This window comes from Leptopilina heterotoma, unplaced genomic scaffold (assembly GCF_015476425.1).
Source record: "Leptopilina heterotoma isolate Lh14 unplaced genomic scaffold, ASM1547642v1 Lhet_180, whole genome shotgun sequence".
NCBI lineage: Eukaryota > Metazoa > Arthropoda > Insecta > Hymenoptera > Figitidae > Leptopilina > Leptopilina heterotoma.
Window position 1 is genome coordinate 536694 of NW_025110897.1, and position 1027285 is coordinate 1563978.

Genomic DNA, 1027285 nt, shown 5'->3' on the forward strand with positions numbered 1-1027285 from the left:
ATTAATCTTTTATATAAAAAATATGATATTGGACTATCTTTTATTCTGATTCTTTATCAAATTCTTCTATATTTGAATTTCTTAAGTTCTATTAAGGCATAATTTCTCAAAATAAAATTCTTGTAGTATTTATTATTTAAAAAATACTTTTACTCAATTTTGCAAATAAGCCAAATTCAATGTTCATCACAACAAAAAATATATTTTTTTCTGTTAACTGGCAACAGGGTGGTCACAAGTTTCACTTTATCAATTATTTAAAATAAATAAATAACTTTTTATAATTGTAACAGTACATGTTTTTTTCTAAAGTTATTCAAGTATGAAATTTTAAAAAAATTATAATAAAGAAATTTTAGAACAATTTTAAATATTAATAGGACCATGATTTTTCCGAAAATCTAATAAATCAAAATGTAAATTTTTATTTACTTTCTTCGAGGATAATTGAATCATAAAAAATTATAAATACAATAATTTTAAGAAATGATTTTCTTAAAATATTTTAATTTAATTTTTCGAAAATAAATGCATTTTTAAAAGAATTTTTGTATACCTAATTTAAAAAAATAATGAATTTTTTTATTACTTTGTGAAATTAATACATTTAAAAGTAATTTTTGAAAGATTTGTTTACGTAGTTATTTTTCGCACTATAAAAATCGAAACAAGTTGCATTTTATTCTAAAAAATATGATATCTTATTGCAATATTTAGAATAAAAGTTGAAAAAGTCTTAATTTTTTATTATGGGTAATTAAAATTTTATAAAGAAGATGTTAATATCAATTTCAATCAAATTATTTACTCCCTGTCAGCAATTTTATCTTCCATGAAGATCATACTAGGGTAGTACAACCACTGTGTTGTCGTTGGCTGTTGAGCAGAATCAGATGGAGTATACTTTTTCAATTCTTATCTATATTTCATAATTCCTTTTAAAGGTCCTTTCATTGGTTGATTACTTAAGTCTCTGTGAAAAGAACATTAACAAAAACTATACTAATGCCGTGGATGTCCTAGTTGCCGTCCACATCCCAGTTTCTGTTTATTTTTTAAGATTTCTTTTATAATAATTTAAAATAATTTTTGAAAACAGTTTAATATTATTGTTTATTGATTGATTATCTGTCGATAATTTTACATTCGGATTATATTATTTGATGATAATTTTATTTTACAAGACCTTTTCCGAAAAAAGAAAAAAAAAAAAAAAAACCTTTTTTCCGAAATTTCGGAAAAGGTCTTGTAAAATAAAATTATCATCAAATTATTGTTTATTATTATTAGTTCATCTAAACAGATATAAGTAAATAATTTTTTTATAATTGTTATTTTAATATAAAAGTAGACAGAAACTAGAACATTAACGGTATAATACATTTATTTTTAACGAGTAAATATTACACGTGGAACGTGATGTTTATTTTACTATTATGTAAATTACAAAATTGTTTATTTCCAAATATGAATTTTTGGATAATTTCAGATTCAAACTTTAAAAAAATTAAATCATTAACTAATTTAGTAATTCATTATTGTTGCTTATTAATTTCAAAAATTTTAATAAAATTCTTCGCAAGAATTCAATTATCTATTTTCATAAATATTATAACATTCTTCGTAAAAATTAAATTATTTTTATAAATTTTTATAAATTCTTCAAAAAAATTTAAATATTTTCTTAAATAGTAAAATCTTCGCAAAAATTCAATTATTTTCAAAAAAATTTCACGAAAAAATTCATTTTTTTTCTTAATTCGCTATAAAATATTTCAAAACATTTTAATTATTTTCTAAAATTTTAACAAATCCTTGGAAACAATTTAATAATATTTATAAATAGTAAAATTCTTTACAAAAATTCAATGATATTAAAATCAATTTCACGAAAGAATTCAATTTTTTATCCTTCATTTGTTATACATACATACCTGTAGCTCTGCTACCTGTAATTTTGTTGAATTCAATGGTTATTCTACTCCACGATTCATTTCTCTTTTGATTATCTCTATAAGTGTCTAACTATGCATCATAAATATATGCGTGTGGTTGAACCAAACGTATAAGTATAACGTTTACGTCGTCATAAGTTGCCATTATCGATTATCTATAAAATATAATATAAATATAAAATAAATAATATAATATAATAATATAACATAAAATCTATTTTTAATTTTGTAGAATAAAAGAAATTTCAGTAAAAATTTTAATATTAATTTAAATTGAAACATTTTGTGCAGAAACAACACAAGTCTATAATTCGAAATTGTTTAGGAATTAATAAAAACTGTTTTTATTTTGTAAATAATAAAATTTTTCTTAATTCTGCTTTTTGCATTATATTTTACTAACCTATAAGCTAAAAAATCCAATGTGAGTAATTTTAATTTTTTAAAACATTTTATAAATAATAAAATTGTTTTAAGAATAAATTTAACCAATTTTCAATATTTTCTAATTTTAAAATAATTCAGTTACCACTATTACTTTTTTCTTCCCTTGAGTGTTTTTTATTTACTAGCGCAGTCGACGGCCGCAAGCGGCCGTCTCCTTTGCCGTTCTCTGCCATTTCTCAATTCAGTTTCCTGCCTAATTTTTAATTAATTGCAAATTTTCTTTTTTCTTTGTGAATTTGATATACAATTAAACTTACACAAACATATAAGCGTAAGGCATATGGAACTGGCGAACGCTAAGCATTAAATAGGGAATTATCTTTAACTGTTCTACGCCATTTCTAAATTTAGTTTGCTACCTAATTTTGAATTAATTCTAATAACTTTAATTTCATTACATTTAAATATAAGATTTAAACTCCTGCCCTATTATAATTATATTCTTTGTTACTATTATTAATAATTATTAATTATTTTCAATAATATTGATTTCAATTTATTTATTCAAATTTCTTTTTTAATAAACATAAATTGATAAATATATACCATTTGTCTAGTTTTAATTATCTGATGCTGAATTAGAATGTATGTTCATTGTTATTAATAATATTAAAAAAAGTTTTTTGTTTATTTAATTTTCTTAATTACTTTTAATTAAAAAATGAATAAAAATAAATATTTATTTTTTATCAATTTCAAAAAAGGCTATCAACATTTTAAAAGTTAGCGCCACCAATTGGACAACCGCAGCTCCATCTGCAACATGCACTTTGCTTATGAGTATGCCTTTCTCCAATGCTTTTTTCCTAATCGCGCTGCGAGTTCTCTTCGATATTTTCGATATTTGATCTTGCCCATGCCTTCATGCTTTTTTTTGGTAGGATAATATAAACTGTTTAATATAAATTACTAAAACACGTCAAGAATATAATAAGTAAATATAAGACTTATGGACTTGTGCTATTTCTGCACGAAATGATATTTTAATTATTTTTTAAAGGTTTAGAGTTTATGTTACGTACAAGGTACTTAACAGGTACTATTTTATTATTATTTTTCTTTTTAATAAAGCTACAAAAGATAGGACAGAATTTATAAAACATAAACTCCTATATATTTTATAATAGTGTTTATAAATTATATGCATAAATTTATAAACATTATTAATACTCAAAATTTTATATAATAAAAGAAACCTCTATTTGAAAATAATTAAAGGTAATGCATTTCACACATATGCATTAAGACGACCTAGGTGTATACGTGCACACCCACTGATTCCGCTGGCTACAAGATTTAACACGACCACACCCTTGAGTTCTTCGCGTTCCGGGCACACATACAAGCATGATACACATGCCTCTGCTCATTGCCTTGTCTCTCCTATTGTCTTTCCTTGTCTCTCCTTCCTTTTTCCCCTTTGGGCCTACAAACTTAGGGACTAGAATATCATAACAAATGCACATGCATTTGGAGGCTGACTCAACGCTTTATGAAGCGTATATATTTTATTCGTTTTATGCACTATTCCAAATTTACAGAAAATAATTTGATAATAGCTAAACATTTTATTGTAACTTATTGTTAACAATAAAATGCCGGAGGACTGTAAGTTGCATGTATATGTGTATATGTATAATTATGAATGCAAAATACATATACTAGTAACTTATAAAATGTAGGACCTATTATTATTATTATTATATTTTATAACGTTAACTATACAACTTATATTAAACACTTATAACTATAAATAAATTATAATTATAAATAAAAATTCTTTCTTTACAATATAATTATAATTTATATATTTAGTTATAAAAATTGTTTCTAATAAGTATCAAATTAACAACGCCGTTTCCGTTCTCACGAAAACTGCATGCAATCAGAAACGTCAGCATAATGTAAAGTCCAATGGGCCTGAAGAATTTCCCTACTTCTAATTCTAAAAATCCTTAGTTGACAAATTTACCCCACTTTGACATCAGGACAAGGAGTAGAGGCTTGTCGCAAAATTTCTATCGCCGCTGTACAATTTTCCTCTTCAATCGATCAACACCTCACGGTACCCTGGAACCAATCTCAACCTTTAACATTCTCCCTTTCAAATATTCCTGTTGCAACTAATTCGGGGAACCTCACTGAATATTTTCTGACAAGAAAAATCAAAATCCGTCGGGCGCTTTTTTTTAATTTCAATTTTTGTGTTTTTAGCGCCCAATTTAAAAAAAGACTGGTTTTTATGATCATTTAAAGAAAAATTCAACTTCAACTGGTCAAATTTTGTTCAAGAAATTATACAAAACCATAATTCTGGTAGAAAATTTTCCGTATAATCGGAATTGAAAAGTTGAGAAAATCTAGAGTCTGTTTACAACGTTCCTACTGATTTTAAATTTTCTGATTTAAATTTTCTTTTAGTTATTAAATATATAAATAGTGAAAATTCTGTTATTCGATTTTTATTACAACTTTTAATAATAAACAGTTTCACAATTTCCAAAATTAGTAGAGTGCCGAGTAGTAGAGTAGTAGTGCCGACAGAAGTGGGCCACACTTTGGTTTTGATGCTTTAGAATATTCAGAAATTAACATTTTTGAACCCTTTTTACGTTTATTTGAACAAAAAGGACTTACCTAACTTTAGGCAAACTCACATTTTAAAATTCTTAATTTTAACATATTGTATAACATCGTTATGCAAAAAAAGAGAAATTTGCGATATCATGATTTTGTAGACAGAAGTGGGCCTCCTAAGTTTTCCATCTAAAATAAGAAAAAGGATGAAGCACTATGATTGTTTATGTAAAATGATTAATTTTTTCAATAAATAGTATTGTACAATTAAGCACAAGAAGGGCGTTCAGAAATTTTATTAATTTTTATTTGACTCATAGCATAAAGTAATTTGTGGTAGTCAATGAGTTCATAGCCAGTTGGTTTAGCCTTTCTTGGTGACATGATTGCTAAAAATTCAAAATAATTCATAGAACCACTTCATTAGTTTAAACAAAATCACTAAATGTCAAATCGGAACTTTAATGCAGTGGCCCACTTCTGTCAACAAGATTAATTTGAGGAGAAACAACATGACCATAATACCACGCGACAATATGAAAGAGTCTCTTTAAATTTTTTAAGGTTAGGTCTGAAACTATAATAAAGGCTACTTGCCCGATTGAATTCGATAAATATCTTATGTAACCAACGATAACTTTTACAATGAGAAAAAAGAAAAAGTAGATAATTTTTAACACTAATTGCTGGAGAACACAATTGTACGTCGCACTCTTTAATAACCAACTGAAAGTTGACCTTCTGTTGATAACAAAAGAAAAAATTTTCGGTTGACAGATATGTCACTTGTAAAACCAAAAACGGCGGGTGGCCAACTTCTGTCAATGCTACTCTATTTAAATTATAGTTTTAATAATATCATCATTTAAAAATATCAAGATTAAACGATTACATGTGATTACTGTTGTAGTAACACACAGATATTAGGAGTTGCTCTGCATAATTTTCTTTTCTCTCATTTAATAACTGAAAGAAAATTTAAATCAGAAAATTTAAAATCAGTAGAAACCTCGGTAGAAACGTTGTAAACAGACCCTAGATTTTCTTAACTTTTAAATTCAAAATTTTAATTACTGACAAAAAGATGTTCATTTTATAATATTTTGTTTTGCAAATTTGAAAACGTAACTGTTACTTATTGGTAAATTTTGATAAATTTTGAAATTGCACTTATTTTATAAAATTTGACAGACAATTTGAAAAAAACGACGGTGAGATTTTTTTTATAATATTTACAGTTTTCCGGATTTTCTGGGATACCGCCGCTTTAATTTCGAAAGCCAACGTCAGATTCCGATTATACGGAAAATTTTCTACCGGAATTATGGTTTTGTACAATTTCTGGAACAAAATTTGACCAGTTGAAGTTGAATTTTTTTTAAATGATCATTAAAACCAGTTTTTTTAAATTTGGCGCTAAAACACAAAAATTCAAATTAAAAAAATCGTCCGACGGATTTTGATTTTTCTTGTCAGAAAATATTCAGTGAGGTACCACGAACAAGTTGCAACAGGAATCTTTGAAAGGGAGAATGTTGAGGGTTGAGATTGGTTCCAGGGGACCGTGACCTGTCCCGGCTCCGGCCTGGCAGATCTGTTGATCGCAAGAAAGTAGGAAATGCCGAGACTAAGCCCGTCTGCGCGTCGGACCCCCGTATAGAACTCAGCGAAAAAACTAGTATAATACGAAAGGCGGACGAAAAAATTTAATAGAATCTTCTAACCGACGAAGTCCAGTGAGAGCTGTTTTGAGTGAGATTCCAATTAATTAAATATTTAACGATTGTGAACCTTGTTTCTTAACCGGCCAGTCCGTACGTGTAGTACCTGCGCCGTATAAGAGAAATTATGCCCTGTCGGTAGGATTAAGGATTTTAGCGGTAAGTATCGTTTCAATGATTTAATGCTACTTTCAACTTTAATTCTCTTTCAAACATGTGCAAGTTTGTAAATTTCTTAAAAACTTGTTAAAATAAAATTTTAATGTAAATGCCAAATCTGATTTTATTTATTTTAAAACTCCTGAAATAAATAAAGTAAATTGAAATAATTATTTATCAGAGTTAAAACAAAGCTATCCCGGTAACTTTTAAAAGTGGAATAACGATCCCGCATAATTAAACAAGGTCTTTTAGACCTTGGCAGCTTGGTGCCTCCCCAAATTTGAAATAAAAGGGCCATCTCAAAAGCCCAATTAAATAATTTATTTCTGGTTTGTAACAAGCTGATGGTGGCAGCGATGGGATTTTCCTACGCGTTACCGCCCTGCTTCGTTACCTGGTAACATTTGTTACCAGTGGCACCATTTTGTATTTTTCAAAATTTAACATTTAGTTAATACAGTTTCTCTATTTTCTTTCTCTTCTTACCTTTAAATATTTCTTTTTACCATCTTATTTTCAAAATTTACTGATTGTAGTAATACAACTCAGTATTTTACTAAGCAATTTGACACAAGAAAATTTAATTAAAATACATAAGAACCTCTGTCTCACAGAAGCTAAGAATTTGGCTCTCCAACTTCGGTTGTTGATGACGACTTATTCTATGTTTCGATTTTGGCTCTCCGACTGAAAGGTTGTTGATGACGTCTTAATCAATTAAGACACTGGTTTTTAGTATTTTAACTACTCGCTTATTCTTCTATCTCTCATCAGAAAATAAGAATTCCTTGTTTTAAATAAATTGGAAGTTTGGCTCTCCGACTCGTCGTTGATGATGACTTATTTCTAATTTATCTTGGCTCTCCGACCGAAAGGTCCCTATATTAAAGAACCAGTTGAAACTAGTAGAAATTGAACATGGATCTACTGGTGTCAACTTGCTTTCCAAATTGAAAAACTTTTCCGTGTAGCAATTCTACTGGTTTTAACTTGGAAATCATATTTATGTAACTGAAACGGATATCCAAGATAAAATTGAAAAGGTTCTATCCTGGATTGTCCTCTTCAATTTTTGTTTCGACTTGTTTTAACATGGATTTCCAATCTTATCATTTCTACTTGTATTTCCAAGTTCGCACGTACTACAAGTGTCAGCTTGCATTTCCAAATACAAAAATTAAGTTCAAGTATCTACTTGGTTCAATTTGGATTCTCGAATACTACATTTCACTTGTCCTGTCAAATTAAAAATCAACGAGCTTGAGTTTTAGTTTACTGTTATTTTGCAAATTTGTTATTTTTGCAAACTTGCATTCTTCGCAATTGACAGTTTTACAAATTGTTAGATACTTTTGCTAATTGTTATTTTTTGCGAAACTGTTTTGTTGTGTATCATTATTTCTGCTAATTTTATTTTTGCGAATTTGCATTTCTCGAATTGATACTTTTATGAATTTGTTACTGTTGCTATTTGTAATTTTGTAACTTTATGGAAATCTGCAGTTCACAACAGAACAATAAAACACTTTTAACCGTTTTCTTGAAATTTGAAATTTTTGTTATTTTTTTGCATTAACAAAATATTACAAAATTAAAAAAAATTAATAACTCAAAAGCCGTTTACAATAAATTAATGAAACTTACACTGTTACGTTCCGAGCAAGAGCGAGGCTTTTAAATAAAATTAAATAATTTATTTAAAATAGATTTTAAAACCAGTTAGCTGATTAATCAGGTTGGTAAAGCCTGATCTTTATTTTTATTGTAGGATCGTGATCACCTGTCAAAACTATGGGCTTTGCGTTAATAACAAGATAAATATTCCTTTTATTTAATTTATTGTTTATAGTAAGAAGAAAGTTACAATTGTTACAAATTGTTACTTACGTTTAATTACAGATTCGTTGACAAAATTATCGCAGGGTTGTTATAATTGGTTTTCTTGTTTTGAACTCGTTTCAATTGAATGAAACTGAAAGTTTGTTTTATTACACTTGTGTAATATTCACAACTTTATAACAGTTTTTGTGCTAAAATAACAGTTTCACGTTTTCTAAGTGTTAAATTATTTATCTTGCACCTTTTTAGGGGAAAGAAACTTGTTTCTAAGTGACAAATAATTATAACTTGCACCTTTATGGAAAGAATTAGTGAAATTTATACTATTAATTATTAATCACAAATACGACAGTTAAAATAGCAAAATTATCAACTCTAAGTGTTAAATTATTTGTCTTGCACCTTTTTAGGGGAAAGAAACTTGTTTCTAAGTGATAAATAATCTAACTTGCACCTTTTTACGGGAAAGAATACAATAATTCGCGTTTTAACCGAAGGGTCGCTCTACAATGATACTGTCCGCACTAAACTACACCGGAACTTTTGACAATCGTTCTGCTTTTTACAGCAGCTTATATAGTTTCTAATCTAATGCATTTTGGGGATGTTAAGTGGTGGAAACATTTTGTTTTGGGTGTTTTCACCACGCGCCGTTTTAGACACGTATACCATGCACCGTTTTAGTCACGTACGCCATGCACGATTTCAGGCACGTACGATATGTAATATGATCTTTTTATTCTATTATATCTTCATTTTATTGATTATTTAATTTTATAATTGCTAATAGATCCATCATTCGTCCAATTCAAACATCGATATGCATATTTAGTTCATTAATCGAATCAACAATCGATAATCGATTAATCGATTGTCGATAATCGATTTATCTCTGATTCGATCAATTTGAATGTATTTATATTTACAATTTGGTGATAATGTTACACATCGACAACTGAACGAACCAATAAACCAATTACCAATTAATTTTATTAATATTAAGTATATGCATTATGAATGCGTTTATTCTTTTTATATTTTCTTTTTATCATGCGTCATCTCTTTCATTCATGGCCTTACACTTGTCGTAAAAACATAGTTCGTAGATTCATCTTACTCTTTCATTCATGGCCTTACACTTGTCGTAAAAACATAGTTCGTAGATTCATCTTACTCTTTCATTCATATGAGTAGTAACAAGTGTTAATGACTCACATGAATGAAATATTAAAATATTTAATTATGCTTTTCTATTTTTATGCTTTTCTAATTTGAAATATAAAATGACAATGTAATATTTTTAAATTATGTTTTTAGGCATGGCTAATGTTACATTTATAATATTATTTAATTGATTATTTAAAGAAATTATTAAATTTATGAAAAATATATAAGTTTTGAAATATGTCGGGATATAACAGTCCTCCCTCCTTAAATTGTTCATCGTCCTCGATGGACATGTACTTTTAGTACATAAATTTTTCATAAATTTTACAATTTTGCTTTTTAATTATAAAAGATGTAATGTTGCTGACGAAGAACATTTTGAGTTAAGTGTAATAGATAAGTGTTTAAATTATACATCATGTGCAGTACGTGTTCAAAATTGAGAATGGCGAAGAAGAAGGTAAGTTGTTTTCAAAACATGGTTTCTCGGGTATCCCTCGGTCCAACTGAGTTGTTCAAAATCGTGAGAATCTTCATGCTCATCAAATTTTTGACTGATGATATCAGGATCTGTCGTCCCCACTTATACTGTTGAAGTCCTTTGTAATTAGTTCTTCATTAGCTATGAGTGATAACAGTTCAGTTAGTGACGCTTCCACGGTTGATTTGGTTGATTTTTATGTTCAAACAATGAGACCAGTTCCTCTATTGTTAAATCGAGATGTTTCTCATGGTAATAGTGTTTTTTGATTAGTTTTGTTTTGTTTTAATTTGTGTGTGTTTTCATTGTTTCCTTTTTTTTTTTATTCTTTATTTATAATATGAGTGATTCTATTGAAGAGATTGACAATGATGTGTCAGATTATGTGGACTTATTTGATCTCAATGTTCTTGAACCATTGAGAAATACTGATAACATTCAAGCAACTGTGATGCCACAAGTGGAAAATGTGACAGTTAGGGAAATTGATCCTGTTCCTTCTACTTCAAGATCAGAAGGACATTGGCACGCATCGAATATTCCAATAGATGTTCCGATAATTCCACAGTTGGATCATTTATTGACTGCTAACGTATCCAGACAAAGACTTATAGGACTACGCATGGTGGAATTGGAAGAACGTATGGGCATTTTTCAATTTGCTATATGGAAAATGCCTGTCGAGGGAGCAGCAGAAACAGTGCGTCGTTTGATTAGTGATATCACAGGCATTGAATATTCTTTAAATGAATTTATAATTGTGAGTGCCTTAGACGCGAATCGACAAGGTGTTTTAGTGCGTGTCTCGACTGCTAGTTTAAAACAATTAATTTTTAACTGTAAAATGTTGCTGATATTCCGGGGATACAATATTGACTATTTGTGAATATCAACTTTTCTTTCTTAATATGTGTATATGTGAGTGTGCTTGATACGATGTTAGTTTTTATTATATTTCACCCCTGTTTGTTTACTTTATTATTTGCAGATTTTCTCAATAGTGCCTTTTCTCGTCGGCCCTTCAAAATAGAACTATTGGCTCAAATAATTTTTGGCGTTACTGAATTACACAGGATATCCCGGGAAATAAAAGAGTTAAGATGTTCCCGAGGATTTATTCCAAATTATCGGATGATAAGATGTCCTGACTCGCAGCTGAAAGTTGTTTTTCGCAAGGTGTCAGCCTCTTGGTCGGTGGTGAAAGGGGATTCGAGGAAATCGAGAAAATTGAAAACTTTTAAGTCGAAATTGGAAAAAAGATTGATGCGTTTGGTCACAGCCCTTATTGTATCATCACAAAATAGGACGAATCTCATAAGGTAATTTATGAATCTATATTTATTTCTTCTCTCTCATTTGTGAATTATTTGAAATTTTATAGATCGTGTTTTCTCCTTTTATTTCAGTTTGCGGGGTAAGAACGGACGTTTCTGTCGTTGTGGAAAATTCGTCTTGATAGATCGGAGACATTCGATATGTGCTTGTGGTGGTGACGTCGCAATCCTAACGAGGGTTGAATCCGATGAAGAAGAGATAGACGTAGTGAATTAATTATTACGAATTATTTTATATATATAATTTTATACACAAACCTATACATATTCACAAACATGCACACATATATATATACTTTCTAACAATAATTCATTTTATAATAAATTTATTTAACGTGACATCATCGGTGTTTTACTTTGTTTCCTTGTGTCTTTTGATCCCTTTTTATTGATTTTGAATTCTAAATTTCATTAATTATTTAATAATCATTTAAAACTTATTTAATTACTCAAATTAATATTATCTATTATTAATATCAATATTTATTTATCAATTATAAATGTTTTCTCTTTTATTTCAGAATTTACTTTAAACTATTAATTATGTACTATAAAATATTTCTTGTTATGTTTACTAGTTATTGCGTTGATAAATTGTATAATTGACTTTTTATTATTTTCATTAAATATATACCTATATGTATATATATATATATTTCATATACTTCAATTTAAATTTTTATTAGTTCTATGATCGATTAAATCGATTATTTTCGCTCAGTTTCAAGAAGAAAGTATCCGAGGAGCATGAATATGCAGGGAGTATGTTCATGTGTTCGAGCGGAGATCGAGAGACTTCAACGCTTAGTTAAATGGTGAAGTCGGCCTTGAATTTCTATGCGGCCAGAGTCCCATTATTCCTTACCCTTTTGAATTTATTTCATCGTAATTTACCGTAATTTAAATAATAATAAAATTTTTAGTTTCATTATACATTGCCGCTAATAAAACATCAATTCAATCATTTTTATTTTATTTAATTGCCTAGTTGAACGTAATAATTGGTAGTAAAAGATATGTTGAAATTTTAAACTAATTATCTGTTTTGTTATTTTATTTTCTCATAATTTCTTTCATTTAATTAATTATTGTCTTTATTAAATTGATAATTAATAACAATAATCAATAATATTATAAATTTTATGAACGAAAAACCTTCATTTGTTAATAAGACTTAAAATCATTGATATTTTTAATTATTTATTGATTTACTTGTGAATAATTGATACGACACCTAGTGGTGCTTAGTTTTGTATTGATATTTTAATAATAATCGATTATGGTTCGATAATATTGAGACCATCTGTCGAGAATCGTATCAAGAATTCACGTATACTAAGAGTGTAAGCGACATCGGGTTGTGCATGAGCTGGAGACTTTAATGCCGCTCGATCTTGCTTACCGTATAAGAGAGGCGTGGGACTGTCTATACAATCATTGGGAAGGAGGCGTGGGCCTGACCACACACTGTGTCGCGAGAGATCCTCCTACACTTTCATGCTTCTCTGATATCTTCAGCTCAACGTTGGGACTTTTAACGCCATTTATTATTAACAATAACTGTTAATAATAGCAAAGGCTAATGTATTAATCTATTGTCTACCCTTTTACACATAATTATTGTATATTTAAAATTTTTAATTACTAATTTCATCAAAATATGACTTTTAAAGCAACAATAATTATTAATTGTTATATTGTTTATTAATAATTTATTAGTATGTTGTTAATAAAATCTATTAGATTGGTTATTATATATTATCAATAATTATAATATATGATTTATTTAAATTTTAATTTTTATTCCTTTTAATAATTTTCCTTATATTATTTTTTTTTTTTTTTTTTTTTTTTTTATTTTCATCTAATTTCTATAATTAATATTGATTGTTATTATTTATGTAATTTTAATTATTATTAATTTTATTGGTTAATTATGCAACTTTGATTAAATATTTATCTGATTCATTGTTATTTAATCAAGTTGGTCTTTATGTTAATTGTTAGTTGTTAATATTTTAGTTAACCAATTTATTATTTATTAACTTGTTTATTGTTAATTAAACTATCTTAATTATTAGCGTTTATTAATTACTTAATTAATTAATTTAAAAATTTTTTTTTTTTGTTAATATAGTATTATTCTAATTAATCATTAATTATTATAGTTTATGTTTTATTAAATTGAATGATATAATATTTATTGATATAGATATAATTTATATTTTTTTTTTTTGTAATTAATAATTAGTGATTATTTATTGATTAATAAGGATTAGTTGTTAATATTTTAGTGATTGTAGGTTAGTTAAGAATTATTAAAGAATATTTATTAATTATAGGCAATAATGTTAATTTCCTTGCATTTTTATTCGATTTCCATCATGAATTACGAAATTTTTAATTTGAATTTAAATTATTTGCCGCTTTTTCATGATGGCTGCCGAATCAAGCATGCGCTATATATACATAGCTTTAGATCTATTCATGCGATCGATGTTGTAGGCTTGAGGTTTTCGGCGCGCTGATTTGAATCGCGCTGCTTCTTGTAGTTTTATAGTAGCCTGGTTGTTTTAACTCTTATAGTGGCTTTATTTTTCCAAATTTTTCGGGATTTTTGGGCCTGGTCCTCCTTCCTTAGAGTGTACATTGTCCTCAATGTATGTGGGCTGCAATTGGGCCAATAATCCATATTTGTTGTTTATACGTTGGATCGATTATTCGATCTTTGTCTTCTCATTGTTACGACTTTATAAAGTACGTATAGGTTTTTAACTACTATCAATGCTATCAATAATAATAATATTTTGAAAGCTATTGACATATAATTAACAGCTTCCGATATATGTCCCAAAAATGGAATTTCCATCTGAAACATCAAATATATTTTAGTTTTTATTCTTATTTTAGGTTTTTATTAAAATGAGGAGGAAAGAAGAAGGCGACCGCCAAATCCCCTTCCTTCTTTTTCTTTCGTCCTTCTTTTAATTTTTTTTTTTTTTGTTTTATTGATTATTATATTTATACATATAGTTGATTGTAATATTGGGCGATTGATTACATGGTATTATTATAATTGATTATTATATTTCTTAATTTTAATGAAAATTTGAAGTAGTGTTTTTATTTGATCCAAGTGTTTTTTCTACTTCATGATTTTTAATAATTAATTAAAATATTGATTATAATAGGTGATAATGTAATATAGTTATTTAATATTATTATTTCTTAATTATATTTTTCATAAGTAATAAGGGTTATATTAATTGATTATTTAATAATATCAATATGTAATTCTTGGTGTAATATATTAATTATTGTAATTATTTATTAAGCATGGTATTGATTATATAATTATCATTTTAGTAATATTGCTTGTTATATAGAGTGATTAATATAAGTATAATATTTATGATTATATAGGTTTTGTAATAATGTGATTTTTATAATTATTTACATCTTGATAAACATTTTGTTCATTAATTAATAATCACATTATTTTTAATAATATTGTGTTAAATTTATCTTCAATATAGGGGTAAAATTTGAATTTTCGTGTCTCATTAACAGTCGGTATATTAGATAATTGGTGGTTATATTATCATATTGTTTTCTTTATTTTGACGGTTGGTAATTTGATTCATTAATTAGTTGTTTAGTGTTTGAATTCAGTTATTTTATATTGTTGTTAGTTAGTTGTATTTGTTTTTGAATTATTATTTTATTATTATATTGTTTTTATTTATCGGTTGTTGATTTGATTTGGATGCTGTGTTTTTCATGATCTCATCTAAGGGCTTTTATTTCTTCAGAATTTGCAAGGATCATCAGTTTTTGAAAATGACTCATTTGAAAACAAAACATTGAGATGGACGGAGGTGAGTGACATTTTGTTTTAATTAATTATATTTTTAATTTTAATATTTACTCATTTTATTAGTAATTAATAAAAATTTTTTTTTTTTTTTGTGTGCTTTTAGAAAATAATAATAATGTTAACGAGGAAGGGCGTCGATGGAGGCACGCTGGGCCCAATGAAGGAGGTGATAATTTTATTTATATATTTTTTTTTTTGTTTGTTTTAATTAATTTATTATTTTCTATCATATTTAATATGTTTTATTAATAGTATTTTGTTTTTATGTTTCAGATTATGGTTACCAGAATATTTTGGTGACCCGTTTTATGGGAGGGGGAAGGGTTTTTATACCCCCTCCTTACATTAATTTAAAAATTATTGTCGCTGGGGACGGGACGAGATACGTCTTGTTCCCTGGTCAGGCCCGTTTTGGGCCTAGTTGTTAGATTTAATTTTTTTTGTATGTTTAATTTAGGTTTTTAATAATAAATAAAATTTTTTAAATTTAATTGTTTGTGTCTGTGTTTTATTTATTAGTTCTTCTTTTTTTTTTTTTTGATTGGCCCGTATTTATGAGCTCCGCAAGTTGAGCACATAAATATGGGCATAATACTCATGGCTCGTATTTATGGGCTTTGTGTACATAGAGAAGCCCATAATTACGGGTTTCATTATTATTTTTACTTGCACTTGTGCATGAATTTAAATGTGGATGGGGAATTTTAGATTTTTGTGGAATCTAGGGAATTTTATTTTAAGTAGTTTGTGAAGTCACTAGCTTTAAATTCACCATGATATATTTATTGATATTTATCATCTAGTGTTTTATCTAGAGACTTTTATTTTCAGTAGTTTTGATGAGTGTACCTTTATGTTTGATATTTTTATTTGGGATTACATTGTTAGTTATTGTTTATTTATCAATTAACTATATAATTATTTAAAATTTAGTGTTTAATATTATTATTTCATGTGATTTACAGTTTTTGTTGTAATAATGCGTATATTTCGTAAAAGGTACATTATACGTAAATTTAGAAAAGGATAGAAGTATTCCTTTTTTTTTTTCGTTATTATTTGCAATATTTTACAAAATTTTGAATTTTATACTTTGATTTAATAAGTTATTACTTATTTGATCCTATTTGAGTATATTTTTCAAATTTTTATTTAGAGAATTTGTTTATTTATGAGGATTTAACTTTTTAGAAAAGGATAGATATATTCCGTTTTTTGTTATTTCTTCTGGAAAAACATATATTTTACTATTTTTATGATTTGAACTTTTAAATTAATAATTCTATTAGTTAATTCTTGTATTATATTATGAAATTTAAGGTCGGTTTACAATAAAATTGACGTATGACGTGAATGTGATTCTATGTGTTTAAACTATTGGATAATGAGATAATTGAGATTTTTATTGTTATTTATAATACTCTGACCTTAATTTATTAATTTCATATTATAATTTATGGTCAATTTACAATAATTAATCGTAATAATTTAAAGATTATTTGTTAAAATGAGATTTTGTCGTTTTAATTTTTGATTTGTCAATTTCCTAGTATATCGATTATGGTTAACAATATTCTTGTTTAATTAATCAATTTGTTTGTTTATTCATGTTAATTGAATATAATCGGTTATGTACATTTATTATTAAATTCCTTAATATTTTAGGAATTTCTCAACAGAATTGATTCGTTTGATAATTAATCGAAAGTTAATGCCATTTGTGACAATTGAATTACGTATCATCAACATGCTAAAATAACATCTTCATCGTGAAAATTAGCTTCAACTTTCATGTTAATGGTGTAAAATAGAAAGATTTGTTCATTCAAACTTGATTAAAATTACAATTTGCAAATTACAATCATGCACATATATATACATATATACATACATACACATGTATACTCATATACTTGCTTGTTTCTGCAATATTGCTTTATTGTAATTATTGCAAGTAATTAATTATTTATGTAGTAATTGATATTTTATTTTGATGAGTTTAAAAGAATTAATTTGTTTTACAGACTGTTAAAGAGAACTTTGTATTTTGGGTGCTTAGTCCCATGAACAAGTGGGACCAGGTAGCTCCCAAAATTCATCTGAATCATTGTCCTTATCATTGAATGGGTTTTGTTTATTGAGGATTTTCTTATTCCTAATTACGCTATAACAGTGTTCTTTTGTGTGCCCTCTTTTATAGCAATATTCACAGCAGTTTTCCCATTTATACAATTTTAATTTTATTAGTGAAGGTTCTTCGTGTGTCATAACATGAATTTTGTGTTTTAATGATCTTGGCTTTTCTTCTTCGCTAAAATAATACGTTTTGTTTAATTCTTTTAATATTATTTTTGCTGCTGAATGTTCGGATTCTCGAATAGTTCTACAACTATCTCCAGTTGCAATGAATGCATTGCTATTTTTATTATCTGTGACGATGCATTTTACTCTCCAAAGTCTACCTAATTCAGGACCAGTGGTCTTGTCCACGGTATAAGTTGGTTTATCCAAATTATATTCTGCAGTCAGTTCTTCCAATATTCCCTTTGGGTAATTAATATTGTCAATGTTTCCTTTGGGGAACACATAATTTCTTACTAATTCTCCTTGGATTGGTGGAGTGAAAATGATTGATTCTGACATCTAAAAATTAAAATCATGTTATTATTTTATTCATATGCTAATTTTAACTTATCTACATGTTTTTGGAACCTATTTCCATTGTCATTTATTAAGATTACATTGTTTTTATCAAGGATATCCACAATTGTGTATGGGCCATGGTAATGGGGGTCAAATTTTCTTTTCATACCTTCTATTAAGACATAGGTTTTGTCACCTATTTTTCCTAAGAAAGGTTTGATCGATTTATCGTATCTTTCTTTGGATTTTGTTTTGGAGTCTATTAAATTTTTGGCTGCTAATATTCTTATTTCGGTTAGTCTGTTTATAAGCTCTGTTAAATAGGAACCATAGGTTTCTAATTTTTCTTCTTGGGGAAAAGAGCTAGGAGTACGAGCAGTTTTACCAAAAACTAGCTCATAAGGAGTGAAATTAGTTGCTTCATGTACTGAAGTATTATAAGCAAACATTGCGAAAGGTAATAATCTGTCCCAGTCGTCGCAGTCTGTAGCGTATTGTTTTATATAATCGGCTAATACTGCATGACTACGTTCTAATGCTCCATTAGTTTGGGGTCTGTAACCGGAGGTTGTTACTTGTTTGACTTTAAATATTTTTGATAATTTTGACATTAATTTACCAATAAATGAAGTGCCTTTATCAGTTAAAATTACTTTAGGGGCTCCATAAACTGAGAATAGTTCTTTGGCAACTGCATGGGCAATTGTAGTTGCTGAAATGTCGGGTATTGGTACTGCTATGCAATATTTAGATAAGTGATCTTGCATGGTCAAAATGTGACAATTTCCGTCTGGGGTTGTAGGGAGTTTTCCTACAGTATCTAAAGAAACTTTATCAAAAACGTCTAAGGGTGTGTCTGTTATAATCATTGGTTCTCTGGTTTTTGCCCTAATCAATTTTTGAGTTTGACATGTGGGGCACCTTCTTACAAATTCTGTTACCTGTTCTTTAATTCTAGGCCAGTAAAATTTTTCGCGAATTCTTCTGTAAGTTTTTACTATTCCTTTGTGTCCTGCTATTTTGCTTTTATGAAATTCACTGATGATATCTTCTCTATTTTCTTCTTTTGGAACAGATACTTGTCCATGACAAATAGTTACATTAATATCGCTGTTATAGAAGATTGATTCAATCATTTGCATTAATTCTCCTTTCATTAATTCGTCAGTGAAGTCTCCGTGTCGAGAAATTCTGATTTCTTTTGCTTTTTCTTTATACAGGAGAATTTTTAAGTTCTGTATTCCTGAAATGATGTCTTCCTTTAATAATGGATCGTAATAGTTGTTTTTTACTATTACAGAATATACATTGTGTCTTCCTCTTGGGGTTACTAGAATTTGTCCTTTAATGGGCTTTTTGCCTTTAATTTCTTCTGGGTCTATTACTGCAATATCTATAAGTAATCTACTTATTGGGGTGGTAAATTCACAATCAGCGGATAGAAAATGCACGTAATTGTTCCGATGATAAGTTAGATTTTCTCTATGACTTGTAATATTTGAAGGTTTTTCTGGTATTCTTGAATAACATGAAGGCAAATTTGGAGGAATACTTTCTAGGAGTGTTGTTGTTATTGAATTTGACTTAGTTTTATTTTCTTCAATTTCATTTTCTGTGGTATCGCTTTCTTCTTCTTCATCCGTTTCTTTTTCTTCGCCTGTTTCGTCATTCGATTCTATATCTGTTTCATCTTTTTCGTCAGTTTCGTCGTCTGATTCTACATCTATTTCATGTAATGAAGTGTGATAAGGTGTTGACATAGCCTTTGGAGTTTTGAAAACTACAGGTGTGTTGAGTTCTGATGAAGTGGATCTGAAAGTTACATTTTTGTTCTTGTTTATATCCGTGTGAGCTTTCTTTGGTGTTAAATGTATTGTTTCTTCTGGATTTACAACTTTTTTAGTAAATGTTTCATTGTTTGAGTTGTTTATTTGTTTGTCTTCCCACATAGATTCGCCTTTGGCATAATCCCATTGGAAATCTAATTTTTGTGAAAATTCCGTGTGGTCTCCTGGAATTAATTCATTAGCCGCTTTATGAATACTTTCATCGTCGTTTCCGTCAGAAAGAGTGAGCCAATTTCTAGGGGATTGTGGTGAGTCTATTAGCCAATCTTCATGTTGTTTTACATATTCATTAAAACGAGATATGGAATTTCCTAGATCTTTAGCTATTTCTTTTCTGCTTAAGTTCATTGCGTTAGCTTCTTCTTCGTCAGAGCTTTCTTCACTCTCGCTAACTGGTGGTTCTATTGTTATTACAGTGGTTTCTGGGATTGGGAAGTTTACAACTTTGGGTTGTATTTGTGGGGGTGCACTTTTAGGACCTGGTATATTTTTTATAGCCGCTGGTGGAAGTTTCAAACTGGGAAGTAAGCTTCTACTTGCCTTTTGAATGGGAGGAATTGGTATCTCTCTCTCTTCGTCAGTGCTACTGTCAATTGATTCTTCGTCTATTGTTTTTACTCTAGGTTGTAATGCTCGTCTTTGTGCTACTCTTGATCCAATAGTGCTTTGATTAAAATTGGATTTTGAAGTGGATGGTTGTAAAGCTTGTCTTTGTGTCAATTTTGAATCAGTAGTATTCTGATCTAGAGTAGATTTCAAAGTAGATTGTTGTGCAGCTCGTCTTTGTGCTAGTCTTGAACCAATAGTACTTTGTTCTAAAGTAGATTTTAAAGTAGATGGTTTTAATATTGATTTTGGAGGTTGTATTTTTGACTTTTGAGGATTAGACAGAGCGGTTGTTGATGGTTTAGTTGGTTTCTTTGGAATTTTATCAACACGTTTATTGATTAAAATTTTTACTTGTTTTTGATCAACGTTGATTTGGGAATTTTCATTTATTTCGTCTTCTATAACATTTCTGGATAGGGCATCGGCATTGGTGTTTAATTTTCCCGATTTATGCTGAAATTCATACTCGTAGTCTCTCAGTTTTAATCTCCATCTTATAAGTCGTTGTCCTGGATCTTTTATAGTGGCAATCCACCTTAATGGTTCATGATCGCTAACTAAAGTGAATTTCTTTCCATAAATATAAGGTCTAAAGTGATGAACTGCATATAGTACTGCTAGACATTCCTTCTCAGTTGTGGAGTAGTTTAATTCTGGCGCATTTAATACTCTGGAAAGATAAGCAATAGGCAAGTCAAATCCATCTTTTTCTTGACTTAATACTGCACCTATAGCAAAATCAGATGCATCAGTTGTTAATGTGAAAGGTTTTTCATAGTCTGGATACTGTAAAATTGGGTTAGTGCATAGAGCTTCTCTTAGCTCTTTGAAACTAGCTTCCTGTTCTTGTTTCCATTCGAATTTTACATCCTTTTTTAGTAGATTAGACAATGGTTTGGCCTTTGCTGAAAAATCCTTGATAAATCTTCGATAATATCCTGCCAATCCTAAGAATTGTTTTATATTTCTTGGTGTTTTAGGAGTCGGAAAATTTTTAACCGCTTCTACAGTTTTTGGATTAGGTTTTACTCCTTCACTGCTTATTATATGTCCCAAGTATGCTACTTCTTTGAAAAGAAATTCGCATTTTTCTGGTTGTAATGAAAGGTTGGCACCTTTTAATCTTTGTAGTAATCTTCTTACCTTCTTGCCATGTTCTTCTAGATCATTTGCGTACACTACGATGTCGTCTAAATACACGAATAATTCAACACCTTGAAGTCCAGTTAAAACTTGATCCATTAATCTTTGGAACGTTGATGGTGAATTTTTTAATCCCATGGGCATTCTTATGTATTCATAATGTCCATGTGTAGTAGAAAATGCTGTTTTTGACCTATCGTTAGGGTCTAACTCAATTTGATGGAATCCACTGGCTAAATCAAATACCGAGAAATATTGAGCGCCTCCGATGGTGTCAAGTATAGCAGTAATATTTGGCAATGGATAGCAATCACCAATTGTCTTCTCGTTTAGTGCTCGAAAATCAATTACTATTCGCCACTTTTTCTTACCACTTCCGTCAATCTTTTTTGGAATTATTAATAATGGTGAGTTATATGGTGAACAAGAGGAATCTATAGCTCCTTCGGATTTCATTCTATCGATGACTTTATCGATTTCTTCTTTTTGAGTAGGTGAAAATCTATATTGTTTAACGTGGATTGGTATTTCGTCTTTTGTAATGATTTTATGTTGAACCATATTAGTTGGGGTGAGTTGTTCTCCTGGGAGATGAAAACTGTCTGGAAATTCTTTAATAATTTGTGTTACATGTTCTTTTTCGTCTTTGTTTAAGTGATCTAATCTTAGATATTCTAATATGGCTGAAACTCTATCTATTGGTGGTGTGTATTCTTCTTCTGTCGAGTAACCATCTGAATCTTCACCAGGTAATTTGTAAAATTCAAAAGGAATTAACTCTTGAGGTGGTATTTCGATTTCTGCGTCTTCAGATGTCATATTTATAGCGTAAATATGACAAACTCCATCATGGTTCGTTACTACTCCTTCACCTACTAGTAATCCTTCTGCTGTTTTTATTAAAGGCAAATATCCTTCCTTTAATTCTGTATCTAGAACATCAATTGGTATTACTTGTCTTGTTCTAGCTTTAATAGTTATATTTCTTCTTTTGTTAGCCTTATTTTCGGTTAATGCATCTCTAGCTTCAGTTGATTCTTTATCTGCGAAAAATATTGGTTTTATAGGATTTGAATGTGTGACTATTGTATTATGCCAAAAAGAAATTTCAACTTTTTCTTCACGAAGGTATTCTCTACCTAGTATGCCGTCAGATTCTATAGGAAAATCTGTGGAAACTACTTGGAAAGTTATTGGTTTTGTATTTATTTCAATTTGGACTGTTCCTAGTGTTAAAATTTTTATAGGAACGATTCCAGCTATATGTATGGCTTCTTCTTGAATTATGTTTAATTCTGGCAATAATATATTCTCCTTAATTATGTTTACATCGGCTCCTGTGTCTATTAATAAGATTGCTGATGATGTTTGAAAGCTTGGAGAATTTATAATTATTAATGGAGATTCTCTTGATTTTCTGGCGTGGAAGATGTGTTTTGTAACGATAGGATTCTCGCATTGGCTGGACGCTCTTTGGGATCTGCACTCGTCGTCGCGTCTGTTCGTCGAGTCGTGTTTGAGTTTAAATTACTCTTTTCAAATGAATATGGGGATTGAGAACGAGGTGGTGTTCTACTTCCATCTTGATTTTTATTTAAATATCCTTCTTGTGGAGGAGGATATGGGTAAAAGGGATATGATGTATAAGGCATATAAGCGTTAGGAAGATGAAAATTAGGTTGATTAGGATATGGTTGTGGATAATGATTGTTTTGCATATATGGAGGATATGGATTTCTCAATATTCCCGTAGGAGTAGGTGATTGAGAACGATATCTCGTTTGATCGTAAGGATATGAGAATTGTACTCTATTACTTGGACTTCTTTCTCGATATCTATAATCTTGTGGTTGATGTCGTGAATAATGATAAGCATTATAATCAGGCTTATAACTTTCGTGACGTTGTTCGCATTGTAGGGCAATTTCAAAGGCGTCTTTAAGTTTTTCAGGATTTCGTGCCTCTATTACAGTGGACATTGAGTCTGGAAGTCCTTTAATGAAAGATTCCATGGCACAACAATTTAGGGGTTCCATTTGAATTTTAGCATTAGGGGCTCCATATGAATTTGCGAGGGTTGCATTTGCTCCTGCTAATAATTGAGACAATCTGTCATAAAATTCGCTAACATTTTCATTACGGTTCATACGAATTGTGGATATTTCTTGCAAATACCATGCATATGATTTATGAGTGGAATATCTTTGTTTTAAGTGTTCTATTAATTCATTAATGGTTCCGAAAAACTTACCTTGAGTACTACTTCTAGCAGCACCTTTTAACTTAGCAAGAATAGATTTCAAATACTGATCTTCGCAATTCTTTGGAATAGATGATGCAGCATTCAAAATATCTTCAATGAAATCTTTGACTGGCATGTTATGCCCGTCGTAAAAAGGAATATTCATTATACCTTGTTGTAAAGCAAAGCATTCTGCCATAGAATTAACCATAGTGTCATGAAGGGTTCTATTCATAGAGGTTGCAAAGGTTGCACCATTGGTGTGAGTAATATTATCATCATCATCACTTCTGTCTGTATAATTCTTTTGATGTTTATTTTTACGAGTCATTTTGTTATTAATTAGAATAATTCGTTAATAATATCAAATGAAAAAGGTAGTCCTAAAACTCCAATAATGTCTGATTTGTCGTCACAAATTATTGTTTGAAATTCTATTACAGTATAATTAATACAGATCTTTGCTTCTCCGTGTGTTCGTATAGTACCGTCTCTTAAAAAGTATTTTAGTACACGATTTATTCCTAGGAAAGGATTAATTTCGTCTTCTTTGATTAAATTTATTGGTAAAGAAGGATCTAATATAAATCGACCTTCGTTACCGATGAAGAAAGATGAATTTAATAATAATTGAGGATATAATTCGTTATTTTTTATTAAGAAGTGAAAATATGAATTCATAAAGAAGTTCAAGATGGCGGATTACTGGAGGAATCGCGACCAGCTTAAGATACGTGTGAGAGTTGCCTTTAAGTGGACGTCTGACTTGTCTCGTGGCGTACTACTTGTAGCTTCCGCGCGCGAAGTCCATGAGTAGTTTATGTCAATGAAACGATGATTAATTATATTAACCGCGCGAATTTAATTATGACCTCTTATATTAATATATTCTCCTAATCTTTTTCTCGCGCGAGGAATTGTTTAAATCAATATATTTTGTAAATTATTGATTTTAAAATTTTGAAAGATATGCCAAATTTTTAGGCACCAAATTAGGGAAAATATTGTAATAACAAAAATTGTTGTTATTAATGAAAATATTGCATATATTAATATCGATAGCAGTTTAAAATGTAAACTCACTAGGATTGGTATTTAGGAAAGACAATCCCAATATACCTGTCAATTCGTTTTGTCTGCTATTAATATAAGTTCGAAATTTGATTGGTTTTTGAGCTATTATTATTTCTGTTGTTCCAGAAGTAACAAATGAGCCTGAATTTAAAGTAATCAATTCTGTTCTATCGATTATTATACCTGATGCTAATTTTCTTTCGTTTATTAAATTAATGTTTAAAGCAGGATTCACTAAGAAAAGACCTCTCTTCTCTTTTAAACTTGGTGAAGATATATGAATATTTGGAAAAATATCGGTATTGAATTCGATATTATTGACGTAACAATTCATGGAAATTTTCGGAAAGACGAATTTCGTAAAATTCCGCAAATGCGTCTAATAAATCGTTGTCGAATTGATGTTTCACGTCTTCGCGCTCTTCTATCGTAATCTATAGCAATTCGACTGAAATGATTAGTTTCAAATAACTGATCTAAAAATGGTGCGCCTAAAATGCCAATAATTTCGGAATTATTCTCGTAATCGATAACTTCAAATTTTAAGGAAAAATCATGAAATTCTATTATAGCACTACCTCTAGTATGAAATGAATTATGTCGACCTGTATATCGAATATTTCTATTGATATTGACAAATGAAGATAATTTGGTTTCTTTTATTAAGTTTAATCGATTAGTATTATCTATTAGAAAAATTCCTTTGTGTGCTACTAAATCGCCTGAGATTAATTCGATGTGTGGATAGTTAAATTGATTAAAATTAAAATAATTATTCATTTACAATAAATATCAAAATTTTTGTTTGTTTAAAATTTATTAGATTTATTGATTTTTATGAATTAATATTAATTTTTCCTTTTTTGGACTGGTATACCAAATTACTGCAATTAATATTACATATACTAAGAGCATGCAACAATAAACGAAACACATTAGTTTTAGTAAGGTTTTATTTTATTAATTATTAGAATTTTAAGTACATTTACTTGTTTTTCAAAATTTGTTCGGTTTTATTTAATAAATTTTCAAAGAAATTGGAAAATTCTTTTTGTGTTTCTATTTCTTTTATTGCTATTGAATTTAGATTTTCTGAGAATTTTTCTGATTCTAATGATGTTTGAATATTGAATCTTCGTTGTGCTTTTACTCCTCCTCGATTCTTAATTTTCTTTGTTGTTGGAGTTTTATCACACATCATTTATTCAACTGAAAATAAAAGACATTTTTGTATTTTAATGTCTTTAAAAATGATTCAAATATTTCAAAAACAATTGACAATTTGTAGAGTCTTAGAATATTAGAAAAATTATGAAAGGAACAGATAAAATGACAGGTTCGCCGGACGGCGCAATATGTCGTTTGATCAATTAAAATTCGCCGGACGGCGTAATAATAATATCACAATTTTATCTTAATTAAAATGAAGGAAAATCCTTAATTGAACGGCTCCGCCGGACGGCGCAAACTGTTCTTAATTCAAGCCGAGATTCGCCGAACGGCGCAAAGGCAGCTCAAATTACAGGATTTTATAATGAAATTAAGGAAATTGTTTATGAAATTTATAAACAATTAGGAATTGGTTTGGTTTGAATGAGGGTTTAAGTATAATTATTGAATTTAGAAGGAATTTAGGCTCTCAAAATTCAAAATTGTTTTCAAAATTATTCAAAAATTTTAAAATTGTTTTAAAATAATTAATTTGTTTATAACAAAAGTGACAATCCCACCGCTGCCACCAAATCAGCTGTTACGTTCCGAGCAAGAGCGAGGCTTTTAAATGAAATTAAATAATTTATTTAAAATAGATTTTAAAACCAGTTAGCTGATTAATCAGGTTGGTAAAGCCTGATCTTTATTTTTATTGTAGGATCGTGATCACCTGTCAAAACTATGGGCTTTGCGTTAATAACAAGATAAATATTCCTTTTATTTAATTTATTGTTTATAGTAAGAAGAAAGTTACAATTGTTACAAATTGTTACTTACGTTTAATTACAGATTCGTTGACAAAATTATCGCAGGGTTGTTATAATTGGTTTTCTTGTTTTGAACTCGTTTCAATTGAATGAAACTGAAAGTTTGTTTTATTACACTTGTGTAATATTCACAACTTTATAACAGTTTTTGTGCTAAAATAACAGTTTCACGTTTTCTAAGTGTTAAATTATTTATCTTGCACCTTTTTAGGGGAAAGAAACTTGTTTCTAAATGACAAATAATTATAACTTGCACCTTTATGGAAAGAATTAGTGAAATTTATACTATTAATTATTAATCACAAATACGACAGTTAAAATAGCAAAATTATCAACTCTAAGTGTTAAATTATTTGTCTTGCACCTTTTTAGGGGAAAGAAACTTGTTTCTAAGTGATAAATAATCTAACTTGCACCTTTTTACGGGAAAGAATACAATAAATCGCGTTTTAACCGAAGGGTCGCTCTACAATGATACTGTCCGCACTGAACTACACCGGAACTTTTGACAATCGTTCTGCTTTTTACAGCAGCTTATATAGTTTCTAATCTAATGCATTTTGGGGATGTTAAGTGGTGGAAACATTTTGTTTTGGGTGTTTTCACCACGCGCCGTTTTAGACACGTATACCATGCACCGTTTTAGTCACGTACGCCATGCACGATTTCAGGCACGTACGATATGTAATATGATCTTTTTATTCTATTATATCTTCATTTTATTGATTATTTAATTTTATAATTGCTAATAGATCCATTATTCGTCCAATTCAAACATCGATATGCATATTTAGTTCATTAATCGAATCAACAATCGATAATCGATTAATCGATTGTCGATAATCGATTTATCTCTGATTCGATCAATTTGAATGTATTTATATTTACAATTTGGTGATAATGTTACACATCGACAACTGAACGAACCAATAAACCAATTACCAATTAATTTTATTAATATTAAGTATATGCATTATGAATGCGTTTATTCTTTTTATATTTTCTTTTTATCATGCGTCATCTCTTTCATTCATGGCCTTACACTTGTCGTAAAAACATAGTTCGTAGATTCATCTTACTCTTTCATTCATATGAGTAGTAACAAGTGTTAATGACTCACATGAATGAAATATTAAAATATTTAATTATGCTTTTCTATTTTTATGCTTTTCTAATTTGAAATATAAAATGACAATGTAATATTTTTAAATTATGTTTTTAGGCATGGCTAATGTTACATTTATAATATTATTTAATTGATTATTTAAAGAAATTATTAAATTTATGAAAAATATATAAGTTTTGAAATATGTCGGGATATAACATTTTTATTCTACTAGAAGAAAAACGGACCAATATACTTCGATGTCTCCTACTCCGACCATCCTCCGAAGCATTAGAACTATTTGATGACATCCTATTAACCGCAGTAATATCAGCAGCATTTAACTGAACTTTTAATATAGAAGCTATTTTACAGATGAGTTGATTCAGATTTTCCCCATCAGTTTCAGGTAAACCAGCAACAATCATCAAGTCTTCACACTGCCTTATTTCTGCCCTTATCAATCGTTGGTCAATTTTGCTTTGTTCATCCTTAATAGTCCTTATATGATCACCAAGAACAATATTCTCATCACCAATTTGAGAAACTCTCAAGTCCAAATCCTGAGTATGCCGAGATATGTCATTTAGCTTTTCTGAATTTTCATTTATTATTTTTTGAAGGTTAGGAAGACACTCAACCTTCACTTTAATTTCCGACAATTCAGCATTTAACACATTTTGCTCTGACCTTAGAGATTTAACTTTATTCGTACACTGCACAATAGCCAGCATGAGCTGATCAAACTGAGTAGATGAGACCTCCATTCCTAAATCGGTATCACTATTACCACCAGCAGACATATCAGACATCTCGGAGTCAAACTGACTAACTTGTATAGATAAGTCTCTTAAATCAATTTTAATAGCCGGTTCTTTACACGTTACAAGTTCATTTTTTCCATTATAAACCTTATGAGTATAGCAAGTTGCATTAGTATGAAAGTATTTATCGCACTTTCTGCAATACGCAGCATACTTAACAATAACTTTCTTACAAAATCTACACTCTGCTGGCATTTCAATTTAGAAAAACGAAACTATGTCAGTTAAAAGAAAAAGTCAAAATTATCTGAACAATATCACTCCTAAAAAGTATGCAACCATAGGTACATCTCAGACATTAAGTAAGCCCTTGAAAAAAGGCAACCAAAATGACATATAAGAATCCTGCGCTGGACCAGTAACCTTTGGATATTTTGCTAGAATTTCTGCGAAGAGCATCTAACAATCAATAGTGGAAATACTGCAATAATTTACGCGACGAACCTCAAAATTGACACAAACATCCGTAATCGCATCTATCAACTTTCGTTGAGCAAGATCCACAATCAGGCCGTGATTAGCTAAAAGGTCAGCACCGATTATCGGGTATGGAACATCAGCCTAACAAAAATTCCAATTCATCTCTCGTCTCAAACCAAGGTCTAAAGAAATACGTTTATCCCCAAAAGTAGAGATTTTTGTATTATTGGCAGCGAAAAGAAGAATATTAGATGGTTTACGCTTAGAATTTGGTTGAAAGGGAAGGAGGGAGATATCCGAACCGGTGTCGACAAGAAAGAGAAGTCCGGAATTCCGATCATGAACGTGGAGACGCCTAGAAGGAATGCCAAACCCGATAGTCTCCGAACGGAAAGGCATATTCAGTTTTCCGATTGTCCAACATTATTGTTATTATTTTTCGGATTGGTATTTTCGGACTTGTATTAATTCTGCCATAATTAAAATTTACAATTTAATATAATTTCACTGTTCACTATTTTGTAGTTTGAATAAAATTTTTAATTGCACTTGAAGTTGCACTTTGAAATTAGAAAAATAAAAAAACGACTATTGGAAAAATAATACTTTGGTAAAAATGGCCTTTGGAAAAATAATACTTTTGAAAAATGTCATTTGGGAAAATAATAATTTGGGTCCTTCGGAATTGGAACTTCTGTTTTGGAACTTTTGACTCCATACCATTTTTCGCCTTAGCAGAATAAGAACACGGTTGATTACACTTATTTGCCTTTTCCCCAAACTTATGATGGTACCAACAGTTAGGTTTATCGCTACGAGAAGATGAAGGACCCCGACTGCCCTGACGATTACCGCGAGATCCTGATCGCGAACGATCATCTCTGCCCCGAGAAGGTTTGGTACTCAATGCATTAACCCGAGCGACAAGATCGTTGATTTGAGTTTCAATACTTGTCAGTGTACAGCTATTTGATGTAGACAAAGGAGTAATTCTTGTATTAACAGCAGAACAAGAACTAGAAATATTAGACGCTTCAAAAACTTTATTAGCAAGATTTGCCAATTCTTGTAAACTTGCTCCCATCGTCACTGAAGTTGAGTCTCCAATGTGAGAGAAGGTGCGCATCGATGTTCATAGCTATAGGTATACTAAAGTATGCTGTGGTATATCTATAGCTATGAACATCGATGCGCACCTTCTCTCACATTGGAGACTCAACTTTACCTACCAGCAGCCGACCTGCCTGCTCGCATCGCTCTCGACGCTTAGACGGGAAAAATGTTAATTAACCCATTAACGCCCACCAGGACACAAAATGTACCATGATTTCACGACTCTTATTTTGTATGAAATATTTAGTTAAAAATTTTAGGAAATACCATTTCCGACGTAAAATTTATCGCTCTTTCTGAATATGAAGCTAAAATTTGTTTATAATTATCTCAAAAAAATTTATAACATTTTTATTGCAAAAAAACACACTTTTTTATGAAAATTTTTTTTTTCAATTATTATTTTGACATGAAAAACAAAAGAATATGGCCTCCAAAGCACAAAATATCGCGTCCTCGAACTCTCAGCTATAAAATTCCATAATTACTTTTTATTAAATTCAAGATGGCGGATTCGCTTGAAAATAGTTTCTCGGGGGTTTTTGGGGTCGCTGATTACGAATCTGATGTTACTTTTTTAAAATTCAAAATGGCGGTTCCAATATGGAGGATATATTTTTAAAAAGTGATTGGATTTGCTTGAAAATAGTTACTCGAGGGTTTTTGGGATCGCTGATTACGAATCTGATATCACTTTTTCAAAACTCAAAATGGCGGATCAAATATGGCGGACATATTTTTTAAAAAGTGATTGTATTTGCTTGAAAATGGTCATTCCGGGGTTTTTGAGGATGCTGATTACGAATCTAACATCGGAACAATAATATGTTTATCGTTGCTCTTACCACCAGGAGGTCGAAGTGCAAAAAGCCAGTTTTTTAAAAATTTTATTTACAAATTTTTTTTTGTATTTTGCCTCGAAAAATATAGCCACTATCATGCAAAGTGCAACAAAAGGATACAAAAATTGTGTATTCAATGTGGCATATATATGTGCGTCACTTGTTTTTAATCAAACCATATGTTGTGTTAGTCTCTTTTTTATCTTTGTATAAAAAATGTCATAATTATATAAGTGTCATAATTATCGTTGGTTCAGATTTAGAAAGCAGAATTAAAATTTTATATTTATTTTAAAAAATATTAAAATATCCAGAAAAAAATTTTTAAATAAAAAAAAACAAAAAAAATTTTTAAAATAAAATAAAAGAAGTAGCTTTTTTGCACGTCGACCTCCTTGTGATAAGAGCTGGGCAACGTTATTAAAATTTTGTTGACGGCTAACGGACGTGGAGGATAAACATCATATTGTTCTAAAGTCAGATTCGTAATTAACATACTCAAAAACCGCCGAATGACCATTTTGAAGCAAATACAATTACTTTTTAAAAAATTGTCTGCCATATTGGATCCATTATTTTTAGTTTTGAAAAAGTGACATCAGATTCGTAATCGGCATTCCCAAAAACCCCCGAGTAATTATTTTCAAGCGAATCTAATTACTTTTTAAAAAATTGTCCGCCATATTGGATCCGCTATTTTGAATTTTAAAGAAGTGACATCAGATTCGTAATCAGCGACCCCAAAAACTCCCGAGTAACCATTTTCAATCAAATCTAATCACTTTTTAAAAAATTGTCCGCCATATTAGATCCGACATTTTGAATTTTGAAAAAGTAACATCAGATTCGTAATCAGCGACCCCAAAAACTCCCGAGTAACCATTTTCAATCAAATCTAATAACTTTTGAAAAACATTACCCGAAAATTTTTTTCGGCCTTTTGCATTTTGGAAAAATGGCCATTTTCGTATCCGCCATCTTGAATTTAATGAAAAGTAATTATGGATTTTTATAGCTGAGAATTCAAGGACGCGATATTTTGTGCTTTGGAGACCATATTCTTTAGTTTTCCATGTCAAAATAATAATTGAAAATTTTTTTTTCATAAAAAAGTGTGCTTTTTTGCAATAAAATTGTTATAAATTTTTTTGAGATAATTATAAACAAATTTTAGCTTCATGTTCAGAAAGAGCGATAAATTTACGTCGGAAATGGTACTTCCTAAAATTTTTAACTAATTATTTCATACAAAATAAGAGTCATGAAATCTTGGTACGTTTTGCGTCCTGGTGGGCGTTAATGGGTTAATACATTTTGCAAAATGAAAAAAATATTTATAGCACTAAAATGTAGCATTTACATAATTTTTGCAGATAGTGTACAATTAATTAAAATTGCTTTAATAAATGGTAATAAATCATTAATTAGAGAATAATTTAATCCCAACAAAAACATCTTTGGTGTTTTAATATAATGGGTTTTGACCCAATAAGGAAAAGAAAATTTTTCCTAATAAGGGAAACTTTTTTTAAAAAAAATTTTATTATTAAAGTAATTTGGTGTTAAAGTTTTAGATCATTTTATTTTCATGTTATTATTACTTTGAAACAAATTAAGAAACCGCTGACAAATTATATATTTTTTTTATAACTTTGGTGCGCTCATTTCATGAATACTTTGCTTCCTCATAGAGATAATAGTAATAGGAAAATATATGAATAACTTTTAATAAATATGGTAAAAGTGATTGAATCTTGGGCCAGTCAATGTATTTTTAAATACTCTACAATATAGTTATAATAGTTTAATAGTTAAACAAAAATTTTCAAACAAAAAGTTGAGAAAATGTCATTTTCCACAATTTTTGGTTTTTAAAATACCAATAATGTCGAAATTTATTATCGAATTAGGTTCAAAAATAGGTCAATCGAATCGTTTTATAATGCTCTACCAACTGGTAACGACAATTTTAAGATTACTTCTACATTTTTTAACAAAATTTTCAAAAAAATATTTTTTTCTAAAATTTATGATTTTTAAAAGTTTAATATCTCCGGTTAATATGAACGAAAAATTTTCGATTAGGACTTAAAAGATGCGTTTAAAAAAACTCTACAAAATTATGGAAAAAAATTTATAGGTGTCCTAACAGTTTTTTAAAGTTATGGGCAAAAAACGTTTTTTTGGAAAATTAAAAATCAAAAAAAAAAAATTAGTTAAACTTTATTAATCTTTCACAAAGTACTCTCACTTTATGTCCGCAACTCCTGAGGTCAAATAACAAAGATATATCAAAAAATCGAACTCGAAAAATTTCGGTATTACAATACTTCCTCTATGAGGAAGTAATAATTAAGTAATTTTTTTTAAATTAAAGCTTCAAGTCTATACTTTAATGATAAAATAAAGTTATTGTTAAAAAATTAAATTTTAAAATTGTTATTAACAATTCTTTAAAACAATTGCAAATTCAAGAATGTTCTCAATATTTTAGGAAAATTAAATTACCCTGTATTGATGTGAAAAACTCCAAGTATAAATTTTATAAAAATTTCGCCTGTATTTTGGCAGAAAAATCTACACAATTTCTATAATATAGAAGGTTACTGATTTTTCTTCTTTTAAATTAATCCTTGGAGTCTGTACATAGTTTTTCAAGTCATTTGATCAATATTTTATTTAGACATTTTTAAAAAATGATAATTTTCAATGTGTTACAAAATTTTTAATGACTTCTAAAATGCTGAATGCTTTTGAATGATTTTAGGCTTATTTTAAAGGTGATTTTCTCCAGCATGAGAATTTTTTATAGGCATTAACGTGTAATTTTTTATAGAAAATGCAATTCGTCAAACTTAGATTAAAAAAATTTATACAATCTTATTAACAGAAAAATAATTTTCAAAATATAAACATATGTTTTTATTAAATTCAGATTTAATTTAAGGTTACATTAAGGTTTTATTTTGTGTGTTAAAGGACCAGGAGTAGGCGCGCAACGCGCGCCCTTTTGGTTCTAGTTTACCATAAAAAAAGATAAACTTATTAATACTATTGTAAAGGAACAATTATTTGGCGAAGTGATTGCTTATGTGTATGTCATTGAATATCAAAAACGTGGATTGTCGCATATGCATTTATTAGTGACTTTGAAACAAAATTATAAAATAACAACACCCGAGATTGTAGACAAATATATTTCGGCAGAAATTCTAAGTCAATCAGAAAATGTTATACTTCATGACATCGTTATGAAAAATATGATTCATGGCCCATGTGGAAATTGGTGTAAAGATAATAATAGTAAATGTTTGAAAGGTTTCCCAAAACAATTCTGTTCTGAGACAATAATGGATGAAAACGGATACCCAACGTATCGCTGCCTTAATACAGGACAATACGATCGCCTAAATGGAGGAACTACAGATAATCAATACGTTGTTCCATACAATCCTACATTACTTCAGTTATTTAATTGTCATATTAATGTAGGAGTAGTTTCAAGTATTAAATCCGTAAAATATTTGTATAAATATATTTTTAAGGGACATGATGCTGCTGCTGTAGTAATTACCGATAGTAGTAATAATACAAGTTCTTTAGAATATGATGAAATAAAAAACTTTATTGAAACTCGATATGTTAGTCCTGTTGAAGCATGTGATAGAATATTTGGTAGACCATTACAGAGTAAAAGTCATTCTATTCTCCGATTACCTGTTCATTTAATTAATCGGCATACTGTAACCATTAGTGAAGAAGCAAATGATGATGCTATAAATGAAGCTTTACAGAAACGGACTATGTTATTAGAATATTTTGATTTAAATAGGCGTGATCCACAAGCTAGACAATATACATATGCAGAAATTCCATGTTATTATGTTTTTAAGAAAGAACGTGGTGAAAATGCATTAAAATGGGTGAAGCGTAAAGGGTCATTTAATGTCATTGGACGGATGTATTCAATTTCGCCCAGTCAATCAGAACTGTTTCATCTTAGATTACTTTTAATAGTAGTTAAAGGCGCTACAAGTTATGATCATCTGCGAACTGTCAACAATATTGTACATGACATTTTTCGTAGTGCATGTTTAGCATTAGGCCTTATTGAAGATGATGGAGAATGGGAACGTGCTTTGACAGAAGAAGAAGTATGGATGATGCCACAACAATTAAGACGTTTATTTGTGCGTATTTTAATTTATTGCCATCCAGTTCATCCAAACGAACTTTGGGAAAAGTTTAAAGAGGCTATGTCTGAAGATTATCAGAAAAATTATCCATCTAATGAAGCTCATAAAAGAGCATATAATGATATAATTAACTTTCTGTTGCATGAAGGATCAAATATTCGCAATTTTCCTGAAATGATACAGTTAAATGAAATAAGTATTGAAACAGAAAATCAAGCGAACAACGAAATGTCATTGCAACAACATAAAGAGATTGGTGAAATGCAATATGTGAAACTGAATTCCAAACAGAAGGATACTGTTGATGAAGTATTAAATGTAGTTATTCAAGATAAAAGAATACCATCTTCTTCATGTTATTACATTGATGGACCAGGTGGATCCGAAAAAACTTTTGTTTATACAACTTTATACCATTTGTTAAGAAGTAAAGGAAAATGTGTTTGTACTATGGCATTTACAGGCATTGCCGCAATATTACTTCCCCGTGGTAAAACTGTACATAAAACATTTGGGATGCCTGTTCCATTGTTCTATGATTCTACATCAAATATTAAAAGTCAATCTAAGGAAGCTACATTTTTGAAAGAGGTTGATGTCTTTATTTGGCATGAAGCTCCAATGGCGCCAAGATATGCTATGGAATTAATTGATAGGACATTACGCGATTTTATGAATGTTGATATGCCATTTGGTGGAAAAACTATGCTTTTGGGTGGTGATTTTAGACAATTATTGCCTGTTAAAGTTAATGCTACTAGAAGCAAATTAGTTAATTTATCTATTAAATCTAGCACATTATGGAGTCATTTTAAGGTGATATCATTAACAGAAAATATGAGAAATTTACCTGGTGAAAAAGAATTTTCAGAATATTTATTATCAGTTGGAAATGGTACTTTAAATGATAATGATAATAATATACTAGCACCAGAGCAATGTGTAGAAAATGGTGATATCATTCATAAAATATTTGGAGAATTAATTATCAATAATAAATACGATGATTTAGCAAAAGTAGCAATATTGTCTGCTCGAAATGTTGATGTTGATGAAATTAACAACAAGGTACTCGAACTGTTTGATAATAAAAGTGAGTGAATTTATACAAGTGTTGATAGTACCGAAAATTGTGATAATGGAAGTATAAATGATGCTATTTTACCAGAGTATTTGAATACTTTAAATCCATCAAATTTCCCGCCTTATGAATTACGATTAAGAGCCAATTGTATTGTCATGCTACTTCGAAATCTTAGTATTAATGAAGGTTTATGTAATAGAACGCGAATGCAGGTATTAGAACTATCAAACAATCTGCTACGTTGTCGTATTTTAACAGGTGATAAGGTTGGAGATATTGTATTTATAAATCGTATTACGCTGTATTGTGAGGATATTTATCCTTTTACTTTCAAACGACGGCAATTTCCTATAAAATTAGCATTCGCAAAAACAATAAAAGCCAAGGACAAACTTTTGACAAGATTGGTGTACACCTTCGTAAAAATGTATTTAATCATGGGCAAGTATATGTTGCATTTTCACGAGTTAAATCTTGGGAATCATTAATTATATATTTAGGAAATCAAAGACCTAATTTACTAATCAAGAATTATGTTTACACTGAATTATTGAAATAAAAGTAAATATTTTTTCTATAAAAATGTCTGAGTCGTTATATATTTTTTTTCTTAAAAAAGAAGTGTGTCTCAGTATGGCTGTCTTTACGCGTAAGACTTTCTTCGACGCTTCTTATTGGTAAATTACGTCATTTTTTTGTAATAAGATTCACACGTAAGATTTCTTTACACGTTTCTTTCTTATCAATTGGTCAAAGACGTTTTAATTTCCTAATTTCAAATAATAGTTCAAACTTCAGATAATTAAGACACTTATTTGTACGTATTTTAATGTACTGCCAACCAGTTCATCCAAATGAACTTTGAAAAAAGTTTAAAGATAATATTTCTCAAGATTATAAACGAAATTTTGCATCCCATGAATCTTATAGAAAAGCATATATCTTATATTATATTAAAATGTTTCCTTCGTCCACAAAATTTTTCGTTCAACGTTTTCAGCAATATGTATACACTAAATATATATATAATAATTCAGTGTAAACATAATTCTTGATTAGTAAATTAGGTCTTTGATTTCCTAAATATATAATTAATGATTCCCAAGATTTAACTCGTGAAAATGCAACATATACTTGCCCATGATTAAATACATTTTTACGAAGGTGTACACCAATCTTGTCAAAAGTTTGTCCTTGGCTTTTATTTATTGTTTTTGCGAATGCTAATTTTATAGGAAATTGCCGTCGTTTGAAAGTAAAAGGATAAATATCCTCACAATACAGCGTAATACGATTTATAAATACAATATCTCCAACCTTATCACCTGTTAAAATACGACAACGTAGCAGATTGTTTGATAGTTCTAATACCTGCATTCGCGTTCTATTACATAAACCTTCATTAATACTAAGATTTTGAAGTAGCATGACAATACAATTGGCTCTTAATCGTAATTCATAAGGCGGGAAATTTGATGGATTTAAAGTATTCAAATACTCTGGTAAAATAGCATCATTTATACTTCCATTATCACAATTTTCGGTACTATCAACACTTGTATAAGTTCACTCACTTTTATTATCAAACAGTTCGAGTACCTTGTTGTTAATTTCATCAACATCAACATTTCGAGCAGACAATATTGCTACTTTTGCTAAATCATCGTATATATATACTAATTTTTACTTAAAAATCCATTTTAAGACGATTTTAAGGGTTTTTTTAAAAATTTTTTGAAAACAAAAATTTTTTTTACAATCTCTTACAAGCTTGAAAAATTGATAATGAAAGGGGTATAATATTTATACCCCTTCCAACAGTACGTTAATTACTAACACATATGAATTCCTAAGAAAATTCTGAATTTTTGACGACGTTGAAGTCCACAACGTTTATCAACGAACAAAAATTTTGTTTAAATAGAAGATTTAACTAATATAACAGATATCAAAAGAAAAGTCACAAACACAACAGAAAGCAAATATCAAAACTCAAAATCATAAAAAAATTACATTTTTTTACAAACTTAAAAACTTAAACTTGACAACAACATATATAAAAATTACAGTTATGAATTGACCAACGATTTTATTTTTGGAAATGACTCCTAGTGAGTCTCCTAATCATCCTGGACAATTTCAAAAAAATCGCCACCCGGAAACTATCAATTTTTTGCCCTAATAAATCGAAAAATTAGGTAAAAATAGAGAAAAAAATGGCAAAATTAGATTTATCAATTGACCAAGGATTTTATTTTTGGTAATGGCTCCTAGTGAGTCTCCTAACATTCCTACATACAGTGAGTTCTCGCGAGTCGTTCAAACTCGCCAGTCGTTCAACAGCTGATCAGTGTCCGATTCACGAGTCGTTCAATTTCTAGCATGCGCGCGCCGGTGCTCAGTGCTGTGTAATTTAAACGGACTAAAGCCATTGAATATTGTGTCTTTCGGGGCGATAAATATGTTTCACACATCCCTGAAATCGCCTTGGAGGCGTGGCTTATGCGTTGAACGACTCGTGAGTTTTATGATCTTGAAAATTTTCGAGAATTGAACGGCTCGCGAGAACTCACTGTAATTTCAAAAAAATCGCTGCCCGGAAACTCTGAATTTTTTTACCTAAAAAATCGAAAATGGTTTCTTTTTTGCTATGAAATCACCACGAATTCTAACACAAAACTTTCAAATTTTTCTATTTTCGACAGTAATATTTCTTTTTAAATAACTTCATTCTTTCAAAAACTTTAAAAATTTATTAGCACAAACAATTACATTTGTTATAAACAAATTATTTACTTTTTAAACAAAAGAAAAAAAGCAAAAAGAAAAATTATTTTTCTTATGTTAACGAGTTTAAAGTCATGTAAAGCTCTACTTGATTATTGATAACTAGATTATTGTTCATGTAATTGTATTATACATTATTATTTGTCTGGTGGTCATGCTGGACTAATTTAAATTGATTTCAATCATCTGCAACGAAAAAATAAAAAAATTAACATGATTTTTTCTAAAAATATTGTAAATTATTAACTTTGAATAACAAAAAAAATATAAACAATTTAAAATTCAAAAATTGGTTTAGAGGAATCTCTTAGAAATTTTATTCCCTTCAATTTAAGACCAAATCCATAAAAATCCGATAAAATTTGTAGGTCCCAGACAATTTTAAACAGTAAATTGTAAAAAATGCCAATGTGCGCGGGTCGAGTTTAACGCCATATAAAGCTCTACAAAGCTGCAGTTTTTAATTAATAACATTTTTTTAATTAAGGCTTATTTTTTTCGAAACGGTTTTACACTCTGAGACATTTAAGGAATAGAATAAAATTTTAATTTTTTTGTTAGGACGTGAAGAACATATTTGTTTATTAACATTTTATAATCAAATTATAAAAAATAAAAAAATTTTAAAACAAAAAATATATTCAAATAGTACAATCCAAGACAAAAAACCCATATTTTAATTTTAAAATCCGTCAACTGGAACTCGAGAAAAAAATTTGTGAATTAAGCAGTACTAAAAAATTCAATTGTTAATAACTTTTACAAAAAATTATTTTTTGCCTTAATATTTTCAGGGATTCTTCTTAACGATATTAAGAGTCAAAAAAAACTATTTTGATTCAAAAAAAAATTTTTTAGTTTTAGGTGATCCGTTTGAGAAATTCTGACCCATTGAGAAATAAAAATTATGCATAAAATGGATATATATTTCTTATTTCTTAATCATAATTCTTAACAATTAACAAGTTTTAAATATTTTTTATAAATCAAAAGCATACAAATTTGTATAATTTAGATCAGTCAAACGAAGTTTCTTATAAAAAGCGTATATAAAAAAACAAAATTTATTTGTTAATCATAACTTTTAAAAAAATTTTTAATTTTCCATTTTCAAATATTATTTTATTATAAATCATGAAACATACCTGCATATTTTCTATTTGTCAAACAATATTTTTTAAAGAAAAAAACAAAACCATACGCAAAAGTCAAACTTCAGATGTGGACAAACAGAATGAATGAATTATTGATTATTATATTTAATAATAAGTAATATTATATTTAATTGTAAATTATAATTATTTGTATTTGGTACAAATAATTATAAATACAACCGAGCGAGCGTCAGCGAGTGAGGTTTATGTCGCTAGATGAAATAAATTATTTTCTTCGAAATGACGGAGTACTTACATTTTTTGTATAATATTTACAGAAACCACACTTATATTTCTTTTTTATAGCAAAAGTAGGAACGATTTTAAGAAACAAAAGTAAATTTTTAATTTAATATCCTCTGTTTATGGCTTTCTTTGACAGTAGAGATGTTTTTTTGCTAGCTAAGTGAAAAATAGTTAAAAATTGTTTATTTAGTAACGTTTTTCTTTCATCACTATTTTTTAAAATATAAATTTACTATGGAAGATTTTAAATGTTACAAAATTTAATTAACAAATAGATTACTTTGATTATAAAAAGGTTTTCTATAACTTCATCGTACAAAACTTTTTATAAAATGTGCCATTCTTGAAATATACGCTTTTCTTTAAGCAAAAAAAAGTCTTGTTTTTTTTATCAAAACCATAAACTTTAGAAATGATACATTTAGAAACAGATAAAAACAGAACTAGAATTGTAAAGGTATAAAAAATTGTTTTACGCACAACATAGGCTATTATTTTATTAAATTGAATAATATTTAAAAATTCCTATTATCAGAAACTGTCACTCAAATTGATACCTTAACAAACAAAAGACTGTAATTTAAAGAATAAAAATGCAAGAGAAAAAACGCGCGATCGTTCTCGTAAATAAAAATTAGGCATGAAAATAGATAACATACCAGATAACAGATTGCATAGATGAGCCACCCCGATCCGATTCCGTCAGAAAGTTATCAGCTTAGTGGTTTGCATTTCTATGTGTGAAAAAGTAACGCGAGATGGCGCTGTTCGCACCACGCGTCATGGCGATTGAGGGATAAAGTCATTGTTATTTTGTTTATTTTAAAAATCACAGAAAACAATTAACAAATCAGTGTTTTTTGAAAGAAAGTGTCAAAAATATAATGTAAAAATCGCAAAATAATTATAATGGCAAGATACAACCGTCACGCTTGCATAGCACCGAATTGTAAGTCGGGCTATAAATCGAACAAGAACGAAAAAAATTACATTTTTTTCAGTTCCTTGTGACGAAGATGTTATAGAAAAGTGGCAAAGGGCTATCTTAAGAAAAAATTGTGTCATAAGAGCAGGTCAAGTTGTGTGCGAAAAACATTTTCACCCAAGTGACCTAGTGTGGAAGTGAGAAGGCAAGGGTCCTGATGGAAAGGTTATGTCGTTTGTAAGTATTCCAAACATTCTTTTTTTTGCTATTTTCCTTTCTGATTTATTTTTTATTGTAAATTAATTTTGCAATGAAAACTAAAACAATATATTTTATTTTTACTATTAAAATGAAAATTATTTTGTGTGATATTTTAAAATAGTTTTGACTTTTGACATTGAAAAGAAAATTAAATCGTTTGATTTTTTTAAAAATTAAATTAAGTGAATCAAAATTTTAATATTGTTAAAGGTCAATTACAAAGTTCCTCGGTTAAGAAAGGGTGTTGTTCCGTCGATTTTTCCTAACTGTCCAAATTACCTTACAAAAATTAAAAAAGAAAGGAAAATGATTCTATTATTGAAAGAATTGAAGATGAAAATATTTCTAAAAAGGAAAATTTGAATCCTAATGCTGCTGATGGACATGAAGTGATAAAGATAGATGTTTCAGACGCCGAAAACCAAAATATATTTGTTAATGTACCCGAGCCATCCAGCTCTTCTACGCAAAATGTCGAATTATCCGACACTGAAAGACTTGAATTATTCAATTCCATAATATCGACGAAAGACTCAATTAAATTGCCTACTGCTTGGCTTCGATATGACATTGAAAACGCAGGCTGTCGTGCAATTGAATTTTCTCAATGTACAGGGAAATCGGAGAATGATAAGGTGAGAACTGTGCATCACAAAAAAGTGATATTGTATAAAGATATGACAATGCATGTATTAGTAATGATTCCCTCGGTACATTACGTCATAATAATTGCTCTCTTATTTTGGACCCTAACGCAAAGCAACAAACAAAACTGTGTCAGTCGTGCAAGAAAGGGCAAATAACGTTATCAAAGAAAATGGTTCGGTTGCGAAAAAAACAAAATATGCAACGCATAGTATTAAAATTGAGTCCTGAACGGAAAGAAAAATTAAAGCTTTTAACTAGGAAATTGAATAGCACATGCAAACAAAAAAATCGACTGAACGAAAGGCGAGATTATTACAAACATCAACTCCAAAGAAGCAAAGAAAAATTGAAAGAACTTCAAAAAACATCTTTAGAGTCACAATTAAATAATTACCAGATTCAAAAAAATGAACAAATAGTAATTGCAGAAATATTAAAAGCTGCGAAGTCCAAAAATGCCAAAGGCAATTGCTATTCAGAGGAATGGATCCTTTTAAGCCTAATATTTCACATGCGCTCACCAGCAGCGTACAGAATGTTGAGGGATTCTAACGTTTTACCTCTTCCATGCATCAGCAAAATTCGACGGTAATTCTTTTATCTTATAATTGTAATGATTAACTAAATTAATAAAATTTTATTATATTTTATAAATTCGAAAAATTTTTTAATACAGGTACCTGTCTCTTATCGAAACTCCATGTGGCTTTAGTGAGGATCTATTAAAATTTCTCGCTGAAAAGTTGAATGAAAAGCCAGAAATTTTTCGAAATGGAATTCTAATGTTCAACGAAATGAGTACACGTCAGAATGTTCGAGTAGACCCGAAAACAATGGAGTATAAAGGATTAAACAATATTGGTAATTCAGAAGGTTGCACATCTGACATCAACCAAATTGCAGATCATGCGTTGGTGTTTGTTTTCCAATCCATTAACGACGATTTCACACAGCCAATAGCTGTATTTACGTCTCAGGGACCAGTAATTGTTATAGAGATAACAAAATTAGTCATCCAATGTATAATATTGTTAGAAAAGTTTGGTGCACGAATACATGGAGTTGTATGTGACGGTTCGAAACCAAACAAGAAGTTTTGGCAAGAAGTAGGTTGCAGCGGAAAATTAAATGAGACAAAAAACTCATTCACGCATCCAGTCGTTGAAAATCGTCAAATTTATCTCTTTTCCGATACACCACACTTAATAAAGTGTATTCGTAATCGATTATTTAATCAAGGAGAATTGCTGGTATTTATATTTAAAACAATAATTATAATAAATATTTAATATTTTTGACTGTATATTTTACTTTTTATTGCAGGTTGATCCAAATCAAGGGGTGATAAAGTGGGAGTACTTTGTTAAATTATTCGACATTGATCGTCTAAATAATCATGGACGTTTGTGTCCGAAATTAACAAGTAATAATATTCATCTCCACAATTTATTAAAGATGAGAATATCTTATGCTGTCCAGGTAAAATTCTAGATAGCGGCCACTTTTCGGTGGGTCAAACCGGCCATAGGATATTTGCATTGTTTCAGAGTTTCAAAAAAATTATTATTAATTAGAATGTTTTTTCTATTAAAATATTTACTTTCAATGAAAATTAATTATCTTCCAATGAGAATTGGACCCTTTAATATTGTTTCTCTGATAATTTCAAACATTTTTTTTGTTATTTAAAAAAATTATTTATTTAATTAAAATTCAATCCTCTATTATTATTTACATTATTACAAGCCTTGTTCGCATGATTCTTTATGTTTGTTGTTATTGTAGATTATAAAAATGCAATATTACAGATAAAAATCCCAACTGACCGGTTTACCCCAGGGGGTGGGGCAAACCAGCCCGTTTGCAAATTTTTTTAAAGTTAACACAACAACTAAACAATAAAAGATAAAGTATAGGTGCCTCTGGGAAAAAGTTGCGCAATTAAATGATCTTTCAAACAAGCCATCGAAAAATGAAATCGGTTGATTCGTTTAGTCACAAGAGTAAAAAAACCGTAGGTATGGCCGGTTTGCCCCACTCTCCCCTATTATTATTATTAATAATAGACTTATTTTTTTTTTATTATATTATTTATTATTAATCATAATTTTTTTTTTGAAACATTTTATTGTTACATTTTTCTTTTTTTTGTTAATTTTTTTTGAGAAGTTTATTAATTGCAATTATATTTTTTCTTGTTACAATTTTCTAATTTGTTAAAAATTTCCTAATTTGTTTAAAAATTATTTTTTTTTTGAAATTTATATTTTTTTTATTGCTCAGTGTAGTTTTAATGAAAAATTTATTAATGAATTTTTTTTGAAAATTTATGGTTTTAACATTTTTTTTTGTTGTTTAAAGACTAAATTTGGTGAAAAATTTGTTATTTGAAATATATTTTGTTGTGAATTGTTTCATTTATGAAAATTTTAATGAAATATTTTGTGCAATTATTAATAGTATTGTTTGGTATAGTAAATTAGAGTATTCATTTATATCGTATTCGAATTTTAATTGTGATTATTTGATCATGTATTTTAGTTTGCTGTTTTCGATAAAATCGAAAAATTCGCTAATTAAATTTAGTGTTTATATTTTCTACCTATGTGTCACCCAATATGAGTCACCCACAATATTTCAATTATCTCCGTCTTTCAAAATTTCGTTCTTGACAGTTACCTTGAAGTTCAGAACGAAAGAAAATTAATATTCCCCTTTATATTAAAAACCTCAATATAATAATTTTGTAAGAGGAAATTAATTATTGAAAATTTATTTCTTTTGAAAATTTTAATTTGTTAAAATTTAATTTTTTTTTATCGATAAAAGATTTTTTTTTGGTAGAAATTAATTTTGTTAAAATTTTATAATTTTTTTTTGGGAAGTTGTTTATTAAAAATTGATTTTTTTTCTGTTTGTGTAAAAATATTTGTTAAATTTTTTTGTTAACGAAAATTTTTTTTTTTGAGTGAAATTATTTTGTTAACAATTTATATATTTTTTTTTATAATTTTTTTTTGTTATAATTATTTTTTTTTGAATTATGGTATTTAATTAATCGATTTATGCTTTTAATTTTTTATTTTTTTGGTATATTGAAGGTTGCAGTAAAATTATATGGACGTTGTCCATGTATCTTCCCTGTCACCCACACACACCTGATAGAAGTGGAAGAGCTTGAAGCAGAATTTATTTTTTTTTGTTAAATAATATTGTACTTTATTTAAATTTTTTTTTTATATTATTGTACTACAAATAAATTAATTTTTTTTGGGTTACAACATTTCAAGATTTAAAAAGGATATTTTTTTTTGGTGCCTTTTGTATTCCCTTACTACTTTTATTTATTTAATTTTTTTTATTACTAAGATGAAATTAAAATTTTACTTTAATTTTAAATCAATTTTTTTTTGTACCTGTCCCTGTACAGCTGTCGAATTAACAATGACAACTAGTGTAAACCCATTTTTTTTTTGTGTTACCCTACCCGAGAAAATTTACAACTTCTGCAAATAAATTTACAATATATCCTTGTATAATAGGATTGTGTCTTTTTATGTATAATATATAATTTTTTTGTGTGAATCGGTAGTATAAACAAATCATCTATACCAGCTGTTAATGCTATTGTACAAATAGACCTTCCCTCATGGTGTCAGAATGACACTACCTTGTTACCTCACCCTATATATTTTTTTTATTTTTTTATTTTACCCAGTTATTTTTAGGTATCCCGTAATTGAAAAGTATTTTATTTTGTACCTCGTTACCCTCATTTTTTTTTACTGAAATTTAATAATATTTAAAAAGATTATCTTCTTACCCCAGTATTTTCTCTGAATTAATAATTATCTATTGTTGATTATTTGTTATAATAATTTTTTTTGGGTAAAATTTTGGATCGCAACATTTCATGACCTTAAAAAGTGATTGTCACTTAATACACCCTCTACAAAAATTTTTTTTGCTCCTTCTCCATAACAGGTTTTAACAAACAACTGTCTTCGTAGAATATTTTTTTGATTATAATACTTTGGGTTTCTAAACCCTTCCCTTTCTTCACAGGCAACTATAACTATGGCCCCTAACCCTTTTGTTACCCTTCGGTATTTAAAATAAGATATCAAATCCTGCAGCCATTGCTCTTTTGCCAGTGGTCTTTTAGGGTGAAATCGAGTAATATAACCAAGTTACCCCGTTACTCCCCATTCACCCAGTTACCTTTTTATAAACTATGTGCAATGGGTCGGATCGACTGGTACCCTGTTACCCCATTAAAATTTCATTGACCTTTCTTTTCCTTACAGGAAAGACAGCAATTCTGCCAACTTCTCAGACGATGTCTGATGGATAAATTGACTTGGAAATCATTTACCCAAGTAACAAGTTACCCTGTTACCCCATCAGAATTTCATTGACCTTTCTATATATCATTTTCTTTTAATATAGGTTCCACATCAGTTTGACCCCTCTCTTTATGAATTTTTTTTATTTTTTTTTAGAAATATCAGACGATATGTCGCGTAACGAGAGATCTTGGATAGACAATTTGAATCCGCGAGATCTAGAAATCGAATTAGCAAATAGAGGTTTGCCAGTCCAAGGAACGGTCGACGAAAGGCGTAGGCGTCTCCGCCATTTCGAACGAACGAACCGCCATCTGGAAGAGGACACTGGAATAACACCTCCTACTGAAGTTACCCAGTTACCTCAAAACCCCTTAGGACTTAACGAAACTAGTACAGTAGCTAATTTAAACATGTCACACGACCCAAACACTAGTGCATCCACAGTGTCAGCCTTTAGTCCTCCGACTCAAGAAAACCCTCATCCTCGTAACCACCAAGCAGATGGCGCAGCCGCCGTCGTTACCACTGAACCCCTAACCTCCGTAGCAAATATCAACCATGCTAACGATGTTACACGAGCCTCAAACACCGGAACGGTACCTCGAGTGTCTCAAAATAATGTGGTCCATAGCACCCAACAAGAGACACGGGCCACCATTAACAATGCTACAAGAGTCCGCGCGGAAACAACAACCCAAAATACAAACCGTTCGTATCAAGATGAATGGGAGTTACCTCCACCGCAATATGATACTCTTAGTTCGTCTCAACGTGCCCCAGAACCAAGACACCGTTACCAAATGACCCCCAGCAGCGCTCACGAGTTCTTGCAACCTCAGCAGAATAGAGGTCACCAAGCCTCTAACCCTCACTATCGCGATCCTCAATATCGCGATCCTCAATATCGCGATCCTCAATATCGTGACCCACATTATCGTGACCCTTATTATCGTCCCTCGGCTCCTGAATACTACGATTATGATCCTGCTGTTGAACGATCAACCCGTCCAACAGATGAGTTCGAAAGAGAATTCGGTAGAATGTCAATTCGAAATAACCGAAGTAGAACACCCACTCCATTCATGGAAGATGTTCGAGACCCAGATCAAAGATACGGCCCAACATCTAATCAGGAAAATAGGAATTACAGACCAGCTGTTAATTCCTTGAACCAACCTCCGGTTACTCCCCGAAATCATGATCACTCTGTAAACAGACCATCATTTCGAGAAGATCTTGAAATTAGAGATCCAAACATACCTATTGAACAAGATCGTCCGCGAGTTCATTTTAATCCGAACACCTCATCTGTTCAAGGAAGGCCCTTGAATAGAAATTACGAACCTTATTCCCAGTTACCCCCTATTCCGGACCCCTATAACCGAAGAAATAACTCCAACGGTGCAGCTCAAGCATATCACATTATGCGAAAATGGGACCTTAGGTTTTCAGGTCAACGACAAGATGACCCAGATGTATTTCTGCGTAGAATTTCAGCAGGTAGATCTATGATTTACGTAAGAGATGAAGATCTTTTAAATCTTCTACCCTTCTTCCTATCTGGTATATCTGCCAGATGGTACGAAGTAAATCGCTATCGTTGGCTCAGTTTCGATGAATTCGCAAGAGATTTCAGAAGTCGCTTCAGTGATCCTGATTTTCAATTTGAGTTGATGCAAGATATTCATCGCAGAACTCAAGGAGAACAAGAGTCCGTAGCTGACTACTTAACCTGCATGCTCTCAATGTTCGATAGATTGTCCCCTCGACTCACAGAATACGAGGAAATAAACTTTGCTCATCGAAATCTGTTACCCCGATTGCATCTTACTCTCCCAAGATCTATTATTAGAAACTTTGCCCATTTTGAACAAGTGGCTGTTGCCGCAGAGAAATCCTTTAGGGTTGCTAAATCCTATCAACCCCCACCTAGACCCGAAAGTTCTTTGCTTCCTGACTTGGCTTACAGAGGTTCAATGAGACCGTCACCCCGAAAGAGAGAACAAATTCATTTACTAGAAGATTATGTCTCTGAAGACGAATGCAATGTATCAGAAATCGAAGATTTGCTCATGTTAAATCAAAGCCCCAATAAAAACTCTAAATCTTCCTCAAATCCTTCTAGAAATAGTTCACACAGACAAAATTCTCCCCAGTCGGCTAAACCCCGTGATCGATCAAAGTTCGAATCCCCTAAGTCACCAGAAACGGCAACAAAAACTAGTCCCGACAAGTCCTTTAAACCCACTTGTTGGAATTGTGAACAGGAAGGACACATGCGCAACGAATGTAAGGAACCTCTAGTGATTCGTTGCTATGGTTGTAAAAAGGCAGGTGTTATCAAGCCCAAATGCCCTAAGTGCTCGGGAAAAGGTGCACAGGATTGTTAAAAGAGGCCCAGACAATCCTGGAGTCATCCTCAAGGCCTCCAGATTCTACCCTTTGCTCATCGTTACCTTCAGATTCAATCTCTTGTTCCCCGTTACCTTCAGTTTCTAGTAAAAAGAAACCACTTCCAAAATTGGTTGAAATAGAAATCCTAAATTTAGACACCGACATATCTGAAATTAATGGAATTTATAGCCCTAAGGACTTAGATATATTCATCTTTCGCGAATCCGGTAAATTCTTTGTCAAAGAATGTGAAGTAGAAAAGATTAAAGGTAGTAAAGATTATGTATTGAAAAATAAATCGGCTGAAAGTTCACTCGATTCACAGGATTTTTCCAAACCAGAAGCAGTAAAAACTACCATCGATAGAGAAAATCCTAACATTTGCTATAAAATCTCGAGTTTAAGTTACCCTTCAGTAGCACCCTCTGATCCTGAACCACTACTCTATGTCACCGTTTCTATTAATAATCATAGAATAAAAGCCCTAGTAGATTGTGGAGCATCAAGGAATTTCATTGGCCCTACTGGAATGCAAAGTATTGAAAATCTTAAACTTCCTGTCAGCGAAAAGAATGGAACTGTACAAGTAGCTAACGGTCAGTTACTAACTGTTTCAAAAGAAGTTATTTTACCCTTAGAATTGTGTGGACTAGAAAAACCTTTACGAGTACGAATCCTAGATTCCCTAACAGAACCTTTAGTTCTAGAACTAGACTTTCTCAAACATTTTCGAATTCAAGTAGATTTTGTACAACGTTCCTGGTTCTACAAAAATAAACCCAGGAAAGCTTACAATTTTGAAAGAAAATTGAACGATTCAGCTGAAGACTGTTTTGGTTTAATCGAATTAACGTCCCCGCAAATGAAAAGGTTAGAAACCTTTCTAAAGTTACACTTACCCGATATTCCTGACGAACCTGGCCTAACAACTCTTACAGTACATTCTATTAATACCGAGGATAATGCCCCTATAAAACAACGTTGTTACATGGTATCTCCTAAAGTCATGGAAGCTATTATCGCCGAAGTGAAAAAGATGTTAAGAGATGGAATAATAGAGCCCTCTTCTAGCGATTGGTCCAATCCGATAGTGATGATTAGGAAACCCAATGGCGAGTATAGATTTTGCCTCGACTTTCGAAAGCTTAATGCCATTACGAAAAAGGACAGTTACCCTATACCCCAAATGGATGCTATATTATCCAAATTGAGAAAAGCTCGTTACATCTCCAAAATTGATTTAGATAAAGGATTCTGGCAGGTGCCACTTTCCGAAGAGAGCAAGGAAAAGACTGCCTTTGCTATACCTGGTCTGGGATTATTTCAATTTACCCGTATGCCCTTCGGATTAACTAACGCCCCCGCTACCTTTCAAAGAATGATGGACAAAGTTATAAAACCCGAAATGGATCCTTATTGTTTTGTCTATCTTGATGACATCATTATCGTTACCGAAACCTTCGAAGAACATCTTAAATGGTTAAAGATCGTCTTGGACAAACTTAAAGAGAACAAGTTAAAAATAAACCCTAACAAATGTGAGTTTGTAGTTCCACAAGTTCAATATCTAGGCTTTCTAGTAGATGAAAGAGGACTATCAGCAGACCCCGAAAAAGTTACCCCAATTCTGACTTACCCTGTTCCCACTAACGTCAAAGAATTGCGAAGATTTCTCGGCATGTCTGGCTGGTATCGTAGATTCATTCCTCAATTCGCAACACTAGCTTCACCCCTAAATAAACTACTTCGCAAAAAGCAAAATTGGCTTTGGGAAGAAGAACAACAAACAGCATTTGATAAAATCCGAATTTCTTTAACCAGCGCTCCAGTTCTAACTCGCCCTGATTTTGAAGTCCCTTTTGAGTTGCAAACAGACGCAAGCGAAGTAGGCCTTGGCGCTGTGTTGACCCAGAAAATAGACGGAATAGAACATGTTATCGCTTTTGCTAGTAGAACTCTCTCAGATGCCGAGCGAAAATACACTACCACCGAAAAAGAATGCCTTGCCGTTGTGTGGTCTATTCAAAAATTTAGAGCTTACCTAGAAGGTTATGAATTTACGGTAATTACAGACCACAGCAGCCTCAGATGGTTACACAATTTGCGAAATCCTACAGGTCGTCTTGCTCGATGGGCCTTAACTCTGTTGGAATATAATTACAATATAATACATAGAAAGGGAGCCTTGCACCATGTCCCAGATGCCCTTTCTCGAATTCCCACACCAGTTACCAATGACCCTAATTCAAGCCCTGTAGACGCTCTCTATAAAGTTATCGAAACAGATTCCTCTTGGTACACGCGACGTTACCTTTTAGTTACCGAATTCCCCGGACGCTTTCCAAATTGGAAGATCAAAGATAATAAACTCTATTATTATCGCCCTGACCCGGTAATCTCATCCATCACTACCGATACTAACGCTTGGAAATTAGTCCCTACTGAAAGTGAAAGAGCCGCTATATTGAATGAAGCCCACAATGAACCCCAAGCAGGACATTTAGGAACCCAGAAAACTTATATGAGAATTGCTAATAACTATTATTGGCCAGGTTGTTACAAAAATGTAGCCGAATATGTCCGCCGCTGCGAGCTTTGCCAAACTTGCAAAGTTAATCAGTCCGCACCAGCAGGATTAATGGGACAAAGAGTAGTAGAACAGCCCTGGACAGTAGTAGCCGCAGATATTATGGGACCATTTCCCCCTAGCAGGTCAAATTTCAAATATATACTCGTAATTCAAGATGTTTTCACTAAGTGGATCGAAGTAAAAGCCCTGAGAAATGCTACTGGAAAATTAATAGCCGAAGCCTTTCGTGAATTAGTGATTAATCGTTGGGGAACCCCTAAAGTGCTGCTAACCGACAATGGAACCGAATTCATTAATAACATTATTCGTTCTCTAGCTGAAGAATTCGGAATTTATCACACTACCACTCCTCCCTATCACCCTCAATCTAACCCAGTCGAGCGAGTAAACCGTGTCTTGAAAACAATGATAATTTCGTTTTTAGATAAAGACCACAGAAATTGGGATAAATATTTAAGCGAATTTAGATTTGCATATAATACAGCCCACCATGACACATTAAAAACGTCACCAGCATTCCTTAACTTTGGTAGATACCCTAAACCGACAAATGAATTGCGAAGTAAATCAGAAAATCCTACAACAATTGATCCACAAGATCCCTCTTCCTGGCGAGAAAGAATGCAAAAGCTACAGATCATGAATGATTGGATAATTGAAAACCTAGATAAAGCATTCCTGAAACAATCCCAATATTACAACAAACGTCACCGTCCCGTAAAATATGTTGTAGGAGACTTAGTTCTTACTCGCTGTCGTATTTTGTCTTCCAAGTTTAAAAATGTCTCGTCTAAACTAAACCCAAAGTTTGTTGGACCTTATAAAGTTTCCAAAATTTTGTCACCCAGTGTTGTAGAATTGTGTGATTTGTCTTTCGTCAAACTAGGAAAATTTCACGTACAAGATATTAAACCCTATTTAAGTGTTGAATAAGCTTGAAAATTCGACAATCCCATAAGCTACCTGAAAATAAAAAGTTACCTGAAAATAAAAAGTTACCCGAAAATAAAAGTTAATTGTCTAAAATTAATATTACCTACCTGTAATTAAAATAATTCTCCTTAGCCACCTGAAAATAAAAATTACTTACCTGAAAATAAAAGTTAGTTGAAAATAAAATATGTTGCTGAAAATAAATTACATTAAAATACTTACCCTTGAATTCCTGTTACCTTAATTACCTGAAATTAATTGTCTTCATATCGTCTTCCGGAGTTTTGTGAAGTCCTGTCTTCCAGTGCTGTAAAATGTCGTCTTCTCCTATGTGAAATGTCCAAGTCCAAGGTCAAAATAATAGAACCTAACATAAATACTTTTCGATAATCCTATTTTAGCAAACAAACAAACAATGGAGGAAACTTCAGAACTGTACCCGGGAGATTGGGAGTTCATCGACGCCGACGACATCAGGGATGATGTGGGAAACCTGAACCAACTGGAACCGGAAGAGGAAGCGGAGCTCCTAAGAAGTCCCGAATACTCTTCGACGGAAAACCCCCCAGAACTCCCCAGCGACCAACCCATTATTCTAGAAGCCTCCACATTGTCTCCCAGAGAGCTGTCCCTAATGGAGGAGGTGTCGAAGCTAAGCAACGTTGTGGCGACTCAACAGCAATATATCCTCCAATACCACAATGAGACAAATAGGCTCACTCAAATAATTCTCTACGAACAGGAGAAAGGGAGAAAGTTAAACGATATCATTGTGAAAATGGGAACCGAACAGGCAGAACTAATCAACAAGTTCCAAGATGCGGGTAAGATCTTGAAAGATCGGAAAGAGGAGAACCGCGAGCTCCTCTTGAAGATCGAAGAACTACAGGAACAGTTGAAAGGTTACCACGAGCCCATACCCGAGGATGAACCCTGGACCCTAGAGGACGAGTTGAGAACTATTGAGCAGCCCAGCTGGCGCTTTTTGAAGCCATATAGAAAAGTTCTCTCCAACATGGAAACCCTTTTCCCCAAGCTGATGCCCGCTCTGTCCCAGGCCTTTCAGGCCGAACGCCGAAACTTCCTGCACTCCAACCGAACCGAAACTACATCAAAGGTGTTGGATTGGACGCCCTCTGCTTCCAATGTCAGAACCGAAGCCGACGGAAAAAAGATGGAAATCCAGGACGCGATACCTGAAACCACCAACCAAGAGTTGAACACTTCCCGACCTTCATCACCACTGCTGGAAATAAATATATCTCATCGAGAAATGGAGGAAATCTCTGAAAATGAGGATCTCGTGAGTAACAACCTCACCACTCTGGTAACTCCTGTAACACCTGATGTTATCACCCCCCTTAATCAATGCTCAATCCCCGTTACCTCCACCCCAAACTCGGCTTCTACATTTTCACAACTGCCTCCTCGAGATCACCATCCTATTTTGAGGAAAAATTTTTATGGTTCTAATCGCTCCCGAAGAACACCGGAAATCTCATCACGTCCTAAACGCCCCAATACTCCAACTTACCGACCTCGTACACCCTCCTATTATGCACCCCGACAGAAATCCCCTAAACTCGAAAGCAACACACACAACACACACAACCACACTCGATCTCGATCTCCAACATGTAGAACACCAGGCTGTCCTATCGATCACACGAAACCACAAAAATACACGATAAAACCGAACCCCGAATCTGTTACCATTACCGAGTATTATAATATCCCTATCGTCACCAACCCGTTATCGAATCCCGCAGACCCGTCACCAAAACCAATCCCATCACTACTAGACATCGTGGTGAAACCACCTAAGAAGGTTGAACCCGACCTAATAAAATGGCTCCGCCGTAGCAGCAAAAAAGGTTGCTGGACGTGTGGTGACCAGGGTCACAGATGCGAAGATTGCCCCAACCCTACGATCAGCATCAAGGATGTTTGCCGAACCTGCGGAGACATCCTCACAGACAACAAGTGCCTAAACTGCGCACTGACTTCGCGCTTATAAATAAGAAATAAAAGTTTTTTTTTTTTTTTATGAATTACGTTGTCCTCCATTTTATTATTTGTTACCCAACTTACCTTCCCTGAACTATTTTTTTTGTCTTACAGCGCCCTCTTGGCTTCATCTAAGGATGGGGGTGTTGTGACGTTGCACAATTTTTATAAAAATAATAATTGAATTTTTAATAATAAACATTCAAAAGTTTGAATTAGAAAAAATAATAACAAATATCACTTAATAAATAATAACAATAACAAAGCTAAATTTAAATATATGTTTTGTTTAAATCTCATAAAAGCTAAATTAATATTATTAAACAATATTATCGTTTTGCCTTCGAAATTCTTGCTTCTCATATTCTCTGAATATTTCAAATTTCGTATGAAATCATCAAAAACGTCGTTCGTCGGTCAACCTGCAAGCAGAGTTCCCCTCTCGTCGTTAAGAATTTCCCCTTTCTTCATACGAATGAAGGAGAAAACCCCCTTTCTCGAAGAAATGATTCCTCGAGAGTTGCCGCTTTCGCTATGCTTTTCCCCGTTTTCGCTTTCCCCTACCTACCGGAAACTACTAAGTCACCCAAGTTACCTTGTAATAATTTTGAAATTGTTACCTTTTTCTTGTACCTAACCCGAGAATTGTTCTAAATAATATTAATACCCTAAAATTTATTAACTTTATTATTATTCCGGAATTTTTATTATTATAGAGGTGTATTATTTATGAAACAAATAAGGGAGAATTTTCTCGTCAAATTTTCTCGTAGTGAAAACCTCTTGTCAATCAGGCCCGAATTAATCGTTGCTAAAGGCCCACTCTGAATTTCGTATTTTTTTGTATTTTTGGTTATTTGGATTATTTGGTTGTTTTATTTGGTTTTGGATCAGAGTGAGACCACAAATTAGGAACTAATTCCCTGAAGCAAGTTGATGGCGAGAAAGACACGGGTCAAGATACTGAAATTAGGAAGCTGAAAACTGTTCTTAAAGTGGAAATAGGCCTTGTCACTTTTCCAGCAACTACGCTCCTTTTTCCAGCGTAGCAATACAAGATTCGTAAGGGCTATTAGTGGGAAAAAGCGGAGAAGGACCAGCAGGGTACGAGCCGGCACTCATCGTTATCATCGTTCTCTTTTCGATCCTGCCTTCGCTCTCAACGGACGCATTTTTCGGAGTTTCGAATATTCACTTTTAAATTAAATCTTTTTTTTTTGTGCCTTCTTCTTCGGTGCTTTTGCGGCCTTCTACTGTTCACCTTGCGGATTATTCGTTTGTGCTTTTTAAGCTTGTAAGTTATTTTTTTATTATGAAAAACTTTGTTAATTAAAAGATTCGTTAGAATCATGTAATAATTATATTTTTGGTTCAGCCGGCCTCATGGCTGAATAAGAGACCTTTTTTTTTACTTAATAATTGGTTAATAGATATTTAGTAGAATTATTTTATTCAAAGTTTGATTAATTGGAATTTCGATTTTATATAATAATATTAAATTATTATAATGTCTCTTGTTCAGCCACGTGTTGCCTTTTGTTACCCTTTTTCCCCTTTTATTTTCAAGATTTTATACTAAATTCTTCCCTGTTACCCAAGTTACCAACCCCACAATAATTTATTATTATTAAATTATTAAAAATGACCCTTCTAGCTTTCCCCAGTTACCATACTTATCACCCTTTTAGGTGCCCTTCTCTTTGTTAATAATGGCTGAACATTTTATTTAATTTATAATTTTGTTGTGAAAATCTGTGTATAATTTTGTAATTTTTGTGTGCCCTTTATGTATTTATTTGTAATATTTTATGTTTGTGAAATTGGAACTTTAATGAGATGTGACTCATATATTATATAAAATTCGATTTGTTACCCTCGTTTGTACAATTTTAACGTTTTATTTAAAATATATTTCATAATTTTATTTTAAATTGCTGAGTATAATTTCTTCGAACCACGACGCTTCCTTTGACCTTTTGGTCCTAGCTAACCGGCAAAATCCTTAATATTTTATTCGTTTCTCAACTCAAACCCCCTTTTGCTCTTGTTTTGGAATTTGGTCAATTTTATTTTATTTATTTGAAGAGACGATTAGTAGAGAATAATGGTCTTATTTCTCTCTAATTTAGGTATTTGTTTTTGGTTTGTAACTTGACTGAAATTCATTTTAAAATTTGCTTGTTTTAAGAGACGATTACTAGAGAATCAATGGTCTTGTTTCTCTGTAATTTAGGTACTTGTTTTGTTAATAATTTTAGTATTAGCAATTTTGAGGATTCAATGGTCTTGTTTCCTTAAAATCTTATTCGTTTTGTTAATTCTCTAATTTTCTTTTTATAAGAAAATGTCCCTAGAAAGGACTGGCGCTCAACAAATTAGTTGAGTTGAGAAATTTATAAAGTATTCCCCTCTCTCTCCTTCCTTCCAATTGTATTGGGTATAAAGACTTTGGCTAAGTTTTAATATTTATTTTTGTTATTGTTAATAATTTATTTTATTTATAAATTGGATTTTATTTACTGTTTGCTCTCTTTTCTTTGAAAACATTAATTTTGTTGTTGTTATTATTATGATTGTTTATAACAAATTGTAATAATAAATTGTTTATAAGTTTTATAAATATTATTGATTGTTGGAAAAACCCATTACAATATAAATCATAATAATTATTATTAGAATGTACGAATTAATATAAATGTAACATAGTTTAAAGTACAAATTAATTGAAATAAAAAATAATAGCTAACTAATTATTTTTAAAAATTGATTCGTCGATATGCTTTTGTGGATATACGTCTACGAGCATTCAATTGTAAAATTTATTTATAATTCTGCAAAAAATAAATAAATAACAAAAATTATTATACAATAAATACCTCATCGAAATAAATAATCTATTCATGAATAAATAAAATGTTATACTAATTTATATTAATTAAGCTTTATTCAGTAATTGCACTGTTTTGTTCTCAAGGCCATCTTTATACAACAAAACTGAATTAAAAAATCAAGGGAAGCTTTTAAACTTTATAAATTACTTTAAAATACTGTATCACACGTTATAAATCTTTATTTAATTTTTCTTAGTAATTACTTTGCTAATTATAATTTTTTATAAAAATTTATCAGCCCTTCTTCTTCAAAATTGCTTTTCATCATCTGCAGTTATTCGGTTACCTCTACAAATTTAAGATAAGTAATAAAATATTCTTTATTTTGTGTTATTTCTAGAGATTTTTTGGAACAGTCAGAATGGCTGGAGGAACTAACGACCATCCGTGTACGCCTACCTTCCTACAACTTTTTAAAATTCTCTCTGCAGTTAGCATTTTAAAGCCTCCGAAAACGGGAAATTGTTCAGTATTTGATGGCAATTCTCCACAACCGCTTTTAAGTATTTCTCGATTAAAAGAATTGTTTAAAACAGAAAAAGTTACTGCAATACAAGAAATTAAAGAAAAATTAGAGTTGGTTGTCGAATACGATGACTCAGATTTTAATGACTTCGTAGACGCTGTAGAAAACGATTACGCGTTACCGGAAGTTTCTCAGTGCTTAATTTTTTATACAACTGGACGCGTTGCAGCCTTTATAAAAAAACGACACAATGCGAAACATGCTTAAAAGCATTTCTCTCTGATCATAGTATTCAAGAAGATGCACTAAGTTTCTCGAACAATAATCTCCCTGTAGGTTTCGAGCAGTTCACGAAAACCAACAAATATTTGGTTCATCCCAATGTGCGTTTATTTAAAATAATAACAACAGTAGACAGTCTTTTTAATAAATTCAAAGGGTGCAGTGCTCCTCTAGAATTCATATTAAATGATTTGATTTCTTCTGGTGAAAAATTTACTTTTAGTTGCACAAAACATAAAGACCAAGCAGTTGATATTATAGCTTATATTGTGCAATTTTATTTGCAAATAAGAATGCGGGAATTCGAGTAACAAAAAGTGCAATCTCTTAAAAGAGAAAATGTGCTTAAAAAATTATAAACTGTTATATATTATATGATTGTATATGGTTACAGTTACATAATTATTAAAATTTTATATAAATAAAAGAAATAATTGTGTTTTATCAGCTTTTGTTATATTATTATTTATCTTATTTACTTTTTTGCACAAATAACACATATACATATTTTAAGCGTTTTTAAATATTACTTTGCATTTATATAATATTTTGTATATTAAAAAAATTATATTTTATATTATTAAGCGTGTTTTAAGTGAATTTTAATAAAATCTATTATATAAATATTTATTTAATTAGTTTTTATGATATTTATCAATTGCTGTAATGCATTTTTAGCGCGTGGTGCGAACAGCGCCATCTCGCGTTACTTTTTCGCACATAGAAACGCAAACCATTAAGCTGACATATTTTCTCCTTCAAAAGCATTGGAGTCGGATAGGGGTGGATGAGCCCATGCAAACGTAAGAGCGTAAGTGAAATAAAAGTGGCGTATCCATGTGCATAAAACGTGGTTGCATGGAGAAAGATCCATAAGTTGTGTAAAAAAATTATAAACACAAACTTTTAAAAAATATATATGCAGTTAATTTTCCTTTTAATATGTTAATACGAATAAACATCGGATGTAATTATAAAATTCCGATAAACGTGGATAATTAATGATGCCGGTAAAGCGTGTTGCAGACGATGTTATAAAATAAAAATATAACTCGCGTCTGGGAGTCACTAGTGTGGAAAATTTGGATGGTAAGTACCAAAATTGGTCAGATTCCCAAAGACTAAATAATCACGTTATAAATTCCTCGATGATCACAGTTAGTCCTCCTCATAAGTAAAAAGAGGGGTTATTTCGTGAAAATATAGAAATTACATTTTTGTTTTATTTCTATGTGATGAATTAAAGCATATAGATTATTTACGTTTGGAAAAATTATCAATTAGAATGAAAATTGTTTTTCTAATTTTTAAAAAATTATGAGTTATGTTAATTAATAATTTTCATTAAAATTAAGTATTTCAATAAAATAATGAAGTAAATTTAACCTGGTAACTTGTCACATCATTTTAAAAATATGTCATAAGAATTTGAAAATATAAATATTCTTTTTCTTTCATTTTTATTCGCTCTACTTCTGAAGAAGAGTTATCAGTTTGTTACATCGCAGGACTCGATCAAAGCACAGTTTCTCACAAACGTCATCAGGGTAAAAAATTTTAATGGATAAACCGCTATATAAATTAAGTAATGTTTATTACAATTTGAAAATTAAAGAATTATGTGAAACTAATAAGTCATGAGTCCAATCGAAAAACTTTAAAAACGAGTTTTCTGTCTTTATGTATAAAATGTTGATTTCATTACAAAAAACTATATTTAATAAGCAGTATTAATATACTAGTCGAATTTAAAAGAAGACTGATAATTAACTGTGATTTATAAACTTTTGAAACTGTTCTTTACTAAACTTACAATCAATAATTAATTTTCCTTTGTAAACAGAGTTATTTGTTTACAAAGGATTGCATTTGTTTACCAACTCACAAAACCCATCAAACACGATTGTAAAATTTAATAATTGTTGATAAAACTCTTCATCCATAATCAGGTTTGCTATTGCGACTTTAACATTGTGAACGCCTTCTGAAATAATGGTCTGCAGATGAAGTAAATTTTTCATATAATAACGATAAGAATCTCGATATGACAACCACCTTGTTTCACCTGGTATAATTATTCTGTTTCCTCCATGTTCGACAAGTTTTCGCTCCAATCTTGAACTTTTAAATTCTTTTAAAAATAACATCACCTTGTTATAAAATTCGATGTCAAGAAGATCTTTGGCTAACAAATTTGGAAATGTGTTGGCTAAAAATCTTCTTGACATCGAATAACTATTGCATGTTGAAAAACATTATTGAATTTTTTCCCATCCATGTCATAGTAGAAACATAGTCGGACACAACGACAAATATTTTTACACCATATTTTTCGTTGACATCTTTACAAACCTCTTCTAATCTTTTACCAATTCAATCGCTGTTTTCGATTTGTCAGTGAAATCCCAAGAAGTCAGAAAGTATAGTTTTTCATCAGCAAAATTCTAACCATATACTTTCATTTTTATTTTTGCAGACGTCTAAAAGTAAAACATTTAATTCATTTTTTAGCTGGTTAAGATTTTGATCCACGGCTAGTTTAAACTGAATATTATGAAAAGGGACCATTGGCGAAATTGAAGCAGAGAACATTTCTCTAATTTTTGTTGAAAAGCATATACGAGAGGTTTGTGATCCGTATAAATTGTAAAAGTCTTACCTTCTACTGGATGTTTAAATCTTTTAACACCTGTACAAATTGCGAGTAATTCCCGATCATACGCGCTGTATTTTTGTTCAGCGGTTGATAAAGTTTTTCTATAAAACGCAAGTGGTTGCCATGCTTTATCAGCAAATTGCTGCAAAACTACTCTGATTGCGTAATCGGATGCGACAACTTTTTTCGATTCGTCGAAACCAACTTATACAATATTATTCCAGGGTACAGGAGTTTTTCCCGATTTGAACTCGTTTTTGCTTCAGTTATTTTCAGTTAGAATCAGCCCTAACCCCCACTTATTTTAGCTCATGCGTAGTACGCAACCAATGGAAAGATACTTACATTTTCATTGGTTGAGTTCAAACAAAACCAACCAATCATGTCAATTTATCGAATTACGTCACCAACATAAGTTATGCCTACCAAAATACAAATATTTTATTTATTTATACACTCGTCTTTTGCCGTAATACTAGCGTTACAAGTGTCCCCGTGGAATTTTTCTTACATACTACTTATTAACTAAATTTTGCGCCTACAGAACGACTTGAAAATTAGGAGTACTCGCATTTGCCTGGACGACCCGTCTAATGGGTTTTTCTCGACAGTGAGAGGGAAACTGTAGAAAACCTCTCTGAGTACAACCGGTTTATTGACAGTGGAATTCTAATGGTGTGTACCGGACAATAATTGACAATGCGTGGGCCATGTTCAAATAAGTGGGGTTTCAGTGTATTTCTGAAACAACGGAAACACATTTTGTTGGATTAATAACAACGCCGTAATCATTATTTTCAAACAAAATATTTAAATGTTCATAATGTTGCTCTTTATTTTCCGAAGCTATTAAAAAATCATCGATAAATGCATAAACAAAATATAAACCTCGTGTAATTTCCGTCGACAAATCTTTGACATGTTTGTGCCGCATTACTAAACCGATCATTGTATTTAAAGATTCGAATAATCCAAAAGTTTTAGAAAAAGAAAATTGAGAAAAAAATCATAAATTTCTTTGAACAATTTAATCCTAAAAAACCTAAATAAATAAATGGTTACAACATCTTATCCGCCACATTAATTTATTTTATACACCAGATTGTGACATTCTTGATCATAAAAAATTAAATGGAAAAGTTCAATTGCGGCAAAAAGTCCGAGACGATTTACGTAAGAGATTTCGTACTGAATATCTGAGTCAATTAATTTTGAAAAACGGTAAAACGGAAAAACAAATAGTAAACGTCGGAGATATAGTTTTGGTGGGAGACGATTTTCATAAACGAATAAACTGGCCTCTCGCACGAATAATAAACAAAATTCCCGGTAAAGATGGTAAGGAAAGAGTTTTTATTTTGAAAACTAAAGATGGTATAATAAAGAGACCTGCCCAAAGAATTTACCCGCTAGAAATAGCACAAGGTGATTTTAGTTCAGATTTGAGAGATATGGTACAGAATGAGAGGGCCGCGAATGTTGTAAAATCGAAAAGAAGTGATCAGAATGAGAGAGCCGCGGATATTGTATAGATGTTATATAGAATAAATAACAGACATAGTGTGTTGATAATTTGGACATTAATTAAAAATTTAAACGATTTCTCTTTTTAAGGAGGAGGATCTTAGATTTGAGAAGACATGTATTTTGACGAAAACACACATTTTGATAATATAGGAATATTTTGATGAGTCAGTCGAGAATAGAAAGTCGAACGATAAGCACGTTTCTCAGTGTCCTAATTTTGTATATACTAATTAATAAATAAATAAATAAAGTGGAGTGACTTTTCTTATAAAATAGACTGTTTTAATATATTTTATTTAAACAAATATCCAGAGTAAACACAAACAATATTCCGTAATTTCTCCATATAGTTTGGGTGATTTGAATTAATGTTGTATTTATTTTCAAATTTTTTTAGCATATAGTTAAAGATGGTATATTTATTAACCCGAGCGTTGAATGAAGCTCAGGAGGAGATATCATCTATTACCATCAATGTATTTGATTTAGTATTACTACCCTTTATTATTGACAAATTTATGCAACTCTTAAAATCTTAAGTCGCTATGTCGCTATCGCTATATAGGCTACTACCCAGAACAAGCAATGGAAACTGTCCATTCCCAGTGGGCAAAAAACCATTATTGTTTTAAAAAGAGGATAGAAGTTTATAAAATCTTTACAAATTAGATAAAAAACGTAGAATAAAATTTTCCTTTTGAAGGTAAAACTAAACATGGAAATAAATATTGATCACAGTATGCAACTCTTATAAGAATTCGATCATAAGGGAATACATATTTTTTAAATTTTTACTGTTTCAATTTAATCTGCTTTATCATTGGCATCGCCATCAAAAACTTCATTTTTATCGGAATCACTATGTTCCTCATCACTGCCAGCTACATCATCACCATCAGCTTCGTTATCACTATTACTTTCGAGATTATGTAATAAGTTTTGAAGTTCTGACAGTTGTTTTTTCAAATCATTCGTTGAATTTAATTTATTTCCTTTTTTTGTTTTATTTCTGAATCTCTGATTAGTACTTTTTAATACATTTATCATATTTAACTAAGAAACTTCTTTATTTTGTGGACCAGCAAATAGTGGACAACGACGAGCAGCTTCTGTAAAATGTAGAAAATTATTTTACATTTTTTTATGTCATTTAAGAATTATGTAAATACTAATTTTATAATATAAACCTAATAAAGATAAAATACATATAAGGGTAAAAATTAAAAAATCGTTGAAATCTTGTCCTGGATAAATAATAATTTGGTTGTTAAAAATTCATGATTTTAAATACAAAGATCTTAAAGAGTATAATTTTTTCTACAATACCATGATATTTAATTTAATTTTTTATTGATACAACAGGTACAACATCGTAAAAATATGTCCAAAATGTCATCGTGTCCCGTGTCCCTATATACATTTTACGATATAAAAAAATTTTCAATTCAATTTTTTGTTATATAAATTAAAATTTCTTTTCGTATACGTATTCTTCAATGTATAAAGTGTAATATACGAAATAAGTGAGTATTTTTACAACACTGAATGCAAAATTTAAAGAATTTTTAACGTGTCCCCAGATTTGAAATTTTTTAATGTCATCGTGTCCTCACACACATATTTACCAGTTTTCAAATTGGGATCGCAATTAAAAGTTGTAAAACTATGAAATAAATGAAGTACGATATAAATTTGATAATACGTGAGCATAAAGAAATGTCAAAATCAATTTAAAAATCAGTAAAATGATATTTTGATAATAATAAGAAAAGAGTACATCTTCTTTTTGTCATCCAACAAGTTTTTTTTTAAGGCGAACATTTTTAAATTGCAATTAATGCATAAAAATCTTTCTAGTATATATATATATATTATTTGTGTAAATGTGCAATTAAAACTAAATTCAAGTTTTCAAATAATAACAAAAATAAAAATTCATGTTCATTATTTTTTGTCATCGTGTCCTGTCCGACATATCTTTTTTTAAGAGTGAAGGGAGAAAGAACATTTCTAAAATCTATTTCAATAGATATAAAAAAATATTCTCATAGATATTCATATTAAAACGTTTCACACTCTTAATAATATGTTATTATTATTTAATATGTAAATTCAGTAATTAAATAATTAAACTAACTAAAAATAAAAAATTAATTATTACTATAAATTTTTTTTAATAATTTCATCATATTGAAATAGGTTAAATATGCACTGAAAAAAAATTCGACAGAATGTGCTTTTTACTTAGGCAATTTTTGCCTAAGAACAAAAGCAATACACGCAAAGCAATTGTTTCTTTTAAAAAAGGCAATTTTTGCCTTTTTTAAGGCCAAAATTTTAATTAAGGCAATTTTTACCTTTTTTAAGGCAAAAATTGTTTTTTTCTAAAGAAGCAATTGCTTTACGTGTGTTGCTTTTGTTGTTAGATAAAAATTGCCTGAGTAAAAAGCACATTCTGCCGAATTTTTTTTTCAGTGTGTGATTACTAAAAAAAAGATTATTAATCAAATAAGTGTTCCTTGATCTTGCGTTTTATGATTTTTGACATATTTTAGAACATAACTACCAAAACAGACAATTTTTTAAACATTTCAATGATTTTATTTTCTTTTAAAAATAAAATTACATATTGTCGATTTTTTTATTTTTACCCATAAATACTCACGATAGAACACATTAAATAGTTTGGTATTTCCAATCCCAAGTGTGTCTTGAGTTTCGTTCCACGTAAATTTAGAAACGAGGTCATCAGTCATGATATCCTTCAATCCACAACTTAAAAAATCTTTTAATTTAGAGCCTCCCAACATCATCAAATGATTTTGCTACAAATATAAGTAAATAAATTCATATCATAAAATTTGGTTTAAAAAAAATTGTTAAGAAAACAAGTTAATTAACAAAAATTTATAATCTCATGATTAGAAGGAGATGGAAGTGGTTTCCATATGTGTTCCATTTTTACATCATTAACGAACAGTGGTTCTATAATCAAATGTTGAACTTTTAATGAACAAATGCCATTTGGTTGAATACAAATGTTTAAGATTTGAGCAACACTTTTTTCCATCTGTATTACCGAATCATTGTGTGTTTCATTTCGACTATAATGAACTGTTGTCAAGATCATTCCTTTGTACGAGCAACGTTCATAAGTTTCATAGTTTTGCGGGAAATCATTTAATTCACAGAGTCCAAAAAGTTTCACATTGCCTACACACTTAGCTCTTGCTGTATAACGCTTTTCTTTAATGAATGATTTGCAGACTTCTCTAACAATGTCTGGAAGATGATCTCTCGGTCTAAAATTGTACAATAATCTTTGAAGAGATTTTTTAACCATTTGCTGGTCTGCACCTTTGGATCCATTCGCTAAGCTTTTTAAAAAAAAAATATTATTTCATAAGGGAACGCTGAAGTTGCCCAACAAGGACCAGTTTCAATTACATTTTCAACGGCGTGTAACAATAAATGGATGCTGAAGGTCATTGCTGTGTGTACATCGCATTAACAAACAATGGATAATACTCTACTAACTCTTTGGGAAATTTTTCTGATACCACTGTGAGTAATAATGGAACGCTATAATAAAATAACCAAGCCTTCCAATTTGTTGCTTTCCAACAACCTAATTTGGATAATTTTTCCGGTTTTCTGTGCAACTCTCGTGGAGGCTGAATTAAAGTCAATAAATGGTCAAGAGAGCGACGTTGAGCATCAGACAACTTTGTTTTCATCAAATTCCACATTTGTTCTGCGACCCCTAAAACTTCCATTATGCATGAAGTCTAAGCTGAAACTTCGCACCATGTCCACGTTGGGAAGATTACAAAAAAAAGATCGACCTTTTACACCATTTTCTGGTTTACGATTCCGTTCTCATAAATCGACATCTTTCATGTGTGAAGCATGTGTCCGTCGCTGGCATTCGCTTCCGATGAATGGAAATTTTATAATTCCGGAATAAAATCCCAATTGGTAGCAGTAACTGCAGCTGCAGTACCCATTATATTTTAATCTATACTGCAGTAGAGCTCTGGCAACAGAGTCTGCCATTATGCAGAGAATTGTAAAGGTTAATCAAATTTTACAATTTTTCGCAAATTCTAACAATAAACCTTCTGTGTGTAGCATCTTCTTTGAATTTTTCGATAAATAAGTTCTTTAAATGGGGTGGAGGTTTAGTGCTAATCATCATCATACCTATAAGCAATACAATCTGATTTCTGGCGGTAAATCATTTATAATAACCGACAGAGGCCAGAAACTGGTGCTCCGTCAGTGTATTGTATGTTATGGTTTCGGGAAATTTGATTTTTGTTTCTTTATATAATTTGCTGTCTTGTATGTCCTTAATATCACTGGTCTCTTTACACTGACTATTAACATAAGCTGTACCCACTAAATGATATCTTGTTTCTTTATTTTTTAACAGCAATTGAAGCTGAAACTCAAAATCTATGGTCAAAAAATATTTGTTACTATTAAGGGTAATTTTATTTTTACTTTGGCATTTTCTGCAAACTTTGTTTTGTCTCTTAATATCTTACTTTACGAATGAGTGAACAACTTCTTCTTTGCACATTTCGCAGTAATAATGGAAAATAATTTTATCCGATGGTGCATCCATGACTTTATTTATTGTGTAATTTGAAATTTGTAAATTTTTGAAGAAAGGACCAGCTAAAGTTTTTATTATATCAATTAATTTAATTCTAGCTTCTTCAATTACTCCAAACTGAATAAAATATCCCATCAGCATTTCCATTACATGATTTACTTGTAAGCCAGATTGAGGAAACATTATCGTGTTATTAAATTCTAAAAAATGAGATTGTTTACAGCTTGCGTTTCTGTAACCATTAAACTTGTCACTTGTGTCTTCATTGAAATCACTTTCATAGAAGTCAGAGCTACTATAGTATTCTTCAGGATTATCCACAATATTCCTGGCCAAGATTTTATATTCTTCGTTTTCCATATTCATTTTCTTATATTCAAAATCATCTTTACATTGAGAAACTGCTGCTACATTGACACGATCATTCATTGGTGCCAGTTGTAAACAATTTTGTAAAACAACATTTTGATCTTCATTTATTTAAAACAGGAAAAATGTGTTGTTGGCTTGCATCCAATTTTTTGTATTTTGCAATATGTCCTTGAGCAGCTTCTACAGTAACGTGAAAATTATTAATTAAAATCAGAGTACTTTCATTAATATATAATTATAATATTAAGAGATGAAGAATATAATTGGTAAAAAAATATTAGAATTTTATAAGCTTAAATATTTTGAAATATTTTTAATTGATTTAATTTTAATATTTTAATTTTGTTATGGATAAGAGTGTACTTGATTAATAACTATTTATTATACAAGCAAGGAAAATGCTAAAACCAAGTAATTGGAAAACACTCGATTGCAGCAATTCCCTTACAAATGGCTTTGTATTTAAATTTAGAAAACCCGAAAGCTTACACTGGTCAGTGTATTCGGCGTACCGCGGCTACTATTTTTTCTAATCAGGGAGGAACGATGTTAGATTTAAAAGAATTGGAAGGTTGCCAATCAGACAAAGTTGCTCAAGGTTATGTTCAGGGTTCGATTCATAACAAAGACAAAATTAGTAATGTTGTAGCTTCTGCCTTAAATTCGAACGAAAATTCTTACACCCATATTATTTTAATATTAAATATTAATAAATTTTAACGCATGTTAAATAAATAAATAACTTTTCATAGAAATACTTCGTTATGTCTCAATAATTGCCTTTAATACCCTTTTCCCTTTTTGATTTTACATTAAAACTAATAAATTCAATATTTAGATAAACAAATTCTATATTTTTGAAAAATTGTAATTTGGAAATATAATTAAATATTAAATATATAATTTTCATAAATTTATATAAATGGAAATCTATTATAAAATTCCGATTATATTTGAAATTCAGAAGATTTTTAATTTTATTATTTTGAATAAATATACGATCTTGTTTCGGGGGGCTTCGCCCCCCAATGCTATCCATCTCTGTAGCGCTTCAAAACCTAGCTTCTTACAAAACTTAGCCCCCCCGACCCTCCACCCGCGGCACTACTTCCGTATATTTCACCTTCATTACTTTTTAAATCAGTACTTATTTCACTCCCCACCTTTCTCCATGCTAGTATTTACCTCTTTTTTCGAAATCCTCTCCGCTTTTGCATAAAATAAAAACGTATAACTTACCCTGGGACTCCATATTTACACTTTAAAAAACTGTCATAATAACCTTTAAAAACTATTGCAAAATTTCAGCGTTCATTTTTTTAATTGTTATAAAGCGATATTCATAGAAGTTATAAAGTTTTTTTGTATAGAATAAAATCAGAGATTATTTAAGGTTAGATTTTTTCGAACACTACAAATAAGTATAGAGATTTATTTAAACGCGGCGAGTTGTCATTAATGTCTGGACAGAAGTGGTTCCTGTCCAGGCATCGTTAACATCTGTCTTTTTCATTAATGTCTAAGACATTACTCAGTCCATTCTGGACAGGAATAATTCCTTTGTAGAAAGCAAAGAGTACTGTCTGAATGAAAAAAATATTTAGACAGGGACCAGTCCTGTCCGGACAGTACCCAGTTAAGTTTATTATTTTTCTCAATGTATAATGAAGTGTGCAATGATTTTTCTACATACCATTATTATTGTATTAAAATTTTCTTTAATTATGAACTGTTTCAGACTAACAACGTTGTGACACAGGAATTGGAAGAATTCTGTTGTAATTCCGAATTCTTTGACGAGATGGATTCAAATCAAGATATATAGGCTAAAGAGAAAACACATTTTTAAAAATTGCATTCATTTATTAATGATAAGGAATTTGGTGAGGTAGTAACAACAGCTGTTGACAAAACTAAAGGGGAGTTGTTGATGATGATATTGAAATTTTGCATAATTTTCTCTCTTTCACAGACTGCAGTTGTCTGTTTATTTCAACTTATAAATTCAATATTTGCCTTTCCAATTTTGCCGGCAACTTGATATATTATCGACAAATTATTTAATCCTGATAACAATGCAACTTTTCATGGCATGTGTCCAGATTATGGCATTTATATAGGGTCATTCGAACGTAATCAGAAGTATATAGAATGTACCTTATGTAATGAAACTGTAGACGTAAAAAATTCATCTTACGATCATTTTTTCGTTAATTTTGATGTATCCTTACTAGAGATGTGCAAAAAGCTCGAAAAGTCGAGCCGAGCCGAGCCGAAATTTTTTCGGGCCGAGCCGAGCCGAGCCCGAGCCGGCTCGATGTATCGAGTACTCGGGTAAATTCGAGTACTCGATTAAATTCGAGCACTCGAGTGAATTCGAGTACTCGAATTTTTCGAGTACTCGAATGGATTCGAGCTTTTGACTTACTAAAAAAACTATTAATAAGTAAAAAATTTCGAATTTTTTTGAATTACTGAATCAATATTTCTATTTGCTAAATATAATAAATGCGAAAATTCTATGAATTTTCTGTAGAACTCGAATTTACTCAGAGCTCGAAAAAATTCGAGTACTCGAATTCCCTCGAGTGCTCGAAAAATTCGAGTACTCGAATTAACTCGAGTACTCGAAACTATTCGAGCTTTTTACACAGCTCGGCTCGGCTCGAACTCGGCTCGAGCTCGAACTGATTAGGCTCGGCTCGGCCCGAATAATGAAAAGCTCGAAAAAGCTCGCTCGAGCCTCGAGCCTCGAGCTTTTTGCACAACTCTAATCCTTACAAATTTCTGAATTAATTTCATCAAATAGTGATTATGATAACTATGTAATTAATGAAAGAGCTAGTAATCCGCAATTTTTTAAAGATATTTATCATGGTCGTTTATTTCGAGCTTTTCTAGCAGGTTTAGAAGCAGGTGATAGGCGTCAGTATTGCACTGTAACCTTTAATACAGACAATGCACCTCTTTATGAGAGCTCCACGTATTCAATATGGCCGATATATTTGCAAATTAACGAGATACCAATTCAAATCAGAACAAGAGAAATAATAGTAACGGGTCTATGGTTTGGTAAATCGAAACCTGACATGAATGTATTTCTCGACCCATTTGTTAAAAATATAAATAGACTTTCTAAGGAAGGAATCCAGTGCAATATAAAGAATGAGAAGCTTCTTATGAAAGTATACCCAATTATTTGTTGCGTCGATTTGGTTGCCAGAGCTCCAATGCAGGGAACAAATCAATTCAACGGTGAATATGGTTGCAATTGGTGTCTCAACCCGGGAAAATGTGTTCCAAATGAAAAAAACTGAATTGTGGTGCTTATAAATATCCTCTACTAAATGCAACAGCAAAATTGCGAAACCATACCGATTCCATTAATCACATGCAATTGTTTTGGTACAAAATCAAATACATCGAAATTTGTTTCGGTAAATGATATCAACAATATTAACCAAATATTGCTCAAAATAAAAGTTCCGTTTCAAATTGGACGCCTTACACGTTCACTTAAAGATAAAGCACAATGGAAAGCTAGAGAGTGGGAAAATTGGATACTCTATTATAGTTTACCAATAATTTCTCACTTTCTATCCAAAAAGTTCGTCATGCACTGGCTTCTACTAGTAGAAGCTTTATTTATACTTCTGCAATCGAAAATAACCTTAATTGAGCTTGATCACGCTGACATATCTCCCTAAATTTTTCAGAAGTGTTAATTAAACAATCAATTTATCCAACGTGTTCTTTTCAAACAAAACATTACTATGATCAATTGGGAAACACAAAAGTGCCAAAAAGTATTAGATTATCCGAAGCGAGATATTTTAAAGTTTCTTCTAAAGTTAGTATTTTTTGGATAAATGCGTTAAATTTAACGGATAAAGCAGTTTATTTTCCAAAAATGGTTGAAGATGGTTGCTTCTTTATATCGTGTGATAAAGTAAATAAACGATCTGACAATACCTATGTCTCACTCCGCAATAAAAAATATGCTCATATTATTAAATTCATAGTAGATGAAAGTTTCAATAAGCAGTATGCATTAGTGAATCGAATCGAAACAAGAAATGCATTTTCAAATAATCATGAGAGACTTCAAAAGGTAATTAAAGTAGATGAAACGAGAGTAGCCGTGTTTGTAGCCGATATCGAGACCATAAGCGTTTCCATTGACTTTGAAAATAAGCAATTCCTCTGTTCTGTGCGCAATATGCTTTGATATTAGAGTAAGGTAAATGCACCAGTTATCGTCGATTTACCGGTTATCAGCAAATGTCGTTATTTTAAAGTTTAATCAAGATTGTGTTTGAATCTTTTGTATTCATGAATTTACTTATATTTATAAAATATCTTCTTCTTTAGATAAACTCATTTCCTTACTAATTTTTCAATGTTTAGCTATATTTTTAATCATTTCTTTAGATTTTCCCTTAAGGTGCCAATAACTGGTGCATTTAACTTAAAGGTTTTCAAAATACAATACAAAAATTATGTTTACCTGTTTAACTCTTAAACCGCACCCTGGGTGTGCGACACCCATATTCTAGCTTTTTACTCTAATATTTCGGTTAAATTCGTAAAAATTGACCATGTGTTGATATTGGACGGTACATTTTGTACTTAAATTTATGTTTTGTGAGTGACATTAGTCTGCCAAGTGTCTTTGTGTATTTGATAACTTTATGAAGTTGTCGGCGAAAAATTTCTGCTTGTCTGACACCCAGTTTTTGGTTTAAGGTAATTTCAGTAGTTTAAAAAAACTCTTTTTTAATTATTAAAATTAAATAAATCATTATGAAACCTATTTTCCTTCAAAATAGATGTACTAAGCTATATAAGATAATTTTTCCAAAAGATAATATCCTATTCCAGCTTGGAGAACTCACTTAAAAGTCCCCGGGTGTCGCGCACCCAGTGTGCGGTTTAAGGATGGATTCGGCAGTGTGCGGTTTAAGGGTTAAATCATTTAAACATTTAAGTTTTTTTGTCTTAAATCAAAGATGAAAGAGAAGATTCTTTGTTTGTAGAAACGTTTAATTTTAGTGAACAAAAATCTTGTTTATTTATAAAAATATAGTAAGCCTGGTTTACAGTCAAATTTAAAATTTATAGAATGAGCATGTGCCGTGAAATATGCTTTTGTAGAATTAAACGTTAATAAATAATTATTTTAATTACTCGACAATGCATGTTTTCTTTTTTAATTGCGGCTCCGGATCTAAAAAGGACACTTTTACCATTTAAAATCAATGCTGAAAGTGCCTTTTTAAGATCCGGAGCCTCAATTATAAAGAATTATTACTCGTAAAGTTAGTAATATTTTTTTAATTCGAAATTTTATTATAAACTTGGTTTTTACTAATTTTCTAGAAATAAGTAATTTTTTGTTTATTAAAATTATATATTTTTAAATAAATAAGTTGTATTAACAACTTTGATTTAAAACGAAAATAATGGTAAATTAATTAATGATTGAAATTTAATGTTGCGGTACTTTAACCTAACTATGGATGTGTAAATGATAATTGTACGTAAATATGTTTTTTACAATTTAAGGACATTATCACCTTAGGTGTTTTTGACAAATAATTGAATTATTTTCCAAATTACTTTAGTGTATCTTAATCAAATTTTTAAATGTTGTTTCTGTTATTACTGAAGATATTCTAACCGGTTTCTTCGATAAACTCTTCTTTTTCTTGGTTAAAAAGTTGTGAAGTCACAATTTACGAAATATCCCCTTAGGTACTAGAGAAATCCTCTACGAGGGACACCTCGCGCTTTAGAATCTTGTGTCAAAACAAATTTAGAAGTTAGGAAAATAACTTCGACTTTTTATATTTAATATAGAAGACCATAAAAATTATAGTGGTTTAATTTTAATTAAAATTTTAAACATCAATATCTCATTAAAATTTTTTTTTATTAAAAACAATCATTTAAGATTTATGCTGTTGCTTATGAGAAATATACATATATAGACAAAGGAGTATGTTTAAAAAAAACAAATAAGTAAATACCTTGTCATATCAATTTGACATTTCTAATAAGGACAAGAGAGTTTTTCTATTTAAAAAGTTTTATTCAAAACATTGTTTACGTTTTTATTCTGTGGAGCTTAAATAGTAATTGACAAGTAAGTTTTAATTTTTCTTTACTTCTATACGTTAATGAGCACAAAATTATTGTATCTTCTTTTTTAATTCTGTTGTTAAAATTTGTCTACTTAACTTTTTCATATTTAAATTTATTTTTGTGAAATGTAAATTAGTTAATATTTCTTCAATGGAAAATCAACTTTTGCGATAGGGACCAGTGGGCAAAAAACCATCATTGTTTTAAAAACGTTTTTAGAACGTTTCATGTCTGCTAAATAATGTTCAAAAAACGTTCCATTGCTTTTAAAACGTTTTAGAACCATATAACGTTTTTGTGGCGTTATTTAGCAGACATGAAACGTTCTAAAAACGTTTTTCGAACGTTTTTAAAACAATGATAGTTTTTTGCCCACTGGGGGGAGACTGGGGCGAAAAGTTAAATTGTGAAAACAGTTAAAATTCATTATCTTTCGAACGGAAATAGTTAAAGCATTGCAATTTTAATTATAGAAGGGTGTTATCACCCTAAATAAATGTCCGGAGTTATGTGACATTCTTCTATTTTTTGTGGTGTCCATATTTAAATTTTTTTTCACTCTACTTTTGAAAATTTTTTCGTAAAAGAAAATATTAACTTTAAAGTATATTTTTTGCATTTATTCTCACAGCGATTTTTTTACTTCATTATTTGGGTCCCCTGAAGAGATACCTAAAGGTATTTGCTAAATATCTTTAGTCAGATTTTTTATATTTGTTGTTAAAGCCAAAAACGCACCCTGGGGCGAAAAGTTAAATGTATTCTTACATGTATTGTTACATGTATTTTATGCTAAAATATCAGAAACTTTTTTATTGAAAGTTGTAGGGGAAAAGTTGTCCTACAATATTGATATATAAATATTTGCATCTAAGCGGATTATATAATCTAAAAAAAATCACTTATGCAAAATTTAACTTTTCACCCCAGTCTCCCCTATTAATTTATTTTTTTAAATGCTCAGTTTCTTAAATAAAAAATTATATTTCTTAGGATGGAGGTTAGTGAGGTTATTGAATTAAAAAACGCGGTCGTCCAGCTAGAATAAGTAAAATTAGCGTTAACATTAGCGGAGAAAAAAAATTAAGATTGAAAATGCGAGTAGAATGACTACGTATAGAAGAGCACAAGATATTTTAGATCTTGCAGAAAATAACATTGCTGTTGTCGAAATCCTCATCAACATTATGATGATCCGAAAAACGATAATTTAAAATCCTCTCAATCTTTGTTTGTCACTAGCATGACAATTATAAAATAACATTCTCTTGGGCATAATGATAGTTATTGGATTAATCCTACTCCACAAAGTTGTGACGTGACAATTTTCAATTGTTGTACGTCACACCAATTTTTTTTATTATTAGTATCCCGTCAACAACTTCCTCTCGTCAAGATCTCTGCTCCACGACTCGTTTTCGAAACCTATGTAGCGATTATAAATTTTGTTTATTTATTGAAATTATTTTTTTTATTTTATGCAACACTATTATGCAACACTATTATTTGGCTATGACGTCACCTGCATTACTATTTGACGCCCGCATACCTTTGGCTGTTCCACTATCTCGATTCTGACGGAAGATGGACATTTTACCGCAATTTTATGTTTTGTTTATCATCAAGAACAAACGCACTTAAGGTGACGAGGATGCTGTCCTTCTTCATCTCAATATATTGATGAAAAATTGGTTTGGTTATCAATTTTTTTTGTTTATTTTTCTTTTTTTTGTTAATTGTGACGTTTGTCATAAGATATTTAATCCTTTCGTCAAAATTTAAATTATTTTGTTTTATCAAAAATTACTCACGAGACGTTATATGTCTCCCTACATTCGTCGGTGTGACGCAACTCCAACAACTACCGACCTATGATGACGACCCGAGACGAACCATTCCCGGACGACAATAGCAACAGCGACCTGAATCTATTCCAAATTATCCAGGAAAGTGAGAGAGAAATTAGAATTCACATTGGACTCCTGACTACTATGAGGCATTATTCCTGAACTGCCCCAAAAATAAAAAAAAGTTCTTGGATTTCCTTTATACTTTGGAAATATGTTACCCTAGTAGGTACAAGTTACTACACCAATTTACAGGTCCAACCCCCCACCCCAATCAAAAGGGTGGGGGGTTGAAATTTCAGCTTTAACTCGAACATGCATTCTTTAAACATTTGTAGTTTCTACTTAAATTATTCAATTAAAAAAAGGAAGTAGTGTTTTAGAAAGGTTTTTTTGTGTACTTTTAAAATATTTCATTTATATAATAAAAAAAAAAATTTTTTTGCAAAAATTTTTTAAAATAAATAGTTTTTTGCAATTTTGTGCAAGTTCGGTAGTTTTTATTTTCTTTTTAATAATCTCAAATGAAAGCTTAGGAATTCCCCTAAAAGAAGATATAAGTCTGAAAATGGGCCGAAACAATTTGCCAAAGATATAGTGTAATAAGTAAAATTTGTCCATCCGCTCGCGCACTCCAGCGCGATGAACAGTGGGATTTTTTTTCAACTTACTATTGAAAATTGTCTAGAAACTACAAATTTTATCGGATGTTGATGTTCTTGATTTAAAATTACTAAGAGATCCATCAAAGTCGATTTTTGAATTTTTAATTGTTTATTTTTTTCTTGTTACTCAAAAATTTGACAAATTACAATATTTTTAGAAAAAATCATGTTAGTTTTTTTATTTTTCCATTACACATGATCGAAATCAATTTAAATTAGTCTAGTATGACCACCCGACAATTAATAAAGCATAATACAATTTATTTAAATTGTTGCAAACAATGTTAATTAACAAATAGATTACTTCGGACCTTCTTCATAAAAAAATTGGTTTTTTTGCAGACAAGTTTAAATTTATGTCTAATTTAGTAAAAAACTATTTTACAGTTAAAAATTATCATTAATATTAACAATTATATAAACAATAATCAACTTCCTTTTGTATTTGTAAACATTTTCGTCATTTTTCAAACTTTAAATATTTATATCATATGTACATTCTTTCAAAAACTTAAAAAATTTATTTGCTTAAACAATTACATTTGTTATAAACAAATTTTTCATTTTTAAACAAATAATTAGCTTTTTTCATCAAACAAAATTTTTTCCTTTTTTATATTTACTATCATAAAAAAGAACTCCTTAATGAAATGGGAATACTATAAATTATTCATTTAATTCTAACGAACATTATAAGTTAAGAAATATTTATATTTTTAATGAAGTAAACCATTATTCAGTTAAAACAGTTTACATTTAAATGCATATAAATAAATATATTTTTTCTGTGAAAAAAGAACGAAGTTAAATATTTGTTAACTTATAATGTTTATTAAAATTAAATGAATAATTTATAGTATTCCCATTTCATTAAGGAGTTCTTTTTTATGATAGTAAATATAAAAAAGGAAAAAATTTTGTTTGATGAAAAAAGCTAATTATTTGTTTAAAAATGAAAAATTTGTTTATAACAAATGTAATTGTTTAAGCAAATAAATTTTTTAAGTTTTTGAAAGAATGTACATATGATATAAATATTTAAAGTTTGAAAAATGACGAAAATGTTTACAAATACAAAAGGAAGTTGATTATTGTTTAAATAATTGTTAATATTATTGATAATTTTTAACTGTAAAATAGTTTTTTACTAAATTAGACATAAATTTAAACTTGTCTGCAAAAAAACCAATTTTTTTGATGAAGAAGGTCCGAAGTAATCTATTTGTTAATTAACATTGTTTGCAACAATTTAAATAAATTGTATTATGCTTTATTAATTGTCCGGTGGTCATACTAGACTAATTGAAATTGATTTCGATCATGTGTAATGGAAAAATAAAAAAACTAACATGATTTTTTCTAAAAATGTTGTAATTTGTCAAATTTTTGAGTAACAAGAAAAAAATAAACAATTAAAAATTCAAAAATCGACTTTGATGGATCTCTTAGTAATTTTAAATCAAGAACATCAACATCCGATAAAATTTGTAGTTTCTAGACAATTTTCAATAGTAAGTTGAAAAAAAATCCCACTGTTCATCGCGCTGGAGTGCGCGAGCGGACGGACAAATTTTACTTATTACACTATATCTTTGGCAAATTGTTTCGGCCCATTTTCAGACTTATATCTTCTTTTAGGGGAATTTCCAAGCTTTCATTTGAGATTATTAAAAAGAAAATAAAAACTACCGAACTTGCACAAAATTGCAAAAAACTATTTATTTTAAAAAATTTTTGCAAAAAAATTTTTTTTTTTATTATATAAATAAAATATTTTAAAAGTACACAAAAAAACCTTTCTAAAACACTACTTACTTTTTTTAATTGAATAATTTAAGTAGAAACTACAAATGTTTAAAGAATGCATGTTCGAGTTGAAGCTGAAATTTCAACCCCCCACCCTTTTGATTGGGGTGGGGGGTTGGACCTGTAAATTGGTGTAGTAACTTGTACCTACTAGGGTAACATATTTCCAAAGTATAAAGGAAATCCAAGAACTTTTTTTTATTTTTGGGGCAGTTCAGGAATAATGCCTCCTATATGGTTTTGTAATCAACTATCGCAACGAAATAGAGAAGCGCAACGAGAGTTATAATTTTGTTATCGCGATTAAAATATTTTTTTTGTATTTATTTTCTTTAATTACTTGTTTCCAGAGCACTAGCTCGGTACCGGAGTAGCATTTTGTTTAAATTAATTTGAGAGTAGTCTTTTTTTATGTCTGACGTAAGAATAATTAAAGTTCCCGTAGTCGTTTTCCGATTTTAGAAACAAGAATTAAAATTTTATTAGAAATATTTATTAATAGTCCTTCTTATTAATGTCTATATTGTATTCTCGCTAAATTTCACGATTTATAATAGAATTCCGATATCTCGCGTTAAAAATTGTACGAATTATTTCTTTACTTTTTATCATTGAAGTTTGAATTTGAATTGTTTTGCCGCCATAATGCCAATACATTCCGCTAGGAGACAGGCGAGCGCAATAGGTTAAGTGTATGTTCACCGACGCTACCGGCAACTCGCGAGAAAACGTGTTCACTTCGATTCGCACCTTCGATAGAAAAACTATGTAACGACGCGAAGGAAAATTCTTTTTCTTGTTGGCTTGAGGAAGTTGCCGAGGATTTGTTCCTAGGGTGTTTCTCGAATATTGTCTACGCTAGAGAGAGAGAGAGATGCGCGAGTTAAAAAGGAGAATTAAATTGGTGAGTGATTTGTGTCAATTTTCATAGAGAAAGATGGGAAGAATTCTTGATCTTGGTATTTTTCTTTATGTAAATTCTTTTTTTTAACGTAATTTGAAATGTCGATCAGAAACCAAGCTCAGGATGCGATCTCAATTGATTTTCATAGAGCCACCATTCTCGATCGCGATAGAATTTTCATATATATTGAAGTTCTCTTTTTTTTGTTCTTTGTGGTTATTTTGCAAATTTAGATTTGTTGAATGATTTTACTCTTTTTTAACCACTTCAGCGGCATGGCGTTCTAATTGGCGTCGCGTGAGTAGGTGACAGAAGCGGCAAAAAATGCGAAAATGGCGTTCCAATTTAAACTTGATTTCTAAACTCTGTAAACAAATTAAGTTTACCAAACCAAATATTTTTTATTATTTGAGATTATGAATCTTAAATTGATTTTCAAAAATTCAAATAGGCGGATCCAATATTGTGAACTATTTTGGGTGAATATTGGAACGCCATTCGTAAAAAGTGTTAAAAATTGGCTACATTAAAACCTTTATAAAACCATTTAACACCTCCAAAAAATAATTTTTTTTGGTCTATTCATCTTCATTTATCTTAAATAATAAGAATATTCAATTTTGGCAAGTTTAACTTGACTACAGACTTTTGAAATCGAGTTCAAGTAGGAACGCCATTTTCGCATTTTGTGCCGCTTCTGCCACTTACTCATGGAACGCCAATTGGAACGCCATGCCGCCGAAGTGGTTAATAAAGAAAAGTAAATTTTGATAGCATGGCCCAGAATTCGTAGAATATGGTGAACTCTAATGAATAATTGTTGTGTAACTATGATTTGATTTATATTATTCAATTGTTTCAAAATTTTGTTTTGAATTCTTGAGTGAGTGTCGAAAATTCCTTTTTTTTTTGGTTATCGAGATTCGCTGGTTTTGTGTTGGTATTATCGCTAGGTTAGAGTTTATTGAATCAATTGCGTTAAATAATGATTTGAAGGCAAAATATAATTTTGATGTCGCGGAGCAGAGAAAATTTTAATAATGATAATGTGAAGCGATCTGTAATATTAATTTTCGTTATTTCGACTGTATAATTCATTATATTAAATTCATCTACACATTTTCTTTTAAAACTATCGAATAAAGTCCAATTATTGTTTTAATTATGATTTCGGTGAATTTCTTTTGTGTTATTTCGACATTGCTTAAACCAGTTCAAAATTTTAACATTCACCCACTCCCAATCGAGATTAATTTTTGAATTATGCTAATGATATGGAATTATAAAATTTTTTTTTCTGTTGGTGCTGACGTTGACTTATCTGTAAGTCTGGCGCCCAACTGCAAATTTTTTTTATTTGTGCTAGTATTTTTGAGTCAATTCGCGTTTGTCTATTTGATCCCTTTTATTAATTTTTTTGTTAGCAAAAGTGGCCGCAAATGAATAACTTTCCGTGGCATAAAATTTGGCGGTTAAGATGAGTAAAGTTCTTCACATTTTGTGTGTAATTTAATTCTTGCGATTTTTATTCATAAAAAAAAATAAAAATATTTTTTTTAAGTGAGGAATTTTGCCATTGTCACAAAGTGTAAGATTTTGTCGTCCGCTTAGAATCGCGTTAAAAAAAGAAGATAATATGTCAACAACTCGAGAATTTAATCGGTTAAATGAAGAGATAAGAAATTTGTAGACTCATACTTTTACAATGTCCAATAACAAAATAGCAACAGTAAAGTATAAAGTTTGGCAGACATTGTTTGATGGCAAGTATGTTAATAGCATTGTCGAAAACAAAGCATCAAGTAGGTGTCCAATGTGCTTGAGAAGTAATCACCAATTTGGAAATTTAAAAGATGATTTAGAGCCTATACAATCATTTCTCAAATACGGCTTGGGTTTGCTTCATTGTAAAATAAATTCTTTCCAACATTTTCTACAGCTATCTTACAGAATGACTCTCGAAACATGGGACGTAAGAAAACTTTTGAAAGGTATTTTTTCCTGCAGTTTTAGAAACAATTATATACATATGTTGCTTTATTATACTGAAAATGAATTTTCATTGTCAAAATTAAACGCAATTATTTAGACTTTTATTTCATTACAAGCATATATTTACTTGTATTCAACTGATTTTTACTTGGCTCACGTTACTAATAGGCTTGTTTTTAGAATATAATATCAAATGAGTAAGAAATTTTGTTTAAAATAATTGTATATTTTCTAAGTGAAGAAGCATACAATTAGATTAAACACAATTGTATTAGATAGCTTGTTATGAAAAATATCGTTCGTAACTAGTGCGAGCAGTTGTCAATTTTTGAATGAGCACTTTTTTTGGAACAAACTGTAGGCGAAGCTTCGCTTTAAGTTTTCTTACGTCCCATGTTTCGAAGCTTCGCTTCGCCTACAGTTTGTTCCAAAAAAAGTGCTCATTCAAAAATTGACAACTGCTCGCACTCGTTACGAAATATACTATATTTCACATGCGCGTCAAAATTCACGAGAAAATTGAATTGAGTAAGAATTTTTGAAACGTGCCACCTAAAATTCAAAAAATTTATTTTTGGCCAAAATGTTGTTTTTTCTATAGTGCTTTACATAAAAAAACACTATGTCAAAGGATTTGCCAAAAAAAAAAATTTTTGTTATTGTTATAAACAATATTAAAGTTTTCAGACACTTTTTTTTAAAAAATTAATTAAAAAGAAACTTGTTAACCGATTTTAATGATTCAAGAGGCATTCTTTTTTATTTGAGTCAAAGTTTTGAATAAAATTTTTTTCGTAAAAAAATATTGAAATTTAATAAATAAACAAATTATTTATTTATAACAAATTAGCAAAAAACCATGTTCTCAATCGAATTTCAAAATGAAAAAAATAGTACTTATTCTCTGATTACCACTGAGTAATATTCCGTTGAGAAAAAAAATGGCACGGCTTGGACAACTGACTTATTTAAACATTGTTTATCCCGAGCAGAACGGGATTTGCATGTGACGTCACGCGCAGCGGTCCTTTGACGCGGGAATCTAAGAGAATATCAGAGGAATATCAAAAATAATATTAAAATAATGTTTAAGTATTTCTTATGGACGAAAAAAACTATAACAATTTAATTAATTGTTTAAACAATTAATTTTTGTTATTTTTTCATAAACAGTAGTTAGGGCTAGAAATTTCTAGTCTTCTCTCAATTTCTCAATTTTTCAATGAGTAAAACATCTACTAATGGTAAAAAATAAATTAATTAAAAAAAAATAATTTAAAGTTTTTTCTCAATTATGCAATTTTTCAGGCGTAAACATATATTAATAATTAAAACTAAAAATTACTTATTTATTAAATTGTTGAAACAATTAATTGTTGTTATTTTTTTCATAACTGCAATTAGAGTTAGAAATAATTTCTAACAATTTTTTAAAATTTTCTAAAATTTTTTTTTTAGAGTTAGAAATAATTTCTAACTCTAATTGCAGTTATGAAAAAAATAACAACAATTAATTGTTTCAACAATTTAATAAATAAGTAATTTTTAGTTTTAATTATTAATATATGTTTACGCCTGAAAAATTGCATAATTGAGAAAAAACTTTAAATTATTTTTTTTTAATTAATTTATTTTTTACCATTAGTAGATGTTTTACTCATTGAAAAATTGAGAAATTGAGAGAAGACTAGAAATTTCTAGTCCTAACTACTGTTTATGAAAAAATAACAAAAATTAATTGTTTAAACAATTAATTTAATTGTTATAGTTTTTTTCGTCCATAAGAAATACTTAAACATTATTTTAATATTATTTTTGATATTCCTCTGATATTCTCTTAGATTCCCGCGTCAAAGGACCGCTGCGCGTGACGTCACATGCAAATCCCGTTCTGCTCGGGATAAACAATGTTTAAATAAGTCAGTTGTCCAAGCCGTGCCATTTTTTTTCTCAACGGAATATTACTCAGTGGTAATCAGAGAATAAGTACTATTTTTTTCATTTTGAAATTCGATTGAGAACATGGTTTTTTGCTAATTTGTTATAAATAAATAATTTGTTTATTTATTAAATTTCAATATTTTTTTACGAAAAAAATTTTATTCAAAACTTTGACTCAAATAAAAAAGAATGCCTCTTGAATCATTAAAATCGGTTAACAAGTTTCTTTTTAATTAATTTTTTTAAAAAAAGTGTCTGAAAACTTTAATATTGTTTATAACAATAACAAAAATTTTTTTTTTTGGCAAATCCTTTGACATAGTGTTTTTTTATGTAAAGCACTATAGAAAAAACAACATTTTGGCCAAAAATAAATTTTTTGAATTTTAGGTGGCACGTTTCAAAAATTCTTACTCAATTCTAGATGTTTTTGAGAACAGTTTACACAACAGATTCCAAAATTTCACTGTTTTACCTAGAAGACAGGTTAAAAACAAACAAAATTAAAAAACTTCCAGCAGAAATTAAACAATTTATTGTAAAAGGGTAAATGAAAAACATACAGTATCTCTCTCTTAATTATATACAATCAAAAATACATACTGTATAAGATCAAGATTAATTTACCAAATGTCTAATTTATGATTTTATATTACTAGAAATTAATGTATAAAGAATACAGTTTCAATTTGTCAGATGTTAAAAATTGCTTTCATACATTAAATATTATTTTTCAGAAAAATTGACCAGAACAAGATGTTAATTGACAAGGAGATAGAAAGTTCTGAAAGTGATACAATGATTTATGACAGTTACTAAACTTACTAAAAGTAGTGCCAAAGATTTTAATTTATTTCTGAATATTTATTTTATTTTTTGTTTCTAATCTCCCTTCTTTAAATATTATAAATAATGTTATTTAAATAATCTTACTACATTTTTCGATAAAAACTTACTTTAAAAAATGTTAACGTTAAAAAAATCTGCCCGCGCAAGCGCGGACACATTCTCATCCGCGCTTCGCGCTCTGTGTGTTGTTGCGCGCAAATGGCTCGCTTCGCTTGCGGCGGTCTGCAATTGTTGTGCATTATTTGTGTTCTTGTTCTTGTTTCCTATTATATATTTCATAAAATATTTTTTTTTCTTAAAGTTACTACGACTTTAAGGATTACATTCTCATCACATGTTTTTGTTTGCTGATGATTGCGAGATTAAGTGAATTTAAATGTATATTTTTGGTCTTGAAGATTAAAATTGTGAAGTTACTTTTAATTCTACTAACTCTCTTAGCAGAAACATGATTTACAGAAGCAGCTAAAATATTCTTAAAGTATTACTATCAAGTTTTTTGTGTAGTGTAGACCGGAGCGTAATGGCTAGCGTTTCACTCTTTGTTGATTTACTTGGACATTTTTGTTTTAATTAAGTGTTTATCTCTTAGAAAAGTTACTCTGGTATCTCAGCTTTCTTTTAGAAAAACGAACGTCCCTATATTACTCTTACTTTTTTTCTACAATGAACAGACACTTCGTCGGTATCGTACACGTAGAAAATAAGAATGACAAAAATTTTTCGTATTTTTTTCCTGAAAGCTAATGAAATTATGAAAAGACGGACACCTGATCGAAGAATTTTTGTTGACTATTCTGTCAGATACAGAAAAAATACTGGATTTTGCATGCTTTTTGTAATATTTTAATTTCTCGAAAACTAATTAACTTTTTTAGCGTTCTTGGTCTTGTCTTAATCTCTATTCAATGTAGAATCTAAATTAATTAATGGTATTGTGATATAAATTTTTCCAAAAAAATTTGAAACTGTGAAAGTCGGATAAAAAAATTTTGAAAAACAGATTGACACTTTTTCAACAAAAAAAATTTTTTTAATTAAATAATTAAGTAATTAAAAAGCTTTTTAGAATTTTAGTATATCTATTAAATGAACATATTTTACATTGACCTTTTTGACCATTTAATATTCATGATAATTTTTTGAATTTTTTTAATCCGACTCTCACAGTTTCAAATTTTTTTGGAAAAATTTATATCACAATACCATTAATTAATTTAGATTCTACATTGAATAGAGATTAAAACAAGACCAAGAATGCTAAAAATAGTTAATTAGTTTTTGAGAAATTAAAAAGTTACGAAAAGCATGCAAAATCCAGTATTTTTTCTGTATCTGACAGAATAGTCAACGAATATTCTTCGATCAGGTGTCCGTCTTTTCATAATTTCATTAGCTTTCAGGAAAAAAATACGAAAAATTTTTGTCATTCTTATTTTCTACGTTTTAAGCATTTTTCCACTCATGAAAAAAGGGGCGTCCTAATACTCACAGACGGTAATGTAGGTTGCTCTTTATGCATAGCGTGTTGCATTAGCCAACACGCCCTAGGGGTACTTAGGAAATATTTTGTAATTTTTATCAATACAGTAAGTGTGAACCAAAAATCTCAAATTGACCCTCAAAAAAAGGTTCAAGCTTAAAACGCGATTTTAGTTTCTTTTTTAAAGTTATTTTATAAAAAATTATAACGAAAAAATGAAAATTTTGAAAAGTTACTTTCATATGTGAAATACAGTTTTTCTACTATATTTCTTACAATAGTGATTGAATAATAAATAATCAAACTTTGTAGAAACTTGCAGTACATCAAGTTGTTTTTTGAGCAAAATCATTTCGATTTACGATTTTTAAATAAATTACAATTATTCATTACGCCCCTTAGCCATTATGTCCCATTCCCCCTATATGTTTACGTGATTTGTAAATATGATATCAAATGTATGATTAAAAACATATAAATCCGGATACAGTTGATGTGATAGTTTAATTCTTATAAGAAAAACTTTAAATTTACTGAAGATTTAAAAATGAACAATTAGATAAATATTCTGCATGATTTTTTTAAAAGAACGTCCAAGCGCCTAAACTTTTGAAAGGGCCTTCCGGCAGGACGCGCCTCTGCACATTACGGCGTCTTGTCGGCAGTACGGCAACCGTCCTTCAGAAAGGACAAAATTAATTTTTGTAAAAAAATATTTAAATTCTATAGAATAGGGGAGACTGGGGCGAAAAGTTAAACTGCCAAAACCGTTAAAATTCATTATCTTTCGAACGAAAATAGTTAGAGCATTGCAATTTTAATTATAGAAGGGTGTTATCACCCTAAATAAATGTCCGGAGTTATGTGACATTCCGTTTATTTTTGTGGTGTCGATATTGAAATTTTTTTTTCAACCTACTTTTAAAAATTTTTTCGAAAAAGAAAATATCAACTTTTAAGTATATTTTTTGAATTTACTCTCATCGCGATTTTTTTAAATCCTTATTTGGGTCCCCTGAAGAGATACCTGAAGGTATTTGCTAAATATCTTTAGTCAGATTTTTTATATTTGTTGTTAAAGACAAAAACGCACCCTGGGGCAAAAAGTTAAATAATGGGTGGGGCGAAAAGTTAAATGTATTTTTACATGTTGTTAATAGTACATTGTACAACTAGTGGCGAAAGTGTGATTTTTCGAGAGTGAAGTTTGCGGCTCGAGCGTAGCGAGAGCAACAATCACTCAAGAAAAATCATTCTTTCACCACGAGTTGTGCACTACGTTTTCTTCAACTCCTTGCGAGGAAAGGTTTCTTCATGAGTTTCGTATAATTTGAATTTAAAATGTTCTTATGTTTAATATAATAAAAGACGAATGTTTTGAGTGGGGAAGAAGTTAGATACAAAATAAATCTCGGTCAAAGAACAAGAAAAAAGAATAAATTCATGATTTACTTTACGTGTTTGGTGAAAAAATCGAACTGCGATGAAAGTCAAAATCAAATCAATTTACGTAATCAACCCCCGTCAAAAAATTTATGTTGTTGACTTTTCTAGAAACTTTGCCAAAACGTTACTATTATCAGTGGAAGCGTAAATATAAATTGTTCTTGAATTTGATATAATATTTTTTTGAGTTACAGAGATTCAAAAATTTGAATTTTTTGAAAATATCTTTTCTTCTATTTAATATATTCATACGTAAAATTAACCAAATTAAAAGTATGAATTGTGATTTCACTAATTTACAAAATTAAAAAAAAATTCTGATCCGCGGCAATTCACTATCATTTCTTATGTACAATTTACTCCCGAATCCGAATATGAAGTCAGATATTAAGAAAGAAGAAGGGTCACTCCACTGACTTTCGTCTGGGGGTTGTTGCGGCTATATTTTGAAAAAATCTGGTTTCAAAATATGTAAAACTAGAAGACTTCCTGATTCCATTAACCACAATATTATTCCGAAAATTTTATTTTTTAAATTTTATTATTAATCAAAAGTTGGCCTCTCAGAGTGTTATTTTGTAACCTTAAATTTTGCACTTTTTAAAAATCGTTTGTATTCAATAATTATTTTATGTCATATAACAGAACTTACCAAAAGCATAAATCATTTGATGGTGAATCAGAAATCGAAGCAATTACTATGAAAATATATTATTTTTAATTAATAAAGCGAAATCGAAAATTTTTTTCACAAAAAAATTTTCCGATTTTCTGAAGACTATAATTTTTTTCTCAATGATCCTAAAATTTTAATCTTCTCCGTGTAGCTTAAAAGTAATATAATTTACTCAATACTAAAATTTGACGTATGTGTTTTGCTTCGTTTTTGAAAAATTAATTTTTTAAATTATTCACTTAAAAAGGTTAATTTTAGGACTTGAAGTTAACCGACCAATTTCACATCACTCTATTTACACGTTGAAAAATTCGATGAGAATTGTATAAAATTAACCTTTTTAAGAAAATAAATTTAAAAATAAATTTTTCAAAAACGAAGCAAAACACATACGTCAAATTTTAGTATTGAGTAAATTATATTACTTTTAAGCTACAAGGAGAAGATTTAAATTTTAGGAGCATTCAGAAAAAATTTATAATCTTCAGAAAATCGGAAAATTTTTGTGTGAAAAAAATTTTCGATTTCGCTTTATTAATTAAAAATAATATATTTTCATAGTAATTGCTTCGATTCCTGATTCACCATCAAATGATTTATGCTTTTGGTAAGTTCTGTTATATGACATAAAATAATTATTGAATAAAAACGATTTTAAAAAAGTGCAAAATGTAAGGTTACAAAATAACACTCTGAGATGCCAACTTTTGATTAATAATAAAATTTAAAAAATAAAATTTTCGGAATAATATTGTGGTTAATGGAATCAGGAAGTCTTCTAGTTTTACATATTTTGAAACCAGATTTTTTCAAAATATAGCCGCAACAACCCCCAGACGAAAGTCAGTGGAGTGACCCAGAACAGTTTTCGAGATATAGCTAAATTTCAATTTTTTGAGTTTCGACAAAAAGTGGATTTACTAACTTACCATTACTTCCTAATATTGTCGATCGATTTCAATTTTCTTTTTAGCCAATTGAAGGTAATTAAATTTCCAAAATTTTTCAAAATTTTAGAAAAATCAATTCTTCTCTATTGCTCACGTCGATTTACAGATAGAAAAGAATCCAAATTTTCTATTTTTCTTAATGTGCAAAGTTTTATGGTATTAAAATTTCTTGGAAAAATATGGAGTTCTATTCTTTTGAATTGACTGGATTGACTTTTAACGATTCTAGGTAGTCAATTCAAAAGAATAGAATGTTCGACGAGTGAATATAAAATGTTTATTCTTCTCAATAGACTGCTTCGAATTTCAGAAGCGCATTAAAAGGAATACAACTTTTGACAAACAATTTGGAAAAGCCTAATCTTTCCAATTGTCTGTAGGAGCTCCTCTAGTTATTGTCTTAACCCATTAAGGACCAGACGGACGAAAAATTTCAATTGACTTTGAGGACCTCGTTTTTAATTAAAATGCGTATATAAAAATTGACACATAGCATTTTTAATGTTAAATTTTCTCCTCTTTCAGATTCTGATGTTAAAATTTATTTATACCAAATTGTTAAAAAGTTATAAACAATTTTAAGAAAAACACGATTTTCGAGAAAAAAAATTTCATTTCAGACGTTTTTTCACCAGAAAAAAGTAGGTGGATACTCTCAAAAGCTCAAAATATCGCGTCCATGGACCCTTAGCTACAAAACCCTGAAGCGACCAATTTTTTTTTAAAATGGCGGACGCTAATATGACGGCTAAAACTAAAAAAATGACTCACATATAAAACATAGTGCTCCAACTTTTTCAAGTCACTAAAAACGCCTAAAACTTGTTAGTCGGGGGTTCTTGGGGTCGCTGATTACGAATATGATATCAGTTTTCAAAAATGAAAAATGTCGGATTCAATATGGCGGATCAGTTTAAAAAAAACATTTGGATTCACCTGAAAATCTCTACTCGGAAGTTCTTAGGGTTGCTGATAACGAATATGATGTCAGTTTTCAAAAATTCAAAATGATGGATCCAATATGGCGGATAAGTTTTGTAAAAATTAATTGGATTGACCTGAAACTCTACTCGGGGGTTTTTTGTAGAAATTGAACATGTATAGCTATTGGAAGGTACATTTTGTACTTAACATTATTTTCCAAGAGTGACGTTTTACTCCCAAGTGTCTTTGTGTATTTGATAACTTTATGAAGTTGACGGCGAAAAATTTCTATGTGGCTGATGTCCAGTTATCGGTTTAAAGTAATTTCAGTAGTTTAGGAAATTTTCTTTTGTAGTTATTAAGATTAAATGAATCATTATGAAACCTTTTTTTCTTCAAAATAGATGTACTGAGCTACATAAGATAATTTTTATAAAAGATAATATCCTATTCCAGCTTGTAGAGCACACAGTAAAGCTCCCGGGTGACGCACACCCAGTGTGAGGTTTAAGGATGGATTCCTACACTGAGAGAAAAAACAAGGCTTTTCCCCGTGACTTCAATTCATGTCTTTTTCAGGTAGCAGTTGCACCCGATTTCCTGATGAATTTCTTGCGTTTAGCGGTTTGGCTTTGCCTTAGCCCATATTGGCCTAAGCTCGTTGCAAGAATCTCACCGGGAAAAACCGTGAGCGTCCTGCATTTGTACTGTGATAATTTTCACGCGTTAAATGTATATTTTTTCAGGGGGAAAAACCTTGTTTTTTCTCTTTGTGTATGTGTGCGCTTTAAGTGTTAAAATGTCGAATTTGATCAAAACTCGTCACTCGGGTGTTTCTGGGATCACTGATTATAAATTCGGTGTAAGTTCTTCAAAATTTAAAATGACAGTTCCAATATGGCAGAATTTTTAAAAAATTATCCTGATTGACCTAAAACTGTATACTTCTGGGTTTTCAAGGTCACTGATTACAAATCTTATGTCAGTTTTTTAAAATTCTAGTTCAGAGTTTTTGAGGTCGCTGATTTGGAAACTGACATTATATTCGTAATCAGCGGTCCCAAAAACCACTGAGTAGAGTTTCAGGTCAATCCAATTAATTTTTACAAAACTTATCCGCCATATTGGGTCCGCCATTTTGAATTTTTGAAAACTGACATCATATTCGTAATCAGCGACCCCAAGAACCCCCGAGTAGAGATTTTCAGGCGTTTTCAGTGACTTGAAAAAGTTGGAGCACTATGTTTCATATGTGAGTCATTTTTTTAGTTTTCGCCGCCATATTAGCGTCCGCCATTTTGAAAAAAATTTGGTCGCTTCAGGGTTTTGTAGCTGAGTGTCCATGGACGCGATATTTTGAGCTTTTGAGAGTATCCACCTACTTTTTTCAGGTGAAAATACGTCTGAAATGAAATTTTTTTCTCGAAAAATCGTGTTTTTTTGGAAAAAATTGTTTATAACTTTTTAACAATTTGGTATAAACAAATTTTAACAGCAGAATCTGAAAGAGATGTAAATTTTACATTAAAAATGGTATGTGTCAATTGTTATATATGCATTTTATTAAAAAACGAGGTCCTCAAAGTCAATTGAAATTTTTCGTCCGTCTGGCAGTGACAGTTATGTTTCGCGTCGTGTGAATTTCATTGTAATTTCAGTGCTAAACCGTTAAAATTAAATATTAAAACTAGTGAAAATATGGTTAAGAAACGCAAAGTGCTTACGGTAAGATATAAAATGCTCTTACTGAAAGGAATTTTCATGTGTTCAATGTTTAACGTCAAGTTTTGAAACCTAACCTCACTTTCTAGTGGAATCTTGAGTGGTAGTGAGTCAATTCAGTGGAATAGAAATTTCGACTGATTTGGTGTAGATTCTGATTCTTTTGAATGCGCGTTTCATATTTTTGTGAAGTCAATTCAGAATAATAGATTTTTTTGAAATTTTGGTGGTTCCCGTGGAATTGAGCTCCGAGGTAAATTCACCTATTAAGAAGAATACAACTTTTGAATTATTTTCAATTCAACGCTTCTTACCGGGATACGGTCAAGCAAAATGAATCTTATGCCTTTGCTTCATTATCTGACAAAATTGAACGGAATTTGACATCTTTCATCAGTTTTTTAATTTGTGGTCCCACAAAAAGGCTAGAGACAGGAGGTGAAACTTCGGTAGTGGGGATGAGTCAAGAGCCTTTCTTTAACCAGGCGTTTTTCGTTTCGAAAAGTCGCCGGCGCGGTGCTTCTGCACATCACTCACAAATTCAAATTCTTGTATACCGTGTGTTTCACATGTGTATGATATGATTTTAATTTGAGGTTAACTTTAAAGTGCAATCGAGACACAATGTGTGTCATAACGGATATATATATATATATATATAGAAATAATGTGAGTGATTATTAAATAAAGTGTTATTCAAATAGTTAAAAATTCCGAAAACGTGCTGTGTGAAAAGTTGTAACAAGAAGAAAGATAAACACAACACTATGACTATTACTTTTTGTTAACTTTTAATACACTTCATGCTACAGTTTACACATTTTTTTGGTTTTAAAACTTTTTTTTAATTACTAAGAGATGTTTAAAAATATAAATTTTTATATTTCATATTGTATTTGTATATAGAATATATTTTCCCGTGTTTACGTGTTTAGATGCGCAGAAGTCCGTGTGGTCTATTGCGGCGAAAACTTTTTTGAAAGTAAACGCCTGACCATACATCAGCTGAGTGACTCAGTATTGCCATACCCCCACTACCGAAGTTTTAACTTCTGTCTCTAGTCTTCTTGGGTCCCACAAATGCGCCTTCTTTCATTTATTTTGCTTGACCGCATCTGGCTTTTTTGAAAATTTCAAAAAATCCAGATTATGAAAACATTATCGATGACTTGCTTACAAAATATAAGAAAATCAGTATAATTTACTAATCTTTTTTAAAAGATACACTACCGTCTAAAAGTATCAGGACGATTACATTCGACTCTATGAAAAAACATGCCATCACTTTTTCAATCATATCTCGGAAATAAAAGGAGGTACAAAAAAAACTTAAATACGGTTAGAAAGCTAATTAAATTCTGCGTAAAATAATCCATCTTTGAAGTCATTTCGTTAATTATTTTTTAAGTTGTAGAGTAAGAAAGAAATAAAAAAATTTATCAAATTTTCTCATTTTTGTCTCTTGACTTCAACTTTTTCAAAAATCTAGAAAAATTTAGATAAAATTTTTCTAAAAACACAGAAATCTTTGTTAGCATTTCAGCTTTAAAATAAGCCTTCGAAAATTAAAAAAGGTTAATCCGTCTTCGATATATCATTAAAAATGTGAAGCCGTGTTTCGACCGATTGGTGCATTGAAATTAAACGGTGACGACTCGATTCTGGCTTCGCGCGGCAGCGAATGAGAGAGAAAACAGGGACGAATTTTTGCTAGAGAATAATAAATAATTATGTTTCACGAGTAATATAAAGAAACTCAAAAGTTCATCGTTCCCCCGCATCAATTCGTCCTTGCTTTCTCTCTCATTCGCTGCCGCACGAAGCCACAATCGAGTCGTCACTGTTGAATTTCAATGCACCAATCGGTCGAAACACGGCTTTACATTTTCAATTATACATCAAAGACGGATTAACCTTTTTTAATTTTCGAAGGCTTATTTTAAAGCTGAAATTCTAACGAAGATTTCTGTGTTTTTAGAAAAATTTTATCTAAATTTTTCTAGATTTTTGAAAAAGTTGAAGTCAAGAGACAAAAATGAGAAAATATGATATTTTTTTTATTTCTTTCCCACTCTACAACTTAAAAAATAATTAACGAAATGACTTCAAAGACGGCTTATTTTACGCAGAATTTAATCAGCTTTCTAACCGTATTTAATTTTTTTTGTACCTCCTTTTATTTCCGAGATGTGATTGAAAAAGTGATGGCATGTTTTTTCATAGAGTTGAATGTAATCGTCCTGATACTTTTGGACGGTAGTGTATCTGTGTGTGCCTTTTTTTATTCGCGCAAATAATTTAATTACCAATAATTTGCTTCACAGAAAATTGAAATCGATCTACTACATTCGGAAATATTGGTAAATTAGTGAAACCACTTTTTCTCAAAAACTCAAAAAATTAAAATTTAGCTATACCTCGAAAACTGTTCTACTTTCTTAATATCTGACATCATATTCAGAATCGGGAGCAAATTTTACATAAGACATGACAGTAAAATGCCGCGGATTAAAATCTTTGTAAACTAGTGTTATTAAAGGGGTTTTCACGAGCTACATGATAGTGATGAAGAAAAATTGTTTTCTTTCAATTTGACTTTGGAATTTAAGGTCAAATTTTTAATTTCAATATATCTCAAAATCGTTTGTTTAAAAAATTTTTTCCAACCTATCCCAATGTAAAGCTTACCTTTTTCCTATGCGGCAAGTAAAAACCAGAATGGGATCTTGAAAATGTTTAAGAAAATTATAATGGTTTATTATTTTATAAGGATAAGTTCACAATCACTATTACTTTAATCTTCTTAAATTATTTTATGGTATTAATCACTCATTATAATTTCCGTTTCACGTTTTTAGTAATCTCGAGGAAAATTGAGGTTAGACACCATCTGCTAGCAGATTATGTCTAACCTCAATTTGATTAATACCATTAAATAATTTAAGAAGATTAAACTAATGGTGATTGTGAACTTATCCTTATAAAATAATAAACTATTATTATTTTCTTAAAAATTTTTAAGATCCCAATCTGGTTTTCACATGCCGCATAAGAAAAAAGGTATGCTTTACATATTGTGAGCAAGTCATCGATAATGTTTTCATAATCTGGATTTTTTGAAATTTTCAAAAAAGCCAGATTTTTATTTTTTTTATTTTTTTTTATTTTTTAATTTTGTCAGATGATGAGGCAAAGGCATAAGATTCATTTTGCTTGACCGTATTTGCCTTTTTTGGAAATTTCAAAATCCAGATTACGAAAACAATATCGATGGGCTTGCTTACATTTTTGTTGGTTTTTGATTCGAGAAACAGATAATATTCATAGAAACAGTACAAATCGAATTTAAACCATTTTTAACATTAAAATTTTTTTAAAACTTTAAAACCATACGATATGTCGTTAATTTTGTTGTTGTAAATACTTTTTTATGGGAAATTTAATTACCTTCAATTTTGTTAAAAGAAAATTGATATCGATCGACAATATTAGGAAGTAATGGTAAGTTAGTAAATCCACTTTTTGTCGAAACTCAAAAAATTGAAATTTAGCTATATCTCGAAAACTGTTCTTCTTTCTTAATATCTGACTTCATATTCGGATTCGGGAGTAAATTGTACATAAGAAATGATAGTGAAATGCCGCGGATCGGAAATTTTTTTTAATTTTGTAAATTAGTGAAATTACAATTCACACTTTTAATTTGGTTAATTTTATGTATGAATATATGAAATCGAAGAAAAGGTATTTTCAAAAAAGTCTAAATTTTGAATCTGTGTAACTTAAAGAAATATTATATCAAATTTAATAACAATTTATATTTACACTTCCACTAATAATACTCAGGAAACAAAAACCTATTCACTTGTTTTGAATCGGTCAAAAGCTCTCGTGAATCCGCATTCTTAAAAGACGAAGGCAGATTAATTCTGATTATTTGCACTACTTATTGAATAGGACGTCAATAATTTGAGTCGGGATAACAAACTTTTTATTATCCGATTCACAATGTGACATGAATCGGAGGTGGCGTCGAATGAGAATAGTATATGATAAAAATGTTTACGTATAAATAAATAATATACTATTTTTCAAAATAAATTAAGGAATGATAATTATTTTCAAAATAAATGTTTTATTAATTATTTTCAAAATAAATGTTTTATTAATTATTTTCAAAATAAATGTTTTATTAATTATTTACAAGAAGAAAAATGAAAAGTATTATGAACTCAAAAACTTTTTCGCACTATAATATACAAACACTTCAAGTGCTAAAAATGTTCATCAAACATCGTAGATTTCAATTTCAATAATAAAAATTGTTCAATATCTTTAAATATTTTACTAAGCTGACTTAATATTCACGAATCTAAGCACTCGATAACATAATTGTCCACTATTGCACATTATTTATTATATTATTAACCGTATTTCAAAAAACGCCACAAACCGAAGGCACATGGAACGCATTTGATATAATATACAGAGAGACGCACCACGTTAGGTTAGGTATGGATTTTAGAAGTTCTTCTCTCACTTCTAATTCGCGTTTTTCCATTTCAAAATAAATTAAAAGGCACTACGTTATTAAAAGAACATAACCTTTATAGTACCTATTTAATAATATTTAACACGATTCAGTCTGTATCGAAACTTTCTTATTAAACTTTATATTTTCATAGTGCCTTTTCAAAAATGATTTTACACATTTGCTTTATTATCTTGTTAACTGAAAGATGCTTATTGGGAATATTTAAGGTTAGCTTGTAGCTTCTCCGTCGTAGATTATTCAGGTGTATAAAATTTACGAATTAGTCAATGGGAAAACACAGATTCAAAAATGTGTGAAAAATATTTCTATTCAAATTTCCCGAAACCGATTAAAAGCAAGTCGCTTAAATCCGCATTTTTAAAATGTCTCATTCACTAGAAGAGCTGATTAATAGGTTTTTTTCTTGGGAAGTAACGTTTTGGCAAAGTTTCTAGAAAAGTCAACAACATAAATTTTTTGACGGGGGTTGATTAGGTAAATTGATTTGATTTTGACTTGACTTTGACTTTCATCGCAGTTAGATTTTTTCACCAACACGTATTTTTCAGTGTCAGTTCATACTGTTGATAAAGAAAAAATCAATTTACAATTTTATTTACACTTTTTCACATTATTTGTCAAACCAAGAGTCAACCAAAAATTTCTAAACAAAAGTTCTTTATAAAGTTTTGACGTTTCAACACAAACTGTCAATTTACGTAATCGACTCCCTGGGCAGTTGAGAAATTTTGCTCCATATGTATTTTGAGATTAGAAAACATCCTGACGTGATGGAGCGAAACGGACTTTAGATTCGTTTACAGCAACTCTACAAACATTTAATACTTGTATGGTACTCTTTTAGATTCAAATTATCGGTGCACACTGTTACGTTTTTTTCCTCCTTCATTTTCGTCTCTTTTAGCGACCAGGCGACCAGCAGTAATCTGCCATTTTATTTACATTCCACGTTCCTTGATACCGACGTTCCATTTCCTTGATGTCCTGATGGAATTGTTCTGCTTGTACTTCACTGTATTCTCCAAGATTTTCTGGAAAGTAATCCACGAGAGAATCCAAGAAGTGTAACCTTAAATTTATCAGGCAACTTATTTTTTCAAATTTAGTAACCATGTCTGCAACTATTCCCTTGTAATTCGTATTTTTAGGATCTGTTAAAAAAATGTCTATAACGATCTTGCAACTGTGACAAGCATCTTTTTCTTTTTTATTAATTTTGTTGTCAAAACATCATCTCGCATTATCTTTATAATTTGGGGTTTATATAATACTCCCTTCTTTATTTTATCATGTAAAAGGTTAGGAAATATTTTTCCTTATATTTCTTTACTGAATTTTATTTTTCCTGACTGCAATGTCATCTTTAAATTCCAAAATAGCAAACGTAGGTAAAACAAAATCGTTCTCTTCAACCATCGTACTCTCTTTTAAAACATTGAATATATAGACATGTTTTTTTATTCTAGACAACAATTAATTATTTTTGCACTATTAAGGGAATGTCAAAGTCGATGCGATTTTCCCATTGAAGCTCAATGCAAAAATCCAATCGACTTTGACATCCCCTTAAGAATTTTTCTATGCTTTTTAACATATTTTTTATGGCTAAAAAAGTTTCTTAACCCTCCATCTGATACCTGAATCCAGCCAGACCCCTATGCTTTTGACCTTTATTTCAATATATTTATATGCTAACTACCCAGTGGGCAAAAAACCATCATTGTTTTAAAAACGTTCCAAAAACGTTTTTAGAACGTTTCATGTCTGCTAAATAACGTCCCAAAAACGTTATATGGTTCTAAAATGTTTTAAAAGCAATGTAACGTTTTTGGAACATTATTTTTTAGACATGAAACGTTCTAAAAACGTTTTTGGAACGTTTTTAAAACAATGATGGTTTTTTGCCCACTGGGTAGAAACTTGTGCTCTTAGGTTGTTTCTTAAACTTTATACGCATAGTATACATATGTATATATGACGGGTTCCACGTCAAGTGACCCAGGTCAAAAATTTACATGGAATATTTGAAAAATTTGTAATTTCTTTAAAACAAAACGAAAATACGTTTTCTATTTTGGGTTTTTCTGCTGTTTTTCAACACTTTCTAATGGTGTAAACAAATGTAGAGAAAAAAAATTTTTTGACCTTGAAAAATTAAATTAAAAAATAAAATTTCATTTTTTTATCAAATGGACAGTTTTTATTTTTTAAAAAAAAATTTTATCATAAAGGTGAGATTTTTTCCTAAAAAAAATGTATTGGTCAAAACGTGGGACAAGAACTTTTAACTGGTCAAAATAAACATTTACTTCTGCAGTGCACCGACCCACAGTGGAATTTTTTTACAATTTACTATTAAAAAATGTCTACAGCTTACAATTTTTAACCGATTTGGGTGTTCTTTGTCTTAAATTAAAGGAGAATAAATTCTTAAGACATCCTTCGAGGACAATTTTAGGGATTTTAATTATTTATAATTTTTTTTTAATCAAAGTTAAAAAATTAATACACTTTTTTAAAAAAGGACGTTTATTTTCTTATTCCGTTGCTGCACATGATCTAAATTAATTCAAATTCTTCCAATATGACATCCAGATAATTACTAAAGCATAAAATAATTTATTTCAATTGTTATAAACAATATACAGCCCAACAACGCGCAGGGGCGGTGGATTGCAGAAGTAAATGTTTATTTTGACTAGTTAAAAGTTGTTGTCCCACGTTTTGACCTATACATTTTTTTAGGAAAAAACCTCACCTTTATGATAAATTTTTTTTTAAAAAATAAAAACTGTCCATTTGATAAAAAAATGAAATTTTATTTTTTAATTTAATTTATCAAGGTCAAAAAATTTTTTTTCTTTACATTTGTTTACACCATTAGAAAGTGTTGAAAAACAGCAGAAAAATCCAAAATAGAAAACGTATTTTCGTTTTGTTTTAAAGAAACTACAAATTTTTCAAATATTCCATGTAAGACCAAAAATTTAAACTTTGACCCCCTCCAGTTTTTATATTTGTTTAAATAAATTAATAATATTTGATATTTTTTATTGTATCTAACAGGACTACTGTTTGTGCAAACTTTTTACCTGATCCCAAACATTTCAAATTTGGACCTGGGTCCAAATATATATATATATATTTTTCATTATTTATTATACATATTGTACGCATATATTCAACATTTATCATAAATAGATATATTTTTCGAGAGCAAATGTTTAGACGTATCTTAAGAATGCATGCTTCCCCGCCGATGGTTGTCCACTACCGAACATCATCGATGTCTTTGACGTGCTGGGAGAAGCGGATCCACTGCCGAACATCATTGATTTCTTTGATGGGCTGGGAGAAGTGGGTCCGCTGCCAGACATGATTGATTTCTTTGATGAGTTGGGAGTAGTGGGTTCGCTGCCAGACACGACTGGCATCATGGATATGTTCGGTAGACCTTGTCGTGGTGGCGGGGCTTTTCACTAAAGGGCAACTAAACAGCAAGAAAAAATGGATTCAGAAAATTCAGAGAAGGTACCCCATGTGAGCAGGCCGGAAACGGGAAATCTCACCATCGGTCCCTGGACTAATGCTCAAGTGCGCGCGGATTGTGGGGGCGCACAATTTCTTGCAGTACCACGTGTGATCGTGAAAAGTTTAGAACCACAGAACATCGTGAAAAAAGAAAGAAGGAGAAAAGGAAGCGCGTCGAGCCTTCTGAGTGTGTCAAGTTGCAGTAGCGGAAAGACCGTACGCAGCGCTATCCACTCGGAAGTGGACGACGAGGCAATAGAAGAGAGTCGCGAGATATGCTTGCGGCTCAGAAAGGAGGAGGCGACTTGTCTCGACAAATTGGAGTTGGAGGTCGCAAAGATGATGGAGTCTTGCGACATTCAGAGGGGCGTTAAGAAGACGGTAAAAGATGGACTTAAAGTCATCAAAGTCCTGCTGAAAGAAGCAAAAGCAAAGCATGTCGCGTCCGATGAGTCGGACGTCGATTTGGCATGCGTTCTGAGCGGTGCCGAGTGTAACCGCAAGGACCGTAAGGAAGAGAGAGAGCGTTCATATAGGCGTAATCTCAAAAGCATCATAAGAGATGCTCAGAAACGGAAGAGAGAGGGTGACAGTCCAGAAGAGACTCGAACCAAAACCGATAAGAGGAAGAAAGAGGAAGCTCCTCCAATGGAAACGGAAGTACCAGATCCAAAGATTCCTCAATTGGAAAGAATTGGGTCAAAAAGATCCACAGTTCTAATCCCAGTCGGTCAAGGATTGACGTATGCTGACGTTCTAGGTAAGCTTCGCAAAGAGGTTAACCCGGAGGACAGCCATACGAGAATAGTAGCAGCAAAAGCTACAAACAAGGGGGACCTTCTGATTAAGTTCAGAGGAGACTCCGACAAGGACGCTTTCACCGCCGAGGTCACCAAAGCGGTTGGAAGCATGGGTAAGGTGCAGTCATTGGATCGAAGAGTTACACTCGAAATCCGTGATTTGGATTGCCTTACCCAAGAAGCTGAGGTGCAAAAAGTGTTGTCTGAAGCAATGGGTAAGCCAGGAAACAGGAGAGTGACGGTCTTAGGACCCAACCGCCGAGGGATGAAGCTCTCGGTTGTAGTCACCAATCTGGAAGAGGCGAACAGGCTGGAGAAATTGGGACACGTAAAAATTGGTTTTATTTGTTGCCCAATCAAAAGAAGAGTAATGGTCGTCCGTTGTCATCGATGCCTGGGATACGGCCATATTGGAGCCAAATGCCAGAAGGAGGACAGATCGGCTGCGTGCTTTAAGTGCGGTGAGGCCGGTCACAGGTTCTCCAACTGCAAAAAGAACGCAAGCTGCTTTTTGTGCACTGAAAAGTTTGGCAATAAGGTGTCAACCACCCATATTGCAGGCAGCGGAGGATGCGGAGTCTTCAGGTCGGCCCTTGAGGAGGCGAAGAAGACTCTTGCAAGGACTAAAAGTAAATGAGAAGTGTTAAAAGGAGCGAATATTTTTTAATTATTTATTTTATTTACTTTAATTATTTTTTGTAGTTTTTATACTGTCCTTTTTACATTTTTATTCTTCTGACTTTTGTACATTTGTTTATTTATTCTTCTATTTCATTTGTTTGTGTTTTTATTTAACTCGTCTTTTACAATTTGATTTTCTGACCTCTACCTATATTTATGTTTTTTATAATTGTGTTTAATAGATTAATTTTTGTTTTTATGTCCGTTTACAATTTTATCTTTTAACCTTTTAATCTTTTTAATACTTTTTAACATTTGTTCCTTTATTCTTTGACATTGGAATGGTTTTTAATTTTAACTATTGACGCAGAGGAACCGCAGAGAGAGAACAAAGTCGCATGAGCGACAGAGTCGGAGCGCCACCCTCGAAGGCTAAAGTCTTGCGACAGTTCCGAGGGTGGATAAAGGGCTCCAAAAGAAGGGTTACGGGTTTTAGTGGGTCGGGGCTGGCAGTAGGTCGCCAGTTTATTAAATTTTATTATTTTACTTATTTTATCTTTCCTTTTCTTTTTTTATTATACCAACCCCACATAACCTTAGAATGCGGAGTCCAAGGTACCTGTTTGCAGATTTCCCAAAAGTACCTAAGCGAAAAAAAAAGAATGCATGCTTAATTCTGTTTATGTGAATAATTTTCGTTTGTTTTGGTGTAATTTGAATTTCTACATTAAAGTTTTCTAATACGCGCGTGATTTTAAAAGGGTCTGCATAGTGGTCGTTAAATTTATGTAAGCGGTGTTTGATTTCTATTTATGATGATTTGTATTTTGGGTTGCTGTTTCACAGGATGGTATCGTGAGTTGGAGGAAAACGCGCGAATATTGTATGACGTAAATCTTTTGAGCCTATCAGTGTCATGCATTTAGGTGTGAAATTTAGAAATAAGGGATTAAACCCGAGGAAAGCGTTGACGGTCTATTTTTCTTTTCTTAAAAATCGAGTCATTTTTATCGATAATGTGTCCTTATCTTTTTCTTTTATATTTTTACATAATTGTGTGTGATTTTTCTCTTTTGAAAGTGTGGCGAATTTTACGTGGGCGGATTTTGAAGCGTTTTCTTTTGCTCAGGACTTATTTGAATGTGTGTATGTAGATTAGATTAGATTAGATTTTTTTATTTTGTTCCAGGAAACCATGAGAACAACCATAAAAATACAATAAATTCAAAAATATACATAATATAAAATATACAAATTCATGATACAATTTAATTAAGAGTTGTTTAACAATAATTAAATTGAAATACTTATATAAATATTATATTATACTTTAGTATAATCAAAATAATAAACAAATAATTAAAAAATATATCTATAAAAGAAACTCTACATCTTCAGACGCTCAGTGTAGTACAAAATACCAATACTTTCTGCATTCGTTATTGAACTAGGAAGAGAGTTCCAAAATGTTACAGTAGTGACAATAACAGAATTCCTATATTGTTCAGTTCTACAAAAAGGTACCCTGAACAAATCAGGGCTTCTTACTTCTCCCAAAGTAATTTCACTTCTAAAAGTAAACTTGTTATACAGATAAAGAGGCCTTCTTGTATTAATAATGACATTATATATGTGCAACCTGTAGAAAATAATAAAAAACGATCAATATTCCGAAAATAATTTCATGCAAAATAACCGCGTTAATAATGTGAACGAAAATTTTACGTATAGTAGAGATAGGAATCCGACAGAGGGAATCACGTGTGACTCATCACATGATAAATATATATGTCGTAGGCAGATAGCATAATCCGGCAGTTAGCAAACTGCCTAGGCAGTTGGCCAAGCGCGGGCAGTTTGCAAAGTGACTGTTTTAAAATGAATTAGATTAGTCATTTGGCAAACTGCCTAGGCAGTTTGCTTACTGCCCAAGACGTTTCAGGCAGTTAGAAAATTTTCATTATAAGTGTCAATTTCTGATTCTAATTTCACTTTTTATACAAGTAGAAAATAAACAAATGTAACATTTCTATAAGTTTTGTTTGAATTTCCTGAAAATAATATTGTTGTTCTTTCCAATAATATAAATAAGGCATTAATTAATTGAAAAGAAGGTAAGTACAAACATTAAATATTATTTTAGTTTGTAACAGTCCTTTGTAGACTTTAGCAGTCTTTGAAAATTTATTCAATTTAATATTAATTTAATTAATTTAATAATGGAAGTGAATGCAGTTCATGAAATAGATTTTGAAGAGAAATTAAAATTACTTTTTAAAAGCCAACACGGTAGTAGATCGATGTGGGATAAGGAGAAAGTTGATAGTGTAAAAAAAATATTGCAACAAAATGTGACGAATTGTGAAAACTTAACAGCTTTGTACCAGTATTCAAAAAGATATGAACTTTTACAAGTCGGAGGTGTATGCAACATCATTTTAAAATGGAAAAATGATTCTGATCTTTTTGTACATGTTTTTCCTATAGAGGCATATTATTCTAAATTGTTAGAAGCTCACATTCAGACTGGTCACGGAGGTCGTGATAAGATGCTGTATTTTTGAAAAATAAGTGCAACATCCCAAGATCTGCTTGCGAACTTTTTCTAACTTGTTGTCAAACGTGTGACAGGAAAAAATCAGTGCAAAGAAAAAACATTGTAGTAAAGCCAATCGTGTCCTGATGGCGAGTTTAAATGGCTCTTAAACTATCAGGATCACGCAACTAAATTTTTACATTTACGACCTTTAACAACAAAACATGCTGCAAATGTTGCTGACGAACTTAGTAAAATATTTTTTACTTTTGGTGCTCCGACTATTTTACAAAGCGATAACGGAAGGGAGTTTGTTGCTGCAATTATTGAACAATTAATATCAATTTGTCCACACTGTAAAATAGTGCATGGACGTCCACGACATCCTCAGTCTCAAGGAAGCGTTGAGCGAGCGAACGCTGATGTTGAGAACATGCTGAAAGCGTGGATGGTCGATAATAAATCGAATAATTGGTCTCGTGGGTGTTATGAAGTGCAGGTGAGTGAAATCATAGTTTACCTAAAAATTAAAATTGATTAATTGTAAATAAATATTTAAAAAATAAAAATGATTGATTGTAAATAAATACCTGAATAATAAGAATTATCAATAAATTATGTTTTCCTTTCCTCTAGTGGCAGAAGAACTCTTCAAAGCACAGAGTACTTAATAGGTCGCCGTATGAAGCTGTATTTGGAACACGCAAATTTGATTTAAATAATACTGGCTTGCCAGAAAATATTTTAGAAAATTTAAGGACTGAAGAAGAAATCTTCTTTCACAAATGGGGCAAACCCAAGAGAAAGAAGATAGGTATTTTTTAAATAAGCTGCAAATTATTACTTATGAGTCAGAATTCCTGAAAGGAGCCACCAAATATCTGAAAATATTGTCAGTTATACTTCATTTCAAGATAAATAAAATGCAACTTGAAAAATTTAATTCAATCAATAAGTTTTTGAAACATTCATTTTTCAATTAAAGTTTCAAATTTTGAATAGTGAATAACGTTAACAAAAAATTTTTTTTTGGGAAATCCTTTGGTAGTATCATTTTTTATATAAAATACTATTAAAATAACCACATTAGTACGAAAAAAAATTAAAAGGTTTTGGGTGGCTCCTTTCAGGAATCTTGAATTTTAGAATTATGTAAAATGATAGGTAATCCAATTTTTTTGGTTTTAGTCAATTTAATATAAATCATCCCTTTCCTCAAACTTCTTCAGAAACTTCTGTTTTAATGGAAATTGAGCAAGTTCAACAGGAATTATGCACATTCTGCGAAAAGCTTCTGGAACTGAATTGTGTTATTCGTTTCGAAAAATGCAATGTTAAAATGCATGACAAATGTGGAGAGTTAGACTTGAACACAGAAGCTAACATAATTTGTCCATTATGTGCTAGAGGGAATTCCTTGATCAATATACAGAACGATTGTTATGAAAGGCAAAAAAGGAGAGCGGAAAAGATGGTTACGTTTTCGGCGGAAAATTTCCAACCACTAATTATTGGAGATAGTGTTTCTCTTTCAGTTCCTAATGTAGACCGTGGACCTTTCGATTTTAACAACATTTTAGGAATAGTGACTGTCATCCAAAACGGAGTCTATAAAATAGGGACACAAGAGGGAATCATAAATGGATGGTTTCCTCGATGCGATATTCAAAAGACTGGGTCTCAAATAATTAGTTTAAGTAATGTTAATAATGACAACCACATTTCCTTGAGAGAAGCTGCTTCTATGCAGTCAATAAGTGGTGGTCAGGGCATAAAAAAATGTAATTGTAAAGCTGCAAAAAATCAGTGCAAAAGTAATCGTTGTTCTTGTTTTAAATAAAATATATTGTGTGGTTCTAGGTGTCATAAGTCAGGGAATTGCTGCAACAAGTAAATTGAATTTTTCAATTACATTGTTCAAAATTATAAAGAATAAAAGAATGAAAATTTTCTAACTGCCTGAAACGTCTTGGGCAGTAAGCAAACTGCCTAGGCAGTTGGCCAAATGACTAATCTACTTCATTTTAAAACAGTCACTTTGCAAACTGCCCGCGCTTGGCCAACTGCCTAGGCAGTTTGCCAACTGCCGGATTATGCTATCTGCCTACGACATATACAAACACAGACTAGTGGAAGAGTAGAAAAATTAATCAGTAATAATAATCCCGGAGAAAAGAAAGATTTTATTCGCGATAATGAGATTTATGAAATTCCTTCGAATGATTTATTTTCTAATAATATAATTAATGAAAAAGATATTGATTTAAATGATTTAGAGAACGATAACTTTATTAATCAATTGGATATGACGTACTCGAAAAGTGAAAAAATAATGACGAATTCGGAAGATTTTATAAAAAACGTCTATGAGATTGCTAACTCATTAACGAATTTAATGCTAGAAGGAGTAACTGGGGTGTCTGGATACCCCAAGCAAAGTTCAAAGTATTTCCATGGCTTAAGAGGTTATATACAGTCAGGCGGTCGGAAAAATGCAGTTTTTCAAGATTTTTTTTTGGAAGGAATATTAACTTATTAAAGCGAAAGTTTTCCTATAATGTTTTACATCTTTTAAAGTTTAAAAAAATATATTTCATTTGTAAAAATATTATTTTTTTTTGCCTCTGTAGATTATCTCCCAAAGATCTACGAAAAAAAAGTGCCCCGCGGTGAACAAGATAACAATTGATAGAATCATCTGAGATCAAAAAGTGAAATAGATTCTGTTAGTGCATGAGAAAATGTAGTCCTTGATCGTTGGAATTAAAAAAATATCAATTTTTGACAAAATGGCAGCCGAAGAAAAAAAAAGTTCATTTTTATGAAGAAAAAAATCGTCTTCAAATGTTGATTAAAATTATAATTTTATTTAAAAAACCAACGATCAAGGACAGCAAAAAGTAGTTGTTGAGCTTGTGTGAAAATTAGAGCTAAATCGGTTCAGCGGTTTTTGAGAAATCGTGTTCACCGACTTGAAAAACATAGTTTTGAGAAAAGCGAGTTTAAAGACGCTGCACCTGCTCTACACCCCATAGCGCGCCTTTCTAGTTTTGTCTGCAACTTCGAAAATATTTCTCGAATCTTAATAAAAATTTTTTTCACAACAGGCAAATATATATACCTTTAGAAAATGCAAAAAAAATCGATTTTTGGAAAATCGTGACTGTATATAACCCCTTGAAGACGCTGCACCTACTCTATACCCCGCGGCGCGCGTTTCTAGTTTTGTCTGCAACTTCGAAAATATTTCTCGAATCTTAATAAAATTTTTTTTTTACAACAGGCAAATATATATATATATATATATATATATATAGATAATCACTCTGGTTAAAATAGTATCATTCGAGAAAAATATTGGTTCTTAATATTTATTTCAATTAAATCTGTTAAATTTTTTTGCGTAATTTAGTCAAATTTTAATATAGAAATACATTTTTTAATAATTTCGAAACTCTAAACTCAACATTTTTTCGAAATACAATTAAAATATTTTTTAATATTACTTTTGAACTTAACAAATAAAATAGTCAACAATTTATTGTTCCGATTTTCATTTTTTAGGCTATTACTTTTTCCTTCAATTTTATTTTAAATATTAAAAGTTTGATAAGATTAAGTACTTTTTATGTGTAACAAACAATTTTCCATGGAATGTGGTAAGCACATATAGGGCTCTCAGATTTTTTTTTAAGTATAAGAGTATCATCCAAGTACTATCTAGAATATTTTATAAGCATGTTCGAAGAATTTCTGCAAAAAAGTTATTTCTGAAAAATTTTTTGGCAATTTTTCTACATGAGTACTCTTACTTTCAACATTTTCATCAATTATTAATTGCATATTGTCTAAATCGTGTACATCGATCCTAGAAAGGTAAATTGCTAGGTACTCAGATCGGGGTTCTGCATACAAGTATTGCGCAATACAATCCGACAATGCCATGGCATTGTCGGATAAACTCAGATTTTGTTAATACATTGAAATTAAACTCATTCCAGATTCTGCGAATTCTTGATAATGATCGTTTGTTCATAATGGGAGTTATTTGCACAGAAAAAAAAGTGTTAAATTTGTTGCGTGTAGTTTTCAGGCGGAGTTATTTTAACACGACTCTGGGGTTACTTTAACACGACTCTGGTGTTACTTTAACACGACTTGTAGTATTGTTCTAATATAGTAATAAAAGTTTTTGGAGCAGTAATTTTTTAATAAATTGTTGTAAATATTTCAAAAATACTTCATAGTTATTATATTCCTGAGTAATTAATGATTGTTATTAATACAGTATTTAATTAGCAGCTGATAGGTAACTTACGTTCAAAAACTTAAAGCATGCAAAGTTAATTGATTGATACTGATAATCAGGAGTGGCTGACGTGCAGAAAGCAGAAGAAATCTTGATAGGTTAGGGAATGAGCATGAGAGCGATATTAAATTAATTCATAACAAGCTGTAAAAGTATTTCTACAATAGCTATTATAAAAAAGGCCAACGCACAACTGCTTCGCGAACGTTAAACGCGGTATTACCTTAAACGCAATTTTGACATTTGTCCGTAAATTTGTTTTCTACGCACAGAAGTATAAATACGTCCTAAAGGCTAACGCATAATGAATATGGAACGCGAACAGGGCATTGAAATAGAAAATAACAATGACAGCTTGACATAACCTCAAACTGAAAAAGGGAAATTTTCTTAAAGACTTTAAGTATATATATTTAATATTTTTATATATATATATATATATATATATATATATATTGTTTGAAAAAATTAAATAGTAACTATAATTTAAAATTGTAAACCAAAGATATAAGGACTTAATTGAATAAATCTTATCTGCTGACAACGTTTGTCTCAAGGAAATTTTCTTAATGAAAATTAAACAATTTAATCTTCAAAAATGTTTGCCACGAACAAAATATTAAAAAAAATTGCATCCTTTAGTATAAAATTATTCACGTCATGAGTAACTTGACATAAAAAGTTTTTTTTAAAGCATTATTTAGACAATTTTAGAGCAAATAAGGCAAATAAGTCACCATTTATATTTTTCATAAAAACATTTCTTTATTAATATCCTGTTCACATTTTTCTATTTTTACAAATAAAAGTTTTGGAAAACTGTATTTTTTTATTTACTGATTTTGAATTTCGCACTTTTATTTATTGAATTCTTTTCCTTTTCTTTCTTTTTCAGTGTACAGTGAAACTTATTTTTCTAGCATTTTTTTTGACTGTTCAACTTCACCCAGAACAATTTAAATCTTTAAATCGATATATTCAAATTTACAATTCTGTTGTTTCTTAAAATTTTTTTTGCATTTCAAAATTCCAGACGACCAAGCTGATAAATCCACTTTCACAACGTAACTTCCATTTCTACTCAGTGTGTCTAATTCTTGAATTTCGTTTATTAAAAATAATTTCCCATCAGCTGCCAGGTATATTAATTCTCGAATAGAATGTCGATAAATTGAATAATTAATTTGTTAATCCTAAATGCGAAATTTGCACCATATCCTTAGGTGCAATTAGTAATTGAAGGAAGAGTTTTTCATTTCCTGTTGATATGCTCATTACATTTGTATTCGATCGAACGCCAACTTCCGTAGAGGCCTCCACTAGAAAACAATAAATCATTTTTGGAAAAATATTGTGCAATCTATTTCGGAAAGTGTTTAAGCTGGAATATTAATTGAATCACAAAGACGAATTTCGGCCTTATTCATTTTTTAAACCAACATTTGATGATGAAACGCAAAATAACTCCGTTTGATAATTGCGGCGAGTCCCACCTGAAGAAACACAATTTGTATTGACGATTCAAAAAAAAAATTCCAAATTTAATATCTGCATTGAGAATTTGATTTTACCTGATATAATACTTTACTTTCTATATTTACCGGTCAATATTCTATTTGTCATTATTCAGAAAAGTCTGAAAAGGTAAAATTTCTCACTGTTGACAAATAAATTACAAAAACATCCGTCAATGTCTAATTCGTAGAGATGTCCTTCCAATTATACTTAATCAATTATTTGATTATGAGAATTTGTATTGTCAATTTTAAAAACGGAGCGAATTATTTGACTGAAAGGACAAGAGCAGTCCTCGATTTGATTAAAGAAACGTTTCACATTTTATCGAATATATCAGAGTTCATCATTATTCCACAATTTTGTTGGCTGTTCAACTCCACCCAGAACAATTTTAATTTTTAAAGCGGTATATCCCATTTTACAATTCTGTTGTTTCTTAAAATTTTTTTTGCATTTCAAAATTCCAGACGACCAAGCTGATAAGTCTACTTTCACAACGTAACTTCCATTTCTATTCAGTGTGTCCAATTTTTGCATTTCGTTTATCAAAAGTATTTTTCATCAGCGGCCAGGTATTTTAATTCTTTAATAGAATGTCGATTAAATGAATAATTTATTTGTTGATTTTAAATACGAAATTTGCTCCAGAACAACATACTAATGTACACTCTCGTAATTGAGGAATAATGTGCGACGAAAGAACTGCAGAAGTGTTAAGTTTCCATAAATCCAGATGAAAAATAGAGAAATTTTCAATGATAATGTATTAATAATATGATGTTAATTGTTGTGTTATATAATTAAATTTTTGTTTTTTACCTGATTTAATGAATATCTCCTAAAGCTTTTTTAACAATTATAAATTGTCTTTCATTACACTGATGAGTATGGAAAACGTCGTGGGAAATGACGTCATTAAATGTATAAGCCTGAATTTCATCAAGAATTTCGATCTCGTAAGCCATTATAGATAAGTTGTGTTCTATTGTTATCACTTTTTTACAAAGCAATACGACCACCTCATTTTCCAAGCAAATGAAATCTATTGCCCTGAATTCAGGTAAGTTCCTCTCATCATAGCCAACTGCAATGAGACATTTCTTAGCCTCATACTTTATACCATTGAATTTAATCCATGTTGTCGAATAAACATGTGTGTTGTTGCGAAAAAATGTTCTAAATGGCTCACTGTCAACATCAATTAATTTTTTTGGTCCAGTTTGTTCAGCATATTCCAGGACCTCTTGCACAACTGATGCCTGGAAAAGTTGGTGTTTCTTTCCCAATGTTATGGGTAGGTTTTTGTAGGTCCTTTTGAACTGAGCTTCTCTTTTGAATTGCTGATGTTTGGCCTCTTCTCGAATTGTCACGAAATGACTAACGGGTCCCAATTTTGTGATAAGCATTGGTCGATGCAACAAAAAATGTTGTTTAGGAGTTAACGGAATTTTATAAATATCTTTGAATGTTTGCAGATATTCCCCAATTGTAAATTTTAAATAACTTATCATGGGAACAATAATTTTATCTCCGAAAGAAATGCATAATATTTGTAACAGCATCAGGAAATTTTGATGCGGTGGATATGCTTCTGGTACATGGTCAGCAAGAATAAGAGGTAACATTGTTACAAGCTGCCACATTTGCGAAGCATTTTGTCGAAATTCTTCGTCTTTGTTTATTATCAATTTTTTCTTTATTATTGATGGCTTGGATGACTTTTCTGAATATTCAAAGTCAAATTCTTGAATTTTTTCATTTAAAATGTCCAGAGTTATAAACTCATCTTCAAAACAGATTTTATTTGGATAACATCTTGTTGTTACAATACATATACCAAGCAAATCGTCATGCATGAGATCAGGTGCCGTTATAGTAGCATGAGAACCAGTTAATTCATTTAATTGACATCTCCTGTTAATTCCATACTCTCTACTTAATCGTATTTTTTCTGCTTCATCTTGTGCATCTTCTATTTCCTGAGTTTGCCTGTCATGGTTTTCCGGAGTTCTTAAAAGAGTTTGATCCTCTTCCGTCATTGTTCTAATTTGATCCCTATCAGCCATGCAATATCTGCAAGGACGGTAAGTGGCAAAATGAGATTCTTTATGCCCCCAAAGTTGTCAAACACCAATATTATCGCCTGAAGGAAGAGACAAAGTGCAGCTAAGTTCTTCACCATTGGGAAGTACAAACCCTTTTTCCATTTCCTTGAAATCCTTAACGAAATATTGCAATATTTTGTCCATCCCATATTTCTTTACGTCTTTGTAACGAACTATTCCACATAAATTTATGAACTTTAATTGTGAACTATATATTCGCGACATATCTTCGAGAATCCAATAAAGAAAGCCTAATTTATTTTTTGTGCCACCTTTTGATCCCAGAGTGTCGCACATATCGGCTTCGTCATAGTATAATCTTATCAAAAGAGAATTTGGTTTTTGTGCTCTGAATGGATGACTTTTAAAATGACTTCCATCCATGTAGGAAGCTAATACGCGATCATCACGTTGTTGTGGAATATTTATTAACTTCTGAAAGTCACCTTTTTTAAGCCAATTGAGTAAAACGCTACTTATTGGAGTATACACCAACTCGTCTACTTGACAACTGTGACATTAAATTTATTATGATTGATTTCAATTGATTAATTAATAATATTTAAAAACACAACAAAATTAATTATTAAAAATTAATAATTTTATAACTAATTCATTATTAAAATTCAATTAATGTTACATGTAACTATAATAAATTTACATTTCAAAGTTGGCAACAGTTGCCTTCAAGTCATAAGGCCTAAGCACAACTGTTTTGCAAACGCAAAGAATGAGTTAGAAAAGGACAGAGAATAGATTTGACCAATCAAAACAAGTGGTAAAAAATCCAGTCATCTGATTGGTCAAAACTGTTCCACTATTCTACTAATCTACCACCATGGAACTGCACTCTAAATGTTGACATGAAAATTGGAATTGAAGAATCGCCGTCAGCCGTAAGCACATAACCCAACCCAACCCTGAAAGAAGAAGAAATTTCTAAACAGAGGAAGAAGAAGCAAGTGAATAAACTCGTTTGTTTGAAACACTGAATTGTCTCTATTATTAATGTAAGTATTCTTTTTTCTACTATTTTATGATTATTAAAATTTATAAGTAAACCAATTACAATGAAAATTAGGAATTTAAATCTTTACATAAAAAGAAATATTTCCACCAAATATTACGTCAAAATATTCAGTAGCTTTTGAAAGTACACTCTCACCTCACTGCCTGCCTGCGCAGGCAGGCGCAATGAGAGTGAGAGAGAAAAAACATTTAATTTGAATTTTCTGACTCTCTTACTCTTATCCCACATAGCACAATAATTTTCTGCAAATTTGTGGCAAGTTTTCAAAGCCAAATTTGAAAACTTGCTTGGAAAATTTGCAGCAAACTTGCGGTAAATACCAAAATGTCCGTTTGGTGGCAAGTTTGCAGAGCAAATTTGCAGAAAACTTGCGTGGCAAACTTGCAGATAATTTTGTAGTAATCTTGAGGAAAATTTGCAGCAAACTTTCAAAAAACCTAAAAATTTCAAAAAAAATCTTTTTGTATTCAAAATGTAAGTATTTTGATAAACGTTGTCTTCCCTAACAGGGAAGGTGACATAAATGTAGTGCGCAGCTCTAGATGTCATAGAAAACTACTGCGCATCCATTTAACATTTACTTTGCCATGCAAATTTTCTGCAAATTTGCTCTGCAAACTTGCCACCAAACAGACATTTTGGTATTTACCGCAAGTTTGCTGCAAATTTGACAGGCAAGTTTTCGAATTTGGCTTTGAAAACTTACCGCAAATTTTCAGAAAATGATTGTGCTATGTGGGATGCGTTACCGTGACAACCTGCAGGCAGGCAGTAGGAGCTGTGCTAGCGCCTTCAGATGTCAAAATTTTTAAAAAAATTTGAAATCGATATATCTTTTTTCCATTTTAACCAAATCATTTAATTCTTTTTGGAAAAAATTCAGCATACAAAAAAGAAAAAATTGTTTTTATTATTGTGACGTAGTAACTCCGTCAAATACATTTTCTTGTTATTTTGAATTTATAATTTTTACGTGTAACTTCGACTTCGAGTTTATGGGAGATGAAAACTCCCCTTTACGATTCGCTCGCGCGAATTAAAATGTAGCAGACGACAGAAAGAAGAGAGTTGAATTTTGGTTGTCGTAGTAGTGACAAGTGAGGAGATTTGTTAAGAGATTTATATTGAATTTATGTAAAGAGAAAGAAAATAAGTGAGGTTGAATAAATAAGAGTTGAAAAGTTTGTGTGACATATTAAAAATTTTAATAGTCCTATAAAGACGAAAGGATTGATAAATCAACAATAAGACAAGTAAGTAGAGTTTTACTAAAAAGGTCGTGTCTCTGAAATTAGATTTTCCCTTTTCTAATTTTCCCAACGGAATCTCCTTTGAGATTGTTAATTTTGACTAGTGAGAAGTATTGACAAATTATTATTATTAATTACTGATTCTCTGTATTATTGTTTTTGTTAGTTTTTCGACAAATAAAACTAACTGGCGTCTGACATGCCATGTTCGGTGTTAAATTTGATTTTTGACGACTAAGGGAATTAATAAAATACTTGGGATTTTGTATATTTTCTAAATTTATTATTAAAAGAACCGTCATAAAATTTGGCGCCCAACGTGGGGCCCATTTGTTGGGAAATTTACGAGACACGACCAGAAATTATTCTATGAAACTTGACTTGTGAATTTTTGACTTGAAATTATTTTTGTGACATGTATTTTTGATTGGACTTGGGAGAGGAGAAGAATTTATATGTATTTCTATATGTGACTTGGGAGAGGAGGAGATTTACATGTAAATTGTTCTTTTTGTTGTATTTGACTTGGGAGAGGAGGAGATAATTGTGTAAAATAAAACATTTTTACACTTGAGAATTTTTGTTGACGGCATGGCGAAAGACGCCATAACCTCAATTTAGACATTTTTTTTTTGAAGTTGAATATTTCATGTAATTCCTGGACGATTTCAATAATTTTAATTTTGTTAGTATCAGTGAATTTTTCTTTATTTTTCGCGAGCAATAAACAATTTTTGTCATTATTATTTAAATAATTAACCAACACGTGCTTGGTGTTGAATAAATTATAATAGTCACGTGACATATAGCGCATGCGCGTAGTGATAATTTTTCGCATCATTTTTCAAATTCATTCTCGTTCATAGAAATTGGCAGTCATTGGAAAATTTAGACTAGAGAAATTATTGCGCATGACAGAAATTAGTCACGTAGACTCGAAAACATCACTCATACAGAAATTGACAAGAGAAATTTGACTTGGGAAAGGAGATGAAAATTTCTGTCGCGAGACTGTGAAAATTTTAAAAGGGACCAGGGCCGTATTAAATGGGAGACGTGCCCCCTTTTTGTTAGTAATTAACAAATTTTCAAAATTTTTATCCTTTTTTTGAGTTTGATGAAGAATAAAATTAATTAAATAAATTATTGAATAATATCAGGACTGTATATAGTGTGTGTTAGGCCCTAAAAATTAATTTTTATATTTAATGTTTGAAAATTTTTTTTTCAAAATTTTTCTAAATTAAATTGAAATTAATTTATTTTGATTTGTGATAAAGCCTGTAAATTTAAAATTGCCCTAATTTAAAATCGACTAGGGTAATAAAACATTTTTTTTGACATTTGAAATTGTTTAAATTATTTTTTTTTACAATTGAAATGGCTCACGCTATAGAGAAGATGATAGATTATAAAGAAAGAATGGCAATACTTTTAGATAGTCCCGAGATAAGAGATATCTGGACATCTATTATTGCCATGCCAGTAGGACAAATAGTGACAATGTTACTTGCAAAACAATTGTCGATTGCAGGAACATTAGAAGTGTTGAGAGAAAGATTGTTCCGAATTGAATTAAGAACAATTTTTACAGATGAATTAGACATTCCTTTTTGCCAAGAATATGACTGTGGGAATTCAAGTAAAATTTTCCTTCTTGAAGCGTATACACCACCCAAGAAGGAAGAAATTCCCAATGTTTGCCAGACAAGGGGTACAGGAGTGACAAGTGATAGTGGTGAGGAAATTGACAGCCCTAAAATTATGAATTTAGGTAATTTGGGTGAAATTGACAAAAATCAAGAAACGTTAGCAAGGAGGGGGGAGAATAGTTTAATGTACAATAGACAAAGTCCCTTAAGTATGAGTCATACACCAGTAATGACTACAGCTAGTATCCCTACTACCTCGATTTTGACAACGACTTCCCATACACTTTCTTCACCAATTACTACAACGGTCATGACTACACCCCAGCCAATTATTTCGGCTACAATGGCACCAAATGTCATTAGTTTACAACAATCGGTTTCAAGACTCAGTATTAGTCCCGAAATTAGACAATTTATTAAATTAAAAAAACAAATGACTAATACTCTTATACCTATCGATGAGAATAATGTCTACATGGGATTAGGAAATAATTTTGAATGGCCACCAAATGATATGAACCCTCAATTAAAAAGAGAAAAAGTCCAACATTATTATCAAAATCAGAATTTTGAAAATAATGACAAGATAGATGTTTCTCAACCCATTCAAAATAAAACAAGAGAAAGCAAATGTGATAGAAATATTCCTCAACCAGTACAGACAAATAAAAAAATTCTGTCCAAGGGGGGAATATCAAACAACGACAGTGATAGCGAAAATGACTCTGACAAACCCGACAAATTTTTGACTAGGGAGAAAAAGATTTCTCAAAACAAAGATAAGTACAAACGACGAACTAATAAAAAATATAAAGAAAAGAATGTACGAAGGACATTATTTACGGATTCATCAAGTGACTCTGACTCGGACATTTCTAGTGCATCGTCGTTAAAATCAGACAAAAGTATAGCAATTAATAGGTCAAAAACAATTAAAACGTTAATTAATTGGGATATTAAATTTTCGGGAGATGACAATGCTGACCCTGAAGATTTCCTCAACAGACTAGAAGATTGCAAAGATTGTATGGTAATTGACGACGATGACTTAGTGCATTCAATTCCCAGTATTTTAAAAGGACAAGCAAGTCGTTGGTATAGGACTATCAGACGAGAAATCGACACATGGAAGATGTTCAAGAGAGCTTTTCGACGTGAATTTTTAACAACAGTTGACGACGACGAGGTAATTGATGAACTCAGGGCTAGAACACAAGCAAAAGGAGAAAAGATTTCTTCATATTTGACAAGTTTAAGACTAATAATGGGACATTTAAAGAGACCATTATCAGTCAAGCAACAAGTTAAAATTGCTTACAAAGGCCTTACGCCTACTTACCGCAGACAAGTTGACTCATCGAGTTTAGAATCACTGACTAAACTAGAAAAAAATTTACGACAATTTGAAAAAGTTAAAGACTTGGACGACAGATATGTTCCCCCACCATCGAAAGACAAAATGCGTTTTCCAGCCGCTGCATTCCATGGTACCAAGAAGGACGATAAGACACATGGGACCAATAAAAATGAAAAGAAAGTAGCAGCAATAGAAGACGAGGGAGTTGTCGAGACAAGTGAAGGAGAGAAGAAAAGTAAGAAGAAGAACGAAAAGAAGAAAAAGGACAAGAAGACAAAAGGGAAGAAGAAAGTTGAGAAAACTGACGAAAAAGTCGACGCTCTCAACCAAATGACCTCCACCACCAATGTGACACCAACACCAACTCCAAATCCAGCCATGTTGTACGCAGCGATGATGGCAGGAAAATGGAAGAAGAAGCAGCAAAATAACAACTTCGTTAATACTGCTGCAGGTCAAACTGGTCCAACAAATAATGCAAGTGCACCAACCCCTTTTTATGGTGCATGTTTTTCTTGTCAGTCAGTGGGACATAGGGTGTCAGAATGTCCTTTAAAAATATGTTATGTGTGCCAACAGCCAGGGCATATCGCGACACATTGCCCTAACAGAGTAAAGCAGACAGAAATTTGTCTAGTTTGTAAAACTCCTGGGGTAAATTTCTTGACTTGCCCAAATTGTATTAATGTGAGAAACGCTTTGGGAAACGGCCCATGGGGGGCGCAGTCGCTGCCTGTACCCCCCACCAACCCCCCTCAGACCCAATAATTACTATTTCTTTTGACAAAGAAAAAGTTACAGTAATTGGGAAAAATAGGGATAAATTAGACAAAATTAAAGGTTTAAATTCATTCCCTATTAATGAAGGTGCAACATGCAGTTGGGACACGGGTGACGAGATAGTAGACGACAAGAGTGGAGAGGTACCACTCATTTGGAAAGAGGATAAAATAGGAACTGAAGAATTAAATGAGAAAAACTCATTCAAACTATTGACATGGGATGAAGGAGAGAGTAAGAATGAGAAAAACTCATTTAATTTTTCATTTAGGGATATGGAGACTAAGAGTGGGGATAGTAATCGACTTTATAAGCGGAGTTTAATTGAGGGGATGAATGATACTGATAAAGGATCAGTATCAATGTTCCAAGGGAGGGGAGAGGTTGTGAAGGGCACAACTGACCCATACCTTGATATTGACCAGGATGTAGACGGAAGCCGACTGGAAAATCGATATTTCTTTCGAATGCACATCGGCAACAATTCTTATGAGGCACTATTTGACCCTGGAGCGATGATATCTGTGATCAGCGACAGAGTGGCAGAGCCATATAGGAACCGACTACAGCCATGCAATACCTCAATAAGGAGTGCGATTGGTGGCAAGACAGAGACAGCAGGGTTGTTAAAACTGAATATAACAGTTGACGGACATTCAAAACAGTTTGACGTTAAAGTTCTTAGTTCAGTTACACAAGACATCATTCTGGGCATCGACTTTTGTAAAGCTTGGAATATGGAAGTTCAACTTGGACCTGGTCTCTGGAGAGTATTTGATGGTGATTGGCATGTATTCTGTGTCAAAGATGTTATCGAGGGCGAGGAAGAAATTTATGCTGAATGTGCTGGTATCTCTGCGTTGACGGACCAACAAAAAGATATTATTCAAGACCTGGTGAGAAAATTGGTACTACCACCATCGGAAGAACTACCAATGACCAACTTGACTGAACATCACATCAGGGTAACTGACGAAACCCCTGTCCAACACAGACAAAGACGTATGTCGCCGATAATGATTACTTGGTCACAGAAAAATACAGCAGAATTGTATAAGAAAAAAGTAATCGAGCCATCATGCAGCAATTGGAGGACAGCTCCAGTTTTGACGCCTAGAGGGAATGGTGACTTTCGACAATGTTTGGACTTCAGAGACGTTAATAAGGTCACAATAAAGGACATGTACCCATTGCCGACCATTGACTCTATTTTGGACAAATTGAGAAAAGCCAGATATATCTCAAAAATTGACTTGACGCTAGACGCTAAACACCGAAATGGCGTTCCTAATAAAACATTATTTTTAAAGAGTGTACACTACTTTTAACTTATACAAAGCAATATTTCTATAGTTTAGACATCATGGAACAAGATTATCACAATAAAAATTTCAGTTTTTGGGATTTTCAATGTTTTTTCAAACAATGAAATAGTCAATTTTTACCACTTTTCACCAAATGGCGTTCCACTTTTTTTCAATTTTTACACAGTAAAACTCATATTTTTTATTTAAAAAATAAATTTACATACAAAGCATTATAATATAATAATGTAATAAGTAAAAAATAAATATAAATAATTAATAAATAAAATTTAATAATTATTAATAATAACAAAAGTGGAACGCCATTTGTTAAAAAGTGTTAAAAATCGACTATTTCAACGTTCAAAGAAACATTGAAAATCTCAAAAACTGAAATTTTCATTGTGATAATCTTGTTCCCTGATGTCTAAACTATAGAAATATTGCTTTGTAGTAGTAAAAAGTAGTGTACACTCTTTAAAAATAAAGTTTTATTAGGAACGCCATTTCGGTGTTTTTGCCAGTCTGGGCCTCGGCGCGTGGAACGCCATTTGGAACGCCCCGCCAGTGAAGTGGTTAAACCAAGTTCCAGATGCATTATCAAGAATGACTGAAGATGACGAAATGATTGACGCTTTTGAGACGATTGAGGATCAATGGTACATCAGACGACGGGAAATGATCAGAAAATTTCCAAACAGATTTCCTGGTTGGAGAATTGAAAATGACCTTTTATACCGTCATCGTAGTGATCCTTTACTCCTCCCTATTATTGGTGATGAAGACGGATGGAAACTGGTTGTGCCAGATGAACATAGACTAAGGGTGTTAGACGATGCTCATTCTATTCCATCTGTGGGACACTTAGGAGTGGAGAAGACTTATGACAGGGTTGCAAGGGAATACTATTGGCCAGGAATCTGGAATGACGTACACAAGTTTGTCACTCATTGTGTAAAATGTCAATTACATAAAGTATCTCAAGCTGGACCTGTAGGAATGATGGGACAGAGAATAGTAGAGAAACCATGGGCAGTAGTTGCAGCTGACACGATGGAATTTCCACCAAGTAAAAGTAAATGCAAATATCTTGTTGTTTTTCAAGACCTGTTTTCGAGATGGATCGAACTAAAGCCATTAAGATCTGCAGATGGGAAATCAGTGACTAAGGCCTTCGAAGAATTAATCCTCTTCAGATGGGAAACTCCAGACTTCCTCTTGACTGACAATGGGAAGGAATATGATAACAAAACTCTCAAAGAAACACTTGAGGAATATGGGGTAAAGCATATTACTACACCACCTTACCACCCTCAAGCTAATCCGGTAGAAAGAAGCAATCGGATTTTGAAGACAATGATATCAACATTCATTGGAAATGATCATCGTGACTGGGATTTGCATATCCATGAATTTCGACATGCAGTCAACACTGCAACCCAAACTGCTACGAAAACATCCCCAGCATTCTTAAACTTTGGTCGACATCCTCGACCAGTGAAAAGTTTAAAACGAGAAGTTGAGAGTAGAGACAAAGTACATAGAATTTCACCTGAAGTATGGATTGACAGGGTTAAAAGACTTGACGCATTACGTGACTTAGTAACAAAATTTATTGACAAGGAGAAAAATAGACAAACTGAGTATTATAATAAAAATCGACATGAAGTGGACTTTAAAATTGGTGATTTAGTACTTAGAAAATCTCATAAATTATCGAGTGGGGCCCAAAAATTTGCAACAAAATTAGCTCCGAAATTTGAAGGCCCATTTGAAATTATTAAGCAATTATCTCCTTCAGTTTTTATATTACGTACTCAAGATAGTCGCAGAAATCCTAAAATCCATGTTACAGACCTAAAGAAATACTCACCTAATTAAATTAATTGCAATTTTTATTAATTATTTAATTATTTTTAGGCTCTGACTATTTTTGACTTGGGTGGAGTTGTGACGTAATCCTGGCAGAGAAGGTTAGATCTATAGACAAAGGGAAGAGGAGGAGACAAGTAAATTTTCAATTTCGGCCATATTCCAATCAAGCAATGATGTCACGACGAGGTTTAATGAGAAGAAGTTCTTCATCTAAACATCGACCTACTGAGGAATTTAAAATGCCGGAGGGTTATTCATCGTCACCATCTTTGTTAGACTTCCCAGTACATGACTCGGGGAATGGAAGGTCATTAGGCACTATACCTCATCGGCCTCACGACAACCCAGGAAAATTGAAGGAAGTGGAAATCAGTGGACTAGAAATTGTTGACCCAATCCAATTACCGAAAGCGACTATGGAGGACACCGTTTTAAAACGACAAGAGGGTGAAAGTTGGGAAGAATTTGGAAGTCGACTTGCAGTTGATGAACTTGACAGATTCGTCAAATTTCAAGACCCTAAATCTTCGGTTGCAGTGGAAAAATTGAAAGAGAAACAATCCGAGAAAATTAAGTTACGGAATCCAGTACTTAGAAAGGAAGACATAGTACATCCAACTGACGATGACGAAATTGAACACCCTAGACCAATTACACCACCTGGTCCTCCAAATAGACCTGGGATGGACATGTTGACGACACGAGTGAGAGGAGTTGGAGAAAAGACTTTTCCTCAAGGACAATACGAGGCTCTACCAAGGAAAACGACCGGGACCCTGTTTAACGACTTGGAATCAATTCCGACTGACCCTACTATTGATCCACCTCCTCGAGTATGCAACAACTGTTGGAGAAAGGGGCATAACCGTTCCAAATGTCCAAAACCTGTCACAGAAGCACATTGCGAAAACTGTGGAAGGAAATACCAAACAGTAGCCACATGTCCCCGCTGTGCTAAAGGATATCGGAAGTTCCTGTTAGCACAAGCCCAGGGAAATTCGAATAAGGAGAAACTCTCACCGAAAGGAGACAAGGAAGAAGAAGAAGTGGAAAGACGTCCAACAACGTTTCGACGACAAGGAAACCCTCTATTACCTACCATGTGGAAAGCAGAAATAAATTCCAGTGTGGATAAGGATGGTCATGATTCCCATGGAAAGGCGTGGAACATTCCGAAGACACCTTCGCCACCAATGACTAGACGCCCGATTTTATTTACTTCTGGAAAGAAATCAAAGGAGGAGGAAGCTGCTGAGGATCGGAAAAGATCAGACGATCTTGAATTGACCAGGGAAGATGACAAAATTTCTAAATCATCTTGTAGTGACAATGATGACCTGCCACCTCCATATGAGTCGACTAGGGAACAAGCGATACCTTTAGTAAAAGCGATCCAAGAAGTGACTATAGCAATGAGAGGTTTGCCCAGCGAAACGATTAACTTAGCGATTCAACAGTTAATCAAGGAACGACAAATGGAACTGGAGGAAAGAGTACACAAGAAATAAGTGAGATGTTTTGTTAAAGACAATAAGTTTAATCAAGACCTTGATATTTTTTTTTAAATTAAAATTAAGTTTTTTTTTTTATTTGAACATTTTGAGAATTATTGAGATATTATTTTATTTTGTATTTTTACGTCGGATAAATGACGAGTGAATTATAGTAGTATTATATTTTTTTTTTGTGTGTGTAAGACTTAAACCAAAGAGTTAGTTCAAGTCTTAGTGGGGAGTTTTGTGACGTAGTAACTCCGTCAAATACATTTTCTTGTTATTTTGAATTTATAATTTTTACGTGTAACTTCGACTTCGAGTTTATGGGAGATGAAAACTCCCCTTTACGATTCGCTCGCGCGAATTAAAATGTAGCAGACGACAGAAAGAAGAGAGTTGAATTTTGGTTGTCGTAGTAGTGACAAGTGAGGAGATTTGTTAAGAGATTTATATTGAATTTATGTAAAGAGAAAGAAAATAAGTGAGGTTGAATAAATAAGAGTTGAAAAGTTTGTGTGACATATTAAAAATTTTAATAGTCCTATAAAGACGAAAGGATTGATAAATCAACAATAAGACAAGTAAGTAGAGTTTTACTAAAAAGGTCGTGTCTCTGAAATTAGATTTTCCCTTTTCTAATTTTCCCAACGGAATCTCCTTTGAGATTGTTAATTTTGACTAGTGAGAAGTATTGACAAATTATTATTATTAATTACTGATTCTCTGTATTATTGTTTTTGTTAGTTTTTCGACAAATAAAACTAACTGGCGTCTGACATGCCATGTTCGGTGTTAAATTTGATTTTTGACGACTAAGGGAATTAATAAAATACTTGGGATTTTGTATATTTTCTAAATTTATTATTAAAAGAACCGTCATATTATGTTTATACAAAATTTTTATAAACAAAAAGTTATTAAAAAATAATTGAATAACTTTTGAACGACCAAACGATATTGAATAAGGCAAACACTAAACAAATCTTCGGTGTGGTTTTTTTAAGATTCCAAAAAAAATCGTGCATCGTGATCATTCAATTTCGTTTGGTCGTTCAAAAGTTATTCAATTATTCAAATAAAGAATTATGTGGAAAGTATAATTCCGAAGAGCTTTCCTCACAATTTAGACAACGTTATAAAAAGTGGAGTAGTATTGCTAAGTACCCAAAAAGCCAGCATAATTAGAGAAACTACAAAAGCAATAATTCACAAGAAGTTGAGCACCGATAAAGACATAGTCGAGGATGTGGCTAAGTTGTTGTGTCAGAAGATTCCTGCATTGAAGGGAAAGTTTGGATTGAAACATGTAGGCATAAACATAAAAACTATAAATATATGAATACAATTATTAATATTACGGAATAACGCAGTAATTCATGTTTCTAGGAAGAAGTACTCACGAAAATGAACGAATGCATTAAAAACCATGCTCGGTATGCAAGAAAAAAAGATGCAGAAGACATTAGCATACAAATCTTGTGTACTGAGATGGAGAAGGAAGTGAATAGTGTTGGAGCAAAATCAATTAATGTAAAAAAATTAAAACAATTGTTGGAGAAGACACGAAATAAAAGAGGCCTCGAAAGAAATAAGAAATCAACGTCTTACATATTTACTACGTATCCAGCTCTGCGAATACAAGAATTGGTAAAGTATTTTCGAACATGACAAACTAAATTTATTAGATTCACTTCTTTTAAACAAAAAAAATAATAACAGGGTTGACACAAAAATTTAATTTTACTTCTCTCTGATTCTAGAAAATATTTTGATTCATTCTAAAAATTATTATGTACTCAAAAAAATGTTCAATCAATCAGTAGTTTCATTTAAAATAAATATTTAATCATTATTATTTTCCCAAAAGAATTTTTAAAAATTGCAAATCCAAACCTGTAATTTAATAACTCATAAGAATGTTGTTACATACTCCAAATTCTTCAAAATTATTTTCATCATTTCAATTAAATTCTTATTTTTAAAAGTTAGTTACTAAACTTCTTTTTCAAATCAATTATTCTTAATAATTTCCGACAAAGTTATTTGAGAATTTTAAAATCTATTTATTTACAATTCAATTTTATAGAATTTTGATTATTCGAAAATGCTTCAATTAAATACATATGAAAAAATAAAAACTTGAAATAATTTCAAAAATGACTAATTAAACTTTCAAAAAAATTAGTTGAACAGAATTTTTAATTAAAAGTATGCAAAATTCATATTTTTAAAGAATTTAATTTAAACCTTTTCAAATTTTAAGTATTTCTAAAAATTGCAATTAATTGTAATTTCTCAAAAATTCAACTAGTATCTAAAACTTTAACTGAAATTAAATTTTAAATACATTTTTAATAGAAAATTCTTCGAAAATTCCATTGTTTAAATTCGAAAATAAAAAATGTATATGTAATAATTGAATGTTTCTTTAAATTGATTTCCTATAAATAATATTATTAAGAAATTTTCAAATAATTAAATTCTTTCGACGAATTTTAATAGAATTTTTTAAGAATAATTGAATTCTTTTGGCGAATTCAATTAAAATTATATTAAATAATTGAAATTCTATAATGAGTTTCATTTATGAAAATAATTATATTATTGCGAAAAATTTTATAAAAGAATGTTAAACATTGATTTCTTTATAGCTGTTCAGAATTTGAATTGAATTAAGTTATGTTCTATTAAAAAAAGTTTTATTCATGTTTCTTAGTGCGAAGATTAATAATTAAAATTTTTATTAGTTAATTTAAAAAAAGATACACACTAAAATTTTTTAATAAAATTGAATTTTCCCAAAATTTATTTAAAAATTCTAAAAAATAAGATTTTTAAAATTTTTTAATTCTATTGTTTCAAGATAACTGAATTTTTGTAAACAAATAATTGAAAAATTTTGAAATAATTAAAATTTCTTTACATTCTATTAAAAATATTCAAATTCTTTTAAAGAATTTTATTTAAATTTTTCGACAATAATCAAGGGAACTTATTGCAGAATTTCAATTATTTTTAATACAATTTTAATCGAATTCCTCGAAAAATGTAATTATTCTTAAAATTTTTATTAATATTCGTCGAAAAAATTCAATTATTTTTAAAAGTAATAAAATTAGAGCTGTGCAAAATTCGAACCGAACCGAGTTTTGTTCGGTATTGGGGCGCCGAATGTGATTCTCCAATAGCTTGGAAATGTATTTCTTTTCTTTAATTTAAAAAATTGCATATTCAGCATAAAAATAATCTGTCACAAATAAGTGCAAGTGTTCCTAACCTTAAAATAGTATATTTCTGAACTTCACTTATTTAGTAAAACAAGTATGTTATAATTACAGAGTTTATTATAAGGTAATTGTAAATTTAGCCGGCAAATAGTGTTAGTTTAACCCACTGTAGTGTTAAAATCACATCGTCTGGGTTAAAAGTGTTGCGTGTTGTTTTAACACCACTTTTGGTGTTAGAATAACACTTTTTTTACATTCTCATCACATGAGAAAGTATTAGTTTTGGTCGAAAAATGACTTTCGCTAATTTCATGAAATCTTGACGTTTTGGGGTCCCCTGAGTCCGAAAATCATGGTCTAAAAAAAGTGTCTGTCTGTATGTCTGTCTTCGTGTCTGTCTGTAGACACAATGGTGTCGCCACGATAACTTTTGAAAAACTTATTGTATCAACTTGCAACTTTGCAAGTACAAAGTTACTGTTAAAATACAGATCGAGTTCGTTAGCCAGCCAGTTTCGTCGAAAACTACACAAACTACAGTACTTTCAAAATTTTGAAAACTCAATTTTTTCAAATTTCATTATTTATAACTTTTTATTACTTTAGATTAGAAAAATACGAACAACTTTTCTCTACAACATTTTTTCATCAAAAATTAATTTTTTTTTTTAAGTTTTTGGGTCAGGCTATCTTAACTGGGTTAAAATTTTTTATTGATTTTCTAATATGTTATAACTAAAATATATTCATAAAAGTTTTAACATTTTAGAAAATCATTGAAATTTTTTTTACTCAGCTGGAAAAAAAGGCCGCCATTTTCATACAAGTCGAACAAGTGAATGACTTTTACTCCCTGTCGTCTGTTATCTTAAATCGCCACTTTTGTGCCTTTGGAATAAAAAATATCTTACTTTACACGGGACTTAAAGGCTGCCTTCACGTATCTTGTTGCTTAATGTACTATTTGCTAATTTTATGAAATCTTTGCGTTTTGAGGTGCTCTGAATCCAAAAAACATTGTATGGCGATTACGTCTGTCTGTAGGTCTGTCTGTCTGTCCGACAATAATACTTTAGAAAAAATTAATTTTTTTAAAAACTTTTTTAGAATTTTTAACTTTTTGTCTCATCTTAGTGGAGGTGATTTATTTTTGCTTGTTAAAGCGATGGGTAAATTTTGGAGGATTGTTTTTATTTTCTTAGTTCAAACTTTTTTTTGAAATGCTGTGCTATTTATTATTATTTTGTTCTAATTTGGGTATCCTACCTTTGCTTTGCTTACAATTTCTAAGCAAAGAATACACGTTAATACCTGAAGTAATTCTTATACTGTTGAAAATGATCTTTACACTGAAAGAAACTTTGTTACAATATATGATAAAGCTGAAAGGAAATTTTAGTATTTTATTTTTCAAACGTAGGACATTCAGGGTTGATATCAAAGATTGATATAATTTTACGAATTGCTTTTACGGTAAATATATTCAAGAAATTGAAATTATTATTTCTTACTTTGAATTCAGAATTTTTGAATATTGATAAAAGTATACGAAAAACCAGTAGTCAGTAAATAGACGCGCCCATTCGTTATTTACTAAATTTATACGAAAATTCAGAACGATTTTTTCGTAATTTGCTAAAACTATTATATATAATATTATATTATATATATTTGCGCCCATTCGTTATTTACAAAATTTATACGAAAATTCAGAACGATTTTTTCGTAATTTTCCAAAACTATTAACAAAAAAAAGAATTACATTACATATGGTCGTGACAGCAGACGACAGAACTATACCAACAAACTCTTCGCCAAAGTTTACTCTCTTTTTTACTTAATGATAGACAACAATGGGTTTTATTTTCAACACACACATACACACAGTATCATACATAACACATTGAGAATTCACATTGGCTAACGTAATACTAACGACGAAACGCATACATAAACGCAGTGTATAAGACTTCGCATACAAATACATAATTCACGATACTGTGGAAATGTGTGAGCTCTCTTATATACTAAACAGCCAGATTATTCTGCGCTTGTGAGATAGGTGAAATTATATTTAAAAATGTTTAAAACCAAAAATAAAAATTATAATTTATTAATTAAAAATGAAGCAGTGTTTTATTTTTTGAAGAACAATTTTTATTTAACTAATTCATAGTATAATTATTAAATTTCATCATACAAATGTACTCCAGGACCGTATTTACAGGGAGACAAGAAGGGTTTCGTCTGATATACATTCTTGAAAATTACATTTTATAACTGTTATTTGTAAATTAAAATACTAGTTTAAAGTTTAAACAAATTTATAATTATTTATATTTCATATTGAAGCAGTGACAATTTTTTTAATATTAAAAGCAAATTTTTATTTTCAAAAACTAATGAAAATGATTAAAACTAAAAAACTATATTACAAGATTAAGATTTCTTTTATTTTTTAAAAAATATCAATAATTTAGTTTTTCTTAATTTTATTACATTAATTTTTTATTAATATGAATGAAATTATTTAAACAAATTAATTACAGATCGATCCAAAATTTGTTTCTTTTTAATTTTAAAAAAATTTCATTATCGTAGACTATAAATAAAATTATTGTATGTTTATATTGCAGCAGTTAAAATTTGTCTGAAATAAGACAAAGCATTTTTTTATTTTTTCTATTCATTCTGTTTATTTTATAAATAAAATAAAATTCTCTCTTATTTTAAATTTAATAATAAGTTAATTAAAAAGAAGGTAATTTATTTATTAAATTATATAATACTAATTAAATTTAAATTTTAGATAAAAAATTTTTAATTTAAGATAAATGAAAATTAATACAATAAAATTAAATAAAAACGAAATTCATTACAAAATATAAATCTAGTTATATTTTCATCAAACTTACATTTTTGACTTATACATAATATTTCTTTATCTTACATTTTATATACATTCTCAAATATTTAAGAAAACGGAAACATTTTGTTTTACATTTCGGTTGTACACTTCCATTTACATTTTTTTAATACTAAGAATGAAAGTAAAGTTTCAATATGTTTACGTAGTAATACTGTAAGTTATCACAAATTATAAAATGTATATATTATTATATTAATTACAATCACAAACTTTTATAATTATTAAAATTTTCTTTTCGTATTTTATTAATTTTAGAAACCTTTATATCTTTTAAATCATCTTAAGTTTTAAAACTTTCTAGTTTTACAATTTTTTATAACATATATTTTCTGCGGCTTTGAATGTTCATTAAGATATCGCCTTATATTTAGGTTTTAGAAGCACACATTTGCCTAAATTTTTAACATAACTAAAATAAAATCAGTCTGTTAGTTTGTTTACGTAGATATACTGTATAGTTCATCACGAATTACAAAAAGTTTATATTCTATTTTTTATGAACTTTTAAAATTAAAACCAACTTTTATTAATATAAAAATGACCGTCTCGCATTTTATTAACGTAAGAAACCTCAACATTCTTTAAATTATCCAATTTTAAAACTTCCCACTGGTACAATTCTTTATCATATATTTTATACGCTCTTAAATGTTCATTAAAATAACAATCGGGTATAGATTTCACTACGAGGAAAAACTCTTTTTCGTTTTTTAGTATTATCAAATGAACGCTACAAAATTCTTCACCTAACTCGGAAAAGGAAATTATAATACTATCTTTTTTAATTGTCATTCCATTATACTCGACCCAATTAGTTGTAGAAATATTCGATTCATTAATAACATTTAGTATTAATTTAGAATAATTTGAAATATCTGGTAATTGTTCTATTGACATCAAACGAGTACTACCAGAAACATATACTGGATAGACATGTTTTCGTAAAAAACGATAATTTAAATTCAATTGGTGTCTCAAAGCTATCGTTCTGCACACGTTAATTCGACAAATAGAGGATTTTGCAGTCGTTTTGCCTTCTCTGTGTTTTCCCTCGAATCTCATACACGTAATATTCCACAGAGGACCAATCTGTTTCATCACCGTCGGATAATGTATTAAGAAATGGTGTTTAGGTTTTAAACAGAGAGGAAATTGATCAACCAACAGTTTCAAATATTCGGAAATTTTGCATTCTAGTATTATTGGAGTATCTCTTGTGACTTTTTTACTAAAAATTATTTCAGAAATTTCTTTCAAGGACAGTAACAATTGCCAATGCTGATCATTTTCATCTACATAGCATCCGATCATAAGATTAAAATTTTTAATCAAATTTTGCATTTCTGCTGCAGACAAAATAATACATTTATTTTTTAAATGAGATTCTAAAATTTCTGGTGGTTTATTTACACTTTTTTTTGGACCATAATAAAAGCTACGTATTAAATTGTTTAATAACTCAAGAGAAAAATATTGACGTTTATAAATAAAATGGTTTAAAATTAATGCTAAATCATATCGGCAAATTCCCTCTAAGAAGTCGTGCATAACGTCAACTGCTGGATTTTGGGTAACATGAAACCCTGGTATTCGATTAAATATGCAGAATTCTTTAATACCAGAAGACTTAATTTGATTTTTATCTCCAAAAGATGAAATATAATTTTGAATGTCTCTGAATATGCAATCTTTCTCACTGAAAACTTTATTAATATCCTTGTAGTTTGTTAAACAGAATCTACAAAATTTTGTTCCTACAAAGCTTTCAATAAATCCGAATATAGAATGGAGCCCAAGATTGTCGCCAACTATTAAAGCTAATTCGAAAAATACTTTTATTTCTCCCTCAGACAATTTCAAACAAATTCCCTCCTCCTGCAAAAATTTTATCTCTTCAATTACTTTTTCAAAAATAATGTGATTTTTAAAAGTTGAACGGTCTAATGTATTAAATAAGATAAACATAAAGATATTTTCTAATTTTGATTGGTAATTTGGTGGTAGACATGGCAAACTAATATATACAGCCCCACATTTTGACACACCTTTATGACTCCCCAGCGGATTGTTCGGCTCATAATCATCAAAAAATAATATGAAGGGTAGAACAATTTTTTGCAAACCGTGTCGAGCAATTTTCGCTTGCCAGTGAGGTGTTTGAATAATATTATAAATAATTTGTGTATTTAACTTCAAGGAAGAAACATATTCCATAGTACTTGAAAACACACCGGGTATTTCAAAAAAATGCTTCAGTACTCGTCGCAGAGGAATAAATTGAGCATCAACTGACACCGACTCGCGAGTAGTACCTGTTGGTTTTGATTTGAACTCAACTCTTTCTCCGATTTTATAACTCTGGGGAAAAATAAAAGTACTTTTATTCTTGAAATGTGCGAATCTTTGACTTTCTGTTTGTATATTTTTAAAAGTTTTTTCAAAATTTTCTATAATATCTTTAATACTCGACAAATAACTTTGGTCTACACCTTGAGTTTCTAATTTACTACAAATTTGATTTCTTAAAGAATTTAATGATGATTGAAACAATTCCGATGTAGCATTAATAACAGTATTAATTCTGATTCTAGTTAAATCGTGAAAGCTGTAAAGTTGTGCCACATACTTGGTAGCTTTATCATCAACAACTGATTTTGTAGATTCTGTTATTTCTTGTGTAAGATTAACAGTGGAATTTTCATTTTCCCACATTAAGTCGTCTTCTGAAAAAGAAGAATCGGAATCACTTGTATCTGAACTGTAGTGATCTGTAAGGGAATCAAATGCAGCAGTTAAACATTCTGCTTCAACTTCTGAAGAGAGTGCTGCAAAATGTGATATTAATAAATCAGATTGGTCCTCTGAAGAGAAGGCATTTTCTACAGTTTTAGAACTGTGTTTTGCACGTCTATGTTTTAAAAAGGAGTCCAAAGAAACAAATTTTTTCTCGCAATTTAGTCCTGTACAACGAAATGTTTTTAATCCTGTATGCGTTAAACGCACATGTTTTATAAATTTTGTATTGTCTTTAAAAAGATCTTTACAAATATCACAGCTAATCATTTTGATTTTAATAAAAGTCTCGATTTTAAAATTGAAAGCTAAATTAAGAATAAAACAAATTTTTAAAGACTTTGAAAATTAAATCACGGTTGCTAAAAAAGAATAGTGCGAATGCAATGTAACTTTCAAAAATAATGCTTAATTAATTTTTAACAGAACTCAAAATCCCAGCTTTTTCAAGTTCAGTTTTTGACAGACCCACTAATTCCTTAACACATTTTATTACAGTTTCGGGAAGGACTATATCGAAACCAGCTAGTTGTAAAAATTGCCACAATCGTGACGACTGTTTTGGATATGCGCAGTCAAGTGAAAAAAAAATTTTAAATGTTAAGTCAAAAGCCTCGATGCAACTTGATACCTTATACAGCTGATTATCCAAAGCGGTGTAATATTCTTCTATTGCATCATAATCTTGACCAACAGCACACACAAATGGTTGCAGAGTTTCCTTATTTTGTGTGGCATAAATCCTTCTTTTATTGACTTCCGCTTCCAGTTCGCTGTTTTGCTAAAAAATATTACATGTTAATTTTATATTATAAATAATTTTTAAATAATATATTCCGTTTAAAGTAGTTAAATTAAACTTGAAATAAATTGAAAAGATATCGTTTTTTAAATAACATTTTAAGTCAACTCGTACAACTTAGCTTGATATTACACCTTGTTAATATTTTAATTGAAAAGTTTTATCGGAAGCATACCTTAACAAGAGTAATGAATGATAGACGAATTTCTTCAGGTGTGAATTTGGTAACGTTATTAACTTCACTTTTTTTTCTCTTACCAAAATTTCCTGAACTTATTAGGTTCTGAAGCAGGTAAAATACTACAGCATCCTTTTTTTCTGCAAATTTCTGTTATTTAGTAAATTTGAATAGCTTTTCTTAAAAAATTTATAAGTTATAAGATTTTTCTAACAGTGTTTTGGTCACATTCATTCAATAAATAAAACAATTCATTATATTTTAAACAATAAAATTAAAAATTATTCGCATTCTGTACTATAAAACTAAAAAGTAACGTTTCATTAAGCATCTGTAGAGTTCACAAAATAAAAATGTAGCAAATTGAAACACTTTTTTATCTTTCTCACCTTCTGCTAATTTCTCCAATCCTTTTATAAGGAGTCTATCCTTTAAAGTAAGTTTCGAACGATTGCTCGCAGATTTCGCCTCCAATTGATTCAATTGTGAAATGATGACACTTCTTAAAACTGGCCATCTGATTTTTAACAAATCTTTCTTTTCTGGAAAATGATATTCAAAGTCCAGCTCGAACTGTGATAAAATAAAATTCAAAAATTGTATTAATTAATAACATAATTGACCGACTATACAACACAACATTTTGATAAATTAAATACATACCATCTGCTTTGCATCGTCTGTTTTTAAAATGGGATACTTATTCAAATAATCCGAAATTGGAATTTTTTCAGCACTGAGTTGAATATTTCGAAAATTGAATGTTATCTTCCAATCTGCAACTAAACTAGCTGAGTTTATGGCATTAGTTAGATTGTTTACCGCAATTTCTACGGCGAGTTTATCTGCAAAAGTAAAACGTTATAAATTTATTGCACAATTTTTTGTGCATAATTTAAATAAAATAACATTTAGTCAAGTATTGATTAAAATGAATATTTATTTTTTGATTAAAGTAATGTTTTACCGTTTGAAGATTGTACTACTTCAGGTTTCTTTTCCAAAGAATAACTCGGAAGTTTTAGAGCTTTGTTCCTTCTTAAAATCTCAATAGTGTAATTATAATTAGACCATAGAGTACCGGTAGTTTGAACTACGCAACCATTTTCATTTTTGTACGGGCTATAATAAGTGCAAGCAGATTCTCCCGGAAAAATTTTTTCTATCAGTTTTGATAAAATAAGAAAAATCGGTCGAGAAATACTAAAAAAAATATTGTGATGTAAAGCAATTTTTTTAATATACTACTTTTAGGGTGTCCAACGAACAAGGAAGTCAGGGGATTTAAACAAAACTAAGGGACCTATTTTTAAAATGTACTTTAATGTACTATAATTATTATAATAACAAGATACGGTCAAAATAAGATAAAATTTATATCAAGAATAAATAAAATGTCTCTAATTATCATGAAAATACTTTAATATTAAAACACCTTTCTTTTAGTTTGCAATATTTTTTATAAAACAGAAAAGAGGTCAGAGAAAATTAAGAAAATTTTTATTAACCATATTTTAAAATATGTATAATTTACTTATTTTGTGTACAATAAATTTAGTTTTTCAATATTTTCAACTTACTTAAATTTCTCGATTGGTCCACTTTCGTTAAAATCTTTCAAGGCTTCGTCTCAAAATCTGCCAATGATGCAGCGAGTTAGTAAAGCGCGACTAGATTTATCCAACGACTTATGTTGACGATAATGTGCAAACACTAATTTCGCTGTGGGATCTTGCTCCAAAAAAGTTAAAATTTTCTAAAATGCATAAAAAAAATCACATAAATAAAACTTATTTAGGAAAATTGTAAAATATATTTGTAGAAAAGTTGAAACTTACAGTTTCAAAATCATTTAACTCTAAACTCTGTGAATTGCTTTCGAAATTGCTGTCTTTCGAAGAAGAATTACGAGAAGGTGTCTCATTCGAAGGTCCTCCAGGATGTATCAAAATTTCTTCTGACTTGTTATCAAATGAACTTTCTTGAGAAACTGACAAAATTTGAGTAGCCAAATTGTCCGGCAGTACATTTACGTCTATAATTTCTATTTCTGACGGGTCTATATTAGCAAAAAAGTCTTTCTGAAAAATTAAAAAAACTTAATTAAAAATGTAACTTATCAAGAAACGAAAATAAAATTTAAGTTTAGAAAACTATCAATAATTTCTTAAAGTAACAGTAAAAAAATATTACAGTTTTTAAAAATAAAAATTGCACAAATTTCTTTATTGTAAAAAAAATATTAGAAGACAAATATATATTTTTATAAAACGAAAACTGAGAAAATAACAATCTAAGCTAAAAAACGAAAGAAATTATAGAAAATAAAGAGAATTGTAAAAAGTAGAAATAAAATATGATGAGTAACGTTAAATACCACAAAGACAATGAAAAATATTTAATTGAAGAGGAAATAAAAAATAGTATATGAAAAAAGTCATAATCTAAGCAAATTTACCTCGTTCCACACTCCAGTACCAGATTCTGGGGCATGCATTTTCTCATTGAGTAATGACTTATTCATGTTTTTATCTAAATAAAATTCAAATTAAAAAAAGAAAAACAAATTTTTAACCATGAACAGCTAGACAATTACAACTTTCAAATATAAACATCACGTAAAATACATTTTTGAGAATAAAAGATTTTTGAAATAAAGGAAACTAAAATTCAACGTGCTTTATATTTCGCCAGAGAAGAAATTTATTATCATTTCCAGTAACAGACTTATTTTGAAAACTTAACCTTTATTATGTTCTCAAAACAAGTCTGTTTTGATAAATTAAAATTGTATACAAAGGCAGAAACGGCAAAAACTAACGGAATTCGTCTCACAGCACAAAATTTGAACACACTTTTAAATATATTCTAAATATTCTATTTTAAGAAATAATATAATGCACAATTAAGAAAAAAAATTTAAACCGCATATTAACATTTAAATTGCAAATTATATCTATGGTGAAAATTGTATTTCATCATGTTTCTTTTCATGTTTGTACAATATAATATTTTTTAAACTGCATTTGTATATGGAGTATATTATTGTAATGCATGTAATACTTACAAATTGTTGATATAATCATACAATCAAACTTTTTTCCACATAACCTCTTATTTTCAGTAAACAGCCAAACACGTGCACTAAATTCACACCTTCTGATAAACTGTGAAACTGTAATCGTACAGACGCGTCGTGTCGGATTTATTAGGTACTGCTCGTTCAGAGTCGGTTAATTCCGGCAACACTCATTCGTTCAACTTCGTCAAGTATCGACGATTCTCGTCAATTTTTTCAGTTTTCTTTTCATTTTCTTGCATTTTCATATCAACTTTATCAAAATTTGAAACGATTATAGAATGAAACAGAATTCTAACTACGGAGTTTGAAATATTTGGTTATAATACTTCTTAAACAGCGTATCAGAATTTGACATTTCGAGTTTTATTACAAACATTTTGAATTTTGTGAAAATTATACTAAATTCTCTTTTCATATATAGTATACTTCCTTATTTTACTTCTAAGCATTCCTAAAAGTAGTAACGAAAATCATTACTATGCCAAAAAGTCCTACACTTGTAACTAAATATACTAAAAAATGACCCCAAAATATCGAATATTGTAACAAAGTTTCTTTCAGTGTAGAATAAGAAATGAAGCTTTAGAAAACGTTTACTATTTTATAAGTTATTCAAATATTTGTATAGCATTAAAAATGGCGATTTTTTCAAAATCTCTAAGTGAATTTCTTGTTTAAGCTCAAAATAACATATAATAACAATATTTGTTAATATATTTAATAAATTATGTAAGAGGCGCGTCCGGCCGGAAGGTCCTACCGAAAGTTTAGGCGCTTGGACGTTCTTTTAAAAAAATCATGAAGAAAATTTATCTAATTGTTCATTTTTAAATCTTTAGTAAATTTAAAGTTTTTCTTATAACAATTAAACTATCACATTCACTGTATCCGGATTTACATGTTTTTAATCATACAATTGATATATATTTATAAATCACGTATATAGGGAGAACGGGACATAATGGCTAAGGGGCGTAATGAATAATTGTAATTTATTTAAAAATCGTAAATCGAAATGATTTCGCTCCAAAGACAACTTGATATACTGCAAGTTTCTACAAAGTGTGATTATTTATTATTCAATTACTATTGTAAGAAATATAGTAGAAAAACTGTATTTCACATATGAAAGTAACTTTTCAAAATTTTCATTTTTTCGTTATAATTTTTTTAAAATAACTTTAAAAAAGAAACTAAAATCGCGTTTTAAGCTTGAAACATTTTTAAGGGTCAATTTGAGATTTTTGATTCACACTTACTGTATTGATAAAAATTACAAAATATTTCCTAAGTACCACTAAGGCGTGTTGGCTAATGCAACACGCTATGCATAAAGAGCAACCTACGATACCGACGAAGTGTACGTTCATTGTAGAAAAAAAAGTAAGAGTAATATAGGGACTTTCGTTTTTTTAAAAGAAAGCTGAGATACCGGAGTAACTTTTCTAGGAGATAAACACTTAATTAAAACAAAAATGTATGAGTAAATCAACAAACAGTGAAAAGTTAGCCATTACGCTCCGGTCTACACTACACAAAAACCTTGATACTAATACTTTAAGAATATTGTATCTGCTTCTGCAAATCATGTTTGTGCTACACGGAGAAAAAGGAATAGTTGACACATCCAGATACATGGATATCACAGCCATATTATATTGAAAAATACGGGATATCCATAGTTAAGGTTGCTGCATCCATATTCTATGGCTGGCTGTATATTGTTGGAGCAGCAAAAGATCTATGGTTGGGTGATCCATAGTAATGGGAATGGGAAACAAAAAATTGGAATCACTCAATTAATTAAATTCAATGTCACTTGAGATATTTTATACACATTTTTGTTAATTAATACACACCACTTATTGAATAACCGCCTATTAACGAAATAAATTATTAACCGATGGGGGAGACACAAACCCTAGACCTAACGCATACTAAACACTAACGCTATTCACTACACTATACACGCAACTACAATATTTGAGCATATAATATTCCTTATATACTCTACACATATTTTATGAAAATGAATTTACATAAACACTAATAGACAATAACGATAATAAATAATAAACAATTGTAACACTATTTATACACAATAAACTCACAACGCGATTATATAGACATGACAGGAAACCAACGCGACGGACAAATTGAGACGACCATTTTTAAATGGATGCCATGATAATGAATTGAGCGCAACATGTATCGAAATTTTGAACTAACTATGGATCTCCCAACCAAAGTTTATATGGATGAGACAGCCATATGTGAAAATCCATAGCATGAATTGTAAGCCCAACCATGCCTATGGATGTCACATCCATATTTGATTCAACAGTATAATATGGCTCCCTCATCCATTGAATATGGAATGTGCTTCCATTCTGAAAGTTGTCTCTTCCATTGAATTGGATAACAACAATATTCTGCTCAACAATATTTTTATGGATATCTCTTCCAGACCTTTTCTTTCCGTGTAAGAGAGTTAGTATAATTAAAAATAAATTCACAATTTAAATCATCAAGACCAAAAATATACATATAAATCCACTTTATCTTGCAATCATCAGCAAACAAAAACATGTGATGAGAATGTAATCCTTAAAGTCGTAGTAACTTTAAGAAAAAAATATGTTTTATGAAACATATAATAGGAAACAAGAACAAGAACACAAATAATGCACAACAATCGCAGACCACCGCGAGCGAAGCGAGCCATTTGCGCGCGAAGCGCGCAACAACACACGGAGCGCGAAGCGCGACGTGTGAAATAATCGCCGGAGCGCGAAGCGCGACGATCAATATTTGCGCGCCCCGAGGCGCGCTGAAACTTGCGAGCAAAGCGAGCCCCCGCGCGAAGCGCGGATGAGAATGTGTCCGCGCTTACGCGGACAGATTTTTTCTGTGATGAATGCCACTTCTTCTTCTACTAATAAGTTTAGTATAATCTCGAAAAACTCGAATCTGAAGTGCTAAAATTCCTTCTGCAATTTCAAATCTCCTCTCCTATAATATTAACATATTCGTCGTCGTTTTGTCGTCCGTCGTTCGTGTACTTCCGTACTTCATCGTTCGGTCGTTCGACTTTTATCATTTATTCATAATATACGATACTACATATACTCATTGTACATACATATACGCATGCGCAGTAGTGTTCTATCAGTATCAAGCATGCGCAGTAGGGTTCTGTCAATGTCAGGCATGCGCAGTAGTGTTCTGTCAATGTCAGGCATGTGCAGTAGTGTTCTACCAATGTCAGGCATGCGCTGTAGTGTTTTAAAATAAATTTAAATTTGTCTATCAAAATAAAAAATTATGAATTCAAAATAAGGGACGTAATTTTTTTAATTCATCCCGATTTTTATCAAATTTTGTACTCTATTCTATATCCTTTGCATTAGCTGATAAAACGAATCATGACCCCAGAATGTGCCGCGTGGAGGCTGCAAAGGTTTTACATTACACTTTCTGTTCTTTGTTTTTTTTGTTTATAATATCTGTTTAAAATTTAAAAATTTTGTCGGATATATTGGATCCACCATTTTGAATTTTTCTTGACGTCATATTTATATTCAGCAACCCCAAAAACCCTTGTATACTAAGTTTCATAAAAATTCATCTACCAGATTTTGCTGAACATTTTGGGCCAATCATATGATTATTTTTCCAAACAGCGAAGGGGTTTATAAGATTGTTTCAAATATTTTAAATTCTTTTGGTCTAAGTTTGCCAACCTCCATTTTCTAAGAAAAAAGTTTCGTATATTCGCATAATTCAAGTTATTTGAATCAAATAAATATATAGATAAAAAAAATTATTTGAATGAGATAATTTTTTTAGTGTGCTAATACTTTTACGTATGCAAATGGAAGAACATTAATTTATTTATTATAAATTTGGTATAAGGACTACATAAATAATTATTTGACGCAATTAAAGAGATATTGGTCTAAATTCAAATAATTAATTATAAAAAATAATTGCATATTTGATATAAATAAGGGAAATTCCACGTCAACATGGACAGAGCTCTAAACAAAAATTGCTTCGATGGATTTAAACGTTCTAGGGCTTAAAATATTTCTTCATTCATGTAGAAGATGGGATTTAAGATACCGATAAGCGTTTTTTGCAAATTTTTATTTCCGATGCCAATAGAGCTGTCAAAAGTCAAAAGGTCCAAAAATCTCAAAATACTTTTATGAATTAAAAGCAAAAAAAAGGGTAAATTATTTTGTAACTCATTCTTTAACAGTTTTTAGGGTCCCCGAATATAAATCTAAAGTTTTTTTAAAATTCAAAATGGCGGATCTAATATGGCGAACAAAATTCAAATTTGAACAGATTTGATTAAAACTTGTTACTCGGGGGTTTTTAGGGTCGCTGATTACGAATCTGAAATCACTTTTTAAAAATTCAAAATGGCGGAAAAAATTTTCAAATTTGATCCGATTCCCTTAAAACGTGTTACTCGGAAGCTTATGGGGCCACAGATTACAAATATGAAATTACTTTTTAGAAATAAAAATGGCGGATCCAATAAGTTGGAAATTTTTTTTAATTTGATCAGATATAATTAAAACGTGTTACTCGGGGGTTTTTTAAGGTATCTGATTACAAATCTGAAATTACAATTTAAAAATTGAAAATAGTGGATCTCATATGACTGAAAAAAATGTCCAATTTTGATACATTTCGCTTAAAGTTTGTAATAATAACAAATTGTTTACATTATAGAACAGTATGAAGCTGGAATTTCTTAAAAGTGACTTCAAATTCGTAATCAGATACGCTAAAAACCCCCGAATAACAGTTTTTAATTAAATATGATCAAATTTAAAAATTTGTCCACCATATTGGATTCATCATTTTTAATTTCTACAAAGTAACTTTATATTCATAATCTGCGACCCCAAAAGCCCCCGAGTAACACGTATGAAGGGAATAGGATATCCTATTCCCTATAAAAAATTTTCAAATTTAATATCAAATTTGAAAATTTTTTTCGCCATATTGGATCCGCCATTTTGAATTTTTAAAAAGTGACTTTACACTACCGGTCAAAATTGAGAGACCACCCATTTTCAGGCGAATGAAAATCGTTTTAAAACATAAAATTTATTGAAACTAAAATTTTGTTCTACTCATTTTTTAAAGATGATAAAATTTTGAACAGAAAAAGATATTTCAGAAGTCGTTTGGCCAATAATTCATTTAGATATTTTTAAAAAATCGACATTTTCAATGTTTTACAAAAATTTGAATAACTTCTAAAATAATGAACGCTTTTTAATGATCTTAAGCTTATTTTAAAGGTCATTTGCTACACTATAAGAATTACTTATAGGCATTAACGTGTAATTTTTTTCTTAAAAAATGCAGGCGGTCAAACTTGAACCAAAAAAATATAAAAAATTTGAAACATTCTTATTTACAGAAAAATAATTTTTAAATTTAAAACGTATTTTTTTATTAAATTTTTTTGAAAAATCTACACCACATAATGTTTTATATATTTTCTAAAATAGTTTTTACTACAGAAAAATTGTTCCAAATGTTTTGAATTTTTTTGGTCCAAGTTTGACGGCCTGCATTTTCTAAGAAAAAAATTACACGTTAATGCCTATAAGTAATTCTTATAGTGTAGCAAATGACCTTTAAAATAAGCTTATGATCATTAAAAAGCGTTCATTATTTTAAAAGTTATTCAAATTCTTGTAAGACATTGAAAATGACGATTTTTTTAAAAATATCTAAATAAAATATTGGCCAAATGACTTCTAAAAAATCTTGTTCTTTTCAAAATTTTATCATCTTTCAAAAAATAAAAAGCAAAATATTTTAGTTTCCATACATTTTATGTTTTTCAATGTTTTTCAATCACCTGAAAATGGATGGTCTCTCAATTTTGACCGGTAGTGTAGATTCGTAATCAGCGACCCTAAATACCACCGAGTAACAAGTTTTAATCGAATCTGATAAAATTTGAATTTTGTCCGCCATATTGGATCCGACATTTTAGATTTTTTAAAAAAACTTTAGATTTATATTCGGGGACCTTAAAAAACTGTTAAAGAATGATTTACAGAATAATTTACCTCGTTTTTTGCTTTTAATTCATAAAAGTATTTTGAAATTTTTGGACCAGTTGACTTTTGACAGCTCTATTGGCATCGGCAATAAAAATTTGCAAAAAACGCCCATCGCCATCTTAAAGTACATGAATGCAGAAATCTTTTAAGCCCTAGAACGTTTAAATCTATCCCTAGGTGCAATTTTTTGGTCGGCCCATAGTTTGGCCAACTTTTACAAAGTCGGTCCAACTTCTCGTGCCAGAGGTTGGGCCAACCATACAGATGATAACGGTTCGCCGTCTAGTGGCGACGATGGTTGGCCCGACAACTCATAATGAAGTTGGCACCGAAGACTTATACACTGACCACTACGCTACGCTCACATGGGAGTGCATATCGCAAAATGTATATTAAAGCTGCAACAGTCGGGCCAACCGTGGCCCAGAGTTTGGCCGACCCAGAAAGTATAAGTCAATTAAACTGCATTTGTCAAAGTTTTGCCAACCGTGGCCCAGAGTACGGCCGTCCAAAATAATGTAAGTAAATTAAACTGCAATTCGCAGAATTCTGACAACAGTCGGGCCAACCGTGGCCCAGAGTTTGGCCGACCCAGAAAGAACAAGTCAATTAAACTGCGTTTCTTAAAGTTTTGCCAACCGTTGGGCCAACCGTGGCCCCGAGTTCGGCCGACCGAAACTGAAAGTCTTTTAAACTACGTTTGGATGAGTTGTGCCAACCTTTGTCGCCAAAGTTGGCCCGACGGTTGGTTAAACTCTGCACGTAATGGTTGGCTTGCAAAGTCGGGCCAACTGTGGGCACTAGTAGGGGGAAGTCCCCTAGTACCGGACACCTAAGGTTTTCATGAAATAAAATTAAAACTACTTCAAAAAATATGACTTCATTTATGAAATAATTAACTCTACAATATATAACACTAAAATCAATTAACAAAAATAGAATATTTTGATAAACTTTTTTTTTAAGTTCAATTTAGTTTTGGTATCGAAATACTACAATTTTGAAATTGTCCCCTAGTACCGGACAGTCTAAAACTTTTAATTTTACGCACAAGATATTATTGAAAAATGATACAGCGATCAAAGACTGTATTCTTGCTGTATTAAATGAAGTGTTATTGCCAAAGATATTGTAAAATAAAATCACCAACTTTAGAAAAAAATTTTTTTCCTTTTTTTTTATTTTTTATTTAAATTTTACAGTGCATTCTACCAAAAACACATTCACATTAAGTGTATGATTGGTTCAACGAATATTCCTGTCTAATATATTCAAATAAAACAAAAGTGACTTAACTATTCACTTATTGGCTGAGTTTACCTACAAAAACCAATTTTTTAACTGTCCGGTACTAGGGGAATTCCTTGTGTCCGGTACTAGGGGACAAGCAATCCTCAAAATTATGTTTTTTTATACTAACACCGTTAAGAAATTAAAAAAACTTTTCCAGTCTTGGAATTATAGTTAAACCATCTCTTTAATGCAAGTTGAAATAAACACGTAAGCACAAAACTACACTGAGAAAACTGGAGAGTCAAATTCAGAGGTTTAGAAAGTGTATGTTTCCTTTGCTTATGAAGAGAGTTAAATAGTCCTTCTAAAATAAATTTTTCGCGTTATTGATAAACCGAGCACTCTGATTCTTTATTATTACGTTCTTCCCCGACTTTTTTGACAATTTTTTAATCCGATGATTTGTCATTTGTTGAAGAACTAGAAGTGTCCGGCGCTAGGTGCCGTCCGGCGTTAGGGGACTTCCCCCTACTTGCCAAAGTTGGGCAAACTCTGGCAGCCAAAACTTCGCTTGCCAAAGTTAGGCCAACCTTGGGCCAACCTTCAAACTCTGGCGGCCAACCTAAATTCGCACCTAGGAACTGTGACAAACAGTTTTACAAAAAAAAATTTTTTTTTGCAAGATATTAAGATTTGAAAAATCGGAAACTAAAAATAAATAAATAAATGTCAATTTCTTATAATATTAAAAAAAAGTTAAGAAAAATTAAATTTTCAATAATTTGTTTAAACAATAATTTTTTATTGTTAAAAAAATATGCTAAGGACATCATGGAGTTTCCTAAAAAAATTATTTTTTTAAAATTTAAACCTTCTTTAATAAGTGGTTAAATTTTTAAAGAAGTGCTTTTTGATGTTTTTGAGAAAAAAATTTTTGAAGTTTGCGCTACGAGTTTTTGTGCGTTGCGCTAACTAAGTAGCGCCTATATTAGTATATTTTAAAAGATGATATGACCTTTACTGCTCGCCTCTAATACATTTATCAATTATATACGTATATATTATTATTATAAACAGTTTAACTATATATTTTTAACTTTTTTATAAACATTATTTTCCTTTTTTATTGTAAAAAATCTTTTCCTCCACACTTTATCCAGGCTTATATTTCTAATTTTTTATTTTTATGGTCTTCAGTGGAACAAAAGTCAAACGTTATTGTGTCAAATTTATTTTCTACTAACTGAAAAAATGCTTTAAGGAAAAGATTTTTTATATTAAGGGGGTCACCCCGTGTGACAGACGTTTTTTAAGAGTTTTTTGGGGATTTTCTTTTTAAGAACCATGGAAACTAAGGACTTCAAAATTTTTACCATATATTCAGTTACATCTTAACAACAAATTAAAATTTTTGCAAGTGAAAATATTTTAACGATTTTGAATTATAAAACTGGAAAGTAATGATGATCATAAAAACGCCGTCTAGCGGCGACCACGATACTGACTAATTAACTGAACTAAAATCAAAAAATCAAAAGGCATTTTAATCTGTGAGGATGTAGCTATAGCCAAAACCAGAATTATTTAAAAATATTAAAAATTGAATTTTTTACGTGACTTTGAAATTTTTTTTTCAAAAAAACGTAATTTTTTTGGTCTTTTTTCTTGCATAAAATCGAAACAACTTGACCTTTTTCAATTATCCTGGTTCGGGCGATACATGTGCTGAACACGCCCTATAAATTTGTGCGATATTGGTCAAGCCGTTTTTGAGATATCGTGGTCGTCAGTTTGGAAAACACAGTTTTGAGAAAAACGCCTATCAAAGCTTAAGTAATACATTGTTCGCTTGGCAACTCCTTGTCTTCTCAGTGCTGTAACTTTCTTAGGATGTCAAATGTCAAAAATCCTCTTTACCCATATATTCTACACATTTTGTAGATGTGATTTATGGAAAAAAATTTTTTTCGATTATTTGAACCCATCACACGGGGTGACCCCCTTAACCCATTGATGCCTATAGGCAAAGGAATGCAGATATAATAAAAGTACAGTGGAACCTCGATTATTCAAACCTCTGTTATCCGAACCCTCTATTATTCGAACCGAAAATCATTTTATCCGAACTTCTATTATCCGAACTTTTTTTTGACCTCCCGAATCTTTCAAAGGAAAATAACGATATTTATGCCAAAAAAATCTTTAAAAATTCTGAATTCTATGTATTATTAATATATTATTATGAATTAATATATACTTACGTATAAATACTTATGTATATTTAAAAAATGAATTAAATGCAATATATATAATTCAACTGTCGATTTTTTTACTTTAATTATATAAATAAAATTAAAATCTCTATTATCCGAACTTTCGATTATCCGAACCCGGCCTTGTCTAGATTAGTTCGGATAATCGAGGTTCCACTGTAACTATTGAAATCCTGGCATGGGATCTAATAATAATTTTTGTCGTTGAATGTTAAAAAAATATTTTTTTAACAATTTTTTTTATAAACAAAAAAAGAAAAATCGATTTTTATAAGAAACTTATATCGCTTAATCAGGAGAGTTTTTAACGTTAAAAATTTTTCAATCAAAATTTTTACCTCAAAAACTATTTATGTAAGTGGAAATAAATAGGTAAAATATCTTCCGAGCGAGCGAGGAGTATGAAGCTAGTACATCAATTATCATCTAGAATAATAGGCAGTTCCATACGAAAAGCAAATCGTGGATCACCGACTTTTCTTAAAGTTTGTAATTTTGTAGTACTTGGGGCACTAAATAACTGTGCCAAACAGTTTTGCAAACAATTTTTTTTTGCAAGATATGTAGATTTGAAAAATTGGAAACTGAAAAAAATGACTTTTTTGAGAATTTTTATTTCGAAAACTATTGATTTTACAAGTAAAAGTCATTTATTCAAAATTGTAGAGAAAATGTCAATTTTTTATAATATTAAAAAAAAAGTTAAGGAAAATTAAATTTTCAATAATTTGTTTAAACAATAATTTTTTATTGTTAAGAAAAAAACAAAGGACATCATGGAACTTTCTAGAAAAATTATTTTCTCGAAATTTGAACCTTCCTTAATAAGTGGTTAAATTTTTAAAGAAGTGAATTTTGACGTTTTTGAGAAAAGAATTTTTGAAGTTTGCGCTATGAGTTTTTGTGCGTTGCGCTAACAAAGCAGCGCCTATGTCAGTTTATTTTAAAAGATGATATGACCTTTACTGCTCGCCCCTAATACATTTATTAATTATATACGTATATATTATTATTATAAACCGTTTAACGATATATTTTTAACTTTTTTATAAACATTATTTTCCTTTTTTAACCCATTAATGCCCATGGGCACAGGAACGCAGATATAAAAAGTAACTATTGGGACCCTGGCATAGGGTCTAATGATAATTTTTGACATTAAAAATTAAAAAAAAAATTTTTTTAAACAATTTGTTATAAACAAATGAAGAAAAATTGATTTTCATAAAAAACTGATAGCGCCATTCGATTTGACGCAAAAAACTACTACGAGAACGTATATTACATAATTTAAAAAAAAGACATACACTGTAAAAAAAGGGAGTTAAATTTTAACTCCCCAGGGGATTCTATAAAAGTCGCACCCATTGGGGAGTTAATGCCAGGAGAGTTAAATAAAGAGAGTTAAAACTTCACACCCAAATGCTAACTCCCCAAGGAAAAAATAACTCGCGCGGGTGTTGAATGAAGGGAGTTAGTAATTAACTCTCTTTTGGAGTTGATTTTTAACTCGAAAAATTTCACTCCCAACTCCCGAGTCCGTTAACTCTCTAAATTTTTTACAGTGTATGAGGCAGAAGGATCGTTTTTGAAGTTAAACATTATTTTAAACAAAATTAGTTTAATTAGGAGAGTTTTTGACATTAAAAATTTGTTAAACAAAATTTTTACCTGAAAAACGATCCTTCTACCTCATATAGTATAAATGCAGGTTAATTGTTTATAACATTTTTACAAAAATATGTCTTTTTTTAAAAATTATGTAATATACGTTCTCATAGTAGTTTTTTGCGTCGAATCGAATGGCGCTATCAGTTTTTTATGAAAATCAATTTTTCTTCATTTGTTTATAACAAATTGTTTAAAAATTTTTTTTTTTAATTTTTAATGTCAAAAATTATCATTAGACCCTATGCCAGGATCCAATGGCGGATCCAATATGGCGGACAATTTTTTTAAAAACTCATTAAATTTGCTTGAAACTTGTTATTCGGGGGTTTTTGGGGTTGCTGATTACGAGTGTAATGTCCAATTTTTAAAATTGAACATGGCCGCTACAATATGACAGACGAATTTTCAGTTGAAATGCGATAATCACGTTCTGTAGCCATTAAAATACTTAAAATATTTTTAATGTTTTCCAACTTTTACCACGTGAAGGTAAACGTGAACTGGAAAGTCTTTTTTATTTTTAAATTTTATATTTTTTTTACTTTTTTCTTTTTTCATTTTTTATGTATTTTTCTTCTTTTTATTTGTTATTATAATTTTTGAATTTAAAAGTCAAAAAATGAAAATGTTTATGTTTTATTTTAATCATTACTTATTTCAAGGCCAAGGTCAAATTGAAAAAAACAATTTTTTTATCTCCAGCTTGCAGCTCTTGTAAAACTTTTCAAAAATCATTATTCACAGTTTTAATTCGATTAATTTTACCTATTAGTATATTAAATCGAAAAAAAGATATTTTAAAAAAAGACATAATTTATTTTAAAAATATTAAAAAAAAAGATTTTCCAGTTCACGTTTACCTCCACGTGGTGAAAGTTGGAAGGCATTCAAAATATTTTAAGTATTTTAGTGGCTAAAGAACTTGATTATTGAATTTCAACTGAAAATTCGTATGTCATATTGGAGCGGCCATGCTTAATTTTGAAAATTGGACATTATATTCGTAATCAGCGACACCAAAAAACCCTCGAGTAACAAGTTTCAAGCGAATCTAATGATTTTTTAGAAAAATTGTCCGCCATATTGGATCCGCCATTTCTAATTTTGAAAATTGGACCCCAGATTGGTGATCAGTGACCCCTAAAACCCCCGAGTAACAAATTTTAAGCTAATCTAATCAGTTTTTGAAAATTTGTCGGCCATATTGGATACGCCGTTTTGAATGTTGAAAATTGGATTTTAGATTCATAATCAGCGACCTCAAAAACCCCCGAATAACAAGTTTCAAGCAAATTTAATGAGTTAAAAAAAAATTGCCCGCCATATTGGATAATTGAATAAGCTTGAAAAGGATTCAAATTAAAGTATTTGAAACTTTGAATTTTCTATATTTTTAACTGTCAATTTTAAAGAATTAATTTTTTTGAAAAAGTTTAATTAAGTATTAATTTAAAAAAGAAGTTATTAATGTTTTCAAATAATTTTACAATTAAAAAAATTCGTAAATAAATGTAACAGAAACCTTTTGTTGAGTAAAATTTTTCCTTTATTATCTAAAAATTAAGAAATTTTCAATTTCACTTTCAATTAATATTTGCAATTGACAAATAAAATTTATAAACATTTTTTTCCTTTATTTTTTTAAAATCTTTGAATTTTTCTTAAAGCAATTGTAATTAAGAAATAGAAATGATGCAAATTATTTCCTTAAGAAAATTTATTGAATAAATGAATGTCTTTTAAAATTTAATTCTCATAATTCAATTTTAAGAAACATTTAGTTATTCAATAAATTATTTATTTTTGCATTTAAATAATTAAATTCTCGTAGAATTTTCTAGTAAAAATTGATTTCAAAATGGATTCTAGTCAAATTTTTAGATAATAATTAAATATTAAAAATATGCCATGAATTTTGATATTAAAATTTTTTTAAATTCAATTGCCAATGATGTGATGAAGATTGGCCCATTAACGGCACATTAATGGCACTTTAATGGCAAAAATTTTGTATCTTTGATGGCAAAATATAATTGCCAGAATTAGGGCGTAGCTTGGCCTAATAACGGCACATTCATGGCAAAGTTGATCAATCTTTAATGGCGAAATTCAATTGCCAGTGATGTGACGAAGATCGGTCCATTAATGGCTCATTAGTGGCACTTTAATGGCAAACATTTTGTATCTATGATGGCAAATTATAATTGCCAATATTGGGACGTAGCTCGGCCCAAGAATGGCACAGTATCGGCCAGTGTAGTGTAGCTTATAAGAACCCTTTTGCTTCCTCGATTTCAAGTCAGAGTAGCAGAGTGGTCAGAGTGTTAGGCTGTGGTGCGTCAGGTTCAGGTATCGATCCCCGCGAGAGGTAAGAATTTTTCAAATATTTGTAAGTTTGCGTTTAATTTAGGGAAATAAGCCGTATAAATGTTATAAATTAATTAGTTAATTAAATAAAAAAAATTTATTTTTATTTTTTTCTAATTTTGTCAACACTGGGGGAGTAATGGCTGCCAATAATGGGCCACTAATGTCTGCTGAGATCTGGCTGCCAATAATGGGCCACTAATGTCTGCCGAGATCTGGCGGCCAATATTGGGCCATTAATGTCTGCCGAGATCTGGCTGCCGACGTCCAACCGCTGTTAACACCACAAGAGTCGGCGCAAAGTCGGGCCAATATTGTCTGCCAAGTCTCGATGCCAGCTTTGCCAATACTGGGCCGCGTTGGTTTTCGCACTTGGGTTACTAGAATTCAATTTTTGATAAGGAAACTTAGGGAAATTTTTACATGGGATGGATTAATGCGCAAAACTTCAAGGATTAATTTAAAAAAAATAAAAATAAATGTTTTTCTCTAATTTTGTTGAGTTTTTTAGATGCATCTTTTGAGCCCTTATCGAATTTTGTTGACAAATGTAGAAGTAACTTTAAAATTATCGTTATCAACTTGAAGAGCATTAAAATAAGCTTCGATTGACCTATTTTTGAACCTGATTCGATCATAAATTTCGAAATTATTGGTATTTTAAAAACCAAAAATTGTGAAAAATGACATTCTCTTAACTTTTTTGTTTGAAAACTTTTCTTGAACTATTAAACTAATACAACTATCTTGTAAGGTATTTAAAAATATATTGGTTGACCCAAGATTCAATCACTTTTACCGTATTTATAAAAAGTTATTTATATATTTCTATTATTATTATTATCTCTATGAAGAAGAAAAGTATTCATGAAATGAAAACCAAAATTATAACAAAAATATAGGGAAGACTGGGGCTAAAGGTTAAATTTTGCATAAATGATTTTTTAGACAATATAATCCGCTTAGATGCAAATATTTATATATCAATATTGTAGGGCAACTTGTCCTCTACAACTTTTAATAAAAAAGTTTCTGACATTTTAGCGTAAAATACAGGTTTTGTCTTTTTTTGAAAATTTTGTTTTTTTAACATTTTACCCCATGCTGAGACTAAATGTTAAATGGCAGGGGCTAAATGTTAAATTCTATTTTTAGCCTACTAAAACTATTTTCTGATAGGTGTTAAGTAGTAGATAAGTTAAAGTATACGTAAACAATTAATTTAGTTAATAAATTATTATTAATTAAAATTTCAAAAAAAGTTTTTTTGTTTATTTCACGTGAACGGTTTTGTTTTTTGACAGGGTATTTGCCTAATGTTAAATAAATAATTTCTAAACAAATAAACCCAAAAAAATGTTAAAAACATTTTTAACAACATGTAAAGACACATTTAACATTTCGCCCCACCCATTATTTAAGATTTAGCCCCAGGGTGCGTTTTTGGCTTTAACAACAAATATAAAAAATCTGACTAAAGATATTTAGCAAATACCTTCAGGTATCTCTTCAGGAGACCCAAATAAATACCTAAAAAATAGCGTTGAGAATAAATTAAAAAAATATATATACTTAAAAGTTGATATTTTCTTTTACGAAAAAATTTCTAAAAGTAGGGTGAAAACAAACTTTAAATATATGTGACGCGCTCCCAAGAAAGGTACCTAAGAAGCAAACGAATTATAGGTTGGATTCGAGTTAGATTTATCTTGATTAAAAGTTAATTTGTAATTATTTGAATTTGAAACCAATATTCATTGAATATTTTGAATATAGTGAAGACTTGAAGACCAACAATTTTTAATTAATAATTGATTCTGTTTCTGTATTTTTACTTACAAAATTTAAAACATAACCTCAAATTTTTTGCTTCTTAGGTACCTTTCTTGGGAGCGCGTCACATATCGACAGCACAAAAATGAACAGAATGTCACATAACTCCGGACATTTATTTAGAGTGATAACACCCTTCTATAATTAAAATTTCAATGCTCTAACTATTTTCGTTCAAAAGATAATGAACTTTAACTGTTATTTAGCTCCAGTCTCCCCTACAACTTGTTTTTATTTTATATAATGAATAGGGAAAGATTTGGCAAAATTAGTATGTTGTCCTTACAGCTAATTGTCACTTCCTATAATGTACGGCGCCATATATTACTACTTAAACGAATTTACATATTCTAATTGAATTAATTATGATTCCTTATTATTTCAAGGAAAAAATACTATTGAGTAATATTGTATAATAATATTGCATACAAAATTTTAATATATTTAAATGAGAATTATATGAATTTTAAATATTGGCCTATAAGTTTACTTAATTCGTACTAAAATTTCGTATACATGAATGTTTAAATAAAATGTAAAAAAAATCACTCAAACACTTTGTAAAGAGGTGGGGAGTTTGGAAAGTTATTCGAACAAGTGAGATACTAATAAAAATATGTCTTCAATCTACAGTCAGTCAATCGATGAACACAGTCAAACACGAACTTCTAACCGGTAGGTCCCTTTCACTTTTTAAAAACTTGAATATTCAAAATTATAAATTTTTATGTTATAAAAGTAATTTTTTAATACATTATTTTATAGTCGTTTCTTATCTTCAATGTTTGTTACTTATCATGAAATGTGGTAATGGTAAAGTTGTTTTCTTATTAATAAATTTCTTTAATGAAGTATTTAATATTTAACAAACTATAATTTAATTCTAATCTCATTAAACTATTATAAATTGATACTTTTAATAATTTAAATTTATTTTTTTATATGAAAAATGCTTCATTTATTGTAAAAATATTATATTTAAATAGCACGAAATTTAAAACATTTTATTTTTTATCCTTGAAATTAATGCACAGATTAAAATTAACATTAATGAACCGCTTTACTTTTGTTAAAGAAATAAATCCAAAAGAAAGAAGAATATTTTAAAATAAAAAATTTTTAATAATAAAGTTACGTTTTCCCGGTGAGACCTATAAAGTACATTTATTGTTTATAAACTTACATTATTTGGAAAAACTATAACCTATAAATAGAATTTTATTAAAGACATAAAAAGTATACAATAATGTACACTATCTTTATTATCCCATTTGCAAATAATTATTGCATGGACCTTGTTAGAGTAGTGCATGGTAAACTGTGACAATTTACAAAGAAATATGGGGACGAGGTTCGAGTCGTATTGATAAGTTCCACCTCACAATGACCTTGAATTGCAACTCTGAGACAAAATTGCTTTGCAATATATATATATATATTAACACGATGCGATGATTCATTTTTTAAGAGTCAATTTTTACAGAGATAATTTTTTTTAGTCTTTTGCTTTTATTATCAAAAGTTTTTGACTTACAAAACAATTTATAGGAGAAAAAAATGCTTTTTAAAATTTTTTTTATTAGATAGATTTAAAAAAATTAAAATTTTAAGATTTAATTTTTTTGCAGGATAACACTGCCCTGTAGCGTTGTCATAAAATTGCATGTTAAGTCAATTTTTTGTTTGTTAAACTAACAATGGTTGGCCAGACAACTTATCCCAAAGTCGGCCCAAATTTAAATAATAATTAATACTGAACAAAAATTAATTAAAAATTATTTAATTATTTGAACAATTAATACATTATTATTATTATTATTTGGGACGTTTAAATAAACCTCTATCTATTAAACGCAATAGTCTACATAATTTTTTTGAAAATGTGTAACGCTCGCTGGGATCAAAACCTTAACCTACCGCACCGGAGTATACGTTATTACGCATGCTACACTTAAATGGAGAAATATAAAAGAAAAACAATATTTGTCCTAATGTCGTCGTTGCTATTAACCTTCTATAACAATCAAAACTGTAAAAAAAGGAATTTTTCTATTATTTCTTATTGCATTGTGGTCAATTTATCCGTATGTGCACATTATTTAATTTGGATAAAAGTTAAAACGTTGAAATAAACCTCCTCCACTATGAGGAAAAGTTTTAATAAAAATAATCACAAAGATAAAACCATTAGTGATCAAATTTGGCAGCGGTTTTCCAATTGTCATAACATTCGTTCTACATAATTATTTGGCGATAATTTTCATATAGGACTATTATCATCTGACATACTGATTACGATGTCCTACAAAAAAATTTATTTTGGATATTAAAAATTACAAGAACTACAATTTATTACAAAATTTAATTTTTTCGTTTTTCTGAAAAACTTGTCGTTTAGCATTTTTTTTACAATAAAATATTTGTGTCAAATTTTCTCAAAACACATTAGCGGGCATATAATATTTGAACCTTATTCATCAAAGTTTAACTATGTTTTTTTCATGTTTTAAAATTTTTCGAAAAAAGTTTTTTGCAAATATTTTTAAAAAATGTTCCGAGAACGATAATGAAATATTCGGTAATGTTCGTCAAAGTTATTAACATTAAAAATATCAAACTTTAAAAAAAGCTACTTCTTTGGGTTTTTTAGTTATAAATTCAGATTTAATTGTATTTTTTTCTTTAAATTTGTAGTGTTTTTGACTTCTTATTGAACATTTTTTTTATATAATAGCCAACGTTATTTATATTTCAAAAATTAGAAATTAAAAAAAATAAATTTTTGTGTTTTTCAAAGTATTAAATTTGCGATAATATCTAACGATAATGTAATTTATAAAATTCTTAAAATAATAATTTTATGTGGAAGCAAAGTGTTCATAAAATGAAGACAAAAAATTGAATTTTAACTTTGCAACGGTTTTATTTATTTAATTTTGGAAAAAAAATTAATATTGCTCAAGAAAATTTTAAAACAAATATGTGTACGTTAAGGGATTTTACCACTTTGACCCGACCAAAACATACGCTTTTTTAACAATTTTTATTAAAAAATATAAATTTTATTAAAAAAATTAAAATACAGTTAGGGTGTTATACTACTCTTGAAATGCAAAAAAATTTTTTTTTAAATGTCGGTATGACAGATGATTTAGCGGAGTGCTTTAAAAATATATTTTCGAACGGTAGACACTGTAACTCGGTTGAATTTGAATATTTTAAGAATTATAATCACTCACGCTTTAAATTCATTTAATTTCAATCTGTAGATGTGCTCCTAGAAAAAGGCTATGTTTAGAGTTGTTCACGGTCAAATTTAAGTTGATAGTTATTGTAATCTTTTCTTTATTTCTAAAGGCACATTATTTTCCAATTTCAAGATTTATTCGTTTGTTCAAGACGAATAAGTGCTGTTGTAAAAAATTTTAGTTGAATTATCGCCGCAAAAGATATTGTATAAAGTTTATAGAAATTTTAATATTAAAAAATAATGAATAACGCTATTTTTAATTACTACAATTTCTTTATAATTAGGAGCACATATTTTTTAGCATTCAATACATTCTATAAAAAGTAAAGTATAATTCACCATCGTTCAGAATTGTTTCGTTGTATGCTAATAGAATAGGAAATAGGAATAGAAACTTGAGTAACACTGAAAATTTCATTTTTTTAAAAGAATTAACTCTATTTTATTATTTACATAGGGCAAGTAGGCTAAAATTTATTTAACTTTCTTAGTTCAATAGATTCTTAGAGGCTTTCTAAAGTAGTAAAATTAACAATCAATTTATATTTTTTTTGTTTCAGACAAAACACAATGAAAAAAGTTTTTTCAATTGTCTTCATACCATTACTAATTGCAGCATCATGTGGACAAGTAAGAAAATATTTTATATCAAATTTGTAATTTAGAAGGAACCGTATGGTTTTGCAATGTTTTACATAAAACATAACTGCGGACATCGTATGAGAGTTAAAATGAACTATTTTAGAAATTATGATTGACAGATCTACATTTGTTAATTTACTATTTTAAAAATTACAGGAATTAAAAGCTGTGGTAAAATTAGTACCCAACAATGTTGCTAAATTGAATGTTACTGGAATTCTACTTATTTCGCAAAGTGTGAAAAATGGTCCTGTCACAATTACTGGCACAATATATGGCATCCCCCCTGGTCTTCATGGTTTTCATGTTCATGAAAAAGGAGATATGACCAAAGGTTGCATTTCTACTGGTAAACACTTTAATCCTGAACGGGTAAGTTAATTGAAAAAATATAATTTTATATATATTTTTAGTCTTGTAAACATAAAACTGCCTCTTACTGATATGGTGCAAAAATACTTTTGAAACATTTAACTTCGAATCATAGGAGAACAAAAATAGTTTGAATTATTTATTTATATTTATTATAATAGTTCTTTTAATGTAGTTTAACTATTTTAAAGACTTACAAAATTATTTCACTTTTAATATACAAAAGAAATAGTTTTTTTACAGATTTTAAACACTTAATTTTATATTGTTTTGAGGTTCAAAAATAGTAAGGTTATTTCCAATTTGTATTGTAATTAAAGGAATCTCAAATATTTTTATTTTATTTTTATTTATTATTATTTATTTATCTTAATTTTTGTATTTAAGAAAGTTATTTTATTTTAATTTACTTTTTTTAACAACTGAAAATTATATTAATGTTTACAAATAATAGTTTATTTATTTTATCTTTTGCAAAAAACTTTAAAATTTTAATGGAATATCAAAAAAGTAGTACTTTCATTTACCTGTGCATTTTAGAACATAAAGTTCCAGCTTTTAATTTTGTCGTATTTGAATAAGCCAGTTGTAAAATTTAAAAGCATTTTGAATAATTTCCGTTTTTAATAATCCCGAGGAAAATTGAGGTTAGGCATCGTCTGCTGTCAACAGCACGTAGAAGCATGCGCAGTGATATCTCTTTATATTTGCTAGTTATCAAATATTTATATTAGGTTGGTAACAGTGCTTCGGTAGCATGGAAGGTGGGAGGAACTATGTGAGAATCTTCTACCTCCCCTCTTTTCTCGCACTAGTGCGTCTTAAATGACACTTTAGTCGAGTTTTTGACGTAAGGTGTTATAGAAATAATTATATACATTTATTAAATTATGATAGTTATTAATGTTACAATCGCATTAGATATAGATAAATGATTCTTGGTCTTAATCAATAAGTCAGACAGAATTGAGTTGACAACTTTTATTAAATAGATAAACATATTTTTACTGTTTCATCACAATGTGATGCACTTCGTTGAAATCGGAATAGTAAACTGATTATCAATTTTAGCTTGCACTGAAAGATCATACGTGAATCCAGGTGATAAATAATAAATCGTGAAAGGTACATCCGACTCAGAAGTTTCATAATAGTTAATAGGGGACTGAAATTTATTATCTTTTACAGATACATAATATATTACGGTACGATTATCATTCATGGGTTTTCTCCAAAGAATTGTACAACTTGTAGACGTGACATTTAACAGATTGAGTGGCTGCAATTGTCCCTTAGAAACTGCTGTGGATTAAAATGTTTGATAAATACAACAAAGTCGAAAACATTTAAGTTTCATGTTTAACACAACAATTGTTGATTTAAATACTTTAAGAAAATGAATTTCAAAATTTTCTTACTTTTTGAAGATAAAGTTTCACATGTTGTTGATAATGAAAATTTTTTTCCGTCAATAAAATAATACACTGTAATGTTATAGCTGACTTCAGAATTCAGATTTTTGACAGCATAAAATAATTTTGTTTTGAAATCTTTAAAATAGTTTATAGTGCCTTGCCAATCTTGTGTACTTGCTGCTATAAAATATAATATCGAACTCTGATCATTCGCTGGTTTTGTCCATGTAACTGTGCATGATGAATTCGTAACGCTTATCAATTTAAGTAGATCTACGAAATGAACACACAACAATATGAATTGAAATGCTTCATAAACATGACAGTGAATAAAATTAATCATTTTCGGAATTAAAAATGGAATCGTAAAATATACAAAGACCAAAAATACTTATAAAATGAATGTAAAATGAATCTCAATATTATATCATACCCAATTGAGACTTAGTGATGCACTTCGTTGAAACTGCAGTTGTATTCCAATTGTTAATTTCAGGTTGCACTGATATTTCATACATATCTCCAGATACAAGGTCTTTAAAAGTAAAAATTGATTCCGAAAAAGGAATTTTTCCCGTAATATAAACAGTATACATTGAATTGCTATTTAGATTTATGTAATATCTCACGGATTGATTATCATCAATAGAAGTTTTCACATAAATTTTACATGATGTATTCGTGACATTTAGCAAATCGACTGAAGATTCTGTATTTAAGGAATTAAAAATACAATGAAGACTATAAAAACCTAAGAATTATTTACAGAAAAAGAGTTATAAAAATTACCATCATACCTATGTTAGATCTAGTGATGCAATCCGTAGAGTTTTTAGTAAGGATTTGGTTGTAAATTTTAGATATCACGGTGATTTTATATTTAGAGCCAGGTTCAAGATTCGAAATTGAAAAAGGTATTTCCTTAAGAGAAGTTGTATAAAATAAACTAGTCAGATTCTCTCCACCTTTACTTGGATATATATCATAATTTACAGATTTGTCACCAAAAATAGGTTTATTCCAAAAAATGTTGCATGTTGTATACGTGACGCTTAACACTTGGACTATACTCATGAGAACAGTGTGAAAAATAGTTATTTTCAAAAGTAAATATAAGAAAGTATAACATAAGATATACTTTTGAAATATAATTTGTTCGAATTTAAAATATGAAACTATGGAGGTGGATTTTAATTTTAATTACTATTTCAAAGTCAAGTATTTTTACTTAGTGTTTTCATAAGTATCTTTATAATTTTTACAATATTAAAAAATAAAAATATGAGATCTGTTTAAATGGACGTCTTGTAACACTGTCAAAACAGTGTTTCAATGTAAGATGTTTTTGTCCCCACTTTTGAAACATTTGAGGTGTTTTACCTCAATAATTTTGAGGTAAAACATCTCAAATGTTTCAAAAGTGGGGACAAAACGTCATACATTGAGACACTTGTTTTTACAGTGAAGTTGTAGTAAATCATGAATACAATTTGATTATAATTATATAAACATTTATCGTAAAAATTATAAAGCCTGTGAAAGAAAATATGTTACCAATTTGAGGCAGAGGGCAAAATATTGTTTTATATGTTTCATTCCCTTCTTTTACAATTATGTGTAATGGTTTATTTCCTGCTACAATTACAAGTGCGGAGAGTAAGCTGAAAACACGATTTGTTTTATGATTAATATTAAAAATAAATTTCACTTCGAGGTACTTGTTTCTTAAATTAGGGAATGGAAATAACTTACTGCAATGTTTTCCACACCATCTTAATCGTTTTCTAGACAAAATGAAATGAAATTCTTCTTCTAGTACCTATATCAAACGCTGTAAGGAATTAGAATGAAAATTTCTTAAAATAATGTCTAAGAATTTAATTTGTAATATTGAATTTTAGATACCGTTAACCAATAAGAATCCACTTCGTATAACTTCGTATTATTAACGTTAAAGTCACATGAAGGACATCACAGTATAATTTAATTAGAATTTAATCAACAATCGTGCATATTATGATGGTATTTATTACTCTACCAAAAAGTTCTGTAAAAATAATTTAAATTATCTATAAGCTATAAATTTTATAACTGAAAGATATAAAATTTACGGAAACTTACTTTTCACAAACAACTATATTTTTAGCAATAAATCAATAAAACTGCATTTGACAAAGTTTTGCCAACCGAGGCCCAGAGTTCGGCCGACCAAAATAGTGTAATCCAATTAAACTGCGTTTCACAGAGTTTTGACAACCGTCGGGCCAACCGTGGCCCAGAGTTCGCCCAACTAAGAAAGTTTAAGTCATTTAAACTGCATTTGACAAAGTTTTGCCAACCGTCGGGCAAACCAAGGCCCAGAGTTTGTCCGACCAAGAAAAATTGTCGATCAAGAAAAAAAGTCAATTAAACTGCGTTTCATAGAGTTTTTCCAATTGTCGGGCCAACCGTGGCCCAGAGTTCAGCCGACCAAAAAAATGGAAACTCTGGCAACCAAAACTTCCCTTGCCAAAGTTAGGCCAACCTTGGACTAACCTTCAAACTCTGGCGGCCAACCCAAATTCGCACCTGGGAATGTGATTCGAATTTATTTCGAATCAATGTGTTTATCAAATAATTATATTGTTAATATCATAAGACGTCGTTTATTTTTTAGTTTGATATATAAATATTAGAGCTGTGCAAAATAATTCGAACCGAACTGTTCGAATTTTTTCGCCTAGTTCGAATGTCGAAAATTCGACATTCGAGTTAGCTTAGTTCGAATGTCAAACCGACATTCGAACTAGCCAAGTTCGGATGTCGTATATTCGACATTTGACATTTCGGCGCCCCAAAATCGAACAAAACTCGGTTCGGTTCGAATTTTGCACAGCTCTAATAAATATTTATATCCCAGTGGGTACACTTCTTCAAAAGACGTCCTAAGGATTTATTTTTGATGATGTCTTTTAGATTTTAAGAAAAGACATCTTTAAGGTGGTGTCAAAATCGATGCTGATGAATATAAAAGTTCTTAGAATTTTTCTGAATAAAATTCATTTTATTAAGAAGTCAGATCGTAAACTTTGTAGAGGTTCATATCTGTCTCAAATGTCTGAGGTGCTAAAGTAGAAATGCTTCAAGCCCCAAATATTCAAGTTCGATCCTAGCTTCGTAAAAATTTTACATTATTTCTGCATATTTTAGAAAAATAAAGTTAAACTTAAAATAAATTTAATACAATATTAATATGTTTCAACTTGGAAAATATTGTAAAAGAAATGTCTATTTAAGATCTGAAGGGATGTGAAAAGGACGTCCAAAAGACGTCCCTTTTATGTCTTTTAGACCCCCGAAAGACGCCTTTAAGATGTTTAATAATATTAATAAAACAATATATTTAGTAAATTCTTCCACAATTAAGGCTTCGTCCATATATTACGTAACGCTTTTGGGGGGAGGGGGGTCAAGTTATTTGTTATGATAAGCCAAAAAATGGCGCTAATGTATATAACAGTGTGTTACATGGGGGAAGGGGGGGGGGTCAAAATTTTCCAAAATAAGCGTTACGTAATATTTGGAATATAAATAAATAAAAATAATTTTCGAAAAAATTAATTTATTAAATAATAATAATAACGTTTTTTTCAAAAACAGGTGAATCATGGAGCTCCAAACGATAGAGTTCGGCATGTAGGAGATCTTGGTAATTTAAATGCGAGCGAAGATTGGACGGCTAAAGTAGATATTACTGACACCATGATATCTTTGAGTGGACCAAACAGTATCATCGGTAGAGCATTTGTTGTTCATGAAAAGACAGATGATCTAGGAAAAGGAAACTCAACATTATCTTTAGAAACAGGCGATGCTGGAGACCGCATAGCATGTGGAATCGTAGGAATTCAGTAGGTTACCATTTTTTTAATAATGTAACTTTATTCTTATTCAATATTTTTGACGTTCTACAGAAAAAGGTACCTTACATTATAAAATTCAATTTTGTATTTTTAATAATATTCGAAAATTTTCGAGCTGGAATCTAATTAAGGCCAGGACACGCTTAATTAGTGACTTCTTTGAGAAAAGGCATATTCCTAAACGCGACCGTACCTTTTTCCTTGGAGCTTCACATGTATTGTAAGTCGTAACTGATGAATTGCAAATTGTAAATATTCTATTTGAAAATAATTTTTTCTACACAAAAACAATTTTGGGTAATGTGATGTATGCGAAGTAGACTAACATTTGCCAATTGAGGTACAGTTTTGATTTCGGTAAATTATATTCTTCATTGTGGCGCGCTGATAGCACATAATGTGGCACTAGTCCCACTATTCGATATCTTTTGAACAATTGTAATATGTCACGTCACCCAAGACATTTTTTATGTGTATTTAAAAAGTTTTTATATTCTAATGTATGCACAATGTAAAATCCAATAGTATATTTTCAAAATTTTACAACACTACATAAAATAAATCCATGTTAATAAAATGTGGCTCTGTTTATTTAAAAACTTATTTAAATATCATTTGAAACCCCTAGATCAGACTTTTAATAATTGTTTGCATATCACTATTTTCTAATAAATTAATAAATCCAAATCTGTTATAGGCTTCCACATTATTTATTTATTTATTTATTAAAGCAGACTATATTTTCACATAACAATATTTAAAAACTTAACAATCTTTATTATACCTTGTATTAATATCTTCTACTATTCGAAAAATTCATTTTTGTCAAAAATTTTATATAAGTAACTGTATTTCCTTTGAGGTTTTAAGAAGAATTGCATGGAAAAAGGTTAGTTTGTCGGCTGTGATCTCCAAGAGGTTTACTTTACTTTATTTAATTGGTTAGAAAATTCAAGTTTAGTTTGGTTATTTTTAAAGAGTATTTTTTTATTTAAAAACGTATAAAGCGAAAAAAATTTAATTCTCACTGTAATTACGAAACGAAATAAAAGATGCATATTTTATTTTATTGATATTTAGATAATTGAAATGTTAATTTAAAAACTTTTTTATAGATTAATTAAAAAGACTAGATAAATTATTAAAATAATTTTAGATCAATTAACATGTGCACAGATCGTTCATAATATGATTTTATGCTATACTGGCTTTTATAAGTACTATACTTTATTAACTCTACCTCTGCGCACGATAAAATGTGAGGTTCTCCGTTACAATTGTATTAGACAAAGGTTTGTGTTTCCATTTCGCAAACAGAGGTAATTAGGGTGGTTCTTATTTTGAAAAAATTTTAATTTCTTAGGTCGCCGGCCGGAATTTGAATTAAAATGCAAAAAAATAAGCTACCCACAAGAACAGACCATTTGATAAATATTAACCCGTGCCAAAGATGGGTTAAAGTTTAGATGAGGTTTAACATGACTTGGGTCCTACCCAGGTGAAATTTTTTGGTCGGCCCATAGTTGGGCCAACTTTAACAAGGTCGGTCTAACTTCTCGTGCCAGAGGTTGGGCCAACCATACAGATGATAGCGGCGGCCGTCTAATGGCGACGATGGTTGGCCCGACAACTCATAAGGAAGTTGGCCTAACTTAAAATGCATATGTTGTGCCAACTATACACTTCAATGGTTGGTCCAAAGACTGACGTCAAAATTGGCACAACTTTAGATGCGTAAGTTGGGCCAACCACAATTTTCAAAGTTTGGCCAACTTCAAAAGCCAAAGGTAAAAAATTATTTAAAAAATAAAGTATTTAAACAATTAACACGTTATTATTAGCGGAAACATCAGACATAACCCTTTACCTATTATTATTAAACACAATCTCATACATACATTTTCGAAAATATCTAACGCTCGCTGGAATCGAACCCCTAACCTAACGCACCGAAGACTTATACACTGACCACTACGCTACGCTCACATGGGAGTGCATATCGCAAAATGTATATTAAAGCTGCAACAGTCGGGCCAACCGTGGCCCAGAGTTCGGCCGACCAAGAAAGTTTAAGTCATTTAAACTGCATTCGACAAAGTTTTGTCAACCGTTGGGCCAACCGTGGCCCAGAGTTCGGCCAACCAATAAAAATCAAGTCAATTAAACTGCGTTTCACAAAGTTTTGCCCACCGTCGGGCCAACCGTGGTCCAGAGTTTGGCCGACCAAGAATGTTTAAGTCATTTAAATTGCATTTGACAAAGTTTTGCCAACCGTTGGGCCAACCGTGGCCCAGAGTTCGGACAACCAAAAAAAATCAAGTCAATTAAACTGCGTTTCACAAAGTTTTGGCCACCGTCGGGCCATCCGTGGCCCAAAGTTCGGCAAACTAAGAAAGTTTAAGTCATTTAAACTGCATTTGACAAAGTTTTGCCAACCGTGGCCCAGAGTTTGTCCAACCAAGAAAAATCAAGTCAATTAAACTGCGTTTCACAAAGTTTTGCCCACCGTCGGGCCAACCGTGGCCTAAAGTTCGGCCAACCAAGAAAGTTTAAGTCATTTAAACTACATTTGACAAAGTTGTGCCAACCGTCGGGCCAACCGTGGCCCAGAGTTCGGCCGACTAAAATAATGTAAGTCATTTAAACTACATTTGAGAGAGTTTTGCCAACCGTTTGGCCAACCGTGGCCCAGAGTTCGGCCAACTAATAAAAATCAAGTCAATTAAACTGCGTTTCATAAAGTTTTGCCCACCGTCGGGCCAACCGTGGCCCAAAGTTCGGCCGACCAAGAAAGTTTAAGTCATTTAAACTGCATTTGACAAAGTTTTGCCAACCGTGGCCCAGAGTTCGGCCGACCAAAATAATGTAAGTCAATTAAACTGTGTTTCACATAGTTTTGCCAACCGTCGGGCCAACCGTGGCCCAGAGTTCGGCCGACCAAGAAATTTTAAGTCATTTAAACTGCATTTGACAAAGTTTTGCCAACCGTTGGGCCAACCGTGGCCCAGAGTTCGGCCAACCAATAAAAATTAAGTCAATTAAACTGCGTTTCACAGAGTTTTGCCAACCGTCGGGCCAACCGTGGCCCAGAGTTCGGCCAACCAATAAAAATCAAGTCAATTAAACTGCGTTTCACAGAGTTTTGCCAACCGTTGGGCCAACCGTTGGGCCAACCGTGGCCCAGAGTTCGGCCGACCAAGAAAGTTTAAGTCATTTAAACTGCATTTGACATATTTTTGCCAACCGTCGGGCCAACCGTGGCCCAGAGTTCGGCAGACCAAAATAATGTAAGTCAATTAAACTGCGTTTCACAAAGTTTTGTCAACCGTCGGGCCAACCGTGGCCCAGAGTTTGGCCGACCAAGAAAGTTTAAGTCAATGAAACTGCGTTTCTAGAATTTTGCCAACCGTTGGGCCAATTGTGGCCCAGATTTCGGCCAACCAAGAAAGTTAGTCATTTAAACTGCATTTGACTTAGTTTTGCCAACCGTCGGGCCAACCGAAACTGAAAGTCTTTTAAACTACGTTTGGATGAGTTGTGCCAACCTTTGTCGCCAAAGTTGGCCCGACGGTTGGTTAAACTCTGCATTTAATGGTTGGCTTGCAAAGTCGGACCAACTGTGGGCACTAGTACTTGCCAAAGTTGGTCAAACTCTGGCAACCAAAACTTCGCTTGCCAAAGTTAGGCCAACCTTGGGCCAACCTTCAAACTCTGGCGGCCAACTTTAATTCTCACCTGGGTATGTATTCCCACAGTTTTTCATACGCTGAACACGAATATGATGTCAAAAATATCTTTTGACAGCTACCGGTTGTCAAAAAGCTGTCAAAATTCTGTCAAATTTTGAAATGAGAATTTTGACGACTTTTACAATAACTTCTACGAATAAAACGGTTTCTTGTGAAAATTTAAGTTTATATCTAGCAATTTAATACACTTTGACGGTTGATAGCTGTCAACTGCCAAAATATATTAAAAACCTATGAGTAACCGCTTCGGAAACGAAACTAAATAGAAACTTACTTTCGTTTCAGTGTTTGAGTTGACACGAAACTAAATTAACAAAGTGACTTTAGTTTCAAATCGACACGAAACTAAATTAACAAACTGAGTTTAGTTTCGTGTCGACCCAAAACTAAATTAACAAATTAGATTTAGTTTCGTGTCGACTCAAAACAAAAGATTGAAAAACATAATTATTTAGTGTCAATCACAGAAAAATTGTTTCCTCTGACTTACGTAACTACAGTAACTTACGTAACCAGAGTAAATTACGTAACTACAGTAACTTATGTAACTAGAGTAATTTACGTACATAACTACAGTAAGTTACACAATTAATCAAATTTACGTAACTTACGTAAATTCGATCATTTACGTAAGTTTACTTAATTGCGTGCGTTTGATTATTTGCGTATGATACGTAACTTAAGTAAGTTCATTTAATTGCGTAAGTTATTCTATTTGCGTAACTTACGTTAGTTTAATTAATTGCGAAAGTTATTTTATTTACGTAACTTACGTAAGTTACTGCAGTTACGTTATTTACTCTGGTTACGTAACTTCCTTTAATTATGTAAGTTACTATAGTTACGTAATTTACTCTGGTTACATAACTTACATTAATTACTTACGTTGCTCTAGTCACGTAAGTCAGGGGAAACAATTTTTCTGTGATTGACACTAAATTAATAATTATGTTTTTGAATCTTTTGTTTTGAGTCGACACGAAACTAAATCTAATTTGTTTATTTAGTTTCGGGTCGACACGAAACTAAACTCAGTTTGTTAATTTAGTTTCGTGTCAACTTGAAACTAAAGTCACTTTGTTAATTTAGTTTCGTGTCAACTCAAACACTAAAACGAAACTAAACTTTCGAGACGGTCCCTGATACCTTTATATATGAACTAAATTTACCCTCAGAACCGTTTTTTGTGATAATTTATTTAAAACTCTTTGAAAACTGATATTTATAAAAGTTGACAACTCATTTGACAGCTTTTAACTGTCATAGAGTATTAAATTGCTATATATAAACTGTAATTTTTACAAGAAACCTTTTTTAACGTAGAAGTTAATATGAAATTCGTGAAAATTTTCATTTCTCAAAATTTGACAGAATTTTGACAACCGGTAGCTGTCAAAAGTTATTTTTGTAATCATATTCGTGTTCAGAGAGCGAAAAACTATGGAAATAGATAGACCCAAGTCAAATTTTCAAGATATGAAAAAGTTATAATACAAAGTTTGCAGATGTGCACCAAACCCATGTTAAACCCCATTTAAATTTTAACCCTTCGTCGGCACGGGTTTATCAAATGGGCTGTTTTTGTAGTTAGCTCATTTTTTTCCCATTTTAATTCAAATTACGGCCGGCGGCCTAAGAAATTCCAATTTTTCCAAAATTTTGCGCGCTAGCTACGAGAACAGCAGCCTTGCACAGACCAACGGAAGACCACGATGTCCTCAACCCATACTGTACAATATGTTCTTGTAACTTAACTTGGTACTTTTCCATCTCGACTTTCGACTCTGGTTGGATATTGATGTCTTTTCGCTAAAAGGAACGTTTTGTCAATTATCTATTGTGATATGAACTAACATTACCTTGATTATGGAACCTTATCACAATTTGGTCAACAATCAGGCATGATTAAATTATCATTATTATGGATTTTGGTGATGTTTCGTCAGCAATGAGGAGTGACTGATTCATCAACAATCCGGTTTTTCTGATGTCATGTTGATAATGGAGTGTAATAATACATTTTATTATAAGGATTCTGTCAACAATGGGGAGCGATAAATCCAACAAATCTCGTTAATTCATGGTTGCTGTACGACAATGAGGTGTGGATAGTCTGGAAATGACTATGTTTTATTATGATTTTTGTTTAAGTTTATGCTTTTGATGGTAGAAATAGATTCAGTCTTCGTATCGAGTCATCTACTACCGTATCTTGAATCTCCGTAGGCGTAGTCATAAATTATACGATTATTTATCGAGATTTTGACATAACACCTACGAACCATTGTTAAAGGACCATTTGTATTAATTTAGTTTAACTCAAGGCCGTAATGAGAAAAGGACATCGAAGGAATTAACACTACCGTAAGAAGGACGAATTTGGAAATTGTGTACCGTAAAATCGCACATTATTGTTCAAGACTTTTGTTATCAGCCACTTCGCCTTTTTTGCTTTCGTTTATTTTGTAAATTTAATTTTTTTTCATTCTTTGCCTTGAAGTCCTTTTTAAATCAAGCCCACCCAGTGGGCAAAAAACCATCATTGTTTTAAAAACGTTCCAAAAACGTTTTTAGAACGTTTCATGTCTGCCAAATAAAGTCCCAAAAACGTTAGGGGCCGTCCATAATCCACGTAGCCCCATTTTTTGGGAATTTTGACCCCCCCTCCCCCCATGTAGTACGCTATTACATGTATTAGCGCCATTTTTTCCTCTTGTCGTAGTCAATTGCTTGACCCCCCCCCCTCCCCCTCAAGAGGCTACGTGGTTTATGGATGGCCCCTTATATGATTCTAAAACGTTTTAAAATCAATGGAACGTTTTTGGAACATTATTTGGCAGACATGAAACGTTCTAAAAACGTTTTTGGAACGCTTTTAAAACAATGATGGTTTTTTTGCCCACTGGGCAATCAGTAACGTAAAGTAAAAATGTAATTCCAAAAATTATTATAGTCTGTCTTTTATAGAAATTAATTTTGAATCTTGTAACGTGGTCTTCTTTACGCGATTAAGTAATTGTCTCTTCGTAAAAGTATGAATTTCTAATTACGTATTACCAGCGTCGATTTGTATTCAACAAACGTAAGTTTGGCTAATAAACCTTTTTCATTTTTATTAAAATTGTTTTGCAATCATTCTCTTACCTTTCCCATTTTTCCCCTCGAATTATAATTGGAATTCCAGGTAACCAAATTATAATGTTTGAAATGAATTTTTTATGAAAACTTGTTGAGGACAAGTTGCTTTACAATATTGATCTATACATATTTGCATTGAAGAGGATTTATTGTCTAAAAAAATCATTTATGCAAAATTTAACATTTAGCCCCAGTCTCTCCTACATAATTATAATTCTCTATAATTTTAAAATTTCTAACAAATATTTAAAGTTTCATTTTAATCAGAGGCATATCGAAGGGAGGGGGTCAATAGGGTCTTAACCCTCCTAGGGCGAAAAATTTACTTTAAAAAAAGGTCATCTAATTATGGTTGGCGAACGCCGACGCACCTATGGATGACCCCCTCTGGAGTAAATTCTGGATCTGACACTGATTTTAATATGATTCTGTTTCAATTTTTATTTTTTAAATTTACGTTTTAAACTTAGATTGTTAATATATAATAATGTTTGAACTCCTAAATCATAATTATACTGTTTGATCTACTACACCCCAGGTAGTGCACTCACTCCAAAAAAATGATGTAGGAAGGAAAATATGGGTGATATTCAATCATTTTTTTAAAATTAAAGATGAAATAGGTATAAAAGTATGTTAACTGGAAAGTCAGTTTTTATGTAATGTAAAAATGACATAATTATACAACAAAAAGTGAAAAACTACGCTCAGGTCTCTCATACATAAATATATACATGGAAAAATGGTATACCGAAACGATTCACTTTTTCAAATGTTAATAATTGTAGACAAGTTTCTATAAACAAAAATCATTTTAGTTAGCGATATGTTTAAAAATGAATCATTGGAGAATAAAATATTTCTTTTACTATGTATCCTAATGAAAAGTCACTTTTCTGGTTTTAATATTACATCAATCATCATTTGCATAAATGATAAACTGATATAAGAGAATGTACAGCTTTTTGTTCAGTATTTTCTTAATGTTTAAAACTATATAATTTTTTTAATTGCAATATTTCTAACAAATCTTAATAAATTTACTTTAAATATATAAAGGATGAATAGAGGATCTTGACTGTTTAAAACAAAACTTAGGACTTTTAAATTGTAGAAAACATTTGCATGGAATAATTTCAAAACATTTAAAAATTTATTTTTAAATTGTTTGATAGTAAGCAAACTCACTCAACATTAATTTATGAATAATTATGTAAATTCGACAAATATTTACATTTCTGAAAAATTCTTTTTTCCAGGAAGCACTTTTACCATTAGTAACTTTATTTTATTTTTCAATTTACTGGTAAGGTGACATTTTTTGTGAAATTTTTGATACTTTTGTGTTATTCTTGTTTCTAATAGCTCTGTGGAAATATAAATCTAACTTGCACACATGTTGTCTAAGGATTTTAGGTTTTTATTTAATGAAGTTTGTTTTGTATTTGATATTGATTTTTAGAAAAATTTGTTTAAAAAATAAGATTGTCTGAATATCCACTTGGGATTTGTTTAATGCAAAATATAAAAAGAGTGAAAAATGTTTGTCAAAAGTATTAACTAATTTTAATATTGTGAGAATAGAATTTTTAGGATTCTCTAAAGGAAAAAATGATCCTATTTAAAATTAGTACAAAGTATTATTAAAATGTTACAAATATCGAATCTTATCGAATATTTTCAACACGTACTTTTATTTTTGTGTTTCAGATCGCCTGTTGAAGGTTTTAATTCTGGTGGATTAATTAATTCTTCATTAACGCTGCATGTAATATTATTAATAGTCTTATATTTTCAAGTTTCAATTTAAAAAATACGCAAACAACATTTTTTTGACATTATAGTTAACGAAAAATTTCTATTTATTACTCTTAACGATCTTGCATAAAAGCACAAATAAAAAGAATGACGAAATGTCAAAAAAAAAATGAAAATTACAAATGTCTATGGTTTTTCGTGTTATAAAATTTCTTTGTCTAAATTTTTTCACAATGTTGTGTTTACTTAAAAATAGATTTTTTAATCGTTTTAATTTTGACTTCACAGTTTACACATGTTTAATTTATTTTACTTACTCAATATCTTAGTGGTTTATTCAGTGTAAGTTGTTGGAAAATGTTGTTTGTTTATTTGTTTATATTTAATTATTTATTTATTTTGTGTTGCTCTTATTTATTGAATTATTATTAGTAATAGATTATCTCTTTTCTCATATTACTAACTCCAAAAGCTAAATTCCAATGTTTGGATAAATTTTAATAATTCTTTCGATATGTAATGTAAAACTTTTTATTTATTGAACCACCTGAAGAGAAAATCGTATTGATTTCAAAACGTAGGAGAATTTTTTTATATTAAAAACAACTTGTCCAAATGTATTCGTTTGTTTTATTACCTACCATTATAATATACTTTGTATTTGTCAATTTTAAAAAATTCAAAATGGCGGATTTATTTTTTAAAATTCCTCAAATTCAATTGAAAATTGTTACTCGTGGGTTTCTGGGGTCGCTGATTACGAATATGAAGTTAGATATTAAAAATTCAAAATGTCGGATCCAATATGGCAAATGAATTTTTTTAAATTGATCGAATTCCCTTAAAACTTGTTACTTGGGGGTCTTTGGGGTTGCTGATTGATTTATTCTCATTTTAAATTAAATTCATCTGACAATAATTTAAAGCGAAGAAAGTGGATAGCATTTAAAGTGATTATTATTTTGACGTAACAAAATGTTTAAAAAAATATCACTTTTTCCCATTTTTGTGGTTGTTGTTATGAGTTCAGATGTGTTTTCTTTTCTTATTTGTAATTATAATTGATGATTGACAATTGGAAAACTTTTTCTAAAAAATTGTTTTTTATAAGTTTATATTTTTAGTAGATGCAATATGGGCTTTAAAGTGTCAAATTTATTACTACTTTTTGAATTTATAAACGACCGTGGTCAGCAATTAATAATCTTACAAAATAAGATAAAATCATTTTTTTATTTTTTAGAAGTTGTCAGTTTAATTTAATTTTCCTTTATCTTTAGTTCCTAATAATAAGTCCAGTTCCTTCAAATTCATGATTACTTCGCAGATGGTCCCTAAAACATAAATTTTTAAATTATTCTTATTACATAAGGTGATAGGATAGAGTATGTTAAAGGTATGGAACAATACTAATAGTGAGTGCAAAAAGTAAGTTAAAAGTTGTTGGAAGGGATTAACTTAAAACGTTTCAAACTTAATAGTTTGAGTTTAAACTATTTTTTAAGAGATATAAAGTTTAAAGGCATTAATACATTTAAATACATATATAATTGCAACTTGAAAATACTTGAAGTTAAAAAATATCTAAAGTTAGAAACATTTACAAAATTGAAAATATTTACCTGAAAAAAATTCTGTTCTTCATGAAAAGCTTCAGCTAAGTTTGGGTTTATTTCTATTAAAGGTTGTTCATCATATCTAATGTACACAGGAATATAGCCCGGAATGTTTGGTAAATTTTGAAGAGGTAATCCATCTGTTAAACAAATGATAACAAATATTAACTATCAGATAATTAAGTTACATGCAAAATTATTTTTTCAATAAATTAAAAAGTATTAAGAAAATGTAAATTATTTTAGAAATTATATTTTTGATTTATGACCTATTTTTTAAAAATTTTAAGATTTTATTTTCTTTAAAAAAATATTTTCCAATTCATTTTAGAAAATAAACAATTTTTTATACTTCGACTTTTACACATTTATACGTAAGTTTATATTTTTAACACTTTGACTTGGAGGATTGATAATTAACTTTACATCTTATGATTATTTATATTTAAATATGTGCATTTTCACAATTTGCGTCACTAGTGTACGTTTAATTGAAATTTGCTAAATAACAGTTCAAATTTTTTTTAGAAAACTATCTTGTTTACAAAATCACTTGGTATTAAATGTAGTTATAAAACTTGAAAATTTAGAAAACGTCAATATTTTACCGATTGAAGATGAGTACAGCTAGTGCAAATTTTAAAAATAAATATCTTTAAGGAAGTAAAATGTTTAAGCACCAAACACAAAAATTTCTAATTAAAAACTAATTCCACAATAGTTTATAAGGTTATTAAATTATCGTTTTAAAATCATATATTTTTCAAGTTTAGTACAAAGTCAAGAACAAAAAATTTCTATTGTAACATCTTACTTACGAGCAAGGCCGATGGCGAGAATAATGAAACAGATAGATATTATTCTTATAAGCATCATCTCGTTTCTTTGATTCATACTGAGTATTTTAACATTCTCTTTTTCTTTTATGTGTATTCCCTACTCTCTTTGAGAAATACCCGCTACATCCTTGAAATCGAAATTTTATTGTAAACATATTGACAATTTAAATAAATAACAATGCAAATTATTAGATAATAAAATAATTAATTTTACTTTCTCGTGAGGAAGCACTTTGTTTGTAACTATTTTCGATTTTCATATAAATGTATATTATTGTGTACTTCTTATAATTTTTATTTTGCTTATTAAATCACTTAATTTCTCAATTCCTACAGGATTTCGTGTGGTGTCTTGCAACAGAATTCGTTTGTAAGTTAGTAATTCGTATGATTTTCAAAAATTCATCGAATTCACCTGAAAATCGTTAAATCGTTACTCAGGGGTTTTCAGGGTCGCTGATTATGAATTCAATGTCAGTTTTTAAAAGTTCGAAATGTCGGATCTAATATAACGAATAAATTTTTTAAAAAATGTCATAAAACTCAAAATTGTTTCAAAATTCTTACTCGCGTGTTTTTATGATTGCTGCTTACAAAAAACTTTTTGAGTGATAATAAACACAAAATTTTACCCCCGCAGTCAGCTGGTAAATATACTACCTATGCGGTCGAATTTTACACTTCTTTATTTTTTTTGGTTTTTTAAATTTAATCTGTTTCGTTTTTTAAAATAAAATTTTTGTTAGTTTAATATTTTTTATGGATCAAAGTTTAACAATGATAAATAAAGCAATTTTTGTTTTAACATTTTTAAGGGGTCAATGTCATTGCAGGATTTATATTTTTTAAATGAAAATCTTTAAAACATGGTACGGCACATACAGTTTTATTCCAAATCGAAATCTCTTATTTCTGTTGAACTGCTTGAATTTTTAGACTACCTTTCCAGAGAAATAAAGATTCATCAATAGAAATATTTTCTCCGGGTCTATAAACTGCCTGAAAATTTGTAATTAAGTGATATAAAACTGTCCGAATTTTATGCAGAACGTCATTGCTAAGTATTGCTGTAAAAAGACTTGAAACATGCAGGATAACAAGTTTAGATGGATATTTTTGTATTTGCATTCTTGTTTTTTCTATCAATTACAATTTATTATACAAATTTTTATTCAGTTCCCACCACTCAATTTTTGGCACGTTAAAAAAAATATTTTAAAAATGTTGTATTCCCTATAGGTCTAATATATTCTATAGATTTCCTTCTATAGATTTTTTTAATTTGAATGAAAATTGCAATAATAAATGAGTCATTCCATTATACATTCGACTAAATAAGTGGTCGTGAAATAATTTTAAAAAATTATAATATTTTGTTTGCAAGAATGATTTTAAAGGTATTAGAATCACTAAACAAAAATATTTTTAATATTTATTGTAAAAAAAGCATATAAAATGTATGAGGTTTTAAAAATTGTCACTTTTTCATCTATTAGAAATTATATTAAAGAAAAATGTTAAAAAATTATTGGAATTTATTAAGACTAGCTACACTCGCTAACACTCGTTTGGTTGTAATTAAACTTATTTGTTTTTATTTATTTGTGCTAAGTAAATATTTACTAGACATAAATATTATTATTTATAGTACCAATACTTATAATATTGTAACAAGAAGTTAAACGAGTTAAACATATACTCTAAATTATTGTTAAAGTAGGTTTAGGGAATGTATCTAGGTTATGGATATTTTAAATAAAGAAAACAAAATGTATTTACAAATTTTTTATTAAAAATAACCAATACTCTCAAAAATATTTTTCTTTGTTTTTAAAATGGTTGATCGTCTTTCATAGGTTCTGCAATTTTGCAGTCTCCCAATGCAAGAGAGTCAGTGCTACCGATGCGATCACCAGAAATCTTTTGTCATAATAAGGACTTAGTGCAATTTTCATTTGTTTTAAAATTTAAACCATGTGAAGATTGGACCAAATTAAAAAGTTGATTATCAACATGGACGCTATACATTTTGCTCCGCAAGCAAAAAAATTCTGTTCCTTTTTTTCAGAGCACTTATGTTACGTGAAACGTAGTGTCTTTTTGTTCGCTTGCGGATGGTTGTACACGTTATTAACAGGGTAATTAGATTATCAAATGCAGTGGCGGATCCAGAATTTATCCAGGGGGGGGGGTCATTTATAGATTCGGCGAGCAACGACCATAATTAGCTGACCTTTTTTTATGTAAATTTTTCGCCCCAGGGGGGTCATGACCCCTCCCTGGATCCACCACTGATCAAATGTTTGGATAAATTAAGGTGTCGGTGTCAGTGTAGAGTAGTTTACATTTTTGCACGTCTTACTTATTCAAAATATAATCATAATTGAAGTCGTTAAATAATGTTTTTGAAACATCTAACCACAAATGTATTTCTTTGCTTAGATAAATATAAACAACCAGGTATTGATAATTATTTTCTATAAACATCATCGTAGTTAAGAGAGATGGAGAGGTATTTCATTTTCTTTAACTATGTAATAATTTTGAATTCGAAAAATATTGACGTAGATAACATTTTTCTGATATGAAAGACGAAGAGGTGAATCAATAATCTTTTTCCCTCTATTAACAAGACCATATAAGTTAACAGAAATGTCGTTCAGAGTTTCAAATTTAGAACTGTCTTTGAGAGAAACAGAAAATACAAATCCACTAAAACTGATTATGTTTTCATAGGTTGTATTTTGACGCCTCTCGTGCATAGAATGGTTATTAAAATGACAGTAAGATAATTCTTGTTCAAAATCGGGTGCAAAACAATGCTTACTGAAGATATCAGATAAAATGATTATTTTTCGCATGTTAGTGCGACCTTTAAATTAAATTATTTTTTGATTAATTATCTCATTCAAAATTATTTTTCTAATTCTTTCACGTATGAACTGGAGGCGTTGAGTCACTTATTTGCGCCTTTTAAACAATCACATAATTTCTCTCTTTTTAAAGCAAAGTATCTTAAAACCGAGTAAGAAGTGAATTCTATTCATAAACCCACACACGGTGCTTTTTAAACCGATTTAACTGAAAGGTTCTGGCACCTGAAATTTTCTTCTTGATTTCGATTCTAGATCACAAGTACATCATTTTCCAACAAAAACGAAAATCTTCTGTGGAGCCGTTTTTAAGAAAAGTTGATTTAAAAATTCAAAATAACGAAAATTCAGATACACATTTCAGAAAGAATATTATCAGAAAAAACTTGTATACATTAAAGAGCAATTTTTATATGATTACCAATGTCCTATACCTATAAAATTATAATAGTTTACGTCAGAGACGAAGAAAACTAACCTTTTGCATGTGCTTTCAGTTTTTCTTTATTAAAAACTAGTTAAAATGAAACAACTTGCTTTAAGAATTTTATTTTCGCACAGTTTTTAATAATAATGAAATGTAACATTTTATAATCTAGGAAAATGTTACAATACAGTTATATATTATGTAACATATTATGTAATTTATAATTATGTAAACATGTATAAATATAACATAATATAAAATATAACACAACCCCAAAAAAAGTATCCTGCGCAAAAAATCATAGTACGATAACCCTATGTATTTTGGTAGGCTGAACACGAATCTGAAGTCTGATTAGCTCCTTCATGTCAAGATTTTTTTCTAACACCAAAAAACATGTTAGATTTTATGTAATAATTTTGGTAACATACAAATTTTTTAAAATTGATTAGATTCGTTTCAAACTTGTTTGTCGGCGTTTTTTAAGGTCGCTGATTACGCATCTGGTGTCAGATTTTAAAAATGCAAAATGTCGGATCCAATATGGCAGACAAATTTTTTAATTTTTTTGGATTATCACTTTACTTGGAATCTAGGGGTTTTCGGGGTCGCTGATTTCAAATTTGTAGTCAGAATTTCAAAATCTAATATGGCGGTCATTTTTTCGAAAATTGTTTTATTACGATTTAAAATGGGTAAAATGTACAGTTTTTATCTACAGTAGTTTAAAGTTACGGTACATCCGAAAAAACTCAAAAAATGTTGCTCAGGAGTTTTTTAAGTCCCTGATTACGAATCAGAATTTTAGAATTCAAAATGCAGGATCCAATATGACAAGCAAGTTCTTAAAAAATCTATCGAATTTACACGAAACCTGTTGCTCAGGGGTTTTAGTGATTTCATATAATGATTCTGAAGTCAGGATTTCAGAATTCCAAATTGCGAATCCAATATTGCAAACAAGTTTTTAAAAAATCTTTCGAATTCACACGAAGCCTGTTACTGTGTGTTTTTTTGGGGTTCTTAATGACTTGTTTGCAATATTGGATTCGCAATTTGGAATTTGAAACCCCCAATTATCACGTTTCGTGTGAATTCGGGAAATTTTTCAAGAACTTGTTCGTCATATTGAATTTACCATTTTGAATTCTTAAATGCTGATTTCTGATTTGTAATCAGCGACTCCGAAAACCCCTAGATACCAAGAAAAGTAAAAATCCAAAAAATTTTAAAAACTTGTCAGCCATATTGGATCTAGCATTTTTCATTTTTAAAATCTGAATTAGTAACCATAAAAAATTACTTTTTTAATATCTACAAGTTTTTTCTGATGATATTCTTTCTCAAATATATATTTCTTGAAGAAAAGCTGACTTTTCGTTGTTTTGAATTTTTAAATCAACTTTTCTTAAAAACGGCTCCACAGAAGATTTTCGTTTTTGTTGGAAAATGATGTACTTGTGATCTAGAATCGAAATCATGAAGAAAATTCCAGGTGCCAGAACCTTTCAGTTAAATCGGTTTAAAAAGCACCGTGCACAGTAACTTAGTTGCATGACTTTAATTATGCAGATTAAATTAAGATCTTTTCTCTCTGGGAAAAATCCCATGTCCATCCCAAAAACTTTTTTAAATATATTTAGAATTAAGATTTGGAAAACTACCGACGATTTTAAGATCATGGAGGTTGTAATAATGTTCTAGAACATTATTTGGCGAATATGAAACGTTTTAAAATCGTTTTAACAACGTTTTTGAAACAAACATGTTTTTTACCTAGAGGGTTGATACCTTTCTTCAGAGCGCATTGAATATATATGTTATTAAAGTTATAAAAATATATGTATTTATTCACGCTATTTTACATTCGTAAGAGTTAAATTTAAAATAAACCACAACTTAAAATACTGAGTTTTTCGAGTTGCGGTAAATTCTTTTATATATCCTATAATATATATTGCAGGATATGAAGTTATAAAAAATATATATATTTATTTACGTCGTTTTACATTCAAAGAAGTTTATGTTTGAAAAAAACCTTAAATTTTAATACTGAGTTTCTCCGAGTTGCAGTAAATTCTTTAAATATTCAACAATGCTCTGGCTGATCTTCTAACAGAAGTTGCAAATCGACAAGAAAGACTGATTCCAATAAGCTGAAAAATATAGTGTATATTAATGACACAATATCTGTAACAGTGTAACTTATTTTTATTGGAAGTTTCTTTCCAACAAAAGATATATCCTAGTGATATTTCTACAGCATCCAAACAATATTGTTACGGCCGAACTCCGTAACTTATAAATCGTTAAAACATATTTTAAAATACTTAAATCAAAACTCTACACATTACTTAAATTAAATACACATAGATTGAATTTTCTGTACATCATAAATGAAATTGCATGTATTAAATAAACATCAACATTTACACAAATAACTCTTTGTAAACTCACAAAAGGAACATTCTTTTATCTTGTTTCTTTGGAACAAATTGTCAAAAACAAATATCCAAATTAATAAAACAATATTTTATAATAATACACAATTCAGGGGTAGAAATCTTAAACAAATTGCAAAATTTCTTGATTTATCCTTTTTCTATTTTAAAGAGATTATTAACCTTGCTTTTGAGGAAATAATTAAGAAATATTAAAATATGTGAATTGCCTAATATGAGGAGTGGTGCACCCAAGTCACTGAACTCGGATCGCGCAGATCTGTTAAAGTTAACATCCCTGAGCAAGGGATTTTCTTGAAAAAAGTAAAGGAATAAAAGTTTAGATAGAAAGTAAATAATTAAAGTAATCGTGCAAATTAAATAAAGAAATAAAGTTGAGTTAAAGAAATATATCGAATACGTAAATTGAGTCAAGAAGCTAAAAAATTGTCTTAAAAGAATCTAAAAAAAGAAATCAAGTAAAGTAATAAAGTGAATAAAATAAAATACAGAAAAATAATCAAAGAGAAAATAAGCATTCTGTTAAAAAGTCAAAGTCAGAGAAAAGAATAAATTCATCATTTTAAAAAAATATCTAAATCTTTGAAACAACTTTATTCAGTTAGTTTTCGCGTCCTTAAATTGTGTAAATTTATAGTTCTCGTCTAAAAAGTTCCTAGTGAAAATATCGATCTAGTGATCCTAGATCTGGTATTTCCCGAATTTTCGCGACAAGTTTACACACGAAGATATTTCGAAGGCCAAGGAGACAAACATTGGATTAAAGTAACTCGTGAACAGAATTATCCAGTTGTGAGTATCGTATTTCTATGACACGCCACACGCATACCACTCTTTTTATACACACTACACTCTCATTCATTCAAAAAGACAGAAATTAGATATTTCATGTATTAGGGATTTCTGGGATATAATATACTTAACATTTATCTACAAAACCAATTGTTTTTGTTCAATTTAAAATACCTCATAAAACTTCCTCTCTTTCCAATCCAAAGAATAAGGTTCTCTATCTATTGGTTGAATAATAACCAAGTAGGGAGAGAATCCACTACCTATACGATTTTCGTCCGAACGACACGTTCGTTAAATGAGATTAAGGTTCTATTGCAACCTTAAGGGAATAAGCCTCTATCGGAAACTCGAGGAAAGCTTCCAGTAGAATGCTTATTTTCTCAATATTTTGGAATAAAGGAAAATAATTCCTTAATCCATAAAAATAAACAAAATTTAAAGAAATACTGAAAAAAATCTTTAAATTTCCAAAAATTTATCTTTTACTGGAAGCTATAGGGAAGCATCTCTTAAGTTTCTGGTGGAAACTTTCCTAGGAATCTTTTCACATGGGTTATAGCTCAGATATTGATACCGACACTAGGTTCTCCTAGTTGACAGCGTTGATTAGTTTTAAGAAGAGGAACTTTACTCAAAATTTTCTAACGAAATTTTACTCTCGTATATTAATTATAACGTGTACTTTACCTCGACTATGGCGACACCGATTCCAATCCAAATAAGAACTGTTGACTCAATTTGAATTCGCGTTTCCAAGGCATTGTAGCATCCTATGTCATTAATTTTAGAAATGATCCGATTGTTGCAAACTTCATTTGACTTAAGATCTGTACAACAAGACGCTGGCAACGTTTCTGTTGCACGAAATTCCTTTATTACATACCAGTCTCTAAAGTCAAACTTTCCACAACACTGCAACTATTAGGAATTTTACATAAAAATGTAATCATTAGTTTTTCATTTACGTATTAAATATAAAATCATAAGATAATAAAAGTATTTTTTAACTTGAAAGTGCTATAAAATTATGTCACGTTTTCGAAAAAGGGGTTCAAACCCCTACATATAGTTTTTTGAAATTCTTCAACAATTGTACAGCTAAATACAGACATGATACAAACTTAGCTGATATCAGAGATTAAAGAATAAATCACATGCCTTTCAACTGAGCCTAATGAACTTTTTGTTCTGTTTACATTTTTTTCTTGCACCTTTAGACGAAAGCACACCTCCTACTCTAAGGGCATATGCGATCAGTTTGTCATAGAGTTCATTTAAAATTCTTTAGTTTCTGATATCAGAGAAGCTTGTACCAAGTCAATACGGTTGAGCTGAATGATTTTTTCAAAAATGTCTAAAAACACTATTTTATAGGTTTCAACCACTTTTGTGGAAAACGTGACGTGATGGGAAGTTTTTGACCCCGGATTCCTATTTTGCTTTAAAATGTGTTCGAAAACACTATTTATGATTCTATTCACAGAAAAAATTTTGAAATTTGCAGGGCTGTTATTTATAAAATTGTTTATGTTAGGAAACTAAATTGAAATCAAAATACGCAAATGCGATACTTTATGAATATTCAAAATAGTAGGGATAAGAGGAGAGAGTGACGAATCTAAAAGAAAGATCAGTGAAAGAACAGATATAAGAATTACGGGCTCGTGCGAGCGGTTGGGTCTTGTAAAAGCGAATTAATAATCGAAAATACTATTTTACGTTATTATCTAAATGAAAGATATAATTATTGTGAGATATATAGACGTGCTATCACTGGTGTAAAATTACTGTTTGCTATAAACTCTTCTATTGAATATTTGTCGCGCCACATGTTTTCAAAACCATTTATACTATAGGGTCAGTTGGGGTAAATAGAAACAGATTTGCTAAGTTTCACCAATAACATAAGTTTTTTCTTTTAAATCGGAATACTTTCGGTTTTTTTTGTATATTGAGTTATTATTTCACTTCCGTGGAACAATTTTATGGCGAAGAAAAAAATATAGGTATCATTAAATCGCAATAATCAACTGTTTCTATTTACCCCTAAATTTTTCAACTTTGCAAAAATTTAGGGGTACATAGAAATAGTTCATTTCTTAAAAAATTTTAGAAAAAATCAATTTTAAGTATGGAAATGTTAAAAGACAAAAAGAATTACATAAAAAATTGTGTTATTTATAAAATAATTCAAACTAATAAATAATAATGCATTACTTAAGTTTAAAAATAAACCATGACAAAAATTGAAACACATTACACAAATAAAGGTTTGTTCTCTCTTTTTCTCTTCTATTCTCTTTCATTTTCATATATAATGCTGAAAATAGTGTTGTAGTATGATAGAAATAATTTTCTCATTTATATTATAAGAAATATTATTGAAATTTTTGCTGTTTCTATTTACCCCAAATTTTCAGTTTTTAAGGGTAAATAGAAATAGTCTCCTATTTTTTAATAAAGTTTGCAAAATGAAAAAATTAAAGTTGATTTTTGTTGTAGTATTAATAAGAGATAATTATAAATTTTAGTATGAATTGTTAGTTTATTTTTTTCCAAATGCGAGTCAAAAAAGTGAAAGTGTGTCTTCTTTGATTTTCAATCTTTTATGCAATTGAAAATATTTTTGTATATACTGCTGCTAATTGACAAACGGAAAATGGGAAAATACTTAGAACTTGTTGGGGGTGATATAAGCTTCAAGATGTAAGGCCGTATTTATTTTTAAAATTTTTTATTTAACTGAAATAACTACTGTTTCGATTTACCCCTTGTTTCTATTTACCCCATCTGACCCTATATCTCTTTGAATCATTATTTTAATTTCACTTTATATTTAATAAACTACGTTACTTTAACTCGGTTTATTTTATTTATTTCTACCACCAAAGTTATTGTGTGTGTTCTAACATTTATATTATGTTTTAAATTGATTAACCAATGAATGTATATGAAAAATACAGTTACCTTCTGCTGAATAATATCCCATGCTTTTTTGTCATTACTGTTGTAAGCGTTAATTGATTCGGTGAATCTTTCTTTCATTATGTCGTAAAAGTTACTGCTGTATGACCAAGCAATAACTCCTACTGACAACTCTAGTATGAATATCATTGACAATCCGATACAAAACTAAAAAAATTACATAAAATAGAATTTATAATATAGTAATTTGTAAATAAATAACCTAAGATACTTTAAAATCAAATTTCTGCCAAGTTTCGCTGCTAATAGTTTTATCCCGGTTCTTTAAATAAAAGTACTAAGTTATATTGTTTCAGGAATTTAAATTTTACCTTAACAACAACAGATATTTTAGGATATTTTATGGATGTCCAAGGCATATGCAGCAAATAGGATCCCTAAGATGTCGGTACAATATGCATGGACATACATGGGCTTTCCTAAGCGTTTTCTAATTTTCCCGGTTTAATGGTTTTCCTAAAGACATTCATAAGACATCCTGAATATCCGGTTAATGTCAAGGCATTATTATTCGTAACTTACCACCATTAGCATGCTGAAATTTTCTCTGACAGCACCAAAGCAACCACAAAAAGCAGCAATAAAGACCACTATTCCAGCAATAACCAGTAGAATTGGAGGAACAATAACTCTCTGTTCCATGAAATATCCATAATTTACAACGTCGTTAGTAATATAGCCTCCAACTACTAAAACTAATATTCCTGCAACCTGTCATTAACATAAAGTATGAAATACAATTAAATTTATTTTTATATAGGTTTAGTAATATTTTTCAATAAATATTATTGTACACACTACACTTACTTTCAAAAATCCTAAACACTAAATCCTTTTGAAACTTCGTATAAAATTTCCAAAAGAATGCAAGAAACTTCAAAGTGACATTCTGTCATTTTTCTAAACCATTGTATTACATGTTCTATCGACCCACGTTTATGAGGATACCAATATAAAAAATAGAGGCAATAAAATATGAAAATTAATGAATTTTTACCAACATATTTAAAGTCTATTATTTCTGACGATTCTATTGACATTAAATTTGTCTTCTTAAATATAAAATGAAAAAGACTTTATTTTAAATTATGCTATTATGCTACTTGTTCGAAGATATAACATATGTAGTACCGTAACTTGTCGAATGTCGCCACTTGTTCAGATATTTCTTTTTGGAGAAAGAGAAAGAGCAAGTCCCTCTATGTTCCGCCTCGCCTTTGGCAGGCTTATGCTAACTTCATTCGTTTCAAGGGCATCGGATACGCACATATCAAGAAGGACAATATCGACTTAGAAGTTTTGCAAGCATCAAATGCCTCATAAAAAAATCAGCTTACAGACCGTGAGTAGATGGCTAAAACAGGTAATGAAAGAAGCAGGAGTTGACAAAGAATTTTCGGGATATAGTACAAGGCATGCAGCAACTTCCAAAGCAGAATCTAAAGGCTTAGACATAAATATAATAAAGAGTGCTGCAGGCTGGTCTGAAAGATTTATTTATTTTATTTTTTTAGAAATTAACAGGCCGAAAAAAAGCCTTTAAATACAAATGAATACAATGAAAAGAAGAAAAAAATGTGTTCGTAGACACTAGTTTTGTAATTTTAGTGCTCGTAATTTAGTAATAAATTTTGTGCTTGAAGCTTCAAAGAAATCAATAGATGATACAGAATTAGCCTCAGGAGAGACTCTACTAACATAAGAATTATAACCATAATTTGTCCTATGAATGCGTTCATAAAAAAGAGGAGTATTGCGAGTGCGCTTTATCGGAACATAAAAACAAAATTTTGACAGCAACGCAGGACATTTTATTGAGCCATTTATTAATCTATATAAAAAAGCAAATCTTTATACAATAATACAGATTCAATTTTCGGTAGGTTCAATTTTATACGCAACTCATGATAATCATAATTAAACTGGTCATGAAATATTCCCAGCCTTCTAGCAGCAAAACCTAAAAATCTATTTTGGACTCTCTCCAATCTTGTCACTAAATAGTCATAATAAGGATACCAGATAATAGAGGTGTTCAGAAGTCCCTGTCTTACTAGAGAAAGGAAGAGAGTTCTGAGCACACGAGCACAAGTAAAATCATATGTATTTCTTATGATAAAACCAAGCATTCCAACTGACTGGCAAACAGTATTCGAAATATGTTCATTTAATGAAAATTTAACACACAAAGTGAGTCCAAGGTCCTTGATAGTATCGGTTCTTTGCAATTCAATGTCATTAACAGTATATTGATGTCTCAAAATAATAAGGCGATTAGAAAAAGAAATTACAAAGCATTTATCAATGTTTAAGGGTAAACGATTTATAATTCACCAATTACAAACGTTATCAAGGTCAGACTGAAAAATGGCAAAGTCATTGTGATTTTTTATAATATTAAAAAATTTCAAATCGTCAGCATACAATGAAAAAAAGCAAAAATTAAATGAGATTTTTATATCATTTATGAAAAGAATAAATAATGACGGACCCAAAAAGTGTTTAACAAATTCTATAAAAGACCAGTAAAAACTGGAAATTTCGCGTCAGCAGTTTTGGCTCGTAAAAATAATACATTTCTTTTTAAAAATTTTCTCCAGTATTAAATATATTTGATTGAATCTAGTTTATAAAATAAATAAATATAAAATATATTTATATATGTGTTTAATAATAAATAAAAATAAGTCGATGTTTCTCTAAAACAAATATTTTTATTACAACTCTAAACATCTACATATGTTACATATGTAATATGTTTCAAGAAATATCGTAATTTCTTTTTTCTTGAAAAAAGTACAAAATTTTAGTTCTCTAATTATACACGGAAAAGTTTTTGGGTGAGCTGCCGTTCCACGATTAAAAAAATACTTCTCACAATTTAGGTGCTCCGATTTCTCTCGAGAGCTGTGCTGACCGCACCGGGCGAGTAGCACCCTCAGCATGGTGTGCTGCTCTACCAAACTTGGGATGCCTCTCTACTTTAGTTAAAGGCGCGGCAACCACTACTGATACAACTACTAACCTAAAAACTTTTCCGTGTAAGTACTAAACCTAAGAAATACAAACAAATTCAGGATTGAATAAAATCCTAGATATTAATAATAATGCGCAATCTTATAAATTAAAAAAAATTGTATATATATATATATATATATATTGTTTTGCTTGAGATGGCCATCTCCTTAAAATTAATTCTTTACAAAATTTTGCATTTAGTACTAATAATACTGTTTTACTTTAAGTTAAAAAAGATTTCTTTCTTTTCATTAGAATAAGTTCTAAGAGGTTTTTGTACTTGAAATTGACTTGAATTGTTACTAATTACTATCGGCGAATGAATTGCAGGACGAGAAATGTTACTAAAATTATTCAAATTTTTGAATATGGACATTCAAGAGATTTTTTTATAGTTCCAGCCTTCAGAAAAACATAAGAACACGAATAAAGATCTTTATGAAGTAAATTTTTCTTTTATGTCTGTGCTCAACCGGAGCATGCCGGATCGCACACATATGCTCGCGGAACTTCTCTAAAAATATTTTCGGACAGGTTCGAATTCCTCAGGCAAAATGAAATCACCTAGGATTCTAAAGGTCGTACGATATATAAGTACTCAGCTGGAGAAGAACCCGAGTCAAGAACATTCATTCTGAGTCCAAGAAGAACCGTTGATAAAATGTGAATCCACTGCTTATCAAAATGACATCTGATCGCTGCCTTCAATATTCGATGAAAATACTCGATGATTCCATTGGCGGCAGGATGGTAAGCAGTGGTTCGAATTCGATGACAACCGGACAATTTTAATAACGAGGAGAATATATTCGACTCTAATTGACTTCCCTGATCAGTTGTTAAAGTTTCAGGGGCACCATATTGTGAAATCCACCCATTAACGAAGGCACGATACACCTTTATTGCCTCCACATTCTTGAGAGGAATGGCCTCGGGCCACCTAAAAAATCGATCAATGAGAGTCAAACAGTACTTGTAGCCGTCACAAATCGGTAATGGACCAATTATGTCCATATGAACGTGTCGAAAACGTCCGTCAGGAGCCAAAAAATTTGAGGGTTGTAAAATGGTGTGTCGTGATACTTTGGATTTTTGACATTCCAAACAACATCTACACCATTTCTTAATGTTCGAGTTCATCCCAGGCCAGATGTAACTTTTGCGAATAATACGATCGGTAACCTTACCACTAGGATGTGCAGAATTGTGAAATGTCTCGAAAACGCGTTTACGCGTTTTCGATCAGTACCCCGAAGCATGCGACAAAGGTTAAAAGAAGTCGATCTTGTTTTTAAAAGAGACTGTAATTCAACATCATCCTTTTTGAGCGATAGAAAGTTCAATGAAATTAACATCACTTGCCAAACGAATATCGTCCACGCGACAAAGACTGTCAGCGACGACATTCTCGTTATCAGGTAAGTATTTAAAAGTTGTCGTGAACTGGGAAATAAATGAAAGCTGTCAAACCTGACCCGGGAGAAGCTTTATCTGATTTCTGGTTAGAGGTAGTAGATCAGAGGTTTATGGTCCGTTGCAATGTCAAAATCTCTAAATTCCAAGAAGTGTTCATAATATTTCACAGCTCCATAAACAGCCGTCAACTCTCTGTCGTACGTACTGTACTTTTTATGTGCGGAATTAAAGCTTCGAGAGAAAAATGCCAAGGGCCTCCAAGAACCCTCTTGAAATTGTTCTAAGGCAGCGCCCATGCCATAATCTGAGGCATCGGAAATAACACGAGTAGGGGCCTGACAATCAGGGTGAGTTAGGAGAGTGGCATCAACAACGCTCAAACGGCACTTTTCAAAAGCTTCGATAGTCGGGGGAGTCCAATCGATTTCACGGCGATCGTTTTTGCGAGAATTTTTAAGAAATGAATTTAATGGTCTCTGATTTTCAGCAGCATGGGGAAGGCTGCGCCTATAAAAATTCAAATAACCCAAGAATCGTTACAACTCCATAACTATTTTTGGTCTAGAATATTCGTTAATAGCTTTAACTTTCTCGAGAGTAGGCTTGATTCTATTTCGATCAATGGTGTGTCTAAGAAATTCAATCTCATAAAGGCCAAATTCACATTTACTGATATTTAATCGGAGGTAAGTATTAGAAAGGCGTTGGAAAACCTCTCTCAAATGCCTCTGGTGTTCCTCCAAATCGGAAGATGCTATCAAGATATCATCAATGTACGCGAAACAAAAGTTGAGATCTCCAAGGAATTGATTTAAATAGCGTTGAAACGTCTGACTCGCGTTTCTAATGCCAAAGGTCATCACTGTAAACTCAAAAAGTCCAACGGGTGTTATTACAGAAGTATTTAGGATGTCTTCTTTTGCGATTGGAATTTGGTTATAATTATGCCATAAAAAGATTTGTAAGGGTTACGAGATCTAATTGATAGCGCGTCAAATCTTGATGTTAATTCCTCAAGCTTACTCAAAATGTCAGAATTGGTTGAAATTGCAGAGACATTCACCTCGGAAGATTTGTATGAAACTATTCGATCCGCCATAGTGGCCAAACGACCAAGATCGTTTGTGGAAACAAAAACGAAACCTCGATCAGCCATTTCGAGAAAAAATTATTCGAGAAAAAAATTATTCGACAAAAAAAATCAAGTTTCAACAATTTGAAGTTAAATTTTAAAAAAAATTAAAAAAGATTTAACAAATCTGTTTAGAATTTCAATTATTTTTTATTTGTATTAAAAATTTACATTAAAAACGAAATAATTCTATTTGCTCCTGAATTAAGATTATCACAAGTACACACTTGTATCGTGTTCCCTTTCAAGATTCAGGACCTGCGCAATGATAAAAATAAAAGGATAGAGATTTCCGCTTTACTGCTTTGAGAGAACATGTGCTCGAGTTACAAATTATAAAATCCGTGAATAAATATTCAATCAATTTACCTCGGTAAACTAAATCTTCCTTGTTAATAATTACAATAAATTCTTTGTTAAAGTGTAAATATATTTTAGTGAAAATTAAGTTAAAATAAACGAAGTTATATATGAGGCATTATTCCTGAACTGCCCCAAAAATAAAAAAAAGTTCTTGGATTTCCTTTATACTTTGGAAATATGTTACCCTAGTAGGTACAGGTTACTACACCAATTTACAGGTCCAACCCCCCACCCCAATCAAAAGGGTGGGGGGTTGAAATTTCAGCCTAAACTCGAACATGCATTCTTTAAACATTTGTAGTTTCTACTTAAATTATTCAATTAAAAAAAGTAAGTAGTGTTTTAGAAATGTTTTTTTGTGTACTTTTAAAATATTTTATTTATATAATAAAAAAAAATTTTTTTTGCAAAATTTTTTTAAAATAAATAGTTTTTTGCAATTTTGTGCAAGTTCGGTAGTTTTTATTTTCTTTTTAATAATCTCAAATGAAAGCTTGGGAATTCCCCTAAAAGAAGATATAAGTCTGAAAATGGGCCGAAACAATTTGCCAAAGATATAGTGTAATAAGTAAAATTTGTCCGTCCGCTCGCGCACTCCAGCGCGATGAACAGTGGGATTTTTTTTCAACTTACTATTGAAAATTGTCTAGAAACTACAAATTTTATCGGATGTTGATGTTCTTGATTTAAAATTACTAAGAGATCCATCAAAGTCGATTTTTGAATTTTTAATTGTTTATTTTTTTCTTGTTACTCAAAAATTTGACAAATTACAATATTTTTAGAAAAAATCATGTTAGTTTTTTTATTTTTCCATTACACATGATCGAAATCAATTTAAATTAGTCTAGTATGACCACCGGACAATTAATAAAACATAATACAATTTATTTAAATTGTTGCAAACAATGTTAATTAACAAATAGATTACTTCGGACCTTCTTCATAAAAAAAATTGGTTTTTTTGCAGACAAGTTTAAATTTATGTCTAATTTAGTAAAAAACTATTTTACAGTTAAAAATTATCATTAATATTAACAATTATATAAACAATAATTAACTTCCTTTGGTATTTGTAAACATTTTCGTCATTTTTTAAACTTTAAATATTTATATCATATGTACATTCTTTCAAAAACTTAAAAAATTTATTTGCTTAAACAATTACATTTGTTATAAACAAATTTTTCATTTTTAAACAAATAATTATCTTTTTTCATCAAACAAAATTTTTTCCTTTTTTATATTTACTATCATAAAAAAGAACTCCTTAATGAAATGGGAATACTATAAATTATTCATTTAATTTTAATAAACATTATAAGTTAAGAAATATTTATATTTTTAATGAAGTAAACCATTATTCAGTTAAAACAGTTTACATTTAAATGCATATAAATAAATATATTTTTTCTGTGAAAAAAGAACAAAGTTAAATATTTGTTAACTTATAATGTTTATTAAAATTAAATGAATAATTTATAGTATTCCCATTTCATTAAGGAGTTCTTTTTTATGATAGTAAATATAAAAAAGGAAAAAATTTTGTTTGATGAAAAAAGATAATTATTTGTTTAAAAATGAAAAATTTGTTTATAACAAATGTAATTGTTTAAGCAAATAAATTTTTTAAGTTTTTGAAAGAATGTACATATGATATAAATATTTAAAGTTTAAAAAATGACGAAAATGTTTACAAATACCAAAGGAAGTTAATTATTGTTTATATAATTGTTAATATTAATGATAATTTTTAACTGTAAAATAGTTTTTTACTAAATTAGACATAAATTTAAACTTGTCTGCAAAAAAACCAATTTTTTTTATGAAGAAGGTCCGAAGTAATCTATTTATTAATTAACATTGTTTGCAACAATTTAAATAAATTGTATTATGTTTTATTAATTGTCCGGTGGTCATACTAGACTAATTTAAATTGATTTCGATCATGTGTAATGGAAAAATAAAAAAACTAACATGATTTTTTCTAAAAATATTGTAATTTGTCAAATTTTTGAGTAACAAGAAAAAAATAAACAATTAAAAATTCAAAAATCGACTTTGATGGATCTCTTAGTAATTTTAAATCAAGAACATCAACATCCGATAAAATTTGTAGTTTCTAGACAATTTTCAATAGTAAGTTGAAAAAAAATCCCACTGTTCATCGCGCTGGAGTGCGCGAGCGGACGGACAAATTTTACTTATTACACTATATCTTTGGCAAATTGTTTCGGCCCATTTTCAGACTTATATCTTCTTTTAGGGGAATTCCCAAGCTTTCATTTGAGATTATTAAAAAGAAAATAAAAACTACCGAACTTGCACAAAATTGCAAAAAACTATTTATTTTAAAAAATTTTTGCAAAAAAAATTTTTTTTTATTATATAAATAAAATATTTTAAAAGTTCACAAAAAAACATTTCTAAAACACTACTTACTTTTTTTAATTGAATAATTTAAGTAGAAACTACAAATGTTTAAAGAATGCATGTTCGAGTTTAGGCTGAAATTTCAACCCCCCACCCTTTTGATTGAAGTGGGGGGTTGGACCTGTAAATTGGTGTAGTAACTTGTACCTACTAGGGTAACATATTTCCAAAGTATAAAGGAAATCCAAGAACTTTTTTTTATTTTTGGGGCAGTTCAGGAATAATGCCTCATATATTGTGAAAATTGACTTGTTTTCATTTCCCATGTGCTCAACACTTTCAAATATTAAAACTTACCGAAATTTACAATTGACAAAATATACCTTTTAACAAAAAATCAATACATAAAATTGGTCCTTCGAGCCGGATTATTTTCGACTTTTTCCGATTTTCACGTTATGCTTTATACAACACGTGGTGATAACAAATGCTTAATATACCTGGTGATCCTCAAGAATGCTACTAAAGGCGAAATGCACAGCAAGTATAATAATTGATGTAAAGTTCTCTGTATGCTGAATTAATGTAAGTACTTCTCTTAAATTACTTTGAGCAGTGAACTTCAACAATTAAGTAAATCAGCTAATCACGTTTTCGCTAAATCTAAGTAACTGTTAAAATTGCTTCTAAATTTTTAAAAATTATTTTGCTATTAGCTTAACGATTTTCGAAACTTACAATCTCTTGAGCAATAATTCTTACACCCTACCTTGTAAGTGCATCAAACTGCATTTGGGGAATAGTAGAGTACTCACATGTAGCTTTCAAGGTTTAACTACTCCTTTAAAATCATATTGCTCAGTATTGTAGTTATATTTCTTTAAAAACAAAAATTGTAATATATCTTTATAGATATTGATTTATATAACTAATAAAATTCGCTAAGCTTTAATTATCGCCTTATTACTAACGCGTAGACGCTTTAATCAATAAGAGTACTTACTACTTGTCTTTTTTAAGCTCTTCACTGGTGTACAATATTCGAAATGGCGGAAATGAAGGAGCAGGAGGCACTTGCTCAATTTATTACGAAACTATACCCGAAGATTATGAGTTCAGTGCGTGGGAAAGAGAATCCAGTAAATTACCTGCAAGCTCGCTTACAAAATCTGGAAGATTACTGGAAGGATTTTTATAATAATCATTGGAAATTGGTAGCAAAGCCATGTTATGCAGATACAGATTATTTCACAAAATCTCAATTTGATGTTGTCGAGGAGGAGTATATAGTAACTAAAGCTTTCATCAACCGTGAAATCATCAAGCTCACCACACCTAAAAAGTCAACATCAGAAGAAGCTCCTATTCAAGGTAAAATTGTTAATGAAACCAATTTTAAACATTTACCTGCATTATCCCTGCCTAAATTCTCTGGTAATCAACTAGAGTGGGAAACATTTCGTGACTTATTCACAGCCATGGTAGACAAATCCCTACTCTCTGACTAATTATCTCGAAGCTTGGACGATGCTTGTCAAGCGTTATGATAATAAACGAATTCTATTATCAGCACATATGCGCAAACTAATCTCTTGCCCGTCAGCGTCCAAAAGGTCTGTTGACGAAATCTTACGACTGCTAGACACAACTAATGAATCTATTCGAGCTTTCTCAAATATGAACCGACCAGTTGACCTCTGGGACGACTGGTTTGTACATATCCTCGCAAACAAATTAGACCCAGTTACCAGAGAAGAATGGGAATCTTCTCTCAAGGACTCTGATGAGTTTCCAATGTACGATGACCTTTCTTCCTTTCTCGAAAACACTGTCCGAGCCTTAGAAGCCTCTTACCCAACTGAGAACCCTCTTAAGACTCAAAATACAGCAAAATCTAAATCTCAAAGCAATTCTTCTAATTCAAAACCCAAGAAATCACAAATTTCAGTCGGTCACTCACTGACTGAATCAAAGCCTAAATCAAACTCTTGTTCTCTTTGTCAAGCCTCTCACTTTTTATCCTACTGCCCACAATTTAAAAAACTAAAGGTTGCTCAACGCTGTGAACAGGTCCAAAGCTTAGGACTTTGTCACAACTGTCTGCGAGGTAACCACAAAATTGATGACTGTTCATCAACCAAGAGATGTTTTGTGTGCTCTGAAAAACATCATACCTTTCTTCATGATGAAGGAGGACACACAAAATCTGATACTTCAAAACCATCCTCTTCACATTCTTCTGAACAAGCAGTTTGTAACGCATCTTACCTTTCTAACCATCTTTCTCATCCAATCGATAGTCAGTCAAGGGGTATCTTCGCAACTGCTTATATTAAACTAACCTCACTCAAGGATAAATCAATCGTTGTAAAAGCCTTTCTTGATTCTGGTTCTGAACGAACACTCGTAACTGAACGAGTTGTTCAATTTCTTAAATTACCTAAGCAGAAATGTGACGTCTCTCTGAAGGGTATTGGTAACTCCCCATTGGGTAACTCAAATTACAAGGTTGATCTTTTGCTGAATTCACCGAAAGATCCTGATTTCCAGCTGCCAATCAATGCTCTAGTTTTAAAATCACTCATTCAACTTTTACCAAAAGGAAGGCCTAAGCATAGCAACTGGTCACATCTTGCTGATTTAGATCTTGCCGATCCCAACTACTACAATCAGGAACCTGTCGACTGCGTGATAGGTATCGATCTTCTTGGTCACACTTTACTCCCTGGATTAAAACAAGGTCCCTTAAATAGCCCTACCGGCCTTCTAACAGCTTTTGGTTGGATAATCTTTGGTCGATCTCTCACTCAATCTTCTGATTCACAAAATTGTTCCACACTACAAGTGGAAAAAAAAGATTCGTTAAATAAATTGCTTCGTGACTTTTGGGAACTTGAAGAACTCCCCAAGCAAACTTTTCTAACAAAAGATGAATTGGATTGCGAAAATACTTTCAAGAACACTCATTACCGAAATGAATTGGGCCAATATACTGTTCGCTTGCCAGTGTCTATTTCACCTGATCAGTTAGGGGAATCAAGAGAACAAGTGGTTTCCATGTTTCTTCGAAGTGAAAAACAATATTCAAAAAATCCGATCGCTAAAACTAAATATAATGATTTCATGCGTCAATACATCGAAGACACACACATGAGACCTGTTAATGAAAATGACTCTAAAGCCCCATTCATCAATTACATTCCGCATCACGTAATAACGAAAGCCAACGATCCTTCTTTAAAAATCAGAGTAGTCTTTAACGGCTCCTTTTTTACCTTATCAGGATTATCCTTAAATGACATTCTTCACCCCAGGCAGAAATTGCAAATCGATATTTGGTTGATTATTACCCGGTGGCGTTTTTGGAAATACGTATTCACATGTGATATAGTAAAAATGTTCCGACAGATTAAAATCGAATTCCCAGACTGTAATTTGCAACGAATTGTTTGGAGACCTGACCCGAATCAACCTCTAGAAGACTACTGTTTAACCACTGTAACTTATGGGACCAAGCCCGCCCCTTTTTTGGCGATTAGAGTCCTGAAACAGTTAGCTTCAGACGAAAGGGAGAACTTTCCACTAGGTGCAGAAGTATTGATCAACAACACATATGTTGATGATACTTTTGCTGGCGGAGATTCATTGGAAGAAGCAACCCAAGTCCGAGATGAGTTCATTTCTATTTTGGGTTCGGCAGGTATTTCTCTCAGTAAATGGGCTGCTAATGTTGACGAATTAGTCCCTAATGATCCCACTGACAGTGATAGCAAAGACAAATGTTTCAATCTTGAAACATCAGTTTCCACTTTAGGCCTGCATTGGAATCCCGCATCTGACGAGTTTCACTATAAGGTGTCTTTCACTGCTTCTTCTCAACCAACTAAAAGAACAGTTGCTTCTGAGATTGCCAAGCTATTTGATCCGCTCGGCTGGTTAGCTCCATTTATTCTAAAATCAAAATTATTGCTGCAAAATTGTTGGTTAGCCAGCTTAGATTGGGATGAGGTACTGCCAATAAATCTTTCTTCTGAATGGGTCGAGTTTCAACAACAGTTACAACAATTGAACCTTGTTAAAATTCCCCGCTGGATTCAAACTGAAAGCGATAATTCAACTTGGGAACTGCATGGCTTTTCAGACGCCTCTGAAAGAGCCTACTCAGCAGCTCTTTATATTGTCCATCGATCACCTGTAAATGGATCACATTCCAATCTAATCATTGCAAAAACCAAACTAGCACCTGTCAAGGCCATATCTCTTCCGAAATTAGAGCTATGTGGCGCGACACTTCTTGCGAAATTAACATCAGTCGTCACTGAAAAGTTAAAATTCACCAACCCTACGTATTACTGGTCTGATTCCCAAATTGTATTATCATGGCTTCAAGGTCATCCCTCGAGGTGGAAGCCATTTGTAGCTAACAGAGTTAGTGAAATCCACTCTTTGGCGAAAGAAATTCCATGGAGACATGTCCCTTCTAAGGACAATCCTGCGGATTGTGCCACCAGAGGATTTACCGTAGACGAGCTTCACAATTCCACCTTGTGGTGGCATGGTCCTCCTTGGTTACTGAAATCACCCGAAAACTGGCCAGCTTCCACTCAAATCCCTAACCCTAACATTGATTTAGAATCCCGATCAAAACATCTAGAAAAGGTCAACGAAGTTCAAGTCAACGTTACATTGAGCCAAGGGATTCCAGAACTCCTCTCTTATGTCTCGTCATTCACACAGTTAATAAGAGTAACAGCTTACTGTCTTCGTTTTATCAAAGCTCTTCGAGAACCAAACTTTGAAATTGAACCCTATTTAACTGCTGACGAGCTAAGGCGAAGTCAGTTAACCTGGTTGAAAGTCGTACAAAATGATCACTTCTCTGAAACAATTGAGTTGTTGAAAAACAAAAAACCTCTACCTCGAAACAATCCTCTGATCAAGCTGGCCCCCTTTTTGGATGATGATGATATCCTCAGAGTAGGAGGACGACTTCAAAGTTCCTTGCTCTCGTATGATGAAACCCACCCAGTTATTTTACCAAAAAATAACAAAATGTCCGAATTGATCGTTACAAAAGCTCATCATGATACCCTTCATGGAGGTCAGCAACTTACCGTGAGTAGGGTCCTCAAAAACTTTTGGATCATCAGCTCCAAATCCTTGATTAATAAAATCATTCGAAGCTGCGTTAAATGTTTTCGGTTTCGAGCAAATTTTCAAACTCAGCTTATGGGACAACTACCAGCTGAACGGATTACCATCTCAAAACCCTTCACCTTTACTGGACTGGATTATGCTGGACCATTTAATGTCCTGCCTTCGAAGGGAAGAGGTATTCGATCAACAAAAGGATATATATGTTTATTTGTATGTCTTTGTTCTAGAGCAATACACTTGGAACTAGTTTCCAACTATGAAACGAGTGGTTTTCTCGCAGCATTCAAGCGATTCAAGTCCCGTCGAGGCCAATGTAGCAAGATATTCAGTGACAACGCTCGAAATTTCGTTGGTGCAGCCAGAGAATTGCGACAACTTTTCATTGGGGCTTCCAAGACGTTCATCCCGGTTGCTGAATTGCTTGCAAACGAAGGAACCACCTGGACTTTCATCCCTCCACACTCACCTCACTTCGGTGGGATCTGGGAAGCCGGAGTAAAGTCGGTAAAACATCACCTTCGACGAGTTGTTGGAGAGACACGCATGACCTATGAAGAACTGACCACAGTGTTATGTCAAATAGAGGCATGCCTGAATTCCAGACCTCTTTATCCAAATTCCTCAGATGCAACCTCCCTCTCTGCCATCACACCTGGACATCTCCTAACTGGTGGACCTCTTGTTGCCGTTCCTGAACCTCCCTTATTCAATGAAAATCCTACTAATCGATGGACACTGATTACAAAGATGAGGGACGACTTTTGGAATCGCTGGTCTCACGAGTACCTACACCATCTCCAACAACGCTTCAAATGGTTGGTAGAAACTAATGCAGTAAAGGTTGGTGATGTTGTACTACTCAAGGAGGACAACCTTCCCCCCACAAAATGGGTTCTCGCTAAGATTCAACAACTGCATCCAGGAGCAGATGGCCTTGCGAGAGTTGTTACCATTAAAACAAACACCACTACATTGAAGCGATCTTTTTCTAAACTTGCTGTCCTCCCAATTCGTGAGACTAATAACGAAAACTAAATAAGAAAATGTTTCATAACAATGATCGAGTTTCTTTTTTTCAAATAAGTTTATCTACGACATGTTACTGCGTTTTCCTTTAACTCAAACGCACCCGGGCAGAATGTTTAGAATTTCAATTATTTTTTATTTGTATTAAAAATTTACATTAAAAACGAAATAATTCTATTTGCTCCTGAATTAAGATTATCACAAGTACACACTTGTATCGTGTTCCCTTTCAAGATTCAGGACCTGCGCAATGATAAAAATAAAAGGATAGAGATTTCCGCTTTACTGCTTTGAGAGAACATGTGCTTGAGTTACAAATTATAAAATCCGTGAATAAATATTCAATCAATTTACCTCGGTAAACTAAATCTTCCTTGTTAATAATTACAATAAATTCTTTGTTAAAGTGTAAATATATTTTAGTGAAAATTAAGTTAAAATAAACGAAGTTATATATATTGTGAAAATTGACTTGTTTTCATTTCCCATGTGCTCAACACTTTCAAATATTAAAACTTACCGAAATTTACAATTGACAAAATATACCTTTTAACAAAAAATCAATACAAAATCTCTTGAAAGTCCACCCTCAAGAATGTTTTTACGAAAAAATAAAAAGGTCTTCTTGGTTCCTCCCGAAATCCAAAAAAAATTAAGGAAATATACTATCTAACATTACATCAATCAAAAAAGCAAAACGATAAAATTAATCGCACTAAAAAAATAATGATTACAACACAAATAATATTTTCAACAAAATACGGAGTATGTAGAATTATTCTCACGATGACAAAATTTCAAAGTGTTTAATTATCGAAAAGAAAACATGTTGATAATCGTTTAAAAAAAACAACAATAAAAGATATTGTATCCTTCGAAACGGTTAAAAGGTCAAAAATATAATCAATTTTTGAATTTATGTTAGATAAAAGAAATTAATTTCAAAATTTCTCAAGTTCAATATTTCAAAATTAATATTAATAATATTTTAAATTAATTTCAAAATTTCTCAAGTTAAACGTTTTAAAATATTATCTAAAAAGAAACACGTCCAAAACGCTGCGAAGCTTCCTCCGAAGGCAAAGTTGCTCATGATAAGGAAGGTGAACTCTAAACTGTTCTCTTGTTGAACAGAGTCGCATCAAGGTGAATTCTCGAAATATTCTCCAATGTGCGATGTTGTAACCTTGGCATCACTGGCTGGTGTAAAGGGACAAACTTCAGGATATGCTCAGAAACGGTTCATAAAGGGAGAGAATAATCAGGGAGACGGAAAACTGTTAAATTGCAACCAGGTAGAAAAAATGAAACATACCTGTTGCATGGGCTCAGAGTAGAGTATGTCCATGCGCCGTTTTCCAAAGCATAAAAAATAATTGCAGGTTCGCCAACCTCGCTCCAAAACAGAAATCATGAGTCCATGTGATAGAAAATGTTCCTTCAAAGACTCGAGGAAAAAGATTCCCAGCACAGCATTACATCACAAAATTGATAAAAAAACAGTAGATATTGAAGAGGTAGTTAAAAATATCCAAAAATTCGTCTAAAAAAAAATTTTGAAAAAGTTGTTATCATCGACAAAATTAAAAATCCAATTTCCTTCTAGTTTGGTAAAAACTTGGATTAAGAAGAGCGGTTTTTTCCGGTAAATAAGATGGCGATAGCGTCTCTCGCTACGTGTTTGATAAGAAAAATTTTAGAAACACACAATTTCCCGAATCAAGCCATAAGCACAACTGGGTCGGGTGCGGGAGACGACTGCGGGATATGGGCTTCCTAACCTCAAAATGTATGTAAATGTTAATTATCCCGTAACCATCTTCCGAACTCGACTCAGTTGTGCTTAGGCCTTCACGTCGGGGTCACCAATGTGGGAATTTAAAGGTGTAAGGATTAAATAATTATTCCCACTTGTGTGTTCAATAAAACTGACTCCATTCCCACATAGCACAATAGTATGAGGTAAGATTATGTTGAGTACTAATCGTAAGGCTCATAAGGTTACACGATATTGCTGTGGTAGACCTGAGGTGAACTAAAAACTTCCGCCATGGAGGTAAGGTTACATGTTAGGGTGTGGTGACTATATATGATAAGGCCATGGTAACCTTACACATTAAGGTTGAGGTAACGTTACATGTTAAGGTTGAGGTAAGGTTACATGTTAAGGTTGAGGTAACGTTACATGTTAAGGTTGAGGTAAGGTTACATGTCAAGGCTGAGGTAAGGTAATTATTAAGTTGTAAGGTTGAGGTAAGGTTGTGATAAGTTTACCAGTTATAGAAAATATTGAAAAAATAATTAATAAATAAATATTCAATTAAAATGTTAAGTTTGTTGCTCTTCTCTATTTTGGAAACCTGACATGAAGCAGAAAATTTTGAAAACAAATTTGGGGGGACTGGGATTCGAACCCGGGATCGGCGCGCATAAACCTAACATTCTAACTAACTGAGCTAAGTAGAGAACTGGCAGAAGGAAAATTAATGTTGCCTTTAAGGAGTTAATCATCTTCTTGGTTCACCTTAAAGGCAACATTAATTTTCCTTCTGCCAGTTCTCTACTTAGCTCAGTTAGTTAGAATGATAGGTTTATGCGCGTCGATCTCGGGTTCGAATCCCAGTCCCCCCAAATTTGTTTTCAAAATTTTCTGCTTCATGTCAGGTTTCCAAAATAGAGAAGAGCAACAAACTTAACATTTTAATTGAATATTTATTTATTAATTATTTTTTCAATATTTTCTATAACTGGTAAACTTATCACAACCTTACCTCAACCTTACAACTTAATAATTACCTTACCTCAGCCTTGACATGTAACCTTACCTCAACCTTAACATGTAACGTTACCTCAACCTTAACATGTAACCTTACCTCAACCTTAACATGTAACGTTACCTCAACCTTAACGTGTAAGGTTACCATGGCCTTATCATATATAGTCACCACACCCTAACATGTAACCTTACCTCCATGGCGGAAGTTTTTAGTTCACCTTAGGTCTACCACAGCAATATCGTGTAACCTTATGTGCCTTACGATTAGTATTCAACATAACCTTACCTCATACTATTGTGCTATGTGGGTTGATATAACTTAATTACCCCTTTATTGTACTTAGATAGAAAATATAATTATAGCCAAAAGGCTGGACGAGATATAAGTCGTCTTAAGGGGTTACGTACAGTTAGAACTTCAAAAAATGCTGTTTTTTTAGGAATTTTTTGTGGCCACACATTAAAATAATTAATAACAAATCTTTTTCCATATAAAATATATATATTTTAAGAAAATATTCTGCAATTATAGTAGGTAAATATTAAGGAACGTGTGAATGATACAACAATTGCATGAACTCCTTAAATAAAAATGGTTTCGTGGTGATCACGCTATCTCTTGACTAAATTTGAGAAATTTTGATTTTTCTCAAAATGGCGGATGTGGAATGTCAAAAATTATATTTTGACCAAAATTTTACTCATATATTCGGCTGTAAAAAAGTCATTGTAAAAAAAATCCTTTGTCCAAGTACCGGACAATTATATAACAAATAAGTGGTAAAAATTTCAAACCGATCGGTAAAGCCTTTCTCAAGTTAAGGCCAACGCAGAATAGATCTGTAACCGGAACCGCAATCGTAACCGTAAGCGTAAGAATGAGTTAGAGAAGGATAAACAATATATCTATCCTTCTTTAACTCATTCTTACGATTACGCTTACGATTGCGGTTCCGGTTACAGATCTATTCTGCGTTGGCCTTTACAGTGATCACTGACTCCCAAAACATGTTATATTTTTAGAAAATGCAATTAAAAAACAAATTTTTGAAAATTCTAACTATTTTGAGACACAGAGTATATTTCCCACAGAGGGTCTTGCTCTCTCTCTTTTTCTTTCTTTTCTTCTTAAATGACTTTTGGCATAGCCAAACAAGTGGCGACATCCAACAACAAGTTGCGGTACTACATATCTTATATCTTCGAACAAGTTTATTTCATATAATTAAGATCGAACTTCACTAGGAGTTCGTTTAATCTTTAATGGTATTTGTGTCGTGCCTTGTTGAATACGAATTCTACGACTTTTAAAAAATTCGTCTGCCATATTGGATCCGACATTTTTAATTTTGCAAAAATTGACTTCAGATTCGTAATCAGCGACCTCAAAAACCCCTGAGTAACAACTTTCAAGTACGATTTTTGAAAAATAGGTCCGCCATTTTGTATTTTGCAAAACTAACTTCAGATTCTTAATCAGCGACCCAAATAACCCCTTAATAGTAAGTTTCGCAAAGATTGGCAAAAATTTATACTTTTCGGACATATTGAATCCGCCATTTTTACAAATTTCGCAAATGTCAATAAGAGTAAATAAAGTACGAATAAAGAGGTATGTTTTGTGCCAAAAATAAACTATTTCTACTATGAAATTAATATTTTTTAGCAAAAAGTAGAATTTTTGTATGCTCCTTGACTGCTTTAACGACGCGTCCAAGTCTACCATCCATAAAAAGGCCACGATGCAAATAAAAGTAGAGGTTCCAAGCTTTAATTTAAGCCCTATTTTGATTTTTTTGTTAAAATTAAAAATGGACAGATAGGGGGTAAAATTTGACAAAGAAGGCCCTATTTATTTAGTATTTATCGTTTATAAAATTAGTGTGGCGTTAATTTATCGATAGGTGGAAATTGGGTCTGAATTTTCGTTGGATCTAAGAGACGGAGAATCGGAAGGACGCTAATTATAAAAAACCAGTGCGAGTGAATCACAATACCATTGAAAAAATCTTTGATTTTGGGATTACCCATAAGGAGGAAACAAAAATACCTTAGATAAATCTAGCTGTCCAAAATCAAGCCATTCTCCAAATCCATGATTTAACGACACCAACAACGCTTCCCTTTTCTAAGCGATGAGTATTTATATGTATTTCATTGACTAAAACGTCTTATTTTCGAATTTCATTTACTATTTACAATTTTTCTTCTGTTTTATAAATTTTCTATGTTATTTATGATTATCATTTATATTTATTTTATTTTATATTACTAACGGTGTGCAAATGTATGTATATGTGTGACGAGATATAATTTGTTTTTTGTTCAACCATATTAATTTGACTCGAGTCATTCTATGATTTTTTTAAATAAAAAGTTTCATTTTATTGATTATTTGTGTTTGTTTTATTATAATTTGTCAATTTAAATTCTTATTGATTTTCTTTTATCGCTTGAAATTTGCATTCGTTAATAAATTGTTTAATTTTGAATTATTTATTTAAATCTTGTTTTATTACATTGTTTTAAAAAATAATTGTTTTTATTTACTAACTTCTTACATATAAAGCACACATAATCGCTTTAGTTATTATCACTATTTTATCGTAATAAGCCCACAAAAATAAGTGAGTATACAAAGTTTCAAAAGGAAGGGTGGTTTGGTCTTTTAGAAAGTTTATCCATGCTCCATGGATTTAAAAATTTTACAAATGTTGAATATTTAAAATTTTATTTCTTTAAATTAATATTTTGAATATTTATAATTAAAGAATATTTTAAATTCCTTGCTTATATCTTTTTTTTGTTTACTATATTCCTTTAAAATGTAATTTTTTCAGAATACCATAATTTTCATTGCAATGACTATAAATTTTTTTTCCTTGATAATCAATAAAGTATGTTTATTTTAGTATATACAAAAATCAATACCCTCTTTCGAACTGTAAAACAATTTTCAGTTAAATTATTTAAAAATGTTAAATCCAATGTGCTTTATTAAGTAAATTAGCAAAATGTGCGGTAGCTATTAGCGCTTACAAGTTTTATTTATTTATTTATTTATAAAATTTTCATTTTTCTATTAATTAAAATATTTTTTAATTGCTGAAAAGATAATTTATATTTGATTCTTCACACAGTGGTCACTTTTGCTTTTCCACTCTTCCCTATTTAGGAACTATAAAAATTATATTTAAATCTGCTTCAAAATTTTGCACAATTAATCATCACCATGTTTTTTAGAAATATTATATTCGAAAAAAATATTTTCTTTTAAATGAAAGTTATGATTTAATGGGAAATTGACCAAAAGTGTACTTTTATCGATTCTCCACACAGGAATTATGAAATATTTCTTTCGCCGAAATAAGTCATTGTTCGCTGAAGTTTGACGATTATCATGCAACCAAACAGGTTGCCTAAACACAGGCGCAATGATACTCGTAAACTCCGCAATATAATTGAAGATATAATTAAAGACTTTATTTTAAATTATGTTACAATTAAATGAGTTTTTCTCAAAAACACATTTTTGAAATCGTGGAAATTTTTTTTTTAATTTACCAAACCAATTTCAAAAATCATTCGAATCTTTTTAAAAAAATTAAACTAGAATCCTTTGAAATTTAACATTTCTGTCCCTGTTACTTTCTACAGGTTCAAATTACACAAAAAAAACCGATTTAAATAATCAAAGTGTAAATACAAAGGAGATGAAATATTCTTCCGTTTAGAATTTAAAAATATTTAAAAAGCCTATTTTTATAATTTTTTTTAATGATCTACGCTTTTAAAAAATTGGAAAAAATATGAAAATACAATTAATAAAACTATAAGGAATCAAAATCCGTTTAGAAAATTTATGAGCAACAATTATTTTAAATGTTATGATTAAAATTAAAAAGTTTCAAAAAAATTAATTTCCCAAATTACTTTTAAAAAATTAACTTTTTTCTCTGTCATTTGACAGACACATTTCTAAAAATAAATAGAAATATTTTTTCAACATTTCAATTTAAAAAAATACTTTCCATTTTTTGATTAGCAAGATAATGGGATCAGTCAAAGTACATTTAAGGAAATGTATACTTTCCATATTAATTACTATTTAAATAAAATTCTTAAATTTGTATTTAAAGATAAGCATTAGATAGTCAATTTCCTATAAAATACAAGTTTTATGATACACATTTTATAGATGTAACATAATATTTAAAATTTTATTTGAATATTGCATAAATATTTACTATTATTTCAGGTACGAAATTTAATGATAAAAAATTAATAGAACAATTACTCCCTCAAAGTGGCGTAAAATGGTCAATCCTTTAAAAGTTTTTAAAGATTGACCATTACTGACAACAAATATTAAAATAAATAAATGTTTAGTTTAGAAAATTCCAATCAATATTTATTGTGCAATGTTAAAGGTTTAAAAATCTATACAATTTTACCTCTTTTTATATTTCTCAATTTAATAAAATATTGATTTGAATTTAAACATTTATTATTCATTGTCGAGGAGCTTAATTATGAATCTTCTAATTATAATTATTGACTTTCATCCTCAAATACATTTCTAAATCAATTCGTCTATAATTTTTCAAAAAGAAATGTTCAGGAGGTATATTATTTCTTCAGTCTCTGAAAGTCAATCCTTCTTTCAAAAGAAGTAATTTTCATTAACAAATAATTTTTGTTAGAATTATTTTAAAAAAATCTAAATAGTACAGGAAATACTTTAAGGGTTCATACCACTTTACATGCTTGAGAATTTAGCTTTTTTGTACAATTTTTTATAGATCCCTGTAGATTTTATAGATCTAGATCTGTTTTGGTTCAACAAAGACACTCTTTAACTTCATAGAAAACATTTTTTAATTTAAAAAAAATTTATTTATTTATTTAAAATTTAACAATTAATACTGTTAGCCTTGCTAGAAATACCGATGCCAGCTGTGTATGTGTTTTTTCAGATTAGAAAATTTAGAAATGCAAAACCAAAAATATTTAAGTTCAGTAGAATTGTAGTTATCGTTCGAACTAGAATTATTAATTTTCATGAAAAAATAACAAAATGGGAGCAGATTAAATAAAGTTTTTCGAAAAATGGTGTTTTTTGGATAGTTTTTGGGTTTAAAAAAAAAAAATAAAAATTAATATTTTTAAATAATTATAGTTTTGGTGGTACCCACACATTTGACGAAGAGGTGGTAAAAATTTAATAAGAATAGATTCAGTAGTTTTTGAGAAAAACATTACACAACATGGAAAAACATGATTTCGAGAAAAACGCATTTAAAGCTTTTGTTGTACACTTACATAGTTCGTGCATGCGCTCAAATAGCATCGAAAAAATACATTTAGAGTTCTGGGATTTTTATAAAATTTTTATACAACATTTTTGAGGTATTTTACTTTCGAAATCCGTAATAAAAAAAATTAGATTTTTTAAAGTTGACAATGTGGTTCGAACCTTTAAAAATACCCAAGTTTTAATATTACTTATTAATAGAATATTTTTGTTAGAGACAATTCTACTAACTGGGCTTAAAAGTTAAAGAATGATTAAAACCAGTGTAGTCACTCACAACAAATGGTTGGTTATGGATTTAATTATTGACTAATGTTTAATCGGTGTTCTGGTAAAACCGTAATTTAGTGATATTCCATAGAGATTAAATTTAAAATTAACATTAATGAAAATGAGTAAAAATTAAATTAAATTATAACTCACCAGGAAAACAAGATTGAATATGAGAAGATAGAGTTTGCTACTTCGTATGCCACACTGTTCGGCCATTCGGATATTTTGATAAGTTTAATAAGAGCAATGTGTTGTAGGTGGTGGTATTGACAGGAATGTGCGCGATGTACGTTCCTTCACGTTGGTTTCGATCGGAAGTTTAACATATTCTGTAATTCTATTGGACACTTTTTCAGGACATGTATGGAAAAGTCATGGAAAATCTCACTGGCTATTGATTCCAATATCAATTACATTCTTTTACTATGTTATACCTTTTGTAACCAAGGATACATAAAATAACGATATTTTCCGGGGAAAGCAACTTCAACAGTATTAATACTTTTAACATTTTTCAAAGTATTTTTAAATTTGCAGTGTAATAAGTTTGCATTGCAAAGTTCACCCTATTGGAAACAATAGATTTGGAATTGTAAATACATGTGAACACATGTAGATGTACAAGGAAATATTATTACACGTGTATTATATATCTAGAACATTTAATTTTTTGGGTATTAAAATAATTAATTTTTTTTCAAGGCACATTCATGCAACAAATTTTATTATCTTCAGTTTTGATCAAATAAAAGAAACAAATTTGGGTAACTCATTTTTACATATTCTTATACGATTAGTTTTTGGTAAAATCAGTTTGGAAATGTAAATTTTTGGAAAAAATAAAACTGGAAAAAGAAAACTTTGAAACTAGTGGATTGGTTACCCCATTCAAAAAAAGATATAAAAAAATTTATTTTTAGAGTTTGGTTAATGAACTAAACTCTAAAAATAAATTTTTTATACGGGTGATTTTCACGCAACTGTGCAATTTCAAGATCAGTTTTAAAAGAAAAAAAAATGTGTTTTTTTAATGTTAAACATCATTTTTCGTCATCATTAGGGCATAATATAGTTGTAATTTGAACGGTTTTACTACAGCTATAATTATAAAAAAAATTATAACAAATTTTCGAAAATTGGCTGCCACGGAGCTGATCACCCTATGCATTGAATCATACTGCTCAACTGGGGCTATTTTATGTACGCGAAGTATTTAATAAATTTAAGTATTAAAAAGAATTTCTTTGTCAAAAAACGATAAATAAGTTAATTAAAATTCTTAAAACGATTAAAACTTCAACCGGTGAGCAACATAAAGGCAAAAAATTAACTTTAACTAATATTTATAAGTTTTTCAAATTAGTTTTAAAACTATTTTTCTCGTTTCTCTTAAAATAACTGGAAAAGTGTATTAGATATTAAATTGTTATTCATTTAACCTTAAAATATTAATTTCAAGTTTTTGAAAAATATCGCATATTCAAAACGTTTAAAAAAGCTCCTATTGAAATGACGATTCAAAGTTATTTACATGTTGTTATAAAAGGTCCTGAAAAATCAAAGCACGAAAATCATGCAGCACATTATGAGGAAGTGAATGCAGAAAAATTAGTGTCATCATTAAAAAGAAGGGCTGCCGAACACCCGGAAGCTCCTCCTGCTCAACTGTTACGAACGGCGTTGCACACAGTTTCGTCTGGTATTTTGTCACAAGTTCCAAATCGAGAAAATCTTACTAAGCAATTGCGGCGTGAACGTTTGAAAAATATGCCGTCAAATCCAACCAACATTGAAAATTTGCCAGAACAGTTTCAGCACACATTATGCGGTGAGAAATTTTTTCTCTTTGATTCTCGCGAAGATGATTCCATTGGTCGAATTATTTGCTACAAAAGAAAATCTCAAACAGCTCATGAGAAGCAATCATTGGCACGTTGATGGTACTTTCAAAGTAGTACCATTATTATTTTTGCAGCTTTTCACAATTCTGGCATCTTTCACACAGGTAACAAATGGTGTGGAGCAAAATCCCAGTGGGCAAAAAACCACCATTGTTTTAAAAACGTTCCAAAAACGTTTCTAGAACGTTTCATGTCTGCAAAATAATGTTCCAAAAACGTTCCATTGCTTTTAAAACGTTTTAGAACCATATAACGTTTTTGGGACGTTATTTAGACATGAAAGACATGAAGACATGAAACGTTCTAAAAACGCTTTTGGAACGTTTTTAAAACAATGATGGTTTTTTGCCCACTGGGATATTGCTCTTCCTCTAGTATATTGCCTTTTAGAAAATAAGAATGAAGCTTCATACTCAAAAATCTTTGAGGTTATCAATAGTGAATGTGAATGGCTCGAAATTTAGACTTCTTCACCTCAATTTATTATGACGGACTTCGAGGTCGCAATTATCAACGCAGTGCAATCTTCTCTTGGCAGCATAATTCGTGCATGCTTTTTCCATTTGTGTCAAAGTTTTTTTCGTCATATACAAGCAGAAGGACTTCAGCAAGCCTATAACAACTCTAACGATCGTAGCATCAAAATCGCCGCCCAATCCATGTTGTCGGGAAGCCTGGGTACCATCGGTCGACCATCCTCCAATCACGTTTCACATAAGCATAAAATATCCTGTTGACGCAATTGAGATTTTAAATCTTCGATGTTAGCGTAGCCATGCATGTTCCAAAAAATAATTATGAATTTGGTCCCGTAGGACGTAGAGATTTTACCGGGACAGGAGGAATGGGGTCCGTCCTTTTTTTTCGTTTCGATTTATTTGACGTAAGATGTTAAAGATTAACTAATGTTAATCATATTATTATGTTTACCGCATGAAAATGTGAATAACCCTTCGTTCAAATTTCAAAAAAGAATTTACTTCACATCTAAGCAAAAATAGGGGATGTAACGGGCAGAATTATACTTCGAGAATATTCATGACAAAACTGCTTCTTTATAAATTATGTATACTATAAATTCTTAGTGATGCATGTTTACTTCTACAGCTCGAGTATATTTTATATATCAGATATCTCTCATTTCACCATTAATGGTAAATTATTGTTGTCAATAATCAAACAAGAGTTAACCATTGACTTCAAAAATCTTAGATAATTAATTTGCCAATGGCTTTTTGTGGACATTATTTGAATCTTCATTTCTTTTGTTTTTGTGACGTTTAAATGATGAAAACTATTATTTAGGTTGATATTCCATGCCTACTGATAATTTTTAATGTCTGCAGTCGAGAGGCACTGTCGTAAATCTTTCTTTTTTAAAGATTATAACTACCGCTATATCTCAAGTAAATTTACAGTAGATAGTCCCACCTATCCTTCTGACTACCCAACTCTCCCTCACATTTAAAGTAGAATAAAAAATTTAAGGTAATCTCATATCATTTGTTATCTAGTTGATGCTACAGAATTTATTAAAATGTTACTGTGAGCCACAAATATTTCATATTTTTTTACTTATTTAAGGGGTTAGACCACCTTGAAACTTTTTAAAAATTGAATTCCTATTTGCTTATAATTACAAAGTATATAAAGTCTTAGGAATAATTTACTACAATCCCGATGCCAACATTCAAATAATTACGATAGTTATGACTATTTAATGAGGAAAGTTTTATATTATATATTACACAGGCACACAAAAAAAAAAAGTTGTCTGTTCATTGAACAAGACCTACATGTCTTATAGTATTTTGGCCCCCTGAATACGAATATGAAGTCAGAATTGCTCCATCACCCTCTGTTTTTTTTAAATCGAGATAACTACCCTTAAATCAAAAATTCAAGAACTAAATTAAAAAAAATAAAATAACCGCGGTTTCCTTCGGAGTAGAAAAATATATTTATGCGTTTTCTTCTTTCAACAACTCAGAAATAATGTTATTTCATTTTTTTAAAATTTAGTTCTTGAATTTTAGATTTAAGGGTAGTTTCTCCGATTTAAAAAAACAGGGGGTGATGGAGCAATTTTGACATTATTTCTAAGTTGTTGAAAGAAGAATACGCATAAATATATTCTTCTACTCAGAAGAAAACCGCGGTTATTTCATTTTTTTAAATTTAGTTCTTGAATTTTAGACTTAAGGGTAGTTTTTTCGATTTAAAAAAAAACAGAGGGTGATGGAGCAATTTTGACTTCATATTCGTATTCAGGGGGCCAAAATACTATAAGACATGTAGGTCTGGTTCAATGAACAGACAACTTTTTTTCTTTTGTGTGCCTGTGTTATATATATATTTTATTCATATTAAAAAAAATTTGTTTCTTTGCTTCAAATAAAAATTTAACAGGGTTGCCACGCTTTTGCTCATTTCAAATTCGCTGACTTTTCCAGGTTTTTCAGGTTAAAAAACGGAATTTTTCCAGGTTTTTAAAACTACATTTATATTTTACAAAATTTTTCATTCAAACCTTTTTGAAATTAAACATCTTATAAAAAATTGTTATAAAACATTAAAATATCGATCACTCCAATGCAATCGATATCTTCATGTTTTATAATAATTAAAAATGTTGGACTGATAAAATCATCATTTTATACCTATTATTATTATAAGAATATTGTTACTGTAACTTATTCAAAATTACTTTCATTATTTTAATTCAATTATTGTTTTCCACAATTTTTAACTAAAATTCTTCTTTATAAAGTGTAAATTAATTATTATTAATAATTTCTGAAAAATTTCTTTCAACATTTTCAAATCCTTTTGTTTACAATTCAATTTTACGAAATTTCATCGATTATTCAGGTATTCGGAAATTTTTCAATGAAATATATATTGGAAAATAAAAACTTCAAATAACTTTAAAAAAATTCAATTCAACTTTTACAAAAAAATTAAATCTACACAATTTTAAGTTAAAAGTATGAAAAATTCAAACATTCAAAGATTATAATTTGATACCTGCTTTTAAAAACTCAATTATTATCTAAAGTTTTAACTGAAATTCATATTTGAATCAATTATTATTAGAAAATTCTACGACAATTCAATTATTTAAATACAAAAAAAATAATTTATTGAAGAATTCAATGTTTTTTAAAATTGAACTCTCATTTAAAGAATTTTATCAACAAATTTTTAAATAGGTAATTAAAATTCTTTTCACGAATTTCAATAAAATTTTTAAGAATAATTTCATTTTTCGAGAAATTAGATTAAAAATGTATTACAAAAAATTGAATTTCTGTAAAAAAATTTCATTGAATTGAGAAAAGTTTTTGAAAATAATTGAAATTTTGTCAAGAATTTTTTAAAAATTTTTTTGAAATAATTGAAATATTGCCAAGAATTTTATTAAAATTTTTGAAAATAATTGAATTTTAGAGAAAAATTTTAATATTTATAAAAATAATTGAAATTTTGACTATAACTTTTTTTAAACTTTTGACTATAATTGAATTTCTGCTAAGAATTTTATTACTTTTGAGAATAATTGAATTCTTCAGACGAATTTTTTAATAATATTTCTTTTTAAATACCTAATTATTTTTAATGCAAAAATAAATAATTTATTGAATAATTGAATGTTTCTCAAAATTCAATTCTCATAAAGAATTTTCTTAACAAATTTTTAAATAATTGCATTATTTTGACAAGATTTAATAAAATTTTAAAAATAATTACATTTTTCGAGGAATTTGATTAAAATTGTATCAAAAATAATTGAAATTCTGCAATGAATTTTATTATCTACGAAAATAATAATTGAATCCTTGTAAAAAATCGTATTACATATTTATAAAAATGATTGAATCTCTGTAAACATAAATTGAGTATTTTTGAAAATAATAGATTTATTGCGAAGAAATTTATAAAAAATGTTTAAAATAATTGATTTCTTTTGGAAAATTTTATTAAAATAGTAGATATTGAAAATCATTGACTGGAGGAGAATTTTTGAAAAAGAAATTGAATTTGTTAAAAAGAATTTCATTAACATTTTTGAAAATAATTGAATTTTGGAGAAAAATTTTAATATTTATAAAGATAATTGAAATTTTGACGATAAATTTTTTAAACTTTTGATCATAATTGAATTTTTGCGAAGAATGTTATTACTTTTAAAAATAATTGAATTTCTTTGCTGAATTTTAATAAAATTTTTAAGAATATTTTTCAAGAAATTCCATTAAAATTGTATTAAAAATAATTGAAATTTTGCGATGAGTTTTATTATTTATGAAAATAGTTGTAAATGTATCAATTTTTTTATTATTTATGAAAATAATTGAATTATTATTGCGAAGGAAAATTGTAAAGGCAACTCTTTTAAAATAGAATTAAGAAAATTGAATTAAAGAAAAATTATAATTCAAGAATAAGCACAATAACTTTAGAAAACAATAATTTTCCAGGATTCCAATGAAAATTTCCTGACTTTTCCAGGTTTTTTCAAGGTTTATAAAAATTCCCTGACATTTCCAGGTTTTTCAGGTTTCCAGGTTGCGTGGCAACCCTGAATTACGAGCTGAATCATGTCCACCATGTCAAGCAAAAAGTGCCTCATGGGAAACCCTATATCTTTAATATTAAATTTTTTTAAAAATATAATACATATATTTATAAAGCTGAATACATGTAATTTAATTAAATTAAAACTTGAAAGTCCCAACTCTAATAGTTTTTTCAAAAATTATTTCTTCCCGAATGCTTTATTTTCATGTAGTCAAGGTGGTCTAACCCCTTAAAAATGTAATTATAAAATAGTAATGTGGAGAAGGAAAAAAGAAAGTTATATAAAAAATTAACGCATGACAGAATGAAACACTTTTTATTATTAACGAAGATACACGATATAAATTTTTTTATAAAAGTATAAAAAATAAATAGTGACCGATTATCACTCTGAGAGAAGATTATTGCATAATGATAATTGACATTCTGCGTAATCATAGACCTAATTTGCTATATCATTCATGCACATACACTTTGAGCGACTTGTTGAGATCAGATATGTTTTAAATTAAAGAAAATTTACCTCAAGTAGCTCGAAACGTTTTATTGATTTATTTACTTTTACACTTAGAACTATCTAATATGCTCAAAGATACTATCCAACGATTCGAGCTATGGAAACCCTAATTAAAACATTTTTTACAGTAAATAAAGAGGAGCATATTTATTATTTATTTGCTTTTTAATATTTCATAAAATCTACAATTATTTCATATGTTTTAACAAAAACTATGTACTTTAATGTTCTTTAACTTTAATTTTTCCATTTTATTAAGAATTAATCATTAACTTTCTATTTTCAAACTTATTTTTAATGTATTTTATTTAATCGACGCCAATTGCAAACTATTTCTTCACTCTTTATTTGTCTAAAATTATAGATTAACACATAAACTATCCGTAAATGATGTTAATAGTATCAGAAAAATGTGGGGGAGAATTCTATTTTAGAAAATTTCCGATTGACCTTTTTTCTAACAGTTTATAAGAAGTTTATAAGAATGAAAGATTTTCCTTGAAATATTTAATAATTGTAAAAAGTACTTTAATAAAAAAAAAGTAAAAAAAAAGTTACGTTTTTAAATATTCTATAAACTGGTTATGATAGTTCAAAGCTTACAAAGTATAACAAAAATTGCAAAAAAGTTGTATACTTAAAAATTTTCAATTCCTAAAAAATCAATAAATTCATAGTATTTGATAATCAATATTAAAAAGTCAAGGCTTTATTACACAAAAGTTTTTAATCAAACCTTTTAAAATCAAGAAAAAATATTCATAGGTGCCGTAACATTTTTTAAAGGTTAGGGTTAATTTTTTTCAGGCAAAAAAATAATGTTTTTTCACAAAATTAAAAATAGAAGAAAATGCATTTAGACTTTATGAAACGGGCTTAAAAAATTGCAGCTTAAATTTTTTGGCTCTTAGATATTAAGACTAATGTAATATAAGTACACACACATTCATACATACGGACATTTTCTAAAAACACTTTTTTAACACCTGAGGTCATATTACATCGAAATACCTATTTAAAAAAAATTATAATCCAAAATTTTCACTAACTCAATGCTTCTTTTTTGTTTCATCAACAAGGTGCATGTATTAACAAAATTAAAAATATTAAATAGAATTCGTAAATATGCAGAAATAGCAATTTTAAATTGTTTTTTTCTTTTCCCATTCTTTTATATATTTTCTAAACTTTATGAAGTGGATGAAATTAAATGCTAAAAAAATGATGCATTAAAAAGAGATTTAAAATTAAAATAAAATAATCGGATCCTATGCTTTTTTTCATTTTTTTCATGTTTTTCATTTTTTTTTATCTTTTCTAACACTTTTTTAAAAAATTGATATTTTAAATATAGTTTTTGAAACATTACATTAAGAAGTATTATTTTAATTTTTTATTCACTGCAAACAAGTCATAGTGCACTCTCAAAACTAATACAATTTACAGGGCTCGAACCAGTGAAAGTATTTAAAAATACGGACTTTACAGAAAAAAAATTAAAAATTACGGAATTTTACAAAATTTCTTCATGTTTTATAATAATTAAAGATGATCCAGTGATAAAATAATTATTTTATATTATAAGAATATTGTTACTTTAACTTCTTTAAAATTATTTTTATCATTTCAATTGAATTATTATTTTCAAGAATTTTTAACTAAAATTCTTCTTTAAATAAATTATTTTCAATAATTAATTTTCGAAACAGTTCTTTGAAAATTTTCAATTCCATTTATTTACAATACCTATTTAAATTTAAGAACTTTCAATTATTTGTAAATTTTTCAATTAAATATATTTATTAGAAAAAAAACTTCTGCAAATAATATAAAAAAATTTAATTGAACTTTTTCAAAAAAATTAATTTCATAATTCAATTATTTCTAAAAATTCACGCTTATTATGCTTTTAATATTCAATTCTTATTTAAAATTTTAACTAAAATTCATTTTTAAATCAATTTTTCTTAGGAAATTCTACGAAAATTCCATTATTTAAATACAAAAATAAATCATTTAATGAATAGTTAAATGTTTCTTAAAATTGAATTGTCATAAAGAATTTTATCAATAAATTTTTAAATAATTGAATTCTTTTGACGAATTTTAATAAAATTTCTAAGAATTTATGAAAATAATTGAATTTTTAAAAAGAATTTTTATTATTAACGACAATAATTGAATCCCTATAAAAAATTGATTATTTTTAAAAATAATTTTAATATGAAAGAAAATAATTGAATCAGTGTAAAAATTTTATTATTCATAAAAACAATTGAATTATTGTGAAAAAATTTACAAAAGAATTGTAAATAATTGAACTCCTGTATTTTGATTGATTTATGAAAATAATTAAATGTTTGCGTGGAATTTTATTACAACTTTTTAAAATAATTGAATTTTTTAAAAAAATTCTTTAAAATAATTGAAATTTTGCCAAGAATTTTTGAAAATAATTGAATTTTGTAGAATTTTATTATTTCTAAAGATAATTGAAATTTTTAACGAGAATTGTTTTGAATTACTGAACATAATTGAATTTCTGGGAAGAATTTTATTACTTTTAAAAATGATTGAATTTCTGCAATAATTTGTAATTTCTCCAAAATTAAATTTTTTTAAAGTGTTTTTAACTAAAATTTTCCAATAAATCGATTATTTTTAATAATTTTTTAAAAAGTTTTTTGAGATTTTTCAAATTTATTTGTTTTTAACTGATTTTTAAATCAATTTTTATTACAAAATTCTACTAGAATTAAATTATTTAAATGCAAAACAAAATAATTTATTAAGTAATTCAATGTTTCTTAAATTTGAATTTTTGCGAAGAAATTTATAAAAAATTTGTAAATAATTGAATTTTAGTAAAACTTTTATTATTTTATGAAAATAATTAAATGTTTGAGTAGAATTTTTAAAAAAAATTTTTAAATAATAGAATTCTTTTGAAAATTTTATTAAAATAGTAGATATTGAAAAGCATTGAATTGAGGAAATTTTTTGAAAATAATTGAATTTTGAAGAAGAATTTTATTATGTCTAAAGATAATTGAAATTTTTTCGAGAATTTGTTTAATAGTTTTTGAACGTAATTGAATTTTTGCGAAGAATTTTATTGCTTTTGAAAATAATTGAATTTCTGCAATCATTTTGAATTTTACTATAATTCTTCAAATTATATCGTACAGTTTACGAACTTTTCGTCACTTGTTCGATCAAATTACGTACTTTACGGACCTAGTTCGAGCCCAAAACTTATTTGAAAAAAAATATTCTATATTTTAATACTTATAAAGCAGTTTTTATAAAATCGTCTAATTAACATCGAATTCATTAAAAGTTGGTGTCATATTATAATTGAATAGCACATAATTCTTTTCTATTCTTTACATTTTGTGCGGCAGAGGAGGCAAAAACTTGAAAGCCTTAATTTGGCACAATGTCACAAATTGAAGACATCTTTAACAGTTTTTTTATGGCAGTCGCGTATACAACTCGCATAATGGAGTGCAATTGATGACCTTGAAACACTGATAATTGGTGTCAACCGAAATGTCATCTACGTCATGCTTAAATTAAATATTAATTTTGTTAATTCTATTCTCCCTTATCCTTGTTAACAATTTTTATCGGCTTCAATGATTAAACTAATTAAGACACTGGCATAAACTTTTGCAACATTAATTAAAAATGTTCTACATTAATAAACATGGTTATGCACTTTTTTCGAATTACTTTACAAATTGAATAACCAAGTAGATTATGTTATGACATTTTTAATTCAATTAATTGATTCTTTTCCAGTTCATTTAGATCTGCTAAAATTTGAAATATTGTGTAGCGGTGTTAATTTTTAAGAGCACAGTCGATGTTCAAATTTTCAAGTAGTTCTTCAGTATAATAATTTATTAACAACCAACTTCAATGTGGTAGGAATTATATTGAGAAAAATTTATTCCTTTCATTTAATTGCATTTCATTTATGTATTTCATCCTAACATATTTATAGTCAAAAGCATTATTTTAAATATAATATTTAATTCCGAAGATGATTTTGTGTCCTTAACGCCAGAAATGTGTTTTAAAACTAAGTTTGAACTTAAAATAAAACATTTCGAATCGTGATTTACAAATAATTAATGGAACACTTTTCAAAATTCTGTAATTTAAAAACTTATCATTAAATTTACATACAAAAATTTTTTAACATTCTTTGAACGTTGTATTATAAGTTTTTGTACTTTAAAAATTTCATTATAAACATTTTATTAAAAAAAAGCTAAAGTTCAGAATTTTTCAGAAAAAGGAAAAAAATTATATTTTATAAAAAATTGGAAAGTGTTTGCTAGAACCTAAAACAATTTTTTTCAAGCAACAAAATCTCTAATTGTTAAAATCTTTGGAAGAAATTTAAGTTTAAACTAAACAAAAAGCTTCGAGGGTAAATATTTAACACAAAAGATTTATTTCTAATTATATTTTTTTTTTGAATTTGTATGAAAATTTGTATGAATATTTATATAATAAAAAATTATAATTTATCTGAAATATTATTATATTGAATTATAACTGATGATAATCTAAAAACCTAAGAACTGACAAATAACTGAATGTCTGAATAATAATTATTATGAATTGGAATAGTAGGTAAAAAAATTTTTATACGAATACATTCGGACAAGTGTTTTTTTAATATAAAAATTACATAAGAATTTCTATTAGATATAAATCTAAAGATAAAAAAATAATTTTATTTAAAAAAAAATTATTATGAATTTCTATTATAATTATAAATCTAAAGATAAAAACAAAATAATTTTTTCCACATATATTCCATTTCCTTTTAAAACTATCCTTTATAATCTCAAGGGTCTCTGTGATTTTTTCAAGTAATACTAAGTAAAAATGGGGATTTTATTTTTTAAAAAGGGGAATCATAATTTAAAATAGGTGAATTTTGAAATAAAGAAAAAATTATTATTGTATTTTAGCGCATAAAATTTATTTTAAAGATTTTTTTACTTTTTCTCTTAACTACAGCTTTTTTAAATTAAATTATTATTTTTTTTGTTAAACTTTTTCTGTTAATTATTCATATTTTTTTCTTATTTTTCCGTAGTTTGTAACTTTTTAAAAATTTTTTTTAATCAAAATTTTTATTCCAACGCTACTTTTGTTTTAAATTCTATACATTTCCTTCAAAAATAATAAAATTTCATATCAAAAATTGCTATTTCCAGAATAACTTTTACTATTTTCAAAGACAATTATTTTTATAAAAATTAAAAAAATTTACTTTATAGCTAAAATTTACTCAAAAATAATGTTTAATAGCCAATTGTAATGTTTGAGGAAAATTTAAATAAATTTTATTAAGAAATCAACATTTAAAATAGTAAATTTTCCTATGAAAAATCTTTATTTCCAAAGTAAATTAATATATGTAATATATAATGTAATAGAAGTAAATTTCATTAATATAATTAGTAAAATATACTTTTAATTGAGTAAAAGTGTCCATTATTTCCCTAGGGTAATAATGAGTACTTTATTGACCTGTGAGCAGCGGTCAATACATAATAAAGTCTGAGTTGCAAAAAAGTTATCTTATATTTTTTACCATTTTTGGCAAAATTTACAAGTTTAAAGACACTGAGAAATAATTTAAAGAGAAAATAAAAAAAAAATTTTCAAAGTTTGCGAAAAATAAAAATATTTTCTTCAAGCATAACTAAAAAATTACTAACTTACAAAAAATGATAATTTTTACACGTTTTTTCTTGAAAATAAAGGAAAATGTTGAGAAAATTTATGATTTCAGGTGTTTTAGGGAATTTTAATCATTTAAGGGGATAAAAAAGAGGAAAAGGGTATGAATTTTCTTTTATAGTTATTCGAGAAAACAATGTTTTCCTTTTTAATATCTTATCAACTTTTTATATTACCCTTTACTCACTTTCAAATCAACGGTCTAATTTTCCATTTCTATGATCGGACTGGACTGTAAAATCCGTTGCACAAAATTCTCGACTAAAATGGCTTAAATAATTAAAAGAGAATAAAATTTTAACCATTTTAAAGAAGGTGTTAATAATACTGAGACTAATCAATGTAACAAATATGGATCCAATATTTTGAATTTTTAAAATCTGATTTTAAATTCGTAATCAGCGACCCCAAAAACCCCTGTGTAATAAGTTTTAAGTAAATCCGTTAGATGAATAATATTTTCGTCAGCCATTTTGAATTTTTTAAATCTGACTTCAAATTCGTAATCAGCGACCCCAAAAACCCCTTAGTACCAAGTTTTAAGCTAATCCGTTAGATTTATAATATTTTCGTCCGACATATTGGATCCGCCATTTTGAATTTTTAAAATCTGACTCCAAGTTCGTAATTAGCGACATTAAAGATTTTAAAATTGGCACTTTTGTCTTGGAATTTTTCTCTCCTGACTATAAAATTAATTATCATAAACAAAATGGTAATTAAATAATCAGAAAAACTTTATCTGAAAATCTTAATATTTTATGAAAATGTACATTTTTTAGATACTCTATAGACGCAGGTAAAATATGTATAAGATCTCATTGCCGCGATGTAATCAGTCATTAAAACGCTGCTCCATTACGTCTTACTGTCGTGCATTTGGGATTTCATATAATAGTGGTTTAATTTTTTAGTGCTCTGTAAAGTACGACAAATCGAAACAATTTCAGTGTTTACATAGTGAATTCTTTTCAATCTATTTTAATTAAAAAGTAAGCGGAATTGTCACAATTTTAAATATTTTTCATTCATTTTGATTTGTTTTTTTTTTGCTAAATATATTTGAAAAAACAAATTAAAACTGGTGAAGAAGAATATTTTTTAAATAATGAAATCAAAAGTCGATAATGATTACTTTTATCAGTCACTGCCTCAAGGTTACGAGAGAGGTAATATTATTTTTATTTTATGCTATATACTTTCAAACAATTTTATTTAACAGTCAATAATTATTATTCTTTATGCACTGACAAAAATTTAAGTAATCCATTAATTCACCATACTCAAATAAATAAATAAGTTACTTCACTGCATATACTTTTTTAATAGTTAAGTAATGAATTACTTAAATTAAAAACTTTGTTTCCAATGTGACTAGCGACATTTAGATGACATTTCCTTTATGCTATTTTACAGTTTAAAAATATGTTCTTTACATTTTTTTTCGCCCATAGAATAAACGCGAAATCAGTCTTTGGTACTCGTAATATTCGCTACGAGACGTAAAAATGAAATCTTCGTCTTGATTAAGTTTTCGGTATCTTATAATTAAATCAATAGCGCTCGCTTTTAGCGTAACGGAGATTTTCGACTCTTATTGATGTTTCCAACGATATGCTTTGGAATCGTTTAATATTTTTTTCTACTCATTGACACTATCGGAATGATATTTCCGCGAAGGAAACTTTTTGTGAAGCGACTAATATCACTTTTTTTCATGAAAATTTTCCACAGTAATATTTTACATTTCGGTGAGGTGTACAGTTCACTTTATCACGTATTATTTTTCATAGTGAAAAATTCGGGGAAAATAATTTGCGTGACTTTCGCTTCAACGCATTTGGAACATCATCTCTTGATATTTCTTAGGCTTGGTGATTGGTCCTATTTTTTGTTCTTCTTCTTTTTCATAGAGAAAAAGGCGGTACAATATCAGAGATTGTAAAGAGATTCGACACTTTCGATGCCTCGTGAGAATGGATGGGGTCATCCTCTTTCAGAGGATGATCGTAAATGATCCTACGCCGGCACCTGATTTACAGTGTTGTGGATAGGTACGGATATCACGTAAATGTCGAGCTTCTCTCCTGAAGCCTTATCAGAGAGGTCGGAATAATTAATCGAATCATAAGGCGGAGGTGCAAAAAGATGATAAGGTGGCGGAGGAGTTTCGGCAACTCCTTGTGCTCCACTAATGACCTCCCCACGCTGAATATAAGGTACGCTCATAGGCCTGGCGTTTCTTCGACAACACCACTCAGAGCAGCTGACTATTAAAAAAAAAGCCACCAAACCTCCAAATGATCCAATGTACCATACTATCGACCATGGATCCAGGGGACTTTGTGTCTCTCCATAAACTGCAAAAAGAAAATTTCTTTAGATACTTGTACCGCAAAATATATGAAAAACATTACATGACATTTAACATTTTTTTAAACTTGAATCATGAAAACATTTATATTCCTCTAGCTTTTTTCCTCCTACCTGACAAAATAACAGCATCATATCAAAAAGCGTTTGATATTTTCATAGCTGAATGTTCTAAAATTAAATTACAATTTTCACCATCTATTGTGTTTGTAGATTTCGAGAAAGCTATTCATAATGCCATTCGCTTATGTTCTTAAACAATTATTATAAAAGGCTGCCGTTTTCATTTAACCCAACATTTTTTGAAGGAAATACAAGAATTAAATTTAGTGAGAGAATATTCCAGAGAAAATTCAGAGATTAGAAATTTTTTAAAATTACTTTATGGTTTGCCATTTTTGGATCCTCAAAATGTAGAGGATTTTTTTTTGTTAATTTAATGGCAATTATTCCTGATGACGAAAGAGTAGTAAAATTTTGTGACTATGTTTTATTGACGTATATTTTGATTCTAATTCTGATTTTTCTCCAGAAATTTGGGCTGAACTTTCAAACAGTATAATTAGAACAACATACTAAATAGAAAAAAAAGCATCTTTACACAGAGAAAAATTTATTCTTAATGATTATAATAGTCTATATTACTCCATATAACAGCTATATAGTAATAACTTCTACTCAATTTTTAAGACATTACATAGTTTTCGTAATCATTATAAAAAGTGATCACATATCCAAACATAAAAATGTATTTTTAAAATTTTAGAAGACGTCCAAAAAAAGACAACCTAAGGACAACTTTTGAGCAAGTATACCCATTAGATTGAATAGTTTAAAATGTGATCTATTAGCGTGGAATGACCACAACACGCCTTTATTGCACAAAATATTGTATTATGTGTGTTTACAAATGTGAATGTCAGTCTGTGAGTCATATAGGTGCCCACACAGCACACATAATATTTTCTGAATAATTGAGATATATTTCAGCGAAAGATTGAAATATTTCATTCTCGACCAAAAATAAAAATCAAATTAAATAAATTTCGTAATATTTAGAGGGAAAGGCTTGCAGGTTGTCCCGGTTTGCAGGTTTTTCCACTTGTGTTATTTTTTATTCTAGAAGTGCCATAAATAAAAACACGATTGATATTGTTGTCAAATATCAATATATTGTCAATATCAGTCGTGTTTTTAATTATGGCACTTCTAGAATAAAAAAACGCAAGTGGGACAACCTGCAAGCCAATTTATACAAATATTTTATGTGATGCACGACAAAACTATGTCCTTTCACAAAAGAAATGATATGAATTATAGCACATTATTTTCATTATAATAATAATTATCTCAGACTCCTGATATACTTGAATACTATTTTAATGAAAAGACACGATTATCACTTTTTAAGTATAAATTCTGAAAATAAACAATGATACTCACAATCGTAGATAACTTGCGTACATTTCTTTGTGCAAAAGTAATCAAAATTTTTATTTTATCAAGAGAAAAAAAATTGCAACGAACTCAGTTACGTTAGCAGTCATAAAAAATAAGTATACACAAATATGCATTTAAATTATGAATAGTAAATTTATTGAGTTAATAATCTCATTTTCAAGCTCTTTAAACAATTAACTGCTGATATTTAAAAAAAACTGCTATCAAAGCGATAAGATGAAAGCCTAAAGAAGTTATAGATACAACCATTTTTACCAATAAATAGTAACAATTTTTTTAAAAATGTTATCTAATCCAATTAATTCGTTAAATTTTTTTAACACTAACCATCGAGATAGCGAAAGGTTAAAAAAACATTAATATACAAATAATTTAAGTGCGGAAAATTTATAAGTACATAATAAACTTTAAAAAAAGCATTTTTATTGAGATCAAAGTTGTCGAGGGTAAAAGCAAATGTGAGCAAATGTCATGAAGAGACCTGTATGAGGTTAAGAAATGCCCAGAAGTCACAACTAATTCACGAAGGAAGAGTATGACTCTAAGATGAAGATAATGATTTCAGCACGTGCAACGACCCTCCGGGGATCTCAGTCACTTCCATTTCTAATGATCATGTTCTTGGTCAAGAAATTGTCAATTTTAGTTAAGAGTCGCTCTGGGATAGGAAATCTTAATAATCTATATTATAGGGTTGAAGAGAAAAAATCGACATACCAACTCTACCGTCCTTGCCTCTTTTTCTAGGTACTTCATCCTTTTCATCTGGCTCGGTTTCGAATTCGATGACGTAAACTGTCTGCTCTTCCTTCGTTCGGTTATTTGTCACAGGCAACTCATCTTCACTAGCAATTTGTTGTTTGGATACTTGATCACTATCCAATTCCTCATCTATCATACTGTCAAAATTCGTCATTCCGTGAGTAAATCCTGTAACAAGTTTTAATATCTTACTTCTTGTGGCTTTTATGCATAACTTTATAATCAAAAATTATACTGTAGTACAAAAGATAATAATTATTAATAGAAAAAAGAATTGTAGGTCAATTCCTTTTCAATTCCAATAGACTGTGTATAGTCAGGTGAGAGAATCATTTTTCCATGGAAATATATTGCTTTTTAAACAATTTGAGATGACCCGTACTTTTTTGTTTTACAGAATTAATTATTTAACAAAGTTATGAGGATTTAAAAATTTTAAACTACAAAGTGCGATTCCTAGAAACTGACGTAAAAATATTTTTAAATTATATTATATCTTTTTTCCTTTCACATACAATAAAATTATTCTTCTTGCCCTTAATCATGGCTTATATGCTCGTTTAAAATCTATAAGTTAATTTTTAAAAAATATTGAAATTTAACAAAATGGCTGCGATTTTTCTAGAAAAATTTAAAATCTAATGTTCTCATCAGCGTGAAAAAAGAATATGTTATTCCTTGTATGAAAAAATGTAAGATATTAAATATATGGCGATTGGGTCAAGCCAATTAACATTTTTAAAAATCTAAAAAGTAAAAATATTTTTTTCGGTACCCCTTCCATTGCACAAAATTTACCACCAAATTTTTTTAAATGCATTTTTGCTTCCCTTTTAACATACTTTTTCCTGAACTTGAATGGTTTAGTCAGTTCGGAGAAAATTTAATTTTTTTAAAAAAGTGCCATAAGTTTCACATTCAAAAGCTGGTAAAAGAACTGAAAGAAAAGGAGTCTGGAATATAATATTAAGAGCAAAAATATTAAATATTACAGTTTAAAAATACTTTTACGTCATTTTCTTGCAATTGCACTTTGTAGTTTAAAATTTCGAAATGCGCATAACTTTGTTAAAGAAGTGTTTCCTGCAAAACAAACAAATACGAGTCGTCTAAAATTATTTAAAAATCAATATTCCCTGACTTAGCTACTACTATACATACCATGTTTGTATTTAAATGGAATCGACCTGTAATTCTTTTGTCCTTTAATATTTTTAATTTAAAATTATTTTTTACTTCTAATTATTATTGTATTTATGATATTTTTATTTCAAATCTTTTAATTTTAATTTATACTTGGGTTAATTTTTACATTCTTATATGTCTATTTTGATAGACTTTTTGATAAGGAAATCACTTAGATTCCGAAAATTTTTAATTTAAAAGCTACTTGTCCGAATGTTTTCATTTTACTACTTCCCTATAATTTGAATATTATCTACTCAGACGTTAAATATTGATTTAATAAAAAATATTATTTTAATATTGTCGATTGAAACTTAGCATGAATTTTTTTTAAATTTCAATAATGTTTGTGTAATTTTTAATAAAATGTAATGATTAATTACTAATTATAATAATTTACAATTACAGAATTGTGTTATATAATTATTGTTTTGAGCAATTCATCCTATTACAAGTAATATTCAACACTTCCGCATAAAATGTGAATAAAATCCGGATTTAAGCAAGGTGATTATCAAAGCATACAATCTTTAGTTAATGCTTTATCAAATGAAATTGATGACAGATCATTTTATCTGATTGTGCAACAAATAACACAATTGACTTTTATGTATCAGAGTTGTCATTCTCAAGAAGCACGTAATAAGATTCTGGAATTCTATATTTAATTTTCCTGAAAGCAATTCTCAAAATTTCGCCACTGTCATTTCTGATACTGATAAAATTGAAGATATTAATAAATTGTTTGTTGAGGACATTATAATTAATGACAAAAATTTGACTTTATATGAGTGGAGAATGAATATAATATTATAAGAAATAAAATATAAAATTTCTTTAGATAGTGGAAATAAAAAAATTTATATGTAAATTTATATCGGAAAATCGAATTAAATTTTAGTTTGGAAATACTTTGGGGAATCCCCGTTGGGGCCAAGTTGGGTTGATTCAAATTTTACCAAAGTACATTAAAAGCAGGCTTCGCACTCATCTACAAAAACCTACTATTTACTACTTTTTTACGTTATGCTACTATTTGGTTACTTTTTTTAGATTTCAGCCACAAAAAAATATCCCAAATTCAATTATTTACAATATCTAGTATTTACATAAAATTTCGCAAAAGATTTCAATTATTTAAAAAAAAATTATAAAATTTCATCCAGAATTCAATTATTTTCATAAATAATAAAATTTCCAAAGGAATTCAATTAATTTAGAATAGAATTTTTTAAAAAATTTCGAAAAAATCAATTATTTAACAAAAATTTTATACAATTCTTCACAAGAATTCAGTTACTTTCGCTAATAAGATTTTTCATGGAAATTCAATTTTTTAAAAAAATTTTTGATAAAATTTTAAACAAGATTCTTTTACTCAGGAATTCAATTATTTTTGAAAATTTTAATAAAATTCTTTGCAACTATTCAATTGTTTTCATAAATAATAAAACTCATCGCAGAATTTCAATTATTTTTAATACAATTTTACAGGAATTGCTCAAAAAATGTAATTATTCTTAAAACTTTAATTTCAATTTCATAAAAAAATCAATTATTTAAAAAAATGTTCTTTAAAATTCTTTTGAAGAATCCAATTATTTACAAAGATATTAAAATTTTTCACAGAAATTCTATTATTTTCAAATATTTTAATAAAATTATTTGAAAGAAATCAATTATTTTAAATCGTACAATTTTAATTAAAATTTTTTGAAATAATTCAATTTTTCTTTAAAATGTTAATAAACTTCTTCCCAAGAATTCAATTATTATTTATAGAAATAATTGTTCGAAAAAATCCAATTATGTCGATAAATAACAAAATTATTCCCGAAAATTCGATTATTTTGAGGCATTTAAATGAAATTCTTTACAAAATTCAATTATATTTTCATAATTATAACAATATTCATCACAAGAATTCAATTATTTTAAAAAATAACAAAATTTTTCACAGAAATTAAATTTGTTTAAGAAAATTTTTCAGAATAATTCAATTATTTTCATGAACAATAAAATTCTTCTAAGAAGTTAAATTATTTTTCAAAATTTTAATAAAATTCTTTGCAACTGTTCAATTATTTTCATAAATAATAAAATTCTTCGCAGGATTTCAATTATTTTTAATACAATTTTACAGGAATTGCTAAAAAAATGGAATTATTCTTAAAACTTTAATTTCAATTCCTCGAAAAAATCAATTATTTAAAAAAATGTTTTTTTTATTCTTTGGAAGAATTCAATTATTTACAAAAATTGTAGAATTCTTCACAGGAATTCTATTATTTTCAAATGTTTAAATTATATATTCATTTCATTTATATTTATATTATTATTTATTTATTTATATAAATAATATTTATATTTAATTATATTATTTATATTATATTATTTATTTAATTTATATTATTTATTTATTTATTATTTTTTTTTAATTTTAATAAAATTCTTCCCAAGAATTCAATTATTCACAGAAATAATTCTTTGAAAAAATTCAGTTATGTCGATAAATAACAAAATTATTCCAGAAAATCCAATTATTTTTAAAAGTAATAAATTTTTTCTTGGAAATTCAATTATTTAAAAAAATTCTAATCAAATAGTTGGCGAGAATTCAATTATTTTTATAAATAATAAAATGCTTTTTAGAAATTCAATTATTTTCAAAAAAATTTAATGAAATGCCACATAGACATTCAATTATTGTAAAAATTTTTAATAGAATTTTTTGTAAAATTTAATTATTTTTAAAAATTTTCTAAAAATTTCCAAACAGAATTTAACTATTAAAAAAAAATATTGTAATAATCTTCGTAAGAATTCAATTCTTTTCATGAATAATAAAAATTTCTCAGGAATTCAATTATATAAATAGAAATTGGCATGAAATTAGTCGAAAGAAATCAATAATATTTAAAATTTTTTATAAAATTCTTCGCAAGAATTAAGTTACTATTTAAATTCTTTCATGAATAATAAAATTCGTTCCAGGAATTTAATTTATTAGCAGGATAAGAAAGAAGTAAATATTTTTGATGAAAATTAGGAAAAAGTCAGGAAAATAAAATATATAAGAGAATGGAAATTTTGTTAGTTTTGTGTAATGTCGAAAACGAGTTTTTTTAGTCGTCAAGTTTAATTTTTCGGTAGCTACTTTTTTACTACTTTTTTTTGTTTGAAAGCTACTTTTTGCTATTTTTTAAAAATTAATTATCGAGTGCGAAAACTGTTGAAGAAAAAAAAATTTTTTTTTTGAGCATTTAGTTTACTCTAAATATGATAATAATGACGTATTTATAACTGTTTGTCTTTTTGCTTTGTGCACTTTGTCCACAAGATTATTCTTATGTATGGTGTTTGGTAGGAGCTGACGTCAATTTGAGACGATAATCTCCATGAAGTTCCCTATTTAGTATTAACGTTACTCAGCATACGTTTCTTTATCGCTCCTTATCCTTGTGACCTTAGCTGATCACTTTGTGACAAGTTATCCCAATTTTACGTGAATACGCGATAGTTTTTTATACGGAACGAACTGCGATTCCAAATCGGGTTCGTGTGGCCGCATTTGTCGCAATAGAATAGAAGGTCAAACATAATATGAAATTTACTTTACACTCAGTTTACGTTGGGAATTGGTATTGGTGCTTTTTAATGTATCTATAAAGAAAAATGCCTCACACAAAAAAAAATCTGCCATTGAAACAAGAATGAGGACCTCTCTTTTATCTTAAATTTATATAGCTTATTTCCATATATACAAGTTATATTGATTCAGCGGGTTTACAAGTATCGACACTAACCGACGATTGTCAAGTCACGTTTCTTGAAGAAGTCAGAGACTCTTCTAACTAGCACTGGGGCTTAAAAGAAATAGGATAAGGGCATCGCAGAATGTAGAGCAGAACAATTTCTCTCAACTATTCACTTTCATTTTGTTACAATTCAATCATGCTTTTATTATGAGAAACCTACACTACCAACTGTTTTTTAAAACCTAAATTTAATTTTCAAATTATTATACCTAACATTTATATATTTGAGAATGTTGTAATCCTTTTTTATAGATTAATATAAAACTATTACAACATTTTAATTTTTTTAAAAATAAAAAATTTATAATTTATAATTAATAATTATTTAATTTATAAAAAAATGATACATGTTATAATATTTTTTAAATATTATTATTGCCCACGTCAAAAAATTCCATGGGATTTCCGTAGAGTTTCCATGGAAATTTTCCAAGTTTTTTATTTTAAAAATATTTTAACATTTCTAAGGTTGTCATAGGTCAGGGAAATCAGGGAAAAGTTCAATCAATTAAGTTCAAAAATTTGTTAAAATGCAACGTCAAAATTTCAATTATCCTTAAAAATAATAAAATTCTTCTCCAAAATTCAATTATTTTCAAAACTTTTACAGGGTTGCCACAAATATTTAATTTTATTTTTCCCTGACTTTTCCCTGATTTCCAGACAATATTTTGACTTTATCCCTCACCATAAAGAACATTCTGATTCACTCTAAAAATTATTAGAAAAAACATTATAAAAAAACATTCTATTACATTTACTTCCGAATTTCTTAAGTTGTAAAATTATTCGCAAACATCAATAACTAAATTTTTAAATAATAGTATTTCATTATTATTTTTCCATAGGAATTAAAATTCTTCAAAACATTCAAATTCAAACATTTTTAAAATTAAACAACTTATAAGAATATTATTATTATTAATTATTTACAAAAATTATAATAAAATTCTAAGCAAGAATTCAATTATTTTCATAAATAATAAAAATTCTTCACATGGTTTCAATTATTTTTCATACAATTTTAAATAAATTTCTCGAAAAATAAAATTATCTTCAATCATTTTTTGCAAGAATTAAATTACGTACATTTCACAAATAATGAAACTCTTCGCTGAAATTTAAAAATTTTCAAAATTTACATTTTTAATACAAGTTTTCAAAAAAACATAATTATTTAAATAAAATGTAATAAAATTCGTTGCATAAATTCAATTATTTTTACAAGTAATAAAATTTTCCACATGAATTCAATTATTTTTAAAAAATTGATAAAATTCGTTGTAAGAATTACATTATTTTCATAAATTATAAAATTTTTCGAGGAATTAAATTAAAATTGTATTAAAAATAATTGAAATTCTATGATGAATTTTATTATTCATGAAAATAATTGAATTTTTGTAGAAAATGGTATTATTTATGAAAATAATTGAATTATTGCGAAGTTTGCTTAGAATTTTATCAAAATTTTTTTTTAAATAATTGAATTCTTTTGAAAATTTTTTTTTAAAACTGTAGAAATTGAAAATCATTGAATTGAGAAAATTTTTTTGAAAATAATTGAAATTTTGCAAAGAATTTTATTAAAATTTTTGAAAATAATTGAAATTTGGAGAAGCATTTTATTATTTTTAAAGATAATTGAATTTTGACGAGAATTTTTTTTAATTTTGGAACATAATTGAATTTCTGCGAAGAATTTTATTATTTTTGAAAATAATTGAATTTCTGCAATCATTTGTAACTTCTCTAAAATTCAATTTTTTCCAGTTACTTAAATAAAAATCCCTGACTTCCCGGACCAATTTTACTTTCCCTGACTTTTCCCTGAATTCCCTGATTTCCCTGACCTGTGGCAACCCTGTTTTAATAAAATTCTTGGACAAAATTACAATTATTTTCAAAAATTTTCCCCAATTTAATCATTTTGAATATCTACTGTTTTATAATAAAATTTTTCAAAAGACTTCAAATATTTAAAAAAAAGTGTTGATAAAATTTAAAGCAAACATTAAATTATTTTCATGAATAATAAAATTCATCATTGAATTTCAATTATTTTTAATACAATTTTAATCGAATTCGTAGAAAAATGTAAATATTCTTGACAATTTTATTAAAATTCGTCGAAAAAATTCAATTATTAAAAAAATTTGTTGATAAAATTCTTTATGAGGATTTATAAATTATAAATAAATTTATGTAAATAATTGAATTCTTGGGAAGAATTTTATTAAAATCTATAAAAGAATAATTGATTTATTTATAAAAAATGTAATATAATTATATTTAAAATAATTCATTTCATTCGAACAATTTTATTAAAATATTTGAAAATAGTTTAATTTCTGTGAAAAATTCTATTATTGTTGTAAATAATTGAATTCTTCCGAAGAATTAAAAAAAACACATTTTTAAATAATTGAAGTCCTGTGAAGAATTTTATTATTTATGAAAATAGGTGAATTCTTGCAACGAATTTTTGAAAATTAATTACGTTTTTGAGGTATTTATTTAAAATTGTATTAAAAATAATTGAAATCCTATGAAAAATTTTATTATTTATGAAAATAATTGTATTCTTAGAACGAATTTTATTATCATTTTTTTAAATAATTGAATTCATGTGACAAATTTTATTACTTGTAAAAATAATTGAATTCTTGGGAAGGATTTTAAAAATTTTTGTAAATAATTTAATTTTTTTTTGAAAAATTTTATGGAAATTAAAATTATTACAAAACATGAAGATAACAATAACTTCGAGTCTTCGACTCGGAGTGATTGATATTTTCATGTTTTATAATAATATTCTTATAAGTTGTTGAATTTCATAAAGGTTTGAATTTCAAATTTTTTGAAAATCTTAATTCCTATGAAATAATAATAATGATTAAATATTTATTTAAAAAATAATTTATTGGTGTTTTGGAATAATTTTACAATTAAAAAACTTTATAATTAAATGTAATAGAACAGTTTTTTGAGTATCTAATCATTTTTAGAGTGAATCAGAATTATTCTTTAGGATCAGGGGAAAATTCGAAATTTTGTGCGGAAATCAGGAAATAATTATTAATTTTGCAATAACTAATTAGCCAATTTTTTTCTATCAGAAATCAGTGTTTTGACTTTCAAGTGTTACATAAAATTAAAAAACCGCTGCCAAGTTGTATATTTTTTTATAATTTTGGTGCTCATTTCATGAACACTTTACTTCCACATAGAGATAATAATAGTAATAGGAAAATATATGAATAACTTTTTATAAATATGGTAAAAGTGATTGAATTTTGGGTCAATCAATGTATTTTTAAATATCCTACAAGATAGTTACAATAATTTAATAGTTAAACAAAAATTTTCAAACAAAAAAGTTGAGAAAATGTCATTTTTCACAATTTTTAGTTTTTAAAATACCAATAATTTCGAAATTTATTATCGAATTAGGTTCAAAAATAGGTCAATCGAAGCGATTTTTAATGCTCTACAAGTTGATAACGATAATTTTAAAGTTACTTCTACGTTTTTCAACAAAAGTTTCAAAAAAGTCTTATTTTCCAAAATTTTTTATTTTTAAAAGTTTAATAACTCCGGTTAATATGGACGAAAAATGTTCAATTAGGGCTCAAAAGATGCGTCTAAAAAAACTCTACAAAATTATGGAAAAACATTTATAGGTGTCCTAACATTTTTTTAAAGTTATGGGCAAAAAACGTTTTTTTGTAAAATTAAAAATAAAAAAGAAATTTAGTTAAACTTTATTAATATATCATCAGAAAGTACTCTCACTTTATGTCCGCAGGTGAGATCTACAATTTAAAAAAAATTCAACCCAAAAGCTCTTCATGATTTTGAGATATTTATGAAAATGTGATGTTTACACACACACACACACACACACACACATACGGAATGACATTTTTTAAAAATGTCATTTTTGAACTCCTGAGGTCAAATAACATAAAGATGTGTCAAAAAATCGAACTCGAAAAATTTTGGTATTACAATACTTCCTCTATGAGGAAGTAAAATCAAACAAAAATCCCGTTGTTACATCGAGAAACATCTTTAACATTTTATTTCTTAGTATTGATCAGCATAGCATTTTATTTCTTTCATTCAGATGATTCTGTCGTAGGTTACGATGAACACAACAATTTTTTTATTTACTAAATGATTCTCAGATAAATTTTAAATTGTCTTTTAGACCTTTTCAATTAAATATATATGCACATACCGACGTAAATTATACAAATGCTACTTTTTTAATGCTATAAAATATTGTATATTTTTTTTTAATAAATTAATTAACATTTTATATTTCTCAAACCCTAAAATCTATTAAAGATTTTCAAAAAATCGATTTTAAACAAGAGAGAGAAAAACTTAATTAATTTTGAATAATTTTACACGCTTTCACTTATTTCTAAGATGATATAGAAAATAAAAAAAGTAAATTCTGTAACTTACTATTAATCAATAACCATTAATGAAAACGATAAAACTATATTGTATTTAGAGATAATTTTTCTCGATTTTTTAAAATTAAGTTGATTTTGATAAACAGTTATTTATTTGAATCTCGGGAATTACAGTTTCGATAAAGATAATTTAATCCTGTTGTCTACAAATTTTTGATAAGGCCAAAATTTTTTTAATTATTTATTCAATCATTCTAAATTATATACCAATAATTTATTTCTTATTTATTCTATTTTTATGAAACATGAAAAATAAAACAATCCTTTTTTTTAATGATTTTGACGTACTAGACGTATAAAAAACGTAATAACATTTTCTTAGGAGAAAATGATTACTTTTATTTATTTAATTAATTTGACTACACAAATTTTAGACCTAAATGTTAGAGAATAAAAAATTAATTAATAATTAGATTTTTTGTTGATTCAAAAGAATAAATAATAAATTAATAAATCTATGTTAGGATTATGATAAAGCTATACAGACATTTATGGGTAACAATATTGAACAATCGAAGAAATTACAATTTTGTTTGGATGATGCCAAGTTTTTTCGTGGAATGGTTCCAGAAGAAATAAAGAACAAGGAAAAGTTTACCTTACATTGCCGAATAAAATAGTTTTCCTATGACAGTAAATCCCGAGTTATTATCATTACAGCGAATAAGATTCTTCCTGTAATGTCTATAAGATAGTATCGTCGTCTGCATGAGATACACTATTAATACTCGAATCCAGAAAATATATATATTTATGGCTATTTATAAAATATTTTGCTTCAATAATAATCCACTGGCCTCCTTTAATTAAAATCTTAACTGCTTTCGCATAAAGCTATATTTAATTATTTATTCGAGGATAATATACATATTTTTAATTCTTTTGTAATTAATAAAATTTATTTCAGGCTTTGATGTAAAAAACATTAAATATGTACTTATACAGGGTTGCCTCAAAATATTAATTTTTATTTTCCCTGATTTCAAGACTTTTTCCCTGATCCTAAAGAAAATATTCTGATTCACTCTAAAAATTATTACATATACTCAAAAATATTTTTTATTGCATTTATTTATAGGTATAAATTTCTTTAATTGAAAAATTATTCGAAAACATCAATAACTATTAATAAATAATATTAAACAAAAAGAAATATTATAGGGTCAATTGGGGGTAAATGTAAACAAGGGGTAAATGTAAACAGTAGATGTTTCAGCTAAATTTACAAATTAAAAAATAAGTACGACGTCAATATTTTTACCTCAGCTCACGTACAAGATGTTCTGAGTATCGCCAATATTTTATTTTGACAATTGGCAATGCCATAATGTAAGTTATCTTTTAATGCAAAAAAGATTGAAAATCAAAATTTTACTGTTTCAGTATTTTGTCTCGCATTTGCATAAAAATAAATTTAAAAATCAAACAAAAATATGTAATTCTTCCTTATTAATGCCCTAACAAAAATTGACTTTGATTTTTAATTTTCGTTAATTTAGTTAATAAATAATTAAGTGTTTACATTTACCCCGAGAATTCGAAAACTCGGGGTAAATGTAAACAGAACCTGAACTACATTTTAAAAGAAAATAATTGAATAAATTTGCTTCTATTTCACAATTTCATTAATTTGGCAATGTAAAATTACATAGAAAAGGAAATTAGGTCCTCTTTGAAAAAAAAAATTTTTTTTTGAAAATTTGATCAATTTTTAAAAATATCTTTAGGTTCATCCGCCATTTTGAAAATTTAAAATTTGACTTCAAATTCGTAGTCAGCGACCTCAAAAACCCCCTTGTAGCCAGATTCAAGCAAAGTTGATCAATTTTTAAAAATATTATTTTTAGGTTCATCCGCCATATTGGATCCACCATTTTGAAATTTAAAAATTCGATTTTAGATTACTAGTTACTAGATTTACTAGTTTTGTAATGGTTTATTGTTTATTTTATATGATACATTATCAGTCAACTGTTTGATTTACTATACATCTACGAAGAATTTTTATCAGTTTTTCCATCCCTTAAAATAGTAGTATACTTGAAATAACTTGTTTCTTAAACCTCGCTTAACTACAGTGGTGTTTACATTTACCCCGAATTTTAGGAAAATTTCAAAATCTCGGGGTAAATGTAAACAGTCAGTTTTAGACGATTCAAGTGCATCAATATTTTTTTAAACCTCATAAAATTTTTTTAGGAAACTCTAGTAACAAGTTCATGCAAAAGAAATTCGTCCGTTTTACCTTTTAACCAAAAAAACTAATGTTTTTGGTGAAAAGTATAGATATTCCGTTTACATTTACCCCAATTGACCCTATATTCATTAATATAAAATTACTCTATATGGTTCAACAAAACTAAATTCAAAACATGAGTTTTTTTTCGAGTCCTTGACTCGAACTGATCGATTTCTTCATGTTTTATAATAATTTAGATTATCAAAATTATTCAAAAAAAAATTTAATTATTTTAAAAAATCCTAATAAAATTCTTTGCAAGAATTCAATTATTTTTACAAGTAGTAAAATTTCTCAAAAGAATTCAATTATTTAAAAAAAATGTAATACGATTTGTTGCAAGAATTCAATTACTTTAATAAATAATAAATCGATTATTCGAAACTTCATTTTTAAACTAATTTTTATTAAAAAATTCTACGAAAATTCAATTATTTAAATTCAAAAATAAATAATTTATTAAATAATTGAATTTTTGTTAAAATTGAATTCTCATAAGGAATTTTATTCACAATTTTTTAAATAATTGAATTCTTTTGACGAATTTTAATAAAATTTTTAAGAATATGTCACATTTTTCAAGGAATTCGATTAAAATTGTATCAAAAATAATTAAAATCCTGCATTGAGTTTTATTTATTAAAATTAATTAAATTACTGAGAACAGTTTTATTATTTATAGAAATAATTGAATTTTTGCAAAGAAAATAAAAAATTTGTAAATAATAATTGAAATCCTGGAAAATTTTTATTATTTATAAAAAAAATTTGTTTGCGTAGAATTTTATTAAAATTTTTTTAAATAATTAAATTTCAGCAAGATTTTTGCTATTTATAAAGATAATTGAAATCGTGACAAGAATTTTTTTTTAGTTTTGAAAATACATTGAATTTCTGAAAAGAATTTTCTAACTCTTGAAAATAATTTTATTCGCGTAATATTGTTATTTATGAAAATAATTGAATTTTGCAAAAAATTTTATTAAAATTCTTAAAAACAATTGAATTTCTAGGAAGAATTTTGATATTTATCTAAATAATTGATTTCTTTCTGAGAATTATGCGTTAAGATTTTGAGAATAATATTAAATACAATATTAAGAAAATTCGTCTAATATCAACAGAATTGAAATTAAAATTGTATTAAAAATAATTGAAATTCTGCGATGAGTTTTATTATTTATAAAAATAATTGAATCCATGTAAAAAATTTTAATTATGAAAATAATTGAATTATTGAGAAGAAATTTATAAAAAAAATTGTACATATAATTGAATTATTATAAAATTTTTATTATTTATGAAAATAATTGAATGTTTGCAGAGAATTTTATTAAGATTTTTTTTTAAATAATTGAATTCTTTTGGAAAATTTTATTAAAATAGTAGATATTTAAAATCATTGAATAGATAAAAAGGTTTGACAATAATTAAAATTTTCCCAAGGATTTTATTAAAATTTTTGAAAATAATTGAATTTCGAAGAAGAATTTTGTTATTTATAAAGATAATTGAAATTTTGAAGAGAATTTTTTTTAAACTTTTGACCATAATTGAATTTCTCTGAAGTATTTTATTACTTTTGAAAATAATTGAATTCCTCCAATTATTATTTGTAACTTCTCCAAAATTTAATTTGTTTAAAGAGTTTTTAACTAAAATTCTTCTATAAATCCATTATTTAAAAATTTAACTAATTGCAAAAGAATTTTAATTATTAAAATTTTTCAAAATTCTCTGTTCATTAAAATTTTGAATTAAATTCATTCAAATTTGAAATTTTATAAAATTTCAAATTGAAACCTTTTGAATTATATTATCAAACATTTTAACAAAATAAAAATTGATTAAAAAATAAATATTTTTAAATTAATTTATATTAGAAAATTCCACGAGAATTCAGTTATTTAAATACAAAAATAAATAATTTATTGAGTAATTGTAATGAATTTTACCAAAAAATTTTTAAGAATAATTACATTTCTCGAGGAATTTGATTAAAATTGTATTAAAAATAATTGAAATTCTTCGATGAGTTTTATTATTTATGAAAATAATTGAGCTCCTAAAAAGCATTTAATTGAATCCCTGTAAAAATTTTATTATTTATGAAAATAATTAAATTACTGAGAAGAAATTTTTAACAAATTTGTAAATAATAATTAAATTCCTTGGAATTTTTTATTATTTTATGAAAATAATTAAATGCTTGCCTAGAATTTTATGAAATTTTTTTTTAAATATTTGAGTTCTTTCGGAAAATATTAAAATATTAGATATTAAAAATCATTGAATCAAGAAAAATTTTTGAAAATAATTGAATTTCGGAAAATTTTATTATTTATAAAAATACTAAAAATTTTGACGAGAATTTTTAATAATTTTTTAACATAATTGAATTTCTGTGAAGAATTTTATTACTTTTGAAAATAATTGAACTTTTGCAATTATATTTGTAACTTCTTCAAAATTAATTTTTTTAGTGTTTGTTTTTAATTAAAATTCTTCTATAAATTCATCATTTTTAATAATTAATTAAATGTAACTAACTTCAGAGGAATTTGAATTATTAAATTTTTTAAAAAAACTAAGTTCTTTAAAATTTCTAATTAAATTAATTAAAAAATATGGAAATTATTTAAACATAAAATGTCAATTACTTATTTATTATGCGAAACTTAATTGGAAAGTTGAAACTTATAAATATAAGAAAATTATATTGTATTATGCTTGCTTGAGAAGGTATTATATTGCACACAACTTTGAATAAGAATTATCTGACACGGAAATTTCGATAGGAATCATATTGCACGGGTATGTTTTGCTTTTGTTATTTCAATGAGCTTTATATGAACAGAAGGCTTTACAGATTTTGAAGATTTCATTATCTATGAACAATATGTCGAAAAAGAATTAATGATGATCAATAAAATATAATATTGTATAAAATAATTTTTCAATACATTTTAATATTTAATGCAACCTTTAATGAAAACATCTAATAGAAATAGCATAGAAAATTATCAGTTCCGAATAGGGTATAAAAATTTAATTAATAAATTTAGTTTAAATTACATTAAATGTAAGAAGTAACTTATGAATTCAGACAGAAAATTGTGAATTCTATTTTAATTCAATTTCAACTAGTTTTAGTATCTGACGATAATAACATTAAAACAAAAGAGTTGTATCTCATGTTAATGCAGAACACATTTTTTATGTAAATTGAGAGAACCGATACTTTTATTTCGTTAAAAACAATATTTGAAGTAATTATAATTTCTTATATGTATATTCTTAACAAATTCCATTTATATCATAATTTTATTATTATAAATAATAATTTAGTTATTCGAATGCACATTTTTGCATTAGTAGTAAAATAAGAGTGAATTAAATATTTTTCTTTTAATCACTTTTTTTATAAAACTTTATCAGATTTCAGAAAGTAAGAAGAAAATGATTTGTATTTATTTTACTTTTCACATATTGAAAAGTAGTTTTCTAATGATAAGAAAGGGATATTCCGATGATAGTGAATATATGTACATAATTAATTAATAGAATTGAGTACATTGGGAACAAATGGACTTTGTATTGAATTAATTTGTACATTACAACATTTATTGAATTCATGGTCACCTGTCTAATGTTAGGTAACCGAACTTGTGTATTGCGCAAATGAATGATCGCCCTTCACAAAATATGTGTTTCATTCAAATTATAGTTTGAGAGAAAAAAAATTGATTTTTCATATTCTTTATGGTTTCGTTAAAAGCTATAAAATATTATTTTCTTTAAGTTTTTAAAACAAATTATAAATATACACCTAAAATACATCATTTTAATTTAATTTCACTTATAAGATTATATACTTGAATAGGTCTATGAAAAGAGCAAAAAATAATTAATATTAATAAGTAATGAAACAAACATTTAACATTTGTATGAATGTTTAAATTTTCTAAAATATATTTATAAATAAATTTCTAACTTTTTATTATCCTTCAAACTCACTTTTATTGAATCCCTCCAATTTGAAACAAGAAACAAATATTTTAACTAAATTCATTTTTAACAGGGCTCGAACCAGTGAAAGTATTCAGGGCTCGGATCGTTTTTAAGACTCGAAAAAAGTCGCTTTAGTCGCATAAATTCACAACAAAAGTCACGAAAAGTCGCATAAAATTTCCGAAAAAGTCGAAAAAAAGTCGCATGAAATCTTAGAAAAAATCAAAAAAACGACAAAAAGAAAACACAAAATTGTCAAAATTGTAAAAAAAATCACATTTCTCGACAACAGATACATTAATATCCATCAATCCGGAATAAAATTTTAAAAAATTTAATAAAATTCGTAGCAAAATTTTAATTATGTATTATAAACATTTTTTTAAAAATTCTCTTTAAAATGTCAATTATTTTTCTAAATAATAAAATTCTTCTACGATATTCAATTATTTAAAAAAATTTTAAATAAAATTCTTCTCTAAAATTCAATTATATTCAAAAGTAATAAAATTCTTCGCAGAAATTCAATTATATTCAAAATTTTATAAATAATAAAATTCATCATTTAAAAATTTAATTATTTTCAAAAGTTCTGATAAAATTCTTTGCAAAATTCAATTATCTTAAAAATTAAGAAAATTCTTTACAGAAATTCAATTATTTTCAAAAATTTTTATTAAAATTCTCCTCAAAATTTCAATTATGTTTATAAATATCAAAATTCTTCTGCAAAATTCAATTTCTTTTAAACATTAAAAAAAAAATCTGTTCAAAATTTTAATTATCTTTGTGAATAATAAAATTCTTCTCTGAAATTCAATTATTTGTAAAGAATTTCAATAAAATTCATCCTAGAAATTCAATTATTTCCAAAAGTAATAAAATTCTTGGCAGAAATTAAATTATTTTCAAAATTTCAATTATTTTTATAAATATCAAAATTCAATTACTTTTAAACATTTTTAAAACAATCTGTTCAAAATTTCAATTATCTTTGAGAGTATAGTAAAATTCTTCTCTGAAATTCAATTATTTGCAAAAATTTTAAATAAAATTCTTATCAAAAGTTAAATTATCTTTATAAATAATAAAATTCATTCTAGAAATTCAATTATGTTCAAAAGTAATAAAATTCTTGATAGAAATGAAATTATTTTTCAATTTTTTTTTTAAATTCTTCTCAAAATTTCAATTATCTTTGTAAATATAAAAATTCTTCTGCAAAATTCAATTACTTACTAATGTTTTATAAATTTGTTCCCAATAATTCATATATTTTCATAAAAAATAATTAAAAATTTTTTTTTATAAAGTCTTATAATATAAAATAATGATTTTATCACTCGGTCATCTTTAATTGTAATAAAACATGAAGACATCGATTGCTCCGAGTCGAAGACTCGTCGGAAAAAACGAGTCGTGTCGTCGTGTTTGTTTTTTATAACAATTTTTTATAAGTTGTTTAATTTCAAAAAGGTTTGAATTTGAATCTTTTGAAGAATTTTATTTCCTATGGAAAAATAATAATTAAATATTTATTAAAAAAAGAAATTATTGATGTTTTCGAAAAATTTGAAAGAAATTTGTAAATAAATGTAACAGAACATTTTTTTGACTCAAACTTTTTCCTTTAAATTAAAAATTTTTTTTTAAATTTTTGGCGCATTTTACTAAAAAAAAATCTGGAAAAAGTCTATTAGTCGCATTTTTTCACAAAAAAGTCGAAAAAAGTCGAAAAAGAAGCACAATCCGAGCCCTGATATTTAAAAATACGGACTTTATGGGCCAAAAATAAAAAATTACGGACCATTTACGGAAGACCAATTATTGATAAAAATATAACCATGCAGTCAAATAAGAGAACATTTTACTTTAAACTATATAAATTAAATTTTTTTATAAAACATGAAGATGGCAAATTGATAAAATTATTATTTTATACAATGTAACACTTATTATCTCTATAAATAACGTTCTGTTTCTTACGGGGTTGATTTCGACACAATAATCTTTATAGATTGATATATTGTTGAAATGGAGACAATGTTATTTTTGTATATCTACTAAAATAAAATTTCATTTTTTTAAATTTTAAATAAAGAATTTATTTATAACACTTAAATTTTAAAATAAACAAAAGTTTTGTTTTAGAAAATGTCAAAATAAAACCGACCCGATTTTTATGAGCACAATAAATTATAAATGAAAGTTTCTAATAAATTGAGAATGTTTCGAAGATCTCTTAATTATCTTACTAAAAATAACATTAATTTTTTGCGTTACTTTTATAGTTTTTGAATAAAATTTTTATAATCAGAAAATGAAAAGAAATTTATGGAAAATAATTTTAAAATCTATCTTTTCAAAACAATTTTAATATCCTTTTCCCCAAAAAGGGAATAAATCAGAAAAAAGCAATATTTAATTTATTTGATGGATTAATGGATAAAAGTGACAGAAATATCCCACCGTATATCTTTTATAATTAATTTCAGTCTCGACAGATTTTACTATTCTCTGTTTCGGTTGAATATTGAAAAATTAATCTAAGTGGATTTGTCATGTTTCCTCTCTCGCTTTATATGAATTTTCAAGGGTCTTTCGAAAATAGAAAATTTGCTTTTATGTTTTTATCTTTCTAAATCGAACACAGAACGCCTCCTCCGTCATTGCGCCCAGAGAGCTGTTTTAAATTGTCGACTATATTGGATCGATTTTATACGGCTGTCACAATAATTTTACTTTACATTGATGCTCATTCGTTCAAGCTCGTTACGTTTATATTCCAGTTCACATATCTTGAAAAGCCCGTTTAGATTTTGCTATACTCATCGTTTCGGGAAGAGATTCTTGCTTCAATCTATACATAGAGAGCAAAAACATTTTTATTGAAAAAATTTACAAGAACGAACATGAAAACCAGGTTTAAAAGCAAGATAAACTTATTATCTGCTGAAGGGGTACTGTTTTTCTCATAATTTTAATTATGCATTATTTTGGAGAAGTTACAAATGATTGCAGATATTCAATTATTTTCAAAAGTAATAAAATTCTTCGCAGAAATTCAATAATGTTCGAAAATTAAAAAAAATTCTCATAAAAATTCAATTATCTTTAAAAATAATAAAATTCTTCTCCAAATTTCAATTATTTTCAAAAATTTTAATCAAATTCTTTGCACAATTTCAATTATTTTCAAAAATTTTAATAAAATTCTTTGCAAAATTTCAATTGTTTTCAAAAAATTTTTCTCAATTCAATGATTTTCAATATCTACAGTTTTAATAAAAATTTTTCAAAAGAATTCAATTATTTAAAAAAAAAAATCTTGATAAAATTCTAAGCAAACTTCGCAATAATTCAATTATTTTCATAAATAATAAAATTTTTTACAAAAATTCAATTATTTTCATAAATAATAAAATTCATCATAGAATTTCAATTATTTTGAATACAATTTTAATTGAATTCCTCGAAAAATTTAATTATTCTTCAAAATTTTATTAAAATTTCTCGAAAAAAATTAAATTTATTGATAAAATTCTTTATGATAATTTAGTTTCGAAAAACATTCATTTATTCAATAAATTATTTATTTTTGTATTTAAATAATTGAATTCTTGTAGAATTTTCCAATAAAAATTGATTTTAAAATGAATATTAGTTAAAATTTTAGATAATAATTGAATATTAAAAGCATTACAGCATGAATTTTTAAAAATACATAATTGAATTCTTTCGAAGAATTTTAACAAAATTTTTGAAAATAGTGACATTTTTCGAAGAATTTACTTAAAATTGTATTAAAAATAATTGAAATCCTGTGAAGAATTTTATTAATTTATGAAAGTAATTGAATTCTTGCAATGAATTTTTTCAAATTTTTTTTTAAATAATTGAAAAAATGTAAAGAATCTTATTATTTATGAAAATAATTGAATTCCTGCATCGAATTTTATTACATTTTTTTCAAATAATTTAATTCTTTTGAGAACTTTTATTAAAAAAGTAGATTGTGAAAATATTTGAATTTCAACGAAGAATTTCATTATATTCGTGAAATGTAATTAAATTTTCTTACAAAAAAATTAAGAGAATAATTCCATTCTTCTAGGAATTTACTTTAAATTGTATTATAAATAATTGAAATCCTCAGAAAAATTTTATAATTTATGAAAATAATGGAATTCTTACAACGAATTTTATCAATTTTTTTTTAAATAATTGAATTCATGTGGAAATTTTTATTACTTGTAAAAATAATTGAATTTATGCAACGAATTTTATTACATTCTATTCAAATAATTATATTCTTTTGAAAACTTGTATTAAAAATGTAAATTTTGAATATTTTTGAATTTCAGCGAAGAATTCCATTATTTGTAAAATGTACCTAATTTAATTTTTGCAAAAAATTTTTGAAGATAATTTTATTTTTCGAGAAATTTATTTAAAATTGTATTAAAAATAATTGAAACCATGTGAAGAATTTTATTATTTATGAAAATAATTGAATTCTTGAAACGAATTTTATTATAATTTTTCTAAATAATTTAATTTTTTTTTGAAAAATTTTATGGAAATTAAAATTTTTATAAGTTGTTGAATTTTAAACATGTTTGAATTTGAATGTTTTAAATAATTTTAATTCCTATGAAAAAATAATAATTAAATACTTATTTAAAAATTTAGTTATTGATGTTTGCGAATAATTTTACAATTTAAGAAATTCGTAAGTAAATGTAATAGAATGTTTTTAATAATTTTTAGAGTGAATCAGAATATTCTTTATGGTCAGGGAAAATTGAATTTTAAAACACAATCAATTATTTAATGAATTATTTATTTGCATTTTATTTGTATTTGAATAATTGAATTCTAGTAGAATTTTCTAATAAAAACTGATTCAAAAATGAATTTCAGTTAAAATTTTAGATAATAATTGAATATTAAAAGCAATATGGCGTGAATTTTTAGAAATAGTTAAATTTTGAAATTAATTTTTTTGAAAAAGTTGAACTGAATTTTTTTTATATTATTTGAAGTTTTAATTTTCTAATATATTTTTAATTGAAGAATTTATTAATTGAAATTTCGTAATTTGAAAATTGTAAACAAATGGATTTGAAAATTGTCGAAGAACTTTTTCGAAAATTAATTGATTTAAAAAAGAATTGTAGTTAAAAATTCTCGAAAATAATAATTGAATTGAAATTATGAAAATAAATTTGAAGTTAAGTACAATGTTCTTATAATATATAAACAAATTTTTTTCAAATTTTTCTAATCTTTTATCCTTATTTTTAAGATCAGTTATGCTATATTGATAAAAGAAACATAAAATACACTTTTGTAAGAGGGAAAGTAGATTTACTAGAACTTTAGCTAGTTTACTCCTGCATTGCACACTGCACCGAGTCCTTGGCTGAAAGCCACCGATAAAATTCAAGTTTACGGGGCCTCGAGTCAACCTCAGGGACTTTGAGCTATTTCTTTTTCACTTTGAATAGTAAAAATATCTTCATTTCTTATTGATGATCTCACTATTGTTTTCGTTTTAAAAATATAAAAACGAAGTGATTATAAAATTTATTACATATTTATGGAGCAAAATAATCATTTAAAATCGGCCGTTGTCAAAGAACAAACTTTAAATAATATTTCATACGATTCTTGTAATCAACAGTGAATTCTGAGTTAAATTTGATCTAAAATCATTAATTTTGTTTAGTTTACAAAGAATTTACTCTAAATATCTATGCTATTTTGTTAAATATAAAAAAAAGATCAGTCATCTCTAAAACTTGATGTAACTATAAAATTAACCCTTTCAGTCACGCAATTAGGATAATAGACAAAACATTATAAACGTTATTGTAAATAGAGTTTCTGGGGTCGCTGAATACGAATCCGGGGTCAGATTTGCAAAAAAAAATTTAATTCAAAATGGCGGATCCAATATGGCGGACAAAATTTTAAACATTAAACGGATTTACTTAAAACTATTGTTACTCGGCGGTTATTGAGGTTAAGAATATGATAACTTAGACAAATTTTAACAAATGTTATTCAATAAGTCGTTATTTGAAGCAGAATCGATAACAGTCACAAATTAATAAAAGAAACTAAAAAAATTAAATTTTTAAAAATTTTTGGTCTTTATTGTCGTTATTTAATAAGATACGACAAAAATACTTGTAGGGTTGGACAGATCTGTTTTTCAGATTTAAAACAAGAAAAATTGAAATCGGTCGAAAAATAAGAAAGTTATCAAGTTTTTTGTGGAATAACTCCTAAAAAAGGGTTTTTTAGCTCTAAAATAAAATTTTTATGGTGTTTAGACAATATTTAATATATACCATTCTTTACAGTTTTTCAAGTCCTACAACCTCCACTAGGTCTGATAAGAAGTTTTTAAAGTCATATTTTTTTTGTTATTATTTTTGTTGCTATCATTTTACAACTCACAAAAATATTAATTATTTTTCGTTTAAATAATTTTTTTTAATAATTAATTTTCTATCCTTGAATCAATAATGTCACGAAAGCTCGATATTCTAAACATAAAAAAAATTAAGTTATATTTATTTTGCTTTTTATAACTACTTTTAAATTTTATGTAAAATAACTTCGAATTAACGATCTGAAGATTAAGAAAAGCGAAGTTTTTAAATATTACCAATTTACCTAACTTATTTTATTAGATTCATCAATTTATGATTATTCTTCCGACGTACCCTTGAATTTTGATTATTTTGATATACCAATTAATTTCATTTTATTATTTATAGACGAAAAGTGATTTTAAAATTTCATTTTTTGAAAAAAATTACATTCTTTCTTCACTTACAACTTTTTTGTCGGACCTCTGAAAAGTTTAAGGTTTTGCAAATATTTTTCTAACATAATTTATCTTCTATTGAAATTTGACGAAGGTGTGTTCCTTCGTTTACGAAATAATAATTTTTAAAATTTTTATCCAAGAAGATTAATTACAGTACTTGAAATTAACAACGAGCATTGTGATTATTAGTAGTGCCAATGTCAACTTCAAGTTTTATAATCAACCTTTTTGAATACAAATTTTTATAATTATTATTTCGAAAACCAAGAAAAACACCTTCGTCAAATTTTAATAGAAGATAGATTATGTTCTTAAAACAATATTTGCAGAACCCCAAAAAAGTTGTAAGTGACAAAAATGTGTCAAAAATGTGTCAAAAATGTGACTGACCCAATTTTATTTATTCAACAAATCACCATCAAGAAATTTAAGAAAACGTCTTCATCCTTTTTTGTCATTCTTTTTATGATGTTTTGAGGAAAGAACGTACAGAATAGTTATTTTAATACCAATCAAATTTTGATCGGTATTTTTGTTTCATTTTAAAAATTAATTAATTATTTTTTGTGTGCTGAAAATCAAGAGAATTTATTCATCTTTCAGACAATTTTTAAAAAAATTTAAACTAATTTTCTATCTTTGTAATGAAAACTGAATGAAAAACTAATATAAATTCATTAGTTGAAATCAAATTCACATGAATTTAGTTTTACAGGAAATGAATGTTTTGTGTTGTGGCTTCGTCGGTTTGTTGTTGGAAATTGGACGAAAAAGCGAAAATAGCAGTGAAATCTACGTTGTCAGAGAATTGTTACGCTCGTCAAGGCTATAGAGAAGATTTGGATGAAAATTTAATGATTCAAGTTATGTTAATAACAATTAATTAATGTTAAGTTATGTTAATAATTAGTACTGTTAAAAAGTGAATTTATAGGAATTAAGTATTGCAGAATAAAATTAAGACCTTATTCATTTATACCTCAACTTTGACCTCTTTAAATTTTAATTATAAAAGAAGGATACATTTTTTTGCATCATTTTCAACCCAAAAGCATATTGGATAATTTTTAATGTACAAATTTTAAAACTTCTGACATTTTTCAAAAGCCTTATACATATAATTTTTTCGAAACTGTATTTACAGAAATTTACGCGCTGACTGCAAAAAACAAAGTTAAATTTGTGGATTAACTTACTTTCTTGAAAACAATTATAATATAGAGATACAAATTTTTTTTATTTTTTTGAGCACAGTATTCAACAGGTGTTTGTTTTTTAGAGTAGAAAACAGTTGAGAGTAATTAACTGAGGGGTTATAATTATAATAATAATAATAATATTATTAAATAATATATTATTATTTTATTAATTATGTTATTACTTGTCAAAAGGTATCACGTTCACCATCAGATCAGCCGCAGTTCGCCTTGCTTAGAGGACAGTCACTGTTTAATTAACTTTTAATAGATGTGTCTTAGAATTAGTATTTTTTATTCATTACAAATTTTTATCGTTTAAACCATTCGGAAGTATGGCTAGGGATAAGTAGACATTGTAAAAAAATCGGGCATTCAAATTGGAATAATTATTTATCTATTTAATAATGTACGTAACATCTTTTGGAACTGATTCATAGTATCAAGCATTAATATTTCCAACAAAAACCAAGTAAAAAGTTATTTAAATTATCAAAAAATATGTGAGGGACATGAAAGTTAAAGGTTCCAGAGATATGCTTATGCCCATATTTATATTTTTCAGGTGTGATAATAGTTACTTTATTTTGCTGTAGAGCTATGGGATAGGGAGCACTTTGTAAAAATCGATTTCCATAACTGTATTTGCTTGGACCTTGTTACTCTTGTGGGTTTTTGAGGTTGTTAAAGACGAATCGAAAGTTTCAAAATTCGGTTACGGAAATTGATTTTTTTCAAGTGCTCCCTACTTAAAATTAGTTATTTTCATTATTTGAGATGGTGGCTTTCCATATGAGGCTGATGGAATAAAATTTTTTTTTTATTATATTCCTCATGGAATCATTGTTAAACTGACAATTTTCAAACTCGATTTTTTCATTCTTCTTTATGTTTTTTAACCTCAGGACTCCAAAAATCATTTTTAAAAAAAATTTGAAAAGTTACTTTTTGAATATAATATAATATCAGCTCTTAATATATTAATTTCAGTGTTCTCATTTTATAATAATTTATAATAATTTGAATAACATTATTACATTATTATTAACATTATTACTACTACTATTTTTGCAGAAATTAATATTATTAATATTATTATTATACGTTATTCATCAGAATTAAACGCTTCATATATTTTGGAAACGAACATATTGATTTAAATTCAAATGTAGAATTAATTTCTAATTCGCTTTGAAAAATTGATAGATACAGAATGATATTTTAAAAATTATCAATTAATAATAAATATAAATAATAATTATCAATAATATTTTAAATATTGATAAAAAATTTTAATATATAACGCTTTTCGTTAATATATTAAAATTTAAAAAGAAAATGTTAATATCCACCTTTGAATTTTATTTAACTCATAAATTATTAATAATAAAGATAAATAATTTACAAAAAAATGGCTAAGTAATACATTCATAATTTAATATAATGCAATGTTGATTTTTCAATTTGAACAAATTTAATTTAATTATAATCGTATGATTAAATAAAATTAAAACACGCTTCGGCGCTTAGTTTTAAAAAAATTACTCCAACATTTCGAAATTTGAATGATTTCCTCTTTAGTGGAGTTTATCAAAAAATTATTTAATAAATTAATTTTAAACTGTTTATAAAATGAGAATACTGAAATTAATATATTAAGGGGACATTCGAGATCAAAATGTTAAAAAAAATAGATGTTTTTTTTTTTTTTTTTTTTTTTTTTTTGGGTTCTTGTCCGCTTGTATAAATAAAATTAAAACGAACCTTTTTTTGAGTATTATTATTGCGAAAATAGAAATACACATTATACATTAAAAAATAATAATTAATTGAAAGCAATAAATGTATTCCAATAGTCAGTAGCCCGCTCAAGGACATTAATTTAATTACAAGAAACGTACCATAATATCATACTTTACCTGCTTTTAAATTCTTTATATATTTCATTTGTTAGATCAGTCATTGTTTACTCGCATCAGTTATGTGGTTACCTTATCAGAAGGTTCATATTTTAAGACTTGAAAGAATTTAAAATTTATGAATTTTTGGTCAATTTTTTGTTAAAAATTCATAAAAATGATTATGTTAGCCCCAAACTATTGCTCACAGGTTTTAATCTAAAGGGCTCGTTTTTAATCACAAAAAAGCTTTTGGCCTGAGAATTATCTAAATATTAATAAGTGAAAAATCATCCTCAAATTTTAATAATCTACAATACCTAAAAATGAATATTCACTTATTCAAATTTCGATAGAACGTTTCTAAGACATTTTTTACAACGCGTTTCATGTCCGCTAAATAATTTATTAAAAACGTTTCATGTTCTAAAGTCATTTTTGGAACATTATAGATTCTTAAGACATTATATGCTGGACAAAAAACCTTCTAAAAACGTCTTAGAAACGTTCTTAGAATAAAATTACCTTTTTGTGTTCATTGAGATATTATTAATTATAATAAACATCTTTTAATGGTATTAGAATCTCTTAAGCATTCGTGAACATGTATTTAGGAAATTGTGCAATTGTATATATAATGTAAAAATATAAATATAACCTTTACAGCTATCGTAATAGAATAATTAATTATAATTATAACTAGCAACAAATCGCGCGGCTAACTTCTTGCTACCTTTTTTAAATAAAATTAGCAATTTTAAAAATATTAATAAAATTTTAAAATTTTCTAATTTAAATTTTTGTTGAAAATACTAAAAAAATTCAATTTTGTAGAATTTAAAAATAATTGCAAAAATTCTTAAAAATAAAATAAAATTCTTCTTATTAAATTCAACTATGTTTAAATCTTGAAAAAAATTCTAGTAAAAATCCCAATTATCTTTATAAATAACAAAATTCTTCTCCAAAGTTCAATTATTTTCAGAAATTTTTCTAATTTTAATGATTTTCAATATCTACGATTTTAATAAAATATTTTCCAAAACGAATTCAATTATTTAAAAAAAATTTTAATTTGAAATTTTAGAAAATGACAATTTTGAATGAATGTATTAAATAATAAACATTTCAGAGGAATTCTATTATTTACAAATTTTTTATAAATTTCTTCGCAATAATTCAATTATTTTCATGAAGAATAACATTTTTTTAACCAGGAATTCAATTATTTTCATAAATAATAAAATTCTATAGGTATGTAGGTTTTCAATTATTTTCAATACAATTATTAAAAAATTCGATTGTATTCAATAAATTAAAGAAATTTTTCAAAAAAGTCAATTATTTTCCTAAAATTTTAAATAAAATTCAAGAATTAAATGCTTAATTTCAATTATTATGAAAGAAGATTGTTATAAAAACTTGAAAGAAATTATTTATACAGAATTCAATTACTTTGAAAACTTGTAATTAAAATGATTAAAAAAAGTCCATTATTTTAAAGAAACTCAAAGAAATTCTTCAAAAGAATTTAATGAAGATTATGTAAAATTTTAATAAAATTCTTCCTAAATTCAATTATTTTCATAAACAATAAAATTCTTCAAAGAAATTCAATTAGTATCAAATTTGTTGACAAAATTCTTTGCAAGAATTCAATCATTTGCAAATGTTTTATAAATTTTTTCGCAATAATTCAATTATTTAACAAAACAATTAATAAAAGTTCTTCATAAGAATTCAATTATTTTTGAAAATTTTAATAAAATTCGTTACAAAAATTCAATTATTTTAAAAAAGTTTGATAAAATTCTTCGAATCAATTCAATTATTTAAAAAAATTTTGAAAAAATTCTCGGCAAAAATTTCAATTATTTTCAAAAATTTTCCTCAATTTATTTTCATAAAAAATAATTTAAAATTCTAGAAAATAATAATTTAATTAAAATGATGAAAATAATTTTCATGAAGTTACAGTAACAATATTCTTATAATCTAAAATAATGATTTTATCTCTCGATCATCTTTAATTTATTAGAAAACATGAAGAAATGGATCACTCCAAATCTTCGACTCGGAGCAATCGATATCTTCATATTTTATAACAAATACTTTTATAAGTTGTTTAATTTAAAAAAGGTTTAAATTTTGAATTTTTGAATGTCTTAATTCCTGTGGAAAATCCTGTTCCAAAGATAAGATTAAAATATAAATTGTGCAAATATTTTTCTTCTTTTTCTAAAACAAAATAATAATTTTCTTAAAAAAATTGTGATTGAAAAAGAAAATAATGGCAAATAAATAAATTTTCTATTTCTTAATCACAGTTGTTTAATAATTTTCTAATTTTTTTAGAAGTAAAGAACAAAAATAATTTCAATTTGACAAAACATAATATTTAGCAAAATTTTAGTCTTTTAATGAAAAGAACCCAGTAAACGAAAACTAATTGAAATGAATTAAAAAGAATTCACAAAGAGCTTTCGTGAATCCCGCTTTGTGACAAATACGAATTGGAGCCATGATGCAATTTTCCTGAATTCGTGAAACTGTATTGAACTTCCGAACCTTCTATCCGTACCAATTCACTGGACAAGTTTTGAGCCTTTAATTTTTTTCAATTCGTTAGCACGAATTCAATGCATTCCTTGGCCATTTCTTTCGAATGCGAATTCGTTTGGACAAATTGGTACATATTGAATTAAATTCAATTGAATATACAAAGAGCTTAAGTGAATCCCGCTTTGTGACAAATTCGAATTGGAGCCTACCAAAAATGTTAATTCGTTTCAATTCATTTGAATTAGTTTTTTTTTACTGGGAAGTAAAAAAAATTCTGATGATTTCTATTTTCTATCTAAAGTTAACAAAAAACAAAAGTATAAACGAAAGACAACTTCAGAGTGTGAGGGACAGTAAAAGTGAATGAAAGAATGAAAGAACATTCAAATTAATATACCGTCAACCGGGGCTATTTTGTGCACCAAATAGCTTTTTTTTATTCAAAGATTTATTTAAATTCAGAATTAAGAGAATAAAGAAAATCAACTTTTGATATATGTTGTGGACATCCTTCTGAAGCTTTCCTATAAATTTGGCAAAGAAAAAAATTTGTTTGGCTTAGTTATAGTCATTGAAAGTCGTGCACACAATAACTCCCGGGATGGGGCTATTTTGTGCATCGAACTTTGTTTTCCTATAATGTTGCGTAAACATTTTTTTAATCGTTTCTGCTTCATGAAATCTTTTGTGTATATATTTGAGAGTAAGTTAAAAAAAGAATGACCTAGTAAAATTTTTTTGTAGATATATTATACAAAAAATGTAAAATAAAGCACTAAAATTTTGCTAAAATCTGAATTTACTAAAAATTAACAATCTTTCTTTAAATTGTATATTACGCAGATAGTAAATAACATTTTTTTCTTTTTTAATATATATTTTATAATAATATACTAATATAATTATAAAATGATCGTTTAAACACTTATAAATAACTTTAAAACATCATTTCAATAGGAGCTTTTTTAATAGTTTTGAATGATATTTTTAAAAAACTTAAAATAAATATTTTTAAGGTTAAATAGATAACAATTTAAGATCTAATATGCTTTTCAAGTTATTTTAAGAGAAACGAGAAAATAGTTTTAAAACTAATTTGAAAAACTTATAAATATTAATTAATGTTCATTTTTTGAGGTTACGTTGTGCACCGGTTGAGCTTTTAATCGTTTTAATGATTTTAATTAACGTATTTACAGTTTTTTGACAGAAAAGTAAGACAAAAATGTATTAAAATGATAAACAGAATCTTCTTTACTTACTAAATAAAACATTTATGAAAAATATTTGATTTTTTTAAGTGCACAAAATAGCCCCATGGAATTCTGGTTTTTCAGTTTTTTCCACTTTTCTCTTAAGATAACGAATAAAAAATTAGCGCATTACGTATGTATCATCACAACACAATTGACAACAAATATCTAACTCAGTTTATGAAACACATTAAAACTCTAGAAGATCTGGTATAATTTTTCCGAACTTTCAAAATTTTTTAAACAAATTTTCCGTTTTTAGGAATTTTTTTCTCTTAATTGACAAAGAATTAAATAATAACATTTAGTGCTCTCTATTGTCATGTAATCAAACTTTCATTTTACAAAATTGCAGATTAAAATAATTCATTTTAATAATTTGAAAAATAATAGCCCCAGTTGACGGTAGTTAATTCTGGTTTCGTATATATATAGGTCTTCTTTGTTTCAGATAAAAATTTTATAATGTTTTAATTTTCTTTTAGTTCCTTCTATGACCTTTTTAACACTTCTCTATCTTTATTTTTACTAGCTTTCTGAATTTCTTTTAGTAAATGAAATATTTTTTATAAATTAAGTAAAAAATTTCTCTTTACAAAGGAAAAAATATTCAATTTTATTTCGAACGTGAAAAGAGGCTATTTTTAATGTGCAGCAGAAACTAGACCAATATATAGCTTAAGACTTGCTTAGAGTAAAAGTTTCACTTGCTCAATACAAAAGACTAACCGTGAGCTGCTTCACGATATTGAAGTTAGCCGCAAGTCCTAATATCGGCTTAAATCAAGCCACCGCAGAAATATACAATTATATATATATATATATATATATATATATATATAAAATGACATCTAGCCAAGTTGTAATTTATTATAATGCTGCACTTATAGAAAAATTGTTATTCAAAGTTTAAGAATGAAAAAGGTAAAGATCGCGAATTTCAATCTTCTTACTAACTTAAGATTATGTTCTAAACATTTCACAAATAACTCTTCTTTTACAGTTTTTTATATAATTTCCTACAAACTTCAAAATTTGTAATCAGTTCTTTTATAAACTATGCTCCTTATACTACACATACTTTGTTAAATTAAAATTTTTATTAGACTTTTTAGTAGTTTTGCGCACCCTAAAGAAACTAATCTTCATTTTACGTTAATTAAAAATATTTAACATATCTTAATATTAATCAAATTTTTTTAAAATTAGGTCAATGAACTTGAACTATAATTGACATAAGGCTCATTCATTTTTGTTGCAGTTAAAATGTACAAAAGTATAAGAATTTTATCCAAAATTTTCTTACGATATTTTTAAAACAGAACAACTTATATCCACTGATTTTGACATAGAAGAAAACATTCAGATTAATAGTTTGACATTTGCGTAAGAAGCAAACAATGACAATCACTGAAATTTCCCTTCCGTGTGACAGACCGTATCGTGTCGCAACCAACACGTTTTGACACAATTTCGATTCGTGTCGCACTTTAAAATCAACACTGCTGGAAAACCAAAAGTGAAATTATTTTCTTTTTAAATATAACTATTACAGAAAAAAAATTTCTTTTTTAAAAAATTATTCTTGACTACTTACAAACCCTAATACTACCTTAAACGAAATATTTATTAGTCATTATAATGACAAAAGTAATTGAATATTATTCATATTAATTCATTTTTATAAATTTCTTTTAAAAAAATATTGCCAAAATGGAAAAAAAATGATTACACAGTAGTTATATAAATTTAGCATTTAAGATAAGTTTATTTGACAAATTATAAAATGTGTACACACTTGTTAATGAGACTTGATTACAAGTATATAACACATTTTATCGTCATTCCGTGGGCAAACATAATTTTAGCTAAGTAAAACAAGAAGCCTGAAATTTATAACATCTTGAGACGATCTAGCGAAGTACCTTGAAGTATAATAATTGCCTTTAACATATGTACTTTATATAAATTTATATTTATGAAGAATTTCATTTTAAGTGATACAGGTCAAAGAGAAATATTTTTCGAAACTTTGAGGACATTGTAGTTAATTAACATTAATTAACACTATATGTTAATTAATCAATTTTATGCATTATATCGCATATGTAAGAATTTTTTGACACCAAGATATGTGTAACATTGATTTACAAAATTGAGTCTTTTCCTCTAAAAAATAAAATTTACTTTTAAAAACAACTAAATGTGCAATATCGTCTAGAGTTATTGCTCTATGCAAATTCATAGAGAGTTTTTCAAATTTTGGGCACGATACAAAATCAATATGATTGATGACTCCATATCCGATAAGAATGAAGAAAGCAGTGTTGAGTTTTCCTCACGACACATTTAAGTTGAGTAGATAAGGAATTCATTACGATATTATGTATATTATAAAAAAAACAAAAAAATGTAAAATACAAAATACAAAAAAGTTTAAAAAAATTTTTATATATAAAAAAATAAAATGGGACCATCATATCATAGACGGGTTCCACGTCAATTGACCCAGGACCAAATTTTAAATGTTTGGGATAATGCAACACGCTATGCATAAAGAGCAACCTACGATACCGACGAAGTTACGTTCATTGTAGAAAAAAGTAAGAGTAATATAGGGACGTTCGTTTTTTTAAAAGAAAGCTGAGATACCAGAGTAACTTTTCCAGGAGATAAACACTTAATTAAAACAAAAATGTCCGAGTAAATCCACAAAGAGTGAAAAGTTAGCCATTACGCTCCGGTCTACATTACTCAAAAACCTTGATACTAATACTTTAAGAATATTTTATCTGCTTCTGCAAATCATGTTTCTGCTAAGAGAGTTAGTATAATAAAAAATAACTTCAAAATTTAAATCATCAAGACCAAAAATATACATTTAAATCCACTTTATCTCGCAATCATCAACAAACAAAAACATGTGATGAGAATGTAATCCTTAAAGTCGTAGTAACTTTAAGAAAAAAAATATTTTATTAAACATATAATAGGAAACAAGAACAAAACACAAATAATTCACAACAATTGCAGACCACCGCAAGCGAAGCGAGCCATTTGCGCGCGAAGCGCGACGTGTCAAATATTTGCCGAAGCGCGACGATCAATATTCGCGCGCCCCGAGGCGCGCTGAAACTTGCGAGCCCACGCGCGAAGCGCGGATGAGATTGTGTCCGCGCTTGCGCGGACAGATTTTTTTTTGTTAACTTTAGATAGAAAATAGAAATCATCAGAATTTTTTTTACTTCTTTTCATTAAAAGACTAAAATTTTGCTAAATATTATGTTTTGTCAAATTAAAATTATTATTATTATTATTTAAAATCATTAAAATTAGAAAAATTTCTAAAAATAATTGAACTTTGGAGAAGAATTTTGTTATTTATAAAGATAATTGGGATTTTTACTAGAATTTTTTTCAAAAATTTGAACATAGTTGAATTTCATAAGAAGAATTTTATTTTATTTTTAAGAATTTTCGCAATTATTTTTAAATTCTACAAAATTAAATTTTTTATAGTATTTTCAACAAAAATTTAAATTAGAAAATTTTCAAATTTTATTATTTTTAAAATTGCTAATTTTATTTAAAAAATGCAATAAGAAGTTAGCCGCGCGATTTGTTGCTAGTATAAATAAATTTAGTAGTCAGGCTTCGTACTCGATAATTAATTTTAAAAAAAATATAAAATAGCAAAAAGTAACATTAAGACCATTAAGACTGAAAAACGTAGTTAAGAATTAGCTTTTGGGAAATTAAACTTGATGACTCAGGCTTTTATAATTTCTAAATTAAATTACATTGAAAAATAGAATAATTCTTTTCAAATGAATTTTTAAATGCCTATTTATTTTTCCACAGAAATTAAAATTTTGTAGATGACTTCATATCTAAAGCCTTTTTGAAATAAAACAATTCCTAAAATATTCTTCTCAAATTCTATCATTTTTTGTTAAAATTAAAAAAAATTATTCAAAAAAAAATCAAAAAAAAAAAAAAAAAAAAAAAAAAAAAATCAAAAATCTTTAATCATTTCATTTCAAAATAAAAATTTAAATACTATTACCTACATTTTTACAACCATTAAAGTTTTCAAAGATTTAAATTAAAATATTTTTTGAAATTTGATTATTTCCAAAAATTCCCACTATAACGCATCTAATGATAAAATATTATCTAAAATTTTGACAGGAATTCAATTTTATATCAATTCTTATTAAAAAGTTCTGCGAGAATTCAATTATTTAAATACAAAAATAAATAATTTTTTGAATCATTGAATATTTTATAAAATTTAATTTTTATACATATAATTTTATCAAATTTTTTTTAAGTAATTGAATTGTTATGAAGAAATTTATTAAAATTTTTGAAAACAATAAAATTCTTTTTAAAAAAATAATTAAAAATATATTGAAATAAATTATTAAATTTTAATATACAAATTATATGAAAATTTTTTTTATATTAATTCAATATAATATTAATTTATAATAATTGCATTTTATTCTAGGAATTCATTTAAAATTGTATTAAAAATAATTAAAATCCTGCTATGAGTTTTATTATTTATGAAAATAATTAAATTCTTGCGAACAATAAAATTTTATAAAAATCTTTTTAAATTAATTGATTTTTTTCAAAAAAATTGTGGTTTAAAATTTAAATAATTGAATTCCTGTGAAAATTATATTATTTATGAAAATAATTAAATGTTTGCAAAGATTTTTACAAAAAATTTTTTTTTTTAAATTTCTTTTGGGAAACTTTGTATTGAAATTGAATTTCGAAAAAATTTTGAAAATAATTGCAACGTACGAAAAAAATTATATTAAAATTTCTTGAATTGTTTCTAAGAATTTTACTAAAATTTTTGAGAATAATTTGTTTGTTCCAAATATTAACGTATTTAGAGTATTGCAAATTCTCTAACATATAAAAAGTAGCTTTTAGTGTTACAAATCTAAAGAAGTATCCAAATAGTAACAAATCGTAAAAAAGTAATAAATAGTAGGTTCTAAAGTCTCTTCAGTTTTGGAAGCTTGAAACACATACGAATCCAACACATTTTAATCCAAGCTTAATTTTTGTCGCCTTTTTCAATTTACCAAAGACCGTTTGAAGAAAATTTGAAGATAATTTTTATTAAATACATTATTTCAAGAAATTATTTTTTATCGGAGTGCCAATTTCTGTTAGTAAGAATAATTGAATGTTATTCATTTTATAATTACTATATGTTGTTTATAAAATCATGTTTTCAATCCTTTTCATAACAAGTTCTATTGGAACCTTAGTCAACAAAGAAAAAACATCTAGAGACATCATAACATAATCCTTATGTATTTTTAAATTTAAAATTGATTCTTTAGAAGTAAATAAAACATTAATAAAAACATTTTTTGAAGAATATGAAAAATTTTTAATTTTTTTAATTCAAGGTTTCTTATCAAAAAGAAAATACTTTTGCTATCTGTAAAAATCAAGGAAAGAAGTATATTTACACTTTACGCAATTTACGAATATTTAGACAAAAGTTTATATATTTGCAATAGACTAAAACAATAAAGCTTTTTTAAAATTAAAATATAAACTTGTTTCTCAAGATATTTTTTTGGATGGACAAATTAATTGAGGATAAAAGTTACATCAATGTAACGGAACTTTGGTTTTCCTCTTTAAAAATAGACTACTTTATCTTTAATTTATCATTAATGATTCTTATTGCTTTGCACTCAATCAGAAAAAGAATTAAAAGTACTATACTCATGTTGAATTTGAGTAAATAATTTATATAAATAATTCATGACAAATGCGCCATTTCTCAAAAAGATATAGCAAAAAGCTTTATCTTAATCAATAATAATTTCTCTAGTAAAAACAAGTGGATACATAATTGTAGCTATCGAAAAAATATTATAGCTTATCAGAAATTGTCATGTTTCTTTGAATCATTACAGGTGAGTATGAAAACTACAGATTATATTGCAATTTCCGAATAGTCAAGCTAGATGTCTTTTGTAATAAAACAAATATTTGTTTTCAATCATAAATTACGTGATGAATTTTCAAAACAAAGAATATTTTATTTTTTCTTAGACTGTAATTAAGAAATCTGTAAGTTGTCGTCTGTTTATGTTATTTATGATAAAAAAAAGACATTTAAAAATGCAGGGGACATGAATGTGATAATAAGTTCAAAGTTAAAGATAAACTTTCTATATATCAGACAGAGGAAGCAGTAAATTATTTTTCTTCGAAGATACCTTCCTGTTACTTTGTTTATCTAGTTGATTCCATCGTGGTGTATTGTTTCTCTCAGTTTTTCCGTTCAAATTATTGAAAGAAAATATAAAAAGATCCAACGCATACAGTCAAGGTCTTCAGTAAATGAAAGGCTGCGCTGGTGCGTATAATGAAGCAGAGAGAAGAGAAGGACATATTTTCATGTGGAAATGAGATGAGTGATGACACATCTATATAAGACAACAACACAACAGGCGCCTATTTCTGTGGAAGCCTTACTGTTAAAGTAAATGTTAAATGTTTTCAAGGATATGGTGTCTGCGAGCCACACACAAACGAACAATTTTTTTACGATAATATTGATGAAAATTAACAAGAATTTCAAATTATCGCGTTTACTTCTTTCAATGCCACTAAAAAATCAAAAACGTTCAAATGAAAAATCCATTCTAAATAACATCGAAAAGATACTGCGACAAGTTTTTTTTTATTTCCCATTAAGAAAAACTTTTTTTTTATATTTTAACGTCCAACTCCTTCTGCAACCTTCGTATTTTATATTTTTTTTTTTGTTAAATTTTAATGTTTATTTTCGCAATAAAAGAGGATCTATAAAATTTTAATTATTTGATTGAAAAAATGCTCGTTAAGAAAGATTTATAAATCATTCTTAAAACAAATTTTCAATGTAGATATTGATTACCGTCTGAATATTTCACGAAGTATTTTTTAATTTTTTCTAAACGGAACTAATATTTAAGCATATCCTATAGAAGAAATATTTGGACATGGAAAGAAATTTTATTTCAAATACGGCTTAATTTAAAACAAAGAAGACTTCAAATCGGTTAAAAATTGTAGACTGCAGACATTTTTGATCTGTAAATTTTATAAAAATCCCACTGGTGCATGGTAGTGTTACTTGTAAGAACATTTCTTGAACAACGATATTTTTGCCCACTGGGAGGCCAATCCAAAAACTTCTAATTTTTAACTGGAACGTCTGAATGATACGTTGAAGTGATTATAAAACTTTGACAGGAATACTTATAAGAAAGTTTATTGTTTAATGTAGAGTAATGTGAAAGGCAATAACTGGAGAAACAATCTGGCAAAAGTATTTTCATATAGAAGGTAAATTTTTGCTTCATCGATTTCGTTCGCTTAATTGTCCGCTGGTATCTGCTAACAACCCTGCTTGGCTGTTCCGTTCGCATGTTGGCGTGCCGCCAAACGCCCTTTATGTAGGTCGTGTTAGGTGGATATTGTGTGCGGTAAGGCCTGATTTAAGAAGCCGCGAAACTCCCTCGAGAGTTGAGAGTAACGTGACCGTGCGCTCCGCCAACAAATGCACTAACGCATTGCGCTACATACACTAATATGAAGGAAAGACTCGACATTGATAACATTTTTTCAATTTAATCGCTCTGCTCTACTCTTCCTTCCAATAACCCACATTAATCCTTCTCCCAGTCTACGATTTTTATCTTTCTTATACTATAGGCTGATTCTATTTCAATTCATGTACGGCGAATAGGTTAAAAATTCTAAATCAAGTTAAAGGTAATTTTTCTTGTTCTTTAGGACAAATAAAGAGACACGTATTTTTTTATTTAGCGAAAACATTTTTTTAGCCGAGTTATGAGTGTTTGAAAATTTTAAGACATATCGTGATTTTAGAGCTAAACAGCTGACAAATTATTTTCAAATCTTTCTAGTTTTTGCAAAAATAAATATTTTTCAATTTTTTTTCTTGATTTTAGTAGTGTTTTTGATACTTTTTATTTGCAAACTTAAAAATTTCAAAAATTAACAAAATGGCGACCGTTAAATTTTTTTGGTCGCCATTTTGAATTATAAAATTTTAACCAAATATTCTAACTCAGCGACCCCAAAAACCTCCAAATGAATATTTTTATTCAATTATTTTTAGTATTTTTAGTTTTCGATTTTTTGAAAAATGGCCGCCATTTTGTTAATTTTCAAAATTTTCAAGTTTGCAAATAAAAAGTAGGTACCAAAAACACTACTAATCATCGAAAAACATAAACATGCAAAATATATATATGCCGATACATTACTCAAAATAATGAGATTTGTTATTTTCTGAAAAAAATTATTGCGACTTCCAAACAGTTTTAGCGGACATGAAACCTTTTAAAATTAATTCCTTTTTTCATATGGTAATCACACAAAAATTTTAAGAAAAATAAAAAATGATGTTTTTGAGAAAATTGACTTTTTTGATTTTTCAGAAAATGGCCGCCATTTTGTTAATTTTCAAAATTTTTCAAATTTTCAAGTGTGCAAAGAAAAAGTATCAAAAACACTACTAAAATCAAGAAAAAAAATTGAAAAATATTTATTTTTGCAAAAACTAGAAAGATTTGAAAATAATTTGTCAGCTGTTTAGCTATAAAATCACGATATGTCTTAAAATTTTCAAACACTCATGACTCAGCTAAAATTTTTTTTTCGCTAAATAAAAAATACGTGTCTCTTTATTTGTCCTAAGGAACAAGAAAAATTACCTTTAACTTGATTGAGAATTTTTAACCTATTCGCCCTGCCTGAATTGAGATAGAATCAGCCTATTAATAAATGTTCCTTAAAAGTATGATATTCTATTGAGTTAATTTTTTATTGCTCTCCATTGTCAATAAATAAAATAAAAATCGATCTGTTGGAGGAAATATGTTTAGGATTTTAGTTTGTTTCAGATGCACCTTTTAGGTGTATCCTAAGCAACCTTTGTGGTGGCTAGGCTTAATTAGAATCCTGTTTTGTTCTCCTGGGAAACAGGAGTAAGGAGCAGTTTTGAAGCAGATCATTCGAATTTCAAGGTTTTACTTTCAAATCTCATGTACATAAATAGAAATAGAGATAATAATTTAATGAATATTGCAATTTCCATTCAGAAGCACACAACAATAGAGTTTTTAGGGGCAGTTATGATTGAAAAAGAAGAACTCATCTATGAAGGAGTAACCTTCGTAGATATTGCCAACTCATTAGGAAAATTGATTTCTATCGACGGATATATATAAAAACTCCAATAGAAAAAATTATTTCCAACAATTCTACTTATGGAAGTGGCGCCATGACTGATACTTATTACCGACTTCCAATTCACGTAACAACGTATGACACTAAAGAACCTATTCCAGCAGAAGTATCAGTTAAAATTCAAGGACGACTAAAAATCAACCATTTTAAAACAATCATTTTTCAAGTTCCAAAAAAAGAAAACATCAAAATCCTTAATCCACATGGATTATCATTGAATGCAATACGTTTAGGATTTCACAAAATCATATACCAAAAGTCGACAATACAAACCAATCTGAATCTTCTTCTCTTAAAAAAATAAACAAATTAGAAGAAGGAAAGAAGGGAAGAAAAAGTGATGAAGAAATAAATTTCGGTATATTTTTAAGATAATTAATTTTTATTAAAAATTTAATTATCAAAAATCAGACTTTTGTCTGTATATTGCTCAAAGTTAATTATTTCTTACGTAATTTATTGATTGTAACAACCAGGGTTATCACAAATATTTAATTTTGTTTTTCCCTAACTTTTCCCTAATTTCCAGACAAAATTTTCACTTTTTTTTATTAATCTAAAGAATAATCTAATTCACTCTAAAAATTATTTATTAGATACCCAAAAAATTACATTTATTTACAAATTTCTTTAATTGTAAAATTATTCAAAAAAATCAATAACTTCTTTTTTAAATGAATATTTAATCATTATTTTTCCATAGGAGTTAAAATTCTTCAAAACATTCAAATTCAAACCTTTTTGAAATTCAACAATTTATAAGAATATTATTACAAAACATGAAGAAGGCAATCACTCTGAGTCTTCGACTCGGAGTAATCGCCTTCTTCTTGTTTTGTAATAATTTAAATCACCATGCAATTTTTTAAAAAAAAGTTAAATATTTACAAAAATTCTAATAAAATCCTTCGCAAGAATTCAATTATTTTTACAAAAAAAATTCAATTATTTAAAAAATATGTAATAAAATTCGTTGCAATAATTCAATTATTTTCATAAATAATAAATCGATTATTCGGTAATTTATTATTAAATCAATTTTTATTAGAAAATTCTAGAAGAATTCAATTATTTAAATTAAAAAATAAATAATTTATTGAATAATTGAATGTTTGTTAAAATTGAATTCTTTTGACAAATTTTAATAAAATTTTTAAGAATAATTACATTTTTCGAGGAATTCGATTAAAATATTGTATCAAAAATAATTATAATTCTGCAATGAGTTTTATTATTTATGAATATAATTGAATTATTGCGAAGAATTTTATAAAAAAGGTTTTAAACAATTGGTTTTTTTCCGAAAAAATTTATGCAAATTCTATGCATTTTTAATAATTCAATTCCTGTGGAATTTTCATTATTTTGAAAAGTAATTAAATATTTGTGTAGAACTTTGTCAAAATTGTTTTAAATAATAGTTGAATTCTCATGAGAAATTTTATTAAAATAATAGATATATACAAATTATTGAATTTAGATCAATTTTTGAAAATAATTTAAATTTTGCAATGAATTTTATTAAAAATTTTTTAAATAATTGAATTCTTGTGATTAATATTGTTATTTATGAAAATAATTGACTTCCTCCGAATGATTTTATTATTTATAAAAATAATTAAATCCCTGAAAAGAATGTTGAAATTTATGAAAACATTTGAATTAATGCGAAGAATTTAATGTCAAATTTTAAAACATTTTGATTTTTTCAAAAAAATTTATGCAAATTCTATTTAAAATAATTCAATTTCTGTGAAATTTTTATATTTGTTTACAAAATAATTGAATGTTCATGTCAAAAATTGTCAAAATTTTTGTTTAAAAATAATAAAATTCTTGTTAATAATCTATACTATTATTTAAAAAAATAATTGAATTTTGTCGAAGAATTTTGCTATTCAATTATAAAGATAATTAAAATATTGACGACAATTTTTTTTTTTTTTTTGATTCTTTGAAAATAATAATTGAAATTCTGCGAAAAATTTTATTACTTTTGAAAATAATTGAATTTTTCCAACGAATTTTATTAAAGTTTATAAAAATAACTGAATTTCTGTGAAGAATTTTATTATTTATATAAATAATTGAATTCTTGCAACGAATTTTAATTGTAAGTTTATAAAAATAATTGAATTTCGGTGAAGAATTTTATTATTTATAAACATAATTGAATACTTGAAAAGAACTTTGTTAAATTTAAAAAAAAATTGAATTCTTGCGACAAATTTCATAAAAATCTTCTTAAATAATTGATATTATTAGAAAAATTTCATGAAATTTTGTATTTTGAATAATTGAATTCCTGTGAAAATTTTATTACTTATGAAAATAATTGAATTATTTTGAAGAAATTTATTTAAAAAATTTGTAAATAATTGAATTCCTATGAAATTTTAGCAAGAATTTTATTAAAATTTTTAAAAATAATTGAATTTTGATGTTAAGAATTTTATTATTTATATAGATAATTGAAATTTTGGAGAATTTTAAAAAAATTTTTGAAAATAATTGAAATTTAGCGAAGAATTTTTATAATTTTTGAAAATAATTAAATTTCTGTAATCATTTGTAACTTTTCCAAAATTCATTCTTTTTTAGTATGTTTAACTAAAATTCTTCTATCAATCTGATATTTATGAAAATGTAAAAATTATTCATTAAATAATAATTATAAGTCATAATTTTATGATAGTTCTTGAAAAATAAAGTTATTTAAAAAGATTTTCAACATTTTAGTAGCATTTTACGAAACTGATGTTATCTACCTTTATTCAATGACAATTTTTTCTTTTGCTAATTATTTATTTTAATGTTAGAAGCCTTTTAAAAAATTTCAAAAGATCCAAGTCGGGGAAATCAGCAATTTTGATTTTTTTACAAGGATTGATTTTTTTTTATTATTTCCTCACCTCATAAGCAATTTTTTTCTTTAACTAATTATTTATTTTAATGTAAGAAGCCATTTAAAAAAATTGTAAAAGGATCTATGGCAAGGAAATCAGTGATTTTTAATGTTTTTTGTCGTGAATTTTTCAAATATTCCGAATTTTCAACTAAATTATTATTTTCTCGCTTCAGAAGCAATTTTTTTTTTGCGAATTGTTTATTTCTTAATACTCCGACATGGATAATCTTGCAATTTTTTTAAAGGGCTTCTTATATTAAAAAAAACAATTATCAAAAGAAAAAATTTTCATTGAATTCTAAGTGTATCGCTATATTACTATATAGAAGGAATTTAATTTATTTTAGTAAATCAATTCATACTAAAGAGATTTTCGTCCAAACCTGAATTTAGAAACCATGCATCAAATTTAGAACCATGCGAAAAAATAAAGAAGAATTACACCTTACTTTATCATTCTTTTCCAATAATTTATTGTTTACATTTATTTATAGCCACGAAATTTATTTATAGTCTCCCTCGGACTTACCCTATATATGTATTTAATTAGAACTTTGAAATAATCGATTAATGTCTTGAACAACAATTTTTCTAAAAGTGATTATAGGTATGTGGAATAGAAGTTTCATAAATTGAATACAATATCTCGAATGTAGAACAGTTTTATAAGTTCAAACTCCACAATGAATAAAGTAATCAAAACTTTGTTGTACAACAACACCAATAATACGAGAATTGGAAAACTAGAAGCACATTATAAAAAATGAAACGATATTATTTGATTACTGAATATTTATTTGAAAAGTATGTATAGCATTCTCTTCATCAAGATATTTATTACAGTTTGCTACTAAGCATATAAAATTTACTTTTTAATTTAAAAAAAAATTTTTTTTCCCTTTTTTTTAAACATTTCCTTTATGAACTTTTTTATACATCACATTGGCGGAGTTGTCGTTTTTTGTCGATTCACTTTTCACTCTACTATAATTGAATTGAAAAAGTCTACCAATTTTTGAAACTGACTATAATTATTATTATTTATAATTTAATTTTAATTACTAACAGACACGAAATAGTTACAAATTTCTAGTATTTTTTCCCTAAAAAATAAGAATATTTACTAAAAGTACTGATACTATTTTCTTCGTATATGTCCATATATTATTGAAGAAATCAATAAGTTATCGAACATCCCCTCACTTCCCCAACAATAATAATAAATGACATAAAACTATTTTTGCTTACGTCATTTGCTTCCCTTCTGTGAATCGAATTCTAATTTCCAAGAATATATTTTATATTAGGACATAAAATATGTATATCAATTTGCAGTGATTAAATTTTTTTTATTTCCTTTTAAAATTTTATGAGATTATCTTGAAAATTAGTTACAAAATTTTTGCAATATTTTCAAACATTTAATGCTTTATTTGGACTTTAGTGTTACTTCTATGTCATTGAAGAAAATAAACCTATCAGGTCTGATTATTTCTTAAGTGGAAAGTAAGTTTAACTTAGTGATACTAGGTCAAATTAACCCACACCTTTATGCTTTGTAATTTAAGATAAGAGCCAAAATAGCACATTTTCAGAGTAAAACTTTTAGGGATTTTGTAAAAGTTATATAACAAATTTGTAAACATTAAGGGTTTTTGAAAATGTCATTTTTAAAACATATAAAAATATATTTTCTAAACCATTTGAATTAAATGGTTAATTTTAATATAAATTATTAGACATTTAAGACAATTAAAAACTTTTACAATTATTTGGAGATTTTTACAACAAAGCTAATTAATTTAATTAATTCATAAAATTAAAATTATTTAAAACTAAAATAAATCATTATTAACAATAATTTTTTTCCTTTTTGAACAAACCCTTTTACAATTTATCCTTTTTGCAATTTCACTTGTTTTATATGTACTATATTATAAAGCTGATTGTGAGTCTAAAGCAGATGTATGCTATAAATTATGTTCACAGCATTTTGAGCAAACAATATTCAACTACGTACAATTAAAATTAACACGAACTTAAACTCGAACTTAAACAACTGCTTAAATGAAGATGATGAACCCGCATAGTTAGAATTACAAAATAAAAAAATATTTTTTATGTAAAAAATTTTTTTTCCGTCTCATTCAATTTTTCTTAGTTTTATTTCCTTACCGTCAATCACTCAACTATTTATTAAAATTTAGAATTAAAAGAAATTTATAAGAAAATTTTTAATTTTTGTGTCTTTTTGTTTAGCTTATAAACTATAAAATTACCACGAATTCTAAAAAAAAATTTCAATTTTTTCTATTTCTGACAATAATTGAGGGGCTGGATGCTATAATGAGTTACGCGCCATTCACTTAACATGGCGCGTAACACCTTATAGCATACAGCACCTCAATTTATTTTAAATAACTTCATTTTATTGAAGAACTGCCATAAAGTTATTACTTATAAATCATTTACTGAAAGTATTTTTTTTGAAAAACTTTAATTTCAATTCTATTGAAAGTAGTTTCAATTTTAAAAATTTTAACCCAATAATTATTTGAAAGAATTCAACTATCTTAATAAATATTGAAATTCAATTATTTTTCAAAATTTTTTTTAAAATTCTAAACATTTTAATTATCTTTATAAATAACAAAATTCTTCGCCAAAATTCAATTATATTCAGGAATTTTTATAAAATTTATTGTAAAATTCAATTATTTTTATAAATAACAATATTCATCACAAGAATTCAATTATGTATTTTCAAAATTAATAAAATTCTTGGCAGAACTTCAATTATTTTCATAAGATCCAAAAAAAAATTGTCAATATTTTAATTAGTTATAAATAGCAAAATTCTTCGACAAAATTCAATTATTATCAGAAATTTTAATAAAATTCATTGCAAAATTCTATTATTTTCATAAATAACACTAGTTTACAAAATTTTTTTTCATTTTGGGTACCTTTTTATACTTTTTTTTTGTAGATCTAAATTTAACAACTTTCTCCAATTCTCCAGAAAAGTCGCATGAAATTTTAGAAAAACAACAAAAAAGAAACACGAAATTGTAAAAATGGTAAAAAAATCACATTTCTCGACAACACATACTTTAATTTCAAACAATCCGGAATACAATTTTAATAAAATTCTTAGCAAAATTTTAATTAGGTATTTTTAACATTTTTTTAAAAATTCTCTTCAAAAATGTCAATTACTTTTAAATAAATAATAAAATTCTTCACCAAAATGCAATTATTTTAAAAAATTTTAATAAAATTTTTGCCAAAATTTCAATTATCTTTATAAATAATAAAATTCATCCTAGAAATTCAATTATTTTCAAAACTAATAAAATTCTTCGCAGAAATTCAATTATTTTCAAATTTTTTAAAAAAATTATCGTCCAAATATCAATTATCTGTATAAATGTCAATATTCTTCTGCAAAACTCAATTTACTTTAAACATTTTTTTAAAAACTGTTTAAAATTACAATTATCTTTATAAATAATAATAAAATTCTTCTTTGAAATTCAATTATTTTCATGAATTTTAATAAAATTCTTGTCGAAATTTCAATTATCTTTATAAATAATAAAATTCTTCTTTGAAATTCAATTATTTGCATGAATTTTAATAAAATTCTTGTCGAAATTTCAATTATCTTTATAAATAATAAAATTCATCCTGAAAATTTAATTATTTTAAAAAGTTCTGATAAAATTCTCTGCAAAATTTAATTATCTTCAAATGTAAGAAAATTCTTCTTAGTAATTCAATTATTTACTAATCTTTTATAAATTTCTTCGCAATAATTCAATTATTTTCATAAAAAATAATTTAAAAAAATTTTTTTTATAAAGTCTTATAATATAAAATAATGATTTTATCACTCGGTCATCTTTAATTATTATAAAACATGTTTAATAACAATTTTTTATAAGTTGTTTAATTTCAAAAAGGTTTGAATTTGCATGTTTTAAAATTCTTAATTCCTATAAAAAAATAATTAAAATTAAATATTTATTTAAAATAGAAATTATTGATGTTTTCGAAAAATTTGAAAAATTAATTAATTTGTAAATTATTTCGTTATGAAAATTGAGAATTTCCTAAAAAAATATTAAGAAACGGGAATATGTTATGTTTTTTTCCCCAAAGAGAAGAATGATTTTGTGAACAATATTGTCTCCAAAAAATATTTCTGCTATTTAAAATTTAAGTCGAAAAGTAATTGAAAGATGTGAAAAAAGTCAATTAGTCGCATTTTACTTAAAAAAAAACATCTTGAAAAAGTCGATTAGTCGCATTTTTTCACAAAAAAGTCGAAAAAGTCGCACAATCCGAGCCCTGGCAATATGATATTTTTATTTGATGTAAAATTACATTTAAAACAAGGCCAAGAACTTTAAAGAATCTTTATTATTTTTGAAGTAATTCTGATTTTAATAAATTATTGGAAACTCTACTTTTTTTAGCATAAAATTCTTTTGTTGAAGCTTTTTTTGAAAACATAAAAAAAAATTAGTTAATATGTTTTAGAAAATATACGATTCATTGCTTTACCAAAAAGGGTGTCCACTTAAAAATTACATTTATTTAATGAGATCAAATTATGAGCTATAGTCTTATACGAGTAAAATTGTATCTAAATATATTTGTTTTACATATTGCATATAAACGGGTCAAAAAAAGTTATGTATACTATTACTTAATGACAACGGTTAAGTTTTTTTAAAATGAGTTTTTAAATGTGAGATATTATATGTTATGACCAGAATAATAATATTTAACGATTTATGCATACATAAAAAAGTTATAACACACAGTTAAAAATATTAACATTAAATCATTAATTTGCAAAACAATGAATGAAAGAGTCTTGAAACGCATTATTCGAAATGAATATAATTAAATAATTTATGTGGAAATCTTCAGTGATGGATACTCATTGAATTTTAATGTCTGGTTTAATTAAAATCTAAAATAATGTATGCTCTCAGACAGCTGGTGAAAGATTAATTGCATTATTAATTTTCAATTTAATAATACTTTTAATTTAAAGCATAATTCATTTGTGTTGTATTGTTAACTTTTCTTATTTTTTTGATGAAAGTTCTTGTTTTTTTAAATATCATAGAATTCTCACTAGAGCTACATTTCATTTTTCCCTTCAGACTCTATTTATTATTATATGTACATAAATTGTCCGAAATGGACCAAATTTACTAAAACAAATACCAACTCTTGGCATATATCTCTTGAAAATAAGTTTTATGAGAAAATTGGCCCTTACAAAGCGTGCATATATAGAGTGTGAAAGAAAAAGGTCACGAGGCAAAAGAGCCAGAGAATCATCAGAAAAGAAGGAAGGGGAGCAACACCAAGTTCTTTCCCAAGGACTGTTTCCTTTCATACCTAACTTGCAACTAAATATAAAATATGTTCATGATTTTTCTTTTCGAAAACTTTTGCATATCAGGTTAAAAGTGAAACTCTTATAAAGGAAAATCTACAATCAAACTGAAGTATATAAAAACCCAAGAAATTATTAGAAAAAAAGTTTTAATTTAACAGGAAAAAAAATGTTTGCTATTGTATGGATAGATAATTCTTAGTTATTGTCTGTTAATAATTACCTTTCAGAGAAAAAAAATTAGCTACGAAATATAATTATTGGTTGTATTATAGCTATAACAATAATTACTATCCATTTAATAGCAAATCCAGTTAGCTAAGGTATCATAACGTTAAAGCGATTAAAATTTTAACCGGCGCACAATAACCTCAAAAAATTAACTTTAATTAATATCTAAGTTTTTCAAGTTAATTTTAAAACTATTTCTCTTAAAATAAAATCACAAATTTTTATTCTATGAAAAAGTAATTATTAATTTTTGGAAAATAAAATATTTCAGGTATCGTAAAAATTGTAATATTTGATTGAAATTAAAGTTAAATTAAATGTAGATGATTAAAATTTTGCTAAATATTATAATTTTCGATTATTCAGAATATGAACCAATTAAATATTGGTTGAACTTATTTTTTGAAGCAATTGAATTTTCAAATTTATGAAGAATAAAATAATTGAAAATTAACATTAATAAAGGTTTCTTTGAATTAAATATAAAACCAATATTACAATTTGGATACATTTTTGATAGATCTAATTTGAAACTGATTTCGTTTACATTTAATTAACTAATTAAAATAGGAAATAATTAAAATTTCGATAAAATATATAGATTAATGAAATTCGAATTTGATTAAAAATCAATTGAAATCAAATAAAATGTAAATGTCAAGGGTTTAGATAAATATAATTGAGAGTCGATTAAAATTTGAATCGATAAACTTCGATAAATAATTACCTGAATATATTGAAATTCACATTAAAGTTTTAGTTTATTAATTTATTAGAATATTCTGCGATATCTGAAATAAGCTTTCAAAATTAGCAAAATATTATGGCAGGACATCACAAAACGTGCATTTTAACTCAACTTTTCATGATTTCTAAAATAAATTATATTCACCCAAAAATTAAATAATTCTTTTCAAATGAATTTTTAAATGACAATTTATTTTTCCACATGAATTAAAGATTAGATGATTTTAATCTAAAGCATTTTTCAAATATATAACAATTTCTAAAAGTTACAACTGTAATTCTTTCAAAATCCAGTCTCTTTTATTGAAATTTTTAAATAAAATTATTAGAAACTTTAATTATTTTATTTCAAAAGAAAAATTAAAATATTATTACATTTTTACAACAAATAAAATTTTCAAAGATTTCAGTTTAAGAATATTTTGAAATTTGATTATTTCAAAAAATCCAGTTATCTTATTGAAAGTATCAAATTTATACTAAAGTGGATCAAATTGATGCCAGAAATTAGGATCAATTTTAGATTTGGTCCACATTTTTTGTATCAATTCGTTGCAATTTGATTCTTTTAAGTTAACAGTGTCCCAACTATAACGCATCTAATATTCAATTATTATCTAAAATTTTAACTGAAATTCAATTTTAAATCAGTTCTTATTAAAAAGTTTTAAGAGAATTTAAATATTTAAATAGAAAAGTGAATTATTAATTGAATAATTGAATATTTCTTAAAATTTAATTTTTATAAAAAACTTTATCAAAAATTTTTAAAATAATTGAATTGTTACGAAGAATTTTATTAAAATTTTTGAAAATAATTAAATTCTTTCAAAGAAATTGTTTAAAAAATGTACTGAAAATAATTATTAACTTCTAATAAACAAATTCTATCAAAAAATTTTTAAAATAATTGAATTCTTTTGAAGGAATATTATTAAAATTTCAAAGAATAAGTGTATTTTTTTGAAGAATTCAGTTAAAACTTAAAACTGTATTAAAACTAATGAAATCCTGCAATGTGTTTTATTATTTATGAAAATAATTGAATTCTTGCAAATAATTTGATTATTATTTTTTATTATTATTATTATTATTATTATTATTATTATTATTATTATTATTATTATTATTATTATTATTATTATTATTATTTTATTTTATTATTTTATTATTTTATTATTTTATTATTTTATTTATTTTTTTTTAATATTTTTTTTATTTAATAATTATTTTTTTAAATCTTTTTAAGTAATAATTGATTTTTTCGAAAAATATTATGCAAATTGTGTTTTAAATAATTGAATTCCTCTGAAAATTTTATTATTTTTGAAACTAATAAATGAAAATAATCAAAAAAATAAATAAATTTGCAAAAATGTAAATTCAATATTGTTTTGAAGAAAGTTTAAGTTCGTACGAGGAATTTAATTAAAATTTATTTATTTATTTATTTATTTACCATTATAAACGGGACATGCTATAAATTGTGCTGAAATTAATTAAATTCTTCTAAACAATTTATAAAAATTTTTAAAACTAAGTGAATTAATACTTATTACATTATACAATACTTAGTATTATTTGTAAAGGACTTTTTATACCCGTTTATACATTTAAATAAATAAATTCTATCAACCAATTTTGTTAAACTTTTTAAAAATTTTAAATAATTAATTTTCAACATTTTAAACATTGAATTTTATGAAAATTGTGTTTTCAATAGCTTTCTGTGTGACAAATCTATAGAAGTGTCCAAATAGTGGCAAATTGTAAAAAAATAGTAAATAGTAGGTTTCAGTAGATGAATACTATGAAGCTAACTTTCTAACGTCACCTTCTGCTACATATGTTTTTTTCTACAATTCATCACAAACAGCTGACTTCAGCTCCCTTTCTTCAGGACTATGACGCATAGTTTGTGAATGACCCCTAAATTCAATAAAGGAATAAGTCAGGAATCGAAAACTCGACAAAGAAAGTAAAGCTTTAACCACTGTCTGTATAGCTAAAATCTTTAAACTCAAAGGTAATAAAAATACATATAAAGTAAAGAAGAAAGTAGAAGAAAAAAATAAAACTTCTTCTTAGTCCTTAATTTAATACTTATTCTAGTACTTTTTTCGATACAATAAATTACAATAAAAAAATTCACTTGAATAAGGTTAAATTTCCTTTTGAGATACATTGTAAAACCTATTTCAAAGTATAAAATTACATTATTGATGTTATTCAACTCTTGTCATTATTTATAATGCGACAACTAAGAAGAAAAGTCTAAACTGATATTTTTTTGAGAAGTCTTTTTAAGTTTTCTTAAAAAGTACCCCAAATTTAAAAAAAATATTTTTAAAGACTTTTCTAAGCTTTATAATTTGGTATAAAAGAAAAAATTGTAAATCTTTGAAGGAAAATAAAATTTGAAGATAATTCGCGAGTGTTTTTAAAGTTGAAATTTAAAATTAAATTTAAAAGGTACAAGGCTGTTTGTTTATAGCAGTAAACCAAGTTCTTGCCACATAGAAGCTGGCTTACGGAAAAAACTAGAATACCATAAATAAAAATGTTGTCAAGTTGAGTTTATTCATAATCCTGAGGTTGAATTTCGCAGAAGAAGAAAATTATAGAAAATGTTCCGTACCTGTTATGGAACCAGTGAGTACGGCTTGAGATGTCTTCAGCATCAATGAGATAATCAAAAAAAGGGACCAGGGCAAACAAATCATTTTTCCCCTTTATTTTTTTTGTATATCACGTGGTATAAAAAAAATGAAAGGATTTTATAATTCACGTTTAAAACACTTGTTGAATGGTAACACTCAATAATTTTTTAACTACACATTTTTGCGAGCATTTTGCACTTTTCTTCAAAACTTTTTTTTAACGATTTAACGATCATCGATGAAAGATACTATTGAAAAGAAATGAAATCTCTCTGAAGATATTGAGTCTCCGGTGGTTGAGAGCAAACTGTAGGTAACTGCAGGTGTCTGTATGGCTTTGTCAAGGAATGAGAAAGCCACGAGATACCAGCTGACGCGGTACTGCTTCGCTGACTCTTGCGTCCCGTCAACTTGTTGGCCAACGGTGAACTACTCGCGTTTCTGCTTCAGCATATCGTAATATACATAAAGTCACCAGATAAGCCGGGGAGGACCCCACTGCACACCACGTGGGGCGAGGGTGACGCGCTGTTCATTCAACAGTAAAAATCCTTATCCCATCAACTGACCGCACATGGTTGCGTTGAAAATGCATTTATAATTGATAAAACAATTTTCTATTTTAATATACGTATTTTTAAACCATTAAGTTTTTATATAGAATACACCTTTTTATTAGTAGAATTAATTCAAAGTATCTCTATTAAACAGTTAAAATCATAAACGAAATTAATGCACATAAAGTGAATGTCTGACAGGCTTTGCACTAGGGTGGTCGAAACAAAATAAAATCGCAATTTTAACCCATTAAGTCCCATGAAGAAACCAGTCATTGTATTAAAAAACTAACAATTGGATTCATAGGCAAATGAAAAAAAAGATATACCTGTTTTTTTGTTTTTAATTTCCAATTGTTTAACCCTTGTGTTCATACCCGGGTACCCACGACTACACATTTTTTCATTTTACTCACGTAAATATTAAAATTTCATCTCAGCGCTTCAGATCTACAATATTTATGGTAAATAAAAGCAATTTCTTAAAAAAATTTTTTTTGTTTGTTATAAATAAATAAAAAATTAGTTTAAACTATATATAGGTATGCAATGTCAGCACTCTGGGTGGCTGAGACAAATTGTTTAAAAATTCATTAAATTTACTTGAAATTTGTTACTCAGAGGTTTTCGGGGTCGCTGATGACGAATATGATGTCAGATTTTGAAAATTCAAAATGGCGGATCCAATATGGCAGACGACATTTTTAAAATTTCATTAGATTTACTTGAAATTTGTTACTCGGGGGTTTTTGGGGTCGCTGATGACGAATATGATGTCAGATTTTGAAAATTCAAAATGGCGGATCTAATATGACGCATGACTTTTTTAAAAATTGATCGGATTCGCTTGAAAATCGTTACTCGGGGGTTTTCGGGGTCGCTGATTACGAATCCGTTGTTAGTTTTTGAAAATTCAAAATGGCGGATCCAATTTGGCGTTTGCAAATATTGAATCCGACATTTCGAATTTTTAAAAACTGACGCCATATTCGTTTTCAGCGACCATAAAAACATCCGAGTAACAAATTTCAAGTGAATCTAATGAAATTTTAAAAATGTCGTCCGACATATTGGATCTGCCATTTTGAATTTTAAAAATCTGACTTCAGATTCGTAATCAGTGACTCCAAAAACTCCCAAGTCGTATTTTCTTTTTAAAATTGTTATAAACAAATTTTACCACATAAATAAGGGTGTTTCATCCCAAACATAAACAAATGGATTTTAAGTGAAACTAACAATTGGATTCATATAGGCCAATTGAAGAAAAAGATATATACACCGAAAAAAATGCCTAGGACCCGTATACCAGGAATTGACTAGGTTTCCTAGTTACGAGAGGAACCCACTATAGAATCCTAGTCAAAGTAATAAAATTCAAGCATAGTTAAAGTGACCAGGAAAATTAGTCGATGTAATCAGGAAAAAATAGTCAAATTGACTAGGAGAATAATATTAGATTTACACTGTGTATCATAATTATTTGAAATTCTTAATCAAATTTTTATTATCCAATAAAAGAGAAAAAGTAAATATAATTAAAAAAATAATTAATTATTTTATTAACATATTCATATTTTACTTTGCATTTATATACCTTGGAATTAATTTAAACTTATGAAATAAATATTTGACGCAGGGGGGACGCGAACACCTGAACCTAACGAATACGCACTTTGAAACCCGGAACGATAACCACTACACTAAACACGACTTGGTATTTTAATTTTTTAATAGACACTAGATTTTCTAGTCAAAATACAATACTTAATCAGATGATGTTTTATACATTTCGAGTACACAATTTTATACACTTGTCAAAAACTATTTATTTTTAATTATTTATGACATTCAAATGAAAATAAATTTAAATACACAAATTATTGCAAAGGTAAATTTTCAAACACACTGCGCGATTAAAATAGTAAAAATGTTGTCACCACGTGCGTAAAAATTTCGACGATTTATATTAAAACCTAACCAAAAAAGTCTGAAAGAATTGACTAATATAATTAAATAGTTTACTTTCTAAAACATGGACTATCTATATTTCCAGAGGTTCCGAGAAACCAGCAATTTTGATCTATGTAAGAACTCCATTTTATGTATAAAAAATAGACGCGAGTAATGATAAAAAATCGTTTTACGAAATCACGATAAATGACGCGAAAGATATAGAGGTAAACACTGTCAGAACAGAAGCAGACGCGTGTGCATTATGGAAATAGGCAAAATTACTAAAATCCTAGTCAATTTGACTAGGATTTGCAGGATTGTTTTTGCCAGGCTTGAATAAAAAATGGAGTTTTTTGAATATTGCTCTCTCCCAGTACATATACACCCAAAATGACCTATAGAAGAATTAAAGAGTATAAAATTTTGAAGAAAACAAAGAAAAATAAAGTGCTTCCGATTTTTTAAGCCAAAATCATATTTTTGATTTTCGACCAAATTTTAAATTAGTTTTTTTCAATATTGCTTAATTTTTTATGAAATTGGTATTGATATCGGTTGATGTTTTTATATTTTAAATTACATTCATTACATTTATTTTATTAACACGTTTAGAGTCATGAATTTGATGTCTATTACAAATTTTCTAAAATCAACTTTCTGTATTGTTATTTTAAGGTTTTAAGTTTGGAAATTTAAAAATTTAATTGGGCTTTTATTTCCTTAAAATATAACATAAAACCATATGATAAGAGCATTTTTACAATTAACATCCTGCAAAATGTAACAATTTAAAAAAAAATTATTTAAAAAAGAATTCCAAAAAAGGGCCATTTTAAAGAAATCTTAGCTCCGATCCTATTAGAGATAGAATGATAGTTCAACGACGGATTTACTCAGGATTTTGTCTACATCAATTTATTTTCAGTAATTTATATTGCGTTAGATAAACAAAACACTTTCTATTTTTCAAAAGCTAAAATAAAAACTTTTTTCGCGATAGGTTTTGATAAAATCTGACTTTAGAAGGTCATAAATCCGGAAGATTTAATGATAAAGTACTCTATTTTTTTTCTTCAAAATTTTATACTCTTTAATTCTTCTATAGCAATATTCAAAAAACTCCATTTTTACCCGTTTTTCACAGTTTTTAATTAAATTTTCTGGTATAAAGTTACTTCAAGATACTCAGTACCTAGGACCTATTTTCTGATATCATTTTTAATGACTCAAATAGATGTGGCGATTATTTGCACTTATTTTAAGGAAAATATGTTGATTAACCTCTTTCAAAAATGTTAAAAATCAGTTTTTTTAAAAACGGCCCAACCGATTTTTTTCATTTTATGCTTAAAATTATCAGGGGCATCCCAGAAACAAAAGCAAGAAAGAACCGATCTGGGCAAGAACTTCTAGGTTGAAGTTAAGGTATTAGTCGCGCAGTTGGCTCTGGTCAAAAGTTTACCGGGCCGCTTACTAGAGTGGGGCAGTGAGAGTGAGAGAGATAGTTTAACTCCCCACTCTATTCGTTCGTATGAAAATTCATATAATTTAGTTATTTTTTTAACTTTCTGTCCATATATTTATAGTTTAGCGCGGTCAAAAAATGTCATGTTTTTTTATTTATTTGTTTCATCTAATTGAATACTTTGGTAGTTTTATTTCAAAATCTGACGATTAGTTATCATATAAATAATTATTAAACAAAATCAATACATGCATTGGGTGCTCCCTCCATGCAAAATGTATGAACTTTGAATTCATTTTTTGAAGCTTTGAAACGGTCAAAATTAATGAAATTGGTCTCATTCTGTAGATAAATACTTCAGGAATAAGTATGCAAAATTTGAAAAAAATCTGACGAAAACCATTTTACGCGACTAATACCTTAATTAAGACCCGCCGTGAATTTTTTCTCAATTTTGCAACTTTCCAAGCCAAATGTAACTAGTTACTATACAGACGCGCAATTTTTGAAATTACTACTGCGATTGCTTCAATTTTAATTTTAAGAATAAAAATTTGTTTAAATAATTGGTATGATTGTAATTCTTAGCTTGTTGTTAGTAACTGGTTACATGCGGCCTGAAAAGTTGCAAAATTGGGAAAAAATCACAACTTTGTAATTCAATTTGATAAAAAGTTGAAATTAAACAATAGTTAATTTGTTTAAACAATTGTTACAATCGGTTACAATTGGCTTAAAAAATTGCGAAAATGAGAAAAAATCGCAACTCTGTAGCTCAATTAAATAATAAGTTGTGCATAAACAATAATTTATATTTTTTTTATTTATTTGGAATATAACGGGACATGCCCTTTCGTACATTACGTTCTCCTAATTCTAAGAGTTACATTTGTAACATATAAAAACAGATACAATATGAAGGATGGCGCTTCAAAAGTTTAAGTTCGGTATAGATGTAAACACCGTTGTAGTTAATCTTGTTGTGTAATAATGAAAATGAAGTAATATAATTAGATATTTTTGTTTCTCCACTGAGTCCATTAGAAAATTAGTTATTGTAGTGAATCTTACAGTTTAATAGAAGAACATGGAATAATGTTTGAAAATCGATTAAAAGAATATCAACAAAAATTAATATTTCGTAGCTTGAGTGCAGAAAGGTGCCAATTCAAACTAGTCGTGAAAAACGTACCGTTTCAAAAAACACGTGAGAAACCTACCACTTCAGCTGCGATTTGGAAAACATGCCAACTCAGAATTGACGTTCATTTTTTTCATTTTAGGTACAAAAAAGAGTTGTCCATCAAATAATAAATAATCAACAAATGAATTCAATAAATTAGTAAAAATATTCCTTTTTCAAAGAAAAATAACAATTATGCAAAATGCAACTAAAAAAATAATTTTTGTACAACTTTATAATCTTTGCTTCAAATTTTTCTGTACTGCCAAATTTCTGTACTGAATTGGCACCTTTATGCACCCAACCGACGATTTGTATTATTTATTCAAAATCTATAGGAAAAAACTTTAATGAAAATTGTCAAACATATTTTTTAACGACTTTTTGGTAATTTTGAAATTTTTTGGGTTTTTTGGGAACTATAAAAAATAGTTAATATTAAAAAATGTTTAAATAGACAATTTTGCACTGTTCTTTAAAGTCTTCTGAAGAGAAAAAAAGTCAAAAAAATACTTTGGTTCAAAAAGAAAATCTTTTAGTTTCAGGTGATCCGTTTGGAAAATTCTGACCCAACTATTTTTTTAATTTTTCAGTAAATTTTTGAATGGTGGCCACCTTGGGGACACATTTTTTTAAGCAAAATTTTATCTCTTTTTCCAATAAGTCGCCTAAGTTTTATATTCCTTAGTAAAATAAAAATTTTTTTTTGTTAAAATGTTAGCTAAGGAGATACAGTTTCAGGGCATATAGTATTAATTATGTTATATATGGGGCATTCCACGCCTAATCGGAAATTATTTTGCTTTTGCATCTCAAATTTTTTTAAAACATTTTTTCTTTTAGCACTCTTTGAAATGAGCTACCTTGATTTTTTCAAATTTTTTCATAAAGCGGTGCAGGTGATACAGATTTTTGAAAAATGACGTTTTTTACGCAAATTTTTTTTAAATGCTTAAAACTCGGTCCTTAACTTAATTACCTTAAGTCCAGTTGACTCTTAAAAAAACAATTAAACAATCAAACAAACTAGATTCTTTAATATTATTAAAGACTAAAAATTTAGAAATATAATATACTTTAATAAACACAACCCTTGGTAGTACAAAATAATTGACATTGTCTACTTATAATATTAATAATACTAAATGAGATCAATATAAAATGTGGTCTTAAACAAAATAATACTTTATAGTAATGAGAACTAACTCAAAATAAGACTAAACCAAAAAAAATAATCAAAACTAAATTTGACATCTTTGGGCTTAAATCTAACCACTCATTTCAATATAATGTAGATATTATAACGTTAATCTAAACAAAATTTTCACTTGTACACTACCGTCCAAAAGTATTAGGACGATTACATTCGACTCTATGAAAAAACATGCCATCACTTTTTCAATTATATCCCGGAAATAAAAGGAGGTACAAAAAACTTAAATACGGTTAGAAAGCTGATTAAATTCTGCGTAAAATAATACGTCTTTGAAGTCATTTCGTTAACTATTTTTTGAGTTGTAGAGTGAGAAAGAAATAAAAAAAAATATAAAATTTTCTCATTTTTGTCTCTTGACATCAACTTTTTCAAAAATCTAGAAAAATTTAGATAAAATTTTTCTAAAAACACAGAAATTTTCGTAAGAATTTCAGCTTTAAAATAAGCCTTCGAAAATTAAAGAAGGTTAATCCGTCTTTAATATATCATTAAAAATGTGAAGCCGTGTTTCGACCGATTGGTGCATTGAAATTTAACTGTGACGACTCGATTCTGGCTTAGCGCGACAGCGAATGAGAGAAAACAGGGACGAATTTTTGCTGGAGAATAATAAATAATGATGTTTCACGAGTAATATAAAGAAACTCAAAAGTTCATCGTTCCCCCGCACGAATTCGTTCCTGCTTTTTCTCTCATTCGCAGCCGCGCGAAGCAGTTGAATTTCAATGCACCAATCGGTCGAAACACGGCTTCACATTTTTAATGATATATTAAAAACTGATTAACCTTTTATAATTTTTGAAGGCTTATTTTAAAGCTGAAATTCTAACGAGGATTTCTGTGTTTTTAGAAAAATTTTATCTAAATTTTTCTAGATGTTTGAAAAAGTTGAAGTCAAGAGACAAAAATGAGAAAATTTGATAATTTTTTATGGTTTCGTGGCCAAGGGCCACGTCTTATGTCTTAAGATAACATAACAACCGTTGCCATGGCCACTGTCACTATGGTAATAAAAAAAAAATTTCAATCTTAAGTACAAAAAAAATTTCTAAATAAATTATTATTTATTTATTTTTTCGTCATTTAAGGCCACAAAACCCTATGATGTAGGCGCATTGCGCCTGCTTCTCTGACTGATTGTTTTATTTCTTTCTCACTCTACAACTTAAGAAATAATTAACGAAATGACTTCAAAGACGGATTATTTTACGCAGAATTTAATCAGCTTTCTAACCGAATTTAAGTTTTTTGTACCTCCTTTTATTTCCGGGATATAATTGAAAAAGTGATGGCATGTTTTTTCATAGAGTCGAATGTAATCGTCCTGATAGTTTTGGACGGTAGTGTATGTCATTAATAAACTATGTAAGGGTTAACAAATCAAATAACTATGTTTAATTCGTATTTTGTCGGTATAATTCGCAATTGCGACATTCGTCGGTTGTGACATCTGGTTCTCCGCAATTTCGACAAAATTCTTTCAATGGATAAGGACATTCTTCATAACCGTGACGTCGGTGACCACAATTCCAACAGCCGTGAAGACTTTGCCTACGAAGCCAAATAATAGTTTCCGGGTATATTTCGCGTGGAACTTCAACCGTAATTCGCAATAGGGATGGGATAGGCGAGTAGTTCGGTCGATAATATTCATTATTCAAGTGAGAACGATTTGAATCGGTACTATCGCGTCTCTTAGGTGAAGGTCTTTGTGTATAGGTCTTGGGAGGTAGTTTATGTGATTCGGAAGGACAGCGAGTTGATTTTGAACAAGAAGGTTTAGCTGGGGGTAGCATTGATTTTTTATTTCTAACAAAATTTTCTTTCAATATGGGTGCATTGTCAGAGTGGTATCGTTTGGGTGAGTGACAAGTTCGTCGAAGATCAGTTGATCTGGAATTCGGAAAGGTGTCTGAGATATTGGTTCTAGAAGCGTTTGTCGGATTTGGGTAAACTTTTGGAATAGTACCCGTATATAAATTAGATTTAGTTGGAACAATAGGATGTGAATTACCGGAATTGGATAAATCAGAATCAACAAAGGGAAAATTGAGAGTAGAACCACTAGTAAAAGGGCTTGGTTGTAACTGGATGTCGAAACATGGGGAAGTCTGAGTGGAGGAAGTCGAAACAATAAGTCTGCGATCAGTCTGTGAGGAAGCATCGTTTAACTGAGGGGGCATAGGACGCTTAACTAAATTAAATTTTAATTTAAATTTATTCAATAACGCATCATCCGACATCGCGTCAGTTACTGATCATTTCCGCGTTTATAGCTTCAGCAACAGCGATTTCCAAACCCGGACAATATTTAGTCCACTTTTCGAGTATCTTTGCGAAATATTTGAGGTATTTCCATCCTGGGTGACGTTTGGCTTACGTATCTTCTCGGGAGTCAGATCCTCATCATCTAAATCCAGGGGCTCGGTGAACGATTGAAGCTGATTTTCTAGCATACTAGTTTTCTCTAGCAGATTTTGGTTTTCTTAGTATAAAATGGTATTGAGTGCGTGAGCTCTATGGGATTTCTCAGTCAATATTGCATCTATTTCCGTAATGTCATCTAGTTTCTCCTTCAGGGACTAAACGTGATCCAAGAATTGCTGTTACAACTTCTCTTTTGAATTATCCGGCGACATCTTTGGTAACCCAATTTATTGGATATTTTCCAATTCTTTCTTGAGATAAGTCGGACAACTCGTATACAGTGGGAGATAAGATTTTGGTTATTTTGTAGGGGCTAATATAAAAGGGATTAAGTTTGGCAGCTATATTTTTCAATTTAGAGGATAGAGATCTATTTTTCATCCGGACAAGATCATTCAATTGGAATTTTGATTAACGGCGACGTAAATTATAATAATGTGATTTTTTTGAATGGCTTAATCTAAATTCCTAACCACCCAATCTTTCAAAATTTGAAGTTTACTTATTCGCTCCTTTTATTCTATAGGATCTGTAGCGTTTATTTCAGGGTCACCTTCTATAACTTTGCGCAGGGAATTAATCAGTTTTGGGTCTCTTCCCAAATTGAGATATGCTGGTGAGGTTTTTAAGGAAAAGTGGTGGGCGGTATTGTAAGCAAACTGAAACTCGAACAATGAATCTCAGTTACGGTGATCATCGTTTATGTAAGACACAATCATAGTTTTTAAGATTCTATTCACTCGCTCCACAGGATTCGCTTGAGGATGATATGGGGGTGTTGTCGAGTGATGTATACCATATTCGAGAGTTAACGACCTGATATTATTATTGACAAACTCGGTCCCATTGTCGGTAACCGAAACTTGTGGCGTTCCCCATCGATTCAAAATTAGATTTTGAAATGATTTTTGAACTAAATTACCATTGGCCGATCTTAAAGGGTCAATTTCTATCTATTTTGGGAACGCATCTTGGAACACTAATATATATTGTAAAGCCGATTTACTTTTGGGGAAAGGACTCATTATATCAGCACAAACAACAACCCAAGGCTTTTCAACAATTCGGTGACCAAAGCATTCAGGGGGAAGTCGTTGATCGACTTTACATCTAAGACAAATATCACATCTTTTGATATACTCGATTATATCTCGATAGCATCCAGGCCAAAAATAATCTCGGGAAAGATTCTTAAAAGTCTTTTCTATTCCCAGGTGACCTGATTGGGGATCGTTGTGAGTTTCACATAATATTTGGTTACGTTCTTCGTCACTTGGAACTAATTTCCATTTATGTAAATCGTCAATTACGGGAAATAAAACTGTATCAGGACGGTAGTGATAAAGTTTCTTGTCTAATATTCGCGAAGTGGGATACCTAACGGGGAATTCTAAAACTGCTAGGAATCATCTTACGTACCAAGAAGTTGGGGAAAGGGGTGATTCGGCAAGAAAGAGATTCTCGTCTGAAGGGAATGATTCATCTGGTAATTCTGCGGAAGGTATTCTTGATAGGGCATCAGGGACACGGTGGTTAGCACCCTTTCTGTAAAGTATTTCGAAACGATAACCTAAAAGAGATAAAGACGCGAGCGTCCGACGGTTACGCTTCAAAGACACGATTGTCTTCTCGGCATATTTCGTATTTTTAGTCAAATAAATACTTTTTTAATTAATTATTTATTGATTCATTTAATTAATTCACTTAGATAAAGTGCTGTGCAACTTCGAGAGAGAATTACTTGGCCGACTTGCTTTCTAACCTGCCTAATCAGCAGAGTTTCGTTCTTCGACCGATTACCATGGCTTCATCCAAAGAAAGAACGTTTGCTGTCGAGGATTTCTGCGAGTTCAGAGTGCAACGCATCGTCCCAACCTTAACCGACCTCGAAAGTACGAACCTGGACCGGAGCCTGCGCCGATTGTTAAAACCGACGCAGCCGATGTCTATCGTACTCTTTTTAACATCTTTTCAAAAGAGATAGAAACACTTGATAAATTATCAACTGTCATTGTCGAACTGAATCCCGACAAGGATAAGGTACGTGAATTAGAAGAAATTATCGATTCGTATGATTTCGATTATAATTCACTTTATAAAGATTGCGAAAAACTACATAACAAACTAAAGGTTATCCGCAAGGTGTTCCACTAAGCCATATAAGGAAGTCTTCAAGGCCCTAGTCGAGATCTGCAACCCTCGTCTTCGCTCAAAGGCTCCTGAGGGCTGTCTAATTGTAGCACAGTCGGTCATGCTTATCGTCAGTGCCCTATACCCTACAGCGGGAAATTTTGCCAGAAATGCGCCAGCTAAAATTTTTCCACAAGCGACTGTCCGTGGCCACACAGTGCCACAAACAACTACACAGTCACCGAAGACAAGCGCTGTAAGATATGCTGGAGGTCACGCAACTTGCCGGATATCTGCTGCTATGAATGCAGGAAGCGATTACGAAATGCCACTGTCGAAAAATGACTCAACTCCCATATCGCGACTAAGAAGGCGAATATTCTTTCCCAAAAATCAAGTAGTAAAGATAAACAAAATAGCCTTATCACTGTACTCTCGTCAATGAAGCTCGAGTCGACGGCTTCCACGTCAAACAAGAAGACCAATCCAAGCATTCGCGCTTGGTGAGGGTCCCTGGCAACCAACTCTACTGTCAACTAACCTAACCTAAGATTCTGTGTATACAGTGTACTATAGTCACGACTCAGTGCAATTATTCTTTGAGATAGTGAATAAAAATAATCATAACGACGATGAAATGCTACCTGCCGAATTATGTGAATCTGCAGAAGAGGCACTGCAGAATTTATTGCCTCAAAAATCAAAAGGCCACTACGAGGAAACTTATTCGAAATTTGTAACTTAGCGAGAAACTTTCGGAACTAATTCATCAAGTGAAACTATATTGATGGCTTATTTCAACCATTTAAGTCTTCAGGTGTTTGTAAATAAAAAAGTGTTTTCGATCTAAGTTTTTTTTATTACAGTCTGTGTTGCATAAACAGTCGTATGCACCTCGGATCGTATTCATCTTCATGAAACTCGCGTGATCACAGAACTCGTCGGGCTCGTTCATAAAGATGAACTGACGATCCTTGGTGCATAATGTACTATTACGCCTTACTGCCTGTGATGATATTCGCGCACTTGCGCCATTTTTTGTGTTTTGTTCCTTGCGCCATTGCGCCAAGAAAAGGGGGTTAAATGCGAATAAGTTATGTAAATAATCTTATTTTCGTTATTAATTATTGTAGGTTATCTAATATTTTCTTTTCGTCATAGAATCGTTATTTTGATCAGAGTGAATCATATGGATAAAGAGATTACTCCTTTCTTTAAATTTAGTGTAATTGAGCAATAGCGAGATGACATTTATAGATTATTTCTTTTCATTATTACATTTTTCTTAAAAGTGGATATCCACAATTTACTTTCTTTTAAATTAAACCCACGTTGGGCGCCAATTTGTGACGGGAATTTGTTTAAATAATGTTTTCTTTTAATCGAAATCAACAGATTGGCCAAAGACTTTTATTCTCGTCCAACTAAGGAATCGAGAGTTCTATAAGTAGATTTCACTAAGGGCGCCAGTCTTTTAGGGACAATAAATACCATAAAAAATTTAAAAATAAATAAAAAATTAGAACTCAATGATTTACCGGGAGGACTAGTACACCATATAGTAAAAAAGGAGAAGATTAAGATTTTTTAATAAATAGAGTAAATTTATTCAATTTTAAAACGTATGATTTATTCTTACAAAAATACGGGAATTAACAATCTATAAAGGGAATGGTGACCAAATACAAATCATTAAGCGAATTAAGGGTAAATACATAAAAAAGGGGAAAAAAGGTAACCTCAAAATAATTAATTCTAACTCTCTCTCGGCTCAAACAATCAGAAATTACAAATAACTCAACTGAACTTCATTTTTACCAATAAATTCATCAAACGGTAACCAGCAATAGAGTAAGGGAATATTTAGATAAAAAGGGAAATCTTACCGAATTGTCTGTCTTTGCAATAAATAAAGGAAAAGATAAATTAATCAACCCCACTCAATCACTAGGTAACCTTGAAATTAAATGGAAATAATTATTGGAGAATGATCCCCAGGCAACAAAAGAAAACTACACAGAGACAAGAGTCCTACCTTTAATACTGCACAAAACAATTGTCGTTGAATTTAATAATTTTCACACACTAATCACTACTTAGTCTAGTGCACGTCCGCACCATGCGAGTCGTCAGAAGAAAGTGTCGATCTTGCGATAGATGCTTGGTCATCAGCTTCCTTTCTCCCACTTTAATTTCGTATGCACCGTCAGTGACGTAGTAAGTGATGGTAACCTGAGGTCCCAAGGAAATAGTGAAAATAGAATCATTTTAACAGAAGTAACTTCGTAATTTTTCCCTTTTGGCAGCAATACAGCAAAAATCCAAATATTTTCAGGCGAGTTTTCAGAACAATGATATATCCAGAGAGAATCGGTAAAAAGTTGAAAATTGACTCCATCTCAGGGCCGTAGTTAGATAAACAGGATCCCTGGCACTTATCAAATTTGTAAAAGGCTGCTTAGGCGGCAAATTCAAAAATCTTTAGGCTCCTTTGGTTTTCCTCCACAGCCACCAACACAGAAGAACATCCTTTCATAAAAGTAGTGACAAATTTCCGAGCGGCAGGAACTCCAACGTAGTTAATTAGTGGTGAAATACAAACAAAATTTACGAAATTAATAAAGAAAAGAAAAATTAATATTTTATTAATCGATTGTTGAACTTTCGGCGAACCGCGTGGTGATTAAATTGATAATAATAAAATTAATTTTTAATCTAAATTGTACAACGTTACACTTTTCTTACCAAATATAAATTTAATAGATTTTAACCAGAAATAAATCTAAAAAATGCATTTGTAGGTTTATTTCTTGTTAAAAACTATTAAATTTAAATTTGCTGAGAAAAGAAAAACCGGGAAAAAATTGAACGAAGCCGTAAATTTTCTTAAACAAAATTTGACACCGTAGGTGTTTACGAGATGCTCGCCCTAGGGCGCCCCGAGGCGACCAAAGGTTCTCAAAGTCACTTTTATTATCGTTTGTTTTCATATAAATAAAGAATAATAAAAGTGACTTTGAGAACCTTTGGTCGCCTTGGGGCAAGAATCTTGTAAACACGCATTGTTTAACATTTGTCTTTACATTGTTCAAAACACCTCTAAAAGTTAAATCTAGAATTAAAATAACAAAACTTTTTTATATCTTAGATTTTACCCAGTAGCAGTTTTTGAAAGAATGTACATATGATATAAACATTTAACTTTAAAAAATGACGAAAATTTTTACAAGGCGGATTCCACCTAAAAAATTTTTGCTTTTAATAACTACAGACAACTTGAATCTTGTTTGTATTAGACAAAAGCCTTTAGTTTTTATTTATGGATTAAAATTAAATATTTTATTTTTTCAGAAGAAACGTCTTCATTTTTTTATCATGAAACTAAATGTTATATTTTTTAAAAATTAAATATTTTCATATTTTTTTGCAAATGAGTTAATAAGAAAAACTTTATTTTTTATTGGTACCCAGTAGGCAAAAAACCATCATTGTTTTAAAAACGTTTTTAGAACGTTTCATGTCTGCTAAATAACGTCCCAAAAACGTTATATGGTTCTAAAACGTTTTAAAAGCAATGTAACGTTTTTGGAACATTATTTTGCAGACATGAAACGTTCTAAAAACGTTTTTGGAACGTTTTTGAAACAATTATGGTTTTTTGCCCACTGGGTAGGAGTTTGAATATTTTTTTTCAAATCTCCATAAAGATTATCATTTCCAAGTTAGAAAGTAAAGCCCATTGGCGAATAATAATAAGATTTAAACTCCTATTTATAAATCCAATTCTTTCATTCGTTGCTCCACTAAAAATAAGACTCAAACTCCTTCTGTTCATAAAATGCAATGTTTTCATTCGGTTCTTTATTAAAAAAGTGGTAAGAATATTTGTTTTTAAAAAATTTAGCATGTAGTCTCAACCCCTAAAGAGAAAACAAAAACTTTTAGCTAACAAAAATAGGGTTTAAACACGTTTTTACTTCCTCTTTTTCCTAGTGAAAAGTCCTGTCAACACGACAAGGTCTACTGAACATATCCATAATGTCAGTCATATTTGGCAGTGGGCAAGCACTGTCGAACATATCAATAACATCTACTATGTTTAGTTGTGGACCTCTCATTTTTTGCAAACAAAATTTTGTTTTTGTAAGACACTGCATTTCACACTATTTTATTACCGAAAAGTTTTTATTTTCTCCTTAGGGGTTGGGACTAAATGTTCAAATTTTTTAAAAACAAATATTATCATCATTTTTAAAAAAATTTTAATGAAGAACAAATTCACATTGGACGTTTTTATAATGAAAAGTTTTGTTTTCACGCGTAGTTTTTAATAAGAAATATTTTTAAAAATTTTTTAAATAATTTACGATAAGATTTTAAATTTTTTAAAATAAAATTTAATTTTTAACAATGTATGTATCGATCAATTTTTTCCAAATTTTTTTCTAAGAAACTAGCACATTTATTAAAAAAATTTTAATTCTTATATACGCAGTGGTGGCCAAATGACTAACTTGCCATTTGACAAAATAACACAAATTTTTCACAGCAAATGTGTTTTTAGGCTGAGTCTCTCCAAACTTAACCATCTTTCTGTGTAAAATTGTGATTTGGTCAAATGACAAGTTAGGCCTACCGTTTTCACTGTGTATATAAAAATTAAAATTTTTTAAATAAATACATCCCATCGTTTGCCCACGATCGGACAAGGCTTAAAAATTGTTAATTTAGTGCTAGTTTCTTAGAAAAAAATTTGAAAAAAATTGATGGATACATACATTGTTAAAAATTAAATTTTATTTTAAAAAATTTAAAATCTTATCGTAAATTATTTAAAATTTTTTTAAAAATATTTCTTATTAAAAACTACGCGTGAAAACGAAACTTTTCATTATAAAAACGTCCAATGTGATCAATTTGTTACCGTGTTATAAGCATTTAAAAACAAAATTTACGTAAAAAGCGTCATTTTTCAAAAATCTGTATCTCCTGAACCGCTTTATGAAAAAATTTGAAAAAAATCAAGATAGCTCATTTCAAAGAGTAAGAAAGAAAAAAAATGTTTAAAAAAAATTTGAGATGCAAAAGCAAAATAATTTCCGATTTGGCTTGAAATGCCCCATATATTCTCCCAAATTTTTTTAACTGGAGCAACGAATGAAAGAATTGAATTTATAAATAGGAGTTTAAATCTTATTATTTTTCGCCAATGGGCTTTACTTTCTATCTTGGAAATGAGAATTTTTATGGAGATTTGAAAAAAATAATATTCAAACTTCTACCTATAAAAAATATTTTCTTATTAACTCCTTTGCAAAAAAATGTGAGAATATTTAATTTTTAAAAAATATAACATTTCGTTTCATGATAAAAAAAATTAAGACATTTTGTCATAAAAATAAGATTCAAACTCCTCGTTTTTACTAAAATTAGTTTTCTTATTTGTTTCTGCATTGAAAAAAATTGTGAGAATATTTGTTTGTAAAAAATGTAACATTTAGTTTCAACCCCTAAAAAAGTATAAAAACTTTTGGCTAATGAAAATAAGATTTAAACTTCCCCTTTTTATTAAATCAATTATTTACTTTTTAAACAAATAAATAGCTTACTTCTGCAAACAAAATTTTTTCTATAATGTCTTTTTTATATTTACTTTTATAAAAATAAACTACTCCATGAAATGGGAATAAATCAAATTATTTATTTTATTTTTGGAACCATTGTAAATTAACAAATATTTAACTTCGTTATTTTTTCACAGACAAAAGTTATTTATTTATATACATTTAAATTTTTCATATTTACTCTCATAATCATCAATTAATGTTTTTCTGTTATGAGCGTCAATTTTTTAAAATCCCAATTAAGTTGTTTCGATTAAGTGTAAAATTTAATAAAAATTTTTTTGACTATATCTTTTTGTGAAATTTTTTAATCTTCACATACCATCATAATGTGTGAGGCAAAAAGTTTTTAATCTAATTGGTTTTGATGTCCTCACAATGTACGCAATGACTTCTTGATTTTGTTACAAGATTTCTATGAATATATAAAAGACATAACTTAATTAGTTAATAAGATTTTTATCATTTTTTCTTCCAGCGACTATTTCAGGGTTAGTGATGCAGTCACTTCATGAAACATTTATAGTTACCAATGATTTTGATAATTCCATTTCTTTTGACTGCTTTTTAAAAACAAGTTCACATGGCTTTTTATTACATTTGCATTTTTAACTTCTTTTTTTATTATGCCCCGTCTCTTTACAATCGATGCAAACAAATTTTGATTTTTGACTAGTCCTTATTTAGAAGGGAGTAGATAACCTGTGTCGAACAATATTCCATCCTCGTATATTATCGACCAATTTTTTTTTAAATTTCAACCTTTCGTTATTGCCAGTGTACATGTAAATGTAAATGTGTTAGTTATAAGGGCTAACTTATGCCATACTTGACACTCTTACGGTCTGAAACAAGTCTCTGAGAACGAGACTAACGAGCATCTCATATTTTTACGCCTTATTCTCTGGCTTTAACACAAACTCAATAAGAGTTTCCTCTTAATGAGTCTTATAATGTTTTCAAAAGCCCTTCTAGAAAAATGTCTGATAATATGTACTCTCACAAGGAATGAAGAAATAAGTTTCATTGAAGGTAATTTTAAGCATGACGATCAAGTGAATAAACACAATAATCATATAAAGTTCGTAGACTAGAAAGAACTTCTGTATAATACATATCTTTGAGTAAACGAGGTGCATGAACATGTCACAAATGTAATTTGTGATAATATTCAGGAGATCGAATTCTATTGAACAGAAAATTTTTTAATTACATTTAAAGTAACTTGAATTTGTACTTAACAAAATCTTTAATATATTTTTTAAAAGCTGAGAAGGTAATTAAACTTTTAACTCATATTTCAAGAAAAGTAATAAAAAAATTTATAGAATTTTTGTTATTTCATTTAAAGATATAATAAGGTATAATATCTGAAAGAATACATTTTTTTTATAAGACCGCAACCATTTTAGTCGAAATATAATAAACTGATAATTCGATTACCTAAATATTCTAACAAATTATATTTGTGACTTCTTAATGGATTTTAAAATATCCATTTTACTTTCAACGGTTTTTGTATGACATTTTAAAATCGGTTACACATTGTTTTTTCTCATTCTTTATAGAAAAATATTAAATACGTATTTTTTTATTTTCCATAGTTTTGCCAAAATTTTCGAGTTATGAATTTTCAAAATTTTTGATTTTTAAAAGTAGAACTATTTTCAATAGCTTATAATTTTAAAATTATTGAGTTTAGAAAAAAGTTGTCACGGATAGAACATTTTGGTTGTTCTTCAACTTTTAAGTAATGTAAAAAAATAGTTTTTTAAAATTCATAATAAAAAAAAATATTTTTTATAATCAAATTAATTTTTTTAATTTGGGCGTAATTATTAAGAAAGTATCAAAAACACAAAAAAAATTAAAGAAATATAATTTTTTTTCTTAACATGAAATTCTTTTTCTAAAATAATTTTTTGTTTGAAAATATTTTTTAATTTATTTATACCTGATAACATATAGAAAAATTTCCAATAAATCCTGAGATGTTTGAAACTATCTACATCTTACAATTTCTAACAAATTTAAGTGTTAAATAAAAAAATTTTAGGAAATAGACCATTTCGAACAGTTAATTGTGAAAAAATCACACTGTCAAATGAAGCATAGCTAAAGATCAACTTGCTAGAGAATTTTGAAAAAATTTTAAACTTCTTAAACACAATCGGACCATCTCTGGACTATTTGGAAAATGTTCTATATGTTATCCGGTATAAATAAGTAAAAATTAATCATTCCCAAATTAAAAAAAAAATAATTTGTTTATAAAATAATTATTTTTTTATTAAAAAGTTTAAAAAATTGTTTTTCACATTACTTGAAAATTGAAGATAATCTAAAGTTTTCTTTCATTGGCAACGTTTTTCTAAAGTCAATACTTTCAAACTTATAAGCTACTGAAAAGAAGTCTACTTTTAAAATCCAAAATTTCGAAAATTCGTAACTCGAAAATTTTGGCAAATATGGGAAAATAAAGAAATATACGATCGAAATTATATAAATTATAATTTTATATCTTTTAACATTGACAGGTAATATTCCCACAGGTTGCATATAATCAATGATAAGTCATTGTTGACTCAGAATTGCCAGGGAATTATGTCAATATTGGCATACAATATTGAGCTCAAATGATGTGCCATTTGGGTTTGAAATTATAAAAGAAAATTTATTTAAAAAGTACAACAACATGAAATCTAAATAACATTTTATCGTCATCAAATGGCGATTTTTTTGTTAATTTATTTTTTAATATTAATAGTAAACATTATTTTCAATTAATTCTTTTTTGGTTGTAAATTATAATTTTAATAATAATTGTTTACTCAAAAAAATAAAACAATATCAATTTATCAATACAATTATTTAACAAATTTAACAATATCAATTACGTATGTACAATTTTGTATATTAGTACTTAGGTACGAAAGGGTTTTCTTTATAAACCCGTGTATAAATAAATAAATAAATATCTAATATACAATTTGCTGAGTATACTCTATAGCAGATAATAATTAGAGAAATAAATTTCTAATTTGTCTACTTTGTAGCTAGTTTAATAATAAAGTTTATATTTAAATAGGACATTAAAAAAATATATATTATATGAAAAAATAATTTTTTAAACAAAAAGTAATAAAGATAATTATCAAAATTTGATTATATAAAAAAATATATATATATATATTTGTAATATATATATGTGTATAGATAACATTTTCTTTTTGTCGACGATTACCAGTCGACTTATGATTCAGCATGTATAACAACAAGTTCATTTGAATCAACATTCTCTTGTAAAGTGTATTTGAAGTAAATTTTATTTCGGAAAGTTACTTAATTAGGATTTGATTGAATACATTTGATTTAAAGTTGAAATTTAAAAATAGCGTTAGGTATTTATCTGTACACGAAAATTACATTATGAAGTAATTTTGTAGATGGAATTGCTCTGAGACTACCAAGTTCTGTTAATGAATTTAGACATGCTAATCCCATCTTTTGGATCAATTTTCGAAACTAGTTCACATTAGACGAAGGTATTTCGTAACGAAATTTGACACGGGCGACTTACAATTAGTTCCATGTTTGTTTATAACTTATTGCACTTAAATTTAATAAATTTTAAATTGAAATATTCTGAAGAAGGTGAAAAAAATATTTTGCAATGTATATAAAATTATTTGTAAACATTTATAAAAACTTAAAAATGTGTTCTCAAATATGACCTAATTTAAGTAGAGGAAATGGAGGCGAAGCGACGCACTTCTCATCATTTTAAATGATGAAAATTAATTGAATGCTCCACGTACAAATATAACATAAATATAATAATATATTAAATAATATAGTGCATATAATAATATAAGTACAAATAAATGTAAATATAAATTCTATTAAGTGCAAAAAGTACAAAAGACGTTTTATCTCACTTGTGTTTTAAAAGTGACAACTTTTTCACTTGTCATGTTTGTAAGACAAAAATCAATTAAATTTGACAACATTTTAAAATTATAATTAGATGTAGTTGTAGTTTCGACTTGTGGCTGAATATATTTACTAGAGGTGTAAGGTTATACCCACATAGCACAATAGTATGAGGTAAGGTTATGTTGAGTACTAATCGTAAGGCACATAAGGTTACACAATATTGCTGCGGTAGACCTGAGGTGAACTAAAAACTTCCGCCATGGAGGTAAGGTTACATGTTAGGGTGTGGTGAGTATATATGATAAGGCCATGGTAACCTTACACGTTAAGGTTAAGGTAACCTTACACGTTAAGGTTGATGTAACCTTACACGTTAAGGTTGAGGTAACGTTACATGTTAAGGTTGAGGTAAGGTTACATGTCAAGGTTGAGGTAAGGTAATTATTAAGTTGTAAGGTTGAGGTAAGGTTAAGGTAAGGTTGTGATAAATTTACCAGTTATGGAAAATATTGAAAAAATAATTAATAAATAAATATTCAATTAAAAAGTTAGTTTGTTGCTCCTCTCTATTTTGGAAACCTGACATGAAGCAGAAAATTTTGAAAACAAATTTGGGGGGACTGGGATTTGAACCCGGGATCGACGCGCATAAACCTATCATTCTAACTAACTGAGCTAAGTAGAGAACTGGTAGAAGGAAAATTAATATTGCCTTTAAGGAGTTAATCATCTTCTTGGTTCACCTTAAAGGCATCATTAATTTTCCTTCTGCCAGTTCTCTACTTAGCTCAGTTAGTTAGAATGATAGGTTTATGCGCGTCGATCCCGGGTTCGAATCCCATTCCCCCCAAATTTGTTTTCAAAATTTTCTGCTTCATGTCAGGTTTCCAAAATAGAGAAGAGCAACAAACTAACTTTTTAATTGAATATTTATTTATTAATTATTTTTTCAATATTTTCCATAACTGGTAAATTTATCACAACCTTACCTTAACCTTACCTCAACCTTACAACTTAATAATTACCTTACCTCAACCTTGACATGTAACCTTACCTCAACCTTAACATGTAACGTTACCTCAACCTTAACGTGTAAGGTTACCTTAACCTTAACGTGTAAGGTTACCATGGCCTTATCATATATACTCACCACACCCTAACATGTAACCTTACCTCCATGGCGGAAGTTTTTAGTTCACCTCAGGTCTACCGCAGCAATATTGTGTAACCTTATGTGCCTTACGATTAGTACTCAACATAACCTTACCTCATACTATGGTGCTATGTGGGTAGTTTCTTGTCAAGTCAATTATTTGTAAACATTTATTGTCACAAAAGCTTTTTGATCAGATCGACGCTGATCATCTTTAGTGTTACTATAAAAATTAAATATTCATAAATTAATTGTTATCAAATAAAACATTCCATAAAGAAGCAAATTATTTTACATACTACAAACAACCCTATATCAATGTAGTTCGTCCAACTATTCTACATATTTAAAAACCCTTTCGTACCAATGTCAATAGCACGAGCGCCGTTTATAGTAACACTGAAGATAATCAGCGTCGATCTGACCGAAAAGCTCTTGTGACAATAAATGTTTATAGATTTTTTAATTTTTTCCTTTTAACTTAATTTTTAAAAATCGATAAGTTTTTCGCCACCTATATGCGAACGTGGTGTTTTTTTTATTAATTATTATTTACATTTTTTTTTAATTCCGTAAATGAATTTTTGTGGTAGATTCTATCAATAAACAACTTAGTTTCATTCTATTTCTGTTGAATGTCATTTGTTTATTTTTTGTTAATCAATATTATTTATTTTGACAAAATTGCCACCATAACTTGCAAATTGTCTTATTTCTAATTCATAATTCTAGATAAAGTATTTTCTTGAAGGCTGTAGCAATCTTTTTGAATTAAAAAAATAAAAACCGCTGCCAAGTTGTAAATTTTTTTTATAATTTTGGTGCTCATTACATGAACACTTTGCTTCCTCATAGAGATAAAAATAATAGAAATATAGGAATAACTTTTTATTAATATGGTAAAAGTGATTTAAGGTTGGGTCAATCAATGTATTTTTAAATACCCTACAAGATGGTTACAATAATTTGATAGTTAAACAAAAATTTTCAAACAAAAAAGTCTTATTTTTAAAAGTTTAATATCTCTGGTTAATATGGACGAAAAATGTTTAATTAGGGCTCAAAAGATGCGTCTAAAAACTCTACAAAATTATGGAAAAACATTTATAGGTGTCCTGACATTTTTTTAAAGTTATGGGCAAAAATAGTTTTTTTGCAAAATTAAAAATCCAAAGAAACTTAATTAAACTTTATTAATCTATCACAAAGTATTCTTACTTTATGTCCGCAGGTGAGATCTACAATTTAAAAAAATTCAATCCAAAAGCTCTTCATGATTTCGAGATATTTATGCAAATGTGGTGTTTACACACACACATACGGAATGAAATTTTTTAAAAATGTAATTTTTGAACTCCTGAGGTCAAATAACATAAAGATATGTCAAAAAATCGAACTTGAAAAATTTTGGTATTACAATACTTCCTCTATGAGGAAGTAATAATCATAAATTGTACAATGTGCAAATAATTTTGACACTTCACTACAAAAAATAAAGAAATGACATTCAACGGAAATCGAATGAAACTAAGCTATTTATTGATAGATTAAAAAATATTGTAAACGATATAATTAAATAAAAAAACACTACATTCGCATATGTGAAGAAAAAGATGTCATTCCTGAAATACCTTTCTGCCAAATCACTGCGTACGGTTTTCGATGATCATTTAAAGCGTCAAGAGGAACAACGCTTTCGTTAAAGCTTTTAATCGTTTTGTAAACATACAAGTCTTAACCCTTGCGTCACAGCGTTACACATGTGCCATGACTTTTTTAAAACTGAACAGTAGTATAATTTATTAGTTAATCATGCGCAGTACTACAATTTTGTTGTTAAACATGCGCAGTAGTATAGTATGATATTAATATGTGCGCAGTAGTATAATTTATTAGTTGATCGTGCGCAGTACTACAATTTTGTTGTTAAACATGCGCAGTAGTATAGTATGATATTTATATGTGCGCAGTAGTATAATTTACTAGTAAATCATGCGCAGTACTTCAATTTTGTGGTTAAACATGCGCAGTAGTATAGTATGATATTAATATGTGCGCAGTAGTATAATTTATTAGTTAATCATGCGCAGTACTTCAATTTTGTAGTTAAACATGCGCAGTAGTATAGTATGATATTAATATGTGCGCAGTAGTATAATTTACTAGTAAATCATGCGCAGTACTTCAATTTTGAAGTTAAACATGCGCAGTAGTAGGGAAGACCGGGGCGTAATGGCTCAGGGGCGTAATGAATCACTTGAATTTATTCAAAAGTGATAAGTCAGAGTAATTTTGGTCTCCGATCAAAATAATGTACTTGATTAACTGTAAGTTTGTACCAAGTTTCATTGTTATTCATTCTTTATTGTAGAAACTATGATAGAAAACGTATTTTGACACTTGGAAGTAAATTTTTAAAGTCTTTGTTTTTTTGTTATATTTTTTTCAAAAATAGTTGTAAAAAATTTGTGTATATCAGGTTTTGAGCTTAGGACATTTGTTTTTAAGGAACAATTAACAATTTTTGTCTAATACTTTCTATAATGATGAAAAATAACAAAATATTCAACAAACACCTCCGGGGCGTGATAAATCACTTTGGCCGGGGCGTATTGGCTCGCTTATTCCAATAAGAAAAACCTAATATTATTGAAATTTTAAAAAAATATTCCTGTCAAGTTTAATTTCTTGTAATTTATACATAAATAAGTACAAATGATAACCTTTTATTAAAAACAAACTGGAGAATAGATTTTTTAAAAGTTTCCGTATTTGACTAAAAATACTCACTTGGGGGTTTTTGGGGTTGCTGATTTTGAATATTTAGTTAAAATTTAAAAATTCAAAATGGCGGCTTCAAAAATTTAAAACTTTCCTGATTTGACTAAAAATGCTCACTTGGGGGGTTTTTGGGGTCGCTGATTTCGAATATCTGGTTGAAATTTTAAAATTCAAAATGGCGGCATCAAAATGGCGATCGAAAAAATTTTAAAGTTTTCGGACTTGGCTAGAAATGAGCATTTCGGGGTTTTTGGAGACACTGAATTAGAATATTGGGTTAAAATTTTATAATTCGAAATGGCGACTTCAAGATGTCAACTAAAAATTTAAAAGTTTACGAATGTGGTTATAAATAGTTATTTGAGTCTTTTGGGGTTTATATTTTTATATATGTATAATATATTTTACATATATTATATTTTTATATTTATATATATTTACACAAACTATTTAAAACACCGCTCTTAGTCGAATCCGGAGTCACGAACTATTTAATTTAATTACTATTATTAAATTTTTTAATATAGATCGACTTTGAGTATTTCACAATGTTTTCAAACATTGGACATATTAATTCCTCTGCTTTAAGTTTTAAGAACTAATTTGAGAACTTTAAATTTTTTTGGTCGACATTTTGGACCCGACATTTTGAATTTTGGATTAAATATTTGGATTTAGAAACCACAAAAACCCCCGAATGAGCATTTTCAGCCAAATTCGTAAACTTAAAAAAATTTTTAGTCGACATTTTGAAGCCGCCATTTTGAATTTAAAAATTTTAACCAAATATTCGAATTCAGCGACCCCAAAAACCCCCAAGTAAACATTTTTAGTCAAATCCGTAAACTTTTAAATTTTTTTGGTCGCCATTTTAGAGCCGCCATTTTGAATTTTAAATTTTTGACTAAATATTAGGATTTAGAGACCTCGAAAACCCCCGAATGAGCATTTTCAGCCAAATTCGTAAACTTAAAAAAAATTTTGGTCGCCATTTTGAAGCCGACATTTTGAATTTAAAATTTTCAATAACGGATTTGGATTCAGCGACCCCGAAAACCCCCAAGTAGGCATTTTTAGCAAGATTCGTTAAATATTATATAACTTTATTTTCGATGTCGCTATAGCGGTCATACACACTGGGGGCACAAATTATTTTGGCCTCTATAGACGTCAAACACTGTGAAGGGGTTCATAATATTTAATTTTTGAGTATCAAATAATTTGTATTAATTAGAGGCTGTTCAATAAATAAATCAGAAAAATTATTTTTCGGAAATTTGGAACCCCCCCAGTAGTATAGATATAGGGGTACTGCTCCAGGTTCTGATCTCGGCTAAGTACCCTCGGTCGATAATGCAGATTCCTACATTATCAGCGGCTGGTAGGGTGTGCTCTACCTTACCGACCGAGTTAGTTCCGGCTGTCACCGCTAGATGGCGCCACTTGCGAATTTCAAACCCCTTTGGCGGGAAATTTAAAAATTTATTTTCAAACTTTTAAATGGCTTAAAAAGGGTTCTCTGTTTTACCGACCGATTTTTTAGTTCCGGCTGCCGCCGTTAGATGGCGCCACCATCGAATTTAAACCTGCTTGGCGGGAAATTTAAAAATTTATTTTCAAACTTTCAAGTGGCTTAGAAAGGGTGCTCTGTTTTACCGACAGGGTTCAAGGATAAACCAATAGATGGCGCCACTAAATTTTAATTACTTATTAATACATTTCTGTTTGTTTAAAAATTTTTAATTTTAAATATTTGTTTATTATATATATAAAAAATTATTGTTAAAAAAATATTAATTGTAAATATTTGTTTATTATTAATATTTATTTAAAAACTATTTATTTTATTAAGGTTAGTTTAGTTAATTTATTTATTTATTATATTAATTTACTGTAAATAAACTAACTTCATGTTTGTTAATATTATTAACAATATTTGATTAATTATAAATAATTTATTAATAAAGGTAAGTAAAATTATTACTTAAAATTATAATAAGCGTTTCAAATGTAAATTGAATTTCGCGCTATCTAAAATACGTTCACGACTTTTTATCGAATCCAGATGCTGACAGTTCTAGAAGAATGAAACACTCTCATTGGTTGATTCTATTGTGGAAAAAATTATTAAACTTTGACAGTGAAAATTGTATATAAAAAGGTTTTTGTTTTAAATTATAATTATAAGTTTCATATAAAATTATTATAATTAATAATATAAACATTAATTAAATTTTTAGGTACTTAAATATGCTTCATAAATATATGTTTTGTACTTTCCTCTTTTTTCTACTTCTTTAATATATGGCGCGAATTTTAAACTTTTATATTAATCTGCGGGTTAATTTTATTTAATTATATATTTATATGTGTACAAAAGTATTTTTTATTATGTAAAAGTATTTTAAAATAATTTCTATATGTATTAATTTAAAAAGACTTGAGTATTGAAGCCTTTAAATAAAATATATGAAAATTGTTGAAAATGTGGGGAATCATTCTACAGTGTCACTCCTGAGCCGCCATATTTACACCTAACACAACCTATACCACAAACGCCGTATCCATCGAAACGCGTTCAACAATTGTAATTTATGGTAATAAGAAATTAATATACATTATAAATATATTGCTTTTCAATATATCTTATTAATAAAACCATTCATTACAAATTAACTGTATCATTTTTTTACAGAATGCAAATAAGAATATAATCGCATATTGTGCTTGCTGGGATAATAATTGTCAATTTAGACAATCACAAATGGAATATAGACGGCAGGTAATCTGAAAAATATTTAATTTTCATTGTTTATTTTCTCTTGTCAAAATTGTGCTTTTACCAGTGTGTGTTTATTTTTTTTTATTTAGATGAACTTGATCGAAAGACTTAATAATATAAGAGAGATAGAGTACAATCCAGCTGAGCCGGAGTTATTTATTAGAAGAAGAAATCGCTGGGACTAAGGACCAGAAGCCATTCCCCAGCAAGCAATACAGGAAAATATTCCTATCACTTATGAGGAAAATAATAATATTACAAATCAGGCTCCATGGATTCGCACAAGAACTCGTCCACGAATCATATCATCAGCACGTATAGAACCAGTAGAGCAACAACTACAACCGGAACCAGCTCAACCAGTGCCTGCACCACGAGAAGTTCAACTTGTTCCGGTTGTAGTTGAACCAATACCAGCACCGCGTGTTCTCCCAGTGCCTGCACCAGTAGAGCAACAACTACAACTGGAACAAGCTCAACCAATGCCTGCACCAGTAGAGCAACAACTACAACTGGAACAAGCTCAACCAATGCCTGCACCAGTAGAGCAACAACTACAACCGGAACAAGCTCAACCAATACCAGCACCGCGTGCCCCCCCAGTGCCTGCATTAAGGCAAGGATTAAGACGATTACCACGACAAGGTAGATTAATAGGACCGCGACAAGTTGTTGAACCTGTGAATATACTAGAACAAGCTCAACCAATACCAGCACCGCGTGCCCCCCCCCCCCAGTGCCTGCACCACGACGTGCTATTGAAATACCCGCACGTCATCTCAGAGGAACAACCCGCCAACGATTATGTAAGGCTATGAGGGTCTTTGCAACAGCGTCCTCTAAGAAAAGACGCTAGTTTACTCTTTTTTATTTCGCTGCATTCTAACTTTGCTTCTTTTCCTTATTTTATATTTTTATATTTTTTAATTTCTAACGTTTGATATAAAGTTTCCACTATTTCAGTTTAATCTTTTTTACTGCATGCAAACTTTGCTATTTTTTTTATTTTTATATTTTTTAATTTCTAACGTTTGATATAAAGTTTCCACTATTTCAGTTTACTCTTTTTTACTGCATGCAAACTTTGCTATTTTCTTTATTTTATGTTCTTTTAAAATAATATCAAATTTTTGATATAAAGTGTACATTATTTCAGTGTACTCCATTTTTTTATTTACTGCATACTAACTTTGATATTTTCTTTATTTTATATTCTTTTAAAAGAATCTCTAACATTTGATATTAATTTAACATTATTTTAGTTTTAATTATTATTTCAATTATTTTCATATGAATGTGTTTTTTATGTTTATTTAATTCTTCATTTTCTTCTGTTTTCTACACGTTTAGTTTTTTAGCTTCTTTTCCAAAATTTACATATGAAAAAAATGTGTTTTTTAGTTAATGTCTTGTATATATGTAAATTTGTAAGTTGCTTTTAAATAATACATTTAATTATTTTTTTCTAATTTACTGTGTTAAATTTTATTTTGCATGCTTTATAGTTTACTTTTCATGCATCCTTTATAGTTTACTTTTCATGCACCTTTATAATAGTTGTTACAGTACACTTTATAATAATCAGTTTAACATTGATACAACTACATATCTACACTTAAACTTTTTAGCGACGGACATTTAAAATCATCTAAATTAAACACATGTAATGATATGATTTTTATATGCTACGGAATTCGCTCGCCGGATGGAGTCCGGGTACCTTATTATTTTATTTAAGAACAATTTTAGGCGTAAAGCGCCATCTTTATATCAAAACAATAATTTACTAGTAGGGAGATTATTAGGACCAAATTTGGAAAAGGTGTAGTCATTAACTAGGCCAAATTTAAACCTTCGTAAGTAAGTATATTGTAACAAAATAATATTTAATAACAAAAGTAAATAATATATATAAAATAATACTAATAAAGTTAATACTTGAAAATTAATGAGAATTAAGAATTGAATAAAATTAAATGTAAAAATATATATAACTAAAATGTTCGTAGAGAGCAGTTAGAATTTAATTAACAATAATAAAATAAAGAATATAAAATTAATAACAAAATAGAGAATTTAAGTACATAAAATAGCCCTAGAGTCTCGCTCAGTTGTCGTTGACCAAGTTGCCATTTTCTCCTGAGAGTCTGTAAAATAAATAAAGAAAACCCGGTGTTAATAATTAACCCTTATTTGCCTTCCGTGGCATTTAACAAATTATTCGCGAAACCGTTCTAGAATTAGTTTCCGTATTTTACGTAACCGACGATTCCCTGAGCGCACTAGAAAATTAACCATTATGCTTCTAGGGGTTAATTCAAAATTTCGGCAAGCTACCGAAATTCTTGCCAGAACAATAAAATACGTGAATTTAAATTTGATCTATTAAGTTGACTCTAGGAACACAATTTCTACTCCTGAGAGCACCCGGGATAAGAATTTGTGTCCGTCGTCACCACGGGTGGACAGAAGAGCGCCTCTGGACACCGGGGGTGGTAAGCAAAGCATTTAAAACTAGAAAATGTCTAGCAACCTTCCACGAGAGCACCCCTGGTTAGTCGCCAAACACCTGGTAAAAGAAAGTTCGTTCGACCTAAGAGCACCTGGGTAGAACGAACATTTCTCTTGTCGGCATACTACTCACAGAAGTGCACCTCTCCTGAGTATAATGCCCATGAGTTCGTACCTGTTAGGCAAGAAGAGCACCTCGAGCCATGACGGTAGACGAACTGACGATCTACGATCGTGCAGCGAGGTACCTTGGTCTCGTGAGCTAGAGAGACGAACGAGTATGGAAGGGGAGAGAAAGACACGACTCTGCGTGCGCCGACGTTTCTCGCTCTCTCCAATGGCTAGCGCGACGACTATGGCAATTGCTTATGCATTGCAATATACCTTCGTTACATCCCCCCTTCTTTCAAAGCGAATTTTAATGAGCGTACGAAAAGAAATAAAAATAAAAAAATGTGCAACTTACGGAACCAATCTCGCATGCTTAATTAGACCAGTTTCCTTTACTATCCGGAGAACCCATTTAGCACCCGGAACAGGAATGCGAAACCGATCCGTACCTAAGGGTACTTGCACCCATGGACCACCAGGGAGACGCGCAACCCTAAATGGACGACCTTGCATCGACGTAGGCAGCGGAATTGGAAAATCCTCTGATGAACCCTCGAAGTTGGTGATATTATTGTTGAGGTCGGTCTCAAACTGCTGTTCAACGTTGATAACCTCGATGGCGTTAAGCACATTTAAATCCAAATTCGGCAAATCCTCCGTGATGTCGATAACTTCTTGCAAACTTGCAAAAAGATCGTCATAAGTTTGCGGGCAACCTTCCGACAACGTATCAAGACTAGGCTTCTTTAAAACGACCGGCGTGGTAAGTATTTCTTCCTTAATAATTAATGGTAAGGAACTTCTTTTTTTTTTAACTACCTCACTCGATTTTAAAATACAATTAACTAATTTTTTGTTTTCCTTTTTAGGACTAGCAGCAATGATGGCAATCTTCGGTTTCTTCACAGGTTTCTTCGGCTTCAACTTCACCATTTGTTTAGCAATTTTATTTTTCGCGATAAGTTTAATTTTTGAAATTGGATCCTTGTTGGTTGTGAGAATAATATCCGGTAACGTAGGTGACGGAATACGTTTCAATTGGACAATTGGAAACGCAGAATCCCTTAAAATGTTTTTAATTTTCTCCGTCTCTTTTCCACGCATTCTCTCTTCTTCTTTCTCTGCTATTTTAATCAAAATTTCCTCAAAATCTTCCTTATTAGATGAACTCGATTCACAAACTACTTTTCCCGATAACTCGACCCGGGGTGGTTTAACAAGAGGTGCTTTTAATTTCAATAAATTATTTTTTCTAGTGACCCCTTGCTCAAAACTAAGTTCGAGTTCCGATTTTACAATTTCTGAAACTTCCGGCAAATCATTATGGAAATTAGATTGAAAAACGAAATCTAATTCTTCATCAACATAATTTAAATTATCGAGATCAAAAGCATTGATTTTAATCTGCTTCCGTATTTCCATTTGAAAAAGTTTTTCCGTAGTACGAGACATCGCAACAGGTTTCTCGGAACTGAATGAATATTTCGACAAAAAATGCTGAGATTTAAGTGGAATCCTTATCTTATCTCCGGGGAGAACGGGGACGACGGGGAAGACAACGAAACGAGAGGCAGTGTTATTCTGTAGACTTTTCGTCTACAAATTTCTTAATATCTTTTATGTGCACGTGTTTGAAAATTTTTCCCTCTAGATTTTTAAGATCAAAAATTACAGGAGAAATTTTCTTTTTAATAAAAAATGGACCACTAAATTTTTCCAATAATTTTGCGCTTTTTTTCTGCATTTTATTGGAAAGATGAAAATTTCTTTTTAATACTTTTTCACCGATAATTGGACACCATTCTCTTTTCCTCAGATTATAATGTTTTTGTTGAGAATGAAAATTACGAGCAAGATTTAAACGAACTAATTCAAGAGCATTTTGAATTTTTTTAATACGAATATTGGTATTCGTATTATCTAGGGAGTTTAAACGCGAGTCTTGGAAACCTGGTGGTAGAAATTCACGGCCGGTGGTAAGGTAGGCTGGCGTATAACCTGTAGCTGAGTGGCGCGCGGTGTTGTAGGCGAACTGCAACTCCGGTAGATGGCGATCCCAGTCCGATTTCTTCTCGTCCATGAATTGTCGGATCATCGTCTTTATCACCTTGTTGACTCGTTCCACTGGATTACATTGAGGAGAATAAGGTGGTGTCAGACGGTGTGTAATACCAAAATCTTCCAAGAAATTTTTAAACTCGTTGCTAATGAATTGTCTGCCATTATCTGATACAATTATTCTTGGACATCCAAAACGAAAAAATATCTCTTTTAATGTAGAAATTAACAAAACAGTAGTCGCTTTCCTCAGAGGTTTGAATTCTGCCCACTTCGTAAATCTATCCTGGATAACACATAATATTGTGTTACCGGAAGTTGTCCTCGGAAGTGGTCCGACGAAATCCACGGATAACATTTCCCACGGATTTTCAACATTTGTAGAATGCAATTTATTATGAGCAGCTTGCTGAGAACTTTTATTCTTTTGACAATTTTCGCAGTTTCTTACATATTCAGTACCATCTCTAAGCATACCAGGCCAAAAGAAAAATTCTCCCAGACGAGCGAGAGTTTTTGCGACTCCCAGATGACCTGCAGTTGGTTCGTCGTGGACTTTTTTAAGGATGTCATCACGTTCTTCTTTCGGGATACATAATTTCCATTGTTCGTTATAAGGAGTTTCTTTGTAATCCAAGGAGTGAAGTACATGATGAAATAATCTTCCTTCTTCAATCCTGAAGTCCGGGTTTCGGTCTGGATGTTCTTGGGTTAATTTAAATTGGCGTTGATACCAGGGGCAAGATGGTAATTTATTTAATACTGAGACTTGAAGCGGCACACGAGATAAATAGTCAGGCAATCTATTTTCGATGCCTTTTTTATACCGAACTTCAAAATCCCATTGTGACAGCTCCATAATCCAGCGAGCCAAACGTCCAGAAGGAGTTTCAATGTTGTTCAGCCATTTTAGAGCCTGGTGGTCGGTGATCACGATGAAATGATAACCCTCAAGATAATGACGCATTTTCCACACACCCCATTTGACGGCTAAACATTCTAGTTCCGTTGCTGAATAATTTTTCTCCGCTGGGTTAAGAGTTCTACTGGCATATGCAATAACTACTTCTTCTTCTCCTTCATTTTGAGTTAAAACTGCTCCAAGTCCTAACAAACTTGCATCCGTTTGTAGAAAAAATGTTTTAGTCCAATCTGGACATGCTAACACCGGTGCTTCTGTAAATTTCCGTTTAATTTCGTCGAAAGCTGCCTGTTGATTCTCATCCCAATGCCAAACAGTGTCCTTTTTCAAAAGATGAATCAGCGGTGCAGTTAATTGAGAAATATTTTTAACAAAACGACGATACCACGAAATCATTCCAATAAATGACCTTAATTCTTTGATGTTTGTAGGGGGTTTAATTTCCAAAATGGCGTCCACCTTTTCTGGATCTGGATGAAGACCTTTTTCGTCGACTAAATGTCCTAGGTAAGTTAATTGTTTTCTCGCGAAAAAACATTTATCCCAATTTGGAATTAATTTGGCTTCACGTAATCTTTGAAACACTTGTTCTAGGAGATAAAGATGTTCTTCAAATGTTTCCGAGGTCACAACGATGTCATCGAGGTAAGAAAATACTCTAGGTGCGAGTTCTGCTGGGATAACTAGATCGATTAATCGTTGGAAAGTTGCTGGTGCTGCGTGAAGACCAAATGGCATAACAAGAAATTCGAAAAGACCCAAACCAGGTACTGTAAAAGCTGTAAGTGGAATGCTTTCTTCGGTGAGTTGAACTTGCCAGTATCCATTTTTTAAATCCAATGTTGACAGGTATTTTGCTCCTTTAAGTTGATCGAGTATACTGGTAATACGGGGAATTGGATATGCATCCTTCTTAGTAATTTTGTTGAGCCTTCTGAAGTCAATACAAAATCTTAATTTTCCATTTTTTCGCTTAATCATTACAACTGGAGAACTCCAGGGGCTCCTAGATTTCCTGATTACCTTCTGTTTCAACATTTCTAGAGTTTCTTGGCGCATCATTTCCTGAGTCACTGGATTCCTAGGCTGGTAGCGTTGTTTAATGGGCGTATGATCTTCTAAACGAATTTCATGTTTGAGTAACGGTGTACATCCTTGAATTTCCGAGAATAGGGCTTTTTCCTTTTCCAATAATAGATCAAGAGATTTTTCTTGATCTAAATCCATTGATTTTAATCCAGGAGATCCTACTTCACATACTTCTATACGAAAAGCATTTTTAACTAGTTGGATGTCTTGGTTATTAACTAATAAAGAAAAATTTAGTTTTTTAAGCAAGTCTATACCGATTAACATAGACTGCATTAGACCAGGTAAAACGAGAAATTTATGTTTAACCATGGTTCTTCCGACCAGAATCTTCATTTGAAAACTAGTGTTCACTTTATATTGTGAACCGTTGGCTAAAGCAATCTTGATGTCCTCTAAACACGATACTCCACCCAGCTTAGCTAGACGATTTGCTGTCTCGGGGTTAATAAATGATGAGACGGCACCTGTGTCGACTAGAGCGAAGAAAGAGACATCCTCACAATTGCATTTCACGAAAATTCTGGAGTCGGGGATTAGTAAGGCCGAGCTTACTCCTTTTGCTCGACCTTTTTGTCGTTTCCCGACGGATGACACTTACAGTCACGCGTAAAAATATCTTCTTTCCCACAATAGGAACAGAACTTCTTTGGTCTATTGCGACACACATTACGCCGATGACCCGGTTTACCGCATCTCTAACAGTGAGTTTTCGGATCAAAAGGTACACTCACTTCTGCTAGTTGATTAGTAGGAGTCTTCTCCTGCTTATCTTCCGTCTTCATCGTACTAACTATCTCTGCCACCTCTTCTACACGTTGAATCAAAGAACTAACACTATCAACTTCCGATCTTCTTATATGCAATCTATATATTGGCTGCATGTTCCAATATAAAGTATCTAGTTGCCGATCATTGCTATATCCTCCATGTCTTCGCATCAAAGTTCCAAGAGAATTCGCATAACTCCTAATTGAGTCATTTTTACCCTGAATTTTATTAGAAATTTGAGACTCCAGATTTCTAAGCTCACCTGGAGATAAATAGAACCTCCTTAACGATGCTGTTAATTGAGCTAACGAGTGGGTACTGGAAATCTCGTTTCTGTACCATAGGAGAGCATCTCCACGTAAAAGTTCCGGGAAACCACGAAGAAGTTGTTGGTCCGAGAACCCATATGCAGCTTGGAGTTCTTCTACTCTCTCCAAAAATGCGTAAGGATCATGACCATCAAAATTACAACTCCATTTCCTCATCGAATCTAACACATAAGTGTCACTAACTCCCGAAGAAGGTGATGATGCACCCAAGGGTACAAAATCCACTGGATGATTTGAAGTTGAAGGAACCGCAAACTGTTGTTGTTGTTGAAGTTGTTGTTGATGCTGCTGTTGTTGTTGTTGATGTTGTTGTTGTTGATGTTGTTGTTGTTGTTGATGTCCAGAAGTTTGTGGATCCTCTAGAGCCAATAGATCTCTAGACCTATCGTCTTCTTCCTTATAGTCCTCTGGATCCGGTGGTTTATCGAATATTTCAGGATTAGCTCTAACAAAAGCTACCATACGCTGCCTCAGTTGAGCCACAGTTCCCTCAGAATCTATCTGGTATGCTTCTAGCTCCACCATCAGATCCGCTTTGCTCATATCGTAAATCCATTTCACTCCCATTGTAAAAGCTTGGTCGTTAAAAGTACTTCCAGGTAACAAGGTCTAGTGTATTCTGAGCTTCGGAGCAGCTGATGTGGTTATATATACCAGAAGAGCCCTCTATCGGACCACGAAGACACCACTGAGGGGAGTGGGAAGGAGTCGAGCAGAGGGGACAATCAAAAGGAGAAAGGAAAATAAAATCCGAAGAGAAGGAGAACTTGAACTAAAGTAAGGTTAAACTAATTTACGAAGGAGAATTTTCTTCTAGGAGAACAAGGAAAAGAAAATTTATATGGGAAAATAAGAGGTAAGGAAATTTAAATACTTAGGAAAAGAAAAATTTTTTTATATTTTCTAACCTCAGTTTTTATTGCAGCAATCTCTAGTGAAGATTCCACGTCGACCACATTTCGAGCAAAATTTAATTGGCATGTTTCTACACGATGTCCTCCGATGTCCATCCTGTCCACAGCGCCAACATGCAGTACGATTATTGTACTGTCCCAGATCTACCCTAGGCACACTATTTAGAGCCCTATTTGGTCCTTTCGTCTCTTCATATGACAGCTGCGTCCAAAAGAAACTCTCCTTCCAATCCAAAGCTGTATCGAAATCCAAATTCTTTAACCGAACTTCAAACTTTCTCATTTCACTCTCCAGCAACATTTCCGGAAAAACTCGACGTAATTGTACATTAGAGATTCGATGTCTTCTCACTATCTTAGCCACTTCCTGTAGAGCCTCCCATAGTTCAGATGGAGAAAACCGACGATTAATACTCTGGAAAATTCTGAAGATCTCGTAGTCCTGAAGATGATTCCCCATGTTGAAATCCCACGAAGCAACAACGAGCAACGAAGAAAAAACAACGAAAGCAACGAAAGCAGCAAAAGAAAATTACGAATTTTATTCTGTATAACCGTATGGTAAGCGCAATAAAATCGTTATGACCGATCCGACTGTGTAACGCCCTATTTAAACCTGAATTCTTCCCCCACTCTTGCGTATTTATCTACCTTTAAAAAAACGCCATAAAAAAAAAATTTTCCGATACGCAAGACGCGATAAAAAACAAAAAAAAAATGAGGTTACAACCCTTAAAAACAGAAAGAATCCATTTTTCTTCAATTTTTCTTCGTTTTCACACCACAAAAGAAACCACTAAAAAAAAATGTAAGCGAGACCCTAGTGCTGGCAAAAAGAAATACTAACTTTAGTCCCTGTTCGGGCGCCATGTAATGATATGATTTTTATATGCTACGGAATTCGCTCGCCGGATGGAGTCCGGGTACCTTATTATTTTATTTAAGAACAATTTTAGGCGTAAAGCGCCATCTTTATATCAAAACAATAATTTACTAGTAGGGAGATTATTAGGACCAAATTTGGAAAAGGTGTAGTCATTAACTAGGCCAAATTTAAACCTTCGTAAGTAAGTATATTGTAACAAAATAATATTTAATAACAAAAGTAAATAATATATATAAAATAATACTAATAAAGTTAATACTTGAAAATTAATGAGAATTAAGAATTGAATAAAATTAAATGTAAAAATATATATAACTAAAATGTTCGTAGAGAGCAGTTAGAATTTAATTAACAATAATAAAATAAAGAATATAAAATTAATAACAAAATAGAGAATTTAAGTACATAAAATAGCCCTAGAGTCTCGCTCAGTTGTCGTTGACCAAGTTGCCATTTTCTCCTGAGAGTCTGTAAAATAAATAAAGAAAACCCGGTGTTAATAATTAACCCTTATTTGCCTTCCGTGGCATTTAACAAATTATTCGCGAAACCGTTCTAGAATTAGTTTCCGTATTTTACGTAACCGACGATTCCCTGAGCGCACTAGAAAATTAACCATTATGCTTCTAGGGGTTAATTCAAAATTTCGGCAAGCTACCGAAATTCTTGCCAGAACAATAAAATACGTGAATTTAAATTTGATCTATTAAGTTGACTCTAGGAACACAATTTCTACTCCTGAGAGCACCCGGGATAAGAATTTGTGTCCGTCGTCACCACGGGTGGACAGAAGAGCGCCTCTGGACACCGGGGGTGGTAAGCAAAGCATTTAAAACTAGAAAATGTCTAGCAACCTTCCACGAGAGCACCCCTGGTTAGTCGCCAAACACCTGGTAAAAGAAAGTTCGTTCGACCTAAGAGCACCTGGGTAGAACGAACATTTCTCTTGTCGGCATACTACTCACAGAAGTGCACCTCTCCTGAGTATAATGCCCATGAGTTCGTACCTGTTAGGCAAGAAGAGCACCTCGAGCCATGACGGTAGACGAACTGACGATCTACGATCGTGCAGCGAGGTACCTTGGTCTCTCGTGAGCTAGAGAGACGAACGAGTATGGAAGGGGAGAGAGAGACACGACTCTGCGTGCGCCGACGTTTCTCGCTCTCTCCAATGGCTAGCGCGACGACTATGGCAATTGCTTATGCATTGCAATATACCTTCGTTACACACATTTAATGTATATTTTTCTAACCATTTTTGTTTTTCTAATCCTTTTACATAAACAGTAGGTGTACCTATTAATACTTCTTTTATTATAGGTTGTAATTCTTCATAAGATACGTCACCAGCAGCCCAATCGATACCATGATAATTATTTGTAAGCCATCGATTCTCACATTTGTATCTTGCAGGCAATCGACTCCAGGCATATGGCGGCTCGAAGAGGTAGACCAATGGATGAGCATCTTGTTGAAGTTGTAGAATCGCCAACTCTTTGATGACAAACTCGTTGTATGGTCTCTTGAAGCACTGAATATCTACGACGTACGCCATGGTATCTGAAATAGAATCAAGCCTTAGAGAGACGCTCTCTTTATAGCCTTTCCCCCACCACTCCAAATACCCCCACTACCGATGTCTTCTATGATTGGTCATTATTTCCACCAATCACGTTACTTTTTTAACAACGCCGCTGATTGGTGTATACTGTATAATGCGGTCGTGAATTATAAGGCAATATGCAGCTATATTGGCTGGAAAATTTTCATTTGCTTCAAATTCCAATCGCACATCTACAGATGCTTGTTTTAGAAATTCGTTTTGTTTTGAGCAATCAATAACAGCCAATGGTGCATAATCTTTAAAGTTATTTCTAGTTAATAAAGGTTCAGATACTTTTCCATAGTAGGATGGTTGAAAATTACAATACATATCATATAGTATGGAAAATTTGTTTTGAGTAAAATTTAAATTTCCATAAGGATAGTACTGTGAGTTTAAGAAAAGTTTAACATTGAGAAGATTACAGCGATCAATTTCAACACCATTCAATTCATAACGAATCTCATTCAACTGGTAGGAAATACCATTGCTAATTAACTTTGTATTAGTTACAAGCGTATTGTTTGGCTTAACAATTCTGCCAGTGACGTGTAGAGTACTTTTAGAGGGAAGAATGTACAAGTCTTGATGTTGAACTGCAATTCGAATCTCGTCACGGTTATTAAATGCTGATGACACGTATGGTTGATGTGCATGAATCTCATAGTGAGCCACAGAATTATCAAATTTAACTGGACTTAGAATGTTTAAAATTTCTTCCATTTTTGTTACAACAACAAATAAAAAGTATGTGAAAAATCAATTTTTTCCCTTGTTTTCTTGATAAACTCTTAGGCCGAGCTGCTTTAGAAATAGTATGTTCTGAGATGTTAGTCTCTTGAGAACTGATTGAGGAATGAATGACTTCTGACATGGCAGCTCTTTTATATAGCTTCCACCAGTTTTTCTATGAAATACAATTCCCATTACGTTGATTTAACGTGTAATCGAATTGTTATAGTTTCACCTCTAAAATTTATTAAATCTCCGTCTTGATCAACGATTCTTACTTGAATATTATGTATTGTCTTCACGGCGATTGGAAGGTAAATGACGTGAGATGGAACTTCCACAATCTTATATCCAGCTGGAACAATTGGAAAAAATTCGTGAATTGTGTGTACCTTTTTATTATTTATGTATGCACCAGTAGTAATGTTACATTCAATTCTGATAGCATTTACCTTAAGGATGGCTACTGGTACATCTGACGTATGAGCCTTATTAGCTGTCAATATTAGTGGAGTAAATCCTAATAACACAGCCCCACAAAAAAAGAAAAGTACCCTGCGCGAAAGTCCACAGTACCATACCCCTATGTATTTTGATGCGCTGAACACGAATCCAAAGTCAGATTTGCTCCATCACGTCAGGATTTTTTTCTAACCTCAAAAAACATGTCAGATTTAATGTAATTTATGTAAAATACAAAATTTTTAAAAAAATTGATTAGATTTTTCTCAAACTTGTTTTTCGGGGGTTTTTAAGATCGCTGATTACGAATCTGCAGTCAGTTTTTAAAAATTCAAAATGGCGGATCCAATATGGCGGACAAATTAAAAAATTTTGTTGGATTTTCACATTACTTGGTATATGTATAGGGGTTTTCGGGGTCGCTGATTACAAATTTGCAGTCAGATTTTAAAAATTCAATATGGCGGTCATTTTTTCGAAAATTGATTTCTTTTGCTTTAAAATGGGTACTCACTGGTTTTTCGGATCGCTGATCACAAATTTCAAATCAGACTTTAAAAATTTCTAACAACTGGTCCAATATGACTTGATATGCAAGCATTTTGGGAGTCGGTTAATTTAAAAGTTTCGAAAAGTTTGTTGGTAAACATTTATGCAGCAGGAAATGCAGATTTTTGGTAACCTGAATGCCTAAATTAAAATGTATTTATCGAGACGACATTTAGAAACATTTCTAGAGAATTAGGCATAGTTTCTGGGTGAAGTTCAATTCAACAATTGCAGAATACTTTTCTCTTGAACGCAGGCCTGCTAGGACATAATACTGTATTGTATTTCCGTTGTGCTTTGGCACAATATAGACCTTTTCATTTAAGACCGGAAGTTGAAGCTACGCCATGACAGACGGCGCGATTTCAAAATTTTCGAGCAACTTTGTGTCAGAATGTATATTGTGCTAACAATTCAAATAAAAAACTCGATGAAAATGATATTCCAGAAGCAAAATTAATGTTTAAACAGGTAGAGAAAAATACTGTAGCTGTCAATAAAAAATATGGTTATAAAGCCGAAGTCAGTGTTTAAAGGGTAAAAAAGTCTATATTGTATATATGTAAATAAGGTTATGTTATGTTCTGAACATAACCTTACCCAAAGGTCTCATTTTCGATATACTTGACAAGTTTTGCAATTACTTCGAATATTTTTATTCCTAATATTTTATTTTCTAAATGTTAAACGGTTTTGGGAAAGAAATAAAGTAATAATTTTCAGTCAAATAAGACTTGCAACGAGCATCACTTTTGCAATTCCCAAAACAATATTTTTTTTGTGCATCAATTTTTTTCCTTTGTGGATTATTTTTCTCAGGGATACTGCTCATTTTTAATACACGATAATTTTTTTTCTACATTCATTAGTAATATTTTTTAATTACTTTTCACTATTAGCACTGTGCATTTTGTACAAAAAGTGCTCGAAACTTTGTCGGAAGTTATATATATACTCCGCGCTTGCGCAGTACAGATTCCTTAAATGAAAAGGTCTATTAATCCTGCTGCTTCGATAGATGTAGTAGGCGATGACAACTGCCCCGAAATAGGATGTGTAGAATGATTTGCTTCCTGTCTATCGAAGTAACGAAGCCAGCGAAGGCGCGCTGCCTTGGAGGGGGACGTTAGGGTGTGAGGATGATACCGTAGTGTGTCCGACGACAAGTTGATAATGTCCTCGTCAAAGTCGGAAAGCTCTCATACTTAGGCCTAGGGAGGTATGAGGGTTATCACCCCTAGGACGGTGGACTCGCCTGCGATCAGACCAGGATCCCTAGCGTGCGGGCATTTTCCTAAATATCATGGCTTTCAAAAATCAAAACAATAAAAAATCTTCAAACGCTTCAACAGTTCTTTTTGGAGTGTCAACCTCACAACATACATGTGACAGCAATGCAGATGTATTTTGTTACGTATGCGGACAATTTTATATCCCGAAAAATCGCAAATTAATTAATGAAAACATTAAACAAATTTACAAAGATTGTTTTGATTTTGAGATAGTCAATCAGAATGAAAAATGGGTTCCAAATACAATCTGCAGTTCCTGCTATACAATATTAACTCGTTGGAATGATACGAAAGAGGATAAACACCTGAAGTTTAAAAAACCAACATTGTGGAAAAAACCATTGAATCGAGAAGATTGCTACTTTTGCATGACCAATGTAAAAGGCTATAGCCTTAAAAAAAAAAAAATAAAATAAAAGAATATAATTTACGCATGTGTAGTATCTGTGAAAAACCCGAAATTTTAAGTCATTTAACTCTTTCTTCTGCAAATATGGAAATCGACAGTTCACCATTAGAGTATGTACTTTCCGATATAAGTGATGCGATTAGTAATATTGTAGAAGACAATGATGATATTTATATTCCAGATGGTTATCAGGAAGAAAAGTTTAAAGAAGGCTTTACGCAAGAAGAGCTTAGCAACCTCATCAGAGATTTAAAATTACCCAAAAATGGAGCAGAATATCAGCTAGATAGAAAAATGCAAAAATAGAATATGCAGCTAGATATCTAGCTTCAGTTTTAAAAAAGAAAAATTTGTTATCTAAAGGCACCACAGCTTACTTTTATCGTGACAGAGAAAAGGAATTTCGGAAATATTTTACAAAAGACGATGAGCTTTCATTAGTATATTGTTCTGACATTGAAGGACTAATAAATGAATTGAAACCAAACATATATGAAGATCAACATAAGACTAGACGTTATTCATTGACTCTTCTGAAAGAAGTCTAAAGGCAGTGCTAATTCATAACACTAATGTTTTTGCTTCAATTCCCGTAGCCCATTCCACTGAACTTAAAGAAGATTATGAAACTGTCAAATTAGTTCCAAGTACCTAGAACAAAAATTTCCAGAGTTATCTGATGCTAAATTAAAGGAAGGAATTTTTGTTGGGCCAGAATTCGCAAACTAGTAAAAGATGAAAAATTTATCACAGTAATGAGTAAAAAAGAGAAAGCTGCATTTGGCTTAGTTTTAAGGGAGTTATTGAAAACTTTCTTGGCAACCATAAGAGCGAGAATTGGGAACTAATAGTGAATGTTATGATCAAAAACTTTCAAAAATTGGGATGCTTGATGAGTTTGAAGCTCCATTTCCTACATTCACATCTGAGTTACTTTCCAAAATATTTAGAAGACTACAGCGAGGAACAGGGAGAACGGTTTCATCAAGATATTAATGAAATGGAGAGCAGATATCAAGGCAGATGGGACGTAAATATGATGGCTGACTATTGTTGGATGCTAAAAAGGGATATTGTTCCAGGAAGAGTAAACTTAAAAAGAAAACTACTGCACAGGTCTTTCGAAGCCAAACGAGTCCGTTACCATAAACAGACATAAATAAAAATTACATTATTTTCAAACGGACATATTGATTTTTCAAAATCTAATTGAAGATTTGTTATCAGTGATCCAAAAAACCACTGAGTACCCATTTTAAAGCAAAATAAATCAATTTTTAAAAAAATGACCGCCATATTGGATCCGCCATATTGAATTTTTAACATCTGACTGCAAATCTGTAATCAGCGACCCCGAAAACCCCTATGTACCAAGTAAAGTTAAAATCCACCAAATTTTTAAATTTTTGGCCGCCATATTGGATCCGCCATTTTGAATTTTTAAAAACTGACTGCAGATTCGTAATCAGCGATCTTAAAAACCCCCAAGAAACAAGTTTGAGACAAATCTAATCAATTTTTAAAAAATTTTGTATTTTACATAAATTACATAAAATCTGACATGTTTTTTGAGGTTAGAAAAAAATCCTGACGTGATAAAGCAAATCTGACTTTGGATTCGTGTTCAGCGCATCAAAATACATAGGGGTATGGTACTGTGGGCTTTCGCGCAGGGTACTTTTCTTTTTTTGTGGGGCTGTGTAATTGAGTTTTATTCACTGGTTCAGACCCTCTATCATCAACAAATTATAATTTTAATTGTTATTTTCTTTTAGTTTCTGGGAGAACATTTCAAACTAATCAATTTCTATAAATTTGTAGAATTAAAAGATCAGTGCAGAAATTATTTTTCAAGAAATGTGAATTTTCAAAATTGAAATGTTTTGCCGGAAAATGAAAAAGAAATTATTTATTTATTTAATTACAATTTTAATTGCTCTTTTCTTTTAGTTTCTAAGAAAACATTTCAAACTAATCAATTTCTATAAATTTGTAGAATTAACAGATCAGTGCAGAAATTATTTTTCAAGAAATGTGTATTTTCAAAATTGAAATGTTTTGCTGGAAAGTGAAAAAAATTATTTATTTTATTTTCCAAAAAAAATTGTATGTCATAACTGGATCTCCTAGTTAGTATCAAGTTAGGACCAGCCTAGGATATATAAAATGTTATTGCCAAATTAGGTCCAAACTAGGGCCAATAATCATTTTAGGCATAGCATGGTTATTTCTTCACGGGTACTGAGAGACATTGAAATATAATAATTAATTACTATCCAATAAATTACTTGAATGAGCTAATTATTTTTTATTTGATAGTAATTCATTAAAAAAAGTTTTCCCTAGAGAATAGAAATAAAATATTTTTTGATATTCTGTAAAATTAATTTTTTTTTAAAGTTTAACAAATTTTTTAAAGAATTATAAATTATAAAATAATGAATTTGAACAATGGAATGGACTTTTGTTACATATAATAATTGATTTAAAGAAGTTTAGTTAAAAATTTTTGCAAATATGTAGTAATTAAATTATAATGGTGAAAATAATTTTAAAGAAGTTACAGTAATAATATTTTTATATAATTTCAAAATTTTGAATTTGAAATGTTTTAAAATTTTAATTCCTATTGAAATAGGCTATTACATTTTTTTAGTATTTTATCGTTTTTTGAAAGAATCGAAATATTTTTTTGTGGTAAAAGAAACGTCAAAATTCTATTGAGAATTTAGGAAAAAGTCATGTAAAGACAAAATTGAATTTTATTATTATTAATAATAATACATAATATATTAATAATAAAATACTTTTTCTTAAATTAATTAATTCTTTTATTCAATTAATTATTAAAAAGGAATATTTTGCAAATAAATTTTTTTATTTAAGCAAATAATTATTAATAAATTTTATTTTAGGCAAGAATTGCAGTGAAAGCACTCCGCAATGAGTCAACACTGCAAGCATTGAAAAAAAAATATAATGTGAACAAGCCAACATTAGACGTCATCACGAGGTGGAGCTCTACGTGCAGCATGTTGGCATCATTGCTCGCAGCAAAGGAATTTTGCAAAGATTTTGAAGCAGAGAAACCACCTCTTTGTCTTTCCAACGAGCAATGGTGTCACATTGAAGACTGCCTTAGAGCTCTCACCCCATGCAAGACGGCAACAATTCGTCTACAAACCCATGATTTGGTGCCCGGAGATGTCTACGGAGCATGGACAGAGTGTAAGCTTCGCACTGCTCAAGTAAATACGCCGTTTGCCAAAAAGCTTGTAAGCTCATTAGAAAGGAGAGGAGAGATCCTCATGAACAACGAGGCACTTCTTGCCTCGATGTTCTTGGATCTGAGGTATCTACCTCTCCTCTCCAATGAAAACTGCATTGTAGCTAAAGCTACATTGCTCCAAGTCTGGCAAGCAATAAAAAGAAACAACGACCAGAAATCTTCAAGCAATTCAACAGAAAGTGAAGACAGTCTAGTAAGAATATATACGATCAAAATTTTAATCAGTTAAAATTTCAGTAATTTGAATTCAGTGACTCAGTTTTCTTTAATTCTTCAGAAGAATTTGACAGAAAATCAGTAAAAACCTCTGATTGTCAGTGAAATTCCATTGATTCTGACTTAGAATGTACTTATATTTCTTAAAAACATTTATTAAAATTCGACCAATTTACCTTCCCCAGGGACAATAGTTGGTTAGTAACTAACTTACTAAGGAGCTAGCTATCTAACTTACTAAGTTGCTTACAAACTAATGTACTAATTAACATTTTAACTAACTTACAAAATTAATAACTAATTAGCTAACTAACTCACTAACTTACTTAACTTAATAACTTACTAACTCAACTTAATAACTTACTAACTAACTTAACTTAATAACTTATCTTACAAACTACCTGACTAACTTACTTACTAACAAACTTACTTTCTAACATACTAACTTAACTTAATAACTTACTAACTTATCTTACTAACTACTTTACTAACTTACTAACGAACTAACTTTCTATTCTTATAGGTAATGAATGTCGAAGAAGATGAAGATCTCCTTTCGTTAGAGATACGAAAAAGAGATAAGGAACGGCAAAGGAGAAATGAAAATGGCAGTTCACAAATTGAAAATCTCTTAGATGAGTTTTCAAAAACGCCCAAAATTCCATTAAAGGAAAACATTTTAAAATTCTGTCAGAAGAAAAAAGATTCATCTCCAGAATTGTACGCTCTATCCAACATCGTCCACGCTGCTCCCATGACTCAGGTTAGTGTCGAAAGATTATTTTCCGGTATGAAATTTATTCTTTCGGACCTTCGCACTAACCTGAGTCATGATATGATAGATGATATTCTGATTGTCCGCACAAACGAACTTTTTAAACAAAACGAGGTAAACGAGGTAGCAGAGGAGAAACCTCCAAAAATAAGAAGAAGAAATGAATCGCAAGACACTCGCGATAATTTTAGTAGCGGTAGCAGCAGCACCATATTAATAGAAGACATTTAAAAAAAGAATATTATCATTTAATTCGCAAAATTATATTTTATAATTTTTGTGCTAGCAGGTATTTAATGTCAACTTTTTTTTCTCAAGTGATAGAAAAATAATTTTTTATTTAAGAAAGTTATGATTTAAAAAAAACATTAAAGAAGGTACACAGGTCTCCTCAGAGATGGGCAGGTTATTCTAAAATGTAACGCTACAAACTTGGTGGGGAGTTGTTCCAAATGACTTCCAGATTCCAAATTTTTAAACCGATAAATCGTACCTGATCCTCTTTTCGAATTATCTCTTTTACAGATAGTCAGAAACTTGAAAATGTATTATCTTAATGTGGAAGCTTTGATTCAGAAGATTGCTGATTTTTCGTTATTAAAAATGTTTTAGATAAAGATTTTATAGATAATTATGATTATTTATTTTATTATTTTATTTTTATTTTATTTATTTTATTAGATAATTATGTTCATGATTTTGAAAAAAATGGGGGTAGAGGAGAGTGGGGCAAGACGGGATACTTAAGGTTTAAAGCGCAAAAAAAACGAAAATTATCGAATATATATTTTATTATTTTATTTAATAACCATCTTTGGGAATCAGTCTTTAGTACACTGAAAGAAACTTTGTTACAATATTCGATATTTTGGGGTCATTTTTTAGTATATTTAGTTACAAGTGTAGGACTTTTTGGCATAGTAATGATTTTCGTTACTACTTTTAGGAATGCTTAGAAGTAAAATAAGGAAGTATACTATATATGAAAAGAGAATTTAGTATAATTTTCACAAAATTCAAAATGTTTGTAATAAAACTCGAAATGTCAAATTCTGATACGCTGTTTAAGAAGTATTATAACCAAATATTTCAAACTCCGTAGTTAGAATTCTGTTTCATTCTATAATCGTTTCAAATTTTGATAAAGTTGATATGAAAATGCAAGAAAATGAAAAGAAAACTGAAAAAATTGACGAGAATCGTCGATACTTGACGAAGTTGAACGAATGAGTGTTGCCGGAATTAACCGACTCTGAACGAGCAGTACCTAATAAATCCGACACGACGCGTCTGTACGATTACAGTTTCACAGTTTATCAGAAGGTGTGAATTTAGTGCACGTGTTTGGCTGTTTACTGAAAATAAGAGGTTATGTGGAAAAAAGTTTGATTGTATGATTATATCAACAATTTGTAAGTATTACATGCATTACAATAATATACTCCATATACAAATGCAGTTTAAAAAATATTATATTGTACAAACATGAAAAGAAACATGATGAAATACAATTTTCACCATAGATATAATTTGCAATTTAAATGTTAATATGCGGTTTAAATTTTTTTTCTTAATTGTGCATTATATTATTTCTTAAAATAGAATATTTAGAATATATTTAAAAGTGTGTTCAAATTTTGTGCTGTGAGACGAATTCCGTTAGTTTTTGCCGTTTTTGCCTTTGTATACAATTTTAATTTATCAAAACAGACTTGTTTTGAGAACATAATAAAGGTTAAGTTTTCAAAATAAGTCTGTTACTGGAAATGATAATAAATTTCTTCTCTGGCGAAATATAAAGCACGTTGAATTTTAGTTTCCTTTATTTCAAAAATCTTTTATTCTCAAAAATGTATTTTACGTGATGTTTATATTTGAAAGTTGTAATTGTCTAGCTGTTCATGGTTAAAAATTTGTTTTTCTTTTTTTAATTTGAATTTTATTTAGATAAAAACATGAATAAGTCATTACTCAATGAGAAAATGCATGCCCCAGAATCTGGTACTGGAGTGTGGAACGAGGTAAATTTGCTTAGATTATGACTTTTTTCATATACTATTTTTTATTTCCTCTTCAATTAAATATTTTTCATTGTCTTTGTGGTATTTAACGTTACTCATCATATTTTATTTCTACTTTTTACAATTCTCTTTATTTTCTATAATTTCTTTCGTTTTTTAGCTTAGATTGTTATTTTCTCAGTTTTCGTTTTATAAAAATATATATTTGTCTTCTAATATTTTTTTTACAATAAAGAAATTTGTGCAATTTTTATTTTTAAAAACTGTAATATTTTTTTACTGTTACTTTAAGAAATTATTGATAGTTTTCTAAACTTAAATTTTATTTTCGTTTCTTGATAAGTTAAATTTTTAATTAAGTTTTTTTAATTTTTCAGAAAGACTTTTTTGCTAATATAGACCCGTCAGAAATAGAAATTATAGACGTAAATGTACTGCCGGACAATTTGGCTACTCAAATTTTGTCAGTTTCTCAAGAAAGTTCATTTGATAACAAGTCAGAAGAAATTTTGATACATCCTGGAGGACCTTCGAATGAGACACCTTCTCGTAATTCTTCTTCGAAAGACACCAATTTCGAAAGCAATTCACAGAGTTTAGAGTTAAATGATTTTGAAACTGTAAGTTTCAACTTTTCTACAAATATATTTTACAATTTTCCTAAATAAGTTTTATTTATGTGATTTTTTTTATGCATTTTAGAAAATTTTAACTTTTTTGGAGCAAGATCCCACAGCGAAATTAGTGTTTGCACATTATCGTCAACATAAGTCGTTGGATAAATCTAGTCGCGCTTTACTAACTCGCTGCATCATTGGCAGATTTCGAGACGAAGCCTTGAAAGATTTTAACGAAAGTGGACCAATCGAGAAATTTAAGTAAGTTGAAAATATTGAAAAACTAAATTTATTGTACACAAAATAAGTAAATTATACATATTTTAAAATATGGCTAATAAAAATTTTCTTAATTTTCTCTGACCTCTTTTCTGTTTTATAAAAAATATTGCAAACTAAAAGAAAGGTGTTTTAATATTAAAGTATTTTCATGATAATTAGAGACATTTTATTTATTCTTGATATAAATTTTATCTTATTTTGACCGTATCTTGTTATTATAATAATTATAGTACATTAAAGTACATTTTAAAAATAGGTCCCTTAGTTTTGTTTAAATCCCCTGACTTCCTTGTTCGTTGGACACCCTAAAAGTAGTATATTAAAAAAATTGCTTTACATCACAATATTTTTTTTAGTATTTCTCGACCGATTTTTCTTATTTTATCAAAACTGATAGAAAAAATTTTTCCGGGAGAATCTGCTTGCACTTATTATAGCCCGTACAAAAATGAAAATGGTTGCGTAGTTCAAACTACCGGTACTCTATGGTCTAATTATAATTACACTATTGAGATTTTAAGAAGGAACAAAGCTCTAAAACTTCCGAGTTATTCTTTGGAAAAGAAACCTGAAGTAGTACAATCTTCAAACGGTAAAACATTACTTTAATCAAAAAATAAATATTCATTTTAATCAATACTTGACTAAATGTTATTTTATTTAAATTATGCACAAAAAATTGTGCAATAAATTTATAACGTTTTACTTTTGCAGATAAACTCGCCGTAGAAATTGCGGTAAACAATCTAACCAATGCCATAAACTCAGCTAGTTTAGTTGCAGATTGGAAGATAACATTCAATTTTCGAAATATTCAACTCAGTGCTGAAAAAATTCCAATTTCGGATTATTTGAATAAGTATCCCATTTTAAAAACAGACGATGCAAAGCAGATGGTATGTATTTAATTTATCAAAATGTTGTGTTGTATAGTCGGTCAATTATGTTATTAATTAATACAATTTTTGAATTTTATTTTATCACAGTTCGAGCTGGACTTTGAATATCATTTTCCAGAAAAGAAAGATTTGTTAAAAATCAGATGGCCAGTTTTAAGAAGTGTCATCATTTCACAATTGAATCAATTGGAGGCGAAATCTGCGAGCAATCGTTCGAAACTTACTTTAAAGGATAGACTCCTTATAAAAGGATTGGAGAAATTAGCAGAAGGTGAGAAAGATAAAAAAGTGTTTCAATTTGCTACATTTTCATTTTGTGAACTCTACAGATGCTTAATGAAACGTTACTTTTTAGTTTTATAGTGCAGAATGCGAATAATTTTTAATTTTATTGTTTAAAATATAATGAATTGTTTTATTTATTGAATGAATGTGACCAAAACACTGTTAGAAAAATCTTATAACTTATAAATTTTTTAAGAAAAGCTATTCAAATTTACTAAATAACAGAAATTTGCAGAAAAAAAGGATGCTGTAGTATTTTACCTGCTTCAGAACCTAATAAGTTCAGGAAATTTTGGTAAGAGAAAAAAAAGTGAAGTTAATAACGTTACCAAATTCACACCTGAAGAAATTCGTCTATCATTCATTACTCTTGTTAAGGTATGCTTCCGATAAAACTTTTCAATTAAAATATTAACAAGGTGTAATATCAAGCTAAGTTGTACGAGTTGACTAAAAATGTTATTTAAAAAACGATATCTTTTCAATTTATTTCAAGTTTAATTTAACTACTTTAAACGGAATATATTATTTAAAAATTATTTATAATATAAAATTAACATGTAATATTTTTTAGCAAAACAGCGAACTGGAAGCGGAAGTCAATAAAAGAAGGATTTATGCCACACAAAATAAGGAAACTCTGCAACCATTTGTGTGTGCTGTTGGTCAAGATTATGATGCAATAGAAGAATATTACACCGCTTTGGATAATCAGCTGTATAAGGTATCAAGTTGCATCGAAGCTTTTGACTTAACATTTAAAATTTTTTTTTCACTTGACTGCGCATATCCAAAACAGTCGTCATGATTGTGGCAATTTTTACAACTAGCTGGTTTCGATATAGTCCTTCCCGAAACTGTAATAAAATGTGTTAAGGAATTAGTGGGTCTGTCAAAAACTGAACTTGAAAAAGCTGGGATTTTGAGTTCTGTTAAAAATTAATTAAGCATTATTTTTGAAAGTTACATTGCATTCGCGCTATTCTTTTTTAGCAACCGTGATTTAATTTTCAAAGTCTTTAAAAATTTGTTTTATTCTTAATTTAGCTTTCAATTTTAAAATCGAGACTTTTATTAAAATCAAAATGATTAGCTGTGATATTTGTAAAGATCTTTTTAAAGACAATACAAAATTTATGAAACATGTGCGTTTAACGCATACAGGATTAAAAACATTTCGTTGTACAGGACTAAATTGCGAGAAAAAATTTGTTTCTTTGGACTCCTTTTTAAAACATAGACGTGCAAAACACAGTTCTAAAACTGTAGAAAATGCCTTCTCTTCAGAGGACCAATCTGATTTATTAATATCACATTTTGCAGCACTCTCTTCAGAAGTTGAAGCAGAATGTTTAACTGCTGCATTTGATTCCCTTACAGATCACTACAGTTCAGATACAAGTGATTCCGATTCTTCTTTTTCAGAAGACGACTTAATGTGGGAAAATGAAAATTCCACTGTTAATCTTACACAAGAAATAACAGAATCTACAAAATCAGTTGTTGATGATAAAGCTACCAAGTATGTGGCACAACTTTACAGCTTTCACGATTTAACTAGAATCAGAATTAATACTGTTATTAATGCTACATCGGAATTGTTTCAATCTTCATTAAATTCTTTAAGAAATCAAATTTGTAGTAAATTAGAAACTCAAGGTGTAGACCAAAGTTATTTGTCGAGTATTAAAGATATTATAGAAAATTTTGAAAAACCTTTTAAAAATATACAAACAGAAAGTCAAAGATTCGCACATTTCAAGAATAAAAGTACTTTTATTTTTCCCCAGAGTTATAAAATCGGAGAAAGGGTTGAGTTCAAATCAAAACCAACAGGTACTACTCGCGAGTCGGTGTCAGTTGATGCTCAATTTATTCCTCTGCGACGAGTACTGAAGCATTTTTTTGAAATACCCGGTGTGTTTTCAAGTACTATGGAATATGTTTCTTCCTTGAAGTTAAATACACAAATTATTTATAATATTATTCAAACACCTCACTGGCAAGCGAAAATTGCTCGACACGGTTTGCAAAAAATTGTTCTACCCTTCATATTATTTTTTGATGATTATGAGCCGAACAATCCGCTGGGGAGTCATAAAGGTGTGACAAAATGTGGGGCTGTATATATTAGTTTGCCATGTCTACCACCAAATTACCAATCAAAATTAGAAAATATCTTTATGTTTATCTTATTTAATACATTAGACCGTTCAACTTTTAAAAATCACATTATTTTTGAAAAAGTAATTGAAGAGATAAAATTTTTGCAGGAGGAGGGAATTTGTTTGAAATTGTCTGAGGGAGAAATAAAAGTATTTTTCGAATTAGCTTTAATAGTTGGCGACAATCTTGGGCTCCATTCTATATTCTTCTGGTATTAAAGAATTCTGCATATTTAATCGAATACCAGGGTTTCATGTTACCCAAAATCCAGCAGTTGACGTTATGCACGACTTCTTAGAGGGAATTTGCCGATATGATTTAGCTTTAATTTTAAACCATTTTATTTATAAACGTCAATATTTTTCTCTTGAGTTATTAAACAATTTAATACGTAGCTTTTATTATGGTCCAAAAAAAAGTGTAAATAAACCACCAGAAATTTTAGAATCTCATTTAAAAAATAAATGTATTATTTTGTCTGCAGCAGAAATGCAAAATTTGATTAAAAATTTTAATCTTATGATCGGATGCTATGTAGATGAAAATGATCAGCATTGGCAATTGTTACTGTCCTTGAAAGAAATTTCTGAAATAATTTTTAGTAAAAAAGTCACAAGAGATACTCCAATAATACTAGAATGCAAAATTTCCGAATATTTGAAACTGTTGGTTGATCAATTTCCTCTCTGTTTAAAACCTAAACACCATTTCTTAATACATTATCCGACGGTGATGAAACAGATTGGTCCTCTGTGGAATATTACGTGTATGAGATTCGAGGGAAAACACAGAGAAGGCAAAACGACTGCAAAATCCTCTATTTGTCGAATTAACGTGTGCAGAACGATAGCTTTGAGACACCAATTGAATTTAAATTATCGTTTTTTACGAAAACATGTCTATCCAGTATATGTTTCTGGTAGTACTCGTTTGATGTCAATAGAACAATTACCAGATATTTCAAATTATTCTAAATTAATACTAAATGTTATTAATGAATCGAATATTTCTACAACTAATTGGGTCGAGTATAATGGAATGACAATTAAAAAAGATAGTATTATAATTTCCTTTTCCGAGTTAGGTGAAGAATTTTGTAGCGTTCATTTGATAATACTAAAAAACGAAAAAGAGTTTTTCCTCGTAGTGAAATCTATACCCGATTGTTATTTTAATGAACATTTAAGAGCGTATAAAATATATGATAAAGAATTGTACCAGTGGGAAGTTTTAAAATTGGATAATTTAAAGAATGTTGAGGTTTCTTACGTTAATAAAATGCGAGACGGTCATTTTTATATAACTAAAAGTTGGTTTTAATTTTAAAAGTTCATAAAAAATAGAATATAAACTTTTTGTAATTCGTGATGAACTATACAGTATATCTACGTAAACAAACTAACAGACTGATTTTATTTTAGTTATGTTAAAAATTTAGGCAAATGTGTGCTTCTAAAACCTAAATATAAGGCGATATCTTAATGAACATTCAAAGCCGCAGAAAATATATGTTATAAAAAATTGTAAAACTAGAAAGTTTTAAAACTTAAGATGATTTAAAAGATATAAAGGTTTCTAAAATTAATAAAATACGAAAAGAAAATTTTAATAATTATAAAAGTTTGTGATTGTAATTAATATAATAATATATACATTTTATAATTTGTGATAACTTACAGTATTACTACGTAAACATATTGAAACTTTACTTTCATTCTTAGTATTAAAAAAATGTAAATGGAAGTGTACAACCGAAATGTAAAACAAAATGTTTCCGTTTTCTTAAATATTTGAGAATGTATATGTCGTAGGCAAATAGAAGAATCCGTCATTTAGCTAAATGCCTAGGCGTTTAGCCTAGCGGCGCCGAATAGACGAATGGACTTGAGAAATGATTAAATTCGTCTATTTGCCTAAAAAGCTTAGGCGTTTAGCGAAATGACTAGGCAATTGTCTATTTGCCTAAAACTGTTCAGGCAATTAGAAGAAAATATCTATTACCAACAAATCGTAGCTAGCGAAATTCTCCATTTATTTTTTATGTAATAAATCATCCTGTCCCTTCCACCGTGTCCAGTTTGAGTGTGAGCCTCCTCTAATTTTTCAAAATAATTCTCAATTGACAAAACATAAATTAACGGATCGTTTTCGTTTTTTCTTTTTAAAATTACATGGTTCTCACCACCAAGTCTTACGAGTTCATATAATTTAAAACAATGATAATATGCACCACTTTTCGTCGATTTCACTCCTTCGAATTCTGACAATACTTGAATAACTTCGAGTAACCGTTTTTTATTCCATATTGTTCTGTTACATTTTTGCTCGGAGTACAATATTTTTAATTTTTCTTCAAAATCACTTCGATTTACACTCATTTTATATAAGAAAAAAATCTAGATTTCAATTAAATTTCGCGTTTGCACGTTAATTTTAATTTATATTTCGAGTGTACGAGCAGTATGAAGATACTAAATTAAATTATGTTTTCTAACGAATATTCAAGTTACTAAAGTAATTTTGTTTTGATCTTTTGTTTATGGATTATGACGAAATTTATTTACACTTTTAACTTTTATATTTATAAAATATTTTTTATTTTTATTTTTTCAAGTATTCAATTTATTTTTCCATTTTCTTCATTACGATTTGTTGGTAATAGATATTTTCTTCTAATTGCCTGAACAGTTTTAGGCAAATAGACAATTGCCTAGTCATTTCACTAAACGCCTAAGCTTTTTAGGCAAATAGACGAATTTAATCATTTCTCAAGTCCATTCGTCTATTCGGCGCCGCTAGACTAAACGCCTAGGCATTTAGCTAAATGACGGATTCTTCTATTTGCCTACGACATATATAAAATGTAAGATAAAGAAATATTATGTATAAGTCAAAAATGTAAGTTTGATGAAAATATAACTAGATTTATATTTTGTAATGAATTTCGTTTTTATTTAATTTTATTGTATTAATTTTCATTTATCTTAAATTAAAAATTTTTTATCTAAAATTTAAATTTAATTAGTATTATATAATTTAATAAATAAATTACCTTCTTTTTAATTAACTTATTATTAAATTTAAAATAAGAGAGAATTTTATTTTATTTATAAAATAAACAGAATGAATAGAAAAAATAAAAAAATGCTTTGTCTTATTTCAGACAAATTTTAACTGCTGCAATATAAACATACAATAATTTTATTTATAGTCTACGATAATGAAATTTTTTTAAAATTAAAAAGAAACAAATTTGGATCGATCTGTAATTAATTTGTTTAAATAATTTCATTCATATTAATAAAAAATTAATGTAATAAAATTAAGAAAAACTAAATTATTGATATTTTTTAAAAAATAAAAGAAATCTTAATCTTGTAATATAGTTTTTTAGTTTTAATCATTTTCATTAGTTTTTGAAAATAAAAATTTGCTTTTAATATTAAAAAAATTGTCACTGCTTCAATATGAAATATAAATAATTATAAATTTGTTTAAACTTTAAACTAGTATTTTAATTTACAAATAACAGTTATAAAATGTAATTTTCAAGAATGTATATCAGACGAAACCCTTCTTGTCTCCCTGTAAATACGGTCCTGGAGTACATTTGTATGATGAAATTTAATAATTATACTATGAATTAGTTAAATAAAAATTGTTCTTCAAAAAATAAAACACTGCTTCATTTTTAATTAATAAATTATAATTTTTATTTTTGGTTTTAAACATTTTTAAATAAAATTTCACCTATCTCACAAGCGCAGAATAATCTGGCTGTTTAGTATATAAGAGAGCTCACACATTTCCACAGTATCGTGAATTATGTATTTGTATGCGAAGTCTTATACACTGCGTTTATGTATGCGTTTCGTCGTTAGTATTACGTTAGCCAATGTGAATTCTCAATGTGTTATGTATGATACTGTGTGTATGTGTGTGTTGAAAATAAAACCCATTGTTGTCTATCATTAAGTAAAAAAGAGAGTAAACTTTGGCGAAGAGTTTGTTGGTATAGTTCTGTCGTCTGCTGTCACGACCATATGTAATGTAATTCTTTTTTTTGTTAATAGTTTTGGAAAATTACGAAAAAATCGTTCTGAATTTTCGTATAAATTTTGTAAATAACGAATAGGCGCAAATATATATAATATAATATTATATATAATAGTTTTAGCAAATTACGAAAAAATCGTTCTGAATTTTCGTATAAATTTTTTTTTTATTTAGTATATGTACGAAAAGAATTTTTTGTCAAGAGTTAAAAATAATAATTAAAAATTTTTTGTTAAAAAAATTTTCGTTTTTATTATTAAAAATATTGTATTTTGAAAAAATATAAAATCATTTTTGGATTCAGCGTAAAAAAATACATCAAATTAAAAAAAGAATAATTAAAATCGGTAAATAATTAACGAAGTTATGACCATTTTTGCAAATTTGAAAGGCTGAATTGAGTTGTGGCGGCGAGAATCACGCTCCTTCGAGTACCCCCACTCCGACGTTTAGAGGTTGAAAAAAAGGATACATTTACTTTTACTTGATATAAATTAAAAATAAATGCACAAAACCTTATGTCCAATTTTTTTTCATAAAATACATACATTGAACTATAAGTGGTATGAATTGCAATTAAAAATATTGATAATTAACTAGTCAGGAATTTTTTGAAAAAAATAAACTAACTCCCCCCTCCTTGAAGCTAGGTCGGATTTTTTTTTGGAAAAGTTTTGTGAAAACGAATGAAATTAAATTCCCTTTACACCAAATCGATAAAGTGAAAATTGAATGAGTTATTCCATTTGTTTATGTCAAAAAAACATACCCTTTTTGAACGTCTATTATTATGCACTTAGATAAGAAAAATCAATTTCACATTTAAATGGAATCAAAGTTTGACTCCTAAAATGTACTCTCGAAGAAAAAAAAACCGAAATTCGCAGGTCCAAAAGTGGGGAAATTCTGTTGAAAAATTTCATGTTTTTAGTTAACAAATGGAATAAAACATAAACTATTTGTCCGATCGAGTTGACTTTTTTTAATTTATTCAGCTTCGCAAGGAGAATATTCCTGGTGAGTTGTAAACAAATTCAATAATTATTAACAAAGTTATTAAACAATTAAAAAAGTGCTATTTTTAATGGTTTAAATTCATTTGCAACTAAACTAATTAACCTTTTTCAACGTATAAACAATCATTTGAAAGGTATTTTTAGGCTCTACAACTTTCAATAACAACTTTTTCCTCTAAAATTTAACCAGAAGCAAGGGTCATCGAAAAACTATGTTTCTCGAACTTTGACGATTGTTTACACTATTTTTTGCAACCGGAAATCGAGAGCAAACCATGGGGCTCTTATATGGGGCCCCCAAACTACAAGAAACTATTGAGACTTTTCAAGTTGCACTTTTGTGCACTTTTTGCACTCACCGACTGGCCTAATAATACTTTGCTGTTCCGTTCTTGACAAAATTATATGTATTTATCATTTAAAACTTCGCAGTTATGGTAATGAAGATTTGAGAAAAAAGGGTTGAAAGTGAGAGGCTGAAAAAAACAGGAAACAAAGCGTTGAAAAATTCAATTACTGACTTTTTTTATAGTTAGAGAATAGTTTGGTGTGCGATGCCTTATAGCATGGTGCGCCAAAATTACTATTTACTGAGAAAAAAAATCATCGTTTCACATTCCGAATAATTATGATAAAAAGATTTCTGGGGAGAGACGTTTACTTCTCTTTCTGTTCTGTTACTTTTCTTTGCTTAGTTTTCAAAAATAATAAGTGACACACATTTTTGTCATTCGTTAAAAAAGAAAATATCTCATTACCCACAGGTCTCCTCAGAGGTGGGCAGGTTATTCCAAAATGTAACTACAAAGAAAACTACAAGAAACTATTGAGACTTTTCAAGTTGCACTTTTGTGCACTTTTTGCACTCACCGACTGGCCTATATGTATATAGTCAGAAATAATGCCAAAACTAATACTTAAATAAAAATATATTTTGTTAATAATATGTTCGTTATTACCCGTGTAGAAAAATTTCGGGGCAGTCTGGAGTCCAGTGATTGCCCCAACTAGACGCATCTGGACGGTCTAATCTGGACGGTCTAACTGTATGCTATATGGGATTTTTCTGAACGGTCTAATTTAGACTGTCTAACTGTATGCTATATGGGACTTCATTGGCATCACTAGAATTCAAAATTTTTAAAGTACAAATCAAAGTACAATCAAGACTTTAGTGCCCGATTTGTCGGTCTTCTTTGAATTTATTCATGGATTGTCACTTAAAAATTCAATGGAATAATTTAGTCAATCTAAAGAATCGTTTAAAAATAAATATTGTAGGTTTATATGAATTATTATAAATAAAATTTTCAATGAATTTAATTAAAAATTCTAAAGAACTTACGTAGATTTTTGAAAAATGCCTAATAATTAAAATTCTCCTGTAATTAGATAAATTTTTTAACATATTGTATTTGATTAATTATTAAAAATAATTTATCTGTAGAAGAATTTTAGTTAAAACACTATAAACAATTGAGTGTTAGAGAAGTTACAGATTATTGTAGAAATTTAATTATTTTCAAAAGTAACAAAATTCTACACAGAAATTCAATTATGTTCAACAATTTGTTTAAATTCTCATCAAAATTTCAATTATCTTTATAAATAATAAAATCGTTCTCTGAAATTCAGTTATTTTCTAAATTTTTAACAAGATTCTTGGCAAAATAAAATGTAAGCAAAAATTTAATTACTTTCATAAATAAAAAACCTTTCACAAAAATTCAATAAGGATTTACAAATTTTTTATAAGTTTCTTCTCAATAATTCAATTATTTTTATAAATAATAAAATTCTCAGAATTTTTTTATTATTCAAAATTTCTTAGTTAATCTCAGAATTTCTTAATTATTTTTAATACAATTTTAATCGTATTCTTCGAAAAGTGTATAATTATACACTGCAAGCCCGATCAGCGGTCAGCTCCAGGGGTGCTCGACCGCTGATCGGGCGTAAACAAATAGGACCGTACGAACTGTTTTATGATGGGGTACCATTACTTGACTACTGAATTTTTTTTAAGGGGCCAGAGCGTCTTTAATGTATACGCTACTGCCACAACTTTTCGACTCCCTCTTTGCCTCTCGCCCGCCCCATCTACAAACGACGTAAACAAGCTACCACTGATCGGGTGACCACTGATCAGGCTTGCAGTGTACTTAAGAATTCTATTAAAATTCGTCATAAGAATTCAATTATTTAAAAAATTTTCGATAAAACTGAAAGTAATACTTTAAAAATTGTTTAATGATTATAATTGTAGTAAGAACTATTTATTTAAATATTCATATATAATAATTAAAATAATTCGGGATTATTATGTGTAATAATTTTAGCCATAGTTTTCACTTCGTCCTTATAAGCAACAATGCATCGAGTCGGGTCGTCAAGAGTGGAGGGCGTAAGTTCGATCCCACATGCGAGCGGATATTTTTCATTGTAAGTGTTATATAAAATTATAAAATTACTATATTTAATCTGTATAAGTGTTATAAATTAAAATTGTAAACATGTTTGTAAATAATGTTAAAGGCCTGTTAAAGAATGAATTTAACAAATATACCAATTAACGCAAATTGTTTTTTTATTAAAATTAATTTTCAATATTACTCTTTTAAATAATATTTACTGCTAGTGCAGTATATTATTTATTTGAAAATAATATAATTATTATAATAATAAGTTATTGTCATTAAATACATATACACATATATATGAATAACAATAATATTTATTATTATTAATAATTTATATTTTCACATTACATTGAATAAACGTGAGGACCGAGTAAATTTGGGTAAATTATTTAAAATTAAAAAACTGAAATATTGAAATCGAACCTAAAATTTTAAATATTAGCACTGCTCATTAGCCCTGATTAGCTCGTCCAGTCTGGACCAACGCGTGGTTCGATCGTCACTGGTCTGATTAGCCCATGGTCAGACAGTCTTTTCAGCGCCCAGTTAGAGAATAGACTGTCTTTCTGGCACCACACTAGAACCCAACAATTTTTCGACACGGGTACTAATACTTAAATAAAAATATATTTTGTTATTAATATGTTCGTTATTCATTCCACAAAAGTTTACAATTTCCTTTTTTTATACCAATTTTATAATTTTTTTTATAGGACTTAAGATTTTCAAAAACTTTTAATTAAAACGTTTAAAAATTCAACAATTTATAATATTTGAAAATTACCGAATAATTTAATTTTATAAGAATAAATTATTACTGTAATTTCTTCAAAATTACTTTCATAATTTCAATTCAATTATTACATTTTCTAGAATTTTGAACTGAAATCTTCTCTAAATCAATTATTTATAATATTTTTTGAAAAAGTTCTTTGAGAATTTGTAAATCCATTTTTTTACAATTTAATTTTACGAAATTTTGATTCTTTGGAAATTTTTCTTTTTTTAAATTTAAAACTAATTGAATTTATAAAAAGTATTTTTTTATCTATGAAAATAATAAATTGCTTGCGTTAAATTTTATTGTAATTTTTTTTTAAATAATTGAAGTCTTTCTGAAAACTTAATTGAAATAGTAGCCGGGAGAGTGGGGCAAAATGGGGTAGGCGGGTCAAATGGGGTACCTCTGTTTCTCCATGATGGGTACTTTTAATTTTTTTATCCGCGATATATATATATCATTCATATTGATAAGAAAATGTTATTAATTATGAGGACACTATGAAATTTTTTTTTTTTTTAAAGTTAACAACTTTACATTTTTTAGCAAAAAAAATATCGATTTTTTTCGAAATTAAAGTGCTTATAAAACTTTTTGGGATAATTTATTTAATTTGGCAAGTGTGGAATCTTTTTCAGCACTTATTCTAGAGTAATTTCCAATAGGATAAATTGTTAAATTGTTTACAACAATTTGTAAACATTACATTTTGTTGTAATATGCAGTGTGGGGCAAAATGGGGTTCCTATGTGTTGGGTCATACTGAGTGATATTCAATATTCATTGAACTACTTAAAAACATTATATTATATAAAAGCTTCTCGTAGAAGAATCGATATTTTTGTTTCGAGGTATTTATATTATCGATGTTTCACTATCGATATATCGATATTTTTCTAATAAATATTACTTGTTTTTTTCATAATACTAAAGAATCTTACTTTTTGTTTGTATTTATATTTTCTTACAACAAGAATTTAATAAATTTAAAAAAAAATATTCCGCATGTATTGTATGGTAATTTGATACCACCTCATTTTGCCCCACTCTCCCCTAGATGCTAAAAAATATTAAATTAAGGAAAATTTGTCAGAATAATTAAATTTTTTCCAAGGATATTATTAAAATTTTTGAAAATAATTAACTTTCTCTAATCATTTGTAATTTCCCTAAAATTCTATTTTTTTCTATTTTAAACTAAAATTCTTCTATAAATCTATTATTTTTTTAAAAGTAATTAAAAATCTCCTCTCCTATATATTTTCTTATAATATTAAGATATTTGTCGTTGTTTTGTTGTCAGTCGTTCGTGTAATTCCGTAGGGGAGACCGGGGCGTAATGGCTCAGGGTCGTAATAAATCACTTGAATTTATTCAAAAGTGATATGTAAGTCAGAGTAATTTCGGTCTCCGATCAAAATAATGTACTTGGTTTACTGTAAGTTTGTACCAAGTTTCATTGTTATTCATTAATTATTGTAGAAACTATGATAGAAAACGTGATTGTGACTTTGTGACATTTGAAAGTAAATTTTTAAAGTCTTTGTTTTTTTGTTATATCTTTTTCAAAAATAGTTGTAAAAAATGGGTGTATATCAGGTTTTGAGCTTAGAAGATTTGTTTTTAAGGAACAATTAACAATTTTTGTCTAATACTTACGGTATTGATAAAAAATAACAAAATATTCAACAAACACCGCCGGGGTGTTTTAATAAGATAATCCTGTCAAGTTTAATTTCTTGTCATTTATACATAAATAAATACAAATGATAACCTTTTATTAAAAACAAGCTGGAGAATAGATTTTTTAAATAAATGTAATTTGCACTTCGCTACAACTTTTTAAAATTAAATAATTTCACGAAAATTGTTTAAAGATTAAGTTAAATATGTTCTATTTTCAATATTTTTTATTACAAATTGACAGTAGAAAGAAAAATTTCTCCAAAAAAATTGTTCTAGAAAAAATGTATGAGTGATATTGGGACGTATTTTTTTTAATTGAAAGCTGAGATGTTGGACTAAGTTTTCCACATGATAAAATTTTAAAAAGTTAAAATTTTAAAAAAACTCCCCAGGGGATTCTATAAAAGTCGCACCCATTGAGGAGTTAATGCCAGGGGAGTTAAATAAAGAGAGTTAAAACTTCACACCCAAATGCTAACTCCCCATGGAAAAAATAACTCGCGCGGGTGTTGAATGAAGGGAGTTAGAAATTAACTCTCTTTTGGAGTTGATTTTTAACTCGAAAAATTTAACTCCCAACTCCCGAGTCCGTTAACTCCCTAAATTTTTTACAGTGTAGCATTCTTTTCTGAATGAAATCAGCATGTGCATTGTGCAAAATTCTCTCACGGTATTCTAAGAGCACCACAAGTTTCCATAGCTCCCTCTGGTTCACAACAATATCAAGTAAGGGGTCTTCTCTTTGACGATATAAACGACCATCTAAAGCCTGCTAACAAGAAAACTTTAAAGGAAATTTCCCAACCAACGCCCTACGTTTTAAATACCAAGGGCCGGTAATCGTTTCAAATGCAGCCACTTCCTCCTCAGTTTCAAACATTCTCGATAACGCGTCTGGAACATGATGGTGTATTCCATGGCGATGCACTATATCGAAATTCCATTGCTGCAATTGAAGGGCCCATCTTGCTAATCTACCAGAAGGTTCCTTTAAATTTCTAAACCATCTGAGCGCGCTATGGTCCGTAATAACAGTGAATTTATAACCCTCGACATAAGGACGGAATTTTTTAATAGACCAAAGAAGGGCCAAACATTCATTCTCCGTATTTGTATAATTTTTTCCGCGGCGGCCAGGGCTTTACTAATAAATACAATGGGATGTTCACCATCTTCGGACTCTTGAGTCAAAACGGCTCCAATGGCAAAATCACTCGCGTCACATTGGATGGTAAAGAGCTTGGCAAAATCAGGTCGGGCTAAAACGGGCGCTGAACTCAGTTTAAGCTTTAATTCACGGAAACCTTACTCTTGTTCTGTTCCCCACTCCCAACTTCGATTCTTCTGAAGGAGTCTCAACAATGGGACCTTTAATTCACTGTCCCTAGGGATGAAACGCGAGTACCACCCAACCATGCCTAAAAATCTTCGAAGTTGTTTAATATTCTGGGGCGCTGGATAATTTAAAACAGGGGCAACTTTCTCCGGGTCGGGACGTAAACCTTCTCAATCCAAAACATTACCAAGGTAAGTCACTCTAGAGCAACCAAATTCGCATTTCGAGGAATTAACTACCAATCCTGCGAGAGGAAGCCTTATTAAAACGGTTCTCAACCATTTTATGTGTTCATCATAATCTTCTGTGACTATGATTATATCGTCCAAGTAACCGAAAACAACCGGGTCAAATTCTGGTCCGTTTGAACTGAAACAATCCTAGACCGGGTACCGAAAATGCTGTATATTGTTTTCTTTCCTCGGCCATCGGCACCTGATGGTATGCCATTTTTAAATCGATTTTAGAGATATACCGGGCCTTTTGGAGCTTATCCAAAATTCCGTCTATACTAAGGATCGGATAAGCATCTTTAATAGTCACTCCATTTAAATCCCTAAAATCGAAACATAACCTCAAAGAACCATCTCCCTTTTTAACTATTACTGGGGCTGTGCTCCACTCACTAAAAGCTCGTTTAATAATAATACCCTGCTCCATTAATTTTTTAACCTCCATTATTAACCAATGTAACATCATTGGTGACATTCTGCGCGGTCTGTGTTTAATAAGGGTAGAATCTGTGAGGGTAATAGTGTTCGGTAAAAGAGGTCACACCATGTTCCTGGCCTGCGGGCAATACTAACTCGTTAACGAGTTGTTGGACTTCTTGGCGCTGATCGTTACTTAATTCGCAAATTACTGCACATTCGGCAAAAATTTTTCCTTCCTGACTAGTTACTACTCTACTTGAAAACTCATGCCACTCCCGGCCATTTACTCTCCATAACCCCTTACCCAACTGCAAGTCCATGTCCATCTCTCTGCAAAAATCCACCCCTAAAATTAGATCCTGTGTCAAAGAATCTACTGCTCTGAATTCGAAAGACTGCAACGCCATCTACCGTTAACCACAATCTTAGTTTACCGAAGGTTTTGGTGGTTCCGCCTAATGCACTAGAAATAGTCGAGTCGACTTCCTCTAAGCGCTCTCTAAACTCATTTGCAAGGCGCGGTCCTACGGCAGAAATCGTCGCACCGGAGTCAAACAGGGCTAATTATGGTCGGTCTGCGATAAACACTTTCAAAAAGAATCTATTTTCATTACTACTGCCATCAATAATTTCCTCGTCTAGACTGGGCGATAACGCACTTGTTGCATTTTCCCCCTCCCTAAAAACAACTCACTACTTGTTTAAACAATTTATTAATGGTAATTTCTAATTTCTTTCTCGGTACACTTACAAGAATGCAGTTCTTTCTTAATTTTACAATTTGTTTACATAATTATGATAACAAAAGAAAGACACATATAAAAATCAAATTATTAATTTAACAAATTTGAAAAAAACTTCGTTTTTATGTGCGTTGTATAAAGGAGTTAATAAATAACTGCAAAAACTCACAGAGGAGGAGTTCAAGAAATTAAATTTTGTAATTTTTTTGAAAAACATGGATTGCCTAAGTAATTATTTTATTTTACTAAATAGGAAACAAATTCCTCTTTTTAAAACTATTTACGTTCCAAATTGTTAAATTTTTCTTTAAAAATTAATAAAATTCAGCCTAATCATAATTAAAAAAATTTTTTTAGAAAACATAAGAATAGTTATTTAAAAGAAAGAATATTTGAAGACTCTCAATTATTGTCCTTTATTTTCTAAGATATCCATAATAGCATTAAATTTAGATAATTTCAATTCGTCTGGCAAATTACGAAATGTATTAATTATAATTCTTTCAAATCCTGTCATTTTATTGCAGGCACTTTCTTTTTGTGCATCTAAAATATCAGTTAGTAATTTTTGTACATTCTGACCACAAAGAAGAATGTCCGTCAATGATTGAAAATCATTTTTCATTGTTACAAAAAACAATATCAGAGAATGTCTTGCATTTTATTTGGAAAAAAATTTAAATGAATATTTAGGCTGACTCGAGCACTAAATATTATTACGAAACATTGCTAAACGTAAGAAACACTCTTCAACAGCACTATCTACTCTCGGTGAATTTACGCCTGAAGGGAGGGTTGGACGGTCCCCCCCTTGCGCGTTTCCCAACAACTCCCGTATATAACTGCAATTATTGCAGTTGGAGAAAATCGAACCCGGATTTCCGCAAACCTGGCAGGAGACAATTACCTTTGGTTTATTAGGGCACTGGGAAGCATAATGGCCGACAGTTCTACAACTAAAACACAACACGGAAGGGCACTGCACTTCTTTGTGGCCAACCACGCCACACTTATTACAATTCCCTAAAAATGGCTCTACATTATTATTACTAACAGTATTGCGAGATCCCGCTCCTTGTTGTCGATTATTATTTAGGGAATTTGTCCTAACCATAACAACCTGAGGGGGGGGATTATTACTTAGTGACTGGGCAAGATTGGTAATCGGGATGGGCAATTGGGCTAGTCGGTCTGGAATAGAAAAAGGCTGATTTACCAACTTTCCCGCCACAACACCAGGCTGCCCTGCTGGAGCCGATATTACATTCACTTCAACTTTGAGTTCAGATTTTTTATTTTTGGACTTTTTACTTCTCTGTTTCTTCCTATTCGCATTTACATCTACGCCTACATTTTCCCCCTCACTATCCGACAACAAATTTTTTAACAGCGCGACCAATTTAGAACTTTTAACATTCAATTTAGGCGCTGCCATATAGAACAACATCTACTCTTTAGAGGGGGGAGAGACATAACGCTTGTCAATTTCCTTAATCCTTTCATATTCACGTAAATGTTTCTCCAAATCCAAAACAGTATTCACCGAATATGATGACACATAACACCTATACTCAGGGGTTAAACCACGATACGCTATTCTTAACATTTCAAAATCGGTCATCGGATTTCTAAAATGCTGGGTAATAGAACGCAAATTAAGGAGATATTCAGAAATTTTCTCTTCTTTTGCTTGCGTTCGGGACTTTAACTCGTCGTAAACGTCTTCGTCATCCACGGTTTCCAAAAATTCTCTCCTGAAATATTTTTTGAAATGTCCCCATGTTTTAATTTCACGCTTAACAACACGGTACCAATTGCTGGCTACTCCCTTCAATACGCTAGGCAAAGCGTGCAATAACTCACTATCACTAATCTCAATCCCCTCCTTACAATCCGTGAGAAGTGACAAAAATTCTTCCGGGTCCTCCTTGCCGGTGGCTGAGAAACGAATATCCCAATCTTTAAACAACTTAACCAACTCACGGTGGGTTTGAATAAAGTTCAACCCAAAGATGCTTGCGTATCAAAATTTCTTTATGATTTCTTTTCTAGGATAGCCCCTGATAATTTTGAGCCCAAAAAGAAAAAATCGCTTGGGCCGTTTTTGAAAAAACTCATTTTTTGATTTTTCGAAAATATCAATTAACTTTTTCTCTAAAAAAGTAAATAATAGTATGGTTTAATTATTATAGGTTTTTAATCAATTCAATTAACATAAGTAAATAGTCCCTAGGTGCTAAATATATGCATCAACTAAAACCCTAAAAAAATCTAAAAACATGAAAACCCAAAAAAAATTAAAGTTTTAGTTTTTGTGAAATAACTTTCTTCCAGTAAATCTAAAAATACTAAGTACTACTTATGGGTAAATTAAAGTGGACATAATTTTGAGAACATCCAAAGAAAGTAAATGTTTATAGCTTAATTAGAACCAAAGTTATAACCATCTGAAAATTATTACTCTTTTTCTTTTTATTTCTATAACATTAGATTTTTAATATATTTGGTATTACGATGTTATATTAATTAATAATTCGCACTTAAAATTAAAAAAAAGAATATCGATATTATTTTGAAATGAGAATCTTATTACAAGCGTCATATGTGTCATTTGTGATTTTCATAAAAATGTAAAAAAAGTTAATTATGTCGAAAACACACCAAAACTTAATGTAAATAAGCAACAAATTTGCTTGTGCTTTGGTAAAACAAAGAGAATGTTTCTGGTGATTAGACAAGGGAAACTGGAAATTATGGTAAAACAATTTTCATTATGCATTTTTGCGTGAGTTTTCGACATTATTAATTTTTTTACATTATTATGAAAATCACAAATGACATATATGACGCTTGTAATAAGATTCTCATTTCAAAATAATATTGATTTTTCTTTCTTAAATTTTCAATGCCAGTGATTAATTAATACAACATCGTTATAATAAAAATATTAAAAATGTAACGTTATAGAAATAAAAAGAAAATAATTTATTGTTGATAGATTTTTTATACTTTAATGGTCATAACTTCGACAGTTTTAAAGATAAATCATTGAATTTTTGCAATTTATAGATATTTTCGTAACCTTTAATTTTTGTGAGGATTTTTAACGGGTTAAAATTCAATGGAAGGGAGTAATTTTTAAGGGAAATTACTCATGAGAAAAAAATTTTTCTTCGAATTTTTTTGTTGCTTTTTTAAAATCCTAAATATCTCTAGAATAAAGGTTTAACATTTTAAGACAAAATTTAGCTCCCATCAAAAGTTATAGTACATCACACTACCGTCACACTGGCTCCACGCGCATGGCCAAAAAACATACCAATCTTTAAATCATGATATTCCTGTAAAAACTAATGTCAGAAACTTAACAAATCTACCGTTTGAGAGCTTATAATATTCTATGTTACATGATATACAATTCAAAATTTTAAGAAATTACACAAATATTTTAACAATCGACAAATTTTAAAAAGAAAATTGAGAAATTAAAGTTGAATATTTAATTTACTTAATTTGGTATGGTTTTTGACAATAAAAAGACTCGCGACGAACATGAAAAAGCTTTTTAGAAAGCTTATAACTTACTTTATTGACCTAAGATAGCAAATTAAAATTTGGTAAGATCTTATAAAAACCATTTAACAATAAATCTGAAAAAATCGTATTTAAACTTTAACTTTGTTTTTCTCAAAACGCTGTTTTTTTAAATCGGTTGCAGGGATTCTGAGTAAACGGATGGATGTTTCTGTCTAATTCTTTTTGCATATTGTTAAAAAATATGTTTTTATCCCACATGCACAAAAATGGCGCTTTTAGATAGCTGACGACAGGAAGTAAAGTCACTCATTTGTTCGACCATTTGAAAATCGCGTCCATTTTCTCCCATGTGCAAACATTACCGCTGATCCTATGCGTTATTTTTGCCCAAGGGAGAAAACGGCCGCCATTTTCTTATAAGTCGAACAAGTGACTGACTTTTATTCCCTGTCGTCTGCTATCTAAAATCGCCACTTTTGTGCATTAGGAATAAAAAATATCGTAATTAACATGGGAATAAAGGCACTCGTTCCGGTCTCGGGGCGCCCTCGACCTCCACTCGTGTCACAAAAATCACCGTAAACAAATGGCTGCCTTTTTACCCTTGTTGCTTAATATAATATTTTTAGTGGGTATACCTAAAAAATTTGAAAACAAAAATTTTTTAATACTTTTTTTTAATGAAAAATGTTGAGAAAAAAAGTCATTTTTTAATTTTCTTGTTGAAAGTAGTATGTACCATTTTTTTATTTTGATTTTTTAATCCTTTAAGGACCAAATGTACAAAAATTTTATCCGAACTTTGGGAGCAATTTTTATTATGAAAACGGATTGCTAAAAATTTTTCAATAGACATTTCTTAAAGCTCAGAAACCGCTCTTTCGAATGCTGCAATAACAAATATTGAAAATTTATAAATAAACAAATTACATACAGTTATTTAAAAAAAACACAATTTTTTAAAGATTTTTTTTTGAAAATCAAATTTTTTTTATTATTTATGGCGAAGGAATACGTCTTAAAGGTAAAAATATCGCGTCAAAAATGTCTAACCTAAAATGTTGTAAAATAAAAATTAAAAAAAAAACAAAATGGCGGATCAAAAATGGCGTTCAAAGTTGACTTTTTAATAAATAATATACAGCAAGTGCACATTTTTTTAAAAACCTCACAGATTCGCTTGAAACTGGTTACTCGGGGGTTTTTGGGGTCGCTGATTACGAATATGATAATAGTTTTCATAAATTCAAAATGGCGAATCCAATATGGCGGACATTTTTCAAAACCTCACAGATTCGCTTGAAACTGGTTACTCGGGGGTTTTTGGGGTCGCTGATTACAAATATGATAATAGTTTTTAAAAGTTCAAAATGGCGAATCCAATATGGCGGACACTTTTTTCAAAATTTCATCGGATTCGCTTGAAACTGGTTACTCGGGGGTTTTTAAGGTCGCTGATTACGAATATGATAATAGTTTTCAAAAATTCAAAATGGCGAATCTAATATGGCGGACACTTTTCAAAACTTCATCGGATTCGCTTGAAAATAATTATTCAGGGGTTTTTGGGATCTCTAATTACGAATATGATAGTAGTTTTCAAAAAATAAAAATTTCGGAGCATATACATTAATTTTTGTAATGTTTTACAGTAGTAACTTCAGAATTCCGTTAACTTTATTTTGTTGTAAAATATTTCAATTTTTATTAATTAATTATTTAATAATTCGAAAAAAGCGTCATTTTTTCGTTTTAGATATTGAAAGTACACATCTTAAGCTTTTTTTGGTACAAGAAAAAGAAAAAAAGGGTCCTTCTTGAAAGAAAAATCAAAAAAAAATTTATACAAAAAAAATATAGGTATATATTACTTGGTGGTTAATTAGTCATACATATTACTAACTACTGTGAAAATATTAGCCCGATCCAACAACTTGCAATTTTGACTTTGGTACACTCGATAAAATTTGCCCCTTAAACATAATTATTCTTTAATTATGAGGCTTCAAAGACAGACAAAACTCGATAATAACAAAGAACAGTTACTATTAGTAATATTATTATTAAGTTTAATATTACTATTATATTTTACACAAATTATTTGAAACCAAAAAGGGTTTAAATTTTTATAATTTCTAACCTGCATAATGTACATGCTCCGAGATTTTATTTTTTAAAATCTACTATCATATTCATAATCAGAGACCCCAAGAACCCCTCCTAATCAGTTTCAAGTGAATCCGATGAACTTTTAGAAAAAGTATCCGACATTTTGAATTAGCCATTTTGAATTTTTGAAAACTACTATCATATTCGTAATTAGAGACCCCAAGAACCCCCGAGTAACCAGTTTTAAGCGAATCCGATGAAATTTTGAAAAAAGTGACCGCCATATTGGATTCGCCATTTTGAATTTTTAAAAACTATTATCATATTTGTAATCAGCGACCCCAAAAACCCCCGAGTAACCAGTTTCAAGCAAATCTGTGAGGTTTTTAAAAAAATGTGCACTTGCTGTATATTATTTATTAAAAAGTCAACTTTGAACGCCATTTTTGATCCGCCATTTTGTTTTTTTTAATTTTTATTTTACAACATTTTAGGTTAGACATTTTTGACGCGATATTTTTACCTTTAAGACGTATTCCTTCGCTATAAATAATAAAAAAAATTTGATTTTCAAAAAAAAATCTTTAAAAAATTGTGTTTTTTTTAAATAACTGTATGTAATTTGTTTATTTATAAATATTCAATATTTGTTATTGCAGCATTCGAAAGAGCGGTTCCTGAGCTTTAAGAAATGTCTATTGAAAAATTTTTAGCAATCCGTTTTCATAATAAAAATTGCTCCCAAAGTTCGGATAAAATTTTTGTATATTTGGTCCTTAAAGGGTTAAGGTAATTTTAGGTATAACCACTAGATTAGTAGCTCAACTGCAAAAGTTCTTTTGGGTTGTTATTTTAGACCACTGGGGACGGCCCTAACCCTGCAACCACGGAACGCTTCAAAATAAAAGCATCGATTTTGACGCCCTCTGCAGCCTAAGATAATACAAAAAATATAATTTTTGTATTGTTTTTAATACTTTAAATAAAACTTTAATATGCAAAAGGGCTTTTTAACTTTTATAATAAAATAAACGAGAAAAAAAGTGTTGAATTTTGACATATTTTGCACACTTCTTATGAAGGAATTCCCTTAAAACCAACTTTCAAACGGTTTTTTAGATTTTTTACAGCATTTTAGTTGATGCATATTTTCAGCACCTAGGCTAGGGACCGTTTACTAATGTTAATTTAAGAGATTTAAATCTATAATTAAACCATATTATTATTTACTTTCTTAGAGAAAAAGTTAATTGATATTTTCAAAAAATCAAAAAATGAGTTTTTTCAAAAACGGCCCAAGCGATTTTTTTTGGACTCAAAATTATCAGGGGCCATCCTAGAAAAGAAATCAGAAAGAAATTTTGATACGCAAGCATCTTTGGGTTGAACTACATTCAAACCCACCGTGAACTTAAAACCCAAATCTCTAACCGGGGCCTGAGTAGAAACACTTGGGAAAGGATCCAACTCCTCATCCGAGGTGGGATTTCAATCCTGAGAACGAAAATCCATTTGTGATTTTACACTAATGCCTGACCCACACTCTAACGAAGGACGAATAGATGCCCTAGACTGCTCCGTGTTTGACAGCTGTTGTGCATAACTGCTCTCAAAATTAAATTGGGTCGGTTCGAACTGGCTTTGTTGGTCAATATAATTCTTGGTCAAAAATGAGGGCTTAGAGCGATTCTCATTTTCCTTAACTTGGGGATGAAACATCACCTGGCGCTGACTTGGGGCACTCGGTCTCGACAAAGGTACAGGCTCGAGTCCAACAAAAACTTTAGGTAACGTACCTGTATGAATAGGTACCTGATTCTCATAAATCGGCAACCCAACACCAACATTGGCCTGGTCTGGGCCAGGACTCATCATTGGGATTTGATTTGGGACACTACTCCCCCTTCAATCGAAGTTTTGGGGCTGCCTAATGCCTCCTGAGGGCGCGAAGGTCATCCTGGCTGCAACCGGGTTCAAACCCCACGAGCTAGCCACGCTATAGGGTAACGAAATACCAGAAAAGGGCATGGTCCAGGTCACGCTAGTAGTGCAAAAACTTGAAGTTCCCCCCGCGACGGTTGTCATAGGGAAAGAATTGGTCGTAGAACTAGTCACGGTCATAGTAGAAATCACAGGTGCATTATTTTGCCCTGTGTTGGTTATACTTGTTGGAACTGAATTATTTTTAGTGACCGGTATTTCTATTACCGTGCAATCCAAACCGGTGAACGAAACATTAACTGTGACACCACTGTTTAAATGTACCACTTCACGACTGCCTGGACTAAAACAACTTGCGTTATCATCCAAGGCTTCGACTAAAAAAATTTGTTTGGACTCGCCGGCATCGAAAGCTCCGATCCAAGGTACCGACAGCATTTCACCGAACAAAATACGACTACGTAAACGCAACAATCTTTCTCTAATTACCTGTATTGAACCCTTAGTACTCGCCCCTTGACTTTCTAATTCCAATATTAACTCTTCTATTGGAAGGGCCAGAATTTGTTCCCACAGGGTTTTAACCGATTCATGAACTAAAAGTTCATGCATATTTCTACGATATGACTCCATTGCTGGAAATGGTAACGCTTGCATTTATCCAACAATATAGTAACACATTAAAACCACAATCAAACGCAACACTAACAACAACCAGAAAAAAAACTTCAGACCGTTAAATTAACCTTCCTTCTGGAGAAAACTAAAAATTGAATTATCGTTATAAATACCACTAAATTCGTGATTACGAAAATATAAAATCAAAATTAATCCGTTTATAAAATAATATTTGACATTGCATTTGAACGACAAAACTAGGGTCAATAATAATACGGAACGTTTGTATTTACTTCAATGACAGAAAAATACGCACGCCGTAACTGCCGGCTCGCCCCACCAACACGAGTTACCGCCAAGAAAATTGCGCGGGCTCTACACCGCGTCCCCGCGCCACACAAAAAAACCGATAACCGTCAATTTTCATACACTCATCACTACCATGGAAATTAAATTTCACATAGGCTTTTTGCCTATGTGAAATTTAATTTAAAGATTTAAAGATTTAAAGATTTTTTTTTATTTTTTTTAAAGATTATAACAATTTGGTTAAAATTATAGACACACTATAAACACCGATTAAACTGAAATGGTCTTGGTCTAGGGCTTAACTCGAACTTTGGGGCTGGTCTTGGTCAATAAAAGACCAGAATAAGGACAACACAAAAAAACGGACTTTAAACACTTAATTCGTTCAATTCGAAATCTCAGCGTGGCCCCACGTTGGGCGCCAATTTGTAAGGGTAATTTTTAAAGGTTTAAAAATTATAATTTAAAATATTGATTGCATGAAAAACCCAAACTTGTAACAAAACCGAATCACAGAAATCCCAAATTAATAAATCTCAAAGGGGGGGAGAAACTGAGACAAAAATCCTGATGCTGGATCTCCAATTGCGAATTGTAAATTGGCCAAACTCACAAACCTTGTCCTCTTGTCTCTCTCGAAATTCAAACTCCAACGGTAGACCAAACCACGAAACCAACAAACTCCGACAAAAAATAAATCCAGGGTCATAATTTCTCAAACGGATCATCTAAAGCTAAAAAATTTTCTTTTTGAACCAAAATAGTTTTTTTTGACTCTTAATATTGTTAAGAAGTACTGCTTAATTAACAAATTTTCTTCTCGAGTTCAACTTAACGGATTTTAAAATTAAAATATGGGTTTTTTCGTCTTAAATTGCACTATTTGAATATATTTTTTGTTTTTAAATTTTTTTTTATAATTTTTTATATAATTTGTTTATAAAATGTTAATAAACAAATATGTTCTTCACGTCCTAACAAAAAAATTAAAATTGTATTCTATTCCTTAAATGTCTCCGAGTGTAAAACCGTTTCGAAAAAAATGAGCCTCAATTAAAAAAAAAGTTATTAATTAAAAACTGCAGCTGTGTAGAGCTTTATATGACGATAAACTCGCCCCGCGCACATTGGCATTTTTTACAATTTACTGTTTAAAATTGTGTGGAACCTACGAATTTTTTCGGATTTTCATGGACTTGGTCTTCAATTAAAGGGAATCAAAATTCTAAAAGATCCCTCTAAACTAATTTTTGAATTTTAAATTGTTTTTATTTTTTTTTGTTATTCAAAGTTAACAATTTACAATATTTTTAGAAAAAATCATGTTTATTTTTTTATTTTTTCATTGCAGATAATTGGAATCAATTGAAATTAGTCCAACATGACCACCAGACAAATAATAATGTATAATACAATTTATTTAAATTGTTGCAAACAATGTTAATTAACAAATAGACATTTTTTTGTAAAAAAAATTTTTTTTTGCAGACAAATTTATGTTTATTTAAGTAATCTATGTCGATTTCGATATAAAATTGTTTTAAATTTAATAATTACCATTGTTAACCACCAGATAAATAATGTATAATACAATTTATTTAAACTGTTGCAAATAATGTTAATTAACAAATAGATAACTAAGGTTCTGTTTTATAAAGAAAAATTTTTTTTGCAGACAAATTTATGTTTTTTTTAGTAATCTATGTCGATTTTAGTAAAAAATGATTTTAAATTTAAACATTATTATTGTTATTGACAATTATTATGAACAATAATCAAGTTTCTTTGACATTTGTAAACATTTTAGGCATTTTTTAAACATAAAATGTTAATATATGGGCAATTCTCTGGAACCTTTAACTTTTGATTTGAAAAAAAAATTTACTAGCACATTAATAAAAATTTGTATATAAATTAAAATTAGCATTTAGAATTTATTTTTGCAGTTAAAAATGTAATATTTCGAAGGTCTCATATATTTTTATTCTTTTTTAATAAGACGATTTTTTAAAGGTTAAAATCTATTGTTTTCGATTGTTTTAGATTTAAATATTTTGGTTGTCTTTACTTTTTTATAATATTTATTATTTATTTTTTAATATTCTCTATTAGAGTTATATTAAATTTAAATTAAATTGGTCAAATTTAAATATTTTAATAAAAATTAGTGAACTTAATTATTATTTATTTATTTAAGAAATTTCGCCTCTAGGATCCATATATATTATTAATAATAGAAGATGTCAGATGGTATCAGAAAGAAATAATGATGACGTTTTTCCTTTCTAGCATCTTTATTATTTTAGTAGCCAACGTTTCGGCCTCTAATCGAGAGCCATCATCAGGGCTTTTTTGATGTTATAAAGAATATTTAAGAAATTTTTAAAAAAACGTAGAAAACAATAATAATAAAAGAAAGAGTGAGAGAGAAGAAAGATGATGTGTGTTGATTATTTGCAGGCTTCTTTGATGATCTCAATGGATTCGGAATTATATTAGATGAAGATGTTGTTTATCCAATTTGTAGATAAATTTTCGATCCTTTTTTTCTCGGAAAATAATGAATTTAAGAAATTTCGCCTCTAGGATCCATATATATTATTAATAATAGAAGATGTCAGATGGTATCAGAAAGAAATAATGATGACGTTTTTCCTTTCTAGCATCTTTATTATTTTAGTAGCCAACGTTTCGGCCTCTAATCGAGAGCCATCATCAGGGCTTTTTTGATGTTATAAAGAATATTTAAGAAATTTTTAAAAAAACGTAGAAAACAATAATAATAAAAGAAAGAGTGAGAGAGAAGAAAGATGATGTGTGTTGATTATTTGCAGGCTTCTTTGATGATCTCAATGGATTCGGAATTATATTAGATGAAGATGTTGTTTATCCAATTTGTAGATAAATTTTCGATCCTTTTTTTCTCGGAAAATAATGAATTTAAGAAATTTCGCCTCTAGGATCCATATATATTATTAATAATAGAAGATGTCAGATGGTATCAGAAAGAAATAATGATGACGTTTTTCCTTTCTAGCATCTTTATTATTTTAGTAGCCAACGTTTCGGCCTCTAATCGAGAGCCATCATCAGGGCTTTTTTGATGTTATAAAGAATATTTAAGAAATTTTTAAAAAAACGTAGAAAACAATAATAATAAAAGAAAGAGTGAGAGAGAAGAAAGATGATGTGTGTTGATTATTTGCAGGCTTCTTTGATGATCTCAATGGATTCGGAATTATATTAGATGAAGATGTTGTTTATCCAATTTGTAGATAAATTTTCGATCCTTTTTTTCTCGGAAAATAATGAATTTAAGAAATTTCGCCTCTAGGATCCATATATATTATTAATAATAGAAGATGTCAGATGGTATCAGAAAGAAATAATGATGACGTTTTTCCTTTCTAGCATCTTTATTATTTTAGTAGCCAACGTTTCGGCCTCTAATCGAGAGCCATCATCAGGGCTTTTTTGATGTTATAAAGAATATTTAAGAAATTTTTAAAAAAACGTAGAAAACAATAATAATAAAAGAAAGAGTGAGAGAGAAGAAAGATGATGTGTGTTGATTATTTGCAGGCTTCTTTGATGATCTCAATGGATTCGGAATTATATTAGATGAAGATGTTGTTTATCCAATTTGTAGATAAATTTTCGATCCTTTTTTTCTCGGAAAATAATGAATTTAAGAAATTTCGCCTCTAGGATCCATATATATTATTAATAATAGAAGATGTCAGATGGTATCAGAAAGAAATAATGATGACGTTTTTCCTTTCTAGCATCTTTATTATTTTAGTAGCCAACGTTTCGGCCTCTAATCGAGAGCCATCATCAGGGCTTTTTTGATGTTATAAAGAATATTTAAGAAATTTTTAAAAAAACGTAGAAAACAATAATAATAAAAGAAAGAGTGAGAGAGAAGAAAGATGATGTGTGTTGATTATTTGCAGGCTTCTTTGATGATCTCAATGGATTCGGAATTATATTAGATGAAGATGTTGTTTATCCAATTTGTAGATAAATTTTCGATCCTTTTTTTCTCGGAAAATAATGAATTTAAGAAATTTCGCCTCTAGGATCCATATATATTATTAATAATAGAAGATGTCAGATGGTATCAGAAAGAAATAATGATGACGTTTTTCCTTTCTAGCATCTTTATTATTTTAGTAGCCAACGTTTCGGCCTCTAATCGAGAGCCATCATCAGGGCTTTTTTGATGTTATAAAGAATATTTAAGAAATTTTTAAAAAAACGTAGAAAACAATAATAATAAAAGAAAGAGTGAGAGAGAAGAAAGATGATGTGTGTTGATTATTTGCAGGCTTCTTTGATGATCTCAATGCAATAACAATATTTCTAAATGTCTTAATACTCAACAACAAACAAAATCAATTAACACTATTTACCATTCACTCATACATTTAAATAATGCCAATATCAAATCAAAACAAAGAAAAATAAAAATATAAAAAAAAAAAATATAAAAAAAAAAATAAAAGACAATAATTAATGATTCTGGTGAACTTTCTCTTATATATAAAAAAAAAAAAAAAAAAAAAAAAAAAAAAAAAAAAATTTTTGTCAAATCAAGGCGAGAAGCACGTGCGTGTGCATAACATCGCATTTCCGTATGTATGTAAGTGTCAGGCGCAGGGATGCGCTCGAACGACGGAACACTACTCACTCCAAATGCATCTCCTTGATTCGCTCGATCACCTCTTGCCTGCACGTCTGCCACCTCCTACCTCCCAAGACTACGGCCTTTTGACGTTTAATGATGGGGCCTCCGTCCGTGAGTCATGAGTCGTCATCAGTGTACGGCTACGAGGGCTCTCACTCATCCGCGGATCTGCATTTTCCACTCGTTGTGTTCTGCCGTTCGAGTGCATCTTTGTACGGCATAAGGAACGCATCCGTTGAAATTCATAACACTTTTCATTCACAATTATTTGTTTGTTGTGTATATACGTATATGTATGTATGAGTTGTATGTATCTTTACTTTGAATGAATGAAATGACATCATACCTATTATCCTCAATTCTCAATTTAAAATCAATCAACTTTTCATTTAATCACAGTCATTGATGGGACTCCTAACCAAAAGTGTCTATGTCTCTATCAAAATCAAATATTTTATAAATAAAAAATATTAAAATAAAATAAAAAATAAATGAATAAAAATGAAAAAAGATTATTAAAAAGTCTATATTAAAAGAGTGTGTGTATGTGCCAAACAAAATTTCTTTCCAAATGGATTTATCGCTCTTGATTCATATTATTACTATCAGCTATTGCTATTGCTGCGGGAAGAGAAGAATGAGAAAGGGCAATTACCAAATATTGCTGCTTTCTACTGCTTCCTTCTTCTTATTATTACAAAGAATAATTTAAGGTAAAGTTTATCTCACTTTTGAAAAACCATATAAATGATTTTCTCTTCTGCGAAAGTTAAAACAATTTATAATCTACGAAAGTCAAAAAGCTTTTAGTATTTTAATTTTTGCATTTTAATTATTTATTATTTATTTATTTATTTATTTACAACGTTTCAAATGTGTATTACTATTAATTTATTTATTGAAAGGAATAACAACGCTTTATATATCAATTATTACTATTATTTGTAGATTTCTTAAATATTCTTTATAACATCAAAAAAGCCCTGATGATGGCTCTCGATTAGAGGCCGAAACGTTGGCTACTAAAATAATAAAGATGCTAGAAAGGAAAAACGTCATCATTATTTCTTTCTGATACCATCTGACATCTTCTATTATTAATAATATATATGGATCCTAGAGGCGAAATTTCTTAAATTCATTATTTTCCGAGAAAAAAAGGATCGAAAATTTATCTACAAATTGGATAAACAACATCTTCATCTAATATAATTCCGAATCCATTGAGATCATCAAAGAAGCCTGCAAATAATCAACACACATCATCTTTCTTCTCTCTCACTCTTTCTTTTATTATTATTGTTTTCTACGTTTTTTTAAAAATTTCTTAAATATTCTTTATAACATCAAAAAAGCCCTGATGATGGCTCTCGATTAGAGGCCGAAACGTTGGCTACTAAAATAATAAAGATGCTAGAAAGGAAAAACGTCATCATTATTTCTTTCTGATACCATCTGACATCTTCTATTATTAATAATATATATGGATCCTAGAGGCGAAATTTCTTAAATTCATTATTTTCCGAGAAAAAAAGGATCGAAAATTTATCTACAAATTTATTTATTTAATTAAATTTATCTTAATTGTAATATTTTTTCTAGATAACCTTAATAATTTCCTTCTCTGATGCAAGTTTTTCAAATTGTATTCTGCTTCTTTTTCCCTTTTTTTCCTTCTTTTTTCCTCATTTGTTCTGCTTTTTATTCTAAATTTCTTTCATTGACCTCATTATTTTTAACTTTACGAATTACATATTTCTATTTTGAACTTTAAAAACAGAACGGTCAATAGTGAAGTTATCAATTTATCACACTGACAACCTTGAAATCCTAATTTATTGAGACAAAAAATTAGTTTTTTACGGTCCTGACAATTTCGGTCCTGACATTTTCACGTGTACCTCCTTGTATCTCGATAATTATTGAAAATTTTAAGGCGTGCTTTTACACATAAGTAAAAAATAGAATTGTGCGAATGTGCGTACAGGTTTGATAAATTTTTATAGTTTTGTTTAATTGTGCCGAATCATTTACGGTCCTGACATAACCAGGTTCTCTGTCGAATTCAAGAACAATATTCTTCAATAATTTCAATATAAATTATTGCACATAAAAATTTCAACTGGCCACAGTTTTAGTAAGTTTTAAGCTTTCATTCTATGTATTGTTGAATTCATTTTATTAAAGCACTCTTGAAATATCTGCAAGTACGTTTGCAGTTACGGTCCTGACACGAAAATAAGGGAAATTTTTCGAAATTAAATATCTTTACTTTCCAAATGCGTATAATCTTCTAATTACTTTTAAAATAATCCTTAGATATTCATTTACATTTATGTATTCGTCATTTTATTCTATGTCGATGTGCCAACTTATAAAATTAGTTTATGTTTCTGAAAGTACTTAAAGGGACTCTCGTGATTTGCTTACTTTTCCACATTAAAAAATATATATTAATTACTAAACATAATTTAATAATTTTTAAACTAACATATTTTAATATTATTAAACATTCTTTACATGGAACAATAATTCTTTTTATAAAACATTTGATATATCTTGAGTAATTGCATAATAAATATAAGACACCTAAAGGTTAAAGGTTCCAGAGAATTGCCCATATGTACATTCTTTCAAAAACTTTAAAAATTTATTAGCATAAACAATTGAGGGTCCCTATCAAAGAACCGGTTATAAGTTTTTTAAGCTCGAAATCATTGCCCTGTAAATAAAAAATTAAACTGTTTTTAATCCCAATTCTTTGAGAAACATTTGGGTAATCTTTATACCAGGTGAGACCACTCAGCGGCGCCACTTTCAAAAATTTAAAAATCAACACTGCCTTATTTTTTTGCTCTTTTTTTGCTATTTTTAGCCGTTGAGAATGATTTTTTTGCTGCAAGGGTTTCCGAGATAAAAGAACCGCGCTGGCTTGGGGTCAACTCAGCGCGGTTTACACCAAAACATGATTTTTTCAAAAATTTAACTGTACCATATTTTTTTGCTCTTTATTTGCTTTCAAATGCAAAAAAAAAACAATTTTCCAAAAGCAATCCTTCAACAAAAATCAGACATTAAAAAAATTTTTTTTTTAAATTAAATTTTTCACAAAAATAAGTGCAATATATTATATATTTATAATAATAATTAGGAATTACAGTGACTGACACCCTGTGAAGATTAAATTCTTTTTTATTGAGGGGCTGGATGCTATAATGTGTTACGCGCCATGTTAATTGAATAACGCGTAACACAATATAGCATCCAGCCCCTCAATTACTTTACACTGACAGTAGCTGTTTACCTCCTAAATAAACACTTTTTAAGCTCTTCAGATTTTGAATTTAAAACTCAGTCATTACTTCAATGTAAAGTTTACTTTATTTTGCTCTTTAGACTTAGATTTTAAAAGTCAAAAATTGTCACCCTGTAAAATTTGGATTTTCTTGCTCTTCAGATTTTACTTTAAAAACTCAAATACGTCTCCCTGTAAAGTTTAAATTTTTTTGCTCTTCAGATTTTGATTTGAAACGTCAATTACTGTCTCCCTGTAAAGTTTGGATTTTTATGCTCTTCAGATTTTGATTTTAAAATCTCCCTGTAAAGTTTAGATTTTTTTGCTCTTCAAATTTTGATTTCAAAAGTCAATTACTGTCTCCCTGTAAAGTTTGGATTTTTTTTGCTCTTCAAATTTTGATTTTATAAGTCAATTACTGTCTCCCTGTAAAGTTTGGATTTTTTTGCTCTTCAGATTTTGATTTTAACAGTCAATTACTGTCTCCCTGTAAAGTTTGGATTTTTTTGCTTTTTAGATTTTTATTTTAAAAGTCAATAACTGTCTCGCTTTAAAGTTTGCATTTTTTGCTCTTCAGATTTTGATTTTAAAAGTCAGTTACTGTCTCCCTGTAAAGTTTGGATTTTTTTGCTCTTCAGATTTTGATTTTAAAAGTCAATTACTGTCTCCCTGTAAAGTTTGGATTTTTATGCTTTTCAGATTTTGATTTTAAAAGTCAATTACTGTCTCCCTGCAAAGTTTGAATTTTTTTGCTCTTCAAATTTTGATTTAAAAAGTCAATTACTGTCTCCCTGAAAAGTTCAGATTTTTTTGCTCCTTTGATTTTTATTTTAAAAGTCAATTACTGTCTTTCTGTAAAGTTTAGATTTTTTTGCTCTTCAGATTTTGATTTTAAAAGTCAATTACTGTCTCTCTGTAAAGTTTGGATTTTTTTGCTCTTTAGATTTTGATTTTAACAGTCAATTTCTGTCTCCCTGTAAAGTTTGGATTTTTTTCCTCTTTAGATTTTCGTTTTAAAAGTCAATTACTATCTCCCTGTAAAGTTTGGAGTTTTTTGCTCTTCAGATTTTACTTTTAAAATTTAAAATCTGTCTCCGTGTGAAGTTTGGATTTTTTTGCTCTTAAAATTTTTGTTTAAAAATTAAATTATTGACTCTTTGTACAGTATACAATTTTTGGCTTATCGAATTGTTGTTATTAATACAGCAGTAACAAATAGCGCTCTTACGCGCGCGGCTGTCGTCTCCCAAATTTTTTAAATAAAATTATCAGTTATAAAAATAATAGAACGTAGAAATTTGGGCTTGAAATTTTTTTATGAAAACAAAATATAAATTGGAATATTTAATTTGAATATTATTATAATTATAACATTTATATATTCTAACATAGAGTATACTGAAAAAATTATATTTTTAGAATTCATAAGAAAATTCTGAATTTTGGCCTTTTTTGGGTCACTGATAAACTAGAAAATTACCATGAATTTAATACAAAACCCTTAATTTTTTTAATTCCTGCAAAAAATTTCTTTTGAAATAACTTAAATCTTGAACAACTGTCATAAAATAAATAAATGATTTAATAAATAATTTTACTTACATTTTTTTAAAAATAATTCAATTTTAAAAGAATTGCGTTTACAATTTTCATAAATAAATGAACTTTAAACTGTTTCTTTTTGAAATTATATAAAAATTTTTGTTGAATGAATTTAATTAGAAATATTAATTAACTTAGATTTTTGAAAAATTTTAATTTAAAATATTCCAAAATTAGTTAAAGTTTTTAGTGTTGCATTTATTTGATTATAAATTCGAATATTCTTACACAAAGTAATATTATTAATATTTTTTTAAATATATATTTTTTTAGAAATATTATTAATATTTTTGTAAAGTCATTAATTTTTTAATTTCTAATTAATATTCTTACATAATTCGATTAGTTCTTTAAATGGTTCTAAAATTCTTTTAAAAAATTAAATTACTATCAGTCTTTTTTTTGCCTTAAAGCCGTTTCAAGGCTTGCATATGATTTTGTTCAAAATTTGAAATTGCTTATAAAATTTAATTTTTTTTATTTTAAATATTATTTTTAAATAAAGAGTTCAAGAGCTTTGCTATCTTGTGTCAATTGTCTTTTTAAAAAATTTTTAATTTTCGCGCCATTTATTCACTTCTTGAAGTAGATGATTTGTAGGTGGCGCTGGTATATCAAATATATATGTGTGTGTATGTGCATAGATAGGCATACACGGAAAACACGAAAAGTACGTTCTGTCTTCTTTGCTTGTGTTGTTCTGTAGATACAACCTGTTTGATCCTGTTTTATTTTCGACAAGTGCAATAAGTAAATAAGTGTCGAAAATGTGTCGTATTCGTGGAAGACCACCAAAATAGTATTTTCTCTCTATAAAAAATGCCTTTGATAAGTATAAAGATGATATTTTAAATGATCAAGGAAAGGTTTGTTCGAAAACTTGTGATATATGGAAAACTATTAAAAATGAAATTAAAGTTCCTGCAGGTATATTACATTCGTATGCACAGTGTAATGTAAATAATTTATTAACAAATTTGAGAAATGAAAATGGATTGGAAAATTCTGATAATGAAGTAAGTATTTACCAAATTATTTGTAATAATTATTTTGAATTAACTAACAAGTTATACTAGGAAAACAATTACAAAATAAGCGTAAAATTGAATCATTCCATCACTAATTAAAAGTAGCTTGCTTAAGCTTCGTACTTTCTAAATTTGCGACTTTTTCTACTTTTCTTTCAAGCATTGTAAGAAAATACCACATTTTTAATAAAAAAAAGCCACTTATTTCGATTTTTCTAGTGTGAAAAACAATTTTTTTCAATTTTTTTCCGACTATTTTCAAAGAATGAGACTATTTGCGATTTATGTTTAAAAATTGGTACTCTTTCGACTTTTTCAAATATTGCAACAAAATACCACATTTTTAGTATAAAATGCAACTTATTTCAATTTTTATTCTGCAAAAAATAACTTTAGACCAAACTTTCAAAAATTATTTTTTTTATTATTATTGAATTATTAGGAATATATTAAAAAATCTTAGATGAAAAAAAAAATCTTTGATGAAACTGGCCTTAGATTAGCACAGTTTCTTTATTAATTTTCTAAACAGTTCAATATAACTATTTATCAGAACTTTAAAAATGTTAAATTGAAGAAAATGACTTCGAAAATAATATGGAAATACAACTAAATTTTACACTTTTTGTAAATTAAATTCAATTTACAAAAACTATGAAATCTTGTGAGCACAATACTCCTAACTTAATTTAGATTTAGATTCACAATGCAACTACAAGAATAAATGAATCACAGACTCAATTAAAAATAAGATTTTCTCTTATACAATTCAATAAAAATGGTAAATGTCTTAAATATAATTTAATAATAATTTAATAAACCAGCAAATAAATTTTTAAATTTTAGGACCTTGCATCTTCATAGAACCAACAACATCAACAAAGGTAACGCTAGGATTAATACCAACATCAATAAAACTAACATTCATGCCCAAAGAATATCGCTTGGCAGGAATCATCAACTTTTACGAACCAAAAATTCAAACAAGAAGATCAGATGGAACCAATAAAATTGGTCATTACACAGGACTTTCTTATAGGAGAAATGATACATGGTACGAATATGATGACCTGACAGCCGAAGAAAAAACAAAATCACTAATTAAAAGAAACGTTAGCCACGACAAAATTGTTAACCCATCGCTAATTATGTATACAATATAATGTACATACATTTTAAAAGCAAATATTTTAAACAAATGTAAAATATTTTTTTTATAAAAAAGAATTCACAACTATTGACTGCTATAATTATTGACATTTCAAAGTATAATACAATAAGCAAATAACATTAAACTATCTACGGCGACAAACAAATTTTATAAAGTATAGGGTTAGTTACTGCCGCATTTCAGCCAAGATATCTTTTGCATATAAAAAAATATTTATCACAAAGCAATTAAATTAAAAATTTACTAAACTAATTGTTTGTATACTTAAGAAATTTTTACAACAATTTATAAAATTATAGCATTTGATTAAATTAAAATAATTAAAAAGAATATCAAAAGCGTCTAATCCTGCGCGCCGTGTCAATTGCTGAGAATCACTTTCTGCGGACAAAATAACATGTATTTAGATGTCATTTTGCCCGCAGCAACTAAAGCACATGCATTTCATATTGTTTCAGATTCTGCGGTAAGCAGAATTTAAAGTTAAAAACTTAAAATAAAACTGAAAGCTAGACTACGTCTTGTTAAACAATATTGTAACTAGCAAAAAAATCTAAACTTTACAGGGGGACCGAATATAAATTGTTAAACAATATTTTAAAGAGCAAAAAAATCTAAAATTTACAGAGGGACCAAATATGTCTTGTTAAACAATATTTTTAGAAGCAAAATAATCTAAACTTTACAGGGGGACCAAATATGTCTTGTTAAACAATATTTTGACTAGCAAAAAATTCTAAACATTACAGGGGGACCAAATATGTCTTGTTAAACAATATTTTGACTAGCAAAAAAATCTAAATTTTACAGTGCGGCCAAATATGTCTTGTGAAACATTATTTTGAAGAGCAAAAAAATCTAAACTTTACAGGGGGACCAAATATGTCTTGTTAAACAATATTTTTAGTAGCAAAAAAATCTAAACTTTACAGGGAGGCCAAATATGGCTTGTTAAACAATATTCTGACTAGCAAAATATTCTAAACATTACAGGGGGACCAAATATGTCTTGTTAAACAATATTTTGACTAGCAAAAAATCTAAACTTTACAGGGGGACCAAATATGTCTTGTTAAACAATATTTTGACTAGCAAAAAAATCTAAACTTTACAGGGGGACCAAATATGTCTTGTTAAACAATATTTTTAGTAGCAAAAAAATCTAAATTTTACAGGGGGACCAAATATGTCTTGTTAAACAATATTTTGACTAGCAAAAAAATCTAAACTTTACAGGGGGACCAAATATGTCTTGTTAAACAATATTTTTAGTAGCAAAAAAATCTAAATTTTACAGGGGGACCAAATATGTCTTGTTAAACAATATTTTGACTAGCAAAAAAATCTAAACTTTACAGGGGGACCAAATATGTCTTGTTAAACAATATTTTTAGTAGCAAAAAAATCTAAATTTTACAGGGGGACCAAATATGTCTTGTTAAACAATAATTTGACTAGCAAAAAATTCTAAACATTACAGGGGGACCAAATATGTCTTGTTAAACAATATTTTGAAAAGCAAAAAAATCTAAACTTAACTGAAAGATAGAATACGTCTTGTTAAACAATATTGTGACTAGTCTTCAAATCGGGCTGATTTGATTTGATTTTTGCACAAACTTTAATACTATGGGAGAGAACTTTACCCATAAAATATTAAGATATTTTATTAAAAATTGTAGAAATTGTTGAAAGCTTCGGATTTTGCTTGACGTAAAGCAGAAACTTTGAACTAAAATAAAATTAGTTTAAAATTATACGTCACACTTGATTTAGAATTTTTAACCTATTCGCCCAGCATGAATTGAATAAGAATCAGATATATTTACTTTACTATTAGTTGTAATATATATATTACAACTAATATAACGACTGATATTAACGAAATTCTATAAAAGCAGTGATATTCTAATCACATGAAGTGTTATGAATAAGTAAAATACATCTTTGGCTTGGTGGAAAACTGTACCATTTCAAGAATTCGTTATAAACTATACCATTTCAAAAGTTTATTATAAAACATACTATTTCGATGAAGATCTAGAAAAGCGTTGCATTAAAGAATTTCTAATGATTAACAAGCAATTAATTTAAATTATTAGAAATTTTGAATTAATACATTAAAAAGATGAACAAGAGAATATTTAAAATACCGCTGTTTAAAAATGGATAACCTTATTTTATGTCTAGCAGCAGTGTTGACAAACTTGGAAAAAAGCAAAAAACTTTTTTCTCGAAATGGTATGTTTTAAAAACATTTACCGAAATGGTACAGTTTTCCACCAAGCCGACGACATATGGTGATACAGTATTTTTTAAAGTAATTAAACAAAGATTTGAAGTCTAGAACTTTTTTTAAGTAATGAATTTTTAATAGTGCAATGTGAAACACCTACTTTCCATGTTCCAAACAATATATTTTACTAAAAAATTCCTAATTGACAGTCACTGCACAACACTATGGTAAAAATTATAATAATAAGGGCAAAATTGATAAATTGCACCGGGTTACAAAATCATCTGTAGCTTGTACGCATTTCAATGTCCCAAAATGGCTTTTGAGGGGTAAAAAGCTTATAAAATAAGGAATATTTTTGGATATTTTTGAAAAAATTTGAAGGGGGGGGGGAATTGAAAAAAAATTATTTAAATTTTTTTTATAAAACTGCATTTTTTTAAATAATTAGTAATTTCATTCAAAAGTTTGGAAAATTCTCTACTAAAAACACTTATACAACTTTAAAATCTATTGATATGGGTAAAAGATATTGACATTTGAAAATTATACTGAAAAAAATTGAGCTCCTGATAATATGGCAACCACGCATTACACAGACCTAAAAACCTACTATACATACTTGTTTTTATGTATACTTTAACATACTTCATTTCCAAAAAGAAATTTTTTTAGGGTGGCTTTTATGTTAGAGAATGCCTCATATACGATCCGCTATTTTGAATTTTGGAAATCTGACAGAGAATTCGTATCCAGTTATACCGAAAATCTGCAGAACCATTTGAAATTTAGATGTTTGTAGTTAAATCGAAAAACTGAGTTTATTCAAAATTTCATATACCGATTTTTTCTTTTTTGTCTTAAAATTATTGTATGGCTTTACTGAAACGATACAAAAAAATTAGATGGACAAGAACTTTTGGATTTTTATTCGAAGCTTACCTTGTTGCTGCAGCTAGTCTTTTTTTACAAAAACTTCAATATCTCCGGAACTAGATGAGTCTTTATCAATTTTGTTTTATTAAATCAAAGGTGAATTCATAAGAATCCAAATATGTTAATAACATTTTTTTCAGAGAGAAGTAAATAATAAAAAAATTGTTTAAAAATTTAAAAAAAAATTATTTTTAAAAACTTACTTTTTTATTAACATTATTTTTATTTTAAAGTACACATTTTTACCTGAAAAATGTGTAAACTTCATAAAAATCCATAAACAATAGTCCGAGATATTCAAAACTTTATGAAATTAATATTAAAATTCAAAATGTCAATAAAATTTCTGTTTCCATAATATTATTAAGTTTTTGGGTTCATTAATTATTTATAGATCAACTTAAGTATTTTCGTATTTGTTTCTTGAGGTAAAAAGGACACTTTTTATGCCCGGCACTCAATGATATCACCAGATTAAAAAAATATCTTAACAAATCGCGGCCAGGCTAGTAAGCAACCTTCACTTGCTTTTTCTGGCTAAGAGGTCGCTTCATGTGACCTAAAATCAGTCTGAGGCTGGTCAGGTATGGTGAGATTTTCTTCCCCTTACCTTGAGTCCTGGCTCTTAGTTCGTTTATGACGTCATCATCGTCGACCGTCACCAAATACTCGTTTTTGAAGGCCCTCTGAAATGATCTTCAAGATTTTATCTCCTGGCGCAACGACCTGAACCAACTGCTGGCGGTCTTTTGGAGAATAATTGACAGTGTTTGCAAAATTTCTCAGTCAGAAAATTCTGAGCAAGCTTTACAGTCCTCCAATCGCTCCAAAAATTTCTCGGCATTTTCGTCGTCTCCAAACAATTTTAAGTTCCAGTCCGTTAGTGTTTTAATCACCTTCTTGGACCTTCGGCTGGACTTAATCATTCTGTTTATTCCCCCCCCCACTACTCATGTTCTGGTTCAGATCGCTCTCAGATTCAGACTCACTCGTAGAGTCATCTAAGATTGATCTTCGGCTCTCCACGTTCTTCCTTGACCAGCGCTCTGTATTGCTTCTTTTTCGACTTTTTGTACTTATTCGGTCTTCGCTTTTACCCCCACTACTACACCTACAACTTACATGGCTCTCCTCGCTGTCGTCATACTCAATCTTTCTCTCAATCTTTTCCCCTTTTCCAAAAAATCAAAAACTAAAAATACTAAAAATAATTGAATAAAAATATTCATTTGGAGGTTTTTGGGGTCGCTGAGTTAGAATATTTGGTAAAAATTTTATAATTCAAAATGGCGACCAAAAAAATTTAACGGTCGCCATTTTGTTAATTTTAAAAATTTTTAAGTTTGCAAATAAAAAGTACCTAAAACTCTACTAATCATCGAAAAACATAAACATGCAATAAATATATATATATGCCGATACATTTATACTCGTATCAACTCTCTAAAACTGAATCAGTGAAATTTCACTGATTCAGATTTAGAGAGAAAATAATGAGATTTGTTATTTTCTGAAAAAAATTATTGCGACTTCCAAACAGTTTTAGCGGACATGAAACATTTTAAAATTAGTTCCTTTTTTATCTAGTAATCACACAAAAATTTTAAGAAAAATAAAAAATGATGTTTTTGAGAAAATTGACTTTTTTGATTTTTCGAATTTGTCCTAGAGAACAAGAAAAATTACCTTTAACTTGATTTAGAATTTTTAACCTATTCGCCCTACATGAATTGAAATAGAATCAGCCATATATTTATTTACTGTGTAAAAATCAACGGATATTAACGAAATTCTATAAAAGCAGTGATATTCTAATCACATGAAGTGTTATGAATAAGAAAAATACATATTAGAGTGGTTCTTATTTTGGAAAAGTTGGAATTTCCTAGGTCGCCGGCCGTAATTAGAATTAAAATGTGAAAAAAATGAGCTACCTACAAGAACAGCCCATTTGATATAGGTATTTAATATATTTTGGTAGTTGACAGCTATCACCGTCAAAGTGTATTAAATTGCTAGATATAAACTGAAATTTTCACAAGAAACCGTTTTATTCGTAGAAGTTATTGTAAAAGTCGTAAAAACTCTCATTTTCAAAAGTTGACAGAATTTTGACAGCTTTTTGACAACCGGTAGCTGTCAAAAGATATTTTTGACATCATATTCGTGTTCAGCGTATGAAAAACTGTGGGAATACATAGACCTAAGTCAAATTTTTAAGAAATAAAAAAGTTATAATACAAAGTTTGAAGAAGTGCACCAAACCCATGTTAAACCCCATTTAAACTTTAACCCTTCGTCGGCACGGGTTACAATTTATCAAATGGGCTGTTCTTGTGGGTAGCTTATTTTTTTGCATTTTAATTCAAATTCCGCCCAGCGACCTAAGAAATTCCAATTTTTAAAAAATAAGAACCACCCTAATACATATGGTAATTCAGTATTTTTTAAAGTAATTAAACACAGATTTGAAGTCTAGAATTTTTTTTAAATAATGAATTTTTAATAGTGCAATGTAAAACACCTACTTCCCATGTTCCAAACAATATATTCTACTAAAAAATTCCTAACTGACAGTCACTGCACAACACTATGGTAAAAATTATAATAATAAGGACAAAATTGATGAGTTGCACCGGGTTACAAAATCATCTGTAGCTTGTACGCATTTTAATGTCCCAAAATGGCTTTTGAGGGGTAAAAAGATTATAAAATAAGGAACATTTTTGGGTATTTTTGAAAAAATTGGAGGGGGGGGGAAAGAGAGGAGAAAAATGAGGGAGAAAATTGCCATTTGAAAATTATACTGAAAAAAATTGAGCCCCTGATAACATGGCAACTACGCATTACACAGACCTAAAAACCTACTATACATACTTATTTTTATGTATACTTTAACATACTTCATTTCCAAAAAGAAATTTTTTAGGGTGGCTTTTATGTTAGAGAATGCCTCATATGGCAGACGATTTGGTAAATCTGACATCGTATTCGCATTCAGTTGTACCGAAAATACGCAGAAGTATTTGAAATTTATATCCTGGTTTGTAGTAATATTCTTCTTCATTATCGAAATTTTCTCTGTTTTTACTCAGTTTTCATAGAATTTGCCAAACTCAGTAAATGGAATGAACGATTGCTCAGAGGAAAATAAAAATATTTTTAATTTAACTGGCCAATCCACTCAAGAGGAGCAATAGGACTCTGAAAACTATGATTTCCACCTTTATTGGTGCTGATCATAGAAATTGGGATCTTCATGTTCACAAGTTCCGCCATGCTGTGAACACAGCAACACAAGCGGCAACTAAGGCTGAAGTCCCATGGCAGCGTTTTTCGTTGCGTTTTGTAACTACACGGAGAGAAAAAAAAGTAAACGGCTCTACCTGTCGGTAGAGCGGTTGCGTTAAATGCGAAACAGCCGTTCAACTTGAGGTTAAGCACGCTGCTTACTCTTGAGGGGAGAACGGTTCTCCTTTTTGGGGAAAGCGGGTTCACTTTTTGGAAAGTAAGCGGCTCTATTTGTGTGAAGAAGAGAACCGATACTCCTCAAAAAGAATAACCGTTCGACGTTTGCGGCGCTACTGCTGCGCTTTATAAAGGGAAAACAGCGCTCTCTTGCCAAATCAAACGGCTCTCTTTTTTTTCTCTCCGTGTAGGCAATGAGTGTGAGAGAGATGGAGATATATGTTTGCTATATTTGCACTCATGGCCTAGTTACAAAACGCAACGCAAAACGCTGCCATGGGACTCCAGCCTAAGACTTCTCCTGCATTCTTGAACTACGGAAGACATTCTAAGCCAGTGAAGAGTCTGCAAAGAGAGGTCGAGTGTAAAAGAAAAGTAGTTAGAATAGAGCCAGAAGAGTGGGTAGATAGAGTTAAGAGAGTAGACGCGTTAAGAAACCTAGTAGTAAGACACATTGACAAAGAACGGGCGAGACAAACAAAGTACTATGACAAAGGTAGGAGAGATGTGACTTATAAAGTAGGCGATTTAGTGTTGCGAGAAGGTTACAAATTTTCTAGTGGGGCATAAAAGTTCGCGACAAAATTAGCGCCGAAATACGAGGGTCCATACAAGATTGCCGAGGTCTTACCGCCAAACGTTTTCATATTACATGACAAACAAAGCCGACGAGTACATAAAGTCCACATAACTGACCTAAAACCATACTTACTTGTCTCGAATTTGTAAATTACCATGTTCCTTTAGTAAATTAATCCAATTGTTTTAGATCGAACGAAGAGCCGGAAGCGGAAAGGGTGTGTCGAGAGAAAAAGAGAGTAGAGTCATGTCGTACACGCCACCGGGGAGCCGTCGAGCACGAGAGAGAAGTGGACGACGACCAGAGGAATTCGGAAATAAGAGAACCAGGATGGAGAGGCGTGGAAGGTCACAGTTCAGGCACCATCCTTTCCCGGAGTTTGATACCGGGGACGCCAGGATGGAGGGCCCATCGTATCTTTCATTCCAAATCGTCGAGAGGGTGGAACAAGAACCCTTGGGAGTTCGCCGATTCAACCATGGAGGAGAGCCAGAAGGGTCATCGGAAGTGGTAAGGAGAGCCAGCTCTGTGGAAGAAGAAAGTGCCGTGAGTCCGACAACAGAACCGATCGTGTCACCGAATGCTTGGACAGATTCAATCGGATTAAGAATATGCCAAAGTAAGCTGGAAACTATACGATCCGATGGTGCTGAAGTGGTGATGCCTTATCGATGGCCGGCCTATCGCAGGAAGAACGAGAGTCAGGAGGAATATGAAAGTCGGCTCGCTGAATATGAGTTGGAGACCTTCCTAAATCTCCAAGAGTCACTGACAACGATAGCTTTGGAAAAGGTCAGAGCTAAACAGCGAAGAGCAATGAAAGATAGGAAGAAACCAGTGCTCCGGAAAGAGGACATGGAGAGTAGAGAGCCAACACCAAGGGCCCAATTGTCGTTTCGCAGGCATCCCATGGTGCTATGATGATGTTGTAGAGAGCAACGAGACGAGCATCGGGATCAATGAAACAGAAGACGTGGTCATCGAGCCCATTAGTGAAGCATCGCTGAAGGAGGAGGAGGGCAAAGGAACCATGGACGAAGAAACGTCAGAGTCATTGGGAGGAGAAGAAGTAAGAGAGGGGTCGGGAAGTGTTGCCGAACGAAGAAAATATTTTTAATAAAATTAGAATTTTCTTGGTTAATGTTAAAAAAAAGTTTATTATTTACAATAAAAAATTGTTTTAACAATTCAAAATTTTATGAAATTAATACTGAATGTTTATATGATAATTACCCATTAAATTTCGGATAAAAAATTCAAAGAAATAAGGGTGGATGGGTCAAGGATACTTAGGTAAGACCTTTTCGGATCTAGCGGACAAACTTGAATATGTATCTGCAAACGAAAAGTATTTTTGGAAAGCCTGGTTATTTGGCTATAATTTTATTATACATTATTTTACTGTAGACTCAAATTCCTACGATATACGAATGAAAAAGTAAACAACATTTTTTAACTATCCTTGCCCCAGCACCGGGGCAAGGATAGTTAAAAAAATCCGAATGCTAAAAATGTTATAGAAAATCAGTAAATTTTCGTTTTCTTTATTTTATTGAATTTAGACTATTCAATATTGATGTCTCAAGTATTAAAAATATGTATTGAACATTTTCTGAATTTCAATTATTGTATCAAAATTCATCTGAACTAGAATCAGAGGTTTAACCAATTTTCTTCAGACGACCACCAATTTCTTGGTCAATAAGCTTCGTTTTCCGTATATAATTACTATCCATTATGTATATCAACCTAAAAAGAACAATTAAACACTTTTTCAAAATTTTCAATGTCATTAACAGGATTTTACAAAATTAATTTTTTGTATCATATGATATAGGTACCTTTAGTTCCGAACTTTGCTAGTAGTTTTTAGTAATTTTTTCTAATAAAACAGCCTTTTCCTGCAGCAGCAGCATTGTTGATTGCCCCTGTTGGACAGCAGCCTGAATGGCTTAGAAGTATTCAGGAAATGTTGAGTTTACGAGACAACATCTGTATTTACCTGTACTATACTGAAAAAATTAACCTGCATAACTACTAAGCCAAATACACATACACTTTGACCAGAACTAAATTTAATTTTCATTTACATTCTCACTTTCACTTGCACCAAAGTAAAACAAAAAGTTTTAAATGAAAACATTTATACTCTCACTTTCACTTTTACCAAATTAAATTTTTTTCGTTTCCACTTTTGGCGAAACTAAAAATTTTTACTTACACTAATACATTTTCGTCAGAACAAAAATTTAATTTTTACTTACTCTCACTTCACTTTTACTAAAACTAAAGTTACTTTACATATACAATGTGACATTCACTTTTACCAAAACTTAATTAATTTCACTCACAATCTCACTTTCATTCACACTAAAACTAAAATTAATAAATTAAATATCTCACTTTCAGACAAAACATTTTCATTTTCAATTGTACCCAACAAATTTTCACTTTTAATTTCATTAAAAAATTGTTTACTTTCACGAAAAATTTTTCACCTTTGCTTAGATAATTTTCACCACCACATAAAAAATTCTCACTTTCATTAAAAAAAAGAATTTTTTTCACTTCTAAAAGATTCTTAATTTCAATTTCATCAACAAATTTTCACTTTCAATTTCACCCAATATATTTTTAATTTTACAAAATATATTTTCACTTTCAATCAAGAACTTTTTACTTTGAATTTCACCGAAAATATTTTCACTTTCACTCAAATTCACTTTGAATTTGACGCAAAATTTTTTTACTTTCACTCAAATTATTTTAACATTTATTTTCTCTGAAAAAATTCCAATTTACAATTTCACCCAAAATCTTTTGATTGAAAGTGAAAGGTTTTTTCGGTGAAACTGAAAGTGAGAATTTTTTGAATAAAGGTGAAAATTCTTTAAGGGAAAGTGAAAATATTTAAATATAATTTAAAGTGAAAATTTTTATTTTTAGAGTTAAAATTTTGTGGTGAAATTGAAAGCGAAAAATTTTTTAGGTGAAAGCAAAAGTTAGGGATAAGTGAAAATTCTAGTGAGAGTGTAAATGAAAATAAAATTCAGTTTTGGTGAAAGTGTAAGTGAAAATTAAATTTAGTTTTGGAAAAAGTAAAAGTGTAAGTGAAAGTACATCAATTTTTTTATGAGTTGCACGTCTAGTTACCGCAACCCAATTTTATAGATGTGCATCACCTATAAATATATAAAATTTATATAAATTCCAATTATTTCGATCACATTTTTGGAACTATCCATTTTTTTAGAAAAAATGTCAAGATAAAAGTTATGATCAATTGAATAATAGCGCGCGGGGTTAACATAGAAATATTTCAACCCCTGTATCTTGACAACCAGTCATACTCAACTTGCAGCATTTACATATATCAAAGGGGTTCACCAACACTACAATCTGACGGAGTTGCAAAATATTTTAAGGAATAAATTAAGCTTTTCCGCTAGACAAATTTTTACCCAAAATTACAAGAACTATAATAAACCTTTCATATTTTTATAATAATAGATAAAAAAAATCCATAGATCTTAGTAATATATAGAAACCAATTATAAGATTTCTATTTTTATTCATTAGAATGTTCAAAGCTTTGACATTCTTGAAGACCATCATTTCTATAAAATTTTTTTTTTAATTATTAAAATTTAATTTAATTATTTATTTTTATCAGTTTTCGGACCTTCGAAAGCGGATTTAAAAATTTGAAATTATACACAGATGAGTCAGATGTTATAATATCGATATAAAGTCTAAGAAAAAGAGGAAATTTAAAAAAATCAATAAGTTTGGATTTTTTTACATTTCCCGACCACTTTTCAGAAAGAATTTTGTTCACTAATCTTGCGAATTCCTAACGAATTTATTAATAATTTCTTATGTAAATTAATCTCGAATTTCTAGCGAAATTTAACAAAAAATTATTTAAAAATTCACTAGGAATTGGCATGATACTCCACTTGAATTTAATACGAATTATAAATTAAGCAAATAAAGAATAAATTAAAATTCTCACAAGGGTAGAAAAGAAAATTTTGACTTCCATAGGCACTCAAATACATATATACCCTAATCATAGTGAACTGTATAAAAATACTTACTGAAAATTAGTAAAAATCTGAAGGAAATTTATTACTTATTTATTATTAAAAAATCGACCTTTAATAAAAAACTAATCGAAAGGATTTAAAATGTTTTTATTGATTTTTTAAGAATCATCCTTAACTGTAAAGAAAACCACCCCTAGAGGTTGAAGTTTATCATTTATAAAAATTTCCACAACACGATGACACGTAGGAATTACAAACGATTTATTAATAGTAAGTACATCATGTTATTTTTATGAAACATTCCAGGAATCTTTTTTTTGAAAACCGGTGTGATTCCTCTCTGGTGACATCTTTCAGAAATAAATCTTACTGTCTGAATAAGAAATAAAATGATGGTAATGAAGTTCGAATTAGTTGAAGAGAAAGATAATATTTAAGGGAAACAATAAAACCCAAAACAAAGATTAACAATAAAAAGTTTTACAGTAAGATTTCTTTTATATTTTTAAGAGTAATACCTAAAAAAATTGTAGGGTGAGTTATAAAAATAGACTTGTTAGAATTGATAATAGTTCATAAACAAGAAAAAAGTATGAATAAAATTTTTAATCAAGTAGATTAATTTAATCCCAGTCCCCCTTAGGTTACGATGCTTTTTGTGTATTTGTGTTTATGGTCATCCATATATATGTGTAGGAAAGAAGTATTTATAGAGTTGCATTTTTGTAGAGAAGTTTCTTTTTTGCGAGGATTCGCAGTCGAGAGTACCGCCTCAATGCGACCCGTCCTGAAAAATTCTTGGACTATAAGAAAAGGACTTAGAGGGGGGGGGAGGATTGGTAAACGTATCTCCTTCAGACTTGAAAAGGAATTTACATTTAGAGTATATTCAACGATTATTGCTTCACGAATATCTCCCCTATTATGAAACATGACACTTGTAAAAAGTTAATTAGAACGAGGTGCTACGCGGGTGGAAATTTGTCATGGCAGACTTGATATGTACTAGTAACAACACTGCTCTTCTCTAGTAGTTTAAAAATATAACAAACAATAAAATTTTTGGTTCGTCCTCATGTGAATTAAATAAGATTTTATTGTCCCTTATGAAAAAAAATTACTGGATTCATTGATGGATTAATTACTGGTTCCAATCGTAGATATAGGTAGAGGGGATGAATCAAAGTTTTCAAAATCGACTTGAAATTTTGTGAACTTTTTTAGTCCATAAAAATGAAGCCTGAGTTCGTTCGACAGCCCATTTTGTTAAGAAAACAACAAAAATACATAACATAATCATAAATTGTGGTATAAATTAGTCAAATGATATAAATTAGCCTAATGTAATATAAATAGGATGCTTTTTGTAAATTATTATTTTCTATCAGTATAATAATAAAATTATTAAGGGGCGCATGATTATTCCCCAAATGTCATTTTTCCGAAATGTCATTTTACCGAACTGCACTTTTGCGAATAGTCAATTTTGCGAAAAGCCAATTTTGCGAAATGTTGCTTTTGCGAATTGTCATTTTTTCGAAAAGCTATTTTTGCGAATTATCATTTTTGCGAATCGCAATTTTTACGAATTGTCAATTTTCCGAAAAGTTATTTTTGCGAATCGACATTTTTACGAATTGTCAATTTTCCGAAAAGTCATTTTTGCAAATTGTCATGTTTACGAAAAGACATTTTTGTGAAATGTCATTTTTGCGAAAAGAGATTTTTCTGAAATGTCATTTTTACGATTAGTCATTTTTGCGAATTGTCATTTTTGAGAAATGTCATTTTTGCGAATTGTCACTTTTGCGATTTGTCAATTTTTCGAAAACTCATTTTTGCGAATTGTCATTTTTACGAAAAGACATTTTTGTAAAATGTCATTTATGCGAAAAGCCATTTTTGCGAATAGTCATTTTTACGAATTGCCATTTTTGCGAATTGTCAATTTTCCGAAAAGTCATTTTTGCGAATAGCCATTTTTACGAATTGTCAAATTTCCGAAAAGTAATTTTTGCGAATTGTCATTTTTGCGAAAAATACAATAGAAACTTGTAGGTATCTATAAATTCACTATTGTATTTTTCTTAAAAATGACAATTCGCAAAAATGACTTTTCGGAAAATTGACAATTCGTAAAAATGGCGATTCGCAAAAATGCCGTTTCAAAAAATTGACAATTCGTAAAAATATCGATTCGCAAAAATGACAATTCGCAAATATAGCTTTTCGCAAAAATAACAATTCGTAAAAATGGCGATTCGCAAAAGTGACATTTCTTAAAACTGACAATTCGCAAAAATGGCAATTCGTAAAAATGACAATTCGCAAAAATGAGTTTTCGAAAAATTGACAAATCGTAAAAATGGCGATTCGCAAAAATGACAATTCGCAAAAATGAGTTTTCGAAAAATTGACAAATCGTAAAAATGTCGATTCGCAAAAAGGACAATTCGCAAAAATGAGTTTTCGAAAAATTGACAAATCGTAAAAATGGCGATTCGCAAAAATGACTTTTCGGAAAATTGACAATTCGTAAAAATTGCGATTCGCAAAAATGACAATTCGCAAAAATAGATTTTCGTAAAAATGACAATTCGCAAAAGTGACATTTCGCAAAATTGGCTTTTCGCAAAAATGACTATTCGCAAAAGTGCAGTTCGGTAAAATGACATTTCGGAAAAATGACATTTGGGGAATAATCATTCGTCCCAATTATTAAACAAGGAAAAACAATATACTATACATTTGTAAACGTAATAGATCATCTGAAGTAACCTATTAATGTACACTTAATGTTAAATAATATGAAAATCGATGCTAACAAATGAGAAAAAATTTATATAATTCTTGAACAACTATCATAAAATTATAACTTAGAAATTATTTAATAAAAAGTTTACTGAAATATTTCAATTCTAAAACAGTTACGTTTGAAAATTTAGAAAATAAAAATTTTCAATTAATTTAATTAGAAATTTTAAAAAACTTAGATTTTTGCAAAATGTTAATAATTCAAATTCTTCTTAAAATTAGTTAAATTTGTCAGTATTAATTAATTTTAGTATAGAAAATTTTAGTTAAAAACATTTTTAAAAAATTGAATTTTGGAGAAGTTACAAATGATTGCAGAAATTCAATTATTTTCAAACGTAATAAAATTCTTCTTACAAAAGTTCAATTATGTTTAAAATTTAAGAAAAAAATTCTTGTCAAAATTACAATTATCTTTTTAAATAAGAAACTTCTTCTCCAAAATTCAATTATTTTCAGAAATTTTCCTCATTTCAATGATATTCAATATCTACTATTTGAATAAATTTCCCAAAATAATTCAATTATTAAAAAAAAATTTAATATAATTGTACTTAAATATTTAATTATTTTCATAGATAATAAAAATTGCATATGAATTCAATTATATAAAAATTTGTTGATAAAAGTCTTTATAAGAATTAAATATTATAAAAAATTCAATTATTCAGTAAATTATTTACTTTTGTATTTAAATAATTAAATAATTTTAGGATTTTTTCAATATTATTTCATGGGAATGTTTCTAAATACAGTTTATGTAATTGAAGAATTTTCGAATAACCAAAATTTCGTAAAATTGAATTTTAAACAAATATATTTGCAAATTTTGAAAGAACTTTTTCAAAAACTATTAAAAATAGTTGATTTAGAAAAGAAAGTTAGTTAAAAATTTTAGAAAACAATAATTGAATTGAAATGATGAAAATAATTTTGAAGAAGTTATAGTAACAATATTCTTAATATAAAATAATGACAGTACTTTTACAAGCTGTTTAATTTCAAAAAGGTTTGAATTTGAAATTTTTGAAAATCTTTATTCCTGTGTAAAGTAATAATAATTAAATATTTATTTAAAAAAGAAATTATTGGTGATTTCGAATAATTTTAAAATTGAAGAAATTCGTAAATAATTATGTAGCAAAACATTTTTTTGAGTAACATTTTTTCCTTTATTTTCTAAAAATTTAATAATTTTCAATTTCATTTTCAATTAAAATTTGCAATTTGACAAATAGAATTTATAAAAATTTTTTCCTTTGTTTTTAAAAAACTGAATTTTATTAGAGCAATTGTAATTAAGAAATAGAAATGATGCAAATTATTTCCTTATGAAAATTGAGAATTTTCTACAAAAATATTAAGAAACTGGACTATGTAAAGTTTTTTTCCCCGTGAGAAAAATATGAGTTTGTGAACAATATTGTTATTAAATAAAAATTATGCATTTATTTGAATGTTTAATTCAAGTGACCTGATGGTAGTAGATAAGTAATTGGTTATTTGAATAAAATAAATTTGCTTGTGTATGATAAAGTGTTGGAAAGAAAGGATTGATAAAGTATACAAAGGATAAGTTCTGTTCATTATTGTGTAATAACAAATTTAGATTAAATTGCATGTAATAAAAATGAAGTAAAGAAATTAAAAAATTTTTAATCATTTTTCTGTTTCTAACAATATATATATTTTTCAAATTTTTTAACGCTGATTTACATTTTATTCCTTATGTACCAAACTGTCACAAATATTCTTTCGATATCATCATATCATTTAATTTTTTAATCAAATTTTCTCCTCCACTTATATAACAAAAGAAAGCAACTTCTTTTGAGTTCTTTAGCAAATGGAATTGCACGACGTTAATTTGTTTCGACTATTTAACAAATTTTTATAACAAAATAATATTATATAATTTGAAAAATTAAGAGGTCAAATTTTATAAATAGTTATAAAAGACAATTATTATTTTACAGGTATAACCACTTATAAAATATTGCCTTTTAATTATAACACGAATTAGTATTTACCATTCTAATTAACAAATCTAAATCTTTTGGGAAAAATAGTAACTCTTTTATACAACGTCGCAAAAATAAGTTCAAACAAAATGATTATTAAAGAAACTGTGAATCCAATACCTAAAACATAAGATACAATGAGAAAAATTTTCTTCTTTCCAATCAATTCCGGCGAAAATTTCTTGGAATATACAGCATTAGATGTATAATATTCTTTAAACAAGCCAAATTCAGTGGCTTTTTGAATTATTTCACTAAAGCTATCGGTAAAAGGTAAATTTTGACTTGACGACCAAAAAGATGTGTAATAGTCAACAGCCTCTGTTATAATTTTAACATTTAATTCTTTTCCTTTGAACGCTGAAAATTCATTAACTTGATATTCTGCATTTGCATACAAACAAGTAACATTTCGATACGCAATTAATTGTTCCAAACAATAATTATCATTTAAAGCCAGAGTTGGTGGCAATCTCTCAGCTCTCTCTGTTAGCTTTCTGATATAGGGTATAGTACTATTTTGCAGATGGAAAAAAATTTGATGTGGTATTAACGGTATCAAAGTCGAATTAGCTAATTCTTCCAGAGTTGAAATTTCAGGTTCCGACTCTAGACTAATGTCCAAAATAACGGAATAAAAATATCCTGTATAAACAATGCAAGTAATTAACAAAGAACCAAAAACTATTCTCTCTAACCAACTATTAGGTTCTTGATTTGCTGGTAAACCCATTATAATTTGACTGATGTTTAAAGTTTGCCAAGTGGCTCTTTTAAATTTCATGAAGAATGCTAATAATAAAATAATAACAATAATGCAAATTGTTCCCAATATCATTTGAAACAGTTCTGATGAAACAGCTAATTCCCTCGTAATGATTTCCGAAATTGGAATTATAGCTCTAATTCCATCAATTTTTTGAAATCGTAAACCACTCGAAACGTAAACATCAACATGCTCTCCAATAAAACCTTGCTCATAAAAACTAATATCAGGAAATACAGTATCATATAATTTAATACCTTTATTTTTAAAGTTCATTGCTTTTTCGAGAATATTTATAATTTTCTTTTCCTTCATAAGTTTTCGATCCGCGTAATCATGAATACATTCGAAATCAAACATCATTTCGTATTTATTTAAATCGCGTAATTTATTTGGAAACCATTGTACTTTTGATGTTATTTCCACAGCAGTGTAGTTCTTCGTAAAAGGATTTATATGACTCAGAAAAGGTGTGATTGATAATTTTTGATCATATGTCATGATTGTAATGTCCAAATAACGCTTTTGCCAGAAAGAATGCAAAGTACTGTTAAGATACACATGAGTTGAATTAAAAGAATTAATAATCAAACATCTTGGTAGCGATAAACTTGTCGCAAAATTTAACACATCCAGATTGTCTTGAATTAATTTTATAGAATTCCTATTTTTTGATTGAAAAACAAACAATGTTGTTCTCCTGTAATTTGTGTAGCTTTTATAGATGTTAGTATTTATTCTGCAAAGTAGAAAAAATAATTACTATTTTCTTAAAAGAATCAACAATTTTTTTAATGCATCATTTTTTAGATTCTTCAGGAACATTTAAATTTAACTAATCAATTTTCTTTGTATAACGGACATTTGTTTTTACTAATTTAGTTTCGAAGAAATTGTGAAATTTGTTATATCGAAACAAAATTGTAAATTTATGCAAAGTTCTTCTTTATAGTTTAGAACAAAAAATATTTGTTAAAAAACACTGTATTTAGTATTCAAATGTACATTACCTCTTGAACCAAAGTTTAGTTTCATTGTAGCTGATGGTCAGTGATGGAAAATGTTTACCAACTGCTTTTATTAGAGAATTCATCATTGGATCTGCATTGTCAAGTTGATCGTGATCATGATCGACAATGAACGAAACCTGATGTAATTTAGATTCTTCTCTCAGATACTTTATCAGACCATCGAAATAAATTGTTTTTGAGTGATCTCTACTGATTTCACCAGAATAATTGATAGTAGAAGATATTCCTCTAATTTCCACCAACAAAATGTAACATAATATGTAACTAAACAATTTCATTGTGTATCACTAGTTTGTTCCACGAACGTCAAAAATGATCTGTGGAAATATTGATGCTATAACAATAGTATATGTTTATGCTATTACTTGATTGCTTATACAACTCCAATATTTTGGGGAACGTAATTTATTTATTATAATAAGGGAAGTGCCTATATCGTTTTCAGATATTTGATATAATACTCCTATCCGTTATTTGATAGACTTAATTCGATGTTAGCCAAATGAAAGTTTATTTGATAAAAATCAATAAGAGGTTTAGTGTGAAAGTAATCATTTTAACTTCTACAATAACAAATCAATCAGTAAATGAAGAAAAATATACATTAGATTCTCAATGTAATAGCTAGCTCTAAAGTGGTCTAGTAAAGTATAGGTTTTATGTATATTAAAATCGATTATAAATAAATAGAAAACAATTCGTGCCCAAATTTTACAAACTGCTATTATCAACAACATTCGAAATACATTTAAACTTGAAAATTCCATGTACTGTCATCGGAACTTTTCAACATGCTCGTGGGAACAATTGGCATAATTATCATCATTCAACTTGTAGCATTTATTAAGAATTTTAAAAACCGTGGATGGCAAGTGCTGAACATAAGTCAAATCAAAATAGGAATGCCTGCTAATGAAGAACCAAAAAATCTACTCGAAAGGTTGATCTTCGGTTCGCTATTTGTTGTTTTGGAATTGGCTGAATTGGACAATTATTTATTACCACTAATGTCTGACTATCGTGTATAATTTCAATTATTATTTGGAACATTTTTCAATAATGTAATATCCGATTTGAGTAATTAAATAGAGAAGGTACCAAATATAGGAATTTGATTGTTTGGATTATTTAGTTGAACATCAGAACGTATCATCTTGTTTGCTTGCAAATGCTAAATATTTTGTGAACATGTACAAAGCTAAAAAAGGTGAATTAAACGTTAAAGTACTCCGAAAAACAGTAATGCCATACTTTACAGGGTGTAATTGGTTATTCTCTTTCTGCTATCGATTTTCTACTCGAACTATTAAAAGCAAAGTTTGATAACAAAATACATCGATTTTATACCTGGTGTTATTGCCATAGACAAATTGAATCAGTTAAATAGTATAAATTTTTTATTTTCTGTTTTATTTAGAGTATATTCTTGATAGGAAGATAATTATTTTAGAATATAATTTCAAAAAGTATTAATGGTAGAAAATTATATTGCCTGTTTAAGTTAATTTGTTTTTCAATCATAAGAAACTTTTTGCTCCCTCTGGAGTACCTTAGAATTCTAGGCATGGTTCACTTTCATTTTTTTTTAATTTAATGATATTAAATTTTTCTTTTTGTTATTGTTTGATGGAGTCTTAAAAATGTATATAATTTTATATATTTATATAAGTCTAATTTGTAACCTGCGCATATGACACAAATAAATCAATAAAAAGAAATTCTTCCGAAGAAAATAATATTTGTTTTATACTTAAAAAACTATTTACTCTTCAATAAGTATTTAAATAGGTGTTTTTTAAGAAATTTTATTTTATCATCGTAGTAACAAAATAATCAACAAAGAATGAAAATATGTATTAGATTCTTGATTTAAACAGCATAAAGAATTTTTTATGCAAAATTTATCTATTGTTTAGAAACACTCTGAGGATAGTATTCAATTTCAACTTGTACCGAATTGTCAGTTTTTGTAAAGTTTTTTAATTAAATTGACCGTTTAACCAAAGCAATTAATAATATTTTATTATTTTTCTAAATTAATACTACGATCAAAGAAAAACACTTTTGGATTGCATCCACAAAGATACAGCACTTAACATCTAAGCTGATTAAAACATGATCATCAGGAATAAAAAATTGTTTAATCTTATTTATAAAATCATAACTATTACGTTTATAAAATTTTGGTTTGTTAATAGAATCAATAGTAATATAAACAGTTGCTTGGATTTAAAATGTGTTTTTAAACCAAAAATAAAAACCAAAATATAAAAATATGTGTTTTTGTCATTCAATCATAAAAATAAGGGTGTTTAATTTTGGAAGAAACTACACAATATTGACTTTACTCTTTAAAAGTACTGACACTTAAAGAAATAATTATTTATATTAGAGGTTCTTATTTAAAAATATTAGTCTCATCGCTATAGCAACACATTTAACAACATAAAAAGAAAATACATACTAGATTCTTAATTTTAATAGCAAAAGTGTTCGATGCAAGTATGTTTAAAGAGCAACAGAAAAACATGATTACCATAAATTTTCGTCTGCTTTAAAACTGTTCGACTTTCATTATTTGAAAAAAGTGTTTGTGAAGAATGAAGTTAATGACAGTGTGCATAGTTATTTCCTATTTTTGGAAGGAAATCTTAGGAGTGACTTCAGAAATTAATTACTATGACGGATTAATAAAGTATCTAAAAGAAGAATCAAAATTATATCAAGTAGTTTTTATTCTTAACAATGAAAACAAGAATAAAAATTCAGTGATGAATTCTCTCATTACAGAAGTCAGCAATCATTTTCCATCAGTTAGTCACGACAACATAACGATGTTTAAAAGAAGTTACCCACAATCACCATTTCTGCAACCATTTAGAAAAACAACGTTGTTTATTCTGGAAAAGGAGATTAAAAAATATGATGAAAAGGAATTCAATGATTTTGGAAATTATATAGAGAGTTTATCATACGTTTCATTTCCACCAAGAATTTTGGTAGTGAGTTCTTTTCCAACAACTAGTGATGATCTGAATAAAACATTGCGATATGTTTGGGATGATTTCGATTACTTGGATATGACTCTAATGACATTTGATAACAATTGTTCATCATTACTTGAAGCATGTTCTGGTAATTTACCTATTTTGAGTCAGTTTAATCCGTTTGTTGATAAAGTTTCTGAACAAACTGTGTCACCTAAAAGTCAATGGTTTCCAAACAAATTACTCAATCTTGATGATTATAAACTGTACTTTTCATTCAATCAAAGAGCAAATCCACTTCCCGAACATTGGAATGTAGCATTGAAATTAGGACACTATTTATCGCAAGCGATGAATTTCAATTTTAATCTGGAGAATGGTTTTTCTGGGCATGAGGGAATAATGTCACTCTACATGGAGTATCAGGTTTTCAAAAAAGTCAGAAATGAACGAATTCTAAAACTTGGCAGAATTAAAGCTGTACTTTTAAATACATTGCAAAATGAGAAAACCATTGTTTTTTCACCGGAATTATTTCAAATGCTTTTAGGAACAGTTACCACAATAATTATAATTCGACTAGTTGCAATTTTTTTGAAATTTAAAAAAAATGTGTGGCAAACGTTGAATATCTTGCAAATAATCATGGGAATGCCTACTCCTCAAACACCAAACAATTTTATAGAAAGAATAGTGTTTGGCACACTTTTAGTTTCATGTGTCGCTTATTCGGGATATTTTTACTCGGTTATTTTGGACATAAATTGGAAATCAGAATCAAAAGTTTCAACACTAGAGGAATTAGCCAATCATTCATTGCCACCAATGACACCAAACCATATTAAAACTATTTTGGATAATTCATCAGACGATACTTGGAGAAATAAATTAGTTGATAGAGTTGTTCCTGTTCCTAATTTAGGAAGAGAAATTGCTTGTTTAGACTATTTAGTAAAACATCAAAATATATCTTCTTGTCTTATTCCTGATGCTGAATATTTTGTGAATATGTATAAAGCTAGGAATAGTACATTAAATGTAAAAATACTCTCGAATACTGTTATGCATTGTTTGGGAACGTGGAAGCAAATATCAAACAAACCTTACATTGATCGTTTTAATGAAATAATTCTTAGAGCATCGGAGAATGGATTCTTGAAGCATTATTATGAATCTGCTGCAGAACATCAGGAACGAATGTTACCTGATACCGTCGAAAAGGAAACAATTTTACTCGTGCTTTTTTATGTATCAGTTGTTGGATATTCTCTTTCTATTGTCGTTTTTATATTTGAAGTATTATCAGTAAGACTTGAAAACAAGTTGTATGGATTCTACACTGGAATTAGAATGTTTATTTAAAAAAAAATTGCAACGGGAACAAAATGTAAAGTAACTTTTACTATAATTTGATAGTACAATCTAAACTGTCCTCTTTTTACGCATTTTTGGTCACTGTTACTACCTCCAGAGTAATTTTTACTAATTGCTATTAAAATTCATGAATTCGGAAATAGTAAAATACGATAAAAATAAAAAATGACGGGAAATACCAAAAAATTCCAAACAGTTGATTTTTTAGTAAAGATTACTATATTTGATTTGATTAGAGTGAGTTGCGTTTACTTTGGGTTACATCTTAGTGATAATGTATCGTTTAATGATCACCTTTCTAAAGTAGCATGTAAAGCACTAAGATCTTTAGGATTGGTTTGAAGATGTCCTTGAGTTTTTTATAATACGGACCTCTTTTAGCATTAAAATTAAGATCACATGAACAGAGTATACATCATAAATTGAAAGCACAATTGAATACATGTAGATTCTTTTATTCAGACTAATCGTTATGTATAAGATTTTAATGTTTATGTTAATTGCCCTACATTAATATCAATGATAAATTTCTTCCCAGTGGGCAAAATACCATCGTTGTCTTAAAAGCGTTTCAAAAACGTTTTTTAGAACGTTTCATGTTTGCAAAATAATGTTCCAAAAACGTTCCATTGCTTTTAAAACGTTTTAGAACCATATAAAGTTTTTGGGACATTATTTTGCAGACATGAAACGTTTTTGGAACGTTTTTAAAACAATGATGGTATTTTGCCCACTGGGTCTTTATTCTAACTAAAATTGGAAAAATCAGAAAGCGAACCGAATTGTGGTAATCATTCTTTGTAGGGACACTAATGATTGATTTCTTGATACTTGATTTGAACTTACTACATTGATACAAATTTAATAAGTTTTACTAGTCTCTTTCTTCAATACTTGTTAGACATAATCTTCCCAGTGGGCACAAAGACGAAAAACGTTCTTTAAACGTCTGTAGAACGTTTAATGTCTGCCAATTTATGTTTTAAGAACGTCCGACTGTTCCAAAAATGTTTCGAAACATTCGGATGTTCTTTGAACGTAAATTGTCAGACATTAAACGTTCTACAGACGTTTAAAGAACGTTTTTTGTCTTTGTGCCCACTGGGTTGTAATACATACACTAGCTTTTATTAGCCTGTAAATAAAAACTGTAATAAACGTTACAGTATGCAACTTTTAGTTCTCAAGAATATTTTTTGTACGAAATGGTAATTTTCGTTTCTATTAAAATAAATAAATTATTTTATTCGTTTTTTGCGTACAATTTATACTGTAAGCATATTATATTTAGAAATTCAGTAGAAAATTGTTTAATAGTCAAGTATAAATTCCAGTTAATAAAGTCAAATTACATATACATACACTTGTCCTCGAATAACTTCCTACCTTTAAATAAAAAATCAATATTATGAAACTGTGTGCTCTACTCTATAACAGTAGCCATAATATAATACATATTAAAACGCTACCATATTACATAAATTTTCAATACTTTTAAATTATAATTTCAATTTCACTTCGAGTAGTTTGTACAAAAGGGCATTTTTTATTTGTAGCCTGCTTATATATAAATGAAAAATGAATAAATTATTTTATGATTATTTATTACTACCATACCTTCTGTCATGATAAAAGTAAATACAAATTTTACATCATTAAGCTTTAATTACAGTAAACTGAGTTATATATAAAAGTTATAATAAAAAATTCTAGACTGATTCTATTTCAATTCATGTAGGGCGAATAGGTTAAAAATTCTAAATCAAGTTAAAGGTAATTTTTCTTGTTCTTTAGGACAAATAAAGAGACACCTATTTTTTTATTTAGCAAAAAAATTTTTTTAGCTGAGTTATGAGTGTTTGAAAATTTTAGGACATATCGTGATTTTAGAGCTAAACAGCTGACAAACTATTTTCAAATCTTTCTAGTTTTTGCAAAAATAAATATTTTTTAATTTTTTTCTTGATTTTAGTAGTGTTTTTGATACTTTTTCATTGCAAACTTGAAAAATTTTGAAAATTAACCAAATAGCGGCCATTTTCCGAAAAATCAAAAAAGTCAATTTTCTCAAAAACATCATTTTTTATTTATCTTAAAATTTTTGTTTGATTACTAGATGAAAAAAGGAACTAATTTTAAAAGGTTTCATGTCCGCTAAAACTGTTTGGAAGTCGCAATAATTTTTTTCAGAAAATAACAAATCTCATTATTTTCTCTCTAAATAATCTGAATCAGTAAAATTCCACTGAAAAGCAGTGAAATTTGACTGAGAATCAGTGACTCTATTCTCGCGATTTGAATAAGTGGAATTTTACTGAAAATCAGTTAAAAATAACTGAAATTTCAGTTAGTTTTAGTTATTTTTAACTGATTCGCCTATTAATAAACTACTGAAAATTTCTGTCACACATATTAAAAATTTCAGTTATTCTTTAATTAGCCAATCAGTAAAAAATGACAGAAATTTCAATCATTTTTAACTGATCTTTAGTGAAATTTCACTGATTCAAATCGCGAGAATAGACAATAGAGTCAGTGATTCTCAGTCAAATTTCACTGATTCAGTTTTAGAGAGTTGATACGAGTATAAATGTATCGGCATATATACATTTATTGCATGTTTATGTTTTTCGATGATTAGTAGTGTTTTTGGTACTTTTTATTTGCAAACTTAAAAATTTCAAAAATTAACAAAATGGCGACCGTTAAATTTTTTTGGTCGCCAATTTGATTTATAAAATTTTAACCAAATATTATAACTCAGCGACCCCAAAAACCTCCAAAGGAATATTTTTATTCAATTATTTTTAGTATCTTTAGTTTTCGATTTTTTGAAAAATGGCCGCTATTTTGTTAATTTTCAAATTTTTCAAATTTTAAAGTTTGCAAAGAAAAAGTATTAAAAACACTACTAAAGTGAAGAAAAAAAATTGAAAAATATTTATTTTTGCAAAAACTAGAAAGATTTGAAAATAATTTGTCAGCTGTTTAGCTATAAAATCACGATATGTCTTAAAATTTTCAAACACTCATAACTCAGCTAAAATTTTTTTTTTCGCTAAATAAAAAAATACATGTCTCTTTAATTGTCCTAAAGAACAAGAAAAATTACCTTTAACTTGATTTAGAATTTTAAACCTATTCGTCCAGCATGAATTGAGATAGAATCAGCCTCTAGTTGATCATTTATGGGAGAGTGAAAATGGCCATTGTTCAATCAGGGTAAGTATAAACTTTTGATACTAACGTCAACATGATTAACTATTTGTGTAGTACATTTATCAATAATAATAGATTTTAATTATTCTTAAAATATATGGAAACATTACTTTTTTAATTGTAGTTTTAACCAAGAAAATCAAATATATAAAATTATACTAATTCTTTTTAAAAATTAAACAATAATATATTTTTTAATTATTTATCGAGGGATAAACAACACAAATATATAAGGTATACCCCTACACTTTAATGTACTTTAAAATATTAAATAGAAATTAATTAAATTCAAAGTGAAATTAAATTAATTTTCATATTCCTGACATTTCCAGGTTTTCCAAGGGTAAAAAATTCCATAACTATTTCAGATTTCTTAAGACTTGAAAGCAGTCTTGAAAATTGAAATCAATCAATTTTCTATCATGTGTAAACCGTTTAGTGTATTAAATTTATTCTTTTATATTAAAATTTCTTATAGATCGAAACCAGTCGCATAATAGTCTAATTCCTGCGAAGAGCATTTATTCTAACTGTTATTATATTTGCCATGCGTCTATTCTAAAAGTATCTCATAGTGGATCATAAACTTCCCGGCTTTGAACGTTGAAATCAGAATTTGTCGAGAAGAATGCAAAGTTAAGTTATTACTCAGTAGAAATGGGGTGTTTTTCAAAAAGAGAGGTGTGCCGAAGAAATGCATTAATTTTTGCATCTTACGGCTGCCCTAAACCCGTTTTCATAATATATAATTGCAGAGGAGATTGGACTGAAATAATTATATCTGATTATATAGCAATTGAAGGCGGTACAAGGTCGACTGTGTATATAGGAACAGTCCGCAAAGTGTAATAATAGTTCAGGATCATCACCAACGTTTGGTAGACTTTCAGTCAAGGTTGAACGTGAATTAGGGTCTAGCATACCAGGAACGAACGTGGTCGCGCGAGAAAGGACATGCATACCAAGCGCAGAGGTCCTGGAGAATGGGCAGCTCAGTGTCTATAGGATGGGGAAGATGGCTTGGAACAGGAATAGCAAGAAGGAATGACGTAAGCATATATCCTGTCTTTCCACGGATGCACGTACTGTAGAATTTACAGTCATTTGTTTTTGTAAAGGCAATGCAGGCATGATCTCAAGTGCTTTGACTTGACTTGGTATCATGGATTTACACCGCTTCTAATGTTTCAATACAGCGCATTGCTTCTTTTGATAAATATAAACAATTAAAAGTACATTTTATTTAGTAAATAGTGTTATTATTCTTATATATAGTAATATGCTGATTATAATTCAATAGGAGTTGTCTACATTTTTTTTCAAAAATTCAACATATATTTGACATAAAAAATTTGTTTTAACCCTTTGCGTCACATTGGGTAACCAAATAAATAACAAAAAAATTTCCCTTTTACATAAAAAAAATCATTTTCTAGTAATACTTTCCAACGGTTCAGATGTCAATTTTTTTCTTTACTTATTGTATCCTAAACTATATTTAAAATTTCATTTTTGTACATGATTCAGTGTAAATGTGAATTTAAGAAAAATGCTGTAACATAAAAGTTGATGAACTGAAAATTCTGTCTAATAAGTTTTAGAGCTTCTTCACGAACCCCTTAACACTATATAATTGAATTTTTTATGTCTAACAAATAGGAAATAGAGAAATTCACAATATAACTTACTGAATTGATAATATTTTTTTAATTTCGTCACAATTATTCAATATCTTAATTTTACATCTTCCCATTTTAAAGGAGTCGGAAGTGCACAGTACGTGCACTACATCCAAAGTCGAATGATAGGATACGAAGATGCTTATTAGTTCAGTCATCATTAGTGCGAAAATGAAATTAACTAACGGTTGAGTCTAGTACAAATAGATTTAATGATGGTGCAAAGTACATTACTTACATCATGATTATCTTTATGAAAATAAAGAAAAAGTCTAACCTTCCCCTTTTAAAATTCTTAGACTTGTCATTTTCACATAGTAGAAACTTATACTGTGCGATTTATTTTTATGCCTAGCACGAAAATTTTAACTATGCTTTCTCCATCACTTTAGGATTTATTCCTTGTCTCAAAAAAATGTACGATATTTATACTAATAATTTTTTTAAAAATTGATTAATTTGCATAAAACTAGGAAATTGGGTTTGTGGGAAAACTGGGGTGGTTTGGAATCCCAACAAATATTTGTAAAAGGTTTCTGTTTTGCTGAAAACAACTTTTATATAAAAAAGATATTTATGCATACATAATCTATTGTTTGACAATTATTAAAAGTCAAAATGAATCAATTATTCCGACAACAAGAGATTATATATTCTCTATGTTATATACGTCCAGAAGAAAGTTTTAGATGATTTATAAATATCATTTGCTTTGACTTATTTCTTCGATTGGAAATTAATTTTTCTTTCATTCAAAGAAATTTCATTTTATTTAAAAACAATTTATTTGTTTAACAGAAAGTTTCCTTTTTAAATTATTTCTGTGACACTGGGCGTTTGCGGCAAATGCTCCGATTATACTCCAGATAACTTCAGTGGTGCTCACTTGAACTTTTCAACACGGTTTCTGTTATTATTTAAATGTTATGTTGTAACTGGTTACATCCGTAAGCTCTTATCTTTTAATGGTACAAATATTGTTTATTGTGACAATTAATGAAATATCCCTTAAGTTCTAGAAAAATTCTTTTAAAACCCAACTTAAAGATTGGAAATTTTATTTTATTTCCCCAGAAAAATGTTTCCAGATAAACCAGACTGTAATCTGCATTCGAAATCAGAGTACACTCTGGTTTATCTGGTAACATTCTTCTGGGCGTTTAAAAAAAATTACCAAACCGTAGGTTTACAATGGCAGCGGACTAATTTGCTTAGGTTATCTACATATTCATTTTAAAAGCGACAACATATTTCACTTAATTCTTTAATTTATTTCTCTTCTTATTAAAAGTTTTAAGTATAATTTTCAATTTTTTTTGCACTGAATTAAATTATTCTTCGTTGGTATAGTGATTTACGTTTTTGAAGCTCATTCAGAATAGCTGATGAAAAGAATTTCTCTAAAAGAAATCGGTTGCAAGAGGTGTTACGAGCAGTTAATGATTCAGGGGTCATGATCAGCCTGTGCCACCCAGCATATCGTAATACAAGAAATTCCATGCGTTTAAAATGATAGAATTGATTCGCGTGGGTGAATGTGTGGGCCTCTATTACGTAGGAAGATGTGCGATTGGCCTTCGAAGTCCTTCAGTGGAAATTCAAAGCATAGAATAGCACAGGGTCAATGCGATGTACACGAACGTGGGTTTCCGGTGGGAGGAATGGAAATCAAGCTCCTCAAATTGCCATATTCTATCTATTGTTTAAATGACTATAGACTCTTATTCATTTATCTACGCAAAACGCAACAATAAGTTATTATCCTGCAAAATTTCAAATTTTCTAGTAAAAAAGAATGTTTAAAATAACTGGTAGATAATACTGTTACATAAAAGAAAAGACTAGGTAGTAATTAGTAAATATAACCTAGTGGGCACACTTGTTCAAAAGACGTCCGAAGACTGTTTTTTGCGGACGTTTTTTGGACTTTCACAAAAGACGTCTTAAGTACGTCCAAAGAACGACGATTTTAATGAGCTCTAGCATTTCAAAAAATTTAGAAGTGGTACATGCTTAGAAATTATTGCGCTAATTAATTCGTAACATAAAGGGTATTAATGCTGAAGCTCAAATTTACCTCTTAATATTTTTCAACAGTGTTATGAACAATTGTTATAATTAAAGTACCCCTCACAATAATTAAAAGTGAAAACGTTTTTTTAGGAAAACTATTTAAATCGATAAAATTAAAAACAAATTTATGAAATAAATAACTGTATTCTTCGCAATTACTATGTATAAAAATATTCTCATTTTTTATCAATGAAAAATTCAAACAAAATATTAAAAATTATTTTTGATTCAAGTAATATTGGTTGTTAATTTATAAGTGTATAAATAATAATCACTTGTTTAGACAAAAATATTAGGTATAGAAGAAAATAAGAAAACTTGAAATATTTTCACATTGCATGTCTGAAAGAGATGAAAGCTAGTCATTACGGAGGCAACTATTTGCAGGGGTACTAAATTTTTACATCTGTCTTCTTCCTAGCAGCATAAGTGTTACCAGGGATGATAGTAGCCTCTTTCAGTTCTTAGTACAGTGTTCAGTCAACTTGATGTTTTTTACGTTTCACACACGTAATATTTTTCATAGAAGTTCATCTTCAGTGCACGTGGCTATTTCGCAGAACATGTAACATATTACGTAAATATGCAGATACTAGAATAATTCTAGATAAATCTACTCAAATGTTAAAAATACAGTTACTTTAAAAAAGAAACATGTTATTTTTCAATTTTTCAAATTGTAACGAAATACATTTATTTAAGCATATTTTTATAAAATATTCCCATTGGGTAATCGAACCCGATGCACCTGAATCAATCACCCAACAATCGTTGCCACTAATGTTGTCACTTCCCATTAGAGCCAACTTCCCCGATGAACATATTCTTATTTTCGTCTGATTTTTCATCCTTTTTAAGACAATTTCTGCTCATGTGTCCTTTTGCACCACACGCACACTTATAACATTCGTTAACGTTTAACTTTGTTAAAGGGTTATGTTTAAAAATGAAAAGCTGTGATTCTGTTAAAATACATATATATATAGAAGTTTATTGAATACTTGGAACAAGAAAATGAGCACACGTTCTCAAAATCTCGAACGAATGGCCAAAACCAACTAACTGTTGCACAAGCCCTTTGCCTATGACAGACATCGGTGAACCGATCATCATTTACCTTAGTAATAATAATAATTTTATAGACAAAGATGGATTGTTACGAGTAGGAGGACGATTTAAAAATTTAACTTTATCTTATAACGAGCAAAATTCGAACCAAATTACGATTTTTGATAATTAAATCTGAACGTGAAACAAATTATCGCAGTGGTTCTTAAGCACTATTGAAGGCAGTCAGATCTAAATATCGACCAATCAATGGTGTGAACACTGTCATAAGTATTATTAAAAAATGTATAATTTACTTTCGTGCATAACTACCGGTGTTGATTATTGAGGTCCATTTTTTATTAAAGCAAAAAAGCACAGAAAAAGAGGTAAGGTCAAGGCCTATATTTCGATATTCGTATGTTTTTCTACCAAGGCTTGTCTCATAGAATTGGTTTTCTTTTGAGGAATTGAGTACATTTACTACCGAAATCAAATCAATCCTTAATTCACGACCAATCTCACCTTTATCATCTGATCCTGAAAATTTAACATTATAATCTGAAACATATAATATAATCTTATTAAACATTAAAGAATAATTTGATTTTTTGGAAATTCAACCAAAAAAGGGTCCCTTTCAGGAGAATCACCCTTATATAGATTTACTATAGTAATTTTTGCAAAAATGACAATTCGCAACAGTGACATTTCGTAAAAATGACAATTCGAAAAAATGACAGTTCGCATAAATGACAATTCGTAAAAATGTCGATTCACAAAAGTGACATTTCGCAAAAGTGACAGTTCGAATAAGGGGCCGTCCATAAATTACGTAACATGTTTAGGGGGGAGGGGGGGTTCGAGAAAATGTTATCATATGTTACATGGGAGGGGGGGTCAATCATCATTGTTACGTAATATTTATAAGGATTTAAGGAACTTAATCTCTTTATAATGGATAAATTTTTAAAAAGCTGTCCCTTGCCGACACTTCAATATAAGTAAAACTCGAACCATTTCGCGAATCGATTCTTAGGAATAATATAAAATTATTGTTAAAAAATCAATGTTATATTTTTGGTTGTTCAGTATGATTAATAAAATTATTCCTCTAAATGTTTTTTATATTTAACTTAATTTTGTATTGTACGATATAACTACTAAAACTAACAGTAATAAACAAATTTGTTTCGAAAAACGTTAGTAAAAAAAATATTTTAAAAAATTACGTAACAATGATAGGGCGGGGGGTGTAAAACGATTTTGTTACAACTTGTTACATAGGGGAGGGGGGGGGTTCAAAATTTCACTAAAAACGTGTTACGTAATTTATGGACGGCCCCTAAATGCAATTCGTTAAAATGACAGTTCGGTAAAATGACATTTGGGGAATAATCATGCGCCTCTGTTCAACGCCTGAAGCAGTGTTTTTGGAGAAGGTGGTACAAGTAGTACTTACACCAACTGAATATTCGTTGCAAATAGCAACAATACAGAAATTTGTACCAAACATGACCTCAAAGTCTTTTACCAATAAACAGTTATGCGGTTTCAAAGAAAAATATGCTAAAAAATGTAAAAGTAGTATATCTCCTACGTTTACGAATATTTTTCCAAAAACTTTTTTTTTTATTTGCATTCAAGAGAAGAATAAAGCACCAATTGGGTTGAAAAAATTTTTATAAGGAGTTCTGTTAGTAATAGTTAATATTTAAATAAAGAAATTAATAACGTTGATGATTAAAGGAAATTAAAGCAATGCAAAGATGAAATAAATGAATAGTTCATGAAAATTAATAAAAAAAATATAGCTACAATAATTAAAAGGAGGAAGGGAGAGAATTTAATCGTATAAAGATAAAATCTAATAATGAGACTATCCAAACAAAAACTGTAAATCGGATATATATTTTAAAGAAATCTGTTCAAAAAAATCTAATTTAATGCAGAATTAAATATTCTTTAACACCCTTAGGGGCCATCCACATATTACGTCACACTATTTTTGGCCATTTTTGACCCCCCCTCCCCCATGTCACACTCTATTACATGCATTAGCGCCATTTTCTCTGCAGGCTGTCACAAACTGTTTGACCCCCACCCCCTCCCCCTTAAAGTGTTACGTAATATGTGGATGGCCCCTTATCAGAAAAAAGATCTTAACTGAAATTGGGGCCGACATTAAATAATTTAAAGTTGAAGAATTGCTTAAAAATTTACAATTTTTTATTTTTTTTTTAAATTTTTCTGTCTTCATTTTTAATTATAACAGAAAACACACGTTTAAGAGTTCAAAAGTTCTTTTCTTCAGCTTTAAGATAAAAAAAATTAGACCAATAAATGACAAAGCTACAAGCTGTTTTATGTAAATGAAATTTTGGAGGTGTGCGAGTGAGTCTTCGACTCGGAGCGATCGATATCTTCATGTTTTATAATAATTAAAAATGTTGGACTGATAAAATCATCATTTTATACCTATTATTATTATAAGAATATTGTTACTGTAACTTATTCAAAATTACTTTCATTATTTTAATTCAATTATTGTTTTCTACAATTTTTAACTAAAATTCTTCTTTATAAAGTGTAAATTAATTATTATTAATAATTTCTGAAAAATTTCTTTCAACATTTTCCAATACTTTTGTTTACAATTCAATTTTACGAAATTTCATCGATTATTCAGGTATTCGGAAATTCTTCACTTAAATATATATATTAGAAAATAAAAACTTTAAATAACTTCAAAAAGATTCAATTCAACTTTTACAAAAAAAATTAAATTGAAATTTTGTCAAGAATTTTATTTAAATTTTTGAAAATAATTGAATTTTAGAGAAAAATTTTAATATTTATAAAAATAATTGAAATTTTGACTATAACTTTTTTTAAACTTTTGACCATAATTGAATTTCTGCTAAGAATTTTATTACTTTTGAAAATAATTGAATTCTTGAGACGAATTTTTTAATAATATTTCTTTTTAAATACCTAATTATTTTTGATACAAAAATAAATAATTTATTGAATCATTGAATGTTTCTCAAAATTGAATTCTCATAAAGAATTTTATTAACAAATTTTTAAATAATTGCATTATTTTGACGAATTTTAATAAAATTTTAAATATAATTACATTTTTCGAAGCATTCGATTATAATTGTGGTGGATTCCACGTCAGTTCAACACACTTATTTTCATGACTTGTTGGGATTTGGCTGTACTTTTGTAAATTTATTACTTTTATAGTGATAAACAACTCCACCAAATATTTTTTCAAAATTTTGAAAATTACCAAAAATATGGCATTTTTAAAATTTTTGTCTTTTTTTTGAAAGTGCTATAACTTTGGTTCTAATTAACCGATTTTGGATTTTAAACTTTGGTTTTAAGAATATTTTAAGTTAAAATTAAAATAAAAAAAAAAATTCAAAAAATTTTTTTTTTGAAATTTTGAAAAATTAAAAATACGTTTTTGAAAAAACATCATCTTCGATTTTTTTCAAAATTTTACTAAATGTTAGAGCAAATGTGCTTTACATGTCCTGTAAGTTTCATCTTGGGATCTCAAAGGGATTCGGAGTAAAAAAATAAAACGTAACCACAAATTACGAACATATGGGGCAAAATTCCTCACCTGCCCAGGTAAAAAAATGAATTTTCTCTAAACTTTGCTAAAATGTTACTATTATTAGTAGAAGTGTAAATATTAATTTTTTTTTAATTTGATAAAATATTTTTTGATTTAATATACCTATTGATAAGTAAAATTAATCAAATTTCTACTAATAATATAGTAACATTTTAGCAAAGTTTAGAGAAAATTCGAATTTTGCCCCATATGTTCGTAATTTGTGGTTACGTTTTATTTTTTTACTCCGAATCCCTTTGAGATCCCAAGATGAAACTTACAGGACATGTAAAGCACATTTGCCCTAACATTTAGTAAAATTTTGAAAAAAATCGAAGATGATGTTTTTTCAAAAACGTATTTTTAATTTTTCAAAATTTCAAAAAAAAAAAATTTTTGAATTTTTTTTTTTTTACTTAATTTCAACTTAAAATATTCTTAAAACCAAAGAAATCCTTTTTTTAAAATCCAAAATCGGTTAATTAGAACCAAAGTTATAGCACTTAAAAAAAAAGACAAAAATTTTGAAAATGCCATATTTTTGGTAATTTTCAAAATTTTGAAAAAATATTTGGTGGAGTTGTTTATCACTATAAAAGTAATGAATTTACAAAATTACAGCCAAATCCCAACAAGTCATGAAAATAAGTGTGTTGAACTGACGTGGAATCCACCTTGTATAAAAAATAATTAAAATTCTGCAATGAGATTTATTATCTATGAAAATAATAATTGAATCCCTGTAAAAAATTGTATTACTTATTTATAAAAATAATTGAATCTCTGTAAACATAAATTGAATATTTTTGAAAATAATAGATTTATTGCGAAGAAATTTATGAAAAATGTTTAAAATAATTCATTTCTTTTGGAAAATTTTATTAAAATAGTAGATATTGAAAATCATTGACTGGAGGAGAAGTTTTGGAAAAAAATTGAATTTGTTAAAAAGAATTTCATTAAAAGTTTTGAAAATAATTGAATTTTGGAGAAAAATTTTAATATTTATAAAGATAATTGAAATTTTGACGATAAATTTTTTTAAACTTTTGACCATAATTGAATTTCTGCGAAGAATTTTATTAATTTTGAAAATAATTGAATTTCTTTGATGAATTTGAATAAAATTTTTAAGAATAATTATACATTTTTCGAGAAATTCCATTAAAATTGTATTAAAAATAATTGAAATTTTGCGATGAGTTTTATTATTTATGAAAATAATTGTAAATCTATAAATTTTTTGATTATTTATGAAAATAATTGAATTATTGCGAAAAAAAATTGTGAAGGCAACTCTTTTAAAATTGAATTAAGAAAAATTATATTTCAAGAATAAGCACAATAACTTTAGAAAACAATAATTTTCCAGGATTCAAATGAAAATTCCCTGACTTTTCCAGGTTTTTTCAAGGTTTGTAAAAATTCCCTGACATTTCCAGGTTTCCAGGTTGCGTGGCAACCCTGTAATATCATTTTTATACTTTTTCAAAACGAACAAGTTAAGATAGGTCCTATTTAAAGTAATTTTACTTTTTCATTTTTTGTAACATAAAATATATTATTTTACCAATAAAGTCTCAACTTCATTATATTGAATCTTGAATATATTTTCACAGAATGTCTTAACTAACTGTATGTAATTATTTTTTTGCCTATAACTCGTTGCTTTCCTCTTTTTAAAAATATGTAGTTTTTTCTAGTCATAAATTTGTCTATCCATATGAAAATTGAAATTTAGAATTTCTTGCTGAAAGACCGTGAATCAGAAAATTTATACATGACTTTCAGTCTCGTTCAACGACATATTATCCGTTTTGAACATTTTTTTTAAACCCCATATAGAACTAATTCCCTATTGTTTTCTTGCAGAACATATTTCACCTTGGAGAATTTTACACTATGTTTTAGGTAGAAAAAAAAAGATTCTATGGTAGCGTAACATTAACAGTAGCGTAAAGTTAAGCCATACATCTTGTGGAAAAAATGGGTGGCCTACTATTTCCAACAATATATATTCGCCGGCAAAAAAATGGCTAAAAATTACGTATTCCTGAAGACATAAACTTTACACCTCTTATGGCGCGTTCCTATAACTCCATATAGAGATTTTCCTTCATGGCGAGCCGAGTGGCGAACCGAGTGGCTAACCGAGTGGCGAACTATACAGGCATTGAGCTCGCTGGCTCGAATCCTAGCTTAGAGCTGAATAGAGTGCTAGCCCCAGAGTCTCTCTTGCTGCAGAGTCTTGTAGCTGATGAAGAGTGGGAGGAGAAAGGCAAAGGCGTTATCCAGCAGTGCGTGAGAGAGACAGGAGATTACCGAGAAGGAAACGGTGAGAGTAAAATCTCATGGTGTGTGTTGAACGTGAGACAGAGAGAAAGATAGAAGCTATGCGCTCAGCCAATCCGGAGGCGCACTCTCGATGACGTTGTCCGGTCCCACGTACAAGTCCCACGAAAAGTCATCTTCTGGTACCAGTTCGTTCGCGGTCTCTCGGCTGGACGAGAAGGTCCCTTATCATTAAGTAGTGTTATCAAACGCGAGTCAACATTTGATCCTGGATTAAGGTGGAAGAAGGCTGTGCTATCAGCCATGGGGACGGGTAAGTGTAACCATTGTGCGCCTATGCAACGGAAACGAAAGTCAGCTCACGATCCGTAAACAACAACAACAATGATGTGTTCTCAAGACACATGGTCTTCGCGGATTTTAACGAGGTGTCAGACCAGAGAGGCGAGCGAAAAAAAAAAAGATTTTCTTCAAGTGAGACCGCATTTTAATGTCTTCGCCCTGAATGCCGCAGGTCAAGGAACTAGTTGTTCACTTTTTGCCAAGCTTTTTTAGCTTGACCTTCTCTGCAACCAGTTCCAGAAGTCCCGGGTTCTAGGATATTTTTAGATCTACCCTTCACTGTTTGTTCTCCAATATTGCAACTCTTCTAAAAGCAAGAATATATTGTATCACCTTCTCCTGAGGACAATACTTTCATTTTCCAAAAAGTTATTCCATTTTCAGTGCAAAATTCAAGTGTCGATTAAAAATGGTGTTCAAGATTATCATCATCAATAGTCCCTCACAGCACCGGGATATTCAGGATATCCCAGAGACGTCCTGGGGATATCGATTTGTTTTCGGAAGTTTGGATATCCCTGGATTATCCTCTGGATATCCATGGACGTCCCTAGGATATCCCAGAGATATCCAAACTTCCGAAAACAAATCGATATCCCCAGGACGTCTCTGGGATATCCTGAATATCCCGGTGCTGTGAGGGGTGATTTTCGCAATTCTAGATTCAAACGAAGAATTGGATAGGCCAACAGGAAAAGTATATTTAGTTCATTTATATGCTTTCATATTTTTGAATAGTTGATAATCGTAGTTTAATTAGACTGGTTTTGAATACAGTTTAGCAGTATAAACTAGTTGTAAAATATAGAATTTAATGGTGAAAATTTAGAGAGTGTTCGCAGATAATTTAATTAGTTCAGCCAATTAAAATAATTCTTTAATTAAGAAAGCTTACTATTCTTAATGATTTTTTTCCTTTCTGTGGATTTTTTAAAATTTCATTTGTTAATTAGAAAACGGAAACTAAACGAAAACATTTGGAAAAATTAATTTTTAAAATTGTTTTTTTTTCAATAAATGATTTCCTCTTTAGATAGTCTATGAAAATTTTTTTTTTATTTTCAAACCATGGGAAGAAGTAAAACTTTTCTTTTACATTTTTAAACTATGGGCAAAGTATGGCGAACCATGGGAAGAAGCAGAACTATTTTTTCAATTATTTTTAAACTATGGGCAAACTATGTCCAACCATTGGAAGAAAAAAAATATTTTTTTCATATTTTAAAACTATGGGAGAAGTATGATAAAGCATGGGGAGGAGAAAAACGGTTTTTTCTCTTCCCATGGTTCGCTATAGTATGCCCTTAGTTAAAACTAATTGAAAAAAATAGTTTTGCTTCTTCTCATGGTTCGCCATACTTTGAATGATTTCCTCTTTAGATAATCTAAAAAAAATATAAAAAATTTTAAAAAGTTAATAGTCTAACATTCATTAATCATTATAAATAATATAAAAACGAAAATAAAACGTAAGTATACTTTTACCAAAAGACTAAATCAAATTGATTAAAACCTTCGTCAAAAAATTAAAAAGTTATAAACATTCACCCATCAAACGTTACACAAAACATAGTTTGGAGTCAGAACTAAAATAAAAATAAGAGTTAAAAATTTTTAAATGAATCGATTAAAAAATGAGTGAAATCAATTATTAAAATAAAAAATTTAAATGTAAAGAAATTTGTTAAAACTTAGAAATTACAAAAATAATTCCGGTCGTGGAATTTAAAAAAAACATTTTAAAGTTTTTTAAAAAAAATTTTTTTTTAAAGTTTGTAAACAAATTTCTACAATTGCTACAAAAATTCGAGTTTTTGGTGTCCAAAAATATTTTTGAAATACTTAAAAACCTTGAATCTTCGATAAAAATTTTTTCCATTGAATTTATGATTTCTGTAGATAATTAAATTTATGTTAAACAATTAAATTTAAGAATAACTTACTTGAAGTTATTATTTAAAATTTGAAAAGATGAGTTACAATTTTCGGAAATCATTTAATTTCAGAAAGTTTTAAACGAAAATTTTATTAATAATTTTATCAAATTTACTAAAATTTTATAAAAAATTGAATTTTTAAAAAATTTTATTTAAAATTCTGAAGAATTTCGTTTTTAAAATATTTCAATTCTATTTTTTCATGATAATTGAATTTTTAAAAACTAGTATCTAAATGACATTTTTTGAAATAATTAGAATTTTTTAAAAACAGGGTGGCCACGTGTCAGTAAAACAAAATTTTTGTAAGTAAAGTCAGGGAAATGTCAGGAAATAAAATTTTTGTCAGGGAAATTTAGAAATTCGAGTTTTTTCGACTTATTTTCAAAAAATTTTGTAAAATTTAATTGAAAATAATTAATCTTTAAACATAAATTTAAAAAAATGAAAATTAATGAACATTAACTTCTAATTTTTCAAAAATTTAGTATTTTCAGAACTTTTAATTACATATTTCCGAAAATTCAAATACATACAAAAATTAATAACATTTTAGTATTATTTTTAACATTTTAGAGAAACAAATCGTGTCAAAATATTTCATTAAAATTCATCAAAAAATTAATTAGTTTCTTTAAACAATACAAAAATTCTTTTAATTGTTTTCGAAAAATTACATTAAAATATCTTTAAAAACTACTTAATTGTTAGAATTTTTTTATCATAATTTTTTTAAGATTTAATAATCTTCGAATAAAGCAAAGAAAAATTTATTTTTTTGGACTTATTAACATATTAACTTATTAACTTATAAAAATAAATCATGGTTATATTTACAATTAAAATTCTTCAAAAATTTGATTTTTTTATTTTTTAAAAATATTATACCTTTAATAAACTGAAGAAAAAACATGGACAGTTATAATTATTACAAAAAATTGAATTTTCGTATTTAAATAATTTAATTCTCCAAGAACTTTCGGAAAATTATTTAAAATAATTAATTTAGAGATGAAGTTCAGTTGAAAATTGTAAAAAATAATTGAATTCAAAAAGGGTTATAATTGCAATTTTTAGAAATTATTAAAATTCATAAATTTTACTCATTTTCCGTAAACATATATTTCCCTCTAAAAAAAATTGATAAACTGAAACTTGTGACCACCTTAAAATATCTGTTAAAAATAATTAAATTTTTTAAAGAATTTTTTCATTGAAATTTTTGAAAATAGTCTAGAAAAATTCGCCAGAATAACAAATTTTGTTTTTAAAATATTGTTAGATGCACCTATTAAGTTTTTGTATGAAATCAGGTTAAAATTCCCTGTCTCTATTAGTGAACGAATTATATTTTAAATACTCAGTAAAAATTAAAAATTTTTCATATATAAAACTAGAGAAAAAAATTTATATCTTATTATTATCTTATTAAAAATATTGATATCTTAATTTTTAGTTCAATTAATTAAATTCAACGGAAACAATAAGAAACTATTATTAAAATTTCACTGTTTCAAAAGAACAATAAACAGAAAGGAAAATTCTTTTAATAGCCTATAATGAATTTTTATGAACAATAGTGTAGTAAATACCGTAACTTAAAATAAAAACGAAATAATGAAGTAAATTAAAAATCATAATGAATATCACGATTACTATAGGAATAGATAAATGCTTATATTAGAGAATGACGCAGAAATAACCTTTTCCATATTTCATGCTATTCAAAAATTCGTTGAAACTAAAAGTGAATTCTACAAAAGCTATTCATCTATCTATTCATTGATCAGTGAATGTAGTAGTCGTACAATATTAGGTAAAATTTGTTGGTGCCACCGAGAGTGGTATTTGTCTAGGAAAACAATTCGGATACCTCAACATTTATCTCCACTGATCTCTTACCGGGATGCTGAATAGGAAATGACGATATAAATTCTCAGGTTAATGACCCACCTGACTTTCCTCTGATCCCTTACCTACCATCCCCTACAACTTTAAACGTCTATCACCATCATAAAACTAAAATCAGAATTTTCAATCTTTAAAATTTTCCAAAATTCACTTTTAGAAATTTGATACTCTAATCTTTTGTATATTCAAAATAAATTTTATTCAAAATAAATAAAAATAAATAAAAATAAATAAAAATAAATTATTAAAAAAAATTTAAAAGCCAAACAAACAAAAACATCTTATTTCTATAAATAAAAATAGTCTGTACCAAATGTTTTGAAAACTATGACTTTTGAGAATTTTTCTCCTTCACTTTTTTACTCTACACTAATTTATTAGACACTTCTAATCTTGAAATAAATCTAAAAGAATTATTAGAACAGAAGAATATATAATTAACACTCACTAGATGAGAGATAAATTAATTTTCTTTAATTTAGAAGAATATGTTTACATCGTAAATTATAGTATCAAATAGAATCATTAAAATAAAGCTTGTAAAACACGATGTTAATACAAGATTGATGTAATTTGAACAATATCATTAAGAAGAACTTAATGCAATATTTATTAATATACATAGAGTAATAAATAAACAATTACCACCTGAAAGAATAATTAATAAAATTTTCATTAAAGCTTTCGTCAAGATTATTATCGAATGAATCATATGATTCAAGAATAATCTTGCACCACATCATTGGTACGGATTTTTCTGGTTTTTCCAGTTTCTTTTTTGCAAATAATTCAGGTTCACCTTCCATTTTAAAAAGAGAATCTCTCTTGAAAGCGAAATGTTCGCGAATTGCAACATTGTGTACTTCAAATTGAAGAAAATTGCCAATTAAAATTGAGTTAGATTTCAAGTGGTGCGCAAACGAATGTGTTACTTATTCTAAAAACAACTGAATTATCAATGAGTTCAGATATTTTTAAATCATAATTTCTTTTCATAAAACTTTCTATGGATGTAAATAATGATGATGGATTAAAAAAAATTTTAGCAGGCTTCGTACTAATCTAATACTAAAACCTAATATATTTACTATATTTGGTAATTTGTTACTATTTGGATACTTTTTTTAGATTTGTGACTCTAAAAGCTACTTTTTTCTATTTTTGAAAATTTTCACTACTTTAATAGTCGCTAATATGGAATAAAGAAATTTTTCTCAAAAATTGAAATAAAATTCTTAGAAAGAATTGATAAAATTTCAAAACAAAATTCTTTCAAGCCATTCAATTATTTTCAGAACTTTTTTGAAAATCAGTTATTTTGAATGTCTACTATTCATTGTCAACTATTTTAATAAAAAATTTTGCAAAAAGAAATCTATTAAAAAGATTTTTATAAAATTCTTTGCAAACTTTCAATTATTTTTATGAATGATAACATTTTCGAGCAGAAATTCGATTATTAAAAAAACATTCTAATAAAATTTTTCGAAAAAAATTAATTATTTAAAAAGATTTTACTAATTCTTCGCAATAATTAAATTATTTTTATAAATTATTAAAAAATTCTTCTCAAGAATTCAATTATATTTATAAATAATAAAATCCTTCTCAGGAATTTAATTATTTTTAAAAAGTTTAATAAAATTCGGTGCAAAAATACAATTATTTTCATAACAATAAAACTCATCGTAGAATTTCAATTGTTTTTCATAAAATTTTAAATAAATATGTGCCTCGAAAAATGCAATTAAATTAAAAAATTTTATTAAAATTCCTTCAAACGATTCAATTATTATATTATCAAAACTTTTTAGAAAATCAGTTATATTCAATATCTACTATTTTTAAAAAGTTTCTCAAAAGAATTCAATTATAACATTTTTTTAAAATTCTTTGCAAACATTTAATTCCTTTTGTAAATAATAAAATTATCACGAGAATTTAATTATTTAAAAAACCATTTTCATAAAATCTTTAGAAAAAAATTAATTATTTAAAAAAATTTTCATAAAATTCTTAGCAACAAATCAATTATTTTTATAAAAATATAAAATTCTTCTCAGTAATTCAATTATTTTTATTAATAAAAAAATCCTTCTTAAGAATTCAATTATTTTTAAAAAGTTTAATAAAATTCGGTGCAAAAATTCAATTATTTTCTTGACTAATAAAACTCATCTCAGAATTTCAATTGTTTTTAAAACAATTTTAAATAAAATTTTTCAAAATATGTAATTAATTTTAAAAATTTTATTAAAATTTCTTGAAACTATTCATTTATTTTCAAAACATTTTGAAAAATCTGTTATTTTCAATATCTACTATTTTAATAAAAAATTTCTCAAAAAGAATTGAATTAAATAAATTTTCATAAAATTCTTTATGAACATTCAATTATTTTTATAAATAATATAATTCCCACAGGAATTCATTTACTTAAAAAAAAACATTTTCATACAATTTTTCGAAAAAACTAAATTATTTAAAAAGATTTTTATAAAATTTTTCTCAAGAATTCAATTATTTTTATAAAAATATTAAATTCTTCTGAGGAATTCAATTATTATAAATAATAAAATCCTTTTCAGCAATTCAATTATTTTTAAAAAATTTAATTAAATTCGATGCAAAAATGCAATTATTTTCATAACAATAAAACTCATCGCTGAACTTCAATTGTTTTAAGTTTTAATATACAATTTTAATTCATAGTAAAATTTCAATTATTTTCAAAAATTCTTCTTAATTTATAATGATTTTTAATATTCTACTATTTTAATAAAATTTTCCAAAAGAATTCATTTATTAAATAAAAATTTTGATAAAATTGTACACAAACATTCAATTATTTTCCAAAAAAATAAAAATTTCACAGGAATTCAATTATTTAAAATAGAATTTGAATTAATTTTTTCGAAAAAATCAAACATTTTAAACTTTGTCATTAAATACTTCGCAAGTATTCAATTATTTTTGTAAATTATAAAATCTTTCTCAGCAATTCAATTATTTATAAAAAATTTAATGAAATTCGTTAAATTCCTCGAAAAATGCAATTAATTTAAAAAATTTTTGGTAAAAATTCTTCAAAAGTATTCAATTATTTATTCATTTATTTAACAAGTATACGGGACAAGAAAATTTAGGAAAATTTTCATATAATTTGTACTTCATTAAAAATTTTAGATAATAATTAAATAATAGAAACATTACAGCGTGAATTTTTATAAATAATTAAATTTCAAAAGAATTTTAATTTTTAAATCTTTGAAGATTTTAATTGTTGTAAAACTGCAATAATATCAAAATTTTTATTTTTAAATAAACTGATTAAAGTTTTGAACAATTTTATTTAAAAATTTCAACAAAAAATGATTGAATTTTGAAAGAATTAAGAATTATAGTTGTAATTTTTTGAAATAGTTAAATTTCAAAAAGGCTTTACATTGAAATCATTTGTAATAATTTAATTAATGTGGAAAAATAAATATAAGTATATTTAAATATGAAAAAATTATTCTACTTTTGAATTTTATTTAAGTTAGAAATTATGAAAAATTGTGTCCTCAAGTTTAATTTTTCGATAGCTACTTTTTTCAGTTTTAAAGCTATACTTTTTTACCACTTTTTTAAAATTAATTATAGTGCACGAAATCTGTTTTAGTTTTAATAAAAAAAATTTAGTCTGTTTTACAAAATTTAAATCTCATGTTTTACCATTTTTGTACATTTTATTTTCTCATTATAATTTAAAATTTTATTTATTTTTATAAAAAAATCGAAATTTGTTCAGATATGAGTCACAGGGCATAGAAACGTGTTTTTGTTTGCAAAACGTGTCTAAAACGTTATTAGAACCCACATTAATGTTTTAAGGTCTTCTCATGTAGCGTGAACGTTTTTAGAATACAGACAACGTCTTTAGAATATTGTCATGCTTTGGAGATGTGTGATTTTTGAAAGAATTTTCAATTTTTAAGTAGGTATATATGTATATTTTCTCTGAAACTTTGAGAAGGATTGTATATTGTATACCACGCAAAAGTTGATATGTATTTCTCAAGATGGGCGTTTTTCACGTTTGCGATCAAACTATAGTTGTTTGTTGGGTAAATGTTGACTCTTCTCTGAACAAAGTACTTTCTTCTCCTTATTCCTGGAAACTTGTTCTTAGGATTCTCGATTGCTCGCCAAGTGTAGGATGTTACGTGGCAAGAGCACGATAAAATTCCAGGATGTTTTTTACGACCTTCGTAATTGCCTGCATCCGAACGAGCCCTTGGAACTCACAGAAATTGTTAATCTCGAAGAGAAATGAATAACAGTTTGACCCTTTCTGGAAGGTCATTCGCATCAAAGATTCACGACACCTTCGAAACCTTTCTCCGTTTAGGAGTACAAAATTCATAAATTCATCACAAAACTGAAACACACTACTAAATCATTTTTCTCAATTTTAAAATTTGCTTTTTAATATCAAACATTTTTATTGCGAAAGAAATATTAAATTTAAAAGCCTTTTTTTTTAACGTACAAGAAAAGACTTCGCACTCGATAATTAATTTTAAGAAAGTAGCAAAAAGTAGCTTTCAAACTAAAAAAAGTAGTAAAAAAGTAGCTTTGGAAAAATTAAACTTGACGACCAAAAAAACTCGTTTTCGACATTTCACAAAACTAACAAAATTTCCATTCCATATTTTTTATTTTCCCGACTTTTTCCTAATTTTCATCAAAAATACTTACTTCTTTCTTATCTTGATAATAATTTGAATTCCTGCAACGAATTTCATTATTCGTAAAAGAATTTAAATACATTTATAAAAATAATTTAAAAAAAAAAAGTTTTTAATTTTATGCAAATTCTAATTTAAATAATATAGAATTTCTGAAAAATTTTTATTATTCCTGAAAAGAATTGAATTCTAACGAAGATTTTAATAAAAATTGTGTTATAAATAATTGAATTCTGATTGGAAATTTTATGAAAACAGTAGATATTGAAAATCATTGAATTGCGAAAAGTTTTTAAAAATAATTAAATTTTTACAAAGAATTTTATTAAAATTTTTGAAAATAATTGAATGTCTGTGTTAGAATTTTATAATTTTTTTTTGAAATAATTGAATTCCTAAAAAGCCATTTATTATTAATGAAAATAATTGAATTCTTTCGAACGATTTTATTAGAATTTCATAAAATAATTAAATTTCCAAGAAGAAATTTATTATTTTTAAAAAATAGTTGTATTCTTTTGATGAATATTGTTATTTATGAAAATAATTGAATTTTGCAAACAATTTTATGAAAATGCCTCAAAATAATTGAATTTTATGGAATAATTTTCTTATTTATCGATATAATTGAATTCTTTCAAAGAATTATTTATGTATTTAAATAAATAAATGTAAATAATTGAATTTATAGGAAGAATTTTATTAAAATCTAAAAGAATAATTGAATTATTTCAAGAAAATTTCATTAAAATTGTATTCAAAATAATTGATTTCTTTCGAACAATTTTATTAAAAATACTAGGAAATAATTGAATTCCTGTCAAAAATTATAATATTTTTGTAAATAATAGAATTCTCCAAAAAAATTAAAAAAAAAATTTTTTGAATAATTGATTTTTTCGAGGAATTAAAATTAAATTTTTAAGATTAATTAATTTTTTTATCAATTCCTGTAGAATTTAATTTAAATTTTCAAAAATAATTGAATTTCTAAAAAGAATTTTATTATTTATGAAAATAATTGAATTATTGTGAAGAATTGTATAAAAATTTTGTTAAATAATTGATTTTTTCGAAATTTTTTTGAAAATGCTATTCTAAATTAATTGAATTCCTCTGGAAATTTTATTTTTATGAAAATAATTAAATTTTGGATGAATTTTATCGATTTTTTAATAAATAATTGAATTCTTTTGCGAAATTTTATGAAAATACTAGATATTGAAAATAATTGAATTTGTAATATTTTTCGAAAATAATTATATCTTTTTAAAGAATTTGATTATAATTTTTGAGAATAGTTGTTTGATTCTAGTATTAGCGAATTAGTAGTGTGAATTCTCGAAAAAAACAGAAATAGTAGCTTTTAGTGGCTGAAAACTAAAAAAGTAGGTACCCAAATTGTAGCATAACGTAAAAAAAGTAGTAAATAGTAGGTTTTAGTATAGAACATGCGTGCGAAGCCTGCAAGAAGCAACTAGAATTATTTTTTCGTTTATAAATTATCATTAAGATATGTGTTTGTAAAAAAAAGTTGGTCTATAACTTTTATACTTAAGTTTAGCGAGACTAAAACCTGATTCTTAAGGGCGTGTTAGTGTTATGACGTCACTAAGACATTCCCAGACGTTTAAGTTTCAAACGAGTCAGTTAGAAATTAAATTAGTAATATTTATTTATATTTAAAAAGTTATATTTTTATTTGAATTTAAAATTATTTGTTGTAATAAATTAATTAGCATAGACATTTAGTTTACGCCGATGGTTAAATATTTGTAAATGCACTGAATATTTTAAGAGTAAATTTTATTTGGCTGAACTAATTACATCGTTTGTTGATTTAAATACAGAACAATATTATCTTTTATCCTTAAAAGTTTATTCGATTTATCCGAGGATTTATCTTTTTAACATTTTTGAATTTATAGTAGAAATTACAGAAAATTACGATTTAGAGGAAGATTCTATCTCAATTTGGTGGGTTGAGGGAGAAATCGTTCTAGAAAATTGCGTTGGAGTAACGTTCCTAATTTGAATATGACTCGCATTGGCAATATTTGGTAAGATGCAGACACTTCCGGCCGGTTTATCGGCGTGTGCAGTCACCTTAACGGCTTTAGAAAGTGAGGCCCATATTTATTGAAGAAGTGTGCCTGAAATTAGAATTGGGCCCAAAGGGACGCCCACTTGTTTGTCTTTTACTTTTCTTCAGTCCTCTTTTTTATAAAACATTGCCCAATGTTTTTTGATAAGCATAATTCTTCAACTATTTTTTTTATTCTAATGCTCCAAACTGTTTTAGTTCAGTTGATTCAATTATTCAATTATTTTCGAAAAAAAAATCGAAATTCAATTATTTTCAATATTTTGTATTTTTCATAACATTTCGCAAAAGAATTCAATTATTTAAAAAAAAATTATAAAATTTCATCCAAAATTCAATTATTTTCATAAATAATGGAATTTCCACAGAAATTCAATTAATTTAGAACAGCATTTTCAAAAAAATTTCGAAAAAATCAATTATTTAACAAAATTTTTATACAATTCTTCACAATAATTCAATTATTTTCACTAATAATAATATTTTTCACGGAAATTCAATTTTTGATAAAATTCTAAGCAAGAATTCAATTATTTTCATAAATAATAAAACTCATCGAAGAATTACAATTATTTTTAATACTATTTTAAAATAATTAATCGAAAAGTTAAATTATTTTCACAAATAAAGTTTTCCGCAAGAATTCAATTATTTAAAACAAAATTTTCATAATATTTATTATACTTCCAAAAAATTAATTATTTAAAACAATGTTTATAAATTTCTTCGGAATAATTCAATTATTTTCAAAAATAACTATATTTCTCACTGACATTCAATTTTTTTAAAACATTTTAATAAAATTCTTTGCAATAATTCAATTATTTTTATAAATAATAAAATTCTTCTCAAGAATTCAATTATTTACATAAATAATTGTTTGAAAGAATTGAAGTATATCGATAAATAACAAAATTATTCCTGAAAATTAAATTATTTTAAGGCATTTTTAAAAAATTCTTTGCAACATTCAATTATTTTCATAAATAACAATATTCATCAAAAGAATTAAATTATTTTAAAAAAATTCTAATAAAATCGTTGGCAAGAATTCAATTATTTTTGTAAGTTACAAAACTTTTCACAGAAATTCAATTCTATTTAAACATTTTAATAAAATTCTTCGCAATAATTCGATTATTTTTATAAATAATAAAATTCTTTTTAACTATTCAATTATTTCAATAAATATTCAAATTCATCGCTGGATTTCAATTATTTTTCATACAATTTTACAGGAATTGCTCAAAAATTGCAATTATTCTTAAAAATTTAATTTCAATTCCACGGAAAAATCAATTATTTAAAAATAATTTTGTTTAAAATTCTTTGGAAGAATTCAATTATTTTCAAATATTTTAATAAAATTGTTCGATAGAAATGTATTATTTAAATAAAATTTTAATTAAATTTTTTTTAAATAATTCAATTATTCTTTTAGATTTTAATAAAATTCTTCTCAAGAATTCAATTATTCACATAAATAATTCTTCGAAAGAATTGAATTATTTTCAAAATTAACTAAATTTTTCACGAAAATTCAATTGTTTTGAGGCATTTTAATAAAATTATTTGCAAAATTTAATTATTTTCATAAATAACAATATTTATCACAACAATTCAATTATTTTTAAAAGTAATAAATTTCTTCTTGGAAATGCAATTATTTTAAATAATTCTAATAAAATCGTTCGCAACAATTTAATTATTTGCATGAATAATAAAATTCTTTTTAGGAATTCAATTATTTTCAAAAAAATTTAATTATTTTTAAAAACTTTTCGTAATTTAATGGTTTTAAATGTCTATTATTTTCATAAAATTTTCAAAGAATATTCTATTATAAAAAAATTTTTTGTAAAAATCTTCGTAAGAATTGTATTTTGTCATATGAATAACAAAAATTTTTTAGAAATTCAATTATTTAAATTAGTATTTGCATAAAATTAGTCGAAAGAAGTGAATTATTTAAAATTTTTTATTAAATTCTTCATAGGAATTCAATTATTCTTATAAATATTTAAATTCTTTCATGAATAATAAAATTTGTTGCATGAATTGAATTTATTAGCATGATAAGAAAGAAGTAAATATTTTTGATGAAAATTAGGAAAAAGTGAGGAAAATAAAAAATATGGAATATAACTTTTTTCAGTTTTGTGAAGTGTCTAAAACGAATTTTTTTGGTCGTCAAGTTTAATTTTTTGATAGCTACTTTTTGCTAATTTTCTAAAATTAATTATCGATTGCGTGGTCTGCAACTGATGTATAAAATTATAAGAAAATAGTTTTGCTTCTTCCCATGGTTTCCCATAGTTTGCCTACAATTCGAAATTTTTTACAGTAAACTTTAAAAATATAAAAATTTTTTTTTCTCCCCATGCTTTGCCCATAGTTTAAAAATTGAAAAAATTGAAGCTTCCTACGTGGTTTATTGACTCCTTATTATAGATAAAAAATTATTCCTTAGGAAGTACGTGAATTATTAGGTATATTTTAATATTTCTTAGTGAATACTTGAAGAAAATGTTACATCATTTTCCACAGTTGGTAGTATTATTCATCAAAGTAGGTAAAAAAACCGCCTATTTATTCAGGATTCCATCATTCTGAATTCCTCCCGCGTTTGAGGTGACAGTTCTTCAGAACCACTTTACAAAACTGTCGCCTCATCTTTCTGTGAGATGAATTGCAAAATGCCTCTTGAAATTTTCTTTTCATAAAAAAAGAAAAAGGACAACTTGTTGAAGACAATATTTCGCTTCTTGATATCGAAAACCACAAGACTCACTTTTAACTAGGTTAGTCGACCATTTAAATAATAAAATGTCTTGAGAAGCGATCGATTTTCCGATCAGTGAGCTGTCTTTACCGGTAAAAATTTTGCAACTTGATATTCATATTCTTATTTTATATTCACATATTCATTTTATTAAATATAATATCTTTGTATTGGAAATATATTCAATTTCATATATGATAGTATATACAACCGTCTTTTCGAATTTTAACAAATTTTATTTCAAAATTTTTAAATATGAGAAATATTAGAAATGTTTTAGCTAAAAGACAAACATTTGGAATGGAACCGTTTTTTTTTTAGAGAAAAACGTCTAATGTGAATTTAGTGAAGTGACTCAATTTCGTGTGTGTCAATAAAAAAAAAATGAATCAACTTTTTAAAAATTTTTCACGATTTTTCATCAATTTTCATCAATTCAAAAATAAGAGAAAAATTAGTGCATCGTTAGTGAAGGTAGGCCAAGTGAGTGAGTAATTCCTACAAAGTTATCAAGGATATTCGACCAAGACATTTGAGATACGTTTCAAGTGTTTTACATGGACCGCAGAGCAACATCATTTGTACGAGGTAATAAATAATGGATACAATTATGGAAAAGAGGACTTTTAAATTGGATGAAAATTGACATGAAAAAAAGCAGAAATGCGTAGTTTTTGCATTTTTAAGGAAACTGTTTTTTATTTATTTTTCATTTATTTTTTTAATCCTGTTACCCATTAGTTTAACAAACATTGTTATGCCCTTTTCATCACATCCTTATTTCTTGCCAATACGAATTTTTCAATAAAAAAAGCACCTAATGTTCCACAATTGCAGAGCAGAAAATTATAAATTTTATAAATAAAACATATATTAAATATAAATATGTAAAAAATACTGACCTTTAAAGAATTATTCAAACATTTAAAAATTCTTTTACTTTATTTTGCTAACAAGTATCTTTAATCACCAATTAAATTTGAAAATATTGTATATATAAAATAACTATATAATTTAAATTGAAGAGTACATTATACAAGGAACACAGGTAGTCGCCTTTTCACCTTTTTTAAATTTTGTCACGTATTTTACATACATATTACAGGGTTGCCACGCAACCTGGAAACCTGGAAAACCTGGAAATGTCAGGGAATTTTTATAAACCTTGAAAAAACCTGGAAAAGTCAGGGAATTTTAATTGGAGTCCTGGAAAATTATTGTTTTCTAAAGTTATTGTGCTTATTCTTGAAATCTAATTTTTCCTTAATTCAATTTTCTTAATTCAATTTTAAAAGAGTTGCCTTTACAATTTTTCTTCGCAATAATTCAATTATTTTCATAAATAATAAAAAATTGATAGATTTACAATTATTTTCATAAATAATAAAACTCATCGCAAAATTTCAATTATTTTTAATACAATTTTAATGGAATTTCTCGAAAAAAAGAAAATTATTCTTAAAAATTTTATTCAAATTCATCAAAGAAATTCAATTATTTTCAAAAGTAATAAAATTCTTCGCAGAAATTCAATTATGGTCAAAAGTTTAAAAAAATTTATCGTCAAAATTTCAATTATCTTTATAAATATTAAAATTTTTCTCCAAAATTCAATTATTTTCAAAAATTTTAATGAAATTCCTTTTAACAAATTTAATTTTTTTTCAAAAATTCTCCTCCAGTCAATGATTTTCAATATCTACTATTTTAATAAAATTTTCCAAAAGAAATGAATTATTTTAAACATTTTTTATAAATTTCTTCGCAATAAATCTATTATTTTCAAAAATATTCAATTTATGTTTACAGAGATTCAATTATTTTTATAAATAAGTAATACAATTTTTTACAGGGATTCAATTATTATTTTTATAGATAATAAAACTCATTGCAGAATTTCAATTATTTTTTATACAATTCTAATCCAATTCTTTGAAAAATGTAATTATATTTAAAATTTTATTAAACTTCGTCAAAATAATGCAATTATTTAAAAATTTGTTAATAAAATTCTTTATGAGAATTCAATTTTGAGAAACATTCAATTATTCAATAAATTATTTATTTTTGCATTAAAAATAATTAGGTATTTAAAAAGAAATATTATTAAAAAATTCGTCTCAAGAATTCAATTATTTTCAAAAGTAATAAAATTCTTAGCAAAAATTCAATTATGGTCGAAAGTTTAAAAAAAGTTATAGTCAAAATTTCAATTATTTTTATAAATATTAAAATTTTTCTCTAAAATTCAATTATTTTCAAAAATTTAAATAAAATTCTTGGCAATATTTCAATTATTTAAAAAAAATTTAATAAAATTCTTGACAAAATTTCAATTATTTTCAAAAACTTTTCTTAATTCAATGAAATTTTTTTTCAGAGATTCAATTATTTTTAATACATTTTTAATCTAATTTCTCGAAAAATGAAATTATTCTTAAAAATTTTATTAAAATTCGTGAAAAGAATTTTAATTACCTATTTAAAAATTTGTTGATAAAATTCTTTAAATGAGAGTTGAATTTTAAAAAACATTGAATTCTTCAATAAATTATTTTTTTTTTGTATTTAAATAATTGAATTGTCGTAGAATTTTCTAATAATAATTGATTCAAATATGAAATTCAGTTAAAACTTTAGATAATAATTGAGTTTTGAAAAGGTATCAAATTATAATCTTTGAATGTTTGAATTTTTCATACTTTTAACTTAAAATTGTGTAGATTTAATTTTTTTGTAAAAGTTAAATTGAATTTTTTTGAAGTTATTTCAAGCTTTTATTTTCTAATACATATTTGATTGAAGAATTTCCGAGTACTTGAATAATCGATAAAATTTCGTAAAATTGAATTGTAAACAAAAGGATTTGAAAATGTTGAAAGAAATTTTTCAGAAATTATTAATAATAATTAATTTACACTTTATAAAGAAGAATTTTAGTTAAAAATTGTGGAAAACAATAATTGAATTAAAATAATGAAAGTAATTTTGAATAAGTTACAGTAACAATATTCTTATAATAATAATAGGTATAAAATGATGATTTTATCAGTCCAACATTTTTAATTATTATAAAACATGAAGATAACGATTGCTTTGGAGTGATCGATATTTTCATATTTTATAACAATTTTTTTATAATATGTTTAATTTCAAAAAAGGTTTGAATTAAAAATTTTGTAAAATATAAATGTAGTTTTAAAAACCTGGAAAAGTCAGGGAATTTGAAATGAGCAAAAGCGTGGCAACCCTGTAATATTAGTTTTTTTTTACCTATTTTTACTTATTTTCACCTATTTTGTAAATGTTTTATATATTTTTAATCAAAAGTTTAGTTTCAAAAATCTTCTAACTAATTTTTTTTAATTTAAAAAAAATTTTTTTTTATGCTAAACAATAAAAATATTTAGAATTTTCTTTTAGATAAGATCTCTAATGAGGCTTAAAATTAATATCTAAGTAAAGGATAAAATGAGTCTTTATTCTTTTCAATAAAGAGTAATCTTTAGGATTGCAGGAGCATTTAACGCTCTGATCTCCTCGGGTGACTTTTATTCGCAAGATAGGAAAAATATACTTATACAGCTCGTTGTGAAGAGAAACTTGATTTTATGTACGAAATAAGGGCTGCTCGTAAATAGAAAGAAATGCGCCTTGGGCAAAACACGTAGGTAGAAAATTTATTCGCAAAGAAGACAACTTTACTTTAGGGTAATATTATTCCAAAAAGAATAACTTTACATATGCATATGTATGGCAGATTGGCAATTTATTCGATGAAAAGACAACTTCAAGGATATTAAATTTCAAAAACACGTAAAATAAATATTAAACATGAGCGCATACGCATATGTGGACAAAGTATAATTATTATTCAGATTCATTGTAAAATTCTATTAAAATTGTATTAAAATCAGAGAGAATTTAGAGAAAATATTTTTTCTAACATAACTAAGTATTGCTAATGAGCGATTTTCATGGTTAATAAGAATGGCGACAACAAAAATCAATATCAACTGAAGTAAACATAAAAGCTTTTAATTTTTTTATGGGCAAAATATGGTAAAGCATATGCAAAAAAAACATTTTTTTCTTCCCATAGTTCGGCATATTATATTACTTTGCCCATAGTTTGAAAAAATAATTTTATTTAAATTTCACAGTTGGAACAATGAAAAATTAAATAATAAAAATAGTTTAAAATATTTATTAATTATTATTAGTCCAAATAGCATTATACGTACCTGTAATAATAATTATGGGTACTTTAGAGTAAAAGTCCCAATGTCACTTTCGTGATTTGGCCCCATTACGATACTCGCCAATCTACTTTCGCCGACATGCACTCAACTATCAGTTCACCAAAAGATTAACGTTATATGTACCATACAAAGATCATTCTCTTTAGAAGATATTTTCTACTAAAAATATAATTCGAAGTTAATTAAAATTTTGCTGTCCTTTTAATAAAAGACTCAACGTTCTGCACAATTATTGCACATTGGGAAAAAAAATTAAAAATTCAAATTTAATGAAATGTGCATTCAGATGTGGAGAGAAAAATGTCCTTCGTAAATGTAGATGGATGAAATTTTATTAAAAGAAGATTAACTTATTTTTCTCTATTAGCTTATTTTGTTTTCAATATGGATTTCTCTTTGCAGCAAGTGAAATTAATAAGTAAATGTAAACAAACGTGTTTAGAGAGCAATGTAGAGTTACAGTATACAATATAATTGGTTGCTGCAGAAATAACATAAGTTTATTATTGTACAAATACTCTTTTGCATTCTCATTTATTGAAAACGACATGAAACGTTTTAAGAACGTTCCTTGAACGTGAATGTATTTTTGCCCACTGGAAATGTGCACTCCTTACTTTTTTATAAAGTTCACAGCTAAAAAAATTCGCCCGGATTTTCCAGGCGGAAAGATAAAAAAAAATAGTTATCAAAATCAAATTTCAATACCCCGAAGGGTTATCTGTTATTCTTACTATTTCACCCATTTTTAAAGACGATATTTAACAAATTCGACGTTTATTTATAGAATTTTTGAAAAAATCCATATGGAAATCAAGCGGATTGTTCAAAATAGTCACGTAAGGATTTCCGATTGAAAAATCAGGGCTAAAACCCGGGCGGATATTTTCAAATGGGTTAAATTAAAATTTGAACCCCATGGAGATCAAAGCCTGGATGCATCACTTCATCTAAGACGCTTTAATGGCTACGGCTGCGACTGACTAACTTGAGTATTTATATACGACCTTTCTGTATGAAGTGCAATTACCTCATTGGTCTAGAACTAATATATAATGACTGTTTCATAATAAAGTCATAACATTTGTTCTAGAACATTTTTATCTTTCCATTTTGAAACAGTTATATCATATTTAAGCATCCCTTCAATATTGTTCCAGACTTTACTGCACAATTACAGAACTAATCTATAACCGATGTTCTAGAAAATAAAAAGCACTTCTAAATTCATATTCGACACAAGTTTTATGCAAATTAGAGCAATTTTGTAAAAAAAACGTTTGCTATTTTTAATTTTGAAAACTTTGAAAATCTGACTTTAGATTCGTAATTAATTTTGAAATATTTATGTAAAATTATTCTTTAAATAATTTATAAGTAATAATTTTGTGATAGTTCTTCAAGAATTAAGTTATTTAATAAGAAATTATAGTCGTAAATAGAAAAAATTGAAGGTTTTGTATTACAATTCGTGTCAAAAAAAAAAATAAGACAAAAATTCATAATTTTCTAATGAATTCTAAAAATTCAATTTTTTCAGTACTTTTAATGAAAATTCCTGACTTTTCCCTGAATTCTTTGACCTGTGATAACTCTGCAAGTACCCCACAACAAAGTAATTCAATAATTTGTACATTCTTTTTGGTAAAAAAAATTCTCATTTTACATAGAAGAAACAAAATCTGAAACCGTTTACATCTTGAAACCAAAATGATTAAAAAATATCTTATTTTTATGCCTAAAACTAGATTAAATCAAATGTTTGATTTAAAATCATACTCTCAAGGCTAAAATGCTGCAATAAAAAATGGTTCATCTATTGTAATCGGTTTTAGTCAAAAGTGGTCTGAAAGTAAGATAAGTTTTTCACAGTGCATACGAATCATAATAAATCAAGATTCTTTCAATCAAAAGTTCACTGACTTTAAATAACCCTGATTTCGATTTTGCTTCTTTTCCATTTTTAACAGGTTTACTTTTAGAAAGTAATCAACTATGCAGTTTTAAACGATGTAAAATGCTAATCAGAGTTGTTTTTGCAGCTGTTAAAATTCACTGATAAGTGAAAAGAAGTCGAAAACTAAAGTGAAAGAACTTGGTTGCAAACGATTTTAAAGTTAACAAATGTATCTACCTTGTTTGTGTAGAAATCGAGTGAATCGAGTGAATCGAGTGAATTAAAAATTGAAATTTGTTTATTTACTTATTTTCTTTTCAATTCATGTTTTATGAATGCAAGGAATTTAAATACGAAGACACTATACTTAAAACATTTGAGGGTACTCGAATTAGCTTTAGAGACTGCAACATGGAGAGGAATATCCGGAATAAATTCTATCTTACACTAGAATCTTTAAAGCCTTCATTTATATCAAATAATCTGACATTTTTTTTCCTAGGGGACAGGATATTCAAGTCCCTTGAAAGCATAAAATGTGTGTGTTTGTGTGTGAGTTGAGCGGCTGCATCTTATCTCGGAGTATACTCAGCTCACTATTACCTGCACGCCATTTATATATAACATTGGTATTTTATTCTTCTTCTTCCATCCTCAAAGAAGTTCCATACTCGGTATAACCACACTGACCTCAATGCATCTCTTCTTTGCTCTGGATTCTAAAGAATGTTGCACAAATAATTACAATAATTTTTCGTCGAGTACAGCACTATTCTCAAATACCGTCACACCCACGACAAAATACACACAATACGATTCTTTCAATATCTTATATAATTATTTTTCCTCACACACCAGGCTCTGTGATTATTAAATTCCTTTCAGGTATATGTCCATATTAGGAGACAACTTAAAATACATTTAATTAAAGAAAAATTTTTATTCATTTGAAAACATTTTTTAATTATATTTACAAGACTTCAAATTGATTTTAACGTATAACGTGTTTTAATAATAAATCAGGGTTGCCACAAAAATTAAATTTTTTTCTTCCCCGACATTTCCTCTACAATTTTTAAATACAATTCTTCTTTAAATCAATTACTATAGCAACAAATCGCGCGGCTAACTTCTTACTGCCTTTTTTAAATAAAATTACCAATTTTAAAAATAATAAAATTTGAAAATTTAAATTTTTGTTGAAAATACTAAAAAAATTCTATTTTGTAAAATTTAAAAATAATTGCAAAAATTCTTTTAAAAAAATAAAATTCTTCTTATTAAATTCAACTATGTTCAAATCTTGAATAAAATTTTCGTGAAAATCCTAATTATCTTTATAAATAACAAAATTCTTCTCCAAAGTTCAATTATTTTCAGAAATTTTTCTAATTTTAATGATTTTCAATATCTACGATTTTAATAAAATATTTTCCAAAACGAATTCAATTATTTAAAAAAAAATTTAATTTGAAATTTTAGAAAATGACAATTTTGAATGAATGAATTAAATAATAAAAATTTCAGAGGAATTCTATTATTTACAAATTTTTTATAAATTTTTTCGCAATAATTCAATTATTTAACAAAAAAATTAATAAAAGTTCTTCATAAGAATTCAATTATTTTTGAAAATTTTAATAAAATTCGTTGCAAAAATTCAATTATTTTAAAAAAGTTTGATAAAATTCTTCGAATCACTTCAATTATTTAAAAAAATTTTGAAAAAATATATCTAAAGAAAAAAGAATTCAAAAGAATTCAATTATAAAAAATTTTATTGAAACTCTGCGCAAACATTTAATTATATTCATAAAATAATTAAAATTTTTTTAGATTTTTTGAAAATAATTTAATTTTGTCGAAGAAATTGATGAATTTTGAAAATAATTGAATTCTTATGATGAATATTGTTAACTTAGTGATTAATTCGCTCTTTTATACACCTCTTTTCCTAAGTTGGTAAACGTTACCAAACTTAGGAATATTTATCTCACTTTTCATTTTACTTTTACTTTTAGACAAAAACTTGGTATTTAGACTTTATTTCCAGTAAATATGCCCTCACGCATAAAAACTGTAAAATCTCCTAATTGCAAGCATAAAACGACAAATTGCTCTCTTATTGAAAATATATTTCTAAATTATATTATATATAATTATACTTTCCTTTTTTATCAACTCCCAAATTATTGTTATTATCTATTTTATTAATTTTTAATACGAAACAATTTTTTCGTTTCTTTTATAGTTAATGCGTAAAATTTTAAAAATTGTTTTCTTTCTGATGAAAAATTCGTTTAATTATTATAACCTTTGTGAATGAAGAAAACTGGTTTTCTTAAATTTTTTTAAATTCTTTTACAATGTGTATAAGAAAACACTCATTGCTCTAAAAATGAAAAAATCTTAAATGCTTTGTAAATGCACTTGTCCTATAAAATAGACGCTTAATTAGTAATGTTCTCAATTAGAGTTGCACAACTCACACGTTTCTTATATACAAATAAAAATGTTCATCTCGAGATTCCACTTTCTAGTAATTATATTCAATTGTATTGTTAGTTAACATGACAAATATTCAATCGATGTACTTTTTTCGGTGAAAATAATAAATACTACCTGAGGATAAAGCACATTACCGCAAAAATATACAAATATATGACATTCATTGTCGAGTCTGTAGGAACCGATTCGAATGTTAAATTATTTATTACTTAAAATTTAAAAAAAAGGCTTACAACTATTTTACAATTATTTACGGTAAGTTCATCAAAGTGTTATCTTTACAATTTTTTTAAGGACAATTACTCCCAACTAGTTCAAGGTGTGCACTGATTATGGAATTCCAGTGTGATTTGGATCAAACGATTTAAGGGAATATGATACATTATGATGTCACCTATTGAGATATTTAAAATATATTTTTCTATTCAAGTGCAGAAATAGTTTAAACACATTTAAAGGAAAAATACATTACTTTATACATCTGACAAAAAACTACACTCAGGGAAAAAATTCATTTCACTTAACTAAACTGATGAATTAACCCATTTTATTTGTTATAAAAAATATGAAAAAGTCACTTGTTTGCCTCATAAACTATGAAATTAGCACCAATTCTAAAAAAGAAATTCAACTTTTTCTATTTCTGACAATAATTTCTTTTTAAATAAATTATTTCTTGAAGAACCATCATAAAATTTTATAACTTGTAAATTATTTAATAATTAATTTTACTTCAATATTTCAAAATGAATTCAATTTTAAAAAAGTTGCGTTTAAAATTTACATAAATAGATGAACTTCAAAAGATTTTAATTTGAAATTTTTAAAAATTGCAATTTTCAATGATTTTAATTACAAATTTTAACAACCTTAGATTTTTGAAAAATTATAATTCAAATTGGTTAAATTTTTTTAAATTTAATCAATTATTCAAAATAATATATTTATAGAAGAATTTTTGTTAAAAACAGTAAAAAAAAATTGAATTTGGAAGAAGTTACAAATGATTGTAAAAATTCAATTATTTTCAAAGATTTTAATAAAATTCTACTCAAATATTTAATTATTTTCAAAAATAATAAAATATTCACAGAAATTCTATTATTTACACGTTTTTTTTTATAAATTTCTTCGCAATAATTCAATTCTTTTTGAGAATTGAATTATTTTTATAAGTAATATAAAAGTCATCGCAAAATTTCAATTAATTTTAATACTATTGTAATCGAATTGAATATATTACTTCCTCATAGAGGAAGTATTGTAATACCAAAATTTTTCGAGTTTGATTTTTTGACATATCTTTATGTTATTTGACCTCAGGAGTTCAAAAATGACATTTTTAAAAAATGTCATTCCGTATGTGTGTGTGTGTGTGTGTGTAAACATCACATTTTCATAAATATCTCGAAATTATGAAGAGCTTTTGGGTTGAATTTTTTTTTAAATTGTATATCTCACCTGCGGACATAAAATGAGAGTGCTTTCTAATATATTAATAAAGTTTAACTAAATTTTTTTTTTATTTTTAATTTTGCAAAAAAACGTTTTTCGCCCATAACTTGAAAAAAAATGTTAGGACACCTATTAATGTTTTTCCATAATTTTGTAGAGTTTTTTAGACGCATCTTTTGAGCCCTAATTGAACATTTTTCGTCCATATTAACCGGAGATATTAAACTTTTAAAAATTCAAAATTTTGGAAAATAAAACTTTTTTGAAAATTTTGTTGAAAAATGTAGAAGTAATCTTAAAATTATCGTTACCGACTTGTAGAGCTTCAAAAAACGCTTCGATTGACCTATTTTTGAACCTAATTCGATAATAAATTTCGAAATTATTGGTATTTTAAAAACCAAAAATTGTGGAAAATGACATTTTCTCAACTTTTTTGTTTGAAAACTTTTGTTTAACTATTAAACTATTATAACTATATTGTAGAGTATTTAAAAATACATTGATTAACCCAAAATTCAATCACTTTTACCATATTTATAAAAAGTTATTCATATATTTTCCTATTATTATTATTATTATTATTATTATTATTATTATTATTATTATCTCTATGTGGAAGTAAAGTGTTCATGAAATGAGCACCAAAATTATAAAAAAAATATACAACTTGGCAGTGGTTTTTATTTTTGTAGATATGAATAAATGAATTCTCGTAAAATTTTCTAATAAAAATTGATTTAAATATGAGTTTTAGTTAAAAACACTAAAATAATTGAATTTTAATGAAAAGTTACAAATTAAAGCTAAAGAATTCAATTATTTTCGAAAATTTTAATAAAATTCTTGTCAAGAATTCAATTACCTTTGAAGCGATGCAGTTGCTCCTGGCAAATGTGACCGGTCCAACTTCCAAGTATTCTTTTAAATTATTATAATTTCCGTGTCCTCTAATATTCGGACAGTGGTGGGGGTTTAGTGTTGAATTGAGAAGTCGATGAAGAGTGTGATCAATTGATTAATTAATTGACTTTTGCAATTCGTCGACACCGGTTCAACAACGGCTACGCTCTCACGTGCCGGCCGAGGACACGGAAGGTAGTTTTTCTTTTAAATTGAAACTTGTTTAAATTTTAGTGTATTATTTTTTGGTTTATAAAATATTGTTTTTTTTTTTGTGTTTAAAATAAAGTGTGGCCGTTTTTGACCATCAAATAATAAGGGAATAATAAGATGACGATTATGAATTCTATAAGTGGAATGTTGTGAAGACTTGGAAGTTGGGACTGATCGGAAAGCCTACTTGCTCCTCCACAGGATGATTACTATTAACATTTTCTACTGTGTGGGTAACTCGTAAGTGCTCGATTTTATTTAAAGTGCTCCTGATAATTTCAGGTGCACAAATCTATAAATGTCATCATATAAAAGGAAACAAAATATTATTCAAATGTATGTTCGATGGTTGAATAAGAGAGAGTGAATCTAGTCGTGCGGCGAATTGCGGATTCTTGATTTTAATTGTTTTTTTTTGTTTCTAATTTATTATTTGTTGTTTTTATTATTGTATTTTTTCGTGAATGATTTCTTTATACATTTTAATTTGGATGTGCGTATGTTTTTGATTGATTTATATTTATTCTTATGTATCTTGTATAAATTCCTGACGTCAGGCCTTTTTTATTTTGATTTTGACTGAAATATAATTTTTATTTCTTTCTGTAAATTGTTTGTATGTTTATTTATATCGTGTCTTTTGTATTTTCAATGTCATTTGATTATTTTATTCGTTTATTTGCAATATTTTATTTTATCATTTTGTATATTTTTGTAAATTTTATTGTCGCGGTTTTTATTTATTTCCTCAAATAGTAAAAAATCGTTACACCTTCATAAATAATTAAATTCTTCTTAAAAATTCAATTATTTTAATATAATTCCACAAAATTGTTTATAAGAATTCAATTATTTTTAATACAATTTTAATTAAATTCCTTTAAAGATTTTATTGATTTTTTCAAACATTTTTAATACAATATTATTTGCAGAAATTCAATTATTTTCATAAAAAACAATATTGTTCAGAGAAAGTCGATTTATTAAAAAAAATTTTAATAAAATTCCTGGCAAGAATTTATAAATATTCATCAATAATTAAATTCTTTGCAAAAAGTCAATTATACTTTAAAATGTTATTAAAAATTAAAATTCTGTGAAAGAATTGAATTATTTCTATTTTTAATATAATTTCAATCGAATTCCTCGAGAAATGTAATTATTCTTAAAATTTTTATTAAAATTCGTCGAAAGAAGTCAATTACTTAAATATTTGTTGATAAAATTCTTTATGAGAAATCAATTTTCAAAAACATTAAATAAAAAAATTATTTCTTTTTGTACTTATTTAAATAATTAAATTCTCGTAGAATTTTCTAATAAAAATTGATTCAAAAATAAATTTCAGTTAGAATTTTAGATATAATAATTGAATATTAAAAGCATTTCTACAACGTGAATTTTTAGAAATAATTGAATTTTTAAAAAGTTTCAAATTAAAATCTTTGAGAATTTGAATTTTTTATACGTTTAACTAAACACTTCTGTAAAATTAATTTTTTTTAAAAAGTTTAATTGAATTTTTTTGAAATTATTTAATGTTTTTATTTTCTAATATACAATTGAAGAATTTTTGAATAATCAATGAAATTTCGTAAAATTGAATTGTAAACAAATGGATTAGAAAATTGTCAAAGGATTTTTTTAAAATTATAAAAAATAATTGATTTAGAGAAAAATTATACACGGAGAAAATTTATTCCTGAAATTTTACTGAATTTAGTTCGGTAAAACTGGGATGAAGTGTCAAAACAGTAATTTTTCAAGAACTAGACTGTAAAAGAAATTGCATTGAAAAATAATGTAAAAATCATAAAGCTCACGATACATGTATTAGCGCTTCAGTTACAGTTCGGTAAAACGTAAGCCAAGTGCTCGCTACATTCATATTTATTGAATAGTTCGGTAAAACGTAAGATAAAGTCTTCGGTAAAACTGACGAGTTGCAATTTATTGAATAGTTCGGTAAAACGTAAGATAAAGTCTTCGGTAAAACTGACGAGTTGCAATTTACTGAAAGTTCGGTAAAACTTGAAGAACAAAAATAAAAAATAATGTTACTTCAGTAGATCTATATTAATACTGCCGTAACTCTCAATTTACCTACTTTAATCACTACCTAAACCCCCTACAATTGTTTACGAACAAATACTAATTGATACACCTGCCTACAGTACATTCTAAACGCATACACTAATACACACATCGCACGCTTTACATTAATGCTTCAGAAAGTTTCAACTGTCCTTATATATTAATCTCAATTTTATTTCACCGCTTGTGAGAAAGATTCAAATTAATAATCTATCGTTGTACAAAATTAAAAATTATTTATATTAATGAATCATTTCTAACTATATTCAAGGTCAATTTATGAAATATTTTTAAATTATGTTTTTATTATTATAAAGAAAAATGTTTAAATTTGTATTTAATGGAATAAAACAATAATTTATGAAAATCCTTATTATTTTCAAATTTTTGTGTTTAAAATTAAAAATATACATATTAAAAGTGCAAGTTGGAAATTATTAAATTAATTAATAGAAAATTAATCTTTCTGAAATATTAAATAATAATTGTGAGGTATTAAAAAGCGAAAAGGAAATAAGCAAGTAAGCAAATAAGGAATAAAGTAAGCAAGAAGGAAATAAGCAAGTAAGAAAGTAAGCAAATCAGAAAGTAAGTAATCAAGAAGGAAATGAGCAAGTAAGCAAAGTAAGCAAGGCGGAAATAAGCAAGTAAGCAAAGTAAGCAAGAAGGAAATAAGAAAGTAAGCAAGCATATAAGGAAGTAAGTAAGCAAAAAGGAAGCAAGCAAGTAAGCAAGAAGGAAATAAGCAAGTAAGAAAGTAAGCAAATAAGAAAGTAAGTAATCAAGAAGGAAATAAGCAAGTAAGAAAAGTAAGCAAGGAGGAAATAAGCAAGTAAGCAAAGTAAGCAAGTAAGCAAAGTAAGTAAGAAGGAAATAAGAAAGTAAGCAAGTAAGCATATAAGAAAGTAAGTAAGCAGAAAGGAAACAAGCAAGTAAGCAAGAAGGAAATTAGGAAGTAAGCAAGAAAGAAATAAGCAAGTAAGCAAAGTAAGCAAGAAAGAAATAAGCAAGTAAGCAAAGTAAGCAAGAAAGAAATAAGCAAGTAAGCAAAGTAAGCAAGAAAGAAATAAGCAAGTAAGCAAAGTAAGCAAGAATGAAATAAGAAAGTAAGCAAGTAAGCATATAAGGAAGTAAGTAAGCAGAAAGAAAACAAGCAAGTTAGCAAGAAGGAAATTAGGAAGTAAGCAAATAAGTAGGTAAGCAAGTAAGCAAGAAAGAAATAAGCAAGTAAGCAAAGTAAGCAAGAAGGAAAGTAAGCTAGTAAGCAAGCAAGTTATTTCCTTTTTGCTTACTTGCTTACCTACTTATTTACTTACTTACATACTTACTTATATGTTTAATTGCTTACTTATTTATTTCCTTTTTGCTTACTTACTTATGTTTATTTGCTTACTTACTTACTATTATTCATATTTAATTAAAATGAATAAATTATATGTTAAAAAAATAAGTATGTTATTGCCATTTTATATTTTCTTTTTACTTGATTTAAAAGCATTTATTACATATTTGGCAATTAATAAGTGTTTAAAATAATTAATTAATTGAATTTTAATTTAAATAATAATAAAATGATTATTAATTAAGTCTAAATAAGTTGGAAAAATCAACTATTAGTGTGAAAGTCTTTCATTTGACTGCGGGACACTTGAAATAAAGTATTTTAATCCAGAAAACTAAAACTTTAGGCAAGTCAAGGAAGTTTTACCGAACTATTCCTGAAAACTAACACTTTAGGCAAGTCAAGAAAGTTTTACCGAACTATTCCTGAAACGTTAGTGCCCATCAAGGAGGTATTTATTTAATTTACATTAAACGTTCAGTTTCAATTTTTTTTCAACTTTTACAGTACTAGTTCTTAAGGAATAAAGATATCACATTAGATTTTAAATATTGTTACCGAAAAAATAATATAAAAATTATTAAAAATTACGATTATGCTACTATATCCCAACTTTATTGAAAAATTCGGTAAAATATAGGGAACAAATTTTCTCCGTGTAGTTAAAAATTGTAAAAAATAAGAATTGAATTGAAATGATGAAAAGAATTTTGAGGAAGTAACAGTAACAATATTCTTATAATATAAACGTGTTTTATATAATAATAATATTCTTCTAAGTTGTTGAATTTTAAAAAAGTTTGAATTTGAATATTTTGAAGAATATTAATTCCTATGGAAAAATAATAATGATTAAATATTCATCATTTGAAAAAAATTATTGATGTTTTCGAACAATTTTACAATTAAAGAAATTAGCAAATAAAAATATTAGAACATTTTTCTGATTCTCTTATAATTTTTGTAGTGAATCAGAATATCCTTTATGTTGAGGGAAAAAGTGAAAATTTTGTCTGGAAATCAGGGAAAAACAAATAAAAAAAATAAAAAAATAAAAAGGTTTTCTTTAATTTTATTTCTATCGACTTATGTTCTTTAACTTTTTACCGTCTAGGGAAGTTTGTAATCTGATTATGTAATAAATGGAGTATTTACAATCTTTATTTCTTAATTGTACTTTGTATTGATATATACTGTATAGATAAGAGTTACAAGAGTTGCATGCAAAGGGTATCGAACACTAGACCCTAAAGAGCCTCAATACAATCATTATCTGCCTTAACTTTATTGTTACTCCAATTAAATATGCATTCAATTGCTGTTAAATACGTTTTTTAAAATAACAATAAGTTGAATCATTAGAGCAGGAAACAACTGAAAAATTATTTTTTTCCAATATCTAACAAATACTTATTCATATTTCCAATTCAATGGTGACTACATAATTTTTATTTTCTATAAAGATGACAATATTATTTATTTATTTATTTTTCAATGTATAAATTTAAATCTTCGTGTGAAACAAGTTTCAGAATTGAATCACCAAATAATTATAGAATCTATTATATCACGTTTTATAATTAATATTCAATAATAAATGTTTCCTAGATGTGTATACACTTATATTTAAAGAAAGCTTTCAAGTATGACACTATTTTCAAGGATCGAATTGAAAACAGTTAAACAGTTTCCTTTCCAGTGTCTTACTGTATGTGCGGTTTCATGCAATTTCTTCCTAATAGATTTGTACTTGCGTTGTAAAAATTCAAGTTTTTATTTGAAAAAGTGATTTTAATCTTCTAAAGTATTTTTCTTTACGTATAAAAATCGACATGAAAGAAAAAAATTAGAGTAGTTTTTTCTATGGTGTTATGAAAGTTATGTTGCAATTTTTTATGGTCTTCTTTTTGAATCGATATAAATTTACGGAAACTTACAACCAGATGACTTTTACGAGCAATGGTTTAAGCTGAGGAATTTATTTTGGTAGTGTAGGCGTAAGTTTCTTCTTCCCGGTTAAAATTTGAAGGTGAATAATTTATGTCCTACTCATCTGGTGGAAGAAAAAGAAAAATGGGAACTCTTAGTTTTCAACCCGCTATAACCACACTTATTTAAATATGAAATATATACAAATGTGTTATAAAGACAGATCCACTTTAGGTTTTGTATTCCATTTAAGGTTGTAGGTTTGAAGTTTGGGTTAGTCATAAAATTTCAAGTTATACAATAAAAATCTGTAGGAAAATTGTACAAATATTTATAATTCTTAGTTTTCGAACGTATTGGAATTACATTCAGAAAGTTATTGTCACCACATTTTTAATATATTAAGAGTAAAGGAATCATATAGATTCATATCATATGATATATTAGAGTAAAGGGATAATAAGAATAATAAATAATTTTCTATAAGATTCCATTAGAATTGTATCAAATAGAAATAAATATTAAGTAAATTTAAAAAATATTTATTAGATAAACATCTTTATTTTTTTAGGATGAAAAGCAAAAAAAAAAAAATACCAGTTAGAAAAGCTTTGTACTGGCCTCTATTATATGAGGAGTTCTTCGGCACAAATCCTCATATGATTCCATTATAGAATATAACATTTAAACTTAAACTTGAACTATATTCTCTATATGTTTCTAAAAGAATTCTGTTATGATAAAACTAAGAGAAAGTTATACAATTATTTAAAAAAAATCGTTTTTTAGACTCCTAGGTATTGGTCAATATAAAAAAATTTAATAATGATTTAATCTCTTTTCCACATGCTGCTATTTATTTTTTTTCAAAATAATGCTAATTGTTAATAAAAATTATGCAAGCGTACAGAAACTTTCCTTTGAAACTATTTATAGTAATGCTTCGGATCTACTGTAAGGCGCAAAAAATTTCTTAAATCTATTCACATTATAAAAAAAAGTCGTTCATATTATTCACAGTTATCACAAAAATTCGATTTTCAATATTTTCAAAGGATTCCAAAAATCAGAATTTTTATACCATTTCAGACTTCGCACTCGATAATTTCGACTAATTTTATGCAAATTCTAATTTAAATAATTGAATTCCTGAGAAATTTTTCTTATCCATGAAAAGAATTGAATTCTTACGAAGAATTTTACAAATATTTTTTTAAATAATTTAATTTTGTTTGAAAATTTTATAAAAATAGTAGATATATTAAAAATCATTGAATTACGAAAAAGTTTTGAAAAGTAATTAAATCTTATTTATTAAATTTATTAAATTTGTTTAAAAATAATTGATTTTTCGGGAATAATTTTGTTATTTATCGACATAATTAAATTCTTTCGAAGAATCATTTATGTAAATAATTCAATTTCTGTGAAAAATTCTAATATTTTTGTAAATAATTGAATTCTTCCAAAGAATCTTATAGAAACACATTTTTTTAAATAATTGATTTTTTCGAAGAATTGGAATTAAATTTTTAAGAATAATTACATTTTTTGAGCAATTCCGGTAAAATTGTATTAAAAATAATTGAATTCCTTTCGATGAATTTTATTATTTATGAAAATAATTGAATTATTGCGAAAAATTTTATTAAAATGTTTTAAAGAAATTTAATGTCTGTAAAAATTTTGTTATTTTTGAAAATAATTGAATTCTTTAAAAGAATTTTATAAACATTGTTTTAAATAATTAATTTTTTTCGATATATAATAAATATTATGTAAATTTTATTTTAAATAATTTAATTCTTGTGGAAAACTTTATTTGTGAAAATAATTGAATTTCTTCTGTGAATTTTATTATTTATGAAAATAATTGAATTCTTGCTGAGTAATTTATCAAAAATTTTTTTTTTTAAATTGAATTTCTATGAAAAATACTATTATTAGTCAAAGTAATTAAATCATTATGAAGAATATTGTATAAAATTTTGTTAAATAATTGATTTTTTAAATTTGTTTTAATGAATAATAATTTTACTTTTTAGGAATTTAAAAAAATTATGAAATAATTATAATAATGGAATTTGAAATAAAAGCTGTTTTCAGGTGTTAAAATAAAAAAAGGTATGAAAATATAAAATAGCAGAAGGTTATTTGATAAATGATAATAAAAGATAAAAAGTAATAAAAACATATTTTTGAAAAATGCAAAGTCAATATATGTCTTATAACCCTTTAATCTGCGTTGGTATATTAGTTTAGGCTATTGAATTATGCGTATAGGGTTTTTCGAATCCCAAAACACAGCGTTTACAAAATAAGATAAAATTCTTTGGACGTATAATGCATCCATTAAGAATGTTAATCCAAAAAATACAGACTTAAAAAAATATTTAATTAACATTTAAAAAATATAATTATTAATAGAATTTTCTCAAAAATCAAATCATTTTCGAAAAATTCTACAGAAGCGATATTTAATAAAATTTCGATCATATGTAAATTTTTTATAAATAAATACAATTTTTGATTATAAATTTTTCTTAAAACTTAAAATTTTCGTTCTTCTATAGAAAATACTGTTAATAACTCGGTTAATAATAATATTTGAATTATTTCAAAGTTAAATTAATTACTTTTTTATAAGTTTTCGCATTCTCTCGGATGAACCACCTGAAGAAAAAATATTTATCTATGAATAGCCAAGAAATTCTTTGAATAAATCGAGGTATCGACCTGATTTTCATTATCCAAGAGCTTCTGATTATCTTGAATGTAAAAAATAATCGTCATTTATTCGCGTGGGTATTCAACTGCCTGCTGATTGACTGTCAACTATTAACTACTACTTTAACTGCCTTCTCGCATTATAATTTGTAACATTTACGAAGTAAAATTAACCGTATCTATTCCTTATACCGAGAGTGACCTCAGATAGAATCCTTTCACTTTTATCTTATTTACTGGTACATTTTATTTATTGCATTTAATACAAAAAGATATATATACTCAAATTATTGGAGTACTATACCACTACTACTATCAAATTAAATTCATTTTTGTATAAATCAGCTATGAAATAAAATATAATATTTGAACTAAATAGTAGGTCAATAACAATCTCTATAAATCTAAATTAGTCATTTTTGACTAATGCAATATTTTACTTTTTAAATAATTATTATTTTTTGTCATGAACAACTGTTTGTTGCATTAAAAAAATCATATTATTGAATAAATATTTTTAAATTCTTTAAATTTTAGTAGAAATTTTAACACCAGTATTGCACATGAATAAAACACTTTATTGAATATCCGTAAAATAAATTAGTTTTCAAATAAGTAATATTTACACCACATAATTGCAGATACATCTGACATGAGCACTTAAAATTAAATGCATTAAAATTTATGTTTAATTTCACATATAAGAAAATAATATTACTTTTTTTATAACTCTTTGTAAATAAAAATAACCTTTTCAACTCACATACACAGAAACTTTACTTACAGAGTTAGCAATAGAACTTAATATTACAAAATTCTTAATTAAAGATACACTCTCTTTTTTTTTGCAAAATACATTTCTTTGCCTAACTTTGTCTTAAAAGAATAAATATAATCATGAAATGATTATTGCTCATTAGAAATTCTTCAAGTTTTAATATACAAAAGCTTAATAAAAAATAACGTATTATTATGGTTTATATATAAGAAACAAAATTTTATATCGCATGTAGTATAATCGTTCTATACAACACGTTTAATTTTCTCCTGCTTCTTCAATTAAGAAATTATTTAATCATTACCACCTTTGGAACAAGTGCAACAAACCAGTATATTGAAACTTTATTAAAATGAGAAACTTTTCAGAATGTACAACTTCTTCTTATATATTAAACATTTATTAATTGTAAGAAAAAATATTTAATCTCAATATGGCTCCAGCTATTTTTTTAAATGTAGATTTAATAAATTCCCAAATAGAATATATAGTGACGCATAGGCTTGGCATAAAGTATTTTTCAGTAAAATTAATTTGCTATTTTCGACACAGATAAATAGATACTCTGCTGATCAAAAGTAAAAATACTTGTATTTTATAGTTGAACATAGATATACATTATTAATATTAACATTTTTAAATAATATGTAAATTACTGAAATTTGAATTACACGGAGAGAAAAATTCTTCTAATCATAAAATGACTGTATTTTTAATACCACTCCTTCATTGGATAGAACAATTTTCATAATCGTCAGATGAATCGTTTAAATATGAAAATAACATCAGTTTACTTCTTACAAGAAAAAATTACTTTCAGGGTTAAAAGAAATACTCTTTCTCAGGGCTATTTTATATGTTATGTTATTCGTTTAATTTTTATGTTTATATACAACCAAAAAAATAGTAGTGAATTTTCTTATTATTTGAAATAATAATGCAATAGGTCCTGAACTGAATTCAGGCTTCGCACTCATCTACTAAAACCTACTAATTACTACTTTTTTACGTTGTACTACTATTTGGGTACTTTTTTAGTTTTCAGCCACTAAAAGCTACTATTTCTGTTTTTTCGAGAATTTACACTACTAATTCGCTAATACTAGAATCAAACAACTATTCTCAAAAATTATAATCAAATTCTTTAAAACGATTTAATAATTTTAAAAAAATATTCGAAAATCAATTATTATTTTCAATATCTAGTATTTTCATAAAATTTCGAAAAAGAATTCAATTATTTAAAACAAAAAATGATAAAATTCATCAAAAATTCAATTATTTTCATAAATATAATAAAATTTCCACAGGTATTCAATTAATTTAGAATAGCATTTTGAAAAAAATTTCGAAAAAATCAATTATTTGACAAAATTTTTATACAATTCTTCACAATAATTCAATTACTTTCACTAATAATAACAATATTTTCCATGGAAATTCAATGTTTTAAAAAAATTTTTGACAAAATTCTAAACAAGAATTCAATTATTTTCATAAATATGAAAATTCATCAAAAAACTTCAATTATTTTTAATACTACTTTAAATTAATTAATCGAAAAATTCAATTATTTTCACAAATAAAGTTTTCCACAAGAATTCAATAATTATTTAAAATAAAATTTTCATAATATTTATTAAATTTAAAAAAAATTAATTATTCAAAACAATGTTTATAAATTTCTTATGAAGAATTCAATTATTTTTAATAATAAAAAAATTTTTACAGAAATTAAATTCTTCTTAAACATTTCAATAAAATTTTTCGCAATAATTCAATTATTTTCATAAATAATAAAATTCTTCTCAGGAATTCAATAATTATTTTTGAAAATTTTAATAAAATTCTTAGCAACTATTCAATTAATTTCAATAATAAGTAATAAAATTCATCGTAGGATTTTAATTATTTTTAAAACAATTTTACAGGAATTGGTCAAAAAAGTAATTATTCTTAAATATTTGTTTTCATTTCCTTGAAAAAATTAATTATTTAAAAAAAGGTTTTTTTGAAATTTTTTGAAAGAATTCGATTATTTACAAAAATATTAGAATTTTTCACAGAAATTCCATTATTTTTAAATATTTTAATAAAATTGTTCGAAGGAAATCAATTATTTTGAATACAAGTTTACTTAAATTTTTTTTTAAATAATTCAATTATTCTTTTAGAATTTAATAAAATTCTTCCCAAGAATAATTCAATTATTTACATAAATAATTCTTCGAAAGAATTCAATTATGTGGATAAATAACCAAAAATTCAATTATTTTAAAGTATTTTAATAAAATTCTTTGCAAAATTCAATTATTTTCATAAATAACGCAACATTCATTACAAGAATTCAATTATTTTTGAAAGTAATAAATTTCTTCTTGGAGATTCAATTATTTTTAAAAATTCTAATAAAATCGTTCGCAAGAATTCAATTATTTTTATAAATAATAAGATGCTTTTTAAGAATTCAATTATTTTCAAAAATATTTCATAAAATTGTTCGAAAGGAATCAATTATTTTAAATACAATTTTAATTACATTTTTTTTGAAGTAATTCAATTATTCTTTAAGATTTTAATAAAATTCTTTTCATGAATTCAATTATTTACATAAATAATTCTTCGGAAGAATTCAATTATTAAAGATAAATAACAAAATTATTCTGGAAAATTCAATTATTTTGAGGCATTTTAATAAAACTCTTTGCAAAATTCAATTATTATCAAAAATAACAATATTCATCAAAAGAATTCTATTATTTTTAAAAGTAGGTAATAAATTTTTTCTTGGAAATTCAATTATTTAAAAAAATTCTAATAAAATCGTTCGCGAGAATTTATATACATATTTTCATAAATAATAAAATGCTTTTTAGAAATTCAATTATTTTCAAAAAAATTTAATAAAATACTAAATAGACATTGAATTATTGTCAAAAATTTTAATAGAAAAATTTAATTATTTTTAAAAACTTTTCGTAATTTAATGCGAATTCAATTTTCAATTTCTACTATTTTTATAAAATTTTTAAACAAAATTAAATTATTTAAAAAATTATTTGTAAAAATCTTCGTAAGAATTCAATTCTTTTCATGAATAATAAAAATTTCTCAGTAATTCAATTATTAAAATTAGAATTTGCATAAAAATTAATCGAATGAAAATTAAAAAATTTGTATTAAATTCTTGGTAAGAATTAAATTATTTTTATAAAAACCGCTGCCAAGTTGTACATTTTTATAATTTTTGTGTTCATTTCATGAACACTTTTCTTCCTCATAGAAATAATAATAATTGAAATATAAGAATTAATTTTTATAAAAAAGTTAAAAATCATTAAATCTTGGTCCAAAAAAAGTTTTTATATATTCTATAAGATAGTTATAATAGTTTAATAATTACACATAAGTTAATAAACAAGAATGTTGAAAAAATGATATTTTCCACAATTTTTGATTTTTCAAATACCAATAATTTCATAATTTCTGCCCGAATCAGGTTCAAAAATAAGTCAATAGAAGTCTTTTTAAATGCTCTACAAGTTGGTATTGATACTTTTAAAGTTACTTTTATATTTTTCAACAAAATTTTAAAAAAAGTGTTATTTTCGAAAAATTTAGATTTTTAAAACTTTAATATCTCTGGCTTATATAGACGAAAACTGTTCAATGAAGGCTCAAAAGATGCGTCTGAAAAAACTCTACAAAACTAAAGAAAAACATTTATAGGTGTCCTAACATTTTTTTTAAGTTATGGCCAAAAAACGTTTTTTTACAAAATAAAAAATGCAAAAAAAATATAGTTAAACTTTATGAATCGGGCTGAAAATACTCTCATTTTATGTCCCCTAGGGAGACCTACAATTTGAAAAAAATTAAGGCCTTTAGCTCTTTCTCATTCTGAGATATTGAGGCAAATGTAATGTTAGTACACACACACACACACACATCGGGAAATTTTTTTAAAATCCGTTTTTTGGACATCGGAGGTCAAAATACGTCGAAATTTTTTTTTATTTTATAACATTTATACGGGCAGTACCCATTCGTACATAAAGTACTATTTAAAAGATTATTAATAGATTATTAATAGTACTATTTAAAAGATTAGCTATAATGAAAATAAATTTATAAATATGTCAAAAAATTACAATCGAAAATTTTGCTAATACAATCCTTCCTCTATGAGGAAGCAATATTAAAATTCTTACATGTATAATAAAATTCGTTTTTTAAAATTAATTATCGAAGTCTGAATTTAAAAAGTTGTATTCACTACCAAAACTAATTGTCAATTCTGTTGCATGTCAATTGTGTTATATGTTTCTGTTAACTGCGGCTTTTTGGTTGTTTGTCAGTTGGGGAATATCCATGCGTCCCAAACAGGTTTAGAGCAATACTAAAAAAGTTATAAACTTAACCACTTTCCACTATAATAATGACTTAATTTTTGCAACGCATCGTTTATCTTTATATCAAACGTTTCACTCAAAAGAGAATTCGTATAATTTTTTGGATATAAAGTATTATGGAAAAAATATAATTTGATTATGCAGTTAAAGATTTAATTTTAGTCTCTGTTTGGTCAGTATATATATATATAGAGAGAGAGAAAAGGACAGAATTTATTCTATTTTTTCCTACAAACATTTTCCACTAGGAATGACACATTAAAGATAAATTTGTGAGGAATTTTCTAAGATTGGATTCAGATGTAGGCGTTGAGTTGCACATCGCATCGTATCTGAGCGGATGATTATCAGGTTGATCGGTTGGACCGGTATCTGCGGCAGTAACGCGAAAGTGGTGAGGTGCGGTCGTCCATTGCCGATTATAGGCATCCTCCATTTCTGAAGAAGTAAAGAGCAAAACAATCTCTCTCCTTCTCACTCATATATACTCATTCACTATCTTATACACTCTTTCTGTAGATCTTCCTCTTTTTCGCTCTCGATCAAGTTTTCTCTTTCCTTTTACCTTCTCCCACATTTTTCTCTTCTTTTCACTTGATGTCCACTTTTAGTTTTTACCTCTTGAGTCGTTTATTTTTGTCTGAACGACTCGAGAGAGGTTCGTTCCATTGATTCTGACCTTTGGGTCAGACCTCTGCTCTCTTGCGCGTCAATAATTTCTGATTATCTATCCCTTTAATCCCTTGAGGAAAATTTCTGTCGCTAGTTGGTCTTATTTTGCTCTTTCGACCCCTGCGGACATCAAGTTGTTGGCGCCATTGCACTTCTCCCTCTTTCTTCAGTTCCCCTACCACTTTTTTTCTACCTTCTTCTTCCTCTTCGACTCGACCTTCTCCTTCCCCACGTACATTTCTTCTTCTTCTTCTTCTTCTTCTTCTTCTTCATCTTCCGCAGCGACCACCAGTTTCTTTTTCCTCTCCTCTTCTTCGTCCTTCCCGTCAAGAAACGCATCGCATCCTCTACTTTTCTACTTCTTCTTCTTCTTCTTCTTTTGCTGCTGCTGCTGCTTCTACGAGTCAAGGACCGTTCTCAAGGAGGTCGCTAGCATCGATTTCAGGCTCGCACGTAAACTCTTTGTTGCTACAGCATGGCAAGAGCTGATAAATCGTGAGCCTAGATAGCTAAAAGAATGTACAACGAGGATTCTAGCTTCGCAGTAGATTAGATGCTTTATCATGTGGAGACAGAGGAAGGAGGAAGCGGATTTTTTATTTTTTTTTTTCATAAATTTACCAACTCTTTGAGTTTAGCATCGAAGATTAAAGATGCATGAGGAATTTTAAGACTGACTGAGTAGGATTATTATTAACCTTCAGGGAAGTGATAATCGGTTTCCTTTTTTCAACGATCGCAGATCTTGATAAGTTTCCTCTTTTTTCTAACCAAAGGAAATGTCTCGCCTTTAAAAAGTAGTTATACCATCCTCCAGGGGAAAAATTACATTTAATTAATACTTTCAGTTGTGAAAATCATTGGTCTTAAGACTAAATGCAAAAGAGACTAGTTTACAAAATGGTGATGTCTAAAAGACCAAAGTTGTTAAATAGTGAACTTAATTCCTCTTTTCAAGGTATCGCAAGGTATCACAAGGTATCACAAGATTAGTTATTATGATTAATTCCGGTGATTAGTTTCAAGGAAAAGTCATTTAACTATAAAACAAAAAAAATTAAACCTTCTCCTATGTTATTCAGAGTTATTGCCTCTTTCCCTGAACCTAAAGAATATTCTGATTCACTCTAAAAATTATTAAACACTCTAATACTTTTATTCTAATACTTTTTTTTTGTTCTAATACTTTTATTTAAAATAAATATTTAATCAGTATTATTATTCCATGGGAATTAAGATTCTTCAAAATATTCAAATTCAAACATTTTTCCATAATTAATTCAATTCAACAACTTAGAAGTTGTTGAATGAATTTCTTCATGTTTTATCATTATTAAAAATGACTGCGAGTCATAAAATCATTATTTTATATTATAAGAATATTGTTATTGTAACTTCTTCAAAATTATTTTCATCATTTCAATTCAATAATTATTTTCTAGAATTTCTAACTAAAATTCTTCAAAAATCAATTATTATTTTTTATAATTTTTCAAAAATTTCCTTGAGAATTTTCAAATCCATTTGTTTGCAATTCAATTTTTTTCGAAATTTCATCGATTTTTCGGAAATTCTTCAATTGTATATTAGAAAATAAAAAATTCAATTAAAACTTAAAAAAAAAATTAATTCTACAGAAATGTTTAAGTTAAAAGTATGAAAACTTCAAATTTTCAAAGAATTTAATTTGAAATTTCAAAATTCAATTATTTCTAAAAATGCACGCTATAATGCTTTTAATATTAAATTATTATCTAAAATTTTAACTGAAATTCATTTTTAAGTCAATTTTTATTAGAAAATTCTACGAGAAGTAAATTATTTAAATACAAATAGAAATAATTTGTTTATTGAACGTTTCTTAAAATTAAAGTTATATTTTTTGAGGAATTCGATTGAACTTGTATTACACATAAAAATAATTCAATTCTTTAAAAAAATTTTAATAAAATGTTTAAGAATAATTGAATTTTTACGAATTCTTTAAGAATAAATCAACTTTCCACTTAAAATATATTGTTTTTCATAATAATAATTGTATTGAAAATGTTCAAATAATTAAATAAATTCCTTTAGGGAATTTATTTTAAATTGTATTGAAAATAATTCAAATTTTAAATAAACAATTTTGTATAATATTATATTAAAATAATTGAATTTTTACGAAGAATTTAATTATTTAGGAATATAATTGAATTCTTGACTATAGAATTTTATTAAAATTTTCATAAAAATTTTTAAATAATTGATTTCTTTCGACTAGTTTTATATAAATTCTAATTTAAATAATTGAACTCCTGAGAAATTTATATTATTCATAAAAAGAATTCAATTTTTACAAAAATTAAAAAAAAATTTTTTTAAATAATTGAATTCTGTTTGTAAATTTTATGAAAATAGTAGATTTTGGAAATTATTAAATTGCAAAAAGTTTTTAAAAATAATTAAATTTTTCAAAGAATTCTATTAAAATTTTAGAAAATAATTGAATGTCTGTGTTATTTTATTAAAATTTTTGAAAATAATTGAATTCTTGCGAACGATTTTATTAGAATTTTTAAAAATAATAAATTGAATTTCCTAGAAGAAATTTATTACTTTTAAAAATAATTAAATTCTTGTAATGAATATCGTTATTTCTGAAAATAATTGAATTTTGCAAAGAACTTTATTATAATGTCTGAAAATAATTGAATGTTTGGGAATAATTTTTTTATTAATCAACATAAATAAATTCTTTCGAAGAATTATTTATGTAAATAAAATTGAATTCTTTGAAAGAATTTGATTAAAATCGAAATGAATAATTGAGTTATTTCAAGATAATTTATATAAAATTGTATTTAAAACAATTGATTTTATTTGTTAAAATTTTCGAAAATAATTGATTTTTTTAGATAAATTTTAATAAAATTATTAAAAAGGACATGTTTTGAAGAATTTATATATGTACTTATACTAAAAATAATTGAAATTCTGCGATGAGTTTTATTTATGAAAATAATTATATTCCTAAAAAGAATGTTATTGTTTATGAAAATAATTGAATCCCTGTAAAACATTTTATTATATTTTATTAAAATAATAAATTCCTGTGAAATTTTTATTATTTATAAAAATAATTAAATGTTTGCCAAGAATTTAATTAAAATTTTTTTTAATAATTGAATTTATAAGATAATAATAAGATATTTGAAATTTTGACAAGAATTTAAAAAAATTTTTGAACATCATTAAATTGTTGCATAGAATTTTTTTTTTTTTTTTAAATAATTAAATTTCTGCTATCATTTGTAACTTTTCTCCAAAATTCAATTATTTTAGTGTTTTTAACTAAAACTCATATTTCAATCAATTTTTATTAGAAAATTTTAGGAGAATTCAATTATTTAAATAAAAAAATAAATAATTTATTAAACTTGATTAAAATTGTATTAAAAATAATTGATATTTTACGATGAGTTTTATTATTTTTGAAAATAATTATATATTTGAATAGAAGTTTATTAAAATTTTTGAAAATATTTGAATTTTTTCAATTATTTGTAACTTTCCACTTAAATTTAAATTATTTCAGTGTTTTTAACAAAAATTCTTCTATAAATCTATTATTTTGAAGAATTAATTAAATATATATTACAATTTTTTAAATTGAACTAATTTCAGAAGAATTTGAATTTAAATTTTTCAAAAAAGTCTAAGTTAGAATTAGAATTTCTTTATTTTGTTCCAGGAAAACCATGAGAACAATAATCAGAATACAATTTCAAAATATACATAATACATATCAAGAATATCAAGAATAATACAAATTCATAAAGCAATTTGAATTTAAAGTTCAATAACAAAAATAATGCTTAAAATACAACAATATAATGATAAGACACAAGTACATTCATTTTAAAAATCATACATTAAACATACAAGTGATAAGAGACTCTACTACTCTGAATAAAAACAAAAATTTAATTTAAAAACAATTGAAGTATACATAATTTTAGTCACAAAAAAAAAAAAATTATACAATATCACTGAGCTTATAAATATCTAAAAAGTTTAGACTTAAAAATAGCAAAAAATAGCAATAGCAATTTCATAAAACTTTAAATGAAAATCTTTCGAAGTTGATCTATTTATGAAAATTGTAAACCTTGTTATTTCTATGTATAATATATCAACTTTCAGGTGCTAACTAAGTAGATCCATATTTATGCGAAATTATTTATTGTAATAAATAAATCCCAGATTTATTGATTTGCGCAAACAGAAAGTGAAGATTAGTTTTTTACATCTGTAAATATATTTTCAGTTCGTTAAACATGGCAATAAAAATTTTTCTCTCGCAACATTTGCAATTATCACTTTTCTTAACAGTCTATGAACTCTGATTGTATAACATTTGAAAAACGTTTAATCTTCTTTATGCAAATAGTATCTTCATTGAAAAAAGTTTTTCAGCATAAATAATGCGAATTAATTATATGCTTGTTTACAAATCTAAAGAGAAAATTTTGATTAACCTCTGAGAAAATATAAAAATCAAAATAGCTTTTCTCGAAGAACTTTTCATTTTACAAAATAAATAAATAAATAAATATTCATTTTGCAACACTATATAAAGAGGTGTATTTTACACACGCATTTCTTTGAGTTTTAATTTTTAAAAGGATATAAAAAAGGGAGAGTAATTACAAAATCAGATAATTAAATTTACTTTTAATAATCCAGTGGGTGTAATTGATCAAAAAAAGACGTCCTTATAAGATTTGGAATTTATTTGAGATAAACGGAAAAGAGAGTTATTAAGTTTAATTCTTTCAAATGACAAATTGCTTTTTAATGTTTGTAAAAAATATTGCTTTAATAAAAACTTATTTCAAATCAAATAATTATCTTGGTGCATTTATTAAGAAACTTATAAAAAAAGGATTATTCAAATTAATAGTAAAAAGTTATTGGACAAAATACACGAAAAATTAATTCCATTATATTCCAAAAATTAAATATATATTTCGAAAATATACAAGATGTGGCTAAAGTATGGAACCCCTTAAATATTTCTTAAAATCTCTATTTTGGAGCAAAATGTTTTGAGACAAAAGTTGTTAGGCTTAAAAAATTTATTAATTTTATTAGCTTTTCTTTCAAAACATTTTGCTTAAAAATACAGATTTTTAGAAATATTTAAGGGGTTCCAATCTTTAGCCACACCCTGTATAGTATTTGATAAGGTGAAATTTTCACATTAAATTAAATCAAACCACATATCATAGTTTTTTTCATTTAATTGAGTTTTAATCTATATTAATCGACATTTAATTGAAGAAATTTCCATTTAACAGCAGTAGAATTTCCATTTCTTGTATAATGTTAGGATAGTTTTTGATTTCTGTTTATATTAGAGAAGTGACCTACTTACAATGATTTACCAGAAAATGATTTCCATAACAGCAACGGATATTCCATATTGATATCCTATGCCAGACTTCGCACTCGATAATTTTAAATAATTGAATTCCTGAGAAATTTTTATTATTTATGAATAAAATTGAATTTTTACGAACATTTTTACTGTAAATTTTTTAAATAATTAAATTCTGTTGGGAAATTTTATGAAAATTGTAGATATTTAAAATCATTAAATTGCGAAAAGTTTTTGAAAAAAATTAAATTTTACAAAGAATTCTATTAAAATTTTTGACAAAAATTGAATGTCTGTGTGATATTTTATTAAATTTTTTAAAAAATAATTGAATTCTTAAAAAGCATTTTATTATTTATGAAAATAATTGAATTCTTGAGAACGATTTTATTAAAAATTTTTTAAATAATTCAATTTTCAAGAAGAAATTTCTTACTTTTAAAAATAATTGAATTCTTGTAATTAATATTGTTATTTATGAAAGTAATTGATTTTTGCAAAGAATTTTATTAAAATTCCTCAAAGTAATTGAATTTTTAGAAATAATTTTGTTATTTATCGACATAATTGAATTCTTTCTTTCTTTCTTTTTTTTAAGAATAATTATATTTTTGGAGTAATTCCCTGTAAAATTGTATTAAAATAATTGAAATCCTGCGATGAATTTTATTAGGTTTAAAATTAAATTTTTAAGAATAATTATTCTTATAAAATGTAATTACATTTTTTGAGCAATTCCCCTAAAAATGGAATTAAAAATAATTGAAACACTGCAATAAATTTTATTATTTATGAAAATAATTGAATTTCTAAGTAGAATTTTATTATTTATGAAAATAATTGAATTATTACGAAAAAATTTATTAAAAATGTTTAAAAAGAATTGAATTACTGTGAAAAAATTTGTTATTTTTGAAAATAATTGAATTCTTCATAAGAATTTTACAAACATTGTTTTAAATAATTAATTTTTTCGAAATATAATAAATATTTTCATATAACTATAAAACATATGAAGATATCGATAACTCCGAGTCTTCGACTTGGAGTGATCGATTTCTTCCTGTTTTATAATAATAATTAAATATCGCCGAGTGATAAAATCATTCTCAATTCAATTGTTATAATTTCAAGAATTTTCAACTACAATTCTTCGAAAAATCGATTATTTTTAATAATTTTCGAAAAAGTTCTTTGACAATTTTCAAATCAATTTGTTTACAATATTCAATTTTACGAAATTTCAATTATTCGTCAATTCTTCAATTAAATATGTATTAGAAAATAAATACTTCAAATAATATAAAAATAATCCGCAATTAAACTTTCTCAAAAAAAATTAATTACACAGAATTGTTAGTTAAAAATATGAAAAATTCAAATTTTCAAAGATTTTAATCTGAAACCTTTTCAAAATTCAATTATTTCTAAAAATTCACGTTATAATGCTTTTAATATTTAATTATTATCTAAAATTTTAACTGAAATCCATTTTTAAATCAATTTTTATTAGAAAATTCTACTAGAATTCAATTATTTTTATTATTATTATTTATTTTTAATTATTATTTTATTATTTTTATTATTTATTATTTATTATTTATTATTATGCAAAAAAACAATTTATTGAATAATTCCATGTTTCTTAAAATTAAATTCTCATAAAGAATTGAATCAATAAATTTTTAAATAATTGAATTCTTTTGAGGAATTTTAATAAAATTTTTAAGAATAATTACATTTTTCGAGGATTTCGATTAAAATATTGTATTGAAAAGAATTGAAATTCTGCATTGGGTTTTGTTATATTTATGAAAATAATTGAATTCCTAATAAGAGTTTTATTATTTACCAAAATAATTGAATCCCTGTAAAAATTTTATTATAATTGGATTTTTGCGAAGAATTTTATTATTTATGACAATAATTGAATTCTTGCATAGAATTTTATCAGAAATGTATAGAAATGTTGTTAAATAATTGATTTTCTCGAAATTTTTTTTGAAAATGCTATTCTTAATTAATTAAATTAATGTGGAAATTTTATTATGCACGAAAAGAATTGAATTTTTCCATTAATTGATTTAAAATAGTATTAAAAATCATTGAAATTCTTCGATGAGTTTTATTATTTATGATAATAATTGAATTTTGGATGAATTTTACCAATTTTTTTTTAAATAATTGAATTCTTTTGCTAAATTTTATGAAAATACTAGATATTGAAAATAATTGAAATCCGAATATTTTTTTGAAAATAATTGAATCGTTTTAAAGAATTTGATTATAATTTTCGAGAATAGATGTTTGATTTCTAGTATTAGCGAATTTAAAGTAGTGGAAATTCTCCAAAAAAGAACAAAAATAGTATCTTTTAGCGGCTGAAATCTAAAAAAGTACCCAAATAGTAGGATAACGCAAAAAAATAGTAAATAGTAGGTTTTAGTAGATGAGTGCGAAGCCTGATTTGTTAAAAATTAATTTGCAAAATGTATTAATTTTTTTTTTTTTTTTTTTTTTTTTTTTTTTTTTAATGCTTTTTTAAACATCCACAGATGCTTATTAGCTGTATATTAATATTAAGTTAGAAAAAATTTCGATAAAAGAGTATTCAATTTACCATATAGGCAATGCTAATTCTCTTGCACATGGAAATGGAGAGTATATCGAAAGTAAGACGTGAAAATGATCGTCATTCAATAAAGAACCGGATTTTCTCCTTATTTAGCAGTATGTCGTATTTGTTTCGGTTTCTTGGTCCACGAGTCTTTCAGATATATGTGTCAGTGACCAGAACTTTCAAAATGCAAGACTGCGAATATCTGAAACTCACTAAAAATATATACATATATATTCACATACAACGCGAGTGTGGGGCCAAGTACTGAACATATTTTCCGGTCGTCGGCCCCCTTTTTACAAGTTTGGTAAGACCGGGTCCATCATTACATGTCTGACTTTTTCCATTATAAAGGAAGCGATTATTATCATTCATTGCAAAATATTTTAAGACACTATATTCATTTTTAAATTTCACTTTTTCTTCTCTTAATTTATCATAAAAATGAAAAAATGTGCAAAATAATTGCTAATTAGAAAATACCTACGATATAGGTAAAACTTATTTATTTAAATATTTATATAATTTAATAATAGTTCGCGTAGGTATATAAAATTCTTGATATTGTACAATTCCAAGTATATGCGTGCGTTAAAAAGAAAAGCAAATCTATAGATTGAAATTTGAGAGAAGTTATTGCTTTCTAATTATATAACACATACATTTCCGATATACATTTTTATTTAATCAAATATATTTCATCACGGCTGCTTTTAAGAAAATATTGCGGAAATATTATTTCAATTTACATATAAGCTTATACATTTTAACAATTCTCTCATGTCAAAAGATTTAATATTTGGATGATTCTTTTAATATTCGGTTCTTAATATTTAAAAAAAAAAAAATTAGTTAAGATATTTTAAATGCTATACATGTTCAGGATATGACGGCGCTTGGGAATTATTGTTAAACGCCACAAGTTTGTTGCACTCTATTTTGTAAATTTAACTCAAGAGATGCTTAACACGTTCCGCGTCGCGGGACAAAAAGACTTTTAATCACTGTCGCTCATAACGGCACTCTATGTAGACTTGTATAAGAACTAGACAAAAATCATATGAATAAAACTCAACAGTGCGTGTTTATAAAACCATAGTAATTCACAAAAATCAAAATTATTTTTAAGAAATGAAAAATGAATTGTAAAAAAAATTGTAAAAAAAAATTGTAAAAATCATTGTTTTCAATACACCAAAAAAATATTATTCTCTGTTATCAATAAATATTTAAATTTTTCTCATGCAGGACTTAAATCTACTTTAAGGCTTAAAAGTCGTTTTAGTTGATTCAAGGTGCAGAAATTTTTTAAACTATTTTATATTTTTTTATTTCTTACATTATTACGTAGAAAATAACAAATTCAATTATTTTTATAAATAATAAAATTTTTACAAGAATTCAATTATTTTCAAAAATTTGAATAAAATTCTTTACAAAACATCAATTATTTTTTACAATTCCAGTAAAATTCTTCTAAAAAATTCCATTATTTCCATAAATAACAAAAATTCTTTGCATAAATTCAATTATTTTGCCAATTTTTCTGAAATTCAATTAGTTTCAATATTTAGGTACTATATTTTCATACAATTTACCAAAAGAATCCAATTATTTAAATAAAATTGTTAAAAAATTCTTTACAAATACTCAATTATTTTTAAAAATTTCAACGCAATTCTTGTCAAAAAGTCAATTTTATTATTTTCATAAATAAACAATTTTTTCGTATAAATTCAATTATATTCAAAAATTTTAATGCAATTCATCGCAAGAATCTAATTATTTTTTATGAATAATAAAATTCTTCGCAGAAATTCAATTGTTTTAAAAAATTTAATAAACTTATTCGTAAGAATTCAATTATTTTTTAAAATTTCAATAAAATTCTTCTAAAAAAATCCCATTATCTCCATAAATAACCAAATTTTTCGAATAAATTCAATTACTTTCAAAAATTCTAATACATTCTTTGCAAGAATTTAATTATTTTTATAAATAATAAAATTCTACACGTAATAATTCATTGATTTTCAAAAATGTTATAAAGTTCTTTGCAAGAATTCAATTATTTTTATAAATAATAAAATTTTTGTCAGTAATTCAATTGTTTTAAAAAATTTCATAAACTTCTTCGCAAGAATTCAATTATTTTTTAAAAATTTTAATAAAATTCTTCTAAAAAATCTCATTATTTCCAAAAATAACCAAATTTTTCCTATAAATTCAATTGTTTTTAAAAATTTAATAAAATTCTTTTCAACTATTCAATTATTTTTAAAACTTTCAATAAAATTCTTCTAAAAAATTCCATTATCTCCACAAATCAAATAACCAAATTTTTCGTATAAATTCAATTATTTTCAAACATTTTAATACAATTCTAAGAATTTAATTATTTTTATAAATAATAAAATTCTTCGTAGGAATTCATTTATTTTAAAAAATTTAATAAAGTTCTAAGCAAGAATTCAATTATTTTTATAAATAAAAAATTCCTTCGCAGAAATTCAATTCTTTTTAAACAGTTTAATAAATTTTTTTTGCAATAATTGAATTATTTTCATAAATAATAAAATTTTCTCAGAAATTCAATTGTTTACAAAATTTTTAATAAAATTCTTTGAGAAAATTTAATTCTTTTAATGCTTGATAAGTTCTTCGCAAGGATTCAACAATTAAAAAAAATGTAACAAAGTTCTTTTGAAGAATTCAATTATTTATATAAATAATAAAATTCTTCTTAAGAATCCAATTATTTGATTAATTTAATTACTTTTATTTATTTTTACTACACTTTTAAATAATTTCTTCAAGGAATGTAATTATTAGTGAAAATTTTATTAAAAATTCTTCTAAAGAATTCAATTATTGAAAAAAATTTTGATAAGCTCTTTTTGAGTATTCAATTTTTTAAAATATTCAATTATTCAATAAATTGTATTTATTTTTGTATTTAAATATTCAAATTGTCGTAAAATTTTCTAATAAAAATTTATTTAAAAATGAATTTCAATTAAAATTGTAGATAATAATTTAATATTAATAGCATTACAGCATGAACTTTTAGAAACTCAATAATTGAATTCTGAAAAGATTTCAAATTAAAACGTTTGAAAATATGAATTTTTCATACTTTCAGCAAACAATTCTGTAGAATTAATTTTTTTTTAAAAGTTTTTTTTTTTTTTAATTATTCGTAGTTTTTATTTTCTAAAATATATTTAATTGAAGAATTTCCAAATAATCGAAATTTTACGCAAAATTCAATTGTAGGTATACAAATGGATTTAGAAATTCTCAAAAAGTTTTTTTTTACTTTTTGAAAAATTCTAAAAATAATTTATTTAGAGAAGAATTTTAGTTAAAAATTGCAGAAAATAATTATTGAATTGAAATGATGGGAATAATTTTTAAATAGTTACAGTAACAATATTCTTCTAATATAAAATAATGATTTTATTACTTGGTCATCTTTAAGGGGCACACCTAGTGTGAGTGACTGAAAAAAACGGTGATTTTTAGGAATTTTTTTCAGGGAAATTATTGCATCTAATTTTTTTTAAAGTTTTGTACATGTATATTTGTATAAATAGTGAACATTTTGTAATTTTTTTAAAGAAAAATATCTTTTTTTAAAAAAGTTATTCGCTATCTCCTGAGTATCCGAAAAAAAAGTTCTCCCACTGCTGCAGTGATTGCGGCCTTCTCAGTGACCTAAATCAAAAAAACCAAAAAGATTATTAAACTAGAAGATATTTGCCATACTATGACCCTCGGACGAAAAAAAATATTGAATTGCAACAAAATGGCGGAGTTTTGAAAAAAGCTTATAAATTTCGCCTAAAAAATCCGATAGTTTTTGGCATCCCAAAATTTTATTTTTTATCCAAAAAAAAACTGGAGCCTCATAGTATGGCAAATATCTTCTAGTTTAATAATCTTTTTGATTTTTTGATTTCAGTCACTCAGAAGGCCGCAATAACTGCAGCAGTGGAGAAACTGGTTTTTTTTTATATAGCGAATAACTCTTTAAAAAAAAGATATTTTTCTTTGCAAAAATTACAAAATGTTCACTATTTATACAAATATACATGTACAAAACTTAAAAAAAAATTAGATGCAATAATTTCCCTGAAAAAAATTTCTAAAAATCGACGTTTTTTTCAGTCACTCACACTAGGTGTGCCCCTTAATATTATAAAACATGAAGATATCGATTGCTCCGAGTCGAGGACTCGGAGTCATCGATTTCTTCATGTTTTATCTAACAATTTTTTATGTTGTTTAATTTAGAAAAAGGTTTCAATTTAAATGTTTTGAAAATCTTATAATTCCTATGGAAAAGTAAAGAAAGTTAAATATTTATTTAAAAAATAAGTTATAGATGTTTTCGAATAATTTTACAATAAAGAAATTCGTAACAGATTATTTGTCAGATGTATAATTTTTAAATGTTTTAGGATCGCTTCCAGAAAAAATACATTTTTAGGCTCCCAGGGTTATATGTATAACATTTCATTTAATATTAAAAATATAAATAAGATATAATTAAATTTTTTTAATTACACATTTAAAAGTGAGTTTAATTAAATAAAGTGAATTTACTTGTGGTTAAACCAACAAATGTATGTAACCACAAATATAATGAGAAGAAAATTGTATATCTTAGTTTGAAAAACATAAAACTAAACAATTATTCACTTAAAAATATTAGAAATTAAAATTATATCTGAATGGTTAAACTGTTGTATATAGTTAATTGACTGTACCTAAGGCAGAGTAATATAGACACTTTCATTTCGGTTACTATTATTATATACACAATAAGAAGTAGTGCCCGAGAAAATCATGTCTGAGACCTTGAGAATATTCGACATGGTAATTACTTTCCAGCTGTAATCTCCACAAAAAAAGGAATTTTTTATTACGCTTGTCAGAAAATTGTGAATAAAATCAAAGTAACAACAAAATTTTTTTTTAATAAATTAAAAAGTGATGCTTTTTTTACGAAACTGAATAAAACCTTACAGCACCCAAATTTTCAGCAACACTATGACAACGTTTCCCCAACGTTTTTGATATTGAAAAAATGTTTTTAATATTGATGCAAATTTCGGTATTGTGTGGGAATTAGTTTTATACTCAAATAAAGTTAAACTTACTAGATTTAGTAGATTAAAAAAATTAGCAGATTTAGGAGTTTTAATATATTACAGGAGTACTTTGAATTTTTTTTTCTCTTCCAATCACATTTTTTACGAAGTGATTTTGCTAAGAAATTATTTTACTCTTACAAATTAAAATTTTTTTTTAATACTATAGAAAATCGGCTTATATAAAAAATAAATATAATATATAAAATATAAATTCGGCTTCTATATAAAAATGATCCCTACAATTGGAGAATAAAAATTCAAAGAGTTATTTTTTGTACATGTAAATAAAAAATTTTTTTTTTTTAAATTTAAAAAAAAATGAAACAAAATTACATGTAAACGTATTCAAGTTGTATATCTGTTTCTTTATAGATATAATAGTTTTACTTAGTTCAATTAGCCATTCACTGTGGTGCGTTCACCCTATGTTCAAGCTATATATTTCCTTTCTGAATTTTTGTGACTCACGTCTAGCAAGTACCGCTCAACTTTTATTCGGATTACATATGCGCAGCAAGTAGAGTCTTAAAGTTAAAATATTAAAATGGGAGGAGAATGTCGAGGAAAGACAAAAAAAATTATAATCACAGCTGTTAAACGTTAACTTGGCAGACTTTGTATAACATAAACTTGTCAGTAATAAAGGAACTTGTGAATAAGAACCTTTTTCAGTAAGAACAAGTCACAAATATAGAGAAAATAAGCGACTGGGATATTCTTCTATTCCTTAACGACAAATAAAATTTCTCTAAATGAACATTTGAAATTTTCGGTATTGGAACAAGTACCGTTTCTATAAAATACATAGGTAGACTAGAAATATTAAGAGGTGCTTAATTTATGTAATTACAGTTAAAAACGTTGAAATCAATAATTATTTAGAGACTCACTTGGAAAGGTTTCTATAAAAGTGGAGAATTTTATTTATATTTTTTAAATAAATATTTAATAATTATTATTTTTCCATAGAAATTAACATTCTTCAAAAAATTTAAATTGAAACCTTTTTTAAATTAAACAACTTATAAAAAATTGTTAGATAAAACATGAAGAAATCGATGACTTCCGAGTCCTCGACTCGGAGCAATCGATATCTTCATGTTTTATAATATTAAAGATGACCAAGTAATAAAATCATTATTTTATATTAGAAGAATATTGTTACTGTAACTACTTCAAAATTATTCCCATCATTTCAATTCAATAATTATCACAGCCCCACAAAAAAAGAAAAGTACACTGCGCGAAAGTCCACAGTACCATACCCCTATGTATTTTGATGCGCTGAACACGAATCCGAAGTCAGATTTGCTCCATCACGTCAGGATTTTTTTCTAACCTCAAAAAACATATCAGATTTTATGTAATTTATATAAAATACAAAATTTTTTCAAAATTGATTAGATTTGTCTCAAACTTGTTTCTCGGGGGTTTTTAAGATCGCTGATTACGAATCCGAGGTTAGTTTTTAAAAATTCAAAATGGCGGATCCAATATGGCGGACATAAAAAATAAAAAGTCGTTCAATTGGACTGAAACTCGATACTCGGGGGTTTCTGGGGTCGCTGATTACAAATCATTTTGAAAAATGTCATTTTGAAAAAATTCAAAATATATGAGTCAATATCGCGGATATTCTTACTCGTTCTTTGCGTTTCTAAGATTTTTAAAAGAAAATTTTTGAATGCCATTGAAGGTTGAGTATCTCTGCCTTTCAGAAGAGAGAAAATGTTTTCTGGAATTTAATATTAATAGTTGACTAAGAGGTCCTTCTTAGTTTTAATATGTGCCATCGAAAAGAGACTACAAAAAAAACAAAGAAGCAAAAAAATTAAAAAACGAAAAAAAATAAAAACAAAAATATAGAACTAAAATCTCGTCACGTCCTCGTTGCCAGTTCCGGGTAACGCTAAGAACGATTAACAATATCAGCAATATTGGCTCCGACATTTCGAAATTTTTAAAAATGACCTTTTTTAAAATTATTCACAATCAGCGACCCCAAGAACCTCCGAGTACCGAGTTTCAGTTCAATTGAACGACTTTTTATTTTTATGTCTGCCATATTGGATCCGCCATTTTGAATTTTTTAAAACTAACCTCGGATTCGTAATCAGCGACCCCAGAAACCCCTGAGTATTGAGTTTCAGTCCAATTGAACAACTTTTTATTTTTTATGTCCGCCATATTGGATCCGCCATTTTGAATTTTTTCAAAATGACCTCAGATTCGTAATCAGCGACCCGAAAACCCCCCAGTACCGAGTTTCGTCAAATTTAAATAAATGAATAAATGTATGCATGCAAGGGTTAATATATAGTCCTGTTTACTGTGATAGCGCCATATTCATCATGCTTGTAAATGGAGTAAATACTTTCAAAAAAATTTGGAAAAATTGGAAGTTTCACCTCTTATCATGTACTAAAAGAACCCAAAGTTAGAGAATTGTAAATAAATTTGTATAAGCTAGAAAAAGCTTCTTGTGATTTCCACGAAAAATTACATTTTTTTTCCATTTAAAATTTCAGTCGACTAGAGGCACGTGTTAATATTGTTCGATTTGCTTCAAACCTTCAGGAAAATTTTTTTTTTATACCTTGATTAATTTTTTGGGGTGAGACCGAAGATTTGAAAACATCGCCCAAATAAGAACCACCCTAATATATTGATAAACCATGATATAATTTATGGACCTAATTATAATCTAAGATTCTTCTACGCATTGTGGGGACAATAATATTGTTTACGACCAAAGAAATTTAATTTTTCTTGTTTTTTAGAGAGCAGCTACAAGAGATAAATAATTAAAAATTTCTAAATGAGTGTGTGCGCTAGTTCCTTTATTTAATGTTGTAATAAGAGGTTCTGTTGATTTTTTAATTTAATTTTTTTATTAGCGTAATAATTTGAAACTTGTAAAAATCTACAGTGGTCCTAAGTTGGCCACCTATTGTTTTTGTTTGTTTTTATTTATGTTTTATTTCTTTTTTGTGTTTTTTATCACGAGAAAGCCCGTAAAAGTGTAACGTAGGAATTAAACAAAGACAAAAAACAAAAAAAAATGGTTTAAAAAACATTAGAAAAGACATAGTACAAAAACGCCTGTCTCCACAGCCATCCACCACTGCAAATAAATGAAATAAAATAATGCTTCATTTTCTAAACAAAAATAGTTAAATAATGCGTTTTTATTCTCCTAAATGTATCAAATTTGTTAAATTTCTGCGTAATTGAAAAGAATATGCATTTCTTCTTTATACACAAGCGAAAAAAAGTGGTGGCCAACTTAGGACCGCTATTTCTGAAATGTCCAAAATGCAGCTTTTCACTATTTATTATATTAAGACTACAAAAGCCATTCTATAACGTTCTAAATACTACAAAATTATAGCAAAACGATCTCTGAACACTAATATATACTTGCCGAAGTGATTAAATTTCATTTTGTTACTATTTTCGACCAATTTGCTTAGGCGGCCAACTTAGGACCACTCTCCCCTACTGATTAAAGTTTTTTAGATAAATGTGAATTTGTAAGTAATTTCGATGGTGATGATACAATGTAGAAACATGTCCCAATGATTTATTTCACACGGAGAGAGAATATATATTAAATTTTGTATTTTGTATTTTAGGGAAAAAGTGCAACAAAGCGAAATTTTGATATAAAAAAATTTTAAAAAACTTATTAAAAATTTATTACAATTATATCAAATATTCAGAATATTAATTAAATTCTAAAATAACTTTACCAAACACATCAGTTTTTTTCCAGTTTAGTATTTTTTATATCGAAATTTCGGTTTGTCGCACTTTTCCCCTAAAAATACGAAATAAAAAATTAAATATATATTCTCTTTCCGTGTAAATTTTGTAAAAGAATCTGTTAAACAACCTCTACATAAAAACAATATTATGCTTTTTAAAGCCTCTATAAATATTTTAAAGAAATCGATGTGAGAATGCGATTATGCTCCTAACAGAAGATCCCGTACTGCCCTACAATGTTAAGGAATGAAATATACAAAAGTGTTAACACTTGTTGAATTAATTATTATAAAATACTTGGAAGTTGTAGAAAATCCAAACAGCGCCGTCACTTCTAAATATATACATTTTCTCACAATTCCCAAGTATTCTATAACAATTAATTCAATAAATATTGACTGTTTCACACATTATTGTTGACCTTCTCAGTGTATTTTCGCTTCCTTAATAAAATTTGATCTCAGTCCATCTAGTATCTTTCAAGAAAAGTGATTAATAACCCTACTGGAAATTACAGCATCTAAACTTTCAGCAACATTGACAATATTGTTGATATTGCAAGTTTCACAATATTGAGGCAATGTTGTCAATGTTGCTGCAAGTTTAGATGCTGTGGGGGCATGAACTTATAAGTAATTAATTGTAATTGTAACAATTCACATTTGTTAATCAATTCTTCTAATATTAATCTTAATATTAATTAATTTTGAATCTTTTGTAATTTAATGTTCATGCTTCAACTTAATCTTATCTGTAATACACAAAAATACAACAACAGTTCCCCAACGGACGACTGCCGGTTCTCTCTATACCAATACCGCTATTCTGCCATCGGTACTTAGATCGGTATAACTGGGATATTCTTGAACATGACATAAATCACCTGACGTATCACTCAGTCATAAGTGATACGTAGCTTCAAATGAAACTGCAGAAATTCTCTATTCTTATAAGTTTCTATATATATATTTCGATGATGATGTTTCACGAAGCGTGAAAAGCGCGTAGTGCGTGGGAAATTATAATAGAAGTTGCAAACTTATGCAATGAATTTATTGTTAAAGATATGTGTTTTCTTTGTTTATACTCGATTTGTATTTCTATTACACATTAGAAGGGCGCACACTGACCAATACCTGAAAATTCAAGATTTCACTTATTGAAAGTTTGTATTAAAATATATTTATATTGCGTTTGCGAGCATTAATTAGACCTGCAATAAATTGCATTTCAAGTAATTAAATCATGATTATTGGTGTAAGAAAATAACTAGATAGAGATATTTATAATACTGAAATATAAAATATACTCAAGTGTAACAAATATTAATTTTTCTACGTTTTGTTAAGTTGCGATTTTAGTAATATTAGACATCTTACGTATCATTTTATAAAAATTAAATATAGAAAAACTAGCAACAGGCTGAGAAAGCTTTCAAAGAGATGATAAGAACTTTGCGCTAAAACAAAAAGAATTTTTAAGTAGGTTACTAATCTGCTCTCAGCAAAGGCTTGACCTTAGGTAAAAAAATATCTGGCTCTAACAAACACTGGAAATTTACATAAAGTGTGAGGTGATACTTCATCATTTACTTTACACATACTATGTGCTTCAGTGACAGTTAGGTGACTACATTCCGCTTTGATTTAATATGAACCTGAAATTCGGAAATCAATCTTCAAATATTGCATGTGAATTGTTACAGCTTCAGAAAGCTTTCGTTTCAAAAATAATTAGAAATTAATTAATCTCTATTGAAGAAAAAAATTTTTTGGAAAATTATAGTAGAGGGCTAGATTATTGAGGAAAAGAAAGCAATGTCTTAAGTTTACGTCAGTGAATAAATAGCTCTATCCTTGTACGAACAACTCATACGTTATCTATTAAATCACTTCTATTAAAGCACAATTCTTTAATTAAATGTAAGAAAACATAAGTAATAGTAAGCTGTTTTTTATTTAAATCAAAACACATCTTTTTATAAACTAATAAGATTTCAAATTTTTCCAGTTGTGTTTTAATTTATTATACTCTCAATATTTACAAATTCTGACCTTCAGTCAGAACTGGAAAAAATTAAATTTTTAGAATTCATAAGAAAATTATGAATTCTGGTGCCTTTCTTGTTTGCCTTATAAACTATGGAATTATGACGAATTCTAATAAAAAAAACCTTCCATTTTTTCTATTTTTGACAATAATTTTTTTTTAAACAAATTATTTCTTCACTGAAAAAAATGTTCTGGTTGGAATTACCAGAAAACCTGTTTTTAACTGGAATTTCGTGTTAAATATGCCCTAACTAGATTTTTTCTGGTTAGGTTAACCAGAATTCTGGTTGTTTTAACTAGAATATCGTGTTAAATATATCCTAACCAGAACTTTTTTTTCAGTGTTGGAGAAAAATCATAAAATTATTACTTGTAGATTATTTAATAAATAATTTTACTTCAATATTTTACGAAATTTCAATTTTCAATAAATTTAATTAGAAATTTTAAAGAACTTCGATTTATGAAAAATTTTAATTCGCAATAATTCAATTATTTTCATAAATAATAAAATTCTTTTTTAGGAATTCAATTATTTCTATACATCATAAAACTCATCGCAAAATTTCAATTATTTTTTATCCAATTTTTATCGAGTTCAATAAATTATTTATTTTTGTAGTTAAATAATTGAATTCTCGTAAAGTGTTCTAATAAAAATTGATTTAAATATGAATTTTAGTTAAAAACACTAAAATAATTAAATTTGGGGGAAAAATTACAAATGATAGCAGAAATTCAATTATTAAAAAAAACAATTCTTGGCAAAAATTCAATTATGATCAAAACTTTTTTAAAAATTATAGTCAAAATTTCAAATATCTTATTAATTTCTTTTAAATTAATTCAATTATTTTCAAAAAGTTTAATAAAATTCTTGGAAAAATTTCAATTATTTTCAAAAGTTTCCCACAGTTCAATGATTTTCAATATCTGCTATTTTAATAGAATTTTTCAAATGAATTGAATTATTTTTAAAAATAATCAAATTCTTTTTAGGAATTATTTTCAATTATTTTTAATATAATTACAAATATATAAATTTCTCAAAAAATACATTTCTTAATAATTTAATTATAATTCTTCTAAAAAATTGAATTAATTTCGAAAATTTTAATAAAATTCTGGCCAAGAATTCAATTATCTTCATAAACAATTAAAATCTTTGTAAAAATTCAATTATTTCAATATATAATTGTACAAAATTGTTTATAAGAATTTAATTATTTTTAATTTAATTTAAATTAATTTCCTTAAAAGAATTTATTTATTTTCAACATTTTTAATACAATTATTCGCAAAAATTCAATTATTTTCATAAAAATCAATATTATTTGTAGAAAAGTCGATTTATTTTAAAAAGTTTTAATAAAATTACAGGCAAGAATTTATAAATATTCCTAAATAATTAAAATGATTAAACGAACTTACCTGTAAGTGAAGTTCAATCTTAATTGTATTCGCGACTCTTCCGAGAGATCAAACTGTAGTACCTCCATCGCACTGCCGATGTCGCCACAACAACTTTCAGAGATTAGAAATTCTTTCTCCCTGAACTCACAGCCCACGTTTTTCATTATTTAAAGTGTGTTGTAACCGTTAAAAATTGGGAATGTATGGGATTTATTTGGGTGGGTGATCTCTCGGAAGAGTCGCGAATACAATTAAGATTGAACTTCACTTACAGGTAAGTTCGTTTAATCATTTTAATTGTAATTCGCGCCTCTTCCTTCAAGATCAAACTGTAGATATTTAGAGAACGGTTACGATGTTTTCGCAAAAATTTCTTTATTGATTAGGTGAACAATTGAAAAGAACATATTGATTAAGAATTCAATTTAACGTATTGATTAAACAATTTAAGTGAGCTAGCTTAACTAGTGATCAACTAGTGATCAACGATCAATTTTCATAATTTAGTTTATGAAGATGTTTTTTTTTTTTTTTTTGATAACACAGCGTGTGCAAATTCTTGTGTTTCATCGATAACTTCGCGATTATAAAAGTTCGCGAATGTTTGAGATGTTTTAGTCCAACCAGCTGTTTTTAAAATTGTGTCAATAGATACTCCAGCTCGTCTTGCCGCTGATGTGGACGCATGACGCGTACTGTAAGCAGTAAACTCTTGAATATCTATACCACTTTCTTCTTGGACGGACTTTACCCATCTGCTTAAAGTCTGTGTCGTCACAGCTTTATGGGGTTTTTGAAACGATATAAACAATTTTACTTCTTCTTTTCTCAAAGGTTTAGTTCTTTTTAAATAGTTTTTTAACGTAACTGATGGACAAATCAATTTATTTTCAACAAAGTAAGGCAACTTTAAGACGGGTTGGACTCTATTAATTCCTGATGTTTTAATAGAATCGGGAATTTTGATCTCAAAACCATAATTAATTTTTTCTTGAATATTTTCAACGTTAATTAGGCTTATAGTTTGTAAACGATGTCCAGTTACTAACATTAGTAACATTGCTAATTTTTTCGTTAATTTTTCTAACGATAATGATTTATTATTTCCCCAGCTACTTAAAACATCTAGGACGATTTGAGGGTCCCACGTGGTTTCGTATCTGGGTCGAGGAGGTCTAAGTTTAGAGGCACCTTTAAAAAAGCGTTTCAAAATAGGATTTTCTCCTAATTCAGGACCTACTAAAAGGCCTATAGCAGATCGATAAGCATTTAGGGTACCATACTGTGATCCGTTCTGATATTCCTCTGTTAAGAACCTCAGAACGTATTCTGAAGATGCGTTAAATACGTCAATTTGTCCTCTTTTGCAAAAGTTCCACCACTTTTTTAGGCCGCTGTCATATTGTTTTTGAGAAGCTGCGCTGAGCGATGACACCATTATTTCTAGTGACTCCTCCGGGACATTTTTTCTCCTATAGGTTTCCCTAATAAGATTCCAGCAACCAGGGTAAGTTGACTCCACAGTCTGTGAGGTGTTCTGTTAGAAGAAGTTAACAAATTAATGTCTGGTTCAAAAATTATCATGTCAGAAATTAACATTGATTTGTAGATTGGGAACCATGGCTGGGCGGGCCAATAAGGCACAACCATTATACCTTTGGCTTCATCAAATTGGATTTTTTCTAGCGTTCGAAGGATAATTGAAAATGGTGGAAAGGCATAAAAGAAATAATTTTTCCATTTGTTAGTGAAGGCATCAATAGAAAAGGAGCCTGGATCTCGTTTCCAGCTTACATATTTTTCACATTTTGTGTTAGATCGCGATGCAAAAAGATCAATTGTAGGAGTTCCAAAGCTCTTAATAATTTGTTTAAAAGCAGAATTGGACAAGGAGAATTCGGTTTCAGGCTCTAATTTTCTCGATTCTAAATCTGCTTCCCAATTTTCTTTTGTATTAATGTACGATGCCATTATCCACAAGTTTCGTTTTTCACAAAAATCCCAGATTTTCTTGGCAACGCTATTAAGGTTACAAAATTGTACTCCTCCCTTTTTATTAATATAAGCGATAGCTGTGGTATTGTCCACTCTTAAAAGAATATCGCAATTTTTTGTTTGTTTTGCAAAAAGTTGTAGTCCTATAAAAGCTGCCCACAGTTCTAACTCATTTATGTGTTTATAATATTCCTCTTTTTTCCAAAAACCATTTTCTTTTTTATTGTTGCAACAAACTCCCCACCCTGTTGTAGAAGCATCAGAAAATATTTCGAGTACTGGATTAAAGCATTTAATTGAATTTTTAGCTAATGGCATATTAAGGACCCACCAGTTTAGATCGTCATTAGAAATATTTCTAAGAGACATTATGGCTGCATAGTTATCATGATTTTTTAACAAGGCTAAATATTTCTCTCTTTCAAAATTTCTTAAATGAACTCTTCCGTACTTTAAGGCTAAGCAACACGAGTTTAAGGTTCCTACGAAACTTGCAAATTCCTGAATTTTCATGTTTTCTTTATTTTTTACTTTTGAAACAAACGATACTACTTTCTGTTTTTTTTCATCTGGTAATTCGATTGACATATTTGTAGAGTCATAAATAAAACCCAAAAATTTACAACGTTGAGAAACGTTAAAATTACTTTTTTCGTGGTTAATAATAAATCCGAGGAACTCGAATAACTCACAGGTTTTCTTTACGTTTCGTTCGGCTTCCTTCTTAGAATCTGCAATAAGTAAACCGTCATCTAAGTAAAAAACAGATTTAAACCCCCTTTCTCTTAGATTAGAAATAACGGGTTTTAATAATTTTGTGAACACAAATGGAGCAATGTTTAAGCCGAACGGTAAACATGTGAATTCATAGAGAGAATTTAGAAACTCGAATCTTAGATATTTTTGATCTTTCTTGTCTATTGGTACCAAGTAAAATGCATCCTTGAGATCTATATTAGCCATAAAGGAGTCTGGTCGGAGTATCCGACGCACAATTTTATGATCTTCAAGTTTGAAATGATCTGTTACTATGAATTTATTCAATTCTTTCAGATTTAAAATCAATCTGTAAGAATTATCTGGCTTTTGTGTTAAGAAAATAAGAGAAATAAACTGATTTTTACAAGGTTTTACTTTTTTTATAGCACCTTTTTGTTGAAGCTTAAGAAGAAGATCTTTTATTATTGCTTGATCCTGAAGGGACCACTGGGGTTGTCTAGGAGGATTGGCTTGCGATACTGCAAAACTAAAAGGAATTTTATATCCTTGGATCCAATTTAGTAAGGTTTTATTTGAAGTTATTTGTTTCCATTGTTTTAAAAAATGCCTTAAGCGGCCAGCTAAACTCACCTCTGTTAATTCTTCTTGTGGTAGGTGCTCGATCCTGTCCTCGGGGATTTGTAGTTGGACGATGTTTTCTGCTTCTGATGGTGGTAAGAATTGTTCGATGTTCTCTTCTGCCCGCCTGACGTTGGTTGAAACTGGGGTTTCGTCATTGGACGTCGAGGCGGGGCTTTCACGTTTTTTGAACTTGAGTGATTAGAACTCTGTGGTTTTAGTGCATTTGTGACTGTAGCCATTGTCTTTGCTGCTCTTACTTTTTCCTCTACGTTACAACCGAAGAGCCACTCATCTGGTATTGTAGTCGTAAGAGTATCACGCATCGATGAATTAACATTCTTTAAAATAAGACTACGTCTAATATAAGTCTCATCACGTTGAATGTCAGTAAACATGCGAGTCACACCAGTTAGGTAATTCAATAACGAAGACTTCTCGTCGCTGGTTGGAAGTTTTAATACTGTGGAACAAGCTTGCAGTAGACCTCCGAGCGCTGTAGTCATCTTACTTTGTTTGTCGAAAATTCGAATATCCCTTTTAGTAATTGTTTCTTGAATTGAGCCTTTCACACTCAAATTAAGTTTTGGAGGGTCAAGAAATAGGCAGTTTTTTGGCAATTGTAGCTTCTTCTGAAGATTATTTAACTCCTCTTTAGGTAGACCTTTCTTTATTATTTCTTGAATTCCGAGCCTGTCAAGAAATTCTATATGGATTGAAGGAGCAAGATGTCTATCTTGTAGAACTTTTTCACCAATTGCTTCAAGTTCATCCGCTTTTAATGGTGTCTCGATATTTTCGGCTTTTTCAGAACTTGTTTCGATTAACTCTTTTTCTACGACCGAATCACTATTTAATTCATCTGAATTTTTTGGGATATGAGTATCTGGCCTTGTAGACCGGACTTCTGCAGATAACGAATCATCGTTTGAAAATTCATTGTGTTTGTCGTATTGCTTATCTACTTCCGGAGGAGAAGTTGATCTAGATGTGGAGTTTTGATAATACCTATTTCTTTTTGTACGAGAATGTGATCTCTCTCGACTGCGACTACGACGTCGTTTATGACTACGCTTGACAGACCTCTCTCTGCTTCTGCTGCGATTGGAAACTGATTCTGACAATCGTCGTCTGCGTTCTAGAATTTAAAATTTAATTTATTTAATTTTTATTTACATGCAGGTATTTATATGTTTCCTTATTTTTTATTTTCATAACCTCCAAACTTAGGTTGGACCCAAGGTGAGGTGGTTAAGATTTCACCATTTGGTTGCAACCAAGGTAAATCAAGAGTTTTCGACATTTCAGTTGGACTAAATGTGAAACAAAATTAAATTTGTCAGTTGGTTGAACCAAGAGCAAATTTCATACCACGTGGGTATTTTAATTTTAATACACGTACCTTTTGATACACGTCTATTGTACAACATGTTTTCCATTTTGTCCTGAAGTCGAAAAAATGTTCTTCTAAACTCCTCGTCTTCTTCATCCTCGGAATAACTGCTGTATTTTCCCATTTTTTTTTTTTTTTTTTTGCGAAAATGTTCGGGCTAGATGTGACGCCTACGGCACAACAACGAAGAATGAAAAACGTGGGCTGTGAGTTCAGGGAGAAAGAATTTCTAATCTCTGAAAGTTGTTGTGGCGACATCGGCAGTGCGATGGAGGTACTACAGTTTGATCTTGAAGGAAGAGGCGCGAATTACAATTAAATTCTTTGCAAAAAGTCAATTATTCTTAAATTTTTATTAAAATTCTTTGAAAAAATTGAATTATGTTTATTTTTAATACAAGTTCAATCAAATTCCTCGAATAATGTAATTATTCTTAAAAATTTTATTAAAATTCGTCGAAAGAATTATAGGGTTGGTAAAATTCTTAATGAGAATTCAATCTTTAAGAAACATCCAACTAATAAATTATTTCTTTTTGTATTTAAATAATTTACCTCTCGTAGAATTTTCTAATAAAAAAAATTGATTTAAAAATAAATTTCAGTTTAAATTTTAGATAATAATAATTGAATATTAAAAGCATTATAGCGTGAATTTTTAGAAATAATTGAATTTTGAAAAGGTTTCAAGAAACTTGTTGTATAATTTAAAAAAATAATTGATTTAAAGAAGAATTTTAGTTAAAAATTGTAGAAAATAAGAATTGAATTGAAATGATGAAAATAATTTTGAAGAAGTTACAGTAACAATATTCTTATAATATAAACTAATGATTTTATCACTTCGACTTGTTTTATATATAATGATATTCTCCAAAGTTGTTGAATTTCAAAAAGATTTGAATTTTAATGTTTTGAAGAATGTTAATTCCTATGGAAAAAGTAATAATGATTAAATATTTATTTAAAAAAGAAGTTATTAATAGTTTGGAATAATTTTACAATTAAAGAAATTCGCAAATAAAAGTATTGGAACATTTTTCTTAGTGTCTAATAATTTTTAGAGTGAATCAGATTATTCTTTAGGTTCAGGGAAAAAGTCAAAATATTTTGTCTGGAAATCAGGGAAAAGGAATATTAAATTTTTGTGGCAACCGGATATTCAGGATTTTCGACGGAATTCCGTAATTTTCGGTAGGACTATTAAGTCCTACCGAAAATTACGAGGACATCATCCTAATATCCAGATATGACTAAAGCGCCTGTAGGATATAAAATATCCATTACTGTTATGGTAAATATTATTTCAATAAATAATATTTGAATGAACCCAATAAGAATAATCACCTTCGTTTCGAAACAGAAGGACGTCCTTATTATCAACGATGACACTGTTCTTTCCCAACAGACTCTCCATTTTTTATTAATTATCATTTAAAGTAATAATCTCTCAATTGGTATGAATGTTAACTAGCCGATTGGCGTGAACTTGTTAAAATATTTATTAAAATGAAAAGGTTTAGAGTTTATCTAGCACTTAATCATTATTCATAGCGAGGTACAATTAATTCGACCGCAAATTACACTGATGGCTAAAATGGGACATGTAATGACTTTGTCCGACAGTCTTCGCTTGATGCAAAGCCTTGTCTCGTAATGCAGAAATCGTTATTATTATACTGCAAATGTACATGAAATATTATGTATTAAAACAAGTGCCTGGAATGCAGATGCTATTACGATCCCTCATTGCATCCGTTGCATCGTCTACTTCATAATTCATTTTATAGTACGGAAACAATAAAACTCTATACATATATTTAGACGTTAATTATGCAATCATACTTATAAATAAACATTCAACATTTAATAAAATCCTATTCATTCGATTTTCTTGGTGCAAAATTTAATCAGAAGATATGTCTATGAGGGGAGTTGTATGGCTATTCTTGGATATTAAATTTCCCGGATACTCTGAATATCCGGATGCTGTTAGGGTACCTAGCTTGATGCACGAAATTAATGTGTTGAGAAGATAGAAGCTCTATTTTTTACAATGTCCCTAAGGACAAGGGAAAATTCGAATTATTTTTCTGCTTACATTTACTTTTGCTTTAAATAAATTCTTGTTGGTTTAGAATTGTTGAAATATTTGGAAAACAATGGTAAATGTTTAGAAATTAATTGCAGAATACTTTTAAATGAGTTTAACCATAAGTAGAATCGTTTTAAAGAGCAAGAAGATTAGGGAATACCTACTGTGACATTTCCCACAGCATCTAAACTTGGAGCAACATTAACAACATTGCTGCATATTTATATGTTTTGGGGATTATAAGAGATCTCACTGCAATATTTTTTGGAATAATCAAAATTACATGAATATAAATAAAATAATAGGTATTTTTATTAATAACAGGTATTTTTTATGAGGACATCAGTAACATCGTATGCTCGGTAGATACAATCTACTTTTTTGCCATGCGTTCTATAATTTCTGGATTCGCTAGAATGTTGTTATTTTTTTCTCTGACATTCTATATACTCATCGTTCTCACTAATGCAGCTCTGGAAAGGAGTTACCAATACTTGAGCAATTAAATATCAAGCGCTATATAAATAATTAAGAATTAATTTAGAACCAATATTGGGTACATACTAAACTTTTATTTGTTTTATTTTAATATCTAAAAACCACTTTGATTCAAAACCCTCTTGTATAGTGATGATTTGACAGTAAAGTGATAATTCATAATTACCCCTAAATTACCATAAATAATTCGTTAATTTAATAATCACAATTTTCTTGAAAATATCAAATTGTTACTAAAGTGGATCAAATTGATGCCAAAAATGTGGATCAATTTTTTATTTAAACCACATTTTTGGTATCAGTTCGTTGCAATTTGATACTTTTAAGTTAACAGTGATACACAAAAATATTTGTTGGGTGAGGTCGTTTACAATATCGTTTTATTTACACTTTATATGGTCATGTAAACTCAGAATTGAAAAAATAGAAGTAGATGAAATAGATGATGTAGATAATGATGGTATCATTAGTATTAAAAAATTTATTAATCAATTCTTCCAATCTTACATATGTAGAGGTATAGAAAGTATATTCTGTTTAAATTTAATACCTACCTGTTTTAAACCTACTTTCAGACTCGTTTAGCTTTTATGCAGTAAAGTAGATCATATTATCATCGGTCTAGGAAAGTGTTGAGTTCATCTATTATAATAAAAGATTTAAAAAGTATAAAGACAATTACAACGTCTTGAAGACGTGAGGCACATTTAACGAAGACATCAACGAGCGGTCACTCAAGTCCTAAAGACATATTTGGGCATATCTCTAGAACCTTTAACTTTTCAATAAGAAAAAATATTTTATTCTTATTTTGAGCACAGTATTGAAATCTACATCTACGTAAACTTTAAGGACCAAGCTTTCAAATTCTGCAAATGGAAATATAAAAATAATTTAATTCTTCCAAAGAATTTTATAAAAATTTTTAAATAATTGATTTCTTTCGACTAATTTTATGCAAATTCTATATAATTTAAATAATTGAATTCCTGAGAAATTTTTCTTATCCATGAAAAGAATTGAATTCTTACAAAGATTTTTACAAATAATTAATTAACTATATTAATTTGAATGTTCTTTCATTCTTTCATTCACTTTTTCTGTCCCTCACACTCTGAAGTTGTCTTTTGTTTATACTTTTGTTTTTTGTTAACTTTAGATAGAAAACAACTTCCCAGTGGGCAAAAAACCATCATTGTTTTAAAAACGTTCCAAAAACGTTCCATTGCTTTTAAAACGTGTTAGAACCATATAACGTTTTTCGGACGTTATTTAGCAGACATGAAACGTTCTACACTGAAAAAAAAGTTCATTGAATCAAGTAAATGCATTTTCTTGACCTGATTTATTTGAAACAAACCCATATTTTCTTATTGGAAGAAATTTATTTTCTTGTGTCAAGTAATTTTGAGCATTGATCAAAGTTATTGAAATAAGAAAATATGGGTTTGACATAAGTAAATATCTTACTGTTTCAAACGAACTGTTTTACATGCGCCAAGTCTCGAAAAAGTCAAATAATTTTTTTATTTCCTTTAAAGCAACTATTTATTTCATCCAACACCCATAGTCTTGAGCCAAGAAAATGGGAAGATTAATACAAGTTAATAATTGTTTCAACTCAATTAAAAATTATTTTGTTTCAAAGAAATATTAATTAATCTAAGCATTTCTTTTACTTGAAGCATTTCTATATTCTCATGTTTCAAAATCATTAATTTCTTGCGAGAATATTATATTTTCTGGAATGAAATATTTTATTTATTCAATTCAATTAAGTGTAAGATCTTGAATTAAATCATTCTTTTGTTTCCTTTAAAAAAGTTTTTACTTAATTCAACGCTCATATAATCCTGATTCAAGAAAATACGAAGGTTAATATAAGTAAATATTTGTTTCAAGTTGATTAAAAATTATATTCAATTAATCCCATATTTATTTGAAGAAAGAAATTCATTTTCTTGTGTCAAGTAATTATTAGCATTGAACAGAATTCTTGAATTAAGAACTTAGTATTTGGCGGAACTAAATATGTAATTATTTCAACCAAATATTTTACTTTTCCGAAGTACCAAAAAGTATTGAATCTAGAATATCATGTTCTTAAGCGAAATAATAAAGTATTGTGTGGAGAATTCATGTTTCTTGAATCGAATCATTTTATTTATTTGCTTTGAAACTTTTTTTTACTTAACACAATGCCAGTGTTCTTGATCCAAGAAAATATTTTTCTTCAAATGTATATGCAACTTAAATATCAGTTTTTGAAAACTGTCCATTGAGGCTAGGATGGCATAGTGGTAGCGTGACGGCTTCTGGTGCGTGCAACCCGAGTTCAATTCCTCCGACCGTGGAAAATTTTCTTTCAAGGTATATTTGTTGTATTTGTGTTAAGTAATAAATAAATGTAAATATATATGTAAAATAACAATTATTTAATTATTTAAATAAAAAATATAAATGTTAATTAATTAAATAATAAAAATGTTTGACCTAAGTATTAGAAAAGAGGGGATGGGGGTAAGGGGGGGGGGGTAATTTAAGTAAATAATTTACTTGTATTGAGAAAGTATTTTTTTGATTGAAATCTATAAATTTTCTCAAATCAAGAAAATATTTTCTTGGACAGAGAACATACTTTCTTGATTTGATACATTAATGATTTTGAATTAATATATTCTGCATTTCTTACATGCTACTTAATTTCTTGATCGAATTCCATATTTTCTTGGATCAAGAATATCTGCGTTCTCTCACAAAATAAATGTTTTCTTCATTTAAATCTTGAATTACTTGAACGAACGTTACAAAAAATTGAATGAATCAAATAAAATAATTCAATTAACTATATATATTCTTAGAACAAGAAAATATTTTATTCATTTAATACATTTCATACTTCGTATAAGAAGACTAACTTCTTGGTCGAATTCCATATTTTCTTGGATCAAGAATATATGTTCTTCTCCCAAATATCCTATGTCAAGAAAATCGTTTTCTTGAATCAATACTTTAATAGTCTTGGCCGTATTCAATCCCACGATTTGCTTCAACCAAGAAAAATTTTCTTGGTTCAATACTTTTTTTTTCAGTGTAAAAACGCTTTTGGAACGTTTTTAAAACAATGATGGTTTTTTGCCCACTGGGTTATAAAAGTATTGTTTATAAAACTTGAAGATATCAATTGCTCCGAGTCGAAGACTCGGAGTGATCGATTTCTTAATGTTTTCTAATAAATTAAAGATGACCAAGAGATAAAATCATTATTTTACATTATAAGAATATTGTTACTGTAACTTCATCAAAATTATTTTCATCATTTTAATTCAATTATTATTTTCTAGAATTTTAAATTATTTTTTATGAAAATAATAATTGAATTCCTTAACAAAATTTTATATTATTTATGAAAATAATTGAATTCCTTATGAAATTTTAATTATTTTATGAATATAATTAAATGTTTGCGCAGAATTTCAATAAAATTTTTGAAAATAATTGAAATTTTTGCCGAGAATTTTTTCAAAATTTTTTAAAATAATTGAATTGATTCGAAGAATTTTATCAAACTTTTTTAAAATAATTGAATTTTTGCAACGAATTTTATTAAAATTTTCAAAAATAATTAAATTCTTATGAAGAACTTTTATTAATTTTAATAAATAGTGAAAATTAACGATTACTCCGAGTCAAGGAAAATAAAAATAAAAGAAATTCAATTCTTTGAAGTGATCGTTAATTTTCACTATTTATTAAAATACAACTGAGTGATAGAATCATCTCTACTTTTATTAATTTTTTTGTTAAATAATTGAATTATTGCGAAAAAATTTATAAAACATTTGCAAATGATTGAATTCTTGCAAAGAATTTTATCGAAAAATTTGATAATAATTGAATTTCTTCAAAGAATTTTATTGTTAATGAAAATAATTGAATTTAGGAAGAATTTTATTAAAATTTTACATAATCCTAATTAAATTCGTTTGAAGATTGTATTGAAAATAATTGAATACCTGAGAAGAATTTTATTATTTATGAAAAATACTTTAATTCTTGCGATGAATTTTAATAATATATTTCTTTTTAAATAATTGAATTCTTCTGTGAATTTTTATTGAAATAGTAGATATTAAAAATAATTTAATTTTGATATTATTGAAATTAATTTAATTCTACGAAGAATTTAATTCAAATTATTTTGAAAAAAATTGAATTGTTAAAAATTATTTCATTAAAATCTTTGAAAATTAATTTTAATAAAAATTTTATGAATAATGACATTTTTCGAGAAATTTCATTAACATTGTACCAAAAATAATTGAAATTCTGCGATGATTTTTATTATTTATGAAAATAATTGAAAACCTACATACCTATAGAATTTTATTATTTATGAAAATAATTGAATTCCTGGTTAAAAAAATGTTATTCTTCATAAAAATAATTGAATTATTGCGAAGAAATTTATTAAAATGTTTAAAAAGTATTGAATTTCTGTGAAAAATTTTGTTATTTTTAAAAATAATTGAATTCTTCATAAGAATTTTATAAACATTGTTTTAAATAATTAATTTTTGCGAAATATAATAAAAATTATGAGAATTTTATTTTAAATAATTGAATTCTTGTGGAAAACTTTATTTGTGAAAATAATTGAATTTTTCGATTAATTAATTTAAAATAGTATTAAAAATAATTGAAATTCTTCGATAAGTTTTATTATTTCTGAAAATAATTGAATTCTTATTGCTTAGAATTTTATCAAAAACTTTTTTTATAAAAATTTAATTTCCATGAAAAATGTTATTATTAGTGAAAGTAATTGAATTATTGTAAAGAATTGTATAAAAATTTTGTTAAATAATTGGTTTTTTCGAAATTTTTTTGAAAATGCAATTCTAAATTAATTGAATTCCCGAGGAAATTTGATTATTTATGAAAATAATTAAATTTTGGATGAATTTTGTCAATTTTTTTTTTAAAAAATTGAATTGTTTTGCGAAATTTGATGAAAATACTAGATATTGAAAATAATTAAATTTCGAATATTTTTCGAAAATAATTTTATCAAAAAAAAACTAATAGTAGCTTTTAATAGCTGAAATCTAAAAAAAGTACCCAAATAGTAGCTTAAAAAAAAGTAGTAAATAGTAGGTTTTTGTACCTACATGACCATGAGTGCGAAGTCTGTATTTTCATCTGAAGTATGGACTGGGATATGAATACTTTTATTTGATTTTCCATTTTCGTAGAGTTTCACTTGTTTTTCGGTCGTTTTCGAAATTGGAATAATTATTTATCTATTTAATAAATTAATGTAAAACCTTTTGAAACTGATTTATCGTATCAAAAAGCATTAATATTTCCAACGAAAACCAAGTAAAAAGTTATTGAAATTATCAAAGTATATTATGCGAGGGACATGAAATTTAAAGGTTCCAGAGATATGCCCATTTGAGATTAAACCTAAGTCATCGAGTCTAATGGAGAGTTTGTGAATATCATTATAAAATAAAACTAACTCAGTAAAAATGGATCGACTTCTTTTTCAGTGCTTGTTTTATTTGATAAGATGGCACTGCAACTGTTTTTTTTATTTTTTTTAACGTGGAGATACTTGTCTCACTTTATGTAAGCGCAGACAAAGGTTTTGATTAAATAGTACTTGCTTTGCACTACTGCTCTCCACTGTTTAACGGATATTGAGCAAACACATTTTGTAATTGTTCATCTATCAGAACAAATTACTATAATAGACTCCAGTGAGCATGGAAACATATATACATATAGTTCGTCTAAAAGAGGTCTTTTGAACTGTAATGTTTGTTCTGATACCATAAAAAATTCTTTCTTTAGAAGATGACTGATATGATCCACACCTTCATCCCTTTGTGCTTTTAACAAAATTAATAAAAAATATCTTTTATGAATCAGGCATTCGAATTCACATGTTCATTAAGATTATTTGATAATTGTTGAAATCGCAAATCTTAAAAGTTCAAAATGAAAATTCATTATTGGAACTATATTTACGGAAAATTATCAGTTTTGCTTGACAAAATTAAAAAAAATTCTTATATATAAAGTATTAGAAAACTTTATTAGGTAAAAAATGTGTTTTTTTAAATAAGACCATTACAGTACCTTATTGAATCTAACAAAAATGTTTTGTGACTCAGCATCAGAAGAACGAATAATAATGAAAAAGTTGGTTTTGGTTCGTGGAATAGGCCAGAGTTTCTCGCCAAGGCCAAATTTTGCATTAATTTGTCTGCAGACTAGATAAGCTCTAAATTAACATTTTTCGTTTACAGAATTACGCAAACTTTTTTTTAAAACAATGACTGCATTTCAGTTTATTCACAATGTGATTATTTTTGCGTAACTCATTCGCAGTGTAAATAAAACATCCATTTATCTGTCGCACAATCTATTATATTTAAAAATACATTGTGCATTCTTCAAATAGATTTTTAACACTTCCTTAGAACAATATCTTTCAAGTTATCTGCAATGCAATTAATGGAATTACTCGTTTAAAATACTTTAAATTTTTAGTTTTTTTCTTCTTGGGAGAAAAAAATCTAGGAATCTGAAAACGTGATATCGATGATATATTTTTACTGTTTATTATTAATATATTTTTAATATTGGGAAAGTATGGACACACTGAGATAGAGATTTTGAATGTCAAAGATGAGAGAAATTATGGGTTATAAAATGAAGATGTGGGTGTAGAAAAAAAATGTAGTAAGTGAGAGAAGCAATGTATACATTTCGTATAGGTGTTGATAAAGTTTCCACGGCCGACTTTTAACAGTTAACTTTCACTCGGTAACAAATTCTGCGTTCACCGTTCTCTTATAATTTTTGCGTGGGTGCTCAAGTTTAGGCGGCCCATAAAAAAAATAAAAGTTAAGTCACCGTTTATTTTATTTCGTTGATTCATGCCGGATGTCGCCATTGATGAAGAACATAGAACCGATGCATGCACATATTTGTGTGCAACACCTCCTGAACATGTATGGCATACTAATTAATTAACGACATCAGAAATGTTGGCAACGCTTCATTGATGAATTAAAGTGAAGGTTGAATTAAAATTTTTGTTAAGTCAAAGCTATTGATAACTATATACTCAAAGGAACGTACATTCATTTCTTTTATTTTTAAATGTTTAAAGTAGAAGGAATTATTATTGACTTTATGAAAGTTTTTCTTCTATAAAACTAAATTATATTTCTAATTTCAAATATATGACAGGGTTGCCACGAAAATTTAATTTTCCTTCTCCCTGATTTCCAGACAAAATATTTTGACTTTTTCCCTGAACCTAAAGAATAATCTGATTCACTCTAAAAATTATTACACACTAAAAAAATGTTCTAATACTTTTATTTGCGAATTTCTTTAATTTTAAAATTATTCCAAAACATCAATAACTTATTTTTTAAATAAATATTTAATCATTATTATTTTTCTACAGGAGTTATTAACATTCTTCAAAACATTTAAATTTAAATCTTTTTGAAATTCAACAACTTTGGAGAATATCATTATATATAAAACAAGTCGAAGTGATAAAATCATTATAGTTTATATTATGAGAAATATTGTTATTGTAACTTCTTCAACATTATTTTCATCATTTCAATTCAATTCTTATTTTCTGCAATTATTAACGAAAATTCTTCTTTAAATCAATTATTATTTTTTTTAATTATACAAAAAGTTTTTTGAGAATTTTAAAATTGTTTACAATTCAATTTTACGAAAATTCATCGGTTATTCGAAAATTCTTTAATAAAATATAGATTAGAAAATAAAAATTTCAAATAATTTCAAGGAAATTCAATTAAACTTTTTTAAAAAAATTAATTCTACAGAAATGTTTAGTTAAAAGTAAGAAAAATTCAAATTTTCAAAGAATTTAATTTGAAACCTTTTCAAAATTAAATTATTTCTAAAAATTCACGCTATAATGCTTTTAATATTCAATTATTATTATCTAAAATTTAAACTGAAATTCATTTCTAAATCAATTTTTTTTTATTAGAAAATTCTACGAGAGGTAAATTATTTAAATACAAAAAGAAATAATTTTTAAGTTGGATGTTTCTTAAAGATTGAATTCTCATTAAGAATTTTACCAACATATAATTCTTTCGACGTTTTTTAATAAAAATTTTAAGAATATTTACATTTTTCGAGGAATTCGATTGAACTTGTATTAAAAATAAACATAATTCATTTCTTTTAAAAAATTTTAATAAAAATTTAAGAATAATTGACTTTTTGCAAAGAATTTAATTATTTAGGAATATTTATAAATTCTTCAAATAATTTCAAAACAAATTCAATTAAACTTTTTCAAAAAAATTAATTCTACAAAAATGTTTAGTTAAAAGTATGAAAAATTCAAATTTTCAAAGATTTCAATATGTAACCTTTTCAAAATTCAATTATTTCTAAAAAAAATCGAGCTACAATGCTTTTAATATTCAATTATTATCTAAAATTTAAACTAAACTTCATTTTTAAATCAATTTTTATTAGAAAATTTTACGAGAAGTCAATTATTTAAATACAAAAATAAATATTTTATTGAATAATTTAATGTTTCTTAAATTGAATATTCATAAATAGCTTATCAACAAATATTTAAATAATTGACATTTTTCAACAAATTTTTATAAAATTTTTATAAATGATTACATTTTTCGAAGAATTTGATTGAAATTGTATTAACAATAAAAATAATTCAATTCTTTCGAATGAATTTGAATAAAATTGCTAAGAATCCTAATTGACTTTTTACGAATAATTTATTTATTTATGAATATTTATAAATTTTTGCCAGAAATTTAATTAAAATTTTTTAAAAATAAATCGATTTTTAGCAAATAATATTGTTTTTTATGGAAATATGTAATTGAATTTTTACGAATGTTGACAATAAATAAATTCTTTTAAGGAATTTAATTAAAATTGTTTTGAAAATAATTGAATTCTAATAAAAAATTTGGTACAATTATATTTAAAAAATTTGTTTTTTACGAAGAATTTAATTATTTATGAAGATAATTGAATTCTTTAGAATAATTTTAATAAATTTATTAAGAAATGCATTTTTTGAGGAATTTATATTTGTAATTGTATTAAAAGTAATTGAAATTCTGCGATGAGTTTTATTTATGAAAATAATTGAATTCCTAAAAAGAATTTTATTATTTATAAAAATAATTTTATTAGGTATTTATAAAACATTTTATTATTTATAAAAATAATTGAGTCCCTGTAAAAAATTCTATTATTCATGAAAATAATTCAATTATATTATGCGAAGAAATTTATAAAAAATTGGTATTAAACTTAAATTATTAAAAAAATAATTGAATTCCTGTGAAACTTTTATTGTTTATGAAAATAATTAAATGTTTGCGTGGAATGTTATTAAATTTATTTTAAAATAATTATTGAATTCTTTTGGAAAATTTTATGAAAATAGGTATTAGACATTGAAAATCATTGAATTGAAGGAAACTTTTCAAAATAATTGAAGTTTTGTCAAGAATTTTTTATTAAAATTTTTGAAAATAATTGAATTTCGAAGAAGAATTTTGTTATTTATAAAAATAAGTTTTGAACATAATTGAACATTTGAGAAGATTTTATTATTTTTGAAAATAATAATTGTATTTCTCCTTTCATTTGTAACTTTTCTCAAAAATTCAATTATTTTAGTATTTTTAACAAAAAAATCATATTTAAATCAATTTTTATTAGAAAGTTTTAGTTTTTTTAGGAGAAAAAAAATTTAAAAAAAAAAAAAAAAATTAAAAAAATTTTAAAAAATTATTTAAATGCAAAAATAAATAATTTACTGAATTTGTTTAAAATTGTATTCAAAATAATTGAAATTTTGCGATGAATTTTATTATTTATACAAATAATTGAATTCCTAAAAATTATTTCTGAAGATAATTGAATTCTTGAATAGAATTTTATTATAATTTTTGAAAATAATTGAATTTTTGTAATCATTTCTAACTTTTCCAAAATTTAATTTTTTTTCGTATTTTTAATAACATTTTTTCTATAAATAAATAAATTGATAATTAAATTAATTGAAAATTGAAAATTCATAAAATTGCAAATTAAAATCTTTTGAAGTTCATTTTTGTTAGTTTTTCGAGAATTAATTTATTTAAAAAGAAATTATTGTTAGAAATAAAAAATAGTCGCTTTGAAAGTAACCAAAACAATGTAGGAATAAAATTATCTTTTACTTATAAACTCTTACTAATGACCTTGTTATTTAAAAACTCGAAGGTTATTCAGGATCATTATGTTTTGTCTGTTTCCTCTTTAAATATCAACTCATCAAATTACAATGCTCACTAAAAATCGAGCTAAAAATAATATTTTTAATCTAATTCTTTGCAAAACTAAAAATTACTCAAAAATTAAATTTATTCATACTTTTCCTTTCCTTAAAAATGGTACTAAAAATAGACAAAAAGATTTAATTTAATTCACATTTTTTTTAAGCAAAACACAGACATTAATTTTAGAATAAAGATAAGAGAACTGGTTTTTTTAAAAGTCATATGGTAGAAATACAATTTTTCACCAATTCTCCTTAGAATACAGTTTATTTTGTTTTTCTAGAAAAATAAACCTAGATGTCAGAAATTTATGGATAAAAATTCCGAATATTAATTATTATACACAGAGTTAAGAGGATGAGTTTCTTCAAGTAATTTCCCAGGAAGTAGATCAATGAAAATACAAGTACATTGTTGTTCACTCTCCCCTATATATGAAAATATATTCATAATATATATGTATATATACAAAAGTGTATCACAAGAAAAAAAATTCTTGGAATATTTTTCAAAAATTGTTGCGTTTGATGTTTGAAGTGTTAGAATAAAAAATATTGCCCTCTATTCGTATGTATGATGTGTGTGACGAAAATTAAGCGTTAAAACCTTTTCAAAGGAAGCACCTGCAGAAGTTAATCGAACTGTATCGAAACGAATTCTACTATTAACTGATGACTTCTAGAGAAACAAAATAAAATCTTATAAATTTAAAAAATTTAAAAATTTAGAAATTAAAAAATTTTTTTTTTTTTAACTAATTAACTTTATTATTCATTTTTATTAAAAATAAACGTAAAATAAATAAAATACGTAAATCTATTTTACGTAAATAAACGTAAAATAGAAGAGAAGTTAAAAAAATTATATGAAATAAGTATTTTTTTAAAATGTTGTACTTTTATATCTATATACTTTTTTCGGTAGCGATGTAAAAAGTATTAAATTAATATTAGTTGTTGACAAAGTAAAAGTATGTAAATGATTTATTGAAAATTGAATGGAATATATAAAAAAAAGAGTATTGCAGAAAATTGAGCTTTGAGTAAATATTTGAAATTGGCGAAAAAAAATGATGACACAGAAGAAGTAAATTTGCATTATTTTTGAACAAGTTTTCTGTAGAATATTTGGAACCGGAATTACCTAGATAAATAATACATCTAATAATAGCTGTGTTGTATACATATATATCGAAAAGAGAGAGACATGGCATGACGTTGCATAATAACTATACGCAGAGAGAGGATATTGGCCTCAGTGTCTGCACGTTTCAGGATCATTATGAAAGGAAGGTAGTACACTGGCTTTTCGTCCAAGCCATTAATTTCCTAGAGCGTAAGAAAGAACTATAATACTACCGCAGACAGAAAACATCTATGACGAGAATTCATTTTAAATATCCACAAATATTCATTTTATTTGTATATATAAACTATAGGATTTTCCAAATTTAAAAAAATATTAATTAATTTTTTTAGTTTCTCTGCAACAAAAATACGGATTTTACGGATCAAAAAATGAAAAATTACGGACAATTTGCAATTTTTTGGTCTGTAAAAAATAAAATTTATAAATTTACAAAATTATAAACAGTCCGAGTCAAATAAGAGATGAACATTTTACTTAAAATTATAAAGTATAAATTTTTTCATAACTATAAAACATGAAGTCTTCGACTCGGAGTCATCGATTTCTTCATGTTTTATAATAATTTAAGATGAACCAGTGATAAAATCAGTATTTTATATTATAAAAATATTGTTACTGTAACTTCTTCAAAATTATTTTCATTATTTCAATTCAATTATTATTTTCTAGAAATTTTAATTAAATTTTTCTTTAAATTAATTATTTTTAATAATTTTCGAAAAAATTCCTTGACAATTTTCAAATCCATTTGTTTATAATATTCAATTTTAGAAAATTTTAATTATTCGGAAATTCTCCAATGAAATATATGTATTAGAAAATAAAAACTTCAAGTTAATATTAAAAAAAATTCAATTAAACTTTTTCAAAAAAATTAATTTCAAAATTCAATTGTTTCTAAAAATTCACTCTATATTCATTTCAATTATGTTCAATTATGATCTAAAATGTTGACTGAAATTCATTTTTAAATCAATTTTTATTAGAAATTTCTATTAGAATTCAATTATTTAAGTATACAAAAATAAAAAATTTATTGAATAATTGAATGTTTCTTATAATTCAATTCTCATAAAGAATTTTATCAACAATTTCTTATGTAATTGAATTCTTTTGACGAAATTTAATAATATTTTTTAAAGTAATTACATTTTTCTAAAAATTCGAATAAAATATGTAGGTATTAAAAATAATTGAAATTCTGCGATGAATTTTATTATTTGTGAACATAATTGAATCTCAAAGAAGAATTTTATTATTTTTCAACATAATTTATTGAATTTCTGCAGTAATTTGTAATTTCTCCAAAATTAAATTTCTTTCTACTGTTTTTAAATGGAATTTTTTTTATAAATCCATCACTTTCAATAATTTTTGAAAAAGTTCTTTGAGAATTTTTGAATTTATTTTCGTTTACAATTTACTTTTATAAAATAAAATAAAATAAAATTTTTTCAAAGAATTTTAATGAAATTGTTCTAAATAATTGAAGATCTGCAAAGAATTTTATTATTTATGAAAATAATTGATTTTTCAAGAAGAATTTTATTGAAATTTTTGAAAATAATTGAATTATTGTAGAGCTGTGCAAAATAATTCGAACCGAACTGTTGGAATTTTTTCGCCTAGTTCGAATCTCGAAAATTCGACATTCGAGTTAGTTTAGTTCGAATGTCGAAAAACCGACATTCGACATTTCGGCGCTCAAAACCGAACAAAACTCGGTTCGGTTCGAATTTTGCACAGCTCTAAATTATTGCGAAGAAAATGAAAAATTTGTAAATAATTGAATTTCCGTGAAATTTTTATTATTTTTGAAAATAATTAACTGTTTGCCAAGAATTTTATTAAAATGTTTTTAAATAACTGAATTTTTTTGGAAAATTTTATTAAAATAATAAATATTGAAAATCATTGAATTGAGGAAAATTTTTGAAAATAATTGAAATTTTGACAAGAATGTAATGTTATTAAAATTTTTGAAAATAATTGAATTTCGAAGAAGAATTTTATTATTTATAAAAATAATTGAAACTATGAACAGAATTTTTTAAAAAGTTTTTAACATATAATTGAATGTTGGTCAAGAATTTTATTTTTTTTAAATAATTGAATTTCTGCTATTATTTATAACTTTTCTTCAAAATTCAATTATTTTAACGTTTTGATTTAAAACTCATATTTAAATCAATTTTTGTTAGAAAATTTTATGAGAATTCATTTTTTTTTATTTTTTATTTATTTTTTTTATTTATTTATTTTTTTTATTTATTATTTATTAAATATATTTTTTCAATGAAATTAACAAGTATTATTTTGTAATAATATGTTTAAAGTTTTCAAGATTACATCCGCATGTATAATTCAGATTGTTTTAAGCCCCATTCTGTGAAGATAGAATTATGACTGGCATTGACAAATAATTCGGTGAGATAAATGATGCTATATCTTGTCTCTAGCATAGTAATGTCAAAGACATTTTTTGCTTTGGCATAAATCTCAAATCTAACAATAAGCATATTTTACATACAATTAATCGAGATCAACCACAGCAGGATACACTGACTCAGTCTGGTACTACCCACTCGTCTAGCGTTCTACAATTTGTACCTTTTCTACGATGAAAAATTGCCACAATATCTCACGGTTCCTCTCATAGCATTTCCAATCTATAGTAGAAGATCAGTTACTTAATTTTTTATGTAACTTTTTTTTCCCTAAAAAGCAAAAAAATTTTCTAAAAGCAAATTACCCTCAAGTTTTTATGTAGTTCATACAAAAGACAAGAAAAGTTGTGCAGGCTACCTGATATGCAACAAGTTAAGTAGGGGAAGGCGCCCAAATCAACCAACATACCAAGGCGCCAAAAGGGCTAGACGTGGATCTGTAGATTCGAAAGTTTTCTCTGCCCACACAACACAAGAAATTTCCTTAGCATTTTTTTTAAGTTTCAAACAAAATAAATTTTCAATTCGAAAAGCCCAGGAATAATTTTATTTTTACTGTTTTGAAAGAAACAACTTTGGAAAATTATTCAAAAAAATTACTTGGTTGTGAATAACGAATACCTACCTCTACGTTCACCAATAAATGACAAATTTGTCAATAGATTTATAAAATTCGAAATAAATTCATCTGACTGTTAAACACTTACATATAATAATCACACGACCGAACAATGACTTTACTTTAGTTCTTGAGGAAAAAATGCAGAAGGCAAATAATGTATCATTATAGAATGGCTTCTGCAATTGGTTGGTCAGAAGTCCAGCTCAACAAAGATTAAAAGATAGCCACCGCCTATTGAGATCACTAATGAGCATCGGTATGAATATTTAACTGCGAACAATGTACTTGTATGTTGCCTACACATGCATAAGTTCTTTTTATTTAAATCTAAACTTGCTTCTTAAATAATGCAATCCTGTGAATTAAATTAGATGAACTTATTAATTTTCCTTCTTGTAATTTGAATGTAAAGAAGAAAAATGTTTCATTAAATATTCGAGTCATATAAGTCAATGCTAGTATAAATAAGTAAGTCATTTCTATGCTTACGAACAGAAACCAATAGTTACTTTTGTTTCAATCATTATACGCGGGCACAGCTCTGGAACCTCTAACCTTCATGTCCCTCGTATATATAATATTTTGATAATTTCAATATCTTTTTACCTGGTTTTTTTGGAAATATTAATGCATATATTTTTACATGTGCCATTTAATTTTTAGAATTCATTGGAAAATTCTCAATTTGGTGTCTTTTGTTTACCACATAAATTATGAAATTATCACGAATTCTAATACACAACCTTCAATTTTTTCTACTTCTGAGAATAAACCATTTTTGTTAAGGGTATGTGGAATCAGCCAACTTCAATTAATACATGTATTAATATTCCCACCAGTTTTCTAAAAAAATATTTAATAAATCTTGACAAAATATAAAAAAAATAATATTTTATTTATTGAGGCATGGATCTCTAATCCAATTAATACAAAAATTTGCTTTTAAATATTATTTTTCATTTAATAAAAAGTTTGATATTTTCTGAGAAAAAAAGACAATGAAATACAAATTAATATTTAAAAAAATGAATAAATTTATATTTTTCTATTCAAACTTTCATTTTTTTGACAATTTTCGAGAAAAAAAGACAATCGAATACAAATTGCCATTGAAAAAAATGAATGTTAACATAGAAAAATATAAATTTATTCATCTTTTTCAATATTAATTTGTATTTGATTGTCTTTTTTTCTCAAAAAAAATCAAACTTTTTATTAAATGAAAAATAATATTTAAAAGCAAATTTTTGTATTAATTGGACTAGAGATCCATGCCTCAATAAATAAAATATTATTTTTCTTATATTTTGTCAAGATATATTAAATATTTTTTTAGAAAACTGGTGGGAATATTAATACATGTATTAATTGAAGTTGGCTGATTCCACATACCCTTAAAAACACAAAAAAAAAATTCTCGTCAAAATGTCAATTATCTTTATAAATAATAAAACTCTTCTCCGAAATTCAATTATTTTCAAAAATTTTAATAAAATTCTTGGCAAAATTTCAATTATTTTCAAAAATTTTCCTCAATTCAATTATTTTCAATATCTACTATTTTAAAATAATTTTCCAAAAGAATTCAATTAAAAAACATTTTCAGAAAATTCTACGCAAACATTTTTTTTTTACTATTTTCATAAATAATAAAAATTTCACGGAAATTCAATTATTTACAAATTTTTTATTTTCTACGCAATAATTCAATTACTTTTAAAAATATTAAAATTTTTACAGGAATTTAATTATTTTCAAAAATTTCAATAAAATTCTTTGCAAAACTTGAATTATTTTTAAAAATTTCAGTAAAATTCTTCTAAAAAATTCCATTATTTCCATATAAATAACAAAAATTCGTCGTATAAATTCAATTATTTTGCCAAATTTTCCGAAATTCAATTACTTTTAATATTTACTATTTTCATGCAATTTACCAAAAGAATTCAATTATTTAAAAAAAAATTGTTATAAAATTCTTTACAAATATTCAATTATTTTTAAAAATTTCAATGAAATTCTTGTCAGAAATTCAACTTTATTATTTTCAAAAATAACTAATTTTTTCGTATAAATTTAATTATTTTCAAAAATTTTAATGCAATTCTTAACAAGAATTTAATTAGTTTATTAAATAATAAAATCCTTCGCAATAATTTAATTGTCTTCAAAAATTTAATAAACTTCTTTGCAAGAATTCAATTATTTTTTAAACTTTCAATAAAAATCTTCTAAAAAATTTCATGAATTCTATTTCAATGTAGGGCGAATTAGATTAAAAATTCTAAATCAAGTTAAAGGTAATTTTTCTTGTTCTTTAGGACAAATAAAAAGACACGTATTTTTTTATTTAAAGAAAAAAATTTTTTTAGCTCAGTTATGACTGTTTGAAAATTTTAGGACATATCGTGATTTTAGAGCTAAACAGCTGACAAATTATTTTCAAATATTTCTAGTTTTTGCAAAAATAAATATTTTTCAATTTTTTTCTTGATTTTAGTAGTGTTTTTGATACTTTTTCTTTGCAAACTTGAAAATTTTTGAAAATTAACCAAATAGCGGCCATTTTCCGAAAAATCAAAAAAGTCCATTTTCTCAAAAACATCATTTTTTATTTTTCTTAAATTTTTTGTGTGATTACTAGATGAAAAAAGGAACTAATTTTAAAAGGTTTCATGTGCGCTAAAACTGTTTGGAAGTCGCAATAATTTTTTTCAGAAAATAACAAATCTCATTATTTTCTCTCTAAATCTGAATCAGTGAAATTCCACTGAAAAGCAGTGAAATTTGACTGAGAATCGGTGACTCTATTCTCGCGATTTGAATCAGTGGAATTTCACTGAAAATCAGTTAAAAATAACTGAAATATCAGTTATTTTTAACTAATTCGCCAATTAATAAACTACTGAAAATTTCTGTCACACATATTGAAAATTTCAGTTATTCTTTAATTGGCCAATCAGTGAAAAATGACAGAAATTTCAATCATTTTTAACTGATCTTCAGTGAAATTTCACTGATTCAAATCGCAAAAATAGACAATAGAGTCAGTGATTCTCAGTCAAATTTCACTGATTCAGTTTTAGAGAGTTGATACGAGTATAAATGTATCGGCATATATATATTTATTGCATGTTTATGTTTTTCGATGATTAGTAGTGTTTTTGGTACTTTTTATTTTCAAACTTAAAAATTTTTAAAATTAACAAAATGGCGACCGTTAAATTTTTTGGTCGCCATTTTGAATTATAAAATTTTAACCAAATATTCTAACTCAGCGACCCCAAAAACCTCCAAATGAATATTTTTATTCAATTATTTTTAGTATTTTTATTTTTCGATTTTTTTAAAAATGGCCGCCATTTTGTTAATTTTCAAAATTTTCAAGTTTGAAAATAAAAAGTAGGTACCAAAAACACTACTAATTATCGAAAAACATAAACATGCAAAATATATATATGCCGATACATTACTCTAAATAATGAGATTTGTTATTTTCTGAAAAAAATTATTGCGACTTCCAAACAGTTTTAGCGGACATGAAACCTTTTAAAATTAGTTCCTTTTTTCATCTAGTAATCACACAAAAATTTTAAGAAAAATAAAAAATGATGTTTTTGAGAAAATTGACTTTTTTGATTTTTCGGAAAATGGCCGCCATTTTGTTAATTTTCAAAATTTTTCAAATTTTCAAGTTTGCAAAGAAAAAGTATCAAAAACACTACTAAAATCAAGAAAAAAAATTGAAAAATATTAATTTTTGCAAAAATTAGAAAGATTTGAAAATAATTTGTCAGCTGTTTAGCTTTAAAATCACAATATGTCCTAAAATTTTCAAACACTTATAACTCAGCTAAAAATTATTTTTACGCTAAATAAAAAAATACGTGTCTCTTTATTTGTCCTAAAGAACAAGAAAAATTACCTTCAACTTGATTTAGAATTTTTAACCTATTCGCCCTGCATGAATTGAGATAGAATCAGCCACGTCTACATAAAATTTTGAAAAATTAAGTGACGTTCTTGTGACGTCTTAAAGATTTATCTGTGCTCACTGGGTTTTTTGAAACATTAGTAACTTCAGCTTTAAAAACTTTATTTATTCCCTTCAGAAAATATACTAAAAATCCTTAAATTTCGGACTCGTGTCTAAGAGGCCGAAATTCAAACGAAAAAGAGGAACTGACTTGAGCCAAAACAGGCCCTAGTCAGATTTTCTATTTCATTTGAATCGGGGCCAGATCATTGAATGTATTCAATCGTTCTCACTTTCTCGTCATCCCAATGAGAGTTAGCTCGTCCTGCAAGCTTCCATAAAAGAACATATATCGTGGGCGACACGAATAAAAAAGAAATCTCTAAGAAACCGACTTCTTCGGTCACATTCAGACTTTTTGATATTTTCAAGTCTGTGTAATGTATTATATCCGCTAAGCAATTATATCGCTGATTTTCTCATATAGTCATCAATTACGTGAGTCAATATTATGCAACATTATAAAACAGAATAGCCAACATCTTTGCCATACATTACATACATTTAATTTGTAATTTGTAATAAAATTACAACAAACTAACTTTCGTTGTTTCTAAATTTTTTTTTAAATTTATTGTGCGGGTGGTAAAATCACTACTCAAAAGAGGAATAATTTGAAACAATTATTTGATTAATTTTTATTATTCGCTATAAAATAGTTAAGTAAACTTTTATATTGCACTTAACGATCACAGAATATATTTATTGTCTCCTTCATAGACAGACTGATTGATGATGCAATCATTTGTAATGAATCGCATAGAAAAATTATATTATTTAGACTGAAAGTTGAAAAATACATGAAAATTGCTTCCGTGTATATTACAGGAACAAAAAATTGATATAAAGAAGTAAAAAGAAAAATTGTACAAAGTCTTGACTAATCCACGTGGTTGTAACGGTATACATCCTGTGAACTATTTTCTTCCTTCGTGCAAATAGCGTTAGTGCTTTGGTAACAATTCTTTTCAAGAAGCTGTTATGGGAAAGAATTTTATACTTTGCATCCACCTAACTGTTTATAAAAACTAAACAACTCTGATTTAAAAATCACTTACACGTTTCTGTTCATTCAGAACTCGAAAATTGTATTATTAAAAAAAATATTGAGAAACAATTCAACTCTTCGTCAGGGAAATTTTTTTGATGGATTATTTTACAACTATAACACTGTTACATAACTGTTACAGAAAAACAATGAAAAGAATAAGTAATATTTTGTTGACCCCAGATTTTTCGTTAGGACTGATGTGAAAAATACGCATATGTAAAAGAAATGCGAGTTTTACGTAAGAGTTCGATAAAATGAGGATTCGTATTTTTGCAATTCACAATGTATTATATTATGTGGGCGTCTTCCGATCTTAAGAATATAAAAAAATATAAGCATTATTAATGAAATATATCATTTCACATGTGCATATTCGTTCACTGACTAATATTGTGACACTATTATGCTAACGACCAGATCATAAACTCTGTAACTGTGTCACGCTACACCACTAAATAAAGACTTGGAATACATATAGTTTTCAAACAATTTTATTATTTCTCCTCTATGCAAGAGCATAGCAATAAACTCAACTTGAACTTCCAATTTTACATGTACTTTTCACTGTCGAACTGTAACTATACTAAAATTATTATTGGAAAACTTTTAGAAAATAATTTAGCAAATATAATTTGCATTTTTGCTTTGAACTACCACTTTTAAAACAATTTCACGAATACGTAAATTAATTCAAATTACACTATAAAATTATAAATTGTTTATCTATAAAAAACTACTTTTTTATTATCAGTTTCTTTGGCCTTGAACAGTTCAAGTTTGTTTTAAAAAAGGGAAAAATAAACTGTAAATGTAAAGGAATATTATTAAAATGAAAAAATAGGAACAAAGACTGGGTTTGAAACGTGGAATTAAAAAACGGTGATGAGTCAGATTCGACTTGAGAATTAAGCGGATTTCATTGTTAGTATGTGGGAGGAGTGGGAATTCGTATTACAATACTGACAAAATAATGTATCGTCAGTTTTAGTAATCTAGCAGTCGAATTTTTAAAAGTGAAACACGTGTGCCTTTCACTTATAAGGAAGTCTACAACCATTATATCTGCTCTCTATCTTATAATTGAAATGTTTAACTTTACCAATTTGAAAAATTAAATCATAAATTTAGTTTCACAGTTTTTTCTCCCTTGTTATGATATTTTAAGAAAATACTACAATGAACGTCTCAACAATACGGATTATGCAATTAAATCTAATAGTTCCATGAGAACATGTAAATAACATGTCTCGTCGTTAGAAATCGCGGAATATTATGTTATGTCAGCTGATTGAGGTAATTAATTTTTAAGGCCGATAATTAAGTACCACTCGTATAAATGTAAATAAATTATTGAATCGAAGAAGTTCTTTATTCTTGAGTAAATATTTATAGTTGGAAATTCGGTGAAATTCTAACGAAAATTATTAATGCAGGTTTCGCACTCATCTGCTAAAACCTACTATTTACTACTTTTTTACGATATGCTACTATTTGGGTACTCTTTTAGATTTCAGCCACTGTAAGCTACTATTTTTGTTCTTTTTTAGAGAATTTCCACTACTTTAAATTCGCCAATACTAAACATAAAAAAACTATTCTCAAAAATTATAATCAAATTCTTTAAAAGGTTTCAATTATTTTCAAAAAATATTCGAAATTTAATTATTTTCAATATATATAGTATTTTCATAAAGTTTTCACAAAAGAATTCGATTATTTGAAAAAAAAATTTATAAAATTCACCCAAAATTCAATTATTTTCATAAATAATAAAATTTTCACAGGAATTCAATTTATTTAGAATAGCATTTTCAAAAAAATGTCGAAAAAATCAATTATTTAACTAAATTTTTATACAATGAAATAATTCAATTACTTTCACTAATTATAATAACATTTTTCATGGAGATTCAATTTTTAAAAAAAATTTTTGATAAAATTCTAAGCAAGAATTCAATTATTTTCATAAATAATCAAACTTATCGAAGAATTTCAATTATTTTAAATACTATTTTAAATTAATTAATCGAAAAATTTAATTATTTTTACAAATAAAGTTTTCCACAAGAATTCAATTATTTAAAATAAAATTTCTTTAATATTTGGGTGATTCTCCGCGTAGCGCAGAACTTGATTTTTTCCATGTTGCGAAGGAAAAATAATAAATAATTTTCATATATTTTTATAATTCCGACGTAAGAAGGCAATTTATATGTTTATAAATAAAAACCAATAGATACATCTATGTTTAATATTATAATTTTTCTTAAATAAGTGATTTTAAGGCTAAAAACGTCCAATTTTGACTTGTCCCCGCAGGAAGTTTAAAGAAAAATGTTAATATTTTTAGTAATATGCAATAATAAACACAATTATTTTTGACATTTTAGTATCATATGCTTTAGTAGATTTAAATAAAAAAAAAAGATTTTTAAAGAAAACAATTATTGTATATTTTTTTGCAGTTTCTGTTTGACTACAGTTTTGGGTGCTATTCTTTGTTTTATTAATAAACAGTGAATTATTTAAATAAAAAATCAAATGTTTACTTAAATTGCTTTACTAATAGAAAAAAATTAATTTCCTTAAGTTAATCCATAAAAAAATCAATTTTCTAATGAATTTATTTCTTTTTTTACTCATTTCAAGTTTGAAATTTGAAAAGGGAATCACAAAGTAGTCTCCACCGGCATCCACCGACCCTAAAATATTTTAGCATAAATTAAATAATTATTTATAAAAAATGTTAAATGAAGCGTAATTATATTGCTTTGGTCAATACGAATGAGATCCAGTTGAAACCGATTGATAATTAATGATAATTTTCTCAAAAAATAAAAAAATACTGAGGTCGGTTGAAAATTTTCTACCGGCCTAAGAGTCTCCACCGGCCTAAAATTTCCACCGACCTCAGACTTTTCACCGGCATTGGATTATCAAGAAACTACTTCAAGTTTATTGTTATGGAACATAAAGAAAAATAACAAAACTTGTTATAAACTATATCATAGTCAATTTACCGTAAATTACCAAATAAATTCCCATAAATTATCGCGAAAATTTCCACAAATTACCATAAATTACCGACGTTCAATTTTTTAGTTCCAATTTATGTTTTACATATTTTTATAAACTATCGTCAAAATGTTTATAACTTATCGCATAAATTTCCATAAATTACCGCGAAAGTTTCCATAAATTACCATAAATTACCGACGTCAAATTTTTTAGTTCTAATTTGTGATTTACATATTTTTATAAACTACTGTCAAAATGTTTACAAATTACCCCATAAATTTCCATAAATTACCGCGAAAATTTCCATAAATGACGGAAATCCAAATTTTTAATGATAATTTATGTTTTACATATTTTTATGAATTATCGCGAAAATTTCTATAAATTTCCATAAATTACCGCGAAAATTTCCAAAAATTTCTAAACTAAAAATTTTTAATTGTAACTTATGTGGAACATATTTTTATGATTCATTGCGAAAATTTCTATAAATTACCGCATAAATTTCCATTAATTATTTTGAAAATTTCCATAAATTACCGAAATAATAATTTTTAATTGAGATTCACGATACAATATTTTTATAAATTACTGCAATAATTTTTATAAATAAGTCTATTATTTTCATAAATTACCAGAAGAAAACACCTTTTTACGCCAAAAACTGTCCAAACAGTGAATTTGTTAATTATTATACTTGTTTATAACAAATGTAATTAATTTTTCAGGAAAAATTCTGCTAGAAAATCTTTCTGGATAAATGCTTTTTTGATTCCGAACAATTTATATCAAGATTTAAATATTTTACGAAATTGAAAAATCTCTCTTTCAAATTGTTTAAAAAAATTAAAAAATTATAAACAATTTTTCCGGCCCGCCATGGATTTTTCTTTATGGACCCTATATCTTTAAAAAATATATTAGTAATTATCATAACAATAAAAAAAAATTTTTTTACTTTCATAAACCAAATTCTGCGCTACGCGGAGAATCACCCATTTACTATATCTCAAAAAAATTTAATTATTCAAAACAATGTTTATAAAATTCTTATGAAGAATTTAATTACTTTCAAACATAACAAAATTTTTCACAGAAACTTAATTCTTTTTAAACATTTTAATAAAACTTTTCGCAAAATTTCAATTATTCTGATAAATAATAAAATCGCAGGATTTCAATTTTTTTTAATACAATTTTACAGGAATTGCTCGAGAAACGTTATTATTCTTAAAAATTTAATTTCAATTCCTCGAAAAAATCAATTAATTAGAAAAAATGTTTTTTCAAATTCCTTAGAAGAATTCAATTATTTACAAAAATATTAGAATTTTTCACAGGAATTCAAATATTTTCAAATATTTTAATAAAATTGTTTGAAAGAAATCAATTATTTAAATTACAAATTTTAATATAAATTTTTTGAAATAATTTAATTATTCTTAAAGATTTTAATTAAATTCTTCCCAAGAATTCAATATTATTTACATAAATAATTCTTCGAAAGAATTCAGTTATTAAAGATAAATAACAAAATTACTCCCAAAAATTCAATTATTTTGAGGCATTGAAATACAATTCTTTGCAAAATTCAATTATTTTCATAAATAACAATATTCATCACAAGAATTCAATTATTTTTAAAAGTAATAAATTTCTTCTGGGAAATTCAATTATAAAAAAAAATTCTCATAAAGTCGTTCGCAAGAATTAAATTATTGGAAAAAATTTTTTATTGAATTCTTTGTCAAATTTAATTATTTTTAAAAACTTTTTGCAATTCAATGATTTTCAATAGCTATACAATTTTCATAAAATTTCCAAACAGATTGCAATTATTAAAAAAATTTCTTGTAAAAATCTTCTTAAGAATTAAATTCTTTTCATGAATAATAAAATTCTTTTTATGAATTAACATAATTTAACAATTTTAATCAAATTTCTTGAAAAATGAAATTATTCTTAAAAATTTGATTAAAATTTGTCAAAAGAATTCAATTATTTAAAAATTTGTTGATGAAATTCTCAATGTGGATTCAATTTTGCGAAACATTAAATTATACAATAAATTATTTACTTTAGTATTTAAATAATTGGATTCTCGTAGAATTTTCTAATAAAAATTGATTTAAAAATGAATTTCATAGTTAAAATTTTAGATAATAAATTGAAAATTATGAATTTTTAGAAATAATTGAATTTTGAAAAGGTTTCAAATTGAAATCTTTGAAAATCTGAATTTTTCATACTGTTCATTAACAATTCAGTAGATTTATTTTTTTTGAAAAAGTTGAATTGAATTTTTTTCCAAAATTATTTGAAGTTTTTGTTTTCTAATATAAATATTTAATTGAAGTGTTTCCAAATAATTGAAATTTCGTAAAATTGTGTTGTAAAGAAATGGTTTTGGAAATTCTCAAAGAATTTTTTCAAAAATTATTATAGAAATGATTGATTTAAAGAATTTTAGTTAATAATTCAATAAAATAATAATTAAATTGAAATGATGAAAATAATATTTTTTTAAAAATTCCTTTGAAGAATTTAATTATTTACAAAAATATTAGAATTTTTCATAGAAATTCAATTAAATTCAAATATTTTTAAAAAATTGTTCGAAAGAAATCAGTTATTTTAAATACCATTTAAATTAAATTTTTTTGAAATTATTACAGTTCAATAAGATTCTTTGCATGAATTTCATTATTTACATAAATAATTCTTCGAAAGAATTCAATTATTCAAGATAAATAACAAAATTATTCCCAAAAATTCAATTATTTTGAGGCATTTTAATCAAATTCTTTGCAAAATTCAATTATTTTCATAAATAACAATATTCATGACAAGAATAAATTCAATTATTTTTAAAGTAACAAATTTCTTCTGGTAAATTTAATTATTTAAAAAAATTCTTATAAAATATCGTTCGCAAGAATTCAATTATTGGCAAAATTTTTTTTAATGAATTCTTTGGAAAATTTAAATATTTTTAAAAAATATTGGCAATTCAATGATTTTCAATATCCAATATTTTCAAAAAATTTCCAAACAGAAAAAAAAGGAAAAAAATTTTTTTTTAAATTTTTAAAAAAATTATTTAAAAGTTTTTATGAAATTCTTTACAATAATTCAATTACTTTCAGTAATAATAACATTTTTCATGAAAATTCAATTCTTTTTAAACATTTTAATAAAATTCTTCTCAGAGATTCATTATTTTTGAAAATTTTTATAAAATTCGTCGCAGGATTTCAATTAATTTAATACAATTTTTACAGGAATTATACTTAAAAAATGTAATTATTCTTAAAAATTCAATTTCAATTCCTCGAAAAAATCAATTATTTAAAAAAAGGTTTTTTTAAATGCCTTGAGAGAATTCAATTACATTACAAAAATATTAGAATTTTTCACAGGAATTTAATTATTTTCAAATATTTTAATAAAATGTCACAAAGACATTCAATTATTATTCTCAATAATTTTATAATAGAATTCTTTGGAAAATTTAATTAATTTAAAAAATTTTTCGCAATTCAATGATTTTCAATATCTACCACTTTCATAAAATTTCCGAACAGAATTCAAATATTTGAAAAAGTTTTTCTAAAAATCTTCGTAAAAATTCAATTCTTTTCGTGAAAAATAAACATTTTTAAGGAATTCAATTATTTAAATTAGAATTTGCATAAAATTAGTCGAAAGAAATGAATTATTTAAAAATTTTAATAAAATTCTTCGTAAGAATTAAATTATTTTATTTTTGTGAATATTGAAATTCTTTGATGAATAACAAAATTCGTTGGAGAAATTCAATTTATTAGCCGGATGAGAAAGAAGTAAATATTTTTTATGAAGATTAGGAAAAAGTCAGGAAAATAAAATATATGAAATTTTTGTCAGTTTTTTGAAGTGTCTAAAACGAGTTTTCTTGGTCATCAAGTTTAATTTTTCGATAGCTACTTTTTTTAGTTTTAAATCTACTTTTTTAAAATTAGAGTACGAAGTTTGTTATTGTAATTTCAAAGAAGACTTCAGGGAGGTTCTTTCCGGGAAATCTTTTCAAGTGGGTTGTGCTCATTCTTAAGTAATTTTATCCCTTTTCTTAATTAATATTTTTGACTAGGGTAGTTGCACCAGTGAAAGAATTGACACCAGTAAAAGAACAAATTGATTATTTATCACGATATTTCATAAATTATAGCTTTCAGCACTATAAAAAATATATTTTTAGTTCCTTATTTTTTTAAAATATAGTTTATGATAAAAAAAATAGATTCAATATGCAAGTTATTTCTGAAAATAATTTTTTTATATTTTGGTGGGTTATGAACATGATAAATGAACAAAGCATAAACAGAAAAAAGGTTACAAGTTTCAGGTGCAATTAAATAATATTTCTGGCTGTGTAATCAGAAAAATATGAATAATAGTAAGTTGCAAAATTGTTTCAGAATATTTTTAACGTTTTTTATATAATTTTTGTTATTTTGCTTCCTCATAAAGGAAGCCTTATAGTGATGTCGATTTCCGAATTTTTTAGAATCAATTATTTTTACAAATTTTCAAGTGTAGTATATATAATTCGTCGAGAGGAACAAATGTCCGGATGTATGTGTGTATGTATGTGTGTGTGTGTGTGTGTGTGTATGTCACCGATTCTTGTGGACAAATTTTCTCTTACACGTCTTGACGGATTTTGATAAAATTTTGTAGGTGTATTACGGTCACGAATACCAAAAATCAGACAAAAGGATTTTCAAAAATATCTAAAAAAAAAATTTTTTTCAACAATTTTTTAATTTTTGAAAAAATTAATTTTTGGATTTTTTTTTTCTATATTAAAATTTTTATTAATTCTTGTCAAAATTGCATTCCTGACATAAAAACGAATCGATTCATGTATATAAAGTATATATTTTATCAAAATTTATAGAATTAATAAATATTTTAAATTTTCACAAAAAATTGAAATTTTGTATTTTTTGACAATTTATCTTAACACTTTAAAATAATTATTCTAAAATAAAAAATTAAACAATTCGTATATATTATATTGAGGAAGCTTAATGATCATAAAATGAACAACTTGTTTAGACACTGTATTAATATAAATTTGATATGTTCTTTCACTGGAAAATACAACTGTTCTTTTACTGGTCAAAATTCTATCACTGGTAAAATGGACATTTTTCAATATTTGATATTTTTATGTTATATTTATAAAATTTGTATCATAAGCCTCAAATTCTTCAGAAATTTTGCTATTCATTGCATATGTTTAAAATGAAATTCATGAATGTCAGATAAAAATAAAAAATATTGAAAGTATACATTTCCTTAAATGTTCTTTCATTGGTGCCACTACCCTAATCATGGATTAAATAAAATCGGAAAAGATTAGCTAGAGGATCGATTTGGTAATTTAATTTCTACTTTAACTTTCATTCTCACTTCGAAAGCAACATGTGGTTCACCCACAAATGGAATATGACTTTCAATTTGTACGTGAGAACTGAACACCCCTATAATGGAAGGTGCAAAGATTTGAATTCATTTCCTTCTGATGAACTCAATTGAACTGGGGTTTCAAAGTAGGGCAATCTCTTGCATGTGCTAATAAAGGGCTGCTATATATGTACATGTTGCCGTGTGTCATTAGACGAATGCACTTTAAAATAATCTGTTTAGGGTACATACTTGTATTATGTAAGACCGCGGAGCCAAAAGTGCGCGATGAGAGCAAGAATAGGTTCCATGATGCGGTGAAAGGAATCAACGTCCGGTGTAAACTCATCTCAACTTACCACATTTGACCTTGAATTATCACGCTTCTTCCAAGCGAGTCGGAAGGCTTAGCGATTATAGCTTTTGCATCATGATCTTGAAAGATTGCAACAACAACTGGTATAAGAAGGCAGGTATATGGGATAAACTATATCTATGCACTGTAATCAGTTTATCAAATCCAATTAGAGCTGCTCGAGAGGAGCAGATTATATGTACAAGGGTTTCGGATTGAATCATTGCAACATATTTGCAAATGATGATGATAATTCCTGGATACTTTCAGAGCTATCGACCAAAAGAAAATATTTCATTTGATACCTACTTAATGAATCCATTATCCCATCTTTGTAAATACAATATAGTACGCGCTGTGACTCGTCGTCATTCTCTACTTGACCTTTTCTTACTTCCTATGGTTGAAGAGACAATTCTACTACCTAGAACTGATGTAGATTATTTTACTCATCCTAATAGAGCTAATTCATTCCCTAAAGTAAATTTTCTCTCTAATCTGAAATCGTGATAAATGTATCATTTGTGCAAATATTGAAAGTTTGAAATTTTTCAAACTTTCTTGCAATGTTCAGTCAACTTTCACGTCAAGCACTGAAACACAGTTGAAATTTAAAGAATTACTTCAACTTTAATGAGCCTCGTAACTAGAGATTTCGAACATTGCAGTCAAGGTCATTTCAATTTTTAGAAAAGTTTCGATGCTGTGTGGGATACTTGACAAAAGTATATTTCGTTTCAATTACGTTTAAATCTATCATACACGAAATTAATTGTCCAATTGGACAATTGCGTTTGTCTTTGTTATTTCTATTAATGGAAATAACAAACAGACAAACAAAAATCTGCATTTTTCTCTGATGAGGATACCATAGTAACATCGTACGCTCGTTAAATATAATCCACTTTTCTGCCATGTGTCCTGTAATTTGCGGATATGCTAGAATGTTGTTATTTTTTTCTCTCACATTCTATACACAACGTTCTCACTAATGCCACTTCGTAAAGTATAGTTACCCATGCTCGAGCAATTAAATGACAAAGCACGACATTCAAACTGAGCCATTTTTTCTTAAAAATATTAAAATTATGGACAACAAATGTCATTGTAATTAAATTATTCTGTTGGCTTTAAAGTTTTCCCTTATAATATTTTCTATTAAACAAATAAGACTTTTGGTGATGAAAACCTAGAAAGCATTGATTTTTATGAATAAATAAATCCTAATTTCTTGATTAGACAAAACCAGTAGTCTAAAATGAATTGTCATTTTTTCGATACATATAAATTTATACACTTTAGTCTTTTCGACAGAAAAAAATTCTCTGATTCACTCTAAAAATGATTAGATATACTTAAAAAAATGTTTTATTTAAAATAAATATTTAATCATTATTATTTTATCATAGGAATAAGGATTATTAAAAATTTCAAATTCAAACCTTTGGGGCTGTCCATAAATTATGTAAGACATTTTTTTTTGGAAAATTTGACCCCCCCCCCTCCCCCCTTGTAAGATATTTTACATACATTAGCAACATTTTTTCTATTGCGTTTGTAAGAACTTGCTGACCCCCCCCCTCCCCCTAAATGTCTTACGTAAATGGACGGCTTTTTGTAGTTCAACAACTTTTGATAATAATTTAAAAGATGGTCGAGTGATAAAATCATTATTTTATATTATAAGAATATTGTTACTGTAACTTTTTCAATATTATTTTCAGCATTTCAATTTAATTATTATTTTATAGAATTATTAACTAAAATTCTTTAAATCAATCATTTTTATAATAATTTTTGAAAAAATTCTTTGAGAATTTCCAAATCCATTTATTTACAACACAAATTTACGAAATTTCAATTATTTGGAAACTCTTCAATTAAATATTTATATTAGAAAACAAAAACTTCAAATGATTTTGGAAAAACATTCAATTCAACTTTTTCAAAAAAATTAAATCTACTGAATTGTTAATGAACAGTATGAAAAATTCAGATTTTCAAAGATTTCAATTTGAAACCTTTTCAAAATTCAATTATTTCTAAAAATTCATAATATTCAATTTATTATCTAAAATTTTAACTGGAATTCGTTTTTAAATCAATTTTTATTAGAAAATTCTACGAGAATCCAATTATTTGAATACTAAAGTAAATAATTTATTGAATAATTTAATGTTTCTCAAAATTGAATCCACATTGAGAATTTCATCAACAAATTTTTAAATAATTGAATTCTTTTGACAAATTTCAATAAAATTTTTAAGAATAATTTCATTTTTCAAGAAATTTGATTAAAATTGTGTTAAAAATATAAATGAAATTCTGCGATGAGTTTTATTATTTATTAAAATAATTAAATTCATAAAAAGAATTTTATTATTCATGAAAAGAATTTAATTCTTAAGAAGATTTTTACAAGAAATTTTTTAAATAATTGCAATGTGTTTGGAAATTTTATGAAAATAGTATAGATATTGAAAATCATTGAATTGCAAAAAGTTTTTAAAAATAATTAAATTTGACAAAGAATTCAATAAAAAATTTTTTTCATTAATTTAATTCTTGCGAACGATTTTATAAGAATTTTTTTAAATAATTGAATTTCCCAGAAGAAATTTATTACTTTTAAAAATAATTAAATTCTTGTGATGAATATTGTTATTTATGAAAATAATTGAATTTTGCAAAGAATTTTTTTTTAAAATGCCTCAAAATAATTGAATTTTTGGGAAGAATTTTGTTATTTATCTTTAATAACTGAATTCTTTCGAAGAATTATTTATGTAAATAATATTGAATTCTTGGGAAGAATTTAATTAAAATCTTTAAGAATAATTGAATTATTTCAAAAAATTTATATTAAAATTTGTAATTTAAATAATTGATTTCTTTCAAACAATTTTATTAAAATATTTGAAAATAATTTAATTCTTGTGAAAAGTTCTAATATTTTTGTAAATAATTGAATTCTTCCAAAGAATTTGAAAGAACATTTTTTTTAAATAATTGATTTTTTCGAGGAATTGAAATTAAATTTTTAAGAATAATAACGTTTTTCGAGCAATTCCTGTAAAATTGTATTAAAAATAATTAAAATCCTGCGATAAATTTTAGTATTTATGAGAATAATTGAAATTTTGCAAAGAGTTTTATTAAAATTTTCAAAAATAATTCAATGTCTGAGAAGAATTTTATTATTTAAAAAAATAATTGAATAATTGCTTAGAATTGTGTATTGTATAAAAATTTTGTTAAATAATTGATTTTTTCGAAATTTTTTTATAAATTCTATTGAATTCCTGTGGAAATTTTATTATTTATGAAAGTAATTGAATTTTATCAATTTGCTTTTTAAATAATTGAATTCTTTTGTGAAATTTTGTGAAAATACTATAGATATTGAAAATAATTGAATTTCGAATATTTTTTAAAAATAATTGAATCGTTTTTAAGAATTTGAGTATAATTTATTTTTGAGAATAGTTTTTTGATTTCTAGTATTTGCGAATTTAAAGTTTCAGGAAAGCTTTTCTAAATCTTTCAATGGAAAATTAACTTTTTTAAATATTAAGGATTTTTAGTGAAAACTCCCTTGAGGCGGAAGTTTTAATCATCCTGGTAAATTTCAGGAACTTTTCTCCAGAGTCTCACCAATATTTAAATAATTTTTTTTTGGAAACTGACAAATTATACAATTGAGTAGAAGATTGAATAGTAGAATTTAAAAAGATTTATGTAACTCAAGATTATTATCAAAACGTAAAAATTCGTAAATTCTTCTGTTGTGATAAGTGATAGGAATGTAGAAAGAAAGAAAGAAGAAGAAGAAAAAGAAGAAGAAGTTGAGTCTGGAAATAGATGAAAATTGGTGAAAAAACATTCGACCTTCAGGTGTCGTATCGCAGCTGTGAGTTTGTACTTGTTGCCGGTTTGTTTGCTGGTGGCGGAGGAGGAGGGTGTGGAAGAGAGGGGCTGGAGGGCCACAGGTGCATCGCACTCGCACGCCCTCCTTTATTACACATTCTCTCTGCTCTTTCCTCCTTCTTCCTTGGGCTTCGTCCGTCCTCCACCTTTAGAGAGACTAGCTTTAGCCTAACTCTTATATGCTCTAGCTGACTTGCTACTCATTCCCCCAACACTTCTTCAGCAATACAATCCGATGTTACAAATTCTTTGACAATTCCCAACAAATTTCATTTTCTCCACAAAATAATGTCAAACAAAAACAATGTCAATTTTCATCCAAAAGTATAAATAAACATTTTTGTATCCAAGTTTAAAATATGCTTTTCACTTCTTCAAGTATAGCCGGAAGTTGATCCAGTGAAGTGTTTTTTTAAGTTCCTTTTTAATGGTCAAGGAGTAGCTGTTTTGATGCAACGAGTTTGTGCTAAGTTTAATGTGATTCCTCGCGAGTGTTTTCAAGAGTGAAAAAAAATTTCATTTCAGTGCAATCGGCTAATTTAAAAACGGAAATTAACAGTGAATAGTGTATATAATGCAAAAGGCTATTAAAATCCCCAGGAATTAGTTAAATAAGGAAAAGATAATAAACGAGTGATTTGAATGCTTCGAGAAGACGGTTGTATATATGTAGTGTACTAAAACGATATTAATGGAGGCAAAAAGATTTCGCCAATAAATAAGACTTAGTATTTTGTTTTTTATTTTTGAAAAAAGAATAGTCATTGGTAATGCAAAGAAGCGAATGGCACTCGCTAATGGTGCAATTTTTCTTTCTTTACAGCAAAGATGAAAAATCTTTGGCCGTTGGTGGTGTGGATACTTTTTTCTTCGTGTCCGGTGAGTATAAAAATTTTTCTACTATATTTCTACAAAATCATAAGAATTTTTATAGCGTGTAACGGTTCCAATTTGAAATTCCAAGTTCGTTACAGAGTGAGGCGTATCTTAAGTACGTCCCTCTGGAAATTGACCACTTCCGTAACCACGAGCGAATCTGCTGTTTGATTTCATGCTTCGAAACGCATAAGAAATAACTTTCTTTGGGATATGTATATATATTATATTCTCTGACCTTTTCTCGGAAAATTTCTTCAATTCTTATTCCCTCTTATTACAGATTAAATTATATTGTCAAATCACAGAAATTATGTAAAACAGGAATTATGGCAAAACGGTATATCAGTGATTTTTCTCTCTCAAGTAGTCGAACCTCCATTGGGTGAGACTAGGAAAACTTCTTATTTCTTCAGTATCAACTATTGTTTATATTTCTTCAGTTGATACTGAAGAAATAACAAGTTTCTTATTAAACTTATTATCTCTTATTTAAAAACTTCTTATTTCTTTAGTGTCAACTGAAGAAATATAAACAATAGTTTATACTGAAGAAATAAGAGATAATAAGATTAATAAGAAAAACTTCTTATTTCTTCAGTATAAACTATTGTTCGTATTTCTTCAGTTGATATTGAAGAAAAAATAAGTTTTTAAATAACAGATAATAAGTTTAATAAGAAACTTCTTATTTCTTCAGTATCAACTGAAGAAATATAAATAATAGTTTATACTGAAGAAATAAGAAGTTTCTTCTATACGAAAGCTTTCAAATTATTTTTAAATATTTATTTAATTATAAATTTTTTATTGAAATTAAAGATAAATTTAAATATTATAGCTGGTAGAATTAATTCGTGGTGCTGGCTATAATAGCGCGGGAACGCGTTTTTGTGGCAGTATATAATCTAACACTGACAGCTAGCGCCACGAATTTTTTCTACCAGGATAGATAGTTTGATTTATAAAATAATTAATTGCATCTCCTGTAATTATAAACAAATCAATCAAGCCTCTTGTAACTGGAAGTGTGAAACAACATTTGAATGGTAAATTGCAGAGAACTTCCACTGCGTCGTGGAGGGTGCGCATTTAACGTGACAGCGCGGATTTTAAACCCGAATAGCACAAAAAATATCATTAAAGTTTAATTCAAAAATTATTAAAAAAATAAGTATCATGTTAAATAGGTATATAACTATCATTACGAAAATTTTTTAATTTCTGTACAATAACAGATAATAATAATAAAATATAATAAAATAATTTTGAGATATTATTTGTTATTAAAAGTGTTTCTTTATTTCGCTATGAACTATAGATTTGCATAAATGTTTTACTTTTACAAAAAACTTTTAAAATATTTTATTTTGGGTACGTGATTCACTTTAGTCTTGAAACATTTAAATTCCGTTGACACATGCCTTTTCTAAATCCTAAAAAAAATAATTCTGTACCACCTAATGAATTTATTGATTTTAACATAAATAAAAATCGCGTATTGGACCCAATTTTTTTAAACTGGCAAAAAAGCTGCCAAACTTTTTAAAACAATATCTCATGACGTATTTTACATTAATTTTATCAATTAAAATTGTTTTTTTAGAAAAACATGTCATTAAAAACCAAAAAGCATATCATTTGGACTCTTGAAAGCTGCTAATATAATTCTGTCAAATATTCGAAAATAATAGGTTTAAAGAGATTTGGCATTTCTTTATTTCAATATAAGATTTTTTTCAAATTACTGAATTCAAATCAAATAGAAAGATGTTTTTCTGTTCATTGAAAGCTGTCAATAATTTTGGCAATCTTTTAAACACATATGTGAGTTTTTAAGGGATTCTACAATAATTTACTCATAAACAAGTGATTTTGACAAAACTAATTTTAAACCAAATTGCATCATGTCAACTTGTTATTTGAAAGTTACAAAACGAGAATATTTAATTTCAAATATGATTTAATCTATTCCACATATGTTTATACTTAAATTACAATTATTTAATAAAAACTAATAATTTAAAATTATTAAAATGTATTTTGTGTTTTAGTGTCTATATACAGACAACTGTCAACAGACAGAAAAACATCTTTTTATTTGATTTGAATTAAGAAATTTGAAAAATCTCTTACATATTTAAGTAAGGAAGTGCAAAATGTCATTAACATTTTCGAACACTTGATAGATTTTAACAGTCAAAATGACATGCTCTTTCGTTTTTGGACATGTTTTTCTAAAAATATTGAAATTGATAAAATTAATGAAAGATAACTCATGAAATATTGTTTTAAAAATCTTGACAGATGGTTGCTGTCAAAATTTATTTTTGATATCAGATTCATGTTCAGCACATCCAAAATTATAAATGTACATAATATAAAAGTAAATGATTATTAATAAAAGAAATTTATGATACAAAGTTTAAAAAAGTGCACTAATTCTATTTTAAATCAAATTTAAAACGTTAACCCTTGGGAGGAAGGAGTTAATATTTATCAAATGAACTGCCCTAGAACATATCTTGTTTTTTAATTTTTGAATAATAAATTAAACTATTAAATGCTAAATGCAATTTCCATTTCTTTAATTTTTGTATGTTTTACCTGCAGAAAATTGAAAGAGCTAAGCAACATTTTTTTATGTTTTGTACACATTACGCATATTCTTCTTTAAATAAATGAAACATACAGTTTAAAAAAAATTGACCCACTACGCGGTTTTGATTTATGTTAAAATCAATTCAGTAGGTGGTACAGAATTATTTTTTTGAAGATTTAGAAAGGGCATGAGTCAACGGCATTCAAAATGTTACAAGACCACCGTGGGTTTGGCCCACATCAAAAGACTCAGAAATTTACCTATACACTCAGAGAAAATGTTTATTTCTCTAAAATAAATTTTACTGTAAACCCACTAAATAATAAGAGCCTATTAACAAAATAATTTTATTTCATTAAAATAAATTTTCTTGTATGAAACAAAATATATTTGTTAACCTGTTTGGTTCATTCAAATAAAAATATCCAGTTAAAAATCTGTTTGAATAAAAAAAAAGTTTTGGTTGGCTTTCTTTGGTTTTTTCAAAATTCCAAAATTTGGTTCAAAATTGGGTTGTTAGAAGTAAATTTTTTTCTGTGTGTTTATCATTCTATCGATTCCAAAAAACTACGTATTTTCCTAAGAAATTTGTAGGATAACAATATATATTTGATCTTTGAAATGAAAATGCTGTTATGTTATTATCGTGCAGTAATTATCTTATATAAATAATGTTGTTTGACACTTTAAAGAGAAGTAACTTTTCTATCCAGTTCTAAAGTTAATATACTGGTTCTTCTTTCAACAAAATTATTCCTTGAATAAAGTGGCAACGAACGTTTTAATTTGAAGAGTTATTTGCGTTTTTATTAATTTTATTTTGATACATACCCGAGAAGCAATTAGTATCAAGAAGTTGTTTATCAATATGCAGATAAGCTTGAAAGTTTCCCATACTCTTTAGTTTGCATAGCAATCTTAAAATTATATCAACTGAAAACCATTTCTTTTTTGTCTTAAAGTTAATTTTAAATTACTCTTTTCAAAAGTAGTCATTCAAATATGAATGAATTAATAATTTAGATAGTTGTACATTCAGTAGTTATTTCATTAAAATTAGAATTTTAAAAAATACTTATTTCAGTGTAAACTTTCGTCTTACGAAATTTAACAAATGAAATTTCTATTCAAAGTGTACGAATTTTTATATCTTGACTAAGAACTTCTTCTAGAAACTAAAATAATAATTGAACTAAAATTAACGATTTTACAGACCGATTCATACAGAGGATTCGGCACTGGATTGAAGAGAGAAGTGTTTTTTCTAAATCTGGAAGATGGTTACTTTGGCTGTCAAGTTAATGAGTCGACAGATATTTTACAACTTTTGGAACTGTCGAAACTCTGTGATAATCATGAAGATTGTTTTGGGGGCACAGATGAGCAGCGAGCAAGACTCAAATGCACAGGTAAGAGAAAAGATGATTATTATTATTATGTCCATATATTAGTGCTCATTTATGCTCGCATAAATATACACATATAGTCTTGTGGATAGATTAGAATCCGAGAATTAGATTTACTGATTTAAACCGCAGACGGAACAGACGTCATTACGCTCTTATTAAATCAAGCAATTGTAGAGACTCTTCCATATGAGAAACATCAATTTTCTTCATCATCATTTTATTCAAACTCTTAACTAAATTAATCTTCTCTTTGCTTATATTTTTTAACTGCTCTTGAGTTTATAATTATTCGAAACTTCTAGTATCGAAATTTCCATTTTAATTTCGATTTCTTTCAAAGAAGATGAAAGTTCTATTAAGATGTTTTCTGATTAAATAACTATTACTTATGTTGTAAATTTTATTATTGTGCTGAAATTGTAACATTAGAATTTATTTTCATTATTTTTCTAAATAAAATTTATTTTAATATGAGGAATATAAGAACATTGAATATATTATAAAATTAAAAAAAATTACTATGTCCGGTACAAGTATAACTCGGATGTACGCTCTAATGCCAGTCAAGATAGCTGTGAGTGCCTCTAGGTCGCTCACTGCTATCCGAGCGTCACCACTGCAAAAATGAATTGTAAATGTTATAAACGAAGTTAAATATTTATAAAACAATCTTATTTTTATTTGGTCGAGGAATCCCCTCCTTCCTACATATTATTCAAGTAGTGAACATTTTGATAATCGATAATACTTCTAACTTTATTTCATGTAAACATTTTTACTCCTCTGAGAGGTAATTCTACAAATTCAGGCCTCGGATCGATTTTAACGAACAAAAAAAGTTCCTTTAGTCGATTAAAAATAGAAAAAAAGTCGATTATTTAATTTAGTGTTGGCACAAATATTTTATTTTCTATTTCCCTGATTCTTCACTAATTTATAATTTTTTAACTAAACTTCATTTCTAAATCAATTATCTATATTACTTTTTAATATTTTTCCGAAAGTTCTTCAAGAATTCAATTATTTAAATACAAAAATTCAATTTTTATAATAATTGAAACCGTTCATTTTTCTTTTTAAAGATATTAAGGTAGAATATATTCAAAAAATTTTAATAAATAAATTTATAAAATTATTAACTTTTTAAAAATATTTCTGAATAATTTTTGAAAGACGCAATAGTTTTACAATTACATAACAATTAAAAATTTCTTTTTAAAAATTCAAATTTTGTAAAATCTTTTTAAAAAATAATTTAAATTTAGTAAAATCTTTGAAAAATGATTAAAATTTGCAATGAATTTTAATTAAATTCCTTAAAATAATTAAATTTGGCAAAAGTTTTAATAAAATTTCTGAAAATAATTGAATTTTGCAAAGAAATTTATTAAAATTATAGATGAATTAGAATTTTAATAAAACTCAAGAAAAAAATTAATTTTGCAAAGAATTTTATTAAAATTCATGAAAATAATTGAATTTTCAATAAATTTAAAAAAAAAATTCTGAAAATTGAATTTAGACAAAAATTTTTATTAAAATTCCTGAAACCAATTGAATTTTGCAATAAATTTTTTAAAAATTCCTGAAAATTGGATTTAAACAAAAATTTTATATTAAAATTCATGAAAATAATTGAATTGTGCAACGAATTTTAATAAAATTCCTGAAAATAATTGAATTTTGCAAAGAGTTTTATTAAAATTATAGATGAATTAGAATTTTAATAAAATACCAGAAAAAAATTGAATTTTGCAAAGAGTTTTATTAAAGTTCATGAAAATAATTGAATTTTTCAATAAATTTTTTAAAAGTTCCTGAAAATTGAATTTAGACAAAAATTTTTATTAAAATTTCTGAAAATAATTGAATTTTGCAAAAAATTTTTTAAAAATTCCTAAAAAATGGAATTTAAACATAAATTTTATTAAAATTCATATGATAATAATTGAATTTTGCAACAAATTTAAATAAAATTCCCTAAAATAATTAAATTTTGCAAAAAAATTTATTAAGCAAATAAATAATTGAGTTTTTAAGACATATTAAATATAAAATCAAATTTTTGATGAATTTTAATTATAAATAATTTCTCAAAAATTCTAAAATAGTAAATTTTAAAAAATTTTAAATTACTTTGTCAGAGAATTACTTTTTTCAAAACTATTTCAATATTTTCATTTTTTATCGAATTAACACTTGAATTATTCATTAAAAATTTAAAATTTGTAAAAATTCAATTATTTCCAAAATTTTCAATGAAAATTCTGTAATAGTTAATTTTTAAAAATTATAATAAACTACTTGAAAAAAAAGGATTTATTTTCAATTAATTTTACTAAATTTCAATTATTCAAAATCTTTTTAATTGTATATTTAATATTTCAAAAATTTAATTAGAAAAAATTTTCAAAAATAATTTTCGAAATATTTATCTACAGCTATTTTTTATACTGCACGTAAAAATTGAAAAAAGTTGCAGCATTTTATACTAAAAATATGGTATTTTGTCGCAAAATTTGGAAGAAAAGTCGAAAAAGTCGCAATTTTTTAATATAAGTCGATAAAAGTCATAATATCCGAGGCATGCAAATTGTATGTAAATGTCTTTCAATTCATTTTCATTGGTGTATAATTGTATCATGTCTGGTAAATTTGCTCCTTCAAGTTCCGAGCCGTTGCCTTTATTAATTTCCGATCTCAATTTATGAAATGTATCTATTATCACTACACCTTTCGGATGTCCTTTATTTCATATAAATCTATGTATATTAGTCTTTCGAATCCAATCACGATAAAAATCTTATACACTTCGATCATTAATTTTCTTTTTGTTCTTTGCCGTTCTTCTCCGCGAATTTATTAGCATTTTTTAAATTTTGTTTCTTTACAAGAGTCAATTATTTAATTATCACTTCGAATAATGAGAAGAGTGATATATCTGTTCAGGTTGTTAATTTCAAATTTGAAATGTTGATTGTGATTTCTATTATTGGGTGTATATGCCTACAAAAAAACAATTTACTTTCTACTCTTTTAAAAATTACTTCTGAGGCGACCCTACTAAAAATTCTTGAATATAATCATATGCAGAAGCTCTTGTACAGGAACTTGTACATGATCATGTACAAGAATTTTTAGTAAGGAAGGTAATTAATAATTGAGTTGAAATACCGGGATTTTTGAAAAATTTGTTACAAAACAATGATAACTTTTGTTTCTCCACCTTTTTTATTGTCGGCTTTAGAGTGTATAATTCAGTTCAAAATACACAAATTTTATTAATGAGAATGCATTCTCAAATTTTTTGAGAAAATGTTTTTTTTCGTCAAATAATCGTTGGTAACTACAGTTTCATGAAAATTCAGTGGTTTAACTTAAAAATAAAAAAAAATTGTTTGTTTACTTACAGATGATTGTACAAAGGAGGATGGTACACTGTGTCAAAACGGAGTTTGCCTCGATTCAGTTTGTCACTGCAATGATGGTTTTGGAGGCTGCAATTGCCAAGTTCCAGGTTTGTATGCTTATCATTGTAATCTAGTAATAAAACAGTCAATTATATTTTTATTATTAGTAATAAAGCATCCAATTAGTCGAGTCCCTTAAAAATTAAAGCCGCGCGTTGAAGAGGGATCTAACCTTGATAATAATGTTAATTTCGAGAAAAATGAAAAAAAGTGAAATTAAATTATTTTGGATAAAAAAGTTGTTTGAAATGTTTCCCAAAGAGGAGAAATACTGTTCTATAAAGTGTATCTCTAGTATTTTCCTTATTTTTTCATAAAAAATTTATAAATTATTTTTTCCAGTGGAAAAGGGATCTAAATAACAAATTCACTTATAGATCCTTTTTACACGATGCAAACATTTTTTATTCATTAATTATTGGATTATTAAAATATTCAATGTCGAATGGTTTTTTATTATTTTTATAATTATTAACAAGTATAAAAATTCCTTTCTGGAAGCATTTTATGAAATATAGTTTTTTTTAAGAATATTTAATTTTCAATTTATCACTTTGGAACACTGCGTATTTTCTGTTAGTTTTCACTACTGAAATATCTGCAAATTCTTTGAATTCTTATAAAATTCATTCTAAATACATTTTATTTATTAATTTTACAAAACGAATTATTTAAACATTAAATTATTTTCATTTTGAAATTTGTGAATCATTGCGTTTACTAACAACTTATAGTTTGTAATAATTGAATAAAAAATTTAGAAGATTTTTATATTTTTTACGAAGTGACTATTTGGCCCGTCGGCGGGCCATATAAGCTACTTTTTTTATTTGGCCCGCCTGCTTTTTTTTAATATTTCAAAGCGGGCCAAATAATAAAAGTAACTTATTTGGCCCGCCAGGTAAGAAAATAAAAGCGGGCCAAATAGAGAGTGGTATATTATTTGGCCCGTCACAAATAAAAATTGCTTTTTTTTTTATCTGATCTTCAGTTAATAATAAAATTAACTATAAAAGAAATAATAGTAAGTGCATTAACATATTTTTTGCTTTTTATATTGTGAATTAATTTTTTTTTTTTTTGCTTTAAGAATGCAAATAATATTTTAATTTGTGTTATTAACCTTAAAACACTTATGCGTAAAAAAAGTGGTAAGCATCCCAAAAATTGTCTTTATTAGCGGGAATTTTAAATCAAAATTTTTCTCCTTGTTAGATCAAAATTATTTGTTCAATTTATATTCTTTTTTGAAATCGTATTAATTTGCAAAAATTGTAATATACATTTCATAAAGTCAAGATGAATGAAAACCTTTCCAATCGCCTTCTTTTATATTCTTGAAATAATCATTAATTTATGATAAGTAATTCAAATAAAAATAAATTTTGAAACTTAAGAGTTAGTTAGTGCTCAAAATAAGTAATAATAAAATATTTTTTCTTATAGTGTTAATTGATTGTCCATCAAAATTTACACATTTTAATAATATTCTTCTGGAAATTTTTAAAATATATTTTAAATTATATATGACTAATAAATATTAAGTATTTTCAATGTGCTTTATTATAATATTATGTAGAGAATTTTATATTTTATAATGTAGAAATTTTAATGCATCAAAAGTTTTACACCCAGAAAAAGCTTCTTTGTTTCAAAAAAAGTTTCTTTGAATCAACGAAATTTGTGCATTGTTATAGGGTCAAAAAAGTTTCGTTGATTTAAAGAAATTATTTCTTTAACTGTTTTTTGTTAACGCAGAGAAATAACAAAAAACTTTTTTCGTATATTTATTATAATTAGTATAACAATTCTTTTCAAATAACAGTTTTCACGAAACCATAACATTGAATATTATATTTATTATGTTATAATATCATTTATTGTTTTACAATAATATTTGTATTTACTATATATATTTTTTTAAATAAAATATTTATTTTTTTTAATTAACTTTTTAAAGCAAACTACTTTTAGAAGAAATTTTGATCCAAAGAAAAATTTCTTTAAGACAAATAAATGGCCAAGAACATTTAAAGGAATTATCTCTTTGATTTATTTATGTCTTTGACTTAAAAAAAGATTTGTTAAATCCAAAGAAATATTTCTTTGAGTTAACAAAAAACAGTTAAAGAAATAATTTCATTAAATCAAAGAAACTTTTTTTGTGACCCTATAACATTGCACAAATTTCATTGATTCAAAGAACCTTTTTTCTGGGTGCAAACTACTACTTATTACAATTTTTGCAAATTAATACGATTTCAAAAAAGAATATAAATTGAACAAATAATTTTGATCTAACAAGGAGAAAAATTTTGATTTAAAATTCCCGCTAATAAAGACAATTTTTGGGATGCTTACCACTTTTTTTACGCATAAGTGTTTTAAGGTTAATAACACAAATTAAAATATTATTTGCATTCTTAAAGCAAAAAAAAAAAAAATTAATTCACAATATAAAAAGCAAAAAATATGTTAATGCACTTACTATTATTTCTTTTATAGTTAATTTTATTATTAACTGAAGATCAGATAAAAAAAAAGCAATTTTTATTTGTGACGGGCCAAATAATATACCACTCTCTATTTGGCCCGCTTTTATTTTCTTACCTGGCGGGCCAAATAAGTTACTTTTATTATTTGGCCCGCTTTGAAATATTAAAAAAAAGCAGGCGGGCCAAATAAAAAAAGTAGCTTATATGGCCCGCCGACGGGCCAAATAGTCACTTCGTATTTTTTACAACAAAATTATATATGAAAGTAATATTATATTTGAATTAAATACAAAATTAAATTGGTAACAAATTAAAAACAAATTAATTAATCTGAATTTAATTTTTGCATTAGATAAACTATTTAATGTTTACAATAAAGTAAATAACACTATTTTTTAGATAGATCCATTTTCCACAATGTTGTCACTATGGAGTTAAATATCATTTTCTCTTTTTTTGACTTTTCGCTTCAAGATTCTTATGATTTTATAGAATTTTAATAATATTAATTTAATAATAATGAAAGGAAAATTTTCCTTTCATTATTTTTCCACTCAGAAGGTTTTCTTTTTCAAGACATTTTATCTAATTTCACTAAAAAAAATCGATTATTTATTACCTATCTTAAAAAGTTGAAAATCGAAAATAGATATATTCTTCTTCCACGATAAAAAATTTTTAATTATAATATTATAATATTATAATTATACAATTTTTAATACGAAATTTAAAAAGGATATGTAATAGAGTCTATTTTTCTATACAGTTAAAATTTGTTAAAAATTGAGTTAGATCCCTTTTCGACGCGCGGCTTCAATTGCATTAACCCTTTTGCCGATGAAAATTAAGACTTTCACTGTTTGGGCTAAAACAGTTTTAGTTTTTTTTCACTGTTTGCAAAAAATGTTACATTATTAAAGTTATTAATTACAATTATAAAATAGTTAATCAAAATTTCTATAATTGTATCTTGCCATTTTAACCTAAAAAACAAGCACACAAAAAGAAAAACACATTTTTGTCGTTTTCGCTGACTTCTGTGAGTGATTAATAATGCCCCAACCCCACATTTTTCAAAAAACACTTGTAAAATTTTTTGACGATGGAATATCAAAAATCTATTATGATTTTCGTACTCAACACTAAATTTTACTTTAGAAAACACGGAAAACACTTACCTGAGAATTTTTATGTCAGATTATCGTTGTTTACAATGGCACACTAAATGAGTCAAAACAAGTATAGGCGAGTATAGTCCAACGCACAATAAATTGGTTCGCGAACAAGATGCAGGAGATAGAAAAGGTCACAAATATATCTCTGTTCTTTTCTAACTCATACTTTGCGTTCGCGAACGACATTCGCGAAGCAGTTGATGTGCCTTATGTCAAAAACTCAAAATGACATTTGATTTTGCAGGAAATAAATTGAAAACCTCTCCAATCGTAATTGCGGCTTCTCAAATTGAAAGAATCACAATATTACATAATCGACAATTTATAAAAGTAACAATATTAAATAATTAAATTAATTTCACGAGTTATAAGAAAATACGTCTCTGTCGTTAATGATTTCACAGAAAGAATTGAGCGAAATAATAAAAATATATAAATTATTTATTATTGTCCCTGGAGATTTTTTGCTAATAGAAAAAAGAAAAATCGTATTTCAAAATAATCTATTCGACTTTTACTCATTGTCCGCGGAACGTTCCCAAGGGGAAATCTCCTAGAGAGATCCCACGGATTTTGGTGCCTACTGTGTAAGGTTATGTTTCGTAAATATAGTAATAAAAATACGTGATTATTAAATACATGCAAATATATTTTTTTTTGATAAATATTATTGCATCCTGTCGGTAGGGCAGAGAAAAACTTATTTCCCTCAGAACATGCGCTTAAACATGAGCGTTCTATCATTAGAGTTGAAAACAGCCTGTGGCTAACCGCTCATCGGTCAAGACCTTTATATTAAGTTCCGTTCAGAGGCTTAACTTTACTGTTAACTGTTGACTTTTTCATATATATGCATTTTCATATTTTTACAGATGAGAACGAGTGTAAGTTTCGACCCTGTGATATTTTTGCCCACTGTACAAATACACTAGGCAGCTATCAGTGTACCTGCTTCCCTGGTTATCAGGGCGATGGATTCCACTGCGAAGGTAATGTTTACTTCTATACAATAATTATGTATACTGTACCCGTGAGGGAATATTTTATTACGTTTCGTAATATCGAACCCGTTTTTTATTTTTATTATAATTATAAATTCCACTTGATCTAATACTCACTTACCGCCTGAGCCCTTGTAGAGTGAACCAAAAAAGAACTGTAAACGGTACCGTTTTGGGTCCGAATTGCTCACGTGCCAGTAACTGACCTTAGTCATTTAAATAACCCCAACAGTTCCTAATAAATTATCGTTAACCGAAGCTGTAGAAAACCATGGTACCTGTAGCGTTATTGTGTAAAAGTGTACCCCCAATTTAAATCCTATGAATTCTTTTCCTTCGAATAGAATCTCTCAGGTCTATTATTGTTGTGACATTATGAAATCAATTTTCTAAAGCTGAAGACTTTCGTAAATACTTATAATTTATAAAACGTAAATTTAAATATACTGTGAAATTTTCAATTCTATGAATATCTATAATTTTTTAAAACAAATTTAATTTAAGAAACTGGTATCTAAAAAATTGTGATCTTAAGTAAGACCTCCCACAGTACATAAATATATGGCCCTCGGATATTATGATTTTTTTCGACTATTTTCAAACAATACGACTTTAATCGACTTATATTAATAAATCGAGACTTTTTCGATTTTTGTTTCAATTTTGCGACAAAATACCACATTTTTAGTAAAACTGCAACTGATTTCGATTTTTATTAGTACACGGAAAGAAAAAGTCCGTCAATCATTAATAGACTAGTATATTACTTTGAGACGGGACACAAAATCATTCAATGGATAACATACTTTGAGTCACAATCAGTGACGAGTTGCTTGCTAAAATTTAGAAAACTGTCAGCAATATATAAAACTCGTTCACTAAAATTTAGAAAACTGTCTATTAAATTTTCTATGACTATCAAAAGCATTCAAAAAATTCAACTTCTTTTAGAATTATCCCTAATTTTAGACACTATTTGGTTCAGAATGAACACATTTTTTTCGTTGCACAGTTCCGATATTTTATTTACACTCTTAGACGCTTTAGACCAACACATTTTCCAACACATTTTCGCACTTATAATAACTACACGTAGAAACGCACACTTATAACACTTTAAGTTTAGAAGCGAACTGTTCTTATATACCAAATAACAAAATTTTTCACAACTTGTGAGAAATGATTTTGCACTAATAACTACTTTTTAATTAGCGAGAAATATAAAAGAAAATATATTTTCATCGAGGTCAATTTCTAGACGCAATTCAACTGCAAATTGTTAGTTAAGTTAAATATTCACATTACACATAATAGTATATAGGGATATGTATAGCAGACAGCAAAAACACATGGACTATAGAGAAACCGGAAGAAATGCGCATCGGTACACTGCGCAACAATGCGCTAGTGAAGAGCGCCGATTTAGAATACGAGTCAACTAACGTTTCACAAACTTTCACTAATGATTCGTAAACATTCAAACAGCCATTGATAACAATTCAGCATTAAATCTAAAACAATTGGTCACATACTGGCATTCTAATCAATCCATGACTCGTTTTCAATCGTTAAGTAAAGTTAAGTAACCATCAACGGAAAAAGTGTCCCGTCTCAAAGTAATATACTAATCCATTAATGGTTGACGGACTTTTTCTTTCCGTGTATGAAAAGTATAATAGTCAAACCTTTGAAAAGTTATTTTTTAATAATTTTTCTAATTAAATTTTCTAAGTTTTTCAATAATTTTTCTATATTTAAATATTTTCAATTTTAAAATTATTGTACATATTGAAAATAACTAAATTTCTAAAGCAAAACTTTATTTCAATTTTTTTTTTTTTTGAAAATAATTGAATGCGCTATCGAGAAATTTGATTAAAAATATATTTAAAATAATTAAATTCTCGCAAAGAATTTTAATATAATTCTTTAAAACAATTGAATTGAATTCTTTCGAGAAATTTCAATCGTATTGTATTGTATAGTATTAAAAATAATTTAATTCCCCCGAAGAATTTTATTACATTTTTTAGAAATAATTCAATTCTTTCGAAAATTTTTATTAAAATTGTTTAAAAAATAATTGAATTCTCGTGAAGAATTTTATTTAAATTTTTGAAAATAATTTCATTGTTTTAAAGAATTTCTTCAAATTTTTTTAAATTAATGAATTTTTTTTTCATAATTTTAATTGAAAAGTTTGTAAGTAATTGAATTTTATGAAGAATTTATTTTAAAAATTTTAAATAATTGTGTTTCTTGATAGTTGTAAAATTAAACATTAGATTATTGAATTTTATTAAAATATTGCAAATAATTAAATTCTTTTGAAGAATTTCTTTAAGTTTTTTGAAAATATTTTTTTTATAATTTACTTTGAAAATTGTGAAAATAATTGAATTTTTTCCAGAATTGTATTACAATTTTCAAAAATAATTGAATTCTTTGTAAAAATTTGATGAAAGTTTTGAAAGTTATATTGAATTTTATAAAGAATGTGTTTCACATTTTTAAATTAATTGTGTTTGTTAATAATTGTACTAAAAATTATTGAATGTATGTGAAAATTTTTTCTTCGCATGAATTTAATTACTTTTAATAAAATTTTTTATTAACTTTCATTATATTATTATTTTTTATGAATATAATTTAATTCATGCCAAGCACTTTATTAGTTATTAAAGTAATTGAATTCATTGTGAAAAATTTTTGTAAAAAATTGAATTGTTTAAAGAATTTTATTTAAATTGTAGAAAATAATAAATAGTAATAATTGTTTGTGTATAGTTAATAATTTAATTTTTGAATCTAAAATTAATCAAAAATTAAAGTTGATGTTTGATAATAAAAAATTTTGTAATTTGCTTAATTTAAAAATCAACTTTTGAAGAATTTCAATTATTTGCAAAATTTTAAAAATAATTTAATTTTTAAAAATTTTAATAAAATAATAATTTATAGAATAATTTTTAGAATAATTTTTAAGATTTTGGAGAAAATAGTCATATTTAAAATTTTTATTTAAAATTCTACACAAAATTAATTATAGTTTTTTTTTGTAAATTACACAAAACTTCTTTTTATAAATTCAATAAATTGAATTCTTTTCGAAAATATTTACATTAGAATATTTATGAAAAACTAATTCTTAGAATACTGTTTTATATAGCATAATTTTTTATGAACCATTTACCTTCGAACAAAGTAAATTAAAATTTTTTAAAATTTACTTTTTTAGAATTATTAAAATTTCGGAAAAATCATTTGTAATTAAAATTCTTTAAATATTTGATTATTTTTTTATATTTTTTAAAAACTCAATTATTTTTAAAATGTTTGTATCAAATTTCTATTATTTTTCAAAGATTTTACTAAATTTCAATTATTTTTCTAAGATTTTATCAATTTAAATTATTTTTCAAAAATTTTATCAAATTTAAATTATTTTTCAAAAATTTTATCAAATTTAAATTATTTTTCAAAAATCTTACCAAATTTCAATAATTATTGTTCTCAGATTAACCAGATTTCTATTATTTTTTAAAGATTTTAACAAATTTCAATTATTTTTAAAAGATTTTACCAAATTTCAATTATTTTTTAAAAGATTTTACCAAATTTCAAATTTTTTTGACATTTTTTGTCCAAAAAAAATAGTTGCTTGTAAAACTATTCTTTCAAAAATTATTTTAAAATATTTTTAAAAAATTAATATTAAAAATTATTTTATTAAAATTTTTGAAAATAAAAAGAAAAATGGACAGATTGAATTATTATAAAAAATTGTATTTTTGTTTTTAAATAATTGAATTCTCGAAGAACTTTGGTAAAATTATTAAAAATTAATATAGATAATTGATTGAGAGATGAAGTTTAGTTAAAAATTATAGAAAATAATTGTATTTTGGAAGGGTCATAGTTATAATATTTAGAAATTTTTCAATTTCAAAAGTTAAAATTTAAAAAATTTTATTTCTTGTGAAAAAAGAAATAAGACGTAGGTATTTCAATATTTATTTAGCAAAATTATTCAAGTTTTGATTAATTGAATTTAGAAATCAGTGAAGTATCAGGGAAATACAAATAAAATTTTTGCGAGAACACTGAATTAAATAAACAATTTTTTTAACTTTTTTCTATTTTTATCGACTAAGGCCACATTTTTTGCTGGTTAAAGTCGATCCGAGTCCTGTAAGTGATACAGATTTCTATTTTATTTTTACCTAGATAGGTAGTTTAAAATTTATATTTTTTTGAACAGTAAATTTGTAATTCCAGATATAAACGAATGCGAAAATCCACATTTCGCTGCACGGTGCGTCGAAAATGCTGAGTGCTGTAATTTACCTTCGAATTTCCTATGTAAATGCAAAGCGGGATTCACTGGCGATGGCGAGATCCACTGCGAAGATGTGGACGAATGTGCATTGCAAGATGCGTGTGGAGAAAATAGTCATTGTCAGAATACCCTTGGAAATTATACGTGCTCGTGTCAGCCGGGATACTCGGGAGACCCTTACAAACTTGTAAGTATAACATGCACGCAGAAAAAGAATTTATACCTTAACAATTGAACTGTTAATGCAGAACTAACAAATTTATTTTCTTGTCCTAATGATTCCAGATTTGTTACAACAAATCTGAATAAGTTTTGAACAAATAAATTTGTTCAACAACTGAAAAACACTTTTTTTTATTATTTGAAATGAATTCAGTCAAGAAAGGAAATTCCCAAGTGGGTAAAAAATACATTAACGTTCGAACGTGAATATATTTTTTGCCCACTCGGTCTTTTTTAAAACTTTTTCACCTTTTCCTAGAAGACTCCATTCAAATTCATTCTTATGATTATTATTTTTCCGTAGGAATTAAAATTCTTCAAAGAAAAGTAAATTCAAACCTTTTTGAAATTCAACAACTTATAAGAATATTAATACAAAACATGAAGAAGGCGATCACTCAGAGTCTTCGACTCGAAGTGATCGCCTTCTTCATGTTTTGTAATAATTTAAATTACCATAAAATTTTTCAAAAAAATGTTAATTATTTACGAAAATCCTAATAAAATCCCTCGCAAGAATTCAATTATTTTTAAAAGTAGTAAAATTTCTAAAAAAAAATTCAATTATTTAAAAAAATTGTAATAAAATTCGTTTTGCAAGAATTCAATTATTTTCATAAATAATAATAAATCGATTATTCGTTAATTCATTTAATCATTTTTAAATCAATTTTTATTAGAAAATTCTAAAAAAATGAAATTATTTAAATTCAAAAATAAATAATTTATTGAATAATTGAATGTTTGTTAAAATTGAATTTTGATAAAGAATTTTATCAACAAATTTTTAAATAACTGAATTCCATGGAAAAATTTTAATGAATTTTTTAAGAATAATTACATTTTTCGAGGAATTCGATTAAAATTGTATCAAAAATAACTAAAATCCTGCGATGAGTTTTATTATTATTTATGAAAATAATTAAAATTTTCCCAAGAATTTTATTAAAATTTTTCTAAAATAATTGAATTTCAGAGAAGAATTTTATTATTTATAAAGATACTTGAAATTTTGACAAAAAATTTTTCTTAATTTTTGAACATAATTGAATTTCTTCGAAGAATTTAATTACTTTTGAAAATAATTTAATTCTTCCAACAAATTTTATTAAAATGTTTAAAAATAATTGAATTTCTGTGAAGAATTTTATTATTTCTAAAAATAATTGAATTCTTGAAAAGAACTTTGTTAAATTTCTTTTAAATAATTGGATTCTTGCTACGAATTTTATAAAAAATTTTATAAATAATTGAATTTTGAAGAAGAATTTTATTTATTTATAAAAATAATTTAATTCTTCCAACAAATTTTATTCAATTTTATAAAAATAACTGAATTTCTGCGAAAAATTTTATTACTTTTGAAAATTATTGAATTATTTCGAAGAAATTTTTTTATAAAATTTTTGTAAATAATTGAATTTCTGTTAAATTTTGCCAAGAATTTTATTAAAATTTTGAAAAATAATTGAATTTCGAAGAAGAATTTTATTATTTATAAAGGTAATTTAAATTTTGAGGGGATTTTTGTTATTTATAAGGATAATTAAAATTTTGACGAGAATTTTTTTTTAATTTTTGAACATAATTGAAATTTTGCGAAGAACTTTTATAACTTTTGAAAATAATTGAATTTCTGGAATCATTTCTAACTTTTCCAAAATTCAATTTTTTTAGTGCTTTTAACTAAAATTCTTCTATTGCAATTTAGTATTTATGAAAATTGTAAAAATTATTCATTTAATAATTTATAAGTCATAATTTTATGATTGTTCTTGAAAAATTAAGTTATTTAAAAAGAAATTATTGTCAGAAATAGAAAAAATTGAAGGTTTTGTATTAAAATTCGTGGTAATTTTATTGTTTACGAGGAAAACAAAAAAATATCAAAATTCAGAGTTTTCCCATGAATTTTAAAAATTCAGTTTTTTACAGTACTTTTACTAAAAATCCCTGACTTTTCCCTGATTTCCCTGACCAATTTTACTTTCCTTGACTTTTTTCTGAATTCCCTGACCTCCCTGACCTGTGGCAACCCTGATCATTAAAAATTAAAAACAGAAAATGATTTAGATTGTGTCGAAAAAAAATTACCTGAAAACTTGTTTGAAATTGACATGAATTGAGAACCGAGGTTCATTTCTGACGTCATTTTTATCACATGTACTTGAATATGACTGCAAGTCGCTCACTGTTTTTATTTGTTGTTTATCTTCTTCAATCTACTTAAGTCACTCTCTGGGATAGTGTTTTCATAACTTCAACTTCAGTGAGAGATGGTTTATTTAAAACTGTTTGTAATTTAATTTCTTTTTGATTTCACTATACAAAAAAAAATTTCTGTGCATCAGTTGAGTAATTTTTTTTTTTTGATAATAATTTGTGTAAATGTATAATTTGTTGTAATATCATTAAAATTGCATAGACAGAGTTGCCACAGGTCAAAATTTTGTCTGTAAATCAGGGAAAAGTGAGGGAAATACAAAATTAAATTTCTGTGGCAACCCTGATAGAATTTCCGGACTATGATATAAATTACAGAATTCTACTGTGCATTGAATCATTTGCTGACTCTAGTTCACGCCTTGCAGTATGTATATTTAAATTGAATGGAAGAGTGGTCGATTTTCTTGACTCTATGCGCTTTTATAGTTGTATAATAGAATTGGGAAAAAAGAAAGGTAGAATAATGTCCCTTTGTGTTTGCACAGTGTACCGATATAAACGAATGTAACTACGAAGGTGCTTGCGGACATGGTGCGTTGTGCGTGAATTTACCTGGTGCACATAGATGTGAATGCCCCGAGGGATACGATGGAAATCCAGAGGATGGATGCAGGGATGTGGACGAGTGTCTCAGAAGTCCCTGCGGACGTTCGGCCTTGTGCACGAATATGGATGGCACTTTTCGCTGTGCTTGCCCCGCAGGAACGGAGGGAGACCCAATGTCAGCCTGCCATGGTAAGTCATATTCTTTTCAAATGATATAATCTTGATTTATACTTAACGCTGTACATAGTTTACTTCACGCTACACCTATAAAGCGGAGGAAGTCATTAATCTCGTTAATCCACACTAAAAGAGAACTTGGAATAAAAGATGAATAATAACAGCGCATTACATTACCACTCCATCCTCAAGATGAATCCTTATATGCGATCATCTATGTTCTATGAATAAATGAAAGCAAAAATTTACCTTCAAACTTGTAGAAACATTTAGTCAGTGATATTTTTCTTTCTTTTTGTTTTTAACGATCGTTTAATTGAACATCGTAGTTTTAAATTAATAGTTTTTCTTTCTGAATTATTAGACTTCCTTTACAGAAACTTTGAAATAAAATTAGTATCTTATTTTTCGTAGAGATTAGACACTTGTTTCTATTACAAAAAAATCATGAATAAAGTCTGTAAAGGTTGGTACAATTTTAGACTGAATTAATAGGCGGAAACTTATTGTTCAAATTTTTTTTTGCAAAAATGATAAATAACTTATTAAAATAATACCTTATAACATCTGTACAAAGCATTATATAATTGAATATATTATAAAGAATAGTAATATTCGTTTTTATATTTAGCTTTTCTTAACAAAATAAAATTAGCGGAACATAGTCAAGGTTGGCCCACCATTTATAATATCAATTTGATGCAGATACTTTTTAAATAAATATATACAAGTAAACATTAGCACATACATTTTGTCAAAGATATTAGAAAAATAATATTAAATCCTATAAATTCTCATTATTATTTCATTAAATTAGTTTAAACTGTTACGCTGGAAATGTCAGGGAATTTTTAAAAACCTTGAAAAAACCTGGAAAAGTCAGGGAATTTTAAATGGAATCCTGGAAAATTATTGTTTTCTAAAGTTATTGTGCTTATTCTTGAAATCTAATTTTTCTTAATTCAATTTTAAAAGAGTTGCCTTTACAATTTTTCTTCGCAATAATTCAATTATTTTCATAAATAATCAAAAAATTTATAGATTTACAATTATTTTCATAAATAATAAAACTCATCGCAAGATTTCAATTATTTTTAATACAATTTTAATGGAATTTCTCGAAAAATGTATAATTATTCTTAAAAATTTTATTCAAATTCATCAAAGAAATTCAATTATTTTCAAAAGTAATAAAATTCTTCGCAGAAATTCAATTATGGTCAAAAGTTTAAAAAAATTTATCGTCAAAATTTCAATTATCTTTACAAATATTAAAATTTTTCTCCAAAATTCAATTATTTTCAAAAATTTTAATGAAATTCTTTTTAACAAATTCAATTTTTTTTCAAAAATTCTCCTCCAGACAATGATTTTCAATATCTACTATTTTAATAAAATTTTCCAAAAGAAATGAATTATTTTAAACATTTTTTATAAATTTCTTCGCAATAAATCTATTATTTTCAAAATTATTCAATTTATGTTTACAAAGATTCAATTATTTTTATAAATATGTAATACAATTTTTTACAGGGATTCAATTATTATTTTCGTAGATAATAAATCTCATTGCAGAATTTCAATTATTTTTGATACAATTTTAATCAAATTCCTCGAAAAATGTGATTATTCATAAAATTTTATTAAAATTCGTCAAAATAATGCAATTATTTAAAAATTTGTTAATAAAATTCTTTATGAGAATTCAATTTTGAGAAACATTCAATTATTCAATAAATTATTTATTTTTGCATTAAAAATAATTAGGTATATTTAAAAAGAAATATTATTAAAAATTCGTCTCAAGAATTCAATTATTTTCAAAAGTAATAAAATTCTTAGCAGAAATTCAATTATGGTCAAAAGTTTAAAAAAAGTTATAATCAAAATTTCAATTATCTTTATAAATATTAAAATTTTTCTCCAAAATTCAATTATTTTCAAAAATTTTAATAAAATTCTTGGCAATATTTCAATTATTTAAAAAAATTTTAATAAAATTCTTGACAAAATTTCAATTATTTTCAAAAACTTTTTTCAATTCAATGAAATTTTTTTACAGAGATTAAATTATTTTTAATACATTTTTAATCTAATTTCTCGAAAAATGAAATTATTCTTAAAATTTTTATTGAAATTCGTCAGAAGAATTTTCATTACCTATTTAAAAATTTGTTGATAAAATTCTTTAAATGAGGGTTGAATTTTAAAAAACATTCAATTATTCAATAAATAATTTTTTTTTATTTAAATAATTGAATTCTCGTAGAATTTTCTAATAATAATTGATTGAAATATGAATTTCAGTTGAAACTTTAGATAATAATTGAGTTTTGAAAAGCAGGTCTCAAATTATAATCTTTGAATGTTTAAATTTTTCATACTTTTAACTTAAAATTGTGTAGATTTAATTTTTTTTGTAAAAGTTGAATTGAATTTTTTAAAAGTTTTTATTTTCTAATATATATTTGATTGAAGAATTCCCGAATACCTGAATAATCGATGAAATTTCGTAAAATTGAATTGTATACAAAAGGATTTGAAAATGTTGAAAGAAATTTTTCAGAAATTATTAATAATAATTAATTTACACTTTATAAAGAAGAATTTTAGTTAAAAATTGTGGAAAACAATAATTGAATTAAAATAATGAAAGTAATTTTGAATAAGTTACAGTAACAATATTCTTGTAATAGGTATAAAATGATGATTTTATCAGTCCAACATTTTTAATTATTATAAAACATGAAGATATCGATGCTTGGAGTGGTCGATATTTTCATGTTTTATAACAATTTTTTATAAGATGTTTAATTTCAAAAAGGTTTGAATTAAAAATTTTGTAAAATGTAAATGTAGTTTTTAAAAACCTGGAAAAATTCTGTTTTTTAACCTGGAAAACCTGGAAAAGTCAGGGAATTTGAAATGAGCAAAAGCGTGGCAACCCTGGCGTTACTTTTTTGTAACAGTAACTTATTACTTTTTTGTTTTTTGTATTTGTAACCCTTTACAAGTTGTAAACAATAAAGGATAAATTTTTCATAACGCTAAAAATGTTATTTTATTTTCTAACGGTAATGCCCTTTGAATTTCAAGCATGGGCCGACCTTGACTATAAGAGCCAACCTTGACTACATATATATTTTTTTTTAATATTTGCAACTTTTTTATTTTAAAACTAATCAATTTACTCTGTTGAGCAAAAGTGTTCCTATTACACAGGACTTTCCAACAATTGACCAAATTAATTTTTTTAAAAAAAGTTATAAACAAAAGTCAAAAGATGGGCCCACCTTGACTATGTTCCCGTAATATAATTAAAATTGCTTTGGAGTGAGATTTGGAAGTGGTGCACAAAGATACACAATCAATGAAATAAATCATCACAATAACACAAATTAATTTTTTGGTTCTCTTTGTTATATTTTAATTTTCTTCTTTTATTCGCCGGCTAAAAATGAAAATTCAATTATACGCGAAAAAAATATTTTTTTTTTTTATAAACCTTCGAATTTTTGATCAAATATATTGAAAACAGTTTAATGTTAATTTAAACAATTTTTCACTCTGTCCCCAAAATTTAAAACATTTAGCAAAACTACTCTGCAAATCACACGAATCTTAACTTTGTAAATAAATATATTCAAGAGTACAAAACGTTTTAAAAAATTTTAACTCAAGTTCACAACGTCAAATCTGACGATTTTCTATGTAAGAATATTGGAAATCTGACGATTTTGACGTTCTCAATTTTAGTACAATTTAAAAAATTTTTTTAATTAATTTTTGCATTGTTACTTTTAGTTATTTGAAAACCTTTCAATAATTTTTTAAATCTAATTAAGAAAAATATAAAATTGTAAAATAAATGTAGTATTGGGTCAAACCACGCCAACTAGAAATAAAATTTTTAAAGCTTTTTTTTTAAATAAACATTTATGAAAATCTATAGTTCACAACGAAATAAAGAAACACTTTTAACCATTTTTCAAAATTAAAAATTTTTATAACTTTTTTTACAATAACACATTTTTGCATCACTTTAAAAAAAATTAATAACTTAAAATTGTTTTATTAAAAATTAATGGGGATTTTTTTGGTAGTTAATTAATATAAACTCTTTAATAATAATAATTGCAAAAAAAAAGTTCATCTTTTTTTAAAAAAACACTCGTTATTAAATTGCTAAAAAATTATTAATTTTTTTTCAAATGATGCAAAAATTAGTTATTATAAAAAAAAGTTATAAAAATTTTAAGTTAAATTCTGGGTTGGAATTTTCATAAATAAAAAATAAATTAAAATTTTATTTTATAAATTTTGGATTCTATATCACAAACGTATTTACAATAAATAAATAAAAAATCCAAATCACAACATTTCAATTTTAATATTACATTTCTCGTATGTAAATTAAAGATTATTCAAAAAGATTAAATCACATAAGTATTTATAAGAAAATACAGCTGAGGTCTTCGATCCATTGAAGATAATTAATAATGTTGAATGTTTTCCATTTCAAAATTTTGATACTTTAGAGAATTCTTTTTTTTAAAACTATTTTTGTTAAACAAAAGTACAATTTGTTTGTTATCGTATAACTTACGTTTAATAATGACTTATATATAACACTTATATTAAAAAAATGAAAAATATGAAAAATAAAAATATGACAACAAATAAATAAAAATTACAAGTCACAAAAATTATGATTAAAGTTAAAAGAATTTTTTTTTATTTATTAGTAACTTGACAAATTGATAAAAACCAGCCTTTTCTCAGAGAGATACTTGTTATGATAAAAATAAACAATATAAACAATCAATATCGTTATACAATGCTAATGACTTTATTGAACCTAGTAATTAATTATACAAATAAGAAGTCAATGATATTGAATCTTGAATTTAATCTCGTTCATAACGGGAATTACATTTTGTTTAAGAAAATGTCAGTTTTTCAATTTAAATAATGAAAATTTTTTTTAAACTTAACTTATACTAATTAAACTTTTAAACTTAATTAAATTGATTAAAATATTATATGATTTTATCACTCGGTTGTTTTAAATATTTAAAAACAAAATGTATAATTATAAATTGATTAAATTTATACATTAGTCGGTATTTTACTGTTTTTTGAGTTCAATGAATCCAAATGTAATGTTAAAAAACAATTTTTTTTCTGAAAAAGACAATTTCAAAAAAATTGTGATTTGAGGTTTTTTGCTTTATTTTATTTTCTCATAGAGAATTATAAATTATCCTCCTATTTCAAAATTTTTTTTAAATTCTCTAAACAAATTCGTTTCTATAATTACAATTAGAAATCTTATATATTATATGAGTTTCTGATGAAATGTCATATTTTAAATAAAAATTGGTGTAGAAATATATTATTGAAAAAAAATATTTGATTTAAATATCCAATTACTTGTTTATTATCAAATAAATATTTACTTGAATCAAATAATTTTTATTTAAATCAATTAAATGGCATTTGCTTCAAATACCGAAATTATTGGTTCAAATACAATTTAATTAACTTAAATAAAAATTATTTTATTCAAATACATAAATATTTAATACATAAAATTATTAATTAAATTAACTCAATTAATTTATTTAATAAAAATTTAATAGTAAACAAGTAATCAGTTATTGGAAGCAATAAATGAAAAATTTACTTAAATATCCTAAAATAGACAGAAGGATATTGTAGGAAATGCCCACAAAATTTTTTTTTATTACTAAAAATTAATTTAAAAAAAATTTTTTACGACAAAAATTTAATTTAATTTTTAAATTTTAATTTAAAAATGGTCGAAAAATTAACATTGGAGATCTAACAGTCACATGCTGTTAAGGAATTATCATGAACCCTACAATCTAAATTTCCAATACAAAAATTGTTTTTCACACATAAATTTGATCAGAATCTGATATATAACATTTTTCTAAATAAAAGAAAATTTATTTAGAGAATTTTTGAAAATGTTTTAAATTAAAGGAGTTAAAAATTTTCTCTATAAGGAAGCAAAAAATAATTTAGAAACGTATTGAAGTTTAATTTAATTTTCTGAGAAAGCAAATAAATAAAGTATGCGTGTACATATTTATAAGATATTTTGGTGATAAATAGATAATAATGTAGTAATAATAAAAATAATTGTACAACTAACAACGGCAACGCTATTAGATATAAACGAGTGCTCGGGAAATCCTTGTGGCTTGGACGCGGAATGTGTGAACAGCGAAGGAAGCTTTGAGTGCAGATGTCGGTTGGGATATCAAATGGATGCCATCCACGGCTGTGTCGATGTGAACGAATGCGCCCAGAATAATCCCTGCGCTACTAACGCCAAGTGCATCAACGTCCCAGGAACGTTTAAGTGTTTATGCCCGAGAGGCTTTGTCGGCCAGGGACTCACCCTTTGCGAAAGTCAGTTTTCTTTCGATAAGCTCATACAGTTTCAATTCTTGAACGCAAGCCACGAGAATTCTTCCCACTTTTTCACCAAAATTTTATACCCTCCGGGTCTTTTCATCAAGTTTTCCTCTTTCTTTAATGTGATACGAAAATTTTTCAAGATTGTTGATGCCAATAATTGAACTGCTTACAAGGAAACTATATAAAAAATGAAAGTGTATACAAGCTAATTTTTAAATAAATTTAAAAAAAAATTAAAAAATTTTTTTTTTTTTAATGTTTTAAATTAAAATTATAAGCTACATACAATTAAGCTGCATTTTCAATTTTAATTTAAAAAAAAATGTATTTAAAAATTAGCTTGTATTACACTTTTATTTTGTGCAGTTTAGTTTATGCAATTTCCCTGTAGGCAACAACAACCGCTCCAAAAATCTAATAATAAAAGATTTTTTTTTAATTATAATTGAAAAATACTGAAAAAAAAATTTTTTTTTAATTTTAATAAAAAAAAAAATTATTAGGTAATTAAAAATAATTATCTTTAATTAATAATTTTTTGGAGTCTTCTAAAGTGGGTTAGTTTTTAAAATCTATATTGAAGACAACGTTAGATATTTTTAATAACATATCAAATAGTTGCGGGATCTTACGAAAGTCGTTAGTAAAAATGAAGAATTCTTATTTAAAAAGTTCTTTTTCTTTGGATTGCAGCTGTGCAATTCGTTTAACTGTTTTAACGATTAAATAATTATCGTATTTAACCAATTATCCAGGCCCATTTAAAATTATGTGTTTCTTCCTTCCTTGGATTGAATTTTAATTTCTCCAAATAATTATTAAGGTCCTTATTAAGAAAGGGAAATACAGTATGTTTTATTTTATTTCTTTTTTGGAACTTCTATTCTATTTAGTTTATTTCTTTTGGGAATTGTAAAAATAATTGAGTTTTTTCTTTCAAATATCTTCGAGGAAATAAATACCAACTTCTTATAAAATTTTTTAAATAATTAATTTCTTTCGACTAATTTTTTTGCAAATTCTAATTTAAATAATTGAATTCCTGAGAAATTTTTATTATTCATGAAAAAAAATTGAATTCTTACGAAGATTTTTACAAAATTTTCTTTAAATAATTGAATCTTTGTTTGGAAATTTTATGAAAATAGTAGATGTTGAAAATGATTCAATTGCGAAAAGTTTTTAAAAATAATTAAATTTTACAAAGAATTATATTAAACTTTTTGAGAATAATTGAATGTCTGTGTGATATTTTATTAAATTTTTTTTGAAAATAATTGAATTTCTAAAAAGCATTTTATTATTTATGAATATAATTGAATTCTTGCGAACGATTTTATTAGAATTTTTTAAAATAATTGAATCTCCAAGAAGAAATTTATTACTTTTAAAAATAATTAAATTCTTGTGATGAATATATTGTTATTTATGAAAATAATTGAATTTTGCAAAGAATTTTATCAAAATTCCTCAAAATAATTGAATTTTCGGAAATAATTTTGTAATTTATCGACATAATTGAATTTTTTCGAAGAATAATTTATGTAAATAATTGAATTCCTCGGAAGAATTTTATTAAAATCTAAAAAAATAATTGAATTATTTAAAAAAAATTTAATTAAAATTGAATTTGAAATATTTGATTTCTTTCAACCATTTTATTAAAATATTTAAAAATAATGAATTTCTGTGAAAAATTCTAATATTTTTGTAAATAATTGAATTCTTCCAAATAATTTTCAAAAAACATTTTTTAAATAATTGATTTTTTCGAGGAATTGAAATTAAATTTTTAAGAATAATTACATTTTTTTGAGCAATTCCTGTAAAATTGACTTGTATTAAAAGTACATAATTGAATAATTGCTTAGAATTTTATTAAAATTTCCAAAAATAATTGAATTCCTGAGAAGAAATTTATTAAAATGTTTAAAAAGAATTGAATTTCTGTGAAAAATTTGGTTATTTTTGAAAATAATTAAATTTTTCGATTAATTAATTAAAAATGTTATTAAAAGTAATTGAAATTCTTCGATTCGTTTTATTCTTTATGAAAATAATTGAATTTTTGCTTAGAATTTTATCAAAAAATTTTTTAAGAAATTAAATTCTATGAAAAATATTATTATTAATGAAAGTAATTGAATTATTGTAAAGAATTGTATAAAAATTTTGTTAAATAATTGATTTTTCAAAATTTTTTTAGAAAAATTCTATTCTGAATTAATTGAATTCCTGGTGAAAATTTAAATATTTATGAAAATAATTGAATTTGGGATGAATTTTATCAATTCAATTTTTTATTAAATAATTGAATTTTTTTGGAGAAATTTTATGAAAATACTAGATATTGAAAATAATTTGAATCGTTTTAAAGAATTCGATTATAATTTTTGAGAATAGTTTTTTGATTCTAGTATTAGCGAATTTAGAGTAGTGGAAATTTTCAAAAAAAATTAAAATAGAGGCTTTTAGTAGCTGAAATCTAAAAAAATACCCAAATAGTAGCATAACGTAAAAAAGTAGTAAATATTAGGTTTTAGTAGATGAGTGCGAAGCCTGCTATAAATATATTTTTTGTATCAGTAATATTTATTTATTTATTTATTATATTAATTATTAATATAATATTTATTAAATATTTATATTAAATAATAAATATTTATATTTATATTAAATATTAAATATTTATATTAAATATTTATTAAATTTACATTAAATTAATATTCATGGGGTATTAATTTGCGGGAAAATTTCTTTATTCACAAACTATATTAATTAAATAAATTTAAAGTTTAATTCCTTTGACATAAATTTTTTTTTTTTTAAATCCGCTTCGGAAAAGTTCTTAAGAATTTATAAAGTCTCAAAATTAAAAGAAAAATTGAATTCGGATGAAAATTACGACCTGTGAAGTATTTGGAATATATGTCCGCAATATATGTAAATAAAAGTGCTTGCTTTCAAGAAATAATACTATTCCTTTTTTAATGACATCTAATAATTAACTGTCCGCTGATTGAATAAAACTATTAACAGATATTAACGAATGCGAGAAAAGTCCTTGTGGAGAAAATGCAGAATGCACAGATACCATAGGCAGCTTTGTATGTAGCTGCAAAGCAGAATACACCGGTGATCCGTTCAAGGGATGCAGTGGTTAGAATTTTTTTTACATTCTCTTTTTTTCTTTTTCTTTCTTCTCTCACTAATTTAATCTATCCGGTTATTCACTATTGACTTTCATAAGAAAAATTGCTTTATTTTTACTAACTTTCTTTTTTTGCATTTCCTTCGAATCAATGCAGATATCGATGAGTGTACAGCTTTGGACAATCCATGCGGAACGAATGCTATTTGTAAGAACACAATTCCAGGATATACTTGTCTTTGTCCACCTGGATTCAGTGCCAATCCCAGCCCGAAAGTTGCTTGTGATCAGGTAAAATAGTTTTTTATTAATTTCAGTTTCAGTATCTGCACAGATTATAATTTCTAATTTTATGTTATCAATATTTCAAGATAAATGGGTGAAATATCATCGCTCGACTATAAAAACTTGGTGCATATTATACTTTATGCAATTTTATATAAATTTATGTAATTTACTGTAAAAATATTGCCTTTCAACAATTTTCATAATCATAAACTGTACAAATTTAAAAAAAAAAAAAAAAATGTTTGACTATTATTGCCCTAGGGCAATAATGGGCCCTTTACTGATGGTTGTGTTATAAGTGGGAACTTAGCCTGATTTGCATAAAAATAATTGTCGTCGAGTAGATGAAAGTAAATTTTTTTTATTTATAATACTTAGCGATTTTTTTACATCTATTGTTGATTTTTTTGTTATTCTATTTATTGTCGATAGAAAATAGGGTTTTTTTAAAAAAATAATTATAATTATTAATTGTTTACTAATTTTGCGTATAAAATTAAGACGGACGTTGCAACACTCTGCAAATCTAATTTCGACTGCGTCAATAACGCTGAATGCATCGAAGGTCAGTGTTTCTGCAAAGAGGGCTTCAAGGCCATCGGAGCTGAATGCGAAGATATTGACGAGTGTTTCAAAAATCCGTGTGGACCAAATTCTGTCTGCACCAATACGAAAGGACACTTCCATTGTGATTGTGAAACTGGATTCATCGGAACTCCACCACATTCTCCGTGCAAAGGTGAGTGCATCTAATATGTTGTTTTTTACTTGTTTGAAAATTAAATTGCAACTTATTATAACTAAAGTAAAATAAAAATTTTATTTTTAAATTTTTTTTTTTTAATTTTTATTCTTATTCAATTAAGAAACAATATGAATTTTTTCTAAATATTTTAGTTTCTTTAAAATTGATTAATTAACAATTTATTAAAAATGAAAAACCCTCTTTTTGTCATTTATCATTTAAATCGTAAGTTCCAAACAGATAATTAAATTTAAACAATTGATGGAACGAAAAATACCTGCCAAGTAAAAAATAAAAAATTAAATAGCAATACTTACCTTTTTATGAAAAAAGAATGAATTATTTTGAGTAAATCCGTTGCATTTTATTTTATAAACTTTATATGGAAGATTGCAGTAAAAACTTTTGTTTAAAACTCGTAGAGTAGAATTTTATCTTGTGTTTGCAAGAATCGAGAATAAACGAATAAAAGAACGAATACCAGGATTATTATATACAACATTCTCAGAATTTCTCGCGAGTTGGACATAATTTTTTTATAAATTTTTGCTGGATAAAGATATCGACAATTTGGAATATTTCTACATTATTCTAAAGGAAGTTTTCAAAAGCGGACATTTTAATATGTTATAATGTCCCAATAGAATTAAAATTTTTCTATTTATGACAATAATTTCTTTCAAAATAATTTAATTCTTATTTAATTCTTCCTAATTTAATTTAATAATTTAATTATTACTTGTAAATTATTTAATTAATAATTTTACTTCAATATTTAAAAATTAATTTAATTTTAAAGAAATTGCGTTTACAATCTTCAAAAATAATAAAAACTTCACAGAAATTCTATTAAAATTTACAAATTTTTTATAAATTTCTTCACAATAATTCCATTGTATTCATAAATAATAAAATTCGTCGCAAGATTTCAATTATTTTTCATATAATTTTAATCGAGTTCAATAAATAATTTATTTTAGTATTTAAATAATTGAATTCTCGTAAAATTTTGTAATAAAAATTGATTTAAATGTGAGGTTTGGTTAAAAACACTAAAGTAATTGAATTTTGGAGAAAAGTTACAAATGATAGCAGAAAATCAATTATTTAAAAAAAAAAAATTCTTCGCAAAAATTCAATTTTGTTTAAAATTTTTTTTAAAATTCTCATCAAAATTTTAATTATCTTTAGAAATAAGATAATTCTTTTCCAAAATCAAATTATTTTTAAAAATTTCAATAAAATTCTTGACAATATTTCAAATATTTTCGAAAAATTTCCTCAATTCAATGATTTTCAATATCTACTATTTTGATAAAATTTTCCATAACAATTCAATTATTTAAAAAAAAATTAATAAATATTTCACAGGTATTCAATTATTTTTTGAATAATTGAAATTTAATACAAATTTTTGTAAAAATTTCTTCGCATAATAATTCAATTATTTTTATGAATAATACAATTTTTTACAGGGACTCAATTATTTTTATAAATAATAAAATGTTTTACATGCGTTCAATTATTTTTAAAAATAATAAAATTCTTTAATTAGGAATTTAATTATTTTCATAAATTAAACTCATCGCAGAATTTCAATTATTTTAAATACAATTGCAAATAAAAATTCCTTAAAAAATGCATTTCTTAATAATTTTACTAGAATTCTTCTAAAGAATTCGATTATCTTCATAAATAATTAAATACTTTAAAGGAATTGATTATTTTAATAATTAATTATTATATATTAAATTGTTTATAAGAATTCAATTATTTTTAATACAATTTATATTAAATTCCTTAAATAAATTTATTTATTTTTAATAGTTTTAATACAATTATTCGCGGAAATTTAATTATTTCCATAAAAAACAACATTGTTTGTAGAAAGTCGATTTATTTTTAAAAATTTTAATAAAATGCTTTGTAAAACTTTATAAACATTCATAAATAATTTATTAAATTCTTCGCAAAAAGTCAATTATTCTTTAAAATTTTATTAAAATTATTTGAAAGAATTGAATTATTTTTATTTTTAATACAATTTCAATCGAATTCATTGAAAAATTAATATTTATTTAAATAAAGAAGCTATTGATGTTTTATTATAATTTTACAATTAAAGAAAGTCGCAAATAAAAGTATTAGAACATTTTTCTGAATGTCTAATAATTTTTAGACTGAATCAAAATATTCTTTAGGTTTTGGGAAAAAGTGAAAATTTTGTCTGGAAATCAGGGAAGAACAAAATTTAATTTTTGTGGCAACACTGATTTTTTTTAAACCTGGAAAAATTTTGTTTTTTAACCTGGAAAACTCATAAAAATTACGGAATTTCGAATGATCTAAAGTGTGGCATTTCTGTATCAAAAAATAATTGCTATTAATAAATCATTTAAATTTTTGGAGATACGACTAAAAGAAACTATTCTTAACTGTTTGTGACTAAACCTCATTTGTGTTTACAGTTACGAAACCCTTATTTATTTTATTCTTATATGTTGATAATTATTAGCTCCATGTGACGAAGTAACCTGTGGCGAACACGCCTTCTGCAAACCTGATGGACAAGAAGCCTATTGTATTTGTGAAGATGGCTGGACATTTAATCCCAACGATATTGCAGCTGGATGTGTTGGTATGATATATCCCCTCTCGTACTTTCTTTTTTTAATGCTTCCAATTTGTCGCATTTTTCATTATTAATTGCATGCTATTTATCTTACTCCATCAGACATCAACGAATGTGATGAAATTAATGGACCGTCTGGACGATGCGGTAAAAATGCAATTTGTTCAAATTCTCCTGGCGGATTCAGTTGTCAGTGCAAACAAGGATTCTCTGGAAATGCCTTTAAACAATGTTTGGGTAATTTGGAAAACTAAAAATTACTTATAGAATAAAAATTTTACCAATAATTAATATTTCATATTTAATACATTTATAACTGTGAATTTTAATTCTGTATTTAATTTTCACGTAGATATTGATGAATGTGGTCGACCTGACGCCTGTGGCCATGGAGCAACTTGCTCGAACAAAGAAGGCTCTTACAGTTGTTCCTGTCCTCCGGAAACTATTCCAGATCCCGATCCTCACATCAAGTGCGTTGGGGTTGTCACCTGCGATGTGGATAATGACTGTCCGGGAAATGCTATTTGCGATCCTCAAAAGCGATGCTTGTGTCCAGAACCGAACGTTGGAAACGACTGCCGACGTAAGTTAAACAATTTATTATCTATTTCTGGACATTTATAATTTTATTCTAAATATAAATTCCTGTGAGTAATCCCAACAAGAACATCTTTGATGCAAAACGTTTCGCCAAGTAAAAACTTTAAAAAAAAATTATAATTAAAAAAAAAATTTTTTTTAATTTTGCAAATGTCCAAACAATTAGTGAAATAAAAGTTTACCAAGTAAAATTTATAACTAAAGTTTTAATATTAAACTAGCAACAATCGCTAACTTCTTGCTGCCTTTTTTAAATAAAATTGAGGGGCTGGATGCTATAAAGTGTTACGCGCCATGTTAAGTGAATGGCGCGTAACACATTATAGCATCCAGCCCCTCAATTAGTAATTTTAAAAATAATCTAATTTAAATTTTTGTTAAAAACACTAAAAAAATCAATTTTGGATAAATTACAAATATAATTGCAGAAATTCAATTATTTTCAACAAAAAAAAATAAAATTCTTCTTATAAAATTCAACTATGTTCAAAATTTGAAAAAAAATTCGTAAAAATCCCAATTATCTTTATAAATAACAAAATTCTTCTCCAAAGTTCAATTATTTTCATAAATGTCAAAAAAAAAATTCTTGTCCTAATTTCATTATTTGAAAAAAATTTTCTAATTTTAATGATTTTCAATATCTACTATTTTCATGAAATTTCCCAAAAGAATTCAATTAAAAAAAAAAAAAATTTAATAAAATTGTGTGCAAACTTTTAATTATTTTCATAAATAATAAAAATTCCACAGGAATTCAATTATTTACAAATTTTCTATAAATTTCTTTGCAATATAATAATTTAATAATTTTCAAAAAATAATAAAATTTTTTAAGGAATTCAATTATTTTCATACAAAAATAATTTAAAATTCTATAGAAAATACTAATTTAATTAAAATGATGAAAATAATTTTGATAAAGTTACAATAACAATATTTTTATAATATAAAATAATGATTTTATCTGTCGGTCATCGCTTTAATTATTAGAATTTAATTATTTTCTAAAATGTTAATAAATCCTTCGAAACAATTCAATTATTTTTATAAATAGTAAAATTCAATTATTGTTTTCAACAAAAATTTGATAAAATTTCTGTAAAGAATTCAATTATTTTCTAAAACTTTTATAAATTCTTCAAAACAATTCAATTGTTTCTTTAAATAGTAAAATTCTTTGCAAAATTTCAATTATTTTCAATAAAATTTCACGAAAGAATTTAATTATTTTCTAAAATTATTATAAATCCTTCAAAACAATAAAATTATTTTTATAAATAGTAACATTCTTTGCAAAACTTTAATTATTTTGAAAAACATTTTGTAACTGTACTATTTTCAAAAAAACTTTAAAAAATTCTGCAAAAGAATTTAATTCTTCACAAAAACTCTAATAAAATTGTTTAAAAAAGTTTAATTTTATATCAATAAAATTTTAATAAAATTTTAATAGTGAAGATTAATTACAATTATTAAAAAAATCGATTAATATTCAATAAATTAAAGAAATTTTTTGAAAGAATTTAATTATTTTCTATATTTCAATAAAATTCCTTGTATGAATGAATTAAATTATTTTAGAAAATTGAAAATTGCAATAAAATTCTCAGAAGAATTGAATTATTTTTTAATAATTTGAAAAACATTCTTTTGAAGAGTTTCTTTCAATTTTTTCAAGTTTGTTAAAATAATCGTGTTTCTTAATAAATGAAAATAAAGATTTACTTATTGAATTTTATTCATATTTTTAAAAAATAAATAAATTCTTCTGAGAATTTTATTACAATTTTCAATTTTCAAAAATAATTTAATTCATTAAAAAAATTTTATTGAAATATAGAAAATAATTAAATTCTTTCAAAAAATTTCTTTAATTTATTGAATAAAATCAATTTTGTTAATAATTGGAATTAATTTTAACTATTAAACTTTTATTAAAATTACTGATAGAGAAAGTTAAACTTTTTTAAACAATTTTATTAGAGTTTTTGTAAATAATTAAATTCTTTTGAAGAATTTTTTAAAGTTTTTTTGAAAATAGTAGTTACAGAATTTTTTCAAAATAATTAAAGCTTTGCAAAGAATTTTACTATTTATAAAAATAATTTTAGTTTTTTGAAGGATTTATTATAATTTTAGAAAATAATTAAATTCTTTCTTGAAATTTTATTGAAAATAATTGAATTTTTGCAAAGAATTTTACTATTTAAAGAAACAATTGAATTGTTTTCAAGGATTTTTAAAAATTTTCAGAAAGTAATTGAATTCTTTACAGTAATTTTATCAAATTTTTGTTGAATACAATAATTGAATTTTCGCAAATTTTACTATTTATAAAAATAATTGAAGGATTTATTAAAATTTTAGAAAATAATTAAATTCTTTTGGAAATTTTTAAAATGAATATTAAGAAAAAATGTGAACTCTTTCTTGAAATTTTATTGAAAATAATTGAATTCTATTGGAAATTTTTAAAGCCTAATTAAGAAAAAATTTGAATTTTTTCGTGAAATTTTATTGAAAATAATGAATCTTTGCAAAGATTTCACTATTATATAAAGAAATAATTGAATTCTCTGGAGAAAATTTATTAAAATTTTGTTGAAAATAATTGAATGTTTGCAAAAAATTTTATTATTTATAAAAATAATTGAATTTTTCCGAAGAATTTTATTATTTATGAAAATAATTGAATTCTTGGGAAGAAATTATAATTTTTGAAGATATAAACAATAATAATTATGTACTTAATAAATGAATTTTTAAAATTATGATTATGAAATTATTCAAAAAAATTGTATTTGTAAATAAAAATTTTTGTCATTTTCTTAATAATAATAATAATAATAATAATAATAAATTGAATACCAAGTTCCACGCGCGTAACATTTGCTAGTATTGAATAAACTTAACAGAATTCTTTCTTTTATCATTCTGTATCCAACAAAAAAAATTGAGCAAAATCGTTTAAGATTTACTAGAGTTATTCAATTTTATCTATAAACAGTCGATATTTTGAGAATCGCGGCTTTTAATGGGCGACGATTCTCTCACTGAAAAAACGATAATCTAACTTTAAGAAGCGCCTACCTAAATAGGAGCCAAGAATATTCCCTTCTTAAATTAAGTGCCCCACTTAATTTAAGTCGGGCCACTTAATTTAAAAATGGAATATTCTTGGCTCCTATTTAAGTAGGCGCTTCTTAAAATTAGATTATCGATTTTATTTGTGCTACCGCGAATCTTGATTCCCGAGTAATTAATTTCGATTATTAACATTGAATTTCAGATCCATGTGAAGATCTTTCCTGCGGTCCAAATGCCCACTGCATGTTACTGAATGACGTGGCGAACTGCCTGTGCAGTAACGGTTACACGGGCAAACCAGGAGTCAAGGGAGGCTGCAGAGATATTGATGAATGTTCAACTAATCCATGTCCACCAGGCGCTGTCTGCTACAACGAACCCGGAAGTTTCTCTTGTCAATGTCCGAGTGGAATGACTGGCGACCCTTACAGTGGTGGTTGTGAGAAATCACTGTTACCACACGTATGCGGACCCAACAGTCCATGTCCACTTGGAGAACAATGTATCAAGGACGAATTTGCCGGAAGCAGCGTTTGCATCTGCCAAAGAGGATACACTCGTGACGCTGAGACTCACAAATGCAGAGATATTAATGAATGCCTCGAACTGAGGGACAAGCCCGCTTGCGGAGTGAATGCCATTTGTAAAAATCTCCCCGGCAGTTACGAGTGTCAATGTCCAACTGGATTCAATGGAAATCCTTTCTCTCTTTGCGAAGGTAATTTCTTTTTTCCATTACTTTCATTTTAACAGATCTGTTCATTGTCAAGTTACTTAATAGTAAAGTTAGTTACACTGAAAAAACGATAATCTAACTTTAAGACGAACCTACTTAAATAGGATCCAAGAATATTCCCTTCTTAAATTAAGTGCCCCACTTAAATTAACAGGGTCGCCACGCAACCTGGAAACCTGGAAAACCTGGAAATGTCAGGGAATTTTCATTGGAATCCTGGAAAATTATTGTTTTCTAAAGTTATCTAAAGTTATCTTAATTCAATTTTAAAAGAGTTGCCTTTACAATTTTCCTTCGCAATAATTCAATTATTTTCATAAATAATCAAAAAAATTTATAGATTTACAATTATTTTCATAAATAATAAAACTCATCGCAAAATTTCAATTATTTTTAATACAATTTTAATGGAATTTCTCGAAAAATGTATAATTATTCTTAAAAATTTTATTCAAATTCATCAAAGAAATTCAATTATTTTCAAAAGTAATAAAATTCTTCGCAGAAATTCAGTTATGGTCAAAAGTTTCAAAAAATTTATCGTCAAAATTTCAATTATCTTTATAAATATTAAAATTTTTCTCCAAAATTCAATTATTTTCAAAAATTTTAATGAAATTCTTTTTAACAAATTCAATTTTTTTTCAAAAATTCTCCTCCAGTCAATGATTTTCAATATCTACTATTTTAATAAAATTTTCCAAAAGAAATAAATTATTGTAAACATTTTTTATAAATTTCTTAGCAATAAATCTATTATTTTTAAAAATATTCCATTTTTGTTTACAGGGATTCAATTATTATTTTCATAGATAATAAATGTCATTGCAGAATTTCAATTATTTTGGATACAATTTTAATCAAATTCCTCGAAAAATGTGATTATTCTTAAAATTTTATTAAAATTCGTCGAAAGAATTCAATTATTTAAAAATTTGTTAATAAAATTCTTTATGAGAATTCAATTTTGAGAAACATTCAATTATTCAATACATTATTTATTTTTGTATCAAAAATAATTAGGTATTTAAAAAGAAATATTATTAAAAAATTCGTCTCAAGAATTCAATTATTTTCAAAAATAATAAAATTCTTAGCAGAAATTCAATTATGGTCAAAAGTTTAAAAAAATTTATAGTCAAAATTTCAATTATTTTTATAATATTAAAATTTTTTTCTAAAATTCAATTATTTTCAAAAATTTTAATAAAATTCTTGGCAATATTTCAATTATTTAAAAAAACTTTTTCCAATTCAATGAAATTTTTTTACAGAGATTCAATTATTTTTAATACATTTTTAATCTAATTTCTCGAAAAATTTTTATTGAAATTCGTCAGAAGAATTTTCATTACCTATTTAAAAATTTGTTGATAAAATTCTTTAAATGAGGGTTGAATTTTAAAAAACATTCAATTATTCAATAAATAATTTTTTTTTATTTAAATAATTGAATTGTCGTAGAATTTTCTAATAATAATTGATTGAAATATGAATTTCAGTTAAAACTTTAGATAATAATTGAGTTTTGAAAAGCAGGTTTCAAATTATAATCTTTGAATGTTTGAATTTTTCATACTTTTAACTTAAAGTTGTGTAGATTTAATTTTTTTTGTAAAAGTTGAATTGAATTTTTTAAAAGTTTTTATTTTCTAATATATATTTGATTGAAGAATTTCCGAGTACTTGAATAATCGATGAAATTTCGTAAAATTGAATTGTAAACAAAAGGATTTGAAAATGTTGAAAGAAATTTTTTAGAAATTATTAATAATAATTAATTTACACTTTATAAAGAAGAATTTGAGTTAAAAATTGTGGAAAACAATAATTGAATTAAAATAATGAAAGTAATTTTGAATAAGTTACAGTAACAATATTCTTATAATATAAAACATGAAGATATCGATTGCATTGGAGTGATCGATATTTTTATGTTTTATAACAATTTTTTATAAGATGTTTAATTTCAAAAAGGTTTGAATGAAAAATTTTGTAAAATATAAATGTAGTTTTAAAAACCTGGAAAAGTCAGGGAATTTGAAATGAGCAAAAGCGTGACAACCCTGATTAACTGATTAAGTGGGGCACTTAATTTAAGTAATAGTCAAGTTAGTTAACAGTTAGTTAACAAGTGGCTTAAATTATTCCTAGAATGCAACAGTATCGAGTGCCAGTGTCAACCTCCTTACAAGATCGTAAATGGAAAGTGCATGCTGGCTGGTTGCTCAAAGGGCGAAACTTGTCCGGCCGGTGCCGAGTGTATCACGATAGCGGGTGGCGTCAGTTACTGCGCCTGTCCCAAAGGCTTCAGCACTAAACCCGATGGATCTTGCGAAGGTAATAAAAAGCGAGATAGAATTATTTATCAACTAACTGAAGAAACACACTTGACCAATAAAACTTGTTCTTGCAGACATAAACGAGTGTATCGAAGGACACCAAGTGTGTGGATATGGTGCCGAGTGCATCAATTTACCAGGTTCTCATCGATGTGTCTGTCCCCGTGGGTACGGTGGTGATCCGTACAACGGTCTCTGTTCTCCAGCTCAAAAACGATGCACCAATGATAATGAATGTAAAGCCAATGAGAAATGCATACAACCCGGAGAATGCGTTTGTCCTCCGCCATTTTACACAGATCCTATTGACGGCAACCTCTGCAAAAGTATGTTTTTATTTATTATTTACTCACTGTTCATATCCTTCGGTTTTAAATTATATGTGACCGCGTCTGAGAAAAGGACCTAACGACCAAAAAGAACTATTTTTAGATTTAGACGGTTTCTTACACTTTAAGGACCTTAAAATGTAATGCAATTAGTCTAGAGTTAAAAACTTTTTTTTGCAATTGTTTAAACAAATTAAAAAAAAAAATTTCACTTCAAACAAATTTTTTAATTAAAATATACTTTTTTTATAAATCTTCTTTACTAATTCTGATAAAAGAAATGTTTCTGATCGTTTCGAAAAATCCGATTATATCTCGAAAGCGTATGACTTACTATCTAACCAATGCACAATATACAGAAGTTTCTACCCAAAATATTTTAACTAAATTACCTACAATGCGAAACCTACAAAATTCTTCGTAAGTTAAATGACAATAATTTTCAATATCTAGTATTTTCATAAAATTTCGCAAAATAATTAAAAAAAAATCCGCTGCCAAGTTGTATATTATTTTGTATAATTTTGGTGCTTATTTCATGAAAGAAGTAAATATTTTTCATGAAAATTAGGAAAAAGTCAGAAAAATAAGATAGGTACAGAATGGAATTCTTGTCAGTTTTGTGAAGTGTCTAAAATGATTTTTTTGGTCGTCAAGTTTAATTTTTCGACAGCTACTTTGTTACAACTTTTTTTTAGATTGAAAGCTACTTTTGAAAATTAATTATCGAGTCCAAAGTCTGAATCTTATAATTTGGTTTCTACTTACCGGCAACTTTCGAAAGTTTGTATTCCTTTTAATAATATTTATTTTCAATTATCGAATATTCTCAAAAAATACAATTTTTTAACTATTCTAATGGTTCAAAAGAGTTTGGTTTCGGTTATAAAATTGGAAAAAGTATTGACAAAAAAAAATGTGATAGAACCAGTATTGTTTAAAAGTTTAATTGACATAATTGCCCAGCTAATTATAAAGGTGAATCTAAACGCACTTTAGAAAAAATAATTAAGGAACTAAGTAAAAACAAAAATCCTGATTCAGTTGTGAACAAACATGAAGCAGACTATAATCATTCTTTTAATTTTGATGATCAGAAAATTTTAGATTACGAATTTTTGTATAAAAAAAGATTGATTTCAGAAGTGACTCATATTAAAAGAATCGATTTTACTATTAACAAGAAGGACTATTAACAAAGTTCAGTTCCTCAGTCCTAATATTTATTTCTCTACTAAGCGTTTTTAGAATATAAAAAGTTCTTAAGATGTTATGTAGTGGATATAAAACGTTCTAAAAACGTTTCTAGAACAAAGAAGTTTTCGTGCCCAGAGGGCTTCTTTTAATTAAATTTATTAAATTATAAAAATTTAATAATTTTTTATTGAACTGTGCCTTATTTTCAGATCCTTGTGACCGATTTCCATGCGGACTTAACGCGAAATGTACACCAACTGATCCACCAAGATGTATGTGCGAAGCAGGCTACGAGGGAGATCCACAGCACGGCTGTGTCGATGTCAACGAGTGTATTAACAATCCTTGCGGACGCGGAGCCTACTGCTTCAATATCAAGGGGGGACATGTTTGCGAATGTCCAAAAGGAATGTCCGGCGATCCTTATGGAGCCGGATGCTCCGGAGCACCAACAGCCAAACAAGAATGCTCATCAAACGATCATTGCGAGAACTACTTGGCCTGCGTTCAAGGCAGCTGTGTCAACCCCTGCGATAATGTTCCTTGCGGACCAAACGCTTACTGCGAACCCGACAAGCATGCTCCTTGGTGTCGATGCGTTATCGGATTCACCGAAGGCAAAAACAACGAATGTGTTTCTCGTAAGTCTTACCCTTTTCTGAAAATTTCTCCAATTCCTGATTATTTAAGAATGACCTTTCTTCTTATATAACTACTTTCGATCGAGTCATTTATACTTATACAATAACTAGCAAAAATTCTAAACTTTCTTCATACTTTTTTTAAATAAAATTAGCAATTTTAAAAAATCGTCCGCCATATTGGATCCGCCATTTTGAATTTTGAAAATTTTGAAAATCTGACTTTAGATTCGTAATCAGCGACACCAAAAACTAGGAAAAACGTTACACTTCTGTTTTTTTAACCGGACAGTTTTGCCTGGGAGTAAAAGGAATAACAACAATAATAATCATATATTCTGAGACAGGGGATTCAAACAAAAGACAGACATTTTTATTAAAAGTACTGGAAAAAATTAAATTTTTGGAATTTATAAGAAAATTCTCAATTTTTGTATCTTTTTTTAACTATGAAATCACCACGAATTCTAATACAAAATATTCAAATTTTTTTATTTCTGACATTAATATTTCTTTTTAAGTAACTTCATTCTTGAAAAACAATCATACAATTATTACTTATAAATTATTTAATGAATAATTTTAATTAAATATTTCAATATTAATTGACTTTGCAATTTTCATAAATAAATGAACTTAAAAAGGTTTAAATTTGAAATTTTATAAAATTTCAATTCTTAATGAATTGAATTAGAAATTTTTAAAAACTTAGATTTTTGCAAAATGTTAATAATTCAATATCTTCTTCAAATTAGTTAAATTTGTCAATATAATAATATTTTCTTAATTATTAAAAACAATGGATTTATAGAAAAATTTTATTTAAAAACATTTTAAAGAATTGAATTTTTGAGAAGTTACAAATGATTGCAGAAATTCAATTATTTACAAAAATTAAAAAAAAAATTCGTCAAAATTTTAATTATCTTCATAAAAAATAAAATTCATACTGGAAATTTAATTATTTTCAAAAAATTTTCCCCAATTCAATGATTTTCAATATCTACTATTTTAATAAAATTTTTCAAAAAAATTTAATTATTTAAAAAAAAATGTTGATAAAATTCTAAGCAAACATTAAATTATTTTCATGAATAATAAAACACATCATAAATTTTCAATTATTTTTAATACAATTTTAATTGAATTCATCGAAAAATTTAATTATTCTTCTCTCTAAATTTGAATCAGTTAAGAATAACTGATTTAAAAGCAGAAAGTCAGTCACTAATTGAAATAGTAATATTTCTACTGACAATTAGTTAAAAATAACTGAAGTTTCAGTAAATTTTTTTTGACTGATTCAATTAGTCAAGTTTAACTATTTTTTCAGTTATTTTTTTACTGAAAATTAGTTATTTTTTCACTGAAAATCAGTTATTTTTAACTGATTCAGAAACAAAAAGTCAGTCACTGATTCAAATTACAAGAGTTGAAAATTTTATTATAATTCCTCGAAAAAATCCAATTTTCTTGCTAAAATTCTTTATAATAATTCAATTTCGAGAAACATTCATTTATTCAATAAATTATTTTATTTTTCTATTTAAATAATTGAATTCTCGTAGAATTTTCCAATAAAAATTGATTTACAAATGAATATCAGTTAAAATTTTAAATAATAATTGAATATTAAAAGTATTATAGCATGAATTTTCAAAAGTAATTGATAATTGAATTCTTTTGAAAAATTTTAATAACATTTTTAAAAATAATTACATTTTTCGAAGAATTTACTTAAAATTTTAGGTATTAAAAATAATTGAAATCCTGTGAAGGATTTCATTAATTTATGAATGTAATTGAATTTTTGCAATTAAATTTTTCAATTTTTTTTAAATAATTGAAATAATGTAAAGAATCTTATTATTTATGAAAATAATTGAATTCTTGCAACGAAGTTTATTACATTTTTTTAAAAATAATTGAATTCTTTTGAGAACTTTTATTAATATAGTAGATTTTGAAAATATTTGAATTTCAACGAAGAATTTCATTATATTCGTGAAATGTAATTAAATACTTACAAAAAAATTAAGAGAATAATTCCATTTTTCTAGGAATTTACTTTAAATTGTATTATAAATAATCAAAATTCTCAGAAAATTTTTATAATTTATGAAAATAATGGAATTCTTACAACGATTTTTATAAATTTTTTTTTTAAATAATTGAATTCATGTTAAAATTTTATTACTTGTAAAAATAATTGAATTTATGCAACGAATGTTATTACAATTTATTTAAATAATTAAATTCTTTTGAGAACTTTTATTAAAATAGTAAATTTTGAAAATTCTTGAAGATAATTTCATTTTTCGAGAAATTTATTTAAAATTGTATTAAAAATAATTGAAACCCTGTGAAGAATTTTATTATTTATGAAAATAATTGAATTCTTACAACGAATTTTATTATAATTTTTGTAAATAATTTAATTTTTTTTTTAAATTTTATGGAAATTTAAATTTTTATAAAACATGAAGATATCAATTACTCCGAGTCGAAGACTCGGAGTATGATTGGTATATCTTTATGTTTTATAATAATATTCTTATAAGTTGTGGAATTTTAAAAATGTTTGAATTTGAATGTTTTAAAAGAATTTTAATTCCTATGTAAAAATAATAATTAAATACTTATTTAAAAAAGTTACTGATGTTTGCGAATAATTTTACAATTTAAGAAATTAGTAAGTTAATGTAATAGAATGTTTTTTGAGTATCTAATAATTTTTAGAGTGAATCAGAATATTCTTTAGGGTCAGGGAAAAAGTCAAAATCAGTCAGAAAAAAGTCAGGGAAAAACAAAATTAATTTTTTGTGGCAACCCTGATTATCCTGTTACAATATAAGATTGACCTTTCTTATAACTATTTTCGATCGAGTGATAAATTCATACTTATACGCTAATGATAATTATTTTTGCAGAATGTGATGGATATGTTTGTGGTACTGGAGCGCAGTGCATTGTCAGTTACGATGGACCAACTTGTAAGTGTATTGAAGGATTCATGGGCAATCCTTTCCCAGGAGGTCAGTGTGTTCCAGATGTTTGTTCTCCGGAAATTCCTTGCGCAGAGCCAAGCGTGTGTATAGGCGGACGTTGCAAGCGCCGATGTGAAGGCGTTGTCTGCGGAATTGGAGCAAGCTGTGACCCCGTAAGCAACAAGTGTGTCTGTAATCCGTATTTCGTGGGAAATCCAGATCTTCTCTGCATGCCGCCTGCTCAACCACCCCAATGCAGTCCACCCTGCGGATCCAACGCCCACTGTGAATATAGTCTCCTCGATTCTAAATGTGTCTGTAATCCTGGCACCAACGGAAATCCCTATCACGGATGTGGAATACAACACAAGTCCGACTGCTCCCAAGACTCTTGCGGAAAGGACGCCCACTGCATTGCCGGAATCAACGCTGTTGAATGCCTCTGCCCACCGGGTTTCGCTGGCAATCCTTACATTCGCTGCTTTGACATTGACGAATGCAACGGGAACGCGTGTGGAAATAACGCAGTTTGTATTAATACGATCGGTAGTTACGACTGTCGGTGCAAGGAAGACTTCTTCGGAAATCCGTTCGTCGATTGTCAGAAGTTACAAATTGGTCCGTGCATAGATCCCGCGACTTGTAGATGTAATTCCGAAACGCCCTGTCCGGTGGATTTCTCTTGCGTCGGTGGAAAGTGTGTTGATAGGTGCAGTGACGTTCACTGCGGTCCGAGGTCAGCCTGTCAAGACGGAATCTGCGTCTGTCCGCCGGGATACAGTGGAAACGCCAACGATCTCTCGAAAGGTTGCCATCCCCAAGGGCACTGTTCGAACGATCTCGACTGTGAGACACAGGAAATCTGCTTCTCCATCGGCAAGGGAGTCAGAAAGTGTGTGGACGCGTGCAGCAAACTTCAGTGTGGACCGAACGCCCTCTGCGTTACACAAAATCACGCGTCCTCCTGTCTCTGCATTGATGGTCACTTCGGGAATCCAAGCGATATGCGTGAGGGTTGTCAACCGAAAAAATCGATCGATCCGGCTTCTTGTGATTCTAACGAGGACTGTAGACACGGAACCTTCTGTATTCTCGGAGACTCGGGGATTCATGAGTGTACTAATCCTTGTGGTAAAGTTGCTTGTGGTACGAATCAGAGGTGCGAAGTGGACGCTACCGGTCATGCTAGTTGTAAGTGCTACGACTCTTACGAATGGAATCCGGTTCTGTCCTCTTGTGAGAAGCCTTCGGTTCCTGATTGTATTCACGACCACGACTGTCATCCGAAAGCAACCTGTCGGCCTGACGCCTTAGGCGTTCTCAAATGCGTATCGCTTTGTGAAACCTTCACCTGCACCGTCAACTCCCAGTGTGTTGCCGACAACCACCAGGCTCATTGTGAATGCCTCCCGGGCTTTACCGGCAATCCGAACGATCGCTACGGCTGTCAAAGTACTCGCAAGGATCAATGCACTACTGACACCGATTGCGCTGAAGAACATACCTGTAAATCATCTCTTGAAGGAGTTTTGTCCTGTCAACCGGTTTGTAACTTCGTTTCATGTGGTCCTAACGCACTCTGCGTCGTTAATAATCACGTAGCTAATTGCGAATGTCCTCCGGGTCTTTATGCCGGCGACCCCAATGATCCCAGCAACGGTTGCAAAGCAGTCCCCTGTGTCTATAATATCGACTGCCCTCCGACTCAACTCTGTAACAGACTCGAACACAAGTGCTATGACGCGTGCGACAAAAGCGCTTGTGGAGTAAACGCGGTTTGCATCGCCGATGATCATAAGGCCATCTGCCAATGTCCCCCGGGTTTTAAAGCCAATCCCCTTCCAGATATCGAATGCACAGCCGTTGAGAGTTGTTCCCCCAATCCGTGCCATTCCTCAGCAATTTGCATTGCCGGTGCTTCGAGTAGTCCCGTGTGCCAATGTCCACCTAATCACGTCGGGGATCCTTATAATTCGGGTTGTCAAGAAGAAGGTCAGTGTAAGAGTAATAAAGATTGTCCGGTTCATTCAATTTGTCAGAATCATCTTTGCATTAATCCTTGCGAGAACACTTGCGGTTCGAACACACTCTGTGAGATCGTTAACGGAGAACCGATTTGCCGATGCATTCACAAATTTGTACCGTCGACTAAGGGGATTCAAGAGGGTTGTGTTCGGGATTCTAATTATTGCTCAATCGATGCTGAGTGTGAAGATGGCATCTGCCTTGAAGGGCAATGCAGAGCTGTGTGTCGGTCGTCTGACGACTGTGCCAACGGGGAAAAATGTATTAATAATAAATGCGCTATTTCTTGCGCTTCCCACAGTCAATGTCAAAACAACTTGGCATGCGTTAACAGCGTCTGTATGTTGGGCTGTCGCAGTAGCAGGAATTGTCAGTCGGATCAATCTTGCATCAATCACAAATGTCAAGGTATGTTACCAACTTATTATAAGTACTAGATTATAAATCATTCATGATGTCAGGGTTGACCCTCATCCTCAAACTAGAAACGTGGAAAACCTGGAGATGTCAGGAAATTTTATAAACCTTGAAAAAACCTAAAAAAGTCAGGGAATTTTATAAACCTAGAAAAAATCTAGAAAAGACAGGGAATTTTATAAACCATGAAAAAACCTGGAAAAATCAAGAACTTTTATAAAACTTGAAAAACCTAGAAAAGTTAAGGGAATTTTGATCGAAATCCAGGAAAATTTTTGTTTTCTAAAATTATTGTGTTTATTCTTGAATTCTAACTATCGAAAGTGAAAATTTCTTAAACTATGAAATTACCACGAATTCTAATACAAAACCTTCAATTTTTTCTATAGAAGAATTTTACTCAAAAAAACCCCGAAAAAATTGATTTTTGGAGAAGTTGCAAATAATTGCAAAAATTCAATTATTTTCAAAAGTAATGAAATTCTCCTCATAAAATTCAAATATGTTTAAAATTTTAAAAAAAAATCCTGGTCAAAATTTCAATTATCTTTATAAATAATAAAATTCTTCTCTGTAATTCAATTACTTTCAAGAACTTTAATAAAATTCTTGGCAAAATTTCTATTATTTTCAAAAATTTTCCATGAATTCAATCATTTTCAATTTCTACAATTTTATAAAAACTTTCCAAAAGAATTCAATTATTTAAAAATTTTTTAATAAAGTTCTAAGTAAACATTTAATTATTTTTCATAAATAATAAAAATTTCACAAGAATTCAATTATTTACAAATTTTTTATAAATTTCTTCGCAATAATTCTATTTATATTCATAAATGATAAAATTTTTTACAGAGATTTAATTATTTTCATTAATTACAGAAATTCTTTTTAGGAATTCAATTATTTTTATAAATAATAAAACTCATTGCCAAAATTCAATTATTTTTTATACAATTTTAATTGAGTTGAATAAATTATTTATTTTTGGATTTAAATAATTGAATTCTAGTAAAATTTTTTTAATAAAAATTGATTTAAATATGAGTTTTAGTTCAAAACAGTAAAATATTTGAATTTTGGAGAAAAGTTGCAAATGATTGCAGAAATTCAATTATTTTCAGAAAATTTAATAAAATTCTACTCAAATAATTAATTATTTTCAAAAATAATAAAAACTTCACTGAAATTGCATTATTTACAAATTTTTTTTATAAATTTCTTCGCAATAATCCAATTATTTTTTTAAATAATAAAATTCTTTTCAGGAATTCAATTATTTTCAAAAAAATAAAAATAAAATAAAATTCTTCGCAAAAATTCAATTATGTTAAAAAATGTAAGAAAATTCTCGTCAAAATTTTAATTATCTTTATAAATAATAAAATTATTTACTGAAATTCAATTATTTTCCAAAAATTTCACAGGAATTCAATTATTTTTTTAATAATTTATTTTTTTATTTTTTTATAATTTAAATTTAATACAAATTTTTTATAAAATTCTTCTAAAGAATTCAATTATTTTCGATAATTTTAATAAAATTCTTGTCAAGAATTCAATTATCTTCATAAATAATTGAATTCTTAGTAAAAATTCAATTATTGTAATATAATCATACAAAATTGTTTACAAGAATTCAATTATTTTTAATAAAATGTAAATTATGTTCCTTAAAAGAATTTATTTATTTTCAACATTTTTAGTACAATATTATTTGCAGAAATTCAATTATTTATATAAAAATAATATTGTTTGTAGAAAGTCGATTTATTTTTTAAAATTTTAAGAAAATTCTTGTCAAGAATTTATATGTATTCATAAATAATTATATTCTTCGCAAAAAGTCAATTATTCTTAAAAAATTTATTAAAATTCTTTAAAAGAATTGAATTATTTTTAATACAATTTTAATGGAATTCCTCGAAAAATGAAATTATTCTTAAAAGTTTTATTAAAATTTGTCGAAAGAAGTCAATTATTTAAATATTTGTTGATAAATTTCTTTATAAAAATTCAATTCTAAGAAACATTCAATTATTTGATAAAATATTTATTTTTGTATCTAAATAATTGAATTTTCGTAAAATTTTCTAATAAAAATTGATTTAAAAATTAATTACAGTTAAAATTTTAGATAATAATTGAATATTAAAAGTATTATAGTGTGAATTTTTCGAAATAATTGAATTTTGAAAAGATTTCACATTAAAATGTTTGAAAATTTGAATTTTTCATACTTTTAACTAATAATTCCGTAGAATTAATTTTTTGAAAAAGTTTAATTGAATTTTGAACCAATGGAATTGAAAATTCTTAAGTAACTTTTTTAAAAATTATTCAAAATAATTGATTTATAAAAGAACTTTAGTTAAAAATATGCAGAAGATAAGAATTGAATTTAAATTATGAAAATAATTTTGAAGAAGTTACAGTAACAATATTCTTTTATTTATATAAACTAATGATTTTATCACTCAGTTATGTTTTATATATAATATTATTCTCCAAAGTTGTTGAATTTCAAAAAGATTTAAATTTGAATGTTTTGAAGAATGTTAATAACTCCTGTAGAAAAATAATAATGATTAAATATTTATTGAAAAAAGAAGTTATTGATGTTTTCGAATAATTTTACAACTAATGAAATTCGCAAATAAAAGTATTGGAACAATTTTCTAAGTGTCTAATAATTTTTAAAGTGAATCACAATATTCTTTAGGTTTAGGAAAAAATTCAAAATTTTGTCTGAAAATCAGGGAAAAAGAAAATTAAATTTTTGTGGTAACCCTGATTGAGTAATAAATACTAAATATAATACAGAATACAGTATTTTGTGAAAGTTCCGTGTATTTGTAAAAATGTGTTAGAGTTATTTAATGTGGTAAAAAATAAATGTAGTTTTAGAAACCTTGAAAAATTCCGTTTTTTAACCTGAAAAATTCAAGTAATTTTGAATGATCAAAAGTGTGGCAATATTAATCCCCTTTGTTTCAGATCCCTGCAAACGAGAAAATGTATGCGGTCCCAACGCCGTCTGTAGTTGTCAAGATCATCGAACAGTTTGTGCCTGTCCAGAAGGATTCCAAGGCAACCCCACACCCCAACAGGGATGTGTCCGATTTCCAAGTCCATGCGATCCATCAGGCAACTGCCCGAATCAACACGTGTGCATTTCCGGATCGTGTCAATGCCAGTGCAAAGATCAGAGTAATTGTGCCCAGGGAGAACGCTGCAAGAACGGATTGTGCGTGAAGATGTGCTACGGCGACAGCAACTGTCTGCCTGGTGAATTATGCATTGAAGGAAATTGCGAAATTGGCTGCACCTCCGATGCCGGTTGCAGTCCAGATCAGATTTGCATTAATCACAGGTGCAGATGCAGTCAAGGCTTCATTGCCAGTCCAGACAAATGTCTCGATATTGACGAATGCGACGATCACCCCTGTCATCCCACTGCTGAGTGCATTAACCTTCAAGGATCTTATAAATGCTCGTGTCCCACTGGAACAGCAGGAGACCCGGTTGTTCTGGGCTGTCTTCTGCCCCATCGCTGCAACTCAAATAGTAATTGTCCAGATTCTTTGGCGTGTGTGCAACACAACTGCACTGACCCATGCTCGCGAGTTGATTGCGGACCGAACACGGTTTGCTCTGTTTTCGATCACGCAGCTGCTTGTCAGTGTCAGGCCGGATACATTGGCGACGCGTCTGGATGCTTCAAGGTCGAATGCCTTTCGAACAACGACTGTCCAGTGGATAAATTCTGCAATCAAGATGTCAACAAGTGCACGAGCCCCTGCAATCAAATCAATTGTGGATATGGTAATTGCATAGCAATCAAGCATGAGGGTAATTGCAAGTGCTACCCTGGATTTACTCTCGTTGGTGACACCTGTGTCGATATTGATGAGTGTCTGCAGAATCCATGTCACTCGACAGCAATGTAAGTAAATTTTTGCAAATTACTTGTGAAAGTTAGTTTGATTAAGTTAAGTTACTTCCTTGTATTATGTGAAGAAAGGATTATTTATAGCGCTATCTTCATTGATAACAAACCCAGGTAACGAAATTGCAAGAATTGCAAGTACTTCTGTGTATGTACTTAAAAATCCTCACGCATTCTCTTATATCACTATTTAGATGTGACCGCATTTGAGGGAATTGCACTTACATAGCGCACGTAGCATTCATATGAAGCATATACTTAAAGTTGTACCGATTACATGCGTGATTGTCTCTGGCCTGCGATATTGCAAGCACGAGTGTCATTCACATCGGATAAATATCATGTGACATGACGCTTAACTGTTATTCGGGAGTAATTTTAAGTTAATCAAACTTCCAACAAATAACAATCTGAAAATGAAAACCTAATTAATTTCGTTCGACAGTGTCTACTAGCCGGAAAATTTGAAATAACTGAGAAAATAGACGAGAATTAAAATAAAACCGAAAAAGAGACTGTAAAGTAAGAAAGTATTTTTTTATTTGTCGAAAAAAAATTTTTTTCGCTGAGTTTTATGAGTATTCAAAAATTTTAAGGCATATCATGATTTTAGAGCTAAACAGCTGACAAAATATTTTCTAATCTTGCTAGTTTTTACAAAAATAAATATTTTTCAATTTTTTTCTTGACTTTAGTAGTGTTTTTGATACTTTTTCTTTGCAAACTTAAAAATTTGAAAAATTTTGAAAATTAACAAAATGGAGGCCATTTTCCGAAAAATCAAAAAAGTCAATTTTCTCAAAAACATCATTTTTTATTTTTCTGAAAATTTTTTTGTTATGACTAGATGAAAAAAGAAACTTTTTCCAAAAAAGAACCGCACATAATTCATTAAGAAAAGTTAAGTAACTAAAATGTAAGTTAATTTTTGAACTTTTAATTGGCTGATTCTATCTCAATTAATGCAGAGCGAATAGGTTAAAAATTCTAAATCAAGTTAAAGGTAATTTTTCTTGTTCTTTAGGACAAATAAAGAGACACGTATTTTTTTATTTAGCGAAAAAAAAATTTTTAGCTCAGTTATGAGTGTTTGAAAATTTTAAGACATATCGCGATTTTATAGCTAAACAGCTGACAAATTATTTTCAAATCTTTCTAGTTTTTGCAAAAATGAATATTTTTTAATTTTTTTCTTGATTATAGTAGTGTTTTTGATACTTTTTCTTTGCAAACTTGAAAATATAAAAAATTTTGAAAATTAACAAAATGGAGGCCATTTTCCGAAAAATCAAAAAAGTCAATTTTCTCAAAAACATCATTTTTTATTTTTCTTAAAATTTTTGTGTGATTACTAGATGAAAAAAGGAACTAATTTTAAAAGGTTTCATGTCCGCCAAAACTGTTTGGAAGTCGCAATAATTTTTTTCAGAAAATAACAAATCTCATTATTTTCTCTCTAAATCTGAATCAGTGAAATTCCACTGAAAAGCAGTGAAATTTGACTGAGAATCAGTGACTCTATTCTCGCGATTTGAATCAGTGAAATTTCACTGAAGATCAGTTAAAAATTATTGAAATTTCTGTCATTTTTCACTGATTGACCAATTAAATAATAACTACTAAAATCAAGAAAAAAAATTGAAAAATATTTATTTTTGCAAAAACTAGAAAGATTTGAAAATAATTTGTCAGCTGTTTAGCTCTAAAATCACGATATCAGTTATCCGTCATGTTGGATCCGCCATTTTGAATCTTTGAAATTCAATACAATATTCGTAATCAGCTACTTCAAATGCAAAGATTCGTTAAGAACGATGGCTTTAAAAGTTTTGTAAAATATATATCCTTCCTGGCGTGAAAGGATAGGAACGTTGAATCACTCTTGGAAAAAATATTAGACTCGTAAGCAGTTGTACTTTTTTGTACACATTTTTTTAAAAAAATGCTGATTACGAATTCAAGTTCAGTTTATAAAAATTCAAAATGGCGAACAATTTTTTTTAAATTCATTGAATTAACCTGAAAGTTAATACTTGGGGTTTTTTGGGACACTGATTACTAATTTGATGTTACTTTTTCAAAATTTAAAAAGTTGGGTTCAATATATGGAGGGCGACTTTTTAAAAAACTAATGCAATTCGCTTGTAATTTTTTTCAGAAGTGTTTTGTGTTACTGATTACAAATCTGATGTTGGTTTTTAAAAATTTATATTATATCCGCACCATTTTGCATTTTTAAAAAGTTACATCAGATCCATAAGCAGCGACCTTATAAACCACCGGATCAAGAGTTTCATGCGAATCCAAAATGTTTTTAAAGTTCGTAAATTAACAATTTTTTTATATATTTCTTAGCCCTTTCGTGACTCTGGGACATATATGTCCCAGTTAAAAAGTTGTTTGTAATTTTTATAAAAGTCAACCAATTAATTTGCGGTAAATTTCTTTCTATTCCAAATTGATGCTGCTACAATTAAAAAAATAATAAATTACAAAAAGTAGTTATATTTATTTTAAACAATAGAATGAACATTGACTGTTTTTAAAAAAACCGTTATGTAACAAACTATTTCATTAACATTTAGTGAATAATTTTTAAGAACACTTCGTTTCATGATTCACATTCGCCACGCTAAATTTGCTTTCGCCACTCTGTTCAGAGAAGTTGAGAAAAGTTGTACTTTCGCCACACTTTCTTAATAATGAAAAGTACTCCTTTCAGAGCAGGCGTAGGAGAATATTACTTATACTCAATTTCTGATTTCAGTTGTCAAAATATAGAGGGTTCGTTCACTTGCACCTGCTCCCACGGCTTAGTGGGTGATCCTTTCAAAACTGGATGTAAACAACCGGGCGATTGCTTCACCCATGGCGATTGTCCAAACTCTGCAGCTTGTATAGACAATACTTGTCGTGACCCATGCAACACTCCGTCCGTGTGCGGCAGGAGCGCCCAATGCCTCGTTAAAGATCATGTGCCGCATTGTAAATGTCCTGGCCAAACAAGAGGAGACCCACTGGTATGAAGCATTCAACTCAATAATAAAATCTTCCTAACATTATCTCTCTAGCATTTAAATTCAAATATCATTATCTAACTTTATTGTTTCAATAAATAATTATTTTAGGTGGAGTGCATTCATCTGGAATGCAACTATCATAGTGACTGCGGTCCATCGAGTTCCTGCTTCGATCACAAGTGTGTTGATCCTTGCTCAGTGCCAAATGTCTGTGGTTCGGGAGCAGAATGTTCCCCCTTGAACCACAGCGCAGTTTGCACTTGTCAACCGGGTCACACTGGAGATCCAAACCTCGGCTGTACACCTGTTCAGTACTGCAAAGTTGATCATCAATGTCCAACGGGTTCATCCTGTAATGGAGGAATCTGCACATCATTGTGTGCTAGCACCAGGGACTGCATTGGAGACCAGTTGTGCATCAATGGTCTTTGTCAACCAACCTGCAGACACAATGCCACCTGTCCCGATTATCAGTATTGCCTAAACAGCATCTGCGTACAAGAATTGAAATGCATTTCCAACGATGATTGCGACTCTTCGGAGAAGTGTGTCAAGAACAACATTGGACAAGTGAGTACTCTAGAATAATTTAATTAATTCATAATTAATTTTGGCCTTTAAGTACGAATTCTAGTTTTACAACTAACAAAAATATTTCCATCTTAAGGCTGAATGTCAAAGAGTCTGCAACCTTGCATTCTGTGGACGTAATGCAATCTGTGACGCCGTTAACCACAAGGCCAGATGTACTTGTCAAGAAGGATTCTTTGGCGATCCAAATGATGATAAAATCGGCTGTCAACCAATCGAATGCGACACAAAAGAACAGTGTTCCGAGGAAAAGATTTGCGAGGATCATGTTTGTAGAATCGCTTGCTTAGCTCATAACCCGTGTGGAGTAAACGCTCTTTGCTCAACAGAACGACACCTTCAGGTAACAAATTTGAAATTATTTCTATTTTTAAATTAATTTTAATCATTCGCTAGATAATTACAGACATCACAGATTTTTTTTCCTTTTCTTTTTCCCATTTTGTTCCCTTTTTCACAATTTTTGATGATTTGTCACCTTTTCTCCTTTTTTTGGTGATTTGTCCCCTTTTTCACCTTTTTCTAATCAAAAGTAAACAAGTTTTTCTTTCTTTTTTAAAATCTTTTTCAAACTGTACCTAATCATAGAATTTACATTCAATGAGAATTCAAAGAGTTTTATGTTTTATTTAGATCATTAACAGCACAACATAATAATTATAAATATGTTTTTTGTGTTAATGATTTAAATAATATAACGTAAAGAATTTAATAAATTATAAGGTCGTTCATTCAATTGAATGCAGACCTAGAGAAAAATAATTAATTAACATTCAAATAATTAAAATATTACTATTTTTGTTTTTTTCTCGAAAAACAAAAATTGACAATCAAAATACTTATTTATTTTTATACAATTTAAATATGATTTAAATTTTTTTGTAATATCACCTCTCGCCTCTATAAATTTCTTTTAAACTACTGACTTTTTTTTTAAACAAATAAGTACATTTTAAACATTATTTTTTGAAGAAAATAGAGAAAGTAGAATTAATCAGGGAAAAGTCAGGAATCTTTACTGAAAAAAATTAAATATTTAGAATTCATAAGAAAATTCTGAATTTTTGTGTCTTTTTTGTTTGCCGTATAAACTATTAAATTACCGCAAATTCTAATAAAAAAAACTTCAATTTTTTCTATTTTCAACAATAATTCTTATATATTATTGAAATTTGAAATTTCAAAAACTTTCAATTTTTAATGAATTTAATTAGTAATTTTAATGAACTTAGACTTTTTAAAAATTTTAATAATTCGAATTCTTCTGAAATTAGATAAATTTTTTAATCTTTATTTAATTAATTATTAAAAATAATGAAATTATAAAAGCATTTTAGTTAAAAACACTAAAAAAATTTAATTTTGGAGAATTCAATTATTTCAATTCAATTCAATTATTTAAATTAAATTATTTCAAAAGTAATAAAATTCTTCGCAAAAGTTCAATTATGTTAAAAAAATTTTGATATTTCAGTCAAAATTTTAATTATCTTTCTACATAATAAAATTCTTCTCCGAAATTCAATTATTTTCAAATATTGTAATAAAAATCTTGGCAAAATTTTCATTATTTTCAAAAAGTTCCCTCATTTCCATACATAATTTTTAATATCTACTATTTTAATAATATTTTCCAAAAAGAATTCAATTATTTAAAAAAAATGTAAATAAAAATTTAATTATTTTCGTAAATAATACAAATTTTACAGGAATTCAATTATCATTTCAATTATTTGAATTCTATTATTTTTATAAACAATGAAATTCTTTTCAGGAATTCAATTATTTTCATAAATAATAAAAATTCATCGTAGAATTTAAATTATTTTTAATAAAATTTCAATCGAATTCCTCGAAGAAAGTAATTTATTATTCATAAAATTTATTAAAATTCGTCAAAAGAATTTAATTATTTAAAAATTTGTTGATGACATTCTATTCTATATGAAAATTCAATTTTAAAAAACATCCAATTATTGAATAAATAAATTATTTATTTTTGTATTCAAATAATTGAATTCTCGTAGACTTTGTTAATAAAAGTTGATTTAAAAATTAATTACAGATACAATTTTAAATTATGTTCAAAATTATTTAAAAAAGTTGGTCAAAATTTCAATTATCTTCATAAATAATAAAATTCTTCTCTAAAATTCAATAATTTTTAATTTCTACTATAATAGTTTATTTGTTTCGAATCATCGATTCATACAAAGAAGTTGGATTGAGCTATAAACAATATTCAAAATACATTATATAAAGAAACCTAATATTATTATACACTTTTAAACATATTTATGACGAAGAGAACCATTGAATTGATTTCTTCTGGTTGGGGAAAATTCAAAAAATCAAACCACGTATCCCTTACAACTGAGTGTTCTTCGGTCGTACAAATAAATTTCTTTCTAAAGTCGCTCAGCACACTACATTCAATTAGAACATGATACAATTCCTTTCCTGACAACTCGTCGTATCCGCAGCAATACTTCCTATCAAATCTGTAAACTTCGTTTTTATGTATAATTCTCATATTGTGGTTATTTAGTAAACGCATTTGTGCAATAATTTTCATAAATGTTAAAGGAACTTTACATTTCAAGTAATTTTGTACTCCATCACATAAAGTCAAATGAGGAAGGATTTGCAGAGACCTCGAGTTTGTCAGGGAATTAACGTCTTCCGCACGAAGAAATGCCTCAAACGCCTCTATTAATCTAATTTTATTTGTTTGTATATATTGTAAGTCCCATAAAATAGTTTCACCGATAAAATCAAAAATTTTTTCTACCTGTTTACACCAGTTATATTTCGAAGGCACATTCTGTGATTTAGCTAAACAAACGAGTCTTAAGAGGCATATTTTCGGAAATCTATTATTGCTCATATTTAAGATTCTCTCAATCAAATTCAGGGTAAACTTCAAAACTCTACTTGCAAGTTTAATTGCACCGACTTCTAGTCGTACCGCATAGTTAGGAGTATTTTTTGGAGCTAAGAGTAGTTTTTTAAAAAAACCCGTTTGTGTTTTTTCAATCTCCTCTAGAAATCTTAATCCCCAAACCTGAATTGCGTAAAAAAGAGTACTCACAACTAGACTATTAAACAATTTAGGAATCGGACGCCAAGTATTTAAATCCATTCTATTTATAAGAGACAGTGTTGAATCGGTAGCCAATCTAGAAGACGTAGTTGCATTTTTTAGCGCTTCTTCGAATAACCCGTTTTGAGATTGAGAGACTCCCAAATATGTGTAGTTTTTTACAATTTCAATCAGAACATCACCATAAAAAAATTTTAATTTTTTATCGTGCGCGTGTCCACCTTTTTTGAAAATGATAATTTTAGTTTTTTGTTCATTTACTTTTAATTTGTTCTCTGTACAATATTTTCGGAGAGCTTTTAAAATATTTTTCAATCCAGTCTGCGAATCAGAAAATAAAACGATATCGTCGGCGTACGCAAGTAAAATAATCTCGTGTCTAGGGCCAATAGAGACCCCTTCGATACCTTCAGACTTTAAAAAAGTTTCTAAATCCGAAATAAAAAAAGTGAATAATAAAGGGCTACTAACCTCACCTTGTAGCACTCCCTTTGTCACCACAATTGCTTTCGTTTTTTCCCCATTATTTAAAACAGAGACCGTCGCTTTCGAGTAAAAATCTTTTAGGACACTAATTAATTTGTGACCAACCCCCAGTTTATACAATTTCAACCAAAGGAGAGGGTGAGAGACCGAAGGAAAGGCATCACTAAAATCAACGAACAAGGCATACAACTTTCCTCCCTTCACACTAAGATGATTTTGAATTAAGGCATTTAAAACAAATATGTTATCTACACAGTTTCTACTCTTCCTAAATCCCGATTGGAATTCAGGAAGTAATTTATTTTTTTCAGCCCAAATTGTTAATCTAGTAGTTATTATATTTGTAAGTATCTTAGTAATGCAGTTGACTAATGCTATGGGGCAATAGTTGCATGGCTTGTCCCTCTCACCTTTTTTATAGACCATTCTTAAAATTGTTTCTGACCAAGTCTTCGGAACTTTTCCCTTTTGTAAAATTAGGTCAAAAAGGAATACTATAAAATTAATCCAATCACCGGGCAAGTTTTTTAAAAATTCGAATGAGATCTCATCTGAACCAGGACTTTTATTATATTTACAGTTTTTGAGGGCAGAGATAACTTCTTCTCTAGAAATTGGAATTTCCAGTTCAGGGTTATTTTTCTCAACTGATATTTCGAGTAACATTTTTTCTTCTTTGGAAGAGGGTTCTATTATTTGATAAAAATTGCTAAAAAAATCATGCCAAGAATTTGAATCTATATTATTTTTTATAACATTGTAACGATTTCTAAACCCATTTATTACATTCCAAAATGCATTTGAATCACTACACTGGGATAATAGATTAAGAGTTGAATTTTTATAATCATCTTTTTTTTGTTTTAAAACATCGCGATACATTTTTTTCTTATCATCATACTCCATAATACTCTTACTATTTTCAAATTTCTCAACTTTACATTTTTTCAATAATTTTTTTAAAATTTTCTTTAGAGTCACGCATTCTGAGTCGAACCAAGGTTTTGATAAACCAGTTTTATTATTTATCTTGGTGATCATTCCGATAGACTTAGCATTAGTTCTAATTGAACAAGTTAAAAATTCCGCGAGATCGTCGACATCGGGGGGAGAAGTCGGCACGTTACATGGGAGAACACTCATTATCTCAACATATTTCTCCGAAAGATCGTTTTTCCATTTTAACTTATTCAGAATCTGTGGTAATTTTTCATTTTTATTTAAAATAATTGAGAGTGGAAAATGATCAGAGCTTGTAACCATATGACATACTTTGAAGTTTTTTATTATAGAGGTTGCAGAATGATTAACCCAGACTAGATCATTTGTTGATTTTTTATTGTTTAAAAAATATGTATAATGACCTGTAAAATCTCCGGATGTCCTACCATTCAAAACTAAAAGTCCACTTTCCTCCATGAAACGTACCAACTCCCTCCCTCTTTTGTTTACAGTTTTGTCCATATTGTTTCTGACAGAAAAGATATTGGAATTTTCCGCAAGAATATTATCTTGCAATTGATTTTGATTCCCTATTCTAACGTTAAAATCTCCGCCCACAAACAAAGGGAGTCCCGGAAATCTATTATTAATTATTGAAATTGTCTCATCAAGATCGGAGCAAAAAAGATTTACATTTGCATCTGGCTTTAAATAAACGACACCAAGAATGAAATTAAGAGAATTGGAATCAATTTCGACAAATATACTTTGAGTAGTTATTTTTATTATTTTGTACCTGTATTTGCTAATATTTAGTGCAATCAGCAAACCTCCGCTTGCTCTTCCTCTCTCAGCTGTTTTAACTGCTAGACTGTTTATTACTTCAAAATGATGAGGTGGGCAGGTTGATAGGGGTGAGGTCCTCCATGTTTCGGTAACACAAGCTATGTCTATGGTGTTGAGAAGTGGTGCTAGATCCTGCCAGTTAATCCATCCTTTAGAATTCCAAAAAAATATTTTTGGATTCTCTTCGTCTGGTGTAAGTTATAATTTGTTGTCTTGCTTTGGTTTCCCTCCTTGAGCCGTTGCAGAATTCTGAGATTGTGGTATAAGGAATGAATTGAGAGTTCCAGCGGGATTTTTGAGTTTTATAGTTTTTTGCTTTTTTATTTTTCTAGTTTTGGATCCCTTTGGCCTTCCCCGTGATCTCTTAGTACCACTGGCAGTAGAAGCCAGCGAGGTAGATGATTCTTCGCTTTCAGAGTCGGAGTTAGATTCCTGCTCCTGAGTTGGATTTTCAAGAGCTGATAATAATTTTTTAACTTCCTCTACATGTATTATTTCGTCCTCCAAAATTATATTCGAGCCTCTGATGGTTGCATTCTCTCCATTTTTTGATAAAATTTCTCTATATTGTAGTAGAGTATCATAATTTTTTCGGCGTTTTTCTCTCTCTTCCTTGGTTAAATCATTGGCAATACTAAGATTCATATCTAGAATTGCTTTTCTGTTTTGAAATATCAAGGTTTTCGAGTTAGAATTGTTGAATGTAATTAAAATTGGTCGAGAACCTTCCTGCTTTCCAAGCCTTTTGACATCGGTGATACTGTCTTCGGGTATATCAGTGTTTACTTTGCGAATAATATCCTTGACTGTGTTGAAAAGATTGTTATTCTCTTTTGTAGTGTCAGGGACGTTATATAGTATTAGATTCTTACTTCTTTCTTTGTGTGTAATAAAGTCTATTTTCTTCTCACACTGAATTAATCTGTTCGTTAAAATTTTGTTCTCCTCACGCAGTCTGTCATACTTCCGATTGCAAATTCTCAAATCCGATTTTAGAGTTTTGTTATCTCGTTTTATCTCTTGAAGATTTGTGTCCATATTATCAAGCTTATTGTTGGTTTGTTTCAGCTGTTCTTGGATCGAGAGTAACATCTGCTTAGTGAAACTTTCCTCCTCTTGTTCCATACTCACACTTTCTGAATTGAAGAATTTCCGAATAATTCAAATTCCACGTAGAACTGAATTGTATAAAATTGTATTGAATTGTATACAAATAGATTTGAAAATTCTCAAAGAACTTTTTCAAAGTTATTAAAAATAATTGCTTTAAAGAAGAATTACAGTCAAAATTTCTGGAAAATAATAATTGAATTGAAATGATGAAAATAATTTTGAAAAAGTTAGAGTTAAATATTTTTAATTTTTATAGTATAAAATAATGATCTTGTCACTCGGTCATCTTTAATTTTTATGATTGTCATAAAACATGAAGATACTGATAACTTCGAGTCTCCGACTCGGAGTGATCAATTTCTTCATGTTTTATGATAATTCTTCTAAGTTGTTGAATTTTAAAAAGGTTTGAATTTGAAATTTTTTGAAATCTTAATTCTTATGGAAACATAATAATGATTAAATTTTGATTTGAAATGGAGTTATTGATGTTTTCGAATAATTTTACAATTAAAGAAATTCGTGAATAAATGTTGTTTTCTATCAAAGAATCCAAAACTGTATGAAATTTGAGTAGTAATATCTAAATTGTTAATATAACTTTTAACACATTTTAATTTGTTGTTTGGTATATTTTTTGTTTTTTTGTCCCCTTTTTTAGGAAAAAATTTCCCTTTTTGTCCTGCCTGCACGGAAAATGTGTTATTTCGTGCACATGAAAGGGGCGCAAAGTAAGTGATTCCCGCCCAGAGGTAAGGTGAGCGGGCGCAAAATACATTCGCGCCCGCTGACGTCATAGGAGCGGGCGCAAAGTACATTCCCGCCCGCTGACGTCATAAGAGCGGGCGCAAAATACATTCCCGCCCGCTGCCGTTATATAGATGCGGGCGCAAAATATTTCTTTGCTCATTTGTGCATCCAGTGACCTTAACTTTTAGAAAATGACATCACAAGTCATTTTTAGCCATATGGAACAAACAAACAATTCATCCAAATGTGTGTGCACTTAATAACACACTTTCCATGCAGCAGGACAAAAAATGTTGTTCGCAGCACGGGCGCAAAAGGTGATAGTGTCTCAGGCGAGATTATGGGACAACCTCGGCGACCCTACGCATCCTCGGCTTCGCCTCGGTGCTTCAGGTCCCCTCGGTTTCCCTAATCTCGCCTTCGCCAAAATCACCTATTTTGCGCCCTTAATACGAAAATAACTATTTTCACCTTTTTTGAGGATAAAGTGTGATGCTTGTAATTAAATTTCGAACCGTACACAATTTTTGCAGTTTACAATATTGTTTGCTTATGTTAGAAAAGTGGTTTGAGTTAAAATATCAATTTATTCAAGATATGTACATGTCAACCCGGCTACACTGGTGATCCATCTCTTGGATGCGAGTTGATTAACTTTTGTGCCGATATACCATGTGCACCTGGCGCAGTTTGCGAAAACTCGAAGGGATCCTACAAGTGTTATTGTCAACATGGAACGGTTGGTGATCCTTACAACAGTGGCTGTCAACAACCAGTGGAATGTCTGCACGATGAAGACTGTCCAGATACTGCTAATTGCCTCAGTTTCAACAATGTTCCCAAGTGTAACGGTATGTTCTGACTATTATCAAATTTTCCTAAAATAAAATCTACATTTTCCCTCTGCTAAATGTATAAAATTTATTGAATCTTCACCAGATGTCTGTGCTCGCATCAAGTGTGGTCCAAATTCAGATTGTGCTGCTTTCCATCATATTGGCTCTTGTAAATGTCAACCTGGTTATGAAGGTGATGCTAACGAATTAAGTATCGGATGTCGTCCAACGCCTGTTGTATGTTCTTCTTCTGCGGAATGCGGTTTGAATACCTATTGTTACGAAAGCATTTGTCGACGTAAGTTTCTCCTCTTAAGGGCCGGTTTCACCAACACCGATAATTAACTTTCAATCGAAGTTGGTGAAACTGGCCCTTACTGTCTTAATCTTTTTGAAATTTAAATTCTTACCGACTCATACTTTCAGCATCATGCCAATCTGACAATGAGTGCACCTTGTCTGATGTCTGCTTAAGCGGTCAGTGCTTGGACCCATGTCAAATACGAGCAGCTTGTGGAATTAATGCCGAATGTACAGTTCGAAATCATTTGAAGCACTGCAGTTGCCCGCCAGGATTCACCGGAAATTCCGAAGTGGAATGCGTGAGACGTTAGTATTTTCTCTAAATATTCAATGAAAGAAAGAATTCAAAAAATATATCCAAGTTATTTTATATTTTGCATGCCTCGGATATTATGATTTTTTCGACTTTTTTGAACTTATATTAAAAAATTGCGACTTTTTCGACTTTACTTACAAATTTTGCGGCAAAATACCACAATTTTAGTATAAAATGCTGCAACTTTTTTCGATTTTTACGCGCAGTATAAAAAATAGCTGTAGATAAATCTTTCGAAAATTATTTTTGAATAATTTTTCTAATTAAATTTTGGAAATATACAATTAAAAAGATTTTGAATAATTGAAATTTAGTAAAATTTAATTGTTAAATACTGTTTTTTGATTGTGGCCTTAGGTCCAAAAATAAAAAAAAATTTAATTGAAAACAAATCCGTTTTTTCAAGTATTTTATTATAATTTTTGAAAATTAACTATCATAGAATTTTTATTGAAAATTTTAGAAATAATTGAATTTTCAAAAATTTTAATGAATAATCTTCAAGTGTAAATTTAATAAAAAATGAAAATTAATGAAAATTAGGTTCTAAAAATAATATTAAAATAGTTTTGAAAAAAGTAATTCTCTGAATTATTTCGTTCAAATTTTTTAAAATTTAATTATTTTCAATATATTCGATATTCAATATTTTAAATATTTCCGAAAATTCAAATACATACACAAAATAATAACGTTAATATTGTTTAAAATTATTTTTTAAATTCTGGATAAAATAATTATATTCAAACTTTTTAATTAAAATTCTTCAAAGAATATTCGTTTTTTTAAATCATACAAAAATTCTTCAATTATTTTCGAAAAATTACATTACAATATTTTATACAAAACTAATTCTTAGAATTGTTTTATCATAATTTTTTAAGATTCAATTACCTTCGGACAAAGTAATTTTTAATTTTTGAAAAATTTACTATTTTAGAATTTTTGAGAAATTATTTATCATTAAAATTCATCAAAAGTTTAATTTTTTTAAAAATATTTTTTAAAAACTTAATTATTTATTTGTTTAATAAATTTTTTTCAAAATTTAATTATTTTAAGGAATTTTATTAAAATTCGTTGCAAAATTCAATTATTTTCATTGTATTAATAAAATTGTTGTCTAAATTCCATTTTTTAGGAATTTTTAAAAAATTATTTTCAAGAATTTTAAAAAAATTTTTGTTTAAATTCGATTTTCAGGAATTTTTAAGAAATTTATTGAAAAATTCAATTTTATTTTCAGGAATTTTTAAAAAACTTATTGCAAAATTCAATTATTTTCAGGAATTTTTATAAAATTTTTGTCTAAATTCAGTTTTCAAGATTTTTAAAAAAATTATTGAAAAATTCAAATATTTTCAGGAATTTTAATAAAATTTAAAAAATTTTTTAAATTTAAATTCAATTATTTTCAGGAATTTTTTAAAAATTTATTGAAAAATTCAATTATTTTCAGGATTTTTTTAAAAATTTATTGCCAAATTCAATTATTTCCATGAATTTTAATAAAATGTTTGTCTAAATTCCATTTTTTAGGAACTTTTAAAAAATTTATTGCAAAATTCAATCATTTTTAGGAACTTTAATAAAATTTTTGTCTAAATTTAATTTTCAGGACTTTTTTAAAAATTTATTGAAAACTTCAATTATTATCATGAATTTTTAATAAAACTCTTTACAAAATTTAATTATTTTTAGAAATTTAAAAAAAAATTTTGCCAAATTTAATTATTTTAAGGAATTTTATTAAAATTCATTGCTAATTTAAATTATTTAATTTCAAAGATTTTACTAAATTTAAATTATTTTTTAAAAAGATTTTACCAAATTTCAATTTTTAAAAAAAAAGCTTTTTTAATTGTTATGTAATTGTAAAACTATTGCGTCTTTCAAAAATTATTTAGAAATATTTTTAAAAAGTTAATTTTACGAATTTATTTATTAAAATTTTTGAATATATTCTACCTTAATATTTTTAAAAGGAAAAATAAACGGTTTCAATAATTATAAAAATTGAATTTTTGTAAGGTAATTTTTTTAATTTTTAGAAATGATTAAATTTCAGAGTTTGAAATTAAAAAAAATTTTTTTTTCTGGTGAAAAAAGAAATAAGAAGTATTTAAATATTTTATTTAGCAAAATTATACATGTTTTGATTAATTGAATTTAGAAATCAGTAAAGAATCAGGGAAATGAAAAATAAAATTTTTGTTACAACAGTAAAATAAATAAAGGACTTTTTCGACTTTTTTTCTATTTTTAATCGACTAAAGCGACTTTTTTTGTTCGTTAAAGTCGATCCGAGGCCTGATTTTGTGATACATTTCAATTAAAAAAATTTCAGTGCCAGTGTCTTGCACGACAACAAATGATTGCAATGAGGGAAACACTTGCCGAGACAATGTGTGTCTACCTGTTTGCCAAGTGGATAATGAATGTGCCTTCAACGAGAAATGCGTAAGGGGAAATTGCCTTCTGACATGCAGACTGGACAATGATTGCTTTTTGGGTCACATTTGCTTGAACAATATGTGCACTTTTGGCTGTCAAGCTGATGAAGATTGCAACGCAAATGAAGCGTGCCTTGTAAACAAGTGCGCAAATCCTTGCGAGGTTACACCTTGTGGTCCAAATTCGAAGTGTACGGTTATTAATCAACGAGCCTCGTGTTCCTGTTCCGCAGGTTTTATTCCAAATCCAACCGCGAAAGTAGCGTGTCTCCGTGCACCGGGTCCGTCGTGTCAGTCAAATAGAGATTGCTCGGCTGGAACCAGTTGCATTTCTGGAATATGCACCCCAGTCTGTTCATCGAATGCAAATTGTTTGAGCAATGAACGTTGCGATTCAAGTGGAGTCTGCAGAGGGCTGTGCAGAAGAGACGAGGACTGTCAGAGTGGTGAGATCTGCGAAGGATTGGTCTGCTTCAATGGATGTAGGGCTGATATTGAGTGCCAGGAAAATCTCGCTTGCATTAACAACCAGTGTATAGGTATTTGACGACTCTTATATCCTGAATACTCTTAAATATCAAACTAATACTGATTAATCGTTAAGAAATTAATTCAGGGTTGCCACGCAACCTGGAAACCTGGAAAAGTCAACCCTCTGGGCACGGAAACGCCTTTGTTCTAAAAACGTTCCTAAAACCTTTTTTTTAAATTTTTTTTTCCTCCACATAACGTTTTAAAAACGTTTCATGTTCTAAAATCGTTTTTAGAACATTGGACGTTCTTAAGCCTTTATGTAACGAACATGAAACGTTCTAAAAACGTTTTAGGAACGTTTCTAGAACAAAGACGTTCCCCTGCCCAGAGGGAAGAAATTTCGAATGATCAAAAGTGTGGCAACCCTGTTAATTTTATTTTCTTAACTATATCTCAATTTAAATCCCAAAAGAAAGTTAAATTCGAGTAAAACTTTAGCAACATTCGATCCGAATTAAAGATCCCATTCTTTGAATTCCAGACCCATGCAGTTTGCCAAATGCCTGTGGTATTAATGCGGATTGTTCAGTTGTTAATCATTGGAAACGATGTAGATGTCCGGAATCATTGATAGGAGATCCACTTATTAGCTGCAGACAATCTTTCCTACCCTGTTCAGATCTGTCAGACTGTTCGCCTGGTCAAACTTGTTACGTCAAGTCTTGTTATTCAACTTGTAGAAGGTAAGATGATAATTTCCCTGAAAACTTTGCCAAATATTCAAAAAATTGTTAAATTAAATTAATTCCAGCGATGTGAATTGTTTAAATGACGAACGATGCGACGGAGGAATGTGCAAGACAATATGTAACACTGACGATCAATGTTCGTCCAACCAAATTTGCGAGAATCGTTTATGTGACATTGGATGCCGCAGTGATAACGCTTGTCCTTCCGATGAATCCTGTATTGAAAATAGATGTAGAAGTGAGTATTAATCTATTTCTAGTATCTACTGTAAAAATTTTAGGAGTCGTTGACTGTATAGAAGATTTTTTTGGGAAAGTAAATTGACAGCGTACTTAATGATAATCTCGATGATAACAGGCTTAGCACTCATCTACTAAAATCTACTATTTACTACTTCTTTTACGTTATGCTACTATTTGGGTATTTTTTTAGATTTCAGCCACTAAAAGCTACTATTTTTGTTCTTTTTTGGAGAATTTCCACTACGTTAAATTCACTAATACTTGAAATAAAAAAACTATTCTCAAAAACTATAATCAAATTCTTTAAAACGATTCAATTATTATTTTCAAAAAAATTTTCGAAATTCAATTATTTTCAATATCTAGTATTTTCATGAAATTTCGCAAAAAAATTAAATTATTTTTAAAAAAAATTGATAAAATTCATCCAAAATTCAATTATTTTTATAAATAATAAAATTTATACAGGAATTCAATAAAATCAATTATTTAACAAAATTTTTATATAATTCTTCACAATAATTCAATTACTTTCGCTAATAATAACATTTTTCATTGAAATTCAATTTTTTAAAAAAATTTTTGATAAAATTTTAAGCAAGAATTCAATTATTTTCATGAGTAATAAAACTCATGAATTTCAATTATATTTAATACTAAAAAATTTTAATTTCATTAATCGAAAAATTCAATTATTTTCACAATTAATGATTCCCACAAGAATTCAATTACATATTTAAAATAAAATTTCCATAATATTTATTATATTTCGAAAAAATTAATTATTTAAAACAATGTTTATAAAATTCTTATGAAGAATTCAATTATTTTCAAAATTTTCACAGAAATTCAATTCTTTTTAAACATTTTAATAAAATTTTTAGCAATAATTTAATTATTTTTATTAATACCTAATAAAACTCCTTTCAACTATTCAACTTTTTTTAAACATTTTAATACAAATTTCCGCAATAATTCGATTATTTTAAAAAATAATAAAATTCTTCTCAGGAATTCAATTATTTTTGAAAATTTTAATGAAACTCTTAGCAATTATTCAATTATTTTCAAAAATTGAATTGAAATATGATCAATTATTTTCAGAAATAACAATATTTATCACAAGAATTTAATTATTTTTAAAAGTAATAATTTTCTTCTTGGAAATTCAATTATTTTAAAAAATTCTAATAAAATTGTTCGCAAGAATTCGATTCTTTTCATAAATAATAAAATTCTTTTCAGGGTTTCAATTATTTTTGAAAATTTTAATAAAGTTTTTAGCAACTTTTCAATTATTTTCCTAAATAGTATAATTCTCCATAGGATTTCAATGATTTTTAATACAATTTTACAGGAATTGCTCAAGAAATGTAAATATTATTAAAAATTTAATTTTAATTCCTCGAAAAAATCAATTATTTAAAAGAATGTTTATAAAATTCTTATGAAGAAATCAATTTATTATTTTCAAAAATGTAAGAAGTTTTCACAGGAATTCAATTATTTTCAAATATTTTAATAAAATTGTTCGATAGAAATGTATTATTTAAAATAAAATTTTTATAAAATTTTTTTCAAATAATTCAATATTATTCTTTTAGATTTTAATAAAATTCTTCTCCAGAATTAAATTATTTTCAAAAATAACAAAATTATTCCTGAAAAGTCAATCATTTTGAGGCTTTTTAATAAAATTCTTTGCAAAATTCAATTATTTTTATAAATAACAATATTCATAACAAGAATTCAATTGTTTGTAAATTAAGTAATAAATTTCTTCTTAAAAATTCAATTATTTTTAAAAATTCTAATAAAATTGTTTGCAATAATTCAATTATTTTCAACAAAATTTAATAAAATGCCACACAGACATTCAATTATTTTTAAAAACTTTTCGCAATTCAATGATTTTCAATATCTATTTTCTTAAAATCTACAAACAGAATTCAATTATTTAGAAAAATTTTTGTATAAATCTTGGTAAGAATTGAATTCTTTTCATGAATAACAAAATTTTGTCAGGAATTCAATAATTTAAGTTAGAATTTGCATAAAATTAGTCGAAAGAAAATTAAAAAATTTTTATAAAATTCTTCGCAAGAAGTACATTATTTTTCTAAATATTTAAATTCTTTTATGAATAATAAAATTCGTTGCAGGAATTCAATTTATTAGCAGGATAAGAAAGAAGTCTTGTGAAGTGTCTAAAACGAGAATTTTGGTCGTCAAGTTTAATTTTTCGATAGCCACTTTTTCACTACTTTTTTTTGAGTGAACTGAAACTCTGCTAGATTATGAACATAATAATTAATTGTTAACTGTACAGATCCTTGCGAAGGAGGCAAATCCTGTGGAAAGTGTGCTGGATGCCGTGTGGTAAACCATGTTGCCCAATGCAGTTGTCCTTCGAATTATTACGGCGATGCACGCATCAGTTGTATAAAGTCGATGATTCCATGCGATGGTTCCTGTGAGTGCGACGAAACAGGATATTGCGTTAAAAGCTGTCGATCACAAAATCAATGTTCCTGTGGAGAGGTTTGTCATGAAGGAAAATGCCGAGTAAACTGTGATCACAACAGCGAATGTTCGAAGGTAAGACAATTGTCAACTTAACTCTTATGCATAAATTTACTAAAAATATATTTAAGGCTCCGGATCTTAAAAGGGCACTTTTACCATTTAAAATCAATGGCTCATTTGATTTTCATATCAGCAATCACTTATTCATTGCTTAGAATCTGTTTTCATTTTTTTATACTTTTGCACATTTTTTTTCGGGAGATAAATACATTGAGAATATTTCAGGGCTACATGTGTGAGAGTGGATTATGTCTCTTTGGTTGTCGATCTCACTCGGATTGTCCAGACTTGTTGTCTTGCATGAATGGCCAATGTACGGATCCATGTTCCTCGGGATCAGCACCTTGTGGTCTGAATGCACTCTGCAGAGTTTCTAATCATCGAGCAGTGTGCTTATGCCCAGAGGGCTACCAAGGCGAGCCAAGTCGGGAGTGTTACCAGTTGGAATGCCATAGTCACGATGATTGTGAACCAACGAAACATTGCAGTGAATTTGGAGTTTGCACAGATCCCTGCATGCAAAATGGTGTTTGCGGTATTAATGCTCAGTGTCGTGTGGCGAACAGACAAGCTCAATGTTCATGTCCACCGGGTCATATAGGAAATCCAAAACTTTTATGCAAACAAGGTATGGAAGCAAATGAATTGTAAATTTTTTGTATTGTAAATTTTTTGTATGGTAAATTTTGAATGCTAAATCTAAACTAAACTGAATTTTTCCCAATGGTTGATGCAGGCAACGAGGAATGTCTTCGAAATCCTTGCGGATCAAACGCAGATTGCCGAGAGACTTCTTCCGGTTACGAGTGCACTTGTAAATCCAGCTGTTACGGTGATCCCTATTTAGGTTGCCAGTGTGATGGTAATCATTTTTTCAAGTTTCTTCGCCAGAATTATGGATCCTACAATCAATATTGGAGGGCTAAGTGATTTTTAAACTAAGACTGATATTATTTTGTTCCAATAGGTACACGCCGCGATTGTCGAACTGTGGGTTGCGGTAAGAATGCAGAATGCATCAGGGACAGATCAGAGTTCGTTTGCAGATGCATTCCGGGTACAACGGGTTCTCCGGATATTGAATGTGCCACAGGTAAGTCACAACCTACTTGCTATTTATGGTTTAATGAACGTATTAGTTAACTTTGTGTACAGCATTTGTGACTAGAGAACAGTACTGACGATAAAACATAAAGGAACATGGTCAGTAGAATGTGTCGTTTGGTAGGAACCAAATAATAGTATTGATATAACCGAAATAATATAACAATAATATAATAATAATTAGTATAATAATAATAATAATAAATAATATGATAGTAATTAAAATAATCACAATAGCTAGAGATGTAATAATCTAGCAGTCGTTAACACCGAGAGACAGATGTGATTGGAGCATTGCCAGCTGACACTACTTTATAGTCATTTGTAGTGTTGGAAACCAAAGATAGTAACTTACTGTGATAAAAAGTACGACAAACGAGTTGTACGAGTTGTACTTTACTGAAATGAAGTGATCTTCCTTAAATGATTTTTTTATTCACTGACGGTTTGACTTCGAGTTTTAGCGATGTGTACCCTTTTTTAATTATCTTCTGCAAAAACGGAAAAATAATACTACGTTCTCTGTAAATATTTTAAATTTCTAAATTTTATCATTAGATTTGTACATCAGTCTTAAATTTTGATATTTGATTTCGAAATGGAAAAATTAATGAAAAGTGACACTAAACGTCTTCTATATAACAATTGATAATTTCAGACTTCGCATTCATCTACTAAAACTTACTATTTACTACTTTTTTGCGTTATCCTACTATTTGGGTACTTTTTTAGATTTCAGCCACTAAAAGATACTATTTTTGTTCTTTTTTGGAGAATTTCCACTACCCTTTAAATTCGCCATAACTGGAAATCAAAAAACTATTCTCAAAAATTATAATCAAATTCTTTAAAACGATTCAATTATTTTCAAAAAAAAATATTCGAAATTCAATTATTTTCAACATCCAATATTTTCATAAAATTTCGCAAAAGAATTCAATTATTTCAAAAAAAAAATTTATAAAATTCATCCAAAATTCAATTATTTTCATAAATAATGAAATTTCCAGAAGAATTACATTAATTTAGAATAGCATTTTCAAGAAAATTTCGAAAAAATCAATTATTTAACAAAATTTTTATACAATTCTTCACAATAATTGAATTACTTTCACTAATAATAATATTTTTCACGGAAATTTGATTTTTTAAAAAAAATTTTGATAAAATTCTAAGCAAAAATTCAATTACTTTCATTAATAGTAAAACTCATCGAAAAATTGCAATTATTTTTAATACTATTTTACATTAATTAATCGAAAAATTCAATTATTTTCATAAATAAAATTTTGCACAAGAATTCAATTATTTGAAATAAAATTTTCATAATATTTATTATTATATTTCGAAAAAATTAATTTTTTTAAACAATGTTTATAAAATTCTTATATGAAGAATTTAATTATTATTTTCAAAAATAACAAAATTTTTCACAGAAATTCAATTCTTTTTAAACATTTTAATAAAATTATTCGCAATAATTCAATTATTTATTTTCATAAATTCTAATAAAATTCTTCTCAGGAATTTCATTATTTTTGGGAATTTTAATAAAATTCATAGCAACCATTCAATTATTTTCATAAATACTTAATAAAATTCTTCTCAAGATTTCAATTATTAGAATACAATTTTACAGGAATTGCTCGAAGAATGTAAAATAAATGTTTTTTTTAAATTCTTTGGAAAAATTCAATTTGAACGCGAACAAGCAAAATAAAAAGCAAAATAAAAATAAAATTTTACGAAGGAATGAATTATTTTAAATACACTTCGAATTAAATTTTTTTAAAATAATTTATTTTTTTAAATTTTAATAAAATTTTTTCTAAGAATTTAATTATTTACACAAATAATTTTTCGAAAGAATTTAATTATGTCGATAAATAACAAAATTATTTCCAAAAATTCAATTATTTTGAGGCATTTTAATAAAATTCTTTGCAAAATTTAATTATTTTCATAAATAATAATATTCATTACAAGAATTCAATTATTTTTAAAAGTAATTTTCTTCTTGGAAATTCAATTATTTTAAAAAATTCAAATAAAATTGTTCGCATGAATTCAATTATATTCATAAATAATAAAATGCGTTTTAGGAATTTAATTATTTTCAAAAAAATGTAATTTTTCGATAGCTACTTTTTTACTACTCTTTTTAGTTTGGAAGCTACTTTTTGCTACTTTTTAAAATTAATTATCGAGTGCGAAGTCTGTCATTTGTTCTAAATTATTTATTCCCTTTAAAATGCCTTCGTGCCACGAATATACAAAATAAAATTTTTAAAATACCTTCCGTTCCAGATTGTATGTTCTTCAAGTCGCTAATTACGAAATAGGCATCAAATTTTACATTAGCTTGAAATTTGTAATTTGGGTGTTTCTTGGGGTTGGTGATGATGAATTTAATGTTACCTTTTCAAACTTCAAAATGGCGGATTCAATATGGCGACATTTAAAAATTTGGTCGCTATATTAGATCCGCCATTTTGAATTTTTAAAAACGAAAATGAAATTCGAATTTAGAGGACTTCAAAAACCCTCGAGCAATGAATGTTGATCGAATCGCATCAATCTTAAAACTAAGCGCCATATTGGATCCAATATTTTGAATTCTTAAAATCTGACTTCAAATTCGAATTTTTTTTTCGAGGTGGCCATTTATGACTGCTGACACAAAGATTAGACGGGAAACAAAATTCATAAAATATTTAAGATTTTTAGTAATTTAACATTTTTTTAATACTTGGGATAAAATTTTCTTACTTTACTTATTTTCCAGTATTTAGAATTTCTAAAATCTGACATTAAATCTAGATTTAGTAACTCCAACAACCCGCAAATTTTTAAATTTAGTGAAACCGACATTTTGAATTTTCAAAAAGTAACATCAAATTAAAGTCATAATTAGCGACGCCAGAAATTACTAAGTAACCAATTTCAAACTAATACGTTTAATTTGTTTGATTTGTTATCCGCCACATTGGATCCGCCATTTTGATTTAAGATTTCTATTCGGAAACTACAAAAACCTTAGAACAGCTATTGATATTCATATATAAAACTCAATGAGTGGGTTAAATTCCAAAGAAAATTATATGATCCTGACTGTATATCGCTATTACTCGATGTCGAAATTCTAATTGTTTGATTCCTTTACTTTGACTGAATGCCAAAAATGAAAAATGCAAATACTCCTAATCTAAGTTTGTTGACACACATCGATTCTATGATTATAAAAGGTTTAAACATTTGTCGATATATAAAAAGTCGAATATGTTTTTAATGAAAAATAAATTAACAGTATTAGTCACAATGTTTTGTAAAGAATTTGAATTAGGCTCTTAAAACTAAAGAGAAATGATAAAAGAGAATGAATGTGAGATTAGAAGTGAAGAATATTGTAAATGTACATACTGGATAGGTAATAAATAATTGTACATAAATTGAAGATGAAACACACCGACACAAGTTCTTAGTCTCACGCAAGAAGACTAGTCTTCTAGAAGACCAGTCTCAGTCTCACACATGATTGCATATGTAGAATGTTTATTTCAGTATCCAATCTGTCTTTTGGAAATAATTGTTGATTTGAAATCAACAGTCGATGGTACGTAGAGTGCCACTTGCATAATAACAGGAGGTACACGATGCTACACTGTTTTTTATATTGTCTCACATAGTTTAGGTTTAATATACAGATTGGGAACTGCGAAAGGGACATTCTCATATACCCATGCTTGATATCTGCTGAGTTTGCAGGTGATTTTCTTCTTTCTAAAGTCTTTTGGGGGCTTAAGTGTAAATATTGCTGCTTTGTTGTTGTTGTGTTATACATAGTTTTATATTCCGTATATATATATATATATCGAAAGTGTGGTAAAAAGATCTCTTTGCCGTGCTACTCTTATTTTTTGTCATTTTTATTACAATTATATAAAGCATGTGGTTCATGTTATTTGTGAGAAAGTTTCTTTTCACAGTTCTTATAAAATGCTTTTTTTCTTTGTTTTCCTCCTCCACCAATTCCACCACGCCGTTACCATCCATATGAAATCGTTTTCCTTTAGAGCAAGAGTGCACCAGTGATTCAGAATGTCCCAACGACAAAGCCTGCATAAATCTACAATGTCTGGATCCTTGTACATTGCGGGGAGCTTGCGGCATCAACGCACTGTGCCGAGTGGTGGTGCACAAGCCACGCTGCTCCTGCCCTCAGTGCTACATCGGAATGCCCCGAGCAGTCTGTCGACCGGATCCGAAATGCGACCTCACGAATCCGTCTCGACCCTCACCGTCAAACATCGACTGCTCCTCCGATAGCGAGTGTCCAGAGAGTCTGTCCTGTCACGCTCAGACCAGAGAATGTCGAGACCCGTGCTCGAGCTCAAAGCCAAGGTGCGAGGTCAACAAGAAATGCCAAGTGCGAAATCACAAGCCAGTCTGTGTCTGTAAATACGGATTCGTTGTTAACGAAATGGGGGAGCTGACCTGCGCCCCGGACACTGTGGCTTGCTCGAAAGATTCCGATTGCCCGTCGAACGTCGCATGCCTCAATGGAAAATGCCAGAATCCATGCAACATGAGAAAGAAACCGCCGTGTCCGAATGACAAGGCTTGCGAAGTCCTCGACCATCGTCCCGTTTGTATCTGTATTAAAAATTGTAATCCTTCCCTATCCATTTGCCTGCGAGACAGTGGCTGCTCACCAGACTTGGCGTGTCGCAAATATCGCTGCGTGGATCCATGCGCCAACTCCACGTGCCCGGCTGACGCCCCATGTTACGTCGAGGAGCACAAACCCATCTGCAAGTTCTGTCCCCCCGGCTTTGTGCCCGACACTAAGTACGGATGCATGAAAGGTAAACACCATTTCTCACCTGCTATCGAGTATCTCCTCTTCATATCAAATTTTTACGCGACACACTAAACGCATACATCACACATTTACATCCACAGGGTGTCGTAGGATTAGTCAAACATTTCGCAATTAGAAATTAACGCCACTCTTCAATTCAAGAGAATTCAAGAGAATTGAAAAATTCCATTTAGTCAAAGGAATTTTGCAATTAGAAAATTGGAAATGTCTTTTTCATTTGATTTAATCCGAAACACCCTGTTATTACTTTATTATATGCATCTTCAATCTTTATAGCGCTTCCTTAGCCGCCACCATCGCCGCCAAAAGCCTTTTTTTACGATTTACCTAATGCTCTTCTTTCAAACCTTCAGATCAAACAATCGACATCATTTATCAGTTACATAACCCATTTGCGCTTGATTATTTCTGCTACTCGACTTATCTTTAGAATTTACTTTTACTGTTAGAGAAGATATCGCTGATAATTTTTCAAAGTTTTCAAATTTTTTTATGACATTTAAAATAATTATAACCCTTTTGGAACGAAAACGTTTTTGTTCTGGAAACGTTTTTAGAACGTTTCATGTCCGTTACATGACGGCTTAAGAACGTTCAATGTTCTAAAAACGATTTTGGAACATGAAACGTTTTTAAGACGTTATGTGGAGGACATGAAACGTTCTAAAAACGTTTGAGGAACGTTTCTAGAACAAAGACGTTTCCGTACCCACAGGGAATGGTTCAGTTTTGAGGGTATATTCCGCGTGGAAATGGAAGAATTGGTAAAAGATGGCGAAATATGGTATTTGACTAAATGTGGCAAAGTATTTATTGCTAATGACCGAATCCCATGGTTAATAAGAATGGCAACAAAAAAAATTGATTTTTCATTAAATAAACTGAAATAACCACAAACCTTTCAATTTTTTTTAATCATAGGCAAAGTATGGCAATACATGAGGAGAAGAAAATAGGGTTTTTTTGACAGTTACCAAACTTTTGTGTTGTGTTCATTTGTGTTGAAAAAAGTCCATGGGCCTTTTTTCATATTTTTAAATTTTTTAAAATTAAATTTTTTTTTTTTTAATTTTGAACTCTGGGTAAAATATGGTAGATTATGGGAAGAAGTATAACTATTGTTAGTAGGTTTTTATACTATAAGTATTGTAAACCATGGACAGAAAAAACTATTTTTTAAATATTTTCAAGTCATCGGCAAAGTATGGCGAACCTTGGAAAGAAAAAAAAAGCGTTTTTTATATTTTCAAACTGTGGGCAAAGTATGTCAAACCATATTTTCTTCCCAAGGTTTGTCATACTTTGCCCACAGTTTGAAAATGTACAAAAAATAGTTATTCTTTCCATGGTTTGCCGTACTTAACAAAAAAAAAAAAAAAAAAAAAAAAAAAAAAAATTGACAATGAGCTTTAAAAATATGAAAAAAACCTCATTTTTTCTCCTCGTGTATTGCCATACTTTGCTCATGGTTTAAAAATAAAAAAGGGTTTGTGTTGATTTCAGTTGATTTAATGAAAAATCAATGTCTGTTGTCGTCATTCTTAAACCATGGGATTTGGTCAATAGCAATACTTTGACACATTCTGTCAAACTTGATGCCACTTTACGCCATCTTTTACTTATAGTTTCCCACATTTTCGCCATTTTTTACCCATACTTTCATTTTTACGCGGGATCCCATTGAAATTTGAAGGAAGTTTCAAATGTCCGCACTAAGGGACCTTTCACTGGAACATCAAGGGAAGCTTCCACAGAAAAATTTAAGGATATTTTCATCGAAGCTTAAAGGAAGCTTCCACTAGAATTTCAAGAGTTGTTTTCATGGAAAACATAAGTAGAATATAAAGCATAAATCACATTAATTCCGTAATTATAAGAAAATGAAACTTCCACTGTAATGTTTAGGGAAGTTTTGCCTAAAGTTTCCTAAACTGAAAGTTTTAAGATGGACTTTCTTAAGGTGGACATTTTAAACTACCTAAAAGTTTCGAAAATAACACAGGTTTACAAGGTTTCGGACCCTAGCAGCGAAAACCTGTTTTTAATGTAAATTTGAACGCTGAACTCGAATCAACAGTGCGTATTTTAACTACACGTCAAGTTTTTTGAGATAATTTTAATTATTTGCTATTTTAAACAATTGTTACTGAAAATCGAAATTTATGACTTAGAAAAAAATCGTAACTTACTTGAAAGTTTTCAGGGTCGCTGACTACGAATTTGAAGTCATATTTTGAAAATCCAAAATGGCGGATCCAAAATGGCGGACGAAAATATTAAAAATCTAACAGATTTGCTTGAAACTTATTACTCGGGGGTTCTTGGGGTTACTGATTATAAATTTGAAGTTTTTTAAAAATTAAGAATGTCGGATTTAATCAAACTTGTTTTTAAAAAGTTTTTTAAAAAAAGGCTATATTGGATGGACCATTTTAAATTTATAGAAATATGACTTCGTATTTGTCATCATCAACCCAAAAAACCACAGTAACAAGTTTCTAGTAAATCAAATTAATTTTTTATTTTTTCGTCCACCATATTAGATCCACCATTTAAAATTTTTTAAATCTAACTTTGTATTCGTAATCATCGACTCTGAAAAACCCCGAGTAACATGTTTCAAGCAAATGCTATTGATTTTTAATCTTTTTCCGCCATATTGCATCCGCCATTTTGAAATTTGAAGTGTTGGAGAAAATTAAACGACAGATTCGAATTCAGCGAAAAAATACGTTAAAAACGTTCTTACTTCTCCGGGTCGAAAAATTGACTGAAATTTGTTTTCCTGTGTAATTTCCTCGCCAAATGTAATAAGAATATTTGAAAATATAGTTTAAAATGTTTTAATTTACTTATTAGTTAAGATTGTCAGAAATTTTTAGAAATAAATTTTTTTAAATGTAATTACACCTATATTTGACATCTTTTAATAAAGATGTGTTTTGGTGTTTTAATTATTTACTATCTTTAATATCCAAAAAGAATCAGCAATATCTTTGGATGAAAAAATGTCAACTAAATAGGATTCCATGAGATAAAACTGCATATTCGCATGGAATGAAGCAAAATAAATCTAAAATATGTTTTCCCCTTCGAATTTTCAAGTAGAAAAAAAATGTAACTCTTATATTTCTCATCAAATCTGAAAATAAGTTAACCATTTCAAGCAAAAAGTAAAAATTATTTTTAATAATATTAAATAAATTCTATAGTATATTCAAAATTCTCTTAAGTAAAATGATTGTATGTTCATCGAATTTGTAAGGAACGAGTATTTTTACCTTTAAAAAAAATCTTATCTGGGCTTTATTTGAGTATAAAATGAATCGCAAATACAATCTGCAGCGTACCATTTAACAATCTAAGTAAAATAAGAAAAATTGAGAATGCTCCTTGAATCCTGAAATTCCTACTATTCACAAACCAATATTCCTTTTTGACTATTAGAAAACTTTTTTCCGATACATCTGTCTCTGTATAATTCTAATGAGTATATTTCTTGTTTTATAACTTCTCTATTGCCTAAGCATGTTATCTTTTCTTTGTAGTTAAAAGTAAACTAGTTTAAAGTTTGCAAATTAGTGGTGAAACTTTTCTAAAAGTATTTTAATCATTTTCTTTGACAGTATAGTCGTACCTCGTAACTGCAAGATTTCTACTATATATAAAAAATATGAAATTACATAGTACCATTACAATTATTAAAAATAATAGAATATTTGTTAAAAAAAATAGCAAAATTTAATTTTCTCATAATTTGCTTAAAACTTCTTACCCAGGGTGTTTCGGGGTCGCTGATTACAAATCTAAAGTCAGATTTTCAAAAATTTCAAAATTCAAGTCAGTCGGCATTTTTTTTTTAAATTGTTCATATTCTCCTGAAGCTTCTTATTTGGAGTTTTTCGGCGTTGCTATTTTGAATTTTGAAAATCTGACTTCAGATTCGTAATCAGCGTCCCTGAAAACCCTTGAGTGACAAATTTTATCCAAATTTGAGCAATTTTGAAAAAAATGTCCGCCATATTGGATCCGCCATTTTGAATTTTGAAAATTTTAAAAAGCTGACTTTAGATTCGTAATCAGTGACCCTAAAAACCCTAGGAGTAACGAGTTTCAATAAAATTCACTGTCTGGGTATTCCCGGGGACACGAAAGAGTTAAAAAATTGTATTTTGACAGAAATTGTATTTTTTTTTCTTAAAACCGCTTTTTTTCTTGAAATAAAAGGTTTTAAGAAAGGAAATTTAAAACAAAAAGAACTTGTAAATTCAAATTTTATTTCGAAGGTGTAGTATAGAATGTTGCTTGCTAGATTACTAATTCTCTTAATCTGTTGTTATATTAAAATCTCATGTTTACTAATTTGCATGTTCTTATCGGTGATTATTTTAAATGTAATATAAATCGTATTAAGAACTGTTAGCTTCTAGATAAAATTTATAATTGTAATTTACTGAAATTTTTTCCTTTTCAGCCAGCTGAGAGTGTTAATCAAATTAACCATTTACTGAAAAATTTGTTATTAATTTTATTTAAAAGTTAGCACGTTTCTTTAATTTTATTGCCTGCTTATTATTATATTTGTTCTGACAATTATTACCTATCCGACTGCAAATATCTTTTGACTTCTATTTTTTCTTAATTTTGAAAGCTTCTTTAAGTAGAAAAACTATTCTATTAGGTAATAAATTATTATTTACTATTAAAAAATAATTTATATCGAGGCGATAAAAAATTAGTTCTTTCAAACTTTTAGATTATTATTTATCTATTTCATGGAAAGTATTTCTCTTATACCATCAGCTTTGCTGCTTTGCTTTTTCTTTCAGACTATTATATATTTTCAAAAGCACATAAAACTTGAATAAATGTTAATCGACATTAAGTTAATAACAAAAAAAAATTATAGGATTTATTTAATGAAAAAGATTCTATTAAATGACAATATTTTCATTCATAATATAATTTTTTTAACGTATCGCTTATCGTTAATATACTGTTTTCTGCTTAATTACGTAGCATATAGATAAATTTGATAGGTATGAAATTGTAATGAAGATGATTGATTTTGTCAGATGTAAAATGTTCGTCAAATACCGATTGTCCATCAAAATCGGCTTGTGTTAATCATCAATGCTTGAATCCGTGTACTTATCGGAATCCTTGTGAAGACGCTAAAGAGTGTACTGTTGAAGACCACAGAGCATTCTGTATTGCAGGTAAATTTCTATTATCCATAAACTTTATTATCCATAAAATTGCCCTGAATATTTTTCTTTGATAGCCTCAAGGCTCCCTCAAAGTTATCTTAATATTATCCCAAGGGTACTTTAAGATTAGCTTAAAGTTACCTTAATTGAAAAACCCTAGTCTCAAAACGTTTGAATAATGCTCATTTTGAGTTATAACAAAAATGATTTTGGCGCATGTATCATGTACAAGCCAAGATAATTTACCTAGATTCGGCAAAGGTCCTGGTGGTATGTAGACTAACTACAAAATCCCATTAGTAAAAAAGGACTAGTACGTCCACCCTTTTCCTACTAATGGAATTATTTGGTTAGTCCACATGCCACCAGGGCCTTTGCCGGACTTAGGAAAATTATCTTAGGTACAAGTTCACGTACAGAAACTTATGCATGTTCAACCACTTGTATTAGTTTAACAATATTTAAATTCACGTTCATGTAAATCAACACGCAATCAACACGTTCATTAATTCCTAATTTTAATAAATAGTGAAAACTTTAGAGGCTATTGCCACAAATGCTCGAAACGTCATTCCGTATTCCACTTTCCGAAATCCACATTACCAATTCACATTCAGGATTCCAAATTACACATTCCAGATTCCACATTTATAATTCCACTTTTCAAAAAAACGGACTACATATACTGGATTGCATATTCTAAATTCCGGTTTGTTCATTCAGAATTGAATTCCATATTCTGGATTCCATATTTCGAATTCCACAATTTCGATTTCACATTCCAAAAACAACTTTCCGAATTGTACATTTAGGACTACAGATTCAGGGTTGCCCAATCAGAATTCTGTATTCCACATTCCATATTGCTTATTCAGAATTTCACATTCCAAAAACAACTTTCCGAATTGCACATTTCGGACTACACATTTAGAGTTGCCCAATCAGAATTCCGGATTCCATATTTCGAATTCCACATTCCAAAAACTACTTTCTGAATTACACATTTCAGACTACACATTCCGCGTTTCATATTCTGTAACGGGGAATTAAAATCGCGATGCATCGACCTCCAGATTCCTTGGACTCAGTAGACAAACTTTAACTGCTTCTTTGAAATCTCGTAACGACGGCGTCTTCAAATCTTCAACGAATTTTGAGAAGCAATAACGTCAACCACAATAGGAAATTTACTCAAATAATCACTCACAAATTAATAACAAAAAAGTAGTAATAATTTATTAAAAACAATAAAGCAAGTTAAGTAATTAAAATTGAAACGTACAAATATTAAAATATTGCAACAATTCTACTTTCAAATCTTTCACATTTTCGTACACACGAAAATACAAATTAAAACCAATTACAACTCAACTCTCTCAAACTCAACCAACTCGATTGATATCTAGGCGACGAGTGTTCCTCCGATCCGCGACTTTTCTGGAAACCAGTTGTGAATTTGGGAAAACTCCTTCCTTATCACACCTCATGATTTTTCCTATGAATCCTTCCTTGTCGAATTTTCAACGATACCTATTAGAAAGAAGGGAAAGGGTCGCTAAAAGCCATGTGACATCTCCCTCTTATCAAACAGACGAGAAATCATTCAGGGAAGGGGCACTAGGTGAGATAGACACAAGACGCTGACCAACGGACTATACCAAAATTGGGAAAAATGCGACGGAACGATAGAAAAGACGGAGACAAAGTCACTAACTATAGCACTGGACTCAGAACGAAAATTCGCCTATATAAGTAACGATTTACTTCGTTACAATACCAAATTCTGGATTGCCCATTCAGAATTCCGTATTCCATATTTCAAATTCCACAGTCGGATTTAACATTTCAAAAACAACATTCCGAATTGCACATTTCGGATGACAGATTCCATATTTCGGATACGACATTTTCGAATTCCACATTCCAAAAACAACTTTCCGAATTGCAAATTTCGGACTATACATTCCGGATTGCCCTTTCAGAATTCCGTATTTCATATTCCGAATTTGGAATACGAAATGTGGAAAACAAAATAAGTTACGTAATCGACTCCCTGTCTACAATTTTTATTCTGACGTCACCTAGACTGATAACTTTGATTTTCATCCTACCTCACACGTTAACAAAATTAGGTTTTCGAGCATTATGTGGTCTAAAGATATTTATGACTCTAGGATGTCCCGTCCCAGAGATATAATTTTTTATTAACGGCGCTTTGGATATTCCTATAGGATGATCCATGGTTATTCATTGACGTCTCTCAGTGGGGCAAAAATCTGCCACCACGTCAATTTTAAATGAAAGTAAATTAAACTTGGTACACTTACTTATCAAATACTGCAGAATTAGAATCTATTGCCTGCAACGAGAATAAGGGGGAGAAAATATTTAATTTGAATTTTCTGACTCTCTTACTGTTTACGTTACCTTGACAACTTGACAGGCAACCGAGCTGTGTCAAAAAACCTCAAAAATGGTTTTCGTTTATTTGGGAACAGTTATATAGATTCAAAGTACAGTTTATGCACTTTTAGAAAAATTTAACAGTCTTTAGTCACTGACTCTCAACTTGACACTTTAAATTTTAAAACAAGTGCAGCAATAGATTTAAATTCTGTAGTATTTTATAAGTAAATGTACCAAGTTTCATTTATTTACATTTAAAATTGTCGTAGTGACAAATTTTTATTCAAAAATTTAGGTTTTTGCTCCACTATGCTTCTTTGGGATTTCCAAAATATCGCTATATTACGAGAAAGTTCCCTAACAGCAATGGATATCACAGAACATCTTACTTTTCTTGCAATATTCAATCAACTTTTGTGCCCAACATTAAAAAAATTCGGACATTTAAAGATTTATTTCAACTTTTAGAAAATTATCGGTGCTGTGTGGGAACTCAGAGGTTTTGGAAAACGCTGAATGAAAATCCATAGTCAAAATTCAAAAATTCAAAATGAAGACCAGCAAAATTATATTTACAACTAATTCGTTAATGTATTAGCAGTCATTTTTAATTTTTTAATTTTGACTATGGATTTAGATTCAGCAACCCCAAAAACCCCCGAGTAAGAATTTCAAAATAATTTCGTCCATAAGATATCCTGAAATGTACGTTGCTGTTAGGGTCTTCTTTGTAAAAAATCTGGTACATATTTTTTCCAAACCTGCAACTTTGTGTATAGGGAATCAAGACCTTGTACGAGTATTTCTCACAATTTTTAAAAAAATACCCTTGATTTAAAAATGATATTATTAACTTTCAGGATTAAAGAACGTTTGTCCTCTCTGCGAACCAGGTGAAGAATGCGATCCAGTGACAAATCAATGCGTCAAAGGTTTGTATTTTGCATGCAAGACAATTTCTTTTTAAACTATACGTAAAAGAAAATTGGCTCATTGTAAATATGTAAGTACTGTAAATAAAGACAAATTATAAATAAAGTATTTAGCATCGAATGTCAAGTTGATGCACTAAAAACTTTTTAGAAATTCTTTTGCACCAGAAGGACTTTTGTAATTCTGAAAAATCAGAATCTCAAATAAATTTCTTGTAATAATTTAGAAGAGTGGGGTGAGCAATCGATAATTTAGTTAAAGGGTTTAAATTTAAGGGAAGTTTTTTTATGATTTGGTTAACAGTTATTTTTTAGCTGGGAAAATTATTATTTTCTCAGTGTAAATACAATGTTTTGATTGAGAACTTCTTAAGCTACTATTCAGAATTTTCTTTGAAAGTACTTACACTCCGATGCAATGACTATTTTTACTATTTCTGATATTCATGCACAACATCTCTGGGTTATATGGGCTTTTCTCACTCTTTCTTTAGTGGGTTGCACTAGCAACAGGGATTGTCCTCTGACAGAAACCTGCGTCGGCCGAATTTGCCAGGAGCCATGTCAAATTAGAAATCCATGCGCTGCTCATGCCGTTTGTGTTAATTCCAACCATGGAACGGATTGTGTTTGTGAACAAGGATATCAAGGAAATGGATATGCCGCTTGTGCCTTAGGTGAGAATTTCTTCATATGCTAGTTTTCGGATGAAAGATTTTTCCCGGGTCTGATGAAAATTTAATTTCGTCACTTTGTACTTTTGTTTCACTAAAGGAGACTCTTTTTCCCTTTCAGTTGAAGTCGATAGAAATGTTTGTCAGTACAACGAAGATTGTCCGCCTCATACATACTGTGATCGTCTTAATAGACGTTGCATTAATCCATGTTCTGATGATATTTGTGGAGACAATGCTGAATGTTACACCGAAGAACATGAACCAAAATGCAGATGTCCACCTGGATTTGAAGGAAATCCACAAATTGGGTGCAATGGTGCGTCAAATGATCCTTGCCTTCCAAACCCATGTGGAATGAATGCAGCCTGCGAGAATGATAACGGAAATCCCATTTGCTTCTGTCCAAAGGGCCTAACTGGAAATCCGTTTGAACAATGCAGTGAGTAGAATTTTCGTAATAAATTAATTTGATTAATCCCTATTGATTTTGCGGACAAGAAGTTGAAAACTCTACTTTTAGGAGTATAGTAAATCTAAAAGATGAAAACATTAGTTTTTTTAATAAATCATCGATCTTGTCAACAATTGCATGGTTTTTATTTCAGTTCCCGAAGGTGATCACTGTCATAACAATCCTTGCGGTGGTAACTCTGGTTGTCGGTTGATAAAAGGACAAGCGAACTGCTTCTGCTTGCCAGGTTTCCAAGGAGAACCACCAAATACACCATGCGAACCTTATAACAATCCTTGTGGTTCATCTCCTTGTGGTCCAAATACACAATGTTCGGCATTACCAAATGGAATCTTTAAGTGCATTTGCTTGCCCGGATTCATTGAGAGTCCAAACACAATCCGAGGCTGTGTCCAGCAAGTTAATCCTTGCGAGCCAAATACTTGTGGACATAATGCTCTTTGTGATTCGAGAAGAGTTCCTGCCTGCTATTGTCCTGAAGGTACATCTGGAAATCCCTACAAGAGCTGCACAGGTACGTTCAAATCTCTTGTTTTTCAGTTCATGTGGATTTGAATATAATTCGCTTATCCAAATGTTATCCAAATGAAGATTTAAATAAGTAATTATTCTGGTCAGGGACGAATTCGTCAACTAGATAACCCCAACCCTTGAATTTTAGATATTCGATCAATAATTCACGCGTTAACGTCACATAATTATTTTCCCGCCACACCTAAGATAATTCACCTAGGTCCGGGAAAGGGTCTTGGTGGCACACTACAAATTACATCAAGTAATTTTTTTCCCTTACATTTTCATAGAAATAATTGTCAGACCCTTGTGCCAACCGGGTCCTTGCGGAGCCAATGCCGACTGCTACATTACAGCAAATCAAGAACACTGCTACTGTCGTTATGGATTCTATGGCGATCCTTACCTCGATTGTCATCCACCAGCTGTCAGTGCCTGTCAACCTAGTCCCTGTGGACCAAACGCAATCTGCACCGTGTCAATTAAAAACGAAGCCACCTGCAAATGTGTACCTGGAACAACTGGCGATCCCTTGAGTCATACAGGTTGCGATAGACCGGAATGCACCCAGGACGTAGACTGTGATGAAACCCAAGCTTGCATTGGTTATAGATGTCAAAATCCCTGTATGGGAGGCTGTGGAATACACGCCGAGTGTCATGTCGAAGTACATCATCCAGTATGCCGCTGTAGGGAAGGTTTCATTGGGAACCCACTGATTAGATGTTCGCCTCATGTTGTCACAACTCAAAATCCCTGCGAGCCCAATCCTTGTGGACTCAATACTGCCTGTCAAGTACTGAATAACCGAGCGGTATGCTCCTGTTTAACAGACTTCCTCGGAGATCCTCAAACAGGTTGTCAACCAGAATGTACCATCAATTCGGATTGTTCAAACGATAAAGCCTGTATTAATATGAAGTGTGTCAATCCCTGTACACTCGGAACTATTTGCGGTTCAAATGCTGAATGTTCTTGCTCTTACCACACTCCCAGTTGTTCTTGCAGACCCCACTTTGTTGGCAATGCTTTTATTCACTGTTATCCGGAAAGTAAGTTAATTATCAAACACTATTCTACATCTTTTACTTAATTTAATTAATTATCATTAATTATCATTTGTAGACTATCATAAGTAGAACATCACTTATGTATTATGAATTTTAGCTCCAATCACAACCGACAATCAACGTAACGTGACACTGCCTTGTAAACCATCGCCTTGTGGAGAGTATAACGTCTGCGATCCTTACATCAATCAAGTTGCAATGTGTGGCGGTTGTGCCGCACCGGAAAATCAAGACAGCATCTTCTGCAAGCCGGAGTGTCTCAGCGATAGTGATTGTGCATTGGATAAAGCTTGTATAGGTTGGAGATGCGCTGATCCTTGTTTAGGTTCCTGCGGTATTAATGCAAACTGCGAAGCCATCTATCACTCTCCAGTCTGTAGTTGTCCTACAGGCCTCTTCGGAAATCCGTATCAAAGTTGCGCTCCAGCATCAATAGGTAACTCATTTTTGATACAAAAAAACCCCTTCAACTAATTCCATAAATACGCAAACAATGTTCGTTCTTTCAATGTTCGTCTTCAGAAACATTTCAATATATTTAAAATCTTGCAGAACTTCCAGATTCCTGCAGTTTAACGCAATGCGGAGCGAATGCCTATTGCGAAGATAAACACGGCGTCACCATCTGCAAATGTTTACCGAATTTCTCAGGAAATCCTTTAATAGCCTGCCATCTTGAATGCGTTCAGAATTCCGATTGTGATCTAACGCAAGCCTGCTCTAATCATAAATGTGTGAATCCTTGCGACAGAGCTTGTGGAAACGGAGCCTCATGCGATGTGGTCAATCATAATCCCGTTTGTTATTGCTCAAACGGAATGACAGGAGATCCATTTGTTTATTGTTCAGAACCAAAAGAAGTGATTCCATTTTCGCCATGCAATCCATCGCCATGCGGACCGAATAGTAGATGTATAGTTTCGCCCCAAGGTTATTCCACATGCTCCTGCATTCCTGGATTCAGAGGGTCTCCTCCACTCTGCTCACCCGAGTGTATCGTATCTTCAGATTGTTTACACATTCAAGCCTGCATAAACAACAAGTGCATCAATCCGTGCACAGGAAGATGTGGACATGGTGCTCTTTGTTCCGTGATTCATCATAATCCAGTCTGCAGTTGTCCTGGTGGTTACGAAGGCGATCCTTCCATACAATGTGTTAAGCAACCTGGTAAGTTTTTACACTTTTTACTAATACAGAAGTTTTATGAAGTATGTACTTGAAAGAATCTTTAATGCACAGAGTACTTGCCGCCATCATCTTGCAATCCATCGCCATGTGGTTCGAATTCTGTGTGTCAAATAAAAATGGGTCGACCTGTTTGCTCCTGTCAGAGTAACTTTGTGGGAACGCCTCCGAATTGCAGACCAGAGTGTCTCATTAACCAACAGTGTCCTATTGATCAAGTTTGTGTTTCAAATAAATGTGTTCATCCATGTCCGAGCAGTTGTGGCGATAATTCAGAGTGTACTGTTATCAATCACACACCTCAGTGTTATTGCAAGGAAGGCTTCGAGGGAGATGCTTTTATAGGTTGCACGCACTTACCAGTGAGACCTCCAGCGCCATTAGATCTATGCGACCCGTCACCTTGCGGCAACAACGCTCTCTGCACTGTTCATGATGGATCTGCTAGGTGCACATGTATTCCACCCTATGTAGGAAACGCTTATGTGGACTGCAAACCTGAATGTCTTCTAAGTTCGGAGTGTTCCAGTGACTTGGCTTGTTTGAACCAACATTGCAGGAATCCCTGCCTTGGAGTTTGCGGAGCTAATGCCCAATGCGAGGTTATCAATCATGTTCCAATTTGCTCCTGTCTTCAAGGATACACTGGTGATCCATTCGAAGTTTGCCAAGTCGACGGTATGGAATTATTTTTTGACTGAATTCTTTTTGACAATTTTTCCTTTTCACTAACAATTTTGGATAAGTAGACACACGACTTTGATTTACTTTTGTCTTTACAGTCGGGCCAAAGGAAAACCCTTGCTCATCATCCCTTTGTGGACCCTACAGTGTCTGTCGAGTGATGAATGACCGAGCGGTTTGTTCCTGCAGTCCAGGTTTCTATGGCGTTCCTCCAATGTGTCGACCTGAATGCGCAGTGAATTCTGAGTGCCCTCAACATTTGGCTTGCATTGATCAGAAATGCAGAAATCCTTGTGAAAACGCTTGCGGCCTACGAGCCCAATGTCACGTCAACAATCACAATCCACTCTGCAGTTGTCCGGCAGGTTTCACTGGCTATCCACTTGTAGAATGTACCGAAGGAGATTCGAAGGGTGTCGGTCCCACTCCATGTTTGCCCTCACCTTGTGGACCCAACGCTGAATGTCGTGTCAATGAAGATAGACCTGTTTGCTCGTGTATTGCCGGTATGTTTGGAGCCCCTCCAAACTGCAGGCCCGAGTGCATCATCAATCAGGACTGTCCCAATCATCTTGCCTGCATACAATCCAAATGCTCAGATCCATGTGTGGGCTCATGTGGTTACAACGCCAGGTGCAGTGCTCAAAATCATCGACCGGTTTGTGAATGCTATGAAGGCTACGAGGGAAATGCCCGTTTCGGATGCAATCGCGCAGGTATGTATTTCTGCTTAAATGTGTAAATGTTCACATTCTAAAATATAATAAATAAACTTTTCAGTGACTACTCCAACGGAACCGTCAAGCACACCATGCAGTCCTTCGCCTTGTGGATTGAACGCCATCTGTAATGAACGTAATGGCGCAGCATCTTGTATCTGTTTACCAGACTATATAGGAGATCCGTACAAAGGATGCAAACCGGAATGTGTACAAAATAACGACTGTCCTCACACACTCGCCTGCATTGTAAATAAATGTAAAGATCCATGTACAGGAGTTTGTGGTTTGAACGCCCAATGTCAAGTCTTCAATCATCAACCAACTTGCACTTGTTTGTCTGGCTTTACAGGAAACCCTCAAGTTTCGTGTCACGTACCATCGCCAGGTAGGTTCTTTGTTTCAACATCTTAACAATTAACTTATCTTAACAATTTACATTTTATACATTTTATACATTTCATAAATTGTTTTAAACTTTAGATCTTCCGACATATACCGACCCTTGTCAACCATCTCCTTGTGGAGATTACAGCAAGTGTCAAGTAATAGACGGTCATCCAGTTTGCTCCTGTCAGCAAAATTATATTGGAACTCCGCCAAATTGTAGACCTGAATGTCTAGTAAGCACAGACTGTGCAAACAATAAAGCTTGCATTTCACAACTCTGCCGCGATCCATGTTTCGAAACTTGTGGTCTTAACACCGACTGTCATGTCATTAACCACAGTCCTGTGTGTTCTTGTAAATCTGGATACACCGGAGATCCATTCTATGGATGTACGAGGGAAGGTAGGAGTAAAATTATAATATTGATTCTTAATAATTAATTATGTATAATAATCTTCGTATTCTTTTATTTTTTATATCTGTACGACATTATTCGAGAAAATTAATAACATCTTTTTTTAATAAATATTTAAATATTATTATTTTTCCACAAAAAAATAAGATTTTAAAAAATTTAATAAAAAAAAAAAAAATTTCAAATTCATATCTTTTTAAAATTTAACAACTTATAAAAATAATAAAACATGATGATATGATAAAATCATTATTTTATATTATAAAAAAATTGTTACTGTAACTTCTTCAAAATTATTTTCTTTTTCAATTATCATTTTCTAAAATTTTTAACTAAAATTCTTCTTTAAATCAATTCATTATTAATAATTTTTGAAAAAATTTTTTGAGAATAAAAATTGAATAATATTCTACCGAAGAATTCAATTATTTTTATAAATAGTAATTTTTTTTTTTTTGAATTCAATTATTTTCAACAAAATTTTAATAAAATTTCACGAAATAATGCAATTTTTCTAAAATTTTAATAAATCCTTTAAAACAGTTTGATGGTTTTTTTAAATAGTAAAACCTTTGCAAAAGTTCAATTCTTTTTAATAAGATTTCAAGAAAGAATTCAATTTTTTTCTTTTACTTCGTTACATAATTTTTCAAAGGAATTCAATTATTTTGTAAAATTATAATAAATCCTTTGAATCAATTTGATTATCTTTTTAAATAATAAAATCCTTGCAAAAATTCAATTATTTTTAATAAAATTTCACGAATCAATTAAATTATTTTTTAATAAAATTTTTCAAAAGGATCCAATTATTTTTTACAATTTTAATAAATCCTTGAAAACAATTCAATTATTTTTTAGTTTTTAATAAAATTTTTCAAAAGAATCCAATTATTTTCTAATATTTTAATAAATCCTTGAAAACAATTCAATAATTTTTGAAAGTAGTAAAATTTATCACAAAAATTAAATTATTTTTTATAAATAATAAATAATATTATTAAATAATAATATTCTTCTCAGGAATTCAATTATTTTCAATATAATTTAAATGAAATTCTTCAAAGAAATTTAATTTATTCTATAATTAATAAAATGATTTCAAGAAATTAATTTTATTTTAAAAATTCTAATAAAATTTATTCTTTATAACTTCAAATCCTTTAAAAAAATATCAATAATTAAACTTTAAAAAAAAATTAATTTTACAGAATTGCTTGTTAAAAGTATAAAAAATTAAAATTTTCAAAGAATTTAATACGAAACCTTTTCGAAATTCAATTAATTTTAAAAATCCACGCTATAATGCTTTTAATATTCAATTATTTTCTAAAATTTTAACTAAAATTCGTTTTTAAATAAATTTTTATTCAGAAATTCTATGAGATTTTCATTATTTAAATACATAAATAAAAAATTTATTGAATAATTGAATGTTTCTTAAAATTGAAGTCTCATGAAGAATTTTACCAACAAATTTTTAAGTAATTGAATCCTTTGACGAATTTCAATATAATTTTTAAGAATCATTACATTTTTCGAAGAAATTCGATTAAAATTGTATTAAAAATAATTGAAATTCTGCGATGAGTTTTATTATTTATGAAAATAATTCAATTTATAAAAATTATTTTATTATTTATGAAAATAATTGAATGATTGGGAATGAAATTTAAATAAAAAATTTGTAAAATATTGAATTACAGTCAAATTTTTATTGTTTTGAAAAATAATTGAATTTTTGAGAAGAATTTTATTCAAATTTTTTTTTAAAAATTAAATTTTTTTGGAAAATTTTATTAAAATATTAAACATTAAAAATCATTGAGTTGAAAAAATATTTTGAAAATAATTGAAATTTTGACTAAAATTTTATAAAAAATTTTGAAAATAATTGAATTTTAGAGAAAAATAATTGTAGGTATAAAATTGTAATTTTGAAAATAATTGCAATTCTGACAAGATTTAAAAAAAAATTTTGAACATAGTTTTTAACTAAAATTCTTCTATGAATTCCTCTTTTTTATTAATTTATTGAATAGATATTAAAAAATTTAACTAAATTCAGAAGAATTTGAATGTTGAAAATTTTTCAATAATCTAAGTTCTTGAAAGGTTTTAATTAAATTTATTCAAAATTGAAATTTTATAAAATTTCAAATTAAAACCTTTTGAAGTCATTTTACAATAAAAATCCTGTTGGAGGGGTAATAATGGTCGGTCATTTTACAATAAAAATCTTGTTGGAGGGGGAATAATGGTCATTTTACAATAAAAATCCTGTTTGAGGGGGAATATTTTTTTTATAGTTCGTCAAGAATTAAGTATTTAACGTAAAAATTATTGTCAGAATTAGAAAAAATTGAAGAGTTTGTATTAGAATTCGTGATAATTTCATAGTTTATGAGACAAACAAGAAAGATACGAAAATTTAGAATTTCCTTATGAATTCTAAAAATTTAATTTTTTCCGTATTTTCAATTAAATTAAAAAGTATAGTATAGTATTATTACTTTTAATATTTAATTAAAAATCCCTTACTTTTTTCTGAATTCCCTGTGTCAGAATATATGATTATTATAGTGATAATAAACTATAGTCCAATTTATATTTTATTTTTATGAAAAAAAAATGTAAATAAAAAATGTTGACATTCTATTATTTTTAAAATTGTTATTTTTATTTTAAAAAGTGATGAAGAAGTTAGCTAGTAATGCAAACTATCGAAAGTTTATAACTAATTTTAACATTTTATGTCTAGAATCACCGACAACGACTCCAATAATTCACAACGATAATCCATGCATTCCATCTCCCTGTGGTTCATACTCTCAATGTCGAAATATCGATGGATTCCCTGCTTGCTCTTGTATGCCGAATTACATAGGAAAACCACCAAATTGCCGACCTGAATGTATTATAAATGAAGAATGTTCCGGAAATCTCGCTTGTCAAAATGAGCAATGCATTGATCCTTGTCCGGGATCTTGTGGCATCAACACCTTCTGCAATGTCATAAAACACAATCCTCTTTGTAATTGTAATTCCGGATTCACTGGGAATCCTTTCACTGAATGCACTCCTATTATAGAAGGTAAGCGAAATATAACATCAATAGAATTACTAATAGTTGAAAATAGAAATGAACCGCTGGCGACCAAGAGGGTTTCGCAAGGTTTTCGTTGGTCCCTCGAGTAGCGGGGCCAACGAAAGTCACGCGTTATCCGTTTTGGCCGCTGGCGGTTCAATTACTATAGTAAAATTAATAGGCAACGCTAAAATACGTTTGTAATTTTAGTTCCAAGTACAACGGAACAACCAAGAACACCTTGCAGTCCATCGCCTTGCGGCGCGAACGCAGTTTGTAATGAACGAAACGGAGCCGGATCGTGTACCTGCATGCCTGAATATTTCGGCGATCCTTACACAGGTTGCAGGCCGGAATGTGTCACCAATTCGAATTGCGATCGTAGCAAGGCTTGCGTGAACAACAAGTGTATCGATCCTTGTCTCAATGCTTGCGGAGAGAGTGCTTTTTGCCGTGTTACGAAACACGCGCCATCCTGCTCTTGTCTTCCAGGCTATACTGGAAATGCATTGAGTGGCTGCGTATTGATAGAAATAGAGGTTCCGAAAACACCAGCGGATCCATGTGAGGCTTTGCCTTGCGGACCATTCAGCAACTGTCGAACACTCAACGGTCATGCGGTCTGTTCATGTCAATCCGGATACATTGGTGCACCACCTGGATGTCGACCTGAATGCACAGGCAGTTCTGAGTGCTCTCAAAACAAAGCTTGCATTAATAACAAATGTGCCGATCCCTGTCCAGGATCTTGTGGCCAAAATACAAAGTGCTTAGTCGTCGGTCACAATCCAATTTGTAGTTGTGCGAACGGATATACAGGCAATCCCTTCATCAAGTGCGAGAAGGAAGCTGTCACTCCCAGTCCTCCATCACCGAGAGAAAGTCCTTGTACATCTAATATTTGTGGACCAAACTCTCAGTGTCGGGAAATTAACGGACAAGCCGCGTGTTCGTGTTTGAAGAACTTTATCGGCAGACCACCAAATTGCCGACCTGAGTGTTCGGATAATTCGGAATGTGCCCCGTCGTCTGCCTGCATAAATCAAAAATGCAAAAACCCCTGTCCAGGTGCTTGTGGAGAGATGGCCAGATGTTCGGTTCTTAACCACTTACCGGTTTGTTCCTGTCCAGAGGGTTACGAAGGCGAAGCGACCATTCGATGCTCAATTCCTTTACCTCCTTGTGAGTTAATTCTTATATTCTTAATACAGGGCTCGGATTGTGCGACTGTTTCGACTTTTTTCGACTTTTCTAAGGAAATGTCACTTTTTTCGAATTCTTTGTGAAAAAATTCGACTAATCGACTTTTTCGAAATGTTTTTTTTTGTAAAATGCGACTATTTGGCTTTTTTCACATCTTTCAATTACTCTACTTAAATGTTAAATAGCAGAAATTTTTTTTCTTAAACAATATTGTTCACAAAATCATTCTTCTCTTTATTATTTTATTATTTATTATTATTTATTATTTATTTTATTATTTATTTATTATTTATTTTATTATTTTTCTCTTTATTATTCTCTTTATTATTTATAAAAATAATTGACATTTTTAAAGAGAATGTTTAAAAAAATGTTAAAAATACCTAATTAAAATTTTGCTTTGAATTTTATTAAATTTTATTAAATTGTATTCCGGATTGTTTGAAATTAAAGTATGTGTTGTCAAGAAATGTGATTTTTTTACCATTTTTACAATTTCGTGTTTCTTTTTTACGACTTTTTCGGAGATTTTATGCGACTTTTCGTGACTTTTGTTGTGAATTTTTGCGACTAAGGCGCCTTTTTTTGAGTCTTAAAGACGATCCGAGCCCTGTTAATACTATCATTTTAATATTTTTTAATTCAATTACATTTTTTGAGCGATAAGAGTTAAATCCTTCCATAGTTTAATTGATATTAATAGAATAAATCAATTACATTTTTTATATTTCCATTTTCAGCAACGGAACGTCCGAACCCTTGTGTACCGAATCCTTGCGGACCAAACGCCCTTTGCCGGGAAAGAAGTAGAGCTGGAGCATGTGTATGTCCTCCAGATTTTATTGGCGATCCTTACGATCAGCAAAGAGGTTGTCATCGTGAATGTGAAATAAGTAACGACTGTCCGACAAACTTGGCATGTGTTGGTTTCAAGTGCATTGATCCTTGTCCTGGCGCCTGTGGAACTTTATCTTTATGCAACGTTCGAGATCACGCTCCCTTATGTTCCTGTCCACCTGGTTACATTGGAGATCCAACTTATGCCTGCGAGCAAGAGAGAAGTAAGTTTTCTTTACATTTTGTCACTGTCTGGTTGGTAAGTTCTGTTGCTTTCTATAAATCCGAGAATATTCCTTAACTAATATCTCCATTACCGTTACAGCTGTAATTCCAAGCAATCCATGCTCACCATCACCATGCGGTCCGAACAGTAAATGTCGAGAAATCAATGAACAACCTGTTTGCACGTGTCTACCAAACTACATCGGTTCACCGCCAAAATGCAAACCTGAATGTCTCGCCAGTGGAGAATGTCCAGTTCATCTCGCCTGTGTAAACAAAAAATGCGCCGATCCATGTCCCAACACTTGTGGCTTAAGAGCAAACTGCGATACGAAAAATCATATTCCAATTTGCACTTGTCCTGGGGGATTGACGGGAGATCCATTTAAATTCTGCTTCCCGGTTGAAGAAGTTCTAACAACGGAGAAACCACCTTCATGCACTCCATCGCCATGTGGTCCAAATTCTCAGTGTCAAGTTATTTCTGGAATCCCTGCATGTTCATGTCTGCCAAATTACATTGGCATACCTCCAAAGTGTCGACCTGAATGCGTTATAAGTTCGGAATGTCCTAGTCAATTGGCTTGCATCAATGAAAAGTGCAAAGATCCTTGTGCTGGTTCTTGCGGCATCAATGCTCAGTGCCATGTTTTAAATCATATTCCCGTTTGTAATTGCATGGAAGACTACACTGGAGATCCGTTCAAATCCTGTTCACCAATTCCAGCGAGTAAGTAGTTCAATTTTATTTGCAAACAATAATTGCTACACACTTTGAAAAAAAATTAGTCAATAAATAATGAACTTTTGAATTATAATAGCTTTATATTGTTTCTATTTCTGAGGATTCTTTTTATTAATGGTTTTTCAGTAAAGTGTAACAATTGTAAAAAGAAAAGTCTTGAAGAAGATTAATTACTAAACAACGTGAATATTTGTTTCTTTCTTTCAGCTACACCAGTAGTTAAAGACTTTAATCCCTGCAATCCTTCACCTTGCGGTGCGAATGCCATTTGCCGAAATGGAGAATGTACATGTGAACCGGAATATTCAGGAAATCCTTACGAGAGTTGCCGTCCAGAGTGCACAATCAGCACGGAATGTCCTCGCGACAAAGCATGTTTGAAATTCAAGTGCAAGGATCCGTGCCCTGGAGTCTGTGGACAATTTGCTCGCTGCGATGTCATCAACCATATTCCTGTTTGTCTGTGTCCTAACGATTATATTGGAGATCCTTTCGTAAGCTGTCGTCCAAAGCCCAAAGGTTGGTTTCTATTTTTTCGATTGTTCTAAATTGTCTGAAATTGGTAGTAAACTTTTATTCAATTAAGCTAAAAGTACCAAAACATGTTTACCAAATATATGCATTAATATTGTTTCAGAACCAATCAGAACGGATCCATGCTCACCATCGCCATGCGGTCCGAACAGTGACTGTCGCAATATTGCCAACAACCCAGTTTGCTCTTGCCTTCAAGGCTATTTAGGAACGCCACCATCTTGCCGACCTGAATGTATAGTAAGTCCGGAATGTCCACCCACGAGAGCCTGTGTAAACAAAAAGTGTACAGATCCCTGTTTGGGAGCTTGTGGAATCAACGCCCGATGTGAAGTGATAAACCATTCGCCAATTTGCGGTTGTCTTCCTGGACAATCTGGAGATCCCTTCAGAAGTTGTCAGAAAATTGAAGGTACTATTTCTTTAATCAGACCTCGAACTAAGTCCGAAAATCCCGTAAAGGTCCGTAAAATTACCTGAAATCCGTAAAAGTCAGTTTTTCTGAAAAAAGGTCCGTAAAGTCCGTAATTTGATAAAAAAAAAAGATCGTAAAATAATTGGCATCTAATAGATGTCACTATTTGCTGATAAAATCGAAATCTTTCTTCGTAATTAAAATTCTCAATCAGCGAAAAATTCTAACATTAACTAGATCGTAAATTGTACGATATAATTTGGAAAATTTTAGAGAAATTATAAATTATTGCAGAAATTCAATTATTTTCAAAAGTAATCAAATTCTTCGCAGAAATTCAATTATGTTCCAAAATTTTTTCAAATTCGCTTTAAAGTTTCAATTATCTTTAGAAATAATTAAATTCTTCTCCGAAATTCAATCATTTTCAACAAAATTTTAATAAAATTCTTGCCAAAATTTCAATTCTTTGAAAAAATTTTCTTCAATTCAATTATTTTCAATATCTTATATTTCAATAAAATTATCAAAAAAAAAAATTCAATTATTTAAAAAAAATTTTATAAAATTCTACCCAAATCTTTAATTATTTTCATAAAATAATAAAAATTTCACAGGAATTCAATAATTTACAAATTTTTTATAAATTCCTTCGCAGTCATTCAATTATTCTCATAAATAATAAAATTCATTGCAGAATTTCAATTATTTTTAATACAATTTTAATCAAATTTCTTGAAAAATGTAATTATTCTTAAAAATTTTATTAAAATTCGTCAAAAAAATTCAATTATTTAAAAATTTAATTAAAAGAAAGGAATTTATCATTTGGTATTAATTATATTTTTCGGAGATTGTTAACTTCTTCCATACTTAAAAATTTATTGATAAAATTCTTTATAAGAATTCACTTTTAAGAAACATGCAATTATTCAATAAATTGTTTCATTTTTGTATTTAAATAATTGAATTCTCGTTAATTGTATTTTCTAATAAGAAATTCATTAAAAAATGATGTTGAGTTAAAATTTTAGATAATAATAATTGATTATTAAAAGCATTACAATGTGAATTTTTTTTAGAAATAATTTAATTTTGAAATTAAGTTTTTTAATAAAGTTTAATTAAATTTTTTTTATGTTAGTTTAAATTAAAAAATGTTATATTTTCAAAAATTCAGTTAAAATCCTTCAAAACAATTCAATTATTTTCAAGAGTTTTCATAAGAATTCAATTGTTTTCAACAATTTTGATAAAAAATTCTTCGAAACAATTCAATTATTTTTATGAATTGTAAAATTCTTGTCAAGAATCCAATTATTTTCATAAATAATAAAATGTTTCGGAGAAATTCAATTATTTTCAATAAAATTTTAATAACATTTCTAGAAAAAAATTCAATTATATATTTTAAAATATTCAGTAAAAATTACTTTTAAAAAACTTCTTTATTTCCAATACAATTTTTAATTTTAATTTTCTTGAAAGAGTTCAGTTATTTAAAAAACAATTTAAATAATTGAATCTCGGCGAAAATTTTTTTTTATTTCTACAAATAATTAAATTTTTGCAAAATTTAAAAAAATAAGTGAATTTTTGTTAAGAATTTTATTAAAATTATATTTAAAATAATTAAATTCCTGTGAAAAATTTACTATTTATTGACATTTTTGAATATTCTTTCGATGAATTTAAAAAAAAATGTTGAAAAATAATTTAATTTTCCCTGGAATTCAATTAAAATTGTATTTAAAATAATTGAATTCCAGCGAAAATTTCAGTATATTTTTAAAAATAATTTGATTCTTGAATTGTATTTTATTAAAAGCTTTTTTAAATAATTGAACTCCTGTGAAAAATTCAATTATTAAAATTAAAATTCAATTATTTTTTTAAAATAATTGACTTTTCTCAGAGAATTTTTACAAGATTTAAAAAAAAAATTGAAATTTTCGAAGAAATTAATTAAAATTGTATTAAAAGTAAGTGATAAATCCTGATACCTAAGAATTCTATTATTTTTATAAAAATAATTGAATTTTTTAAGAAGATTTTTATTATTTATAAATTGACTAAATAATTTTATTACAATTATTAAAAATAATTGAATTTTATGAAGAATTCAATTATTTTCAAATTTTTTTATAAATATTTTACTAGAATTCAATGATTTTCAGTAGATTAATTTTAAAATGTTAAACACTTAAATAGAAAAATTATTTAAAAAGTTAGGAAACAAAAACGCAAATAGCAATTAACTTGAAACTGCGAACAGATTATCGAAATACGATTATTAATATAGAAGAAGATAATGGATTTAAAGAAGAATTTTAGTTAAAAATTCTTGAAAATAATAATTGAATTAATAATGATTTTATCACTCCATCATGTTTTATAGTTATGAAAAATTTAATTTATAGTTTTAAGTAAAATTTTTTTTTTTTTGAGTCGGACTGGTTATATTTTTCTCAATTGGTCTGTAAATGGTCCGTAATTTTTCATTTTTAGTTCGTAAATTCCATATTTTTAAATACTTTAACTGGCTCGAGTTCTGCTTTAATTCAAAACTTGTTGTACTACATATAAGAATACAAGAAATAAGAGTAAGGTTTGATTGATTGTCTAATTATTTTTCCAGAAATACCAGCGATAAAATCAGATCCCTGCAACCCATCACCGTGTGGGCCAAATTCACACTGTCGAAATGTCAACAATAATCCAGATTGTTCTTGTCTTCCATCGTACATTGGAACTCCACCAAACTGCAGACCGGAGTGTGTCATAAACCCCGATTGTCCATCAACAAGATCTTGCATTAATTCAAAGTGTCTGGACCCTTGTCCCGGATCCTGTGGAGAGAATGCCGAATGCAGAGTTATCAACAATGCTGTCAGCTGCTCATGCTCTCCTGGCTTCACCGGAAATCCGTTCGTTCAGTGCATACGACAAACGATAGACCTCAATCCTTGCGAACCATCGCCATGTGGAACCAATGCCGTGTGTCAAAGACGCGACAATGTCGGTGCTTGTATTTGCATTGAAGACTATCACGGCAATCCATACGAAGGTTGTCAACCAGAGTGCATCCTCAGTGCTGATTGTCCAACAAATAAAGCTTGCATTCGCAACAAGTGTGCAGATCCTTGTCTTGGAATTTGCGGAACTGATGCTCTTTGCTCGGTTGTTAATCACATTCCAACGTGCACTTGCTTACCGGGCTTCAGTGGAGATCCATTCATCACATGTTCGCGGCAAACAGAATGTATGACTCAAACATATTCTTTAGATGGAAAAATACTTCTATTAGTAATGTTTTCTTTGAGTAATTTCGTAACTAATTGATACACTAATTATTTTAGATCCTCCGGATGTGACGCCTTGTGCTCCTTCTCCTTGCGGACCGAACAGTGTTTGTCGAGCGATTAACGGACAAGCGGTGTGTTCCTGCGAAGACACTTACATCGGTCCTCCACCGAACTGCCGTCCAGAATGTGTCGTCAATTCAGAATGTCCTCAGAATCGAGCTTGCTACAAATACAAGTGCGCAGATCCTTGTCCCGGAACTTGTGGTCTTGGAGCCCATTGCCGAGTTATCAATCATAATCCACTTTGCAGTTGTCCTCCGGATATGACGGGAGATCCGTTCATAAGATGTTATCTTGAAAACCGTAAGTTTTCGAAATTATTCCTTTTTGGGTTCTGTGGTCAAAGGGGCCGTTACGTTACGCAGTCTTTTACTGAAATTGAATGCTTTCAGGTGAAATACCTCCTTTGACAAATCTCACCTTAAATCCATGTGTGCCAAGTCCTTGTGGACTGTATTCGGAGTGTCGTCAAATTGGACAGCAAGCTGTTTGTTCTTGTCAACGTGATTACATAGGATCGCCTCCGAATTGTCGTCCGGAATGTTCTGTCAATACGGATTGCCCTTCAAATCAAGCCTGCATTTCTGAAAAATGCAGAGATCCTTGTAACGGATCTTGTGGACAGAATACTGACTGTCGTGTACAAAATCACATTCCCACGTGCCTTTGCCAAACCGACTACACTGGAGATCCCTTCAATCTCTGTACGCCCATCATAAATGGTAAGTCCTTTACACTAATATGGTGATAACAATCTTGATAACAATCATCAAATTGTTACCGAAAATTTTATTAAACATATAATACTATATATATATGTTTAATATTATTTACAATATGTTTCAAGTAAGTAGTGAGTAGGGAATGTAAAATCTTTTGTTTATTTTTGCAGAACCACCACCACCTCTAAATCCATGTAGTCCATCGCCTTGTGGAGCAAATGCTGATTGTAATAACGGAATTTGCACCTGTTTGCCTAATTACTTTGGCGATCCATACACGAACTGCAGACCAGAGTGCACACTTAATTCCGATTGTCCTCGAACAAAATCGTGTATTAATCAGAGATGTGTGGACCCATGCGTAAACACTTGTGGATCTGGTGCTGAATGCGATGTTGTCAATCACATTCCCACGTGCAGTTGTTCTTCAGGAACAACGGGAAATCCATTCACTGGTTGTAGGAAAATTGCTCCACCAGGTAAACATTTTTCTTTACAATCGAAATTTTTATTAAATAGTTACATTGGCATGGACTGGAGGATTCAAATAAAAATGTTTAATCTATTTTCAGACTTTGCACTCGATAATTAATTTTGAAAAAGTAGCAAAAAGTAACTTTCTTGTAATGAATATTGTTATTTAAAAACATAATTGAAATTTTTTTGAAGAATTATTTATGTAAATAATTGAATTCCTGGGAAGAATTTTATTAAAATCTTAAAGAATAATTGAATTATTTCAAAAAATTTTATATGAAAACATTGTTTTAAATAACTGATTTTTTCAAGGAATTAAAATTAAATTTTTAAGGATAATTACATTTTCTGAGCAATTCCTGAAAAATTTTATTATAAATAATTAAAAATCCTGTAATGAATTTTATTATTCTATGAAAATAATTGAATAGTAGCTAAGAATTTCATTAAAATTTTCAAAAATAATTGAATTTCTGTGACGAATTTTATTAGTTTTGATAATAATTGAATTTTTGCGAACGCTTTTATTAGAATTTTTTAAAATAATTGAATTTCAAGGAAAAAATTTATTACTTTTAAAAATAATTGAATTCTTGTGATGAATATTGTTACTTATGAAAAAAATTGAATTTTGCAAATAATTTTATTAAACTATTATTTATGTACCTAAATAATTGAATTCTTGGGAAGAATTCTATTAAAATCTAAAAGAATAATTAAATTATTTCAAAAAATTTAATTAAAACTGTATTTTAAATAATTGATTTCATTCGAACAATTTTATTAAAATATATTTGAAAATAATTGAATTCATGAGAAAAATTTAAATTTTTTTGTAAATAATTAAATTCTACCAAAGAATTTTAAAAAAATATTGTTTTCAAATAATTGATTTTTTTGAGGAATTGAAATCAAATTTTTAAGAGAAATTAATTTTTTGAGCAATTATTGAAAAATTGTGTTAAAAATAATTGAAATCCTCCCATGAATTTTATTATTTCTCAAAATAATTGAATAGTTGCTAAGAATTTCAATAAAAATTTCAAAAATAATTGCATTTAAATATTTAGTAAATTCTTCCACAATTATTTAATAATCGAAAAATTAATTTATTAAATAATTGCATTTCTTAGAAGATTTTTATTATTTTTGAAAATAATTGAATTATTTCGATTAATTGATTTAAAACGGTATTAAAAATAATTGAAATTCTTTGATGAGTTTTATAATTTATGATAATTGAATTCTTGCTTAGAATTATATCAAAATTTTTTTTAAAAAATTGAATTTTCATGAAAAATGTTATTATTAGTGAAAGTATAAATTATTGTGAACAATTGTATAAAAATTTTATTAAATAATTTTTTTTTGAAATTTTTATAAAAATGCTATTCTAAATTAATTGAATTCGATTATGTACGAAAATAATTGAATTTTGGATGAATTTTATCAATTTTTTTAAAATTAATTGAATTCTTTTGCGAAATTTGATGAAAATACTAGATATTGAAAATAATTGAATTTCGAGTATTTTTTGAAAATAATTTAATCGTTTTAAAGAATATGATTATAATTTTTGAGATCATACAATGCAACTAATTTTCAAAACTATTATAAATTATTAATTGTCCATATTTCGAATTGCTTTTTCTAGAATTTATGAATCCATGTACGCCATCACCTTGTGGTCCGAACAGCAATTGCATTGTAGTTAGCGAACATCCGGTTTGTTCTTGCCTAGCCAACTTTATCGGTAGTCCACCAAATTGCAGACCCGAGTGTGTTTCCAGCGCTGTTTGTCCACTAACGCAAGCTTGCCTAGCGAACAAATGTCAAGATCCTTGCCCTGGCACTTGTGGTCAAAATTCAAAATGCATGACTGTTCAACACAATCCGATTTGTTCGTGTACTAATGGCTTCACTGGCGATCCATTCATCAGATGTTATCCGGATGAGAGTAAGTAAACTTTTTTGTATTATATTCCTTCTCCTTTTTTTTATTTTTTTAATTGATTTATAGTATAAAAAAATTTAGTGATTTCATCCAGTAATTAAAATTGTATTATTTTCAAAAAGAAAAGAACTCTTCAAATTTAAACATGTCCTGATTTATATTCTTAAAAAAATTTTGATGATTTTGGAAAAACAATTGATTTCGGTACCGATGTTGGTGCGGAAACGTTGTGCCAGTCACGTTTCTAAAATAAATCTGTTTTGATTATTGAGCACAATGAATTATATTAATTATCCAGTGTAATTCTGATTTCTAATTTTCTTTTTGAAAATAATACAATTTATAATGTATTTTTGTCTTTTTGAAATATTTATTTCTACGAAGAAAATTGCTTCTGTTTAGAAATTTCTGTGCCAAGTGAACCATGCAAACCATCGCCTTGCGGACCGAATGCCGAGTGCCATGTTCGTGGAGAAAGACCAGCATGTTCCTGTTTGCCGAATTACATCGGACTTCCACCAAACTGCCGACCCGAGTGCACAATTAATCCAGAGTGTCCATCGAATCTTGCCTGCATTCAGTTAAAGTGTAGTGATCCGTGTGTGGGACGTTGCGGCTCCAACTCTCAATGTTACGTCGTCAATCACAATGCAGTCTGCACGTGCAATGAAGGTTTCAGCGGCGATCCTTATAACAGCTGCCAACCTTCCATCAAGGGTAAGTGCTTGTTATTTCTAGAAATTTTGCATGATTTTAATTCTTTTCATTGCATGCCATTCAGGTAAGTTCTGTTCTGACTTGAGAACTTTAATCAAAATGAATTGTTAATCACATTTTTCTACTACGAATTGATTACTATGTCATTCTTTAAAGAAAACTTGAAAATATACTCCGAGATTCATTCGAAGTTTGATCCGGCATCAGATTTTCAAAATTTAAAATGGCGGATACAAGATGGCTGACGACAAAATTAAAAATTGATCGGATTGACTTGAAACAAAATTAATTGAATAGATGAACTTCAAAAGGTTTTAATATAAAATTTTGTAAAATTTAAATTTTTCAATGAATTAATTAAATAATAAAAATTTCACAGCAATTGTATTATTTACAATTTTTTTTTAAATTTCTTCTCAATAATTCAATTATTTTTATAAATAATGAAATCTTTACAGAGAATCAATTAAATGTATTTTCATAAATAATAAAATTCATTAATTAGGAATTCAATTATTTTCATAAATAATAAAATTCTTTGTATAGGTTTTCAATTATTTTCATAAATAATAAAACTCATCGCAGAATTTCAATTATTTTTAATACAATTTTAATGGGATTTCTCGAAAAATGTAATTGTTCTTAAAAATTTGATTCAAATTCATCAAAAAAATGCAATTATTGTAAAAAGCCTTTCTATAAATTAATTATTAGAATTTAAGTATTATTGTCAATACATTTTTAATTAAATTATTTTTAAAAAATTAATTTCAATAATTTATCAAAATTCAATTATTTTCAATATCTACAATTGGAATAAAATTTTACAAATGAATTCAATTATTTTAAAAGAAATCTTATTAAAATTCGTCTCAAAAATTCAATTATTTTCAAAAAAAATAAAATTCTTCGTAGAAATTCAATTGATTGCAAAAAAATTTTTTAAAATTCTTATCAAAATTTCAATTATCTTTATAAATAATAAAATTAATCCTGGAAATTTAATTATTTTCAAAAGTTCTGATAAAAATCTCTGCGAAATTCAATTATCTTTAAAAGTAAGAAAATTCTTCGCAGAAATTCAATAATTTTCAAAATTTTTTTTAAAATTCTCGTCAAAATTTTAACTATTTTTATAAATATCAATATTCTTCTGCAAAATCCAATTACTTTTAAAATTTTTTTTTAAAATCTGTTTATAATTTCAATTATCTTTATAAATATTAAATTATTTCTCCAAAATTCAATTATTTTCAAAAATTTTAATAAAATTCTTGGCAAAATTTCAATTATTTTCAAAAACTTTTCTTAATTCAATTAAATTTTTTTATAGACATTCCATTATTTTTAGCAGACGTACAATTTTAATCTAATTTCTCGAAAAATGAAATTATTTTCTAAAATTTTATTAAAATTCGACAAAAGAATTTTAATTAGTACCTTTTTAAAAATTTGTTGATAAAATTCTTTATTAGAGCTCAATTTTAAAAAATATTCAATTCTTCAACAAATTATTTATTTTTGTATTTAAATAATTGAATTCTTCTAGAATTTTCTAAAAAAATTGATTTAATTGTGTTTGCTTTACTATTCTTTTATTTTGAAAATTTTGAAAGCAATCGAATTTTATGATCGAAGAATTTATAAAAATTTTAGGCAAAAATTGAATTTTTTTGAAGAATTTTATAGAAATATTTGAAAATAATTAAATTCTTTCGAGATATTCAATTAAAGTTGATTCGAAAATAATTGAATTTCTGCAAAGAATTTTATTAAAATTAAGCATATATTCAAAACAATTGTATTCATCAGAAGAATTTTATTATTTTTTGAAAATAATTGAATTTTTTTCAATTTTTGTGATTATATTTAAAAATTTTCATTGAAAGTAATTTAATTATCGTACAGAATTTTTTTAAAAATATTTTGAGAATAATTGAATTATTTTTTGAGAATTTTATATTTTAAATTCTTGTTATGAAATTGAATTTTATGGAAATGTTTGAAAATAATTAGATTCTTTCGTTTAATTTTATTTAAATTGAATTAAAAATAATTTAATTCCTGCAAAGAATTTTAGTATTTAAATTTAAAATAGTTGAATTGGTTCGAAGAATTTATTAAAATTTTAGGAAATAATTGAATTTTATGGAAATATTTGAGAATATTTGAATTCTGACAAGGAATTTAATTAAAATTGTTTTGAAAATAATTGAAATCCTGCAAAGAATTTCACTAAGTATTTTTATTTATAAAAATGATAGAATTCTTGCGAATAATTTTACGATTTATAAAAATAATTGAATTGTTTCGAAGAATGTTATTATTTATATAAAAATAATTGAATTCTTCCGAAGAATGTTATTATTTATATAAAAATAATTGAATTCTTCCAAAGAATTATATTAAAATGTTTGAAAATATAAACTCAATAATAATTAATTTTGTACTTAAGAAGTAAATTTAAAAAATTTTGATTTTGAAATTATTTTAAAATTTATATTTGAAAATAAAGAATTTTGTAATTTGCATAACAGTAGGAATAAACTGAAGATCGAGTATCATTTGTTATTTAGAAAATAATTCTCCAAGTAAAGAAATTTCAAGCCAATCCAATTACTTTTTATTTTTTTTTCTCCGCCATATTGGATCCGCCATATTGGATTTTTTAAATTTGTCATCGGTTTCGTAGTCAGTTGCCCCGAAAATACTGGTGGCAGTACTTTTTTTGCCTCTGTAGAGGTCACTTACGGATTAGAAGCAATTATTATATTGAAAAATGGAGCGAATTAAAAAAAGATTTTAGATTTCTATCACTTTTCGTGAAAATTCAAGAGATATACTAAATGACAGGTGATCAATTCGGAAAGGAAAATTTTACAGTGAAAACAACATCAAGAGTCAACGCAACAATTTATGTCCTTGCTTTTGTTTATTTTAAAACTGCGAATTGATTAGTATGTAAGAAGAGATGACTTTATTTCTGCATAAGATATTTTCTGCTTGTGACCAAAATGCGAAGAATGAAGGTCAACTTGTAATTTCCTATGATTGAAATACTGTCCCCTTTCTAGCAGAAATCTACCCTCCTGAGATGTTGACCCCCTGTTCACCATCCCCCTGTGGTCCCAATACCGTTTGCAAAGATCAAAATGGAGTAGGTTCCTGTTCGTGTGTACCTGATTATATTGGAGACCCGTACGAAGGATGTCGCCCCGAATGTACAGTCGATTCAAACTGTATGTCAAACCTCGCCTGTATGCGATCAAAATGCCAAAATCCCTGTCCCGGAACGTGCGGTCAAGATGCCCAATGCCAGGTTGTTAATCACTTGCCCAGGTGTTCATGTATCCCTGGATTTACAGGAGACCCATACCGTAATTGCATTGCCCCGCCACCAACTCGTAAGTCATCAAAAGATTAATAAAGCTCGCGCACTATTAATATATTGACTGAGCCAACCACGCATAACAAACATTTCCCACCAGCATTATGAAATAAGTAGAACTTGAGCACATTAACAAATTACTACTATACCCGCTCCTGCTTTGAATATGGAAGTCTGGTGCAAAATTCCTATTTTGAAAAACAATAACATCGTCACATTTGCATACAGCTTCGATTCCTCCTGATGGAGGATTAATTATTAAATTTACTATAACAAACCAATTGACAAAATCATCGTTCACATTAATTTTTATTAACTCCTTAGAAAGATATCATGTAACTAAAGGAGTGCAAAAATTTCGAAAAGTTGAATCAAACTCAAAACTTTTTTTATGTATAGAATAATTGTTATTATCGATTTTTGGAAGATAGGTGAATAGAACACGTTTACTTATATAACGACGATGTTTTGGAGGTACGGTTCGTTACCATCATCAGGACGCTTTATTAAAACCTAAATCAATTCAAAAACATACGGAAATGTGACTTTTTTCGACTTTTTTGTAAAAAAATGCGACTAATCGACTTTTTCGAGATGTTTTTCTTAGTAAAATGCGACTAATTGACTTTTTTCACATCTTTCAATTACTTTTCGACTAAAATTTTAAATAGCAGAAATTTTTTTTGTAAACAATATTGTTCACAAAATCATTCTTCTTTTTGCAAAGCTTTGGAGAAAAAAACATAACATATTCCTGTTTCTTAATATTTTTGAAGGAAATTCTCAATTTTCATAAGGAAATAATTTACATTTATTTACAAATTTCTTTCAAATTTTTCGAAAACATCAATAACTTCTATTTTAAATAAATATTTAATTATTATTTTTCCATAGGAATTAAAATTTTTCAAAAGATTCAAATTCAAGCCTATTTGAAATTAAACAACTTATAAAAAATTGTTATAAAACATGAAGAAATCGATCACTCCGAGTCTTCGACTCGGAGCAATCGATGTCTTCATGTTTTATTACAATTAAAGATGACCGAGTGATAAAATCATTATTTTATTCAATAAGATTTAATAAAAAAAAATTTTTTTTGATTTAATTTAATTTAATTTTAATTTTTATTTTTAATTCATTTCTTATGAAAATAATTGAAATATTGCAAAGAAATTTATAAAAAATTAGTAAGTAATTGAATTCCTGTGAAATTTTCATTATTTTATAAAAATAATTAAATGCTTGCGTACAATCTTATTGAAATTTTTGCAAATAATTGAATTTCAGAGAAGAATTTTATTATTTATAAAGGTAATTAAAATTTTAAACAGTTTTTTAAAAAAAATTTTAAAGTAAATTGAATAATTAAATTTCCAGGATGAACTTTATTATTTATAAAGATAATTGAAATTTTGACACGAATTTTATTGAAATTTTTGCAAACAATTGAATTTCAGAGAAGAATTTCATTAATTATAAAGATAATTGAAATTTTGAACAGATTTTAAAAACAAATTTTAAAAGTAATTGAATTTTGCAGAAGAATATTAATATTTTTATAAAAATAATTGAAATTTTGAGGAGAATTAAAAAAATTTTTTGAAAATAATTGAATTTCTGCGAAGAATTTTCTTGCTTTTAAAGATAATTGAATTTTGCAAAGAATTTTATCAGAACTTTTGAAAATAATTAAATTTTCAGGAGGAATTTTATTATTTATAAAGATAATTGAAATTTTGATAAGAATTTTATTAAAATTTTCGCAAATAATTGAATTTTAGAGAAGAATTTTATTATTTATAAAGATTTTGACGAGAATTTAAAAATAATTTTTGAAAATAATTGAATTTCAAAGAAGAATTTTATTATTTATAAAGATAATTGAAATTATAAACAGATTTTTAAAAGAAATTTCAAAGTAATTGAATTTTGCAGAAGAATATTGATATTTTTAAAGATAATTGAAATTTTGACGAGAATTTAAAAAAATTTTGTTTAAGATAATTGAATTTTGCAGTAAATTTTATCAAATGTTTTGAAAATAATTAAATTTCCTGGATGAATTTTATTATTTATAATGATAATTGAAATTTTGAACCGTTTTTTAAAAAAATTTTATTAATAAGTAATTGAATTTTGCAGAAGAATATTGATTTTTTTAAAGATAATTGAAATTTTGACGAGAATTTAAAAAGAATTTTTAAAAATAATTGAATTTCTGCGAAGAATTTTCTTACATTTGAAAATAATTTCGAATTTTTGCAAAGAATTTTATCAGAACTTTTTAAAATAATTAAATTTCCAGGATGAATTTTATTATTTATGAAAATAATTAAAATTTTGACGAGAAATTTAAAGCAATTTTTGAAAATATTTGAAGTTCTGAAAAGAATTTTATTACTTTTGAAAATAATTGAATTTCTAGGATGACTTTTATATTATTTATAAAGATAATTGAAATTTTGAAAAGAATTTTATTAAAATTTTTTCGAATAACTGAATTTTGGTGAAGAATTTTATTATTTATAAAAATAATTGACATTTTTGAAGAGAATTTTTTAAAAAATGTTAAAAATACCTAATTAAAATTTTGCTAAGAATTTCATTAAAATTGTATTCCGGATTGTTTGAAATTAAAGTATGTGTTGTCGAGAAATGTGATTTTTTCACAATTTTGACAATTTCGTGTTTCTTTTTTGTCGTTTTTCTAAAATTTCATGCGACTTTTTCACGACTTTTTTGGAGATTTTTTGCGACTTTTCGTGACTTTTGTTGTGAATTTTCGCGACTAAAGTGACTTTTTTTGAGTCTTAAAGACGATCCGAGCCCTGTGTTATGAAAATTGTCACCGCTGTACTCAGTTTGACTATAATAACTTACAATAGTCATGATTTTCAATTTTACTTTTTTACAATTTTACTTCGATTTTATTTATTTAATTTTTTATTCCTTTGACGACATGTTAGTATAACCACTTTTAATCAGGTAGATATTGTTTAAAATTTATTTTTATAATTTTATTATTAAGAAATTTTCTATTAATTACAGTTTACTGCTTATGTTTTTGAATTGTAAAGATTTTAATAAAGTGTCCTGATGATAGTGACAAACCGTACCTCCAAAAGCGTTGTCGTTATATAAGGAAAGGTGTTTTATTCACCTATCTTTCAAAAATCGATATTAACAATTATTATTCTAACTAACGTGACGAATTGACGATTCCCGATGACAAGGACCTTACGCGTAAAAAATTATAAGTTATATTTATAAATGATTTTACTAAATAAAAGATTCCTTTTTAAGTACCTAAAGTGAAAAACAATATTTATTAATTATTTCAGTATAAAAAATAGTTAATAAAAATTGTTTTTCCCTTTAGAAATTTAAAACTCAATCTTAGATGAAGTAAAAACTTTCCTAAACACAACATATAATTCTTTGTCGCGTAAGATCCGTTTCATCAAAAGGAGTCATATAATATGCATTTAAGAATTTAGAAATATTGAGCTTTTTAAGAAACTCTTTTCGATTCCAACTTGACTTTTAAACTTGAACTGATCTATCATTAATCATGTGAAAGTTAAAACACTAGAAGTTAGAAATAAACTTCTCAAATTTCGAGTTTTTTGTACAACTCCAGAATTAACCCTTTAATTTTGCATACAATTTTAACAATTGTGTGTTCATCATTATTTCATTTTTATTCATCGAGCAAAATAATTATTTCGCCAATTATTCAACTCTTAATTTAATAATAAATTAGCATTTTTATTTTCAATAATAGTTAAATAGAAAATATTTTAAGTTTTATTTTAAAAATTTTAAGTTAAATCATTTTCAATATATATTTTTATGACTTAAGATATAATTAAATGTTCTAGTCAGATTACAGTAAATTAAACGTATTTGTTAAAGTATCAAAGTTATAAAATTCTAGTCTAGTTCAGCTTTATTTTATACATAATATCTTCATTTAATTATATTTATTTATTTAATAACAGAATTTTTAATTAAAATTTTTTTGGTAATTACTATATTTATTTGATTATTTTAGTCGTATTTGTCTAAGTACCAAAAATTATATAGATTTCAAGTTCAGTTAGGTTAGCTTTATTTTACTTAACATTTACATTTAAATACAATTATTTATTTTTGACGAAACTAAAATTTTTATTAGTACCTGAACCAATCATATCTATATTCTCGTCAAAATCAATTAAATTCTATCATCTATTTATTACAGAATTTCTCACATAAATAATAATTATTTTTCAAATATATTTGTTTTGAAATAGTCGTTATATAGTTGAAATATTTATTTGTTAGAATTCAGTACATTTTTTCGTATATAATATGCATCAGTTTCATTTAATTTAATTTTATTAACACAAATTTTAATACGTTAATACATGCTTAAAAATCAAATTAGGAAATTAGTCAAATTTTTGTTCGCATTAATTAATGGCTTTTGATAAGTAGCATCAACATTTATGCTTTTGGTTTAACTTGAATACTAATGTTTATTTGTTACTTTTACATTTTTACATGTTTTAAAGTTTACTTGAAATTGTTTTACATTTTTTTTTAATGATATGACAATTTATCGTTGTTAATTAATCGAATTAATTTCATTTGTCATATTTTATCATCATAAAATATTTTACATTCTGACACAATGTTTATTCAAGCTTTTAATGTTGCAATCACGTAATAATTTTAAGGGCCAGTTCCACAATTGTTTTGACCAGAGTTCAAGTCGTTGAACTCGATCTAATTACATTACTAAACCAAGTTCATCGACTTAAACTTCGGTTAAAAAAAGTTGTGGAACCGTCCCTTAAAGTGTTATTTTAACTGGCGTTAAAATCACATTTAACGACCTTCAGCCAAAGGAATGCAGACCTTCAAAAATTTAATTAATAGCATTAAAGAAATTCAAATTTTATTATTAATAGTATTTTTTAGAAAAATTTTCTAAAAATATCATTTTTTAATAAGTGAATTTTAAACCAACAAAATTTATTTTTTGGTTTTAATTTTTGTTCTTGAAAATTGATATTTGTGTTCTTCTAGAAAATACTACTACTCAGTGAACACGAAAAAACTGTTCCATAACTGTTGCAGATTTGTTCCATATCTTTGTCATCCTAAAGTTGTAGCATCCTCTGTTTGGATGCTACAACTTTAGGATGACAAAAATATGGAACAAATCTGTAACCATTATGGAACAGTTTTTTGGTGTTCACTGGGTAGGTACTAATAATATTTTAATTATTTAAATGTTAATTATTTTGCAGAAGTTAGCATTCTCTTGGATGAACCATAAAACGCAGATTTTAAAAAAATACTTAATTAATTTACTTCATAAAAGCAACTAGCATTTAATACATTAATTGCAGCTATTGAAAACGATGATCCTTGTGAACCTACACCATGCGGACCAAATAGTCAATGCCGAGTTGTTAATAAACAGGCAGTATGCAGCTGCCTTCCTACCTATTTAGGAAGCCCACCTGGATGTCGTCCCGAATGTGTTATCAGCTCTGAATGCGCCACAAACAGAGCTTGTATTAATCAAAAATGTGCAGACCCATGTATTGGTCTTTGCGGTTTAAACACAGTTTGCCGAGTTGTAAACCATAGTCCTATTTGTGCCTGTAATCCAGATAACACAGGAGACCCCTTCACCAGATGTTTCCCTATACCAAGTAAGATTATTCTTTTAAATTGCGAGCCTACCAAATATTCACTTCATAATGTTGTACAATATCAACGTTGTCAGTCTAAAGCGAAAAAAGTACTTCTTACCTAGCACACTAAATGATTAAGCAAAAATAGTACCACGAGAAATAAAAAATCACTTTGCTATCACTATGCCATCATTCATCATCATCATTGACCATGTCATCATGCTTGAGAAATTCCGGTAGCAAAAAAGTGCTTACTGTGAATTTCATTTATTAAGTTATGTTTTAGTAATAAGTTGTAAATTTTACAGAGCCCGTGATAGACCCAACACAAACATTAAACCCATGCCTACCTTCTCCATGTGGATTAAACGCCGCATGTCAAAATAATGGAGGTATTCCTTCCTGTTCTTGTTTGCCCGACTACATTGGAAGCCCACCTAACTGCAGATCAGAGTGCACCATAAACTCTGATTGCCCAAGTGACAGAGCTTGTATTTTGCAAAAATGCAGAGACCCGTGTTTAGGTTCCTGTGGCGTTGGTGCCATTTGTAATATTAATAACCACATCCCGGCCTGTACATGTCCTGAAGGTAACACTGGAAATCCATTTAGCGACTGCCAACCTCTACCAACAGAGCCACGTAAGATTTGTCACAAAATATTGCACATTAATTTAGCCCTTAATTGACACCAATTATTTTAAGCCCCCAAGTTACAATGACAAATATTTTACCGATAAAATCTTTACCATTGATGCCCTAGTAAAAAAAGTCTATTGAATGTCTGCAAACCTTTTACGGATCTTCAATGGATTTTCGCCTCTCTAGCAAGTCCGCAGAAAATAACAGTTTTATATATTTTTTGAACCACCAGACTTTCTGCAGACAAGAATCCGCTGAAGGTCCACGAAAAGTTTGCAGACACTCTGTGAACTTTTTTACTTTGGGTATTCACAAAATTAATTTTAACAAAAACTATAAAGATTACACAATTGAACCCCTTGATGCAAGAACCAGATTTAATTTCAATGGTCTATGTCTGGTTATTGCATCAAGGGGTTGAATTATATAGATGAATATTGATCACAATGATAAATGACGAATGAATATTTCCAGTAGTCAATGAAATCACAACAGATCGTTGTAACCCATCCCCTTGCGGACCAAATTCCCAATGTGATAACGGAATTTGTACATGTTTACCCGACTATCAAGGAGACCCATACAGCATGTGCCGCCCAGAATGTATTCTAAATACAGATTGTGCTTCAAATCAAGCATGTATTCGAAACAAGTGTACCAATCCATGTCCTGGAATGTGCGCCCAAAATGCCCAATGTACGGTTTATAATCATATAGCAATATGCAACTGCCCAACGGGAATGACAGGAAATGCATTTGTCATGTGTTCAATATTGAGAGGTGTGTAACTAAAAAAGATATTTTGATAACTTTTTATTTTTCACTTATTAATGGAAATTAAATTATTTTTTCTCCATAATAAGGGATCACCCATAAACTACGTAGTACTTCAAAGTGGGGTCGAGCCATTTTCTAACCAGGAAAAAAACCGGAGCTTATAGGGGGTAAAAGTTTCCAAACATTGAGGCTACGTAGTTTATGGACGTTTCCTAAGTAATAAATGAAAATTCCATGATGGAAGATGGGATTGAAAATAGTTAAGATAACTCTGACTAATATGAAATTTTTTAGAACCTATTTCAACAAATCCATGTAATCCAACACCGTGTGGACCAAACAGTCAATGTAAAGTCGTAAATGAGCAACCAGTTTGCTCGTGCGTGCCAACTTTCCAAGGAATTCCACCTACATGTAGACCTGAATGTACCATTAGTTCTGATTGTACCCGCGATCTCGCTTGCAGCAATCAAAGATGTATAAATCCTTGTTCCGGATCTTGCGGAATTAGAACTCAGTGTCAAGTGATCTCCCACAATCCAATTTGTAGTTGCCTACCAGGAAACACCGGCGATCCGTTTGTCCAATGTTACCCTATGCGTAAGACTTTTGTTTTAGATTACGAAAATCTTCTTTTAACCTTAACATAATATCGGGTGCAACAAAATTCCTCAAAATCAATTTTCCAACATTAATAGAAAGCTATATTTGACTGAATTGACGCTTTTAAGTATTTTTATGGTTACACTTGATTGACTTGATAGACGCAAACTTAATTTCCATTTGACCGAATTTTTCAATTATAAAATATACATTTTGTTATTTTACATGAGTAAATTTACGCTTAATGACAGTGAACTGAATTTCAATTCAGACTAAAAGCAACATAATCAAGTTATTGAAATTAAGTTCGGTTAAACCAAACTTAATTTCAATAACTTGATTATGTTGCTTTTAGTCGAATGGGAATTCAGATTTAAATAATGTCCACACGCTTCTTTCTCTTTTCTTTACTTATTCTACATATTATTCTATAGCTGATAATCCACCTGAAGATAATGGAGATCCATGTTCTCCATCACCTTGCGGTCAAAACTCACAATGCAGAGTTGCAAATAATGCGCCATCGTGCTCCTGCCTACCAGAATTTTTAGGCACACCTCCAAATTGCAGACCTGAGTGTATTAGTAATAGTGAATGTCCCAATCAGCAAGCTTGCGTTAACAGAAAATGCATTAACCCTTGTACTCAGTCTTGCGGTGCAAATACAGAGTGTCGTGTTGTGAGTCATACACCAATGTGCATCTGCAGTCCTGGATTTACTGGTGATCCATTTACACAGTGTATTCTTGAACAACGTAAGACAATTTTTTATCAATAGAGTTTCTTTTTCAAATTCGATAATTTGGGTTGTTCTCTTGTCCCTACAAATAGTTTATTTGTTTGGATATTGGAGATCAACTTGAAGCTAATTGAAGTTCTTTAAATTCTTAGGATAAGAGTCAGTTTTAATTATTATTCAAAAAAGTAGCAATGACCTAATAAGAAACATCAAATTAGTTGATGCTAATACTTTTTACAAAATTAGCTCCCTCATCCCGAGTAAAAATGGAAGTATGAGTAAAAGATAGCAAACTATAGGCAACTATGAGTAAAGGATGACGAAATATGTAATCAAGTTTGACAAAATGTGGCAAAGTATTGCTAATGACCGAATCCCATGGTTGAAGAATGACAACTCGCTCTCTTCGTGCCGCGACAAAGTGAACCTCTTATACCTCGCTGCACAATTCCAACTCCTCAGTTCGTGGTCTGACATGCTCGAAGTGCTTCTCGGGAAGGAAGACTACGAACTCACTTCTTATCCTCATTTTACTTCAACATTGAGACTTCTTTATAGGTGCTACTATGTAAAGACCTCTGAGACCTCTGTTTAGATGCTACTATGAGTGGTCATGGAGGCAGGTAATCCAGCATCCTATCTCTGCACCCAAAGTGCATAAAGGTGATACTTTTACATCTGAGGCTAAGAGACGGAGATGAATTCCTATCTCAGGGTGCTACCTGGTTAAGAAATCGCCGTCGAGTTTCTAATTCACAAATCTTTCGCGTCGGGCAAGAATATCGGCAGCGTTCTAATATTAGAATTTTGATTCTCCCTTAACGAAGATCAGATTCAACTCCTCAGAGTGCACTTTTTGGTCGCGTCAGTCACGATAGATTATGAAACAAATTATAGACTAGTCTCGTAAATTATAAACCCTACAGAATGCAATAGATTCAGGCGGAAAGGAAAACGTATGTAATCTGATTATCGAATGTTTCCTTACTCGCGCTCTCAGTCGTTTTTATTGTTAATAATTATTTCATTAGTAAATGTTAATTTACTCGCGTTTCGAAATTATATTGTTAATATTATTTCTCGATTATATTCTCGATCATTATTATTGTACTATCGTCGTACGTTATTTATTATTATTATTTTCTACAATATTATTGTTGATTCTAATTTCTAATTCACGCCATTAATTACGGACAATTAATTATTTAATTAACCACGGGATTCGTCCATTAGAAATACTTTACAACATTTTGTCAAACGTGGTGCCATATTCCGCCATCCTTTATCCATTATTTCATTTTCACGCGGGATAATACAGAATATCTCAATGCGGAAAAAATGTTCACCTAAAACAGCAATGGACTTCATGAAAGTATCGACAACTAAACTTTTGCTACTCCAGTGAAATATTCTGCTATTCTAGGTGATCTGGTATTCTAGTAATTCTGGTCTTATGAAATACCGAAGTCACGTAGATCAGGTGATAATTAGAAAGGAACTTTTTCCAAAGATTTATAGAAATTCGATTAGACCAAAAACCAATACGTAATTTTTAAACAACACCCTCGCACCATCTGGATATTCAGGATATTATACGAACGTCTTAGGTATAACCATCGGTAGGTGGAATTTATGGTAATAGACGTCCTACCGACACCTTAGGAATATCCTAATTTCCGGATACGCCTACGACGTCCAAAGATTATCCTTAAATATCCGATGCTGTTGGGTCTGTGAAATAAGACTAGTGAAATTAAAAAAAATATATTTTAACAGCTGTCGTCGTTGACAATCGAACGCCATGTACACCATCCCCATGCGGATCAAATTCCCAGTGTAGAGAACAAAATGGTGCTGGAGCATGTATATGTTTACCGGAGTATATAGGAAATCCCTATGAAGGATGTCGACCTGAATGTACAATTAATTCTGATTGTCCACAAAATTTAGCTTGTGTAAGATCTAAATGTCAGGATCCTTGTCCCGGCACATGTGGACCAAATGCTGAATGCCAAGTAATAAGTCACAATCCCTCGTGCAATTGCATTTCTGGTTTTACTGGAGATCCGTTCCGAATTTGCAGTCCATATAAACAACCTGGTAATTATTCATTAAGAAAACTGAATACAAGATTTCTTATCAAATTTTAGAATATAATTGAAAGGTATTTATTCTCTAATTGATTTTAAAATTTATAAATCTTCTAAAATTTTATCATTCGTAACTCCATAAATGTAATATTATGAATCTTCATCTTTTAGTCGTGGCAGACAAAGTAGATCCATGTTCTCGTTCCCCTTGTGGTCCGTACAGTCAATGTCGGAATGTAAACGAACAAAGTGTTTGTTCATGTCTGCCTGGTTTTTCTGGCAGCCCACCTGGATGTCGACCTGAGTGTGTTGTAAGCTCTGAATGTTCACTAGACAAAGCATGTGTAAACCAAAAATGTATAAACCCGTGTCCAGCCTCCTGTGGTCAATCAGCGAACTGTAGAGTTATTAACCACAGTCCCTTGTGCACTTGTAGAAACGGATATACTGGAGATCCTCTCACAATATGCTTTATTTTGCCAAGTAAGATGGCTTCTTTTTCACTTACAAAAATATGATAAACTTTCTATTAAATTTCTTCAAATTTCTTTTTGGATTTAATCGATTTGTCACATATTTCAATTAAGTTAGTTAAAATTCAGTTAAAAATATTGATTTACGAATTTGAAAACTAATTTTTCCATTAAATTGCCTTTCAGAACCGATAGTAGATTCGATTGATCAAAATCCATGTGTACCTACACCATGTGGACCATTTTCAGAATGTCGAAATGTTAATGATTTACCTGCTTGTACATGTTTGCCCTCATATATCGGATCACCGCCTAATTGTAGACCTGAGTGTTCTATCAATTCAGACTGCCCAAGTAATCAAGCTTGTATAAATCAGAAATGCACAGATCCATGTCCAGGTTTGTGTGGAGTATCAGCACAATGTACAGTTCTTAACCACATACCATCTTGTGTTTGCATTGAAGGATTTACTGGTGATCCTTTCGTGAATTGTCTTCCAAAACCTCCACCTTGTAAGATTATCCTTTTTAAAGAATTTTTTTTTATTTTTTTATTTAGAATTGTCAGAGTTATAATATTTATAATACCGTTTTAGCAATTGAACAACCGATATCAGATCCTTGTAATCCATCTCCTTGTGCAACAAACGCTGTATGCAACAACGGTATTTGTAGCTGTCAAACAGATTATACAGGAGATCCTTACACAAGTTGTCGACCAGAATGTGTCCTAAATACCGACTGTACACAGAATAGAGCATGTCTTCGGAATAAGTGTATTGATCCCTGTCTTGGAACATGTGGTCAAGATGCGCTTTGTAACGTTTTCAATCATGTTCCAATGTGCACTTGTCCACCTGGCATGGCAGGGAACGCTTTTCTAATGTGTTCTCCTCAAAGAGGTATGTTTATGACAACAAAAGTTTTGTTCAAATTGAGAAGAAATTAAAGTAATAATAACTATTGTAGATCCAGTACAAGCTGACCCTTGTAATCCATCACCTTGCGGACCAAATAGTCGATGTAGACAAATAAATAGCCAAGCGGTTTGTACTTGTGTTGCTGGTTTCATAGGAAGTCCGCCTTCCTGCAGACCAGAATGTGCCGTTAGTTCAGATTGTCCCAAAGACCGAGCTTGCAGCAACCAAAGATGCGTTAATCCATGCGAAGGATCTTGTGGCCTCCGAGCACAATGTCAAGTTGTCAATCATAATCCAATTTGTAGTTGTCCCGACGGACTTTCTGGTTCTCCGTTTTCTGTTTGTGAAGTGATCCGTAAGATATTAAGATTCATTTAATATATGAAAATAAAATTGAATATCTTGTTAATTATGTCTCCTCCCTTTTAGCTGTTAGACCAATTGTGAATCCATGCCAACCATCTCCTTGTGGAGCGAACTCCCAATGTAATGTTATCAATGATGCCCCATCCTGTGCCTGTATGTCAGGATTTTTAGGTTCGCCACCAAATTGCAGACCTGAATGTGTCAGTAATAGTGAGTGTCCTAGTCAAATGGCCTGTATTAATGAAAAATGTAGAGATCCTTGTCCGGAATCTTGCGGTACGAATGCGGAATGTAGAGTTGTAAGTCACTCTATCATGTGTTTGTGCTCTACGTCATTTACAGGAGATCCGTTTACACAATGCACTCCCGAGCAACGTAAGTTAACCATTTGCTTTTCGCTTCACTCAGGAAAATGAATTTTTACACAGAATTTTATATTTGTAATTTGAATCCTACTTCTAGAAATGATTGTTGAAAATGTATCCCCTTGCACACCATCTCCTTGTGGTGCTAATGCCATTTGTAAAGAGCAAGGAAATGTCGGATCTTGTTCCTGTCTACAAAACTATTTAGGGAATCCTTATGAAGGATGTCGACCAGAATGTACTATAAGTTCCGATTGTCCTTCAAATTTGGCTTGCATACGATCAAAATGTCAAAATCCGTGTCCTGGAACCTGTTCTCAAAATGCTGACTGTTACGTTGCCAATCATCTACCTCAGTGTGTTTGTCTCACCGGATTTTCTGGCGATCCATATCGTTTATGTTCTCCTGTTCAAAATTCTGGTAATCAGATATATAAAGTATTATCAAGTCATAGTAATTATCTAAACTCATTAGTTCAGTTAACTACTTAATAATTTTGAAACAACTAATTCTATTGATAAAATTTTTGTCCTTTAATAGTAATAGCAGAAGATCAAACAGATCCTTGTACTCCAACACCTTGTGGCTCTAACAGTTTATGTCGAAATAACAACGGACAAGCAGTTTGTAGTTGCCAACCACAATATTCCGGTAGTCCACCTTTTTGCCGTCCTGAGTGTACAATTAGTTCAGAATGTCCCATGAATACGGCATGTATAAATCAAAAATGTCAAGATCCATGCTCCAATACTTGTGGAAGAAGTGCCGTTTGTACAGTAAGAAACCACAGTCCAATTTGTAGTTGTCAAAATGAATTCACTGGGGATCCATTTATTAGATGTTTCCCTGTTCAAAGTAAGTTTAATAAAAAAATGTAAGTAATGTAAGATACATTCTTTTACATTGTAAATTTTTGTATAAATTGTGTAATAGAACCAGCCACACCATCTACTGCGCAAAATCCTTGCTTATCATCCCCCTGTGGACCATTTTCGGAATGCGTAGCAATAGGAGAGATAGCATCATGCGCTTGTCAGCAATCTTACATTGGAAGTCCTCCAAATTGTAGACCTGAGTGTTCTATAAACTCAGATTGTATAAGTAATCAAGCCTGCATACGAGAAAAATGTATAGATCCTTGTCCTGGTTCCTGTGGAATTTTAGCTCAATGTTCAGTAAATAATCATGTGCCCATTTGTACTTGCCCAGAAGGATACACGGGTGATCCATTTACCAACTGTGTATTGCAACCTGTCACACGTAAGATGTCAATAAATAATCCTTTTGTCACCTTAATTAACTTTATTAACTACAAAAATTATTAAACCATTATAGCTGTACAAGAAAATCCGGTGGATCCGTGTAGTCAATCACCTTGCGGATCTAATGCTATTTGCGATAACGGTTCTTGTGTTTGTCAAGAACATTATTTCGGAGATCCATTTTCTGGTTGTCGACCAGAATGTGTCCTAAATACCGACTGTCCGCAAAATAGAGCATGTCTTCGGAACCGATGCATTGATCCCTGTCCTGGCACCTGCAGCCAAAATGCCTTATGTAACGTTTATAACCATATTCCCATGTGTACTTGTCCCACAGGCATGTCAGGAAATGCTTTCATCTCCTGTTCACCAATTAGAGGTAAGCCCTTTTTGTTACCTGCGGTTCAATTTACAAATTACAGTAATAGATGATAGAATTTTTTACAAGAAAAAATTTTTGTGTAATAGTATAGAATGATAATATTTTAACAGATCCCGTAGTTAACGTACAACCCTGTAACCCTTCACCATGTGGTCCTAATAGTCAATGTCGAGAAATAAATGGCCATAGTGTCTGCTCCTGCCTTTCTGGATTTATCGGAACTCCGCCAACTTGTAGAGCAGAATGCATTGTCAGTACCGACTGTCCTCCAATAGAAGCTTGCATTAATCAGAAATGCAGCAATCCATGCGATCGAACATGTGGCATTTCTGCATTATGTCAAGTGGTCAGTCATAATCCTATTTGTAGTTGTCCTGAAAGAATGACTGGCAATCCATTCATCAGATGCATACCAATGCGTAAGGAATTTTCACAATATTTTCCTAACAATAATATTATGTTTTTAATTTATTCCTTTGAAATCACCTATTCTAAATTCAAGCACAAAATTAACTCCACTTTTGCATTTTTCCTTTTATTTTGTAACAAAAAGCCATGCTCGTGTTTCAAAAATAAATAAATACTTTAAGCATAAATAATATTTTAGCAATTGAGCAACCGATTCAAGACCCATGCCAACCATCACCATGTGGTCCAAACTCACAATGTCAAGTAATTAATAACCAACCCGTGTGTTCCTGTATGCCGGAATTCTCTGGCTCTCCACCATATTGTAAACCAGAATGCATTAGTAATGATGAGTGTTCAAACAAACTTGCCTGCATCAATCAATCATGTAAAGATCCTTGTGTTAATTCTTGTGGCGAGAATGCAGTTTGTAACGTTGTCACCCACATTCCAATTTGTAGCTGCGTTGCCGGCTTTACAGGAGATCCATTCACTCAGTGTAACACTCAACAACGTAAGCTTTTTATCCAAATTATTGTTATTCCATAATTTCGATTGCAATCTCAAGACAATAAGGATATTTTTAATTCTTTATAGAAATACCAATTAATTTACCACAACCGTGTATGCCATCACCATGTGGTGCTAATGCCATTTGCAGAGAGAGAAATGGTGCTGGTTCTTGTTCTTGTTTACCGGATTATATTGGAGATCCATATCAAGGTTGTCGTCCAGAATGTGTATTAAGTACAGATTGTATTCCAAGTAGAGCTTGCGTTAGATCCAAATGTCAAGACCCTTGTCCTGGTACTTGTGGACAAAATTCTGTTTGCCAGGTTATAAACCATTCTCCAATGTGCACTTGTCTTCCTGGATTCACAGGAAACCCGTTCCGTTATTGCATTGAAGAACGAGAGCCAGGTATATAGATATTTCAAATAAGAAAAAAAATATCATTTTTGGTGTAATAAATAAATAAATTTTTTTGACATTAGTAGTAGCAGTTAATCCCTGTCAGCCTTCACCATGTGGACCAAATAGTGTTTGTCGAGAAAATATGGAAAGTGCTGTGTGTTCGTGTCTGGCCAATTTCATTGGAACACCGCCTGGATGTAGACCAGAGTGTGTTGCAAATTCAGAATGTCCTCTTTCGCAAGCTTGTGTCAATCAAAAATGCGTCAACCCTTGCCCTGCCTCATGTGGCACGAATGCCGATTGTAGAGTTATAAACCACAATCCAATTTGTGTGTGCAAATCAGGTTTTTCTGGAGATCCTTTCACGTTCTGTTTCGCAATTCAACGTTAGTATATAACTTTAATTCTAAATTATATTGTTAATATCATACTTTAATTTAGCAACCTGATTTAACGAAAATGACTCTAGGCCCAATGGATACACAAAGTATAACTCCGCTCAATGTCTGCCTCCCATCGCCTTGCGGACCAAATTCTCTTTGCCGAGATAATGGAGGTAATCCATCATGTTCTTGTGCAATGAACTACATTGGAGTGCCACCAAACTGTAGACCTGAATGTACTGTCAACTCGGATTGTCCAATGAACCTTGCCTGCATACGAGAAAAATGCAGAGACCCATGTCCTGGAGCATGTGGCGTCGATGCAAGATGCAGTGTAGTTAATCACGCTGCTAATTGTGTATGTCCTGAAGGATTTAACGGCGATGCCTTCACTGTGTGCCTCATGAATTCTGCAATCAGTAAGATAATTAAAAACTTATTCAATAGCAAACAAATGCTGGGAAGAAATAAGCAAAATTGTTTTCTGTAACAAGTACTATTAATTAAGTTTTGTTACGAAGGAAAACCATCCTTTGCTTACAAACTCTATTCCCGTAAAGAGAAGTTTGAAATTGAAGATTTTTATTCCTTTATAGCTACTGATACCCCTGTCATTGACGCATGCAATCCTTCACCATGTGGACCAAATACTATCTGTCGTGATGGAATTTGTTCTTGTTTATTCGAACTCAGAGGCGATCCTTACAGCGGATGTCGCCCTGAATGTATTGCTAATGATGAATGTCCACTTAACCAAGCTTGTATTCGAATGAAATGTACTGATCCTTGTATTGGAACTTGTGGACAAAATGCTCAATGTTCGACAATAAATCATTTACCAATATGTTCGTGTCCTTCCGGCACGGAGGGAAATGCTTTCGTTCTTTGTTCCTTGCGTCCAGGTATTTAAAATTTTTTGTTCTCCCCGTCAATCTGACTAAATAAATTAGGAACTTATTTTTATATAATTTTATATGAAATTAATAAATATTTTCTTTTCATTAGCTACTTCTGTAACAACACCATGTTCCCCTAACCCTTGTGGACCAAATAGTCATTGTCAAGCTGTTAATGGTATCTCTGTATGTAAATGTATTGAAAGTTACACAGGAAGTCCACCATTATGTCGTCCTGAATGTGTCGTATCTTCTGACTGTCCTTCCGCTGCTGCATGCGTAAACCAAAGATGTACAAATCCTTGTTTAGGTTCCTGTGGCTTAAATGCCGAATGTACAGTAGTAAATCACAATCCAATATGTAGTTGTCGTCAAGGTTTAACTGGAGATCCCTTCAGATCTTGCATAACAGCCACAAGTAAGCGAAATTAAGTTACTTAAGAAAGAGAAAATGTAAAATAATAAGCAATCAATTTAATCACCAAATGACACGAGGTGTAAGTTATTGTTAATATTTTCAGCCGATGTGACTGTTAGACCTACTGATCCTTGTAATCCATCGCCATGTGGTTTACAATCTCAATGCCAAGTTAGGAACGGTTTACCATCTTGCGCTAATTTACCAGTTACAGCAGATTCACTAGAATGCATTAGTAACAATGAGTGTAGCTCTAGAGAGGCTTGTATTAACCGGAGATGTTCAGATCCATGTCCAGGTTCCTGTGGCCTCAATACGGAATGTCGCGTTTTTAGTAATACTCCAATGTGCTTATGTAACGCAGGCTTTACTGGAGATCCTTTCATTCGATGTACCCCTATTCAGAGTGAGTTTATACCTTACATTTGTACATTAATTGAACTTCCCAATTCAATAACTCATAATTATTCCAATAACAAGAATCATCTGCGTATGGTTACACTTTCTTATAACAGTTAGCAGAGGCACTATTACTCGATTGATAACTTATTGAATTGGGAGGCTCAATTCTTGTTATTTTTTGTTACTGAACTTAACATTTCCTTTACTCTAAACAGACACGGAATCTAAACCATGTACACCAACACCATGCGGTGCAAATGCCATTTGTAGAGAATCAGGACAAGCTGGATCCTGTTCTTGTTTACCAGATTATATTGGAAATCCTTATGAAGGATGCAGACCTGAATGTGTAATAAATTCGGATTGTTCGGCAAATCTAGCGTGCACGAGATCCAAATGTCAAGACCCTTGTCCAGGAACGTGTGGTCAGAATGCCCTCTGTCAAGTCATAAACCATTCTCCAGTTTGCACTTGCATTCAGGGCTTTGTAGGAGATGCTTTCCGAATTTGCACCCCAATGCCTATTAGTAAGCCTGTTTTCTTGATTCTTTCCTTTGGATTTATTTACCAATGTATATATTTCTTAAATTATAATCATTTTCCTATAGCTGCAGAAAATCCAACAAACCCTTGCAGTCCTACTCCATGTGGACAAAATAGTGAATGTAGAATTAATAATAATCAAGCTGTCTGTTCTTGTCTACCTACATATATTGGTAGTCCGCCTCTTTGTCGTCCGGAGTGTATTGTTAGTGCTGATTGTTCAACATCGTTAGCCTGTGTTAATCAAAAATGCTCCAATCCATGTACCCAATCTTGTGGGTTGAACACTGACTGTCGTGTTATTAATCATAGCCCTGTCTGCTTCTGTAAGAACGGATTTACTGGAGATCCATTTTCGAGATGTTTCTTTAATAACGGTATGGAGTTATTTAAGATTATATTGTTTTACTATTATAGTTCAATAATACAATTATATAATTTCTATGTTATTAGATCATAAAGATAGTTTTAAAATAATTGAAAAATATTCTAGAATCCACACAAGCGGTATTGTCAGATAGAGATCCTTGTGTTCCATCTCCTTGTGGTGCTAATGCTTTATGTCAAAGAGTAGGAGCCACACCAGCGTGTTCATGTGCAGCGAACTATTTCGGAAGTCCTCCCAATTGCCGCCCAGAGTGCACAATAAATACCGACTGTCCTAGCAATAGAGCGTGCATGCAAGAACGTTGCAACGATCCTTGTCTGGGTTCTTGTGGGTTTGAAGCAGAATGCTTGGTTTTAAATCACATTCCAAATTGTAGGTGTCGTGATGGTTTTACCGGTGATCCATTTATGCAATGCAATCTAATACCTCCACAGCGTAAGTTTTTTGAACAAACAATTTAATTGTTGTTATAATAACTGTTTAAGTAAGTTTTTTTATCCTAATGATATGCATCTACTCATAGAACCTGTAATTGAGGAAAATCCCTGTCTACCATCTCCTTGTGGAGCTAATGCAAATTGTAACGATGGTGTTTGTACCTGTTTCTCAAATTACATTGGAAATCCATACACTGGATGTAGACCGGAGTGTATCATTAATACAGATTGTCCTCGAGACAGAGCTTGTTTGCGTAATCAGTGTCAAGATCCTTGTCCAGGAACTTGCGCGTCTAATGCAGTATGTAACGTTATAAATCATATACCAATGTGTAGTTGTCCGACCGGATTCGAAGGAAATGCTTTCGTGATGTGTACATCTGTTCAAGGTAGATACATTTTTATTGTCTGATTACCTTTTTTACTGACCTATCTTACACAAACAATTGTTTACGTAGTACCTGCTGTATCCCCATGTGCCGTATCACCTTGTGGACCGAATAGTGTTTGTCGAGAAAACAATGGTCAAGCAGTATGCTCTTGCATCTCAGGATACTTAGGAAGTCCACCAACTTGCCGACCTGAATGTACTCTGAATTCTGATTGTCTTTTAACTCAAGCTTGTGTTAATCAAAAGTGTCAGAATCCATGCACAGGAGCATGTGGCTTAAGAGCAGACTGTAGAGTTATAAATCACAATCCAGTGTGTCAATGTCCATCAGCATTTATTGGAGATCCATTCATTCAGTGTATACCCAAACGTGAGAAAAAATCTTTTACAAGTAATCAGTTTCTCGATTTACCAGTAAATAAATCAACTTTTTTTTAAACAGCTCCAGAGCCAGTAATAATTAATCCATGCCAACCATCACCTTGTGGACCAAATGCACAATGCCAAGTTGTTAATGGTATCTCCTCATGTTCTTGTTTACCAAACTTTATAAATTCTCCACCAAACTGTCGACCTGAATGCATCAGCAATAGTGAATGCCCGACAAATCAAGCGTGCATTAACCAGAAGTGTACAGACCCTTGTCTTAACTCTTGTGGAACTAATGCGCAATGTAGAACTGTGAGCCATATTCCAATGTGTTTCTGCAGTGAAGGATTTTCAGGAGATCCATTTACACAGTGTACTCTTCAAACAATTCTTCGTAAGAGAATTTTTACTATTATATAGTTTCCCTATTTAAATAATTTTGCTCTGAAAGAATATTGAAATTAAATTTAAAACACTTGTAGCAATAGAAATTAAACTAACTCCTTGTACACCATCACCTTGTGGTTCCAATGCCATGTGTACTGAAGAGAATGGCGCGGGAGCTTGCTCTTGCCTTCCAAGTTATTTCGGAAACCCATATGAAGGATGTAGGCCAGAGTGTGTACAAAATTCGGACTGTTCCTTAAATCGTTCCTGCGTCAACTCTAGATGCGTCGATCCATGTCCAGGAACTTGTGGCTTAAATGCCGAATGCTTTGTAACCAATCATCTTGCAACATGCTCCTGTATTGCTCCTTTTACTGGAAATCCGTACAGTAATTGCATTTTGAAAGAAGATGGTAGGTCATTACGTCTTTTTTTAAAAGAACACTAGAAAACCTTTAAATTTTGTTTATAATTTGAATTATTTTTTCAAAAGTTCAACCAGATAACTCAGATCCCTGTGCTAGTTCTTTCTGTGGACCGAATAGTCAATGCCGAGTGAATAACCAGGTGGCAGTTTGCTCATGTCTTCCCGATTTTCGTGGAACTCCACCCGGTTGTAGGCCGGAATGTGTCAGTAGTTCGGAGTGTCCCACAGACAGATCATGTACAAACCAAAAATGCGTTAATCCATGCCCGGCTTCTTGTGGACAGAATACACTCTGCAGAATAATAAACCATGCACCACTATGCAATTGTGCTCCAGGATTTACTGGAGATCCTTTTACAATATGTTTTGCTGTTCCCAGTAAGTTTACACTTATTCTCTATTTAAATTTGAATAAAATTCATTTAAATAACTCTAGCATTTACTTAAAATTTATTGAAAACTTTATTTTAGATGCCCCCGCCATAATAGACGATAATTCTGACCCTTGTACTCCGAATTCTTGCGGATCTTTTTCGGAATGTCGAAACATAAGAGGAATAGCATCTTGTACTTGTATGCAAAATTATATAGGTTCTCCGCCAAATTGCCGTCCTGAATGTACAATAAACTCTGAATGTCCCAGTAATCAAGCTTGTATTCGGGAAAGATGTAGAGATCCTTGTCCGGGATCGTGTGGACTTTCAGCGCAGTGTAATGTCGTTAATCACATTCCAATTTGTTCTTGTCTAGAAGGATATACTGGTGATGCTTTCCAACAGTGTGTCTTATTAACTGTAGAACTGCGTAAGATTTCTTTAATTTAAAATTTAAAGTAACGAGTAGTAATTGTGGAATTTTATTCTTATAGTAAAACTTTATTTTGCAGCATCAATTTCTGAAACAAACCCTTGTATTCCTTCGCCTTGTGGAACAAATACACGCTGTGACAATGGACAATGCTCTTGCTTACCTGAATATCAGGGTAATCCCTACATAGGTTGTCGTCCGGAATGTGTCATGAATACTGATTGTCAAATGAATTTAGCTTGTATCAGAAATAAGTGCACCGACCCTTGTGTCGGAACTTGTGGCCAAAGAGCTGTTTGCAATGTTTTTAATCACATTCCTATGTGTACGTGTTCCCCAGGAATGACAGGCAATCCATTCGTGTTGTGTTCAACTCTTCGGGGTATGTTCCAAAACAACGGATTCTTTATATTTATCAGTGTATTTATAAAGTATAACTACGTGTAACTAGTCAAATTTTATAACTTTTTTTTTCCTTTTTGATGTTGAATTTATTTGTGTTATCAATGCTGTAAACAGTTCCAGTCAGAGACGATCCTTGTAATCCATCTCCCTGCGGTTCCAACAGTCAATGTAGAGAAAACAACAATCAAGCCGTTTGTTCATGTCTCTCTGGATTTATTGGAGCACCACCCACCTGTAGACCAGAATGTTCCGTTAGCTCAGATTGCCCTCAGAACGAAGCATGTAACAATCAAAGATGTATTGACCCTTGCCCTGGCTCTTGTGGTATTCAAGCCGAATGCAAAGTCATTAATCACAATCCAGTCTGCAGTTGTCCCGAAAGAATGACAGGCAACCCATTCATTCAGTGTTTTACTAATCGTAAGCATATTATCAATGGATTTAAACGTAAATAATTTAAAAGACATCATTTTATCTTATTCACGTTTCGAATAGTTTTTATAATTGGAATAAATAATGGTTTTTATTTTAAAGCGCCTACTCCTCCACCTGTTGTGAATCTTTGTGATCCTTCACCCTGTGGACCGAATTCACAATGTCAAGTAATCAATGAATCTCCCTCATGTTCATGCCTTCCGGAATTTATCAGTTCACCACCAAATTGTAGACCGGAGTGCATTAGCAACAGTGATTGTGCAAATCAGCTTGTTTGTGTAAACAGCAAGTGTCAAAATCCTTGTCCGGGATCTTGTGGTTTGAATGCCAGATGTCACGTTGTCAGTCACACGCCAATGTGTGTTTGTCCAACGGGATATACCGGAGATGCATTTACTGCATGTGTCCTGATGCAATGTGAGAGAATTATTAGTAATTATTATTATAAATATTATAATGAAAGTTGTAATTAGATATTAATTATTTGCCAACACTTAAGATATTTTACCTAGATCCGCAAGGGTCCTGGTGGCATGTTGACTAACTAGAAAATCTCATTAGTAAGAAAAGGATGAAGATACGCGTCTATTCTTTTCTTACTATTAGGATTTTCTGGTTAGTCCACATGACACCAGGCCCCTTGCCGAATCTAGGTAAATTATTTTAGCTAACACTTAGAATATTCATAGTAAAATTATTTATCACTCCGTGGTAATAAATAATAGAGATGATAATAAATAATGAGAATAGTATTTTTTTGTTCCTCCTGACTTGGAGTGTTTGATATTATCATCTCTATTAAAATAATTATTATATTTGATATTTAATCTAGATTCATTTTACTTAATACATAATACTAATAACTTTTTTTAGTCGAAAGACCAGTGGAATCAGTAAATCCTTGTATGCCATCCCCCTGCGGTACCAATGCGGAATGCAAAGTTCAGCAAAATGCTGGATCCTGCAGTTGTTTAGCAAATTATATTGGAAACCCCTATGAAGGATGCAGACCCGAATGTGTCTTGAATTCCGATTGTCCATCAAACCTCGCGTGCATTGGTTCTAGGTGTACAGATCCTTGTCCTGGAACTTGTGGGCAGAATGCGCGATGTTATGTCCTTAATCATTCACCCACTTGCCTTTGTATTGAACAATTTACTGGAAATCCACTTATCCGTTGTCAACAAATTTTACCACTACGTAAGATTTTACTTGAAATACATAATTCCAAGATAATTCACCTAGATCCGGCAAGGGTCCTGGTGGCTCGTGGACTAACAAAAAAATTCTATTAGTTAGAAAAGGTCGAAGATATGTATATCTTTTTCTTACTAATGGGATTTTCTAGTTAGTCAACATGCCACCAGGACCCTTGCCGGATCTTGGTAAATTATCTTAGATAATATTTAAATTAATTCCAAAAAAATAAAGTTATCTAAAAACTACCTCTGTAGGTAGTATTAATTACCTACGTATTATATTTTTGTATTAATTTTATATTTGCTTATAATATAAGTGTATCCACTTCTCACAAAAATTTGCACCAATAATGACAACATTTCCTCAATGTTTCTAATATTAAGAAAGTGTTGTCAATATTGACTCACATTTCGATAATGGGAGGATATACTGTGTATTTTATTTATAATTATATTCTTTATTTAAAATATTGTTTTAAAAAACGAAATCAGAATCTACGATTATTTCGTTAAAACATATATTTTTAAATGATTGTTAACAGAAACGGAATCGGAGATGAGTTTATCTTGTCAAACCTGTGGACCTTACAGTCAATGTCGGGTCATAAATTCCCAATCGGTCTGCTCTTGTCTGCCTACATTCATGGGAAGTCCACCAAATTGTAAACCTGAATGTAGCGTGAGTGCAGATTGTGCAGCAAATCGAGGCTGCGTTAATCAAAAATGTGTTGATGTTTGTGCAAACACTTGTGGTCAAAATACCATATGCAGAGTATTAAATCATAGTCCATTTTGTTCCTGTAGATCAGGATTCACAGGCGAACCATTCTCAAGTTGTTTCCCCTTACCAAGTAAGAAGTACTTTTTTCCCAACAAGACTGACAGCGAATAAAGATTTATTGCAAAAAAGGTTAAACTGAAAAGCATTTTAAAAAATCATTTATTGCGTTTTCTGATTCAAAATGCGAATCACTATTTATTAACCTTTTATGCAGCTATGATATTTACTTTATCCCTGAACAACAAATAGTTGTTCAGAGCAAAAACAATTTTTTTTATTACAGCTAAATTTACCTATTATTAATATCTATTTTATATTTTATCATTTTTCATTGTTAACCCCAAAAATATTTCAGTTGTGCAATCACCTCCGGATGAACCAAGAGACCCATGTTATCCATCTCCATGCGGACCATTTTCACAATGTCAAAATATTAACGGAATACCTTCCTGTTCTTGCCTACCCTCTTACATGGGAAGTCCACCCACTTGCCGTCCAGAATGTACAATTAATTCAGATTGTCCCAGCACAAGAGCATGTATTAACGAACGTTGTCAAGACCCGTGTCTAGGATCATGTGGATTGAATGCAATTTGCAACGTTTTCAATCACATTCCCAGTTGTAATTGCATGCAAAGTTATTCAGGAGATCCATTTACAGGCTGTACTTATCAACCACCACGTAAGCTATCTTAATATCCATAAGCAATTTTACCAAATATTAAATTAAACTTTTTTTTAAATTAATTACTAAATTAATATTTTTATAAAGAAACGAGCCCAATTGAAACTGATCCATGCAACCCATCTCCTTGTGGAGCTAATACAAGATGTGATAATGGATCATGCTCATGTTTACCGGAATATTTTGGCAATCCTTTAATTGGTTGTAGACCAGAATGCGTACTAAACACAGACTGTGCGCAGAATAGAGCATGTGTTCAAAATAAATGTGCGGATCCCTGTACAAATGCTTGTGGATCAGGTGCTCTTTGCAACGTTTTCAATCACATACCAATGTGTACTTGCCCTTCAGGAACGACTGGAAGTGCCCTAATTATTTGCCAAAACGTGAAAGGTACTTTTTATAAAAGTAAAATGAATACATTTTACTAATTTGTTAATTTCTTCCTTTTACTGTAATCGTTAAAGAGTGCGAACCTTAACTTTGGATTTTGTATTACATTAGCCCCATCTACTGTCCAACCATGCAGCCCGTCACCATGTGGACCCAATAGTGTATGCCGTGAGGTGAACGACCACTCTGTTTGTACTTGTGCTCCCGGATATTTAGGAAACCCTCCGATGTGCCGACCTGAATGTATCGTAAGTTCAGATTGTCCCAGAAATCAAGCATGCACCAACCAGAAATGCGTTGATCCTTGTCTTGGAACGTGCGGCTTACAAGCCAAATGTGAAGTGATCAATCACAATCCAATTTGTTCGTGTCCTGAACGTTTCACTGGAAACCCCTTCACCAGATGTTTTGTACAACGTAAGAAAAAAGCGAAAAAAATTTATTTAAGAATTCAATACATGAAACAGAAAAGATATTAATTGTCCTTAAATTCCATAGCGGAAGCACCAGCGGAATCGAAAAACCCTTGCCAACCATCGCCTTGTGGTCCCTATTCGACTTGCCAAGTTGTAAATAATGCTCCTTCTTGTTCATGCCAACCACAATATGTCGGATCTCCTCCAAATTGTAGACCTGAATGTATCAGTAATTCTGAATGCCCCAGTAATCAAGCGTGCCTTAATGAAAAATGCAGAGATCCTTGCCCTGGATCTTGTGGAGCGAACGCGGAATGTAGAGTAGTCAGTCACACGCCTAATTGTATGTGTGTCAGTCCCTTTAGCGGAGACCCATTCGTGCAGTGTCTACAATTACCAAGTAAGTTATATCGTAAAAATCTGCTTTTTTAAAAACATTGCCCATCAGTAAGTATTATTAAATTAATGATTTATCCACCATTTGTTACAACTATTTTAGCTGCAAGGCCCAACGAACCTCCCGCCTCTCCTTGTATACCATCTCCATGTGGCGCAAATGCCATTTGCAAAGAATCAAATAACGCAGGATCATGCACATGTCTCCCTGACTATATTGGCAATCCTTATGAAGGTTGCCGACCCGAATGTGTAATAAACTCTGACTGTCCATCTAACCAAGGATGCCTACAATCGAGATGTAGAGACCCATGTCCTGGAGTTTGTGCTCCAAATGCTGAATGCGTAGTCATTAATCACTTACCAACATGTAGCTGCCGTGCACAATTCACGGGCGATCCTTTCACTTTCTGTAATTTAATGACAATCGGTAAGTTTTATTTAAGAAATTACAAAACGATTGTTTTGTAAACGAGATTTTTAATGCTACTTAATCTTTAGCCGATGAACAAAAAGATGTCTGCAACCCAACGCCTTGTGGACCAAATAGCCTATGTAGAGATGTCAATGGTCAAGCAGTTTGCATTTGCCAACCTAATTTTGTAGGCAGCCCACCAGGATGTAGACCTGAGTGTCTTTCAAGTTCGGAATGTACAGCAGAACTAGCGTGTATCAATCAAAAATGCGCTAATCCTTGTCCTAGTCCTTGTGGTATCGGTACCCAATGTGTTGTCGTGAATCATAGTCCTATTTGTTCATGTAACACAGGATATAGCGGAGATCCATTCACTAGATGTTCACCTATTCCACGTAAGGCTAATGAAGAAATAGTTGACTTTCTTCCACAAAAATAATAAGTTAGTTATTTATTATAACTTTTATAATTTGTCCTTTGCAGCGCCAATGATAACGAATCCTGTTAGATCAGATCCATGTGTACCTTCTCCTTGCGGTAGCTTCTCCCAATGTCGAGACATTGGAGGAGTTCCCGCTTGTACATGTCTACCAAATTACATAGGACAACCACCTAATTGTAGACCGGAGTGCACTATTAATTCTGAATGTTCAAGTAACATGGCTTGCATGAATGAAAAATGTAGAGATCCTTGTCCGGGATCTTGTGGCTTTGGTGCCAGATGTATGGTCACGAATAACATACCAATATGTAATTGTCTTGAAGGATATACTGGAAATCCGTTTGAGAATTGCAATGTGCTAGCAATATGTAAGCAAATTTTTTCAAGTTAGATTTACCTGTTACTGAAGACCATCTATCGAAGTTGATTATTTAAAAACAAAATTCATTTTAGCCGCTGTGGCAGCTCCAATAGATAGATGTAATCCTTCACCTTGTGGTGCCAACACCCAATGCAATAATGGAGAATGTACTTGTTTACCGGAATTCCAAGGAAATCCTTTAGCCGGTTGTCGACCTGAATGTGTCTTAAATTCTGATTGTCCCAGAGACAGAGCCTGTTTACGAAGTAAATGTGTAAATCCCTGCATTGGTGCTTGTGCAAATGTTGCTCTTTGTACAGTAATTAACCATGTGCCAATGTGCAGTTGTCCAGCAAATATGACTGGAAATGCTTTCAGTCAATGCTCACCTTTGATGGGTACTAAAATATTCCACATTTCTAATAAAAAGTCATCACTTTTAGATTTATTTACTCAATCTTTCAAATTTATTTTAAATAGATCAAAATCCAGTTAATCCATGCAGTCCATCACCTTGCGGATCCAACAGTGATTGTCGTGTGGTAAACGGACACGCTGTGTGCTCATGTATTTCAGGCTTCTTAGGAAGTCCTCCTTTATGTAGACCAGAGTGTGTAGTTAGTACTGACTGTCCGCAAAATGAAGCCTGTTCTAATCAAAAATGTGTAGATCCTTGTCCTGGTACTTGTGGAATAAGAGCCAATTGCGAAGTTGTAAATCATAGTCCAATTTGCAGTTGTCCGTCTAGATTCGAAGGAGATCCATTTATTAGATGCGTACCAACACGTAAGAAAATTCTAAACCTATTAGCATTATTTCAAAAATAATCTAAATTGAGTTTGTACCTCTTTAGAGGCTTTCATAAAATCACTAAAGACAATATGATTATTTGTAAAACAACTTACAAAGACTATTTTTTCTAACTTTTGTAAAATTCTAGCTGATGAACCAACAAAGCCAATAAATCCTTGCCAACCGTCACCATGCGGTCCAAATTCGCAGTGCCAAGTAATAAATAATTCACCTACATGCACATGCATGAATGGATTTATTAATTCGCCACCAAATTGTAGACCAGAGTGCGTTAGTAACACTGAATGTTCTCGTCAATTAGCATGTATTAACCAAAAGTGCAGAAACCCTTGTATAGATTCATGTGGTGCAAATGCAGAGTGTCACGTTGTTAGTCACACTGCGATGTGCACCTGTTTGCCTAATTACACTGGAGATCCTTTCACGCAATGCGTTATTAGAGACAGTAAGTAGATGCTTAATAAATGTTTAAATAAAAAAAATTGAAAATTGAATGATCCTCTTTGCTGACAAGTAAATTTTTAGCTTCAGTTGCTCCACCTGTAAGACCTTGCAGCCCCTCTCCCTGCGGATCGAATGCCATTTGTACTGAGCTTAATGAAGCTGCATCATGTAACTGTATTTCTAATTATATTGGTAATCCGTACGAAGGATGCCGACCAGAATGTGTATTAAATTCAGATTGCCCCTCGAATCAAGCATGTGTAAACTCAAGATGTAATGATCCCTGTCCTGGAACTTGTGGAATGAACGCGGAATGTCTAGTCATAAACCATCTACCAACGTGTTCCTGTAATCCACAATTTACGGGGGATCCTTTCACTTATTGCAGAATTCTTCCCGCAGGTACTTTTGCAATTAAAATGTGTGGCTAAAAGATTTCTAAGGGTTCTTATATATATCGATGGCTCCGAACGATACTATCTCAACTCTGGCGCTTGTGATTATACTTTAATATTGAAGTTCGAAAAAGATTTTTAAATTCCTCCGCAATGTTTAATAAGCGCATTCTCAAAATGCTCATTTCACAGTTATTACATTATACAGCGGATCTCTAGATTTGAGACAGAATACAGTGCGCCGTTCGGGTCAAGACAGTTTTCACGAAAGTCTCAGAGTTAACACAGAATTACTTGTTTATTTATTATTTCGTTAATTATCTAAATTTAAATAAATGTCACTGTCAATTCTTATTATTTGATTCATATTCAAATAGAATTTCATGAGATATTCGTTCTTATCGGTACTATGAGATTATCTTTTAGCCAAACATAAAAGAACATTATTTAAAATTTGCATAATAATTTAATTTACACTTTGGTATCAATAGAACCAGTTACAGCATCTCAGCCATGTAGTCCGTCCCCCTGCGGTCCTAATAGTCAATGTCGAGAAATAAATGGACAAGCTGTCTGTTCCTGTTTAACAGGATTCCTAGGTCAACCACCAGGATGCCGACCTGAATGTACCATAAACTCTGAATGTGGCTCTACCAAAGCTTGCATAAATAGAAAATGCACCGATCCTTGTATTGGAACATGTGGCCTAAGTGCCAGATGTGAAACAATCAACCACAGTCCCATTTGCTCATGCCCGGCTAGATTCACCGGTGATCCATTTGTTAATTGTTTCCAAACACCAAGTAAGTTTCAACCCTATAATCTGTAAATTCATAAATTGATTTCTTGTAAAAATTGAGAAAAAAATTATTAGTCTTATAATATAGACTAATATATTATATATAGTCAAATAATATTTATTTATAGATATTTTATTAGAAAATAATATGTTCTAGTTGACATTCAAGTGGCACAAGGAAGCCAAGTAGATCCGTGTATGCCATCTCCTTGTGGTCCAAATTCTGAGTGTAGAAATATAAACGGTCAAGCTTCGTGTGCTTGTTCAGTTAATTTTATTGGCAGCCCGCCAAATTGTAGACCTGAATGTACTATAAACTCCGACTGTCCCAGTAATGAATCATGCTTCCAATCGAAATGTAGAGATCCTTGTCCTGGCTCTTGCGGGTTAGGTGCAGAATGCACAATCGTTAATCATACACCAAATTGTGCTTGTCTAACCTCGTACACTGGAAATCCGTTTACTAGGTGCACTCCAATTTTGCAAACTCGTAAGTCTATGATTTTAATTAAAATTATTATTTTTAGAGACAATTATCGTAATTGATTTACTTCCCATTTGTAGCTGCAGAACCGAAGCCTTTCAGTCCTTGTGATAATTGCGGTGCAAACACTGAATGCGTTACAGGAACTTGTACATGTTTACCGGAATTTAGAGGCGATCCTTATTCAGGTTGTCGCCCTGAATGTGTCATCAATTCTGATTGCCTCAGATCTCAGGCTTGTTTAAGAAACAAATGCGTTGATCCATGCATTGGTACTTGTGGATTCAATGCTTTATGCTCAGTCGTCAATCATGTTCCTATCTGCACCTGTTCGAGTAACATGACCGGAAACGCTTTTGTATCATGTTCTCAAATCATAGGTAATGTTCCCAACGTAACTAGAAAAAAATTACAATTTACATTTATCTTATCAACTTCAACCTCACGAATTATTTTTTAGATTCTCCTTTACAAGATCCATGTAATGTGTCACCTTGCGGACCGAATAGTCAATGTAGAAAAATTAATGAACAAGCTGTATGCACTTGTGTCCCGGGATTTTTAGGAGTTCCACCAAATTGTAGACCCGAGTGTACAATCAGTTCTGATTGTCGTGCTGATTTAGCTTGTAGTAATCAGAGATGCATTGATCCATGTCCTGGAACTTGTGGCATTAGAGCCCAATGTAAAGTTATCAATCACAACCCACTTTGTACTTGTCAGGGAGATTTGACAGGCGATCCGTTTATCGCTTGCTTCCCTCAACGTAAGTATTTAATCTTATTAACAAAAATTTAGTATGAAAAAAGCTTGAAATATTAGAATTAAAGAAAATGCATTTTTTTCTTTAGCAGTTAGACCGCCAGTGACTCCTACTAATCCATGTGATAATTCACCTTGTGGTCCGAATTCGCGATGTGAAGTAGTGAACAATTTATCTTCTTGCTCTTGTTTAGCCGATTTCTCAGGAACACCTCCAAATTGTAGACCAGAATGTGTTAGCAACAATGAATGTGAAAACCAATTAGCTTGCATTAATAGAAAATGTAGAAACCCATGTCCAGGTTTGTGTGGTTCAAACACTGATTGTAGAGTGGTTAGTCATACGCCCATGTGTGTTTGTATAGCAGGATATACCGGAGATCCGTTCACCCAGTGCTCTTTAAGACCAAGTAAGTCAATATAAAGTGATGTGATTATTACCAACGATTTTTTATTATTGTCGTTTATCAGAATAATGTTAAACAAAATTGAAACACCATTTTCTAGTGGATACACCTATTGAAAGACCAACACCGTGCATTCCATCACCTTGTGGTTCTAATGCAATTTGTCGAGAATCAAATGGAGCAGGATCCTGCTCCTGTGTAGATAATTATATTGGAAATCCTTACGAAGGATGTAGGCCCGAATGTACCGTAAATTCCGATTGTACCTCAGATCGAGCCTGCATTAGATCAAAGTGTCAAAATCCATGTCCAGGAACTTGTGGCACAAACGCAATCTGCCAAGTCATTAATCATTTACCAGTTTGTTTATGTCAATCCGGTTACTCTGGTAACCCTTTTACTTACTGTAGCCGAATTATCGAAAGTCGTAAGTTTTTCGTTCATATTTTTAATTTTATATTTAACTTTGAACTTTTTTATCGTATAAATAACTTTTCGTTCAATTATTTTTCTCACAAACTTTTATTTAGCCCTAGTCAATGATGTGTGCAATCCGTCTCCTTGTGGACCAAATAGTCAATGTCGTGTATCAAATGGTCAAGCTGTTTGTTCTTGTATGCCTACATTTAACGGAAGTCCCCCGGCGTGCAAACCAGAATGCACTGTTAGTACCGAATGTCCTGTGAATCGTGCCTGCGTTAATAGAAAATGCAGTGATCCTTGTCCCGGAGTTTGTGGAATTGATTCTCAATGCGTCGTTAATAACCATAGTCCAATTTGTAGTTGTAATGCTGGATCAACTGGTGATCCCTTCATAAGATGTTTCCCTCTTCCTCGTAAGTACTTTATACATTAGTTTTAATAGGCAAGTTTAATTTCTCCAGTTTTCTAAAATAGTTTATTTGATACCCCTTTAATAACAAATCTAAGATAATTACCTAAATCTGGTAAGGGTCCTGGTGGCACATGGACTAACTAAAAAATCCTATTAGTAAGAAAAGGACGAAGATGAATCTATCCTTTTCTTACTAATGGAATTTTTTAGTTAATCCACGTGCCACCAGGTACCTTGCCGGATCAAGGTAAATTATCTTAGAACAAATATAGAGAATTGCTGAGACTGTCAAACTAAATTAAATTTTGTAGCTCTATCAACGAGTCCTGTAGTTGTCGACCCATGCGTTCCATCGCCATGTGGTTTATTCTCAATGTGCAGAGATATTGGAGGTTTGCCAACTTGTTCGTGTATGGCTAATTATATCGGATCTCCACCAAACTGTCGACCAGAATGTACAATTAATTCCGAATGCACCAGTAATATGGCTTGTTTACAACAGAAGTGTTCAGATCCATGCCCTGGATCTTGTGGACTTAGTGCTTTTTGTAACGTTGTGAATCATTTAGCTACTTGTTCATGTCCTGAAGGCTACTCTGGTGATCCATTTAGAAGTTGTACTCCAACGCGTAAGATTTGAATTTTCTAAATTTTTATTTCCTTTTTAAATTATTTTTTTAACGAATGTTATAATTTTAACGCTAGCTGTTACGGCAGTGAGACCAACTGATCTCTGCAATCCATCTCCTTGTGGATCGAACGCTATATGTCGTAATGGATCATGTTCTTGTTTGCCTGATTATCTTGGAGATCCGTATGTATCCTGTCGACCGGAATGTGTCCAAAGTACAGATTGTGAATCAACTAGGGCTTGTATTCGGAACAAATGTACTGATCCCTGTCCGGGTGCTTGTGGACAAAGAGCTGAATGCAATGTTTTCAATCGTATATTAATGTGCTCTTGCCCTGTCGGTATGACAGGAAATGCATTTATCGCTTGCAGTCCAGTGGAACGTATGTTTCTTTCAGTTAAAATATTTACAAAGTTTCCATATTTAAAACAATGCGTGACAATTGATTAATTTTGCAGCGACAATTGTAAAGAGTCCTTGTAATCCATCTCCGTGCGGACCAAACAGTAGATGTCAAGCGATCAATGAACAGCCAGTTTGTACGTGTATTGAAGGTTTTACTGGTAGTCCTCCAGGTTGTCGTCCAGAATGTACAATTAACTCTGATTGTCCATTAAGTCAAGCTTGTGTTAATCAAAACTGCAGAGACCCTTGTCCTGGAAGTTGCGGTATATCAGCTAAATGTCAAGTCATAAATCATAATCCCATCTGCAGTTGTCCTTCAATCTTCACTGGTGATCCATTTATTCGATGCTTCCCAAGACGTGCGTATTTTTACTTAAGTGTTTATATTTCATTAAGGTTATCAGTTTAAATAAACAATATTTATTTTAGCCGAGGAACCCGTAGAAGCAACAAATCCCTGTCTACCAAATCCATGCGGTCCCAGCTCACAGTGCCAATTAATTAATAATTTACCGTCTTGCTCATGTCTTCCCAATTTTATCGGATCGCCACCAAATTGTCGACCAGAGTGCATCAGTAACGGCGAATGTGCGAGTCGACTAGCGTGCATCAATAACAAATGTAGAGATCCTTGTCAAGATTCATGTGGGTCCAATGCTCAATGTAATGTTGTGAATCATGTTCCCGTGTGCTCATGTATTGCCGGATTCACTGGAGACCCATTCGTGCAGTGCAATGTCAGACAACGTAAGAATTTTTGCTCCACAAACTATTATTTGCCTAATTTGATCTTATTATACTGATTCTTCTATAAATATAGAACAAACAAATTTATTAAAATATTCCCAAGCAGCAGAAATAGTAGCACCAGTTCAGCCTTGTGTTCCATCCCCCTGTGGATCCAATGCGGAGTGTAGAGTTCAGAATAACATTGCCACGTGTTCATGCATAACAGAATATATCGGAAATCCATACGAAGGTTGTCGTCCAGAATGTACCATAAATTCAGATTGTCCCGCGAATATGGCATGTATCAGATCTAAATGTCAAAATCCTTGTCTTGGCTTGTGTCCTGGAAGGAACTCCTACTGCCAAGTAGTATCGCACTTACCAATTTGTAGTTGCCTGCCAGGAACCACTGGAGATCCGTTCGTTAGTTGCGCATATCAGATCGAGGATTGTAAGTCAATGAAACAATAAATACAGTAAAATATAATTCAAAGAAAAATAGAGGAACTATTTAACAAAAACTAAATATTTCAGCTTCAGTAACACCTTGTGAACCTTCACCATGTGGACCAAATAGCGTTTGTAGAGTTAATCAAAATCAAGCCACTTGTACTTGCTCACAAGGATTCTTTGGAAGTCCTCCAAATTGTAAGCCAGAGTGTCTTGTTAGTTCTGAATGTAGATCGAATCTTGCCTGCATCAATCAGAAATGCGTCAATCCTTGCAATGGACTTTGTGGAATTGACGCCGAATGTAGAGTTATAAATCATAGTCCAATGTGCAGATGTTTGGAAGCTCAGACCGGTGATCCATTCATTCGATGTTTTCCTGCACAAGGTAAAACTATCGCGATAAGTATATAAAAATTTCTCGTCACGATATTTATTATCTTTTTGCAAAATTAAAAAAGTTGAAAACCATAATTCATTAAAAAAAATATTTTTTAATGCAATAGTTACAATGGAGGATGTTACTAGAGACCCTTGCTTGCCTTCTCCTTGTGGACCAAATGCTATTTGCAGAACTGTTGGCAGCAGCGCAGTTTGTGCTTGTCTTCAAAATTACATGGGTTCACCTCCCAATTGCCGCCCGGAATGTTCCATTAATTCTGATTGTACATACGACAAAGCTTGCATGAGGGAAAGATGTAGAGATCCTTGCCCGGGATCTTGCGGTTTTGGAGCTCGTTGTGCTGTTGTAAATCATACACCAAGTTGTTCTTGTCCCGAAGGTTTCACTGGTGATCCTTTCACCAATTGTATTTCCACACCACCACCACCAAGTGAGAATAAATTACATTTTTTTAAAAATAAAATATTTTCAAACATTAAGTTACTAAAACATAATTTTTTAGCAAAAACACCTTCTGATCCATGTAATCCATCACCTTGTGGATCTAATACACAGTGCCGTAACGGATTATGTACATGCTTGTCAGAATATTCAGGAGATCCTTATTCTGGCTGTAGACCTGAGTGCGTCATAAATCCGGACTGTCCTCGTAATCGAGCATGCATAAGAAATAAGTGTATAGATCCCTGTGTCGGTACTTGCGGTACGAATGCAGAATGTATCGTTGTAAACCATCTTCCAATGTGCAGTTGCCCACAAAACATGTCTGGAAATGCATTCAATCTTTGTTCACCAATAGGTTTGTTATCAGTTCAAGAAATATTCTTTCGCTCGTTTTATTTGATATTTATGAGCATTCCCTGGAATAAAAACTAATACTTTTTATCTAGAACCTGTCGTAACAGAACCGTGCAATCCATCACCTTGTGGACCTAATAGTCATTGTCGGACTGTTAATGGACAACCTGTTTGTAGCTGTATTTCTGGCTATATAGGAGCACCACCTTCATGTAGATCTGAGTGTGTCGTTAACTCAGACTGTTCTCGAGACAGAGCCTGCGTTAATCTAAAGTGTATTAATCCTTGTCTAGGATCTTGTGGTTTTGAAGCTCTATGTTCGGTTATTAATCAGAATCCTGTTTGCTCTTGCCCTGCAGGATTCACTGGAGATCCGTTTAAATATTGTTATAGACAACGTAAGTTACCCATGTCATTAATTTCAGAGATTGTTATTAAACAAATTTTCTTATCTTCAGCTGCTCAACCAGTTGTGCCACGAAACCCATGTCAACCGAATCCCTGTGGTCCGAACTCACAATGTCGAGAAATTAATCAATCTCCCTCTTGTTCATGCTTACCTAACTTTATCGGATCACCACCAAGTTGCCGACCTGAATGTATCAGCAGCAGTGAATGTTCCAATAATCTCGCCTGCATAAACAATAAATGTGCTGATCCATGTCCAGGAATTTGTAACGTAAACGCCGAATGTAAAACGATTAATCATATTGCAATGTGTACATGCCTACGTGGGTTCATTGGAGATCCGTTTATACAATGTTCCCCAGAAAGTAAGATTATATTTATTAAATATTTTTAAACCCCTTCACTGGCAGGGCGTTCCAAATGGCGTTCCTGCCAGTGAAGGGGTTAAGTATCCTGATGTATGGTCTTTAATTTTCCGTGATTTTTAGGAATACAGACTCAGGTTAATGTTACAAGTGCCTGTCAAAGAAATCCCTGTGGCGCAAATGCCATTTGTCGAGAACTTTCAGGATCTAGTATTTGCACCTGCTTGACAGATTTTTATGGAAATCCGTACGAAGGTTGTAGACCCGAATGTGTAATTAATTCCGATTGTCCATTAGATAGAACTTGCATTCGTAGCAAATGTCAAGACTCATGTCCGGGAAGCTGTGGACAAAATACCATGTGCCAAGTTGTTAATCATGTGCCAAGCTGCACTTGTATTCCTGGATATACCGGTAATCCCTTCCAATACTGCAATCTAATACAAATGCAACGTAAGTTATTCAATGAAAATAGAAATAAAACCCTTAAATTCGATTACATTAAAGGAAATTTCTGTTCTTTATCAACAATATTAGGTCCTGCTGATGTGTGCAATCCATCACCTTGTGGTCCCAACAGTCAATGTCGAAATAATAATGGACAAGCCATTTGCACATGTTTGCCGACATTTATAGGTAATCCACCGGCTTGCAGACCGGAATGTACTGTCAGTGCGGAATGTCCAGTTTCTCGTGCTTGCGTCAATCAAAAGTGCGTTGATCCCTGTCAAGGAATTTGTGGTATAGGCGCAGAATGTAGAGTAGTATTCCACAGTCCCCTTTGTGGTTGTAAATCTGGACAAACCGGAGATCCGTTTGTTAGGTGCTTCGAATTGCTTCGTAAGTATTGTTACATTAACAATTCTTTGTTGGTTTAACAGGATACAGTAACTGCAATGATATTTATTTTATTAGAGCCTTTGAGAGAACCTGTAAGTCCATGTCTGCCGTCACCCTGTGGACCATTTGCTCAGTGTATGGATAGAGGTGGCTACTCTTCGTGTTCCTGCTTGGACAGCTACGTTGGATCGCCACCCAACTGTAGACCTGAGTGTACAATAAATTCTGATTGTATTAGTAATAAAGCATGTATCAACATGAAATGTCAAGATCCGTGTCTAGGCTCTTGTGGCCAAAATGCCAATTGTCTGGTTGTTAATCACGTACCCATGTGTACCTGTCCGGAGAAATTCACAGGAGATCCTTTCAATAATTGTTTCCCTCTACCTCAAATAGCACGTAAGCAATTACTTTATTCCCAAATGTTTAGTTTCCTAATTGCAAAAAATTAATCCAACCTCATGAAAACTATATTTAAATTATAGCAAGACCACCAATACAAGACAAGTGTAATCCTTCACCTTGCGGACCAAATGCCCAATGTCGCGATGGAATTTGCACTTGTTTGCCTGAATATAGAGGTGACCCCTACTTTAGCTGTCGACCAGAATGCGTCCAAAACACAGACTGTCCCCAGAATAGAGCCTGTGTGAACAACAAATGCACCGACCCTTGTCCTGGAGTTTGCGGGCAAAATGCCGAGTGCCAAGTTATTAATTACCTCCTTACCTGTACCTGTAATCCTAATTATGAAGGAGATCCGTTTACAACTTGTCAACCTGTGAAGAGTAAGTCCCTTGAAAATTTATTCTCCCAACGGATATTTTTAAGTTTAAGTGAAGATACAACATATATTTACTTTATTTCCATTGTACAGAACGAATAGATCCCTGCAACCCTTCACCTTGTGGACCGTACAGTACTTGCCAAAAAATAGGTGATCAAGCCTCTTGCTCGTGTATGCAAACCTACTTTGGTACCCCGCCCAGCTGCCGTCCTGAATGTGTCGCAAATACTGATTGTCCTCAAAACAAAGCCTGCATCAATCAAAAATGTGAAAATCCATGTTTAAACGCCTGTGGCCAAAATACGTTATGCAATGTGCATAATCATAATCCCCTTTGCTCATGTCCTCCGGAATATACGGGTGATCCTTTCGTCAACTGCTTCCCTGCCCGTAAGTAAATTCCAGACCAATTAATTCTGCATAAACGATGAATTGAATGAATTGAATAAATTGAATAAATTGAAATTTTAATTAATATCAACTCTAGATTGCAATCTATGTTGCTGTCAGTATTGTGGGCAATACTTAAACTTATGATAAAGATTAAAATATTGCTCATGATTATTTTTAATGAACGGTACATGGATTGGAAAATTGAGTAACATGAATTGCATTGGAGTAAAAATTTCTGAACTATGACACCTAAAAAAAAAAAATTTAAATTTGCATTATTTCTATACATAATTTGTTACAGCCGGGTGGTAAAAAAACATTCCCGGAATGCGTTTTAAAAAATTTTAATTTTTCAATTAGTTATAAACAATTAAACTTTAAAGTACCTTTTTAGAAAATTCACTATTGCTTCGTTGCTTTTAATAATATTTAATAATATCACAGGTCAACAAAAAAAGACTTACTTTAATAGAGGCATTTTCTTGTATATCTCTACCAAATATTATTAAATTCTATTGAAAAAGAACGAAGCAATAGTGAATTTTCTGAAAAGGTACTTTAAAGTTTAATTGTTTATAACAAATTGAAAAATTAAAATTTTTGAAAACGCATTCAGCGAATGTTTCTGTACCACCCGGGTACACCCGGCTGTAACAAATTATGTATAGAAATGCAAATTTAAAAAGTTTCTTTCAGGTGGTCTAGTTCAGAAACTTCGACTCATTGCTAAGCCCGAACAAAGAACAAATGAAAATTTTGCTAAATGTTATAACAAATGAAAATTTAAAGAAGTAAATTCGGCACTTTTAAATTTCGTCTACAGTAAATGTGACCATACTCCATGATTAAGGAATGAAGTTAAGAATAAATAAAAAAGTGACATTGATAATAATTTGTTTTTTCTCTCTTAAATAGCAATTGTGACCAAAGATCCATGCAACCCCTCACCATGTGGACCGAATACCCAATGCACACCCTCCGCAGAAAATATGCCCTTGTGCTCTTGTTTGCCCACGTTCTTAGGATTTCCTCCGAACTGTAAACCCGAATGCCTTATTAATAGCGAATGCCCAAATCAACTCGCCTGCATTCGGCAAAAATGCACCGATCCTTGTTTAGGAGCCTGTGGAACCAATGCCTTTTGCCGTGCAACATTACACCGAGCCCAATGCTCTTGTCCCGAAGGATATATAGGAAATCCTCAACAAATTTGCGTCCTGTCTCAGAGTAAGAAAACTCGCAAAGTTTCCCAATTTTTTTTTTTTTTGCTTTGCAGTTTACTAAAGCATCGATATAATTGCTATTGCTTTCCATAAAGTTTTGTTGCTATATTTCAGAATATTATATTTTATAACTAAAAACGTTTTACTTTTGAAACAGTAAATCTCTGCGTTAATTCTTGAATTTTCAGTAACTTCAATAATAATCGTTTGTATGATTTATATAATGTTTGTAAAAAGTTGACAATACTTTGTAATAAACAAAACTTATTGATTGCTTTTTCAAAGTAAAACGTTTTTATTGAATTTAAAAAAAAATTAATTTACCGCCTGTATGGTTTACTTGTTTAATACAGCTGATTTTATTGTTCCAGGGTTAATTTGCGCTTCGGTGCAAAAAAAATAGTTGTGTACAAATTGCATGATGTTGTATATAGTTTACAGAATTTTTATTATATGATGATTAGTTTTAGTTCCTAGAATTATGGCATGGCTTTTAGTTTTAGAATCACTTATGTATAAGTATTATATACACTTGAATGTAAAGCAACGGTATATTAAAAATGTTTTTATTATTTCACAAAAGATATATGATAATTAGAGCTGTTATAAACTGCATGAAAGCTTTTATAAAGAAATTTTATAATTTTTTTATATTAAATTTTAGGCTTGATGATAGAAGAAAGCTTATCACAATTTAAAATATTTAGAGGAATTTGGATAAAAAATTCTTACCAGCACTTTTTGTACTGAATATAAAATTTTCCCACACAGCATCGAAACTTTACTAAAAGTTACTATAAAATTAGCTTGACTTAGGAATCTTTAGTTACGAAGCTCATCAAAGTTGAAGTAATTCTTTAAATTTCGACTGCTTTTCAATGTTTGACACGAAAGTTGACTGAACATTGCATAAAAGTTTAAAATGTCTTAAACTCTCATGCAATGTTCAGTCAACTTTTACGTCAAATATTAAATAACATCGGACATTTAAAGAACAACTTCAAGTTTCATAAGCTTCGCAACTATAAAGATTCGGAAGGTTGCAGTCAAGTTAATTTTAACTTTCAGGAAATTTTCGGTGATGTGTGGATTGAGTACTGAATTATTTTTACCACACAAAATTTATTTAGCACTTCACGGATTCAAAATGGAATTATTTTTATAAATAGCGTTAAATAAGAAAAAGTATTCATTTTTACCATGTACATAGAGCCACTTAACATTATTTGCATACTTAGATTATAGAAATTGACCTGAAATTGACCTTACAAAATCATGATTGACATAAATTTGTCCATAATATCCAGATAATTAATATTCTCAGTTTATTCAAGAGATTACCTCGAAAAATATTTCCTTATATTCAAAACCATTTACAGATATTCTTTTATGGAAAATTTACGTCATGGGCATAATTTTAGTAAGGTTTTATTGTATAATGATTTACTGATCGGAATTTTTTATGTATGTAGGTACACCAGCACCTCCGTCAAGTCCTTGTAGTCCATCACCATGTGGAGTCAACGCATTCTGTCGAGAACGTTTCGACAATGCAATCTGCGAGTGCCAAGAGGAGTACAGAGGAAATCCCTACGAAGGATGTTATCCCGAATGTTTGGTTAACAGCGACTGTCCTAAATCTCAGGCTTGCATCAAGACCAAGTGCCAAGATCCTTGTGTCAGGACTTGTGGAATCGGTGCAATCTGCACAGTGTCAAATCATTTCCCAGTCTGCTCGTGTCCTCAACCAACAGTTGGAGACGCTTTCACTCAATGCCAGCTAGAGACAGGTAAGAAGTTTTCTAATTCTAATTCAATCTCATTTATTTAATTTAACCCTTTAAAGCCCGACCTTTCTTTATAAAAGTGCAATGAAATCAGTTTTTCAAAATTCATAATGTCGGATTCAGTATGGTGGACGAATTTTTAAAAATGGTATCAAAGTTCTAATACCTCCACGTTGTTAATCTCGGTAACTACAAATAAGTAGGCAAATTACAGACCGTCGGAAACATATTTTTATAAAAATCCAACAAGTTCATTTAAAAATTCGTCCGCCATATTGGATCCTCCATTTTGAATTTTGAAAAACTGATTTTATATTCATAATCCGCGACCTCAAAAACCCCCGAGTAACAAGTTTCAAACGAATTCGATCAATTTTTAAAAATTCGCGCGCCATATTGGATCCGACATTTTGAATTTTGAAAAACTCATATCGGATTCGTAATTAGCGACCTCGAAAACTCACAAGTAGTCATTTTCATCAGCTTAGTTTTATTTAATTTTCGATTTTGTAATTTTGTTGTAAATCTTGCTATAAACATTATTTTTTTATTATTGTTATAATTAAAAAATGGTTAATTCTTTATTGCAACATAAAATTTTTTTTCACAAATTAGAATAAATTTGTGGGTGTTGAGTGTTTGGAAATCAAAAATATTTTAATTTTTGTCATAGTTATGAAAGTTTAGAGTTAGGTTAGTACCAAATTAATTTATATTGTTTGTTTTTGTTATTGACAAATTTATAGAAACAACTAATCATTTTGGATTAAACTTAATTGTTATAGAATTAAATTAGTAACATATAATCTAGAACATGGGTTTTTTCTATATTTTTTGGGTTCGCTAATTACGAAACTGAAATCAGATATGCAAATTCAAAATGGGGGATCCAATATTGCCGATAATAAAAATTAAGAATCATAATTGGATTCGGGGATTTTCGAGGTAAATGATTACGAATTTTATGTCAGATTTTCAAAATTCAAAATGGCTGATCCAATATGGCGACAAAAAGTCTAAAAATTAAATGGAAATTTTTAAAAGCCATTGAAGTATGATTTAATCAACACAGGGCATATTATTCTATGAAGCTATTTGTCTATAATTTTTTAGACCGAATTTTGTATGTCAAAATTTTTCTTTAGCCGAAATTTCTTTTCTACAATATTTTAATTTTTATGATTTTCATTTTATCGATTTTCTATAACTTATAATTTTTTTATAATCAAAATTTTATTTGACAGAATTTACATTAGGTCGATTTTTAATTTATCGAAATTTTTTTTTGCTAGAATTTTTATTGAACAGAATGTCATTTATACAAATTTTTAATATACTTAAAAAATATTAGAATAAATAATTATTTCTTACTCGAATTTTTATTTTTTAGAAACATTGAACGGAAATTCCATTTGAGTAATTTTCTATATTATATAAATTTGATAGAATTTCTATGTTACCGAATTGTCATATTGGCAAATTTTCACTTAACCCACATCTCAAACTTAAGAAAATTAATTTATAACAGGAATTTAAATTATGCGACAATACTAGTAATAAAAAATTTGAAAAAAGGAAATTTTTGTTACTTTAGTGTCCGCCATATTGAATCTCATTTTTAATTTTGAAAATCTAATATGATATTTGTAATCAACTACCCAAAAAGCCACAAGTAACAATTTTTAAGCAAATTTTATTAACTTTAAAATTTTATCATCAACCATTTTGAATTTCGTAAAGACTTTAGATTCGTAATTAGTGACCTCGAACCTCAAGTACTGTTCCTTTTATAGATATTTGTCGAATTTCTAAATTATGAATGACTGATAAACTTAACTAATTTTAATTTAAGTTAGTTTATTGCTGGTTGTAATTGAGTTCCAGTTGGGGACCTGTATTTTACAGTTTTTAACCCTTTCGTGCTTCCGGGGAATCTAATTGTTGGATTTTGTTGTTTGGGGGTTTTTAAGGTGGCTAATAATTACGAATCCGATGTCAGATTTTCAAAAATTTCAAAATTCAAAATGGCGGATCCAATATGGTTGACTAGATTTTAAAAAATTGTTTCAATTTGCTTAAAAACTGCTACTTGGGGGTTTTTTAGGGTCTCTGATTACGAATCTGATTTTAGAAAAATAATCTGATACAAAATACGTCCTTAAATTCATTATTATTCATAAAAAGAACCTAACTTTACCAATATCTCCAGTATGATTAATATAAACTTATTATTACTGGGCATTTACATAAAATATGTTTTCATTTTCATCATCTACTTTAAAAATCCCTTTTTTCTATTTTAATTCATTTTTTATTTATTAAATTAATTCAATTAATTGAAAAGAGAGAAAACATAATTTTCAATTTTATATTATTCATTACATTATTTATACTGTTTGATACAAAAAAACTTGAAATACAAATTATAAATTTAAATTTAGTACCACCTAAACTTGATCCATGCCATCCATCACCTTGTGGACCAAACACTATCTGCGAAAGCATCGGAGGAAATGCACTTTGTCGATGCTTGCCAGGATTAAAGGGAGTGCCTACTGATCCTTCCGGTTGTAGGCCAGAGTGCATCGTCAGTTCAGATTGTCCAGGCGATTTGGCTTGCATCAACAGCGAATGTTCCAATCCTTGTTCTCAAGATGTTTGTGGAGTCAAAGCTAATTGTGCAATTATAAATCATAGCCCTCTTTGCAGTTGTCCCTCTCCTTTAGTGGGTAATCCTTTCGTCGAATGTTATGAAGAAAAAGGTAAGACATCATTTTATTTACTAAATAAATATCTTCCAGTCCACTTTGACCGATATTTGTTTAATTCTCCGTTGAATCCAGATAGATCCCTACGATTTTTATTTTTTACAAATGAACCGCCGACGACCAAAAGGGCTTAAGCGTGACTTTCGTTGACCCCGCGTTCAGCGAGTCTCAGCTATTCGAGGGGCCAACGAAAACTTTGCGTAAGGTTGGAATAAATATATTCATAGATTAGCTAGTAACTTTTGGCGTCTGTTTTGTAAACTTACAAAAAGCAACCTGGTGAAAAAGTATGTCTTTAAAATGTTTTGAGAATCAAAGAAATATTCTGATCAACATTGGAACATGTGTCCTATGGAGGGTTAAACAAATAGAAAAATTACTTCAGGCATGAAAGAATTAATTTTTTAATTTCTGTTTAGCTGTAAATCCTTGCAATCCTAATCCGTGCACCACGAATGGAGAATGTAGAGTAAGAAACGGAGGACATGTTTGTATCTATCCGGAGTGTCTCATCAACAGCGATTGTCCACGTGACAAGACTTGCTTCTCGCAGAAATGTCGGGATCCTTGCATTAATGCCTGCGGTATCAATTCTCTTTGCCAAACAATAAACCACAAAGCTATTTGTTCATGTCCTAAGGGTTTCTCAGGAAGTCCTTATATAGAATGTAAAATAACAGAAGAAGGTAATTATTTCTTATTCTATACGTACACTTCGGAATAGTTCTCCTAAAATGAATTTTTACATATTTTTTACCCATTTTCCCAGAACCACCTCGTCCCGAATGTACAGACAGCTCGGAATGCTCTAATGATAAGGCATGCATTAATCTTAAGTGCGTCAGTCCTTGTGAACTTGATTCCTGTGGATATAACACCAACTGCTTTGTGCAAAATCACAGAGCTGTTTGCACTTGCAAGGATGGATTTATTGGAAACCCTCAACAACATTGTGTCGAAAGTACGTTCAAGTTTATGCATTAACTTACCTTTTAACGTAATCCCAATTTGTTTTATTATTTTGATCAAAAGGAAATGTAAACTAACTGTACTTCTCTATTCAAGTTGGATGCCGTAGCGATGATAAATGTCCTCCTTCTCAATCTTGCGTCAATAACGAGTGTATCGATACTTGCTTAATAACTCAATGTGGAATAAGCGCGGAATGTAAATCTGATGGATACCACCGAGCCAATTGCTATTGCCCAGAAGGATTCTACGGAAATCCCTACGACAGATGTCAAAGACCAGAATGCAGTGTTGATGATGAATGTGCTTCCTTCTTGGCTTGTCGCAATAATCGATGCGTTGATCCTTGCAATTGTCCATTTTCAGCTCAGTGTCTAGTTGTCAATCACAGACCAAGTTGCAAATGTCCTCCTGGATTCTCCGGAAATCCTTACGAATCGTGCGGAATGGGTAAGTACAAGTTTCAAAATTACTTAGACTCAATACCAAATACAATTGTATTTGGTATTGAGTCTTTTTTTCTAAATACAATTACCTAGCGAAAAATTATCTAGTGAGCGTTATAATTATAACTGAGCCAATTAATAAATTAATAATTGTTTACAGAACCAGTTGGAGTAATGCCCGAGTGTAAAATCGACGCCGATTGTCCAAGCAAGTTGGCCTGCTTTGACGGAATGTGTAAAGATCCTTGCAAAGAGTCGAAACCTTGTATAACGAATGCAAAATGTTCGGTAGTTGACAGTCTTCCAATGAGAACATTGATCTGCGAATGTGCCACAGATTTTATCGGAGATGCGACAGTTGCCTGCATTCCTGTTGAAAAGAAATTAGATTATATTTGTCTATCGAACTCGGAGTGCAGTCCAAATTTGGCTTGCATTAATCAACGCTGCGTCGATCCCTGTGGAGTTAATCCATGTTCTGAATCCGCCGAATGTCACGTTGAGAATCATCGTCACGTGTGTCGCTGTCCCCCGAGTTATATTGGAGATCCTTTCATCAACTGTTATAGAGGTAAGATCAGATCATTTCTCAATGTTGATACAAGATTTCTTAATTTAATTTAATTGAAAAAGGACGAAAAGTTCGTAAACTGTACGATATAATTTGGAGAACTTTAGAGAAATTATAAATGATTGTGGAAATTCAATTCTTTTCAAAAGTAATCAAATTCTTTGAAGAAATTCAATTATTTTCAAAAAATTTCTTCAATATTTAATGATTTTCAATATCTACTATTTTAATAAAATTTTCCAAAAGAATTCAATTATATAAAAAAAAAAAATTTTTTTAAATTCTATGCAAACATTTAATTATTTTCGTAAATAATAAAAGTTTCACAAGAATTCAATTATCTACAAATTTTTTATAAATTTCTTCTTCTTCTTCTTCTTCTTCTTCTATTTCATTATAAATAGAATTTTCTATAAACATTCAATTATTTTCATAAATAATAAAATTTAAAAAAACAATTTTTTTAAAAATTTTTTTTAATTTTGTGACCAACGGCCACAAAATCTACAAAAAGTTTATATATAAAAATTAAGGTCCTAAAAATAGAAAAATAAATAAATAATAAAATCCTTTGTAGGAATTCAATGATTTTCATAATTATAATGAAACTCGAAGCAGAATTTCAATAATTTTGAATACAATTTTATTCGAATTCTTTGAAAAATATAATTATTCTTAAAATTTTTATTAAAATTCGACAAAAGAATTCAATTCTTTAAAAATTTGTTGATAAAATTTTTTATGTGAATTGAAATTTAAGAAATATTCAATTATTCAATTTATATTTTCAAACATTTTAATATTCTTCGCAAGAATTCAACTATTTTCACAAATAGTAACATTCTTCAGAAGAATTCAATTATTTTTAATAATAGTAAAAGTTTTTGTAAAAATTCAATTTTTTTAAACAAAATTTTAATAAAATTTCACGAAACAATTCAATTATTATTTTAAATAGTAAAATTTTTAGAAAAATTAAATTATTTTCCATAAAATTTCACGAAAGAATTCAATTTTATTGTCAATTCGTTATAAAATTTTTCACAAGAATTAAATTATTTTTATAAATATTGTAAACTTCTTTGCAAAAATTCAATTATTTTTAAATTTTTAATTAAATTTTTCGAAAGAATTCCATTATTTTCTAAAATTTTAATAAATTCTTCAAAAAGATTCAATTATTTTTATAATAATATTAAAATTCTTCTCAGGAATTCAATTATTATTTTCAATACAATTTTGATAAACTGCAATAATTAATTATTTAATGATAATTATTAACAGACACAATTATTCTAAAAAGTTGAAAAAAATTCTTTGTTTAAATTAATTATTTTCAATTAAAATTTTTTAAAAAACTACATTATATTAAAAAAAATCTTAAAGAAATTCTTTAAAAAATTAGTATTTTTTAAAATTTTAATAAAAATTGTTCGTCCTAATTATCAATTATTTTCATAAACAATAAAATTCTTTTTAGAAAATCAATTATTTTCATAATTATAATAAAACTCATAGCAGAATTTTAATAATTTTTAATACAATTTTATTCGAATTCCTTGAAAAATATAATATTATTCTTAAAAATTTTATTAAAATATAGATAATGGATTTACAAAAGAATTTTTGTAAAAAACACTAACAAAAATTTAATTTTGGAGATATATGTTACAAATTATTGCAGAAATTCAATTATTTTCAAAATTAATAAAATTCTTTTCAGAAATTTAATTATGTTCAAAAATAATAAAATTCTTTTTAGGCTTTCAATTATTTTCACAAATAATAAAACTCATCGTAGAATTACAATTATTTTTATTCCAATTTTAATTATATTCTTTGCAAAATGTAATTATTCTTTAAATTTTTATTAAAATTCGTTCTAAGAAATTTATTATTTAAAAATTTGTAAATTTGTAATTCTTTATGAGAATTGAATTTTAAGAAACATTTCATTATTCAATAAATCATTCATTTTTGTATTTAAATAATTGAATTCTAATAAAAATTGATTAAAAAATGAATTTCAGTTAAAATTTTAGATAATAATTGAATATTAAAAGCAATATAGCGTGAATTTTAAGAAATAATTTGATTTTTAAGTTAATTTTTTGGAAAAAGTTTAATTGAATTTTTTTTATATTATTTCAAGTTTTTATTTTCTAATATTTAATTGAAGAATTTACGAATAATTAAAATTCGTGAAATTGAATATTGTAAACAAATAGATTTGAAAATTGTCGTAGAACTTTTTCGAAAATTATGGAAAATAATTTATTTAGAGAAGAATTTTAGTTAAAAAGTCTTGAAAATAATAATTGAATTGAGAATTATGTATGAAAATTATTTTTAAGAAATACAATATTCTCATAATGTAAAATAATGATTTTATCACTCGGTCATCTTTAATTATTATAAAACATGAAGAAATCCATTTCTTCATGTTTTATAGTTGAGGCATTATTCCTGAACTGCCCCAAAAATAAAAAAAAGTTCTTGGATTTCCTTTATACTTTGGAAATATGTTACCCTAGTAGGTACAAGTTACTACACCAATTTACAGGTCCAACCCCCCACCCCAATCAAAAGGGTGGGGGGTTGAAATTTCAGCCTAAACTCGAACATGCATTCTTTAAACATTTGTAGTTTCTACTTAAATTATTCAATTAAAAAAAGTAAGTAGTGTTTTAGAAAGGTTTTTTTGTGTACTTTTAAAATATTTTATTTATATAATAAAAAAAAATTTTTTTTGCAAAAATTTTTTAAAATAAATAGTTTTTTGCAATTTTGTGCAAGTTCGGTAGTTTTTATTTTCTTTTTAATAATCTCAAATGAAAGCTTGGGAATTCCCCTAAAAGAAGATATAAGTCTGAAAATGGGCCGAAACAATTTGCCAAAGATATAGTGTAATAAGTAAAATTTGTCCTTCCGCTCGTGCACTCCAGCGCGATGAACAGTGGGATTTTTTTTCAACTTACTATTGAAAATTGTCTAGAAACTACAAATTTTATCGGATGTTGATGTTCTTGATTTAAAATTACTAAGAGATCCATCAAAGTCGATTTTTGAATTTTTAATTGTTTATTTTTTTCTTGTTACTCAAAAATTTGACAAATTACAATATTTTTAGAAAAAATCATGTTAATTTTTTTATTTTTCCATTACACATGATCGAAATCAATTTAAATTAGTCTAGTATGACCACCGGACAATTAATTCCCATTTCATTAAGGAGTTCTTTTTTATGATAGTAAATATAAAAAAAAGGAAAAAATTTTGTTTGATGAAAAAAGCTACTTATTTGTTTAAAAATGAAAAATTTGTTTATAACAAATGTAATTGTTTAAGCAAATAAATTTTTTAAGTTTTTGAAAGAATGTACATATGATATAAATATTTAAAGTTTAAAAAATGACGAAAATGTTTACAAATACAAAGGGAGGTGATTATTGTTTATATAATTGTTAATATTAATGATAATTTTTAACTGTAAAATAGTTTTTTACTAAATTAGACATAAATTTAACCTTGTCTGCAAAAAAACCAATTTTTTTTATGAAGAAGGTCCGAAGTAATCTATTTGTTAATTAACATTGTTTGCAACAATTTAAATAAATTGTATTATGCTTTATTAATTGTCCGGTGGTCATACTAGACTAATTTAAATTGATTTCGATCATGTGTAATGGAAAAATAAAAAAATTAACATGATTTTTTCTAAAAATATTGTAATTTGTCAAATTTTTGAGTAACAAGAAAAAAATAAACAATTAAAAATTCAAAAATCGACTTTGATGGATCTCTTAGTAATTTTAAATCAAGAACATCAACATCCGATAAAATTTGTAGTTTCTAGACAATTTTCAATAGTAAGTTGAAAAAAAATCCCACTGTTCATCGCGCTGGAGTGCACGAGCGGAAGGACAAATTTTACTTATTACACTATATCTTTGGCAAATTGTTTCGGCCCATTTTCAGACTTATATCTTCTTTTAGGGGAATTCCCAAGCTTTCATTTGAGATTATTAAAAAGAAAATAAAAACTACCGAACTTGCACAAAATTGCAAAAAACTATTTATTTTAAAAAATTTTTGCAAAAAAAATTTTTTTTTATTATATAAATAAAATATTTTAAAAGTACACAAAAAAACCTTTCTAAAACACTACTTACTTTTTTTAATTGAATAATTTAAGTAGAAACTACAAATGTTTAAAGAATGCATGTTCGAGTTGAAGCTGAAATTTCAACCCCCCACCCTTTTGATTGGGGTGGGGGGTTGGACCTGTAAATTGGTGTAGTAACTTGTACCTACTAGGGTAACATATTTCCAAAGTATAAAGGAAATCCAAGAACTTTTTTTTATTTTTGGGGCAGTTCAGGAATAATGCCTCAGTTATGAAAAAATTAAATTTATAGTTTAAAGTAAATTGTTCTCATTTGACTCAGACTGGTTATATTTTTGTCAAAAATTGGTCCGTAAATGGTCCTTAATTTTTAATTTTTGGTCCATAAAGCCCGTATTTTTAAATACTGTCACTGGTTCGAGCCCTGGTAATTTCTTAATTAATGTAAATTTCTTTCACTCAGATATACTTCCTGAGTGCACAAAGAATTCAGATTGCGTTTCGGACCTGGCCTGCATCAACCGTCTTTGTCAAAATGCATGTTTAAGTAGCCGATGTGGAGTGGGAGCAGAATGTGTCGTACACAATCACCATCCGACTTGCAGATGTCCCCTCAATCTCGCTGGAGATCCTCAAGTTCAATGTTTCAAGCGTAAGCAACAATATTTAAACATTTTTCGAAAAGTTAATCTTGTAAAGTTCAAGTCTGATAAATTAGTGAATTTTTGAATGTGTCAAGTTTTATTTAAAGGTATTACAATTTCGGGATTATTCTTTATTTCAGAGGAATGTAGATCGGACGACGATTGTCCATTTGACAAGGCTTGTACCAACGGCAATTGCATTGATCCTTGCATCAATGCATTTATCACTTGTGGTCGCGGAGCAGAATGTACAGCTATTGCTCACAAAGCACAGTGCAATTGTCCTCCAGGCACGCAAGGAGATGCTCGCACTGCTTGCATTATTGCTGTTTGCCACTACAACGAGGATTGTGCCGAGGACGAAACTTGCGATAGACTTAATAGAGTTTGTCGAAAGGTTTGCTCCGAAGACAGTTGCGGAGATGAAGCTGTCTGCACTGCTAAAAATCATGAGCCTATGTGTTCCTGTCCACCTGGAACCAAAGGAAACCCATACGTCGAATGCGAAGGTAAAACTGAACAGAAAATAAAATTACTTTAAAAGTTTTGAATTCCTTGCTTCAAACCCTTTTTTTCGGTTATTTCAACAGTTTTGAATACCTTCCTTCAAACCCTTATTTTCGTCAATTTATTTTATTGACATTTTTCCATTTTATTTTTTTCAGGCGAACAATTCAAGCCAGACTGCACGGAAGATAGACAGTGTTCACCAAGTTTTGCCTGTATCAATGCCAGATGTCAAGATCCTTGTTTGGTTGCAAATATGTGTAGCGATGAACAAATTTGCAGGGTTTTCCCGACGGAATATATCCGAACGATTATTTGCGAGTGTCCGAAGGATTCCTACACTGATGAGAACGGAAATTGTATTAAACATGGTAAGAAACTAAATTTTCTTTATCAATTTTAATGAAAATTGAAACACTTAAAATATTTAAGTACTTAATATATTTTACAAATTTGTAATTGTAGAAACGGACAAATGTCATTTGGATGATGAATGCGAAAACCATGAGCGGTGTCTGAGTGGATCTTGCGTTGAAGCTTGTCTTACAGTCCAGTGTGGCTTAAATGCCCAATGTAAATCAACATCTCACTCTGGAATCTGTGCATGCGCTTCTGGTTTCGAAGGAAATCCTTACATAGAATGCTCTCGAGGTACAAATTAAATTTATTACTAAATAAGAGTGTCAACGTAAAATCAGCGCTCGATTAATTATTGACTCGTTCAAATATTTTTAATATTCTTCTCTTCACTTTAGTTTTTTAATCTCTGTTTAATGTTGTAGTTCCTCTTCCACCACCAGTATTTTATCCAGAATGCACATCGAACGATGACTGCTTTTCGGACAAGCAATGTATCAACTCTCGTTGCATCAATCCTTGTCTGGAGGGCAATCCTTGCGGAACAAATTCCTTCTGCCATGTTCGTGTTCATAAAGCCGTATGCAGATGTCCGGAAGAATACTTGGGCAATCCTATTATTGAATGTATTCCACGTAAGTTAATTTCTTTAAGCATCACCTGCTTTGGAATGATCATATAATGGAATTGATTTTTTATTATCTGGATTTTAGCAAAACAAATCGCTGGATGCTTGTCGAACAGTGAATGCGCTGGCACTGAATCTTGTGTCAATGGGTACTGTGTTAGCCCTTGCGATTGCGGACAAAACACCAAATGTTCAGTCGAAAATCATCATCCTTCTTGTGTTTGCTTGCCAGGCTATTCCGGTAATCCTCACTTTGGATGCACCAAGTGTAAGTTTTTATTGATTAAAACTTTATAATTATTAAATTTCAGCTTTTAATATTTTCAAGACACCAATATTCAGGTTTGCTATGCAACCTGGAAACCTGGAAATGTCAGGGAAAATCAGAAACCTTGAAAAAACCTGATAAAGTCAGGGATTTACTGGAAAAAATTAAATTTTTAGAATTCATAAGAAAATTCTGAATATTGGTATCCTTCTTGTTTGCCTCATGAAATATGAAATTACCACGAATTCTAATACAAAACCTTCAATTTTTTCTATTTTTGACAATAATATCTTTTTAAACAAATTATTTCTTGGAAAAAAATCATAAAATTATTTATTCCTTGTAGATTATTTAATAAATAATTTTACTTCAATATTTTAAAATTAATTCAATTTTAAAACAGTCGCGTTTAGAATTTTTATAAATAGATGAGAACTTCAAAAGATTTTAATTTGAAATTTTATAAAATTTCAATTTTCAATGAATTTAATCAGAAATTTTAAAGAACTTAAATTTTTTAAAAATTTTGACTCAAATTCTATCTGTAATTAGTTATATTTTTAATATATATTTAATTAATTATTCAAAATAATGGATTTATTAGAAGAATTTTTGTTAAAAACACTAAAAAAAATTTTATTTTTAAGAAGTTACAAATGATTGCAAAAATTCTTAATTATTTTCAAACATTTTAATAAAATTCTATTCAAATATTTAATTATTTTCAAAAATATTAAAAACTGGATAAAAATTTTATTATTTACAAATTTTTTATAAACCACTTCGCAATAATTCAATTATTTTCATAAATAATAAAATTCTTTTTAGGAATTCCATTATTTTTATAAATAATAAAACTCATCGGAAAATTTCAATTATTCAATAAATTATTTATTTTTGTATTTAAATAATTGAATTCTCATAAAATTTTCTAATAAAAATTGATTTAATTATGAGTATCAGTTAAAAATATTAAGATAATTTAATTTTGGAGAAAAGTTACAAATGATAGTAAAAATTTAATTATTTAAAAAAAATAAAATTCTTTTCCAAAATTCAATTATTTGCACAAATTTTAATAAAATTCTTCTCAAAATTTCAATTTTTTTCAAAATTTTTTTCTTAATTCAATGATTTTTAATATCTACCTATTTTAATAAAATTTTTCAAAAAAAATTCAATTATTCAAAAAAAATGTTAATAAAATTTTACGCAAACATTTAATTATTTTTGTAAATAATAAATGTTTCACAGGAATTCAATTATTTTTGTAATAATTAAAATTTAATACAAATTTTTTATAAATTTATTCGCATAATAAGTTAATTATTTTCACGAATAATAAAATGTTTTACAGAGACTTAATTATTTTTATAAATAATAAAATATTTTGCGGGGATTCAATTATTATCATAAATTATAAAATTCCTTAGGAATTCAATTAATATCATAAATAAAACTCATCGCAGAATTTCAAGTATTTTTAATACAATTACAAATATAAATTCGTCCAAAAATACATTTCTTAATAATTTAATTAAAATTCTTCTAAAAATTTCAATTATTTTCGAAAATTTTAATAAAATTCTGGTCAAGAATTCAATTATCTTCATAAATAATTCAATTCTGCCAAATAATTCAATTTTTCTAATATAATTATACCAAATTGTTTATAAGAATTCAATTATTTTCAATACAATTTAAATTAAATCCTTTAATAGAATTTATTTATTTTCAACATTTTTTTTTTTTTATTTATTTTCAACATTCGCAGAAATTCAATTATTTTCATAAGAAAAACAATATTGTTTGCAGAAAGACGATGTATTTTTAAAAATTATTAACAAAATTTCTGGCAAGAATTTATAAATATTCGAAAATAATTAAATTCTTCGCAAAAAGTAAAGTATTCTTAAAAATTTTATTAAAATTTTTTGAAAGAATTGAATTATTTTTTTTTTAATCAATCAAATTCTTCGAAAAATGTAATTATTCTTAAAAATTTTATTAAAATTCGTCAAAAGAAGTCAATTACTTAAATATTTGTAGATAAAATTCTTTATTAAATTTTAATTTTCAGTAACGTTCAATAAATAAATTATTTCTTTTTGTATTTAAATAATCGACTTCTTGTAGAATTTTCTAATAAAAATTGATTTAAAAATGAATTTTAGTTAAAATGATAGATTATAATTGAAAATTAAATTAATTAATTCTAAATTTTTAGAAACAATTAAATTTCGAAAAGGTTTCAAATTAAAATCTTTGATTTGAATTTTTCATACTTTTAACTAAACATTTCTGTAGAATTAATTTTTTTTTAAAAGTTTAATTCAATTTTATTGAAATTATTTTAAGTTTTTATTTTCTAATATATAATTGAAGAATTTCCGAATAATCGATAAAATTTCGTAAAATTGAATTGTAAGCAAATGGATTTGAAAATTCTTAAAGAACTTTTTGAAAAATTATAAAAAATAATTGATTTAAAGAAGAATTTTAGTTAAAAATTGTAGAAAATAAGAATTTAAATGTTTTAAAGAAATGTTTTGAAGTTATTGATGTTTCCGAATTATTTTACAATTAATAAAATTCACAAATAAAAGTATTAGAACATTTTTTAGAGTGAATCAGAATATTCTTTAGATGCAGGGAAAAAGTCAAAATTTTTATCTGGAAATCAGGGAAAAACAAAATAATTTATTAGAGTTATTTAATTTGGTAAAAAATAATAAATTTTTTTAGTTTTAAAAAGCTGGAAACCTTTGAAAGTCAGGGAATTTCGAATGATCAAGAGTGTGGCAACCCCGAATATAATACGTTAATACATTTTCTTTTTAACTTTCCAGTGGAATGTGAAGCAGACAGCGATTGTCGATTCTCCGACACATGTTACAATGGCCAGTGTATGAATCCCTGTATTCTGGAGAACAAGTGTGCAATTAATGCCGAATGTTTCGGAGCCAATCACCGAGCAACTTGTAAATGTGGTTTAGGATTCTTTGGAAATCCGGATGTCTATTGCGAACGAGCGGAATGTACCACAAAATACGATTGTCCATCAAATTTGGCGTGTCATAACAGCAGATGCGTCAATCCATGCACCCACGATTCTCCATGCGCACAAAATGCCATTTGCTACGTTCAAAATCATGTCGCATCATGTCGCTGTCCAGAAAATCTGCCCAATGGAAATCCATTCTCCTACTGCGAACGCCTTCCACCTGAAGATAAACCCGAGTGCGCGAAAGATTTAGATTGTCCCAGTAAATTGGCCTGTATCAAGGAGACCTGTGTCGATCCATGCGCTGTTATACGACCGTGCTTCGAAAACGCTCGCTGCAGTGTCTTCGATAACGTTCCTGTGAGGACGATGGCCTGCACTTGTCCTGACGGCTGGATTACCGACAAAGAAGGAATCTGCAAACGAAGTATGTTAATATAGTTAATGATAATAATCATTTTTAAATCTTAAAGAAAATTTCTAGGCGCAGGACTCGAATAGGTCCGTAAATCCCGTAAAGGTCCGTAAATTTGCTTCCAGTCTGTAAATATAAGTTTTTTTACAAAAAGGTCCGTAAAGACCGTAAATTGATTGAAAAAGGACGAAAAGTTCGTACATTGTACGATATAATTTGGAGAATTTTAGAGAAATTACAAATGATTGCAGAAATTCAATTATTTTCAAAAGTAAAAATATTCTTCACAGAAATTCAATTATGTTCAAAAATTTCTAAAACTTTTCGTCAAAATTTCAATTATATTTAAAAATAATAAAATTCTTTTCCGAAATTTAATCATTTTCTCAAAAGTTTTAATAAAATTCTTGGCAAAATTTCAATTATTTTTAAAACTTTTCCTCAATTCAATGATTTTTAATAACTATTATTTTAATAAAATTTTCCGAAAATTATTTATTCAATTATTTCAAAAAAATGATAATAAAATTCTATGCAAACATTCAATTATTTTCATAAATAATAAAAGTTTAACAGGAATTCAATTATCTACAAATTTTTTATAAATTTCTTCTTCTATTTCTTTATACATAGAATTTTTTACAGAGATTCAATTATTTTCATAAATAATAATTTTTTACTGAGATTCAATTATTTTCATTTTTTCATAAATATCTAATAAAACTCATAAAAATAATTGAATTTTGAAAAGGTTTCAAACTAAAATCTTTGAAAATTTAAATTTTTTTTCTTTTAACTAACAATTCTGTAGAATTAATTTTTATTTGAAAAATTTTAATGGAGTTTTTTTTTAAATTATTCAAAGTTTTTATTTTCTAATATATATTTAATTGAAGAATTTCCGAATAATTGAAATTTTGTAAAATTTAACTGTAAACAAATGAATTTTGAAATTCTCAAAGATCTTTTTCATAGATTATTAAAAATTAGCAAATGCTAAAAGCGCTATAGTGATATGTTCAAATTATTGTTATTATGCAAATTACAAAATTTTCTATTTTCAGACATAAATTTTTAAATAATTTCATAATAAAAGTTTAAAATATCAGTTTTTAAAATTATTATTGTTTATATTTTCAAAAATTTAAGAATTCAATTATTTTTACAAATAGAAAAAATTTTTTATAAAAATTTATTTTTTTAACAAAATTTTAATTAAATTTTTCGAAAGAAATCCATTATTTTCTAAAATTTTAATAAATCTTTTGAAACAATTCAATTATTTTCCATAAAATTTCTCGAAAGAATTCAATTTTATTCTTAATTGGTTATAAAATTTTCCAAAAGAATTCAATTATTTTTATAAATAGTAAAATTTTTGTCAGGAATTCAATTACTTTTTAATTAAATTTGTCGAAAGAATTCCATTATTTTCTAAAATGTTAATAATTTCTTCGAAACTATTCAATTATTTTTAACAATAGTGAAATTCAATTGTTTTTATAAATATAGTAAAATTTTTTGTAAAAATTAAATTTTTTCAAAAAAAAAAAATTAATAAAATTTCACCATAGAATTTAACTTTTTTTAAAAATTTTAATAAATCCTTTGAAACAATTCAATTATTTTTTTAATTAGTAAAAACTTTACAAAAATTCAATTATTTTCCAGAAAATTTCACGAAAGAATTCAATTTTATTCTTAATTCGTTATAACATTTTTCAGAAGAATTCAATTATTTTTATAAATAATAAAATTCTTTGCAAAAATTCAATTATTTAAAAATTTTTTTAATTAAATTTTTCGAGAGAATTCCATTATTTTCTAAAATTTTCATAAATTCCTCGAAACTATTCAATTATTTTTAAAAATAGTAAAATTCAATAATTTTTAAAAACAGTAAAATTTAATTATTTTTATAAATAATAAAATTCTTCTCAGGATTCAATTCTTTTTAAAAGTAATAAAATTTTTCCCACAAATTCAATTATGTTAACAAATTTACAAAAATTTCAATTTTCTTTATAAATAATAAATTTTTTCTCCGAAATTCAAATATTTCCAAAAATTTTTATAAAATTCTTGGCAGAATTTCAATTATTTTTAATACAATTTTCATTAAATTTCTCAGAAAATGAAATGAAATGGTTACAGTAACCAAGTTGCAAGATTTAATTATTATAAAACAGGAAGATATCGATGTTCACTGTGTAATCGCTTTCTTCACGTTTTATAATAATATTCTCAGGTATAATTATATGTTATTAAAATTAAAATTTTTGAAAATCTTAATTTCTATGTAAACATAATAATGATTAAGTATTTATTTAAAAATTTTTTATTTTATTTTTTATTTTATTTTAAAGACCTGGAAAAATTTCGTTTTTTAACCTGGAAACCTGGAAAAGTCAGGGAATTTAAAAAGAGCAAACGCGTGACAACTTTTTCTATTAATTATTATAAACTTTATTAGAATTCGTCGAAAGAATTCAATTATTTAAAAATTTGTTGATAACATTCTTTATGAGAATTCAATTTTAAGAAATATTGAATTATTGAATAAATTATTTATTTCTGTATTTAAATTATTGAATTCTAGTAGAACTTTCTACTAAAAATTGATTTCAAAATGAATTTCAGTTTAAATTTTAGATAATAATTGAATATTAAAAGCAATCTAGCGTGAATTTTTAGAAATAATTGATTTTTTTTAATTATTTGAATTTTTTATTAAAAAATTTTATTAAAAAATTTTTTTTTTCATTTTGTAAAAATGAATATTGTAAAAAAATGGATTTGAAAATTGTCAAAGAATTATTTAGAAAATTATTAAAAATGATTGATTGAAAGAAGAATTTCTTTTAAGAATTCTGGAAAAGAATAATTGAATTGAAATGATGAAAATAATTTTGAAGAAGATACAGTAACAATATTCTTATTAATAAAAAATAATGATTTTATCATTGGGCAATCTTTAACTATTATAGAACATGAAGAAATTTAGTTTATAGTTTTATGTAAAATGTTCTCTTATTTGACTTGGACTGGTTATATTTTGGTCAGCAATTAGTCCGTAAATGGTCCGTAACTTTTCATTTTTGGTCCGTAAAGTCTGTATTTTTAAATACTGTCACTGGTTCGAGCCCTGTAGGCGGTTGAGAAGTATAAAGTAATTTTAATGAAAAATAATTCTTTTCAGTTGTAATCACAACGCCAAATGGATGTATTTCAAACGATGAATGTCCCGACAACCAGTCTTGCATCAACCGTCAATGTCGGGACCCATGCAGCTGCGGAACGAACGCCGTTTGCTATGTTAAGAATCACCAACCGATATGTTCCTGTCAGAAGGGATATCAGGGTCTTCCTGACGTCGCCTGTTTCCCTGTCGAATGTCAGCGAGATTCGGAGTGCATGCCAGACAAGGCGTGCCACAACGGAAAATGCGTGAACCCTTGTCTTGTGTCCGAGTCCTGCGGCACGAATGCAGAATGCTTTGTTCGTAACCACGAAGCAATTTGCCGCTGCCAGTCAGGTTTCCGCGGTAACGCTCAGGACATGTGTCGCATCATCGGATGCTACAGTAACAGCGACTGTCCCAGTGATCACGCCTGCGTCAATTCTCAGTGCGTCAATCCGTGTCTTCGAGACAATCCTTGCACTTCGCGCGCCAACTGCGTTGTTCACAATCATCTTCCAATTTGCAAGTGTCAACACCAATTGACGGGAAATCCGTACGTCAGCTGCCAACCACGACCCGAACCTGAGTGCCGTGACGATGACGACTGTCCCACTCTGACTGCTTGCATCAACAAGAAATGCCAAAATCCCTGCACTGCCATTCAACCGTGCACTGAGCCCGCTGAATGCAGAGTCCTTCCGAATTATTCCGTGAGATCGTTGATCTGCGTTTGCCCGAGTGGCTACATCAGCAGTGGCAGTGGCACTTGTGAGCCAATTCTCATCGACGCTGTCTGCCGGAGGGACAGTGATTGTCCCTCTGACCGGGCTTGCATCAACGCACTCTGTAAGGATCCTTGTGCATGTGGTTCGAATGCAGTTTGCAACATCAAGGATCATAAGCCAATTTGTTCTTGTCTTCCTGGATATGACGGGAACTCTGAAGTTCACTGCAGCAAAAGTGAGTTACATTTTCTCTACTTACTACTTTATAAAATTTACTAGCAAATAAACATCAATCTTTGAATGTCATTTGACCGAACTGTCATTTTACCGAATTGCATTTATCCGAATTGCCACTTTTGCGAAAAGTTATTTTTTCAAATTGTCATTTTTGCGATTTGTCATTTATGCAAACTGCCATTTTTTCGAATTGTCATTTTTGCAAACAGCCATTTTTGCGAATTGTCATTTTTACAAAATGTCACTGTTGCGAATTGTCGCATAAATGACAATTCGCAAAAGTGACAATTCGTGAAAATGGCGATTCGCAAAAATGACATTTCGTAAAAATGACTATCCGCAAAAGTGACAATTTTTAAAAATGTCAATTTACAAAAGTGACATTTCGTAAAAATGGCGATTCACAAAAGTGACATTTCGTAAAGATGACAATTCGTAAAAATGTCGATTCGCAAAAATGACATTTCGTAAAAATGACTATCCGCAAAAGTGACAATTTTTAAAAATGTCAATTTACAAAAGTGACATTTCGTAAAAATGACAATTCGAAATAGTAAAAATTCGTGAAAATGGCGATTCGCAAAAATGACAATTCGTAAAAATGATATTTCGCAAAAATGACTTTTCGCAAAAGTGGCAATTCGTAAAAATAGCGATTCGCAAAAGTGACATTTCGTTAAAATAACAGTTCGAATAAATGCAATTCGGTAAAATGACAGTTCGGTCAAATGACATTTGGGGAATAATCATGCGCCTCCTTTGAATGATTACAGATTTAAAATTTAAAGAATTCACTTATTAAGAACATAATATTAAATATTCTTGTTTACTACTATTCAAAAATTTTAATAAAATTTGTCGCAAGAATTTAATTATTCTCATAAATATTAAAATTCTTCACAAAAATTCAATAATTTTCAAAACAATTTAAATAAAATTTCTCGAAGGAATAAAATTATTTTTCAAAATATTAATTAAATTCGATTTTTTTCATATTCAATTATTTTCAACAATTTTAATGAAATTCTTTTTAAAAACATAATTATTTTCAAAATTTTCAATAAAATTTTTTCAAATATTCAATTTATTATTTTAAAAATTCTGATAAAATTCATTGAAACTCAATCGATTTTATGAATTCTAATATACTTCTCAAAAATTCAATTATTTTTAAAAATAAGAAAATTCTTCGCGAGAATTAAAATATTTGTATAAATAATAAAATTCTACAAAGGGATTTAATTATTTTTAATATAATGTTCATAAAATTTCTCAAAAGAATACAATTATTATTAAAAATGTTAGTTGAATTCAATTTTTTTCAAGAGTTTTAACAAAAATTATATAGAATTGAATAGTTGAATTCAATTATTTTTAAGAGTTTTAACAAAAATTTAATTAATTTCAACAATTGTGATATAAAATTTTTCGAAACAATTCAATTATTTTTATAAATTGTAAACTTCTTGGCAAGAATTCAATTATTTTTGCGTATATAATTAAATTCTTCGGAGAAATACAATTATTATAAAATTTCTAGGAAAAAATTCAATTATATTCAAGATTGTTTTAATAAAATTTCTCTAACAGGTTCAATTATTTTTAAAAATTGTAATCAAATTTTTCTAAACAATTTAATTACTTATTCTTAAAAGTTTTTAATAAAATTCTTTGTAAATTTCAATTATTTTCAAAATTTTCAATTAAAATTACTTTAAAAATTACATTATTTTTACGAAATTTAATGAAATTTTTCAAGAAAAATGTAATTATTCATAAAAACTCAAATAAAATTATTTAAAAGAATTTAATTTTCTGTGAATAATTTTTACATAATTCAATAGGAAAATCGTTAATTACAATTAATAATAAACACGATTATATTGAAAAAATTTAATAGAAATTCTTCTTAAAGTTCAATTATTTTCAAAACTTTCAGTGAAAAGTAATAAAGAAAACTTTATTATTTTCAAGGAAAATTGAAATAAATTCTTCAAAAGAATTTAATTAATTTAAAGAATTTTAAATACAATTTTAAATACAATAATTGAATTGAAATGAAAATAATTGAATTTTCTCGGAGAATTTTTACAAGATTTTTAAAAATAATTGAAATTTTCGAAGAAATCAATTAAAATTGTATTGAAAATAAGTTAAATTCTGGTAAGAATTTTATTATTTACGTAAAAATAATTGAATTCTTTACGAAGATTTTTATTATATTTATAAATTGATTAAAGAATTATATTACAATTATTGAAAATAATTGAATTCTTCATAAAATTCAATTATTTTCAAATTTTTTTAAGAAATATTACAAGAATTCAATGATTTTCAGTACATTAATTTAAAAATTTTAAATATTTTAAAAGAAAACTTAAGTATTTTTTAAAAAGTTAGGAAACAATTATTTTCATAAATAATATCATTCTTCGTAAGAATTCAATTATTTTTTCAAATAGTAAAATTTTTTGCTAAAATTTAATTATTATCAAATTTTTTGATGAAATTCTTTTCAAAAATTGGATGATTTTGAATACATTAATTTTAAAATAGAAAATATTTGGAAAGAAAAATTATTAAAAAATTTAAGTAACAACAAAGCAAACAACTGCGAACAGATTACCGGAATACAACGATTATTAATATAGAAAGATTGTTATATGCAAAGATTGTCAATGCAATGAAAATTGTTGTTTATTAATTAAGTAGATGTTCACATTAGGTAAAGGAAAAAATTATTGTTGCTTTCTGATGCAAGCAATGTTTCAAAAAATATTTTAATAGCAGTTATTTTATGATTATCACTAATTATCCTATTTAACTTTGTTTTCTAGTTGTTGGTTGTCGGTCTGATAATGAATGTAGTGGCACTCATTCTTGCATCAATCGAAGTTGCGTGCCTGCGTGTGCGTCTTCGCCGTGCGGAAGGGGAGCCGAGTGCCTTGCCTTATATCACAAAGCAATATGCGAATGTCCTGTTGGTTATGGCGGCAATCCGCGAGAAGCTTGTGTTCTCCTCGGTTGTCGAAGTAACTCCGATTGTCCCACAGACAAGGCTTGTATTAATCGAAGATGTGAAAACCCCTGCACTCTCAATCCTTGTACAGGACAAACTGACTGCCACGTTCATAATCATGCTGTCGAGTGCCTATGCCCCGAAGGATTTGTCGGAGATACTAGAAACGGATGCGCTCGAGGTATATTTCCAAATAAAAGATTCTGAAAATTAAAATTTAAAAAAAAAAAAAAATTTAATTTAAATTATAAAATTAAAATTAACTTTTATTTTGAGCAAAGTCTAAATGTTCCGTAATATTTGTCAACAGTGGATATAGGATGCATTAGTGATTCGGATTGTCCTTCACAAACGGCGTGTTTCAATGGCGAATGTATAAATCCATGTGAGAAGGTTCAACCTTGCGGAATTAATGCTCAATGCAAAGTTCTCGATATCATGCCTGTCAGACTGATGATATGCGAGTGTCTTCCCAGTTATCGAGGATACGCAATAGATCGCTGTGTTGGAGGTATTTATTAATATTCAAAATAAATTAATTTAATTTTCATTTGTTCACTAATTCTTAGGAGAGTCAAAATTTCTGAACTGGGCAATCTGATGCAAACTTTAAATTTTTTAAATTTGCATTATATCTAAACATAATTTGTTACAGCCGGGTGGTACAAAAACATTCCTGGAATGCGTTTAGAAAATTTTAGAAAATTCACAAATTTCTTCTTTGTTGTTTCATGAAATTTAATAATATTTGGTAGAGATATACAAAAATAATGCCTCTATTAATAACAAACAAGAATTTGAAAAATTCGAAAATATTTAAGCAAAATCAATTGTTAATTAATTAAACTAATTGTTTAATTAATTAACAATTGATTTTGCATAAATAATCTCGAATTTTTTAAATTCTTGTTCGTTATTAATAGAGGCATTATTTTAATTAAGTTTTAAGTGACTTCGGGAACAGTTACGAAAAAAATTCAAAAACTACAAAAATCTATGTTTTCTACAATTGAATTGAACAAAAAAAATTTTAGTACCTTTAAAAATTGAGCAAATGACATAATTTTAAAAAGCGACGTGCAAGCGTAATAAAAAAATCATAAAATGGTAAAAAATATTCTTTTGGCTTCATTAATTAAAAAAATTAATCAAAAAACGATATTAAAATAATGTTTGAGTGTTTCTGATGTATGAAAAAGTATAACAATTTATTAAATTGTTTAAACAATTCATTGTTATTTTTTTCATAAACTGTACTTAGGGATAGGAATTTCTAGTTTTTTCTCATATTGTGAAATTTTTCACGAGCAGTACAACATCTACTAATGATAAAAAATAATTTATTTATTAAATTTATTAAACAATTAATTGTTATTATTCTTATCATAAAATGTACTAAGGGCTAAAAATTTATAGTTTTTTCTGAATTGCGCATTTTTTGTAATTAAAACATTCAAGTATAAAAGAAACTAAAAATTAATTATTTAAGCATTGTTTAAACAATTTATTTTGTTAATTTTTCAATTGATTGTATTTAGAAAAATATAGAAATTTCTAGTCCTAAGTGCAGTTTATGAAAAAATGATAACAATACATTGGTTAAACGGTTTTAAAATAAATAATTTATTTCTTATCATTAGTAAATATTTTACTCATGAAAAATTGCACAGTTGAGAAAAAACTAGTAATTTCTAACCGTAAGTACAGTTTATGAAAAAAATAAAAAGAATTAATTGTATAAACAATTTAATAAATAAATTATTTTTTATAATTGTTATCATTAGTAGATGTTCTACTTCTAAAAAAATGCACAATTGAGAAAAAAACTAAAAACTTCTCGCCCTCAGTACAGTTTATGAAAAAAAATAATGACAATTAATTGTTTAAACAATGTTTAATTATCTTATTTTTTAATTTTTTTATCTTTCTATGGTTTAATTCTGACAAATTGGACAGTTGAGAAAAAACTAGAAATTTCTAGCCCTAAGTACAGTTCATGAAAAAAAGTAACAATTAATTGTTTAAACAATTTTTAAATAAATAATTTTTTAATTTTTATCATTAGTAGATGTTGAACTTTTGAAAAATTGCACAATTGAGAAAAACTAGTAATTTCTAGCTCTAAGTACAATTTATAAGAAAATAACAACAATTACTTGTTTAAACCATGTTTAATTAATTTAGTTTTTATTTTTTATGATTAGATGTTTTACTTATGACAAATTTCACAATTGAGAAAAACTAGAAATTTCTAGCCCTAAGTACAATTTATAAAAAAATAACAACAATTAATTGTTTAAACAATTTAATAAATTGTTATACTTTTTTCATACATCAGAAACACTCAATTATTATTATTTTTTTTATTAATTCTCTTAATTAATGAAGCTAAAAAAATATTTTTTACAATTTATTTACAAATTATTATTCAATGATTTTCTTAAATAGTAACATTTTTTACAGGGATTCAATTATTTTTATAAATACTGTAAATACATAATAAAACTCATCGCATGCCTACTTTAAATTATTTTTAATTTTTAATACAATTTTAATTAAATTCCTCAAAAAAAGTAATTATTATTAAAAATGTTATTAAAATTCAGCAAAGAAATTCAATTATTCTCAAAATTTTATTAAAATTCAGCATAGAAATTCAATTATTTTAAAAACTTTTGCTACAATTTATTTATTAGCAATTTAATTATTATTTTCAATACATTTTTAAATAAATTTCTTTAAAAAATTGAATTATTTTCATAAATAATGAAATTCTTTGTAACAATAAAATTTTTTTCAAAATAATTTTCATAAAATTCTTTGTAGAAATTTAATTAATTTCAAAAATTTGTCAAAATTCAATTATTTTCAATATCTACTAGTTCAATAAAATTTCACCAAAGAATTGACTTATTTAAAAAGAAATTTTAATAAAATTCGTCTCAAGAATTCAACTATTTTCAAATCGCAAAAATCCAATTGTGTAAAAAAATTTACAAAAATTCTCGTCAAAATTTCAATTATCTTTATAAAAAATAAAACTCCTCTCCGAAATTCAATTATTTTCAAAAATTTTTAATATAATTTTCATGAAATTTCTCAAAAAATGAAATTCTTCTTAAAAATTTTATTAAAATTTGTCAAGAGAATTAAATTATTAAAAAAATTTTTTTGATAAAATTCTTTGTATGAAAATTCAATTTTAAAAAACATTTAATTATTTAATTAAATATTTATTTTTGCAGTTAAATAATTGAATTCTCCTAGAATTTTTTAATAAATATTGATTTAAAAATGAATTTCAGTTAAAATTTTAGATTAAAATTGAATATTGAAAGCATTTTAGCGTGGATTTTTAGAAATAATTGAATTTTCAAAAGGTTTCAAATTAAAATCTTTGAAAATTTGAACTTTTCATAATTTTAATTAAGAATTCTGTAGAATTAATTTTTTTCAAAAAGTTTAATGGAATTTTTTTTTAATTATTTAAAGTTTTTAATTTCTAATGTTAAGTTATTTGAAAATTTTCAAATAACTTTTTCAAAAATTATTTTTAAAAAATTTACCTAAAGAAGAATTTTAGTTGAAAATGCTAGAAATTTAAAATTTGACAAACTTAATATATATGAATATATTAACATTAAAATTTATAACTTATGAAATGATTCTGTAAATTGCACAGTTTTTTGTATTAAAATTTAATCTCTTTGCAAACTTGAAAATTTGAAAAATTTTGAAAATTAACAAAATGGCGGCCATTTTCCGAAAAATCAAAATTGTCAATTTTCTTAAAAACATCATTTTTTATTTTTCTTAAAATTTTTGTGTGATTACTAGATGAAAAAAGGAATTAATTTTAAAAGGTTTCATGTCCGCTAAAACTGTTTGGAAGTCGCAATAATTTTTTTCAGAAAATAACAAATCTCATTATTTTGAGTAATGTATCGGCATATATATATTTTGCATGTTTATGTTTTTCGATGATTAGTAGTGTTTTTGGTACCTACTTTTTATTTGCAAACTTAAAAATTTTATAAATATTCATTTGGAGGTTTTTGGGGTCGCTGAGTTAGAATATTTGGTTAAAATTTTATAATTCAAAATGGCGACCAAAAGAATTTAACGGTCGCCATTTTGTTAATTTAAAAAATTTTTAAGTTTGCAAATAAAAAGTACCAAAAACACTACTAATCATCGAAAAACATAAACATGCAATAAATATATATATATATTTTGATACATTTATACTCGTATCAACTCTCTAAAACTGAATCAGTGAAATTTGACTGAGAATAACTGACTCTATTGTCTATTCTCGCGATTTGAATCAGTGAAATTTCACTGAAGATCAGTTAAAAATGATTGAAATTTCTGTCATTTTTCACTGATTGGCCAATATTCAAGAATAACTGAAATTTTCAATATGTGTGACAGAAATTTTCAGTAGTTTATTAATTGGCGAATTAGTTAAAAATAACTGATATTTCAGTTATTTTTAACTGATTTTCAGTGAAATTCCACTGATTCAAATCGCGAGAATAGAGTCACCGATTCTCAGTCAAATTTCACTGCTTTTCAGTGGAACTTCACTGATTAAGATTTAGAGAGAAAATCCCATGTAGAAATTTCCCTACTTGTCCCTACCAAATGTTGGATTCTGATTAGAACCATCCTAGAAAATCTACTCTAGAAAAATCTGTCTAGAACCTCGCTAGATTCTGACTAGAATCTCTAGTCTACAAAAACTAATCGGTTTCCAATCAAATTCTAGTTAAAGAATTATTATTACTAATTTTGTTTTATAAAGAATTATTATTAATTGATATTATTATTTATTATTTTAATAATTTAAATAATTTAATAACTTTATAATTTTTTAATTTAAATTATTATTAGATTATAAAGAATTATTATTAATTGAAATTATTAGATAATTCAGACTAGAAAAACTCACTAGGACCTTATTGATTTCCAACTAGCGACAAACTAGTGTACAAGTAATATACATAAATTGTCTTTCTATAAATAAATATTTTTATGAATTGTCAAAAACATTTTAAAGTATAATTGCACTTACATATATTTTTAAATAATTATTTTTACGGATAATATTACAATATTTAGGTAATAAAAATTAATTATACTCACATAATTAATATTTATTTGTGTCTTATTCTTTTAATTTACTTATTAAATAAAAGATTTTTATTTAATAAAATTGTTTTATTGGAATTTTATGTAAGAATGTTCTACAATATTAAAAATTGGGTTTCAAATATGTTAAAAAATGAAATAATTAAATAGTATGCAAAATTTTTTAAAAAATAATGCTGGTAAAAATTATTTAACTAGAATTTGATTGGAACCCGACTAGTTTTTCTAGACTAGAGATTCTAGTTAGAATCTAGCGAGAGCCCTACTAGAGATAGGGGCAAATGGTGAATTGCTGCACGGGATGTTATTTAAGCGGAGGTGCTTCCAAGCTATCACGGCCGGGAGGTATGTGTATCCGACTGGAGTCCCCAAGGTCCAAGGTTCGATCCCCCATGGGCACGAGATTTTTCAACTCAAGTTTCAGGTTTTTCGTGTACAACATTCATTAATAATGTTAATATGAATGAAGAATTTAATTATAAATAGGTTAAGTTGAAAAATAATAATTTTTAAAAGTCAACTAGAAAATTCTAGTCGGGGCCCTATCAACACACAGCTAGTTTTAATACTAGTTCCCGACTAGATATTCTAGTCTATACCCCATCTGCCGACCGTTATGAAAGTAGTTGGGTTCTAACGATTTTCTCTAATCAGTTCCCCACTACAGATAGGGAATTCTGGCTAGGACCCCATAAAATTCCAATCTCAATTTCTGCATGGGATAATGAGATTTGTTATTTTCTGAAAAAAATTATTTCGACTTCCAAACAGTTTTAGCGGACATGAAACTTTCTAAAATTAGTTCCTTTTTTCATCTAGTAATCACACAAAAATTTAAAAAAAAATAAAAAATGATGTTTTTGAGAAAATTGACTTTTTTTATTTTTCGGAAAATGGCCGCCATTTGGTTAATTTTCAAATTTTCAAGTTTGCAAAGAAAAAGTATCAAAAACACTACTAAAATCAAGAAAAAAAATTGAAAAATATTTATTTTTGCAAAAATTAGAAAGATTTGAAAATAATTTGTCAGCTGTTTAGCTCTAAAATGTCCTAAAATTTTCAAACACTCATAACTCAGCTAAAAATTTTTGTTTTCCCTAAATAAAAAAATACGTGTCTCTTTAATTGTCCTAAAGAACAAGAAAAATTACCCTTAACTTGATTTATAATTTAAACCTATTCGCCCTGCATGAATTGAAATAGAATCAGCCTATAATCATGAATTTTTTTAATTCTTGCTGTTATTACTAGAAGCATTATTTTTGTACATCTCTGACAAATATTATTAAATTCTATCAAAAAACAATGAAGCAATAGTGAATTTTCTAAAAAGGTACATACTTTAAAGTTTAATTGTTTATAACTAATTGAAAAATTAAAATTCTTTGAATGTTTTCAATATAATATTGTGGATTCTGAACAAATGCAACCTTAAAGATTTTGACTAAATTTGAAAGAATCGAAAAAATGATATTTCCTCTTTCAGTGAAAATATGTCCGATTGAGAAGGGCCAGATACGTGACGAGAATGACAATTGTGTGTGTCCACCTGGTAAGGCTAAGGATGAGAATGACATTTGTGTGATTTGTCGAAAGGAAATTGGAATGGTAATAAACAAAGAAGGTGAATGTGTGTGTGCTCTTGAGAAGGGAATGATAATTGATGAGCATGGAAATTGCCGCTGTCCCGAGGAACACGGATACGTCCTGGACATTTATGGATATTGCAAGCCAGGTATTTATTAATCATTATCCCCCTGTCATTTATTTCTAATTCAGCTTCATTATTCATTTCATCTAATCTGCTTCTCTTTTCGCGTTACGCATTCGAATTCGAATTTTCGAAATTTAATGCAACTTAATTTTAAAGTGAAACAATGCTTCCGGGATGATGAATGCCCTGACGATAAATTGTGCTCGCCATTGAATTTCAAATGCGAAAATCCATGCGAGGATAAGATTTGTTCGAATGCGTACTGCACTGCAGAGAATCATCGAGCAATCTGTAAATGCATCGAAGGTTACTCTGGTATAAATTGCGGTGAGTTCGCTATTCACATCCATTTGGGTTCAGCGAAAAATTCATTCATATTCGTAATAATATCAGCCTCATATCACAATAAGACGATCGTGTTCATCATGTTACAGCGAAATCTTATTTTCATTTACAGAAAACAAAAATACAACAGTTTACCGAACGGACTTCCCGAAATCAGAAGTTGAAGCACACTGTCTGTCTGATGGAATTGAAGTGGATATCAACTTTTACAATAGCACAGTAACGGATGGTTTTGATGGGGTTCTGTACGTGAAAGGTCATAGTAAAGAAGAGAACTGTCGAAGAATTATTTCCCTAGATCGTGGAATGAACAATCACCATTTGAAGTTCAAAGTCAAGTTCGGAACCTGTGGATTAATTCACATTAATGTAAGTTTTTTTAAAAAGTTTTAAAAGTTTTTTAAAAGATAAACAGTTTTTAATTCATCAGGGTTGACACGCAAATTGGAAACCTGAAAAACCTGAAAAAGTCAGGGATTTTTATTAAAAGTACTGGAAAAAATTAAATTTTTAAAATTCATAAGAACATTTTTTTGTTTGCCTCATAAACTATGAAATTACCACAAATTTTAATACGAAACCTTCAATTTTCTCTATTTCTGACAATAATTTCTTTTTTTCTTAATTCTTGAAAAACTATCATAAAATTATTACTTGTAAATTATTTAATAAATAATTTAACTTCAATATTTCAAAATTAATTCAATTTTGAAAGAGTTGCGTTATTACAATTTTCATAAATGGATCAACTTCAAAAGATTATATTTATTTATTTATTTAATATACATTCCCGCAATACAATATTGGACCACAAATGGGTAACTAGCGAAACATAAAACAATTAAGTATTACAATTATTAATAGTAAGAAAAGTTTTATAATTTTATAACAAAAACAATTTTTCTCTTTTCAAACTTAATAGTTTTAAAATAAAAGTATTTTATGGTTGCTCACGAAGTCCGATAACATAGTTTTTTGCGCATTCAGTGAATTTAATTTTGCGACGCCATTTAATTTGAAATTTTATGAAATTTCAATTTTCAATGAATTTAATTAGAAAATTTAAAGAATTTAGATTTCTGAAAAATTTTGTTTTTTTTTAGTTAAAGTTTTTAAATATATTTAATTATTAAAAATAATGAATTTACAGAAGAATTTTAGTTAAAAACACTTAAAAAATTGAATTTTGAAAAAGAATACAAATAATTGAATAAATTCAATTACATTTTCAAACATTTTAATAAAATTCTACTCAAATATTTAATTATTTTCAAAAATAATAAAAACTTCATTGAAATTCTATTAATTACAAATTTTTTATAAATTTCTTCGCAATAATTCAATTATTTTCTTAAATAATAAAATTCATTTTAGGAATTCAATTACCTTTTTTTAAATAATAAACCTCATCGCAAAATTTCAATTATTGCTAATACAATTTTAATCGAATTCAATAAATTATTTATTTTTGTATTTAAATAATTGAATTCTCATAAAATTTTCTAATAAAAATTGATTTAAGACTATTAGTTAAAAACACTAAAATAATTGAATTTTTGAAAAAAGTTACAAATGATAGTACAAATTCAATTATTTAAAAAAAAAATTCTTCGCAAAAATTCAATTACATATGTTTAAAAATTTTAATAATATTCTTGGCAAACTTTTAATTATCTTTATAAATAGTAAAATTCTTTTCCAAAATTCAATTATTTTTAAAAATTGTAATAAAATTCTTGACAAAATTTCAATTATTTTCAAAAATTTTCCTCAATTCAATGATTTTCAATATTTCCTATTTTAATAAAATTTTCCAAAAGAATTCAATTATTTAAAAGAAATTTTAATAAAATTCTACGCAAACATTTAATTATTTTTATAAATAAAAAAAATTTCCCAGGAATTCAAATATTTTTTAATAATTTAAATTTAATACAAATTTTTTATAAATTTCTTCACATAATAATTCAATTATTTTCGTGAGAAATAAAATTTTTTACATGGACTCAATTATTTTTATAAATAATAAAATGTTTTACAGGGATTCAATTATTTTCATAAATAATAAAATTCTTTTTAGGAATTAAATTATTTTCATAAATAAAACTCATCGCAGAATTTCAATTATTTTTGATACAATTACAAATATAAATTCCTCAAAATATGCATTTCTTAATAATTTTATTAAAATTCTTCTAAAAAATTCAATTATTTTCAAAAATTTTAATAAAATTCTTCGTAAAAATTCAATTATTTTTATTTAATGACACAGAATTGTTTATAAGAATTCAATTACTTTTTATAAAATTTAAATTAAATTTCTTAAAAGAATTCAATTATTTTCTATAAAATTTAAATTAAATTCCTTAAAAAAATTTATTTATTTATTTTCAACATTTTTAATACAATTATTCGCAGAAATTCAATTATTTTCATCAAAAGCAATACTGTTTGCAGAAAGTCGATTTATTTTTAAAAATTTTAATAAAAATCCTGGCAAGAATTTATAAATATTTCTAAATAATTAAGTTCTTCTAAAAAAGTCAATTATTCTTAAAAATTTTATTAAAATTCTTTGAAAGAATTGAATTACGTTTATTTTTAATAGAATTTCAATCAAATTCCTCGAAAAATGTAATTATTTAAAAAAATTTTATTAAAATTCATCGAAAGAATTCAATTATTTAAAAATTTTTTGATAAAATTCTATATGAGAATCCAATTTTAAGAAAAATCCAATAAATAAGTTATTTCTTTTTGTATTTAAATAATTCACTTCTCATAGAATTTTCTAATAAAAATTGATTTAAAAATTAATTTCAGTTAAAATGATAGATTATAATTGAAAATTAAATTAATTAATTTTAAATTTTCGAAATAATTGAATTTTGAAAGGGTTTCAAATTAAAATCTTTGAAAATTTGAATTTTCCATACTAAACTTTTCTGTAGAATTAATTCGTTTGGAAAAGTTTAATTGATTTTTTTAAAAATTATTTGAAGTTTTTATTTTCTAATATATTCGAAGAATTTCCAAATAATCGATGAAATTTCGTAAAAATGAATATTGTAAACAAATAAATTTGAAAATTCTCAAAGAACTTTTTGAATAATTATAAAATATTATTGATTTAAAGAAGAATTTTAGTTAATAATTTTAGAAAATAAGAGTTGAACTGAAATGATGAAAATAATTTTTAATCTAATAATATAAACTAATGATTTTATCACTCAGTCTTGTTTTATATAATAATATTCTTCTAAGTTGTTGAATTTCAAAAAGGTTTGAATTTGAATGTATTGAAGAATATTAATTCCTATTGAAAAATAATAATGATTAGGTAAACATTTATTTAAAAAATAAGTTATTGATGTTTTCCAAAAATTTTACATTTAAAGAAATTTACAAATAAATGTATTAGAACATTTTTCTCAGTGTCTAACAATTTTTAGAGTGAACCACAATATTCTTAAGGTTCAGGGAAAATGTGAAAATTTTGTCTGGAAATCAGGGAAAAACAAAATTAAATTTTTGTGTTAACCCTGATTAAATGATTAAATACTAAATAGTAACCCTGATAAATAATTATTAATAATGCGAAATACAGTATTTTGTGAAAGTCCCATGTATTTGTATTAAATTATTTATTTAATTTTGTAAAAAACAAATGTAGTTTTAAAATCCTGGAAAAATTCCATTTTTTAACTTGGAAAAACTGGAAAAGTCAGGGATATTTCGAATGATCCAAAGTTTGGCAACCCTGAATCCATGTACCATCTCTGTATTTATTTTTTCCGTTCCTAAATTAAAATATTTTAAAGAGTAATTTTGATTTGTTAATTTTTTTCAGGGGGAAGCGTCCTTTAAGCTGATTATACAAAAACATCCAAAATTGATGACGTTTAATGCACAAGCATATTTGATTAAATGTTTGTACCAAATTGGAGAACAAAATGTCACTTTAGGATTTAATGTCTCGATGCTCACGACTGCTGGCACCATCGCAAATACCGGACCTCCGCCAACATGTTCAATGCAAATCGTCACTCAAAGCGGAAATAACGTCGAAAATGCAGAAATAGGAGACAATCTCATGCTCCAAGTTAATGTAACACCTAATTGTAAGTGATCTCAGAATTTTTATTTAATTGGATCTTTTTTCTTTTGTTAATAAATTACATGAAGTTGATTAATTTATTAACTTCAACTGTTAATAAATTATACAAAGTTGATTAATTTATTAACTCCAACTGTTAATAAATTACTAGCAACAAATCGCGCGCTAAAGCACGCGGCTAACTTCTTACTACCTTTTTAAAATAAAATTAGCAATTTTAAAAATAATAAAATTTGAAAATTTGAAAATTTAAATTTTTGTTGAAAATACTATAAAAAATTCAATTTTGTAGAATTTAAAAATAATTGCAAAAATTCTTTAAAAAAAAATAAAATTCTTCTTATTAAATTCAACTATGTTCAAATCTTAAAAAAAATTCTCGTAAAAATTCCAATTATCTTTATAAATAACAAAATTCTTCTCTACAGTTCAATTATTTTCATAAATTTTTCTAATTTTAATGATTTTCAATATCTACGATTTTAATAAAATATTTCCTAAAACAAATTCAATTATTTAAAAAAAATTTTAATTTGAAATTTTAGAAAATGACAATTTTGTATGAATGAATTAAATAATGAAAATTTCAGAGGAATTGTATTATTTACAAATTTTTTATAAATTTCTTCGCAGTAATTCAATTATTTTCATAAAGAATAACATTTTTTTAACCAGGAATTCAATTATTTTCATAAATAATAAAATTCTATAGGTACGTAGGTTTTCAATTATTTTCATAAATAATAAAAATCATCGCACAATTTCAATTATTTTTGGTACAATGTTAATGGAATTTCTCGAAAAATGTCATTATTCTTAAAATTTTTATTAAAATTAATTTTCAAAGATTTTAATGAAATAATTTTTAACAATTCGACTTTTTTTCAAAATAATTTGAATTAAATTCTTCGTAGAATTAAATTAATTTCAATAATATCAAAATTCAATTATTTTTAATATCTACTATTTCAATAAGAATTCACAAAAGAATTCAATTATTTAAAAAGAAATATATTATTAAAATTTATCGCAAGAATTAAAGTTTTTTTCATAAATAATAAAATTCTTCTCAGGTATTCAATTATTTTCAATACAATTATTAAAAAATTCGATTGTATTCAATAAATTACAGAAATTTTTCAAAAAAATTAAATTATTTTTAAAATTTTTTAATATCATTCAAGAATTAAATGCTTAATTTCAATTATTAAGAAATAGGATTATTATAAAAACTTGATACAAATTATTCATATAGAATTTAATTACTTTGAAAACTTGTAATTAAAATGATTAAAGAAAGTCCATTACTTTAAAGAAACTCAAAGAAATTCTTCAAACGAATTTAATTAAGATTATGTAAAATTTTTATAAAATTCTTCCTAAATTCAATTATTTTCATAAACAATAAAATTCTTCGAAGAAATTCAATTATTATCAAATTTTTTGATAAAATTCTTTGCAAGAATTCAATCATTTGCAAATGTTTTATAAATTTTTTTGCAATAATTCAATTATTTAACAAAAAAATTAATAAAAGTTCTTCATGTTTTATAAATAATATTTTTATAAGTTGTTTAATTTAAAAAAGGTTTGAATTTTGAATTTTTGAATGTCTTAATTCCTGTGGGAAATCCTGTTCCAAAGAGAAGATTAAAATATAAATTGTGCAAATATTTTTCTTCTTTTTCTAAAACAAAATAATAATTTTCATAAAAAAATTGTGATTGAAAAAGAAAATAATGGAAAATAAATAAATTTTCTATTTCTTAATCACAGTTGTTTAATAATTTTCTAATTTTTTTTGAAGTAAAGAACAAAAATAATTTCAATTTGACAAAACAGAATATTTAACAAAATTTTAGTCTTTTAATGAAAAAAATTAAAAAAAATTCCGATGATTTCTATTTTCTATCTAAAGTTAATAAAAAACAAAAGTATAAACAAAAGACAACTTCAGAGTGTGAGGGACAGAGAAAGTGAATGAAAGAATGAAAGAACATTCAAATTAATATAGTTAATTAATATATATGAAATATAACGTAAATTTTTTCTCGACAGCCATTTACGGAGGATTCGCTCGTAATTGTGTCGCTAAAACAATGGAGGAGAAAATGGAAAATGAATATATTGTGACTGACGAGAATGGATGTGCCACCGATCCAACGATATTTGGTGAATGGGAACAAGATCCTGAATCGCAAGTTTTGATGGCGAGTTTCAATGCATTCAAATTTCCAAATAGCGACAACATACGCTTCCAATGTAACATCCGAGTTTGTTTCGGCCGATGTCAACCAGTAAGTGCTCTCAAAATTTTGTTGTATATGAATATTACGGTATTTACCAAGAAAGGATTTTAAAAATGTATTCAATTCCATAGGTTAATTGTAGAGGATATAATGCTTTCGGACGTCGGCGAAGAGCCGCTGACACTGAACCAAATGACACTGCCCTAAGTGTAAGAGACAGTAATGAAGGTCAACTTCGAGAAGAAATAACAGTAAAATCAAATTTAATTCGTACCGTAGAAAGAGTAGAAGCTCGATATACTGCCGACCCAACAGAATGTAAGTCAAATTTGCAAGATTTAATATTAACAATGCTTAAGATGTAAGGTCAAAAGGATTTTTCTTGAATTCTTTTGCCCAAAATTTCATTGTACAATTCCTAAAGAAGAGTTTTTTAATTAATGCATAAAATTGACTGTCACCTTGTCATTTTTATTCCAAATTGAATGCTTTTAAGAAAAGAATTGAAAGATGAAGAAAAGAGACTTTTATTCCTGATAAGTGCTTTCCAATGTAAATAAAAATAAGGATAGAAAAATAGAAAAAGGGAAAAAAATTGTAAATTTTTTAGCAATTTTTCAACTTTAAATCAAACTATCTGCTATCTCAACTTCAGTTAAAATATTTCTTTCTGATTGTGCTTTTAAAGAGTATTTAATTCCGCGTCGAATGAGATATTTTTAAACAGAATTCGTTAAAAATTAACTGAGTTATTGGATTTTTTGTTTCAACAGTCACATTATTAGATTCTCTTCTTTCTGCTTTCAATTATTATTCAGGCGTTTTTTTTAAATCATTTTTTCAATTCTTTTAACAGTTTAATACCTACATATAATTTTCTAAAAAATTTAAACTTTTGAAAAGTGTTAAAATACAATAAAAAAGTTTTTTTTTTAAATAGAAATGTTTCTAAATCTCAAATTACTATACTAAATTCATACATTTTTTTATTTTCAAACTAAATTATATGGGCAAATCCACGGAGTTAGTCGACATTTACTTACAAAAATGAAAATTTTTAAATTGAAAGCACACCACTCATTTACGGTTCATTTTTTTCAAAATTTATTTTGGAACAATTATCTTCTTGCGTGATTCATTTTAATTTAATGCCGTGCAAAATAAAAATAAAAAACGAAAATATGAGTTTTTTCAGAAAATACCATTAAAAATGTGTATTTCTTTCTTCTTTTGTTTTCTATATTAATATGTGAAAAACATGAATAATTTTATTATTTCTGTTTATTATTCATTATAATTATTTATTTGTGTAAGACAATTAATATTAAAATATATTTATGATTAATATAATAATTTATTAATAACATCATTTTGGCATCTATTTTTTAATTCTGTTAGTTAAATTATCTTAATTTTGACGAAAGTCAAAATAAAAAATAACAGATGAAAAGTTATTCAATTTTTCACATTGACTGATACGTTCATAATGAACTAAATGAATAAATAATGTAAAATTTTATTGTAATTCTTAATTTTCTGTCATTATAAATTAGAGATAAAATTTGGCATTTGAATATAAGAATTATAAAAATGCTTTCTAATAATCACGCACGTTTTCAATTTATTTTATTTCAATCTGTAGATGTGCTCCTAGAAAGAGGCTAAGTTTAGAGTTGTTCACGCTCAAGTCTAAGGTGATAGTTATTGTAATATTTTCTTTAATTCTAAGGGCACATTATTTTAAAATACCCAGATTTATTCGTCTGTTTAAAACGAATAAGTGCGGTTGTCAAAAATTTTAATTGAACAATCGCCACGAAATTTATAATACAAATTTTCCATAAATTTTGTTATTAAAAAATAATGAGTAACGCTATTTTCAAGTATTACAATTTCTTTATAATTAAGAGCACATCTTTTTTTTATCTTTCAATACATTCTACAAAAAGTGAAGTTCAATTCACCATCGTTTCGAATTGTTTCGTTGTATGCCAAAAAAGTTATGCCCATAAGAACAGAAACTTGTACCTAGGGTAACACTGCAAATTTCATGATTTAGATTAATTTACTCTGTTTTATTATTTATATAAGGCAAGTAGGCTAACATTTATTTAATTTTCTTAGTTCAATAGATTCTTAGATCTTTTTTAAAGTAGTAAAAACATGAAAATAATCAGTAGAATACTTTGAAAATATAAAGATTTGCCAGTAACATGAAATCAAACGGTTCGGTGGATTTACCCATATGCCAAAATTCAGTTATAGAAAGATTTTGTAAATTTTTCAAAAATTAAATTTCGTTAAATTTTTTCTATAGAAAATTTGAAAATCTGAAATTTTTTTATTTTCTAACTAAATTATACGCAAAAAATCAGTTTTTAATCGATTTTGTAAATTTATCAAAATTTAAAAATTGTCTTTTTTATTATTTTTTTCCATAGGGAATTTCAAAATTGTGAAATTCATCGATTTTTTCAATTTTTTTTACAGAAAATTTTCTAAATCTTAAAATTCAATTAAATTTGTCATTTTAAAGCTGAATTATATGCAAAAATTTAATTTTTGAACGAATTTGAAAATTTAAAAAAGATTAAAATTCGTCGATTTTTTCTTTTTTTTCTACAGAAAATTTCAAAATCTTGAATTTCGACTATATTTATAAAATTTTTTCATTTCCCAACTAAATTTTAAGCAAAAAATCAGTTTTAAACGATTTTGTAAATTTTTCAAAAATTAAAAATCGTTTTTTTTTTTGTTTTTTTCAATAGAAAATTTTAAAATCGTGAAATTCGACGATATTCATAAAATTTTTTCATTTTTAATTTATTTAATTCATTTCATTTTATTTTTAAATAAATTAAAATTCAATTTAGTTAATAAAATCAATATTTACAATTAATTGATATTTTAGCTTTTTTTTAAATTGGTTAACATAGGTCCGAAAAAATATATTTATTTAGCACACGAAGAGAAAAATCAAGCGTTTGTAGTATGGACATGGTCCATACTTAAAAAGTATGGCGCTGTTTATGCTCGATTTGTAGAAATCTATGTGACCTTGTCCATACTACAAACGCTTGATTTTTCTCTCCGTGCACAGTTAAAAATTTTAATTTCTTATAATTTTAACAAAAGATATTTTTTATTCTGATAAAAATTTGATGTCATTGTTTTCAATGCTTTGTGTTCAGAAAAGTAAGTTGAATTTGAAAAAAAATTATTTTAATTTTAGCCGATCCGTTTGGGAAAGCCTGACCCATTTCCTACTTCTTAAAATTCTAATATTGTATGAAATTATTGATAAATTCTATATTTGCTAATAATGAAAATTATAATTATTGATCTCTCATGTTTCAGCTCCATCAGCTCAACGAGTCGAAGACATATGCGTGTCTATGGTTGGCTTCGTCATCTCACTAGTTATTACAGCATTGTTGGCCCTTGTCGCCGTAGCGATAGCCGTTTCCTGTTGGCTCCTAGCCTACCGTCGCCAACCGAAGACAGCCGGACCACTGCCACATCCACCGGAATTCCCAAACCCCTTGTTCACCACCGAATCAGTGGCCGAACCATCACCTGATTATCACTTGTCGTAAAACTCATAGAATGATTATTTTTTAATTAACCTATTTTTATTATGTAAAATGGAAATTACATCTAGGACAACTCACGTTCTATTGACCAGTCTTGTATTTCCATGCATTTCCTCCATTGACTTATTTTTTCTTCTCAGGGCACGATTGATCATGATGGAAAAAGTATACTTGATATAACGATGAGCATTGTAGCACTTACTATTTATGGTGATGGTACTTTCCATTATCTATGTATGCGTGAAAAGACTTTACACTTACTTTAACATCTTATATTTTCTTATAAGTATCGACTCTAGTCCCTGGAGGATTTGTACCTTTAATATGTAATCAATCGCAAACTTACTTGCTGTGTAAAGTCAAACGAATTAGTCTAATCTAGCTTTCTTACTTTTAGATAATTGTACATTTTTTTATCTAATAAAAGGCTAATGATTTATTTCTATAGTCCATCCGTCCTCTTTTTAGGATAAATTGTAAATAAACTTAATTATCAATACTTATGTAAACGTACATTAAATAAATAATAAAAATAATGCATTATTTCAATTCTTTAAAACCTCTCAAAGTAAATCATTACTATAATATTATGGCAGAGGGACCTAAGACCATCCTTTTGGGGTTTCATTATTGCATACGTCTACTTCAATTTAGGCCTACACTCATTCGGGAAAGAAACAATAAACCGAAAATTGTTGCACAGTGTTATTAATTTAAGTAGAAGAATCACCCATATATTTCTACGTTACATCCACATAAAAAAATAATTTTCTGTTCCTGTGTAAGGTTTTAAAATTTTTGAAAATAATTTAGCCTAACTTTTCAAATGTTTTGCGAAAAAATTGCAAAAATAATCAACTTGTAGAATACCTAAATTTTTTATTACTACTGCATTGCGTCAAACGATAAGATTGTGTAAAACCAAGCAACAGACATTTTCATTCAGTTGACAGCTAAGTAATTCGAATGTACTTCGTTTTTTGGTGAGTGAAAACTGTTATTAATTATTTTTACCTTTATCGATACTTTCAATATTTTTACATATTAAGTATAGTAATAATTACCATATAAAAACTCTTATAAGTTTTCTCTGACATGTTATGATTTCTAAATAACTCTAAGATGCAGAAAAATTATAAACAATAAATTCTATAAATTTAAAAAAAAATTTATTGTTAGATCTACATAGGATTCTACATAGGAATCTATACACGGAGAAAATTTATTCCTGAAATTTTACTGAATTTAGTTCGGTAAAACTGGGATGAAGTGTCAAAACAGTAATTTTTCAAGAACTAGACTGTAAAAGAAATTGCATTGAAAAATAATGTAAAAATCATAAAGCTCACGATACATGTATTAGCGCTTCAGTTACAGTTCGGTAAAACGTAAGCCAAGTGCTCGCTACATTCATATTTATTTTATTGAATAGTTCGGTAAAACGTAAGATAATGTTTTCGGTAAAACTGACGAGTTGCAATTTATTGAATAGTTCGGTAAAACTTGAAGAACAAAAATAAAAAATAATGTTACTTCAGTAGATTTATATTAATACTGCCGTAACTCTCAATTTACCTACTTTAATCACTACCTGAACCCCCTACAATTGTTTACGAACAAATACTAATTGATACACCTGTCTACAGTACAATCTAAACGCATACACTAATACACACATCGCACGCTTTACATTAATGCTTCAGAAAGTTTCAACTGTCCTTATATATTAATCTCAATTTTATTTTACCGCTTGTGAGAAAGATTCAAATTAATAAACTATCGTTGTACAAAATTAAAAATTATTTATATTAATGAATCATTTCTAACTATATTCAAGGTCAATTTATGAAATATTTTTAAATTATGTTTTTATTATTATAAAGAAAAATGTTTAAATTTGTATTTAATGGAATAAAACAATAATTTATGAAAATCCTTATTATTCTCAAATTTTTGTGTTTAAAATTAAAAATATACATATTAAAAGTGCAAGTTGGAAATTATTAAATTAATTAATAGAAAATTAATCTTTCTGAAATATTAAATAATAATTGTGAGGTATTAAAAAGCGAAAAGGAAATAAGCAAGTAAGCAAATAAGGAATAAAGTAAGCAAGAAGGAAATAAGCAAGTAAGAAAGTAAGCAAATAAGAAAGTAAGTAATCAAGAAGGAAATAAGCAAGTAAGAAAAGTAAGAAAGAAAGAAATAAGCAAGTAAGTATGCAAAAAAGAAAGTAAGCTAGTAAGCAAGCAAGTTATTTCCTTTTTGCTTACTTGCTTACCTACTTATTTACTTACTTACATACTTACTTATATGTTTAATTGATAACTTATTTATTTCCTTTTTGCTTACTTACTTATGTTTACTTGCTTACTTACTTGCTTACTTACTTACTATTATTCATGTTTAATTAAAATGAATAAATTATATGTTAAAAAAATAAGTATGTTATTGCTATTTTATATTTTCTTTTTATATGATTTGAAAGCATTTATTACATATTTGGCAATTAATAAGTGTTTAAAATAATTAATTAATTGAATTTTAATTTAAATAATAATAAAATGATTATTAATTAAGTCTAAATAAGTTGGAAAAATCAACTATTAGTGTGAAAGTCTTTCATTTGGCTGCGGGACACTTGAAATAAAGTATTTCAATCCAGAAAACTAAAACTTTAGGCAAGTCAAGGAAGTTTTACCGAACTATTCCTGAAAACTAACACTTTAAGCAAGTCAAGAAAGTTTTACCGAACTATTCCTGAAACGTGAGTGCCCATCAAGGAGGTATTTATTTAATTTACATTAAACGTTCAGTTTCAATTTTTTTTCAACTTTTACAGTACTAGTTCTTAAGGAATAAAGATATCACATTAGATTTTAAATATTGTTACCGAAAAAATAATATAAAAATTATTAAAAATTACGATTATGCTACTATATCCCAACTTTATTGAAAAATTCGGTAAAATATAAGGAACAAATTTTCTCCGTGTATAAATTTTAGTAGGTTATCCTAATAGAAATCCACATAAGACAATATATATAGAAAACTATAGGTCATTCTGTTACTTTATCCTATAGGAGCCCGTTTTTTAATATTTTGTTTCTAGGATGCGTTTTGATGATTTTGAGCCTAAAATGAAAAAAATCGGTTAGGTCGCTTTTAAAAAACCGCACTTTTTGTATTTTTGAAGAGATTAATCAACATGTTTTTGCGGAAAAAATATATAAGGCTGATTCTATCTCAATTCATGTAGGGCAAATAGATTAAAAATTCTAAAACAAAACATAAAGGTAATTTTTCTTGTTCTTTAGGACGAATAAAGAGACACGTATTTTTTTATTTAGTGAAAAAAAATTTTTTAGCTGAGTTATGAGTGTTTGAAAATTTTAAGACACATATCGTGATTTTATAGCTAAACAGCTGACAAATTATTTTCGAATCTTTCTAGTTTTTGCAAAAATTAATATTTTTCAATTTTTTTCTTGATTTTAGTAGTGTTTTTGATACTTTTTCTTTGCAAACTTGAAAATTTGAAAAATTTTGAAAATAAACAAAATGGCGGCCATTTTCCGAAAAATCAAAAAAGTCAATTTTCTCAAAAACATCATTTTTTATTTTTCTTAAAATTTTTGTGTGATTACTAGATGAAAAAAGGAACTAATTTTAAAAGGTTTCATGTCCGCTAAAACTGTTTGGAAGTCGCAATAATTTTTTTCAGAAAATAACAAATCTCATTATTTTCTCTCTAAATCTGAATCAGTGAAATTCCACTGAAAAGCAGTGAAATTTGACTGAGAATCACTGACTCTATTCTCGCGATTTGAATCAGTGGAATTTCACTGAAAATCAGTTAAAAGTAACTGAAATTTCAGTTATTTTTAACTGATTCGCCAATTAATAAACTACTGAAAATTTCTGTCACACATATTGAAAATTTCAGTTATTCTTTAATTGGCCAATCAGTGAAAAATGACAGAAATTTCAATCATTTTTAACTGATCTTTAGTGAAATTTCACTGATTCAAATCGCGAGAATAGACAATAGAGTCAGTGATTCTCAGTCAAATTTCACTGATTCAGTTTTAGAGAGTTGATACGCGAGTATAAATGTATCGGCATATATACAATTATTGCATGTTTATATGTTTTTCGATGATTAGTAGTGTTTTTGGTACTTCTTATTTGCAAACTTAAAAATTTTAAAAATTAACAAAATGGCGACCGTTAAATTCTTTTGGTCGCCATTTTGAATTATAAAATTTTAACCAAATATTCTAACTCAGCGACCCCAAAAAGCTCCAAATGAATATTTTTATTCAATTATTTTTAGTATTTTTAGTTTTCGATTTTTTGAAAAATGGCCGCCATTTTGTTAATTTTTAAAATTTTTAAGTTTGCAAATAAAAAGTAGCTACCAAAAACAATACTAATCATCGAAAAACATAAACATGCAAAATATATATATGCCGATACATTACTAAAAATAATGAGATTTGTTATTTTCTGAAAAAAATTATTGCGACTTCCAAACAGTTTTAGCGGACATGAAACCTTTTAAAATTAGTTCCTTTTTTCATCTAGTAATCACACAAAAATTTTAAGAAAAATAAAAAATGATGTTTTTGAGAAAATTGACTTTTTTGATTTTTCGGAAAATGGCCGCCATTTTGTTAATTTTCAAAATTTTTCAAATTTTCAAGTTTGCAAAGAAAAAGTATCAAAAACACTACTAAAATCAAGAAAAAAATTGAAAATATTTATTTTTGCAAAAATTAGAAAGATTTGAAAATAATTTGTCAGCTGTTTAGCTATAAAATCACGATATGTCTTAAAATTTTCAAACACTCATAACTCAGCTAAAAAATTTTTTTTCGCTAAATAAAAAAATACGTGTCTCTTTATTTGTCCTAAAGAACAAGAAAAATTACCTTTAACTTGATTAAGAATTTTTAACCTTTTCGCCCTGCAAGAATTGAGATAGAATCAGCCATATAAGGGGCCATCCATAAATTACGTAAGTCACTTTTTTGGAAAATTTGACCACCCACCCCCCTTTGTAAATTTTTTTACATACATTAGCGCCATTTTTTCTACGGTTCGTAAGATTTAGCAGACCCACCCCTTTCCCCAAAATGTTTGCTGCCAGACACGACTGGCATCTTGGATATGTTCGGTAGACCTTGCCGTGGTGGCGGGGCTTTTCACTAAAGGACAACCAACAGGGTGGTTCCCTGATTTTAAAACCAAAAGAAATGAATGAAATGGATAAAGAATCACATAAATTACTCCAAGTGGGTACCTCGAAAGAGGGTAATCCCACCACCGATTCTGATCGGGTGCAAGCCTCGATAGTCGGTGCAGATGGCTCCAGGGATTTTGGAGGGAGCCAAATAGATAGCCAGGTGACATGCTACGAATCAAATGTCGCAAATCAGTTCCTGGCTATTCCGGGAATTTTTAAAAGCTTGCGCCAAGGATTCAAGCGACAAAAAAACGTCGGTCGTGACATCCAGGATGGCGTGACGGTTTTGGAAAATGCGTTCGATATAATCTGTAAGAATTTACGTTTTATCCCCGAGCCTTTCAAAGACCAAGAGCCGCAATTTCCAACTGTGGAAACTCCACGGCAGACGAAGAGTGTTATTGCAACCCGGGATAGCGCGGCTGCAGGCGCAACTAAGACGAAAAAGGTTAATACGCGCCCTAGGGAAGGAGTAAGCCCGGATGTGAGTCCACAACGAGCGACTCAAAGTGAAAAGAGGATTAAGCGAAAGGATGCTCCACAGCTTAATCCTGAGTCGCTAGTTGAAGCAAAAGGGGCGTCCTCAAGTAGTCCTAGTAAGACGTATGCCGATACCGTCTTGAAAGACGGAGCGGACATTGAGGATGACTTTAAGGTTGTTGGAGAAAGAAAGAAACGGGCTCCAGGAAGAAAGACCCAAGGCGAGAAAAAAGAGCTCACGAAGCCCCCTTCGAAACTCAGGTCCACGGAAGCTGTGAAGATCACGGCAAGAGACCCAAAGTTTTACGAGGGTATCTTGCCGCTGATAAAAGAAAAGGTTAAACCTGAAGATTCAGGCACCGTGGTACAGAAAATCAGGAGAACTTTTAAACAGGAAGTTCTCCTGATAGTGAAAAAGGGTGGAGAGACCTTAAAATTTGCGAAGAGTCTGTCCTTGGCCCTGCATGGCAAGGCCGAGGTCATACCTCTTGTAAATAAGAGGTCTCTAGAAATCAGAGACCTGGATGAAGCCACTACAGAGAGTGAGGTGACTTCAGCATTGGAAGAAAAGCTGGGCAAGTCCGACCTGCCTATAGAGTGCAAATTACTGCCGCGCTACAAAGGAACTAAGGTTGCTCTAATCCGCTTGGCAGAAGCAGAAAGTGACATTCTGCTTAAACTTGGCCGAATCAAAATCGGCTGGATAAATGCTCAAATTCGCGAGCATGTTGAAGTAGCTAGGTGCCAAAAGTGCTTAGCCTATGGACACTCTACCCGAACCTGCAAAGGCCCCGACAGAAGTAAAAACTGTCGAAGATGCGGCGGAGAGGGACACCTCGCGAAGAGCTGTAAAGTGAAGCCGAAGTGCCTTACGTGCTTGGACCTGGGGAAGCCAGAGACGGATCACGATTCCGGAAAGAGAGCCTGCCCGGTTTACAGAGAAGAACTGCAAAAGATTAAAAGGGCAAATCCTTAAAATTTTTGCAGGTCAACCTGCATACAAGTAAGGATGCACAGTTGCTCCTAATGCAAACAGCAAGGGAAAATGAGGTCGATATCCTGTTCTGCAGTGAGCAGTATCAAGGAAGCGACCTCGCCCCTTGGTATCAGGATAAGGCAAAGAGAGCCGCCATAAAGCTGTGCAACCCAGAATTGCGGGTTGACAAGTTTCTGGAGACGAGCAGTGGGTTCGTGTGGATAGAGGTGGCTAATATACATATCGACGGCTCCCGTTGATATGATCTTGTTTCAATTGTCAAAATAATAAAATCGTCTTTGGAGCTCAGTTCAATATGTTCTGTATTCAATTGTCAATTTAATATAATCTCGCAAAAGTTTCCGTGTAATAAAATCTTAATTCAGAGTAATTTTAAATTCACTTAAAAAATAAAATATTAATTTGTTTTTAATATTATTTTAGGTTGTATAATGATTAAATAATGATTAATAAAATAAAATATAGAAAAATAAATGAAGAAAATTATTAAAACTATTAAAAATATCAGAAAAATAATAAATTATTAACTATAAAATATTAATTCGTTTGTAATATTATTTCATACTTTTCAATCATTAATTAAATCGAAAAATAAATAATAAAATTATACAAATCTAGATAATAATAAAAATAGTAAACTAACTAATTTTAATTAATAAAATTCATTATTCATTAAAAAGTATGAAATAATATTGCAAAAAATAATAAAATTAATTAAATAAAAAAAAACAAAGTATAATAAAATGGGTATTATCTATATTTTTTTTAAACAAATATATTAAGAATTATATTACACTACATTTTTCAACTGAAATTATTTTTTAGGTATAATGTAGGTAATATAAATAATAAAAAATAAATATTGTTATAAATACAATAATTAACCTACAATAATAGTAAAATTAATAAAATAAATCAAAGAAATTTCAAATAATAATTATTAACAATATAAAATATAATTAAAACGTAACGTAACGAAATTTTACTTAATTTTAGTTTATTTAGTATTTTTATAATTAATTAGTTTCGTATAATTTTATTATTTTCTTTATTTTTTCTAATTTTTATTTCTTATATTAATTGTTAAAAATTAATTTACTTATATCGTTTTTTATTTATTTTATAATTTTCTTCATTTATTTTTCTATATTTTATTTTATTAATCATTATTTAATCATTATACAACCTAAAATAATATTAAAAACAAATTAATATTTTATTTTTTAAGTGAATTTAAAATTACTCTGAATTAAGATTTTATTACACGGAAACTTTTGCGAGATTATATTAAATTGACAATTGAATAGAGATCATATTGAACTGAGCTCCAAAGACGATTTTATTATTTTGACAATTGAAACAAGATCATATCAACGGGAGCCGTCGATATGTATAGCTGCTACTTCTCACCCAACGACCCACTGACAAACTTCGAAGCCAATATCGAAGACCTAGAAGCGAGCCTCACAGAATCCAGGCTGGATGTCATCATCACTGGTGATTTTAACGCAAAGTCGCCAGAGTGGGGTGAGACGAGACTCGACAAGAGAGGAATTCGTATTGGAGAAATGATCTCCAGAAACGACTTATTGGCAGTAAACCGAGGCAATACATGGACTTTTAGACGAGGTGCGATCGGATCAATTATAGATCTAACAATCGCATCGTCTAAACTTTTTAGCCGCATAACCGACTGGCGGGTCTCTGAGGAATATACCGCAAGTGACCACCAGTATATTGAGTTCTCAGTCTCGATGGGAGACACACGAGGAGGAAAAAGACAGGATGCTCCTAGTCGCAAAACCTCCTCGTGGAATATGAAGAGACTCGACAAGGAAAAGTTCGGCCGGTCCCTAAGAGAAGCCCTTTTAATTGAGGACTTGGGCTGGGTGAAGAGGCCGAAAAGTCTAAATGGAGAGGTGCGAGCGGTGCGAAATATAATCTTCACCACTTGCAATGCGTCGATGCCACGTCGCAAAGGAGCCTTTCCAAGGAAAAAATCCTTGCACTGGTGGTCAGAAAAGCTGGCCTCCTTGAGAAAGGAATGCCTCAAAGCAAGAAGGACATACACCCGATCTAAGGGAGATCCCTTGCTGAAAGAGGCTTTTAAGGAGGCGAAAAAGAACCTCAAGAAAGAGATCCGTAAGTCGCGACGCCGTAGCTGGAAGGACCTAATCGAGGAAGTCGACAAGGACCCATGGGGTCTGGCTTTTAAAATCGTGACTAAGAAATTAGTGACGAGGCAAAAGACCCCCGGCCTGGACAATCCCGATTGGGTCAGAAAGATAATAAGTTCTTTGTTTCCTCCTGCGGAGCCATACCTTAGAAGGGACTGGAGTTTTTGCAAAGTCGAAGAGGAAGAACTCTTCACACTTAGTGAACTGCAAAAAGCAGGCAAAAGATTGAAAACAGGCAAGGCGCCTGGAATCGATGGCATAAGTAACGAGATCCTAAAGTTGGTAATCGACACTTCACCCCAGATTCTGCTTCGATGCTTCAATCTTTGCCTTGAGAGAGGAGAGTTCTTCCGCGACTGGAAGCGACAGAGGTTAGTCCTCCTAAGGAAAGGTGAAAAACCTCTAGATAAGGTTTCATCGTACAGGCCTATATGCCTGCTAGATACGATGGGTAAACTTCTAGAGGATATGGTTCTGCAGAGAATGCAAAGCCACTTGACCGAAGAGAATCGTCTATCCGATCACCAATTTGGTTTCCGTAAAGGCAAGTCCACGGTTGATGCCATCCAGGCAGTTGTGGACATAGCCAAAGCAGAAAAAAACAAATTGGGACCTGGGAAAAAGAAGAGCTTCTGCGCGTTGGTAGCAATTGACATACGCAACGCGTTTAATTCCGCAAGATGGAAAGATCTCACCGAGTCGATGGAAAAGAAAAACATGCCGCCCTACTTGTTGCGGATAATGGATAATTATCTTAGCGACAGGTGGGTTATATATGAGGGAGACACCTGCACTCTCAAGGAAGAGATGCAGCGTGGGGCTCCTCAAGGCTCGAGGGTGGGTCCATTTGTATGGAATGTATCTTACGATGATTTTCTGCGAATGGATCTGCCCGAAGGTGCGGTGATCATCGGCTTTGCGGACGACGCGTTGTTCGTGTGCACTGCCGAGAGTGAGGAGGCTCTTGGGACATTGGTGAACGAATGCCTGCGACTAGCAAAAAGCTGGCTGGATACCAGAGGTCTTGAAATGGCCCTGGAAAAGACCGAGGCACTGCTGGTCACAGACAGACGTGGTTATGAGCTCCCACGAATCGTGATAGACGGATTCGAGGTCAAGTGGAGTAAACAAATTAAATACCTTGGTGTGGAGTTGGATGGAAGGTTAAACTTCCACCACCACATGGCTATGGCGTCGAATAAGGCGATGGAGTGTGCGGCTAATATTTCACGGTTAATGCCAAATGTTGGCGGACCCCGTGAACAAAAAAGAAGACTGGTGGCGAGTGTCGCCCATGCTAAAATGCTCTACGCAGCACCAGCATGGGCCCCATCCCTGAGGAGCAAAAGATGTGTTACCATCTGTGAAAAGATACTGTCGGCGCAGAGATCGATAACAACGCGTATCATCTCTGCATATAAGACGGTATCTACGAGTGCTGTGCAGGTCCTTGCAAGTGTCCCGCCAGCAGATCTTTTGGCGAGGGAAAGGGAAGAAATGTTTCTCTTTTCTAAAGAAAGCAGTTCCTTGAATGAGGCATTAAGACCAAGCAAGGGCCTGATCCGCAAAGAAGCGAGGCACAGGCTCATAGAAAGATGGCAAGAAAGATGGGATGGTGAGGAAAAAGGTCGATGGACTTATCGCCTTATTCCGGCACTCGCCACCTGGATAAATAGGAAACACGGTCAGGTTTCCTATTACTTGACTCAGGCGCTCACAGGTCACGGGTGTTTTAACTCGTACCTGTGTCGCTTTAAATTACGCGAGAACGAGGTGTGTGCATATTGCCAGTTCCCTGAGGACAACGCGGAGCACACCCTCTTCTCATGCAAGAAATGGGACTTGGAGAGGCGGGCCATGTTTGAAGGTGTAAACAGTCAAGTTACACCGGAGAACATGGTATCGCTGATGACCCAGTCGGAAGAGAATTGGCGGCAAGTCGAGAACTTTATAATCTCGGTTATGTCGAGGAAGGATCTCGACGGCCGCCAAAAAGCGTAATTTAAACAGCTTTTAATTTTGATCGTTTGTTTTTTATTAATTTATTTGGTGATTTATTTGTCCTTATACATTTTTTTTAATTGTTTGTGTTTTTTTTATTCATCTTTGTACAGTTTTATGTTTTCGATATTTTATACGCGTTTATTTTTTCTTTTTTTTTATGTATCCGTTTGCAATTTTATCTTTTGACTGTTTACACTTAATTAAACATTTGTTTTATTATTGTTGTGCTGTTAATTCCGCTTTTATATTGAAATAGTTTTAAATTTTTAACTATTAACGCAGGATAACCGCAGAGAAGGGCAGAAAGTCGCATTAGCGACAGAGTTGGAGCGCCACCCTCGAAGGCTAAAGTGTTAAGACAGTTCCGAGGGAGGGTAAAGGGCTCCAGAAGAAGGGTTACGGGTTTTAGTGGGTCGGGCTGGCAGTAGGTCGCCAGTTTATTAAATTTACTATTTTATATATTTATTTTATTTTTTTTTTCCTTTTGTTTTATCACACCAACCCCACATAACCTTGGAGTGCGGAATCCAAGGTATCTGTAAGCAGATTTCCCAAAAGTCCCTAAGCAAAAAAAAAAAAAAAATAATAATAATAATAATAATAATAATAATAATAATAATAATAATAATAGATATAATTGTTGAATAAATGATCATGGGAAGGTGGAAATTGAATAAAAATCCAATGTGTATTGTCAGTATAGCGACGTATTTCGTTGGCTAAGGTTTGCCAACCTCATCAGGCTGAATTTATTAAAAGAAAAAACACTTCAATATTTATAAAGATCTAAAGCACTATTTTTATAAAAGTAATGACAATAATATTATCATACCTAATTCATTAAAACATAGAGGCACGTTTTAACTTGTCAAGAAATAAAAACACATATAACATGACGCAGTAACAATGAAAGTGTAGATAGTAAAAACTATTAAAACTTGGCGTTTAGCAAATAAGAAATATATTCTCAAAATTTAGAATTATTATTCCAAAATGCACAATCTTTTACCACAGTAATAATGCAATACTGTCGCTGTCGCAGTATTTATTATGTTCACCTTGATGTAATTTTAACAAGCAAGGTTAAACCAAAATTTCTTCTAAAGATGAAGACAACGTTGCATTGCGATAATATTAAATATTTTATTATTTATAATATATAACATTTTTTACAAAAATAAACCATTCTTTTTTAGTTTTAGCCCCCTTATACCGCATTTTATTGGCATTTCTATTTGAAAGCAAAGATTTTTTCCAATGAAACTATACATATGGGCAATTCCACGTCAGATTTCAGTTCACATTTTAAATTTGGCCAGAACAATTTTTTTTTCATTCTTTAGTGAAAAAAAATGGATACGTTTTTTTTTATTTTTTTTTGTGGCCAAATTTCCGAGTTACGAATTTTTGAAAATTCGACTTTTGAAAAGTAGACATTTTTTAAATGGCCTACAACTTGAAAATTATTGGATTTACAAAAATTTCGTTAAGACAAAAAAAGTTCAGTTTTTGTTCAACTTTTAAATGCTGTTAAAAAAATTTTTGCAAAAATTTTTCTTAAAAAAATAAAAAAATTTTATAAACAAATTAATTTTTTTTAAATTTGGACGTTTTAAAAAAATAATTTTTTTAAAGAAATACATAGCTGGCAATGATAAAAAAGTTTGCAAGAAGTTTCAGAGTGGTCTTCTTGAATTTGATAGTTAAAATAAATTTTTAATATTGGCGTGCAAGTTTTACGCGCGCTGCACTGTGCACGTTTTTTGAAATTTTTTGAAAAAATTAAAATTTTTCGAAATTCAAACGGTTGATTATTTATTATCGTAAGAAAAGGATACAAAAAATTTGGCAACGAAAAATGATAAAAAATGTAGAATTAGTTGAATTTTTAAAACTACTATAGTAAAATTTGAACCATTTAAAAATGACCATTTTTAGGGGTATCAAAATTTTTTTTATATTTTTTCAGTTACCTGAAATCATATTACACTATAGAAAATTAATAAAAGTAATTAACTGATTTACAATTTTTATTTATTTTTTAAAAAATTTGATTTTTCAAAAGAATTAAAAGTTTTGAAAAATACAAAATTTTTGAAAATCCATATGATTGATTGTTCAGAATTATGAAATAAGTATATAATACAAAAATCGGCAATGAAAAATAATAAAAATAACAAGAGAAGTTCAAATTTTTATTTTTTTTAAATTTTGATATTTATTTAAAAAAATTTTAACTAATTAAATTTTTTTAATTTTTCGAAGCATATTATAATTTAAAATACGAAAACTTGTTAGAAAAATTAATGTTAACCACCTATAAACAACAAAAATTTAGATGAGTTGAAATATCGCCGGTCCCTCCCCTTAAGTTAGTAAAACGTGCACAGTGCAGCGCGTAAAACTTGCACGCCAAAATTAAAAATTTATTTTAACCATCAAATTCAAGAAGACCACTCTGAAACATTTTGCAAACTATTCTTATTATTGCCAGCTATGTTTTTCTTAAAAAAAATTTTTAAAACGTCCAAATTTAAAAAAAATTAATTTGTTTATAAAATTTTTTTATTTTTTTAAGAAAAATAAACAAAAACTGAACTTTGTTTGTCTTAACGAAATTTTTGTAAATCCAATAATTTTCAAGTTGTAGGCCATCTAAAAAATGTCTACTTTTTACCACCTTTTACATTGAATTTGGCTCTCAGCAGATTTTTTTGTAACTTGGCAGATTTGTAGTTTGAGATGTTCTGAACAAAAAATGTATATGGTAAAACTCAAAAAAATGACCAGTTTTTGAACTACCATACATCAAAAGTTCAAAAATGATGAAAAAATGTGTTATGATTTTTTTGTTATTTTGTGCGTAAAAATAAAATAAATTCTTTTAAAAATTGATCCTCAAATGGTTTTTCGAATTTTTGTATCATAATCTAAAAATACATACTGAATAAAAGTAAGACCATAATCAATATGGTAATTATGGTAGCAGATAAACAACAAAGAACTATTACACGGAAAAAAAATGATGTCCATAAACTCTACAAAATATTTTATTAGACTTGGAGTTAAAATAGGACACACAGAGTATATTTAAGCCATTTATGGTTGATACCATAAAACATGAAACCACGATTACATTATAAAGGAAAATGGTTCTTATTTTTAGTGAACACACGAACATAACAAGCATTATACTTGAATTTAAATACATTTCTATTTGATCCAAAGTTTTTATGATAGCAAAAAAAATACCATAAAACAACCATTAATTACGAAAGAAAAACCATTCTTATTCATAATGAACCTAACAACTTAACAAGCTTTATAATTGAATTAAATACATGTGGAGTGTATCCACAGTTTGGATGGTTGCAAAAAATACCATAAAACCACCATTAATTAAAAAGGCAAACTATTACTATTTTCAGTGAACCTAAGTACTTAACGCGCCTTACAATTAAACTAAATATATTTGGAATGTATACACAGATTGTATGGTTGCAAGAAAAATCCATAAAACAACTATTAACTGCATAAGGCAAACCATTCGTATTCTTTGTGAACCTAAGACCTTAACAAGCTATTTAAATACATTTCTAGTTGATCCTCAGTTTGTATGGTTGTAAAAAAAATCCATAACACAACTATTAACTGCATAAGGCAAACCATTTTTATTCTTTGTGAACCTAAGACCTTAACAAGCTTTTTATATACATTTCTATTTGATCCACAGTTTATGTGACTGCAAGAAAAATCCATAAAACAACTATTAATTGCATAAAGCAAACCATTTGTATTCTTTGTGAACCTAAGACCTTAACAAGCTTTATAATTGAAATAAATACATTTCTCGTTGATTCATAGATTGTATGATTGAAAAAAAATCCATAAGCAACTAATAACTGCACAAGGCAAACCATTTGTCTTCTTTGTGAACCTAAGACCTTAACAAGCTTTATAATTGAAATAAATACAATTCTAATTGATCCACAGTTCGTATGGTTGCAAGATAAATCCATAAAACAACTATTAACTGCATAAGGCAAACCATTTGTATTCTTTGTGAACCTAAGACCTTAACAAGCTATTTAAATACATTTCTAGTTGATCCTCAGTTTATGTGGCTGCAAGAAAAATCCATAAAACAACTATTAACTGCATAAGGCAAACCATTTGTATTCTTTGTGAACCTAAGACCTTAACAAGCTATTTAAATACATTTCTAGTTGATCCTCAGTTTGTATGGTTGTAAAAAAAATCCATAACACAACTATTACCTGCATAAGGCAACCCATTTGTATTCTTTGTGAACCTGGGACTTAAACAAGCTTTATAATTGAAATAAATACTTTTGTAGTTGATCCACAGGTTTTATGGCTGCAAGAAATATCCATAAAACAACTATTAACTGCATAAGGCACACTATTTTTGTGTTGTGAACCTAAGACCTTATCGAATTTTATATCATAAAACATTCTTTTCATTTTAAAAACGATTCATTTTTAATCTAACTGATATTATTGCTTGTGAGATTTTTTTGCAATTTTTTTGCAATGCAGTAATGTCAATATTATACTATCTCCTTTTTTACTCTTCCTCTCCCTCAATTTCCTGTTGTCCAGGAAGTCTTCTATTTCCTGCATCTAATATAGCGTTTAATAATGATTCAGTCGGGTATTTAACATTTTCTTGGTGTCTGGCGAATCCAAGAAACCACATGATACTTGCGACATGACTGCAAGATCCAACTGTTCTTGCACCAGTTTGACATGTGCAGTAGTAGCCGGTGATTGGTTGTTTAACAGGTTCGTCGTCAAGCTCTTGAACTTCATACTCAACGAATACATGGTGTTTTGTGCAATTTCTGAATCTTGAGTACATTCGAATTCTTATGAAACCGTGATTGTTAAAATGGTGATCTAATTGAAATTCATATTCGTTGTCTCTTTGAACTTTATCTTGAATATATGCTGGTGCCAAACTGACTTGATAGCTACCAATCATTAGATGTTTAATAAATTCCATACTCAGAACTGGGGAATCTACTACATCTCTCTGATGGAGTTTCCGCTACTGTCCGTTTCTAATACGTAGGTTATCGACTTCCACTCTATTCTGCACCGCATTTGGGACTTGTGATCTTTGCAGAATTTCTCTTGCAAGATCAGCGTTTGCGTCTTCCATTTGGATGGTCGGATGGTAACTGTTTATAATAGCACCAGCAATGAAATAGAAGCTATTTAAGTTTTTCAGGTGATGGAAATCTATTCGTTTCGAAAGGAATTTAAAAATTGACTGGATATGTCCGTTTCTCGCTTCAACGATCCATCTGTTTTTGGTTAAAATGCGACTTTGATTTGCATCTTCGGTTGTCAGTTGTCTTTCTCCTCGTCTAAGGAACGATGGCATCTTAACATTTATACCCAAACGTTCCAAAAGTGGGACTGCATCTCGATATCCTCGATCAACTAAAACAATGTCACCATCTTCAAACCAGTCTCTTAAAGAATCAAAATCTTTTTCTAAATCTGATTCTAAAATTCGTGCATCATTGTTTTTGGAATCTGTAAAATGTGGTCCTAAAATGGTTAAAATATAACCGTCAAGACCAACAACCATTGTTGGTTTTACGAGATGTCGACTTTTGTGCATAGAAAAAGATTCTCGAAGCACACGAAAGTTTGAACTTTTTTGTATATAAGCATATGTCGCGTCAATAGCGACAATAGCTTTACGTGCTTCTGGTTGAGGATTATATAAATGTTGAGGAAATTCCGGAACATGTGCTTCAATAAAGTCTTCTCTATTTATGGATCCAAGTCCTATGTTTCGAGGAACGAAACCTTGCATTAAAGACATTCTTACACATTCTACAACTAAACTTACAGATTGCCTACTTTTATAATCAAATACGATTTTTAAAAAATCATCTGTCAAACCTTGTCTTATCTTACAAAAAAATGTCAATAATTTTTTTTTATATTTGTCTCTGGTCACCATATTTCATAACTGGATCGCACTGATTATAGAGGTTGTTAAATTGTTCTTTTGTAATTGGTGCGATACATTCAAATTCTTCATCAGAAAAATTATTTTCGCTTGAAAATCTATCTTTTTTCATATCAGCAGCCACTCTTAATCCTTGTAAGAAGGTTTCTAGTACGCGACCTTTCAAAATGTAAGGTCTATTTATATATCTCAACGCTGCTAATAATTCGTTTAAGAAAAAACCATTCTCATCCAAATGATGTGCACAAGATCTTACATTATCAGGCATATAAATGTTTTTAATTACAAAAACATTTACCCTGCAATCAACTGAGAGTCTTTGTATGTTATTTTCAGCATTGCAAATAATGCAAGAACTACTTCTAGTCTGATTGACTACATTTAATCTCATACAGCTTGGATCCTGATGAATTAGTTCTATTTCGTTTGAAATAGACATATAACAATTAAAACAGAGTTTTGTATTGTCATTAATAGGAAGTGGCGGAAAATTAAGGTTATCACGTCTCGTTAAAGCTATCTGACGCCTTATAATATTTTCTTCGCCGTTCATTAACCTCATCTGTTGTCCCTGGAACTGTCTGTTACATGCGTAACATGAAAAGCGTTGTCTAAACGCCATTTTCACAATTTATAAATTAGTAAAAAATAAGATAAATTAATTTATGTTGAAAATGTTTTAATAGAAAGACAAATTAAAAAAAATAGCTGACAAACAAAAAAAGTACAAATACTATTATACGAAAACAATAAAAACGCCTTAAATAGTACGTTACTATAAGTAAACACAAAAAAAGAAAACCTATAACTATTTAAAACTAAAACTGATAAAAAAAAATAATTTTACAAACACCATGAACATAAATAATTATATAAAAAAAACATTAAAACGCGTTAAATAGTGCGTTACTCTAAATAAAGACAGAAAAAAAAGAAAACCTATAACTATCTAAAAATAATGAAAACAAAAAAATTTTGTTTACAATGAACACAATAGACATAAATAATTATATACAAAAGCAATAAAAACGTATTAAATAGTACGTTACTCTAAATAATGACGTATATATATATATATACAAAATACTTTGAAAAAAATATAAAAGAATCAATTGAAACTTAACTTTAACTAAACATTACAAACGAAACGCATTTCATTAACTCTCTAAGAAGAATACTCAAACTATTGTGCATTAAGTTAGCATCAATATATTGTGACGATGTGAATTGTCGTTCTTTATTTTGTCGAAATTCTGAATCGTCATGTCATCTGTCGAAATTATCCCTGAACCGTGATCGTTAATTGGTATGGTAATTTAGAAAGTCGGAACTGCCGTGTGACCCACTATCAGTGGTGAATGTGTGTCGCGCGGCTAGTTAGTAGGGGAGAAAGTACTAGAGGGCAGAGCCGCTGTCTGTGAGAAAGAGATAGAGCGAGTAGAGCCAGTTGGAACGAGAGAGAAGAAGAGTTGAAGAAGCCGAGCACGTGTAGGAAAAGCGAGAAACAGGTGTCATTAGTTTTTGCCGACATTTTGGCATCAGTGACCTACGAGATTTGTAGGAGAGTTGATCTACGACGTGTGTAGATAGTTGTTCGATGAGATATGTAGAAAGTGTGTTAAGAGAGACTTGTAGAGAAAAAGCGCGTAATAGTTTTGTCAAATTTTGAGTGCCGTGTCGAGAATAGAATTAATAAAGAGTGTGATTTGAAGTGTAGTTGTTTTCTTTTGGATTATTCCCTAATTTATCCCCGAGGAAAACAGCTGCCGAGAAGCCAGGAAGAGAGAGATCGAGAAGCGTCTTTGGGTCAGTCAGTATCGAGCCAGTGTTGTGCCAGTCGTGTCTCGTCGTTGGCATTTCTGCTTGCTAACTTGTTCAGGCAGAATTTCCTCTGACGATTGAGAGCGTCTCAGAGGTGTTGTTGTTTGTCGGGTTGTTGTTAAAGAGTCGAGTAGTTTATTAATTGAGCTTTAAAATTAATTGGCGCCTGACGGCGAAATTTATTAACTTTAATTTCATATTATTATTTTTGTTGAAAGCGTCAGATTTTGCCTGACGTAAGCAGAACTTTTATACTAAATTAAAATAGTTTAAAATCATACGTCACAATATATAAAGAAATAAAGAAAACTCAATTTTGATTCAACTATTCTTCAACTTAAATTGAAAACATCGAAATTCTCAGCATTATTTGAAAATATTTTAACGAATTATATCTTTTGCTTTCAGAAAACGTTATGATATTTGCCAGAGAAGTGCGAGTCTACATTGAAAGTACCCCCACTATGCTTCTTCTCCTCTACTTCATTAGGTCTTTTGTGACAGAGTGTTTGTCAAACCGGTTGTGGGGGAACGAATGGAGGAGAGGAGAAGAAGCATAGTGGGGGTACTTTCAATGTAGACTCGCACTTCTCTGGCAAATATCATAACGTTTTCTGAAAGCAAAAGATATAATTCGTTAAAATATTTTCAAATAATGCTGAGAATTTCGATGTTTTCAATTTAAGTTGAAGAATAGTTGAATCAAAATTGAGTTTTCTTTATTTCTTTATATATATTGATGCTAACTTAATGCACAATAGTTTGAGTATTCTTCTTAGAGAGTTAATGAAATGCGTTTCGTTTGTAATGTTTAGTTAAAGTTAAGTTTCAATTGATTCTTTTATATTTTTTTCAAAGTATTTTGTATATATATATATATCCCAGTGGGCACAGGGACGTCTAAAAGACGTCTTTTTTTGTCCGCGGACGATTCGGGGACAATGATGGCAATGTCTCTGAGTCATCAAAAAGACAACTAAAAGACGTCTAAAAGACGTTCTATGTCTGGTCCAAAAGACGTCCAAAAGACGTCTAAAAGACATAAAAAAGGACGTCTAAAGTACTTCTAAAAGACGTCTTTTGGACGTCTAAAAGACATAAAAGGGACGTCTAAAAGACGTATTTTGGACGTCCTTTTTACATTCCTTCAGATCTTAAATAAACATTTCTTTTATAACATTTTCTAAGTTGAAATTCAGTAATATTGTATTAAATTTATTTTAAGTTTAATTTTATTTTTTCTAAAATGTGGAGAAATAATGAAAAAATTCCGACGAAGCTGGGATCGAACTCGGATACCTTGGGCTTGAAACACTGCGCCTTAAGCACCTCAGCCGTTCAAGACAGATATGAACCTCTACAAAGTTAACGATCTCACTTGTCAATGAAATGAATTTAACTTAGAAAAATTCCAATGAATTTCACATTCATAAATTTCTAAGTCCAAGTTGAACTTAGGAAATAATATTTTCTATTTATGAAAATTTTTCTATTTTCAAATGTTGAATGGAAAAGACGTCTTTTAGACACTTTAAAGACATCTAATAGCCAAGACATATAACATGAATAGGACGTCTTAAAGACGTCTTTTTGTACAAGTCCAAAAGACGTCCGCAAAAAGACATCCTTTGGACGTCTTTTGAACAAGTGTGCCCACTGGGATATATATATATATATACGTCATTATTTAGAGTAACGTACTATTTAATACGTTTTTATTGCTTTTGTATATAATTATTTATGTCTATTGTGTTCATTGCAGGGACCGGCACGGACACTAAAAAACACGAAAATATGTGCCGTGTCCGTGCCGTGCCAAGGCCCGGCACGAAGTTCGCTATGTAATTCGTGCCGTGCCAAGGCACGGCACGAAGTTCGCTTGGTAATTCGTGTCGTGCCAAGGCACGGCACGAAGTTCGCTTGGTAATTCGTGTCGTGCCAAGGCACGGCACGACATAATTGGTTATTTAGCATGTTATTCGTGTCGAACAGAAAAAAATATCAACCTCCCCTCCACGACTATTACATAACATTCAAAGGGGAATAATACATAGAAATGCAAAAAAATTGTCCATAAATTACGTCACATTCAAAAAGGGATGAGGTAAGGGCTCAAGTAATTTGTGGCACCCTGCAAATAAAATGGCGCTAATGTATACAACATTGTATGACATGGGGTGAGGGCTATAAATAAATAAAATGGCGAAAAGTTTTGTGATTATTTATGCGCAGTAGTATAATTTAATAGTTATACATGCGCAGTAATGCAATTTAGTAGTTACACATGCGCAATAGTGCAATTTAGTAATTACACATGCGCAGTAGTGCAATTTAGTAGTTGATCATGCGCAGTAGTATAATTTAGTAGTTACACATGCGCAGTAGTACAATTTAGAAGTTAATCATGCGCAGTAGTGCAATTTAGTAGTTAAACCTGCGCAGTAGTATAATTTAATAGTTATACATGCGCAGTAATGCAATTTAGTAGTTACACATGCGCAATAGTGCAATTTAGTAATTACACATGCGCAGTAGTGCAATTTAGTAGTTGATCATGCGCAGTAGTATAATTTAGTAGTTACACATGCGCAGTAGTACAATTTAGAAGTTAATCATGCGCAGTAGTGCAATTTAGTAGTTAAACCTGCGCAGTAGTATAATTTAGTAGTTACACATGCGCAGTAGTACAATTTAGAAGTTAATCATGCGCAGTAGTGCAATTTAGTAGTTAAACCTGCGCAGTAGTATAATTTAGTAGTTACACATGCGCAGTAGTACAATTTAGAAGTTAATCATGCGCAGTAGTGCAATTTAGTTGTTAAACCTGCGCAGTAGTATAATTTAGTAGTTACACATGCGCAGTAGTACACTTTAGAAGTTAATCATGCGCAGTAGTGCAATTTAGTAGTTACACATGCGCAGTAATGCAATTTAGTAGTTATACATGCGCAGTAATGCAATTTAGTAGTTACACATGCGCAGTAGTACAATTTAGAAGTTAATCATGCGCAGTAGTGTAATTTAGTAGTTACACATGCGCAGTACTACAATTTAGTAATTAATCATGCGCAGTAATGTAGCATACTATTTATATATGCGCAGTAATGTAGTATGATATTTACATATGCGCAGAAATGCAATTTAGTGGTCACACATGCGCAGCTGTGTGAATTTCTAGTTATAACTTGATTAAATACAGATGAATCTGCTAACGGAAAAAGGAAATAACCATTATTACACAGAAAAAAGTCTTGAATAAAGTCTACAAACGAGCTATTTTTAAGATGCAACAAAAAGTTGTCTTCCTAAACATAAAATTATTTTGAAAAAAGAGTCTTAAAAAAAGCTTGTACGAAGGCTTGCATGAAGTCGCAATGTTATCTTAAAAACAGTAGCTGATAACCAAAAAAAGTGGACTTAAATATATAGTTTCTTTTTAAACTTCAATTTAAATGTGAGTCAAAATAGTGACTAAAATTTAAAATAAAGCTTTCTTTAATACTTGAAAGTAGTAAATAATACAGTTCAAAATTATTTTTTATAACATATAAAATTGTAGCAAATAATTATATTTTATGAAGAAGAAATGTTTAGAAAAACATTTGCATCATAATTTTTGTCAGTTTTACACATCAAGAAAACCTGGTTAATTTGAGTGTTTGACTACTTTTTAACAATTTATTGTATGTAGTTTCAGAAGATGCCAATAACAAACTAATTGAATTATTTATAAAAAAAAGTTAAATTAACTATTTAAAATAATAAAATGAAATTACTTCTTTTTTTATTATTGAGGACCAATTTTTTATCTATTTCCCTGATGACTTTTGTTAACATATACCTTATAATATTTAATTATTATATTTCTGACAGAGAAAAATCTCTTAACGCCGAGGTTCGAACAACAATGAAAACATCTTTTTGATTGAAATAAACTATAAATTGACTATCATAAAATAAATATTTATTTGTTTGAAATAATTTTTATTTAAATCAATTAATAGTCGAATAAAAAATAATAAGTAGTCAAAAAAATTGCGCAAAAATGATTTTCACGATTTTCGACAAATTTTTTGCGCAGTTCAAAGGACTCATAAAAAAATTTTATTCAATAATAAATTATTTTAAAAAAACAAAATTTTGTTTAAAATATAGGTAATAATATAGTAATCTGGAAGCTTTTTACTTCTTTGTAAAGAAATATTTGACATTTTGTTAATAAATGGTATTAATCGAGATTAATAAAAAACTTTTTCTCCGACACTTGCTCTGAAAGGAGTACTTTTCTTGGTAGAAAAGTGTGGCGAAAGTAGAACTTTTCTCAACTGCTCTGTAGAGCGTGGCGAAAGTAAATCATGAATTTATTCTTTTTTCTTGTTCCCCACTCAAAACATTCGTCTTTTATTATATTAAACATAAGCAGACGTTAAATTAAAATTCTACGAAACTCACGAAGAGAAAGCTTTCCTCGCAAGGCGTTGGAGAAAACGTAGTGCACAACTCGTCGTGAAAGAATGATTTTTCTCCACTAGTTGTACAATGTACTATTTTTATCATTATTTTATTTTTAAACTCTCTAAATCTGAATCAGTGAAATTTGACTGAGAATCAGTGACTCTATTCTCGCGATTTGAATCAGTGGATTTTCACTGAAAGTAAGTTAAAAATAACTGAAATTTCAGTCATTTTCCACTGATTCGCTAATTAAAAAACTACTGAAAATTTCAGTTATTTTTACAAGACCATTCAGTGGAAAATGTCTGAAATTTCAATCATTTTTAACTGATCTTCAGTGAAATTTCACTGATACAAATCGCGAGAATAGAGTCACTGATTCTCAGTCAAATTTCACTGATTCAAGTTTTAAAGAGAAAAGTCTTTGAATTTTCTTAAAAAAAATTGTAATTGACAAATAGAAATCAAGCAAATTATTTTTTATTAAACAAAATAGTTTTTATGAAAAATATGATCCGGGTGGCCGCAAGTCTGAAAAAACGGGAAAACAGTGAGAAATTAAAAAATGTTGTTGGTTAGTGAAAAATGAAGAATTTTAATTAAATAAAAAAACAATTTTTTTTCCACTTTTTGTTACAAATTTTAAAAGAAAAATCGAAAAAAATCACATTGTATTAAAGTTTATAAGAGAACAATTAATATCATTATTTTAAATTTTTATTCAATTTTATTTATTATAAATCAAAATAATTTTTAAAATGTTCCTATGTTATTAATCGCTTTTGAAGGATGACTCGCCTTACTCTTCGATAACATTGGGAGTAATATCTGGAAAAATACATTTTTTTATCAGTATGCAAAATTAGAAATTTTAAAATGATTTCTAATTATATATTATTTGAAAAGTAATAATAATTATTGTTTTCTAAATTTAAAGTCGTTAAAGATAAATAAATTCATAATAAGTAACTAATTCAAAAAGTAATATATTTAATAATCAAATTGTTAATAATAATAATTTATTATATAAATTTACTTTTTAAATTTTGTTACAAAAACTAAAAATGACTAACAACTATTTTCTTCTAACCAATTCAAATTTAAAGAGTGCATATAGATTTACCAAAACAATAAAAATACTGAAAAAAACTTCTTACACGTCGCATTTTCAGCAATCTGATTTAATTGATGAAAAATTTGTTCATATTCGCATCTATCGATGAAACTGGCTTCTGGAGCTAAATTCATCTCATTCCATTCGCTTCTAATGTCCTTTGTAAATTTTTTAATTTTTTCATCATTGCGAATGATATTGTAAATTTCATTTTCTGTTGGGGCGCGTAGGTTTTTTAATTGAAATTTATATACCCTCTTATATAAAATACTAGCGCTTTTCATAGAAAGAAAGTCCACCATAGTTGTCCTTATAATTAGCCAGTTAGATATTAAATCATTAATGTTTTCACCTGTAAATTAATAACAAGTTATTTAATATTAAAAGGAATAATCCTCTCCAAATATATTCTCGAAAGAAAAATACTCTTTAAATATGAATTGGCGAAATTTCACTAATTTCCCAGCGATATATTATATATTATTGATTAAATTAGCGTATAATTATATACGCTGTGAATTAGTGAAATTTCACTGATTAATTAGCGTATATACGCTAATTGAATCAGTGATATAATTATCGCTAGGAAATTAGTGAAATTTCGCTAATTCAGATTTAGAGAAATATTACAGTAAAAATGTACTATTTTCTAATTCTTTTGTCGTCCATAAAAACATGAAAATTTTATAAAATTTTTATGTAACAAAACAAAAAATTTAATTAATCTTCGCATTAGCAGGTATTTTGTTTGTACGCAGACTATAAGGGCTACCCGGATCAAAAAAAAAATTAATTTTGTTTTTCTCTGTCTTTCCCTAATTACCAAAAAAAATTTTAACTCTTTTTCTGACACATTGAATAGAATGGTATTGTTAATTTTGATATTTGAGTATGGTTAGAACTTTTGCCTGCAAATAAACATACGGTATTGCTGTTCTTCAAATACAGTATATACAGTGTTCTTTACAACATTTATATTACTGCCTTTCACATACATAGGGTTTGTTTACACTGCGTATGTCTAAAACAGCAATACTGTATGGCTATACTACATCCACTAACAGAATATGTGAGAATTAGTCATAATTATGGCAGTAAGAAAAATACATTTTTTTCAGTGCACTTAAAAAATGATTAGATAGTTACATATCTTTATATTGAAATAATTAAATTATCTTAGATTTTTATAAGAATAATTAATTTGAAAATTTGAAAATTTTATTTGTTGTAAAATCTAATGATATTTAAATTTTTATTTAAAAAAATTTTTATATATATATATTAATTGTATTTTTGGGAAAAATTTTAATTTACATAAAGATAATTGAATTATGTCGAAGAATTGCGTTAAAATTATTGAAATAATATTAAATGTATATTAAAAAATTCAACACAATTGAAATTAAAATTTAAAAAAAAAATTAGTTCATTCAGTAATTTATAAGTAATAATTTTATCATAGTTTTTCAGGAAATTTATCTATTGAAAATAAATTATTGTTAGAAATAGAAAAATTTAAGGTTTTCTTTCAAAATTCATGGTAATTTTATAGTTTATGAATCAAACAAAAAGACACTTAAATTCATAATTTCTTATAAATTCTAAACATTTTATTCTTTTTCCAACACTTTTAATAAAAATCCCTGACCACTCTTACATTCCCTGACTTTTCCCTAAATTTTCTAATTCCCTGCATAATGCTTTTAAATTTTTCGAAGGAAATAAGTATTTAGATTAGTGACTCAAAATGTGCCATTAAATTGGTGCAAAGTTAGAGTAAATATTACAATAATGATTAATATTATTGGCAACCATGGGTAGTCCTTGGTAGTGCAAAGATTAAAGAGAAAAAATTTTTTCTATAGTGTTCTATAAAAAAAATTTTTTTTTGAAATAAATTTTAAATAGTTTTTTAAATTGTTAATTTAAAAAAATTTAATAAAAATAGTTATCAACATAAATATATCAATAAATTGGTTTAAAAGAAAGATGAGACAGTGTTATTTGTTTATAAAAATTGTGATTAAAAAATATTAATTATACCTACGTTAAGTTTTCAACTTTTTTTGTAAGGTATCACATCCCCTAAACGCTTTTCTATAGATTTTTTTTAAATTTGACTATCTATTCTTGTAATCATTCTTTGCAAAAATTTTAAGAATTTTCACCGCACAGAACCAGAGATATTCGCTATCAATGTTGAGTTTTTTTATATGTAAAGCGTGAGTAATTGTATTAAATTTTTCCTCTGTGTGCCACAAAAAAATAAAGTTTGCATTTATTAACACTCACTATAAATTCTGAGCAGTAAAATTTCAATATAAATTAGTTAAAAATGATTGAAATTTCAGTCATTTTCCACTGATTTTTGACAATTAAAAAACTACACTTATGCAACTCAGAGTTATAATATGGTCACTTTATCTACCTGTACAGGCGCCTACCAAGTTCCCACTTATAACCCAGCTGATCAATAAAGTGCCCATTATTGCTCTAGGGCAATAAAGTGTTCTTTATTGATCGCGCTCACAAGTCAATAAAGTACTCATTACTATCCTAAGGGAAATAATGGACACTTTATTGATCAGCTGGGTTATATGGAGAAACTTAGCATGCACCGGCACAGGTAGCATAGTGACCATAATGTGGCCTTTGTTGCATAATGTACTATTATGTCAGAGCTGACTAAATTATTTATTTTAAATAAAAATTTTGTTTGTCATAAAATATATTATTATTTTAATTTTGAAGACTTGAAACAAATAAAAAAGTTTTTAAAAAGAATGGTGAAAAAATAGTTGGCTATGAGTTAAGTTATATTAGAAATATATTTTTTTTCAGTATCTACTTACAGTTTGAAAATCTGCTTAGACAGTGTGGACCTGTTATCATTTTAAATTCCTCTTTGGTGTAATGCTGCTTCGACAATGTAATATCTAAATTTTAATTGTAAAATTAATTCAGGTATAAAATTTTAATTGCAATTTAATATTGTGTGATACACTGAAATAAATGTATTTATTTATTACAATGATTATGACTTCTTCATATTATAATATATGAAGAACACCAATATTGTATGTTTAATTTAACTGAACTTGTAATCGAACTCGTATGTCAGGATTAACAATATCATTTCTTTCAGTGTACATAAAATGTTACGTAAACTATACATACCTATAGTGTACTTATAGAATTTTATACCTTGCTTAAAGGCCTCATGAAAAGGTGTTTTTGCCGTCATTTTTTCGACAATACTAAAGAAAGTATGCACTCGCTGCTTGATCACTAAACGTGGGATGTTTATGTTTACCTCTTTTGCTAGCGACAAGGTAAAGGGTGTAAAGGGGGTTCCTTCGAGTTAACCACTGTAATATTTTATAGTGTTTTTTTTAAACTAAAAGTATTGAATTCTCATGAACAAATTAATAATAATAATAATAATAAAATATTTTGCCATGAATTTTATTAAATTTTTTAAAAATAATTGAATCTCGACAAAAAATATAGCATCGACAATTATTTTTAATTTTTTATTAATTTATTTTTTAATTAACTTTTTAATTTAATTAATTTAGCGGCTAAACTATTTGGCGTAGAGAGCTCCAACAGGGTTGTTACAAAATTTTAATTTTGTTTTTCCCTGACTTTTCCCTAATTATTTTTCTATAGGAATTAATTGTATTGCTTCCAATTGTTTCGAAGATTATTACAAACATTTTTGACAATAATTGTAATCTATGAACAATTTTATATTAATTTTTCAAATTTATAAATCATTTTATCAAAATTGTTTTAAATAATTGTATTATTTGTGAAAATAATTGAATTCTTAAAAATAATTGAATTTTATTAAAATTCCAATTTTATTAACTAAATCTTGTAAAGAATTTTGTCAAAAATTTTTTAAATGATTGAATTTTTAAAACAATTTTATTTTAATTTTTCGAAATAATTGGATTTGTTAGAACTATTTTTTTCAATTCTCTGAATTTATTTTAATTCTTTCCAGAAACTTGATTAAAAAATTTAAAATAATTGAATTGGTGCGAAGAAAATTATAAAAAATTGATAAGAAATTGAATTCCTGTGAAATTTTTATTCCAATTTTGGGGCCATTCAAGTACCCAATAGGAAATGCCAGTGTAGTGCCGTTGTTCACCACTGGCTTAGTACTCAGACGATTGTTCGGCGTAGTCTAGCCAAGCCTCGACAATTAGTGCTGGCGCAGTACAGAATTTTTGTTTCGCCAAAGCTTGGACAAGCCACGACGGCAAGTGCTGGCTGAGTATAGAAAAATTGTTCACAACGCTCTTTGCCAACACTGCTTTTTTGACATAAACTTGAAAAAAATTATAAAAAAAGTTTATAAATGTTTATAAATATAAATTTATTGAAAAAAATTAATATTTCACTTTTCAGTTGTTCATTTTTGATTCTTATTAAATTTAATAATAACAATTTAACACAATTGTCTAATTTTGTAAATAATAAATTATTTAAACAAATTAAAATTATAAACAAAATTTAAACTTTAATCTCAATAATAATTTGGTTCCTATTAAAATACTATTATACTTCTTACTATGAATAAAAAATTATTAAAAAATTACCACGTAATTTAAGAATTACGTAAAATGTTAAATGCAATAAGTAATTTAATTTAATTATTAAAAATTTAGTTTAATTTATTTTATTTCAATTTATTATTTCTGAATGATACTGAGATATTAATACTCTACTGTACACATGTGTCGTTAGCATAGTGGTTAGAGCGTTAGTCTGTTAGTCCGTAGGTCGTAGGTTCGATTCTCCTCGTCAGTAATTTTGTTTATTTTCATAGGTTTGCGATATTTCTAGATTCCAGTCGTTAGGTACTAAAATATAAAAATCTAATGCACACTTACTGTAATTGTTTATTATTTAATTTTTAAATGTTATAAACAATTTTTTTCTACTTCATTTACTATATCCATTGTTAGTCTTCATCTTTAATACAATTTCTTTAAGAAGAGAAATATTTTATGAATAATAACTATTTATTAATATTATTTACCATTTTGTTGTTAAATTATTTATAATTATTAATTTACGACTAATTAATAACAATACGGCATTTATTGCGGCAATATTCTCAGCCAGCACTGGTCCAGTGCTGCGCCAGCGCTGTCTGGCAGCACTGACAGACAGTACTTCGGCAGCGCCAGACGGCGTTATCATCCCAGTGCCATGCCAGTGCTGGCGCAGTACTACGCCAGTTGTAAATTTCCCATTGTGTATTACGTAAGCATATTTTTCAGCTTTTTAGACCCCCCCTCCCCCATCGTAAGATTTTTTATACGCATTTGCACCATTTTTTCTAATGGAAATAAGCAATAGCTCGACTCTCCCCACCCCCTTAAATGCTTACGTAATACTTGAATGGTTCCTTTATTTAAATAATTGAATTCTTTTGGTAAATTTTAATAATTGAAATGAGGTGAATCTTTTAAAATAATTGAAATTTTACAACAAATTTTATCAAATTTTTTTTAAATAATTGAATTTTTTATAAGAATTTTATTATTTTATTTATTATTTTATTTATAATTATTATTTATATTATATTTATACTTTTTAAAACTTTTGAACATAATAATTTCTATTTAAATTCATTAAAAATTAATACCTGATTTTTCTGACTAATTCTAATTTCCCTGACATGTGGCAACCCTGTCCAATTTTGTACAGATATGTATTTTCACAGGTAGATTACAGAAAATATACTTGTCAAGAAATTTGTACGATTTCTTTACAAAAATGCATAAAAAGTGACCATCTCTCCCCCCCCTTTAACTTGTAAACTATTCAACACGGAGTGCTACAATTTGGCATAATGGTGTGTTACTTACTTACGTAAGTAAGTTATTTACTTACGTAAGTATCGTAGTTAACGTAAGTAGTGTAACTTACAAAACTGGATAATCTACGTAACTTGCGTAACTTACGTAAATAATTCACCAATGGTCACAAATAAGAAATGGTGTACTTTCGGTTCGTGTGTTAATTTTTTTTCTTTTTTGTACAATATTCTTTAAAGTTTTCAAATTTTGTTAATTAAAAATTAATTTTACAAAATTTGAATTAATTAATTTCGCAGAGTGATTTTTTCACTATAATAATTTTTTTTGAATGAATTATATTTCGCGAATAATATTTTTTCTGTGCCTTATGTGTTTGTGTTTACATATGAGTTGTCTCTATGTATGTACTGTGTGTACTATACTCTGTGCAGTGGAGGAAATTCCTAGAAAAAGTACGAAGCAATAGGTGAGGGAAAAATTCTGCGAATTTCTTTGTGGCGAAAATTTGAAAACTGAGGAAAACATTATGTGAGCTCATTAGTATTTGGCTTCGCGAAGAGTCAACATCTTCGGATCAGTGTCTCTGATTTTTCTATTTAGAATATATTTCTTTTTTTTTAAAATGTCAAGTGCAAGTGCAAGTGATACAGTGCAAGACAAAGTGAGGAAGAAGCCACAACCGCGGTCGCTGGTGCACTCTTTCTTCAACTTTGATGAGGAACATGATTGTTACAAGTGCACAATCAATAACTGCAAGACGACATTTAAAGTAAGTTAAATATTTATTTAAAAAAAAAGTTATTGATGTTTTCGAATAATTTTACAATTAAAGAAATTTTTTTTTTTATATAACCTTTAATATATATTTCTATATTTCTTTAATCTTCTTTTTATATTTTTATTTTTTTTATATTTTATTATTTATTTTTATTATTTTTATTATTTTATTTTTTTATTTTTTTAATTATTTTTATTTTTTTTTATTTTTTTTATTATTTATTTTTATTATTTTTTTATATTTTATACTTTATTTTTATTTTATTACTATTTTTGAACATAAATAAAATTCTTTCTTTTAGTGTTAAATAAAATTTTTCTATATAAATCCATTATTTTTAATAATTTTTGGAAAAGTTTTTGTGTATTTTCAAATTAATTTGTTTTTAACTGAAATTTATTTTTAAATTAAGTTTTATTAGAAAATTATATTAGAATTCAATTTTATTATATTATAATAATTAACAATTGAATGTTTGTTAATATTCAATTCTCATAAAGAATTTTATCAACAAATTTTTAAACAATTGAATTCTTTCGACATTTTTTAATAAAATTTTTGAGAAGAATTACATTTTTCTTGAAATTCGATTAAAACTGTATTGAAAATAATTGAAATTCTGCATTGAGTTTTATTATTCATGAAAATTATTAAATCCCTGAAAGGAATTTTAAAATTCATTAAAATAATTCGATTAGTGCAATGACTTTAATGTCAAATTTTTAAACATTTCTTTTTTTTAAATTTATGTTTTTAAAGTGAATTCTCATAAAGTATTTTATCAACAAATTTTTAAATAATTGAATTTATTTGAGTAGTTTTAATAAAATTTTTAATAATAATTACATTTATATTTATTTATTTATTTTTAGGAATTAAATTGCTAAAAAGTGTTTTATTATTTAGAAAAATAATTGAATTCCATTAAAAGTTTTATTATTTTTTTAAAAATAATTTAATTATATTGCGAAGAAGTTTATAGAAATTTTGCAAGTAATTGAATTCTTGTGAAATTTTTATTATTTTAAAAAAATAATTTATTGTTTGCGTAGAATTTTATTCCATGTTTTTTAAATAATTTAATTCTTTTGGAAAATTTTATTAATATAATGATATAAAAATTATTATTTTACGAAATTTATATTCTTTCTAATTAAAAATCACTATAGAACTTTTTCAGGGGGGGGGGGTAGTGGGAGTTTTTAATTTTACGTACAATTTTACGTACAACGTTTGTTTACGTAATTCGAAAACAAACGATCACATTCTTAAAAAAATTTTTAGTAAACACAAGGGAAAATGTATTTTTTGAGTTTTCGTTGTTAAATGCAAAATATTTCCAAACATCACAATAATTAGTTAAAATCGTACGTATTATTTAATTATATTTTGTCATAATATTATAGGTGAATATGTGTATATATGTATAAAAGTCCAGTTGATAATAAAATTTGTTTATGTTTTTATTTTTTTTTATACAAATTGTGTCCTGTAATTGTGTCTCTGACCAAAAAAAATTGTTTTAGACACTTTACAAAATTGACAAGAATTCCATTCTATATTGAATTTAAAAAAGTTTTAAAAACAATTAAATTTTACAAAGAATTCTATTAAAATTCTTGAGAATATTTGAATGTTTATGTGGCATTTTATTAAATTTTTTTGAAAATAATTAAATTCATAAGAAAAGCATTTTATTATTTATAAAGATAATTGAATTCTTGAGAACGATTTTAAGTACATTAGAATTTTAAAAAAAAAAATGAATTTCTAAGAATAAATTTATTACTTTTAAAAAAAATTGAATTTTTCTGATAAATATTGTTATTTATAAAAATAATTAAATTTTGCAATAAATTTTATTAAAGTAATTGAATTTTTGGGAGTAATTTTCTTATTTATCGATATAATTGAATTCTTGCGAAGAATTATTCCTGTAAATAATTGAATTCCTAAGAAAAATCTAATTATTTATCAAAATAATTGAATTATTGTATAAAATTTTATTAAATGACTAAAGGGAATTGAATTTCTGTAAAATTTTTTGTTATTTTTGAAAATAATATTTAAATTATTTAAATATAATTGAATTCCAAGTGAAAATTTTATTGTTTATGAAAATAACTGAATTTTTGATTAGGTAATTTCATCAATTTTTTTTTAAATTATTGAATTTTTTTGCTAAATTTTATTTTAAAAAAATAATTGAATCGTTTTAAAGATTTTGATTGTAATTTTTGAGAATTGGTTTTTGATTTCTTGTATTAGCGAATTTAAAGTAGTGGAAATTCTAAAAAAAAACAGAGATAGTATCTTCTAGTGGCTGAAATTTTAAAAAGTACCCAAATAGTAGAACATAAAGTAAGAAAGGAAGTAAATAGTAGGTTTTAATAAATGAGTTCGAAGCCTGAAATTTGCATCCTGAAATTTTTACAGAAAAATTTTATTTCAATTTATTTATTGAATCAATTTTGAGTTAGTAGTTTCAGTTTCATAGTAAAGATTGGAAAATTTGTTTACATCGGTATTTATACTAATGATTCTGATAATTTTTACTGATACTTTAAATAAAAATGGATTTGAACAACAGTAATTCTAACTTTATTTTAAATAACCAAAAGTAGAACGAGAAAGCAAAAAAAAAAAAAAAAATTTCGACCGCGGTACTCGAACTCTGACGGATTATATGACGATTTTTCGATAAAAATTTAACAAAGTAATTTTTTTTCTTTTTTTAATAAAATCTAACTATTTTTTATTGTTTTCTAGAGTAACGTGGAAAGAAAAAGAATTGCGACCGCGGAACCCAATCTCTGACGGATATTATAACTATTTTTCTATAAAAATTCGCCAAAAAAATTTTCTATTTCCTTTCTTATCACAATAAAACGTGAGGTGTTAAAATAACACCAAAATGGATTAAAATAATCTGCAACTGTTTAATCCCTCTAGAATTAAATTAACACCAGAAGGGATTAAAATAATCTATTTTGGTGTTATTTTTAACTATGAATGAAATTTTACTTTAAATAACATAGCGAAGTCAACGATTTGTAAAAATTGAACGAATTTAGCTTCTCCAGGGAGAATAGTAAGTTAGTAAGTTAGTTAATAACTTACTAACATAGTTACTAAATTCAATTGTGTTCAAAAATTTTTAAGATTTCTCGTTAAAATTTCAATTCTCTTTATAAATAATAAAATTCTTCTCTGATATTCAATTATTTTACAAAATTTTAATCAAATTTTTGTCAAAATTTCAATTAGTTTCAAAAGTTTTCTAAAATTCAATGATTTTCATTATCTACTATGGCAATAAAATTTTCCCAAAGAATTCCATTATTAAAAAAAATTTGAAGAAAATTCTACGCAAACATTCAATTATTTTCATAAATAATGAAATTCTTCTTAGAAATTCAATTATTTACAAATTTTTTTATAAATTTTTCGCAACAATTTAATTTTTTTTTATAAATAATAACATTTTTACAGGAATTCAGTTATTTTTATCCTAAATAATAAAATTCTTTTAGGAATTTAATTATTTTCATAAATAATAAAACTCGTTGCAGAATTTCAATTATTTTTAATGCAATTTTAATCGAATTCCTCGAAAAATGTAATTATTCTTAAAAATTTTATTAAAATTCGTCCAAAGAATTTAATGATTTAAAAAATTTTTTCATAACATTTTTTATAAAAAATTTAATTTCAAGAAACATGAAATTAATAAATTATTTATTTTCGTATTTAAATAATTGAATTTTCGTAGAATTTACTAATATAAATGGTTTTAAAGATGAATTTCAGTTAAAATTTTAGATTAAAATTAAATATTAAAAGCATTATAACTTAAGTTATAAAAAATCCAATTGGATTTTTATAGAAATAATTAAATTTTGAAAAAATTTCAAACTAAAATCATTGAAATTCTTAATTTTTCAGATTTTTGACAAACAATTCTGTAGAATTAATTCTTTTTAAAAGATTATTAAGATTTTAATTGAAATTATTTCAAGTTTTTATTTTTCAATATACATTTAATTGCAGGATTTCCGAATAATTGGAATTTTGTAAAATTGAATTGTAAACGAATGAATTTGAAAATTCTCAAAGAACTTTTTTAAAACTTATTAAAAATAATGGATTTATTGAAGAATTTTATTTAAAAACACTAGAAAAAAATTTAACTTTAGAAAAGTTACAAATTATTGTAGAAATTCAATTATTTTCAAGACTAATAAAATTCTTCTTAAGAATTCAATTATTTTTACTAATACTAAAACTCATCACAGCGTTTCAATTATTTTTCATACAATTATATATGAATTCCTTGAAACATTAAATTATTCAATAAATTATTTACTTTTGCATTTAAATAATTAAATTCTTGTAGAATTTTCTAATAAAAATTGATTTTCATTTCATAAAAATGAATTTCAGTTAAAATTTTAGATTATAATTGAATATTAAAAGCAATATAGCGTGAATTTTTACAGATAATTGAGTTTTGAAATTAATTTTTTTGAAAAAGTTTCATTGGATTATCTTTTATATTATTTAAAGTTTTTATTTTCTAATATGCATTTAATTAGAGAATTTAGGAATAATTGAAATTTCGTGAAATTGAATATTGCAAGCAAATGGATTTGAAAATTGCCAAAGAACTTTTTCGAGAAAATTATTAAAAATAATTGATATAAAGTAAAATTGTAGTTAAATTTTTTTGAAAATAATAATTGAATTGAAATAATGAAAATAATTTTGAAGAAGTTTAATATTCTTATAATATAAAATAATAATTTTATTACTTGGTTATCTTTAATTATTATAAAACATGAAGAAATCTAGTAATTCTTACTTGTTCAATCAGTGAAAAATTACTGATTCTTAAATCATTTTTAACTGAACTGATTTTCAGTGAAATTTCACTGATTTAAATCGTCAGAGTTGAGTAACAGTTTCTTAGTCAAATTTCACTGACATGTGAAAAATCAGGGAAAAATCAAATGAAATATTCATATCAATCTTTAATTAATTATTTGAGTGAAATAAATTTTTTCTTCAATGTATTGATGTACTGTTTTTTCAAATGTATAATAATTAATTAATTTTTTATAGGAAAAACACGCTGGTTCCTTTAAAAAACATTTAAAGAGGTTGCATAATAAAGAATTTGAGACCGTCTTATTTGACGAGAACGAGGAGAAGAAGAAAAAGTCAGAAACATGTTCTGGAAAAAGGAAAACTCTGAATATCGCAATATTATATTCAATAAATTATCTATGTTTGTATTTAAATAATTGAATAGAATTTTGTATTAAAAAGTGATTTCAAATTTAATTTCAGTTAAATTTTCATATAATAATAATTAAATTTTTAAGAAGTTACTAATAATTGCAACTTTTTGAAATAATTGAATTTTGCTAAGGTTTCGAATGAAAATCTTTAAAAATCTGAATTTTTTATACTTTTAATTAAAAATTCTATGGAACTAAGTTTCTACAAAAAGTTGAATGGATTTTTTTTTTTAATTACTTCAGATTTTAATTTTTTAATGTATATTTAATTGAAAAATTTCCGAATAACCGAAATTTGACGTACAATTTAATTGAAATCTATCAAGAAAAGTGTATTAAATTTTTTCAAAAAAATTAGTTTTACAGATTTTTTAATTAAAAGTATGGAAAATTACGATTATCAATATTTTTAATTTAAAAGCTTTTCAAAATTTCAATTAGAATTACAAGGTTGACACAGGTCAGGGTACTAATCAGGAAAAAGTCAGGGGAAATAGTGTTGGTCATGGAAATCTTGAAAAGGGCAGGGATTTTTACTAAAAGTATTGAAAAAATTTAAATTTTTAGAATTTATAAGATAATTTGATTTTTTTATCTTTTTTTGTTTGCCTCATGAACCATGAAATTAGCAGGAATTTTCAAAAAAAAACCTTAAATTTTTTCTACTTCTGACAATAATTTATTGTGAATTTTAATTTTGTTAAAATTAAATTAAATTTTGAAAATTTTAACCTAATTCTATGACAGAATTCAACTACATTAATATATATATCAAAATTCTTTCCAGAAATTCAATTATTTTCAAAAATTAAAATAAATTCTCGTCAATATTTCAATTATCTTTATAATTTGCAAAATTGCAAAATTCTTCGCAGAAATTCAAAAATTATATTCAGGAATTTTTATAAAATTCAATTATTTTCTTAAATAACAATTTGATTCATCATAAGAATTCAATTGCTTTAATATTTTAATATTTCATTCAAAGACTAAAATTTTGTTAAATAATATGTTTTGTCAAATTGAAATTAGGCAGATTTTTGTTCTTTACTTTTAAACAAAATTAGAAAATTATTAAACAACTGTGATAAGGAATAAGAAATTTATTCATTTTGCATTATTTTTCTTTATGAATCACAATTTTTTTAACAAAATTATTATTTTGCTTTAGAAAAAGAAGAAAAATATTTGCACAATTTCTATTTTAATCTTATTTTTGGAACAGGATTTTCCACAAAAATTAAGACATTCAAAAATTCAAAACTTTTTGAAATTAAACAACTTATAAAAGTATTTTTATAAAACATGAAGATATCGATTGCTCCTAGTCGAAGACTCGAAGTGATCGATTTCTTCATGTTTTATAGTAATTAAAAATGACCGAGTGATAAAATCATTATTTTATATTATAATATAAAAATATTGTTACTGTAACTTCATCAAAATTATTTTTATTATCTTAATTCAATTATTATTTTCTAGAATTTTAAGTTATTTTTTATGAAAATAATAATTGAATTCCTTGTGGAATTTTAATTATTTTATGAATATAATTAAATGTTGCGTAAGAATTTCTTCAAAATTTTTATAATTGAATTCTTTTGAAAAATTTTAGTAGATTATGAAAATCATTGAATTGAGGAAAATGTTTGCCGAGAATTTTATCAAAAGTTTTAAAAATAATTGAATTTTTGCAACATTCACAAAAATAATTGAATCTTCACGAAGAACTTTTACTAATTTATTTGTTAAATAATTGATTTATTTTTTCGAAAAATTTTATAAAAATTGTTTTTGCAAATAATTAAATTCATGCGAAAATTATATTATTTATGAAAATAATTGAATATCTGTAAAAATTTTATATTATTTATGGAAATAATTGAATTATTGCGAAAAAATTTATAAAAAATTTGCAAATGAATGAATTTAATTTCTTCAAAGAACTTCATTATTTATGAAAATAAGTGAATTAATGTGAAAAAATTTATAAAAAGTTTGCAAATCATTGAATTCTTGCAAAGAATTTCATTAAAATATTTGATAATTTTTTAATTTCTTCAAAGAACTTTATTATTTATGAAAATAAGTGAATTTAGGAAGAATTTTATTAAAATTTTACATAATCTTAATTAAATTCTATATGAACAATTTCTTTCAAGTTTTAACAATAATCCTCTTTCTTAATAATTGAAATTAAGCATTTAATTCTTGAATGATATTAAAAAATTTTAAAAATAATTTAATTTTTTTGAAAAATTTCTGTAATTTATTGAATACATTCAAATTTGTTAATAATTGTATTGAAAATAATTAAAATTCTGAGAAGAATTTTAATAATTTATTTCTTTTTAAATAATTGAATTCATTTGTGAATTTTTATTGAAATAGTAGATATTAAAACTATAATTGAATTTTAATAAATTATTGAAATTAATTAACTTTTATAAAGAATTTTATTCAATTTATTTTCAAAAAAAAATTTGGATTGTTAAAAAGAATTTTTATTAAAATTTTTAAAAATGAATTTTAATCAAAACTTTTAGCATAATTACATTTTTCAAAAAATCCCATTAAAATTGTACTAAAAATAATTACAATTCTGCGATGATGCAATGATTTTTATTATTTATGAAAATAATTGAAAGCCTACAGATAGAATTTTATTATTTTTAAAAATAATTGTAAATTCCTGGTGAAATAAAATGTTATTCTTCATGAAAATAATTGAATTATTGCAAAGAAATTTATAAAAAAAATTGTAAATAATAAAATTCTTGTGAAATTATTATTATTTAATTCATTTATTCAAAATTGTAATTTTCTAAAATTTCAAATTAAATTTTTTTTTAAATAATTGAATTCGTTTTGGGAAATTTCATTAAAATCGTAGACATTGAAAATCATTAAAATTGAGAAAAATTTCTAAAAATAATTGAACTTTAGAGAAGAATTTTGTTATTTACAAGGATAATTGGGATTTTTACGAGAATTTTTTTTCAAATTTTAAACATAGTTTAATTGAATAAGAATTTTATATATTTTTTTAAAAACAATTGAATTCTTGAAATTATTTATAAATTCTCCAAAATTGAATTTTTTTATGTTTTCAACAAAAATTTAAGTTAGAATATTTTTAAATTCTACAACTTTTAATATTGCTAATTTTATTTAAAAAAGGTACTACAAAGTTAGCTGCGCGAATTGTTGCTAATTCTTCAAAAAAAAATCAATTATTTTCAGAAATTTTAATAAAATGAATTGCAGAAGTCAATTATTTCCATAAATAATAGTATTCATCACAAGAATTCAATTATTTCAAAACAATTTTGACAAAATTCTACAGGACTATTTAATTATTTTCAGAAAAATAAAAATTTCACAGAAATTCAAATATTTAAAAAGGAATTTGCATAAATTTTTTAAAAAAAAAAAAGAATATTTTAAAATTTGCCATTAAAGACTCATTGCAGAAATTCAATTTTTTTTAATACAATTTAAATCCAATTTCACGAAAAATGTATATTAATTTGTTGATAGAATTATGTATATTAAGAATTCAATTCCAAGAAATATTCAATTATTTAATAAATTAACTATGTTTGTTTTGAAATAATTGAATAGAATTTTCAAATAGAAATTAATTCAAAAGTTAATTTCAGTTAAAGTTTCATATATAATAATTAAATTTTGAAGAAGTTATCAATAACTTTAATTATTAAAAATTTTTTAAATAATTTAATTTTGTCAAGGTTTTGAAAAGAAATCTTAAAAAATCTCAATTTTTCATACTTCTAGTTAAAAATTCTATGGAACTAATTTTCTACAAATAGTTGAATGAAATTTTTTTTTTAAATTACTTCAAGTTTTAATTTTTCAATGTATATTTAATTGAAGAATTTTCGAATAATATAATAAAATAACCGTCTGACTAAAATTTGTTTTTACTATTTAACTTTGAAAAGTATGAAATTATGTCTGACTAAAACTTGTTTTTACTACTTTTGTTGGAAAAATATGAAAAATTTGAAATGAAGTGTAACTAAAATTTATTTTTTCTACTTCATTTAGAAAAATTTTTAAAATAGTACATAACGTCTGACCAAAATATGTTTTTACTTAATTATAATTTAATTTACTTAATTTAGAAAAATTGAAAAAATAAGAAATTAAGTCTGACTAAAATTTACTTTTATTACTTAATTTAATCTAAGTCAAAGTCGAATAATTTAAATTCAACTTTGCTCTTGTTCCAATAGATTCCGTTGATCAGTATGAAGGTTGACATTGCCAGTAGGCACAACCGTTCGTTTTTTGGTCTTAATATACAGTTCGTCAAGGATGGCGCCCTTCATTTGCGTACCCTTGCGGTAAGAGAGTTATTCTCCTCCCACACATCGGAAAACTTAAAAATCGTAGTGAACGAAATTTTAAGTAATTATAATATATTTAACGACCGAATTTACACTTTTACTTCTGACAATGGTCGGAACATGGTGAAGCTAGGCGAATTGCTGCAAGAAACTCAAGTAGAAGAGGATTCAGTCGATGAAGCTGTCAACAACGAGGTAAATTTTTCGGCGACAACATTGGTAAGGTGCTGCGTCCACACCTTACAATTGGCAGTGTTGGACGCTATCAACGATCCATCAGTGAATCGAATTATTGCCAAGGTTTGTGAATATGGGACATTCCACGTCAACACAGACAGAGCTCTAAACAAAAATTGCTTTGATGGATTTAAACGTTCTAGGGCTTAAAAGATTTCTACGTTCATGTACTTTAAGATGCCGATGGGCGTTTTTTGAAAAATTCCATTTCCGATGCCAATAGAACTGTCAAAAGTCAAAAGGTCCAAAAATCTCAAAATACTTTTATGAATTAAAAGCAAAAAACGAGGTAAATTATTCTGTAACTCATTCTTTATCAGTTTTTAAGGTTCCCGAATATAAATCTAAAGTTTTTTTTTTAAATCCAAAATGGCGAATTCAATATGGCGGACAAAATTCAAATTTGATCAGATTCGATTAAAACTTGTTACTCGGGGGTTTTTAGGGTCGCTGATTACGAATCTAAAGTCACTTTTTAAAAATTCAAAATGGCGGATCCAATATGGCGGAAAAAATTTCCAAATTTGATCCGATTCCCTTAAAACGTGTTACTCGGAGGCTTTTGGGGTCGCAGATTATGAATATGAAGTTACTTTGTGTTTGAGACTTCAAATTCATATTCAGATACGCTAAAAACCACTGAGTAACACTTTTTAATTAAATCTGATCAAATTAAAAAATTTGATCCGCCATTTTGAATTTCTACAAAGTAACTTCATATTCATAATTTGCGACCCCAAAAGCCCCCGAGTAACACGTTCTAAGGGAATCGGATCAAATTTAAAGATTTTTTCTGCCATATTGGATCCGCCATTTTGAATTTTTAAAAAGTGACTTCAGATTCGTAATCAGCGACCCTAAAAACCCCCGAGTAACAAGTTTTAATCGAATCTGATCAAATTTGAATTTTGTCCGCCATATTGAATTCGCCATTTTGGATAAAAAAAAAACTTTAGATTTATATTCGGGAACCCTAAAAACTGATAAAGAATGAGTTACAGAATTATTTACCTCGTTTTTTGCTTTTAATTCATAAAAGTATTTTGAGATTTTTGGACCTTTTGACTTTTGACAGCTCTATTGGCATCGGAAATGAAAATTTGCAAAAAACGCCCATTGGCATCTTAAAGTACATGAACGTAGAAATCTTTTAAGCCCTAGAACGTTTAAATCCATCAAAGCAATTTTTGTTTAGAGCTCTGTCTGTGTTGACGTGGAATGTCCCATATATTTCAATATTTTCATCAGTATCCACAACATTTTTCTTCTCCAAAATTTCATTATTTTCAAGAATTTTATTAAAATGCTTGGTAATTTTTAAAAATTGTTTTCCCTTTAATAATTTTCTTTACTTCATCCACGATTTTACTAATAATTAGTTATTTTTAACTAATTCAGAATAAAAAAGTAGCTATTGAAAAATGAAATTTAACGGTAAAAAAAACTCGTTTTAGACACTTCACAAAACTGACAAAAATTCCATTCAATATTTTATTTTCCTAAATTTCTCCTAATTTTCATCAAAAATATTTACTTCTTTCTTATCCTGATAATAAATTGAATTCCAGCAATGAATTTTTTTGTTCACGAAAGAATTTAAATATTTATAAATATAATTTAAGTATTGCGAAGAATTTTATGGAAATTTTTAAACAATTGATTTCTTTCAATTTTTTTATGCAAATTCTAATTTAAATAATTAATTTCCTGAGAAATTTTTAATATTCATAAAAAGAATTAAATTCTTACGAAGATTTTAACAATAAATTTTTTAAATAATTAAATTCTGTTTGAAAACTTTATGAATAAAATAATATATATTGAAAATTATTGAATTGGGAAATGTTTTTAAAAATAATAAAATTTTACAAAGAAAAAAAAAATGTTAAAATTTTTCACAATTGAATGTATGTGTGGGTATCTTATTAATTTTTTTTTTTAAATAATTGAAATCCTAAAAAGCATTTTATTATTCATGAAAATAATTGAATTCTTGCGAACGATTTTTATTAAAATTTTTTTAAATAATTGAATTTCCAAGAAGAAATTTTTGGTTTTCAAAACTCAGGGCTTGGATCGTCTATAAGACTCAAAAAAAGTCGCTTTAGTCGCATAAATTCACATCAAAAGTCACGAAAAGTCGCATAAAATTTCAGAAATAGTCAGAAAAAAGTCGCATGAAATTTAAGAAAAAAACGCCATAAAGGAAACACAAAATTGTAAAAAAATCACATTTCTCGTCAAAACATACTTTAATATCAAACAATCCGGAATAATATTTAATAAAATTTAATAAAATTCATAGCAAAATTTTAATGAGGTATTTTTAACATTTTTTTAAAAAAATCTGTTCAAAATTTCAATTATTTTTACAAATAATGAAATTCTTCTCCGAAATTCAATTATTTAAAAAAATTTTTAATAAAATTATTGTCAAAATTTCAATTCTCGTTATTAATAATAAAATTCTTCTCTGATATTAATTTATTTTCAAAAGTTATGAAATTATTCGCGGAAATTTAATTATATTCAAATTTTTTTTTAAATTTCTCAACAAAATTTTATAAATAATAAAATTCATCTTGGAAATTTAATTATTTTCAAAAGTTCTGATAAAATTTTTTGCAATATTCAATTATCTTCAAAAGTAAGAAAATTCTTAACAGAAATTCAATTATTTTTGAATTTTTTTTTCAAATTCTCCTCAAAATTTCAATTATTTTTAAAAATATCAAAATTCAATTGCTCTTAAACATTTTTAAAAAAATCTGTTAAAAATTTCAATTATATTTATAAATGATAAAATTCTTCTCTAAAATTTAATTATTTGTAAAAAAACAAAAAAAAATTTTAAAAAATTTCTTTTTGTAATAAAATTCTTGTCAAAATTTCAATTATCTTTATAAATAATATAATTCATCCTAAAAATACAATTATTTTCAAATTTCTTTTAAATTTCTCGTCAAAATTTTATATAAATAATAAAATTCATCATAGAAATATAATTATTTTTAAAAGTTCTGATAAAATTAATATATAATATATAATAATAATAACATTTCTGATAAAACTTTTTTTTAAATAATTTTTATTTTTTTAAGGAATTGAAATTAAATTTTTAAGAATAATTACATTTTTTAATCAATTCCAGTGAAATTTTATTAAAAATAATTGAAATCATGCAATTAATTTTATTATTTATAAACATAATTGATTAATTGATTAATTTAATTGTTTGAATAATTAATTTTTTCGAAATGTAGTAAATATTATAAAAATTGTATTTTAAATAATTTAATTCTTGTGGAACACTTTATTTGTGAAAGTATTTGAATTTTTGTTTAGAATTTTATCAATTATTTTTTTATTAATTAAATTTCCATGAAAAATGTTATTATTAGTGAAAGTAATTGAATTATTGTAAAAAATTTTTAAAAAATTTTGTTAAATAATTGATTTTTTCGAAATTTTTTTGAAAATGCTATTCTAAATTAATTGAATTTCGGTGGAAATTTGATTATTTATAAAAATAATTGAATTTTGGATGAATTTTATACATTTTTTTTAAAATAATTAAACTCTTTTGCAAAATTGTTTAAAAATACTAGATATTGAAAATAATTGAATTTCGAATATATTTTGAAAATGATTGAATCGTTTTATAGAATTTGATTAGAAAATAATTATTTAAAAAATAGAATTTGCATTCAATATTTAAAAAAAAATTAATTATTAATACTGAAATTCTTTTTTAGACATTCTATTATTTTTAATACAATTTTAATCAAATTTTTCGATAAATATAGTTATGCTTAGAAATTTTCTTAAAATTCGTCGACTCAATTCAATTATCTACAAATTTGTTGATAAATTCTTCGAATGAATTTCATTTTAAGAAACATTTTATAATTTATAATTTTATAATTCTGTAGAATAATTATTTTTTTTCAAAAAGTGTAACTGAATTTTTTTGAAATTATTCAAATTATCTATTCTGTTATATATACATCTATAATGGAAGAATTTTGGAACAATCGAAATTTCGTAAACTTGAATTGTAAACAAGTGAATTTTTAATTTATTGAAATTTCTTTAAATGTATCTTTACTTTCAATAATAGAACTTATAAAAAAAAATTTTTTTTTTAATTATTAAAAATAATTTATTTAAACAAAAATTGTAAATAAAAGTTTATAAAAATAATGTAATGTTAGAAAAGTTGTAGTAGAAATTTGTATAAATAATCAAAAGAATTACAAATTAAAATTTTTTAAAAGTTGTATTTTGAATAATGTCTAAAAATTTTATTTCTTTAGATTTAATTTTAAATAATTTTTTTAAAAATTTACATATTTGAATTGACAAATTTTCTAATAAATGAAATTTCGTAAAATTTACTCTCTCAATCTTAATCAATGAAATTCCACTGAAAATCAGTGAAATTTGACTGAGAATCAGTGACTCTATTCTCGCGATTTGAATCAGTGGAATTTCACTGAAAGTAAGTTAAAAATAACTGAAATTACAGTCATTTTCCACTGATTTGACAATTAAAAAACTACTGAAAATTTCAGTTATTTTTACATGACCATTCAGTGAAAAATATCTGAAATTTCAATCATTTTTAACTGATCTTCAGTGAAATTTCACTGATTCAGTATTAGAGAGTAATTGTAAATAATTAGATTTCATTGGATTAATTTTATTTTAGGCAAGACATGCGGTAAAAGCTCTAAGAAACGAGTCAACGCTTCAGACATTGAAGAAAAAATATAACGTGAATAAGCCAACTCTCGATGTCGTTACACGCTGGAGTTCCACATGCAGTATGTTGGCATCATTACTCTCGGCTAAAGAATTCTGTAAAGATTTCGAAGCCGAAAAACCGGCTCTTTCTTTAGCCGATGAGGAATGGTGCCACATCGAGGACTGCTTAAAAGCGTTGTCACCATGTAAAAAAGCAACGTTGCGGTTGCAAACCCAAAATCTTGTACCAGGGGATGTTTACGGTATTTGGTACACTTGCAAATTGGAAACAGAAAGGATAGATACACTATTTGCAAAGAAATTAAAGAGCTCGATGATTAAAAGAGAAAAACACTTGATGGAAAATGAGGCACTTCTTGCCTCAATGTTTTTGGACCCGAGGTATTTACCGCTTCTCAAAGAAACAACCATGAAAATAGCCAAAGAAACTTTGCTTATAGTATGGGACGCCATAAAAAAGACAAATGAAGAAGAGACACAGGTACCACCAACAGAAGACAGCCTGGTAAGCAATTGACTATAATAATCGTCTTATTCTTTATCTTATCCCTTTTGTTCATTATATGCTTTTTTATAACAAAAATTTTGTTTGACTTATTTAAATTATGCAAATTTTTCTCTTGTTTATTCATAAAAAATAGAAAATTTATTAAAAAATTATGATTAAGAAATAATAAATAAATACCCATTTTATGCATAATTTTCATTGAAAATAAAAATTTTGAAATTTTTAATAAATAAAGGAAAAAATTTATCTCAAAAAAAAAAAAATGTTCTGTTACATTTTTACGAATTTCTTTAATTATAAAATTATTCAAAAACATTAATATTTTTTTTAAAATAGGTTAATTATTATTATTTTTCCACGGGAATTAAGAAATTCAAAAATTCCAAATTTAAAGCTTTTTGAAATTAAACAACTTATAAAAATATTATTTTAAAATAATGATTAAAAATTTATGAAAATAATGGAATGATTGCAAAGAAATTTTAAAAAAAAAATTGTAAATAATTGAATTACTGTGGATTTTTTTTTTATTTTTGACAATAATTAAACGTTTGTGTACGATTTTATTAAATTTTGATATTGAAAATAATTTAAATTAGGACAAGAATTTTTTTTTTAATTTTAAACATAATTTTAATTTTGTTACTTTTTAATTTTTAAATAAATTAAATTTTATTATTTTTAAAAAATAAATTTTTAGCAAAAATTAGTTAAATTCATCTTCATAATTCTTTTATTCATTCTGTCCACAGTTTGATGTTTGTTTTTTTACTTTTTAAATTTTTAAATATATAAAACATCATAGGTATGGTGTAGATTCTTTAAGAAAATGTATTTTAAAAAAATACGTTTTATAACAATTAAAAATGACCGAATCCAAAAGTAAATTATTTATTGAATAATAAATGTTTCCTGCATTGTTTTGATGAATTTTAATAAAAAATTTTAAAATAGTTACATTTTTCAAAGAATTTGATTTAAATTGTATTAAATATAATTGAAATTATTATTTCTGAAAATAATTAAATTGTTGCGAAAAATTTTATTAAAAAAATCTGTCAACACATTGCTTTCTTTGGAAAGAATTTCTACAAATTTTATTTGATTATAATTGAATTCCTGTAAAATTTTCAATATTTTAGAAAATAATTGAATCTGCCTGTAGAATTTTGTCAAATTTTATTTTTTAAATAATTGAATGTTTTTTTTTGGGAAATTTTATTAAAATAATTCATTTACCTACAAATTATTGAATTAAAAAAAAATTTATTTTTTATTTATTTATTTAACAAATTTACGGGTCAAGCCCTTTCGTACAAAGTACTCTTACAATCTAAAGGCTGCAAACCACAACCTATTTTAATCAATAATAATTAGTTAGCCTGCACTAGGCAGTAATAGAATCAAAAATTTAATGTGAACTTACGCAATGTGGAGGTAAATCTTAAATAATTATTGTCAAAAAAATCAATAACATTAGAGACAGAATTAGCCTCTCTGCCTAGTCTTGTTACAAGAGAGTGGTATCCGTAGTTTGTTCTATGGAACGATTTCACAAATAATGTGTAATTTCTAGTAACTCTAGTAGGAACAGATAAATTAAATAATGACAATAAATGTGGACAATCATTAACACCATTTATAATCTTATAGAAAAAAGTCAAATCATTAAACAGAAACCTAGATGCAATTAGTGGAGTGTTAAGTAATAGTCGTAATGAACTGTAGTCATGGGCGCATCTGTCAAATGGTATGTTAAACTGTCGCGCCACAAAACGGAGAAATCTATTTTGAATTCTTTCAAGTCTTATCACATTAAAATCATAAAAAGGCACATATATTACAGAGGCATATTCCAGCAGCGATCTCACCAAAGAGAAGAAAAGAATTCTAAGTGTATTTATATTGTGAAACATAGATGCGTTTCTAGTTATAAAACCTAGGACTCTTAATGCTTTTGAAGTTACTTCAGATATATGTCTATTAAATGAGAGATCACTGCATAGAAGAAGACCCAAGTCCCGAATACAAGTAACCCTTGTAAGCTCCTCATGACCAACAGTATAACAATATATCAAAGTACTTTTCTTAGAAAACGAGATAACATAACTCTTTTTAACATTTATTGACATTTGATTACTGTCACACCATTGGATCACGCGATCAAAATCGGTCTGAATATGTAAAGGACTTGAACTAACAACATTATAAATTTTTAGGTCATCGGCGTAAAGCAAAAAAAAACAAGTCTTGAAAATAAATTTAATGTCATTCATGTAAAGAACAAACAAGAGTGGTCCAAGATTCGAGCCTTGTGGAACACCAGAAGTTGCCAAAAATGGATCTGAATATTCACTTTTAAATTTTATTCTTTGAAATCTCCCCGATAGATAACTTTCCAAAAACAAAATTATATTTGGAGATACACCCATTCTACGTAGCTTTTCAAGAAGAATGCTATGATTAACCTTATCAAATGCCTTAGTAAAATCGGCATATATCGCGTCAATCTGGTGTCCCTTTTCCAAATTTGTTGACAAATAATCAACAAAGATGCCGAGATTAGTAATTGTAGAGCGACCACGAACAAACCCGTGTTGCTCATCAATTATAATGTTTGATGACGCGACATACAACGACTCATAAATAAGACCTTCGAAAATTTTAGAAATTGAACTGAGTAATGTTATTGGCCTGTAATTTTCAATATTATTTTTAATACCATCTTTAAAAACAGGAGATATAATACCCTTTTTCCACTCATTAGGAAATTTATTCATATTCAAGGATTTATTAAACAAAATAAACAGTGGTTCAACAAATGAAAAGCCACATGAACGAATCAAAGAAGGAGGGATTCCATCTGGACCTGCTCCCTTATTTGCATCCAAGTTTCTTATTTTTACAAATATATCGTTTCTTGTTATCGTTATTGAATTAAGATTCACCTCACTAAATTCTGTAGATGTTACATCGTTAGGTCGCAGTGTAGTAGTGTTATAGACAGATTTGAAAAATTTCGCAAAAAGATTAGCAATTTCAACAGGAGATTCACTACTTTCCTCTTTTAAATACATGGCACCAGGTAAAGAATGACATTGTCTATTTAAATTTACAAATTTCCAAAAATACTTCGGGTTGTCAACTATTGAATTTTCTGTGTTTGATATAAAATTATTATAACAAGATGTAGATAACGCTTTACAATCAGATCTAACCTTGGAAAACGCTAAATAATTTGAATTATTTCTCTCCCTTTTATAAATATTATGCAATCTCTTTTTTTGTAAAACCAAATCTCTTAATTCTCGAGTAAACCACGGTGACATAATCTTAGTATTTACAAACTTCAAAGGAATAAAATTATTAAACGCCTCATATACTATGTTATAAAATATATCTACAGCATCATCCACGTTATCAACACTAAGAACAGTATTCCAAACAATATCGTTAAGAAAGGAAGTTATTTTTGCAATATCAGCATTTTTAAAGTCATATTGAATATTATTGTTATTATGTAAATTAAAATTGTTGGAAGTAGAATGAATATCAATAACAAGGGGTGGATGATAGCTGTCAACGGGTAGAATTGAATCACTTAATGCAGTCACAGAGAAACTTTCAGGATTACAAAAAACCAAATCCAAAAGAGAACCATGTAAATTAAAATTAAAATTAATTTGAAATAAACCCATAAAATCTATTACATCAATAATTTCAGAAGCTATTAATAGTTGCTGATTTGTCAAACCGTAATTCACTGCGCATGACAAATTATTTATATAATCAAAATTCCAGACTATAAAAGGTGAATTAAAATCACCTAGAATACATAATGTTGCATCACCATACTTGTTATTAACAAATTCAAGAATATTACTGACTTCTTTATAAGAATTAACCGTTGAGTTGGGGGGAATGTAAAAACATCCCAAAATAAAAATTTTTTTAGCTTGCTTAAACTTAACAAAAACATATTCAATTGAATCAAATGGTGTGAAAATGCGAGAACTTTTTAATTCCCGTTTGAATGCCATCAAAACACCTCCCCCTCGAGCATTCGCACTAGTTGAGATACTTCGATCAAGTCTGTATACGTCATAAGCATAGAAACCAAGCTCCTCAGATCCAATACCGGAATATAGCCAAGTTTCTGTAAACGCGACTATACTATATATATTAAAAGAAATACCTTGACGGAGCTCATGTATCTTGGTGCGCACGCCTCTTACATTCTGATAGTAAATCTGAATAGGGGAATAATGAGTAGCGGGGAGATCAGCACTCGCATCAACAGTAGTAGAAAGGTCTATGTGACTAACTTCACACCGTTTTCGTCGAGCTGTGTACGTTGTCGCACGGGGGGTTTCTTGATTATGGTGGGAGTTCCTCTCCTGAATACCATGACAAGGTTCTCCTCTCCTCCTTGTTGGCGTAAAGTCAGCTGTTCTTTCATAGTTTTTATTTCCTGTAGTTGCATTTTTGTCTTGTCGTTTGTCATCCAAAGATCCTTTAGTTCCCGTGAGTGATTTTGCTCTTTTTTGGCAGCTACAAATGTTTTCAGGATTACTTGTGCCTTCTCCTCCGTCGCACAGATGATTTTCACCGGTCGAGGTTTTGGATTTTGTACCTGCGCAGTTGTGCCAATTCTGTGTACACGTATATTCTCTAACTTATGTGGAGAAATATACTTATGAAGGATGTTTATAACGGAACAAGGATTGTCATTCTTATCAGTAGAAGAAGATGTGTTAGTGTTAGGTGATTTGTTCTCAGGAAGTCCAAAAAGAAGAAGGTTACTTTTACGGACAGTACGATCATTAATTTCTTTGATACATTCGTTAGTGTTCAAGTTAATGTCAGAGTTCCCCTCCAGTTTTGCCTCAACCACATTCATACGTTCAGTTAGATTATTAACTCTACCTTCAGTGATGCTCAAACGTGATAAAGCGTCATCCAGCTTTGAATTAACCTCCTTGAAATTGTCATTCATGTCACATCTTAAATCAGTAATAGCTTTTAAAACTGTATCCATATAGTTTGGTGATACTGAAGGAGATGAAGATCTCGGTTTACAACATTTAGTGAATGATCCATTCGGCAAAGTTGTCATTTGTACGATGCAACCAGGATGATAGGGAGAATGACAACCCGGACAAAGCTTAGGAGTCACGCGTGACATTTCTTTTCCGCACTTAGTGCACTTATCTGCCTCACTTGTAGACATATTAACCAATTTAATGAGTTTCCCTTATTTATTGAAATTAATATTAACAGACAAGAAAATTATTCAGTCTCTTAGAAATTAAAGTGAAAATAAGCACCTTAAAATAGTCCTTCAAATTTTTAGGTTATGTGTATAAATTTTTGAAAATAATTAAAAGTTTGCCATGAATTTTATTAATATTTTGCTGTTTATTTATAAAGATAATTAAAATGTTGACCACAATTTTAAAAAAAAATTTTGTTTAAAGTAATTGAATTTCTGCGAGGAATTTATTAATTTTGAAAATAATTGAATTGAGAACATTTTTTTTTAATTTACAAATAATTAAATTTCTGTGAAATTTCTATTATTTATGAAAGTAATTAAGTGTTTGCGTAGAATTATATTAAAAGTTTTTTTTTAAATAATTGAAATTTGACCAAGAATTTTATTAAAATTTTTAAAGATAATTGAAATTGTGACGAGAATTTTTATTATGCTTTTGAAAATAATTAAATTATTGCGCAGAATTTCATAAAAAAGTTGCAAACAATTGATTCATTTCGAAAAATTATTATTTTTGAAAATAATTGAATATTTGTGTAGAATTTTGTCAAAATTGTTCTTAATCTTTTGGGAAATTTTTTTTTAAATAATAAATTACAAATTATAAACAGATACAAATTATTGAATTAAGAAAAATTTTTTCATATAATTAAAAATTTCACATGAGTTTTATTATTTCTGAAAATAATTGAATTATTAGGAAGAATTTTATAAAAAAAAATTGTTAATAGTTTATTTTCTTTAGCAATAGAATTGTTTTGGGAAATTTTTGTTAAATTAGTGGGTAGATATTGAAAATCGTTGAATTAAGAAAATTCTTTGAAAATAATTTAAATTGTGCAATGAATTTAATTAAAGTTTTTAAAAAATAATTGTATTTCGGAATTTTTGTATTTATAAAGATAATTTAAATCTTATCGAGAATTTTTTAATAAATTTTAATAAAAGATTGAATTTTGGAGAAAAGATAATTAAAATCTTGACCATAAATTTTTTGAAATAATTGAATTCTTGTCGATAATGTTTCCTAAAATTTTAAAAATAATTTATTGAATTTCTGTGAGGAATTTTGCATATTTAAAAAAGTCAAATAGTTTATTTCATCTTGATTGAAATTAAAATTTAAAAAAAAAATACATTCAATAATTTATAAGTTATTAAAAACGAAAAATTGTCAGAAATAGGGAAATTTTAAAGTTTTTTTTAGAATTTGTGACAATTGTATAGTTTACGAGGCGAACAAAAAAGAAAACCAAAAGTCATAATTTTAATATATTTTCATAGATGGAACTGGATGAAGATGTCGATCTTCTTTCGCTAGAAATTCAAAGAAGAGACGCGGAAAGACAATTCAGACTTTCCAATGGCGGCGTTTCTCAAATTGAAAGTCTTTTAGACGAGTTTGCAAAAACTCCTAAAATACCATTAAAAGAGGACATTTTAAAATACTGGGAAGTTAGAAAATCATCATCTCCAGAACTCTACAGTCTAGCGACAATTGTACATGCTGCCCCAATGACTCAGGTTAGCGTCGAAAGACTATTTTCAGGTATGAAATTTATCATTTCAGACTTGCGCACTAACCTGAGTCATGATATGATAGACGACATCCTTATCGTGCGGACAAATAAAAATTTTCAAAAAGACTGTATTGCAGAGGAGAAACCTGCAAAAAAAAAGAAAATAATTCACATTGAAAACATGAGCAGTGATAATTTAAGTACCGGTAGCAGCAGTACCGAACTAATAGATGATGAACTAATAACAAATTGATGAATAAAAAGCAATTTTTTTTATTAATTATTCAATTAATGATGAAATAATAACGACTTGATGAATAAAAAGCAATTTTTTTTTATTAATTATTCAATTAATGATGAAATAATAACGACTTGATGAATAAAAAGCAATTTTTTTTTATTAATTATTCAATTAATGATGAAATAATAACGACTTGATAAATAAAAAGCAATTTTTTTTATTAATTATTCAATTAATACATGTACATGTATTAATATTCCCACCGGATTTCTTAAAAAATATAAAATAAATTTTGACAAAATATAAAAAAAATAATATTTTATTTATTATTATTATTATTATTCCAATTAGTACAAAAATTTGCTTTTAAATATAATTTTTTATTAAAAAAAATTATTTTATTATTATTATTTTATTTTTTTATTTTTTTTTGTCAATTTTCGAGAAGAAAAGACAATCGAATACAAATTTTCATTGAAAAAAATGAATGTTGAAATACAAGAATAAAAATTTATTAATTTTTTTCAACATATGTAATAAATCTTGACAAAATATTAGGAAAATAATATTTTATTTATTAAGGCATGGATCTCTAGATAATAAAATTTGCTTTTTAAATATTATTATTCAAGAAATAAAAAGTTTGATATATTTTTTAGAAAAAAAGAGAATCGAACGCAAATTAACATTTAAAAAAATGAATAAATTTACATTTTTCTATTCAAACTTTCATTTTTTTGACAATTTTCGAGAAGAAAAGACAATCGAATGCAAATTTTCATTGAAAAAATGAATGTTTAAATATAAAAATATAAATTTATTAATTTTTTCAATATTAATTTGGATTTAATTGTCTTTTTTCTCCAAAAATATCAAACTTTCTATTAAATGAAAAATAATATTTCAAAGCTAATTTTTCTATTAATTGGACTAGAAATCAATGTTTTTACATTTGAAACAACATTTTCCTCAATTTTTTCAATATGTATTTTATATTTTTTTAGAAAATCAATAGGAATATGTGATAATAATGAAAGAGGGCAGACTCGATATTGTATATATGTACATATATATATATATATATATAAATATAATATATAATATATGTTACGTTGTAAAAACTTAGTAAAATATATTTAAAAGCAAAAAAAATTGGTATTTCCAAAAATATGTATTAGCCATTTTTTTTCTTGACTAAAGTAAGCGGATTATAGCTGTATAAACTTTCTAATTTTAAAATCTTAATCCCAGCAATACTCTGTAACGACACGTTCGAAAAGCTGCCCATCATAAAAAAGGGACAACTCAATCATAAAAATCTATTTTTATGATTGAGTGCAAAATTTGCAAAATTTTATGTACCAAGACTCCGATTTTCAAGATAACCATCGCTTAACCATTTGCCACCACCACTTGTCTATCTCCTCCAATTTCAATAGAATTTGAAAACCAATCAAATGACTTAATTTCCTGACACTCCCTAATTTTTCCCTTTCCTAAAAATTTCCTCAAATTCAACACTCCAAACTGCAATAGAAATTAAGAGATAAAACAGATTCAAATGAAACGTCTTGTTGAATACTCCGTCGCGAACTAAAATTAATGTCACGGTTTTCTTACACTACCAATTTATGTAAATGATAGTGAATAAATGAAAAGTATTAAAATTACAAGTTTACTATTCCAGAGTTATTTCCACGTCATCCTATCAATTTTTAATAATTAGTTGCACAAAATTAATTTGGCGTGCAACAGAAGTGATATAAAAAGTAACGCTTCAACAATATATGTTGATTACGTAAATAAAAAATTTTTTTGCTAATAATACAATCTTAATTTATTTAAGCCCATTTTACAATTTACCTATTTAATACCAAATTTGTTTTCTTAAAAATAATATTTAATATCTCCACACACAAATTATCATTAAATTGATTTTTTGCATTTTAGAATTCATTGAAATTATAATAAGTTTATTATCAGAGTCTTCACATACATTTAACTTTGTTTTTCCTAAACTTTTCCCTGATTTCCAGACAAAATTTAGAATTTTTCCCTCACCTTAAGGAATATTCTGATTCACTATAAAAATGATTAGTTACTCAAAATATGTTCCATTACATTTTTTTATCAATTTCTTTAGTTGAAAAATAATTCGAAAACATTAATATGTTTATTTAATTGAATTTTGTTATTTATGAAAATAATTTAATTACTAAAGCAGGGTTACCATCCAAATTTAATTTCCTTTTTACATGATTTATAAGAATATTGTTACTGTAACTTTATCTAAATTATTTTCATCATTTCAATTCAATTGTTATTTTTTACAATTTTTAACTAAAATTTTTTTTTAAATCAATTATTTAATTATTTTTACAAACTTTTTTGAAAATTTTCAAATCCATTTATTTTTCAATTCAATTTTACGACTTTTGGATTATTCGAAAATATAGGTATATTAGAAAATAAAAACTTGAAATAATTTCAAAAAATTTCAATTCACAGTTTTCTTGAATGTATTAAATTAATATCAAGTATATCAATTTCATACAAAATTAGGTCAATACTTTATTTCATCCACATCTTGATATTAAATTAACACACTTTAGAATCAATTCGATATTATCAAGAAAAGTGTGCTAAACTTTTTCGAAAATATTACTTCCACAGACTTTTTAATTAAAAGATATGAAAAATTTTGGATTTTTAGAATTTATAAGAAAATTTTGATTTTTTGTGTCTTTCTTGTTTGCCTCATATACTACAAAATCATCAGGAATTGTAAAAAAACTTTAAATTTTTTCTACTTATGACAATAATTTATTGTAAATTCCAATTTTGTTAAAATTAGATTAAATTTTGAAAATGTTTAACCCGATTCTTTGACAGAATTCAACTATCTTAATAAATATCAAAATTCTTTCCAGAAATTCAATTTTTTTCAAAAAGTGTAAAAAAATTGTCAACACTTCAATTATTATTATCTTCATAAATAAACATCAAAATTCTTCCAAAAAAGTAAAATTATTTTCAGGAATTTTAGTAAAATTCATTCATTTTGACAAAATTCTACACGAATATTTAATTATTTTCCAAGAAACTAAAAATTTCACAAAAATTCAATAATTTAAAATGGAATTTGCATAAATTTTTTCGAAAAAAAGGATATTTAAAAATTTAACATTAAAGTCTTCGCAGCAATTGTATTACTTTAATAAACTTTAAATTTTCTTTTAGGAATTTAATTATTTTCAAAAATAATAAAACTCATTGCAGAATTTCAATTATTTTTAATACAATTTGAATCCAATCTGTTGAAAAATGTTATTATTTTTAAGAATTTGATTAAAATTAGTCAAAAGAATTCAATTATTTATAATAATCTGTTGATAAAATTATGTATAAGAATTCAATTCGAAGAAACATTCAATTATTTAAAAAATTATCTGTGTTTATATTTAAATAACTGAGTAGAATTTTGTAATAAAAATTTATTTAAAAGTTAATTTCAGTTAAAGTTTTATATAATAATTGAATTTTGAAGAAATTACTAAGAATTGCAGTTTTTCGAAATAATTAAATTTTGGCAAGGTTTCGAATAAAAATCTTTAAAAATCTGAATTTTTTATACTTTTAAATAAAATATTCAATCCAAATAATTTTCTACAAAAAGTTGAATGGAATTTTTTTTAAAAATTACTTCAAAAATTTCCGAATAATCGAAATTTTACGTCAAATTGAATTGAAAACAAATGTAATTGAAAAATACAAAAAATAAGATGCCGTCTGACTAAAACTTGTTTTTACTATTTTTTTAGAAAAATATGAAATTATGTCTGACTAAAATTTGGTTTTACTACTTATGTTGGAATAATATGAAAAATTGGAAATGAAGTCTAACTAAAATTTATTTTTACTACTTAATTTATAAAAATTTTAAAAATAGTATATAGTATAGAATAGGATATAAAGTCTGGACTAAAATTTATTTTCACTACTTAATTTAAAAAAATATGAATAATAGGATATGATGATTACTTGATTATTTTTAATTGTTATAAATCAGAAAGAAATCGATTACACCGAGTCGAAGACTCGGAGTGATCCATTTATCCTCCATGTTAAAATTCATTATCTTTCGAACGAAAATAGTTAGAGCATTGCAATTTTAATTATAGAAGGGTGTTAACACCCTAAATAAATGTCCGGAGTTGTATGCAATTCTGTTCATTTTTGTGGTGTCTATATTGAAAGTTTTTTTCAACCTACTTTTGAAAATTTTTTCGAAAAAGAAAATATCAACTTTTAAGTATATTTTTTGAATTTATTCTCATCGCGATTTTTTTAGATCCTTATTTGGGTCCCCTGAAGAGATATCTAAAGGTATTTGCTAAATATCTTTAGTTAGATTTTTTACATTTGTTGTTAAAGCCAAAAACGCACCCTGAGGCGAAAAGTTAAATAATGGGTGGGGCGAAAAGTTAAATGTATTTTTACATGTTGTTAAAATTTTTTTTTTATTTTTCGTTTTTTTGGGTTTATTTGTTTAAACATTATTTATTTGACATTGGGCAAGTACTCTGTCAAAAAATAAACCGGTTAACGTGAAATAAACCAAAAAAAATTTTTTTTTTTTTGAAATTTCAATTTTTTAACTTTACAACTATTCTAAAGCTTTTGTCAAATAAACAAAGATCTTTTATTTACTAAATTACTTGTTTACGTGTACTTTAACTTATCTACTACTTATCACCTATCAGAAAATAGTTTAAGTAAGTTAAAAAAAAACAAAATTTTCAAAAAAGGACAAAACATGTATTTTTTGCTAAAATATCAGGAACTTTTTTATTGAAAGTTGTAGAGGACAAGTTGCCCTACAATATTGATATACAAATATTTGCATCAAAGCGGCTTATATTGCCAAAAAAAATCATTTATGCAAAATTTAACTTTTCGCCCCAGTCTCCCCTACTTATTTGAAAAATGAAGTTATTGGTGTTTTTGAATAATTTTTAAATCAAGGAAATTCGTACATAAATGTAATAGAAAATTTTTCTGAGTATCTAATAATTTTTAGAGTCCAGAATATTTTTTAGGATCTGGGAAAAAGTCAAAATTTTGTCTGGCAATCAACTATTTTAAAATTCCATTATTTTTTTAAGTTATAGGTAAAATTATTCCTTTAATAATTTTTAAGCAATAATTTTATGGTATTTTTTCAAGAAATAAGTTATTTAAAATGAAATTATTGGTTAAAATATGTAAAAATTGAAGGTATTGTATTATAATTAAATTATTATATTATAATTAATAAGTCTGTGCCCGATTATCTCCTATGTATAGAAATTACCTAGTGTGGTTGGCCTAACTAATTCCTCATCAACGCCCCATTTTTAAATAAGGCAAAGTCGGGAAACTTTCACACGGGATATCAATTATAGATATCCCGGGGATGACATTTATGTATTCTGAAGATATTTTCATGATATTCTACGTCCTAAGGATATCCCAAAAATATCCTACAAAGTGGAGGTTTGTTTATTATACGGATAACCTCCGGATACCCTATCAACTTTTTTGGGATATCCTACATTTATAACTTTTTGTCTCGTGTCAGGGAGTTTAATGTCATTTACTTTTTCAACTTGTTTGAAAATGGCGGCCATTCTTTCCCATGAGCAGAAATAACGCATAAGACTCAGCTGTTATTTTTGCCCAAAGGAGAAAATGGTCACCATTTTCACACGGTTGAACAAATGAACAGGGTTGCCACAGGTCAGGGAATTCAGGGAAAAGTCAGGGAAAGTAAAATTGGTCAGAAAAGTCAGGGAAAAGTCAGGGATTTTTAGTAAAAGTACTGGAAAAAATTAAATTTTAAAAATTCATGAAAAAACTCTGAATTTTGATGTTTTTTTTTTTGTTTGCCTCGTAAACTATAAAATTACCACGAATTTTAATACAAAACCTTGAATTTTTTCTATTTCAGACAATATTTTCTTTTTAAATAACTTAATTTTACAAGAACTATCATAAAATTATGACTTATAAATTATTTAATGAATCATTTTTACAATTTTCTTTTCATAAATACTAGATTGATAAAAGAATTTTAGTTAAAAATACTAAAAAAAAATTGAATTTTGGAAAAGTTACAAATAATTCCAAAAATTCAATTATTTTTAAAAGTTATAAAATTTTTCTCAGAAATTCAATTATATTCAAAAATTAAAAAAATTCTGGTCATTTCAATTATGTCTTTAAAAATAATAACATTCTTCTCCAAAATTTAATTATGTTCAAAAATTTTTTAAAAATTCTCGTCAAAATTTATTATTATTAAAATAATTAATTAAATTATTAATATTATAATTATATAATTATTAATAATTAATTAATTAAATAATTATTTAAATTAATTATTTTTATAAATAATACAATTCTTCTTCGAAATTCAATTATTTTCAAAAACTTTAATAAAATTCTTGGCAAAATTTCACAGGAATTCAATAATTTACAAGATTTTTAATAAATTTTCTTCGAAATAAATCAATTATTTTCATAAATAATAAAATTTTCACAGGAATTCAATTATTTAATATAAAAAATTTCAAAATTTTTTTCGAAAAATATAAATTATTTAAAAAGAATTTTATAAAATTCGTCGCAGGAATTCAATTATTTAAAAAAAATTTAACAAAGTTCTTTTCAAGAATTCAATTATTTTTAGAAATATTAAAATTCTTTACTGAAATTCAATTATTTCAATTCAAATTCTTCGCAAAAATTTAATTATGGTCAAAAATTTTAAAAAAATTCTTGTCAAAATTTCTATTATCTTTATAAATAATAAAATTCTTTAATATTCAATTGTTTGAAAATTTTTTTTTTTATATTCTCGTCGAAATTTCAATTATTGTTATAGATAATAAAATTCTTCTTCAAAATTCAATTATTTTTAAAAACTTGAATAATATTCTTGTTAAAATTTCACAGGAATTCATTAATTTATAAAATTTTTCATAAATTTCTTTGAAATAATTCAATTATTTTCATAAATAATAAAATTTTCACATGAGTTCAATTATTTAATATAAAAAATTTTATAGAATTTTTCGAAAAATATCAATTTTTTTAAAACATTTTTATAAAATTCGTCTCATGAATTCAATTATTTAAAAAAAACTTAACAAAGTTCTTTTCAAGAATTCAATTATTTTTAGAAATTCTAAAATTCTTCACCGAAATTGAATTATTTTTATAAACTCGAATAAAATTCATTGCAAGAATTCAATTATTTTCAAAAGAAATAAAATTCTGGGGCCAATCAAGTATTACGTAAGCATATTTTTCAGGTTTCTAGACCCCCCTCCCCCTTAAATGCTTACGTAATACTTGAATGGTCCCTCTTCATAGAAATTCAATTATTTTTGTAAACTTGAATAAAATTCGTTGGAAGAATTAAACTATTTTTAAAAGTAATAAAATTCTTCGCAAAAATTCAATTATGTTCAAAATTTTTTTAAAAATTCTCGGCAAAATTTCAATTATTTTTATAAATAATACAATAAATTCTTCTTCGAAATTCAATTATTTTCAAAAACTTCAATAAAATTCTTGGTAAAATTCCACAGGAATTCAATAATTTATAAAATTTTTAATAAATTTCTTTAAAATAATTCAATTATTTTCAGAAATAATAAAATTCGTCACAGGAATTCAATTATTGAATATAAAAAATTTTTAAATTTTTTTTCGAAAAATATCATTTATTTAAAAAGAATTTTGTAAAATTCGTCGTATGAATTCATATATTTAAAAAAAATTTAACAAAGTTCTTTTGAAGAATTCAATTATTTTTAGAAATATTAAAATTCTTCACCGAAATTCAAATATTTTAGAAAAATTTTAATAACATTTTTGGAAAATTTTTTAATTATTTTCATAAATAATAAAACTCATCGCAGGATTTATTTTTTAATTTAAATAATTGAATTCTTCTAGAATTTTCTAATAAAAATTGATTAAAAAATGAATTACCAAATAATCAACTAATTATTTATGAAAATAATTAAATTATTGCAACGAATTTTATTACAATTTTTTCAAATAATTGAATTTTTTGAGAAAATTTACTACTTTTTAAAAATAATTGAATTCTTGCGAAGGATTTAATTAGGATTTTTGTAAATAATAAAATTTTTTTTGAAAAATTTCATTGTAATTTAAATTATAACAAAACATGAAGAAGGCGATCGTCTTCTTTATGTTTTGTAATAATATTCTTATAAATTGTTGAATTTCAAAAAGGTTTGAATTTGAATGTATTGAAGAATTTGAATTCCTACAAAAAAATAATAATGATTAAATATTTATTTAAAAAAGCAATTATTGATGTTTGTGAATAATTTTACAATTAATGAAATTTGTAAATAAATGTAATAGAACATTTTTTTGAGTTTCTAATAATTTTTAGAGTGAATCAAAGTATTTTTTAGGGTCAGGGAAAAAGTGAGAATTTTGTCTGGAAATCAGGGAAAAGTCAGGGAAATAGTATATTAAGCAACAAGGTACGTAAATAAATTGGCAGCCTTTAAGTCCCGTGTTACTTACGATATTTTTTATTCCAAAGGCACAAAAGTGTTAATTTCAGATAGCAGACGACAGGGAGTAAAAGTCATTCACTTGTTCGACTTGCATGAAAATGGCGGCCTTTTTTTCCCATGAGCAAAATAACGCATGGGACCATAGCTGTTTTTTTGCCCATGGGAAAAAAAGGTCGCCATTTTCATTCAAGTTGACAAATGAATGGCTTTTAGTTCCTGTCGGCTGCTATCTAAAAGCTCCTATTTTGTGGCTGAGGTATGAAAAATAAAATTAAATATTTGTGGCAACTCTGATGAATGACTTTACTCTCTGTCGTTTCCTATCAGAAAGCGACATGTTTGCGCGTGTGGGATAAAAAATATATAGCGGAAGTAAATGCTCCCTATAGGGAGCAAATATGAGCCTCCGGAAAGTATCACCACACATAAAGTTTTGACGCCTATTAAATTAGCATGGCGGTAAAAATTATATGTGGTAATATTTTCTAGAGGCAAAATCAAATCAAAATTACTTTTTTTAGGGTGCAAAGAGAAGTTAATTTAATAAATCCTTATTGTTACTTTGTAAATTCCAACTCCATTCGCTTCAAATGGAGGTGTCGAAAATCTCTAAAAATTGCGTGACATCATTTGTGAACGCTCCCAGACACAAATTCTTTCTAAAACAGAAACAAATTCTGTGAGTACCTCCGTGTTTCGGAAAAAGCTCTCCCTTAAAAAAAAGCTAAAATTTGATAATCGCCTCTAAAAATTGTTTTAAAAAATTGTAAAGACCAACGCCGTTTTTCAAGACATAAATTTTTCTGAATCCGAAATAAATTCTAAAAATGATCTGACTACCTCTGTATTTTGGCTTATTATTAAAATCAAATCATAATAGAAATGTTAAAATATTAAAATAAAAAACTTGCAGAATTTACATGGAATCTCAACGAAAAATCCATGGAATTTCCAGGGGGTCTTGTCAATGCGTCTTTTTTTCATTTCAGAAAGTTATTTTATTATACTTACTATTCAGTAAGATTGTAAGAGTAATTAAAAGTTTGTTCAACTTGAAATTCCATGCTTAGTGTTTTAAAAATTTTTTTTATATAAATAAACAAATGCAACATACTACTGCGCATATTTAACTAACTAAATTGCACTACTGCGCATGTGTAACTACTAAATCATACTACTGCGCATATTTAACTACTAAATTACACTACTGCGCATGTATAAATACTAAATTGCACTACTGCGCATGTGTAACTACTAAATTACAGTACTGCGCATGTTAAACTACTAAATTGCACTACTGCGCATGTGTAACTACTAAATTGCATTACTGCGCATGATCAACTACTAAATTGCACTACTGCGCATGTGTAACTACTAAATTGCATTACTGCGCATGTATAACTATTAAATTATACTACTGCGCATGATCAACTACTAAATTGCACTACTGCGCATGTGTAACTACTAAATTGCACTACTGCGCATGTGTAACTACTAAATTGCACTACTGCGCATGTGTAACTACTAAATTGCACTACTGCGCATGTGTAACTACTAAATTGCACTATTGCGCATATTTAACTACTAAATTGTATTACTGCGCATGTGCTAGTATTAACGTAGACTGGTGCGCAATTATAATTACCAAATAATAAATATGGCTGAATAAGCTAAAAAAAATTTCATCTGCTTTACTCGGCCCGACACGTATTTATCGTGTCAGAACGTGTCGTTCCGTGCCTTGGCACGATACGAATTACCAAGCGAACTTCGTGCCGTGCCTTGGCACGACACAAATTACCAAGCGAACTTCGTGCCGTGCCTTGGCACGGCACGAATTACAAAGCGAACTTCGTGCCGGGCCTTGGCACGGCACGAATTACAAAGCGAACTTCGTGCCGGGCCTTGGCACGGCACGAATTACAAAACGAACTTCGTGCCGGGCCTTGGCACGGCACGAATTACAAAGCGAACTTCGTGCCGGGCCTTGGCACGGCACGAATTACAAAGTGAACTTCGTGCAAAGCAATAAAAACGTATTAAATAGTACGTTACTCTAAATAATGACGTATATATATATATATATAACGTATTAAATAGTACGTTACTCTAAATAATGACGTATATATATATATATATATATATATATATCCCAGTGGGCACACTTGTTCAAAAGACGTCCAAAGGATGTCTTTTTGCGGACGTCTTTTGGACTTGTACAAAAAAACGTCTTTAAGACGTCTTAAAGACGTCCTATTCATGTTATATGTCTTGGCTATTAGATGTCTTTAAAGTGTCTAAAAGACGTCTTTTCCATTCAACATTTGAAAATAGAAAAATTTTCATAAATAGAAAATATTATTTTCTAAGTTCAACTTGGACTTAGAAATTTATGAATGTGAAATTCATTGGAATTTTTCTAAGTTAAATTCATTTCATTGACAAGTGAGATCGTTAACTTTGTAGAGGTTCATATCTGTCTTGAACGGCTGAGGTGCTTAAGGCGCAGTGTTTCAAGCCCAAGGTATCCGAGTTCGATCCCAGCTTCGTCGGAATTTTTTCATTATTTCTCCACATTTTAGAAAAAATAAAATTAAACTTAAAATAAATTTAATACAATATTACTGAATTTCAACTTAGAAAATGTTATAAAAGAAATGTTTATTTAAGATCTGAAGGAATGTAAAAAGGACGTCCAAAATACGTCTTTTAGACGTCCCTTTTATGTCTTTTAGACGTTCAAAAGACGTCTTTTAGAAGTACTTTAGACGTCCTTTCTTATGTCTTTTAGACGTCTTTTGGACGTCTTTTGGACCAGACATAGAACGTCTTTTAGTTGTCTTTTTGATGACTCAGAGACATTGCCATCATTGTCCCCGAATCGTCCGCGGACAAAAAAAGACGTCTTTAAGACGTCTTTTAGACGTCCCTGTGCCCACTGGGATATATATATATATACAAAATACTTTGAAAAAAATATAAAAGAATCAATTGAAACTTAACTTTAACTAAACATTACAAACGAAACGCATTTCATTAACTCTCTAAGAAGAATACTCAAACTATTGTGCATTAAGTTAGCATCAATATATATAAAGAAATAAAGAAAACTCAATTTTGATTCAACTATTCTTCAACTTAAATTGAAAACATCGAAATTCTCAGCATTATTTGAAAATATTTTAACGAATTATATCTTTTGCTTTCAGAAAACGTTATGATATTTGCCAGAGAAGTGCGAGTCTACATTGAAAGTACCCCCACTATGCTTCTTCTCCTCTCCTCCATTCGTTCCCCCACAACCGGTTTGACAAACACTCTGTCACAAAAGACCTAATGAAGTAGAGGAGAAGAAGCATAGTGGGGGTACTTTCAATGTAGACTCGCACTTCTGTGGCAAATATCATAACGTTTTCTGAAAGCAAAAGATATAATTCGTTAAAATATTTTCAAATAATGCTGAGAATTTCGATGTTTTCAATTTAAGTTGAAGAATAGTTGAATCAAAATTGAGTTTTCTTTATTTCTTTATATATTGTGACGTATGATTTTAAACTATTTTAATTTAGTATAAAAGTTCTGCTTACGTCAGGCAAAATCTGACGCTTTCAACAAAAATAATAATATGAAATTTAAGTTAATAAATTTCGCCGTCAGGCGCCAATTAATTTTAAAGCTCAATTAATAAACTACTCGACTCTTAAACAACAACCCGACAAACAACAACACCTCTGAGACGCTCTCAATCGTCAGAGGAAATTCTGCCTGAACAAGTTAGCAAGCAGAAATGCCAACGACGAGACACGACTGGCACAACACTGGCTCGATACTGACTGACCCAAAGACGCTTCTCGATCTCTCTCTTCCTGGCTTCTCGGCAGCTGTTTTCCTCGGGGATAAATTAGGGAATAATCCAAAAGAAAACAACTACACTTCAATTCACACTCTTTATTAATTCTATTCTCGACACGGCACTCAAAATTTGACAAAACTATTACGCGCTTTTTCTCTACAAGTCTCTCTTAACACACTTTCTACATATCTCATCGAACAACTATCTACACACGTCGTAGATCAACTCTCCTACAAATCTCGTAGGTCACTGATGCCAAAATGTCGGCAAAAACTAATGACACCTGTTTCACGCTTTTCCTACACGTGCTCGGCTTCTTCAACTCTTCTTCTCTCTCGTTCCAACTGGCTCTACTCGCTCTATCTCTTTCTCACAGACAGCGGCTCTGCCCTCTAGTACTTTCTCCCCTACTAACTAGCCGCGCGACACACATTCACCACTGATAGTGGGTCACACGGCAGTTCCGACTTTCTAAATTACCATACCAATTAACGATCACGGTTCAGGGATAATTCCGACAGATGACATGACGATTCAGAATTTCGACAAAATAAAGAACGACAATTCACATCGTCACAATATATTGATGCTAACTTAATGCACAATAGTTTGAGTATTCTTCTTAGAGAGTTAATGAAATGCGTTTCGTTTGTAATGTTTAGTTAAAGTTAAGTTTCAATTGATTCTTTTATATTTTTTTCAAAGTATTTTGTATATATATATATATATATACGTCATTATTTAGAGTAACGTACTATTTAATACGTTTTTATTGCTTTTGTATATAATTATTTATGTCTATTGTGTTCATTGTAAACAAAATTTTTTTGTTTTCATTATTTTTAGATAGTTATAGGTTTTCTTTTTTTTCTGTCTTTATTTAGAGTAACGCACTATTTAACGCGTTTTAATGTTTTTTTTATATAATTATTTATGTTCATGGTGTTTGTAAAATTATTTTTTTTTATCAGTTTTAGTTTTAAATAGTTATAGGTTTTCTTTTTTTGTGTTTACTTATAGTAACGTACTATTTAAGGCGTTTTTATTGTTTTCGTATAATAGTATTTGTACTTTTTTTGTTTGTCAGCTATTTTTTTTAATTTGTCTTTCTATTAAAACATTTTCAACATAAATTAATTTATCTTATTTTTTACTAATTTATAAATTGTAAAAATGGCGTTTAGACAACGCTTTTCATGTTACGCATGTAACAGACAGTTCCAGGGACAACAGATGAGGTTAATGAACGGCGAAGAAAATATTATAAGGCGTCAGATAGCTTTAACGAGACGTGATAACCTTAATTTTCCGCCACTTCCTATTAATGACAATACAAAACTCTGTTTTAATTGTTATATGTCTATTTCAAACGAAATAGAACTAATTCATCAGGATCCAAGCTGTATGAGATTAAATGTAGTCAATCAGACTAGAAGTAGTTCTTGCATTATTTGCAATGCTGAAAATAACATACAAAGACTCTCAGTTGATTGCAGGGTAAATGTTTTTGTAATTAAAAACATTTATATGCCTGATAATGTAAGATCTTGTGCACATCATTTGGATGAGAATGGTTTTTTCTTAAACGAATTATTAGCAGCGTTGAGATATATAAATAGACCTTACATTTTGAAAGGTCGCGTACTAGAAACCTTCTTACAAGGATTAAGAGTGGCTGCTGATATGAAAAAAGATAGATTTTCAAGCGAAAATAATTTTTCTGATGAAGAATTTGAATGTATCGCACCAATTACAAAAGAACAATTTAACAACCTCTATAATCAGTGCGATCCAGTTATGAAATATGGTCACCAGAGACAAATATAAAAAAAAAATTATTGACATTTTTTTGTAAGATAAGACAAGGTTTGACAGATGATTTTTTAAAAATCGTATTTGATTATAAAAGTAGGCAATCTGTAAGTTTAGTTGTAGAATGTGTAAGAATGTCTTTAATGCAAGGTTTCGTTCCTCGAAACATAGGACTTGGATCCATAAATAGAGAAGACTTTATTGAAGCACATGTTCCGGAATTTCCTCAACATTTATATAATCCTCAACCAGAAGCACGTAAAGCTATTGTCGCTATTGACGCGACATATGCTTATATACAAAAAAGTTCAAACTTTCGTGTGCTTCGAGAATCTTTTTCTATGCACAAAAGTCGACATCTCGTAAAACCAACAATGGTTGTTGGTCTTGACGGTTATATTTTAACCATTTTAGGACCACATTTTACAGATTCCAAAAACAATGATGCACGAATTTTAGAATCAGATTTAGAAAAAGATTTTGATTCTTTAAGAGACTGGTTTGAAGATGGTGACATTGTTTTAGTTGATCGAGGATATCGAGATGCAGTCCCACTTTTGGAACGTTTGGGTATAAATGTTAAGATGCCATCGTTCCTTAGACGAGGAGAAAGACAACTGACAACCGAAGATGCAAATCAAAGTCGCATTTTAACCAAAAACAGATGGATCGTTGAAGCGAGAAACGGACATATCCAGTCAATTTTTAAATTCCTTTCGAAACGAATAGATTTCCATCACCTGAGAAACTTAAATAGCTTCTATTTAATTGCTGGTGCTATTATAAACAGTTACCATCCGACCATCCAAATGGAAAACGCAAACGCTGATCTTGCAAGAGAAATTCTGCAAAGATCACAAGTCCCAAATGCGGTGCAGAATAGAGTGGAAGTCGATAGCCTACGTATTAGAAACGGACAGTAGCGGAAACTCCATCAGAGAGATGTAGTAGATTTCCCAGTTCTGAGTATGGAATTTATTAAACATCTAATGATTGGTAGCTATCAAGTCAGTTTGGCACCAGCATATATTCAAGATAAAGTTCAAAGAGACAACGAATATGAATTTCAATTAGATCACCATTTTAACAATCACGGTTTCATAAGAATTCGAATGTACTCAAGATTCAGAAATTGCACAAAACACCATGTATTCGTTGAGTATGAAGTTCAAGAGCTTGACGACGAACCTGTTAAACAACCAATCACCGGCTACTACTGCACATGTCAAACTGGTGCAAGAACAGTTGGATCTTGCAGTCATGTCGCAAGTATCATGTGGTTTCTTGGATTCGCCAGACACCAAGAAAATGTTAAATACCCGACTGAATCATTATTAAACGCTATATTAGATGCAGGAAATAGAAGACTTCCTGGACAACAGGAAATTGAGGGAGAGGAAGAGTAAAAAAGGAGATAGTATAATATTGACATTACTGCATTGCAAAAAAATTGCAAAAAAATCTCACAAGCAATAATATCAGTTAGATTAAAAATGAATCGTTTTTAAAATGAAAAGAATGTTTTATGATATAAAATTCGATAAGGTCTTAGGTTCACAACACAAAAATAGTGTGCCTTATGCAGTTAATAGTTGTTTTATGGATATTTCTTGCAGCCATAAAACCTGTGGATCAACTACAAAAGTATTTATTTCAATTATAAAGCTTGTTCAAGTCCCAGGTTCACAAAGAATACAAATGGGTTGCCTTATGCAGCTAATAGTTGTGTTATGAAATTTTTTTACAACCATACAAACTGAGGATCAACTAGAAATGTATTTATATAGCTTGTTAAGGTCTTCGGTTTACAAAGAATAAAAATAGTTTGCCTTATGCAGTTAATACTTGTCTTATGGTTTTTTTTTGCAACCATACAAACTGTGAATCAACTAGAAATGTATTTATATATCTTGTTAAGCTCTTAGGTTTACAAAGAATAAAAAAAGTTTGCCTTATGCAGTTAATAGTTGTCTTATGGATTTTTTTTTGCAACCATACAAACTGTGGATCGAATAGAAATGTATTTATATAGCTTGTTAAGGTCTTAGGTTCACAATGAATACAAATAGTTTGCCTTATGCAGTTAATAGTTGTCTTATGGATTTTTTTTGCAACCATACAAACTGTGAATCAACTAGATATGTATTAATATAGCTTGTTAAGGTCTTAGGTTCACAAAGAATACAAATGGTTTGCCTTATGCAGTTAATAGTTGTTTTATGGATTTATCTTGCAACCATACGAACTGTGGATGAATTAGAATTGTATTTATTTCAATTATAAAGCTTGTTAAGGTCTTAGGTTCACAAAGAAGACAAATGGTTTGCCTTATGCAGTTATTAGTTGCTTATGGATTATTTTTCAATCATACAATCTATGGATCAACGAGAAATGTATTTATTTCAATTATAAAGCTTGTTAAGCTCTCAGGTTCACAAAGAAGACAAATGGTTTGCCTTGTGCAGTTATTAGTTGCTTATGGATTTTTTTTCAATCATACAATCTATGAATCAATTAGAATTGTATTTATTTCAATTATAAAGCTTGTTAAGGTCTTAGGTTCACAAAGAATACAAATGGTTTGCTTTATGCAGTTAATAGTTGTTTTATGGATTTTTCTTGCAGCCATATAAACTGTGGATCAAATAGAAATGTATTTATTTCAATTATATAGCTTGTTAAGGTCTTAGGTTCACAAAGAATACAAATGGTTTGCCTTATGCAGTTAATAGTTGTTTTATGGATTTTTCTTGCAACCATACAATCTGTGTATACATTCCACATGTATTTAGTTTAATTGTAAGGCGCGTTAAGTACTTAGGTTCACTGAAAATAGTAATAGTTTGCCTTTTTAATTAATGGTGGTTTTATGGTATTTTTTGCAACCATCCAAACTGTGGATACACTCCACATGTATTTAATTCAATTATAAAGCTTGTTAAGTTGTTAGGTTCATTATGAATAAGAATGGTTTTTCTTTCGTAATTAATGGTTGTTTTATGGTATTTTTTTTGCTATCATAAAAACTTTGGATCAAATAGAAATGTATTTAAATTCAAGTATAATGCTTGTTATATTCGTGTGTTCACTAAAAATAAGAACCATTTTCCTTTATAATGTAATGGTGGTTTCATGTTTTATGGTATCAACCATAAATGGCTTAAATATACTCTGTGTGTCCTATTTTAACTCCAAGTCTAATAAAATATTTTGTAGAGTTTATGGACATCATTTTTTTTTGCCGTGTAATAGTTCTTTGTTGTTTATCTGCTACCATAATTACCATATTGATTATGGTCTTACTTTTATTCAGTATGTATTTTTAGATTATGATACAAAAATTCGAAAAACCATTTGAGGATCAATTTTTAAAAGAATTTATTTTATTTTTACGCACAAAATAACAAAAAAATCATAACACATTTTTTCATCATTTTTGAACTTTTGATGTATGGTAGTTCAAAAACTGGTCATTTTTTTTAGTTTTACCATATACATTTTTTGTTCAGAACATCTCAAACTACAAATCTGCTAAGTTACAAAAAAATCTGCTGAGAGCCAAATTCAATGTAAAAGGTTTTACTAAAGAATGAAAAAAAATTGTTTTGGCCAAATTTAAAATGTGAACTGAAATCTTACGTGGAATTGCCTATATATATCGTTGTTAAAATACGCTGTTTATACACTCCTTTATCCGCTTCTTATTGGTTTACAAACCTATTTTTTTTGCACTTATTGTGGACTCAGGAATACTGTATCTTCCAACAACTTCTGCATTTTTCCTTGTTTAATTTTGTTTTTTTATTTTCGTTACATTCCATTTTTTTATTAGAATTTAAAGACATAAATATAAACAAACATTAACACGATTTTTCTGAAGATAGAGGTAAGAGATTTTTCAAAAAATAATAAGTGTACTTTTTTATTATTAACAGCGAAACGTGTATGTTACAGTAAATATATCAAATATCAACGTTTTTTAAAACTTCTCACGACACTATGATATTGTCGATACGATATTGAAACATTCCGAAACTCACCTTCCGGATTTCAAATTCCAGATTTCACATTCTGGATTCCACATTCCGGAGTGATATGTGGAATCCAGACATTTTAATTAGATAATGTACAATAGTTTGTGTTTGTTAAATCCAACTTTAACAATTAGGAATACAGCAAACATAATTTATGTTTTAGAGATTGAATATACAATTAATTGCAACGATTTCATAAGAATACCACGTCGCTGCTGTCTTAATTGTATACAAACATTTACAAAAATGATTGTATATAATTCTCCGCACAACTACTTCGTTATTTTCTTCATTTTAACAATATGGATGGATACTGTCGTAATTAGTATGGATGGAGTGACAGATAGGGGTAAGTTAATTTTAAAAATTTCACACGAGATTCCTCGAATAATTTCAACTTTGACTTTCTTCTACCATTGATTTTCTTTTTGAGAATGTTAAAGTACAGTTTCAGGATTATTTTATAAAAAAAATTGAAATCAAAGAGTGGGCTCTTTTTTTGCTCAAACACGCGGAAATATTTTTTCTACTCAGTGAACGTTCCTTTTAATATAAACCCGAAATATTCTATCCCCTGAAGATGTGGAGTAATTTCTGAAACTCCTTTTTCCGAATGTTTAAACAATTTTTTCAATGATTATTTTTAAAAATTGTGCAAAATTCTGAGATGAGCACTTGCCAGGGTACCTTCCTCTAGTATTTTAAAAATATTTCGACCCAAACTGCCTTTTTCTTTTTAAGCAAGAAGTACATAATTATGAAACTATATTTTCTCCCATACTCCGCTAAATTATAATTTATTTTATTCAATATGTTCCGGATCAGTCCCCTAAAATACCCAAGAAGAAAATCAGAGGCAAAAGAACCTTTAAAATTACTTAAAAAACATGTACGGAAAAATTTCACTTGATTATTTTTAGTGCACTGAAAAAAATTCTTAGTAAATTTTACTACTTTTTAACTAGACATTTCTTAGTTCAATAAGTCCCCAAAGATATTTTTAAATTTAAATTAATTAGTGGATATGTAGTTGAATGAAGTAGTAATACAATTGCATTAATTAATTTTTTTAGTTAAATAGGAACCAATGACAGATTGGCAGTAAAATTAACTGCTTATTTGTAGTTAAACTTACTAAGATAACTCAGTAGTAAAGACAACTGCTTAAAATAGTAAAATAAAATTATTTATTATAAATATTATTGAGTTCCATTTTTTTATATTTTCCCCTACTTACTTTTGTTTATATATACCTTACATATTTAATTTCTATATACCTAATAGAGAAAAATCTCTAAACGCCGGGAATCAAACGCTCGACCCTAACATTCGTAAACCGATAACTTAACCATTTAACCACGCTCGCCCGCTACGATGACTTGCTTAATACTTGAGGACATTCCTGCCACAGTTCAACTGATAACTGTAGTTAATATTACTTCTTAAAATAATTGCATTAATACCTTTTTTACAGTTGGTACTCTTTTAAAACTCTTTAACAAAAATTATATCGAAAATTATTCAACTGATAGAAGAAGTGAAATCTACTCCAAAATTTCACTTCACTCTACATTTAAACTGTCATTGGAGCCTATCGAACTACTTTAAGTCGTAGAATCTACTACTTTCTATAGTTATTTCTGTAATATACCTGCAGTTACAAATTTAACTACAAATTTACTTTAATTGAATTAATCAATTTTAACTATATAAAATAGTTAAAATAAGTATGCAAAGATAGTTAGACTAACTGAAAAAGTAGTTCCTTTTATTTCTTTTTACTCTACTAAGGGGATGTACAACCTGATGCTTTAATGCCTTCCTTCTGGCTTTGACGGTGTTTTAAAAAGTCGTCACATATCTATCCAAATGTTGGGTCATTCCAGTGAAAACCGTCTAGAGCTGGTTGCTCGATGATTTTAAAAAATGATGTGATTAATATATAATATTCTTCAATAAAATTGGATTATATTTTAGTGGTTTATAGCCCCAAATATATTTTACATTCTTTTAAATATTTTTTTTAAATGTCTAACTGGTTATACAGTCTAACATAACCCATTTTGCGAAAACTCAGTGTAAATCATTAAAAATAGATTAAAAATACAGATTTTTATTTTAAATAAATATATTTTTGCTAAATTCATTTAACTAAACGAAAATTATTTAAAAATAACTCACCAGAACAGATAAATCAGAATTTTTTTATACTTGCACAGTATAATAAACATGAATTTCTTTTTCTTATAACTTCTGTGGAGAAAAAGGAATTTTCACGAAACTTTTTCAAATTGATTTATTTTAAAATTATAAATTTATTTAAATTAAAATTTTTTTGGGACCTGTACTCATTAATTATTTAATAAATATGAAAAGTTATATAAATTTAACCTGATTTTCATTGAATTTTTATTTTCATGACTGGACTGAAGTTCATCACCTTGTCGTTCGTTTAAAGAAAACAAACTTCAGTCTAGTCATGAAAATAAAAATTTCATCAAAATAAGGTTAAATTTATAAAAATTTTCATATTTATTAAATAATTAATGAGTACAGGTCTAAAAAAAATTCCAATTTAAATAAATTTATAATTTTAAAATAAATCAATTTAAAAAAGTTTCGTGAAAATTCCTTTTTCTCCACAGAAGATATAAGAGAAAGAAATTCATGTTTATTATACTGTGCAAGTACAAAAAAATTCTGATTTATCTGTTCTGGTGAGTTATTTTCAAATAATTTTCGTTTATTTAAATGAATTTAGCAAAAATATATTTATTCAAAATAAAAATCAGTATTTTTAATCTATTTTTAATAATTTATACTGAGTTTTCGCAAAATGGGTTATGTTAGACTGCATAACCAGTTAGACATTTAAAAAAATATTTAAAAGAATGTAAAATATATTTGGGGCTATAAACCACTAAAATATAATCCAATTTTATTGAAGAATATTATATATTAATCACATCATTTTTAAAATCATCGAGCAACCAGCTCTAGACGGTTTTCATTGGAATGACCCATTGTTAGTTTTTTTTGTTGGTTACATGGTTTGTTGGATAGCAGGTAGCCAAAACACGAGACACTAAAAGTTCTTGGCGGAAAACTTCAAATTAATCCCTTAATATAAATATGCCATTGACGATATAAGTTGAAATACTTGAAAGTAAAATGTGATCATATAAATAAACTGTTGAAATCAAGAAAGCATCGATATCCTTCTTCTTTTTCATTCCTTATGTCCTTTTAAAGAGTGTGATCGATGTTGTAGGGTTATGCTATATCTGGATAAATAGGAAAAGGCAAAAGTCAGAGAGAAAACTTACAATGATAGGAAAAGCAATAAGTTCATTTTCGCACCAAAATCAAACAACAATCAAAACAAAAAGAATCAAAATGAAAAGCAAACATGCATAAACATCTTTTTACCATTATCGATTAATTAAAAAATCAAAAACAAATTAAATTTTCTCTCTTTCTCTTCAATCCATTAATTCTAATTTCTTTTAATAGAAGAATTGGTACAATTCTCCGCTTCAACCCTCCAGTTGTTCACCAAAGTATAATACAAATTGGAACACCATCGTTCCTTCCAATTTCAAGAGAAAAAGACAATTTAGCCAGGCTATCAGCCTCTGAATTACCAAGAATTCCCGAATGAGAAGGAACCCATAGGAAACTTATATCCTTACCTATACGTGAAAGGAAAATAACCTGCTTAATTATACGAACAACCATAGGGTGATAATTTCTAGACCAAAAGATATCCTGAAGATTTTGCAAAGCCGAACGAGAATCACTGATAATAACTATGTTAGAAAAATTGGATGAGGTAACATATTTCAAAGCTTATATAATGGCCAAAAATTCGGAGGAAATAATTGATAGCAATCCATTAAGTTTAACTCCAAGTCTAAAATTTTGTGAAGGAACATAAAATGCTGAGCCAGAAGATTTGTATTCTGATAAAAGGAGCAAGGAAAGACAACTTCTCAAAATTAAAGCAATTATATTTTCTGATTTTCGAGGATTCGAGTAATAATTGCAATTTAGGAATTAAGGGATTACCAGTCCAAGAATAACACCTGAGTAAAAATCTATCGCATAGCATTGATCTTCTTAGATATAGAGGAGACTCATCACATTCGGATAGGAGAATACTTATGGGAGTGGAAGCCATACATCCCAGGACGACTCTTAGAGCTGAATATTGAACTCAATCCAAAAGTTTAAGATGAGATGGACATGCACTCAAAAACAAAGAAGCACCCTACTCCAATTGATGTCAATTGCTAACGCCAGCGTACTCTCCTTCCTGACAAAGCCCTGATTAATGTCTGTAACCACTGCAGAAACACAATCAAGAACAGATTTTCCTTTTACGAAAACCATATTGAGATGAAGGAATCTAATTTCCTGATTCCGCAAGATACTCAAGGCGACGTTGAATAAGCTTTTCAAATAATTTACAAAAAGTAAAATCCCTTATCCCCTGGTTTCGGAATAAAAAGAACCTTGGTATCTCTCCAGCTCTTAGGGAAAGTCGATTTAGAAAACATTAGGTTAAATAACTTATGAATAAATTCCAATGCACGTTCTGGTAAATTCCTGATTATTTCATATGTAAATCCGTCAAGTCCAGAAGCAGAATTTTTTTTACAGGTCAATAACGCTGACATGAATTCCCTCTCAGAAAAAAGTAAATTGAAGGTAACAGGATTCTCATTGTCTTGATCCAAAATTAAAGGACAGTCAACTGGACCAACATTCCAGTGAATAATATGATTTCGAAGAGCCCGCAAGGTGTCAGAATCCGGATCATTTGAAACATTGGTTCTCTTAGAAGAATTCCTACTTTGAAATGATCTAACTGCTTTCCAAGTCAAGTCAGGACCAGAAGGAGAAGGACAAATTACAAATATTACTACAAAATTCAATAAATGAGTCCTTCTTCTTCTTCCTCAGAAACCATTTGATCTCATTATCCACATCCTTAAAATTGTTCCTAGATTCCAAACTCTGATTATTAAGCCATGACTTCCTTGTATCTCTTCTTCGAATGATTGCCCTCTCACACTCAGAGTCCCACCATAATGGTTCCGATTTTCATCAATCATAAAATAAAGACATGTAAGTGAAAAAACAAAAGGCTATGAAAAGAATGAAAACTAATAAATATTTATATATATATACCTTATTGCATTAGACACAGAATATCAGAACTCAGTCTCAAAGGTAGCTTTTTTTAAAACATAATAGAAAAAGATCAAAATAAATAAGAAACCTTTCTTCCAAAATCAAAATTTAATGTAGCAAATAAAACAAGTTGTTCATTTCATGACCATTTAGCTTCCTCAATATATCAATCGATTCGTTTTCTTGTCAGAAATGTAATTTTGAGAATAATTAATGAAAATATTAACAAATAAAAAAATTATTTCAAAAAATACAAAAAAAAATTTTTCTGAATTTTAAAAAAATTGTATAAAAAAAAATTTTGTAGAAATTTTTGAAAATCCTTGTGTCAGATTTTAGGTATTCGTCGGCTTAGTGGAAAACTGTACCATTTCAGGTATTCGTTATAAACTGTACCATTTCGGTAAATTGTTTTAAAACATACCATTTCGAGAAAAAAAGTTTTTTGATTTTTTTCCAAGTTTGTCAACACTGCTGCTAGACATAAAATAAGGTTATGCTTTTTTAAAAAACGGTATCTTAAATATACTCTTGTTCATCTTTTCAATGTATTAATTCAAAATTTCTAATAATTTAAATTAATTGCTTGTTAATCATTAGAAATTCTTTAGTGCAACGCTTTTATAGATCTTCATCGAAATGGTATGTTTTATAACAAACTTTTGAAATGGTATAGTTTATAACGAATACCTGAAATAGTACAGTTTTCCACTAAGCCGACGTATTAATGACTGCAATAAACCTGCAAAATTTCAGGACAATCCATCAAAATTTGTCTGAGATAATTTGTACACAATTTTTGTGACACACACATACATACACACATACATCTAGACATTTGCTCATAATTGAATATACATATGTTCTAGATAAAAATGAGTCCATATAACCTTCTTTTGAAAAATTGAAAATCGTCACCAATCCAAAGCTTACTCATGAGGAAGCAAAAGGAAGAAAAACAAGAGAAAGAAGGAGAAAAATATAAAAAGACAATTCTCGGGAAAGAGAAAGAGAAAAATAAAGACAAATGTAAACAATATTCAATTACAAATTTATAAATCAGACGAAAATGAAATTATAAAGAAGATATTGGAATTAATTAAATTGTGAAATAATATGATAAGCAAAGGATAGATATAGCAAATCTTCAAATGAATCCAAGCGTGTAGATAGAATCAAAACATCATCTGACCTTCAAAGTCGGAGGTTATGGTAATGATCATTGGAAACATTCCTTGGAAAATAAAATTTTGTAAATTAATATAGATTGTAGCAATTTCTTTTCCTTCCAAAATGAGTAGAGTCCATTAGAAATATCACTAATTCTCTTCTTCCTTTCCCTTCTAATAGATCCTCAAATAACGATTTGAGATTTCATTTCATGTATATATGAAAATGTAAAAAGCCGGTAGAGTATAGATGGAAGTAGGTTTGAAATTTGTATAATTTCAAACAACAACAAAAAAAACACTTTAAGCACAAAAACAAGGCAAAATACAACAATTCAACAATGATCAAATTAATTTAAAGATCAAAGTTATAAAACAAATTTATTATAATAATTACTAAACGCGAGAAAATATTCTCGCACACTTAAAGTATAAGAAAAGACAAGAACGTCTTACCTCTACAACGTATAACACAGAAGTCCAATGTTGTTAGTTCATGACTTATAAACGAACTTATATGTCACTAACTAACAACATTTTGATAGATATGTTACGACTTTTTAAAACGCCGTCAAAACCGGAAGGAAGGCATTAAACCATCAGGGTGTAGTTGAAAATATCTCATGAATTGTTTTCAGTGTGAATTTAGTTCTATAAAACTCAGATAAAAATACAGCACAATGATTTTTAAGAATTATACATTGGCGGACTTGATTTGAAAAATATATATATACATATACTTGTGTTAAGTTTCCAAACATTTTTATCTTTTGCAAACAATATTATTGCACTCACAATACGTACAACAATCTTAAATTATAATTACGTTCATAAATTATGTCATGGTTTATCAATATGCCACACCATGGAATTATATATTCGACTTAAAATGTCTCTCATAGTGTTGATTTAAGATTTTACCACCTTTAATAATTTAAAAAAAATAATCTTTGAAATTGACTGAAAAGTGTGGGCTGAAAATTGATTTGCACGAACTCTTGGGGGTCCCTAATTTTGCGGCTGCAGTTGACTTGAAATAGGAGTCCTCAAATTTGCCAGGACATTCGGCCACGGAAAAGGAAAACTGCAGAAAATCTGCTCCCGACTACAACCGATTTATTGACTATCGTGTCATGAATGTACATACATTTGAATAGTCATCACAATTGCACAAAAACAGCCACGTCGTCAAACCTCCCGCTTGATATTTTTCTATCGCAGAGAAAAACACCAGTCTGTAACGTCCAACAGAGGTCACCCATCCACACAATTAATAATGTTATTTTCTATAACATTATTAATACAATACAAAACAATATATTATCTAATTTAACTTGTTACAGACGTTCCTTCTGGGTCTAACATAAAAAGCAAGTCCCAATATTTATTACTCTTCATGTTATAAACTTTTTTTGAAAATATTTCACATATTTAAATCATTTTCATCATTCCCCTCATAGCATAGCACCAGGATATTCTGAATATTCGGGTGTTGTGAGGGTCCACTTATAAAACATACTATTTATCTTCTTTTCCGGTCACAGTTTTAAATAAACCTGGACATAATTCTTGAATATTGTTGCAGGAGAGAATTCAGCAGAAGGTGAGAATTCTTTATGTAAACTAATGTTACATCCTAAAGGAGAAAACAGTAGTAGTATAATTGTAGTTTAGTTATCACGGTCTATATATGTTACATATCAGAATAATGACAATGTTTTAATTTGTAAACTCTTACAGATGTCATTCATGTGATTGATGACGGTATACACAATTAATAATATTTTTTCTATAACATTATTAAACCTCTTTTACATAAATATAGATTTTTGATAGACATTTTACAAACAATGTAGTATAACACAAAACAATATAATATCTAATTTATCTTGTTATAGACGTTCCTTCCGGATCTAACATAAAAAGCAAGTCCCAATATTAATTACTCTTTATATGTTATAAAATTTGTTTAAAAATATTTCACATATTTAAATCATTCTCATTACTCCACTTGTAAAACATAATACATATCATCTTTCACGATCACGCTGTTAAATTACCTGAGACATAATACTTGAATATTTTTTCAGGAGAGAATGCAGAAGAAGGTGAGTATTCATTATGTAAACTAACTTAGGGGGCACACTTATTCAAAAGACGTCCAAAGGATGTCTTTTTGCGGACGTCTTTTGGACTTGTACAAAAGACGTCTTTAAGACCTCTTAAAGACGTCCTATAAATGTTCTATGTCTTGACCATTAGATATCTTAAAGACGTCTTTTTCATTTAACTTTTGAAAATAGAAAAATTTTCATAAATATATAGGAAATATTATTTTCTAAGTTCAACTTGGAGTTAATTTGAGAAACTTAAAAAAATAGTTGACATTAAATATAAAATTTATCGCCGCCAGTCTGGCATAAAATTTTAAAAAACAAATTTTTTCAAAACACACTTTTTAAATGCATATTGATGCATTTACTAAATCCTCTAAATACAACCCAAAAAAGTAATCTCCTGTTTTGAGAAAACATCCTCTTCTAGTATCCATCCAATTTTTCCTCTTAAAACAAAAGTATACCATTGAGAAATACGTCTAAGAAGTTAGACATCGAATAAACGTCGTTAGAATTTTCATTTGTCAATGGGATTCCATTTGAATGTAGTATAATTTTAGTCTTTGGAGGTTGATAATAATAATTTTAAATAAATTAAAAAAACTGTTTTTTCTTAAATGAATTTTTAATTAAAATTTTATCTTCAACTTGCTTCCAAATTTACAATTTTGTATATTTTTATTATTTTTCAATAAAATTTGGTATGGGCACACTTTATATTATTCTTTTCGAGGATATACGTTTTAAAAATTTACACTACCGTCGGAAATTGTCGGTCTGATCGACCGAGGAGGAGAAAAAAAGACAGCTCCACTAAAATCGTAATAACTTTGACAAAAATGAAGATAGAGACTTGAATTTTGCAGATTTGGAAAGCTTATAAAATTTTGAATAAGATAAGATTTGGTTAATTTTTTTTAAGGTTTAAAACTTGTTATATTATTCAATTATTTGAAGTACAAAATTCTCCAAATTTTCAATTATCGTTCGATATGTTTAGTCCGTTGCCTGATTTACAAAAATAATAGGAAAAATTTGGAACTTATACCATTTTGTTCGAAAAATTGTCACCTTTAATTTGAGCCTAAGAAAATTAAAAAATATTAATCCGTCTCCGAGATATGATTAAAAATGTCCGCGTATGTTTTTCTCGTCATTGAACCATCGATCGCCGCCGATCCCGTCTGTGGCTTTCTCTCCTTCGTCTTCCCAGGGCGCAATAGGCGTCTCCCAAAGTGGGTGGTTACTTGTAGCCCCTTATACATTCTTTTTTCCCTAAATTATAGTTATGGTCTGAATTTTTTTCAACTATTAGTCAGACATTAATTAATATTATTATTATTAAAACAAATGTATAAACAAATTATTGTTGTTAATAATTGTTTTTCTATATTTTAGAATTAACCTTGAATAGTGCAGTTTTTTCGTCATTTTCACAATTTACAATGCTAAAAATATTTTAAAAATAAAATTTATTTTATTTCAAAATTTTTTGTAAAAAAAATAAAGTTAATATTAAAATCTATAAAAAGCACTGGAAAAAAATACACTTAATTCAAGTGGAAAAATGAGACTAAACGATTTTGCTTAATCAAAGTCAGTTTATAAGTTAATTACCAAAATATATAAAAAATATCTACATTTCAGATTTGAAAATATTATTGGTTTGAATAAATATGTTTTATAAATAAATTTATATTTTAATTAAATATTAATTTAAACAATGTTTGTTAAATTCAAAAAATTTGTTTTCTTATTAGTGTATATTAAATTAAAACTAGAAAAATTATTATTAAAATTTGGATTTTTAGTTTTTTGTAACTTTTCAGTTCTTTTAATAAATATTTTTAATTTATAAATGTTTGATTATTTTTTTACATGTATATCCTTTTGTCATTTAAATTGCTATATTTTTTATAAACTTTTGTAGATTATTATTTAAATAATTTACTGTTAATTATTTAATTTAATAAAAATTATTTTCCTAATTTTCGAAATTTTTTAGCAATGAATTTAGTTAAAATAACATTCATTTTTTTTTTAAGGTAATTAAAAACATTGATTTGTTTAAATAGTAAGTAGAACCTTAATATATTTTATAATATGATAGTTTTTAAAACTTCTTTAAAATAATTTTAATAATAACTATTCTAGTTTTAATTTAATATACACAAGTAAGAAAACATATTTTTTGAATTTAACAAACTTTGTTTAACCCTCAAACCGCACACTGCCGAATCCATCCTTAAACCGCACACTGGGTGTGCGACACCCGGGGACTTTTAAGTTTGTTCTCCAAGCTGGAATAGGATATTATCTTTTGGAAAAATTATCTTATATAGCTCAGTACATCTATTTTAAAGGAAAATAGGTTTCATAATGATTTATTTAATTTTAATAATTGAAAAAGAGTTTTTTAAAACTACTGAAATTACCTTAAACCAAAAACTGGGTGTCAAACAAGCAGAAATTTTTCGCCGACAACTTCATAAAGTTATCAAATACACAAAGACACTTGGGAGACTAATGTCCCTAACGATACATAAACTTAAGTACTAAATGTATCGTCCAATAACGACACATGTTAAATTTTTACGAATTTAACCGAAATATTAGAGTAAAAAGCTAGAATATGGGTGTCGCACACCCAGGGTGCGGTTTAAGGGTTAAATTAATATTTAATTAAAATATAAATTTATTTATGAAACATATTTATTTAAACCAATAATATTTTCAAATCTGAAATGTAGATATTTTTTATATATTTTGGTAATTAACTTATAAACTGACTTTAATTAAGCAAAATCGTTTAGTCTCATTTTTCCACTTGAATTAAGTGTATTTTTTTCCAGTGCTTTTTATAGATTTTAATATTAACTTTATTTTTTTTACAAAAAATTTTGAAATAAAATAAATTTTATTTTTAAAATATTTTTAGCATTGTAAATTGTGAAAATGACGAAAAAACTGCACTATTCAAGGTTAATTCTAAAATATAGAAAAACAATTATTAACAACAATAATTTGTTTATACATTTGTTTTAATAATAATAATATTAATTAATGTCTGACTAATAGTTGAAAAAAATTCAGACCATAACTATAATTTAGGGAAAAAAGAATGTATAAGGGGCTACAAGTAACCACCCACTTTGGGAGACGCCTATTGCGCCCTGGGAAGACGAAGGAGAGAAAGCCACAGACGGGATCGGCGGCGATCGATGGTTCAATGACGAGAAAAACATACGCGGACATTTTTAATCATATCTCGGAGACGGATTAATATTTTTTAATTTTCTTAGGCTCAAATTAAAGGTGACAATTTTTCGAACAAAATGGTATAAGTTCCAAATTTTTCCTATTATTTTTGTAAATCAGGCAACGGACTAAACATATCGAACGATAATTGAAAATTTGGAGATTTTTGAACTACAAATAATTAAATAATATAACAAGTTTTAAACCTTTAAGGCCAGGTTACTCTGAAAAACGTGATTTTTTTCAATACATTTTATTTATAATACAAAAAATGTTAAGTAAAAAATTTTTTTACATATGATAGTACATACATGAAATTACTTAAAAAAATTTTTTTTTTTAAAATGGCGGTCTTGAAAATGGCTGCTGAAAGTTATCTACATTCGTAGATGGATGACACTCTCATTTCAAAACTATTGCACTTATCGATATGAACCAAACGGCATTTTACTCTTTAGATGTCTGGCTATGGCCTCAAGCAGAATTAAAAATTTTCAATGAGAAAGAACAAAATGGCTGACTTTTGAATTTTTTCAACCTTTTTTTAAAACTTTTAATTGTTTATAACTTTTTAAAATAATAATGAATATTTCTGGTTCTGCTTGAGGCCATAGCCAGACATCTAAAGAGTAAAATGCCGTTTGGTTCATATCGATAAGTGCAATAGTTTTGAAATGAGATTGTCATCCATCTACGAATGTAGATAACTTTCAGCAGCCATTTTCAAGACCGTTATTTTGAAAAAAAAAAAAATTTTTTAAAGTAATGTCATGTATGTACTATCATATGTAAAAAAATTTATTACTTAACATTTTTTGTATTATAAATAAAATGTATTGAAAAAAATCACGTTTTTTAGAGTAACCTGGCCTTAAAAAAATTAACAAAATCTGATCTTATTCAAAATTTTATAAGCTTTCCAAATCTGAAAAATTCAAGTCTCTATCTTCATTTTTGTCAAAGTTATTACGATTTTAGTGGAGCTGTCTTTTTTTCTCCTCTTCGGTCGATCAAACCGACAATTTCCGACGGTAGTGTATATGTTTGTTTATAAACAAACTAAAAATATTTATTAGCCAACGGTAAAATTTCAACACCATAATCTTTGAACGCTTCATTTAACAAGGAAATTTTGAGCAAATAAAATCTTCTAGTGAAGAAGTTGTTCAAGATAGTCCAAAAAAGTTTTCTAAAAAGTAATAAATTATAAAAATTAATAGAAAAAATTCTAACAAAGTTTAACTTTTCTCGCGTGGAGGACTCTAACGAACCGAATTTCTATATCTGCGGCGGAGCCAGCTAGGACTGTCTGTTTTGTCATTTCACAGCATGTGGAGTAATGAAAATAATTCATGTTTCTAATCACAATAAAAAATATTAATAAATATTAATAAAAATATTAATTTGAAAAAAATTTAATAGATGTCGTGAACACTTTTTTTCTGCTATTGTATAAGCTAAAACTTTATTTTTAAAAATAAAGAATTAATTAAATACGTAATTAATATTTATTATTTTAATGATATTTTTTAACGATAAATTATATAATTTAATAATTAATTTATTTTTATACTGAGTGATATGAAAAAATATTCGAAGAACAGGATATAACCTATTCACTTTTTGCTCAACTTAAAACTCTGAATATCAATTTGTTTTAGGTTTTCGGCAGTTAGGTGACGAAGGAACTACAACTTCTCCCAAGGTTCGCATATTTTTAATTCTTATAAGTGAAATTGATTAATACACAATTAACATAATTATTTTCCATGCCACTGGCAATCAAATACAAATTTATATTAACCCTTTAAAATCTAAGTGAGGAATTGATTTGCATAGGGATGTTGATTTAGAATCAGTGACTCTAACTGCATAAAAGGGAATTATTAATTGTATGGATGACTTATGTCTTTGTGATTTGCGTTCATTACTCTCATATATTATAGTTGAAGAAACATATGTTTACCCTACTTCTCTAAAATTGATATTATGAAAAAATACACTGATCACAGACAAAAACAGATATTTCAGAACACGCTATAAAGAAGTTAGAATATCCTCTACATCCTAAATATATGGATGCTATCAGAGTAAAAACTAATATCTTACTCGTCACTAAAAAAGAGTTCTTACCGAACGAACCGTCTCAAAATGAGATATCTTTTATTGCTGTGTATATATAATTTTGTATAATTATTTAATCTTCTTCGATTTTTGGGTTAAACTGTTACAGAAATGGGATATTGATACCAGTTTTGAAAATTTAATTTACATAACAAATCTGCATAATAATGATCCAAAAATAATGACAAAAGAATTAATAAGAATAATCTTAGGTGAAAATAAGTTAAAAAATATGATAATCCAGCGTGAAAAGAATTCTGATGAATTGTATAGTCTTATACCTGAGAAAGTTCGAAAGTTTGTCATCGGTAAGTTTTTCACAATAAAAAATCATGATTTATTATCATTCTTTTAATATGTTGAGTTTAAGATAAATGATTCAATTTCAGATTATGTAAACTTACAATTCAATATAAGAATTAACGAGTCAACATTTAAAGACGCAGTAAATCAGTTATTCAATGATATTCGCGAAAGAAATCAAATCAATGAAGTCATTTCAGTTGACTCAAGTTCGTCGGAGGAAGGAAATAATATTCAAAGTGTGACAGGTAAGCTACAGTTTTTTCAAGTGTATAATTTTTTATATTTCGCCTTACTGTAAAATATACGCTACTTTGTTCCTATAAGACATTTTTTAATTGTTCCTCAAATTTTTTATTGATAAGTAATACTTTTCAATAACATTATTGCATCTTATTTACATTATACATATAGATTCTTGATAGACATTTTACAAACAATCCAGTATAATAAAAAACAATAAATTGCGCGCCTATCATATTTCTTGTTTATCATGTTATAACATATATAGTAAACTATATAAAAAACATGTTATGTTTCTTATAACCAATTGTTATTTTTTCAAAAAACTAATATAAGCAGAGTATGGAAAATCAAAAAATTAGTCCAGTAGTATGATAATAACTTCAAAAATTACTACTATCCCTATTAAAAATCCCCACATGGGATCATGTGTCAAAAAGCATGTTAAAGCCCGCTTCCATTAAGGAAACCATGTGAATTCCCATGTCAAATCATACAGGAAATTGAATAACGATTTTAGTTAGGATTAGGCATGGGAAATTTCACATAGAATTTTAAATTAGATTAAAATTAAAAAAAATTAAAAGTAAAATCCCATTACATGGGATTTTACTTGGGAATTCACATAATTTAATTTCTACGTAAATTCCCAAGTAAAATCCCATGTAAAGACCAACGTAGGAAACCATATGGAATCCTACGTGAGATCCCATATAGTTTCCTTAGTAATTGATTACTGTAGCTCCTATACTTTCACCGCCAGATGGCGAAAATGCCTTCTCTCACCGTTGAGATGATTCTGGAAGTATATATAAGAGCTGAGAACCTGTAGCACAGAGGAAGTGTTGCAAATAATCGAATTTATTCTATTCTGATCATTCCATTCGTAAAACATAATATTTATCCTCATTCTTGGTTAAGTTGTAAATAAGACATACACAATTTTTGAATTTTGTTAAAGGAGAGAATACAACAGAAGGTATGTATATATACATTATGTAATCAAATGTTACATCCCGAAGGAGTAAACAGCAGTAGTAAAATTATATTCCAGTAAACACATTCTTCATAATTGTGTTACATAACATAATAGTGACAGTGTTACAGTTTTTATTCTATTACAGATATCAAGGACGTGATTTATGACGGTATATTCATTTAATAAAATTGTTTTTCCATAATGTTATTAATTCACTTTTACTCTACTGGTCAAAATTAAGAGACCACTCATTTTCAAGCGAATGAAAAACGTTTTAAAACATAAGATTTATTAAAACTAAAATTTTTTTCTGTTCATTTTTTGATGGATGATAAAATTTTGAAAAACAAGATATTTCAGAAGTCGTTTGGCCAATGATTCATTTAGATATTTTTAAAAAATCGTCATTTTCAATGTTTTACAAAGATTTGAATAACTTCTAAAATAATTAACGCTTTTTAATGATCTTCGGCTTATTTTAAAGGTCATTTATTACACTATAAGAATTGCTTATAGGCATTAACGTGTAATGTTTTCCATAGAAAATGCAGACTGAAAGAAGAAAATAAAAAATCCATATTTTTGACTTTTTAAAATAATAATATTAAACAATTTTACAAAGCCTTCAAACTTGCTATGTTTCAACCCAGTAGGCACACTTGTTCAAAAGACGTCCTAAGGATGTCTTTTTGCGGACGTCTTTTGGACTTGTACAAAAAGACGACTTTAAGACGACTTTAAGACGTCTTAAAGACGTCCTATTCATGTTCTATGTCTTGGCCATTAGATGTCTTTAAGGTGTCCATACATTTTATGTTTTACAATGATTTTCAATCGTTTGAAAATGGGTGGTCTCTCAATTTTGACCGGTAGTGTACAAATATGTAGATTTTTAATAAACACCTTTTAAACATTTTAGCCTAATAGAGAATAATAAATTATTTTGTTACAGGCTCACCTTTAAGATCTTACGTACAAAGCAAGTCCAATATTTCTTACTGTCACTATAGAATAACAAGTTTTTAAAATATGTTATATTTTTCAATCTCGCTCATAACTCCATTTATAAAACATAATAATTATCCATTTTTTGGTCGCACTGTTAACAGGAACATTTTATATATAAGGAACCTGCACAGGAATTTGTCCTAAAAGCCCGTACTGGATCCGGTCGGGATCCTGTACGGGAATTTCAAGCTGGGAAACGTCTAAAATGTTTATTGTTTAAAAAAAGCGTTTAAGGAAACCCCATTTGAATTTTGATTCTTTATAAACAGATTCCCAGGAAACTGTCTCTCCTAATAGCTAATACAATATAGTATTACTTACTATATTAACACTTTTTATACAATATGAATTTTAAAAGTTCTGTTTTTATTTTATTACAGATGTCATGGACGAGATTAATGACGGTATTCATAATTAATATGCTTTTATATAACATTATTAAATTATTTTCCATGCATATAGGCTGTTGATAGACATTTAACAAACTTTATTAATACTTTTTATACAATAAGACTTTTAAAAGTTATGTTTTTATATCATTACAGATCTCACGGACGTGCTTTATCCAGGTATACACAATTAATATACAAAGCAAGTCCCAATGTATCGAGCAATATTATATGTTACTCCAGTATTATAAAATTTTTTAAAAATATTTCACACTATTAAATCTTTTTAATCCTTACATTCGTTAAACATACGACTTATCTTTATTCGCTTGGTTTCGTTGTTAATTATACCTAAGAACCGTCGATAAATTACGTAAGATCATTTAAGTGGGGGGTGGGTGGAAAATTTTTCTAGATTATTAATAGACATTTTTTAAACCATATAGTAGAATAAAAAGCAATAAATGATCTTGTTACAGACGTTTCTTCCGGATCTAACATACAAGGCATGTCTCAATATTTATTATTGTCACTAATATACTGATTTTGTGAAATGTTCAAATTCTTTTCATCACTCCCATATAAAACACAATAATTATCATCTTTCATGGTCATATTCTTTAATAGATCTAATAAATATTTGAATATTGTTGTAGGAGAGAATAGAGCAGAAGGTAGTATACCTTATAATACTTACATAAAAGAATGGTGACAGTGTTACAGTTTTTATTCTATTACAGATGTCATGGACGAGAGTACTGACGGTAAATGCAATTTAAAACATTCCTTTCTATATCATTATTTAATCTCTTTTACACACATCTAGATTATTAAGAGACATTTTTAAAACCATCTAGTATAATAAAAAACAATAAATTTTCTTTTTACAGACATTCCTTCCGGATCTAACATACAAGGCATGTCCCAATGTTTATTATTATCACTAGTATACCAATTTTTTAAAATATTAAAATGTTTTTCATCACTCCCTTTATAGAACACAATAATTATCTTCTTTCTTGATCACATTGTTAAACAGGCCTTATGAATATTTGAATATTATTGCAGGAGAGAATAGAGCAGGAGGTAAGTGTACCTTATGTTACATAACAGAATAGTGTCAGTGTTACAGATTTTATTCTATTACAGACATCATGGACGATATTAATGACAGTAAATTCAATCAATAACTTTCATTACTATGACATTATTTAGTCTCTTTTACGTACATCTAAATTATTAATTTACATTTTTTAAACTATCTAGTAAAATAAAGAACAATAAATAATTTTGTTACAGACGTTCCTTCAAGATCCAACATACAAAGCAAGTCTAAATATGTATTACTGTCAGTAGTATAAGAAGTTTTTAAAATATGTAGCATATTTAAATCTTTCTCATCAGTCTATTTAGTTTTAGTAAACATAATATTTTATCTCTTCGACACATTTTTTAATAGACCTGAACAATCTATATATATAAAATCAGACTGTTGTCTGTACATTGCTTAGAACTTAAAATTTCATACATAATTATTCGTTTTGAGCGTCACACGGAGAGAAAGGAATAGTAGACACATCCAGATACATGGATATCATAGCCATATTATATTGAAAAATACGGGATATCCATAGTTAAGGTTGCTGCATCCATATTCTATGGCTGGCTGTATATTGTTGGGGCAGCAAAAGATCTATTGTTGGGTGATCCATAGTAATGGAAATGGGAATCAAAAAAATTAGAATCACTCAATTAATTAAATTCCATGTCACTTGAGATATTTTAAACACATTTTTGTTAATTAATACACACCACTTATTGAATAACCGCATATTTACGAAATAAATTATTAGCCGACGGGGGAGACACAAACCCTAAACCTAACGCATACTAAACACTAACGCTATCCACTACACTATACACGCAACTACAATATTTGAGCATATAATATTCCTTATATACTCTACACATATTTCATGAAAATGAATTTACATAAACACTAATAGACAATAACGATAATAAATAATAAACAATTATAACACTATTTATACACAATAAACTCACAATGCGATTATATAAACGCGACAAGAGACCGACGCGACAGAAAAATTAAGACGTCCATTTTAAAAGGATGACATGATAACACAGCCACACAAAAAAAAAAGTTCTGATCTGGGGGTCTCACTATGTAGACTTAATGTTTTTGGGTCGCTGAATCCGAATCATTTAATTGAAATTTTAATTAATTTAATTATTATTATTATTATTATTATTATTATTATTATTATTTTTTAATTAATTTAATTATTAATTTAATCATTATACTTAACTGATTAAATTGAAACATTCAATTAATCCGAGCATCTGTTAAAAACACTCTAAGTGTAGCGGTGCCCACGACCAACTTTCGTATCCTTTTGTGCAGACCATTCCTCCGACATTTTCATAAAAGACAATTTAAACTCAACTAGAAACAGTTGACTTCGTTGTTACCTTTTCAATTCTATTTAATATAATATTATGCGGTAGACAACACTAGATTTTGAGTCCGAAGCTTACTAGCTTCGGACTCAAAATCTAGTAAAAACTATTGGACAGACACCTAAGTATCACTATGAAGGTTTAAGACCTTGGACGCACGAAACCCTAAAAATGATGTGCACTCAATGATGGAGAAAACTATATTTTTTGACTATTTTCTATTTAGCGTTCTAGAGAATTTTACAAAATTATATATAACATTCAAAATTTGTTTTTTCAGAATTTGTAAATGATAATGTAAACCAAAATCATAAAGTGACATATTATATTTTCAACAACACAATAATTAAATTTCTAAAAAAGTTCCACTGTAAATCAAATGAAGGTAATTTCACATTTAGCTAAAATATATTGTATATAAAAATTATATTTAAAAAGAGAAAAAATAAAAAAATCCAAAAAGTTTTGATAAAAAAGTCGCATACTGATGTCGTTGAAATTCTCACATAAAAGTGGAACAGCGAATAAGGCAGAGAATCAGAAATTTAATTTTCACGAAGGATTTTCCCCCAAAAAAGGCCATTTTTCAAAATCCTTTATTCTATTACAGATATCATGGACGATATTAATGATGGTATATATAGTAATTAATAGCATTTTTTTCTATAGCATTATTTAATCTTTGTTCCATACATATTGATTTTTAGTAGATTTTTAATAAAAAAATATAAATAATCTAATTTATCTTGTTATAGACGTTCCTTCTGGATCTAACATACAAAGCAAGTTCAAATATTTATTATTGTCAATAGTATAGAATTTTTTAAAAATGTCATATATTAAAATCCTTCTAATCTCCATTTATATACATAATACTTATCTTCTTTCTTAGTCACCTTGTTAAATAGACCTGAACAATATTTAAATATTGTTGCAGGAAAGAATACAGTTGAAGGTATGTGAACGTCTTTTAGTTGACTTTTTGATGACTCAGAGACATTACCATCATTGTCCCCGAATTGTCCGCGAGTAAATAGGGACGTCTCTAAGACGTCTTTTAGACGTCCCTGTGCCCACTGGGTAACAGATAAGTGACACTATTACAATTTTTATTCTATTACAGATATCATGGCCGCGATTCATGACGGTATATTCAATTTATAACATTCTTTTATATAGCATTATTTAATCTTTGTTCCATACATCTAGATTTTTAGTAGATATTTTACAAACATTCCAGTATAAAAGAAAACAGTAAATAATCTAATTTATCTTGTTATAGACATTCCTTCTGGATTTGACATACAAAGCAAGTTCCAATATTTATTATTGTCAATAGTATAGAATTTTTTAAAAATGTCATATATTAAAATCCTTCTAATCTCCATTTATATACATAATACTTATCTTCTTTCTTAGTCACCTTGTTAAATAGACCTTAACAATATTTAAATATTGTTGCAGAAGAGAATAACGTTGAAGGTAAGACTACGCTATGTAAAACAATATGTTACATCTCGAACGAGTAAACAGCTGTGGTAGAGATTTATTACAGCAAAAATATTTTTAATGAAATTCACAACAGATAAGAGAGAGTATTACAGTTTTTATTCTATTACAGATATGATGGCCGCGATTCATGACAGTATATACAATTTATAACATTCTTTTATATACCTAGTAAAAAAAAGTATTGGAAGAGAGCGAATAGTATTGGTGGTGAGTTTCTGCCAATACGTTGTCGCGTGAAAACCGTATTAAGGGCATTCTGCCAATCCTGCTTTTTCACCGTCAATACTATCCTCTTGAATCTTTCGATTTCACGTTCACTGACTCGATTTTGCATTTTAATCAAAAAGACTCATTGATTTAATGTGTAAAAATGCTGATAACGAACAGGAAATATAAAATTTTGTTAAAATGTAAATAAATAAATTTTGACAGCAGACTGTGTACTGTTGGTCTATTACCATATGATTTAGGGTATTTTCTAGATAAGCGCTGTGACTTATACTTACAGCGGCCCTAGCGCGAACGTCGAAAGCTCCCTAAATCATGTGGTAATAGATCAACAGTACACACTTAAGTTGAGTCACTGAACGTGAAATCGAAAGATTCAAGAGGACAGTATTGACGGTGATACGCTTTGTAAAACAATATGTTACATCTCGAACAAGTAAACAGCTGTAGAAGAAAAATATCACAGCAGAAATATTTTAAATAAAATTCATAACAGATAAGTGACACTATTACAATTTTTATTCTATTACAGATACCATGGCCGCGATTCATGACGGTATATTCAATTTATAACATTCTTTTATATAGCATTATTTAATCTTTGTTCCATATATCTAGATTTTTAGTAGATATTTTACAAACATTACAGTACAATAAAAAACAATAAACAATCTAATTTATCTTGTTATAGACGTTCGTTCTGGATCTAACATAGAAAGCAAGTTCCAATATTTATTATTGTCAATAGTATAGAATTTTTTTTAATGTCACATACTTAAATCCTTTTAATCTCCATTTATAAATCATAATACTCATCTTCTTTCGTAGTCACCTTGTTAAATAGACCCTAACAATATTTAAATATTGTTGCAGGAGAGAATACAGTTGAAGGTAAGTATACGTTATGTAAAACAATATGTTACATCTTGAACGAGTAAAAAGCTGTAGTAGAAATCGATCGATGACCCGTTTTAAGAAACATCCCTGACGCTAGGTAGGTAAACTACCCAGATGATGAAACAAAACAAGAACTTTTCCAAGTTACCCCTGAACTGAGCTTAATATTTTATTTCTACGAAGTTGCCTGCAATTTTAAACAATAGGGCGTGAGTGCCGTTTAAAAAGGAAAGAGACAGACCCAAGCTCTATTAACACCTAAACAATACTGAAAATCACTTTCTCTCAAAGTATGTGTTTTATTTTAAACACACTATATAAATTGAGAAAGTGAGAACTTCCACACGCCGGTGCTGTACGTTGGTCGACCGAAAATAGCGGCGTCCTATCGGCTTGCCATGCGGTCCTACGACTCAGCCTTGTTTATCGGTTACACTGTACTCCGGTGGTGGTTAACGAGAAAGAAACATTTTAGGCACTAACCTTTGATCCGGAAAAACAGAGTACGGAACTCCATTCTTATACTTTCCAATGATTTTAATCGGATGACAGCCGTGACACCGAACATCTTAATTGGTAGCCAGCCCCGAACTGTCGCAATTAGGTTACTCAGCTTCCTGCCTCGGTCCCATATATACACGGAAAAATTTTGGGACGTCAGATGCAGGAAGTCAGTGACAGAAAAGAGCATTTCATTATGTGTGTCTGCGGTGCATTTCGAGACATCTTCCCGTGTAGAAATTTCCCTAAGTTTCCCTACTAATAGTTGGATTCTGGCTAGGACCACGCCAGATAATCTAGCCTAGAAATATCTGACTAGAATCTTATTAGATTCTAGTGAAGAAATTCTGACTGGGAATACCTATCTAGATCCCGCTTGAAATCTAGAGAGGCACTTCCGATTAGAAAAAACTACTTAGACCCTTCCCTAATTCTGGTCAAAGGTATCGAGTCGATACATCGATTTTATCCAACGTCGATATTCTGTCACATGTTGTTTTTCTTTGCTTTCCTCGTGTCATTTAGTATACTGATTTTGTGTAAAAAAGATGATACATTAATCTCAAGCAAGAAAAAATGAATAATAATGAGAAACAAAAAGAACAAGCTCGATTGCGTAGCAAAAAATATCGTAAAATGAAATCCGTGCGCACAGAATTAACCAGCAGAATGCAATATGTTGAAGATCAGATGGAATTCGACAAGTTATCAGCTGACTTGGCTAATTCACATCCTTTATTAGCAGGTAAATAATAAGATTATGTTACAAATTATCAATTTAACAATATTTTATGTAATAATATTTAATATTAGGTCAGCAACATTTATATGTGATTAGAGTTAAAATGTATGCCACTACTATTTTGAGGTTAGAAAATTCAATTAATTATATAGATATACACTATAAAAATCAAAATTAAAATTAAATTTTTACATCTACACAGAAAAAATTAGTTACCTATAACAGCTACAAATTTTGCTATTTTAGCGAAATTTTTAATTGTTTAAATTAATACTTTCGCTATTTCTGGTGAAGGTTTTTTCCGTTTATTTTTTACATTGTATATAATAGAATAAGTTCTTTAAATTTTTTTTAAGCAATTTTTTTTCAAAGTAGTAAATTGTCGAATTATCGAAATTCTCGTAAGTATAATTTGGAATAATTGACATCTTGTTTCAAACATGATAATTAGTGAATAAACAGAATATATTAAAAATAAATGTTATAAGATACAGTGTTGTTTTTATTTTTTGTTTCAAATAGTTCTAATGTAAATATATATTATCTGAGTATGTAATTTTTCACTTACAAATAATTGTTATATTAAAGACTAATATTTTTCATAATAATTTATTGCGTATTGCACATTTTTTAGGTCTGTCAAGTGGTCAAAAGTCCAATGAAATTGAAGATATCGTACGATCGATTCATGAAGATAAGAAGATAAATACTTCTAATGAAGAATTAAGCCTGGAAATCGGCAACGAGGAAAAATATTTAATGCAGGATTTGGCAGAACTCAACAATGACGAATATAGCAGTGATTCTTCTAAAAATTCAAATAATTCTAATGATGATTTTATGATGCCAGAAATGCCCCAATATAATCTACCACCAGAAATAGAAAAGTTACGTAATTTCGCATTAAAAATTAGTCAACAAAATATGGACGAACTTCTCAATATTTAAGACTAAATCTTCTTCCGACATTACCTAAAACCACTAAAACACTTTTACGAACTGTTGATGCTGAGTATAATATTATTAAAATGATTAATGCCAAAGGAAATCCAGGACATTTTGTATATTTTGGGATAGAACAAGGTTTACAAAGCTGTATAAATCCGGAGTTGCACAAGGATGGGAAAATCGAGTTAATAATTAATTCTGATGGTATGCCAATCAAAAAGTCAGGGGATGATCAGTTTTGGCCTATACACTAGAACCTCCAACGATTGCAGCGTGACCTTCTTGTGTGCAATAGATGGAGGTTTTCACCTTGGCGCCATCTTTCCATAAAAGTGTCAACACTCAGGGCCGTACACTCTCACATATTTTGTATTGGCGTAAAATGTCATTTTTATCCTCGCCATTTTTTATTTTTTTTAAAATATTATGTTTAGTTTCAATGTCTAAGTGCGTTCTTTTACGTTTTTGACCTTTTTCAGTCTCATGTTGAAATATGAAAATACAACTTTAAAAAACGGGGCGCAAAAGAACACTAAACTTAGTACAATACTGCCTTCGCATTAATATGGCGGTGTCCTCCCCTCTCACCCCCCTAGCGGATGACCACCAAACTTTCGTAAACAACTGCAATAGATAGAGATGCAATCGTTGGAGGTTCTAGTGTATCTTGTAAAGTGATCTTCGATCCAGACATTTATGAGGTATTTGCCATTGCAATATATTTTGGTCAAACAAAACCAGGCAGCGTAGATGAATATTTAGAAGATTTTATCGAAGAAGTCAATGAGCTTCAACGAGATGGAATCATTATCGACAATATCCATTCAAGTATCGTATTAAAATGCATCATAAGTGACACACCAGCAAGAGCTTTTTTAAAAAAAACTCTTGGTCATAAAGGTAAAGAGGCTTGCGAAAGGTGTGAAGTGGTAGGAAAAACTGTAGAAGGTACTACTGTTTTTTCTTCTACGGAAGCAACGGAAAGAACGGACGAATCTTTTCGAAATTTTCGTCAGCCACGACATCATCACGGTCATTCACCATTGGAACGTATACAGCCTTTCATAAATTTAGTTACAGTATTTGTTTTGGACACAATGCATCTTTTATATTTAGGAATTATGAAAAAATTGATTCACTACTGGACTGATAGAAATTCGAGGGCCAAGTTACGGGTGGATGATAGAAACGAGCTGAATAGACGTATGGAATCTTTAGCTCCTCAGATACAAATTTGGAATTCAATAGAATTCCAAAGAAAATCAAGGTCGACATCATCTATTGCTAAGTGGAAAGCTACGGAGTTAAGGTTCTTTTTACTTTACTGCGGGCCCATTGTTTTGAAAAAACACTTAAAAAAAGACTTATATGAACATTTTTTAGTTTTACATACAGCTTCTAGGATTTTGTGTTCCGAAGAGTTTTGCCATCAATACAATCAACATGAGTCAGTTTATTTAAAATCATTTTTTACAGAAATGGAACAATTTTATGGTGCTGCATCTCAAACTCTCAATTCGCATCATTTGCTCTACATAAGTAATGATGTAAATATGAAATGTAATTTGAGTCGCATTACTGCTTTTGAATTCGAAAGTTTCTTGGGCAAAATAAAAAGAAAACTTCGAACACCAAACCGTCCACTAGCACTAGTGTGCAGAAGACTTCATGAAGAGCGTAGTGTAAAGTCAAAAAAAAGTAACGTTACCACCACCTATGGAAGTTTTAAAAACAAGTGCAAATGGTGATGCCACAAAAATTAAATTTAAAGAAATGATAATCTCAACGAATTCTCCTAATAATATGATTCTTCTGCACAATAAAAATATTGTAAGCGTGACCAGAATGTTTTTTGACAACGAAAGTTTGAAAATTCAAGGTCAGATTTAGAACAAAAAAAACCTATTTACAATTATCCAACTTGTTCTGAAAAATTTAATATGTGGAATTTACATAGCACACCTTCAAACAGATTTGTTACCACTTCAATAACATCAGTTGCTAGTAAATTGGTCAAATTAGAAATGTCGTTTGAGAAAGATGGTCCTTTGGAATTGTTTGTCATTCCTTTTTTGCATTAAATTAAGGAATACGTTTTTTTTCGTTTTTAAAATTATATATATGGGACATTCCACGTCAACACGGACAGAGCTCTAAACAAAAATTGCTTTGATAGATTTAAACGTTCTAGGGCTTAAAAGATTTCTACATTCATGTACTTTAAGATGGCGATGGGCGTTTTTTGCAAAATTCCATTTCCGATGCCAATAGAACTGTCAAAAGTCAAAAGGTCCAAAAATCTCAAAATACTTTTATGAATTAAAAGCAAAAAAGTTACTCGGAGGCTTTTGGGGTCGCAGATTATGAATATGAAGTTACTTTGTAGAAATTCAAAATGGCGGATCAAATTTTTTAATTTGATCAGATTTAATTAAAAAGTGTTACTCGGTGGTTTTTAGCGTATCTGATTATGAATTTGAAGTCTCAAACACAAAGTAACTTTATATTCATAATCTGCGACTCCAAAAGCCCCCGAGTAACACGTTTTAAGGGAATCGGATCAAATTTGAAAATTTTTTCCGCCATATTGGATCCGCCATTTTTAATTTTTAAAAAGTGACTTCAGATTCGTAATCAGCGACCCTAATAACCCCCGAGTAACAAGTTTTAATCAAATCTGATCAAATTTGAATTTTGTCCGCCATATTGAATTCGCCATTTTGGATTTTTAAAAAAAACTTTAGATTTATATTCGGGAACCCTAAAAACTGATAAAGAATGAGTTACAGAATAATTTACCTCGTTTAGAGCTCTGTCCGTGTTGACGTGGAATGTCCCATATATATATAAAAAAGTACAAATAACATTTTTTTAAATCATGATGGTATATAATTGTATAATAATATAATATAATTATAATTAATATATATAATTCTATATTATTATGTATTCGATGTATCGGGTACCCGAAAATTTCGAGAACCCGAATGTATTCGGGTACTCAAAAATATCAGGTTCCCGAAATTTTCGGGTACCCGAATCCATTCGGGTCACCCGAAAATTTCGGGTTACCATTAACTATAATTAAATTCTTAGAGAACTATGCGATCAAGTTTGGCATCCTATTTTTGTGCACCGAAAAAAATCTCGATGGTATTATTAACTATGACCCTATAGTTAATCTTTATCTAATAAAAGTAATAAGGATTCCTAATCATTATGGTTAGGATCGCTAGGTTGATTCAACAAATTCAAGCCTAGCAAAAACAACCCTGCAAATCCTAGTCAAATTGACTAGGATTTTAGTAATTTTGCCTATTTCCATAATGCGCACGCGTCTGCTTCTGTTCTGACAGTGTTTACCTCTATATCTTTCGCGTTATTTATCGTGATTTCGTAAAACGATTTTTTATCATTACTCGCGTCTATTTTTTATACATAAAATGGAGTTCTTACATAGATCAAAATTGCTGGTTTCTCGGAACCTCTGGAAATATAGATAGTCCACGTTTTAGAAAGTAAACTATTTAATTATATTAGTCAATTCTTTCAGATTTTTTGGTTAGGTTTCAATATAAATCGTCGAAGTTTTTACACACGTGGTGACAACATTTTTACTATTTTAATCGCGCAGTGTGTTTGAAAATTTACCTTTTTAATAATTTGTGTATTTAAATTTATTTTCATTTTAATGGCATAAATAATTAAAAATAAATAGTTTTTGACAAGTGTATAAAATTGTGTACTTGAAATGTATAAAACATCATCTGATTAAGTATTGTATTTTGACTCGAAAATCTAGTGTCTATTAAAAAATTAAAATACCAAGTCGTGTTTAGTGTAGTGGTTATCGTTCCAGGTTTCAAAGTGCGTATTCGTTAGGTTCAGGTGTTCGCGTCGCCCCTGCGTCAAATATTTATTTCATAAGTTTAAATTAATTCTAATAAGGTATATAAATGCAAAGTTAAATATAAATATGTTTAATAAAATAATTAATTATTTTTTTAATTATATTTACTTTTTCTCTTTTATTGGATAATAAGAATTCGATTAATAATTTCAAATAATTATGATACACAGTGTAAATCTAATATTATTATCCTAGTCAATTTGACTATTTTTTCCTGATTGCATCGACTAATTTTCCTGGTCACTTTAACTATGCTTGAATTTTATTACTTTGAAAAGGATTCTATAGTTGGCTCCTCTCGTAATTAGGAAACCTAGTCAATTCCTGGTATACGGGTCCTAGGCATTTTTTTCGGTGTGTTCACTACAAAAATGAATAATCTTGATTTGATCTTGGCTACGCATGCTTAAGCGATTTCGAGAACCGGAATGTAGTCGGGTACCCGAAAATTTCGAGAACCCGAATGTCGTCGGGTTAGCGCAATATCATACTTATTCGACAAACAAGGCAAGAACATACTTATTCATAAAAAAGGCAAGAACATGCTTATTCAAAATATAAAGTAAAAACAAACGAATTCGCAAATTAACCTTTTTAGTCAGATTTTAAATTTTACTTTTGTACAATTGTTTTACAAATAATAATTTTTATTTAGTTTCATTGAGAATGATTTTTTTTATATTTTGTTTTTCTAATATGAAAAGTATTATTGAAATAAAATTATAATATTCTTGATAATTTAAAGTCTGACTAAAAAGGTTAATTTGCGAATTCGTTTGTTTTTACTTTATATTTTGAATAAGCATGTTCTTGCCTTTTTTCTGAATAAGTATGTTCTTGCCTTGTTTGTCGAATAAGTATGATATTGCGCTAACCCGACGATGTAGTCGGGTATCCGAAAATTTTGAGAACCCGAATGTGGTCGGGTACCCGAAAGATTTCGGGTATGTAAACAAGCTCGACCCGGCCCGAACCCGAACTGACTAAGCCCGACCCGAAAAGTGAAAAGCCCGAAATTACCCGATCGGGTTTCGGGCTTTTTGCACATATCTAGTAAGACTCAAATAAATATAAATTAATCATAATTAATAATTAATTACTTATTAACTCATTTCAAATTGCTCTTCTTTTATTATTTACAATTTAATTGTTATATTTTGAAAAATATTTTTCAATACTTTAAAAATATGTTAATTAATATTCATTTGAACTTTTTAAATTTGGCGCTTTATTACGTGATCGTCACCAGCGCCTGTTTGACGCCACGTAAAGGAAAATATTAAAGTGCGCATGCTTTGTTTCTTTAATGCTATTCGTTGTTTCCGTTTACTTAATTCCCTAGAAACCAATAGCATTTATTGGCAGTTTCCTTGTAGATCTTTTCCGTCGGCTTGTGTCCAGATTCATGTTTTGAAACTTTGCTTCACTATAATAAAATAAAATAAAAATTCAATTTAAGTATTTAGAAGTGTGAAAAGTTGGTGCAAATATTTTTTATGTGGAGCCTATAATACCAAGGTAAGTATAAATGATTCCTTATTCATGTTTGCTTAAAGTCAACATTTTATGCAAATGGCGACCATTTGTTATGATTTTTGTCTTTAACTTTTAGTTATATTGTATTTAGTTTTCGATTTCTTTACGCGATACAAATACTCCAGCTCTATTAATGTGAAAAAAATTGTATTAATTTTTTTGTGTTTAGTTGTATTAATTTCATCAGGTTGCTTTAATTAACTTGATGATCTTTCAAGGTGAAGTTTGTTTTACAAAATTATGAAAAATGTTAATATGTGCCGTTAGAATGAAATTATAATTAGTATTACTTATAATTTCATTTGTTGATTTTATTTTGCTTATATTAAATTAGATTAGTATAAAAGTTTTAATATAAGCTGTAAATAAATATTAAAAATAAATAAATTTTCTTAAAGGTCTCCAAAATGACATCAAAACCTTCAAATTCAATGAACCCTCAAATAAAAAAGTTTCAATTGATTGAATTCTTGCATGACAACGGTGAAGAGTTATCGGAAGGCAATAAAGATATTGATGTTGTACCAAAAGGCTGGATAATTTATGATAACAAACTGGAATTAAGAAAAACAATTACAAATATATTGAAAAAATATTTGTCAAAAAATGTGGCTCTCCAATTTGTAACATTAAAAAATAGTAATAACAAGACCAAAAAGATTTACAAGGATACGAAAATGTCTAAGAGTATGTTCGGTAACTTCTTTAAATTCATTTATTATTTCAAGAAAACTATTAAAAGCTGCTTTTAGATGAAATTTATAAATTTTTGACATCAAGACAATTAAAACAACACAAATTAATTATTTCCACTTTTCATTTAAATATAACTGAGTAATACAAAATATTAAATATGGAATTATTATTTTATTATAAAATTGTTATATTATTCTAAAATGTAAAAATATGTTTTTTGAATGAAATTAATGTTGTTCTTTAGAAACAAAATAAATTATTTAATTGTAACGCGTCGCGAAGAAAGGTACCTTAGAAGAAAAATCTTATAGGTCATGTTTGTTATCATTTTACTTTCATAAAGGATTCTTTTTTAATTTTGTAAAATAAAAAATATTTTTTATTAAAATTTTAAATGTGATAAAAGCTTAGACATAATTTCCGCTTAAAACATGACGAACTTAAACTGTACGATTTTGCTTCTTATGTAACTTTCTTCGCGACGCGAAATAATAATTAACTTTCCTTAATTTTCACTTTTGATAAATATATCATGTTTTAGCAACGATTTCAATTACACACACTGAAGAAAAAACATTAAATCCTCTTACGGAAAAAACTTATCTATTTGAATTGGGCAACGTTCTTCCAAACGCCAAAGATTGGAATGGCGGACGTAGTCAGAGAAATAAAAAGACTGCTGAACTTCCTGGAGAAGAACAAAATGAAACCTCATAGATTAATGCTAATTTTTTAATAAATACTTTTACTCTCTTAAAAAATATTAAAATAATTTCACTTTCGAAATATTTTATAAATGTATATGTATATATTATATATATTGGGACATTCCACGTCAACACGGACAGAGCTCTAAACAAAAATTGCTTTGATGGATTTAAACGTTCTAGGGCTTAAAAGATTTCTACGTTCATGTACTTTAAGATGCCGATGGGCGTTTTTTGCAAAATTCCATTTCCGATGCCAATAGAACTGTCAAAAGTCAAAAGGTCCAAAAAACTCAAAATACTTTTATGAATTAAAAGCAAAAAACGAGGTAAATTATTCTGTAACTCATTCTTTATCAGTTTTTAGGGTTCCCGAATAAAAATCTAAAGTTTTTTTTTAAAAATTTAAAATGGCGAATTCAATATGGCGGACAAAATTCAAATTTGATCAGATTCGATTAAAACTTGTTACTCGGGGGTTTTTAGGGTCGCTGATTACGAATCTGAAGTCACTTTAAAAAAATTCAAAATGGCGGATTCAATATGGCGGAAAAAATTTTCAAATTTGATCCGATTCCCTTAAAACGTGTTACTCGGGGGCTTTTGGGGTCGCAGATTATGAATATGAAGTTACTTTGTGTTTGAGACTTCAAATTCATAATCAGATACGCTAAAAACCACCGAGTAACATTTTTTAATTAAATCTGATCAAATTAAAAAATTTGATCCGCCATTTTGAATTTCTACAAAGTAACTTCATATTCATAATCTGCGACCCCAAAAGCCCCCGAGTAACACGTTTTAAGGGAATCGGATCAAATTTAAAAATTTTTTCCGCCATATTGAATCCGCCATTTTGAATTTTTTTAAAGTGACTTCAGATTCGTAATCAGCGACCCTAAAAACCCCCGAGTAACAAGTTTTAATCGAATCTGATCAAATTTGAATTTTGTCCGCCATATTGAATTCGCCATTTTGGATTTTAAAAAAAAACTTTAGTTTTATATTCGGGAACCCTAAAAACTGATAAAGAATGAGTTACAGAATAATTTACCTCGTTTTTTGCTTTTAATTCATAAAAGTATTTTGAGATTTTTGGACCTTTTGACTTTTGACAGTTCTATTGGCATCGGAAATGGAATTTTGCAAAAAACGCCCATCGGCATCTTAAAGTACATGAACGTAGAAATCTTTTAAGCCCTAGAACGTTTAAATCCATCAAAGCAATTTTTGTTTAGAGCTCTGTCTGTGTTGACGTGGAATGTCCCATATATTTGTATAAATATTATACTATTAATTAACACTATAATAAAATTATTTTTACAAATATATTTCCTGTATATATATTTTTTTAGAATATTTAATAAACCGAGCGATTGAAAGGAACTATCAGGGACCTAGCGGGGCCCTTTTATCCCTAGTAGGGCAATCATAGAGAAACCACGCTAGTTCCCAACCTACCATTCCTCGCTGTCCGCTAAATCCCGGGGCCCGGCAAGATTTTCCCTTCCAGAACCCTGCTAGCAGTAGGGAAATATAGCGTTGACCCTATCAAAACCCAACTCAAATTTCTACACGGGTTACGTAAAGTTTGGCACGAACGCTGTACATAATGTACGTCAGTTATGTAAAACTGGCACAGATGGCGTGCAGAATGAATGTACAAGAATTTTTTCGGTGTAGGTAATGAAAGATATATAAAACTTAAGTTCAGCTCATAGGTCCGATTTTTATGAACATAGCGTTCATTTTCTCCCATGGGCAAAAATAACGCATGGGATCAGCTGTTATTATTGAAAATAGGAGAAAATAAACGCCAATTTCATACGGTCGAACAAAAAAATGACTTTACTTTCCGTCGTCAGGTATCTAAAAGCGTCATTTTTGTACATGTGGGATAACAAATATTTTTAATATTTTTAAATTTATACTTGTTAGAGGTGTGCAAAAAGCTCGAATAGCATGGTCGAGCTCGAGCCAGGCTCGAGTTTTAGTTACTCAAAAATATTTGAGTGCTCGAAAAATTCAAGTGCTCAAAATTATTTTAGGTTTAATACTGCACGTGTCGGATGGAATTTGATTCAAGTTCGGATTGATTCTGCTCAGCTCTGCTAGAAAAACGAAAAGCTTGAGATACTCGATCGAGCTTTTTGCACAACTCTAATACTTGTAATAAATAAAAATTTTGATACAACTAATATTGCAGATACAGAATCTGATGAAGAACATAAAAGTAAGTTAAACTGCAAAGAATATTTAAATATTATTATATAGCTTGGAAATAATTAGATGCTTAGAATTGGTTTTTTGATTTTAAATCCCTTAAAACCGGCGTTTTTATGTTAATGTATAAAATTTCTTGTTAGTTTGTCATACATTATGGAGGTTTTCCAGCTGCTACACTTAAAAAATTTGATTTTTGATAAAGAACGATGCTGAAAAAATGGTCAAAATTTGCCTAGTCAGAATGCCGTCATCCTCTAAATATGTTATCCATACATTCCCTAAACCAACGTCCTGGCTCTTGCCTAAAATGTCCTGGTTTTGAATAATAAACTTATACAAAATTTTTTATGTATTTAAAATTGTTTTAAATATTTAAATATTCGGCATTTGATGATGGTACAATTTAATTTTTCTGATTTTAAAAAGAATGGTGCATCAGCCCTACTGAAAAGAAACGACTGTAAATACGGGAGTAAATATGACCCTAAATACGGGCATAAATACGAGCCTCAGTAGGGTGGTGTAATTGAAACAGTAAATACGGCCGTATTTATGCCTGTATTTAGGCTCGTATTTACGGTCGTATACTATTTTTTTCCATATACATTAAATATAATATTGCTCTAAAATAATATATTTTTTCAGAGAAGTATTAAAATATAATTTATTCTTAAATAATTTAAAATTTTTAAGCGTTCAAATAAAAAAAATGCAAAAAAGCAATTTAAGGATATGTTAGGAATGAGGATAATATGATTTAACATTAGTAGAAGATGATGCTTTTATTAGTATTATAATTATACTATAATTATAATTATTATTTAACATATAAGAAATATAACACAAACAAATATATATATCACATTATTTTACTCATAGCCACAAAAATACATATAATACAATTTTTGTAAAAAAAATTAGAATTTTTACAAGTTTTACATTTATTTTCACAATTTTCATAATATACTAGATTTGGACAGGTTAAAAGCTGTCAAAAAATCCATGATCTACGAAAAAATCGAAATTTTTGTTAAGAAACGAAGTTCAAAAACAAAGTTGACCAACTGACGCGACGCGAATCACAACACCGCAAGTAAACACTGTTGTCAACCCAGTGGGCACACTTGTTCAAAAGACGTCCTAAGGATGTCTTTTTGCGGACGTCTTTTGGACTTGTACAAAAAGACGTCTTCAAGACGTCCTATTCATGTTCTATGTCTTGGCCATTATATGTCTTTAAAGTTTCTTAAAGACGTCTTTTTCATTCAACATTTGAAAATAGAACAATTTTTATAAATAGAAAATATTATTTTCTAAGTTAAATTCATTTCATTGACAAGTGAGATCGTTAACTTTGTAGAGGTTCATATCTGTCTTGAACGGCTGAGGTGCTTAAGGCGCAGTGTTTCAAGCCCAAGGTATCCGAGTTCGATCCCAGCTTCGTCGGAATTTTTTCATTATTTCTCCACATTTTAGAAAAAATAAAATTAAACTTAAAATAAATTTAATACAATGTTACTGAATTTCAACTTAGAAAATGTTATAAAAGAAATGTTTATTTAAGATCTGAAGGAATGTAAAAAGGACGTCCGAAAGACGTCTTAAAGACGTCTTTTAGACGTACTTTAGACGTCCTTTCTTATGTCTTTTAGACGTCTTTTGGACCAGACATAGAACGTTTTTTAGACGTCTTTTAGTTGTCTTTCTGATGACTCAGAGACATTGCCATCATTGTCCGCGAATCGTCCGCGGACAAAAAGAGACGTCTTTCAGACGTCCCTGTGCCCACTGGGAAGAAGGTTAGGTATATGACGGGTTCCACGTCAAGTGACCCAGGTCAAAAATTTACATGGAATATTTGAAAAATTTGTAGATTCTTTAAAACAAAACGAAAATACGTTTTCTATTTTGGGTTTTGCTGCTGTTTTTCAACACTTTCTAATAGTGTGAACAAATGTAGAGAAAAAAAATTGTTTGACCTTGAAAAATTAAATTAAAAAATAAAATTTCATTTTTTTATCAAATGGGCAGTTTTTATTTTTTTAAAAAAAATTTTATCATAAAGGTGAGGTTTTTTCCTAAAAAAAATGTATAGGTCAAAACGTGGGACAAGAACTTTTAACTGGTCAAATTAAGCATTTACTTCTGCCGTGCACCGACCCGCAGTGGAATTTTTCTTACAATTTACTATTAAAAAATGTCTACACCTTACAATTTTTAACCAATTTGAGTGTTCTTTGTCTTAAATTAAAGGGGAATAAATTCTTAAGACATCCTTTGAGGACAATTTTGGGGATTTTAATTATTTATAATTTTTTTTTAATCAAAGTTAACAAATTAATACACTTTTTTTAAAAAGGACGTTTATTTTCTTATTCCGTTGCTGCACATGATCTAAATAAATTTAAATTCATCCAATATGACCACCAGATAATTAATAAAGCATAAAATAATTTATTTCAATTGTTATAAACAATATATAGCCCAACAACGAGCAGGGGCGGTGGATTGCAGAAGTAAATGTTTATTTTGACCAGTTAAAAGTTCTTGTCCCACGTTTTGACCTATACATTTTTTTTAGGAAAAAACCTCACCTTTATGATAAAATTTTTTTTTTTAAAAATAAAAACTGTCCATTTGATAAAAAAATGAAATTTTATTTTTTAATTTAATTTTTCAAGGTCAAAAAATTTTTTTTCTCTACATTTGTTTACACCATTAGAAAGTGTTGAAAAACAGCAGAAAAACCCAAAATAGAAAACGTATTTTCGTTTTGTTTTAAAGAAACTACAAATTTTTCAAATATTCCATGTTAGACCAAAAATTTAAACTTTGACCCCCTCCAGTTTTTATATTTGTTTAAATAAATTAATAATATTTGGTATTTTTAATTGTATCTAATAGGACTACTGTTTGTGCAAACTTTTAACCCGATCCCAAGCATTTAAAATTTTGACCTGGGTCACTTAACGTGGAACCCGTCATATAGAGAAGGGAAGTTACGTGTTACTTGAAATATTAATAATAAATATAATCATAATATATTTATCAATTAGATGTATTTAACAAACTTTGTTTGTTGTTATATTTATTATTAATATTTCAAGTAACACGTAACTTCCTTTTTCTGCATACCAAACCTCCATGACAACAGTGTTTTTTTGCATTTATTTTATTTGAACGCTTAAAAATTTCAAATTATTTAAGAATAAATTATATTTTAATACTTATCTGAAAAAATATATTATTTTAGAGCAATATTATATTTAATGTATATGGAAAAAATAGTATTCATATACGACCGTAAAAACGACCCTAAATCAAAATCCAAGTTACTTGAGAAAAGGATAAGAAAAGAAAATGGCTCTGTTCATTGACAGTTGAAGTGTGCTTGACTTTGCAACTGGTGATAAATGGCGTCAACTGCGACTGTCCACGTGCATATAATCGGGTGCAAATTACCAAAGTGCAAATAAAATCCCACATAGCACCGAGAATTTCTCTAAACTAGACAGGATCTCGCCCAGCGAGGTTATAAATATTGCGTGGTAAAGGTCATGGAGAATGTAAGGTTATATTTAAATGTCCGTATAATAAGGAAATATTGAATATCAAACTTGAGCAAAAATTTTACTGTGTATAATAACTTCCCTGCTAAAAATAAAATCAGGAATAATGAGAAAACGTCAGAAATTTTGATGTTTTGTGACTACTTTGACGTTTCCTGAAGCCCAATTATTAAATTTTCGTCTGCTAATATAAACTGAGCGATTTCCTGTCAAGTTTCAAGAAAATTTTGATGCTGTGTGATTTTTATATAAAAAAAAAATTCTTTATGAAAGAAAATTAATCGGAGGTTTCTATTCCATTCTTTAGTTTAGATCCCTAGGTAAGTGTTTACACTATAATAGCTTTGTTTTATTTGGAAAAAACAATTGACTTTTAAAAAATAGCTAATTTTTAAGGAATGAAAAAAGTGTAACCTTGAGTGGACCACTCCTAAAAAATTGTAAAAGTTATTCTATTTTCTTTAATTTATTTAATATTTCTGATATATTAAAACAAAATTTATGCTTATGCAGCTTCAGACCATGATTGTGTCGCAATGTTTACAAGTGAAACCACTTTTAATAATTTTGGCACATATCACATCAATATCACAAAAAAATTAATAAAGAACATAAAACATAGTTTCAAACCAATTTATTGTCTATTTATTTCCTTAAAAATGGTAAACTGACATTAAAAATTTAAAATACAACTTTTTATAGCAGCCACCACAATTTTTTTTTGAGTCAAAATTATCACTTAATTAAACTAAGACAATCAATTGCAATGTCCAAAGAAGTAGGAAAAAAATAAGTTACCTTTTAAAACTTAAATTTTACACTACTTTTACACTTCTGAATCACTTTACTCATTGTAAGAGCGACTTCTTTTTTGGTTTGTATTCTTAAAAATGCGTTACATCAAACAATAACGTACATGTTTATCGCGGAACTTAATTTCTTACGGTTTCTAGGTGCGGTGCTGCTATTCGTTTTATTTATTTTATGTTTCCGCTGTCAGATAACTTAAAAGCTCAGGTGGTCCACTCAAAGTGGCGTGTAGAAATTTTGGCAGGGGCCTGGCCGGGCCCAGACCGGGCTTCCCTAAACCGGGGTGAAACAATAAAACCGACCGGGGCCATGGCAAAAGCCCGATTTGCCCCCGATTTGCCGAGCTCCCAGACCGGATCCCGGTCGGGTTCCCTGTTTCATGCGGGGTCTGGGCCCGGGTGGGCAATTTCTGCACGGGATCAATGTGACATTACCCTACTTTCCTTGATTTCACTTACTCATAAAAAATTGACTTCCTAAGCATCACATTTTCCATAAATACCTATATTAAAAATTGAATACCTTTCTACACCTAACCTAAAATTATGTGCTTTTTAATTCCTTTCTTATACCTTGGTCCCCTTGGTCAACGTTTATGTGACGATATTAAAGAGAATTAAAAATCTTTTATTTGTATACTTTTATTGGGAATTCGAAACTCAGGACAAAAAAGGAATTAAAAGAAATTCAATTTTTTCAATACTTTTTAATGCAAGCCTTTTTACCGGGTATATTAGGGTGGTTCTTATTTTGGAAAATTTGGAATTTCTTAGGTCGCCGGCTGGAATTTGAATTAAAATGTGAAAAAAATAAGCTACCTACAAAAACAGCCCATTTGAAAAATATTAACCCGTGCCGACGAAGGGTTAAAATTTAAATGGGGTTTAACATAGCTTTGGTACACTTCTGTAAACTTTGTATTACAACTTTTCCATTTCTCAAAAATTTGACTTAGGTCCATGTATTCCCATATTTTTTTGCACGCTGAAACGAATATGATGTCAAAAATTACTTTTGACAGCTACCGGTTGTCAAAAAAGTTGTCAAAGTTCTGTCATATTTAAAAAAATGAACTTTCACGACTTTTACATAAACTTGTACTAATAAAAAGGTTTCTTGATAAAATTACAGTTTATATCTAGCAATTTAATACACTTTGACAGTTGACAGCTGTCAAATGAGTTGTCAACTTTTATACAGTTCGATATTGAACAGAGCCAAGTATTGCCATTTGTTTGTGTCCTCAATAGCTTGTTTTTGATATAAAACTCACGAGACAGCTCGTAGCTAGGTTTGCTGTACGTAAGTTAACTTAAATTTCTCGAGAAGGAAATATTTCTCGCGCTTTACATTTCTAGTCGTTTCGTGAAGGGTTTTAATTTATTTTATAGATAAGAATGTATTTATTGTTGGTTTTTTAAGTGTTTTTAAATATCTGTTTATATTTTTTGTTTCCATTGCATTGTATTGCGTACAAATCATTTTTCCCAAAATATCATATTTGGGGTGATTTGCAACACTTTTTTTGGGGGTGGATGTAACTACTTTTTACGTGACATAACTGCGATTCACATGATAAATAAAAAATGCTTAGTTATTTTCCTTTAATTATATTCCTTATTCAGTTATGAATAAATAAAAAATTAAACAACAACAAATTTTTTTTTCTTTGGTGAAATCTCCACTTTTTAGAGGTCAACTATACCTTAGTAATTTTTTTTGGCAGATTTCGATTAGTTTGCATTGAAAAAGCCTGAAATTAATAATTAAAGACATTTTCATCGATATTTATGCATTACATACCCAACTTTTTTGACAAATGCAAAAACAGATGTTTTTGAAAAAGCGAAAAATTTGTAGGAAAAATTTAAAATTCTGAAAATCTAATAGTGCAGGAATATTCTATTATAATGCCTCTAAGTCATTCAATTTTGAAATGTTTAAAAATTTAATTATTTGACATGTTTTTCGTCCAACGAAAAAAAACGTTGCACATCACCCCACATCACCCTATTTATAAAAAATATTTAGGAACTTTTAAAAAATCCTATTTATAGAAGTTAATTACTAAATTGACACCCGTGTGGAAAAATTTTAGGGCGCTGACCAAGCGCTTAATAGACTGTCTAACGTCTTTCTAGACCCAGGGCAGACGGTCTTGTCGAGCGGCTGTTCAGAATTGAAACGAAACTTCCACGCTATCGTCTAGAATAGACCAGCGTTTCTGGTCTGATCAGCAGTGCTAGTAAATTCTAATCTACGTCTATTCAAAATTTCTCATTATATGTTATGACAACTATTCTTAGAATGATAAAACTTAATTATATTTGAAATAATTTTAATGACTTTTTTTTATATAAAATTATTAAAAAATATTTTAACTTTCTGTATTTTTCACTTCAACTTTCTTTAAGCGTAAGGCTTTGTGTCCCTCCTAATCTTTGGCATTGGAGATAGTAGTCTTTTTGTAAAATAAAATTTACTACAAATCAAAACAGCCGGATGAAACTAGCAGTCGTACTTAGCACCAATCTTTAGGCGTCAACCACTAATTAATGAAATTAATAAATAAAAACTTACTAAATTTGCTATTTAGTGGATATTGATTCTCAAATAACAATACTCGATGGTTTTTTAAATCATTAAGTATTACAAAATTTGAAGGAGAGGCATATTGGTAGATGACGCCTAAACATTGATGCTGAGTACGACTGCTAGCTTCAGCCGACTAATCAAAACACATAGAAACACATCAAAATCATTTTTTTCAGGGCACATTTAAAATTAAATTATACAGAAAACAACAACAACATAGCACATTATTATTCACGTAAAACAGAAACCACAACAAATACTATAATTCACAAACAAAATGCATCACACACTGACTGATCTAACGACGCCAAACGACGCGACGCCATTAGGCGCCATGTTACTTAACAGCTGGGCATTCATCGACGCATGCGCATATAACATCCTAGACCAAATCTAGACGGTCTTAATAACACCGTACTAGACGGACATATTTGACTTAGATTTTTTCTAATAAGCCAATCTGTTAAGTCATTGATTCGGGACTTGATGGACCCTCTAGAATTAGACGGACTTGATGATTGCTAATCGGGAAATCATTGGACTCTAGACTGCCACAATATTTTTCCACACGGGCAGCTGTCAACTTCCAAAATATATTAAATACCTATATGGGTGATTCTCCAAAAAACCTCATTTTGCATGTAATCAAGATTTTCTAAATAATTATAATCATTTGGGAAAATACCAAGTCATATTTCCCTATTTTATCACTTTTTCTAAATGTTCTGCAAGAAAAAGTTGTAAAATTTTATTGTTTAATACAATTTTAAAATATTTTACCACCTCAAAATCGATTTTCTAACCTGTCATCTAAGTGCTTTTCATTTTTTCAATAGGTAAAACAATTATTTAAAACATGAAAATTGGTACTTTATTAATTTTTTCTAAAAGTTATGATATTTAAGAATAATTTTCAAAAATATAAATAAAATATGTCGTGTAGTTTTTTTAAATATAGAAAATGAAATTTGTCATGTAGTACCGCGTCATTCCTCTCACTCGTTGAATATTATCCAATATTTTTGCTGTGGGTAGAGATATTGCTTAATTATTGTGATCAATATTTAAATTAACATCTCTAATATTAATTTCTTAAGTTACTTTTTAAAAAATGGCATTATTTTGCGTTAAAAAAATTAAAATTGAGACATAAGCAGAGATTCACAACCTAAAGCGTCATTCCTCTCACCCCTAATAAAAACAATATTAATATATATAAATTGATCGCAAATTTTTTTCACATAAAGTTATCCTTTATAAACATGATAGGGCATTCTAAGCTGGAGGAAAAGTATTTGTCAATTAAATAAAATTAAAAAATGTTGAAATCGTCATTCCTCTCACCCGTCATTCCTCTCACTTTTTTAAATAAAAATTAAAAATTGATATGATTGTCGGTTGTTTACAAACTGCCAGTGAAAAGTGAACCTAAAATGTATGAAAAATAATTTTTGACAATTGTTTAAAGAGATTTTTGATAACTGTAAGTATTTCAAAATCTATAATAGATAATATTAATAAATTATAATTTTTAAATAATTTTTTGTAAATAGAAAAATATATATAATAAAAAACGCCGGCGCCAAATTTTAACCTCTTAATTTTTTTGTAAATTTTAATTTAAAATATATACTTTAAAAGCTAAAAGTTAGCATGATCATGCTATAGAGGTGGTAGATTTTTGAAAGCTCAATATAATTGACTGCATTAATCCATAAATAATAATTTTTTTTCTTTTCTGTTTGTAACTCACAAAAAGGAGTATTTCGGGAGAATCACCCATATATGGACTAAATTTACCCACAGAACCGTTTTTTGTGATAATTAATTTAAAACTCTTTGAAAACTGGTGTTTATAAAAGTTGACAACTAATTTGACAGCTGTCAATTGTCAAAGTGTATTAAATTGCTAGATATAAACTGAAATTTTCTCAAGAAACCTTTTTATTAGTACACTGAGAAAACTGGAGAGTCAAATTCAGAGGTTCAAAAAGTGTATGTTTCCTTTGCTTATGAAGAGAGTTAAATAGTCCTTCTAAAATAAATTTTGAATTGATAATGGAAATCTACTTGTATATCCTCTCCTATTATATCTGAGGGTTAAAAGTTGCGCAGAAAATGTGTACGATCTGATGCGTGCGAAATTATTTTTCTGACATTTTATCATTTTTATGTATTTAATTTAGGGGTTAGGTTGCCATATTTATTCATTTCGCGACGGATAAGGAAGGGATTTCTCAAGATGGTTAATTTGTCCCTCTGTTATAAACTCATTTTCCCTCCAAGAGAAATGGCACGAATATCTGTCAATGGTGTATTTGAACATTTAGATTGTCATCCAATAGCTAACTCTCAAATATCAACGATTTGTCCCTCCAGATGTTTAGTCCAATACTCCAGTTTTCTCAGTGTAGAAGTTTATGTAAAAGTCGTGAAACTAAACATAATAATTTATTTTCTTTCTTAGTCACGTTCTTAAATAGACCTAAACAATGTTTGAATATTATTGCAGGAGATAATAGGGCAGAAGGTAACAGCCACACAAAAAAATTTTTTGGTTCTGATCTGGAGGTCTCACTATGTAGACTTTATGTTTTTTGGTTCGCTAAATCCGAATTCAAGGTCCATTTAACACCATCAGATCATGGTTTTGACATAACCCAAAAAAACCAATATGGCTAACAGTTTTTGGAAAAATTTATCGAATTCACTTGAAACTCGTTACTCGAGGGTTTTCCGTGTTGCTGATTACAAATTTGAAGTCAGTTTTTAAAAATTAAAAATGGTGGATCCAATATGGCGAACACCTTTTGGAAAAATTCACTGATTACGAATACTATATTCTACTTTAAAAATCTCACAACTCCAATAACATTTAACTTAATATGTAGACGTATATGACATGCCTTTTCAAATGCTGTTATTCAATGCACGTTCTTTTATGAGTCTTTATACATAAAAAAATCTGTCCGCGCAAGCGCGGACACATTCTCATCCGCCCTTCGCGCGGGGGCTCGCAAGTTTCAGCGCGCCTCGGGGCGCGCGAATATTGATCGTCGCGCTTCGCGCTCCGTTTGATGTTGCGCGCTTCGCGCGCAATTGGCTCGCTTTGCTCGCGGTGGTCTAAAATTGTTTTGCATTATTTGTGTTCTTGTTATTATTTCTTATTACATGTTTAATAAAATATTTTTTTTCTTAAAGTTACTACGACTTTAAGGATTACATTCTCATCACATGTTTTTGTTTGCTGATGATTGGGAGATTAAGTGGATTTAAATGTATATTTTTGGTAGATAAAATTTTTGGTAGATAAAAAGCTCGAAAAAGCTCGATCAAGATTCGAGCTTCAAGCTTTTTGCACAACTCTAATTTTTGGTCTTGATGATTAAAATTGAAAAGTTATTTTTAATTATACTAACTCTCTTAGCAGAAACATGATTTGCAGAAGCAGCTAAAATATTTTTAAAGTATTATTATCAAGTTGTTGATAAAAGCGAATTTTTATAAAAGTTATAACATTTTACAAAATCAATAACAAATTCTTTAACACAGTTAAGGGAGCGTTCACAAATGATGTCACGCAATTTTTCGGGATTTTAGACTTCCCCTACACTGTCACGCTACTTCATGCAATTTCACTTGCAAAAATACATCGTGTCACGTTTAATAGAGACCCCTCCCCTGCCCCCAAAAACGTGACATCATTACTTTTTTGAAAATAACTCGAAAAGTATAGGGTTTGGCGAAATGGTGTCTACAGCAAAGTTGTAGCTGAGGATGAGACGAGAAAAAAAGTCTCGAGTAGCAAGATTCCATATGGAATAGATTCGGAGATAATTGAGTCGGAATATCGATTTTTTTCCCAAAAAATAATAAAATATATATATATATATATATATATATATATATATATATATATATATATATATATATACAGTGGTTTTTCGAGAAATTGACAGTTTTATGTCTATAAATATGTTTTTGGGTGTATTTGGGTGAGATTATGTAAAAATAGTTGAAGTTACTTTTAATTCTTTGAAAATATTTTGATTTTTAGAGTTATTTTGGGATTTTTTAGTTTTTTTGACCACTTAAGAGCCTATAACTCTGAAATTTGACTTTTTATGAAAAAATGTTGTAGAGAAAAGTTGTTTTAATTTTTCTAAGCTATCGTAACATGCAAATAAAAATTTGAAAATTTGAAAAAATTGATTTTTCAAAATTTTGAAAGTACTGTAGTTTTTGTATTTTTTAACGAAAATGGCTGGTTAACGAACTTGGCCTTCATTTTTGCACCAACTTTAAGTGTGTTAAATTTAAAAACGATCGGATAAGTTTTTCAAGAGTTATCGTGGGAACAAAATTTTTGGTCTACAGACAGACAGACGGACAGACAGACGAACAGACAGACACCATCGCCGGACCATGTTTTTTGGGTTCAGGGGACCCCAAAACGTCCAGATTTCATGAAATTAGCGAAAGTCAATTTTCGACCAAAACTAATACTTTCTCATATGATGAGAATGTAAAAATCCGTCGAGGAGACTGCTCGGGGGTAGTGTTTACTTAATTGATCAAAATAAACAAGTCTTTTAGAATTTTTGAAAGCTGACAGTTAATTCGGATTCAGCGACCCTGAAAACCCCCTGCCTAACAAGTTTTAAGCGAATTTGATGAGTTTTTAAATAAGGGTCGGACATATTGGATCCGCTATTTTTAATTTTTAAAAACTGACATCAAATTCGTAGTCAGCGACCTATAAAATCCCTGATTAACGAATTTTAAGCGAATCCGATGAATTTTTCTGGAAGGTGTCCGCCATATTGGATCCACTATTTTAAATTTTTGAAAACTGACTTTAAATTTGTAATAAGCATCACCGTAAACCCCCGAGTTGCGAGTTTTAAGCGTATCCGATGAATTTTACAAAAAAGTGTCGGCCACATTAGATCCGCCATTTTGAATATTTGAAAACTGACTTTAAATTCGTAATCAGTGATACCGAAAACCCCTGAGTAACGAGTTTTAAGCAAATCCGATAATTTTTTCCAAAAGCTGTCAGCCATATTGGTTTTTTGGGGTTATATCAAAACCCTAATCTGATGGGGTTAAATGGACCTCATTCGGCGACCCAAAAAACATAAGGTACATCTAGTGAGACCTCCTGATCAGAACCAAAATTTTTTTTTGTGGCTGTGTAATTATACGTTATTTAAACATTGTTACATCCACAATGGAATAGAAGGTTCTTATGAATTTAATACTGTTACGTCTAAAAAATGAAATGCTCTCTATTTCCTATTTACAGGTTATAATTCTATCTCAAACTGTTTAACTGATCTAAGTTTAATGTGCATGATGAAAGCAAAGCCTCTGTGGAGTTATCCTGTGTCTTCTTAATAATAGTCATCGAACCTCATACAAAAGATGAATTGTGTGACACCCTTTTACTTGTACTGATTCTTTCGGTTTTTACTATCTTACAAACATAGAATTAGGTAACTTGGCCTTAGAAACGGCTGAAGAAAAAAGCTATCGACAGAGTTTCGGCAAAAAATGATCATTTTTTGTACCTCGAAATTACTCCTTATCGTTGCAGACAAAAATGATTTTATTGTTCAGTACCAGCTTGAAAGCAAAAAGCATTTCTAGATTGCGGGTAATGTTCATTTAAGTACAGCCACAACTCCTACTTATAAATTCCTACTCTATTTGTCTAAATTATAAATACAAATTTTAAGTATATTTATTTTACATAACAATTTTTTCCCAAAGATACCTATGTTTTCAGATATAAATTCGTCATTAATAGAGAAAAGTCCTGCAACATCTAGGGGAATAATAGCAAATAGAATATATTTCAGGGTAAATGACACTTACAAATTTTTTTACTTTAAGTAAAGCAACATTGTTTTAATTAATTTTTGAATGCTTAGAAAATAAACGAATATTTTATTTATTTTACAGAAACCTAAATCTTATCTTTATCAACAGAAGGGAAATGGCAAGGTAATGCTACTTTATTTACTTTAAGAGAATGTAGAGGTTATTGTTACAATCATATAGATTCTCATTCTCTTAGGAATAGAGATTTAAAGATTCTAACATCTTGTAACCTCAATTTTCCTACAGCTTATTCACATTTTTCAATTCTAAATGATAACGACATTTGGCCCAAAGACCGTCACCTTAGTTTTCAATTATCTGTTTTCGCTTCTTGGTGAACGTCACACTTACTGTATAGTTCATATTGAGTATATTTTAGTATTGAGCTATTTTTTGTTAACGTTACTTGTATATTCTCGTCTTCCTCCTCATACATATGATAAATATTAGAACAAATTAATTTTATTTTACTTAAAAACAAATAAAATAATGATAGCTTTTAAGTGCGCTAAGTAATAATAATTTAAGAATGGGGGTTCGATTATGTAATTTGAGTTCACTTTGATTTGTAATTCAAATTGATTTTGACATCAAATTCATTGTAATGTAGGGTAAATGTGGGTATTATCGAAGAATTTTGTATACGTCATACATCCAAGTGGTTTAAAAATTATAAATAAATGTATATGGCTTTGTTTTTTTTAAATGAATATTTAAGCTATCTTTTCTTTAAAAAAAATTGCCAACGTTATAGAAAATAGTTTTAATCGTTAAATAAATGATTAAATAGAAGACTCCTTTGCGTGTGTAATTTCGCGGGACTTGTAATGGCTTGAGGGTATTTTCGCGTGTCAAATATCGCGGATGAGTGTATTATCGCGTGGTAAATATCGCGGATAATTTATTTATTGCTTTTTGGATTTTTGTAATAGTTACTTAATTAAAATGTAGTAAATGTAAAAAATTAAAAGGAATAATAATATAGTTTTTAAAAATATAAATATAAATATAGCAAGAACTTGAATTAAACAAAATTTTAAGCATTATAATAAATGGACGAATTCAATAGTAAACTAGTATCACAAGAAGAAAGATACTTGGTTTTATTATAATAATTTAATTAGTCTCATAATATAAAATAATACTCTGATAAAATATTCTAAAGCAATTATTATCAAATATTTCTAACGTATAGTCAATGCTCATTTGACACTTTTGCTCCTTTTTTATAGCTATTAAAAATTTTTTCCTTAAATATACAGATCTCACTTACTTTAATTTTTTTATCTTTTCCATTACTCTTTATTTTCTTGCTTGTATTTTGTAACTGTTATAAGATTTACTAAAATTCTGAACGTTCAAATAAACGAAATTTTTATTGTGTCTAAATGTGTTTAACAGTTACTGTGCAAAGTGGAAAAACAATGTTAATTCAACATTTATTTAGTTGAAAATTAATTTTTTTATATACATACAAAGTACTTTTATTAAAATATAAATTAAAACAAGCGAAAATAATATCGGCTATAATTTCAACGTTTTAAACTTTAGAGACACACTGCTAACCTTACTTTCAAGGGTTATGATAGGAGCCGCGAAAATACCCACATGTTAAAAAAAAGATGTCTCCATTATCGTGACTGTAAATATTTAATAAAAATCAATTTTTTTAACTAAACAAATTTTTTTTATGAAGAATAACAATCAATTTATTAAAATCTAAAAAAAGAATCATCTCTTAGAGTTTTATAGAATATAAAAACAATAATTTTTGACACCACTGTAGAGTTGAATCTCAAACCAAGGTGAGCCATTTTGAACTTTTTTCAGACAACATATTTTAAAACTATTTTAATAAATTGATTAATAGAAAAATAATGAAAAATATGATGCATATTATAATGTCTTAGTTGTCAAGTTCAAGGAGTGATTTTTTAGTGTCAAAAATTTTTTATAATATTTGAAATATTTATTAAAATATAAAATACCGCGATAATACCCACTTTTACCCTAGAATTTCAATTAACTTTGGTGGCAAATTCATTTTGATTTCGAATAAGAATTGTCTTCAAACTGAATTTGGCGTCAAGATCAATTCGAAATCTAAATGAATTTGACATCAAAATCGATTGGAATTTTAAATCAAAATGCATTTGAAGTTAAAGTCAATTTGAAGTCTAAATCAAAATACATAATCGACCTCTAGTATTAAACTCACAGGAATTTATAATTCTTATCATACTTTAAAGGTGAAATTATCAAATAAATACAAAGTTTGGATAGATAAGGATGAGCATATTAGGCTTAAAACATATTTCAAAGAAGAACCAGAAAAGATGATAAGAGTGTTACTAGAAAAATTGCTTGGTGAAAAGATTTTGCCTTTTATGACCTGGGAAGTAGGTAAAAAAAACAGCCATTCCTGAGGAATTGAAAAAATCTATTTTTGGTGAGCGATAACTTTTCGATATTTTTTAATTTACCAAAAGTTTAATTCTGAAGAAAATTAATTTGATAGCTACAGTCTAGTTCATAGTTAGTCTATGAAAATCATAAGTTTAGCATTTGTCAATAGTTTTCAAAATTTGACATGAAAAAATATGTTTTTTAATAGATTTTGTCAATAAAAATGTAAATCCTGACCATAAAATGAATTACAATACCTACCGCACTTCAGCATTGAAAATTTTAAGAAACTTCAAAAAAAGATTTAACCAAGGTAACAATTCAAACAGTTTCCTGCTTTAAGAGTATTATTAAACTATATAAAACATTTAGTTTTAAGACTTATAGTGAACCAGATAAACTAATTTCGTTGAATATAATTTTCTTACACAGAAAATATTTTTAAAAATCTCATTAAAAATTAATAAAAGAATTAAAAAAATTATTGCAGGGAAAACTAAAACAAGAAGTCAGGAATTGAAGGTACATGCTACTTCTAGTTTTTTAACCTTTAAGAGGTACACATATTTTTTAATATACTGAAAATCTATAGAAGTAAAAAAAATATTTATTTTACAGACATCAAAATATCCATATCAAATTAACGAAACAAATAAGGTAACAATCTTTTCATTTCTGTTAGAGACGATTTCCAATAACTTGTTTTCTCCAATCAAATATTTGGCTAGTTTTGTTAATTGGTTGGTTAATTTGGTTAATTATAAATTAATAATTGTTATACCTGATTATAATTTCAACGTAACGTTGCTAGAAAGATTAGAAATTTTAAAAACTAATTTACAAACCAAAGATTGTTAACTACACGAATACTGATCTCGATACTGACAAATAAAAAATTGGTTTTGTTGATGACAAAATATTTCACCATTTATTGATATCAGGAAAATTATTACATTCACTGTAAAGAATATGAGTAAAAAGAGGTGCAAGTTGCATCTAGGTAGAAGGCATTTGTGCATAAATTTTTTATGGAAAATAGGCAAAAGATATTCAATGTCACGATTTTTCAAATAAACAGAAAGTTCTTTGAGAATAAAATCGCCGTTTACACAAGCAGAAGTAAGACCTATATTGTCCCAAAATTCCGAAAGACCGCAATGTTAAAAAAACTTGTTTTTTATTTGAGTCATACAACTAAGGTGTTTACTTACTTTAGACGCGCTAAAAAGGCTATTTTTGACATTTTTCAGATTTAAATTATAAATATCGACCTGTGAGGTTTTACACAAAAATACACTCTCGAAGTGCAAGAAAAAAGTTTTAATTTTTTTTAAATATTTATTTTTTATTTTAAACAATATTTTTTAAATATTCAAAAATTTTCGCCGTTAATGAAATTTTTGTCATGGATAGTCTAAAGTAAAAAATCCAAACGGTATTAAATTTAATATGTTCATTTAATAATAATTTATTAATTTGTTAAAACATATATATCACATTTAAAAAAATAATGCTTTTATTTAGAAAGTAAGGAAAATGCTGTTTATAGTAATTTTGATTTAATTTTAAATTAAGTAAAATACGATTTATATTAAATTTGTAATATAATGTAATATTGTATGAATTTAAATTCAAAATGTCATGCACAGTGATATAAAAGGATAAGTAGATTTTGCTATCACATTGATAGTTAAAAATTGCACAAGTTAAAGTTGTCAAACAAATATTGCTAATTTGTAAATCAGATGGAGAAATTACCGATTCGAATATATACTTTTTTATCCCTGCCCAAATTTTTTCAAAATGTATAATTAATATTATAGATACTTATATTTAATAATAATACTAAATTCTCAAGATTTTCTAATTCTTATTATACATTCAAGGTGCAATTATTGAAAGGATCTAAAATTTATATTGACAAAAATAAACTCATGTCGCTTAAAAATGAATTCACCGATAATGCAAGCATGATGATAAGCTTGTTATTAAATTATTTATTTGGTGAAGAGAATCTACCGTCCTTTGCTTGGACAGGAGCATATGGATATAAACCCATTCCTCAGGAATTGAAGAAATCCATTTTTGGTGAACGATAACTTTCTATTATTTTTTATTTAACCTAAGTTTAATTCCGAAAAAATTAATTTGGTAGTTAAAAGTATTAGGTTAACAGTACAGAACAATCGCAAGCTTAGTGTTTTTCAATTATTTACAAAATTTATATTAAAAAAATTTCTTTCAACAGAATTTGTAAATGAAAATGTGATTGACGAACAAAAAAAATCATACGAAAGTTACGAACATATAGTAAAATACCTGCTAAGAAGTAACAAAGTAAGATTTCAAAAAGGTAATATTACAAAAAGCATATGTTTAATTGAGCCTTCCCATTTGATAACTCGCCCGAAGCTTGAATGCACGCGTTAATACCAGTCAGGTTGCAGTTAGCATCTCAGGACCAAATACTGCTATTCCACTAGTATTAGAGCTTGTATCGGGTGAGTTACAGAATTGGAAACCTCAATTCTTGAATTCTTTATTTCCTGGTAGGAAAATAAATTCACGGTTGTTTCATATAATTTAATATAGATTTATATAATTTCACCACTTAAAAATTTTAAAAAATTATAAATTATTAATTAAAATGTATGAAGAAATTTAAAGAAATATTATTTCAGAAAAACTTAAAACATACAGACTGGAAAACAAGGTACAAATCGCTTCAAATTACTTTTAAACTTTAAGGACTGCGATTAATTTTTCATATATACTAAAAGCTATAAAATTTAAAATACACAATATTTCTTTTGCAGAAACTAATATATCCATATAAAAAAGAGGGGAAGAATAAGGTAACGTATCTTTTTGTTTCTTTTGAATGACGACTTTTAAAAATACGTTTTTTCCAATAAAACATTTGATTTGATATGTGATGTTAATTGGTTCGTTGATTAATTTAGTTAATTATAAAATTGCAAGAATGTTTATACCTCATTATACCTTCTAGGTTGAATTATTAAAAAATTCCAAAATTTGGTTACCTGAAAATAAATATAATTCATATGTAAAAAATTTTAAAAATGAGCCAATGAAATTGATAAGAATGTTATTGGGAAGCTTAATGGGAAAAGAGAATTTAAAATACTTGAGCTTCAAAGGACAATGTGGTTATGAACGCATACCTGAAAACGTGATAATAGCTATCCTTAGTGAGTATAAAAGAAGACGCAATATTAGTAGCAAGACCCAACTTTTTAAGAAGTAGTAAGGTAATACTTGTTCTCAAGACAGACCTCTACATCATCGCTCATTATGCGTACAGTTTTGTATATTCAAAAACAAAACTTCTTGCAAATGTATACTTTAGTTGACAAGATACTTTATTTACAGTACCGACGATAAGCAAATGAACACACCTTTTTTCATTATTGTAGTGTAACCCACACAGCACCGAAGATTTCCTGAAACTTGACAGGACCTCGCCCAACGAGGTTGAAAACGTTAAGGGCAAATTTAATTAAACATTGCCAGTGTGCACGTTCTGGAACTGATCTGTAACAGTTTATGAAAATAAAGAACAGTTAAAGAACGGTTCCGGAATTGTTCCGGAACGTGCACACTGGGTAAATATCCACATAAAAGGGATATTGAATATAAACTTTAATGGAAAATTATACTGCAAATATTGACTTGCGATCTTCAGACAATATTGGTTTATACGTTTACATTAGCAGACGAAAATTTTTAAAACTATGCAAATGTTCACATCGCAAATCAATATTTGCAGTATAATTTTCGCTGAAGGTTAATATTCAAAATTCCTTTTATGTGAACATTTAACTATCCACTAACTTTTCGATTTCTATCATAAAGAACTTTTAGTACATTTCTTACATATCTTTTGATATGATTAATTCATTCAAATTCAAAACGGAAGTGACAAAAAAACGTTTTGAAATACATTTTAACTCACAATCTGAAAAAGCACAATGAATGTTTGTTGGGCTGACCAACACCACTACAAAACTTAGATTTCATCGAAAAAAGAAGTTAGCAATAGTTTAAACCTATTACAATAATTGCCATTTGACAAATATGCGTGTTGCACAACTTCCCACTCTCCCCTACTTTCGTAAATAAAATCTTGTCTGGCACTGTCAAAATAAATTATTCATTAAGAGTATTAACAAAACCCAGTCTCACTAGACTTGATTGGCTTATACTTGGACAATCTTATACACTAAGCCAATAAAAATAAAGGTCTGGTTTTAAAAGCACTTGTGACTATGACAGCTGTAGATACGAGCAGCTAACTTCACTTGTATTGAGTATTTAGTTAAATATATGTACAGTAGGTTTCAATTATGCCTTATTAGTTTGAACGTGTCGCACTCATATGTTTCCATGGGAACATATGAGTGCGACACGTTTATACTAGGAAGTCATTTTTGAAACCTACTGTACAATAGAAATTAAATTCTATTTTATCTTTTTAGTTGGTTTTTTTGTTGTAAGGAAATGTTAATTAGGCTTAAAAAAATTAAAAAATAGTTATTTTTGAATCAAGAGCGCCCTTTTGCGCCTTTGATACAAACCTAATTTTTTGTTCTAACTGCATGAAAAGTATGGCATTGAGGGCAGGCGCAAAACTACAGCAATCGTGCATAAAAGAACTTTTGCGCCCGCTTGTGTGACGTCAGCGGGAGTAAAAGAAATTTGCGCCCGCTTCCCTGACCCCGGGCGAGAATCAGTTACTCTGCGCCCACCTTAAGTGGCCGAAATGACATACTTTTCGTGCAGGTAGGACAAAATAAATATTTGATTAGATTTCAGAAAAAAATAGAAAATTTCTACTTTTCCTTTTTTACTTTGAATGCTTTTAACGCTATAATAAAAATCGGGGTGTCCCCTTAATTGCAGACGGTACTGTATATTTTTTACTATTTTATATTTAGCGTTCTTAAGAACTATATTCTTAAGAACTATACAAAATTATATAAAATATGCAAAATTTCTTTTTTCAGAATTTGTAAACAAAAATGTAAAACGAAGGCATCAAGTGACAAATCTAAAATTACACAAAGCAGTAAATAAATTCCTTTGGAATATCCGCGCTAAAGCAAATGAAGGTAATGTAACAGTAAATAAAAATAAATTGTATATAAATTTATTTATAAATTAAAAATCAAAAGCATTTTTAAAAAATATGCAAAAGAAAAAAGTTATAATTATATATAAGTTGTCTTTTTGATGACTCAGAGACATAACCATCATTGTCCCCGAATTGTCCGCGGACAAAAAGGGACGTCTTATAGACGTGCCTGTGCCTACTGGGTATCTTATTATTACAAATGGACTCGAAAAGAAGAGGAAAAAATTAATAAAAAGGGTCAAAAGTATTCATTCACAGCCATGGTAAAACACTAAATCTCTGAAACACAAGAGAATATTCAAGCAATCACTAACAGTGAAATCCCCGACTTTCTTGAACATTTGTTTATTATTTCTAATCAACACGAGTTTTGTAAAAAAATAAAATCAAATCTTGATAGCAAAACTGCTGTTTTACACTCCGATTTTTTAGAAAACTACGCAACTAAATGCCACACAGAGGTTCAGACTTTACATTTTGTCACATCACGAGCATTGCTAACAATTCACATAAATGCATATTATATCTTGGATCTCGTTTCTCAAATAATTGATGTTGCAAAGTTTTGTACAATTTCTGAAAATGTTCGACGTACTGCGCCAGCAATTTTTGCTCACCTGAAACCATTGTTTCAAAAGTTGCAAGATTTAGGCATAAAAACGTTGCATATATTTAAAGACAGTCCTACTGGACAATACCGAAATAAAACAACTTTTGCTCTGCTCTGCAATTTTGCTAAAAAATTTGGTTTTGAAAAAGTTATTTGGAACTATTTTAAAAGTAGTCATGGAAAAGGACCTATAGATGGATTTGGAGCAACTTTGAAATCAAAAACCGATAGTAAAGTTGGACAAGGATTTGACATTACTAACGCGAAGAGTTTTATAAATTCTGTTAAAGAAGTAAAAATTGATATCTTGGAATAAAAATCTGACGAAATCGACGCAGTCGTGGAAGTTGTTTCTAATGCTGGTAAGTTGAAAGCTGCTACTGGTACTTTTAAAATTCATCAGGTTATTTAGAGATTTGATAACGAGAAGAATTTGTATTTAAGAAAGCGCAGCTGTGTTCACTGTAAAGATTCATCTCTGTGTAACAAATGTAATTTAGAAGCTTCAATTTATTGTCCACTTTTAGCCAATGAAGAAAATAAAGGTATGAAAAAACAACCATCGAAATCTGAAAAAAATTCAGCCTTGTCCCGCAAGAAAAGAAGTTTAGATGCACCGCTGAAGGAACAGCCAATCAAGAAATGAAAAAATAAATCTCTACTGATAGGTGACTGACTGGATTGCAATCAACGAAGAGGCCTCAGAATGGTATGTAGGAAAAATTAAAAACTTTGAAGAAATTGGCGACAAAAAAATATTCGTTGTGGATAATGTTATGTTGTCATCAGCTAAACCCTTTAAGCGAATGGAAAACGTAAAAGAAGAAAGAAAAGTTTTTCAAAGTGACCTTATTTTTCAAATTTAATCACCTAAGGAACTAAAAAAGCCAAAAGGTTTTTATTCTATTGCAGAAGATAATGCAATAGAAACAGTATTAAAAAAGTGATTTTTAAGTTATAAAAAAAGCAAAATGCTTTTTATTTTATTTCAGTATTAAAAAGTGATATTTTAGTTAATTAATATTAAAAAAGCCAAAAGGTTGATGCTGAAAATGACAATTGAAATGAAATGACCCAAATAAGGTGCAAAACATTTTTAAAAAATAGTTTTAGAGGTTTGTTGTATAGAAAAATCTCCTATGAAGAGATCCCTTTTGAATGTTTAGTTTACGTAAAACTGCCTGAAAACTATCACCTAAGATCATCATTTACCTAGATGCGGCAAGGATCCTGGTTTCAAGTGGAGTAACTAAAGAATTCCATTTGTAAGAGATGGACAAAAATATGTCCGTCTTTTTCTTTCAATGGTAATTTTCAGTTACTCCACTTGAAACCAGCACCATTGCCGGATCTAGGTAAATAATCTTAGGTGGCACTCTATTTTTTAACATAATTAAAAAAATTAAAAATTGAACAAAGAAAACAAGACGAAGGGAAAGATACTTTTTATAACTCAGTCATAAAAACGGCGTTTTTTGGTACTCCGGAGATAAGTGGAAAACTGCCTTTTCTTGAACAGAGCGTCATAAGAGCTCTTATTCGTACGGAGTGCAAATAAGACTACCCCACAGTACGAAAAAGAAAAATAATGTAACGACTGCGATGAACCAAGTGAGAAGGACAGCATGAGTCGACGTTTTTATCGAGAATAGTAGCACACAGACTACTGCAAAAACGCGTCGCGATAAACTCATTTGCGCAGGCGTAGATATATATAGCAATAGTTATGGACAGCACTTCCAACCTAAGATTCGCTAGAAATCTAAAAATCTCTATGATTTCGCTATCAATATTTGGAGCCTATGATTTGGAGATGGTTATTTGAGAACGGGGGGCTACGCCCCCCGAAGTGCCCTTCTCCTTGTAGGCCACACCAAAGGTTTTTCAACATTAATACTGAAATGAATTGTTTACCTTTAAATTGTCAATGAAAATTAATATTTTAAGTCGGTTTTTTGTGGTTTTTCTGGGTGTCTCGTGTTTAACGCCTTTTTTTATGACTTTTTTATTAAAAGTATCGTTCGTAACTTGCGTGAACTGCTTTTTGAATCTCGCGCAAGTTTTTGAATCTCGTTTCCGGCTCGGCGCCTCGCTTACAACTCGTTTCAAAAACGCCATCAGTCCACACTTGTTACGAAATGTACTATTATACTGTCACAAAGGACTTCTTCTATGAGGGTCATTTCTCCGAATACACCCTGCATTTGCCGAATTACAAATCGTTCTCCACATTGCACCGACTCCTGTATCCCTCCGGGTTATCTAGACACACAGCTCAGCATTTTAGACCGACTTTCTTTCAGTCATTAGTCGAAATAAAAAAGAATTTATACAAATATTTTAATAATAAATAATATAAATAAATTTTTTCGTCAGTCTATTTTAATGATTACATGCTTTTAAAATATTCAGGAAATTAAAGTTTAATAATTCTATCAAGCTAAATCATACCTTAATGCATTTGACTAATTTAATAATCATGAAAGTTAAATTATATGAAGTTATATTTATAGATTTATAGATAATACAAAATACATTATTTTCAGGTATGACCTTACAACCATCAGGCGATTCGGTTGACAATACTTTGAAGGTATATGCCATAAATATATTATTAGACTTTAAATTTTAAAAATAATTTCTTTGAATCTCTACTAGGTAGGGTGATGTCACCTTGAGTGGACCGCCTAAGCTTTTTTTCGAAAAAATTCTATATGAAAGCAAATTAATCACAGGTTTCTATTCCAAGCTTCCCAGTGGGCACGAAGACGAAAAACGTTCTTTAAACGTCTGTAGAACGTTTAATGTCTGCCAATTTATATTTTCAGAACGTCCGACTGTTCCAAAAATGTTTCGGAACATTCGGATGTTCTTTGAACGTAAATTGTCAGACATTAGGTATGGAGTCAAAAGTTCCAAAACAGAAGTTCCAATTCCGAAGGATCCAAATTATTATTTTCCCAAATGATATTTTTTCCAAAGTATTATTTTTCCAAAGGCCATTTTTACCAAAGTATTATTTTTCCAATAGTCGTTCTTTCCAAACATTGTTTTTTTTTATTTTTTAAATTTCAAATCAAAAATTTCATTCAACGTGTGCTCATTCTAAAATTATGTTGTGAAATTAGAAATTTTATTTAAACTATAAAATAGTGAACAGTGAAATTATATTAATTAAATTGTAAATTAGTAAAATTAGAAATTTTATTTAAACTATAAAATAGTGAACAGTGAAATTATATTAATTAAATTGTAAATTAGTAAAATTAGAAATTTTATTTAAACTATAAAATAGTGAACAGTGAAATTATATTAATTAAATTGTAAATTAGTAAAATTAGAAATTTTATTTAAACTATAAAATAGTGAACAGTGAAATTATATTAATTAAATTGTAAATTAGTAAAATTAGAAATTTTATTTAAACTATAAAATAGTGAACAGTGAAATTATATTAATTAAATTGTAAATTAGTAAAATTAAAAATTTTATTTAAACTATAAAATAGTGAACAGTGAAATTAAATTAAATTGTAAATTTTAATTATGGTAGAATTAATACAAGTCGGAAAAAAATTATTTACATATCGAAGGATTTCTGTATTACAAGCATTCAGATAGAAAAAATAATGTGAAATATTGGAGATGCCTTATTTTTTCAAACAACTCCAATACTTTTCACTTATTTAACAATTCAACACTTTTTATTTTGGAAATTTTTTTTGGAAATTTCACACTTTGGTAAATTTATATTTTGGACTTTGGAAAAATAAATTTTGGATCTTTTCATTTTGGAACTTTTTTCTTGGAATTTTTCGATTGGAACTTCCGTTTTGGAACTTTTGTACCCCAATCAGACATTAAACGTTCTACAGACGTTTAAAGAACGTTTTTTGTCTTTGTGCCCACTGGGTTTAGTTTAGATCCCTAGATAAGTGTTTATACCATAACGGCTTTGATTTTTTTATTTGCAAGAAAAAATTGACTTTAAAAAAAAGCTGATTTGTAAGGAATGAAAAAAGTGTAACCTTGAGGCGACCACTCCTAAAAAATTTCAAAAGTTATTCTAAATTCTTTAATGTATTTAATATTTCTGATATATTAAAACAAAATTTATGCCATTTATGTCATTTCGAAAATAGAATATAATCTGGTAGTAACTGATTTTTGGTATCGATTTAAGTCAACTTCTTCGGGGAAGTTAACCATTAATATCAAAAAAAGAAAATGCATTAAGAAGTAACGAAAGTTTCCAAGTCGATTCAAGTCATTTTAGCATTAGTTGAATTTCCTACCATTTTTGTAGGAATTTTTTTCTTGAATAAAAGTTTCATTTGTGCCAATTAGATGTGTGCAAAATTCAAATCGAGAGAAAATTCGATTCGATCCTGCCAATTCGAAGGTTCGAATTGCGAATTGCACAACTCGACTCGGTCAACTTTCAATTCGAATCGGCCAAGTCGAAATTCAAAGTTTCAAATTACGAATTGCTCGATTCGACTTGGTTAACTTTCGATTCGAAGTTTCGAATTGCACGAGTCGACTCGTTTATCTTTTGATTCGAATCGGACAATTCGAAGTTTCGACTTTCGAATTGCAAAACATACTACATACACATCATAGCACATTACATATCAATTTGAAATTCTAACTTCGATTTTCGAATTGGCCGACTTGATTCGAAAATCGAGTCGAGCAATTCGAAAGTCGGAACTTCGAATTTCGAATTGTCCGATTCGAATCGAAAGTTAACTGAGTCGAGTCGTGCAATTCGAAACTTTGAATTTGCCGATTCGAATCGAAAGTAGACCGATGCGAGTTGTGCAATTCGAAATGCCGATTTTCGAATCGAATTATCTCTAATTTGAATTTTCTGTTGTCGAATCAATTAATGTTCGGTTCGACTCGATTAAATGCACACATCTAGTGCCAATTCTTTAAAACTTTACGTTAAAGAATCAGTTTTTCAAGTAACAAAATATGAAAATGCATTTAGAGAAAACTGTTCAATTGGAATAAATTTATTTTATGATCAAAAATTTAAAATTGACTTAGAAAATGGTATTGAGCAGTTACAAAGTATAATTATGAAATTCTTTATAAGAAAGGAAGTGCTCACACAAAAGTTGACGTCTTATCGCGAATTCGAAGGGTTCAGATGACCACAGATGGTACAAATGACACGTTAGAACAGCAGAACGCGCTTACTACAAGTGTAAACAAGGAAAATTAGAACATGGAAATAAATACGCAAACACTAGACGACAATTCAATAATTGATAACGAAAATAAAAACGAAAATATGGAAATAGATTCACACACAGAAGAAAGTGATCATAAAATAATGAAAGATGAATTCAAAGTAATAAAGACTATAAAATTGATTACAGATACTAAAGCAGTAAAATGGATAAGAGATATACCTCAAACAAAAAATGATGACGCGAATAAAATGCAATTGAAAAGACACAAAATAGAACAAACCGAACAGTTAATCATAAGACGAGAATTTGGACTGACAAAGATAAAAGAAATTTGGATCACGAACGAAAAAAGAGAAGAAAATGACAAAATAAAAATTAGTCTTCAGGTGACAAATCAGTAATTAACAGAATTTTTAGAAAAAGAAACATGATTTATGTCAACGATTTAAAAAAATGAAAGAAATCAGAATAGCACAATTAAACGAAATACCTTAAACAGATAATAATTACGCGAATGAAATACGATTAAAGAGATGTAAAGTAGTACAAAGAAAAGGATAGTTAATTTTACGAGGAAAATTTAAAAGTACACAGATAAAAGAAATATTGATTACAAATAAAGAAACATAGCAGAAAACGAGGCATCAATAACATTATGACGAATCGAATATTCCATTAGGACTGAGTGATTAAACATTAAAAAAATACAGAGGAAACAATTATGACGAAATGAACCAATAAGATAATAATATGACGACTCGGATATTTAAGTAGGACTGAATGATAAAATATGAATCGCGATTATGACGAAATGGACCAATGAGATAATAACATTATGACGACTAGGATATTCAAGTAGGGCTGAACGATAAAATATGAATCAATAAAGGAACAAATATAACGAAATGAATCAAAAAGGTATTAAAAATATTATGACGCATAGGACATTCCCAGTGAACAAAAAACCATCATTGTTTTAAAAACGTTCCAAAAACGTTTTTAGAACGTTTCATGTCTGCGAAATAACGTCCCAAAAACGTTATATAGTTGTAAAACGTTTTAAAAGCAATGGAACGTTTTTGGGACGTTTTTTAGCAGACATGAAACGTTCTAAAAACGTTTTTGGAACGTTTTTAAAACAATGATGGTTTTTTGCCCACTGGGTTCCAGCTGGACTATATGATGGAATATAAATGAATAAAGGAAACAAATATAACAAAATGAATCAACACGATATCAAGAATATTACGACCAATAGGACATTCCAGTAGGACTATATGATAAAATAAGTCAATTTGAAGTCAATTTTTTTTCAAATAAAAAAAATCAAAGCTATTATGGTATAAATACTTATCTAGGGATCTAAACTAAAGCTTGGAATAGAAACCTCCGATTAATTTACTTTCATAAAGAATTTTTTCGAAAAAAAGCTTAGGCGGTCCACTCAAGGTGACATTACCTTATATTAAAAGCTTTAGAACTTATGCAATTATAAACAACAAATATAAGTATTTAAAAGGTTACATTTTAAGATTTTAAAGGTAACCGATTAGAAAATTTTTGATAAGGTGAAACATTACATAAAAAAACCAATAGTTAAAAAATCCCATGTTTTTCCCATGGGAAAAATAGGCGCTTACGGGAGAGGGTTAATCAAACTTAAAATTAATTTTTTTAGCGAATTTTTTTATAATTTTAGCCAAAGATTTGTTGTAGAGGGGGGCCAAAAGTTATTTTCAACCTGGTAAATAAGAGACACCCTAATAAATATAAATATTATTTTATTTACTTCGCAGCTGCCAGAAGAATATCCATATCAAAAGAAAGAAGAAGGAAAGGTAAGAACTCTTGTTTTTTGTGTTTAATTTCTAAAAAAATTGTTTCTTTTAAAAATGAATCTCTATGATATCTGCGAACGAAATAAGAAGAATTATTTTAAAATATTTATTACTTTTCTTTAACCATTAACACCTAAGCCACAAAAATTGCGGACGCCAATATGACGGATAATGTTCATGAAATGATCCGCAAGTACAACATTGTGCTAGAGTCTTTGAAAATGGCTTTAATCGGCTTCAAATCGTGACTCGAGGATTTTCGGAGTCGCTGATTACAATTTTGATGTCAGTTTTGAAAATTCAAAACGGCAGATCCAATACAACGAATGATATTTTTAAAAAGTCATCGAATTTACTTGAAACTCTAATAAAATTTTCTGAATCTTTAGTTATTTTTATATCACTCCAATAAATTTTGAGCTTCACTAATTTTCTTTTCTTTCAACTCTATCAAAGTGATATTTGGTAGTCCCTATACTGGGATTCTTTAAATAAGTGAGTAATTTCTAATCCAATGACTTTTATACCATTTTTTTAATATAAATAATTGACAATTTAGGATTTGAAAATTTAACCCTATATTTGTATTTTATTTATATAGATTTTTAGAGAATAGTTATTTTCGTATCAAGGGCGCAAAATAGGTGATTGTGACGATGACGAGATTAAGGAGACCCGCACCCGAAATTTCAACTATAACAGAATATAATTGAAAAAATTTGGTATATTTTTTTTCTGACACTATTTTGATTCAGAAATAAGGTAAACAAAAAAAAATTTCATGATTTTTTCGAAAATTAAAAAAAAAATTTTTTTGATTTTTTTTGTAACTTTTGACAAAATTAAAATTTTACAAAATCCATTCCCTTAATTGTACAGGGGGTTGTAAGGAACTCATTAAAACAAAAACCATTAAAAAATAATATAATTTGTGAAAGAAGAAGCATTTTTTATAAGTTTATGGTATAACATTATAAACCATAAATTTACAAAAAAATGCTGCTTCTTTCACAAATTATATTATTTTTTCATGGTTTTTGTTTTAATGAGTTTCTTACAACCCCCTGTACAATTAAGGGCATGGATTTTGTGAAACTTTAATTTTATTTTTTTGTAAATTTATGGTATAACATCGAAATGTTATACCATAAATTTACAAAAAATGCTTCTTCTTTCACAAATTCTATTATTTTTTAATGGTTTTTGTTTTAATGAGTTCCTTACAACCCCCTGTACAATTAAGGGCATGGATTTTGTAAAATTTTAATTTTGTCAAAAGTTACAAAAAAAAATCAAAAAAATTTTTTTTTAATTTTCGAAAAAATCATGAATTTTTTTTTGTTCACCTTATTTCTGAATCAAAATAGTGTCAGAAAAAAAATATACCAAATTTTTTCAATTATATTCTGTTATAGTTGAAATTTCGGGTGCGGGTCCCCCTAAGGGACCGAGGAGACGCAATTTCGCGCCCGAGGCGAAGCCGAGGTCCCGAAATCTCGCCTGAATCGTAATCACCTTTGCGCCCATGTTTCGAACATAATTTTTTGTCCAAACTGCATAGAAAGTATGTTATTGAGGGCACGAGCAGTGAATTTTTTTAAATGGTCATGGAAACCGATTTTTATGTGATCTAAATGTCTTAACATTTTTAATCGAGAGCATAGGCAAAATACTATTCTGACCAATCCGGGATAGTGTAAACAGGCGCAAAATATTTTGGGCTTGCTTACCCTACCCCCAGGCGGAAATGTGTTACTTTGCACCCGCTCTAAGTACCGGAAGTGACATACTTTTTATTTATTTTTATTAATTTCAGGAACAACTTCTTTCACCACTAAAAATAATTTACTGCTCGTGCCTTCAATGCCATACTTTCCATACAGTTCGGCCAAAAAACTATGTTCGCAACATCCAAAAATAACTATTTTAGAGAAAAAACTACAAACAACGTCAACTCAATCGACGGTCAATTAACAGAGATAATTGGAGTTATACTAAAATAATTGAAGATTCAGAAAATTTCAGCAGTTATATTGGATTCCATATAAATTATTTATATTGGATGCCAAAAACCCCTGAGTACCGAGTTTTAATATTTTGAGCTTTTGAGAGAATCCTCTGACCTTTTCCTACTGAAAATATAATGAAAAAGATATTTTTTTCTTTATAGCAATTAGAAAATTTGTAGAAAAGCTTGTCCCAAAAACATCAATCTTTAAATAACGATTTTTTTTGTAAAAACAAATGTCAGAAAATTAACAAATATATCATTCCAAAGCTTATAATATTCTACGTTAAATGATTCATTTGTTAAAGTTTTTAATCGATTATCGGAAGAGTAGTAAATGAAACACTTGTATCACTTGTGCAACGTTTCGGTGTCTTGGTTTGAGACCATCATCAGGCTACTTTATTTAAACAATGAAAATTAAAAATTAATTTTTACAAATAAAAAAGCAAGTACAAAAAAATAATTGAATAAATGAAAAATTATATACCTAGTCATTTATGAACTGGAGGTTGATAGACAGATTAATTTTCTCGACATGACATTAATAATAAATAATAACAATCTCATTACCAATTGGTTTCAAAAAACAATATCCTCCAATAGAGTTATTAATTATTTTTCTGGTCATCCAATTCAACAAAAAAGAAACATCATTTATAATTTAGTAGATAGAGCGATTTTATTGTCACATGATTCTTTTCATAAATGTAATACTAAAAAAGTTGTTCAGATTCTTCTTAAAAATGATTATCCATTGGATTTTGTTATTAAGCATGTAAAAATTAGATTATTTAAACAAAAATTAAGTAGTAACCAAAAGAAAAACGAAAAATCTACAATTTTTAGTCGCATTCCAAAAATTTGTATTCCTTTTAATAATAATTATGCAAAATTATCAAATATTCTAAAAGATTATAATTTATTATCAATTCCAATGGTTAATAAATCTTTAACTTTGGTTGTAAAATTAGGAAAAGACAGAACCAAAAAATGGAATCAAACTGGCATTGTTTATAAATTTGATTATAATAATTGTCCTGCGACTTACATTGGTGAATCAAAGCGGAGTTTGGAAAAGAGAATTAAAGAACTTAAGAATAAGAAAATCGAATCAGTTGTTAACGAACATCAATCTGTACATAATCATTCTTTCAATTTCCATGATGTTAAGATTTTAGATTTAGAGTCCAATTACAAAAAACGTTTAATTTCTGAAATGTTATATATAAAATGTAATGATTTTACAATTAATAAAAAAGAAGATATACAATTTCTAAGCAATACTTATTTTCCTTTACTAAGGAAACTGAAAGAATGATTATATTTCTATTATTTTGGTTAGAGTTCATTGGCTCCACGTGTTCGGTGTGTATTGTGTACGAACTGCCTCCTTCTGATTTTAGTCTTGTTTTGTCACTCGTAAGAAATGGCAGTGTTCAGTCTTAACGATATCTTATTTTTATTGAAGAATTTTAAGACGTGTTACAAATGTAACGAATTATTTGTTTTAACAATTTTTAAACTTTTTTAAAAAAATGAGTAGGTATCTAATTTTTCATTTATTCAATTATTTTTTTGTACTTGCTTTTTTATTTGTAAAAAATTAATTTTTAATTTTCATTGTTTAAATAAAGTGGCCTGATGATGGTGTCAAACCAAGACACCGAAACGTTGCACAAGTGATACAAGTGTTTCATTTACTACTCTTCCGATAATCGATTAAAAAACTTTAACAAATTACAACAACGGAAGAAAATAAACGATTATTACTTTAAATGATTCATAATTAAAAATTTTAATAAATTACACAATGAATAAAGCACTCGACAAAGACAAAAAAGGAAAAGACCCACAGACGTAGCACAGTGGGACACAATCACAAAATCCTGGTCAAAATATTAAAAGGTTTTTTAAATCAATTGTATCGTATTACTCGGGTTCATTAATTTTAAAAACTTCTCCACTAATTATTAATTCACAATCTAAATTTAAAAATAGACTGAAGATTGGTAACCAGGTACTATAACAACCTCCGAGTAACAGGTTTCGTGACAATCTCATAAATTTTTACATTTGCCATCAGTCATATTAGATCCGTAATTTCGAATTTTTAAAAACTAACATCAGATTCGTCATTAGCGAACCCTGAAACCCCCACGTGACAAGTTTCAGGTAAAACTAATCAATTAAAAAAAAATCGTTTGCCATATTGAATCCGCCATTTTGAAATTTTAAAAAATAACATCAGAATCGTCATCACCGATCCCTAAAACCACCGAGTGATAAGTTTCATGTAAAACTAAACAATTTTTAAAAGATCGTGCGACATATTGGATCCGCCATTTTGATTTTTTAAAACAGGGGCCCAATTCTTGAAACTATTCGAGAATTCTTGTCTGCGGTAAACATCGTGTAGTACATATCGCATGCGACTTTTATAACGTATTCTCTATACGTCACGAGTGATTTAACAATACCATTGATCATGTCGCATGCGATACCTAATGTCATAGTTTCAAGAATCAAATACGGTGTCATATTCGAAATCAGCGACCCCAAAAACTCCTAAAAAACAATTTTTAGTCGATTTTAAATTGTTTAAAAAATTTGTAATTTAGGGATGTAAAACAAGTGAAAAAAATTTCAGAGTATTATGACTCGTCGTTGAATAATAGTCAAACTAATTCATAAAGAAATTAAATTTTTTGAGATTGATTGTTTAATATTAGGTTAACAATAATATATTTTTTATAAAAACTCATATAAAGTCATTAAGGGGTTACATGGGTCAAAACGACCTGAAAACGTATGTTTTTTTAATAATTTTTTTTTCATAAAATAAATAAATTTTTTTATTTGAACACTTTGGTATCTGAAAGTACACTATTAAATGAGAAAGATATTAAAATTTTTATAAAAAATATTAAAAATCAGGCCCGTAGCAACAGTTTTTTTGGCCCCTTTAAAAAAAATTGCTTTTGCGGTGGTCAAGATATCTTTTGACTGCTTCATCTAAAATCAAAATACAAAAAATTTTCAGTTAGTGGGTGAATATATCTCGTGATTGAAAAAAGGGTTTTCAAAGAAATTGAAATTTGGATGTTTGACAGTGTCTTTTATCAAAAGTTAAAATTTTTAGAACCATTAAGACCATGTATAATCGGTTCTAATCAAAAAAAAAAATATTCCTTCGTTCAATCACGAGCTATACTGATCCACTAACAGAAAATATTTGGTTTTTTGATTTTCAATGAACCGGTCAGAAGATATCGTGACCACCGCTTTTTTGGAAGGGTTCTTAAAGAACCTGTAGGTACGGTCCTGATTTTAAATATTTTTTAACGAAATTTTTACAAGTTACTCTTTTAATAGTGTACTTTAAGATATAAAAACACTCAAATAAAAAAATTTATTTATTTTATGAAAAAAAAATTAAACAATCATACATTGTCCGGACGTTTTGACTCATGTAACCCCTTAAATTATATCCTTAGTGTTTATAAATAAAAACATATGGTTATTAATATCCAAATATGCCATAAAACAAAAAAAATGTAAAACAAAAAGTGGGACGTATACGTCGCACCGCTCCTCAAAGGGTTAACAAAAGCATATCCTAGGGACATCTTACAGATTTTGATGTCAATGAGTATATTTAATGAACATTTTTTATTTTTGTTTATACGTTAAAGGTGGAATTAACAACTGGATCAAATATTTGGATAGATGAGAAAAAACTTAAAATATTCACAACCAGCTTTAAAAATGACCCATTTGAGTTAACAAAAATTTTGTTGAAAAATTTACTTGGTAAAGAGAATTTACCGCATTTTGCATGGAATTTGAGGAGTAAATATGAGCAGATAGCTGAAAAAGTTAAATCTGCTATCATGAGTAAGTTTCACTTTAAAAAATCATTATTTAAAAGAGAAATGTAAAGTTGCTTTTTCAATTAAGTTAATAATTTGTAATGATCGTGATTTTTTATTGCCAAAAGAATAGCTCGCCGGATGGAGTCCGGGTATTTAGTTTAGTTAAATTTAGCAATTTAGTCTAAAAATCTTTATCAAAAACAATATTTAAGTTAAGGAACGTTTTATACTATGATTTAGAGTAAGGTGTAGTCATTAATAAGGCATTAATTAATCTAATCTAATCTAATCTGACACCGAGATCGAGCTGGATTTTCCTCAAGAGGGGAAAGTAAGCACCTAGGTTACAAAACCCATTGTACCAGACTCCAGTTCGCTCGTTTATAGCAACTTCTTAGAGTCCTGTTCTTCTCCAGAAGTCCAGTATCTCTTATATCGATAGGTTGCTCACCTGCTTAGGGTCAATAATTGCTTGACCCCAGCTAGATAGCCTGATCCTAGCTAACGCTGGGCATTCAGATAATATGTGAGTCGAAGTTTTGTTACTTTCCCCACACAGTCTGCACATAGGTGAAACTTGTCTGCCTATTTTATGCTGATGGTAGTTCAATAGTCCATGACCCGTAAGTAGACGAACTACGGTTCTAACTCTGATCTTATCGAGTTTTAGAAGATCGCTCGCTCGTCTCTTGTTGAGTGCTAACCCCAACAGAGTTTTCGCTTGCCTTACCACCCCAACGCTCGCCCAATACTTCTCATTTTCCTTTTCACCCCATCTTTCTATGGCTCCCTTAATTAAGCATGGCATTATTGCCACTGCTGGTTCAGGACCTATAAATTTCGTCTCGGAACCGGTTTTCGCCAAGACGTCTACTCTTTCATTACCCTTGATTCCCGAGTGACCCGGTACCTCAATCAATGAAAGTCTATTTGTTGAACCCAACTCATCTAGTACGCTGCGGCATTCCCAGACGAGTTTTGATTATATTGTGGGATTTTTCAGAGCCCCTAAGGCTGCTTGACTATCCACACAAATACTAATCCTCTTGCCCTTTGTTCCATTTCGGATGGATATTTGGGCGCAAGTTAACATCGCACAGACCTCTGCCTGCCAGACCGTGGCATGTTGTCCTAATGAATCAGCCACTTTAAAGCAGCCAGTTTTCTGATAAATTCCGAAGCCTGCACCGCAGTCCATCTTGGAGCCGTGTGTATACCAGACTTCGTCCCCAAGTGGAAAACCTTTCTTCCAGTCCATTCTGGAAGGTGTAATGATCTTAAAGCAGGGTTTAAATTTCACCCTCTTGATCATTCTATCTTGCACTATACTTAATTCTGGTATTGATAGAATTGAGCGTGGAAGCTTGGTGTGTATACTACCAACTTTCCACCTTCCCTGCGCAGTTAACCTGCTCATAGTAAGAGCCGCCTTTTTCACCGCGGCAATATGCAGAGGTACTTCGGCAAGCATGAATCCCAACGCAGCTGTTAGCGTGGTCCTCATTGCCCCCGTAATACCCCTGAAAATCATTGCCTGCAGTTGGCCTAGTTTCTCTTTAACCGTTATCAGTTGAGTCATAGACCACCAGACAACCACCGCGTGAAGAAACCTTGGTTTTAAGATCATCTGATAGAGCCAGTTGACCAAAGTAGGCCTTAGTCCCCACGATGACCCTATCGCCCTTCTACACGCCCAAAATGCGGTACAGAACCTGCTATACTGATATTCGAAATGTTCCCTCCAAACCAGCTTTTTATCCAGGATTACTCCCAGATACTTAGCCGATTCAGAAAAGGAAATCTCTTTTCCATAAAATATCGGTTTCTTCAAACTCGGTACTTTATATTTCCTTGTGAAAACTACTATATTCGTTTTCTCTGGGTTTACGGAAAGTCCAGTCAGATTGCACCAATCCTTGACAATCTTAAGTGCACGTTCCGTAAGTTCTAAGAGGGTCTCAATTGCATGTCCTCTTATAATTATGAGAAAATCATCCGCATAACTTTGCGTATAATATCCCTGGCTATTGAGGTTTCTAATTAACTCATCTGTCACTAAGCACCACAATAAAGGAGAAAGGACTCCTCCCTGTGGGCACCCTTTTGAGACAAGGCCTGTTACCTTAGCCTCACCATACTCCGCTTCCAGGGCCCTTTCGCGAAGCATGCTGTCGATCCACTTAACTAGCGGCTCGGGCACACCTCGCATCCTGGCTGCCCTACAGATAGCTTTGCTAGAGGTGTTAGGGAAGGCACCTTCGATATCAAGAAAGGTAACCACCGCATAGCCACCACTGCTAATTTGTCCCTCTATTCTGCCTACTGCCGAATGGAGGGCTGTTTCTACTGAGAAGCCCGCTCTATATGCATGCTGTCCCTGATGTAGGGGAGAATCTCTAAGACATTCCTGTCGAATAAAATTATCCACCAGTTTCTCTAACGTCTTTAAAATAAAGGAGGTTAGGCTGATTGGCCTGAAGTCCTTCGCCGCAGTATACCCTGAACGACCGGCCTTCGGAATAAACACAACCCTCGTCTTTTTCCAAGACTCCGGTGTATAACCAAGAGCTATACATGCTCTCATAATATTACACAGTGGTACTCTAATACAATCCAGTCTCTTTTGCAAAAGAACCGGATATATACCGTCCCACCTGAAGCCTTAAATGGTTTGAAAGTGCTTATTGCCCAATCAATCCCTTCCAGAGTTACGACCCTGGCTGCTAGTTTCCAGTGTTCCCGATATCCTCGGTTCCTACCTGGTCCTATGCCATAGCTGTTCTCCAAACCTTCTCTAAAGTCCGGGAAGTTTACTTCCATCAGGTGCTTTAGACACTTCCTTTTATCCTGGGCATACTGCCCATTAGGCAGCTTAATAGTAGTTAATTTTGCCAATGGGTCTCGAGCTAGTACTTTATGAAGTCTTAAAGCTTCTGGTACTCTCTCGATTCCTTAGCAAAAACTTCTCTAGCTGACACCCTTTGCCCTCTCTACTTCTTTCTTGTAAGAATCGCGAGCGGTATGATATTCATCCCATGCTCGCTGATGCCTACGTTTCTTGGCTTTATTAAAAAGCTTTCTTACTGTTTTCCTATGTTCCTCCAAACAGGGGGTCCACCATTTACCGCCCCCATTGAAGCCAATTTTCTTAACTACACAGTTCCTTTCAAAGGAACAGATAATAGAATCTCGCAGATATTCCGCTGCAATCTCTAACTCCTCCCTCGTTCCATAAGAAGTGGGGAAGCATGCCATGGAGGCCTTGAAGTCTTCACTATATGAAGCCCAGTCAGTACTCCTAGGATTACGTTCCCACTCCTGTTCCCGATCCTTCGATTCCAATCTAAACGTAGCTTGGTCTGCTCTCCCCTCGCCTCCCGAATATACCCTCCACGCGGATGTATCCACCCCGGTATTTTGTCTACCGAGGCTATTTAGCCATTCCCTAGATTCTGAGTCCAGGCACTCTACTAGGATCGCTCCCCTAGTGAGGCGAATCTCTTCGAAATGACGATAGGGTCAAACTTCGTCCCCCCAATCTCATCATGAATTGCTACCCTTAATTGGTCCAGATTAGCCAATGTCATCTGGACCCTCGGATAGCCTTCCGCTACGATCGCCCCGGCTAATGACGATCTAGTGATCTCCGCAAACGATAAGGTTCCCCCTTGTGGGCCCCTTATCTTTTTTGACGGCATTCTAGTATTAGGGGAAGCCTCATCCCAGTCCTGCCGTCTCTTCCCCGGCCCCCGACGCCCTCCCCCCCACTCCACTAGTGCTCTGAGAAGTGCCAGCGGTATTCGATTCGGTCCTCAGAGAGTCCCGAGCTCGCTCCCGCCTTCTTTTCCTCATTTCAGCCCCACTTGGTCTCTTGCCCTCAAGGACAAGGTTACCCGAGTGTTGCTGAACCCTATCTACTTGTTGCAAGGTTTGGTCCCCACCCCAGCTCCAAGCGTAGTCCCCATGCCAGCATTGTGATCCCCCGAAGAGGGCTCTACATTGCTCGCATGTTCCGGATTTTTGTTTTGTTTGTTTGTGTTAGTAGTATCTATTTTGGTCCCCCACGACGACGGGTCGTCCAGAGGACGGGCCCCTCCTGTAACACAACCGTTCCCGAACTTTACGAGAGCTAAGTAATGCCCAGCGATGGTCGTCCCCCGTCCAACCCCCCACGGAAGAACCCGACGGATTTGTTAACCCTAGTATCATTCATCCATGGACACGAGTTCATCACGGATTGGGTGGCAGAGACTCGCGCCTCAATCGCCATGGCACAGTCAACGTAACCATGGAAAGGTTTCTTTTTGGTCAGACTTCCACCAATAAGAAGTCTTCGGAATGGACCCGCGGTTAAGCCTCTGCCATCCCGTCTCACTGGATATCCCTCTAGATCTCCGTGCCCTGAGACACTGCCCAGCGAAACACAAAAGATTCGGTTTCCGTAGCGGCCGACCCATTTTGAAGGGTTCACCCCCCGGTCCCCACGAGAGATATCGAGAAGTAGCCTCCCACTGGGTAAAGCCCCTTGTGCGCCTCCCACCAACGGCAAGGTCTTGAAACCCCTAGGGAGGGAAGGCATTAATTAAACCTTCGTAAGAAAGTATATTTTAGTAATATATAAAATAACAAAAATATAACTAACAAAATAAATTTAGATTAACAAAATAAATTGAAGAAATACTAATAATAAAATATCGTTCGCTAGTTTACTATATGAGAACATTCCAGTAAATCAATTAAACATTTCAATAACTTTGACTCTAGTGAATTATATGGTTTACCGTTAAGCTAGTGATCGTTATAATCATATCTCTAGTATTTAACATTTCGAGTCTTACGTTACTTTACGTTAATTTACCGACATCTTAAATTTTAACCGATGTAAACTCTTATTTATTCGCGAGGGTAAACTCTAGAAATTATCCCTAGGCAACGGGACAGACGTAGGGTCGTGCACGCTAGGTCGACTTTTAATATCGAGATTGCTAGATACCGATTCTCTCTTTGGTATTCATGCCCAATGTTAGTGCGAATTGTGAAGGAAGGTTAAAATACAAGCTTCATCTTCCCCCAAGATGTACCTTGGGTCGAAGAATCTACCTAGTGCATCAACACTGTGGAGGTCGAGTTGCACCTCTTCACCACAGGGTTGGTTCACAATGGCGTAGACGGAAATTATGCACGTGGTCTTACATGGATGTACCCCTAGTCTGACCAAGTGCATAAGAGCGAAAACGATCGACGGAGTAACGAGGGGTGTTACTACTACACAGTTGTACCTGTGTCTCGAGTACAGCTCCTTCTAGGAATTTGTGCAAGCTAGCAGCCCCACTCGTACCTGAGATACCGCCTGCTTGCACTAGGTAGAAAAGAAGGAGAGAAAAGAAGGAGAGAGTTGTCGTCGATATTCCTCGGAGCAAGCCCCGAGTCAGTTCGACGGCGAACTGAGGAAATTGTCCGTGCGAGCAGAGTATATAGAAGTCTGGTCGCTAGCCAGGTAAGTCTCGCGGTGGGATGTGTGACGTAGGTGCGACGCGGCGGTGTGTTACTTTCTGACGATCGTCATTTGTTTCATCGAATTCAATACTTTCATCTTGGTAGCATTATTATTTTCGAATTAGTGTTAGTATTAGTGTTAGTGTCCGGCGATTATCTTTTGTTTTCTTGAATCAGATACTTGTCTTCTGAAAAAGTCATTAGAGCGTTAGTGTTATTGCATGTCAATCGTCATTTGATGTATTGATTCCGCTAGTTAGTTATTGTCAGAAATATTAGCATTCTATTCTCCATTTACGTGTCCGCCATATTGGATTTTCCATATTGGATTTTTAAAAGATAACCTCAGATTCGTACTCAGCCACCCTTAAAACCCCCATGTAACGAGTTTCAAGCGAATTCAGTCGATTTTTAAGTTTTATGTTCGCTATATTGGATCCGACATTTTGAAGTTTTGACAGATGACTGAATTCAGTCGATTAAAAAATTTTATGTCCGCCATATTGGATACGCCATTTAAAATTTTTAAAAACTGATACTAGATTCGTATTCAGCCACCCCAAGAACCCCTAAGTTACGATTTTTAATCGATTTCAGTCGATTTTAAATTTCATGTCCGCCATATTGGATCCGCCATTTAGAATTTTTAAATCAGTCAGTGAAGATAAGGTAAGGTGTCACCAACCAGTTAAGGTGGGATCATTGGAATATTTAATCATTAAAGATAAGATGTGCTCTCACCAACCAGTTAAGGTAGGATCATTGGAACATCCAATCAATAAATGAATCATTGATCGGATATTCCAATGATCTTATCTTAACTGGTTGCTATCCCTTAAACATATTTTTACTAATTGGAAATTTCCATGATCTTACCTAAACTGGTTGGTAAGAGCACATCTTATCTTTATTGATCCTACCTTAACTGGTTGGTGACACCTTGTCTTATCTTTACTGATTGTGAATTCCAATGATCCCACCTTAACTGGTTGGTGACACCTTGTCTTATCTTCACTGATTGTGAATTCCAATGATCCCACCTTAACTAGTTGGTGACACCTTGTCTTATCTTCACTGATTGTGAATTCCAATGATCCTACCTTAACTGGTTGGTAAGAGCACATCTTATCTTCATTGATTAGATATTCTAATGATCCTGCCTGAACTGTTTGGTGAGCGCATATCTTATCTATATTGATTAGATATTCCAATGATATTACCTTAACTAGTTGGAAAGAGCAAATCTCATCTTAGTTAATTAAATATTAAGATGATCCTACCTCAACTTGTTGCTGACCCCTCATCATTTCTTCACTGATTGGATATTTCAATCATCCTACCTGAACTTTTTGTTGAGCGCACATCTTATCTTCATTGATTGGATATTTCAATCATTTTACCTTTGACTGTAGATAATTAATAACTATTTTAGGATCTTTAAATTTCTTTTATGTATAAAAGATGAAAAGAACGATAGTTTTTTAAGGATTTATAATACTTAGAGAAATATTGTTTTTATTAAAAATGGTTCAGGAAAATAACAGATTTAATTTTTGATATTTAAGGATTTTGGCTTTTACCAACAAGGCTTTTATGGATCTTTGGATTTGAAGGGATGATGCGGGGGTGGTTTTTTGACATGTTTGAAGGTTTTTTTGTTATATGTTGGATGTCGCTGAAAAAGATTAAGACAAGATGAAAATGATGACTTGCAAGAAAGTAGCATTATCTCATACTTCAAATTATTTTAGTTGACTCAGTGAGGGTAGTTTTTTATTTAGGTAGAGTACAATTGTTTTTTATTATTTCTGTAGATATGATTTGAAGGAAATTTAAATGTTGAGTGAAAGTCCGCTTTTTTACAAAAATTATATGTAATTCAGGTTTTATTCACATATCTGATTTAGGGGTAGGTTTTTAACCCTTTCCCTATGGTATGCAACTTTTTAATGGTCATTTTCGGATTCAGCAGGGTGAAAGCTATTAAAAAATATTCTTTTTTTTTACTTTCCCCTTCTGGGCAGAATTTGACCTTTTTAAGCATCGTTCTTTAATCTGTTAACGGAGTAAATCGGTTAAAAAGTCGATGATTTAACTATATTTCCAGTTCGAAATTGTTAAAACAATTTCAAGAGAGCATTCTCTACATGTTTAAGAATATTTTCGATCAAAGCAGACTCCCCTTTTAATAGTTTGTAAATTGTAAATTCTCTAATCTTGCAACTTTTGATACGTTTCATATAATTATAATATTTCTATTTACAGCATATGTGAATAAAAATGTTATGCCTGGTCACAAAAAAGAGATAGAATTAATCTTTAATAAAAACATAGGACTATACTTAGACAATTTCCGTTGTATATCCAAATCAGGTAAAATAAAATGTAATTCCTATGATTATATTTTTTCTATAAATCTTATGTTTTCAACAAAATTAATAACCACAATAACAAAAGTACACACAGGTCTCCTCAGAGGTGGGCAGGTTCTTCTAAAATGTACCGCTACAAACTTGGTGGGAAGTTATTCCAAATGACTTCCAGATTCCAATTTTTCATACCGATAAATCGTACCTGATCCTCTTTTCGAATTATCTCTTATACAGATAGTCGGAAACTTGACAAGATAATTATGATTCCACGTTGTCTCTTCTTTAAGAAACTTTTTGATTTTTTTATGTCACATGTTCAAGTGCTATATATGCATAAATATATATAATTTTTAGTTAACAAATTTATAACTAAGCGAGAATTTTGCATCTTAAAAGAGCATCATTTATATATGTAGACGTCCGCATAAAAAAGGATCACTTTGCAGGTTCTAGATTCGGAGATAATCGCAATTTACTAATTTTGAAAAAAGTGAAACTTTTTTTATTCTTTTTTCTAAATCTATACAGGGTCACACACGTCGAATCATGCATTTTTCATTAATTTATTGATACTCTTTAAGTATTATTTGTTATTTGAAGCAATAAAATCTAAGGAAATATCGAAATTTTTATTTCTAAAAAACGAAATTAGAAATGGTAATATAAATTTTACTGGTTCTTCAGGGACGTTATTCAGATGAGAGTTATTTTAACTCTTTGCCGTACATAAGTTTTCCCCACCTCAGAAACAAGCAGTTTGACAGTTGAATCACGTGGACAATATCAGGGCCGAATGTTAGTTTGATTTTAAAGTTATGTTTACATAGGATATTTATATTTGATAAAGGTCTTTAACATTTTGAAACAGAAACAACTTTTGCAACCAACCGACAAAGTGATCCCTTTTCATTTTTTTGTCTAAGAAGAAAATAAAATACTTAACCCCTTCACAGTGTTTGACGTCTATAGAGGCCAAAATAATTCGTGCCCCCAGTGTGTATGACCGCTATAGCGGCATCGAAAAAAAGATATATAAAAGTTAACGAATCTTGCTAAAAATGCCTACTCGGGGGTTTTCGGGGTCGCTGAATCCAAATCCGTTATTGAAAATTTTAAATTCAAAATGGCGGCTTCAAAATGGCGACCAAAATTTTTTAAGTTTACGAATTTAGCTAAAAATGCTCATTAAAGGGTTTTTGAGGTCTCTAAATCCAAATATTTAGTCAAAAATTTAAAATTCAAAATGGCGGCTCCAAAATGGCAATCAAAAAATTTAAAATTCTCAAATTAGTTCTTAAAACTTAAAGCAGAGAAATTAATATGTCCGATGTTTTAAAACACTGTGAAATACTTAAAATCGATCTATATTAAAAAATTTAATAATAGTAATTAAATTAAATAGTTCGTGACTCCGGATACGACTAAGAGCGTTGTTTTAAATAGTTTGTGTAAATATATATAAATATAATATATGTAAAATATATTATACATATATAAAAATATAAACCTCAAAAGACTCAAATAACTATTTATAACCACATTCGTAAACTTTTAAATTTTTAGTTAACATCTTGAAGTCGCCATTTCGAATTATAAAATTTTAACCCAATATTTTGATTCAGTGTCTCCAAAAACCCCCATATGCTCATTTCTAGCCAAATCCGAAAACTTAAAAATTTTTTCGGTCGCCATTTTGAATTTTAAAATTTTAACCAGATATTCGAAATCAGCGACCCCAAAAACCCCCCAAGTGAGCATTTTTAGTCAAATCAGGAAACTTTTAAATTTTTAAAGTCGCCATTTTGAATTTTTTAATTTTAACCAAATATTCGAAATCGGCGACCCCAAAAACCCCCAAGTGAGTATTTTTAGTCAAATACGGAAACTTTTAAATTTTTAAGCAGCCATTTTGGAGCCGCCATTTTGAATTTTTAAATTTTGATTAAATATTCGGATTCAGCGACTCCGAAAACATAAAATATAATAATATTAAGTAATTAAAAAAAAAATTTTTTGCACATTTGTGGCACGAAAAGCTTATTTTGACTACACTGCTAAGGGGTTAAAGAGTATCAATACCCAACGGGAAGTTGCCAATGGTAACGATTGGTTCAATAGTGGGCCATGCTTGGTGCCCCATGGTTTTTTCTTGGCAAAACAATTGGCAACCATCATTAGACCACCATTGATTTTAGCTTGGGATGATCACGCTACTGCCAATGATCGGTAGCCAAGCATCGAGCCAATATTAGTTTCCAAGGAATTGCCATGGAAACAAAATCGATTTTCAAAAGCTTAATTTTTTATTGGTAGCCAACAAAAAACCAAGGGTTTGAAAATTTATTTTTTTTAATTATTAATTAAAATTTATTTAAAAAAAAAATATTTTACAAAAATATATATGGGACATTCCACGTCAACACGGACAGAGCTCTAAACAAAAATTGCTTTGATGGATTTAAACGTTCTAGGGCTTAAAAGATTTCTACGTTCATGTACTTTAAGATGCCGATGGGCGTTTTTGCAAAATTCCATTTCCGATGCCAATAGAACTGTCAAAAGTCAAAAGGTCCAAAAATCTCAAAATACTTTTATGAATTAAAAGCAAAAAACGAGGTAAATTATTCTGTAACTCATTCTTTATAAGTTTTTAGGGTTCCCGAATATAAATCTAAAGTTTTTTTTTAAAAAATCCAAAATGGCGAATTCAATATGGCGGACAAAATTCAAATTTGATCAGATTCGATGAAAACTTGTTACTCGGGGGTTTTTAGGGACGCTGATTACGAATCTGAAGTCACTTTTTAAAAATTTAAAATGGCGGATCCAATATGGCGGAAAAAATTTTCAAATTTGATCCGATTCCCTTAAAACGTGTTACTCGGGGGCTTTTGGGGTCACAGATTATGAATATGAAGTTACTTTGTGTTTGAGACTTCAAATTCATAATCAGATACGCTAAAAACCACCGAGTAACACTTTTTAATTAAATCTGATCAAATTAAAAAATTTGATCCGCCATTTTCAATTTCTACAAAGTAACTTCATATTCATAATCTGCGACCCCAAAAGCCCCCGAGTAACACGTTTTAAGGGAATCGGATCAAATTTGAAAATTTTTTCCGCCATATTGGATCCGCCATTTTTAATTTTTAAAAAGTGACTTCAGATTCGTAATCAGCGACCCTAAAAACCCCCAAGTAACAAGTTTTCATCGAATCTGATCAAATTTGAATTTTGTCCGACATATTGAATTCGCCATTTTGGATTTTTTTAAAAAAAACTTTAGATTTATATTCGGGAACCCTAAAAACTGATAAAGAATGAGTTACAGAATAATTTACCTCGTTTTTTGCTTTTAATTCATAAAAGTATTTTGAGATTTTTGGACCTTTTGACTTTTGACAGTTCTATTGGCATCGGAAATGGAATTTTGCAAAAAACGCCCATTGGTATCTTAAAGTACATGAACGTAGAAATCTTTTAAGCTCTAGAACGTTTAAATCCATCAAAGCAATTTTTGTTTAGAGCTCTGTCCGTGTTGACGTGGAATGTCCCATATTTAAAAAAAAAATTTTTTTAATTAATAGAAAATATTAATTTAATTTTTCACCTCTGTTAAAACAAAGGTGAAAGGTATCAATTGTTCACAGGCATCCCTCCACTGTGAGACATACGGTGAGGGAATTTTTATCAGTCTTTCACCTCTGTTTTACCAGAGGTGAAAAATTAAATTTATATGTTCAATTAATTAAAAAAATATTTTAAAAAAATATATTTTTTTTAAATAAATTTTAATTAATAATTCAAAAAATAAATTTTCAAAACCTTGGTTTTTTGTTGGCTGCCAATAAAAAATCAAGCTTTTGAAAATCGATTTTGTTTCCTTGGCAATTCCTTGGCAACTAATATTGGCCCGATGCTTGGCTACCGATCATTAGCAGTAGCGTGATCATCCCAAGTTTAAGCCATTGGTGATCCAATGATGGTTGCCATTAATGTTCCAATAATGGAACGGAGTTCCCTAAGCATGGCCCATTATTGAACCAATCGTTTACTTCCCATTGGGTAAATTAATGAAAAATGCATGATTCGGCGTGTGTGACCCTGTATAGATTTAAAAAAAGAATTAAAAATGTTTCGATATTTTTTTTCAAAATTAGTGAATTGCGATTATCTCCGAATCTAGAACCGACAAAGTGGTCCCTTTTCATGCGAACGTCCACATATATAAATTATTCTTTTTTAAGATGCGAAATTCTCGCTTAGTTATAGAATTGTTAACTAAAATTTATTTTATCAATAATATATTTATTTTATGGAGAATATTCAATTAATTTTACTTTTTATCAAGTAATTTCATTCAAAACACACGCTAATTTTGTTGTTTTAATTCATTGTCCGACGCCAGTGATATTTTTGGATAAATATTCAAACCGATTAATTTTGATTATTAAATATGCTAACTCAGTCTTTTCAAGCAGAGCGCAGGGTAAGATAAAATCACCAGTTAGATTTAATGTTTGTTTAATAAACAAAAAAATTACAGGTCCAGACGGGACCTGTTCAAAATGTACAGAAATGTCGTAAAACGAAGCTAAATGAAACACATTTTATTACGATCAAAATTCCTTAGGAAATAACACCATTTATTAATTTTGAGACTCACCAAAGATACGCCTACTGGACAGCCCTAAGCGATAAGTAATATTAAATTGTAAATTTTTGTACTTAGTTTTGATTATTATAAAGGATATTCAGGTATGAGTGGTAATAAACATTGTAGAGACCTTTGTTTATTACGCGATGGGATAAACAAAGGCTCAAAGTCAAGAAAGGGCGATACGATTATGAAAAACTTTCTTTCTCTTTATGATGAGACAGAAAGGGTTCGAACCAAAATCGACAATACGATTAACCTGAACCTTCCCCTTCCTCGAAGTGAAGGAAAGAGGGTTAATTAATTATTTTTTCTTATGAGTTTTTATTTTCTGTTTTCGTATCTCATTCGTATTTTATTCATTCTCCATCATCTTCAAAAACCAAGATTTTCCATAAAAAAGGATGGTGAAACAACACACCGACGTCCCCACATTGTCCCTTGACTCATCTTCGCAGGAGAAAAACACAAGATTACTTTATTAAAATTAGTTTTAAAGAAAATGTCTAATGTGATTTGTCACTTTTACGAACGCCAAATTGAGAATGAATTAAATAGTCGACGGTGAGTCTCACGCGCATTCATTTTCAATAACAAAAAAGCAGTACTCTTCTGAATCAAAGCTTCCACATTAAGATAATAAATTTTTCAAGTTTCCGACTATCTGTATAAGAGATAATTCGAAAAGAGGATCAGGTACGATTTATCGGTTTGAAAAATTCGAATCTGGAAGTCATTTGGAACAACTCCCCATCAAGTTTGTAGCGGTAAATTTTAGAATAACCTACACACCTCTGAGGAGGTTATGGAGTCAAAAGTTCCAATTCCGGAGGATCCAAATTATTATTTTCCCAAATGACGTTTTTTCCAAAGTATTATTTTTCCAAAGGCCATTTTTACCAAAGAATCTATTATTTTTCCAATAGTCGTTTTTCCAAACATTGTTTTTTTATTTTTCAAATTTCAAAGTGCAACTTCAAGTTAGGAAACTTTCAGTTATTATCGTTGTTATTTTCATAAATTGTCATTCGACGTGTGCTCATTCTAAAATTATGTTGTGAAACTAAAAATTTTATTCAAATTAAAAAATAGTAAACAATAAAATTATATTAAATTGTTAATTAGTGAAATTAAAAATTTTATTTAAATTATAAAATAGTGAACAGTGAAATTATATTAAATTGTAAATTTTAATTATAGCAGAATTAATACAAGACGGAAAAAAATTATTTACATATCGAAGGATTTCTGTATTACAATCATTTAGATGGAAAAAATAATGTGAAATATTGGAGATGCCTTATTTTTTCAAACAACTCCAATACTTTCCACTTATTTAACAATTTAACACTTTTTATTTTGGAAATTTCATACTTAGGTAAATTTATATTTTGGACATTTTAGGCTTTGGAACTTTTGTACTGTGGAAAAATAAATTTTGGATCTTTTCATTTTGGGAATTTTTTCTTGGAACTTTTCGATTGGAACTTTTGTACCCTAATCCTAGGGAGACCTGTGTACAGTTCAGCATCGAGATATTTAACGAAAAAGAAATCTGTATAAAATTAATCTAAATAATAATATTTTCGAAAAATTTTGTTGGCAATATATTTGCAATACATCGAAGTTTTATAATTATAAATATAAAACCATACCAGATAATAATTTAAAATTTTTTAATGACATAAATGTGTAGGTTCAAAGACGAGAAAACAATTTGACATAGAAAGCTATATATGTGAGGTACATGACAATAATGTTTAAAATAATATTTGTAAACAATAAGTATTGCAATATTTTTAAAATTGTTAATTTTAAGTGTTTTCAAGAAACAAATATTTGTTAATCATTTGCAGAAACCAGAAAGATTCCCGTATCAAGAAGAAGAAGAAGGGAAGGTACCTACTTTTTCTTTCATTGTTAACTGAATATTTAATTATAATGACACTTATTGTATGAATATCTTAAAATATTTATAATTTATAGATTGAATTAGTGCCTGAATCAAAGATTTGGATAAAAAAAGAAGAATTTGACAAGTTGAATAAGTATACGAATGTTGCATTAAATAAATTGATCCAACAGTTGTTGGAAAATTTACTTGGTAAAGAGAATATTATATTTTTTACTCTCAACGGAATCGGTCTATATGAACCAGTACCAGACAATCTCAGCAATGCTATTTACGGTGTGTTCCAGAGAAAGAAAAAATTACATTTTTATAATTTACAACGAGCAACGCTCCCGGCAAAAATACAACGCCCTCTATTTCATTCACACAGCGCACGCGAACTCATAACCCACGATATTCAAATATCTCATTAAAATCTCTAACATTTCATTGTTTTAAAAAAGTGATTGTTGTAGTTTGGAATATTAAGAGCCAGGGATGGCTTCGAAACAAAATAAACACGAAAAAATAATTTAGTTTTGGTGTAGGAATCAAAACTTAAATGTCCTTAAATTAAGCTTTCGTGCTGACAAATAAAAGGTCCCTGTATTTATTTTGTTACGCTATTCGTGACTAAAATTAAACTAAAGTATCCAAGCTATCCGTTGTTAAAACTGCTTATATATTCAATTTTATAACAATAAATTTTTTTAAATAACTACAACCAATAAAATACTTATTCTTTGTATATATATCTTAATGATAAATCGTCCAAGCGCCCATCCTGCCGGAAGGACGTTCCGAAAAAAAGGCTTTTAAAAAAAGGGAATTCAACTTTTCTTTTCTGGCACTCTTTGGGATTAAAGTAGACGAAAAGACGAAAAAATCCATATTTTTGACTTTTTAAAATAATAATATTAAATCATTTTTCAAAGCCTTCAAACTTCTATGTTTCTAAACAGTGAAAAATCATTCTTTCGTAAATTTAATGTAAAATCCCCAAAAATCAATATTTTTTGACCGGACAAGTCTGCTTCTCTTCAGAAACGTTTAAACAATGAAACCTAATTGTTTAATTAAAAAAAATCATTTTTAATATTGTTCAGTATATCTGAGTATAGACTCAGGCGCGAGTCCCTTCGAAATTGCTCTATAAAATTAATATGGAAGCAGATAAATATAAAACTAAATATATCGTTGGAAAGGTAATGAAAGAAGCTTTCAAATAATGTAAATATCGAGTCTTTAAATTTATAAACCTGGCCTAGGCATTATCTTAAATAAAGCGAAAAGCGTCCTGCCGGCAGGACCGGGCTTCGTCATTCTGTGACTAAAAATTATGTGAATTTTTGGAAAATTTAACTTCTTCAAACTACCCAGCCCTTAGTTTTGAACTTACAAGCTCGATATTAATATGCGCTGAAAGCTTGTTTCGTTACCTTTCCAATGATATATATAATTTTTTATTTATCTGAATCCATGTTAGTTTTCTTTAGTGGTTTCGGAGGGACTAACCTGAGTCTTTTTCGTCCTGCCGGAAGGACGTTGGACGATCTATCATTAAAAGAGGAGTTTCACAGATGAATAGGGCATAATATTTTAGATTTTTTAAGAAAAGAATATTGCAAACTTGTATTAAATAGACATATACATTGTCAATAATTGCAATGCTCATAATTTTATGCATCAAATTTACTCTTTATACACATAATGGATTACTTTTCCTTTAAGAGACTTTAAAATCGAATAGAATAAATGGTTAAGGAGTTTGTTTATAGGTATGCAGACATTCAGAAAAAATATTGAATTGACAATAAAGAATTTTTTAATATTATTGTTATTCCTATCTTCTGTAAGAAAAAATATCAAATTTCAAGAAAAAGATTTAAAACTTACAAAAATTGTTTATTTAGTTATTTTTCATATGATCAAACTTTTCTTCATATTAAAAGGTTAAACTTTTTAAAAACTGATTCGATTTAAGTCAGTGATGGCTTATTTTCTTCAGAAAATGATTCTCTATAACTTGACCGCTCAGATTTATAAACAAATACACTGTTTTGAAAATATGCTTATTTGTTTAAAAAAAGTGATTTAATTTAAAAAATCTTCTTTAAACAAATAAGCATATTTTCAAAACGATGAACTTGTTTATAAATCTGAGCGGTCAAGTTATATAGAACCATTTTCTGAAAAAAATAAGCCATCATTGACTTAAATCGAAACAGTTTTTAAAAAGTTTATCCTTTTAATATGAAGAAAACTTTGATCGTATGCAAAATGACTTAATAAACAATTTTTGTAAGATTCAAATTTTTTTCTTGAAAATTGATATTTGTTCTTCCAGAAGATACAAGTAACAATAATTTTAAAAAATTATTTAATGTCAATTCAATATTTTTTTAAAGGTCTGCATACCTGTAAACAACCTCCTTAACAAAATTGGGCTAACCACGTTTTTAAATTTTATTTTTAGCGTCTTTAAAAACTCTATTTTCTTAACTGAATATAAAATTTGCCTTTTTACAGAATTTGTGAAGGATAAAGCACGAGTGTCGAAAACTTTTACTTACGAAAGCTGCTTAAAGGCAATTGGTAAAGCATTAATGAAATCAAGAAGTAATTTTGAACCAGGTAAAAACATGAATTAACTTAAAAATCTTAAACTAGTAACAATTAGACATTTAACCTCTACTATTATTTTGTAAATTCACTCTCATTCTCATTTTCACACTTAACTTCTTTCTCCTACATTTCACTACTACTCTACTCTGACATCACCCACACGTTCACTTCACTTTCACTGTCATATTTACTTTCACTTCAGTTTCACTCTGGCTTTTAATTCACCCTCACTTTCACCTTTCCTCATGTTCACTTTACTCCCAATTTCACTGTCACGTCCCGAGCTTAGGTGATGATAATTTAATTAATAGGACGTTAATTGCTGATTTGTCAAGTTGGTAAATCCTCACATTTATTTTTAAGTGTGGATTTGTTTGACGTTGAAAGAACTACGGGTTCTCGATAAATTTAATTAAGTGCATTTTCCTTTTTATGATTGTTTATTAACATTAAACGTTTAAACACTTAAAGTTACTTACAATCGATCGACCCACTGAAACCAATTCCCCATTCCCAGAACTACGAATTTGCTTATAATATTACGCGTGTTTTACTACAATTGTTCCCAATAATACGCGTGCATTACTATGAACTATCTAGGGCTGCGCATGAGATCGAGACCAGTCTCGGTCTCGTCTCGGTATTGTCTCGAAAAGCGAGACAATACCGAGACGATACGACTAAAAATTTTCCGATACAAGATCGAGACGAGACCACGCTAAAAGAAAATCTTGACGAGACTCTCGCCGAGACCTATAAAATACTACATCTCGGTAACGTTGATTCTACACGTTCATCAACACTTACTAAAAATATCGAAAATGGAACGATATTTTGCGACTGATTCAATATCCCCATTTCTCAAAACATAAATGCATAGGTGGTTAGACTTTAAATAGTAGAAAAAAGTTCGTCAAAAAAACTAAAAATGTTAGAAAAAGCTCAATTAATAAATTAACTATTCTACAGTCGATTTATCCATTATTTAAGTTGAATTCAATCGTAAATTGTTCAAATATTATTGATAAAAATGCGAACTGTGAGACCTGTCAATGTATTGGTAACATGCGTGATACTTGTAGCAGACTACGATTCACTACGATCATATTCTGAACAGCGGAACGAAAGGAACTGATTTGGATAAACGCGCGAAGTTTCAAAATGATGTGTAAATATAGTAAACATTGAAAAAAATTGCTTTCTTTGATTTAAGAGATATTACTAATAAATCATATCTTTTACTTTTAAAAAACGTTTTTTTAAAACAATGTGATCAAAAATTAGAAATTTAGCAAAACTTTTTCAATTATTAAAATAAATGAATTTATTTAAATAAATATTATTCAAAGCTAAAAATCAGTATTTTACTTAGAAAAATACATTTGAATAAAAATTTTTTAAACAATTAAAATAATAATAATAATAATAAAATAATAATAATATAATATAATATAATATAATAAAAATATAATATAATAATAATAATATAATAATATAATAATAATAAAATATAATAATAATAATAATATAATAATAATATAATAATAATATTATATAATATAATATAATAATATAATATAATATAATATATTAATAATAATATTTTAAATAACATGAACAATTAATTTTGATTGAAAATTAATGATTATTATATTTAGTAGAATATAAAAAATAAAAAAGCAGAAAACAAACAGAAATAATGCTACAATCAATTATACTAAGAAAGATAAAATAGACAATTTTTTCCCGTTTTTCTAAAATAATTAGAAAATTTACTTTTCAGACCAATTAAAATGAGATTCTAACTCCTTCTACTTTAAGAAGGAGGAGTTTAAATTTTATTTTAATTGGTCTAAATCATCAATTTTTTTTGGGGGGTTGGAATTATATGATTTATTTTTTAAATATTAATTTTTTCTCTATTTTGTTTAACTCAACCAACAAATAGAAAAATTGATTTTGAAAATGGGAGGAGGTTGTTTATTATTTTTATTGGTCTACATAATCCATTTTTTCTTTGGGGGTTGGTAATATATGTGTTATTTTTCAAATATTAATTACTTTCTCCATTTTCTTTAACTCAACAAACAAATAAAAAATTACATTTTGAAAATAGGAGGAACTTATTTTTATTGGCCAGAAGTTTTTTTTTCTTAATGAGTTAGGACTAAATGTAACTTTTTAAAAATTAAATATTTTCTCCCTTTTTGTACAGTTGAACCAACGAATAAAAAAATTGCTTTCTTAAAGTAGGAGGAGTTAGAATCTCATTTTAATTGGTCTGAAAAGTAAATTTTCTAATTATTTTAGAAAAACGGAAAAATATTGTCTATTTTATCTTTCTTAGTATAATTGATTGTAGCATTATTTCAATTTGTTTTTTGCTTTTTTATTTTGTATATTCTACTAAATATAATGATCATTAATTTTCAATCAAAATTAATTGTTCATGTTATTTATTTTTTACATGAAATTGTTTAAAAAATTTTTATTCAAATGTATTTTTCTAAGTAAAATACTGATTTTTAGCTTTGAATAATATTTATTTAAATAAATTCATTTATATTTTAATAATCGAAAAAGTTTTGCTAAATTTCTAATTTTTGATCACATTGTTTTATAAAAACGTTTTTTAAAAGTAAAAGATATGTTTTATTCGTTTTATTAGTAATATCTCTTAAATCAAAGAAAGCAATTTTTTTCAATGTTTACTATATTTACACATCATTTTGACGAACTTTTTGCTACTATTTAAAGTCTAACCACCTATGCATTTATGTTTATCGAATCTGTCAGGAATTTCAAGTAATTATTAATTATTTAGATATTTATTTATTTCAATTTTTGATTAAATCGAATCTCTAAATATCCATTTTACATTATCAATACTTCCTTTTGCTATCAAACACCTTCTAAATAGTTTATTTCTACTTTAACCGTATATCTACTATATGTCTACCATTTGTCCACTTTAAAAGTGGACATATAGTAAATCCAAATCTGGCAGGGATTTTTCAACGGGAAAAGTGAGGTGTGAACGATCTTCTGCCTGCTACAGTTGTTACTGGAGATAAACAATCAGAAAAAGTAGAAAATGTGGATACACCAAGTGGAAAAAGAACAAATTCTAAATCTTCAGCCCATTTTCTGTATGAAATTCACGAAAACAAACAAGTAGCAGTATGTCTAGCATGCCAAAAATCAAATATTGTAACTCGTATCAAACGAACTGGTGGAAACACTTCAGGAATGAAGAAACATCTCGCATCAGCACATTTAAAAATTTATGGAACTATTTTCGGTGTTAACCCAGTGGGCGCTCTTGTTCAAAAGACGTCCTAAAGATGTCTTTTTGCGGACGTCTTTTGGACTTGTACAAAAAGACGTCCGCTATACATGTTCTATGTCTTGGCCATTAGATGTCTTTAAGATGTCTAAAAGACGTCGTTTTCATTCAACATTTGAAAATAGAAAAATTTTCATAAATAGAAAATATTATTTTCTAAGTTCAACTTAGACTTAGAAACTAATCAATGTAAAAGTGATTGGAATTTTTCTAAGTTGAATTCATTTCATTGACAAGTGAGATCGTTAACTTTGTAGAGGTTCATATCTGTCTTGAACGGCTGAGGTGCTTAAGGCGCAGTGTTTCAAGCCCAAGTTATCCGCGTTCGATCCCAGCTGCGTAGGAATTTTTTCATTATTTCTCCACATGTTAGAAAAAATAAAATTAAACTTAAAATAAATTTAATACAATATTACTGAATTTCAACTTAGAAAATGTTATAAAAGAAATGTTTATTTAAGATCTGAAGGAATGTAAAAAGGACGTCCAAAATACGTCTTAAAGACGTCTTTTAGACGTCCCTTTTATGTCTTTTAGACGTCCAAAAGACGTCTTTTAAACGTACTTTAGACGTCCTTTCTTATGTCTTTTAGACGTCTTTTGGACGTCTGTTGGACCAGACATAGAACGTCTTTTAGTTGTCTTTTTGATGACTCAGAGACATTGCCATCATTGTTCCCGAATCGTCCGCGGACAAAAAGGGACGTCTTTAAGACGTCTTTTAGACGTCCCTGTGCCCACTGGGAAGTCATCAGTTCCAGAATCTGGTCAACAAAAAATTAGTGACATGTGTTTACCGGTAAGATTACTTTTTTGAAAACTAGAATTGAATAAATTTATAGAATAGATAATCCACAAAGTCTATGTGACTGATTACAATAGTCTACGTTAAAAGGAAATCTTGGATTCTGTTCACATTTGCAGCAATCTAAGGGAATCAGTGATACAGTCTGTAGTAGTCTTTACAACAGGACTATTGTAAAATAAGGTGACCGCGGCTGCCTTTCCTTATTATTTTACTATAGTTCTTCGTAAAGACTACTATTGCTATATTTATGATTACAAATGACTGTTGTAAAGTTAAAAAAGAAAATTTTCAACTAAAATAAAATTTTTTTGTAATTCATGACTTCTAATCATGTATTGCACATTAATTTCACTCTTCCAAGACTACCCACTTCAAGATTAATTATATTATTAAACTAGACAATTTCACTAAACCCTAAGTACTGTAACGCGGCATTTTATTTGCCGCGTACAAATTAATATTCCTTAAATAATAGACTTTAAATTATTATTTATTGGACTTTAAATTTTATTGATTCACGTCAAACTGAGAATCAACAATCATTTTCTCCTTCTGAGAAAACTTACTTTAAATTTTTCCACTACTGTAAAATTTAGTTTCTCTTAAAATATTGTTATTTAAACCTGAAATTATGCGAACCGTCAGATCGCTGGTCAACACAATTTCTGTAAACATAAGAGGGTGATACTCGGTTTTTCATTTTCATGTCAACTATCATCGCGAGATCCGGATTTTCAATCTTCGGGATCACTGCCGAGAGATTGCTTCGTATTACAACAAGTAATGTGTTTACTTGTTATCATTACGGGTCATACGAAGTGACAAAAAGGCGAAAGTCCATCGACGAGGACATCAACTGTCAAAACACTGGCTGCAGCCATCTTGCGAACCGGACGTCGTCGCGCAGTGCCCCTCGCGGAGACTAAACGAACTTTCATGAACTCTTTTTCGACGGTCGATAAATGACATGAATTACTTACTGTCGCGCAACGATTACCTACCGAAAATCTTTGTATCAAGTGCGCGTGAGACTCACCACGAAGCAGAGACGCGCGTCTGCTTCGGCGTCCCCGTCGGCCATTTAATTCATTCTCATTTTGGCGTCTTTGTGACAGGTCGCAGTAGACCTTTTTTTATAATAAAAATTAAATTAAAAATTCATATTGTGTGTAAACCTCCTAATAAGATGAGCCGAGGAACAATGAGGGGACGTCGGCGTATCTCCGGTGAGTCTCAAGAGTAATAATGTGTTGTTTCCCTGTGAATATCGATCAAAATTAATAAATGTCAAATTTCTTTGTTTCACGACATTTCTGTAATTTGAACAGGTCCCGTCTGGACCTGTAATTTATTATTATTAAATCAAAATTTAAACATTAACTGGTGATTTCTCTTACCCCGCGCTCTCTTTGAAAAGATTGAGCTAGCATAACATTAATTTAAATATTAGGTTTGAATATTTTTCCATAAAATATCTCTGGCGTTCGGGCATAAATTCAAACAACAAAGTAACGTGTGTTTTTATTTAGTTTGTTGATTCGGAAGTAAATAAAAATAAATTAATAAAATAAAATAACCTCATTTGGAGTAATAATATTAATAATAATCTCTCAAATATTAACAACAATAGTAAGACACCCGTTATAGTAAATAAATCTAACTTAAATACTAAACGCATAACATAGTAACGATCGCTATTTACACATATTTATACATGACTTAAACTTCCTTATATAATAACTGCTATGAAAGTTCACCGCTTGCGAGAAAGACTTATACACTTTAAATGTGAAAAAATCACTTCGTTCTCAATAATTAATACAATTATAACAAGTCTCTGCGTGAATGCCTACAGTACCCTTTCTGAACCTGTACATCTAAACTATTAATGATTCCAAAAAATAAATTTCAACACGATTAATACAGTGTTTGGATTCATTAAAGTAACGATAGTAATCGCTCCTACTAAATTCTTAATAAATTACATAGTTTTCGTAATCATTACAAAAAGTGGTCACATATCCGAGCTGTAATATAGACTATTGTAATCATTACGAAAGAATTTTTCTCCGTGTAGTTTCAATGGAAAATCATATTACGGTATAACTGTACATTTTGTCGGGGATGACTGGAATCTACATTCAATGGCTGTTGATTTTGTTCCTGCGCAAGGTTCTCATACTGGAAAAGCAATTGCGAAAGTCTTTTTTAATTGTCTCGAAAAGTAAAAGCTGCAGGAAAGACTACAAGGGATAACTGTTGACAACGCCGCCGCTAATACAACCTTTATGGAAGAACTTAAAATTCTGATGAACAATAAAGGTTACTCTTTCGACCACGTTAATCAACATTTCAAATACTTTGCGCATATCATGAATCTCGGTGCGCAGGATGCGCTCAAATTAATCAAAGTAGAATCATATCTCGACAATGAGGATGTGAAGGAGGAAGAAGCTTCGCAAGATGAGTCTGGACTTAAATTGAACGAAAATAAAAAGGAAGAATTTTCAGATGAAGAATTAGATGAAGACAATCTTGAGTTCGACAGTGATTTAAATCCTCAAACAGCAATTGAAAAATAAAGAATCACCTTTAAAAAAGTCAAAAAATCCGAGCAACTTCAAAGAGTTCTAAAAAGTTTCTGTGATGCAGCTGGAATAAAATATTACAAACCAGTATTAAACGTGAGCACTCGTTGGAACAGTACTGATAATATGATAATCACCGGGTTAAAAATGAAAAAGGCATTGCAATTATTATGGTGTGAAAACGATAAAGTTGACAAATATGAACTCTCTAAAGATGAATGGTCATTATTGACTCAAATCCATTCTTTTTTGAAAGATTTTGAGAATGTTTCTCTAATTCTAGGAGGAGAAAAATTTACGACATTGCTATTAGCCATAATTGCATTTAATATGATACTTGATCGAATCGAGGGTATGATGTTTGCTTTAAATGACAAAATCGACAGAACTAAAGTCGACGAAATTTTAATAAAATCTTTTCAAGCAGCTCGAGATAAGATTGTTAAACACTACCAAAAAAACAAATTGGGTTTATTGTGCTGCTTTTGTTTTAGACCCTCGTCACAAAGTAGATACCTTCGATTCGCCAAGGTGGGGCAGGGAATTGAAAGAAGCTTCAATTACATTTTTTTAAGACATGTATAGAAATGATTATTGTAACAATTCGGAAAGCGATGACGAAGACAATGGCACAAAAAAGCATAAAACAACAGCGAAAGTCAATTTGAATTCTCAAATATCGACTTAAATTTAATTTTTCAAAATGTTCCTCAGAAATGGAATGATGAGTTGGCTGAATATTTGTCTCTAAAAAGAGCTGATAGGAATCAGAACATTTTAGAGTGGTGGAAAGCCAAAGAAAAATCATTTTCAACACTATCCAAAATGGCGAAAGATTTGCTATCTATACCAGCAACCTCGGTACCAGTAGAGAGATTGTTCTCTCTTGCTGGTTTGATCGTTACTCAATTAAGAAGCTGTATGAGTGACAAATCTATTCAAGCTTTACTTTGTCTACATTCCTGGTCAAAATCCGAGTTCAAAAATATTTTAGACGCTGTATAACTTTAAAATTATTTGTTATATTCAATGTCAAATTTGAAGTTGAAATCTATATAAGATGACTTGTAAATTTTAAATAAATGAACAATTATATTCTTTATAATTATACAATGTTTTATTTTTCAGACCATTTTTTGAAAATAGACGAGACGACAATTATGAAAGCGAGACCGAGACGATATTAAGCTTGACGAGACCGAGACGACACCGAGACGAGACGTACAAATTCTTATTTTTGCGAGGCCGAGACGAGACTATATAAAGTCTCGTCTCATATCGTCTTGTGCGCAGCCCTAGAACTAAATTGAATAGTAAAATTTTTAGATAGGGTTAACCGATGCATCGTAAGTACAGTCACTGACCCAAATATTTTTCCGTGTATAAATTAAAGTTTTATTTTAGAGATATATTATAATGCATTATTTGTCAAATAAAGTTTTATCTTAATATTTTACATGAAATTCGTAGTAAATGGAGCACTCGCAGTAATACACACAATCACCCTAAATCTTATATTTTCAACAAAATTTATCACAAAAGTACTGTTGAGTATTAAAATATTTAATAAATAAAAAATGTGTATAAAATTAATCTAAATAATAATATTTTTAAAAAATTTTGTTGGCAATATGTTTGCAATACATCAAAGTTTTATAATTATAAATATAAAACCATACCAAATAATAATTTAAAATTTTTCAATGACATAAATGTGTAGGTTCAAAGACGAGAAAACAATTTGACATAGAAAGCTATATATGTGAGGTATATGATAATAATATTTAAAATAATATTTGTAAACATTAAGTACTGCAATATTTTAAAAATCATTTATTTCAAGTGATCTCAACAAACAAATATTTGTTAATCATTTGCAGAAACCAGAAAGATTCCCTTATCAAGAAGAAGAAGAAGGGAAGGTAAATACTTTTTCTTCCATTATTAACTGAATAATTATTTAACAACATTTTTCTAAAGAGAAATATTAAATTGTCAACGATAATCTAATAACAACCCAATAACTTCTAAATCTCTTTGCCTTCCATTTTGTTTTTCTCTTTAACTGTTGTATTGATTTAAAATGAAGAAGGAATATCCCAGTGGGGAAAAAACCATCATTGTTTTAAAGACGTTCCAAAAACGTTTTTAGAACGTTTCATGGCTGCAAAATAATGTTCCAAAAACGTTCTATTACTTTTAAAACGTTTTAGAACCATATAACGTTTTTGGGACGTTCTTAAAACAATGATGGTTTTTTGCCCACTGGGATAATGGTAAAAAATTGGTAATTGACATTAAGTGTACTGGAAGTTAATGCATCCTAATAGAAAAATTATTATTAATACAACGGAGATTCCATTTTTTAAACTCACTACATAGCAATAAATGATGATTAATACAGTATAGGTATAATTATAATTAAAAATACTTATTGTATAAATATCTTAAAATATTTATAATTTATAGATTGAATTAGTGCCTGAATCACAGATTTGGATAAAAAAAGAGGAATTTAACAAGTTGAATAAATATTCCAATGTTGCTTTAAATAAATTGATTCAAGAGTTATTGGAAAATTTACTAGGTAAAGAGAATATGATATTGTTTACTCTCAGTGGCTCGGGTCTATATGAACCAGTACCAGGCAATCTCAGCAATGCTATCTACGGTGAGTTCCACAGAAAGAAAAATTACATTTTTCTAATTCTAATAAATTATAGTCCAATTCCAATACTTAGTGCTATCCCAAAAATATTTGAAAATTTTATGTATTTTATTCACTATTTTCTTCTGTTTCAAATGTGCTAATCGAAGAGTAGCATGGATTTGTCCAAAACAGATCGACTATAACAAATCTTAGAATTTTTATAAGTTACTTATCTTAATAAATGAACTTAAATCTTTGGGTGTGTCTGACAATCTAATCTGCTTATTCTTTAAAAGTTATCTTTTCGATAGATTTCAAATAGTTAAGATTGACAATGTATTATTAAAAAAAGATTGAGTCAAACATCCCAATACGGGTTTTACTCGAATCCGTATTGGCTTAGAGCTTCACTCAATTCCTAAACGCTCCACTCAATACTTTTTTCTTACTGGGTTCGACTTGTATGAAAATGGCGGCAGTGTTCTCTCATGGGCAATAAAATCAGCTGTTCCCATGCGTTATTCTTGACCATAGAAGAAAACGACCGCCATTTTCATACAAGTCGAACAAGTTAATGACTTTTACTCCCTGTCATCTGCTATCTGAAATCGACACTTTTGTGCATTATGAATAAAAAACATCGTCAGCAACATGGGAATAAAGACAACCAATTTGTTTACGATGATTTTTGTGACACGAGTGGAAGTCAAGGGCGCCCCAAGGCCAAAACGAGCGTCACAAAAATCACCGTAAACAAATGGCTGTCTTTATACCCTTCCCAGTGGGCAAAAAACCATCATTGTTTTAAAAACGTTCCAAAAACGTCTTTAAAACGTTTCATGTCTGCTAAATAATGTCCCAAAAACGTTATATGATTCTAAAACGTTTTAAAATTAATGGAAAGTTTTTGGAACATTATTTTGCAGCCATGAAACGTTCTAAAAACGTTTTTGGAACGTTTTTAAAACAATAATGGTTTTTGCCCACTGGGTTGTTGCTTAATATACTATTGTTTCATTGTTTTAAAGATGTGATTATTGTAGTTTGGAATGCTTAAAATACTTATATTTAGTTTTGTAATAAATTTTTTAAAATAACGACAACCAATAAAATACTCATCCTTTGAATATATCTTAAAAATGGTGTTTCACAGATAAATAGTGCATAATATATCAGTATTTAAAGAAAAGAATGCGGCAAACTGTTATTAAATAGAGAACTACATTGTCAATAAGTGCAATGCCCATCACAAAGATTACACTCTGATGCATTAAATTTACTTTTTATACCCATAGTCCTATAATGGATTACTTTTCCTTTAAGAGACTTTGAAATTGAATAGAATAAATGTACAACAAAATATTGGATTAACAACGTTTTTAGATTTAACGTTCAGCGTCTTTTAATACTTAATTTTTTTTAACTGAATATAAAATTTGCTTTTTTACAGAATTTGTAAAGGATAAAGCACGAGTGTCGAAAACTTTTACACACAAAAAATGCTTAATGTCAATTGAAAATGTTTTAGCGAAAGCCAGAAATAACTATTAAACAAGGTAAAAGTATGAAAAACTTCAAATTCTTAAACTGGTAATAATTAGACATTTAACCACCAGGAGTTGCTGTTTATAAAGTTGATGTTTAAATAGCAATCCGTTTATCTTGTACTTCCGTTAGCCACGATCTAAACTTAATTGTTGTTATCCAGCTCTTACCTCTAAAAGCTGCACATGCAAAAAAGACACTTGTTTGTAGTTTCCGGTTTTTTCTAGAAATTATATAAAGTTTAAAAAAAATTTTCACTACAATTAGAGAAAGTGATCAGTACTGCAAGAAAGGGATTAAAATTTCAATTTCAAACTTACATAACCAGAGGTTCTCAAGTAATAATCAGCTACAACATTCGTAAGTGCTTACTGATTCTGTCTGACTAAAATTGACCTGGTTTACATTTTAGACTTGATACAAGATGCCCTGTTACATCAATATGAATCATGCAAATTTACCCCTCTAATAAATTAGTTAAATAAACTAAAAGTCGTAGGAAAAGATATTCTCACTTTTTACATTCTCATCATATGAGAAAGTATTAGTTTTGGTCGAAAATTGACTTTCGCTAATTTTATGAAATCTCAACGTTTTGGGGTCCCCTGAGTCCGAAAAACATGGTCTAAAAAAGTGTCTGTCTATATGTCTGTCATCGTGTCTGTCTGTCTGTAGACACAATGGTGTCCCTACGATAACTCTTGAAAAACTTATTGCATCAACTTGCAACTTTGCATGCACAAAGTTAGTGTTAAAATACAGGTCGAGTTCGTTAGCCAGCTATTTTCGTCGAAAACTACGCAAACTACAGTAGTTTCAAAATTTTAAAAATTCAATTTTTTCAAATTTCATTATTTTTAACTTTATATTACTTTAGATTAGACAAATACAAACAACTTTTCTCTACAACATTTTTTCATAGAAAATTAATTTTTTTTTAAGTTTTTGGGTCAGGCTAGCTCAACTGGGTTAAAAATTTTTTATTGATTTTCTAAAATGTTATAACTAAAATATATTCATAAAAGTTTTAACATTTTAGAAAATCAATGAAATTTTTTTAATGCAGTTTGGCTGGTCTGACCCTTTTTTACATTTTAATTTTTGGTCCTATCTTGTTGGAAATGGTTTTTTACATTCTAATCACATGAGGAGGTATTAGATTTGATGAAAAATTGACTTTTTATACCTCAGGTTGAATGAAAATGGCGACCTTTTTTCCCATGGGCAAAAAAAACAGCTAGTCCCATGCGTTATTTTTGCTCATGGAAAAAAAATGCCGCCATTTTCATAGAAGTCGAACAAGTGAATGAGTTTTACTCCCTGTCGTCTGCTATCTTAAATCGCCACTTTTGTGCCATTGGAATAAAAAATATCGTAAGTTACACGGGACTTAAAGGCTGCCTTTACGGTACCTTGTTGCTTAATATACTATTTGCTAATTTTATGAAATCTTTGCGTTTTGAGGTGCCCTGAATCCAAGAAACATGGTCTGTCGATTACGTCTGTCTGTCTGTCTGTCCGACGATAACTTTTGAAAAACTTAATTTTTTCAAAAACTTTTTTCGAATTTTTGACTTTTTGTCTCAGCTTAGTGGAGGTGTTTTACTTTTGCTTGTTAAAACGATGGGTAAATATCACAATCACTGTATCCGGATTTACATGTTTTTAATCATACACTTGATATATATTTACAAATCACGTATATAGGGGAAACGGGACATAATGGCTAAGGGGCGTAATGAATAATTGTAATTTATTTAAAAATCGTAAATCGAAATGATTTCACTCCAAAGACAACTTGATGTATTGCAAGTTTCTACAAAGTTTGATTACACAGGCACACAAAAAAAAATGTGTCGTGGCCGAGACACTACAATAGTATATTCCCATGTATTTTTGGCCGCTGAATCCGAATCTGAAGTCCGAATGCTCAAATTGGTTCTTTTTTTTGAGTTATACTCAAAAAACGACTCAAAACACGAATTTGAACCAAAAAAATTAAAAAATTTTTTTGTGACATGACAATAGCATATTTCCATGTATTTTTTCCCGCTGAATCCGGATTCGAAGTCAGAATTGACAGATGTGCTCAAAATTATGAGCTAAACTCATAAAACGACTCAAAAAACCGAATTAAAATGATGAAAATGAAAAATTTTTTCTGTGACATTGCAAAAGTATATTCCTATATATTTTTGCATGCTGAATCCGAATTCGAAGTCAAAATTGACAGATTTGCTCAGAATTTTGAGATAAACTCAAAAAACCACTCAAAAAAAGACTCAAAAAACCGAATTAAGATGAAAAAAATTTTTTATGACACTACACTACTATATTCCCATGTACTTTTTCCCGCTGAATCCGAATTCGCAGTCAGAATTGACAGATTTGCTCAAAATTTTGAGATAAGCTCAAAGAACTGAAAAAAAGCGATTTAAAATAAAGAAATTGAAATTTTTTGCTATGACACTACATTACAGTATTTCCATATCGAATCTCGCATTTAAAGTCAGAATTGACAGATTTATGACTGATTTGCTCAAAATTTTGAGATATACTCAAAAAACTGATAAAAATGTAATTTAATATGAATAAAGGAAATTTTTTGCTATGACACTACACTAGTGTATTCCCATGTATTTTTTCACTGTGATTCCAAAGTCAGAATTTTCAAAGTGGCTCAAAATTTTGGATTTCATTAAAAGTACTCAAAAACATGCATGCTTGTACCTGTAACCAGGGTTTGAGTTCTAAAAAATTTTATGTCATTCTGATAATTCTAACTTCGAATTTGTATTCAGCGTATATAAAATTCATGAGAATACACTACCGAATACCAAAAAAATGAACTCTTTTGCATTAAATTAAATTTTGAGCATTTTTGGATTTAACTTAAAATTTTGAGCCAATTTAATAATTTTAACTTTGAATTTAGAAGCAGATGTAAAAACATGAGAATATACTAATGTAGTGTACTAGCAAGAAAAGTAGAGTTTCTTGACTTTAATTTTTGTAACTTAACAGATTTTCTTGTGTGTCTCAAAATTTTGAGCCATTAGAATAATTCTGACTTCAAATGCGAGATCCGAGTGTAAAAATATATAGAAATACTGTAATGTAGTGTCATAGCAAAAAATTGCCATTTCTTTATTTTAAATCGCTTTTTTATCAGTTCTTTGAGCTTATCTCAAAATTTTGAAAAAATCTGTCAATTCTGACTGCGAATACGGATTCAGCGGGAGAAAGTACATGGGAATATAGTAGTGTAGTGTCATAAAAAATTTTTTCATCTTAATTCGGATTTTTGAGTCTTTTTTGAGTGGTTTTTTGAGTTTATCTCAAAATTTTGAGCAAATCTGTCAATTTTGACTTCGAATTCGGATTCAGCATGAAAAAATACATAGGAATATACTTTTGCAGTGTCACAGAAAAAATTTTTCATTTTCGTCATTTTAATTCGGTTTTTTGAGTCGTTTTTTGAGTTTAGCTCAAAATTTTGAGCACATCTGTCAATTCTGACTTCGAATCCGGATTTAGCGGGGAAAAAATACATGGAAATATGCTATTGTCATGTCTCACAAAAAAATTTTTTAATTTTTTTGGTTCAAATTCGTGTTTTGAGTCGTTTTTTGAGTATAACTCAAAAAAAAGAACCAATTTGAGCATTCGGACTTCAGATTCGGATTCAGCGGCCAAAAATACATGGGAATATACTACTGTAGTGTCTCGGCCACGAAACTTTTTTTTTTGTGTGCCTGTGTTATTTATTATTCAATCACTATTGTAAGAAATATAGTAGAAAATCTGTATTTCACATATGAAAGTAACTTTTCAAAATTTTCATTTTTTCGTTCTAATTTTTTTAAAATAACTTTAGAAAAGAAACTAAAATCGCGTTTTAAGCTTGAAACATTTTTTGAGGGTCAATTTTAGATTTTTGATTCACACTTACTGTATTGATAAAAATTACATAATATTTCCTAAGTACCCCTAGGGCGTGTTGGCTAATGCAACACGCTATGTATAACCCGTGTAGAAATTTATCGTGGAAGTGTATGAGAAACTGTCCAGTTGCGCTAGATTCAATCTAGCAACTAGATGGGAAAAATGGACAGGCTTGAACGAGGGATGTAACGCTAGCAACGTCAAGATTTTGTAGTTATTTTGTCTAGTCCTTGTCTAGTAAAATAAATCATTTCTAGCCAGTTCCTGGATATTTAAAATAAGCAGTTTCTACATACTGGGAATAATTGTTAGGTTTATAAATAATAGAACAATATTTTTCAACTTTACTCTTTTGTTTGTTTAACTTTTAAACAAACAAAACAGTAATACAAAAGTATTTGTTATTATCACAATTCCTCTTACAATTATTTTTGAAATTAATTGTAACATATTTTGCTACATTGGATTTTTTCTTTAAAACACAAACACATTCACTATAAAGATTCGTACTTGTATACCGATAATAAAATTAATTGTATATTATATTTGTTGCAATCACAAAAAATTTACTTAAAATTACCAAAGTTTTATTACTTATTATGAACATTATAATATAAAAAACAATCTAGACTATTAATGATGGATTCCCTACCTATTTTCCTAATCTGTTTTTCCTAAAGTACTGTTTCCGAAAAAGCAAATTCCTAATACTTTTTTCCTAATCTAAATTTCCTAATGCTATTAATTTTTTCCTAAAGCTATTAATTTTTTCTAAGTTCCAAATTATTTAAATTCAAAATGAAAGTGAGCAAAGTTCTGAAATGCTGCTTTATTGTTTCGGTTATTAGTAATGAAATTTAGATAACAATAGTGTGAGGCAAAGTTTCGAGATATTTGAAAATTCTATTTTCCTCCTTATAAGTTTCGTAATCGTCAACAATACGGCGTAGTCTTTTTTGGGTTTCTAACCATTTTCTTTTTGGACCTGCTGACACTTTCTTCCCCAAACTCAATTCTCTACACATAACTTCCAAATCAGTTTGCTCCGATTGAAAATTGTTGAGTAAGGAATATAAATCCGGATGATTTTTTCCTAACAGGAGATGGAATCGGTTATGCCATCCCTCGCTACAATTATTGGTTCTTTGGGCGCCGCTCAAAGTGGCATGATATTGGTTCCACAAAGGAATAGGGAAGCGAGGGGGAATGGCCTTTCGTCTACCTCTTGCGCGGCGACCGCGAATGTAATACTCTTCGAAGTAGTCCGTGACAGGAAGCAAGTCATCTTGAACTTTTTCTACGAGAAGGTCAAAAACTTTCGTCACGACGTCTGGTGGTAAGAATGCAAGTGATAATATCATATGCGTATGTAATTTCAGTGTTCGACCTTCCGAGTTATTATATGCCTCTTGCAACCCTTCGCTCTGGGCCTTGCGATACATCGATTGCCTTAGATGGAAAAAACAAGCGGATAAAGGAACTGCTGGGAAAACTGTTTCGCACGCATTTAAAATTCCCTTTTCAAAATCCGTCATAAGCTTTTGCGGCATACAATGGTGAATTCCAAATTCTTTAGCAACGTCAATGATAGCACGAAGAACGGTTTCGTATTGACTTTCTCCTTTTGATGATAGTAATGCATAAACAAGAGGTGTCGCGATTACACGGGGTTCTTCTCCAGGAAGTTGTGCTCTAAGGATGTTGGATTTGTGGGGAAATTTTTTTTACGTCGTTGTCTAATAGATTTTTTTAAATTTTCGCGCTCGGGCAATTGACTCAACACTCCATCTGGAACGTCAGCAAGTTCACGTCGAAGAATCGCAGCCAGCGGTAATTCGAGACATTCTTCGGCAGCCCTCTTTATTCCATCTTTCTTTACCTCCGCCTCAGCTTCTTCCCGATTGGGAAGATGATTACTGTGAGGGGATTTGTCATAGCCTGCAATAGGCAACTTAAGTTACGCAAGAACGTTGAAAAAAGTGTGAAATTGTACCTTTAATTAATACTAATTCATCTCCATTGAATCTTGTAATGGCTCTTGCAGAACATTCTCCCAACTTTACTTTCTTACACTCCCAGTACGAGCGACCTTTCACAACATTTGCTCGGTAATAAATGTAACCATCCAGAATCAATTTTTTCCCAACAATTTTCATATCAGCTTCCATATTGTTGTTGATTTTAACTATTAATTTTGATAAACTTTTAACTTTTATAATTTAATTTTGAGTTTCGATAAACTTTGAACACATATAATTTGTCAGGTTGGTTTAAATGACACGAAATTTGTTGTCTAAAAACAATCGAATGTCTTAATGGACTACATTCATTACACTAGACAAAATTATATTGTTAGGAAATATATACTTTAGGAAAATATTATTAGGAAAATTGAATTAGGAAAATGACATTAGGAAAATTGTTTTAGGAAAAAGGTTATATTAGGAAAAACAGTTGTTAGGAATATATCATTAGGAAAAATGGATTAGGAAAAACGTCGGGGAACGTTAATGATGACATCACATGTCGTTTTTCTAATAAATCTTTTATTCGCTGTAATATATTTAAACTTGTACACTGTCCCTGTTCAAAAATGGAAAACTGAAAACTTTTCACTAGATTTATAAATTTGATTTTATCTTCACAACAAGATAAGTTACAATTGTAGACTCTTGGTTTCTTTTCATCAAGCACTACGTCAAGAACTGATTTCGTCTGCTAGCTTAGTAGACTCTCAGAGCCACCTTCTCCACGAACTTGTACTAAATTCTTAAGTCAGCGTCCTAGACAGTGCCCAGCTAATTCTTGGACAACCTGCTATACGAACTTGTACTGAATTTTCAATTCAGTATCCTAGACAAATTTTAGCCAGATTCTAGACTGTCTTCATAGCGAAGAAAATAAAGGGGAAAACTGTACATTAACATTTCGGGGCCAGGACAGTTTATTCAGAATAATTTTCCACGACAAATGCTATCTAGCTGTAGTCTATTTCTAGGAAGGCCACGACAAATTTCTACACGGGAAAGAGCAATACCTACGATACCGACGAAGTGTACGTTCATTGTAGAAAAAAAGTAAGCGTAATATAGGGACGTTCGACTTTTTAAAAGAAAGCTGAGGTACTAGAGTAACTTTTCTAGGAGATAAACACTTAATTAAAACAAAAATGTCCGTGTAAATCAACAAAGAGTGAAAAGTTAGCCATTACGCTCCGGTCTACACTACACAAAAACCTTGATACTAATACTTTAAGAATATTTTATCTGCTTCTGCAAATAATATTTCTACTAAGAGTTAGTATAATTAAAAATAACTTCACAATTTAAATCATCAAGACCAAAAATATACATTTAAATCCACTTTATCTCGCAATCATCAGCAAACAAAAACATGTGATGAGAATGTAATCCTTAAAGTCGTAGTAACTTTAAGAAAAAAAATGTTTTACGAAACATATAATAGGAAACAAGAACAAGAACACAAATAATGCACAACAATTGCAGACCGCCGCAAGCGAAGCGAGCCATTTGCGCGCGAAGCGCGCAACAACACACGGAGCGCGAAGCGCGACGATCAATATTCGCGCGCCCCGAGGCGCGCTGAAACTTGCGAGCGAAGCGAGCCCCCGCGCGAAGCGCGGATGAGAATGTGTCCGCGCTTGCGCGGACAGATTTTTTCTTTTACTCCTGGCTGCATCTTTTTACACATGAGAGTAGAGTAAAACCTACCAGAGTTGATAACAGACTCATTTTGAGTCCAAGACAGTTATATAAATTAGACCAATAATGTTAACCTGCTAAACTTTTACTTTTTATAAAAATTTATGGGACAAGACAAAAAATATATTTTAAAAAGTGTCTCTTTTGCATGTTGAGCTCCTAGAGGTTAGAGCTAGACAACGATAATAAAGTTTAGATGCAACAGGCAGCTATGAACTAGGGTTCAAGTCCTCACAGATGCACAGTGCATTCGTTCACGTAGCATATTTTTGCAGAGAAAAACTAATTTAAGTTAATAATTATTTATCGACAACCATATCGAAAGAATTATTATATAAAAAACACCTAACTCTAAACCAAAGAGTTTAATTGACTTCTAACAGATATTACTAATTGCTGATAAATTCGAAACCTTCATTTGTAATTAAAATTCTCAATCAGCGAAAATTCTAACATTTAAAAATTCATTGGATTGTTAATTTGGTGTTTTTGGAGTCCCTGATTAGGAATCCGATGTTAGGTTTTCTAAATTCAATATAGAGGATCCAATATGGAGGACGATTATTAAAAAATATTTGAATAATTACGTATTAAATACGAAAAGATTTAATACTTTCAAATTTAGCTTATCAATATAGTATACATTTTATGACTTGATTTACAAACAAGTTTTACATGTACATTTGAAAAAGATATAATAATAAAATAAAGACTTTAAAAATTTAATTTCAAGTGTCAATATCACTTATTCTACCATATTTGCTACAATAATGAATGCATAACAATGAAACTTGGTACAAACTTATATTATACCAAGTACATTATTTTGAACGGGGACCGAAATTACTTTGACTTGTCACTTTTAAATAAATTGCAATAATTTACTACGCCCCTGAGCCATTACCTTATTTGAATAAAAAGTTTTAGTCAAATCTATCGACATTTAAAATTTTGCCAAATTTTTGTCTGACATATTGGATAAACCATTATGTATTATGAAAATCTGACTTCAGAATCGTGATCAGCGACCCTAAAGTAAGAATTTTTGCGAATATAAGGTTAAGATGTCTTCTTGTTTGGGCCACTTTTTCAAAACATGTAGACACATCATCCACAAGAGATGGAGTTGTAATTGCAATTTTCAATATTATTAGTTTTTTTAATCAATTTAACTTAAGAGTTACTAACTAAATATTAAAATAATTCTAAATGAATTATATTTAACATTTCAAATTCAAATAAAGATATGTTGAATAATATCGTGGAAACAACAAATTCATCAGCCGAGTTATCAACGAGACACTAATGTAATATAGTAAAAACATACAATTTAATTAAATTAAAAATTTTATGTTTATTTCAGAAAACCACGATGGCGATGTAAACTAATAAACTTCAGTAATAATTGTATAGATTACGACGAAATTTGATTTAAATAAAAAACAACTTGTAACGAAATTAAAACAATGTTTATTTAAGGTAGTTCCTCTTTTCCCTTAAAAATAAATAAACTATTTACGGTGGAACTTTTTGAAAAATCGTTTATATGATTTGGTCAGTACCAACTCATATTAACAATTTCTAAAAATATGTCATTATAATAGTACATGTAACATTACTACAGTGATGTTATATTGGTGTTACGTGTTACTTGGATAATTAATGTTTTGTACCATTTAAATATCAAGTTATCCAAATAAGGGAAATTGCTAGATTAATAGAGGAGACTGAGGTAAACCCGCTCAAGCGATTTGACGCTTTAAACTAAACTTAAGACCTTATAATGTAGAGAAGATTTTCCAAAAAGTCCCAAAAAGGGCCTGATGTGTTAAATCAGTTTTAAAAGGTTATGTACAGTCACGATTTTCAAAAAATCGACTTTTTGCATTTTCTGGAATCTGCAACAGGAGTGGAAGACTTACTATATTGTCCTTGAATAGATGATTCAATGTAAGCTTAAAAAAAAATTTTAACTCAATGAGTTGCTCACGAAGTCCGATAACACAGTGTTTTGCGTATTCAGTAAATTTAATTTGCGATGCCGCATTTAATTTGAAATTTTATAAAATCTCTATTTTCAATGAATTTAATATTTAATTAAAAAATTTAAAGAACTTAGATTTCTGAAAAATTTTTTGTTTAAATTCTTCTGAAATTAGTTAAATTTCTTAAATATATTTAATTATTAAAAATAATAAATTTACAGAAGAATTTTAGTTAAAAACACTAAACAAATTGAATTTTGAAGAAGAATACAAATGGTTGCAAAAATTTAATTATTTTCAAAAATTTTAATAAAATTCTACACAAATATTTAATTATTTTCAAAAATAATATATTAACTTCATTGAAATTCTATTAAATACAAATTTTTTATAAATTTCTTCCCAATAGAATTAATTCAATTATTTTCTTGAATAATAAAATTCATTTTAGGAATTCAAATACTTTTTTTAAATAATAAACCGCATCACAAAATTTCAATTATTGCTAATACAATTTTAATTGAATTCAATAAATTATTTTTTTTGTATTTAAATAATTAAATTCTCATAAAATTGTCTAATAAAAATTAATTCAATTATGACTATTAGTTAAAGACTAAAATAATTTAATTTTAAAAAAAAAATTACAGTAGAAATTCAATTATTTAAAAAAATAAAATTCTTCACAAAAATTCAATTATGTTAAAAAATTTTAATAATATTCTTGGCAAACTTTTAATTAGGGTAAGTCCGGGGGAGATGGCCATATGGGAGAGATGGCCAGTTCGAATATTTTACAGAATTTGTAAAGAAATATCACTTTTTATGGGTTATTCTTCAACCTTTTGTGATTAATAATAAATCTAAACAATAATTTGATGAAAAATAATGAAGCTGTAAGTGTAACCCTTGTTTATTTTTTTTGCATGGGTCCAAAATAATTTGAAAATTTCAGATTTCTTGTTGCTATATTGTTATTTGTTAACATAATTTTTAAATTTAAGTTTTATTGAGTAGTGTATAACCTACGCTTCGATATAAACGAAAAATGAAAGGAAAAATTATTTTATTTATTTAATATTTTGATGTTTACTTTTATCATGAATTTTTGGGTAAGATGGCCATTAATGACTTTTATTTAAAATTTTTTTATGTTAATGTTAGATACTTGAGAAATATTAAAGAAAAGCAAATTAAAAATGCCTGAGAACAAAATAATTGATCTAATTGACACCAGAGATGGAGATTTATTTGTAGGTTGTGCTAAAAGTTACAACCGAACGACATTAATTGAAGATTGAATTCAATGCAGAATTTGACACTTGTGGCTACATGAAAACTGCTCTGAACCCCATGAAAAATTTTTAAAATGCGACCAGAAAAAGAGGAAAGTGATGTGAATGATTAAAAATTAAATTTAAGATAAAAGCCAAAAATTATAGGTAGTGGCCATCTCACCCGGACATTCCAGAGAAATGGCCAAATGCACTTTTTCGAAAATGTAAATTTTAAGATTGTTGCAATGAAAATATTTTATTTTATGTTTCTTTATTTTCAAGTTAAGTGTTCAATGTTTAATTATCAATAAAAGTTTAGACAAAAAAAGCTTTTTTATAAATTTTACACTACTTTAAAAAAACTATGGCCATCTCCCCCGGACTTACCCTATATTTACAAATAGTAAAATTCTTTTCAAAAATTCAATTATTTTCAAACATTTTAATAATATTCTTGGCAAACTTTCAATTATTTTGAAAAAATTTCCAAAAGAATTCAATTATTTAAAAGAAATTTGAATAAAATTCTACGCAAACATTTAATTATATTTATAAATAACAAAAACTTCCCAGAAATTCAAATATTTTTTAATAATTTAAATTTAATACAAATTTTTTATAAATTTCTTCACATAATAAAGACTTAAAAAACTTTCATGTATGAACTAGTATTTCAGATTTTTGGACAAGCCATGGAAATGCAATTTTAATTTTAATCACCCATGTATTTCTACGTTACATCCACATATAAAAATAATTTTCTGTTCCTGTGTAAGGTTTTAAAATTTTTGAAAATAATTTAGCCTAACTTTTCAAATGTTTTGCGAAAAAATTGCAAAAATAATCAACTTGTAGAATACCTAAATTTTTTATTACTACTGCATTGCGTCAAACGATAAGATTGTGTAAAACCAAGCAACAGACATTTTCATTCAGTTGACAGCTAAGTAATTCGAATGTACTTCGTTTTTTGGTGAGTGAAAACTGTTATTAATTATTTTCACCTTTATCGATAATCGGTTGGGTCGTTTTTGAAAAACCGTACTTTTTTAATTTTTAAAGAGGTTAATCAACATGTTTTTGCAAAAAAAATACATATAATAATAATAAATAATAATAATAATATAATAAAACAAATAATAATATGGTATTGAATCGAAATTTTAAACTCGTTAAAGTGATATCAAGTAAAAGAAAACAAGGCAAGTTTTTAAGCTACCAAAGAACAATATAGGGTAAATGTGGGTATTATCGAGGAATTTTATATACGTCATACATCCAAGTGGTTTAAAAATTATAAATAAATGTATATGGCTTTGTTTTTTTTAAATGAATATTTATCTTTCTTTTCTTTAAAAAAAAAATTGCCAATGTTATAGAAAATAGTTTAATCGTTAAATAAATGATTATAAATAGAAGACTCCTTTGCTTGTAATTTCGCGGGACTTGTAATGGCTTGAGGGTATTTTCGCGTGTCAAATATCGCGGATGAGTGTATTATCGCGTGGTAAATATCGCGGATAATTTATTTATTGCTTTTTGGATTTTTGTAATAGTTACTTAATTAAAATGTAGTAAATGTAAAAAATTAAAAGGAATAATAATATAGTTTTTAAAAATAGAAATATAAATATCGCAAGAACTTGAATTAAACAAAATTTTAAGCATTACACTGAGAAAAATAGAGTTTGAAAAACTGGGAGTCAATATTGAAAAAACTGGACTCAGTCCAGTAAAAGTACATTAATTCATTTCCATCAAGCATCTTAGGGTGTTGCGTATAGTGTATAGAGGGCCTTAGTTCCAAATGTCACTGTAAAGAGCATTGAAACACAGGCGAAGATTATAAGGCGCGCTGCAGTGTGCATAGTAGAGAAACTGGACTCAGTCCCCTACTTCGAAATTTTCACAATGAGGGAACGCAGGCGCGGAACCTGTCAAAATAAATGGCCGACGCGACGCGAAACGAGTGTTTCCTTTTATTCACTTCGTCAATTTTATATAAAAAAAACAATAACCAATCATTAAAAAAAAGAAAAATATGTTAAATGCACTCTTTATATATTCATATTCCTTAATTCACAAGTTTTATTCTTCCCACATCTTCATACTTACAATTAACAACTAAATGCATCGGAAAATCTTACAATCATACGGGATTGAACATCTACCTAACCATACAACTAAATATACGCATAATTATAAATCGCACGCTTTTACATTAAGCCTCTCGGCTACGCAATCATACATAATCATACATCCCTTACCAATGAAATAAATTAGATCATGCGTGGATTTTAATTGACCTTGAATGAAATGTATAATTAATTATTCTCACAGCAATATTTAATAATTTAATGAACTTAACTGCACTGCATAATAGTTGAGAGTAGTAAGAGTAAGTGAAACGGTAAGATAAGTGAACGACCATTAGTGTGAGAGAGAGAGAGAGAGAGAGAGAGAATAACTTGTGGTTTTCGAGTAGGTATCTACTTTATGTGCACGGCGTTCATTTTTCGAAAGAACTGGACTGAGTACTATTTGTTCAATATTCTCTTCTATTATTGACTTGTGTTTTGTACACTGCCGCGTTCTTTTAACAATTACATGAGAAAGTAATTTCTCATTCCAATTTTTTATACTCTTATTCCCTCTTAGACTATATAAACAGTCTTGTTTAAGCTGATGAATGGGATAACTTGTGTTGAGTCCCAAACTGTTCAGCTATGAAACTTCTAATACTATAGTGTGTACCTGTCACATATTATTCTATAAAGGAGTACTACACTGACTGCATAAATCATTTTTCCATTTTTCTCCGTGTATAATAAATGGACGAATTCAATAGTAAACTAGTATCACAAGAAGAAAGATACTTGGTTTTATTATAATAATTTAATTAGTCTCATAATATAAAATAATACTCTGATAAAATATTCTAAAGCAATTATTATCAAATATTTCTAACGTATAGTCAATGCTCATTTGACACTTTTGCTCCTTTTTTATAGCTATTAAAAATTCTTTCCTTAAATATACAGATCTCACTTACTTTAATTTTTTTATCTTTTCCATTACTCTTTATTTTCTTGCTTGTATTTTGTAACTGTTATAAGATTTACTAAAATTCTGAACGTTCAAATAAACGAAATTTTTATTGTGTCTAAATGTGTTTAACAGTTACTGTGCAAAGTGGAAAAACAATGTTAATTCAACATTTATTTAGTTGAAAATTAATTTTTTTATATACATACAAAGTACTTTTATTAAAATATAAATTAAAACAAGCGAAAATAATATCGGCTATAATTTCAACGTTTTAAACTTTAGAGACACACTGCTAACCTTACTTTCAAGGGTTATGATAGGAGCCGCGAAAATACCCACATGTTAAAAAAAAGATGTCTCCATTATCGTGACTGTAAATATTTAATAAAAATCAATTTTTTTTAACTAAACAAATTTTTTTTATAAAAAATAACAATAAATTTACCAAAATATAAAAAAAGAATCATCTCTTAGAGTTTTATAGAATATAAAAACAATAATTTTTGACACCACTGTAGAGTTGAATCTCAAACCAAGGTGAGCCATTTTGAACTTTTTTCAGACAACATATTTTAATACATTTTTAATAAATTGATTAATAGAAAAATAATCAAAAATATGATGCATATTATAATGTCTTAGTTGTCAGGTTCAAGGAGTGATTTTTTAGTGTCAAAAATTTTTTATATTATTTGAAATATTCATTAAAATATAAAATACCGCGATAATACCCACTTTTACCCTACAACATGACGCAGTAACAATAAAAGTGTAGATAGTAAAAACTATTAAAACTTGGCGTTTAGCAAATGAGAAATATATTCTCAAAATTTAGAATTATTATTCCAAAATGCACAACCCAGTGGGCACGAAGACGAAAAACGTTCTTTAAACGTCTGTAGAACGTTTAATGTCTGCCAATTTATATTTTAAGAACGTCCGACTGTTCCAAAAATGTTTCGGAACATTCGGATGTTCTTTGACGAACGTAAATTGTCAGACATTAAACGTTCTACAGACGTTTAAAGAACGTTTTTTGTCTTTGTGCCCACTGGGAATCTTTTATTACCACAGTAATAATGCAATACTATCACAGTATTTATTATGTTCACCTTGATGTAATTTTAACAAGCAAGGTTAAACCAAAATTTCATCTAATGATGAAGACAACGTTGCATTGCGATAATATTGAATATTTTATTTTTTATAATATATAACATTTTTTACAAAAATAAACCATTCTTTTTTAGTTTTAGCCCCCTTATACCGCATTTTATTGGCATTTCTATTTGAAAGCAAAGATTTTTCCAATGAAACTACATATGGGCAATTCCACGTTAGATTTCCGTTCACATTTTAAATTTGGCCAAAACAATTTTTTTTTTCATTTTTTAGTGAAAAAAAATAGATACGTATTTTTTTATTTTTTTTTTGGTGGCCAAATGATTGATTGTTCAGAATTATAAAATAAGTATATATCAAAATCGGCAATGACAATTAATAAAAATTACGAGAGAAGTTCAAATTTTTATTTTTTGAAAATTTTGATATTTATTTAAAAATAAAAGAACTTAAGAATAAGGTCCTGAAAACACTCTACGTGATATTTATTTTTAAAAAATTTAACTAATTAAATTTTTTAAATTTTTCGAAGCATATTATAATATAAAATACGGTACGAAAACTTGTTAGAAAAATTAATATTAACCACCTATAAACAACAAAAATTTAGATGAGTTAAAATTTCACCGGTTCCTCCCCTTAAGTTAGTAAAAAGTGCACAGTGCAGCGCGCGTAAAGTTTGCATGCCAAAATTAAAAATTTATTTTAACCATCAAATTCAAGAAGACTTGGGGAATGTGGAATTCAGACATTTTAATTAGATAATGTACAATAGTTTGTGTTTGTTAAATCCAACTTTAACAATTAGGAATACAGCAAACATAATTTATGTTTTACAGATTGAATATACAATTAATTGCAACGATTTCATAAGAATACCACGTCGCTGCTGTCTTAATTGTATACAAACATTTACAAAAATGATTGTATATAATTCTCCGCGCAACTACTTCGTTATTTTCTTCATTTTAACAATATGGATGGATACTGTCGTAATTAGTATGGATGGAGTGACAGATAGGGGTAAGTTAATTTTAAAAATTTCACACGAGATTCCTCGAATAATTTCAACTTTGACTTTCTTCTACCATTGATTTTCTTTTTGAGAATGTTAAAGTACAGTTTCAGGATTATTTTATAAAAAAATTGAAATCAAAGAGTGGGCTCTTTGTTTGCTCAAACACGCGGAAATATTTTTTCCACTCAGTGAACCTTCCTTTTAATATAAACGCCGGGAATCGACAGCTCGACCCTAACATTCGTAAACCGATAACCTAACCACCTAACCACGCTCGCCCGCTACGATGACTTGCTTAATACTTGAGGACATTCCTGCCACAGTTCAACTGATATCTGTAGTTAATATTACTTCTTAAAATAATTGCATTAATACCTTTTTTACAGTTGCCACTCTTCTAAAACTCTTTAACAAAAATTATATCGAAAATTATTCAACTGATAGAAGAAGTGAAATCTACTCCAAAATTTCACTTCACTCTACATTTAAACTGTCATTGGAGCCTATCGAACTACTTTAAGTCGTAGAATCTACTACTTTCTGTAGTTATTTCTGTAATATACCTGCAGTTACAAATTTAACTAAAAATTTACTTTAATTGAATTAATAAATTTTAACTACATAAAATAGTTAAAATAACTATGCAAAGATAGTTAGACTAACTGAAAAAGTAGTTCCTTTTATTTCATTTTACTCTACTAAGGGGATGTACAACCTGATGCTTTAATGCCTTACTTCTGGTTTTGACTGTGTTTTAAAAAGTCGTCACATATCTATCGAAATGTTGCATCGATATCCTTCTTCTTTTTCACTCCTTATGTCCTTTTAAAGAGTGTGATCGATGTTGTAGGGTTTTGCTGTATCTGGATAAATAGGAAAAGGCAGAGAGTAAACTTACAATGATAGGGAAAGAAATAAGTTCATTTTCGCACCAAAATCAAACAACAATCAAAACAAAAAGTATCAAAATAAAAATCAAACATGCAATTCTCCCCTTCAACCCTCCCGTTGTTCACCAAAGTATAATACAAATTGGAACACCATCGTTCCTTTCAATTTCAAGAGATAAAGACAATTTAGCCAGTCTATCAGCTTCTGAATTACAAAGAATTCCCGAATGAGAAGGAACCCATAGGAAACTTAAATCCTTACCTATACGTGAAAGGAAAATAACCTGCTTAATTATACGAACAACCATAGGGTGATAAGTTCTAGACCAAAAGATATCCTGAAGATTTTGCAAAGCCGAACGAGAATCACTGATAATAACTATGTTAGAAAAATTGGATGAGGTAACATATTTCAAAGCTTATATAATGGCCAAAAATTTGGAGGAAATAATTGATAGCAATCCATTAAGTTTAACTCCATGTCTAAAATTTTGTGAAGGAGCATAAAATGCTGAGCCAGAAGATTTGTATTCTGATAAAAGGAGCAAAGAAAGACAACTTCTCAAAATTAAAGCAATGATATTTTCTGATTTTCGAGGATTCGAGTAATAATTGCAATCTAGGAATTAAGGGATTACCAGTCCAAAAATAACACCTGAGTAAAAATCTATCGCATAGCATTGATGTTCTTAGATATAGAGGAGGCTCATCACATTCGGATAGGAGAATACTTATTTCAGTGGAAGCCATACATCCCAGAACTCTTTGAGCTGAATATTGAACTCTATCTAAAAGTTTAAGATGAGATGGACATGCACTCAAAAACAAAGAAGCACCCCACTCCAAATGTGCCCGAATAAGACCTCTATACGCGATAAGTAAAGTTGATAGATGAGCACCCCAAGAAACCCTAGACATAGCTTTTAAAATATTGAGAGCTAAATTTGCTCTAGAAACTATATATTTGATGCGCGGCAATCATGAAAGTTTTTTTATCGAGAATGATTCACAGATACAAAATCGTATTTAAAGCAGTGATAGTGTGATCTCCAATTACCAATTTGATATTTGCAGCGTTAAGACGAGATCTAGAGAACAAGACCAATTCGCATTTCGGAATTGAAATAGACAAACCATAATCTTTTAACCAATCGGATAATATAGCGACAGAACTGTTCAATAAATCTAAGGCTTCTTTAGTTGAATTAAATCTGACATAAATAAGAAGGTCATCTGCATACATAGCAGCCTTGACTCCAACTGGAAGTTGATTGAATAGACTTCTTAAGTTAATGTTAAACAATAAAGGGAATAAAACACCTCCTTGAGGGACACCAATACCGCAGGGTTATTCAGGTCATTTTGAAAAAAAATTCTTTTTGAAATTAATAAACAGACAAAATTATAGATTTTAGAAGGAGTTTTCAACTCTCGTAAATGTTGTAGAACAGTGGTTGGGAGAACATTATTAAAGACTCCCTTAATGTCAATTGCTAACGCCAGCGTACTCTCCTTCCTGACAAAGCCCTGATTAATGTCGGTAACCACTGAAGAAACACAATCAAGAACAGATCTCCCTTTACGAAAACCATATTATGATGAAGGTGTCCAATTTCCTGATTCAGCAAGATACTCAAGGCGACGTTGAATAAGCTTTTCAAATAATTTACAAAAAGTAGAAGTGAAATAATATCATTTGGAAGAGCCCGCAAGGTGTCAGAATCCGCATCGTTCGAAACATTGGTTCTCATAGGAGAATTCCTATTTTGAAATGATCTAACTGCTTTCCAAGTCCTTTCAGGACCAGAAGGAGAAGGACAAATATTACTAGAAAATGCAATAAATGAGTCCTTCTTCTTCTTCCTCAAAAACCATTTGACCTCATTATCCACATCCTTAAAATTGTTCCTAGATTCCAAACTCTGATTATTAAGCCATGACTTCCTTGCAATTTCTTCTTCGAATGATTGCCCTCTCACACTCAGAGTCCCACCATAATGGTTCCGATTTTCTTTTACCTTTATGATTCTTTGGTAAAAATGCACCATTGTTTTCGAGTACAGATATAATAAACGAAGTAAAATCATCATAAATTTTATCAGGGGAAATTTCAGAGTTTAAGGAATCCTCAAAATCACCCAATGAATCATTTAAATCATCCCCCACCTTAGACTAGTTAACATTTTTAATATTACCTAAATCAATTGGAAGTTGATACAATAATTTTTGGCCAACATCAAAGGTAGCTAGAATCAAAAGATGATCGGAATTGTAGGAATCTTCGGTGACTTCGAAGGAAGACTAAAAGATAATCGGTTTAGAGACTACAATCAAATCCAAGACATTATTTGTTCTACCCGAAGGATCCACTCTGGTAGGAATAGAATCACTTAATGAAATAAGATTATAAGTGTCAAATACTCTTGCTAAGTCTAAACCTCTTGAAGAATCATACGTGGAGCCCCACGAAAGAGAGTGTGCGTTAAAATCACCACAAAGAATAACAAAGATCTGATTAGGCACACAGTTCATTAATCTAAGCCAATCATATAAAGAAATCTGTTTTGCAGGAGGAGCATAGACAGCCAGGATCAATCTCTTACCCAAATGGGTACCTATAGTCACTCCAACAACATCAAAGAACTCCGAAAAGTCATCCTAAAGATGAAATGGATTTGTGACTATATTGTCCCTAACCAAAATCAATATACCACAACCTGCAAGAGAACCATCCTTCCTATCCCTTCGATATGTGCGGTATCCATAGACTTCCCAAATGGGCAGTCTTTATTCAGCCAAGTTTCCGTAATAGAGAGGATGTCAATCTTCCTGCGATGCAGAAGACTCCGACTTCGGGTTTTTTTCTGAAAACACTCCGTGCATTCCACGTACCAATACAAAATGACTGTTTATTATTAGACATTTCAGCGGAATATAATATCAAAAGCAAAGCAAAGAATAAAATGAAAAAGTAGAAAAAGAACAAAAATCAGAACAAACAATTAAACATCGAAAGACTCTTCTTCTTTATAAAAAAAGAGAAATTCAATCTCTTTATTTATTTCTTTAAAAAGAGACTAAGAATCCAAAAAATAATTAAAACAAATACAACAAACAAGATTAAGGACCTTTTTTATTACTATCATCAGTCTGACTGAGATGAATTAGAGTATTAGCAGCTTCAAGCGAATGATCAGAATTATTCGAAGATTCTGGATCGTCTAGTAACGGAGTCTTAGAAGCTAATTCAGAGACTATTAAAGGATCATTATTCTGTAAGATCTGACCTTCAGCAGATTGACCATTAGGATTCATTATATCAGGATTTTGATTAATTTGAGAATTGCACTCTTTGGATTCAGTTCTAGGTGACTGAACATTTGTTAAATTTGCTAAAGCTCTAGTGGCTCTTCTTTTAATAGATTTAGCACCGTTATTTAATTACAATTATTTAATTGTTTTTACAATTACAATTATTTAATTATTTAATCACAATTGCACAAAAATAGCCAGATTTTTGATACATTTTACAAACAATCTAGTATAATACAAAACAATATATTATCTAATTTATCTTGTTACAGACGTTCCTTCTGGGTCTAACATAAAAAACAAGTCCCAATATTTATTACTCTCCATGTTATAAAATTTTTCAAAATATTTCATATATTTAAATCATTTTCATTATTTCCCTCACAGCATAGCACTAGGATATTCTGAATATTCGGGTGTTGTGAGGGTCCACTTTTAAAACATACTATTCATCTTCTTTTTCGGTCACAGTTTTAAATAAACCTGGACATAATTCTTGAATATTGTTGCAGGAGAGAATTCAGCAGAAGGTGAGTATTCTTTATGTAAACTGATGTTACATCCTAAAGGATAAAACAGTAATAGTATAATTGTAGTTTAGTTATCACGGTCTATATATGTTAGATATCAGAATAATGACAATGTTATAATTTGTAAACTCTTACAGATTTTATTCATGTGATTGATGACGGTATACACAATTAATAATATTTTTTTCTATAACATTATTAAACCTCTTTTACATAAATATAGATTTTTGATAGACATTTTACAAACAATGTAGTATAACACAAAACAATATAATATCTAATTTATCTTGTTATAGACGTTCCTTCCGGATCTAACATAAAAAGCAAGTCCCAATATTAATTACTCTTTATATGTTATAAAATTTGTTTGAAAATATTTCACATATTTAAATCATTCTCATTACTCCACTTGTAAAACATAATACATATCATCTTTCATAATTTCACGCTGTTAAATTACCTGAGACATAATACTTGAATATTTTTCAGGAGAGAATGCAGAAGAAGGTGAGTATTCGTTATGTAAACTAACCCAGTGGGCACACTTATTCAAAAGACATCCAAAGGATGTCTTTTTGCGGACGTCTATTGGACTTGTACAAAAGACGTCTTTAAGACCTCTTAAAGACGTCCCATAAATAATGTTTTATGTCTTGACCATTAGATATCTTAAAGACGTGTTTTACATTCAACTTTTGAAAATAGAAAAATTTTCATAAATAGGAAATATTATTTTCTAAGTTCAACTTGGAGTTAGTTTGAGAAACTTAAAAAAATAGTTGACATTGAATATAAAATTTATCGCCGCCAGTCTGGCATAAAATTTTGAAAAACAATTTTTTTCAAAACACATTTTTTAAATGCATATTGATGCATTTACTAAATCCTCTAAATGCAACCCAAAAAAAGTAATCTCCTGTTTTGAGAAAACATCCTCTTCTAGTATCCATCCAATTTTTCCTCTCAAAACAAAAGTATACCAGTGAGAAATACGTCTAAGAAGTTAGACATCGAATAAACGTCGTTAGAATTTTCATTTGTCAATGGGATTCCACTTGAATGTAGTATAATTTTATTCTTTAGAGGTTGATAATAATAATTTTAAATAAATTTAAAAAACTGTTTTTTCTCAAATGAATTTATAATTGAAATTTTATCTTTAACTCGCTGCCAAATTTACAATTTTGTATATTTTTATTATTTTTCAATAAAATTTGGTATGGACACACTTTATATTATTCTTTTCGAGGATATACGTTTTAAAAATTTTTATGTTTGTTTATAAACAAACTATAGTAGATTGTGCAACGAGTGGAGAACAAGGGCGATTTCCCGCGAGCTCGAAGTTTGCTGCGCAAGCGTAGCGCGCGCAGCAATCGAGCGAGCGAAAATCGCTGTTCTCCACAAGTTTCACATACTATTTTGTCCAACAACTGCAAAAATTTTTTTTTATGAATAATAAATTTAAACTATTAATTTTTCAAAATTTTAAGTTGAATTTACTCTTTATTTATCGAAATCAAAATATTACAATGATGTTATAGCAATAACTGAGAGTGAAACAAAATCTAATTTTGAAAAAAATTTTGAAAAAAAATCTAAAAATTAAAAAAAAATTTTGAAAAAATAAATATCTTGAAAGTGTCCCCAAAGATCCTTAGAGTGTCCTCAAAATTCTGTTCCTAAAATGTTCTAATTCTAATATAAAATAAAAAATCGATTAATCAATTTCTCATTCCACCACTGGACAAACCACCAGTGGGGAAATGACTTCATTTCTCCACTGGCCAAACCACCAGTGGGGAAATGTACTACATTCCTCCATTGGTGCCTAGCGTACAATAGCTCTATTTCCACGAAGGCGTTGGACAAAAAATATTTATTAGACAACGGTAAAATTTCAACTCCATAATCTTTGAACGCTTCGTTTAACAAGGAAATTTTGAGCAAATAAAATCTTTCAGTGAAGAAGTTGTTCAAAATAGTACAAAAAAGTTTTCTGAAAAGTAATAAATTATAAAAATTAATAGAAAAAATTCTAACAAAGTTTAACTTTTCTCGCGTGGAGGACTCTAACGAACCGAATTTCTATATCTGCGGCGGAGCCAGCTAGGACTGTCTGTTTTGTCATTTCACAGCATATGGAATAATGAAAATAATTCATGTTTCTATAATAACAATGAAAAATATTAATAAATATTAATAAAAATATAAATTTGAAAAAAATTTAATAGATGTCGTGAACACTTTTTTTCTGCTATTGTATAAGCTAAAACTTTATTTTTAAAAATAATGAATTAATTAAATACGTAATTAATATTTATTATTTTAATGATATTTTTTAACGATAAATCATATAATTTAATAATTAATTTTTTTCTATACTGAGTGATATAAAAAAATATTCGTAGAACAGGATATAACCTATTCACTTTTTGCTCAACTTAAAACTCTGAATATCAATTTGTTTTAGGTTTTCGGCAGTTAGGTGACGAAGGAACTACAACTTCTCCCAAGGTTCGCATATTTTTAATTCTTATAAGTGAAATTGAATAATACACAATTAACATAATTATTTTTCATGCCACTGGCAATGAAATACAAATTTATATTAACCCTTTAAAAACTAAATGAGGAATTGATTTGCATAGGGATGTTGATTTAGAATCAGTGACTCTAATTGCATGAAAGGGAATTATTAATTGTATGGATGACTTATGTCTTTGTGATTTGCGTACATTACTCTCATATAATATAGTTGAAGAAATATATGTTTACCCTACTTCTCTAAAATTGATATTATGAAAAAATACACTGATCACTGACAAAAACAGATATTTCAGAATACTCTATCAAGAAGTTAGAATATCCTCTACATCCTAAATATATGGATGCTATCAGAGTAAAAACTAATATCTTCCTCGTCACTAAAAAAGAGTTCTTACCGAACGAACCGTCTCAAAATGAGATATCTTTTATTGCAGTGTATATATAATTTTGTATAATTATTATTTAATCTTCTTCGATTTTTGGGTTAAACTGTTACAGAAATGGGATATTGATACCAGTTTTGAAAATTTAATTTACATAACAAATCTGCATAATAATGATCCAAAAATAATGACAAAAGAATTAATAAGAATAATCTTAGGTGAAAATAAGATAAAAAATATGATAATCCAGCGTGAAAAGAATTCTGATGAATTGTATAGTCTTATACCTGAGAAAGTTCGAAAGTTTGTCATCGGTAAGTTTTTCACAATAAAAAATCATGATTTATTATTATTCTTTTAATATGTTGAGTTTAAGATAAATGATTCAATTTCAGATTATGTAAACTTACAATTCAATATAAGAATTAACGAGTCAACATTTAAAGACGCAGTAAATCAGTTATTCAATGATATTCGCGAAAGAAATCAAATCAATGAAGTCATTTCAGTTGACTCAAGTTCGTCGGAGGAAGAAAATAATATTCAAAGTGTGACAGGTAAGCTACAGTTTTTTCAAGTGTATAATTTTTTATATTTCGCCTTACTGTAAAATATACGCTACTTTGTTCCTATAAGACATTTTTTAATTGTTCCTCAAATTTTTTATTGATAAGTAATACTTTTCAATAACATTATTGCATCTTATTTACATTATACATATAGATTCTTGATAGACATTTTACAAACAATCCAGTATAATAAAAAACAATAAATTGCACGCCTATCATATTTCATGTTTATCATGTTATAACATATATAGTAAACTATATAAAAAACATGTTATGTTTCTTATAACCAATTGTTATTTTTTTAAAAAACTAATATAAACAGAGTATAGAAAATCAAAAAATTAGTCCAGTAGTATGATAATAACTTCAAAAATTACTACTATCCCTATTAAAAATCCCCACATGGGATCATGTGTCAAAAAGCATGTTAAAGCCCGCTTCCATTAAGGAAACCATGTGGATTCCGATGTCAAATCATACAGGAAATTGAGTGACGATTTTAGTTAGGATTAGGCATGGGAAATTTCACATAGAATCTTAAATTAGATTTTTCATAGGATTTTATATGAAAATTGATTTACATGGGATTTTACTTGGGAATTCACATAATTTAATTTCTACGTAAATTCCCAAGTAAAATCCCATGTAAAGCCCAACGTAGGAAACCATATGGAATCCTACGTGAGATCCCATATAGTTTCCTTAGTAATTGATTACTGTAGCTCCTATACTTTCACCGCCAGATGGCGAAAATGCCTTCTCTCACCGTTGAGATGATTCTGGAAGTATATATAAGAGCTGAGAACCTGTAGCACAGAGGAAGTGTTGCAAATAATCGAATTTATTCACTTTCTGATGACTAATATTGTATTGTAACAGACGTTCCTTCCGCATCTATCATACAAATCAAGTCCCAATATATATTACTCTCAATATTATAAAATTTTTTGAAAATATTTTGCTGTCTAATTTTTTTATCATTCCATTCGTAAAACATAATATTTATCCTCATTCTTGGTTAAGTTGTAAATAAGACCTCAACAATTTTTAAATTTTGTTAAAGGAGAGAATACAACAGAAGGTATGTATTGTAACGCGGCATTTTATTTGCCGCGTACAAATTAATATTCCTTAAATAATAGACTTTAAATTTTATTGATTCACGTCAAACTGAGAATCAACAATCATTTTCTCCCTCTGAGAAAACTTACTTTAAATTACGGGTCATACGAAGTGACAAAAAGGCGAAAGTCCATCGACGAGGACATCAGCTGTCAAAACACTGGCTGCAGCCATCTTGCGAACCGGACGTTGTCGCGCAGTGCCCCTCGCGGAGACTAAACGAACTTTCATGAACTCTTTTTCGACGGTCGATAAATGACCTGAATTACTTACTGTCGCGCATCGATTACCTACACGGAAAGAAAAAGTCCGTCAACCATTATTGGATTAGTATATTACTTTGAGACGGGACTCTTTTTCCGTTGATGGTTACTTAACTTTACTTAACGATTGAAAACGAGTCATGGATTGATTAGAATGCCAGTATGTGACCAATTGTTTTAGATTTAATGCTGAATTGTTATCAATGGCTGTTTGAATGTTTACGAATCATTAGTGAAAGTTTGTGAAACGTTAGTTGACTCGTATTCTAAATCGGTGCTCTTCACTAGCGCATTGTTGCGCAGTGTACCGATGCGCATTTCTTCTGGTTTCTCTATAGTCCATGTGTTTTTGCTGTCTGCTATACATATCCCTATATACTATTATGTGTAATGTGAATATTTAACTTAACTAATCATTTGCAGTTGAATTGCGTCTAGAAATTGACCTCGATGAAAATATATTTTCTTTTATATTTCTCGCTAATTAAAAAGTAGTTATTAGTGCAAAATCATTTCTCACAAGTTGTGAAAAATTTTGTTATTTGGTATATAAGAACAGTTCGCTTCTAAACATAAAGTGTTATAAGTGTGCGTTTCTACGTGTAGTTATTATAAGTGCGAAAATGTGTTGGTCTAAAGCGTCTAAGAGTGTAAATAAAATATCGGAACTGTGCAACGATAAAAATGTGTTCATTCTGTACCAAATAGTGTCTAAAATTAGGGATAATTCTGAAAGAAGTTGAATTTTTTGAATGCTTTTGATAGTCATAGAAAATTTAATAGACAGTTTTCTAAATTTTAGTGAACGAGTTTTATATATTGATGACAGTTTTCTAAATTTTAGCAAGCAACTCGTCACTGATTGTGACTCAAAGTATGTTATCCTTTCAATGATTTTGTGTCCCGTCTCAAAGTAATATACTAGTCTATTAATGATTGACGGACTTTTTCTTTCCGTGTACCGAAAATCTTTGTATCAAGTGCGCGTGAGACTCACCACGAAGCCGAGATGCACGTCTGCTTCAGCGTCCCCGTCGGCCATTCAATTGATTCTCAATTTGGCGTCGTTTAATGACAGGTCGCAGTAGACCGTTTTTGTAATAATTAAAATTTAAATTAAAATAAGTTGTGCCTACTTCTCAAGGATGAGCCGAGGAACAATGCGGGGGCGTCGGCGCATCTCCGGTGAGTCTCAAAATTAAAAATGTGTTGTCTCCTGACGAACAATCGATCAAAAATTAAACGTGTCAATTTCCTTTGTTTCACGACATATCATTTGTGTAACTTTTGAACAGGTCCCGTTTGGACCTGTAATTTCTTGTTATTAAATCAAAAATTAAAAACTAACTTGTGATTTCTCTTACCCCGCGCTCTCCTTGAAAAGATTGAGCTAGCGTGAAATTAATTAAATATTAGGTTTGAATATTTTTCCATAAAATATCTCTGGCGTCGGGCAATTAATTCAACAACAAAGTAACGTGTGTTTTTAATTAGTTTGTTGATTCGGAAGTAAATAAAAATAATTTCTTAAAATAAAATAACCTCATTCAGAGTAATAAAGTTAACAATAATTTCAGAAATATTAACAACACTAGTAAGACATCCGTTATAGTATATATAGCATTATATATATACATTATGTAATCAAATGTTACATCCCGAAGGAGTAAACAACAGTAGTAAAATTATATTCCAGTAAACATATTCTTTATAATTATGTTACATAACATAATAGTGACAGTGTTACAGTTTTTATTCTATTACAGATATCAAGGACGTGATTTATGACGGTATATTCATTTAATAAAATTGTTTTCTATAATGTTATTAATTCACTTTTATTCTACTGGTCAAAATTGAGAGACCACTCATTTTCAGGCGAATGAAAAACGTTTTAAAACATAAGATTTATTGAAACTAAAATTTTTTTCTGTTCATTTTTTGATAGATGATAAAATTTTGAAAAAAACAAGATATTTCAGAAGTCGTTTGGCCAATAATTCATTTAGATATTTTTAAAAAATCGTCATTTTCAATGTTTTACAAAGATTTGAATAACTTCTAAAATAATTAACGCTTTTTAAAGATCTTTGGCTTATTTTAAAGGTCATTTGTTACACTATAAGAATTGCTTATAGGCATTAACGTGTAATTTTTTTCATAGAAAATGCAGACTAAAAGACGAAAAAATCCATATTTTTGACTTTTTAAAATAATAATATTAAACAATTTTTTAAAGCCTTCAAACTTGCTATGTTTCTAAACAGTGAAAAAAACATTTTTTCGTAAATTTAATGTAAAATCCCCAAAAATCAATATTTTTTTACCGGAAAAGTCTCGTTCTCTTCACAAACGTTCAAAGAATGAAACCTAAATGTTTAATTAAAAAAAATCATTTTTAATATTGTTCAGTATATCTGAGTATAGACTCAGGCGCGAGTCCCTTCGAAATTGCTCTATAAAATTAATATAGAAGCAGATAAATATAAAACTAAATATATCGTTGGAAAGGTAAGGAAACAAGCTTTCAAATGATGTGAATATCGAGTCTTTAAATTTATATACCTGGGCTAGGTAGTCTCTTAAATAAAGCGAAAAGCGTCCTGCCGGCAGGACCGGGCTTCGTCATTCTGTGACTAAAAATTATGTAAATTTTTGGAAAATTTAACTTCTTTAAACTACCCAGTACTTAGTTTTGAACTTACAAGCTCGATATTTATATGCGCTGAAAGCTTGTTTCGTTACCTTTCCAATGATATATATCATTTTTTATTTATCTGAATCCATGTTAGTTTTCTTTAGTGATTTCGGAGGGACTCACCTGAGTCTTTTTCGTCCTGCCGGAAGGACGTTGGACGATCTATCACTAAATAAGCCTAAGATCATTTAAAAGCGTTCATTATTTTAGAAGTTATTCAAATTTTTGTAAAATATTGAAAAAGACGATTTTTTAAAAATATCTAAATTAAATATTTGCCAAATGACTTCTAAAAGATCTTGTTCTTTTCAAAATTTTAACATCTTTTAAAAAATAAAAAGAAAAAAATTTTAGTTTCCATACATTTTATGTTTTAAAATGTTTTTCAATCGTTTGAAAATGGGTGGTCTCTCAATTTTGACCGGTAGTGTACAAATATGTGGGTCAGTTCATTATATTTCACCTGAAGCCGTTGCGGCCTATTTTTAAAAAAATCTCATAATTTGTAAAAATAATATTTAATATCCATAGAATTCATTTTTGAGAATTCTTTTATAAAATTTTTTGAATTAAACTTAGAATTTTTATTTTTAAGTTGAGTTGCACAGTAAAAAGGTTAGATTGACAGTTATGAAAATTTAATAAAAAATCATGGAAATAATTTAGATAATACAAATTTCTTGATTAATATTTGTTAAAAATGAGCTAATTTACTTGTATAAATAGATTATTATGTAAACATACCTAAAATAATAGATAAAAATTGATTTTAAAATTTACCTATGAAATTTCAAAAGTCACTACATTTTATTTACACTTTTCTAAAAAGTTTATAAATATTAATAAATTTATTACTATTTAATGTAAAGTATTTTTAATGTACTTTCATAATATGTGCTAACTTTTTAATTTTATAATATACAAATATAAAAAATTTTACGTTTAATATTGAGTGTTTCATGATTTTCAGTGATTTTAATCACTTATTTCTTCTCAGGTGCAAGACCAAAAAATCCCATTTTTGTCTTAATATTAAAGTTTGATCTTCTTTTCCATTCTATTAAATTTTGGTGATGGAGAACAAATTACTTTTCAGTTTAAAAAATCTGCTGAAAAAACGAATTTGTTGGTTAAAATGCAAGTAGATTTTTGCAAAACTATTGAGATAGCCAACTTCAGTGTTATAAAATTACCTGCATTTTAACCAACAAACTCGCTTTTGGAAGCAGATTTTTTAAACATGAATAAAACTACAAAGTAGCTCGTTCTCCATCACCAAAATTTAATAGAATGGAAAAGAAGGTCAAACTTAAATATTAAGACAAAAATTGGATTTTTTAGTCTTGCACCTGAGAAGAAATAAGTGATTAAAATCACTGAAAATCATGAAACATTCAATATTAAAGGTAAAATTTTTCATATTTCTTTATTATAAAATTAAAAAGTTAGCACATAATATAAAAGTATATTGAAAGTACTTTACATTATGTAGTAATAAATTTTTTAATATTTTTAAACTTTTTAGAAAAGTGTAAATAAAATGTAGTGACTTTTGACATTTTATAGTTAAGTTTTAAAATCATTTTTTATCTATTATTTTGGGTATGTTTACATAATAATCTATTTATACAAGTAAATTAGCTCATTTTTAACAAATATCAATCAAGAAATTTGTATTATCTAAATTATTTCCATGATTTTTTATTAAATTATCAGAACTGTCAATCTAACCTTTTTACTGTGCAACTCAACTTAAAAATTAAAATTCTAAGTTTAATTCAAAAAATTTTATAAAAGAATTCTCAAAAATGAATTCTATGGATATTAAACATCATTTTTACAAATTATGAGATTTTTTTAAAAATAGGCCGCAACGGCTTCAGGTGAAATATAATGGACTGACCCATGTAGATTTTTAATAAACACCTTTTAAACATTTTAGCCTAATAGAGAATAATAAATTATTTTGTTACAGGCTCACCTTTAAGATCTTACGTACAAAGCAAGTCCAATATTTCTTACTGTCACTATAGAATAACAAGTTTTTAAAATATGTTATATTTTTCAATCTCTCTTATAACTCCATTTATAAAACATAATAATTATCCATTTTTTGGTCGCACTGTTAACAGGAACATTTTATAGATAAGGAACCTGCACAGGAATTTGTCCCAAAAGCCCGTACTGGAACTGAAAAAGTTCGTCTGGATTTTCCACATGGAAATTTACGCAGAAATCCATGAGGAGATTTGAAATAATTCACATGGAAATCCACATGGAAATTTTCCATTTCTTCTATTTTTAAATATTTTCAAAAATAAACATCAAATTCGAATTCTGAGACCCCAAAGGGGTCTCACTTACTACTTTCTGCATTTTTAAAGAGGTTTTTGTTCATATTTGGAGTTTATTAAGAATATAAAAAAATCCATGCGGAAATCCACATGGCAATCCATGCGGATTTCATGTGGATAGTTTCAAATCTCCATATGGATTTCTACCTGAAAAGTCCATGGGAAAATTCAGGCGATTTTTTTCAGCTGGGAAAATCCCGTACAGGATCCTGATCGGGATCCTGTACGGGAATTTTAAGCTGGGAAACGTCTAAAATGTTTGTTGTTTAAAAAAAGCGTTTAAGGAAACCCCATTTGAATTTTGATTCTTTATAAACAGGTTGCCAGGAAACTGTCTCTCCTAATAGCTAATACAATATAGTATAACTTACTATATTAACACTTTTTATACAATATGAATTTTAAAAGTTCTGCTTTTATTTTATTACAGATGTCATGGACGAGATTAATGACGGTATACATAATTAATATGCTTTTCTATAACATTATTAAATTATTTTCCATACATATAGGCTGTTAATAGACATTTAACAAACTGTATTAATACTTTTTATACAATAAGACTTTTAAAAGTTATGCTTTTATATCATTACAGATCTTACATACGTGCTTTATCCAGGTATACACAATTAATATACAAAGCAAGTCCCAATATATCGAGCAATATTATATGTTACTCCAGTATTATAAAATTTTTCTTAAATATTTCACACTATTAAATCTTTTTTATCCTTCTATTTGTTAAACATACGACTTATATTTATTTATTAGCTTGATTTCGTTGTTAATTATACCGGTAGTGTTGCATGTCGAATGAGTCTCGATCGACAACTTCTCGTCAAAGTCGAGAATATCGACAAAATAACAATGAAAACAATTGAATTTTGTAGTTTCATCTTACTTCTTTTATGAAAGAAGACGAAAAAACAAATGACATCTATATGCTCGACATGCATCACTTATACCGAGAGCCGTCGATAAATTACGTAAGGTCACTTAAGTGGGGGTGGGTGGAAAATTTTTCTAGATTATTAATAGACATTTTTTAAACCATCTAGTAGAATAAAAAGCAATAAATAATCTTGTTACAGACGTTTCATCCGGATCTAACATACAAGGCACGTCACAATATTTATTATTGTCACTAATATACCAATTTTTAAAAATGTTTGAATCCTTTTCATCACTCCCATATAAAACACAATAATTATCTTCTATCGTGGTCACATTTTTTAATAGACCTAATAAATATTTGAATATTGTTGCAGGAGAGAATAGAGCAGAAGGTAGTATACCTTATAATACTTATATAAAAGAATAGTGACAGTGTTACAGTTTTTATTCTATTACAGATATCATGGACGAGAGTACTGACGGTAAATGCAATTTAAAACATTCCTTTCTATATCATTATTTAATCTCTTTTACACACATCTAGATTATTAAGAGACATTTTTAAAACCATCTAGTATAATAAAGAACAATAAATTTTCTTTTTACAGACATTCCTTCCGGATCTAACATACAAGGCATGTCCCAATGTTTATTATTATCACTAGTATACCAATTTGTTAAAATATGTCGCATATTCAAATACTTTTTAGCAGTCTATTAAAAAAGAATAATAATTTTTCTTTCTTGGTCACATTGTTTAATAGACCTGAACAATATTTTGATATTGTTGCAGGAGAGAATAGAGCAGAAGGTAGTATACCTTAAAATCTTACATAAAAGAATAGTGACAGTGTTACAGTTTTTATTCTATTACAGATATCATGGACGAGAGTACTGACGGTAAATGCAATTTAAAACATTCCTTTCTATATCATTATTTAATCTCTTTTACACACATCTAGATTATTAAGAGACATTTTTAAAACCATCTAGTATAATAAAGAACAATAAATTTTCTTTTTACAGACATTCCTTCCGGATCTAACATACAAGGCATGTCCCAATGTTTATTATTATCACTAGTATACCAATTTGTTAAAATATGTCGCATATTCAAATACTTTTTAGCAGTCTATTAAAAAGAATAATAATTTTTCTTTCTTGGTCACATTGTTTAATAGACCTGAACAATATTTTGATATTGTTGCAGGAGAGAATAGAGCAGAAGGTAGTATACCTTAAAATCTTACATAAAAGAATAGTGACAGTGTTACAGTTTTTATTCTATTACAGATATCATGGACGAGAGTACTGACGGTAAATGCAATTTAAAACATTCCTTTCTATATCATTATTTAATCTCTTTTACACACATCTAGATTATTAAGAGACATTTTTAAAACCATCTAGTATAATAAAGAACAATAAATTTTCTTTTTACAGACATTCCTTCCGGATCTAACATACAAGGCATGTCCCAATGTTTATTATTATCACTAGTATACCAATTTGTTAAAATATGTCGCATATTCAAATACTTTTTAGCAGTCTATTAAAAAAGAATAATAATTTTTCTTTCTTGGTCACATTGTTTAATAGACCTGAACAATATTTTGATATTGTTGCAGGAGAGAATAGAGCAGAAGGTAGTATACCTTAAAATCTTACATAAAAGAATAGTGACAGTGTTACAGTTTTTATTCTATTACAGATATCATGGACGAGAGTACTGACGGTAAATGCAATTTAAAACATTCCTTTCTATATCATTATTTAATCTCTTTTACATACATGTAGATTATTAAGAGACATTTTTAAAACCATCTAGCATAATAAAGAACAATAAATTTTCTTGTTACAGACATTCCTTCCGGATCTAACATACAAGGCATGTTCCAATATTCATTATTGTCACTAGTATACCAATTTTTTAAAATATTCAAATATTCAAATATTGTTGCAGGAGAGAATAGAGCAGAAGGTAGTATACCTTATGTTACATAACATAATAGTGTCAGTGTTACAGTTTTCATTCTATTACAGATATCATGGACGAGATTAATGACGGTAAATTCAATCAATAACTTTCATTACTTTGACATTATTTAGTCTCTTTTACGTACATCTAAATTATTAATATACATTTTTTAAACAATCTAGTGAAATAAAGAACAATAAATAATTTTGTTACAGACATTCCTTCAAGATCCAACATACAAAGCAAGTCCAAATATTTATTACTGTCAGTAGTATAAGATGTTTTTAAAATATGTAGCTTATTTAAATCTTTCTCATCAGTCTATTTAGTCTAAGATAATTTGAAAAGGATGTTTATAAATTATAAGACATCCCTTTTACGTCTCTCAGATCTTCAAAACACGTCTTTAAGATGTATTTTAGATTTCAGACGTCCTTTAGGATGATTTTTGTATATCTTTTGAACTAGACACCCAGTGGGCAAAAAACCATCATTGTTTTAAAAACGTTCCAAAAACGTTTTTAGAACGTTTCATGTCTGCTAAATAATGTCTTAAAAAAGTGATATGGTTCTAAAACGTTTTAAAAGCAATGGAACGTTTTTGGAACATTATTTTGCAGACATGAAACGTTCTAAAAACGTTTTTGGAACGTTTTTAAAACAATGATGGTTTTTTGCCCACTGGGCATGAAATACCTTATTAGCGTTTTTAAGATCACTTTCTCCGAGACATTATCATTATGGTTTCCGGATGTCCTCGGACAAAAAGGGATGTTTTTAGACGTCCTTGTGACCACTAAGCTGCTTGTTGTCCAAGAATTATGATCAAAAGTCAGATTTGTCTAAATCACAAATACAAATTTCAAATTCATTTATTTTTACTTAATAATATTTCTTCTTAAGATACTAGAAGAAGTAAGAAGCTTACAGATATAAGTTCGCCATTAACGAAGAAGAGTCCTACAACACGTAGTAGAATAAATGCAGAAACGACATTTTTCAAGGTTAATGGCAATTTCATTTACTTTAAGGAAAGCAACATTTCTTAACTAATTTTTGAATGATTAGAAAATAACCGAATATTTTATTTATTCTACAGAGACCTGACTCTTATCCTTATGAAGAGAGGGAAGGGAAGGTAACGTTGCTTAATTTGCTTTTAGAGAACATAATATAGGTTCTTATTATAATCAGTTAGCGTATAGTTAAATTTTCATCACCTGAAGCATAAAGATTTAAAGATTATGGCATCTTATAACCTTAACTTTCCTCTATAGCTTAACCACTTTTTTCTGAATGTTGACTACACTAATGAGCTCTATTCTTCCGTCATTAGTCCCTTATCCACACACAGAATATTAGAACATATTAAATTGGTATTTTAAACAAATAAAATAATGCTAGCTTGTAGGGAGCTAAGTAATATAATAGTATTAAACTAACACGAATTTGTTATTCATATTATACGTTAAAGGTTGAATTATTAAGTAATTCCGGAATTTGGATATATGAGAAGGATCTTGTGTGGATTAAAAGATATTTCAAAACAAAAACAGAAGAGATGATAAGAGAGTTACTAGGAAAATTACTTGGCGAGGAGATTTTGCCGTTAATGATTTGGCGTGACGGTGAAAGTAGAACCATTCCTCAGGAATTGAAAACATCTATTTTTGGTGAGCGATAATTTGTTATAGCTACCTACAGTCTAGTTTACAGTTGCAGTCTATAACAATTACAAGTTTAGCGTTTGCCAATTGTTTTTAAAACTTCACATCAAGAAATTATGTATTTTAATAGATTTTACGAATTTAAATGTGAATACTGGTCATAAAGTGAACAAGAAGACATACCAAGCTTTAGTATTGAAAATTTTAAAAAGTGTAAGAAGCAAATTTAAGAGAGGTAATAATACAAACAGTACATCTTTAATTCAGGAACAATATTTAACATCTTTGTAGGGAAGCTAAAATTTGAAACTAGTTTTAAAGTGCATCATTTGTACTCTATGTACAAAAACATTTCTCGCTTTAATAATTTTATTAAAATATATAAAACATTTATTTCTGACATTTATAGTAAACTAGCTAAACAAATTTCGTTTAATATACTATTCTTACATAAACAAATTTTCAAAATAAGTCATTAAAATTTTTAAAAGAATTGAAAAAAATTATTGCAGGAAAAACTAATCCAAACGATCAGAAATTGAAGGTACATAACACTTCTAGTTTTTTAACCTTTAAGAGTAGCACTTATTTTTGAATATACTATAGAGATAAAAAAATAATATTTATTTGATAGGAACCAAATTTATATCCATATCAAGAAAGGGGAAATAATAAGGTAACAGGTTTTTGTTTCTATTAGAAAAACGAGTTTCAATAATTTTTTTTCTCTAATCAAACATTTGGTTTAGTTAATTTAGTTAATTATAAATTAACAAAAAAGTTTTCACCTGATTATAATTTCAAGATAGCGTTGCTAGAATGATATTAAATTCTCATAATTTCTGAATTTTTATTCTACATTGAAGGTGGAATTATTGAAAGGATCCAACATTTTAATTGACAAAAATGAACTTAAATCTATTAAAAGTGAATTCAACGACAATGCAGCCACCATGATAAGATTGTTATTAGAGAATTTACTTGGCAAAGAGGATATGTTATCCTTCACTTGGGGAGGGCGATTTGGATATACATCTATTCCTTTGGAATTAAAGGAATCCATTTTTGGTGAAGAATAACTTTGCGTTATTTTTTATTTAACTTAAGTTTAATTCTGACAAAATTAATTTGTTAATTACAAGATTAAGTTAATAGATATATAGTATATAACAATCGCAAGGTTAGTGTTTGTAAATTGGCTACAAGTTTTATATTAAAATTGATTTATTTTTACAGAATTTATAAATGAAAATGTAATTCCTGAACAAAAAAAAACATACGAAAATTACCAAACTATAGTCAAAGATATTTTACGCTTCAAAAAGAAATTACAGAAAGGTAATATTACCAAAGATAATTTACCTAGATTTAGCATGGATTCTGGTGTCATGTAGACTAACCAGAAAATCCCATTAATAAGAAAAGAATAGACGTATCTTCATTCTTTTCTTACGAATGGGATTTTCTAGATAGTCAAAATGACACCAGGACCCTTGCGGGATCTAGGTAAATTATCTAATACATTACAAAAAGCATATGTTTAATTAAGCCTCCCAGTTCTAGAACTTACCTGACGCTTGAATGCACGCTCTAATACCGTCAAACCGTCCGGTTTGACGAAATTTTTACAAGTCATATAATTTCTATTTATTCTATCGAATAAACATTCGTATGTCACGAGCTAAAAATATTTGATCTTGGTGTATTAGTACCTGCGTCGGGAGAGTTATAGAATTGGAAAGCTCAATTTTTGAACTCTCTTCGTTTCTTCGTAGAAAAATTAATTTACTTTAGTCTCATGTACTTTAATTAAGATTTATAAAATTTTACAACTCAGAAAAACTTAAAAATTAAAAATTAGTTATTAAAATGTATAAATAAATTTAAAAAATGTTTATTATAGGAAAACCAATAACAGATACACAGGAGCACAAGGTACAAGACGCTTCAAGTTTTTCTAGACCTAAAGGGTTGCATTTAGTTTTTCATTTACTAAAAAACTGTAAAATTTAAAATACACAATATTTACTTTACAGACACTAAACTCATGTCCATATCAAAAGAAAGGAAAGAATAAGGTAACGTAGCATTTTTTTAGAAAGACGACTATTAATAATTCATTTTGTCCAATCAAACATTTGGTTTGATAGGTGCTGTTAATTGGTTTGTTAATTAATTTAGTTAATTATAAATTTAGGAGAATTTTTAAACATCATTAAATCTTTCAGGTTGAATTGCTGAAAGATTCAAAAATTTGGATACCTAAAAATGAACTTAAATCATATGTTAAAAATTTTAAAAATAAACCAATAAAATTGATTACACTGTTATTAGAAAGCTTAATTGGAAAAAACAATTTAAAATATTTCACCATAAAAGGAAACTCTGGTTCTAAACGCTTACCTAAAAATGTCAAAATAGCTATCTTTAGTGAGTATAACAGAAGTCGCAATATCATTAAGATGTCACAACTTTTTATAAAATCAAAATACTTGTTCACCGAAAAAAAAATTTCAATTTTACACGATTTCTCTTCTTTTGCATAATTTTTTCCTCTTATATGTGGGTACTAAATTTTTCTTTTCTAATTGAGAAGATTTTCCTCTTTTATATTTTCTATTAAATAACGCTTTTTAAAGTTTGAAGCTGCATTCAGAAAAACAAAAAGCAACATAAAAATCTTCTTTTTATAACTCAGTCATAAAAACGGCGTTTTTTGGTACTCCGGAGATAAGTAGAAAACTGCCTTTTCTTGAACAGAGCGTCATAAGAGCTCTTATTCGTACGGAGTGCAAATAAGACTACCCCAGAGTACGAAAAAGAAAAATAATGCTACTATAACGTTAGATTAACGTTAACTAACGTTAACTAATGTTAACTAATGCTAACTAATGTTAACTAACGTTATAATCTGATATTAGTGATCAAAAAATGTCGTTAGCCTAAAGTTAGTTAACGTTAGTTAATGTTAGTCTAACATTAGTAGCATTAGCTGACGTTAACTAACGTTAACTTTTCCACCTGGGAATATTTGTATATTGAAAATAAAATGTAAAAATAATTGTTAAGCGGAATTATCTTCTCACTTTGAGATTCTTTTTTGTGTTTCCGAGACAGACCTCAAGATCGATTAAAATTAATGCTTTTGACATTATAATAAAAAACTGGGTGTTCACTCAATCATATCCTTTTTACTATTTTATATTTAGCGTTCTTAAAAACACTGCAAAATTCTATAACTTATGCCAAATTTCTTTTTACAGAATTTGTAAACAAACATGTAAATAAAAATTATAAAGTGACAAATCAAACATTCTACAATTCAATTTCTAATTTCCTAGGGGATTTTCACCGTAAAAAAAATGAAGGTAATGTAACATTAAATTGAAATAAAGCAGGGACCGTCTCGAAAGTTTAATTTCGTTTTAGTGTTTGAGTTGACACGAAACTAAATTAACAAACCCAGTAAAAAAAAAAGTATTCAGAATAGAGAAAAAGTATTGGTAGAGACGTTTGGTGAATGCGTTTTCGCGACAAAATCGTATTGGTGGGTTACGGTGAATACATTTTGCTTACCGTGAATACTTTTTTTTTAAACTTTCGATTTAAAGATTCCTAAGCAAAGTTGAGAATATTTATAAAGAGCGTAAGTGACCTGAAGTATAAAAATGACTATTGCGAGAAGGAAATAAGAAATTTTGAGAAAAAACGAAAAATTAAATGTGATAAACAGATTGTCAAATGTTGATCAATTACCAAATGCTTTTCTGTGCCTACAACGTATGATGATTAAAAGGAACTTTGACGTTACCGGCGGAACTTACTGTTCCACATACATTTACTTGGATTTCTCAAGTTTCTGTCGGTATCGTCAATGTTCCTTTTCATCATCATACGTTGTAGGTTTATCACATTTAATTTTTCGTTTTTTCTCAAAATTTCTTATTTCCTTCTCGCAATAGTCATTTTTATACTTCAGGTCACTTACGCTCTTTATAAATATTATCAACTTTGCTTAGGAATCTTTAAATCGAGAGTTTAAAAAAAAGTATTCACGGTAAGCAAAATGTATTCACCGTAACCCACCAATACGGTTTTGTCGCGAAAACACAGTCACCGAACGTCTCCACCAATACTTTTTCTCTATTCTGAATACTTTTTTTTTACTGGGAAGTGACTTTAGTTTCAAGTCGACACGAAACTAAATAACAAACTGAGTTTAGTTTCGTGTCGACCCGAAACTAAATTAACAAATTAGATTTAGTTTCGTCTCGGCTCAAAACAAAAGATTGAAAAACACAATTATTCAGTGTCAATCACAGAAAAATTGTTTCCCCTGACTTACGTAACTAGAACAACGTAAGTAATTAATGTAAGTTACGTAACCAGAGTAAATTACGTAACTACAGTAACTTACGGAACCAAAGTAAATTAAGTAACTACAGTAACTTACGTAAATGATCAATTAATCAAACATACGTAACTAAACTAAATTACGTAATTAAATAAACTTACGTAAGTTATGTAACCTAAGTAATTTTGATCGTAAGTTTTTACGTAAGTTTATTTACTTGCTTAAGTTATTCTAGTTACGTAACTTACGTAAATGTTATTAATTGTGCAAGTTATTCTACTTACATAACTTACGTAAGTTTGATCATTTACGTAAGTTATTCTAGTTACGTAATTTACTCTGGTTATGTAAGTTACTGTAGTTACGTAATTTACTCTGGTTACGCAACTTACATTAATTATTTACGTTGCTCTAGTTACGTAAGTCAGGGGAAACAATTTTTCTGTGATTGACACTAAATAATTATGTTTTTCAATCTTATGTTTTGAGTCGACACGAAACTAAACTCAGTTTGTTAATTTAGTTCTGTGTCGACTGAAATAAAGTATATAGAAATTGAGTTTAAGCAAAGAAAAATGATAAAATTCAAAACAAAATCACTGATTGTTAAGTATGAATTCGATTATTCTGATTATTATTATTACATACATGCAGAAAAAATGAAGGTAATGTAACATTAAATTGAAATAAAGTATATAGAAATTTTCGATAAGTTAAACTAAAAGATTTAATATTTATTCACCCCAAGATAAACGTTAAATTCTTCGAAAAATAAATATTATTTTTGGAAAAGTAGATGATCCCCTTTTTAAGTGTACTATTAATTCAGTACCTCCGATTAGACGGTATTCTATATTGAAAAGGTATAAAAAGGAAAAGGTTGTATTTAGTTGTAGACAGTAATAAGACACCTCAGTTATATATAAGTAGTACAAATATAAGTAAATAAAAAATAAAATAAGTAAATATTTATTATTTAATAAGTATTAAATAAGTAATAAGTATTTAATAAGTAAATTCACAAATACTTTTCTTTTAATTTCAATTCTCTTCCTTTTAAAAAAAAGAGATGTCCATATTCTTTCGACCAATTTTAGAATCATAATTTTAAAAATAATTTTGAATATTATTGGAAATAAAAACCAATGAAGAATGATTATCGTTATTTTTAAGTTTGGATAATTTAATTATGAAAAAATAGTTTTAAGACAAATTAATTGATGAGTTAATTATGTAAAAATCCTCTTATGTCTTGATAATATGTGTATTGAGTATACTTAATTCTATTTACAAAATTCCTAAATTTTTAATGAAATTATACATTAAAACAAATTTTTAATTAATGAAAAAATTAAAAATAGTTACGAAGTCATACGTAACACTGATAATAAAGTCGATTTCTAAACTTGATTAGTTCAAAAAATATAGAATTAAAATTTTGAACAGAAGCTGTTGATACTCATCGCTGTCTTTGATATAACTGTTTGGTTATGAGTATTCCCATATGTGTAATAACCACTTGAAGCAAAGAAATTTTTTACAAATTTAAGAAAAATGATTAAGACGTGCCTCTATTCAACTGCTGTTAAAAATGGTAAATACATCTAATTTTTTCAAGAATTCTCTATCATTTTGTAAATTCTTATAAATTTAATGAAATTCTCAAACTTAATATTGATAAAAAGACTAAATTCTATATATCGAACAATTTTTTTTACAATATTATTCAATTAGTAAACTGAATTTTATTTGACACTTTTGATTGGCAAAAATAAATTGATTAAAGACACTTAAATTTTGAAGTTTAAATATTTAGTATGTTTTTTATGATTCAAATGGTATTTTTTAATTAAATCTTTAGAATTTTTATTTCTTTTGGTAAATTCAGTCTTCTATAAAATGATAATTCAATAAACTTTTAAAAAAATCCCGTATTTTCTACATTTTTTTATACTTTTGCCCTTCCGGTTACGCAGAATCGGGTACTTTGTATTTAATTCAAAAAAATAATACTTATAAATTCTATTAAAAATTTCTTTCCTTCTATTATCAACATTTCAATGTATTCAATATATTTTTCGGATGAATACTAACAATTATTAGGGTAGGCGAACACTTTTTCTAAAAAAATATTTTCTAATCCTTTTTGTCTAAAAAAAGGCGATTTCTAATTAAATCTGTTTTCCGAAAAAGTTTTTCTAAAAAGTTATAATTTCTAATGTTTATTTTCCTAAAATTTGTAAAATTCCATAATTTTGATAAAAATTAGAAAATTGTTTAAAAATAAAGATTAAATTTTCTGTTTCTCAATTACAATTCTGTTTGCAAAATTATAAGTTTCTTTTTGAAAATGAAGAAAATTTTTTATAAAATTATTATTTCTTATCACAATTTGTTAACAAAATTCTATTCTTCTTTGAAAAAAAATAATTTACATCATTTTTACATTTAAATTTCCAAAATTAATATATTTATAAAAAAAATTTTTTAGAAAATTTTAAATATCTTTAGGGAAAAAATCCCTATAATTTGTTAATTACGATTTTTAACTAGATTATTTAAAAATTTTGTTAAGTAATTTGCATAATTTCTATTTTTTATTATAATTTTTTAACAAAATATCAAGTAATTTTTTAAAGAATTAACAAAGTTTCGTAAATTTTATTTTTTAATCATATGTACTTATTGATCGTGATTACAAAAATAGAATATTGTTAGAAAAAAGAAAAATTTTGAAAATTACCTTTATTAGAAAAATAAATTTTTAGAAAATTAGCTTTATTAGAAGACAGAAAATTTCAAAATCACCTTTATTAGAAAATTTTTTTTTAGAAATTCACCTTTATTAGAAAAAAAAATTTTAGAAAATACGATTTAGAAAAACTGTACCCCAACCATTATTAGAAACATAAGAATGAAAATTAAAATATTTGCAAAAATTATAATTTAAATCTTTTGAGTTTGAATTTTATTACATTTATATGAGCTTAAAGAGGGATTTCATGAGAAAATTACATGTATAAAAATTACATTTGAAACTTGAGTTGAGTAGAGGCATGTTTTTTCACTGGATAATTATATTTATTTTAATAACAGAAGCCATTAATCTGAGGCGTGGAAATGATAATATAGTTGAAATACCGAGATTTTTTAAAAAATCATAACTATTGTAAACATGCAAGAATATAAATTGAAATTATTAAATTTTTTCTGTAGAAAGCAGATTGCTAACGTGATAATTCTTTAAATCATTCACGCGCGCATCGCGCGCGTAGGACTTTGCTAGTTATTAATAAAATCATAAATAGTCTATATTTATTGTCTTCACTGAAGTTTTCACTGTTTTCGGGTCTATGGATTGATTAATTAACATTTTTATTTTGGATGAACATTTGTCGTGAAATCTGCCTTATTTTAGATAATTCAAGAGCCATAATTTTCAGGTGTGACCTTACGACCGTCAGGTGATTCGGATATCAATAATTCTGAGGTATATTTCATTATAATACTACACTTTAATTTTTAAAAATAATGTCTTTAATATCTATTAGGTATAAGGCTGATTCTTCATTGAATATGATCACTTCTAATTCCCCACTATTCCCTATTTAATAACTTCAAAAATATCTTCTTTAAACTTTTGCACAATTAATCTTTATTATAGTTTTTAGTAATATCAGAATTAAAAAATATCATATTTTAAACGAAACTTATGATTTTTACGTTTTCTCGCAAATGTCTGGAAAGATTGACCAAAATGCAATTTTTTACAGAATTTTTTTTATTTGATAATAGTTTGTGTAATAATAATTATAATTATTTTCCAATTTTATTAAAAATATCTACATAGGAAATTTTCAAAACATTATTTTCTTAAAGAAATGTCACCGTTATTACTTCGTGAAAAATCACCCAAATATAAATATTATTTTATTCATTTAGCAGCCACCAGAAGAATATCCATATCAAAGTAAAGGTGCAGAAAAGGTAACAACTCGTTGTCTTTTTAAAGAACTAAATATTTAAAATAAATATTTCAGAATTTTATTTACTCAAAATATTATGAACATGGAACATAAAAATTGTTTAAGAACAACCATAACAAATATCAAACAAATGCTAGACATGAGTAAACATTAAAAATATCTTAGTACATACCAATAACGACGACTTTTATATGTACAATGTCCCAAGAACGTTCATAAAAGGATATCCTAGGGATATCTTACTAATTTTTGTGCCCATTGAGTAATTGTTGCAAAAATTTTATTTTTGTTTATACGCTAAAGGTGGAATTAACAAAAGGATCAAACATTTGGATTGATGAGAAAAAACTTAAAAAATACACAACTATTTATAAAAACAATCCATTAGAGTTAATAAAATTTTTGTTGAAAAATTTATTTGGTTTAGAGAATTTATCCATTTTTACATGGTATAAGGAGAGTAGAAAATATGAGCAAATACCTAGCGAAGTTAAAAGTGCTATCATGGGTAAGTTTCACATTAAAAAAATCATTATTTTAATTATAGAATTGTGAAACTAATTCTTCAATTGTATGTTAACACAAAGATAAATTAGAGTAGGGTACCAGAAGTGGTGAAAAATGAAAATGTCAGTCCATTAAAATAACTATCATATTTTTTAAAAATTCAGAAAAAATCGAAATGACATTTTCACTTTTTCGATTTAATATGATAGGGGTCAGTGCAATGAGTTTAAAATTCAGGAATATGTTGACTTGATGTAAAATGATATGGGTCAGATGCAATGAGTTTCCAATTCAGCGCCTATTTTTCTACCTTGATACACATAACATAATTATAACATTTCTATTTGCAGCATATGTGAATGAAAATGTTGAAGCAAGTCATAAAATGGATATAAAAAAAAGCGATGCACTAGTAGGACAATTCATTGATAATCTCCGTCGTACATCTAAAACAGGTAAAAGAAAATCTGATTCCTATATTTGTATTTTGCCCATAAATCTTATGTTTTTCAACAAAATTTATCACAAAAGTACTGTTGCGTATCTTGATTAAAAAAGAAATGTTTACAAAATTAGTCTAAATAATAATAATTTTGAAATATTTTACTGTCAATATATTTGCAATACATCGAAGATTTATAATTATAATCTCAAAGACATAAATGTTTAGATATTATTCTACGGTCGAAAAAACAATTTGACATTGAAAAATACATATCTGAGGTACATGGCAATAAGGATTTAAATAATATTTGTAAATTTAAAGTACTGCATTATTTTTAAAATCATTTATTTCAAATGTTCTTAAGAAATAAATATTTGTTAAACTTTTGCAGAAACCAAAAAGATTCCCTTATCAAGAGAAAAAAGGGAAGGTAACTACTTTCTCTTTCACTATTCTAATGGATAATTATTTCATAAAATTCTGTAAATAAAAATATAATTATGAATGATGATCTAATAACAATCCAGTAACTTCTATCTTCTTTTGTCTTCTATTTTGTTTTTTTCTTTATCTGTTGTATTGATTTAAAAAGATGAAGGAAAATGATGGTAAAAAATAGGTAATTAATAATAAACGAATTGAAAGTTAGTCTATCATAATAAAGAAAATTATCAATACAACGAAGTTTTAATTTTTATGATTCACTAGATAGCAATAATGTGACTGTCAATTATTAATTATATAGTTATAATTCGATACACTTATTGTATGAGTATTTTAAAATATTTATAACTTATAGATTGAATTAGTGCCTGAGTCTGAGGTTTGGATAAAGAAAAAGGAATTCAAAAAGTTGAATGAAGATTCTAATATTACTTTAGCTCCTCTGATTCGAGAGTTATTGGCAAATTTACTTGGTGAAGAGAATATGAAATTCTTTTCTCTCAATGGTTCAGGTCTATTTGAACCAGTACCAAAAAATGTCTGTAATGCTATCTACAGTGAGTTACACAGAAAAAATTTACATTTTTCTAATTAAATTTATAAACCGTTATTCGTGTCTAGCCTTCTATTTATCTACAATGTAGAGCTAAATTATTAAAAAATTTGCAACAACCTTTCGTTAACAAAACTAAAATATTATCTTCATTTGGAAAACCCTTTTTTAAACATAAAATACATAGGATAAGAATATTATTAGTTATAATTATTTAAAAATAATTATTGTTAACAAATTAAGGGTTAATTCCACCAAACTCAATTAAAAGTTAATCAATGATTAAAAGCAGTATAACGGCTTATGATTGGTTGATTGAGGATTTAATGATTGATTAACTTTTAATCGGTATTAATAAAACTGACCCTAAATATGAGCCGTTCTTCTGTAACAGTAGGCTTCAATAACAGCAAAATCTGCAACAAACTTTTGATTAAAACAACGAAATAAAATAATTTGACAATTGGGAAATTGAATATTTGATTTAATTTATTGAGAGAGGTATTCACAACCGATTCTCCTTACACGCATCTATTTGAACTGTAATAGTTTTGCATTCGAGGATCTCTCCTTTCACACAAGAAACATGACAGTACTTAGATATTCATTTGTTTACCATGTATTTTTGACGAGATTCTGGTTTTTTCGATCTTTTTTAAGCGATTTCTTGCTAGAATGCAAAAATAGTAAATGTGCGATTCTAAGGAGAAATTTTTTTCAAATATCTACAACCAATAAAATACTCATCCCATGTATTTATCTTGAAAATGTCTTTTACAGATAAATAGGGCATTATATGTTAGATTTTTCAAAAGAAAAAATTTGTAGCAAATTGTTTACAATTTCAGCATCTTTTAATACTCTGTTTTTTAAAGAAAATATAAAATTTGCTTTTTTATAGAATTTGTAAAGGATAGAGCAGGATTGCCGAAAAATTTTTCAAAAAGCAACTGCTTACTTGTAATTAAAAATGCATTAATGAAAAGCAGAAACAATTTAAAAGCAGGTAAAAATATCATTGGAGTTGCAGTTTTTATTTAATTTTAATCAATTTAACTTAAGAGGAATTGAATAAAAATTAAAGTAATTGTAAATATAAATGTAATTGTAAAAACAATATAAATTGTAATAAAGAAAATATGTTGAATTTTCTTAACTATAAATATTATGTTGATTTCAGAAAACTATGAAGGGGATGTGAACTAATCAACTTCAGTTAATAATTGTATGCATTATGAAGAAATTTCATTGAAATAAAAAACAATTCACTTTAAGTAGCGACTAATTAATCTGGCCACCCCTGCTTATGTATTAGTTTTAAATTATGCTGAACTGTGTTGTAATTACTCTCCCTATTATTACAAGCATGTTAATATGCCTCTATACCAGGTAGGAATCCTATCAAAACGGTTATAAGCATGTATCCCCCAGCACTCACAGTTTTTTCTATATAGAATGCTAAAAATTCGCATACTTATGTATTTCCACTAGTAGATTAAAGGAAATTTGCAAACTTATGTATTTTTACGCGTAGATTACAGGAAAAATAATGCAAAAATAATATCTACCGTCACAACCAAGCGAGCTTTATTGACAAGCAAAATAATATATATCCTCTTTTGCATATTAATAAGAGTAAACATAAGATAAATAATTATTTACATATTTTTAACAAATACACAAGGTAAAACAAAAGTAGTAATGGATTTGGAATATATAGTAGGTTTTATTGGGTTTATAGGAGGTTTCATAATTTGCAGTATCTACACAGCAATATTTAAATTGATAAAAAAATCTTCCCCAAGTTCTTCATAGACATCAACAGGATATAATAATAAAGAGAATGATTACAGATATTTAAAAGTTGTATGATGTAACTAAAGTTAAAAAAATTTTTTTTGTTAAAATTGAGTCATGCGTAAAAGTTGTCATTTTATATTACTTGTATTAGATTTTTTTAATTTGTAAACTTTCCTTAATGGGACAGTCTACTTCCTTGACATATATTAAATTTATACAAAATTTTTTATTTCATATATCAAATTGAAATATTTAAAAACTTTTAAATAATACCTCTCATATATCGAAATAAATGAAAAAAGATTTCGGACTTAAATATGCAATATACTGCCGTTTTGTTTCTTTACCAAAAATTTATAATTTTACTACTAGCAGACGAGCAGTAGTATTTAACAAACGTTTATTTCATTTTAGTTCAACAAATCAAAAAAACAAATCGCGACAAATACCTTAAAAAAATAATTTTTAATTATATTTATTTGCATACTATGTACTTCATAAAGTAACAGATTATTCTTGTTTAATTTTTTTTTTTGAATCATCACTGAAGGTACTTTTCATCCAATGATATCCAATACAAGCACAAAAGCCTATAAACCATCCTATAAGTAATGGAATAAGATAAGGTCCCAAAATAGCTGCTATCATATTTTTAATTTATTATAAGCGTTAAGTAGAAATTGTGCAAAACTATTTTTTCAATGTTTACTCTTATTATAGAACGAAATTAACGCATCCCAATTCAGCACAAGTGACAAAATGACCAAGTTGACAAATGAAGAAAGATAATACAGGGTGGCCACCAAAACTCGTGAATGAAATTCACGTCTATTTCCCGGTTTTTTCAAGGTTTCTAAGAAAATTTCAAGGTTTTTTTGTTGGTTCAAATTTTACTACAGTAATACTTAAAAAATTCAACTACTTCCACATTTTTTAATATTTTTTATTGCCGAATTTTTTATAGGCTTTTCTTAGGATTCTGAACAATCAATCGTATAGATTTTAAAAAATTCAGGGTTGCCACAAATATTTAATTTTATTTTTCCCTGACTTTTCCCTGATTTCCAGACAAAACTTTCACTTTTCCCTGACCATAAAGAATATTCTGATTCACTCTAAAAATTATTAAAAACATTCTATTACATTTACTTACGAATTTCTTAAATTGTAAAATTATTCGAAACATCAATAACTAAATTTTTAAATAAGTATTTAATTATTACCCAGTGGGCACAAAGACAAAAAACGTTCTTTAAACGTCTGTAGAACGTTTAATGTCTGCCAATTTATGTTTTAAGAACGTCCGACTCTTCCAAAAATGTTTCGGAACATTCGGATGTTCTTAAAACATAAATTGGCAGACATTAAACGTTCTACAGACGTTTAAAGAACGTTTTTTGTCTTTGTGCCCACTGGGTATTTTTTCATAGGAATTAAAATTCTTCAAAACATTCAAATCCAAACATGTTAAAATTCAACAACTTATAAAAATTTTAATTTCCATAAAATTTTTGAAAACAAAAAATTAAATTATTTACAAAAATTATAATAAAATTCGTTGGAAGAATTCAATTATTTTCATAAATAATAAAATTCTTCACATGGTTTCAATTATTTTTATTTATTTATTTATTTATTCATTTATTTGAACATAAACGGATTTCAAATTGAGGCTCCGGATCTTAAAAGGGCACACGCGCGAACACACGGCAAATAATTTGGCCCCTGGAGATAAAATTTTGAAGTTGTTCAAAATGAATTTTAAATTATTGTTTCTTATACAGAATTTCAAGGCGAAACTTTTTTTCTAATAAAAATTTTTTATATAATTTCTCGTTTTCACGTAAATTGAAAAAAACGTGATTTTTTGAGTTAAGAAATTTTAATGAATTTTTGACTTCAACTCGTGACTACTTCGTTAAATATTAATATTTTTCCACGAAATTTACACACAATATTCTTTAAACTATTCCAAGAGTGAAACAATATTTGGAAATTTAAAAAAAAATTGTATGTCAAAGTAAATAATTATTTAAATAATTTTGTCGGAAAAATGATTCTCCTATTTTTAATTGAAAAAGTTGAGTGACGAATTTTCGTTTTCGGAAAACTTTCAGCGACAAAAATGTTCATTAATATGTTAGGAAGTTTTTTGGAAAATATCTCGCTATTTGATAATAAATTAAAGACAATAGAGCAATTTTAACATCGTCGCGCTCTGCTGTAAAATTGCGGCGTGGCGGCACACGTGTAGCATGGCCGCCATTACAAGACCAATGTATATATAGTTAGACATTGTTTACGTTTACAGCAGAGCGCGACGATGTTAAAATTGCTCTATTGTCTTTAATTTATTATCAAATGGCGAGATATTTTCCAAAAAACTTCCTAACATATTAATGAACATTTTTGTCGCTGAAAGTTTTCCGAAAATGAAAATTCGTCACTCAACTTTTTCAATTAAAAATAGGAGAATCATTTTTCCGACAAAATTATTTAAATAATTATTTACTTTGACATACAATTTTTTTTTAAATTTCCAAATATTGTTTCACTCTTGGAATAGTTTGAAGAATATTGTGTGTAAATTTCGTGGAAAAATATTAATATTTAACGAAGTAGTCACGAGTTGAAGTCAAAAATTCATTAAAATTTCTTAACTCAAAAAATCACGTTTTTTTCAATTTACGTGAAAACGAGAAATTATATAAAAAATTTTTATTAGAAAAAAAGTTTCGCCTTGAAATTCTGTATAAGAAACAATAATTTAAAATTCATTTTGAACAACTTCAAAATTTTATCTCCAGGGGCCAAATTATTTGCCGTGTGTTCGCGCGTGTGCCCTTTTAAGATCCGGAGCCTCAAATAATAAGATTCTTTACATTCCCAATGGGAAATGCCAGTGTAGTGCCGATGTTCACCACTGGCTTAGTACTCAGACGATTGTTCGGCGTAGTCTAGCCGAGCCTCGACAATTAGTGCTGGCGCAGTACAGAATTTTTGTTTCGCCAGAGCTTGGACAAGCCACGGCGGTAAGTGCTGGCTGAGTATAGAAAAATTGTTCACGACGCTCTTTGCCAACATTGCTTTTTTGACATAAACTTGAAAAAAATTATAAAAAAAGTTTATAAATGTTTATAAATATAAATTTATTGAAAAAAATTAATATTTTACTTTTCAGTTGTTCATTTTTTATTCTTAATAAATTTAATAATAACAATTTAACACAATTGTCTAATTTTGTAAATAATAAATTATTTAATAATTTATTTAATAATAACAATTTAACACAATTGTCTAATTTTGTAAATAATAAATTATTTAAACAAATTAAAATTATAAACAAAATTTAAACTTTAATCTCAATAATAATTTGGTTCCTATTAAAATACTATTATACTTCTTACTATGAATAAAAAATTATTAAAAAATTACCACGTAATTTAAGAATTACGTAAAATGTTAAATGCAATAAGTAAAGTAATTTAATTATTAAAAATTTAGTTCAATTTATTTTATTTCAATTTATTATTTCTAACGTATCCCTATTTTTTTCTCATCTTTGACTCAATAATTGTATGTCTGAATGATACTGAGATATTAATACTTTACTGTACACATGTGTCGTTAGCATAGTGGTTAGAGCGTTAGTCTGTTAGTCCGTAGGTCGTAGGTTCGATTCCCCTCGTCAGCAATTTTGTTTATTTTCATAGGTTTGCGATATTTCTAGATTCCAATCGTTAGGTACTAAAATATGAAAATCTAATGCACACTTACTGTAATTGTTTATTATTTAATTTTTAAATGTTATAAACAATTTTTTTCTACTTAATTTACTATATCCATTGTTAGTCTCCATCTTTAATACAATTTCTTTAAGAAGAGAAATATTTTATGAATAATAACTATTTATTAATATTATTTACCATTTTGTTGTTAAATTATTTATAATTATGAATTTACGACTAATTAATAACAATACGGCATTTATTGCGGCAATATTCTCAGCCAGCACTGGTCCAGTGCTGCGCCAGCGCTGTCTGGCAGCACTGACAGACAGTACTTCGGCAGCGCCGGACGGCGTTATCATCCCAGTGCCATGCCATTGCTGGCTCTCAGCCTTGCCGCCAGTGCTGCCAGTGCTGGCGCAGTACTACGCCAGTTGTAAATTTCCCATTGGGTTATTTCAATTATTTAAAAAAAAATTTGAAAAAATTAATTGCAAGAATTCAATTACATTTATAAATTAATAAAATTCTTCACAGGATTTCAATTATTTTTAATACAATTTTAAGTAAATTCTTCGAAAAATGTCACTATTTTCAAAAATTTTGTTAAAATTCTTCGAAAGAATTCAATTATGTATTTTTAAAAATTCATGCTATAATGCTTTTAATATTCAATTATTATCTAAAATTTAAACTAATATTCATTTTAAAATCAATTTTTATTGGAAAATTCTACAAGAATTCAATTATTTAAATACAAAAATAAATAATTCATTGAATAAATGAATGTTTTTCGAAACTAAATTAACATACAGAATTTTATCAACAAATTTGATTTTTGTCGAGAAATTTTAATAAAATTTTCAAGAATAATAAAATTTTTCGAGGAATTCAATTGAAATTGTATTTAAAAAAATTGAAATTTTATGATGAATTTTATTATTTATGAAAATAATTAAAATTTTTGTAAAAAATGTTATTATTTATGAAGATAATAATTGAATTATTGCGAAGTTTGCTTAGAATTTTATCAAATTTTTTCTTAAATAATTGAATTTTTTTGAAAAATTTTATTAAAACTGTAGATATTGAAAATCATTGAATTGAGAAAATTATTTTGAAAATAATTGAAATTTTGAAAATTTAATAATAATAATTAAGGGAACGTTCACAAATGATGTCACGCTTTTGGGGGTAGGGGGGGGGTCTCTACTAAACGTGACACAATGTATTTTTCTCATGTGAAATTGCAAAAATTGCGTGACAGGGGGGGGGGGTGGAAAATCTCCTAAAATTGCGTGACATCATTTGTGAACGCTCTCTAATTAATTTTGAATTTTGAATTTTTTTTATTAAAATTGTTGAAAATAATTGAAATTTAGAGAAGAATTTTATTATTTTTAAAGGTAATTGAATTTTTATGAGAATTTTTTTTAATTTTCGAACATAATTGAATTTCTGCGAAGAATTTTATTACTTTTGAAAATAATTGAATTTCTGCAATCATTTGTAACTTCTCCAAAATTCAATTTTTTCCAGTACTTTTACTAAAAATCCCTGACTTTTCCCTGAATTCCCTGACCTGTGGCGACCCTGAAAAATTTTAATTTTTTCAAAAAATAAAATTTTAAAAATGGTCAAAAAAAATTTTTTTTTTAGTTTCAATAATATATAATACTAAAATTCAAGGTTTTTAAAAAAAATTCACGGTTTTTTCAAGGTTTGACAAAATTCACGTCCATTTCAAGGTTTTCAAGGTTGCAAGGTCCGGTGGCCACCCTGTAATAATTTATATAATATATGTTAGGCTCTAAACGCTCATTAAGCAAAAAACTGACCATAACGCGTACTGGCTCCTTCAATTTGGTAATAAAGCGAAATTCGTGTTGTGGCATGAGCCAAAATGTCCACGACGCATTGTGACAGACAGAAAATACCAGAATGGGTTGTGAATTTTTTTAATGCAACCATTATCCGAAATATTTTGTTAAATTCTGTTTAATAAAATAAATAAGTAGGTGTAATTAATAAAGACGAAACTTCCAGACAAATCTTATTTTTATACAGTTTCCTAACGGTTCTTCGACAAATATTACAGATTAAGCTTCTTGAAGTTTCTTAAAAATTTATTTTTGAGTGCTACTAGAAAAATCGCGAGATTTACAATATTTACAAATATTTAAAATTAATAATTATAGAAATAGTTTTTTCTATAATTCTTTATTGCAAAATTTGTTTCTAATGTTTAAATGGTTAATATAGTGTAATTTTTTTTGAAAAACTTCAAAGTATTGTTATTAAGCTATGATGAAGTTATTTGTGTTATAATATTCATTAATGTATATTACAAATAAATGTAGCGACGTATAAATATGTGCTTCTTCTCGCACGCGACCTCATTTCATTGATATCACTTGTCCATTAACAAAGAAATGTAGTATGAATATGACGCGTAATGTGGTTTGTAATTAACTGATTTTAAAAAAGTCGTTTCTAAAGATTTTTTCTTTTTTGCGTTCTCGAATTTTTTCATTTTTCAATAAATGATAATAACCATTCCATAAAAACTTAGAATTACAAATTTAATATTAGGGTTCCGATTTTCCACGCATCATTTTTCACAGGCTAGTGACTCATTTAGTCAAGGGGTTAATCGAAACAGTATAGTTATTTCAATTAAATAAAAATTTTAAAAATACAGTCCAAACCTCTTATCATTGGTCGACTGACCTTATTGACAATTTGGTTAAATGAAAGTTAAAAATGGATTGTAAATTCCAAAGTAAACTCTTAAATGTTTAAAAATTCTTAAAATAAATATTTAAAATCAGTTAAAGATAATAAGAACGTTATAAGGTGAAAAAAAATTATTTTTTATAAAATTTACTGCTTTATATTTAACCCTTAAAGCGCACACTTCCTAAATTTAAAAAATCATATTTTAATTACAAAGTTTAGGCAACGCATTGTTAACTGTATAAACAGTATGAAATTTTACTATTAGACAGAAAAATTGTCGAATCTTTCACTGTAAATAATTGTTGCCAATTATTTTGCTATTTGGAAAATTGATTAAATTTATTTCAATTAAGATTTATGTAATATCTTTATTAACTTTTTTACTGCTTACATCTTCTGCACATTATTTATAGTGTTTCCTAGAAAATAATCTTATAGCGTATAAATAAATATTAACTTGTAAAAGTAATTTAGAGATGAACCATTATTTATCAATTGATAGATGAATTGTAAAGCAATTTTTCTTTCCGCAATGAAAGAAAAAAATTTCAGCCTTAGAGATATTTTCATGATTCTTAAGTATGTCTTTGGGCAATTATTTGTTAATCAGTGATTCATTTTGTGATTGGTGCAGGTTCAACTTTTTCTTCTACACTTTCAGATTTTTTAATTTCAATAGGTTGTTTAGACGAATCTTCATGTTTAGTAGTGTCAGTTTCAACTTTTTCAATGTTTCTCGTGTTAGCAGATGAACTATCATTCACAGGTTCTTTCTCTGTATCTTGAACATCATCCTTAGAAGGTTGTTCTTGTTGTATGGGTTTAACAGCAGGGTTTGCAATATAATTACAATCATCCTGTCTTGTCTTCACGAAAAATGATTTGGAGATTTTATATTTGTCAAGAATAGCATACGCCTGAAAGCATAAAGTACACAAGAATGTTAAAAATCTAATTCTATTATTAAAAATGATTATTATATACGTATATTAATTAAATATTAACTATTAAAATAATATGAACCGTTTAAAATATGGCAGAATTAGGCTTTAACTCAAGTTAGGTTTATAAATTTATAGCTTTACAGAATATTAGGTTTATTGACTAATATCTGATCAGTTTTTTAAAAATGAATATCGAAAGAAAAAATTTTAAATAAATTTTAAAAAATGAAGAATTATTACCTTTTGAAGAATTTCTCCTGATGCAAATGGCTCTCGAGTCATAATCCATGCACTTTGACCATTTATAAGCCCAAAGTTATAACAATTCCATAAAACAGCGTAACTATCATAATCAGTATCTAAAACCGAATACTTATATTCAGGTGATAATGGCAATCCAACGTACTTCACATGCAATTTTCCTTCCTCAACCTTATTTGTTGGTGGTTTAATTTCACCGTCCCAAACTCTTTTTATTCCAGTTCTAGAAAGATAATAATCATTAATTATGATAATCTTTCTATTACAAAGAATAATCATACTTTTGCTTGAACATTGCTTCAATTTGAGAAATTAGTGTTTTTAATTTTTTTAAATTTAAAATTGTTTAATTTTATTCCTAACTATAAATTTGTATCTAGTAATTTCGTTGTTTCTAAAAAATCTCATTAAGAAACCATAAAAGACTTCTATGCAAACTTTAAATGTACCCAGATAGTACAAATAATATAACCGCAAAAATACATTTTTTATTATTAGCTTCCCACATAGCACAATAGTATGAGGTAAGGTTATGTTGAATACTAATCGTAAGGCACATAAGGTTACACGATATTGCTGTGGTAGACCTAAGGTGAACTAAAAACTTCCGCCATGGAGGTGAGGTTACATGTTAGGGTGTGGTGACTATATATGATAAGGCCATGGTAACCTTACACGTTAAGGTTGAGGTAACGTTACATGTTAAGGTTGAGGTAAGGTTACATGTTAAGGTTGAGGTAACGTTACATGTTAAGGTTGAGGTAAGGTTACATGTCAAGGCTGAGGTAAGGTAATTATTAAGTTGTAAGGTTGAGGTAAGGTTGTGATAAGTTTACCAGTTAAAGAAAATATTGAAAAAATAATTAATAAATAAATATTCAATTAAAATGTTAAGTTTGTTGCTCTTCTCTATTTTGGAAACCTGACATGAAGCAGAAAATTTTGAAAACAAATTTAGGGGGACTGGGATTCGAACCCGAGATCGACGCGCATAAACCTATCATTCTAACTAACTGAGCTAAGTAGAGAACTGGCAGAAGGAAAATTAATGTTGCCTTTAAGGAGTTAATCATCTTCTTGGTTCACCTTAAAGGCAACATTAATTTTCCTTCTGCCAGTTCTCTACTTAGCTCAGTTAGTCAGAATGATAGGTTTATGCGCGCCGATCCCGGGTTCGAATCCCAGTCCCCCCAAATTTGTTTTCAAAATTTTCTGCTTCATGTCAGGTTTCCAAAATAGAGAAGAGCAACAAACTTAACATTTTAATTGAATATTTATTTATTAATTATTTTTTCAATATTTTCTATAACTGGTAAACTTATCACAACCTTACAACTTAATAATTACCTTACCTCAGCCTTGACATGTAACCTTACCTCAACCTTAACATGTAACGTTACCTCAACCTTAACATGTAACCTTACCTCAACCTTAACATGTAACCTTACCTCATGGCGGAAGTTTTTAGTTCACCTCAGATCTACCACAGCAATATCGTGTAACCTTATGAGCCTTGCGATTAGTACTCAACATAACCTTACCTCATACTATTGTGCTATGTGGGTTAATGCACAAGTAAAAGAGTTCTTTCGAATTTTCTCTATCGTGTTGTAATATTTATTTAAAAATTTAATGTAATCAAATTAGTTTTTAAAATTAAAAGTTCATTTTTTTATGTTTCTTGATGTGATTAGTGCGTCAATTTTCTTTAATTTTCGTTGCTTCATTTTTTTTGAAAAATCTATTATTTTCAAATAATGCAAAAGTTATAATATTTCACTTCTAAAGTGTCTGTATTTACCTTTTAAAATCCCCTTGATTTTTTTAAATTGACTACATACATTTTGCGAAATTTTTCAATTTTCTCTGTTCCCTTTTGTTTTAACAACAGGCTGATTCTATCTCAATTCATGTAGGGCGAATAGGTTAAAAATTCGAAATCAAGTTAAAGGTAATTTTTCTTGTTCTTTAGGACAAATAAAGAGACACGTATTTTTTTATTTAGCGAAAAAATTTTTTTAGCCGAGTTATGAGTGTTTGAAAATTTTAAGACATATCGTGATTTTAGAGCTAAACAGCTGACAAATTATTTTCAAATCTTTCTAGTTTTTGCAAAAATAAATATTTTTCAATTTTTTTTCTTGATTTTAGTAGTGTTTTTGATACTTTTTCTTTGCAAACTTGAAAATTTGAAAAATTTTGAAAATTAACAAAATGGCGGCCATTTACCGAAAAATCAAAAAAGTCAATTTTCTCAAAAAGATCATTTTTTATTGTTCTTAAAATTTTTGTCTGATTACTAGATGAAAAAAGGAATTAATTTTAAAAGGTTTCATGTCCGCTAAAACTGTTTGGAAGTCGCAATAATTTTTTTCAGAAAATAACAAATCTCATTATTTTCTCTCTAAATCTGAATCAGTGAAATTCCACTGAAAAGCAGTGAAATTTGACTGAGAATCAGTGACTCTATTCTCGCGATTTGAATCAGTGGAATTTCACTGAAAATCAGTTAAAAATAATTAAAATTTCAGTTAATTACTGAAATTTCAGTTATTTTTAACTGATTCGCCAATTAATAAACTACTGAAAATTTTTGTCACACATATTGAAAATTTCAGTTATTCTTTAATTGGCCAATCAGTGAAAAATGACAGAAATTCAAATTCAAATCGCGAGAATAGACAATAGAGTCAGTGATTCTCAGTCAAATTTCACTGATTCAGTTTTAGAGAGTTGATACGAGTATAAATGTATCAAAATATATATATTTATTGCATGTTTATGTTTTTCGATGATTAGTAGTGTTTTTGGTACTTTTTATTTGCAAACTTAAAAATTTTTTAAATTAACAAAATGGCGACCGATAAATTTTTTTGGTCGCCATTTTAAATTATAAAATTTGAACCAAATATTCTAACTCAGCGACCCCAAAAACCTCCAAATGAATATTTTTATTCAATTATTTTTAGTATTTTTAGTTTTCGATTTTTTGAAAAATGGCCGCCATATTGTTAATTTTTAAAATTTTCAAGTTTGCAAATAAAAAGTAAGTACCAAAAACACTACTAATCATCGAAAAACATAAACATGCAAAATATATATATGCCGATACATTACTCAAAATAATGAGATTTGTTATTTTCTGAAAAAAATTATTGCGACTTCCAAACAGTTTTAGCGGACATGAAACCTTTTAAAATTAATTCCTTTTTTTATCTATTAATCACACAAAAATTTTAAGAAAAATAAAAAATGATGTTTTTGAGAAAATTGACTTTTTTGTTTTTTCGGTAAATGGCCGCCATTTTGTTAATTTTCAAAATTTTTCAAATTTTCAAGTTTGCAAAGAAAAAGTATCAAAAACACTACTAAAATCAAGAAAAAAAATTTTAAAATATTTATTTTTGCAAAAACTAGAAAGATTTGAAAATAATTTGTCAGCTGTTTAGCTCTAAAATCACGATATGTCTTAAAATTTTCAAACACTCATAACCCAGTAAGAAGTAAGGAATTGAGAAAAATTGAACATTTTTAACTTTTTACAGAAAATGTTATATTATCAATTTTTTTGAATTCCGTTTCTGTCCAATTCCTATGTATTCCTTTTTAACGCAAAGATTTCTTGAAAGTGAATTCCAATCAATTCCGTTTTAATATTTCTTTAATTTTTTAATTTTTGTGAATTCCTAAATACTGTGTAATACTCGGTAAGTTCAATTCCTGTCTATACCGTTTTAATATTTTGTAATTTTTTAATTCCTTTGAAGTTTGCAACACTTTGAGATAAGTGCTTCTAAAATTCGGTAGTCATAGTACAGTTTAAATAGCTGAGCGGACAAGCTGTTTGTCTCCGACAATGAAACTTTTAAGGGTTCAAATCTTTGAACCGACAAATTTTTTTTCCGCTTAAAATATTAAAAGTATTAAAATATTAAATTATTAAATTTAATTTTAAAATATTAAAATTTTATTATTAAAATATTCAAAAGAATAAACTTAGTTTCTTTTCGGTTTCTCCAAATGCAAATGAAAAGAATTGGTCAAAAACGAAATTCAAAAGAATTACAAATTTCGAATTCTTATTAATTCCTCACTTCTTACTGGGAACTCAGCTAAAAATTTTTTTTTCGCTAAATAAAAAAATACGTGATCTCTTTATTTGTCCTAAAGAACAAGAAAAATTACCATTAACTTGATTTAGAATTTTTAACCTATTCGCCCTGCATGAATTGAGATAGAATCAGCCAACATTTTCAAAAGTTCTCTATCTTTACTAAAAAATGTATGATGCCTTCATCTTCCGTATTGAAAAACGAAAAAATTCTACTACATATATAAAAGTAGTATTCAGTAAAACCGAAACTTTTTACAAATGTTTCAAATTTTGTTTTCCGTTAGCGTATAAAAAATCATATTTCCGTTCTGGGGTTAAAATTTTTATTTTTCGACTTTAAATTCTTTTCAATATAGAGTAAACCAAACAATATTCGGAAGCTTAATAATTTTGAGTGGTTATTGATAAATTTTAAAAAAATTGTAGATTACTAGATTATCTTAAATCCATAATCAAAATCAACATTTTGTTCAAAAATTTTAGCAGTAACTGTATTGTTAACTCAACTTGAAATTCTATTTTTAAACTATTTATTTACACTCATACATGTAAAAAAATATCGTAGGGTTAGTGGAAAACAGTACTATTTCAGAAAATTGATAATTTATTTATAATAATTTGTAAATATTTATAATTATAACCTTCAGAGATGTTAACTATTTCAAATAAATCTATTTCAAATGCAAAATAGAAAATGCAAAATGCCTATTTTCATTTTACATTTTGAATGCATTTGCCGAAAACCATTTTGCATTTTGATTTGAAATGGTTTTTTTCATTATTTTGTATTTGAAAATGCAAAATACAAGAAAATTTTTTTTATATTGTAGCAATTTTTTCTTTTAAGTAGATTCTTCGGCTAATTCATTTTCTTTTAAATTTTACCAAACTTTATGGGAAAATATTCATTTTTACATACTAAAAACGGAAATTTTCAGGTTCAAAATTTCAATATTTACATAGGATTTCACATCAAGCATTCGAAAATGAGATATTTTATTTAATTGCTGACAAAGTTTTCTTACAATTTTTTTAAAAAAGTACTTTATTGTATAAAGTCAAATTAATAGAATAATATAAAACAGTTTCATAAGGGATACAATCTTATTTTATGGAAAAGTCAAAAAGTTACGTAAAAATAATTTTCATTTAAAAAAAGCATTTTATTTTATAAAACCATTTTGAAAATGCGTATTTTCTATTTTGCATTTGAAATAACTTTTTGAAAACTATTTTATATTATATATTTGAAATACTTTTTGTAATACCATTTAGTATTTAGCATTTTAAATAGTTTTTGAGACCCATTTCTAACATCTCTGATTAACCTTTATAAATATAAAGCCTTTTAATAAGGCTTTTAAGAATTGGTACCTTTTGTAATCATGACTTTTTCAAAAAAGTATTAAATTTTTTGATTTTTTGAAAAGATATTATAACTTTCATTTAAAGTAATATTATTTAATATTGCATTACTAATATTTTTTTATTACTTTTATATTTTAATTTAATGATTATTTTCTAATTTATAGGTATTTTTACAAGCGTTGCGATGTGATTGTTTTTTTAGTAAGAAGGACTAGTAAAAGTATTTAAAAAATTATTACCGATATATTTATTTGTTCTAAAAAAAGGTATTAAAAATATAAACGAAACTTTTAACACTGCTTGTTTCTTGAAAACTAATTTTATCTTTTACAACTTAGATTTTTCAAGTAAATAATTATAAGCTAATGCTCATGAAAAATATCAATTCTTATTGCTATTACAAAAATATTTAAAATAAAATTAAAATTCATTTATTATTTCAGAAGTATTTTTAAATTACAATATACTGCAAAAAATTCTATTTTTCACAGTAAAAAGAAAATCTTATTTTAAGACAGCAATATATTAAAATTTTTTTTAATGTTGTAAAAATCAGTACAATATCTCTAAATGATTATTTAAAATTTTGTAAGATTGTTATTGACTTTTTAGTTCGTTACTTTTCTAATAGAATTCTAATTGATTTTTAAAAATTAGATATAATTTACTCACGCAAAATTAGTGATTTCGTTGCTAACATGATATTTTCCATCAGGCCCTATTGTATAGTTTGTCCTTACACAACGGGAACCAAGTTGATATAATTGAAAATACCTTTCTGCTTCATACCAGATCCCCAAGAACTGAAACATTGCAAACAATCATCAATTTTCAAAATTCCTTTTTTTAATTACATTTTATATTTATTTAATATTTTCCTTGATTTAATGAGAAAAGGAAATAGTAATAGAAATATTTTAATCTTAATAAATTTTTTTTTTTTTTAGTAAAAAACTGTTTTATTACAAAAATGGTATTTTAGTGACATAAATCTAAAAAAAACTTTGATAATAAAAATAAGATTACCTTTGACATGTCAAAATTTGTCATCGGTATATATTCTGGACACCAGCCCATGTTTGGAATTTGTGCCCTGACTAGTGCCAGGGCAGAAAGAAGAACGACAATCTTTCTCATTATTTGTTGAAGACGATCTGTGTTTAGGATCTCTGATCTCCGTTCCTTTTATACATTTTCTACGGTGGACAGGAGCGATGACCGCGAATATGTTGCCCCTTTCCTCGCACACAACTTATACATGTATGTGGCTTTATGTTACACTTTACGGTATTTACTTCTTCTTGGTTCGAGGACCTTTTACGTTGCTGCTCATTGGCTGATAATGCTACACACTTCTCTGCGAGAAGATCCAGCAATTATGCGACACTCTAAAATAATAATAAAACCTCTACAGAAAGAACAAACTGGATTTCTAACAACGGTACTTTTTTATGTGCTCTTGCCATCCTTAGATTACATCGACTCATTAAATGGCTGTTGTCAAAAACTCACGTTCAATATATAATTGAATACTTTTATCAAAAATTTTTAAGCATCATCGGAAAATATTTTTTATTCTTTTTAGATTTACATTAAGGGGTTACATACCTTTTTGACAGCAAAAAATGAGTGATTTTCATAATTATTTTTAGACTTTTCATTAAAACTTTATTTAAATAATGTTCATTGCATCAGATAGTACATGGTTTAGTGAACTTTTAGCAACTTGGAAACTTAAAAAATATTAATATTTGTGTAAACTGTAGCTGATACCCCAAAAACCTTTTTTTTAAAGCGGCTTGCGGTGTGCACGATAAAACAGGAACAAACAATCTTAAATCAAAATCAAAGAAAATTTTGTTAGTTTACTATATCACCTTGTTTATGAACGAACGAGGTGACATACTAAACTAACAAAATTTTCTTTGGTTTTGCTTTCAAAATACTTGTTCCCGTTTTATCGTGCACACCGCAAGCCGATTTAAAAAAAAATTTTTTTTGGAGTATCGGCTACAGTTTACACAAATATTAATATTTTTTAGGTTTCAAAATTGCTAAAAGTTCATAAAACCATGTACTATCTTATGCAATGTATATTATTTTAATAAAGTTTTAATGAAAAGTCAAAAAATAATTATGAAAATCACTCTTTTTTTGCAGTTGAAAACGTATGTAACCCCTTAAAAGTTTCAACTTATATTATAACAAACAAATTTTTATTTACTTTTAAATAAAAATAATTATTCTAAACTAAATTAATTATTAACTATATTAATTTGAATGTTCTTTCATTCTTTCATTCACTTTTTCTGTCCCTCTGTGACGAACCGACTTCGTCACAATTTATCCCTTCGTGATAACAAAATACAAATATAATGTTTATAAGAAAGTGTGAACAAAATACAAATACCCATATTAAAAATAATAATAAAACAAACATAATTCATCTATTCGTTATAATATTGGTTACAAGAATTAAAATACATAAAATATAATTCTCATTTATAGCTGTTTATTACATTTCACACATTTATAAATTTGCTTTGAAAAGTGAATGAACTTAATTTAAAAGAATGATACTTAAAATACTAATGTATTGTGAAATCTAAGAAGTGGTGTGTCCAGGTTAATGAACCAAGATCACACCACTGTCCAAAACTGCAAGCTTGCAGAAAAGCGCCTGGCAACGAGCAGGTGCAATAAACTAAAGAATAATTTCAACACTGTAATGTCGATTAATAAAATCGATGAACACAGGGAAATCTGGGCTTTTGCCCGTGAGTCTTCGCGATAGTAAGTCGTGGGTTAGTTTGGCCGTTATTTTGAATATAAAGAAGTTCTCATTCTTATTACTGATAATTAATAATTAAGTATAAAAAGTGAAAAATAATAAAAGTTCTAAATGAGAAATTGTGCTATAAAAAGTTGATCTAAAATAAATATTATAGAAAAGGATTATAAGAAGTTTAAAGGAATAATATCAAATAACGAATGGGTGAGTCAATTGTATACATACACTTAAATAATACTTCACACACACGCAAATATACATTTGAGGAGAATAAAGCGTCGGGTTAGCGCAATATCATACTTATTCGATAAACAAGGCAAGAACATACTTATTCAGAAGAGAGGCAAGAACATGCTTATTCAAAATATAAAGTAAAAACAAACGAATTCGCAAATTAACCTTTTTAGTCAGACTTTAAATTATCAAGAATATTATAATTTTATTTCAATAATACTTTTCATATTAGAAAAACAAAATATTAAAAAAATTATTCTCAATGGAACTAAATAAAAGTTATTATTCGTAAAACAATTGTACAAAAGTAAAATTTAAAATCTGACTAAAAAGGTTAATTTGCGAATTACTTTATTTAATTAACTTTAGTTAATTTGCGAATTTTACTTTATATTTTGAATAAGCATGTTCTTGCCTTTTTTCTGAATAAGTATGTTCTTGCTTTGTTTGTCGAATAAGTCTGATATTGCGCTAACCCGACGAAAGATTGTGTTAGAATTATATATACATATTAACACGAATATATTATAGTTATAAGTTAAAGATATAAAAGAGAATAAAAAAGGGATAAATAAATATGTATTAGGGTTTTAGAGGAACGAATAATGAATTGTAATTGTTTATAATTATCTTAACTTAATTTAACACCTCATTCTAATCTCCTAAAATTCCACTAGTGAAAAGTAGAGATTCTCACCTCACTACTTGAACAATAAGTAGGAAGGAGGGGATCCACTACCAAACAGATTTAAAGGTGTCAGCTAGTACTGTGTAACATTCCTTTAAATTATTTTATTGTTAGTTAATTAAATTATTATTCATAATTTTAATACATTACACCCTCACACTCTGAAGTTGTCTTTCATTTATACTTTTGTTTTTTGTTAACTTTAAATAGAAAATAGAAATCATCAGAATTCTTTTTACTTCTTTTCATTAAAAAAACATTAATTAATTAATTAATTAATTAATTAAAAAACCTTTTTTAAATTAAACAACTTATAAAAGTATTGTTTATAAAACATGAAGATATCAATTGCTCCGAGTCGAAGACTCGGAGTGATCGATTTCTTCATGTTTTCTAATAAATTAAAGATGACCGAGAGATAAAATCATTATTTTCTATCGTAAAAATATTGTTACTCTAACTTCATCAGAATTATTTTCATCATTTTAATTCAATTATTATTTTCTAGAATTTTAAATTATTTTTTATGAAAATAATAATTGAATTCCTTAAAAAATTTTATTATTTATGAAAATAATTGAATTCCTTGTGAAATTTTAATTATTTTATGAATATAATTAAATGTTTGCGCAGAATTTCAATAAAATTTTTTAAAGTTAAATTCTTTTGAAAAATTTTAGTAGATATTATAAAAATCATTGAATTGAGGATAATTTTTGAAAATAATTGAAATTTTTGACGAGAATTTTTTCAAAATTTTTTAAAATAATTAAATTGATTCGAAGAATTTTATCAAACTTTTTTAAAATAATTGAATTTTTGCAACGAATTTTATTAAAATTTTCAAAAATAATTGAATTCTTATGAAGAATTTTTATTAACTTTTTTGTTAAATAATTGAATTATTTCAAAAAAATTTATAAAACATTTGCAAATGATTGAATTCTTGCAAAGAAAAATAATTTCGAAAAATAATTGCATTTTTTTGAAAAATTTCTTTAATTTATTGTATACAATCGAATTTTTTAATAATTGTATTGAAAATAATTGAATACCTGAGAAGAATTTTATTATTTATGAAAAATACTTTAATTCTTGCGATGAATTTTAATAATATATTTCTTTTTAAATAATTGAATTCTTTTGTGAATTTTTATTGAAATAGTAGATATTAAAAATAATTGAATTTTGATATTATTGAAATTAATTTAATTCATTCATTCAAAATTGTCATTTTCTAAAATTTCAAATTAAAATTTTTTTTAAATAATTGAATTCGTTTCAGGAAATTATTTATTAAAATCGTAGATATTAAAAATCATTAAAATTAGAAAAATTTCTGAAAATAATTGAACTTTGGAGAAGAATTTTGTTATTTATAAAGATAATTGGGATTTTTACGAGAATTTTTTTCAAGATTTGAACATAGTTGAATTTAATAAGAAGAATTTTATTTTTTTTAAAGAATTTTTGCAATTATTTTTAAATTTTACAAAACTGAATTTTTTTTAGTATTTTCAACAAAAATTTAAATTAGAAAATTTTCAAATTTTATTATTTTTAAAATTGCTAATTTTATTTAAAAAAGGTAGTAAGAAGTTAGCCGCGCGCTTATCGATGCATTTATTTACTATTCCTGTTTACCATTTTAAAAAATAGCCCCTATTTCTCAGGTTTAAAAAAATCATGAATAATATTGAAAATATAAGAAAACTTTCCTGCAATTTTTAGCTGGGCGTTAATCTTCATTTTTGAGAAAAAAAACTCTTTAAGATTGCAAAGCAGACACTCGGCTTGACGAGGCGTCGTCCGCCAGGTAAAAGGGAATTCCAATTATAGAGTTTATTGAAATTTTATATTATGTATTACTGTATTACTGTATTATTGTAATAAATTAATGAACTCATTACAGTTTGTTGCAATTCGTTCAATTTAGAGTAAAACATATGTAAAAGTTATGAAAATATTAAATGTATATAAATTGAAATTTCCTTCTTTATTATTTATTTAATAACTTGATTAGTGGAGTCCCTTTTCATACCTGAATGGGGATTTGTAGCAGCAAGTTTTAAAGATAAAAACCTTTACTATTTAGCAAATTAAATTTTATAATTTTTTTAAAATTTGTAAAAAAAGCTTGCAATCGTAATTCAAAGTCATTTCGTTAGAATTAATTAATTAATTTAGCTTGCAATGTAAAATATAAATATAACTCAATATTATAGATAAGTAATTTGACATAACATTTTATTCAACTTGTTCGTCAGTATGTCTAATGTAAGTTACATTTTTATATTTAACATTGCAAGCTTAAAACAATTTTTTTAAAGAAAATGTCATATTTAAGTAATAATTTTTTTGAAAGGGCTAAGGAGATTAACAGGGCTCGGATTGTGCGACTTTTTCGACTTTTTTCGACTTTTCTAAGGAAATGTGACTTTTTTCGACTTTTTTGTGAAAAAATGCGACTAATCGACTTTTCTCAAATTTTTCAATAACTTTTCGACTTAAATTGTAAATGGCAGAAATCTTTTTTTGTAAACAATATTGTTCACAAAATCATTCTTCTATTTAGGGAAAAAAAACATAACATATTATCTCGTTTCTTAATATTTTTGTAGGAAATTCTCAATTTTCATAAGGAAACAATTTGCATCATTTCTATTTCTTAATTACAATTGCTTTAATAAAATTTAAAGTTTTTTAAAAATTAATGAAAAAAAATGTTTATAAATTCTATTTGTCCATTAGAAAGTGAAACTTTTAAAATCTTTAGAAAATTGAAGGAAAATGTTTTAGTCAAAAAAATGATACATTTATTTATACAAATTTCTTTTAAATTCTTCGAAAACATCAATAACTTCTTTTTTAAATAAATATTTAATTATTATTTTTCCATAGGAAATAAAATTCTTCAAAAGATTCAAATTCAAACCTTTTTGAAGTTAAACAACTTATAAAAAATTGTTATAAAACAAGAAGAAATCGATCACTCCGAGTCTTCGACTCGGAGCAATCGATGTCTTCATGTTTTATTACAATTAAAGATGACCGAGTGATAAAATCATTATTTTATATTACATATAATACTTTATAAAAAAAAATTTTTGTAATTATTTTTTATGAAAATAATTGAATTATTGAGAATAAATTTATAAAACATTAGTAAGTAATTGAATTTTGCAGAATAATTTTTATATTTACAAAAATAATTGAAATTTTGTGGAGAATTTTAAAAAAAATTCGAAAATAATTGATTTTCTGCGAAGAATTTTCTTACTTTTGAAGATAATTGAATTTTGCAAAGAATTTTATCAGAACTTTTGAAAATAATTAAATTTCCAGGATTAATTTTATTATTTATGAAGATAAATAAAATTTTGACGAGGAATTTAAAAAAAAACTTGAAAATAATTGAATTTCTAGGATGAATCTTTTTATTTATAAAGATAATTGAAATTTAGACAAGAATTTTATTATTATTTTTACAAATAATTAAATTTCAGAGAAGAATTTTATTATTTATGAAGATAATTGAAATCTTGAACAGATTTTTTTAAAAATATTTAAAAGTAATTAAATTTTGCAGAAGAATTTTCTTACTTTTGAAGGTAATTGAATTTTAGAGAAGAATTTTATTATTTATAAAGATAATTGAAATTTTGGCAAGAATTTTATTAAATTTTTTTTAAATAATTGAATTTTCGAGAAGAATTTTATTATTTATAAAAATATTTTACATTTTAAAGAGAATTTTAAAAAAAAGGTTAAAAATACCTAATTAAAATTTTGCTTGGAGTTTTTTTAAATTTTATTCCGTATTGTTTGATATTAATGCATCTGTTGTCGATAAATGTGATTTTTTTTACAATTTTGACAATTTCGTGTTTTCTTTTTGTCGTTTTTTCTAAGATTTTATGCGAATTTTTTCCGACTTTTTCGGAAATTTTATGCGACTTTTCGTGACTTTTGTTATAAATTTTTGCGACTAAAGCGCCTTTTTTGAGTCTTAAATTCGATCCGAGCCCTGGATTAAGTGTACAAAAAGTGCGTCCTCTTTTTTCTACAAATTTGGTTCATTTATTGGTATCCCCATGAATATAAATTTCTGCAATTTTGAACTCAAAATTAGCTTTCTTAGGAAGTTATGGAGGGGGAAAGTAACTAGTGAAGAAAATCATTTTTCTCCACGAATTGCAGACGACGTTTTCATCAACCCCTTGCGCGAGAAAAGGTTTTCTTCGAAAGTTTCGTATATTATTTTTAATTAAATGTGTGATTAAATTTATTAAAAAAACAAACGAATGCTCTGGAGGCTGAACGAGTCGTCGAAGTCGTCGAAGATATTGCTATCTCGCCATATTGGCAAATAATTATTATTAAAAATTTTCGAATGTTGAGAGTGATGCTTGTCACCGTTTTGTGATGCGGTAATTTAAATTCTAAAATCCGGCCTTCTGCCGAATAAATAAATTGTAAATTAATACTGGAATTTAAAGTAAATTAAATTAAATAAAATTAATTATGAAAAAATTAAATTCAGTGACAGTGGCTAATTAATGTGTTTATCTCCTTACCTCACCCCTCCACGGTTTGTTGGGAATTTTCCCGACAATTTCTGAATTAGTCTGGCAAACGTTTAAAGCTTAATAAATCAATATTTAATGATTGAAGCTATCACTCGGCAAATTTTAATAATAGAGTTGAAGTTATCGATCACCCCGAGTTAATAAATTAATCTTTTGAATATTTTCGAGTAAAATATTCTGGCGCTAAGTAAAATGATTATAATAATAATTATCTTGTAACAATTATTATAATATTATTTTACTACAGGATTTTGAGTATTTCTTCAAGTAAAATAATTAATTAAACTTAAATATACATGGGCATATCTCTGGAACCTTTAACTTTCATGTCCCTCGCATATATTTCGATAATTTCAATAACTTTTTACTTTATTTTTGTTGGAAATATTAAAGCTTGATAAGATGAATTAGTTCCAAAAGGTTTTACATTAATTTATTAAATAGATCAATAATTATTTCAATTTGAGTGCCCGATTTTTTACAATATTTACTTGTCCCTAACCATACTTTCGGATGGGTTAAACGATAAAACTTTGTAATGAATTAGAATTACTAATTCTAAGACGCATCTTTTTAAAGTTAATTAAACAGTGAACACTTTTCCGTATGAAAATTAAAAATTTGTTAATTGTGAAAAAAGTTATAAGCTTTTAAAAGTTGTCCCTCAATTTTAATTTTTTTGATCGTAATCCATATATTTATCATTTCATTAATAAGACAAATGGCACATCAAAATGACTTACGGGAAATAAAAGTTCAAATTATTAGAATTATTTTGAGACATAGTAAATTCATGTGCCACGTGTCTTCAAAAAACAGTTGTAATTTAAATAACAGAAAACACGTGCGTACAAAATTTGAAAACGACTGTAATTCGAGTGATACTCCACGAAAATCAAATAAAAGTATTTTAAAAGTGCTTGTAAATATTTTCGCATGTGCAATTTAACATCCCGTGAATGTGCTTCAAGAAAAAATACTTTATTGCAAAGATAATGTAAAAATATTTGTTAATTACGGTCGACCGTAGGTAATCAACCAAAAGTTTTTAGAAAAGAAATTGTTAAGTATGAAGTTGTTGATTCTCACTTTTTTATAGAAACTTTTAATAAATAAAACTGAAGGTTAAGTTTCAATGTTTATTTTGATTTTTTTACACAGAATAAATGATCCAAAAAAATTAATTCTGAAAAAAATAAGATATAAGAAGAAAGAAAAATAGAAAAAAATTAATAGAAATTGGAAAGTTTGTGAGTGTTAAATTTAAATAAAATGTATGTGGAAATTGCAAGGTAAACTTTATACATTATAATTTCATATTTTTACAATTCAGTTTAATTAAAATCTATTTTTAAAATAAAAACCATTTTAATTTTTTATTAATTCAAAAAAAAGAAAAGTAATGTTAATGACCAGTAATAATATAATAAATATAAAAGTAATATATTATATAATAATATAATTATTATTATAAATTATAACCCCTTAGTTAATTACTTTCAACTGTTTTCGATTCTAAAAAACAAACACCTGTTAAATATTTTTTTGTTGCACGTTAAAAATAATTCGCAATTTTAAATAGTTTATAACTTTTAATTTTTTGAAGACAAATTATTTCATCTGTCCACTTGCATATTTTAAATGCTTATTTCTTAAAGTTTATGTAGACAGAGTTTCAATACTGTGCTGAAAAAAAATTAAAAAATTTTTTCTCATTGAAAACTTAAAGGTTCTAGAGATATGCCCACATAATTACAATAAATATTAACTAGTTTTATTTATTTATGACATATACGGGTAACAATAAAGACCCTTCAATATTACAAGTAACTTAACCAAAATTACAGAGCCATAGATGCATATCAAACATTTTCAGTATAAAGCAATGAACGCAATTTAGTCACAAAAGATGTAACATTATTATGAAAGAAATCCAAATCATCCGAGTATAAGTTACCCTCAAAACAAAGTCTACTAAAAACAGAATTATTGCCATAGTTCGTTCTATGAAATGATTGGAAAAATGGAGTAACATATCGCAAGCGTCGCACAGGAGCAGAGAAATTGATTAGTGACAATACTGAGGGACACATGATTAAACCATTAATTACCTTGAAAAGAAAAAGTAGGTCAACAAACAAAAATCTAGATTCAATCTTGGGAATTTTAAACTGAGTTCTTAAACTAATATAATCATGTATATAAAAATCAAAGGGAACATTAAGTTGTTTGACTAAAAAACGCAGAAAACGATTCTGTACTCGTTCGAGTCTTAGAACGTGAACGAAAATCAACGAACAATATTCAATAACAGACCGAATTAAGGAAAAATAGAGTATTCTTAGTGTAATAACTTATGGAAAACCTTGGAATTACGCATAACAAAACCCATTATTCTCAGTGATTTACTAACAACATAGGAAATGTGTGCGTCAAATGTTAAATCATAAGATAAGACAACACCAAGATCACGCACTTGATACACTCTAGATAGTATATTATTATTAATTGTATATATACAATTTATTTAGAAATTAAATTATTTTTTTTTTTTTTAAATTAGTTTATTTTTTTAGAAAAAGAAATAGAATAACATTTATTTATATTCAAAGGCATTCCATTCAGTTCACACCAGCTGAGGAGAGAATCGAGGTCACTTTGTAATTTAACATAATCATCAAGACAATTAACCATACTAAATCTTTAAGTCATCTGCAAACAATAAAAAATTGGAAAACTTAATTTTAAATTTAATGTCATTAATAAAAACTAGAAATAATAGTGGACCCAGTGTTGAACCCTGTGGAACACCAGAATCAGCAAAAAACTCAGATGAATATGTTCTATTAACACGTACAACATGAGATCGACCATTTAAATAACTTTTAAACCAATCAACAAGATTCGATCCCACACCCCAAAGTTTCAACTTGGCTAGAAGTAAGTCATGGTTTACTTTATCGAATGCCTTTGAAAATTCTGTGTAAACAGTGTCTATCTGAGAACCCGATTCAAGTTTACAGGAAAGATAATTAGTAAAAATAGAAAGATTAGTAGCAGTAGATCTGCCCCTCATGAGACCATGTTGCTCATCAATTATAATATTCTCAACTGCAGTATAAAACTGATCAAACACAATACTCTCAAGTAATTTAGAAAATACGTTAAGAATTGTAATTGGACGATAGTTGACTATATCCTTTTTATCACCATCCTTATAAATTGGAGAAATGAATCCTTTTTCCATAAAGTCGGAAATTGACACTGTGACAATGATAAATTAAACAAAATGTACAAGGGTTCAATGAGGGGAGACCAGCAAGATTTGATAAAGTATGGTGAAATACCATCCGGTCCCGCACCAGTGTTCACATTTAACTCCTTAATTTTCTCAAAAATTGCATTTCTGCTGATAGTAACAGAGTTAAAATTAATTAAGTCATTAAAACCAGTATAGTTAATATTAAACAAAAAAGAAGAGTCATAGTTTTTAGAATCGTATACAGACCTGAAACGTTCAGAAAACAATTCAGCAATTTCATCATCATTTTCGGCCTCTTTATCATTCAAAAACATGTGATTAGGAATATAAGATTTACTTCTAATTTTATTAACAAAACTTTAAAAATATTTAGGATTCAACTCAACCGAATCCTCTGCCCTGTGCATATAATCACTATAACATTTCTTTGAAACCGATTTACACTTGGATCTAAGGGCAGAAAACACTCTGTAATCCTCGGGAGACTTGGACGACTTATACTTTAAATGTGCAGCCTTCTTAGAAATTAACAAACAGACAAGCTCATCACTAAACCATACAGGATATGTAGAACAATGCGATTTCTTCAAAGGTACATAAATCTCAAACGCATCATACAAGATATTATAAAATACATTAAGTGCATCATTTAAGTTAAGTGGTGATAAAATTTTCATCCATTTAATTGAATTAAAATATAAAAAAAGACCTGAAAAATTAGCATTCTTAAAATCATATCTCATTGAAGAATAAAATTTATTATTTACAAAATGATTTTTACCAAAAATTTTAAACTCTAATGTGAAAGGTGGATGAAAATTATCAATTGGCACCAGTTCATCATCAGTTAAATTTAAAATACAATATTTATAATTTGTAAACAATAAATCCAAAAGAGAATCATGCACATTAACCCATTAACGCCCAACTCGTGAAAATTCTTTGGTCATTTTCAAGCTACGTAATTATAAATAAAACGGTTGACAATTTAAACCAGAGGTACATTTTCTAAAGGTTTTGGATGTGCTCTTTCCGATTCCGGTGTCAAAAATAAATTTCGTCCAAACCAAAATTAAATATGGCGGTTTTAATGTCAAAAAACACAAAAAAATTCATTTTTTTAAGTTTGACATTTTTTTTCACCTTGAAAAAGTATAAGAATAAAATTCTATTTTCAACCATCAGTGCATAAAAATTATACACTTTCAAGAACCGTAAAGTAGAATTAAGAATTTCAAGATGGCGGACCAATATGGCGTCAAATCTCTAAAGTAAAATTTAAAAATTTTGGGCAATATTGGTCAAATTGCCCAAAAGTCAATGGATTCGCCTGAATTTTGTTACTCGGGGGTTTTTGGGGTCGCTGATTACGAATATGAACTTCATTTTCAAAAATTCAAAATGGCGGATGCAATATGGCGGACTTATTTTTTAAATCTGATCAAATTCACTTGAAACTTGTTACTCGGGGGTTTTTGGGGTATTCTATTTCACGCGTGTATGACTTTTTAGCACGTTTTGCTTTTGGCGGCATTTCTAAAAACCCAACCGTTAAAAATCAATAACTGAATGCAACAACTATACACAAAAATGACAATATCGTGCTGTATGAAAAAACTGCCTCTCTTTAGAATAAAACAAGAAAATAAATAATTTATGCCACTATAAAGGGCCAGAGAAACATAACGTATGTAAAAAATAATATTCCTATTATACTTCAGATGCAACCGTGGACCACCAATGGCAATTGCAGAATGTGCATATATGTATCGCCTACTATATATAAACTTGCTTTCTTTCTAATTACACTGAAAAAAATGATATTGTCGATTTTGTCATACGAGTATAGTAAGGTATTATAGATGAAAGAGCAATACTGTATTTCTGTTCTTTACATACATATTACTGTCTCTCACATACATATGCACGGTGAGCTTGGATGAAATTCAACCCAAAAGTCATGACCCTTTCTGGTTTATTTTTGATATCATTTAAGTGATGTCTAATAATCATTTTAAGATAAAAATTAAATTAATCGTTGGAGGGAAACTCAAATTATATTGATTTTTTAATTTTTTTCTAGGTTATTGTACATATTTTCTGAAGGATAATGTTTTAAACAATATTTATTGCTTCAAAAGATATCTTTTAACATTAAAAAACATTCTATTTAGTAAAAACAATATTTTAATATATAAAGCTAAAAAATTGTCGAAAAAGTGTGAATTTTTTCGTTTTTCTGAAAATTACTCTTTTATAAGTCATTAAACACTAATATTATGCAAATGTAAATTAAAGTACATAAAATTTCCTGGAAAACTAAACAAGAAAAACTTTTCCATCTATTAAGAGTAGAGATGATTCTATCACTCAGTCGTATTTTCACTATTTATTATTCTTTCCACTGTTGTTACAGAAATATGATGATTTAAAGTTCGTTTTTAATGAAAAAGTAATTGAAATTTGTCATTAAGTCCAGTTTCTTTGGTGAAATCTTTTTTTCTGGACCTTACTTGAAAACCATATAATAATATGTTTAAAAAGTTAATTTTAAACATATTATTATATGGTTTTCAAGTAAGGTCCAGAAAAAAAAATTTCACTAAAGAAACTGGACTTAATGATAAATTTCAATTACTTTTTCATTAAAAACGAACTTTAAATCATCATATTTATGTAACAACAATAGATAGAATAGTTTTTCTTGTTTAGTTTTCCAGGAAATTTTATGTACTTTAATTTACATTTGCATAATATTAGTGTTTAATGACTTATAAAAGAGTAATTTTCAGAAAAACGAAAAAATTCACATTTTTTCAACAATTTTTTAGCTTTATATATTAAAATATTGTTTTTACTAAATAGAATGTTTTTTAATGTTAAAAGATATCTTTTGAAGTAATAAATATTGTTTAAAACATTATCTTTCAGAAAATATGTACAATAACCTAGAAAAAAATTAAAAAATCAATATAATTTGAGTTTCCCTCCAACGATTAATTTAATTTTTATCTTAAAATGATTATTAGACATCACTTAAATGATATCAAAAATAAACCAGAAAGGGTCATGACTTTTGGGTTGAATTTCATCCAAGCTCACCGTGTATGGCTGTTCTACACTCCATATGGCTGAAACAGCAATACTGTATGTCAGTTCCATATACACTAATATAATATCTGAGAATTGGTTATATTTATATCAGTACCATAAATATATTTTTTCAGTTTATGTGCATAAACAACACCGAGAACCAATTAAATGAGTTTTCCAATTTTGCTGTCCGCCAAGAGATTCAAAATTATCTTAAAAACCCCTGAGTAACAAAATTTAAGTCAATAGAATGAAATTTGAAGATTCTTGTCCGCCATATTGCATCCGCCATTTTGAATGTTTGAAAATAAAGTTCATATTCGTAATCAGCGACCCCAAAAACCCCCGAGTAACAAGTTTCAAGTGAATTTGATCAGATTTAAAAAATAAGTCCGCCATATTGCATCCGCCATTTTGAATTTTTGAAAATGAAGTTCATATTCGTAATCAGCGACCCCAAAAACCCCCGAGTGACAAGTTTCAAATGAATTCGATGAAATTTTGTACAACTCGTCCGCCATATTGGATCCGCCATTTTGAATTTTTGAAAATAAAGTTTATATTCGTAATCAGCGACCCCAAAAACCCCCGAGTAACAAGTTTCAAGTGAATTTGATCAGTTTTAAAAAATAAGTCCTCCATATTGGATCCGCCATTTTGAATTTTGAAAAAGTAACATCAAATTCGTAATCAGCGACCCCAAAAACCCCCGAGTGACAAGTTTCAAGTGAATTCGATGAAATTTTGTAAAACTCGTCCGCCATATTGGATCCGCCATTTTGAATTTTTGAAAATGAAGTTTATATTCGTAATCAGCGACCCCAAAAACCCCCGAGTAACAAAATTCAGGCGAATCCATTGACTTTTGGGCAATTTGACCAATATTGCCCAAAATTTTTAAATTTTACTTTAGAGATTTGACGCCATATTGGTCCGCCATCTTGAAATTCTTAATTCTACTTTACGGTTCTTGAAAGTGTATAATTTTTATGCACCGATGGTTGAAAATAGAATTTTATTCTTATACTTTTTCAAGGTGAAAAAAAATGTCAAACTTGAAAAAATGAATTTTTTTTGTGTTTTTTGACATTAAAACCGCCATATTTAATTTTGGTTTGGACGAAATTTATTTTTGACACCGGAATCGGAAAGAGCACATCCAAAACCTTTAGAAAATGTACCTCTGGTTTAAATTGTCAACCGTTTTATTTATAATTACGTAGCTTGAAAATGACCAAAGAATTTTCACGAGTTGGGCGTTAATGGGTTAAAAAAATTATTAATTTGCGAAAGTTTCAAAAAGTTGATAGTGTCAGATAGAACATCAACAATGTGACACTGTATTCTAGATGATCCAGATTTAGAAGAGCAAATTACAAAGTTGTTAGAAGAAAGATTCCACACGGCAAAAGGCACATTAAAATCACCCGTGACAATAAAAACAGATGGACACAGTCTAAGGTACACATCTTCAAGTATTTGAGATACAGCAGTATACTGTTGCAAAGTACTATTTGGTGGCAAATAAAAAACACCCAGCACCACAAGTTGAGACAGAATTGTAAATTTAATAAATAAATGTTCAATAGATCTATCAGAAGTTAAAACTTGGGTACTTTTTAAATTAGCATTAGCAGCAATAAGAACACCACCCCCCATCGTATTAAGACTAGTTTGAGAATTTCTATCACATCTGTAAATATCAAATTTATCAAAACAGAGTTCCGAGGAATTAATATTACCATGAAGCCACGTTTCCGATAATATAAAAATGTCGTAATTTAACAAAGGAAATGTACTTCTTAACGTAGATAATTTATTTCGTAGACCCCTTACATTTTGCTAGAAACAAGAAATTTTAGTAAAAGGTAATTCAAGTTTATTTGTGCGTTGAGAGGTATAAATGGGAATAGAGGCAGCATGGTGAGAATATAGGTGTGAATCATTTAGGAGGGACGAGTTAGAGAAGTGGTGGGAGTCGTCTTTTTAGTTTTGTAAAAAATTTTGTAAAAAAGTTTGACGAAAAGTTTTGCAGTTATAAGCAATTTAAAAAAAGTAGTCAGGGTTGAACATGGTAGTCAGAGTTGAGCCACTGTAGAAAATCAATCAAATATTTAAGTAAATGAATAAAAATGACCTTCAAATGATAGAATGACACTGGGGAATGAGGAAAGGAACCATGAATTTAAAATAAAATACCATATTTTACATTTTTATATAACATTAGATATTTTATTCCTCATGAACGAAATCCAAAATTGAAAAAGGTTAGCAAACATTTCTTCCCCTCTCTTTCCAATGGAAATTAAGTTTACTTACGCGTCGTTTTAATATTATGGTACAAACTTTATTTTTGTTCATAAAATAAACTAAAATTTTTTTAATTTTGTTAAACATTATAAAAACTTGTAAGTACATATTCTAGAAAACAATAATTGTTTATTGAAACGCTAAAAAATAATAATTATTATAAAAACTTTTACTATAATTATATAGAACGTAGAATACGAAAATTTCACCAAAATTAAGTTTATTTTTTAATGTAGTGTTTACTTTTAAATACAAACATTTTTTATAACATTTTTTATATTAAAGAAACAATAGAAAATATCCTTTTCCTTTTGCACGAGGTGAAACTGTAATATTTTTTATTCATTAGACCATGTATTTTCGTAAAATAACTATTTTTAATTGTGTACCATAATATACCCCCTGTAAATGCTGAACTTTCATTTTTTTGGATTTTACTCTTAACATGCTTAATAGAAAGCTTAATAGAAATAGCCCATCGCGTACACATCATCATAACTAAATTGCAAACACTTAGCAAGCACTTCTTTTTACAGATCTCCCTCTAGTGTCAACAACATTTTTTTCTGTTTAACTAATTTTATGAATACTCTAGACAAAGTATTCACTTATAACATTGCACTTTCTTTATCGGCAATATGTCGAACAACAATTACACCAAGTACCTTTAAATAATTTTAAATGAAAATTTTATAAATTGAAAACTGGCTTGTATCATAATAGCTCCCGGTGTACCAGAATAGCCCCCGTCGACGGTACATTTATTTCAAAATTAAAAAACTTCTAATATCAAACATTATTACTAGGCGTCAGGCTAAAGTTGAAATACTCACTTTTTGAGTTTTGCTTCTGCGTACACATGACCTTAAGGCCATGTTATTCAGTGTGACGTATTTCCATAGTAAAGTATATTGGTCACGTGGACACAGAATAACATGTTTTTTATATGGGTTAATATATATATGTTATAACATGCTGTACAACATGAAACATGATAGGTGTGCAATATATATTAGCTAGAAAAAGAATAAAATAATAAATCTAATAAAATAAATAAAAAATAATAATAATCTTTTCAATTAAATAAAATAATAACTTTTTCTATTACTTTTTGTGATTAATATGCTTTCCATTTATTTTTAAAAAAGTTTTCGTTTCACAATCATGGACTTATTACAAAATTAAAGTTACTATAAATACATAAAAAGTAAATGATATAAAGATACGCTGAACCAAATAGTTTCTCATCTACATAAATTTTATCTCTTAGAGATTTTTCGAATTTTTATTTTTATGGATTTACTGCCAGAAGTACATTCACCCTTTTACATTTTTATTCGTAATTTTTATTGAGTTTTCATCAGTATAAAAAAATTTAAAAATATATGGAAATAAAAAAAGTGAAATAAAAAATTGTTATTGCTGTCTAATAAAACGATAAAAAGTAACTCAGAAGATTGAGTAAAAGGGTCAATTTAGTCTAATTTACACAATCTAAATGCAATTTTTATAAGTAAAGGAGAAATCATAGAATTATAATCCAAATGCTTCAGTGAAAAAGAATCAGTCTTTGAATTTTAAAACTCTCTAAAATAAATTTAAATATTATTATTAATACTTAATTCTAAATTCTCTTCTTAAGGTGTTGTATGAATAGTTGTATCACAAGCGTATAAAAATAACTATTCAATATAGTATCTACTCCTCGGAACTGTCAAAATCAGAAAATGGATCTAACTCGGGCAATGGAACATCCATTTGATTCAAACGACTTTCTCGAGACTGGACTTCTTCTTGCACAATGGGTACTGGTTCATTATCTAAAGAAGTAAGTTCCAAATTAATAAAGCTTTTAAAATAAATTAACTACTTTAAGAGTAATTAGTATTAAAAACGGTACCGGAGAGAAATCCTTCATCTTCATCTGAACAAGAAAATGGTCTCTTGCTTGAATTAAGAAATTCTTGATAGACGTCATTATCTATAGCATAATAACATTAAAAACATAAAATTTACATTTTTTACCAATAAAAACTTCAATTAAAATTACATAAGAGAACAAATAATAACTTACTTAATATTAAACCAAAAAGTACCTTACTGACGACGTAGAAGTCTACAACGTTTATCAAAGAAAATTTTTTTTTTTAAAATAGAAGATTTAACTTACAGAGATCAAAAGAAAAGTCACAAACACAACAGAAAGCAAATATCGAAACTCAAAATTCCAAAAAATTACTTTTTTTAAAAACTTTAAAATAACAACTATATGTATGCAAACCATACCAAAATGACAACGGCATATGTCAGATCCACAATTATAATTTGACCAAGGATTCTTTTGTTGTTTACTACTCCTAGTAAGTACCTTAATATGCAAATATAATTTCAAAAAAATTGCTGCCCGGAAACTATCAGTTTCTTGCCCTCAAAAATCGAAAAAATAGGTAAAAATAAAGAAAAAAAATTGTGAAAATTAGAGTTATCAATTGACCAAAGATTTTATTTTTGGTATAGGCTTCTAGTGGGCCTCCTAACATTCTTACACAATTTCAAAATATTCGATACACGGAAACTCTAAATTTTTTTCCCCAAAATTCGAAAAATTAGTAAAAATAAAGAAAATTTTTTTGAAAATTAGAGTTATTAATTGACCAAGGATTTTATTTTTTTTAGATGGCTCCTATTGAGTCTCCTAACATTCCTACACAATTTCAAAAAAATCGCTGCCCGGAAACTCTAAATTTTTTTCCCTCAAGAATAAAAAAATTAGTTAAAAACAAAGAAAAAAATTTTGGAAATTAAAGTTATCAATTGACCAAGGATTTTATTTTTGGTAATTGCTCCTGGTAAGTCTTCTAACATTCCTACACAATTTCAAAATATCGCTGTCCGGAAACTCTCCATTTTTTGCCCTAAAATATCGAAAAATTAGTTAAAAACAAAGAAAAAAATTTTGGAAATTAAAGTTATCAGTTGACCAAGTATTTTATTTTTGGTAATCGCTCCTGGTGAGTCTTCTAACATTCCTACACAATTTTAAAAAAATGGCTGCCTGGAAACTTTTAATTTTTTGCCCTCAAATATCGATAAATTAGTAAAAAATAATGAAAAAAATTGTGAAAATTAGAGTTATTAATTGACCAAGGATTTTATTTTTCGTAATAGCTCCTAGTGAGTCTTCCTAATCATCCTGGAGAATTTCTAAAAAATTGCTGCCTGGAAACTCTCATTTTCTTGCCCTCAAAAATGGAAAAATTGATATAAATATAGAAAAAAAATTTCAAAATTTGAGTTATGAATTGACCAAGGATTTTATTTTTGAAAATTACTCCTAGTAAGTCTCCTAATATTCCTACAGAATTTCAAAAAAAATTTGTATCCTAATAAGGATAATAATAATAAGGATAATAATATAATAAAATATGGTATCCTCTTAATATAATCAACTGAAAATGTACTGAAAGAAAAGAATGAAAAAAATTTCTATTCCGAAAGATAAAAAATCAGTATTGAAGTGACAATTTCTTTCTAACATTAAGAAACCGTGTACAAATTGCGTAAGGACTATTTTCCGAATTTTTAACATCCCTCCCCTTAGAGCCTTACGTAATTTGTAAATGGTACAAACATTAACTCTGCAATGATTGACGCTGTACAGCGGCGTCGTATTACAAAAAAAACCCATTTAAAACCGCTTCTGATGAATTTCTCCTTTTCCGAAAATTGTATATTTACGTAATATTAATACGGCCCTAGCAGCAGAATATTTTTGGTAATAGACAACGCTGTTCGCAATGGTTCGCAACTTTACTTTGGAGTGGGGAGGAGGGGTAACTCATCACCGACCAATTGCAGCGCTTGTTTTTCGCACTAGCACCTTCGTAAAGAAAAGGGGAAGTAAAGTTGAAACAGAAGTTTTTCATAAGGAAATAATCTTTTTTGGAAAGTCTCTTGTGTGGCCCACGTGCTTCTTTTTACGATCGTTTTTTACGAAATTAATTATTATTTGCATTGTGTTTTTCATTCACTATTTATTTTTGTGTTTCTTATTATGTTACAAAAATAATTTTTATTTGCATTGTGTGTTTTTCATTTATTATTTATTTTTGTGTTTCTTATTTCGTAGAGATTTTAAGTACTTTTTATTTTTTTTTACTTTTTGTATAGAGTTAAGAGTTGTTTCTTTTATTCTTTTCTTAGTTTATAGTTTGTAGTTTTAATTATTTTTATTATTTTTGTACATTTTTGCTTATTTTAGATTATTTAATTTATTTTTTTAATATTTTGTAAGTGAATATTAGAAGTGTAAAATGTCTAACCAACTGCTTTTGAAAACAGCATTAGAAATCCTTGTAAAAAACAATAAAAAGAAAGAGAATATTCAGTTATCATCTATTCTTATGGATCAGGTAAATATATTTCATCAATATTGTGTAGTTATAATTATGTTTAAACAAAGTTTTGAATTTAGGTATGTCAATCTCAAAATTTAAATTTTTTTCCATTATATAAAAGTACAATAATTCTTTATAATATTTATTATTAATTATTATTATTATTATTAACACGATATATAGGTATATATAAATACGTTTATTTTAGTATATTATTATACCTTCATATTTATGTTTCTCTAATATTTTCTGTTTTTTTATAAAAATTGATAAATCGTTTTTAAAAGTCTTTAAAAAAACTTTTTAAAAAACTGTCCAATAAAGTGTTCCTTTAATATTTTCTTTTTCTTTAATAAAAATTGATAAATTGATTTTTAAAGTCGAAAAGGGATCTAAATAACGAATTCACTTAGATCCTTCTTCCACAATGCAAAATGTTTATAGAGAGGAAAATGTTTCCTTGACTCGGAGTGATCGTTTATTAAAAAACGACTGAGTGATAAAATCATCTCTACTCTTGCAAAATGTTTATATTCATAAATAAAATTCAGGCATCACAGTTAGTCCCCTTTTTCCCTTTTATCCCCTTATTTCAATTTTATCACCTTTTTCACCTTTTTTGCTTATTTATCGCCTTTTCTTGTTACTTTTTCTAATTAAAAATAAGGAAAAATAATTAATTATCATTAAAATAATTAAAATATTATTATTAATAGTTTTTTCAAGAGAAACAAAAATTTTTATACATAATCTTCAATTTTTTTCCATTTCTGACCATAATTTTTTTTTAATAACTTAATTCTTGAAGAACTGTATCATAAAATTTAGGTATTACTTAGAAATTATTTAATAAATAATTTTATTTATACATTTCAAAATAAATTGAATTTTAAAAGAGTTTCGTTTACAATTTTCCTAAATAGATGAACTTCAAAAGATTTTTATTTCTTTAATAACATTTCAATTTTGAATGAATTTGATTAAAAATTCTAAAGAACTTAAATATTTGCAAAAATTTTCAAAACTTCAATTATTCATGTATATATATATATATATATTTAATTAATTATTAAAAAGAAGGAATTAACGAGGAATTTCAGTTAAAAACACTAAAAAAATTTTGAATTTTAGAGAAGTTTGAAATAATTGTAAAAATTCAATTATTTTCGAAAATAATAAAATTCTTTGCAAACATTCAATTATATTCAAAAATTTAAAGAAATTCTCGTCAAAATTTCAATTCTCTTTATAAATAATAAAATTCTTCTCCGAAATTAAATTATTTTCAAAAATTTTAATAAAATTCGTGCAAAAATTTCAATTATTTACAAAAATTATCCTTAATTCAATGATATTCAATATCTACTATTTTAATAAAATTTTTCAAAACAATTTAATTATTTCAAAAAAAATTTATTAAAATTCTAGGCAAACGTTTAGTTATTTTAAAAAATAATAAAATAATTTCACAGGAATTCTATTATTTACAAATTTTTTATAAATTATTAATTTTTTTTTAAATAATTGAATTCTCGTAGAATTTTGTAATAGAAATTGATTTAAAAGTGAATTTGAGTTAAAATTTTACATAACAATTGATTATTAAAAGCATTATAGCGTGAATTTTTATAAGTAATTGAATTTTGAAAAAGTTTCAAATTGAAATCTTTGGAACTCTGAAATTTTTATTTTTTTAAATAACAATTCTGTAGAATTAATTTTTTTCAAAAAGTTTAATTAAAATTATTTGACGTTTTTATTTTCAAATATATATTTAATTGAACACGGAAAAAAATGAGTTTGCTGTAATATGGATAGCGAATTTTTAGCTATTACAGCTAATAATTAGCTGTTTTAGCAAAAAAGTTAGCTATTTTAGCTAATTATTAGCTGCATTAGCTAATAATAATTGCTATCCATATAATAGCAATTAAGGTTAGCTAAGGTAGCTAAAAATCAGCTGAAATAGCTAACTATTTTTCCCCGTGAAGAATTTCCGAAAAATTGATGAAATTTCGTAAAATTGAATTGTAAACAAATACTTTTGAAAATTCTCAGAAGTTTTTAAAATTATTGTAAATAATTGATTTAAAGAAGAATTTTATTTAAAAATTCCAGAAAATAATAATTGAATTGAAATGATGAATATAATTTTGAAGTATAAACGAATAAATTTTTGATCCCCTTTTGAGGGAAAAAATGACCCTTTTCACCTTTTTTGAGGAAAAAAGGTACTGTGATGCCTGAAATTATTGAGGATCCCGAAGTTGGTATCGAAGCTCAGCATAAAAATCTATGTTTATTATTTTTAGTGATAAAATTTTAACTAAGTGAGAAAAGAAATTTTATTTTAAAAGTTATATAACAAAATGGCGACGGTAAAATTTCATATTCAAAATTGACTAATTTTTTATTGGATATTTTTTTTATTCCCAAACTTAAACTTTTCAAAAAATTTATTTAACCGTTTTGGTTATAAAAAATAATAGTCAATTTCGAATAATTTGTTATAAAATTAAAAAAAAATGTTTTCCATTCTTTAATATGCATTTAAACTTAAAAAAGTAAATCCTACTCCTTTTTCCATTTTCTCAAAACAAATCATCAAAAATATATCTCTTTTTTTGCCTCTAGAGTTGTGGTTTTCCCTATTTATATTTTCTTAATTAAAACTATTTAATATAATGCATCAAAACAACTTTGTTTTATCAGTTCATAACCATAACAAATAATATGCGAAAGGAAAATTCTCTAATGTGAAGATTATTTTACTTGTCGAACATTTTCTTCAAATATTGGATGTTATTAGGCTGTTTTTGTAAATAAGAATAAAATATGATAAGAAAGATTATATTAATATGCAATATTTTCGTTGATTTAAAATTTAATTATTGTAAAACATTTTTAAATTGATATAAAAAATAAAGTTAGAAATGACCGCTACAACTAAACATTTAAAAGTGTTTTATAAAAATTAGTTTTAATAATAGCAAATCCTTTTACATGTCACTGTGCACTTATCATTTTCAGACTTCTCTGCAAAATATCAGCTAAATCCATTTAACCTTCACGCTACCTTGTAGTAGCCAAGCAATACAAATTTTGCATATTTTTTTAAATTTATTTACCAATCTAATCACGATTTTAAATCAATGAACTAATTTCTCCCCACTTTTGAAAAATTAAAAAACAAAATATTACTTTCGATATTTCTTAATTTTAACTGCCATTCTTGAATTTTGTTTTAAGTGTATTAATTGAATAGCAAAATTTCTATACAATTTGAAGCCTATGATACAAATTTTATAAATATATCATAATATTTAGAATTTTAATCAAATATTGGAAAACATCTATTTTACCAGTAAAAAAACAGTTGTGTATTTTCCAGTGAAAGAACATAGCAAAATTGTATTAATACAGTGCCTAAAAATAAAGAAGATTATACAAAAAAGACTACAAAAATTCTGAAAAAAATTTTACAATTTACTATTATCAGTACAGGGTGGCCACATGCCAGTAAAGTGAGTAAAGTCAGGGAAATGTCAATAAAAAGCAAAATTTTTATTTAAAGTCAGGGAAATGACAAGAAAAAAATTGTTTGTCAGAGAAATCTAGAGGATTGAAATTTTATCGACTTATTTTAAAAAATTTAGACTTTTTCTTCCGGATATTGCAACAAAATATCATATTTCTTACTATTAAGTGTAACTCATTTCAATTTTTATAGTGTGAAAAATAACTATTATCAAATCTTTAAAAATTATTTTTCAATCATTTTTCCATTTAAATTTTTGAAATACATAAAAAAATTTTGATTACTTGATTATTATTATATTGTTTATATTTTTTACAAACTCAATTATTTTTAAAAAGATTTAATCAAATTTCAATTGTTTGAAAATTTTTCAATAACATATAAACAAAAAACTATTATCTTTCAAAAATTACTTTAAAATATATATTTTAAAAAAATTAATTGTAAGAATTTTTATATTATAATTTTTTCAAAATATTGAATACTAACCGGGAATTTAATTTGACCGGAAAAAGCCAGGAATTTTATGTCAAACTGGGAATTTTTTCACTAAATTTAAAAAAGTTGTATTATTTTAATTTATTTTTAAAAAATCGCTTACGTGGTCACTTTTTAGACGTTTATAAGAGGCCGTTCAAAAACTACGTCACACATATAGGAGTGGGGGGGGGTTCAAGCTGTGTGTGACGAAGTGTAAAAAAAAATTTTTTTGTATGTAAAAAATGTGACGAAGGGGGGAGGGGGTAAAATTCAGCCCGAAAATGCGTGACGTAGTTTGTGAATGAACCCTAAGCGTCTTATTTGCCTTCTAAAATGCATTTATTTTGAGGTTATGTTTTTCATTTAAGACGCTCAAATAAGACGCTTATTTACATAAGACGTTTATAAACGTCTAAACATCTTATTTTTAGACGCCATTTTTTGCAGTGTAGCCTATAAAATTCTAGCATTTGATTAAATTTAAATAATTAAAAAGAGTATCAGAAGCGTATAATCCTGCGCGCTGTGTCAATTGCTGTGTCATTTTGCCCGCAGCAACTGAAGCACATGCATTTCACATTCATATGTCAGTTTCTGCGGTAAACAGAATTTAAAGTTAAATAACTTAAAGTAATTTTATTTTAAATGTATATCTTTATAGATAATTGCATCAAGTATTATTCAAAATAATTTTTCTAACATCACAGAAAAAAACTATACTCAAAATGAGTATCATATGATACTCATTTTGAAGTGCAACAAAAATGATACCCCTTCGACTCATTCTGAGTTTCTGGGGAAAAGATTCAAAATGAGTAAAAAGCGGTATCATTTTGGGTTTATGATAAAATTACAATAACATTGGAATAACTGGGAATAATTCTTAAAAATATGAATTAAAATAATTGTTGGTAATGAATAAACACTTTGCACTTGTCAAAACAGTAATACTTGAAGTTGATAATGAAAATAATGATTTATGAAAAATGAAAAACGAATTTTTTGGTTAGACATTTGTGAATTGACTGACAGGGATGGGCAACCATATGTCATTTTACTCATTTTGAGTCACTTGAAGTTGCCCATTACTCATTTAGAGTCACTTGAAGTTGTCGATTACTTATTTTAAGTGCATATGCAATTCTTTTTTATCTGTAGAACTTTTTACTTATGCTGATTTAGAGAGTAGTCCACGTACAAAAAAATCTTAGTAGCGCGAAGGTTAATATATTTAGAGAAAATTGGTCGACAACAAAAAAAAATTAAAATTATGGACATAACGTCACATTTCAACACGAATTGCTCCTTGGATGAGTAATTCGAATTTAGTAAAAATAAAAATTAAAGTCGCAATGTAATGAAGATTATAATATTATATATTAAAATTTGTGCTATTATAATTTGATATAACTGCTTTATACACAATAAAAATCATCGTTAAACTAGTAAATTTATTTTATATTTCAGATTGCCACTAAATTAAAATTAAGTTCTGTGAATTACAACAAGGCACGTATGACAATTAGAAATGCTTTACGCACAAAGGACTTCCAGCGATCTATTGTTTTAGAATACAAAGAAAAGGATGGAAAGATTTGGAGCAGTCTGGACGGAAATATGTCTTTCAGACAATATCGTGTAGATGGGGACGGAAATTGTTTATTTCGCAGTTTTGCGCGCGGTTTATACTCCAACGAAGATTACTACGCAATTATTCCAGAAGAAATCGTTTCTTATGTTGATCAAAACTGGAATGATTTACAGCAAATATTAATGATGACTGATGAAGAAAATCAATTCACACAAAAAAAAGATTACATTGATTATATGATACAGGACACAAAATATGGAACCGACTTTGAAATACTATGTTTCGTGAAGAGATACAACGTATCCGTAAAATTACACGACATACATAACGAAAAGATAAGAGAAGTTTACTGTTTTAGAAATGAAACAAATAATGATAATGAAACACCATGTATTCATCTCTTATTCTTCGGTGAAGACAGAAGATCAGGCCACTTTGATTTTCTAGTTGTTTCAGAAGGAGCCACTATTAAGAACAATCTATTATTAACTACAACAGATAAAATTCAAGAGAAACTAATCAAAACAAAGGATAAAACCAAAAATAATAACTATTCAATTACACAAACAGCAGACAATACCAATTCATTAACGCAAACAACAAACACCAACCATTCATCACCAAAACTCACATGTCAAGAAGAAGACAACATTGAAGAAAAACTCAATGAAACGAAAAAAACAACAAACAATAACGTCAATATAATGAACACAACAGAAAAGTCTAAGAACAAAGAAGCTAATCTCGAAAAGAAGGAAATAATTAATAATAATACATCAATATATGACTTAAATGCAGGCAATTCAAATGCAATGGATTGTGGTCAAGATAACATTGAAGAAAAACTCAACGAAACGAAGAAAACAATAAACAATAACGTCAATTTAATAAATACAACAGAAAAGTCTAAGAATGAACAAACTAATCTCGAAAAGAAGGAAATAATTAATAATGATACATCAATATATGACTTCAAAGAAGACGATTTAAATGAAATGGACTGTAATCCAGATGTCTTTTCGTCAGATGATGATGATGAAGATGATAGTGACAAAGATGATGATGTTGATGAAGATGATGTTAATCAAGATGATACTGATAAAGATGATGATGTTCACAAAGACGATACCAATTCCGAAGATAAGAAGGCAAAGGATTCTAATTCTAATAGAAAAAAGAAAAACGCAAGAAGGGATTTTAATGTACATATTTCGGAAATACCGGTTCCGAACGAAATGTGGTTTAACCCTTTAACGCCCAGTGGTACATACGCTGTACCACAAATGCATTAAAGTCATCATAACTTTGAAACTAATACATATTACTAAAAATTTTAAATTCTTAGCTCTAGTAAAACTCTTCCAGCAGATAATTAAAAAAAACAAAAGTAAAAAAATAATAATAAATAATTAAAATAATAATAAATAAAAAAAGTGTCAAGATACATTTTCTCCTATGACGGACGAAAAAATTTAAAAAAATTAATCAGATTCTTTTAAAACTTGTTACTAGGGGTTTTTGGGGTCGCTGATTACGAATATGAAGTTAAAATTGCAAAATTCAAAATGGCGGATCCAATATGGCGGACAAAAAAAATAAAAAATAATGGGAGATATATGAAACTTGTCACTCGGGGGTTTTTGGGGTCGCTGATTACGAATATGAAGTCAAAATTGCAAAATTCAAAATGGCGGATCCAATATGGAGGACAAAAAAAATAAAAAATAATGGGAGATATATGAAACTTGTCACTCGGGGGTTTTTGGGGTCGCTGATTACGAATATGAAGTCAAAATTGCAAAATTCAAAATGGCGGATCCAATATGGCGGACGAAAAAATAAAAATTAATGGGATTTATATGAAACTTGTCACTCGGGGGTTTTTGGGGTCGCTGATTACGAATATGAAGTCAAAATTGCAAAATTCAAAATGGCGGATACAATATGAAAAACAAAAAAATAACAAATTAATGGGATTTACATTAAATTTGATGCTTTGGGTTTTTGGGGTTTCTGAGGTTAAAATGTTAAGAATCATAATGGTGGATTTAATAGGGCGAATTATGTTTAATAAAAGTAAGAAATTTAATCCATTTGTGAAAGGAAACCTGGAACGCTTGACTCAAACGAAAAAGAACAAATGATAATCAGCTGGCCAATCAATAAAAACAATTGACAACCCTGGAGCGCATGACTTGAATGAAAAAGAATAAATGATAGTCAGCTGGTAACAATATTCAAGTAAATCCTATTTAATTTTTAATTCTTGTCCGCCATTTTGGATCCGCCATTTTGAATTTTGCAATTTTGACTTCATATTCGCAATCAGCGACCCAAAAAACCCCCGAGTGACAAGTTTCATATAAATCCCATTATTTTTTATTTTTTTGTCCGCCATATTGGATCCGCCATTTTAAATTTTGCAATTTCGACTTCATATTCGTAATCAGCGACCCCAAAAACCCCCGAGTGACAAGTTTTATATAAATCCCATTATTTTTTATTTTTTCGTCCGCCATATTGGATCCGCCATTTTGAATTTTGCAATTTTGACTTCAGATTCGTAATCAGCGACCCCAAAAACCATTATATACCAAGTGTGGTTGAAATCGAATCGGTGGAAATAATTCGGGCTTTAAAGGGTTAATTCAGAGAGTAAAGAAATTGTAAGAGCTGACGTCTATTCCGTTTTAAATACCATATTTTTAAATATATTAAGATGCCCATGCACTCTTAGCTTTAACTCATGGAGAGAAAACATCAAAGTCTCTAAAACCATTGTTGTGTATGCCCATTGCTCACACAAGAATGTCCACAAACAGAATTATAAATTTGAAATCACACATTTATATAACCCTATTACAACCTTAAATATTAAAAGCAATAAATAATTTAAAAAATATCACAAAGATAACGGCGAGAAAAAATTTCAACGAATAAGTGGCAAACGAAGAGATTTATTAAAGGATGTTTTAAAACATCAGACACCCCGTATGTATCAATTAGAAGCAGCATCACTCCTGGACAGAGAAATGTGGCACAATGGGCATCCACAACATATGTCGAATATAAAAACTTTACAGAAAGTAAAATCTAAACTTAATAATGCTGATCGATTATCATTAGAAAGCGAAGATTTATCAGATATTTTTCAATTGTATTTATTGCAAAAAATGTTAAACGACCCTTCTTGCGTGTGGTAAGTTTACCACTAAGAGTCATAATGCATTCAAAAAATCAGACTAGAGCAATCAGTGAAAGTAATACAATTAATATCGCTCACAAAGATTCAACAGGAACCTTAGCTAGGAAGTGTGGGGATATGAATAGTAGTAAAGTTATGTATTACTGTATTGTTTGCAAACTAAAAAAGGTAATATTGCCAGCAACTCAGATGTTTACGGTCGAACACGACACAAAGTCTGTAAGTATTTTTCTTAAAGAATACAAAGATTTTATTATTAAAGGATTTCCATGGCCATTCTTCAAGTCAATCGTAGTGGATTGGTCATAGCCTTCTATACACGGGATTACCTTAGAATGGAACAACATGAACGTCACCAATTATTTAATAATGACATATGATTATTCAATTTACAATAAAAAATTAAGTAACGGATTAACAATTCCATTGGTATGCATTGCTCACGTAATGCACCGAATAGCTATTCATATTGATAAGGATTTCCCACATTTGGTAAAAAATAAAGGTTTTTTAATGGATATGTGCAGCTTAATCCTTTTAAGTAGAAATATAGAAGAGTCGGATGTGATATTTTAAGATTTCGTGAAAATTTTATCCACAAAGGATAAAACTAAAGGAGAAACACTATTTCTAATATTGACTGGCATGATTTCATCGACGACAGATAAAAAAATAGATGACTTAGTAATTGAAGTAAATGAAATAGAAAGAGTGATTAATGAATTAAAATTGGACAGGGAATTTGAGATGTTGTACAAAAAAAATGATGCAATTTTCGTAACATCGCCATTTTACAAAAGGTATTACATGCAAGAGGAGAGATTTTAGATAATAGATTTTAGATTTTAGATTTTAGAGAGATTTTAGCAAAGAGGAAGCTCTTATAGAGGACATCACAAATTCGTATTATGCTCCTGATTTCCCTGAATATTGGACAACAGAATTCATGCCATATATTAACATGTGTGGATCGCTTCTTCTTCATCTTGTCGATGACAATATATCTCGAGTTAGTAATGCTTATGTTGAGTCTCACAATAGAGTTATAAAGCACCAAGTTTTTAAGAAACAAAAAATTTTTTTTAATTGGTCAGACTGTTTTTTTTGTAGAAAAAAATGTCAAAGAACTTGTCATCGATAATGAATACGGCATTGATACTGTTAGTAAGGAAAAACAAAAAAAGTCTAAATATCCTGATACAGCATCAAACCTACTTGCAGTAGACGTTTGGAAGAGAGGTAATAAATCAGAGAAAAGGAAGACTACACACATGGAGGGAATTAATTTGCATAAACTTGTGGAAAAAGTTGTGGATTCTCATTAAGATTATTACAATTTGGAAGCGGTATCAGCTGTTAAAAAATATAATAAGAAAATTAGACAAAAAAATAAGAAAAAGGGATAAACAAATAGGCGAGGAAGAAAGAAAATTTTAAAGAAAGAATTAGTGAACATTGATGATGAGATTGGTAATTTTAGTGATACAAAGAATTCTGAAAATGAGATGAATGACAATAAAAACTATGAATATGAGCAAGTTGATATTTTTAAAAATGATGTATCTGAAAATCAAAATTTAATTAAAGACTGCAATTTAAAGAAAAAAACTTTAGGTGCTCCTACAAAAAATAAGAACAAAATAATTAACAAATCTTCACGATGGGAAATGGGAACTATAATAACACATTTAAGTGAGGAGGAAGAAGACACGCAAAAAATTGGAAAGGATGGAAATGTTATTTCAACCGAAAGTCCGAATGAGATTGAAATTACTACAAGTAATGTTATGAAGGATGTCAATTATTACAGTCGTTCCAAGTCTCATTATACTAAAGTTGGAAAATTTATCATCAACAATAATATTCCTTCAACAATTGAAGAAATACACCTAACAGGAAGAGACTTTTTCTCTTTAGTTTCAAAGAATGGTTGGGTCGATGGGCAAATAATCGACACTTTCGCAGTTTGTCAAGAGAAATCGTGGAATAATTCATCTTTTTTATTAACTGATGATACTCAAACAGCTCTTGGAGATTACACACATAAACGACGATTAATAACATCACATTCTTTATATAATTTGAAGAAACAACTAAAAGAGATAATCTTCATGCCCTATTGCTTTGAGTACCATTGGCGGCTGTTAATTATTGATACAAGAAAAGAAATAATAACGTTATTGGATCCATATGAAAAAATTTATGAGGAAGCTACAGATATGAAAAGAGTCTATGGAGAATTTATTAAATTCGTTGACAACTGTGATAAAAACTCTGCGTTTGGGAAATGGAAATCTGTAAACTGGTCAACAAAACTATATGAAGATAAGCGCCCACATCAAAGTAATAAGGATGGATCTAGTTGTGGAGTATTTGTCTCATATTTCATGGATATCATTGGCAAAAACAGATCAATGGATCTTCATTTCAATCCTCAGAATTACCGTAGAGAAATTGCAGATGTAATAGTGAAAAATATTGATTTTAATTTATCGCACTGTGTTTATTGTTTTTCATCAGTCAAAAGACAAAACTTTTTTAACTGTAATCAATGTTCCGGAAAGATCCACATTTCATGCGGTTTCAAAGGTGAAGTAGAAAGTGAAAAAGAAGATGAAAAAGGATATATTTTGGAAATAAGGAAGAAGAAAATATATCCGACCTCATACAAATGTAAGTTATGCACTCGATTTTTAAAGTTCCAATCTTCTTAATAACACTAAGACTAATAATAATAATTCATATAATTCGTTTGCTTTTCGACAAATATTCTTGGTAGTGCGTTATGTTATTGTATATAATAAAGAAATTTCTAGAATTGTTTTTAAATAATTAAAAAATTTATTAGCTTAGAATACTGCATACTTTATAGAGGAAAAATATTCAAGTAAACCATAAAAAAATTGTATCACAAAAAAGCAACATTTATATTTTATTTTGAGAAAAAATATATTAATGAAGAAAGAGAAAAATTTTAATAAAAATGAAAAAAATTCACATATTTTTGTTTTAGGGACCAAAAAACCATAAACCATAAAAAAATTGTATCACAAAAAAGCAACATTTATATTTTATTTTGAGAAAAAATATATTAATGAAGAAAGAGAAAAATTTTAATAAAAATGAAAAAAATTCACATATTTTTGTTTTAGGGACAAAGTAGAAAAAAAGGTATAAAAATTTGACAGAGAAAAAAAAAGATTTTTGCAATTTCATGTTAGAAAAAAAATAAAAATTTGTTTTTAAAGAAGTATATTTATATATTTTTGTATGGACTAAAAAGAAAAAAAAGAATAAGAAGAAAGGAAGAATAAAACTAGATTTATAACCTTTGATGTTAAGGAAAAAACAAGAGGAATGGTAATCAAGAGAAAAATGTATTTCTAAAAATGTAAATTTATATATTTTTACATTAAAGAAAAAGGAAAATGGTAATAAAAGCAGAAAAAATGTTATTACGAAAAGTAAAAAGTGTTATTTAAATAAAGAAGAGTAATTTTGTTAATTTTGTAAATGTAATTTTAATAATGAATATCACAAGTTTTGAACGTTCAAATGAACGAAATAGTTTGTATTAAAAATATTTTCATAAATAATTGATTCGAATAAAAATTTACAATATAGATTCTACATTTAAAAACTTTAAAAATTAATTTTTTTGATAGTAAGTCAAAATTATTGTCATAAAAATTCAATTTGAGGAACAAATAAATAAATTTCGTTTATTTGAACGTTCAGAACTTTAGGATCATCTTTAATACAGAATTAATTACATTATAATTATTTAAAAAAAAGAAATATGTCGGTTGAAAAAATGTTCGTCATAACACCTGTACCAAGAAAGTTTTTGATTATAATGTATGATAATTGTTTTCTACGATTTCTTTAACCACATCATCTTCTATAATTTCAAATCAATATCAAATAAAGTTTATAAAATAAATATTTCGTACATAGAAATGCACATAACGATGCGGCAATCGTGCCTCTACAAGTGAAATAAATAGTATCAAAATTTGTTCTAGAGACATTTTATTACCAAACTTTCAATTATTTTTTTCTTTGCTATTTGTAAAATAATAATATATATGTGTATCAATCCAAATATGTATCGTTATTATTTTTAATATACTTTGCTTTTACTGTTGACAAAATGAAGACAAAAATAGTACAAAATGATATTATAACATTTTTGCTATTTCTTTGTGTAACTGTAGATCTCTATTTATAATTTTAATACTATAATAATTTCATTGCGTATAAATAAGTTCATTTATTGCTATACGAGTAATATAATGAATTTCATCGACATGTAACATAAAATTATAGTCAATGCTGTTATATATTATATATTTTTTTAAACATATACTTTAATTCTATGCTATATTTCAGTTTTATGCAACTGTAATATATGTTTTACAAAGTTTATATAAATAATTTTTAAGATAATACTGACATTCTTTACATTATAATATATCTTACATTTGTAAAGACGATTCATTATTAATGTATTTAACTTTTTTACTAAATAATTAATAGACCTAAAACTCGTAAAAAATATTTCTTCAAAAAAATTGCACACTCAACGGTGCAATAAATGAAATTAAGTAGGAGAACTTTAAAATAAAACTAGTATAATTTTTCTACAAAAAATTTGAAAATATATTTTAATACAAATAAATGAAAATTATAGTTCTGTAGTTATAAGTGAAATAATAACTATATCCTGCAAACAGAAGCAAAACTATAAAGAAACATCTTAAATTAAAATGCTTTTGTCCAAAATATACCAAGTTCCCTTGACATATAGACCTAGGGTTAACTTACTTCAAGTATGTAATGTATAAGAAAAATTGCATTTTTAATAAATACAAAAAATTAAAGAAACAAGTATTAAAATTTACTAACCCCCATAAAATTATCTTTTCAGAAAAGCTGAAAAATTATTAAAAAGAAGTAATTTAATTTAAAATTCTTTAAAATTAAAAAAAGTCGACGCCAACTTCATGAACGTGTTATCGGGTTGTAACAAAACATTTAAAAAATGATAAAAAAAACAAAAATTTCTTAATAAGTAAAGTAATTTAAAAGTGCTGAATTCTTTTGCAATGTTTTTAAATTTAAAAATGTTGGGGAAAAAAAAAGTTTTTTAACAAAATTTATTTGCATAATTAATTCTTTAGCCATTTTGAAACAAAATTTTATTTCTCTTAAAAGAATGAACCTATTTTAATAAACCAAGCGTTAATACCTATAAAGGGGATAAAATATATTTTCTTTAATAATTAGAACATTAATAAAAAGTTTATTTTTTAATGATCATTTAATAAATTGTTTATAAATAATTTATTTATTATAATGTTCTGTGACTTTTAAAATTTTTTTTAAAATCTCAACATACATTAAAACTATAAGGAATCAAAATTCATTAAGAACATATATCAGCTATTTTAAAAGTTATAATGAAAATTATAGTGCGCCGAGATGCGAAATTTATGCATTTCAACATTATAACATTATTAGTATTAGTAAACTAAGAGAAAAATCTATACCCAGATAACCAGCGTACTAGTATGATGCATGTACAATACGACTATGGCGTATTAGTCGTACTGGTACTGTACTCGCCATCTACCTTCGCACGGTAACAGGTACTGTACTAGTATGTCGTACCAGTATGCTTATGCTCGTATAATACGAGTACGATAATAGTATGGTGTACTGAAGGTTTTTGTAATTTAGTTTATCGTACGGTTACTGTATTCGTACTATACTAGTACCGCGTGTAAAGCCTTTTATATCCCTCCCCCTCTTGTGCTTTAGTCTGTATTAAGTATTAACTATTTTAATTTAATATTTGATGATAAATTTTCTGAAAGAATCATTACTAAGATCAATTTAATTTTGAAGTAATTTATTTTTATTAAAAGAGTTATTTTTTGTACCTAAAGATATTATGTAAATCATGTAACTTGTAACCACATTTACTTTTATTAGAATAATCAGTGTTTTGAAGTATTTTAATTAAATAATTCTGTAGTGGTTTTGCTTTGCTAATTTTTAAACATTCTTTAAAATAACTGTGAATAATGACCATTTATAATCTAAAGTACTTTATTGTAAGGAAAATAATTTGGACGTTCTAACCTATAAATGATAACACATGTATATGTGATCTATAAGAAAAATTATTTAAAAATATTGCGATTTCTATATATTTTATTGTAACTCTTGAATTAAAATTTTTTCTTAAGGGTAAAGCACAAAACAGTTTAAAAATCAGAAGTTGTCCATTGTTGTAGTAATTAGAATACGCTAATGATAAAAATAAGCATCATGACAAAGCAAAACCACTTGAGATTAATAGTACACACATATTACATATAGATGAATAGAAACTAAACCACTGATTTCTAATTTAAATATAATGACACATGTTACAAATATTATAACTTTTGTATTGCATCCTAAAAGTCAGCTTTTCAACAAAAAATCATTGCACCATGTGCACTGGAGGCATATGTCATTGACAACTGTAAAGTAAATTAGGTAATGTTCGCATTACCACGCAGAGTACGGTGAACCGGTATGGTACTTGTATCGTACGAATATGCTGTACTTTCATAAATGACAGTACAACGTAATGGTATTATACTAGCCTCATACTTTTATAGAGTACTTTTATTTTACAATTTCAGTCGTACGACATACCGTCGTTATACTGGTACCGTACCAATACGTATATACTTAATTATTTTGTGCTGGTACAATACGAGAATAATCTCAGCACGCCGTACTGAAAAATGACAATCAGTACGCTTGGCTATCTGGGTAGTTACACAATAATTGCAAAGAAGATAAATTTCTATGAAATATTACAAATTGTTCACACTTTTATATTCTAATTTTTTTCAACTTTACGGGTAAAACATTCAAAGTTTCAGGTTAGCAATTTTTTTGAAATTGTGTATAAATGTTCTAAGACTGACCATAAGTAATTTTCATTAATAGGGTCAGTCCATTATATTTCACCTGAAGCTGTTGCGGCCTATTTTTAAAAAAATCTCATAATTTGTAAAAATGATGTTGAATATCCATAGAATTCATTTTTGAGAATTATTTTATAAAATTTTTTGAATTTAACTTAGAATTTTAATTTTTAAATTGAGTTGGACAGAAAAAAGGTTAGATTGACAGTTATGTAAATTTAATAAAAAAGCATGGAAATAATTTAGATAATAGAAATTTTCTTGATTGATATTTGTTAAAAATGAGCTAATTTACTTGTATAAATAGATTATTATGTAAACATACTCAAAATAATAGATAAAAATTGATTTTAAAATTTACCTATGAAATGTCAAAAGTCACTACATTTTAATTACATTTTTCTAAAAAGTTTATAAATATAAAAAAATTTATTTCTATTTAATGTAAAGTATTTTCAATGTTCTTTCATAATATGTGCTAACTTTTTAATGTTATAATATAGAAATATGAAAAATTTTACCTTTAATATTGAGTGTTTCATGATTTTCAGTGATTTTAATCACTTATTTCTTCTCAGGTGCAAGACCAAAAAATCCAATTTTTGTCTTAATATTTAAGTTTGACCTTCTTTTCCATTCTATTAAATTTTGGTGATGGAGAACGAGCTACTTTGTAGTTTTATTCATGTTTAAAAAATCTGCTTCCAAAAGCGAGTTTGTTGGTTAAAATGCAGGTAATTTTATAACACTGAAGTTGGCTATCTCAATAGTCATGCAAAAATCTACTTGCATTTTAACCAACAAACTCGCTTTTGGAAGCAGATTTTTTCAACTAAATTTAAACTGAAAAGTAGCTCGTTCTCCATCACCAAAATTTAATAGAATGGAAAAGAAGTTCAAACTTAAATATTAAGACAAAAATTGGATTTTTTAGTCTTGCACCTGAGAAGAAATAAGTAATTAAAATCACGGAAAATCATGAAACACTCAATATTAAAGGTAAAATTTTTTCTATTTCTATATTATAAAATTAAAATGTTAGCACATATTATGAAAGTACATTGAAAATACTTTACATTAAATAGTAATACATTTTTTAATATTTATAAACTTTTTAGAAAAATTTAATTAAAATGTAGTGACTTTTGACATTTCATAGGTAAATTTTAAAATCAATTTTTATCTATTATTTTGGGTATGTTTACATAATAATCTATTTATACAAGTAAATTAGCTCATTTTTAACAAATATCAATCAAGAAATTTGTATTATCTAAATTATTTCAATGCTTTTTTATTAAATTTACATAACTGTCAATCTCAAAAATGAATTCTATGGATATTCAACATCATTTTTACAAATTATGAGATTTTTTTAAAAATAGGCCGCAACGGCTTCAGGTGAAATATAATGGACTAACCCAATAAAATTCTTGGTCAATTAATAACTCTAATTTTGACAATCTTTTTTCTCTATTTTCAACTAATTTTTCAATTTTTGAGAACAAAATATTGAGAGTTTCCAAGCAGCGATTTTTTTGAAATTATGTAGGAATGTTAGGCGGCCCACTAGAAGCCTATACCAAAAATAAAATTCTTAGTCAATTGATAACTCTAATTTTCCAAAAAAAATTTCTTTATTTTTTACTAATTTTTCGATTTTTGAGGTCAAAAAATTGAGAGTTTCCGGGCAGCGATTTTTTTGAAATTGTGTAGGAATGTTAGGAGGCCCACTAGAAGCCTATACCAAAAATAAAATCTTTGATCAATTGATATCTCTAATTTTCACAATTTTTTTCATTATTTTTAACTAATTTTTCGAATTTTTAGGGCAAAAAATTGAGAGTTTCCAAGCAGCGATTTTTTTGAAATTATGTAGGAATGTTAGGCGACCCACTAGAAGCCTATACCAAAAATAAAATCTTTGGTCAATTGATATCTCTAATTTTCACAATTTTTTTCATTATTTTTAACTAATTTTTCGATTTTTTAGGGCAAAAAATTGAGAGTTTCCGGGCAGCGATTTTTTTGAAATTGTGTAGGAATGTTAGGAGGCCCACTAGAAGCCTATACCAAAAATAAAATCTTTGGTCAATTGATATCTCTAATTTTCACAATTTTTTTCATTATTTTTAACTAATTTTTCGATTTTTTAGGGCAAAAAATTGAGAGTTTCCGGGCAGCGATTTTTTTAAAATTGTGTAGGAATGTTAGGAGACTCAATAGGTGCCATCTAAAAAAAATAAAATTCTTGGTCAATTAATAACTCTAATTTTTGAAAAAAATTTCTTTATTTTTTACTAATTTTTCGATTTTTGGGGAAAAAAATTTAGAGTTTGCGTGTAGCGATTTTTTTGAAATTGTGTAGGAATGTTAGGAAGCCTACTTGAAGCCTATACCAAAAATAAAATCCTTGGTCAATTGATAACTCTAATTTTCAAAAAAATTTTTATTTTTTATTAATTTTTCGATTTTTGAGGGCAAAATATTGAGAGTTTCCAGGTAGCGTTTTTTTGAAATTGTGTAGGAATATTAGAAGACACACTAGGAGTCATTTCCAAAAATAAAATCCTTGGTCAATTGATATCTCTAATTTTCACAATTTTTTTCATTATTTTTAACTAATTTTTCGATATTTTAGGGCAAAAAATTGAGAGTTTCCGGGCAGCGATTTTTTGAAATTGTGTAGGAATGTTAGGAGGCTCACTAGGAGCCTATATCAAAAATAAAATCTTTGGTCAATTCATAACTCTAATTTTCAAAAAAAAATTTCTCTATTTTCAACTAATTTTTCAATTTTTGAGAACAAAATATTGAGAGTTTCCAAGCAGCGATTTTTTTGAAATTATGTAGGAATGTTAGGCGGCCCACTAGAAGCCTATACCAAAAATAAAATTCTTAGTCAATTGATAACTCTAATTTTCCAAAAAAAATTTCTTTATTTTTTACTAATTTTTCGATTTTTGAGGTCAAAAAATTGAGAGTTTCCGGGCAGCGATTTTTTTGAAATTGTGTAGGAATGTTAGGAGGCCCACTAGAAGCCTATACCAAAAATAAAATCTTTGATCAATTGATATCTCTAATTTTCACAATTTTTTTCATTATTTTTAACTAATTTTTCGAATTTTTAGGGCAAAAAATTGAGAGTTTCCAAGCAGCGATTTTTTTGAAATTATGTAGGAATGTTAGGCGACCCACTAGAAGCCTATACCAAAAATAAAATCTTTGGTCAATTGATATCTCTAATTTTCACAATTTTTTTCATTATTTTTAACTAATTTTTCGATTTTTTAGGGCAAAAAATTGAGAGTTTCCGGGCAGCGATTTTTTTGAAATTGTGTAGGAATGTTAGGAGGCCCACTAGAAGCCTATACCAAAAATAAAATCTTTGGTCAATTGATATCTCTAATTTTCACAATTTTTTTCATTATTTTTAACTAATTTTTCGATTTTTTAGGGCAAAAAATTGAGAGTTTCCGGGCAGCGATTTTTTTAAAATTGTGTAGGAATGTTAGGAGACTCAATAGGTGCCATCTAAAAAAAATAAAATTCTTGGTCAATTAATAACTCTAATTTTTGAAAAAAATTTCTTTATTTTTTACTAATTTTTCGATTTTTGGGGAAAAAAATTTAGAGTTTGCGTGTAGCGATTTTTTTGAAATTGTGTAGGAATGTTAGGAAGCCTACTTGAAGCCTATACCAAAAATAAAATCCTTGGTCAATTGATAACTCTAATTTTCAAAAAAATTTTTATTTTTTATTAATTTTTCGATTTTTGAGGGCAAAATATTGAGAGTTTCCAGGTAGCGTTTTTTTGAAATTGTGTAGGAATATTAGAAGACACACTAGGAGTCATTTCCAAAAATAAAATCCTTGGTCAATTGATATCTCTAATTTTCACAATTTTTTTCATTATTTTTAACTAATTTTTCGATATTTTAGGGCAAAAAATTGAGAGTTTCCGGGCAGCGATTTTTTGAAATTGTGTAGGAATGTTAGGAGGCTCACTAGGAGCCTATATCAAAAATAAAATCTTTGGTCAATTCATAACTCTAATTTTCAAAAAAAAATTTCTTTATTTTTTACTAATTTTTCGATTTTTGAGGGCAAAAAATTGAGAGTTTCCGGGTAGCGATTTTTTTTAAATTGTGTAGGAATATTAGGAGAAACACTAGGAGTCATTTCCAAAAATAAAATCCTTGGTCAATTGATATCTCTAATTTTCACAATTTTTTTCATTATTTTTAACTAATTTTTCGATATTTTAGGGCAAAAAATTGAGAGTTTCCGGGCAGCGATTTTTTTGAAATTGTGTAGGAATATTAGGAGACACACTAGGAGTCATTTCCAAAAATAAAATCCTTGGTTAATTCATAACTCTAACTTTGACAATTTTTTTTGCCTATTTTTAACTAATTTTTCGATTTTTGAGGGCAACAAATTTAGAGTTTTCGGGCAGCGATTATTTTGAAATTGTGTAGGAATGTTAGGGGACTTACTAGGAGCCATTACCAAAAATAAAATCCTTGGTCAACTGATAACTCTAATTTTCACAATTTTTTGTCTTTATTTTTACCTATTTTTTCGATTTTTGAGGGCAAAAAACTGATAGTTTCCGGCCAGAAATTTTTTTGAAATTATATTTGCATATTAAGGTACTTACTAGGAGTAGTAAACAACAAAATAATCTGTTTTGAATTTTGCGGCAAAAATGACCAATTTATATTTTGGAACACAGAGGTCATGTGAGTAAGGAGTTGATTGATGTAAACGACGTAGCGGGGAGAGATAGTCTCCTTAGAGCCATGTAATGAAATAGACGCACTAAATTTCGAGTAATTATAATAAAGTATTTTTATTTCCAAGTTTGAGATGCAACCTAATTTATTTCTCCCCTCTAATCGCAGTTATGCACATTTTGGTCCTTCGAAGTCGGATATTATCTAAATGATGGTGTGTGAAAATGGTGCAATCTTTCAACAAAACAATATATAGTGGTGAACTGTTCAAAAGGGCCATGCCGCCATATTAAGCACATGGTGAATCAAAATTAATTTATGGTGTGGAGACTCAACATTTTACATATAAAGACGAACGACAATCAAGGAAACAATTCTTTGGATTTGGATTACTGAGGCATCCAAATTTCTATGCTGTGGAAACTTTCATTTAACGAGAACAAGGAAATATATCATTCGGAGCAGCATTGGAACAAAACATGGTCAACGGAAACTGGGAAAGAATCTAAAGTCATCGAGGCGATCTTAAGGAATTGTCGGATTTTATTCTGTATTGTATGTGTGTGGATTTCTTTTTAATAAATTCTACGAAACGGTAAGCTAATTTTTGTATAATTATAACTTTGGTGTCTAATATTGTAAAATGGATTTAAGCGAATTGAAAAAAAGCGTACTGCTCTTAAAGCAAAAGCTACACGTTTCAGGCATTATTTTGAAACTTATATTCAAAACTCAGAAACTATATTTGAAATAGAGTCAAGGCTTAATAAATTTGATGGATTTTACGCGGAATTTGACGATTTACAAGATAAAATTGATTCTTTATTGCCTGAACCGGAAGCAGCTGAGCGGGAACAATTTGAAAATGCCTTTTTTGCTACCGTGAATATAGCGAAAACAAAGATAGAAAAAAGTAGTGTACCATTACAAACAACGACGAGCCGGTCGGAGTCCGTGTCGTCAGATAATCATACTATACCGAGCGTGTCACATGCGCGGTTGCCAATTATCACTCTTCCAAATTTCGATGGGTCGTACGAACGATGGCAGAGTTTTCATGACACTTTTGTCGCGATGGTTGACGGAAACACATCTTTAGATTCTATCACAAAATTTCACTACTTGCAATCAGCCTTAACGGGAAAGGCGAAAGAGTACATTAATTCTTTTGAAATAACACAAGCAAATTATAATTTAGTTTGGGAATTACTAATAAAAAGATATCACAATTCGCGATTAATTATCAACCATCACGTTCAACAGTTGTTTAATTTACCACAAGCATCGAAAGAATCGGTTGACTCTCTGCGTGCATTGTCAGACGGATCAGAAAAACACACTAGAATTCTGAAACGGTTGAAGGAGCCGGTCGAAAAGTGGGACACGATTTTAATATTTTTGGCTTCTTCGCGGTTAGATAACGCAACAAAACGTGAATGGGAATTAAAGGTCGTTTCTGACAAATTGTCAAAATTATCTGATTTTTTAGAATTTTTAAATATTAGATGTGAAATGTTAGAAGCAATTTCTCCTATCGGATCTAATTCAATTTCATCGTCAAAAAATGCGAATAATTACGGAACAAAAAAGGAAACAAAAAATCTAGTACACTTCGCGGCAGGTAATCCTTCGACTGAGTGTGCAATCTGTCAAAAGGATCATAGAATCTACACTTGTTTAACGTTTCGAAATTTGTCTATCGATCAAAAAAGAAATAAAATCAGGGAACTTAATTTATGTTACAATTGTTTAGGAGCAAGGCACTCTGAGGTCTGCTAAAAAGAGATGTGAGTGAACTTGGAGAATCTAGGAGCAATGCTGAAAAAAGGTTGCTTGCAACAAAACGTCGACTTCTCAAGGACGAATCAATGAAGGTACGATATAGTGAATTTTTGGAAGAATATTTGTCGGTTGGTCATATGTCTCTTATTCCAGAAGATCAGTTATTCAAGGACGAAAACTATTTACCTCACCATGCGGTGATCAAGGAGTCCAGCAAGTCAACCAAACTCCGAGTGGTATTCGATGCTTCGTGCAAGACGAAATCTGGAATCTCGCTAAACGATTGTGTGATGGTGGGTCCAACGATTCAGAGGGAATTCTTCGACATAATTGTCCGTTTTAGACAGCATCGATTCGTTCTCACAGGTGATGTGGTCAAGATGTTTCGACAAATTTGGGTGAAGCCAGAGCAACGAAGACTTCAATGTATTCTATGGAGAAATGAGGAAACACAACTGTTGGAAACCTTTCAACTCAACACTGTCACACCCTCAGGCATCACAAATTATCAGAGACGATTTCTATGTCGACGACTTATAAACTGGCGGACAAACGGAGGAAGAAGTCATACAAATCAAGGATGAAGTTACAGCAATTCTTCAGTCAGCTGGTCTCGATTTGCAGAAGATCTACTCCAATGTGGAAGGTTTGAGTCATGACAACGCTGATCATGAGATTACGGAAATAAAAACGCTGGGACTTTGTTGGCAACCTGGAGATGATCGATTGAGATATCATACGTCATATAAACTGGATTCTAAAATCATCACCAAGAGAATCATACTATCGATTATTTCTCAAGTCTTCGATCCGCTGGGTCTGATTGGTCCGTTTACAGTTCGATCAAAACTACTCCTGCAATTCTTGTGGAAGCTGAAGGTGGATTGAGATATTCCAATTCCAGACCATCTAAAGGAAAAATGGCTTTCTCACTGTCAGCAGCTAAACGAGATAAATAACATCGATATTCCTCGACACGTTCTCGTCGAGTCACCACAAACAATTCAGATTCATGGGTTCAGTGACGCATCAGAGGTAGCATATGGTGCTTGTCTGTTTATGCGTTCGATCAACTTGGATGGATCGGTACTGGTGAGACTCATCTGCGCTCGTTCAAGAGTAGCACCACTGAAGTCTACGAGTTTGCCGAGACTTGAACTCTGCAGAGCTCTTTTGCTGTCCACAATATTCGCAAAGGTCACAGAAGCATTGACCGTCAAAATTGATGAATGCTTCTTTTGGAGCGACTCCACAATCGCTCTTGCTTGGATCAAGGGTGATTCAAGCAGATGGCAGACTTTCGTGGGCAATCGTATTGCTGAAATTCAGCTACTCACACCTGACGACATATGGAATCACGTACCAACTGATCAGAATCCCGCTGATTTGATATCTCGAGGAATGGACGCCCAAGACTTGTCAACTTCAAGTCTTTGGTGGAATGGGCCAAGTTGGCTCCAGAAAAATGAGGATTCATGGCCACAAACTAACACTCAAATTTCAGATGTTCCTGAGCAAAAAAAAATTGATGATGACGTTTGCAGTGCTGGAAACGAAAGATTTCTCAATCTTGAGAAAATTCTCATCCTGGAACAAATTGTGCAGAGTGATTGCATACTGTCTGAGATTTAAAGGGAATCTTCGAAAAAAACGCGATAAGAAACCATTGATTTCTGGATCATTGTCGGCAGAGGAATTAGCGAGAGCAAGGACAACACTTTTAAAATTACATCAAGAAGAAGAATTTCCGAGAGAGTTGCATGATCTTCAGCGTGATCAACCGATTCATCACAACAGTAAGCTGCTGACCTTGAACCCGTTCCTGGATGAAGAAGGTTTGATGAGGGTGGGGGGAAGATTGACTCATGCTCCATTATCCTACTTCCAACGCTTTCCCATCATCCTTTCCAAAAAACACGTGCTCACAGAATTGATTATTCGCCACTGTCATTACCAAAATTTACATGCTGGATCACAATTGTTAGCCGCAACCTTGCGCGAGAAGTATTGGATTGTATCAATGAGAGGTGCTATTCGTCGAGTCTTGAGTAAATGTGTTTTATGTTTTAGATTAAAACCCGCAGTTTCGTCACAAATGATGGGCAATTTACCAGAGGTGCGAGTAACGCCGTCGAGACCATTCGCTAATGTAGGATTAGACTACGCAGGGCCATTTAATATAAAGGTATCTAGGAACAAAACTGGTAAAGCGTATCTATGCGTTTTCGTATGCATGGCAGTCAAGGCCGTGCATCTAGAATTGGTCTCAGACCTGACAACAAACGCCTTTTTAAATGCATTGAAAAGGTTTATAAGTTGTCGTGGTAAATGCTTAACGATAATGTCTGACAATGGTAAAAATTTCATAGGAGCAAATAATGAATTGAAAAAAATCGTGAGGAGTTTGTTGTCAGAGAACGAGAGTCAAGAAAAAATCATGAATTTTGTAGCGAATAATTCTATTAAATGGAGTTTTATTCCACCTTATTCGCCGCACATGGGGGGATTATGAGAGGCAGCAGTTAAATCTGCCAAATCTCATCTTAAAACGGTAATCAATGAAACACCGTTGACCTTCGAGGAATTTTATACCGTAATTGTGCAAATTGAATCTATCTTGAACTCAAGGCCGTTGTATTCTTTATCAGCTGATATCAATGATTTAAACGTGTTGACTCCTGGTCATTTTCTTATTGGAACGACCTTGAATTCAATTTTAGAGGAAGATGTTCGAGACGTTCCCGTGAATCGAACGAACAGATTCCAATTATTGAGCAAAATGCAACAGTCTTTTTGGCAGAGATGGTCGACCGAATATGTGACACAGCTTCAATCGCGTTTGAAATGGAAACAAAAAGATCGCAGTGAATATGTAAGAGTTGGACGAATGGTTGTGATTAAGGATGATAATTTGCCACCCTTACGATGGCAACTTGGGGGAATAACCGAAATGCACCCAGGTGCCGATGGACTGACTAGAATTGTAAGTGTTAGAACAGCTTCGGGAATTGTAAAAAGGTCTTTACCAAAGATATGTATTTTACCTCTTGAAGAGGAAGATTGACTGCCAAGTATTTTAACTCGATATTTTGATAATGGTAATTAATTTATTTCTAAAAATGCTTCTATTGTTAAGGGAAGCATTTCAAGGGGGCCGGGATGTTTTGAATTTTGCGGCAAAAATGACCAATTTATATTTTGGAACACAGAGGTCATGTGAGTAAGGAGTTGATTGATGTAAACGACGTAGCGGGGAGAGATAGTCTCCTTAGAGCCATGTAATGAAATAGACGCACTAAATTTCGAGTAATTATAATAAAGTATTTTTATATTCAAGTTTGAGATGCAACCTAATTTATTTCTCACACCTAATCGCAGTTATGCACAGAATCCTTGGTCAAATTATAATTGAGGATCTGACATAGGGGCTGTCCATAAATTACGTAACACGTTTAGGGGGGAGGGGGGGTTCGAGAAAATGTTATCATATGTTACATGGGAGGGGGGGGGGTCAATCATCATTGTTACGTAATATTTATAAGGAACTTAATCTCTTTATAATGGATAAATTTTTGAAAAGCTGTCCCTTGCCGCCACTTCAATATAAGTAAAAATCGAATCATTTCGGGAACCGATTCTTGGGAATAATATACAATTTTTATTGTTAAAAAATCAATGTTATATTTTTGGTTGTTCAGTATGATTAATAAAATTATTCCTCTAAATGTTTTTTATATTTAACTTAATTTTGTATTGCTATTGTACGATATAAATACTAAAAAAAACAGTAATAAACAAATTTGTTTCGAAAAACGTTAGTAAAAAAATATTTTTAAAAATTACGTAACATTGATAAGGAGGGGGGGGTGTAAAACGATTTTGTTACAACTTGTTACATAGGGGGAGGGGGGGTTCAAAATTTCACTAAAAACGTGTTACGTAATTTATGGACGGTCCCATATGCCGTTGTCATTTTTGTATGGTTTGCATACATATAGTTATTATTTTAAAGTTTTTAAAAAAAGTAATTTTTTGGAATTTTAAGTTTTGATATTTGCTTTCTGTTGTGTTTGTGACTTTTCTTTTGATCTCTGTAAGTTAAATCTTCTATTTTTAAAAAAAAATTTTCGTTGATAAACGTTGTGGACTTCTACGTCGTCCTTACTAGAGAGAAACTGAAAGTATGCACGTATAAGGAAATCGTTCTTTCCTTTAAAAGTCTGACCTCTCGTGACCAAAAGATCTAAGCTTAGGTGATTGTCTATATACATTGTTTAAATCGTCAAGGTTACACAGATATGTAAATCGTAATGGCTAAGCTAAATCAATTTCGAAAATGATTCAAAGATAGTCGTGAGTATGCGTGTAAAACAGGAATGCGAGGAATAGAAATGAACTATTCTAGAAATACTGGTTCTGCTTTTAAACACAAGAATAGTTTCACCAAATTACAGTTATGAAGAAGCGCTATTAGGTTAATCAAGAATTAGTGTCACACAAAAATGAAACCATTGAAAAAGAAAAAATCAAAATGTTACAGAAAGATGTTTGTCGTTTAAAACAAGCTTTGAAATCAGTAAATCGAACATTAGATCAAACTAGACAACAACGAAATTCATACAGACACCAATAACAGAAAATTTAAAACGAAACTGCAGACACATTTCTAAATAGACAAAATTGTACCAGTCAAGTTGCAAGAACTATGATTCATTTGCATATACATGGAAAGTCCAGGCCTTATTCTAATGCTGAAAAAGAATTAGCAAAGCATATGATGTATCATTCAACTTCTGGTTACAGACAACTTCGCAAGGCGGGTTGCAGTTTACCTCATGGTCTCGATAGCTTAAATGCTAATAACAGATGGCGTCAAGTTTTTGCGTATATTCTTCCAGGAAAAAGTGAAATGAATGGTGAACAACTGCAACTAATTGTTAAAATGTGCTATGTGCTTAAGAAAATTAAAAGAAGTAGGTGCTAAAGTGAAAATACTAACGTTTGATCAGTGCACGAAGAATCAAAACTCCTGTAAACTTTTAAATATTAATGAAAATGACCCACTGTTTGAAGTCAATGGTGAAATGGAATTAATAGCTCAACATGGAGTGACTCTGCTGGAAAATTAGATGAGGTAATCGACTATTGTAACGCTTATCACTTAAAGCATGGAGAATATCGAAAAAGGCTATTGTTTCCTAAAAAAAAGAAGTGGGACAAACTTTGACTGCATTTGAGGAATGGTTTTCAAAGTGGAGCATTAAACCTTACAAAAAACTGTCAGTTAAAGAAACTCCTGAACGTGCTAAAAATCGAAAAACAAAACTAGAATTCCTAGACTTCGTATTCGCTTGTGGTGTGGCTAATCAGGATTCTGTTGAACACCTTCTTTCAAAAGTTCGGCTACGTGGTGAATTTAATATAAATCCATCTGCTAGGATGTTTAAATTAAATTTGCAGCAATTTGTGGAATCATACAAGCAAGTGATAAAGAGAATGTTCGATGTGAATCTGCACTATCGTTAGATTCTCCAGTGACTATTGTATCAAAGTAGTTAGCAGCTGCTCGAGTGGAGCTTGAGCTAAACGAAAAAGATCTCGTCGACAATGAAGAAATCACAGCAGACATTGATGGCTTGGGTAACAAAGATCAAATCGACCAGCTTGTCAGCCTTTTCAAAAATTGTGAAGATGAAATGGAAACTTCACGAATCCCAATTAAACTGCTGAATTAAACATTAATGAGCAAATCTAATACAGCTGAGATGAATCATATTGATGAAATCCAAAATAACAATTTAAGAGTTTACGAAAATAACGCCATCAACTACTTTACGGGACTTATTGCTCGACATGTTCTCAGAAAATACAATTCATGTGAAAATTGTGAACAATTTTTGATCAGAGAAGAAAATGAACCTCTAGACAAGAGTGAATACTATCATTATCTTCCTGAATATGCTAACAAAAGTGAATTTAAAGATAGAGTAAAGAAGCTTACCAGGGCTAAAGTTTCTTTCAGCAAAATAATTGCAATTCATTTTTGGCTTTCACCAGAAACTTTAAGAACTGCTCTCTGCAGATTTTAAAAGATTTATCTAAAGAAGGAATTGGATTCACAAAAACTCATTGCCCTGAATCGTTTGACGAAAGCAATGAAAATTGCGTAAAACATCAAGAAGAAGCTTTAATGTACCTATATAAAATTAAACTTCACCCTCAATCTAGGGAAAATAATCAAAAATCAAAAGGACAAACAAACAAAATTTTTAAAACACCCATTTGACAGTGCAGAAAATTAATGACTTATGAATCAATAGGTTAATATCAAACTTGTACGATCTCTTACGTCTTGGGTAAAGAATTATCAGATCTAACAAAGCAGAAGAATGTTAAAAAACATTTCCTTGGTAGAACCATCGTAGTTTCATGAAAACATCGAACAAGTGCAAATTCCGAATACGCATTCATGGGTCCTGCAAAAGGAAAAATCCTTAAAATAAAACTAAACGGTAATATCAAAGTGAAACTAACCTACAGTATATTCATGACATTTACGGTTGCTATTATTACTCAGAAAACAACCATTAAATGATTAAGGCGAACATTTCACATTTTCGTGAATCCACGTACTTAACAAGCTATATAATTAAATATTAAAACATTTGGATTGCATCTGGTGTGTTAATAGTTACAATCAACTATTAAAGGGAAACCATTCATTACATTATAAAGTGGACACATTTGCAATCTAGATTATTAACGAAATATTTTTTTCTCATGTTAAATATGTTATTTGAAACTTTTTCTTCTTCTATTCCTGTTAGTGTCCTATTGCAGAACATACAGCCATATCTGTGTGTGATTAACATATAGTTATAGCGTTAAACAGCGTTCATATATTATGAACCAGAGAATTAATAATAATTCATAGGAATATAGATGCACAACAAAATAAACAAAAAATCTTCAAAAAACCAAAATAATGGTAAAGTAAAAAAATGAAGAAAAAAATAAAAACGAAAAATAACGAATTATAATTCGCACAGTATAGTCGATTCCACGTTAAAGCGCCACCGTAGGCCCAGGCTACTCAGTTCACCCAGGAGGAAGGTTGGCAAAATGTGAAAAAAGAATTATACTGGCGTGAAAAGAAAAAATAAAGAACCAAAAATCAACTGAAAAACAACATGATGAGAAAAATCCAACTCAAAATAAGGAAAAACAAAAGAAAAAACCAGAAAGGTTAAACAAAACCTAGATACAATTTAAAATAGAACCTAGAACATGTAAAAATATTATTTCATAACATTTAAACAAATGCCAATCGCCTTGTCACAAGTCAGAGATCACTCCACTGTTTTTGTATTAAGAGATATTTATGTTTCTCATAATGTAAGATCTTGTGTACATCATTTTGATGAGAATGGTTTTTTCTTAATCGATTTATTACCAGATTTAAGATAATATAAAAAGACCTTACATTTGTAAAGGTCGCGTACTAGAAACCTTCTTACAATGATTAAGAATGGCTGCTGATACAAAAAAAGATAGATTGTATCAATGCGATCCAGTTGTCAAGTATAGTCACCATAGAGAAATATCCAAAAATAATGTAATAACTTTTTTGTGTAAGATGAGACAAGGTTTGACAGATGACTTTTTTAAAATCGTATTTGATATCCAAGTAGGCAAACTGTGAGTTTAATTGTAAAATGTTTACGAATATCTTTAATGCTTAGTTTCGTTCCTCGAAACATAGGGCTTAAATCTATAAATAGACAAGATTTTATTGAAGCACATGTTCCAGAATTTCTTAAACATTTATATAATCCTCAACGAGAAGCACGTAAACCTATTGTCGCGACTTATGCATATATATACAAAAAAGTCCAAACTTCCGTGTGCTTCGACAATCTTTTTCTATGCACAAAAGTCGACATCTCGTTAATCCAGCAATAGTTTTTGGTCTTGACGGTTATATTTAAACCATATTATGACCACACTTTTCAGACTCAAAAAACTATTACGCACGAATTTTAGAATCAGATTTAGAAAAAGATGTCGATTCTTTAAGAGACTGGTTATCTGCTACCATTTATACTGCTACGAGCGTTAGCGAGTGCGGTATATGTCGCTAGTTATAAGCATTAACGCTCGAAGCACTGACATAAAAAGTCCGGCTTATTCAATGTTTACTTGTGGAAAGTCTAAAGTAATTAATGATGAAAATGCTTTTAAATTTAAGACGCCACTCGTAAACAAAGTAGTTCATCAAAAAATAAATTACTTAGGTTTATCAGTCAATATCATTGAAGAGCAAAATTTGTCTTTCTTAAATATTATTTTGGTTCAAAGTGCGCAAAGACGGTTCAGGCAAGAATTTGGGATTCAAGTCAGACATGCGCAATTTAGTCGCATAAAATTATTATAATTATATATAATATAAAGTATTATATTTATTACACATTTTAAATGCAAAATTGATATTTTATGTTTTGAATTATAAAATTATCATGTATAATAAAATGAGGATAAGACATTCTCCTAATGTTGTTTTGAACAAATGTAATTAATTCTTTTTTAACATAAAAATAAATTAACCACCCAAGCTTAAATCTTTTGGCCGCGAGGGACAGACCTTCAAAGGAAAGAGCGATTTGCATTACGTGCATACTCTTAATTTCCCGCTGATTTTATCTAAACTAACAAAGTTTACAATAAGACATAAAACATTCTTCGTTATCTATTTTGTATTCGACCAAATTCTGTCTGTCTGCGCCATATTTTGTGCGCGCATCACAGGAAAACGATTTGACTGATTAAAAATTTTTGAATTTTATTGTAAAAATGGACTGTACTTGTGTCAAAAAGAATGGAGTTTTTGTAATTTTTATTACTTGAAAAGAAAAGTTATGCTTAAATTTTTAAGTTCTGAGCAAAATTCTGAGCAACAAAACTTGAATTTTATTTAAAATACTTTTATAAAACATCAAATAGATTCATACTTTTAATAAAAGATAAAAAATTCCAATTAATACTTACATAATTCAAATTCCATATCGCCAATTGGGGCCAAGACCTCAGGTTCTGGATAATCCATATCTGATTTTTTAAGCTTGCGAGGAGTAAGTGGTTTTTTAAAAACAAATTCCTCTGGCCCTTTTGAAACCTGTATTTTCTCGTTTGTAGAAACGACCAATTTAGGGCTTAACGTTTTCTGATTTTTCTGTTAATAATAAAAATGATAAAGATTAATTTAACTATTTTTCCATCGAAGTAAATGGAACAGAAACGTGCAATGGTTCTATACTAGAAACGCAAAACCGATCCTGTATACAAAGAACATACACTTCGTACGTAATGCTTTATTATCATCGATCAAAGAAACGTTGAAATTCCATTGATTACTTAGCAAAAATTGTTCAAAATTTCAAAATCTGTTTTTATTAATACAGTTAGTAAAATTCTTTATAATTTAATAATAATGATGACTTTATCGATCACTCCGAGTCATTTAAAATAATGAAAAAAAATTAAGAGAAAAACAATTTTTTTTCTTAACGTTTCAACGGCACAGCCGTCCTCTTCAGAAACTAAAATTTTATTATAATTTATAAATACACGTACATAAAATACTTTTACAATTAAAAAAATTATTTTACAAAAATAAAAATATTTACCATTGAAAAAAATATAAATAAAAATAAAAATTTGGACATTATTAAACAATTTGTCGATTGTTAAAACGTCTCGCTTGACACGATTGCTAATAGACACTGATCAATTATAAAGTCATTAGAATAATATGAAGAGAGAAAAGTAAGTTCAATAAACTTATTACAATAATGCGAATAATAAATAGACGAAATGTCAAGGTGTTACTAAACAAAGAAACACTATAAATATTTTCTCTCATTAAGGAAATGGAGATAACAATTACTAAGATTTTGAGTATCATCTTTTTTGTTTATTGCATTCTTTTGCAAATTAATATGAATCATTTCGGATATTAAATAATTTCAGTTTCTGAAGAGGACGGCTATGCTGTTGAAACGTTAAGAAAAAAATTTTTTTTCTCCTAATTTTTTTTCATTATTTTAAATGACTCGGAGTGATCGATAAAGTCATCATTATTATTAAATAACACCGAGTGATAAATTGAAATTGATATTCTTTATAATTTCTTAAATATAAAAAATATTGTAGAAACTGCTGCTAAATTCTTGTTACATTGCTTAGCAAGCGTTACTAATGTGCAGGGAGGCGAAGATTCTAGTTTATGTAACTTTTAATGGAGTATATAATAGAAAATGTTTCATACCTGAGGAGATAACAACCTTATTGGAGATTTTTGCCTGATTGGAGATTTAGGTTTGCCGAGAGTTTCCAATGGTTTTAAAGTGCAATTTTCAGTTTTTAAGATATTCTTTTTGACCTCAAACGATCGAGGAGATGGCGAATGGATATTCAATGCAGATGAAGATCGAATACTAAGACCTTTAGATTTTTGTCCAAAAATTTTAGCAGGAGTTGATCCTGGTGCCCCAATAGTTTTTGCTCTCTGCACAGAATTATTACTCAAGCCATTCGATCCTAAAAATTTTAATTTTAATGTTATTTATTTAATAATTAAAACTAAGATAACGATTGGTTACATTATATATTACCATTAAAATCTTGTAACAAAAGGGCTTATCATTAAATGTATATTAAATATATTAAATATATATTTTTTCATGAAATATTAATAAATACTATTAATAACAAAAAAAGCTTTTCAGTATTTTTTCTTTAGTGAATCGCATTAAGTTTCTGTTTGCTTTTTCACATGTACATGCAGAATTTTATTAATTTTAAAAATAATTGTATTCTTGTGATGAATATTGTTATATATGAAAATAATTGAATTTTACAGTGGAGGCGTTCCATGGCTCCATGCACTGACGAAATTTTGATTTTACTTATACTTTGTAATTTGATAGTGTTTAGGGTCCTAAATAAGTGTGACAAAAAGTTTTAAAAAATTTTCAATATTTTGCAAGATATTTGCAATCGTATAATTTCGACGCTTCATTCAGGACTTTTTAGCTCCTAAACTATTGATCGTAGAAAAAAATTTTGTTATTCAAAATTATAGAGAAAAAACATTGAACTTTAATAATATTATTTTTAAAAAGGACTTAACTTAATTTTTTAACAGTTTGATTAAACAATTATTTTTTTAATGTTAATTTTTAGTATGAAGATGGTGATGGACTTTTTTAATTTTTTTAAAATAAACTTCATTGTGTGCTAAACCAACTGTATTATAAAATTGTGTTTTTTGGAATTTTTTGAGAAATATTTTTTTGAAATATTTACTGCACTATTTTTACGCGCGTTATCGTCGACAGCGTCAACAGATTAGACAAACCATTAATTTAAATAATCAATCATTAATATTTTTGCCTTATTACCTACACAATGTTTTTAAATAAAATTATTTATATTTTCATGAATAATTATAATTTTTACATTTTCTATCCACTATATACGGTTTGAATTTTGCAAGTGTACAATCTTTGGTTTAGGTAGATAAATTTATAGTGTATATTGTCTAGACATATAAAAACCCAAAGTCTAGACAAAATTATTGTAACAATATTGTTACAACAATAAGTGTGCCAAAAAGTTTTGCAAAATTTTTAATATTTTGTAAGATATTGCAATCATATAATTTCGACACTTGTTCAGGAATTTTTATCTCCAATTAAGCGTGGAAAACAAATTTGTTATTGAAAATTATAGAGAAAACATTGAATCTTAATAATATTATTTTTACTGCACTATTTTTACGAGCGTCAGTAAAAATTTAAAAAAATATTTTTCAAAAATATCAAAAAACACCATTTTTATATTTATACAGTCCGTTCAGCACATAATGAAGTTTATTTTTAAAAAATTAAAAAAATCCATCACCATCTTCTTGCAAAAAATTAACATTAAAAAATAATATTGCTTAATCAAATTGTTAATAAATTAAGTTAAGTACTTTTTAAAAATAATATTATTAAAGTTCAATGTTTTTTTCTATAATTTTGAATAACAAAATTTGTTCCTACGTTCAATAGTTTAGGAGCTAAAAATTCCTAAAAAAAGGGTCGAAACTATATGATTGCAAATATCTTGCAAGATACAGGCATCACAGTACCTTTTATCCTCAAAAAGGGGAATTTTTTCCTTAAAAAAGGGGACAAAAAATATACCAAACAACAAATAAAAATGTGTTAAAATTTATATTAACAATGTATTAATACTCAAATTTCTTACAGTTTTGGATTCTTTGGTAGAAAGTAACTTTAATACTTATAAAGAAAATTTTTAAATATTTACATCACATAAACAATAAGAAAATACAATAATTATATTTAAGTGTTTTCGATATATCTTTTTTATAAACATTTCTATTATATCGGAATATTATAGCCATTTAAGAAAGTTCATTCAAAGAAAAAAATTTTTTTAAAATAATAATTTATAACATTTAAAAACTTTAAATTTTATTATTAATAAAATTTTCGGAAAAAACAAATATTAATTTTTAAGAAAGAATATTTAACACCTACAAAAATTTATTTGTTTATACAATTTGCAAATATAATTTAAATTTTTTATCATATCGCTTCTACAGAGTTTTTAAAAAAATGATTTAATTTTAATATAATATAATCAAACTAGGATTATTTTGAAGTTTAATGCATTTAGATCGAATGGGCCAAGATATAACCAATCTATATGAAAATATAATTTTTTAAAGATAGAGATTTTTTTTGTGAAAACAGCGATTTTTAAATCTTGAGTTCCAACGAAATCTATAAAATTAACTTCTCCTGCTCTAAATTTTTTAAAGAATATAAATTGCAAGTTCATCGTATCTATTCATTTGTTTTATAAATTTAATTAACTATATTTTCATATTTAAATTATTAAATTGGTTATACTTTGGCCCATTTGATTCTGAATTCAATAAACCTCAAAATGATTCGAGTTTAATAGCTTTTAAATCAATTTTTACATAAATATTTGAATTTGAAGTGAAGCAAGCATTTAATAGCAAATATAGTCCAAATGTACTGAAACTTTGCGATCCGAGTGTATTATTTAAGTCGCAAACAGTAACACAAAAAAATTTATAATGTGTTGTGGTCTCAATAGTCTGAACCAAAAATAAAACATGCTAAAATCAGCAAAAAAGGGGACAAAAGGAGACCAACTGTGATGCCTGAAGATATTTAAAAAAATTTAAACTTTCTGGCACACTCATTTAGAACTCTAAACACTATCAAATTACAAAGTATAAGTTAAATCAAAATTTCGTCAGTGCATGGAGCCATGGAACGTCCCAGTGAAATTTATAAAAATTTCTGAATAGAATTGCATTTCGGCGAAGAATTTTGGGATATACTTCCGAATCGCTCGAACCGCCAATCGACTTGAAATTTAGTTTCCTTACGTAATTTTGTGCCCTGATTACGAAAATCATAATGAAAATTGGCGACTAGGTCATCTTCATGGTAAAAACCATAAAAAACACCATAAAATTGTGGTTTTTTGCGTTTAACTCGTTGGATTGGATTAATCATAATTTTTCGTGTTTAAAAACATTTGTGAATTTTTCTCTGCTTTTATATGGAGGAGAAAGGAGTCATTCACCTTGGATTGGAAATTTTTTATTATTAAAATTTAATTGATTGAAGAGATAATTGTGATATTTTTTGTTTTCTATTTAATTCTGAAAAACCCAAGGTGGTTGACTCCTTCCTTCTCCATAATTTTTTATGTTTAAAAATATTTGTAAATTTTTTTCTGCTTTTATTTGGAGGAGGAAGGAGTCATCCACCTTGGGTTTTTCAGAATTAAATAAAAAGTTTTTGGTTGAAACACAAAAAAACCTAGAAATTACACGTGATTATTTTAAATAGGGAATAAATTTATACAAAAAAATTTTTTTTATAAACTTTTGTCATTTTTAATTCTAAGTAAAAATTGTTTATTCTAACGAATATATTAAAATATGTATATTACTAATTTATCCACTTTTCTATTATATTATACATTTTATCATTAAATTGACAAATTTTGACGTTCATCAAATCGACGGAAATTTGATGAAAACAAAATTGAAATTTATTTAAAAAAACTTCATAAATTAAAAATTAAATTTAAAAATTTTTTAAAGTTTAAAAAAAATTTAAATTAAATTTCATAGAAGTGAATTAATTTAATAAAAAATATAATATCAATTATTACAATTAATTAAGACTGTCAACAAGATACTTTATTACAAAGTTAATATAAAAATATTTCAATGTTTACTTCAAGATTTTTTTACACACAAAAATGGATTCAAACAAATTAATTCTGAAAAAAGATAAGATGCAAGAGAAAAGAAAAAAGGGAGAAAAAATTGAAAAATTTACGAGTGTTAAATTTAAAAGATAAACTAAAAATTACAATTTTATATTTTTACAATTCAATTCAATTAAAATCTATTTTCAAAGTAAACAATTTAATTTTTTAGTAATTCAATTTCAATCGAAACGAAAAGAAATGTTAATGATACTCCAGACCATGCTTTAGTTGAAAATAATACAGATTTTGATAAGTATTAATAATATAATTAATAAAATAATAATATAATAATATATTTAATAATATAATTTTTGTTATTAATAAATTATAACCCCTCAGTTAATTACTTTCAACTGTTTTCAATTCTAAAAAACAACACTTGTTGAATCGCTTTTTGTTACAGGTTAAAAATAATTCGCAATTTCCAATAATTTATAACTTTTTGAAGGCGATTCGTTTTATCTGTCCACTTGGAGAATTTGAAAGATTGGTTCTTAAAGTTTATGTGGACAGAGTTTCAACACTGTGCTAAAAAAAAGAATAAAAAATTGTGTTCTTATTGAAAAGTTAAAGGTTTTAAAAATATGCCCTTATATTAAGTGAATAAATTTTTACCTGAAATATATATAATTAAAAAAAATCCTTTGATTTTATTACAAGAATACAGAAAACTCATGAAACTCAAGCAAACAAAAGGTTATAACCGTTTATCAAAGATCGTTACAATGACAAAGAATGCGGCTTTTTCGATGTTTGAAAACTTATTTACATATATAAATACAGAATAATGGAACATCATTTATTGTTGATGTAATAAAAATTAAATTTAATGTTTCGGCAAATAAAAATATTTAATATATTAAATAATAAAACAAAACATTCAACTTACCAAAAACCGTTGGAGCTCTTGCGACTTGAGTCGAATCTACAAACAAATTAAATATACCAGACATATTGGACACAAATTTCCCTTCAGTAAGCGTTTATATGTTCCAAATAAAAAACGACAAATTTACTAATTACATTACGAAAAAATAATTACACAGACAACTTCTTTCTTCTTAAATAATATATTTTTTGTATCAAAAATCTATACCCTTATAATTTAAATGTTTCAAAAGCATAAAGTAATGTGTACAAAGAGACTTCAATCCCTTCAATTTCTCCGGAACAGCTCGGTCAATAAAGTAAACGAAGTAGACTTCTTACCATTAACGGTAGAGGCGCTAGTAGTTTAAGCTGCTTCCACACGGGAACGAGCAACAGAAACCGTAAAACGTTAATTTAAAATTTTAAGTAATTAAATTTTACAAAGAATTCCATTAAAATTTTTGACAATAATTGAATGTCTGTGTGGCATTTTATTAATTTTTTTTAAATAATTGAATTCCTAAAAAGCATTTTATTATTTATGAAAATAATTGAATTCTTCCGAACGATTTTTTTAGAATTTTTCAAAATAATTGAATTCTTGTGATGAATATTGTTATTTTTGAAAATAATAATTGAATTTTGCAAAGAATTTTATTTAAATGCCTCAAAATAATTTAATTTTCCGGAATAATTTTCTTATTTATCGACAAAATTAAATTCTTTCGTCGAATTATTTATGTAAATAATTGAATTCTTGGAAAGAATTTAATTAAAATTTTAAAAAATAATTGAATTATTTCAAAATACCTAATTGAATTCTTAAAAAATTCTAATATTTTTGTAAACAATAATTGAATTTTTCCATAGAATTAAAAAAAACATTTTTTTAAATAATTGATTTTCTTGAGAAAATGAAATGAAATTTATAAGAATAATTACATTTCTTGAGCAATTCCTGTAAAATTGTATTGAAAATAATAATTGAAATCCTGCGATCAATTTTAATATTTATGACAATAATTGCCTACAGTTGCAAGGAATTTTATTAAAATGTTTAAAAAGAATTGCGAATTTCTGTAAAGAATTTTGTTATTTTAAAAAAAAAATTGAATTATGTATTGAGAACAATTTTATTAAAATGTTTAAAAAGAATTGAATTTCTGTGAAAAATTTTGTTTTTTTGAAAATAATTGAATTTTTGCGAACGATTTTATTGGAATTGTTTAAAATAATTGAATTTCCAAGAAAAAATGTATTACTTTTAAAAGTAATTGAATTCTTGTGATGAATATTGTTATTTTTGACAATAATAATTGAATTTTGCAAAGAATTTTATTTAAATATCTCAAAATAAATGAATTTTACAGAATAATTTTGTTATTTATCGACATATAGTAATTGAATTCTTCTGAAGAATTATTTATGTAAATAATGGAATTCTTGGGAAGAATTTTATTAAAATCTAATAGAATAATTGAATTATTTCAAAAAAATTTTTATTTAAATTGTATTTAAAATAATTAATTTTTTTCGAACAATTTTATTAAAATATTTGAAAATAATTGAATTCCTGTAAAAAATTCTAATATTTTTGTAAATAATTGGATTCTTCCAAAGAATTTTAATAAAACTTTTTTTTTAAATTATTGTTTTTTTTCGAGGAATTGAAATTAAATTTTTAAGAATAATTACATTTTTTTGAGCAATTCCTGTAAAATTTAATTAAAAATAAATAGTTGTAAGCAAACTTTCTTAACCTCAAAAACATATACATTTTAGCATATTTTGAAGTTCCTGTGAAGTGAAAAGTGTTAATTCCACTACAATTATTTTACAGAATTCGTTTCAATTCCATATATGTAGATAGATAGAAAGTGAAAAAATAATAACATTGAAAAAAGTTACAAAAATTTTTTCTTCCATTTATTAAAAGCTCGATTGTTTATTTGTTCGAATTGAGAAAAATAATATTGTAATATTAACTAAATCACTTTGTTGAGCACTTTTTGTTGACATTACTAAAATTTGCTTCTCCCTACTAAACCTACTGAATAATCTACAGAATGCGATTAAATGGCTGCTCGTGAAACCATACACACTTTGACAGTTGACGTTGTTTTTTTCTTTCTTTTCATAATTTAACAAAAACAGTAAGATCAACAATATTTTATTGAAGTCAATTAAAAATGATATTTATACACTGTAAAAAAATCTGCTGTAAATTTACTATGTCCGACGTTGGAAAGTTTGGTCACTATGCCCGACGTGGTATTTTTACACGCCGACTGTAATCTACATAACCTGCAAATATTTTTTGAAATAATATTTTCAGTCGTAACTTTTTGTATTTATGAAATATAGCCCAAAACTTTTTGTTATATTATTATTTACTTATAAATTAGAATATACTTTCTATAAATGTACATTATATACACTTTTTTAGAGTTATTTATAAAAACTTGAAAATTTTTCGAAAATCTTAAAGGAATAAGAAAATTACATTCGCCGTGTAATTGTACAACGTAATATTACGTCAAAGTGTAGAAATACGAGACGCATGATTTTCCCCTAAACGCCAAGTGGTCGAATGTTCAAATGGTCGAATACCAAGTAGTCGAATCGTTAACTGGTCGAATGCTAGAAACATCGAATAGTCAAAACGTCGAATGTTCAAAACATCGACTCATCAATTGATCGAATGTTCAAAACGTCGAATCGTCATTTGGTCGAATGCTAAAAAGGTCGAATCGTCAAATGGTCGAATGCTCAATACGTCGAATGCTCAAATGGTCGAATGCTCAAAAGGTCGAATGCTCAAATGGTCGAATGCTAAAAACATCGAATTCTCAAATAGTCGAATGTTCAAAACGTCGAATCGTCAAATGGTCGAATGCTAAAAACATCGAATTCTCAAATGGTCGAATGTTCAAAACGTCGAATCGTCATTTGGTCGAATGCTAAAAACGTCGAATCTTCAAATGGTCGAATGCTAAAAACATCGAATCGTCAAATGGTCGAATGCTCAAAAGGTCGAATGCTCAAATGGTCGAATGCTAAAAACGTCGAATCGTCAAATGGTCGAATGCTCAAAACGTCGAATCGTCAAAAATTCGAAAAATTTGCTTGGTTTAAGTTAATGTTGACTTAAACCAAGCAAATTTTTCGAATTTTTGATGATTCGACGTTTTGAGCATTCGACCATTTGAGAATTCGACGTTTTGAGCATTCGACCATTTGAGGATTCGACGTTTTGAGCATTCGACCATTTGAGAATTCGACGTTTTGAACATTCGACCATTTGAGAATTCGACGCTTTTAGCATTCGACTATTTGACGATTCGACCTTTTGAGTATTCGACCATTTGACGATTCGACCTTTTGAACATTCGACTATTTGACGATTCGACGTTTTTAGCATTCGACTAAATGACGATTCGACGTTTTGAACATTCGACCATTTGAGAATTCGATGTTTTTAGCATTCGACCATTTGACGATTCGACCTTTTGAGCATTCGACCATTTGACGATTCGATGTTTTTAGCATTCGACCATTTGAGAATTCGACGTTTTGATCATTCGACAAATTGACGATTCGATATTTTGAACATTCGACGTTTTTAGCATTCGATGTTTTTAGCATTCGACCAGTTAACGATTCGACTACTTGGTATTCGACCATTTGAACATTCGACCATTTGTCGTTTAGGGGAAAATCATGCGTCTCAGAAATACACGCAATGTAAAAATACCACGTCGGACATAGTGATCAAATTTTCCTACGTCGGACGTAGTAAATTTACACAAAACTATTAAATTGCATAGTCGTATAATGTAAAATTATTAAAAATAGTAAAACTACTTTTGGAACGAAATAAATTTACTACGTACAACCTATAATTTTGATGTGTGAAATTACAAGTTTTGTGTTATTTTACACCAGATTTTTTTACAGTGTAGTCTTTATCTATAAATTTACATCTTTATACCAAAATACTTGTGTTGAAATTTGTTTTGGAAAAAGTAGATTTGTTCGACAAAAGAATTTTGTTCGCCCAACCAAACGGTTTTGTTGCACATATTTCAAATAAAAGATTTTGTTGGTATATAACCAAAATTTTGTTGCCGGAACCAAACGAGAAAGATTTTTCACGAACTATTGTGAATTGCCCTTAAGTTTTCGTTGCACTCACCATCTGTACGTCGAACATTCAATGACTAACGCGTAGCAGACGACAGTGGCTGACAATCTAGTCATCTGAATGTTACTTTAGTTCTAGAACTAAATATTTTTTATTGACTTTCTCTGCTCACTTGTAATAATTTTTGTTTATATTTTACGATTTTTGTCAAATAAAGTCCAATTAATAATTTATTGTCTTTTGCTATAGAAAATCCCTATCCAATCAGGATGAATCGAATTTTGAAATCACTTAAAAGTAAAGAGACTCGAGAATGGCTGATGAGGTGACTTTCTTAGTTTACATATTAAATAAGTTTTTTATATTTTAATATAAAACTATTATTTTAACATTTCTAGCACACATTTTTGGGGACCAATGGCAAACTGGGGTATTCCCATAGCTGCTATCGCTGACATACGAAGAGATCCAAAATATATTAGTGGCAAAATGACAACTGGTATGTAATAAAAATGTTTGTTATTATGTAAAAGAAATTTTAAAAAATTAACCATTCTCTTACTATCACAATTCTTATATAAAATGTCAAATGTTGCGTGATTTTTTCCTAACTAAATTCATATCAATTTTATGTCATTTTATCATTTTCTGCATTCATTTATTTTGAAAAGAAAACAAGAAACTAAAATTTACAAAAATAGTATTAACATTAAGTACTTGATGTATATGGAAAATTAAACTTCAATCATTGGTTATCTTTTAGTTTTTTATTTTTATCTAAGCATTTTTCTGCATTTTTATTTAAATTTCAATCTTTAATTATTCAATAGATAAAAGATTTTTTGTTCTTGTGGCCTATTGGCCAGTATTTTCTAATTTATTGTAATAAAAGGCTTATAAATTCTTTAATGAATAATTTTACTTAAGTATTTCAAAATTAATTGAGTTTTAAAAGAATTGCATTTACAATTTCCATAAGTAGAAGAACGTCAAAAAGTTTCAATTATAAGATTTTATAAAATTTCAAATTTAAATGAATTTAATAAATTAGAAATTTTAAAGAACTAACTTGTTTTTTGAAAAATTTTAATCATTCAAATTCTTTTGAAATTAGTTGAATTTTTTAATATATATTTAATTAATTATTAAAAATAATAGATTTCTATAAGAATTTTAGTCACTAAAAAAATTGAATTTTGAAGAAGTTACAAATTATTACAGAAATTCAATTATTTTCAAAAGTAATAAAATTCCTCGCAGAAATTATTTTCAAAAATTTTAATAAAATTCTTGTCAAAATTTCAATTATTTTAAAAAATTTCAAAAATTCAATGATTTTCAATAACTACAATTTTAATAAGTTTTTCGAAAAGAATACAATTTTTTAAAAAAATTTTTAAGAAAAATCTAGGCAAGTATTTAATTATTTGTCGAAAGAATTCAATTATTTAAAAATTTGTTGATAAAATTCTTTATAAAAATTCAATATTAAAAAACATTCAATTATTCAATAAAATATTTATTTTTGTATTTAAATAATTCCATTCTTTTAGAATTTTGTAATAAAAATTAATTTTAAAGTGAATTTCTGTTAAAATTTTAGATAGTAATTGAATATAAAAACCATTATAAATATATATTCTAATATATATTTAATTGAAGAATTTCCGAATAATCGAAATTTCGTAAAATTGAATTGTAAACAAATAGTTTTGTCAATTGTCAAAGGACTTTTTAAAAAATTATTAAAAATAATTGATTTAAAGGCGAATTTTAGTTAAAAATTGTAGAAAATAATAATAGAATTAAAATGATGAAAATAATTTTGAAAAAGTTAGAGTAACAATATTCTTATAATATAAAATAATCATTTTATAACTCGGTCATCTTGAATTATTATATAAGTTGTTGAATATTAAAAAGGTTTGAATTTGAAATTTTTAAAAATATTTATTTTAAACAACAATATTGATGTTTTTAAATAATTTAAAATTATATTATTAAAAAAATTTGGACAGATTACATATACAATTTAAAGGCCATTACAAGATCTTTAAAAATTATTTCTTTCTTAAATATTTTAAACATTCATGAAGAACTAGGTACAATTATTATAATTATATCCTTGAAAAGAAATTGTAAAAATTCAAAACTAGTTGATAAATATATAAATTGTGAAAGCAAAATAACAATATTTAAGCCAATTATTACAAAACAGTTACAATTAACTTTTGTTAATAAATAAATAATTTTTTTAAAAAGTGAATTCTTACTTTAAAAAAAACACGACCGATAAGCCTTTTACTTGAAATATATAATTAATAAACGGCCACTGACTTCAAATATAATAATTATCAACATTTAAAGAAATCTTAACTTGCGAATAATACAACTAAAACTATTTCATATATTTGTGAATATTTATGTGTTTATAAATTGTTTTTATTTTCTAGCTCTGTGTTTGTACTCGGCAATGTTCATGCGATTTGCAATAATGGTGCAACCACGTAATATGCTATTGTTCTCCTGCCATTTTGTCAACGAATGTGCTCAATTAACGCAAGGGTTCCGATTTATCAAGTATCACTTTGTTGATAAAAAGGAAGAAAATTAAATGCAATTTAATAAATTATCTTTCTGTTCAAGAGTCTAAAGTCCAACAAATCGTTCCAATTTACATTGTATTTTGTAATATAAAGATTAGTGCCCTGAGGCTGTATAATACGTACATTAATATTAATTAATTGTAAATAGCTCTGTTAAAGTTTGCATCTATACTAAAGTTTATTTAAAACTTTACGCATATTTATTTGATTCGAAATACAAAAATAAAAATGTATACTATTTCTCCATTATTCCCATATTATTGCTATTTAATTTTCCTTTTCATTCGAAATATCATTTCAAGAAAAAATTCATCAATAGAGATCAGAGGTAAATTTTAATTTTTTGCTTTTAAAAATAATAATAACAATTTTTGTCTTTACAAATAACTTAATTAAAATTATCATTTTTTTCAGCATTCTCACCGGTAAATCGGACTTAAACCAACTTGTTCATCTTGAGAAACTTAAAAAAAAATGGTATGTATAGAGATTCATTCAGATTTTAAATCTATAATAATAAAATTAATTTTTTATATAACTTTATAAAATTTATAAAATAGTAAAAAATCAGTCACTGATTCAAATATAGTTAGTAAATAAATTTAAAAAAAATTATCGAATTAATAGAAATTTTGTGAAATTCAACTGAAAATAATTAAATTTGTTAAAGAATTTCATTAAAAACTTTTTAACAAATCGAATTTTCAAAGTATTTTAATTTAATAATTGATAAATAATTGAATTTTACAAAGAGTCATATTCTAATGTATTCATGTTTCTTAGTGCGAAGATTAATAAATAAAATTTTTATTAGTTAAATTAAAAAAAGATACACACTTAAAATTTTTTAATAAAATTGAATTTTCGCAGTTTTTTTGAAAATTCTGAAAAATAAGATTTTTGAAATTTTTCAATTCTATTGTTTCAAAATGTTTCAAGTGGTTAAAGAAAAATTCTACACAAGAATTCAATTAGTGTTACAAATTTCCATAAAATTCTTTGCGCAGAAATTCAATTATGTTTAAAATTTTTGAAATTCTTTTTAAAATTTCAATTATTTTTATAAATAATCAAATTGTTCTCCACAATTCAATTATTTTCAAAAATTTTAATAAAATTCTACGCGAACATTTAATTATTTTCATAAATAATAACATTCTTTGGAAGGATTCCATTACTTTCATAAATAGTACCTAAAATTCTTTGCAGAAATTCAATTAGTATCAATACATTTTAATAAAATTGAATTAATCAAATTTTCAATTATAATTATGAACGAACAAGATTATTTTAAAAAATTGAAAAAATTCTTTGTTTAATTTAATTATTTTCCAAATTTTTAATTAAAATTGAGCCACAGCGTGCAATAATAACAGCTTCGCTCGGGCTGTCTTCCTCAATCGCAATATCTACTTCGAATGTAGTCTTCTTATTGGCCAGATCTAGTCCCCACCGCGGATTTCAAAGTAGATATTTCGCTTCCGAAAGACAGCCCGCGCGTAGCTGTTGTTTTTTCACGCTGTGGCTCAATTGATGGATCTCTTCTGATTAGTCTCATGGCAGATGCAGGCGTAGATTATTTACCGACTTACACTACGGGAAGTCAATGACTCGCCGATAATTCATCACTCCTGGAATGAGCATGCTTGTGAAACAAGACGCGGAAGATTGCGAAGTAGATACTCTGCTTTATGGTGAAAAATTTACAGAAAAACTTATGGCGGCTAAATCTGCAGAAAAGTCCAGTAAGGAACTTGTAAAGCAGCCAACGAAAACAACTAGTGACAATTACAGGAAAAGGGCATTTCAAAAAGTACCAAGAAGAATCGCCAGGGAGAACACCAGAGATATCAACGGAATCGCCCATACGAGAAATCTCGTCATTAAATCAAGTAAGTATTATCGCAGGGAGACTAAAGGCGCTCGCACAGCTCTACTGCCTGCCTGCAGGTTGTCATGGTAACAAATAAGAGTAAGAGAGTCAGAAAATTCATATTAAATGTTTTTTCTCTCTCACTCTCATTGTTCCGGCAGGCAGTAGAGGTGAGAGAGTACCTTAAGACTGTTCGTCTCAAATTGGGTAAAGCTGGCATCTGACCCCCTAATTTTGCAATATGTTACAGGATATGAAATTCCTTTCATATCCAAACCTCAACAAGTCGATGCTCCCAAGGAGCAATCGTATTCGGCACAAGAGGAAATAGAGTACAATAAAGCAATTGAAAAATTAATTAAAAAAGGGGCGGTGTCAATATGTTTACCTGTCAAAAATCAATTTTTATCCAGATATTTTTTAGCTGAAAAGTCTAGCGGAGAAAAAAGATTTATTCTAAAATTAAAAAAATTTTAACAAATTTCTCGAACCTCTTCACTTTAAGCTAGTGGATAGAAAAATTGTTGCGAGAGTCTTATTTGAAGGAGCTTTCTTGGTAACTCTGGATCTAACAGATGCCTTTTTATTAATTCCGGAAGTCACCTCGTATAAAAAATATTTCAGATTTATGTTGAAAGGCAACTATTATGAATTTAATTGCGTGCCTTTCGGGCTATGCACGGCCCCTTTGATATTCACAAAACTTATGAAACCGGTGGTAGACAATTTAAGATCGTGTTTCCTTTTATCAGTCGTTTATTCAGACGACTTGTTAATCGGTAAAACAAAAGAAGAATGCCTCAAAAATATTGAAGTGACTCGAGAATTATTAAAAAACCTAGGATTTATTGTAAACTTTGAGAAATCTAATATTATTCCGTCAAAAAATGTCAAATACTTAGGATTTAATTAGAACACGCGAAAAATAACAATTGAATTAACCACGGAAAAGAAAGAAACTATTTATAAAAAAGAGCGTGCTATATTTTGAGCAGATGTAAATTTTCTAGAAAAAAAGCCAAAGGTCTTCAAGCACCTGAATTGAATTGCTCGAGAGCAGCTCCCATTCCGAAGTCGGAGGCATTGGTAATGTGTCTTGTCTCAGTGTCATGTTCAGGATGAAAAAGGAGAGCTACGTTGTCAATCTCAGTTTTAATTTTCTCAAAAGCGAAGTCAGCGTCAGGATTCCAGAAAATCGAAGTCTTGTCATTTTTCTTAGAGCTGGTCAAGTAAGCATTCAATAGAGCAAGAATTGCAGCAGCACCCCGGATACTACGTCGATAAAAGTTGGGAATTCCCAAGAATCTACGCAATTTTGTAACGTTATCAGGCTTAGGATAAGACAATGTGGCTTGAACCTTTTCAGTTGTAGGTCGCGAACCCTGATGATCAATAAAAAAAACCGAGAAACTCCAACTCCGACCTTCCGAATTGACACTTATCGAAATTAATTCGCAAACCGAACCGTTTAAGACGGGAGAAAACCTCATCAAGATGACACTTATGTTCGTCCAAGTTAGACGAAGGAATAAGAACCCAGTAAAAAAAGAAGTATTGAGTGAGGCGTTTAGGAATTGAGTGAAGCTCTGAGCCAATACGGATTCGAGTAAAAACCGTATTGGGACGTTTGACTCAATCTTTTTTTCATCCGCCGAATACGGTCTTATTTTAGCATTAAAATTAAAATCACATGAGCAGAGTACACATTATAAATTGAAAGCACAATTGTCCTGGAATGTAAAAATGCCGATTTAGATAAGAAACTGTGAATATTTTTTATTTTTTGTTAAAAATTGGTAAAAGCAAATTTTGACAAGCGCGACTGATTTTACCATGTGAATAAATGAAGTGGCAAGTTTAAATGGACTAAAAGAAATCTTCTGTTACCGACAAAAAGTTCCTAGAAAACAATGAAATTTCATTGTTTTGTTGAATTTACCACAATTCTCTAGGAACTTTCTGTCGGTAAAAGTAGATTTCTTTTAGTCCATTTCGTCCATTTAAACTTACCACTTCATTTATTCACATGGTAAATTCAGTTGCGCTTGTCAAACTTTGCTTTTACCAATTTTTAACAAAAAATAAAAAATATTCACAGTTTCTTATCTAAATCGGCATTTTTACATTCCAGGACAATTGTGATTTCAATTTATAATGTGTACTCTGCTCATGTGATTTTAATTTTAATGCTAAAATAAGACCGTATTCGGCGGATGAAAAAAAGATTGAGTCAAACGTCCCAATACGGTTTTTACTGGGAATGTCATCGATATAGACAAAGACCTACTCCAAATCGCCAAGTGCTTGAGAAATGTACCTCTGAAAGGTCTGAGTTGCGTTGCGAAGACCGAATGTCATCATTGGAAATTCAAAAAGGCCGAAAGGCGTAATAATAGCTGTTTTCTCGATGTCATCAGGAGCGACAGGAATCTGATTGTAGGCCATGTGCAAATCGACTTTACTGAAAATCGTTTTACCTGAAAGTTGAGCGGAAAAATCGTGAAGATGAGGAACCGGGTATCGATCCGTCTCAGTGACTGAATTGAGACGAAGGAAGTCACCACAAGGACGCCAATCTCCATTCTTCTTAAGAACCATATTCAACGGAGCAGCCCAAGAACTGTTGGAAGGACTGTGTTCCAGTCTACACCAATTAAGTTGATCATGCGCATAAGCTGTGTTCTGTCTCTGTTTCTCGTAGAAATTGTGCGAGTGAGATGTAAGATCTAATGTTTACATTTAGCCGGTCTTAGAAACATATACCATACATTACGTTTTAATAATAATTTATTTAGGGGAGACTGGGGTAAACCCGCTCACTAGCGATTTTACGCTATGAACTCAACTAAAAATGGAGATATTGGTACAGTGAATAGTACTTAACATTCAACTTATATTAACGAACTTTCGTTTAGTTTCATGAATTCAACATAGAATCAGAGACGATCAAATGTTTTTAGAGGTGTCAGAAAAAAAACGTATTTTGGATTTTTAAGTTTTTCGCTCATTATTTTTGAGTCTTAATTTATCTGGCAAATTTTTTTTGTTGCTATTGGATGTCCTTCATCGAAGTACATATATAGTTTTGTCTTATTTCAAAAAGATTTAATTAAATTTATTCTGAAATGTGAGGAATACACTCGGGGTAAAGTCGCTCACGTGAAGTCGGGGTAAAGCCGCTCACTTAGTTTTAAATTTAAAATTTAGAATAAAATAATTTTACGTATTATATTTCAACAATAACACAATTTATGACTTATTAAAACCAAAATTGTAACTACATTTCACTTTCTCTTAATAAAATATAACACTATTTAAATCCATAATTGTAATTCATGAAATCTATGTTCATTATTTATTAAACCAATTTGTTGTTTATAGAATTGTTTATATAACTCATAAATTATCAATAATAAATCATACTTAAGACGGGAATAAGACGAACTTTAATATTTAAAAAATAAAACTGTCCCGTCTTGAAAAGATAAAGTGAGCGGGTTTACCCTGGAAAATTGTGATTTCGAAATTTGGTATATGTTTATTAAAAAGTTTCTCTAAGTAAAACTAATAAAGATAAATCAAAAACTCTTTTTTATTTTTTTAGTAGAAATCATAAGCTTTCAAATGATATAAATTAACTTGGATTTAGAAAATAATTTCCTAGATTTTAGCCGATCTGAAAAAAAGTGAGCGGGTTTACCCCAGTCTCCCCTATTTTATTTAAAAAATGTCTTGTGTGCCAGGATGTAAAGAAAGAAAAAGAATCTAAAAATATGAGACTGATTTTTTAAAATTTTGTATTGTTTTATTTTTATGCTTTGTTTCATATTTGTCTTTTATTAAACTTGTTTTAAATGAAATTCCTTATTATATTTAAAATTTATGTAAGCCAAGATTACTCCGTTGTATGGGCCAGTTGAGGTCAATAGTATTAATAAATCTAATCTATATTTAATAATAAAATGAACTATGTATATATATATAACCGCCTTGTTGCTGAAATTTTCTCACTGCGTACAACCTAGGGTCTACAATTCTTATCTAAAATCATCAACATCAAATAAATTATCTGGTTACTCCAAGGCTGAGGGGTGTTCAATCTAATCTGCATCGACACATTGACTCATACAACTTGTTAAAAAGTTCGACCGTAAGCAGTTCATTTATTTTTAAGAGAAAGAGGCACTATCTTAAATAATATTTGTTTTAATTTTGATAATAATTGTTTTTTATTTGAATTCAAATTCTTCACAATGAATACAATTATAAACGGAAGTTGATTTAGTTCACATCCCCTTTATTGTTTTCTGAAATCAACATAGAATTTAAAGTTTAGAAAAATAAACTTAGACAAGCATGTTTTAATATATATTAGAGCCTCGTTGATAGCTTGGAGGTTTAATTCGTTGTTACTTCGATTTCATTCAACATCTCTTTATTTGAATTTGTATTGTTAGATATAATAATAATCATTTACAACTACTTTAATTTTGATTTAGTATAAAAAATAGAATTAAAATGTTGAAGTATTAGAAATAGATATCTAGAATCAAGGCACAAGACATACTAATAACAAGACATACTATATTTTAAATATATTTAAAATTGTAATATAAAATTGGAAATGGAATATTTACTTTATGCTTCCTTAGCATCAACGTCCACTGGAACGCAAAATTGACACTGATTTCTCGGTTCTTATTTTGTTTGAAAACATATAGTTTAAAAAATTTTAAACACCATTTCTTAAGTAAAATTTATCGCTTTGTCAGATTCTGAAGTTAAATTTTGTTTCCAATTTACCCCAACAAATGTGTAACAACTTTATTCCAAAAAAATACGATGTTTTGCGAAAAAGTGTCAAATTAAAATATATTTTGACATGGAAAACAAATTGTCTTGGAAGCTCAAAATATCGGGTTCTCGAATCAATTTATCTTGCACTACCGTTAGCCGCCATCTAAAATTTATTGACTTTGTTTAGCCCTTACCACTAAAAGCTCAACGTGCAAAAGACACTTTTTCGTTTTTTGATATTTTTGTCATGTCTCATAAATTTATTATAAAAAAATAAAAGTCTAGCGTGATAAAAATATTGGTATATAAATAATATAATTGCCCAATAAGCATATATGTTCAAAATACGTCCAAAGGATCTCTTTTGGACTTTTACAAAAGACGACTTAAAAGACATCCTAACAAAGTTCTGTGCCTTCGCTATTACCCAGTGGGCACACTTGTTCAAAAGACGTCCTAAGGATGTCTTTTTGCGGACGTCTTTTGGACTTGTACAAAAAGACGTCTTTAAGACGTCTTAAAGACGTCCTATACATGTTCTATGTCTTGGCCATTAGATGTCTTTAAGATGTCTAAAAGACGTCTTTTTTCAAAATAGAAGAATTCCCATAAATAGAAAATATTATTTTCTAAGTTCAACTTAGACTTAGAAACTAATCAATGTAAAAGTGATTGGAATTTTTCTAAGTTGAATTCATTTCATTGACAAGTGAGATCGTTAACTTTGTAGAGGTTCATATCTGTCTTGAACGGCTGAGGTGCTTAAGGCGCAGTGCTTCTAGCCCAAGGTATTCGAGTTCGATCCCAGCTTCGTAGGAATTTTTTCATTATTTCTCCACATTTTAGAAAAAATAAAATTAAACTTAAAATAAATTTAATTCAATATTACTGTGTTTCAACTTAGAAAATATTTTTAAAAAAATGTCTATTTAAGATCTGAAGGGGCCAGAGAAAGAATGTCTTTTAGTTGTTTTTTTAGACTCCAAGACATTACCATCATTGTCCCCGAATATCCGCGGACCAAAAGGGACGTCTTTAAGACGTTTCCTAGACGTCCCTGTAACCACTGGGTGTCTTGGACTCAAAATTAGTCTATGCACGATGGGTCTCAACTAACTTCCACCTAAAAGTGCATGCCCACCTCGGTTCTTTTTCTATTTTGTTTTTAAGATGCCTCTTGATAATTTTGGGCCTAAAATGAAAAAATCGATTGTGCCGTTTTTAACAAACCTTAATTTTTGAATTTTTTAAAAAGTTTTTAAAAATTGGTATAAACCGAGAAATTAATTTCAATTTTGCGTCCTGATAGATATTAATGGGTTTTTTTTATACTTTTACCTGCTTTTTAATTTTTTTCTCAGTTTTATTAATTGTGTTCCAATTTTATCTAAGCATTTACTTGCTGTAATACGTTTCGCCACTTGTAGTTTATGATTTACAAATTCTGTAAAGAATCAAATTTTATATTCTATTTAAAAAATGTAATATTAACAGACGCTGAAATTAAAAACAGTTTGCAACATACTTTTCTTGAAAAATCTAAAATATTAGGCATTATCCATTTTTTGATACACATTTTTATAAATAGGGTAATGTGGGGTGATGTGCAACGTTTTTTTTCGTTGGACGAAAAACATGTCAAATAATTAAATTTTTAAATATTTTAAAATTGAATGACTTAGAGGCATTATAATAGAATATTTCTGCATTATTAGATTTTCAGAATTTTAAATTTTTCCTACAAATTTTTCGCTTTTTCAAAAACGTCTGTTTTTGCATTTTCCAAAAAAGTTGGGGTGATGTGCAACACCAGTAAAATTCAGGTATGTAATGCATAAATATCGATGAAAATCTCTTTAATTATTAATTTTAGTCTTTTTCAATGCAAACTAATCGAAATCTGCCAAAAAAAATTACTAAGGTATAGTTGACCTCTGAAAAGTGGAGATTTCACCAAAGAAAAAAAAATTTTTTGTTGTTTAATTTTTTATTTATTCATAACTGAATGAGGAAAATAACTAAGAATTTTTTATTCATCATGTGAATCGCAGTTATGGCACGTAAAAAGTATAGTTACGTCCACCCCAAAAAAACGTGTTGCACATCACCCCAAATATGATATTTTGCGAAAAATGATTTGTACCTAGCTGTGAGCTGTCTCGTGAGTTTTATATAAAAAACAAGCTACTGCCCGTGCAGAAAAATGGTGAGGGCCCCCGGCGGGGCCCTCGTGGATTGCCCTCTTGCTATGTGGAATCCGTAGGGGCAATCCACGCGGAGCCCTCGAAGGCGTGACATGCTTTCCCTCATGGGTGCCCTCGAGGAAAATCCTCATGGATTCCATATGGATTTTCCACGCGGTGCCCTCGTGGATTTCATAAAATGCCCTCAACTTTATTTTCAATTAAATTAATAAATTAATTATTTATTAATAACAAATTAGTCCAATTATTGATAAATAACATTCTTATTTAACAGTTTTTACTTTTTTTAATTAAATCGTGACCAAAAAAAAAAAATCTGACGCACGCGGGAATTGAGCCTACGACCTATTAACTACCAGTCAACACTCTTAACACTATGCTACGGGACCTACTTGAGAATTATTGCTTTATTGTAGGTGACTTGCTGACTTGCTTTTGATGATTCAATAAATTATTGATTAACACTAATACACCATGACAAATAATTAAATAGTTTAATAATAATAATATTAATAATATAATAGTAGACCATAAATATTCATGAATTAATATTTTTATCATTTCAAAAAAAAAAAAATGTCAAAACATTTGTGTTAAAAACGTGTTTTTCATTGTTTAAAATGATTGTAAACAATAATTTTTTGTTGTAAAAAATATTCGTTGTTTTGACTTAGAAAAATTGTCGAGCAGGGCTTTGAAATGTAATTTAATGCAATCTGAACTAAAGTTTTTTAATAAAAAATTTTTTTTTTTGAAACTTAGATAAATTTTTGAGCAGGGCAACCGTAAGGGTAAAGAACTGGGCCCCTGCTGGTGCCCTCGTGGATTTCTCCTCATGGATCTTCCACATGGGCCCCCGACGGGGGCCTCGGAGCTGTGGGGCTCGAACGTGGCTTTTTCCACACGGGTGAGGACACAAACAAATGTCAATACTTGGCTCTGTTCAATATCGAACTGTAGATCAGAAATCGGCGGTGTTGCACATCCCCCCATGTTTCACATCACTTCACATCACCCTAGATATATAAGATGAGTATTTTATTGGTTGTAGTTATTTTAAAAGAATTATTGTTAAACAATTGAATACAAAAAGTTTGAATATCTTTCTGAGGAACTCACTGCAGATAGCATTGTTGAGATCTTTTGGTACTTCTTCAAATTGATCTGAACCCATTTCAGAAAAGAATTTTGTATTCTCTTCACCAAGTAAATTTTTCAATAAGTCTTGAATCAAAGTCTCTAAAGTAATAGGAGAACTTTCATTCAACTTTTGAAATTCCTCTTCTTTTATCCAAATATTTGATTCAGGCACTAATTCAATCTATAAGATATAAATATTTTAAGATGTTCATACAATAAGCGTTTTTAATTATAATGATACTTATATTAAATTTACCATCATATTATTGATAATTATAAGAGTTATAAAAATTGAAATTTCGTTGTATTAATAATTTTTTAATAGGATTGTTATTATAGATCATTGTTGACAAATATTTCTATTTACATAAGAATGGAAAAAAAGTAGTTACCTTCCCATTTCCTCCTTCTTGATAAGGGAATTTTTCTGGTTTCTGGAAATGTTTAACAAATAAACGATTTTAAACATATTACTGTACTTGATGTTTACAAATTTTATTTTAAACATTATTGTCATGTACCTCATATAAGTAGCTTTCTATGTCAAATTTTCTTTTCGTCCCTCGAATAATACCTAAACATTTATGTCTTTGAAAATGTTTAAATTATAATCTAGTTATATTATTATAATCTTGATTTTTATAATTATAAATCTTCGATGTATTCCCTGCTGGAAAATCCTATATAGGTTCCTACAAGGAATGCGAAAAGGATCACTTGTAAATTATTATAGGATTCTTTATAGGAACCTATGTAAGTTTCTATAAAGAAACCTGCAAGAAAAACATGTTTTCCTATAGGGTTCTTTATAGATTCCTTTGAGGCTTCTATGGTAAAGTAATAGGATAACCTATAGTTTTCTATATGGGATCTTATGTGGATTCCGATAAGAATAACCTACAATAATTCATATATACTTTCCTATAGGATCCTATATAGGTTAGACAATAAATGTTTTAAAAAATTTATAGAATTTATTCTAAACAATTTATTGTAACTTAGAATTATATAGAAATCTTAACATTTCAGAGAAATAAACTGCGTTCGTCGATCTCAGGTTCGAATTCCCGTCAAACCAAATTTATTTTCAAAGTTTTCTCTGAAATGTTAAGATTTCTATAGAATTCTAAGTTACAATAAATTGTTTTGAATAAATTCTATAAATTCTTTAAAAAATTTTATTTATGACCTATTTAGGATCCTATAGGAATGAATATTGGGGTAAGTCCGGGGGAGATGGCCATATGGGAGAGATGGCCAGTTCGAATATTTTACAGAATTTGTAAAGAAATATCACTTTTTATGGGTTATTCTTCAACCTTTTGTGATTAATAATAAATCTAAACAATAATTTGATGAAAAATAATGAAGCTGTAAGTGTAATCCTTGTTTATTTTTTTGCATGGGTCCAAAATAATTTGAAAATTTCAGATTTCTTGTTGCTATATTGTTATTTGTTAACATAATTTTTAAATTTAAGTTTTATTGAGTAGTGTATAACCCACGAACCCACGCTTCGATATAAACGAAAAATGAAAGGAAAAATTATTTTATTTATTTAATATTTTGATGTTTACTTTTATCATGAATTTTTGGGTAAGATGGCCATTAATGACTTTTTTTTAAAATTTTTTTATGTTAATGTTAGATACTTGAGAAATATTAAAGAAAAGCAAATTAAAAATGCCTGAGAACAAAATAATTGATCTAATTGACACCAGAGATGGAGATTTATTTGTAGGTTGTGCTAAAAGTTACAACCGAACGACATTAATTGAAGATTGAATTCAATGCAGAATTTGACACTTGTGGCTACATGAAAACTGCTCTGAACCCCATGAAAAATTTTCAAAATGCGACCAGAAAAAGAGGAAAGTGATGTGAACGATTAAAAATTAAATTTAAGATAAAAGCCAAAAATTATAGGTAGTGGCCATCTCACCCGGACATTCCAGAGAAATGGCCAAATGCACTTTTTCGAAAATGTAAATTTTAAGATTGTTGCAATGAAAATATTTTATTTTATGTTTCTTTATTTTCAAGTTAAGTGTTCAATGTTTAATTATTATCAATAAAAGTTTAGACAAAAAAAGATTTTTTATAAATTTTACACTACTTTAAAAAAACTATGGCCATCTCCCCCGGACTTACCCTATTTTTGCAGAAAATTTCTTGATATTAACTTACATAGGTTTCTATCAAGAATCCTATAATAATTTACATGGGATCCTTATATGATTCTTTTTAGGAACCTATAAAGGATTCTCCAGTAGGGTTGCAAAAAAATTGACAATAAGATATTTCTAAAATATTATTATTCAGATTAATTTTATACATATTTCTTTTTTATTAATATCTAAATACACAACTGTACTTTTGTGATAAATTTTGTTGATAAATATAAGATTGATAGGAAAAGTATAATCATAGGAATTAGATTTACTTTTACCTGGTTCAGATGCACGATGGAAATTTTCCATGAATCTTATTAATTTTGGAACGATTTCTTTTATATCCTTTTCGTCACTTGGTTCCACATTTTTATTCACATATGCTGTAAATAGAAATGTTAAATTTATATAAAGTGTATTAAGAGGACAGAATTGACCGTATCCCCCAATACGGTTTTCATTTGAAAACGTATTGGATGAAATTCACCACCAATTCTGCTTTTTAAAATTTTTTTAGTTCTAAAGGTTATTAGACATTTTCTAAAGTAGTAAAAATATGATAATAATTAAGTGAATACTTTTAAAATGGGAAGATTTGTCAGTAACATGAAATCGACCTGTTCTATGGATTCTTCTATATATAACATAGGTATTTTATAAGTTTCGATACAGTTAACTTTTACCATACTCTAATTTATCTTTGTGTTAATATACAATTGAAGAAACACATTTACAATTCTAATTAAAATAAGGATTTTTTACTGTGAAACTTACCCATGATAGCAATTTTAACATCGTCGGGTATCAGCTTATAATTTCTACTCGTATTACGCCATGTAAAATGCGGTAAATTCTCTAAACCAAATAAATTTTTCAACAAAGATTTTATTAACTCTAATGGATTGTTTTTATATACAGTTGTGAATCTTTCAAGTTTTTCCTCATCTATCCAAATATTTGATCCATTTGTTAATTCCACCTTTAGCGTACAAATAAAAATAAAATTTTTAAATCAAATTCTTAACTCTCAGTATCAATAAATAATTAACAATAATGCCTGTTAAAAATAAAAACAGGTGCACATGTGTAATAGAGTGTTCGTTAAAATGCAACTTTCGAATCTTTTACAAAAATTTAATTTTCAAAATTTTCAAAATGGCTGATGTTTAAAGTGGGTTATAAAAATGCATCACAATGTATGCAACGTTTTATCACATAAATATTCGCGGAAATTCAACAAATTTTCTTACTTGGGTTTTTTTTAAATCGTTTATCAAGAATATCTATCCCATGTTTAATAATATTTTGATTAAAAATATTTCTGAAATATTTATTTTAAATTTTTAGTTCTTTAAAAAACAAGAGTTGTTACCTTTTCTGCTCCTCTACTTTGATATGGATATTTTTCTGGTGGCTGCAAAAGTAATAATTTTTGACAACGGTAACTTTTTTAAAAAGTACATTTTTTTGCAAATTCCCTATGTAGATCTTTTTAATAAAGCTTGGAAATAATCATATTGTAGATATTTGAGCTTAAAGTTTTTTTAATCTTACTTAGGGCCAGTCCTACGTAACTGTATTAACCAGAATTTAAGAAGAGTAAGTTGTGGAACTGGCTCTTAAATAATTTTTAATATTGATTTGAATTTATTACTCGGTGGTATTTAATAATATTGATGGCTTGATCGATCACTCCGAGTCAGTCAGACTGACTCGGAGTGATGTAAGATATATCAGGACATCCTAATGATATATATCATTTATTTGTTTCGAACATCAAGTTCATACAAAAGAGTTGCTTTGAACAGAATACAATCGTTTCGATTACAAACCTTATTAAATCTAAATCTATATTTTTAACGCATTTCTTATATAAACTATTATTGAATTTACATTATTATTATCTGGGAAATTTAGAAGGTCAAACCAAGTGTTCAGTATAATTGATTGTTCGTCGCTTGTACAGATATATTTTTTCCTAATGTTGCTATGCAAATCACACTCTATTAGTACGTGGTACAATTCTCTGCCTTTCAACTCTCGATACCCACAACAATATTCGATGTCGAATTTATAAAATTTATTTCTAAAAATAACTCTAGTATTGTAATTATTTAATAAGCGAATTTGTGCAAGAATTTTAAGGAAGATGAGTGGAAATTTTAATTTCAAATAATTTTGTATTCCTTCTCTCAAAGTAAGATGCGGATAAATTTGCAGAGATCGAGAGTTAGATACCGAATTTACATCTTCAGCTCGCAGAAAGTTTTCATATGTTTTAATTAATTTTTCTTTATTATTCTTTACAAATTCAGCATTCCATATAATCTTTTCTCCAATAAATTCGAATATTTTTTCTACTTGCAGACACCAGTTATATTTACATGTGGTTTTCGCTAGTTTTGATAAATTAATAAGTCTTAATAAACAAATTTTAGGATATCTATTATTTTTCATACTTAAAATTTTTTCAATTAGATTGAGGGTTAATTTAAATACTCTACTCAATAATTTGACAGCACCAATTTCCAATCTTAACGCGTAGTTTGGAGTATTTTGAGGGAGTAAAAGAAGTTTTTTAAAAAAATTCATTTGTATTATTTCAATTTCCTCAAGATATTTTAACCCCCAAACTTGAATAGCGTAGAAAAGAGTACTAGCGACCAAACTATCAAACAATTTTGGTATTGGTTTCCAAGTGTTCAAGTCCATTTTATTTATGAGCGAAATTGTTGAGCTCGTAGCTATTTTCGCAGAGGTTATCGCATTCTTTGACGCTTCTTCGGAGGACGCAGATTGACTTTGAGGAATTCCCAAATATATATAATTTTTTACTATTTCAATTACTGAGTCACCATAAGTAAATTTCAACTTTTTATTTTGCGCGTGTCCACCTTTTCTATAAATAATAATTTTCGTTTTCTTTTCATTTACTTCTAGATGGTTAATAGTGCAGTATTTATGAAGGGCTTTTAATATTTTATTTAAACCTGATAAAGACTCCGCCATTAATACAATATCGTCCGCATAAGCAAGCAATATAATCTCATTATCGTGACCCATGGAAATACCTCGTATTCCTTCCGATTTTAGGAATTCCTCCAAGTCCGCTACAAAAAGTGAAAACAACAAGGGGCTGCTAACTTCTCCCTGAAGTACCCCTTTCGTTACACCTACTGGTGTTGATACGCTTCCATTATTTTGAACGGATACTGTTGCCTTTGTATAAAAATCTTTTAATATTTTAGTTAATTTATATCCCATTCCTAATTTATACAATTTGCTCCAAAGTAAATTATGTGACACTGACGGAAAGGCGTTGCTAAAATCGACAAATAAGGCGTATACTTTTCCTCCCTTTAAGCTTAACCGATTTTGAACTAGGGCATTTAAAACAAATATATTATCAACGCAACTTCTTTGTTTTCTAAAACCAGATTGAAATTCTGGAAGTAAGTTTTCTTGTTCAACCCAGTGCGCGATTCTATTTGTCAATACATTTGTGAAAACTTTCGTTATACAGTTAACTAAAGCTATAGGCCGGAAATTTCCTGGGTCGTTTATATCACCTTTCTTATGTAACATTCTTAAATTTATATTTGACCAGTTTTTTGGTACTTTTTCTTCAGTTAAAATTTTATTAAAAAGAAGATTTACATAATCGATCCATTTCTCAGGTAGGTTTTTTAAAAATTCAAAAGTAATTTGGTCCGCCCCTGGTGATTTGTTTTTTTTACATTTATTTAGAGCAGAAATTACTTCATATTTAGTAATAGGGAGTTCCAATTCAGTGTTACTATTTTTGTCCATTAATTCAGCTAACAATATTTGTTCTGGAAATGTCTCTTTAATCTGAAAAAAATCTGAAAAAAATTTATACCATGTGTCAAAGTCAATATTATTTTTATTATTACTTTTACTTCGGAAACCATTTATTATACTCCAAAAACTTTTTGATTCTTTACAATGTGATAATTTATCGAGAGTTGAATCTTTGTAAATCTTCTTTTTTAACTTTTGTACATTAAGATACCATTTTTTATTATTATTATATTGTTCAACAGATTTTTGGTTCTCAAAGTTTTCATTTTTACATTTTTTCAAAGATTTCTTTACAAATTTTTTCAATAAAAAACATTCGGAGTCGTACCATGGTTTGGATTCTCCACTTTTATTTTTTGTTTTAGAAACCATTCCAACTAACTTCGCTTTAGATTTTATGGCATCTGTCAAATGTTCGGCCATCGAGTCAACGCTGTGGAGATCAGTCGGAGCGCTGCATGGAAGATCATTCATTGCTTCAAAAAAATTTTCAAATAACTCATTCCTCCATTTTAATTTGCTTATTGGATTTATTATTTTTTCTTTTTTTTCTAAGGTAATGGAGATAGGAAAATGATCCGAACCTGTTATCATTTGCATAACTTCAAAATTTTTTATTTCTGAGATAGCTGTCAAATTCACCCATGCTAAGTCATTTGTAGATTTTCTATTTTTTAATACGTAAGTTAATTGACCCGAACAGTCTCCCAATGTTCTACCGTTTAGTACAATGCACCCACTATCCTCCATACAGCGCACCAACTGCCTCCCTCTTTTATTTATTGTCTTATCTGTGTTAGATCTTACGAAGTAAATATTAGAGTTCACCGACAATATATTTTCATTTAATTGATTTAATTCCCCTATTCTGGCGTTAAAGTCCCCACCCACGATCAATGGAAAATCAGAATATTTATTATTAATTAATGTAATTATTTCATTAAATTCTAAGCAAAAATGATCAAAATTAAAATCTGGTTTTACGTAAACTACTCCTAGGATAAACTTTGTCTTACTAGATACGATTTTTACAAATATACATTGCTCTGTAATTTTTATAATATTATGTTTATAAATACTTGACTTTAGAGCAATAATTAGACCACCGCTTGCTCTTCCTCTCTTTGCTGATCTTACTGCCGGGCTGCTTATCAAGTCGAAATTGTGGGGAGAACAGGAGTGCGGCGTTGACATCATCCAAGTTTCAGAGATACAAACAATGTCGATATCATTGAGAAGAGGAGACAAATCCTTCCAGTTGGACCATCCATTAATATTCCAGAAGATTATTCTAGGGTTTTTTTCCTTCGTATATAGCTATGATTTATTGACAGGGAGTTTCTTCGCTTCTTCGTTGGATGCTGCATTTCGATTTTGTGGAATTAAGAATGCTTTAAGAGGGTTAGCAGTCATTTTATCTGACGATGTTTTTATCTTTTTCTTTATTTTGTTCTTGGAGCCATGCGATCTTCCTCTCTTGGTTCCGCTCGCTGTAGAAGCCTTAGATGTAGTCGATTCCTCACTATCAGAGTAATACTCGGATTCTCTTTCCACTTCTGAGTGTTCCATTTTTTTCAATTGTTTTTCGACATCTTCAACATTTAACATTTCTTCGTCTACAATAATTTTCGGGCCTTTAATTATTGCAGTTTTTCCTTTTTGTTGTAATATCTCTTTATATTTGAGTAGAATTAGGTAATTATTTTTTCTTTTTTCTCTTTCCTCTTTTGAAAGGTCATTGGCTATAGCAATATTCATATTAGAAAGAGCCTTTCTGTTTTGGAATAAAAATGATTTGCAATTCGAATTATTGAAGGAAATCAAAATTGGCCGTGACCCTTCTTGTTTACCCAGTCGTTTCACATCGGTTATAGTATCGGTTGGTAGGTTTGTGTTTACTCTATGAATTATCTCTTTGACTGTGTTGAGCAGATTTTTATTTTCATTCTCTGTGTCCGGGACTTTATACAATATCACGTTCTTACTTCTCTCTTTATACGAAATAAAATCCACTTTCCTTTCGCATTCCTTTACTCTTTCAGTTAAAAATTTATTTTCTTCCAATAAACTGTTACACTTCCTTTTACAGGTACTTAGTTCTGCTTTTAAAGTATTGTTGTCTCGTTTAATGTCTTGCAAGCTTGAATCCATTAAATCCAGTTTATTGTTGGTCTGTTTCACCTGTTCTTGTATGGAGAGTCGTAAAGTCACGGCTGAAAATTATGTCTCTTAAATGATCTAAAATATGACTTTATATGGTTTCACCTTCAAAATTATTAAATTTACTAAATAGATAATGGTATCGTTTAGACTGATAGAATTATTCTTTTTTATTTCGACTTATTACTGCAAGAAATTTTTCGGTCTAGTCATCTAGTGTGTTGAGTGCCTATCTGTATAGATAACCCTGTGGGATGCGGGAGTATTATATTACCTTTATTTGATTTAGAGTGTATTCTCGGAAGCAATCTATTTATTATTCTGCTGAATGTTTCATTTGTCACTTTAAGATTTCGTTTTACATTTTGATTTACAAATTCTGTAAAAAGAAATTGGACATATTTTATACAATTCTGTAGAGTTCTTAATAACGCTAAATATCAAATAATAAAAATGATACAGTAGGGGAGACTGGGGCGAAAAGTTAAATTGTGAAAACAGTTGAAATTCATTATCTTTCGAACGGAAATAGTTAGAGCATTGCAATTTTAATTATGGAAGGGTCTTATCACCCTAAATAAATGTCCGGAGTTATGTGCAATTCTGCTAATTTTTGTGGTGTCCATATTTAAATTTTTTTTCACCCTACTTTTGAAAATTTTTTCGTAAAAGAAAATATCAACTTTTAAGTATATTTTTTGCATTTATTCTCTCCGCGATTTTTTTACTTCATTATTTGGGTCCCCTGAAGAGATACCTAAAGGTATTTGCTAAATATCTTCAGTCACATTTTTTATATTTGTTGTTAAAGCCAAAAACGCACCCTGGGGCGAAAAGTTAAATAATGGGTGGGGCGAAAAGTTAAATGTATTTTTACATGTTATTAAAAATTTTTTTTTAATTTTTCGTTTTTTTGGGGTTTATTTGTTTAAAAATGATTTATTTGACATTAGGCAAGTACTCTATCAAAAAACAAGACCGCTCACGTGAAATAAACCAAAATTTTTTTTTTTTAAATTTCAATTTATTAACTTTATAACTAGAGGTGTGCAAAATTCGAATCGAAAGAAAATTCGAATCGAAATACCAATTCGAAGTTTCGAATTTCGAGTTTCAAATTGGCCGATTCGAATCGAACTACCAATTCGAAATTCGAAGTTTCGAATTCCGAATGTGCAAAATTCGAATCGAAATACCAATTCGAATTTCGAGTTTCGAATTGGCCGATTCGAATCGACAGTAAATTCGAATCGAACTAGCCAATTCGAAAATTGGAGTTTCGAATTGTACAACTCAACTCGATTACTTTATTCGCACAATTAATTAATCTATAATTTTAATATATAAATAACATACAAATACCAATAATTTGTTGAAAGTGAAGAAAATATTTCGCTTATTGTTTGTAGTACATCTAACCCTCCGTCACACACCTAGGGAGGGATTCCCTCTACGGTTTCAGTATTTTTTAAATAACTTTTGTTTTCCTCATTGCAAAATAAAATCAGTTTCTATACCTTTCGACAATTTACTCCTCAACACATTTCTAAAAAAACATTTAGTTTAAACATAATTAATATTTAATTATGAAGCTTCAAAGCCAGAAAAAACTCGAAAAAGTGAGGTTATGTTAAATAAAAAAATCAAGTTTTCAAAACATTTTTTGTTCCACTGTTGGTTAATGACAAAATTATATTATAAATATAATTAAAATTAATTGTTTAATGATTTTTTTGCTTATTTGTTAATGTTACATTATTTTTACATGTCAAGTGGAATTCCTTCGAAGATGTGCATTCGTGTAATAAATTTTTATTTTTGAGACCGAAAATTAATTTGATTAATTTTATAATTTACTACATATTTGTAAGTTTGTGTTAAAACTAAATTTTTGTTGATTCCTTTGTTTATGTTGTAATGTTGCTTATTTTACAATGTGGTGAGGGATTCCCTCTAAACGTGTGTAAAGTCGTAATTTTTTCCCATGTGTGTGACGGAGGGATAAGGAAAAAAAATTATTTTACAAATTTTTTTGCTCAATTTTTAAAATAAATTTTCATTTATTTTAACAATTTAATAGCTAATATATAATTAAAAACCGCTGCTAAGTTGTATATTTTTTTATAATTTTGGTACTCATTTCATGAACACTGTACTTCCTCATAGAGATAAAAATAATAGAAATATATTAATTACTTTTTATAAATATGGTAAAAGTGATTGGATTTTGGATCAATCAATGTATTTTTAAATACCCTACAAGATATTTACAATAATTTAATAGTTAAACAAAAATTTTTAAACACAAAAGTTGAGAAAATGTCATTTTCCAAAATTTTTGGTTTTTAAAATACCAATGATTTCGAAATTTATTATCGAATAAGGTTCAAAAATAGGTCAATCGAATCGTTTTTTAATGCTCTACAATTTGGTAACGATAATTCTAAAATTACTTCTACGTTTTTCAACAAAATTTTCAAAAAAGTCTCCGGTTAATATGGACGAAAAATGTTCAATTAGGGACTAAAAGATGCATCTAAAAAAACTCTACAAAACTAAAGAAAAACATTTATAGGTGTCCTAACATTTTTTTAAAGTTATGGGCAAAAAACGTTTTTTTGCAAAATTAAAAATCCAAAAGAAAATCATAAAGTACTTTGATATGTGGACGTCCACATGAAAAGGGCCCATATTGTCGGTTCTAGTTTTTCGAGATAATCGCAATTTAGTAATTTTGGAGCAAAATCTTAATTTTTTAAAATTTTTTATTATTAATCTACATGCTTTGGCAAGTCGAATCAAGCGGTTTTCATTAATTTATCGATAATTTAACTATTTGATTTCCATAGGCGTAGCTAGAACTTTTGGCTAGGGGGGGCCCGGCCCCGGTGCGCATATTCTGATAGGTATATCTTTATGGGGGACAAGGGGGCTAATGTTAAATTTTCGAAAAATGTTTTTCTAGGCACTAAATTTAACTAAAATTTAGCCCTATACGTTAAATGTATTATTTTTTATTAATGTATATGTCATTTCTTCAGGGGGGCCCGGAGAAATTTCGGGGGGCCGTGCCCCCTTGGCCCCTACCTAGCTACGCCTATGTTAATTACATTGGTTCTTTAGAAAAATGAAAAGGGCCCATTTTGTCAGTCATTTGCAAAGGTAATCCGTATTTTAAAAATGGAGCTGCGGAAAAATTTAAAACCTCTTGATTTTTCATCTCTAAGGTGTCCTGAACTGAAAACAATTCTTATCTGAATAACTTCCCAAAAGAACCAGAGATATTGATGTTAGAGTCTTTTTTTTCGTAATTGTCGAAATGAAAATTTGGATATTGCTTCAATTTTTTCATAATAGAGACTGTAAACAATTTTTTAATAAGTTTAATATATATTCTTTTTCTTCAAATGACACAATAAAATTGTACCTAATCATTAATCTTGTAAAAAAATGGTTTTTTAATAGAAAAACTGTCCTTTTTAGAAAAGGGCTCATATTGTCGGTTTTTAAATTAATTAGTTAATTAAGGGGGGGGGTGGTTTTAAAAATTTAAAACCTGTTGGTTTTTTATCTTGAAGGTGCCCTGAACTGGAAACAATGCTTAACTGAATAACTTCCAAGAAGAACCAGAGATACAACAATTGGTTGGTATCGCAATCTTTAATTCCGTTTTTCTCGAAATGAGGTTTTTGGCGTTCTGAACTTTGAAATTCCGTAACTCAGCGAATTTTTAACCAAAAAAGTTTTGAGACCACTCAAAATTTAATTTCATTTAGTAACCAATAGTTACGGTTAATAAATACAATTTCCAATTCTAAGAATTATTTTTTTATATAAAAATTGTAATTTAATGTTTCAAGAAAAATTGAAGAATTTTTGTATAATTTGAAAAAATTATTTTTTGTGGAATTTTAATTTATAAATAGGTATGATTATAATTCTTAAAAATTTTAATTGTTTTAATTTAAAATTCTTAAATAGTTTGTGTATGTATTTGAATTTTCGGAAATATCTAATATTGAAAATAATTTAATTCTTTGCAAGAATTCAATTATTTTCATAAATAATAACGATCTTCGTAAAAATTAAATTATTTTTAAACAAAATTTTAATAAAATTTTACGAATAAATACAATTATTTTCTAAAATTTTAATAAATACTTCAAAACAATTTAATTATTTTTTAAATAGAAATAGATTTTAATCTTTGCAAAAATTCAATTATTTTCAAAAAAATTTCAAGAATGATTTCAATTTTTTTCTCATTTTGTTATAAAATCTTTGCAAAAATTTAATTATTTTTAATACAATTTTAATAAAATTTCAAAAATTTTCAATTAAAATTCTTTAAGAATTAGGATTTCTGTCAAAATAATTATGCGAATAAAATAACCGAGTTGAGTTGTACAATTCGAAACTCCGATTTTCGAATCGGCCAATTCGAAACTTCGAATTGGTATTTCGATTCGAATTTTCTTTCGATTCGAATCGGCCAATTCGAAATTCGAAACTTCGAATTTACTTTCGATTCGAATTTTCTGTTGTCGAGTCGAATATAATTTTCGATTCGACTCGATTAAATGCACACCTCTATTTATAACTATTCTAAAGCTTTTGTTAAGTAAACAAAGATCTTTTATTAACTAAATTACTTGTTTACGTATACTTTAAATTATCTACTACTTAACACCTATCAGAAAATAGTTTTAGTAGGCTAAAAATAGAATTTAACTTTTTGCTCCAGCCATTTAACTTTTCGCCCCAGCATGGGGCGAAAAGTTCAAAAAAACAAAATTTTCAAAAAAGGACAAAACATGTATTGTATGCGAAAATATCAGAAACTTTTTTATTGAAAGTTGTAGGGGACAAGTTGCCCTACAATACTGATGTATAAATATTTACATCTAAGTGGATTATATTGTCTTAAAAAATCATTTATGCAAAATTTAACTTTTTGCCCCAGTCTCCCCTACCGTCCATAAAATTAAGTATATTTCTTATCTTAGGGTAACTCAAAAATCCGAAGCTGAGCTATAGAGTCGTAAAAGTGGAGATAGAGCTCGAGCGAAAAAGAGAAGAAGTGTCACTATTGGTAGAGTTGACTGTATTTTTATTTTGAAAAAAAATTCTGTATTTTTTGAAATATTTTCTTAACATTTATTCTATAATAAAAAATGAAGGAATTGGCATATATAAAGTTGAGGCCTTGGATCGAATAACTCGCCCAACGCTCGAAGGCACGCGCTAGTACCAGTCGGGTAGCAGTGAGTGGCCCAGAGGCGCTCACTGCTCACTGACTGTCAGTTGCGCGTTCCTCAGAGCGCCAGGCGAGTTATTCGATCCAAAGCCTCAGTTTTAATTTCACCAATGATTGAAAAACAATTTGAAAATTATATTCGTCTCATGGAATTTTTTTGCTTTTTTAAGAAGAAATTTTGTTTATTATATTGAGAAAGCTACAAATATTCATGAAATGAATAACTTATTTTTATGTTTCCAACAGAAAAATGGACGTTATCTCTTCTCTTAGAAATTGTTTATCCTTTTTCTTAACTACGCTTAACACTCTTTGCAGTATTTTGAAAAAGGGGTGTTCATTTAGTTATAGACGGTACCGTAAATAAAAATTTTGTCAACTAAAGTGTAATATTTATGCACCACATTTATACAAAATTCGGTGTTTAAATTTTTGTGCTAATTCGGTTAAATATACAAAACTGCACAAGCAATGAGCGATCTTGTAGAGGTCTGTATCAGAAACACGTATTCCGTTACCACTTTATTAAAAGTTGGGTCATGTTAATGATATTGCGACTTCTATTATACTCACCTAAGATAGCTCTGTTGACATTGTAAGGTAAGGTTTTATAACCATGTTTTCCTTTTAAGGAGAAGTATTTTAAATTGTTTTCTCCAATTAAGCTTACTAATAACTTTCTTAACGATTTTTTGGGATTTTTTTTTATATCTTTCACATATGATTCACGTTCTTTTTCAGTTATCCAAATATTTGAATTATTCAGTAATTCAACCTAGAAGGTATAATGAGATTTAAAAATTCTAGTAAATTTATAATTAACTAAATTAATTAACCAACCAATTATCAGCACATACGAATCCAAATGTTTGATTAGAGAAAACTAATTATTAGAGGTCGTCTTTCTAAAAAAACAAAAAGTTACGTTACCTTATTCTCTATATTTTCTTTATATGGATATTTTATTTTCTGCAAAATAAATATTGTGTATTTTAAATGTTATAGTTTTTTAGCATATGAAAAATTAAATATGGCCCTTAAAGTTTACAAAAACTTTATGCATCTTGTACCTTGTTTTTCTGTCCATCTGTTTTAAGATTTTCTGCAATAAAATTTGTTTTTAATTTCTTTATACATTTTAATGACTAATTTACAATTTTTTAAATTTTCTGAGTGGTAAAATTATGCAAATCTTAATAAGATCACATGAAATTAAAGTGATTTGATTTTTTCAAGAGAAAACAAAGAGTGTTCAAGAATTGAGCTTACCAATTCTATAACTCGCCCGACGCATGCTCTAATACCAGTCGGATAGCAGTGTCTGGCCCTAAGGCCCTTACTGATACCTGACTGGTATTAGCGCGTGCCTTCAAGCCTCAGGTGAGTTACAGAAATGGAAGGCTGAATTAAAAATATGCTTTTTGTAATACTACCTTGTTGAAATTTTTTTCCTTTTTTTTTTAAAAGGTATATTACTGTAGATTTGTAAGTTTCATATGTTTTTATTTCTTCAGGAATCACATTTTTATTTATAAATTCTGTAAAAATAAATTTTTTTTATATAAAATTTGTAGATAATTGCCAAACAATAAACTTGCGATTGTTATATACTATTAATCTAATACTTTTAAGTAACAAATTAATTTTTTTCAAAATTAAACTTAAGTTAATCCTCGGAGCAGATACAGGGTCTGTAGGACCCTGTCTTTTAGTTTAAACTTAAATTTCTTAAAAAAAATTAATGATCAGAGGTCTGTGAAATAAAAGTACATAATTGTTTTAGGTTCTACTGACACGTTCCAATGCTCCCCGAATATAATGCTACAGTTAGTTGTCATGATCAGGCTAATCGCACAGGGAAAGTGAAAGTCTGGTGGTAAACACACCAAACTAATTCTAGAATTATGTATGGTGCAAGATAGAATGATCAAGAGGGTGAAATTTAAACTCCGCTTTAAGATGATTATATCTTTAAGAATGGACTGGAAGAAGGGTTTTTTACTAGGGGACGAAGTCTAGTATACGGGCGACTCCAAGATGGACTGCTGTGTAGGTTTCGGAATTTATCGAAAACCTGGCTGCATTAGAGTGGCTGATTCACTGGGACAATATGCCACGGTCTGGCAGGCCGAGGTCTGTGCGATTTTAACTTGATCCCAAATGTCCATTCGAAAAGGAACAAAGGGGAAAGTGATAGGCATTTAGGGTAACGGGTGCAGTGACCAACACCCATTCAGTGAACGACACCCCCCAATTAAAAATCATGTACAAATCACAATAAATATAAAACAAAACATTATTAATGTATATTTGAGAAATGTTAATATTATAAAGTGCAATTTTTGGAAGCTATTAAAATACCAGCAATATTAATTTCGTTTATATTTTGGATAAAATTTCAAGTTTCATGGAGATAACCTCAAAATTCACTTTTTGAGGTTATCTTCACGGAAAGTAAAATGCTGTGAAAAATAAAAATAAATTAAATATTGCTACTACTTTAATAGCTTCCATATTGGGATCTGATATGGAGATTTAAAAAATATATCATCCATAGAGTGGTATGAAAGCCACTTTATATCGTTTCGTCCCGGTCCCCACTACTTGGACTCATCAGTAAGGCTACGTAGTGGGAGACCTGCCCTAGACGGGGGAAGCAAATTCGGAACTTGTATATATGCTACAAGACTAGCCCGTATTGCACTTGTGAGAGATCTATATGGGAAATTGGCGTAGATGCGAGATCTATTGGCCAATCCCCACACTGAAATACTACGATACGCCATCTAGTGAGAGCCTTGTTGTGGTAGCCATCTTTCGTTTCGTCTCTTTTTGATATACGTTCAAGAAAAAGATAAAATCCAAGATGGTTACCACAAAAAGGCTAAGGGGTGGGTCAGTTTCACGTGATTTCAGATCCCAATATTGTATTTTATAATATTAATATTTTTAAAATATACATTAACAATGTTTTGTTTTATATTTGTTGTGATTTTTAATTGGGGGTGTCGTTCACTGAATGGGTGTCGGTCACTGTACCCGTTACCCTATGTGGATAGTCAGGCGTCCTTAGGGGCCCTGAAAAATCCTGCAATAGATTTGGGTACCGGGTCACTCGGGAATCAAAGGAAATGAAAGAGTAGACACCTTGGCAAAAACTGGTTCCGAGACGGCATTGATAGGTCCTCAACCAGCAGTGTCAATAATGCCGTGCTTGGTTAAAGGAGCCATAGGAAGATGGGGTGAAATAGGGAACATGGAACATATTGGGCAGGACTTAAGGTAGGAAGGCAAACGAAGACTCTGTTTTGGCTAGTACTCGACAGGAGGTGAGCGTACGATCTCCTGAAGCTCGATAAAATTTAGACCGTAATTCGTTTGCTTACGGATCATGGACTATTGAATAACCATCAGCTCAAAATAGGTAGACAAGTTGCTCACCTGCTCAGGGTCAATAAATGCTTGAACCCAGCAGGAATCCTGATCCTAGCCAACAATAGGCATTCAGATAAGGATCAGGCTTCCTGCTGGGTTCAAGCATTTATTGACCCTGAGCAGGTGAGAAACTTATCGATAGAGGAGATACTGGACTTTTGGAGAAGAACAGGACTCTAAATGAGTTGTAGTAAACGAACTAGTCAAAGTTATACACACACGAACTTGTGCATGAACATGTGCATGTTCACCTGGATGATCTCGAACTCAAAAGTCAATCAAGAATGTACACGTGCATGTTCTTGTACACGTTCATGTTCTTTGTTCCAATTTCTTTTACAAGTTCACTTGCTAATCTTGTGTAGGCTCGGGTCAATGTTCCTGTACATGGTCTTGTGCAACATCGTGTACACGATCTTGTACAAGATTTTTCAGCTGGGTCACAGTGACTATGAGTGTGCTTCTTGTTTAAAAAAGAGGTGTGTGCTCCGGGGGTTAAATAAAAAAGTAAAAGAAAGTTATCGCTCACGAAAAATAGATTCCTTCACTTCCTGAGGAATAGCTTTATATCCACTTATTTCAATCCAACCGAAGAAAGGTATATTCTTTTTGCCAAGTAAATTCTCTAATAACACCTTTATCATGGTTTTTGCATCATCTTTGAAATTATTTTTAATCCATTCGAGTTTATTTTTGTCAATAAAAATTTTGGATTCATTGAATAATTCCACCTTTGTTGTATAATAAAAATTAGAAAATCTTGATAATTTAGTATTATTATTAAATATAAGTATCCACAATTTCTTAATACTTTAACTAGTAATATTATTTGCATATACTTATTTATTTGTTCACTATTAAAATTTTACTTATATATATTTTGACAAAATCTGTGCCTGACATTTTGAATTAAAATTCATATAAGTTAATAATTATAAATTTAATGTAAATAGTCTTTTATTTAATTTGCAATTCAATTATTATCACTTTAAATAACATTTTCTTTAGTTTTTAAATAAAATCATTATTTTTTTTAATGTGACATTTATATTGTTGTCTGATTAATAAATTTCAAACCTACTTTTCTTCTGTACATAACTTATTTACAATTTATAATGTTTTTGCCCACTTCAAAAAACTTAAGCTACAAAATATCCCACGTTACATTAATAAATTATGCGCTTACAATTACTTTATTCTAATTAAATAAATCAATAATCTTATTTTTAATTTTAACGATCAAACCAAATGTTTGATTAAAGAAATCAAGTTATTGAACCTCGTCTTTTTAACAGAAACAAAAAGATTGTTACCTTATTCTCTCCCTTAGTTCGATATGGATATTTTGATGTCTATAAAATAAATATCGTTCTTTTAATTCTCAGTATATTTAAAAATAAGTGCAACTCTTAAAGGTTAAAAATATTAGAAGTGTTATGTACCTTTAATTTTTGAATGTCTGTTTTATTTTCTCCTGCAATAATTTTTTTAATTCCTTTATAAATTTTAATGATATTATTTTTAAAAAATTTCTATGTAAGAAAATTATATTGAACGAAATTTGCTTATCTTGTTTACTATAATCCTCAAAAATACATTTTTTATTTACTTTAATAAAACTCTTAAAGCAAAGAATCTTATACATATAGTACAAATGAGGCACTTTAAAACTTGTATAAATATTTATTTTTCATGCGAAGATGCAAAATATTGTTCCGGAATCAAAGATCTACTGTTTGTATTATTACCTTTATTAAATGAAAATTTGATGTTTTTTAGAATTTTCAATGTTGAATTTTTGTAAGCATCGTAGTCCATTTCATAACCAGCATTCACAGTTTTATTCATAAAATCTATTGAAATACCTTTTTTCTTAATGTCAAATTTTGAGAATAATTGACAATCGCTAAATAAACTTTAGACATGAAGTAATACTTCATGACTTTAGGTTAATAAAAAATAACGGAAAGTTATTGCTTACCATAAATAGAACTTTTCACTTCCGCAGGAATGGTTCTATTTTTATCTCTATCAAAGGTCATAAACGGCAAATTCTCCTCACCAAGTAATTGTCCTAGTAACTGTCTTATAATTTGATTCGGTACTTTTTTGTAATATTTTTTAAGATAAAAAAGTTCGTCCTTATCTATCCAAATTTTGGATTCATTTAATAATTCCACCTTGAACAAATAATAAGAATTAGAAATTCCAGTAAGTTTAATACTATTTCTAAATTATTACATAGCTTTCTAAAAAGCAAACATTATTTTGTTTGTTTATAATTACATTAAATACATATTCATGTTCTAATATTTTATGTGTGGGTGAGGTAGGAAAATGAGAATGTAGCAAAACGTGAACAAAAATAACGCTTTTATCTAACTTTATTGAAGGTTCTAAATCCAAAAAATGCTATCAAGTAAACTCTATAATTTCTCTCTGTTCTTCATTTATTAGGTTTTATTTAGATCTAAGGATCACGAAATTTGGTCCATTTGTTCAAGAGATATAAGGTTTTAACAAGAAAAATTACCAAATCATACACTGTGCGATGTGGTAACGAGTGAATATGAATCTAAAGGATGGAAATTAAATCAAACTAGGCGTACTTGTCAACTTTCCACGAGAGCACCCCTGGTTAGTTGCCTTGTACTAAAAAGAAAGTTCGTTCGACCTAAGAGCACCTGGGTAGAACGTACCTTTCCATTGAAAGCATTTTACTCATCAGAAGAGCACCTCTGTCTGAATCTAATGCCGAAAGTAAGTTCGTACCTCTTAGGCCCGAAGAGCACCTCGAGCCATGTCGGTAGACGAACTGACGATTTTTTTTTAAACAGCAATTTATTTATTATATGTACATGCAGAAGATTGTGTCGCGAGGTTTCGGTGCTGTGGGGGTCCTTTTACGCTGAACGCGACTACGATGGCTGTGTGTGTGTGACGTATTCTATTTTTCTATATATTAGGTCTTTGGGCCTAAAGATGGTAGAGTAGAGCTCATTAGTGTAGTCACCATTCAGAAAAAAGTGGTTAAGCTAGAGGAGAATTAAGGTTATAAGATGTCATAATATTTAAATCTTTATGCTTAAGGTGATGAAAATTTAACTATAAGCTAACTGATTATAATTTGAACCTATATGTCTTCTAAAAGTAAATAAGGTAACATTACCTTTCCCTCCCTTTCTTCTTCATAAGGATAAGAGTTTGGTTTCTGTAGAATAATTAAAACATTCGCTTATTTTCTAAGCATTCAAAAATTCATTAAATATGTTGCTTTCCTTAAATTAAAGGGAATTGTAAGTGTCGTTTACCTTGAAAAATTTCTTTTTTTCGTATATTCCTTTCCGTCTTGTAGGACGTTTCTTCTTTAAAGGCGCACTTATATCTGTAAGCATATTTTAAGGAGAAAAATTGTTATGTAAAAATAAAAGAATTTGAAATTTGTATTTATGATTTAGGCAAATAATAGAGGCAATTATAAGTAGTAGTTGTAGCTGTACATGTACATTTCCTATAATCTATAAATGCCTTTTGCCTTCAAATTGGTACTAAACAATAAATTTATTTTTGACTGCAACGATAAGGATCAATTTCAAGTAGCGTGCATTCGTTGGTCAAATCGGGTTAAAATATAATAATCTGACTTGAGATATGGAATTAATTTTAATATTAAATATGAAGAATTCAATGTAGCAAGAATATTTTTTAAAAATAGGTCCAAAAGATGTACAAAAAACGTCCGAAAGGACGTCTGTAATACGTCTTAAAGACGTCTTTTGAACGTCTGAAAGACGCATAAAAGGAACGTCTTGTGAACATCCTTTTCAAATTCTCTCAAATCTTGTAAAATAGACATTTCCCTTACAATATTTTTTAAGTTAAAACATAGTAATATTGCATTAAAGTAATTTAAAGTCAATGCTATATTTTTTAAAATTAAACAGAAATAATGAAAACATTCCTACGAAGCTGAGATCGAATTCAGATACCTTAGCCTCGAAACATTGTGCCTTAAATACCTCAGCCGTTGAAGGCAGATAAAAGCTCTAAAAAATGTACGATCTTACTTGTCAATGAAATAAAATAACATAAAACAATTTAAATAACTTTTTAGCAGTTCATAAGCCCAAGTTAAATTAGAAAATAATATTTCAATTTATGCAACTTTTTCTATTATCAAAGTTTGAAACCTTTGTACGAGGTTCGAAATATGAAATAATAGTTAAAGGGGATTTCATTCTTTAGACAGTAATAAATTCATAATAATCTTCTTTTCCGTTCTGAATGTAACAATGTTTACATAACGTATACTTACTTTCTGCTCTATCCTCTCCTGCAATAATAACATTCGAACATTATTTAGGTATATTTTAACAATGTGATCAAACAAGAAGATAATTATTATGTTTTGTAAATTCAGTGATGAAAAAGATTTGAATATGCGACATATTTTAAAAAAATTGTTATACTAGTGACAAAAATAAATATTGGGACTTGCTTCGTTTCTTAGATGCGGAAGGACCGTCTGTAACAAGATAAATTATTGTTCTTTATTATACTCGATGGTTTAAAAAATGTCTATTAATAATCTAGAGGCGTGTAAAAGAGATTAAATAATATTCTAGAAAGGAATGTTATTAATTGTATTTACCGTCAGTACTCTCGTTCATGATATCTGTAATAGAATGAAAACTGTAACACTGACACTATTCGGTTATGTAATATAAGGTATACTACCTTCTGCTCTATTCTCTCCTGCAACTATATTAAAATATTGTTCAGGTCTATTGAACAATGTGACCAAGAAAGAAAAATTATTTTTTGTTTTTAATAGACTGATGAAGAATATTAAAATATGCGACAGATTTTAAAAAATTGTTATACTACTGACAGTAATAAATATTTTGACTTGCCTTGTATGTTAGATATGGAAGGAACGTCTGTAGCAAGAAAATTTATTGTTCTGTATTATACTACCCCACACAGCACTGAAAATTTCCTGAAACTCGACCGGACCTCGTTTAGCGAGGTTAGAAATATTGAGTGGTGATGTTCATGGGAAATTGTGTGGATGTTCAAATGTCCACATAAACAGAATATTAAATATCAACCTTCATCAAAAATTAAACTTTAAATGTAGACTTGCGATGTTCAGTCAATATTGTATCAATATTGAATGCTATTTTCGCATAGTTATAAAAATTTCGTTTGATAATTATACACGTGTATAACCCAATATTGTCTGAATCAAACATCCCAAGTCAATATTTGGAGTTTGATTTTTGCTGATGGTTGATATTTAATATTCTGTTTATGTGGACATTTGAACATCCACACAATCTCTCATGAACATTGACACTCAATGTCTTAACCTCGCTGAACGAGGTCCTGTCGAGTTTCAGAAAATCTTCGGTGCTGTGTGGGACTTGTTTTTAAAAATGTCTGTTAATAATCTAGATGTGTGTGAAAGAGATTAAATAATATTCTAGAAAGGAATGTTATTAATTGTATTTACCGTCAGTACTCTCGTTCATGATATCTGTAATAGAATAAAAACTGTAACACTGTCACTATTCTTTTATGTAAGTATTATAAGGTATACTACCTTCTGCTCTATTCTCTCCTGCAACAATATTCAAATATTGATTAGGTCTATTAAAGAATATGACCATGAAAGAAGATAATTATTGTGTTTTTTAAAGGGAGTGATGAAAAAGATTTTATCATTTTAAAAAATTGGTATACTAGTGACAATAATAAATACTGAGACATGCCTTGCATGTTAGATCCGGAAGGAACGTCTGTAACAAGATTATTTATTGCTTTTTATTTTACTAGATGGTTTAAGAAAAGTCTATTAATAATCTCGATGTGTATAAAAGAGATTAAATAATGTCATTAGAAAAGAAGGTTTTTGATTGAATTTACCGTCATTAATCTCGTCCATGATATCTGTAATAGAATAAAAACTGTATGTAACACTGTCACTATTCTGTTATTTAACATAGGGTATACTTACCTTCTTCAGTATTCTCTCCTGCAACAATATTCAAATATTGTTTAGGTCTATTTAACAATGTGAAAAGAAAGACGATAATTATTATGTTTTATAAATGAAAAAGATTTGAATATGTGACATATTTTAAAAAATTGGTATACTAGTGATAATAATAAACATTGGGACATGCCTTGCATGTTAGATCCGGAAGGAACGTCTGTAACAAGATTATTTATTATTCTTTATTATACTATAGATGGTTTTGAAAATGTCTCTTAATAATCTAGATGTGTGTAAAAAAGATTAAAATAATGTTATTAATTGTATTTACCGTCAGTAATCTCGTCTATGATATCTGCAATAAAATAAAAATTGTAACACTTATAGTATAGGTAAATTTGTGTTTTTTAGAGATTAAATATAAATACTATTGATTGATTATTAATCAGTGAATTCGACATTTACTAAATTAAATACATTGTGTCAGAACTGTAAGGCATTATTAAATAGAAATATTAAAATATTAAATAAATATTAAGCTGATTTTCTTCTCTGTATGTAATATTCTTAAACATTTCTATTTTACCGTATAAAAACTTAGAACTTTAAAATTTTTGTCATATATTCTGTAACATTTGAACAACAAATTCCAATTTTTTCAAGAAAAGTATTTTAATGATTCTGAATTATAGCACTGGAAACACTGTTACAAAAAAATCTTGATGTAGTGATTACTTAAAAATTTTTGTGTATTGAAACTTTAGGTGTGACTGAATAAGTACATGACAAAAAGAATGTTATTCCGTCAGTTCCATAAAAAAAGAGATTAAAGTGTCAAAAAGTTCATTATTATCTCTTTTTGAAGCACTGTAAAATACACTACTGACGCTTCTCTGAAGTTAGCAATGATTATCAACTGTTAACATTAACTCTTCTATAAATTTTAATTATTTTTTTATGAATTTGTCATTTTTGGTTTTTTATATATGTATGTATAATAATTTAACTACATACATTTTATTTAAAGTAAATAGAACATTACCTTCATTTGATTTAGAGTGTAACTCTCCTAAGAATCGAATTATTGTTTCGCTTAGAATTGCATTTGTCTCTTCATGACTTTTCTTTAAATTCTTCTTTACAAATTCTGAAAAAAGAAATTTTGCATGTTTTATATAATTTTGTAGTACCGTCCATAATTGAGTGTAAAAAACATGTGGTGAAAAGAAGAAATTTAAAATTTTCTCTATTTTTGCATAAAAGCTACTAAATTTATTAAAAAGATGACATTTAATAGAAGAGATTACGTTATATATTCTGTGAGATATAGAACAATATTGATTTCTATGCTTTTTTTAATCTTTCGATCTCTCCAAAGCTAATTAACATTTATTAACTTTCTTTGACTTATTTTAATCGTTGTGCAATGAACAATGTAAGCACTAAGTTTGTAGAAAATTTTGTTTTTAAATATATTAAACTGCAAGCGTAATGTGCTATCTGTCAACATGCGATGTCTGTCCCGAAAATATAAGTATTCGATAAGGGTTAGATTTTCTCAGGTGGACCTTAAATTTTCAAAAGTTGAAATTTATCACTGTAAATGTGCAAAAAGATAGTTCTATTAGAGTTACGAATAACCTATAAATTTTATTAAAAAATATTCAATTGTTTATTTTTTATAAACAATTGAAATTTTATGCATAACATTTTTAAAAAATGCATAACTTTGACAAAAATAAGACGAAACTTGATGATTCTTTTTGCAAATTAACTATGAAATTACAAACTTTATAAAAATAATGTTTACTCCATCAAAGCTCTTAATTTGTTATAAAAAATAATTATTTATTATAAACAAATTAAAAATAAAACGTGTTCTGGATAACCATATTTAATTTTATAAATAAGAACTTTAAGAGAGTTTATTAAGGATTGCATATCAAAAAGAAAAAATTGTTTCAAGCAAATATTTTATTAATTATGAATTTTTTTGTAATCGCGCGCAAGCTCCGTGATGTGGGCTCCCGCGTCTGACGAACGTTGTGTGCCCCGCTTTGCACGCTTTAACTTGTTTATTTTGGAAGGTTTTCTTTCATAATTTTTTTCAAATTTGGTTTGTATGTTTTGAACTAAAATTCGATTGGAATACTTGTTTATAATAAAATTAGTAATATATTATTTTATTTATATTTATTAATGTAATCTATTTTAAGTTTATTGTTTAATTGTTTTCAGTTGAATATTTCTTGCTTCCAGAAAAACAAGTTTTAACTAATTTTTTTGTATTATATAATTTAAAAATATTTTTAATTTACTTGTAAACTTCCGTACCTATTAAAATTAAAAAGTAGTAATACAATATATTTTACTACTAAACAGATTAAAATTTTTATGAGTGTTTTAATGCAATCTGCTCGGTAAGCTAATGTGGTAAAATTTTGTTCAAAATTACGTGAAGGTAAAAAAAATTTTACTCAAACTGAAAGGATTTTTATAAAATTTATTTCATAAAAAAATTATATTGTAATTTATATAGTATAAAATAAGTTTTTTAAAAATCCTTTCAGTTTGAGGATTTTGCAAAATTTTATTTGTAAAAAGATAATATTGTAATATAAATTTTTTAAAAGTTCTTTCAGTTTGAGTAAAATTTTTTTTGACTTTCACGTAATTTTGAACAAAATTTTACCACATTATGCTTACCGAGGAAATTGCGTTAAAACCCTCATAAAAAATTGTAGTCTGTTTAGTAGTAAAATATATTGTATTACTACTTTTTATTTTTAATAGGTACAAAAGTTTACAAGTAAATATATAAAATTATAGAATTAAGAAAAATCAGTTAAAACATGTTTTTTTCGAAGCGAGAAATATTCAACTGAAAACAATTAAATAACAAAAGAATAGTTTTGTTTTAAGCGGATTCCTTTTTTTTAATGCATATTTTCCTCTTGAATATGGCTCAAAAATAATCCTCTTATCTTAAGAGCAAAATACTCTTCCATTAAGTGTAATATTCTTGATTCAAGAGGAATTTTCCTCTCAAAAGAAGAATATTTTTTTTCAGTGAATAAACTTAAAATAGAAATTATAAATAAATAATATAAATAAAATAATGTATTACTATTTTTATTATAAACAAGTATTCCAATTGAATTTTAGATCAAAACATACAAACCAAATTTGAAAAAAATTATGAAAGAAAACCTTCCAAAATAAACAAGTTAAAGCGTGCAAATCGGGGCACACGACATTCGTCAGACGCGGGAGCCCACATCACGGAGCTTGCGCGCGCTTACAAAAAAATTCATAATTAATAAAATATTTGCTTGAAACAATTTTTTCTTTTTGATATGCAATCCTTAATAAATTCTCTTAAAGTTCTTATTTATAAAATTGAATATGGTTATCCAGAACACGTTTTATTTTTAATTTGTTTATGATAAATAATTATTTTTTATAACAAATTAAGAGCTTCGATGGAGTAAACATTATTTTTATAAAGTTTGTAATTTCATAGTTAATTTGCAAAAAGAATCATCAAGTTTCGTCAATTTTCGTCAAAGTTATGCATTTTTTAAAAATGTTATGCATAAAATTTCAATTGTTTATAAAAAAAAACAATTGAATATTTTTAAATAAAATTTACAGGTTATTCGTAACTCTAATAGAACTATCTTTTTGCAAATTTACACTGATAAATTTCAACTTTTGAAAATTTAAAGTCCACTTGAGAAAATCTAACCCATAACCATTTTATGAAGAGTTGGACCATGAAAAGGATATTATAACGTCTGTTATACTAACCAAAGATAGCTTCTCTGACATTCATGGGTATGGGTTTATAACCGTCTAGTCCATAGAGAGAGAAGTATTTTAAATTGTTTTTTCCAAGTAAGCTTTCTAATAAACTTTCTATCACTTGATTTGGATTATGTTTTAAATCTTTCTTATATGATTCAAATTCCTTTTCAGTTAGCCAAATTTTTGATCCTTCTAATAATTCAACCTAGAAGATATAATAAGCTGTGAAATTTGTTGTAAATTTACAATTAATGAATTAACTAACCAATAGAGTTGTGGAAAAAGCTCGAAGCTCGATCGAGTGTATCTTCAAGCTTTTCGTTTTTCGAGCCGAGACGACCTGTATAAGTCAAATACTCGTTGTTTATGTTATAATTAGTCAATTGAAATACATTTTGAAATTGAAGACTTACTTATTTTGTTGATTCAGTGCACCTCATAAATTCGAAATATTCTACTTATTAATAGTTTTTTAGTTATTTAAAAAACAAATCATATTGAATACTCGAACTATTCAAGTACTCGATACATCGAACCCGGCTCGAAAAAATTTCGGTTCAGCTCGGTTGTTCGACCTTTTTGCACACTTCTACTAACAAATTTACCTTATTGTTTCCATCATCTTGATATGGATATGAAGGTTTCTGCAAAATAAATATTTTGCATTTTTAATTCTATAGATTTTTATTTTACGAAAACTTTAATGCGACCCTTAAACTAAAAAAACTTGTAGCGTCAAAGATATAAGCTTATCTTTTTCTATTGAAATTTAGGATTTTTTAATAAGCTTTTCTCGTATAATAATAATTAAATAATTTTCAAAATTTAATATCATTATCAATGTTTCGTTCTGGGAAAATTCAAATATTATCAATGTTGTTAATGGCCATATAGGATAATACTAGAATTAATGTTATAAGTTGTCATAAGTGACTTAACAACAACTACGTGAATGATTACAAATCTGTAGGAAACCTTTATACTTCAGGTGTTGTAAAGTTAAGCATAAGCTAAGGGGCTGTTCATTAATTAAGTAAGGCTGATTTTTAACAACCTTAACATAAAATACTTTGCGTTACCTAATAAGTCACTATGAAACAATAACAAACTAATTAAACATACAAATAAAAAATCTACTGTGTAATGCTCAAAATTGGATATATTTCGTTTTCTAAACTATTTTTAAAGAAGCAGTAACAAGAAATTGAGAATTGTAAAGAGTTACATTGAAGCGTCAAATGTACCTAAATTACTTGTGATATTTTTTACAATATTAAATAAGTATCAATGAAGCATAGGACAAACTTGCAGGAGATCAAGCACATTAACTTAAAAAAAGCAACTTTATTTAAAATTAACGCTTGTAAATAAATTTAAATGATCGAATACGTCCCGGTCTTCCCTCCTTTGCATAAGATGAAGCATTTAAAATTTAAAATAACCTTATATCCAGAAATTAGTTTTAAAAAGTTTGCTTTACTTAAAGTAAAGGAAATTCTAAATAGCATTTACATTGAAAAAAATTCTTATTTACGTTTCTTCCACTAGGTGTTGTAGGATTTTTCTGCGTTAATGACGAACTTATATCTGTAAGAATATCTTTAGGGCAAAAATATTTATGTAAAAATAGATTAATTTTGAAAGTATTAACGATTTAGCCAAATAACATAAGAAATAACATTAAAACAATATTTGAGTCAAAAAAACATTTTTTCTAAAAAGTGATAAATTTTTAACAGAGTGACGTAGCCGTTTTGTAAAAAATTTTTTTATGTGAATGGGAGCACTTTACTCTGTTCAAAATATATCACTTTTTAGAAAAAATGTTTTTTTACTTGTTTTAGATCAAAAGTGATTTCCGAAAAATTTCCGAAAGAAAAATCGACGTCTAGAAAAAAATTAACGTCCATAAAAAATCAATTTCCGGAAAATTTCCGAAGTAATTTCCGGAAGAAAAATCGACTTCCAGAAAAAAATTAACGTTAAAAAAATCGTTTTTTCGGAAAGTTTCCGAAGTGGTTTCCGGAAAATTTCTGGAAGAAAAATCGACTTCCAGAAGCATCTGTCGCAAAAAATTAACGTTAAAAAAATCAATTTCCGGAAATTTTCCGCAACTCTTCCACATGGGCAATCATGCCCACCATCAAGAAATTTACTGCTGCATTGGAATGCGTGTATCTCCACCATTTTTAAAAAAACTATTTCGTATTTACATAGCTTACAATATGTATTAACAAAACAATAAAAATGTTTATCTTAAATATTTTCTTCAAAAAAAATGATTAAAAACCGTCCAATTTAAATGCGTTCAGGGTGGCGTAACCCCTTAAATGTACACATATAATTTTAGTATACACTAAAACCTCACTTATTTGAACATGACTCACGCAATTCGACACGAAGTGTCGCGTTTATTTGTACTTTGGTAGGCATAACTTATGTTGGTGACGTAATTCGATAAATTTACATGATTGGCTAAATTTGTTTGAACTCAACCAATGGGAATGTAAGTATCTTTCCATTGGTCGCATACTGCGCATAAGCTAAGACAAGTGGGTTTAGGGCTGATCCTATCTGAAAGTAACTGAAGCGAAATCGGGTTCAGATAAATGCGACTTTAAGTAAACGAGTCTTTGAATAAGTGAGGTTTCAGTGTAATTAAATATTTAATTCCAGTATAAAAGTGCAGCTGTTTTCTTCTGAATTATTCCTTAAATTACACTGTCACTATTTTGCTACATAATATATATGTAGAACGTGTTTACTGGAAAATAATTCTACTACTGCTGCTTACTCGTTCAAGATGTAACATTTGATTACATAATGTATATACATACCTTCTTCACCATTCTCTCCTGCAACAAAATCAAATTATTGTTCAGGTATTATTAACAACGAAACCAAGAATGAAGATAAGTCTTATGTTTTACGAATGGAAGGATGAAAATAATTTAAAAGTATGAAATATTTTCAAAAAATTTTGTAATATTGTGACAAATAAATTGATTTATTGTTTAATCTTATACTGGATTGTTTGTAATATATCTGTCAACAAACTATATATGTATGTAAAGCAGATTCAATGATGTTGTAGAAAAGGCATATTAATTGTGTATACCTTCTTTAACTATGTCTGTAAGATCTGTAATAGATTAAAAACACAACTTTTAAAAGTCTTCTTGTATAAAAAGTATTAATATACTTTGTAAAATGTCCATCAAGAACATATATGTATACAGGGCCGTTTTCAGGGTATTTTGCGCCTGTGTGCCAATTTATTTTCGGCGCCTTATTTTTATATTATTCAATAGACAAAATTGCTCGTAATTTAATTTTTTAAATTGTTTATTACAGATTTTCTATAAAAATCATTTTTATACTTAAAGAATATTACATAAACTTTAAATTAAATTTATGTATAGAAAGAGAAATTTAGCTTCACTATCCTTTTTACTCTCGTATCCCTATTAAAAATTACCACATGGAAACATAGGAAATTACATTAGAAACCATATGATTTACCATATGGAAAATCATTTGGTTTACCATATAGAATACCACATGGAAATCCATAGGGTGATTACTAAAATCCTAGTCAATTTGACTAGGATCTGCAGGGTTGTTTTTCCCAGGCTTGAATTTGTTGAATCAACCTAGCGATCCTAACCATAATGATTAGGAATCCTTATTACTTTTACTAGATTAAGATTAACTATAGGGTCATAGTTAATAATACCATCGAGATTTTTTTTGGTGTAGAATAAATAAAAACGAATCAATTATTGTTAAATAAAAAGAGGAAATATAAGGAAGATATAATTTTCTGTATTAGGGTTTTAAAGTATACAATACCCGAATAAAAATATAACACGGACAATGTAAATACTACGTAGTATTTATGTAGCCTTAAAATCAGCCTTCTATGTAGGCCAAGTTATGTACATTCTATGTAGAGTGTACGTAGATATTCCTATGATGGCCTATAGGCCATCATAGATGTAGTATCTATGTAGGATATACGTAGGCCTTTCTATAGTCAATTGATGTAGGCCTTACAATGTAGTGTCTACATATGTTTTGTGTAGACTTATCTATGTAGGCCTGCAATTTCTAAATCTATGTAGGATCTACATCAACATTCCTATGTCTGACAGATATAGGTCGTCCAACATAGTATTTAGGTAATATTTGGGTAGGTCTTTCTATGTAGGCCCATATATATTAAATTTATTTAGGATCTACATAAGTATTCGTACATAGGAAAGTAATAGGAAAGTAATAGGAAAGTAATAGGCCACCCTACGTAATGTTGAGGTAAGTTTTGTATAGTCTACATAGAGCGGAGCCTAATTTTTATTCAATATATTGTGTTTATTAATCAATGCATTTAAATAATTTCAAATATATAAACCTTTTTTAGAAATCATAAAGATCTAGTATTCTGTAAGAATCACAACATTTTGTTGTTCTTTTGACTTGTACTTTTTTTCGTATTGGAAAAGAGTATTTGTAGAAACCTGTTTTTGAAAAACGAAATGCTGTTCGAGTTTATTATGAAAACTTTGTATGCAGGTCAATCAATATGTTTTTAAATATATATATATATATTTATTGATTGCAAAATTATAAGAAAGGTGAATTTTGAAAAATACGTTCTGTAAGCTATTCTATATAAAGTAAACTGCCATCCATCGATTTTTTTAAATACTAGTTTAAAAAATTTCTACAAAGTAATTCTTTCTTAGAATGATTATACTTATATCATATATTACTATATATATATATATAATTCAATATTTAGTAAATTCTTCCACAATTATTATAAAATTAATTTTTTCGATTTTTGGAAGAAGTATAAAAGGTAAAAGAAAAACACTCTTTTACTTTGTTATGAAATAGACGACGTTTCGGTGGTCTGGTTCGTCACCATCATCAGGTCACTATTTTAAAATCAATAAAATCGAAAAAATTAATTTATTAAATAATTCAATAATGTTCCCTGTGGGTACGGAAACGTCTTTGTTCTAGAAACGTTTCTAAAACGTTTTTAGAACGTTTTATGTTCTAAAACCGTTTCTAGAACATAAAACGTTCTTAAGACGTTGTGTGGAGAAACGTTTTAGGAACGTTTCTAGAACAAAGACGTTTCCGTGCCCAGATGGTTATATAAAAACATATTAAGTGTGTATACCTTCATCAATACTGTCCATGAAATCTGTAATAACATAATAACACAACTTTTAAAAATCTTATTTTATAAAACTTTATATACTATATTTTATTAGGGGAAACTGTTTTCGAACAACCTGTTTTAAAGACCTGTTCTTCTAAAAAGTTTATTTCTTTATAGAAATTTGTTGAAACCTAGCTTTACTTGAAAATCCTATAAATAATCAATAATAAATTCTTTAAACAAATGGAAAATTTATCGTAACATTAATGAATTAGATTACTAGGCAACATAAAACAATTATAGTAAAAATTTCCATGATTTCAAGGTTTTTATTAAATACGCAAATAGAAAATCATTGCAGGGTAAAAACACCCTGCCATAAGCTCGGTGTTACAAAGCTGAACCGTACGCTTGCCGGGTTAACAGTGCAACCAAAAAAATGGATAAATATTATGCTTCATAAATGAAGTGATGAGAATGATTGAAAAATGGGACATATTTTCAAAATTTGTTATATTATACTGACAGTAAGAAATATTGGACTTGCCTTGAAGGTAAGATCTTAAAGGTGAGTCTGTAACAAAATAATTTATTGTTCTTTATTATGCTGAAATGTTCAAAAAGTGTTTATAGAAAATCTACGTATTTATAAAATAGAATTAATAACATCGTAGAGAACAATTTTATTAAATGCATTTACCGTCATAAATCACGTCCTTGATATCTGTAATAGAATAAAAACTGTAACACTGACACTATTATTTTATGTAACATATGATAAGAATGTGTTTACTGAAATATTACTCGTTCGGTTTATAAAATTTGATTACCTAATGTATGTACATAATTACCTTCTTCAGTATTCTCTTCTGCAACAAAATTCAAATATTGTTTAGGTCTAATAAACAACGTAACCAAGAATGAATATATTATTAAAAAGAATATTTTTATTTATGTATACCGTCATCAATCACGTCCATGTTGTCTGTAATAGAATGAAAACAGTAACACTGTCACTATTATGTTATGCAGTATATGAAGAATGTGTTTACTAGAATATAATTCTACTACTGCTTTTTACTCTTAAAATAAATACAATATATTTGGACTTGCTTTGTATGTCAGTATAATATATTATGACTTTTATGAAATATTTTTTTAAATTAAAAAATTTATTTTATCTACTTTAAATTTTTTGCGCATTAAAGAAGAGATTTCAAACTATTAAAAAATAAAAATAATACATGTGAAAAAACTGTAGCATACCTGTCAGACTTTGAACATTATTTCCTTCTTCCGACGAACTTGAGTCAATTGACATTACTTCATTGATTTCATTGAATAACTGATTTACTGCGTCTTTAAATGTTGACTCGTCAATTTGTAAATGGGAACGTTCGTTTACATACTCTGAAATAGAATTATTTATCTTAAATGCAACATTAATAGAATAATAATTATTCGTGATTTTTATTATGAAAAACTTACCGAAGACAAACTTTTTAACTTTCTCAGGTATAAGACTATACACTGCATCAGAATTCCTTTCATGCTGGATTGTCAAATATTGTAACATATTTTCACCTAAGATTATTCTCATTACTTCTTTTGCCAATATTTTTGGATCAGTAACACGCAGATTTGTGATGCGAATTAACTTTTCGATGCTGACATCAGTATCCCATTTCTGTAGCAGTTTAACCCAAGAATCGAAGAAAATTAAATAATTATAGAAAATTACATATACCTATACTACAATATAAGATATCTCATATTGAGACGTTTCGTCTGGTAACTCTTTTTTAGTCACGAGTAAGATATTAATATTTACTCTGATAGCATCATACTCATCATACTCTGATGTTCAGGATAGCGAGAGAAATTAGAATATTCCTAGGACATCAAATCGTTCTGGAGTACACTACCAAAAAACCTGACGCCTGCAGAGATTTTTCCCTATTGTACTATTGTAGCTAAGATATTGTTGATAAAAAAAATTTCCCTTATGATGTGAGCGATTTAAAGGGTCTTAATAGCATGTTTGTCGGTAACGGTAAATTTACGAAGAACAAAAGTCAATAAGACAGTGATATTTCAGAATACTTTATATTTTTAGACACGAAAATCATTTAGAATGCTTCAGCAACCAGTCCAATTTTTCCTTGAGCAGAAACCCGCATGGAATCATGCGTCATTACTTTCAAGAAAAAGTGACAAGCAAATGACTGTACTGCCTGTTGTCCCCCATTTAAGGTTATTAAAAATAGGTAATGAATAAATTTATATTTTTCTACTCAATTTCTATTCGATTGTCTTTTCATCTCAAAATTGTCAAAACATGAATGCTAATAGATTATATATCTTTGCTTCTTCATGGAGGAAGCTTTGTAGTCCTTTAATTTATAACATTTTTAAAAATCATCAGAAACAACATTTTTAACTTTTATCAAAAAAAATTTTCATTATTCGGTATTATGTTACTACATAATAAGATCTCATGCTTTGCATCATGAATTAGTTAATAAATTGTTCTTTCAATATTAATGCTTCTTTTATATGAGAAAGCAAAATGATCTCATAATGAACATCTAGATTTACAACTTGTTTAATGTAAATTTGCATTTGATTGCCAGTGGCATAAAAAATATTTTAATTGTGTATTAGTGACACTATTATATTATAAAAATTAAGAATATAGTAACCTTTGGAGAAGTTGTAGTGACTTCGTCATCTAACTGCCGAAAACCTAAAATTTTTAAAGCCAGTTAAAAAATAAACTCTCTGTTATTCAAAAAAGAATATATTAAACAGAAGTAAGAAAACAAGAAAATTATGTAAATTTCGTTTAAAAAACAAGTTTTGTTCATTCTTTTTAATATACTTCTCAGAAAACATTGTAATATATTGAATAAAATAAAGTTTTTAAGGGCATGTGGGAGAAAATATGGTTTAACAATTACTTCTTATTTAAAAAGAAAAGAGCAGTTTGGGTCGGAATATTTTGGAAATACTAGAGGAAGGTATAGTCTAAAAGTTAGCTTCGAAAATTGGCAACGATAAGTATACTTATTATACTTATTAGATATGTAAATTTATTAATTTACATATCTGATAAGTTTTCAGTGCTGCTAATTACTTGGTTTTCAAATTCAAAAGTAAGTAATATCTACTCATTACACTAATTGTAAAATAATATTAATTTGAAAAAAATTATTGTTTGACTATAATTCAACGAAAATAACTTTACGGAAATCTGTTGTGCAATGTTAGTATTATACTTCACAGATTTATTTGCACATAATATTACAAAAATTTGGATTTTAACTTACCCCTATCTGGCACTTCATCCATACAAATGACAACAGTATCAATCCATATTGTTAGAATGAAGAAAATAACGAAGTAATTGCACAGAGAATGATATGCCATCATTTTTGTAAATGTTTGTATATAATTAAGACAGTAGCGACGTGGTATTCTTATGAAATCGTTGCAATTAATTGTCCAGTCAATCTCTAGAATATAAATTATGTTTTCTGTATTCCTAATCGTTAAAGTTGGATTGAACAATAAACACAAACTATTGTACATTATCTAATTAAAATATGTACTAATTAAAAAATACAAAAGTGTTTCACTTTAAACTCAAAATGTATCATTTGTTCTTCCTAAAATATCACATTTAAGGGAAATTTTACGATACGTAATTCCTAACGATTTTGAGTTAAATTTGAAGCAATATTTATTATGACCGCCTTGGTGCAATATTGCATAATGTCAATTTTAATATTTGTCCTGAAATATTTTGGATATTTACAATTTTGTACAAATGACTACTCTGGGGTTACGTACGTAATATCCGTTTCATGTTTGAAATAATTTAAATTACAGAATTAGAATCATATACATGCTAAAAGGAAATTATTTATATTAATTATTATATTAATTATTATATTTATTAATAATGGCTGTCTTGTCAATAATTATAATTAATAACATTTTGTAATGCAAAATGTTTTGTGTTTTGTACATATTACAAAAATAGTGAATAAAGAAAAGAAGAAAGAAATACACATTCTTACGATTATATTTTATGAAGATATAAGCTCATATTTCAGTTTTCGGCTTCTAACTTGAACGGCATTAAAATAAAATGAATCACGTAAAGAGATAATTGTTTTGGAATAAATTTTGAAGAAAATTAACTATAAATAAAAGGTGTGCTTACAATTTGAAAATTTATATTTTCACTAGTGAAAATCGACAAGTTTTGTAGATTTGCCCATGTGCGCACAGTGCGTGCGGGAAAAGATTATCTTGTAAGGTTGCTCAGGTTGCCTGCTGAAAGGGTTAACGACATGGTGCAGTAGGGATATACATCGAGCAGTAACACTATTAAAAGTAATCATTGTTATTAAACATAAATTTTGTCAAAAAATTTAAATACCAAAAAATTATTTTTTGATGTTTTTAATATTTTTAAATACTTTTTAAAAATAAAAATTGTTTAAAATATCAAGATTAATTAATTATTTACTAGAGTAGAACATTTAAAATTTTTTGTAATATTACTAATATTACGTGATTTATTACAATCAAGAAAAGTAATTCAAAAAATAATTCTCACTTATCGACTAAAACCCTTTTAGAAATTTCAGCTACTGAACCATATATGGCGTTATCCCTTTCAGCAGGCAACCTGAGCAACCTTTTACAGACCGCCATATTCTATGTCATCAGTCGTGATTGTTTACTTGTATTGTTTTATAAAACACGAATTCATATTGACGCTCGTAGAAACACTAATATTATTAGAAATTAATATTTTTTACAATTTCTATTGACTACAGTTTATTCCTAAAAGCCCCTTTTTATGAAAAAGTATCTGGACTTTTTAAATAACTTATCAAAGTGAAAATAAGAAAAAATTCAAATCAAATTTTAAAAAAAGAAGCATAAAATTTTGAATAATTAAAAATAAAAAAAACCACATATTTTATCTAAAGATGGGCTTTTTAGGAATAAACTATAGTTGATAAATATTCAAGAAAAAATTTATTCTGTAAAATTCGATGGTCCTACAATACTGATTATTATCATAATGTCCCACACAGCATCGAAACTTTTCTAAAGGTTGAAATTAGTTTGACTGCAATCTTAGGAATCTTTAGTTACGAAGCTCATTAAAGTTGAAGTAATTCTTTAAATTTCGACTGTTTTTCAATATTTTATGCGAAAGTTGTCTGAACATTGAATAACATCGGCCATTTACAGAACAACTTCATATAAGTTTCATGAGCTTCGTAACTAAAGATTCCGAGAGGAGGAGGTTTTCAACAGTTTCCCTTCCCTCTGGCGTGGAAACCCATTTATGGGTGATCCAGGCAAATGCGAATACTCCTATTTTCAAGTCGATCTATATAATTGCAAAAATTTATAACAAGGTTCTATTGAAAGAAAATTGTAAAAGAAGAATACTATGTAGAAACACCTATATAGCTAGATAAGCTTTTAAGATGGGTATATAAACAAATAAATAAAAAAAGTCGGGTTTTTTTTAAAGATCACCAACATTTTTCTTCCTTGGTTTATGATCAATCTTCATAAAATTCAGGGACAACTATAGAAATGTTTAAAATAATATTTTATATTTATTTCAATATTCTACTTATTTTTCGTGAAATTAATACATTTTTGTTCTTATCACGAATTCAATAAAAGTTTGGGAATGTAAATAATTCAAAAATGATATCCATTTTTACGTATAACAGTCATGCTTTTCAAGATAGTTTATAACTTTTTTCAAATAAAATTATTCCACAATAAATTTGAGATATTTGTAACCATGAAACATTACAGATTCTAAATTTTATAATTTTAAACTTTCATTGTTCAAATAAAAATATTTTTAAGTCATAAAATTTTAATCCCAGCTAAAAAAAAGAGAAAAAAAAGAGAACTAAAATATTTTAATTGTTATCGGATGAATGTTTTATTACGTTTCTGGGACACATATGTGACCGCGTCTGAGAAGAGATCTTATGACCAAAAAAATTGTTAAACCCGGGACTAATTACATTTCATTTTAAGGACCTTAAAGTGTAAAAAAACGTCTAAATCTAAAAATCGATTTTTTTGGTCATAAGGCCCTTTTTCTCAGACGCGGTCACTTATGTCCAAGTGGACCTCAAAGGGCAATAGATATACAAGATATATATAATTACATAAAAATATAGAATAAATTTACCTATAAATTCGGACTGGACAATTCTATAATTCAATTTTTTTCTTGTGTTTACTATGTGATGACTGAATAATTTCTGTTTAAACTGCGCTACAACTTTAAAACCTTTGTCATATATCTTATTTTATTTCACATATTTATCGTGAAAAAATGTTTGCTTCTATAAAGATTTTAGGAAATGATAGTTTAATAATATCATCGGGACATGTGGAATAAATTACAGTTTTTTGAGAAAATGAACTACTAATAAAAGTAAAGTTTATAATATTTAGAAATTTAGAATATAGCTATATCACGTTTCTACGATGGAGATAACATAAAAAAGTATATATTGAAAATTAAAATAGTTTGTTACATCGATGGCCTTGAAATTTCTTTACATTATATTAATCTGATTTTTGTTAAATATTTTTCACTAGATTTAATGATTAACCTATTTTCAAATTTTGACCATATACAGCACCGAAGATTTCCTGAAACTTGACAGGGCCTCGCAGAAAAATAATTCCAAATATGTTACAATTAAAGTGACAAAAATATATAAGCTACAAGATAGGTCTATAGAGAAAATTAAAAATTAAAATGGCGGCTCAAAAATGGAGTCTGAAGTTCAATTTTTTTTTGCAAAATTTCACCTGAAAGTACGAAATCGTTAAAAATGTTTAGATTAGCTTGAAACTTATGTTACTCGGGGGTTTTAGAGGTCGCTGATTACGAACCTGAAGTCCAATTTTCAAAATTCAAAATGGCGGACAGTTTTCTAAAAACTTATTAGATTCACTTGAAACTTGTTACTCGGGGGTTTTTGAGGTCGCTGATTATGAATCTTTTAACATTAATAACTTTTTTGTTTATAAATTTTTTATTTTTTTATAACACCATTCGATAGAACGCATATTATGAAGACATAAGAAACGATGATTGATGAATTATTCTATTTATTTTTAAGTACCGAAATAAATCCTCAAACTTCATGCCAAAATTTTGTACATTTGGGCATTAAAGGGTTAATGAATTTTCAATCAGAAGCGTATCTTTAAATAACTTATCATAATATAAATTTAAACTTCTCTCATTAAAATGGAAAATATTTTTTATTTTATTTGAAAATGATATACTTATGAAAACTAATCGTAATATTGCAGAAAAATGTTAACCTAATATTTTTTCCAAGTGGAAAAATAAGAGCTCATCCCTTCACGTTCACATTTGCTTTATTACAAAAATAATGTAAACATAAATAAATTCAACAAACAAGTTTAATCGGTGTGTGTCAATTGTAAATTTCAGTTGAGAGGAAATATTGCTATTTACTTTCTATATTAAAAAATAAATAAAGAAGTAAAAATAGTGCTACATTTAAAATTGGCCGTAATTCATGAATCCACGTTTGAAAATATTTTTATACATTTATGTCAGTGTGTTTCTTGTTTTGTATTCAATAACAGTTGTAATTCTTTTCTATGTAAAATATCATCTGAATGAAAATTGACGTTTAAAAATGACTATCTCCAAGTATTAGAAAAGATCAGCTGCTTTGTAAGTGTAAATAATAAATCTTTCCTCTCCGCAATGTATCTAATAATTTCTACATAACCATACAAAAATATTTTACACGTATTTAGAAATGTTGGCAAATTTCACAAAGTTCCTGAATTCTCCACATTTCGTTATTGTATCGTCAACTAATTTATCTTTTTAAATAACTTAATTCTTAAAGAACTATCATGAAATTATCACGTATAAATTATTTAATAAATAATTTAACATACACATTTCAAAATTATTGAATTTTTAAAAAAGGTCACGTTTAAAATTTTCATAAATAGATCTACTTGAAAAGGGTTCAATTTGAGGTTTTACATATATAAAATTTCAATTTCGAATGATTTTAATTAGAAATTTTAAACAACTTAGATTTTTGGAAAATTGCAGAAATTGAATGTATTTCAAAAGTAATAAAATTCTTCTCCAAAATTCAATTATTTTCAAAAATTTTAATAAAATTCTTGTCAAAATTTCAATGATTTTCGAAAAATTTTCTCAATTTAATGATTTTTAATTTCTACTATTTTAATAAAACTTTCCAAAGAAATCCAATTATTTAAAAAAAATTTTGATAAAATTCTTCGCAAAAATCCAATTATGTATTTTCAAAAATAATAAAAATTTCATAGGAATTCAATTATTTTCTTAAATAAATAAAATTCTTTTTAGAAATTCAATTATTTTAATAAATAATAAAATTCTTTTTAGGAATTTAATTAATTTCTATAAATAATAAAAAGTCATCGGAGAACTTTAATTATTTTTTAAAAATTTTATTAAAACTCATCGAAAGAATTCAATTATTTAAAAATTTGTTGATAAAATTCTTTATAAGAATTAAATTTTAAGAAACATTTAATTATTCAATAATTCAAATAATTTTCGTAGAATTTTCTAATAAAAATTGATTTATAAATAAATTTCTGTTAAAATTTTAGATAATAATATTGAATATTAAAATCATTGTAACGTGAATTTTTAGAAAAATTTAATATTTAAATGTTTCTATTTATTATTTTTATTATTATTAATATTAATTAATAATAATAATAATTTCTATTAAAATTCGTCGAAAGAATTCAATAATCAATTATTTTTAAAAATTTTTGCAAAAGTTTCTTGAGAATTTCCAAATCCATTTATTTACAATTCAATTTTACAAAAATTCCAATTATTCGGAAATTCTTCAATTGCTTATTTAGAAAATAAAAACATGAAATAATTTTAAAAAAATTAATTGAACTCAATTGTCAGTTAAAAGTATGAAAAATTCAAAGCTTCAAAGATTTTAATTTGAAACCTGCGACAATTTAATGATTTAAATACAAAAAGAAATAATTTATTGAATAAAGGAATGTTTCTCAATATTGAATTTTCATAAAGAATTCTATCAACAAATTTTTAAGTAATTGAATTTTTTCGACGAATTTGAATAAAATTTTCAAAAATAATTACATTTTTCGAGCAATTCGATTAAATTGAAATTCTATGATTATTTCTGAAAATAATTAAATGTATGCTTTGAATTTTATCAACATTTTTTAAAAATAATTGAATTCTTTTGAAAATTTTTATTAAAATAGTTGATATTGAAAATCATTGAATTGAGGAAATTTTTTGAAAATAATTGAAATTTTGCCATGAATTTTATTAAGATTTTTGAAAATAATTCAATTTTGGAGAAGAAACTTTAAATTTATTCAAGAAATTTAATTTAAAATTTTACGGAAAATAATCGAATTCTTCTAAAAAATTTCATCAAAATTTTGAAAATAATTAAATTATTACGAAGAAATTAAAATAAAAATTGTCTAATAATAAATTTTTTCGATGAATTTTATTGAAATTGTAATTAAATTCCTGTGAATAATGTTATTTTATTTATGAAAATTGTATTTTTGCAAAGAATTTTACTAAAATTTCTGTAAATAATTTAATTCTTTTGTTAAAATTTAACTGAAAATAATTGAATTTTGTCAAGGAATTTTATTAAATTTATTAAAAATAATTGTAACTAGCAACAACTCGTGCGCTAAAGCGCTCGGCTAACTTTTTACTTTATTTTTTAATTTAAAATTAGCAATTTTAAAAATAATAGAATTTAAATATTTTTAATTCAAATTTTTGTTGAAAACACTAAAAATTTAATGTACAAATAATTTCAGAAATTCAATTATTTTCAAAAGTAATAAAATTCTTCTCATAAAATTCAATTATGATCAAAATTTAAAAAAAATTATCGTGAAAATCTCAATTATCTTTGTAAATAACAAAATTTTTTCCCAAAATTATTTTTATAAATTTTTAATTATTATAAATCATTATAAAACATGAAGAAATCGATCACTCCGAGTAGTAGACTCGGAGCAATAGATATCTTCATGTTTTATAACAAAAAATACTTTTATAAGTTTTTTAATTTCAAAAAGGTTGGAATTGGAAATTTTTGAATGTCTTAGTTCCTGTGGAAAAATAATAATAATTAAATATTTATATTTTGAAAAAGAAGTTATTGATATTTTCGAATAATTTTACAATTAAAGAAATTCGTAAATAAATCTAACAGAAAATTTTTTTAAATAAAACTATTTCTTTTATTTTCTAAAAATT

General features: G+C 28.3%; 23 protein-coding genes and 2 long non-coding RNA genes across 61 annotated transcripts; 14 read left to right on the plus strand and 11 right to left on the minus strand.

Annotated features, from left to right (window-relative positions):
- The first annotated feature begins 9508 nt into the window (after positions 1-9508).
- Positions 9509-12041, plus strand: LOC122499996. Its single transcript, XM_043608634.1, has 2 exons — positions 9509-11231; positions 11338-12041. The coding sequence occupies exons 1-2, from the start codon at positions 10690-10692 to the stop codon at positions 11348-11350; spliced, it is 555 nt and encodes a 184-aa protein (XP_043464569.1). The 5' UTR covers positions 9509-10689; the 3' UTR covers positions 11351-12041.
- A 90105-nt stretch (positions 12042-102146) lies between these two features.
- On the plus strand, positions 102147-105179 carry LOC122500018 (KRAB-A domain-containing protein 2-like). Of its 3 annotated transcripts, none has more exons than XM_043608694.1 (4): positions 102147-102760; positions 102873-103681; positions 103819-103996; positions 104371-105179. In XM_043608694.1, exons 2-4 carry the CDS (start codon positions 103616-103618, stop codon positions 104382-104384), a joined length of 258 nt encoding a protein of 85 aa, XP_043464629.1. In that variant the 5' UTR covers positions 102147-102760; positions 102873-103615; the 3' UTR covers positions 104385-105179. The 3 variants fall into 3 exon arrangements, with proteins under 3 accessions (XP_043464629.1, XP_043464627.1, XP_043464628.1); XM_043608692.1 differs by having other exon boundaries at positions 102928-103681; XM_043608693.1 differs by lacking the exons at positions 102147-102760; positions 102873-103681 and having other exon boundaries at positions 103759-103996.
- Positions 105180-109833: 4654 nt separating this feature from the next.
- On the minus strand, positions 109834-111048 carry LOC122499985. The gene has a single exon (XM_043608611.1). It carries the CDS (start codon positions 111046-111048, stop codon positions 109834-109836), a length of 1215 nt encoding a protein of 404 aa, XP_043464546.1.
- A 2031-nt stretch (positions 111049-113079) lies between these two features.
- Positions 113080-122821, plus strand: LOC122500028. Its single transcript, XM_043608708.1, has 2 exons — positions 113080-113397; positions 120408-122821. Exon 2 carries the CDS (start codon positions 120533-120535, stop codon positions 121868-121870), a length of 1338 nt encoding a protein of 445 aa, XP_043464643.1. The 5' UTR covers positions 113080-113397; positions 120408-120532; the 3' UTR covers positions 121871-122821.
- Positions 122822-150894: 28073 nt separating this feature from the next.
- Positions 150895-168718, plus strand: LOC122500015 (superoxide dismutase [Cu-Zn], chloroplastic-like). 2 transcript variants are annotated; one of them, XM_043608688.1, is made up of 5 exons: positions 150895-151022; positions 154158-154227; positions 154396-154611; positions 159666-159916; positions 168526-168718. In XM_043608688.1, exons 1-5 carry the CDS (start codon positions 150964-150966, stop codon positions 168623-168625), a joined length of 696 nt encoding a protein of 231 aa, XP_043464623.1. In that variant the 5' UTR covers positions 150895-150963; the 3' UTR covers positions 168626-168718. The 2 variants fall into 2 exon arrangements, with proteins under 2 accessions (XP_043464623.1, XP_043464624.1); XM_043608689.1 differs by lacking the exon at positions 168526-168718 and having other exon boundaries at positions 150900-151022; positions 159666-160505.
- Positions 155578-157932, minus strand: LOC122500014. Of its 3 annotated transcripts, none has more exons than XM_043608687.1 (6): positions 157779-157932; positions 157581-157687; positions 156824-156991; positions 156460-156735; positions 156030-156299; positions 155578-155913 (listed from the first exon to the last, which is right to left on the minus strand). In XM_043608687.1, exons 1-6 carry the CDS (start codon positions 157796-157798, stop codon positions 155627-155629), a joined length of 1128 nt encoding a protein of 375 aa, XP_043464622.1. In that variant the 5' UTR covers positions 157799-157932; the 3' UTR covers positions 155578-155626. The 3 variants fall into 3 exon arrangements, with proteins under 3 accessions (XP_043464622.1, XP_043464620.1, XP_043464619.1); XM_043608685.1 differs by having other exon boundaries at positions 155578-155910; positions 156824-157090; XM_043608684.1 differs by having other exon boundaries at positions 156824-157090.
- Positions 168719-169708: 990 nt separating the features above from the next.
- Positions 169709-171129, minus strand: LOC122500016. Its single transcript, XM_043608690.1, has 3 exons — positions 171008-171129; positions 170196-170329; positions 169709-169907 (listed from the first exon to the last, which is right to left on the minus strand). The coding sequence occupies exons 1-3, from the start codon at positions 171081-171083 to the stop codon at positions 169890-169892; spliced, it is 228 nt and encodes a 75-aa protein (XP_043464625.1). The 5' UTR covers positions 171084-171129; the 3' UTR covers positions 169709-169889.
- A 19318-nt stretch (positions 171130-190447) lies between these two features.
- On the plus strand, positions 190448-195064 carry LOC122499986. Its single transcript, XM_043608612.1, has one exon. The coding sequence runs from the start codon at positions 190448-190450 to the stop codon at positions 195062-195064; it is 4617 nt and encodes a 1538-aa protein (XP_043464547.1).
- Positions 195065-216923: 21859 nt separating this feature from the next.
- LOC122500017 lies at positions 216924-272000 on the minus strand. The gene is made up of 3 exons (XM_043608691.1): positions 271531-272000; positions 220738-220950; positions 216924-218546 (listed from the first exon to the last, which is right to left on the minus strand). Exons 1-3 carry the CDS (start codon positions 271613-271615, stop codon positions 218206-218208), a joined length of 639 nt encoding a protein of 212 aa, XP_043464626.1. The 5' UTR covers positions 271616-272000; the 3' UTR covers positions 216924-218205.
- Positions 272001-300778: 28778 nt separating this feature from the next.
- Positions 300779-302880, minus strand: LOC122500019. Its single transcript, XM_043608696.1, has 2 exons — positions 301740-302880; positions 300779-300909 (listed from the first exon to the last, which is right to left on the minus strand). The coding sequence occupies exons 1-2, from the start codon at positions 302834-302836 to the stop codon at positions 300870-300872; spliced, it is 1137 nt and encodes a 378-aa protein (XP_043464631.1). The 5' UTR covers positions 302837-302880; the 3' UTR covers positions 300779-300869.
- Positions 302881-338088: 35208 nt separating this feature from the next.
- Positions 338089-344162, minus strand: LOC122499987 (activity-regulated cytoskeleton associated protein 2-like). The gene is made up of 2 exons (XM_043608614.1): positions 344084-344162; positions 338089-338579 (listed from the first exon to the last, which is right to left on the minus strand). The coding sequence occupies exons 1-2, from the start codon at positions 344160-344162 to the stop codon at positions 338089-338091; spliced, it is 570 nt and encodes a 189-aa protein (XP_043464549.1).
- A 5585-nt stretch (positions 344163-349747) lies between these two features.
- Positions 349748-365230, plus strand: LOC122500009. Of its 2 annotated transcripts, none has more exons than XR_006301424.1 (2): positions 349748-350558; positions 350794-351371. XR_006301424.1 is itself a non-coding variant. In XM_043608677.1 (2 exons), the coding sequence occupies exon 2, from the start codon at positions 364408-364410 to the stop codon at positions 365080-365082; it is 675 nt and encodes a 224-aa protein (XP_043464612.1). In that variant the 5' UTR covers positions 349748-350558; positions 364351-364407; the 3' UTR covers positions 365083-365230. The 2 variants fall into 2 exon arrangements, 1 of the variants encoding a protein (XP_043464612.1); XM_043608677.1 differs by lacking the exon at positions 350794-351371 and adding an exon at positions 364351-365230.
- A 28119-nt stretch (positions 365231-393349) lies between these two features.
- Positions 393350-682752, plus strand: LOC122500033. 3 transcript variants are annotated; one of them, XM_043608729.1, is made up of 152 exons: positions 393350-393460; positions 493171-493226; positions 497039-497234; positions 500647-500751; positions 505247-505363; positions 509654-509901; positions 512648-512897; positions 519084-519326; positions 522375-522494; positions 522644-522777; positions 523276-523513; positions 526035-526157; positions 526254-526388; positions 526504-526737; positions 530047-530562; positions 532735-532920; positions 532997-533248; positions 534658-535089; positions 538020-540509; positions 543516-544464; positions 547235-547487; positions 547596-548057; positions 548155-548421; positions 555914-556169; positions 556258-556452; positions 556581-556763; positions 559121-559765; positions 560242-560443; positions 560512-560687; positions 563022-563290; positions 563504-563906; positions 564015-564140; positions 564246-564371; positions 568456-569247; positions 574340-574483; positions 577741-577812; positions 578307-578489; positions 578608-578928; positions 579095-579475; positions 579765-580526; positions 580642-580980; positions 581097-581714; positions 581787-582410; positions 582515-583132; positions 583197-583523; positions 583619-583927; positions 586702-587034; positions 587239-588210; positions 588972-589292; positions 589394-590023; positions 590246-590557; positions 590676-590984; positions 593626-594249; positions 594347-594655; positions 594745-595074; positions 595245-595553; positions 597206-597508; positions 597908-598222; positions 601300-601626; positions 607013-607321; positions 607612-607944; positions 608419-608724; positions 609016-609321; positions 609759-610079; positions 611840-612163; positions 612325-612636; positions 612813-613139; positions 613223-613528; positions 613596-613901; positions 613976-614287; positions 614375-614698; positions 614819-615133; positions 615212-615538; positions 615614-615919; positions 616033-616341; positions 616530-616844; positions 616928-617251; positions 617326-617631; positions 617715-618047; positions 618225-618530; positions 618634-618942; positions 619046-619348; positions 619560-620264; positions 620381-620710; positions 620799-621101; positions 621171-621473; positions 621546-621866; positions 621955-622272; positions 622353-622664; positions 622758-623090; positions 623173-623475; positions 623613-623918; positions 624033-624350; positions 624807-625133; positions 625675-625983; positions 626269-626595; positions 626686-626991; positions 627103-627408; positions 627490-627807; positions 627907-628233; positions 628305-628613; positions 628702-629028; positions 629114-629419; positions 629502-629807; positions 629962-630279; positions 630360-630680; positions 631165-631476; positions 631630-631962; positions 632037-632336; positions 632417-632722; positions 632808-633128; positions 633226-633552; positions 633656-633961; positions 634272-634589; positions 634666-634974; positions 635051-635356; positions 635427-635744; positions 635851-636177; positions 636261-636563; positions 636682-637008; positions 637081-637377; positions 637469-637774; positions 637835-638149; positions 638273-638602; positions 638687-638989; positions 639065-639388; positions 639475-639777; positions 639867-640166; positions 641085-641396; positions 642865-643182; positions 645621-645941; positions 646367-646633; positions 646717-646908; positions 647013-647366; positions 647523-647933; positions 652523-652711; positions 652844-653212; positions 653369-653581; positions 653676-653861; positions 653993-654202; positions 654281-654463; positions 657313-657894; positions 661082-662023; positions 664863-665225; positions 665355-665555; positions 671685-671933; positions 672069-672239; positions 672370-672626; positions 676108-676378; positions 678433-678671; positions 678755-678941; positions 681981-682752. In XM_043608729.1, exons 1-152 carry the CDS (start codon positions 393451-393453, stop codon positions 682217-682219), a joined length of 50796 nt encoding a protein of 16931 aa, XP_043464664.1. In that variant the 5' UTR covers positions 393350-393450; the 3' UTR covers positions 682220-682752. The 3 variants fall into 3 exon arrangements, with proteins under 3 accessions (XP_043464664.1, XP_043464666.1, XP_043464665.1); XM_043608731.1 differs by lacking the exon at positions 568456-569247; XM_043608730.1 differs by lacking the exons at positions 519084-519326; positions 522375-522494.
- On the plus strand, positions 418079-418804 carry LOC122500035. Its single transcript, XR_006301431.1, has 2 exons — positions 418079-418176; positions 418271-418804. It is a non-coding gene; the product is annotated as an uncharacterized LOC122500035 (long non-coding RNA).
- A 388-nt stretch (positions 682753-683140) lies between the features above and the next one.
- Positions 683141-895664, plus strand: LOC122500030. Of its 16 annotated transcripts, none has more exons than XM_043608711.1 (55): positions 683141-683199; positions 753832-754017; positions 761377-761403; positions 761619-761636; positions 761774-761797; positions 761932-761958; positions 762124-762141; positions 767070-767113; positions 767642-767840; positions 767922-768083; positions 769040-769057; positions 769203-769226; positions 770010-770036; positions 770446-770469; positions 770611-770634; positions 770934-770960; positions 771111-771128; positions 771195-771218; positions 771345-771371; positions 880831-880848; positions 880915-880938; positions 881065-881091; positions 881250-881267; positions 881333-881356; positions 881483-881509; positions 881667-881684; positions 881750-881773; positions 881900-881926; positions 882085-882102; positions 882168-882191; positions 882318-882344; positions 882420-882437; positions 882500-882523; positions 882650-882676; positions 883338-883438; positions 883534-883572; positions 883909-884107; positions 884232-884336; positions 884614-884645; positions 884736-884777; positions 884968-885169; positions 885338-885439; positions 886005-886036; positions 886138-886179; positions 886330-886531; positions 887365-887469; positions 891899-891945; positions 892401-892442; positions 892745-892949; positions 893299-893403; positions 893619-893671; positions 893785-893823; positions 894193-894394; positions 895292-895396; positions 895571-895664. In XM_043608711.1, exons 2-55 carry the CDS (start codon positions 753915-753917, stop codon positions 895594-895596), a joined length of 3207 nt encoding a protein of 1068 aa, XP_043464646.1. In that variant the 5' UTR covers positions 683141-683199; positions 753832-753914; the 3' UTR covers positions 895597-895664. The 16 variants fall into 16 exon arrangements, with proteins under 16 accessions (XP_043464646.1, XP_043464652.1, XP_043464654.1 ...); XM_043608710.1 differs by having other exon boundaries at positions 683142-683199; positions 892398-892442; XM_043608717.1 differs by lacking the exon at positions 884232-884336 and having other exon boundaries at positions 892398-892442.
- On the minus strand, positions 706207-709765 carry LOC122499988. Its single transcript, XM_043608615.1, has 4 exons — positions 709726-709765; positions 709374-709457; positions 706565-706873; positions 706207-706235 (listed from the first exon to the last, which is right to left on the minus strand). The coding sequence occupies exons 1-4, from the start codon at positions 709763-709765 to the stop codon at positions 706207-706209; spliced, it is 462 nt and encodes a 153-aa protein (XP_043464550.1).
- On the plus strand, positions 709410-735613 carry LOC122500032 (zinc finger BED domain-containing protein 4-like). Its single transcript, XM_043608728.1, has 5 exons — positions 709410-709485; positions 709737-709853; positions 722702-723115; positions 727764-728324; positions 734887-735613. The coding sequence occupies exons 2-5, from the start codon at positions 709821-709823 to the stop codon at positions 735373-735375; spliced, it is 1497 nt and encodes a 498-aa protein (XP_043464663.1). The 5' UTR covers positions 709410-709485; positions 709737-709820; the 3' UTR covers positions 735376-735613.
- On the plus strand, positions 802007-857899 carry LOC122500031. 2 transcript variants are annotated; one of them, XM_043608726.1, is made up of 23 exons: positions 802007-802147; positions 802313-802417; positions 802595-802626; positions 802723-802761; positions 803991-804192; positions 804353-804457; positions 804786-804817; positions 804921-804959; positions 805115-805316; positions 807132-807236; positions 810416-810462; positions 814869-814910; positions 820614-820815; positions 828555-828674; positions 835018-835064; positions 835178-835219; positions 835308-835509; positions 837742-837846; positions 846300-846346; positions 846460-846501; positions 847049-847250; positions 848680-848785; positions 857805-857899. In XM_043608726.1, exons 2-22 carry the CDS (start codon positions 802348-802350, stop codon positions 848778-848780), a joined length of 2025 nt encoding a protein of 674 aa, XP_043464661.1. In that variant the 5' UTR covers positions 802007-802147; positions 802313-802347; the 3' UTR covers positions 848781-848785; positions 857805-857899. The 2 variants fall into 2 exon arrangements, with proteins under 2 accessions (XP_043464661.1, XP_043464662.1); XM_043608727.1 differs by having other exon boundaries at positions 828555-828662.
- Positions 895665-903005: 7341 nt separating the features above from the next.
- Positions 903006-910531, minus strand: LOC122500023 (apolipoprotein D-like). The gene is made up of 4 exons (XM_043608700.1): positions 910371-910531; positions 910017-910147; positions 903842-904085; positions 903006-903574 (listed from the first exon to the last, which is right to left on the minus strand). The coding sequence occupies exons 1-4, from the start codon at positions 910479-910481 to the stop codon at positions 903272-903274; spliced, it is 789 nt and encodes a 262-aa protein (XP_043464635.1). The 5' UTR covers positions 910482-910531; the 3' UTR covers positions 903006-903271.
- A 1335-nt stretch (positions 910532-911866) lies between these two features.
- Positions 911867-925624, plus strand: LOC122500024. The gene is made up of 3 exons (XR_006301425.1): positions 911867-912339; positions 921282-921500; positions 925351-925624. It is a non-coding gene; the product is annotated as an uncharacterized LOC122500024 (long non-coding RNA).
- Positions 925625-927415: 1791 nt separating this feature from the next.
- Positions 927416-968567, minus strand: LOC122499994. Its single transcript, XM_043608629.1, has 5 exons — positions 968316-968567; positions 963357-963628; positions 962078-962261; positions 928212-928292; positions 927416-928131 (listed from the first exon to the last, which is right to left on the minus strand). The coding sequence occupies exons 1-5, from the start codon at positions 968377-968379 to the stop codon at positions 928010-928012; spliced, it is 723 nt and encodes a 240-aa protein (XP_043464564.1). The 5' UTR covers positions 968380-968567; the 3' UTR covers positions 927416-928009.
- A 3916-nt stretch (positions 968568-972483) lies between these two features.
- On the plus strand, positions 972484-975295 carry LOC122500005 (mitochondrial pyruvate carrier 1). The gene is made up of 4 exons (XM_043608671.1): positions 972484-972614; positions 972690-972765; positions 972839-972939; positions 974894-975295. The coding sequence occupies exons 2-4, from the start codon at positions 972710-972712 to the stop codon at positions 975052-975054; spliced, it is 318 nt and encodes a 105-aa protein (XP_043464606.1). The 5' UTR covers positions 972484-972614; positions 972690-972709; the 3' UTR covers positions 975055-975295.
- A 19-nt stretch (positions 975296-975314) lies between these two features.
- Positions 975315-978540, plus strand: LOC122500004. 4 transcript variants are annotated; one of them, XM_043608669.1, is made up of 4 exons: positions 975315-975374; positions 975461-975523; positions 976599-976938; positions 977930-978540. In XM_043608669.1, exons 3-4 carry the CDS (start codon positions 976683-976685, stop codon positions 977962-977964), a joined length of 291 nt encoding a protein of 96 aa, XP_043464604.1. In that variant the 5' UTR covers positions 975315-975374; positions 975461-975523; positions 976599-976682; the 3' UTR covers positions 977965-978540. The 4 variants fall into 4 exon arrangements, with proteins under 4 accessions (XP_043464604.1, XP_043464601.1, XP_043464603.1 ...); XM_043608666.1 differs by lacking the exon at positions 977930-978540 and adding an exon at positions 977170-977916; XM_043608668.1 differs by lacking the exon at positions 977930-978540 and adding an exon at positions 977170-977916 and having other exon boundaries at positions 975317-975374; positions 976616-976938.
- Positions 978541-980742: 2202 nt separating this feature from the next.
- On the minus strand, positions 980743-988647 carry LOC122500003. The gene is made up of 8 exons (XM_043608665.1): positions 988604-988647; positions 988006-988210; positions 987510-987614; positions 985582-985634; positions 985453-985494; positions 985040-985241; positions 983055-983160; positions 980743-981226 (listed from the first exon to the last, which is right to left on the minus strand). The coding sequence occupies exons 2-8, from the start codon at positions 988007-988009 to the stop codon at positions 981217-981219; spliced, it is 522 nt and encodes a 173-aa protein (XP_043464600.1). The 5' UTR covers positions 988010-988210; positions 988604-988647; the 3' UTR covers positions 980743-981216.
- Positions 988208-1023351, minus strand: LOC122499999 (MATH and LRR domain-containing protein PFE0570w-like). Of its 10 annotated transcripts, none has more exons than XM_043608647.1 (41): positions 1023131-1023349; positions 1020213-1020398; positions 1019586-1019629; positions 1018372-1018570; positions 1018150-1018293; positions 1017845-1017868; positions 1017714-1017752; positions 1017584-1017607; positions 1017431-1017457; positions 1016902-1016925; positions 1014829-1014852; positions 1014548-1014565; positions 1013245-1013309; positions 1012316-1012354; positions 1011714-1011915; positions 1008946-1009050; positions 1008235-1008258; positions 1008094-1008120; positions 1007925-1007942; positions 1007834-1007857; positions 1007680-1007706; positions 1007511-1007528; positions 1007421-1007444; positions 1006819-1006845; positions 1006643-1006666; positions 1006557-1006580; positions 1006404-1006430; positions 1006221-1006238; positions 1005217-1005290; positions 1005075-1005116; positions 1003887-1004085; positions 1003654-1003758; positions 1003348-1003379; positions 1003219-1003257; positions 1002435-1002636; positions 999904-1000008; positions 999541-999572; positions 999401-999439; positions 999044-999245; positions 993488-993592; positions 988208-988645 (listed from the first exon to the last, which is right to left on the minus strand). In XM_043608647.1, exons 2-41 carry the CDS (start codon positions 1020313-1020315, stop codon positions 988617-988619), a joined length of 2568 nt encoding a protein of 855 aa, XP_043464582.1. In that variant the 5' UTR covers positions 1020316-1020398; positions 1023131-1023349; the 3' UTR covers positions 988208-988616. The 10 variants fall into 10 exon arrangements, 9 of the variants coding, with proteins under 9 accessions (XP_043464582.1, XP_043464573.1, XP_043464574.1 ...); XM_043608638.1 differs by lacking the exon at positions 988208-988645 and adding an exon at positions 988975-993266 and having other exon boundaries at positions 1023131-1023344; XM_043608639.1 differs by lacking the exon at positions 988208-988645 and adding an exon at positions 988975-993266 and having other exon boundaries at positions 1017735-1017752; positions 1023131-1023343.
- Positions 1023352-1027285: the final 3934 nt, after the last annotated feature.

What these genes read in the sequence shown, in the direction of transcription:
- LOC122500019 (XM_043608696.1), bottom strand. Translation starts at nt 302,836, where the DNA reads ATGTCTCGTACTACGGAAAAACTTTTTCAAATGGAAATACGGAAGCAG. An exon ending in AAGCATGCGAGATTGGTTCC is followed by an intron (nt 300,910 to 301,739) that starts GTAAGTTGCACA and finishes TTTATTTTACAG; the next exon opens with ACTCTCAGGAGAAAATGGCA.
- LOC122500023 (XM_043608700.1), bottom strand. Translation starts at nt 910,481, where the DNA reads ATGAGAAAGATTGTCGTTCTTCTTTCTGCCCTGGCACTAGTCAGGGCA. An exon ending in CAAATTTTGACATGTCAAAG is followed by an intron (nt 910,148 to 910,370) that starts GTAATCTTATTT and finishes GCAATGTTTCAG; the next exon opens with TTCTTGGGGATCTGGTATGA. An exon ending in AACGAAATCACTAATTTTGC is followed by an intron (nt 904,086 to 910,016) that starts GTGAGTAAATTA and finishes TTATCTTTCTAG; the next exon opens with AACTGGAATAAAAAGAGTTT.
- LOC122499994 (XM_043608629.1), bottom strand. Translation starts at nt 968,379, where the DNA reads ATGTCTGGTATATTTAATTTGTTTGTAGATTCGACTCAAGTCGCAAGA. An exon ending in AAGAGCTCCAACGGTTTTTG is followed by an intron (nt 963,629 to 968,315) that starts GTAAGTTGAATG and finishes TAAAATTTTTAG; the next exon opens with GATCGAATGGCTTGAGTAAT. An exon ending in TAAGGTTGTTATCTCCTCAG is followed by an intron (nt 962,262 to 963,356) that starts GTATGAAACATT and finishes TATTATTAACAG; the next exon opens with AAAAATCAGAAAACGTTAAG.
- LOC122500031 (XM_043608726.1), top strand. Translation starts at nt 802,348, where the DNA reads ATGAATTACAATACCTACCGCACTTCAGCATTGAAAATTTTAAGAAAC. An exon ending in CAAAGTAAGATTTCAAAAAG is followed by an intron (nt 804,458 to 804,785) that starts GTAATATTACAA and finishes ATATTATTTCAG; the next exon opens with AAAAACTTAAAACATACAGA. An exon ending in CGTGATAATAGCTATCCTTA is followed by an intron (nt 805,317 to 807,131) that starts GTGAGTATAAAA and finishes TTCTTTTTTCAG; the next exon opens with AATTTGTAAACAAAAATGTA.
- LOC122499999 (XM_043608638.1), bottom strand. Translation starts at nt 1,020,315, where the DNA reads ATGATGGCATATCATTCTCTGTGCAATTACTTCGTTATTTTCTTCATT. An exon ending in GGATGAAGTGCCAGATAGGG is followed by an intron (nt 1,019,630 to 1,020,212) that starts GTAAGTTAAAAT and finishes TAAAAATTTTAG; the next exon opens with GTTTTCGGCAGTTAGATGAC. An exon ending in TTTAAGATCTTACCTTCAAG is followed by an intron (nt 1,016,926 to 1,017,430) that starts GCAAGTCCAATA and finishes ATGTTATTACAG; the next exon opens with ATTTCATGGACAGTATTGAT.
- LOC122500014 (XM_043608684.1), bottom strand. Translation starts at nt 157,798, where the DNA reads ATGGTGTGGAAAACATTGCA. An exon ending in CATCACTAGATCTAACATAG is followed by an intron (nt 156,736 to 156,823) that starts GTATGATGGTAA and finishes CCTTAAATACAG; the next exon opens with AATCTTCAGTCGATTTGCTA. An exon ending in CATCACTAAGTCTCAATTGG is followed by an intron (nt 156,300 to 156,459) that starts GTATGATATAAT and finishes TTCATTTCGTAG; the next exon opens with ATCTACTTAAATTGATAAGC.
- LOC122500016 (XM_043608690.1), bottom strand. Translation starts at nt 171,083, where the DNA reads ATGAATCAAAGAAACGAGATGATGCTTATAAGAATAATATCTATCTGT. An exon ending in TCTCGCCATCGGCCTTGCTC is followed by an intron (nt 170,330 to 171,007) that starts GTAAGTAAGATG and finishes TTTGTTTAACAG; the next exon opens with ATGGATTACCTCTTCAAAAT.
- LOC122500030 (XM_043608710.1), top strand. Translation starts at nt 753,915, where the DNA reads ATGATTGTATATAATTCTCCGCACAACTACTTCGTTATTTTCTTCATT. An exon ending in CAAGGACGTGATTTATGACG is followed by an intron (nt 769,227 to 770,009) that starts GTATATTCATTT and finishes ATTTTGTTACAG; the next exon opens with GCTCACCTTTAAGATCTTAC. An exon ending in CGGATATCAATAATTCTGAG is followed by an intron (nt 891,946 to 892,397) that starts GTATATTTCATT and finishes TTATTCATTTAG; the next exon opens with CAGCCACCAGAAGAATATCC.
- LOC122500028 (XM_043608708.1), top strand. Translation starts at nt 120,533, where the DNA reads ATGATGTCACGACGAGGTTTAATGAGAAGAAGTTCTTCATCTAAACAT.
- LOC122500009 (XM_043608677.1), top strand. Translation starts at nt 364,408, where the DNA reads ATGTCGTACACGCCACCGGGGAGCCGTCGAGCACGAGAGAGAAGTGGA.
- LOC122499985 (XM_043608611.1), bottom strand. Translation starts at nt 111,048, where the DNA reads ATGACGGAAGAGGATCAAACTCTTTTAAGAACTCCGGAAAACCATGAC.
- LOC122500015 (XM_043608688.1), top strand. Translation starts at nt 150,964, where the DNA reads ATGTCTTCAATCTACAGTCAGTCAATCGATGAACACAGTCAAACACGA. An exon ending in TTGCAGCATCATGTGGACAA is followed by an intron (nt 154,228 to 154,395) that starts GTAAGAAAATAT and finishes TAAAAATTACAG; the next exon opens with GAATTAAAAGCTGTGGTAAA. An exon ending in TGTGGAATCGTAGGAATTCA is followed by an intron (nt 159,917 to 168,525) that starts GTAGGTTACCAT and finishes TTTGTGTTTCAG; the next exon opens with ATCGCCTGTTGAAGGTTTTA.
- LOC122499987 (XM_043608614.1), bottom strand. Translation starts at nt 344,162, where the DNA reads ATGATGAGTCCTGGCCCAGACCAGGCCAATGTTGGTGTTGGGTTGCCG. An exon ending in TCAGGTACCTATTCATACAG is followed by an intron (nt 338,580 to 344,083) that starts GTACGTTACCTA and finishes TTCGTTTCTCAG; the next exon opens with CCACCGGCAAGGAGGACCCG.
- LOC122499988 (XM_043608615.1), bottom strand. Translation starts at nt 709,765, where the DNA reads ATGACGGCAAAAACACCTTTTCATGAGGCCTTTAAGCAAG. An exon ending in TCATGAGGCCTTTAAGCAAG is followed by an intron (nt 709,458 to 709,725) that starts GTATAAAATTCT and finishes ATTAAAATTTAG; the next exon opens with ATATTACATTGTCGAAGCAG. An exon ending in GATTGCTGAAAATGCGACGT is followed by an intron (nt 706,236 to 706,564) that starts GTAAGAAGTTTT and finishes GTATTTTTCCAG; the next exon opens with ATATTACTCCCAATGTTATC.
- LOC122500017 (XM_043608691.1), bottom strand. Translation starts at nt 271,615, where the DNA reads ATGATTTGTTTGCCCTGGTCCCTTTTTTTGATTATCTCATTGATGCTG. An exon ending in ACTCACTGGTTCCATAACAG is followed by an intron (nt 220,951 to 271,530) that starts GTACGGAACATT and finishes AACTTGTTACAG; the next exon opens with GATTTACTCACGGAATGACG. An exon ending in AGGCAAGGACGGTAGAGTTG is followed by an intron (nt 218,547 to 220,737) that starts GTATGTCGATTT and finishes TTCTTTTTGCAG; the next exon opens with TTTATGGAGAGACACAAAGT.
- LOC122500004 (XM_043608666.1), top strand. Translation starts at nt 976,683, where the DNA reads ATGAGCATGCTTGTGAAACAAGACGCGGAAGATTGCGAAGTAGATACT. An exon ending in AAATCTCGTCATTAAATCAA is followed by an intron (nt 976,939 to 977,169) that starts GTAAGTATTATC and finishes AATATGTTACAG; the next exon opens with GATATGAAATTCCTTTCATA.
- LOC122500033 (XM_043608729.1), top strand. An exon ending in CAGAGCATTCTGTATTGCAG is followed by an intron (nt 574,484 to 577,740) that starts GTAAATTTCTAT and finishes ATTAACTTTCAG; the next exon opens with GATTAAAGAACGTTTGTCCT. An exon ending in AAGATGTTATCTTGAAAACC is followed by an intron (nt 594,656 to 594,744) that starts GTAAGTTTTCGA and finishes GAATGCTTTCAG; the next exon opens with GTGAAATACCTCCTTTGACA.
- LOC122500005 (XM_043608671.1), top strand. Translation starts at nt 972,710, where the DNA reads ATGAATCGAATTTTGAAATCACTTAAAAGTAAAGAGACTCGAGAATGG. An exon ending in ACTCGAGAATGGCTGATGAG is followed by an intron (nt 972,766 to 972,838) that starts GTGACTTTCTTA and finishes TAACATTTCTAG; the next exon opens with CACACATTTTTGGGGACCAA. An exon ending in TAGTGGCAAAATGACAACTG is followed by an intron (nt 972,940 to 974,893) that starts GTATGTAATAAA and finishes TTTATTTTCTAG; the next exon opens with CTCTGTGTTTGTACTCGGCA.
- LOC122499986 (XM_043608612.1), top strand. Translation starts at nt 190,448, where the DNA reads ATGCGCAAACTAATCTCTTGCCCGTCAGCGTCCAAAAGGTCTGTTGAC.
- LOC122500003 (XM_043608665.1), bottom strand. An exon ending in CCATCGTGCATCTGAACCAG is followed by an intron (nt 985,635 to 987,509) that starts GTAAAAGTAAAT and finishes ATAAATGTTTAG; the next exon opens with GTATTATTCGAGGGACGAAA. An exon ending in TCTCAACAATGCTATCTGCA is followed by an intron (nt 983,161 to 985,039) that starts GTGAGTTCCTCA and finishes GATTCTTTACAG; the next exon opens with AATTTGTAAATCATAAACTA.
- LOC122500032 (XM_043608728.1), top strand. Translation starts at nt 709,821, where the DNA reads ATGTTTATGTTTACCTCTTTTGCTAGCGACAAG. An exon ending in TGAATCGAATTATTGCCAAG is followed by an intron (nt 723,116 to 727,763) that starts GTTTGTGAATAT and finishes ATTTTATTTTAG; the next exon opens with GCAAGACATGCGGTAAAAGC. An exon ending in CACCAACAGAAGACAGCCTG is followed by an intron (nt 728,325 to 734,886) that starts GTAAGCAATTGA and finishes ATATTTTCATAG; the next exon opens with ATGGAACTGGATGAAGATGT.
- LOC122499996 (XM_043608634.1), top strand. Translation starts at nt 10,690, where the DNA reads ATGAGTGATTCTATTGAAGAGATTGACAATGATGTGTCAGATTATGTG.
- LOC122500018 (XM_043608692.1), top strand. Translation starts at nt 103,968, where the DNA reads ATGGGGCAAACCCAAGAGAAAGAAGATAG. An exon ending in ACCCAAGAGAAAGAAGATAG is followed by an intron (nt 103,997 to 104,370) that starts GTATTTTTTAAA and finishes TTTTGGTTTTAG; the next exon opens with TCAATTTAATATAAATCATC.